This window comes from Ambystoma mexicanum, chromosome 2p (genome assembly GCF_040938575.1).
Source record: "Ambystoma mexicanum isolate Mex_15411 chromosome 2p, UKY_AmexF1_1, whole genome shotgun sequence".
NCBI classification, from domain to species: Eukaryota; Metazoa; Chordata; class Amphibia; order Caudata; family Ambystomatidae; genus Ambystoma; species Ambystoma mexicanum.
This window is the reverse complement of record NC_090923.1, coordinates 1,281,521,756-1,282,675,188: the sequence shown is the minus strand read 5'-3', so window position 1 is coordinate 1,282,675,188 and position 1,153,433 is coordinate 1,281,521,756. Positions and strand designations below refer to the sequence as shown.

Sequence of the window (1,153,433 nt, the reverse complement as noted above, 5' to 3'; positions counted from 1 at the left end):
CCAACGTGGGGAGGAGAGCTGACTCGGCCACCTTGATCCTTTATGTTATATGTTAAGAGAGATTTCTGAACTCTGACCTGGTGGGCAGAGGTTCAGAAGGCCAGCCTAGTTTCTTGGAACAGGGTAACCTTCTAGACAAGCCAGACCAATCAAGGTAGCATTTGCGGGGGTCAAGACTAGGTCTCAGGAGGGGTGAGGGTGTAAAAAATACAAATACATTTATTTCAAGGCCTTTGAGTTTCTACACACAAATAAAATCTACATATATACAAGACCAATGGGATCAAAAGGCTTAATGCACAAACTGGGTCCGCAACCTAAAAGGGGCAGGAAACAGGCAGTGCAAATAGTCTTTAGTCCCTTCTGCGTCAAACACAATCATAAGTGAGAGGCAGTCCAATCCCTAAGAAGAGTGGAGCCTATTGCTCAAATGTATTTGCAATGCTGGCGTACAAGGTAATGCAGATGGGCAAAACGGGGTCTCTTCAAGGGTCTGTAACAGCTCAGGAAGGTGGGTGAGGTGATGAAGAATAAGTTCCCACTATTCGTGGAGGGTCTCCCCAACAGGGCAGAACAGGTTCCAGAGTTCAGGAATAGTTCGCTAGTTCACACTAGCAGTGGAAAGGAGAGGGGCCATCAGTGGCCACTTGTGCATAAAAATGGATGGAGGCGCTAGGGGTCACCGGTTAGGGTTGCAATTACTCACCGACCTCTGGTGCGCTCCGGACCAAACTTTGGTAGTCGAGTCCACTTCGGTTTCAGGTTCAAGTGCGGCAATTTAGCAGGTCTGCGGCTTTCAGAGACGAAGATGCAGCATTGATTCCCAAATGGGACAGTGGCGATTTCTCCGCTCCTGGTGGATGGATCAGGCAAGTTTCACTACAGCAGGCTTCAGGGGCAAGAGGGGCATAAGAGCAGCGCACCTGCAAAGTTTGTCACCACGGCTGGATGACACGGTAACTGCGTATACTCCAGTTCCGGTGCACTCAATTTACTTCAGACCTGGGAACGCCAAGTGTACGAAATTCGTTGTGAGAATGCTGTGAACACAGAGCTTGCGATGTATCACGTTTCGAGTGTCTCCTCCAAATTGCAGCAGTATCGGGGCAAAGGTCCTGCGAAAGCTGATCAGCCCACTGGTTGGCCCAGGGACACTTCCGAGAAGGCTTATTTGCAGGGTTTGATGAAGGTGCCGAGAATAGTTGGTCTCACTCTTCCAATGGGTTAAAGCGTCTTCGTAGACCTTCTAGGATGACCAGATGCAGAGGGGTCCAGCGGGACGACAGTGGGCTCAGGGTGCCAAACCTTCCAGCTGGTCATCAGTGGTTCTTCGGCTTTGCTTCTTAGCTTCAGGATTCTTGGATCCTATCCTTTGTTACTCCAGAGATCGACATGATATGGGTGTTTGGAGCCTCCTCTCATCCAAAATCTCCTTCGCGCCTAAACGAAGAGGACGCAATGGGAGATCTGCTCTCGGACAGGCGTACCTTACGTGGACCAATCATGGACCACGGTGATCCCAGGCATTCACAGCACACCAGACTCTCTGGCACCCAGGATGTGTATTGGAACCAGACAATCTAGCCCACATACTGGAAGCACATACACAAGGGATGCAGAAGCCTGCGAAAGCTTGGCGTTCCGCGGGAGAATGCATGCCCAAATAAGGACTGACCCACGTGGGCTCGACCTGGGGAAGGTAAAGGGGAAAGATGGCCAAAGAACAGGACAAAGAACCTTGTGGCATGGCCATTTTGGAGCCAGGCCAGCTATTTGTGCCAAACGCGGTAACCGCGGTTTACCTGGCAGGAAAGGGTTAAAAATATGTGAAAAGATAAGCTGCCACCAGCCCTGTCCAAGGCACATCTATACTTCTCCTGTTGCAACAGTGACAAGGACTAAGGGAAACAAAGTTTCCCGGTACTGACTGACTGTGAGGGCATGTCAGTTTCCCCATAAAAAGTGAGAGAAAGGTACAGGGCAGTGCAGCAGAAGGCTGCGCTCCTTTGGTAAATTCAGACTATGGGGTAATTCATAGAATTTAGCGCAGAAGTAGCGCACGCGGCTGGCGCAGAGAGGAAGCGTGCGCCAGCACATGCGCCAGCCGCGTGCGCCAAAACCCATTTTTACGCACAGCGTATTCGTGGATACTCCATAACCAGCTGCAGAGACCCTCCAGCAGCGCCAGTTACGCACCCAACCCCGCCCTGTGCGTCAAAAACATTGCACAAATCCCCTGCATGGCGCAAAGGCCAGTGGACCAGCATACAGCCCCCCAACCACGAAAATACGCTAAAAATACAACAAAGACCTCACGCGCCAGCGAAATCGCATGGAAAACTGCCTGCGCACCCCTCGGTATACGCGTACCCGGCTCGTGCCAGGGAAATCGCATGGAAAACTCCCTGTGCACCCCTCGGTATATGCGTAACCCGCTCATGTTAGCGAAATCATGTGGAAAACTCCCCTCGCACCCTTCGGTATACGTGTACCCCGCTCGCGCCAGCGAAATCATGTGGAAAACTCCCCATGCACTCCTCGGAATACTCATACCCCACTCACGCCATTGAAATCGCGTGGAAAACTCCTCACGCACCCCTCTGTATACGCGTACCGCGCTCGCGCCAGCAAAATTGCGTGGAGAACTCCCTGTGCACCCCTCAGAATACGCGTACCACGCTCGCGCCAGCAAAATTGCGTGGAAAACTCCCTGCACACCCCTCGGTAGACGCGTACCCTGCTCACGCCAGCAGGAGGAATACGCGGGATCCACATTTCACTCCACATTCACTCCCACACTAAGGCACGGGCAGTCACAGTGGCATTCAAAGCTTTTTCATTCCTACTGATGAGCAGGATACCCCAGGGGGCAGTCCCAGCAATAATCACCCACACAATAGCCCTGAACCCATGGCTAGGACATCAAGTGTGCAGTCATTGGGAGATTCCCTCACCTGCTGACCCTCAAAAGATGGGCAGAACAATGAAGCGGGTAATCCCAGTGGCACTTATTATTCCCTCACCACCTCTACCTTTACTACTGACCAAAGCAGGTATAGGGGATGTCCATGACCCTAACAGAAACTCCATCCCATAATATGGATGTTAGCCAGACTAACTGCAGCATATGAAGGGAAGTCTCACCCTTCTGCAAAACAAGGTTACAGCACTACACAACCTCTGAGTGACATGATCCATTTTCTCCTTTAGCACATGTGCTGTGGGAATCAGTTTCCATTGTGACACATAGACCTGAGGCTACAAACTCACATCTGAAAAATGCAAAATAGATTCCTGTGGAATGCATGAACAAAGAAAAACTTGCATCATTCTCTCTACAACTCAGGGGCGGTTAAAAACGTGCATGTTTCCTGTGATGAGAGGATTACATGTAGCGAACAGCCTCCCCTTCTTAGCAAAGGGTTTTCTGACATCAGATTCACATGCTAGAAGAGCAGAGGAAACCAGGATTGTACAGTCAAGCTCACCAGGGCTTCTAGGGGAGGAGTCGGAGACCTCAGATCACACAAGGCCCTTCTAAAATCTAAGATGGCAGAAGGCCTTCATGTAACCTCAGGCCAAGCCCCATCCAAACCACACAACCTTCAATCCAGGGCCCAAACACAACCAAGCACATCCCTCAGTACACCTCTGTCCTCAATACCAGTAAGCACCACACCAAGCAGGAGAACCCCTGTTATACAATACAATTAGCTCCATCTAGCAGCTTTGAAAGTTGGAGGAAGGTGTTTGGAGGAGAGTGATGAGAGGGGTTCTATGAGAACAGCAGGAGGAGTGAGCTGGAGGTTGGAGGGTGAGTTTGGAGGAGGTTGAGTGGGAGGAAGTGTCATCAAAAGGAAGCATTTTTGGTGAGTGGAGGGGACCGCAGCAGGAGAGAGGAGTCATCAAAAGGGCGAAAGCTGTTGAGGAGTGAAGGAGGTTGGAGGAAAATAGCTATCATCATGGGAACAGAAGTGATTGGAGAGTGGAGGCAGTGTGCCACCAGAGAAAGAGCGAGTCGTGGAGAGGTTGGAGAAGATATATCAAGAATGTTGGAGGAAGAATATTACATTAAGGAGAAATGGTGTGACCAACAGGTGTAGAAGAATTGTAAGGCAGTTGGTGGAAGAGATGTTAAAATCAATAGACAAAGAGTGGAGAGGTTGGAGGAAAGCCTGCCCAAGATTGAAGGGCAGGGAAGGGGGAAGAACTGCAGGTCTACAGCAACAGTGTTTGGGAGGATAGTAGGTATCCATGTAAAGGAAAACTAAGGAGGGTCCAGCAATTCCCCTCTTCCTATTGCGTCTAGCTTCTTATTGCCCAATGTGCCTTCATTCGCAACTCGCTTCCTAAACACCAGAAACTATGCTTAACTGATGTTCAATTATCGCTAGAAATTGTGTCAATGGAATTAACAATTTCAAGTCAGTTCCATTAAACATGTATCCCCACCATTCCTCTGCACACAAAGAAGGGTGGATTACACTCCATGGGCCCAAATGCAGAGTTCTTTCATTTCGAAAACTGTTACAAAATAAAACTAAATGTTTCAATGACTCAGGTGCTTTTGTGCAGAATCTGCACCTGAGATTTATGTCTTTGTTACGTTTCCATGTTTGTAAGCGCTCTTTCGTTTTGAACAGATTCATGCGAAATAACATAAAACGTCTCTGTGCATTGGGTTCTGGGAATAAGTCGATATAGCGCTGAGTCGTGTTGAAAGCACGTACTTCTGGTGGGACACTTATCATCAATTTTACCATGGCTCTTTCAGAGCAAGTTCTCTCCCAATCTAAACGCCATATTTTCGTTTTTGCAGCGAGTGGGTTTTCATGGAGCAAATTGATCTTCATGTCAAATTCTTCCAATAAACTTTCACATCTATGCATCCACAAGGCCACCAAATTCTGACCTTCGGCCGTTGCACTGTGAAGAAGTTCAAATTGCAAGATGTTTTCTCGGGCTCGAGTCTTTCGAAATAGAGATAGTAAGTTCCATGTAATCCTTGCCTGTAATGAAATGAGAGATAACTCATATCTAATATTTGAAGTCATCGTCCCTTTCGGTAGACCCAACACTTTTGACCAGAATTGGTTCTCCAGTGAAGACCATACCTCATGGGAACATCCCAGGGCATTTTCTGCTGCGTAGATCAATAACGGCGTGACTTTTTGTTGATAAAATAGCCGTACCGGCTCCAATGAGAATTTCCCAAATTTCTTTTTCATGAGCAGCACTTGACTTGCTAGCTGGGTGCATTTTCTTTTAGTATCTGCTACCCAAGGGGCATCATTAATACAGGAACTTAAGACCATTCCTAAATATTTTACATTTTGAGATATCAACATTGGTGACCCACTCAAAAACCATTTGAATTGTTTTGCTTTTCTCGAAGTGGCCCCTCTCAGGTTTTTAAATATTAAGACTTTGCTTTTGTTTGCGTTGATCAACAGGCGATTCTCTCTTACATAGGTCTGGATTGCATCTAATTTTCCTTGCAAGCCGACAGGTGTTAAATCCATAACCACCAGATCGTCAGCATATAAAAGCCAATTTACGTGTGTTTTATTTATTTTCGGCGGGTATGAGATCACTGCATCTATTGAATTGCCCAAATCCGATATATACAAGCTAAATATTGCTGCAGCAAGCGGGCAACCTCGTTTTACCCTCCTGTGTGTTTTGATTGTCGATGTCAAGGACCCCAGTTGGTCAAGTCGTCGAATCTTGATAGAGGTATCCGTATGAAGCTCCTGGATTGCGGCTACTAGCTCTTCTGGACACCCCCACTGGTGCAATTTCGACCATAATAATTCCCGATCAACGGTGTCAAATGCATTGGAAAAGTCAATAAAGGCCAAGTAAATGGTAGTGTTGGATTTCAAGGCCTCCATTTTTATCAAATTGAGTAGCAATAAGTTCAAGGAACAACCCACATATTTGACAAACCAAGCCTGATGGGCGTCAACATGTGCCGTTTTGACAGCCCACGCTACCAGTTTTTGCTGCAAGACGGTGGCATAGATCTTACCCAAGACATCTAATAGTGCCACTGGCCGGTAATTTCTGGGATTTGATCTATCTCCTTTTTTTAATATCGGTACTATAACCGCCGATTTCCATGATTTGGGAGATTGACCCGAGTTATTCATTCTTTCAAATAAGGCTACACAAAACTCAGCCCAAATATCAGGGTGTTGTTTGATGGTATAGTTAGTTAGTCCACCCGGGCCAGGAGCTCTCGAGTTATTGGCCTTCAAGATTATAGACATGATATAATTCTTGCAGTAATTGATTGCTCGAGGGGGGAACAGCAGTTCTTTCCCGTTGTCGACAATCTTATGCCCCTTATATAGGTCCTCAAAATGAGAAATCCAGTCCTTCTCCATCACAAGACATGTTTGCAAAGCCTTTTGCGGGGCTTGCATATTATTAATAATCCTCCAGAATTCTCTTGAGTCTTTATCTTTAATACAGATAACATGGATTCCGCATCGTTTTGGATGGTCAAATGTTCGTGGGCTTTCAGACAGTTTTTATACCTTTGTTTAGCTGCTCTAATGGCCTTATTTCGATTTGGTTGATCCTTTAATTGAGCCTGGCGAATAGCTTGTCTCATCTGCCTTTTGTGAATCTGTATTTCTGGATCAAACCAATGTTTACGCACCATATTTGGGTTTTTAAGCCCTACATTCTTGATCTTGAATTGGAGCAATAACTGGTCGTATTCCGTTTGGGTGCTATGATGACAATAAGCTGTTGCCAACTGGGTGACCTCATGCATTTCCAAACGTAGTCTAACCCTGTTTGCTGTGGCTAAGACTCTATGATGCCCCGTTGAAAAAAACCTCTTTTGATGTTGTTATAAAACTTGTTATCAGCATCTTATGATCACTACTGATTTGGTTCCTGATCTTGAAGGACTTTATTCGGACATGCAAATCCATGGACACGAACATATAGTCAATTATGGATGTAGTGTCAGCTCGTTGCCACATTGCTGCCGGTAATAGATCTCCAATGTGTGTGTTCCCATTTAGCGTTTGCAATTGTCTTACTTCCATTTCTTCCAACCAGTTGTGAGCAAGCACCTTTTTATCATTTGTAGTAGGTTTAAAAAGGTCAATGTTCAGATACCTTATGAGAAAAAGTTGGATGAACACATCCAGCTAAGTCCGGCGCTCTACGTTGGAGCTCTTCTGGAGCTCACTGTTCAGATTGTGTTTGTTTTAATGTTTAATAAGCTTAAAGTTCATCGCTCAAGGAGATCTAAAATCGTATTTAGAGCCACTTTAGAAAAATTTCAAGAGTATAATCCTGAATCTGAGGAGCATCAACAGCTGGGTGTTTTGCTAAATAAGAAGCAGACTTGTTTCATTTTGTGTACGGTTGTTTTAATGCCAATGCATTTCGGAGCGTATCTCCTTCTTCAGGGCGTTAACCATACCACTTATTGTAAATTCTTACATAATTATAATACGAGAATAAATGAAAATGTTTCAATCCACATCATGTGAAAATTCCAAATCAAAACAAGATTATAATTCCAATCAATAGTTTGAGAGTAAATAACCAATATTCACATAGTTCACCATAGTTGAGTACACAAATCAACAAATGCATAAAATGAATAATTGAAAAACATACATACCCAGTAAAGGTAATTCGTTAAAGATGGAAGATTAGATGATGGGGGGGAAGAAAACAACAACAACATAGAGCCCTTGTTAGGTAAAAGTAGGTACATGTTTGCGCACATTCATTTCTAAATCCAAAATAAATCCCATACATGACTATCATGTTTTCAAAATTACCTTAATCATTTTTCTGTGGTGTCTAGCACCCTTCTTTAAAGAACAACTTCTTACGTACAGCAGTCCAGCCGTCTGTATTCTAAATTTAAAGAAAAGTAATACTAACAATGATGTATAATGTAATCATTGTTCTATATGTATACAAACGTTATACCTAATTCTTCTTAAATGTGGGGCACAGACTCACCCTTAGTGTTGTTTAAAAGTCTGGATGAGCTTCTGTCTAACGCTTCACTCGCGCTCTGCCTGTGTTGCATATACGCTGGTCCACAGGGAGCAGCGTTCCAAGCAAAAAAGGTGAAAAATGGCTTCTAAGTGGTTGCTGAGGTAACCACGTACGTTGTGCGTGGTCACCTGACCACTATTCAGTACTACGTTGTCACGCGTCCCCTGTTTCCATGGAAACCAGGAAGTCGGACGATAAATATACAGAAAAAGTGCCGGCGCATACTGCACTGCTGTCAGGTATTTCAAATAATGATTGCTGCGTGCATGTTTCAATGGAGACTTATAATGACTCTGTGATGCTATTAAACAAAAATCAATGTAACTGCCCCATTGAGCGTACGCTCGTGCCTGGCTGATGGCCTGTGTGGCGACGCCTTGGGTCCCGTGTCCCCATGGAGACGGGAAGACGGGATGTTGGGGGTAATTACATTCAATTATACCGCTGCATATATGTTTATGTTTCCCATCCGATTACTTATTAACCAATGTCATTACGTAAGCCTCAGACGTGCTAAGTTATATTCTAACTTCTGTCTACATGTTCGTTAAGAGTGTGTTACACTAAGCATAAACTGAATATTAATTCGTACATACAAAATCACGTAAACACGTGAAGTTAAATGATGACTGATATTCTGCACTATCCGTAATGCTTGCGCCCAAAAATGTTATGTACGTTACTCTGTACGTGTAGTTTACAATAATGATGATAGCTTGTGCATGTTCTATCAGGCATGTAAATTGCCTTGTGTGTAGCAATCATCTGTCTGGATCTGGTTTTCGGACCTAAAATGCCTAGGTCTCATCCTTGCACCGCTTTTCTTTTTATGTCTCCACAACTGTTATTTAGCCACAATAGATATGTCCATGTTGGTGTTCCCCTCCGCATCCTTTTACATAAACACTAGCATGTTTATAAGAAACATGCCCAGTTTATCTCTTCATTCATTCCTCTCGGGGTGAGACACCCCAGCGTTTCAATCCAATAACATTCCCTTCTGTCTAATTTGTTTTGTATGTTTTCATGAGGATCATTACTCCAGACAACCTCCAGCACCATGAATCGAATCTGTGTCAAGTTATGTCCCTCTTTGATCCAGTGTCTTGCGACCGCAGAGTTTAGATTCTTGTTCCTTATACACGAGCGATGCTCGTTCCATCAAAGTTTCGCTTTTCTTTGAGACTGTCCCACATAAAACTGTCCACAGGGACACTTAATACCGTAAATAATGTTAGTGGTGTCACAAGTTGCAAATGATTTCAGCATGATTTTTCTTCCTGTATGTGGATGGTTGATAGTTGATCCTTTTTGCACATAGCTACAGTTACTACATTGTAGACAAGGAAACGTTCCAACACGTTTCGTCTCAGATCCCCACAGATCATAATATTTGCGTTCTCCCTAAGCAAAAACAGGGAATCAAGGATTTCCGCAATTTGTTCTACAAATTCCGTTCTTCCAGCCCTCTGATGGTTCCAGTACACCTTTAGGATTTTTATTTCATCAGTATCTTTAGAACACAGCTTCTCCTTTGTGATTGTAGTTTATTGAATAAAAGGAGAATGATTGATCGACTTTGAGATCCTGAAACCAGAGGCCTTGTTAACTAGTGTTAACAGTCCCGCCATCGGGCATCCTTTGTCCAACTTTATTGCAGGATTCAGTGCTACTTCATAGTCACTTGAGAGTGGACTTTCTTGTAACCACGTTTCCTGTAAACAGGCAATCGTTATACCTTCCAGCCAATTTGTATTAAAAAGGTGAATAAAGCCTCGCGTGTTCCACGAGGCCATTAGACACTCACTTGAGGATGGCGATTCCTGACATTATTGTTGGGCATTTGTGTTAAGCGTGGCTGCTACCCAACCCCAGTCACAATTAGTGCCCTTAGTACTCAGTCTGTTGAAGTCCTTATCTAATGTCATTTTTGAATTTGGGCCTCCACATATCGTAATTCTTATGTCTGTTTTTGTTGCTTCATGAGGACTCGAGTTTTCATTGCATTTTGACCTGAGTTCTTTTTTCTCATCAAGTCTTACATTTTCACACGGCACTCTGACGGCGAGGCTACTGTCCTTTTCTCTATCATTGGTATCCTCCAAGCGGAAGTTTGTAACGTTATTGTGGCAACGTAATACTGTGCTTTGTTGTAAACAGCTCAACGTGTCCCCATTGCCTTGTACAATTATTTCAGGAGAATTCACACTCGGAGCTGCCAACTCATAGACTTCAAACCGCAAGGAAAAGAGCGCAACGTTCGCCTCCATGATTGTGTTAGCTATTAACGATGAAGACCAATTTGGTGCAGCGCACAATCTAGAACCAGTGTTAAGTGGTACACGATGGTGCAATCTCACCAAGGGGCAGGGTGGATATTGTAGGTGGGGACTGCAAGGGTATATCCGAGAATCAGTACAGGGAACTGACCAGTCGATAGAGTTCCCCCAACCCCCAAGATCTCCTCTGAGACATCATCCCACAGTGTCTGAGCTAAAGAACTACTGCAGGAAAATCTCTCATCAGCAAACAATCCAAATAGGATAAGGTTGATACATGTTTTTATGGTAATCAGCGAAGCAGCAAAACAGCAACACGGACATCAAAGAGGACAGGTCGCCACAAACAAATCCCAAATGAACATGCCCTCCCCCAAAACACAGCAGTTCTTATATCTTGTGTATACATTGGTTCCTATGAGATTGGGGTGCTGAACAATGCTTATTATGACCATCCTAAGGAGTAGCCCGCAGCTTCCTGCTAATCTTACAAACTTCAAAGAAGAACTTGTACGTCTGTCAATTCTTCAGCTCTTGGGTGAGGATGGCATCACAGTTTTTCTAGTTTCAACTATAACAGCAGGGGCTTCCGGTTCCGATCGGATCATTATAATAGTGCAAGTTAAAATAAAATAAGCTAACCATGCAGAATATGAATAAAGTGATAAGACAATGCTCGCCTCTGTGTGCCAAATGGAAATGAACAAAAGCCAAGCAAGCATCTTTCAGACAACATGGCCTTGCATCTCTACATTGACCAGAGCACAGTGACATTGGCCTGGCCTAACTAATCATAGCAGCATTATATTGGTTTGCTTTAAAATGCAATAATACTTTGCTTAATTTGCAAAAGGAACATACTAGGTGAATCGAAGCAGGTTTCCGTGGAAGCTGGTGAGGGGAGGGAACATTTGGCGGGCCAGGAATCCCGACATGGGAATGATGACCAATACAAGGTTAGGGACCACAGGAAAGTGAAACCAATCTAAGATCACTGCACACATCTCCCAGTTAAAGGGAACCTGGGCAATGGGGAATCCAGAGGCTAAATTGTAAGGTAGGTCAGACCAGATCCAGTAATCAGAAACATTCTGAATGCAGGTGTACTGACAGGTTGCATGGAGGTAACTGTTTTTACTGGGATTCATGGCAGGTGGTGTTAAAAGTGACAGTGGTGTGGGATAGGGTGAGCAATAACATGCACATGATCATGACGTAACAACAATACAGAGGTAAATCAAGTCTGTAACCTGGCACTGAAAAGAATCCAACCAGAACAGTTCCAAAGAAAAGGCTTGAAAAGTTCTAAACGTAGAAGGTGTACAGAAGTCAATGTTCAAAAGTTCCTTTTCCACACAGGCCAGTTCATGAAAAGAAGCCAATAGGAATCATTAATCGTCTGTCAGTCCAGTTCTGGAAAGCAGTTGTATTTGTATTGTATTTATTAATAAGGGGCTTCCGCCAAAGCACTGCACATAAAGACAAGACGGTACACAATGTTATCAAGCATAATGTACAAACCAAAGGGAGAAAGGTTAATACATAATGGATAGCAAATGGTTTTTGAGGTGTGTGCAAAACATCAAGAGGGAACAGATCTGATGTGTAGTTGCAAAGAATTCCAAAACTTGGGAGCAAGAAGAAAGAAGGAAGCGAAAACAAGATTAGGCACAGGGGGGGGCCCGGAACAGTTAGAAGAAACTGAGGCTTGGGACAAAGGCATGAGAGGGACATACAAAGAACCAAGTGAATGAAGGTAAGCAGGGGCAAGCCCATGGAGACATTTAAAAGTAATACAAAGAAAACAAAACTACAGGCAAGATTCAAAGGATAACCGTCGAAGAGAGTGAAGAGGAGAAATGGAAGAACAAGGGGGGATACCTCAAAGAGTGTACATTGCTAAGTTAAAGATGGAATGCAAAGGATCAAAATAGGAAGCAAGGAGACCAACAAGAAAACAGGAACAGTAATCAAGACGGGAGAAGCCTAATGCACTCATAAGATGTTTAGCAGCAAGGAATGTGAGGAAAGGATGCGCTTTACGAATATTAAAGAGCTGTAAACAACAGGAGCGAGCAACGTTAGAAATATGTGAAGAAAAGGGGAGTGAAGAATCAAAGAACACCTAAATTACAGGCAGAAGATGAGAAGGGAAGAGAAGCAGGAGCAAAGTTGATAGGAGGTGGAGAAATCAGAGGAGGAACAGTAGAGGCAGGAAAAAAGAGAATTTCTGTCTTTGAGGCGTTGAGGTGTATATAATGTGAGAGCATCCAGGTGTGAAGAGCGTCAGAAAACAAAGAGAAGGAAAAATAGAGTTGAGAGTCATCGGAGTAGAAATGCAATGACATCACAAAAGAAGAGATAATAGAAGACAAAGGAGAAGTGCGCAGTGAGAAAAGGAGAGGACTCCATGAGCAAGAGGAATGGAGGGGGATTTCGAGCCACCCCAAGCAACAGAGAAAGACCAGACGTACAGATGAGACCTAAATCAAGAAAGATCAGTAGCAGATAACCCTAGGGAATATAGAGTGGTAAGCAGAGTACAGTGGTTAACAGTATCGAAAGGCCGCTGAGAGATTGAGAAGAATGAGAATAGAAGGGAGTTTAGAGTGCCTGGCTGGTGTGAGTTAGAAACAGCGAGGAGAGCCGTTTCAGTAGAATTAAATGGACGAAAACCTGATTGAGTTGAATGAAGAAGAGAGTTATGTTAAAGGTAGTACGGGACTTGAGTATAAACCAAGTGTTGCAAAATTTTAGAAAGATAGGGAAGCAAAGAAATGGGACGGTAGCTTGATGGTGCTGAGGTGTCTGCAAAAGGTTTTCCCAGAAGTGGGAGAGTAACCGCAATCTTAAAATCAGTGGGAAAAGTAGCAGAAGAAACAGAAAGATTGATTAAGGAGGTTAGGTAAGGCAATAAGAGAGGAAAGAGCTTTGTAATGAGAGGAGACTGAATGGGATCAAGAGGAGAAGCAGTAGGGGGAGCACATGCAAGGTAAGAAGCAGTGATAGATAGGAGAAAAGAAGAAGAAAGAGGAGATAAAGGACGATGTGCTGCGACTGGATGGAGAGAAGGAGCGAAGGAGTGCAACCTTAGAAATTTGCAAGGAGTAAGCAAAGAAGAAAGCAATGAGTCAGAAGAGGGGCAGAGAGAATACGACTGAGAAGTTGAAAAAAGACAAATGAAGAGATTGCAGTTGCAAATGTTATCTAGAACACTGCAGGTGGGTATCATAAAAGGCACTCATACATCTGCAGCAGGATAAGCAAATTGCTTATTATAGGGAAGATTCCTGCGGCTGCAGTGTAGAAAGCAAGACAGAACCCTTTTGGGGAGGGTTATGCACTGCCTTGCTCCCAACAACATTCTCCGTGATCCTACAACAATAATTCAAAATAGCGCCCAGAGTTGTCTTCCTTCATTTTACTCACTTCTGGAGTAGCCATTGCATGGGCAAAGGTTATATTTTCCCTGAGTGGAGATGGACCCTGGCAAAGCAGTTGAGAAGACATGGGGCTTTATGTGGGGATAGAGTCGGCTTCTACTCTGGAGGGGGTTCCAGACCCTGATGTGGTTGTAGAGCCCCCGGAAGCTGAGTGTACAACAACTCCTGGAGTATTCCCACAATGTCCGGAAGCTGAGTGTACAACAACTCCTGGAGTATTCCCACAATGTCCAACAATTCCATGAACAGCTGGTTGCAATTCAGGTCTTGAGCATACAGGTGGAGAGTAAGTGGTGAAATCAGCAGCCACCCTTGTTCCAGAATCAATTGCAGGATCGGGCATAGACTATAGCGAGGCAGCCTGAGTGGTCTCTGTTCCTGAGGCTATTGTTCTAGGAGGGCTCAGCTCCAGAGGACATGCGGGCAGCACTGTGTTCTCCGGTAGTGTGATGCATGGATCCAGGGCAGGAGTCCTAAATATTTAACTGCAGTCTGCATAGTGAGTAGGATCAGGTGAGGCCCATGCCATCAGGGTTATAGTGTTGTTGCACCTTGAGGTACATGTAATCTCCGAGTTGCTGAGGATGGCAGGGGCCAGTCGCCAGTTCCGGTAGGGTGATTCTCACCTGTGAATGGAGAAAATGAACAGATGTTATGAGGGCCTTGCAATAATTCAACACCTTCTTGATTTCGAGATGGAGATTCCGAAGATGTGTGGACACTGGGGCCTATGCGCATCTTGTGACTTCATCTGGAGACAGACCATGTGGTTGTGGAGCGTAATGAGGAATGAGGCAGCATTCAGTATATAAATGCGCTGTACTATGCCCCCTTCTGAATGCTTGTACTATTATGTCATGCCACTCAGCTTTTAGACTGCTCCAATAATCCAAATAACATACAATATATAAGTACATGCATTGCTAGAACTGTTGTCAAAACCTTTATTGTGATCAAGAACACAAATGCATCACAGTATGTTAAAGTGTTTAGCAAGAGCAAAGGGTTGCCTACTCAGTTTAATTGAAAGAAAGTAAGGTGAAGGAACAGGCTGAGTCGGCAGAGGAGTCGTCGACAACTGCCACTGGTGTCGGGGGCCAAGTGGAGAAACGATGGGTGGGTTTCAGAGAGGGGGGGAAGGTTGACAGGGCAACAATGGTGAGTCATGGGTCAGGAGAGGGTGGACAGAGGAGGGTCAAGAATGGGTTTATTTTCTTTTCACAAAGCTGAGTGTGGTCACCCTTGAACTTTGCATGCACAAAGGTGAGGACAGTGGTCCTCAGAAGAACAGGAAGACCTCCCTTGTTGTTCGATCCATCAAACCTCACCCTGACGCTCCACAGCTCATACTGCTCAAATGTTTGAACAGTATGTGTGCACGGTCTGAATACTCACAAGGCATAGTAGGTTCATCCTTTTTTCCTTTTTTTCCTCCCACTGCTCTTAAATATTGTGTTTTGTCATGTGTATCACTCCCTTGTACCCTCCCTTCGTCCTGTCAGCGCTTTGAAACAGTTTTTTACTTTCTTTATAAGCGCCTAACAAGAGAACAATAAATACAGTAAAATATATATTGCCTTCAGATATCAAGAAGGACTTGCACATCCTCGACTAAAAGGTTTTCAATGAATAATCGGGGCAAGGGACACAATACTTTTCTTACTTCATGCTATAGGATGGAGGTGCGGTGTAGTAAATGCAGTGCATCAAATGGGATAGGGGGGGTGGAAGTCAATGGGGCCAAGGCAGCTGTTGAGACCTGCATTGGTGAGAAGACTGGGAATAAGAGGGTGGCTGAGTGTGAGGGGAAGGGGAGGGTAGAAGGGTGAGGGCAGGGGAAGACAAGGCGGGGGCACCAGTCTGGGGATGGGTGAGGAGTAGGCATGGGGCACAAGTGTGGGGTAGGGTGAGGAGAAAATGTGGGGTACAAAGGTGGGATAGGTGAGCAAAAGACATGTTACAAGGGTGGGGTTGTGGAAGTATAAGGCAAGATGTACAAGGGTGGTGTGGGGTAGGAAAGGTCATTGATTACAAGGGTTGGGATGGGTGAGAAGGCATGGGGTACAAGGCTGGGGGTGGGTGAGGAGAAGGCTGAAGGTTTGGCCCTCTTGACATGCCCCTAAAATGTATATTTTCAAAAGGTAGTAGCAGGCACCACACCTTACTGTTCACCAGCATATCAAAATAGTTTCAGAATGGTACCGTCTTTGACAAGATTTCACAAAAGCCTCCTGCGAAACTCCAGCTCTGAAAACATCCAAGCAAACTAGGTGCTATGTGGCGGGGCATAGGTGGAAAAGTCCCCGCTTTGGCCAACTCAGCAGTTTGGGTGGGTGGTCATCCAACTGCATGCGCCTCCCTCCTCCTCAAACTGTTGAGCCTCTTGTGGGAGGGAGGGGGGCTCTGTTAAAGAAAATGTCATGTTCTAATATTTGTGTACATCATCCCATACTGTAGAAAAACACATTGTGGGAAGTTACAGAAGAAATGAAGAGAGAGACAGTGACAGTGAGAGATGTCAATGTCAGTGATGTGCAGTATGCTATGCACTGTACAGCAACATAGTAACATGATGCACCCAGGTTGGGCGCAGAAATATTTTGCATTACTGTCTGTGACAGAAGAAAAGCAGACATACTGTAGATAGAAACATGTGGTATAAACCGCAGAGACACACCCTGCATTAAAATAACTTAATGAAGGAAGGATATACTGTACCATTTACAGTGTCTCAGAGAGGGATGGTGATGCCAATGTCCTCTTTTGCAGGCAGGTAAACACTCACATTTTGGGTGGGGTGTCACGTTTGAGAGTCACAGAAGACTCAGAATACCAAAATGGATAGTCCACAATTCTTTGTTATGTGCTGGGTTCTCAGGGTTGCTTTGCAGAGTAGAGACTTTAAGAAGAGCACCTTGTCAGACGTTACAGAAGAAATCAAGGCAGCAAGAGACACACATTGGCAGCGATTGGCAGTGGTGTGCAACTTGAACAGTATGCTAACGTATTAACATATTAAACCCAGGTTGCATGCAAAAGCATTGCATTACTGTAAGTGAAAGAAAAGAAAGAGAAAAATGGTTGAATGAGGGAGATACAGACATTGGCAGCAGTGGTTGGTACACACTGCACAGTACATAACATATGGTACTAAACATTAATTCTAAAGGCGAAAGGGACAGAGTTTACCAGGTTCATAGTGATTGATTCCTTGATTAAACTCCTTGCAAATATTTTAGAGAAACCTGCAACAGATCTGCCTCTTTGTCTAAGGATACAGCTAATTTGTTCTGCCTGCTTATCCCAGGGGCCAGTACAAGGCAATTCCAAGCATAGCTATTCAAAATAATGTACCTGATTAATTTGTGTTCCTTTAAATGTGAAAGTAACAGTTGTATTGCATGAAATACTGTTTTTTTTTTAAATTCACTTCCTTGGCATAATCATCGCAAAAAATCTCTAAGCACTGTAGCTTTTTACGAATTCCAGACAGTGTATGGGATAACAGGACTATATCATCTACATATAAAAGTATTCCCATTTTCCTACTGTCCAATGTGGGTGCATCACAATCCAAAGTTTCAGTCATCATATTAAAAAATTGTGTATATGGCAAACATAAAAAGGGGATAAAACAGAACGCTGTTTCACACGCATTTGGATCTCAAAACTATCAGAACTTTCCCCCCTTTTTCCAAATCTCACAATAGCCGTGTTATTACAATAAATGTTTTTAAGGCAATAAGGATAGAGGATGAGATCTTTAAGGATATCGCTAGCCATAATTTTCCTCTGTCCACTTTACAAAAGGCTGACTTAAAATCAATAAATATTAGATGCAAAAATATTTTGTTTGCACTGTTTTTACGATAGTGCACACAGGAAAAAGCAGTATTCAATAGTACTCTTCATATCCCTAAACCCCCCTTGCCAATGAGATAGTACATTATTGTCCTTTACCCATTTTTCAAGGTTAGATAATACAATGTTACAATATATTTTCAATAAGCAATCAATCAATTAGAAAGGGCAATAATTCCCTCCCGGTTTCTTTCACCTATTTTAAAAATTGGAATTATTTCTTTAGTGAGCAAACTATCTGGGATAGTACCATTATTATTAATTGATTGTGATTGTATAAGGCCCAGGAGCTTTCCCTGACTTTTGAGAAAGTAAGGCCAGTCTAATGTTGTCCTCAGTAAAATGGAGTTCACACATGGGGTTAACCCCTTTATCTAACTGGGAACTCTTAAGTGGGTTATTACATTCATTAAGAGGGGTGCTATACAAACTTAAAAATGACTCAACCAATCTTCTGGGGAAATGACAATTGCGGTGGCATTAACTGAATGATGGGAGTTGCCTTTAGCTACAATGCTTCAAAAAATCTGTTGAACATTCAGATATGCCGCTTTCCTAAGGGAGTCCTACAGTTTATCGTTAGCTAACCTTTTCTTTCAGGAGCATCTTATACTCCTTCCTAATCTGAGGGATCTCGCAATCGTTATGTTTATAGCTATGAATTAAACAATTTCTCGTTATTGTTTGCTGTTTTACATTCTTTATGAAACCAGAAATTGACTTAGGTGTATTCTGGCAGCACTTTATGACATGGCATCAGATGAAGTAATAGCTTTAATGAAGTCCTTGTCGACATTTACCTCATTTTTGAGATATTGTATGCAAAAGGTATTCAATACAGGGATCATTTCTCTATGAATCACAGGTCATTTTTGGACAAGGTCTATGTTTGTCCATTTTACCCGCTTTCTAGTTTCCTGGTTAGCCTTGGACGAACCCAAAATATTCCCCACAGAAGGCTGCTGGTGAGATGGGGGGATCAATCACTAAGATCACTGGTTTGTGTTTGCTCTCAAGCCTTAAATCTGCAAATAAATCAAAAAACATATTCCAAAATTCAAAGACTATTACTACATAATCAATATGCAAGTATGACAAACCTCTCTTGAAAGTAGGTTTCGGTGGGATGCCCGGGATAAAAGTCCATTGGTAACTTTTAATCCCATTTCTGATATCAATAGTGTGTTTTCTGGAGCGACTTCATGATAATGGTTCACAGATGGTGTCATAAGCTCTGGGATATTCCATATAATATCCACTATTTCCAAGATGTTTGCCAAAAATAGAACTGGCTCATATTGGACGTTGAAATCCCCTACTAAGAAAATCTTTGAACCTATATCTTGAACTTGGAACAAGGCGTCAGTGAATAAAAAGTCTTTTTAAATCTCGAAAGACCTGAGATCTATTTGACCTCTAACAAGGCTCAAATAAATATTACAAACTACAAAGTATGAATCTAGCTAAAACTTAGCATAAAACATCAGGATTTCAAAGCTCTAGCACAGATCGACACCAAATTAAAAGACCCCCTACTCGGATATCCGATGGGGCCCTTGTTTGCTTGAACCCAATAGGCATTATACTCTTCCAATATGGGGCTTTCCATAGCCTATGTTTCCAACAAACAATGACTAATGACTGTATGTATCCCTTCCCCCGGTGCTCCATTTCTGTAATGAGACCTTCAATATTCCATGTAGGAATGGAGAACCCCTCGTTGACAATCAAGATGGGGCCATCTAAGGTTGCTGACATTATCCAGGTGGGGGATAGACATCAAATGTGTTTTGTTATACCATGTACATCATTACTTTGACTATGTATCGAACTACCAACTGTTAGCAAATACTATTCAATACACATTGGGGGAGGTGGACTGTTGGATGTCAGGGGCTTGGTTCCTGGTAGAAAATGCCTATGTTTAATCGTCAAGCCAGGTGGGGATAGCTTCTAAGGTCTACCACAGTTAAACTACTAACCAGCCTAGGGTCAGCTAATGTAGCTTTAATAACATCATATAATGAATAAACAGAGTTTGGATATCTAACAACAGATTGTAGATCTCCTCTAATAATGTCACAAAACCCCTTCACATGACGGCTCCAATGGATGACCTTGTTGGCAAGTGAATATGGTTACTCCCAAGAGTTATCCTTGTGCATGTAGAAAAAATTATTATTGCCGGGGCTTTCCATCTTTGTCCAATATTTTCCATCACGATCTTGAGGAAGACCATCAACACTTTTATTCTTCTTGTGCGTAGTCTGGTCATTAGCACCATCACAACAAGTTACATAAGAGCCTTTCAGATTTGAAGGTTGTGTAAAAGAGACAGTAGAAGAAGCCAGCCCTTTAGGACTCCCTGACAAAACGGTATTTAACTCATTTGAGCAGGGGAGTTGCTAGGTCTGGAAAAGACCCGGGGCTAAGCTGATGTCGGAACTGTTGGGACTGGGGGCTAGCTAGTATTTTGGCTGTAGCTCCTGAGATTTTATCCGGGGCTACAACCAAAAGATCAGGGGCTCTAGCCCCCTAATCCCCCCCTAGCGACACCCCTGCATTTGAGACAGTCTTTCCACTTCTATTTTCATTCACATTTGGTACCATGACACCAGGATTCTATACAGCTAGTTTAAACATTGATTCACATTTCAGTTCAAGGGTAACAATCACTCCTTTAAGTTCTCCAATAAAATTTCTGAGGGACTTTATTTCCCCAGTTATATCATTCAAGTTTGGTATACGCATAGTTTTTGGAGCTGTCAATGAAACCTTGCTACACCTGTTTTTTCAGTATAATCTATAAAGGCCCAAAAGTCTGTACACCAACATTAATTGTGCAGAGTCTGATTGGGATACAGAAATACTTTTACTGGGTTCTAAATCAGAACTCAGACAGAGAGGCTCAAATCTATTAGACAGCTCTACCCCTTCTGCAATTGCAAATGGTGTTTTACCAACCCACTCTTCAGGGATATATGGAGATCCCCCAAAACCTTGGTTAAGCATTGACGCTGTTTAGTACAGGAAGGGTGGATCTCAACTGGTATGGAAAAAAGGTGACCACCTTCCTGGTGACTTGGGCATTCCACTGCATGGGCTTTAACATGCAAGAGGTCTCTGTGTTTATATCTAGTAGAGAGACCTAAATTAGAGGTTAAACGGCCATTTGGTTATGAAAACATTTGAGGTGCAAAATCAGCAAATGACTGTGTATCTCTGTAGGGGGGACAAATTGAGAGACTAATTCTTTTGTCTTAAAATCCACTCAAATCTATTTCGGTAATCAGGCCATTCACTTCAGTGATTGACGTGCTGGTCTTAGCAGTTTTCTTGGGGACCAGTATTGCATCGCCTTTGGAAGGTGCCTTCCTTTTACCCATTTCCAAAGGGGGCAATAGCATGGTCACAAAGACCAAGGAGTAATAGGCATTTGAATCTTCCCAGCTCGCTGGCTCATAACCGTAGTATATTCCTATCAAATAAGAGAGGAGAGGAAAGAAACCTGTAGCATGGGTGACAGCGTCAAAACAAACCACTGGTTCCAACGCTCAGTTGCTTGGTCACATAGTTTGTCAGTCCAGCGTTTCATATCAATAATTTCAACATCTTTTCTTGCCAAAACGAGGCTTTCCAAGCAAATGCAGCCAAGCTGGAAAGCTGTATCCCTTCATAAACTCAGTAGAAAAGTCAGACCTGTACTATGAGTTATGCATCCCGACTCCGTAAGCAGGGACGCCAACCATCAATTACTAAGATCCTTATTCCAGGTGCTGTACAGCAAAAAATGAGTTATCCTCCACTAAGTTTAGATCACAAGAACATCTATCAGATAGGTGTTAGTTTACTTACCATTCCAAATGACTTTTTATTTTCCCCAACAGGAAAAATATTCGATTTTGAAAGACTGCTCTGTGCGGTTACAGAGAAGTCTTTCTAAATTGAAATATCACGCCCCTGCCGCACATGAGTACGCACAGGGCCTGACAAGCAGGGCAAGACGGAGAGGACGGCCATGGGAGTGCCGGGTAAGTGTATGACTGTGTGTGCGTGTGCGCAAAAACGTGTGTGTATGCAGTGGAGGGAGGGCAGCGAAAAATCAACTGAAAAAAATCATTATTTTCTATGTGCGACCTTCAGAACGCGGGAAAATGACATAGAACTCTTAATCTTACCTGAGATAAAAAATCTCCTGTGATAATAATCTGTGACCACTTCAATGAATTCCAGATAGTTGGCAACAGTTTTGCTTTCATATGAGCCTGCCTTCTGGGTGTAACAGGGACCAGGAACCACACTTCCTTTCCAAGCGTACAAACAATCTTTGTCATTTCAGAGAGCCACTGGATTGTGTTATGTCACGATTTATTGGGTGGTCACTCTCAACTCAGGGAGTTCCCCCCCCCCCCAAGCCAGGTGTTACACAACAAAGCACTTTGCAGATTCAACTTTAGAGAGGCCTCCAACCTATATAGTATCATTCAGCAAATACCCTCTTTATCACCAATGAGCTAGGAACCAGGCCGGTGTATAGTAAGAGTATATATGTATGTAAGTTTTTACAAAGAAAAATATAACAGTCACAAAAACATCAGCCACCAATGCTGTGGCACTACACAATATCACAATTTCAAATTACTTGCACCAATTGAATGACTTATATTTCTAATGGATTTTCAGATGCTACAACACACAGGTAAAATTTAGAGATGGGTAGTCATCACGTTACATCAGATTTCTTGCAATTGAACCCATAGAAACATGTAAAACACGCAGTGATTGCTTATTTTGTTACCATGCTCTTTTTTTCTCCAGCAACCCTCGCCCTGCAGGCATCAAGCAGATATGACCCCTTTGGTGTGAAGGCAAGATACAGGGAGGGGGAGTGCAATGGGAAAATCGTTTTGGCTTCTTCTTCGAAAGGCAAGGTTTGTGAATTAACTCTCTGGAAAAAATCATTTTTCAACACACAATAAATGAAAGCAAGGCTTCGGAGATTCTGGTTCGGGAATAAATGGGAAATTTCATTTTGCACCACTCATACAAGGGAAATGCAATGCTTTGGGGATTCTTGTTTAAAAGGAATGGGAAAATTCATTTTACACACTCTACGTTCACTTGAAAGGCAGAGTTTTATGCTTACTTCTTTTTGGGATTAAGGACACACCCTTGTGTACAGAAGTCAGGGGTGTTAGAAAAATAGTCACCCAAGTATTTGTTGTCTATACCGGCTCTAACACACTGGGCGTGAACTTTGTTAGTTTCGAACTCTAACAACACTCATCCCATAATTTTTCTATACAGGAAATAATTGATTTAACTTTAAATAAATGTGCTAAGGGTCTACACAGTTTCACCCCCTGCCCCACAATTCAGTGGAAAGGATTAAGGCAAATAGTTCCAAACACAATTCAGTTTAAATTGATAGGGTGGTTTTCTATGGGGGAATTCATTTGAGTTATATTCAATAAAATGTGCCAAGGGTCTACCCAGTTCCACCCCCTACCTGTCACGCGAGATGGATATTAAGGCTGGCAGATTCCCCCCAAAACTTTTATTGGCATTTGGATTAATCTACTTACATGGGAGGCCTTGTTATGGGGCATCCAGGGAAACAGCAGGGCTCCTCTGAGGACAGCACAGATCTGGTAAAAGGCTTTGGTCAAGGATAGTCTCCAGCACCCAGTCCTCCTCTGACTCCTCAGATGGCAGGCCCAGCTAGCTTCTAGATTTCCCAGTCTCTGTCTCCCATGCAAGGTTTAAGGCCTTTCCAGCTTTTCTCCTGGCAAGGTTTACCCTGACAGCCTTGGTAGCTCTCCTTGTCTCTCTGCTAGTTGTTCCTCGCAAGAGTCAAGAAGTACACTACCTCCCAAAATAGGGTAGAAAAAGTCAAGCCCTCTCTCAGATTGAAAACGGATCTCTTATAGGGTTGATAACACTCGCATATTATAATAATTCCCACGATACAGATTGGCTAGCTCCCCCTCCCACCATATACGCGCTCCGCCTGCTGATAGGACAAGGAGTTGGGAAGTGTGGAAGATGGGGCCTGATGGGGAAGAAAGATTCATCATCCCAAAATGACAGGAGGGTATACCTTTTCAGTGTTCTTAAAATCTCACAGCATGGCAGATAACTTAATTTTTCAGATAACTGTAGGCACATATATATTTTTGGGTTCTATATTTTATGATGAGTCAGAAAATACTAATATTATTTCGGTACGCCCTTCCTGGGACGAGCTACCATTTTTTTACGATTTGCTCAGGAGTGGAAATAGTTAAAATTTTACACTTCACGATTCGAACATTAATTTCACAATCTATCACCACACCAACTTTCAATTTCCTCAGAATTTTGAGAAGGCCGAAATCATAATTTTCTTCATAACCCAGATTGTATACATCACGCAGTATTCATATTTGCATGGTATTGACGGGCTTCTTATCCCATTTAATATTAGTCCAGGATGAGCTCACTGGGACACACAATTCTATTTCAATTAAAGAAAAGGTGGCCCAATGTTAATCTATGGCAAGGCATCCACTGGGAGTTCATAGTTTCAAATGTAGTCCCCACGTTTTTTTTAAGTTTCATTTCTCTTCTGTGACCTGACACGAACATCTGTTTATCAGCTGGGTCTGTACCTACACAGTGTTTGAAGATCCATTAGTGGCTCTGAAGGCCATTTCTTGAGGTCAAGTCAGCCCTAAAAAGGTTATTTCTGCTGGCCATTAATGCACAGTTAATGGGGAGGCCTGACCTTAAAGGTCTTAGAAACCAGTTCATTTTTACACAAAACAAAATGGGCGTTTCCCTTTAAATGTTATAATTTTCTATGATGAAAATAAGTATATTTTTATGAACAAATGCAAAATGCTTGGCTTCACATTGGATTTCTGGGTCACCATCTTGTGCTGTATAGAAGTCAATGTCCCATGCTGCAATCTGTCTCTAAGTTGAAATTGTAACTTTTCATATTTCCGGAAAACAGTATTTCCAGCCACACATGTCCTTTCCCATTCATTGGGCATATCCAGAAGTTTTAAGCTTGCAGGTAGATTCCCTTTCACTTGAGCACCTTTTAGTAGAGTTGAAATAGGCACATTTATTTTTATTTCACTAGGTCTTATGTCGGAAATCACTGTTTTGTAATGGCTTTTATATTTCAATGGAACTCTACATTAGCTAACTTCACTCACACAATAGGGGCCTAACATGGCCTCTCAGTCTCTGTCACTCCGGGGCTGTATTTGCACCCCACAAGTCCTCACCTGGGTCTTTGACTCGGGTGACCCACAGAAAAGAGGAAGGGAGAGTGGGGTTTTTGCTTTCCTTTTCCTTTGGCTTTGGCTCATGGCTTTTCTCGTTGGAGCATATCTGCTCTTTTTCCAGTCCTGAGGGAGTGGTGCTCTGGTCTGCACTCTACTCTTTTTGGATTTTGGGGTTTGGTCCTGGGAACCACTCCCTTTTTGCAACTTCCTACCGCCAGGCTGTGAAGGTAAAGAGTTATTGAGTCTGCAGAGAGTAAAAGAGGTTATTACTGTACTACGTTCCCCGGTAAATAGGCATACAATTTGAAAAACAAAACCACATCACATAACACATTGACATTTATTTCCCTGACATTAAGATTTCTACACACATTATTTTCTCATCGTGAATTTTATACATTTTTTATGAGTATAAATGACTATTCACTGTCAATGTGTGATATTCTCCATCCGGGTTTCCATCCTTTCCTTTCATTCTTCAGATGGTTCCTCAGCTCTACCCTCACTGGGCTCTTCCGTCTGGGATGACAGCTCTTCAACTGATTGTTATGGGTCAATTTCTCTTCCTCGTGTTATCCCTTAGGGATGCAGATCTTATAGGCGACAGGTGAGATTTTACAGGTAGACCCTGTCTCCTACTTCATACTCCTCCTTGGTAGTCTGTAAGTCATTGTAGGTTTTGATCCCTTCTGCCGCCTTTTCTAAGTTGCGCTGAGCATAAGCAAAAGCGTGCTGAAGGTGTTTCCTTACATTTTCAATGTACTCATGGGTAGTAGACGCGTTGATCAGGGTCTGCTCTTGAGTTCTGTAGCGCAGATGCGGAGGTAGCACCATTTTTTGTCCAGTAATGAGCTCAAATTGAGAAATTTGTGTTGCAGATAGCGTGGACCTAATGGCCATTAAGACAAACAATAATCGGATGTCCCAACAAGGTCCAGAGTACGCCACACACTTCTTCAAGATGCCCACAACTGTTTTATTGTACCTCACAACGGTAGGCAATGTGGAGTTTTCTTTTTACCCCTTGGATCTGCCACATCTTGCTCATCACCTCACTGGCAAAATTACTTCGTCTGTCTGACTCAATCTTCTGGGGGAGTGTGAGGGAGACCTACGTGAACTGCTGCTGCCTTGAGAGCTCTGAGCCCGACAGAGGAGACCTACGTGAAACTTTGGTGAACTGTGAAAGAACTTTTGGTGAACTGAAAACAAGTGACCTTAACGTGGAAGGCCAAGTGGGCCTCGACCCTCGTTTCCCATTTGAACTGCCTTTTGTTTGATAACCTGAACCAGAGTGTGTCATCCTGTCTAGGGGGGCCGCCTTATTCTGTGCAGTCCAACGTGGGGAGGAGAGCTGACTCGGCCACCTTGATCCTTTATGTTATATGTTAAGAGAGATTTCTGAACTCTGACCTGGTGGGCAGAGGTTCAGAAGGCCAGCCTAGTTTCTTGGAACAGGGTAACCTTCTAGACAAGCCAGACCAATCAAGGTAGCATTTGCGGGGGTCAAGACTAGGTCTCAGGAGGGGTGAGGGTGACTGAAAGACCTCAATGAGCACACAAAGTAAAGGACACTTACAAATCACTCCAAGTCAGGTGTGTGTGTATATGTATGTGTATATATATATATATATATATATATATATATATATACATATATATATATATATATATATATATACATATATATATATATATATATACATATATATATATATATATATAAAAAATACAAATACATTTATTTCAAGGCCTTTGAGTTTCTACACACAAATAAAATCTACATATATACAAGACCAATGGGATCAAAAGGCTTAATGCACAAACTGGGTCCGCAACCTAAAAGGGGCAGGAAACAGGCAGTGCAAATAGTCTTTAGTCCCTTCTGCGTCAAACACAATCATAAGTGAGAGGCAGTCCAATCCCTAAGAAGAGTGGAGCCTATTGCTCAAATGTATTTGCAATGCTGGCGTACAAGGTAATGCAGATGGGCAAAACGGGGTCTCTTCAAGGGTCTGTAACAGCTCAGGAAGGTGGGTGAGGTGATGAAGAATAAGTTCCCACTATTCGTGGAGGGTCTCCCCAACAGGGCAGAACAGGTTCCAGAGTTCAGGAATAGTTCGCTAGTTCACACTAGCAGTGGAAAGGAGAGGGGCCATCAGTGGCCACTTGTGCATAAAAATGGATGGAGGCGCTAGGGGTCACCGGTTAGGGTTGCAATTACTCACCGACCTCTGGTGCGCTCCGGACCAAACTTTGGTAGTCGAGTCCACTTCGGTTTCAGGTTCAAGTGCGGCAATTTAGCAGGTCTGCGGCTTTCAGAGACGAAGATGCAGCATTGATTCCCAAATGGGACAGTGGCGATTTCTCCGCTCCTGGTGGATGGATCAGGCAAGTTTCACTACAGCAGGCTTCAGGGGCAAGAGGGGCATAAGAGCAGCGCACCTGCAAAGTTTGTCACCACGGCTGGATGACACGGTAACTGCGTATACTCCAGTTCCGGTGCACTCAATTTACTTCAGACCTGGGAACGCCAAGTGTACGAAATTCGTTGTGAGAATGCTGTGAACACAGAGCTTGCGATGTATCACGTTTCGAGTGTCTCCTCCAAATTGCAGCAGTATCGGGGCAAAGGTCCTGCGAAAGCTGATCAGCCCACTGGTTGGCCCAGGGACACTTCCGAGAAGGCTTATTTGCAGGGTTTGATGAAGGTGCCGAGAATAGTTGGTCTCACTCTTCCAATGGGTTAAAGCGTCTTCGTAGACCTTCTAGGATGACCAGATGCAGAGGGGTCCAGCGGGACGACAGTGGGCTCAGGGTGCCAAACCTTCCAGCTGGTCATCAGTGGTTCTTCGGCTTTGCTTCTTAGCTTCAGGATTCTTGGATCCTATCCTTTGTTACTCCAGAGATCGACATGATATGGGTGTTTGGAGCCTCCTCTCATCCAAAATCTCCTTCGCGCCTAAACGAAGAGGACGCAATGGGAGATCTGCTCTCGGACAGGCGTACCTTACGTGGACCAATCATGGACCACGGTGATCCCAGGCATTCACAGCACACCAGACTCTCTGGCACCCAGGATGTGTATTGGAACCAGACAATCTAGCCCACATACTGGAAGCACATACACAAGGGATGCAGAAGCCTGCGAAAGCTTGGCGTTCCGCGGGAGAATGCATGCCCAAATAAGGACTGACCCACGTGGGCTCGACCTGGGGAAGGTAAAGAGGAAAGATGGCCAAAGAACAGGACAAAGAACCTTGTGGCATGGCCATTTTGGAGCCAGGCCAGCTATTTGTGCCAAACGCGGTAACCGCGGTTTACCTGGCAGGAAAGGGTTAAAAATATGTGAAAAGATAAGCTGCCACCAGCCCTGTCCAAGGCACATCTATACTTCTCCTGTTGCAACAGTGACAAGGATTAAGGGAAACAAAGTTTCCCGGTACTGACTGACTGTGAGGGCATGTCATTTTCCCCATAAAAAGTGAGAGAAAGGTACAGGGCAGTGCAGCAGAAGGCTGCGCTCCTTTGGTAAATTCAGACTATGGGGTAATTCATAGAATTTAGCGCAGAAGTAGCGCACGCGGCTGGCGCAGAGAGGAAGCGTGCGCCAGCACATGCGCCAGCCGCGTGCGCCAAAACCCATTTTTACGCACAGCGTATTCGTGGATACTCCATAACCAGCTGCAGAAACCCTCCAGCAGCGCCAGTTACGCACCCAACCCCGCCCTGTGCGTCAAAAACATTGCACAAATCCCCTGCATGGCGCAAAGGCCAGTGGACCAGCATACAGCCCCCCAACCACGAAAATACGCTAAAAATACAACAAAGACCTCACGCGCCAGCGAAATCGCATGGAAAACTGCCTGCGCACCCCTCGGTATACGCGTACCCGGCTCGTGCCAGGGAAATCGCATGGAAAACTCCCTGTGCACCCCTCGGTATATGCGTAACCCGCTCATGTTAGCGAAATCATGTGGAAAACTCCCCTCGCACCCTTCGGTATACGTGTACCCCGCTCGCGCCAGCGAAATCATGTGGAAAACTCCCCATGCACTCCTCGGAATACTCATACCCCACTCACGCCATTGAAATCGCGTGGAAAACTCCTCACGCACCCCTCTGTATACGCGTACCGCGCTCGCGCCAGCAAAATTGCGTGGAGAACTCCCTGTGCACCCCTCAGAATACGCGTACCACGCTCGCGCCAGCAAAATTGTGTGGAAAACTCCCTGCACACCCCTCGGTAGACGCGTACCCTGCTCACGCCAGCAGGAGGAATACGCGGGATCCACATTTCACTCCACATTCACTCCCACACTAAGGCACGGGCAGTCACAGTGGCATTCAAAGCTTTTTCATTCCTACTGATGAGCAGGATACCCCAGGGGGCAGTCCCAGCAATAATCACCCACACAATAGCCCTGAACCCATGGCTAGGACATCAAGTGTGCAGTCATTGGGAGATTCCCTCACCTGCTGACCCTCAAAAGATGGGCAGAACAATGAAGCGGGTAATCCCAGTGGCACTTATTATTCCCTCACCACCTCTACCTTTACTACTGACCAAAGCAGGTATAGGGGATGTCCATGACCCTAACAGAAACTCCATCCCATAATATGGATGTTAGCCAGACTAACTGCAGCATATGAAGGGAAGTCTCGCCCTTCTGCAAAACAAGGTTACAGCACTACACAACCTCTGAGTGACATGATCCATTTTCTCCTTTAGCACATGTGCTGTGGGAATCAGTTTCCATTGTGACACATAGACCTGAGGCTACAAACTCACATCTGAAAAATGCAAAATAGATTCCTGTGGAATGCATGAACAAAGAAAAACTTGCATCATTCTCTCTACAACTCAGGGGCGGTTAAAAACGTGCATGTTTCCTGTGATGAGAGGATTACATGTAGCGAACAGCCTCCCCTTCTTAGCAAAGGGTTTTCTGACATCAGAATCACATGCTAGAAGAGCAGAGGAAACCAGGATTGTACAGTCAAGCTCACCAGGGCTTCTAGGGGAGGAGTCGGAGACCTCAGATCACACAAGGCCCTTCTAAAATCTAAGATGGCAGAAGGCCTTCATGTAACCTCAGGCCAAGCCCCATCCAAACCACACAACCTTCAATCCAGGGCCCAAACACAACCAAGCACATCCCTCAGTACACCTCTGTCCTCAATACCAGTAAGCACCACACCAAGCAGGAGAACCCCTGTTATACAATACAATTAGCTCCATCTAGCAGCTTTGTAAGTTGGAGGAAGGTGTTTGGAGGAGAGTGATGAGAGGGGTTCTGTGAGAACAGCAGGAGGAGTGAGCTGGAGGTTGGAGGGTGAGTTTGGAGGAGGTTGAGTGGGAGGAAGTGTCATCAAAAGGAAGCATTTTTGGTGAGTGGAGGGGACCGGAGCAGGAGAGAGGAGTCATCAAAAGGGCGAAAGCTGTTGAGGAGTGAAGGAGGTTGGAGGAAAATAGCTATCATCATGGGAACAGAAGTGATTGGAGAGTGGAGGCAGTGTGCCACCAGAGAAAGAGCGAGTCGTGGAGAGGTTGGAGAAGATATATCAAGAATGTTGGAGGAAGAATATTACATTAAGGAGAAATGGTGTGACCAACAGGTGTAGAAGAATTGTAAGGCAGTTGGTGGAAGAGATGTTAAAATCAATAGACAAAGAGTGGAGAGGTTGGAGGAAAGCCTGCCCAAGATTGAAGGGCAGGGAAGGGGGAAGAACTGCAGGTCTATAGCAACAGTGTTTGGGAGGATAGTAGGTATCCATGTAAAGGAAAACTAAGGAGGGTCCAGCAATTCCCCTCTTCCTATTGCGTCTAGCTTCTTATTGCCCAATGTGCCTTCATTCGCAACTCGCTTCCTAAACACCAGAAACTATGCTTAACTGATGTTCAATTATCGCTAGAAATTGTGTCAATGGAATTAACAATTTCAAGTCAGTTCCATTAAACATGTATCCCCACCATTCCTCTGCACACAAAGAAGGGTGGATTACACTCCATGGGCCCAAATGCAGAGTTCTTTCATTTCGAAAACTGTTACAAAATAAAACTAAATGTTTCAATGACTCAGGTGCTTTTGTGCAGAATCTGCACCTGAGATTTATGTCTTTGTTACGTTTCCATGTTTGTAAGCGCTCTTTCGTTTTGAACAGATTCATGCGAAATAACATAAAACGTCTCTGTGCATTGGGTTCTGGGAATAAGTCGATATAGCGCTGAGTCGTGTTGAAAGCACGTACTTCTGGTGGGACACTTATCATCAATTTTACCATGGCTCTTTCAGAGCAAGTTCTCTCCCAATCTAAACGCCATATTTTCGTTTTTGCAGCGAGTGGGTTTTCATGGAGCAAATTGATCTTCATGTCAAATTCTTCCAATAAACTTTCACATCTATGCATCCACAAGGCCACCAAATTCTGACCTTCGGCCGTTGCACTGTGAAGAAGTTCAAATTGCAAGATGTTTTCTCGGGCTCGAGTCTTTCGAAATAGAGATAGTAAGTTCCATGTAATCCTTGCCTGTAATGAAATGAGAGATAACTCATATCTAATATTTGAAGTCATCGTCCCTTTCGGTAGACCCAACACTTTTGACCAGAATTGGTTCTCCAGTGAAGACCATACCTCATGGGAACATCCCAGGGCATTTTCTGCTGCGTAGATCAATAACGGCGTGACTTTTTGTTGATAAAATAGCCGTACCGGCTCCAATGAGAATTTCCCAAATTTCTTTTTCATGAGCAGCACTTGACTTGCTAGCTGGGTGCATTTTCTTTTAGTATCTGCTACCCAAGGGGCATCATTAATACAGGAACTTAAGACCATTCCTAAATATTTTACATTTTGAGATATCAACATTGGTGACCCACTCAAAAACCATTTGAATTGTTTTGCTTTTCTCGAAGTGGCCCCTCTCAGGTTTTTAAATATTAAGACTTTGCTTTTGTTTGCGTTGATCAACAGGCGATTCTCTCTTACATAGGTCTGGATTGCATCTAATTTTCCTTGCAAGCCGACAGGTGTTAAATCCATAACCACCAGATCGTCAGCATATAAAAGCCAATTTACGTGTGTTTTATTTATTTTCGGCGGGTATGAGATCACTGCATCTATTGAATTGCCCAAATCCGATATATACAAGCTAAATATTGCTGCAGCAAGCGGGCAACCTCGTTTTACCCTCCTGTGTGTTTTGATTGTCGATGTCAAGGACCCCAGTTGGTCAAGTCGTCGAATCTTGATAGAGGTATCCGTATGAAGCTCCTGGATTGCGGCTACTAGCTCTTCTGGACACCCCCACTGGTGCAATTTCGACCATAATAATTCCCGATCAACGGTGTCAAATGCATTGGAAAAGTCAATAAAGGCCAAGTAAATGGTAGTGTTGGATTTCAAGGCCTCCATTTTTATCAAATTGAGTAGCAATAAGTTCAAGGAACAACCCACATATTTGACAAACCAAGCCTGATGGGCGTCAACATGTGCCGTTTTGACAGCCCACGCTACCAGTTTTTGCTGCAAGACGGTGGCATAGATCTTACCCAAGACATCTAATAGTGCCACTGGCCGGTAATTTCTGGGATTTGATCTATCTCCTTTTTTTAATATCGGTACTATAACCGCCGATTTCCATGATTTGGGAGATTGACCCGAGTTATTCATTCTTTCAAATAAGGCTACACAAAACTCAGCCCAAATATCAGGGTGTTGTTTGATGGTATAGTTAGTTAGTCCACCCGGGCCAGGAGCTCTCGAGTTATTGGCCTTCAAGATTATAGACATGATATAATTCTTGCAGTAATTGATTGCTCGAGGGGGGAACAGCAGTTCTTTCCCGTTGTCGACAATCTTATGCCCCTTATATAGGTCCTCAAAATGAGAAATCCAGTCCTTCTCCATCACAAGACATGTTTGCAAAGCCTTTTGCGGGGCTTGCATATTATTAATAATCCTCCAGAATTCTCTTGAGTCTTTATCTTTAATACAGATAACATGGATTCCGCATCGTTTTGGATGGTCAAATGTTCGTGGGCTTTCAGACAGTTTTTATACCTTTGTTTAGCTGCTCTAATGGCCTTATTTCGATTTGGTTGATCCTTTAATTGAGCCTGGCGAATAGCTTGTCTCATCTGCCTTTTGTGAATCTGTATTTCTGGATCAAACCAATGTTTACGCACCATATTTGGGTTTTTAAGCCCTACATTCTTGATCTTGAATTGGAGCAATAACTGGTCGTATTCCGTTTGGGTGCTATGATGACAATAAGCTGTTGCCAACTGGGTGACCTCATGCATTTCCAAACGTAGTCTAACCCTGTTTGCTGTGGCTAAGACTCTATGATGCCCCGTTGAAAAAAACCTCTTTTGATGTTGTTATAAAACTTGTTATCAGCATCTTATGATCACTACTGATTTGGTTCCTGATCTTGAAGGACTTTATTCGGACATGCAAATCCATGGACACGAACATATAGTCAATTATGGATGTAGTGTCAGCTCGTTGCCACATTGCTGCCGGTAATAGATCTCCAATGTGTGTGTTCCCATTTAGCATTTGCAATTGTCTTACTTCCATTTCTTCCAACCAGTTGTGAGCAAGCACCTTTTTATCATTTGTAGTAGGTTTAAAAAGGTCAATGTTCAGATACCTTATGAGAAAAAGTTGGATGAACACATCCAGCTAAGTCCGGCGCTCTACGTTGGAGCTCTTCTGGAGCTCACTGTTCAGATTGTGTTTGTTTTAATGTTTAATAAGCTTAAAGTTCATCGCTCAAGGAGATCTAAAATCGTATTTAGAGCCACTTTAGAAAAATTTCAAGAGTATAATCCTGAATCTGAGGAGCATCAACAGCTGGGTGTTTTGCTAAATAAGAAGCAGACTTGTTTCATTTTGTGTACGGTTGTTTTAATGCCAATGCATTTCGGAGCGTATCTCCTTCTTCAGGGCGTTAACCATACCACTTATTGTAAATTCTTACATAATTATAATACGAGAATAAATGAAAATGTTTCAATCCACATCATGTGAAAATTCCAAATCAAAACAAGATTATAATTCCAATCAATAGTTTGAGAGTAAATAACCAATATTCACATAGTTCACCATAGTTGAGTACACAAATCAACAAATGCATAAAATGAATAATTGAAAAACATACATACCCAGTAAAGGTAATTCGTTAAAGATGGAAGATTAGATGATGGGGGGGAAGAAAACAACAACAACATAGAGCCCTTGTTAGGTAAAAGTAGGTACATGTTTGCGCACATTCATTTCTAAATCCAAAATAAATCCCATACATGACTATCATGTTTTCAAAATTACCTTAATCATTTTTCTGTGGTGTCTAGCACCCTTCTTTAAAGAACAACTTCTTACGTACAGCAGTCCAGCCGTCTGTATTCTAAATTTAAAGAAAAGTAATACTAACAATGATGTATAATGTAATCATTGTTCTATATGTATACAAACGTTATACCTAATTCTTCTTAAATGTGGGGCACAGACTCACCCTTAGTGTTGTTTAAAAGTCTGGATGAGCTTCTGTCTAACGCTTCACTCGCGCTCTGCCTGTGTTGCATATACGCTGGTCCACAGGGAGCAGCGTTCCAAGCAAAAAAGGTGAAAAATGGCTTCTAAGTGGTTGCTGAGGTAACCACGTACGTTGTGCGTGGTCACCTGACCACTATTCAGTACTACGTTGTCACGCGTCCCCTGTTTCCATGGAAACCAGGAAGTCGGACGATAAATATACAGAAAAAGTGCCGGCGCATACTGCACTGCTGTCAGGTATTTCAAATAATGATTGCTGCGTGCATGTTTCAATGGAGACTTATAATGACTCTGTGATGCTATTAAACAAAAATCAATGTAACTGCCCCATTGAGCGTACGCTCGTGCCTGGCTGATGGCCTGTGTGGCGACGCCTTGGGTCCCGTGTCCCCATGGAGACGGGAAGACGGGATGTTGGGGGTAATTACATTCAATTATACCGCTGCATATATGTTTATGTTTCCCATCCGATTACTTATTAACCAATGTCATTACGTAAGCCTCAGACGTGCTAAGTTATATTCTAACTTCTGTCTACATGTTCGTTAAGAGTGTGTTACACTAAGCATAAACTGAATATTAATTCGTACATACAAAATCACGTAAACACGTGAAGTTAAATGATGACTGATATTCTGCACTATCCGTAATGCTTGCGCCCAAAAATGTTATGTACGTTACTCTGTACGTGTAGTTTACAATAATGATGATAGCTTGTGCATGTTCTATCAGGCATGTAAATTGCCTTGTGTGTAGCAATCATCTGTCTGGATCTGGTTTTCGGACCTAAAATGCCTAGGTCTCATCCTTGCACCGCTTTTCTTTTTATGTCTCCACAACTGTTATTTAGCCACAATAGATATGTCCATGTTGGTGTTCCCCTCCGCATCCTTTTACATAAACACTAGCATGTTTATAAGAAACATGCCCAGTTTATCTCTTCATTCATTCCTCTCGGGGTGAGACACCCCAGCGTTTCAATCCAATAACATTCCCTTCTGTCTAATTTGTTTTGTATGTTTTCATGAGGATCATTACTCCAGACAACCTCCAGCACCATGAATCGAATCTGTGTCAAGTTATGTCCCTCTTTGATCCAGTGTCTTGCGACCGCAGAGTTTAGATTCTTGTTCCTTATACACGAGCGATGCTGTAATGAGACCTTCAATATTCCATGTAGGAATGGAGAACCCCTCGTTGACAATCAAGATGGGGCCATCTAAGGTTGCTGACATTATCCAGGTGGGGGATAGACATCAAATGTGTTTTGTTATACCATGTACATCATTACTTTGACTATGTATCGAACTACCAACTGTTAGCAAATACTATTCAATACACATTGGGGGAGGTGGACTGTTGGATGTCAGGGGCTTGGTTCCTGGTAGAAAATGCCTATGTTTAATCGTCAAGCCAGGTGGGGATAGCTTCTAAGGTCTACCACAGTTAAACTACTAACCAGCCTAGGGTCAGCTAATGTAGCTTTAATAACATCATATAATGAATAAACAGAGTTTGGATATCTAACAACAGATTGTAGATCTCCTCTAATAATGTCACAAAACCCCTTCACATGACGGCTCCAATGGATGACCTTGTTGGCAAGTGAATATGGTTACTCCCAAGAGTTATCCTTGTGCATGTAGAAAAAATTATTATTGCCGGGGCTTTCCATCTTTGTCCAATATTTTCCATCACGATCTTGAGGAAGACCATCAACACTTTTATTCTTCTTGTGCGTAGTCTGGTCATTAGCACCATCACAACAAGTTACATAAGAGCCTTTCAGATTTGAAGGTTGTGTAAAAGAGACAGTAGAAGAAGCCAGCCCTTTAGGACTCCCTGACAAAACGGTATTTAACTCATTTGAGCAGGGGAGTTGCTAGGTCTGGAAAAGACCCGGGGCTAAGCTGATGTCGGAACTGTTGGGACTGGGGGCTAGCTAGTATTTTGGCTGTAGCTCCTGAGATTTTATCCGGGGCTACAACCAAAAGATCAGGGGCTCTAGCCCCCTAATCCCCCCCTAGCGACACCCCTGCATTTGAGACAGTCTTTCCACTTCTATTTTCATTCACATTTGGTACCATGACACCAGGATTCTATACAGCTAGTTTAAACATTGATTCACATTTCAGTTCAAGGGTAACAATCACTCCTTTAAGTTCTCCAATAAAATTTCTGAGGGACTTTATTTCCCCAGTTATATCATTCAAGTTTGGTATACGCATAGTTTTTGGAGCTGTCAATGAAACCTTGCTACACCTGTTTTTTCAGTATAATCTATAAAGGCCCAAAAGTCTGTACACCAACATTAATTGTGCAGAGTCTGATTGGGATACAGAAATACTTTTACTGGGTTCTAAATCAGAACTCAGACAGAGAGGCTCAAATCTATTAGACAGCTCTACCCCTTCTGCAATTGCAAATGGTGTTTTACCAACCCACTCTTCAGGGATATATGGAGATCCCCCAAAACCTTGGTTAAGCATTGACGCTGTTTAGTACAGGAAGGGTGGATCTCAACTGGTATGGAAAAAAGGTGACCACCTTCCTGGTGACTTGGGCATTCCACTGCATGGGCTTTAACATGCAAGAGGTCTCTGTGTTTATATCTAGTAGAGAGACCTAAATTAGAGGTTAAACGGCCATTTGGTTATGAAAACATTTGAGGTGCAAAATCAGCAAATGACTGTGTATCTCTGTAGGGGGGACAAATTGAGAGACTAATTCTTTTGTCTTAAAATCCACTCAAATCTATTTCGGTAATCAGGCCATTCACTTCAGTGATTGACGTGCTGGTCTTAGCAGTTTTCTTGGGGACCAGTATTGCATCGCCTTTGGAAGGTGCCTTCCTTTTACCCATTTCCAAAGGGGGCAATAGCATGGTCACAAAGACCAAGGAGTAATAGGCATTTGAATTTGCCCAGCTCGCTGGCTCATAACCGTAGTATATTCCTATCAAATAAGAGAGGAGAGGAAAGAAACCTGTAGCATGGGTGACAGCGTCAAAACAAACCACTGGTTCCAACGCTCAGTTGCTTGGTCACATAGTTTGTCAGTCCAGCGTTTCATATCAATAATTTCAACATCTTTTCTTGCCAAAACGAGGCTTTCCAAGCAAATGCAGCCAAGCTGGAAAGCTGTATCCCTTCATAAACTCAGTAGAAAAGTCAGACCTGTACTATGAGTTATGCATCCCGACTCCGTAAGCAGGGACGCCAACCATCAATTACTAAGATCCTTATTCCAGGTGCTGTACAGCAAAAAATGAGTTATCCTCCACTAAGTTTAGATCACAAGAACATCTATCAGATAGGTGTTAGTTTACTTACCATTCCAAATGACTTTTTATTTTCCCCAACAGGAAAAATATTCGATTTTGAAAGACTGCTCTGTGCGGTTACAGAGAAGTCTTTCTAAATTGAAATATCACGCCCCTGCCGCACATGAGTACGCACAGGGCCTGACAAGCAGGGCAAGACGGAGAGGACGGCCATGGGAGTGCCGGGTAAGTGTATGACTGTGTGTGCGTGTGCGCGAAAACGTGTGTGTATGCAGTGGAGGGAGGGCAGCGAAAAATCAACTGAAAAAAATCATTATTTTCTATGTGCGACCTTCAGAACGCGGGAAAATGACATAGAACTCTTAATCTTACCTGAGATAAAAAATCTCCTGTGATAATAATCTGTGACCACTTCAATGAATTCCAGATAGTTGGCAACAGTTTTGCTTTCATATGAGCCTGCCTTCTGGGTGTAACAGGGACCAGGAACCACACTTCCTTTCCAAGCGTACAAACAATCTTTGTCATTTCAGAGAGCCACTGGATTGTGTTATGTCACGATTTATTGGGTGGTCACTCTCAACTCAGGGAGTTCCTCCCCCCCCCCCAAGCCAGGTGTTACACAACAAAGCACTTTGCAGATTCAACTTTAGAGAGGCCTCCAACCTATATAGTATCATTCAGCAAATACCCTCTTTATCACCAATGAGCTAGGAACCAGGCCGGTGTATAGTAAGAGTATATATGTATGTAAGTTTTTACAAAGAAAAATATAACAGTCACAAAAACATCAGCCACCAATGCTGTGGCACTACACAATATCACAATTTCAAATTACTTGCACCAATTGAATGACTTATATTTCTAATGGATTTTCAGATGCTACAACACACAGGTAAAATTTAGAGATGGGTAGTCATCACGTTACATCAGATTTCTTGCAATTGAACCCATAGAAACATGTAAAACACGCAGTGATTGCTTATTTTGTTACCATGCTCTTTTTTTCTCCAGCAACCCTCGCCCTGCAGGCATCAAGCAGATATGACCCCTTTGGTGTGAAGGCAAGATACAGGGAGGGGGAGTGCAATGGGAAAATCGTTTTGGCTTCTTCTTCGAAAGGCAAGGTTTGTGAATTAACTCTCTGGAAAAAATCATTTTTCAACACACAATAAATGAAAGCAAGGCTTCGGAGATTCTGGTTCGGGAATAAATGGGAAATTTCATTTTGCACCACTCATACAAGGGAAATGCAATGCTTTGGGGATTCTTGTTTAAAAGGAATGGGAAAATTCATTTTACACACTCTACGTTCACTTGAAAGGCAGAGTTTTATGCTTACTTCTTTTTGGGATTAAGGACACACCCTTGTGTACAGAAGTCAGGGGTGTTAGAAAAATAGTCACCCAAGTATTTGTTGTCTATACCGGCTCTAACACACTGGGCGTGAACTTTGTTAGTTTCGAACTCTAACAACACTCATCCCATAATTTTTCTATACAGGAAATAATTGATTTAACTTTAAATAAATGTGCTAAGGGTCTACACAGTTTCACCCCCTGCCCCACAATTCAGTGGAAAGGATTAAGGCAAATAGTTCCAAACACAATTCAGTTTAAATTGATAGGGTGGTTTTCTATGGGGGAATTCATTTGAGTTATATTCAATAAAATGTGCCAAGGGTCTACCCAGTTCCACCCCCTACCTGTCACGCGAGATGGATATTAAGGCTGGCAGATTCCCCCCAAAACTTTTATTGGCATTTGGATTAATCTACTTACATGGGAGGCCTTGTTATGGGGCATCCAGGGAAACAGCAGGGCTCCTCTGAGGACAGCACAGATCTGGTCAAAGGCTTTGGTCAAGGATAGTCTCCAGCACCCAGTCCTCCTCTGACTCCTCAGATGGCAGGCCCAGCTAGCTTCTAGATTTCCCAGTCTCTGTCTCCCATGCAAGGTTTAAGGCCTTTCCAGCTTTTCTCCTGGCAAGGTTTACCCTGACAGCCTTGGTAGCTCTCCTTGTCTCTCTGCTAGTTGTTCCTCGCAAGAGTCAAGAAGTACACTACCTCCCAAAATAGGGTAGAAAAAGTCAAGCCCTCTCTCAGATTGAAAACGGATCTCTTATAGGGTTGATAACACTCGCATATTATAATAATTCCCACGATACAGATTGGCTAGCTCCCCCTCCCACCATATACGCGCTCCGCCTGCTGATAGGACAAGGAGTTGGGAAGTGTGGAAGATGGGGCCTGATGGGGAAGAAAGATTCATCATCCCAAAATGACAGGAGGGTATACCTTTTCAGTGTTCTTAAAATCTCACAGCATGGCAGATAACTTAATTTTTCAGATAACTGTAGGCACATATATATTTTTGGGTTCTATATTTTATGATGAGTCAGAAAATACTAATATTATTTCGGTACGCCCTTCCTGGGACGAGCTACCATTTTTTTACGATTTGCTCAGGAGTGGAAATAGTTAAAATTTTACACTTCACGATTCGAACATTAATTTCACAATCTATCACCACACCAACTTTCAATTTCCTCAGAATTTTGAGAAGGCCGAAATCATAATTTTCTTCATAACCCAGATTGTATACATCACGCAGTATTCATATTTGCATGGTATTGACGGGCTTCTTATCCCATTTAATATTAGTCCAGGATGAGCTCACTGGGACACACAATTCTATTTCAATTAAAGAAAAGGTGGCCCAATGTTAATCTATGGCAAGGCATCCACTGGGAGTTCATAGTTTCAAATGTAGTCCCCACGTTTTTTTTAAGTTTCATTTCTCTTCTGTGACCTGACACGAACATCTGTTTATCAGCTGGGTCTGTACCTACACAGTGTTTGAAGATCCATTAGTGGCTCTGAAGGCCATTTCTTGAGGTCAAGTCAGCCCTAAAAAGGTTATTTCTGCTGGCCATTAATGCACAGTTAATGGGGAGGCCTGACCTTAAAGGTCTTAGAAACCAGTTCATTTTTACACAAAACAAAATGGGCGTTTCCCTTTAAATGTTATAATTTTCTATGATGAAAATAAGTATATTTTTATGAACAAATGCAAAATGCTTGGCTTCACATTGGATTTCTGGGTCACCATCTTGTGCTGTATAGAAGTCAATGTCCCATGCTGCAATCTGTCTCTAAGTTGAAATTGTAACTTTTCATATTTCCGGAAAACAGTATTTCCAGCCACACATGTCCTTTCCCATTCATTGGGCATATCCAGAAGTTTTAAGCTTGCAGGTAGATTCCCTTTCACTTGAGCACCTTTTAGTAGAGTTGAAATAGGCACATTTATTTTTATTTCACTAGGTCTTATGTCGGAAATCACTGTTTTGTAATGGCTTTTATATTTCAATGGAACTCTACATTAGCTAACTTCACTCACACAATAGGGGCCTAACATGGCCTCTCAGTCTCTGTCACTCCGGGGCTGTATTTGCACCCCACAAGTCCTCACCTGGGTCTTTGACTCGGGTGACCCACAGAAAAGAGGAAGGGAGAGTGGGGTTTTTGCTTTCCTTTTCCTTTGGCTTTGGCTCATGGCTTTTCTCGTTGGAGCATATCTGCTCTTTTTCCAGTCCTGAGGGAGTGGTGCTCTGGTCTGCACTCTACTCTTTTTGGATTTTGGGGTTTGGTCCTGGGAACCACTCCCTTTTTGCAACTTCCTACCGCCAGGCTGTGAAGGTAAAGAGTTATTGAGTCTGCAGAGAGTAAAAGAGGTTATTACTGTACTACGTTCCCCGGTAAATAGGCATACAATTTGAAAAACAAAACCACATCACATAACACATTGACATTTATTTCCCTGACATTAAGATTTCTACACACATTATTTTCTCATCGTGAATTTTATACATTTTTTATGAGTATAAATGACTATTCACTGTCAATGTGTGATATTCTCCATCCGGGTTTCCATCCTTTCCTTTCATTCTTCAGATGGTTCCTCAGCTCTACCCTCACTGGGCTCTTCCGTCTGGGATGACAGCTCTTCAACTGATTGTTATGGGTCAATTTCTCTTCCTCGTGTTATCCCTTAGGGATGCAGATCTTATAGGCGACAGGTGAGATTTTACAGGTAGACCCTGTCTCCTACTTCATACTCCTCCTTGGTAGTCTGTAAGTCATTGTAGGTTTTGATCCCTTCTGCCGCCTTTTCTAAGTTGCGCTGAGCATAAGCAAAAGCGTGCTGAAGGTGTTTCCTTACATTTTCAATGTACTCATGGGTAGTAGACGCGTTGATCAGGGTCTGCTCTTGAGTTCTGTAGCGCAGATGCGGAGGTAGCACCATTTTTTGTCCAGTAATGAGCTCAAATTGAGAAATTTGTGTTGCAGATAGCGTGGACCTAATGGCCATTAAGACAAACAATAATCGGATGTCCCAACAAGGTCCAGAGTACGCCACACACTTCTTCAAGATGCCCACAACTGTTTTATTGTACCTCACAACGGTAGGCAATGTGGAGTTTTCTTTTTACCCCTTGGATCTGCCACATCTTGCTCATCACCTCACTGGCAAAATTACTTCGTCTGTCTGACTCAATCTTCTGGGGGAGTGTGAGGGAGACCTACGTGAACTGCTGCTGCCTTGAGAGCTCTGAGCCCGACAGAGGAGACCTACGTGAAACTTTGGTGAACTGTGAAAGAACTTTTGGTGAACTGAAAACAAGTGACCTTAACGTGGAAGGCCAAGTGGGCCTCGACCCTCGTTTCCCATTTGAACTGCCTTTTGTTTGATAACCTGAACCAGAGTGTGTCATCCTGTCTAGGGGGGCCGCCTTATTCTGTGCAGTCCAACGTGGGGAGGAGAGCTGACTCGGCCACCTTGATCCTTTATGTTATATGTTAAGACAGATTTCTGAACTCTGACCTGGTGGGCAGAGGTTCAGAAGGCCAGCCTAGTTTCTTGGAACAGGGTAACCTTCTAGACAAGCCAGACCAATCAAGGTAGCATTTGCGGGGGTCAAGACTAGGTCTCAGGAGGGGTGAGGGTGACTGAAAGACCTCAATGAGCACACAAAGTAAAGGACACTTACAAATCACTCCAAGTCAGGTGTGTGTGTATATGTATGTGTATATATATATATATATATATATATATATATATATATACATATATATATATATATATATACATATATATATATATATATATATATACATATATATATATATATATACATATATATATATATATATATAAAAAATACAAATACATTTATTTCAAGGCCTTTGAGTTTCTACACACAAATAAAATCTACATATATACAAGACCAATGGGATCAAAAGGCTTAATGCACAAACTGGGTCCGCAACCTAAAAGGGGCAGGAAACAGGCAGTGCAAATAGTCTTTAGTCCCTTCTGCGTCAAACACAATCATAAGTGAGAGGCAGTCCAATCCCTAAGAAGAGTGGAGCCTATTGCTCAAATGTATTTGCAATGCTGGCGTACAAGGTAATGCAGATGGGCAAAACGGGGTCTCTTCAAGGGTCTGTAACAGCTCAGGAAGGTGGGTGAGGTGATGAAGAATAAGTTCCCACTATTCGTGGAGGGTCTCCCCAACAGGGCAGAACAGGTTCCAGAGTTCAGGAATAGTTCGCTAGTTCACACTAGCAGTGGAAAGGAGAGGGGCCATCAGTGGCCACTTGTGCATAAAAATGGATGGAGGCGCTAGGGGTCACCGGTTAGGGTTGCAATTACTCACCGACCTCTGGTGCGCTCCGGACCAAACTTTGGTAGTCGAGTCCACTTCGGTTTCAGGTTCAAGTGCGGCAATTTAGCAGGTCTGCGGCTTTCAGAGACGAAGATGCAGCATTGATTCCCAAATGGGACAGTGGCGATTTCTCCGCTCCTGGTGGATGGATCAGGCAAGTTTCACTACAGCAGGCTTCAGGGGCAAGAGGGGCATAAGAGCAGCGCACCTGCAAAGTTTGTCACCACGGCTGGATGACACGGTAACTGCGTATACTCCAGTTCCGGTGCACTCAATTTACTTCAGACCTGGGAACGCCAAGTGTACGAAATTCGTTGTGAGAATGCTGTGAACACAGAGCTTGCGATGTATCACGTTTCGAGTGTCTCCTCCAAATTGCAGCAGTATCGGGGCAAAGGTCCTGCGAAAGCTGATCAGCCCACTGGTTGGCCCAGGGACACTTCCGAGAAGGCTTATTTGCAGGGTTTGATGAAGGTGCCGAGAATAGTTGGTCTCACTCTTCCAATGGGTTAAAGCGTCTTCGTAGACCTTCTAGGATGACCAGATGCAGAGGGGTCCAGCGGGACGACAGTGGGCTCAGGGTGCCAAACCTTCCAGCTGGTCATCAGTGGTTCTTCGGCTTTGCTTCTTAGCTTCAGGATTCTTGGATCCTATCCTTTGTTACTCCAGAGATCGACATGATATGGGTGTTTGGAGCCTCCTCTCATCCAAAATCTCCTTCGCGCCTAAACGAAGAGGACGCAATGGGAGATCTGCTCTCGGACAGGCGTACCTTACGTGGACCAATCATGGACCACGGTGATCCCAGGCATTCACAGCACACCAGATTCTCTGGCACCCAGGATGTGTATTGGAACCAGACAATCTAGCCCACATACTGGAAGCACATACACAAGGGATGCAGAAGCCTGCGAAAGCTTGGCGTTCCGCGGGAGAATGCATGCCCAAATAAGGACTGACCCACGTGGGCTCGACCTGGGGAAGGTAAAGAGGAAAGATGGCCAAAGAACAGGACAAAGAACCTTGTGGCATGGCCATTTTGGAGCCAGGCCAGCTATTTGTGCCAAACGCGGTAACCGCGGTTTACCTGGCAGGAAAGGGTTAAAAATATGTGAAAAGATAAGCTGCCACCAGCCCTGTCCAAGGCACATCTATACTTCTCCTGTTGCAACAGTGACAAGGACTAAGGGAAACAAAGTTTCCCGGTACTGACTGACTGTGAGGGCATGTCATTTTCCCCATAAAAAGTGAGAGAAAGGTACAGGGCAGTGCAGCAGAAGGCTGCGCTCCTTTGGTAAATTCAGACTATGGGGTAATTCATAGAATTTAGCGCAGAAGTAGCGCACGCGGCTGGCGCAGAGAGGAAGCGTGCGCCAGCACATGCGCCAGCCGCGTGCGCCAAAACCCATTTTTACGCACAGCGTATTCGTGGATACTCCATAACCAGCTGCAGAAACCCTCCAGCAGCGCCAGTTACGCACCCAACCCCGCCCTGTGCGTCAAAAACATTGCACAAATCCCCTGCATGGCGCAAAGGCCAGTGGACCAGCATACAGCCCCCCAACCACGAAAATACGCTAAAAATACAACAAAGACCTCACGCGCCAGCGAAATCGCATGGAAAACTGCCTGCGCACCCCTCGGTATACGCGTACCCGGCTCGTGCCAGGGAAATCGCATGGAAAACTCCCTGTGCACCCCTCGGTATATGCGTAACCCGCTCATGTTAGCGAAATCATGTGGAAAACTCCCCTCGCACCCTTCGGTATACGTGTACCCCGCTCGCGCCAGCGAAATCATGTGGAAAACTCCCCATGCACTCCTCGGAATACTCATACCCCACTCACGCCATTGAAATCGCGTGGAAAACTCCTCACGCACCCCTCTGTATACGCGTACCGCGCTCGCGCCAGCAAAATTGCGTGGAGAACTCCCTGTGCACCCCTCAGAATACGCGTACCACGCTCGCGCCAGCAAAATTGTGTGGAAAACTCCCTGCACACCCCTCGGTAGACGCGTACCCTGCTCACGCCAGCAGGAGGAATACGCGGGATCCACATTTCACTCCACATTCACTCCCACACTAAGGCACGGGCAGTCACAGTGGCATTCAAAGCTTTTTCATTCCTACTGATGAGCAGGATACCCCAGGGGGCAGTCCCAGCAATAATCACCCACACAATAGCCCTGAACCCATGGCTAGGACATCAAGTGTGCAGTCATTGGGAGATTCCCTCACCTGCTGACCCTCAAAAGATGGGCAGAACAATGAAGCGGGTAATCCCAGTGGCACTTATTATTCCCTCACCACCTCTACCTTTACTACTGACCAAAGCAGGTATAGGGGATGTCCATGACCCTAACAGAAACTCCATCCCATAATATGGATGTTAGCCAGACTAACTGCAGCATATGAAGGGAAGTCTCGCCCTTCTGCAAAACAAGGTTACAGCACTACACAACCTCTGAGTGACATGATCCATTTTCTCCTTTAGCACATGTGCTGTGGGAATCAGTTTCCATTGTGACACATAGACCTGAGGCTACAAACTCACATCTGAAAAATGCAAAATAGATTCCTGTGGAATGCATGAACAAAGAAAAACTTGCATCATTCTCTCTACAACTCAGGGGCGGTTAAAAACGTGCATGTTTCCTGTGATGAGAGGATTACATGTAGCGAACAGCCTCCCCTTCTTAGCAAAGGGTTTTCTGACATCAGAATCACATGCTAGAAGAGCAGAGGAAACCAGGATTGTACAGTCAAGCTCACCAGGGCTTCTAGGGGAGGAGTCGGAGACCTCAGATCACACAAGGCCCTTCTAAAATCTAAGATGGCAGAAGGCCTTCATGTAACCTCAGGCCAAGCCCCATCCAAACCACACAACCTTCAATCCAGGGCCCAAACACAACCAAGCACATCCCTCAGTACACCTCTGTCCTCAATACCAGTAAGCACCACACCAAGCAGGAGAACCCCTGTTATACAATACAATTAGCTCCATCTAGCAGCTTTGTAAGTTGGAGGAAGGTGTTTGGAGGAGAGTGATGAGAGGGGTTCTGTGAGAACAGCAGGAGGAGTGAGCTGGAGGTTGGAGGGTGAGTTTGGAGGAGGTTGAGTGGGAGGAAGTGTCATCAAAAGGAAGCATTTTTGGTGAGTGGAGGGGACCGGAGCAGGAGAGAGGAGTCATCAAAAGGGCGAAAGCTGTTGAGGAGTGAAGGAGGTTGGAGGAAAATAGCTATCATCATGGGAACAGAAGTGATTGGAGAGTGGAGGCAGTGTGCCACCAGAGAAAGAGCGAGTCGTGGAGAGGTTGGAGAAGATATATCAAGAATGTTGGAGGAAGAATATTACATTAAGGAGAAATGGTGTGACCAACAGGTGTAGAAGAATTGTAAGGCAGTTGGTGGAAGAGATGTTAAAATCAATAGACAAAGAGTGGAGAGGTTGGAGGAAAGCCTGCCCAAGATTGAAGGGCAGGGAAGGGGGAAGAACTGCAGGTCTATAGCAACAGTGTTTGGGAGGATAGTAGGTATCCATGTAAAGGAAAACTAAGGAGGGTCCAGCAATTCCCCTCTTCCTATTGCGTCTAGCTTCTTATTGCCCAATGTGCCTTCATTCGCAACTCGCTTCCTAAACACCAGAAACTATGCTTAACTGATGTTCAATTATCGCTAGAAATTGTGTCAATGGAATTAACAATTTCAAGTCAGTTCCATTAAACATGTATCCCCACCATTCCTCTGCACACAAAGAAGGGTGGATTACACTCCATGGGCCCAAATGCAGAGTTCTTTCATTTCGAAAACTGTTACAAAATAAAACTAAATGTTTCAATGACTCAGGTGCTTTTGTGCAGAATCTGCACCTGAGATTTATGTCTTTGTTACGTTTCCATGTTTGTAAGCGCTCTTTCGTTTTGAACAGATTCATGCGAAATAACATAAAACGTCTCTGTGCATTGGGTTCTGGGAATAAGTCGATATAGCGCTGAGTCGTGTTGAAAGCACGTACTTCTGGTGGGACACTTATCATCAATTTTACCATGGCTCTTTCAGAGCAAGTTCTCTCCCAATCTAAACGCCATATTTTCGTTTTTGCAGCGAGTGGGTTTTCATGGAGCAAATTGATCTTCATGTCAAATTCTTCCAATAAACTTTCACATCTATGCATCCACAAGGCCACCAAATTCTGACCTTCGGCCGTTGCACTGTGAAGAAGTTCAAATTGCAAGATGTTTTCTCGGGCTCGAGTCTTTCGAAATAGAGATAGTAAGTTCCATGTAATCCTTGCCTGTAATGAAATGAGAGATAACTCATATCTAATATTTGAAGTCATCGTCCCTTTCGGTAGACCCAACACTTTTGACCAGAATTGGTTCTCCAGTGAAGACCATACCTCATGGGAACATCCCAGGGCATTTTCTGCTGCGTAGATCAATAACGGCGTGACTTTTTGTTGATAAAATAGCCGTACCGGCTCCAATGAGAATTTCCCAAATTTCTTTTTCATGAGCAGCACTTGACTTGCTAGCTGGGTGCATTTTCTTTTAGTATCTGCTACCCAAGGGGCATCATTAATACAGGAACTTAAGACCATTCCTAAATATTTTACATTTTGAGATATCAACATTGGTGACCCACTCAAAAACCATTTGAATTGTTTTGCTTTTCTCGAAGTGGCCCCTCTCAGGTTTTTAAATATTAAGACTTTGCTTTTGTTTGCGTTGATCAACAGGCGATTCTCTCTTACATAGGTCTGGATTGCATCTAATTTTCCTTGCAAGCCGACAGGTGTTAAATCCATAACCACCAGATCGTCAGCATATAAAAGCCAATTTACGTGTGTTTTATTTATTTTCGGCGGGTATGAGATCACTGCATCTATTGAATTGCCCAAATCCGATATATACAAGCTAAATATTGCTGCAGCAAGCGGGCAACCTCGTTTTACCCTCCTGTGTGTTTTGATTGTCGATGTCAAGGACCCCAGTTGGTCAAGTCGTCGAATCTTGATAGAGGTATCCGTATGAAGCTCCTGGATTGCGGCTACTAGCTCTTCTGGACACCCCCACTGGTGCAATTTCGACCATAATAATTCCCGATCAACGGTGTCAAATGCATTGGAAAAGTCAATAAAGGCCAAGTAAATGGTAGTGTTGGATTTCAAGGCCTCCATTTTTATCAAATTGAGTAGCAATAAGTTCAAGGAACAACCCACATATTTGACAAACCAAGCCTGATGGGCGTCAACATGTGCCGTTTTGACAGCCCACGCTACCAGTTTTTGCTGCAAGACGGTGGCATAGATCTTACCCAAGACATCTAATAGTGCCACTGGCCGGTAATTTCTGGGATTTGATCTATCTCCTTTTTTTAATATCGGTACTATAACCGCCGATTTCCATGATTTGGGAGATTGACCCGAGTTATTCATTCTTTCAAATAAGGCTACACAAAACTCAGCCCAAATATCAGGGTGTTGTTTGATGGAATAGTTAGTTAGTCCACCCGGGCCAGGAGCTCTCGAGTTATTGGCCTTCAAGATTATAGACATGATATAATTCTTGCAGTAATTGATTGCTCGAGGGGGGAACAGCAGTTCTTTCCCGTTGTCGACAATCTTATGCCCCTTATATAGGTCCTCAAAATGAGAAATCCAGTCCTTCTCCATCACAAGACATGTTTGCAAAGCCTTTTGCGGGGCTTGCATATTATTAATAATCCTCCAGAATTCTCTTGAGTCTTTATCTTTAATACAGATAACATGGATTCCGCATCGTTTTGGATGGTCAAATGTTCGTGGGCTTTCAGACAGTTTTTATACCTTTGTTTAGCTGCTCTAATGGCCTTATTTCGATTTGGTTGATCCTTTAATTGAGCCTGGCGAATAGCTTGTCTCATCTGCCTTTTGTGAATCTGTATTTCTGGATCAAACCAATGTTTACGCACCATATTTGGGTTTTTAAGCCCTACATTCTTGATCTTGAATTGGAGCAATAACTGGTCGTATTCCGTTTGGGTGCTATGATGACAATAAGCTGTTGCCAACTGGGTGACCTCATGCATTTCCAAACGTAGTCTAACCCTGTTTGCTGTGGCTAAGACTCTATGATGCCCCGTTGAAAAAAACCTCTTTTGATGTTGTTATAAAACTTGTTATCAGCATCTTATGATCACTACTGATTTGGTTCCTGATCTTGAAGGACTTTATTCGGACATGCAAATCCATGGACACGAACATATAGTCAATTATGGATGTAGTGTCAGCTCGTTGCCACATTGCTGCCGGTAATAGATCTCCAATGTGTGTGTTCCCATTTAGCATTTGCAATTGTCTTACTTCCATTTCTTCCAACCAGTTGTGAGCAAGCACCTTTTTATCATTTGTAGTAGGTTTAAAAAGGTCAATGTTCAGATACCTTATGAGAAAAAGTTGGATGAACACATCCAGCTAAGTCCGGCGCTCTACGTTGGAGCTCTTCTGGAGCTCACTGTTCAGATTGTGTTTGTTTTAATGTTTAATAAGCTTAAAGTTCATCGCTCAAGGAGATCTAAAATCGTATTTAGAGCCACTTTAGAAAAATTTCAAGAGTATAATCCTGAATCTGAGGAGCATCAACAGCTGGGTGTTTTGCTAAATAAGAAGCAGACTTGTTTCATTTTGTGTACGGTTGTTTTAATGCCAATGCATTTCGGAGCGTATCTCCTTCTTCAGGGCGTTAACCATACCACTTATTGTAAATTCTTACATAATTATAATACGAGAATAAATGAAAATGTTTCAATCCACATCATGTGAAAATTCCAAATCAAAACAAGATTATAATTCCAATCAATAGTTTGAGAGTAAATAACCAATATTCACATAGTTCACCATAGTTGAGTACACAAATCAACAAATGCATAAAATGAATAATTGAAAAACATACATACCCAGTAAAGGTAATTCGTTAAAGATGGAAGATTAGATGATGGGGGGGAAGAAAACAACAACAACATAGAGCCCTTGTTAGGTAAAAGTAGGTACATGTTTGCGCACATTCATTTCTAAATCCAAAATAAATCCCATACATGACTATCATGTTTTCAAAATTACCTTAATCATTTTTCTGTGGTGTCTAGCACCCTTCTTTAAAGAACAACTTCTTACGTACAGCAGTCCAGCCGTCTGTATTCTAAATTTAAAGAAAAGTAATACTAACAATGATGTATAATGTAATCATTGTTCTATATGTATACAAACGTTATACCTAATTCTTCTTAAATGTGGGGCACAGACTCACCCTTAGTGTTGTTTAAAAGTCTGGATGAGCTTCTGTCTAACGCTTCACTCGCGCTCTGCCTGTGTTGCATATACGCTGGTCCACAGGGAGCAGCGTTCCAAGCAAAAAAGGTGAAAAATGGCTTCTAAGTGGTTGCTGAGGTAACCACGTACGTTGTGCGTGGTCACCTGACCACTATTCAGTACTACGTTGTCACGCGTCCCCTGTTTCCATGGAAACCAGGAAGTCGGACGATAAATATACAGAAAAAGTGCCGGCGCATACTGCACTGCTGTCAGGTATTTCAAATAATGATTGCTGCGTGCATGTTTCAATGGAGACTTATAATGACTCTGTGATGCTATTAAACAAAAATCAATGTAACTGCCCCATTGAGCGTACGCTCGTGCCTGGCTGATGGCCTGTGTGGCGACGCCTTGGGTCCCGTGTCCCCATGGAGACGGGAAGACGGGATGTTGGGGGTAATTACATTCAATTATACCGCTGCATATATGTTTATGTTTCCCATCCGATTACTTATTAACCAATGTCATTACGTAAGCCTCAGACGTGCTAAGTTATATTCTAACTTCTGTCTACATGTTCGTTAAGAGTGTGTTACACTAAGCATAAACTGAATATTAATTCGTACATACAAAATCACGTAAACACGTGAAGTTAAATGATGACTGATATTCTGCACTATCCGTAATGCTTGCGCCCAAAAATGTTATGTACGTTACTCTGTACGTGTAGTTTACAATAATGATGATAGCTTGTGCATGTTCTATCAGGCATGTAAATTGCCTTGTGTGTAGCAATCATCTGTCTGGATCTGGTTTTCGGACCTAAAATGCCTAGGTCTCATCCTTGCACCGCTTTTCTTTTTATGTCTCCACAACTGTTATTTAGCCACAATAGATATGTCCATGTTGGTGTTCCCCTCCGCATCCTTTTACATAAACACTAGCATGTTTATAAGAAACATGCCCAGTTTATCTCTTCATTCATTCCTCTCGGGGTGAGACACCCCAGCGTTTCAATCCAATAACATTCCCTTCTGTCTAATTTGTTTTGTATGTTTTCATGAGGATCATTACTCCAGACAACCTCCAGCACCATGAATCGAATCTGTGTCAAGTTATGTCCCTCTTTGATCCAGTGTCTTGCGACCGCAGAGTTTAGATTCTTGTTCCTTATACACGAGCGATGCTCGTTCCATCAAAGTTTCGCTTTTCTTTGAGACTGTCCCACATAAAACTGTCCACAGGGACACTTAATACCGTAAATAATGTTAGTGGTGTCACAAGTTGCAAATGATTTCAGCATGATTTTTCTTCCTGTATGTGGATGGTTGATAGTTGATCCTTTTTGCACATAGCTACAGTTACTACATTGTAGACAAGGAAACGTTCCAACACGTTTCGTCTCAGATCCCCACAGATCATAATATTTGCGTTCTCCCTAAGCAAAAACAGGGAATCAAGGATTTCCGCAATTTGTTCTACAAATTCCGTTCTTCCAGCCCTCTGATGGTTCCAGTACACCTTTAGGATTTTTATTTCATCAGTATCTTTAGAACACAGCTTCTCCTTTGTGATTGTAGTTTATTGAATAAAAGGAGAATGATTGATCGACTTTGAGATCCTGAAACCAGAGGCCTTGTTAACTAGTGTTAACAGTCCCGCCATCGGGCATCCTTTGTCCAACTTTATTGCAGGATTCAGTGCTACTTCATAGTCACTTGAGAGTGGACTTTCTTGTAACCACGTTTCCTGTAAACAGGCAATCGTTATACCTTCCAGCCAATTTGTATTAAAAAGGTGAATAAAGCCTCGCGTGTTCCACGAGGCCATTAGACACTCACTTGAGGATGGCGATTCCTGACATTATTGTTGGGCATTTGTGTTAAGCGTGGCTGCTACCCAACCCCAGTCACAATTAGTGCCCTTAGTACTCAGTCTGTTGAAGTCCTTATCTAATGTCATTTTTGAATTTGGGCCTCCACATATCGTAATTCTTATGTCTGTTTTTGTTGCTTCATGAGGACTCGAGTTTTCATTGCATTTTGACCTGAGTTCTTTTTTCTCATCAAGTCTTACATTTTCACACGGCACTCTGACGGCGAGGCTACTGTCCTTTTCTCTATCATTGGTATCCTCCAAGCGGAAGTTTGTAACGTTATTGTGGCAACGTAATACTGTGCTTTGTTGTAAACAGCTCAACGTGTCCCCATTGCCTTGTACAATTATTTCAGGAGAATTCACACTCGGAGCTGCCAACTCATAGACTTCAAACCGCAATGAAAAGAGCGCAACGTTCGCCTCCATGATTGTGTTAGCTATTAACGATGAAGACCAATTTGGTGCAGCGCACAATCTAGAACCAGTGTTAAGTGGTACACGATGGTGCAATCTCACCAAGGGGCAGGGTGGATATTGTAGGTGGGGACTGCAAGGGTATATCCGAGAATCAGTACAGGGAACTGACCAGTCGATAGAGTTCCCCCAACCCCCAAGATCTCCTCTGAGACATCATCCCACAGTGTCTGAGCTAAAGAACTACTGCAGGAAAATCTCTCATCAGCAAACAATCCAAATAGGATAAGGTTGATACATGTTTTTATGGTAATCAGCGAAGCAGCAAAACAGCAACACGGACATCAAAGAGGACAGGTCGCCACAAACAAATCCCAAATGAACATGCCCTCCCCCAAAACACAGCAGTTCTTATATCTTGTGTATACATTGGTTCCTATGAGATTGGGGTGCTGAACAATGCTTATTATGACCATCCTAAGGAGTAGCCCGCAGCTTCCTGCTAATCTTACAAACTTCAAAGAAGAACTTGTACGTCTGTCAATTCTTCAGCTCTTGGGTGAGGATGGCATCACAGTTTTTCTAGTTTCAACTATAACAGCAGGGGCTTCCGGTTCCGATCGGATCATTATAATAGTGCAAGTTAAAATAAAATAAGCTAACCATGCAGAATATGAATAAAGTGATAAGACAATGCTCGCCTCTGTGTGCCAAATGGAAATGAACAAAAGCCAAGCAAGCATCTTTCAGACAACATGGCCTTGCATCTCTACATTGACCAGAGCACAGTGACATTGGCCTGGCCTAACTAATCATAGCAGCATTATATTGGTTTGCTTTAAAATGCAATAATACTTTGCTTAATTTGCAAAAGGAACATACTAGGTGAATCGAAGCAGGTTTCCGTGGAAGCTGGTGAGGGGAGGGAACATTTGGCGGGCCAGGAATCCCGACATGGGAATGATGACCAATACAAGGTTAGGGACCACAGGAAAGTGAAACCAATCTAAGATCACTGCACACATCTCCCAGTTAAAGGGAACCTGGGCAATGGGGAATCCAGAGGCTAAATTGTAAGGTAGGTCAGACCAGATCCAGTAATCAGAAACATTCTGAATGCAGGTGTACTGACAGGTTGCATGGAGGTAACTGTTTTTACTGGGATTCATGGCAGGTGGTGTTAAAAGTGACAGTGGTGTGGGATAGGGTGAGCAATAACATGCACATGATCATGACGTAACAACAATACAGAGGTAAATCAAGTCTGTAACCTGGCACTGAAAAGAATCCAACCAGAACAGTTCCAAAGAAAAGGCTTGAAAAGTTCTAAACGTAGAAGGTGTACAGAAGTCAATGTTCAAAAGTTCCTTTTCCACACAGGCCAGTTCATGAAAAGAAGCCAATAGGAATCATTAATCGTCTGTCAGTCCAGTTCTGGAAAGCAGTTGTATTTGTATTGTATTTATTAATAAGGGGCTTCCGCCAAAGCACTGCACATAAAGACAAGACGGTACACAATGTTATCAAGCATAATGTACAAACCAAAGGGAGAAAGGTTAATACATAATGGATAGCAAATGGTTTTTGAGGTGTGTGCAAAACATCAAGAGGGAACAGATCTGATGTGTAGTTGCAAAGAATTCCAAAACTTGGGAGCAAGAAGAAAGAAGGAAGCGAAAACAAGATTAGGCACAGGGGGGGGCCCGGAACAGTTAGAAGAAACTGAGGCTTGGGACAAAGGCATGAGAGGGACATACAAAGAAACAAGTGAATGAAGGTAAGCAGGGGCAAGCCCATGGAGACATTTAAAAGTAATACAAAGAAAACAAAACTACAGGCAAGATTCAAAGGATAACCGTCGAAGAGAGTGAAGAGGAGAAATGGAAGAACAAGGGGGGATACCTCAAAGAGTGTACATTGCTAAGTTAAAGATGGAATGCAAAGGATCAAAATAGGAAGCAAGGAGACCAACAAGAAAACAGGAACAGTAATCAAGACGGGAGAAGCCTAATGCACTCATAAGATGTTTAGCAGCAAGGAATGTGAGGAAAGGATGCGCTTTACGAATATTAAAGAGCTGTAAACAACAGGAGCGAGCAACGTTAGAAATATGTGAAGAAAAGGGGAGTGAAGAATCAAAGAACACCTAAATTACAGGCAGAAGATGAGAAGGGAAGAGAAGCAGGAGCAAAGTTGATAGGAGGTGGAGAAATCAGAGGAGGAACAGTAGAGGCAGGAAAAAAGAGAATTTCTGTCTTTGAGGCGTTGAGGTGTATATAATGTGAGAGCATCCAGGTGTGAAGAGCGTCAGAAAACAAAGAGAAGGAAAAATAGAGTTGAGAGTCATCGGAGTAGAAATGCAATGACATCACAAAAGAAGAGATAATAGAAGACAAAGGAGAAGTGCGCAGTGAGAAAAGGAGAGGACTCCATGAGCAAGAGGAATGGAGGGGGATTTCGAGCCACCCCAAGCAACAGAGAAAGACCAGACGTACAGATGAGACCTAAATCAAGAAAGATCAGTAGCAGATAACCCTAGGGAATATAGAGTGGTAAGCAGAGTACAGTGGTTAACAGTATCGAAAGGCCGCTGAGAGATTGAGAAGAATGAGAATAGAAGGGAGTTTAGAGTGCCTGGCTGGTGTGAGTTAGAAACAGCGAGGAGAGCCGTTTCAGTAGAATTAAATGGACGAAAACCTGATTGAGTTGAATGAAGAAGAGAGTTATGTTAAAGGTAGTACGGGACTTGAGTATAAACCAAGTGTTGCAAAATTTTAGAAAGATAGGGAAGCAAAGAAATGGGACGGTAGCTTGATGGTGCTGAGGTGTCTGCAAAAGGTTTTCCCAGAAGTGGGAGGGTAACCGCAATCTTAAAATCAGTGGGAAAAGTAGCAGAAGAAACAGAAAGATTGATTAAGGAGGTTAGGTAAGGCAATAAGAGAGGAAAGAGCTTTGTAATAAGAGGAGACTGAATGGGATCAAGAGGAGAAGCAGTAGGGGGAGCACATGCAAGGTAAGAAGCAGTGATAGATAGGAGAAAAGAAGAAGAAAGAGGAGATAAAGGACGATGTGCTGCGACTGGATGGAGAGAAGGAACGAAGGAGTGCAACCTTAGAAATTTGCAAGGAGTAAGCAAAGAAGAAAGCAATGAGTCAGAAGAGGGGCAGAGAGAATACGACTGAGAAGTTGAAAAAAGACAAATGAAGAGATTGCAGTTGCAAATGTTATCTAGAACACTGCAGGTGGGTATCATAAAAGGCACTCATACATCTGCAGCAGGATAAGCAAATTGCTTATTATAGGGAAGATTCCTGCGGCTGCAGTGTAGAAAGCAAGACAGAACCCTTTTGGGGAGGGTTATGCACTGCCTTGCTCCCAACAACATTCTCCGTGATCCTACAACAATAATTCAAAATAGCGCCCAGAGTTGTCTTCCTTCATTTTACTCACTTCTGGAGTAGCCATTGCATGGGCAAAGGTTATATTTTCCCTGAGTGGAGATGGACCCTGGCAAAGCAGTTGAGAAGGCATGGGGCTTTATGTGGGGATAGAGTCGGCTTCTACTCTGGAGGGGGTTCCAGACCCTGATGTGGTTGTAGAGCCCCCGGAAGCTGAGTGTACAACAACTCCTGGAGTATTCCCACAATGTCCGGAAGCTGAGTGTACAACAACTCCTGGAGTATTCCCACAATGTCCAACAATTCCATGAACAGCTGGTTGCAATTCAGGTCTTGAGCATACAGGTGGAGAGTAAGTGGTGAAATCAGCAGCCACCCTTGTTCCAGAATCAATTGCAGGATCGGGCATAGACTATAGCGAGGCAGCCTGAGTGGTCTCTGTTCCTGAGGCTATTGTTCTAGGAGGGCTCAGCTCCAGAGGACATGCGGGCAGCACTGTGTTCTCCGGTAGTGTGATGCATGGATCCAGGGCAGGAGTCCTAAATATTTAACTGCAGTCTGCATAGTGAGGAGGATCAGGTGAGGACCATGCCATCAGGGCTATAGTGTCTACTTCTGTTGTTGCACCTTGAGGTACATGTAATCTCTGAGTTGCTGAGGATGGCAGGGGCCAGTCGCCAGTTCCGGTAGGGTGATTCTCACCTGTGAATGGAGAAAATGAACAGATGTTATGAGGGCCTTGCAATAATTCAACACCTTCTTGATTTCGAGATGGAGATTCTGAAGATGTGTGGACACTGGGGCCTATGCGCATCTTGTGAATTCATCTGGAGACAGACCATGTGGTTGTGGAGCGTAATGAGGAATGAGGCAGCATTCAATATATAAATGCGCTGTACTATGCCCCCTTCTGAATGCTTGTACTATTATGTCATGCTACTCAGCTTTTAGACTGCTCCAATAATCCAAATAACATACAATATATAAGTACATGCATTGCTAGAACTGTTGTCAAAACCTTTATTGTGATCAAGAACACAAATGCATCACAGTATGTTAAAATGTTTAGCAAGAGCACAGGGTTGCCTACTCAGTTTTATTGAAAGAAGGTAAGGTGAAGGAACAGGCTGAGTCGGCAGAGGAGTCGTGGACAACTGGCACTTGTGTCGGGGGCCAAGTGGAGAAACGATGGGTGGGTTTCAGAGAGGGGGGAAGGTTAACAGGGCAACAATGGTGAGTCATGGGTCGGGAGAGGGTGGACAGAGGAGGGTCAAGAATGGGTTTATTTTCTTTTTACAAAGCTGAGTGTGGTCACCCTTGAACTTTGCATGCACAAAGGTGAGGACAGTGGTCCTCAGAAGAACAGGAAGACCTCCCTTGTTGTTCGATCCATCAAACCTCACCCTGAGCTCCACCGCTCATACTGCTCAAATGTTTGAACAGTATGTGTGCACGGTCTGAATACTCACAAGGCATAGTAGGTTCATCCTTTTTCCTTTTTTTCCTCCCACTGCTCTTAAATATTGTGTTTTGTCATGTGTATCACTCCCTTGTACCCTCCCTTCGTCCTGTCAGCGCTTTGAAACAGTTTTTTACTTTCTTTATAAGCGCCTAACAAGAGAACAATAAATACAATAAAATATATATTGCCTTCAGATATCAAGAAGGACTTGCTCATCCTCGACTAAAAAGGTTTTCAATGAATAATCGGGGCAAGGGACACAATACTTTTCTTACTTCATGCTATAGGATGGAGGTGCGGTGTAGTGAATGCAGTGCATCAAATGGGATAGGGGGGTGGAAGTCAATGGGGCCAAGGCAGCTGTTGAGACCTGCATTGGTGAGAAGACTGGGAATAAGAGGGTGGCTGAGTGTGAGGGGAAGGGGAGGGTAGAAGGGTGAGGGCAGGGGAAGACAAGGCGGGGGCACCAGTCTGGGGATGGGTGAGGAGTAGGCATGGGGCACAAGTGTGGGGTAGGGTGAGGAGAAAATGTGGGGTACAAAGGTGGGATAGGTGAGGAAAAGACATGTTACAAGGGTGGGGTTGTGGAAGTATAAGGCAAGAGGTACAAGGGTGGTGTGGGGTAGGAAAGGTCATTGATTACAAGGGTTGGGATGGGTGAGAAGGCATGGGGTACAAGGCTGGGGGTGGGTGAGGAGAAGGCTGAAGGTTTGGCCCTCTTGACACGCCCCTAAAATGTATATTTTCAAAAGGTAGTAGCAGGCACCACACCTTACTGTTCACCAGCATAACAAAATAGTTTCAGAATGGTACCGTCTTTGACAAGATTTCACAAAAGCCTCCTGCGAAACTCCAGCTCTGAAAACATCCAAGCAAACTAGGTGCTATGTGGGGGGGCATAGGTGGAAAAGTCTCCGCTTTGGCCAACTCAGCAGTTTGGGTGGGTGGTCATCCAACTGCATGCGCCTCCCTCCTCCTCAAACTGTTGAGCTTCTTGTGGGAGGGAGGGGGGCTCTGTTAAAGAAAATGTCATGTTCTAATATTTGTGTACATCATCCCATACTGTAGAAGAACACATTGTGGGAAGTTACAGAAGAAATGAAGAGAGAGACAGTGACAGTGAGAGATGTCAATGTCAGTGATGTGCAGTATGCTATGCACTGTACAGCAACATAGTAACATGATGCACCCAGGTTGGGCGCAGAAAAATATTGCATTACTGTCTGTGACAGAAGAAAGGCAGACATACTGTAGATAGAAACATGTGGTGTAAACCACAGAGACACACCCTGCATTAAAATAACTTAATGAAGGAAGGATATACTGTACCATTTACAGTGTCTCAGAGAGGGATGGTGATGCCAATGTCCTCTTTTGCAGGCAGGTAAACACTCACATTTTGGGTGGGGTGTCACGTTTGAGAGTCACAGAAGACTCAGAATACCAAAATGGATAGTCCACAATTCTTTGTTATGTGCTGGGTTCTCAGGGTTGCTTTGCAGAGTAGAGACTTTAAGAAGAGCACCTTGTCAGACGTTACAGAAGAAATCAAGGCAGCAAGAGACACACATTGGCAGCGATTGGCAGTGGTGTGCAACTTGAACAGTATGCTAACGTATTAACATATTAAACCCAGGTTGCATGCAAAAGCATTGCATTACTGTAAGTGAAAGAAAAGAAAGAGAAAAATGGTTGAATGAGGGAGATACAGACATTGGCAGCAGTGGTTGGTACACACTGCACAGTACATAACATATGGTACTAAACATTAATTCTAAAGGCGAAAGGGACAGAGTTTACCAGGTTCATAGTGATTGATTCCTTGATTAAACTCCTTGCAAATATTTTAGAGAAACCTGCAACAGATCTGCCTCTTTGTCTAAGGATACAGCTTATTTGTTCTGCCTGCTTATCCCAGGGGCCAGTACAAGGCAATTCCAAGCATAGCTATTCAAAATAATGTACCTGATTAATTTGTGTTCCTTTAAATGTGAAAGTAACAGTTGTATTGCATGAAATACTGTTTTTTTTTAAATTCACTTCCTTGGCATAATCATCGCAAAAAGTCTCTAAGCACTGTAGCTTTTTACGAATTCCAGACAGTGTATGGGATAACAGGACTATATCATCTACATATAAAAGTATTCCCATTTTCCTACTGTCCAATGTGGGTGCATCACAATCCAAAGTTTCAGTCATCATATTAAAAAATTGTGTATATGGCAAACATAAAAAGGGTATAAAACAGAACGCTGTTTCACACGCATTTGGATCTCAAAACTATCAGAACTTTCCCCCCTTTTTCCAAATCTCGCAATAGCCGTGTTATTACAATAAATGTTTTTAAGGCAATAAGGATAGAGGATGAGATCTTTAAGGATATCGCTAGCCATAATTTTCCTCTGTCCACTTTACAAAAGGCTGACTTAAAATCAATAAATATTAGATGCAAAAATATTTTGTTTGCAATGTTTTTACGATAGTGCACACAGGAAAAAGCAGTATTCAATAGTACTCTTCATATCCCTAAACCCCCCTTGCCAATGAGATAGTACATTATTGTCCTTTACCCATTTTTCAAGGTTAGATAATACAATGTTACAATATATTTTCAATAAGCAATCAATCAATTAGAAAGGGCAATAATTCCCTCCCGGTTTCTTTCACCTATTTTAAAAATTGGAATTATTTCTGTAGTGAGCAAACTATCTGGGATAGTACCATTATTATTAATTGATTGTGATTGTATAAGGCCCAGGAGCTTTCCCTGACTTTTGAGAAAGTAAGGCCAGTCTAATGTTGTCCTCAGTAAAATGGAGTTCACACATGGGGTTAACCCCTTTATCTAACTGGGAACTCTTAAGTGGGTTATTACATTCATTAAGAGGGGTCCTATACAAACTTAAAAATGACTCAACCAAACTTCTGGGGAAATGACAATTGCGGTGGCATTAACTGAATGATGGGAGTTGCCTTTAGCTACAATGCTTCAAAAAGTCTGTTGAACATTCAGATATGCCGCTTTCCTAAGGGAGTCCTACAGTTTATCGTTAGCTAACTTTTTCTTTCAGGAGCATCTTATACTCCTTCCTAATCTGAGGGATCTCGCAATCGTTATGTTTATAGCTATGAATTAAACAATTTCTAGTTATTGTTTGCTGTTTTACATTCTTTATGAAACCAGAAATTGACTTAGGTGTATTCTGGCAGCACTTTATGACATGGCATCAGATGAAGTAATAGCTTTAATGAAGTCCTTGTCGACATTTACCTCATTTTTGAGATATTGTATGCAAAAGGTATTAAATACAGGGATCATTTCTCTACGAATCACAGGTCATTTTTGGACAAGGTCTATGTTTGTCCATTTTACCCACTTTCTAGTTTCCTGGTTAGCCTTGGACGAACCCAAAATATTCCCCACAGAAGGCTGCTGGTGAGATGGGGGGATCAATCACTAAGATCACTGGTTTGTGTTTGCCCTCAAGCCTTAAATCTGCAAATAAATCAAAAAACATATTCCAAAATTCAAAGACTATTACTACATAATCAATATGCAAGTATGACAAACCTCTCTTGAAAGTAGGTTTCGGTGGGATGCCCGGGATAAAAGTTCATTGGTAACTTTTAATCCCATTTCTGATATCAATAATGTGTTTTCTGGAGCGACTTCATGATAATGGTTCACAGATGGTGTCATAAGCTCCATATAATATCGACTATTTCCAAGATGTTTGCCAAAAATGGAACTGGCTCATATTGGACGTTGAAATCCCCTACTAAGAAAATCTTTGAACGTATATATTGAACTTAGAACAAGGCGTCAGTGAATAAAAAGTCTTTTTAAATCTCGAAAGACCTGAGATCTATTTGACCTCTAACAAGGCTCAAATAAATATTACAAACTACAAAGTATTAATCTAGTTAAAACTTAGCATAAAACATCAGGATTTCAAAGCTCCAGCACAGATTGACACCAAATTAAAAGACCCCCTACTCGGATATCCGATGGGGCCCTTGATTGCTTGAACCCAATAGGCATTATACTCTTCCAATATGGGGCTTTCCATAGCCTATGTTTCCAACAAACAATGACTAACGACTGTATGTATCTCTTCCCCCGGTCCTCCATTTCTGTAATGAGACCTTCAATATTCCATGTAAGAATGGAGAACCCCTCGTTGACAATCAAGATGGGGCCATCTAAGGTTGCTGACATTATCCAGGTGGGGGATAGACATCAAATGTGTTTTGTTATACCATGTACATCATTACTTTGACTATGTATCGAATTACCAACTGTTAGCAAATACTATTCAATACACATTGGAGGAGGTAGACTTTTGGATGTCAGGGGCTTGGTTCCTGGTAGAAAATGCCTATGTTTAATCGTCAAGCCAGGTGGGGATAGCTTCTAAGGTCTACCACAGTTAAACTACTAACCAGCCTAGGGTCAGCTAATGTAGCTTTAATAACATCATATAATGAATAAACAGAGTTTGGATATCTGACAACAGATTGTAGATCTCCTCTAATAATGTCACAAAACCCCTTCACATGACGGCTCCAATGGATGACCTTGTTGGCAAGTGAATATGGTTACTCCCAAGAGTTATCCTTGTGCATGTAGAAAAAATTATTATTGCCGGGCCTTTCCATCTTTGTCCAATATTTTCCATCACGATCTTGAGGAAGACCATCAACACTTTTATTCTTCTTGTGCGTAGTCTGGTCATTACCACCATCACAACAAGTTACATAAGAGCCTTTCAGATTTGAAGGTTGTGTAAAAGAGACAGTAGAAGAAGCCAGCCCTTTAGGACTCCCTGACAAAACGGTATTTAACTCATTTGAGCAGGGGAGTTGCTAGGTCTGGAAAAGACCCGGGGCTAAGCTGATGTCGGAACTGTTGGGACTGGGGGCTAGCTAGTATTTTGGCTGTAGCTCCTGAGATTCTATCCGGGGCTACAACCAAAAGATCAGGGGCTATAGCCCCCTGAGCCCCCCCCTAGCAACGCCCCTGCATTTGAGACAGTCTTTCCACTTCTATTTTCATTCACATTTGATACCATGACACCAGGATTCTATACAGCTAGTTTAAACATTGATTCACATTTCAGTTCAAGGGTAACAATCACTCCTTTAAGTTCTCCAATAAAATTTCTGAGGGACTTTATTTCCCCAGTTATATCATTCAAGTTTGGTATACGCATAGTTTTTGGAGCTGTCAATGAAACCTTGCTACACCTGTTTTTTCAGTATAATCTATAAAGGCCCAAAAGTCTGTACATCAACATTAATTTTGCAGAGTCTGATTGGGATACAGAAATACTTTTACTGGGTTCTAAATCAGAACTCAGACAGAGAGGCTCAAATCTATTAGACAGCTCTACCCCTTCTGCAAGTACAAATGGTGTTTTACCAACCCACTCTTCAGGGATATATGGAGATCCCCCAAAACCTTGGTTAAGCATTGACGCTGTTTAGTACAGGAAGGGTGGATCTCAACTGGATGGAAAAAAGGTGACCACCTTCCTGGTGACTTGGGCATTCCACCGCATGGGCTTTAACATGCAAGAAGTCTCTGTGTTTATATCTAGTAGAGAGACCTAAATTAGAAGTTAAACGGCCATTTGGTTATGAAAACATTTGAGGTGCAAAATCAGCAAATGACTGTGTATCTCTGTAGGGGGGACAAATTGAGAGACTAATTCTTTTGTCTTAAAATCCACTCAAAGGTCTCTCTATTTCGGTAATCAGGCCATTCACTTCAGTGATTGACGTGCTGGTCTTAGCAGTTTTCTTGGGGACCAGTATTGCATCGCCTTTGGAAGGTGCCTTCCTTTTACTCATTTCCAAAGGGGGCAATAGCATGGTCACAAAGACCAAGGAGTAATAGGCATTTGAATCTTCCCAGCTCGCTGGCTCATAACCGTAGTATATTCCTATCAAATAAGAGAGGAGAGGAAAGAAACCTGTAGCATGGGTGACAGCGTCAAAACACACCACTGGTTCCAATGCTCAGTTGCTTGGTCACATAGTTTGTCAGTCCAGCGTTTCATATCAATAATTTCAACATCTTTTCTTGCCAAAACGAGGCTTTCCAAGCAAATGCAGCCAAGCTGGAAAGCTGTATCCCTTCATAAAACTCAGTAGAAAAGTCAGACCTGTACTATGAGTTATGCATCCCGACTCCGTAAGCAGGGACGCCAACCATCAATTACTAAGATCCTTATTCCAGGTGCTGTACAGCAAAAAATGAGTTATCCTCCACTAAGCTTAGATCACAAGAACATCTATCAGATAGGTGTTAGTTTACTTACCATTCCAAATGACTTTTTATTTTCCCAACAGGAAAAATATTCGATTTTGAAAGACCGCTCTGTGCGGTTACAGAGCAGTCTTTCTAAATTGAAATGTCACGCCCCTGCCGCACATGAGTACGCACAGGGCCTGACAAGCAGGGCAAGACGGAGAGGACGGCCATGGGAGTGCCGGGTAAGTGTATGACTGTGTGTGCGTGTGCGCAAAAACGTGTGTGTATGCAGTGGAGGGAGGGCAGCGAAAAATCAACTGAAAAAAATCATTATTTTCTATGTGCGACCTTCAGAAAGTGGGAAAATGACATAGAACTCTTAATCTTGCCTGAGATAAAAAAAATCTCCTGTGATAATAATCTGTGACCACTTCAATGAATTCCAGATACTTGGCAACAGTTTTGCTTTCATATGAGCCTGCCTTCTAGGTGTAACAGGGACCAGGAACCACACTTCCTTTCCAAGCGTACAAACAACCTTTGTCATTTCAGAGAGCCACTGGATTGTATTATGTCACGATTTATTGGGTGGTCACTCTCAACTCAGGGAGTCCCCCCCCCAAGCCAGGTGTTACACAACAAAGCACTTTGCAGATTCAACTTTAGAGAGGCCTCCAACCTATATAGTATCATTCAGCAAATACCCTCTTTATCACCAATGAGCTAGGAACCAGGCCGGTGTATAGTAAGAGTATATATGTATGTAAGTTTTTACAAAGAAAAATATAACAGTCACAAAAACATCAGCCACCAATGCTGTGGCACTACACAATATCACAATTTCAAATTACTTGCACCAATTGAATGACTTATATTTCTAATGGATTTTCAGATGCTACAACACACAGGTAAAATTTAGAGATGGGTAGTCATCACGTTACATCAGATTTCTTGCAATTGAACCCATAGAAACATGTAAAACACGCAGTGATTGCTTATTTTGTTACCATGCTCTTTTTTTCTCCAGCAACCCTCGCCCTGCAGGCATCAAGCAGATATGACCCCTTTGGTGTGAAGGCAAGATACAGGGAGGGGGAGTGCAATGGGAAAATCGTTTTGGCTTCTTCTTTGAAAGGCAAGGTTTGTGAATTAACTCTCTGGGAAAAATCATTTTTCAACACACAATAAATGAAAGCAAGGCTTCGGAGATTCTGGTTCGGGAATAAATGGGAAATTTCATTTTGCACCACTCATACAAGGGAAATGCAATGCTTTGGGGATTCTTGTTTAAAAGGAATGGGAAAATTCATTTTACACACTCTACGTTCACTTGAAAGGCAGAGTTTTATGCTTACTTCTTTTTGGGATTAAGGACACACCCTTCTGTACAGAAGTCAGGGGTGTTAGAAAAATAGTCACCCAAGTATTTGTTGTCTATACCGGCTCTAACACACTGGGCGTGAACTTTGTTAGTTTCGATCTCTAACAACACTCATCCCGTGATTTTTCTATACAGGAAATAATTGATTTAACTTTAAATAAATGTGCTAAGGGTCTACACTGTTTCACCCCCCTCCCCCACAATTCAGTGGAAAGGATTAAGGCAAATAGTTCCAAACACAATTCAGTTTAAATTGATAGGGTGGTTTTCTATGGGGGAATTCATTTGAGTTATATTCAATAAAATGTGCCAAGGGTCTACCCAGTTCCACCCCCTACCTGTCATGCGAGATGGATATTAAGGCTGGCAGATTCCCCCCAAAACTTTTATTGGCATTTGGATTAATCTACTTACATGGGAGGCCTTGTTATGGGACATCCAGGGAAACAGCAGGGCTCCTCTGAGGACAGCACAGATCTGGTCAAAGGCTTTGGTCAAGGATAGTCTCCAGCACCCAGTCCTCCTCTGACTCCTCAGATGGCAGGCCCAGCTAGCTTCTAGATTTCCCAGTCTCTGTCTCCCATGCAAGGTTTAAGACCTTTCCAGCTTTTCTCCTTGCAAGGTTTACCCTGACAGCCTTGGTAGCTCTCCTTGTCTCTCTGCTAGTTGTTCCTCGCAAGAGTCAAGAAGTACACTACCTCCTGAAAAAGGGTAGAAAAGTCAAGCCCTCTCCCAGATTGAAAACGGATCTCTTATAGGGTTGATAACACTCGCATATTATAATAATTCCCACGATACAGATTGGCTAGCTCCCCCTCCCACCATATACGCGCTCCGCCTGCTGATAGGACAAGGAGTTGGGAAGTGTGGAAGATGGGGCCTGATGGGGAAGAAAGATTCATCATCCCAAAATGACAGGTGGGTATACCTTTTCAGTGTTCTTAAAATCTCACAGCATGGCAGATAACTTAATTTTTCAGATAACTGTAGGCACATATATATTTTTGGGTTCTATATTTTATGATGAGTCAGAAAATACTAATATTATTTCGGTACGCCCTTCCTGGGACGAGCTACCATTTTTTACGATTTGCTCAGGAGTGGAAATAGTTAAAATTTTACACTTCAAGATTCGAACATTAATTTCACAATCTATCACCACACCAACTTTCAATTTCCTCAGAATTTTGAGAAGGCCGGAATCATAATTTTCTTCATAACCCAGATTGTATACATCACGCAGAATTCATATTTGCATGGTATTGACAGGCTTCTTATCCCATTTAATATTAGTCTAGGATGAGCTCACTGGGACACACAATTCTATTTTAATTAAAGAAAAAGGTGGCCCAATGTTAATCTATGGCAAGGCATCCCCTGGGAGTTCATAGTTTCATATGTAGTCCCCACATTTTTTTAAAGTTTAATTTCTCTTCTGTGACCTGACACGAACATCTGTTTATCAGCTGGGTCTGTACCTACACAGTGTTTGAAGATCCATTAGTGGCTCTGAAGGCCATTTCTTGAGGTCAAGTCAGCCCTAAAAAGGTTATTTCTGCTGGCCATTAATGCACAGTTAATGGGGAGGCCTGACCTTAAAGGTCTTAGAAACCAGTTCATTTTTACACAAAACAAAATGGGCGTTTCCCTTTAAATGCTGTAATTTTCTATGATGAAAATAAGTATATTTTTATGAACAAATGCAAAATGCTTGGCTTCACATTGGATTTCTGGGTCACCATCTTGTGCTGTATAGAAGTCAATGTCCCATGCTGCAATCTGTCTCTAAGTTGAAATTGTAACTTTTCATATTTCCGGAAAACAGTATTTCCAGCCACACATGTCCTTTCCCATTCATTGGGCATATCCAGAAGTTTTAAGCTTGCAGGTAGATTCCCTTTCACTTGAGCACCTTTTAGTAAAGTTGAAATAGGCCCATTTATTTTTATTTCACTAGGTCTTATGTCGGAAATCACTGTTTTGTAATGGCTTTTATATTTCAATGGAACTCTACATTAGCTAGCTTCACTCACACAATAGGGGCCTAACATGGCCTCTCAGTCTCTGTCACTCCGGGGCTGTATTTGCACCCCACAAGTCCCCCCCTGGGTCTTTGACTCGGGTGACCCACAGAAAAGAGGAAGGGAGAGTGGGGTTTTTGTTTTCCTTTTCCTTTGGCTTTGGCTCATGGCTTTTCTCATTGGAGCATATCCGCTCTTTTTCCAGTCCTGAGGGAGTGGTGCTCTGGTCTGCACTCTACTCTTTTTGGATTTTGGGGTTTGGTCCTGGGAACCACTCCCTTTTTGCAACTTCCTACCACCAGGCTGTGAAGGTAAAGAGTTATTGAGTCTGCAGAGAGTAAAAGAGGTTATTACTGTACTACGTTCCCCGGTAAATAGGCATACAATTTGAAAAACAAAACCACATCACATAACACATTGACATTTATTTCCCTGACATTAAGATTTCTACACACATTATTTTCTCATCGTGAATTTTATACATTCTTTATGAGTCTAAATGACTATTCACTGTCAATGTGTGATATTCTCCATCAGGGTTTCCACCCTTTCCTTTCATTCTTCAGATGGTTCCTCAGCTCTACCCTCACTGGGCTCTTCTGTCTGGGATGGATGACAGCCCTTCAACTGATTGTTATGGGTCAATTTCTCTTCCTCATGTTATCCCTTAGGGATGCGGATCTTATAGGCGACAGGTGAGATTTTACAGGTAGACCCTGTCTCCTACTTCATACTCCTCCTTGGTAGTCTGTAAGTCGTTGTAGGTTTTGATCCCTTCTGCCGCCTTTTCTAAGTTGCGCTGAGCATAAGCAAAAGCGTGCTGAAGGTGTTTCCTTACATTTTCAATGTACTCATGGGTAATAGACGCGTTGATCAGGGTCTGCTCTTGAGTTCTGTAGCGCAGATGCGGAGGTAGCACCATTTTTTGTCCAGTAATGAGCTCAAATTGAGAAATTTTTGTTGCAGATAGCGTGGACCTAATGGCCATTAAGACAAACAATAATCGGATGTCCCAACAAGGTCCAGAGTACGCCACAAACTTCTTCAAGATGCCCACAACTGTTTTATTGTACCTCACAACGGTAGGGAATGTGGAGTTTTCTTTTTACCCCTAGGATCTGCCACATCTTGCTCATCACCTCACTGGCAAAATTACTTCGTCTGTCTGACTCAATCCTCTGGGGGAGTGTGAGGGAGACCTACGTGAACTGCTGCTGCCTTGAGAGGTCTGAGCCCGACAGAGGAGACCTACGTGAAACTTTGGTGAACTGTGAAAGAACTTTTGGTGAACTGAAAACAAGTGACCTTAACGTGGAAGGCCAAGTGGGCCTCGACCCACGTTTCCCATTTGAACTGCCTTTTGTTTGATAACCTGAGCCAGAGTGTGTCATCCTGTCTAGGGGGGCCGCCTTATTCTGTGCAGTCCAACGTGGGGAGGAGAGCTGACTCGGCCACCTTGATCCTTTATGTTATATGTTAAGACAGATTTCTGAACTCTGACCTGGTGGGCAGAGGTTCAAAAGGCCAGCCTAGTTTCTTGGAACAGGGTAACCTTCTAGACAAGCCAGACCAATCAAGGTAGCATTTGCGGCGGTCAAGACTAGGTCTCAGGAGGGGTGAGGGTGACTGAAAGACCTCAATGAGCACACAAAGTAAAGGACACTTACAAATCACTCCCAGTCAGGTGTGTGTGTATATGTATTTGTATATATATATATATATATATATATATACACAAATAAAATCTACATATATACAAGACCAATGGGATCAAAAGGCTTAATGCACAAACTGGGTCCGCAACCTAAAAGGGGCAGGAAACAGGCAGTGCAAATAGTCTTTAGTCCCTTCTGCGTCAAACACAATCATAAGTGAGAGGCAGTCCAATCCCTAAGAAGAGTGGAGCCTATTGCTCAAATGTATTTGCAATGCTGGTGCACAAGGTAATGCAGATGGGCAAAACGGGGTCTCTTCAAGGGTCTGTAACAGCTCAGGAAGGTGGGTGAGGTGATGAAGAATAAGTTCCCACTATTCGTGGAGGGTTTCCCCAACAGGGCAGAACAGGTTCCAGAGTTCAGGAATAGTTCGCTAGTTCACACTAGCAGTGGAAAGGAGAGGGGCCCTCAGGGGCCACTTGTGCATAAAAATGGATGGAGGCGCTAGGGGCCACCGGTTAGGGTTGCAATTACTCACCGACCTCTGGTGCGCTCCGGACCAAACTTTGGTAGTCGAGTCCACTTCGGTTTCAGGTTCAAGTGCTGCAATTTAGCAGGTCTGCGGCTTTCAGAGATGAAGATGCAGCATTGATTCCCAAATGGGACAGTGGCGATTTCTCCGCTCCTGGTGGGTGGATCAGGCAAGTTTCACTACAGCAGGCTTCAGGGGCAAGAGGGGCATAAGAGCAGCGCACCTGCAAAGTTTGTCACCACGGCTGGATGACACGGTAACTGCGTATACTCCAGTTCCGGTGCACTCACTTTACTTCAGACTTGGGAACGCCAAGTGTACGAAATTCGTTGTGAGAATGCTGTGAACACAGAGCTAGCGATGTATCAAGTTTCGAGTGTCTCCTCCAAATTGCAGCAGTATCAGGGCAAAGGTCCTGCGAAAGCTGATCAGCCCACTGGTTGGCCCAGGGACACTTCCGAGAAGGCTTATTGGCAGGGTTTGATGAAGGTGCCGAGAATAGTTGGTCTCACTCTTCCAATGGGTTAAAGCGTCTTCCTAGACCTTCTAGGATGACCAGATGCAGAGGGGTCCAGCGGGACGACAGTGGGCTCAGGGTGCAAAACCTTCCAGCGGGTCACCAGTGGTTCTTCGGCTTTGCTTCTTAGCTTCAGGATTCTTGGATCCTATCCTTTGTTACTCCAGAGATCGACATGATATGGGTGTTTGGAGCCTCCTCTTATCCAAAATCTCCTTCGCGCCTAAACGAAGAGGACCCAATGGGAGATCTGCTCTCGGACAGGCGTACCTTACGTGGACCAATCATGGACCACGGTGATCCCAGGCATTCACAGCACACCAGACTCTCTGGCACCCAGGATGTGTATTGGAACCAGACAGTCTAGCCCACATACTGGAAGCACATACACAGGCGATCCAGAAGCCTTCGAAAGCTTGGCGTTCCGCGGGAGAATGCATGCCCAAATAAGGACTGACCCACGTGGGCTCGACCTGGGGAAGGTAAAGGGGCAAGATGGCCAAAGAACAGGACAAAGAACCTTGTGGCATGGCCATTTTGGAGACAAGCCAGCTATTTGTGCCAAACGCGGTAACCGCGGTTTACCTGGCAGGAAAGGGTTAAAAATATGTGAAAAGATAAGCTGCCACCAGCCCTGTCCAAGGCACATCTATACTTCTCATGTTGCAACAGTGACAAGGACTAAGGGAAACAAAGTTTCCCGGTACTGACTGACTGTGAGGGCATGTCAGTTTCCCCATAAAAAGTGAGAGAAAGGTACAGGGCAGTGCAGCAGAAGGCTGTGCTCCTTTGGTAAATTCAGACTATGGGGGTAATTCATAGAATTTAGCGCAGAAGTAGCGCATGCGGCTGGCGCAGAGAGGAAGCGTGCGCCAAAACCCATTTTTACGCACAGCGTATTCGTGGATACTTACATCCATAACCAGCTGCAGAGACCCTCCAGCAGCGCCATTTACGCACCCAACCCCGCCCTGTGCGTCAAAAACATTGCACAAATCCCCTGCATGGCGCAAAGGCCAGTGGACCAGCATACAGCCCCCCAACCACGAAAATGCGCTAAAAATGCAACAAAGACCTCACGCGCCAGCGAAATCACATGGAAAACTGCCTGCGCACCCCTCGGTATACGCGTACCCGGCTCGCGCCAGGGAAATCGCGTGGAAAACTCCCTGTGCACCCCTCGGTATATGCGTAACCCGCTCATGATAGCGAAATCATGTGGAAAACTCCCCTTGCACCCTTCGGTATACGTGTACCCCGCTCGCGCCAGCGAAATCATGTGGAAAACTCCCCATGCACCCCTCGGAATACTCATACCCCGCTCACGCCATCGAAATCGCGTGGAAAACTCCTCACGCACCCCTCTGTATACGCGTACCGCGCTCGCGCCAGCAAAATCGCGTGGAAAACTCCCTGTGCACCCCTCAGAATACGCGTACCACGCTCGCGCCAGCAAAATTGCGTGGAAAACTCCCTGCGCACCCCTCGGTAGACGCGTACCCCGCTCACGCCAGCAAAATCGTGTGGAAAACTCCACGCACACGATCCCCTTGGAATACACGTACCCCGCTTGCACCAGCAAAATCACGTGGAAAACTCACTGCGCACCCCTCGATATACACGCACCCCACTCGTGCCTGCAAAATCACATGTAAAACTCCACGCGCACCCCTCGGAATACGCATACCCCGCTCACGCCAGCGAAATCGCATGGAAAACTCCCTGCGCACCCCTCGGTATAGGCGTATCCCGCTCGCGCCAGCGAAATCATGTGGAAAACTCCTTGCGCACCCCTCAGAATACGCATACCCCACTCCGCCAGCAAAATCCATGGAAAAAGTCCCTCCTGTGTTGTGGGCTGCCGGTGGGGCATGGACTTGGGTGATGGGCTGCCTGCGGGGCATGGTCTGGGGTGATGGCCTGCGGGGCATGGGGAGAGTGGATGGGTTGCCTCTGCGGGGCATGCCCAGGGGTGATGGGCTGCCTGTGGGGTATGGTCTGGGGTGATGGGCTGCCTGCGGGACATGCCGAGGGTTGATGGGCTGCCTGCGGGGCATGCCGAGGGGTGATGGCTGCCTGCGGGACATGGGGAGGGTGGATGGGCTGCCTGCGGGGCATGCCAAGTGGTGGTGGGCTGCCTGCGGGGCATACCCAGGGGTGATGGGCTGCCTGTGGGGCATAGTCTGGGGTGATGGGCTGCCTGCGGGGCATGGGGAGGGTGCCCATCACCTCTGGGCCAGCCCCGCAGGCAGGCCACTTGTCACCATGCACTTGGGAGCCCCACCCCCAGTGATGGGCACCTGCCAGCAGGCCCTGACTCATGTCCCTCAGAGCCACACAATGGCGACACATGACTGAGAAAACCCACATTGTGATATGCACAAAACAAATGAGAGAAGACCACACAAGTAAAGTAGAGAAAAAAATGTATTAAATCATAAACTAAATGAATATAACAAAAGCACACAAGAAGTCTGGAAGTCAAAAAATTATTTAAAAAATGAATGCTGTAACCAATAAAATCCAAAGTAAAATGGCTCCAATGCGTCCGTCCATTAAACAAATTCCAAAGTTCCAAAAAAAGCAAAGTATTCCACCATGGGTCAAAAAATAAAGTAAATCCAGGCTCATAACTATATACAAATGAATATCCAAGAGTCCATGAGCCCAACAATCCAAAGGAAATCTAACCAAAATCCTACATAATGAATAACTATATACAAACAGGCAGGGCATAGTCCATGCGCCCCAAAGAAAAATAAAAAATAAAGGAAACCTACACCTACATAACTATTTACAAAGGCGGTGGGCTAGACCGACGGCTCACTCATTGATGTCCCGGGCCAGGGCATCATCGAACTCCACTTCAATGTCCCGGAGGCGGGCCTCTTCCCTGGCCTTGAGGTCTTGCAGGGATGCAGCCATGGCCTCCTCTAACTCCCTGCGAGTTGCCACAAGGCACGCTGCCCGCCTCAACGCCCGGCGCATGGAGTTCTCCGCCCGCCGCCGCTCTGCATCTATTTGCCGGCCCAACTGCTGCCACACGGAAGACACTCCCAATCCTGGGTCCACATGCCCATCGGCCGATGCCGCCCCTGGGATGTTGATGGCCCCAAGCCATGATCGGTCCCACCCTGGGCCTGCTGCTACCATGCACGTGCCCTGCCTGTTGATGCCTGCACGTCCTCCTCTTGCTGGGGTCCAGTTGGTGTGGTGGCCACCCCTGCTGGACCTCCGACTCCCAACTGTGGCAGGGATGTGTCCTCCACCAGCCTGGCCGCTGGCTCAGGGGCAGCTCCACAGGGGGCCCAGGTGATACTTGGGCCGGAAGATGGCACGGAGGACGACTGGCGCATAGGGGGCTCAGTTGAGGAGGGGGTCGCAAGAAGTTCCAGCACACGGATTAACCCAGTGCAGACGACCTGTCCTAGTAGGTCGATGCGACCAACGAGGTATTCGAAATGACTTGCATTGTCCAGACGAGAACCCTGCACGTCATTCCGAATACCACGTTGGTGCAACGCCACCCCAGCTAGGACAGGCTCAATACAGTCACAGATTGCAACGTCCGCATGGAGTGGAAGGCCACTTGTTGTATGCGCATCCCCTCCATGAAAACGGGTCTGGACGGAGGCATCCCTGCTGGTGCCAGATGATGCAATCACAGGATCGGGGACAGGATTACACACAGGCACCTCTGCGGCGGCGTGTGCTGCCTCCTGCCCCTGGAATGCACCACTAGCACCAGTGGAATTTCCCCCTCCAGGCCTCGTGCGTGGCCTTCCACGGCCTCCTCCTCAACCAAACCCCCCACCAACCTGGATGACTCAGTGCCGTCTTCCTCCATAGGCCCCTGTGGGGGTTCAGCTACCACTACTGCTGCCGAGGAGTCCACCTCCAAACTCTGCCCCTTGGAGCTTCCCTCAGCAGCTGCGGCCATGGATGCAGCACCAGACTCCTCACTCCCCGAAGAGATGACTACCTGGGAGGGGAGCTAGGCCTTGCGTCTCCGTCTGGAGGTGGGATCCCTGCCGCTGTGCTCCACAGCACAGTCTCCGCCCTCTTCATCAGTCCACGCTGCAGACAGGGAGAGACAGAACACAGGCATCAGGGCACTGTACAATGCTCTGATACACACATGACAGTTGCACATGAGTGGCAGTGTCAAACTTCACAGATGGCATCACACTCCCCAGCACACATATCATTTGAACCCACACACATGCACTAATTAACAGGAATGGTGCAGCAGGCAGCAGCATCCATACACATACAACAGCATGAACATCCGAAGGTTAGCCTGACGGCACAAGCAACATGGGGAGTGCCGAACACATGCACACACGCCACCAGACAGACATCCAACTGTACATCTCCACCACCTGTCACAGTGCAATCATCGGCAACTATGTAACATCTGCCAATCGGCATCCCACATGTCTGTGTCACATGCATCCATGGCGTATCACAGTCACACACATGTCAAACACACACACGCACATGTACACCGTGCACGTACATGATGGTGGAACCAGCATCCATGTGTCACAACCCAATCATGGCATAGTAAATGCACAGAAATGCTAACATGTGTGTGTCTCCACATGCATTTGTGCATCATGCTTCGGAACACATACACCATTGATGTGCATCACACATGACTGGACTCACATGCAGCAGGCTCATGTCCCTGCACATACACATCCATACATGGGCTTTTCCAGACATATGTCCAAGCTGCACACTCCTGGCACACCTCAACATGCATTGCATCCAATCAGTATGCATGGACACTTACCAATCGACTCTGGACAGGTCTGCCTCTTGAGGACCTGGAGGTGAATCGCTGGGCATATGCGTTCCAGGACCCTCATCTGGTCGTTGGTAAGGTGGACCCGGCACCTCACTGCATCCGCTGCATCCAAGAGGTGCCGGGCCTTCCTGAGGGTCCTGGACCTGAAGTCCTCCCAGTGCTTATGGACATGTGGTAGGTCGCGGGTTGTCACCCCCTCCGCGTTGATGGCAACCACAATGCTCTGATACACACATGACAGTTGCACGTTAGTGGCAGTGTCAAACTTCACAGATGGCATCACACTCCCCAACACACATATCATTTGAACCCACACACATGCACTAATTAACAGGAATGGTGCAGCAGGCAGCAGCATCCATACACATACAACAGCATGAACATCCGAAGGTTAGCCTGACGGCACAAGCAACATGGGGAGTGCCGAACACATGCACACATGCCACCAGACAGACATCCAACTGTACATCTCCACCACCTGTCACAGTGCAATCATCGGCAACTATGTAACATCTGCCAATCGGCTTCCCACATGTCTGTGTCACATGCATCCATGGCGTATCACATTCACACACATGTCAAACACACACACGCACATGTACACCGTGCACGTACATGAAGGTGGAACCAGCATCCATGTGTCACAACCCAATCATGGCATAGTACATGCACAGAAATGCTAACATGTGTGCGTCTCCACATGCATTTGTGCATCATGCTTCGGAACACATACACCATTGATGTGCATCACACATGACTGGACTCACATGCAGCAGGCTCATGTCCCTGCACATACACATCCATACATGGGCTTTTCCAGACATATGTCCAAGCTGCACACTCGTGGCACACCTCAACATGCATTGCATCCAATCAGTATGCATGGAAACTTACCAATCGACTCCGGACAGATCTGCCTCTTGAGGACCTGGAGGTGAATCGCTGGGCATATGCGTTCCAGGACCCTCATCTGGTCGTTGGTAAGGTGGACCCGGCACCTCACTGCATCCGCTGCATCCAAGAGGTGCCGGGCCTTCCTGAGGGTCCTGGACCTGAAGTCCTCCCAGTGCTTATGGACATGTGGTAGGTCGCGGGTTGTCACCCCCTCCGCGTTGATGGCAACCACAATGTCCATCTAGATCCTCCTCCGTCCATCCTTGTCGGTGCGTGTTCTTCCGAAGAGGGGATCATAATACACCAGGACTTGCTCCACCAGGATGCCAACCTCTCCTGCTGTGAAGCTGGCAGCCCTCTGCCTCTCTGGCTGGGGGTTGCCCGTGGTCTCAGATGGTATTTCCCCCGACATGCCAATCCCTGAGGCAGGTGTGGGTGGGCAACTGGGTCCTGGTGCTGGGCTGTGGAGTGATGGAACTGCAGTCGGGAGTCTTCTGTTCCAGCATAGGTGGTCACAGCAACTGGACCCCTGCAGATGGCTGACGTGCAGGCACCAAATAGCAGGGCACGTGGCCAGCAGGCAGGCAGGCAGCAGCAGATGGCTGGTGGGAGTCAGCTCGGGGCTCTGGGGGGCAGGAAAATGGTCTTCTGGGCAGGAGCGTGGTCTTCCGTGTGTTGTCGCGTGGCCAGCTTGATACAGAGTGATTTGGCACGTGAATAAAACAGCACGTCAGCTTGCAATTCGAGGAAAGGCCCTTATCGCGTAAGTGACGTGACACGCGCGGGCGTTTCCCTTGGCACGGGTGTATAGTGATTCTGCACGTGCAAAAACAGCACGTCCGTGTGTTACTGCGTGTAATTTGAGGAAAGGGCCTAAGCACGTAAGTGACGTGACGCGCACGGGTGTTTCCTGGCACAGGTTAAATGTGAGCGGGGTCAGCAGTTCCCTGTATGTGCTTTTCGTGGAGACCGACTCGTGTGTTGCTACTTCTAGTTGTTTCACGCGCCATCTCTACTTCACAGAGGATCAAGGACGTATCTCTTCTTTTGGCGGGGGTATTGGCTACGCGTGTTTTTCATTACCACGCTAGTCAGACGGTGAGTCGTGCACGCTATTTTTCCCACTGCGGGTCCCCTTGTGTATCGCATACCCGTTTTCGAGGTCATAGTAGCCTGCGTGTCCCACATGTACATGTTTTTCATGTCCCTGGATGCCACTGCGTACGGCGGGAGGTTAATTCCAAACACGTGGGCTACTGGGGGTTGCGTACACTGTTTTACTGCAGATTTGGTGTGCCTGAGCGTTGCGTGACCCATCATTTTATCACTGGGGTCACATACAGCCTTGCAGGTGCATACGGGTGCTGTTTACATCTTGTACCCCACCCCTTTCACCCCAATTGCCCAGGGCAGTTGTAGTGTACACCTCCCATTGGCACTACTACATCTGTGCCATGGTTGGGAGGCCATGAAAGGTGAGGGGCGCCTCAGCTGGGCGTCCTCCATGTGGTGGGCGTGGCCAGAGACGTGGCCGGGGTGACCAGGAAGTAGGGGGACTCCAGGGTGTCCAGTGTGGCTGCAGAGGTGGAAGAGGCAGGGGGGCACCACTTCGGCAGGATGTTCTGCCACGTGCTGGTGCAGTCATGCCACCACCCACTGTGGTTTCGGGAGATGCAGCTCTTGCATCTGACACTGGCGCCCATGTGACCCGGCAGTCAGTTTCATCGGGTGCCATGGGCCCAAGGGTAGTGGTAGCTGCAGGTGCAGCTGTGGCCGCCACCACCACCCAGGCTCAGGGTCGGCCAGAGCATGCTGCGTTGGCACCTGAAGAGTCCCAGGATGATTTCCAGGTGGTCAGGAGGCACGTGGTAAGTGCACACAGGGCTGCTCTGACCGAGGCACATGTCCCTGGGGCAGTGTTGTCATCTGCTGCCCCGAGCATCCGAGTGTTGGCAACTGCATTGGCAGATGCAGCCAAAACGAACCCGGCTGTGAGTCTGCCAGCCAGGACAATCTCGGTCAATGACCTTGGCACAGCGGCTGATGCTGTGCTGGGTCCAGTCAAGAGCACCCAGCAGCCACTGATGCAAGTCAGGGCTTCTGTCCTAGTTCCACCTGCCACTCCCTTGGTTCAATCCACCAGCGCCACTGCCCCTACTGATCAGGGCGGCATTTGCCAGTCAGAGTCTGGATCACTGCCCAAGAGGAGGAAGGTTGCACCTGCACAAGAGGCTGGGACCCCAGACACGGCTCCGGCTTCCGGCACATCTAGGAAGATGCCTTTCTGCAAGCAGGAACTGGACTTCCTTGTGGGCTACGTGTCGGAACACGACCGTGATATGCTAGTGGGCCCAAATTGTCACACTACGCCTGCCCAGTGTTCGGAACACTGGAAGCATGTTGCGGAGGATGTTAGTGGATTCGGACATGAGGTGCGCACAGCTCAGGAGTGCAAAAAGCGTTGGGATGACCTCTGACGCTGTGCTAAGCTAAAGCATGCCTCCAATTATGCCATGACTCGGGTGACTGGCAGTGGGCCACCACCTGAGGAGGTAGAACTCACTCCGCACGAGGTGATCGCTGCAGAGTTCATCCCGGCAGAATTGTACGAAGGAGTGGAAGAGATGCTGGATTTTGATGCCCCGTCCAGTGAGTGTTGTTGCATTTTTGTCCAGGCCATGTGTGGTTTGCTTGTGCGATGTGTTGTGCTTATGTGCGAGTCATGCAATGCTTCACTAATGCGTGCCTGCTGTGCAGCATGCTGGACATGTAGTGCAGACAGGGACTGTCCTCATCACCACACTTGCACCCTACTCACATGCTAGTCACCCGGCTGCCCCTCCGGTCCATGTTCCAGCTCACTGGCCCTTCTGCATGTATCCTGGGGTGTCTTTCCACTCAGCACTTGGATTATGTCATTGTATGACTGACGTGCATGTGTGTTCTGCCTGCATGCAGGTACTCCACGTAGGCATGCTACCTTGCCCCTTTACCCCCCTGCACTCCAATTTCACCATGGCACTGGTGGGTAACATATTGGACTACTGCAATGGCCTGTTCAAATCTCCTGTCTACATACACACTTCCCCCTGCCAACCTGCCAGACACATACTGTGGGGTACATCCTTTGTCCTTGATGCAGGGTGTCTCACGTGGACTGTGCAGATGGCAAATGCTCCGCAGGGACATGAGTGCCCATTCATGCTCCATGTGCATTCCATGCATGCCCCTATGTGTCCTTGGCAGGATGATCATAGTAGTACGTGTCCAGGATGACATACATTTAATGGATTTTGATCATCCATTCCATGCCCACTCTGGCTCAATCCTGCTTCACGCACATGTTTAGGGTGTCATGGTCTGTGTGGGGCACAGGCCTCCCCGGTTTCAGGCCCCCTGACTCTGTCCCACTGGTGTAGTGACTTCTGCACAAATGGGTGTACTACAGAGGGTTCATCATGTGTCCTGCTTACTGTCCCATTCTCATCTGTTGTGTTGTCAGTTAACTCTGATGATGCAATTGATGCTACTCAACAATGTCTGCCAATACACAGTTCTCTGGTCAACCTTTCACTGCCAAGCTATGACTCCCTGCATTTCTGTATTTTCACTAAGGGGGCGGGGGGGTCTTGCCTGCAGCCATGCAACCCATTGAATGCACATAGCACGTGATGCCTGACCTTGCCCATACACTCCCTTCATGTTTATTAATTGACATCATAATGTACTTGTTGATGTAGATAGTCTGTTACGCACACATGTTCTGCACTGCACCCACCAACTTCTGAGCCATGTTACACCATTCTACATGCCAACTCAATGCTGCATTGTCAAAGTGACCTGGCATGTATGGTCAGATTGTCATCCTTTCACTGTCATGAAAGACACAGGCACAGGTGCATCCTGTGACACATGTACTCAGTATAGCAACACCCTAGCGGGTGTTTAGCAAAGTTGATTGGTCAATCTGCGGCCTATACTAACTGGTATAGGCTGCAGATTGACTATAGCCTGCCAATCTGGTTGTAATGACTGTGGAGCTGCCTGCATGTGTGTATGTGTACACTTTCACATACATCAAAGCAAGTAGCGTTGTAGCTAGTCACACTACATACTAGTCACCCGGCTGCCCCTCCGGTCCATGTTCTAGCTCACTGGCCCTTCTGCATGTAGCCTGGGGTCTTTCCTCTCAGCACTCGCATTATGTCATCGTATGACTGATGTGCATGGGTGTTCTGCCTGCATGCAGGTACTCCACGTAGGCATGCTACCTTACCCCTTTACCCCCCTGCACTCCAATTTCACCATGGCACTGGTGGGTAACATTTTGGACTACTGCAATGGCCTGTTCAATGCTCCTGCCTACATGCACACTTCCCCCTGCCAACCTGCCAGACACATAGTGTGGGGTACATCCTTTGTCCTTGATGCAGGGTGTCTCACTTGGACTGTGCAGATGGCAAATGCTCCGCAGGGACATGAGTGCCCATTTATGCTCCATGTGCATTCCATGCATGCCCCTATGTGTCTTTGGCAGAATGATCATAGTAGTACGTGTCCAGGATGACATACATTTAATGGATTTTGATCATCCATTCCATGCCCACTCTGGCTCAATCCTGCATCACGCACATGTTTAGGGTGTCATGGTCTGTGACTCTGTCCCACTGGTGTAGTGACTTCTGCACAAATGGGTGTACTACAGAGGGTTCATCATGTGTCCTGCTTACTGTCCCGTTCTCATCTGCTGTGTTGTCAGTTAACTCTGATGATGCAATTGATGCTACTCAACACTGTCTGCCAATACACAGTTCTCTGGTCAACCTTTCACTGCCATGCTATGCCTCACTGCATTTCTGTATTTTCACTAAGGGGGTGGAGGGGTCTTGCCTGCACCCATGCAACCCATTGAATGCACATAGCACGTGATGCCTGACCTTGTCCATACACTGCCTTCATGTTTATTAATTGACAACATAATGTACTTGTTGATGTAGATAGTCTGTTACGCACACATGTTCTGCACTGCACCCACCAACTTCTGAGCCATGTTACACCATTCTACATGCCAACTCAATGCTGCATTGTCAAAGTGACCTGGCATGTATGGTCAGATTGTCATCCTTTCACTGTCATGAAAGACACAGGCACAGGTGCATCCTGTGACACATGTACTCAGTATAGCAACACCCTAGCGGGTGTTTAGCAAAGTTGATTGGTCAATCTGCGGCCTATACTAACTGGTATAGGCTGCAGATTGACTATAGCCTGCCAATCTGGTTGTAATGACTGTGGAGCTGCCTGCATGTGTGTATGTGTACACTTTCACATACATCAAAGCAAGTAGCATTGTTGCTGCTTGCTTTGCTGTATAGGATGCTGTTCCTAATCACCATAGGGGTCTATATGGACACAGGTGTTTTTGAACACTTTCACATGTACATATGGAAGCAGCTTCAACGTTGTGTAGTGCAACATTGCGGCTACTCACTTATGTGTGTGTGATAGTGGTCATTTACACATGTGTCCTCTGCAGCTTTTTTGTTGAATGACAAATATGTAGTTGATTAACGTTAATTCTGATGAGATTTCAGCATTGCGCCCATTATGTTCAACTGGCACAATCCTGAAGGTGCACTGTCGTGCAGTATGTGTACACCCAGCCCGACTAAGCTATTCTGGTGGTGCCTGGCCGTGACGATTTGACATACTGAATAATGGTTTAGGGCACAATCAATGGACAATGTGCTCAATCAGGTCCTGAGGGGTGTTCTGGAGGCTTTGTGGCCGGCAGCTCGGACCATACTGGGCGTTATGGTCCCTCATGCCTGGTTGCAGGTCCTCTCTTTGCTTGGGACATTCACTATGTCTACATGGCCCATGAAGCCTGGTACGGGCCGAGCTGCAGATGGATGTAGCTATATTGGTGATGATGATTTAGTGATGCATGTGTACATGCATATTACGCATGTCAGGGTGTGTTTGGATTCACTTGCAGCTGTGGCCATTTGGCAGTTCAGACATGCTTATGGTATGTGCCATCTCTTTGTTGCCATCTGTCATTTCTGCCTGTGACATGTGCCTGACAGAGGTGGTGTGTGATGGAGGTGATTTACTACATTCAGTACATGTGTAGGCTTCGTTATTTACACACATCCATTTCTGCATTTGTGATCTGTTTGCATATCAATGCCACTGGATGCATGCCGGAAATTCATTTGTGTTTGACATGTCTGCTTAATGTGTTGGCTGTCGATTTGATGTCTATGTGTGTGTGGGTTATGTGCTTCTGACATGTGTACTCATGTTTGATTTTTCCACATTACAGATGATGACGCAATGGAGCCAGAGGATGTTAATGTCATTCCTGGCACGGTGTTGCTATTACATCAGCAACCCGGCACAAGTGGGGGTCGTGGGGTGGTAGGCCATGAGAACCCACTTGTGCTCCAGACCATCGTGTCCAGGGCTGGCAATCAGTCTAGCTCGGATGATCACTCTGACAACGATGTTGAGTTGGATGCGCGTCATATCCATTCGTCGATGGTGGGTGATTCTGATGTGGACGATCTTCTGTCCGTGACACCTTCACTGAGGGGCCCATACAGTGTTGGAACCTCCGTCTGTGGTGGATCGGGACACACAGTCACACTCCACACCAGTTACTGATGTGCCTGGGGCATCATGTCAACGGAGGGATGTGGTCCTGCAGCCGCGGGCGGTGCCAATCCAGCGAGGACCACGGCTCCTTGGGCCCCGCGGGGGTTGAGTCCAGCAACGCGGTGGGCGTGCGCCACCGGGGTATAATGAGTGGGAGCAATCCATGTATGCCAATTCAGAACAACAGGGGGCAGTTATTGATAAGATTGCACAGAGCATGGAATGTGTGGCCCAATCCATGCTCCCCCCTGCTAGGCAGGTGGATCTCCGGCAGCGGGCAGCACAGTCCACGGCCCGCTCACTCAGGCTGGGCATGGCGGCCTCAGACAGGGCACGTCGGGCTGAAATGGTGTCTCTCCGTCACGCACTTGCTGCTCACGCAGAGGCACACAAGAAGGCCCTGAGGGATGACCATCAATCCCTCAGATCTACTCTGGGTGTGCTCAACATGTCCCAGAGGAAGCGGTCAGAGGAGAGGTTGGAGCGGCTTGAGAATACCATCTCGGCTGAGCTAAATGCATGCCGGGAGGTGCTCCAGATGTCATGCGAGGCCATGCAGGCAGAACTCTGTGTTACATGTGCTACCTTGCAAGAGGAAGCACGCCTATCACGTGAGGTGCTGCATGCTGACCTACATGTCATCGCCGCACAGGACCAGGCTTACCAGTCCCGCAGACTTGCTGTCATTGAGGGGCAAGCTGCGCATGGGCATGGTCAGGGTACTGTGCCACGTCCACCTTCTGATTGCCATCCAGAGGGTAAGCAGGACGACGACTTATCTCCCACACAGGTCGGGCCGTGTGTAACGCTCACCTGATTCCCGTAGAGGCGCCGGTCTTGACTGGGCATATACCGTATCTTCACAGGTGATGTGTAACACACAGCTGGCTCTTTGGGCTGGACCTCTGTGCACTGTATGTCTGACTCGAAGGGTAAGATGTCTTAGGTAAGTGAACGCGGTGCTCTCCATCTGCCTCGGGGCAGGGTGCTGTAACCAGTTTCTTCACTGGATAAGGGGAGCAGGCCTCTTGACTTCAGAGGACTGCTGTCCGTCGTTTACTGCACGAACGGTAAGTTTCGAGTAATTCTAATGTCTTTAAAGTCTTTAGTAATGATGTTTCTTGTTTTGCAGGGTTCCGGCGATGGCGGATGACGGGCTGAAGTGAGTTGAAGATGGAGCCCGTGTGATGAATAGAAGCGCCTGGAAGCACGTAAGTAAGCGCTTGTTGCCTGCTTCACGATGCGCTCTAACTGTCTTTTTATTTTGCAGGTACAAGTTCGGAGCGGCTGCAGGGTGCCGGAATACCCACTGGGTTAGATGTGGAAAGGAGTAATGGCACGTGAGTATTAAAGTTCCCCAATGTCTTTAAACGCACCTTGTTTTGTCTTTCAGATGCGGGAAGCAGCGCCGAAGGCCTCCGGAGTGTGCGAAGAGTTGGTAAGCTTTTGTCTTTCAGATGCCGGAATGCAGTGTGAAGACCTCCGGAGCGCACGAAGAGTAGGTAAGCCTTTGTCTTTCAGATGCCGGAATGCAGCGCGAGGCGTTGGTGACAGCCGATGGACCAGGTAAGTGAAGAGCTGTCACTGAAGACCGTAATGCTAACCTGTTCTTTCTTGTCTTTATAGGTGTTGCTGAAGACTGGATTCAGGATGGTAAGCCTTTTTCCTTAGGCCCAGGATTAGATGCAGAAGACACGATGAGCGTTCTGCTGCAGAGGATGCAGAATAACGCAAAGCAAGATTAATCCATCGGGTGTGGTTTAAATAGCCTCCTGTAGTACTTAGGTGTCTCCTTCCACAGCCACGCCTAGGTAAGAAAAGAGTTCCTGCTTTCCAGAAGAGTTCCAGTGTTCTGAATCTAGGGAGTGGCTCCTGCCCCACCCAACAGGAAAAGTAGTTCCAAACAGAAGAGGATCAGAGGCTCAACTGGCAGGCAAGTAAGCAGCATGGTCTGCTGCAGGTAAGTCCACCCAAGCATTATGAGCCCGGCCTTCAGCGCTGGGACTGGGCATATTTATGAGCCTGGTGCCACTGGCGCCAGGACTGGGTCCAAAAGGTCCCAATTGGGACTGGTTGGCACTCGGAACCTGGGTTATGGATCTGCTTCCAAGGGAGTTGGGAAAACCCTGACCTTTTGGAAGCAGAGATCATGACACCGTGCAGGCGTTGAGCCCATGGAGTTTTTTATTTCAACATCATCGCATGGGGGTGTTGAGGTGCACCCTGTGCCTCCCCCCTGCCGGGTGCCTCCCCCCGGGTCGTATGTGGCCATTTTTCATTTTATTAGTTTAATTAGTTAAATCAGTTTAAAATTGTTTGTCTATTGTGCATTCATGTGACGGTGTGGTGCTTTGTGGATTTTCAAAGCATCCACTGTCTGTTCCAGCTGGGCCCATTCAAGCTTGTCTTGTGTATGTGTTTGTGGCTTGGGTTCCTGACACATATGCCACTCCTGCTTCCCCTTTCCATGGGCTTGCAGGGATGGTTCGGTGTGACAACAATTTACACAAGGGCATTGGACTTTTGTCATATCTGTGGCCTGTCTGCTGCTGTACTACTTGTGTTTACACCCCTGGTGGGTATTATGGATGTTTTCTCCACGGCATGTCTGCAATCAATTTTAGTGAATACATGTTTGAACTGTCCAATTATTGATGTTGATTGTGATATATTTTCATTTCTTGCCTGTATACGTGCTTGATACACTTCACACTGTAGATGGTAGCCTGCACCCTTTAGCTGTGAAAGTCAAACTGATGGTGGGAGGGGGCCGGGTGGAGACAATGTCAAGTTGTTATGTGTTGAGTTCAGCCCATGGGGATTGTGGCAAAGGAGGATGCATTAGGCATGTGACCCAAGAGGCACAACTCACGGTCCAGTCCTCACCTGAGATGTCATATACTACTCCTACGCTCCGTTCCGTTTGGACGGCACATTGTATCTGTCTTCTATCTTGGACTTCGCTGCTGCCTGACGGCGCAGTTTCCTACTGGACTACAGCTCTTTTACCTTTTTTTCACACTCTCGTGCCTTTAATCCCTATTTTTCTTCCTGCTACTGTCCTTGTTGCAGATATGTCCGCCCGTCTCTCGGGCAGTTATTTCCACGTACTCTTACACTGCCTCAGTTTGCCTCAGTACACTTCTGTTCCACAGCATCCATCTGTCGCTCCACCTGTCTTTCATCTATTACATCCATGCCTTTATGGTGCTTTCTTTTTACCAATGCTATTCAACTGTTGTGGCTCTTAACTTGCTGTCAGCTGTGTCTGGCTATCTCCCTTTCACTGTGCCTTTACAGACGTGTGCTGTCTCTGCTTTTCTTCGTTTACGCTATCAAGCATTTCAGCTCAACCATTCAGTTGTGCCAGCCTCCTTGGTTATTGTCTAATGATGTTCCAGCTCTACCTGTCAGGGTACAGACCCTGGGGTTGTGTGTGAGGAGGTCAGATGTGGGTCTCAGACATGGCCCAGTAACTAGCAGCATAATGAAACACACACAGAAAAGATTCAAGCCTTATAAAAGGCTTTTATGCCCTTTCAGCGGGAAAAGGAGCCTCCAGACTACCTTTCCCAGCAGACACCGGGCCAAGAAGTACAAAACCCTGCCCACGTTGAAGTCGCACCACGCCACACATCCAAGGACCATACTATCATGTGTGATTCTTAACACATGGTCTTCCGTTTACCGCTGAGCCACGTGCGGCTACCTTAACGCATGAACAGTGTATAAACCATCACAGGGGCAAGCTACACTATATGAACAAAGCAGCAGACAAGAGTGCTTGTTTGGGGAGGAGTTACTAAGTTCAAGGCATGAATGGTGTTATGTGTGTGTGAGGCAATACTCACAGAATAGTAACTCCCGCTCTCTTTGCAGCATTGAACTGCTCCTGTTACCGGACCGGAGAGTGCTCAAAGATATGTCTCTCTTTGGCTTGCCTTTGAGCCAGTTTGTACAATGTGCATGAGGAAAATTGTTTCTCTGATTTTGTATGTGTAATTGTCAATTGTTGTATTTTGTGTTTTCCCTACTTTCCCTTGCCCATACACCTCCCCTCTCCTGACCCTCTTTCCGGTTATCCTAAATACCGATACCTACCCAACCAACGGATCCCTAACCCTCTTTCCCCGCCGGGGTCTCGCAGGCCTGTGTAAGTTTTACCTTGCAGGTGCCCAGACTGGGGAGGGGGTGGTTGGTTCATGCCACTCCTGCGCTTGGAGACCGGAGCTGTGACACTACCCATCAGTTGTGGAATCCTCATGGATTATTGTGTACTCAAATTGCTTCCCATCCTGTTGAACCATTTTTCTACTGTGCTACCTTGGTAGTTATTCTATAATTCTGCTTGGACATGTGCATGGCCATATTCTGCGACTTCAAGTCATCTACTGGAGACTCTTCCAGGGCTTTTTGGTGCCTAGAGGCTTTAGTCCTGGTTTGGGGGTTTGTCTCCTTGGAGTTCTCTACGATTTGGTATTTTTACCAGTCAAGGTGGCCTCTGAGGGGCTGGACCCTATTTACACAAAAGGAAGAACAAGGAAACAAAGGGGAAGGGGGTTCCTGAAGCCAGGTAGACTAGAAGGAAGAAGCCGATGGACCCCAGACACAATTCTTCTGAAGGTCATGGTGATGAGTAAATGAGGGAGGGCCTTTTGTTGTCGGATAGTATGCTTGGGCTACAGTGATTGGGCACTCTCTGACATTGTCATTGTGGGGTACTATGTACATGATGTGTTCTGCTGGTCAATGGCTGTTCCTGTGTTGGGTTTACTTTTCAGGTGTCAGGGGATTGTTGTGGTTTGACATACTGGGGTGTCCACATCGGCAATGTTCACATGTGATGTGTACAGGACACTGAGGGCCACTTCATTTCACATGCATGTATTGAGTGCATGTCCCTACTGACACACACACTTACACAATGCTCCACCACACATACAACCACCCTTCCATGCCCCCACTTGCACACGGATTGCCTTCTCTGGCATGCTGTGTCCGTGCAACGCATGATCACTTACCATTTGGGGATCATGTACATGCTTCACTGGGTTATTTTCGTTGCTTTTCCTTTTTATGTGATGCTCAAGGTGTATCCCCAACACAATGGCTGCTCATTGTGCTGTGTGCTGAGCGGTGTGTTGCAGGAGACACACACAGCACATGGGTTTGGGATTAGCGTAATTGGATTGGCCAATGTGCATGCCAACAGGCATTCTGTCTTTTGTTGATGGTACCGCTGGTGGGATACATTTGTGTATGACTTTGTATGTGTGGGAGGTTGTTGGTCAGTCATTTCATCTGATTTCATGTCATGTGTGATTGTCTCAGGCCTCTTTCCATTTATCACGTGTCACTTCGTATCTAATTGCTCATGTGTTGTGCTTTTGTTTTGCTCTTTTGCTGTTGCATGCCATGTTATGGTGTGGCCGACAAGGTAATGTGGGTTGGGAGGGTATGGGTGACATACCAGTGATTTTCATGGCCTGTTTTGCAGGGGGATGGTGTGATATGCACCTTGCATGTGTTCCTTTTGGTCACACAGGATTGGTTATGTTAAAGTAGCTAGGGATGCACACAATGTAGCACTTCCGTGGCAACATTCTCAGGGTGGTAAGGTTGTGACAGTTGAGTGTCTCTTTATCATCATCGATTGTCACCTGGTATGTGCCAGGCCTGTGTTAACTCCGCAGGGGTGGGAGTTTAGGTGAAAAATGTGGCCACAAGCTGGGTCCGGGCTGCCTCGCCACGTGCCCTTTCCCCTCCCATGAGCAGCGCCTGTGCCTGTGGTTGGGGATGTGGGGGCACCACCATGTCCACCGGTACGCCCCACCGTGTTGAAACATTGTGTAGGACACATACTGCCACAATGATCCTGCACACTACTGGGGGTGCATATAGTAGCTGTCCGCCAGAGCGGTCAAGGGAACGGAAGTGTGAGTGACTTGAGCACTCCGAATGTGCACTCCACTATGCCCCTGGTTGCAATATGGGCAGCGTTGTATCTTACCTGGGGTGGTGTGGTGGGATTCCATATTGGCGTCATCATGTGGTTGCTCAGAGGGTAGGCACTGTCCCCTGGGGAGGTGAGGATGGTTGTCATTAGTTGGGTTTGTGTATTTGTCTGTGTGTGACATGCATGCATGTTTGATAGACATTTGTACTCACCAAGCCATGTGTCGCCATGCTTCCCAGCTTCCAGGTCCCCGCTCAGGGTGGACATTCTGTATATGAAACTGTCATGGGTAGACCCAGGATAGTTTGCATAGACAGAGGTGATGATTCCATGGGCATCACATGCAACCTGTACGTTTATATAATGCCAGTGCTTGCGGTAGATGTTCTCAGTGGCTCTAGGTGGACGTAGGGCCACATGGGTGCAATCTATGGCACCAAGCAATTTGAGGAAGTGTGCCACCCTGTAAAAGTCCTCGACCATGGACTGCCTTTCTGCAGGTGTTCTGGGCATGTATATGTGCCTGCGGACTGAGGGGCGTGCAGTCATGATTGCCAACACCTGGTGTAGGCAGCGTGACTGCGTGGGCTGTGAGACACGCCCAACTATGGCAGTTGTCTGCTGAAATGACCCAGTGGCCAAAAAATGCAGGATATTGAGCACCTTTTCCAAGGGGCTCAATGCTTGGGAGCACAAGGTGGGTGATGTGAGCTCATCCTCCCACTCAATGACCAGCTCTAGGATGATATGAGGTGGAAACCTATACCTGCCATAGACCTGATCATCAGGAATCCCAAAAAGGCTGGTCCTGGGCAAACAAATGCAGGGCCTGGCTAATCTCCTCCTCTGTCGGTGTCCCACGATCAGTGCTGTGAGAAATGGGACATTCATCGTAGCTGTATATACGTGTTTGTTGTTTGCGTGCACTTTTATACTGCACGGGGACGCTTCCGCCTGCCTTCGTGTAGTGGACGTGTTTACGCCTGTGCGTGTCTTTTGGTGTGCGCGGGTTTTCACTATTTGATTCCATGAATACGTGTTGTTCGCGTGCGTGTGGGCGTTCCGTGTATTTCCCAGCAGTTCCTCCCCAGTTACGCCCTCATTTTCACGCGTTGTCCCCCATTCCGTGTTCCACCCCCTTTTTGGTGTGTGCGCTACACGTTGTGCGCTTTCGCTGAGCGCGTCGCGCATGGCGTTCGGGATGTCGCAGTGATGTGTGCGCCCGTGTGCGCCACGCACGGATTTGGCGCACATCCCAGGAAAAACACACGCAGGGCCTTCCATGAATCGCACGCATGCACGTGCGCTAGATTTTTCACGCTTGCGCAACAAATTTTGCCGCAGATTTATTCCATGAATTGGCCTGTATGGTTTTTAAGCAAAGCAAAAAGTTGGGGGGTACTCAACTGGAGGGAAAATTACACATGAAATGGAAATCTTTCCAAACATTATAACACTGACTTTCCTTTGCATACACATTCCTCTTTACACAATTTTTGTCTAAGAGATAGGGCAGGCATTCGTTTTTTTAAAAAAATAAGCTATTTTGATTTGACATGGACTGACTAGGACTGTGTTTTCATTATTATTTGATAGTAGAGACTACTCCCATCCTAGCCTAAGGGCAAAGAAGGAGTTTTACAAAGAGCAAAAATTTAATAAAGCTTTTGACACTTGTTGTTCTTGTGTCAGTGTCATACTTGTGATACCATGCCTCCCTGACAGTAGCACCACAGATTAATTGAAGTGAAATTTGAAGAGCACCTTAGGCACAAATGCGGAATTAGTGTGCACAATGACCTTGGATTTGTGAAATGTCAAGTAGAGTGCCTTGGAGGAAAATGTGTGTATCTCGTCCAACCCTACGGGCGGATGTTATGGCAATTGGAAAAGCGGTTTTCCAAGATAAATATTTGAGTGAGGCTTTGTTTATGGGAGAGCATGGATAAGACTACGTTGAGTTCCCAGGCTGGGGCTGGTCATATAACTGGCCTTTAATTAATTCCTGCACTAATCTGTAGGATCAGAGAGAAGGAGTGCCAGGTGAACGGTTATACCTTGAGTTGGCAGCCAACTGTACTTTAAAAGAAGAGTGGGCTGAACCGGCTTTTTCAAGGGACAATATGTATGGCAGCATGTCATGTGGTTGGATGGCAGAGGGTCTAGCCTGCAGGCTTTGCACCAGATCTGAAACCTCTTCCATTTGTTCCTATAACAGGCAAGCATGGAGGGAGCACAGGCATAAGCCAGAATGCCCCGGCAGTCTTGAGGCAGAGCGATTGCACCAACTTCTAGGAACACAGGAGCCAGGCCATCAGATTGAGCGAAGGGCGGATCGTGATGGAGCACTTCCCCATGATTCCTGGATAGTAGATCGTGGTGAGGGTATAACCTGATTGGGCTTGCTGAGGAGAGAGCGAGGTTGTTGGAGTACCAAAACTGTCTCGGCCATTCAGGGGCAACTAAGATGAGTTTGCACTGATTTTGTCTGAAGGCGCTCATTACTCGTGCCACAAGCGGAATTTGTGGGAACTCATAAAGAAACCTCTCCTCCCATGGGGCGTCCCCCATGCTCTCTGGGTGGGGAACCCTGCTGGCAAAGGATTTGCATCTTTTGTTGTAGTAGGTCACAAAGAGGTCTATTTACGGTGCACCCCAACAGTGGAAAACATAGTAAAGTTGACCACTCTGTAGTTCCCACTCGTTGCATGAACAGTGCTCCCTGCTGAGGAAATTCGCCATGGTGTTTTGAATTCCTGGAAGGTGAAAAGAGAGCAGGTGTTGTAGTGCCCAGTGCCAGAGGGTCTGTGCTTCTGTTGACAGATGTGGTGATCTTGTACCCCCTTTTTTATTTTTATTTTTATTGTGATTTAGTTTTAAAACAATACACTTTTTTGACATTTCAATTAGCAATAAGATTGTAAGTCTGTTTTCCTTTTAATCTCAGTTTTCGTGTTGCTTGTTTACCTCTAACCTATTGCACTACTTAGTTTTAGTCTTTGTCCACTGTAGGTAACATTCCATGTGTCTTAGGCTTTTCTTGTGACTGGTCTTGTTCATTCATTAATTTATCTAGAAAATGTATTCCAGCACCTTCCCTGTATGAAATCTTCCCACCATTTTGTGTCTGTTTTGACTTTGAAGGGTGCCATGTAGCTATAGAGATGTTGTGTTCTTTCATCTGCTACTGCTGTACATTCTAGTAATAAATGTCTTGTTGATTCCTTCCGGTCCTATTTGTAACAAAATCTACAAGCTCCATCAAGTATTCCTCGTTTCCCACTATTGTGCTTAAATTCGTTAGTTGGACAGACGCTGTGTCTAATTAGCATCATCCTCTCCCGCAGACGTTTTGAAGGGATTTTGATAAATACTGAGGTACAGTGTCTATTTTTCGATGTTCATTTGCCATGTTATGTTTTAACTTAAAGGAGAGCTTTGCTTCCCGCGTGTGTATCCAGTTGTCTCTTTAATTCTTCCTTTACTCGGTTAGAGTTCATTACCAATTCTTCTAGAGATTAATCCAGATCATGTAGTTGTTTTATCCATTTTTCTTTCCAGGTGTTAAGGAAGACTGCACTTTTTCCAAGTCTGTGCTTTGCTAAAATTTTGTAACCTACCACTGGTGTCTCCAGAGATATTTTTCTTAGAAGGGTGATGGATTTTCCATTTCATTAGTTAATAGAGAGATTGGAGCCCTAGTTCTGCTCTTACAGCATCATTTGGAGTACATCTGGGCAATTTCAAGATCGATTTCCAAAATTTGCTTTTGAGTTTTGCCAAAATTCTCTACGAGAGGTTTAGACCTGCCTCTCCACCGTACGTCAAGATGGGTATCACTTTTTGCAAGTAAAATTAATGTACTGTAACTAGTAAACATTTCCCAAATCTTCCATTCAGCAATGTTCTGTGGGAGCATAACATTCTTACTTTTCAGAAGAGCTCAACTTCCCAGTTTTTTTTTTATTTCAAAAATGATTTGTTTGATTTTACAAACTTTTCATTTTGCACTTAATTGACATTTCAGGGAGAATAAACCTTTGTCATTACATGCCCAGACGTGGGTCCCGTGCCTGCTGGGCCTAGAGACCCAAGCTACTCCTCACTGATGAGCCCCAACAAGGGTGAAACATGTTTGGGGATGCTTGTGGTCTCGTGCAGAAGGGATGTGATCTAGCAGTTCGGGCTGGACTTCCCCTTTTTGGTGGGGCCAAGCCTGATTTGCATATGGTCTTTCCCCTTCTGTAATGGCTTGGCAGGCGAAGAACGATGGTCTGGAGGGTTGCCCCGAGCAATGCCAGTGGTTAAAATTCAGTCTAAACCTTCCAGCCATCACCGCTTTGTTTTTGCATTACATTTCAATCATACAGTTTACTGTTGTTGATAATCGCTGTCCAAAATTTGATTACTGTGAAGATTGGGCGTCTGTCCTGTCCTCTTAATAATTTTGCCCATCTTTCTTGAGTGGTTATTTGTTTTTGGGATATTCCAAAGAAGTCTTTGTATAGATCTATTTTTTCTTTTAAAGCCGGGCAGACCATGATCAAATGAAAGAGTGTTTCAGAAACATTCTCTTCTTTGCAAAAGCGGCAGTCAGTGGTTTTATTATCTGATTTTTCTATCTTGGTTAAGTAGTCACGGGTTGGTAGAATGTTTAGGCGAAAGCACAAAAATAAATCTCGGATAATGCGGTCCAGAAAATTGTTCAGGTAGCATGGAAGTTCATGAAGAGCCCTTGTTTCCGTTTCGCATTTTAGATGGCGTTTATATTTGAGTTGTTCGGTGATTGTTTTAATCCAGTCATTAGTCCGAATTTTGCGTTTTGCATGTTGCGGTCTATTTAGCAGCATTTCTTCAGTGATTTCTTCTGTTTGCATTTTTTGTTTAATCTTAGAAGTCCAATGAGAAAGAGCTGTGACTTGAAAAGATTGTTTTTTTTCTTTCAGTATTTCAAGTGATGGTATTAGCTCTTGGGAGATAATCTTTCTGTAGAGATCCATTTGTTTCCAAAGAACTATAGATTGCAAAGATTGAAGAGCCAGTTCAAATCGGATTCTTGGCATAGGGAATGATCTGGGAAGGGATAATGTTTTCCTCCAAAATATTGCCTCGTAGCGGGCCATTTTATTGTTTGTTGGTTGATCAATTTTTCACTGGCATAGGTAAGGATAGGTACCACTTTTTGTTTGTACGGAGCGATTGTGGCTTTTATTGAATAGGTTCCAAACGTTAGGTGAAAGAAGCGACCTTGTCTGGCAAGAGATCTGGCTTTACCCTCAAGGTGATCTTTCCATTCTTGTTCGTTTGTAGAGGGATTTATCATTTCACCCAGATATTTAATTGCCTTGGTTATCACGATCGGTTTGGTTTCTAGATGTATCTTTAGGTTTTGTCAGTTCTTATTTTTGTTGGGTCGAGAGTTTCATTAGCTTAGTTTTATTGATGTTTATATGCAACTCGTTTTCCGTCATGAAGTTTTGAAATTTGTCTAATGACTTTTGTAGGCCAGGCAGTTTTATCTAGGATGATTATATCATCGGCATATATTAGGGTTTGCAGCAGTTCATTGTTGATCTTCGGAGGATTCACAGATGTGTCTTTGATCATTTCCCCAAAATCGGAGGTATACAAATTATATAGGCCAGCGGCCAGTGGGCAACCTTGTTTCAGGCCGTTCCAGGTCGGGATTGGTTTTGTCGTTGCACCATCCTGGGTTAGCCGGACTTGAATAGAAGTATTCAAATACAATTGTCTTATTGGATTCAGGACGGTGGGCAACCCCATGATGTTAGTTTGTTCCACAGTTTTTGCCTGTTGACAGAGTCGAATGCCATTTTTAGGTCTATAAAGATGGCATATACCTGTTGTTTCTTGATAATCGCTTCATATTTTATGATGTTCAACAGCAATAAATTGACATTGGTTCTTATTTTGTTGACAAAACTAGTCTGTCTTTTTTCTTGCCTACCATTCTCAGCCACCCAGATGTTAAGTTTTTTTAGGAGGTATCCCGTGAAAAGTTTTCCTAGGGGATCTAGGAGCGCTATGGGTCTATAGTTCTCTGCATTTTTTTTATCACCAGCTTTGTAGATCGGAATAAGAATAGCCAGGGTCCAGGTTCGAGGGATTTCTTTTGCCCTTCCAATGAGTGTAAGAAGTTGGGTGAAAAAGGTGGCCCATTCTTCTGGTGCTGATTTCAAATTGGCATTCGATAGTCCGTCTGGACCCGGGGCTCGAGATTGATTGAGAGCCATGATGGTGTTTCTAAGATCTTCTTTTTCCCAGGTGAGGTTCCCAAGAGCAGTTTCTTTTCCCTGCTTCGGTTATCAGAGTATCTGGAGTTGGTTTATATAGGTTAGTGAAATGTTTGATCCATGCGTGAGCGTCTACTTCTTGGATCATGTGTGATGCTTTGGAAGTTTCGTTTAGCAATGACCGTAGTTCTCTTGTGTTTTTCTGTTTCAGGGCAACTAAAATTGCTTCTGCATCATTTTGCTGTATTATTGCTTTAATTGATTTTATCGAGTTAGAATATTTCTGTTTTTCATTTTTTATTTCGATTTCGAAGTGTGTTTCTTTCTGCTTTTTTAAAAGACGTATTTGTTTCTGAAGACGTTTTTTCTTCAACTTAATTTCAATGTTGAAATGATGCGTGGGGTTGTGTTTCATTGAGTTGCTATGCCTTGAGAGCGGTTGATGATATTTCTCTAGGATCCAGCCGTAATTTAATTTTGGTTGGTCTTGGAGTAGTGAACCTTCAAATTTTGAAACTAAAACAGGCATCTGATGTTTTTTTATTCTAAGTCTATTCAAACCGTTATTCAGTTTAAGGTCTGGTAGAGTTATTCGTGGGATCTGAGGTCGTAGTGTATCCCATGATATTGATAGCTGGTGATGGTCACTATTAGATTGGGGATGATTAGCAGTAGAAATTATTAATTTTCATATCCCCTCTGAGGTAAAAATGTAATCAATGATTGAAGTGGATTTTTCTCGTGACCAAGTTGGGAGGGGCAGACCTTCGCTGTTCATCGGTTGATCAATCAGGGATATTTTACGCATGGTTAATTCTTTGGTCCATTTCCTCGCTCTAGCTGACTGCATATGAGAGTCTAATTTTGTTCCTTCTCTACTGTATAGATGCATGTTAAAGTATCTGGCAATGATAAACTCTACTTGGTTGATGGTGTTGGCAATAGTGTCAATTTCGTCACATATAGAGCCTATAAATGTGTTGTCATTCATTGCCTTTGGATTCCAGTATACATTAAAGATGGTTAGATGGGTTAGTTTAGAACATTGATCCAGGTCAGTTGTGAAGGTCGGTATTTGTATGGTAATGTATTGTGCCCAGGAATTAATATTTTTCTTTGTTGTTATTGACCATAAGGGGCCAATTTTCGTTAGAATCATCATTCCCGACACAGGGCGACCTTGCTGTGAAGTAATTGCTGGATTCATCATGATGATAAAACCATCACAGATAACTTCGTCTTTCAACCAGGTTTCCTGTAAACATATGAAATCCGATTCTACTAAGGAGGCCGATCCTTCGTCAAAGAGGTGTTTATGGCCTCTTGTGTTCCAAGAGCATAATGATATCATACTCGGTTGATGTCTCTTGCATTTTGATTGTTATAGGTAGGTCTTCGTTTGGGAACTCCAGGTTTCTCCTAGTGCGTTTGGGTTCCTTTTGCGCTGAGGAGTCAATTGTGAATCACGCCATGATTCATATCTATGCTGGGTAACGTTTGAGTTTGTCTGATGATTTTTATCTCGAGTCTTTGGAACAGTGTTATTTGCAAGCTTCTGAGCATTTTCTTTTGGCAGGTGTTTCATCAGTTTGTTTGGTGAGTAAGAGTCATGCTTCACTAGTTTTTTACTTCGTTTTTTTTCCGCCATTAATCTAGGTACAAAGATTTCTTCCGTTTTGAAGCCTAGTCTTGCTAGTTGTGAACTGGTAGACAGGACACATTGCATTGTTTCATGGGTATAAAAGTCAATATGAGCTATTTCCATCTGAGCTTTATTAGGGAAATGGATCACCTCAATGTCACGAGAACCGATCTGGGTTAATCGTGAAATAGCATTAAATAGACACAGAATATTGGATCTATTCATAATTACAGGGTCTTCGGAGTTTGTCGAGTTGGAAATAAGGCTACTCTGAATGCAAAGGATGCTTTCGCCGGGTTAATAAAGTTTGGTCTGATGAGTGGTGTTTCGTCTTGGTCGGGCAGTATGTCCTTGGTCTTAGGACTATTTTGTGATTCTGATGACGACCAAGATTTGTCATTTGACACTGTTGAGTACACGAAGGAGATGTTATTTGATGTATTCTGGTTATTTGGGGTCATCTGAGAAATTTCTGAAGATGTCTCATAGCATTCGTCAAGCACTATCAATAGGTCATCCTGCAAGTCTATGGAGTTATGAGCAGTAGCGTCAGCAGAAGCTCTCGTGTGCACGGCTGCCAGAGTCTTTGTTATTTGAGTAGATGTGTCTTGACTAAACACAGCTAATAGAGCATCAAGTGGTTCATCCTCCGGGCTGTCATGTTGTTGAGTTAGAATGGATGTTGTTTCTCTATTTGGTAGGCTTGATTCAACACGTTCTTTGGTTGGATGATTTTGGGTAATTTGTTTAGAGGTTGTAGTTATGTTTTGTGAGAGAAACCTTTGGACCGATTGCATTTTTCTCAGGAATGCACGAGAGCCTGTTTGAGGTTTTTTTGTGTCTTTTTTATTTTTCTTCATACTCGGTTCGTTTCCCACACGACCTCGTTTTGTTAAGTCAAAGATATCAAAAGAGGTACCTAGTGCCGGTTCGGCGTTAGCTAGGCTCGATGATAATGGTGGGTCCAATGATCCTAAAGGGTGAGTTTGAGTTTCATATTGTGTCGTCTGATCTAGTTTAGTTGCATCTGCGTGCACTAAGGTCTCAGTTTGAGTTTGTTTGGTCAATTGATCCATTTGGATGCTCACGTGTGAGTGTTTTTTTACTTTTTCATCCATCAATTTCTTAGTAATTATAGATATTGTGTCCACCAGGTTCTGTTTGCCCGCTCGGTCTACTCTTGCAACTTCCGCAAGGCGGCTTTGCCATGTCCTAGAGGTTTCTGCTTCATAGTTTAGACACTCTTGTATAGTTCCAATGAAACCTTCTAGTTGAGTTTGCTTAGTCATGATCATGGCTAGCAAGGTTGCTTGAGTTTTAGTTGTGTCTACCATGGCTTCTTGGATTTTTAGGAAGGGGCCATTGCCACTGATAGCACTGCTACTAGTGTGTTCTGAAGGTCGAACATCGTGGTTGGAATTCTTTCCGAGATGCCAGGTCTGTTATCCAAGAGGTCAACTTTCTTGCGTGGAGAGAGGGATTCTAGCTCTGAGACTCTACTGTCAGCTGGGGTAGTCGTTGAATCTTGAGTAAATTTTGGAGACATTTAAAGGGCACGTGAGCTCCTTTAGTTGCAATTGGTGTAGATGTGTTCATTTTTTGATCTGGAATGTTATTAAGAGCCTCCCCAAAAAAGTCTGCTCTTTTTTCTTGAGAATCCATAATCGCATCTATTTCCGTTATGTCGAGGGAAAGACGAGCTATGCGAACAGACAATGGTTTATTTTTCTCACAATTTAAGGAGTCTGTAGGATAATACGTTGAGTGCCATTGTTGTTTGGCCACTCTTGCTCTTTCTTGCAGGCTCGGTGTAAAGCAAGAATCTTCGCGGACAGATTTAAGGTCTCTTTCACTTTGTGTTTGGGGGTTTGCAGGTAAAGAGAAAGCTCGTTTTGATTGATCGGTTGCTGTTGTATCAATGGAGGGATGAGTCATTAATTTAGTCGGATTAGATGACATAATTCGTTGTTTCTCATGGGTGATTGTGTCAAAAGAGATTGGGTGATTAAGAGACTGGGGGGTAAGATGTTCGAAGTTAATGGAGATGGAGTACCTTTCCGTTGGTCTGGAGTAAAAGAGGACTGAGGCTCAAGAGACGAGGGATTTGTTCCTACTGATTTAATGTTTACAATTTCTGGTATAAGTTTCAATGATGATGGGACTTGATCGTCCAATGGACATAAAACCAGAGTTCTCTCCATAGTAGATTGCGAAAGGGGTTATCCTCTTTTTTTAGTTTCACTGTTGGACATGGAGTGACCGTTGACTCTACCAATTTAGAATCAGTGTTGTTAGGGTGTCACATGTGGTTCCCATGGGATGCCAGTGGATGGGTACTTTTGGTTACAGTTGCCAATGACTCTTCAAGTTTTTCTTCTAATCGCGTACGAGGCTTTGTAGAATCCATTGGCAATTTATTTGAGCAAAGGGATATTCATTAAGTGAGAAGTGATTTTTTAAATTAGTAAAGATGTGATGCAGGGACCAGCACTTACCGTGTATCCTGCGTCTCCAGCCGGAAACAGCAGTAAACAGTAGAAGGCAGACGCCCTTTACTCCTCAGCGGGCTTCACGCCACACAGGTTAAGACGTCGCCGATTTATACGCCTCTTCCTGTGGGCGTGGCTTGGCAAACAGCTGATGGTTGCGATTCGCGCCCTCTTTCAAACTGCAGGTGGGTCCTCCCAGCTGACATACGCGAGTTGGAGCGGCGATGAAGATCAGCTATGCAGGGACCTGGACTGGAGCAAAAGGTATCACAAAGGCACAGGGTCTTCAGGAGATTAAAAGGACAGTAATTCCAGCCGAACAGCAGTAAACAGTAGAAGGCAGACGCCCTTTACTCCTCAGCGGGCTTCCCAGTTTTTCTCCGCAATAGATTGATGGAATCTTATTCCCAAGTACCTTATTTCTTTCACTTTCTCCAAGCTCTCTCGCCCAATTTTCCAATTAAATGACTTGTTGCTGAGTTTTTTTGTTCCTCCTATAGTTAGGATATTATATTTGTTGGTATTGCTGTCAAGATTATTTGTCATGTAAGTTTGCAATTTATTTAATTATCGTTGGAGGCCGATTTGGGTTTGGTCTATGATAACGATATCATCTGCATAGCAAATCATCAAGATCTCATTGTTATTTTTTTGGGGGGGGAAAGTGTCTTGTGTCACTTAGAGCCTCAGGAAGGTAGGCAATGTACAGCCTAAAGAGCGTAGCAGTGAGCGGACAGCCTAGTTTCACTCCTCTTTTAATTGGTAAGTCAGCAGATAGGATGCCCTCTTTATTGATCCTTATTCGCGTGGAGGTGTTTTGATGGAGGTGTTTTGATGGAGGGCTTTGATGGGCTATAATAATTCTTTAGGACACTTCCAGTTCTCCAGTTTTTGCCATAGTTTGTGCCTGTTCACTCCATCAAAAGTAACTTCCCTTTATCTTTGATGGCGTTCAATTTTACTAATGACAGAATGAATAAGTTTAATTCTGTACCAGTCCCTTTGGTAAATCCTGTCTGTCGAGGATCTATGATGTTGTTGTTGTCCGCCTAATCTGTTAAACATCTCTGAAGTCTGATGGAAACAACTTCCCTATTGTGTCGAGCAATGAAATGGGCCTATAATTTATTGGTTCATCTCTCTTCCGTTTCTTGAAAATCGGGACAGTGATACTTTTAGTCCATGAATCCGGTATTTCTTTTTGAGACACAATATTGCTGAAAATTATGTGAATTAACTCGGACTACTTAGCTGTACATTTGTTAGCCCATCTGGGCCAGCCGCTGCTGAGTCTTTCAGCTTTTTTATCATTTGCTCGATATGTTCTTCGTCCATCATTGTTTTCCAGGGATTGATCTTATGTGTTGGTGAGTCTTTTGTGATAGTGTCTAGACTACCAAATACTCTGGTATAATCGTTCAACCATTTTGTTTCTGAGACACCACTTCTGAAACGACTCTTGGTTTAGAGTTTGATTGTTAATTATGTCCCACATGTGTCTTGTTGTTGCTTGTGCCAATGCACGCAGCATCCTTTCCCCTTGTTCTTGGTCTCTCGATTGTCTAAATGATTTGTGTGAGTTAAGTTTCACCAGTAGCTGATTTCTTTATTTGTCGGATTTCTTGTCTTAGCTGTTTCCTTTTTGCAACCACTTTTGCACTATATTGATGTTTTGTAGCCAGAAGAGGCAGTTTCAATCCAGTATTTTTGGCTTCATAGATCTTCAAAAGGGAGTCAAAAGAAATGTCACAACTATCGAGACTTGTTTGAGTTTTATAATTATCCAACAAGCCTTCAATATCACTTTTTCTTAGTCTCAAACGATTACCCCCATTGTTTATTTCTAGAGCACAAGTTTTGTCTATCTTCTGTATCTTTGTTTTCTTCGACCAGGTAAGTCTCAAGATATTGTGATCACTAGCATCTTGTGGTAGTGACTCAAAGCGTTCAACCTTGTACAAGTCGTTTTTCAAGATCCATATGGAGTCTATTGTGGAACTAATGACTCCATTTGACCAGGTTGGGTTGCCTGGGATGTCTCCCTTCACTTGGCCGTTTAGCATAAATAGGTTGTTGTCATTTGCCATCTGCACCCACTTTGCTGTATCCGACTCACCAAGACTTAGTGAGTAGATATTTGGAAGACCCTGTTTATGGAGACATTTAGGCCCTCATTATGAGGTTGGCGGAATGGGTTTACCGGCACCGCTAATGGTGCCGGTGCCAGTAAACCCATTCCGTCCTAATAGGAGGTTCCCTTGCGGGACCCGCACAGAACGTCTGGTCAGACCAGACATCCTTTGCGGGTCCCGCAAGGGGACCAAGGAGCTATTAACGGGCCCGTTATTAACGGGCCCATTATTAGCTCCATCCCGATTCCCATTGAGCCCTATGGGGGCTCGAATGGGAATGGGGAATGGTTTTGTGAATGAGGAATTACCGGGTCCTCCAAGGTTGGAATGACCCGGTAATTCCTCATTCACAGACCCGGACACGATTTTGGAGGCAGCCATGGCGCTAATAGCACCATGGCTAGCTCCAAACTCGTAATGAGGCCCTTAATGTTTAAATCTCTTCATAAGACTATGGGCCTCATTACCCGGTAGGCGGTGAGCCATGGTGCTATTAGCGCCATGGCTCATGCCGGTAAAATACCGGCACCGCCTTGGCGGAAAGGGGATTTACCGCCCCATTCCAAGGTTGGAGGGGCGGTAAATCCCCCTTCCGCCATTGCCCTTCCCCATTCCCATTTCTGCCCCATAGGGTTCTATGGGAATGGGGAAGGCGCTAATTACGGCACCGCAATTTTGCGGTGCCGTAATTAGCTCCGAGGTCCCTTAGCGGGTTGGATTTTAACGCCTGCAAAAAGCAGGCGTTAAATCCCCCAACCCGCAAAGGGACCTCGTAGTAAGGCGGTAGGGATTTACCGGTACCGGTATTTTACCAGTACCGGTAAATCCCTACCGCCATCCATGTAATGAGGCCCTATGATTAAGTCGGGAACCTTTTCTGTTTCCTCCTTTATTAAGTTTGAAATTTTGCTTAGCAACGTGGAGATCTTAATTCTCAATGGGTTCCAATAGATGTTTATGATCAATGTTCTTATGACTGTCTTGAAGTCCTGATCTATTGTTTCAATTAATGCCCATTGCATAAATCGATTCAAGTTCCCCTTTTTTATTATTTAGGATCCCTGTTTTTGCTTTACCAGGATCAGTAGGCCTGCAAATGGTCTTCCACTTTTGCCTTTTTGTGCAGGATTCATATTTATCTCGTAGTTTTCGCAGGTTGGCAACTCCTGAATCAGGTCTGTTGTAGACAAATGATTGATGCTTTCCTCAAGTTTGTATTCATTTTGTTCAACAAGTGTCTGAATCCCCTCGTATTCCAGGGGATTACAAAATCGCATTCATCAATCTCATCCTTTTTTTGTTAAACCTTTTTTTGCTAAACCTTTTATTGGTCGTTTAGTGATTTGGCCAACCATGACCAGTCTTTGTCGGTTCTCTCTCCTGATTTTGGCGAAGATTTTTGTTTGAAGTTCTCTTTTTCTGAAGTACGGGTGTCAAACTTATCTTTATATTCTGTCTTCTCATTGATTTTCCATCACTTTCCTCTGTTCTTTGATCTTTTCTTTCCTCCGATGTTTTCTCTTTCTTTTTTGGTTTTTGCATTGGACTTTCCGAAGTTCTTGGCTTGTGTTCGTGAAGTTTGTACCCTCATTTCACTAGTTTTTGGCCTCCTTTCAGCATTAAACTTTTTGCTTTAAGTGAGTTTAGGTGCAGAATCACTTTGTCCACTCTGTTTTCATCCATGTATTCGACGACCGAAATGTTGCCTGTTGAGAAACTCTTTAGAGAAAGTACACAGTGCAGTAGGTGAAGTACATTTTGTTTGATTTCAATTTATGTCACCATTTTCAGTAAGGATATTTTCAATCCTTACTTTGGTTTACCTATGGAGCTCGGAATTTCAGTGAGATCACTGTTTTTCCTTGTATGGGGCTTATTTGTGCTTCCCGCTGGCTTTTTTGAATTCCACTTTTTATGAATTACTTCCTCCTTTTCCTTTTTTTTGGCCTTTTCTGTCTTTGTGTTTTTTTTTGCGCTTGTATTAGTTTCCGTTGCTGATCCATTGTTATAAAGGAGGCATCTTCTTCTGAGCCACCATCTTTGTTTTCTTCATCCAAACTCAAAGTGTCTCTATTTTGTTTGGCGACTTGTCTTTTGTATGTTCCCCTACAGGATAATTTTCTGTTTCATCTTCCTCTTCGCTCTGTGGATCAGATTAGTTTTCTTCAACAGAGACGTGTCATCTGTTAAATCATGAGTCACGTCAAGTTCTTCTATATTCGTGTTCCTGTCGCTATCTTCCTCAGATGAATTTGGTATGATAGGTACTTTTCTTGTATCAGCTGGATTTGTGCTCTTCCCTTCATCCTTTTGTTGGTTGTTTCTTTGAAGGGAAGTAACTCGACTGGAGCATTTGGATATTTCGTAAAAAGTCCCTAGAGCTGGTCACTTTGTTTTGTGAGCCGGTTTTGATGTTTTCGTTTTTTTTGTTCTCTTTCCCTTTTTTGTCTTCATGTATGTTTGTGGCACTCACGTGTCGAGTATTCATGGGCTCTGTATCTTTCCTTTCTTTATTCTGCCCTTCAATTGTGGCAAAAACTGAATAGAAACAGTCTATCATTGTATCCTCGCTTTGGTAGCGTTTCTTTGGGCAATTCCATATTAGGAAATGGCTCAATATTCATATTTGATGCTTCCTGAGGTTAGTTAGTTTTACCTTCCTTTTCAACTTCTGTTGATTTAGATGAACCTGTGTTTTTGTTTAATTGCCTTATAGGATTCTTTAATGACACACTAACTTTGTCCTTATCAACTATACAAGGCTTTTTTCTTTTGCTGTCGACTTGCAGTTCTTTTTGCAATAGCTTCTTGGTTCCGAGGTTGTTTGCATGTTTGTTATCTTGCCAAGTCTTTTTGCTGTGGTAAGTCCTTCTGACGCTTCAGTCCTCAATTCCTGGTGTCCTCTCGTTCTCTTTTTCAAATCTCATATGGCACTCCCTTTCTTTGATCTCTGCTGTTTTTCTCATCCATTTTATAGAATCTAGTAAGGCCTGTGTGATGATTGTTTTTTCTCCTTGATCACTGCTGGCCAAATCATAAAGCCTCCTTTGCCAAGCGGCTGAAGTTTCAGCCGCATGGTTTAGGCGCTCCCTCCACTTTTGCAGAGAATGTATCCAGGGCAGATAGTTTAGAGTGTATCAGTGCAAGCATGGTCGTGTTGTCTTTTAGATTCTCGTTTGTGAGCAGAGTGTCTTTGCTGCTCAGTACTGTGTTTTTTTTTTGGAACAGCTGACGTGCCGAGCCGTGAAGTCCCAGACTGGAGTCTGTCTTCACTGGCTTTGAATTCTTCAGGCAGAGCCATAAAGCCTCACCCCTCGGCTGAGCCGAGGCGGAGTGAGCAGAGTATGTTTGCTGCTCAGTACTGTGTTTTTTTTGGAACAGCTGACGTGCCGAGCCGTGAAGTCCCAGACCAGAGTCTGTCTTCACTGGCTTTGAATTCTTCAGGCAGAGCCATGAAGCCTCACCCCTCGGCGGAGTGAGCAGAGTGTGTTTGCTGCTCAGTACTGTGTTTTTTTTTTGGAACAGCTGACGTGCCGAGCCGTGAAGTCCCAGACCGGAGTCTGTCTTCACTGGCTTTGAATTCTTCAGGCAGAGCCATAAAGCCTCAACGCTCGGCGGAGCCGAGGCAGAGTGAGCAGAGTGTGTTTGCTGCTCATACTGTGGTTTTTTTTGGAACAGCTGACGTGCCGAGCCGTGAAGTCCCAGACCGGAGTCTGTCTTCACTGGCTTTGAATTCTTCAGGCAGAGCCATAAAGCCTCACCGGTCGGCGGAGCCGAGGCGGAGTGAGCAGAGTGTGTTTGCTGTGTCTGCTGGGGGAGCACTAAGCACCACACTCCCGACATGTGGCCGACATCTTCAGTTACCAATGAGCGTTCCGTCTCCTCGCAGCGCTCTAAATCTGAGACGGTATCATCACGATCATGGCCCCACGTGAGTCCCGGTGCGCTACACATAAGTGAAACTGGGGGAGTGGGTCTGCCTATACTTGCCCAACGCAAATTATGTTATGTTCTCTCTGATAAACCAGCAAACTCAGATGGACAATTAACGCAGGCAGTGCCAAGTAATGAGACAAGTACTATAACTGGAATGCCTTTGCCTGTATTTCATACTCCTAAAACCTTACATGTTGACATAAGTATTTGCTCATGCGAGCCTGGCGTTTGTTCGAGTGAACCAACCTGTAAAACCATCACGGACTCAAAACAAATTTGTGTTAGTAGGCCCTGTGGTCAAATAAGTTCACTTCGTGAATTGGCGCAAAATGCCCTACTGGACAACGTAAAAACAAAATCAGCGGACTTAGAAAATATGGATCAACGTGAAGCGCATTATCACAACCCTAAGTATCTTGCAAGCCTTCAAAAATCAAACGATCAGTTCCCAGAGGCCGCACTGATGTTAGCGCAAACAAATGAGGAAGTTTTTGCGGACCAAATACAACATATTTCTGAAGGACTAATGTGGCCAACAAAGCTTCCAATTACTAGCACGCATCTGTCTGAGGCACAAATTCAGAAACCTGATGACTCTCCAAAAAACCGTTGTGATTTACTGACTGTAGCAGACAAACTGATTGAAGATCTAAGACTAATGAATCAGTCAATGGCAGCTGCGCAAAACAGGCAAAAACAAAATATATCACAAGTACTGGAAACCTTGGATTCGCAGACGCCCTCGACCAGTGAACAAAACATATTTCCAGCCCAAACGGATATATCAAGCCGCGACCATGGGTCTCAGATAAACTCGCTTCATCGATCGAAACGCAGACGAATGGACTATAGTTTTCATGGAACAATCCCGCTATCATAGAAACGTCTGTGTACAGACGCTAGACAACCAACCGGAAACTCACTACCAAAATCCATAAGGAGAGACCTCAAAGTCCTCAATCCACTTCGGATACAAGTTCCTCCGACTCTGAATTTCAAAGTTCCATGAACCAGAAATCAAACGGACGGACGATCCAACAAGACAGGTACAGACTCAGCAACCAAGCTGTGGCCGACAAAAACGGGCAACAATGCTTTAACTTGATCGAACAAGTAATCAATGAACTTCGACCAAACTTAACCTCGGCCCTGACAATTACAGTCGCACCTCTAATCAAACTGTATGAACAGTTGAACGAAACATGCCGAGATCAAAATGCGTTGTTGGCTTTGCTAAATTCAAAGATGATAAGTTGCGAAGACGAAATCAAAGGATTAAAAAGTCATTTGAAAAATGACACTAAGGCATGCGGATCATTTATGGAGATAATTAGAGAGCAGTTAAAAACAAATGCTGAAGATAAACGACTGTTGGCCAAGGTGGCAAAAGAAACAGTCTCAATGATGAAAAACTATCAAACAACAAATCCTACCTCACTTCAAAAAAGAGATGTCCAAATGCAAAAAGTTGGTTCGCAAGTATGCAATGTTTCTATATCTCTTAAAAAACAAAGGCAAGCTGTATCAGGTGACGCTTTATCCTCAAACACAGAAGATGCTGTTGACCCTCTGCCAAGAACAAATATAGTCTCTACCTCCGAAGTCCAATTAAACATGTCAGTATCAACTCTGGATAAAGCTCCTAAAAACACAGATGTAATAAATGAAACTCACCAGCCAAATCCCCAACTGATCCCCAGAGTGCTAACGGTTCCTTCTTATGAAAGTTTGCCTTCAACCTCCGCTCAACCACCTAAGCCGCTTCTGCAGCCAAAAGAGATTGAGACCTAAGCCGAATCCTGCCTTGACAAATCAATAGAAAAAAGTCAACCTACCTTTCCAATTTCTCAAAAACCATCTCAATGTGCAACGGACGTAAATGAGTCGAGAGAGGCTAAAAAGGTTTGCCAAAAACAACAACGCAAAATTAAAAACATCACAAAACGAAAAAATCTCCAGGCTCGAGGCTCTTGTACATTTCTAAGGAACATGAAGACCTTAAATGCCCTGTTACAGACGAGATTAGAATCTGAAGTTGTCAACACCACAAAATCTAACGTGTGCTTGGAAGTGGCTGAACAAACTGGTACACCTGGAGAAGTTGTCGTCCCCGTTGCAGACCCAATCAAGATTATTGACGAAGATCCAACAGAAGATGATGTCATCGCTGTACTGGTAAATTTATCTACATACGAAGACGATCAGGTCCATTCTACCGAAATACAGCCAGTCTTGAACCAACCGGAAACCTTTAGTGATAAGTTGGACAAGCCAACGGCTGAAACATTGGAAAGTGCGCAACCTATTGGAAGAGATGGAGAGAGAATGAGCAGAACGTGTGAAATAATTAAGTGTCTCCCAGAAACTAACACTCTACCACCGAACCATATTGATGAAGTGCCAATGGAGCCTATCTATTTGACCCTAAGTGAGCGGTTAAACATCATAGAAGCGAAAAAAAAGTCATCTTTTCAATCGGCTTGTAATAGCGAATCTCGACGTCCGAATGGAGATCGACGAGTCGAGCAACAACTCATTCCGATTAAACAAATAAGTGGCACTAGCCCAAGCATTGCTAGACAGGAAGCTGGAGAAAGATCATATCCAAAGCAAAGTTGGGTTTCAAAAACACAAAAAACACAACAATCATCAAAAAAAACAATAAAGACAACAAATTATTGTTTGATTCTTGAGCAGATTCTAAAAGGGAAAGACAAACTAATTTTAAATCATAGAACCGTCTTTCAACTATTCAATCATATACCTCAATTGAGATCAATTGCCTCCGAAGATATTAAGACCGTTGAATTCGTCGCTGAGAATCTAATGGATGTTGTAAAACTTCACATCCACTCGAGAATTGTAAGAGACCTGCTGCTGTCAAACAGCTCTGACTTGAATTGCCTAGGCTTCGATCTGTCCGAATTTCAGGAAGGAGACTCGGTCCGATCCTATATTCCTAGTGTGAGTTCTGGAAATGACTGTTTAAAAAAGTCTAATGTTCAAGTTCAGACTTTCCTGCAATCTGAGATTCATTGTCAACAGGGGAAATCGGACTCTTCTGATCATGTAACGGTTGTGAATGAAAGACAAACTCTTTACGAAATCCGTCTTAGACCAGAGGAACGTGATGTAATTAAAATCACTTTCAAACCGGATTTGACCACCGAGACGGAAAGCATGGATGCAAAGAAACTAGGTGTCCACACGGAGAAAGACTCCTGGTCTTGGCTAGCTGGTACGCTAAATACTAACCTGGACAAATAATGCCGGAAGCAGCGTCCAGAACGGACCCTAAGGATTGGATCTTGGAACACCCGAGGGTTTGCTCATCTCTTTAATACTTTTCCAAATGAACTCAAACAGCTGGATGTACTTTGTCTTCAAGAAACATGGGTGAGGGAATGCCCTGTTGTTACAAATTACGAAATTGCTTTTAACCCGGCAGTGAAACTGTCGAAAGGACGACCAAAAGCAGGCTTAATTACATTGACCAAGAGCGGAACTCATTTGATCATCAGATCTTCAAAAATCATTTCGCCGTATATTCAAGTCACCATGATTGAGGTTGGTCCCGAGGAAAATTGCAAAAAGAGCAATTTGCCATTATAAATCTTTATTGGCAACATGATGCCTCAGACAAATCAGATTTTCTTGATCAAATATGTGCTCTGATCGACGCGCTACAAAGCGACGAAGCTAAACCCCATATAATATTATGTGGCGACTTAAATATGGCCTCCCTTCACCTTGTTGATGCTAATCAAACTGCCATTAAACCAGCTGTGACCAAAGATACACACATGATAAAAACCTCATGGGTCGAAGAAATGGACATAAGGAGGATGTCCCTCCTGAATGGAAACATAAGTGGGGACAAACCTCCGCAATTTACATGGAACAACGGAAAGCATCACTCAATCTTGGACTACTTTTACGTGTCGGAATCAATACTTGAACAGGTCACTTTCTTTAACATTGTGAAAATGAAGCAAAGCGACCATAATCTGGTGATAGCCACTATAGATGGAATTGATCTAACCAGAGAGCATTGGCATACTCCATTTACTGTTGAACCAGGTAGAAACAGAATTCGATGGAATGAAGGAAAAATCATAAAAATGTCTAACATCCTAGAAAATACGTATAAAGAAGATGTGGATACATATGAAGAATACACCACATTGTTTGATCAATACTCAGAGATCGTGCGCGGCCCAACAAAGACCAAGCTTATCCATAAACATAAGTACGATCCAAAGATAGTTGTAAAGAAACGAGAGCTGCGAAAAATCCATTGACAACTAAAAATAGAAGGAAAGCCAGAATGGTGGCTTGAATTTGACAAAACCAAAAAATCCTATAAAAATTGGCTAAAATTGCACAAACAGAATATGTTACAAGAAGATGCTGAAGCAATCTTAAATCTTATGACAAACAGAAATTTAGCCAAATATTGGGAGGCTATAAATAAAACGGAAGCTCCCCAAAAAGCGCTTCTCTCAAGTTTAGTACCAGAGGCACTTTGGATAAAGCATTTTTCAGACTTGTTCGCAAAACAAACTAACAACAGCTACGAATTAGCAGAAGCTAAAAAAGATTGGGAGCTCCAAATTACCAAACAAGATATACTAACGAATATACAAAAACTTAGTGCCTCAAGAGCCCCAGGACCTGATGGGCTTACCAACTACATCCTAAAAGAACACCCTGAAGCTTGGTCAAAGTTCTGTTTTAATCCTTCCAGAACCTACAAAAGAAAAAAAGAGTTCCAACTTCGTGGAAGATGGGTATCATAATGCCCATATTTAAAAAAGGAGATAGAAGCCAGCCAGGAAACTTCAGACCAATTGCTCTCCTGGACGTACTAGGTAAAATCTTTGCAACTCAGATTTTAAATCATTTGATCAAATGGATAAACGAATCAAAGAACTTTGATATCAAACAAACTGGGTTCGTGAAAGGAGTCGGTTGCTCATTAAATCTGCTGATGCTTAACATTTTGAAAATGGAAGCAATTAAGAACAACAAGAAGGTTTACGTAGCATTTGTTGACTTGGCTTGTGCCTTCGACAGTGTGGATAGACAGATCCTATGGAGAAAACTTGAGCACCAAAATTGCCCAGGCAATCTTCTAACACCAATACATGAATTACATTCAGAAACATCAATACGCATAAGGCTAAACCAGGCTGGTTTGCTTTCCTCTTCAATCTTAACATCACGAGGGGTCAAGCAAGGCTGCCCTTTGGGGGCAACTCTGTTCAATTTCTTAATTTCCGACGTAGACAAAGCATTGTCAGAAGTCCGATCCTTTCCTCCTAAGATAAATGAAAGAGCTCTTCATCATATGGCCTATGCTGACGATATGGTTATCTTAGACCAAACATCGATCGGACTACAGCGAAAGCTAACAGCATTAGAAATCTACATGGAAAGAAATGGACTAACAATTAATCCAACTAAAACCGAGATCTTGACCTTCCAAAATCTAAGGACGAAGAAGAGGAAAAAAGAACCTAAATGGTATATTGGAAACAAGCTAATAACCCGAGCAACCCAGGTCCAGTACTTGGGAGTAACAATCAGCTCAAACACAAATGACGATCCAATGACCCAAAAGATCAAGCGAAAATATAGAATGCTAACAGCCGAAGCAGCTGTCATTAACAACAAATATGGGAAGTTCAGTCTGAAACCTGTCATGGGCTTTTATCGAGCCAAAGTGATACCGTCGCTAATATTTGGAGCCGAAACCATGCTTGGATGCTCGCACACAATCTGGCCATGGTGTGAGAATACTTTCTGGTCCAGGATTTTGCGATTACCGAAAGGGGCACCGATCGCGTGCCTTCAGTATGAACTTGGCATGATTTCAATAAATGCCCAAATTCAATGGAGTACTCTAACCTTATACCGGAAAATCATGGGAGTGGATAACTATCCCCAGTTCCGAATTCTAAACTCTGGAGGTTTAAAGCAGAGAAAGTTTATTCTTGGTATGTGGAAGGATTCATGTGCAAAAATTCTAAGTGATTTGGCATCGGATCTGCACACACTAATCTATAACCCAAACAACATTAAAAAAAAAAGCTATGGGACCAGGACTGGTTCGAAACATCAGAACAGCAAAGAGCTCATTGATGCATAAAGAACGCTCCTATAGAAGCACGAGAATGCCAGAAACTTCCTAAATATCTTGAAATCTTCCCTTCCATCTATAAAAGAAGATCATTTATGATTTTCTGCTTAAATCTGTATCGAACTAAGGAAAAAATAAACATCTGGAACAAATCTGTAATAATTGATGATGAGTGTCGTTTCTGCAAAAAAGACAAAGAAACACTAAAACATCTCGTTCTGACATGTCCTAAGTTTAACGAAATAAGACAATCCATCCTTAAAAGAGTAAACGCTTCAACAACATGCCGAAGCATAGAGAAAGCATGGAGTTTACTCCATGAAGGAGACCTTAAACAAGTAACTTTTGCCTTAACATTCTTTTTGGAGGCTATGGAAAAATCTCTAATCAAGGAAGAAAATAATATGTGAAACTGGAAGGAGGGCTTTGGAAGGAAACTGGAAGGAGGGTTCCCTTTCCATTTCCCATCCGCTTACTCTTTCCTTTTCTATTTTATTCTTTTATTAGCTTTGTCTCCTTACACGGACAGGAAGAGACTGATGTCTGAGAAACCGTGTTGATTCCTTTTATCCTTTTTCTTTTTTCATTCATGTTGATTTGTTTTCTTTGTCTTTGTTCTTGGAAAAACTGTATTTTAAAAGTTTGTAATGAACTACTAAAATAAAAAAAAAATGTAAAAAAGATTCTCGTTTATCATTTCATACAAATTAGTGTATGGGGCTAGAGGGATAGATAGCGCTGCCATGACGTTATTATGTATCTGAATCTCTGCAGCAATTGAAAGATGTTTTTTTCCTGCCGTTTTGTCGTGTGGCTCTTCCTCCCTGAGTTTTGTTTCTCCTAGTTGGATCTTTTTTGGGGCACGAACACGAATAGTCGGGTCAGATTCAATTGGGTCGTCCAAATCTACTAAATTGATAGGACATGTATTTGTCTGCTTCTCTTTTGTTGACTGTAATGCATCAGATGGCAGCGTTCCTTTGATAGCATCCTCTGCTCTTTCTTGACCAGCAGTGTTTGTTATTTTATGAATGTGTTGTCTCTCTCCTTTATCCATTTGCTTCTCAGCCCTTCCGACCCTTTGGCCTCGATTCTTTTCATCCTTTTCATTTGTGGTGATCAGTTTTTCTTTCACAAACATATTTCCCTCTTCTCCTTGCAGTCCCATGGTTGTGTTTGTGTTGTGCTCCCAACCATGGGATTCTGATAAACAATCTGCGTTAGAATGTTGCATCTTATTTGTGTGGTGGAAATTGCATACGAATGGGTTATTTCTAGCTTTCATCTTTCTTATGAAACTTTCACACCATTCGAATTCCCTTATTTCGTCCGCAATCGAAGTTTCATGCATGCTCTTATTTCTTTTTTTTCACTCTTTTGCTGACTAATGGGGTGGACATTTGAGTTCTTGAGTTGTTTAACAATGGTTTGGTCCACTCTGTTATCTCCTGTTGTCGGTGAATTTCATTTTTCTGAATTGTTGCTTTCTTATTTCCTCCATTGTGTATACTCTCTGGCTCCTGCCATAAATCTTTGTCCTCATCGACAACGGAAATATCTTTAATGTCGTACCAGGTGTCAGTTTGATCATGTATTAGTCATCTTTTGTGACTACTGCATTTAAATCCTTCTTCCTGGGTTGATTTGAGTGGTTGTAGGCAGACCTATTTCTTCTTCAGTTGCACTTCCATGGGGATTCTTTGCCTTGTTTCTCAGTTATTACAATCAGAGCAAACAGAACAAGATGCGTTTCGTAACTGCGGCTCTGGTGTCTGTTCGATTTGTTCGTTCTGTTCATTCTGTTCGTCTTGTTCGTGACCATGCCCACTTCACTTTGTCAGTGGTTCCTCCCTGTCTCTTTCTCCATCTCCATTCATTGTGGCAGAGATGTTTTTGCAATTTCTGCGGGGCTCCGTTGCAGCCTCTGATCCCAAGTCATCTGCAGTTCGCTCCCGAATGTCGTTGCAAGTCTGACTGCTTGTTTGTTTGTGCATTTATTTAGTGCTTCAAACCCTCAGGTATCTGAGCGCTGCTTATTTGCCACGGTGTGTGGTGCTCATTTATCGACCTCGGAAGGATGAAAGGCTGAGTTTGGCCCTGCCGGGATTCGAACCTGCATCAGCAGGCTCTGCACGGATGTCAAAGCGAGCGCTTTACTCGCTGTGCTATCTGACCAGCTTGACTGGACATCAGCAACGGGGGCCAGCCCTCTCCTAAACAGTATTCACTGTTTGCCGGGTGCTCCCCATCCGCACTGGCTGTCCAGACCAATGGTAAGCTTTCCGCTTGTGATGTTGCAAAGGGTTTCGCAAGTTGTTCAGGCAGTAGCTCTGCTGTCTTTTCCAAAGATCCTTGTGAAACACTATATTCGGGAATTACTGCAACAGTTGCTACAATCTCTACGTTAGACTTGTCTGGCACCAGATCTAGAACATTGTGGTGGTGTTGTCTGTAAAGATCTGCACCACCTTTCTGCAGACCATGGCAGAAATGATTAGAGTGCCCAGAAAACTGTGTGTAGTTCCAGGAGATTGATATGAAGCGGTTTCTCCTTTTCAGCGCAGAGACCTCTGGTATGAAGGTCTCCTGATTGCGCACCCCAGCCCTCCAGAGAAGCATCCATTGTGACGGTGGCCTGGTGATCAAGTAGCTGGAAGGGTGCACCCCTGGACAAAATGGGCTTTGACAGACCACCAGCAAAGACTGTCTCTGAATTGCTGCATCAGCAGTATGTGGGTCCTCCCAGAACCCGGAGACTTGCACCCACTGAGCATCTAGGAACTCTTCTAATGGACGCATGTGTAACCTGCAGTGATTCAGTAAAAGGATGCATGAAGACATCATGCCCAAGAGGAACTTGTAACTGCGGACTGAAACAGACACTGAAGTGGCGAGTTCATGCACTTTGCAGAGGTCAGTGTTTACCGTTTCCTCCGATGGAGTCACTGAGCAGGAGCGTTTGCGGAGTTGCGCACCCAGGTTTAAATACCTGCTGAGCTGGAATGAGGCGAGATTTTGGAAAGTTGATTGAGAAATCGAGGGATTACAGACAGCAAATAGTTGAAATTGTGCTGTGCGCCGCTGCATTGTAAGATGGTGCTCAAGCTAACCAATCATCTAGATGCGGGTTGACATGGGTGCCCACTCGCCATAGATGTGCCACCACTGGTGCAAGGCATTATGTGAACAGTCTCAGGGCAGAACTTAGGTCGAAGGGTAGAGCCTTGAATTGATAATGGATTCCCATATACCACAAACCGGTGCTAGCAGCGGTGTGAGTGGTGAATCTCCTTGCTGTAGCTATGATAGGACTTGCTACAGTGTAACCATGCAAAAGGTTTGAGCTTTTAGGAACTTGCTTAGTACCCGCATATCCAAAATGGGTCTACAACCCCATGACATTTTCCTTCCCAGGAATTATCTGTACTAGACTCCTGACCCTCGTTGTGCAGTTAGAACTTTCTCTACAGCTCCCATGGACAGTAAGGCCTGGACCTCGTGTTGCAGCAGATGCTGTAGCTTCTCTGCTTATTTCAACAGAGAGACATTTGGTGGTGGTCTTGTGAACTCCAGTGTATGGCTCTGCTGGTTGAGGGAGAGCACACATTCGTTGGTGGTGATGTTCCTCCACTCCTGGATGAATTGTGACAGCCTTCCTCCCACTGCAGTGAAGTCAGAGTGAGGGGCCCTGGATGGGTCAGCACTATTTTGAGGACCTGTCGTTTTTGGGAGGTGCCGTGAATGAATGGGTCATAGTAAGGTTTAAGTTACTTCAACCGGGTCTGTGGCTAAGTGGACTAATGCATCCACTACAGGGACCTGTGTTTGACCTCATGGTCACTGGTTCGAATCCTGGCAGCTCCACTCAGCCCTTCATCCTCCTGAGGTCGATAAAATGAGTACCATTAAGTTGGGGTAACAATAAACATCTGTTATTAGTGCCAGGATGCCCCTTCGAAGGTGAAGGTGTGCTTTACAAATACGCCTGTTATGTTACCTGTAACTCTTGTTCTCCAGCATGGGGTCTGGCATGGATTCACATGCTCATGAATATTCCCTGTCGTCAGGCTGGGAATCCTCGGTAAAAAGTAAAACAGTTCTGCTTTAGCTTGAAAACTGCATTTCTCCTCTAAACCAATCACTGTCCTCTGAATCATACTGCCCCCATCCAATTACAGTCCTCCCCATAAGCTCCACTCCTGGTGGCCATCTTCAGATTTAGTAAGCATGCAAAAGGCAGTATGAACCAAGAAGAGCCACAGAGTGGAACGAGAGAGGGTTTGCATCTGAATCCATGTCAGACCCATGCTGGAGAACAAGAGTAACTTAAACCTTCTCCAGCATGGGGTCTGGCATGAATCCACATGCTGATGAATATAAATTACACAGCAGTACAAATACACAACCATGGGAGGTGGCAAGGCTCAACAGAAGTAACAACACTCCCCCTAGGACAGACTAGGCTCAAGTGAACAGTGTGCGTAGCACTGCTTGGCTGACCCGGGACTCTTCCCTGGAATCCCTGTTGATGCAGTAGAACCTTGTGAAGGTGTGTGTGGACCTCCACGCAGCAGCCCTGCAGATGTCAAGCCTGGGCACACCAGAGAGAAATGCTGTTGTTGCTGCAATGGCTCTAGTGGAATGGGCTCTCGACAGGCCTTGAACGGGTCTGTTAGCCATCCGATGAGAGTGCATGATGCAGCAAAAGAGCCATCTGGAGATGGAAGCCTTCGACAAGGCCTTTGTTAGGAAAGATTTCTATTTAATGTGTAATTTTCCCTCCAGTTGTGTACCCCCAACTTTTGCTTTGTTTAAACACCATAGTCTGACTTTACCAGAGGAGCACAGCCTTCTGCTGCACTCCCCTGGGCTTTCGCACACTTTTTATGGGGAAACTAACATGCCCTTAAAGACTGCCAGTACTGGGAGACTTGGTTTCCCTTAGTCCCTGTCAATGTTGCAACTTTTCTGCAACATGTAACAAGTGCACAAAGTACCTTACAGTATAGTGTCCAAATGTCCTAGATACTCACAAAGGTTTTTTTTTAGGAGAAGTGCAGATGTGCCTTGGACAGGGCTGGTGGCAGCTTATCATTTCACATATTTTTAACCCTTTCCTGCCAGGTAAACCGCGGTTACTGCGTTTGGCACGAATATGTGGCCTGGCGCTCCGAAATGGCCATACCACAAGGTTCTTTGTCCTGTGCTTTGGCCATCTTGCCCCTTCGTCTTTACCAGGTCGGGCTGTCCATGGTCAGTCCTTATTTGAGCATGCATTCTCCTGCGAAACGCCAGGCTTTTGCGGGATTCTGCATCCCTTGTGTGTGTGCTTCCAGGATGCGGGCTGGGCTGTCTGGTTCCAATACACATCCTGGATGCCAGAGAGTCTGGTGTGCTGTGAATGCCTGGGAACATTGTGGTCCGTGATTGGTTCATGTATGGTTTAACTGTCTGAGAGCAGATCTCCCATTGGGTCCTATTCGTTTTGGCGCGAAGGAGATTTTGGATAAGAGAAGGCTCCAAACACCCATACCATGTCGATCTCTGGAGTTCTCACTGAACGAAGGATAAGATCTAAGTATCCTGAAACTAAGAAGCCGAGTCTAGGAACCACTGATGACCCGCTAGAAGGTTTGGCACCCGGAGCCTGCTGTCGTACCGCTGGACCCCTCTGCATCTGTTGAAAAGGTCTGCGAAGATGCTTCGACCCATTGGAATAGTGGGACCAACTAGTCTCCGCACCTTCATCCAACCCAGCAAGTAAGCCTTCTCGGAAGTGTCCCTGGGCCAGTGGGATGACCAGTTTATGCAGGACCTCTGTCCTGATACCTTTGCCGTTTCGAGGAGACACTCGAAACTTGGTACTACGCTAGCTCTGTGCTCACGGCACTCTCACACTGAATTTCATACACTTGGCATTCTCAGGTCTGAAATAAAGTGAGTGCGCCCAAACGTGAGTATACGCGGTTACTGTGTCGCCCAGTCATGGTGACGGACTTTGCAGGTGTGCTGCTTTTGTGCCCCTCTTGCCCCTGAAGCCTGCTACAGTGAAACTGGCCTGATCCATCCACGAGGATCGGAGAAATCACCACTGTTCCATTTGGGAATCAACGCTGTATCTTCGTCGCTGAAAGCCGCAGAGCTGCCAAATTGCCGCACTTGAACCTGCAATAGAAGGGAACTCGACTGCCGAAGTTTGGTCCGGAGTGCGCCAGGGGTCGGTGAGTAATTGCAAACCTAACCGGTGGCTCCTACCGCCTCCATCGATTTTTACGCACGAGTGGCCCTTGAGGGCCTCTCTGCTTTCCACTGCTAGTGCGAACTAGCAAACTATTCCCGAACTCTGGAATCTGTTCTGCTCTGTTGGGGAGACCCTCCACGAATAGTGGGAACTTATTTTTCATCACCTCATTCACTTTCCTGAGCCGCTACAGACCCTTGAAGAGACCCCATTTTGCCTAGCTGCATTACTGCAATCGCCAGCATTGCAAGTACATTTGAGCAATAGGCTCCACTCTTCTTAGGGATTGGAATGCCTCTCAGTTAGGATTGTGTTTGATGCAGAAGGGACTAAAGACTATTTGCACTGCCTGTTTCCTTCCCCTTTTAGGTTGTGGACCCATTTCGTGCATTAACCTTTAGACCCATTGGTCTTGTATATCTGTATATTTATAGGATTGTGTTGGCTTAGAAGTATTACTGTGATTTGATTTGTGTGTTGAAACTCAAAGGCCTTGAAATAAATGTATTTGTAATATATATATATATATATACACACACCTCACTGGGAGTGATTTGTAAGTGTCCTTTACTCCGTGTGCTCATTGAGGTCTTTTAGTCACCCTCACCCATCCTGAGACCTTGTCTTGGCCGCCGCCAATGCTACCTTGATTGGTCTGGCTTGTCCAGAAGGTTACCCTGTTCCAAGAAACTAGGCTGGCCTTCTGAACCTCTCCCCACCAGGTCAGAGTTCAGAAATCCGTCTTAACAAATTGGTGTACAGCGGTGGGATAGGACGGAAGGTATCCAGTGTTGCACACTAGTGAAGGCATTTCAGATTACCCCTACTCAGGACACATAGTGACTTTGTAGTGATAACTGTAAAGGCCATATACCTATCTAATACAATGGAAATAAGTACCTTTATAACCTTAAATGCTTCTAGATCAAAAACATTGAGAAAGATGTTTACTGAGATAGGTTTACCTGCTCAAGGTACAACATTGCAATTATTCGGAAAATCATGGAATGGCAAGAGTTGCAACTCAGTGCCATAGCCTCTGATGAGTGTGCAGAAAGAGGTGGGGCTGCTCCCACTGACAGAACGGGCAGTTCTGTAGCTGCCCTCATCCATGGTGCCAATGAGGACCTGGGTGATGTAATGTCCAAAGTTTCCTCTGCAAGCCCAGACCTGCTGGAATCCAAGAAGCAAGAGCTGCAGTTTAAGCAGATGGAGCTTGTATTTCATATGGCTAAGCTGAAAATAGAGCAGGCAGAAAAACAGAAGGACAGGGATCACCAGTTGGAACTGGCCAAACTGCACATTTCAAAAGGATCCCAGGGATCTTGACAAGGGTCTGGTTCCGCCTCTCATCCAACGTTTCCCAAAGATGTGCTCAGTGTGTATGATGAGAAGAATGACATTATGGACTGGTTAAATGCATTTGAGTATGCATGTGAAGGTCAAGAGGTTGGAAATGCAGATAAGATTGCATGGTTGCTTAGCAGCCTACCACATTCTGGCTGCAGTGCTATTATGGAAATGTCAAAAGCTGAAAGAGTAGATTTTGCAATGTTGAAGCAAACTCTCATCTTAAAGTTTGGGAAGACTCCAGCCCATTACTTAAAGAGGTTCAGAGAGTACAGAAAGAAAGAAGTACTTGGGTGTCATTTGTGAATGATTCTTTAAAGAACTTGACTGGCTGGGTTGAAGGCTATAAGGTCTCCACCTTTGAGGGTATGATATGTCTTGTCACGCTTGAACATATTTGTGCATCTTGTTCCCCTGAGCTTAAGCAGCATTTGGCAGATTCAAAGGAGTTACATCCTAAGAATCTGGCCATTGCAGCAGATTTGTGGGTATCGCGTCTCATAAGGACAATACTCATCCTGGTAAGCAGGAGGAGGGGAAAACGTACAAAGATAAGCAGGGTGGGGGATCTGATAAAATGTCCTCCCAAAAGAGCCACACAAAAAATGTAAGGGTAAGTCACAAGAGAACACACAGGATAGTGGAGGTAACAGAACTCTGGTTACAGTAGGTCTCCCTATGTACCAAGGCCCAGTGGATCTTGTGTGGCCTGTGGAGTAAGTGATCATGTGAAAAGGGACCCCAGATGTAAGGTTAAAACCTTGGGGTTCCACTCTGCTAATCTGGTGTTCTCCTCCTATGTGGAAAAAGTGTTCCAAGCAGGGGTGTTGCTAGGTCTGGAAAAGACCGGGGGCTTTGCTGATATCGGAACTGTTGGGACTAGTGGCTAGCCAGCCTTTTGGTTGTAGCTCCTGAGATTCTATCCGGGGCTACAACCAAAACATCAGGGGCTATAGCCCCCTTAGCCCCCCCATAGCAACGCCTCTGGTTCCAAGAAACTAGGCTGACCTTCTGAAGCTCTGCCCACCAGGTCAGAGTTCTGAAATCCGTCTTAACAGCCTTACCATGTTTCACAGGTCCAAAATTGACGGACAATTGATAAGTCTTCCGAAACCCCTTCGTGCGTGCCACATACAATTCAAGGCATGAGTGACGTCCAGCAAATGCAAGGCCCTCACCACTGGCGACAACGGATTTGGGAAGAAGACAGGCAACACCAAAGGCCCGTTCAGGGGAAACTCCAACGGCACCTTCGGCATAAAGGTGGGGTTCGTACGTAGTACCACCCTTGAAGCGTGGAAGGCCAAGTACAGCTGCTTTTAAGACCGGGCCTGGATCTCCCCGACCCACCTGGCCGAGGTGATGGCCATTAGGAAAGCCGTCTTCCACGATAGAAACTTCAGTTCAAAGGGCGCCCCCATGAATGTAGTCAAGACCACATTGAGTTCCCAAGCTGGAGCAGGAGCCTTTACCGGCACAGAGAAGGCCTCCCCGGTGTGCTGGTGTAACTGGATATGGCAGCCAAATCGTGAGCCAGTCCAGCCTTGGCCAAGGAAAGCAGGTATGGTAGGATCTGCGGGGCTGTGACACACAGAGGGGTAATCTTCTGAGCCCGGCTCCACCCGGAGACCCGCTTCCAATTATGGCCGTAGCACGTCAACGTTGAAGAGTCTCTTGCCTGTCCAGGATGTCCTTACACTAAGCAAGCAAATAATAATATCCAAATTCTAGGGCTGCAGGAGCCAGGCCCTAAGGTTCAGTGACGCTGGGTCATTGTGCAGAATCGCCCTCTCTCTCTGGAGAGAAGATCAGGAATTAGTGGCAGCCTGATGGACGGAGTCACAGACAGACGTAGCAGGTCTGAATACCAGATGTGTCGCGGCCATGCCACACCGACAAGTATCATCCTGCAGTGACACTGTCTGAGTGTGTTGATAACACGTAGCAGGAATGGGAATGGAAGAAAAGCGTATAGGAAAAGTCCCTTCCACGGGAACGAGAATGCATCCTCCATGCTCCTCGGCTGCGGGAACCTGCTGGCGAACTTCCCACACTTGGAATTTGTTGCTGTCGTGAAAAGGTCAATCTGAGGTTGACCCCATTCGTGGAATAGAAGATCCACTTGGTCCTGGCAAAGCTCTCATTTGTGGCAAGAACGTAGCTTCCTGTTGAGCGAGTCTGCAATGGTGCTCTTGGTGCCCGCCAGGAGAAAAGGGACGAGAAACATGTCCTGACGAATGGCCCAGTGCCACAGATCCTCGGCCTCCCTTGAGAGAGCCGGAGAGCGGGAGCCACGCCGCTTCCGGATGTAGAACATGGTGGTGTTGTCTGTGAAGATCCTCACACCTTGCCCCTCAGCGGTGGCAGGAAGGACTTGAGGGCCCAGAAGACGGCCTGAAGCTCCAGGACGTTGATGTGAAGGGTCTTTTCTTCTGGCAGTCAGAGACCTCTGGCGTGCAACTGCGCGGGTCTGAGCCCCCAACCTTCCAGAGAAGCATCCGTGGTGACCATCTCCTGTTAAGGAGGGACTTGGAATGGGGCCCTTGCATGAAATGAGAGCGCAAGCACCACTACTGTATTGATCATCAACAGTCCTCGTTGAGGACAATCTTCTCCGTCCAGGATCCCGAGACTTGCAGCCACCTAGCATCCAGAAACTCCTCGAGAGGCCTCATCTGTAGTCTGCAAAGGAGGACGAGGTTGATGCAGGAGGACATAATGCCCAGCAGCGATTTGACGGCTCACACAGTAGCCAACCGCGCTGTCCCTCTCTTCCGAGGGAGATGCTAGACAAGTTACTGTGTTGAGTCGGCCTCCCAGAAACAGAGCGTCTGCGATGGCTCCAAGCAGGACTTCAGATAATTGATGTAGAATCCCAGATCCATCAACAGACACACTGTCCTCGACAGAGCATCAGAACAGGATCGGACGAGCCAATCATCCAGGTATGGGTAGACGTGGATGCCCTCCAGATGAAGATGTGCCGCCACCAGAGCCAAGCACTTTGTAAAGACCCTTGGGGCCGATTTCAGGCCAAAGGGGATTGTATTGACCTGATAGTGTCGCCCCTTGGCCACGAACAGCAGGAACTTGCGGTGCTTCCGGTGGGTGGGGACATGGAAGTAGGCATCCGCCAGATCCAAAGATGCCTTCCTCCATTTGGCCCAAGCACATGCTGCAACGTGACCATCCTGAATTTCTGGGACTTCAAGTACTTGTTGAGGCGTCTCGGGTCCAGAAGCGGCCTCCATCCTCTTTCTTTCAGACCAGAAAGTATCTGGAGTACACTCCAGAGCCCTGAAGGTGCTGGGGGAGGGGCTCTATTGCCCCCTTCTTCAACATGGCATGGACCTCCTGCAGCAGCTGTGCCATGTACTGTTCTTGTCAAGCCACTGGGGGGATATGAGGATACCTGCGTTGGAACTCCAAGATGTGTCCCTGTTCGAGAGCATCTAGCAACCATCTGTCGGTGATGGTGGTCTTCCAAACACTGATGATCCTCGCCAGCCGGCTTCCCACTAGGGGACGCAAGTAGGGACCTGAGTCCACGGCCGGTTCAGGTCTATTTCGGGGTTGGAGTTCTGCCCTGCGGTCAGAAATGACACTGTCCTCTGCTACCGTATGCCTGTGAGCGACCTCTGTAGGCCTCTTAAGTCATGCAGCGGGAAGGCTATCGATAAGGAGTGGTATATCCCTTTGAGGACCTGCCCAGCTTTCCGCTCGAGGAACAAAAGGACGAGCAATGTTGCTGCAGGGTACCCAGTGAACCTGCCATCTCTGTGTCCATCTCTTTGTCGACTGTCTTGCCAAATAGGTTCTCTCCATCAAATGGCATGTCCAACAGTTTGGACTGAACGTCTGGTCTGAAGTTGGTGGCTTTCAACCATCCCTGCCAATGAAGAGACACTCCATTGCCCATTTGACGGAACCCGGTGTCCGCGATGTCCACTGCCACTGTGATGTTGTTGTCCGAAGCCACCTCCCCCTCATGAAACAGCGCCAGAGCTTCTTGTCTTCAGGTAAGAAGTCCAAAATAGAGCCCATTTTATACCATAGTTCCTGATCATAACAGGACAAAATGGCCAGGGCATTAGCGGCCTTAATGGTGCTGGCAGCAGTATAGATGATCCTTTTCCCCATAGCGTTCAGCTTCTTCCCCTCCTGGTCCAGAGGCACCATGGACGAGGACAACGGGTTCGCAGAGCGTTTCCTTGCCACAGCTGAAACCACAGAGTCAGGTGAAGGCTGGAATGTCAGGCACTTGGGGGGCGAGTTCATAACTCTGTATTTCTTCTCGAGTCTGTCCCGTTGGGTGCTCAGATACTTCATTAGGGCCAGGCCGTCATCCCAAATATCATCCCAAATATCGTCCAGCAAGGGGACGGACAGGTGAGCCTCTTTTGGCGAGGTGGAGGACTGGGCTTGCCTCGTGGTGACCCACCTACAAAAGCAGGTCCTTGACCCCCTTCTTTGTCCAAATAATAGACTTTGGGCAGATTGCCGTCACCCTCATCGGAGCTCGTTTAAATATGTACTGGTTTCATCGGGGCAGCCTCTGGTTCCGTACCGTGCTTAGAGGTCTGTAGGAGTTTTCCCCTTTTCCTCTCTGGAGACTTCTGGGGAGGAGCAGCCTTTGTCCCCTTTCCAGGGGCCTTCGCCGGTGTTGCAGGTGCTGCTTCATGCCGTGGCGGGTGGGAAACTAGCAGGGCGGCCGTCGCCGTGACTGTGGACACAACCTTCGTGGCCAGCCCCCCTTTTGATGAAGAAGCAGTGGTCATTGACGTTGACAGGGTGGTACAGGAGCCTTCGTCAACGTGGTTGTGACCGTTGATGACAAAGTTGCTTTTACTGGTTGAGCTGCCAATGGTGTCACTGAAGGGGGCAGGCAAGGGCCACCTTTGGATCTCGCCTTTGCTGATTGTCTGCCGCTGGTAAGCAGAGTTGTGAAGGAGTCAAGGACTTTCTCTTATAGGGAGCACCCCACACTGGTAGGCTCGCTGTAGAAGTGGTTGGTGACAGAGACCTTGGACCTCATTCCAAGTCCGGTGGTAACCTGCCGGTGCTACCGTAGGGTTGACACTGTTTCTGCCACCTGAGACCTCGGTGACACCAGGACATTACAAGTCCCGGCAGTGGAAAATGTTACTCCCCATTCCCGAGGAGTCCCATACTTGCGATTTCCATATCGGAGCTACCATTATCAGAGTCGCTTCTTCTATGCACACTTTTGTCAGCACTCTGCTCATCATCATGAAAGGTGGGAATGCGTAAAGCATCTCTCCTCTCCAATCTTGCAGAAAAGCATCTACTCCTACAGCTGCTGTGTCCAGCCTCTAGCTGAAAAATCTTTTCTTCTGAGCATTCACAGTCTGGACGCAAACAGATCTGTGTGAACTGGTCCGCAGAGCGCTTCTATCTGTCGAAAGATCTCTCTGTCCAGCATTCAGTCGCTGGAGTCTGCTAAATGTCTGGAGTTCTAGTCCGCTACTACATTCAGCGAGCCCGGGAGATATTCTACCACTACTGAGGTCCCTGACTCTAGGCATGAGTGCCAGAAATCCTTGGCTATCGCCGCTAATAACTTGGACTTCGTCCCTCCTAAATGATTGATGTACATGACTGCTGAAATGTTGTCCATTTTCAGCAGAATACATGAATTCACTTTGTCTCTTGTGAAAGCCTTGATCGCAAATGATCTGGCTAACACCTCTAGACAGTTGATGTGCAGTTTGAGTTCCTCCGAACTCCACCTGCCTCTTGTTTGGAGAGCTCCGCAACAGGCTCCTCTGCCCACTCTGCTGGCGCCTGACTCTATTACTATGTTGGGCCGGTCGCCAAAGATGGCTCTCCTATTCCACGCTTCCATGTTCTGTAACCACCACTCCAGCTCTGTCCTGGACTCTCGATCTAGAGGCACTAGTTGGTGGTAGCGCAAACCCTGCTGAAGGTGTCTTATCTTCAGCCGATGCAGCGCTCGGTAATGCAGTGGCCCTGGGAATATCGCTTGTATCAATGCTGCTAAGAAGCCTACCACTCACGCTTTTGTTCGAAGCGAGATAACTGTCCTGCTGAGACAATTTCTTATCTCCCTTTTTACATATCTTATCTTCCTGTTCGGTAGCTCCAGAGTTGCTTTCCTGGTGTCTATGACGAACCCTAGGAACTCTATCCTCTTCACTGGTCTCATTCCCGACTTCTCTCGATTCACTAGGAACCCGAGGGAAGTCAAGAGATTTGCGACCCACACTTGGTCTGATAGTGAAGTGAGTCTTTGCTGCTTGCCATCAGCAGAATATCGTCTAGGTAGATAATGATTCGGATCCCTTTCTCTCTGATCGCTGCGGCTATGGGCTTCATGAGTTTCGTGAACGCCCAAGGTGTCGATGCTAGTCCAAACGGCATCGTCGCAAATTGACAATTGCCCGTCCCAGTCAAACGCTAGGAAGGGGCGGTACTCTTCATGCACTGGTATCGTAAGATAGGCATCTTTCAGATCTATCCTCGAGAGCCAGTTGCCCTGTCTGAGCGTGTCCCTAGACTGGTGGGTACCCTCCATCTTGAAATGGTTTTAGACTACCCAGCTGTTCATGTCTTTCAAATTTATCACTGGTCTCACTTTGTCTTTCCTGTGAACCAGGAACATATTGCTTACGAATCTCGGATTTGCTTTGCATGGTTCGATTCTCGCTTTTCGTCTAGATTTCGCAGCTCTGCGTGCAACAAGTCCTCTGCTTATGCTGAGACTAGTGGGCGGGGGGCTTGGTACTGGGCTGGGGTCTCTGTAAACTCTATGCGCAAGCCTTTGGCTGTCTGCAAAACCCAAGCGTCGCTGGAAAGCACGCGCCAATTCTCCCAGAATTTCGCTGTCCTCCCCCTACCGGCGAAAATGCGAAAGCTCTCACCTGCTGGGAAGTTCTGTACTCTGCTTCGCCTTCCTCTAGGGCAGTGGTCTTCAAACTTTTTTGGCCAGGGCCCCCCTGAGCAAAATTTGGGCAGGTCGGGACCCCCAGAAATGCCAAATGGACAGTATATATTGCGCGCCGTCACCTGCTCCCATCAAAGTCGCTGGGCTCCCTCATCCCACTCCTACCCAGTCGCTGGTCTCTCCCCACCCCATCACACACCCAGGGCTCTCCCCACTCTGCTCCCATCACTATCCCATGGTTCCCGCCCATTGTGCTCCCACCATAGTCCCTCGGTTCCCCCATCCCGTTCCCAACACAGTCTGAGGGCCAGTGGCGGCTGGTGAATCTTTTTTAAGTGGAGGGGCATTAAGGGGAGGTTCGGGGGGGTTTCCCCCTGTGAATTTTTTTTTAAATAATAGGTTAAAATGTTGCATTGTAGAGCATACTTTTAACAAAAAATGGGTAAATAGCCAAACAGTTTGCAATTGTTGCTGGGAGTCCAGGGGGCAGGCATTGATATTTTATTTCTATCGCGCTCGTACACAAGTGTTTCAGAGCGTGACAAGGCAAGGGAGGGGAACAGAGGAGAATAAAACAGCGATCTTACTAGGCCCAGTGACATTGAGAACGCGCAAGTGTGAGGGGAAAAGTGCATGGAAGGGGGGAGAAGTGGAAAGTGCGAAGCAGAGGAGAAACAGATAAATAACAATAAATAAATAATAAAGGCAACAAACAATGGTAGTGCAGCCAGCAATTTGCAAGTGCTACGTTTAAGGCAGCAGACAGGGTAGGTCTGATAAGTGCAGGAAGAAAGATGGTTCTCCTCAAGTTTTAGAGTGGCAGGGCGCTGTTCCAGAGGGAGGCCCCAGCCGAAGATGGAGATCTACCCCCAGCTCGTTTCTTTGATGACCCCAGCTTCGTTTCTTTAATGACCCCAGCTGCTCTGTCTGTATGTGCGAGGAGGCGCAGGAGCTCCCCCTCGGACATACAGACATGCAGTGCCCCAGCCAGCATTTCCAATGAGCTATGCAATGCTGGCGAAGCAAAACGCCCCAGCACTTGCATGGCTCAGTGAGCATGTGCGGCTGGGGAACTAAACTGAACTGTCAAAGGGAAACAGTGTTTCCCTTTGACAGTTCAGCCAGCCCAGGAGCACTCCATTAGCTGGATAAAGCAGCTGAGGGAGTGCTCACTGTTTCACTGGGCTGGCTCCTTAGCTCCTCCATAATGGGTGAGGGGCCACTGGGTGGGCGCCTCTTGCCATTATGGATGAGCCGCCAGGCTCGGACAGGCCTATAGGGCAATGCCTGTACCAAAAATGTAAAATGCTAGTTTGGGCCAATCAAAATGGGCCACCATTTTGGCCAATGTGGACCATTTTGATGAGTTACTTAACTATGCAGTTAGTAATGTTGACCATTGTTGCTGAATATATCACAATTTACTTACATTTTAACACAAAGCACCCCTTTGGGTACTATTGAAACAGTGGGCTTCATAACTACTCTGGCGGTAGCTGTGCCGGTAAAACCGGCACGGCTGCCACTGGAGTTGCATCCGGGTCTGGCACCCGCGAATGGGCAATTACTAGGTCATGCCGAGTTAGGCGGACATGATAATTGCCCTTTCGAAGGTGCCGGTAGATCCCCATTCCCATTTGAGCCCCATATGGCTCAAATGGGAATGGGGAGCTCGGATGCACCGGCACCGTTAATAACGGTGCTGGTGCATCCGACGAGCTGAGGTCAGACCTGGCGGGGGCTGTCAAGCACCCACGAGCACAACTCTTACTATGGCGGAACGGTAGCAACGGTGCCGGTAGCTTACCAGCACCGTTGTTACTGGTCCGCCATAGTAGTAATGAGGCCCAGTCTGTGACTAAAGGAATGAATATCCATTTACAACTGTGGGCCACTTTTTCATTGTTGCCTGAGACAGTTTCATGCTTCAGCCCGCCCATTTCTTCCAATCTAAAAAAAAAAGAAAAAAAAAAAAAAAATCTTTTTTCATGCTGAGCTCTCAGGGCCCCCCTGGGATGCACCCGCGGACCCCTAGGGGGTCGCGACCCACAGTTTGAATACCACTGCTCTAGGGAAAGGGCCTCTTGGAAGAAAGAAGGTGTCTGGTTGCTTGTTTCCCAGTACTAGGCTCTATTGGATTGAGGCCTTCTGGATGTTTGATAGTGACCGGTGACTTGTCCTCTGTACCGACCAGTCCCGCCATAAACTCTTCTGGAGAAGATTTTCTTTATGGAGGTCTGAGCCTTTTCCAGGGAGGTATAGGTTCCCACGAACCTCCCCATTTCTTTCCCCAAGGTCTCTCCGAACAACAGCCCTTGGGCTGCTTCGCCTGCTTCGTATGTTGATAAGTCTCCCAGTTTAGGGTCTATCTTGAGTAGTAGCCCTCTTCTGCGCTCGGATGATATGGCACAATTCGCATTTCCTAAGAGGCATTCCGCTCTCTGCACCCAGATCACCAGTACTCCTGGGTCTACCTCCTCTACTGTGGCTTTTGCTTGCTCGGCTAAATCCATGATTTTTGCCAGTGGTCCGGCTAGATCTAGGACTTTTTCCTGACAACTTCGCCATGAGCGATCAATCCCCTTCCTGGGGTCTCTGTTGGACTTGGCTACGAAGGACAACATCTTCAGGTCCAGCTCCAGAGCTTCAACCAGTTTCCCTGGCAGTTCCGGCTTTGGGCACTCCGCCCTCATTCTCTGCCTCACTTTTTTCTCCAGCGCCTTTTGCAGTCTTTGGGTAATGCATTTCGAGACCCTCGGGGATGGCACCCATTCTGAAGATTTTGGGTTCCGGATGTCCTCTGGGTGAAACATATCCGAAGTCTGCTCGTCCTCTAGATTATTGAGCATTCTCAGCTTTTTCTTTGGTGGAGGCACACTTCCCTCATCCACTTCTTTATCGGCTTCTTCCTGTGAGGAGGTCGGAGACTCTACGGGTTCCTCCTCAGGGAAACCTTCTTCCATATCACCCATATTATCATCCTCTGGATAGGAGATCTTGAGGCTCAGCACCCCCGACTTATTAATGAAAGCTTCTCGCAATCTATTAAATGCGTTGGTAGCCTCTGGGGCCCTTGATCCACCCCTTCGGTTTGGCCTGGGTGGTCAGAAGAGTTCTTGCTTGTCCGGGATGTTCTCGGGGTCCTGGGACACCCATCCTTCTCCTCTGCACCTCTGCTGGGTCTGCTAGGCTCTGCTGGGCTATCGACAATCAGAACAATACTCAGACAGCATACCATGAGACAGAGACAGCTTTTTCAGGGACGTTAGGTTTTATTCACGGCAGACTGACACACACTGCATTGTTGTCAAGTACAAGAACTCTGCTCCTGTGCTGAAGACGGAGCTGTTTAAATAGCATTTTGAGAAAGAGAGTCAAGCCCCCACCTTTTTTTAATATACTTTAAGCAAAACTTTCCATTTGACATTAATCTCACACCTCGCGATTAGTCATTCTATGCTTTAACCTTCAATTTAAGATACATTTTGGCACTTTGGATTTCCCGGTCCAGCAACCCTTATTTGGTAATGCAGCTGCGTCCTCTTGCTAAAAACCCAGACATGGCATCCTTAGATGGCTGGTCCCAGGCTGCTCATCTGATACAGCAGGGAACATTGGCAAGATGAAGGGCTCTGTGGCCTTGAAACTTTTCTGCACAGGGCTGACTCACTTCAACACTGTCTGGAAAGATGAGATTAATTAAATGCATTGTATTGGTCATTAAAGGCATTGTTTGAATTAAAGGCATTGGCCAGTTACACAAAATGGTGGATTTCTTTTCTGTCTGGTTACATTTAAACACTTGGTTATTTTTCTACCCAATTTTTTATAGTTCAAATTCTGTATCTTACCTACTCACTACATCATGATTTAAAGCATTTTTGACTTTATAAATATAACACAATTTGAAGCACTAACGTGTTTTAACCCTATGATTTTAAGTTTAACATATTTGAAAACTCAGACCACCCCACACAGATTTCTATGCCTCACTTTAAGTGGGGAGGAGGGGGCTAGTCCCGCTGCATTCAGTTGTCAACACCTGCTCTTCATTCCCCCATCTTGAAAGTTCTTGAATTGTTAAACAATTACTTTCAACCATACCCATGACCGCCCCCCCTTGATACTTATCTAAAAAATATTCTATCACAATCCTACAATTTGTCAAATACTAACACATTAACCTCCTTAAAATAAAACATGTGTGTGTCTCTAAACTTTGTATCTTCTTTTATCTGAGCCCCACCTACATTTCTCAATTTACTTTAAACAAACTATATGCCTCAGATAATTTCACAGCCATTGTGAGACTGGAGAGTTTGGTCAAGTTTCGAGATAACCCATTGTCTCTTCATATGTCATATCCTGTCCGCATCTCCCACCTAAACAAAATACAATCTCTCCTTGATCTTCTTCTTCTGCCCATGCATATATACAATGTTTTGCAAACTGTATTTTTTTCCTCTTGTTCCAAACATTTTCCTTCTTTCATAGCTTCCACTCGACTCATCTCGGTTTGGCAACCGTGGACCGTCTGTGTCCTGTCGCCTTTGTCCTCTTTTTTTGGGCTGCTTTGCAGCAAGTCTTTTTTGTTTTCTCTAGTGTCTCTCTTTCAACAAAGTACTCATATTTATTGTTCAAATAAGTCCAAAAGAGGGGTTGATTCAGCATGGGGACACAAGGATGGGGGAGTCTTTTACAGACACATTTCAGACAATCATCTTGGCAGGGCTTTCAACTGGGTTTCTCTACGACCTCCCTCTTTCCTCACACGGTTCAATGTTAATTCCCCTAGGCATACAGGTCTCTCGATGTATACCTGTAATATAAAAAAAACGGAATTAGTTTCTTTTGAAAAAATAAGCAGGTCTCTTTTATTTAACACATTTCCTACCAACCCATCTCCTTAAAAAACCTCATTGGTTGCATAGTCTAGCTCTCATACCCTACTTCCTAGAAAGAAATGACAGGTTATTTTTCTATGGGTCATTCTTTCCTCCTAAACAAACTATACCCAACATTCATTACTGTGTGTCAGCCGGCTGGAACCTGTTTTTTTTTTTCAATAACATGCATTACACTATTTGTCCTTCGTAGGACACATTTTTCTCCTGAGGGTGACACATGCAACCCTAAGGAAATAAAAATAACAATTAAAGAAAGGTGTCTTCTTCTTTTCTTGTCTTCTAGGCACATCCGTAGTAGATGAAGATGTCCTTGGGGATCCTCATGGTCTGTAGGAAATCGAAATAGACACAAAAGCCAATCGTGGACTAGCAAGGGGGTCAAGATTTCTTCCTAACTTAAACCCATTCCTCCTTTTTCTGCTAACAAAAAATGCTTTCTGGATCATGGTCTATTTTCCTTCAGCCCTTTGTCTGCACAGGCCCTCCCCTATTTGTTGGTGCACATAAACGACTACTTTTCAATACACAATATAATACTCAATGTTTAGATTGTGTTCTCTGTTCAGCTCAGCTGCACGTCTTCCATGTTAGCTGCACGTTCTTTGTCAGATCAGCAGCACATGCTTGCGGGTTAGCAGTAAATACTTCATTTTTTCTCTTGATTTTGTCAGACCATGGTCTTCCCTTCTTGTGCTTTACTTTCATCCTGTTGAGACAAACAGAGGCGTTTTGCTTTACATCGTCCCAGCCTGACTTAATCTAGTCTACCTCTGTTCTTCGAGACAATGGCACCAATTCTTACTAAGTGCCTCCATTTTTTTTTTATCATACACAACAGTGTTTGTCTATTCTAAATAATTGTATACCCCTGTCAAATCAACCTTCTATGGCATTATGAACACAAAAATAATAACCCACCTTCAATTTGACTTCTGTTTTCTGCGGTTGTCTGAGATGGCCATGCTGTCATCTATTTTCTACTCTTACCACACCTGATTGCACCCATCTTGGGAAAACAGCTACACACTTGAAGACATTGGGCCTCATTACGAGTGAGGCGGAACGGGTTAACGGGCTCCGCTAAAGGAGGCGGACCCGTTAAACCCGTTCTGCTTCATTACAAGCTCCCATACTCCTTTTCTCTGTCTTGATGGTCACTGATGCTTTTTATTGCCCTATGCTCATTAGTGCTATTTATTTTTAAATGTTTTGATTTGTTTTACTCTTTTTATGCTTCCGGTTGTATTCCCTATTCCTCTATTCATTTGTCCAATCGTTCCCTTCCTCAATTTCTCTTTTATTCATTTTTTATTTAAGATAATCAATCATTTTCATCTTTTTCCAATTCATTTTTCTGGTCCTGTGCAAAAAAGGCCCAAAGTCAACCTAACGTGTTTTAATCCTTTTCCTAATCGTCTTTCATTTATATGGAGTAGTCATTTTATTTTTGTCATGTATGCTAGAACATACTTCCTTTCTTTTTACTGTGTGATACTTTAAGTGCTACTTTATGGCTACCTTTTATTACATTGAGGTCATCTGTCTCCTCCTCCTGATCATAAATGTTCATGGCCTGCACCTGAATTTATTAAATATTTTCATAATTTTTCCACTAGGTCACACAGCTGTCTATATTACCGCATTTTTGCCACAAACAATCTCATCGGCCTTCTGCCCTTTTCATGCCTTCAGAATTATGGCATTATTTCAATGGTGCATTTCTCAAAATAAACCTGATAACCTAACCAACATCATTATGCTTTTAGGCTTTGTCATCCAATCCTTTCCTCAACCATCTGAATCCTATAATAATAGAATCTCAACTGTCAGTTCTGAATCAAAAAGGTTTTCACTATTTTTCAAAGACTTTTCTCCATACCAGCCGCCAAGGCCCCAAGAAATCTGTCCCATTACACAAGGTGGAGCTCCTGAAAAAGGAATTTTAAGAGCACCCCAAAACCCTCATTCAGTACATTATGCTATCCTCAAAACTCCCCGAAGAACAAGTCACAGAGGACCCAATAACACCTTTCAACTTCAGAGAGCTCTCTAAATCAAAAATAATAGAGATCATGAATAATATCAGACCATTCGGCTGCAAAGGCGATGCCTGCCCCTGCCCGCACGTTGGTTTAAAAAAACGTGTAGAATCACTTACGCCGTATCTCATGACGTTCACCAATGCCCTCTTCAATCCCAACACTGTCTCTGCAGATGTAAAACAACTCCTAGGAGTGTTCCTTGACTCACCCCTGTCCATGCTATGCCAGGTTAAATGCTACTCTCTTCTGTTGCACTTATCATTAAGTGCCATTGCCTCAGCCTCACTACCAAGCTCATTAATGCCATCAAACCTTGCCTTTCCCCACAAAACTGCATATCCATCGCCTGTGCCATTATCAGAGTTACGTTGAACTACTACACTGCCATCCTTGCAGGCACCTTAACAAAAAATCTCAACAGGCTCTACATAGTGCAGAGCAATGCTGTGTGCAGCTCCCAGCATTCTCAAAAGAGTACACATTACTCAAGCCAGTCGAGCTGCTCACTGGCTACCCGTGAAGGAACAGTTAATTTCAAAATCCTAACCATCACGCACAAATGCATGAATCACACAACACCAGCATATCTAAGTGACACTATCAACAGAGTCAGTTCAACCTGACCCAAAGAAGTCACCATGCCAACCAACTGCAAGTACCACTAATTCAAAGAGCTCATGCCGGAGGTCTAGGTTTCCCCCACATAGCTCCCAAACCATGGAATGCTCTCCCTAGCGAACTTAGAGCAGAACCATCCCTCCTCATTTTTTGCAAAACCCTCAAAGCTACCCTGTTTAACTAACCCTACTGGTCCCCCCAGCAGGATCTGTACGTATTCCCCTTGCTGCTTAATTAACCACTATGCCATGTGTTTACTCAATTTCTGCTGTATCCAATGTAGGCTAAACATGTAACTAATCCACTGTAACTACATTGTATATTTTTTGTCCTATCACTACAAGCGAAGCTGTGGCATGCAACCACTATGTACGCCACTTTCTTTGTAACCTGCAAGTCTCTTCTTTGTAACAGCACCCCAATGCCTAAGGGCTGATGTGTGCGCTATACATTTTAGTACATAAAGGGTTATCCATGCGTTTAAGTCTTTCCTCTCGACCAGGAATTGCCTATTCATTGCCAAAAATGCAGTAGGCACCAATACTGGATTACTGCAATGCCCTTTTCCTGGGCATCCATGCCCAAAACCTCAATAGATTATAAATCACACAAAATAATGCCTCTAGGGCGATACTAAATATCCCCATAAGGAAACCTCTCATAGGCTATGAAAGAAGCACACTGGCTGTCATTAAATGAAGCATCCTTTTCAGACCCATGGTCATCACACAAAGATGCCTTTTTGTCGACGCTCCTTCATACTTATCAGAGTGAATCATTCTCATTAATCCACCTTCTTGCTCAACCAAGCCTCTTCATGATCTCACCACAATTAATAGCTAAACTGGCTAAATGCTACCTACTAACCTATTTAGTACTTCAATAATGCCATCCATGTGACCAGCCCCACAATGCCCCTGGGCTGATGTGCGCCTTACAGATTCAAATAACCATCACTGGTATGTGCCTATTGCAACTATACCAGAGCTAACACATTCTGCTTAAAAACTGCTAAAACAACACCACATTTATAATCTTAAAAGCCGTATTTGCTCTATGGACACACAGTCCCAATGTCTATCATTAGACCAAAATTGTTCTTTGTTGCCATATTTCTCCTTGCACTCTAAAACCCTAAGGCCACCTAACACTTTTAAACATATCAGGTCAACCGATGCGGCTGTCCTACTGTGAACACATTCATTCTTTTGTTTTGCAAAAGTACTCCTTATTTTTAGGTTGACACCTTTTATTCCTTTGTGTCTCTGTGTATCCTGTGTTTACATATTGCTGAGGCTACATGTAAGCTTACTTACTCATCCTCTGCAACAAATTCATTTTGTATGTAATGCACTTTATTTTCACAAAAAATGCAACATATAAAAACACAACTAGCTGAGCATTTTTCAGCCTAAAAGCTCACATAGGAGTTTCTTCAAGCCTAAGGCAGCCAGAACCCAGTCTGAGTGTCCAACCACCTGACTGCACACATCGAGGTGACTTCTCCAGCACCACACCTATTGCTAAAAAGCAGCTCCGATCCACCAATTGCATCAGCTGTACACATAACTGGTGTACCCACGCACAATACAACGCCATCTCTCTCGACTGATTTGATTACTTCTCAAAAAACCATCAGAAAGGAAAATCGTCCTTGCTACCCTTCCACTTATGGAATTCATCAAACACGTTCTTAAAATGCCAACATTCATAAACTTGCTTTTTGTCTGATAGTGCATTTTTTTGCTGCACCCCTGACAGAATTCTCATTTTTTTTTATGTCTTCCCATTTGCTCGCCAGTTTACCGCAATCCCCTCATAGGCAGCCTTTGGTGATGTCATTTTACCCCATCTTTTCTTAATCAGAACAATCCTTATATATCTAGTACATTGTGTCACAAAATCGTTCAGTTTCTAGAAAGCCTGACTCATGCAGCGCTTAAAAAATGAACCACACTTATAAATGCTTAATACACTTGTTTGTACGTGATTAAAATGTGGCTCTCGATGCACATTTTATATTCCTTCAACATGGGCCAATTTCCTGAACTTGGCAACGTTATCTCAAGGCCGCTTCATTGTGAATTCCTGTTTAATTAATCTCTGCAGCAGCATCGTGTTTTTTTTCCTCGATCCTTGCTTCTGAGCAAACTAAAGCATAATTGCTATTCGTGTACCAGTTTGCCTGCACCTCATATATTTCTGTATTTGCTTGTGCTTGGTCCAAATACAATCCATTAACACATTAACTTAGTTGCATTCTGCACATAACAACACTGTTTAAATATCACACGTCTATCAACTGTGCGCTCCCAAGACAATCGTGTCTTCACTTAAAATGAATTTGCTCAAAATACGCCTAGTTCCAGAAATACAACCAGACTGGAATTTCACAATACTGCGCTCCTTCTCTGAACATCATTAAATAATTCCTTACTTGAACAGTCAAATGTCTTTTAGCGCTACACGCTTCACAGTTTCACAGTTCCTTGTCCATAAATCATTGTAAATCCAAGGAGATTCTCTGTTCGCACAAAGTTTCTAAAGGGCCTGACCTCTCATTCTCTCTTTCAACTCTGCACAGTTTTAGCACGCTCATGTACAACAGTAATTCCCTAAATCACTGTAACTCAATGAATTGAATGCAAACCTCTATCGTTCCTGACGTGATTCATTAAATATCTTGTCTAGTGATCGGAAGTCAAAAATGTAACTCTGTAGTTGTTGGCCTTAATTAATTTACAATGGCTTAAAAGGGGATCAGTTCTTTTTCATTTATATCAGACATGCTTGGCTCTTGAAGTGTGACCACCATGATTTTGTTCACCTTGAATTATAGTATCTAGCCATCTGAATTATTTTTAATTTTGACCACTTTAAATTTTTGGCTAAAAGCCAAGTTTTTTAAGATCATCTTAAAAATACATTTTGTATCATAAACAATATCATACAGTGCACAGAAACAATATGACACATAAAACGAACTCAAACAACATGACATATAACAAAATCAGGCAGACTCCGGGCGACTACATGAATCTCAAGCCCCTAACATTATCCCGACATGGAATTTAAGGCCATCCCTTTCAGATCGCCTCTTTCATCGATTCTGGTTTTCTATTGCGCCCTATCTTTTTAGGATTGTTGAATGCAGGCTTCTTCTAGCGCTATATTAAAGTGTAGGTATCTGGCCGTATCCTCTCTCTGCTCAGGTATCCGCCTGGTATCTCTCTGCTCTGGTATCCTTCCCGGTATCTCTCTATTGCATGTGTATCCTTCTTGGTATCTCTCTATTGCTCGGGTACCCTCGAGTCAATATTTTTTCCCCTTAAATATATACATTATACTCTTACTCTGACATTATTTTTGTTCATATCCCACCTCCCTCCGTTACTTTTTGCTGGGGTTCCCCATGTATGTTTTACAGTTGTTTCTGAAAAGCTGTTAAGACTAACTGAAAATAGTTTTCTAAAAGTGGTCTTCTAAATGATTTCTAAAAATGCCCCCCCCCAAAAATGGCCCCCCAAAAGTAGCCCCCCAATAAATGTGTACCCCAATAAATGTGTACCCCAATAATTTCTGGGGGGTACCCCAACATTTTGCATGGGGGTACCTCAATAATTTCCTCCCCTATCCCCAGGTGGCAAGGTGCTCTGTCATGCTGTCAGGCCTGCAAGACCCTCAGAGTTTTTGCTCATTTTTGGATTTCTTGGCTTTTTTTTCTCCAAATTTGGACTCTGACATTATTTTTCCCTGAAAAGTTGCCAAAAATATATAGTCCCCTTCTGCCATACTGTTTTGCGCCTCCCTGACCCTTCTTTTCTATCGGCTAGGGCAGCTGCAGACTGCCCTATCCCCATCCTATTTCCCATCCCCTTTACTCCACTCTTATCTTGGGCAGAACAGTATGGCTCACCTTAATCTCAAATGTCCAGTTTCTTTTTGGGCTGGAAGAGATGTGCGTTCATCATCCCTCTTGGACTGGCTCGCCATGTGTTCTCGGGGTCCTTGGACCCCCATCTTTCTCCTCTGCACCTCTGCTGGGTCTGCTTGGCTCTGCTGGGCTCTCGACACTCAGAAAAATACTCAGACAGCATACCATAAGACGGAGACAGCTTTTTCAGGGACGTCAGGTTTTATTCACGCCAGACTGACACACATTGCATTGTTGTCAAGTACAAGAACTCCGCTCCTGTGCTGAAGACGGAGCTGTTTAAATAGCATTTTGAGAAAGAGAGTCAAGCCCCCACCATTTTTTAAATATACTTTAAGCAAAACTTTCCATTTGACATTAATCTCACACCTGGCGATTAGTCATTTTATGCTTTAACCTTCAATCTGAGATACATTTTGGCACTTGCATTGGATTTCCTGGTCAAGCAACCCTTATTTGGTCATGAAGCTGCGTCCTCTTGCTAAAAACCCAGACATGGCATCGTTAGCTGTCTGGTTCCAGGCTGCTTATTTGATATGGCAGGGAACATTGGCAAGATGAGGGTTCTGTGGCCTTAAAACTTTTCCGCACAGGGTTGACTCGCTTCAACACTGTCTGCATAGATGAGCTTCATTAAATACATTCTATTGGTCATTAAAGGCATTGTTTGAATTAAAGGCATTGGCCAGTTACACAAAATGGTGGATTTATTTTCTGTTTGGTTATATTTAAACACTTGCTTCTTTGTCTACCCAATTTTTTATAGTGCAAATTCTGTATCCTACCTACTCAATACATCATGATTTAAAGCATTTTTGACTTTGTAAATATAACACAATTTGAAGCACTAACGTCTTTTAACCCTATGATTTCAATTTTAACATATATGAAAACCCAGATCACCCCACACAGATTTCTATGCCTCGCTTTAAGTGGGGGGGCTAGTGCCACTGCATTCAGTTGTCGACACCTGATCTTCAGGGCCCTCATACACCCTCTGGCGTGACCCTTGTGGATGTGCTTGCCTTCGGTATGGTGCTTTTATCTTTCTGGCTCAAAAACAATTTGATTGTTTCCAATCTATCTTGAAAGGGCCTGACCCCTTGAACCACTGCCTCAATGAGTGAGTCCCCCAGCACTCTTTAAAACTATAAGCCAGGTCTTCTGAGTAGACTGACTCCTGCTCCTCTTCACTCCACTCAAAATCAGCCACAATTCTGTGCTGTTAGGTGCCTATCAATGGCTTTCTAGGTGTAGTGGCATGTCCACTGACTCACTGCTGCTTGAATGAGGCTGCACCCGGTCTGCAAAACAGTTTCTGTTTATACAACTCTGCCCAATATGATCTCCGGGCTGTGTAAGCTGTGCTTTATATTGCCACACGTGGCTTTATTGATCAATTTCACTCCGTGAGCATGAAGTTGTTTGTAATAGACTTATAGACTTCCAACGAATCTCCCGTACTGTATTCGAATTCTAAGAGCAGAGCGTAATGAATGCTACGTGCTGTGGCCCCTCTTACTCAAGGGAGGTGGCTCTGTGCTCTTCAATGAGCTTCCACAGCCTCCTGTAGGAAGCCACAGTGCCGCAAGGGTGGGGGCCGTGCTCTTCGCTCTCAGCGAGAAGACTTCCTGCTTTGCAGAGAGTAGCTCTGCCCCCACTGAGGGTGGGACTGCTCGCCTTCGACTGCAGCGATCGGGGAGCATCTATGAGAGGCAGCCGGCACGCCCCTGAGGTGGCGAGTAGTGCGGCATGGGGCCACCGGTTCCTCTTACTAGTTTAGATTAACACTAAGTACACTGCGCGGCCTCTCCCTGCACTATGCCTGTCACAACCAATCTAATCCACAAATTGCCTTAACACTCTAGATTGCATAAAACGTGTCTAATATTCACTTAAATTCTGTATGCTACGCAGCTAAGCCAAAGAGGTACTTATCTCTGGAGAGCAGGAAAAGAAGAGGAGGAGCACAGGAAGAGGAAAGACTAGGTCACGTGACCAGGACACTGGGACTACAAGGGCCTAAGACTGATGGGACATGTAGTTTTTATTTAAAAAGGAATATGTTTATTTCAAATGAGAAGACTGAAATTTCTGTTATTTGTTGAAACTGCTGGAGAGTGGAATAAATAGAAGATGAAGCATAATGCTCGCCTCCGTCTTGACATAGAATCACAATTGACAAAGACAAACATTCTAATATCAATGGCGAAATGGGGGTTACAGGCCCTGTTTAGTTGTACAGAAGGACGAGAGACGAAGACAATACTTATACATAAACTCATATGATACAAGTGGCGAGGAGAAAGAGAGAAAGAACAAAATCAAGCTCACTTCTTGCCATATAAAAGGAGAAGTAGATGTTGAGGCAAGTGTAAAAAAAATGTTTCTTTAAACAGTCGTACAAGGAGGTAATGACAATATAGGCAATATACAAATAATAGACAGTCATATCCCTGGAGAGTACAAATAATAACATATTTTTTTACCCATCAGTAGGCGTTGAAGCGGAAAACAATTTGGTGTCTTCTCATCCATACTTTGACACAGATCGCCTTCACACCGTCTACCCAACCATAACAAGAATATGGCATATACAATGCAAACAGGTCCTGCCTGCTGTTAACAGAGCTCACCTTACAATGAGAACGGATTGGATCTAGGACCCTTGTTGCGGTATGTTGTTGGCGTTCTTCAGGGATCTCTGGAAGCAAGCAGATTAAATGAGTCATGGCCCATCTGATGGGTAGAACAATATGTCATTATTTGTAATCTTCCAAAATAAAAAAAAGAATATCTACAATGTGCATCATTGAACTCCTGCACATCTCCTTTCACGCTCAGGTGGCAATTCAAGCGAAATAAAGGAAGCCTGCCATTAGTAAAGTGATTACAGTTTTGGCTTCGGTGATCATATGATGTTCCACCGGTTTCATCACGTTTAAAATACTTTTCTTTCAATTCCGCAAACATTAAGTTTTTGCTGGCTCCTATCTTTGCCAATGGGACCACCCCACTTGTTTGTATTTCAAACTATCCCCAGCTGGAGTATACCAATCACAGTTTGGGTGTGTGTTCAATGGAGATACTAGGGTTGCATACCTGTAGCCCCTACCTCAAATTTGTGTCTCCTGTAAGGGAGGCATGGCATCACAAGTATGACACTGACACAGAGTTACAAGTTTCAAAACCTTTATTAAATTCTTGGGGTTTGGAAAAACTCCTACTTAGCCCTATAGCTAAGATGGGTGTAGTCTACCATCAAGTAATACAGACAAAAACAGTCCAGTCAGTCTTTGTCAAATAAAAATGGCCTGCCCTATCTCTTATACAAAAAATGTGGAAAGGGGAATGTGTATGCAAAGGAAAGTCAGTGTTGTAACATAAAGGATCAATGTGGCTGAATCAGCTCTCCTCCCCACGTTGGACAGCACAGAGTAAGGCGGCTCCCGTAAACAGGATGACACACACTGGCTCAGGTTATAAACAAAAGGCAGTTAAAAACGTGGGTCGAGGCCCAGTTGGCCTTCCAGGTTAAAGTCACGTATTCCAGTTTTCCAAAGTTTTCACAGTTAAACAAAAGTTCACGTAGGTCTCCCTCTGTTGTGCTTGGCCTTTCAAAGCATCAATAATTCACATATGCCTCCCTCAGTCGGGCTCGGACCTTTCAACCCAAAAGTACCTGATTCAAGGTAGATCTCCCTCAGCTGGGCTCGGACCTCGTAATCGCAGCACTTGCAGGGGTTCCCTTCCCCAAACTTCATTCACATTCTTCAGGGGTTCCCTTCCCCCAACTTATTTCATGCTTCCTGAGTCGGGCTCGAACCTTTCACTGAAGTCGAAGACTTTTGAATGTGCAAGGCTTTTACCAAAGACCTCTGCAGGACCACTTTGGCTTTCACTTTAGCTCTTTCTTAATGTTATTTGTTGCAATGTCTCTTGGTATTGGTAGTTCTATACCACAATCAGAAACGTTCAAAGAAATCTTCCTCTTCAAGCAATCACCTTTTAACTTCCCCTTTCATCAGGGTTTATCTCGACCTTTGCGCATTTCAGAGTTCATTCACTTTGCCTCTTCATAACAAACTTTTCACAAAGATTTCGAGTGGGCTGCTTCCTTTCGCCGGAACCACTACGCTACTTTATCACTGGCTTGACAGTTATCAGCAACTTAAAAGTTAATTAATGGTTTGTTTTCTTTCGCATCTCATCAGCACATGCGCAACCTTCAATCGTGAACTGTTGCGGCTTCAATCTTTCCTTGACACAAACCGGTCTTTCATGAATTTCACTAACTCACTGGTTCTGTGCATTCCTTTTTTGCTGCTGTGGCTTTGATTCACGGTTGATACCACCGGCTTGACCTCGCCTCCCCAACTCATTAAAACAATGATATTTTTCTACTAAAACTTCATTTGACATGTCATTTCTGATTAACTAGTTCAGTGAAATTTAAAGTGTTCCGATTGGAATTTTGACAGTTATGTACAGTATTGGTTAGTGTGCAGGGGACGGGAGGATTCTACTTTTGAATCTTCTTTTTCTCTTTTGTCCTTGAAAGACAATGCAGGTTTCTTCTTGTCTGCGAATTGGCTTTTTCCGGCATCTCCTTCACGGTTTCCTGGAGGCCACGACCTCCTGCAGGGATCTTCAGGGTTTCCCTATCCTTCCCTTTTGTCCCTTGATCGGTCATCCTGATCCAGTGGGTTCGCCTCCTCCCCAGAAGATCTGCTCCTTCTCATGTCTCACCTTGCACAGAGTGTGTCTCAATGTTCCGCCTTTTATCTGTTTTGGGGGGAGCTAATGGGTATTAGATATATATGGTTAAGGTCAAGTGCCTGACTTTGCCAGACCTGATTTAACGGGACATGTCCAATGAGATACGCAAGTGTTAGCCTCTTTACTTTCAGTTGCCCTGTTCCTCAGCCCAGCATTTGTGTAGAAAGTGAGGGGTCAGGGGCGAGTCGGATGTTGGAAAATCCTATGAAATAGGATGGGATATGGGCACGGTAAAAGGGGAATACCTCGTCTCACCATCAGTTGCCTCACCCCCTCTCCTCGAAGAGCTCCCACCCAGGTGATCCTCCCGAACTGCCCCCCAACTGGATCCAAAAGCGATGGCCGTGCCCTGGCCACCTGAGAGAGAGCGCCCCGGGGACTAGTAAGTGAGACACCCTTTGGTTTCTCACACTACCCCCTCTGTATTTTCTAGACTTCAGCATGGGCTCTAGGTTCCTCCAAGTCAGCAACCACACCCACCATAGGAACAAATGTCTTCTTCATGTATTCTACGTATGGATCATTAACCTGTCGATATCTTGCCGATTGGCACTTTTATACACGGTTTCAAAATTCCTGTCAATGGCCGGGAGATGGTCGTTTGATTTGGATAAACTGGCAGTCCTTTGCGCTGCATAAGAACAGTGAAAAAAAAACAAGTTACACAAGATCAGTGGGGTGCTTACTTTACTTGGTATCAGCAGGCTAGTAAACGTATCCGAGAGTCCCAAACTAGATCACTCAGGAACACGCACGCAAAATTAGAGAAAGGATCAGAAGAATACAAGCAGTCATCAAAGGCCGGCCGTCCAAAATCAGACAAAAGTAACAAGCCTTTACCCTAGTTTACCAGTGGCTCCCACCGTACACGATGTACCTAGTGCACCACCCAAAGAATTTCTAGACAAACTCCTGCCGTACCCACCCCCCACTAGTGCTCAGCACACCAGCTATCCCACCGCCCCCTCCCTTGTGCCAACAGCCGCTATCACACACCCATACTTGGCACTCCACCTGCATCACCACAAGTAACTAACACAACCCTGCCTCCTCCTTGTCTGCCACCCCCCTCCACAACAACCACGCCCCCACAATATTCACCACATTGGACACACTCTGTCACCAGGCTCCCGCCTCAGGCATCATCCACACCCATCTGAGCTGCCTGTCCTGACCCCATACTAGCCTTGACATCCACTCCTCCGCCCCAACACCGACACAGCTTAGAGGATAAGTGGTCTGACTCCTACGTCCAAAGATATTTGGCTTCAGCACAACCGGGCTCTCCTGTGGCATATACCGCTTTGCACACACCACCACATATGCCCAGGTAGGTATTCTATTGATTCTAGTACCTTTTGATTGGGTTGACTGGTGTTACTTAAGGGATATATCACACCCCACCTGTCCACTGCCTTAGATCTTCACCTTTTTCCGAAAGAACCCCGTGTCCCTTCCCAGAAAGATTTACCTCCCCCTCGCATTCACACCACATTCACTCCAGTTGCCTTGATCAGCTAGACCCAAAGTGGCTCAACCACTATGGGATTTACCCCCTCCATATACCCCTGTAGACCTAATGCCACCATCAACATAACAGGACACAATTTTACTATCCCTACATTTTTGGCTTACTCACATAGCACCTACTACACAGTAAGGGGTACATATTTCCTTTACAGTGCCATTACCTACCAGTGGCTTCCCCCACATTGGCACAGGTCCTGCATTATTAGTTTCCACCGCGCTGCACTAAGACACACTGCTACTTTTCCAAAGAGACAGCACACGAGTGAAGAAGTCTGCCTAAGAATGTTTCAAAGGGGTTCTGGGTTTCCTGGTACCCTCTAGCAGCACAGCAGTTAACAGAACAGATTTACACACCCTCTTCCTCCTCCTTGAGCAGGTGGATAACAATACTGCGAAAGGCCTTGCAGTTCTCAATGTTGAACAAGTGGCCCTCCAAACTATGGTTCTGCAAAATAGAATGGCCCTTGATTACTTTAGCTGCACAAAGGATGACCTGTAAAATTATAGGGCGGGAATGCTGTACATGGGTTCCTGATAACTACTTTCAGGTTGGGGATGTTGTCCGTCACTTTCATGAGGTCGGTAGCACTCTTCACAACATTAATAAGGGCTATTCCGGAGCTCCCTTTGCCTGGATCCAGAATGGTTTTGCCTCCCTTGGCTCCTCCATTTTACACAGCATTCTGATAATTTTGGTGATAATTATTGCACTCGCCATGCTAGGATGTCTCATACATTGCCTGCTCACCTGCTGTGCCAAGCAGGCTTCCCAACTGCCCTCTGAGGGGAAGTTTTTCCCACTAACACTTGAACATCAAAAAGGAAATCCAGGCTCAGCAGAAGAAGGAAAGGAAATATATGACGTTTTGGGCTTACTGTCTGATGAAGAACTGCACTAAATTATAGGTGTAGGGCATCTTGACTTATAGGACAATGCCTGCATACATGATTTTCCAACATATGAAGGGGTATGTTAAACTGACTGCATGTGCTAATCCTGCACCCTGTGGTCTTAAACCTGTCTCAGGGATGACCAAACAGGGGGTTGATGTGGCAGGATTCCTATGCTATGCTAAACTACCCCACAAACTCTAGGCCCTGGCTACTCCATATTTGCCGGCCTACTCCATATATGTGGCCTCACACTGCACACAACACAATTGACACATCCATGTCCACCTGTGGCAGAACAGCCAAGCCCCAGCAACAGCTACTAGGATACGTCACATCCTCCACCTGTACTATCCGCGCTATCACCATATATGGAGTATAACAGATGTCTTTGCATATGCTGCTTCTCTGTGTTGCAACAGAATGTACCCAGGTAACCACAAGGCCTATTTGTAACCCAACACTTTCAGTTGTTGCAATAATTCTGTAACGTTTTGAAAAGTATAGCCTGGAGTTAGGCCAATGCTAGAACGTATTAGTGATGTGCCTCTAGATGCCTTTATAAGCTGCACTCCTGGGCAGACCCTGCAGAACTCCCTGACAACTGCTGTCACTTGTCATAATGTGCTGAACCGAATGTTAGCTGACTACTTGGTGTATTCCGTCTATTTTCTGTCTAATAAGAAACTGGTTTCATTAATCAGTTTGGCTTTATGTCTATTATTGCTGCAGGGTTCCACCCAGGAACCAGAGGTCTTTACTCACCTCTTCTCCTGTAGCACCTGTTCTCCAGCATTGGTATGTTTCATAGATTCACGCTGTGAATATTCTCCGTCGTCAGGCTGGGAATCCTCCGTAACAAAGCAGTTTAAAGTTAAACTGAAAGCTTCAGTCACTTTAGTGATCTAGAATAGTCATTTTGGGTCATACAATCCACAGGGCGCACCGTGAAGTACGAAGAAGTACTGTTTACAGGTGCTGCCTCTTGGTCATTCTTTCCACTTCTGCTGGACTTTTATGTGCTTATCCACTGTAACGTGCGGCGAGATCGTATCAGGAGGATTGCTTTAAAAGCAACACCAAATTGCTGCAGCTCCTTTAAGAAGTAACAAGATCTTTGGGTGTGGGTGTGTTTCGTTTCAAACAGCATAAGCCTTGCCCCTAAAACGTACTTTGTACTTTCAGGCTTGCTGGACTGGTGGCTCCGCCCCCTGAACTCTGTAGTGTTTGTTGCCTACAAATACCCACAACCCAGCGCACTCACGCACGCACCGTGAAGTACGAAGAAGTACTGTTTACTGTTCACGGTGCGCGCGCGAGTGCTAGTGTTTGCTGCTTTAGTGAATTAAAGAGGTAAATGCCCACGCACATTGGCCTTGGTTGAGGGTGAACTTGAGTCCAAAGGGTTCTGTTGAAATCTTTGGAAGGACCTGAATTAGCATCTCATTTTGTCACGTTCATTATTAATTTTGTATTTTTTTCCTGCTCTTATAACTGGTTGAAACTATCAACTGACATATTATTGTACTCATTTTATTATATAACATTTCTGTGGATTTTGATATTGCCTTGCATACTTATTTATTTGATATTTGTATTCGTTTGCTTTTAAAAATTATACATGGCTTCTGGCTCCTATACTCTAAAACAGGCATGCCCCTCAATGTGAATGCAAAGCAGGACGAATGATATGTGGTCCTAGAGACCAGAAAAACGCACCAGCCCCCCAAATCTAAAATAGGAGGCTTACAAAAAAGAAAGGAACACTCGGTTTCCCTAGCCTCCGATATACGTCAATTTTGTATTGGTGATCTATCAACTTGTGAACAAAAAGTGCAAAACTTCACTATTTTGTGCCTAAGCTGTCATACAATTACAAAATCTCTGACTTCACTGCCATCTAACACGGCCAATAGTATTAGTAATATTACACCTAATCAGCAGTGTCAGGCTAACTCTGAGCCTAATTCTGGCTGAACATCGGCAATCAATGTAGCTCCTCATTTCTTAACTGAAACCATTCTCAACACAGCTTCTGATATACCATGCACGACTTTCATCACTACTAGCACTGAACTGCAAGTATCCTTAGGAGCCTTAGAGTAACCATACTTGCTGCATGTAATAGTGGTGAGTTGATTACAACACAGCAACTGGCATTGGAAAAAGACATTGAACCATCGAACGGGCCTGTACCACTCTGCACTGTTCTGGCTCAACAAAATCTACGTGCAGCGCATGAGGCCATGATTATTGCAGGTGAGATAGATGAGGACATGATTAGTTTCATGAACACATCTAATACCACCTGCGTAGATGCTAATGATGTTATGTATAGCTGCTCCAACACAGGTTACTTGACCCAGCTGGAACAAGATAGCATAACTATATCTCAAAAAAGTGTGTCTCCCAAGCACACAATACCTCTGAATCCTGAATCTGTGGTGTCAGGGATAACAACTCTATCTAATGAACTATCCAAATCTCCAGCTACGTTTGACAAATCCTCAGCCTGCTCATCTAGCCACTCGGTATCTTTCATCGCACCCACCCCTCGGGGGACAAGGTTTGATGAGCGCCCCTCTGATCATAACTTCTTCATAAATGGCCTGCGAGCTGGTCGTCCCTCCTTTCCAGAAGCACCAGCTCTCAATAACACACTAAGTGCCATGAACACAGCTCTTATGACAATAGCAAGACTATATGAGGTTCTAGAAACCAAAATGAATGATCAAATGGAGATACTGCACCAGTTACTAAGAAAAGGAGCAAGAGCCCCTGATGCAGCTCAACCGACTAGAGTGGTGTCCCTTTCGCTGACGTCCAAACCTCTTGTGACTCGCAACACAGCCTTGCAAACTGATTGCTGCGATGATCAACTAAATACACTGCAAACCGGACAAATATCGCAGCAAACTCTAGGGTCAGTGGAACCACTGATGATTGGAAAAACCTCTCTAATGGCACAGTGGACAAACGTACACGAATGAACTTTCAAAAAACACAATTTGCCCAGGCGAAATTCAGGAGAATGTTGAAATGCCTCAAACGAAAATATCAGCTCTGACCACTACTCTAATAAGTGTGAGAGACATGGATAATGTCAACTCATTGATTGTTGCGGATCAACCGTGCCTCAAACAAGCCAAACCTTCAGAGCAACAACTCGCCTTAAAATTGACCAATCCTTTCTCCCTAATGGGGAAGACTGCGATGCATCAGCAAGCGAAAAGGAAGAAAACCGTGCTGCCAGTCAAACGCAAACTTTTGAAGCATCCGCCAATGAAAAAGGCTTGCTTAAAAACTATTATTCCAGATAAGAGCAAAACACAGGGCCCAGCTGCAATACAAATAAGTCAGTCTAATATAAATCAAAAACCAAACGTGAGTTGCTCCCAAGAGCATGAGCCCCTGAATACCTTGGTAGCTCTAATATCTAATTCTGACACACGGGACAGTGACATATCTTTTCAAAAAGAGCACCAAAGTGCTACTTTGCATTCTGGTCCTTCATTAGAAGAGATACGTCAAGAAATTACGACGACAATAGCCCTCCATCTTGCCCAAACTTCTGTCCACTCGCTCCAAACTTGAAAGAAGTCATGCACTTGACAACTGGCACAAACCAAGCTTTAACATCACTGTCCCAGTCTAATCAGACTCAACTCAACTCATCAATACATCCCTCCTTAGAAGAGGTGCGAGGTGAAATTAATATTTTTGCGAAAATGACTGTTCTCTGCCACCAAAGAAAAGGATACACCTGCCCAGCTTAAGGACGACAAAGAGCAAATGAATTCCATGACAGGACTTGTGTGATGAAATCAGAGAGTCGACAGCACAGTATATTTTACAAACTAAAGATGCCTTGGGATCTCTGATAACGACCCAACAGTCATCCGTATCGATGCCAGGTGTATCCCTTTTTTTTTAAAGGACCTATGACCAAACAGGACGACAGGGCCTCATTGATACCAAACCATCAACTAACAAAAATACCTGCTGGCCCAGAACCCATGGGACTTGGTCGGCAGGCCCCTGTTAACAGAGCCTATTCACACTGCCACCGCTTGGTGATGTCTTGTCGCCCCCATCCATTTGTCAAATATGACTTAAATTGCATGAGTGTGTTGAATATCTGTGCTGAAATATCAACTCTTCATGATGTATCAATCACAGATATTGACCTTGTAGAATTCATCAGCCATAGTGACCTATCCAGGTTATTCATGCGATCAGGAATTACGTTGATGCCTTATGGCAAGCAAGAGCCGAGTTTTATAGCCTGGGAATTGTCATAACTCAAGACTTAACCCAAGAGATGTTTACTTCTTCATCCATTCCAGTTCCTAGACCCAATCCGGACACCATGAATATTTCACAATCCAATCATACAAACAAGAACCCATTCATGGATTCCAATTTCCATCAACATAACTCATAACAATGCAAGACAAGCAAATACATCAAACTGATCTCCTGGAACACACGTGGCCATAAACATTTCCTAAACACACCAAACAAAGAACTTAACGCCTTTGACATTGTTGTTCTCCAGGAGACAAGGCTCGTGAACTAACCCGTATGGGATTCGCATTGCATTGTCATGACTCCCACAATCAAACATTTGTTTGGCCGCCCAATGGCAGGTCTTTTGATTGCAGCAAAAAAATCTTTGAATCTACGAATGGTTTCCTGTAATTCTCCGTCACCATACATTCAGGTAGTTAAACTATCCAAACCGAATGTTACAACGGCGATTGTCAATGTTTATTGGGGAAAACAGCAGTTATCAGCAGAACTATTCTTCACATATTTTTCCCATGTGCTTAATTCCCTAATCATGGATGCAACTATAAACCATACAATCCTTGTGGGCAACCTAAATTTACATCTTTTACCAAGTAAGCCCAAACATCATCTGTCCCTTGAGTCACAGTGGATACAACTGATGAAGGACAGAAATCTCATGATGCTCAATGGAGCCATACCGGGTGACATACCGGCAAAGGCAACATGGCATAGGGAATCGTCAACAGCACATTTGGATTATATATATGCAGATATTTCCCTGATGGATGCTGCAATCTCTTTGACAGTATGTGGAACAGACTTAAGCGATCACAGGCAACTATGCTTAATGTGGAATTGGACAAATTGGTCTCAGCCTGCAAAGTCAAATAAACAACAGAACCTGCGACTCATTGAGTCCAATCAGGCAGGGAATTGCATTAAATGGACTGATTATAAGCTCATATTGTTTAATCAGACTTTGGAGACTGAGCTAGGAACATTGCATGACAAGGAAGAGGGTTGCTATATTCATGCAATGCAAATGTTTCATAGAAGGGGGCCCAGTGGACGCCAGTATGATGTTAGGCACACTCATGCCTTTGACCTAGAGCTCAAAATAAGGAAAAGGTTTCTACATAGAGATGTACATCTGTCTCTAGATCTGTCGAAAAAGAACACTGATCTGATGAAGTCGCTTAAACAACTTTATAAGAATTGGTGCCGGGCGCGGCGTGTTGTGCAATACCAAAAAGACAGAACGAATGCTGTTCCAGATTTTAATTAAATCAACTGGTGGCATATGGTCTCTACTTAATGAGGCTGCGTCTTCGCCTCAAAGTGCCATGCAAACTAATCCAATTTCAGAAACAACATGGTCGGAATACTATACAGGGCTCTATCGGACCCCCTTTCCACTGATCAAAACAAACTGGTTAGTTCTAAAGATGTCCTCACACTTTCATTTTGACATGGATGACATATTACTTTGCATCTCTAAATTAAGGAGGTCGCGTGCAGCTGGGCCAGATGGCTTACACAACTTGACAATAAGACAGAATTCAATTAGATGGGCAGTCATTTTACATAATATCTTTCAACATACGTTACAGACTGGCAAGGTACCCAGATCTTGGAAAAAGTCTGTAATAGTCCCAATATATAAAAAGGGCCCGGGGTCTGCTCCAAGATTGTATCGACCAATTGCACTCTTGAACTGTCCTGGTAAAATCTTTGCGCGCCTACTACTAGCTGCATTTAATATGTGGCTAACCAAAAAACAGCTGAGGGATGACTTTCAAACTGGGTTCATAGCTGGTCTTGGCACATCAATAAATCTCATTACCTTGAATTCTGTTATAGATGCCCACAAACAACGAAGACAGCCAATCTTCGTGGCCTTCATTGATTTTCGAACTGTGTTCGATGGAGTACCACGAGAATTGCTGTTTAAGAAGCTTTTGGACAAGGGTTGTCCCTGGTCCATTTTGAAAATGGATTATTCAGCTACACTCCGAGACGACCATCCAAGTCCGCCTAAGTAGAGATGGCTTGTTATCTGCTGACATCAAAACAGACCGGGGTCTGAAGCAGGGGTGCCTTTTAGCGTCCGCAGTTTTCAACTTTTTTATTTCAGACATAGGTCATGCCTTCAAGGGTCTGAACACTGATGCACCAAGACTAAGGGGAATCCTGATAAATTGGCTTCTTTACGCTGATGACATGGTGCTCATGTCAAAGATACCTCAGGGCCTTAAAACCATGCTGAAGGCGCTTGATGGATATGCTCAATCCAACTGCATATCTGTCAGGAATCGTAGGGTACGGAGCTATAATGCCACAGTTAATAAACAAACACCTACCTATCATCCGACGTCCTCCCCGCGTTTTGTCTCCTTTGGCAGGCAAGGAAAGCATGGGTTGTTTACACGCAACTTCAGTCGCGCAAAGCACACTTGTTCCTTTCGGAAATGCTGAGGGTTACCTTGGAAACGTGAACGCTCCGTGTTTCTTTGGTCACGTGTTTTTGCACGGTGATCATCCGTATGATCATGTGACACGACCAAGTGTATTTAGTCCCAGTTTATGTAACGGCTCCTTGCTGCTCAATTTCTTTCCTTGGCCGATTATCTAGTTTTGTTCTTGTGTACCTATGACCCAGATTGTTGCTTTGGATTTCCCGCTTCGGATTGTCATCATCTGCTTTGCTGCTGTTACAAATTCCTGGAACGCTTCACGGATTACCTAGTTTTCTTCTTGTGTACCTACGACGCGGATTGTTGCTTTGGATTTCCCGCTTCGGATTGTCCTCATCTGCTTTGCTGCTGTTGTTACGAATTTCTGGAACGCTTTACAGATTACCTTCGGATTATGTTTGCTCTGGTTTTGGTTTTGTCTGCCTCGTTAACAAACCCACGGATCGCTTCAGGACTGGCTTGGATTTCGTTGAACTGCTTTGTCACCATTTGGGTGGATTTATTTGGTTTTCTACTAGGTGTGATCGGATTCGAACTTTCTTGTTTTTCAGATGCTCAGTGCTACTGACGTCCGTTTCCCGTCGGGTACGGAGGAACGAACTGAACTAGTGTTAGGTGTCCTCGTGCCGGCGGTGGGTAGGTGGATCATTGTTTCACGTTTTGCTGCATCTTCACAGACTTTTTGGGACAACCATCATTTCAGTTATCCTGCTGTCCACGAACGTTCTATTACCTGCATTCAAAGGAAATTCTATTTTTTTGGTCATTTATATCATTATTATGTTGTTACTTTTAGATACCACTGATTATCAATTGGGATTAGCCACGTGCTGCACTTCAAGTATTACTCCAGCTACTTATTATTTAGTATGGAGTACTGTGGTTTCTATGCCTCTTATTGTTGCTAATGTATTGTTCCTTTGCAGGCTGGCTGGTTCCTGTGACATCCTCACCTCTTTGGGCCAATACAATAAATCTCTCAGGGACTTATTTTTTAATTCTCTGAGAGTTACATTGGCAGAAAGAACTTGTCGTCTACACGACGAGTTCAAGATTCAAGTCAGACCTCTTTCTGTTGGCACAAAAGAGATTGGCCCTCATTCCGAGCTTGGAGGTAAGTACAGGTACAGTACAAGGGACAGTAAGCAACACCTGCATGTCTAGCCAATTAAGGTAAGTGTTTGGACTGTCATGGTGGAGAACTGAACTTGTCTAACATGGCAGCAGGTCATTGATGCCCATACACACATGTCCATGGATGCATTTAGCCGATTCATGGCCCCAATATGTGTCCAGTGCAATGGAATGCTGTAGGGGGGGCGCGTCTACGAGATGGTCCATGAACACTAGCACGCACATCTTGTGGTACGTGCTTCGTTGATGCATGCAGCAGTCTTGATGTTAGATCCATGAAGTGCTGTTTGAATCCGTAGTTGGGTGTGTTAGCTGTAGTCAGTGGCTCATATTAATCATACTGCTCTGATCCATACTATAGTGAATTCCACCACTCCTATGGGTGGGCCAAACCAGTGATCTGGTGTGGTATCCCTGCTGCCCTCAGTTCAATCCACTCACAGGGATGACTCTACGGTGTGGTGACATGCTGGTGGCAGCCACATTCTGCATATGGCGGAACGTACGATACCGACATGATGACAGACCGCTAATTGCGGCCCATTACGACCTCGCAGCAACGTATGTAAATAACAGTGACCGTAATTTATGGATTCCGTAAATTACGGTCACCGCAAAATAACGGAACCGGAAATTTCATCATCGCACAGGAACGGGAAGGAGAGCGGCGGCCATCTTTAAAAACACAATCCATTGCCATCCTCTTCAGGCAGCACCCTTGGGCAGCCCCAAAGAAGTCTGGGGACCGGCTCCGCAAGAAGCGATTCAGCCCAGAAGAGCTGCAGGCCATGGTGGACAATCTGGCGGAGTACGCTGACGTCGTGTTCAGCACCAACATGCGGCGAGAGGCAATAATCAGGAAGAAAAACATCTGGGCACAAACCGCCCAAAGGGTGAGCGCAGTCGGCACCAGCCCCCCGCACCCTCAAGGACTGCCGCAAGCGGTGGGTTGGCTTGCGGATGCGGAGCCTCCTCTCCACCAACCGGAGTTAGGCACTGCAGACCGGAGGGGGCCCAAGTTCCCCAATGAGACTGGAGCCATGGGAGGAGACATGCGCGTCATTGATCGGGACTGAATCAATAGAGGGCGTCGGCGATATGGAGTGCAGGGCTACGTCGTCTGCCGATGGAGGTGTGTTCAAAGTCAACACTGCCAATGGCATTTACATGATGTATACTCCCCCAAGGGCCGTCAAAGGCACCTTGTTATGCTGCCTTCCCCCATCCAAATAATGCAGAGCCAACTGCCACGCAATCAAGGGCCAAGTGCTAGTACATAACGCACATCAACCATAGTGCACTAACTTGCACATCCCATTATGCACACTCTGCAGCAGGTTCGGCAGTGTGCGAGCCAGACGGCACATTACCAGGGCAGGCTGAGTTACTCCGACACCTGCGTACATACCATACACATGCATATGTACTAGTGCTGTTGCAACGCCCAAAAGGCCACAAACCCCAAATGACTGACATGTGAATGCAGCCATCAATGTAATTAGCGTCTCAAACAATCACTCATGTCGTCCCTCTCTTCTACCCCCACAGGCACTGAGCATGAGTGCGGGGACCCCCAGACGAGCTGTCCAACCACCTCCATGGCTGCATACCAGCCTGGACAAAAACACCAACCCCGGCTCCACAAAGGTCAGTGGAGGATGCACCAACCCAATCCCTCCCTGCATCGGCGCCTGCCACAATGGCCACCCCAAGATCGGAGGAGTCTAGCATTGCTGGGGAGGTGGCAGCTACAGGCCCCCAGGAGAATGTGGACAGCCCCTTTTCCATCTGTGGGGCGTCCGAAGAGGAGTTCTACCCCACAGTCCACACCCCGCAGCTCAGCAATGTCCCCCTGGTGTCGTGCAGTGACTCTGGGGAGCCTGAAACACCTGGCCGTAGTGCACCTGCCGATACACAGGGAGACGCTGATCCTGGCCCCAGTTCCCCAGTCGAGGCCATGCCAGGGCATGTAGGCCCAACACCCTCCAGGGATGAACAACCATCAATGGATGCACTTCGTGCAACACAGCTGACTGCCCTCATCACTGGGTTGATGGAAGACAACCACCAGGCCAGGGTGGAGTGGCTAGATGAACTCAGGGAATTGCGTCAGGCAGTCACAGAGAGCACCAACAGGTTGTGTGACGTCCTAGGACGCATCGCAGATGCCCTTGAGGCTGCGCATACCAACCAGCAGCCTCAGCAGGCGGACATGCCTTCATCAAGTCGATCCACCCCGGCAAGCCCACTGCGACGCACTCTGCGTTCTATGCTGCGCCGGGACATGCCTCCCCCGGGAGCATGGATTAAACGGCATTGCTGCCACATGTGGCCTTAATGGACTACATGGGACTACTGTTGTGGAGTTGGGGTGGAGGGTTTGTTGTGGAGTTGTGGGGGGAGGTGGGGAGTGGAGGGAATGTTTACACTCATCCATTTATATTTTCAAGACACCATTTGAGTTGCAAAGTTTAACCTGTGTGGACATTCATCATTGAGCATGTGTATTATGACGTCTGACAGTGCATGGTCTACAAGTATACACACACCCAGTGCCCTGTGTGCCCATGTAATGCCGCCCTCTGCAGACTTGTGTTTTGGTTATTATGTCCAATCATTGTTTGCCACACGACTTGTCCCTCCCGTGCACCGCCTCCATGATGCTGTCTTGCCCCTTCCTCCTCCTCCTTCACTCCATCTTCATCTGCTGCTAGCAGTCCCATGTCAGGGGACAGAGCCACATTCCAAGGGATGCACATTTTGTTAATCTTTACACATGACATGGAGCTCTTGGACACCACATTGCAGTAGATGGGTCCCCCACCAGTTCAGCTTCGACTACTCATATGTGCCTTACGCAAGCCAGGTGACGGCTTCATCTCCACGCATGGACGGGTATGGCCAGTATTTTAGGGCTCCCTGGGCAGTCAGATGGGTTACTGACAGGGGTCCCGTACCATGGTGTCAAGGGACAGTAAGCAACACCTGCATGTCTAGCCAATTAAGGTAAGTGTTTGGACTGTCATGGTGGAGAACTGAACTTGTCTAACATGGCAGCAGGTCATTGATGCCCATACGCACATGTCCATGGATGCATTTAGCCGATTCATGGCCCCAATATGTGTCCAGTGCAATGGAATGCTGTAGGGGGGCGCGTCTACGAGATGGTCCGTGAACACTAGCACGCACATCTTGTGGTATGTGCTTCGTTGATGCATGCAGCAGTCTTGATGTTAGATCCATGAAGTGCTGTTTGAATCCGTAGTTGGGTGTGTTAGCTGTAGTCAGTGGCTCATATTAATCATACTGCTCTGATCCATACTATGGTGAATTCCACCACTCCTATGGGTGGGCCAAACCAGTGATCTGGTGTGGTATCCCTGCTGCCCTCAGTTCAATCCACTCACAGGGATGACTCTACGGTGTGGTGACATGCTGGTGGCAGCCACATTCTGCATATGCAGTGTCTTCCTATATGCCCTTATGGTTGTGGGGGCCGCCAATGAGTGGTGCATGTGTTGTAGGATTTGGCCTTGTCAGATGTTGGGTATTTTGTGTTTGGTGTGTGCCTTACTCCATCGATGTGGGAATCTGTACTCATGTGCCATTCCACTGGTTCTGTGGCACAGTGTTTGGTGGGGTGAACATCGTGCACTGGCTTCATCATTTTGACCCAGTTTGTTTATGCAGGCACCCACCTCATGGCACCAATGCACTGGCATGACACAGTCAGACGACTCACCAAGCAGCCAGGCACGTCATCCTGCATGTCGCCCCATGCGGCACGGTAGCGTGGAGTTCAGCTGGCCCATTGAGTCATGAGTTGTTCCTGGATGTCGGGCCCACCCATGTGTGATGTTCTTGCTTGCGTTGCATTCTGTCTGCACGTTGGGCGAGTGGTATTGCTTACGGTTGCGATCCACCACCTGCATGCCATGCAGGTCCACCTAATCCACATGGGTGCTGTCAGGGGCACCCATGTCATTTGGCATGCCTGCCAATGCATGGAGGCCAACTTTTGTGTCATATATCTCCTGGGTAGTCCATGTTAGGGATTTGTAGCCCCTTGTGTGCTTGCAGAGGTGATCCAGCACTTGTATGCTGCTCGCTTATCTGGTAATTTCTCGGCCCAACTATGGTGGTGATGGTGTCACATTCAAGCTGGTTGGGGATGTGTATCTGCTCAGGGGTTTCCTTGAGGGACCGGACCTGCTGCGTGGGAATGGGGGCTGCTGGGGTGGTGACAGAGGCTGCACTGGTGCTGCATGCTGGGCTTGTCTCCCCCTCCTTCTCACCCTGTGTCTCCTCAGTGGGGGGGGCCTGGTGTTGTTGGTGTAGTTCTTGTGGTTGTGCCCTTGCTGGCAGGGCCTCCTGCTTCATGTACTGATACCACTATTGGTCCCATATTGGTGTGGGAGGGGGTGTGGTGTGTAGGTGTGATCCTTTTCTGCTGTGGCAGACTCCATTGCCTACACCTGTGCTGATCGTGGGGACCTGTGGCTCTGGGAACCACTGCTCAGGGTTCTTTACTCCTTCTCTGAGATGCCTGTATGTACTCCATGCCAGTACGGTACTTTACGGCCTTAAGGAGGCCGTTATTTACGTGTGCTCCCTACTTGTGATCAGCTCAGGATTACGCCATGCCGCTAATATCGGCATGGTGGGGCGTGCGCGTAACCCAAGACCGATAATTACGGCATCGTAGTTTACGGTGCCGTAAATAGCGGTCTGACAGGTCAAAATAGCCCGTAACGGTAAGCGATGCCGGTATTCCTTTACCGGCATCGTTTTTCCCTTAACTCCAACCTCGGAATGAGGGCCATTCTGTCTTTACAATATCTATCAATGCAACTAAGACACAGATTATTCAATTTGGGAATCCTAGACAGAGATGTCGAACATACTCGTGGATATTACAAAATAGCACCTTGAGTATTGTTACGACATACTCCTATCTGGGTATTTTGATAACCAATCATCTTACTGACCTACCGTATGAGGAAGTCAAGAAGGCCAAACTACACAATGCCATATCTCAAGCTAGAATCATCAGGGCGAAATTTTGCAAATTCTCGATACACCCTTTGTTAGCCTATTATAAACAGAAAATGACACCTGTCTTGCTATATGGAACCAAAACTAAAAAATGGCGTCCATATGTCTACTGGGCTAGAATCGAAGAAGCTTATTGGAGAAAGATGTTGCACCTACCCAACTCTGAGCCGCTGACATTAATCCGCTACGAGTTGGGACTGATATCCCTTCATGGCAGATATAAGTGGCTATGGTGTTCCTTATATCGCAAGCTCATAATGGCCGAGCAGCAAAATGGCCTAGCTCGTCTCATGGCAGACTATGTCGCAGAAGAAGTCCATGATGACTTTATAAGAAGATGGAGGCTCAGAGTGTTAAAGTTGCTTAGCGACGCTGATATATCCACGCAACTATTGATCAATAATCCCTATAAAGCCAGGGAAAAGATGTGGCAATATGATTGGAACCAGACATATGCACAATGCACACGATATAAAAAATTCCAGGAAAATCCATTTGAATTTAAAAGACATGGTCAACTGCCCAATATTTGCTGGTGTCACCTAATTCCCAGCATCGTCTGGTCTTTTTACGCTTCAGGCTTCAACTATGCTTAACGGCAGATTTTCTATGTAAACGTAACATGCTACCAAAGGAAAAAAATCACTTGTCGATTCTGTCAAAACCATCCAGAGACTCTGCGGCATTTATTAATTGATTGTGTGCATTTGTTGGCCTTAAGATGCAAATTGTTTAAACCTTTTTTTGAAGGCCATGTTAATGTCATGCATGAACAGCTTTGGTATACATTGTTTCACACGGACAAAAAAAATCTGTCCAATATGCGATAATTAATTTTCTTAAAGCTGTAAAACTATAGAATGTTATGTTAAGATTGCATATATATATATATTATTTGTGGTCATAATTGGGACTGATTGTTGGAGCCTGATCATCTTAATGGAATGTCTATTCATTCAATTTTTCCTTTTTTGTTAAATGTATGTGTTACTTACTTAATGGAAATGAATAACTTTTACAAAGTTTTTAAAACAAAAAGCTAAAAATGTGAATGTTGAAAGGTTGGAAACATTTATTTTTCTATAGCCAAAACAACAATAAAAAAAAAAAAGTCCACAGGCAATAGGGAAGGCTCCCTTAGCTCCACCCCTGGAGGCCATCTTCAGATTTTGGCATAGCACACGTAAAGTGGCAGTATGAACCAAGAAGAGCCACATGGGGTAGGTGGGAGGGTCCTATTTGAATCTATGAAAGATACCAATGCTGGAGAACAGGAGTTACAGTTAAATAGCTAGTTCCTTCTCCAGCATTGAATCTTTCATAGATTCACATACTGTGAATAGATTACAAAGCAATACCATATAACCATAACGGGCTGAGGCAAGTTCCTTGGAAGGGTGAGGAGGTGTATAAAAGCTGGCAAAGTTATCTTCTGCGGCAGATGGAATTCAGTCATCACCTTGGGAAGGCAGGATTGATGAACTGTCAAAACTACCTTCTCCTTGGAGAATATAGTAAATGGCTTGCATGACAAGGCTTGTAACTCACTCACTGTGCGTGCAGAAGTGGTTGCTACCAAAAAGATGGTTTTCAGGGCTAATAACCTGAGAGAACAAGAATGGAGAGGTTCCAATAAAAAGTTAGTACCAGGTTCAAATCCCAGGACGGAACAAGAAAAGGGACCAGTGGGAAGGTATTAGTCAGTCCTTTGAGGAATCGAAAGACAATCAGCATTTAAAGTAAAAGCCTTGCTCTAGCGTGCGTTTAAAAATGGAGAACGCCGACAAGTATCCCTTGACGGTAGCCACCTGCAGCCCCTGATGGCTTAGGTGCAGAAAAAAAAAGCACTGCAGGCGCATTGCAATTGAAAGGGTCAATATCTTTCTTTAGCCCTACACAAACTGCAAAACGTATTCCAATGGCTGTGGTATAGTGCTTTTGTTGCTGGTCTTCTGGCTGAAAGCAACATCATCACATCTTCCGGGAGGTCCCAATCTTTATATCTTAACCGTTCAGTAACTGTAGGGTATCCTAAACTCCTCCTCTCCCCAGATTCCAAGTCGGTGAACTCCGTCCCTGCCCATGTGAAAAGCCAGAGGAGCATGTAACCTCTGTTCTTCCATCTCAACTCATCCATGATGTCATTTTTTGGGAGTCTACATCAGGCCTTTAAGGCATGGATTCCAGCGGATCCAGCCCTGACCGTTGCTGTGTCGGCCCCTTGGTTCCATCAATAACCATTCCTGCTGAGTTGCCGCGCTAGGTCAAGATTCTGCCGATGGGTTCCGAAGTGTGTCTACTTCTTCTTTGTCAATGTTGAGCAATGCCATTGCTTCTTCCCGGCAGGTTATCCTGTGTGTTCTCTCCTCCAGTGTAAATTTAACACCAAACTGGAAAGTCCATCTGTATTTTATCTTTCTTGTTTTTAGGGTCTTTACCACTGTTTGCATCTCCCTGCGTTTTTTGGAGGTTAAGCAGAGAAAGGTCCTGAAATGTATATTGCTTCATGTTTGTTGTACATCATGCCTTTGTAGCTTGTAAGAAATGCGCCAAGATGCCTTTGGGCCAGGTGCACTATATAAATAAACAAAATACAAATACAATTGTATGTTTGATCCATTATAAGAGATCTGTTCTGCCTGCCTGGCTGTTGCCCTGAGGATCTGTTCTTTTTGAGGGTATAATCCACATGCCACCAGTACATTTTTAGGACATGCCCCTGGGTCAGATCTTTTTGGGCCCACACAGTGAAAAGGGTAATTATGGCCTCCTCTTCATTACCCAAAAGGTCTCTGAATATGGTGGTGATTGCGTATTTTAAATCGGGATCTGTGACTGACTCAGGAAGATTTTTTATGCGAATGTTCGGCCTTCGTGACCTGTTTTCCAAGTCTTCGCATTGTATTTCAAGATTACACGTTGATCTTGCTAAGTGTTCCATCATTTCATCTGATTGCGTGTTGTCTTGAATCATATCTTGTATTGCCTTTTCATTTGCCTCTGTTCTTTCACCCAATTCCGTCAAGTCCTTTCTAAATTCTGTGACCATTTGTTTAATTTCCGACGTGAATGCAGTGAACTGCATCTGAAATGCAGCTGTGAATGACCCCTGGAAGTAGCTTTCAGAATCTTCCTTGGCTCTGGTCATTGCTGTCGGGGCCCCGTTATCCGGGGTATTAGAATGGAAGAACTGGCTAGATCTGGCCCAAATATCCTGTAAAGGACTGTCTTTTGAAGGTTAGGGATTGGAACCTCCTGCTGGAATCACTTTTTTTCGTGCCCGGCATAGAAAGTCTTCTGTAGAGAAGGCACGTCCTGTGTCGCCGTTCACGTGTACCTTGCAGGTGTAGGTCCCCACCTGAGATGTTCAACCACTTCACCAGATTACTCCTGTGCCTCCTGCGTTTCCAGGCTGTTCTCACCTTATTGCACCATCAATTTATGTTGTAGGACCTTCAGGAGGAGTAGAGCCGATCCACGTCCCTCACTGTTGCATTTGACAATGGGACCAGGGTATTGAGTGTCCATTACCTGGTGTACAGACCCTTTTGCTTAGATTGGCAGCATACAGTGACATATGTCTCCTTTCTCTGCAGCATCAGCGAGCTACCCCAAGTGCACCTGGCTAGTGCTTGCAGGTCCCTGCAGAGACCGTAACTGCTGGCATACTGCTTCAGTTTATTGCACCATTAATACTAGAATGCCACCACTGATTCACTTGTGGGGCTTGCACGGTTCGCCGATGAACTAGGAGGAGAGGAGTCTTCCCCTGCTCTCCCCAATGTGCCGTTCTCCTCAGTTTTTCACCAGAGGGTTGCTTGAGTACCCTGGGGGTTGGGGGGGTGTAAAGATGAGTGCTGCGTTGACGTCCCGTGAGGGTGTCCATAGTCTCGGGCAGGTCTCCCTCGGTGCACCTGAGGTTTTATGCACTGCGTGCTGCGCACAATGTCCTCTTTTTACCAGCGAGCAGGGGAGGGGCGAGCCGCCGCGCTCCACCCACAGGCCATGTACTCCCGACCGATGCCCTGGTGTGACCAGCTCACTGCCTCCGATGGTGCCCGTTACTGTTGCGCGATTCCCTTCTCTGCTGTGTTAACAAAGGCTCCAGACTCCCAGTGTTGTTCCTTCAACATTGCGAGGTGCTGATGGCTGCTTCGAACACCTCAGAGACGTGCTGTTTAAAAGATAGCAGGGACGGAGCCTGCCGAACACTTCTCTAGTGCACGACGGCCATCTTAGAATCCCCACTTTCGCTGCCTTCTAATAGTTCAGTTTCAAAATTACTTTTAGTATCACTTCTACTCATACGCAAGTGCTTGTTACTTGGTTAACGCCTGCCTTCAGCACGCAAGCGGTATCGAAGCGCACTGGGGTCACTCTAAGCTGGTGAACTCACTGAGTAAGGTGTGTGCGGCCGCTCCCCTTGCAGCTCACAGGTGTTCTGCTTCATTGGCTCCTCGCAACTCAGCAAACTGCTACTGCTGGTCTGGCGTCACCCACGCCACTTGCAACAGGAGCTTCCTTTGCTCCAGAGGCCCACTGGTACTGGCCAGCCACTGGAGACAGCCTCTTGGGGAGGAAAGCTTCTCTCACTTTTGATTCCCGCTGTGCAGCCTCTGCAAAACAGGTCTCCAGAGGGCAAGCTTCCTGCTGTGTGACCTCTACACTTAAGGCTTCTGGAGGCACAGACCCTCTCAGGACCGGCTACTGCTTTCTGCTTAGCAGTGGTCCCGGCATCCTCTCCCTCCTCAAGATTCTGCATTGGCTGCATACACAGACCACACTTCTTTTCCTGCTTATTCTGATCGACAATGGCCTGCACCGGAGGGAGCCTTTTAAGACTCCCAGTCTCACTCAGGTGTGGAACATTTCTCTTAATCCGACCACTCCTGCAGCATTGTACCTTTTTAGCCCTCTTCTTCGTCCCAGTACTTAGGGAATTACGGGACTTGAAGTGCCTAATGACAAAGTGAGTTTTTCTTCTTCTGTTTTGCAATAGGCCATTAGAAGGTTGGGGTTTTGGGTAAAGTTGAAAAGGGTGTTTCCCATTCCTCCTGACCTGCATCCCCCCTCATGTGACCCTCCCACAGAACACATTCCCCCTCCCACCCCCGGGACAGAAAGGGTCTGCCTGTCCCTGGCTACATTGGAAGGACCTGACGCCAAGTTTTCTGGAGGAATCATTGCTGATTCACCACAATGGCCACTGTGTTGTCTGTCATTATCAGGACTTTCCTACCCTGTATGGAAGGTAAAATGGCCATCATCTCCAGTCTGATCACCCTCAGCTCTAAAAGGAGTATGTGTAGTCTTGATTTGATGGGGAAAAAAGTCTGCTGATCATGAGATCGCTCATGTGAACTCCCCATCCAGTGAGGGTAGAATCTGTGATTACTGTTACCTCCGGCCAGGGTTTGCCACATTCAGTTCCCATGACTGCCATAAAATACGAGCTAGGTCTGGTATCCTTGAATTCCAAGCTATTGAGGAAGAAAATCTAGCTTTCTGAAAAGTTTACTCGTCTGCCTCCATATTCAATTCATGGCAGCCTCGACATGAAAAAGCCCATACTCTCGCATTCTTGTTTTGAACTGTGTAAGGTTAAGTTAGAAAACACTTATCTCTCGCTGTAGAACATGACAGAAAATTTTACAGCGAGTAAAAAGTATTTGCAGGAATATGATTGGGTCATGACTTGCAATAAGCTCTCTGCATGTAATTGATAGAGACGTAGTTTTAAGCCACAAAAAAGTTGGTAACCGGACAGCTTATTAAAATACCCGTCATGGAGATTTGCAAGATCTATGTTATGTTTCTGGCTCAAGGTGTTACCAACTATGAGTAATTGCTATTTGTGAAAGGAAAAGGGACTTAGTACCTCCATTTGTCGGCACTGCCAAGTTGATGAGGAATCCTTAAAACATCTAATAACAGAATGCATTCCATTGCAAGCCTTCTATGTTGCGAACCTTTTTTTATGGATCATTGCATATTGTAAAAACGAATTGCATTATACCATTTTCTATTAAGTATTAATTCTTATGCAGGATTTTTAGAAAAGTTGATGAAGAGGATTTTATTGAATTGTATGATCTTTATGAATGAACGTGATAGGTTATACGCAAAATTTTATATTAATTATGATTGTTTTTGTAGTAAAATGTCTGTGTATCTGTTAAGGTTTATATGTTAAACCATGCAACACAATTAAAAAAAACCCATCAATAATCACATTCTCCTCGCAGTCCCACCACAGAAGATCTTGTGCGATCTTGCTCTGATCGGGAAGAAGGTCTGTCATCTTGCTTGATAATTGTGACCATTGGGATCTGAGCGCCTACTAGAGGGACCTCATCCTTAGATGGGCTTCTGGCACCAAGTAAATGCAGGATGCCTTGAGGCCAAGCAACTACAAAGTCGAATGTCAGTAGATATTGGGCGTTCTGAAATCTTGTAACTATCTGCAAGATATGTTGAGCCTTCCCTGAGGAAGAGTGCATGACCGCTTTAATGAATTGCAGTGTCTGAGAAGGTATCACCAGGAACTTCTTGAAATTAAGGGAGAAGCCCAGTTTGTGGAGAGAATGATAGGTGTTGAGATGTTCCATAGCCTGTTTGGTAGCCAATCCTCTAGGTAGGGAAAGATGTAAATCCCTCCCCTCCTTAGATTCGCTGCCACCACTGCCATGAACTTGGTAAAGACCCTCGGGCACAGATGAGCCCGAAAGGCAGTAATCGAAACTGATAGTGAGAACTGCCAAAGGCAAACCTCAGGTGCTTTCTGTGCTTGGTATGTATAGGCAAATGAAAGTGAGCATCCTGAAGATCGAGTGACACCATCCAATCCTGGAGTAATCTCATCCAATCCTGGAGCTGAAAAGCCTGGAGGATCTGCAATAAAGTGACCATCTTGAATCAGTCCTTCCTCAGGAACATGTTCAATCATCTCATGTCCAAGATGGGACGCAGTCCTCTGCCTTTCTTGGTAACCAGAAAATAGGTGGAGTACTGTGATGAATCGTGCGGAATCCTCACAAAAACCCTACCTAAAGTCTCCTCCACAGCAGCCAGGGAAAGGCAGGCGCTTCCTCAGCCTGACCCTGGGAGTGGTATTAGCCAGGATGATCACCTGGGAGGAGAATCGTGCCAGGGAAACAAGAGGACTCCATTGGGTGAGATCTTAGCTTAGGGAGTGAAGTTCCCCATTTTGATGAATGGGTTTTTTTGAGTAGCACAGATACAATTGAAACCAGTTAAAGGTTTTGACAAACAAACTGAGAAAATATCTTCTGTGTATTCTCCTCAATATTTCTGGGTAGAAGAAGAAACTTTCTCAGAGTATCCATTATGGGACTGGAAGGCATGTGAACCTTCTATGAATGTGTGGAAGGCCGATGATGTAGGAGGGGGAACAAAACCTGGACCGGGAGGTCAGGTATTTAGGCTAAGGGTATGTGATGAATCCTGCGGAGTCCTCACAAAAATCCTACCTTAAGTTTCCACCCAGGTGGCCAGGGAAAGGCTGACGCTTCCTGATCCTGACCCTGGGGGTTGCATTAACATATTGCCCATATATAAAGAAGGTTATAAGAGGAACTGACTATCACCCACATTGCCAAAGTAGTGTAGGAGTGAAAAAGAACCATTGTCAGCATTTGGTTGATATTAAGAAGGGAAATGAGTGGCAGGAGGGCTGTCCTTCTGATAAAAGGTATTCAGAAGGAGTGGATCATAACCTGTGTGTGGCAATCACAACAGTGTAACAAACAGCACCAGTGTGTTTCTGGTTAAGAAATACTTAAATTGAAGTTGTGAAGCTAAAGACATTGCTAACTTGTTGGAAGATAACCCTTACCACAAGAAGGGCGTCGAGGAACTCCTGCAGTGGTCGCATCCGCAACCTACATAGGCGCACGAGGTAGATGCACAATGACATCATGCCGAGTAGGGACTTGATGGACTTCACCCTAGCCATGTCCATGGTCAACAGCTGTTGCACCGTGCCCAGGATGGCCTTCGTCCTTTCCTCCCACAGCAAAGCCAATTGCGCCACTGTGTCGAGTCTGGCACCCAGGAACAGGGCGTCTTGCGACGGTACCAAGTGGGATTTCGCAAAGTTGATCGAGAATCCCGAATCCGTGAGCAGTTGAACGGTCTTCGTTGTGTGATCGACGGCAAGTTCCCTTGACTTTACTCGGATGAGCCAATCATCCAGGTAGGGGTAAACGTGGATCCCCTGCAGGCGCAGCCGTGCCGCCACCGGTGCCAGGCACTTGGTGAAGACCCTGGGCACCGACTTCAATCCGAAGGGCAGGGCCTTGAACTGGTAGTGTCACCCTTGGACCACGAATCGTAGGAACCATCGATGTCCATGGGGATGTGGAAGTAGGCATCCTCCAAGTACAGCGATGATAGGAAGTCGTCCTCCTCCAGCTGTCCCAGCACGTGCTGAAGGGTGACCATCCGGAATTTCTGGGACTTGATGTAGTTTAGACGACGAAGGTCCAGGATGGGTCGCCAACCGCTGGTCTTCTTTTGGACGAGGAAGTACCGCGAGTATACTCCGGAGCCTCTTCGGGACAAGTTCTATCACACCCTTTTTCAGCATTGCTCGTTCCTGCAGAAGTAGCTGTGGCACATGGTTTTCCTTCCTGGCCACGGGTTGTAGATGGGGACACTTTCTTTGGAATTCCAGAGTGTGCCCGCGGGCCAGCGCATCCAGCACCCAACGGTCCGTGGAGATGGACTTCCATGCGCTGACGAATTTCGCCAGCCGGCCTCCCATTGGGGTCCTCGGGTGGGGGCCCGACGTCACGGCCGGTTCAATCTTGTTTCGCAGAGGCCTTGTCGCCTTGGCCTACTTGGCGACGTCGTCGTCCTCTGGCCTTGCTGCAACGATGAGCAGGCCGCTTGGCGGTACGAGAAACCGCCACCAAATCCTTTGTAGGCACCTTGAGACTTGCCTCCGGGGGTCCGAAAGGACAGCCGTCGTTGATGGAGAGAACCCAAGGCCCGGGCCGTCTCAGTGTCCGCCTGGATGACCTGCAGGGACTCGTCCACTGCCTTGCCGAACAGGTTGTTCTTGTTGAAGGTCATGTCTAGTACCCTGGTCTGAATGTCCTCACGGAAGTCGGTAGCCTTGAGCCAACCGCGTCGGCAAACGCTGTTGCCTATCTGTCGAAACACGGTGTCCGACGCCACCTTGCCTTCCTGTAGAATTTCAAGTGCCTCCGCCCTCTTGTCGTCTGGCAGGAAATCCAGGAGGGGAGCGAACTTGAACCACAGCTCCCTGTCGTAGCGTGCCACGATCATTGGCCGCTTTGATGGTCGTTGCCACCGACGAGATGAATAGTCATCCCATGGCATCCAGCTTCTTCCCCTCGCCGTCCGGTGGGGAGGTGGAAGTTGATCCCCTTGCCCCTGCCGATTTCTTCTTGGCCGCTGCGGAGACCACTGAATCCGGGGACGGCTGAGCTCTAAGGCACATCGGGGCGGAATCTGGGACCCGGTACTACTTCTCATCGTCCCAGATGTTGTCTAGTAACGGTACTGAGGGGGACGATCTTCCTCTTGGCCTCCCGTCATTGGTAGAGGAAACCCTCCTTCTGCTCTTCAGGACAAAGCTGGAACAGCTCCGATGCCCTGGCGATCATGGCGTGAAAGGAGCCAATTTCGTCAGGAGGGGAGGCTTGGGCAGGGGGTGATGGGAGATCTGTCTCGTCGTCACCACTGTCGTCGTCATCCGTCCCCCGTTCTCGTCTCATCCCTCGGTGGAGGGGGAAGGACGTGAAGGCTGGAAAGGAGGGGGGGTGGATTCACCTCCGCTTATTCGGTTGGCTTCCTGACGGCCCAGGCGCCGCTGGATCGTCCGCTGGGGGTAAGGGCAACCTTGTCCTCATCTCCGTACACAGGGTCTGGATAGCCATCAAGATTGCTCCTCAGTTGTCCTGTGGCATAGGCATCGGTTGCGATGGGAGTGATGGCTGGGGAGTGGGGTCCTCCATCTCCTCCACAGCCCGCGGCTCCTCATCGGCTCCATCGTTGCTCTCTACGTCCGCCTCGTTGGGATCCCTCCTGTAGGACCGGACTTCCTCGAACATCTTGTCCAGGATCTTTGCAACATCAGCCAGCTCATCTTCAGAGGTGGTATCTGTGTCCGTTATGGCTACCTTGCCACCCCTCCCCCCTCTTTCTCCTCCTGGGGTTTCACGGAGGTCTTCTCGACAGGCTGAAAAGATTATTCCCTCCCGGGTGGCAGGGGAACTCTACGCCCGGCAGTCTCCACTGGGGTAGCCTCCACAGGCTTTGCCAGGGTCGTCACAACTCATTCGATCGAGGCCTTCGCGACCTTGGGCGCGCCTGAGGCCTTCACCTTAGGGGGAGGGTAGCTGTCTTGCGCCCTCTCGGCTGTCACCGTCGGGATCGACCGGGGCTTCTCCCAAAGCTTACCTGGGTTCTCCGACTTACTCTTCACCGAGCCAGAGCGTTGACTCGTGGATGATGGCGTCAGTGACATCGCGCCCTGCCTGGCAGCCAAGGAGCCCGAACCATCGGCGCTCCCGGTGCCCTCCCTGTCGCTGGAGCACCCTCAAAAGGTCTTAGAAGACCGCTCTGACTACTTCTTCTCACCTGCAGCTGGGCTCTTCCCCTGCAGCCAGTTGGTGAGTCGAACGCGACAATCCTTTATTGTCCGTTCGGACATGTTCTTAAAAAACGCAGTCATTCTCCACGTGCCATTTGTCGTGAAGGCAGTATAGGCACCGGCGCGTGCTCCTCTTCTTTGAAGACATTCTGTAATCCACTACCACGGCAGCTCCTGAACAGCTTCGATCCAACAGGCGTTGTGTTTCCATTGTCCTGGGCCATGACCACGCGGTGTAGGCCTCAAAGATATTCCGGAATAATCCTCCAAGAAGCAAAAACTTGACGGAAATTCCGAAACGTGTCCCCATTGATCGGAAGTAGAATCGGTGGAGCTTGAGGCTCGATTGACCGAAAATATAAGAATAAACACTTTGAAAAAACACAAAATGCAGTAACAGCTCGAGAGCTAAAGCACAAGGACTCCCAACACTTGAACGTGCAGTAAAAATCTGAAGATGGCTGCCAGAGGAGGGGCTTAGGTAGAGGGCAGTCATTGGCTGGGGGCAGTCTGACCCAGAGACCAGTGATTGCTTATTAGTAGAAAGACAGTTCAGAAACAAAACTGAAACTGCTTTTTTCTTTACCGAGGATTCCCAGCCTGACAACAGGGAATATTCATGAGCATGTGAATCCATGCCAAACTACATGCTGGAGAAATGATGGGTTGCCTCTTGCTGGCCTGTACATCCCTGTGAAGGTAGAGCTGACCGGGGGAATGGAACGGTATCCAGTCATTACATCGAATACAAAGCATTGAATGCCAAAAGCATTAAAAAAATGCATCGGAAAATAAAGCATTGTATGCATTTTTTTCAAAGGTAAAGGTTTTATTTTAATTATAATGGGTTTTAAGGAGTAAAAAAACAGGGGTTGGGGTGGGACATCCGTTTTTTACCCCTTAAAGCCCATTCAATGCCCTTTTTTTCTTTTTTTAGATGTTTTGGCATTCGATGCAATCACTATAAAACAATGGAACATGGATTCTGCCACAAGGAGGCTAGGTGACCAGCAATTGCCGGATTGAGTGTCATGTTGTGTTCAGTTACAGGACCCTCGCCCAGTAGGTCTGTCAGTTTGTATCTGGGAGTAGGCACTGACGCCGTCTTCAGACCTAGGGTGTCTACCACCCTTTCCACTACGGCCCTGAACTTAAAGTGAGTATGAGTGTAGGGCTGGCCCTGTTGGAGCTCTAGCTCTGGAGAGGTGTCTAGGGTGCTGGAATCATGTAGGTAGCCCTTGGGCCAGTACTAACAGGTCCGCCTGATTGTCGAGAAAATAGACTCCTCCTGCCCCAGTATATATTGGATTGCGTGTTAGGGAGAATTCTCTTATAAGGCTAATTTCCCAAACCTAGTGAGTCTCGCAGCAGCTTTGCTGGATTTTTGGGGTTTGTTTTTTTCTCCTGCTAAGAGTGAGACTCTTTTCCTCCCACTCTTAGGCATGATTTGAGGTATGTCTTTGACTTTGTATGTGTTTATGGGCTATGGGGTCTTTTACTCCATAGGGTATCATCTATTTTGTATGTGTGTGTTACACAGCACCCTCAGTGCAGTAACACAGGGGTGTCATAGTGACCCCAAACAGACTACATACCCTGGAACTGACTACTGTCTCCCAGGGCATGTAAAGTCACCATTGACTTTACTAGTCCTAAATTGTGAACCGAACCAGTACAAACCATCATATTGTGGAAGTACTGGAAGGGGTTAATCATATTGCCCCTGGGTCTGTTCTCAAGGGGGCACTGTCCAGTCCCCCCCTTGTCGAGTTTCTGGCTGGTGGCAGTGGTTACCACGCGAAATATTCCACCGGAATATTCTCTATGGGATTTTCCCATTGATTTTAAACTTACCACTTTTTTGGTGCAATGGATGCGTGTGCCAAGCCTGCTTTTGCTTAAGATAGCAGATATGGCAGCATCTGAAAAGGCCCGATTCTAAGACTGTTGACTTGTTGCGAATGACACCATATAGTAAAACGCCTCCACTTGTGCCTGTAGCATGATAGAGTAAAGGGGGCCCTAGCCTTCGCCAGGATTGCACAGCAGTCCAAAGGCAGTGTGAAATGTCCAAACCCTAAGGCTGCAGGAGCCAAGCCGTCAATTTGAGGGACGCTGGATCATGGTGTAGCACAGATCCTCCTTCTCTGAAGAGGAGGTCTGGAAGAGGCGACAGGTTGATGCAAGCGCTACCGAGAAATGAAGGTCGAAGTACTAAATTTGACATGGCCACGCCGGAGCAATAAGGATCAACCTGCACCGGCTGTTTGAGTGCTTTCAACACTGGTTGGAGGAGTGGGAATGGAGGTAACGCGTAGACAAACATCCCTCCCATGAAATGGAGAAGGCATCCCAGGCTCCTCCGTTGATGGCAACTGCTGGCATATTGGGCGCCTTTCCAGTTGGCTGCTGTGGCAAATAGATCTATCTGCGGACAGCCCAATGTCGAGAAAGGACAAAGAACCTGGTCTTGACGGAGTTCCCATTCGGGGCAGGATCGCAGTTCCATGCTGATGGAATCCACAATGGTGTTGTGGACCCGGGACAGATGAAACGGAATGAGGAGCATATTGGGCGAGATCGCCCTGTTCCACAGCATTTGCGACTCCTTGGAGAGAATGGGAGGGTGGGCATGCCCACCCTGCTTCCTGATGTAGAACATGGTGGTGTGTTATCAGTGAAGATGCAAACCACCTTGTCTTGTAGCTGGGGTTTGAATGACTTGTCCTCCAACTGCCAGAGACCTCTGGTGTGGAAGTTTCCTGTGTGCACTCCCCAACCCTCCAGTGAGGCATCGGTCATCACTGTGGCTTGATGCGCCGGTGGGTGACAAGGTGCGCCCTGTGGGAGTTGTTGTCAAGGACTCCACTACTGCAGAGTTCGGTGGAACGCCGGGCTAAGCTTGATCTTGTTTCAGGAGCTGGACACCTGTTTCCACCTGCTGTCCAGGAACTCATGAAGAGGCCTAATAGGGAACCTGCAGTAGGGTACCAGAGGAATGCAGTAAGACATCATCCCCCAGTAGCGACTTGATGGAGCGAACCGTCGGTCGCTGGATAGGGGACAGCTGCTGAACGTTGTGGCGTATGGCATATAGGCTCTCCTCCGTGGGGGTCTCCAGACATTGCAGTATGTCCAGTCGTGTGCCCAAGAACCGAGCATTCTGAGATGACAATATGCATGACTTTGGAAAGTTGGTGGAGAATCCGAGAGAAGTCATGCATCAGATGGTCTCTTCGGTGTGCTGCAGGGCTAGTGTCTGCGAGGATGGCAGCCAGAGGCGGGGCTTAGGGAGAGGGCAGTCATTGGCTGTGGTCAGTATGACGCAGAAATCAGTGATTGGTTACTACTACGAAAGTCAGATCAGAAACGAAACTGATTCTTTTCTTTACCGAGGATTCCCAGCCTGACGACGGGGAATATTCATGAGCATGTGAATCCATGCCAGACCCCATGCTGGAGAAATACCACATCACCATGCCCCATACCTCAGCTCCCTCTTTTCTCCTGTGCTTGACCGCTGCAGAGGAAACAGTGGAAGTCAAGACTAACGAGCCTGTTAAAAACTTGACAATCTGAGAAATTCCAAAGGGTGAAAATCCAAGAATCAGAGAAAAATGGAAAGTAAGTTTTTTGTAATTTTGTTTAAAGAGCAACTAGCCATATAGAAACTGTCAACTCGGAGCCATCACCTGGCGTTCCTTCGTTTAGACAGATGCGCGAAGCCACAAAAACTTTTTGAGCAGGGATGGAAGGGAGGGGCGATGAGGAATCTGCGGGAGAAGTAATTTCTGCTTCAATGGATTGCTTTACTCTCGTAGATTCCTCATCCGATAGACTCCCAAAGCAGTTAAGACCACGGAGGTGGCCAGAAAATGCTACAGTAGCAGATTTTTCAGAGCTGCCCTACTAAAACGTGCATCAGACTCTAGACAATAGTGCCTGGTAAATGTGTGCAAGGATGACCATGTGGCCACACGACAAATGTCCCTAATGGGAACTACCCTCTGCAGGGCTGTGGAAGTCCAGCCCCTGCTCACCGAGTGTGTCCTGATACTGGGAGGAAGCTCCCTGCCTGCAGACTGGTAACATTCTGCGATGCAGATGATAATCCATCGTGATAGTCCACTTCCTTGCCACTAGACCTTTGCGGGATAAAGAATGGGCCATTAACAGCTGGTCAGATTTTCTGAATGCAGACGTCCTAGCGACGTAAAAGCTTAAGGCTCTCTTGGGATCCAAGCGGTGGAACGGCTCCTCTTCCTTAGAGAGGTGGAGGGTAGAAGATTGGCAAATCTATTGACTGCGAAATGTGCAACTCAGAAACCACTTTCGGGAGAAAGCCAGGTCTTACTTTAAGGGAAACCTTTTCCCGAAGAAAAAAAAGCAGTAATAGGAGCTTGCGACAAAAGGCCTGCCACTCACTAACTCGCCAGGCTGACTCGCCACCAAAAGGGATGTCTTCATGTCTGGGGTTGCTTGGTTTTCTGTGCAGAGGGGACCTGGCCTAGCAGTTCGGGCTGGGCTGCTACCTTCGGTGGCGGCAGCTGCTGACTGATTTGCACATGGCTGGTCCCCTTTTGCAATGGCGCAGACGGGCTAAAAAACGGTGGTGTGGAAGATTGCCCAGAGCAATTGCCAGTGGTTTAGATTCATTCGAAACCTTCCACCCATCACTTTTGTGGTCAGTTTGTTTCTCCTTGTGAGAGAGGGTATGCCCAGGCGTGGGTCCCTTGCTCGCTGCGCCACAGGGAATCAGGCTGCACCTCACTTAGGAGTTCCAAGAAGGACGAAACATGTCTGCGGTTGTTTGGTTTTCTGTCCGTAGGGGACCTGGCCTAGCAGTTCGGGCTGGGCTGCTACCTTCGGTGGCGGCAGCTGCTGACTGATTTGCACATGGCTGGTCCCCTTTTGCAATGGCGCAGACATTCTAAAAAACGGTGGTGTGGAAGGTTGCCCAGAGCAATTGCCAGTGGTTTAGATTCATTCGAAACCTTCCACCTATCACTTTTGTGGTCAGTTTGTTTCTCCTTGTGAGAGAGGGTATGCCCAGACGTGGGTCCCTTGCTCGCTGCGCCACAGGGAACCAGGCTGCACCTCACTGAGGAGGTCCAACAAGGCCGAAACATGTCTGGGGTTGCTTGGTTTTCTGTGCAGAGGGGACCTGGCCTAGCAGTTCGTGCTGGGCTGCTACCTTCGGTGGCGGCAGCTGCTGACTGATTTGCACATGGCTGGTCCCCTTTTGCAATGGCGCAGACGGGCTAAAAAACGGTGGTGTGGAAGGTTGCCCAGAGCAATTGCCAGTGGTTTAGATTCATTCGAAACCTTCCACCCATCACTTTTGTGGTCAGTTTGTTTCTCCTTGTGAGAGAGGGTATGCCCAGACGTGGGTCCCTTGCTCGCTGCGCCACAGGGAACCAGGCTGCACCTCACTGAGGAGGTCCAACAAGGCCGAAACATGTCTGGGGTTGCTTGGTTTTCTGTGCAGAGGGGACCTGGCCTAGCAGTACGGGCTGGGCTGCTACCTTCGGTGGCGGCAGCTGCTGACTGATTTGCACATGGCTGGTCCCCTTTTGCAATGGCGCAGACGGGCTAAAAAACGGTGGTGTGGAAGGTTGCCCAGAGCAATTGCCAGTGGTTTAGATTCATTCGAAACCTTCCACCCATCACTTTTGTGGTCAAGACCACGGAGGTGGCCAGAAAATGCTACAGTAGCAGATTTTTACGAGCTGCCCTACTAAAACGTGCATCAGACCCCAGACGACCTCTAGACAATAGTGCCTGGTAAATGTGTGCAAGGATGACCATGTGGCCACACGACAAATGTCCCTAATGGGATCTCCCCTCTGCAGGGCTGTGGAAGTCCAGCCCCTGCTCACCGAGTGTGTCCTGATACTGGGAGGAAGCTCCCTGCCTGCAGACTGGTAACATTCTGCGATGCAGATGATAATCCATCGTGATAGTCCACTTCCTTGCCACTAGACCTTTGCGGGATAAAGAATGGGCCATTAACAGCTGGTCAGATTTTCTGAACGCAGACGTCCTAGCGACGTAAAAGCTTAAGGCTCTCGTGGGATCCAAGCGGTGGAACGGCTCCTCTTCCTTAGAGAGGGGGAGGGTAGAAGATTGGCAAATCTATTGACTGCGAAATGTGCAACTCAGAAACCACTTTCGGGAGAAAGCCAGGTCTTACTTTAAGGGAAACCTTTTCCCAAAGAAAAAAAAGCAGTAATAGGAGCTTGCGACAAAAGGCCTGCCACTCACTAACTCGCCAGGCTGACTCGCCACCAAAAGGGCTGTTTTCAACTAAAGCAGTCTCAAAGAACAGGAATGCATGGGCTCAACACGGAGTCGCCATCAACAACGTTAGCACTAGATTCAAATCGCAATCTGGCACAACAAAGGGAATTGGCGGAAACTTGTTCACCAGGCCCTTCAGGAATTGGGCCATAACCAGGATCTTAAAGAAGGAACCTTGTTCCAGTGACCTTTTCAACACAGACAAGGCCACCAAATATCCTTTGCCTGTGGTAACCTGGAGGCCTGCTGAGGCCAGTGATAGAAGGAACTCCATCACTGTAGTGGTGGGGAAAGAGATGGGATCGATCTTGCATTCCCTACACCACGCCTCGAATCTTCTCCACCTGCATGCATATTGCGATCTTGTAGCTGGTCTGCATGCAGCCAGCAACACCTGGATTACCTCCTCTGAGAGGTCCGAGTCATCATACTTCATCCTCTCAAGAGCCACACATGTAGATTGCGGGACTCTGGGTTCGGGTGGAATACTCGGCCTTCCGACTGGATCAGGAGATTAGGGCCGTGAGGCAGACAGATTGTCAGATCCAAGAGATCAGAGTAGCACGTTCTCCTCGTCCAGTCCGGGGCGATCAAGGTCATGGTCAGTCAAAAACTCTTCAACCTCCTGAGTACCCATGGGATGACTGGAATAGCTGGGGGGGTGGGGTTTGGGGGGAGTTGTAGTGAAGAGGGAAGGTCCAATACACAGGTACGCGTCCCTCCCGTGCACCGTTCGCTGGGCATTCCCCTCAAGCAAAATTGTCCGTTCTGTTGGACTCCATGGCAAACATCCACTGTTGGGGTACTCCAGAGAAAGAAGACCTCCTCCAGGACCTCTTGGCACACTTCCCACTCGCGGGAGACCGTGCTCTGCCTGCTCAGAGCATCCGCCAGGCCGTTCTCTGTCCCCACCAGATGAACTGCCAGGACCGAGAATCGATTCTCCAGAAACCGGAACCACAGCTGCATCGCCTCTCTGCAAAGGGGGAGGGAGCGCGGGCCCCCTTACTTGTTCAAGTAGTGCATAGACACTGTGTCAGGATCAGGACAGGTCCTCCCCCCAGAGATGGAGCAAAGCCTTCAGGGCTAGCCTGATGGCTCACAACTCAACCTGTTAATGTGTCACCTGGCTTCCGTCGCTGACCAAAGGCTGCTCACCTGCAAGTCCTCGCAGTGAGCGTCCCAATCCATCAGAGACGCATCCGTGACCACTCAGGCCTGAGGCCAGAAGGGTGCCCCCGTCATAGGATTGCTGTGATTTGGTCCACCTTAACAAGGGGGGTCCTGGGAGTCCCTCCGCCAGACATTAGTCCTGGTTACGAGAGACTTACCCAGAGTCTTTAGCTCACTATCTTTCACAGAGAAGAAATATCCCAAACATATCAGTCTTTGTCCTGCCCTGGGGCAGTCCAGCACCGAAATGCTAGGCAATTCTCCTCTGAACAAGAGTACCAACAGAAACCCCAGACACATGTTTCGGTCTGGTTGGACCTCAACAGTAGGGTGGATCTGTGCCTCTCTAAGAATAGTGAGCAAGGGGTCCACCAGCTGAGGTCGTGGACCACTAGGATGGACACCTCGAGAGAATCTGTGAGTGCCCTGAGGTAATGCGACCACTAGTCCCTTAGGAGCCACTGGAGGTATCTCATGCGCAATCTGGCCTCTGGCACCAGAAAAATACAAGAGGCCATGAGACCTAAGAGGCAGAGGAAGGAAGCCGCTGGTAAGGTGGCGTGGTTCCAGAACAATTGTACCTTCTGTGCTATGCTGTCGACACTCTCCTTGGGAGGGAAGGCCTTTCTCACCCGGGTGTCCAGGACTGCTCCGATGAACTGGAGTCTTTGGACTGGCGTCATATGGGACTTCAAGTTTAGGGAGAAGTCCAGCCTGTGCAGTAGCAGGCAGGTGTCCTCTTCATGAGACAAGACCTGCCCCGCCGACTTCCCTCAGATCAGCCAGACCATGTACAGAAATACATGGACCCCGGATCGCCTGAGTTGAGTCACGACTACCGCCATAAGCTTGGTGAAGAACCTTGGAGCAGAGGTCACCCTAAAGGGAAGCACTTTGAACTGATGGTGCTTGTCCCGTATAAGGAACCTCAGGAATGTCCTGTGCTTGCAATGTATCGGCACATGGAAATAAGCGTCCTCTAGGTCTATGGACACCAGCCAGTCCTGATGTTCTTGAGCGTGGATAATTTTTTTCAACGTTGCCATCCTGAATTTGTCTTTCCTCAGTAACTTGTTCAAGGCCCTGAGGTCCAGAATGGGACTGAGACCTCCTCCCTTCTTGGGCACCAGGAAATAACAGGAATACCAACCCGATCCTCTTCCACTGCACCCTTCAACAAGGTTCACAGTTGTTCCTGGAGCTCCTGTCCCGGTTGAATTGGAGGTAGTGGGGGTCTGTCGTGGTATTCCTGCCATTGGAGCCAGTGGTCCGACAACCACCTACTAACCGGTACGTTGTGGGAGGGGAAAACAAAGCAGCTACGGAAGGCTGGGTCGGTCCCGCCGCTGATGCTGCTTGTTGTGCTTTACATGTACCCCTGGCCCTTCCAGAGTATGTGAAATGCTTCTGCCCTTGCCTGGCCGGTGGGAGCAGCGCTCTCCTGCCATAAGAAGCATACCGCCTGTAGCCACTTGCCTAGAGGCGAAGCTGAAGGCAGGTTTGGCCCGCTGTCCAGCTAGGCCTAAAGATTTAGCAGCGTTTTAGGATTCCTTATATTTCTCCCAAGAATCGTCGGCTTTATGCCGAACATAAAAATCGCCCTCGAAGGGCATGTTCAGCAATTTAACCTGGACATTAGGCAAAAAGCCAGACATTTTCAAGTAGGCCTCCCTCCACTGCGTTACTGCAGACGCCATAGAACGCCCCACCTCTTTCCCATCCTCCACCAGCTGTAGGAAGCCCTCGCGCATTTCCCCCCTCAGGGAGGTAGTGCGCTGCACTCTCCACTGCTGTCCAAAGACCAAATGAATACTTGGCAAAGCTGCTTGCCACATTGGTAGCTTGAAGGGCCATACTGCCCGAAGTAAATGCCTTTTTTGAAAAGGCATCAACCCTTTTCACTTCACTGTCGGGAGGTAAAGTGGAAGTTGAGGAAGCTGGTATGGAAGAGACTGTAGCAGCCTGCATAACAAGCCCCTCTGGGGAAGGGGGAGCGGAGAGGAATGAAGGGTCTCCTCTAGCCGGACGATACGTCCCAGAAATGGTGGAGCTAACCAGGGGAATAGGACACGGATGCTGCCACAGAGCAGTTAGACCAGCTTATTTAAAAAAAATAATAAATAGCACTTACCGAGATGCAGCTGCAGCTTTTCTGCCTGTAGTCTCCGGTCCGCGTCCTCCGAGTCCCGGCACCAATGAAGGAAAAGCCACCCAGTGGTAGCTTTTGTTTACTACAGCTTGCTGGCTTTTCCTTCATTAGTGCCGCCAAAGCGAGCACAGCGGCGGGCATCCATTTCACAAAATGGATGCCCCCTTGTGCTATCTTTGAGCTTGAATTGCTAAAAATTTTACATAGGGACTTAAAAAAAAATGGCAATCTTTTTTGATATTGGCTATCTATTTTTGAAATAAAAAATGTTGGGCGAACCATTCCTTTAAAACTGCTCATTCCATTTTCAGAAAATTAAAGTTACTCACCATAGTGACTAGAGTACTCAGGGTCCATAGTTCCTTTTCCTCCATCCCTGTGGGCGTCCCCCAACATGGGGACGGTACCGGAACCTTTGGCAGCGAAAAAATGAGCTTCCATTTAAAATGTAGTGCAGCGCACACGGTCGCAGCCTAAGGTGTGGTAACACCCCGATGAGGCCCCGCCCTCCGGCACCTCACCTCAGTCCCCTTTGAACACAACGGACGCTTAGATACATGGCTTTTCTTAGTACATATTATCCCTTGGTATACTAGCAGGGGAAGGCGGGTGGGACGTTTGGAGGAAAGGGGACTCGGAGTATTCTAGTCACTACAGTGAGTAAATAATAAGTTACTCAACGTAGTGACTAACGTACTTAATCCCCTTTCCTCCACGCTGCATGGGTGTCTGTCGCGAGGGACGGGAGACGGAACCCTTTTCACTGGAAAGTGCCTCTTTGCCCTTTAAAATTAGAGGCGTGCAGGGCGCGGCACTGGGAGCATGCGCTGCCCTGACTCCACCGCCACACCTCAGTCCCGATAGACGAGTCGATAATAGATTTAACATTGCCCAATGACACCAGCTTTATTAGGGGGGGAGGTTGGTGGGACGTATGGAGGAAAGGGGACTAAGAGTATACGGTGAGTAACTTCTAATTACTCTAACGTCCTGTCCCCTTCCCTCCATACTGCATGGGCGATTACAACAGTGTAGCCCCAGGGTGGAAAGGATACCCTCCTTAAGCAAACACGTTTCTAAAAACTGCCTGACCGAAAGCCGCGTCTGATCTAGAGCCTGCATCCAAACAGAAGTGCTTATACAAAGCCGAATGGGTGGAGCATGTGGCCGTACAGCTTATGACTTGCCAGGGGACATGCCACTGGAAAGCGATGGCTGTTGCCTAGGCTCTGACCAGGTGGGCGTGCATGTTGGCCAGCAGTGGCTTGTGCTGTCCCTCGTAGGTTTCTTTGATGGCCGAGACCATCCAACGGGATATGGTGGCTTTGGAGGCCCGATACCCCGGTCTTGATTCTCTGAAGGTGATGAAGAGCGTCCGACTTGCGGAAGCCCTTGGTCCTGTCCAGGTAGAATTTCAGGGCACGCCTGACATCAAGGCCGTGCAGAACTCGCTGTGCCTCGTTTTTGGGATCAGCAAAAAACATGAGCAACACAATCTCTTCGATCAGATGGAATGCAGATGGCACCTTAGGTAGGACTGCCTTGTCCTTGTGAAACGTAGTGTATCGCTCCGAGGCAACCAGCCGAGGTGAGGCTGACAAACAAGGCCGTCTTAATGGTGACCAGCCGGATGTCTGCAGATGCAATTGGTTCGATTGGTTTCTGCGCCAGGGGACCCAAGACTATCTTGAGGTCTCAAACGCGGTGCAGCCTCTTGATGGGCGGGTAGAGCCTGGCGAGACCCATCAAATGTCTCTTGACAATTGGGTTGGAAGAGTAAAAACTCTCCTCTGAGTTTCTGTATGCCCCAAATGCTGCCAGGTAGGTGTGGCAAGTGTCCACCTGCACACCTGAATGGTGGAGATGCGCCAAAAAGGAGAGCACGTCGTCCAGGGAACATGTTAGAGGGTCGAAGCCCTTCGAGTCTGCCGAGTTACGGAATTTGGTCCACTTGCTTTTATACTGGGCCCTGGTAGATTTGCTCCTGGCGCCCTGTATGATCTCTAGAATAGCCTGAGAGAGGCTTAGATGTCCTAGCGTGACCTGTTCAGGAACCACGCTGTGAGGGCTAATTTCTCTGGTGCGGGGGGAGGACCCTGCCCCCCTGCTCCGGCAGAAGATGTGCTGGACCCGTTGGCAGGCGAATGGGAGGCCTCTCCGAGTGGCTGAGCAGCTGCGAAAACCATGGCCTGGCTGGCCAGCATGGAGCTATTAGGATGATGCTGAGGAGGCAAGACTCCTTGGTCTTGCCGATCACCCTGTGAATCAGGGGAGTGGGCAGAAGGACGTATGCTGTTATTCCGTCCCACCTGATCTGAAAAGCATTGCCCAGGGAGCCCAGGCCCTGACCCTGCCAGGAGGCGAACAGTTGGCACTTCTTGTTGCCCCGGGAGGCAAAGAGGTCCACCTGAGGGTGACACCATTTGCGAAGGATCTCCTGCAGCACTAGGTCGTTCAACTGCCACTCGTAGTTGTCCATTGCCAGTCTGCTGAGCCTGTCTGCCTCCAGGTTGGATTCCCCAGCAGGTGGACCGCCGTGAGGTAATGTTCTCCAGGGCCCACTCCCACATGCTGACTGCCAGCCTGCACATAGGGGGTGGGGGATCTGTAACCTCCCTGCTTGTTGACATAGAACATGCTGGTCGAGTTGTCTGAATGAGGACGACCCTGCCCTCGATGACCGTGCTGGGTCTGGTGCCATGGACGCAGTGGTTGTCCAGAGTGGCCCCCCAACCCTCGAGAAAGGAGTCCGTGGTGATGGTGACTTGTGGTGTAGGTTGCCGGAAAGGCTTGCTGCGTCCGCAGGTTGTAGTCCCTGGACCATCATATGAGGTCTGGGTGAAGCGACGGAAGAATGTTGATCATCTCTGACTGAGGGCCCTGTTCCTTGTTGCAGGATACTGCAAAGTGCAGCTGTATCATCCTTATCCCAGAGTCTCGCGTGGGGGACGGCCAAGAGGACTGCTGCCATGAAACACAGTAGGTGTTGGTACCACCACCCGAGGTCACGTCTCTGCTGAGGAAGTGCACCATGGCCCTCTTGATGGCAGTGTTCTTGTCCTCCGAGGGAAAAACTTTCTCGGAGCATGTGTCCCAAATGAGGACCAAGAAGGTCAGTCTCTGCGTAGGCTGCAGCTGCGACTGCTTGAGGTTGAGTGAAAAACCCAGCTTGTGCAGAGTGTTCAGAAGAGCGTGGGAAGTATGGTGCATTGCTTCCAGAGATGTAGCCCTGAGGAGCCAGTCATCGAGGTACAGGTAGATGTGGTGGCCCTGCGACCTGAGGAGGGCCGCCACAGAGTTCATCAGCCTGGTAAAGACCCTGGGGGCCGAGTTGAGGCCGAAAGGAAGCACCTTGTATTGGAAATGGTAGCCCATGATCCTGAATCGTAGAAAGGAATGATGAGGCTGCCAGATTGGGACATGTAGGTATGCGTCCTTAAGATCCAGGGAGCACATCCAGTCTCCCTTGCACAATGTTCTCCGCTATCAAAGCTGGCGTAACCATCTTGAATTTTTGTAGAGGTAGGGAGAGGTTGAGGGTGGAAAGGTCCAGGACAACTCTCGGGCCCGCCTGGTTCTTCTGCATGGCAAAAATCCTGGCGTAAAAGGCCAAGCCTGGCTGGGAGGCTGGGACTTCCTCCACTGCCTGGCTCTCGACGAGCGACGGATCTCTGCCAAAGGAGTTGCTGTCCCAATCTGTGGCAGTGGAGGAGGGAGGAGAGGCTGGGATAGGGAGGCAGTACCCCATGGAGACTACGGAGAGGATCTAGGGGTCTGCGAAATTCTGGCACTAGAAATGTGCGTGAAGAGCAAGCCTGCCCCCCACTGGAGTCACGTCGACCCGGGAGGGGTGTGTCATGCCTTCTTTCCCTCTGAGGATGTTACGGAGGAGGGGTACTGGAAAAAGCCCTTGCCCCCCACCCCCGCTTTGTTGATTGCACCAATGCCGGGACGGCGAACCGTCAGGCTGCCTGGCCCTCCGCTCTTGGAAGCGAGGACCCCTCTGTACGTATGCCCCTTCTCTGTGTACAGTTTGGGCGTGGTCTTTTTAAGGATGGATAGAAGATGAAGAGCTGTTTCTTTTTATCAAGCTCCTCGTCCGCTGTGGAGTGGAAGAGGTCACCCCCTCTGAAAGAAAGATCTAGAAATGCGTTCCTGGACATCCGGGTTGAATTTCGTAGTACAGAGCCAGGGCGTTCTTCTCATGTCCGTGGCAATACAGATGGAACGGCCAGAGTTGTCATTGTGGGCTAAAGAGGCCTCCGCCAATCCTGCCTTGAATCGTGATTGGCTCTGCGCCGGAAGCTCTGGGAGGAAATCTGCAATTTCCCGCCAGAGCCTCTGGTTGACGGCTGCCAACATGGCATCTGCGTTGGCTTGATGCAGGTGCAAGGATGGCTTGGAATACAGTTTCTTCCCATACGCCTCCAAGATCATCTCCTCCTTGCCAAGCAGCGCCGCTGAGGACAAATGAGGCTTGGAGTACAGTAATGCTGCAGCGATCACCGATGAGTGTGGCTGAGGATGGCCCGATAGCAAGAGTGTATCCCCATCCATCTGCCTGTACTTGGCGTCCAGGCGTTTCTCAGTGTGACTTGAGCCAACCCTTGCTGGCCAAGGTGACTACGTCTTTCTGCATTGGGATCCACGTTCTGGCCGAGGGGCGTAGCCTGAGGGTTGCTCAACCTGAGGTTGAGGAAGGCCCAAGTGCTCTGCCAGCCCTGCCAGACATTCATGGAAGGCCTTGGCTGAAGATGGCGGGTCGGCGACCTCCCCCTGCTCATCTGTGCCCACCTGCAGGTCCGGAGGGAGGGGGGGCTTCGTGCTGAGGTGCGGGCCCAGAGCCGGAGGGGCTGATACGGAACTGCCTGCACAATCTGTTGGGGGGGGGGGGGGCTGGAGCGGGCTGCTGAGGCTGAACAGGGACCAGAGCACCCTCTACTGGGGCCTGCAGCGCCGGAGCCATTGGAGGGAGCAAGTCCCTGAGGATGACCCCCATCTCTGGAGACTTCATGAGCCCGAGGAACTTGTCAAAGAACCTGTCCTTGCAGGCTGGATTAGTGGTAGGGGGTACTGAGGGGGTAGCGGGTGACTGCTGGAGCCGTTGCATGCCCTGCCCGTATGGACACAGCGGGAACCTGTCTTGCGCAAAGGAAGGGTAAGCTGTAGGCCACATACCTGGTTGACACCAGTCCCACCTCGACACACAGTCCTCCACCTGCCTTCCTTGGAGGGGCATCGGCCGGATGTCTGGATTTTCTGGCGCAGCAGGCATTTTGTCGAGCTGCCTTCCACGTGCACGCGGCATGTTGCTCGGCTCACTGGGCCCCGCCCCGGACTCTTGAGTGTGGATCATGGGGCCTAGGCCGACGCCCGGTAGGCGTTACACCCTCGGCAGATCTGCCGGTAGAACTGCATAAAGGCACCCCCTCGAACATGATGCCGGTACTAGAGCGTAGCCCCCCGGGTGAAGACCCGGTTAAAGAACCTTCCGGTCCCTTAGCACTGTCACTGGGAGGATCTACTGATCCCTAGGCCTGTCAGCCGGTAGCTGATACAGCCTCTGTGCTGGGGCCAGGGCAGGGCAGGTGAGTCCTTGGGAAGGAATCTCCCTTGCGGGGTGCACTGGAAAAGAGCATCTCTACCTTGGGCTTGAATCGATGATCGACAAAGTCCTTTGGGTCCGCCGGAGGCGATCTGTAGAAGAGCTCCCTCCACCTGGCCAGTCTGTTCTTCAGAGACCGTGAGGAAAGCGTGTTGCACGCGGTACAAGCTTGCCAACCGTGGTCAGGGCCAAGGCACTGTAGGCAGAGGGTGTGGGGGTCTTTAGTCGGGAAGCGCCCGTTGCAGGATGGACACCTGCTGAACCCGGTAGAGGTCGACATGCGCCATGGAGGAGCGTGACGGAGGACCGAGTACCCGAATGATAAAAACGCGTGGAATTACATGGCCGAAGCCAAATCCAGGAGCGCTGGTGAATTCGGCCCGTTCCCGTCGATGCGGAAAAGGGGATGGAGGTGTGGTGACAGAGGGTGGAGTCAGACCAGCGCATGCTCGCAGGTCCGCACCTCTAAATTTAAAGAGGAAGGTTTTTTTCTGGTGAAAAAGGTTCCGTCTCCTGTCCCTCGCAAGGGACGCCTATGCAGTATAGAAGAAAGGGGACAGGACGTAAGAGTACTTTAATTACTCATATGTCCCGTCCTCTTTCCTTCATCCCCTTGCGGGTGATTCCACCGAACAAGACCATAGGGAGGAGCTGTGAAAACCTACCTCATAACTAGGACAAAGCAAACAGGTTCTTCAGAAACGCCTGACCAAACTCTGCATCGTGCCTGGAGCTGGTGTCCAGTGAATAGTGCCTACAAAAGGCTGACGGAGTGGCCCACGTAGCTGCCTTGCTGATAATATCCCAAAAAGCAGGTCTCAGAAATGCGACGGCAGCTGCCTTACCTCTGTCCGCAAGTGCATGAATCCCCACAGAAACTGGTTTGCCCATGGCCGTGTAAGCCTCCGAAAATGGCCTAACCCATACAACAGGCAATGGAAGCCTTGGAAGCATGCGAGCCAGGGGGAGAGCGCCCAAAAGTCATAAACGACGCCTCAAACGTCCTTAAGGATTTGGTCCGAGAGAGATACAACTTGAGGACCCTCTTGAGGTCCAAGGAATGTAGGGCCCTCTCTGCCTCAGACTGTGGGTTTGGGAAGAACACTGGCAGGCAGATCTCCCGATTCAGATGGAACGGAGAGCACCGTGGGCAAGAAGTCTGGGTGAGACCTTGTTGCACACTAATCCTGCGCGCAGAGAGCCACCAATAAAACTGTCTTTAGCATCACCAAGTAGATGTCGACAGAGGCCACATTGAGGTCCCAGACCAGATGAAGCCTATGCATCGGAGGAAAAAGCTTAGGCAACTCCTTAAGGTGGGCCTTAACCACCCGGTTGGCTGCCGAAAAAACATGCTCTGGCGAATTCTTGTAAGCCCCAATGAGCGCCAAATACATACAAGTATCCACCTGAACTCTTGAACAAGCCAGGTGTGCTGAAAAAGCCAGTACACCATCCAGGGGACAGGTGACTAGATCTGGACGCTTGTAGCAACCCCAATGGCAGAACCGAAGGGGACAGATGGCATGAGGCTGCAAATCACAGAGGTCACGAACTTGGAGCATCTCTTGGAGCAGAGGAGTGGGTGGGAACGCATAACACAGTGCCAACAGATCTGGAAGGCGTTTCCCAGTGATCTCTGACCTGCTCATGAAGCAAACTGGGGACACTTGGCATTCTGGGGAGATGCGAACAAGTCCAGGTCCGCGAACCCCCAATGCTGGAACAGGGGAAAAAATGAGTCGGGCAACTCCGACTCGTAGGCGTTGAACTTGAGGCAACTCAGCTAGTCTAAGTCTGCATTGTTATCCACCGGGAGTTCCACTGCTGAAATCCAAATCCCCCTCCGTCAGGGACCATTCCCAGATCAAAACCACCTCCATGCAGGGGGCCGGAGGGGGCTGAAGGAACAGGTGCCACCCTGCTTGTTCAGGCAAATCAATGTGATAGAGTTGTCCATCCGGACCAGAAAATAACTGTCCCCGATAAGGGGCAAGAAAGCCTTGAGGTCTAAGCCCACTGCCCTGAGCTTGAGCAGATTAATATGCAAGAGGGTGTCCGTCCTGGACCATGCGCCATGAAACGCATAGCCCTCCAGAGCAGACCCCCAGCCCTAAGGGAATAGTTTCTTACCTGTAACTCCATTTCTCCAGCATTGGTATCTTTCATGGATTCACATGCTTAGAATATTCCCCGTCGTCAGGCTGGGAATCCCCGGTACATTATACAGACCCTTTCCCGTAGGAAAACTTTTTCGACGCTTATGCGTCCTATCCGCCTCGTTTTGTATCATGCGTGCCCGCTGCGTCAGGACGCCATGATATAAATACAGGACCCCCCCCCCGCGCTCCCTCAGATTTCGGCCCCCAAAGTAGTGGGGGAACCGGTTTGCATGTCCAGGGGAGGCAGGAGGGCGCATGTGAATCCATGAAAGATACCAATGCTGGAGAAATGGAGTTACAGGTAAGAAACTATTCCCTTCTCCAGCATTGGATCTTTCATGGATTCACATGCTTAGAATAGATTACATAGCAGTACCATCCCTAAAAGAGGAGGCGTGCATGCAAAACCGCATACTTCTCACAATGCCCGTTCCCTATGGTCTTGTACACATCATTAATCATTAGCATAGAAAAGCGGACAATATTGAAACACAATTGCAACAGGATCTAACCCCTCAGCCAGGGCTTACCTTATTGGAATAGGTGTCGAAGCACCGCCTGTCCCATCCGGGTAATCTTCGGCATGTTGTTGCGACAGGCAGTAATGGCGGGTAAAAGTGTGTGTGTAGCCGCCATGCAGATGTCCCTCAGACCACAGAGCCGTCGACGATGCCGCCGCTCTAGTTGAATGAGCTCTTGGTCGTCGTAGAAGAGGCTTCCCTGCCTTGGAATGGCAGTACGAAATGGTAGATGACACCCATCTTGACAGTCCTTGCTTTGAAATGGCTTTGCCTTTAGCACCCAACCCATAGGCCACGAACAACTGCCTCGTATCTCTGAAAGGTTGCGTGCGATGAAGATAGAACTTGAGAGCCCTTTTTACGTCCAGTGTGTGTAACGTACCCTCTGCTCCCGAGCATGGTTCTGGAAAAAACGTAGGTAAGACAATAGAGGAGTGTTTATGGAACACTGACGGAGCTTTCGGTATGAACTGTGGGTTAGTGGCTAGGACCACCTTGTTCTTGAAAAAACGTAAGTACGGTGGGTCTACCATTAGAGCTTGGATTTCTGAAATACGTCGGGCTGAAGTGATGGCGACCAGGAAGGCCAACTTCCACGACAAAAACTTTAGAGACGATGATGACATTGGTTCAAAAGGAGGTTTCATAAGAGACGCTAACACCAGATTGAGGCTCCACGCCGGAGGAAATTTGTTCTCTGGAGGAAAACTCCGAAATAGGCCCTTAAGGAAGTGCTTAATCAGGCGGTCGCTGAATAATGGTGTGGAATGTTGTTGACGTGTAAACCTGGAAATGGCGGCTAGGTGTACTTTTATCGACGATACCGATAGGCCCTTTTGAGCTAAGAACAGCAAGTATGGAAGGAGCTGTTCCGGCTTGATCGACTGCGGAACCAAACCTGGTTGATCCGAGCACCACTGACAGAACCTCCTCCATTTGTACGAGTATGAGGTGTTTGTGGAAGGTGCTCTTGCCGCTTGCAGAATACGCCGACATTCCTCCGGAATCGTTAGCTGACCAAATTCAGCGAAGTCAGGAGCCAGGCCGTCAATTTGAGGCTGTCCGGGTCGTGATGCCAAACAACCCCCTCCTGTCGAGACAGAAGGTTGGGGGTCCTCTGGAACCTCATCGGTTCCGCCGCCGCTAGGTGCAGTAGGTCTGAAAACCACACCTGTCTGGCCCAGTACGGGGCCACCAGAATCACCCGACATGGGTACTTGAGGATCCATTGCAACGTCCTCCGGATAAGGGGAAAGGGAGGGAATGCGTACAGGAATTTGTTCGTCCATGGAAAAGAGAACGCATCCCCCAGAGAGCCCTGCTGAGGCCATCTGCTTGCATACTGCAGGCATTTCCTGTTGTCCCTCGTCGCGAACAGATCGGTGGAGGGATGTCCCCACTTCTTGAATACGTGTTGTATTTGCTGGTCGTTCAGCACCCATTCGTGAACATCGTTCAGTTGTCTGCTGAGGGCATCGGCCTCCACATTTCTCACGCCTGGCAGGTGGAACGCCAAGATTTGCATGTTGTGTTGCAGTGCCCAATGCCAGATTTTTTGTGCCTCCGTCGACAGGGACCTGGACCGTGTCCCTCCTTGCTTCCTCAAGTAAAACATTGTAGTTGTGTTGTCCGTCATGACACGCACCACCGAGTTCCTCAACTGAGGAAGGAATGATTTTAGAGCCCATCGCACTGCTCTCAGTTCCAGCAGGTTGATATGCAGGGAGGACTCTTGTAACGACCACCGGCCTTGTACCTGCAACGTATCCAGATGAGCTCCCCATCCGCTCAACGATGCATCCGTCACCACCGTCTTCTGGAACTCCGGTTCCACCAGGGGCATTCCTTTCGTTAGATGAGAAGACGCTTTCCACCAGCAGAGTGCTTGTACTAGTTGCTCGTCGACGACCAGTCTGTCGGACCAGCGACCTTGACTCTGCGCCCAACGGTCCGCTAGAAATTCCTGGCAAGGCCTCAAACAGACGGCAGTTGTTTATCAACGGAATGCAGGATGACAAAGTCCCTAGCAGGGACATGTATTTGCGCACCGATACCCTGGTACCGCATTGCCATTCCGACGCCTTGCTTTGTAATTTCTGTACTCTCTCGCTGGATGGTCTTACAAGGTTTGTTTGCATATGAAACTCCGCTCCTAGAAAAACCAAAGTCCTCGAAGGCTCTAAGGAGGATTTGCTGAAGTTTATCGAGAAGCCCAGTTTCTGTAAGAGGGACAACGTGGCCCCCAGACTGTTTCGTGTTTGTTCCGTGGACGAACCTCTGACCAGCCAGTCGTCTAGATAGGGATAGACGTGGTGACCTTCCTTTCTTAAATGGGCTGCTATAGGGGCCAGACACTTGGTGAACGTCCTGGGGGAGGACTTGAGACCGAACGGGAGGACCTTGAACTGGAAATGCTTTCGTCTGACGACGAACCTTAAATATCTCCTGTCTCGTGGACGTATTGGGATGTGAAAATAGGCGTCTTGAAGGTCCAGCGACGACAGATAATCCTTGGGTTGCACCGACCTGATAACCTCCTGGAGCTTTAGCATTTTGAATTTTAAGCTCTTTAGCCATTTGTTAAGTACCCTCAGGTCGAGAATGGGCCTCCATTTTCCATTTGGCTTCTTGACAACGAAGAACCGGGAATACACTCCGTTTCCTTCCTGTGCCACAGGAACCTTTTCTACCGCTCCATTTTTTAGCATAAGCTCCACCTCTTGTCGTAGGACCCGAAGGTGGGGCTGGGCCGAAAACACCAGCGGAAGACGTGGAGGCTTGTCTTTGAATTGAAGCGCATGACCCATGCGAATCGTGTCCAGAACCCATCGATCTGTGATGATGCATTTCCATTGGTCGATATGATGAGAGACTCGGCCCCCCAGGACGTTCCGAAGGCCGTCATTGGTTGCCGGTTTGCTTGCCCTTCGTCGAAGAGGAACCCGAGCCACGTCTTCTGGAGGCTTGATAATCTCTACCTCTTCGTGCCGACTGGGATGCACGTCTGAAACCTTGTGAAGAGTACGAGGACCTGTTAAATCCCCGGTCCCTAGAGGCTCCAAAGCGGGAGTTTCCAGAAGCACCCCTGAATGGGCGAAAGGAGCGAAAATTTCTACCTGTCTGGAGGGCTCCCAGAGACCTAGCAGTATCCGTGTCTTCCTTCATCCCCTTCAAGGCTTCATCTACCTTTTCTCCGAACAGATGTTCTCCTTCACATGGCATGTCAAGGACTTTGTATTGGACTTCGGGACGGAAAGTAGTACATTTGAGCCACGCTTGTCGACGAAGTACTACGCCATGATTGATCTGTTTGAAACCAGACTCTGCTAGGTCAACTGCAATATTAATTGCGTGGTTCAAAGCCTCTTCGCCATCTCGTACAAGTAACATGGCTGCTTTTCGGTGTTCTTCTGGCAGATGTTCTAGGATAGGGGCTAGTTTGTGCCACATTCCTCTATCGATACGATAGCCAAAGAATTGGCTGCCCTTACCGTCGTCGCGCCAACTGAGAGCACCTTTTTTCCAAAGGCGTCCTGCCTCCTGGCCTCGCTTTCTGGTGGGGTCGAACATTTTTGCTGTACTCTGGCCTTCCTAGCCGCTGCCGCCGACACCACGGAGTCTGACAGAGGTTGTGCCGTTAGACATTTTGGAGTGGACTCCGGAGCTTTAAACTTTTTCTCAATACGCCCCTTGATAGCCGGCTCCAAGAACGGATGGCGCATCGTCTTGAGGCCTTCTTGCCACACGTGGTCCAGAATTGGGATGGCAAAAACCGATTTCCTCCTTTGACCCATATGATCAAAGAGAAAACCGTCTTTCTTTTGTTCCTCAGGAATCAAGCCGAACTCGGAACACGCCTTTCCCATCATGGCGTGGAAGGCTCCCACATCATCCAGAGGAGACGGTTGTGCCTGGCTCCTCGTAGACTCTACCTCCACATCCGAATTCCATGTTGGGTCTCTCGACGGTGACAGGGAAATGTCTGACCCTGAGTCACCCTGGATAGAATCAGACTCCGATAGCTCACCCTCCTCCTGCGCTCGAGGACGATCCTTCGCCACCTGGGAGGCTGATGGGCTTTTGGTCGTCGAGCGGGCTGTTTGAGCTTGTTCGTCGACGGAAGGTACAGGAAATAGCGACGATGATGTCCCAGGTTGAGGGATCTGCGTATCCAGACGCTGTAGGAGCTTCTGCAGCGTATTAAGCACATCCAGAGACAAGACCGTCTGGGGGGTCAGCAACGTCGAGGATAGAGGGACCATACCCCCACTCGCCGTCGTCAAAGTGGAAGGCCGTAAGCCCAAATCCGACTGCTGTAAAACCATGCCACATTCCCCTTCCACCGACAGCGCCGGCAAGGCCGTGTCCGGCTGCAGTAAGACTTCAGGGGGGACCGGGTCGTAGACCTCTGGTTGCCAAGCCATAGACTGAGTCGCCGTCGACGAAGGAATCCCCACCGCTGCAGCCTGAACAGTAATAGGCATCGTCAACGACACCGGTGTCGACGAGCAAGTAGCCAGCGCCGAGGCTTTAGACTTGGAAGCCGATTTCGATGCCGATTTCCCGGCTGAAGAATCCCGACTCACGGGAGACCTAGGACGATCCCCTGAGGAGGATTTTGACGTCGCTTGCCTCACCGTCTTAGATAATGAGGAGGAGGACTTTTTGTGTGATGAGGAAGACCCAGCATGCTTCCCCGTATGCTTGTCATCAGGGAGGTTATCGACCGGCCGTACCTTCTTCGAGGGAGGTTCCGACTTGCTCCTGGAGGCCGTTGAGCCAACTTCTGATGCCGGATAGGCACCCGCTCCATCGTTAAGCCAGTCGACCAACCTTCTTCTTCTGTCTTTAAGGGTTTTTTGGGAGAAACCCTGGCATATCTCACATGTATCCGCCGTGTGGTGCGGGTGGAGACAGTAGATACAATCCATGTGGGCATCACCTTCATAGACTTTTTTGAGTCCACATGTCGCACAAGGGCGATATAACGCTTTTCCGGACATAATTCTCCAGAATATAACGTCGCCGAAGCGAAAGAAAAAACAACCTAATTTCTACTAGTAGTAACCACGAGGATCCCACTACTTTGAAAGACGGTTGAAATCTGAGGGAGCGCGGGGGAGGGTCCTGTATTTATATCATGGCGTCCTGACGCCGCGGGCACGCATGATACAAAACGAGGCGGATAGGACGCATAGGCGTCGAAAAAGTTTTCCTACGGGAAAGGGTCTATATAATGTACCGGGGATTCCCAGCCTGACGACAGGGAATATTCTAAGCATGTGAATCCATGAAAGATCCAATGCTGGAGAAAGGCAGAAAGGAACAAGTTACTTACCTGTAACTGTTGTTCTCCAGCATGGGTCTGGCATGGATTCACATGCTCATGAATATTCCCCGTCGTCAGGCTGGGAATCCTCGGTAAAGAAAAAACCAGTATCAGTTTCGTTTCTGATCTGTCTTTCGTAGCAATAACCAATCACTGGTCTCTGCGTCATACTGACCACAGCCAATGACTGCCCTCTACCTAAGCACCGCCTCTGGCAGCCATCTTCAGATTTGGAAGCACGTGAAGTGGCAGTATGACCAAGTGAAGAGCCGCAGAGGGGTATGCGGGAGGGTTCGCATGTGAATCCATGCCAGACCCATGCTGGAGAACAACAGTTACAGGTAAGTAACTTGTTCCTTCTCCAGCATGGGGTCTGGCATGGATTCACATGCTCATGAATAAAGAATACATAGCAGTACACACATGCACAACCACGGGAGGTGGCAAAGGCTCAACATTAAGCATCACATCAACTCAACATTAAGCATCTTACCTCCTCACCAGGCTCACCTCAGGCGAACAGGTTGCGCAGCACTGCTTGGCCGACCCTGGACTCCTCCCTGGAATCCCGGTCGACGCAGTAGAATTTCGTGAAGGTGTGCGTCGACCTCCACGTAGCAGCCCTGCATATGTCCAGCAGGGGCACACCAGATAGGAACGCCGTGGTAGCTGCGATCGCTCTGGTGGAATGGGCTCTCGGACGGCCAGGCAGCGGTCGGTTTGCCAACCGGTGACAGTACATGATACAGCCGGAGAGCCATCTGGAGATGGAAGCCTTCGAGAGAGCCTTCCCCTGATTGACAGGTCCAAAGTTCACAAAGAGTTGTGACGTCTTCCGAAAACCCTTCGTGCGATCCACGTAGAACTTCAGCGCTCTAGCTACATCCAGCGAGTGCAAAGTCCTCTCAGCCGGCGACGAAGGCGACGGGAAGAACACAGGTAACACCAAGGGTTCGTTGAGATGGAAGTCCGACGGTACCTTGGGCATGAAGGAGGGGTGCGTCCTGAGCACTACCCTCGTGTCGTGGAAAGTCAAGTACGGGGCCTTGCAGGAAAGGGCCTGGATCTCACCCACTCGTCGTGCGGAGGTGATGGCCACGAGAAAAGCTGTCTTCCACGATAGAAACTTCAACGGGGCCGAGTGCAGAGGCTCGAACGGGGGTCCCATGAGCTTGGTCAGCACCACGTTGAGCTCCCACGCCGGGGCCGGAGCCTTCACCGGCGGGAACGATCTGAATAGTCCCTTCATGAACTCTTTCACCAGACGATGAGACCACAAGGACGTCCGCCCCGTGGTTCTGGTGTATCGGGAGATCGCAGCAAGATTAATCTTGATGGACGCGTGTGCCAGTCCAGCTTTGGCCAGCGTCAGCAGGTACGGCAGTACTTGGGGAGCCGTAATCCGTAGAGGGTTAATCTTCTGTGCGTGGCACCAGATAGAGAACCTCTTCCATTTGTGTCCGTAGCATTTAAGAGTCGAGGACGCCCTGGCCTTTGCAAGAACCTCTCTGCAATCGGCCGGTATGTCGTATCCTCCAAACTCTAGCGCTGCAGGAGCCAGGCCTGCAAGTTCAGCGACTTCGGGTCGTGGTGGAGGATGGCGCCTCCTTCCCTGGAGAGTAGGTCTGCGTCCGCCGGCAGCTTGATCGGCGGGGACGCTGACAAGTCCAGAAGGTCCGGGAACCATATCTGCCTCGGCCACGCAGGTGCGACGAGGATCATCCTGCACCGTGACCTCTTGAGCTGGTTGACGAGCCGGATTAGCAGAGGCAAGGGAGGGAACGCGTAGAGGAACAGGCCCTCCCAGGGGAACGAGAAAGCATCGCCCATGCTCCTCGTCTGGGGAAACCTGCTGGCGAACCTCCGGCACTTGGTGTTCGTCGCCGTCGCGAACAGGTCGATCTGGGGTGTGCCCCACCGTCGGAAGAGGCGATCCACTAGATCCTGCCGTAGTTCCCACTCGTGGCACGAGCGCAGCTCCCTGCTGAGTGAGTCGGCGATGGTGTTTTTTATCCCTGCCAGATGAAACGGCACCAGAAAAATCCCTTGGGCGACGGCCCAATGCCACAGGTCCTGCGCCTCCTTGGACAGCGCTGGGGACCTGGTTCCGCCCTGTTTCCTGATGTAAAACATGGTGGTGGTGTTGTCGGTGAAGATCCTCACCACCTTGCCCTTCAGGGACGGAAGGAAGGACCTGAGGGCCCAAAACACTGCACGGAGCTCCAGGACGTTGATATGCAGGGACTTCTCCGTCGGGAGCCAGAGTCCCCTCGCGTGCAGATTTTCGGTGTGCGCTCCCCACCCTTCCAGGGAGGCATCCGTGGTCACAGTCTCCTGGTGGGCTGGGGTCTGGAAGTCCATGCCCGCCGTCAGATGCGCGCGGGTGCCCCACCACCGTATCGCTCGCCGGAAACTCTCGTCGAGCTTGATCCTTTCCTCGAAGCTGCCCGTCGTCTGGATCCAGCGCGCATCCAGGAATTCTTGCAACGGGCGCATCCGGAGCCTGCACATGGGAATGAGGTAGATGCAGGAAGACATCATCCCGAGGAGGGACTTGATGGATCTCACTTTGGCCGCGTCGGCCACCAGCATCCGTTGCACCTTGCCCAAGATGGTCCTGGTCCTCTCCTCCGACGGGGAGGCCAGAAGGGACACTGTGTCGAGCCTCGCTCCCAGAAACAGTGCGACTTGCGCGGGCACCAGGTGGGATTTGGTGTAGTTCACGGAGAATCCCAGGTCCGTGAGGAGTTGGACGGTCCTTGCCGTGTGGACCACGGCGAGCTCCTTCGTCTTGGCGCGGATGAGCCAGTCGTCCAGGTAGGGGTAGACGTGAATCCCCTCGCGGCGCAGCTGCGCCGCCACCGGTGCGAGGCACTTGGTGAATACCCTGGGTGCCGACCGCAGTCCGAAGGGAAGGGCTTTGAACTGGTAATGCCGCCCTTGGACCACGAACCTGAGGAATTTTCGGTGCCCCTTTAGGATTGGAATGTGGAAGTAGGCATCCTCCAAATCCAACGACGACAGGAAGTCTCCTTCCTCCAGTTGACCCAGGACGTGCTGTAAGGTGACCATCCTGAACTTCTGCGCCTTGATGAACTTGTTCAGCCGTCGCAGGTCTAGGATGGGGCGCCATCCTCCCGTCTTCTTCTTCACGAGGAAGTATCGCGAGTAGACTCCGGAGCCCCGAAGCCTCTTTGGGACGAGTTCGATGGCGCCCTTTCTGAGCATCGCCTTTACCTCCAGGAGAAGTTGAGGGACGTGAAGTTCTCTCCTGGCCACGGGGGGGGACGCGCGGGCACCTTCTTTGAAACTCGAGCGCGTGGCCCCGGGCCAGGGCATCCAGCACCCAACGGTCGGTGGAGATGGACTCCCACACGCTGACGAAGCCCGCCAGCCGGCCTCCCACCGGGGTGCTTCGGTGGGGGCCCGACCCCACGGCCGGTTCAATCCTGCTTGGACGCGGCCTTGCCGCCTTGACCTCCTTGGCGACGACGGCGGGGTCCGCTAGACTTGCCTCGTCCTCTGTAGGCCTCTTGCGACGACGAGCGGGCCGCTTGACGGTAGGAAGCGAAACCGCCACCGGAACCTTTGGAGGCGCCCTTGCCTCCGCCGCTCCGAAAGGGCGTCCGTCGTTGCTGCAGGACTCCCAGGGCCCGGGCCGTCTCAGTATCCGCCTTGATGGCCTGGAGGGAATCGTCCACCGTCTTCCCAAACAGGTTATTCCCGTCGAAGGGCATGTCCAGGACTCTGGTCTGGACGTCCTGCCGAAAATCCGTAGCTTTGAGCCATCCACGACGTCGAAGGCAAACGCCGTTGCCTAGCTGGCGGAACCCCGCGTCGGCGATGTCCGTCGCCACGGTGATGGCGTGGTCCGAAGCCACTTCACCTTCCTGGAGGATCTCAAGGGCCTCAGCCCTCTTGTCGTCCGGCAGAAAATCCAGCAGGGGAGCCATCTTGTACCAGAGCTCCCTGTCGTAGCGGGCCACGATAGCCAAGGCGTTGGCCGCTTTAATCGTCGTCGCTGCCGACGAGATGACTCTACGTCCCATAGCATCCAATTTCTTTCCCTCGCCGTCCGGCGGGGAAGTCGATGTGGAGGCCGCACCCCCCCCCGCTTTCTTCCTGGCCGCCGCGGAGACGACGGAGTCCGGGGTAGGCTGCGCCCGGAGGCATAGGGGGGCCGTGTCCGGGACCCGGTACTTCTTCTCGTACCGGTCTCTTCTAGCTGGCGTCGTGGAAGGGTTCTTGAGGAGGGAAAGACCCTCATCCCAAATGTCGTCCAACAGAGGCACTGCGAGGACCGTCTTCCTCTTGGCCTCGCGCCGCTGATAAAGGAAGCCTTCCTTTTTCTTCTCCTCGGGGCAGAGTTGAAAAAGCTCGGAAGCCCTGGAGATCATGGAATGGAAGGATCCGATCTCGTCGGGCGGAGAAGCCCTGGTGGGGGGCGACGACGGAAAATCCTCGTCGTATGCCTCGTCGTCCGTACCCGTCGCTGCCGTGTCAGTCCCCGTATCATCCCCTCGGGTGGACGGGGAGGAGGGCTGGACGGGGCGCGACGGTTGAAAAGGAGGTGGAGGATGGATCCTTCTTTTCTTGGCAGGGGGAACACCAGAAGGTCCCGGTTCTGGATCCCCCGACGGGAGAGGTTCCTCCGTCGGTAACGGTAGCCTCGTCCTTATCTCAGTGCATAAGGACTGTATGGCCAACAAAATGGCCGCCGAGTTGTCTCGCGGCGCTGGCAGAGGGGAATCCGACGGGCGAGCAGGGGCCCCGTCGGCATCCTCGACGATGTCGTCGTCGTCGCCTGCGTCGGCACCCATTCCGACGGGCTGGTCTTGTTCCACGCCTAGGCCGTGGCTTAAGACCTCGACCAGCTCTTCTTCTGAGGTTGAGGCCGAATCTACGACGACGCCCTGCCCCCCCTTCTTCTCCACGGAGGTTTTCACGGGGGTCCTATCGATGGGCATAAAAGAAGACTCCCTCCGAGGAGGCAGGGAGATTCTGGGCCCTGAGGTCGCCACCACTGGAGTAGCCTCCACAGGCTGGGCCAGGGCCGCCGCGACCGTTTCGATAGAGGGCTTGGTCGGATGGATCAAGGCCTTCACCACCCTAGGTGCGCTCACCGCCTTGTCCTTGAGGGAGGGGGCACTGCCACGCTCCTCCTCTGCCTTCGAGCTCGACCGGGGCCTCTCCAGGAGCTTCGCCGGGTGCTCGGCCTTCCTCTTACCCGACCCAGAGCGTTGGCTCGTGGTTGATGGTGCCGGGGAGGGTGCGCCCTGCCTGGCGCCCGTAGAGCCCGACCGTTCGGCGCTCCCGGTGCCAGCGGACTCGCGGTGCTTGGCCTTATGTTGGGCCCCCGTCGCCGGGGCGCCCTCAAAGGTCTTAGAAGACCGCTCGGATTTCTTCTTCTTCTCGCCAGACGGGCTCTTACCCTGCAGCCAGTTGGCGAGACGTTGATGACGGTCCTTCATGGTCCGTTCCGACATGTCGCCGCAAAACGCACAGTCCTTCTCCACGTGCGTTTTGTCCACATGAAGGCAGTAAAGGCAGAAAGAGTGTTCGTCCTCCTTAAAGACGTTCTGCAGCTGGCATCCAGGGCAGACCCTGAACAGCTTTCCGGGCGTCGAGCTTCCCTTCTCCTGGGCCATCTCCGAGACCGGGCCTGAGAAGCTTCTGGAGTCCTCCGAAGCGTAGCTCGACGAAATCTTCACCCTTGAGGGGCACAGATGAATCCGACACGGGTCCCCGTAGATCGGATGTAGTATCGGTGGAGCTTGAGGCTCTTTGACCGAAGAATCGAAGTTTTTGTGAAAAAAGCGCTAAAAAATAGCACTAACGCTCGAGAGCAATAGCACGAGGATCCCAACACATGAACGTGCGGTAAAAATCTGAAGATGGCTGCCAGAGGCGGTGCTTAGGTAGAGGGCAGTCATTGGCTGTGGTCAGTATGACGCAGAGACCAGTGATTGGTTATTGCTACGAAAGACAGATCAGAAACGAAACTGATACTGGTTTTTTCTTTACCGAGGATTCCCAGCCTGACGACGGGGAATATTCATGAGCATGTGAATCCATGCCAGACCCCATGCTGGAGAACTTGTTGTAACCACGAGGGTAGGCTGCGGTCGGTTGAAGGGGGCTCCCACTGAAACATTGCCCTCCATCAGTCACCAGCAAAGATAGGGAAGGAGGTGTAGCGGTATTGGGATCCTATCTGACTGAGACCCTGTATCCTGATCCCAATTGGCCGCCAGGTGGAGCTGGAGGCGGCTCATCTTGAGGCGAGTGCTGCACAGTGATCACGCAGGCAGCCATCAGGTCCAGAATGTGCCGGAACCATCACGCAGAGGTGGTTGAATGGGGAAGGAAGTGCCCCACTGCCTTGCGGAGGGACAGAAGCCTCTCAAGCAAAGGGAACAACAGCTGAACAGTAGTGTTCCAACGCACCCCTAGGAAGACCAGTTCCTGAGACAGGCACAACTGTGACTTACTCTGGTTGAGGGAAAACCTCTGATGATGCAGGGTATCTGCCAATCTCTGCCAAGCGTGCACCACCCCTTCGGGTGACCCCCCAGCCTCACCAGCCAGTCATCCAAATAAGGGTATAGATGATGGCTCCTCCAAGCGGAGAAGGCCTGCCACTGCGCTAATCAACTTCATGAAGACACGAGGGGCCGAGTTCAGGCCGTAGGGCAGCACCTGGTACTGAAAGTGGTATGACAATCGTGAACAGCAGATACTTCTGATGCAGTTGGTAGATGGGCACATGCAGGTACGCATCCTAGAGGTGTGGGGAACACATCCTGTCCCCTGTACACAGAGACTGAGCTATATGTGCTTGAGTACTCCTCTTGAGGGGTTCCAGGGGTAAAGACAGATTTAGAAGACCGGTCCAGGACTAGCCTCGGGCCAGCCTCGTTTTTGGGTACCGCAAAAATCCTGAAATAATAACCGAAGGCCCTGCCTATAAGAGGAATCTGTTCTATCGCCTGCATCTCCAAAAGGGCTGGGGACCCAATCTGACCAAGAGGAGAGGATGGTAGAGGCAAAGGAAGAGGAAGACTGAAGCCCGCGGAGACTACAGATAGGATGCACAGGTTGCTGAAAAGATGCTTCCAGGTGTCCCTGAACAGAGCCAAACAGCCCCCCACAGGCTAACTGTGTTCCCCAACCTTGAAGTCACTGCTTCTTGGCGTCAGGGGCGGGGCAGAGAAGGGGGAGCGGAAAAACCTGTGCAAAGTCCTTTGCTGCTTTCTCCTGTTGTCGCTGGGCGACCTGTCAGGCCTCCTTTTACTGCGGTCCAAGAACCCCTTGAAGCCGGAGAAAGCATGGGGCTTGACCTTAGTCCTACCCTGGGACTGAAGGAAGGATTTACCTGGTTTGGTCAGGATGGCCAAGGATTTGGCGCTTTGAGTGGAGGTTTTCTTCTTTGTCAACTCATCCTCAGTTGACGAATGAAAAAGGTTCATGCCCTCAAAGGGCAGAACCAGGATCAGTTCCCGTATGTCAGATGAAAACTTAGTGGGGTGCATCCACGCCGGCCTTCTCATCTCGACCCCAAGGCACAGCCCACTGGTGGCTTTGTCGATGTGGGCAGAAATTCCCAGAGAAACCCCCACAGCTTCTGGTTAGCTGCATTCAAGAGGGCGTCTCTGTTGGCTTGCCGCAGATGCAGCCCTGAGATGGAGTAACAGCGCTTTCCCAAGGATTCAAGGACTTTGTCCTCGTTGGACATGCAACTGGAGGGGGCTCCTGTGGAAGAAGACAGCGAAGACAATGGTTTAGACTATAAGGAGGCCGCAGCCACCACGGAGTAGTTGGGTTGCGGGTGGGAAGGAAGGAGGATTGGCTCCCTGTCCATTAGCCTAAACCTGCTGTCCAACTTCTTGTTCATCTGGGTATTTGACCTGGGGTTCTTTAAGACATTCCACGCCACCTGCAGGACATCCTTCTGGAGGGAGATGTCAGAATGGATTGTGGTGTGTCTCCCCAAGACCTCCACTAGCACACCAAACTCCTGGGGGTCTTCCTCAGGAAGAGGGACCCCTCCCACCCCCAAGAACTCTGCCAGTCCCTGAAGGGGGTCATGATGGAATACTGAGAGCTAATCATCTTGGACTTCATTGTCATAATCACCCCTCCCCACCTTTTCACAGGCTGAGGGGAATCCGGGCCCTGGGACACATGTGTCAGCAGGTTCCCCCTAGGCCTGGAGCTGCAGACCATTCCAACGGCTGGAGGTGTCAGAACGACCGGTAGAGGGACTGGGATCGCAGGAGGAACCAGAGGAGTATGCAGAGGAGGGGTCTGGGGCAGAGCCACCTGCATGATAACCTCCTTCACAATGTCCTTCAGGAGCCCCTTCATCTGAGGAAGAGCTCGACGAAGCAGTCCTCACAAGTTGCCGGGTCCCTAGGGGCCAAGCCCTCCGAGGTACTGGGCCTCTGCTCCCGGTCACAGCATGGAGGCGACTGGTGCATGTAGCTATATGGCTGCGATGGTTAGGTGTATATCCCCTACAGGACCAAAAACCTGCACTGTAGGATCTGCTGCCAGCCCCCCAGAGGAAAGGGGGGCTGGGATCATCCCGCAGAGCCCATTCAATGGGTGAAAGCATTGGCAAACCTGTAGCTGGATCCAAGATGGCCACCGGTCTGGCAGGTTCTGCCGCTTCGACATTTTGAACCCATGCGTCACACCCTGGGCAGGAGCGCGCCAAGGGCCCGAGCCAAGAGAAGCCTCAGACACGAGAGGATACAGCTTGGGTCTTGCACCCGAAGCAGGAGGCGTCGACCTCAGATGGACAGCCGGTAGTTCTAACGCCTTGACCCGTCACCTCTGAACGAGCTTTGGTAGGCTGGACACAATTGGCAACCATGCCGGTAGTCGCGCCGGATCGAGCCGAGGACATAGCCTTGGAGGTGGCACCCTTACTCCTTGGGATATTGGAAGAGGACATACTTGAGCGCCCTTGCAAGGACAGAATGGTAGTGCCTCCCCCGGCTTGGGAGCCGGTAGCCTTAGAGGCCTGCCAGAACCTGAATTCAAGGAACCCCTATCTGGGGGAACCCCAGGGAAGAAGTTGGAGCCGTGCTGAACAGAGGTTCTACACCTTGTCTGGACGAGAGGTCCGGGAGACAAAGTCCTTAAGGTGGGGCGGAGGAGAAGTGTGGAAGATCTCCCTCCACCGCGACAGCCAATTCTTCAATGCCCTGTGACCGAGAGCTCTGCAAGTCCCAGCGGTGGTCGGGCTCCAAATACTCAAGACATAATGCATGAGTGTGCAAGGCCGGGAACGAGTGGTCTCGTGAGGCACATCTTGTGAATCCTCCAGTGGCCAACATGCGTCAGGGGAGGCGAGGCACTGAAGAGAAGAATTTAAAAACAAACGGGGAGCAAGTAGAAAGCTAAAAAATTGTTTGTGCTGGCTGCCAGGTCCGACACTGTCTGTGTGGAAAAAAGGTACTGAGTTGAGGCGAAAGAGGGCGGGGCCTCGGCAGGGCGTTCCCATGCCAGAGGCTCCACACTGTACTAAATTTGAAGGGGAAGCTCATTTTGTCGCTGCCAAAGATTCTGGTACCGTCCTCATGTTGGTGGACGCCCACAAGGAGGAAGGAAAGGGGACAGGATTTATGAGCAGGAGGCTTTCTGAAAAAATAAAGACACTGAAGCCGTCAGATGAAATACATTTAACAACTGCAAATCAATGGCCCACGCTCTCAAGTGTCGGGTGCATATTGGTCTCACACCTTGATAGGTCAGCAATGCTAATATCAAAGGCTTTGGGTTTTTACAAAAGTTTCTGTTGAAGCAGTCCCACAGGTTTACAGACAATACAATGCATTTAATTGTCATACATTATGGTTGATACATGAATATTCTCAAACTGGGAGGACAAGGATTTGGCCCATACCACGCAATCTGGTCTAATAAAATAATTGGGTTACAAAGAAACAGAATGGTAAACAGTTTAAAATGTTTAGTGATCTGCAAACTGGAGTAAACTTTGGGTTGTATCTGCTTAGATTCACATTTCTGTGCATAGTCCGTCATCTAGTGGTAACCACAGAGTATTGCATCTTGTCTTTCAAGGATCGAAAGGGGATGTTGACATGGGCGTGCCTGTAACACTATGCCCAACGTGACGTGTAGTGTACCCAAAATCCCTCGCACGTCGAGGTCCCTCCGATTGTATTTTTTCTGCTATGAGGGAGCCTTAGGACTATCGTGAGTACAGAAAAAAAGAGAACGCAGTAAGATGTCTGTGTTCCTTCCATCCGAGCCGGGAGGAAGGGTGGGCGCATGTGAATCTAAGCAGATACAATCATCAGAAATGCTATTACAGTAATTAATGCATGTCTTCTGATGCTTGTTAATTTACTTAGAATCACATGCTGTGCATAGACTAGCGTGCAGTACACGGAGTTGGTGGTGGGACGTGAGAAAGAACAGTAGTGAAAAGTTGTCTTAGTACTGCTTGTCCCACCTGAGAATCAGACCTAGAATGAGTGTCTAGGCAATACTGCTTTGTAAAGTTGTGTACAGAAATTCTGGTTGTCGCTTTGCAAATGGACTGGAGGGGAACATTTGCAATGAATGCTATGGAAGCCGCAGTGCCCGAGTAGAGTGTGCTCTAGGCTTGAAGGGCAATTCTCTCTTAGCAAGAGTGTGATGCAATTGACAATCCACCTTGAAATGGCTGATTTAGAGACAGGGTCTCTCTACCAGCTGCCACTGAAACAAAAAATGTATTTGTTTTCCTTGGTGGTTTAGTCCTTTCCAGATAGTAAATGACTGCCCTAAGCACATCCGGAGTGTGTAGGCTTCTTTCTGCCACGTTACTGGGGTTCTGGAAGAATCTGGGTAGTTCTATAGACTGGTTCACATGGAACATAGAAATAAATTTGGGCGCAAACCGTGGGCGAGTTTGCAGAACCACCTTATCTCTGAATTGTGACAAAAGGGTCTAGAATTGAAAGGGCCTGTAGTTCACGACTCTCTTTATAGAAGTGATTGCCACTAAGAAGGCAGTCTTAAGCGAGTGCCTTGAGACTTGCCTTGTGCATAGGTTCAAAGGGAGACCCCATCAGTCTGGTTAACATCACATTTAGATAACCCCTGGGAGCCGGGTTCGAAATAGGGGGATGAATTATTTTTAACCCCATCCATGAAAGCTTTAATTACTGGGATCTTCCACCACAACACCTTTTGCTGGGACGTGGTATGGGCTGAAAGCGCAGCTAAGTTACCTTCAGGGAGTTAAAAACGAAACCCGAGTCTAGTAGGCGAGTCAGATACAGTACAATGTGAGTAGGAGAGCAGTCAATGGGATTGATGCTCTAGGAATTGCAGATGACAAACCGTTTCCATTTACTGGAGTAGCAATGTCTGGTGTTTGGCTTTCTTGCTTCTCTAATTATATCCATGCATCTCCAAGGAAGTTGGAGGTGCCCGAACTCTATGACCTCAGGAGCCTAGCCGCCAAGTTCAGGGTCTGCAGGTCTGGATGCAGTGTTTCCCCCTTGTCCTCAGATAGCATGTTGCATTGGCAAGGTCATTTCATCGGAGAGCGAGACATCTCCTTCAGATGGGAGAACCAGGGTTGGCGGGCCCAGGTCGGGGCCACCAATATCATGGTGACTGGTTCCTGGTGCATCTTGTGCACTATCCTGTTGAGTAGGGGAAGCATAAACAAATTACCCTGACCATGTCATCAATAGACCGATCCCCTTGGATCGGTTCTGAGGGTACCTGGTGGCGTAGTTTGGACATTGTGAGTTCTCCAGCTTTGCAAACAAGTTGATCTCTGGGAAGCTCCATTCTGCGAAACCGGGAGTTGATGTCTTAGTGTAGTCGCCATTCGTACTCTAAGAGCAGCGGGAAGTCTCTGCTGATCACGTCTGCCAGAAGATTGAGTTCCCCTGGAACGTGTTGAGACAACAAACATTTTGTGTTTGAGAGCCCATATCCAGATGTTCTGCAACAGTTTGGACAGCCCTGGAGAGTGAGTGCCCCCTTGTTTGTTCAAGGTAGTACCATGGCTGTGGTGCTGTCCGTGTGGATCAGCACCGTCTTCCCCTGCAGCTGTCTGAAATGCTTTTAGTGCTTTGAACACTGCTAAGAGCTCCAACAGGTTTATGTGGTTGGATGCTAATGCTGGGGACCAAACACTGTGCGCAGTCTGTTGAAGGAGGTGAGCCCCCCACCCTGTGAGAGATGCGTCCAGCGTGAGAGTGGCTTCTACTGCAGGGGTGGTAAATGTTTTCCCCTTAAAGAGGTTTGCCCTCAACCACCACTGCAGAGAGAGAATGAGGGCTGCTGAGATAACCACTAGATCGTCCCACTGGCCGCTGGCCTGACACCACTGGCTGTTGAGCCACTCTTACATGGGGCGCATGCGCAAACGTGCGTGAGGAACCACGTAAATGCAGGACGCCATCATTCCTAACAGTCGCATGTCCTTCCGTACGGTCACCTCTCGACTGGCTACATACTGAGGGATATGAAACACCATGGTTTGAATCCTCTCGTTGGAGGGGAAGGGGAGACAGTCTTCTGTTCGAATTGGGGCCCGCAGAAACTGCTGGACTTGACTGGGATCTAGGCTGGATTTCTTATGGAGAATCCTAGACTGAACAAGAGGTCTATCGTTCTGAGTGTTTGACAGGCATGTTCCGTAGGAATCACGTTATGAGCCAGTCGTCAAACTGGGATGGATTGCCTGCACAGGTGTGCTGCTGCCACCGCTAGTACCTTTGTAAACGCCCTTGGGGCTGAGGCAATGCTGAAGAGAAGGACCTTGAATTGGTAATGTTTGTCCTCGACCATGAACCATAAATATTTCCTGTGAGCTGGCAACATTGAAATATGAAAGTATGCATCTTTCATGTCCAATATGTTGCCATGTAATCCCCCTGTGTCAGAGGAATTACCTCTTGCAACGTTACCATACAAAACTTTTGAGGTTTTGTAAATTTGTCCGTTGGGCGCAAGTCTAGCACAGGGTGCATGGTGAGATCCTTTTTGGGTACAAGGAAGTACACTGAATAAATACCCTTGTTTACCTGTAGAACAGGGATGACTGATGGCGCCCTTTTCCTGCAGGATCTCCACCTCTTGCAGCAGGATCCTCAGGTGTTCAGCTGTTGGGCGTCTTGATCTCGGAGGTCTGAATCAAGGTGGTGGGTTGAACTTGATGCAGTAACCATGGGCGACGGTCTTGAGCACCCACTGGTCTGTTGAAATACCCTCCTAGGCGTGCAGGAATGAGGTTATACGTCCCTCGACCGGGGAGGGATCTGAATCTGTGAGTCATTTCTGACTGGGGGCCGGGGAGCCTCTGGGGGTGGAATTATGACCCGTTCCTTTCCCACAGCGTTGTCCTCTGGGCTGACACATGGTAGAGGCGGCAGACCCCTGTCTAGAGGACCAATTGTTCCTGGACCCATATTGGTTGTGAGGGGCAGAGAATAGGACTGCCCACGAAAGGAGCGGTGAGAACTCCCCCCCCCCCCCCGTCCTGTTGAAAGGGCCTTTGAGTGATTTGTGTCAAGGCCTTTAAAGTCTTGTGTTCCTTTTTTGCCGTTTCCAGCACCTCATCAACCACCTTGCCAAACAGGTTGGAGTCTTCCACTGGCTGGTTGATTTTTGACACCCGAGCCTCCGGTTCTTCAACCAGGCATGACGTTTTAACCAGGTACCCTGGGTTAAAGTCCTTCCCGCTGTCTCTGCAGGGTCCAAAGTGTTCTTGAGAATGTTATGGTTCACCGGTTACCATCAGATATAATTGTAAGCAGGCGAGTACGCAACGGTTCGGGGTCCTCCTGTAGGCCCTCCTGCAGCAGGTTCCATTGGACATCCGAATAGCTGGCCAACAGCGTGGTGTTGTTGGCTATGCAGGTGGAATATGCTGCCGCAGAGATGATTCTCTTTCCCAGAGCATACCATCTTTTACATTCTTTGTCTGGCGGTGCCTCGCCTGTGGACGAGCGGACACCTGCTCTCCTCCATGTCATCGGGACCACCAGAGAATCTGGGATGGCATGGCCATCGATATAAAGGGGGTCATAGGGGAGGCGTGAAAAAAGTTTTTCCACCCTTGGGTTAACAGCTCTGGTCTGTTAAGGTGTTAATAACGAAGGGGCAATGCGCCTCTTGATAGAATTAAGTAAGGAGGTAGCCTGGCTTCTCCTTTAAAATATCCTCCACAAAATCTGAATTTACCACAGCCTCGTGCGTGGCGATTTGGAAATGTTCTGCTGCCTTTCTTAGGATGGCGTTAAATGCCTTCTGGTCATCAACAGGTGATGCCTGACGTAGAGGTGGGGAGGAAGGGGGGGATCCATACATATGGTGTCTGGGTCCAGGGTACTGGTAGGGGACAGCCAAGGAGTGTTATCTGCCGGCTGTTCATCATCCTATCCCTTGGGCTGATTAGGGGGATAATCAAAAGGATCATAATGTGAAGGATCATCATCCTGTAAATAAGGGTCCATTGGGCCTAATTCTGAATCTGTAAGGTCAAAGACCTCATCCTGAAGTGGTTCAGAGGTCCTTTGAAATTTTAGCCTTAGGAGTGAACCTCTCAGAAAAGTCCACAAACTTTTCCAGCCTGTTCACGCAACCTTCAAACTTCTCTTTGGTCCATGATGAGGAGCCAGAGGGGTCTAGAGAAGGAAAGGGCTCCTCCTGGGGATTTCCCCTCCCTAGAGCGTCGAGGGGACTGGGGACTCTGAGTCGTCTTTCGGCTCTTCTGTGCTTTTGACACGTCTCTCGAGCTGGCCTTTTGTTTAACCGCTAAAACAATCTTAGAAATACTCTGGCTGATGTTCGGCGTTACTGGGAGGTGTTTGGCGGTGTAGGTGGTTGTGCCTTGGATTTCGACGCAACCGGGGCTTTAAGTGGCATCAGCGCGCTCTTCGGAGGCAGCTCGACGACCTTGTGGCTTTGATGCTGGCGCCCCTAGTTACAGATTGCCCGGACGCATGCCACAGTTGTGGGGAGGGCTGCCGATAATGAAATCGGCAAGTGCCGCTGAGGAATCCAACGTACCCATTGGTGCCTTGGTCCGCTTTGACTGAACTGCTGAGGCGGTACTGTAGGTTGTGTGCCCAGTGGACCGAGCAGCGGGTGCGTCCCCGTCACCGGGATGTACATTCCCCATAGCAGGGCTAGAGCCGTGCCTAGCGGGACTGTGGACGGACGTCGTGGAGCGCAAGTGATCCGATGTAAGGTCAATGGCATCCGAAGTGGAGCCTTGGTCATTACTTCGGTCACTCATCACACACTGCGGCTGCAGTGGCGGGGGAAGCTACCTTCGGCCTGCCACATAGCGTAGGCTGTCCACCGTTTCGTTTGACGGTGCTTAATGGTCTTAGGATGTAGGAGCTGGCAGTACTTACAGGACTCCTCGTCGTGATTGAGGGGAAGATAGCCATTTCACCACTGGTGCTGGTCTTTCCATGGGAATTTTCCCTTACAGGAAGGGCAAAATTTTAAATGGCATCCGGTCCATTGCTCAGGAATATTAAAGCGACGCCAAAATCATAGTGACAAAGAGGGGAGAAGGAAAGACATTCTTGAAAAGAATAGAAATCCCCAGATCCCACTCTCCCTACTGTATAGGCCGGCCAGAAGGCCCGGCCACGCCGACCGAAGCACTAGCCGTCAAACTCTGTTCTTTTGCTGTCTTCGGCAGCGGTTAGAATCAATCGATGAAGAGGGGACGATATATAAACATGACCGAGGTCGGGAAATATAACAATATTGCAATTAGGTAAGAGCTCTGCATAAGGCGACCAGCAAGCTGGGCAGAAAAAAACAATCTGAGCAACTTCGACGCGTCAGGGATTTTGGGTACACTACACGTCACATTAGGGATAGTGTTACAGGCACGCCCATGTCGACATCCCCTTTCGATCCTCGAAAGACCAGATGCAATACTCTGCGGTTAACACTAGATCACTGACTATGCACAGCATGTGATTCTAAGTAGATTAACAAGCATCAGAAGTATTGATATAGCGTCATTGAGATTTACCGGAAACCTCAAGCAAGTTTATCTCATACAAATGAAATATTGTATAGATTTGTTTTTTTCTATCTGAGAATACTTCCCCTCCATATTATCATTAAAACTATTTTCATGTGGCATGGTTCAAAGACCATGCACAATTTAAACTGCCCTTTCAAATGTACAGCCATTTTAAAAACATTTCAGAGTTTTATTATCTTTATATGTAAGCAAGAGAAGTGCAGCACAGTCAATTTTGCTAGCACGGAACAAGCACATGAATAACAAATGTAGACAGCATCTGAAGCTTCCATACTTACCAAAACACTGATAAATGTTTTCATGGTATGCATTGTTGGCCAAATGTTCACATTAAGCTAATTAAATCAAAAGGCAAACTGCTTTCAAACATATGTCTAGCTATTAGACAAGTTCAGTATAAATAGACATGCGTGGTTAGAGAGAGAGACACACACACACACACACTGATGTTCGCAAAAAACAAACAAGTTTCAATTATTTTTTGCTATGAACAGATGTAAAGCCATCAAAGTCCAACCAAGTTTGCATATTCTACAATAACTGAGAAAAAGCTAGTTTATTAAATAAAACTTGAAGGTCTAATTTCTGCAAACTTCCCAAAGTTTGCACGTCTACAGTCTAAATTTCCACAGGCGTGTGCATGTATGTTCTTCTGTGTGCGTCAGCCTATGCAAACGAGCAGTTTAGAAAAATTTGAGTCATATTTAACAGACTACTTGTAGTTAAAAAGCTAATGCAACAAGGGTACATCCAGTTTTAAAAATAAACATCCAAAGGCAATTTAAATACCAAAAAAGGTTTCAAATTGAATCTTTTATTAACATGGTAGTTTCTCTTTGTAACGTGCACAGACATTTGTACACTGCAAATGGTCTGCCTGTTAATACATCTTAATATGTATGCGAAGGGAAAAAAATGACACAAAATAATCCTTTCGATTTTCATTATTGTAGGCAATTATGTCCACATCACTTACAAAGCTATTGCCAAATCTTTCCAAGGATGAGGAATTTGGGGTAATGAAATGTTTGGGGTAGTTCAACAGTGGCATAGCAGAGCTCTCAATATGAGAAAGCTGACAAATGTGGACCTTTGCTGTGAAATTTGTCTCTGCAAAATATGGGGAAAAGTTCATCAATGGGAAGAAAATAAAAAGGCGGCGTGAAGTAGGCTTCTGTAGAAATCTCCACAGTTTTGTGCAGGGTCATGAAACATTCTTAGTCTTTCTCCGGAACCAGTTTCAGGACCTTTCCAATTGCAATGGTTCTACCTAAAGCAATAAAATCATGTTTAAGTGATTACCCTTAATATGCATTATTCAAGTTGAATTATTCATATTACACATTTTAAAAAAAGACAATTGCGTCTCACTTAAAATCATAAGAATTAAAACCACCTCTAGGTGCATTATTAGAAATAATATGTACAAACACTTAAATTGTGTTAACATGCAAAAAAGCAATTGAATGCAGTCTGATGTACATCATACTTGAAAGGGAGGTAATCTGGTAGTGTGTTGAGGAGCCATATCCATCAGACTAATTCTACAGGTAAATAATGTGAAAAAGTACAATGTGTATATTCCCATTCACAGCAACAATTTCTTACAATGGATGCACTTTGCGTGATCGAAGTCCATCTGACCAAGAAGTCACGTTAAAATGCCTGGAAGTAACAGCAAACAGTTACTTACCTGCTGTAATTTTCTAATGGATGAGCATCACCTACAACAGATTGCCCATCTTTAAAGATGTCTTATCAGGGGCAGTCTTGATTTTTTTTAAATATTGTGATTTGGTTTTAATTACACCTTACACACATCAAAAGATCAATACAATTAAGTTCAATATACCAAACAATTCATAAAACAGAATTTACCATACACATCAATATATGCCAAATATTTAAGAAAACAAGATAAAAATAATAAGGCTACTCACCGTAGTGACCACTTTATTCCTAGTCCATAGTCCCCTCTCCTCCATACTTATGGGACATTCCTCCGTCCTGTGGGACGGGACCGGAGCACTTTGTAAAAAGCATCACATTTTTCAAAAATGTGTCCTTCCTCTTTTTACGTGGGGTACCGCACATGGCCGTAACCCTGCCCTCCTTAGCTCCGCCCAGCGCATCACCCATCAGTCCTTTTCTATCGCCTTTAAGCAATAAAAGAGGAATCTTATTAAAGGGGATGGCGGGCGGGCACATGGAGGAAAGGGGACTATGGACTAGGAGTAAGGTGTTGAGTAACCTTATCATACTCCTACGTCCCGTCCCCTTTCCTCCATACTTATGGGAGATTCCCAAGCACTCCTCACAGGAATTACGGTTGGATGGAAAACTCCTTACTGAAAAAGGTTTTTAAGCACAGCCTGGCCAAACTGAGCAGACCTCGAGCTCTGATCCAAACAGTAGTGTTTACAAAAAAGTCGATGGAGAGGACAAGGTAGCCGCTTTCGCAATGGTCTCCCAGGGGACATACAGCTGCCTTGTCCCGTACCAGATGTGCATGAACCCCTTTTTGAGGTTAAAGACCATGAACAGCTTAAGACTCCATAACACAGGCAGCGATCCATCTGGAAATCGTCGCCTTGGAGGCGCGTTTACCCTGTGTATTATCGAAGATCACCAAGAGTTGAGAACTCCTAAATTCAGATGTTCTGTCCAATTGAAAGCTCTTCTAACGTCCAGGCAATGCAAAACCCTCTCAGCCTCTGAGGCTGGGTTTGGAAAGAAGACAGGCAAGGAGATTGACTGATTCAGATGAAAATCAGAGACTCATTTTGGAAGGAAAGAAGGATTCGTCCCCAGGACAACCTTATCCTTATGAAAAACCAGAAAGGGATGCTCCACCGACAAGGCCTGGAGCACACTCGCACGTCTTGCCTAAGTCACAGCGACCAAAAATGACACTTTCCACGAAAGGTGCTTAAGGTCTACAGTAGTCATTGGCTCAAAGGGCTTATGGCACAAGGCCGTAAGGACCACGTTCAGATCCCACGTCGGATGCGGTTTGTGAACAGGAGGGTAAAGACGCATGAGACCCGCAAAGTGCCTTTTAACCACTGGGTTTGACAGTGAAAAAGAGCACTGATCCGTGGATAGGTATGTGGCAACAGCCGAAAGAGAAGTCCTGCATGTCAAGACATGGATGCCAGACTCTGCTAGACGAGACAAAGGACAGCACAGTGTCAATCGTAGCCCCCCTGGGGTCCAGCTGTCTGGCTAAACACCAGTGGCTGAACCAAAGCCATTTGCTCATGTATTGAGATCTCGTCAAGGGCTTCCTGGCTGCCTGAATAATGTGCATGTTATCAGAAGACAGGTTGAGATGCTCTAAAGATCTGAACTCAGGCACCATGCCGCCAAGCTGAACAATTGTGGGGAGGGGTGGCACAGCTGGCGATCTCTCTGGTGAAGCAGGTCGGGAACCAACGGAAGCCTGATCGGTGCACACACCGACAGATGTTGAAGCTCTGAAAACCAGAACCTGGCCGGCCACCATGGAGCTGAGCAGAAGAGAACAGTTCACTGTGTTCCTCAGTTTGCAAATCGTCTGATGAATCCGAGGCAGAGGCGGAAAAGCATAGGCCCTCATATTGTGCCAGGGAATCTCGAGAGCATTCCCCAGAGAGGAGGCTCACAGTTCCATTTCTGTTGGCCGACGTTGCAAAGAGGTCCACTTCTGGAGTGCCCCAACACTGGAAGATTTGTAAGAGGACCTCCCACTTTCAATTCCCACTCGTAGCTGACCATCGTTTGTCGGCTGAGGGCATCTGCAGTAACATTAAGCTGGCCCGGGATGTGTACTGCCACTAGCAGATGCCATGCTGCGCCGCCCATTCCCAAATCTGAATCGCAAGATCCACAAGAGGAGGGAACTTGGTACCCCCCCCCCCCGGCTTGTTGATGTAAAACATGGACACCACATTGTCCGTGCAACACGGACCACTTGGTTGACAATGACCGGCCTGAACGCCTTGAGCGCCAGGAAGATCGCCAGGAGCTCCAGATGATTTATATGAAGGAGCTTGTCTTGGGGCGACTAGTGATCGGAAACTTGAAGGTCCAACGTTGCACCCCACCCCAGAAGGGAAGAGTCTGTTGTGATTGTCACCAGCGGAGCAGGGTCCTCCAAAGCTACGCCAACCGATAGATTGCCGAAAGACGACCACCACAAAAGGTCCGCCCTCATGAAAGCTGGAATCGATATAATTTTGGAGTCCGGATCCACAGCTTGACGGCAAGAGCTCTGAAGAGCCATCTGCGTCCGCCTCATCTTGAGCCGAGCAAGAGGAAGAGCCAATACACACGAGGCCATGAGGCCCAGAAGCCTCTGGAACCACCAGGCCGACATGCTCCCCCGTCTGCGCAAAGACCTGACAACTGGCCACCAGATCCGCTATTCTGTCCCTGGTCAGGTACACTCTGCAGTCGATCGTGTTCCAATACATACCCAGGAAAATCAGGTCCTTAAGAGACCGTCATGGAGGATTTCCGCCAGTTCACTGACAGCCCCAGGTGGAACAGGAGCTGGAGGAGAGACTGAAGGTTGCTCAAGGCTTTTAAAGGACAAGGACTATGCAGCAGCCAATCGTCCAAATATGGATACACGTGGATACCCTGAAGCCGAAAATAAGCTGCAATAACCGACATCTTCGTAAAGACACGCAGTGCCGAGCTGAAGCCAGAAGGGAGCACTCGGTACTGGAAGTGCTCCTCCCTCACGAAAACCATAGGTACCTTCGATGTGGATTCAAGATCAGGATATGTATATACGCATCCTGGAGGTCCACCACGCGGAGCCAATCGCCCTTCTGCAAAGGGGACTTTATTTGGCAGGGCGTGATCATCTTGAATTTCTCTTGGGGTAGACAGAGATTGAACTGGGAAAGGTCTAGGATGGTGCGCAGGCCAGCCTGGTTGGGTTTGGGCACTGCAAACAGCCGGGAATAGAAGCCCTGCCCTCGCTCCCCTAGGGGAACAGGTTCCACCACCCTGAAATCCAGTAACTTCTGAATCCCGGCTCTGAGGGAGGGCGACCCTGACTGCTGGAAGGGAGGATTGATGGGTGGGGTAGGGGGAGGGATAAGCGGAAGCCCGTCTGAGCGACTGACGAGACCCACCGGTCCTCGGTGATGGTCTGCCACGCCTCCCAATGAGACGCAATGCGTCCTCCCACTGTGGTCTCGTGCGAGCACAGAGAAACTTCATTTTACTGGTCTTTCTGTGGCGGCGCCATCTGAACCTGAAGAGGAGGCTGAGGAATGGGAGAAAACCCGGCTCCGTTGCTGCCTTCAGTGGAAATTTCCCGATGGGGTATCAACCCTACGGGACTTTCGGTCTAAAAAACCCCTGAAACCAGAGGAAGGCAGAGGCTGCGAGGACGTCCTCTGTACCCTGAAAGGCGGTTTCACCAGGACCGACAAAGACTTGGCAGTCTGAGTGCTATCCTTAGTTATGGTCAGTTCAACGTCAGTTGTGGAATGAAAAAGCTCATTGCCATGAAAGGGCAGGTCCAAAACCTTATCCTGCACCCTCAGAGAACTTGGTGGCGTGCAGCCAAGGATGACGAGAGGTGTCCACACCAAGCATGAGACCCCTGGCCGAGGTGTCGACATGATGCGCCGCGCCCTCCAGCATGTCCTGCGCCAGGACCTTAGCATCTGGCAATCCCGCTCTGAAATCCACTAGCTTTTCAGCGGGAATAAATTCCTCAAATTCCAACAGACCTTTCCACATTTTCATATTCGCCTCCGCCAACACCAGTTACGCGTTCGCTTGACTTAACTGCAGGGCCGAATTAGCGAAAATCCTCCTTCCCAAGGAGTCAAGAAACTTGTCCTCTTTGCCCAGAACGTCTGTAGCCGGTGCGGAAGACGATGCAGCAGGTCTGGATTGTAAAGTGGCAGCAGCCACTACCGTGGAGGAGGGGGGGCGGACACAAGCCTAAAGCCACCTCTTCCGAAGAATGGAGCCTATAATGCGCGTCAATCATCTTATTGACAAACAGTCCAGAGTATGGTTTTTCCCAAACTTTACAGACCTCGTCCAAAACGTCCTACTGCAAGAACATGCCAGTATGCCCCAAAGGAGACAAGGTGAACGCCCCCGAAAGCACGCCCTCCTGCGGAGCGGGTGCTTCGGGTACTGGAACATCCAACAAACATGTCCAGCACCCGGTCCTGAAAGGCTCCGAGAGCGGGCCTGGTCATCGTTGTCCTGATCCTCTTGCGCTTCCAATAGATCCGGATCAGGCTTAGTTGCATCAGGCACCACTACAGACTTGTCCATATGGGGACAAGGGAGGAAGAGTCGGGGGAGGTCCAGCCGGTAAAGGCAGCGCCGGTGGTACCACAGGTGCCGCAGCTGGGGCTGTCCGGCGCAGGCGGGCATATCTGCCTAAACAAGCCTCGAAAATACTCCTTCATGGGGTCGGAATGCATAAGTCTTTGAAACTTGCCGAAAAAGACGTCCTGCGCCGATGATTTAGGCGCGACTGGAGGAGGCCTCTCATGAGCGGAGTAATTCCAGGGACGCAAGGGAGAGGGTCGCCAAGAGGGCCCTTCTCCACTGGAGTCCACATAAATCAAGGGCGCTGATGCCGCAGGAAGCGAGACATTGTGCGGTAGGGGCATCCGAGTGTTTTGCAGTCAAACTGGACGAAAAGTAGGTGCACAAGGAAATCTATGTTCACCTGAAAACCCACACCTAGGGCCGATGGCTTAGTTGTAAGGGAGGTATCCAAAATGGCCGCCGTAGTCTTGGCAGGAGCGGCCGCCATTTTGTCAGCACCCGAGGAGAACAGCAACACGTGTTGAAGTGAGACAGGGGTCTCCACAGGTGGGTCAGGGGTCTTCATTTTAGCCTTGATACAAGGAACCTCGGCCTAACTGGTACTACGAGGGCTAGAATGTTTTTGAGACATTCTATTAGCCAGAGAAGCCTTCAAGGGAAGGACCTCGGCACCTCCGGTAACGGATGAATTACGGTCCAAGACCTCACTCCGTCCCCCGGCTGGAGTGCTCTAAAAAGTAAACTCCTCACATTTCTTCTTTTCTTCGATGAAGGTAAGAAAATGCAATGGGGGAGCGCGCTGTACACCTCCTCCCACCGCTCCAAACGATGTTGAAGTGCCCGCACCGAAAGGGAGTCGCAGTAAAAGCACAAGTCCCACCGGTGGTCTGGACCCAAGCACTCTAAACAAAGAGGATGGGGATCCGCCCTAGCGAAGTGTCGCTGACAAGAAGAACAAGTAGGAAAATATAACAAACGGCATAGACGGACTTGCGACTGCTAAGCCAGAGCAGGAGAGGACGAAACTGGAAGGAAAAAATCTTCTGAAAATTCAAGTGCGTCCAGTCCCGATCGAGCGGAGAAAAGGACTGATGGGCGATGCGCTGGGTGGAGCTAAGGAGGGTGGGGTTACGGCCGCATGCGGTACCCCGCTTAAGAAGAGAGGAAGGACACATTTTTGAAAAATGTGATGCTTTTTACAAAGTGCTCCGGTCCCGTCCCACAGGACGGAGGAACGTCCCATAAGTATGGAGGAAAGGGGACGGGACATAGGATTAAGAAACTTGTGTGTTCCTCACATTGTCATCACTGTCCTATGTTTCATAAATTAAAGCAATTATAAGACCCTGCCTAGCCATAGGTTGAAGACCTTACATAACTAACTGAGTTTAGCCAATATTAAAGAAATCTTATTGCCAGCACAAATACTGGACCATAATTGAGCACATGCAGTTGGCTCACTCAAATAAAAAGTTTTGTATATTGTTAGAGGAGTTTTCCTAAAGTCCATTTGAGGTAAGACTTCATAAAACTATCCCTTGGCAAAAAGGTCCCCAACTCTTAGTATATAATCTTGGTAAAATGACAGAGCAGCCAGGCTTATTCTAGGAGGAAGATGTGAGCTGTAGGTAAGTACACTGAACCCAGTAAGTACAATAGTCCAAATTAACTCTTACACAGTAAATGTTATAATAGAAATATGACAATGCATTACTTACCGTAAAAGCATTTCTGATGATTGTATCTGCTTAGATTCACATGCTGTTCATAGTCCGACATCCAGTGGTCACTGCGGAGTATTGCATTTTGTTTTTCGTAGTCGAAAAGGGGACGTCCACAAGACGTGTCTGTAACACTACCCCTATAGTGACGTGCAGTGTACCCACAATCCCTCACGCGTCGATGTCCCTCTGTTTGTATTTTTTCTGCCCTGAGGGAGCCTATTAGACGTGAGTGAGTACAGAAAAGAGATATAGAAGAAAGTCTATGTTCCTTCCATCCGAGCGGGGAGGAAGGGTGGGCGCATGTGAATCTAAGCAGATACAACCACCAGAAATGCTTTTACAGTAAGTAATGCATTGTCTTCTGATGTTTGTTAATCTGCTTAGAATCACATGCTGTGCATAGACTAGCGAGCAGTACCCGGAGTTAGAGGTGGGTTGTGAGAAGGAACAGTAGATAAAAGATGTCTTAATACTGCTTGTCCTACCGGGGAATCAGATCTAGAGTGGGCATCTAGACAGTAGTGTTTTGTAAAGGTGTGAACAGAACTCCAGGTTGCCGCTTTGCAAATGGACTCAAGAGGGACATTTGCAATGAAAGCCCCGGTGCCTCGAGTGGAGTGTGCTCTTGGCTTGAAGGGTAGTTCTCTATTAGCAAGAGTGTAACAGAGTGATGCATTGTACAATCCACCTAGAAATAGTGGATTTCGAAACTGCATCTTCTTCTCTTCCTGCTGCCACCGAGACAAAGAACTGATTGGTCTTTCTCAATGGTCTAGTACTTTTAATATAAAACATCACTGCTCTACGAACATCCAGTGTATGAAGGCTCGGCTCTTCTCACCTATGTTTGAGGGATTTTGAAAGAACGTTGGTAGTTCTATAGACTGGTTGACATGGAATTTAGAGATACATTTTGGTGCAAACCTAGGATGTGTGCGTAGAACCACCTTATCCTTGTGAACTGTAACAAATGGGTCTAGTACAGAGAGCGCTTGTAGTTCACTTACTCTCCTAATGGAGGTGATAGCTATTAGAAAAGCAGTCTTAAGAGTGAGGTCTTTAAGTGTTGCTTTGTGCATGGGTTCAAAGGGAGACCCCCATGAGCCTGGTTAGTACCACATTTAGGTTCCATCCGGCAGCGGGGTTAGCTATGGGAGGGTGGATCCTCTTCACTCCTTCCATGAATGCTTTAATAACTGGGACTTTCCACCATGACACTAAGTTGGGAAGTGGTGTATGTGGAAAGTGCAGCTAAATGGACTTTAATAGAGTTAAACACCAAGCCTGAGTCTAGTAGGTGAGTCAGGTACACAACAATTTGTGTGGGAGAGCATCAACTGGGTTGATGCTCCTTCCCCTACACCAGATGACAAATCTTTTCCATTTGCTAGAATAACAGTGACGAGTGTTAGGCTTTCTAGCCTCCCTGAGAATGTCCATGCATCTCCGCGGGAGTTGTAAATATCCAATTCTATGATCTCAGGAGCCAGGCTGCTAAATTCATGGTCTGAGGGCATGGATGTAGTGTCCTGCCCTTGTCCTGTGACAGCATGTTGTACGGGCAGGGAAGTTTCACTGGAGGAGATAGGGACATCTCCATCGAGTGAGCGAACCGAAGCTGTCTGGCCCACATAGGGGCCACCAGTATCATGGTAACTTGTTCTTGGTGCATCTTGTGCACTATCTTGTTGAGAAGGAGAGTTGGGGGAAAAAGCGTAAACAAATTTCCCTGACCATGGTATCGATAGACCGTTCCCCTTGGATTGGTTCTGGGGGTACCTGGAGGCGTAATCTTGGCATTGCGAGTTCTCCAGAGTTGCCAACAGATCTATTTCTGGGAATCCCCATTGTGTGAAGACATCGAAGACGATGTCTTCGTGTAACCGCCATTCGTACTCTGAGGGCAGAGGGAAGTCTCTGCTGAGTTCGTCTGCTAGCAGATTGAGTTCCCCTGGTACATGTTGTGACAGTAGGAACATGTGTTTGAGAGCCCACTTCCAGATGTTCTGGGACAGCTTGGACAGTCCTGGAGAGTGAGTGCCCCCCTGCTTGTTGAGGTAGTACATAGCTGTGGTGCTGTCCGTGAGGACCATCACTGTCTTCCCTTGCAGGTGTGCCTGGAAGGCTTTCAGTGCCTTGAACATAGCTAGTAGCTCCAGTAAGTTTATGTGCTTGGATGCTACACTCGGAGTCCAGACTCTGTGAGCAGTCTGATGGGATAGGTGAGGCCCCCCATCCTGTGAGGGATGCATCTGTGTTTAGAGTGGCTTCCACTGCGGGGGTGGCGAATAGTTTCCCTATTGCCAGGTTTTCCTTCGACCACCACCGTAGCGAGAGAACCAAGGCCTGCGAGACCACCACTAGATCGTCCCATTGTCCGCTGGCCTGACACCTCTGGCTGTTGAGCCACTCTTGCATTGGGCGCATGCGCAGGCGCGCGTGAGGTACCAAATAAATACATGATGCCATCATTCCTAGTAAGCGCATTGCTTTGCGTACCGTCACCTTTCGACCGGCCACATACTGAGGGATTTGAAACAGCATGTTTTGGACCCTCTCGTTGGAGGGGAAGACGAGGCTGTCCTTTGTTCGAATTAGAGCACCTAGGAATTGTTTGATCAGGCTGGGGTCTAAGCTGGACTTCTCGTTGATGGAGAAGCCCAGTTGAAACAAAAGGTCTACAGTCTTTTGGGTATTTGAGAAGCATGCTTCATAAGAATCCCCTGTTATGAGCCAATCGTCAAGGTAAGGGTATACTGGGATGGACAACCTGCGCAGGTGGGCCGCTGCCACTGCCAGTACCGTTGTGAATACTCGGCGCTGATGCTATGCCGAAGGGTAGCACTCTGAACTGGCAGTGTTTGCCCTCTATAATGAACCTGAGGTATTTCCTGTGCGCTGGCAACATTAAAATATGAACGTATGCATCTTTCATGTCCAATGTGGTCATGTAATCTCCCTGTGAAAGCAGGGGGGGATTACCTCCTGTAGAGTCACCATACGAAACGTTTGAGGTTTTACAAATTTGTTCGCTGGGCGCAAATCTAGTACAGGGCGCATGGTTAAGTCCTTTTTGGGTACAAGGAAGTACACAGAATAAATACCTTCCGTTACCTGGGATAGAGGCACAACCTCTATAGCTCCTTTTTCTAGTAGTTGGTCCACTTCTTGAAGAAGGATGGCGAGGTGTTCTGGCGACATGCGTCGTCCCCTTGGGGGTCTGTACGTAGGGGAACTGTTGAATTCTATTCAGTAGCCGCGGGCTATGGTTGATAGTACCCAGCGGTCTGATGTTATACCTTCCCATGCTGGAAGAAAGGATGTTAACTGGCCCCCGACCGGTGAAGCATGGGAGGGGACCCGAATCTTTGAGTCATTTGGGGTTGGTGGCGGCTTGGGAACCTCTTGGGGTGGGACCCCGACCTCTTCCCTTGCCACGACGTTGTCCTCTTTGGTTTTATTGTCCACTGATGCCTTGGTTAGAGGACCAGTTACCTGCAGAGTATTGCTGCTGCTGTTGCTGCTAGCGTTGGCCTCGAAAAAAAACATTTGTTGCCATAACCAAGTTTGTTGGGAGGCCTTGAAATTTAATCTAGTGTCTCGATTGTGTCAAATTCCTTCTTTGCGGTCTCTAGTGCCTCATCCAACTCCTTACCAAAGAGGTTTGCATCTTCTATAGGTTTGTTAATAAGAGCTGCTTGTGTCTCAGGTTTGAGTAGGATTCCTTGGACTAGGGAACGCCCAGCCGTCTCTGCAGCATCCGGAGTATTTTCAATGATGCTTTGGTTGACTAAGGTCCCTTCAGTCACTGTGGCTAGAAGGCGAGTACGTAGGGGTTCCGGTACCTCCTCAATGTCCTTATGTAGTTTGCTCCATTGTGCATCTGCGTAACTTGCCAGCAAAGAGTTGTTGTTGGCAATTCTTGCGGAAAAGGCAGCTGAGGCTGTAATCCTTTCCTAGGGCATACGATTTTTTACCCTCTTCATCTGGTGGTGCCTCGCTAGTTGACAACGGGACCCCTGCTTTCTTCCTGGTATTTGTCACCACTAAGGAGTCTGGTACAGAGTGGCCCCTGATGTATAACGGGTCCGATGGAGAAGGACAAAATAATTTTTCCATCCTCGGGTTGACCCCTCTGATCAACGCGTGAGTAGATAGTGAAGGAATAATTTGTCTCTTTACTGAGGCGAGGAGGGGAATAGTTTGGCTGACAGGGGGTTTCTCCTTAATGATCTTTTCTACAAAGTCGATGTCAGGAGAAGTTTCCCCGGTCTCGATCTCGAAATGCGCTGCTGCCTTGCGTAGGAGTGCATTAAAGGTAGGTTGATCGACTATAGGAGATGTATTCCTAATAGGCGAGTCTTTGGGTGGGGACAGGTTTATGGCTTCAGGGTCTGAAAACGCTGATGGGGACTGCCAGGGCTGTGAAGCGCCTTCTTCGGGTCCTCTCCGAAGCCCCCCTCACCCATATCCGGGTTGTGTTCAAAACCTTCCTCCTCTAGGTTTTGTTCCCCTTCATTGCCCAAGAATTTGTCATCATCCTGAAAGTGGGGGTCCTCTCCAGTGAGGTCATATAGATCTACATCCTCTTGGGGGGGGGGAGGGGATCAAACAGCCTGGGGTACTTGGCCCTGGGATCCTCCTGAGGTCCCTCTCTTGATTTCTTGGGTGTTGGAAGGTTCTGAGTCTCCATAAACCTCTCCATTTTGTCCATACAGAACTGGAGTCTTTCTAGGGTTTCTTGAGGTACCCCGGAGCGGTCAGGGGGAGAAAAGGGAGGGCCTTCCGTTAGAAAACGCTTCGACCTATCCCATAACGTCGAAGAGAAGTTTCCCTCGCCTTCTGAAAAGCCTTCTGGTAGGCTAGGAGTCCCTCTTGACAGAGCGGGCAGTTCCTGCCTTCCTTCTGACCTTTTCGGCGTTTCCCGGGCCTTATGAGCGGTAACCAACATCTCTTTCGCCGTCCGTCTCTGGCTATCAGTGGAAATAATCCTCGCCAGGCTCTCGACAAGTAAACTGTCTGTCGAGGGTACCTCCGGCGTCGACGTTACAGGCGTCGCTTGCTCTACGCTGACTGGCGCTCTCTGCCGGTGCGCGTCGTCTGGCGGTTTAGTGATAGCGCTCTTATCTGGGGGTAGTCGTCGCTAGTCGCGTTTGCGAGGGGGGCTTTAGACTTACAGTCTGAGGAGCCCGCCGGTAGGACCTGCGTCTCCATTGGCGCTAATGCTCTCTTCGGCTTCGAGGAAGAGCCGTGGGTTGTGTGTTTATGGGAGTGTTTTCTGTGTGCGTCCTTGTCGCCGGGGTATTCATCCCCATAAGCAGAGCGTGAGCCGAGCTTGTCGGGGCCGGGGCCGGACGACGAGGAACATGAACGCTCCTTAGAGAGGTCTACGACTTCCGAAACGGACGTCGGGTTGTCACATTCCTCGTCACTTTCGGCGGCGGGTGATGAATCGGACCTAGACATGGCGTAGGCTGCCCACCTCTTGACCCTACGGTCTTTCAAAGTCTTCGGCTTAAGGAGCTGACAGGCCGTACAGCCGTCTTCTTTGTGGTCGAGGGGCAAGCAACTGTTACACCGTTTAGGCTTGTCTTCCATGTAAATTTGCCTTTGCAACGCGGGCAAAACCTAAAGGGTGTCCTCTCCATAGCTGAGGAACAGATTGCATGTGACAATAACCCCGAAGGAAAGGGAGGGGGAAAGGGAAAGGCATTCTCAAAGAGAAACAATAAATGTCCCACGACCCCACTCTCCCTACTGTATTTGGCCGTCGAGACCAGGCCACGTGTTCGGTGAACGCCGAACAACCTCCTCCGTCGAAGGCACCGCCGTTGGTGATCTTGATCGGCAGTGAACAGCTTTACAGCTACGATGTCGAAGGAGGGATGTAAGTAATAATATAAGTTAAGCGCGACCAAAAGTCGAATAAAGTTTTTTGCAATGTCTCTCGAGGAGCTCAGCGTTTAGGTGACCAATATCTGGGCGGAAAAAAACAATCTGAGGAACCTCGACGCATGAGGTATTGTGGGTACACTGCACGTCACTATAGGGATAGTGTTACAGACACGCCTTGTTGACGTCCCCTTTTCGACTACGAAAAACAAAATGCAATACTCTGCAGTGACCACTGGATGTCGGACTATGCACAGCATGGGATTCTAAGCAGATTAACAAACATCAGAAACATTTATTCTTATTTACACAAGGACGGTAGATAAATACTTAATTCACTAACCAACATACAGGAATTCTTAATACTTTTTAAAGGCGACAACTTCAATAGTAGTTGCTTGCGGCTACAATTGTTACAGCGTTTGACACTAATGACAGTTCTACCGTATCATTGGTACTACCGCACACTCGCGTCACTTAACAGTTAGACAGCAATTGTATTTAGCAGCAAAACCAAATCAGATAGTCTTTTTGTAGGAAAAAGGTTGGTGATACACAGAGCAGCAATGTTCTAGAGACACTGTTCCCATCTTCGAACGTGTTTAAAGTCCAATCCCTAACTATATGAAAAAGTCAATGTAGGAGTGCAGCCAAAGTCTTATGAAGCAGCAGGATCAGCAAAGCTCCTCAGGATACTTTCAGTCACTAAAATAACATGCTTAAGAATATAACCCAAGTTAGGGGGACCCTGCAAAAAAGACTCCCTAAAGGGACACAAGCTGGCATGGAGGAAATTAAAAATATTCTTAAGCAGGGCAAATACTTTCAGATAAGAGAAGAGTCATTCAATTCAATAGGCTAAGCCAAAGTCAATAGGCAAACGTCTTTGTATAGGTTGCAGCACTTCAGGTGAGTAAAGGGAAAAGTCTTTGCACAAGTTCTTAGGAGTCTTCGATAAAAAGAAGAACCAAATGTAGGGCCACAAGCTGATTAGACTTGTGAGTTGCAGAAGTTGCAAGCACTTCCACAGTAAGAGGTAAGTTCCCTTAGGCTAGTTTTATAGTACCTTAGTAAAGAAGAAAAAGATGCAGCTGAAGACTTCTGTTCCCATACAGCTCTACAGATCTCACTGCTCCTGTGCCTCAGTCGTGGGGACAAGAGGGAGGACGTCAGGGGACTCCTGCACTGTGTTGGCACTGTTAAAGCCGGCAACCGGCAAACTTTACTTTCAGTAGCTGTTTCCCGTTCAGCTCCTTGCGGTACAGCAAATGGCTATAAGCGCGGTTCCTGGCTGTGAAGGTGGACTTTCCTCACATCGGAGGTCCCACACTCAATTGATGGTAGTCAGGCTTGGTCAGTCCTGCTTCGTGGGAGTCGAGGAGATTCCAAAAGCTTTCGGCCAGTTTACAAGCAACGCACACAATCCCTGGCTCTACAGTGTCCTGCAGCACTCTGAGGAAATGCAACCAACTCCGAGATTGGGTGTCCAGGTGGCTTACTTGGGAGTTGATTGGTCCCACCAACTCAAAGGGAGAAGTCATCCTTGCAGCGCTCCTCTGTCGATGCGAACCTGGCGATTCGGACCGGCATCAGGGCTTCACCGGGCAAACCAACAGCCTAGGAGTTGCAGCAGCCGTCCAGTGGTCGACTCTTCCTTCCAAGCCAAGATACACACCTTTTATTCAGTTCTCTCCCATTCATTCCAGCCTAGCTGCCACTCACCCAGCAGGGTGGCTGTCCTTGCCAGACAGTCAGCCAGCCAGCCAATCGTCACAGAGTGCATTTGGGTCTCCTAGGAGACTAAGCACAGGGAGTTTCGGGCACCTCCCTCACTTCCAGCCTACCCCAGACACTCTGGAGCCAGAGGCGGGTTTCACTCCTGAAGCCCGCCAAAGGCAAATGAACAAAGAGACCAAACCTGGTTTGGCGCGCAGAGAAAAACTCGAGAAGGACCTTTCCACAAAGAAATGGCGAAAAAAGAAGACCAGGGACCATTTTAACGAAGACAGCTCAGCGCCATTTTGAAAAACATGGCTCCCACGATTTAAAGTTACCGGAGCTGTGAACAGTTTGCAGTCGGGGTAAATCATGGTAGTTCATTGCAAAACCACTGCCACCAGCCATTCCGAGAGGAAAGAGTAACATAAATGCTACATGAGTAACTAGACACAAGGGATACTAAGTAACCCCTCCAGCACTCTATTGTAAGTAGGCTGTGCTAGGTCTAGAATTTTACAAGACTAAGTGAAGTCAATGTCACTCCACTCTTCTGGGAAAAAGTAGTTGATCCCAGAGAAGGTATTTAAACCTTGGGAAGTCTGAAAGACTTGCCTGTGCCACTGCAATGAAGGTGCTTTGGGACACAATTGGAAAAGATGATGCCTATGGAGTTGGTTAGACTCCATAACCAGATGAAACACACAGAAAACACATTGAAAAGTTCAAAGTCCCAAGGTTTAGCAAAAGAGCTGGAGGGATCTAAGGTGGGAGGAATTGGCACATTTCTCAGAATTTTCCCCAACACTGGGCTTCAGGGCTTCAGCCTACCAAAGGCAAACTACACAAAGGACTAAAACCTGATGCAAACAACAGAGTAAAAGCCCAGAAGAAACTATCAAGAAATGACAACAAAAAGAAGATGGGGGCCATTTTGGGAAAACTGTCACCCTTAGGTGCAGTACTGCAGCGGAGGTATCAGCCAGCAGATACGTCCCTAGGTAGTAAAAAAGAAACCACTGCCACCAGCCATCTAAGTGAGTTAGTCTAACAAAATGTTACACGAGGAATGGGTTAATGGAATTACTAAGTAACCCCACCAGCACTCCACATAGCGTGGTGCGTGCTGGACCCATAAAGTAAGGTAAGTAAGACAGATGTCATCTTACTATTCTTGGGAACAATTGGTCACCCAAGAAAATGTATTTAAACATTAAGAGAAGTGCAAGGGACTTCTCAGTGGCACTGCACAGAAGGTGCTGTGTGACAATGCAAAGCAGATGCCTATGGAGTTTATCAGACTCCATTAAACAGTAAGGAACATAGACAATCATAGTCAGGAAAACACATGAGTGACTGAGAAAAAGGCTCCACTCAATCAGGAGTAAAAGTTCAAAAGCCCTGAGTCCAGCAAACAAGCTGGGGCTCTCTAAGGTTAAATGGAATTGAAACAGAAATGAAAATTCTACCCAACATAAAATAAGCAATTTCTTCTTATAACAGATACCCCTTTCCACAGTTTACTCAGCTTGAAAAGATGAAAACCATAGATCATAGGAAGTATTGTATTTTGTTATTTATATAGCGCTCTTTCCCCACTTGTGTGGCCTCAATGCGCTTTTTTCCTCGGCTGAACGCCCTTGGTGACCTTAGTCCATGTGGTTGGAAAGTTCTAGGGGATTTAGTTTAGGAGATGCATGTGTGCATGTTGCCGTTCTATGACTTGGGTGGCTGCCAAGGCGCAACGAGGCAGCTCAAGAGAGGTCAGACACATGGGTGGGTTTTGCTAAGGGTTAGAGATAGATTGTTATTGTTGAGAGAATCTATGTGAGGCTAGCTATACCAAATTCCATTGTAAGCTAGTGGCAGAGGTGTTGAGGTACGTCAGGTGTTTCAGTCTGGACGGCTGTGCGTGCACTAGACCGGATGTGCTTAGCCGTAGGCGTATTCTTTCGTGCATGGATGCTTGGCCGTGCCTGCAGCCTGTGTCCATGCTGGTGGTACGAGATATATGTACCGTAGGCTGCGATGTTGCTCAGCTGGGGCAATATATGTATGGGTCTATACCAGAGGGCCTAGCTTTCATACTGTAGTAGGTATGGAACAAGTTACTTACCTGTAACTGTTGTTCTCCAGCATGGGTCTGGCATGGATTCAAATGCTCATGAATATTCCCCGTAGTCAGGCTGGGAATCCTCGGTAAAGAAAAAAATCAGTATCAGTTTCGTTTCTGATCTGTCTTTCTTAGTAGTAACCAATCACTGGTCTCTGGGTCATACTGCCCCCAGCCAATGACTGCCCTCTCCCTAAGCCCCGCCCCTGGCAGCCATCCTCAGATTTGGTAGCACGAAAAGTGGCAGTATGACCAAGTGAAGAGCCGCAGAGGGGAAGGAGGGAGGGTTTGCATGTGAATCCATGCCAGACCCATACTGGAGAACAACAGTTACAGGTAAGTAACTTGTTCCTTCTCAAGCATGGTGTCTGGCATGGATTCACATGAATATAAGAATACACAGCAGTACACACATGCACAACCACGGGAGGTGGCAAGGCTCAACATTAAGCATTACATAAAACTCAACATTAAGCATCACTAACCTCCTCACCAGGCTCACCTTAAGCGAACAGGTTGCGCAGCACTGCCTGACCGACTCTGGACTCCTCCCTGGAATCCCGGTTGACGCAGTAGAATCTTGTGAAGGTGTGCGTCGACCTCCACGTAGCAGCCCTGCAGATGTCCAGCAGGGGCACACCAGACCAGAACGCCGTGGTAGCAGCGATCGCACTGGTCGTATGGGCTCTCGGATGGCCGGGCAACGGTCGGTTTGCCAACCGATGACAGTGCATGATGCAGCCGGAGAGCCACCTGGAAATGGAAGCCTTCGAGAGAGCCTTCCCTTGGTTCACAGGCCCAAAGTTCACTAACAGCTGTGATGTCTTCTGAAAACTCTTTGTTCGGTCCACGTAGAACTTCAGCGCTCTAGCTACATCCAGCGAGTGCAAAGTCCTCTCGGCCGGCGCCGAAGACGACGGGAAAAAGACGGGCAACACCAAGGGCTCGTTGAGATGGAAGTCCGACGGCACCTTGGGCATGAATGAGGGGTGTGTCCTCAGTACCACCCTCGTCTCGTGGAAAGTCAAGTATGGAGGCTTGCAGGAAAGGGCCTGAATCTCTCCCACGCGTCGTGCAGAGGTGATGGCCACAAGGAACGCTGTCTTCCACGACAGGAACTTCAATGGAGCCGAATGCAAGGGCTCGAATGGTGGGCCCATGAGCCTGGTCAGCATCACGTTGAGCTCCCACGCCGGGGCTGGAGCCTTCACCGGCGGGAACGATTGGAACAGTCCTTTCATAAACTCCTTCACCAGGCGATGAGACCACAGGGACGACCGTCCTGCAGTTCTGGTGCATCGTGTGAGCTAATCCAGCTTTGGCCAGCGACAGTAAGTACGGTAGCACTTTTCGGGGGTATGTAATCAGTAGAGGGTTAATCTGCGGTGCACGGCACCAGACAGAGAACCTCTTCCACTTGTGCCCGTAGCACTTGAGAGTTGAGAACGCCCTGGCCTTTGCAAGAACCTCTCTGCAGACAGCCGGGATATCGTACCCTCCAAACTCTATTGCTGCAGGAGCCAGGCCTGCAAGTTCAGCGACTCCGGGTCGTGATGAAGACTGGCGCCTCCTTCTCTGGAGAGGAGATCTGCGTCCGTCGACAGTTTGACTGGTGGGGACGCTAAGTCCAGAAGGTCCGGGAACCATATCTGTCTCGGCCACCTCTGTGTGACGAGGATCATCCTGCACCGGGACCTCTTGAGTTGGTTGATGAGCCTGAGCAGCAACGGCAGGAATGCGTACAGGAACAGGCCGTCCCAGGGGAACGAGAAAGCATCACCCATGCTCCTCGGCTGGGGGAACTTGCTGGAGAACCTCTGGCACTTGGAGTTCGTCCCCGTCGCGAACAGGTCGATTTGGGGTTTGCCCAATCGCCGGAAGAGTTGATCCACTTGATCCTGGCGTAGTTCCCACTCGTGGCACAAGTGCAGCTCCCTGCTGAGTGAGTCAGCGATGGTGTTTTTTATCCCTGCTAGATAAAAGGGCACCAGAAACATCGCCTGGGCAACGTCCCAGTACCACAGATCCTGGGCTTCCTTGGACAGGGCTGAGGATCTGGTTCCGCCCCGCTTCCGGATGTAGAACATCGTGGTAGTGTTGTCGGTGAAGATCCTCACCACCTTGCCCTTGAGAGACGGGAGGAATGATTTGAGGGCCCAGAAGACTGCTCGGAGCTCCAGTACGTTGATGTGGAGCGGCTTCTCCTCCGGGAGCCACAGGCCTCTTGCGTGAAGATCTCTGGTGTGCGCTCCCCACCCCTCCAGGGAGGCATCCGTCGTCACCGTCACCTGGTATGCTGGGGTCTGAAAGTCTGTGCCCGCGGCGAGATGCGCGCGGGTGCCCCACCATCGAATTGCTTGGCGGAATACTTCGTTGAGGGAGATCTTGTCCTCGAAGCTGCCCATCGCTTGCCTCCAAGAACTCCTGCAGAGGACGCATCCGAAGCCTGCACAGGCGCACTAGATAGATGCAAGAGGACATCATCCCGAGAAGGGACTTGATGGACCTCACTCTGGCCACGTCCGCGGCCAGCAGACGCTGTACCTTGCCCAGGATGGCCTGCGTTCTTTCCTCCGACGGCGAGGCCAACTGCGCTACTGTATCGAGCTTGGCTCCCAGAAACAGCGCGACCTGCGACAGAACCAAGTGGGATTTGGAAAGTTTGGGAATCCCAGGTCCGTGAGCAGCCGGACGGTCTTTGCTGTGTGTTCGACGACGAGTTCCCTTGTCCCTGCTCGTATGAGCCAGTCGTCCAGGTAGGGGTAGACGTGGATCCCCTGCAGGCGCAGCCGCGCCACCACTGGTGCTAGGCACTTGGTGAACACCCTGGGCGCCAACTTCAATCCGAATGGGAGGGCCTTGAACTGGTAGTGCCGCCCTTGGACTACGAACCTGAGAAACTTTCGGTGTCCTTTTAGGACAGGGATGTGAAAGTATGTGTCATCCAGATCCAACGACGATAGGAAGTCGCATTCCTCCAACTGGCCCAGCACGTGCTGGAGGGTGACCTTCTGGAACTTCTGTGCCTTGATGTATTTGTTTAGGCGACGCAAGTCCAGGATGGGACACCAACCTCCTGTCTTCTTTGACGAGGAAGTATCTTGAGTATACTCCGGAGCCCCGGAGCCTCTTTGGGACGAGCTCGATGGCTCCTTTCTTAAGCATCGCCCTTACCTCTAACTGCAGTTGAGGGATGTGGTTTTCCTTCCTGGCCATGGGTGGAATTCGGGGGCACTTTAGAAATTCCAGAGTGTGCCCGTGGGCCAGGGCATCCAGCACCCAACGGTCGGTGGAGCCGGCTGACGAATTTTGTCAGCCAGCCAGCCTCCCACTGCGGTGCTTCGGTGGGGGCCCGATGCTACGGCCGGTTCAGTCTTGCTTGGAAGCAGCCTTGCCGCCTTGGCCTCCCTGGCGACGACGGCTAGATCCACCTGACTTGCCTCGTCCCCTGTGGGCTTCTTGCGATGAGGAGCGGGCCACCTGACGGTAGGTCGAGGAGCCGCCGCCGAATCCTTTGGAGGCACCTTGCTTGCCTCCGGAGTTCCGAAAGGGCGGCCGCCGTTGCTGGAGAACTCCCAAGGCCTGAGAGCTGTCTCCGTGTCGGTCTTGATGGCCTGCAGCGACTCATCCACAGTCTTTCCAAACCGATTGTTCCCGTCGAAGGGCATGTCCAAAACCTTGGCTTGCACGTCCTGGCGGAAATCGGTCGCCTTGAGCCACCCCCGCCGTCGAAGGCAAACGCTGTTGCCCAACTGGCGGAAACTGGTGTCGGCAATGTCCGTGGCCACAGTTATTGCGTGGTCCGACGCCACCTCCCCCTCCTGTAGGATCGCCAGGGCCTCTGCCCTCTTGTCGTCCGGGAGGAAGTCCAACAGGGGGGTGATTTTGTACCACAATTCCCTGTCGTAGCGGGCCACAATCGCTAGGGCGTTGGCCGCCTTAATCGTCGTCGCCGCCGACGACGACGAGATGACCCGTCGTCCCACGGCGTCCAGCTTCTTCCCCTCGCCGGCCGGTGGGGAAGTTGAGGATGAAGCCGATGCCCCCCCGCTTTCTTCTTGGCCGCTGCTGAGATGACCGAATCCGGGGTCGGCTGCACCCTAACGCACAACGGGGCGGTGTCAGGGACCCGGTACTTCTTCTCGTACCAGTCCCTCTTGGCAGGTGTCGTGGGTGGGTTCTTGAGGAGGGCAAGTCCCTCGTCCCAGATGTCATCCAGCAACGGCACCGCGAGGACCATCTTCCTCTTGGCCTCGCGCCGTTGGTAGAGGAAGCCTTCCTTCTCCTCAGGGCAGAGCTGAAAAAGCTTGAATGCCCTGGCAATCATGGCGTGGAAGGAGCCAATCTCATTGGCCGGGGACGCCCGAGGAATCGGAGACGGGAGGCCAGTCCCATCGTCACCGCCGTCGTCATCCGTCCCCGTCATGGCCGTGTCCGTTCCCGTGTCGTCCCCCGGGATCAGGGAAGGCGACAAAGGCTGAGAAGGCCGTGAGGGCTGAAGGGGCACTGGATGAATTCTCCTCCTCTTGTTCGGAGGGCTTCCTGACGGACCCGGTACAGCTGTCGAGGGTAGGGGCAGTCTCATCCTTATCTCCGTGCATAAGGCTTGGATTGCCTTCAAAATGGCCGCCGAGTTGTCCTGAGGCTCAGGTTGCGACAGGCATGCTGAGAGCGACGGTTGTTCCTCCACGGGAACCTCGTTGTCGTTGCCACCCTCGCTCTCGTCGTCCCCCTCCTCGGGATTACTCACGTGGGGCTGGGCCTCTTCCAAATTCTCGGCCAGTTCCTCCTCGGACGTTGTGTCAGTGACGGTCACTGCCCCCCCCTCTTTTTCCACCATGGTCTTCACGGGGGTTTTCTCGATGGGCTTAAGAGGATTCCCTCCGCAGAGGCAGGGAAACTCTGGGCCCCAAGGTCGCCTCCACTGGGATAGCCTCCACAGGCTTCGCCAGGGCTGCAGCGACTCCCTCGATAGAGGCTTTAGCCGGGTGAATTAAGGCCTTCACCTCCTTGGGCGCGCTTGAGGCCTTCACCTTAGGGGGAGGGTCACTGCCTCGCTCCCAGTCAGCCGGTTCCTCAGAGATCGACCAGGGCCTCTCCAGAAGCTTAGCAGGGTTCTCGGATTTTCTCTTCCCCGAGCCAGAGCGTTGGCTCGCGGTTGATGGCGTCTGTGAAGGTGCGCCCTGCCTGGCAGCCAAGGAGCCCGACCGTTCAGCGCTCCCGGTGCCTGCGGACTCGCGGTGCTTTGCCTTCTGTTGAGCCCCTGTCCCCGGGGCACCCTCACAGGACTTAGAAGACCACTCGGACGACTTCTCACCTGCTGGGCTCTTGCCTTCCAGCCAGTTGGAGAGACGGGTCCGGCGATCCCTCATCGTCCGATCCGACATGTTAAAGCAAAACGCACAGTCCTTCTCCACGTGCGTTTTGTCCTCGTGGAGGCAGTAAATGCATTTCGAATGCTCGTCCTCCTTGAACACATTTTGCAGATTGTATCCCGGGCAGATTCTGAACAGCTTGCCGGGAGTCGAGCTTCCCTTCTCCTGGGCGTAGATGAATCCGAAACGGGTCCTCGTTAATCGGAAGTAGAAACAGTGGAGCTTGAGGCTCGATTAAACCGAAAAACCTCTTTGAAAAAGCGCAAAACGCAGTAAAAGCTCGAGAGCTATAGTACGAGGACTCCCAACACTTGAGCGTGTGGTAAAAATCTGAGGATGGCTGCCAGGGGCGGGGCTTAGGGAGAGGGCAGTCATTGGCTGGGGGCAGTATGACCCAGAGACCAGTGATTGGTTACTACTAAGAAAGACAGATCAGAAACTAAACTGATACTGATTTTTTTCTTTACCGAGGATTCCCAGCGCGACGACTGGGAATATTCATGAGCATGTGAATCCATGCCAGACCCCATGCTGGAGAATTACTGATATTAAGCCAAAATGGAGGCCACACAGAGATTGAGAGTCCTGTACAGCGGTAGAGAGGCCTACACCCAACAGTACAATTTTAGAGTACCAGGCCAAGTACAGACTGATATTCGAGTCCTGTATAGTGGGAGAGAGGCCTAAACCTAACAGTGCAATTTGAGTACAAGGCTAGGGACAGCTAGAGTTGATAGTCCTGTTATGATGGGAGAGAGGCCTACGCCTAACGGTGCTATTTGCGTATCCGGCTAGGCAGAGCTAGATTTGAGAGTCCTGTATATTGGGAGAGAGGCCTACACCTAACAGTGCAGTTTTGGTTACAAAAGGCTCAGCCAGATTGAGAGTTCTGCATAGTGGGAGAAGGCCTACACCCGAGAATGCAATTGAAGTACACACACAAGACCAAGGCTTGACCGGCCATGGGTTTCAGCCTATTGTATAGTGGGTATGCGTAATGACACCTGGCTTGGGGAAATAGGTTTGTGGGGGGGTCACTCGTCTCATTGTTGGTTGTCTCTCGTGTGGACTGGTGGGCAGGGTTGGGTGGGTAAGGTGCAAGTGTAGCCACAGCGAAGGCTGCTGGTTTAGCACGGGTGCTTGTTGTGTCGCAATTATGTTGGGGGTGGGGTGATGGAGGATCAGGAATGCCACAATGAAAGCTGCTGGATTACCTGGCGTTCTAGTAGGCAGGCAGAATAGTTGAGCAGTCAGTGGTGGTGTGTCAGGAGAGGCAGCTGCGAGAGCTGCCAGCCCCTGAATTTCCTTTGAAAGCAGTGGAGTTTATTAAAGGCGTATTCACAGGGTGCTGTGGCTTAGAAGAGTATAGGGCAGTAGGGACAATGGCGAGGAATCTGCTACAAAAATATCTGAAGGATGGGCAGACCATATATTGTGGCTTCCCCAGCCTGCGGATGCAGGCAGTAATATGCAAGTTTGCAAAGAATGTGATGTTTCCAAATGACAGATAAAGAACAGGGACATCTCATTTAAGAGTTTAAGTTGCAGTCAAGTCTCATGGAGCAAGCCTCAAGACACATTAGCAATTACGTTTTGCATCCTTGATAGCAAAGTATGACTTTCTGAGAAGCAGAAGACAAGCCGGTCTACAGAGTTTTGTTAACACGCTGCTACCACAAACTAGTTTGGGGTCCTGCCTACCCAACTTTCTGGGTCACTGGAGTGAAAACGTTCCAAATGAATAGTTTCTGGAGGCCGAGTGTTTAAGTCACAAAACACAGAAGACCTTAGGAGACGAAGCATTCTGCAGCAGGCAGTTTTGTGGTTTCAAGAGGAGGTAACTGTGCACACTATTTAGTGACCACAGAGGACTCCAGCGATGACGCAGTGGTGCAGGAAGGACCCCCAAGGCCCCTGGGAAGGAATGATTATTAACAATGTTCTGGTTCCTGTGTCTGAATTGGAGGAGCCGAATGGTGGAGGTGATGTAGTTGGCAGATGCAAGGCCCTCCAGTCATCTTCAGGCACATTATTCATATGAGGCTAGGGTTGCCTTAGGAAGTCCCCAGGTAAGAATAATTATTTAAACTATTCTTGCAAAGTTAGATTGGTGAGGATGCACCCAGGGAAGACCGTCTGTGTGGAGAGTTTAGAAGGGCCTCACAGGCACCTGAAGCATCCCAGATGGGGGGTGATCGAACCAGTCATGCCTGATGTCCTGGGTTGTTAGGTACTCTTTGGGGTGCTGGCAGAGAAAGGGATCCGGCTTCTGGATCAGGCGAGGCAGTTGTGATCCAGTTGTCCTCAATGGATCAGGGGAAGGTGTGCTAGTCTGTTCGTTCTAGTTTGCTTGGAGAAGCAGAGCTTCACTATTCGATCAAGATGAGCTTCAAATGATGCTGGCGCAAACCTTTGGCCATTCTCAGAGCAGCATAGTTTTCTGGAGTGGTTAGGCAAGAATTGATGTAGTAACCCTGTGGGAGACTACACAACCCTTGTCCTCTTGGTATTAGGTAACCCACCTTTTGGTATAGGCCTGTACTTGGTAGTGTGACTGAGCAGCCACGCTTATCTCAAGAGGGGTAAATGTGAGCTGTAGCAATGAAATCCACAATTACAAGTAGCCAATTAACACTTACACTCAAGGTTTTTGTTATAAATAATTATTTAACAGTAGTTTTTAAATGAGCATTCTTTAAAACGGGCAATATATGTAGCAATCAAATAGACTTTAAAATACTTTTCCAGAACCAACACAAAACAAGTAGATACTCTTGAGAGATGCTTCTTACACACTTCCTACACCCGGAGAGGACTTCACTAACTAGGACAGTAATGGCATTTATATATCACTAGAACACTTTGTAAGTTCTGAGGTTTTGCAGGAAGGTAAAGGTTATGGGAAGGAAAAGGGTTAAACAGGTTTCTCTGTGGATGTGAGCATTTTAAATCTTCCAATGAAGTCTAGATACAAACCTTTCCCAGCAATAATAGTTAAAAACCAAGTTATCACCTATGAGGGACAGTAAAAATCAAAGTTAAATGGACTACAAGAGTCTGCAGGGAGCCAGAACAGCCAAAGTCAATTGGGGCACAGTATGAAGCGGAAGCACTTCTTAGATAAACTATTGGGCAAAGTTAGAGAGCTTGTTGAAGAAATATCACTATAAGGTCACAAGCTTTTACACTTGTTAAGGGTAGAGCTGAAATCAACTCTAGCAAATTAGCTACTGCAAATCTCAACTGAGAAGAGCAAAGCTAAAGACACCGAGGTAAGTACCCCAAGTCAGAACAGTACCTTTGGTTAGAAGAAGGGTGGTCCAGCTGGCTTCTGTCTGGTTGCAGTGATGCAGATCCTGGGTTCCTGTGCCTCAGTCGTGGGGACAAGAGGGAGGACGTCTGGAGCACTCCTGTGGCAGCCATTGGACGGTCGGCGGCAGCTATGGGCTCTTTTGAGGTCAGCAGCACATTGCGGTTTCAGCGTGCCATAAACAGCCCCACCGCAGATCTTGGATACAGGTTGGGCTTCCTTCACTCCTTGAGTCCTGCACTCTGGTGAGAGGTCTCTAGTTCTTGTCGTCCTGCTTCTGGAGGGTCTGAGGAAACTCCAGTAGCTTCTGGCCAGATCACAGACATTGCACTAGACTATAGATTTCTCGACCCCTGGCACTCGGTTCCTGCAGCAGCAAAGTAGTAAAGCCAGTCGGGTAAGGTGGTCCAGTGGAGTTAGTTGGACCCACTAACCCAAGGGAAGAAGTCATCGTTTCTGGAGGTTCTCTTGTCTATTAGAAAAAGGAGTTTCAGCACAGCAGCAGGACTTCACCGGGCAATTCAAAGGTCGAGGAGGATGCAGCAGGCTTCGTTCACAGATTCTTCGTCGGTCTTCAGTCCCAAAACCCTTGCTTTTTAAGCAGGTTTCTCCCATTCATGCACAGTCTAGCTGTCACTCAAACAGCAGGGTGGCTGCCCTGCAAGGACAGCCAGCCAATCAGGACTGCGTGGATTCAGGCATTCCTAATGACAAAGGACAGGGGAGTTTAGGGAACCTCCCTCACTTTCAGCCCTTCCAGACACACTGGTGCCAGAGGCGGGTTTCAGTACTGAAGCCCGCCAAAGGCAAAATGAACAAAGGGCTCAAACCTGGCTTGGCGTGCAGAGTAAAACCCAAGAAAGACCACAAACAGAGAATGGCGTAAAAAGAAAACCGGGCCATTTTGACAAAATGGTCACCCATGGGTGCTATACTGCAGCTGAGGGTTCAGCTTGCAGTAGAAAAGCACAATGGTAGGAAAATTAAACCACTGCCACCAGCCATTTAAAGTCGGGAGGGTAACATAAAAAATGTTATGAGAAGGTAGGGTTAGGACAGTTTGTCTGAAGTCCAACTAAGGGCTTAGTAAAATCATTCAGCTGAGGCAGTACAAGACTCCAATCTTAGTATAAAGCTGTACCCCCCCTGCCCCCCTCCCCCAAGTTCATGGTAGTGTAGACCGAGAGGCAACGACATATCTTAGGAGGGAGAGAGGGTTGTAAAATCAGTACAAATGAAATTGTAATACAAATGATCCAAAGAAACACAAACACTAGGTACGTAAAAATAAATCCTTCATTTAAATACTAGTAGGCCCAGATACATCTAGGGGTAAGTACTATCACACCTTATATGTAATCACAATTATAAAAACAAAACACTATGCTTGAAGGTACACAGACAAAATTATAAACCTTATTTGGAACACCCAACAGTAGTTCTAGGGAAGTCCAAACCTTTTCATACATTCAGTATAGGTCACACCTATTCATGGGTAGTAAAAACCAATTGTTACTTTCAAACTGCATTCAGTAATTCAAGGGTAGTAGACCCTACCAGTTGTACAGTGACACTCAGTAACAAATCACATAATCAGTCAACTGGACAATTTACGTTTTGAGAATAGTGGAACACATTCTAGGTGCAGTAAAAATCTATCTAACCGTAAAAGAATTTCTGATGATTGTATCTGCTTAGATTCACATGCTGTGCATATGGTCCGACATCCAGTGGTAACCGCGGAGTATTGCATCTGGTCTTTCAGGGGACCGAAAGGGGACGTCGGCATAGGCGTGTCTGAAACACTATCCCCATCGTGACGTGTGTAGTACCCAAAATCCCTCATGCGCCGAGGTCCCTCTGATTGTATTTTTTCTGCCATGATGGAGCCCAAGGCTATAGCGAGTGAGTACATGAAGAGAGAAAGTAGTAAGAAGTCTATGTTCCTTCCACCCCGAGCGGGGAGGCAGGGAGGGCGCATGTGAATCTAAGCAGATACAATCATCAGAAATGCTTTTACGGTAAGTAATGCATGTCTTCTGATGCTTCTTAATCTGCTTAGAATCACATTCTGCGCATAGACTCGCGAGCAGTACCCGGAATTGGAGGTGGGTTGTGAGAAGTAACAGTAGAAAAAACATGTCTTGGTACTGCTTGTCCCACCTGAGAATCAGACCTAGAATGAGTGTCTAGGCAATAGTGTTTTGTAAAGGTGTGTACAGAACTCCAGGTTGCCGCTTTGCAAATGGACTCTAGGGGAACATTTGCAATGAATGCTATGGATGCCCCAGTGCCTCGAGTAGAATCTGCTCTAGGCTTGAAGGGCAGTTCTCTCTTTGCAAGAGTGTAACATAGTGTGATGCATTTGACAATCCACCTTGATATTGCTGATTTAGAGACAGGGTCCCCTTCTCTACCAGCTGCCACTGAAACAAAGAATTGTTTAGTTTTCCTCAGTGGTTTAGTTCTATCCATGCAGAACATGACTGCCCTGCGCACATCTAGTGTGTGAAGGCTTCTTTCAGCCATGTTAGTAGGTCTCTGGAAGAACATGGGTAGTTCGATTGACTGGTTCACATGGAACTTCGAAATAGATTTCGGCGCAAATCTGGGATGAGTGCGCAGAACTACCTTATCTTTGTGGACTGTAACAAAGGGGTCCAAAACCGAGAGGGCCTGTAGTTCGCTAACTCTTCTGATAGAAGTGATAGCTACCACAAAGGCTGTCTTGTAGGTCAGGTCTTTCAGACTAGCTTTATGCACAGGCTCAAAAGGGGGTCCCATGAGCCTAGTTAAAACCACATTTAGGTCCCACCCAGGGGCTGGGTGAGTGATGGGCGATATACATTCTTTTAACCCCTTCCATAAAGGCTTTAATCACAGGTATTTTCCACCACGACACCTTCTGCTGTGACGTGGTGACAAATTTCCCCGACCAAGTTATCCAGAGCCCGTTCCCTTTGGATCGGTTCTGGGGGTACCTGGAGGCGTAGTCTTGGCATTGGGCGTTTTCCTGAGTAGCGAACAGGTCGATCTCTGGAAACCCCCATTCTGCGAAGACGTTGGATACAATGTCTTCATGCAGTCGCCATTCGTACTCTTCTGGCAGAGGAAATTCTCTACTGAGTATGTCTGCCAGAAGATTGAGTTCCCCTGGAACATGTTGGGATATCAGGAACATCTTGTGTTTGAGAGCCCATATCGAGATATTTTGGGACAGCTTGGATAGCCCTGGAGAGTGAGTGCCCCCCTGTTTGTTCAGGTAATACATTGCTGTTGTGCTGTCGGTTAGGACCAGCACTGTCTTCCCTTGCAGTTGCTCCTGAAAGGCTTTCAATGCTTTGAACACTGCTAGTAGCTCCAGTAGGTTTATATGGTTGGACGCTACCTGAGGGGACCACACTCCGTGAGCTGTCTGTTGAAGCAGGTGAGCCCCCCACCCCGTGAGAGATGCGTCTGTCGTGAGAGTGGCTTCCACTGCAGGGGTGGTGAAGGTTTTCCCCTTCAAGAGGTTCTCCCTCGACCACCACTGCAGAGAGAGAACGAGGGCTGGCGAGACAACTAACAAATCTTCCCATTGTTCGCTGGCCTGACACCACTGGCTGTTGAGCCACTCTTGCATGGGACGCATGCGCAGCCGCACGTGGGGAACCAAGTATATGCATGACGCCATCATCCCTAGCAAACACATAGCTTTGCGTACCGTCACCTCTCGACTGGCTACATACTGAGGAACCTGAGAGAGCATGTTCTGAACCGTCTCGCTGGAAGGGAAGACTAGACACTGTCTTCAGTACGAATTAGAGCCCCCAGGAACTGTTTTACTTGGCTGGGGACTAAGCTGGATTTCTTTTCGTTGATGGAAAATCCCAGGCTGAACAGTAGGTCTACTGTTTTTTGAGTGTTCGAAAAACAACGTTGAACGAGTCCCCCATGATGAGCCAATCGTCGAGGTAAGGGTAAACTGGAACTGAAAGTCTGCACAGGTGTGCCGCTACCACTGCCAGGACCTTGGTAAACACCCTTGGCGCCGAGGCTATGCCGAAGGGGAGTACCTTGAACTGGTAGTGTTTGTCCTGAATCACGAACCTTAGGAATTTTCTGTGCGCTGGAAGCATTGAAATATGAAAGTATGCATCTTTCATATCCAATGTTGTCATGAAGTCCCCCTGTTTTAGCAATGGGATCACATCTTGCAGTGTTACCATGCGAAACTTCTGGGGCTTTATGAACTTGTTCGCTGGGCGCAGGTCTAGAACAGGACGTATGGTGAGAACCTTTTTGGGTACAAGGAAGTACACTGAATAGATACCCTCATTTACCTGAAGAATCGGGACAGCTTCTATGGCGTTCTTTCCCAGCAGCGCTTCCACCTCTTGGATCAGGATCTGCAGATGTTCCGGTGAAAGGCGTCGATGCTTCGGCGGTCTGAACTGTGGAGGTCGGGTGAATTCCACGCAGTAACCGTGGGCGACCGTCTTTAAGACTCACTGTTCTGAAGTTATCCCCTCCCATGCCTTGAGGAAAGATGTTAATCGCTCCCCAACCGGGGAGACATGGGAGGGGACCTGGACTGGGTGGTCATTTCTGACCCGAAGTTGACGCTCCTTTGGAATTGGAGCCTCTGCCTCTATTCTTACGGCGCTTCTGACCCCTCTGGGGGTAGTAAGTGGGGCTTGCAGCAGGTTGACTTGAAGTCGCCCGTGCCGAAATTGTTTTGAGCGGCGCGGGCTTGTCCTAGAAAGGACCGCCGAGAATTACTGCCTCTCTGTGAAGAGCGTTTCTGGGAAATTTGGTGCAGCGACTTAATAGTCTCGTGCTCCTTCTTGGCTGTCTCCAACACATCGTCTACCGCCTTCCCGAAGAGGTTGGCCTCTTCTATGGGTTTGTTGATAATGGATGCCTCGGTCTCAGGCCTGGAGCCCGACGTGCACAGCCACGCGTGCCTCTTTAGGAGAGTACCCTGTGCAAGAGACCTGCCTGCTGTCTCTGCGGTGTCCAGGGTATTTTTTAAAACATTCTGATTGGCAAGTTTGCCCTCCGAGACAATGGCGAGAAGCATGGCTCTGGTTGGTTCCGGAACCTCTTGAAGGCCTTCTTGGAGTAGGTTCCATTGGGCGTCGACGTAGCTTGCCAGTAACGTCGTGTTATTGGCAATCCGGACGGTATAGGCCGCCGCCGACGTAACCCGTTTGCCTAAGGCATACAACCTTTTGGACTCCTTGTCCGGGGGCGACTCTCCCGTGGCAAGGGGAACCCCTGCTCTCTTGCGAGTGTTGGTCACCACCAGCGAGTCTGGGATTGTGTGTCCTTTGATATAAAGCCGGTCAGTGGGGGAGGGTCGGACAAGTTTTTCGACCCTTGGGTTCACAGCCCTAGTCTGAGCGGGTGTGAGTAAGGAACAAGTTACTTACATGTAACTGTTCTCCAGCATGGGTCTGGCATGGATTCACATGCTCATGAATATTCCCCGTCGTCAGGCTGGGAATCCTCGGTAAAGAAAAAACCAGTATCAGTTTCGTTTCTGATCTGTCTTTCGTAGTAGTAACCAATCACTGATCTCTGCGTCATACTGACCACAGCCAATGACTGCCCTCTACCTAAGCCCTGCCTCTGGCAGCCATCTTCAGATTTGGTAGCACGTGAAGTGGCAGTATGACCAAGTGAAGAGCCGCAGAGGGGTAGGCGGGAGGGTTCGCATGTGAATCCATGCCAGACCCATGCTGGAGAACAACAGTTACAGGTAAGTAACTTGTTCCTTCTCCAGCATGGGGTCTGGCATGGATTCACATGCTCATGAATAAAGAATACATAGCAGTACACACATGTACAACCACGGGAGGTGGCAAAGGCTCAACATTAAGCATTACATCAAACTCAACATTAAGCAAATCTTACCTCCTCACCAGGCTCACCTTAGGTGAACAGGTTGCGCAGCACTGCTTGGCCGACCCTGGACTCCTCCCTAGAATCCCGATCGACGCAGTAGAATTTCGTGAAGGTGTGCGTCGACCTCCACGTAGCAGCCCTGCAGATGTCCAGCAAGGGCACATCAGATAGGAACGCCGTGGTAGCTGCGATCGCTCTGGTGGAATGGGCTCTCGGACGGCCAGGCAGCGGTCGGTTTGCCAACCGATGACAGTACATGATACAGCCGGAGAGCCATCTGGAAATGGAAGCCTTCGAGAGAGCCTTCCCCTGATTGACAGGTCCAAAGTTCACAAAGAGTTGTGACGTCTTCCGAATCTACTTCGTGCGGTCCACGTAGAATTTCAGCGCTCTAGCCACATCCAGCGAGTGCAAAGTCCTTTCAGCCGGCGATGAAGGCGACGGGAAGAAAACAGGCAACACCAAGGGTTCCTTGAGGTGGAAGTCCGACGGCACCTTGGGCATAAAGGAGGGGTGCGTCCTGAGCACTACCCTCGTGTCGTGAAAAGTCAAGTACGGGGCCTTGCAGGAAAGGGCCTGGATCTCTCCCACCCGTCGTGCGGAGGTGATGGCCACAAGAAACGCTGTTTTCCACGACAAGAACTTCAACGGAGCCGAGTGCAGAGGCTCGAACGGAGGTCCCATGAGCTTGGTCAGCACCACGTTGAGCTCCCACGCCGGGGCCGGAGCCTTCACCAGCGGGAACGATCTGAACAGTCCCTTCATGAACTCTTTCACCAGACGATGAGACCACAAAGACGTCCGCCCCGTGGTTCTGGTGTATCGGGAGATCGCAGCAAGATGAATCTTGATGGACGCGTGCGCCAGTCCAGCTTCAGTAGGTACGGGGGAGCCGTAATCCGCAGAGGGTTAATCTTCTGTGCGTGGCACCAGACAGAGAACCTCTTCCATTTGTGTCCGTAGCATTTAAGAGTTGAGGACGCCCTGGCTTTTGCAAGAACCTCTCTGCAGTCGGCCGGTATGTCGTATCCTCCAAACTCTAACACTGCAGGAGCCAGGCCTGCAAGTTTAGCGACTTCTTCGTGATGGAGGATGGCGCCTCCTTCCCTGGAGAGCAAATCCGCGTCCACTGGCAGCTTGATTGACGGGGACGCTGACAAGTCCAGAAGGTCCGGGAACCATATCTGCCTCGGCCACGCAGGTGCGATGAGGATCACCCTGCACCGTGACCTCTTGAGCTGGTTGATGAGCCGGATCAGCAATGGCAATGGAGGGAACGCGTATAGAAACAGGCCCTCCCAGGGGAACGAGAAAGCATCGCCCATGCTCCTCGGCTGGGGAAACCTGCTGGCGAACCTCCGGCACTTGGAGTTCGTCGCCGTCGCGAACAGATCGATCTGGGGTGTGCCCCACCGTCGGAAGTGGCGGTCCACTAGATCCTGTCGTAGTTCCCACTCGTGGCACGAGCGCAGCTCCCTGCTGAGTGAGTCGGCGATGGTGTTTTTTATCCCTGCCAGATGAAACGGCACCAGAAACATGGTGGTGGTGTTGTCGGTGAAGATCCTCACCACCTTGCCCTTGAGGGACGGAAGGAAGGACCAGAGGGCCCAAAACACTGCACGGAGCTCCAGGACGTTGATATGGAGGGACTTCTCCGTCGGGAGCCAAAGGCCTCTCGCGTGCAGATTTTCGGTGTGCGCTCCCACCCTTCCAGGGAGGCATCCGTGGTCACTGTCTCCTGGTGGCCGGGGGTCTGGAAGTCCATGCCCGCCATCAGATGTGCGCGGGTGCCCCACCACCGGATCGCTCGTCGGAAACTCTCGTCGAGTGCGATCCTCTCCTCGAAGCTGCCCATCGTCTGGATCCAGCGCGCGTCCAGGAACTCCTGCAACGGGCGCATCCGGAGCCTGCACAGGGGGATGAGGTAAATGCAAGAAGACATCATTCCGAGGAGGGACTTGATGGACCTCACTCTGGCCGCGACCGCAACCAGCATCCGCTGCACCTTGCCCAGAATGGCCCTCGTCCTTTCCTCCGACGGAGAGGCCAGAAGCGACACTGTCGAGCTTCGCTCCCAGAAACAGTGCTTCTTGCGCGGGCACCAGGTGGGACTTGGCGTAGTTTATGGAGAATCCCAGGTCCGTGAGAAGTTGGACGGTCCTTGCCGTGTGCTCCACGGCGAGCTCCCTCGTCTTGGCTCGGATGAGCCAGTCGTCCAGGTAGGGGTAGACGTGGATCCCCTCTCGGCGCAGCTGCGCCGCCACCGGTGCGAGGCACTTGGTGAACACCCTGGGTGCCGACCTTAGTCCGGAGGGAAGGGCTCTGAACTGATAGTGGCGCCCTTGGACCACGAACCTGAGAAACTTTCAGTGTCCCTTTAGGATGGGAATATGGAAGTAGGCATCCTCCAAATCCAACGACGACAGGAAATCGCCCTCCTCCAGCTGACCCAGGACGTGTTGGAGGGTGACCATCCGGAACTTCTGTGCCTTGATGAATTTGTTCAGTCGTCGTAGGTCCAGGATGGGACGCCATCCTCCCGTCTTCTTCACGAGGAAGTATCTTTAGTAAACTCCGGAGCCCCGAAGCCTCTTTGGGACGAGCTCGATGGCGCCCTTCCTGAGCATCGCCTTTACCTCCAAGAGACGTTGAGGGACGTGATGTTCTTTCCTGGCCACAGGGGGGACGCGCGGGCACCTTTTTTGAAACTCGAGCGTGTGACCCTGGGCTAGGGCGCCCAGCACCCAACAGTCGGTGGAGATGGACTCCCACACGCTGACGAAGCTCGCCAGCCGGCCTCCCACCGGGGTGCTTCGGTGGGGGCCCGACCCCACGGCCGGTTCAGTCCTGCTTCGACGAGGCTTTGCCGCCTTGACCTCCTTGGCGACGACGGCGGGGTCCGCCTGACTTGCCTCGTCCCCTGTAAGCTTCCTGCGACGACGAACGGGCCGCTTGACGGTAGGTGGAAAATCCGCCGCCGGAACCTTTGGAGGCACCCTGTTTGCCTCCGCCGCTCCGAAAGGGCAGCCGCCGTTGCTGGAGAACCCCAAGAGCCCGGGCCGTCTCTGTGTCTGCTTTGATGGCTTGAAGGGAATCTTCCACTGTTTTCCCAAACAGGTTGTTTCCATCGAACGGCATGTCCAAGACTCTGGTCTGCAAGTGTTGACGGAAGTCAGTAGCCTTGAGCCATCCACGCCGCCTAAGGCACACGCTGTTTCCCAACTGGCGAAATCCAGTGTCAGCGTTGTCCGTCGCAATCGTAATGGCGTGGTCCGACGCCACCTCTCCTTCCTGCAAGATCTCTAGGGCATCCGCCCTCTTGTCGTCCGGTAGGAAGTCCAGCAGGGGGGCCAGTTTGTAACACAGCTCCCTGTCGTAGCGGGCTACAATAGCCAAGGCGTTGGCCGCCTTAATCGTCGTCGCTGCTGACGAGATGACCCTGCGTCCCATCGTATCCAATTTCTTTCCCTCGCCGTCCGGCGGGGAAGTCGACGTCGAGGCCGCACCCCCCCCTGCTTTCTTCCTGGCCGCCGCGGAGACGACGGAGTCCGGGGTCGGCTGTGCCCAGAGGCACAAGGGGGCCGCGTCCGGGACCCGGTACTTCTTCTCGTACCGATCCCTTCTAGCCGGCGTCGTGGATGGGTTCTTGAGGAGGGCAAGGCCCTCATCCCAAATATCGTCCAGTAGAGGCACGGAGAGGACCGTCTTCCTCTTGGCCTCGCGCCGTTGATAAAGGAAACCTTCCTTCTTCTCTTCCGGGCAGAGCTGGAAGAGATCGGATGCCCTGGCGATCATGGAGTGAAACGATCCAATCTCGTCGGGCGGGGAAGCCTGGGTGGGAGGTGACGATGGCAGATCCTAGTCGTAAACCTCGTCGTCCGTACCCGTCGCGGCCGTGTCAGTCCCCGTATCATCCCCAAGAGTCGTGGACGGGGAGGAGGGCTGAACAGGGCGCGGTGGCTGAAAAGGAGGTGGAGGATGAATCCCTCTTCTCTTAGGGGGAGGGCTCCCAGAAGGGCCTGGCTCCGGGTCCCCCGTCGGGAGCGGTTCCTCCGCTGGTGGTAACGGCAGTCTCGTCCTTATCTCTGAGCATAAGGACTGTATAGCCAACAAAATGGCCGCCGAGTTGTCTTGCGGCGCTGGTTGAGGGGAGTCCGACGGGCGGTCAGGGGCCCCTTCGGCACCCTCAACGTTATCGTCGTCTCCTACATCGGGATCCCTCCCGACGGGCTGGTCTTCTTCCACGCCAACGCCATGGCTTAAGACCTCGATCAGCTCTTCCTCAGAGGTTGAGGCCGAATCCACGATGACCTCCTGCCCCCCCTTTTTCTTCTCCGTCGGAGGTTTCACCGGTGTCCTGTCGATGGGCATAAAAGAGGACTCCCTCCGCGGTGGCAGGGAGACTCTGAGCCCAGAGGTCACCACCACTGGTGTAGCCTCCACAGGCTGAGCCAGGGCCGCCGCGACTCTCTCGATAGAGGCCTTGGCCGGACGGATTAAGGCTTTCACCACCTTAGGTGCGCTCACCGCCTTCTCCTTGGGGGGAGGGACACTGCCTCGCTCTCCCTCCGATGGGGCCTTCGAGCTCGACCGGGGCCTCTCCAGGAACTTCGCCGGGTGCTTGGCCTTCCTCTTACCAGAACCAGAGCGTTGGCTCGTGGTTGATGGTGCCGGGGAGGATGCGCCCTGCCTGGCGCCCGTAGAGCCCGACCGTTCGGCGCTCCCGGTGCCAGCGGACTCGCGGTGCTTGGCCTTGTGTTGGACCCCCGTCGCCGGGGCATCCTCAAAGGTCTTAGAAGACCACTCGGATTTCTTCTTCTTCTTCTCGTCTGACGGGCTCTTCCCTTCCAGCCAGTTGGCGAGACGTTGATGGCGGTCCTTCATGGTCCGCTCCGACATATTGCCGCAAAACGCACAGTCCTTCTCCACGTGCGTCTTGTCCTCATGTAGGCAGTAAAGACAAAAGGAGTGTTCGTCCTCAAAGACATTCTGAAGCTGGCATCCAGGGCAGACCCTGAACAGCTTTCCGGGCGTCGAGCTTCCCTTCTCCTGGGCCATGTCCTAGATGGGCCTGAGAAACTTCTGGAGTCTCCCAAAAGCGTGGCTCGACGAAATCTTCACTTTTGAGGGGCCTAGACGAATCCGACACGGGTCCCAGTTGATCGGATGAACAAACGGTGGAGCTTGAGGCTCTTTTTGACCGAAAAATCGAAGTTTTTGAGAAAAAACGTGAAAAAATAGCACTAACGCTCGAGAGCAATAGCACGAGGATCCCAACACTTGAACGTGCGGTAAAAATCAGAAGATGGCTGCCAGAGGCGGGGCTTAGGTAGAGGGCAGTCATTGGCTGTGGTCAGTATGACGCAGAGATCAGTGATTGGTTATTACTACGAAAGACAGATCAGAAACGAAACTGATACTGGTTTTTTCTTTACCGAGGATTCCCAGCCTGACGACGGGGAATATTCATGAGCATGTGAATCCATGCCAGATCCCATGCTGGAGAAGGAAGGGGCCAGTCGTCTCTTTACAGAGCTCAAGAGAGGGATAGACTGGCTTGCCGGAGGCTTTTCATTAATAATGTCCTCTGCAAAATCTTGTTCGGGCAAGGCTTCCAGCGTGGCAATTTTAAAGAATTCCGCTGATTTTTTCAACATGTTGTTGAAAGCCATTTGATCATCCACCGGGGAAGCTTGTCGAATCGGGGTGGATGGGGGAAGAGTCGAGGCAAACGATAGAGTTGTGATCGTTCTGCTGGGAGTCCTCCCAATTGTCCGTTGCCCCTTGATCTTCCCCATAGTTGTCCAGAAAAGAAGACTCTTCTTCTGTATAGATGTCTCTATACGTGTCCATCTGGACATCTTCTTGATAGTCAACTTGGTGTTGGACATCTTGTGTTTGAGCGTTAGGGTCTTTCCAAGCTTTTTTTGGCAGAGGTTGATCAGAAGCCCTGAAAAACTGCTCCAGCCGATCCATACACCCCTCGTATTGCTCTGTGGTCCACTTGGATGACCCAAATGGACCTAGCTGAGTAGGAACCGTGTTCTCCGTCTTAAGGCGTTGAGATGATCTCCTCAGGGTGCTTGAGAGGGGTAACTGGCTTTCTTCGTAAGAGTCTTCGGGATAGACTTCCCAATCAGTGGAAAACTTTTCGGCAGATTGGCCCATAACTGTGGGCGGAACCGGTACTAGGCCCACCGCCGTAGCAATCCTATTGATGCTCTTAGGGATAGTCACTGAATCTTCAGGAGACAACGCCTCCGATGATGTGTCGGCAGTGAAAATGTCTTCCGCGGCTCCAGAAGGGCAAGCGGATGGCTTCTCGGGTAGAGGCCTACTCGTAGGGCCTTGGAAACCTTGGAATCCGTCGAAGTTTCTTGTTCTGAAACTTCGGTGCGTGTAGTTTGGGGAGTAGCGCCCTTGTTATGTGTCGCGGCAGGGGAGGGAGGCTCCACGCGTGACATTCCGTACGCGGCCCACCGCTTCAACCGGCGCTCCTTAAGGGTTTTAGGTTTAAAGAGTTTACAGGCCGAACACCGCTTCTCGTCGTGCTCCAGGGTAAGACTAGCATTACACGACGTGTGCTTGTCTTTCCACAGATATCTGACCCTACACACAGGGCAGAATCTAAATGGAGTCCTTTCCATAGCATAAGGGAAGGGTGACCATACCAAAAAGGAAAGCAGTGGAAAAGAGGAAAGACATAACAGTATGGCAAGCCCTGAGCCCACTCTCCCTACTGTGTAGGCCGGCCAGAAGGCCCGACCACGTGGAAGTCCGAACGCCGGATCTTAGGTGCCGGAACCCACAGCCGTAGACGATTCCCCCGTAGTCTTCGTCGAAGATGTTCTTGATGGGCGAAGTGACCTAAGCGGGAATAACCGACAATTCGGTAAGATAAACAATGTCTCATGAAGAGTTCCGCTATAGGGCGACCAGTTATCTGGGCGGAAAAAAACAATCTGAGGGACCTCGGCGCGTGAGGGATTTTGGGTACTACACACGTCACAATAGGGATAGTGTTTCAGACACGCCTATGCCAACATCCCCTTTCGGTCCTCTGAAAGACAAGATGCAATACTCTGCGGTTACCACTGGATGTCGGACCATATGCACAGCATGTGATTCTAAGCAGATTAACAAGCATCAGAACTACTTTTTCAAGGAGCCATCAGCAACTAAGGGCAGGTATAAACCTAAGACTCCTTTTTGTGTCTGTCTAAAACAGCACAGGGAACGTAAAACCCAATGTTACACTTTAGTGAATGACTCAGTTATTCTAGGTAGGTAAAACCTAATGCAGACTTATTCTGGACAGGCCAACAGCAAGTCAGGGGAAGCAAGACCCAGTTGGGGGACACTCATACAATTTTCTTAACAGGTATAATCTGGTGAAACCAACACAATTTTGGGAAAGGGCACAACCAAGTCACAGGTGAGTAAGATACCTCCACATCTATTTTCTGTTAGAATGGCAAAACTGTTTCTAAGGAAAGAAGGATGTTTTGAGAAGAGTGCATCACACATCCAAGGTAAGTCAGAACTTTTTGTAACTGTTCACTCTTATGCTTACAGTTACCAACCAACTCTTTTTCAAGTAAGTAACCTTTAAACACTTCTCTTTTCTAGGAAAAAGGCCCAATCCCTTACAAGTATTTCCCTTATTCTTGGATCATGAGTGTTCCCAGTGGCAGAAGGAGGGTCACTAGGATCTAGTGTCAAACAGACAGTGTCGGAATAGGTTCTTAAGTAGCAAAACTCAGAGTTCCTTATGAAGACTGGGCAAATAGGTGAGTATTTTACTTGTAGAGTTAAAAGAGGGTCCAGGGGCTTTGCAGAAGATAGCCTAGCAGGATTCCAGCAGTGGAACTGGGTGAACTGGACAAGAGGCCTCCCAATCACAGAAAACACCCCACACTTTGCAGGAATCACAAAAGACTTAAGGTAAGTACATACCCAAGCCAACACAGTACCTCAGCATAGAAGAAATTTTTGTAGCCGGAGAACTTCAGGATCTGCAGCTAAACACCCAGTCAGTGTATTCCTTGTCGTGGTGACTGAAGACAGGACCTTAGAAGAGACTTTGCAGCAGGGATCAACCGAGAAGGCTCTAGGCCAGGTTTTCCTCGCGGTTCTGTGGATTTGGTGCCTTTTACAGGAGCACAGAAGAAGAAAGATAATTGCAGTTGAAATCTCATTGTTACAAAGGTTCAGCACTCTGGTGAGGGGACTTTTCAGACTCGATTCCGGTCTCTGGAGATACACCAGGATTCCAGCCAGGTTTCAGCGAGATTTGTAATTCGGACGACTGCGCACCACACAATGGCTCAAGTTCCCAGGGTATTGGGGTATTGCAGCCCCACAAGGTCGCAGCACGGCGTGGGATGGCTCATAATGCAGGTCTTCTGGAGTCTAGTGGGTCTCACCAGGCTCTGGGTCGTCGTTTTCAGAGTCCCCAGGTCGATTGAAAGGAAGGGCTACAGCAGGCTGAGGTTACAGAGCAGGCTCTCCGGTCGCTGGAAATCGTCTCAGCTGCTTTCCCTTCATCATCCTCTTCGGTTTAAGTTCCAATGGTCGACTTGTCTTCAGCTTCCAGGTTCGCAGTATTTCACAGGAACTACAGCACAACTTCTGCATTCTCTCCCTGCATTTTACTACAAGGGGCAGTCTGGTTGTCCAATCAGGACAGTCAGCCCCTCCACTGGGATGTTTCCCCATTCAGGCAATGAGGAAGACAAAGGGCTGTGGATTTTGTATGTTTCCCTATACAGGCAGTGAGGAAGACAAAGGGCTGTGGAGTTTGATTCCTCCCTCGCTTCCTGCCTTCACAGACAGACTGGAGCCTGGGCGGGGAGTCCAGGGAACGCCCGCTGAAGATCAAAATCACACATAGGAATTTCCCGCCCTGGATGTCAGGGGAAGGAACAAGAAAGGACAAGAAACACTAAAATGGTGAAAAAAAAAGACAACAGGTGCCATTTTGGTCAAACGAGCACCCTTAGGTGCCTTTACTGCAGCTGTGAACACAGCCTGTGGTAAAGGTGCACCAAATTAATACAAGCTATCACTGCCATAAGCCATTGAATGCAAGCTTGTCCCTGTAACATAATTATTACAGTTTTAGTGCGAAAGGGGATACATTTCATCTTCCCAGCACTCCACATAAGGTGGGGTGTGCTGGTTTCACCAAATAAAATGTAAAAGGGATCCAAAGATCCTTTTTACCCTTGAGGACTGTAGTCCTCATAAGGTTAGGCAGAGAAAGTTAAAACGGGAGCCCCTAGGTCATCTCAGCAACAACAGGCACTCATTGCCAAAAAGTTGTTAAAGAGGAGAACTTTAAAGAGACACTATGGAGAGTCTAACAACTGACACCCACAAAAAGAGTAGAAGATTCTGTGAGTGCGGAGAAAGGTTCTCACTCAGAGGTAGTAAGGAAAAAATATCCACTAGTAAAGCAAAAAAGTTCTGGGGTTGACAAAGGTCAGGAAGATTTACCATTTCTATGAAAATCTTACCTAATGGGTAGGCTAAGGGGCTACTAAGTAACCCCCAGCACTACACATAAAATGGTGTATTCTGGACCTACAAAGAGAAAAAGTAAGCAAAGTCAATTTCGCTTTACTATTCTTGGGAACAGTAGTTTACACAAGAAAAGGTATTTAAACCTTATGAGAAAATTATAAGTTACTCACCGTAGTGACCAACGTACATTTAGTCCATAGTCCCCATTCCTCCATACTGTATGGGCGTCCCTTCCAAGGGACGGGAGACTGAACCTTCTTCCCCTTTAAATTTAGAGGCAGGCAGGGGTGTGGCCCAGGGAGCATGCGCTACCCTGACTCCACCCTCCGGCCCCACACCTCAGTCACCATTGACGCGTCAACAATAGATTTAACATTGCCTAATGACACCAGTATTATTAGGGGGGAGGTTGGTGGAAAGTATGGAGGAAAGGGGACCATGGACTAGGAATACGTTAGTCACTACAGTGAGTAACTTATAATTACTCTTAGGCCCCCGTCCCAATTCCTCAATACTGTATGGGCGATTACAACTGAATGTAGCCCCAGGGTGGCGAGGAGACCCTCCTTAAGCAAATAGGTTCCTGGGAACCGCCTGTCCAAAAGCCGCATCTGACTTAGAGCCGGTGTCCAAACAGTGCTTACAGAAAGCCAAAGGGGTGGCCCAGGTGGCAGCCCTGCTGATGACCTGCCATTGGAATGCAATGGCTGTGGCCTTGGCCCTGACCGCACAGAGTGCATGTTAGCTGGAAGCGGCTTGTGCTGCCCGCCCCTCGTAGGCCTCTTTGATGGCCGAAACCATCCATCGTGTAATTGAGGCCTTGGATGCTTGATAACCGGGCTTCAACCCCACTCACCCCCCACCTCCCTTGAAGGTGACAAATAGTGCGTCCGACTTGCGGAAGCCTTTGGTCCTGTGAGCACATCGTCCACCATGTACAAAGGGGGTCGATCTCCTTAGAGGCCGCCCAGTGACAGAACCTAGCCCACTCACTCTTTTACTGGCTCCTGGTAGCCTTGCTCTTAGCACCCTGAATGATCTCTAGGTTAGCCTATGTTAGGCCAGATTGTGAGCAGTACCCTTTAGGAGACTACACCAAACTTATCCTCCTGGCAATAGGTAACCCAACCTTTGGTATAAGCTTATCTCAAGAGGGGTCAATGTGAGCAGTAGGGTTTTTACACAGATTCACAGCGACAAGTATTCAAATAAACGCTTGCACTCAAGGTTTCATGCTTAAACAATTATTAATTTAACAGTCAGTTCTATCAGCCTTCAGAAGGGAGTAAAACATGGAACACTTAATATGCTTCACGACACACTGCTTCTCTAAATCAGATGATACCCATTGGGGATGGCACACAGACACTTCCTACACCCTCAGGGGACTTAAATTGCTAGGACACTGTGGACATTGATTTATCACTGTTACATTTAGAGCAATACTGAGTTTAGTGCAAAGGTTAGATAGGGGAATAAAAAAAAAAGGTTAACAAATAATTCACAAACGGGTAAGTACTCTTTGAACCCTCCAATGCAAAGTAATTAATCCTTTCCTGGAGGAAAGGAAAAAGCAAAAAGTCATAGGTATGAAGAGTCTCTCAGGGAGCCAGGAAAGCCAATGTTAGTTGATCAAAGTCTAGGGGAGCTGGAAATCTTCTTGCAGGTAAGTAAAAGTCTTGCACAATGTTTTTAGAAAAGATTGTAGAAATAAGATCACTTGAAGGGCCACAAGCTGGGAGGCTTGTGAAAGGCAAAGGTTGCAAGAAACTCTGCAATGGCAAGTCTGAAATAATAACAAGTAAGGCTACACAACAAGAGGTACGTCCTGCTAACTTTACAGTACCTTTGGTTAGAAGAAATGGTTCCAGCTGGCTTCTGTTCCTGCATAGCTCTGCAGATCCTGTTCTTGGGCTTCAGTCGTGGGGACAAGAGGCAGGACGTCTGGGGACTCCTGCACTAAACTTTCAAGGTCAGCGACATCAATGGGCCAACTTCAATTCAGCGGCACTTCGCAGTTTCAGCTCCTCGCGTATATAGCAAATAGCACTAACGCGGTCTCTGAGACACCACTCTGGACTTTACTTGCATCTGGGGTCCAGCACTCTGTTAAGGTGGCTCAGGCTTGGTCAGTCCTGCTTCAAGGGAGTCCGGAGGATTTTCCTGGAGCTCGTGTCCGACTTAAAAGCGATGCACTCAATCTGGTGTTCCTCTCCCTGGCACTTCGGTTCCTGCAGCAGCAACGGAAGTACAGCCAGCACCGAGAGGGTGTCCAGACTAGTTCACTTTGGGGTTGATTGGTCCCACCAACCCAAGGGGAGAAGTCGTCCATGCAGGGCTTCTCTAGTTGAGGTGATTTCTGAGCTTCAGCACAGCAGCAGGGCTTTATCGGGCAAACCAACGGGCCAGGAGGCGCAGCAGGCGTCTCCTCCAAGTACTTCTTCGGACTCCTTCATCCAGTGGTAGACTCTGCCTTCCAACCAAAAAGCATTGCCTTTTATGCAGTTTCTCCCATTCATTCGCAGCCTAGCTGTCAATCACACAGCAAAGTGGCTGTCCTCCAAGGAAAGCCAGCCAGCCAATCACCTTTGGGTGCATTCCTGTAACTAAGGGGATTAAGCACAGTTAAGCACAGTGAGTTCCGGTCCCTCCTTCACTTCCTCCCCCTGCCAAACATGCTGGAGCCAGAGGCGGGCTTCACCAGAGAATCCCGCCAAAGACAAAACTAACAAAGGGACCAAACTTGGTTTGGCGTGCCGAGTAAATCTCAAGAAGGACCTTTCCAACAAGAAATGGAGATAAAAGACGACCAGGGCCATTTTGAGGGAGGGAGAGGTTGAGGGTGGAAAGGTACAACACAACTCTCAGGCCAGCCTGGCTCTTCTGTATAGTGAAAATCCTGGAGCAGAAGCCCAAGCCTTGCTGGAGGCTGGAACTTCTTCCACTGCTTGGCTCTCGACGAGCGAACGAATCTCTGCCAGCAGAGTTGCTGTTCCAATCTGTGGGAGTGGAGGAGAGGATGGAGGAGAGAAAGTGACTAGTAAGCGGTACCCCGTGGATACTGAGAGGTTCCAGGGGTCTGCGAACTTCTGACACCAAAACTGTACGTGAAGGCAAGTCTGCCCCCCCACCAGAGAAACAGGGATCCCAAAGGAGGAGTCCTGCCTGCTTTCCCTCCGAGGCTGTTGCGGAGGAGGGGGACTGAAAAAAGCCCTTACTCTTCCCCCCTACTCCCCTTGTTGTTTACACCTGTGTTGACTCTGAATGGTCAGGCTGCCTGATAGCCACAGAGCCAGAGGCGAGCCTTCAAACGTCCGCCCCTTGTCAGAATGCTGATGTGACTGGGTGTACGCCTTGGCCGTGGCCTTCGTAAGGATGAAGACTTCGCAGTTTCAGAACTGTTTTGCTTTTATCTAACTCTTCATCAGTGGAGGGAAAGAGGCAGCCACTCTTAAATGGAAGGTTCAATATGTGTTTTTTGACTTCTGGGTTGAATTTAGTAGTCCGAAGACAGGCAATCCTCATGTCCGTGGCGATGCATAGGGCCTGGCCAGAGATGTCGACGTGGGCTGCAGCGGATTCCATTATGTCCTGCCAGTCCCGCCTTGAAACGTGACTGGCTCTAAACCGGAAGTTCTGGAAGGAAGTCGGCTATTTCCCAGCCAAAGCTTCTTGTTAATGGCTGCCAGCATGGCATCCGCGTTGGCTTGACGAAGATCCAGAGAAGCATTGGAATAAAGCTTCTTCCCATATGCCTTCAAGTTCTTCTCCTCCTTGTCTAACAGCGCTGAGGACGAGGTGGCCGAGGACGACTGAGGCTTTGAGTAGAATGACGCCACAGCAATCGCCGAAGAGTGTGGTTGAGGGTGGGACGACAGCGAGTGTGTATCCCAATCCAATTGCCTATATTTGGCGTCCAGATGCTGATTGACCGGCTGGACAGAGTGGCGTTTGAGTCACCCTTTTTTGGCCAACGCGACTACGTCCTTCTGCATCGGAATCCCCGTTCTAGCCATGGTACATAGAGTGAGGACTTCGGCAAAAAACTCCTGCCCCTGGTGGTTCGACTTCGGGTTGAGGAAGGCCCGAAGTACTCTGCTAGCCCTGCAAGTTGTTTGTGGAAGGCCTTGGCTGACGACGTGTCAGGGTCTTCTTCCTCGTCTGCGTCCACCAGGGCTGAGGTGTGGAGACCGGAGCAGGAGGCTGCAGCAGAGGCTAGTACGGCACCACCTGAACTGTGGGAGGCAGGGGAGCCAGAATCAAAGAAGCCGGCGTGGAGAGCTGTGGCTGCAAAGGGGCCTGCGGCGCTGGAGCCATAGGAGTAATGACTATAGGTGTGGGCGGGGGGCCGGCGGGAGCATGTCCCTGATAACATCCTTGAGGATGGCCCCCATCTGAGGAGATCTCATGAGTGAGAGGAACTTTTCAAAGAACCTGTCCTTGCAGGCCGGCAGCTGATATGGACGGGATAGCAGGCTGCTGCTGGGGCCAGTGAGTATTCTGCTGGTTGCAGAGGAAATCGGCCCTGTGCTGCTAATGGATAAGCTATAGGCCACTTACCTGGTTGACACCAGTCCCACCTTGTAACTCGTTCTCCCACCTGGTCCGTTCCTCGGGGCGGTATCAGACGAGCGGTCATCTTGTCTGGCATGTCGGTCATCTTGTTCGAGCTGCATGCCACGTGCTGAAGTCGTGGTGCTTGGCTCACTGGGCCAAGCCTCCTCCAGGACTCTTGACGGTGGAGCATGAGGCCTACCCTGCACCTTAGGCCGAGGCCTGATAGGTGTGTCACCCTCGGCAGAGTCGCTGGTAGTGCTGCGTGCAGGCGCCCTCTCGGCCATGTTGCCGGTACAAGGGCGTAGTCCCTCGGGTGTACACCCGGTAAAAGAAACTTGTAGTCCCCCAGCACCGTCTCCGGAAGGATCTATGGACCCCATTGTCTGGCGGCCGGTAGGTGAGCTAGCCTCGATAATCGTGCTGGTGTGAGAACCTGAGAGGTTCCTCCCGCTCGGGTGTTTCCTTGGGAAGGAGTCACCTTTGCGGGGTGCGCTGGAAAAGAGCGGGCCTTGACTTATGTCTGACAAAGTCCTTCAAGTCCTATGGAGGCGACTTCTCGAAGAGCTCCCTCGACCTAGCTAGTCTGTTCTTCAGAGCATGTGAAGAAAGTGCGTCTCATGCGGTGCAACCCTCCCATCCGTGGTCGGGCCAAGGCAGCGGAGGCAAAGAGCGTGGGGATCTGATGGAGGGAAGAACCCCTCACAGGCTGGACACCTGCTGAAGTCGACATGCGCCGGGGAGGAGCGTGGCGCCAGAGGACCGAGTACCTGATTGATAAAAAGACAAAGAGACAGAAGAAAGTATCCAGGGATGAGCGCGTGGTATTACATGACCAAAGCCAAACCCAGGAGCGCTGGTGAAATTGGCCCGTTCCTGTCAATGCAGAAAAGGGGACTGAGGTGTGGCGGCGGGGCGGGCGGCGGGGGAGAGGCCCCCCGCCCCCGCCGAGTCAAGTTAGCGCATGCTCCCAGGGCCACACCCTTGTGCGCCTCTAAATTTAAAGGGGAAGAAGGTTTTTCTGGTGAAAAAGGTTCCGTCTCCCGTCCATAGCAAGGGACACCCATGCAGTATGGAGGAACGGGGATGGGACTTAAGAGTAAAGGGGACTTCCATCCCTTGTTCCTCTCGGCTACAGGCACTGGTTCTATAGCGCCTTTCTCTAGCAGGGTTAAAATTTCCTGCACAAGGAGTGGATCTGGAATCCTCAAAGAGTGGTTCCCCAGTGGATTGCTCTGTGGTCTCTGTATGAAAGGAAGGCAGTAACCGGGGGCTAAGGTTCCCAAGGCCCAAGCATCTCAAGTACTTTCTCACCATTCTTCTAGATGCTGAGACAGTCTGCACCTCCCACTGGTGAACTGACTCAGGACCTCAGAGGCGGCTGATGCAGTGAAAGAAAGTAAAGACGCCCCTGCTTGAGCTGGCTTTGCACCTCTCCCTCGTTCACCACGAGGGAATCTTCTTTGGTCCCTGACCAGCATTGCTCTCGCCCTTCCAACTGAGTAGTAGTAGCTCTACCCCTCCATGGCTGTACACTAGTTCAAAAAGGAAGAGGTTGCCTAATAGCAGCACCTAAACATTTGGCTGTCGCCTTTGAGGTCTGCAACTACTCAAGGCTCTCGTCAGCCTTGTAGCCAAAAAGATGAGACCCGTCAAAGGGCATGTTGAGGAGTCTGGATTGCACATTCGGAGCAAAACCCGACTTTCTCAACCACGCAAATCTGTGCATAACGGTGCTAGAAGCCATGGCTCTGCTGATGCTGTCAGCAGAATCCAGAACTGACTGAAGAGCCTCACGCATGGCTTCTTTGCAATCTCTGACTATGGCTAAGAACCTGTCTCTTTCATCCCCCTAGGGAATGTGCTCTGCCGCCATGGAAATGCAGTCCCATTGAGAGAATGTAAATTTCATAAGGGCACATGTGGAGTTGGCTGAGTTGAGCACCATACCTCCCTGCACGATATACCTTCCTTGCCCATCCATCTACTCTTTTGTTGTCCCCAACTGGACAGATGGTGGGGTAAGTCACTTGCTTAGAAGTGGCTATAACTGCCTGTACCACCAGACTCTCTGGAGTGGGGTGTTTTGACAGGTAGTCGGGGGGTCACTACCGGAAGGGCAGTACTTCTTGGTCATGTTTTTATTCACAGCCAGATTGGTTTCTGATGTTTCCCAATTCGTTGTCATCCTTTTTTGCAGAGCAATGTGAAAAGGTAATATAGGATCTGACTGAAGACCCTTATCCAGGATGTCGGTCAGATCATCCTGTTTACTCCACCCCATGTAGTTCACTACCTTTGAAATGAGCGGTCTGTATGACGCATCAGCATGCAACCCTGCCTCTGGTCTCCCAAACTCGGTTTCCACCCCAATGTCCGTCTGCAGGTTGTTATAAAGGTCTCTCAACCTAGACTCCTCAGAGATAAAACCTTCTGGTAAAGTTGGCATACAATATTGGATGCCAAATGGTCTCATTCTCCTCATATATAGAGGAAATGGACTGAAAATAGTTCTTTCTTGGTAAAAGCACATCAGTCTTTTCAGGTATCAGGGGTTAATGAACAATGGATTTGACGCTGGAGGAGCCGTTGAAACTTTTTTCACTTGCGCCATAGGCTTTGATGGGGCGCTCAGCGTCGATGTTGCAGCTGGCAATGATGGCGCAGTTGACGTCGCTGACACTGAGCGTTTGGCTGGCATCGACTTATGCTTTCGGCTCAACGAATCCTTCAATGACACATCATCGGATCGAGGCCTCGACAGCTCCCTATGAGGATCAGGCCTTCATACCGGGTACGAGGGTGTGCAGGATTTAGGTCGAGCCCTTTCCTTCCCGGCTTCTTTCGAAGGCGCGGTAAGAGCATGGTTTGGAGGCTTTTGTTTTTCAAATATCTTTAGCATTTCTGCTCTGAAAGCTTCCCACTCGGCCGTAGTGGATTTTTTAGTGGAGCAATATACCCTCTCAGGTGAAGCGTCCAACGACAAAGTCGAAGAAGGCGACCTAAGGTGCCTCCTCTTGGACTTCGACAACAATGAGGAGTGGTGGGAGACACTCCTTGATCTTGATCTCAACCTCTTAACTTACTTCTTCCGAAGAGAGTCGGCTCTCGACTCGTCGGTCGAAGGTTTCTTGGTCGGGGTAGATGATTTGGGGTTTCAACCTACCATCAATATCCCTCTTTCATTCCTTCATGGCCTTTCCCGTCATCAACTGGCACTTGGAGCAGTCTGAGGTGTTATGGTCTTTCCTGAGGCACCATAAATATATCCGAAGAGGATCGTCAACGATATTTTCGACCAACAATCAACACTTTTTTAACCTAGTCTTCGGGGTTGTCAGTGTCGACAAAGAAGGCCCTCTCGATTTCGCGCAGTAACGAAGTTGATACAAAGTAAAGAAGCACGTTGTATTTATCGAAGCAATAGCATTTGATGAAAGCGAAACTGAAGCCAACGGGCGCTGCGCATGCTATGTATGCCTTCAATGACATCCTCGAGACAGAGGACATCGAGTCGACGCCATCGAAGCACAGCGTCCTCTGGCAAATTATTTTTCTGAAGCAGCCGTTAGGGACAATTCTCAGAAATGTGCCAATTCCCTCCACCTTAGAGATCCCCAGCAACTTTGCTGGATTTTGAGGACTTGATTTATTAACCTGGAGAGAGTGCGACCCTTTTTTCCCCCCACTCTCTTATGTATTTTAATGTGGTTTTGAACACTTTCTTTTGGTTGTGAAGTCTGACAAACTCCATAGGCATAATCTTTTACATTGCGTCACACAGCAACTTTAGTGGAGTGGCACAGGGAAGTCCTTCAAATTTCCCAAAGGTTTGAATACCTTCTCGTGGTTAAACTACTGTTACCAAAAGCAGTAAAGTGAAATAGACTTTACTTACATTTGTAACTTTCTGGACCCAGCACACACTATCTTACAATAGGGTGCTGGAGGGGTTACCTAGTATCCCCTTTGGCTAGCTTCTCATGTAACATTTTGTATGTTACCCTTTACTCACTGAATGGCTGGTGGCAGTGGTTTCGTTTTAACTTCCGTGGTGTGAATTCACCACGGGCTGCATTTGCATTTGCAGTAAAGCACCAAAGGGTGCCATTTTTGTCAAAATGGTCGCGATCATCTTTTTTCGCCATTTCTTTGTGGAAAGGTACTTCTTGAGATTTACTCCGCGCCAAACCAGGTTTGGTCCCATTGTTCGCTTTGCCTTTGGCAGGATTCACGAGTGAAGCCCACCTCTGGCTCCAGGGTGTCTGGGGTAGGCAGGAAGTGAGGGAGGTGCCCGAAACTCCCTGTGCTTAGTCTCCTAGGAGACCCAAATGCACTCTGTGGCGATTGGCCGGCTGACTGTCCGGCAAGGACAGCCACCCTTGATGGGTGACTGACAGCTAGGCTGGAATGAATGGGAGAGAACTGAATAAAAGGCGAGGCTTTAGGCTTGGAAGGCAGAGTCGACCACTGGACGAAGGAACCGAAGAACAACTTGAAGAGGACACCAGCTGCAATACCTGGACCGTTGGTTTGCCCAGTGAAGCCCTGCTGCTGTGCTGAAACTCCAAATTCATATTGACAGAGAAGCCCCTGCAAGGACGACTTCTCCCTTTGAGTTGGTGGGACCAATCAACTCCAAAGTAAGCCAACTGGACATCCATCTCGGAGCTGGTCGAATTTCCAGAGTTGCTGCTGGAAACTGTATAACAAGGGAGAGGACCACCAGTTTGTGTGCGTTGCTTTTAAGCTGGCCAAGCGCTCCAGGAAGATCCTCTGACTCCCAGGAAGCAGGACTGACCGAGCCTGAGTCCCCAGGAACAGTGAGATCTGCAGAGCTGCACAGGAACAGATGTCATCTGTGTAAGGCAACGCTTGTATGCAGTACCCTTTGGGACCACTACACACAACTAGGACTACAGGTGTTAGCAAATCAAACCTTTGGTATAAGTCTGTCCTACACGGTTTTGGTAACTGAGCTGAGCAGCCAAACTTATCTCAAGAGGGGAATGTGAGCTGTAATGATGTTACACAGCGGTCTACAATCACAAGTGTTCAAACAAACTCTTACACCCCCCACCTTATAGACCCCCAGCTCTTTTGCTTGGTTTAAGACTTTTTAATTTTAACCCTGGAGCAAGACCTTTTTCTCACTCTCTCATGCATTTTTGGATTTTGCGTTTTCGGAGTCTAACAAACTCCATAGGCATCTACTTTTTGTATGGTGACATACAGCACATTCAGTGCAGTGTCACAGAGAAATCTGTCCAGATTTCTCACAAGGTTTAACTACCTTTTCTTGTGTGAGTTACAGTTCGCAAGAGTAGTTAAGTGAAATTGACATTGCTTAACTTTTCTCTTTGTAGGACCAGCACAACCATCTTATGTGGAGTGCTGGGAGTTACCTAGTAGCCCCTTACCATACTCTCTCATGTAACATTTTTATTTTCCCCTCACCACTTTAAATGGTTGGTGCCAGTGGTTGAATTTTTCCTACCATTGTGCTTTTCCACCGCAGGCTGAACCCTCAGTGTTAAGCAGAGTTTGTATGCAGTACACATAGGGACCACTACACACAACTAGGAGTAAAGGTGTAAGCAAAACCAACCTTTGGTATAAGTCTGTACTACACCATTTTGGTAGCAGAGCTGAGCAGCCAGGCTTATCTCAAGATGGGAATGTGAGCTGTAATGATGTTACACAGAGGTCTACAATCACAAGTGTTCAAATAACTCTTACACTCCAGGTTTCTTTGATAAATACTCATTAATCTGTCAGTTATAAAACATTCATAAGGAGGCAATTATATATCCCACACAAATACTCTTCAACACGATTTCAGAAATACTTTTCAAGAGGAGTTAAAGGCAAATATTATTGGACCATGAAAGGTTACAGTTATTCTTAGACAGTGCAAATATTTAGAGTTCACCAGAAGAGTCAATTCAATAGGCTAGGCCAAAGTCAATGGGCTAAAGTCTTGGATAGCATAAAGAAGTTCTGGTAGATAAACAAAAAGTCTCTGCAAAAGTTCTCAGGAATAGTTTGTAGCAAGAAGAATCATATGTTGGGTCACAAGCTGATTAGGCCTGTGAGTTGGGAAAGTTTCAAGCACTTTCATCCCAAGAGGTAAGTACTCTCAGTCTGGTTTTACAGTACCTTTACAAATGAAGAAAAAGATGCAGCTGATGACATCTGTTCCTGGCAATTCTGCAGATCTCGCTGTTCCTGGGCCTCAGTAGTGGGGACAAGAGGGAGGACGTGGGGTGGCGGGGAGGGGACCCTGCACTGCACCGAGACTGGTCAAAAAGCTGGCAACTGGCAAATCTTCAATTCTGGTAGCTGTAGTCAAGCACACAAGCTGGTGTCCCTCACCCTGGTGATTCGGTTTCCTGCAGCACTCTGAGGAAAATACAACCAGCTCCAAGATTGGTATCCAGGTGGCTTAGTGTCGAGTTGATTAGTCCCACCAACCCAAAGTGAGAAGTCGTCCTTGCAGGGCTTGTATGTCGAGATGAACTTGGCGATTCGGAACTGCAGCAGGGCTTCACCGGGCAAACCAATGCTCCAGGAGTTGCAGCAGCCGTCCTCTTCAAGCTAGTATTTGGTTTGTTCGTTACAGTGGTCGACTCTGCCTTCCAAGCCAAGAGACTCGCCTTTTATTCAGTTCTCTCCCATTCATTGCAGCCTACCTATTCATTCCAGCCTAGCTGTCACTCACCCAGCAGGGTGGCTGTCCTTGTCGGACAGTCAGCCAGCCAATCACCACAGAGTGCATTTAGGTCTCCTAGGAGACTAAGCACAGGGAGTTTCGGGCACCTCGCTCACTTCCTGCCCACCGCAGAGACTCCTGAAGCCCGCCAAAGGTAAATGAACAAAGAGACCAAACCTGGTTTGGCGCGCAGAGCAAAACTCTAGAAGGACCTTTCCAAAAAGAAAAAGCAAAAAAAGAAGACCGGGACCTGTTTTTACAGACTGGGCTCATATGCCATCTTGAAAAACATGGCTCCCGCTATTTAACGCTACCGGCGCTCGCGGTCGGGAAAAATCATGGCAGTTCGTTGTAAAACCACTGCCACTAGCCATTCTGAGGGGAAAGGGTAGCATTTGACTGCTACATGAGTTTCTAGACACAGGGGATACTAAGTGACCCCTCCAGCACTCTATTGTAAGATAGGTTGTGTTGGGTCTCGGAATTTAAAAGACTAGTAAAGTCAATTTAACTTTACTTACTCTGGGACACAGTAGTTTATCCCAGAGAAGGTATTTAAACCTTGGGAAAGCCTGAACAGGTTTCCCTGTGCCACTGCACTGAGGGTGCTGTGTTACACATGAAAAGTTGATGCCTATGGAGTTGGTGTGATTCCATAACCAAAAGAAACACAAGATTAAAACACATTTCAAACACATGAGAGAGTGGGGAAAAAAGGGTCACACTCTCTCCAGGTAAAAAAATCAAGTCCTCAAAATCCAGCAAAGTTGCTGGGGGTCTCTAAGGTGAAGGGAATTAGCACATTTATGAGAATTCTCCCTAACACTCAGCTGCAGAAAAGCACCCATAATTGACCATTTTGTCAAAATGGGCCGGTCGTATTTTTTTGCCATTTTCGGTTTGAGTTCTTTCTTGGGTTGTACTCTGTGCGTCGAGACGGCTTTGAGTCCTTTGTTTGTCTTGCTTCGGCAGGCTTCCGCCCTGAAGCCCGCCTCTGGCGCCAGTGAGTCAGAAAGGACAGGAGAGGGAGGGTCCCGAAACTCCCATGTTCTTTGTCTCTAGGAATGCCTGAATGCAACCAGTCCTGATTGGCTGGCTAGCTGTCCTTCTCCTTTTGTGTTATTGGGACCAACTAACCCAGAGACGAACGCCACTGTACCACCATCCCCAACTGGCTGTGCTTCTTCGTTGCTTTAAGAACTCAATGCCAGGGGTAGAGTGTTCGTAGTCAAGTGCAAGGTCTGCTGCACAACAAATCAGGCTAGAAGCCCCAGGAGATTCCCAAGGACCTTCCCGAAACAGGACCTCCAGATCCAGAGTCCCTTCACCAGAGTGCAGGACCGAGGGAGCAAAGAGTCCAACCGGTAACCAAGATCTGCAAGTGCGGCTGAACCAAAAAGATCCCGTAGCTGCCGACGACCTCCCAAGTACCGCTGTAGGAGCCCTCCAGATGTCATCCCTCTTGTCCCCACGGCTGAGGCTAAGGAACAAGAGTCTGCATCGCTGTAGCAAGACAGAGTCCAACTGGACCACTCTTCAAACCAGAGGTACCATTTCGGCTTGGGGTACTTACCTCAGTGTCTTTTAGCCGTGCTCTTCTCAGTTGGGAATTGCATTGGCTTACCTTTGAGAGTTGATTCCAACTCTCTTCTCTCAGGCTGAACAGCTTGTGGCCCTACAAGTGATTTTCTTTCCCCAACAAACTCTCTAACTTTGGGCAAGACTTATCTAAGAAGTGAAACAGATCCATAGACTGTGTCCGAATTGACTGGCTGTCCTGGCTCCCTGAAGACTCTAGTCCATTGACTTTGATACTGTTTGTCCCTCATAGGTGGTAGCTTGTTGTAGACTGTTAGAATGCTTATCTAGATTTCATTGGAAGATTTAGTTTTCCTCACACATACTGAGAAACTGTTTAACCTTTTTCCTTCCCCAACCTTTCCTTCTGCAACCTCAGAATCTGTAAAATATAACTAGTGTGACATATAAATGCCATTACTGTCCTTGTGATTGAAGTCACCTCGGACTGTAGGACTTGTGTAAGAAGCATATCCCAAGATTATCCACTAACTTGATTTCATTCTGAAAAGTAATTTTAAAGTATATTTACATTGTTACACAAATTGCCTTTTAAAAAAATGCTCATTTAAAAATGTATGTTAATTAAATAAATAACTATTTTCTAACTGAAACCTTGAGTTTAAGTGTTACTTGCTACGTGCATTTACGAATTTCATTTGTACAGCTCTACAGCTCACATTTACCCCTCTTGAGAAAGGCCTGGCTGCTCAGTCACACTACCAACTTGTGTAGTACAGACCTATACCAAAAGGTGGGTTACTTAATACCAAGCAGATAAGTGTTGTTTAGTGCAATCCTAAAATAAATTAGAGTTATTGCTTACCCCAATCTGTGTGCCACTGATTTGAAAACCAACTGTGATATTATATTACAACATTAGGTTTTACCTGCCTAGAATAGCTGTGTGACTTTCTTAAAAAGTGATCTGAAGGTGTAACGGACTTTGGTCTGCCTGGTGCAATCCTAAATGAATGTAACGAGTTCTTGCTTATCTTAGTCTGTGTTACACTGAGCTGAAGTGTAACTGTATATTACACCAAAAGGTCTTAGCTAGTATAGCTTGTGTTATCCTGAATGTGGTTATAGGTTTCTACTGTTCCTTGAATGAGTGTTCCACTGTTCAGAAAAGTGAACTTGCAGGTTGGTTCACTAAGTGATTTGTTTGCTAAGTGTCAATGCATTATTGACAGGGTCTACTACTTTTTGTAGTACTTCTGATAATAAGTGTTTTTGCTGAACCCTTGGTATACTACAAGTTCTTTGTACCTTCCTACAGCCTGCTCTCCCTCCTAAGAGGAGCCTGGCTGCTCCATCTACGCTACCAAATACTCAAGTGTTACAGCCTTCTACCAAAAGTGAAGTTTTGTACTGTCTCCGTTGTATGGTTTTTACTAAGCCCTCAGTTGGACTTCAGAAAAACTGTCAGAGCTCAGCAAAGACTTGGTCGGATTTGGCCTTTCAAAGACGATGTACTGCAATTGGGACAGGTCTCCTAGTATTCACGGTCTGCAGGTCTGGAAAGCAACAGCACCTCGGAGATGGCTCAGAGTGCAGTTCGTCTCAGGGATGGTTGGTCCCACCAGCCAAAAGGGAAGGAGTTGTCCTCTTCGGAGCTCCTCTGTCGCATAGTAACAGGATCGGGACAGCAGTGGTTGCTTCACAGTTTTGCAAAGGGTCTGCAGGCATTTCTGGTCGTCTTCTTCGGTTACTACAAGTTGCAGTGGTTGACTTGTCTTTCACCTCAGGAGCTCACCTTTTATTCAGTTTCAGCACACACTCCTCTGCAATCTCTCTCAGAAGTTTACAGAAAGGGGTCGGTGGCTGTCCAATCAGGACAGCCAGACCCCCCAGTGGGAACTTGTTCAGTTCAGGCACTCACGCAGACTGTTAGGGGAGTTTTCCTCAAGTCCCTCTTTGAGGTAAAACCTCAGTAAGCCATCGCAGTGGTTTGTAGATCCCCCAATTCTTAGCATCAGTCTGTACTACTCAAGTGTTCGGCAGGATTGTATGTAGTAACCCTGTGGGAGACTACACCAGCCGTGTCATCTTGGCAATAGGGAACCCAACCTTTGGTATAGGTCTGTACTACACAAGTTGGTAGAGTGACTTTGAGGGAACACCCACCCACCCCCCCCCCCCCCACCCGCGCCCCCCACCCCCTCCCTACGGTGACTTCAATTGCTAGAACACTGTGAACATTGATATATCACTTTAACACTTAAATGCAATACTGAAGTTATGGAAAAAGATTAGGGAAGGAAACAAAGGTTAACAAGTTCTCTCAACAGGTAAGTACTTCACAATCCCCCCCAATGAAGTATAGGTTAACCCTTTCCCAGCTATAAAAGTAACTTATGTATGACTTTTTGAAGGACAGATAAACGCAAAGTCAGAGGGTAAGAAGAGTCTGCGAGGAGCCAGGACAGCCAATGTCAATTGAACAAAGCATAAGGGGGCTGAGGAACATTTTGAAGATAGCACACAAGTCTTGCACAATGTTATATAGCGAGTTTGTAGAAGAGAATCACTGTAGGGCCACAAGCTGGGAGGCTTGTGAAAAGCAAAGATGCAAGTAGCTCTGCAAAGGCAGCTAGTGCAAGTCTCCAGCGAGAGCAAGCAAGCTACACACAACAAAAGTTAAGTACCCCTAGTTAGACAGTAGCTTAGGTCTGAAGAAAAGGGTCCAGCTGGCTTATGTTCCTGTTGCAGTCCTTCAGTTCCTGTGTTCGTGGGCCTCAGTCGGGGGAGAGGGAGGCTGTCTAGGGACTCCTGCACTGCGGTTTGAAGGTCGGCGGCAGCAATGGGCTTACTCCCGATCAGCGGCACTTCGAGGTTTCAGCTACCGGCAAACAGCACCAGTTTGAATGCAGTACCCTCCGGGAACACTACAAGCAATTATGACTAAAGGTATAGGCAACCCAACCTTTGGTATAAGCTTGTACTACACAGTTCTGGTAGCTTGTTGAGCAGTCAGGCTTATCTCAAGAGAGGAAATGTGAGCAGTAGTGGAGTTACACAAAGATTCACAGTTACATGTATTCAAATAAACTCTTATACTCAAGGTTTCTTGCATAAACAATTATTAATTTATCAGTCAGTTATAAAGCCTTCTTTAGAAGGGAGCAATACACTAGTAACACACTAATATGAGAATGCATTACTTACCGTAAAAGCATTTCTGATGGTTGTATCTGCTTAGATTCACATGCTGTGCATAGGTCCGACATCCAGTGGTCACTGCGGAGTATTGCATTTTGTTTTTCGTAGTCGAAAAGGGGACGTCGACTAGGCGTGTCTGAAACACTATCCCTATAGTGACGTGCGTTGTACCCACAATCCCTCACGCGTCGAGGTCCCTCTGTTTGTATTTTTTCTGCCCTGAGGGAGCCTTCTAGACGTGAGTGAGTACAGAAAGAGAGAGAGATATATAAAGGAAGTCTATGTTCCTTCCATCCGAGCGGGGAGGAAGGGTGGGCGCATGTGAATCTAAGCAGATACAACCATCAGAAATGCTTTTACGGTAAGTAATGCATTCTCTTCTGATGTTTGTTAATCTGCTTAGAATCACATGCTGTGCATAGACTAGCGAGCAGTACCCGGAGTTGGCGGTGGGTTATGAGAAGGAACAGTAGAGAAAAGGTGTCATAATACTGCCTGTCCCACCTGGGAGTCAGATCTAGAGTGTGTATCTAGACAGTAGTGTTTTGTAAAGGTGTGCACAGAACTCCAGGTAGCCGCTTTGCAGATGGACTCAAGGGGAACATTTGCAATGAATGCTATGGATGCCCCCGTGCCTCGAGTAGAGTGTGCTCTTGGCTTAAAGGGTAGTTCTCTCTTAGCAAGAGTATAGCAGAGAGTGATGCATTGAACAATCCATCTAGAAATAGTGGATTTTGAAACCGCATCTCCTTCTCTTCCTGCTGCCACCGAGACGAAGAACTGATTAGTCTTCCTCAATGGTCTGGTTCTTTCCATGTAGAACATGACCGCCCTGCGTACATCAAGTGTGTGCAGAGTCCTTTCTCCCAAATTGGAAGGATTTTGAAAGAACGTTGGTAGTTCTATAGACTGGTTTACGTGGAATTTAGAAATAAATTTCGGAGCAAACCTAGGGTGAGTGCGTAGAACCACTTTATCTTTGTGAACTGTAACAAAGGGGTCTAGAATAGAAAGAGCCTGAAGTTCACTTACTCTCCTGATGGAGGTGATAGCTATTAAAAAAGCAGTCTTAAGAGTAAGGTGTTTAAGGGATGCTTTGTGCATGGGTTCGAATGGAGAGCCCATGAGTCTGGTAAGTACCACATTAAGGTCCCATCCGGGAGCAGGGTCAGCTATCGGGGGGTGTATTCTCTTTACTCCCTCCATGAATGTCTTTATAACTGGGATCCTCCACCACGACACTTTGAGTTGGGAGGTGGTGTATGCAGAAAGTGCCGCTAGGCCTGAATCCAAGAGATGGGTCAGGTATAGTACCACATGTGTGGGAGAGCAGTCAATAGGGTTGATGCTTTTACTCCTGCACCAGATGACAAATCTCTTCCACTTGCTAGAATAGCAGTGGCGAGTGTTCGGTTTTCTGGCTTCCCTGAGGATGTCCATGCATCTTTGCGGGAGTTGTAGATGTCCGAACTCTATGATTTCAGGAGCCAAGCTGCTAAATTCATGTTCTGGGGGCATGGGTGCAGAGTCCTGCCCTTGTTCTGAGATAGCATGTTGTACGGGCAGGGGAGTTTTACTGGGGGAGATAGAGACATCTCCATCAAGTGAGCGAACCATGGCTGTCGGGCCCACATTGGGGCCACCAGTATCATGGTCACTTGTTCCTGGTGCATCTTGTGCACCACCTTGTTGAGAAGGGGAGTCGGGGGAAAAGCGTAAACAAATTTCCCTGACCATTGCATCGATAGACCGTTCCCCTTGGATTGGTTCTGGGGGTACCTGGAGGCGTAACTTAGGCATTGAGAGTTCTCCAGGGTTGCGAACAGGTCTATTTCTGGGAATCCCCATTGTGTGAAGACGTCGAAGACGATGTCTTCGTGTAGACGCCATTCGTACTCTTCGGGCAGAGGGAAATCTCTGCTGAGTCTGTCTGCCAGCAGATTGAGTTCCCCGGGTACATGTAGTGACAGTAGGAACATGTCCTGTTTGAGAGCCCACTTCCATATATTCTGGGACAGTTTGGACAAGCCTGGAGAGTGGGTGCCCCCCTGCTTGTTGATGTAGTACATGGCTGTAGTGCTGTCCGTAAGGACCATTACTGTCTTGCCTTGTAGGTGTTTTTGGAAGGCTTTTAGCGCCTTGAATACTGCTAGTAGCTCCAGTAGATTGATGTGTTTGGATGCTACGTTCGGAGTCCACACTCCGTGAGCAGTCTGATGGGATAGGTGAGCACCCCATCCTGTGAGGGATGCGTCTGTGGTTAGAGTGGCTTCCGCCGCGGGTGTGGCAAAGGGTTTTCCTTTTTCCATGTTCCCCTTTGTCCACCACTGTAGCGAGAGAACCAAGGCCTGCGAGACCACCACTAGATCGTCCCATTGTCCGCTGGCCTGACACCACTGGCTGTTGAGCCACTCTTGCATTGGGCGCATGTGCAGGCGCGCGTGAGGTACCAAATAAATACACGACGCCATCATTCCTAGCAAGCGCATTGCTTTGCGTACCGTCACCTCTCGGCCGGTCACATATTGGGGGATCTGAAACAGCATGTTTTGGACCCTCTCTTTGGAGGGGAAGACGAGGCCGTCCCTTGTTTGAATTAGAGCCCCTAGGAATTGTTTGATTTGACTGGGGTCTAGACTGGACTTCTTTTCGTTGATGGAGAAGCCCAGTTGGAACAAAAGGTCTACCGTCTTTTGGGTATTGGAGAAACATGTTTCGTAAGAGTCCCCTGTTATGAGCCAGTCGTCGAGGTAAGGGTAAACTGGGATGGACAACCTGCGCAGGTGGGCCGCAGCCACTGCCAGTACCTTTGTGAATACCCTTGGTGCTGAAGCTATACCGAAGGGTAGCACCTTGAACTGGTAGTGTTTGCCCTCTATCATGAACCTTAGGTATTTTCTGTGCGCTGGCAACATTGAAATATGAAAGTATGCATCTTTCATGTCCAATGTTGTCATGTAATCTCCCTGCGAAAGCAGCGGGATCACCTCCTGTAAGGTCACCATACGAAACTTTTGGGGTTTGATAAACTTGTTCGCTGGGCGCAGATCTAATACAGGGCGCATGGTTAGATCCTTTTTGGGTACAAGGAAGTACACTGAATAAATACCTTCCGTTACCTGAGATAGAGGCACGACCTCTATGGCTCCTTTTTCCAGCAGTTGTTGTACTTCTTGAAGAAGGATGGCAAGATGTTCCGGCGTCAACCGTCGTCCCCTCGGGGGTTTGTAGGATGGGGAACTGTTGAATTCGATACAGTATCCGTGGGCTACGGTGGAAAGTACCCAACGGTCTGACGTTATCTCCTCCCATGCAGGAAGAAAGGATGTTATCCGGCCCCCGACCGGTGTTGCATGGGAGGGGACGCGAATCTTCGCGTCACTTGGAGTTGTTGGGGGCTTGGGAGCATCTGGGGGTGGATCCCCGACCTCTCCCTTTGCCCCGGCGTTGGCCTCTTTGGCTGTACTGCCCACTATTGGCTTGGTAATTGGTGGCAGGGTATTGCTGATGGTGACCTTGTTGTTGTTGCCGTTGGCCACGAAAAAAGCGTTTGTTGCCATAGCCGCGTCTGGTAGTGGGCTTAGAGATCTGGTCAAGAGTCTTGATAGTGTCGAACTCTTTTTTGGCCATCTCTAGGGCTTCATCTACCGCTTTTCCGAAGAGGTTAGCGTCCTCGACAGGTTTATTTATTAAAGACGCCTGTGTCTCCGGTTTAAAGCCTGAGTTGCGCAGCCATACATGGCGCTTTAGGAGTATTCCTTGTACCAGGGAACGTCCTGCTGTTTCTGCCGCGTCCAGAGAGTTTTTTACAATGCTCTGGTTCACTTGTGTTCCTTCGCCAATAGTCGACAGTAGGCGTGTACGTAAAGGCTCCGGTGCTTCCTCTGCGTCTTTGCGCAGTTTGGTCCACTGCGCGTCTGCGTAGCTCGCAAGCAAGGAATTGTTGTTGGCAATTCTTGCTGAGAAGGCAGCCGAGGAAGTAACTCTTTTTGCAAGGGCATATAGCCTCTTGCCCTCCTTGTCAGGGGGTGCCTCACTGGTGGAAAGTGGTACCCCTGCCCTCTTTCTAGTATTAGATACAACTAGGGAGTCCAGTATGGAATGTCCTCTAATGTAGAGCGGGTCTGAGGGTGAAGGAGCGAAAAGTTTCTCAATCCGTGGATTGACCCCTCTGATCAAAGCGGGAGTGGACAGCGACGGGGTGATCCTCCTTTTAACTGAAGCGAGGAGAGGAATGGTCTGGCTGACCGGGGGTTTTTCTTTAATGACTCTTTCCACAAAGTCTAATTCTGGAGAGAGTTCTCCCGTGTCCAGTTCGAAATGCGCTGCTGCTCTGCGCAACAGTGCATTGAAAGTAGGCTGATCGTCTATTGGAGACGTGTTCCTAACTGGAGAATTATCCGGAGGAGTTAGATTTAGGGCATCAGTGTCGGAACACACTGATGGTGATTGCCAGGGGTGCGAAGGTCCTTCTCCTGGGCTAATCCCGAAGCCTTCTTCTATAATGTCTGTTCTGTCTTCTAGACATTCCTCCTGGTTCTGTCCTTCGTTGTCCATGAAATCATCTTCTTCTTCGAAGTATTGTTCCTCCCCAGTGAGGTCATATACGTCTTGGAAGTCTGAGGCTGTGTCCAGCAGGGGATCGACCAGCCTCGGTTTTTTGGCTCTGGGGTCGTCTTGAGGCCCTTCTCTAGTTCTTCTGAGAGTTAGAGGGGCTTGGGTACTCATAAACTTTTCCATCCTCTCCATACAGAGGTGGAGTCTCTCCATAGTTTCATGGGGTACCCCAGAGCGGTCTAGCGGGGGAAAACTCGAGTTGTCTACCTCGAAATGGCTCGACCTCTCCCAAAGCGTCGAGGAAAGTGTCCCGTCACCCTCCTCAAAACCCTCAGGTGTGTAGGGAGACTCCCTGACTGAAGGGGGTAATACCTGCTTTCCTTCGGGTGTTTTCGGCGTATCCTTTGATCTATGCGTAACGCTCGACGAAATTTTCGGCGTACGCTTTTGGGCGTCGGCTACAACGATCCTGGCTAAGCTATCGGCGACATTCTTGTCGGCGGAAGCTTGAGTTTTCGACGCTATGGGTATCGAGCGGTGTACGGCGGTATGCGCCTTCTGTTGATGCGCACCGGCCGGTGGTTTGGTGGTGGCGCCCTTGTTTGCCGAAAGCCCAGTCGCAGGTCGCGGCTGCGGTTGCGAGAGGGGCTTCGAACCCGAACGGTCCGAGGAGGCCGCCGGTGGAACCTGCGTCTCCTTGGGCGCCGAAGCTCTCTTCGACTTAGACGAAGAAGAGCCATGGGTTGTGTGCTTATCTTTATGTGAATCTTTGTGTGCGTCAGTGTCGCCGGGGTGTTCATCCCCATAAGCAGGGCGTGAGCCGAGCCCGTCGGGGCCGGGGACAGACGACGAAGCGCGTAAGCGCTCCTTAGAGGGGGTTTCGACTTCCGTGGCGGAGGTCGTGTCATCGCGTTCCTCGTCACTGTCGGTGGTAGCAGCGGCGGGTGAACCTTCGGCCTTCGACATCGCGTAGGCCGCCCACCTTTTAACCCTACGGTCTTTTAGAGTTTTAGGCTTCAGAAGCCGACAAGCCGCGCACCCTTCCTCTTTGTGATCGAGGGGCAAGCAGCGGTTACACTGTGAGTGCTTGTCCTTCCAAGTGAATTTGCCTTTACAAAGTGGGCAAAACCTAAATGGTGTCCTCTCCATAGCAGAGGCAATAAATCGCTATAAACACCCCCAGGGAAAGGAAGGGGAAAGTGAAAGGCATTCTCAGAAAGACCCAGAGATGTCCCACGACCCCACTCTCCCTACTGTAAGTGGCCAGCGAGGCCAGGCCACGTGTTCGGCAGCGCTGAAGATTTCCTCCGCTCGACCCTCCGTCGACGATTTTGCTCGGCGGAGAACAGCTACACTGCGTCGAGGGAGTGCTGTATTAATCTTCGTAGAAGAAACGGCCAAAGGTCGAGGGTTGCAATGTCTCTCGAGGAGCTCCGCGTGAAGGCGACCAGAAGCTGGGCGGAAAAAAACAATCTGAGGGACCTCGACGCGTGAGGGATTGTGGGTACAACGCACGTCACTATAGGGATAGTGTTTCAGACACGCCTAGTCGACGTCCCCTTTTCGACTACGAAAAACAAAATGCAATACTCCGCAGTGACCACTGGATGTCGGACCTATGCACAGCATGTGATTCTAAGCAGATTAACAAACATCAGAAATTTCAATACTCTACAGTCAGTTTCTGAATCAGACGAGACCCTTTATGGATGGTCCACAGATACAACCTACTCCCACAGGTGACTTCAGTAACAAGGGTGCTGGAGACATTAATATCTTACCGTTGGCATTCAGAACACTCTTAAAAAGTTGGAAAAGGCAAAGAATATTAGAACATAAGAGAGCATCAATTTCTTAAGCAGGGCAAATACTTTCAGATAGCAATAGAAGAGTAATTCAATTCAATAGGCTAAGCCAAAGTCAATAGGCAACAGTCTTTGCATAGGATGCAGCACTTCCGGGTAAGCAAATGGAAAAGTCTGCACAAGTTCTTAGGAGTCTTTGATAAAAAGAAGAATCAAATGTAGAGCCACTAGCTGATTAGACTTGTGAGCTGTGGAGGTGCAGTCTGGCAGAAACCTCTGCTTTCTTTCTGAGAGAACCAAGTCTCTTTTCCCCGTCACTGGGAGGGAGGAGGGCTTAAACACTCATTCCTACCGCGGAGTGGGCGGGGGAGCTGCGAGGAGGTGCAGTCTGGCAGGAATGTAGCCCAGCCCGGCCTGCCCAACAACAGAGACATCATGACTAAACTGGACGGAAAGACCTCTGCTCCCACGAGAGCGAGCTTGAAGCAGAGGATTACATCTGAAGACTTCCAAGACTTTCAAGTAACCCAGGTAGAAGAGGGGCGTTTACTTTGAAGTAGTCGCTGTACAGCTAAAGATCCACCAGAAAGAGTGGAACGGAAAACAACTTTCAGTCTACCGCCTCCTCCCTTGAATTTCCAGAAAGGACCAAGTTTAATACACAGAAGCCCAGATCCCTCGAAAAGTACTGAGAATATCATAATTCGACCAGCAGACCTAGCCTCACAAGACAGGCCGAAAGTCTCACACTGCCCCCCCAATGCCCCCCTTGAGGTCCCCCCACAAACACAACTTACCCCAGGGCGATGGTCCCGGCTCTGACCTGTGGGGCTCCTCTGGGGGATGGTCTCCGGCTGGCTTTGGTGGTGCTTCGCTCCTGGGGGGAGGTCCTCCCTCTTCTGGGGTGGAGGGTGCAGCGGTGGAGGGCTTGAATTGCGAAGCACCTGGCCATGCTGGATGCCGGCTCTCACCGTGCCCCAGTGGCGGCTTGGTGGGGCTGTGACGGCAACAGAGGGATCCGTGGGCGGGAGAGCCCTGGAGGCTGCCGATTCTGTTTGGGTTCTCGACGACCGGCTAGTGAAACGGGAGGCGGCTCAGCTGTTGCCGGAGAGCCGGGCACGAAGGAGCCTCTGCAGCCTCTCGTTGAGGAGACTGTGGGAGGGCATGCGGAAGAGTGCGGCTCAAGATGGGGGACAACCAGTCCCACAGATCTCTCTGGCAAGTGTGAAGGCCAGTACAGAGGGATTGCACACAGACCAACACAGGATGCCACCTCAAATCAGTATGGTCAAAAACCCCAAATCACTCCTAAATACTAACAAAGACAAAAAGGAAACCGAAAAGGATTCAGGGCCAAGTAGTTCATATGCAACCACAGACTCCGAGATTCACCCAGTAATAGCTAGGGGGGAATTACCGAGTCCACTGCAAAACTTATCAGATTTAAGATCAAATAACTTCATAAAAACAACAATAATCAACTCAGGTGACTCGGAAGACTTGGAAACAGGTGACCTCAACATATTGAGAGAACATAATTGGGCAAAAGACTGGATGGATCCATCATTGGACAAGCAAATAGAAAAGCCCGATTTAAGTGAGTTGAACACAACTCATAACCACTTGCCTGCTGGGCGAAATACTGAAAGGAACACCCCCGCATAAAAATTGAACAAACTCAAAACCCAAAGTTTTCCGAGCAACAGACAGATAAAAACCACCTTAACAACTTCATCAACACCAAACTACCGAACGACAATGAAGCCTCAATCTAGAAAACATGGCTTAAACCAGCCTATTATAAACAACTCAATAGGCAAGTTCTTTAACAAATTGGCAAGAACTCAATCCACAAGCCAATTCGAATTATCCGACGCCGAAATACTAGAGAGGATTCCATCATCACCCTGCGAAAAACTCTACAAAAAGTCAAAAACTGAATTGACCCCTCTAGACGAGCCACCAGCTCGTCAAGTTCGTTGGCATTACAGCCAACCTAAAATGCTTAGCACCCACGGTGAGTTTTCTGCTCAAAGCACAGTCCACCAAACCATGTGGTGCAGGGGTTCCCTGGGGAACAGAAACAAACGTCCTCACCGAAAACATGAGGAATAGGACACCAGAGAAAGAGAAAAATACTCAAGGTTAGCTCCTCCAATCCCCAATACCAAATGGCACAGTACCCAACGAAAAAGACAGTGAAGAGGCTGAACATAAAGAGGCCTCCTCAAACTACGAGCCCATAGCTTCAAAACAAAGAAGACTTCTAGGCAGAAATTGACACTTCAACAGCATAGAGACGACACCCCGGTGGACATATCTCGATCATTCCTGCCAAACCCCAACTAAAGGAAAGAGGGACAGAGAATCTTACAAATCCTTAGAAAAAAACTCTCCTGGCAAAAAACCTGACATCTTTGCCATAATGTCAGCGGTGACCATAACCCTGGCGCCTTTCGGAAAGCTTTATTAAATCGCTCAATGAAACTCTAAAAGATCACACATCGCTACTAGCAACTGTAAGCTCAAAACTGATCCACCTAGAAGGCTACATAATGGCCGCAGAAGCCTGGAAGGAGAATACAAGAGACCAAGGCACAATGACCGACAAACAACAAACATCAACTAGTATACTGGAACACCAAAGACAAGAAGTCTTTCGTTTTAAAAAGAAATCCCTTACCATCGGCACTCAAACCTTACGACAAAGCATTTTAGAAACATTCGCAGAAAAGGAGCTACTAGTGACGCCTCAGGACAGTCACCCGAGAGACACCTCAACAAATAGCCCACAAAAAAATGTGGAGAATACTCAAGTGAATATACCCACTGGTAAAAAGGAAATATCATCTGAAGAAGAGTCTATCAAGCCACATCAGAAAAAAAAGAAGCTACATGAAAAGGATATCCCTGACCAGAACAAACAAAACCCTAAGCTGAATCGTGAAGGAAAAACCAAAAACCTTACGCTACCATCAGAAGTTGGGACAAATGAAGCTAAGCCTACTGGACAGACGTCTTTTAAAAAACAGACGCCAGTTTCAGTAACTAAACACCCAAAAACACAAACACACAATGGAGCCCATTGTTAAGCCAAAAGAAACCATGACAAAATGGATAACAATCCTAGAAAAGAAAAAAAACTCCAAAGGAGAAAACACAAAGTGTCAAAGAAGGGAGGAGTTTCATGAAGAACATAAAGACATCTCTATCGACTTACTGGACGTCGGCGTGTATTCAATCGAGAATTCAGAATCAGAAATTCCACGTCCCAAGCCAAAAAAAAGGAAGGTAACATTTAGGGATGAAGACTCAACAATGGAAACTTTGAGGCAAAATGGTTCAAAACACAACTTAACGTCTCAAAATAAAAATAAAAAAACACAATGAAAAAATTGAAAACAGACAGTGGCCTAATCAAGAAAGCAGCACTCTACACCGGTTTTCCGGTGTAAAACTAAACAAAGGCCACCCTAACAAAGAAATGAACCACAAGGGCCAAAGTACATCGAACCCAAGACGAGACACAACTCGCACTTTTCTCGATTCAAGGCTAAACGATAGAACGCCTAACAGCGAACGGAAACACAGAGAAAATCATACCAACGCCAAGGACTTAAGGCTCAGCGAAAGAACGCCTAATAGCGAAAGGAAAGAGAATATCTGGAAAACTCTAAGGAAACCAGAGTAAAACCCGCTTACTCCAACGACCGAAGATATCGCTCCTCTACCAAAAGTAACAACTCGGAAGCTAACTTCTCAGACAAAATCAAAAACATCAACAAAGAACTTCCAGCACGGCCTCATCTCTCAACCAAACGCGAACATCAGCCCTCTTTACTCACAGAAGTAAGTTAACGAGAACATTGCAACTGGAAAAACAGCCGGGCTCAAGAGACAGAATACTATTAAATAGAAGAGTAACGTTAAGATTGTTCGAAAAAACCACGAAAGACCACATTCGAACCACTGACATAAAAGTGGTAGAATTTGCTCACAAACGTCGCACTGATAGCATCTTCCTACACATTACATCTCACTCAGTAAAGAATCTCTTGTTGTCGGTGGCTGGGGACCTCGAGAAGAGAGGATACTTACTTCGAGAAACAACAGCCGAAGAAAGAGGTCTTGACTTCCCTAAAACAAAGAACACAGAGAGCCCGAAACAACAGAAGTACGGCCCAGCAGGGGAAAGACTCGACAAACATGACATTGATGGAAAGATACAAGTCTCGAGAAAAACCAAAGAGAAATCAAACCACGGGAAAAGAAGAGGCGACTAGAGACACGATGAAAAATAGGTCCAGAAAACCGGTCGGACCTATCTACTTGCAAACTAAGAATGGAAAGAACAAAGATATCACAACTCCGACATTGCTAACAGAAGGACAGCAAAAAGCTAATGAAATAGAAAAAAAGATGGGCATGGATACCCACAGCGCTTGCTCGATACTCTAGAAAATAGCAACCAATTAATGTGGCCATCAGCACCAACATAGAATCACCTGGGGAGAAGATTGTGCCTCAAAAACTCACCATTGGCTCATGGAATACCAGAGGACATATCCACCTCACTCAGGCTGGAGAGATCAACATAGGCCTATTTGATCTCCTAAGCCTTCAAGAGACTTGGGCTTCAATTACCTCCTAGCATAGACAGCTTTGAGATCCATCTTTCACAAGCACATAAAGGACCCACGGGTCGCCCGACATCGGGCCTCCTAACAGCAGTCCGCACAGGAGGGAGCCTGCGAATAAACAGAATTTTGGTATCATCTGCCTTTATACAAGCCATAATCTTAGAATGGGACAAATACTGCAGGCCGTTAGTGAGCAAAACATGCAAGTTCATACTTCTTCTTAACATCTACTGGAACCCAGCGGCGATCTCCACCAAAGATTTCATAAATAAGGTTGAAACAATCCTAACTGAGGCAACAAATGAGTTCAACGTGAATCACACACTGATCTGCGCAGACTTAAACGCCAGCTGTCCAGATACAGAAGGTGGACACCCTACTCCGCACTCTAATCACAACCTACAAGTGAAGAAAAGAGGTAGTGCTTGGTCAGAATTAATGGATTTGTGGGACCTGCACAACCTAAATTCTCTAGAAACAGTTTTCCCGCCCGTGGCGACATGGGAATCATCAGGATACAAAAGTACCATCGACTATATCTTCACCTCAAAGGAACTGTACACCCTAATGGAATCATTTGAAGTATAAAAAAAAAAAACAAGAAGTGACCACAATCTACTTACAGCAACGTGGTCCTCATTCAAAAAGACGGCAAAAGAAATGTCATACCAGCTAGAAACAAATGCTCAAGGAAACAGACTAAAACTGACAAAAAAAGCCATCAGTTCCATCACGATGGCTTATAACCAAAAGAAGGAAACCGAGACCGAAAATCAAAGCCAAGCATCCCTGGACTACTGTCCACTCCTAGTTCCCTACCTACAACCTAGGGTGATGAGAAACGGTCTAGATCACCAACATCTTCATAAATTTAACGAGGAATTTAGGGCCAGGAGAGCCCTGCAAAGAAAAGCCTCAAGACGTGTACAAAAACACCCTTCCAAGGAAAATATAGCCCTTGCATTAGAACAAACAAAAGGCTATAAATCGTGGCTGAAAAATCATTGAAGGACGTTATACCAACATGATGCAGACTATGCTGAGAGCAGTCTGCGGAAGATCTTCCAAAGACTTCTGGTCTCTAGTTAAAAACTCAACAGCGATAACGGACACGACCATCTCAAATAGTGTCAGCGAGGAAAAATGGGTGCAACATTTTAACAACTTATCTGAAATCACTGGAGAAGATGAAGCGACAAACAAGGCCAAGAGTGACTGGTCAATCACTTACAACAAAGCAATAATTGTGAAAAAAATTAAAAACTTAAAAAACTCAAGAGCTCTGGGCCCGGATGGCATTTCAAATGCCCAGCTAAAACAGGACCCTGAATCCTGGGCAGTTTTGATCATGGAGATATTCAATCGATGCCTTGGAACAAGATCTATCCTGGAAACCTGGAAAACAGCTAACATCGTCCCAATTTTTAAAAAGGGTTTAAAGAGTGAAGCAAAGGCTGATAGCTTTATTGGATGTCATAGGGAAGCTATTCGGATCACTAATTCTGGATGATCTGCAAGAATGGCAAAAAGAAGCCAAAACGGCAGACTTGTTCCAATCTGGATTTGAAAAGAACCTGGGAACATCTATCAACATCATGATGATTAGTATCTTGAAGGCAAGAGCTTGGGAAGGCAAATTATCAACATTCATAGCTTCCATAGACATAGTAGAAACTTTTGATCGGGTAAATAGAAAAAGACTGTGGAAGAAACTAGAAAGATCAAAATGCCCCCCCTTCCATAATAGCACCGATCCGAGCCCTACATAGTGAAACTTCGGTGAGAGTGAGGCTAAATGGGGCCGGCCTGCTGTCAAAAGCAATAAAGACAACAAGAGGGGTCAAGCAAGGCTGCCCTTTGGCCCCAGCATTGTACAAAGCCTATATGGCCGACATTGTGGATTCAGAAAACGGCACCCATTCTTTTCCTCCCAAAATAGGTGAATCCAAGGTTACAAGGCTGCTCCTACGCCGACGACAATCTTGTTGGACCAAACTGCCATCGGTCTACAACGCCAATTAGACAGCCTCTCAGCCTACCTAAAAAAACAGTTTGGATATCAACACAAACAAAACGAAGATCATGATCATCGAAAAGCCAAAAACAAACAAAAAAACACCATTGGTTCATAAATTCAGAGAAATTGGAAACAGTAGAAAGCTTCACATACCTGGGAGTCAAAATCTGCCACAGCAAAATTGAAATTTCTCTGCATGAACACCTTTTTGCAAGGACAAAAACCCTTGCAGCCCAAGCTCTGATTTTAGACAGAAAATATGGGAAATTTTTGCTTCTTCCGGTGATAAACCTTTTCAAAACAAAAGCCACGCCGGCCATAACATACAGAGCCGAAGCAATGCTACAACTTTCTGCCACACTGTGGGACAGACTCGAGGGCCTATTTTGGCGTAAAGTACTGCAGCTGCCTAATTCGACACCTATAGCAGTAATCAGACAAGAGCTAAGTCTGTCTTCAATGAAATACATGATCGAAAGAAACAGTCTTTTATTCCTGGGAAAAATACTGAGAACCCCTTGCCCGCAAATCCTAGACATCTACAGAGAACTGGTAAGCGAAAAGACCCAGATGCCGACTGTCTGGTACGAAAAACAACTCGACCTGGCAGAAAAAAAAAAATTATAAAAAAAAATAAAATTAAAAAAAATAAAAATCGGGTGTTCGGAATGGGACATCGAAAGAATCCCTGGAAAGATCAAAGAGACTGAAAACTCAAGATTGGATCGATACACTGGATGAAGCAAGTGAATACATATCCTCGTCACATCTGACATTCAACACTCAAAAAATAGACGAGGTGAGAACTTATCTAAAGAAATCCCCGAATAAACACTTGCGATCAATCTTTTTAAGAGCACGCCTGAACGTCCTAAAGAGGAACAAAGTCTTATATTTCCGAAAACAACATATGCCGTTACTGCCCAGTCCCACAAAATATCGAGACAGTGCGACATCTACTCCTTCTCTGTCCAGGAACAGACAAATTAAGAACAATCCATCTTCGGCCACACAGACTCAAACATCAGACGACAACTGACAATGTTTGGTGGAATCAGATGATGAGTGGAGATTCTACATCGCTGACATTAGCAACAGCTAAATTTTTGTACGATTTGGACTTAGGCAGAAAGGCTGCAGATCAAAACTGGTACAAAGAGGACAGAGCTCCTCAAGGCCGCATTTCTTAGCTAGGAAAGGAAATGCGACAAAGGAAAACATGCACCAAGTTTGTAAAAATTGTTAATCACGATTAAACACAATTTTTTTTTTTTAAAAGAAGGTACAAGCACTTGTACAGTAAGAGGTACGTTCTCCTAGACTTATTTCACAGTACCTTGGTCAAGGAGAAAAGATGCAGCTGATGACTTATGTTCCTGGCCAGCTCTGCAGATCTCACTGTTCCTGGGCCTCAGTCGTGGGGACAAGAGGGAGGATGTTGGGGGACTCCTGCACTGTCAAAAGGCAAACTTAACTTTAACTTTTCGCCCCTCCAGCACTCTATTGTAAGATAGGGTGTGCTGAGTCTAGCAAGTACAATGCTAAGTAAAGTCAATTTCACTTTACTGCTCTGGGAAACAGTAGTTGATCCCGGAGAAGGTATTTAAACCTTGGAAAGTGGCACTGCACTAAAGGTGCTGTGTGACAATTGTAAAATATGATGCCTATTGAGTTGGTTGGACTCCATAACCAAAAGAAACAGTGTATACAAATCACATTAAAATACATGAGAGAGTGGGGAAAAGGGGTCACACTCTCTCCAGGTAAAAAACAAATCAAGTCCTCAAAATCCAGCAAAATTGCTGGGGGTCTCTAAGGTGGAGGGAATCAACACATTTATTTAGAATTCTTCCGAACAGTCCAGTGGTGAACTCTGCCTTCCTTGCAAAAGACCTCGCCTTTTATGCAGGTTTCTCCCATTCATTCGCAGCCTAGCTGTCCCTCACACAGCAGGGTGGCTGTCCTGAAAGGAAGGACAGCCAGCCAATCACCGTTGGGTGCATTCCTGTAACCAAGGAGACTAAGCACAGGGAGTTTCCAGCACCTCCCTCGCTTCCTGCCCTGCCAGACACGCTGGAGATAGAGGCGGACTTCACCCGTGAATCCCACCAAAGACAAGAAAAAAAGGACCAAACCTGGTTTGGCGCGCAGGGTAAAAACCAAGAAAGATCTCACAAGCAAGAAATGGCGAAAAAAAAAAGACCGGGACATTTATACAAAATGGCCACTTATGGGTGCAGTACTGCATCCGAGTATTCAGTCTGCGGTAGAAACGTACAATGGTAGGAAAAATAAACCACTGCCATCCATGAATTGTAGTGAGGGTAACATAAAAATGTTACATGAGTAGGAAAAGGGGCTACTAAGTAACCCCCCCCCCCCAGTACTTCTACATAAAATCGTTTGTACTGGACCTACATAGGAAAAACTGGTAAGTAAAGTCAAGAGAAGATATTTAAACCTGAACAGAAATCCAGAGGACTTCTCTGTGACACTGCCCTGAAGGTGCTGTGCGTCACAATACAAAAGGTGATGCCTATGGAGTTTGTCAGACTCCAAAGTCAGACACACAGTGTCCAAATCAGATAAAAAATACATAAGTGAGAAAAGGGTCTCACTCACTCCAGGATAAAAAAAACAGTCCTGAAAGTCCAGCAAAAGAGCTGGGGGTCTCTAAGGTAGAAGGAAATTGACACAGAAGAACAAGTTACTTCTTACCTTGTAACGTTCTTTCGACGGGATGTTCCTCCGACGTATTCCTCATCTTAGATATATATCCTTCCAGCTCTGCTGGCCTCGGAAAAATTTTTCTCCAGAGGGCGCTGCGCGTCGACGTCCCTCGAGTCGATGTCCTTCAACAGCCGCCGTATCGACGCTCAACGTCATCCTGCCTATAAAGGCCGCGCGCAGCGTCCGTTGCTCAGTTCCGTTTTGTAGCCCACAGTATTACTGTCTGGACTAGACTAATCACCCTGAAGGAGCGTAAGCTGCAACAACAAGGGAAGTAGAACTGCGGGGATGGATGGGAGGGTCGATGAGGAATACGTCGGAGGAACATCCCGTCGAAAGAACGTTACAAGGTATAAAGTAACTTGTTCTTCGGAGGGATTGTGTCCTCCGACGTATTCCTCATCTTAGATAGGCTCCCATAGCAGTATTCTATATTCGGAGGAGGGAGTACTGACTTCACGCTGTCTTCTATTGATGAATAGAATGCAGTACAGCCCTTCCAAACCTAGTCTCTTGACTAGAGGAGGAATCCAGATTGTAAAAACGTGTAAAGGTATGGACAGACGACCATGTAGCGGCCGCACATATGTCTTTAATCGGCACGCCTCTTTTGAGGGCCGATGAAGCTGCAATACCTCTGGTCGAATGAGCCCTAAGGTTTTGAGGGGGCTCTTTCCCTGCCAGTTTATAACATTCCAGAATGGCTAGAATGATCCATCTGGAAATGGTCTGCTTAGTTATTGGTAACCCCAGCTTGTGACCTGCGTAACCTACAAACAGCTGGTCTGCCTGTCTTATCCTGGCTAGTCTACTAATGTAAAAACTTAAAACCCTCCTAGGGTCTAGTCTGTGTAACCTCTCTTCCTCTTTCCCCGGGTGAGGAGGAGGATAGAAAGATGGTAGGGTAATCTTCTGAGAGATATGGAATTCAGAAACTACCTTTGGGAGGAAATTAGGCTTCACTTGCAGGACAACTTTGTCTTTGTGAAAGATTGTATGAGGGGGTTTACAAGAAAGAGCTTGTAATTCGCTCACCCTTCTAGCAGATGTAAGTGCTATTAATAAAACAGTCTTAAGGGTAAGGAATCTTAACGAACAAGAATGGAGAGGTTCGTAAGGTGTACCCATCAGAAAGTTAGTACTAAGTTTAAATCCCATAGGGGAACCTGGAATGGTCTTGGGGGATAAACATTGGTTAACCCCTTTAGAAACTGTATAGGATGGTTCCTCCGCAGTACGCTTAAAGATAGATAGCGCTGCGAGATAGCCCTTAATGGTGCCAACTTGAAGGCCTGAATTTGCCAAATTAAGTAGGAAGGACAAAACCATTGGTGTACCACATGAAAATGGGTCGATATTCTGTTCTCTACACCAGCTGCAAAATCTGTTCCAACGGCAGCGGCATAAAGACATTGTTGCTGGCTTCCTTGCCGAAAGCAACACCTCCATAACATCATCAGGGAGGTCCCAATCCTTGTACCTCAGCCGTTCAGAAGCCAAGCGTGAAGGTTGAGGGTTTTGGTGTCTGGATGGAGAACCTGACCTCCCTTCTGTGAGAGTAGGTTCTCTCTGAGCGGAAGTCGAATTGGAGGGCAGATGGACAAGTCTAGAAGGTCCGGGTACCACGTTCTCCTGGCCCAATCCGGGGCAATTAGGATCATGGTTTGCCGGAATCTTCTCAACCTCCTGATCATTTGAGGAATGACAAGGACCGGTGGAAACGCGTACAGGAGCGGAAACTCCCAGTCCACTATGAACGCGTCTCCCAGAGCTCCTCTCAGAGGAAATTCCCTTGAGCAGAACAGGTCGTATTTCCTGTTTAGGCTGGTGGCGAACAGATCTACCTGAGGGGTTCCCCAAAGGGCGAAGATCTCTTGAAGGACTTCCTGAGCTAGCTCCCACTCGTGGGAGACTGTGTTCTGCCTGCTCAGAGCGTCCGCTGTCAAGTTCTTCTCTCCGGCTAGGTGAACTGCCGATAGAGAGATTCCTTCTTGGATTGCCCAAAACCAGAGCTGCATCGCCTCTCTGCACAGGGGTAGTGATCCTACGCCTCCTCTTTTGTTGAGGTAATGCATGGCCACCGTGTTGTCCGTCATTATCAGGACGTTCTTCCCTTGTACAGCTGGCAGGAAAGCCTTCAACGCAAGTCTGATGGCTCTCAGCTCTAACAGGTTGATGTGTAGTCTGGACTCCGATGGAGACCAACGACCGCTGATGGTCAAGTCGTTGGCGTGGGCTCCCCACCCCGTGAGTGAGGCATCCGTGACTACTGTTATCTCCGGCCAGGGTTGCCAAAACTGTTCTCCTTTCAGAATGTTCTCCTGACAGGCCCACCACTGAAGGTCTCGAGCCACCCTGCCGGGAACCTGAAGAAGATCTGTCATTCTCCCTGAGAATTGTGACCACTGAGTCCTCAGTGCCCACTGGAGGGATCTCATTCTCAGGCGAGCCTCTGGCACAAGGAAAATGCAGGATGCCATGAGGCCTAGCAACCTCAAAAAGTCGAAGGCTGGGAGACGTTGGGCATGTTGGAACTTGGTAACCATCTGTAGAATATCTTGAGCCCTCACCTCTGGTGGCGAGGCTTTTCCCAGGGAAGTATCCAGGATCGCTCCTATGAACTGGAGTCTCTGCGATGGTATCATTTGAGACTTCTTTAAATTGAGGGAGAAGCCCAGTTTGTGAAGGGAGTAGCACACGTGATTTAGCTGGATCTGAGCTTGCTCCGGAGAAACAACCCTGATCAGCCAATCGTCCAGGTAGGGGTAGACGTGAATCCCTTCCCTCCTTAGACTTGCAGCCACTACCGACATTAACTTGGTGAAGACCCTCGGGGCGGAGGTCAGCCCAAATGGCAGTACTCGAAATTGATAGTGAGAGTTGCCAATTGCGAACCTCAGGTATTTCCTGTGTTTGAGATGGATAGGCACATGGAAATAAGCGTCCAGAAGGTCCAGAGATACCAACCAGTCCTGAAACTGAAGGGCCTGGAGGATCTGAGAAAGAGTGACCATCTTGAATTTGTCTTTCCTGAGGAATTTGTTCAATTCTCGCAATTCCAAGATGGGTCTCAGTCCTCCGTCTTTCTTCGGAATGAGAAAGTAAGGGGAGTACCAGCCCTTGTTCCTCTCCGCTACAGGTACCGGTTCTATGGCACCTTTCTCTAGCAGGTCCAAAATTTCCTGCAAGAGGAGCGGATCTGGAGCCTTCTGAGAGCTGATCCCCGGTGGATGACTCTGAGGTATACGTAGGAAAGGCAGGCAGTAACCTTGGGCGACTGTTTCCAATGCCCAAGCATCTGACTTGATAGCCTGCCATACCGTCAGATGTTGAGTCAACCTGCCTCCTACAGGTGTCCTGTGAGGGGAGTCCTCAGAGTGGTTTTGGGGCGGCTGATGCAGATGCCGATGGTAAAGAGGCACCTGCTGTTGCTGCGGCTTTAGAATATCTACCCCGTCCACCTCGGGTAGTTCTTCTTTGACCCCTTTGAGCCGGTCGTCCTCTACCTCTTCCGAATGCGGAGTAGAAGCGAAAGGACTTGCCCCTCGCAGAGGTTCCTGTGGGACGAAAAGGAGTCTGACAGATTGCAGCTCCTAGGGATTTTGCTGCTGCTTTTGAAGTTTGCAGTTTCTCTAAACTGTCATCCGCCTTTTTCCCGAACAAAGAAGAGCCATCAAATGGCATGTTCAAGAGCCTGGCTTGCACATCTGGGGCAAAACCCGACTTTCTCAACCAAGCGAACCTCCTGGTTGATGTACTTGCCGCCATTGCTCTGCTGATACTGTCAGCCGAATCAATGCCCGTCTGGAGGGATTCGCACATAGCGTCTTTACCGTCCTGTATAATATTCAGGAACGCATCCCTTTCTTCTCCCTCCGGGATGCAGTCAGCCGCTGTAGAAGCACACTCCCAAAGTGTATGGCTGAACCTAGCAAGGGTGCAAGTAGCATTAACAGACTTTAACGCCATGCTACATGCTGAAAAGACTTTCTTTGCCATAGCATCATATTTTTTTATCGTCCCTGTCCTGTGGGACTGTAGGATAAGCCGTTTTGACATCGGTAGAGGATGCTGCTTGTACCACCAGACTTTCTGGGGATGGATGTTTAGACAAGAACTCTGGGTCTGTGGAAGATACCCTGTACTTTGCAGACAGTTTTTTATTTACTGCTGGTATTACATCTGGGGTTTCCCAGTTTGTCATGATCTTTCTCTGAAGAGCTTTATGAAAGGGCACCACTGGATCCTCTTGTGGGCCTTTGTCAAGAATATCCGTGAGGTCATCTTGCTGGAAAGATTGTGAAGGTGTAGACCACCCCATGAACTCTGTAATCCTGGCCATTAAGGCTCTGTAGGGGGTTTCAGCATGCTCCCCCGGGTCTGGCTTAGCAAAATCCACCTCAGGGGAAGTGTCTAACCCACTTGCCTCATGTAAAGAATCATGAAGATCCTTTAATCTGCGCTCTTCAGAGGAAAATTCCTCTCTAACTGGGGTTACAGGTCCCTGTAACTCAAATGTGTCTTGTTCAGACAAATCACCCTCTTCTAAAATTGAGGATATAGTTCTCAATTGTTCTGAACTCATAGGGAGTAAATCCCATTTCAAAGGCAGAGGGTGCCGAACTTGTCATTATTGGCCTCGAAAACGTCGATGTCGTCGACGCTGACGTCGAAGGCTTCGAGCGTGGCGTCGAAAACAGAGGTGGAGGCCTCGAGGACCTCGACAGAATTGGAATTCTACTCGACAATATCGACGTCGAGGGCCTGGGGATCGTCACTGGATGTGTGGTCACCGTGACTTTTCTCGGCGTCGACGCCGGTGTCGAGTCGACAGACCCTTGTGTCGAAGGTCCCTTCGACAACGGCGTCGAAGACATCGACCTCGACGGAACCTTCGTTGACGGCGTCGACGGAACCTTCGAGGAAGGTTTGGCGGTCATAGTCCTACTCGAGGGTTCGAGACGCGCTCGAGAGGTTTCTTTCGCCGGGTACTGCGACTCCCGGCGTTTTTGACCTTCGGGTCTTTCGACCAGAGCATCGCTCTCGGCAGTCTTCGAGGGGGTCGAGGCCGCTTTCTCGAAGACGCTCATCATATTTTTTCTGAATTCCTCCCATTCAATCCGGGAACTATGTTTCGTGGGGCAAGGGATTCTTTTTGGCGAAACAGAGGAAGAGGAAGACGGAGAAGGGGATCTTCGACGTCTTCTCTTCGAGTGCTTCGATCTCTAGGAGTGAGGAGACCCACTCCTAGACCTGGAGCGCGAATGGTGACGAGGAGACTAATGTCTCGACTTCGTCGACGAAGAAGAAGCTTTAAAAGTCTTACCTTTCTCCAGCTTCCCCCTACGCTCCTTCAGGGCCTTAGCTGTCATGGACATACAGTCCTCGCACTCCGAACAATGGTGTTCGGCTCCCAAGCACCACAGACAATTTCTGTGAGGATCCGTCAACGACATCTTTTTCCCACAATCTCGACATTTTTTGAAGCCGGATCGAGGAGTTGTCGGTTCCGACGAGGAAGCCATCGAGTACGGATCGAATAACTCGAGGTAAATAGGATTATCTGACTAAGAACTGAGCAACGGTATTCCGAGGCACCGAGTAGCGCGGAAAAACAGAACTGAGCAACGGACGCTGCGCGCGGCCTTTATAGGCAGGATGACGTCGAGCGTCGATACGGCGGCTGTCGAAGGACATCGACTCGAGGGACGTCGACGCGCAGCGCCCTCTGGAGAAAAAAATTTCCGAGGCCAGCAGAGCTGGAAGGATATATATCTAAGATGAGGAATACGTCGGAGGACACAATCCCTTCGAAATGAGAATTCTCCCTAACACTCAGGGACCTTGGTAGAGAGACAGAGCAGTCAAGACTCATCTTGAAAGGAACCCAGTTAGTAATACACAAAGAAACATACATTTATATTAAATTTTATAGATTATATTTACACAAGAGTAGCACAATAAACTAACACACATGGGTATACTTTACAGCAGCAGTCTCAAGGAAGGTCCTCTGGCACGGCTTTCAGCCACTTCTTTGGTCACTGTGCGGTTTGGGTGCCTTTTCTGCAGCACCAACAAAGGACTCTATACGCCCGGTCAATCTTCGTTGGCTTCTGCCGTTCCGCACTCTGATGAGGGGGTCTGGATGAGTTGGATTGGGTCTCTGGAGTATCGTTGAGGGCTCAGCAAAGACTCCAACTAATTCAGCCTTTCCACAACGATGCACTCTAAATGGGCAGCAGGTCTCCCGGTATTGGCGTTCCGCAGCTCTGGAAACCCACACGATCTCGAGAGATGGCTCAACACAAAGAACGGTTGTTCCCCCCCAGTCAAAAAAGGAGTCATCCTCTTCGGAGTTCCTCTGTCGCACAGAAAACAGGATTAGGACAGCAGTGGTCGCTTCACAGCATTGCAAAGGGTCTGCCGGCGTCTCCGGCTGCTGTCTTCTTCAGTTACTCCAGAAGCCTCACCTTTTATACAGTTCCAGCATTCACTCCTCTGCAATCTTACTCAGCAATTTACAGGAAGAGGCGTTTGGCTGTTCAATCAGGACAGAGACCCCCCAGTGGGAGCTGGTCCCGTTCAGGCACTCTAGCAGACAAAGGACAAGGGGGTGGATAACTCCTCCCCCACTTCCTGTTAACCCAGACACTCTGGAGCCTAGGCAGGGACACCCAAGGGTTTCTGCCAAAGGCAAAACACACACAAAGGCCACCCTCTCCTAGAATGGTAGAAAAGCTGACTAACATCCACGCTAGTAATGGCAAAAAAAATAAGCTAGGCCTTAAGTTAGTACTTGGGTGCCCCTTATTGTGCACTATCGGGCCTACGGTAGAACAATGACAATAGTTGGTAAAACAGGTCCACTGCCACCAGCCATAACTAGGAGATTGTCTCTGTGACTAAAAAGCATAGATAACGGGGATACTACTTATCCCTATGGCACTCCACATAAGGTGGTGTGTTCCAATCTCTCAGACTTTAAAGTTTTTGGTGAGATACTAAGGATCGATCCTTAAGAACTGTAGTTACTGTAGGATAAAGAAAAGAACCTCCAGTGAGGATCATAAGGGTCCCCAGCAACACTGCCCATAAGGAGCTGTGTGCTGCAATAGTAAAATACAGATGCCTGTAAGAGTTATGGAGGAAAATAGACTGCATAGTACAGGTAAAATACAAAGAATAGAGTTCCAAAAGACCGAGCACATTAGAATTAATGAGTGAAAAAAAGGCTCCATTCATTCAGGATTTCAGCAAAAATGGCTGGGCGGTCTCACTAGGACAGGGGATGAAGCATGAAAATTAAAGAACTCCTCCAGACTCGGGTGATCCTCTGTCTCCGTCCAAGTGCTGATCATCTGGAACTCCCTACACCTTCACATTCACAATATTGACAATCACCTGGCATTCAGAAGGCCCTCAAAAACTTGGCTTTTCCTTCCCTCCTCTTGAAACCCTCCCCCACTCTACACTTGATAGGCGCACAGAAACACTGACCCAAACACAACAGCACTCCTATATGACAATACCCCACGGATGCCGGCAGCATTCGTAGCGGCACACTGTAGCAAACTTTTGTTGTCCTCAAACAAAGCAACACACCAATACCCCCACGGATGCCAGAAGCGTTTAGAGGCACACCATAACAAACCATTGCCCTCCCTCACCCCGCCGCCCAGTCATCCCCCTGGGCCCTCTCCAAATGCTCAGACTTTCATTCCAGGAGACCACGAATAGCGAGACAAGCCAATCGCACTGGACCACCCAAGAAAAAGAACCTCAGTCGAACTCCAGCCAAGCCTATGGTACATATATCTTACACCACGTCTGTGGACATAGGCACGGCCACCCATCCACGCGCGTGTTCCCAGCGCGTCCACTCCCGATGGCCGCCATGGAAAGGGAAAACGGACTCCGTTTTCCCTTTCCATGGCGGCGCCATTTCCTTTTTTTCCCTCCCGAAATGCTGCAGCACCCGAAATGCCGCAGCAAGCTTTTAGTGCCCCGGTCACGCAATTTTTGTGGGCGGGGGTACTAATAGCAATAGAACCCTCGCGTCTGGGGCATTACCGACTCTGGTAATGCCCCGGGGCCTTCGGTAAGGCCCTCGCTTCACTCGGGTCCTTACCTATGGGCCCCGGGGCATTACCTGAGTCGGTAATGCCCCCGACGCTCGGGTTCTATTGCTTAAATAAATCTCCCTAACACAAAGGGCAGGGGAGTGAAAAAACTCCTCCCCCACTTCCTGTCTGACACACTGGAGCCTAGGCGAGGACGCCCAAGGGTTCCCCTCAAAGGCAAAACGCACACAGACCGCCCCCTCCCAGAATGGTAGAAGGGCAAACATAGAACAAGCACGCTAGAAATGGAAACATCTTCAGTTCCGGAAGCACCGCAAGACCACCCTTTTTGCTTCTGCCTTCGCTCTTCCTCTCCCCTGCTAATCTGTCTGTTTTGGCACCTGGCACCAGGTTTCGGGACTAGATCCCTGTCCTTCCAGCCACACACAGCACTGCCTGCAGGCAACCCCTGCACTTGGGTCTGTATCTGCAAACCTACAGTCCCCTTCCAGCACTAAGACATCGGTTGTCTACACCTTATTCTCACACTTCCCACCTGCTGGCCGCACTACCTGTTCTATCACGTGTTCAGCACTTTCCACTCACCCGCTCCCCTTCGCACTCTCTCAATGTCACTGGGCCTAGTAAGATTCTTTTGTCCTCCCTCGTTCCCCTCCCTTGCCTCGTCGCGCTCTGAAACACCTTTGTATGGGCGCAATACAAATAAAATATCATATCCCCTTAGCACTTTACATAAGGTGGTGTGTGCCAATCTCTCAGAGCATAACGTGTTAAGAAGGATACTAAGTATCCTTAAGAAGAAAGTTACTTGCCCATGGTAACATTCTTTCAACTGGATGTTCCTCCCACCTATTCCTTATCTTTGATATGTCCCAATATCCAGCTTGCCCCTCCAAGGCCTCCGTCTTGGCGTCGATGGTATAAGTAGCACACGCGCCCGTTGCTCAGTTCTGGTTTGACGAGTGAAGCACTGTCTTGTGTTAGACGGTTACTCCCCCAGAGAGAGCGCAGACTGCAACTGCAAGAGAAGTTTTACTGCAGGGTAGGTTGAGAGGGGCGATAAGAAATACGTGGGAGGAACATCCAGTCAAAAGAACGTTACCATGGGTAAGTAACTTGTTCATCGAACGGATTGTGTCCTCCCACATATTCCTCATCTTTGATACACTTCCAAAGCAGTTTACATAATTTGGAGGAGGGAGTACAATTTAAAGTGATCATGTATGCACAAAAATCAATACTGCTTTTCCAAAAGCAGAATCTTGGCTCGTGGAGTAATCTAGACTGTAGTATTTAGTAAAGGTGTGCACAGATGACCATGTGGCAGCGGCATATATATCCTTTATCAGAAATCCACTCTGCAACGCAGACTAAGCTGCAACACCCATGATCGAATGATCCATTAGATGTTCTGGAGGGTCTTTACCAGCCAGTCTAACATTCTAATATGGTTAAAATAATCCAGTTGGAGATGGTTGTTTGGTGATGGCTAGACCCAATTTGTGACCTAAGTAGCCCACAAAAAACTGGTCATTGTGCCACAGTTTTGCCAATCTGGAAATGTAAAAACTTAGTGCATGTCTAGGGTTGAGTCTGTGAAGTCTTTCTTCCTCTTTCCATGTGGTGGAGGATAAAAAGATGGTAATGTTATCTTCTGAGTAATATGAAACTCAGAAACCACCTTGGGGAGAAAGCTAGGCTTCACCTTTAGTACCACTGTCTTTATGAAAAACAGCATGAGGAGGCTTGCAGGATAAAGACTGCAGCTCACTCACCCTTCGGGCTGATGTTATTGCCACTAAGAAAACATTTTTTCAAGGTAAGAAGTCTTAATGGACAAGAATGTAGAGGCTCGAAAGGAGCACCCTTCAGGAAGTTTAAAACCAAGTTGAGATCCCACAGTGGGACTTAAAAGGGGGTCGGAGGGTAGACATTTAGTTAATCCCTTTAGGAATTCTATTACCAGAGGAATCTTAAAGTAGGAGACTTCCTATGAAGTGCGCTAGAAAGGGCTGCCAGATATCCCTTGATAGTACCAATCTGCAGTCTCAGATTTTCTAGATGTAATAGAAAAGATAACACCTTAGGTGTATTACATGAAAAAGGGTCAACATGCTCATCTCTACACCAGCTGCAGAACTTATTCCAACAACAGCTGTAAAAAGATTTGGTTGCTGGCCTTCTGGCCGAAAGCAAAACTTCCACTACGTCATGCGGGAGGTCCCAATCCTTATCTCAACCTCTCAGAAACCATGCGTGAAGGCTGAGAGTCCTGATATATGGATGGAGAACCCCGACCCTACTCTCGCCAGAGAAGGTCCTCTCTTTGTGGAAGATGAATCGGAGGGCAGAAGGTGCGGGTACCACGTCCTCCTTGCCCAATTCAGCGCAATTAGGATCATGGATTTCCTGAACCTTCTCAATTTCCTGGTTACCTGAGGAATGACGGGGACTGGAGTAAACGCGTACAGGAGTGGAAATTCCCAGTCCACCACGAACGTGTCTCCTAGAGCTCCTCTTGGGGGAAATTCCCTTGAGCAGTACAGCTCGTACTTCCAGTTGGCACCGGTCGCAAACAAATCCACTTGAGGGGTTCCCCAAAGGGTGAAGATTTCATGAAGGATTTCCTGAGCTAATTCCCACTCGTGAGAGATTGTGCTTTGCCTGCTCTGAGCGTCCGCCGTCGTGTTATTCTTCCCGGCTAGGTGAACTGCCGACAGAGAGATTCCTTCTTGTAATGCCCAGGACCAGAGCTGCATTGCCTCTCTGCACAGTGGTAGTGACCCTACACCTCCTCTTTTGTTTGTTGAAGTAGTACATGGCCACTGCGTTGACATTCTTTCCCCGTACAGACGGCAGGAAAGCCTTCAGCGATAGTCTGATTGCCCTCAGCTCTAAATTGTTGATATGTAGTTTGGAACCCGATGGAGCCCAACGACTGCTGATGGTCAAATCGTTGGTATGGGCTCCCCACCCTGTGAGTGAGGCATCCGTCACTGGTGTTTTCTCCAGCCATGGTTGCCAAAAAGGTTCTCCTTTCAAGATTTTCTCCAGGCAGGTCCACCACTGAAGGTCCAGCGAGAATGTTTGGGATTTGTAGGAGATCGGACATACTTCGTGATAACTGACCACTGGGTCCCGAGAGCCCATTGGAGAGATCTCATTCTCAGGTGAGCCTCTGGCACCAGAAACATGCTGGATGCCATGAGGCCGAGCAACCTCAGAAAATCGAAGGCTGGGCATTCTGAAATTTGGTCACTATCTGCAGAATGTCTTGAGCCCTCACCTCTGATGGCGAGGCTTTGCCCAAGGATGTATCCAGGACTGCTCCGACGAATTGGAGTCTTTGTGGTGGTATCATGTGGGACTTCTTGAAGTTGAGGGAGAAACCCAGCCTGTGGGGTGAGTGGCAAGCATAGCTGAGATGCTCAGGGCTTATTCTGGGGAACTGGCCCTGATCAGCCAATTTTCTAAGCAGGGGTAGACGTGAATCCCCCCCTCTCCTGAGACTCGCTGCCGCAACCGCCATTAGCTTGCTGGAAACCCTTGGGGCGGAGGTTAGCCCAAATGACAGAACCAGAAACTGATAGTGAGAATTGCCAACGGCGAACCTCAGGTACTGTCTGTGCTTGAGATGGATCGGCACATGAAAGTAAGCATCTTGGAGGTCCAATGATACCAACCAATCCTGGAGAGGGTCTGAAGGATCTGAGGAACAAGTTACTTTCTTAAACGTGTCCTTCCTGAGGAACTTGTTCAAGTCTCTTAAGTCAGTCCAGTATGGGTCTCAATAATCTGTCCTTCTTGGGGATTGGAAAATATGAGGAGTACCAACCTTGTTCCTCTCCGCTACAGGTACTAGTTTTATAGCACCTTTCTCCAGCAGGGTTAAAATCTCCTGCATAAGGAGCAGATCTGGAACCTTCAAAGAGTTGTTCGCCGGTGGATGACTGAGGTTTTTGTAGGAAAGGTAGGCAGTAACCTTGGGAAACTGTTTCCAATGTCCAAGCATCTGAAGTAATAGCCTCTCATTCTGTCAGATGATGTCACAACCTGCCTCCTACTGCAGTCTTGTGAATGAAGACCTCAGAGGTTTTGGAGCGGATGACACAGTGGCTGAAGGTAAGTAATCCCCTGCTGTTGCGGTCTTATTACCTCTTCCGCGTCCACCACGGGGGAATCGTCTTTGACCTCTTTGAGCTGGCTGTCCTCTGCCCCTTCTGAATGCAGAATAGCAGCGAAAGCACCTACCCCTCACCTGTGGGGCGGTTTGGAGTTTGCCTTATTGCAGCTCCAAGGGATTTGGCCACCGCCTTGGAAGTTTGCAGCTTCTCCAAACTCTCATCAGCTTCATTTCCAAATAGATGTGTGCCATCAAAGGGCATGTTGAGAAGTCTGGATTGAACGTCTGAGGCAAATCCTGACTTCCACAACCACGCCAATCTGTGGATCTCTGTACTAGCCGCCATAGCACTGCTGATGCTGTCAACAGTCGATACCAGTCTGGAGGGATTCCCAAATAGCATCTTTCCCATCCTTGACAATATTAACAAAAGCGTCTCGTACCTCCCCTTTGGGGATACGGTCAGCCGCCATGGAAATGCACTCTCAAAGAGTGTGGGTAAATCTTGCTAGCGTGCACGTAGCATTGGCAGATTTTAAAGCCATACTGTCAGCCAAGAAAACCTTCTTGGCCATGGCGTCATAGCGTTCATCAACCCTGTCCTGTGGTATCGTGGGATGGGCATTTTGTCTACCAGAGGAAGTGGCTGCCTGCACTACTAGACTTTCTGGTTTAGGATGCTTTGAGAGATACAGAGGGTCACAACGAGAAGCTCTGTATTGCGTTTCCCAATTGGAAGTCACTCATCTGCAAAGCCTGATGGAACGGGACAATTGGGTCCTCCTGTGGCGCCTTGTCTAGTATATCTGTTAAATCGTCCTGTTCAAAAACAGGTGTGGGTCTGGAACATCCCATATACTCCATGACTCTTGTCATGAGCGGTCTGTACGTTACTTCAGCATGGTCCCCAGGATCTGCCTTTCCAAAATCCATTTCAGGAGAATTATCAATAACACTTGCTTCATGAAGACAATCTTGCAAATTCTTCATGCGAGATTCTTCAGATACAAGTTCATCCGGCACAGATGGTGTCCCATACTGCAACCCAAAGGGTCTTTCTTCATCAGAGGATTCCTTTGAAGATAGTGTCTTAAAACTATTCTGAACGTGGTTGCGGTGTACAAATCATTTCATATAGTAGGTGTTATGGAAGTCATAACAGGAGCCGAAAACGATAGACGGTCTCGACACAAGTGTCGATGGCTTCGATGGAATCGATGAGGTCTTCGACGAAAGTGTTGAAGGGATTGACACATGCGGCCCCGAGGAGGTCTACACTCGAGGCGTCGATGGCTCCTCCATCGGCACCGGTGCCGAAGACGCACTCTTTGGAGCTGTATAGATTTGCTTCGGCATCGATTAAGTCAATGTTTTAAGTTTTGAGGAGGCTTTCTCTCGACTCGAGGGATGAGATCGCTCTCGAGGAGGGTCGACAGCCTGGTCTGAAGACGCACAGCTCTTGTGCTTCCGAGGCCTCATCGCCTCTAGGTGCTGTCGAGGGGGGCAAGGCCGCGTTCTCGAACACCTTCATCATACAGAGCCTGAACTCCTCCCACTGAGCCGGGGTACTAGATTTCGAAGGGCAAACAACCTGTCCGGGTGAACTAGATAACGAAGTGGACGGCAACCTATGGCGCCTCTTCTTGCCATGCCACGAAGACGCGGAATGATGCAAACCCCTTCTCGAACGGGAAGCGTTTAGACCTCTTACGAGGAGGAGACGATGGTCTTGACTCATCTGAAGATTTACATTTAGAAGGGGTAACAGGATTTTTGAGGCCTACCTCTTGCCAACTTCCCTCTGTGCGCTCTCAAGGCCTTGTCCGTCATTGACAAACATTCCTCACACTCCGAACACGGATGGTCTGAACCTAGACACCACAGGCAGATCCCGTGCGGGTCCATCACCGATATTGTAGCATCGCAGTCCCGACACTTCTTAAATCCGGACCGAGGTGTAGACTGCCAATAATGAAGCCATATCGGGTCAAAAACTTGATGAAATTTTGAAGAAATTCGAAGAAACTAGGAACTAAGCATTACGTTACCGAAGCTGTGAAGTGCGGAAAAACTGAACTGAGCAACGGGCGCTGCGCGCACAACTTATACCTGTGGTGATGTCGATGCCAAGACGTAGGCCTCCGGGGGACATAGACTCGACCAGGCACCAACGCACAGCACCCTCTACTGAAAGAAAAATTCCAGGGCAGCAAGCTGGATATTGCGAAAAATCAAAGATAAGGAATACGTGGGAGGATACAATCCATTAGAAATTTAGTTATTTGAGGATAAAGAATCACAAAGGGGAACTCAAAGGGTTCCCAGCAACACTGCCCATAAGGAGCTGTGTGCTGCAAAAGTTAAATACAAATGCCTTAAAAGAGATATGGAGGAAAGTAGACTCCATAGTCAAGGTAAAACGCAGAGTTCCAAAAGTCAGCACATAATGAAAGGAAAGACTCCACTTGTTCAGGATAGAAAGAAAACTGTCTAGAAGTCCAGCAAAAAGTGCTGGGGGTCTCACTAGGTGAAGGGATGAAGCATAAAAATGATACATTTCGCTAACACACACACCACTCATAACATTACATCCGCAGCCAATGGCGAAAAGCTGCTGAGAAAAGCTCCAACGCGCTCCATGGTGGCTGAAAACATTTCTGAAGCGAGACTGATGTGGGAGAATATATGTCAAAGATAGGCAATGTTTTAAAATGTTTTAACAGTCATGCCACTTTTGCTTCAGTTAATCTTACCTTCATCTCTTAAGGTAAAGCGACCCATTTGAGGGAAATCTTTGAATGTCTCAAGGCAGATGGTCCCTGCCGTTTTTAAACGGGCAATGCATACTTGATCTTGTTTTACAAAACGAGGCCGTGTCTTACTCTTTTCTCCCGATTTTTTGTCTACTAGGCAGATTAAGGCCTAAAAAGCAAAGTTACAACAGTATTTAAATATGTTTGCATCAGTTAAAATATAAAAATTCAGCAGACACAAACATGTTGCGTTAATGATTTCAGAGCTACGAGGCACAGAAAAGGTAATTCTTTCATCGTCTAACAAACATTGATTGTCCACACGTAGGTTTTTAACCCTTTGTTCATCCTCTAAAGAGTATATACCCACCACATTTTGCCCTCTCACACTACTTTCCAGTGGGATCCCCCTACAGAATCAAAAGGTTAATTGTAGTATTGCACAACAGAAGCAAGTCGCCGTTTTTCCAGCATGTGCATTTGTAAGTAAAGCTGCAGTAAAGAGTTCAAGAAGTGGGCTCTTACAGATCGAATTTACTAAATGAAATGCAGAGGGTCCTTTATTTGCAATCAGAGTGTGGTAAAATACTAAAGAACAAATAACTCAACTTTATTCTCTCTGATGGACACCAGCATCCTTCTGTAGATAACACCCTGGTGCGTGTGTGTCTCCCCACCAATAATTAACTCCTCGAACAGAAGAGTATCTGGAGGAGGCAGGTTTGTCTGGTGGTCTTTGTAAAACAGAAGGAACTAACAATGGGTTAACCTGCAATGCCCAGGCTTTTGAGGTATTGGAACTGCACTCCTGAATAAACTAAAGCAGACTATCCAAAAACTAAATGGTGAAAGCAATCAAAATTAAAGGGTTTTTGCTGTCTGAGTCACCAAGCGGCCAGCAGAACATTCAACTACTTTGAAGGGCTAAAGTATCAATGTTACTGTTAGCAGCCCTAGGCGAGTGCCCCTTGCTGCATTCACTGAATAAGGAGCAGGGGTTAAATGTAGAACTTCTAGCCTGGAAGATTTACCAACCAATACCAAAGTCTTTTCGGGACAACTTACATTTTTCAGAGAAGCAAATTGCCTTGGAATGAAAGATATGCCATCAAATAGGTCTAATAACAGCATGGAAATGAATGTGTAGCAAAAAGAACTAAAGTGTGCCTCTGGTGAAAGCACCCCAAGCATTTTTCCGGCTACTTTAATGACCTGTTTGCGCAATAAGTACTAATGTATGGACTCATCAGGGATGTGGATGTGCCCGCTGAGAGAACGGACGTATCTGTGTTCAAGTGTACCAAAGACGACATGTTACCTGTGCAAATAACCTTGCACAGTTCAGTCTCACATTGGAAGGTGTTGGCTTAAGAACCTTTATTAACTTGTGTATTTTTCAAAAAGTGGAAAAACCATATTCTATTTGCAGAGGGAGCATTACAGGTGCCCCTGTATTCGAAATTCAAGGCGAGAGTCTCAGGTAAAACCTGTTTCAATTATTGTGAAAACAACTGTTGTGCCCATTTATATACAAGACTAACTGGCCAGGACTAGATCTGTCTGGGATCCAAGTGATGGCAGGAGACAGTTCGGGAGAATTCTCAGAAATTTGCCAATTCCTTCCAACTTAAAGACCCCCAGCAACTTTGCTGGAGAGAGTGAGACTCTTCTTCGCACTCATGTATTTTAATGTGATTTTTAACTCTAGTTTCCTTTGGTTATGGAGTCTGACAAACTCCATAGCATCATCTTTTTACACTGACACATAGCATCTCCAGTGCAGTGACACAGGGAAGTCTTTCAGATTTCCAAGGGCAGTGAAGTGAAATTGACTTGACCTACTTTGTAACTTTCTAGACCCAGCACACACTATCTTACACTAGGGTGCTGGAGGGGTTACTTAGTATCCCCTTTATCTAGTTTCTAATGTAACAATTTTAGGTTACCCTTTCTACAATTAATGGCTGGTGGCAGTGGTTTACCTTTTACTACCATTGTGTGTTTTTACCGCGTGCTGCAATTGCAGCCTTGGTAAAGCACCCATGGTTGCCCATTTTGTCAAAATGTCCCTGGTTGTCTTTTTTCGCCATTTCTTGTTGGAAAGGTCCTTCTTGAGATTTACTCTGAGCGCCAAACCAGGTTTGGTCCCTTTGTTCTTTTTGTCTTTGGCGGGATTCACGAATGAAGCCGGCCTCTTGCTCCAGTATGCCTAGAAGGGGCAGGAAGTGAGGGAGGTGTCCGAAGCTCCCTGTACTTAATGCCCTTGATTACAGGATTGCACCAAAAGGTGATTGGGCGGCTGGCTGTCCGGCAAGGACAGCAACCCTGCTGTGTGATTGACAGCTACACTGGAATGAATGGGAGAAACCTGCATAAAAGGCAAGGCTTTTTGGCTTGGCAGGCAAAGTCGACCACTGGACGAAGGAATCCGAAGAAGAACTTGGAAGAGACGACTGCTGCAACTCCTGGACCGTTGGTCATCAGTGTGTGTGTACACACACACACACACACACACACACACACACACAACCCCCCCAATGGGTATACTACCATACAGAACAAATTAAAAACAGGGATTCATCCCACCATCAAGTCACCGCCCGCTGAATACACAGTGGAGATTGAGAGGCTCACCATCCTATCAAGAGGCAACACACATTGGACAGTTACACTCCGGCCTGATGAAAGTTAGCTAGAATATTGGGGCAAAGAAGTGTCGGCCCACAGTGAACTACAACCGAAACACGTGTAGACAAACAAAAAAACCCTGTAATAGCACAGAGGGCCACACCTTTGAAATGTGTTAGTATGAAGATGGTATGTATGAGTTAGGAATGAAGGATGAATGATGGGAGAAGCTGTGTATAGGGTGAGCCAATTATTTGTATGTTAAGTATTCATGAGTAAATATTCATTGCTTATGTTGTGTGAAATAAACATCATATATTGCTAAGATTTTGTAAAACTAAAGTAGAATCCAGTTATCTTTATCATATTGGTCCGTATTCTGAACCCCTAGCACATGGAAAGCCACAATATGGATCCCCTGGGTCAGGGACCAATGCCAGACCTCCTGAGCCTCTTTTGACAGGATCCGGGAATGTGTGCCGCCCTCCTTCCTCAAATATAACATTGTGGTGGTATTGTCTGCCAACACCCACACCAGTTTCTTGAATGCCAGGTAAAAACGACTTCAGAGCTCAGTGCACCGCTCTCAACTCTAGCACGTTGATATGCAATACTGTCTCCTCCCTAGACCATAGACACCGTACCTGTGACTCGTCGAAGTGCAATCCTACCACCCAACCTGGGAAGCATCTGCCACGATCGTGAAGTGAAACTCTGGTTCCAGCAGGGGCATGCCCTGTACGAGATTGTCTGTGCAAGTCCACCACGGAAGGGCTTCCACCAGCCCCCGTGCCACAACCACTTTGTCCGACCATAACCCTCGAATCTGCGACCACCTGTCTGCGAGGAATTCCTGCACTGGTTTCATAAACAGGTGGCAATTCGGAACGAGCAGAATGCATGACGCCATGGCTCCCAACAGCGACATGCAACTTCGGACTGAGACCACCATACCATGGCCCCACTCGCCTGCCTTGGACCGCAGCTTCACCACTCTTTCGCTGGAAGGTTTCACCAGATTTCTCTGGGTAAGAAACTGAGCCCCCAGAAATACCAAATCCCTGGACCAAGTCAGATAGGTTTTTTCGAAGTTGACAGCGAATCCCAGCTGTTGCAACAGGTCGATGGTCGCCATGAGACTCCAACGTCCGTTCCGGTGACAGCCCCCTTACCAACCAACCAATCGTCCAGGTAGGGGTACACATGATGGCCTTCCGTGCGGAGGAAGGCAGCCACCGGAGCCAGGCACTTTGTGAATGTCCTCAGACTACTTCAGGCCAAAGGGGAGGACACATAAGGAACAAGTTACTTACCTGTAACTGTTGTTCTCCAGCATGGGTCTGGCATGGATTCACATGCTCATGAATATTCCCCGTTGTCTGGCCCGGAATCCTCGGTAAAGAAAAAAATCTGTATAAGTTTCGTTTCTGATCTGTTTTTTCAGTAGTAACCAATCACTGGTCTCTGGGTCATACTGCCCCCAGACAATGACTGACCTCTCCCTAAGCCCCGCCTCTGGCAGCCATCCTCAGATTTGGTAGCACGCAACGTCGCAGTATGACCAAGTGAAGAGCCGCAGAGGGGTAGGAAGGAGGGTTCGTATGTGAATCCATGCCAGACCCATGCTGGAGAAGAACAAGTTACTTTCTTACCTGGTAACGTTCTTTCGATGGGATGGTCCGACGACGTATTCCATATCTATGACATGTAATCACCACAGCTGTGCTGCTTCGGAAACTTTTTTCGGCGTCTGCGTCCTGCGTCGATGCGCCGTCGTCGAGGACATCCTCCGACGTCATCTGATGTGATAAGTAGGACGCACGACGCCCGTAGCCTCAGTTGTAGTTATGTCCCTCAGAACGTGTGACATTAGTCAACTGCCAGTCAGACACAAAGCCTTGCGGAACGTAAGCTGCAATCGCAAAAGAAATCCTGCAGCGGGGAAGGCAGGGCGGGAGCGATATGGAATACGTCGTCGGACCATCCCATCGAAAGAATGTTACCAGGTAAGAAAGTAACTTGTTCTTCGAGGGGATTGGGTCCTCCGACGTATTCCATATATATGAGACTCCCAAAGCAGTACCAGAGCAAGGAGGAGGGAAAGAATTTAGAATCAAAATTTAGAATAGCCAATCAAATAGAGCAAAGGACCGCCTTGCCAAAGGCCAGATCCTGTCCTCGGATGGAATCGAGGGAATAGTGACGTACAAATGTATGTACTGAAGCCCAGGTGGCTGCATCACAAATGTTGCGAATAGGAACACCCCTCTGCAGGGCAGTAGATGCAGCCATACCCCTGGTCGAATGGGCCCGCAAGCCAGCCGGTGGGTCCTTACCCGCCAAGCGGTAACACTTCGAGATGGCCAAAATAATCCAGCGAGACAAAGTCTGTTTCGTCACAGCTTGCCCCAAACGCTTTCCAGCGTAACCAATAAAGAGTTGATCGCCCACTCTGACCCGGGACATGCGTGAAACATAAAAGCTTAAAGCTCTCCTAGGATCAAGCCTATGGAGCCTCTCCTCTTCCTTACCAGGATGCGGAGGAGGATAGAATGCCGGAAGAACAACCTTCTGTGCCAAATGAAATTCCGTCACTACCTTCGGAAGAAAAGAAGGACGAACCCTAAGGACAACCCTTTCCTTGTGAAATACAGTGAAGGGTGGCTTAACTGAAAGTGCCTGTAACTCACTCACTCTGCGAGCGGAAGTAACCGCAACTAAAAACACAGTTTTCAGAGTTAACAGCATCAAAGGGCAAGAATGTAAATGCTCAAACGGAGCACCCATAAGAAACTTAAGAACAAGGTTTTAATCCCAACCGGGCACCAGGAAAGGTGACGGAGGGAACACATGAGAGAGCCCTTTCAGAAACTGTGAAATTAAAGGGATTTTAAAGTAAGAACACTCTTCAGACGAGCGCTTAAAGATGGACAGCGCCGCCAGGTAACCTTTAATGGTACCCACTTGCAAGCCCCTGTGGGCCAAAGAAAGTAAAAAGGACAGAACCATGGGGATGTCACATGCAAAAGGATCCACATTCTGAACTCTGCACCAGTCGCAGAACTTACGCCAACGGCAACGGTACAGAGACTTTGTTGCTGGCCTTCGGGCCGAAAGCAACACCTCCATCACGTCTTCAGGGAGGTCCCAATCCTTATACCTCAACCTTTCAGAAGCCAAGCGTGAAGGTTGAAGGATCTGACCTCTGGATGAAGAACCTGACCCCCCTCCCGTGAGAGCAGATCGTCTCGGTAGAGAAGACGACGTGGAGGGCAGATGGACAAGTCGAGAAGGTCCGGGTACCACGTCATCCAAGCCCACGCCGGGGCAATGAGGATCATCCGGGAACCGAACTTCCGTAACCTCTGCAGCACTTGCGGGATGACGGGGACTGGAGGAAACGCGTACAGCAGCGGGAATGACCACTCCACCACAAACGCGTCTCCTAAGGCTCCTTTTGGAGGAAATTCCCGCGAGCAAAACCTTTCGCACTTCCAGTTGACACTGGAGGCGAAGAGATCCACTTGAGGGGTCCCTCGAAAGGGCGAAGATCTCCAGGAGAATCTCCTGAGCCAACTCCCACTCGTGAGAGATCGCGCTCTGCCTGCTCAGAGCGTCTGCCGTCACGTTTTCGTCTCCGGCCAGATGAACTGCCGAGATCGAAACTTCCTGCTGGATGGCCCAGATCTCGAGCTGCATCGCCTCCCTGCACAGAGGAAGTGACCCTGCCCCTCACTTTTTGTTGAGGTATTGCATGGCCACTGTGTTGTCCGTCAGGATCAGGACACTCTTTCCTCGCACAGTCGGCAGAAAAGCCTTCAGGGCTAGCCTGACGGCCCTCAGCTCCAACAGATTGATATGGAGTCTGGACTCCGACGGAGACCAACGACCGCTGACTGTCAGCCCGTTGGCATGAGCTCCCCATCCCGTGAGGGATGCATCCGTCACGATCGTCACCTCCGGCCAGGGAAGCCAAAATGGAGCCTCCTTCATCAAGTTGCCTTCAACGGCCCACCACAGAAGGTCCCGGGCGACCGAGGGCGGCACCTGAACCGGGTCCGATATCCTGCCGGAGGACTGCGACCATTGCGTCTTGAGTGCCCACTGCAAAGATCTCATCCGCAGGCGAGCCTCTGGCACCAGAACAATGCAGGATGCCATGAGGCCGAGCAACCTCAAGAACTCGAACGCTGGGAGCGCCTGGGCATGCTGAAACTTGTGCACCATCTGCTGAATGTGAAGAGCCCTCACCTGGGGAGGAAAACACTGCTCCAGGGAAGTGTCGAGCACTGCTCCGAAGTACTGGAGCCGCTGTTTTGGCGTCAAATGGGACTTCTTTAAATTGAGGGAGAAGCCCAGCCTGTGAAGGGAGTGGCAGGTGACGGACAGATGATCCAGGACTTGCTCGGGAGAGCTCCCCCTGATCAACCAATCGTCCAGGTAGGGGTAGACGTGAATCCCCCCCTTGCCTGAGATGCGCTGCCACCACCACCATGAGCTTGGTGAAAACCCTTGGGGCGGAGGTCAATCCGAACGGCAGGACCCGAAACTGAAAATGCGAGTCGCCAACCGCGAACCTCAGGTACTTCTTGTGCTTAGGATGGATCGGCACATGGAAGTAAGCATCCTTGAGGTCGAGTGACACCAACCAGTCCTGAAGCTGAAGGGCCTGGAGGACTTGAGAGTGTAACCATCTTGAACTTGTCCTTCCTGAGGAGTTTGTTCTGCTGTCCCCTAGGACGAAAAGGCGGAGGTTGGCGAACTGCAGCGCCCAACGACTTCGCTGCAGCTTTTGAGGTCTGCAACCTCTCAAGGCTCTCGTCAGCCTTGCTGCCAAAAAGGTGTTCCCCGTCAAAGGGCATGTTGAGGAGCTGGGACTGCACATCAGGAGCAAACCCCGACTTCCGCAACCACGCAAACCTGCGTATCACGGTGCTCGCCGCCATGGACTTACTGACGCATTCAGCTAAGTCCAAACCCGACTGAACGGACTCACACATGGCATCCTTACCATCCTGGACCATAGCAAGGAAACCATCCCGTTCGTCCCCTTCGGGAATATGTTCAGCCGCTAACGCAACACAGTTCCACAGAGTGTGTGTGAAACGAGACAAGGCACAAATGGAGTTGGCCGCCTGAAGCGCCATACCACCAGAAGAAAACACTTTCTTCGCCCAGCCATCAAAACGTTTGTCGTCCCTATCAGGAGGGATGGTAGGGTACGACGCCTGCTTTGCCGGGGCTGAATGCACCACCAAACTCTCAAGTAGCAGGGGTCGCTACTGGCTGGACGGTATTTTCGCGACAAGGATCTGCCCACCGCCGAGAGACTCTCCGGAGCAGTCCAAGCCGCCGCCACCCTTCTCTGAAAAGCCATATGGAACGGCAGTACCGGGTCAGTTGTGGGACCAACATCAAGGATGTCCGTTAGATCATCCTGCACAAACTCCCCTGGGGGAGCAGACCATCCCAAGTACTCCGAAACCCAAGCCATAAGGCGCCGGTACGAGGAATCGGCATGAGAGCCAGGCTCAGGCCTACAAAACTCCACCTCCGGAGAGGTGTCCAGTCCACTGGCATCATGCAGTGACTGCCTCAAATCGTCAAACTGACTATGGCCCGAGACAATTTCATCAGGAACCTGACTAGGAACCAGGCCATCAGAATCCTTATCCGCCTCTGAAATATATTCCAGGTGGCGAAAAGAAGGCACCGGAGATTGCTTGCTCTTAACCAGAGCATTCCTAGGGGGTTCCCCCGTGCCACGGGGTACCTCCGACACGAAAGGCGTCGATGGCATGGAGCGAGTCGGCGCCGGCGTCGAGAGAACAGGCATCGGCGCTGAGGAAATCGGCGTCGACGTCAGATGCAGCGCCGCCAGCATCGGCTGCGTCGACACAGCCCTCGAAGCCGGAGCCCCGAGCGTGTCCTTCGACGACTTGAGCGTCGACGGCTTCGACGACTTCCTCGGAGCCTCGAGAAAGCCTGTCGACGCCCTCGACGCCTCAGACGTCAATGTCTTCCTCGAAGACCTCAGGTGCACACGGTCTCGAACGAACGGGACCTCTCCCGTGACTCGTGCCGACCACTCTTGTAAGCGGTGCCTCTCGACCTCTCACAACCGACCCCACTCGGGGGCGCGGACGGCTTAGTACCCTGCGACTCAAGAATCGCCAGCATTTTCTTCCCGAAGGAAGCCCATTCCTCCGGCGTCGCACGGCTGGTGGTGTAAGCGACGTGCTGGGCAGAGTCCTCCGAAGAGGACCTGGAAGACGACCAGTGTCGGCGCTTTCGAAGAGGCTGAGGAGTGGCGAGACCGACTCCTAGAAGGAGACCCACGAGACTTCCGACGATGACGCGGAGAGTCACCCCTCGAATCATCCGTCGAAAGCCCCGCAGACTTCGACTTCCGGGGCTTGGACACCCGACCTACCGACAACAACTTCTTACGTTCACGTAAGGATTTGGACGTGAGCGACTGGCAGTCGATACAGTCATCCGTGTCGTGGGCCTCCCCGAGGCACCAGAGGCAGGCGTCATGTGAGTCCGTCACCGACATCTTGGACCCACAATCCCCGCACTTCTTGAAGCCCGGACGCGGGGTCGAAGACGAAGTAGAAGACATCTTCACACGAAGGATTTTCACAAAAACGAACAGGTTCGAAAAACCGAGAAGAACAGAACTCCAAAGAGTTGAGGCGTTAACCGAGATTCACGAACCAACACGTTCGCGGAAAAAACGGACCTGAGGCTACGGGCGGCGTGCGTCCTACTTATCACATCGGATGACGTCGGATGAGGTCCTCGACGACGGCACATCGACGTCATCGACGCAGGACGCAGAAAAAAGTTTCCGAAGCAGCACAGCTGTGGTGATTACATGTCATAGATCTGGAATACGTCGGAGGACCCAATCCCCTCGAACAGTTACAGGTAAGTAACTTGTTCCTTCTCCAGCATGGGGTCTGGCATGGATTCACATGCTCATGAATATAAGAATACATAGCAGTACACACATGCACAACCACGGGAGGTGGCAAAGGCTCAACATTAAGCATTACATCAAAACTAAACATTAACCAATTCTTAGCTCCTCACCAGGCTCAACTTAGGCGAACAGGTTGCGCAGCACTGCTTGGCCGACCCTGGACTCCTCCCTGGAATCCCGGTTGACGCAGTAGAATCTCGTGAAGGTGTGCGTCGACCTCCACGTAGCAGCCCTGCAGATGTCCAGCAGGGGCACACCAGACAAGAAAGCCGTGGTAGCAGCGATAGCGCTGGTCGAATGGGCTCTCGGACGGCCGGGCAACGGTCGGTTTGCCAACCGATGACAGTGCATGATGCCAGAGAGCCATCTGGAAATGGAAGCCTTCGAGAGAGCCTTCCCTTGGTTCACAGGTCCAAAGGTCACAAATAGCTGTGATGTCTTCCAAAAACTCTTTGTGCGGTCCACGTAGAACTTCAACGCTCTAGCTACATCCAGCGAGTGCAAAGTCCTCTCGGCCGGCGACGAAGGTGACGGAAAGAATACAGGTAACACCAAGGGCTCGTTGAGGTCGAAGTCCGACAGCACCTTGGGCATAAAGGAGGGGTGCGTCCTCAGCACCACCCTCGTGTCATGAAAAGTCAAGCATGGAGGCTTGCAGGATAGGGCCTGGATCTCTCCCACTCGTCGTGCGGAGGTGATGGCCACAAGAAACGCAGTCTTCCACGACAGGAACTTCAACGGTGCCGAATGCAGGGGCTCGAATGGCGCCCCCGAGCCTGGTCAGCACCATGTTGAGCTCCCACGCCGGGGGAGGGGCCTTCACCAGCGGGAACGATCGGAAAAGTCCCTTCATAAATTCCTTCACCAGGCGATGGGACCACAAGGACGACCGTCCTGTGGTTCTGGTGTATCGGGAGATTGCAGCCAGATGTATCTTGATGGAGGCGTGAGCCAGTCGGTACGGCAGCACTTGAGGGGCCGTAATCCGTAGAGGGTAAATCTTCTGTGCACGGCACCAGACAGAGAACCTTGTCCACTTATGTCCGTAGCACTTGAGAGTTGAGGCCGCCCTGGCCTTTGCAAGAACCTCTCTGCAGTCAGCCGGGATATCGTACCCTCCAAACTCTAGTGCTGCAGGAGCCAGACCTGCAAGTTCAGCGACTCTGAGTCGTGATGAAGTATGGCGCCTCCTTCTCTGGAGAGAAGATCCACGTACGTCGGCAGCTTGACTTGTGGGGACGCTGACTAGTCCAGAAAATCCGCGAACCAGATCTGCCTCGGCTATGCCGGTGCGATGAGGATCATTCTGCACCGGGACCTCTTGAGCTGGTTGACGAGTCTGAGCAGCAACGGCAACGGAGGGAACGCATATAGGAACAGGCCGTCCCAGGGGAACGAGAAAGCATCGCCCATGCTCCACGGATGGGGAAACCTGCTGGCGAACCTCTGGCACTTGGGAGGTCGTCGCCGTCGCGAACAAGTCGATCTGCGGTTTTCCCCATCGTTGGAAGAGTGGATCCACTTGACCCTGACGTAGGTCCCACTCGTGGCACGAGCGCAGCTCCCTGCTGAGTGAGTCGGCAATGGTGTTTTTTATCCCTGCCAGATGAAAGGGCACCAGAAACATCCCTTGGGCGACGGCCCAATGCCACAGATCCTGGGCTTCCTTGGAGAGGGCCGGCGATCTGGTTCCTCCCTGCTTCCGGATGTCGAACATCATGGTGGTGTTGTCGGTGAAGATTCTCACCACCTTGCCCTTGAGGGATGGGAGAAAGGACCTGAGGGCCCAGAACACTGCACGGAGCTGCAGGATGTTGATGTGGAGCGGCTTCTCCTCCGGCAGCCAAAGGCCTCTCGTGTGAAGTTCTCCGGTGTGCGCTCCCCACCCTTCCAGGGAGGCATCCGTCGTCACCGTTATCTGGTGAGATGGAGTCTGAAAGTCTGTGCCCGCCGTCAGATGAGCGCGGGTGCCCCACCACCGGATCGCTCGTCGGAAGGTCTCGTTGAGCGGGATCCTGTCCTCGAAGCTGCCCGCGCTTGGATCCAGCGGGCGTCGAGGAACTCTTGCAGAGGGCGCATCCGAAGCCTGCACAGGCGCATGAGATATATGCAGGAGGACATCATCCAGAGGAGGGACTTGATGGACCTCACCCTGGCCAGCAGACACTGCACCTTGCCCAGGATGGCCTTCGTCCTTTCCTCCGACGGAGAGGCCAGACGCGCCACTGTGTCGAGCTTGGCTCCCAGAAACAGTGCGACTTGCGACGGGACCAGGTGGGATTTGGGAAAGTTGATGGAGAATCCCAGGTCCGTGAGCAGCTGGAAGGTCTTTGCTGTGTGTTCTACGGCGAGCTCCCTTGTCCTTGCTCAGACGAGCCAGTCTTCCAGGTAGGGGTAGATGTGGATCCCCTGCAGGCACAGCCGTGCAGCCACCGGTGCGAGGCACTTAGTGAACACCCTGGGTGCCGACTTCAATCCGAACGGGAGGGCCTTGAACTGGTAGTGCCATCCTTGGACCACGAACCTGAGGAACTTTCGGTGTCCTTTTAGAATGGGCATGTGTAAGTACGCATCCTCCAAATCCAACGACGACAGGAAATCGCCCTCCTCCAGCTGTCCCAGCACGTGCTGGAGGGTGACCAACTGGGACTTCTGTGCCTTGATGCACTTGTTCAGTCGTCGCAGGTCCAGGATGGGGCGCCATCCTCCGGTCTTCTTTTTCATTAGGAAGTACCTTGAGTATACTCCGGAGCCCCGGAGCCTCTTCGGGACTAGCTCGATGGCACCTTTTTTGAGCATCGCCCTAACCTCCAATAGCAGTTAAGGGACGTGATTTTCCTTCCTGGCCACAGGTGGAATGTGGGGGCACTTTTTTAGAAATTCGAGGGCGTGCCCCTGGGCCAGGGCGTCCAGCACCCAACGGTCGGTGGAGATGGACTCCCACACGCTGATGAACTTCGCCAGCCGGCCTCCCACCGGGGTGCTTCGGTGGGGGCCAGACACCACGGTCGGTTCAATCTTGCTTGAAGGACGCCTTGCCGCCTTGGCCTCCCTGGCGACGACGGCGGGGTCCACGCGACTTGCCTCATCCTCTATAGGCTTCCTGCGACAAGGAGCGGGCCGCTTGGCGTTATGTAGAGGAGCCACTGCTAAATCCCTTGGAGGCACCCTGCTTGCCTCCGGTGCTCTGGAGAACGCTTAGGGCCTTAGCTGTCTCCGTGTCCGCCTTGATGGCTTGGAGGGACTCATCCACTGTTTTCCCAAACAGATTGTTCCTGTCGAACGGCATGTCCAAAACATTGGCTTGTACGTCCTGGCGGAAATCCGTCGCCTTGAGCCACCCTCGTCATCTAAGGCAAACGCTGTTGCCTAGCTGGTGGAAACCAGTGTCGGCAAGGTCCGTTGCCACCGTAATGGCGTGGTCCGACGCCACTTTGCCTTCTTGCAAGATCTCCAGGGCCTCTGCCCTCTTGTCGTCTGGTAGGAAATCCAACAGGGGGGCGATCTTGTACCATAACTCCCTGTCGTAGCGAGCCACAATCGCGAGGGCGTTGGCCGTCTTAATCGTTGTTGCCGCCGACGAGATAACTCGTCCCATTGCGTCCAGCTTCTTTCCTTCGCTGTCCGGCAGGGAAGTTGACGTTGAGGCCGATGCCCCCCCCCCCCCCGCTTTCTTCTTGGCCGCCGCTGAGATGAGTGAGGGGTCGGTTGTGCCCTAAGGCACAAAGGGGCTGCGTCGGGGACCCGGTACTTCTTCTCGTACCGATCCCTCTTGGCAGGCATCGTAGACGGGTTCTTGAGAAGGGTGAGGCCCTCGTCCCAGATGTCATCCAGCAGAGGCACGGCGAGGAATGTTTTCCTCTTGGCCTTTCGCCGTTGGTAAAGGAAACCTTCCTTCTCTTCGGGGCAGAGCTGAAAAAGCTTGGATGCCCTGGCGATCATTGCATGGAAAGATCCGATCTCGTCAGGTGGGGAGGCCTGGGCTGGGGGCGATGGGAGCTCCGTCCCATCGTCACCGCCGCCGTCGTCGGTACCCGTCGTGGCTGTGTCCGTTCCCGTGTCATCCCCTGGGACGGGGGCAAAGGTTGAGTAGGCCGCGAGGGCTGAAAAGGTGGGGCTGGATGGATCCGTCTTCTCTTGTTCAGGGGGTGTCCCGCCGGGCCTGGCTCCTCAGTCGAACCTGGTTCCGGTTCCTCCGTCAGTTTTAAGGGCCTTTATTTCTAGACGCCCCTTCACTGCAGTTTCAGAAAACGGGTGGCGCATCGTGCGCAGACCCTCTTGCCACACATGGTCCAGAATCGGAACCGAGAAGACTGCCTTCCTTCGCTGTCCCCTATGGTCGAAGAGAAAGCAGTCCTTTCGTTCTTCAGGAGCCAGGCCAAACTCCTGACATGTCTTCGCCATCATGGCATGTAACGCCCCAACGTCATCCAGCGGAGACGGTTGTGCCGGGCTACTAGGCTGCTCCACCTCAGGATCCGTATCCCAACCGCACCGGAGGAAACCTTTTAGGGGCCTCACAAGGCGCACACTCCACCACCAGAGCCACCGGGTTCGGAAGCCTCGCATCCAGTTGCCCCAACGACGACTGGAGCGTATTCAACACCTGCAAGGATAGAAGGGACTGTTGATCCACCAACGGGTAAAGGGGCAGCCCAGCAAATCAGCTCCTGTTCCTCCTCCATTCCTGAGTAAACAGAGTACACAGCGGGTTCCTGTTGCAGAATGTCCACTGGAAGCATGGGTCCGATTGCCACGCTCCTCCCGTCGGCAACAACCTCTCCGAATCCATCTGCGCCAACGAAAACAGGGGCCACTGTCAGTAACAGCCGTGGACGGGGCCGACGACACCACCGTCGATGACGGAAGAGCAGATGGTACTGCCACCGTCGATGAGGGAACATCCGTCAATGACACTCTCGTCGTCGGAACTGAGGCCTCCACGGGCTTAGATTTCTCCGGTGAAGCAGACTTCTTGGAAGAGGAGCCGGAATGGTGCTTCGAGGAGGAAGACTCCCTTGGCTTCGCTGGTCCTCTGTCCGACGCCTTAAACTTATCGGCCCTACCACCGGGCACCTTTCGACTTGTCTGGCCGATGCGACTTGGACAGCGAGGAGCCTCTCGCCCATTTTTTAGTGATGTGACCTGGACGCAGAGGACTTGCTACCTTTCCCCACCTCCGAAGTTGGCAACTCCGACTGTTGCTTCTTAGCCGGGGGGGGGGTTCCGCCAATGCCCCCCAACGATGCCTTACCTGCCGTCACCAAAGACTGGCTCCCACGGGCCGAACCCACCCCCGAAGCCGGGTAAGTGCCCTTGCTGAGCCGGCGGTTGCAGTCTTTAAAAGTCTTCTTTGAAAATCCTTGGCATATCTCGCAGGCATTAGCCGAAAATGATGTGGGTATAGACAGTAGAGACAATCCATATGACTAACCCCTTCGAACACCTTCAGGCCGCAGGTAGCACAAGGCCTAAAAAGCGGATTTTTCTTGGCCACAGATGACATTCTGGCCAGATACGAAAAGGCATGTGCAAACCACAAAGAAATACGAGGTGATCCCAACAGTTTGGAGACAGTGACTTCAATAGCTAGGGTGCCGGGGACATTACTATCTTACTGTTGCATTTAGAATACTTTTAGAAATTGGTTAAAGGAACAGGTTATTAGAACAAACAAGAGATCACAAATATTCTTAAGCAGGCAAATACTTACAGATCCCCTAAGCAGAGTTTCAGTGTAATAGGCCAAGCCAAAGTCAATGGGCAAAAGTCTTATATGGACTGAAGGGCTTCTGGCAGGTTAAGTAGAAAAAGTCGTCGCACAATGTTTTAGAAGTCTTTGAAGAAAAGAAGAATCAATGTAGGGCCACAAGCTGTTTAGGCTTGTGAGTAGTAGACGATGCAAGCAACTCTACAATGAGAAGAAAGTTCTCTCAGACTTTACAGTACCTTTGTATTGAAGAAAAAGTGCAGCAGGGGACTCCTGTTCCTGGGCCTCAGTCATGGGGACAAGAGTGAGGACTTCTGGGGACTCCTGCACTGCAATGGGACGGTCACCGCTCGCAATCGTCAATCTTTCCAACAAATGGCACTTCGGTGTTTCAGCTCCTCGCAACTACCGCAAATAGCAACACTGTGGTTTCTGGCTGTTGAGATGGACTTTCCTTGCTTCTGGGGTCCGGCACTCTTGAGCGGGCTCAGTCTCAGTCAGTCCTGCTTCCTGGGAGTCTGGAGTTTCTTCCTGGAGCTCTTGGTCAACTTAAAAGCAGCGCACTCAATCTGGTGTTCTTCTCCCTGGCATTTCGGTTTCCAGCAGCAACTCTGAATGTCCAGACGGCTTACTTTGGAGTTGATTGGTCCCACCAACTCAAAGGGAGAAGTCGTCCTTGCAGGGGTTTCTCGGTCGATATGAATTTGGAGTTTCATCACAGCAGCAGGGCTTCACCGGGCAAACCAACAGTCCAGGAGTTGCAGTAGGCGTCCTTTTCAAGTTGTTCTTCGGTTCCTTCGGCCAGTGATCGACTGCCTTCCATGCCAAAAGCCTCACCTTTTATTCAGTTCTCGCCCATTTATTCCAGCCCAGCTGTCAGTCACCCAGCAGCGTGGCTGTCCTTGCTGGACAGTCAGTCGGCCAATCACTACAGAGTGCATTTGGGTCTCCTAGGAGACTTATGGGGAGTTTCGGGCACCTCCCTCACTTCCTGCCCACCCCAGACATCCTGGAGCCGGAGGTGGGCTTCACTCGTGAATCCTGCCAAAGGCAAAGTGAACAAAGGGACCAAACCCTGGCTTGGCGCGCAAAGTAAATCTCAAGAAGGACCTTTTCATAAAGAAAAAGACCGGGGTCATTTTGACAAAAATGACACCCTTGGGTGCTTTACTGCAGCTGCGAAAGCAGCCCGCAGTAAATGCACACCACAGTAGTTAAAAGTAAACCACTGCCACCAGCCATTCATTGAGGAAAGGGTAACAAAAATGTTGCATGAGAAGCTAGACAAAGGGGATACTAAGTAACCCCTCCAGCACCTTATTGTAAGATAGTGTGTGCTAGGTCTAGAAAGTTACAAATGTAAAGTCAATTTCACTTTACTGCTCTGGGAAACAGTATTTTATCCCAGAGCAGGTATTTAAACCTTTGGGAAATCTGAAAGACTTCCCCCTGTGTCACTGCAGTGAAGGTGCTGTGCGACACAATGTAAAAGATGATGCCTATGGAGTTTGTCAGACTCCACAACCAAAAGAAACAGAGTTCAAAAATCACATTAAAATACATGAGTGGGAAAAAGGGTCTCGCTCTCTCCAGGTTCTTCACTCGTTGAGTCCTGCACTCTGGTGAGGGGACTCGAGCTCTGGTCGTCCTGCTTCTGGAGGGTCCTGTGGAGACTCCTGGAGCTTCTGGCCGGATCACAGATGTTGCACGGATTTCTCGACCACTGGCACTCGGTTCCTGCAGCAGCAAAAAGGTACAGCCAGTCGGGGAAGTTGGTCCAGTGGAGTTTGTCTCGGGGTTAATTAGTTCCACTAACCCAAGAGAAGTCCCTTCCAGATAGTCGATAAGAAAAAGGAATTTCAGCACAGCAGCAGGGCTTCACCAGGCAATTCAAAGGTCCAGGAGGATGCAGAAAGCTTTCTTCGTCGGGTTGTTCTTCCCAGTGGTCGACTCAGTCTTCAGTCCCAAAACCCTCACCTTTTAAGCAGGCTTCTCCCATTCATGCACAGCCTAGCTGTCACTCAAACAGCAGGGTGGCTGTCCTGCAAGGACAGCTAGCCAATCAGGACTGGGTGCATTCAAGCATTCCTAAAGACAAAGGACAGACGAGTTTCGGGAACCTCCATCACTTACTGCCTACTGAAGCCTGCCAAAGGCAAAACGAACATAGACTAAAACCTGGCTTGGCGCTGAGTAAAGCCCAAGAAAGACCTCACACACAGAAAATGGCGAAAAAAGACGACCAGGGCCAGTTTGACAAAATGGTCACCAATGGGTGCTACATTGGACAGCAGCTGAGGATTCAGGTTGCGGTAGAAAAGCACAATGGTAGGAAAATTAAACCACTGCCACCAGCCATTTAAAGTAGTGATTGTAACAACATTTTTTTACCCGAGTAGGTAGGAAAAGGGACACTAAATAACCCCCCCAGCACTCCACACAAGATGGTGTGTGCTGGACCTACAAAGAGAAAAGTTAAATAAAGTCAATTTCACTTTAATATTCTTGGGAACGGTAGTTCACACAATAAAAGGTATTTAAACCGTATGAGAAATCTAAAGGATTTCTCTGTTACACTGCACAGAAGGTGCAGTGTGTCACCACACAAAAAGTAGATTCCTAAGGAGTTTGTCGCACGCAAAAAACAAAGGAAACACATAATCCAATTCAGGTCAAAAACATATGAGACAGTGAGAAAAAGGGCTCATTCACTCGAGGGTTTAAATTAAAAAAGTCGTTGAGTCCAGCAAAAGAGCTGGGGGTCTCAAGGTAGGAGGAATTAAGCACTAAAATGAAAATACTCCTTAAGAGTCACCCCTGCTAATCGCCTTAGTTATAAAACCATTAGCAGATCTCATGCGTGCCCACTTAAATCACGTCGGTATCCATATAAAAGGTCAGTCTGAACTGATCACGTTATATGCTGATGTTATATATAAAAGGGACCCAGAACGCCATTTGCAGAGAATTTTAACAAGGCTACGTGAGTTTGGAAGCTATGCTGACCTGCATTTAAACAGTAGTAAGTAGGAAATATTCCAGTTAACAAGCGATACACGAGTACTTTATAATACCTTTGGGTTGCAATGGTCACGCTCGAGTATTAGATATCTAGAGATTTTGTGGCATGGGATATGATTAGGAATATATATATATATATATATATGACAATGCATTACTTACCGTAAAAGCATTTCTGATGGTTGTATCTGCTTAGATTCACATGCTGTGCATAGGTCCGACATCCAGTGGTCACTGCGGAGTATTGCATTTTGTTTTTCGTAGTCGAAAAGGGGACATCGACAAGGCGTGTCTGTAACACTATCCCTATAGTGACGTGTGTTGTACCCACAATCCCTCAAGTGTCGAGGTTCCTCTGTTTGTATTTTTCTGGCCTGAGGGAGCCTTCTAGACGTGAGTGAGTACAGAAAAGAGAGAAATATAGAAAGATGTCTATGTTCCTTCCATCCGAGCGGGGAGGAAGGGTGGGCGCATGTGAATCTAAGCAGATACAACCATCAGAAATGCTTTTACGGTAAGTAATGCATTGTCTTCTGATGTTTGTTAATCTGCTTAGAACCACATGCTGTGCATAGACTAGCGAGCAGTACCCGGAGTTGGCGGTGGGTTATGAGAAGGAACAGTAGAGAAAAGATGTCTTAATACTGCCTGTCCCACCTGGGAGTCAGATCTAGAGTGTGCATCTAGACAGTAGTGTTTTGTAAAGGTGTGCACAGAACTCCAGGTAGCCGCTTTGCAGATGGACTCAAGGGGAACATTTGCAATGAATGCTATGGACGCCCGCGTGCCTCGAGTAGAATGTGCTCTTGGCCTAAAGGGCAGTTCTCTCTTAGCAAGAGTATAGCAGAGAGTGATGCATTGGACAATCCATCTAGAAATAGTGGACTTTGAAACTGCATCCCCTTCTCTTCCTGCTGCCACCGAGACGAAGAACTGATTAGTCTTCCTCAGTGATCTGGTTCTTTCCATGTAGAACATGACCGCTCTGCGCACATCTAGTGTGTGCAGAGTCCTTTCTCCCAAGTTGGAAGGATTTTGAAAGAACGCTGGTAGTTCTATAGACTGGTTTACATGGAATTTTGAGATGAATTTTGGAGCAAACCTTGGGTGAGTGCGTAGAACCACTTTATCTTTGTGAACTGTAACAAAGGGGTCTAGAACAGAAAGAGCCTGTAGTTCACTTACTCTCCTGATGGAGGTGATCGCTATTAGGAAAGCGGTCTTAAGAGTGAGGTCTTTAAGAGTTGCTTTGTGCATGGGTTCAAAAGGTGATCCCATGAGTTTTGTAAGTACCACGTTAAGGTCCCATCCGGGAGCTGGGTCAGCTATCGGGGGGTGTATTCTCTTTACTCCCTCCATGAAGGCCTTTATAACAGGGATCTTCCACCACGACACTGAGTTGGGAAGTGGTGTATGCAGAAAGTGCTGCTAGGTGGACTTTAATGGAATTGAACACTAGACCTGAATCCAATAAATGGGTCAGGTATAGAACAATATGTGTGGGAGAGCAGCCAATTGGGTTGATGCTCTTTCCTCTGCACCAGATGACAAATCTCTTCCATTTGCTAGAATAGCAGTGGCGAGTGTTAGGTTTTCTGGCTTCCCTGAGGATGTCCATGCATCTCTGCGGGAGCTGTAGGTGTCCAAATTCTACGACCTTAGGAGCCAGGCTGCTAAGTTCATTTTCTGGGGGCATGGATGCAGCGTCCTGCCCCTGTCTTGTGACAGCATGTTGTACGGGCAGGGGAGTTTCACTGGGGGAGATAGAGACATCTCCATCAAGTGAGCGAACCATGGCTGTCGGGCCCACATTGGGGCCACCAGTATCATGGTTACTTGTTCCTGGTGCATCTTGTGCACCACCTTGTTGAGAAGGGGAGTCGGGGGGAAAAGCGTAAACAAATTTCCCTGACCATCGAATCGACAGACCGTTCCCCTTGGATTGGTTTTGGGGGTACCTGGAGGCGTAGCTTTGGCATTGTGAGTTCTCCAGGGTTGCGAACAGGTCTATTTCTGGGAATCCCCATTGCGTGAAGACGTCGAAGACGATGTCTTCGTGCAGTCGCCATTCGTACTCTTCGGGCAGAGGGAAATCTCTGCTGAGTTTGTCTGCCAGCAGATTGAGTTCCCCTGGTACATGTTGTGACAGGAGGAACATATTCTGTTTGAGAGCCCACTTCCATATGTTTTGGGCCAGTTTGGACAGACCTGGAGAGTGGGTTCCCCCCTGCTTGTTGATGTAATACATGGCTGTGGTGCTGTCTGTAAGGACCATCACTATCCTGCCTTGTAGGTGTTCCTGGAAGGCTTTTAGCGCCTTGAACACCGCTAGTAGCTCCAGAAGATTGATGTGTTTGGATGCTACGCTCGGAGTCCACTCTCCGTGAGCAGTCTGATGGGATAGGTGAGCCCCCATCCTGTGAGGGATGCTTCTGTGGTTAGAGTGGCTTCCGCCGCGGGTGTGGCAAAGGGTTTCCCTTTTTCTAGGTTTTCTTTTGTCCACCACCGTAGCGAGAGAACTAAGGCCTGCGAGACCACTACTAGATCGTCCCATAGTCCGCTGGCCTGACACCACTGGCTGTTGAGCCACTCTTGCATAGGGCGCATGAGCAGGCGCGCGTGAGGTACCAAATAAATACACGACGTCATCATGCCTAGCAAGCGCATTGCTTTGCGTACCGTCACCTCTCGACCGGACACACATTGAGGGATCTGAAACAACATGTTTTGAACCCTCTCTTTGGAGGGGAAGACGAGGCCGTCCTTTGTTTGAATTAGAGCCCCTAGGAATTGTTTGATTTGGCTGGGGTCTAGGCTGGACTTCTTTTCGTTGATGGAGAAGCCCAACTGGAACAAAAGGTCTACAGTCTTTTGGGTATTGGAGAAGCATGTTTCGTAAGAATCCCCTGTTATGAGCCAGTCGTCGAGGTAAGGGTAAACTGGGATGGACAACCTGTGCAGGTGGGCCGCTGCCACTGCCAGTACCTTCGTGAATCCCCTCGGTGCTGATGCTATGCCGAAGGGTAGCACTCTGAACTGGTAGTGTTTGCCCTCTATCATGAACCGGAGGTATTTTCTGTGCGCTGGCAACATTAAAATATGAAAGTATGCATCTTTCATGTCCAATGTTGTCATGTAATCTCCCTGTGATAGCAGTGGGATCACTTCCTGTAGGGTCACCATACGAAACTTTTGGGGTTTGATAAACTTGTTCGCTGGGCGCAGATCTAATACAGGGCGCATGGTTAGATCCTTTTTGGGTACAAGGAAGTACACTGAATAAATACCTTCCGTTACCTGAGATAGAGGCACAACCTCTATGGCTCCCTTTTCCAGCAGTTGCTGTACTTCTTGTAGAAGGATGGCAAGATGTTCCGGTGACATGCGTCTTCCCCTCGGGGGTTTGTATGTTGGGGAACTGTTGAATTCGATGCAGTATCCGTGGGCTACGGTGGAAAGTACCCAGCGGTCTGACGTTATACCCTCCCATGCTGGAAGAAAGGATGTTATCCGGCCCCCGACCGGTGTTGCATGGGAGGGGACGCGAATCTTCGCGTCACTTGGTGTTGTTAGGGGCTTGGGAACCTCTGGGGGTGGACCCTCGCCCTCTTCCTTTGCCCTGACGCTGTCCTCTTTGACTGTACTGGCCACTACTGGTCTGGAAATTGGTGGCAGGGTACTGTTGCTGCTGGTTTTGTTGTTGGCGTTGGCCACGAAAAAAGCGTTTATTGCCATATCCGCGCCTGGTAGCGGGCTTAGAGATTTGGTCAAGAGTTTTGATTGTATCGAACTCTTTTTTAGCCATCTCCAGAGCCTCATCCACCGCCTTCCCGAAGAGGTTGGAGTCTTCAACAGGTTTATTTATTAAAGACGCCTGTGTCTCCGGTTTGAACCCTGAGTTGCGCAGCCATACGTGTCGTTTTAGGACTATTCCCTGAACTAGGGAACGTCCCGCAGTTTCTGCCGCATCCAGAGAGCTCTTCACAATACTCTGGTTGACCTGGGTTCCTTCGCCAATAGTTGAAAGCAGGCGTGTACGTAAAGGTTCCGGCGCTTCTTCGGCGTCTTTGCGCAGTTTGGCCCACTGCGCATCCGCATAGCTAGCGAGCAAAGAATTGTTGTTGGCAATTCTTGCCGAAAAGGCAGCCGAGGATGTAATTCTTTTAGCAAGGGCATATAACCGCTTGCCCTCCTTGTCAGGTGGTGCCTCACTGGTGGAAAGTGGTACCCCTGCCCTTTTTCTTGTGTTGGTTACTACCAGGGAATCCGGAATGGAATGTCCCCTGATGTACAGCGGGTCTGAGGGTGAAGGAGTGAAAAGTTTTTCAATTCTAGGATTGACCCCTCTGATTAGTGCGGGTGTGGACAGCGAAGGGATGATTCTTCTCCTCACCGAAGCGAGGAGGGGAATTGTCTGACTGACCGGGGGTTTCTCCTTAATTACCCTTTCTACAAAGTCTAATTCAGGAGAGAGCTCCCCAGTGTCTAGTTCAAAGTGTGCTGCTGCTCTGCGCAACAGGGCATTAAATGTGGGTTGATCGTCAATGGGAGACGTGTTTCTAACCGGTGAAATGTCAGGAGGATTTAGGTTCAGGACATCAGTGTCGGAATATATTGATGGTGATTGCCAGGGGTGAGAAGGTCCTTCTGGATTTTCTCCGAAGCCTTCTCCTACCGAGTCTGGGCTGTCCCTCCAGACCTTCCTGCTGGTTCCGTCCGTCTTCCTCGTCCATAAAACCATCCTCTTCCTCAAAACAATGTTCTTCCCCAGTGAGGTCATACACACTGTGGAAGTCTGAGGCTGTGTCCTGGTGGGGATTGACTAATCTTGGAATTTTGGCCCTGGGGTCCTCCTGAGGCCCTTCTCTTATTCTCTTTGGAGTGGGAGGGTTTTGGGCATTCATAAACCTCTCCATCCAGAGATGGAGCCTTTCCATGGTTTCATGGGGTACCCCTGAGCGGTCTAGCGGGGGAAAATTGGTGTCTTGTAGCTGAACACGGCTCGACCTCTCCCATAACGTCGAGGAAAGTGTCCCGTCGCCTTCCGAAAAGCCTTCAGGTGTGTCTTTCGACCTTTGCGTAGCGCTCGACGTGTCTTTCGGCGTACGCTTTTGGGCGTCGGCTACCACGATCCTCGCCAAGCTCTCAGCGACTCGTTTGTCAGCGGGGAGCTGTGGTTTCGACGTTATGGGTGTCGAACGCTCTACGGTGGCATGCGCTTTCTGCTGATGCGCTCCGGCCGATGATTTGGGGGCGGCGCCCTTATTTGCCGAAAGCCCAGTCGCTGGTCGCGGCTGCGAGAGGGGCTTCGAACCCGAACGGTCCGAGGAGGCCGCCGGTGAAACCTGCGTCTCCTTGGGCGCTGATGCTCTCTTTGCCTTCGGCAAAGTAGAGCCATGGGTTGTGTGCTTATGTGTGGTCTTGTGTGCGTCAGTGTCGCCGGGGTGTTCATCCCCATAAGCAGGGCGTGAGCCGAGCCGGCCGGGGACAGACGAAGCGCGTGTGCGCTCTCTAGGGGGGTTTACGACTTTCGTAGCGGAGGTCGTGGTATCACGTTCCTCGTCACTGTCGGAGGTAGCGACGGTGGGTGGAGCGTCGGCCTTCGACATAGCGTAGGCCGCCCACCTTTTGACCCTACGGTCTTTTAGAGTCTTCGGCTTAAGAAGCCGACAAGCCGTGCAACCTTCCTCCTTGTGATCGAGGGGCAAGCAGCGGTTACACCGTGAATGCTTGTCCTTCCAAGTAAACTTGCCCTTGCAAAGCGGGCAAAACCTAAAGGGTGTCCTCTCCAGAGCTGAGGCAATAAAACGTGATAACCACCCCAAGGGAAAGGAAGGGGAAAAGGAAAGGCATTCTCAGAAAAGAATTAGAGATGTCCCACGACCCCCACTCTCCCTACTGTATTTGGCCTACGAGGCCAGGCCACGTGTTCGGCAACGCCGAAGGATCTCCTCCGCTCGTCCCCTCCGTCGAAGATCTTGCTCGGCGGAGAAGCTTCACAACAGCGTCGAGGGGAGGACCGATATGTTCTATATTAATATAGGAAAACGACCAAAGGTCGAGGAGATGAAATCTGCAATGTCTCTCGAGGAGCTCCGCGTAAAGGCGACCAGTATCTGGGCGGAAAAAAACAATCTGAGGAACCTCGACGCGTGAGGGATTGTGGGTACAACACACGTCACTATAGGGATAGTGTTACAGACACGCCTTGTCGACGTCCCCTTTTCGACTACGAAAAACAAAATGCAATACTCCGCAGTGACCACTGGATGTCGGACCTATGCACAGCATGTGATTCTAAGCAGATTAACAAACATCAGAAATATATATATAATAAATTACTCACCGTAATCGTATCTCTGATGCTTGTATCTGCTTAGATTCACATGCTGTGCATAGGCCGACATCTAGTGGAAGCTGCGGAGTATTACAGTTTGTTTTTCGAAACTCGAAAAAATTGGGCGTCGACACAGGGCGTGCAGTAATACTATCCCTAGTGTGACGTCCACTGTACCCATGATCCCTCACGCGTCTAGGACCCTCAGATTGTATTTTTTCTGACATGGGGTACCATGAGGAGTAGCGCGAGTACAGCTGATCCAAGCAGATAGAAGATAGATAAGACTACAAGCATCCATGCGCCTTCTCTCAGAGGGGAGGAAGGGTGGGTTGCCTGGAATCTAAGCAGATACAAGCATCAGAAATACGATTACGGTGAGTTATGTATCCCTTCTGAGGCTTGTGGAATCTGCTTAGATCACATACTGTGCATAGATTAGCGAGCAGTGTTAGAAGGAGGTGGGATTTGAGAAGGGTCATGAGCAAATAAATGTCTTAGAACTGCTTGTCCCACTTGAGTATCTGTCTTGGAATGGGTGTCAATGCAATAGTGCCGATTAAAAGTGTGAATAGAGCTCCAAGTAGCTGCTTTGCAAATGTTGTCAAGGGGAACATTTGCAATGAAAGCCAGAGTGGCCCCAATGCCTCTTGTCGAGTGGGCTCTGGGCGTAAAAGGCAAAGTTTTGTCAGAAAGAGTAACACAACTGGATACAGTTGACAATCCACTTGGAGATGGCACCCTTAGAGACGTGATCTCCCTCTTTGCCTGTGGCTACGGAGACAAACAGTTGATCTGTTTTCCTAAGCGGTCTGGTCTTGTTTACGTAGTAAAGGACCGCTCTACACACATCTAGGGTGTGTAGTTTAACCTCAGCCGAGCTTTGTGGGTTTTGGAAGAAAGCCGGAAGCTCGATGGACTGGTTTACATGGAATTTAGAAATAAACTTAGGTGAGAACCTAGGGTGTGTCCGTAAAACCAGCTTATCCTTATGAATAGTAAAGAAAGGATCCTGCACTGACAGAGCCTGAATTTCACGGACCCTTCTTATCGATGTAATGGCTACTAAGATGGCAGTCTTATGGGTCAGGTGTTTGAGACTTGTCTTATGCATGGGCTCGAATGGGGGGCCCATGAGTTTAGATAGCACCACGTTCAGGTCCCATCCTGGTGGTGGGTTAGATATAGGAGGATGAAGTCTCTTTACTCCCTCCATGAAGGCTTTAACCACGGGTACCTTCCACCACGACACCTTGCTATGTGAGGTGGTGTACGCTGACAGTGCTGCCAGGTGTACCTTTAGTGAGTTTAAAACTAACCCTGCGTCCAGCAGGTGGAGCATGTATGTCACGATTGTGGAAGGAGTGCAATCAACTGGGTTGATTTGTTTATACTGGCACCAGATAACAAATCTCTTCCATTTGTCGAAGTAGCAATGCCTCGTGTTCGGTTTCCTAGACTCTTTTAGGATGTCCATACACCTCTGTGGTAAATTGAGATGTCCAAACTCTATGACCTCAGGAGCCATGCTGCTAGGTTCATGGAGTTGGGTTGAGGATGCACCTTCTGACCTTGGTGCTGGGACAAAAGGTTGTACCAGCCCGGGAGTTTGATGGGATCGCACACCGAGAGTCTGCGTAGGTGTGGAAACCACGGTTGTCTCGCCCACATGGGAGCAACTAGGACGAGCGTCATCGACTCTCTGTTCATCTTGTTCACCACCTTCCTGATGAGGAGTTGGTGGAAAAGCGTATGCAAACATCCCTGACCAGTTCATCCATAGGGCGTTCCCCAGGGAGTCTGGTTGGGGAAACCTGGATGCGAATCCTTGGCACTGTCTGTTTTCGCTTGTGGCGAATAGGTCTATAGTGGGGAAACCCCACTGAGAGAAGAGATCTTCTACGATATCTCTGTGTAGACAACATTCGTGTTCCTCCGGAAGGGGATCTCTGCTCAAAGCGTCCACTAGAGAATTGAGAACCCCTGGAACATGTTGAGATGACAGAAAGATGTTCCGTCTGAGTGCCCATATCTAAATTTTCTGGGCAAGTCTGGACAGATTTGGCTAACGAGTCCCTCCTTGCTTGTTCAGGTAGAACATGGCGGTCGTGCTGTCCGTCCGGAACTGCACCGACAGGTTCAATAGGTGGGTCTTGAACGCTTGAAGTGCTCTGAAAACTGCCAGAAGCTCTAGCAGGTTGATGTGATTCTTGGCCACTGTGTGAGACCAGAGACCCTGAGCTGTGTGGTGGAGATGGTGAGCTGCCCATCCGGTCAGGCATGCGTCCGTCGTGACTACCGCCTGTATCTCGGGATCGTAAAAGGGTTTCCTCTTGGAAAGATTGTCTCTTGTCCACCAGTGGAGGCTTTGTACAAGTGTTGGCGAAACGACCACTAGATCGTCCCACTGACCACTTGCCTGAGACCACAGTTTCGCCAACCATTCTTGCATGGGACGCATGCGCAGGCGCGCGTGGGGAACCAGGTAAATACATGACGCCATCATGCCCAGCAAACGCATTGCTTTGCGTACTGTTATCTGGCGTCCGGTTTGATATTGCGGAATTTGCAGTAGTATATTCCGAATTCTTTCCTCTGAAGGAAAAGCCAACCCCTCTTGAGTATTTAGAACAGCTCCTAGGAACTGCTTGGAGGTGCTGGGCACCAGACTTGATTTTTTCTCGTTTATGGAGAAGCCCAATTCGAAGAGCAGGTCGATAGTTCTTTGAATGTTTGTCCTGCAAATTACTGGGGTCTCCCCCGTGATGAGCCAGTCGTCCAGATAAGGGTACACTGGGATTGCCTCCCTGCGTAGGTGTGCCGCCGCCACCGCCAGTACCTTGGTGAATACCCTTGGAGCCGAGGCTATCCCGAAGGGCAGTACCTTGAACTGGTAGTGCTGACTGTCCACCTTGAAGCGCAGATATTTTCTGTGCGCTGGGAACATGGAGATATGAAAATAGGCATCTTTCATATCCAATGTTGCCATGTAATCCCCCTTTTTTAGGAGGGGAATTACCTCTTGGAGAGTAGTCATGCGAAATTTTTGGGGCTTGACATACTTGTTTGCAGGCCGTAAGTCCAATACTGGGCGCATTGTCAAATCTTTTTTTGGCACAAGGAAGTAAGTTGAATAAATACCCTTGTTTACCTGGTGTCCCGGGACGAGTTCTATCGCGTCCTTTGCGAGAAGAATTTCGATCTCTTCGAGTAGGATCTTCTGGTGGTCTAAGGAGTGTATTCTTTGTCGTGGAGGGTGGTTTCGGGGAAGCTCTAGGAGTTCTATGCAGTATCCTGCGGACACTGTGGCCAGCACCCATCTGTCTGATGTGATCCCTTCCCATGCTTGGGTGAAGATGGAAATGCGTCCCCCTACTGGGGATGCGTGAGAAGGGACCCTGAACAGAGCGTCACTGTTTTGGTGGAGGCGTGCCCCCTCCTTTATTGGGACTGCCTCTACCCCTACCACGACCTCTTTTGTTACCCCTGCCATAATTCTGGGTAGACTGCTGGTTAGTGTTCCAGGTAGTACCCTGGCCTTGGGAATAGTTAGAGCCCCTTTGGGAGTTTTGTCCGCAAGGCTGACGAAAATTGCCATTCCCTCTCTGGTTAGGGGGTTTGTTGGTTAGTTGCCCTAGGGACTTGAGTGTCTCGTACTCGTCCTTGGCATTCTTTAGTGCGTCCTTGACCGCCTTTCCAAACAATAGATCCGGCTCCACCGGCTTATCTATCAATGATGCTTGGGTCTCGGCCTTGAAACCAGACTGCCCTAGCCAAGCATGCCTCTTGATGACCGTGCTTTCAGCAATTAATCTGCCGGCGTTATCCGCGGCATCAAAGGTTGATTTTAAAAAGCAACCTGATACGGCTCTCCCCTCGGCCGAAACTCGTGCCAATTGGCTTTTTGAGGGTCTGGGGCGGAGTCTATGAGAGTTGTGACTTCTTCCCATTGATGGCAGTTGTAACTAGCCAGCAGGGTGGTGGAGTTTGCAATCCTTGCCTGGTAAGCGGAAGTGGAGGCCACTTTCCTGCCCAAGCCATAAATCTTCTTGCTCTCCTTGTCGGGGGGAGCTTCAGACGATGACAAGGGTGTTCCCGCCCTCTTACGGGTGTTTGTAACAACCAGGGAGTCCGGTTTGAGATGTCCCCTTATGTATAAGGGGTCACATTGGGCTGCCCTGAAAAGCTTTTCAATTCTGGGGTTTACTGCCTTAGTGAGATTGGGGTTAACAAGGGAAGGGTCTATCCTCCTTTGTATTGACTTAAGGATAGGGATGGCCTGAGCAACAGGGCTCCTCTCTCCCACCAGTTCCTCTGCAAAGTCCCTCTCTTCCTGAGCACCTTGGGTATCAATGTGGAAGTGCTGTGCCGCTCTGGACAGGACCTCATTCAGGAGAGGTTGGTTGTCGACCGGGGAGTCGGTAACCGTGGGCTCTTTCTATACTGGGGAATCTACCCTGTATGTATCTGGGTCGTCCTCTTCCTCCTCTTGGTCCTCATCCCCGTAATAGCCTGTCCCAGTTTGTTCTTCGAACATGCCCACGTCTGGATCCTCAACAAAGGATGGATCTTCCTGGTATTGAGAATAGGGCTGTATATAGAAGGTGTTTGAAGCTAGAGTTGGTGCTTCACCCCGGGACTTCCTACTTGGGGGTATTGGATCCTTTGAGCCTGAGGGAGTTGACCCTTCTGGTGTATAAGAGAGAAAGTGTTCCGGGTTCTTGGCATAGAAATCTGCCAATGATGACATCCTTGACATTACTCTGTCTATGTCCTCACTGGACCATTCCTTTGAACTGGGAATAACTCTTTCCTGGAGTGCTTTCTCTGTTTTATCCTGACTAGACCTACTGGTTTGGACAGGGGTCTTAGGGACAACAGATTGAGATGTGTCCTGGCTAGACCTACTGGCCTGAACAGTGGCCTTAAGGACAGGGGTCTGAGACTTGTCCGTCTGTTTAGGTGGAGTAGAATGTAGTTTAGGAGAGGAAGTAGGCTGGGACTGCTTACTTCGTTGTTTTCCCCCCTCCCCGTGGGTGGAAGAGTGCTCACCCGCCTTTTGGGCCCCATCAGAGCTTTTCGATGCCTGTCGTCGAAATTCGGGGGTAGAGTCCCCGTCTCTGGAGAGTGTAAGGGATTCGGTAGCAGCCTTGCCGCTGCCTGCAGACGCTGACTCCTGGAGTGCGGCTTGGGGGTAGAGGTCGGCGTCATCCTCCGACGACCGAACCTCAGTCACTAAGGGGAGCGAGGCACTTTTAGCAACAGTGGAGGGTTGCTTGGTGTCATGAGGCGATCTCGAACGCGAAGAGGACACCAACTCGGTGGACCGTTCTCTACGTGCCTCTTGCCGAGAACTCGCCGTGCGTGTCGAGTCTCGGTTGGACTTCTGTTTGCTGGCGGTGGTGTGGGTAGCGCTCGTGTCGCCGGGGATCTTCCCCATAGCTGCCCTGCCTGACAACCTTCCGAGGACGGGGACTTGAGCTTGTCTGTCCATCGATGCCACATTGCCCTCGCCGTCCGAAAGTACGGTGTGTAGCTGCCATCGCTGAAGGTACCCGGGCCATGGCCTCTTGTAGCCTGGCATGGTGGGCCCAACGCTTTGTCGAACGGTCCTTAAGGGTCTTCGGTTTAAACCGACTGCACGCTCTGCAATTCACCTCGGGGTGGTCCCTCGGCAAGCAGAGGTTACACGTGGCGTGTGTCAACCCAAGGATACTTGCGGTTGCACTTGGGGCAAAATTGAAAGGGGGTACCCTCCATACGCACCCTATGGCAGCGGGCTGGGAGTGTAGGAATATAAGTAATGTACCTATATTAAATAGAGTGCAGGATATGTACCACCCCCCACTCTCCCTACTTGCAGGGCCGAGTCCATAGGACTTCCGAGGCCCAAATCCGTCGCTGTAGTCCGACCGTTGAATTTTCTCCGATCCGGCGTCGAGTGTCGATGTTCGTAGACTCGACGTAGACGTGGAATAAACCGGGAAATATATAACAATATTAGCAAAATCTGACTAAGTCAGGGAACTCCGCTCAGTGCTTCCGACCAGCATGGCGGAAAAAAACAATCTGAGGGTCCTAGACGCGTGAGGGATCATGGGTACAGTGGACGTCACACTAGGGATAGTATTACTGGCACGCCCTGTGTCGACGCCCAATTTTCGAGTTTCGAAAAACAAACTAATACTCCGCAGCTTGCACTAGATGTCGGCCTATGCACAGCATGTGATCTAAGCAGATTCCACAAGCCTCAGAAATATATATATAGGTGACACGCCACTTCAAAGGTTGCAGTACTATTGTGTCTGTTCTGCCATAGCTAGAGCGTGGCCTACGTTTCCGTCAGAACCTACATCGCACCCATGCCTCAGTTAATTACGGTCACTGGATAAGGGAAAGAAAACCGTATCTTATTAAATAAAATCGCACAAAAAACTTGAAACCTGCAGACATAAGGGCTAAGTGGAAAGAGATATTGGTGCTTACATAACTGATGCACACTGGACACATATATGCAGGTTAACAAGACAATTTTGATTGAATTCAAGGTATTATTCAATGATACAGGCTTATTCATTTTAAGATTCTTAACATAACGCACTTTACCCCGGCTGGTCTCAAGAAACCGTTTCCCTCTTGGAGGGGAAATGCCCTAGATGCAACAACTCAGATGCTGATGTCATACGTATGCTGTGGCCGTGTCAGGCATTATCAGTATACTGGGAGACGATATGTCACACGATTGATATGGTAGGCCGATATGCGCTGTCTTTCCCCCATTACCCAGGTTGCTGACAGAATCCTAACCAAAACGAGATACAAAAATAAAATTAGACAAACTCTTGATATGCAAAAACAATGTGATGCCGAGGAAATGCTTAAAGCAATTATAGCCAAATCCGCGGGAGCCATATGGTCCATACTGAATTATTCACCTACAAGCACTCAAAAATCTGTTCAATTTAATACTATAAGTGAAACCACATGGACAAGCCACTTCAAAGCGCTATTAAACTCTCCAAAGAGTTCAGCACCCGTAACTCCCCCGTTAAGTACGGACTTGACTAAATTTAGATTTGATACTCTGGACATCCTTATCATAATTTTAAAAAAGTCAATCCAGAGCACCAGGACCTGACAATTTGACTAACGCTATTTTGAAAGCTCATCCCGACGCTTGGGCTGCTGTTCTCGAATTGATAGTCGTAAAAGTCATTCAAACTGGAAAAAGGCCATAATCATTCCCATTTTTAAAAAAGGAAATAAAATCATCCCCATAACTACAGACCTATTGCGTTCCTAGACGCACCAGGCAAAATATTTGCCAGACTTCTACTTCGCCATGTTCTAAAATGTCTTGCTTCCTCCAATTTACTTGATATTCATCAGTCTCGTTTGTATCTGGCTTTGGTACTGTTGTAAATTTAATGATTTTATCCGCCATAAAAAAACAAGCAATACAAGACAACCTGTTTTTCTAGCAATGATAGACTTTAAACAAGCTTTCGACTCTGTTCCGTGTGAAATTCTATGGACCAAATTTTCTACTAGTAATTGTCTGACATATGACATGCATTACTCACCGTAATAGCATTTCTGATGATTGTATCTGCTTAGATTCACATGTTGTGCATATGGTCCGACATCCAGTGGTAACCGCAGAGTATTGCATCTGGTCTTTCGGGGACCGAAAGGGGACGTCGGCATAGGCGCGTCTGTAACACTATCCCTATCGTGATGTGTGTAGTATCCAAAATCCCTCACGCGTTGAGGTCCCTCTGATTGTATTTTTTCTGGCATGGGGGAGCCCAAGGCTATAGTGAGTGAGGACATAAAGAGAAAGTAGTAAGACGTCTATGGCCCTACCACCCCGAGCGGGGAGGTAGGGAGGGCGCATGTGAATCTAAGCAGATACAATCATCAGAAATGCTATTACGGTGAGTAATGCAGGTCTTCTGATGCTTGTTAATCTGCTTAGAATCACATGCTGTGCATAGACTAGCGAGCAGTACCCGGAGTTGAAGGTGGGTTGTGAGAAGGAACAGTAGAGAAAAGATGTCTTAGTACTGCTTGTCCCACCTGAGAATCAGACCTAGAATGAGTGTCTAGGCAATAGTGTTTTGTAAAGAATTCCAGGTTGCCGCTTTGCAAATGGACTCTAGGGGAACATTTGCAATGTATGCTATGGAAGCCCTAGTGCCCCGAGTAGAGTGTGCTCTAGGCTTGAAGGGCAGTTCTCTTAGCAAGAGTGCAACAGTGTGATGCATTTGACAATCCACCTTGATATTGCTGATTTAGAGACAGGATCCCCTTCTCTGCCAGCTGCCACTGAAACGAAAAATTGGTTTGTTTTCCTCAGTGGTTTCGTTCTTTCCAGGTAGAACATGACTGCCCTGCGAACATCTATCTTTCGGCCATGGATTCTGGAAGAAAGTGGGTAGTTCGATCGATTGGTTCACATGGAACTTCGAGATGAATTTAGGCGCAAGTCTGGGATGAGTGCGCATAAATACCATAGGGTCTAGAACAGAAAGGGCCTGTAGTTAGCTACCCCTTCTAATAGAAGTGATAGCCACTAAGAAGGCCGTCTTGTAAGTAAGATCTTTTAGACTTGCTTTATGCATTGGCTCAAAGGGAGATCCCACGAGTTTGGTTAAAACCATATTTAGATCCCATCCAGGAGCTGGGTAAGAAATTGGGGGATGGACCCTCTTAACCCCTTCCATAAAGGCCTTAATAACAGGTATTTTCCACCATGACACTTTCTGTTGTGACGTGGTGTAGGCCGAGAGAGCAGCAAGATGAACCAGTCCTGCGTCTAACAAATGGGTTCGGTACAGCACAATGTGTGTGGGTGAGCAATCGATGGGATTGACGCCCTTGGTATTACACCAGATGACAAAGCGTTTCCATTTACTGGAATAGCAACAGCGAGTGTTGGGTTTCTAAGCTCCCTGAGTATGTCCATGCATCTCTGAGGGAGCTTTACGTGTCCAAACTGTATGACCCCAGGAGCCAATTCAGAGTTTGTGGGCATGGGTGTAGGGTCTCCCCCCCTGTCCTGTGACATGTACAGGCAGGCTAGTTTTACTGGAGGGGAGAGGGACATTTCCATGAGCGAACAAGGGTTGGCGGGCCCACATGGGGGCCACTAATAATATGGTGACTGGTTCCTGGTGTATCTTGTGCACTATCTTGTTGAGTTGGGAGTCAGGGGTTTTGGGAGGGGGGGGGCTTTAAGCGTAAACAAATTTCCCTGACCATGTTATCCAGAGTCCGTTCCCTTTGAAGCGGTTCTGGGGGTACCTGGAGTCATAGTCTTGGCATTGGGCGTTCTCCTGAGTTGCAAACAGGTCAATCTCTGGGAATTCCCATTCTGCGAAGACGGAGACCGTCTTCGTGCGGACGGCATTCGTATTCTACGGGAAGTGGGAAATCTCTGCTGAGCACGTCTACCAGAAAATTGAGTTCACCTGGAACGTGTTGGGACAACAGAAACATCTTGTGCATCAGAGCCCACATCCAAATGTTTTGGGACACCTTGGATAGCCCTGGAGAGTGTGTCCCCCTTGTTTGTTTAGGTAATACATGGCTGTGGTGCGCTCTGTCAGAACTAGAACGGTCTTCCCTTGTAGTTGAGTCTGAAAGGCTTTTAGTGCCTTGAACACTTTCTGTAAGCATTACTCTAGCAGATTTATATGGTTGGATGCTACTTCTGGGGACCACACTCCATGCGCTGTCTGCTGAAGCAGGTGAGGGCCCCCCCCCCCTCCGACCCCGTGAGAGATGCGTCTGTCGTGAGAGTGGTTTCCACTGCAGGGGTGGTGAAGGACTCCCCCATTCAAGAGGTTTTCCCTCGACCACCACTGCAGAGAGAACGAGGGCTGGCGAGACAACTACCAGATCTTCCCATTGTCCGCTGGCTTGACACCACTGGCTGTTGAGCCACTCTTGCATGGGACGCATGCTCAAGCGCTTGGGAAACTAAGTATATGCATGGCGCCATCATACCTAGCAGCCACATGGCCTTGCGTACCGTCACCTCCCGACTGGCTACATATTGATGGATCTGAAAAAGCATTTTCTGAACCCTCTCGTGTGAGGGGAAGACGAGGCCATCCTTCGTCCAGATTAGAGAAATTGCTTTACTTGACTGGGGACTAGACTGGACTTCTTTTCGTTGATAGAGAATCCCAGACTGAACAGAAGGCCTACGGTCTTCTGGGTGTTCACAAAGCATGTGTCGTAAGAGTCCCCCTTTATGAGCCAGTCGTCGAGGTAAGGTAAACCGGGACGGATAGTCTGCGCAGGTGTACTGCCACTACTGCCAGGACTTTTGTAAACACCCTTGGCATCGAGGCAATGCCGAAGGGGAGCACCTTGAATTATTAGTGCCTGTCCTCTATCATGAACCTTAGATATTTCCTGTGTGCCAACATTTAAATATGAAAGTACGCATCTTTCATGTTCAATGTTGCCATGTGGTCCCCTCGTTCAACAGTGGGATCACTTCCTGTAGCGTTACCATACGAAATTTATGAGGTTTTATAAATGTGTTCGCTGGGCGCAGGTCTAGAACAGGGCGCATGGTGAGGTCCTTTTTGGGTACAAGGAAGTACACTGAATAAATTTCCTTATTTACCTGAATAGGGACGGCTTCTATGACGTACTTTCCCAGAAGCGCTTCCATCTCTTGAATCAGGATCTGGCGATGGTCCGGCGTGAGGCGTCGTGAATGTGGCAGTGTGAACTGTAGTGGTTGGGCGAATTATTATAAGTTACTCACCGTAGTGACTAACATACTCTTAGTCCATAGTCCCCTTTCCTCCATAATGTATGGTCGTCCCTTCCAAGGGATGGGAGACGGAAACTTTTTCACCAGAAAAAACCTTCTTCCCCTTTAAATTTAGAGGCACACAGGGGTGCGGCCCACAGAGCATGCGCTGCCCTGACTCCACCCTCCGGCGCCACACCTCAGTCCCCATTGACAATAAATGTAACATTGCCTAATGTCACCAGTATTATTAGGAGGGTGGTTGGTGGGACGTATGGGGGAAAGGTGACTATGGACTCAGAGTATGTTAGTCACTACAGTGAGTAACTTATAATTACTCTTACGTCCCGCCCCCTTTCCCCCCCATACTGTATGGGTGATTACAAGTGAATGTAGCCCCAGGGTGGAGAAGAGACCCTCCTTAAGAAAACAGGTTCCTGAGAACCGTCTGTCCGAAGGCTGCATCAGATCTAGAGCCGGAATCCAAACAGTAATGCTTACAGAAAGCCGAGGGAGAGGCCCAAGTGGCAGCCCTGCTTATGACTTGCCAAGGGACATGGTGCTGGAATGCGATGGCCGTTGCCTTGGCCCTGACTGCGTAGGCATGCATGTTGGCCGGAAGTGGCTTGTGCTGACCCGTATACGCTTCCTTGATGGCAGAGACCATCCAGCGGGATATGGAGGCCTTGCAGCCTGGCCTTCAGTCTCCGAAAGTGACGAAAAGGGCATCCGACTTGCGGAAGCCCTTGGTCCTGTCCTAGTAGAATGTTAGGGCACGCCTGACATCCAGGCAGTGCAGCACTCTGTGCTTCGTCCTTGGGATCGGGAAAGAACATAGGGAGGACCATTTGCTCATTCAAGAGAAATGCAGATGCAACCTTGGGCAGAAATGTCGGGTGCGTCCGCATGACTACCTTGTCCTTGTGAAAGGTGGTATATGGTTCAGAGGCGACCAGCGCCTGGATATCGCTGACTCTGCGAGCTGAGGCAAGACCGACTAGTAAGGCCGTCTTGATGGTGACCAGCCTAATGTCCAAGGACGCCATTGGCTTAAATGGTTTGTGCTCCAGGGCGCCGAAGACTATGTTAGGGTCCCACACAGGGTGCAGTCTCTTGACGGGCGGGTAGAGCCTAGAGAGACCAGTCAGATGTTTCTTGACAATCGGGTTGGAGGAGGAAAAAATGCCTTCCTCCGAGTTCCTTTAAGCCCCAATGGCTGCAAGCTATGTACGGCAGGTGTCCAGCTGTACGCCCGAATGAGCGAGATGCGCCGAAAAGTAGAGCAAGTCGTCCAACTTGCAGGCCAAGGGGTTAATTCGCTTGGAGTCTGCCCAGTGGCAGAATCTGGTCCATTTGCTTTTGTACTGGGCCCTGGTGGCTTTGCTCCTGGCACCCTGTATGATCTCCAGATTGGCCTGTGAGAGGCCAAGGTGCCAAAGCGTTACCTGCTCAGGTACCACACTATGAGGGTTAGTTTCCCCTGGCGCATGGGTGGATGATTCTGCCCCCCTGCTGTGCCAGAAAATGTGCTGGGCCCGTCGGAAGTTGCATCGGTGGCACCTCCGAGAGGCTGATTCGTTCCGAAAACCATGGCCTGGCCGGCCACCATGGAGCCATTAGAACGATGAGGAGTCGGTGAGACTCCAAGATCTTGCAAATTACCCTGTGGATCAGAGGAATGGGCGGAAAGGCGTAGGCTTTTATGCCGGTCCACTGGAGGTGAAATGCGTCGCCCAGAGAGCTGGGACCCTGACCTTGCCAGGATGCGAACTGGGGACACTTATTGTTGTGCCAGGTGGCAAAGAGATCCACTTGGGGATGACCCCCACCTGTTGAAGATCTCCTGAATAACGAGATCGTTTAGCAGCCACTCGTAATTGTTCGCCCCCAGTCTGCTGAGCCTGTCCACTTACAGGTTGGATTCCCCCGGGAGGTGGACTGTCGCGAGGTGAATGTTGTTTTCCAGGGCCCATTCCCACATGCTGATCGCCAGTCCGCACAGAGGAGGGGATCGGGTGCCTACCTGCTTGTTGACAAAGTACATGCTGGTCGAGATGTCTGTCTGGATGAGGACAACCTTGCCCCTGAGAAGTGGTAGGAATACTCTGAGCGCAAGCTAGATGGCGTTCAGTTCCAACCAATTGATGTGGTATTCCTGCTCCTGTCGCGTGCAAGTGTCGTGGACCGAGAGGTTTTCCAGGGTGGCTCCCCAGGCCTCTAGCGAGGAGTCTGTGGTGATGGTGGCCTGCGGAGAGGGGGGGGGTCGAAAGGGCTTGCCTGTCCGTAGGTTTCAGTCCATGGACCACCATGCTAGGTCCGGGTGGAGCGATGGAGGAACGTTTATTATCTTGGATTGCAAGCCCCGCTCCTGATTCCATGAGGCAGCAAAGTGCAGCTGAATCCTTCTCATCCTTACTCTTGTGTGCGGCACGGCCATCAGGACCGTTGCCAGTAGACCCAGGAGATGTTGGTACCACCATGCCGAGGTCACCTCTCTGTTGAGGAAGTGGGCGGTGGCCCTCTTGATGGCTGAGATTTTGTCCTCCAAAGGGAAGACTCTCTCAGAGCACGTGTCCCAAATGAGTCCCAGAAAAGTCAGAGTCTGCGTAGGCTGCAGCTTTGACTTTTGAGGTTGAGCGAGAAGCCCAGATCGTGCAGTGTGTTCATAAGGGCATGGGAAGAGTGGTGAACCGCTTCCGGAGATGTAGCCCCGACGAGCCAGTCGTCGAGGTATGGGTAGATGTAGAGGCCCTGCGCTCTGAGGAGGGCCGCCACAGCGTTCATGAGTCTGGTAAAGACCCTGGGGGCTGAATTGAGGCCAAATGGAAGGACTTTGTATTGGAAATGGTAGCCCATGATCCTGAACCGTAGGAAAGAACGATGGGGCTGCCAAATCGGGACCTGTAGGTACGCGTCCTTCAGATCCAGGGAGCACATCCAGTCTCCCTTGTCCAAAGTCTCCGCTATGAAAGCTGGCGTAACCATCTTGAATTTTTGCAGTGGTAGGGAGAGGTTGAGGGTGGAAAGGTCCAGCACAACTCTCAGGCCTGCCTGGTTCTTCTGAATGGCGAAAATCCTGTAGTAGAAGCCAAAGCCTCGCTGAAAGGCTGGAACTTCCTCCACTGCATGGCTCTCTACGAGTGACCGGATCTCCGCCAAAAGAGTTGCGGTCCCAACCTGTGGGAGTGGAGGGGAGGAGGTTGGAGAGGCTGGGATAGGAAGATGGTACCCCTTGGAAACTACAGAGAGGATCCAGGGGTCTGCGAAATTCTGGCGCCAGAATTGTGCATGAAGAGCAAGCCTGCCCCCCACCGGAGACACATGGACCCGAAGGGGGGTGTCATGCCTTCTTTTCCCTCGGAGGCTGACACTGAGGAGGGGGACTGCAAAAAGGTCTAACCTCCCTCCATCCCCCCATTTTTGTTGTTTGCGCCGGTTTTGAGACGGCGAACGGTCCAGCTGCCTGGATCTGCGTTCCTGGAAGCCGCGGAACCCTCCATATGTAATATGTACGACCCTTTTCAGACAGCTGCTGAGATTAGTTGTACGATTTGCGCGTGGTCTTTGTAAGAATGGATAGAGACTTTGCAGTTTGTGAGCTGTTCTTCTTGTCCAGCATTTCGTCCGTAGAGGATGGAAGAGGGCCCCCCCCCGAACGGTAGATCTAGAATGCGCTCCTGGACATCAGGGTTGAATTTCATTGCCCGGAGCCAGGCTGTTCTCCTCACACTCTCGCCTGAGATATCGATATGAGCCACTGTGGATTCCATGAGGTCATGCGCCACAAGCTTGGCTTCCACTAGCCCCACCTCAAAGCGTGACTGGCACTGGGTGGGTAGTTCCGGGAGGAAGTCCGCAATTTCCCGCCATAAACGTTGGTTGGCGGCAGCCAGCATGACATCTGCGTTGGCATGACGCAGGTGCAAGGTGGCGTTGGATTAGATATTGCCGTATGCCTCCAAGATCTTCTCCTCCTTGCCTAGCAGCGCCGCAGAGGAGGCGGAGGACGACTGAGGCTTGGAGTATAGGGATGCCGCAGCAATCATCGAGGAGTGTGGCTGAGGATGGGTCCAGAGCAAGAGCGTATCCCCCTCCATCTGCCTGTACTTGGCGTCCAGGCGCCGATTCACCGGCTGGACCGAGTGGGGCTTGAGCCAACCCTTCTTGGCCAGGGAGACTACATCGGTTTGCAGTGGAAGCCCCGTGTTGGCAGAGGGGCGTTTTGTGAGGACGTCAGCCAGAACCCCCTCTGCCGGCTGTTCGATCTCAGGTTGGGGGAGGCCCAGGTACTCCGCCAGGCCAGCAAGAGGTTCATAGAAGGCCCTGGCTGAGGATGGCGTGTCCAGATCCTCCTCCTTGTCCGGATCTTGTGGAGGAGGAGGAGTAGTAGTAGTAGGAGTATTAGTAGATGGCGCCGGAGGCTGGGGTACAGGGACAGCAGTCAGGATGAGGCGGCGGCAGAGGTTTCCAAATTGGCTGTGGGGCCAGAGGAGGCAGCTGCACCGGGGCCCGAGGGCCCGATGGAGGCATCTGTGGTGCCGTTAGCATGGCGAGGAGGATTTCCCTGACCTCATGAGGCCGAGGAATTTCTCGAATAGCACCTCCTCACTGGCCAAAGAGGTGGCAGGGAGGTACCGACTGGGTAGCGGGGGACTGCTGGAGCCGCTGCATACCCTGTCCATATGGACGCAAAGGAAAGCTGCCCTGCGCAAATGGAGGGTAGACTGTAGGCCACGTACCTGGTTGAGGCCAGTCCTACCTTGATACTCGTTCTTCGCCAAATTCGTGGAATGGCGTCCGACGGGTGCCCCTTTCTGGCATGGCGGCCATTTTGTCGAGCTGCCTGCCACGTGCCTGCAACGTGTTGCTCAGCCCGATGGGCGCAGCGTTGTTCAAGACTTTTGCGTGTGGATCACGAGGCCTACCCTCATCCTCAGCCCGGTATGTGTGACACCCTCGACCCGGGGGTTGATAGAGCTGCTTTTAGGAGCCCCCTCGGACGTATTGCTTGTATTAGGGCATATCACCTTGGACATTGTGCCGGGACAAGGGCGTAGACCTGGTACAAGAACCTTCTGATCCCTCAACACTGCGCCCGGGAGTATCAGAGTACCCCTCGACCCGAAGGGCGGTAGCTGTAGCAGCCTCGGTGCACGTGCCGGTAGAAGGACCTGGCCGGAGGGTCCCTGGGAAGGAGTCTCCCTTGCTGGGTGCGCTGGAAAATATTGGCCCTACCTTGGGCCTGGTTCGATGCTGCACAAAGTTCTTCTGGAGGCGACCTCCGGAAAAGCTCCCACCACCTGGCTAGTCTGTACTTCAGCGCCTTCGAGGACAGCGAGTCACACGCCGAACATGATTGCCAACCGTGGTTTTAGCCAAGGCAACGTAGGCAGAGGGCATGGAGGTCTGAAGTTGGGAAGAGCCCGTTGCAGGATGGACACTTGCTGAACCCTGTAGAAATCGACATGCGCCGGGGATGAGTGCGACACCTGAGGACCGAGTACCTGAATGATAGATAAGACAAAAAAGACAGAAGAATTATCAGTGCGTGGAATTACATGGCCGAAGCCAAACCCAGGACCACTGGTGAATTCGGCCCGTTCCCGTCGATGCGGAAAAGGGGACTGAGGTGTGGCGCCGGAGGGCGGAGTCAGGGAACCGCATGCTCCCTGGGCCGCACCCCCACGCGCCTCTAAATCTAAAGGGGAAGGTTTTTTCTGTTGAAAAAGGTTCCGTCTCCCGGCCCTTGGAAGGGTAGCCCAAACAGTATGGAAGAAAGGGGACAGGACGTAAGAGTACCATACAGTACCCGTGGGCAACTGTCTTTATGTCTCACTGGTCTGAAGTTATCCCCTCCCATGCCACGAGGAAAGATGTTAAGGGCCCCCCGACCGGGGTGACATGGGAGGGGACCTGGATCAGTTGGTCATTTCTGACCAGAGGCTGTGGCTCCTCTGGGGTTGGGGTCTCTGCCGCGTCGTTGGTCCCTAGCTGGGTAGTTGGCGGGGCTTCCAGATGCTTGTCCAGAGTTCCAGTTTCCCGTATTGTAGTTATTTTGACCTGAACGGGATTGGCCTTGAAAGGACCGACGAGAACCGCCTCCCCTCTGGGGGTAAGGATTCTGAGTTATTTGTTGTAAGGACTTAAGAGTCTCATGCTCTTTCTTGGCCGTCTCCAGAGCATCAACCGCTTTACCGAAGAGATTGGTCTCTTCTATGGGTTTGTTAATAAGAGCGGCCTGTGTTTCAGGCTTGAACCCCGAGTTGCAGAGCCAAGAGTGCCGCTTGAGTAGTGTGCCCTGGGCCAGGGACCTGCCTGTCTTATCAGCAGTGTCCAGAGTGTTTTTAATTATGTTTTGATTTTCCTGCCAGGTACAGCCTCCTGGGTGGTGATCTTAAAGTGCTCGGCTGCCTTTCTTAAAATGCCATTGAAAGCCATTTGATCGTCCACAGGTGAGGCCTGGCGGGCCGGAGTGGTGGGAGGGGAATCCAGGCATAGGGCAGTGTCCTGATGCTGCGTAGGGAGCACCCATGGCTCTGTCTAAACTTGCTGGGTCTCCTCCCAGTTGCCCATGGCATCCGGCTGGTCATCAGGGTAGGCTTGGCGGAAGGGTCTTCTTTCTCGTCATAGATGTCTTGATAAGTGTCCATCTGGACCACATCTTCATGGTGGACAGAAGCCGAAGGGTCTTGAGAGTCAAGATTTTCATGGAAACGTGAAGCAGACAACAAAAGAGGATCTTCACGAGATCTCTTAGGGGAAGGATGCTCTGAACACGAGACAATCCTTTCTAGACGGGACATGCATCCATTAAACTTTTCCTGGTCCACTTCGATGAACCAGAAGGGGCAAAAGGTGGAAAAACATTGCCTTCTTCTCGTTGGTGTCGTAATTTGTCCCGACAAAGGCTCCTGACTGTCCTCCTAGGTTTCGCAAGTACTGGGGGGCCATGGCGGGTCTTTAGACCTGTCCGCGGCAGGCTCCATGCATTTCAACGGCATCTTGGGTGTCAGCCCAACCGCCGAAGTAATCCTTGCGAGACTGTCCTCAATCACCACCGAATCGGCGCGAGTCAACGGGTCAGCGGTACATTCACCGCCTACCGCGCCTTAGAGGGCCTAGCAGTAGATTGTTCGCCTGCAGAAAGGCTAGGAGGCCTAGGGGTAGGGTTTCGGGCCTACCGAGGCCTTAGGGGGCGCCGGAGCATCGGATGATCGTGCTTCGGCAGGTAAACCCGATTTAGAGGTAGCGCCCTTAACTTTGGAGTGCCCAGTCGAAAGACGCTGCTGCGGATGCGGGGGAAGGCTGCTGATCTACCAGATCAGATGATTCCGTCAAAATTTTCGGCGGTCCCGTTTGGCGCTTTCACCTTTTTTGACAGAACCGTCGAAATCCATGATAGGGTTGTGTGCTTAGTGTGTGGTTTCTGTCCGCCCTTGTCGCCGGGTGTTGTCCCCAAAGCGAGACTTACGTCAGGCCTAGAGTGGTCAGGGACAGGCGTGGCAGACCTAGAAGCGTCCGCCTCAAGGTTGAAGACATCCAAAACGGTTGTCTGGTCAGCATCAGTGCCCCGGTCACTTTAGGCAGGTGTAGCGGTGGGGGAAGAGGGATCAGCCCGCGACATACCGTACGCGGCCCACCGCTTTACACAGCGCGCCTTAAGGATCTTAGGCCGAAGGAGCTTACAAGCCACACACCGCTTCTCGTCGTGATCTAGGAGTAGACAAGAATTACACGTACTGTGCTAGTCTTTCCACGGGTACCTGACCCTACACTTGGGGCAGAACCTAAATGTTGCCCTTTCCATAGCGAAAGGTATAGACAAAGATGACCAGACGTAGAGGGCTAAGAGGGGGAAAGAGGAGAGACGTAAAGAGATGGCCACCCTGACCCCACTCTCGTTACTGTGTAGGCTGGCCAGAGTGCCTAGCGACGTGGATGGCTCAGCCACCGGATATTAGGCGCCAAAATCCACTGCCGTAGAATCTTACTGCAGTCTTTGTCGAAGTTGCTTGAATCGCTGTCGAAGTGGCTTATGGGGAAACAATGTCTCTTATGAAGAGCTCTTCTATAGGGCGACCATCTACAATCTAAGGGACCTCGGCGCGTGCAGGACATTGGGTACACTACACGTCACAATAGGGATAGTGTTACAGACACGTCTATGCAGACGTCCCCTTTCGGTGCCCGAAAGACAAGATGCAATACTCTGCGGTTACCACAGGATGTCGGACCATATGCACAGCATGTGATTCTAAGCAGATTAACAAGCATCAGAAAGTATCTATAGTAGAGTTTATATCCTCCTTCCTTGTTCCAGATGCACTGCGTGCTTTTGTGTAGCCTGGTCCGGCTCTTTCCCCATTCCTCTGTGTCTATTGTTCGACCCATGTCCCTCTCCCAGTACAGAAAATAAAATATTTTTCTTTTTTATCAGGGTCTGTCCTGTCCATGAGCCGATAGAGCGTAGAGATTCTGCCCCTTGTGGTAGGTGATTGTAAGGACAATTCTAGAGCAGTTAGGTCTCTTGCCCCCTTGTCCCCGACAGCTTTGTGGGAGATCCAATGCCGCAGCTGAGCGTAGTGGAACCTATCGGTCTCTTCTACTCTGAATTTTTCCTTGCACCTTTCAAACGTTATGGGTAATCCTTCTTCTAGAAAGACAGAGCTTTTCTAGCCATCCCTCCTTCCATGGTGCAAAGCTATGTGGGGGGTTTCCTGGGGTGAATTCAGGGTTGTTCCAGATAGGTGTGAGTGGTCCTATGGTGCCCCTACAGCCCCATTTTCGTGCTGCTGCCCTCCAGTTGTATGCTGTTTTTGTTGCTGTAAGGGGACCCTGGTTTGCCTGGGCTTTTATAGGTGGTAAGTGTGGGAGATTGGCTAGGGGGACCTGGCACCACGCCTCTTCTAGTTGCTTCCATAGCGGTTGGTCCGTTGGTTGCGCCCAAGTGTATGCATGAGACAGTTGTGCTGCGTGTGCGTATCTAACCACGTCAGGGACTCCCATGCCCCCCATTGCCTTCCCACGACGCATGATCTTTTTTGTTATTCTGGGTTTCCTCCCACCCCAAACAAATTTTTGTATATTCCTTTGTAGAGTGAGCAGTTCGCTCTTTGGAATATTTACCGGGAGTGCCGCGCATTGGCAAATTAGTCTGGGAACCAAGTTAATTTTTCCTGCGGCTATACGACCGAACCAGGAGATTTCTTGTTTCTCCCAGTGTTTTAGATCTTGTCGGAGCTCATCTAATAGGCATGGGAAGTTGCTTAGATATAGCTGGGAAGGGTCCTTAAGGATCCATGCAAACTTATTAACAAATCCCGAAAAAGCAAAGACTAAACTTTGGGAGTGTGATTGGATCTCAACACGGGACAAATGCAATTCCTACGCAGCCTTCAAAGCAGGTGCTTTTTTGATTAAATCCAGAAATCAAATCCCACAATATTTGCTCAAATTTCCTAAGCATATCTACGCAGATGTATTTCTGAGATTTCGCTTCAACCTTTTACAAACAAAAGTGAGAAAAGCAATCTATAACAAAGCACTTCTGCCCGACGAACAAGTTACTCTCTTACCTGGTAACGTTCTTTCGATGGGATGGTCCGACGACGTATTCCATATCTTTGACAGTAATCACCGCAGCACAGCTGTGGTGATTACTGTTAAAGATATGGAATACGTCGGAGGACCCAATCCCCTCGAAACAAATTGTAGATTTTGTAATATTGGAACCCTGAAGGAGTCCTCCAAGCATCTTATAGCTGAATGCCCAGCCATACTAGACCTGAAGAAACAATATTTCCAAAAACATTTTCAAAAGAGTCTCACTCTCGATAAAACTATTTTGGGAGCTGGTTTTTAATGCTACGAAAACTCTGCTTATTATAGATACTGTGAAATTCCTTGAAGCATTGAATCTTTCTGCATTCCCGTAGCACAACAGGGAGATTTGGCTAACCACTTTAAAACTCGTTACCTCAGGTATCTCAATACCATCTACTCATACATTAAAAATAAGAAAAGGGGACTTTTTCTAAAACTCAAACTTAACTATTGATGTCAACTTTGTTGTATTATGTTTTTAAAAATTACAATTTTAAATTACTTTTTTTAAAGACTGAGAGTTGTATGGAAGCTACGCTCTTCTGTCACATTGGATATGATGGCCTTTATCGAACATAGGATAGGCTTGTTCATGCTCCATCTCTCAGAATGCACACTATGACCGGGTTGATTAACTACTAAAATTCATAATTTTATATATTCAAGATCTATGTAGTTGCTAGTTTTACTTGGTTATATTTGGTTTTATTGTACTAAACCGTATTAATTGTATCCTACTAATTATGTGGACAAGTCGAAACGATTGAAGCATTTTACGTGCATCTCCTTGCTTTTATGTTTCTTAATAATTTTAGACTGATTTTACTCAACAGTATACCTGTTAATAGTGTTTAAAGGCGATTCTTATGTTGGCAAAGAGAGCTATTCTTATGCGCTGGACACGGAAGGAAGAACCCACACTTGAGAATTGGACTCAAGTTATATTATGGGCTAACAATATGGAAGAAACATAAATTGGCCTTCAGGCACCTACGTGCCGTCCCAGAGACATTTGGGGCGATTTCCGCTCGTTCTTGGCACGCCAGTGTTTCGAAGGTGGTGACAAATGAGTATCTGCTGCCGATGTGTTTGCATGTATCAGGACACCCATTTGAGCAATATATTGCAGTTTGATGTTGATCAGTATTATTGTAACAATGTGCAATAAAATAAAGAGATCTGGCCTACACACACACCAGCAGTGATCCAATCAGGTCCACTGGTGGCACTGCCCATGCATACCATTCAGACACACAAACCAGTTGTGGCTTGGGACCAGACAGTCCCAACCCACTTATTGGCAGCAAACACACATGGCCCTGCAGAAGCCCGCTCACAGGTCAGGAAGAATGATATGATATGGCATTTATATGGTTAGTGACAAGATGGCGAAGGGACAAACGAAAAGCCTTGTGGCATGACCATGTTTAGACACTAGCCACAGAAGATAGCCAAACGTGGTAGGCAAAGTACATTAACAAAATAGCAAAAAGTAATTGCGGTCACCAGCTTGTCCCTTAAATCTTTACCCCATTGCACTGCATTGTAAAATGCATTGTAGAAGGATAACAAGTTACCAAAAGTGCTAACAATGTAACAAGCCTACGGGGAGTTTCCCAGTATGGACAGACGGAAGGACATGACAAATGAGCAAAAATCAGTGTAGTGAAGCTGAAGGCTTTGGCGGTCTGTAAACATGGAGGGAAAGGTGCTGTAAAGAGAATTCTTTCCTAACAGTCTTGTCAAATCTCTGCATGATTACATTACAATTTATTTCAAAAAGGACTGAAATAAATTGCAAGAATAAAAATCACGTGGACATTAAATTGATGCAGGTAAACAGCAATTTAATACAGAATTATACACATTTGACGAATGTAACGAACGACAAACACAGAAAAGTTGATGCAGACTTACGATTATCTCAACTTCTTCAATACAAGTATGAATGTGCAGTACTGCATTGTAACCAGGGCAGATGATTGATTTGTGCTCAATAATCACTATCTGTAAAACAGAAAAAGTTGCAAAAATAAACAATAATACTGTGGGTGGGATATCTAAACTTTGCATCACATTGCACACACCTATCAGAGTTATAGAATTAACTACAAATCAAAACTCCTAGCATAATGTTGAAAGTTCTTGACTAACATACAAACTGCTTTACATTCTCATTTAAGGTTGGCTGGCTTTTACTTCTATTAATTTGCTTTGGACCACATTGCTTTTATTTAGGGAACCATGTTCTTCCAAAGTATTCTTATAATGTTGCGAAAAAAGTGTCAAGGATCATTGCAATAAATATCATACCCTTATTAGTGCATTGAACGATGCATGGATATAAATAGCATTCTATTATGGGGTTCTATCTAGTATACTAAGCTACTCATACAGAAACATAACATTGTGTGCAGCGTACAAGATGAAGGTATAATATTCGTAATGTTAATATGTTGAATAATGAAATGATAATTGTTTTCTTAATAGATTTTTGTGTACTGTGAAATATGTAATACGTAGCTAATAAAACATGCATTACATAATTGCATTACTATAGACAAAACACAAAGACACAAGAACACATACCAATATGGGTATATACAGGGAAAGTGAAGTTAGCAAAAAAGCACAAGTAGTAGCAGAAACAATTCATAACTTAACTGATTATTTTCATGAAAATAAATGATTGCTGTGTTTCAAAGCTGCTATTTACCCTATGTATATGTATCACTTGATGTGATTGGACCCACAGGGAAAGTACAACCATAAAAAAAAAAAAAAACAGAACTATCAGAAAGTGCTCATAAGTCTTGATTATCTTTATGCACAAAAAGGATTGCGGTCTTTCAAGCTTGTGTCTTCCTGTATGTATATGTTTCATATGATGTGACTGGACTCTAAGGGAATTACTGTAAGAACCTACTTGAAGGATACGTCTACAAATAAAATAAAATGTTTAGTTTCTGACTGTTACTGAAGAAAACCATGTGGCCTAGATATGTCAGCAAAAGAAAAAAGAGTGAGCCAGACATGTGATGTCATCAGTGATGTCATCAACAACATTTGTGATGTCATCTTTGATGTCCGGGGTGTTAGTCTTATCAGTGCACGGTGGTGGCTCGAGTTATGGTTGCTTAGCTTACCATAACTGGCGAATTTCAAGGGTTTTTCGGTTTTACTTGGAACCATAACGTCCCTTTGACAAAGTTTTTTTCACTGAATTTCATAGGTTTTTAGTAGCACAACTTAACCATAACGTCCCTTTAACAAAGTTTTTTCATTGAATTTCATAGGTTTTTATTAGTGCAACTTAACCATAACATCCTTTTCAATAGATGAAGGCCACTAACATCTTATGTCCTCAAAGTGGGAACGCCGGGTGGTAAAAACAAAAAGATTTTCCTTCATATTACCAAGATGGCCACCATGGAAAGGGAAGGCGGGGTGTATAAAGAACACAACAGGGCATGAGCGGGGGCTGGGGGGGAACATGGGGGAAACAGGGCAGACACATAGGCATGAGCGGGGGGTGAGAGGGAACAGGGTTCAAACGGGGCATGAGCAGGGGGTTGGGGGGAAATGAAGGAAACACGGGGCATGAGCGGTGGTGGGGGGAACGCGAGAGAGACACGGGGCATGAGCAGCGGGTGGGGAGGAACACGAGGGTGACACGGGGCATGAGCGGGGGGGTACAGGGCACACACGGGACATGAGCGGGGGTGGGGGTGGAGGAGAGAGACAAGGGGCATGAGCGGGGGGTGGGGGGAACACGAGGGAGACACGGGGCATGAGCAGGGGGGTTAACACGAGGGAGACACGGGGCATGAGCGGGGGGGTGGGCGGAACACGAGGGAGACACGGGGCATGAGCGGGGGTGGGGGGAACAGGAGACAGACACGGGGCATGAGCGGGGGGGTGGGCGGAACACGAGGGAGACACGGGGCATGAGCGGGGGTTTGGGGGGTACAGGAGACAGACACGGGGCATGGGTGGGGGCAACAGGAGACAGACACGGGGCATGAGAGGGGGGTGGGGGAACAGGAGACAGACACGGGGCATGAGCAGGGGGTGGGGGTAACAGAAGAGGGACACGGGGCATGAGAGGGGGGTGGGGGAGAACAGGAGACAGACACGGAGCATGAACGGGGGGTGGGGAGAACAGGAGACAGACACGGGGCATGAGCGGGGGATGGGGGGTAACAGGAGACAGACACGGCACATGAGGGTAACAGGAGACAGACACGGGGCATGAGCGGGGGGTGGGGAGAACAGTAGACAGACACGGGGCATGAGCGGGGGGAGGGAGGGAGACACGGGGCATGAGCGGGGGTGGGCGGGAGGGAGAGAGAGAGACACACGGGGCATGAGCAGGGGGTGGGCAGGAGGGAGAGACACACGGGGCATGAGCGGGAGGGAGAGACACACACGGGGCATGAGCGGGGGGTGGGCGGGAGGGAGAGACACACGGGGCATGAGCGGGGGTGGGCGGGAGGGCGAGAGACACGGGCATGAGCGGGGGTGGGCGGGAGGGGGAGAGACACGGGGCATGAGCGGGGGAGAGACACATGGGGCATGGGGGGAAGGGGAGAGACACGGACATGAGCGGGGGGTGGCCGGGAGGGGAGACACACGGGGCATGAGCGGGGGGGTGGGCGAGACACATGGGGCATGAGCGGGGGGGGCGAGACACACGGGGCATGAGCGGATGGGAGAGACACACGGGGCATGGGCGGGTGGGAGAGACACACAGGGCATGGGCGGGTGGGAGAGACACACGGGGCATGGGCGGGTGGGAGAGACACACGGGGCATGAGCGGGGGGGAGACACACGGGGCATGAGCGGGGGGTGGGCGAGACACACGGGGCATGAGCGGGGGGGTGGGCGGTTGGGAGAGACACACGGGGCATGAGCGGGGGGTGGGCGGTTGGGAGATACGGGGAATGAGCGGGGGTGGGCGGTTGGGAGAGACACGGGGCATGAGCGGGGGGTGGGCGGTTGGGAGAGACACACGGGAGTGGGCGGTTGGGAGAGACACGTGGGGGTGGGCGGTTGGGAGAGACACACGGGGCATGAGCGGGGGTGGGCGGGTGGGAGAGACACGGGGCATGAGCTGGGGTGGGCGGGTGGGAGAGACGCACGGGGCATGAGCGGGGGGGTGGGCGAGACGCACGGGGCATGAGCGGGGGGGTGGGAGAGACGCACGGGGCATGAGCGGGGGGTGGGAGAGACACACGGGGCTTGGGCGGGTGGGAGAAAGACACACGGACATGAGCGGGGGTGGGCGGGAGGGAGAAAGACTGTGCAGGCGGCAGATCCCGCTCCTCGGCCCTCCGCTGGCCACCGTGTGCCGATGGCGTGAGCGGGGGGCTGGAGGAAAAGGGAAGACAGAGCATGAGTGGGGATGAAAAGAAGGACACACGGGGCATGAGCGGGGGGTGGGGGTGTGGGAGGAACAGGAGACTGACACGGGCATGAGCAGGGGTGGGGGACTTACTGTGCAGGCAGGATACAAAGCCTCTCATGCGAGGAACAAAGATGGCGGGCGTCTCTGAAGCCAGACGCACTGCACGCTTTCATCGCATCCAATGAGAGAGCACGTCAGATGTCCGCGGACATCACGCAAGCTGCTTGTCCAATCACCGTCCTGTCCGCGGAGCGAACAGGGAAGTGTGTCCGCGAAGCGAACACAGATCTCACTAATTTTTTTCACTTACATTTTTGTCATTTTTAAAAAAATGACTGGACGGATTTACACCAAATAAAGCAAAGCACGCTTTCGGGACCAATCCACCGCTCCTGCCGCAAATTTGGTGTAAATCCGTCCAGTGGTTTGGGCTGTAGGCGTGAGCAAAGTTTTTTCCCATTATGTCTATGGGAAAAAAAAAGTTTTGGGACCCCCCCCCCTATAACTTTGCCCCCCCCCCCCCCCCCGGACGAATCCTCACCAAACTTTGCAACAAAATTCAGAGTGACCCAAATACAAAGCATCAAAAATATGATTACGGTGAGTAATGTATCCCTTCTGAGGCTTGTGGAATCTGCTCAGATCACATGCTGCGCATACATTAGCGAGCAATGTTAGGAGAAGATGGTGGGATGTGAGAAGGTTCATGAGCGAATAAATATCTTAGAACCGCTTGTCCCACCCTGCGTATCTGTCTTGGAATGTGCGGCAATGCAGTAGTAATGAGTGAAAGTGTTTACTGAGCTCCATATAGCTGCTTTGCAAATGCTGTCTAGGGGGACATTTGCAACAAATGCTAGAGTAGCTCCTGTGCTCCTTGTGGAGTGGGCCCTAGGCGTAAAAGGCAGTGTTTTTTGTCTGACAGGGAATAGCACAGTTGTATGCACCCGACTATCCATCTGGAGATGGCATTCTTGGAAATGCTGTGCCCTTCACTGCCTGGGGCTACAGAGACAAACAGTTGATCTGTTTTCTTTAGCGGTCTGGTCTTGTTTACATAGCAAAGGACCGCCCTCCTTACATCTAGTGTATGGAGTTTTACCTCAGCTGAGCTTTTTGGATTCTGGAAGAAAGCCGGAAGCTCAATGGACTGGTTTACATGGAATTTAGAGCTGAATTTAGGAGAGAACTTAGGATGAGTACTCAAATCAGCTTATCCTTGTGTATGACAAAGAAAGGATCCTGCACTGACAATGCTGGTCATTCACCAACTCTTCTTATGGAAGTGATAGCCACTAAGAAGGCTGTCTTTTAAGTCAGGTGTTTAAGACTTGACTTGTGCATCGGCTCTAAAGGGGGTTTCATGAGCTTAGTTAGTACTACATTGAGATCCCATCCTGGCGGCGAGTTTGAAATCTGAGTGTGAAGTCTCTTTACCCCCTCCATGAATGCCTTGATGACCGGCACCTTCCACCATGAAACCTTATTGTGGAAGATGGTGTAGCCTGACAAAGCCACCTGGTGGACCTTCAAAGAGTTGAATTCTAAACAATTACAAATCTCCTCCACTTGTCGAAATAACAGTGTCTAGTGTTAGGCTTTTGTGCTTCCTTTGGGATAACCATACACCTCTGTGGTAGGTTAAGATGTCCGAACAGGACTTCAGGAGCCATGCTGCCAAGTTCATTGAGTGAGGTTGAGTCAGCAGATTGGTCATGCACGGGAGCTTGATGGGATCGCACATCACCAGTTTTCGCAGATGTGGCCGTCTTGCCCACATAGGAGCAACTAGAATGAGTGTCACTTGTACCTTGCTGATCTTGTTCACCACCCTGTTCGTTAGAGGAGTCGGGAGGGCGGGGGGGGGGGGGGGAGCGTAAGCAGATTTCCTTGAACAGTTTATCCAAAAGGCGTTCCCCTGGGAGCCTGGATGGGAGAACCTGGACACGAAGTCTGGGCATTGACTGTTTTCTTTTGTAGCGAACAAGTCTATTGTGGGGAAACCCCATTGATAGAAGAAGTGTTCTACGACCTCTGTCTCTAGTTGCCACTCGTGTTCCTCTAGAAGGGGATCTCTGCTCAACGAGTCTGCTAGAGTTGAGTTCACCTGGAACGTGCTCTGACGACAGGAATATCTTCCGTCTGAGTGCCCATTTCCGCATTTGTTGCGCTAGCTTGGACAGATTTGGACAAACGGGGATGTTCGTTGGTGTAAAACATCCCCGTAGTGCTGTCGGTCAGGACTTAGATAGACTGGTTCACTAGGTGTATCTCGAATGCCTGAAGGGCCATGAACACAGCCAGTAGTTCCAGCAGATTGATGTGCTTCTGCGTCGTAGCACGAGACCACATACCTTGTGCTGTGTGATGAAGGTAATTAGCCCCCCGCCCCCAACCCGGGGAGTGAGGCGTCTGTTGTGACAGTCGCTTGTACTTCATGATCGTGGAATGGTTTTCCTTTAACAGATTTTCTCTTGGCCACCAGCGAAGGTTTTGTACTAGTGTTGGCGAAACGACCACTAGATGGTCCCATTGACCACTTGCCTGAGACCACTGTTTCGCCAACCACTCCTGCATGGGACGTATGCGCAGGCTCGTGTGAGGAACCAGGTAAATGCAAGATGCCATCATGCCTAGCAAACGCATAGCTTTGCGTATTCTCATCTGGCAGCCAGTTTGACAATGCAGTATGCGCAGTAACATGTTTTGGACTCTTTCCTCTGATGGAAAGAACAACCCCTCTTCTGAGTTTATTACAGCTCCTAGGAACTGTTTGGTTGTGCTCGGCACAAGGCTCGACTTTTTCTCTCGTTTATGGAGAAGCTCAATTGAAAGAGAAGGTTGATAGTTCTTTGAATGTTTTACCTGCAAGATTGGGCAGTCTCCCCTGTAATCAGCCAGTTGTCCAGGTAAGGGTAGACTGGGATTACCTCCCTGCGCAGGTGTGCTGCCACCAACGCCAGTACCTTCGTGAATACCCTTGGAGTAGATGCTATTCCGAAAGGGCAGCACTTTGAATTGGTAGTGCTGGTTTGCCATCTTGAAATGCAAGAATCTTCAGTGCGCTTGGAACACTGCACTATGAAAATAAGCATCTTTCATATCCAATGTTGCCATGTAGACCCCCCGCTTTAGCAGGTGGATTGCTTCCTGTAGCGCAGTCATGCAGAACTTTTGTGGCTTGACATATTTGTTTGCAGGGCGCAAATCTAATACTGGGCACATTGTGAGATCTTTCTTTGGCACAAGGAAGTATGTTAAATAACACCCTGCTTTATCTGGTTGGCTGGGACGACTTCTATGGCGTCCTTTTGGAGCAGTGCTGAGACTTCCTCGAGAAGGATGCGTTGGTCTTCCTTCGAGTGATTCTTCTGGCATGGGGGATGGTTCCGGGGTTGCTCGAGGAGCTCCACACAACCGCCTGAAACGGTGGATAGCACCCATTTGTCAGAGGTGATTGCCTCCCATGCTTAGGTGAAGTTTGAAATACACCCTCCTATTGGAGAGGCATGGGAGGGCACCTGAAGTGGGTAGTCACTGTTTTGGAGGTGTGGAACCACATCTAGATTCGGCCCTCCCCCCGGAAGCGGGATCTGCACTGCCCCCTTTGGTAACCTTGAGAGGCTTGGCCTTGATTGTTACCCCAGGATGATCCCCGATTTTGATTGTAGCCTGAACCACTCTGGGAATTTTGTCCACGTCAGCAACTAACATTACTATTGCCTCTCTGGCCAGTGGGTTTATTGGTTAGCTGGACCAATGACTCCAGTGTCTCGTATTCCTCTATCAGTTTTCAAGGCGTCTTCAACGACCTTTCCAAAGAGTAGGTTGGCGTCAATGGGCATATTTAAAAGCGTGGCTTGTGTCTCTTGCTTGAAGCCGGACTGGCTTAACCAAGCATGCCGCTTAATAGTACCCTCTGCAATAATTCTGCCGGCATTATCAGCAGGGTCCAGATTACTCTTTAACATGCAGCTTGAAACAGCTCTGCCTTCTGCCGCCACAAGGGCCAATTGTGTCTTAAGGGGTTCAGGGGCTGATGACAACAAAGCTGAGACCTCATCCCATTTATGGCAGTTATAACTTGCCAAAAGAGTGGAGTTATTAGCTATCCTCATCCGATAGGCAGCCGAGGAGGACACTTTCCTCCCCATCGTATACAGCTTCTTACTCTTTGTCCAGAGGTGCCGCAGAGGAGGCTAGGGGTGTACCTGCTCTCTTCCTTGTCATAGTAACTACAAGAGAGTCAGGTTTGAGCTGTCCCCTAATATAGATTGGGTCTGGTCTGAAGAGTTTCTCTATGCAGGGGTTAACCGGCCACGTCTGATTATGAGTTTCCAGCAAGGGTTTTATCTTTCACTGAACCAACCGCAAGAGAGGAATGAACTGAGTGACAGCCTTTTTATCCCCCAAAATGTCAACAAAATCTTTATCTTGTTGAGGTTCCTGCGTGGCTATCTGGAAATGCTCAGCCGCCTTGACGAGCACATCATTCAGTAGTGGCTGGTTATCTATAGGTGAATCTATCACAGGAGGATCCTGGTTGACGGGAGAGTCCATGTTATACATGTCTGGATCTGGGTCATTATCACCATAGTAAGGGCCTGCGGCCTCTTGAGATGCATAGAGGTCTTCATTGTCAGTGTCCAGGTCATACAGGTCAATGACTGAGGGGTCTTGTGATGGAGTAGTTGGAAACTCGGGGGGAGTCCTCTTAGAAGGGCGTTGTGAAGCAGTGGCCGAGACAGGGATCTGGGAACTAGAGCCCCAGTTGTGGGCAGGGTGGATTGAAGACTTTGGAAATAATTAGGGTCCCTTTCAAAAAGATTTGCCATTGTTAGGGAGAATTCTCAGAAATGTGTTAATTCCCTCCACCTTAGAGACCCCACAGAAACTTTGCTGGATTTTGAGGACTTGATTTTTTTAATCCGGAGAGTGTGTGACCCTTTTTCCCCACTCCTTCATGTATTTTTGTGTGAATTTTACCTCTGGGTATCTTTTGGTTGTGGAGTCTGACAAACTCCATAGGCATCATCTTTTACATTGCGTCACAGCACCTTCAGTGCAGTGACACAGGGAAGTCTTCCAGATTTCCCAAAGGTTTAAATACCTTCTCTGGGATAAACTGTTTCCCAGAGCAGTAAAGTGAAATTGACTTTACTTACCATTGTAACTTTCTAGACCCAGCACAAACTATCTTACAATAGAGTGCTGGAGGGGTTATTTAGTATCCCCTGTGTCTAGATCCTCATGTAACATGTTTTATGTTACTCTTTCCTCACTGAATGGCTGGTGGCAGTGGTTTCATTTGAAACTACCATGGTTTGCATTTACCACGGCCTGTGTTCGAAACTCCGGTAAAGCAACCGCGGGAGCCATCTTTTTCAAAATGGCAGAGGAGCCATCTTTGACAAAATGGCCCACGGTCTTCTTTTTGTCATTTCTTTGTGGAAAGGTCCTTCTAGAGATTTTCTCTGCGTGCCAAACCAGGTTTGGTCTCTTTGCTTATTTCGCCTTTGGTGGGATTGAGGAGTGAAGCCGCCTTTGGCTCCAGAGTGTCTGGGATAGGCAGGAAGTGAGGGAGGTGACCGACTCTCCCTGTGCTTAGTCTCCTAGGAGACACAAATGCACTCTGTGGTGATTGGCTGGCTGGCTGGCTGACTGTCCGGCAAGGACAGCCACCCTGCTGGATGATTGACAGCTAGGCTGGAATGAATGGGAGAGAACTGAATAAAAGGCGAGTCTCTTGGCTTGGAAGGCAGAGTCGACCACTGGACAAAGAAACTGAAGAAGAACTTAAAGAGGATGCCTGCTGCAACTCCTGTACCGTTGGTTTGCCCAGTGAAGCACTGGTGCAGTGCCGAAACGCCAAGTTCGCATCGACAGAAGCCCCTGCACTGACAACTTTTCCCCTTGAGTTGGTGGGACCAATCAACTCCAAAGTAAGTCACCTGCACATCCATCTCAGAGCTAGTTGAATTTCCACAGAGTTGCTGCTGGAAACCGTATAAACAGGGAGAGGAACACCAGATTGTATGCGTTGCTTTTAAGCTGGCATAGAGCTTCAGGAAGATCCTCTGGACTCCCAGTAACCAGGACTGACCGAGCCTGAGTCCCCTCAACAGAGTGCGGACCCCAGAAGCAAGGAAAGTCCATCTCGACAGCCAGGAACCGCGGTGTTGCTATTTGTGGTAGATGCGAGGAGCTGAAACACTGAAGAGCCACTGAAAGTGAAGTTTGCCGGTTGCGAGATTTGACCATACCAGTGCATTGCAGGAGTCCCCTGACATCATCCCTCTTGTCCCCACGAGAGGCCCAGGAACAGTGAGATCTGCAGAGCTGCACAGGAACAGAAGTCATCAGCTGCATCTTTCATTTCTAAGGTACTGTAAAAAGTCTGCGAGAACTTACCTCTTACTGTACAGTGCTTGCAACTTCTACAACTCACAAGTCTAATCAGCTTGTGGCCATACATTTGATTCTTCTTTTCATCAAAGATTCCCAAGAACTTGTACAAAGACTTTTCCATTTACTTAACAGAAGTGCTTCATCCTATGCAAGACTTTTGCCCATTGATGTTGGCTTGGCCTATTGAATTGTAGGACTCTTTTTGAGGGATCCAAAAGTATTTGCCTGCTTAAGAAGATTTGTGGTCCCTTGTTCTAATAACCTTTGCATTTTACGAACTACTAAGAGTACTCTAAATGCCAACAGTAAGATATTAATGTCCCCAGCACCCCAACCAATGATAATAACTGGGTGTAGGTTGTGTCTGTAGGCCATCCCAAAAGGGTCTTTACTGATTTAGAAAAAGATTTAGAAACAAAGAGTGTACAGTATTGAAGTGTATTTGTGTGTTACTATTATACTGCTCCCTTCTGAAGAAGGCTTATTCTAACTGACTGATAAATTAATAATGGTTTATGCAAGAAACCTTGAGCAGGTTTATTTGAATACTGGTAACTGTGAATCTCTGTGCAACTCCACTACAGCTCACAGTGAGCCCTCTTGAGATAAGCCTGGCTGCTGAACACTCTACCAAAACCGTGCAGTAAAAGCTTATACCAAAGGTTGGGTTTCCTATACCTGCAGTCAGAGTTGAGTGTAGTGATCCCATAGAGTACTACATACAAACTTTGCCCAACAGTATGCTGCCAGAAAAAGGACGATTTCAAAGGCAGGGAAGAAAGAGATCAAACTGCCTCAAAAGACTCTTCCACACTGCTCTTTTTAGCTCAACAGAGACTTTCTTTTTCATTTTTTGTGGCTCCTGGGGTACAAGCAGCTGCTGCACTTTTACACCCCCGGAGGATGCCGAGAATGGGTCACTATGCCACGTCATCAAGGCAGTGAACAATCTAGGTGTTCAAATGAAGAAAGAAGGTGGAGTTCAGAACACAGATTAGCTATTGCTTGCCTTTAATGGGGTCTCGTCATGGCTGGGGGCAGCAGTAATTACTTGTGCCTGTGATCGTGTTCTTCTTGGTTCTCTTCTGCACGTGCCAATTGGGTCTCCAATGCTGTGTTCATATAGTCCTTAATAGCGCAAAGATGGTGGTATCAATTGGGGGGATCTAAAACACCTTGCCATACAATAAACAGCGAAACACAAACTAGTTTTCCTGGGGTTGTAGTTATGTCCGGTGGGGATGAGTTTGTTGCTGTAGAAGTAATGAAGGGGGGGGGGAATGTTGGGGAGGAGCTAGCGCCTTCCTGCACCCCTCAAGTGCTTTACAATTAGGCAACACTTCTAAGCACTATAGCACTGAGAAAGCTTTTTACATGCAAATATAATCCCATACAGACATGGGTGGTCACAAAATAAATTATACATTATTCACCATAGTGACTAACGTACTCTTAGTCCATAGTCCCCTTTCCTCCATACTGTACGGGCATCCCTTCCATGGGACGGGAGACGGAACCCTTTTCACCAGAAAACCCGTTTTTCCCCTTCAAATTTAGGGGCGCGGCCCAGAGACCATGCGCTGCCCTGACTCCGCCCCCACACCTCAGTCCCCATTGATGCCTCGACAATAGATTTAACATTGCCTAATGACACCAGAATTATTAGGGGGAGGTTGGTGGGACGTATGGAATAAAGGGGACTATGGACCAAGAGTATGTTAGTTACTACAGTGAGTAACGAACAAGTTACTTACCAACTGGTAACTTTCTTTCGATTGGATGTTCCTTCAACGTATTCCTCATCTTAGATGTATTCCATCCAGCTTTAGCTGCTTCAGAAAAATGATCTCGGCAAAGGCTGCTGTGCACCGATGGTCCCTCGAAGGCCTCCGTCGAGGGTGACCTCCTCAGGTATACAAGTAGCACGTGCGGCGCCAGTTGGCCTCATTTCTCTCCCCCCCCCCCGCCACCCCCAACTCTTGTTCTACTGTGTAGATTGTGCCGGTAGTCAGATATTAGCCTTGCGAGAGTTGAAGTGGCAATAACCCGGAAAATCTACAGAGGGGTAGGGTGGGAGGGCGATGAGGAATACGTTGGAGGAACATCCAATCGAAAGAACGTTACCAGTGGTAAGTAACTTGTTCTTTGAATGGATTGTGTCCTCCAACTTATTCCTCATCTAAGATAGACTCCCAAAGCAATATGGAAATATTCTCTGGAGGAGGGAGTAGATTTTTGATACCCTTATATGGCTGAATATAGCACTGCTTTACCAAAATGTTGCTCCTTAGATTGGGAAGCATCCAGACTATAGAATTTTTGAAAAAGTATGCAACGATGACCAAGTTGCTGCCTCACAAATGGATTTTATGCGAACACTTCTTTGAAGGGCTGTCGAAGAGGCGATACCTCTGGTGGAATGGGCCCTTAAGCCTTCTGGCGGGTCTTTCTCTGCAAATCTGAGGCATTCTGAAATGCAGAGCAAAATCCAGTGTGATATGGTTTGTTTTGACACCGATTTATCCAATTTCCTTCGGGCATAGCCAATGAAAAGTTGATTATCCACTCTAAGCTTGGAAAGCCTAGAAATGTAAAAGCTTAGAGCTCTTCTCGGGTCCAACCTCTGCAATCTTTCCTCTTCCTTACTAGGATGGGTGGAGGCTAGAATGCGGGTAGAACAATTTTCTGATTTAAATGAAAATTGGACACAACTTTAGGTAAACATGAGGGTTTAACCCTTAATACCACTCTGTCCCTATGGAACACAGTATAGGATGGCCTAGAAGACAGTGCCTGCAATTCGCTCACTCTTCTTGCAGATGTTAAAGCAACTAGGAAAGTGGTTTTCCAGGCTAGTAATCTTAATGGACAAGTGCGCAAGGGTTCAAAAGGGCACACATTAAGAATTTTAGAACCAGATTAAGATCCCAAATTGGTACCTGGAAAGGGTAACGAGGAAACGCATTGGTGAGTCCTTTTAAGAATTCTACTACTAAAGGTATTTTGAAATAGGAGCATTCTTCCGACAAGCGCTTGAAAACGGAAAGCGCTGCAAGATCACCTTTAATGGTCCCAACATTTAGACCTCTATGTGCTAGGGAGAAGAGGAAAGACAGTACCATCCGGAATAAAACAGAAAAGGATCAACATTCTTTTCTCTGCACCAGTTGCAAAACATTTTCCAACAGCAACGGTATAGAGATTTTGTTGCTGGTCTTCTTGCCGAAAGCAACACCTCCATGACGTCATCTGGAAGGTCGCAATCCTTGTATCTCAGCCTTTCAGATACCAAGCGTGAAGGTTGAGAATCTTGAGCACTGGACGGAGAACCTGGCCCTCCATTTGTGAGAGAAGGTCCTCTCTCTGAGGAAGATGTAACGGGGGACAGATGGACATGTCTAGAGGGTCCAGGTACCACGTTCTCCTGGCCCAATCCGAAGCAATTAGGATCATGCGGTTTCCGAACCGTCTCAGTATCATGATGACCTGAGGAATGGCGGGAATGGGAGGGAACGCGTATACTAGTGGGAAGTTCCACTCCACCACGAACGCGTCTCCTAGGGCTCCTCTCGGGGGAAATTCCCTTGAGCAATACCTTTTGCACTTCCGGTTGATTCCGGTCTACTTGGGGGGTTCCCTAAAGGGCGAAGATCTCTTGAATGACTTCCTGAGCCAGTTCCCACTCGTGGGACACCGTGCTCTGCCTGCTCAGAGCGTCCTCTGTCATATTCTCCTCCCCAGCTAGATGAACTGCCGTTAAGGAGATTCCTTCTTGAATTGCCCAATAACAGAGCTGCATTACCTCTCTGCACAGAGGTAGTGACCCTACACCGCCTCTTTTGTTTAGATAATGCATGGCCACTGTGTTGTCCATCATTATCAGGACATTTTTTCCTCTGACAGATGGTAGAAAAGCTTTCAGCGCTAGTCTGATTGCTCTCAGCTCTAAAAGGTTGATGTGTAGTTTGAACTCTGATGGAGACAAACGACCGCTGATTGTCAGCTCGTTGGCATGAGCTCCCCACCCAATGAGTGAGGCGTCTGTCACTATTGTAATCTCCGGCCATGGTTGCCAAAACTGTTCTCCTTTTAGGATATTTTCTGTGCAAGTCCACCACAGAAGACCCTGCCGAACCCTGTTCGGAATCTGAAGGAAATCCGTCATTTGACCTGAGAACTGGGACCATTGAGTCTTTAGAGCACATTGAAGGGATCTCAATCTCAGGCGTGTCTCTGGTACTAGGAAGATGCAGGATGCCATGAGGCCCAGCAACCTTAAAAAAGCGTAGGCTTGGAGACTTTGGGCATTTTGGAATTTGGAAACCATCTGAAGAATGTCTGAAGCCCTCAACCTGGGAGGCGAGCTCTTTCCCAAGGATGTGTCTAATACAGCCCCTATGTACTGGAGCTGTTGGGAAGGTGTCATTTGTGACTTCTTGAAATTGAGGGAGAAGCCCAGTATGTGGATTAAGTGGCAGGTGACTTTCAGATGATCCAGTGCTTGTTCGGCAGAACGTGCCCTGATCAAACAATCGTCCAGGTAGGGGTAGATGTGAATCCCCCCCCTTCCTCCCTCTCCTGAAGTGCGCTGCCACTACTACCATTAACTTGGTGAAGACCCTTGGGGCGGAGGTCAATCCGAATGGAAGGACTTGAAACTGATAGTGTGAGTCGCCAACTATGAACCTCAGGTATTTTCTGTGCTTGAGATGAATTGGCACATGAAAATAAGCATCCTGGAGGTCCAATGACACCAACCAATCCTGAAGATGCAGGGCCTGAAGGATCTGAGAAAGAGTAACCATCTTGAACTTGTCCTTCCTGAGGAGCTTGTTCAAGCCTCTTAAGTCCAAGATGGGTCTCAGTCCTCCATCCTTTTTGTGAATCAAAAAGTAAGGGGAGTGCCATCCCTGGTTTCTCTCCGCTACAGGTTCTGTAGCACCTTTCTCCAGCAGGGTTAGAACTTTCTGCTGCAGGAGCGCATCTGAAAACTTCAAAAGGTGTCTCCCTGGTGGATTGCTTTGAGGTTGCGTTAGAAAAGGAAGGCAGCAACCTTGGGCTATTATTTCTAGAGCCCAATCATCTGAAGTAATGGCTTGCCATTCTTGCAGATGCTGCAACGGCCAGCCTCCCACTGGTGTCTTGTGATGCAAGTCCTCAAAGCGGTTTTGTGGCGGTTGCTGCAGCCGCTAATGGCAGGGAGGCTGCAGCTGGAGTTGGCTTTGCACGTATTCCTCGTCCACCGTGAGTGGCCTCTCTCTGGCCCCTTTGACTGGCCATTCCTCTCGCCTTTCCATATGAGGAGTAGTAACGATAGGATCGTCCCCGCCAAGATTGACGTGGTGCACGAAAAGGCCGAGGTTTCCTAATAGCATCTCCTAAAGACTTGGCAGCTGCTTTTGATGTCTGCAACCTTTCAAGGCTCTCGTCAGCCTTGCTGCCATCAAAGGGCATGTTCAGAAGACGATTCTGCACGTCTGGTGCGAAACCTGACTACCGTAACCACGCAAATCTGCGCATTACCGTGCAAGTACCCATGGACCTGCTCACACTATCTGCAGTGTCCAATCCAGATTGAAGGGATTCCTGCATGGCCTCCTTTCCATCTCAAACAATGGCTAGGAATCCCTTCCATTTCGTCCCCTTTTGGTATGTGCTCCGCCGCCATTGCAATGCACTCCCACAGAGTGTACGAAAACTTTGTCAAGGCACATGTGAAATTGGCTAATTTTAACGCCATACTCCCAGCTGAAAATACCTTGCATGCCCAACCATCCACATGCTTGTCGTCCCTGTCCGGAGGGATAGAAGGGTATGCCATTTTATTTGAAGCTGTGGCTGCCTGGACCACCAGACTCTCAGGAGTGGGGTGTTTAGACAGAGCTGGGGTCGCTACTGGAAGGGCGGTATTTTGAAGTAAGGGATTTATTCACTAGAGGAATAGAATCCGGAGTCTCCCAATTTTTGGCCTCCCTATTTCGCAAGGCTACATGGAAGGGTAGGATTGGATCTTCGGTGGGACCATGATCCAATATATCGGTCAAATCATCCTGGATAAATTGGGTTGGTGGTCTAGCCCATCCTAAATGATCGACCACTTTTGTCATTAAAAAAAACACTACACTGGCTCCCAGTAAAACATTGCATCACCTTCAAAACCATGTGCATAACGCACAGGGCAATCAGTGGACAAGGAGCAGAATTCCTACAAAAGAAAATAATCTACAAACCAAAGAAGCCCTTCTGATCCAGCAACGAAATCCGCCTGGAACTAAAACCATACCTTAAGAAAAAACTTGGAGGCACCTCCTTCTACCACTTAACTACAAAAACCTGGAACAACATTCCAAGAGATCAGAAACCCCGAAGATCACCACAAATTCACAAAATTACTAAAAACCGGGCTCTTCAAGACCACAGACTCAAACTGAAAACTGAAACAGAGATAAAGGATGACGGAACTGGAAAGGACAATGACAGCCCCAGAACCGACAGGGAAGCTCCCACAATGCCGGACCGGTGACACCGGATAGACTGAAACACAGGTGACACCCATTGAGACGGAGTCAACTATCCCAGCCAATCTCATCTCCACTGCACCTTAGTTGCTACCAGGTACCAAAGTATCAATTGAATTGCAGAGACACTGGCAATCACCACACTAGCTGAGTGGTGGACATTGGCAGCGGCACTGGCCACAAGAGCAGGAATGGAGGACCGGTGGGGTTGTGATGGAGGCTGGTTGAGGTGGGGGCCAGATGTGAAAGGGACCGTAGTGCAAAATGGTCCCAGATCAGGACAGAGGAGCATCAGGAGAGACTTTGCAAGCCCAGCGCCTCAATTCAGGATAGAGATGCCAACTAACCAATTCTACTAACAATTTCCACCTCTGCACACACCTCTCAAACGCCAAACCAAACAACCACAAACCTACAGCACAACAAACCGCACAAACTTCACAACATTGCAAAAACAAAAACACAGACTTACCCCCACAGTACATGACGACTACCGGCCGCAAACACCCCAGGACCAGCCAACGGACCCACCGGGCTGTGGCCGTCAACAGCACATCACTGTTCTCTTGCACTTTTCCTGCTTCCTCCCACTAACTCACCCTCCCTTCCTCTTTCAGAGCAGCCAGTGCGCCAGGGGACCACTCCGGTGGTGATAGTGCGCAGTACAAATGTCCTTTAACATTACTTGACAGTATGAGGGACTGGCATGCTCCCCTGGTTCTGGCCTGCCAACATCCGTTTCAGGCGATGTATCAATGCCACTTGCATTATGTAAGGATTCCACTAGGTCCCTCATCCTGCTTTCTTCAGAAATCAGGCATTCTGGGACATTTGGGGTACCATATTCCGGTCCAAAAGTAACATTCTCATCAGATCTCTCCTTTTCCACAAATATTGAAGTCAGGGATTTCAAAAATGCGTTCCTTGGAAGAGGTTTAAAAACCTTTTCTGGAAGAGGTGGGCGAGGTCTATTAGTGGAACCTTAGGGCATTACAGTCTTTGCAGCCTTCTCTTTTTCTGGCTGAGTTGGCTGAACTGGAGCCTTTGGAACCTTTGGCGCCGAGGGCTTCGGGGTCAACGTCGACAAAGGCGTCGATGAAATAGTGGTCATCGATGGGGCCGGCTTCGATGGCGTTGAGGCGCTCTTTAAAGATTTGCCCTTCGAGGTGCGTAGGCTTTCATACGGCATCTGTGACCTCGAGTGGTCGACTCGACCTGGGCTGTCTTTTTCACTCGGCGTCCTGGAAGGTTCCCGATCCTTCCTTCTTCGATCACCCGGGCTCGAGGGTGCTTGAGTGTCGGAGCAATAACGCTCCTGGCCGTTTCCGAAGAAGGCACGGATCAAGGCTTTGCTTTCTCAAACACCTCCATCATTTTTACCCTGAATGCTTCCCACTCTTCGGAGGAAGAATGCTTTGTGGGGCATTTCATCCTTTTTGGGGATTTGTCTGAGGACGAGGTGGAAGGGGACCTGTGGCGTCTTTCTTGGATTTTTTTCGTCAAAGACGAAGAGCGATGAGAATTGCTTCGGGACCTGGACCGATGCCTTTCGTGTCGAGGAGACTTCTCCCCACGGGAACTAGGTTCGACGCTAGAGGCTTTCTGGTCGGATTTATGACCTACCTGCAGTTTTCCCTTCCTCTCTCATAAGGCCATCCCCGTCATCGCCCGACACTTCGTACAGGCCTACATGTTGTGCCCTTCCCGAGACACCACAAACATTCTTGATGTGGGTCCATGATGGACATTTAAGAACCGCAAGATTTACACTTTTTGAAACCCGATTGCAGGGTCGAGTCGATGACGAGGACATATCAAATGTTCTTCAGTATTTACTGCGTCACAGAACTTGAGGCAAGTCGAATCTCCGAAGCAACATGTACCGCGGAAAAACGGAACTGAGGCCAACGGGCACCGCGCGTGCTACTTGCATACCCAATGACATCACCCTCGACTGAGGCCTTTGAGGGACCATCGACTCGACGACATCAACGCACGGCGCCCTCTGCAGAGTAAAATTTTCTGAAGCAGCTCAAGCTGGATGTAATACTTTGGAGGACACAATCCATTCGAATTATAATTACTCTTACGTCCCGTCCCCTTTTCCGCCATACTGTATGGGCGATTACAAATGAATCTATCCCCAGGGTGGAGAGGAGACCCTACTTAAGCAAATAGGTTCCAGAGAACCGCCTGTGCGAAGGCTGCATCAGATCCAGAGCCGACATCCAAACAGTAATGTTTACAGAAAGCCGAGGGAGAGGCCCAAGTGGCCGCCCTGCTTATGACTTGCCAAGGGACATGGCGCTGGAATGCGATGACCGTTGCCTTGGCCCTGACTGCATGGGCATGCATGTTGGCCGGAAGTGGCTTGTGCTGGCCCTCGTATGCTTCTTTGATGGCAGAGACCATCTAGCGGGATATGGAAGCATTAGAAACCTGATAGCCTGGTCTTGAGCCCCCAAAAGTGACAAACGGAGAATCCGATTTGTGGAAGCCCTTGGTCCTGTCTAAGTAGAATTTTAGGGCACACCTGACATCCAGGCAGTGCAGTACTCTCTGTGCTTTGTCCTTGGGATTTGGAAAAAACGTAGGAAGGATTATTTCCTCGTTCAAGTGGAACGCAGACGGAACCTTGGGCAGAAATGTCAGTTATGTCCGCATGACTACCTTGTCCTTGTGAAAGGTGGTATATGGTTCAGAGGCGACCAGCGCCTGGATCGCACTGACTCTGCGAGCCGAGGGAAGACCGTCTTGATGGTGACCAGCCTAATGTCCACGGACGCCATTGGCTCGAATGGTTTGTGTGGCAGGGAGCCCAAGACTATGTTAAGGTCCCACACAGGGTGCCGTCTCTTGACAGGCGGGTAGAGCCCAGCGAGACCAGTCAGATGTTTCTTGACAATAGGGTTGGAGGAGGAAAAAATGCCTTCCTCCGAGTTCCTGTAAGCCCCAATGGCTGCAAGGTATGTACGGCAAGTGTCCAGCTGTATGCCCGAATGAGTGAGGTGCGCCGAAAAGGAGAGCACGTTGTGTGGGCTAGTTTCCCTGGCGCAGGGTGGATGATTCTGCCCCCCTGCTGCACCAGATGATGTGCTGGGCCCGTCAGGTCGAGTATCGGGGGCACCTCCGAGAGGCTGAGTAGTTCCGAAAACCATGGCCTGGCCGGCCACCATGGAGCTTGCAAATTATCCTGTGGATCAGGGGAGTAGGCGGAAAGGCGTAGGCCTTCAGTCGGGGCCAATGGAGGTGAAATGAGTCGACCAGAGAGCTGGACCCCTGACCCTGCCAGGATGCGAACTGGGGAAACTTCTTGTTGTGCCAGGTGGCAAAGAGATCCACTTGGGGATGACCCCCACCTGTTGAAAATCTCCTGAATAAAGAGGTTGTTTAGCTGCCACTCGTAATTGTCCACCCCCAGCCTGCTGAGCCTGTCCCACCTCCAGGTTGGATTCCTCCGGGAGGTGGACTGCCGAGAGTTAAATGTTTCCCAGGGCCCATTCCCACATGCTGATCGTCAGCCTGCACAGAGGAGGGGGTCTGGTGCCTCCCTGCTTGTTGATGTAGTACATGCTGGTCGAGTTGTCTGTCTGGATGAGGACAACCTTTCCCTTGAGAAGTGATAGGAATGCTCTGAGCGCTAGCCAGATGGCGTTCAGCTCCAATCAATTGATGTGGTATTCCTGCTCCTGTCGAGTCCAGGTGCCGTGCACTGAGAGATCGTGCGAGGAGTCTGTGGTGAGTGTGGCATGCGGAGAGGGCAGCTGAAAGGGCTTGCCCATCCGTAGGTTGCAGTCCATGGACCACCAAGTTCGGTCCGGGTGGAGACTTGGAGAAACGTTGATCATCTCGGATTGCGAGCCCCGCTCCCGAATCCATGAGGCCGTGAAGTGCAGCTGAATCCTTCTCATCCTTAGTCTTGTGTGTGGCACGGCTAATAGGACCGCCGCCAGTAGACCCAGGATATGTTGGTACCACCATGCCGAGGTCCCTTCTCTGCTGAGAAAGTGGGCAGTGGCCCTCTTGATGGCCAAGATTTTGTCTTCCGACAGGAAAACCCTCTTGGAGCACGTGTCCCAAATGAGTCCTAGGAATGTCAGTCTGCGTAGGGAGCAGCTGTGACTTCTTGAGGTTGAGGGAGAAGCCCAGGTTGTGCAGAATGTCCATAAGGGCATGGGAAGAGTGGCGAACCGCTTCCGGAGATGTAGCCCTGACGAGCTGGTCATCTAGGTATGGGTAGATGTGGAGGCCCTGCACTCTGAGGAGGGCTGCCACAGCGTTCATGAGTTTGGTAAAGACCCTGGGGGCCGAGTTGAGGCCAAATGGAAGGACTTTGTATTGGAAATGGTAGCCCATGATCCTGAATAGTGGGAAAGAACGATGGGGCTGCAAAATCGGGACATATAGGTACGCGTCCTTCAGGTCCAGGGAGCACATCAAGTCTCCCTTGTACAATGTCTCCACTATAAAAGCAGGCGTAACCATCTTGAATTTTTGCAGGGGCAGGGAGAGGTTGAGGGTGGAAAGGTCCAGCACAACTCTCAGGCCCGCCTGGTGGTTCTTCTGAATGGCAAAAATCCTGGAGTAGAAGCCAAAGCCTCGCTGGGAGGCTGGGAATTCCTACACTGCCTGGCTCTCTGCGAGCAACTGGATCTCTGCCAAAAAAGAGTGGCTGTTCCAACCTGTGGGAGGGGAGGGGAGGCTGGGATAGGAAAGCGGTACCCCATGGATACTACGGAGAGGATCCAGGGGTCCACGAAATTCTGGCGCCAGAATTGTGCATGGAGAGCAAGCCTGTCCCCCACCGGAGACATGTGGACCCGAAGGGGCGTGTCATGCCTTCTTTCCCTCAGAGGCTGATGCTGATGAGGGGGTGAGGGGGGGGACAGGAAAAAGCCCTTACTTCCCTGTTTGCGCCGGTTCTGAGATAGCAAGCAGCCCGGCTGCCAAAATCTGCATTCCTGGAAGCCACAGAACCCTCCATATGTACAACCCTTTTCTGAGCGCTGCTGAGATTGGGTGTACGATTTGGGTAGTGTTCCTGTCCAGCTCTATATCTGCAGAGTGGAAGAGCCCCCCCGCCCCCCTTCTCTCGAACGGTAGCTCTAGAATGCACTTCTGGACATCTGGGTTGAATTCCGCTGCCCAGAGCCAGGGTGTTCTCCTCATGTCCGTGGCAATACAGATAGCATGGCCTGATGTATGGATATGAGCCATGGTGGATTCCATAAGGTCATGCGCCACCAGCTTGGCTTCAGCTAGCCCTGCCTTAAAGCGAGATTGGCTCTGGGTGGGGAGTTCCGGGAGGAAGTCCGCAATTTCCCACCAAAATCTTTGGTTGGCGGCAGCCAGCATGGCATCTGCGTTGGCCTGACGAAGATGCAAGGATGCGTTGGAATAGAGTTTCTTGCCGTATTCTTCCAAGATCTTCTCCTTGCCTAGCAGCGTCGCAGAGGAGGAGGCTGAGGACGACTGAGGCTTGGAGTATAGTGATGCCGCAGAGATCACTGAGGAGTGTGGCAGAGGATGGGCCGAGAGCAAGAGTATCCCCCTCCATCTGCCTGTACACTTAGCGTCCAGGCGTCGATTGACTGGCTGGGCCCAGTCAAGTTTGGGCCAGCCCTTCTTGGCCTGGGAGACTACATCAGTTCAGCATAGGAATCCCAGATTTGGCATAAGGGCATCGCGTGAGGACTTCAGCCATAACTCCCTCTGCCAGCTGCTCGCCCTCTGGTTGGGGGAAGCCCAGGTATTTCGCCAGACCAGCAAGAAGTTCGTGGAAGGCCCTGGCTGAGGATGGCGTGTCCGGATCCTCCTGCTCATCCGTATCCTGTGGATCTGGAGGGATCCTGTGGAGGAGTAGTTTGGGCCGGAGGCGGGGGTACAGAGCCCGTGGCTGGAGGCTGAGGAGCCCCCTGGGGAGCCGGAGGAGGAGGCTGCGTCGGCGGAGGCATCTGTGGTGCCTCTAGCAATGCGGGGAGGACTTCCCTGATAGAGTCTTTGATGATAACCTCCATCTGAGGTGACTTCATGAGGCCGAGGAACTTCTTGAAGAGCACCCTCCTCACTGGCCAAAGAGGTGGCAGGGGGTGCCGACAGGGTAGCAGGGAGCTGCTGCATACCCTGTCCATATGGACGCGAAGGAAAGCTGCCCTGCGCAAATTCGGGGTAGACGGTTTGCCATGTACCTGGTTGAGGCCAGTCCCACCTTGACACTCTTTCTGCGCCGAATTCATGGAATGGCGTCGGACGGGTGCCTCTTTCTGACGCGCGGCCATTTTGTCGAGCTGCCTGCCACGTACTTGCGACATGGTGCTCGGCCCGCTGGGCCCAGCCTCGTCCAACATTCTTGCGTGTGGATCATGAGGTCTACCCTGCTCCACGGCACTAGGCCCGGTAGGTGGGATACCCTCGACCCGGGGGTCGGTAGAGCTGCATTTAGGCGCCCCCTCGGATATATTGCCGCTATTAGGGCGTAGCTCCTCGGCCATGGTGCCGGTAAAACGGCAAAGCCCCTCGGGTGTAGACCCGGTAAAAGAACCTTCCGGTCCCTCAACACCGCACCCGGGAGGATCCATGGATCCCTCGACCCAAAGGCCGGTAGCTGAAGTAGCCTCTCTGCATGTGCCGGTAGAAGGACCTGACGGTCCCTCCCGCGTGGGAGAGTCCCTGGGAAGAGGTCTCCCTTGCGGGGTGAGCTGGAAAATATCGGCCCTACCTTGGGCCTGGTTTGATGCTTCAGGAAGTTCTTGAGATCCTCTGGAAGAGCTCCCTCCATCTGGCTAGTCTGTTCTTCAGCGCCTTCGAGAACAGCGAGTCACACGCCGAACATGATTGGCAACCGTGGTCTGGGCCAAGGCAACGTAGGCAGAGGGCGTGGGGGTCTGAAGTTGGGAAGAGCCTGTTGCAGGATGGACAAAGTCAACATGTGCCGGGGAGGAGCGTGACGCCTGAGGACCAAGTACCTGAATGACAGATAAGACAAAAAAGACAGACGACGTATCCATGAATGGAATTACATGGCCGAAGACAAACCCAGGAGCGCTGATGAATTCGGCCAGTCGACGTGGAAAAGGGGACTGAGGTGTGGAGGGCTAAGTCAGTGCAGTGCATGCTCCCTGGGCCGCACCCCTGCGTTCCTCTAAACTTAAAGGGAAAGAACGTTTTTTCTGGTGAAAAAGGTTTCGTCTCCCGTCCCTTGGAGGGGACGCCCGTACAGTATGGAGGAAAGGGGACAGGACGGAAGAGTAAGATAGTTCGGATTGAAATATAAGGTTCAAATAACTATTCAAATGGATATATTTGTAAAACTTAAAATTGTAGTTAGCTTTGCAGTGCGGTGAATGCAGCCTGTGCTAAAAATAGACTACAGGCAGGCTGGCAGAGTACACGAAGTAACTCAGCAGCTGTTCCCTGTCCATCACAAGCCAATGGAGACTAAAAAAGATTCAATGCATGACAGATTACTATGGGAAACCAGTTTTTTTTGTAGAAATTACTGGACCAGATGAAATAAAGATATTGAGTGAAGTGTTTAGAGTATGGCGGGAAGATGTGTTTATGTATGAATGTTTATAATATAGAAAATGATGCTGAACAAGAGCTACAATCTATTCCAGCAGAGGGAGCAGTATGCTAAGCAGGTTGGTCTAAATGTAAACCTGGCCATGCAAGAAGGAAGAACTGCAGGATCCCTTGAAAGGCAAGGACGACAGTTTTGGATGAGCCATGTGGGTATCCAGTGACCAAGCTGAAGAGTATATAAATGCGCCTGCTGGCCAGGAGTCTGCAGGAGCAAGCCAGGGAAGACAGAATGTTGTCGGGGTTGGGGGTCTGAGTACTTTGCCCCCTGTTCTCCCCCCCCCCGCCTCCAATCCTCATTTTCTGTAAAGATTAAAGTTTGGTATGTTTTGCAAAATAAGACTCTTGGCCTTAATTCCCTAGAGGGGTACATTCATTCTGATGTGAGCATAATTAAGGTACAAACTTAGAATTAGGGGTGTTAGGCAAAGTTTGTATGCAGTACCCTTTGGGTGCACTACACACAACTCTGACTACAAGTATAGGAAACCCAACCTTTGGTATAAGCTTGTACTACAGTTTTGGTAGCGTGTTGAGCAGCCAGGATTATCTCAAGAGGGGTCAATGTGAGCTGTAGGGGAGTTACAGAGATTCACAGTGTCAAGTATTCAAATAAACTCTTACACATAAGGTTTCTTGAATAAACAATTATTAATCTATCAGTCAGTTAGAGTAAGCCTGTTAGGCAGAATCCTGTGCAGTTCCCTTAGGGAGCACTACAGAAGATTAGGACGACAGGTGTGAGCAATAAATCCCCTTTGGTATCAATCTGTACCAGAAAGATTTAGTTGGTAGCTGTGGCTGGGCAGTCAGACTTATCTCAAGAGGGAGATAAGCAGTATTTAGGGTTTACACAATCTTCAGCACTTTGGAACGAGGAAACGCTGACCAAAGCTTTGCATTAAAAAGGAATATATATTTATTTTATACACCACTAATAAAACACATTTATTACAGTTCTTAAGTTAAATTCAGTCAAAGAAAGTATACACAACTCCCTAGTTAAATTGTAGACAAGTTTGAGCAAGAGTGAAAACTGAGCAAAACGGCACAGTGAAAACCAAACACATGTGGCACTCTAGCAATTCCTTACAAGGGAGGGAAAACACAAGTCATATAGGAATATCTTCTTATAGGCCCCAGCAACACTTCCCATGAGTTTGTGAACCAGGTTAGGCAAGGCAGTACATAAGTATAGCAAATACTTAAATGAAAACTGAGCAAAATGGCACTTCACAAGGTTTAAAGGTGGGAAGGAACGGGTGGTTATAAGAAGTAGGTGCACCAACACAGTTCTAGTTGAGAAGCAATTTAGTTAAGGTAGTTCTAACAAATTTAGCCAGAGTCAGTAGGCCAGAGTCAGTGGTACAGGGCAAGGGCCCAGGAGCAAAATATTCTTGTAGCTGCAGTCAAGTCTTTGGTTAACGATGTTGATAAGGTGGATGCAGAAGGTGAAAGACAATGTTAAGAGAGGGGCGGCCAACCCAACAGGTAGGTAAAGGATTTAAAACACCTTTAGCTCTACCACGCAAAAAGGGCAGCCTAGCGGAACAACGTACCTTCTAAATGAATAAGTGGCTCCTGCTGTGGCGGTTGTTCCTGGTAGTTCCTGCAGTTCGGGGGATCCAGCAGAGGAAGAGAGGCTCTCGTTGTGGAGGAAGGTTCGAGTTACTATACTACCCAGGGATGAAAGCAGCCGCGGTGCTGCCCGACAAATAAAAGCACCGCTCCTTTAAATCACGGTCCGGGTGGACGGGTGCCTGGCTATCTGGTCTACAGGGTACTGGCGATTCAACCAGGGCAGGTCCAGGAAGGCGATTGGCAAACTGGTTGGCCCCACCAACTCAAGGGAAGAAGGCTCTTACGGATGAAGATCTTCTCTCGTCGTGTGGAGAAAAGTGGTGAGACACTGCGGCAGGGCTTCACCGGTGGTTCAGTCATTGCAGATGTCTTTGGCTTCTCTCCTCTTCGGCTTCTTGGTTCCAGTGGCAATGTCTTGCTCTTCCAGTCCTCAGGACCCTGCTTTTATGCAAAAAGATCCCCATTCATACAGCCTAGCTATCACTCACACAGTGGAGTGGTCATCTTGGCGGGAGACCCTCCAGCCTATCAGGATAGAGTGCGACATGGGTTGCTGAGGCAACCCTGTCCAGGGGTCCTACTCCCCCCTCCCACACAATGGACCCACCCCAGACTGAGTGGCGCCGAAAAGAGGGTTTCTTGGCAGAAGCCCGACAAAAGGACGAACAAAGGATCCCTGACCTGGGTTAGGAGTTTAGAGAAAGACACGAGAAAGAAGTTATATTAAAGTTCTGGCAAATAAAACCTACCGGAGTAAAGTTAATATTAAAATACACCGGCGGTATGTTAGAGGCTGTCAGAAAATGTGGTAGCCTCGATCAATGGGAAAATCCCATAGGAAAATATTTGCGGTCGAATATTTACGGTAGTAACCACTGCCACCAGCCAGAAACTTTTGACAGAGGGACTGTACGGTACCCTCTCGAAAATTAACATAAGGGAAAAACTATTAACCCTTCCCAGTATCTCCATAGTAAGATGGGTTGTACTGGTTTAATTCCTAACAATTGTCAATGGGGACTTTACATGCCCTGGGAGACAGTAGTCAGTAACAGGGTATGGAGTCTATGTTTAGGGGTCGCTACGACACCCCTGTGTCACTGCACGGAGGGTGCTGTGTAACACATGTGAATAAAGATTGTTCCTATGGAGGTGAGAGAAACCCCATAGACATTAAACACATAAATAGCCTAGAACACACATAGCAAAAAATGTCTAAGAGTGGGAAAGAGTCTCACTCTTAGCAGGAGGAAAAAACAAACCCTTCAAATCCAGCAAAGCTGCTGGGGGACTCTATAGTTAAGGGAAATTAGCCATAGAATGAGAATTCTCCCTAACAAAGCCTTCTTTAGAAGGGAGCAATATAACAAGTAACAAGCAAATACACATCATTACTGTCCACTCTTAGTTCCTAAATCAGTAAAGACCCTTTTGGGGTGGCCCACAGACCCAACCAACACCCTCAGGTGACTTCAATAGCTAGGGTACGGGGGACATTAACATCTTACTGTTTGCATTCAGAATACTGTTAGGAGTTGGTAAAGGTTATTAGAACAGACCACAAATATTCTTAAGCAGGCAAATACTTTTGGATCCCCTAAGCAGAGTCAGTCAGTCTAAAAGGCTAAGCCAAAGTCAATGGGCAAAAATCTTATATAGGAAGAAGCACTTCTGGTGGGTTGTTAGGGAGAACTCTCAAAAATGTGTTAATTCCCTCCACCTTAGAGACCCCCCAGCAACATTGCTGGATTTTGAGGACTTGATTTTTTTAACCTGGAGAAAGTGGGACCCTTTTCCCCCCACACTCACGTATTTTTGTGTAATTTTACCTCCGTCTCTTTTTGGTCCTGGAGTCTAAAACTCCATAGGCATCTTTTTCAATTGTGTCACACAGCACCTTCAGTGCAGGGACACAGGGAAGTTGGTATCAGGTAATATTATCGCCACCAAAAATATCTCCGTATATATGGTCGTCGAGAACTGCCATAGATGATATTTTTGGTGGGGATAATTTATGGGGTAAATGGAGGGGGGGGGTTGGTTGTGGGGGTATCCCATGCTCCCTTTTAAAATATATGGGGGTTGCGGGGGTGTCCCCCGCAGGTTCCATGGGGTAATATCCCCGCAAAAATATGGCGAAATATTTGTACGGCAATATTTTTTCAGCGATATCATCACATGGAACCGGGAAGTCTTAGATTTCCCAAGGTTTAAATACCTTCTCTGGGATCAACTACTGTTTCCCAGAATAGTGGAGTGAAATGGACTTCTTAGTCCTGTAAAGTTCTAGACCCAGCACACCCTATATTCCAAAGAGTGCTGGAGGGGTTACTTAGGATCCTGTGTGTCCATTTACTCATGTAGCATTCAAATGTTACCCTTTCCTCTCAGAATGGCTGGTGGCAGTGGTTTTACAATGAACTACCATGATTTACCCCGACCGCGAACTGTTCGCAGCTCCGGTAACGTTAAATCGCGGGAGCCATATTTTTCAAGATGGCGTCTGAGCCCCCTTTGTTAAAACAGGTCCCGGTCTTTTTTTGCCATTTCTTTGTGGAAAGGTCCTTTGAGTTTTTACCTGCGTGCCAAACCAGGTTTGGTCCCTTTGTTCATTCGCCTTTGGCGGGCTTCAGAAGTGAAACCCACCTCTGGCTCCAGAGTGTCTAGGATAGGCAGGAAGTGAAGGAGGTGCCCAAGACTTCCTGTGCTTAGTCTCCTTGGAGACCCAAATGCACTCTGTGGTGATTGACTGGCTGACTGTCCGGCAAGGAGTCTACCACTGGAGAAAGGAACCGAAGAAGAGGTTGAAGAAGACGGCCATCCCACGTGTTGCTGCGACCTTGCGGGGCTGCAATATCCCAATACCCTGGAACCTTGTGCCATGGTACGGTGCACGGTCTTCCGAATTAAGAATCTCGCTGAAACTTCGTGGGCATCCTGGTGTATCTCCAAAGACACAAGGTGAGTCTGAAAAGTCCCCTCACCAGAGTGCTGGACCTTGGTAACGTCAAGAATTCCACTGTGACTTTCGGTGTTCGTCTGTGCTCCTTGAAAAGGCACCAAATCCGCAGAACCGCATTCAGCCGCGAGGAAAATCTTGCTTGGAGACTTCTCGATTGATCCCTGCTGCAAGGTTCCTTCTGAGGTCTTGTTTTCAGTCACCATGACAAGGAATCTACTGACTGGGTTTTTGGCTGCAGATCCTGAAGTCCTGCTGAAAAATCTTCAATGCTGAGGTACTGTGTTGACCTGAGTATGTACTTAAGGCTCTTAGGATTCCTGTGTAGTTGAGGGGTGTTTTCTGTGATGGAGAGGCCTCATCCAGTGCACCCAGTCTCAGTGCTAGATTATTGCTAGGGTGTCCTCTGTGAAGCCCCTGGACCCTCTTCTAACCCTCAGAGTAAAGTACTCACCTGTTTGCCCAGTCTTCTTGGGGAAATCTGACTTTTGCTACTTACAAACCTATTCTGACACTGTCTGTAGAGCCCAGTGACCACCCTTCTGCCACTGAGAACACTCATGCTCCAAGAATAAGGGAAATACTTTTTAGGGATTGGGCCTTTTGCCTACAAAAGAACATGTTTAAATAAGTATTTAAAAGTTACTTACTTGTTAAGAGTTGGTGGGTAACTAACTCTAAGAGAGAACAGTTACAAAAGTTCTTACTTACCTTGGATGTGTGATGCACTATTCTTAAAAGTATGGTTAACATCTTTCTGTCCTTAGAAACCGTTTTGCCATTCTAATAGAAAGTAGATGTGAATGTATATTACTCACCTGTGATTAGGTTGTGCCTCTCCCAAAAGTAATGCGTTGGTTTCACCAGATTATTCCTTTTAGGATAATTGTACGAGTGTCCCCCAACTGGGTCTCATTTCCCCCCGACTTGCTGCTAGCCTGTCCAGAATAAGTCTGTATTAGGTTGTTGCCTACCTAGAATAACTGAGTCATTCAGTAAAGTGTAACATTAAGGTCTACTTTCCCTGTGCTACCTAACCCATTGACTTTGGTTCTAACTGTGCCTTATAAGTCGTACATAAGTATTGCTGGGAAAGGTCTAACCTAGACTTCATTGGGAGATTTAAGCACCTGTAATTGAATATTAGATCCTTAGGTTTTACTCATAACTGTTTTATCACAAAAGTAGGTTTTTACTGCACGTAGAATTACCAGGTTACTCACTGTAGTGACCACCTTACTCCTAGTCCATAGTCCCCTTTCCTCCATACTTGTGGGACGGGACCGGAGCACTTTGTAAAAAGCATCCACATTTTTTTTCAAAAATGTGTCCCTCCTCTCTTTCCTGCGCAGGGCCCGGCACGCGGCCGTAACCCCGCCCACCTTGGCTCCGCCCCGCGCATCGCCCATCAGTCCTTTTCTATCACAGGGTCCAAGACCCATTAGCAATAACAGAGGAACCTTATTAGAGGGGACGGCGGGCGGGCATATGGAGGAAAGGGGACTATGGACTAGGAGTAAGGTGGTCACTACGGTGAGTAACCTGGTAATACTCTTAAGTCCTGTCCCCTTTCCTCCATACTTATGGGAGATTCCCAAGCACTCCTTACAGGAACTGGGTGGATGGAAATACCCCTTACTGAAACAGGTTCTTCAGCACAGCCTGGCTGAACTGAGCATCGGCCCTAGAGCTCATTTCGAGGCAGTAATGCTTACAGAAAGCAGATGGGGAGGCCCAGGTAGCCGCTCTAGCGATGGACTCCCAGGGAACATACTTCTGAAAAGCAACCGCAGCTGCCTTGCCTCGCACCTGAAGCGCATGAATACCTTTAGGTGGTTTCAGCTTTTGGACGGTGAAAGATTCCGTGATACAGGCAGCAATCCATCTGGAAATGGATGCCTTAGACACCGGCCTGCCCTCGGGTTTACCGAAGGTCACAAACAGTTGGGAAGAGCTCCGAAGCTCGGCAGTCCTGTCCAGGTAGAACTTAAGAGCTCTTCGGACATCCAGGCACTGTAGAACACTTTCCGCCTCCGAGGCAGGGTTCGGAAAAAAGACCGGAAGGGAAATCGACTGATTCAGATGGAATTCGGTCACTACCTTTGGTAGGAAAGCTGGGTTCGTCCGAAGGACTACCTTGTCCTTGTGAAAAACCAAGAAAGGATGCTCCACCGACAATGCCTGGAGCTCACTCACTCTCCTCGCTGACGTAATGGCAACCAGAAAGGACACTTTCCAGGACACGTACTTGAGGTCAACCGTAGCCATTGGCTCGAAAGGTTTATGGCACAGCGCCGTCAGGACTACGTTTAAGTCCCAGGGCGGGTGCAGAGTACGAACCGGAGGGTAGATGCGTGTCAAACCAGCAAAATGTCTCTTCACCACCGGGTTAGTTAACAAATAAGAACACCGGTCTGTAGAGAGGTAGGCGGAAATCGCCAAGAGAAGTCCTGCAGGACAAGACATGAACCCCTGACTCTGCTAGGGAGGAGATAAAGGACAGCACCGTGTCAATCGTCGCCACCCTCGGGTCCAATTCTTTCTTCAAACACCAATGACAGAACCGGAGCCATTTACTCTTGTATTGGGATCTGGTCGAGGGTTTCCTGGCTGCCTGGATAATGCGCATGTTACCCGCAGACAAACCCAAAGGCTCTAGCGGCGTGAACTCACGCACCATGCCGCCAAGTTCAGCGATTGTGGGGAGGGGTGCCACCTCTGCTGTTCCCCTTGGTGAAGAAGATCGGGAGTTACTGGTAACCTGATCTGCGGACACGCCGACAGGTGTTGAAGTTGTGAGAACCAAAACCTGGCCGGCCACCAATGTTCCCTCTAAGCTGTGCGCATGTGCGCTTGCCCAGCTTGCTTCTGGGTGCCGCTCAGAAGATTTTTAGCAGCGCACACAGACAATTCTCACCTAACTAAAAAGATATATTAAGGTACAAGGCACAACAATTACCTGGCATTTGCTTTCTCTTAAAATAACTAACTAATCTTAATATTCTGGTATAGCTCATTTGCATTACCCTACTATGCAAGCGTGACCTTAAACATCTATAAACCCCAACAGAATACACCCACAAGAGGGTGAATACCAATATAAAAAGTGGCTCCATGAACAGCATAATCTAACCAAGATTTGCCTGGACACATTAACCAAATAATGTTTCCTCCCCACCCATGACTCTGATACTTGGCTTTACCATGCTTTTACCTTGTGACTCTAATTTGTGCCCCAGAATTCATTTAGATATCAACCTCTTCCTCTTTTGGCTCTACGAAAAGGTTACCAGACTTGTACCGAGATCCATTTGTTTTATATTTGTTGTAATATGATTAACGTTCAAGTACCAGAATTTCTGTTGCACATGGCGCCTCACCAAAAGCATCACCCACAATATGTAAACCAACTATCAGCCAAAGATTAGTTACTGACTTTGAGTAAGCAGTCGACTTTTTGTCTATGGCGGTTATTCCCCGCAGGAGTATCCACTCTGCGATTTTTGCAGTCGAGGAAGCCCCTAAAACCAGAGCAAGGTCGACCATGCGACAACGGCCTTTGAGTCTTGAAGGGAGGTTTAACCAGAACAAAGATTTAGCCGTCTGAGTGCTGTCTTTGGTTTTGGTGAGCTCTACATCAGTAGAAGAGTGAAAAAGCTCCTTACCATCAAATGGAAGGTCCAGGACCTTGTCTTGCACCTCCTTCGAGAACTTCGTGGCATGCAGCCATGCTTGCCACGAGGTATCAACCCCTAACATCAGACCCCGAGCCGAGGTGTCTACGTGATGAGCCGCAGCCTCCAGGAGATCCTGGCCCAAGATCCTGGCATCGGAAAGGCCTCCTCTGAAATCCTCCAGCTTCTCGACCGGGATATGCTCCTCAAACTCCGACAGACCTCTCCACATCCGCATGTTAGCTCCCGCCAAAATCAATTCTGCATTGGCCTGCCTGAGCTGCAAGGCCGAATTGGCAAAGATTTTCTTCCCTAGGGAGTCCAGGAGCTTGTCCTCCTTCCCCAAGACCTGAGTTGCCGTTGCGGAGGAGGAAGCTGCAGCTCTGGATTGCAACGTGGCCGCAGCCACCACTGTGGAGGAGGGAGGTGGACAAGACAAGGCCACTTCTTCCGAGGAATGTAACCTGTACCTCGCGTCAATCTTTTTATTGACAAAAAGTCCCGAGTGCGGCTTTTCCCAAACTCTTTGGACCTCGGCCAGAATGTCCTTCTGCAAGAACAGGCCGGTACGCTCCAAAGGAGACAAGGTGAACGCCCAGAAAGCACGCCCTCCTGCGGAGCAGGTGCCTCAGGCACCGGAATATCCAAGAAGCTCATGTCCAGTACCCAGTCATAGAAAGCTCTGGTAGAGCGGGGGAGGTCCTCGTTGTCCTGATCGCCTTGAGGGTCATCTGACAGGTGCGGCTCCTGCTGAGCCGAGTCAGGCAGGCGCAGGGGGAGGCACCACGGGCAAGGGAGGCGCCGGCGGAACCACCGACGGGACGGTTGGAGCCGGAGGCGCGGGTGGACATATCTCCTTGAAAAGCCCCTCTAAATATTCCCTCATGGGGTCGGTGCGCCTAAGTGCTCGAAACTTACCGAAAAAGGCGTCCTCAGGAGATTGTTTCGGAACCTGAGGAGGCCTCTCATGAGGTGGACAAAACCAGGGACGCAACGGGGAGGGGTGCCACACCGGCCCCTCCGCCGACGTATCCCCATAAATCAAGGGATCCGCCCCCGCGGGCAACGAAACATTGTGCGGAAGAGGCATCCGGGCATTCCAATCAAAAACTGGCCGGTAAGGATGCGCACAAGGGACCTTAGGTTCACCCGAAGGACCGAACCCTACACCAGGGGCCAATAGCGTAGTTGTAGGGGTAGTACCTAAAATGGCCGCAGTGGTCGTGGCGGGAACGGGCGCCATTTTGTCCTCATCTGAGGGGAACTGCGGCACGTGAGGAAGTGAGGCAGGGGTCCCCGTCGATGGATCAGGGGTCTTAATTTTAGCCTTCACGTAAGAAACCTCGGCAGAGCCGGTACTATGAGGCCTGGAATGTTTCTACGACATACCAACCGCCAACTGAGCCTTCGAAGGAAGAGCCTTGGCACTGCCGGTAAAAGAAGAAACCTTCTTTGCCCCCTCAACAGATCTGGTGTCACCACAAGAGCTGGAACGGTGTGCTGTCACTGACAGGGCCTTTTCCGGCCCCTCAGAACTGTTGGTAGCCTTAGCCTCTGTACGAGGAACCTCGGACCTAGGCCCGGTAGAAGCCTTATCGGCACGGGCCTCGAACATGCGTTCGGTAACCTCAAGCCCAGCCAAGACCTCGGGGCGTACCCCGGGTTTTGTTTTTGAGGGAAGCCGAAAGAACAGCTTCAGAGCAAGCTCTGGTACCCCACAACTCAGTAGAACTGGGTCTACACACATCCCCGACAGGAGGGGCCTCGGAGTGTACTCTGGTAAACACAGGCCCCTTACAGAGACCCTCGGAGAAAACTCAGGTAGAATTATTAGGCCCGACAGGCACTTCAGGGCGAACCCCGGTAACAGTGCGATCAACGCCCCTCCCGGCTCGAGAGGAACCCGGGAAGGTATCCTCCGGCTGGGGTGCTCTGAAAATCAAAACTTACCAGGCGTTTTTTCTTCTCGTCGATGAACGCCTGAAAATGCGAAGGAGGAGTCTGACCGAACACCTCCTCCCACTGCTCCAACCGACGTTGAAGAGCCCGGACCAAAAGGGAGTCAAAGTAAAAACAGGAGTCCCAACGGTGTTCCGGACCCAAACACTCTAAACAAAGGATGGGGATCCGCCCTCGCGAAGTGACGGTGACACGATGAACAGTCTGGAAAATCTAGTTTAAAAGACATAGACAGACTAGTAAACGAACGCTAGCGAGAGCCAGAGAGGGAAAAACGGAAGAAAAACTTCAGGAGGATGCAAGTGCGTCCGGCCCCGATCGTGCAGAGAAAAGGACTGATGGGCGATGCGCGGGGCGGAGCCAAGGTGGGCAGGGTTACGGCTGCGTGCCGGGCCCTGCGCAGGAAAGAGGAGGGACACATTTTTGAAAAAAATGTGGATGCTTTTTACAAAGTGCTCCGGTCCCGCCCCACAGGACGGAGAGATGTCCCATAAGTATGGAGGAAAGGGGACAGGACGTAGGATTATAAGTGTTCCACTATTCACAAAACGTATACTGTCCAGTTGACTGATTAAGTGATTTGTTACTGACCCTCACTGTACATCTGGTAGGGTCTATTACCCTGGCATTACTGAATGTAATTGTGAAAGTAACCATTGGTTTTTACTCCAAGAATATGCATGACCTGAACTGAATGTGTATGAAAAGGTTTTGACTTCCCTAGAACTACTGTTGGGTGTTCCAAATAAGGTTTATACTTTGGTGTGTGTACCTTCAAGTATAGTGTTGTGTTTTGTTTTTCTAATTGTGATTACATACAATGTGTGATAGTATTTAATTACCCCTAGATTTATCTGGGCCTGCTTGTATTTAAATAAATCATTTATTTTTTTTTACATACATAGTGTTTGTGTTTCTTTGGACTATTTGTTTTAAAATTTCATGTGTACTGATTCTACGAGCCCCTCTCCCTCCTAAGATAAGTCTGGCTGCTCCGTCTACGCTACTATGAACTCCGGTGGTACAGTCTTATAGTAAGAGTGGAGTCTTGTACTGCCTCAGTTGAATGGTTTTACTAAGCCCTTGGTTGGACTTCAGAAAAACGGTCCTAACTCCGGGACAGAACCAGTTAGCTTGTGGCCCTCTCGCTATACCTACAAAATTTGATTCTCCAAGCGCACCCTTTACACCAACCCAAATGCTTGTAACTCCTCCCACCATACAACCCCCCTGATCTGTAGGGTGCATCTTTCCCACACAACCACTCAAAGGTTGGCCTTTCCAGACAACATCTTGATGTCTTACTCCTTCCATGCCTTTCATTTCCTCCACAGCTTCTGCTCTTCAATCCACTCCTCATTCTCCTTTCAACTCCAACTCCTTGGATCTTATGCCCTCATCCATTTTACCGATTTTCATTTTTCTCCTCAGATCTCATTTCCTTCTTTCGCTCCTTTTCTCATTTCTCCACCAACTCTTATAAGAATCTCTCCACTCCCTCCTCCAGCTCCTGTTTCAAGTTACACCTCCATCCCTGATCTTGCTTTCACCTCCACCCTCTTCTGCCACTCCTTGCACCAGCCCTGCTTCTCTCAACCCTCCTCAGCTACTCCAGCCTCTCATTCCAGACATCACAAAACTCATGAATTATTCACCAAGCTCCCACAACACTCCTGCTTCTCTTGGGTTTACTTATATGGATCAGTCCCCTCCCCATGACCCGCATGAGGGTTACAGGTGCAGCTCCCACACTTTATTGGGGAATAGTTGTAATCAAAAATGTGTTTCTGGCCAGGAGTTAATAATGGAGAAACAGAGCCACCAGGGGGCGCTGAGATGTGCTAAAGCATCTCCGTTGGTCTCCTCCCCAGGTCACCTGAAAAAGGTATCTGAGCCCCCCTAACCCCCTACCACCAAGAGGCCGTGTGAGCCTTCCAGGTAATGGGTGAGCGCATTTCCGACGGCTGAGGTGCCGAGAGGCGTGCAGTTGGACCCTGTTTGGAGTGCTGCAGGAGAGGTGCGTGGGCCGCTTCCCGCTGGCGGAGCTGCGGCGGCTTGGCTCTCTGCGAAGTGAGGGAAGGGGCCGAGCCCTCCCTGCTGCTGGCATGTGTTGGTGTGGCCGCTGCGCCCCGCCGAAGAGGAACAAGGGGATCATACCCTCGCTCATCCGGAGCAGGTGACCAGTGCTTCGGTAACTGGGCCTGGCTCAGCAGCGAGAGCTCGCACTGTTGGTGGCTGTTGGTGGGACGGGAGCCCCTGGGAGGCAGCGCCTGCGGAGAGGCCTAGGCGACCCGAACATCCCTGTGGTGGCCTGCCTCTGCTGATGCATGATCCCAGTGGAGGCGGTTAGCCCTGGGGGGTGTCCGGAGAAACTGCTCTTGGAGGAGGTGGGCTGCATGGGGGGCAGGTGCAGCCCCCTTCTGTCCCTGGCTCGACTGGAGTATCGGAGGAAATCCCCTGGCTGTACCCTGGGAGCGCCGAGGCACTGAACGTTTCTCCACTCATCTCTGTGAAGGTTGGTGTCTTGCCCCCTCCCTCCTTCGCGGGGAGACTGACTCTGATCCTCAGCGTTGCCGTGGACCGCGGGAGGTGGGAGCGCCTGCTTATCAGCGAAGCAGAGGAGGACACATTGCCAAGTTTCCAGCCATTGTGGATCACTAGCTGTATCTAATCCATTTTGGGCCCCTCACGCTGCGCATCTCTGTTAGGCAGAAACCTGTGCAGTTCCCTTAGGGACCACTGCAAAAAGTTTAAGACTACAGGTATTAGCAGTAAACCCAATTGGTAGCAGTCTGTCCTACCCAGATTTACCTGGTAGCTGTGGCTGAGCAGTCAGACTTCTCTCAAGAAGAGTTGGGCAGTATATAGAGTATACACAATAGGGCTAGAAATACAGTAGTACAAGCAAACACTGACCAGAGCTTTGGTATAAAAGTATATGACAATGCATTACTTACCGTAAAAGCATTTCTGATGGTTGTATCTGCTTAGATTCACATGCTGTGCATAGGTCCGACATCCAGTGGTCACTGCGGAGTATTGCATTTTGTTTTTCGTAGTCGAAAAGGGACGTCGACAAGGCGTGTCTGAAACACTATCCCTATAGTGACGTGCGTTGTACCCACAATCCCTCACGCGTCGAGGTCCCTCAGATTGAAAATATACACTGGCACTAATATGTCAAGCAAGTTCAAACACAGTCACTAGAAATATATACACCTCCCTAATTAATTATTTGACAAGTCTAGGTTAATACACCACTTATTTAGCAAAACAGAGGTGAGCATGTAACCATAGATGGCACTCCAATAATTGTTAAAAAAGGGAGAGAAAAGGCAGAATAGGAAAATCACACAGTACCAACACTTTTAAAGAACCACAGCAAGTCAAGAAAGGCAGGGTCTACTGTAGAGCAAAAAGTTCATAGGCCAGGCCCACTCTTGGAGAGCAAGGCGGAATGTGCCCAGGATCACACAGTGGAAATGCACTAAAAGTCTTTGCAGGAAAGTCAAAATGAGGTTGGATAAAGTTAGAAAGGTAATGTGAACGGGTCCAAGGTCACCCCAGGATAGAGAGTCAAGGATTTACGGGACACCTTGGACAGTCTGTTGCAAGGGAGACCAGGCGGGACACAGTACCTGAAATGGTGAGAAAGCTCCAGCGGGGGCAGTTTTTCCTGGCAGCGGGTGCAAGTCGGTGCTTCATCCAGGGGAAGAGAAGATCTCGACGTGGAGGAAAGCTGGAGGTCGTTGCACTGCCAGGGAAGAAACCAGCTGCAGAGTTTCCCGGTTAAAAGGTACTACCCTTTTATTCGCGGTAGTGGTGAAGCGTGGCTATCCGGCCGCCGGGGTGCTTGGCACGGGCAATTCGACCACGAGACGATCTAGGAAGGCGAAAAAGGCAAACTGGTTGGTCCCACCAGCTCAAAGGGAAGAAGACTCTCATGGAAGAAGATCTTCACTGTCGTCGGGAAAGTGGTGAGTTTCGTATAGCAGGACACCACCGGTGGCGTCGTCGTTGCAGATGGCTCAGCTTCTTCCCTCTTCGGATTATTCAGGTCCTGTGGTGACTTCTGAAGTTCCAGTCCCCAAAGCCCTGCTTTTATGCAGCAAAACTCCCATTCATCAGCCTAGCTGCCAATCAAACATGCTAAATGGTGAACCGGGGCGGCTCACCACTGGGCCAATCACAAAAGAGTGTGACTTGAGTTGCCAAGGCAACTCAGTCCAGGGTGCCTATTCCCCCCACCACCCCCCCCCACACATCCTGTGGACCCAGACAGAGTGGCACCACTTTTGGAGGCTTCTGTGCAGAAGCCCGCCAAAAGTGGAACAAAGGGCTCGACTTGGGTTGGAGTTACAGAGGCGAACACAAATGCCATTTTAAAACAGAGTCCTGGCAAAAAGACCCAACCGGGGAATAAATATTAAATAAATAACCCGGCAGTATCTTTAACATTGCACCAAAAAAGTGGTGCGTTTAAAATGAATGGGAAAATCCCATAGGAAATATTCCAGTGGAATATTTCGCGTGGTAACCACTGCCACCAGCCAGAAACTCGACGAGGGGGTCTGCACAGTGCCCCCTTGGAAAACCGACCCAGGGGCAATCGAATTACCCCTACCAGTACTTCCACAATATGATGGTTTGTACTGGTTCTGTTCACAATTTAAGACTAGTAAAGTCAATGGTGACTTTACATGCCCTGGGAGACAGTAGTCAGTCCCAGGGTATGGAGTCTATGTTTGGGGGGACACTATGACAACCCTGTGTTACTGCACTGAGGGTGCTGTGTAACACACTTACCAAAAACACATGAAGCATGAAGCCCGAGTAAAAGACCCCATAGCCCATAAAACACATTACAAAGTCAAAGGACATTCTCAAATCATGCCTAAGAGTGGGAGAGAAGAGTCTCACTCTTAGCAGGAGAAAAAAAATAAACCCCCAAAAATCCAGCAAAACTGCTGGGGGACTCACTAGGTTTGAGAAATTAGCCTTTACGGAGAATTCTCCCTAACAATCTGTAACTGAGCAAACTCATGCCCTTAGACTAAGCTATTGCGGGACACATTAGAAGCCCTAAGCCCCCCACCACCCCACACGACATCGGCTACAGGCGCTTTCTCCCCCCTCCAGTCTGATCTCGGGGGGAGGATGTCTGCCTGGAACATCAGTCAATTATTTTAGGGGTGGCTCCGCGCTAATTTGCTTTGTGCTTCTCTGGCCCTGGGCCCGCCTCTGAATTGTGTTTATCGTTGGACTTACTATCTAGGTTGGGGCCTCCTGCCCATTCCAGCACTGTCATATACCCAATGTCTGGGTTTATTTCCTGTGGCCTCCCCTAAGGCTCCTCTGAGACTCTTGGGGGCGCCGATGGCAGCTTTTCATCCAGGCGGTTCCCTACCCCGTTGGGAGGGGCCTGTACTGAAGGCCTCCCACCACTCTCTGATGGACTGGATGCAATCCCTGCAGAGGTTCCGGCACTCCTCTGTGACGTCGAGGGAAAGGTACTACGCAGGCTGCAGACCAGCCAGAAGCTATAGATGCCCAGTCTATGAGCAGAGGTATGGCAGCCCTGTTTGAGGAGATAGGTGGATTTAGGGCAGACATTAGCAAAAGGCTGGACTCGCTGGACAAAAAGGTACACTCTGTTGACGACCGAGTCCAAGCCCTGGCGGCCAATCAAAACTCAGTCAACCTCTTCGAAACTCAATTCGATATGCGGATATCAAAGCTGGAGAGAAGAGAGGAGAAAGTTACCATCAAACTCGACGACTTGGAAAACAGAGTGGCGCTGCAATCTGAGGTTCCTTGGTGTTCCCGAGGAAGAAGGGGAGTCGCAGTCGGACATCGCAAGAATAGTCAAAGCGATTATAAGTAAACTATTTGATAAGGGGAACACCAGTGAGCAGACAATCAATAGAGCTCACAGAGGAGGTGCACATGCCAGAGGGCCTCGATCAATTCTTGTGAAATTTCACTATTACTCCGAAAAGGCCAAAATCTTGACGCTTGCAGGAAGGAAAGGCCCCATTGATTGGAAAGGCTCTAAAGTCGTGATCTATCAAGATCTCTCCGCTCTCACGCTGTCGCATCGGCGGCTATGCAGTCCCTTAACAGAGTGGCTACAATCTAAAAGGTGTGAGATATAGGTGGGGTCATCCATTTTCACTTTCGTTTGAAGTTGAAGGATACAAGTACTCCCTAGTTACAGAGGAGGATATTCAGAGTGTTTTGTGAGCTTCTGGGGGACTCCTCCTCGGGAACTGGCAGAGGGAGCAGAGGAAAGGAGGTGGTGGAACCCGGAGTCTAATGGTTTTGCAGAAAGGCACCGTGTTTGGGGCCACAGAAAGTTTAGAAGAGTGGCGCCGTCCACCGCAGAGCAGTCTGCTAGTTGACTTGATAATGTGTTTGTTTAACCCTGAAAGGAGCGGAAGCGGGGCGCAGATCAGGGGATTCTTCCTAGGTTGCTTTGGGGGCGTCCTGGTTTACAGATCCCCATTAGGGAGGCGTTTATGCATTTTGCTGGTCGTACTGGAAGGGAGGGGGGCAGGGACGGTAGTAACTGACTGTTATTTCTGTATTAGGGGGGGGGGGGGGGGCTCAGAAAGTTGTGGGTCTATTTGTTGTTAGCCGCCCTGGTGGAGGCGGTCTTTGGTGGCCTGGTCGTGCTTCTATGTCGCAGGTAAGCCAAGCGCTCGTGAGGGATGGGGAGGAAGGGGTCCTTTCTTGTGGGGAATGGGCATATCTGTTTGTATCAACCGATTGGAGTCTCTGTTCACGGGGGGGTGGTTCATTTAATGGGAGACCGTGGGGAAATCCGTCAGGAGAGATCCTTCGAAGGAGCTTGTGTTCCTAGGGGTTTAGGGCTCGAACTGTGCACTCCCGATGGCTGAATTTATATGTGCGCTGACGCTGGGCTCTCTGAATGCGCGGGACCTTACCTCTCCTTATAAGATGTCCTTAGTTGTGAAGGAGTTCAATAGGTTGAAGCTTGATTTTCTCTTTCTTCAGGAAACTCACTGGGTGAGGGGTGGTGAGCCGTCTCTTAAAGCCAACTCAATACAAAAGGTCTTTCATGCATCTTCCCAAGCTAAAAAGAGCGGGGTGGCTGTAGTGGTATCCCCGAAAGCGCACTTTGCCCCGAGAGCCCAATGTAGGGACCCGGAGGTTCATTACATAATGGTCAAGGGTGAAATTAGGGGTTCAAGGGTGGCTCTAGTCTCCATATATGCTCCTAATGAAGCTCAGGACCTCTTTTGGTCGGAAACTAAGTCCAAAATCATAACGTTTACTGCGGGTGCTCTCATGGTGGGGGGCGGCAGGGGAGGATTTTAATATGGTTCTTGACCTAGCCCGCGACAGGAAGTTCGATGGGGCTGGGGTGGACTCTCGGGTACAGAGGTGTTTGACAGCTTCTTTTCAGAGTACTAATGAAGAGATGGGGCTCATGGATTCTCACTTGACGCGGAAGGGCCAGGACCCTTTATATACTTTCTTTTCTAGAGCCCATTCGTCATTTTCTAGAATTGATTACATCTTAGTTGATAGAGCGCTCTATGAAATGATCTCTCGAGGTGAAGGTGGAAGTGACCCCGTGGTCTGACCACAACCCAGTCAAGGTTCAATTGGGAATCCTTCTGAAAGCGGCAGGGCCTGGGAGGTGGACCAGTAACAATATCCTGTTAAAGAGCAAAGAGCTGGCTGAGTCCATCCTAGCTTCCATAAAAGAATTCTTTGAAACCAACAACGATGGGCAAGTGAGGGGGGCTGGGGTTTGGGAGGCTTTCAAGGCCACAATTAGGGGTGTCCTCATAGGGATGGGGTCAGCGAGGAAGCGGGAGAGCGGAAGGGAGGAGAGACTTTAGAGATAAAATCGAGGCCATTCAACCAGGAGGCAAATTAAAGTCCCAGATGTTCCCCGGTAGGTGGGCTGAGCTCCAGCAACTTAAGGCAAAACTCACTGCTCTCCTAGTTGAGCAGACGGAGAGGAAATTATCCTTTCTTAAGCAAAAGTACATGGAGAAGGGGAGAAGGCTGATAAAATCTTAGAACTGGAGGCTAAGAGAGCTTAGGAATAATAGGAGGGTGGACTCGCTGGTTCGCACGGACGGGGTGTGCTGCAAAGATGACTCTGGGATAGCGGAGCAATTTCGTGCATATTACGAGTGTCTGTATAGGCCAGAATATGTTGGGGATGGAGCAGATATAGTTTTCTTGATTCCGTGGTGCATTCCTCGCCCCCCCCTCACACCACCTCCTGAGAAGTCTGATCCACTGAAGAGACCCATTACGCCCCAGGAAGTGATCGATACTATTAGCTCGATAAAAGCGGATACTACCCCGGGGGATGACGGGTACACTTTTTTTTTTTTTACAAATCTTTTCGCTCTGCGCTGGCCCTGTTCTTGTTTAAGCTTTTCAACACTATCCTGGACTCAGGCTATCTCCTGCAATCAATGCTCTCAGCCCGTATCGTAGTTATCCCTAAAGGAGGTAAAGACCCGAAGAAATGGCAGCCCTACCGCCCTATTTCCCTGCTCAACACGGACATGAAGGTTCTGGCCAAACTGCTGGCGAATAGGCTGGCCCAGCTCCTCCCGTCGTTGGTGCATGGCGATCAGGTGGGTTTCATCTCGGGGAGGCAAGGGGGAGATCATATTAGGAAGTTGCTGGACTTGATGCATGAGGTGGCCCTTACTGGGGAGGAGGCCTACCTTCTGCGAGACTCGGAAAAGGCCTTTCGACTGGGTTGAGTGGGCTTATATGAGAAACGTTTTGCAGAAGATGAGGTTAGGGGTCAGGTTCTGTAGATGGATCGCTGCCTTGTACAATGGCCATACAGCTAGAGTTGCGGTGAATGGGGCGACCTCGTCTCTGTTCTCTCCATCTAGGGGGACTCAGCAGGGCTGTCCGATTTCACCCTTCTCTATGCACTGGTGGTGGAGCCTCTCGCCATAGCCATAAGATACCATCAAGGAATAACAGGGAACCGCTGTGGAGACCTCGACTTTAAACTTTTGCTTTTTGCTGCTAATGTCCTGGCAATACGTCACTAATCTCCAGACCTCTTCTCCCTGACCTCCTAAATATGATTCACTCTTTTGGTGCTTTTTCGGGGCTGAAAATCAACTTGGCGAAATCCTGTTTGATTCCCATGGGCAGATCGGATACAGAGGTTGAGGGGAAGGAAGCTTTGGGGGGTATTAGAATTGAGCGCAATGCCACGCATTACCTGGGGGTTTTCCTCACGAGAGACCTCTCACTCCTCTTTGAAGCCAATTATCCTCCCATCCTTGCCAGGATAAGCTCGGATTTGCATCGATGTGCTCCCTTCACTCCCTCTTGGTTTGGTCGCTTGGTGTCAATAAAGATTAACGTATTGCCTCGACTTCTCTACCTCTTCTCTTGGCTCTCGGTCGCTATGCCAGACTCTTTCTTCAAATCCCTTCATTGCGATAATTCTTCAATTTATTTGGAATGGGAACAAATCAAGAGTTAAACATGAGATCCTGTGGGGGGTTTGGGTTTCCGGACTTCTGGCGTTACCACAGGCAGCGCAATTGAGAGTAATGTTGGAGCATTCGAGGGACGATATGAGAACCTACTGGTCGTATATCGAGGACATCCATGCTCACACCAGAAAAGTGAGGGATATCCTATGGGCCCCTAGTAAGACCCTCCCAAGTAGGATGAGAAATCATCTCATCTTGTCGGTGCTGTGGAAATTATGGAGAGACGATAAGGGAAAGTCTTCTCTTTCTTCCTGGCCTTCCCCTTTGTTGTCGTTGTGGGGTCCCCCGCTTGAGTTGGGGATAAGGAATTTACGGGGGACTCTGGGGTGGTCGGATGCAGCCCTAGAGCAGGCTGCTCAACTCTTTCGGCAGGGTGCATTTATTGATTATGACAGCTTTGTGGAGACCATGGGGGATTCGCTGATGTCGATTTTGGATTACCTTCGAGTGAAGGGATCCTAACTGATAGCCATTGGGTTGACGACCTGGCCCGCCCCCCAACGCCTCTTGAAAAAGTAATTGTGGAATCTAGGACAAGGAGAAGGTCCCTCTCTAAATTCTATGATGCCTTAATTACAGCGGATGCCGAGAATTGACAGGGCTTCAAGAAGCAGTGGGATGAGAGGGTGGGAGGGGCGGTGGAGGAATCCACGTGGGCTGCTATTTTCAAATCTCTTTTTTCTAGCTCTTTGTACAAAGCAGCTATGAAACACAACTCTAAGATACTCCACACATGGCACCTCACAACAGAGAGACTTGCTAAAATGTACCCCGGTGTGTCCCCTCTCTGCCTGAGGAACTGTGGCCAGCGCGGGTCATGGTCCCATCTTCGGTGGGAGTGCCCTGCAATACAGATATATTGGTCAGAGCTCTTGAGTTGGATTAAAGAGATCTCGGTGGCCGACCTGTCGCTGCTCCCCCTTGAATTGCTCTTTGGCATCCCGACCCCGCAGGTGGCTGTATCCGCTCTGCTGAGGGTAGTCCAGGCTATGTTGCGGGCAGGGAGACTTGCCCTCGCTCAAAAGGTGGAAAAGCCGACTGGTGCCCTCCAAATCAGACTGGCTCGCCAAACTCTGGGCAATTTTTACATATGAGAAACTTTCAGCTTTAACCCATGACACCATGAAGTCTTTCCTTGAAGATTGGATGGTAGTTCTACTTCATGAGGACTGTGAAACGATGAGACTCTAAGATACCGGGGTGTGGGGTGAATTACACTTTGTATAAACCTAACAGCGGTTTACTTTCTGTCCCTTCCTGTTTTCGTTGAGTCGACACTATCAGTCTCGGTTGCTTGTTTGGTCCCTGTCTGGTTGGTAATTGAGTCTCCATTCCCCTTATGGATTCGGTTGTACATGAGCGGGGGGAGGAGCTTCTTCGGATGTGCTTTGTTGGTGTTTTCAATAAGAAAGCATAGCCATCAACTATTGATAATGTTCAATAAAATGTAAGTGGAAAAAAATAATAATGGAGAAACAGGTCTCCCACAACCTACGGGCAGGGGCTATTTTATGGCAATAGCCATAAACAATTCAGTCAGCGTTCAGTACATGCACGAAAGAGCCACTGTGCGATTGCAGGGCTCCAGCAAACTGTTTTACCATTGTAGTGGGGGTTAGCAGCTGGCAGGGTCACAGCTGTTGGAATAACGGTTTCCCCGGACTGAACACAATATGCTCTTCCAAAGCAGGGCATGCCTTAAAGTGTCAGTGGTGCAGATATTGCGCACGTTGCATGTCATAGTCTTTATGTCGTATTTAAGGGCCAGCTTTCTTGCCAGGATCCATATAACGAGCCCCTGAACAAAGTATTGTTGAGTTACCATGGGAATCCTCCTCAGGCTCACATCTGGGGGAAGCACAGAGCCTGCATTTTTAGCTCCCTGGAAAAAGGGTCAGGTAGGTGACCATGTCACATGATGTAGTGAGGCAATACATTTTTAATATACAGTGAGCAGCCTAAGCTATGTATTTCCCCAGAGAAAAAGGGTTCTGTTGATTTGAATTCTATACAATAAGGATCAACAGAATTTAGATGAAAATGTTGAGCCAATCATGTGACCATATCTAGCAATACCACAATGCAGTTCCAACAAACCCAATAGTTTGTGGCATAGCCCCTTTCCTAGTAGTATGACCACTATTTTAGTAAATAACAGAATAACTGGCAAATAAAGACACTATTCTAATTGAAATTATAAACATGGAAAGTTACTCACATGTGTTTTTCAAATGTACTGAAGAGCTCTACATTATTTACCTGCGCATCAAAAGTGCGTCCCGAGTGGCAAAGGTTACTCAAGTCACAAAGTATAAAACCAGGAAGGATCTCTTCCTCCTCAATTCCCTTCAGTCTGAGTTTCAGGTTTTCACCAGGAGATACAGCTTCTGTTTCGACTTCATCTGAAAGGAGTCCAAGGACCTCTACTGTGTGCTTAAAAAGAAAAGTAAGAAAAGAAGAGGATTAAATATTTAAAAACGTTATCACAATCATTCATGCAAAGACCGTAAACATATTTGCTTTGAAAATGTGCTTCACGCACAGCAAGGTACCAAACTTTCCATATCCTAAAGGAAATCTCTAAACAAACTTCTGAAGTACGTAAAATCATCAGCGGATGGAGAACATGTGGAAGGGATCCAATTCTGAGAGCATGGACGATGCTTGGTTTGACTTCTGTACATTTATAGCCAGTGAGAATAGGCTATTTTTGTAGGGACCAACTGTTAGCTAAGTCCACTCAATGGCTTTATAAAACCATTTTATTATTAGGCACTACAGAAAACTCCAACTCTTAGTATAATCCTGCTCTGCATAATATGGTAGCGTGGAGACAGCAGTCCGGCTTATCATAGGAAGGCGAGAGGGCTGCAGCTAAGTACAAAGAAACTTTAGCATACATATGGTTCAAAAGAAACACTCCCAGGAGCATTCTAAAAACAAAGGTTTATTTTAAATACAAGTAGGCCAAAAGAATTCATGGTTAAAGTAAGTATTGTGTCATAAATCAAACACAATATAAAAACTCAACACAAAGCTTATGGTATGCATAGCAAAGCATAGACCTTATTTAGAAAACTAAGTAATTCAAGGTGAGTCAAACCTAAGGTAACACTTTTAGAATGACAAACAGCTATTCATGGGGAGAAAAACTACAGTTACTTTTAGAATACCATAAGTAATTCAAGGGTAGTAGACCCTAATGGCAATTACCTTCATGGTTATTCAGTTCCAGAATAATACAGTTATACCACAATGTTATAAGTATGTATATTTGCAACGTATGCAACATATTCTATTTGCAGAATGGATAGTTATATTTAGATTACTTTTCAGAATAGTGGAACACAATTCTAGAATCAGTAGGAATTCAGAACTACATTTAGGATAGTCTCAGTTTACAGCTATACCAATGTTGCTTTTTACATGTTATGTTACGAAAACATAAAGCGCACAGTAAATCGGAGGTATTATGGCGCTAGAGAGGGAAGCAAACTGTTAACATGCCCAACTAATAATACTTCAAAACAGATAGGTCTTCAAGGCCTTTCTGAACGCCAAATGATTGGACAGGTTTGCCAATGCCAACCGGAGGTCATTGCATAATTGGGGCGCGGCCACCGAAAAAGCCCAGCCTCCAATGCGAGAGCGGCGAAAGGGCGGTATGCGCAACAAACCAGCCGAGGCCGAACGTAATGTGCTATTAGGAAAATAACAGGTAAATTTGGCCCGAAGACATTCCGCCCCCAAGTTGTGCAGCGCATGTGCACCAAACAGAGTGCCTTAAACCTAATGCGTTAACCACAGGCAACCAATGGAGGGAGCGCAGAACTGGGGAGATATGAGCCCCATAAGGGGATCCCGTTTCCGCACGGACGTCCACATTTTGTAGGCGCTGCAGCCGCTGGACAGTGCCCTTAGGTTGGACCAGATCTAATGAGTTGCAATAGTCCAAGCGGCTCAAGACCATATCAGCTACCACCGGCAGCCAGAGATTCCGGAGTAGGAACGGAAGCACCTTTCTCAGTGTCTTGAGGTGAAAGTGGCCAGCCTGACAAACCACTGAAACTTGTGCATCCATGGAAAGAGTAGCAGAGCTGGCCACTCCTGAATTCTACACTTTCACAACCAGAACAGGAAGAGGGCCCAGAGACAATGGCCAGAATGAGGACACCAAAAGTGAAGGATCAGGGTGGGGGAACCAACCACCAACACCTCCGTCTTGTCTCCAACAAGTTTAAGCCAAGTGTGGTTCATCCAATCTCTCAAGTCAGACAGGCACTGATGCAGGCAAAATTACATCTCATCCTGCTCGAGATCTAAACGAATCAGGATCAGAGTGTCATCGGCATATGAATAGCACCTGATACCGAAGGAAAAGCTGAGACACACCAATGGCCAGATGTAGATATTAAAAAGGATAGGAGACAAGGCAGAGCCCTGCGGCACCCCACAAACAAGTGGGCAAGATCCCGAAAGGAAGGGACAGAGTGAAAGTATTTCAGTTCTGTCTGCCAGAAAGGAAGTAAACCAAGCAAGTACTTGACCAGAAATTCCCACCTGTGCTAGGCGGGCCAGCCGGGTAGGGTGGTCCACGGTATAAAAAGCCACAGAGAAATCAAGTAAAATCAAGGCACCAATCACCCCCCAACCTCCCCACACTGTTAGGCAAAGTTTGTATGCAGTACCCTCTGGGTCCACTACACACAGCTCTGACTACAGGTATAGGAAACCCAACCTTTGGTATAGCTTGTACTACACAGTTTTGGTAGCGTGTTGAGCAGCCAGGCTTATCTCAAGAGGGGTCAATGTGAGCTGTAGTGGAGTCACACAAAGATTCACAGTTACAGGTATTCAAAAACACTTACATTCAAGGTTTCTTGCATAAACGATTATTAATTTATCAGTCAGTTAGATTAAGCCTTCTTCATAAGGAAGCAATATAATTATAACAAAAACACGTCAATACTGTACACGCTTAGTTTCTAAATCAGTAAAGACCCTTTTGGGATGGCCCACAGACAACCTACACCCACGGGTGACTTCAATAACTAGGCTGCTGGGGACATTAATATCTTACTGTTGGCATTTAGAATACTCTTAAACGTTGGTAAAAGGCAAAGGTTATTAGAACAACAAGAGACCACAAATATTCTTCAGCAGGCAAATACTTTTAGATTTTCCTAGAAGAGTCATTCAGTTCAATAGGCTAAGCCAAATTCAATGGGCAAGTCTTGCATAGGATGAAGCACTTCTGGTAAGTAAATGGAAAAGTCTTTGCACAAGTTCTTAGGAGTGTTTGATGAAAAGAAGAATCAAATGTAGGGCCAAAAGCTGAGACTTGTGAGTTGCAGAAGTGGCAAGCACTCTACAGTAAGAGGTAAGTTCTCTCAGACTTTTTACAGTACCTTAGAAATGAAGAAAAGATGCCGCTGATTTCTGTTCCTGTGCAGCTCTACAGGTCTCATTGTTCCTGGGACTCAGTTGTGGGGACAAATGGGAGGACGTCGGGGAACTCCTGCAATGCACTGGGGCGGTCAAAATTCGCACCCGGCAAACTTCACTTTCAGTGGCTTTTCAGTGTTTCAGCTCCTCGCGTCTACCGCAAATAGCAACAACGCGGTTCCTGGCTGTTGAGATGGACTTTCCTTGCTTATGGGGTCCCGCACTCTGTTGAGGGGGCTTAGGTTCGGTCAGTCCTGCTTCCTGGGAGTCCGGAGGATCTTCCTGAAGCTCTAGGCCAGCTTAAAAGCAACTTACACAATCTGGTGTTCCTCTCCCTGGCTATACGGTTTACAGCAACAACTCTTTAGAAATTCACCAGGTCCAACAAGGATGTCCAGGTGGCTTACTTTTGAGTTGATTGGTCCCACCAACTCAAGGGGAGCAGTCGTTCATGCAGGGGCTTCTTTGTCGATGCAAACTTGGCGTTTCGGCACTGCAGCAGGGCTTCACCGGGCAAACCAACGGTCCAGGAGTTGCAGCAGGGGTCCTCTTCAAGTTCTTCTTCGGTTTCTTTGTCCAGTGGTCAACTCTGCCTTCCAAGTCAAAAGACTCGCCTTTTATTCAGTTCTCTCCCATTCATTCCAGCCTAGCTGCCTATCACCCAGCACGGTGGCTGTCCTTGCGGGACAGTCAGCCGGCCAATCATCACAGAGTGCATTTGGGTCTCCTAGGAGACTAAGCACAGGGAGTGTCGGGCACCTCCCTCACTTCCTGCCTACCCCAGACACCCTGGAGCCAGAGGTGGGCTTCACTCATGAATCCCACCAAAGGAAAAATGAACAGAGACAAGACAATGCATTACTTACAGTAAAAGCCTTTCTGATGGTTGTATCTGCTTAGATTCACATGCTGTGCATAGGTCCGACATCCAGTGGTCACTGCGGAGTATTGCATTTTGTTTTTCGTAGTCGAAAAGGGACGTCGACAAGGCGTGTCTGAAACACTATCCCTATAGTGACATGCGTTGTACCCACAATCCCTCACGCGTCGAGGTCCCTCCGTTTGTATTTTTCTGCCCTGAGGGAGCCTTCTAGACGTGAGTGAGTACAGAAAAGAGAGATATAGAAGGAAGTCTATGTTACTTCCATCCGAGCGGGGAGGAAGGGTGGGCGCATGTGAATCTAAGCAGATACAACCATCAGAAATGCTTTTACGGTAAGTAATGCATTGTCTTCTGATGTTTGTTAATCTGCTTAGAAACACATGCTGTGCATAAACTAGCGAGCAGTACCCGGAGTTGGCGGTGGGTTATGAGAAGGAACAGTAGAGAAAAGATGTCTTAATACTGCCTGTCCCACCTGGGAGTCAGATCTAGAGTGTGCATCTAGACAGTAGTGTTTTGTAAAGGTGTGCACAGAACTCCAGGTAGCCGCTTTGCAGATGGACTCAAGGGGGAACATTTGCAATGAATGCTATGGACGCACCCGTGCCTCGAGTAGAATGTGCTCTTGGCCTAAAGGGCAGTTCTCTCTTAGCAAGAGTATAGCAGAGAGTGATGCATTGAACAATCCATCTAGAAATAGTGGACTTTGAAACTGCATCCCCTTCTCTTCCTGCTGCCACCGAGACGAAGAACTGATTAGTCTTCCTCAGTGGTCTGGTTCTTTCCATGTAGAACATGACCGCTCTGCGCACATCTAGTGTGTGCAGAGTCCTTTCTCCCAAGTTGGAAGGATTTTGAAAGAACGCTGGTAGTTCTATAGACTGGTTTACGTGGAATTTTGAGATGAATTTCGGAGCAAACCTTGGGTGAGTGCGTAGAGCCACCTTATCTCTGTGAAGTGTAACGAAGGGGTCTAGAACAGAAAGAGCCTGAAGTTCACTTACTCTCCTGATGGAGGTGATAGCTATTAAAAAAGCAGTCTTAATAGTGAGGTGTTTAAGAGATGCTTTGTGCATGGGTTCGAATGGTGAGCCCATGAGTCTGGTAAGTACCACATTAAGGACCCATCCGGGAGCTGGGTCAGCTATCGGGGGGTGTATGCTCTTTACTCCCTCCATGAAGGCCTTTATAACAGGGATCTTCCACCACGACACCTTGAGTTGGGAAGTGGTGTATGCAGAAAGTGCTGCTAGGTGGACTTTAATGGAATTGAACACTAGACCTGAATCCAATAGGTGGGTCAGGTATAGAACAATATGTGTGGGAGAGCAGTCAATCGGGTTGATGCTCTTACCCCTGCACCAGATGACAAACCTCTTCCATTTGCTAGAATAGCAGTGGCGAGTGTTAGGTTTTCTGGCTTCTTTGAGGATGTCCATGCATCTCTGCGGGAGCTGTAGATGTCCGAATTCTATGATCTCAGGAGCCAAGCTGCTAAGTTCATGTTCTGGGGGCATGGATGCAGGGTCCTGCCCTTTTCTTGTGACAGCCAGCATGTTGTACGGGCAGGGGAGTTTCACTGGGGGAGATAGAGACATCTCCATCAAGTGAGCGAACCATGGCTGTCGGGCCCACATTGGGGCCACCAGTATCATGGTTACTTGTTCCTGGTGCATCTTGTGCACCACCTTGTTGAGAAGGGGAGTCGGGGGAAAAGCGTAAACAAATTTCCCTGACCATTGAATCGACAGACCGTTCCCCTTGGATTGGTTCTGGGGGTACCTGGAGGCGTAATTTGGGCATTGTGAGTTCTCCAGGGTTGCAAACAGGTCTATTTCTGGGAATCCCCATTGTGTGAAGACATCGAAGACGATGTCTTCGTGCAGTCGCCATTCGTACTCTTCGGGCAGGGGGAAATCTCTGCTGAGTTTGTCTGCCAGCAGATTGAGTTCCCCTGGTACATGTTGTGACAGTAGGAACATGTCTTGTTTGAGAGCCCACTTCCATATATTTTGGGCCAGTTTGGACAGTCTTGGAGAGTGGGTTCCCCCCTGATTGTTGATGTAATACATGGCTGTGGTGCTGTCTGTAAGGACCATCACTGTCCTGCCTTGTAGGTGTTCCTGGAAGGCTTTTAGCGCCTTGAACACCGCTAGTAGCTCCAGTAGATTGATGTGTTTGGATGCTACGTTCAGAGTCCACACTCCGTGAGCAGTCTGATGGGATAGATGAGCCCCCCATCCTGTGAGGGATGAGTCTGTGGTTAGAGTGGCTTCCGCCGCGGGTGTGGCAAAGGGTTTCCCTTTTCCCAGGTTTTCCTTTGTCCACCACCGTAGCGAGAGAACCAAGGCCTGCGAGACCACCACTAGATCGTCCCATAGTCCGCTGGCCTGACACCACTGGCTGTTGAGCCACTCTTGCATTGGGCGCATGCGCAGGCGCGCGTGAGGTACCAAATAAATACACAACGCCATCATGCCTAGCAAGCGCATTGCTTTGCGTACCGTCACCTCTCGACCGGTCACATATTGAGGGATCTGAAACAGCATGTTTTGGACCCTCTCTTTGGAGGGGAAGACGAGGCCGTCCTTTGTTTGAATTAGAGCCCCTAGGAATTGTTTGATTTGGCTGGGGTCTAGGCTGGACTTCTTTTCGTTGATGGAGAAGCCCAACTGGAACAAAAGGTCTACAGTCTTTTGGGTATTGGAGAAGCATGTTTCGTAAGAATCCCCTGTTATGAGCCAGTCGTCGAGGTAAGGGTAAACTGGGATGGACAACCTGCGTAGGTGGGCCGCTGCCACTGCCAGCACCTTCGTGAATACCCTTGGTGCTGATGCTATGCCGAAGGGTAGCACTCTGAACTCGTAGTGTTTGCCCTCTATCATGAACCTGAGGTATTTTCTGTGCGCTGGCAACATTAAAATATGAAAGTATGCATCTTTCATGTCCAATGTTGTCATGTAATCTCCCTGTGATAGCAGTGGGATCACTTCCTGTAAGGTCACCATACGAAACTTTTGGGGTTTGATAAACTTGTTCGCTGGGCGCAGATCTAATACAGGGCGCATGGTTAGATCCTTTTTGGGTACAAGGAAGTACACTGAATAAATACCTTCCGTTACCTGAGATAGAGGCATGACCTCTATGGCTCCTTTTTCCAGCAGTTGTTGTACTTCTTGGAGAAGGATGGCAAGATGTTCCGGTGTCATGCGTCGTCCCCTCGGGGGTTTGTATTTTGGGGAACTGTTGAATTCGATGCAGTATCCGTGGGCTACGGTGGAAAGTACCCAGCGGTCTGACGTTATACCCTCCCATGCTGGAAGAAAGGATGTTATCCGGCTCCCGACCGGTGTTGCATGGGAGGGGATGCGAATCTTCGCGTCACTTGGTGTTGTTGGGGGCTTGGGAGCCTCTGGGGTGGACCCCCGACCTCTTCCTTTGCCCCGGCGCTGGCCTCTTTGGCTGTACTGCCCACTATTGGTCTGGAAATTGGTGGCAGGGTACTGTTGCTGCTGGTTTTGTTGTTGGCGTAGGCCACGAAAAAAGCGTTTGTTGCCATAGCCGCGTCTGGTAGAGGGCTTAGAGATTTGGTCACGAGTTTTGATAGTATCAAACTCTTTTTTAGCCATCTCCAGAGCCTCATCCACCGCCTTCCCGAAGAGGTTTGAGTCTTCAACAGGTTTATTTATTAAAGACGCCTGTGTCTCCGGTTTGAACCCCGAGTTGCGCAGCCATACGTGGCGTTTTAGGAGTATTCCCTGAACCAGGGAACGTCCCGCTGTTTCTGCAGCATCCAGAGAGTTCTTTACAATACTCTGGTTGACCTGGGTTCCTTCGCCAATAGTTGTTAGCAGGCGTGTACGTAGTGGTTCCGGCGCTTCTTCGGCGTCTTTGCGCAGTTTGGCCCACTGCGCGTCCGCATAGCTAGCGAGCAAAGAATTGTTGTTCGCAATTCTTGCCGAAAAGGCAGCCGAGGATGTAACTCTTTTTGCAAGGGCATATAACCTCTTGCCCTCCTTGTCAGGTGGTGCCTCACTGGTGGAAAGTGGTACCCCTGCCCTCTTTCTTGTATTGGTTACTACCAGGGAATCCGGAATGGAATGTCCCCTGATATACAGCGGGTCTGAGGGTGAAGGAGTGAAAAGTTTTTCAATTCTAGGATTGACCCCTCTGATTAGTGCGGGTGTGGACAGCGAAGGGATGATTCTTCTCTTCACCGAAGCGAGGAGGGGAATGGTCTGACTGACCGGGGGTTTCTCCTTAATTACTCTTTCCGCAAAGTCTAATTCAGGAGAGAGCTCCCCAGTGTCCAGTTCGAAATGTGCTGCTTCTCTGCGCAACAGGGCATTGAATGTGGGCTGATCGTCAATGGGAGACGTGTTTCTAACAGGTGAATTGTCAGGAGGATTTAGGTTCAGGACATCAGTGTCGGAATATACTGATGGGGATTGCCAGGGGTGAGAAGGTCCTTCTTCTGGATTTTCTCCGAAGCCTTCTCCTACCAAGTCTGGGCTGTCTTCCAGACCTTCCTCCTAGTTCCGTCCCTCTTCATCGTCCATAAAATCATCCTCCTCCTCAAAGTAATGTTCCTCCCCAGTGAGGTCATACACATTATGGAAGTCTGAGGCTGTGTCCTGGTGGGGATTGACTAGTCTCGGAATTTTGGCCCTGGGGTCCTCCTGAGGCCCTTCTCTTGGGAGTGGGAGGGTTCTGGGTATTCATAAACCTCTCCATTCTTTCCATGCAGAGATGGAGCCTTTCCATGGTTTCATGGGGTACCCCTGAGCGGTCTAGCGGGGGAAAAATAGTGTCCTGTAGCTGAAAACGGCTGGACCTCTCCCACAACGTCGAGGAAAGTGTCCCGTCGCCCTCCGAAAAGCCTTCAGGTGTGTTGGGGGTCCCCTCGACTGAAGGGGGTAGTCCCTGCCTTTCTTCGGGCTTTTTCGGCGTGTCTTTCGACCTCTGCGTAGCGCTCGACGTGTCTTTCGGCGTACGCTTGTGGGCGTCGGCTACCACGATCCTCGACAAGCTCTCAGCGACTCGTTTGTCAGCGGAGGGCTGTGGTTTCGACGTTACGGGTGTCGATCGCTCTACGGCGGCATGCGCTTTCTGCTGATGCGCGCCGGCGCCCTTATTTGCCGAAAGCCCAGTCGCTGGTCGCGGCTGCGAGAGGGGCTTCGAACCCGAACGGTCCGAGGAGGCCGCCGGTGGAACCTGCGTCTCCTTGGGCGCTGATGCTCTCTTCGCCTTCGACAAAGAAGAACCATGGGTTGTGTGCTTATGTGTTCTTGTGTGCGTCAATGTCGCCGGGGTGTTCATCCCCATAAGCAGGGCGTGAGCCGAGCCCGTCGGGGCCGGGGACAGACGACGAAGCGCGCAAACGCTCTTTAGGGGGGGTTTTCGACTTCCGTAGCGGAGGTCGTGTTATCACGTTCCTCGTCACTGTCGGTGGTAGCAACGGTGGGTGAAGCATCGGCCTTCGACATAGCGTAGGCCGCCCACCTCTTGACCCTACGGTCTTTTAGAGTCTTTGGCTTAAGAAGCCGACAAGCCGTGCAACCCTCCTCTTTGTGATCGAGGGGCAAGCAGCGGTTACACCGTGAATGCTTGTCCTTCCAAGTAAACTTGCCCTTGCAAAGCGGGCAAAACCTAAAGGGTGTCCTCTCCATAGCCGAGGCAATAAATCGTGATAACCACCCCAAGGGAAAGGAAGCAGGAAAGGCATTCTCAGAAAAGAACCAGAGATGTCCCACGACCCCCACTCTCCCTACTGTATATGGCCTGCGAGGCCAGGCCACGTGTTCGGCAACGCCGAAGGATCTCCTCCGCTCGTCCCCTCCGTCGAAGATCTTGCTCGGCGGAGACAGCTTCACAACAGCGTCGAGGGAGGGATCGATATGTTCTATATTAAATAGGAAAAACGACCAAAGGTCGAGGAGATGAAATCTGCCATGTCTCTCGAGGAGCTCCGCGTAAAGGCGACCAGTAGCTGGGCGGAAAAAAACAATCTGAGGGACCTCGACGCGTGAGGGATTGTGGGTACAACGCACGTCACTATAGGGATAGCGTTTCAGACACGCCTTGTCGACGTCCCTTTTCGACTACGAAAAACAAAATGCAATACTCCGCAGTGACCACTGGATGTCGGACCTATGCACAGCATGTGATTCTAAGCAGATTAACAAACATCAGAAATATAGTTTCTCATGTAACATTTTTTTATGTTACCCTTTTCGCACTGAATGGCTGGTGGCAGTGGTTTCGTTTGAACTACCATGGTGTGCCTTTACCGCGGGCTGCGTTCGCATCTACAGTAAAGCACCCACAGGAGCCATCTTTGTCAAAATGGCGCCCAGTCTTCATTTTTTGCAATTTCTTTGTGGAAAGGTCCTTCTTGAGATTTACTCTGCGTGCCAAACCTGGTTTGGTCTCTGTTCATTTTGCCTTTGGCGGTATTCACAAGTGAATCCCACCTCTGGCTCCAGAGTGTCTGGCAGGGGCAGGAAGTGAGGGAAGTGCCTGAAACTCCCTGTGCTTAATCCCAGTGGCACAGGAATGCACCCATAGGCAACTGGCCGGCTGGCTGTCCGGCAAGGACTGCCACCCTGCTGTGTGATTAACAGCTAGGCTGGAATGAATGGGAGAAACCTGCATAAAGGCAAGGATTTTTGGCTTGGAAGGCGGAGTCGACCACTGGACGAAGGAATGCGAAGAAGAACTTGGAAGAGACGCCTGATGAAATTCCTGGACTGTTGGTTTGCCTGGTGAAGCCCCGCTGCTGTGCTGAAGTTTCAAATTAATTTGGACTGGAGAAGCCCTGCAAGGATGACTTCTCCCTTTGAGTTGGTGGGGCCAGTCAACCCCAAAGTGAACTTGTTTGGACATCCTCTCGGAGCTGGCTGTACTTCCACTGCTGCTGCTGCTGGAACCAACGTGCCAGGGAGAGGCACACCCAACGGAGTGCATTACTTTTAAGTCGGACCCGAGCTTGTGGAAGATCCTCCGGACTCCCAGGAAGCAGGACTGACCAAGCCTGAGCCACCTCAACCGAGTGCTGGACCCCAGATGCGAGGAAAGTCCAGACTGGTATCCGAGAGACGGCAGTGGTGCTATTTGCTTAGACGCGAGGAGCTGAAACTGCGAAGTGTCGCTGAATTGAGGTTTGCGCTTTGCTGCTACTGACCGTCCCATTGCAGTGCAGGAGTCCCCCAGAAGTCCTCCCTCTTGCCCTTACGACTGAGGCACAGGAAAAACAGGCTGCAGAGCTGCACAGGAACAGAAGCCAGCTGCAACCATTTCTTCTAACCAAAGTGTGAGGATGTGAGGGTGGACGGAGAGCGTGACGCACGGCCAGAGGAGCCCGCTGTGCTGCGGGCGTGTGCGACGCTGAGGGCGGGCGCCGGGAAGGCGTCACTGTTAAAGGGAGAGCCTTGTCGGCGTCCCGCGACAGTGCCGGCGTTACAGACGCGGCGCCGCGGGTGCTCACAGCCGCAGCGCCGCGTGTGTCCGCGAGGACCGGGTTCACTGGCGCTGCGGCTGGGAGACCCGCAACCACAGCGTACCTCGGCGGCGAGGCTCGGGAACTAGAGAGCCCGACTCGTGCCGACCGCTCGGCGTCGGAGGTGCGCCAGACAGCTGGGCAAGAACCCATCAGGGTGAACCAACCAGAACCCCCTCCTTACCTCATGCAGGGCAGACCCAGAACAGTAGCATGGGGCCTCAAGCAGGACGGGCCTCTGGGAGACATGCCTCGAGGGAGACACCATATTGAGGGGGCGGGGCCAATGGAGAGGGCGTGGCTGACAACAGGGAGGGGAAGCCAGAACCAGGCAGCCAGAATAAAGGAGCAGGTGGGGAGGAGGCAGCACTATTCATAGAGGGTGGGTGCCTAGAGTCCCCACCAATCAGACAGGGGGGGGAGGGAAGTTATCCCCGATTGGCCCTTTTTCCCTCCAAACACCAGGCATAAAAGGGACTGGCCTAATGGCGTTTGGGTTGCTTTTTGCAGGGAGAAGGAGAGGAGAGTGAGAGCAACTGGTGGGCCTATCCGGGTCTGTGAGAGTAGGAGACACTCAAAGAGAAGAGGAACTCCTGGTGCCTTTTACTCACAGTGAAGTAACTGTGGGGTCAACCTGGAGTCCAACTACCTTGGTTAAGACATTGTATAATAAAGGTCTACAAAACGCCACTTCGGCTACTGTCCTAATTTCTACACAAAGGTACTGTAAAGTTTAAGAGGACTTACTTCTTGTGGTGTAGCCTTACTTGTTCTCAGTTGAGACTTGCCTTGGTTAACTTTGCAGAGTTGCTTAAAGCTTTGCCCCTCACAAGCCCCCCAGCTTGTGGACCTACATTGATTTTACTTTTTCTACAAAGACTTCTAAAAACATTGTGCAAGACTTTTACTTACCTACAAGAAGTGATTCAGCTCACCTAGCGTTTTGCTAACTTAACATTGGCTGGCCTTGCTCACTGAAAGACTTCTTACATCTGACTTTGTGCTTTACCTTTCCTCCAGGAAAGGGTTCATTTACTTTGCATAGGAGGGTTAAAAAGTACTTAACTCATTTCAGAATATTTGTGTAACCTTTGTCTTATTCTTAAACTCTTTTCTTTGACACCAAACTCAGTATTGCTCTAAATGTACCAGTGATATAATAATGTCCACAGTGTCCTAGTTATTCAAGTCACCTTAGGGTGTAGGAATAATCGGTGTGCCATCCCAAATGGGTACTTGGTGATTTGGAGAAACTAAGTGTGTATTTTGGAGTGTATTTGTGTGTTAATGTTATATTGCTCCCTTCTGAAGAAGGCTTATTCAACTGACTTAAATAAATGAATAATGAATTAATCAAGAAACCTTGAGTGTACGTTTATTTGAATACTGGTCACTGTAAACCTGTGTAACCACTGCACTGCTCACATTGACCCCTCATGAGATATATCTGGCTGCTCAGCCACACTACCAATCTGTGTAGTACAGACTTCTACCAAAGGTTGGGTTCCTATTGCCAGGATGTAAAGGTTGCTGTAGTTCACCCAAAGGGTACTGCACACAATCTTGCCTAACAGAAACAGTAGTTTATCCAAGACAAGGAATTTAAACCTTTTCGGAAATCTGAAAGACTTCCCCCGAGTCACTGTACTGAAGGTGCTGTGTGCCACAATGTAAAAAGATTATGCCTATGGAGTTTGTCAGAATCCAAAACCAAAAGAAACAGTTCAGATCAAAGAAAAATATGAGAGTGTGGGGCAAAAGGTCTCACTCTCTCCAAGTTAAGTCATTAAAAGTTCTAAAGTCCAGCAAAAAGTGCTGGGGGTCTCTAAGGTAGAAGAGAATTGGCACATTTCTGAGAATTCTCCCTAACAAGTATCTATTTGCTTATCTTGATTCTGAGAACGTGTTATGGAGTATATTTTTATTGTTGCACATTGCCCTTTTTATAGAATGCTTATTTAAAAACAGACCGTAAATCATTATTCTACTAGAAAACCTTGAGTTTAAGTGTTATTTCGATACTTGCATGTTTGGATTTTGATGCTACCGCTCTACAGCCAACATTTACCCCTCTTGAGATGCGTCTGGCTGCTCAGTCACTCTACCAACTTGTGTAGTACAGACCGATACCAATAGGTGGGTTACCCAATACCAAGAGGACAAGACTGGTGTAGTCTCCCACAAGGTTACTGCATATAATCTTGCCTAACACCCTCACCCACTCCAGGATAAAAATGAAAAGTGCCAAAGTACAGTAAAAGAGCTGGGGCTCTCCAAGGTTGAAGGGAATTAGCACAGGCTCCCAGATACGTACGGCAGGTGTCTACCTGCACCCCTGAATGAGCCACATGCGCTGAGAAAGAAAGAACATCGTCCAATAAGCAAGTTAATGGATGAATCTTCTTTGTTTCTGCCCAGTGACAAAACCTAGTCCACTTGCTCCTGGACTGACTTCTGGTGGAGTCGCTTCTAGCCCCTTGTACGATAGCCAGGCTATATCGTGATAGGTGCATATGCTTCAGAGCAACCTCTTCAGGAACCAAGGTGCGAGGGCCAACTTCTGCGGAGCAGGGTGAACCACTGTGCCGCCCCCCCCCCCTGCTGGGAGAGTAAGTGGGCTGGGATCCCAGGGAGGTGTACCGGGGCTGATCCGGCAGACTGAAAAGTTCCGAGAACACGGGTCTTGCGGGCCAACATGGAGCTATAAAGATGAACTGAAGGCTCTGAGACTCCCTGACCCTGCAAAGGATGTTGTGAACCAGGTGAGTGGGGGATGGGCGGCTTTGAGAGCAAGCCAGATGGCCATCATCTCAAGCCAGTTGATGTGTTCCAGCTGCTCCCGATGAGACCATACTCCATGGATGCTGTGGTTGTCCAGGGTAGCCCCCATCCCTCTGCGGACGGGGCTGTGATAATGGTGATCTGGGGCAACGACTGCTGGAATAGCCTGCCTACTAGCAAGTTGGTGTCTGTACCCCACCAGAATAGGTCTTGGTGGAGATGCTGTGGTATGCTGACTGGCTCTGCCTGAGAGCCCTTCTCCTGATTCCAGGAAGCTGAGAAATGTAGCTGCAGCGTCCTCACCTTGAGCCTCGTATGCAGCACAGCAAGGAGACATGCCACCACTACTCCCAGCAGGTGTTGGTATCACCAGGCTGAGGTTACTGCTCTTCTGAGGAAACTCCTCGTGGCCCTTTTGATTGCTGTGATCTTGTCCGTTGAGGGGGAGAAGATTCTCGCGGTCTCCGTATCCCATATAAGACCCAGAAATGTCAGTATGCATGGGCAGTAACTGACTTTTTGAAACTGATAGAAAATCCCAGATTGTATAGTATGTGCATGAGAGCGGAGGCTGTGTAATGTACTTCCTCCAAGGGACCCCGCCATGACTAGCCTGTCGTCAAGGTATGGATAAATGTGGTGGCCTTGCGCCCCGAGTAGAGCTGTCACAGCGTTCATTAGCCTTGTAAAGACCCTCGGGCCGAGTTGAGGCCAAAGGGTAGAACTCTGTATTGAAAGTGAAAACCCACGATCCAGAACCGTAGGAAGGACCGATGGGTTCCCAATCAGGCGTGCAGGTAAGCATCCTTCAGATCCATGGAGCACATCCAGTTTCCCTCACACAAAGTCGCTGCAATGAAGGAGGGGGTAACCATTTTGAACTTTTGGAGGTGATGGGAACGGTTCAAGGAAGGAAGAAAGGTCTGACAACTCGCAGGCCAGCCTGGTTCTTTTTATGTATGGTGAATATCCGTGAATAGAAGCCCCTGCCTCTTTGAGAAGCTGGAACTTCCTTCACCGCCTGGCTTGCTAGGAGTGAGCAGATTTCCACCAACAGAGTTGCTACCCCAATCTGCAGGAAGGGAGCAAGAGGAAATGGAGGAATTGGTAGCTGGAAATCGGTGGACATCACCGAGAGCATCCACGGGGCCGCAAACCTTGACTGCCAGGGGTGTAAGTGAAGGGCAAGCCTCCCCCACTAGAGACTCGTGGATCCGGATGGACCAGTCCGGTGCAAAGGAGGGGGACTGGAAAACCCCTGGTTAGCCGCCTTGTGCTGCTTGCGTCTGTGTTGGCTCGGCAGCCTGTCCGTTTGCCTTGACGGTCTCTCCTTAAGCCCCTAAAGCCTCCAAAGGCTCGAGCGCTGGTGAGCATGGCTGTAGGTCTTCAGTGTGGATTTTGTTAAAATAGACAAGAATTTAGCTGTTTGGGAGCTATTCTTTTTCTTGTCTAGCTCATCTATTGGCGAGTGGAACAAGTAGCCCCTGTAAAGGCAAGATTGTGAGCAGTACCCTTTGGGAGAATACACCAACCTTGTCAACTTTGCAAGGGTAACCAAACCTTTGGTATACGTCTGTACTACACAGGTTTGTAGTGTGGCTGAGGAGTCCGGCTTATCTCAAGAGAGGTCAATGTGAGCAGTAGGGTTTTTACACAGATTCACAGTGACAAGTATTCAAATAAACTCTTACACTCAAGGTTTCTTGCTTAAACAATTATTAATTTAACAGTCAGTTATATAAGCCTTCTTCAGAAGGGAACAAAATATGTAACACTTAAAATATACTTCAAAACACACTCTTAGTTTCCCTAAATCAGATGATACCCACTATGGATGGTACACAGACACGTCTTACACCCTCAGGTGACTTAAATAGTTAGGATACTGTGGACATTGATTCATCACTGTTACATTTAGAGCAATACTGAGTTTGGTGCAAAGGTTAGATAGCGGAATAAAACAAAGGTTAACAAATAATTCATGAACTGGTAAGTACTTTTTGAACCCTCCAAGAGTAAATTAACCCTTTCCTGGAGGAAAGATAAAAGCACAAAGTCAGAGGTATGAAAATTCCCTCAGGGAGCCAGGACAGCCAATGTTAGTTGAGCTAAGTCTATGGGAGCTGGATATCTTCTTGCAGGTAAGTAAAAGTCTTGCACAATGTTTTTAGAAAAGTTGGCAGAAATAGGATCACTTCAATGGCCACAAGCTGGGAGGCTTGTGAAGGGCAAAGGCTGCAAACAACTGTGCAATGACAAGTCTCAACTGAGAACAAGTAAGGCTACACAAGAAGAGGTAAGTCCTCTTAACTTTACAGTACCTTTGGTTAGAAGAAATTGTTCCAGCTGGCTTCTGTTCCTGGATAGGTCTACAGATCCGGTTGTTCCTGGGCCTCAGTCGTGGGGACAAGAGGGAGGACGTCTGGAGACTCCTGCACTACAATTTGAAGGTCGGCATAAGCAATGGGCAAACTTCAATTTGGCAGCACTTTGCGGTTTCAGCTCCTCACGTCTATAGCAAATAGCACCAGTGCGGTCTCATATACCACTCTGGACTTTCCTCGCATCTGGGGTCTAGCACTCTGTTGAGGTGGCTTAGGCTTGGTCAGTCTTGCTTCAGATGCATTTTGGAATACAGAGCGCGAGTGTGCCATTTTTAGTCAATACGCGGCGGATTATTTATCAATATATCCGCGCCGCACTTGCTTTGCCCAGTGGCCCACTTCTACTCAGGATTTGCCCCCTTATTGCACTCGGAGTGCATCCAGCCACCATTGGGAGACACGAGGTCTGCTCCACTCCAAGATGGCCGACCGTCACTGCCACAACCCTCCACTCGGCCCCACAGCCCTGCAAGCATCGTGATTGGCTCCTCTCCCCTACTTGGGAGAAAACCACAAGCCGGCAGGCTTGGAGCCGGCCCACCACGAAGGCACCCACAAAGGCACTGTGCCTGTCTCCAGCCTGTCTACACCGTCGAGCCCAGAGCCAGGACCCCTTGCCCTCCAGCTACAGGGTAAGCATACTGCCCCCCTCCACAATCTACTCCTAACCCTCGAGCCAGAGTCCTGAACTGCTCCCATCCATCACGGACCCGGTGTACATGCACCTCCCAACATTGCTACGTCCAAGGTCCCACCTGCACCGTTGTGCGCTCGAACTACAACATAATGTTTTAATGCTTAATCTGTAGCTAATTAACCATGCCCTGGCCCTGCATTGCTGTATGCTGCCACTTGATAATTGCATCTGCACCACGGTCGCCCAGAGACCACTGTGATGTTGTGTAGTGCCTTATGGTCGCCCAGAGACCACTGTGATATTGTGTAGTGCCTTATGGTCGCCCAGAGACCACTGTGATATTGTGTAGTGCCTTATGGTCGCTCAGAGAGCACTGTGTTTTTGTGTAGTGCCTTAGGGGCGCTTGAGACCTTAACCCACCAGCTCTCGCTAACCTATCTCAACATGTACACCTGCCACACACTGTACCTCCTCACAGGTCTAGTCTACACCTTACTGACTAGTACTATTGACTACTCCGTGCCCTCAGGGCAACCCAACAGCCATTTCATGGAACTCAGACACACCACCACACACGCTACTCCTCCCGAGATCATACTCAGACAATACAGACTTAGAACACGCACACTCCCTCTAGCTTTTCTCTCCACACCCATGCAGGTTACACCTAGGAACTCACGCCAAGGCTCTCGCACTCACGCCAAGACCAGCTGCCCACCATACACTATTACCCGCAAGCACCTTATCAGGTCCCCGAAGCTTGCTCCAACCCCACACGACCAATGTGAAGTCAGACATCACTTGACTAACAAGCCTATTCACGCTACCAAAAAGCTTACCCCTAGTACCAACCTCAAGCCACCACTACCAAAAAAGCTCCAACACCTTAAATGTGCTCTATTAAATGTTCGCTCACTCAACGCCCACGCTTCAGAAGTCAATGACATCGTTACCAACCAAGACCTAGACATATTAGCCATAACAGAAACATGGTTGCACCCTGCCTCTGGCCCGACTATCAGTTTAGCTGTACCATCAGGTTACTCGATCTTAAGACAGGACAGATCAGCTAAAATGGGAGGTGGAGTCGCACTTATCTTTAAAGACACCCTAGCCTTAAGACAGACTCCCACCACAGGGGAAGACTTCATTGACATCCTCTCAGCCAAACTCACCCTCTCCCCCAAAGACACAGTAAACATTCATGTCATATATAGACCCCCAGGCCCCACCAATAATTTCAAAGGCATAGTCAACCATCTTCTTGGAAAAAACATTAAACAAACTTCCAAAACATTGGTTCTAGGAGACCTTAACCTTGGCTATAATGATAAACCTGACAAAGAAGCTATCACCCTCACCAGAAACCTCACAGATCTAGGATTCACACAGATAGTCACTGCCCCGACCCATAATAAAGGCCGTATCCTAGACTGGGTGGCTGATCACAACTGTGGCTCCACCCTCAACTCCAACACAGCCCTTCCATGGTCTGATCACAACTGCCTTCAATTCTGCATCCCCATAACCTCCTACTCCATACCTCTTATACCAGCACCGGCCATGCTAGCCAGAAGTGCCAAAAAACTTACAGCAGACAATATACGTCCCCTTCTCAACATCCCTTGCCTAGCGCCACCGTTCTCCTCTGACCCCAGCATACTAGCAGAGATCTTCAAAGACACACTCACCCATGCCATCAACACCGCAGCCCCTCTTGAAAACAACAAAAAAAAAAAATCGTTTCACTCCAACTCATGGTTCACGGAGGACTTATTAAATCTTCGCCAATGCAAGCGCCAAGCCCTCAAAACATGGCAGGCCAATCCCTGTGACGCCACCAAAGTAGACTTTCTCAGTATCTCTAAAAAATACAAACATGCCATATTCAAGGCGAAATCAGAAATCTACAATAAACGTATCCTGGAAGCCAACTCCCACTCAAAAGAGCTTTTCACCATCTTTAAAGAGTTCACTATCCCCCCAATTTGCACAGATGAGATTGTTAAGGATGAGGCCTGGTGCAACAGCATTCAAACAGCAATGTTAAATAAAATAGACCTTCTTCAAAATAAAATAGCAGAACACTTTAAGGCTCTGCACCCCCAACAGACCCTCTCCGTCAATAACACCAAAGATGAGCACACCTCCAAATTCGATTTCTCCCCAATCACCGAGTCAGACACTCTCCACATCCTCAAACAGCTCAAACCATCTCAATGCAAAGGAGATATATGCCCCCCCAACATCATTAAAGAATGTGCGACAGCCCTCGCACCAATCATCACAGCATCCATTAACGCCTCATTCAAGACAGGCAAAGTCCCTGACAGCCTTAAAGAGGCGTGGGTGCGCCCACTCCTAAAGAAACCAACCCTGGACCCTGCCCAACCTAATAATCGGCCCATTACTACGGTTCCATTTCTCCTAAAAATCCTAGATAAAGCTGCACATATGCAGATACAGGCTTACCTGGAAAACAACTCTGTCCTAGGTAAAAGGCAGTCCGGATTCCGCAAAGGTCATGGCACTGAAACCGCCTTACTAGATCTTAAGAATCAAATTACCCTGATCCTAGATAAAGGCAAGCCGGCCCTTCTGCTCCTCCTAGACCTCTCGGCGGCATTTGATCTAGTCGACCACGCCATCCTCACCAACCATCTCACTCAGGCCGCACATTTCTCCAAACAAGCCACAAATTGGATCACCTCCTTCCTCAAAGGTAGAGTGATGAAAGTGTTTTCCAATACAGCCAACGCAGAGCCTACCACCATCAGGTATGGAGTCCCTCAGGGCTCATGTACGGCTCCCACCCTCTATAATCTTTTTACCAAACCTCTCTTTGATAAACTGGACGCACTTGGATCACATACACCAACTACGCTGACGATACCCAAGTACTCCTCCCGCTCACAGGACTCTACCACCAGGACGCAGCCACCTTCCAGAATATATACGCCACCATCCAAGCATGGATGGCCACAAACGGTCTGTGTCTTAACGGAGACAAGACCGAAATCCTCATCCTTGGCCAAAAATCCACTCTCACAAACCTCGACCCCCTCTTCACCAACTTCTGCATTGACAATTGTGTCATCCCAGTTCTACCTTCTGTTAAAACACTAGGAGTCCACATTGACGCATCACTCTCCATGGACAAGCAAGTCAACTCCATTGTCTCTGCCTCCGCCCTGAGCACTAAGCTCATTAATGCAATCAAACCATTCCTAACTAAAGATAACTGCCTATCCATTGCCAGAGCCACCATTGGAGCCAAACTAGATTATTGTAATGCGCTACTGGCTGGCACCTCCAACTCCAATCTCAATAAACTCCAAATAACACAAAATAATGCACTAAGAGCAGCCCTCAATATACCTAAAAGGGACCACATCGCGCAAACCAGAAGGGAAGCACACTGGCTACCTGTCAAAGAGCGCATTACATTCAAAATACTTACCACCGCACACAAATGTATTAACCTGTCTGCACCATCATACCTGTCCGACGCGGTAGTCAGATCTCACTCCAATAGACCAATGAGACAATGCCACACCAACCAACTTAGGGTCCCACGCATCAAGCGAGCTAAAGCAGCTGGAATAAGCTTCCCCTACATCGCACCTAAACTATGGAACGCATTACCTAGCACGCTCAGAGCAGAAACCTCTCTCACTGCCTTCCGAAAAAAACTGAAAACCACCTTGTTCAACTAACTCCTCCAACTTTGGTCTTCTGACCCTCTCCTCTCTTCTCTCCTCCTCTCCTTTAGCTACTACTTTTCTCTTGCAACTAAGTTATGACTTTTCTGTATGTGTAACAAGTCATGTTCATATCTGTAACGAGCGCCACGATGCCCTATGGGCTGCCTGTGCGCTTAACAAATGCGAATAAATAAATAAGGGAGTCCGGAGGATCTTCCTGGAGCTCGGGTCCGACTTAAAAGCGATGCACTTAATCTGGTGTTCCTCTCCCTGGCACTTCTGTTCCTGCAGCAGCAATGGAAGACAGCCAGCTCCCAGAGGATGTCCATACGAGTTCACTTTGGGGTTGATTGGTCCGACCAACTCAAGGAAGAAGTCGTCCTTGCAGGGCTTCTCTAGGCGAGGTGTATTCTGAGCTTCAGCAGCAGGCTTCTCTTCCAAGTTCTTCTTCGGAATCCTTTGTCCAGTGTTCAACTGCTTTACAAGCAAAAAGCCTTGTCTTTTATGCAGGTTTCTCCCATTAATTTGCAGCCTAGCTGTCAATCACACAGCAGGGTGGCTGTCCTCCGAGGACAGCCAGCCAGCCAATCACCTTTGGGTGCATTCCAGGGGATTAAGCACAGGGAGTTTCGGAAACCTCCATCGCTTCCGGCCCCTGCCAGACACGCTGGAGCCAGAGGCGCCAAAGGCAAAATGAACCAAGGGACCAAACCTGGTTTGGCGCACATAGTAAATCTCAAGAAGGACCTTTCCAACAAGAAATGGCAAAAAAAGAAGACGGACTATTTTGACAAAATGGGCACCCATGGGTGTCTTGCTGCAGCTGCAATTGCAGCTCGTGATAAAGCACACAATGGTAGGAAAAAGTAAACCACTGCCACCAGCAATTCATTGTAGAAAGTGTAACAAAAATGTTACCTGAAAAACTAGACGAAGGGGATACTAAGTAACCCCTCCAGCACCCTATTGTAAGATAGTGTGCGCTGGGCCTAGAAAGTTACAATGTATGTATAGTCAATTTCACTTCACTGTTCTTGGAAACAGTAGTTTATCCAAGACAAGGTATTTGAACCTTTGGGAAATCTGAAATACTTCCCTGCGTCACTGCACTGAAGGTGCAGTGTGACACAACGCAAAGATGTCAAAAGAAACAAAGTCCAAATCACAGAAATATACATGATAGTGGGAAAAGGTCTCGCTCTCTCTAGGTTAGAAATTAAAAGTCCAGCAAAAAGAGCTGGGGGTCTCCAAGGTAGAGGGGAATTGGCAAATTTCTGAGAGTTCTCCCCAATAGCCCCCCCTCAAACAGCAGGTCGAGGATGCATCCTGCACATTTGGGTTGAATTTTGTTGCCTTGAGGCAAGCCGTTCACCTTATGTCGTTGGCAATACAGTTGGCTCTGCCCGAGGTGTCAATGTGGGAGACTGTAAGCTCCATTATATCCTGGGCCACAATTTTCACCTCCGCCAAACCCGCCTTGAACCGTGCCTGGCTGTGGGCAGGAAGCTCTGGAAGGAAGTCTGCGATCTCCCGCCACAACTTTTAATAAACAGGCGCCAACATGGCATCAGCATTGGCCTGACGCAAGTGGAGCGTGGCTTTTGAGTTGATCACTTTGCCAAACTACTCCAACAGCTTTTCCTCCTTGTCCAGGCGTGCAGCTGAGGAAGACTGCTGTTTGGAATACAGCGATGCTGCTGCTATAACAGAGGAATGTGGTTGGGGGTGCACAGACAATAAGAGGTAATCCCCCTCTGCCTGCCTGTATTTGGCCTCCAGGCGCTTATTGGTAGGATGGGTGGAGTGTGGCTTGACCCAGCCCTTTTTGGATAAGGATTTCACGTCCTTCTGAAGAGGGATGCCAGTTCTCATGGGAGGACGAAGTGTAAGCACTTTGGCCAGGACCTCCTCCTGACCCCCCCCGCCTCGGGTTGCTCCACCTGCGGCTGAGGGATACCTAGGTACTACGCCAGACCTACCAGCCTCTCGTGGAATGCCTTTGCTGACGATGGTGTCCGGATCTTCCGCCTCGTCCGTGTCCGCAGCTGTGTCCTGCAGACCTGGGGGTGCAGGAGGAGTGCGGGGCACAGGTAGCTGTGGGCGTGCTGACTGGCGGTGGCTGAGCTGCTGTGATTGGCGTGGGACCCAGGGGCTGAGCTGGACCCAAGGCCTGGACATAAGTTGGAGCTTGAGCCAGAACCAGAGGGGGCATGTGCCAGATTACATCCCTGAGGATGGTACCCATTTGTGGAGATCTCATAAGGGTAAGGAACTTCTCGAAAGAACATATCCTCGCAAGCAGGCGGAGCACCTGAGGGTGTAGGGGTGTCTGAGGGTGTAGGGGCTGGGCCCTGCGGCTGTGGTGTCCTGGGCAGACCCTGTCATGCCAAACTGGGGGGATGCATACCTCCCCTGCAGACCAGGTAACAGGTTTGCCCAATCCCATCGGGATAAGGCGCCGGGTGAGCCGCCATTTTGTCCTGCTCAGTGCCACGTGCCCGAGACGTGGCGCTTGCTGCGCTGTGTCCAGTCTCCACCTGCATGTTGAATAGCGAAGGCTGGAACCTACCAGGCACCTCAGGTCGAGACCTGGGAAGCGGAGAGCCCTCGGCCATGGTGCCGGTAGTGCTGCGTACAGGTGCCCCCCTCGGACATGGGCCTGGTACTAGGTTTGCACCCGGTAATGGAGCCTTGCGGCCCCTCAGTAGTGGGACCGGTAGGATGTTGTGACCCCTCGGGCCGGAAGCTGGAGTAGCCTTGGTCCCCTTGCTGATTTTAGGACCAGGGAGGTCCATCCCGCTTGGGCGCTTCCCGGGGAAGGAGTCGCCCTTACGGCGTGCAGAGGAGAACAGAGCCCCTACCTTGGGCCTGGTCTTCCTCCTCACGTATCCTTTGACGTCCTCTGGAGGTGATCTTTCAATGCACTCTCTCCACCTAGCCAATCGATTTTTCAGAGTGTGCGGGGTCAAGGCATCGCACACGGAACCGTCGTCCCAGCCATGGTCCGGGCCAAGGCACCAGAGGCAGAGTGCGCAAGGGTCGGATGTAGGGAAGGAACCCTCGTAGACTGGACACCTGCTGAAACTATGTCGTCGACATGCGCCGGGGAGGAGCGTAGCACCAGAGGACAGAGCAGTATGTGACAATTGGAATAGAAAAAAAGAAAAAAGAAATAATTTCTTCCGGGGAAGAGCGTGTGGAATTACAAGGCCAGAGGCCTAACCCAGGAGCGCTGGTGAAAGCGGTCTGTTCCCCTTGACGCTGAAAAGAGGAATGGGGTGTAGCGCCGGTGTGGAGAGTCATGGGAGGGCATGCTCCCAGGGCCACCCCATGGAACACATCTAAATTTAAAGGGGAAGACCTTTTTTTTCTTGTGAAAAGGGTTCAGTTTCCCGTCCCCTAGCGAGGGACACACATTCAGTATGGAGGAAAGGGGACATGACATAGGAGTAATGTTAGGGATAGTGTTACAGTCACACCCAGGTCGACAACCCGCTTCGAAAGAAAGATGCAATGTTCCACAATTACCACTAGATGTCAGACTATAGAATAGAACAGCATGCGATTCTAAGCAGATTCACAAGCATCAGAAATTGAATTACAACAAGAGCGTAGATCAACATTTCAATAATTTGGTATAATTGTACACTCTTAAAATGTGCCATACCTTGTTTGGCATCATAACCAGTTGCTGTCCTTTACAGATAGAACCAGACTCCAGCTTTCCCAGAACCACCGTTCCCATATCCTGTGAAGTTAAGTTGGCAAGTTAAAAAAAAAAAGTAACTGCTGGAATTTTAGCAGTAAAACATTCAGTGAAAACCATTACAAACAGGTTTCAAATGAGTAGAGATCTGTGCCAATCAGCTACATTAACTGCAGACAAGTTTTATTAACCCGAAAGGCAAGTTCTACAGCATTGCTAGGTTTCATATTATGCGCTGTTCTAAATATTCTCTGGTCACTGTGAAAACACTAAAGAATTGACTCAAAGTGTTCACAATATAATCAGTTAATGCGCGTGGCAGCTCTCCACCATGTTTGTGCAGTTTCCTCATCCGCGAATGGGTGGTGGGAGGCTCAGACACAAAGTCTTTTTGGATTCTGATGCTCGAAGGAGCATACAAAACTAAGACACTAGTTGCTGAACGCTAATGCAGGAGCACTACAACTAAAAGGTGTTTGGGAAGAATTTTCCATTTAAATCATCCTACTATTGAATGCAACTAAACCCCCAGCAGCTTTGCCTATGCCAAGGAACCATGCCTGATGTGTGAATTAAACTTTTTTTAGCTTAAATTACCAGCTCAGCTAATTCATTTTGAGCGCACTGGTGAGCCAGTCAGGTTACCAGAGTAGGGGGACGGCTGCCCTCAGTCATGTTTTCTGTATTTTTTTTTATTGCAGCACACTGCCTTACAAAGGAGTGCTTGAGGGGAAACTACCTCCTGCACACCAGCTATTTTTCTCATAATGGCATTTTGAGTACAATATTCTCAAAATGGCTACTCCATGTGGTTTAAGTTCTGTCTTTTGGCCATTTGCTTTTTTTGGCCAACCTTCGGCCATCTCAGGTCAGGAAATGCCATAAAAGGGTGTGAACTTTTGCGGGATCCAGCTTTGATTAGCAGGCACGTGCCTTTGTAGGGCTGAACTAGCTAAAGCCTGCTGCTACTTATCCTGTGGCCAGGGAAGAGACAACTGTGCCTTCCTTGGTGGGAACAACTGTTCATCTGTAAGGGGAGTATTCCCAAAGTCCATCTGGAGTGAAGACTCTATAAAACTAGCTCTTGGTATACAGGTACCCAACACTTCGTATAAGTCTGTACTAACCAAAGGAGTGGTAGCATGGCAGAGCAGCTAGGCATTTCTTAAGAGGAGAATGTGAGCTGTAGGCAAGTACAATGAACCCAGTCAATACAATAGCCCAAAGAAACTCGTACACACTGAAAGTTATAGTAAAATATACATTTATTTTATATACACAAAGCAGATAAGTAAATACTATTTTAGACTAACCAATACACATAGGAAATCGGAACAATACATTTCACGGGCGACTGCTTCGATAGTAGTTGCTCGCGCTTACAATTGCTAAAGAAAATTACAATGACAGCTCTACTGTTTAAACAGTAGTGGTGCACACCTGCATTTCTTAGAGAAATGATCGCTTCATTCATTTACAAAAGCCACCCAGACAAAGTCTGTAGGAAGGAAAAGGAGGGTTTTTGAACACTATACCAGTGATTTACTTTCTAGTAACACTTTAAGGGGTCTTATTCTTTAGCAGTCCAATCCCATAGCTATTCATGTGTTCATGAAAGTTATGATATGATTTGGTATTTGTAACCGCCTATACACAAGTGTTTCAAGGCGCGACGAGGCAGGGAGGGGGAGGGGGGACAAAGGGAAGACAGACAACGATCCTAGTAGGCCTGGTGTCATTCAGATCGCGCAAGTGCATGGGTAGAGGGGAAGGGAAAAGTGCAAGGGGAAAGGGAGATGGAAAGTGCAGTACAGGGGGAGTAGAATAACAAGATAAATAAGGGCCAGCTAGTGGCAAGTGCAAGGTAAGTGCAGACAAGTGCTGGGAAGGGGGGCTGTAGGGATACAGAGACAGTCCCGCAGTGCAGGGGTTGCGAGGGAGGCTGTGCAAGGGGAGAGTGGCAGGGCCAGGGCCCGAGATCGGTGAGAGTGGCCCAGTTGCAGATTCAGTGCAATTTCAGTCAGGAATTTATCAGGGGAGAGGGGGAGAGAAAGCAGAAGCAAAGAAGAAGGTTTTGAGGTGCTTCCAGAACCGGAGATGGCTCTCCTCAAGTTTCAGGGAGGCCCCTGCCGCGGAGAGAGATCTACGCCCAACTCGTTGCTTGGAGAAGCGGCTGACCCGTTAGTGTAGGATGGGAGCAAAAGACTTATGCAGCAGAAAAGGAAAAGTTTCTCAGGATACTTCAGTCACTTAAATAAAATACTAGCAAGATAATTCAATTAATAGGGACCCTGCAAAGGACTCCCTAAGAGCACAAGCTGTTAGGTCTGGCCCAGAGGTATGGGTGGTGTTAGGGAGAATGTTCATTTTAGTGCTAAATTTCTCCCACCTTACAGACCCCCAGCTCTTTTGCTGGACTTAGGACTTTTTCTCATTTGAACCCTGGAGCGAGCAAGACCTTTTTCTCACTCTCTCATGTGTTTTTACCTGATTTGGATTTTGTGTTTTCACCGTTTTGGGAGTCTGGCGCGGAGCACGACATTTCGGCGCAGCCCGATTTGGCACAGCCCGTTTGGCACAGGAGCCGGTTTGGCGCGGCAGCCCGCGCCGAACTGGCCGCACCGAAATGTCCTGCTCCGGCAGCCGCATGCTTCGGCAGTCGCTTCATGCCAAATGCAGGTTTCAGAAGAGCATTGTCCGAGTGGGACACTGCATTCTTGGGGAAATAACAAAGAGTGGGACGTGGCGTGACTCGGAACGAGCAGCATCTGAGAGCGGCTTATCTCAGATTTGCTGCTTCACAGAGCAGCGGCATGTCAGAGCAGCTTGATCGGAGAGAGGACATCAAAGTGCACCCGCGCCGCCTCTCAGAGCGCAGAACCTCACTGTCTGCCTCAAAGTAGCATTAACACAGAGCAGGAGCGCATCTCAGGGCCGTAGCTCCAAGGAGGAGCACTGTACGTTATAGCACCGAGAAGCTGCTGCACGTGATAAAGCACCAAGAACCCATATGCCATAGAGTTGCAGCTAATGGCCGATTGCAGTAAAGGGACTCCTAGGCAAAAAGGGCTCGAGTCCTAAAGAAAGGTGGGGTACTCTGGTGCATGCTTTGGGAGGAGACGTCATATGAGGAGGTGAAATTGCAGCCCTGCGTTTTTACAGGGAAATTAATCCCTCAGAACTGGCCACGCCGAATCGGCCCGCGCCGAACCAGCGGCGCAGAAACGGGGTGTACCGAGTCTGGCAAACTCCATATGCATCTGCTTTTTGGATGGGGACACAGCATATTCAGTGCAGTGACACATGGAAGTCTCTTAGATTTCCCAAAGGTTTAAATATCTTCTCTTGGTGAAACTACTGTTTCCAAGAGCAGTGAAGTGAAATTGACTTTACTTACATTTTGTAACCTTCTAGACCCAGCACACACTATCTTACAATAGGGGTTTGGAGGGGTTACTTAGTATCCCCTTTGTCTAGTTTCTCATTTAACATTTTGATGTCACCCTTTCTACAATTAATGGCTGGTGGCAGTGGTTTACATTTTACTACCATTGAGTGTTTCTACCATGGGCTGCAATTGCAGCTGCAGTAAAGCACCCATGGGTACCCATTTTGTCAAAATGGTCCAGTCTTTTTACGCTATTTCTTGTTGGAAAGGTCCTTCTAGAGATTTACTATGCGCGCCAAGCCAAGTTTGGTCCCTTTGTTCATTTTGTCTTTGGTGGGGTTCACAGCTGAAGCCCGCCTCTGGCTCCAGCGTGTCTGGCAGGTCAGGGAGGGAGGGAGGTTCGCGAAACTCTGTGCTTAATCCCCTTGGTTATAGGAATGCACCCAAACGTGATTGGCCGGCTGGCTGTCCTTGAAGGACAGCCACCCTCCTGTGTGAGTGACAGCTAGGCTGCGAATGAATGGGAAGAACCTGCATAAAAAGTAAGGCTGTTTGCCTGGAAGGCAGAGTCGACCACTGGACGAAGGAATTCGAAGAATAACTTGAAAGAGGCTTGCTGCAACTCTTGGACCGTTGGTTTGCCCGGTGAAGCCCTGCTGCATTGCTGAATCTAGGAATTCGCCTTGACTAGAGAAGCCCTGCAACGGACTACTTCTCCCCTTGTGATGGTGGGACCAATCAACCCCAAAGCGAACTCGTCTGGACATCCTCTCGGAGCTGGCTGTACTTCCACTGCTGCTGCAGGAACCGATTGCCAGGGAGAACAACACCAGATCAAGTGCATCTTTTTTTAGTCTGACGCGAGCTCCAGGAAGATCCTCCGGACTCCTATGAAGCAGGACTGACCAAGTCCGAGCCACCTCAACAGGGTGCTGGACCACAGATGCGAGGAAAGCCCATGAAGGTATCAGACAACCACAGTGGTGCTATTTGCGAGAGCCGCGAGAAGCTTAAAAACCGCAAAATGCTGCTGATCTGAAGTTTGCCCATTGCTGCCGCCGACCATCTATTCGTAGTGCAGGAGTCCCCAAATGTCCTCCCTCTTGTCCCCACGACTGAGGCCCAGGAACAACAGGATCTGCATAGCAACACAGGAACAGAAGCCAGATGGAACCAATTTCTTCAAACCAAAGGTACTGTAAAACCAAGGGATACTTACCTCTTGTTAGCCCTCGGTTGAGACTTGTCTTGGTTGCTTTTGCAGAGTTGCTTGCAGCTTTGCCGCTCACAAGCCTTCCAGCTTGTGGCCCTCCTTTGATTTTATTTTCTACAAAGACTTCTAAAACTGCAAGACTATCTACCTACAAGAAGTGCTTCAGCTCACCTAGACTTTTTCTCAACTAACATTGGCTGTCATGGCTCCATGAAAGACTCTTCTTATCTCAGACTTTGTGCTTTAACTATCCCTCAACAAAAGTCACATTAGATAACTTGTGGGGCTGGGAAAGGGTTAATTTCCTTTGCATTGAAGGTTCCAAAGAACTTTCCTGCTTCAGAATATTTGTTAACCATTGTTTTATTCCCAAATCTTTCCCTTTTTACCTCAAACCTCAGTATTGCTCTAAATGTGCCAGTGACATATTAATGCCCACACTGTCCTAGTTACTAAAGTCACCTCAGGGTGTAGGGAGTGTGTGTGCCATCCCAAAAGGGAATCTACTGATTTAAAGAAAATGAATGTGTACTTTGAAGTATACTTTTGTTACACATATATTTGCTCCCTTCTAAAGAAGGTTTATTCAACTAACTTAAATAAATGTATCATTGTTTAATCAAGAAACCTTGCGCGTAAGTGTTTATTTGTATAACTGTCACTGTGAATCTCTAAAATACAACCCTACAGCTCACATCGACTCCTCTTGACATAAGCCTGGCTGCTCTGTCACTCTACCAACTTGTGTAGTACATGCTTATACCAAAGGTTGGGTTAACTATTGCCAAGAGGACAAGGCTGGTGCAGTGTCCCACAGGGTACTGCATACAATCTTGCCTAACCACCAACATCCCCGACTGGCTGTGCTTCTTTCTAAACCTTCCAGCCATCACCTCTTTGTTTTTGCTTTGTCACCCCGAGTGGGATGGTTATGCCCAGACATGGGTCCCGTGCCTGCCAGGCCTAGAGACCCAAGCTACTCCTCACTGATGAGGCCCAACAAGGCCGAAACATGTTTGGGGATGCTTGTGGTCTCGTGCAGAAGGGATGTTACCTAGCAGTTCGGGCTGGACTCCTCCTTTTGGGGTGGGACCAAGCCTGATTTGCATATGATCTTTCCTCTTCTGTAATGGCTTGGCAGGCGAAGAACGATGGTCTGCAGGGTTGCCCAGAGCATTGCCAGTGGTTAAGATTCATTCTAAACCTTCCAGCCATCACCTCTTTGTTTTTCCTCTTGACATAAGCCTGGCTTCTCTGTCACTTTACCAACTTGTGTAGTGCATGCTTATACCAAAGGTTGAGTTAACCATTTCCAACAGGACAAGGCTGGTGCAGTGTCCCACAGGGTACTGCATACAATCTTGCTGAACAACCAGCAAACCCGACTGGCTGTGCTTCTTCGTTGCTCTAAGAACCCAATGGCAGGGGTCGAGTGTCCGTAGTAGAGTGCAACGTCTGCCGGCTAGGAGCTCCAGGAGACTTCAAAGGACCATCACGAAGCAGGACCTCCAGATCCAGAGTCCCCTCACCAGAGTGCAGGACCGAGGGAGCAAAGAGTCCAACCGGTATCCAAGACCCACACCAGTGCTGTTTGCTAAGCGCTGAAACCATGAAGTACTGCAGAACCAAAAAGAGTCAGTAGCTGCCGACGAGCTCCCAAGTACCACCGCAGGAGCACTCCAGATGTCTTCCCTCTTGTCCCCACGACTAAAGCTCAAGAACAAGGGTCTGCACCGCTGTAGCAAGACAGAATCCAGTTGGACCACTCTTCTTCAAACCAGAAGTACTGTTTAGGCTTGCGGTACTTACCTCTGTCCTTTAGCCGCGCTCTTCTCAGTTAGGAATTGCATTGGCTTACCTTTTAGAGTTGATTTCAACTCTTTTCAGTAGCTTAACAGCTTGTGACCCTACAAGTGATTTTTATAATAAACTCTCCAACTTTGTGCAAGACTTTGATCTAAGAAGTGCAACAGATCCACAGACTGTGTCTGAATTGACTTTGGCTGTCCTGGCTCCCTGAACACTCTTCTAGTCCGTTGACTTTGACACTGTCCCTCATAGGTGGTAGCTTGTTGTAGACTGTTACTGCTGGGAAAGGCTCATCTAGATTTCATTGGAAGATTTTGTTGTCCTCACACATACCGAGGACCTGTTTACTCTCCTTTCTGTAACCTCAAAATCTGCAAGGTTTACTAGTGAAATATATAAATGCCATTACCGTCCTTGTAATTGAAGTCACCTCAGGGTGTAGTAATTATAAGAAGCATATCCAAAGAGTATCCACCAACTTGTTTTGATTATGAAAAGCAATTTTCAAATATATTTACATTGTTACATGAATTGCCTTTTTAAAGAATGCTTATTTAAAAAATGATGTTCATTAAATAACTAACAGAAACCTTGGATGTAAGTGTTTACCCCTCTTGAGATAGGGCTGGCTGCTCAGTCAACTACCAACTTGTGTAGTACAGGCCTATACCAAAAGGTGTGTTACCTAATAGGAAGCATAGAAGTGTTGTGTAGTCTCACCCAGTGTGGCTGCTGCAATTCTTACCCAACAATTGGACACCCAAACACCTTGTAACACACTCTAGTCACACTGGAGCGACTATTCGGCTTGAGGTAGGTTCTACCTTGAGCCCCACACTGCCTTAGGTTGGTTGAGGAAAATGCAGATGGATTCTGTACAACAGCGACGTACCCGGTTTCCAGATTCCTCGGTCTGGTGGCGAAAGGAGGGACTCTGAATGGGATGTCACAGCAGCAGTCACGAGGAAGGACAATAAGCAAGGATATCTCCGGTCTCCCACGTCGGTCTGCTGTTTTGCCACCCATTTATCAGCACCAAGAGTGAACTGTTACCGCCTGGTCGATCTTCCTCGATTCTGCTGTCCTGCACTCTGGTGAGGGGATTTGGATGAATCGGATCGTGCCTCTGTAGGTCCAACTGGAGTTCTGGACGGATTTGTCAATGCAAAGACGTTGCACTGCAAATGGATATGAGGTTCACTGGTACATGCGGTTTGCAACCCTGGAAGGTCACAGCACCTCCGGTGATGGCTCGATCTGCAGTTCGTCTTGGGGCTGGGTGGTCCCACCAGCCAGAAAGGAGTCACTGTCCTCTTCTGAACTCGTCAGTCGATAAGACAATGGGGTTAAGACAGCAGTGGTCACTTCACTGTTACAGGAAGGGTCTGCAGGCGTCTCTGGCCGTCTTCAGCTTCGGATCTACTGTTCCAGTGGTCTACTTGCCTTCTGCCTCCGGAATCTCACCTTTAATTAGGATTTCACCCCTTTGCAAACTCTCCCTGCAGTTTACAGAAAGGGGGGGGGGAGAGGGGCAGTTCAATCTGGACAGCCAGCATGTTAGAACATAGGTGACCCTATTGTGCACAATCGGGACTGAATAGTCTACTGTAAAAAATAGCACAATAGTTGTTAGAACACGTCCTACCACCAGCCTTAAATATAGGGTTGTCTATGAACTGAAAAGTCACAGGAGTAGAGAGAAGGGGCATACTAGGTATCCCATTAGCACTCCACATAAGGTGGTGTGTGTGTGCTAACCTCTTATAGTATAAAGTTTAGGAGGGACACAGTCACCTTAGGAACTGTAATTGCTTCAAGATAGGTAAAGAATCTGAAAGGAGAACCCAAAGGGTTCCCGACAACACTGCCCATAGGTGGTTGTGTGCTCCAAGAGTTAAACAGATGCCTTAGAAGATATGGAGCAACGCAGACTCCAGAGTAAATGTAAAACACAGAACAGAGTTCCAAAAGTCAGAGTAAATAAGAATGAAAGCGGGGAACTGGGGGTGGGGCGGTCTTTGGAATACTCACCTCATTCAGGATAGAAAGAGAAAGGTCCAGAAGCCAAGCAAAAAGTGCTGGGGGTCTCACTCAGTGGGGATGAAGCATAAAACTAATAAATCTCCCCAACAAGCGCCTCCCCTCCCCCAAAATGTAATTTTGCCTTTAAACTTTCCTTTGAGCCACTTAATTTATAAACGGCATGTGCCCTTGCATCTGATCCATTAATTCTTGTTAAAAGCAAGCACTTGCAAATACCACACATTTTCCCGATTTGTATGACCACAAAGAGCTTTGTGGTAGGAACGCCCTCAGGGACTGAAGTCCAGGTGTGTGCTAGAGTGTGAGCGTGTCCGTCCAGGATTCTGAATTAGGTGGGCAGGCTAGGCTCCAGTAAGCAACCAAAGCAGCCAGGCATGGGTGCTGAGGGACGTCATGAAAAGAGCGCTAGTGCAAGAGACTCGATATGTGACCAGCTAGACCGAAAATTGTGGTATTAGGGCTAGTTTTCCAATGTCCCACTGAGAGCTTCAAAAAACTATGAGGCAATACAGAACCCCACTCTTAGTAGAAGGGGTTAGGCAATGTTTGTATGCAGTACCCTCTGGGAACACTACAAACAACTATGACTACAGGTATAGGCAACCCAACCTTTGGTATAAGCTTGTACTACACAGTTTTGGTAGCGTGTGGAGCAGCCAGGCTTATCTCAAGAGGGGAAACGTGAGCTGTAGTGGGGTTAATCAAAGACTCACAGTTATAGGTATTCAAATAAGCTTACACTCAAGGTTTCTTGCATACACAATTAACAATTTATCAGTCCGTTATAAAGCCTCCTTCAGAAGGGAGCAATAGAATAGTAACACACAAATATGACAATGCATTACTTACCGTAAAAGCATTTCTGATGGTTGTATCTGCTTAGATTCACATGCTGTGCATAGGTCCGACATCCAGTGGTCACTGCGGAGTATTGCATTTTGTTTTTCGTAGTCGAAAAGGGGACGTCGACAAGGCGTGTCTGTAACACTATCCCTATAGTGACGTGCGTTGTACCCACAATCCCTCACGCGTCGAGGTCTCTCTGTTTGTATTTTTCTGCCCTGAGGGAGCCTTGTAGACGTGAGTGAGTACAGAAAAGAGAGAAATATAGAAAAGGATGTCTATGTTCCTTCCATCCGAGCGGGGAGGAAGGGTGGGCGCATGTGAATCTAAGCAGATACAACCATCAGAAATGCTTTTACGGTAAGTAATGCATTGTCTTCTGATGTTTGTTAATCTGCTTAGAATCACATGCTGTGCATAGACTAGCGAGCAGTACCCGGAGTTGGCGGTGGGTTATGAGAAGGAACAGTAGAGAAAAGATGTCTTAATACTGCCTGTTCCACCTGGGAGTCAGATCTAGAGTGTGTATCTAGACAGTAGTGTTTTGTAAAGGTGTGCACAGAACTCCAGGTAGCCGCTTTGCAGATGGACTCAAGGGGAACATTTGCAATGAATGCTATGGAAGCCCCAGTGCCTCGAGTGGAATGTGCTCTTGGCTTGAAGGGTAGTTCTCTCTTAGCAAGAGCGTAACAGAGAGTGATGCATTGAACAATCCATCTAGATATAGTGGACTTTGAAACTGCATCTCCTTCTCTTCCTGCTGCCACAGAGACAAAAAACTGATTAGTCTTTCTCAGTGGTTTGGTTCTTTCCATGTAGAACATGACAGCTCTGCGTACATCCAGTGTATGCAGACTTTTTTCTCCCAAGCTGGAAGGGTTTTGAAAGAACGTTGGTAGTTCTATAGACTGGTTTACATGAAATTTCGATATGAATTTTGGTGCAAACCTTGGGTGTGTGCGTAGAACCACTTTATCTTTGTGAACTGTTACGAAGGGGTCTAGTACAGAAAGAGCCTGTAGTTCACTTACTCTCCTAATGGAGGTGACAGCTATTAGGAAAGCATTCTTAAGAGTGAGGTCTTTAAGAGTTGCCTTGTGCATGGGTTCGAAAGGAGGGCCCATGATTCTAGAAAGTACCACATTTAAGTCCCATCCGGGAGCTGGGTTAGCTATCGGAAGGTGTATTCTCTTTACCCCCTCCATGAAGGCCTTGATAACTGGTATCTTCCACCACGACACTTTAAGTTGGGAAGTGGTGTATGCAGAAAGTGCCGCTAGGTGGACTTTAATGGAATTGAACACTAGACCTGAATCCAGTAAATGGGTCAAGTATAGGACAATATTAGTAGGAGAGCAGTCAATTGGGTTGATGCTCTTAATTCTACACCAGATGACAAATCTTTTCCACTTGCTAGAATAGCAGTGGCGAGTATTCGGTTTTCTGCCTTCCCTGAGGATGTCCATACATCTCTGCGGGAGTTGTAAATGTCCAAATTCTACGATCTCAGGAGCCAGGCTGCTAAGTTCATGGTCTGAGGGCATGGGTGCAGTGTCCTGCCCTTGTCCTGTGACAGCATGTTGTACGGGCAGGGAAGTTTCACTGGGGGAGATAGGGACATCTCCATCAAGTGAGCGAACCATGGCTGCCGGGCCCACATTGGGGCCACTAGTATCATGGTAACCTGCTCGTGGTGCATCTTGTGCACCACTTTGTTGAGAAGGGGAGTCGGGGGAAAGGCGTAAACAAATTTCCCTGACCATTGAATCGACAGACCGTTCCCCTTGGACTGGTTCTGGGGGTACCTGGAGGCGTAACTTTGGCATTGTGAGTTTTCCATAGTTGCGAACAGGTCTATTTCCGGGAATCCCCATTGCGTGAAGACGTCTAAGACGATGTCTTCGTGCAATTGCCATTCGTACTCTTCGGGCAGGGGGAAGTCTCTGCCGAGTTTGTCTGCTAGCAGATTGAGTTCCCCTGGTACATGTTGTGATAGTAGGAACATGTTGTGTTTGAGAGCCCACTTCCATATATTCTGGGACAGCTTGGACAGTCCTGGAGAGTGAGTGCCCCCTTGCTTGTTGAGGTAGTACATGGCTGTGGTGCCGTCTGTGAGGACCATCACTGTCTTTCCTTGTAGGTGTTCCTGAAAGGCTTTCAGTGCTTTGAACACCGCTAGAAGTCCAGCAGGTTTATATGCTTGGATGCTAAGCTCGGAGTCCACGCTCCGTGAGCAGTCTGATGGGATAGGTGAGCCCCCCATCCTGTGAGGGATGAGTCTGTGGTTAGAGTGGCTTCCACTGCGGGTGTGGCAAAAGTCTTCCCTAATAACAGGTTTTCTTTTGTCCACCACCTCAGCGAGAGAACTAAGGCCTGCGAGACCACCACTAGATCGTCCCATTGTCCGCTGGCCTGACACCACTGGCTGTTGAGCCACTCCTGCATTGGGCGTAGGCGCGCGTGAGGTACCAAATAAATACATGACGCCATCATCCCTAGCAAGCGCATAGCTTTGCGTACCGTCACCTCTCGACCTGCTACATAATGGGGGATCTGAAACAGCGTGTTTTGGACCCTCTCTTTGGAGGGGAAGACGAGGCCGTCCTTTGTTTGAATTAGAGCCCCTAAAAATTGTTTGACTTGGCTGGGTTCTAAGCTGGACTTCTTTTCGTTGATGGAGAAGCCCAGTTGGTACAAAAGGTCTACGGTCTTTTGGGTATTGGAGAAGCATGTCTCGTAAGAATCCCCGGTTATGAGCCAGTCGTCGAGGTAAGGGTATACTGGGATGGATAGCCTGCGCAGGTGGGCCGCTGCTACTGCCAGTACTTTTGTGAATACCCTCGGTGCAGAAGCTATCCCGAAGGGTAGTACTCTGAATTGGTAGTGTTTGTTCCCTATCTTGAACCCGAGGTATTTTCTGTGTGCTGGCAACATTATAATATGAAAGTATGCATCTTTCATGTCTAGCGTTGTCATGTAATCCCCTTGTGATAACAGTGGGATTACTTCCTGCAAGGTCACCATACGAAACTTTTGGGGTTTGACAAAGTTACAGGGCGCATGGTTAGGTCCTTTTTGGGTACAAGGAAGTACACTGAATAAATACCTTCTGTTACCTGAGATAGGGGGACAGCTTCCATAGCTTCTTTTTTCAGTAGTTCTTCTGCTTCTTGAAGAAGAATGGTGAGGCGTTCCAGTGTTATGCGTTGGTTCCGTGGGGGTCTGTACTTCGGGGAACCGTTGAATTCTATGCAGTATCCGTGGGCTATGGTGGATAATACCCAGCGGTCTGACGATATTCCCTCCCATGCTGATAGGAACGATGTTAGCCGGCCCCCGACCGGTGATGCATGGGAGGGGACCCGAATTTTCGGGTCATTTGCTGGTATTGGCCGTGGAACCTCTGGGGCTGGAGGTGCGACCTCTTCCTCTGCCACGCCGTTGGCCTCTTTGACTGAACTGGGTGTTACCCTGGTTAGAGGGCCAGTTGGTAGCAGAGTAAAATTGTTGTTGGTTCTGCTGTTGTCGTTGGCCACGAAAGGAGCGTCTATTGCCATAGCCGCGTCTGTTAGGGGGCCTAGAAATTTGGTCAAGAGTCTTGATGGTATCAAACTCTTTCTTCGCATGTTCTAGGGCCTCATCAACTGCCTTCCCAAACAGATGTGTTTGTTCTATGGGCTTATTTATGAGGGAGGCTTGGGTTTTGGGCTTAAAACCTGAATTGCGTAGCCAGACATGGCGTTTGAGAAGTATTCCCTGAACCAGGGAGCGGCCAGCCGTCTCAGCGGCATCTAGGGAGTTCTTTACGATGCCCTGGTTTACAAGCGTTCCCTCTGATATTACAGCTAACAGACGTGAACGCAGGGGTTCAGGTGCGTCCTCTGCTTCGCTGCGCAGCTTGCTCCACTGTGCATCTGCGTAGCTAGCTAGTAGGGAATTGATATTTGCAATTCTAGTTGAGAAGGCGGCGGAGGTCGTGATTCTTTTCCCAAGTGCGTAGAGCTTCTTGCCCTCCTTGTCAGGTGGTGCTTCACTAGTGGATAGTGGTACCCACGCTCTTTTTCTTGTATTAGTAACTACAAGGGAGTCCGGAATAGAATGTCCTCTGATGTACAAAGGGTCAGAGGATGAAGGGCTGAAGAGCTTTTCTATTCTAGGGTTGACCCCTCTTACTAAGGCTGGATTGGAAAGGGAAGGAGAAATTCTTCTCTTAATAGAAGCCAGGAGCGGAATAGACTGGCTAACAGGGGCTTTTTCTTTAATAACTTTTTCTACTAAGTCTATGTCAGGAAGAGTTTCCCCTGTGTCTATCTCAAAATGCGCTGCTGCCTTGCGCAATAGTGCATTGAGTGAAGGTTGGTCATCTATGGGAGAGGAGTTCCCAATATGTGAATCCTTGAGAGGAGAAGGGTAAAAGGCATCAGGGTCTGAGTGCACTGATGGGGATTGCCAAGGCTGCACTGACGGGGATTGCCAGGGCTGCGAGGTAGCTGTATCTTCTTCAAAAGCTCCTGCAGTAGTGTAAATATCTTCTTCGAACCCCTCTTCCTCATGTCTTCCTCTCCACCCAAACACTCCTCATCCTCCTGTAGGTATTGCTCCTCCTCAGTGAGGTCATATACATCTGTGGAAGGGGGAAACAGCCTAGGAATCTTGACTCTAGGGTCATCCTGGGGCCATTCTCTGTCTTTTGTGAGTGGGTGGGTCTTGGCTTCCCAGAAACCTTTCCATTTTCTCCATACAAGAATGGAGTCTTTCAAGGGTCTCATGGGGTACCCCTGAATAGTCTAGAGGGGGGAAATCAGTGTTTTCACCTTCAAACCGCTTAAAACGCTCCCACAACGTCGAGGAGAGGTTTCCGTCTCCCTCTGAAAAGCCCTCCGGTAGTTTAGAAGTGCCCTTAGATGAAAGGGGCTGTTCCTGGCTACTTTTGTGCTTTTTCGGCGCGGTATTCGACGTTTGTTTCGTCGTCCGCGTACGTTTGTCTTCGGAGACAATTCTCGCTAGGCTCTCGACAACGAGTTTGTCAGTCGAGGGCTCTGGTGTCGACGTTGCCTGCGTTGCGCGTTGTTCCTCGACGGCCGCTCTATGGAGCGTTACGTCGGATGATTTTGAGGTAGCGCCCGTGTTTGATGAAAGCCCAATTGCTGGTCGCGGCTGCGTTTGCGGGTGGGGCTTGAGACCTTTACGGTCTGAGGTAGACGCCGGAGAGCCCTGCGTCCCCTTCGGCGCTGATGGATCCTTCGTCCTCGACGAAGAAGAGCCGTGGGTTGTGTGTTTAGTTTTATGGGGTCTATGTGCGTCCTTGTCGCCGGGGTGTTCATCCCCATAAGCAGGGCGTGAGCCGAGCCCGTCGGGGCCGGGGACGGACGTCGAGGAGCGCGAGCGCTCCTTCTGGGGGTTCATGACTTCCGTGACGGACGTCGAGTTATCACCCTCCTCGTCACTTTCTGTAACAGCTGCGGCGGGTGAGGAAACTGATTTCGACATAGCGTAGTCCGCCCACCTCTTAACCTTTCGTTTTTTGAGAGTTCTTGGTTTCAAGAGCTTGCAGGCCGCGCAGCTGTCCTCTTTATGATCGAGGGGCAAGCAACGATTACAGAGCTTGTGTTTATCCTTCCAAGTGTATTTGCCCCTACAGCGTGGGCAAAACTTAAAAGGTGTCCTCTCCATAGCTGAGGCAACAATAGCTGGTGATAACAACCCCAAGGGAAAGATAGGGGAGAAAGAAAGACATTCTCAAAGAGAAGATAAAAGTTCGAACCCCCACTCTCCCTACTGTATGTTGGCCGTCGAGGCCAGGCCACGTGTTCGGCAGCGCCGAAGGATCTCCTCCGCCTCTTCCCCTCCGTCGAAAACCTGTTCGGCGGAGAAACAGCTTCACAGCTAACGTCGAGGGGAGGGATCGTTAACAATATAATAAGTATAATAAAGGACCGAGGTCCGTGGCAAGTATTAGCAATGTCTCTCTAGGAGCTCTGCGAAAGGCGACCAGAAACTGGGCGGAAAAAAACAAATCTGAGGGACCTCGACGCGTGAGGGATTGTGGGTACAACGCATGTCACTATAGGGATAGTGTTACAGCCACGCCTTGTCGACGTCCCCTTTTCGACTACGAAAAACAAAATGCAATACTCCGCAGTGACCACTGGATGTCGGACCTATGCACAGCATGTGATTCTAAGCAGATTAACAAACATCAGAAACTTCAATACTGTACACTGAGTTTCTGGACCAGACAAGGCCCTTTTGGGATGGCCCACAGACACAAACTACACCCACAGGTGACTTCAGTAACAAGGGTGCTGTGGCCATTAATACCTTGCTGTTGGCATACAGAATACGCTTTAAAAAGTTAGAAAAAGGCAAACGTTATTAGAGCACAAGAAATACAAGTCATAAGCAGGGCAAATACTTTCAGATCGCAAGAGAAGAGACATTCAATTCAATAGGCTAAGCCAAAGTCAATAGGACAACGTCTTTGTATAGGATGCAGCACTTCAGTTAAGTAAATGGAAAAGTCTTTGAGAACAAGAAGAATCAAATGTACAGCCACAAGTTGATTAGAATTGTGAGTTGCAGAAGTTACAAGAACTTCCACAGTAAGAGGTAAGTTCTCTTAGGCTAGTTTTACAGTACCTTGGTAAAGAAGAAAAAGATCCAGTTGAAGACTTCTGTTCCTGTACAGCGCTGCAGCTCTCACTGTTCCTGGGCCTCAGTTGGGGGACTCCTGCACTGTACTGGCACCGTCAAAGCTGGCAACCGGCAAACTTTACTTTCAGTGGCTGTTTCGCGTTTCAGCTCCTTGCGGTACAGCAAATGGCATTAAGCGTGGTTCCTGTCTGTCAAGGTGGACTTTCCTCACATCTGAAGGGGGGGGGGGGGGGTCAGGCTTAGTCAGTCCTGCTTCGTGGGAGTCCGGAGGATCTTCCAAAAGCTTTAGGCCATCTTACAAGCAACGCACACAATTTGGTGTCCCTCTCCCTGGCTCTGCGGTTTCCTGCAGCAACTCTGAAGAAATTCAACCAGCTCCGAGATGGATGTCAAGGTGGCTTACTTGGGAGTTGATTGGTCCCAACAACTCAAAGGGCGTCCTATGCAGGGCTTCCCTGTCGATGCAAACTTGGCAATTCGGACCTGCAGCAATGCTTTACTGGGCAAACCAACGGTCTAGGAGTTGCAGCGGCCGTCCTATTCAAGCTCTTCTTTGGTTCCTTCTTCCAGTGGTCGACTGTCTTCCAAGCCAAGAGACCCGCCTTTTATTCAGATCTCTCCCATTCATTCAAGCCTAGCTGCCACTCACCCAGCAGGGTGGATGTCCTTGCCGGACAGTCAGCCAATCTCCACAGAGTGCATTTGGGTCTCCCAGGAGACGAAGTACAGGGAGTTTCAGGCACCTCCCTCATTTCCTGCCTATCCCAGACACGCTGGAGCCAGAGGCGGGTTTCACTCCTGAAGCCCGCCAAAGATGAATGAACAAAGACCAAACCTGGTTTGGCGCTCACAGAAAAACTCGAGAAGGACCTTTCCACAAAGAAATGGGGAAAAAAAAAAAAAAAAAAAAAAAGACTAGGACCCATTTTAACAAAGGAGGCTCAGACGCCATCTTGAAAAACATGGCGCCCGCGATTTAGACGTTAAGGGAGCTGCAAACAGTTTGCGGTCAGGGTAAATCATGGTAGTTTATTGTAAAACCATTATCACCAGCCATTCTGAGAGGAAAGGGTAACATCTGACTGTTACATGAGTAACTAGGCATAGGGGATACTAAGTATCCCCTCCAGCATTCTATTGTAAGATAGGGTGTGCTGGGTCTAGAAATGTACAGGGCTAAGTGAAGTCCATTTCAGTCCACTATTCTGGGAAACAGTAGTTGATCCCAGATAAGGTATTTAAACCTTGGGAAATCTGAAAGACTTCCCTGTGTCACTGCACTGAAGTTGCTTTGTGACACAATTGTAAAAGATGATGACTATGGAGTTGGTTAAACTCCATAGCCAAAAAGAAGAACAAGTTACTTTCTTACCTGGTAACGTTCTTTCGATGGGATGTTCCGACGGCGTATTCCATATCTATGACAGGTAATCACCACAGCTGTGCTGCTTTGGAAAATTGTCTGCGTCCTGCGTCGATGACGTCGATACTCTGTCCTCGAGGGCCTCCGTCAAGCCGACGTCACCGGATGTTATAAGTAGGACGTACGACGCCCATAGCCTCAGTTGTAGTTTTTTCCCCAGAACGTGTGACACCAATCTTCTGCCAGTATGACCAGAGAAAGCCTTGCGGAAACGTAAGCTGCAATCACATAAGAAATTCTGTAGCGGGGCAGGCCGGGAGGGTACGATATGGAATACGTCGTCGGAACACCCCATCGAAAGAACGTTACCAGGTAAGAAAGTAACTTGTTCTTCGAGGGGATTGGTTCCTCCGACGTATTCCATATCTATGACAGACTCCCAAAGCAGTACCAACGAATGGAGGGAAAAGAATTTAGAAATTTAGAATGCCCAATCAAATTGCAGAATAAAGGACCGCCTTGCCAAAGGCCAGATCCCGCCCATGGATAGAATCTAGGGAGTAGTGTCTTACAAAAGTATGGACCGGAGCCCATGTGGCTGCTTCACAAATGTTACGAACGGGAAGACCCCTCTGCAGAGCAGTAGAGGCAGCCACACCCCTAGTAGAATGGGCCGTAAGCCTACCGGAGGGTCCTTACCCGACAAGCGGTAACATTCAGAAATTGCCAAGATAATACATCTAGACAAAGTCTGCTTAGTAACAGCTTGTCCCAAACACCTTCCCGCGTATCCTATAAATAGCTGATCGTCCACTCTGACCCAGGACATGCGTGAAATGTAGAAACTTAAAGTTCTCTTAGGATCCAAGCTATGGAGCCTCTCCTCTTCCTTACCAGGATGAGGAGGAGGATAGAACGCTGGAAGAATGACCTTCTGGCTTTAATTAAATTCCGACACAACTTTCGGAAGAAAGGAAGGACGAACCCCAAGGACAACACTGTCCTTATGAAACACCGTGAAGGGTGGCTTAACAGAAAGTGCCTGCAACTCACTCACTCTGCGAGCGGAAGTAACCGCAACTAAAAATACAGTTTTAAGGGTTAACAGTCTTTAAGGACAAGAATGTAAAGGCTCAAAAGGAGCACCCATAAGGATTTTAGAACCAGGCTCAAATCCCAACCAGGCACCTGGAAAGGTGACGGTGGAAACACATTAGTGAGCCCTTTCAGAAACTGAGAAATTAAAGGAATCTTAAAATAAGAACACTCCTCAGATGAGCGCTTAAATATAAACAGTGCCGCCAAGTAACCTTTAATGGTACCCACTTGCCGGCCCTTGTGGGCTAAGGAAAGCAAAAAAAGACAACCACAGGAATGTCACATGAAAAATTATCCGCATTCTGAACCCTGCACCAGTCGCAGAGCGTTCTCCAACGGCAACGGTACAGGGACTTTGTCGCAGGCCGTCTGGCCGAAAGCAACACCTCCATCACGTCTTCAGGGAGGTCCCAATCCTTATACCTCAACCTTTCAGAAGCCAAGCGTGAAGTTTGAGGGATCCGACCTCTCGATGGAGAACCTGACCCCAACCCCTCCCGTGAGAGCAGATCGTCTCGGTAGGGAAGACGGCGTGGAGGGCAGATGAACAAGTCGAGAAGGTCCGGGTACCACGTTCTCCGGATCCATGCCGGAGCAATGAGGATCATCCGGGAACCGAACCTCAACCTCCGCAGCACTTGCAGAATGACGGCGACTGGAGGAAACGCGTACAGCAGTGGGAAGGACCACTCCACCACAAACGCGTCCCCTAAGGCTCCACTTGAGGAAATTCTCGTGAGCAGAACCTTTTGCACTTCCGGTTGACACTGGTGGCGAAGAGATCCACTTGTGTGGTCCCCCAAAGGACGAAGATCTCCAGGAGAATCTCCTGAGCCAGCTCCCACTCGTGAGAGATCATGCTCTGCCTGCTCAGAGCGTCCGCCGTCTCATTTTTGTCTACTGCCAGATGAACCGCCGAGATCAAAATTTCCTGCTGGATAGCCCAGAACCAGAGCTGCATCGCCTCTCTGCACAGAGGAAGTGGCCATACCCCCCCCCTTTTTGTTGAGGTAGTGCATGGCCACTGTGTTGTCCATCAGAATCAGGACTTTCTTCCCTCTCAGTCAGCAGAAAAGCCTTCAGGGCAAGCCTGATGGCCCGCAGCTCCAACAGATTGATATGGAGTCTGGACTCCGACAGAGACCAACGACCGCGGACCATCAACTCGTTGGCATGAGCTCCCCATCCCGTGAGGGATGCGTCCGTCACGATCGTCACCTTCGGCCAGGGTAGCCAAAATGGAGCCCCCTTCATCAGATTGCCTTCGACGGCCCAAAAGGTCCTGAGCGACCGAGGGCAGCACCTGAACAGGATCCGACATCCTGCCGAAGTACTGTGACCACTGCATCTTGAGAGCCCACTGCACAGATCTTATCCGCAGCTGTGCCTCTGGCACCAGAAGAATGCAGGATGCCATGAGGCCGAGCAACGTCAAGAACTCGAATGCCGGGAGACTCTGGGCCTGTTGAAACTTGTGCACCATCTGCAGAATGTGATGAGCCCTCACCTGGGGATGCGAACACAGCCCCAGAGATGTGTCGAGCACTGCTCCGATGTACTGGAGCGCTGTGTTGGAATCGAGTGCGACTTCTAGTTGAGGGAGAAGCCCAGCCTGTGAAGGGAGTGGCAGGTGACAGAGATGATCCAAGACTTGCTCGGGAGAGCGTGCCCTGATCACCCAATCGTCCAGGTAGGGGTAGACGTGAATCCTCCCTTTCCTGAGATACGCTGCCACCACCACCATGAGCTTGGTGAAGACCCTCGGGGCGTAGATCAATCCGAACGGCAGGACCCAAAACTGAAAATGCGAGTCCCCAACCGCGAACCTCAGGTACTTCTTGTGCTTGGGATGAATCGGCACATGAGAATAAGTGTCCTTGAGGTCGAGAGACACCAACGAGTCCTGAAGTTGAAGGGCCTGGAGGACTTGAGAGAGAGTAACCATCTTGAACTTGTCCTTCCTGAGGAGCTTGTTCAAACCGTGCAAGTCCATGATGGGTCTCAATCCCAGTCTTTCTTCGGGATCAAAAAATAAGGGGAATACCATCCCTTGTTCCTCTCCGCTACAGGCACCAGTTCTATGGTGCCTTTCTCCAGCAGGGATTTGATTTCCTGCGCAAGGAGCGGGTCCGGACTCCTCAAAGAGACATTCCCTGGTGGATTGTCGTGAGGCCTCTGCCGGAAAGGAAGACAGAAGCCCTGGGCTATGATCTCCAGAACCCACACATCTGAAGTAAAGGCACGCCATTCTACAAGATGCTGTGCAGCCTTCCCCCAACCGGTGAACCATGGGACATGGCTTCATGACTGAGCTGAAGCAGCTGCGGCAGTGCCTGAGGGCAAAGAGGCAACTGCCCGGCCGGCCTTGGCACGTGGAGTACCTTGTTTTCCACCTTTGGCACTCCTACGGTGGCCCCTTTGACTCACAGCCCCTCCCGATCTACCAAAGGAAGAGTAGCATCGAAAGGACCCTCCCCTCTAGGACGAAAATGCAGAGTTTGGCGAACTGCAGCGCTCAACGACTTTGTTGCAGCTTTGGAGGTCTGCAACCTCTCAAGGCTCTCGTCAGCCTTGCTGCCAAAAAGGTGTTCCCCATCAGAGGGCATGTTGAGAAGCCGGGCTTGCACATCAGGAGCAAACCCCGACTTCCGCAACCACCCAAATCTACGCATTACGGTGCTCGCCGCCATGGACCGGCTGACACAATCTGCCATGTCCAGACCCGACTGAATGGATTCACACATGGCATCCTTGCCATCCTGAACAAGAGCAAGAAAGCCATCCCGTTCCTCCCGTTCGGGGATATGTTCAGCCGCCAAAGAGACAATTCCACAGAGTATGAGTGAAACGTGCTAAGGCACACACGGAGTTGGCTGCCTGTAAAGCCATAACTCTGAAGAAAACACGTTCTTCGCCCAGCCATCAAAACGCTCGTCGTCACTATCAGGAGGGATGGTAGGGTACGACTCCTGTTTTGCCGGGGCCGTAGCCACCTGCATCACCAAACCCTCCGGAGCAGGGTGCGTAGTGAAGTAGCTGGTGTCGCTACTGGCTGGATGGTATTTTTTCGGCAAATACTTGCCCACAGCCGGGAGACTCTCCGGAGCAGTCCAAGCTGCTGCCACCCTTCTTTGCAAGGCCATATGGAATGGCAGTTCCGGGTAAGTTGGTGGACCGTGGTCCAAGATATCAGTCAGGTCATCCTGCAGAAAATCCCCTGGTGGCGCAGACCATCCCAAGTACTCCGTCACCCTCGACATGAGGCGCTGGTACGAGAATTCAGCATGCGTACCCGGCTCAGGCCTGCCAAACTCAACCTCCTAGGAGGTGTCCAGACCTCTGGCGTCGTGCAAAGACTGACGCAGTTCTTCCAACTGGCTATGACCAGATAATAGGTCATCAGGAACCTCCTCAGGAACCAGACCTTCATCAGACCCTTCATCCACCTCAGATATATAATCAAGAGGCTGGAATAAATCCCTGGATGAGGGCACAGAAAAAGGCACGTGTTTGGACTTCGGTGGAAACTTCAAGGAAGGCTTTGCCGATCTACACGGAACCTCCGATAAAGCCTCCTCGAAAGGCATCGAGGGCGTCGACAGAATCGGCATCGAGCGTGGCGCTGATTGCTTCGACACCGGCCTCGAGCGTGTCCTTAGACGGCCTCGGCGTGATGGCGTCGATGACTTCCTCGGAGGCGGAGCCTCGAGAGAGTCCCTCGACGGACATGGCGCCCATGGCGTCGACGTCTTCTTCGAAGACCTCACAGGCTCCGGCGGTCTCGATGGCGTCGAGGACAAGGACCTGGAACAGGCATGGCTAGAGCGATCCACCTTGTCCGACGGGGACCTCGAAGGTTCCCGGTGAACGCGCCGACCGCTCGAGCCCGAAGGCATGTGAACGGTGGCTCTAGCACGTTCCCTGCCAGCGTCTTTCGACGGCAGAGACGGAACAGAGCCCTCCGACTGAAAAATCGCCAACATCTCCTTACAAAATGAATCCCATTTCGCAGGAGAGGAATGCTTGTTGGGACAAGCAACCTGCCGACGGGCAGAGTCCTCGGACGGGGAAGGCGAAGGTGACCGCGCTTCCGAGAGTGCCTCAAAGAGGCAGAGGAATGGCGGGACCCACTCCGGGACCGAGACCCCCCCTGGACTTACGCCGACGATGCAGAGAGTCACCACTCGAATCGTCGGTCGAAAGCCCAGTCGATTTCGACTCCCGGGGCTTGGACACCTTACTGACAGAAAGCTTCTTCTTCCACTCCCGCAAGGCCTTCGATGTTAACTCCTGGCAATCGTTACAATCGTCCGTGGCGTGGTCCTCACCGAGGCACCAGAGGCAGGCGTCGTGCGGGTCAGTCAGCGACATCTTGGAACCGCAGTCCCAACACTTCTTGAAACCCGGCCGCGGGGTAGAAAACGACGAAGACATCAGGAATCTTCACAAATAAATGGGTTCGAAGAACCGATCGAATAACTCAGACGAACCGAGGTGCGCCAAGATCTCTGAAGCGAACACGTTTGTGGAAAAAACGGAACTGAGGCTATGGGCGTCGTGCATCCTACTTATAACATCCGGTGACGTCGGCTCGACCGAGGCCCTCGAGGACAGCGTATCGACGTCATCGACGCAGGACATGTTCCGAAGCAGCACAGCTGTTGCGATTACATGTCATAGACATGGAATACGCCGGAGGAACCAATCCCCTCGAAACAAAGTGTATAACATCACAAAAAATACATGAGAAAGTGGGAAAAAGGGTCTCACTCTCTCCAGGTTAAAACATCAAGTCCTGAAAATCCAGCAAAGTTGCTGGAGGGCTCCAAGGTAGAGGGAATTACCACATTATTGAGAATTATCCCTAACAGAAGGCTGAGTACCACCTGAGAAGGAACAAATTACTTATCTGAAACTGTTGTTCTCCAGCATGGGTGTGGCATGGATTCACATGCTCATGAATATTCCCAGTCAGGCTGGAGCAGGAATAAGTTACTTACGTGTAACTGTTCTCCAGCATGGGTCTGGCATGGATTCACATGAATAAAGAATACATAGCATTACACACGTGCACAACCACGGGAGGTGGCAAGGATCAACATTAAGCATCTCAACATCAAGCATCTCTTGGCAGACTCTGGAATCCTCCCTGGAATTCCGTTTGACGCAGTATAATTTCATTAAAGTGTGTGTTGACCTCCACGTAGCAGCCCTGCAGATGTCCAGCAGGGACACACCAGACAGGAACGCCGTAGTTGCAGCGATCGCTCTGGTTGAATGGGCTCTCGGACAGCCGGGCAACGGTCGGTTCGCCAGCCGGTGACAATGGGTGATGCAGCCGGAGAGCCACCTGGAAATGGAAGCCTTGGAGAGGGCCTTCCCTTGATTCACAGGGCCAAAGTTCACAAACAGCCCCGGAGTTCTGGTGTAGTGGGAGATAGCCGCCAGATGAACCTTGATGGAAGCATGGGCCAACCCTGCCTTGGCCAGCGACCGCAAGTACGGCAGCACCTGTGGAGCCGTAATCCGCAGAGGGTCGAGACGGCAAACCTCTGCCACTTATGTCCATACCATTTCAGTGTAGACAAAGCCCTAGCCTTGGCAAGCACTTCCTTGCAGTCCGCCGGGAGATCATATCCACCAAACTCTAGCGCTGCAGGAGCCAGGCCTGCAAGTTCAGCGACCCTGGGTCATGGTGCAGAATCACACCCCCTTCCCTGGCGAGAAGATCTTCGTCTGCCCGAAGCTTGAATGGGAGGGTGTGGGGGGACGCTGACATGTCCAGAAGGTCCGGGTACCATATCCGGCTCGGCCACGCCGGTGCGACGAGGGTCATCCTGCACTGGGACCGTCTGAGTTGATTGATGAGTCGCAGAAGTAACGGGGGAAATGCATAGAGAAACAGGCCATCCCAGGGGAAAGAGAATGCATCCCCCATGCTTCCTGGCTGGGGAAACCTGCTGGCGAACCTCCGGCACTTGGTGTTCGTTTTCAACAGATCGATGTGGGGATCGTACCATCTTTGGAATAGAAGATCCACTTGGTCCTGCTGAAGCTCACACTCGTGGCACAAGCGCAGCTCCCTGCTGAGAGTCAGCAACTCTGTTCTTCACTCCTGCCAGGTGAAATGGGACGAGGAACATCCCCTGGGCGATGGCCCATCGCCAAAGGTCCTGCGCTTCTTTGGAGAACGCCGGGGATCTGGTGCCCCCCTGCTTCCGAATGTAAAACATTGTGGTGGTGTTGTCTGTGAAGATCTGCACCACCGTGGCCTTTGAGGGACGGAAGGAAAGACTTGAGGGCCCAAAACACTACCCGTAGCTCCAGAACGTTTATGTGCAACATCATCTTCTCGGTAGCCACAGGCCTCTTGCGTGGAGATGACCGGTGTGTGCTCCCCATCCCTCAAGGGATGCGTCTGTCGTGACCGTCTCCTGATGAGGGGGGACAGGGGGTCTGGAAATCCACGTCTGCCGACAGATGTGCACGGACACCCCACCACCGAATCGCTCGACGTAAACTCTTGTCAAGGGCGATCATGTCCTCAAAGCTTCCAGATACCTGGATCCAACGGGCGTCCAGGAACTCCTGCAGCAGTCGCATCCGCAGCCTGCACAGGCGTTCAAGGTATATGCACGACTACATCATACCGAGGAGGGACTTGATGGACCTCACCCTTGCCATCTTCAGGGTCTACAGCCATTGTACCTTGCCCAGGATGGCTGCTATTCTCTCCTCCGACGGGGACGCCAGGCACAACACCGCGTCCTGAGATGGCACCAAGCAAGACTTCTCAAAGTTTATCGAGAACCCCAGTTCCGTGAGTAGCCGGAAGTACCCTCCATGTGCTGGATGGCGGTCTCTCAACTTTGCTCGGATGAGCCAAACGTCCAGGTAGGGGTAGACGTGAATTCCCTGCAGGCGCAACCGCGCCGCCACTGGCGCCAGACACTTGGTGAAAACCCTTGGTGCCGACTTCAATCCGAAGGGGAGGGCCTTGAATTGCTAATGCTGCCCTTGGACCACGAAGCGCAGAATCTTGCGGTATCCCTTGTGTATAGGGATGTGGAAATCGGCATCCTCCAGGTCCAGCGACGATAGGAAATCTTCCAGTTGTCCCAGCATGTGGTGAAGGGTGACCATCTGAAACTTCTGGGACCTGATGTACTTGAGGCGGCAGAGGCCCAGTATGGGTCTCCAACCACCAGTCTTCTTTCTGACGAGGAAGTATCGGGAGTACACTCCGGAGCCTTTTTGGGGCGAGTTCTATCACGCTCTTCTGTAGCATGGCCCGGACCTCCAGAAGAAGTTGAGAGATGTGGTTTTCCTTCCTAGCCACCAGTGGAATGCGCGGACACTTCCGTTGAAATTCCAGGGTGTGCCCGTGGGCCAGGGCATCCAGCACCCAACTGTCTGTGGAGATGGACTTCCAAACGCTGTCGAAGTTCGCCAGCCGGCCTCCCACCGGGGTGCTCGGGTGGGGGCCAGATGTCACGGCCGGTTCAATCCTGCTTTGCCGTGGGGGGCGCCACCTTGGGGACCTCCTCCGGACTTTCTGCAGCCCTGTAGGCTTCCTGAGGCGAAGAGCGGGACGGTTGACGATAGGATGATGAGCCACCACCAAAACCTTTGGCGTACCCCTGGGATTTTCCTCCAGAGTGTGAAAGGACGGCTGTCGCTGCTGGAGCGTGCCCAAAGCCCGAGCCATTTCAGTATCCGCCTTGATGGCCTGAAGAGAATTGTCCACAGTCTTGCCGAATAGGTTGTCCACATCGAAGGGCATGTGCAACACCCCAACTGTACATCCTGGCGGAAGCTAGTGGCCAACAACCAACCCCGCCGACGAAGGCAAACGCTGTTGCCCATCTGACGGAATCCCGTGTAGGCGATGTCCGTGGCCACCGTGATGGCATGGTCCGATGCCACTTCACCTTCCTACAGGATCTTCACCGCTTCCGCTCATCTTGTCGTCGGGAAGGAAGTCCAGGAGGGGAGCGATCTTGAACCACAGCTCCCTGTCATAACGGGCCACGATGTCCAAGGCATTGGCCGCGTTGATAGTCATCGCAGCCCGACGAGATGACCCCATCGCCCCATGGCGTCCAGCTTCTTTCCCTCACCATCCAGGGTGGGGTCGGGGAAGAGGATGTAGACGGCAAAGATCCAGAATCTTCCGGCCGGCGACAGGGGCATCCTTGTCCGGATCTCTGAGCACAAGGTGTGCAGTGCCTGTAGGATGTCTGCCGACACGTCGGCTGGCGGTGGCTGCTGGGGTGGCTGCAACCGGAGTGGTGGCAGTGGCATGATGTCCTCTGGCTCCTCACCGCCCTGCTGCTCCTCGTCTGTTTCCTCGCTGCTCTCCACATCCGCCTCGCCGGGGTCGTTCCCATAGGACCTGGCCCGACTAACCTCTTATCCAGTACGGCCTTCAGATTAGAAAACTCCTCCTCGGAGATGACCAAGCCCTGCAGGACTACCACCCCACCCCACACTTCTGCTCAGCGGGGACAGTCTAGGGGAGATTATCAGCATCGTCTTTGCTGGTGTCTTCTCAATGGGTAGAAAATAATTCCCTCTGAGCCAGCAGGGAAACTCTCGTCTTGGGGCCGCCTCCTACAAATCTGCATCCGCTGCCTTCGCTAGGGATGCCACCACTCCTTCCAAGGAAGATTTCGCCTGGTGAACCTGGGCCTTCACGACCTTTGGCGCGCTCGAGGCCTTCACCGTGGGGGGGGGGGGGATCAGCACCCCACTCCCCCTTGGCTTTCTCCGCCGGAGTTGACTGGGACTTCTCCAGAAGTTTACCCAGATGGTCCGACTTCCTCTTCTTTGCTGACCCGGAGCGTTGGCTCATGGTCGAGGGTGCTGGAGATGCTGTTCCCGGCCACCGAGGAGCCCGTCCCAACAGCGCTCCCGGTGCCCGCGGGCTTGTAGTGCTTTGCCTTATGTTGGGCCCCCGTCGCCGGAGCACCCTCAAAGGTCTTAGAAGACTGCTCAGATTTCCTCTTGCTGGGTGAGGCTTGCTGCCGGGGCTCACCCGCTGCTGGGATGTTCGTCTGGAGCCACTCGGGAGAGCCGCTTGTGACGGTCTTTCAAGGTGCGAGGCACCATATCCTTGCAGAACGCACAGGCCTCATCCACGTGCGTTTGGTCAGAATGTATGCAGTAAAGGCATAGGGAGTGCCCATCGCCCAGGAAAAGGTTCCGTAGTCCACATCCAGGGCAGCTCCTGAACAGAGGCGTTGAGTCTCCTTTATCTTCAGCTATGTCCACATGGAGTAGGCCTCAAAGAATCTTCCGGAATCCTCCAAGAAGTGAACGACGATAAATCACCCTTGAGGGGTGTAGAAAGTTCAGAAAAACGGGTCCCCGTTAGTCGGATGATGGATCGATGGAGCTTGAGGCTCGATTGACCGGAAAAATAGAGTAAACTAAGAAAAAGCGCAAAATGCAGTAAAAAGCCCGACAGCTAATCACAAGGACTCCCACCACTCTAATGTGCGGTAAAAATCTGAAGATGGCTGCCAGAGGAGGGGTTTAGGTAGAGGGCAGTCATTGGCTGGGGGATAGTATGACCCAGATACCAGTGATTTGTTGTTGGGAGAAAGACAGTTCAGAAATTAAGCTGAAACCGATTTTTTTCTTTACAGAGGATTTCCAGCCTGACAGGGAATATTCATGAGCATGTGAATCCATGCCAGACCCCATGCTGGAGAAATAGCAGTACAACATGCACACCCACGGGAGGTGGCAAGGCTCAACATAAGCACCTCTTACCTCCTCACCAGGTCACCTTCAAGCAAAGAGGTTGCGCAGCACTGCTTGGCTGACTCTGGACTCCTCCCTGGAATCCCTTTCGACGCAGTAGAATCCCGTGAAGGCGTTGACCTCCACGTAGCAGCCCTGCAGATAAACAGCAGGGGCACACCAGACAGTTACGCTGTAGACGCAGTGATCCCTCTGGTAGAATGGGCTCTCGGATGGCCAGGCAGCGGTCGGTTCGCCAACCGGTGACAGTAGGTGATAAGCCAGAGAGCCACCTGGAAATGGAAGCCTTGGACAGGGCCACGTAAAACTTCAGCGCTTTAGTCACATCCAGCTAGTGCAAAGTCCTTTCAGCCGCCCACGAAGGAGTCGGGGGAAAAAAACACAGGTAACACCAAGGGTTTGTTGAGGTGAACTAAACCTTGGGCATGAAGCAGCACCACCCTCGTCTCATGAAAAGTCAAATAAGGCTGCTTGCATGACAGGGCCCAGATCTCTCCCACTCGTTGTGCAGAGTTGATGGCCACGAGAAAAGCGTTCTTCCACATCAGAAACTTAAGCGGAGCAGAATGCATAGAGTCAAATGGGGCCCCGATGAACATGGTCAGCACCGCATTGAGGTCCCACGCCGGAGCCCTCACCGGTGTGAACGAGCGGAACAGTCCTTTGATGAACACCTTCACCATACGGTGCAACCACAGAGAAGACCGTCCCGGAGACCTGGTGTAGCGGAAAATAGCCACCAGATGTACCTTGATGGAGGCATGGGTCAGTCCCGATTTGGCCTATGATAGCAAATATGGAAGCAATTGAGGAGCCGTGACCCGCAAGGGGTTAATCTTCTGTGACAGGCACCAAATCGTAAAAAGCTTACATTTGTGTCCGTAACATTTCAGAGTAGATGATGCTATAGACTTGGCGAGGACTTTCTTGCAATCTGCCGGAAGATCTTAGCCACTGAATTCTAGTGCTGCAGGAGCCAGGCCTTTAGGTTCAGAGACCCTGGACTGTGGTGAAGAATGGCGCCTCCTTCCCTGGCGAGCAGATCTGCGACCACTGCCAGCTTGACTGGAGCCGCTGACATGCTGAGAAGGTCCGGGTACCAGATCTAGCTCGGCCACGCTGGTGTGACGAGGATCATCCTGCACCAGTTACGTCCGAGTTGATTGATGACTCGAAGTAGCACCGGCAACGGAGGGAACGCATACAGAAGGAACAAGTTACTTACCTGTAACTGTTGTTCTCCAGCATGGGTCTGGCATGGATTCACATGCTCATGAATATTCCCCGTCGTCAGGCTGGGAATCCTCGGTAAAGAAAAAACCAGTATCAGTTTCGTTTCTGATCTGTCTTTCGTAGTAATAACCAATCACTGGTCTCTGCGTCATACTGACCACAGCCAATGACTGCCCTCTACCTAAGCACCGCCTCTGGCAGCCATCTTCAGATTTGGAAGCACGTGAAGTGGCAGTATGACCAAGTGAAGAGCCGCAGAGGGGTAGGCGGGAGGGTTCGCATGTGAATCCATGCCAGACCCATGCTGGAGAACAACAGTTACAGGTAAGTAACTTGTTCCTTCTCCAGCATGGGGTCTGGCATGGATTCACATGCTCATGAATAAAGAATACATAGCAGTACACACATGCACAACCACGGGAGGTGGCAAAGGCTCAACATTAAGCATCACATAAACTCAACATTAAGCATCTTACCTCCTCACCAGGCTCACCTCAGGCGAACAGGTTGCGCAGCACTGCTTGGCCGACCCTGGACTCCTCCCTGGAATCCCGGTCGACGCAGTAGAATTTCGTGAAGGTGTGCGTCGACCTCCACGTAACAGCCCTGCATATGTCCAGCAGGGGCACACCAGATAGGAACGCCGTGGTAGCTGCGATCGCTCTGGTGGAATGGGCTCTCGGACGGCCAGGCAGCGGTCGGTTTGCCAACCGGTGACAGCACATGATACAGCCGGAGAGCCATCTGGAGATGGAAGCCTTCGAGAGAGCCTTCCCCTGATTGACAGGTCCAAAGTTCACAAAGAGTTGTGACGTCTTCCGAAAACCCTTCGTGCGGTCCACGTAGAACTTCAGCGCTCTAGCTACATCCAGCGAGTGCAAAGTCCTCTCAGCCGGCGACGAAGGCGACGGGAAAAACACAGGTAACACCAAGGGTTCGTTGAGATGGAAGTCCGACGGTACCTTGGGCATGAAGGAGGGGTGCGTCCTGAGCACTACCCTCGTGTCGTGGAAAGTCAAGTACGGGGCCTTGCAGGAAAGGGCCTGGATCTCTCCCACTCGTCGTGCGGAGGTGATGGCCACAAGAAAAGCTGTTTTCCACGATAGAAACTTCAACGGGGCCGAGTGCAGAGGCTCGAACGGAGGTCCCATGAGCTTGGTCAGCACCACGTTGAGCTCCCACGCCGGAGCCTTCACCGGCAGGAACGATCTGAACAGTCCCTTCATGAACTCTTTCACCAGACGATGAGACCACAAGGACGTCCGGCCCGTGGTTCTGGTGTATCGGGAGATCGCAGCAAGATGAATCTTGATGGACGCGTGTGCCAGACCAGCTTTGGCCAGCGTCAGCAGGTACGGCAGTACTTGGGGAGCCGTAATCCGTAGAGGGTTAATCTTCTGTGCGTGGCACCAGACAGAGAACCTCTTCCATTTGTGTCCGTAGCATTTAAGAGTCGAGGACGTCCTGGCCTTTGCAAGAACCTCTCTGCAATCGGCCGGTATGTCGTATCCTCCAAACTCTAGCGCTGCAGGAGCCAGGCCTGCAAGTTCAGCGACTTCGGGTCGTGGTGGAGGATGGCGCCTCCTTCCCTGGAGAGTAGATCCGCGTCCGCCGGCAGCTTGATCGGCGGGGACGCTGACAAGTCCAGAAGGTCCGGGAACCATATCTGCCTCGGCCACGCAGGTGCGATGAGGATCATCCTGCACCGTGACCTCTTGAGCTGGTTGATGAGCCGGATTAGCAGAGGCAAGGGAGGGAACGCGTAGAGGAACAGGCCCTCCCAGGGGAACGAGAAAGCATCGCCCATGCTCCTCGTCTGGGGAAACCTGCTGGCGAACCTCCGGCACTTGGTGTTCGTCGCCGTCGCGAACAGGTCGATCTGGGGTGTGCCCCACCGTCGGAAGAGGCGATCCACCAGATCCTGCCGTAGCTCCCACTCGTGGCACGAGCGCAGCTCCCTGCTGAGTGAGTCGGCGATGGTGTTTTTTATCCCTGCCAGATGAAACGGCACCAGAAAAATCCCTTGGGCGACGGCCCAATGCCACAGGTCCTGCGCCTCCTTGGACAGCGCCGGGGACCTGGTTCCGCCCTGTTTCCTGATGTAAAACATGGTGGTGGTGTTGTCAGTGAAGATCCTCACCACCTTGCCCTTGAGGGACGGAAGGAAGGACCTGAGGGCCCAAAACACTGCACGGAGCTCCAGGACGTTGATATGTAGGGACTTCTCCGTCGGGAGCCAGAGTCCCCTTGCGTGCAGATTTTCGGTGTGCGCTCCCCACCCTTCCAGGGAGGCATCCGTGGTCACAGTCTCCTGGTGGGCTGGGGTCTGGAAGTCCATGCCCGCCGTCAGATGCGCGCGGGTGCCCCACCACCGTATCGCTCGTCGGAAACTCTCGTCGAGCTTGATCCTTTCCTCGAAGCTGCCCGTCGTCTGGACCCAGCGCGCATCCAGGAATTCTTGCAACGGGCGCATCCGGAGCCTGCACATGGGAATGAGGTAGATGCAGGAAGACATCATCCCGAGGAGGGACTTGATGGACCTCACTTTGGCCGCGTCGGCCACCAACATCCGTTGCACCTTGCCCAAGATGGTCCTGGTCCTCTCCTCCGACGGGGAGGCCAGAAGGGACACTGTGTCGAGCCTCGCTCCCAGAAACAGTGCGACTTGCGCGGGCACCAGGTGGGATTTGGCGTAGTTCATGGAGAATCCCAGGTCCGTGAGGAGTTGGACGGTCCTTGCCGTGTGGACCACGGCGAGCTCCCTCGTCTTGGCGCGGATGAGCCAGTCGTCCAGGTAGGGGTAGACGTGAATCCCCTCGCGGCGCAGTTGCGCCGCCACCGGTGCAAGGCACTTGGTGAATACCCTGGGTGCCGACCGTAGTCCGAAGGGAAGGGCTTTGAACTGGTAATGGCGCCCTTGGACCACGAATCTGAGGAATTTGCGGTGCCCCTTTAGGATGGGAATGTGGAAGTAGGCATCCTCCAAATCCAACGACGATAGGAAGTCTCCTTCCTCCAGCTGACCCAGGACGTGCTGGAGGGTGACCATCCGGAACTTCTGCGCCTTGATGAACTTGTTCAGACGTCGCAGGTCTAGGATGGGGCGCCATCCTCCCGTCTTCTTCTTCACGAGGAAGTATCTCGAGTAGACTCCGGAGCCCCGAAGCCTCTTTGGGACGAGTTCGATGGCGCCCTTTCTGAGCATCGCCTTTACCTCCAGGAGAAGTTGAGGGACGTGAAGTTCTTTCCTGGCCACGGGGGGGACGCGCGGGCACCTTCTTTGAAACTCGAGCGCGTGGCCCCGGGCCAGGGCGTCCAGCACCCAACGGTCGGTGGAGATGGACTCCCACACGCTGACGAAGCCCGCCAGCCGGCCTCCCACCGGGGTGCTTCGGTGGGGGCCCGACCCCACGGCCGGTTCAATCCTGCTTGGACGCGGCCTTGCCGCCTTGACCTCCTTGGCGACGACGGCGGGGTCCGCTAGACTTGCCTCGTCCTCTGTAGGCCTCTTGCGACGACGAGCGGGCCGCTTGACGGTAGGAAGCGAAACCGCCGCCGGAACCTTTGGAGGCGCCCTTGCCTCCGCCGCTCCGAAAGGGCGTCCGTCGTTGCAGGACTCCAAGGGCCCGGGCCGTCTCCGTATCCGCCTTGATGGCCTGAAGGGAATCGTCCACTGTCTTACCAAACAGGTTGTTCCCGTCGAAGGGCATGTCCAGGACTCTGGTCTGGACGTCCTGCCGGAAGTCCGTAGCTTTGAGCCATCCACGACGTCGAAGGCAAACGCCGTTGCCCAGCTGGCGGAACCCAGTGTCGGCGATGTCCGTCGCCACGGTGATGGCGTGGTCCGAGGCCACCTCACCTTCCTGCAGGATCTCAAGGGCCTCCGCCCTCTTGTCGTCCGGCAGAAAATCCAGCAGGGGAGCCATCTTGTACCAGAGCTCCCTGTCGTAGCGGGCCACGATAGCCAAGGCGTTGGCCGCTTTAATCGTCGTCGCTGCCGACGAGATGACTCTACGCCCCATAGTATCCAATTTCTTTCCCTCGCCGTCCGGCGGGGAAGTCGATGTGGAGGCCGCACCCCCCCCCGCTTTCTTCCTGGCTGCCGCGGAGACGACGGAGTCCGGGGTAGGCTGCGCCCGGAGGCATAGGGGGGCCGTGTCCGGGACCCGGTACTTTTTCTCGTACCGGTCTCTTCTAGCTGGCGTCGTGGAAGGGTTCTTGAGGAGGGAAAGGCCCTCATCCCAAATGTCGTCCAACAGAGGCACTGCGAGGACCGTCTTCCTCTTGGCCTCGCGCCGCTGATAAAGGAAGCCTTCCTTTTTCTTCTCCTCAGGGCAGAGTTGGAAAAGCTCGGAAGCCCTGGAGATCATGGAGTGGAAAGATCCGATCTCGTCGGGCGGAGAGGCCCTGGTGGGAGGCGACGACGGAAAATCCTCGTCGTATGCCTCGTCGTCCGTACCCGTCGCTGCCGTGTCAGTCCCCGTATCATCCCCTCGGGTGGACGGGGAGGAGGGCTGGAAGGGGCGCGACGGTTGAAAAGGAGGTGGTGGATGGATCCTTCTTTTCTTGGTAGGGGGAACACCAGAAGGTCCCGGTTCTGGATCCCCCGACGGGAGAGGTTCCTCCGTCGGTAACGGTAGCCTCGTCCTTATCTCGGAGCATAAGGACTGTATGGCCAATAAAATGGCCGCCGAGTTGTCTTGCGGCGCTGGCAGAGGGGAATCCGACGGGCGAGCAGGGGCCCCGTCGGTATCCTCGACGATGTTGTCGTCGTCACCTGCGTCGGGGTCCATTCCGACGGGCTGGCCTTCTTCCACGCCTAGGCCGTGGCTTAAGACCTCGATCAGCTCCTCTTCTGAGGTTGAGGCCGACTCTACGACGACGCCCTGCCCCCCCTTCTTCCCCACGGGGGGTTTCACGGGGGTCCTATCGATGGGCACAAAGGAAGACTCCCTCCGAGGAGGCAGGGAGATTCTGGGCCCTGAGGTCGCCACCACTGGTGCAGCCACCACAGGCTGAGCCAGGGCCGCCGCGACCGTTTCGATAGAGGGCTTGGTCGGATGGATCAAGGCCTTCACCACCTTAGGTGCGCTCACCGCCTTATCCTTGAGGGAGGGGGCACTGCCACGCTCCTCCTCTGCCTTAGAGCTCGACCGGGGCCTCTCCAGGAGCTTCGCCGGGTGCTCGGCCTTCCTCTTACCCGACCCAGAGCGTTGGCTCGTGGTTGATGGTGCCGGGGAGGGTGCGCCCTGCCTGGCGCCCGTAGAGCCCGACCGTTCGGCGCTCCCGGTGCCAGCGGACTCGCGGTGCTTGGCCTTATGTTGGGCCCCCGTCGCCGGGGCGCCCTCAAAGGTCTTAGAAGACCGCTCGTATTTCTTCTTCTTCTCGCCAGACGGGCTCTTACCCTCCAGCCAGTTGGCGAGACGTTGATGGCGGTCCTTCATGGTCCGTTCCGACATGTTGCCGCAAAACGCACAGTCCTTCTCCACGTGCGTCTTGTCCTCATGAAGGCAGTAAAGGCAGAAAGAGTGTTCGTCCTCCTTGAAGACATTCTGCAGCTGGCATCCAGGGCAGACCCTGAACAGCTTTCCGGGCGTCGAGCTTCCCTTCTCCTGGGCCATCTCCGAGACCGGGCCTGAGAAGCTTTTGGAGTCCTCCGAAGTGTAGCTCGACGAAATCTTCACCCTTGAGGGGCACAGATGAATCCGACACGGGTCCCCGTTGATCGGATGTAGAATCGGTGGAGCTTGAGGCTCTTTTGACCGAAAGAATCGAAGTTTTTTGTAAAAAGCGCGAAAAAATAGCACTAACGCTCGAGAGCAATAGCACGAGGATCCCAACACATGAACGTGCGGTAAAAATCTGAAGATGGCTGCCAGAGGCGGTGCTTAGGTAGAGGGCAGTCATTGGCTGTGGTCAGTATGACGCAGAGACCAGTGATTGGTTATTACTACGAAAGACAGATCAGAAACGAAACTGATACTGGTTTTTTCTTTACCGAGGATTCCCAGCCTGACGACGGAGAATATTCATGAGCATGTGAATCCATGCCAGACCCCATGCTGGAGAAAGAGGCCTTCCCAAGGGAATGAGAATGCGTCCCCCATGCTCCCCTGTTGGGGGAACTTGCTGGCAAACCTCTGGCACTTGGTGTTCGTCGCCAACAAGTTGATCTGGGGATTGCCTCATCTGATGAAAAGGTTCTCCACTAGGTCCTGCCGAAGTTCCCACTCCTGGTAAGAGCGATGCTCCCTGCTCAGAAAGTCGGCATCAGTGTTCTTTACTCCTGCCAGAAGAAACAGAACAAGGAATATCCCCTGGGCGACGCCTATTTGGAGAGCGCTGGGGATCTGGTGCCCCACTGTTTCCAGATTTAAAACATTGTGGTGGTATTGTCTGTTAAGACCCACATCACCTTGCCCTTGAGGGACAGCAGGAACGACTTGAGGGCCCAAAACACTGCCTGTAGCTCCAGGACGCTGATGTGCAACGTCTTCTCCGGCAGCCACAGGCCTCTGGCGTGAAGACTTCCGAATGGGTTCCCCATCCTTCCAGGAAAACATCCGTCGTGACCGTCTCCTTGTGCGGTGCAGTCTGGAAATCTGCGCCTCCGGTCAGATGAGAGCGCACGCGCCACAACCTTACCGCTCGCCGGAAACCCTCTTCAAGCGCGATCCCATCTTGGAAACTTCCAGACACCTGGATCCAACGGGCGTCGAGGAACTCCTGTAGCAGGCGCATCCGTAAGCTGCAGAGTCGGATGAGGTAAATGCATGACATCATGCCGAGCAGAGACTTGATGGCCCTCACTGTGGCGATCTTCAGTGCTAACAGCTGCTGCACCTTGCCCAGGATGGCCCCTATCCTCTTCCGACTGACGCCAGGCATGACACTGTTGAGCCAGGATCCCAGGAACAGCGAAAGTTCACTGAGAACCCCAGGTCCGCCAGTAGGCGGACGTGGATCCCTTGCAGTTGTAGATGGGCCACGAATGGCACCAGGCACTTGGTGAAGACCCTGGGTGCCGACTTCAGTCCGAATGGAAGGGCCTTGATTTGGTAATGCTTCCCCTGAACGACAAAGCACAGAAAATTGCGGTGTCCTTTGTGAATGGAGATGTGGAATTATGCAACCTCCAGGTCCGACGACGACAGAAAGTCTCCCTCCTCCAGCTGTCCAAGTATGTGTTGAAGAGTGACCATACCGAACTTCTGGGACTATGCATTTGTTCAGTCGCTGCAGGTCGAGAATGGGCCTCCAACCCCTGATCTTTCGTAGGAGCAAGGACCGGAGCCCCGTAGCCACTTTGGAACTAGCTCTATGGCCCCTTTCTTTAACATGGCCCAAACTTCCAGCAGCAGCTGAGGGATGTGGTTTTCCTGCCAGGCCACCGGTAGTATTCGGGGAGACTTTCGTTGGAACTCTAGCATGTGCCCCTGGACGAGATCGTCCAGCACCCAACGGTCGGTGGAGATGGACGCTGACAAAGTTCGCCAGCCGGCCTCTCAGCAGGGTGCACGGGGTGGGGCCAGACATCCTGGCAGGCTCATTCTTGCTTGTAGTTCGACAGGCTGTCTTGCGGTCCCGGACGAAGATGGCATCCTCCTCCGAAGGACTTGGAGCGGCCCCTGTTGGTTTCCTGGGCTGAGGAGTGGGACGGTTAGCGGTAAGAGGAGCCCCCGCCAAACCTCTCGAGGATCAGCTAGACTTGCCTCCTGAGGACTGAAAGGACTGCCGTCGCTGTTGTAGCGTGCCCAGGGCACATGCTGTCTCCGCCTTTATGGTCTGTAGGGACTCATCCAGAGCTTTCCCGAAAAGATTGCCCCCATGAAAAGGTATGTCCAAAACCCTTGTCTGGACCTCCTGTCGAAAGTTGGTGGCCTTGAGCCAGCCATGACGATGAAAGCAAACGCCATTGCCCATCTGGCGGAAACCTGCGCCTGCGATGTTTATGGCCACCGTGATGGCATGGTCCAAAGCCACTTCGCCCTCCTGTAGAATCAACATAGCCTCTACACTCATCATCGGGGAGGAAGTCCAGTAGAGGGGCGAGCTTAACCTACAGCTCCCGGTCATAACTTGCTATGATAGCGAGGGCATTGACAGCCTTGACAGTAGTCGCTGCAGAGTAGATAACCTTCCTACCCATCGCATCCAACTTCTTCTCCAAGTTGTCAGGAGGGGTGGACGCTGCAGAAGACGTTGAGCTCGAGGATTTCTTCTTGGCCGCTGCAGAAACCACCGAATCCGGTGACGGTTGGGCCCGCAAGCACTTGGGTGCAGAGTCCAGCACCCTGTACTACTTCTCTAGCCGGTCCCTCTTCGCTCGGGCTGTAGAAGGGTTCTTCATGAGAGTCAGTCCTTCATCCCAAATGTCATCCAAGAGCAGGACTGAAAGGATGGTCTTCCTATTCGCCACGCGGCGCTAGTATAAGAAGCCTTCCATCTTCTCCTCCGGCGTGAGTTGGAAAAGCTCAGATGCTCTGGAAATCATCGCATGGAACGATCCCATCTCGTCTGAAGGGGAGGATCTGGGCAGAGGAGACGGGAGGTCCCCCATCCTGCCGTTGTCACCGTGTCCAACTTGGTCTCACCTGTGCGTGGTGGCGGAGAAGGAGGTGAAGGGTGGCAAGGAGGCATACGGTGCAGTGATGCTGGAAATGTATTGGAGGGACAGGGCCTCCCTTTCCTTGTCCTGTAGTCCTTTTTCATACTTATTCTGTATTGTTTTCTTCCCAGGCATCCATGTGGGACTCCTAGCAGGGAAGCTCTTCCCATTATTTGGTTTGGTGTACAGACCCTTGGGATACCCTTATGGCACCTGTGTGTGACCCACAGAACAGGGTATGGGCTGGTGGCAGCTCCATGCTGAATTTGACAGGTACTCTGAAAATGCTCCATTTTGGTATACCCAGGCCCTGCCATTGGAATCAGTTGATTCCTAATGAGAGATAAGATGGCCCCTGTGGCCTCTTGCTTTCTATTGCCTGTTACCGTGTTTTTCCCAAAGTCCTGGGAAGCTCTGCCTCTGTCCCTCCCCCCTGAATGGCTGTTGTGTGGAAGTTCCTTATATGGCATTGTGGGGAAGTCCAGGCCAGATTGGTTGGAGCCTTCCCAGTGACTATGTTGTGGGTACACCCAGTGGGTAGGTCCTGGGTGAATGGAGTGTGTGACCAATATGCACTTCTTGTTATGGGTGTCTGGTTTCTGGTATGAAATTCAATGAATGAGACAGCCCTGCCCGAAACTGGTTTGAATGCTGTGTGGAGTGTTGAATGGCTGGGTACTTGTCCCAATACACATTCCTTGTTGTGAGCGTCTGGAGGAAGGAGAATGGCCTGAATGCACTGTGAGCCTGATTGGTTGCATGAATGCCCTTCTGAGTGATTGGTTGCCCGAGTATGACCCAGCAGAATGAATGAGACAGAACAGTCTATCTGGGGGCTTCTCACTGCTAGAATTCATTCAGAAGCTGAAGTTGATGCTTGATCTCGACCACCAAGCCCGTAGAAGGTGGTGAACTGCTGTTACCTTCACTGCAATCTGAAAACCGTTGTGATGCCAAGACTGATCCGAGAGAGGACCTGGCTAAGACGAGAGAAAATCGTGCACCTCCAACCTTTGCCGAAGCTCCCTGGAAGTCAGACCCTTGACAGGCTGCCAACCGGTGACTGGGACCGCCAAGGAGAACGAAGAGACGCACCGGACATTCCGTCCACCATCGTCGAGCAGGACTCGCAGGTTTGCTATAACAGCTGGAGGCCCATCGAAGCCGTGTTGCCCAGAAGCGGGGACCGCTTGACGCTGTGCCGCTGACGACCAGAGCTGCAACGCTACATTGAATAAGACACTTTGAATCCAAGGACGCTCTCGCCTGCACCGTCGACCACTTTGTCCTGCCGGAGAAAGTCGAGGCTGCTGACACGCCGAGGAGCATCCACCGGTGGGTTTACTGCCACCCAAAGACCGCAGGGATGCCGGACGACTCGACGCCCTTGCTGGGCCAATGTTCTTCATAGACTCTTGGAAGCTACGAACCCTTGTCGTCGAGGTGCACCGCACGCCTGGTCTTTGCAGGACGTCCACGACTGATCGTCCATGAGCACCGCCAGGACCGAAGCTGCTGCCTCAACACCATCAAACCTTTTCATTGACGACTCAACACCAAGGTTCACCTTCTTCGAGGCCTATCGACGATCCGTGGCTCCTGCCTTAAAGGGGGCCACTCAAAAAGGATCCATCAACGCCTCATTGAAGGACTCTGCTTTTCCATGTACATTTGAGGTGGTAGAACTATTTAGAAGAAAATAAGACTCATATTGAACAATATATGGACTGGGCTTGTTTTATATCTGTTTACGGGTTGCCCAGGTGGGGTGATCCTCATATAGAACTGAGCCCAGTGGTAGGGGCTCAGTATTCTGCCTATTGTTTTAACCAACCTGCTTTCCTCCTATGTCTATTGTTGGTTCACATTAAATGATTTGTATGACATTTGAACGGAGTACAGTCAATGTATTGTAAAGGAATCCAAGTATAATTGTGGTATCCCTTAGAACTGTATATATTTGCCATTTTAGATTAACCTGAGCATACAGTGTGTCATTGTGATTGTGTATATAACCTTAAACCTTCTTTATATAAACACTTATTACTAACAGTATGCACGCATTGCTTTGGGGGTGCTTGGGACTACACTGTACTTCAGAACCAGCCTGCATCACCTCTTGAGAGCTATGCCTTGATTGTTCGCCCATGTTTTACCAATTAGATAATCTTGGCTGGTGTCCTCTGTGCCTCTCCTCTGCCATATAGAGAGCAGGAGTACAGATACCCCCCTCCAGTCTTAACAGGTGCCTCTTCCTCTTCTTGGCTGGCAGTTCCTCTGTTGTCAGCAGGGCGGCCGGCATCTTCCTCTGCATCTCAGAGACCAGGGTATGAAGGGCCGAAAGAATGTCCATTGAAAAGTCTCTAAGCGGCAGTTGGGGCGTAGGACCAGGGCCAGGGCCTTTGTCGTCCTGAGGCCCTCCGTCGCCTTCATCGACTGTAACCCGTCGCCCTTGTCATGAGGCGTGACTCGGACGTCTCCACCGCCCTCCTGAATCGTCTGGAGGTAAACTAGTTCATCCTCCTCAGAGAAAATATCCATGCCCTGGAGGCCCTCAAAGCCCCCCCCCTTTCTTCACGTCTAGAGGGGACAGTCTCGGGGAGATCATCAGCATCCTCTTCTCTTGGGTCTTCTTAATGGGCTGGAACAAAGCCTTCCCCCTGGGAGGGAGGAACGCCCTTGCCGTCGGAAGGGCGCCCTGCGGATCAACCCCTGCGGCCTTCGAAAGTGACACCATCACCACCTCGATGGAGGGCGCAGACTTAGTCTGGTGCACCTGGGCCTTCACGGTAAGGCCGGGCCCCTTGTCCTGCCTGCCCTCCATTGGTCGCCCCGGACACCTTGTCCTGGCTTGGCCTTCTCCTTGGGGGTTGGATCAGATCCTCGATCCCCTTTGGCCTTCTCCGCCAAGGGTAAGCCGGACACCATACCTTTTGCCCTTTTCCTTGGTCGTCTCCGGGGCCACCTTTAGCTTACCCGGGTGATCAGACTTCCTCTTGGATGACGATCCAGAGCGTTGACTGGAGACCGATGCAGCTGGGGATGTGAAACGCACCCTGCCCTTCGCGGAGCCCGATGCAGAGGCGCCCCCAACTGTAGCAGACTCTGTGCTTGGCCTTTTGTTGGACCCCACGGTAGGGCCGCTCTCAAAGAACTTAAAAGCCTGCTCAGCTTTCCCAGATCCGGGAGAAGCATGCCACTGGGAACCACCGGGGGCAGAGGCCTTGGCCTACAGCCACTCTTCCAGCCGTTTATGCAGATACTTCAACGTGCGTTTCGAGCGATCACAGAAAAGAAGAACAAGTTACTTTCTTACCTGGTAACGTTCTTTCGATGGGATGTTCCTCCGATGTATTCCTTATCTTAGATATCTCTTTCCAGCTTTGCTGGCCTCGGAAATATTTTCGCTCTAGAGGGCGCTGCGCGTCGACGCCCGCCGAGTCGATGTCCCTCGACAGCCGCCGTATCGACGTCATCCTGCCTATAAAGGCCGCGCGCAGCGTCCGTTGCTCAGTTCCGTTTTGTAGCCCACAATAATTCTTTCTGGACTAGACTAATCACCCTGAAGGAGCGTAAGCTGCAACAACAAGGGAAGTAGTACTGCGGGGATGGATGGGACGTGGGAGGAATACGTCGGAGGAACATCCCATCGAAAGAACGTTACAAGGTAAGAAGTAACTTGTTCTTCGAAGGGATTGTGTCCTCCGACGTATTCCTTATCTTAGATAGGCTCCCATAGCAGTATTCTGTTATTGGAGGTGGGAGTACTGACTTCATGCTTCCTCTTATTGATGAATAGAGTGCAATACTGCCCTTCCAAACCTAGTTTCCTGACTGGAGGAGGAATCCAAGTTCTAAAACCGTGTAAAGGTATGGACGGACGACCATGTGGCAGACGCACATATGTCTCTAACCGGCACTCCTCTTGAGGGCCGATGAAGCTGCGATACCTCTGGTCGAATGAGCCCTAAGATTTTGAGGGGGCTCTTTTCCTGCCAGTTTATAACATTCCAAAATGGCTAAAATGATCCATCTGGAAATGGTCTGCTTAGTTATCGGTAGCCCCAGCTTGTGACCTGCGTAGCCTACAAACAGCTGGTCTGCTTGTCTTATCCTAGCCAGTCTACTAATGTAAAAACTTAAAGTCCTTCTTGGGTCCAGCCTGTGTAACCTCTCTTCCTCTTTCCCCGGATGGGGAGGAGGATAGAAAGATGGAAGGGTAATCTTCTGTGTGATATGAAATTCAGAAACCACCTTTGGGAGGAAATTAGGCTTCACTTGCAGAACAATTTTGTCTTTGTGAAAGATTGTATGAGGGGGTTTACAAGAAAGAGCTTGTAACTCGCTCACCCTTCTAGCAGATGCAAGTGCTACTAATAAAACAGTCTTAAGGGTAAGAAATCTTAACGAACAAGAGTGGAGTGGAGTGGTTCGAAAGGTGTGCCCATCAGGAAAGGTAGGACTAAATTTAAATCCCATAGGGGAACCTGGAATGGTCTTGGGGGATAAACGTTAGTTAACCCCTTTAGAAACTGTATTACCAAGGGTAACTTGAAATAGGATGGTTCTTCCGCAGTGCGCTTAAAGATGGATAGCGCTGCGAGATAGCCCTTGATGGTGCCAACTTGAAGGCCTGAATTAGCTAAATAAAGTAGGAAGGACAAAACCATTGGTGTACCACATGAAAAGGGATAGATATTCTTTTCCCTACACCAGCTGCAAAATCTGTTCCAACGGCAGCGGTATAAAGATTTTGTTGCTGGCCTTCTTGCTGAAAGCAACACCTCCATAACATCATCAGGGAGGTCCGAATCCTTGTACCTCAGCCTTTCAGAAGCCAAGCGTGAAGGTTGAGGATTTTGATGTCTGGATGGAGAACCTGACCTCCCTTCTGTGAGAGCAGATTCTCTCTGAGTGGAAGTCGAATTGGAGGGCAGATGGACAAGTCTAGAAGGTCCGGGTACCACGTTCTCCTGGCCCAATCCGGGGCAATTAGGATCATGGTTTTCCGGAATCTTCTCAACCTCCTGATCATTTGAGGAATGACAAGGACCGGTGGAAACGCGTACAGGAGCGGAAACTCCCAGTCCACTATGAACGCGTCTCCCAGAGCTCCTCTCGGGGGAATTTCCTTGAACAGAACAGATCGCACTTCCTGTTGACACTGGTGGCGAACAGATCCACCTGAGGGGTTCCCCAAAGGGCGAAGATCTCTTGAAGGACTTCCTGAGCTAGTTCCCACTCGTGGGAGACTGTGCTCTGCCTGCTCAGAGCGTCCGCTGTCAAGTTCTTCTCTCCGGCTAGGTGAACTGCCGAGAGAGATTCCTTCTTGGATTGCCCAAAACCAGAGCTGCATCGCCTCTCTGCACAGAGGTAGTGATCCTACGCCTCCTCTTTTGTTGATGTAATGCATGGCCACTGTGTTGTCCGTCATTATCAGGACATTCTTTCCTTGTACAGATGGCAGAAAAGCCTTGAGCGCAAGTCTGATGGCCCTCAGTTCTAACAGGTTGATATGTAGTCTGGACTCCGATGGAGACCAACGACCGCTGATGGTCAAGTCGTTGGCGTGGGCTCCCCACCCCGTGAGTGAGGCATCCGTGACTACTGTCATCTCCGGCCAGGTTTGCCAAAACTGCTCTTCTTTCAGAATGTTCTCCTGACAGGCCCACCACTGAAGGTCTCGAGCCACCCTGTCGGGAACCTGAAGAAGATCTGTCATTCTCCCTGAGAATTGTGACCACTGAGTTCTCAGTGCCCACTGGAGAGATCTCATTCTCAGGCGAGCCTCTGGCACTAGGAAAATGCAGGATGCCATGAGGCCTAGCAACCTAAAAAAGTCGAAGGCTGGGAGACATTGGGCACCTCTGGTGGCGAGGCTTTTCCCAGGGAAGTGTCCAGGATCGCTCCGATGAACTGGAGTCTCTGCGATGGTATCATTTGTGACTTCTTTAAATTGAGGGAGAAGCCCAGTCTGTGAAGGGAGTGGCAAACATGATCTAGCTGAATCTGAGCTTGTTCCGAAGATACAGCTCTGATCAACCAATTGTCAAGGTAGGGGTAGATGTGAATCCCTTCCCTCCATAGACTTGCAGCCACTACCGACATTAACTTGGTGAAGACCCTCGGGGCGGAGGTCAGCCCAAATGGCAGCACTCGAAATTGATAATGAGTTGCCAATTGCGAACCTCAGGTATTTCCTGTGTTTGAGATGGATTGGCACATGGAAATAAGCGTCCTGAAGGTCCAGAGATACCAACCAGTCCTGGAACTGAAGGGCCTGAAGGATCTGAGAAAGTTACCATCTTGAATTTGTCTTTCCTGAGGAATTTTTTCAATTCTCGCAAGTTCAAGATGGGTCTCAGTCCTCCGTCTTTCTTTGGTATGCGAAAGTAAGGGGAGTACCAGCCCTTGTTCCTTTCCGCTACAGGTACCGGTTCTATGGCACCTTTCTCTAGCAGGTCTAAAATTTCCTGCAAGAGGAGCGGATCTGGAGCTTTTTGAGAGCTGATCCCCGGTGGATGACTCTGAGGTATGCGTAGGAGAGGCAGGCAGTAACCTTGTGCAACTGTCTCCAATGCCCAACCATCTGACGTGATAGCCTGCCATTCCGCCAGAGGTTGAGTTAACCTGCCTCCTACAGGTGTCTTGTGAGGGAAGTCCTCAGAGTGGTTTTGGGGCGGCTGATGCAGATGCCAATGGTAAAGAGGCACCTGCTGTTGCTGCGGCTTTTGAATATCTACCCCGTCCACCTCGGGTAGTTCTTCTTTGTCCCCTTTGAGCCGGTCTCCTCTACCTCTTCCGAATGCGGAGTAGAAGCGAAAGGACTTGCCTCTCGCAGAGGTTCCTGTGGGACGAAAAGGTGTCTGATGGATTGCAGCGCCTAGGGATTTTGCTGCTGCCTTTGATGTTTGCAGCTTTTCTAAACTGTCATCCGCCTTTTTCCCCAAACAAAGAAGAGCCATCAAATGGCATGTTCAAGAGCCTGGCTTGCACATCTGGGGCAAAACCAGACTTTCTCAACCAAGCAAATCTCCTGGTTGTTGTACTTGCCGCCATTGCTCTGCTGATACTGTCAGCCGAATCAATGCCCGTCTGGAGGGATTCGCACATAGCGTCTTTACCGTCCTTTATAATATTTAGGAACGCCTCCCTTTCTTCTCCCTCCGGGATGCAGTCAGCCGCTGTAGAAGCACACTCCCAAAGTGTATGGCTATATCTAGCAAGGGTGCAAGTAGCATTAATAGATTTTAACGCCATGCTACATGCCGAAAAGACTTTCATAGCCATAGCATCGTATTTTTTATCGTCCCTGTCCTGTGGGACGTAGGGTAAGCAGTCTTGATGTCAGTAGAAGATGCTGCCTGTACCACCAGACTTTCTGGGGATGTGTGTTTGGACAAACACTCCGGGTCTGCAGAAGATACCCTGTATTTAGTAGACAGTTTTTTATTTACTGCCGGGACGACATCTGGGGTTTCCCAGTTCGTCATGATTTTTCTTTGAAGAGCTTTATGAAAAGGTACTACAGGATCCTCCTGTGGACCTTTATCAAGAATATCCGTGAGGTCATCCTGTTGGAAAGCCTGTGAAGGTGTTGACCACCCCATAAATTGTGTGATCCTAACCATTAAGGCTCTATAAGGGGTTTCAGCATGCTCCCCCGGGTCTGGCCTAGCGAACTCCACCTCTGGGGAAGTGTCTAAACCACTTGTCTCATGTAAGGAATCATGGAGTTCCTTTAATCTGTGTTCCTCTGAGGATAACTCCTCTTGAACTGGGGTTGCAGATCCCTGCAACTCAAATGTCTCTTCTTGGTCAGACAGTTCTCCCTCTTCCATAATTGAGGACATTCTTCTCAATTGGTCTGAACTCACAAAGGGTGTGAAACCCATCTCCAAGGCAGAGGGTGCCAAACTTGTTGTAATCGGCCTTGAAAACGTCGATGTCGTCGGCGTCGAACGTGGTGTCGAAAACAAAGGTGGAGGCCTCGAGGTCCTAGATAGAATCGGAATTCTGCTTGAGGATGTCGACAATCTCGACGACATCGTCATGGAAGACCTGGGGATAGCCACTGGGTGCGCCGCAACCGTGACTTTCCTTGGCGTCGACGCCGGTGTTGAGGATGGCGTCGAGTCGACAGACGCGTGTGTCGAAGGTCCCTTCGACAACAGCGTCGAAGACACCGACCTCGGCGGAACCCTCGTCGACGGAACCTTCGAAGAAGGATTCGAGGTCTTTGCTTTACTCGAGGGTTCGTGACGCACTCGAGAAGCTTCCTTCGCCGCGTGCTGCGACTCGCGGCGTTTTGGACCTTTGGGTCTTTCGACCAGAGCATCGCTCTCAGCAGTCTTTGAGGGGGTCGAGGCCGCTTTCTCGAAGACGCTCATCATATTTTTTCGGAATTCCTCCCATTCAGCCCAGGAACTATGTTTCATGGGGCAAGGGATTCTCTTAGGTGAAACAGAGGAAGAGGACGAAGAAGGGGATCTTCGGCGTCTCCTTTTCGAGTGCTTCGATCTCGAGGAGTGATGGGACCCGCTTCGAGACCTGGAGCGCGAATGGTGACGAGGAGACGAATGTCTCGACTTCGTCGAGGAAGAAGCAGCTTTAGAAGTCTTACCTTTTTCCAGCTTCCCCCTACGCTCCTTCAGGGCCTTAGCTGTCATGGACATACAGTCCTCGCACACCGAACAATGGTGTTCAGCTCCCAAACACCACAGACAGACCCTGTGAGGGTCTGTCAGCGACATATTTTTTCCAGTCTCGGCATTTTTTAAAGCCAGACCAAGGGGTCGTCGGTTCAGACGAGGAAGCCATCGAGTATGGATCGAATATCTTGAGGAAAATGGAATAATGCTCTACGAAACTGAGCAACGATATTCCGAGGCACTGAGTAAGCGCAGAAAAACGGAACTGAGCAACGGACGCTGCGCGCTGCCTTTATAGGCAGGATGACGTCGATACGGCGGCTGTCGAGGGACATCGACGCGCAGCGCCCTCTAGAGAGAAAAAATTTCCAAGGCCAGCAAAGCTGGAAAGAGATATCTAAGATAACGAATACGTCGGAGGACACAATCCCTTCGAAACACACAATCTTCCTCCTTATGCGCTGGGTACAGGCAGTACAGGCACTGGGAATGTTCGCCGTCAATGTACACATTCCGCAAACTGCAGTCAGAGGCAAGCTTGAAAAGGGAAGGGGAATCCTCCTCCTTAGACATGATGTAGGCCCGAAGAATCTTCTGGAAGCTTCCACGAAGAAACTCGACGGAATCCGCCCTTGAGGGGCGCTAAAGAATCTGAAAAACGGGTCCCCGTTAATTAGAAGGATGATCGATGGAGCACATTTGCTCGATTGACTGAAAAATAGAGAAAACTCTTCCAAAAAGCGAAAATCGCAATAAAAACTAGAGAGCTAAGCACGGGGCCTCCCAACAATTGAACGTGCGGTAAAAATCGGAAGATGGCTGCCAGAGGAGGGGCTTCGGTAGAGGGCAGTCACAGAGCTCAGTGATTGGTTGTTAGGAGAAAGACAGTTTACAAATGAAACTGATTTTCTTCTTTTACCGAGGATTCCCAGCCTGATGACGGAATGTTTATGACAATGTGAATCCATGCCAGACCCCATGCTGGAGAACAGCAGGGCTCAACTTAGGAGGGAGAGAAAGCTGAAGGAAAGTACAAAGAACTTTTAGTATACATATGGTTCAGAAGAAACACACCCAGAAGTATTGTAAAAATAAAAGGTTTATTTAAAATACAAGTAGGCCAAGAGAATTCTTGAGGGAAAGTAAGTACTATGTCATAAATCAAACACATAATAACCCAACAATGATTATGGTATGCAAACCAAAGGATAAACCCGATTTACAATAACAATCAGTAATTCACACCAAGTCAAACCTAAAGTAAGACATTTAGAATAGTAAACTATTCTTTGGGAGTAAAATCACATTAGTTACTTTTACATTTAAGTAATTCAAGGACAGTGTAGCCTAATGGTCATTACCTTCAGTGATATCCAGTAACAAGAATTCAACAGTAATACAATCAGTGTTGCAGGAGTGAACCTTGCAAAATATGTACATCTTTCTACATAAAAAATGGATACAGTTAGATTACATTTCAAAACAGAGTTCAAGTAAAGTAACTTGTATACTTTTATATGGGCCTAAGCAACTTATAGATGGATAAGAACCCGCACTACACATTTAGGATAACCTTAAGTTATACAAGGTGAGTAAAACCTATTTGGTAATAAACTATTACAGTCATACCAATGTTGCTTTTCACATCAGTGAGAAACAGACTAATGTAAGCAATAACTCCATACAGTATATCAGAAATGCCCTAAAGCAGATCAAGGTGAGCAAAACCTCAGTAAGACCATTTTAGAAATGCACTAAAGCAGTTCAGTTGAAGCAAACCCCACTTTACACTTAGTTAGAATGGCAAGGTAAGACAGACCAGTTGGTTAACTCTTACAATTATTCTATTACAAAAATAATGAAGTGAAACCAACTATGTTACTTGTTAGAAGAGTAACACAATTCACAGGTAAGTAAAGTAATCTCATGTGCAGTACCCTCTGGGAACACTACAAACAAATCTGACTACTGGTATAGGAAACCCAACCTTTGGTGAAAGCTTGTACTACACAGTTTTGGTATCCTGATGAGCAGCCAGGCTCATTTTAAGAGGGGTCAATGTGAGCTGTAGTGGAGTTACACAGAGATTTACAGTTACAAGTATTCAAAGTAACTCTTACACTCAAGGGTTCTTGCATAAGGAATTATTAATTTATCAGTCAGTTAGAATACGCCTTCTTCAGAAGGGAGCAATATAATAGTAACAATCAAATACACTTCATGAAATACACACTCTTAAACTCTCTAAATCAGTAGATATCTTTTTGGGATGGCCCACAGACACTACCTACACCCACAGGTGACTTCAATTGCTAGGGTGCTGGGGACATTAATATATCACTGTTGCATTTAGAATCAGATAGTAATAAGTCAAAGGAAAAGATTTAGAACATACAAGAGACCACAAATATTCTTAAGCAGGCAAATACTTTCGGATCCCTCCAGAAAGAGTCATTCTGTACAAAAGGCTAAGCAAAAGTCAATGGGAAAAAGTCATATAGGATGAAGCACTTCTGGTTGTTAAGTGTAAAAGTCTTGGTACAGGTTCTTAGGAGTCTTTGATGAAAAGAAGAATCTAACGTAGGGCCACAAGCAGCTTAGGCTTGTGAGTAGTAGAAGATGCAAGCAACTCTACGGCAAGAGGCAAGTTCTCTCAGACTTTGTACAGTACCTTTAAAATGAAGAAAAAGATGCAGCAGGTGACTCTTGTTCCTGTGCAGCTCTGCAGGTCTTGCTGTTCCTGGGCCTCAGTCGTGGGCACAAGAGGGAGGACGTCAGGGGACTCTTGCAATGCACTGGCATGGTCAAAACTCGCAACCGGCAAACTTCCCTTTCAGTGGCTGTTCGGTATTTCAGCTCCTCGCGTCTACCGCAAATAGCAACACCGCGGTTCCTGGCTGTCGAGATGGACTTTCCTTGCTTCTGGGGTCCCGCATTCTGTTGAGGGGGCTCAGGCTTGGTCAGTCCTGCTTCCTGGGGGTCCAGAGTATCTTCCTGGAGTTGTTGGCCAGCTTAAAAGCAACGCACACAATCCGGTGTTCCTCTCCCTGGATATACGGTTTCCAGCAGCAACTCTGTGGAAATTCAACCAGCTCTGAGATGGATGTCCAGGTGGCTTACTTTGGAGCGGATTGGTTCCACCAACTCAAGGGAGTAGGTCGTCCTTGCAGGGGCTTCTCTGTCAATACGAATTTGGAGTTCCAGCAGAGCAGCAGGCGTCCTCTTCAAGTTCTTCTTCGTCCAGTGGTCAACTCTGCCTTCCAAGCCAAAGGACTAGCCTTTCAGACAGTTCTATCCCATTCATTCCAGCCTATCTGTCAGTCACCCAGCAGAGTGGCTGTCCTTGCCAGACAGTCAGCTGGCCAATCATTACAGAGTGCATGTGGGTCACCTAGGAGAATAAGCACAGAGAGTTTCGGCACCTCCCTCACTTCCTGCCTACCCCAGACACCCTGGAGCCAGAGGCGGGCTTCACTCATGAATCCCGCCAAAAGCAAAGCGAACAATGGGCCTAAACCTGGTTTGGCACGCAGAGTAAATCTCAAGAAAAACCTTTCCACAAAGAAATGGAGAAAAAAGAAGACCGGGTCCATTTTGACAAAAATGGTACCCATGGGTGCTTTACTGCAGCTGCGAAACGCACACCATGGTAGTTAAAACGAAACCACTGCCACCAGCCCTAGACAACTCACACCCTTCCTGAAACGAAGCCTTGCCGCTCTGCTACCTTAACATGAATGGGTTTGGTTAACCTATTGGTGTCTATTATTCACCATCGTAGGAGGGTGCCAGCCCCAAAGATAAGGGGTGTATTGGCGTTTACTCCTTAAAAATAGGCAAATACTCCCAAAATATTATAATAGGGAGTAAAAAAATTCCAAGAAATATACACATATGAGCTTTTGCCCCTGCTTTGATTCAAACAGTTCCATGGATGTGTTTGGACCAGAAGTTCATGTACTACCACAGGAATGAACTACTATAATTATGAAGAGGTAAAATGTACCTTTTAATATGCATGAATAACTTGGTGTAAAGTTAATTCTCACAAAAACATTTCTGTTTCGTTGAACATATGTTAACTGGTTTATAAAAATACTATCATCGGGAACAGGACTCATGTTTTTACTCCCATAAACATAATTTTACTACCAACTTTCAAAAATAGAGAGTCAAAAACATCCACTTCAAAATCTCATCTGGAGCACTGGGTGGCTGGCCTCCCAAAATCTTCCAAACCTGCCTCATTTTGGAAATCCATCTTAACAGTGGTTGTACAGCCCTCACCAGAGATCTACAATATTCTTGCATAGCAATCACTAATGAAAATGACAATTTATCAGGATGTAGCTGTTCTTCTGTAGAGGAAATTACTAACTCAGTACACCAGGGAGCAGCGACAGGAGGAAAAAGCACAAGCCAAATAAACATGCCTACTGCTCCTAGCCACAAATTCAACAAGGAACTTGACATTTTGATTATTAAAGTAACAATTAAATATGGACATTGCCAAAATACAACTTCAGATATTCCATTACAAAAATGGTCAGCTGCAGAAGTATGGATACATTACTCACCGTAATCTTATTTCATCTAGTGGAAGCTGCAGAGTATTACAGTTTGTTTTTCGAAACTGGAAAAGGGCGTCGACACAGGGCGAGCCAGTAATACTATCCCTAGTGTGACGTCCACTGTACCCATGATCCCTCACGTGTCTAGGACCCTCAGATTGTATTTTTTCTGACATGAGGTAGCATGAGGAGTAGTGCGAGTACAGATAATCCAAGCAGATAGATAGAAAGGTAAGACTACAAGCATCCATGCGCCTTCTCTCAGAGGGGAGGAAGGGTGGGTCGCATGTGAATCTAAGCAGATACAATAATCAGAAATACGATTACGGTGAGTAATGTATCCCTTCTGAGGCTTGTGGAATCTGCTTAGATCACATGCTGTGCATAGATTAGCGAGCAGTACCTGAAGGAGGTGGGATGCGAGAAGGGTCATGAGCAAATAAATGTCTTCGAACCGCTTGTCCCACTTGTGTATCTGTCTTGGAATGAGTGTCAATGCAGTAGTGCTGAGTAAAAGTGTGAATAGAGCTCCAAGTAGCTGCTTTGCAAATGGTGTCAAGGGGTACATTTGCAATGAAAGCCAGAGTGGCCCCAATGCCTCTTGTAGAGTGGGCCCTAGGCGTGAAAGGCAGAGTATTTTCAGAAAGTGAGTAACACAGCTGGATACAGTTAATAATCCACTTGGAGATGGCACCTTTAGAGGCGTGATCCCCCTCTCTGCCTGTAGCTACGGAGACAAACAGCTGATCTGTTTTCCTTAGCAGTCTGGTCTTTTTTACATAGTAGAGGACTGCCCTATGCACATCTAGTGTGTGTAGTTTCACCTCAGCCGAGCTTTTTGGGTCTTGGAAGAAAGCCGGAAGCTCGCTGGACTGGTGCACGTGGAATTTTGAAATTAACTTAGGTGAAAACCTAGGGTGTGTGCGTAAAACCAGTTTATCTCTATGGACAGTAAAGAAGGGATCTTGCACTGACAGAGCCTGAATTTCACTGACTCTTCTTATAGATGTAATTGCTACTAAGAAGGCTGTTTTGTAAGTCAGGTGTTTGAGACTGCTTTTGTGCATGGGCTCGAATGGGGGGCCCATGAGCTTAGATAGCACCACATCAAGGTCCCATCCTGGTGGTGGGTTTGAAATAGGAGGGTGAAGTCTCTTTACTCCTTCCATGAAGGCTTTAACTACTGGTACTTTCCACCACAACACCTTGTAATGGGAAGTGGTGTATGCTGACACGGCTGCCAGGTGTACCTTCAGTGAGTTAAAAACCAGTCCTGCGTCCAGCAGGTGGAGCATGTATGTAACAATAGTGGAAGGAGTGCAATCAACTGGGTTGATTTGTTTATTCTGGCACCAGATAACAAATCTCTTCCATTTGTCAAAGTAGCAGTGCCTTGTGTTAGGTTTTCTAGATTCCTTTAGGATGTCCTTACACCTCTGTGGTAAACTGCGATGTCCGAACTCTATGACCTCGGGAGCCATACTGCCAGGTTCATTGAGTTGGGTTGAGGATGCACTGTTTGACCTTGGTGCTGGGACAGTAGGTTGTACCAGCCCGGAAGTTTGATGGGTTCGCACACCGCCAATCTGCGTAAGTGTGGGACCCACAGTTGTCTTGCCCACATGGGAGCAACTAGGACGAGCGTCATCGATTCTCTGTTCATCTTGTTGACAACCTTCCTGATTAGAGGAGTTGGTGGAAAAGCGTACGCAAACATCCCTGACCAGTTCATCCACAGGTCGTTCCCCCTGGGAGTCTGGTTGGGGAACCTGGATGCGAATCCTGGGCATTGTTTGTTTTCGCTTGTGGCGAATAGGTCTATAGTGGGGAAACCCCACTGAGAGAAAATATCTTCTACGACTTCTCTGTGCAGACACCATTCGTGTTCCTCTGGGAGGGGGTCTCTGCTCAGAGCATCCGCTAGGGAATTGAGATCCCCTGGAACATGTTGCGATGACAGGAAGATGTTCCGTCCGAGTGCCCATATCCAGATTTTCTGGGCAAGCTTGGACAGATTTGGCGACCGAGTCCCTCCTTGCTTGTTCAGGTAGAACAGGTAGTGCTGTCCGTCCGGATTTGCACTGACAGATTTAACAGGTAGGGCCCGAACTCTTGAAGTGCTCTGAATACTGCCAGAAGCTCTAACAGGTTGATGTGATTCTTGGCCACTGAGTGCGACCAGAGACCCTGAGCTGTGTGGTGGAGATGGTGAGCTCCCCACCCCGTCAGGCATGCATCGGTTGTGACTACTGCCTGTATCCCGGGATCGTAAAAGGGTTTCCCCTTGGACAGATTCTCTCTTGTCCACCAGTGAAGGCTTTGTACAAGTGTTGGCGAAACGACCACTAGATCGTCCTACTGACCACTTGCCTGAGGCCACTGTTTCGCCAACCATTCTTGCATGGGACGCATGCGCAGGCGCGCGTGGAGGACCAGGTAAATACATGACGCCATCATGTCCAGCAAACGCATTGCTTTGCGTACCGTTAACTGGCGACCGGACTGATATTGCGGAATTTCCAGCAGTACATTCTGAATTCTTACCTCGGAAGGAAAGGTCAACCCCTCTGGAGTGTCTAGGATAGCTCCTAGGAACTGTTTGGATGTGCTTGGCACGAGACTTGACTGTTTCTCGTCTATTGAGAAACCCAATTCGAAAAGGAGGTCGATTGTCCTTTGAATGTTTGCTCTGCAAATTACTGGGGTCTCCCCCGGTGATGAGGCAGTCGTCTAGGTAAGGGTACACCGGGATTGCCTCCCTGCGTAGGTGTGCCGCCGCCACCGCCAGTACCTTGGTGAATACCCTTGGAGCCGAAGCTATCCCGAAGGGCAGTACCTTGAACTGGTAGTGCCGACCGTCCACCTTGAAGCACAAGTACTTTCTGTGTGCTGGGAACATGGAAATATGAAAATAGGCATCTTTCATGTCCAATGTTGCCATGTAATCCCCTTTTTTAGGAGGGGGATTACCTCCTGGAGAGTAGTCATGCGAAACTTTTGGGGCTTGACATACTTGTTGGCAGGCCGTAAGTCCAATACTGGACGCATTGTCAAATCTTTTTTTGGCACAAGGAAGTAAGTTGAATAAATACCCTTGTTTACCTGGTCTCCCGGGACGAGTTCTATCGCGTCCTTTGCTAGCAGATTGACTATCTCCTCGAGGAGGATCTTCTGGTGGTCCAAAGAATGTATTCTTTGTCGTGGAGGATGGTTTCGGGGACGCTCCAACAGTTCTATGCAGTACCCTGCGAATACTGTGGACAGCACCCATCTGTCTGATGTGATCCCTTCCCAAGCTTGGGTGAAGTTGGAAATGCGTCCCCCTACTGGGGTTGCGTGAGAAGGGACCCTGAACTGAGCGTCACTGTTTTGGTGGAGGCGTGCTACCTCCTCTACTGGGGCTGCCTCTACCTTTCCCACGTCCTCTCTTATTACCCCTGCCGTAACCCTGGGTAGACTGTTGGTTATTATTGCTCCACGGTGTACCCTGCCCCTGGGAATAGTTAGATCCTCTCTGTGAATTTTGGCTGCGTGGGCGACGAACATTGCCATTCCCTCTCTGATTAGGGGGTTTATTGGTTAGTTGGCCTAGGGATTTCAGTGTTTCATACTCGTCCTTGGCATTTTTCAGCGCGTCCTTGACCGCCTTACCAAACAGATCCGGCTCCACCGGTTTATCTAACAATGATGCTTGGGTTTCAGCCTTGAATCCAGACTGCCTTAACCAAGCGGGTCTCTTGATAACAGTTCCTTCTGCTATCAATCTGCCGGCGTTATCCGCGGCATCAAAGGTTGCCTTTAGAATGCAACCGGACACGGCTCTTCCTTCCGCCGAAACTCGTGCCATCTGGCTCTTTAAGGATTCTGGGGTGGAGTCTATGAGTGCTGCGACTTCTTCCCATTGATGGCAGTTGTAGCTGGCCAACAGGGTGGTGGAGTTGGCAATCCTTGCCTGGTATGCGGAAGTGGAGGCAACTTTCCTGCCCAACCCATACAGTTTCTTGCTCTCCTTGTTGGGAGGAGCTTCGGACGATGACAAGGGTGTTCCAGCCCTCTTACGGGTGTTTCTAACAACTAGGGAGTCCGGCTTCAGATGTCCCCTTATTTACAGTGGGTCTGATTGGGCTGCCCTGAAAAGGTTCTCAATCCTGGGGTTCACTGCTCTGGTGAGGTTAGGATTTACGAGTGAAGGGTCTATTCTCTTTTGAATAGACTTCAGGATAGGGATGGCCTGAGCAACAGGCCTCCTTTCTCCCACTAACTCTTCGGCGAAGTCCCTCTCCTCTTGAGCACCCTGGGTGTCAATGTGGAAATGTTCAGCTGCTCGAGACAGCACTTCATTCAGGAGAGGTTGGTTGTCGACAGGGGAGTCGGTAACCGGGGGTTCCTAATCTACTCTAGGTTTCTGGATCGACCTCATCCTCTTCTTGGTCCTCATCATCCCCATAGTAGCCCGTACCAGTTTGTTCTTCCAACATACCCAAATCTGGATCCTCACAAAAGGATGTCTCTCCTTGATACTGAGAGTATGGCTGTACATAGAAGGGGTCCGAAGACCGTGTTGGTGTTTCAAACCGGGACTTTTTACTTGGAGTTATAGGATCCTTAGAGCCTGAGGGAGCTGACCACACGGGAGTACATGAGATAAAGTGTTCAGGGTTTTTAGCGGACAAATCGGTCAATGATGGCATCCTTGACATGACCCAGTCTATGTCATCACTAGACCATTCTCTAGAACTGGGGATGACCCTTTCTGGAAGTTTTTCTGACTTATCCTGACTAGACCTGGTGGTCTGAGTAGGGGTTTTTGTGATAGCAGAAGACTTGGACTTGTCTGTCTGTTTCTGAGGAGTGGAGTGTCTTAAAGGTGTGGAAGTAGGCAGAGGCTGCTTCCTTTGTTGTTTTTCCCTCTCCCCGTGAGTGGAAGAGTGTTTTCCCTGTTTTTTCGCCCCTACGGAGCCTTTCGATGCCTGGCGTCGAGGTTCGGGGGTAGTGTCCCTCTCCTTCGAGTGTGGAGGTAGGGGTTTGGGAGCCGCCGTAACGCGGACTGCGGGCGCCGACTCCTGGAGTGCGGTAAGGGGATGGAAGTCGGCTTCGTCCTCCGACGATCGAACTTCCCTTACCTTGGGGAGCGGGGCACTCTTGGCAACAGTGGATGATTGCCTGGAGTCATGCGGCGATTGTGATCGAGAACGCCGATTCAGACCGTTCTCTATGCGTCTCTTTCCGAGAACTCGACGTGCGCGTCGAGTCCCGGTTGGACTTTGTGTGTTTTGTGGAAGTGCTGTGGGAAGCGCTTGTGTCGCCGGGGGTCTTCCTCATAGCCGCCCTGCCGGACGACCTTCCGAGGTCGGGGACTTGCGCTCGGCTGTCTTTCGACGCCATAATGCCCTCGCCGTCCGAAAGCATGGCGTCGCTGCCATCGCTGAAGGCGCCCTCCGCTGCCATGGCCTCTTGACGCCTGGCGTGGCGGGCCCAACGTTTGATCGAATGGTCCTTAAGTGTTTTGGGTTTAAACCTACTACACGCTCTGCAGTTCGCCTCGGGGTGGTCCCTCGGCAAGCAGAGATTGCACGTGGCGTGCCTGTCGACCCAAGGGTATTTGCGGTTGCACTTGGGGCAGAATTGGAAAGGGGTACCCTCCATACGCACCTTAAGGCAGCGGGCTTGGAAGTGTAGGAATATATAAGAATGTACCTATATACCAAAAGAGTGTAGAGTATGTCCACCCCCCAATCTCCCTACTTGCAGGGCCGAGGCCTGAGGCCTTCCTAGGCCCAAATCCGTCGTGCAGCTGTCGACAGTCGAATTCTTCTCCGGGCCAGCGTCGAGTGTGGAAGTTTGGTGACTCGAAGTTGGGGTGGAGAAATGGGTAAATTTAACAATATTTAGCAAGTGTATGGCTAAGGCCAGGGAACTCCGCGAAATGCTTCCGACCAGAATGGCGGAAAAAAACTGAGGGTCCTAGACACGTGAGGGATCATGGGTACAGTGGACGTCACACTAGGGATAGTATTACTGGCACGCCCTGTGTCGACGCCCTTTTCGAGTTTCGAAAAACAAACTAATACTCCGCAGCTTCCACTAGATGTCAGCCTATGCACAGCATGTTACCTAAGCAGATTCCACAAGCCTCAGAAATATATTTCAAGTTTATGTACGTCTATCAGTGTAAGTGAACTATTAGGTCAAAAATGTTGTGGATCCATTAAACGTATAGGCAAGGAAGAGATGTGGCTAAAATATAATCTGGCACCAGCACAATGGGATCTAAGTGGTAGTTTCACACAAAGTTGGGTCTCTGGAGGTTACTAGCTATTCTGCCAATTTTAAGTTATAAAAAAAATATAAAAAAATAAAAATAAAATAAACCAAAACATACCTTCATTTGTCAGGTATATGTGGACTGATATTTTAATGCAATGGTACTTGGAATTCAGGATGACCCAATCTAAAAATAATATAAAATGTCAATCTAAAAATAATATAAAATGTATGTCATACCTTGTATTTGTCCACAATTGGGAGCCGTACTGGTCCATCCATTGATCTGTTGAAATTTGGCAAATGATCCAGATATGGAATAAATGGTAATCCACTAAAACAAGAAAAAGAGAAGAAAATTTGCAAGATTACCACTTCCATAATAAAAATATTTGGTTGTAATCATATTAGACTTGTAAACTGCCAGTCAAGAGTCAACTATCTGCAAATGCTCACTGATTACTTCAAGTAAAATTATATTTTATACGAGACCCTGTAGGTCAGTTTACAAAAGAAGCAATACATTTTATATTCTCCAAAACGTACACATTATCTCCAGTGAGTCATGTACTTTCTACTGGATGTTCCTCCAACGGATTCCTCATCTTTGATATACCGATCGAAGGCTGTCAGCTTTGGTAACTTTGACAGTAGAGGGCGCTGTGAGTCATCAAGTCTGAGTCCCTCAGCAGCTTCCATCTCCACACTCGGACGTGACGATGTTGGTATACAAAGCACGCACTGTTAGGGCAAATTCTTATTTCTGAGCAAATTTCCTTCTACCTTAGAGATTCCCAGCTCTTTTGCTGGACTTTAGGACTTTTAATTGTTATCCTGGAGTGAATGAGACCATATTCTCACTCTCTCGTATTTTGCTTTGATCTGAACACTGTGTTCCTTTTGGTTCTGGAGTCTGACAACTCCATAGGCATCATCTTTTTGTATTGTGACACACAGCACTTTCAGTGCAGTGTCACAGAGAAGTCCTTCAGATGTCTCTTAAGGTTTAAATACCCTCTCTTGGATAACCTACTTGTTTCCAAGAGCAGTAAAGTGAAATTGACTTTACTAACCCTTTTCTATTTGTAGACCCAGCACACACCATCTTACATGGAGTGTTGGGGGGATACTTAGTATCCCCTTTTGTCTACTTTCTCATGTAACATTTCTATGTTAACCTTAATACAATTAATGGCTGGCGGCAGTGGTTTAATTTTTCCTACCATTGTGTGTTTTTACCAGGCTGCATTCGCAGCTGCAGTATTGCACCCATGGGTGCCCATTTTGTCAAAATGGCCCAGTCTTCTATTTTTTTTGCCATTTCTTGTTTGTAAGGTCCTTCTTGAGATTTACTCTGCGCGCCAAACTAGGTTTATTATTTGTTATTTATAACGCGCTTAATACCCAGATGTTTCTAAGCGTGGACGTTAGGCAAGATTGTATGCCGTACCCTTTGGGTGCACTACAACAACCCTGACCTCCTGTCAATAGGGACCCAACCTTTGGTATGAGTCTGAACTACACAGGTTGGTAGTGTGGCTGAGCAGCCAGGCTTATCTGAAGAAGGGTTAATGTGAGCAGAAAGTTTGTAACACAGAGTTTCACAGTGACAGTTATTCAAATAAACTGTCAAGGTCTCTTGATTAAACAATTTATTAATTAAACAGTCAGTTATATAAACCTTCTTAAGAAGGGAGTAAATCACATGCAACTTTCAAGCATACTTTCAAACACACACTTGGTTACTCTAAATCAGATGATATCCATTGGGGATGGCACACAGATACTTCCTGCACCTTCAGTTAACTTCAATAGCTAGGACACTGTGGGCAATGATTTATCACTGGTACCTTTTAGAGTTGTACTGTTTGTGGTGTAAAGGTTATATTATAGGAATAAAAAGATAGGTTAACACTTCATAAACTGGTAAGTACTTTTTTAAAACCCTCCAATGCAAAGTAAATTAACCTTTTCCTGTGGCAAAAGTAAAGCACAGAGGTAGAGGTAGAAGAGTCTTTCAGGAAGCCAGGCAAGTCAATGATAGTTTAACAAAGTCTAGGAAAGCTGAAGATCTTCTGGCAGGTAAATAAAAGTCTTGGACAAAGTTTTCAAAAAGAGTTTGTGGAGTAAAGAACACTTAAAGGGCCACAAGCTATACTTGTGAAAGGCAAAGATGCAAGCAACTCTGCAAGGCAACCAAGACAAGTCACAACTGAGAACAGGAAAGGCTATACAAGAGGTAAGTTCTCTTTGGTTAGAAGAAATGGTTCCAGCTGGCTTCTGTTCCTGTGTGGCTCTTCAGATCCTGCTGTTCCTGTGCCTCAGTCGTGGGAACGAGAGGGAGGGCTTCTGCAACACGCTTCTTTTCAGTGGCACTTCGCGGTTTCAGCTCCTTGCGTCTCAGCAAATAGCACCAGTGGTCTCACGGATACCACTCTGGACTTTCTTTGCATCTGTGGTCCAGCACTCTGTTGAGGTGGCTCAGGATTGGTCAGTCCTGCTTACTGAGGGTCCAGAGGCTCTTCCAGCAGCTCTGGTCTGTCTTAAAAGTGATGCACTCCAATCTGGTGTTCCTCTCCATGGCATTTCGGTTCGTGCAGCAGCAAGGAAGTACAACCAGCTCCAAGAGGATGTCCAGATGAGTTCACTTTGGAGTCGATTGGTCCCACCAACTCAAGGGGAAAATTCGTCCTTGCAGGGCTTCCCTCGTCGAGGCAAACTTCAAGTTTCAGCACAGCCGCAGGGCTTCACCGGGCAAACCAACGGTCCAGGAGTTGCAGCAGGCGTCTTCTTCAAGTTCTTCTTCGGATTTCTTTGTTCCAGTGGTCGACTCTGCCTTCCAAGCCAACAGCCTTGCCTTTTATGTAGGTTTCTCCCATTCATTCCAGCCTACCTGTCAGTCACCCAGCAGGGTGGCTGTCCTTGCCTGACAGCCAGCCGGCCAATCACCTAACAGGGCATTCCTAGGAGACTAAGCACGGGGAGTTTTGGGCACCTCCCTCGCTTCCTGATCCTACCAGACAATCTGGAGCCACAGGCAGGCTTCACTCGTGAATCCCGCCAAAGACTAAATGAACAAAGGGACCAAATCTGGTTTGGCACGCAGAGTAAATCTTAAGAAGGAACTTTCTAGGAAGAAATGGCGGAAAAAAGAAGACCAGGGCCATTTGACAAAATGGGCACCCATGGGTGCTTTACCAATTCAGCAATTGCTGATTGCGGTAAAAACACACAATGGTAGTAAAAAGTAAACCAATGCCACCAGCTATTAATTGTAGAAAGGGTAACATAAAAATGTTAAATGAGAAACTAGACAAAGGGGATACTAAGTAACCCCTCCAGCACCCTATGGTAAGATAGTGTGTGCTGGGTCTAGAAAGTTACAATTCGTAAGTAAAGTCAATTTCACTTCACTGCTCTTGGAAACAGTAGTTACACCAAGAGAAGGTATTTAATCCTGTAGGAAATCTAAGTCTTCCCTGTGCCACTGCACTGAAGGTGCTGTGTGTCACAATGTAAAGATGATGCCTATGGAGTTTGTCAGACTACAAAGTTTGAAAAGAAACGCAAAGAATAAATCACAGAAAAATACATGAGTGGGGAAAATGATCTCACTCTCGCCAAGTAAGAAATTAAATTCCTAAAGTCCAGCAAAAAGAGCTGGGGTTCTCTAAGGTAGAAGGGAATTGGCACATTTCTGATAAATCTCCCTAACAGCGGACCCGGGGATCGAACCTATATTGCTCCGTGCCGTTTTGCTTCCAAAACGTTGCCCCTGAGCCATCCTCCCGACACTGGTCCCTTTGTTCATTTGGTCTTTGGCTGGATTCACGAATGAAGCCGCCTCCGGCTCTGGCGGGGCAGGAAGGTTCCCGAAACTCCCTGTGCTTATTCTCCTTGGCTACAAGAATGCACCCAAAGGGGATTGGCTGGCTGGCTGGCCCTGTGCAAGTAACAGCCAGGATGCAAATTAATGGGAGAGACTTTCATAAAAGGCTAATTCTTTTGCAAGGAAGGCAGAGTCGACCACTCGACAAAGGAATTGAAGAAGAAACTGGAAGAGTAGCTTGCTGCACCCTCCTGGACCGTTGGGTTGCCCAGTGAAGCTCTGCTGCAGTGCTGAAGCTTTATATTTCGAATCGACTAGAGAAGCCCGGAAACTACGACTTCTCCCCTTTTGTTGGTGGGACCAACTAACCCCAAGACGAACTTGCTTGGAACCCCTTGTTAGGCAAGCTTGTATGCAGTACCCTTTGGGTGCACTATAACAACCCTGACCTCCTGGCAATAGGGACCCAACCCTTGGTATATTCTTGTTCTACACAGGTTGGTAGCGCGTTGAGCAGCCAGGCTTATCTCAAGCGGGGTCAATGTGAGCTGTAGTGGAGTTACATAGATTCAGTGACTAGTATTCAAATAAACACTTGTTTCTTGAATAAACAATTATTAATTTATCAGTCAGTTAGAATAAGCCTTATTCAGAAGGGAGCAATATAAAAGCAACACACAAATACACTTCAAAACTACACACTTAGTTTCTAAATCAGTAAAAACCCTTATGGGATGGCCCACAGTCACAACCCACACCTCAGGTCACTTAAATAGCTAGGATGCTGGGAACATTAATATATTACTGTGTGCATTTAGAATACTTTTAGGAATTGGTAAAGGCAAAGGTTATTAGAACAAACCAGAGACCACAAATATTCTTAAGCAGGCAAATACTTTTGGATCCCCTAAGCAAAGTCATTCAGTAGAACAGGTTAAGCCAAAGTCAATGGGCAAAAGTCAAAAGTCTTTGCACAATGTTTTAGAAGTCTTTGAAGAAAAGTATAATCAAATTTAGGGCCACAAACTGTTCAGACTTGTGAATAGTAGACGATGCAAGCAACTCAACAATAAGAGGCAAGTTCTCTCAGACTTTACAGTACCTTTGGATTGAAGAAAAAGTGCAGCAGATGACTTCTGTACCTGTGCAGCTCTACAGATCTCACTGTTCCTGGGCCTCAGTTGTGGGGACAAGAGGGAGGACTCCTGCACTACAATGGGACAGTCACCACTCGCAACCCTCAATCTTTCCAGCAAGTGGCACTTCAGTGTTTCAGCTCCTCGCGACTACCGCAAATAGCAACACTGCGGTCTCTGGCTATCGAGATGGACTTTCCTTGCTTCTGGGGTCCCACACTCTGTTGAGGGGGCTTAGGCTCAGTCAGTCCTGCTTCCTGGGAGTCCAGAGGATCTCCATGGAGCTCTTGGCCAACTTAAAAGCAACAAACAATCTGGCGTTCCTCTCCCTGCCGTTTCGTTTTCCAGCAGCAACTCAGTGGAAATGCAACCAGCTCCGAGAGAATGTCCAGGTGGCTTACTTTGGAGTTGATTGTTCCCACCAACTCAAAAGGGAGAAGTCGTCCTTGCAGGGGCTTCTTTGTCGATACGAATTTGGAGTTTCAGCACAGCAGCAGGGCTTCACCGGGCAAACCAATGGTCTAAGAGTTGCAGCAGGCGTCCGCTTCAAATTCTTCTTCGGTTCCTACGTCCAGTGGTAGACTCTGCCTTCCAAGTAAAAAGCAGCGCCTTTTATTCAGTTCTCTCCCATTCATTCCAGCCTAGCCGTCACCCAGCAGGGTGGCGGTCCTTGCCGGACATTCAGCTGGCCAATCATCACAGAGTGCATTTGGGTCTCCTTGGAGACTAAGCACAGGGAGTTTCAGGCACCTCCCTCACTTCCTGCCCACCCCAGACACCCTGGAGCCAGAGTTGGGCTTCACTCGTGAATCCCGCCGAAGGCAAAGCGAACAAAGGGACCAAACCTGGTTTGGCATGCAGAGTAAATCTAAAAAGGGGCCCTTTCCACAAAGAAATGGTGAAAAAAGAAGACCAGGGCCATTTTGACAAAAATTGCCCGAGTGCTTTACTGCAGCTGCGGAAGCAGCCCGCGGTAAATGCACACCATTGTAGTTAAAACTAAACCATTGCCACTAGCCATTCAGTGAGGAAAGGGTTACATAAAAATGTTACATGAGAAGCTAGACAAAGGGGATACTAAGTAACCACTCCAGCACCCTATTGTAAGATAGTGCGTGCTAGGTCTAGAAAGTTACAATTGTAAGTAAAGTCAATTTCACTTTACTGGTCTTGGAAACAGTAGTTTATCCAAGAGAAGGTATTTAAACCTTTGGAAAATCTGAAGGACTTCCCTGGGCCACTGCACTGAAGGTGCAGTATGACAATGTAAAAGAGGTCTGTGGAGTTTGTCAGACTCCACAACCAAAAGAAACAGTGTACAAAGTCACATTAAAATACAGGAGAGTTTGAAAAAGGGTCTCACTCCCTCCAGGTTAAACTTGTCCTCAAGTCTTCAAAACCCAGCAAAGCTGCTGGGGATATCTAAGGTGGAGGGAATTAGCACATTTCTGAGTATTCTCCCTAACACCGCTCTCCCTGCATCGTTTTTAAGCCGGACCAGAGCTCCAGGAAGATCCTCCGGACTCCCTCGAAGCAAGACTAACCAAGCCTGAGCCACCAGAGGGCTGGACCCCAGAAGCAAGGAAAGTCAACAAGGTTTCCAAGAACCGGTGGTGATATTTGCGAGTAGCTGAAATAGTGAAGTGCTGCTGATCTGAATTGTGCCTATTGCTGCAGCCGACCTTCAAACCATAGTATAGGAGTCCCCAGACATCCTCCCCACAGCTGAGGCCCAGGAACAACAGGATCTGCAGGACTACAACAGGAACAGAGGCCAGCTGGAACCTTTCCCCCTGGATTTTGTTCAATTGACATTGGCTGTCCTGGCTATCTGCAGAATCTTCTTACCCTCTGACTGTGTTTATCTGTGCCCCCAAAAAGTCATGCTTAAGTTACTTTTATAGCTGGAAAAGGATTAACCTATATTTCATTGGGGATTGTAAAGTACTTACCTATTCAGAGAACTTCTTATCCTTGGTTTCCTGCCCTAACCTTTTCATTTTTCCACACTCTCAGTATTACATTGTTAAAGTGATATATCAATTTCCACAGTGTCCTAACAATTGAAGTCACCTCATACACACATACACAGACAGTGTATGTGCGTGTGCGAGATCCCAAAAAGGTATCCACTTAACTGAAAGAGTGTATTTTTAAAGTGTATTTTATTGTTTCTAAAAAATGGCTCATTTTATAAATTGACTAAAATACATTATTTTAATAAGAAACCTTGAGTACAGGTTTTATTTTAATAATTGTCACTGTTAATCTCTATGTTGCACCTCTACAGCTCACATTGACCCCTCTTGAGAAAAGCCTGGATGCTCAGTCACTAAAAATAATAATAATTTTGCATTTATATAGCACTACGAACCCTCTGGCATCTGAACGCTGCTTATTATTATCTACGGTGTGTGGTGCTCATTTTATCGACCTCGGAAGGATGAAAGGCTGAGTTTGGCCCTAGCGGGATTCGAACCTGCATTGGCAGGATCTGCACGGATGTCAGAGCGAGCACTCTACTCGCTGTGACCGGCTGTGCACTCTACCAACTTGTGTAGTACAGGCCTATACCAAAGGATGTGTTACCTATTGCCAAGAGGACAAGGCTGGTGTAGTCTCCCACAGGGTTACTACATACAATCTTGCCTAACATCCTTCTAATGGATTGCGTCCTCCAACACATTCCTAATATTTGGTAGACTCCCATAACGGTATGTAAATTGATGTGGCACTAGTGGACTTTGTAATTATTTATGCTTAATTAATCTAGCTTTCCCAAACCTAGCATTCTGACCAGACAAGGAATCAAGGCAGTAATGTTTTGAGAAAATGTGTAACGAAGACCAGGTTGCAGCATTACATAAATCCCACACTGGCGGTACTCTTTGTAGGATGTAACAGCTGCCACACCTCTGGTAGAATGTGCCCTTAAACTATCCTTCCTTGCCAAAGAATAACTTTCTGAGAAACAAAGATCCACTGAGATGAACAAGTTACTTCTTACCTTGTAACGTTCTTTCGACGGGATGTTCCTCTGACGTATTCCTCATCTTAGATATCTCCTTCCAGCTCTGCTGGCCTCGGAAATTTTTTCTCTAGAGGGCGCTGCGCATCGACGTCCTCCGAGTCGATGTCCCTCGACAGCCGCCATATCGACGTCGACGTCATCCTGCCTATAAAGACCGCGCGCAGCGTCCGTTGCTCAGTTCCGTTTTGTAGCCCACAATAATACTTTCTGGACTAGACTAATCACCCTGAAGGAGCGTAAGCTTCAACAACACGGGAAGTAGAACTGCGGGGATGGATGGGAGGATCGATGAGGAATACGTCGGAGGAACATCCCGTCGAAAGAACGTTACAAGGTAAGAAGTAACTTGTTCTTCGAAGGGATTGTGTCCTCAGACGTATTCCTCATCTTTGATAGGCTCCCATAGCAGTATTCTATTATTGGAGGAGGGAGTACTGACTTCACGCTGTCTTCTATTGATGAATAGATTGCAGTACAGCCCTTCCAAACCTAGTCTCGTGACTGGAGGAGGAATCCAAATTGTAAAAACGTGTAAAGGTATGGACAGACGACCATGTAGCGGCCGCACAGATGTCTTTAACCGGCACGCCTCTTTTGAGGGCCGATGAAGCTGCAATACACCTCTGGTCGAATGAGCCCTAAGGTTTTGAGGGGGCACTTTCCCTGCCAGTTTATAACATTCCAGAATGGCTAGAATGATCCATCTGGAAATGGTCTGCTTAGTTATTGGTAACCCCAGCTTGTGACCTGCGTAACCTAAAAACAGCTGGTCTGCCTGTCTTATCCTGGCTAGTCTACTGATGTAAAAACTTAAAGCCCTTCTAGGGTCTAGCCTGTGTAACCTCTCTTCCTCTTTCCCCGGGTGAGGAGGAGGATAGAAAGATGGTAGGGTAATCTTCTGAGTGATATGGAATTCAGAAACCACCTTTGGGAGGAAATTAGGCTTCACTTGCAGGACAACTTTGTCTTTGTGAAATATTGTGTGAGGGGGTTTACAAGAAAGAGCTTGTAATTCGCTCACCCTTCTAGCAGATGTAAGTGCTATTAATAAAACAGTTTTACGGGTAAAGAATCTTAACGAACAAGAATGGAGTGGTTCGAAAGGTGTGCCCATCAGGAAAGTTAGTACTAAGTTTAAATCCCATAGGGGAACTTGGAATGGTCTTGGGGGATAAACATTGGTTAACCCCTTTAGAAACTGTATTACCAAGGGTAATTTGAAATAGGATGGTTCTTCCGCAGTGCGCTTAAAGATGGAAAGCGCTGCGAGATAGCCCTTAATGGTGCCAACTTGAAGGCCTGAATTTGCCAAATATAGAAGGAAGGACAAAACCATTGGTGTACCACATGAAAAAGGGTCGATATTCTGTTCTCTACACCAGCTGCAAAATCTGTTCCAACGGAAGCGGTATAAAGACTTTGTTGCTGGCCTCCTTGCCGAAAGCAACACCTCCATATCATCATCAGGGAGGTCCCAATCCTTGCCATTCCGCCAGATGTTGAGTCAACCTGCCTCCTACAGGTGTCCTGTGAGGGAAGTCCTCAGTGGTTTTGGGGCGGCTGATGCAGATGCCGATGGTAAAGAGGCACCTGCTGTTGCTGCGGCCTTTGAATATCTACCCAGTCCACCTCGGGTAGTTCTTCTTTGTCCCCTTTGAGCCGGTCGTCCTCTACCTCTTCCGAATGCGGAGTAGAAGCGAAAGGACTTGCCTCTCGCAGAGGTTCCTGTGGGACGAAAAGGTGTCTGACGGATTGCAGCGCCCAGGGATTTTGCTGCTGCTTTTGAAGTTTGCAGTTTTTCTAAACTGTCATCTGCCTTTTTCCCCAAACAAAGAAGAGCCATCGAATGGCATGTTCAAGAGCCTGGCTTGCACATCTGGGGCAAAACCAGACTCTCTCAACCAAGCAAATCTCCTGGTTGTTGTACTTGTCGCCATTGCTCTGCTGATACTGTCAGCCGAATCAATGCCCGTCTGGAGGGATTCGCACATAGCGTCTTTACCGTCCTGTATGATATTCAGGAACGCCTCCCTTTCTTCTCCCTCCGGGATGCAGTCAGCCGCTGTAGAAGCACACTCCCAAAGTATATGGCTGAATCTAGCAAGGGTGCAAGTAGCATTCACAGATTTTAACGCCATGCTACATGCCGAAAAAACGTTCTTTGCCATAGCATCATATTTTTTATCGTCCCTGTCCTGTGGGACGGTAGGATAAGCCGTCTTGACATCGGTAGAAGATGCTGCCTGTACCACCAGACTTTCTGGGGATGGGTGTTTTGACAAAAACTCTGGGTCTGTAGAGGATACCCTGTATTTTGTAGAAAATCTTTTATTTACTGCTGGGACGACATCTGGGGTTTCCCAGTTTGTCATAATCTTCCTCTGAAGAGCTTTATGGAAAGGCACCACAGGATCCTCCTGTGGGCCTTTATCAAGAATATCCGTGAGGTCATCTTGTTGGAAAGATTGTGAAGGTGCAGACCACCCCATAAACTCTGTGATCCTGGCCATTAAGGCTCTATAGGGGGTTTCAGCATGCTCCCCCGGGTCTGGCCTAGCAAACTCCACTTCAGGGGAAGTGTGTAACCCACTTGCCTCATGTAAGGAATCATGAAGATCCTTTAACCTGCGTTCTTCAGAGGAAAATTCCTCTCTAATAGGGGTTACAGGTCCCTGCAACTCAAATGTGTCTTCCTGTTCAGACAATTCACCCTCTTCCAAAATTGAGGACATAGTTCTCAATTGTTCTGAACTCATAAAGGGAGTAAATCCCATTTCCAAGGCAGAGGGTGCCGAACTTGTCATTATCGGCCTCGAAAACGTCGATGTCGTCAACGCCGACGTCGAAGGCTTCGAGCGTGGCGTCGAAAACAAAGGCGGGGGCCTCGATGACCTCGACAGAATTGGGATTCTACTAGACAATCTCGAAGCCATCGTTATCGAGGACCTGGGGATAGTCACTGGGTGTGTCATGACCGTGACTTTTCTTGGCGTCGACGCCGGTGTCAGAGCTGGCGTCGAGTCGACAGACCCGTGTGTCGAAGGTCCCTTCGACAACGGCGTCGAAGACACCGACCTCGGCGTCGACGGAACCCTCGGCGTCGACGGAACCGTCGAGGAAGGTTTGGAGGTCATAGCCCTTCAAGTGGCACAGCGAGTAGAGCGCTCGCTTTGACATCCGTGCAGAGCCTGCTAATGCAGGATCGAATCCCGGCGGGGTCAAACTCAGCCTTTCATCCTTCCGAGGTCGATAAATGAGCACCACACACCGTGGGTAATAATAAGCAGCGTTCAGATACCTGAGGGTTCGTAGCGCTATATAAATGCCAAATTATTATAGTCCTACTCGAGGGTTCGAGACGCGCTCGAGAGGTTTCCTTCGCCGGGTACTGCGACTCGCGGCGTTGTTGACCTTTGGGTCTTTCGACCAGAGCATCACTCTCGCCAGTCTTCGAGGGGGTCGAGGCCGCTTTCTCGAAGACGCTCATCATATTTTTGCGGAATTCCTCCCATTCAGCCCGGGAACTATGTTTCGTGGGGCAAGGGATTCTTTTTGGCGAAACAGAGGAAGACGGAGAAGGGGATCTTCGACGTCTCCTCTTCGAGTGCTTCGATCTCGAGGAGTGATGGGACCCACTCCGAGACCTGGAGCGCGAATGGTGACGAGGAGACGAGTGTCTCGATTTCGTCGACGACGAAGAAGCTTTAAAAGTCTTACCTTTCTCCAGCTTCCCCCTACGCTCCTTCAGGGCCTTAGCTGTCATAGACATACAGTCCTCGCACTCCGAACAATGGTGTTCAGCTCCCAAACACCACAGACAAACTCTGAGGGTCAGTCAGCGACATCTTTTTTCCACAATCTCGGCATTTTTTGAAGCCGGATCGAGGAGTTGTCGGTTCCGACGAAGAAGCCATCGAGTACGGTATCGAATAACTCGAGGTAAATAGGATTAATCTGACAAGAACTGAGCAACGGTATTCCGAGGCACTGAGTAAGCGCAGAAAAACGGAACTGAGCAACGGACGCTGCGCGCGGCCTTTATAGGCAAGATGACGTCGACGTCGATACGGCGGCTGTCGAGGGACATCGACTCGGAGGACGTCGATGTGCAGCGCCCTGTAGAGAAAAATTTTCCGAGGCCAGCAGAGCTGGAAGGAGATATCTAAGATGAGGAATACGTCGGAGGACACAATCCCTTCGAAAAGGTTTGTTTGGTCACAGTCTGACCCAATGTATGTCCGGTGTAACCAAAATAAATTAAGTTATTCACTGTATTGACTGCGGTACTCTTGGTTCATAGTGCCCTTTCCTCCATACTGTAAGGGCGTCCCGTGCTAGGGACGGGAGACAGAACCCTTTTTATCAGAAAAAAACCTTCCCTTTTAATTTAGAGTCACGTGGGGGTGCAGCAATTGGAGCATGAGCTTCCCTGACTCCGGCCACCGGCGCCACACCTCACTCCCCATTGACTCGTCAACAATATTCAACATTGGTTAATGACACCAGTATTATTAGGGGGAGGATAGTGGGACGTATGGAGGAAAGGGGACTATGGACTAAGAGTACGTTAGTCACTACGGTGAGTAACAATGAATTACTCGTACGTCCCGTCCCCTTTCCTTCATACTGCGTGGGCGATTACAACTGAATGTAGCCCTAGGGTGGAGAGGAGACCCTCCTTAAGAAAACAGATTCCTTAGAACCGCCTGTCCGAAATCCGCGTCCGACTTAGAGCCGACGTCTAAACAGTAATGCATACAGAAAGCCGAGGGGTGGCCCAGGTGGCCGCTCTGCTGATGACCTGCCACGGAACCTGCCGTTAGAAAACAATGGCTGTGGTCCTGGCTCTGACCGCATGGGCATGCACATTAGCTGAAGTGGCTTGTGCTGCCCTCATAGGTCTCCTTGATGGCCAAAACCAGAGGCCTTGGATGCCTGATACCTGGCGGGCCTTGACCCACCAAAGGTGGCAAACAGTAAATGCGACTTGCGGAACTCCTTGGTCCTGTTCATATAGAATTTCAGAGCCCGTCTAACATCCAAACAGTGCAAGACCCTCTGAGCCTCGTCCTTGGGGTCGGCAAAAAAGTAAGGTAAAACTATTTCCTCGTTTAGATGGAGCGTGGAGGGTACCTTAGGTAGGACCGCAGGGAAGTAGTATAGGGCTCTAAGGCCACGACAGCCTGGATCTTGCTTACTCTGCGAGCAGATCCAAGGCCCACTAAACGAGCGGTTTTAATGGTTACGAGCCTGATGTCAACGGACAGCATTGGCTCGAACAGCTTGTGAGCCAAGGCTCCCAACACTCATTGAGATCCCACACGGGGGGGTGTCTTTTTGATAGGCGGGTAGAGTCTGGAGAGGCCCGTCAAATGTCTCTTCACTATCGGGTTGGAAGAGGAGAAGCCCTCTGCCTCTGAATTTCTGTAGGCCCCTATGGCTGCCAAATACGTGCGGCATGTGTCCACCTGCACTCCTGAGAGGGCCAGGTGCGCAGAGAAGGAGAGCACATCATCCAACGTGCACGTAAGGGGGTTAATCTCCCTAGAGTCCGCCCAGTGACAGAACCTGATCCATTTACTCCTGTACTGGCTCCTGGTAGCCTTCCTCTTAGCAGCCTGAATAATTTCTAGGCTAGCCTGAGATAGGCTGAGGTGCTTCAGCGTGACCTGCTCAGGAACTGTTAGGCAAGGTTTGTATGCAGTACCCTTTGGAACTACTACACACAACTAGGACTACAGGTGTAAGCAAACCAACCTTTGGTATAGGTCTTTACTACACAGTTTTGCTAGCTTTGCTGAGCATCCAGGCTTATCTCAAGAGGGGAATGTGAGCTGTAATGATGTTACACAGAGGTCTACAATCACAAGTATTCAAATAGACTCTTATACTGAAGGTTTCTTGGTAAAACACATATTCATTTATTTCACAGTCAGTTATAAAACATTCACTAGAAGGAGGCATCTGTATCACACAAAAATATACTTCAGAACTTTACATGGTATGGTCCGAGACATTTAAACTACTTTGAAAGAGGAGCACAATGGCATAGGTTAATAACAAGAATATTAAAGTTACTCTTAAACAGTGCAAATAGTATGAGTTCACCAGAGGAGCCAATTCAATGCATTAAGTTAGGCCAAACTGGACTTCTGCAATGCACTGTACCAAGGCACTAATCAAGGCAACTTGGACAAACTCCAGGTCATACAAAACAACGCCATCAGAGCAGCCCTTAATATCCCTAGATCAGCCCACATCTCGGAAACCAGGAAGAACCTTCATTGGTTGTCAGTCACCCAAAGGATCTCTCTAAAATCGCTTGCCCTGACCTACAAATGCATGAATAACCTGGCCCCCCATATACCTCTCCTCACTGTTCACGCAGTATACCCCATCTCGATCTCTAAGATATACCCTCAACCAGAGCCTAATGATCCCTAGATACAAGCTCCAAACAGCCGGTGGATCCAGCTTCCCAGTTTTGGCAGCCAAATTGTGGAACTCTGTCCCCCCTATCAGAAACCTTCCTTCTCTGAAGATATTCAAACTCAAAGCCAAACATTGGCTAGTCACATCTGATGACCAAGCTGCACTCTGAATACTTGATTACCTATGTATCTCTGCACAAACCACCAATGCGTTTGATTACTATGTCAATTTAAATGTTACCTGAAATGTCGTAATATTATGTAACCACTGTTGCTAAGATATGCGCCCAGTAGCCTCCGGGTCTGGTTTGCGCTATACAAATAAAACAAATACAAATACAAAGTCAATGGGCTAAAGTCTTGTATAAGATAAAGCAGTTCTGGTAGTTAAACAGAAAAGTCTTTGCCAAAGTTCTCAGAATGAGTTTGTAAAAGAAAGGTTCATATGTTGGGTCACAAGCTGACTAGGCCTGCAAGTTGCCAAAGTTTCAAGCACTTTCGCAGTGAGAGGTAAGTTCTCTCTCAGATGGATTTTCACAGTACCTTACAATGAAGAAAAAGATGCAACTGAGGAAGTCTGTTTGTGGCAGTTCCTGCAGATCTCGCTGTTCCCGAGCCTCAGTCGTGTGGACAAGAGGGAGGATGTCGGGGGACTCCTGCACTGGGACTAGTCACAAAGCTGGCAACTGGCAAATCTTCGATTCCAGTAGCGGTAGTAAAGCACACAAATTGGTGTCCCTCTCCCTGGTTATTCGGTTTCCTGCAGCACTGTGAGGAAAATACAACCAGCTGGTATCCAGGTGGCTTATGGGTCAAGTTGATTAGTCCCACCAACTCAAAGGGAAAAGTCGTCCTTGCAGGGCTTCTCCGTCGAGATGAACTTGGGGATTCGGACCTGCAGCAGGGCTTCACTGGGCAAACCAACAGTCCAGGAGTTGCAGCAGCCGTCCTCTTCAAGCTCGTCTTCGGTTCTTTCATTCCAGTGGTCGACTCTGCCTTCCAAGCCAAGAGACTGACCTTTTATACAGTTCTCTCCCATTAATTCCAGCCCAGCTGCCACTAACCCAGCAGGGTGGCTGTCCTTGCCGGACAATCAGCCAGCCAATCATGCCAGAGTGCATTTGGGTCTCCTAAGAGACTAAGCACAGGGAGTTTCGAGCACCTCCCTCACTTCCTGCCCACCCCAGACACTCGGGCGCCAGAGGCGGTCTTCAGTCCTAAAGCCAGCCAAAGGCGCAAGAACAAAGGGACCAAACCAGGTTTGGCGCACAGAGACAAACTCTAGAAGGACCTTTCCAAAAAGAAATGGCGAACAAAGAACACCGGGACCGGTTTAAACAAAGGGGGCTCAGACACCATCTTGAAAAACATGGCTCGCGCGATTTAAAGCTACCAGTGTTCGCGGTTGAGAAAAATCATGATAGTTTGTTGTAAAACCACTGCCACCAGCAATTTCGAGAGGAAAGGGTAGCATTTGACTGCTAAATGAGTTTCTAGACATAGGGGATACTGGTTAACCCCTCCAGCACTGTCATGTAAGATAGTGTGTGCTGGGTCTAGGAATTTTGAAAAGACTAGCAAAATCAATTTCACTTTACTTTCTCTGGGAAACTGTAGTTTATTCCAGAGAAGGTATTTAAACCTTGGGGCAGCCTAAAAGGCTTCCCTGTGTCACTGCACTGAGGGTGCTGTGTGACACATGAAAAGATGATGCCTATGGAGTTTGTCTAAAAACTCCATAAAGGAACACAGGAGTAAAACACATTCAAAATACATGAGTGGGAAAAAAAGCTTGCACTCTCTCCAGGTAAAAAAAATGCAGTCCTCAAAATCCAGCAAATTTGCTGGGGGTCCCGAAGGTCAAAAGAATTAGCACATTTATGAGAATTCTTCCTAACAGGAACCAGGCTGCAAGGGCTAATTTCTGTGGCGCGGGGTGGATGACCCTGCCCCCCTGTTGCACCAGAACATGAGCTTGGCCCAACGGAAGGTGAATGGGCGGCCTTTCCGAGAGGCTGTGAAGCTCAGAGAACCACGGTCTCGCCGGCCACCACACAGCTATCAAAATGATGCTGAGGTAGTAATATTCTTTTATCTTGCAGATCACCATGTGGACCAGGGGGGTGGGCGAGAAGGCATATGCTGTTATGCCGCTCCACTGAATCTGGAAAGCATCACCCAGGGAGCCTGGGCCCTTTCCCTGCCAGGACGCAAACTGCTGGCACTTCTTGTTGTCCCGGGAGGCAAAGAGATCCACCTGAGGATGTTAATGTTAAAGGACATTTGTACCGCGCACTATCACCACCGGAGTGGTCCCCTGGCGGCTCTGAAAGAGGGAGGGAGAGGTGGGTTAGGGGGTGGAGGCTGGAAAAGTGCAAGATTGCAGTGATGTGCTGTTGGCAGCCTCAGCCCGGTGGTTCCGTCGGCTGGGCCTGGGGTGTATGCGGCCGGTAGTCGTCGTGTGCTGATGTGCGAGTCTATGTGTGTTTTTGTTTTGTTGTTGCAGTGTAGTGAAGTTTGTGCGGTTTGTTGTGCTGGAGGTTTGTGGTTGTGTTTGGTTTGGAGTTTGAGAGGTGTATGCAGAGAAGGAAATTGTTAGTGGTATTGGCTAGTTGGTATCTCTACCCTGGATTGACCAATTGGATTCGTGTAATCATACACGACTGGGTGCTTGCGCACCTTGTGCCTCAGAAGGTACGTGGCCGTTTACATTCGAGGCCCCTTGAGCATTTAGCTGTCCTCTCTGTCAGCTCACTCAGTAACTTTGCATGCTCCTCACCCCCACCCACATGACCAGCGCACCTGCTAGTGTTCATACTTCAGATTGTGTGGTGATTGGTGGTATCTCGTCTGTTCCACAGCCCTGTGGTACCTAGTTGTAGCTGTACGGGCGGTAGGGGATGGTAGGGATTGGCTGGGGTTGTTGCCTCCGTCTCCCTCGGTCTTGCAGGTGGACCCCTGTGTTCAGCGTCAGCCCTACTAGTGCTCAGAGTACTTCTGTCGGTTCTAGGGGCTTGTAAATGTCCTTTCCTGTTGAGTCATTTGTCTTATTGTTGTTTCGGTTTTTAGTCTCTGGTGTTGAAGAGCCAGGTTTTTAGTAATTTTCTGAATTTAAGGTGATCTTTGGCGTTCCTTATTACTTTTGGGATGTTGTTCCAGGTTTTCGCGGCTACGTGGTAGAAGGCGGTTCCTCAGAGTTTTTTCTTGATGTAAGGTTTTAGTTCCAGTCGGGTTTCGTTGGTTGACCTGAGCGGTCTGGTTGGCTTGTAGATTGTTATTTTCTTTTGTAGGAATTCTGCTCCTTGTCCGCAGATTGCCCTGTGCGTTATGCACATTGTTTTGAAGGGGATAGAGTGTTTTACTGGGAGCCAGTGTAGTGTTTTTAGGGCCGGGGTGATGTGGTCTCTTCTGGATAGTTAGAGGAGTAGTCTGGCTGCTGTGTTTTGGATCCGTTTTAGCTTCTTCAGTAGGTATTCCCGTATACCGAGGTAGAGGCTGTTTGCATAGTCGATACTTGACATGATGAGGCCTACGTTAGTGAGTGTTTTGTTGGTGAAGGAGAGGAAAGGTAGTATTTTTCTTGCCGTGTGGAGGAGGAAGAAGCATTTCTTGACTGTTGCGTTTATTTGCGGTTCTAAGGTTAGGGTGTTGTCCATCAGGACTCCCAGATTTTTTACTACCTTAGATGGTGATGGTGCAGATCCCATTACCGTTGGCCACGGGATGGCGGTTTCCTTCTCTTGGTCTTTGGATATGATCACGATTTCTGTTTTTGCTGGGTTGATTTTCAGGTTGTTGGCATTCATCCAGTTGAAGACTTCTTTTAGACAGTCTGTTAAGTTTGAATGGTCGGCTTGGGTGTCTTCGATCTTGTAGATGATTTGAGTGTCGTCTGCGTAGTTGTAGCATTTGATGTTGTGTTTCTTGAAGATTCTGATAACTGGGGTTTGGTAGATGTTGAAGTATAGTGGTGATAGTGAGGATCCTTGTGGTACTCCACAGTTGTTGACTCGTGGGGTGGATTTGAAGGGTTTGATCCAAACGGTTTCAGTTCTGTCTGCTAGGAATGATTTAGTCGAGCATAGCGCTGTGTCTGTTATGCCTATGTCTTCTAGTCTTTTGGTTAGGGTGTTATGGCTAACAGTGGCGAAGGCTGCAGAGAGGTTGAGCAGAATAAGGGCTGATGTTGTGTTGGAGTCTGCGTTTGTTTTTAGGTCATCCCAGATGGATAGTAGTGCTGTTTCTGTACCTCTTGTGGGTCTGAAGCCGACTTGGGCTTGGTCTAGCAGGTGGTGTTCTTCAACCTATTCTTGGGTTAGTTTGTATACGTAGGTTTCGAGGAGTTTGGCCGGGTAGGGGATGTTGGAGAGATCATCTACGTCGCCGCTTGTGTTTTTCAGAAGTGGTTTGATGTAAGCCGATTTGAAGATCCTTGGTACGGATGCCCCATCTGCTGAAGATCTCCAGCAGGACCTGGTCGTTCAATTGCCACGCGCAATTTTCCGTTCCCGGTCTGCTGAGCCTGTCCGCCTACAAGTTGCACTCACCTGGAAGGTGGACAGCCCGGAGGTAGGTGTTTTCCAGGGCCCATTCTCACATGCTGACTGCTAGGCTGCACAGTGGAGGGGACCTGGTACCCCCCTGCTTGTTGACATAGTACATATGCTGGTGGAGTTGACTTTCTGGATGAGGACGACCGTGCCCCCAATTAGCGGGAGGAAAGCTTTGAGTGCTAGCTTTCTTGATGGCCGTGATCTTGCCCTCTCTTGGAGCTCGTGTCGGATATGAGGCCCAGAAAAGTCAGTCTCTACATGGGTTGCAGCTGAGACTTCTTGAGGTTGAGCGAAAATTCCAGGTCGTGGAGTGTGCTCATGAGGGCAGAGGAAGTGTGTCGTCCAGGTACAGGTAGAGGTGGTGACCATGTGCCCAGAGGAGGGCCGCGACTGCATTCATGAGTCTGGTAAATATCCTGGGCGCCGAGTGGAGGCCGAAGGGTAGCACCTTGGAAATGGCAGCCCATGATCCTGAATCACAGAAAGGAGCGAAGCGGCTGCAAAAATCGGGACGTGTAGATAAGTGTCCGTCAGATCGAGGGAGCACATCCAGTCCCACTTGCACAATGTCTCCGCTATGAGTGGTGGCATAACCATCTTCAATTTCTGAACAGGGAGGGAGAGGTTGAGCTTGGAAAGGGTCAACTCCTCTCAGGCCAGCCTAGTTCTTCTGGATGGTGAAAATCCTAGAGTAGAAGCCCAATCCTCACTGGGAGGCTGGAACTTCTTCCACTGCCTGGCTCTCGACGAGCGACTGAATCTCTGCCAATAGAGTTGCATTCTCAATCTGTGGGAGGGGATGAGCGGAAGCAATCAGTAAGCGGTACCCCGTCGATACTACCAAGAGGATCCAGGGGTACCCAAACTTCCGACACCAAAACTGTGCGTGTAGGGCAAGCCTGCCCCCCACCGCAGACACGTGGACCCTAAGGGGTGCGTCATGCCTTCTTACCCTCTGAGGCCGTCACGGATGAGGGGGACTGAAAAAAAAAAAAAAAAAAAAAAAAAAAAAAGAGAGCCGCCCCCCCCGCCCCTGTTTACGCCGGTGTTGACTCAGTGAGCTGTCAGGCTGCCTGGACCTCTGTTCTTGCAAGCCGCGAAAACACTCTGTACTCCCGCCCCTTGTCGGAGCATTGATGTGACTGGGTGTATGCCTTGGGCGTGGCCTTCGTAAGGGTGGATAAAGACTTCGCAGTCTGCAAACTGTTTTTCTTTTTATCTAGCTCCTAATCAGTGGTGGAGTGAAAGCGGTCACCACCCTCAAATGGCAGGTCCAATATATGTTCCTGGACCTTTCAGTTGCATTTAGTAGCCCGAGGCCAGGCAGTCCTTCTCATCTCTGTGTCGATGCATATGGCCCAGGCAGAGGTGTCAATGTGGACTACACTGGACTCCATGATTTCTTGCACCACCGTTTTAGCCTCTGCCAGTCCCGCCTTGAAACGTGACTGGCTCTGCACCGGACGTTCTGGAAGGAAGTCGGCTATTTTCCGCCAAAGCCTCTGGTTAACAGCTGCCAGCGTGGAATCTGTGTTGGCTTGACAAAGATGCAGCGAAGCGTTAGAATAAAGCTTCTTCACGTACGCCTCCAAGTTCTTCTCCTTACCCAGCAGCGCCGAGGACAAGGTGGCCGAGGACGAACAAGGCTTTGAGTAGAGTGATGCAGCAGCAATCACCAAAGAGTGCAGTTGGTCGAGGCAGGGTCGACAGCGAGAGTGTATCCCTCTCCATTTGGCGTCCTGGCATCGATTGACCGGCTGGACTGACTGGGGCTTGAGCCACCCCTTCTTGGCCAAGGCGACAACGTCCTTCTGCATCAGAATCCCCGTTCTAGCCGTGGGGCGCAGAGAGTAATTTGGCAAGCACACCTGGCTGCGGGTTGAGGAAGGCACAAGTACTCTGCCAGCCCTGCAAGTCGTTCTTGGAAGGCCTTGGCTGACGATGTGTCGGTCTATTTCCTCGTCTGTGTCCAACAGGGCGTCCAGCGTGGGTGGAGGAGTGCTGCGCGCCGAGGGCTGAGGTGTGGAGACCGGAGTCTGCAGCGGAGGCTGGTACGGAATCGCCTGAACTGTGGGAAGCAGGGGAGTCGGAATCGAAGGAGCCGGCGTGGCCAGCGCAGGCTGCACCAGGGCCTGCGGTGCTCGAGACATGTGGGGAATGACTATGGGCGCAGGCAGAGGGGCCGGAGGAACCATGTCCCTGATGACAATCCTCAAGGATGGTCCCCATCTGAGGAGATCTCATGAGTGTGAGGAACTTTTCAAAGAACCGGTCCTCGCAGGCCGGCAGGTGATCTTGACTGTATAGCAGGCAGCTTCTGGGGTATATTCTGTCTGGTTGGTTGCAGACGAAACCTGCCCTGCGCTGCTGCTGGATAACCTGTATGCCACATACCTGGTTGACACAAGTCCCACCTTGTAACTCGTTCTCCCACCTGCTGCGTTTCTCGAGGCGGTATCGGACGAGTGGCCATCTTGTCTGGCGCAGCGGCCATCATGTCGAGCTGCATGTCGAAGTCATGGTGCTTGGCTCACTGGGTCCAGCCTCCTCTAGGACTCAACTGTGAAGCACGAGACCTACCTTGCAGCTCAGATCGCGACCTGGTAGGTGTGTTGGCCTCGGCAGAGTCGCCGGTAGTGCTGCGTGCTGACGGCCCCTCTGCCATGTTAATGGTACAAAGGCGTAGCCCCTCATGTCTACACCCGGTAAAAGAAACATGCGGTCTCTCAGCACTGTCTCTGGAAGGATCTACGAACCCCTTGGCCAGACGGCCGGTAGCTGAGCTAGCCTTGGTACCCGTACTTGGCCGACTCTGGTCTCCTCCCTGGAATCCCTGTTGACGCAGTAGAATTTCGTGAAGGTGTGCATAGACCTCCACGTAGCAGCCCTGCAGATGTCCAGCAGGGGCACACCAGACAGGAACGCCATAGTAGCAGCAATCGCTCTGGTAGAATGGGCTCTCGGACGGCCAGGCAACGGTCAATTCGCCAACTGGTGACAATGAGTGATGCAGCCGGAGAGCCACCTAGAGATGGAAGCATTGGACAAGGCCTTCCCAAGGTTCACAGGACCAAAGTTCACAAAAAGCTGAGAAGTCTTCTGGAAACTCTTTGTGCGGGCCGCATAAAACTTCAGCGCTCAAGCCACATCCAGCGAGTGCGAAGTCTGTTGAGCCAGCAAGGAAGGCATCTGAAACACCAAGGGTGCGTTGAGGTGAAATTTCCCCAGAACCTTGGGCATGAAGGAGGGGTGCATCCGCAGAATCACCCTTGTCTCGTGGAAAGTCAAATAGGGCTGCTTGCAGGACAGGATCTGGATCTCACCCACTCTCCTGGCAAAGGAGAGGACCACGAGGAAAGCGGTCTTCCAAGAAAGGAACTGGAGAGAAGCCTGATGCATCGGCTCGAAGGGGGCTCCCATGAGCCTAGTCAGCACCACATTGAGTTCCCACGCCGGGGCTGGAGCCTTCACCGGCGGGAACTATCGGAACAGTCCTTTAATGAACTCCTTGACTAGACAATGCGACCAGAGAGAAGACGGTCCCGGAGCCCTGGTGTAGCAGGATAAAGCCGCCAGATGCACCTTGATGGAGGCGTGAGCCAGTCCCAACGTAGCCAACGACAACAGGTACGGAAGGACTCAGGGGACCTTGACTCTCAGAAGTTTAATCTTCTGTGACGGTGTTAGGGAGAATTCTCAAATGTTAATTCCCTCCACCTTAGAGACCCACAGCAACTTTGCTGGATTTTGGGATTTTGAGGACTTAAGTTTTTTACCTGGAAAGAGTGTAAGCCTTTTTTCCCCACTCTCATGTATTTTGATATATGTTTTACACTAGTGTCTTGGATTATGGAGATTTAAGCTAACTCCATAGGCATCTTTTCATGTGGGTTACACAGCACCCTCAGTGCATCGACACAGGGATGTATTTTTTGGACTTCCTAAAGGTTTAAATACCTTCTCTGGGATAAACTACTGATTCCCAGAGAACAACAAGTTACTTCTTACCTGGTAACGTTCTTTCGATGGGATGTTCCTCCGACGTATTCCTTATCTTTGATAGATCATCTACAGCTTGCTGGCCTCTGAACATTTTTTCAGTAGAGGGCGCTGCGCGTCGACGTCCCTCGAGCGGATGTCCCTCGACAGCCTCCGTATCGGGGCCGACGTCATTACACGTATAAATAGACTCGCGCAGCGTCCGTTGCTCAGTTCCGTTTTGACGTTAACAGTTGTTTTACATGAATTGGTTATTGACCTTGAAGGAGCGTAAGCTGCAACCACAAGGGAAGTTTTACTGCGGGGATGGATGGGAGGGGCGACCAGGAATACGTCAGAGGAAAGTCCCATCGAAAGAACGTTACCAGGTAAGAAGTAACATGTTCTTCGAAGGGATTGTGTCCTCCGACGTATTCCTTATGTTTGATAGACTCCCATAGCAGTGGTGTGTAATTGGAAGTGGGAGTAAAAACGCCATGTTTTCTTTTAGGAGTGAACAGAATGTAATACTGCTTTGCCAAACCTAGTCTCTTGACTAGAGGAGGAATCCAGGTTGTAAAATCTTGTGAAGGTATGTGCGGACGACCATGTGGCAGCCGCACATATGTCTCGAACCGGAACCCCTCTTTGGAGAGCCGAAGAAGCTGCGATACCCCTGGTTGAATGAGCGCTAAGATTTTGAGGAGGCTCTTTCCCTGCTAGTTTGTAACATTCCAGAATGGCCAAAATAATCCATCTGGAAATGGTCTGTTTTGTTATAGGTAGTCCCAATTTGTGCCCTGAGTAACCTACGAACAGTTGGTCTGCTTGCCTAATCCTAGCAAGTCTGCTGATGTAAAAGCTTAAAGCCCGCCTTGGGTCCAGCCCATGTAGCCTTTCTTCCTCTTTCCCCGGATGGGGAGGAGGATAGAATGAAGGTAAGGTAATTTTCTGAGTGATGTGGAATTCAGAAAACACCTTTGGGAGGAAATTAGGCTTCACCTGTAGGACAACTTTGTCTTTATGAAAAATTGTATGAGGGGGTTTACAAGATCACCCTTCTAGCAAATGTTAATGCCACTAACAAGACAGTTTTAAGGGTGAGAAATCTTAGCGAACAAGAGTGGAGTGGTTCGAAAGGAGTACCCATCAGGAAATGTAAGACTAAATTTAAGTCCCATAAAGGAACCTGGAACGGTCTTGGAGGGTAGACATTAGTTAATCCCTTTAGAAATTGTATTACTAAGGGTAATTTGAAATACGATTGCTCCACTGCAGTGCGCTTGAAGATCAATAGCGCTGCGAGATAGCCCTTGATAGTGCCAACTTGAAGGCCTGAATTTGCCAAGTAGAGTAGAAAGGATAACACCGTTAGTGTAGTCTGGGGCAATTAGGATCATGGTCCTCCGGAATCTTCTCAACCGCCTGATCATTTGAGGAATGACAGGGACTGGTGGAAACAAGTACAGGAGTGGAAACTCCCAGTCCACTACGAACGCGTCCCCTAGAGCTCCTCTCGGGGGAAATTCCCTTGAACAACACAGATCGCACTTCCTGTTGGCAAACAGATCCACTTGAGGGGTTCCCCAAAGGGTAAAGATCTCCTGAAGGACTTCCTGAGCTAGTTCCCACTCGTGGGAGACTGTGCCCTGCATGCTCATAGCGTTTGCCGTCAAGTTCGTCTCTCCGGCTAGGTGAACTGCCGATAGAGAGATTCCTTCTTGAATTGCCCAAAACCAGAGCTGCATTGCCTCTCTGCACACTGGCAGTGATCCTACGCCTCCTCTTTTGTTGAGGTAGTGCATAGCCACTGTGTTGTCCGTCATTATCAGGACATTTTTCCCATGTACAGATGGCAGAAAAGCCTTCAGCGCTAGTCTGGTTGCTCTCAGCTCTAACAGGTTGATATGTAGTCTGGACTCTGATGGAGACCAACGACCGCTGATGGTCAAGTCGTTGGTAGGGGCTCCCCACCCCGTGAGTGAGGCATCTGTGACTACTGTCATCTCCGGCCATGGTTGCAAAAACAGTTATCCCTTCAAGATGTTTTTCTGGCAGGCCCACCACTGAAGGTCTCGAGCCACCTTGTCCGGAACCTGAAGGAGGTCTGTCATTCTCCCTGAGAATTGTGACCACCGAGTTCAGTGCACACTGAAGAGAACTCATTCTCAGGTGAGCCTCCGGCACAAGGAAGATGCAGGATGCCATGAGACCGAGCAACTTCAAAAAGTCGCAGGCTGGGAGACGTTGGGCATTTTGAAACTTGGTGACCATCTGCAGAATATCTTGAGCCCTCACCTCTGGTGGTGAGGCTTTTCCCAGAGAAGTGTACAGGACCGCTCCGATGAACTGGAGCCTCTGTGATGGTATCATCTGTGACTTCTTTAAATTGAGGGAGAAGCCCAGTTTGTGAAGGAAGTGGCAGACATAAACATAATCTAGCTGGATCTGAGCTTGTTCCGAAGATACAGCCCTGATCAGCCAATCGCCCAGGTAGGGGTAGACGTGAATCCCTCCCTTCCTTAGACTTGCCGCCACTACCGACATTAACTTGGTGAAGACCCTCGGGGTGGAGGTCAGCCCAAATGGCAGAATTCGAAATTGATAATGAGAGCCGTCAATTGCGAACCTCCGGTATTTCCTGTTTTTGAGATGGATTGGCACATGGAAATAAGCATCCTGGAGGTCCAGAAATACCAGCCAGTCCTGGAGGGCCTGAAGGATCTGAGAGAGAGTTACCATCTTGAACTTGTCCTTCCTGAGGAGCTTGTTCAATTCTCGTAAATCCAGGATAGGTCTCAGTCCTCCGTCTTTCTTCGGGATGAGAAAGTAGGGGGGAGTACAAGCCCTTGTTCCTCTCCGCTACAGGTACCGGTTCTAAGGCACCTTTCTCTAGCAGGATGATTTATTTATTGATTTATAGAGCGCTTTACACCAAGGCGCTGTACAGTAGAACAACATTATACATAATAACATCAACAATGTAACAGATGAAGCAAAATTATATCATGAATCATTCGATAAAACAGTGACAAGAGCAATTGACTGAAGGGGAGAGGGAATAAGGAGTGGGATTAGGCAGGTGGGGGAGGGTGTGGTGGAGAGTTAGAGGAGGGAAATTGAAGAGCGAGAGGAGGGTAGGAGAGGGGAGAGGAAAATCAAGGGGAAGAAAGAGGGGGGAGGGGGAAGCAGAGGGTAGAGGGGGAGGTTTCAGGGAGGAGAATGGAGAAGGAACAAGTTACTTACCTGTAACTGTTGTTCTCCAGCATGGGTCTGGCATGGATTCACATGCTCATGAATATTCCCCGTCGTCAGGCTGGGAATCCTCGGTAAAGAAAAAACCAGTATCAGTTTCGTTTCTGATCTGTCTTTCGTAGTAATAACCAATCACTGGTCTCTGCGTCATACTGACCACAGCCAATGACTGCCCTCTACCTAAGCACCGCCTCTGGCAGCCATCTTCAGATTTGGAAGCACGTGAAGTGGCAGTATGACCAAGTGAAGAGCCGCAGAGGGGTAGGCGGGAGGGTTCGCATGTGAATCCATGCCAGACCCATGCTGGAGAACAACAGTTACAGGTAAGTAACTTGTTCCTTCTCCAGCATGGGGTCTGGCATGGATTCACATGCTCATGAATAAAGAATACATAGCAGTACACACATGCACAACCACGGGAGGTGGCAAAGGCTCAACATTAAGCATCACATCAACTCAACATTAAGCATCTTACCTCCTCACCAGGCTCACCTCAGGCGAACAGGTTGCGCAGCACTGCTTGGCCGACCCTGGACTCCTCCCTGGAATCCCGGTCGACGCAGTAGAATTTCGTGAAGGTGTGCGTCGACCTCCACGTAGCAGCCCTGCATATGTCCAGCAGGGGCACACCAGATAGGAACGCCGTGGTAGCTGCGATCGCTCTGGTGGAATGGGCTCTCGGACGGCCAGGCAGCGGTCGGTTTGCCAACCGGTGACAGCACATGATACAGCCGGAGAGCCATCTGGAGATGGAAGCCTTCGAGAGAGCCTTCCCCTGATTGACAGGTCCAAAGTTCACAAAGAGTTGTGACGTCTTCCGAAAACCCTTTGTGCGGTCCACGTAGAACTTCAGCGCTCTAGCTACATCCAGCGAGTGCAAAGTCCTCTCAGCCGGCGACGAAGGCGACGGGAAGAACACAGGTAACACCAAGGGTTCGTTGAGATGGAAGTCCGACGGTACCTTGGGCATGAAGGAGGGGTGCGTCCTGAGCACTACCCTCGTGTCGTGGAAAGTCAAGTACGGGGCCTTGCAGGAAAGGGCCTGGATCTCTCCCACTCGTCGTGCGGAGGTGATGGCCACAAGAAAAGCTGTTTTCCATGATAGAAACTTCAACGGGGCCGAGTGCAGAGGCTCGAACGGAGGTCCCATGAGCTTGGTCAGCACCACGTTGAGCTCCCACGCCGGGGCCGGAGCCTTCACCGGCGGGAACGATCTGAACAGTCCCTTCATGAACTCCTTCACCAGACGATGAGACCACAAGGACGTCCGCCCCGTGGTTCTGGTGTATCGGGAGATCGCAGCAAGATGAATCTTGATGGACGCGTGTGCCAGACCAGCTTTGGCCAGCGTCAGCAGGTACGGCAGTACTTGGGGAGCCGTAATCCGTAGAGGGTTAATCTTCTGTGCGTGGCACCAGACAGAGAACCTCTTCCATTTGTGTCCGTAGCATTTAAGAGTCGAGGACGCCCTGGCCTTTGCAAGAACCTCTCTGCAATCGGCCGGTATGTCGTATCCTCCAAACTCTAGCGCCGCAGGAGCCAGGCCTGCAAGTTCAGCGACTTCGGGTCGTGGTGGAGGATGGCGCCTCCTTCCCTGGAGAGTAGATCCGCGTCCGCCGGCAGCTTGATCGGCGGGGACGCTGACAAGTCCAGAAGGTCCGGGAACCATATCTGCCTCGGCCACGCAGGTGCGACGAGGATCATCCTGCACCGTGACCTCTTGAGCTGGTTGACGAGCCGGATTAGCAGAGGCAAGGGAGGGAACGCGTAGAGGAACAGGCCCTCCCAGGGGAACGAGAAAGCATCGCCCATGCTCCTCGTCTGGGGAAACCTGCTGGCGAACCTCCGGCACTTGGTGTTCGTCGCCGTCGCGAACAGGTCGATCTGGGGTGTGCCCCACCGTCGGAAGAGGCGATCCACCAGATCCTGCCGTAGTTCCCACTCGTGGCACGAGCGCAGCTCCCTGCTGAGTGAGTCGGCGATGGTGTTTTTTATCCCTGCCAGATGAAACGGCACCAGAAAAATCCCTCGGGCGACGGCCCAATGCCACAGGTCCTGCGCCTCCTTGGACAGCGCTGGGGACCTGGTTCCGCCCTGTTTCCTGATGTAAAACATGGTGGTGGTGGTGTTGTCGGTGAAGATCCTCACCACCTTGCCCTTGAGGGACGGAAGGAAGGACCTGAGGGCCCAAAACACTGCACGGAGCTCCAGGACGTTGATATGCAGGGACTTCTCCGTCGGGAGCCAGAGTCCTCTTGCGTGCAGATTTTCGGTGTGCGCTCCCCACCCTTCCAGGGAGGCATCTGTGGTCACAGTCTCCTGGTGGGCTGGGGTCTGGAAGTCCATGCCCGCCGTCAGATACGCGCGGGTGCCCCACCACCGTATTGCTCGTCGGAAACTCTCGTCGAGCTTGACCCTTTCCTCGAAGCTGCCCGTCGTCTGGATCCAGCGCGCATCCAGGAATTCTTGCAACGGGCGCATCCGGAGCCTGCACATGGGAATGAGGTAGATGCAGGAAGACATCATCCCGAGGAGGGACTTGATGGACCTCACCTTGGCCGCGTCGGCCACCAACATCCGTTGCACCTTGCCCAAGATGGTCCTGGTCCTCTCCTCCGACGGGGAGGCCAGAAGGGACACTGTGTCGAGCCTCGCTCCCAGAAACAGTGCGACTTGCGCGGGCACCAGGTGGGATTTGGCGTAGTTCACGGAGAATCCCAGGTCCGTGAGGAGTTGGACGGTCCTTGCCGTGTGGACCACGGCGAGCTCCCTCGTCTTGGCGCGGATGAGCCAGTCGTCCAGGTAGGGGTAGACGTGAATCCCCTCGCGGCGCAGCTGCGCCGCCACCGGTGCGAGGCACTTGGTGAATACCCTGGGTGCCGACCGTAGTCCGAAGGGAAGGGCTTTGAACTGGTAATGACGCCCTTGGACCACGAATCTGAGGAATTTTCGGTGCCCCTTTAGGATGGGAATGTGGAAGTAGGCATCCTCCAAATCCAACGACGATAGGAAGTCTCCTTCCTCCAGCTGACCCAGGACGTGCTGGAGGGTGACCATCCGGAACTTCTGCGCCTTGATGAACTTGTTCAGACGTCGCAGGTCTAGGATGGGGCGCCATCCTCCCGTCTTCTTCTTCACGAGGAAGTATCGCGAGTAGACTCCGGAGCCCCGAAGCCTCTTTGGGACGAGTTCGATGGCGCCCTTTCTGAGCATCGCCTTTACCTCCAGGAGAAGTTGAGGGACGTGAAGTTCTTTCCTGGCCACGGGGGGGACGCGCGGGCACCTTCTTTGAAACTCGAGCGCGTGGCCCCGGGCCAGGGCGTCCAGCACCCAACGGTCGGTGGAGATGGACTCCCACACGCTGACGAAGCCCGCCAGCCGGCCTCCCACCGGGGTGCTTCGGTGGGGGCCCGACCCCACGGCCGGTTCAATCCTGCTTGGACGCGGCCTTGCCGCCTTGACGACGACGGCGGGGTCCGCTAGACTTGCCTCGTCCTCTGTAGGCCTCTTGCGACGACGAGCGGGCCGCTTGACGGTAGGAAGCGAAACCGCCGCCGGAACCTTTGGAGGCGCCCTTGCCTCCGCCGCTCCGAAAGGGCGTTCGTCGTTGCTGCAGGACTCCAAGGGCCCTGGCCGTCTCAGTATCCGCCTTGATGGCCTGAAGGGAATCGTCCACTGTCTTCCCAAACAGGTTGTTCCCGTCGAAGGGCATGTCCAGGACTCTGGTCTGGACGTCCTGCCGAAAGTCCGTAGCTTTGAGCCATCCACGACGTCGAAGGCAAACGCCGTTGCCCAGCTGGCGGAACCCAGTGTCGGCGATGTCCGTCGCCACGGTGATGGCGTGGTCCGACGCCACCTCACCTTCCTGCAGGATCTCAAGGGCCTCCGCCCTCTTGTCGTCCGGCAGAAAATCCAGCAGGGGAGCTATCTTGTACCAGAGCTCCCTGTCGTAGCGGGCCACGATAGCCAAGGCGTTGGCCGCTTTAATCGTAGTCGCTGCCGACGAGATGACTCTACGTCCCATAGCATCCAATTTCTTTCCCTCGCCGTCCGGCGGGGAAGTCGATGTGGAGGCCGCACCCCCCCCCCCGCTTTCTTCCTGGCTGCCGCGGAGACGACGGAGTCCGGGGTAGGCTGCGCCCGGAGGCATAGGGGGGCCGTGTCAGGGACCCGGTACTTTTTCTCGTACCGGTCTCTTCTAGCTGGCGTCGTGGAAGGGTTCTTGAGGAGGGAAAGGCCCTCATCCCAAATGTCGTCCAACAGAGGCACTGCGAGGACCGTCTTCCTCTTGGCCTCGCGCCGCTGATAAAGGAAGCCTTCCTTTTTCTTCTCCTCAGGGCAGAGTTGGAAAAGCTCGGAAGCCCTGGAGATCATGGAGTGGAAAGATCCGATCTCGTCGGGCGGAGAAGCCCTGGTGGGAGGCGACGACGGAAAATCCTCGTCGTATGCCTCGTCGTCCGTACCCGTCGCTGCCGTGTCAGTCCCCGTATCATCCCCTCGGGTGGACGGGGAGGAGGGCTGGACGGGGCGCGACGGTTGAAAAGGAGGTGGTGGATGGATCCTTCTTTTCTTGGTGGGGGGGAACACCAGAAGGTCCTGGTTCTGGATCCCCCGACGGGAGAGGTTCCTCCGTCGGTAACGGTAGCCTCGTCCTTATCTCGGAGCATAAGGACTGTATGGCCAACAAAATGGCCGCCGAGTTGTCTTGCGGCGCTGGCAGAGGGGAATCCGACGGGCGAGCAGGGGCCCCGTCGGTATCCTCGACGATGTCGTCGTCGTCACCTGCGTCGGGGTCCATTCCGACGGGCTGGCCTTCTTCCACGCCTAGGCCGTGGCTTAAGACCTCGATCAGCTCCTCTTCTGAGGTTGAGGCCGACTCTACGACGACGCCCTGCCCCCCTTCTTCCCCACGGGGGGTTTCACGGGGGTCCTATCGATGGTCGGATGGATCAAGGCCTTCACCACCTTAGGTGCGCTCACCGCCTTATCCTTGAGGGAGGGGGCACTGCCACGCTCCTCCTCTGCCTTAGAGCTCGACCGGGGCCTCTCCAGGAGCTTCGCCGGGTGCTCGACCTTCCTCTTACCCGACCCAGAGCGTTGGCTCGTGGTTGATGGTGCCGGGGAGGGTGCGCCCTGCCTGGCGCCCGTAGAGCCCGACCGTTCGGCGCTCCCGGTGCCAGCGGACTCGCGGTGCTTGGCCTTATGTTGGGCCCCCGTCGCCGGGGCGCCCTCAAAGGTCTTAGAAGACCGCTCGGATTTCTTCTTCTTCTCGCCAGACGGGCTCTTACCCTCCAGCCAGTTGGCGAGACGTTGATGGCGGTCCTTCATGGTCCGTTCCGACATGTTGCCGCAAAACGCACAGTCCTTCTCCACGTGCGTCTTGTCCTCATGAAGGCAGTAAAGGCAGAAAGAGTGTTCGTCCTCCTTGAAGACGTTCTGCAGCTGGCATCCAGGGCAGACCCTGAACAGCTTTCCGGGCGTCGAGCTTCCCTTCTCCTGGGCCATCTCCGAGACCGGGCCTGAGAAGCTTCTGGAGTCCTCCGAAGCGTAGCTCGACGAAATCTTCACCCTTGAGGGGCACAGATGAATCCGACACGGGTCCCCGTTGATCGGATGTAGGATCGGTGGAGCTTGAGGCTCTTTTGACCGAAAGAATCGAAGTTTTTTGTGAAAAAGCGCAAAAAATAGCACTAACGCTCGAGAGCAATAGCACGAGGATCCCAACACATGAACGTGCGGTAAAAATCTGAAGATGGCTGCCAGAGGCGGTGCTTAGGTAGAGGGCAGTCATTGGCTGTGGTCAGTATGACGCAGAGACCAGTGATTGGTTATTACTACGAAAGACAGATCAGAAACGAAACTGATACTGGTTTTTTCTTTACCGAGGATTCCCAGCCTGACGACGGGGAATATTCATGAGCATGTGAATCCATGCCAGACCCCATGCTGGAGAAGGAGGGATTAAAGGGAAGTGCGGAAAGAGGGGAAGGACGTAGGGGAGCGGATAGTGATAGGGAGTGAGTTCCAGTGTAGGGGTGCAAGGAGTTGGAAGGAGCGGAAACGAGAGGAAGCACAGGGGGATGGAGGTACGGTGAGAAGGAAGTGGTCAGCAGAGCGAAGGGATCGGGAGGGGGAGTAGAAGGAGAGAAGGGAGGAGATAAGCAGGAGCAAGACCATGGAGGGATTTAAAGACAAGGCAGAGAAAGTAACATTTTAGCTGTGCGTGAAATGGTAGCCAGCCAAGGTAAGAGAGCGAGGTAGAGATGGAGTCACGGGAGGTGAGGAGACAAAGGGTGCGAACAGCAGAGTGGTAGATGGATTTAAGGGGAGCAAGATGAGATGATGGTAGTGCAAAGAGAAGAGAGGAGCAATAGAAGAGGCGAGAAAAGATGAGAGAGGAGATTAGGAGTTTGGTAGCGTGGAAAGTGAGAGAGGGACAGATTTTGCGAATATTGTAGAGGTGGTATCGACAAGTGCGTGAGGTGAGTGAAATGTGTTGGGAGAAGGAAAGAGGAGTCAAAGAGAATGCCTAAGTTACGGGCTTGGGAAGAGATGGGGAGATTGGAGGGAGGAAAATGAATGAAAGGGGGAGGAGAGTGAGGGGGAAGAGAGTTGGAGGGGAAGACAAGGACTTCAGTTTTATCAGTGTTAAGAGAGAGAAAGCGGGAGGACATCCAGTTCTTAATGGCAATCAGGCAGGAAGACAGTTTTAGGTGAAGGTCAGTTGAGAAGGAGGAGAAAGAGAGAAAGAGTTGGGTGTCGTCGGCATAGAAATGGTGGGAGATGCCAAACTAGGAGATGACAGGGGCAATGAGGGAAGTGTAAAGAGAGAATAGGAAAGGACCAAGTACAGAACCTTGGGGAACATCGTATTCCAGAGGAAAGGAAAGAGAGGTCCGACCACCCCATGATACAGCTAAGGAACGGGAAGAGAGATAAGAGGATAGCCATTTGAGAACAGGGCCTTGAAACCCAAAGGAGGAAAGAGTGTGGAGAAGGAGAGGATGATCAACAGTGTCAAAGGCTGCCGAGAGATCAAGGAGAATAAGAATAGAGGATTGCTTGGCATGGCGAGCAGATAGGAGGGAATTAAGGATAGAAGTGAGAGCTGTTTCTGTGGAATGTCTGGGACGGAAGCCAGATTGGAAGGGAGGAAGGAGAGAGAAGTATTGACAAAGGATGAAAGCCGAGTATAGGCAAGGCGCTCAGGAAGCTTGGAGAGGAATGGTAGAAGAGAGATAGATCAATAGTTAGCAGTGAGAAGTGGATCAGCCGAGGGTTTCTTCAGAATAGGAATAATCGTAGCATGCTTGAACGCAGAGGGAAATGTTGATGAGGAGAGGCAGATGTTGAAGAAAGAGGTAAGGTAGGGGATAAGAAGAGTGTAGATCTTAGGGAGAGGGTCAGATGGGGCAGATGTGGGGTGAGCTTTGGATAGAAAGGAGGAAACTTCGGAAGGTGAAACGGGTGAGAAGATGGACATGAAGGATGAGGAAGGAGAGGGGGGAGGAGGAGAAGGGGAATCGGAGAGGGAGTTGATTTTTTGCCGAAGGGTGAGGATTTTGGAGGAGAACAAGTTAGCAAAGTCAGAAGGAGAAAGTGTGGAATTGGATGAGGGATCAGGAGTGGGAGGAGAGAGAAGTCGAGAGAGAGTTTGGAAGATACAACGAGGGTTGGAGGCTGGAGAGTGGAGATTAGAGTAGTAGGAAGATTTAGCCGACGTAAGGAAGTTAAAGTCACCTAGTTGTATAGTGCGTGGTAAGAGAAGTAGGAGGTTTCATTAGAAAGTGAGGGAGTTTTGAGCCAGAGTCTTTCTAGGCGTCAGAGAAGGCGCCACATAGAGCGGAGATGAGGAGTAAGCCAAGGTTGAGAGGGCTTACGGGTTGGACGGAAAAGAGAGGGGGGGGGGTAAAGTTGATCAAGGGCAGAGGAGATAGAGGAGGAAAGGGAGGATTAGAGCATCATTCGCAGAGAGTAAGGCGAAGTCTTGGAGAGATGGAAGAGAAGAAGAGCAAGTATCAAAAAAGAGGGTAGTGTCGAAGTTAGGAAAGTCACATCGAGAGTAGATTGGAGGGGGGAGATTAGCAGTAGAGGAGTGGGAGAGAGGAGAAAGGGAGAATGAGTGTAAGGCATGATCAGAGGGATAAACGGGAAGAGAGGAGACAGGGGAAGAGGGATAGGAAGAATTAAAGATGAGGTCAAGGGTGGAGCCAGAGGAGTGAGTGGGGGGGAACGTAGGGGGAGAGGAGGTAGGAGTCGAGGATGGAGAAGAGGAGAGATGATTGAGGAGGAGAAGGAAGATGAATGTTAAAGTCACCTAGTACAAATAGGGGAGAGGGGGAGGGAGAGATAAGTGAGAGGAGGTGATCAAGGTCTTCATAGAAGGAAGAAAGAGGGCCAGGGGGACGATAGATGATCAGGAAGGAAATAGGGTGGGGAGAGATTTGTAAAGGAATTCAAAGGAAGGGAAAGAAGTGAGAGTTGGAGTGGAGGAGGAGATGTATTTGGGATGGTAGAGGAGTCCAACGCCTCCACCGCGGCCAGAGAGGCGGGGGGTGTGAAAGAAGGAGGAAGAGGAGGTCGTTAAGGCAGCAGGGACAGAGGTGTTATGAGGGGGAATCCAGGTTTCAGTTAGGCAGAGGAAGTGAAGGTTAAGGCGAAGGAATAAATCAAGAACAGCTGTAGTTTTATTACAGATGGATCTGGCGTTCCAGAGAGCCATGTTCATGAGGGCGGAGTGACTGGCGGAAGGGGGGGTATAGAAGATTAGGGCGGTGAGAGAAAGTAGGAGAGTGACTGGAGGAATGGGTAAGAGGATAGTGGAGAGGAGTGGGCATTAGTAGGAAAAAGTAGAGTAGGAGGGAAAGGAGAAGGTGGAAGGGTGGAGAGAGGGTGGGGAGGGGGTGCTGGAAAGGAGTTTTGGGAGATTGCATAACAGAGGGAGAGGGTCAACGTGGGTGGGATTATTACAACAACAATAAGGAGGTTCAAGAGAACCGGGTACTTAAGGAGGGAGGGGAGAAATAGTGAGCAGTAGCTGTTGTAACAGATCCTGGGAGGGAAGGGTCACAGGCTGTGGTTTCGGGATGGACTGGAGGCACCAGGAAGAAGAGGCGAGGGCGTAGGCAGCAGCAATAGGTGCAGTATGGAGGTGTTAGCGGATGGGATCACGCAGGCAGGTGAATGGTGAAAAGTGGGGAACAAAGGCAGCAGTAACCACAATTGAGAGTGAGGGCAGTGGCACAAGGTACAACGTGGAGGAGCCAGCGGAGGAAACACACAGCCAGGATATGAAGAAGAGTAGAGGGATCCTAGAAAGCTGCAGGCATGTTTGAATAAGGGGGCAGAAAATGGTTACTGGAAGAGTAGTGGTCCCAGTTCAAGTTGGGGGGCCAATGCAGTGAAGTTCTGTGACTTCGGTCACTCCTAGGTGGAGAGGATAGCCGGCAGCCGTAGAAGGTGGTGTGGAGGTACCGGCAGGAGGAGACAAAGCAGCAGAGGCAGAAGGCTGTAGTGAGGAACCTGGCCTGCTACGTTGGTCAAGGGCAGGGAGGCTGCGAGCAATGCGCCAGGTGGCTAAAGGGGACAAAACGTCTGTCACTGCCAATATGGACTTCAGGCAGGACACCTGGCAGAATGAACAGTTAGGTGGTGGTGAGTTTCACAAGCAGCTATATAAGGCAAAGGCAAGGAGTGTGCCAAGGAGTGTGCCAGGAAGAAGGTAGAAGGGATGCAGGAGGAGCCAGGCTGGAGAAGGCGTTCCTGTCAGGCGGGTAGGACTGTAAGTGCAGCAAGGAAACGAGGCAGCCCGGAGACCATGCAAAGGTGCCCCGAAGCAACAGGCCAGCTGGACCACGACCAGCCACGTCCGATCCCAGGAGAACGCAGCGGAAGGGCACAGCCACATTTGAGGCCAAGAGGACAAAGAGCGGGTCGGAGCACTAGGACCAGCACCCAGCGTTGAGCGATTCACAGGGACAGGATGAGCAGTATCAAGCTGGTCTCAAATCGTAGGAGCAACTCAGGAGTAGGACCAGAGCCAGTGGGCGTGAGGCTGGACCCACCACTGAGCAACGAGGACCGCAGGAGGCAGTCCAAACACAGGATGTCGGCTTCCAGGACCGCTGCGGTCCCGCCAGGGCACCAAGAGCCGATGTGAAGGAGGAGTGCACCTGGGTCGGCGTGTAGGCACGCGGAACCCTCACGTCCCCGCCGGGACACAGGATGGACGAGAGCCAAGGGGAGGATCCAGGCACTGCAGCCGGCGAGTCAAGACGTCGGTTCCCCAGACCGCCACGAATCCGCCAGGACACAGGAGCCGTTGAGGAGGCGCAGCGCCCCGGAGGCAGTGTGGAGGCAAGCAGAGCTGTCTCGTCCCCCGACGGGACCTAGGATGGGCGAGGACCGAAGGATCAGCAGCAGACGAAGGGCTCCGGCTGTCTGCCGAGCAGGAAGGACACCACCGGGGCCGGCTCGTTGGTAGAGCAGGAGGAGGCCACCCCAATGCACGAATCCGCCAGGACACAGGAGCCGTTGAGGAGGCGGAGCGCCCCTGAGGCAGTGTGGAGGCAAGCAGAGCTGTCTCGTCCCCCATCGGGACCTAGGATGGGCGAGGACCGAAGGATCAGCAGCAGACGAAGGGCTCCGGTTGTCCGCCGAGCAGGAAGGACACCAGCGGGGTCGGCTCGTTGGTAGAGCAGGAGGCCGCCGCCCCAATGATTGATCCGAAAAACAATACAAGGCGGATCCGACTCCGGCCGAAAACGCTGCCAAAGGATCTCCAGTAGATGAGCAACAGGAACGGGGTAAGGAGAGAAGCAGAATTGCAATTAAAACTGCTTTATTTATGAATGATTCAGCCTGGGTCAAGGAGACGCCGGTGCAGGCTGCCGAGCTTCTGCGCCCCATGGTGACAGGTCTACAATTTCCTGCAAGAGGAGCGGATCTGGAACTTTCAGAGAGCTGTTCCCCGGTGGATGACTGAGGGATGCGTAGAAAAGGCAGGCAGTAACCTTGGGCAACTGTCTCCAATGCCCAAGCATCTGACGTAATAGCATGCCATTCCGTCAGATGTTGAGTTAACCTGCCTCGTACTGGTGTCTTATGAGGAGAGTCCTCAGAGCGGTTTGGAGGCGGCTGATGCAGATGCCGAGGGTAAAGAGACACCTGCTGCTGCTGTTGCGGCTTTTGCATTTTTAACCCGTCCACCTCGGGTGATTTTTTTCTGACCCCTTTGAACCGGCTGTCCTCTGCCTCTTCCGAATGCGGAATAGAAGCGAAAGGACTTACCTCTCCAAGAAGTTCCCGAGGGGCGATATGGTGTCTGACGGATTGCAGCTCCCAGGGATTTTGCTGCTGCCTTTGATGTTTGAAGATTTTCTAAACTGTCATCTGCCTTCTTACCAAACAAAGAGCCGTCAAAGGGCATATTCAAGAGTCTGCTTTGCACATCTGGAGCAAAACCAGACTTCTGCAACCAAGCAAATCTCCTGGTTGTTGTACTTGCCGCCATGGCCCTGCTGATGCGGTCAGCAGAATCAATGCCAGTCTGAAGGGATTCGCACATTGCGTCCTTACCATCCTTAATGATGTTGAGAAACGCTTCCCTTTCTTCTCCCTCCGGGAGGCAGTCAGCCGCTGATGAAGCACACTCCTGAAGTGTGTGGCTGAACCTTGCGAGCGCACAAGTAGCATTGATGGATTTCAACGCCATGCTACATGCAGAAAATACTTTTTTGGCCATAGAATCATATCTGGTCATCCCTGTCGTGTGGAACAGTAGGGCAAGCCGATTTACTACCTGATGAAGTTGCTGCCTGAACAACCAGACTCTCCGGAGTTGGGTGTTTGGATAAATATTCAGGGTCAGCAGTAGACACCCAATACTTTGCTGATAATTTTTTGTTAACCGCAGGGATAACCTCAGGGGTTTCCCAGTTTGCCAATATTTTCCTTTGTAATGCCGCATGAAATGGCACCACAGGATCCTCCTGTGGTCCTTTAACCAAAATATCTGTGAGGTTGTCTTGCTGAAAAGCAGGTGAAGGTGTAGGCCACCCCATAAACTCACCTCCCTCAGAGGTAAATTCCTCTGGTACAGGAGTTGCAGATCCCTACAACTCAAAAGGTCTCTCCTGATCCGAATTCTCCCCTTCCTCATAAATAGATGCCAAGGCTCTGGAATTATCAGATCTTGGAAATGATATAAATCCCATTTCCAGAGCAGAAGGGGCCAAATTCGTCATAATTGGCTGAGAAAACGTCGACGTCCTAGACGCAGACGTTAAAGGATTTGAAGAAATCGAAAAAAAAGGTGTCGAGAAAGTTGGTAGAGGCCTCGAGGAACTCGAGAGTATCGGAATTCTACTCGAGGTTGTCGACGACATTCTCGTGATCGAGGCTCTGGGTATGGCCACTGGCTGTGAGGTGGCCGTGGGTTTGTCCTTTCTCGGCGTCGAAGACGGCGTCGAATCGACTGGCCTGTGCATCGAAGAACCCTTCGATAATGGCGTCAAAGACGCAGATCTATGCTTCGAAGGGATCTTCGACGACGGTGTCAAAGACGCGACCTTGCCTTTACTCGAGGGTTCGTGATGCTCTCGAGTAGCTTCTTTCGCCGGGTGCTGCGACTCGCGGCGTTTTGATTTTTCAGGTCTTTCACCCAGGGTATCACCCTCATCAGTCTTCGAGGGGGTCGAGGCCGCTTTCTCGAAGACGCTAAGCATCGTTTTCCTGAATTCCAATGTTTTGTGGGGCAGGAGACCCTTTTCGGGGAAACGGAAGACGAGGAAGGGGATCTTCGACCTCTTTTTTGAATGCTTAGATCTCGAAGAGTGATGGGAACTGCTTTGAGACCTAGAACGAGAAAGTCTTTTGTGATGGCGAGGAGACAAATGTCTCGACTCCGCACAGGAAACTTTCGAAGAAGTTTTAACTGCCTTACCTCTCTTGAGCTTCCCCTTACGCTCCTTCAAGGCTTTCGCCGTCATGGACATGCAGTCCTCACACTCCGAACGAACAATGGTGCTCAACTCCCAGGCACCACAAACAGATCCTGTGAGGATCCGTCAACGACATTTTCTTTCCACAGTCTCGATATTTTTTGAAGCCGGACCGTGGAGTCTTCGGTTCGGATGAGGAAGCCATCGAGTACGAGTCGGTATTCGAGGAATAATGAAGTATATTTGACTGAAGAACTGAGCAATGATATTCCGAGGCCCAACGAAGTGCGGAAAAACGGAACTGAGCAACGGATGCTGCGCGAGTATTTATATGCGTGATGACGTCGGCACCGATACGGAGGCTGTCGAGGGACATCGGCTCGAGGGACGTCGACGCGTAGCGCCCTCGAATGAAAAAAAATTCTGAGGTCAGCAAGCTGGAGATGATCTATCAAAGATAAGGAATACGTCGGAGGACACAATCCCTTCGAATGTAGGGTTAAATTGACTTTACTAGTCTTTTTAAATTCCTAGAGCCAGCATACACTATCTTCTTATAGAGTGCAGGAGGGGCTACCTAGTATCCCGTGTCTAGAAACTCATGTAGCAGTCAAATGCTACCCTTTCCTATCGAAATGGCTGGTGGCAGTGGTTTTAGAACAAAGTACCATGATTTTTCTCGACCGCAAACACCGGTAGCTAAAAATCACGGGAGCCATGTTTTTCAAGATGGCGCCTTCAGCCCCCTTGTTTAAACGGGTCCTGGTCATCTTTGTTTCCATGCATTTGGCTGGCTTCAAGACTGAAGACCGCCTCTGGTGCCTGAGTGTCTGGGGTGGGCACGAAACTCCCTGTGCATAGTCTCTAGTGAACTATAACTATTGCACTGCCTAAGAAAGTATTTGGGGTCTATTCTGCTAACTTGGGCCTTTTTACTCCCATTGAAAGTAAGTGAAAAGCCATTTTGCTCCTATTTCAGGGGAGCCTAATTTGTTCAGAAACGTATTGGTTTGCTATTGAAGTGTGTTTGTGTATAATATTAAGTTGCCGCCTCCTAGTGAATATTTTATAAATGAATGTAATACATTAATAAATCTATTACCAAGAAACCTTAGTAGAAGTGTCTACTTGAACCACTGTGATTGTAAGACCTCTGTGTAATCTCTTGTACTGCTCACATTCCCTCTTGAGATGAGCCTGGCTGCTCAGCTCGCTACCACAAAAATGTAATACAGACTTATAGCAAAGGTTGGTTTTTGCTTACACCTGTAGTCCTAATTGTATGTGGTGGTCCCGGAGGGTAGTGCATATAATTCTGCCCAACAACCAGCACCAAGCCGCGAAACGCTTCCACTTGTGCCCATAGAACTTGAGAGTCGACACCCTAGCCCTGGCAAGGACCTCCCTGCAGTCCACCGCCAGCTCGTAACCACCGAACTCCAATGAGGCAGGAGCCAGGCCTTCAGGTTCAGCGACCATGGGTCATGGTTCAGAATTGCGCCTCCTTCCCTGGCGAGCAGATCCGCGACCACTGGTAGCTTGACTGGAAGTGACGCTGACATGCTGTGAAGGTCCAGGTACCAGATCTGCCTCAGCCACGCTGGTGCGATGAGAATCATCCTGCATCGACACCGTCCGAGTTGACTGATGACTCGTACTAGCAGAGGCAACAGAGTTAACGTGTACAGGAACAGGCCTCCCACAGCAAGGACGCGTCCCCCAAGCTGTCTGGCTAGGGGAAACTGCAGGCAAACGGTTGCCACGTGGTGTTTGTCACCAACGCAAATAGAGCGATCTGGGGTTTGCCCCACCTGAGGAAGATGTTCTCCACTTGATCCTGCCGAAGCTCCCACTCGTGGCAAGAGCACAGCTCCCTGCTGAGAGAGTCTTTAATCCTGCCTGGTGAAAAAGAACTAGAACCCTCCCCTGGGCGACTGTCCAGTGCCACAGTTCCTGCCCCTCTCTTGAGCGCTGGGTGCCTGGTGCCCCCCTGGTTCCCAATGGAAAACATTGTGGTGGCATTGTCTGTGAAGACCCTCTCCACCTTGCCCGTCAGATATGGAAGAAATTACTCTAGGGCTCAAAACACCGCCCGCAGCTCCAGGACGTTTATGTGGAGCACCTTCTCCTCTGGCATGGAGATGTCTGGTATGAGCTCCCCAGCCCTCAAGGGAAGCGTCCGTATATACCGTCTCCTGGTAAGGGAGGCTCTGGAAGTCTGTGCCCCTGGCGATGTTGGAGCACACTCCCACCACCTTATTGCAGGACGAAACTCCTCGATGAGCACATTCCTGTCCTTGAAGCTTCCGGACACCTGGATCCAACGGGCATCCAGGAGCTCCTGGAGGGATCGCATCCGCAACCTGCAGAGCCTGATCAGGTAGATACACAACAGCATCATGCAGAGCAGCGACTTGATGGTCCTCACTGTGGCGATCTTCAGTGCTAAAAGCCGTTGCACTTAGACCAAAATGGTGCAATTCCTTCTTCTGAGGGGGCTGCCAGGCAGGATACAGTGTTGAGGCTGGACCCCCGGAACAGCGCGTCCTGAGATGTAATCAAGCAGGACTTTGGATATTTCACTGAGAAACCCAGATCCGTCAGCAGCCGGACTGTCCTCTGTGTGATTAATGGCGATGTCCCTTGACTTGGCCCGGATGAGCCAGTCGTCGAGGTATGGGTACACATGTATTACCTGCAGGCGCAGATGGGTCGCCACCGAAGTCAGGCACTTCGTAAAGACTCTGGGCGCAGACTTCAGTCCTAAGGGGAGAGCCTTGAACTGGTAGTGTTCGCCCAGCATGTTGAAGCAGAGGAATTTGCAATGCTTTTAGTGAATGGGGACGTGGAAGTACTTATCCTCTAGATCCAGCAATGACAGAAAGTCTCCCTCCTCCAGTTGGCCGAGCACGTGCTGCAACGAGACCTTCCTGAATTGGGGGGACTTGATGTACTTGTTGAGTCGTAAATCGAAAATGGGCCTCCGGCCTTCTTTCTTACTAAGTAGTACCTGGAGTAAACCCTGGCGCCCCGGGGTCGCTCTATCGCCACTTTATTTTAACAAGGACCGAACCTCCAGCCGCAGCTTAGGGATCCGTTGTTTCTGTCGGGTCACCGGTGGTATTCGCTGACATTTTTGTTGAAACTAAGTGTGCCCGTGGGCGAGTGTCCAGCACCGATCGATAGGTGGAGATGTTCTCCCAAACACTGACAAAGTTCGCCAGCCGGCCTCCCACCAGGGTGCAGGGCCCTACGTCTTGGCCGGTTCAGTCCTGCTTGGAGGCCGGCGCACGACCTTGGGAGCCTTGATGACAGCGGCCACCTAAGGCATTGGAACGACCCCTGTAGGCTTCATGGGTCGTGGAACAGGAGGGCTGGCGGTAAGAGGACGATTCTCCGCTGAAACCTTATAAGATTGTCCAACTTCCCTCGTGAGGAACAAAAGGACGGACGGTGCTGTTGCAGTGTGCCCAGGGCACGAGCCGTCTATCGGTCTTGATGGCCTGAAGGGATTCATCGATGGCCTTTTCGAAGAGATTATCTAAGTTGAACGGCATGTCCAGGACCCTCATCTGAACCTCTTGCCTAAATTGGTGGCCTTCAGCCAGCCACGACGATGGAGGCAAACCCCGTTTCCCATCAGGCGGAACCCTGTGTCCGCGATGTCCAGGGCCATGGTGATGGCGTGGTCCTACGCCACGTCACGGATATCCATCGCCTCGACCAGTTTATCCTCGGGGAGGCAATCCAGTATCGGGCCATCTTGTACCATAACTCCCGGTCATACCTGGCCAGGGATAGCCAAAGCATTTGCCACCTTGACCGTTGTCGCCGAGTAGATTACCTTTCTACCCATGGCATCTAACTTCTTCCTCTCGCTGTCCGGGGGAACAGAGGTTGAGGACGACTGGTTGGATGACTTTTTCGGCGGAGCCGCCGAGACCATTGAGTCCAGCGACGGCTGTGACCGCAGAAACTTGGCTGCAGACTCCGGCACCCGGTACTACTTCTCTAGCTGGTCCCTCTAAGCTGGGGTTGAGGAGGGGTTTTTCAGCAGCGTCAGACCCTCATCACAGACGTTGTCCAAGAGTGGCACCACCAGGATGGTGTTCCTCTTTGCCTCCCGGCGTTGATAAAGGAAGCCCTCTCCTTCGTCTCCTCCGGCACAAGCTGGAATAGTCTGGATGCGCGGGCGAAGCCCTTGGGGGCAGAGAGATGCCGCCGTTGTCGGTGTCCGTCGTTGCTGTATCCGTACCTGTATCCTTCAGGGGGGGGAGGAGTCGGGCACTGGCGGCTGGAGCGTAGGGTACCTCTTCCTCAGTGGTGCAGAAGCGGACTCCCGGTGCTTGGCCTTGTCTTGGGCCCCCACGGATGGAGTGCCCTCAAAGGACTTGGAAGTCTGCTCCGACTGGCCAGATCCAGATGAGGCATGCCCCTGTGAACCACACGGGGTAGGGGCCTTGGTCTTCAGCCACGCCTCCAGCTTGGTGTGCCGATCCTTCATCAAGCGCTTGGTACATTTTGCAAGATCTTGCAATCCTCCTCCTTGTGCGTCAGGTGCAGACGAAGGCACTGGGAATGCTCGTCTTCCATGAAAACATTCCGCAAACCACAGGGAAGCCCCATCCTTCTCCTCCGACATGGTCCAGCGTGCAGTGTAGGCCCGATGGCTTCTAGAAACTTCGAAAAAGAAACACTCGACAATTCTGCCATTGAGGGGCGATGAAAGCTGCCGAAAAACGGACTGTTAGTCGGATGAAGAAACGATGGAGCACACGGGCTCGATCAGACAAAGAGGATTTTCCTAGCAAAAAAAGCAAAAAACGGAGAAAGCTCCAAGAGCGAAACACAAGGACTCCCAACACTTGCATGTGGGGTAAAATTCTGAAGATGGCTGCAAGAGGAGGGGCTTAGGAAGAGGGCAGTCATTGGCTGGGGCAGTGATTGGAAGGAACAAGTTACTTACCTGTAACAGTTGTTCTCCAGCATGGGTCTGGCATGGATTCACATGCTCATGAATATTCCCCGTCAGGCCGGGAATCCTCGGTATAGAAAAAAATCAGTATCAGTTTCGTTTCTGATATGTCTTTCTTAGTAGTAACCAATCACTGGTCTCTGGGTCATACTGCCCCCAGCCAATGACTGCCCTCTCCCCAAACCCCGCCTCCGGCAGCCATCTTCAGATTTGGTAGCACGTAAAGTGGCAGTATGACCAAGTGAAGAGCCGCAGAGGGGTAGGCGGGAGGGTTTGCATGTGAATCCATGCCAGACCCATGCTGGAGAAGACAATGCATTACTTACCGTAAAGGCATTTCTGATGGGTGTATCTGCTTAGGTTCACATGCTGTGCATAGGTCCGACATCCAGTGGTCACTGCGGAGTATTGCATTTTGTTTTTCGTAGTCGAAAAGGGGACGTCGACAAGGCGTGTCTGTAACACTATCCCTATAGTGACGTGTGTTGTACCCACAATCCCTCACGCGTCGAGGTCCCTCTGTTTGTATTTTTCTGCCCTGAGGGAGCCTTGTAGACGTGAGTGAGTACAGAAAAGAGAGAAATATAGAAAGATGTCTATGTTCCTTCCATCCGAGCGGGGAGGAAGGGTGGGCGCATGTGAATCTAAGCAGATACAACCATCAGAAATGCCTTTACGGTAAGTAATGCATTGTCTTCTGATGTTTGTTAATCTGCTTAGAATCACATGCTGTGCATAGACTAGCGAGCAGTACCCAGAGTTGGCGGTGGGTTATGAGAAGGAACAGTAGAGAAAAGATGTCTTAATACTGCCTGTCCCACCTGGGAGTCAGATCTAGAGTGTGCATCTAGACAGTAGTGTTTTGTAAAGGTGTGCACAGAACTCCAGGTAGCCGCTTTGCAGATGGACTCAAGGGGAACATTTGCAATGAATGCTATGGACGCCCCCGTGCCTCGAGTAGAATGTGCTCTTGGCCTAAAGGGCAGTTCTCTCTTAGCAAGAGTATAGCAGAGAGTGATGCATTGGACAATCCATCTAGAAATAGTGGACTTTGAAACTGCATCCCCTTCTCTTCCTGCTGCCACCGAGACGAAGAACTGATTAGTCTTCCTCAGTGATCTGGTTCTTTCCATGTAGAACATGACCGCTCTGCGCACATCTAGTGTGTGCCGAGTCCTTTCTCCCAAGTTGGAAGGATTTTGAAAGAACGCTGGTAGTTCTATAGACTGGTTTACATGGAATTTTGAGATGAATTTTGGAGCAAACCTTGGGTGAGTGCGTAGAACCACTTTATCTTTGTGAACTGTAACAAAGGGGTCTAGAACAGAAAGAGCCTGTAGTTCATTTACTCTCCTGATGGAGGTGATAGCTATTAGGAAAGCAGTCTTAAGAGTGAGGTCTTTAAGAGTTGCTTTGTGCATGGGTTCAAAAGGTGATCCCATGAGTTTTGTAAGTACCACGTTAAGGTCCCATCCGGGAGCTGGGTCAGCTATCGGGGGGTGTATTCTCTTTACTCCCTCCATGAAGGCCTTTATAACAGGGATCTTCCACCACGACACTTTGAGTTGGGAAGTGGTGTATGCAGAAAGTGCCGCTAGGTGGACTTTAATGGAATTGAACACTAGACCTGAATCCAATAAATGGGTCAGGTATAGAACAATATGTGTGGGAGAGCAGTCAATTGGGTGATGCTCTTTCCTCTGCACCAGATGACAAATCTCTTCCATTTGCTAGAATAGCAGTGGCGAGTGTTAGGTTTTCTGGCTTCCCTGAGGATGTCCATGCATCTCTGCGGGAGCTGTAGGTGTCCAAATTCTACGACCTCAGGAGCCAGGCTGCTAAGTTCATGTTCTGGGGGCATGGATGCAGCGTCCTGCCCCTGTCTTGTGACAGCATGTTGTACGGGCAGGGGAGTTTCACTGGGGGAGATAGAGACATCTCCATCAAGTGAGCGAACCATGGCTGTCGGGCCCACATTGGGGCCACCAGTATCATGGTTACTTGTTCCTGGTGCATCTTGTGCACCACCTTGTTGAGAAGGAGTCGGGGGAAAAGCGTAAACAAATTTCCCTGACCATCGAATCGACAGACCGTTCCCCTTGGATTGGTTTTGGGGGTACCTGGAGGCGTAGCTTTGGCATTGTGAGTTCTCCAGGGTTGCGAACAGGTCTATTTCTGGGAATCCCCATTGCATGAAGACGTCGAAGACGATGTCTTCGTGCAGTCGCCATTCGTACTCTTCAGGCAGGGGGAAATCTCTGATGAGTTTGTCTGCCAGCAGATTGAGTTCCCCTGGTACATGTTGTGACAGGAGGAACATATTCTGTTTGAGAGCCCACTTCCATATGTTTTGGGCCAGTTTGGACAGACCTGGAGGGTGGGTTTCCCCCTGCTTGTTGATGTAATACATGGCTGTGGTGCTGTCTGTAAGGACCATCACTGTCCTGCCTTGTAGGTGTTCCTGGAAGGCTTTTAGCGCCTTGAACACCGCTAGTAGCTCCAGAAGATTGATGTGTTTGGATGCTACGCTCTGAGTCCACTCTCCGTGAGCAGTCTGATGGGATAGGTGAGCCCCCCATCCTGTGAGGGATGCGTCTGTGATTAGAGTGGCTTCCGCCGCGGGTGTGGCAAAGGGTTTCCCTTTTTCTAGGTTTTCTTTTGTCCACCACCGTAGCGAGAGAACTAAGGCCTGCGAGACCACTACTAGATCGTCCCATAGTCCGCTGGCCTGACACCACTGGCTGTTGAGCCACTCTTGCATAGGGCGCATGCGCAGGCGCGCGTGAGGTACCAAATAAATACACGACGCCATCATGCCTAGCAAGCGCATTGCTTTGCGTACCGGCACCTCTCGACCGGACACATATTGAGGGATCTGAAACAACATGTTTTGAACCCTCTCTTTGGAGGGGAAGACAAGGCCGTCCTTTGTTTGAATTAGAGACCCTAGGAATTGTTTGATTTGGCTGGGGTCTAGGCTGGACTTCTTTTCGTTGATGGAGAAGCCTAACTGGAACAAAAGGTCTACAGTCTTCTGGGTATTGGAGAAGCATGTTTCGTAAGAATCCCCTGTTATGAGCCAGTCGTCGAGGTAAGGGTAAACTGGGATGGACAACCTGCACAGGTGGGCCGCTGCCACTGCCAGTACCCTCGGTGCTGATGCTATGCCGAAGGGTAGCACTCTGAACTGGTAGTGTTTGCCCTCTATCATGAACCGGAGGTATTTTCTGTGCGCTGGCAACATTAAAATATGAAAGCATGCATCTTTCATGTCCAATGTTGTCATGTAATCTCCCTGTGATAGCAGTGGGATCACTTCCTGTAGGGTCACCATACGAAACTTTTGGGGTTTGATAAACTTGTTCGCTGGGCGCAGATCTAATACAGGGCGCATGGTTAGATCCTTTTTGGGTACAAGGAAGTACACTGAATAAATACCTTCCGTTACCTGAGATAGAGGCACGACCTCTATGGCTCCCTTTCCAGCAGTTGCTGTACTTCTTGTAGAAGGATGGCAAGATGTTCCGGACATGCGTCTTCCCATCGGGGGTTTGTATGTTGGGGAACTGTTGAATTCGATGCAGTATCCGTGGGCTACGGTGGAAAGTACCCAGCGGTCTGACGTTATACCCTCCCATGCTGGAAGAAAGGATGTTATCCGGCCCCCGACCGGTGTTGCATGGGAGGGGACGCGAATCTTCGCGTCACTTGGTGTTGTTAGGGGCTTGGGAACCTCTGGGGGTGGACCCTCGCCCTCTTCCTTTGCCCTGACGCTGTCCTCTTTGACTGTACTGGCCACTACTGGTCTGGAAATTGGTGGCAGGGTACTGTTGCTGCTGGTTTTGTTGTTGGCGTTGGCCACGAAAAAAGCGTTTATTGCCATATCCGCGCCTGGTAGCGGGCTTAGAGATTTGGTCAAGAGTTTTGATTGTATCGAACTCTTTTTTAGCCATCTCCAGAGCCTCATCCACCGCCTTCCCGAAGAGGTTGGAGTCTTCAACAGGTTTATTTATTAAAGACGCCTGTGTCTCCGGTTTGAACCCTGAGTTGCGCAGCCATACGTGTCGTTTTAGGACTATTCCCTGAACTAGGGAACGTCCCGCAGTTTCTGCCGCATCCAGAGAGCTCTTCACAATACTCTGGTTGACCTGGGTTCCTTCGCCAATAGTTGAAAGCAGGCGTGTACGTAATGGTTCCGGCGCTTCTTCGGCGTCTTTGCGCAGTTTGGCCCACTGCGCGTCCGCATAGCTAGCGAGCAAAGATTTGTTGTTGGCAATTCTTGCCGAAAAGGCGGCCGAGGATGCAATTCTTTTAGCAAGGGCATATAACCGCTTGCCCTCCTTGTCAGGTGGTGCTTCACTGGTGGAAAGTGGTACCCCTGCCCTCTTTCTTGTGTTGGTTACTACCAGGGAATCCGGAATGGAATGTCCCCTGATGTACAGCGGGTCTGAGGGTGAAGGAGTGAAAAGTTTTTCAATTCTAGGATTGACCCCTCTGATTAGTGCGGGTGTGGACAGCGAAGGGGTGATTCTTCTCCTCACCGAAGCGAGGAGGGGAATTGTCTGACTGACCGGGGGTTTCTCCTTAATAACCCTTTCTACAAAGTCTAATTCAGGAGAGAGCTCCCCAGTGTCTAGTTCAAAGTGTGCTGCTGCTCTGCGCAACAGGGCATTAAATGTGGGTTGATCATCAATGGGAGACGTGTTTCTAACCGGTGAAATGTCAGGAGGATTTAGATTCAGGACATCAGTGTCGGAATATATTGATGGTGATTGCCAGGGGTGAGAAGGTCCTTCTTCTGGATTTTCTCCGAAGCCTTCTCCTACCGAGTCTGGGCTGTCCTCCAGACCTTCCTGCTGGTTCCGTCCGTCTTCCTCGTCCATAAAATCATCCTCTTCCTCAAAATAATGTTCTTCCCCAGTGAGGTCATACACACTGTGGAAGTCTGAGGCTGTGTCCTGGTGGGGATTGACTAATCTTGGAATTTTGGCCCTGGGGTCCTCCTGAGGCCCTTCTCTTATTCTCTTTGGAGTGGGAGTGTTTTGGGCATTCATAAACCTCTCCATCCTTTCCATGCAGAGATGGAGCCTTTCCATGGTTTCATGGGGTACCCCTGAGCGGTCTAGCGGGGGAAAATTGGTGTCTTGTAGCTGAACACGGCTCGACTTCTCCCATAACGTCGAGGAAAGTGTCCCGTCGCCTTCCGAAAAGCCTTCAGGTGTGTCTTTCGACCTTTGCGTAGCACTCGACGTGTCTTTCGGCGTACGCTTTTGGGCGTCGGCTACCACGATCCTCGCCAAGCTCTCAGCAACTCGTTTGTCAGCGGGGAGCTGTGGTTTCGACGTTATGGGTGTCGAACGCTCTACGGCGGCATGCGCTTTCTGCTGATGCGCTCCGGCCGATGATTTGGGGGCGGCGCCCTTATTTGCCGAAAGCCCAGTCGCTGGTCGGGGCTGCGGTTATGAGAGGGGCTTCGAACCCGAACGGTCCGAGGAGGCCGCCGGTGAAACCTGCGTCTCCTTGGGCGCTGATGCTCTCTTTGCCTTCGGCAAAGAAGAGCCATGGGTTGTGTGCTTATGTGTGGTCTTGTGTGCGTCAGTGTCGAAGGGGTGTTCATCCCCATAAGCAGGGCGTGAGCCGAGCCCGTCGGGGCCGGGGACAGACGACGAAGCGCGTGTGCGCTCTCTAGGGGGGTTTACGACTTCCGTAGCGGAGGTCGTGGTATCACGTTCCTCGTCACTGTCGGAGGTAGCGACGGTGGGTGGAGCGTCGGCCTTCGACATAGTGTAGGCCGCCCACCTTTTGACCCTACGGTCTTTTAGAGTCTTCGGCTTAAGAAGCCGACAAGCCGTGCAACCTTCCTCCTTGTGATCGAGGGGCAAGCAGCGGTTACACCGTGAATGCTTGTCCTTCCAAGTAAACTTGCCCTTGCAAAGCGGGCAAAACCTAAAGGGTGTCCTCTCCAGAGCTGAGGCAATAAAACGTGATAACCACCCCAAGGGAAAGGAAGGGGAAAAGGAAAGGCATTCTCAGAAAAGAATTAGAGATGTCCCACGACCCCCACTCTCCCTACTGTATTTGGCCTGCGAGGCCAGGCCACGTGTTCGGCAACGCCGAAGGATCTCCTCTGCTCGTCCCCTCCGTCGAAGATCTTGCTCGGCGGAGAAGCTTCACAACAGCGTCGAGGGGAGGATCGATATGTTCTATATTAATATAGGAAAACGACCAAAGGTCGAGGAGATTAAATCTGCAATGTCTCTCGAGGAGCTCCGCGTAAAGGCGACCAGTATCTGGGCGGAAAAAAACAATCTGAGGGACCTCGACGCGTGAGGGATTGTGGGTACAACACACGTCACTATAGGGATAGTGTTACAGACACGCCTTGTCGACGTCCCCTTTTCGACTACGAAAAACAAAATGCAATACTCCGCAGTGACCACTGGATGTCGGACCTATGCACAGCATGTGATTCTAAGCAGATTAACAAACATCAGAACAGCAGTTACACGTAAGTAACTTGTTCCTTCTCCAGCATGGGGTCTGGCATGGATTCACATGCTCATGAATAAGAGAATACATAGCAGTACACACATGCACAACCACAGGAGGTGGCAACAGGCTCAACATTAAGCAATACAACAACTCAACATTAAGCAACTCTTACCTCCTCACCAGGCTCACCTTAGGCGAACAGGTTGCGCAGCACTGCTTGGCCGACCCTGGACTCCTCCCTGGAGTCCCGATCGACGCAGTAGTATCTTGTGAAGGTGTGCGTCGACCTCCATGTCGCAGCCCTGCAGATGTCCAGCAGGGGCACACCAGACAGGAACGCCGTGGTAGCAGCAATCGCTCTGGTCGAATGGGCTCTCGGACGGCCAGGCAGCTGTCGTTTGCCAACCGGTGACAGTGCATGATGCAGCCAGAGAGCCACCTGGAAATGGAAGTCTTCGAGAGAGCCTTCCCTTGATTCACAGTCCCAAAGTGCACAAACAGCTGTGACTTCTTCCGAAAACTCTTCGTGCGGTCCACGCAGAACTTCAGCGCTCTAGCTACATCCAGCGAGTGCAAAGTCCTCTCGGCCGGCGACGAAGGCGACGGGAAGAAAACTGGCAACACCAAGGGCTCGTTGAGGTGGAAGTCCGACGGCACCTTGGGCATAAAGGATGGGTGTGTCCTCAGCACCACCCTCGTGTCATGAAAAGTCAAGTATGGAGGCTTGCAAGATAGGGCCTGGATCTCTCCCACTCGTTGTGCGGAGGTGATGGCCACGAGGAAAGCTGTCTTCCATGACAGCATAGGCTGAAATGGGGCCCCCATGAGCTTGGTTAGCACCACATTAAGCTCCCACGCCGGGGCAGGAGCCTTCACCGGCGGGAATGATCGGAATAGTCCCTTCATGAATTCTTTCACCAGGCGATGAGACCACAAGGACGCCCGTCCCGTCGTCCTGGTATATCGGGAGATTGCAGCCAGATGTATTTTGATGGAGGCGTGAGCCAGTCCAGCTTTGGCCAGCGACAGTAGGTACGGCAGTACTTGAGGGGCCGTAATCCGCAGAGGGTTAATCTTCTGTGCACGGCACCAGACAGAGAACCTCTTCCATTTATGTCCGTAGCACTTGAGAGTTGAGGACGCCCTGGCCTTTGCAAGAACCTCTCCGCAGTCGGCCGGGATGTCGTACCCTCCAAACTCTTGTGCTGCAGGAGCCAGGCCTGCAAGTTCAGCGACTCCGGGTTGTGGTGAAGAATGGCGCCTCCTTCTCTGGAGAGAAGAAGGTCTGCGTCCATCGGCAGCTTGACTGGTGGGGACGTTGACAAGTCCAGAAGGTCCGGGAACCAGATCTGTCTCGGCCACGCCGGTGCGACGAGGATCATCCTGCACCGGGACCTCCTGAGCTGGTTGATGAGCCGGAGCAGCAACGGCAGCGGAGGGAACGCATAAAGAAATAGGCCGTCCCAGGGGAATGAGAAAGCATCGCACATGCTCCTTGGCTGGGGGAACCTGCTGGCGAACCTCCGGCACTTGGAATTCGTCGCCGCCGCGAAGAGATCGAATTGGGGTTCGCCCCATCGTCGGAAGAGTCGATCCACTTGATCCTGGCGTAGTTCCCACTCGTGGCACGAGCGCAGCTCCCTGCTGAGTGAGTCGGCGATCGTGTTTTTTATTCCTGCCAGATGAAGAGGCACCAGAAACATCCCTTGGGCGACGGCCCAATGCCACAGATCTTGGGCTTCCTTGGATAGGGCCGGGAACCTGGTTCCGCCCTGCTTCCGGATGTAGAACATCGTGGTGGTGTTGTCAGTGAAGATCCTCACCACCTTGCCCTTGAGGGACGTAAGAAAAGACCTGAGGGCCCAGAACACCGCGCAGAGCTCCAAGATGTTGATGTGGAGAGACTTCTCCTCCGGGAGCCAAAGGCCTCTCGCGTGAAGATCTCCGGAGTGCTCCCCAACCTTCCAGGGAGGCGTCCGTCGTCACAGTCACCTGGTGAGCTGGGGTCTGGAAGTCCGTGCCTGCCGACAGATGGGCGCGGGTACCCCTCCACTGGATCGCCTGACGCAACTTCTCGTTGAGGGATCCTGTCCTCGAAGCTGCCCGTCGACTGGATCCAGCAGGCGTCGAGGAACTCCTGTAAGGGTCTCACCCAAAGCATGCAAAGGCGCACCAGATAAATGCAGGAGGCCATCATCTCGAGGAGGGACTTGATAGATCTTACCCTAGCCATGTCCGTGGCCAGCAGACGCTGCACCTTGCCCAGAATGGTCCTGGTCCTTTCCTCCGACGGCGAGGCCAGCCGCGCCACTGTCGAGCTTGGCTCCCAGAAACAGGGCGACTTGCGACGGAACCAGGTGGGATTTTGGAAAGTTGATGGAGAATCCCAGGTCCGTGAGCAGATGGACGGTCTTCGCAGTGTGCTCCACGGCGAGCTCCCTTGTCCTTGCCCGGATGAACCAGTTGTCCAGGTAGGGGTAGACGTGGATCCCCTGTAGGCGCAGCCGCGCCGCCTCCGGTGCGAGGCACTTGGTGAACACCCTGGGTGGCGACTTCAATCCGAACGAGAGGGCCTTGAACTGGTAGTGCCGCCCTTGGACCACGAACCTGAGGAACTTTCGGTGTCTTTTTAGAATGGGGATGTGGAAGTAGGCATCCTCCAAGTCCAACGATGACAGGAAATCGCCCTCCTCCAGCTGTCCCAGCACATGCTGGAGGGTGACCATACGGAACTTCTGTGCCTTGATGTACTTGTTCAGTCGTCGTAGGTCCAGGATGGGGCGCCATCCTCCTGTCTTCTTTTTTACGAGGAAGTACCTTGAGTAAACTCCGGAGCCGAGCTCGATGGCACCCTTCTTGAGCATCGCCCTTACTTCCAACAGTAGTTGAGGGACGTGATTTTCCTTCCTGGCCACGGGTGGAACGCGAGGGCACTTCTTCTGAAACTCGAGGGCGTGCCCTTGGGCCAGGGCGTCCAGCACCCAATCGTCAGTGGAGATGGAGATGGACTCCCACACGCTGACGAAACTCGCCAGCCGGCCTCCCACCGGGGTTCTTCGGCGGGGGCCCAACCCCACGGTCGGTTCAATCTTGTTTGGAGGCCGCCTTGCCTCCTTGACCTCCTCGTCGACGACGGGCACCACCTGACTTGCTGCGTCCCCTTTAGGCTTCCTGGGACGAAGATCTTGCCGCTAAGTGGAGGAGCCACTGCTGGATCCTTTGAAGGCACCTTGTCTGCCTCCGAAGCTCCGAAAGGACGGCCGTCGTTGTTGGAGCACTCCCAGTGCCCGGGCAGTCTGTGTCCGTCTTGATGGCCTGAAGGGACTCATCAACCGCCTTCCCAAACAGATTGTTCCCGTCGAAGGGCATGTCCAAAACCTTGGTTTGTACGTCCTGGCGGAAATACGTGGCCTTGAGCCATCCTCGTCGTCCCAAGCAAACGCCGTTGCCCAACTGACAGAAACCGGTGTCGACGATGTCCGTTGCCACCGTGATGGCGTGGTCCGAAGCAATCTCCCCTTCCTGTAGGATTTCAAGGGCCTCAGCCCTTTTGGCGTCAGGAAGGAAGTCTAACAGAGGGGATTTTGAACCACAAATCCCTGTCGTAGCGGGCTACGATAGCCAGGGCGATGGCCGCCTTGATAGTCGTCGCTGCGGATGAGATGATCCGTCGTCCCATCGTGTCCAACTTCCTGCCCTCGCCGTCCGGCGGGGAAGTTGAGGTCAAGGCTGATGCCCCCCTAGCTTTCTTCTTTGCCGCCGCCGAGACGACCGAATCTGGGGTAGGTTGTGCCCGAAGGCACAAGGGGGCAGCGTCGGGGACCCGGTACTTCTTCTCGTACCGGTCCCTCTTTGCCGGCGTCGTGGCAGGGTTCTTGAGGAGGGCGAGCCCCTCATCCCAGAGGTCATCAAGAAGCGGTACGGCGAGGACCGTCTTCCTTTTAGCCTTGCGCCGTTGGTAAAGGAACCCTTCTTTCTTCTTTTCTTCTGGGCAGAGCTGAAAAAGCTCGGATGCCCTGGAAATTATGGCATGAAAGGATCCAATCTTGTCGTGCAGGGATGCCTGAGCAGGGGTCGACTGGGGACACGTCCCGTCGTCGTCATCTGTACCCGTCGTAGCCGTGTCCGTGCCTGTATCATCCCCGTGGGTAGTAGACCGGGGGGAAGGCAGAGCAGGCCGCAGAGGTGGGAGAGGTGGCGTAGGATGCGTCGTCGTCCTCTTATGCGGTGGACTCTCCGAAGGTCCTGGCTCCGGTTCCCCCGTCGGGTCTGGCTCAGGTACCTCCGTCGGGGGAAGGGGCAACCTTGTCCTTATCTCCGAGAATAAGGACTGAATCGCTGACAAAATGGCCGCCGAGGTGTCCTGCGGCGCCGGAAACTACGGGCGCGAGGGCTCTTGAGGAGCCTTGTCGGCGACACCGTCGCTCTCGTCGTCGCCCTCGTCGGGATCCCTCCCGATGGGCTGGGCCTCTTCCACGACTTCGATGAGCTCTTCTTCAGAGGCTGTGTCCGTATCCATGATGGCCACCAGCTCCTCCCCCACCTTTTCCAACAAGGACTTTGTGGGGGTCTTCTCAATGGGCCTGAAAGACGACTCCCTCCGCGGTGGCAGGGAGACTCTGGGTCCTGAGGGCGCCTCCACTGGTGTAGCCTCAACTGGTGTAGCCTCAACTGGTGTAGCCCCCACAGGCTGAGCCAGGGCCGCGGCGATATCCTCAATCGAGGTCTTAGCAGGGTGAATTAAGGCCATCGTCACCTTCTGGACTCCTGGGGCCTTCACCTTGGGGGGAGGGTCCGAGCCTCGCTCCCCTTCTGCTGGAATCTTCGAGAACGACCGGGGCCTCTCCAGAAGCTTCGCCGGGTTCTCGGACTTCCTCTTACCCGAGCCAGAGCGTTGGCTCGTGGTTGATGGCGCCGGGGAGGATGCGCCCTGCCTGGCAGCCAAGGAGCCCGACCGTTTGGCGCTCCCGGTGCCCGCCGACTCGCGGTGCTTAGCCTTTTGTTGGGCCCCCGTCGCCGGGGCGCCCTAACAGGACTTAGAAGACCACTCGGACTTCTTTTTCTTCTTCTCGCCTGACGGGCTCTTCCCTTCCAGCCAGTTGGCGAGACGGAGGTGGCGATCCTTCATGGTCCGCTCTGACATGTTCCCACAAAACGCACAGTCCTTCTCCTTGTGCGTCTTGTCCTCATGAGACAGGCATAACGAATGCTCGTCCTCCTTGAAAACATTCTGAAGCTGGCATCCAGAGCAGGTCCGGAACAGCTTCCCGGGCGTCGAGCTTCCTTTCTCCTGGGCCATGTCCGGGGTAGGCCTTGGAACTTCTGGAATCCGGATCCCCGTTGATCGGATGTAGAATGGTGGAGCTTGAGGCTCTATTTAACCGAAAAATGAGAAAAATCTCCTGAAAAAGCGCGAAAACGCAGCAAAAGCTCGAGAGCTACAGCACGAGGACTCCCAACACTTGAACGTGCGGTAAAAATCTGAGGATGGCTGCCGGAGGCGGGGTTTGGGGAGAGGGCAGTCATTGGCTGGGGGCAGTATTACCCAGAGACCAGTGATTGGTTACTACTAAGAAAGACAGATCAGAAACGAAACTGATACTGATTTTTTTCTATACCGAGGATTCCCAGCCAGACGACGGGGAATATTCATGAGCATGTGAATCCATGCCAGATCCCATGCTGGAGAAATGAAAATTCTCCCTAACAAGCTCCCAGAGTTGTCGCTGTCACTATACTTGGTTGGCCTTCTATACATCTGTGTCCACTAAGCCACAGTATAGAAAATCTGTGCTAACAAGATGGATGGTGGTCTGGTCAAGATCCCCCTGCTGGGCCAACCCTAGTGCAGTGGGATTGAGAGAGACTTTACCTGAACTTTTGTAATCATTCGGAACCCTTAATTGCAACCACTGGAATTGCTGTAATCCAATAGTAAACCTACACGACCAGTATATAACTAGGCCCCCTCCTATCTCAGCTCAGGGTTGGACTTAAAGTTAGGGATCTAATTTTAGGTTTATTCATAAGTGTTCTCTAATTTGCTAATCTCACGATTTATCAGTGTTTACTGGTTTTGTATCACCTGTTCTCTCTTCACTCACTTTACTGCACACAGTTATTCCAAGTCTTGCTGATGCCATGCACCCTACTGTAGGGGGAGTCTACTGTAGGGTAGTCTAGTCACAACCCCCAATTGTGGTTTATATGTAAAATTAGTTGTGGGACAATACTTTGCCCAAGGTTTTATTGTTTGGTGTGCATTTTAAAAGGCCTGAGAAATCATTGAATATGTATGTTGTACTTTAAGTGGAATTAATGTTGTGCTCTATGAGTGACTCGTAGCCCTAGATCACTTTCACACCCCTCCAGAGTCCAAGCCTTGCTGCTCTGCTATCAACGTTAATTGAGTAGAGTATGACTTCAGTGTCGTTCCTGTTCACCATAATAGGTTGGCCTCCCAAAATCCACCCCAGATGAAGACGAGTGGTGCTCGGAGGTACTGCTTGGTAAACCAGACATCTTACCATGCTTCTCTTTTCAGGCTAGGGGCCATTTTCTGTCCTGCGCTCCATGCCTTGCGACCTCAAACGTGATCCCTTGTCTTTTTCCTTGTGGAAAATGGTGAAGAGTTTTACAGCCCATTCCTGGACACCCCTTGAATGCATCGACTGACACAAACTACAGTCTTGTGGGTTGTGCTTCTCCCCCAAACAGTATAGACCAAACCTGCGACGACCGCAAACCAACATTTGTTGACAGCAGTCCGTGCAGGGCTTGAAGCCAGACGTCTTTGTGGGAGTAGAAATTTTCACAAAACTCAAAAGTAGCAGTGTTCCTGAAGCGAACAGTATGCAGAAAGAAGGAATGGAGGCCACTGGGTGCCGAGCTTCTAAAACCACTGGCCCCGATGTCATGTACTGTAGGCGTGTAAAGGAGCAGACACGGCACGGCAACCCCTGGTGGCGGAAAAGTTTCAAAAGATCAGCTGCCCTGGAGATGGATTATTATAGATGAGGAATCCGTAGGGGGAAACAATCTGTTAAACATAACTAACAATGACAGCAGATGTTTTTTGAAATCATGCAAAAACATTCTTAAGAATTAAGCCTCTTAATACATACCTATACCATGTACAGAAGTCTACCGGCTCTTTAAGGTTGGAACCAGTTAGTCCAGAGCAGGGCATAAAGTGAATATCTTTTTTGGGGTTGAAACCAACTTTCTTCAAAAATGGCACAAGTTTCTCTTTGCATTCTTCATACCTAAAGACAAAAATACAAACATTTATTGCATTTACTGTGGGGTCAGAGCTCACTAAGCTGTATGCCCGACCATAAAAATTGAATTTTCAATCAACTTAAAGATAGCTCAAATGTATGCAACAAAATGGGAGAGAAGCAGAAGGACATTTTACATTTCACAAGTGAAGGAAAAGCAAAGGTTTTAGGAATCCTCTCGAACAGGGGTCTGCAACCTTTGGCTCCCCAGATGTGTCTGACTACAATTCCCACAATATCAGGCTATGAACTAAGAGCCGGGACCGAAGGAGCCATCGGAGGCTTCGCAGGGGCCTGCGGCGCTGGAGCCATAGGAGGAATGACTAGGGGCGCGGGCGGCAGGGCCGGAAGGAGCGTGTCCCTGGTAGCATCACTGAGGATGGCCCCCATCTGAGGGGATCACATGAGGGTGAGGAACATTTCGAAGAACCTGTCCTCACAGGCCCGTGGAGTTGCAGGTGAAATTTGCAGGCAACTGCTGGGGCCGGTGCATATTCTGTCTCGGTTGCAGAGGGAACCTGCCCTGCGCTGCTGATGGTTAAGCTGTAGGCCACATACCTGGTTGACTCCAGTCCCACCTTGTAACTCGTTCACCCACTTGCTCCGCTGCGAGGGGAGGTATCAGATGAGCGGCCATCTTGTCTAGCTGCGTGTCTCATGTCGAAGTCATGGTGCTTGGCTCACTGGGCCCGGCTTCTTCTAGGACTCTTGGTGGTGGAGCATGAGACCTACCCTGCACCTCAAGACAAAGCTTGGTAGGCATAGTGCCCTCGGCAGGGTCGCCGGTAGTGCTGCATGCAGGCACCCCCTCAGACATCTGACCGGTACTAGGGTGTAGCCCCACGGGTGTAAACCCGGTAACAGAACCTTGCGGTTCCTCAGCGCTGTTTCCGGAAGGATCTGATAACCCCTCGGGCTGACGGCCAGTAGCTGAACTAGACTCGGTACCCATGCTGCTGCGAGAACCTCAGGCGTTTCCTTGGGAAGGAGTCGCCCTTGTGGGGTGCGCTGGAAAAAAGCATCCCTACCTTGGTTCTTGACTTGTGTCTGACGAAGTCCTTCATGTCCTCTGGAGGCGACTTTTCGAAGAGCTCCCTCCACCTACCTAGTCTGTTCTTGAGAGCATGCGGTGTAAGCTTGACGTACGCGGTACAGCCCTCCCAGCCGTGGTTGGAGCATAGGCAGAGAGCGCAGGAATCGGCTGTGGAGAAGAGCCCCTCGCAGGCTTGACACCTGCTGAAGCCCGCTGATGTCGACATGTACTGGGGAGGAGCATGGCGCCAGAGCACCGAGCACCTGATCGATAAAAAGAAGACAAAAAGACAGAAGAATGTATCCGGGGAATAGTGTGTGGTATTACAAGGCCGAAGCTAAACGCAGGAGCGCTGGTGAAATCAGCGCGCTAGTCGACGCGGAAAATGGGACTGAGGTGTAGCGCAGGAGGCAGAGTCAGGGCAGCGCATGCTCGCTGGGCCGCACACCCACACGCCTCTCAATTTAAAGGGGAAGAAGGTTTTCCTGGTGAAAAACGTTCCGTCTCCCGGCCCTTGTAAGGGACGCCCATGCAGTATGGAGGAAAGGGGATGGGACGTAAGAGTACAGGTCAGATACAAAAATAAAAGCAAAAAGTTTGGGGGTTCATTAAAATGGAATGCAAGGTGCAGTAAAGAGGAAGATTTTTAACAGCAGGTTACGCCGAGATGTTCCAGGACCTGTTCTGGAGAACGGGCCCTGATCAGCCAGTCCAGGTAGGGGTAGACGTGAATTCCCCCTCGCCCGGGACTCGCTGCCACCACTGCCATCAACTTGGTGAAAACCCTAGGGGCGGAGGTCAACTGAATGGCAGAACTTGAAACTGATGAGGAACGCCAACAGCGAACGTCAGGTACTTTCTGTGCTCGTTATGAATAGGCAAATGAAAGTAAGCATCCTGAAAGTCCAGTGACGTAATCCAATCCTGAAGCTGGAGGGCCCGAAGGATCTGGGAAAGGGTAACCATTTTGAATGTGTCCTTACTGAAGAACTCGTTCAAAATGGGTCTCAATCCTCAGTCCTTTTTGGCAATCAAAAAGTAAGGCGAGTGCTGTTCCTCCATCACAGGTAACGGTCCCATAGCACCTTTCTCGAAGCAGACTGGAAATCTCCTGCAAGAGGAACGGATCTGGAATTTTGCAAGAGTGACGCTCCAGTGGATGATCCGGAGGCCTTAAAAGGGGGGAAGCAGTAACCCTGGGCTATGGTTTGCAAGGCCCAAGCATTGGAAGTAATGCCCCCCCCCCCATTCTTCCAGATACTGAGTGAGCCTGCCTCTCACTGGGGTCTTGTGGATTAAGGCCTCAGATGTTTTGCTGCAGCTGAAGCAGCGGTTGAGGGTAAAGAAGCCATTGCTTGGGCAGACCTGGCACCTCTTCCTCGCCACCACAATGTAATTTCTTCGGACCTCTGACTGGCCAGCCCTCTTGCTCTTCCGAATGAGGAATAGTAGCGAAAGGACCAACCCTCCAAGCCTGTGCAGTGGGCTGTGAAGGTTGAGGCTGTCGGATAGTGGCTGCTGCTTTCAAGGCTCACATCAACATGACTGCTAAATAATAGAGTGCTGTCAAAGGGCATATTGAGTAGTCAAGACTGCACAACAAGCGCAAAACCAGACTCTCAACCACACAAATGACTGCTCGCTGCGATGGCTCTGCTAACACTATCAGCAGAGTCCAAACCCGACTGAGGAGACTTGCATATAGTGGCTTTCCCCTCTTTCAAAATGTTCAGGGATTATTCTCTCTCTTCTCCTTCAGGGATATGCTCAGCTGCCATAGAAATGCAATTCCAGAAAGTGTGGGTACATTTTGCAAGAGCACAAGTGGTGTTGATTGACTTCAAAGCCATACTACACGCTGAAGATACTTTCAAATGCTTGCCATCCCCGTCAGGTGGTATGGTACGATATGCTGTCCGTCTTTAAGTGGAAGTTGCAGCCTGTACTACAAGGCTTTCCGGTGTAGGGTGTTTAGAAAGAAATTCTGGATCACTACTTTAAGTTTTATATTTTTTTGTTAAAGTGTTATTTACTGCCGGCCTTTTCTCAAGAGACTCCCAGTTAGCCTTCACCATTTCCTGTCTTTTTGGGGACCCTTATCTAAATTCCAGTTTTGGATAATTGTCGAGGCCACTTGTGCTTTGCAGATTTTCCTATAAAGCATTAATTTTTGACTCCTCAGATATCAAAGCATCAGGAACATTGGGTGGTGCATATTCCAACCCAAAAGGAGGAGTGTCCAGATCTGACGGCTCATGTTCCTCAAAAATAGATGAAAAGGATTTGAAAAAGATTTTCTTTGGAAGTGGCTCATAAGATTTTTCAATTTCCTTCAAGGGCATTTAACGTTTCAATGTCGATAGTACTGGCCTCTGGATGGGTCGACGGCTTTTCACCCGGGCTCAAGGGCACACGAGTCTTGGTCATTTTTTCCTCATCGGTCTGAGAAGGCGCGACAGGGTTGTGGCTTTTCACTTTTCCTTTCGAGGGAGTCAGGGCTGCCTTCTCGAAGATTTTCATTTTTGAAGCCTAAAGGCCTCCCATTCAGCTTTTGTAGCCGACTTAACTGGGCAGGCTACTACTCTACATTTAAGCGAGGAGTCGGTTGCCTGAGATGCTATCTCTTCAATTTCTTCGAAGATGAAGAGGAATGGCGAGTACTGCTCCGTGAATGTTTTTTTGGAACGCTTCCTCTGCAGTGATTCAACCCTCGATTCGTCCAAAAAACGTCTTTTGAATGGTGTTTTTAACTGATTTGGATTTTGTTTTTTCACTTTTTTTGGAGAATAACAAACTCCATAGGAATCTGCTTTTTGTATGGAGACACGCAGTACCTTAAGAGCAGTGTCACTGAGAAATCCATAAAATTTCTATTGGGGTTTAAATACCTTTTCTAGGGTTAACTAACTATTACCAAAATACAATCTAATACCTCATCGCCTTGGTTGGATTACTATATCATTTTTAACACCTCTATTAGCATCAAAAACCTCCAACAGCTATCCATAACACCCTTGGCTCCCTCCAGAAACTCCAAAAATATCACTAGACACAATATACTTCCCCCTCCTCAACCGATCTTCGAATCAACTTATTTGAATAGCGACCCCTCAACCCTAGTCAGACAATAGAATGAAATCATGACTGAAGCGATTGATAAAGCTGCCCCACTAAAAACAAAAAAGTCAAACCAGCAGCACAAATCAACCGTTGGTTTCCCACAGAACTCAAAGCCCTACGCGCTTTGAAAAGATCGGCTGAAAACAAATGGCTAAAATCACCCACTCTAGCAAATAAAAATCTATTCAAAAGCGAGCCAATAATTACAAGAAAGAGATCATCAAATCTAAAAGCAAAGTCCACAACCAAAGAATCTCCAATGCCCAATCAAACACCAGAGAACTATTCTCTATTTTACATGAACTGGAATCACCTGCACTCTCATCAGATCACACTGTTAAATACGAATTATGGTATTCCAACATGCAAAATGCCTTAGCTGACAAAATCTCACTATTACAACAAAAATATAACTAAAAAAATCCAAACTGAGCCTTACCCAAACATCTCTAAATACTCCTTCTACAAGAGAGACTTTTGATGTTCCCAAATTCTCATTCACTCCACAATCTTAGATACCATCAAAGGTTTAAAAGCTTCCAGATGCAAAGGGGATATTTGTCCTGCAACCTTAGTAAAAGATTGTGTGACTGAACTGGCACCATTACCAGTCTCATCAATAATTCCTTTGCCACCAATACAGTTCCAAAAGATCTAAAAACAGCTTGGATTCTACCCCTGCTCAAAAAACCTACATTAGACCCAAATATCCCTACTAATTTTCGCCTCCTGACCCCAGTACCTTTCTTACTTAAAATACGTGATCGCGCAGCATACTTGCAGAATCAAAAGTTCCTAGAAGACAACCACCTACTGGGCCTAGGACAATCAGGCTTCAGACCTTGTCATGGTACAGAGACTGCCCTAATCGACTTGAAAACACAAATGGACCAATTAATTTATAAAGGTGAATTGTGTATTCTCCTCCTGCTTGATCTTTCAGCAGCTTTTGATTTGGTCAATCATGATATTTTATGCCAACACCTTGAAACTGCTGCCCCATTCTCCCAAGACTCCAACAAATGTATTAAATCATTCTTATCCATTCGGACTAGGAGGGTCTTCTTGGACACCTCAGCTGCCTCCCGCCTATCCCTGTGACTTGTGGGGTACCACAAGGCTTGTGTGTTCCCCCCCACACTGCACAATGCTTTCACTAAGCTTCTGTTCGACAAACTTGATAAAATGGGCATCTCGTATACAAATTATGCAGATGATGACAATGCATTACTTACCGTAAAAGCATTTATGATGGTTGTATCTGCAAAGATTCACATGCTGTGCATAGTCCGACATCCAGTGGTCACTGCGGAGTATTGCATTTTGGTTTTCGTAGTCGAAAAGGGGACCTCCACAAGGCGTGTCTATAACACTATCCCTATAGTGACGGGCAGTGTACCCACAATCCCTCACGCGTCGAGGTCCCTCTGTTTGTATTATTTCTGCCCTGAGGGAGCCTTCTGTACGTGAGTGAGTACAGAAAAGATAGAGAGATGTAGAAAGATGTCTATGTTCCTTCCATCCGAGCGGGGAGGAAGGGTGGGCGCATGTGAATCTAAGCAGATACAACCATCAGAAATGCTTTTACGGTAAGTAATGCTTTGTCTTCTGATGTTTGTTAATCTGCTTAGAATCACATGCTGTGCATAGACTAGCGAGCAGTACCCGGAGTTGGAGGTGGGTTGTGAGAAGGAACATCAGAGAAATTATATCTTAATACTGCTCGTCCCACCTGGGAATCAGATCTAGAGTGAGCATCTAGACAGTAGTGTTTTGTAAAGGTGTGTACAGAACTCCAGGTTGCCGCTTTGCAAATGGACTCAAGGGGAACGTTTGCAATGAATGCTATGGATGCCCCAGTGCCTCGAGTAGTGTGTGCTCTTGGCTTGAAGTGTAGTTCTCTCTTAGCAAGGGAGAAACAGAGTGATGCATTGAACAATCCATCTAGATATAGTGGACTTTGAGACTGCATCTCCTTCTCTTCCTGCTGCCACCGAGACAAAGAACTGATTAGTCTTTCTCAGTGGCCTAGTTCTTTCCATATAAAACATGACCGCTCTGCGCACATCAAGTGTATGCAGGCTTTTTTTCTCCCAAATTGGAAGGGTTTTGAAAGAATGTTGGTAGTTCTATTGACTGGTTGACATGGAATTTCTATATGAATTTCGGTGCAAACCTTGGGTGTGTGCGTAGAACCACCTTATCTTTGTGAACTGTTACGAAGGGGTCTAGAATAGAAAGAGCCTGTAGTTCACTTACTCTCCTAATGGAGGTGATAGCTATTAGGAAAGCAGTCTTAAGGGTGATGTCCTTAAGAGTTGCCTTGTGCATGGGTTCAAAGGGTGAGCCCATGAGCCTGGTAAGTACCACATTAAGGTCCCAGCCGGGAGCTGGGTTTGCTATCGGAGGGTGTATTCTCTTTACCCCCTCCATGAAGGCTTTGATAACTAGGACTTTCCACCATGACACCTTAAGTTGAGAGGTGGTGTATGCAGAAAGTGCAGCTAGATGGACTTTAATATAATTGAACACTAGACCCGAGTCCAGTAAATGGGTCAGGTACAGGACAATTTGTGTGGGAGAGCAGTGGACTGGGTTGAAGCTCTTACCTCTACACCAGATGACAAATCTCTACCACTTGCTATAGCAGCAGTGGCGCGTGTTGGGTTTTCTAGCTTCTTTGAGAATGTCCATGCATCTCAGAGAGTTGTAAATGGCCAAATTCTATGACCTCAGGAGCCAGGCTGCTAAGTTCATGTTCTGTGGGCATGGGTGTAGTGTCTTGCCCTTGTCCTCTGACAGCAAGTTGTACGGGCAGGGCAGTTTCACTAGTGGGGACAGGGACATCTCCATCAGGTGAGCAAACCATGGTTGGCGGGCCCACATCGGTGCTATCAGTATCATGGTGACTGATTCCTGGTGCATCTTGTGCACTATCTTGTTCAGCAGAGGAGTCGGTGGAAAAGCGTAAACAAATTTCCCTGACCATGGTATCCAGAGACCGTTCCCCTTGGAGCGGTTCTGTGGGTATCTGGAGGCGTAATCTAGGCATTGTGAGTTCTCCAGAGCTGCGAACAGGTCTATTTCTGGGAACCCCATTGTGTGAAGACGTCGAAGACTATGTCTTCATGTAACCGCCATTCGTACTCTGAGGGCAGAGGGAAGTCTCTGCTGAGTTTGTCTGCTAGCAGATTGAGTTCCCCTGGTACATGTTGTGACAATAGGAACATGTGTCTGAAAGCCCACTTGCAGATGTTCTGGGACAGCTTGGACAGTCCTGGAGAGTGAGTGCCCCCTTGCTTGTTGAGGTAGTACATGGCTGTGGTGCTGTCCGTGAGGACCATCACGGTCTTCCCTTGTAGGTGTGTCTGGAAGGCTTTTAGTGCCTTGAACACCGCAAGTAGCTCCAATAAGTTTATGTGTTTGGAAGCTACGCTCGGAGTCCAGACTCTGAGCAGTCTGATGGGATAGGTGAGCCCCCCCCATGCTGCGAGGGATGCGTCTGTGGTTAGAGTGGCTTCCACTGCGGGGGTGGCGAATGGTTTCCCTATTACCAGGTTTTCCTTCGACCACCACCGTAGCGAGAGAACCAAGGCCTGCGAGACCACCACTAGATCGTCCCATTGTCCGCTGGCCCGACAGCACTGGCTGTTGAGCAACTCTTGCATTGGGCGCATGCGCAGGAGCGTGTGAGGTACCAAATAAATACATGACGCCATCATTCCTAGCAAGCGCATTGCTTTGCGTACCGTCACCTCTCGACCGGCCACATATTGAGGGATCTGAAAAAGCATATTTTGGACCCTCTCGGAGGGGAAGACGAGGCCGTCCTTTGTTCGAATTAGAGCCCCTAGGAATTGTTTAATTTGGCTGGGGTCTAAGCTGGACTTCTTCTCGTTGATGGAGAAGCCCAATTGGAATAAAAGGTCTACTGTCTTTTGGGTGTTTGAGAGGCATGTCTCGTAGGACTCCCATGTTATGAGCCAATCGTCGAGGTAAGGGTATACCGGTATGGACAACCTGCGCAGGTGGGCCGCTGCCACTGCCAGTGCCTTCGTGAATACCCTCGGTGCCGACGCTATGCCGAAGGGTAGCACTCTGAACTGGTAGTGTTTGCCCTCTATCATAAACCTGAGGTATTTTCTGTGCGCTGGCAACATCAAAATATGAAAGTATGCATCTCATGTCTAGTGTTGTCATGTAGTCCCCCTGAGATAGCAGGGGAATTACCTCCTGTAATGTTACCATATGAAATTTGTGGCTTTACAAATTTGTTCGCTGGGCGCAGATCTAGTACAGGGCGCATGGTTAGGTACTTTTTGGGTACAAGGAAGTACACTGAATAAATATCTTCCATTACCTGAGCTAGGGGCACGACCTCTATTGCTCCTTTCTGTAGCAGCTGTTCTACTTCTTGCAGGAGGATGACGAGGTGTTCTGGTGACAGGTGTCGTCCCCTTGGAGGTCTGTAGGTGGGGGACCAATTGAACTCTATACAGTACCCGTGGGCTACGGTTGACAATACCCACCGGTCTGATGTTATTCCCTCCCATGCTGAAAGGAACAATGTTATCCGGCCCCCAACCAGAGACATTTGTTGTTACTTGCCAAGGTGCCTCTGGGGCTGGAGCCTCAGCCTCTGCCCTTGCCACGGCGTTGTCCTCTTTGGTTAAACTGGTTACTGGTACCCTGATTAGAGGGCCAGTTGCCCGCAGTCTAATGCTGTTGCTGCTGCTGCTGTTGGCGTTGGCCACGAAAAAAAAACACTTGTTCCCAAATCCCCGCCTGTTTGGAGGCTTTGAGATTTGGTCTAAGGTCTTTATGGTGTCAAATTCTTTCTTTGCATTTTCAAGTGCATCGTCCACTGCCCTTCCAAAGAGATTTGACTCTTCTATTGGTTTATTAATGAGTGACGCCTGCGTTTCTGCCTTGAAACTGGAAATGCAAAGCCAGACGTGACGCTTCAACAGAATTCCCTGCACCAAAGAACGGCCAGCAGTTTCTGCCGCATCAAGAGTGTTCTTAATGATGCTCTGGTTGACCAGAGCTCCTTCTGTAACTGTAGCCAATAAGCGTGTTCTTAGAGGTTCAGGGACTTCTTCGATGTCCTGCTTAAGCTTTCCCCATTGAGCATCGGCATAGCTTGCCAACAATGTATTATTATTGGCAATCCTAATTGAAAACGCTGCCGAGGCGGAAATTCTTTTGCCCAAGGCGTAAAGTTTTTTCCCCTTCTTTGTCTGGGGGTGCCTTGCTGGTTGAACCCCAGCCCTCTTCCTTATGTTAGTAACCACTAAGGAGTCCGGGACTGAGTGACCCCTGATATATAATGGGTCTGACTGAGAGGGTGAGAACAATTTCTCTATTCTTGGATTGACCCCTCTTACCAGCGCGGGGGTGAACAGCGATGGAGTGAGTCGTCTCTTAACCGAGGCGAGGATAGGAATAGTTTGACTATTAGGAGGTTTTTCTTTAATAATCCTTTCGACGAAATCAGCATCTGGGGTGACCTCCCCAGTTTCAACTTCAAAATGCGCTGCTGCCTTCCTCGGTAGTGCATTGAACGTGGGCTGATCAGTCTACTGGAGATGGGTTCCTGACCGGTGTGGTCTGAGGAGAAGAAATATCTAGAATGTCAGGGTCTGTAGACCCTGATGGCGACTGCCAGGGCTGTAAGCCACCTTCACCTGGGTCCTCCTCCTAGCCCTCCTCACCCATGTTCGTGTCATCATGAAAACCTTCTCCCTCTTGTTGGTCTTCATTATTCACAAACTCATCCTCTTCCTGGAAGGGAGAGTACTCTTCAGTGAGGTCGTAAGAGTTAATGTCTTCCTGTAGGGGGTTAAAGAGCTTTGGGTATTTAGCCCATGGCCCCTCCTGGAGTACCTCCCTTGGCCTCTTGGGTGTCCTATTTTCTGGGATGGCCATGAACCTGTCTAGCATGTCCATACATGACTGGAACCTCTCTGCAGTCCAGTAAGGTAGGCCAGAGCGGTCTGGGAGTGAAAGGGGAGTTCCTTCTCCCTGTAGTTGCTTAGTTATGTCCCATAGCATCGAAGATAGTGTCCCTTCGCCTTCTGAGAAACCTTCTTGCTGGCTAGGGTCTTCTGTCGACGGTGGGAGCTGCCCCAGCCTACCCTCCGGCATCCTCAGCGTTTCTTTGGCATTGTGAGCGGTTATCGACGTGTTACCCGCCGTCCGTCTCTGGCCGTCTTTCGAAGCTATACGCGTGAGGCTTTCGGAGAGCAGCTTCTCCGTCGAGGGATCGCTCGCCGTCACTGTAGGCAGTGCAGAGTCTTTACTGGCGACGTACGCACTCTTGCGAGGCGCGTCGCCTGAGGATTTGGGGTTAGCGCCCTTATTTACCGAAAGCCCAGTCGCGGAAGCGGTGGCGGGGAGGGCTTGCGGCCCTTGCGGTCGGCGGAAGGCACCGGTGGACCCGACGCCTCCGTTGACGCTATGGCTGCCTTCGTCTTCGACGAATGCGTGCCGTGGGGTATGTGCTTATGTGTTTTCCTGTGTTCGTCCTTGTCACCGGGGTGTTCATCCCCATAAGTGGGGCGTGAGCCGGGCTTGTCGGGGCCGGGGACGGACGCCAAGGAGCGGGAATGCTCCTTCGAAAGGTCTACAACCTCCGTTGCGGAGGCTGTGTAATCACTTTCCTTGTCACATTCGGTGACGGCGGCCGTCAGCAGGGAGTCAGAACTAGACATCGCATAGGCTGCCCACCTTTTGACCCTGCGGTCTTTTAAGGTTTTGGGTTTAAGTAACTTACAGGCCGCACAGCCGTCCTCTTTGTGATCGAGGGGCAAGCAACGGTTACACCGTTTGTGCTTGTCGTTCCAGGTAAACTTGCCCTTGCAGCGCGGGCAAAACCTAAAAGGCGTCCTCTCCATAGCTGAGGGTATGAAATGTGATTTCGACATCGAAAGAGAGCGAGGGGAAAGAGAAAGGCATTCTTAGAGTGAAGCAAAGAAATGACCACACGACCCCACTCTCCCTACTGTATTAGGCCGGCGAGGCCAGGCCACGTGTTCGGCAGCGCCGAAGGATCTCCTCCTGTCGTCCCTCCGTCGAAGATCTTGCTCGGCGGAGAACAGCTTCCACGTCGCGGGAGGGATCTAGGTGTATGGTTATAAATAATAGTAAACGACCAAGGGTCGAGGATATTATTTCGCAATGTCTCTCGAAGAGCTCCGCATAAAGGCGACCAATAACTGGGCGGAAAAAACAATCCGAGGGACCGACGCGTGAGGGATTGTGGGTACACTGCACGTCACTATAGGGATAGTGTTACAGACACGCCTTGTCGACGTCCCCTTTTCGACTACGAAAAACAAAATGCAATACTCCGCAGTGACCACTGGCTGTCGGACTATGCACAGCATGTGATTCTAAGCAGATTAACAAACATCAGAAACCCAAATATCCATCCCGATCACTGGATGTTATGACACAGACTCAAAAAACCTCAACAATATCTACACTGCAATCCAAGCCTGGATGGCCATTAATGAATTATGCCTCAATGATAAGACTGAGCTTATCATTAATGGAAACAAAACCAAACTCTAAACGCACAACACTACACAAAGCATTTGTCATTGATGGCAATGCCATACCGGTGGTCAACGAAATAAAAACCTTAGGGATTTATATAGATTCATCTCACACACTAAACAGACAGGTTAACGCTGTTGTATCCTCAAAACCTTATGCATCTAAATTGATAAGAGCGAGCAGACCCTTCCTCTCCTCAAACAACTCCATCACCTTGGCCAGAGCCTTGATATTGTCCAGGATTGAATACTGCAATTCACTCTTCGCAGAAACAAGCAAAAGAAACATCAAAAAATTGCAAGTAGTACAGAACAATGCCATAAGAGCAGCCCTAAATATACCCAAGAACGAACACATCTCCTCCAATAGGAGTATCCATTGGCTTCCCGTTCATGACAGGATCAAATTTAAAATCTTGACAATAACCCACAAATGCATCATGAACAAAGCATCTAAATACCTTAGTAATCTCATCAGTAAAGTCCAATCTAATAGACCTACCCGGTCTGCCTACACAAACCGGCTTACTGTCCCTAAATATAGAAGACAGAAAGTAGGAGGGTCAAGCTTCCCAGTAATAGCATCTAACTTGTGGAACGCCCTCCCTACCCAACTAAGGAACAACACATCCTTCTGGTAATTCAGAAAAAACTAAAAACATTACCACCACATACAATTAGGACTACAGGCGTAAGAAAAACCAACCTTTGGTAAAAGTCTGTACTACACAGTTTTTGGTAGCGAGCTGAGCAGCCAGGCTCATCTCAAGAGGGAATGTGAGCAGTAAAAGGATGTTACACAGAGGTCTTACAATCACAGTGGTTCAAAAAGACACTCTCAAGGTTTCTTGGTAAAACATTTATTAATTTATTACACAGTCATTTAGAAAACATTCACTAGAAGGAGGCAACTTAATGTCATACACAAATATACTTCAGTACCAAACCAATATGTTTGAGTAAATTAGGCTCCCCTGAAATAGGAGCAAAATTGCATTTCAGTCAATTTAAATAGTACTACAAAGGCACTAGTTGATAAAATAGATCACAAATACTCTTAGGCAGTGAAAATAGTTTTAGTTCACAAGAGGACTCGATTCTGTTCAATAGGCCTAGGCCAAAGTCAATGGGCTAGTGTCTTGGACAGTAAAGAGCAGTTCTTTTAGTAAACAGTAAAGTCTTTGCCAAAGTTCTCAGAAGTAGTATGTACGAAAAAAAATATGTTGGGTCACAAGCTGATTAGGCCTGCAAGTTGGGAAAGTTTCACGAACGTTCACCGCGAGAGGCAAGTTATCTCAATTGGGTTGGCACAGTACCTTAATATGAAGAAAAGATACAGCTGAAGAAGTTGGTTCCTAGCAGTTCCTGCAGATCTCACTGGTACTGAGCCTCAGTCGTGGGACTCCTGCACTAAACAGGGACTGGTCAAACAAACTGGCAAATGGAAGATCGGTTCGAGTAGCTGTAGTGAAGTGCACAAGCTGGTGTCCTTCCCCCTGGTTAAACCTAACCAGCTCTGAAAATGGTATCCAGGTGGCTTACAAGTTGATTGGTCCCACCAACTCAAAGGAAGAAGTCGTCCTTGAAAGGTCTTCTCTGCCGATATGAACTTGGCAATTCGGACCTGCATCAGAGCTTCACCAGGCAAACCAACGGTCCAGGAGTTGCAGAAGCCATCCTCTTCCAGCTCGTCTTCGATTCTTTCGTTCCAGTGGTCGACTCTGGTTTCCAGTCCAAGATACTCACCTTTTAAACAGTTTTCTCCCTTTCACTCCAGCCTAGCTGTCACTCACCCAGCAGGGTGGCTGTCCTTGCCGGACAGTCAGCCAGCCAATCACACAAGAGTGCATTTGGGTCTCCAAGAGACTAAGCACAGGGAGTTTCGGGTATCTTCCTCACTTCCTGCCCACCCGAGACACTCAGGCACCAGAGGCTGTCTTGGCCCGCCAAAGGCATAAGAACAAAGGGACCAAACCTGGTTTGGCGCGCAGAGACAAACTCTAGAAGTACCTTTCCAAAAAGAAATGGCGAAAAAAGAAGACCGGTAATTTAACCTTCCATTCTCTGGGAAAAAGTAGTTTATCCCAGAGAAGGTAAACATTTTGGAAGTCTAAAGACATCCCTGTGTCACTGCACTGAGGGTGCTATTTAACACACATGAAAAGATGATGCCTATGGAGTTATCTAAAACTCCATAATCAAAGAACACAAGAGTAAAACACACCTCAAAACACATGAAAGAGCGGGAAAAAAGGCTCACAGGTAAAAAAAAATAAATAAAAATCAAGTCCTTAAAATTCAGCAAAGTTGTTGGGGGTTACTAAGGTGAAGGGAATTAGCACATTTATGAGAATTCTCCCTAACAATGATGCACAGAAGAAATGTAACAATGTGCAAATGTGTAAATTCTGTAAACTGTGCAAATATAAACGTAATTTGGTTATCCTCATAACTGCCAAAACTTGTAAATACGTAACAAATGCTATGTCATATCTGTCATGTAAGATATAACTAAGAGGTCATCTTATAATCTCTTGTAACCGTATCCCTATGCAATTTATAGCACCTAGCTGCCGTTGGGCTTTTGTGCACAATATAAATAACTAAATAAAATAAACTACAGTTCCCATGAACAGTAAAGTGAAATTGACTTTACTTACCCTTTCTCTTTGTAGGACCAGCCCACACCCGTTTATGTGGATTGCTGGGGGGTTACCTAGTAGCCCCCTATCCTACATTTTCATGTAACATTTTTATGTTATCACGACTTTAAATGGCTGGAGGCAGTGCTTTACTTTTTCCTACCATTGTGCTTTTCTACCGCAGGCTGAACTCTCAGCTGCAGGAGAGCACCCATGGTTGACCATTTCGGCAAAATGGCCCCAGTCTTCTTTTTTCTCCATTTTCTGTTTGCGAGGTCTTCCTTGGGTTTTACTCTGTGCGTTGAGACAGGTTTGAGCCCTTTGTCTTGCCTTTGTCGCCCCTGGCTTCAGTCTGTCTGGAAGGACAGGGTTTGAGGGAGGGTCCGAAACTCCCCTGTCCTTTGTCTCTAGGAATGTCTGAATGCAACTAGTCCTGATTGGCTGGCTGTCCTTTCAGGACAGCCACCATGCAGTGTGATTAACAGAAACCTACTTAAAAGGCTACAGGCAAAGTCGACCACTGGGAGAAACACCAGACGAAGAAACAGTGAACAAAGCTTGCTGCAACCTCCTGGACCTTTGAATTCCCCGGTGAAGCCCTGATGCTGTGCGGGCCTCCTTTTTCACCTCAACACAGAAGCTCCGGACAGAACGACTTCTCCCCTTGGGTTAGTGGGACCAACTAACCCCGAAACAAACTCCACTGGACCACCATCCCAGACTTGCTGTACTTCTCCGTTGCTGTGAGAAACCAATGCCAGGGGTCCAGTGCCGATAGTTGAGTGCAACGTCTGCCGCAGAAAAAATCCGGATAAAATCTCTTGGATCCTCCCAAGGACCCTCCACAAGCAGGACCTCCAGATCCAGAGTCCCTTTGCCAGAGTGCAGAACCGAGGGAACAAAGAGTCTAACTGGTGTCAGAGATCCGGATTCGGGCTGTTTGCCAAGCGCTGAAATCGCAAAGCGCCATTGAATCGAAAAAAGCCTGTATCTGCCGACAACCTCCCAAGTACCGCCGCAAGAGCCCTCCAGACGTCCTCCCTCTTGTCCCCACAAATGAGGCTCAGAAACCAGGCTCTGCACCGCTGTAGCAAGACGGAATCCAGCTGGACCACTCCTCCTCTAAGCAGAGGTACTGTTTAGGCTTGGGGTACTTACCTTATTGCCTTTAGCCACGCTCTTCTCACTTGGGAATCATCGCATTGGCTTACCTTTTCGAGTCGATTTCAAATCCCCTCTCACAAATGTAACAGCTTGTGGCCCGACAAGTGATTTTACTGAACTCTAACTTTGTGCAATTTTTTGAACCAAGAAGTTCACTAGATTCATAGTCCGCGATCCAAATCACTTTGGCTCTCCTGGCTCCCTAAAGGCACTCTTCTAAATCCATTGACTTTGCTATTGTTTGTCCCTTATAGTAGCTTGTTACATACTGGTACTGCTGGGAATGGCTTATTGTTAGGGAGAATTCTAAGAAATGTGCTAATTCTCGCCATATTGGAGACCCCCAGCAACTTTGCTGGATTTTGAGGACTTTTTTTTACCCGAGAGTGTGAGAACATTTTTTTCCCCACTCATGTATTTTTATGAGATTTTGAACACGGTTTCTTTTGATTGTGTAGTCTGACAAACTCCATAGGTATCATCTTTTACATTGTGTCACACAGCACCTTCAGTGCAGTGGCAGAGGGAAGTCTTTCAGATTTCCCAAAGGTTTAAAAACCTTCTCTGGGATCAACTACTGTTTCCCAGAGTGTTAGGACAGTTTTTCTGAAGTCCAACTAAGGGCTTAGTAAAACCATTCAACTGAGGCAGTACAAGACTCCACTCTTAGTATAAGGCTGTACCACCCGAGTTCATGGTAGCGTAGACAGAGCAGCCAGGCTTATTTTAGGAGTGAGAGAGGGCTGTAGAATCAGTACAAGTGAAATTGTAATACCAATGGTCCAAAGAAATACTGAAGCACTTTGTATTGTAAAAATAAAGGATTTATTTAAATACAGGTAGGCCCAGATAATTCTAGGGGTAAGTACTAACACATTATATAAAATCACAGTATAAACACACAACACTATACTTGAAAGTACAAAGACCCAAGTATAGACCTTATTTTAAATACCTAACAGTAGTTCTAGGAGTCAAAACCTTTTCTTACACATTCAGTATAGATCAAGCCTATTCTTGGGGAGTAAAAAAAAACAATGGCTACTTTTTACAATTACATTCAGTAATGCAAGGGCAGTAGACCCCTCCAGTTGTAGAAGGATTCTCAGTACAAAACACTTAATCAGTCAACTGGACAATATACTTTTTGTGACTAGTTAAACATTTATTCTAGGTACAGTAAAAACCTATAACTACTTTTGTGATAACACATTTATACTAGGTGAGTAAAACCTAAGGATGTAATATGCAATTACAGGTGCTTTTGAAATCAGGGAACCCCAGATTGAGGTAAACTAACTCTTGTTTCTTATTTTTGGATGGCACACAGCTAACACAAGGTAAGTAAAACCCACATACTTTAACCTCACAATGAATGGGAAAGTAAACCCCAATGTCACACTTTACTGAATGACTCAGTTATTCTAGGTAGGCAGCAACCTAATGCAGACTTATTCTGAAGAGGCTAGCAGCAAGTCAGGGGAAGCAAGACCCAAATGGAGGACACTCCTACAATTATCATAAAGGGACTAATCTGGTGATACCAACACTTTACTTTTGGGAAGAGGCACAACCTAATCACACGAGAGTAAAATACCTTCACATCTACTTTTACTATTAGACTGGCAAAACAGTGGCTAAGGAAGAAAAGAGGATAGCCAGACTTAAGAATAGTGCATCACACACTCAAGATCAGTAAGAACTTTTGTAACTGTTCACTCTTAGAATTACAGTTACCAACCAACTCTTTACAAGTAAGTTACTTTTAAACACATTTTCTTTTCTAAGCAGAAGTCCCAATCCCTTGAAAGTCTTTCCCTTATTCTTGGAGCGTGAGTGTTGTCAGTGGCAGAAGGGGAGGGGGGGGGGGAGGGGTCACTAGGACTAGTGACTAACAGCCAGTGTCAGAATAGGTTCTTTAGTAGCAAAAGTCAGAGTTCCTTAGGAAAACTGGGCAAACAGGTGAGTACTTCACTTTAGAGTTAGAAGAGGGTCCAGGAGCTTTGCAGAAGACACTGCTGCAGGATTCTAGCAGTGGGACTCAGTGCACTGGATGAGAGGCCTCCTCACAGAAAACAACCCACAGCTACACAGAAATCCTAACACGCTTAAGGTAAGTACATACCCAAGCCAACACAGTACCTCAGCATTGAAGAAGATTTTGCAGTAGGGGGACTTCAGGGTCTGCAGCCAAATACCCCGTCAGTGGATTTCTTGTCGTGGTGACTGAAAACAAGACCACAGAAGGAACTTTACAGCAGGGATCGATGGAGAAGGCTCTAGGCAAGGTTTCCCTCACGGCTGAATTTGGTTCTGCGGATTTGGCACCTTTTCAAGGAGCACAGAAGACAGATAATCTCGGTTGAATTCTCGTCGTTTTAAATGTCCAGCACCCGGGTGAGGGGACTTTTTGGACTAGATTCATGTCTCTGGAGATCCACCTGGGTGCCCACGAAGTTTCAGCGAGATTCGGAAGACTGTGCACTGCACAATGGCTTGAGGTCCCAAGGTATTGGGGTATTGCAACAAGGAAAGGTCGCAGCAATGCGTGGGATGGCCCAAAATGCAGGTCTCCTCGAGTCTAGTGGGTTTCACCAGGCTCTGGGTTGGGGTCATTGTTTTCGGAGGCCCCAGGTTGATTTGAAGGAAGGGCTACAACAGGCTCCCATTACACAGCAGGCTCTCCGGTCGCTGGAAATCGTTTCAGTCGCGTTTCCTTCATCTTCCTCTTCGGTTTCTGTTCCAGTGGTCGACTTTTCTTCAGCTTCCAGGATTGCAGTATTTATCAGGAATTACAGCAAAACCTCTGCATTCTCTCCCCGCATTTTACAAGAAGGGGCGGTCTGGTTGTCTAATCAGGACAGCCAGTCCCCCACTGGGATTTGTCCCCTTTCAAGCAAGGCGTAACTAAGGGTTGGGGAGTTTTGGACTCACAGAGACTGGAGCCTGGGTGGGGAGTCCATGGGACTCCCGACGAAGACAAAAATCACACAAAGGAATTTCCTGCCCTGGATGCCAGGGGAAGGAGCAAGGAACAACAAGAAACACTAAAATGGCGAAAAAAGAAGACAGGGGCCATTTTGGTAAAAATTGACACCATTAGGGGCCTTTGCTGCAGCTGTGAACACAGCCCGTGGTAAAGGTGCACCAAATTAATACAAGTTATCACTGCCAGTAGCCATTGAAGGTAAGCTTGGCACTTTAACAGAATTGTTATAGTTTTAGTGTGAAAGGGGATACATTACATCTCTGCAGCACTCCACATAAGGTGGGGTGTGCTGGTATCACTTAAAATGTAAAAGAGATCCAAATATCCCTACTATAAACTACTTCTGAAAACTTTAGCAAAGACTTTACTGCTTACTACAAGAACTGCTCTTTCCTATCCAAGACACTAGCCCATTGACTTTGGCCTAGGCCTATTGAACTGAAGCTAGTCCTCTAGCGAACTGAAACTATTTGCACTGCCCAAGAAAGTATGTGTGATCTATTTTATTAACTTGTGCCATTGTACTCCTATTTAAAGTGACTGAAATAGCTTTTGCTCCTATTTCAGGGGAGCCTAATTTACTCAGAAACTTATTAGTTTGATACTGAAGTATATTTGTGTATGATATTAAGTCGCATCCTTCTAGTCTAAATGACTAATAAATTAGGAACAAGTTACTTACCTGTAACTGTTGTTCTCCAGCATGGGTCTGGCATGGATTCACATGCTCACGAATATTCCCCGCCGTCAGGCGGGGAATCCTTGGTAAAGAAAAGAAAAATCAGTTTTAGTTTAGTTTCTGAACTGTCTTTCTCCTAATAACCAATCACTGGTCTTTGGTTCATGCTGCCCCCAGCCAATGACTGCCCTGTACCCAAGCCCCTCCTCAGGCAGCCATCTTCAGATTTGGTAGCAAGTAAAGTGGCAGTAGGATCAACAGAAGAGCCGCAGATGGGTAGGCGGGAGGGTTTGCATGTGAATCCATGCCAAACCCATGCTGGAGAACAACAGTTACAGGTAAGTAACTTGTTCCTTCTCCAGCATGGGGTCTGGCATGGATTCACATGCTCATGAATACAAGAATACATAGCAGTCAGTACACACATGCATAACCACGGGAGGTGGCAAGGCTCAACATTAAGCATTTCAACAACTCAACATTAAGCATGTCTTACCTCCTCACCAGGCTCACCTTCAAGCGAACAGGTTTGCGCAGCACTGCTTGGCCGACTCTGGAATCCTCCCTGGAATCCCGGTCGACGCAGTAGAATCTCGTGAAGGTGTGCGTCGACCTCCACGTAGCATCCCTGCAGATGTCCAGCAGGGGCACACCAGACAGGAATGCCGTAGTTGCAGTGATCACTCAGGTCGAATGGGCTCTCAGACAGCCAGGCAATGGTCGGTTTGCCAATCGATGACAGTGCGTGATGCAGCCGGAGAGCCACCTGGATATGGAAGCCTTGGAGAGGGCCTTCCCTTGGTTCAGCAGGCCAAAGTTCACAAACAGCTGTGATGTCTTCCGAAAACTCTTTGTGCGGTCCACGTAGAACTTCAGCGCTCTAGCCACGTCCAGCGAGTGCAAAGTCCTCTCAGCCGACGACGAAGGCGACGGGAAGAAAACAGGTAACACCAAGGGCTCGTTGAGATAGAAGTCCGACGGCACCTTGGGCATAGAGGAGGGGTGCGTCCTCAGCACGACCCTCGTCTCGTGGAATGTCAGGTACGGAGGCTTACAGGAGAGGGCCTGGATCGCTCCCACTCGTCATGCGGAGGCGATAGCCACAAGAAACGCTGTCTTCCACAATAGGAAGGCGCTGAATACAAAGGCTCGAATGGCGGACCCATGAGCCTAGTCAGCACCACATTGAGCTCCCACGCCGCGGCTGGAGCCTTCATCAGCGGGAACTAGCAGAAAAGTCCTTTCATGAACTCCTTCACCAGGCAGTGAGACCACAGCGACGACCGCCCCAGAGTTCTGGTATAGCAGGAAATAGCTGCAAGATGAATTTTGGACAGAGGCATGCACCAGCCCCGCCTTCCGAAACGACAGAAAGTACGGCAGCACTTGAGGGGCTGTAATCTGTACAGGGTTGATCTTCTGTGTACGGCACCAGATGGTGAACTTCTTCCATTTATGTCCATAGCACTTAAGAGTTGAGGAAGCCCTGGCAAGTACCTCCTTGCAGTCTGCCGGGATATCTTAGCCTCCGAACTCTAGTGCTGCAGGAGCCAGGCCTGCAGGTTCAGAAATCCTGGGTCGTAGTGCAGGATCGTGCCTCCTTCCCTAGCGAGATCTGCGTCCGTCGGACGCTTTCTCTGGAGGTGATGCCGACATGTCCAGAAGGTCCGGGTACCATATCTGCCTCAGCTGCGCCAGTGCGACGAGGATCATCCTGCACCGGGACCGTCTGAGTTCACTGATGAGTCGCAGAAGCAACGTTGGGAATTCAGAGGAACAGGCCGTCCCAGGGGGAAGGAGAATGAATCCCCCATGCTCCCCTGCTGGCGAACCTCCAGCACTTGGTGTTCATCACAAACAGATCGATCTGGGGATTGCCCCATCGTCGGAATAGGAGATTTTATCTTTCCGAAGTGCACACTTGTGGCAAAAGCGCAGCTCCCTGCTGAGCGAGTTTGCAACAGTGTTCTTCACTCCTGCCGGGTGAAAAGGGTACCAGGAACATCCCTTGGGCCAGGGCCTAGTGCCACTGATTTTGCGCTTCCTTGGAGAGAGCCGTGGATCTGGTGTCCCCCTGCTTCTGATATGTAGAACATTGTGGTGGTGTTGTCAGTGAAGACCAGTACCACCTTGCCCTTGAGGGATGGAAGGAAGGACCCGAGGGTCCAAAACACAGCCTGGAGCTCCAGGACATTGATGTGCAACGACCTCTCCTCCGGGAGCCAAAGACCTCTTGCGTGGAGATCTCCGGTGTGCGCGCCCGATCCCTCTGGGGAGGTGTCAGTCGTCACGGTTTCCAGATGCGCTGCGGTCTTGAAGTCCATGCCCGCCATGAGGTGTGCGCGGGTGCCCCACCACCGGATCGCTCGATGGAATGTCTTGTTGAGGGCGATCTTGTCTTCAAAGCTTCCCGTCACTTGTATCCAAGCGGTGTCGAGGAACTCCTGCAGTGGCTGCATCCGCAAACTGCACAGCGAACGAGGTAGATGCACGACAACATCATGCCGAGCAGGGACTTAATGGACCTCACCCTGGCAACTTCCATGGTCAACAGCCGTTGTACCTTGCCCAGGATGGCTTTTATCCTCTCCGACGGTGAAGCCAGTATCGCCACTGTGTTGAGCGTCCTGCGATGGCACCAAGAAGGACTTTGCATAGTTTATCGAGAACCCCAGTTCCGTGAGCAGGCGGACGGTCCTCGCTGTATGTTTGACTGCAAGTTCCCTTGACTTTGCTCGGATGAGCCAATTGTCAAGGTTGGGGTAGACGTGGATCCCCTCCAGGTGCAGCCGCGCCGCCACCGGTGCCAGGCACTTGGTGAAGACCCTTGGGGCCAACTTCAAACCGAAGGGAAGGACCTTGAACTGGTAGTGCCACCCCTGGACCACGAAGCGCAGAAACTTTCGACGCCCCTTGTGTATGGGGATGTGGAAGTAGGCATCCTCCAGGTCCAGCGACGACAGGAAGTCCCCTTCTTCCAGCTGTCCCAGCACGTGCTGAAGGGTGACCATCTGGAATTTCTGGGATTTTATGTATTTGTTGAGGTGGCAGAGCTCTAGGATGGGCCACCAGCCGCCGGTCTTCTTTCGGACGAGGAAGTACCGCAAGTATATTCCAGAGCCCCAGAGCCTCATCGGGAGGAGCTCTATCGCACCCTTTTTCAGCATTGCTTGTACCTCCAGAACTAGTTTTCTTTCCTGGCCACAAGTGGAAAACTGGGCCACTTCCCTTGGAACTCCAGAGTGTGTCCGTGGGCCAGGGCATCCAGCACCCAACGGTCGGTGGAGATGGATTTCTACACGCCGACGAAGTCTGCCAGCCGGCCTCCCACCGGGTGCTTGGGTGGGGGCCCGGTGTCACAGCAGGTTCGGTCCTGCTTCGCCGAGGCCTTACCACCTTGGCGACGACGATGTCCTCTGGCCTTGCTGCGGCCTCTGTAGGCTTCCTGGGATGAAGAACTTGCCTCCGGGAGAAAGAAAGGACGGCCGTCGTTGATGGAGCGTGGCCAAAGCACGGGCCGTCTCGTCGTCTGCCTGCCTTGATAGCCTGCAGTGACTCGTCTACTGCCTTGCCGAACAAGTTGCTCCCGTCGAAGGGCATGTCTAGTACCCTTGCCTGTACGTCTTGACGGAAGTCAGTTGCCCTGAGCCAACCATGCCGGCGAAGTCAAACGCTGTTATCCCTGGCCATCGTGATGGCGTGGTCCGAAGCCACCTCACCTTCTTGCAAGATTTCAAGGGCCTCTGCCCTCTTGTCATCTGGAAGGAAGTCCAGAAGGGGGGCGATTGTAAACCACAGCTCCCTATCGTAGTGGGCCATGAAAGAAAGAGCGTTGACCGCCTTAATGGTTGTTGCCGCCGATGAGATGACCCGACGTCCTATGGTGTCCATCTTCTTTCCCTCGCCGTTCGGCGGGGAAGTGGAAGTCGACGCCGTCGCCCCAGCAGATTTTGTGTTGCCCGCCGCGGAGACCACCGAGTCCGGGGACAGCTGCGCTCTGAGGCACATAGGTGAAGAGTCCCTCTTTGCTGGGGCCGAGGATGGGTTCTTCAGGAGGGCCAGACTTCGTCCAAGATGTCATCCAACAGCGGGACCGAGAGCACGGTCTTCCTCTTGGCCTCTTGTCGCGGATAAGGAAATCCCTCCTTCTGCTCTTTGGGGCATAGCTGAAAAAGCTCTGAGGCCCCAGCGATCATGGTGTGAAAGGAACCAATTTCGTCGGGAGGAGAAGCCCAGTGTGGGGGTGAGGGGAGATCAGGTCTGTCGTCACCCATCCCAGTTGTCCGTCTCCGTCTCGTCCCTCAGTGGATGGGATGGAGGTGAAGGATGGCACGGCGGGGGTGGATGGACCCGCGTCCGCTTGGATGGAGGACTCCGACGGTCCAGGCGCTGCTGGATCGTCCGCCGGAGACAAAGGCATCCCTGTCCTTATTTCTGTGCATAGTGTGTGGCATAGTGTGTGCAAGGCTAGTAATAAGTCCTCCGACCTGTCCGTCGGTGGTGGAAGCGGTTGCGACAGGAGCGTTCGCAGTGGCATACTGTCCTCCAGCTCCTCGTCGATCTGCCGTCCCTCGTCGCTCTAGATCGGACCTTGACAAACCGCTCGTCAAGAACTGCGTTGAGGGCCGAAAGCTCGTCCTCGGAGGAGATATCCGAGCCCGGTAGGACTATCGTGCCCCTCCCCTTCTTCTCGCCCAAGGGCTTTACGGGGGTCTTATCGATGGGCGTGAAAGACGCCATCGCCTCGGTCCCCATAGGATTTCTCCGTCGGAACCGACCGGGCCTTCTCCCGAGGCTTACCCGGGTTGTCCGACTTCCTTTTCGTTGAGCCGGAGCGTTGGCTCATGGTTCACAGCGTCAGCGATTCTGTGCCCGGCCTGGCAGCCGAGGAGCCCATAACCAACGGTGCTCCCAGTGCCCGCGGAATCGTGGTGCTTTGCCTTATGTTGGCCCCCGTCGCCAGAGCAGCCTCAAAGATCTTAGAAAACCGCTCAGATTTTCCCTTGGGAGAAGTACGCTCCCGGGGCTCACCTGCCGGTGGGCTCTTCGACTCCAGCCAGTCAGCGAGTCGTTTGTGACGGTCCTTCATCGTACGGGAGGACATGTCTTTGCAGAACGCACAGGCCTCCTCGACATGAGATTTATCTGCGTGCAGGCAGTAGAGGCACCGGAGTGCCCATCCACCTTGAAGATGGGCTGTAGTCCACATCCTGGGCAGATCCTAAACAGAGTCGTTGATTCTCCTTTGTCTTCGGCCCCGACTACGAGGGGTAGGCCTCCAAGATCTTCTGGAATCCTCCAAGAAGTGAAACTCTATGAAAATTCACCCTTGAGGGGCGTAGAGATTTCTGAAACGGGTCCCTGTTAATCGAAAGATGAATCGGTGGAGCTTGACAGAAAAAATAAGAGTAAACTCTTTGAAAAAACGCAATACACAATAAAAGCTTGAGAGCCAAGCAGGAGGTCTCCCAACACATGAACGTGTGGTCAACATCTGAAGATGTCTGCTTGAGGAGGGGCTTAGGTAGAGGGCAATCATTGGCTGGGGGCAGTATGACCCAGAGACCAGCGATTGGTTATTAGTAGAAAGACAGTAAGTTCAGAAACGAAACTGAAACAGATTTTTTCTTTACCGAGGATTCCCAGCCTGATGGGAATATTCATGAGCATGTGAATCCATGCCAGACCCCATGCTGGAGAAATAAGTGTTTTACCAAGAAAACTTGAGTGTAAGTCTCTACTTAAACCACTGTGATTGTAAGACCGCTGTGTAACTTATTTTACTGCTCACATTCCCTCTTGAGATAAACCTGGCTGTTCAGCTCGCTACCAAAAACTGTAGTACAGACTTATACCAAAGGTTGGTTTTGCTTACACCTGTAGTGGTCCCAGAGGGTACTGCATGCAATTCTACCCAACAGTACCCATGTTTAGAGTTTTAGGAACCACTTCCACTATAAGTGGTTTTTCAAGTGGTTCAGCCACTACAGGTTTAACTGAAAGGGCCTTTATTCTAAAAGACATACACCACTGAGGTATTAAGGAAGAATATCCCACTAATAAAGCAAAAAGTTCTGGGGTTGACCCAGGTCAGGAAGATTTACCAGTTCTGTGTAAATCTTACCCAACACCTTGGGAGTGGCCACAGGGAGGATGGATAAGGATTCGGCAGTCTGAAAACTGTTCTTCCTATCAAGTTCCTTGTCCGTAATGGAATGGAACGGATTGCCACCCTCAAAAGGAAGGTCCAGTATACGCTCCTGGACATCTGGGTTGAACTTGGTCACCTGTAGCCAGGCCGACCTTCTCATGTCCGTAGCAATGCAAATCGCACAAACTGAGGTGTCAATGTGAGCCACAGTGGACTACATTATGTCCTGTGAACATTTTTTGGCTTAGCTCTTGCCATTACTTATCGTAAAAGCATTTCTGATTATTGTATCTGCTTAAGATTCACATGCGGTGCATATAGGCCGGCATCCAGTGGTCACCGCACAGTATTGCATCTGGTCTTTCGAGAATCGAAAGGGGACGGTGACATGGGCGTGCCTGTAACACTATCCCTACGTGACGTGTAGTGTGCTCAAATTCCCTCAAGCGTCGAGGTCCCTCCAATTGTATTTTTTCTGCCGTGAGGGAGCCTTATAACTATCGTGAGTGAGTACAGAAAAGAGAGAAAGTAGTAGACGTCTATGTTCCTTCCATCTGAGCAGGTAGTAAGAGTGGGCGCATGTGAATCTAACGAGATACAAACATCAGACTTGCTTTTACGGTAAGTAATGCATGTCTTCTGATTCTTGTTAATCTGCTTAGAATCACATGCTCTGCACAGACTAGCGAGCAGCACCCAGAGTTGGATGTGGGTTGTGAGAAAGAACAGTAGTGAAAAGATGTCTTAGTACTGCTTGACCCACCTGAGAATCAGACCTAGAGCGAGAATCTAGGCAATAGTGTTTTGTAAAGTTGTGTACGGAACTCCAGGTTGCCGCTTTGCAAATGGACTCAAGGGGAACATTTGCAAGGAATGCTATGGAAGCCCCAGTGCCTCGAGTAGAATGTGCTCTAGGCTAGAACGGCAGTACTCTCTTAGCAAGAGTGTACCAGAGTGGGATGTATTTAACAACCCACCTAAAGATGGTGGATTTGGAGACCGGATCTCCTCCTCTTCCTGCTGCCACTGAAATGAAAAACGGATTAGTCTTTCTTAGTGGTCGAGTTCTTTCCATGTAAAGCATGACTGCTCTGCGTACATCAAGTGTGTGCAGGCTTCTTTCTCCCATGCTTGAAGGGTTTTGAAAGAACGTTGGTAGTTCTATGGATTGGTTCACATGGAACTTAAAAATAAATGTGGTCGCAAACCTAGGGTGAGGGCGTAGAACCACCTGATCTCTGAACTTTTACAAAGGGGTCTAGGACAGAGCGCGTGTAGTTCACTTACTCTCCTAATGGAAGTAATAGCTATTAAAAAGGCAGTCTTGTAGGTGAGATCTTCAAGACTCGCTCTATGCATGGGCTCGAAAGGAGGCCCCATAAGTCTAGTCAACACCACATTTAGATCCCATCCGGGAGCTGGGTTAGAAATGGGAGTTTGAATTCTCTTCACTTCCTCCATGAAAGCCTTAATAACTGGTATCTTCCAACACAACACCTTCTGTTGTGATGTAGTGTAGGTTAAAAACACAGCTAAGTGAACCTTTAGAGAATTAAAGACCAGGTCTGAGTCAAGTAAATGAGTTAGGTAAAACACAATGTGTGTGGGAGAGCAGTTAATAGGGTTGATGCTCTTCGAGTTGCACCAGATGACAAACTATTTACACTTAATGAAATAGCAATATCGAGCGTTAGGTTTTCTTGCCTCCCCGACTATGTCCATACATCTCTGAGGGAGCCGCGGGTGCCCAAACTATGACTTCAGGAGCCAGAGCGCTACATTCAATGTCTGCGGGCATGGGTGAAGAGTCTCCCCTTTGTCTTGCGACAGCATGTTGTATAGGCAAGGTAGTTTCACTGGAGGAGATAGAGCCATCTCCATCAGATGAGCGAAACAGGGTTGGCGGGCCCACATGGGGGCCACAAGTATCATCATCACTGGTTCCTGGTGCATCGTGTGCAGAGGTGTAATCTTGGCATTAAGCGTTCTCCAGAGTTGCGAACAGGTCGATCTCTGGGAAGCCCCATTCTGCGAAAACGTTGGAGACGATGTCTGTGTAATCACCATTCGTACTACATTGGTAGTGGGAAATCTCCGTCTGCCAGAAGATTGAGATCACAAGGAACATGTTGTGACAATAGGAACATATGTTTGAGAGCCCACTTCCAAATGTTCTGGAACAGTTTGGATAGCCCTGGAGTGTCCCCCTGTTTGTTTAGGTAGTACGTGGCCGTGGTGCTGTCTGTTAGGATCAGGACCGTCTTTCCCTGCAGTTGTGTCTGGAAAGCTTTTAGTGCTTTGAACACTGCTAGCAGTTCCAACAGGTTTATGTGGTTGGATGCTATGTCTGACGACCAAACTATGTGCTTTTTGTTGAAGCAGGTGGGCTCCCCACCCTGTAAGATGCGTCTGTAGTTGGAGTGGCCTCCACTGCAGGGGTGGTGAAGGCTTTCCCATTCAAGAGGTTGTCCTTCAACCACCACCGCAGTGAGAGAACTAGGGCTGGCGAGACAACCACTAGATCCTCCCATTGTCCGCTAGCCTGACACCACTGGCTGTTGAGTCACTCCTGCTTTGGACAAATGGCAAGCACGCGTGAGGAACTAAGTAAATACATGACACCATCATTCCTAACGGTCGCATAGCTTTGCGTACCATCAGCTCTCGACTGGCTACATATTGCAAGGCATGAATAAGTTTTCAAAAATTGATTAGCAGAGTTTGCTAATTACATTTTTCTTGATTAGCAAACAAACCCATTTGATTAGCAATTTTGTGCTAATGTTTTTAATGCCATCAGAAGATACTTGTACCCAAGATATAAAATGAGCAACAATACAGCAGTTTTGTATACCGCTGAAGACAGACATTAGTGAGATATGTCGGGCCTTGCAAATCCTTTCTGTAAAATGGTGCATCTCACCACAAACCCACTTTAGTTAAGCACACTGCTGCCACCCAGAGGCCAGCCATGCACAGTGAAACTTATTTGACATTTACTGCAAACAAATTAAAAGGTTAAATAAAGGTTTCCAACATCCCCTGCAAATGGTACTGACCCTTCTTAAAATCTAATAGACTATGCGAGTGGGCGAAAATACTTTGAGCCCTGGATGAGTGTCTGTAAAAAGGTTAGCTGCATGATTGGACACAAATATATAGATATGATAAAAAGAATCTTAAAACAGTTTGGCCAGCTCCCTCTACTGCAGGTGCAAATATAGAATGCAATCATAACCATAGTGCAAAGTGAGCTCTTAAGGCCAACTACAGTGTACAGTTTTGCAGTAGGTCTGTAGATGTACAGACTGGATGAAACTATTGATAGCTACTTTAAGTAAATATCAAGTTCGCTTTGTGTATTCATTATGTAAAATTCTAAGGCATAGCAGGCGGAGAACTGGGCAAACTAGGCAGAATATTGTAGTTTGCGGCCATCTCACTTTCATTGTAGTGGGTATAAACCAACATGGTAAAATAGAATGTCAAGGAGTATGGGATCAGCTCATGGGTTGAGCACCAGTTGCAAGCTGTATGTAACCAGCAGGCCACAGGACTAGGTTTGCCATCAAAGCATTTGGCCGCGTGGTCATGTACATTTTCAAAAGTATCCACTCGTCAATATGATGCATCTACCCCAACATAATGAAATCTAGTTGACACTGAGATTTAGATACAATTCACTGTAAAGCATGGAGACAGTAAAGTGTTTTACAGTAGCAATACTGTAATTATGCATTATGTAACCTATTACATTTTTAGAAAAGGAATTGAAAGCCTTTCTTAAAAAAAAATACTAACATATACTAGTCTTGGCAGACAGGATACAGTTAGCTTAACAGTATTCTCAAATTTTTCTGGTTTGCAATGATTTGAAAAATAAAATGCGCGTGGCACTCCCACACAGGCAGTTTGAAGGGGATGATTACTGCTGCCCTCTCTCTCCATTGCAGTGAGCAAAGAAAAGAGGGTGGAGAGAGCTCTGAACGCAAGAGAGAAATGCAGGGTGAGCTGTGTTTTAATTGAACAGAGTAACTTAAATAGCTAACTTTGCTACACAAGTGCCAATTTAATTAGCAAACCTACAGAGTTGCATAGCAAATTGCTCTGCGAGACTGCTTATTTTATGCCTTGTATTGAGGGATTTGAAACAGCATGTTTTGGAACCTCTCATTAGAGGGGAAGACGGGGCTGTCCTTTGTTCCAATTAGAGCCCCTAGGAACTGCTTGACCTGACTGGGGTCTAGGCTGGATTTATTCTCGTTGATAGAGCATCCTAGACGGAAGAAAAGATCTATCGTTCTTTGGGTATTTGACAGACAGGTTTCGTAAGAGTCCCCTTTTATGAGCCAGTCGTCGAAGTAAGGATAAACCAGGATGGATTACCTGCAAAGGTATGCTGCTGCCACCGCTAGTACTTTTGTAAATACCCTTGGTGTGGATGCTATGCCGAAGGGTAGTACCTTGAACTGATAGTGCTCATCTTGTTTCAAATCTGAGCTATTTTCTGTGCGCTGGCAACATTGAAATATGAAAAAATGCATCTTTTATGTCCAGTAAGAGTAGGGGAATTACTTCCTGCAGAGTGACCATGCAGAACTTTTGTGGCTTTACAAATTTGTTTGCTGGGCGCAGATCTAGTACAGGGCGCATGGTTCGATCCTTTTTGGGTCCAAGGAAGTACACTGAATAAATACCTTCCTTTACCCTTGACAGACGTACGATCTCTATGGCTCCTTTTTCTTGTAGTGTCTCGACTTCCTGAAGAAGGATACGCAGATGGTCTGGTGTCAGTCGTCTTGCTCGTGGAGGTCTGAATGTTGGGGACCGGCTGAACTCTATATAGTATCCGTGGTCCACGGTCTTTAGTACCCACTGGTCTGTAGTTATCCCCTCCCATGCCTGAAGGAATGATGTTAACCGGCCCCCGACCAGGGAGGCATGGAAGGGGACCCGAATCTTCAGGTCATTTTGAACTGGAGGCCAGGGGGTAGAGTTGCAGCCCCTTCCTTTCCCACGACGCTAGCCCCTCTGGGGGTACAGGGTGGTGTATCCGCTGGTTCCCTGTGGAGAGGATCAATTGTTTCCTGAGGTGTATTGTTGAGGGAAGCGTTGGCCACGAAAAAGCCGTCTGGATCCAGATCCTCGTCTTGTGGAGGGTCTTTGTGTAATTTGGACTAGCGTCTTCATGGTTTCGTGCTCCTTTTGTGCAGTCTCGAGTGCCTTGTCGACCGATCTTCCAAACAGGTTGGATTCTTCAAAGGGTTTATTTATAAGTGACGCTTGCGTCTCTGGCTTCAACCCAGAGTTTCTTAGCCACGCGTGTCTCTTTAGGAGTGTGCCTTGAGCCAAAGATTGACCCGCTGTTTCAGCGGAATCCAAAGTGTTCTTAAGTATACTTTGGTTTACTTGTCTGCCCTCAGTCACTGTGGCCAGGAGACGAGTCTGTAGTGGTTCGGGAACCTCCTGCAGCCCTCCTTGTAACAAGGACCACTGAGCGTCTGCGTAGCTGGCTAACAAGGTGGTATTGTTGGCGATGTGTGTAGAAAAAGCTGCTGTGGCCGTGACCCGTTTCCCAAGGGCGTAAAGCCTTTTACCTTTATTGTCAGTGGGTGTCTCGCTGGTTGATAGAGGAACCCCTGCCCTCTTTCTTGTAGTGCTCACCAACAGGGAGTCTGGGGTGGAGTGACCTCTGATATAAAGGAGATCCAAGGGGGAAGGCCAAAAAGGCTTTTCTTTCCTCGGATTAACCTCTCTTGTGAGAGCAGGTGTTGACAACGAGGGAGCCAGATGCTTTTTAATCGAGTTGAGGAGAGAATGGCTTCTCTTTAAGAATATCCTCCACTAAGTCAGCTTCAGGGACACCTTAATCAGTGGCGATTTTGAAGTGTTCTGCTGCTTTGCGCAACATGGCATTAAACGCCATTTGATCGTCCACTGGCGAGGGCTGTCTAGTGGGAGTGGTCTGGGGGAATCCAAACACAGGGCATCAGGATCTGGTGAAGGATTTGGAGACTGCCGAGGCTGAGGGTCACTCATATACAGGTTTTCTCCCCCCACCCCTCTATGGGATCATGCATGTCCTCAGGATTGATGAACTGATCTTCATCCTGAGTGTCTGCAGGAATCTCTTCCTTAGTGAGGTCATAGGTGTAAATATCCTCTTCCTGAGAGGGGACAAAGCGTCTTGGGAATTTTGCTACAGGGTCCAAATGGCTCATCCCGTGGTCTTCTTGGGATGGGTTGCTCTGAACGGGTAACAAACCTGTCGAGCCTCTCCATACAATTTTCAAACTTTTCCCTAGTCCGAACAGGAGTCCCAGAATGGTCTAGAGGTGGGAAGGGATCCTGTAAACGATCCTCTGCAGACAAACGTTGAGATTTTTGTCTCAGCTGCAAAGAAATACCTTCCTCGCATTCCAAAACTCCTCCCGGGGAACTGACAAAGGTGGCGTGTCCCTGTGCTTCTCCTTGGCTTGGCTGAGGGTTCCGGTACTCCCCTTAGGCTATCTTTGGATTTTAACAGATCCTTGGCCTTTTCGGTATGGCCTCTGAATCCCTTGACTGCCGCCTATGAGTGTCGGAAATAATTCTTGCTATGCTTTCTGTAACGTCCCCTGCAGACGGGAGGTGCGTAGCCTCGGCCTGCGATTGTGAAGTTTTTGGCGGAGCCTTCTTCAGCGGAGCCGGAGCCTCGTCTTTGGAGAACATCTTCGGCAGAGCAGGGGCCTTGTCGTCGCCTGACGCCTTCTTGCGATGCGTCTCGACGGATCTTGGAATTTTAGAAGTAGTGCCCTTTGTTTTTGAGGGCCCGGTCGCTAGGCACATATGCGGCTGTGGGGAGGGCTGCCGATCTCGACGGTCGGCAGGTACAGCCGGAGCTTCCGGTGTACTCGTTGGCGCTGAGTCTTCGACTTAGTCAAAGACTGACTGGGTGTTGTGTGGTTAGTGATTTGTAAATGTTAGTCTGTCGCCGGGGTGTATATTCCCCATAGCAGTGCCTAAGCCGTGCCTGGCGGGGCCAAGGACAGACTATGCGGACCGGGAGCGCTCTGTCGAAAGGTCAACGACCTCCGGTTCGGAGATAGGTTCGTCACTATTGCCATCGTCACATTCGGTGGCTGCAGCAGCTGAGATGACTCGGCCTTTGACATCTCGTAGGCCGCCCACCGCTTGAATCTGCGCTCCTTCAATGTTTTAGGACGGAGGAGCTTGCAAGCCGCGCAACGACTTCGTTGTGATCGAGGGGCAAAACCTAAATGGAGTCCTCTCCATAGCTGAGGATAGGCAAAGTGACGAAGACCGAAGAGGCATTCTCAGATTGTATAGAAATGTTCACCCCAACCCCGCTCTCCCTGCTGTGTAGACCGGCTGGAAGGACCGGCCGCGCGGTTCGGAGCGCCGACTGGATCACCCTCCGTCGAAGGTCTGTTGGAGGTTTTCGGCGGAGATCTGGAACAGCCGTCCAAATGAAGGACGGTTAGGGTGATCTCAAATATGTATATAACCTATTTGACCAAAGGTCAAAAGGGACAAATGGCAATGTCGGCGACCAATATGCTGGGCGGAAAAAACAATCTGAGGGACCATGACCCGCAAGGGATTTTGGGTACGCTACACGTCACGTAGGGATAGAGTTACAGGCACGCCCATGTCGACGTCCCTTTTCGATTCTCGAAAGACAAGATGCAATACTCTGCAGTGGCCGCTGGATGTCAGACTATATGCACAACATGTGATTCTAAGCAGATTAAGAAGCATCAGAAATAACTATTTTTATACATACTGTCTAAGTGTAATTTGTGACTCAGATTGTGTGTACTCATTGTGGACCCTTCACAAGCTCCCCCACCTTGAGACTTCACCTAGACCTCTCGTCACTGCTACCTAGAACTGGTTAGGCTACAGCACCCACAGTTGTCCCTGTCACAATATAGGTTGGCCTTCTACACATCTGTCCCCCAGGCCAGAGTATAGAAAATCAGCCCCAACACATTTTACATTCAAACTTTGGGTCGTGGCTGTCCCAAGGGGAAAGCCAGGCACAATTGTATCCAGGCAGACACACTGGAGGACAAAGCCCCGAGGTGTTTCGGTGCCCTCCCAGTTTCTTCTCCTCAAACACACCAACGCCTTTGGGCGGGCTTCTCAATTGGAGCCTGTTAAAGACAAAAGATCCCCTCTCCACCCAGGTCGTCAGAAGCCAGCGCAAGAAGGGACAAGACATCGTGAGTTGGTAGAAAAAAAAAAGACTGGCGCCATTTCGGTTTATAGTACCCCATGTGTCTCTTAACGCAGCAGCACATAAGCCTGCAATGCAAGTTTCACAAAATTGGTTGAAAATCATCCACTGCCACCAGCCACTCCGAAAGACCTATCACTGTAACTAGAACGTTACGTGATAAGTGAGAAAAAGGATACAATGTGTCCCCTCAGCACTCCAGTTACTTACCTGTAACTTCGGTTCTCCAGCATTGGTATCTTTCATAGATTCACATGCTGTGAATATTCCCCGTCAGGCTGGGAATTATTGGTAACAGAGCAGTTTACACTTAAACTGAAAACTGTCCTCTATTACAGTAATTTTGGGTCATACTGCCCACAGCCAATAGGAAAACCTCACTTAGATCCTCCCATGTCAGTCATCCTCAGATTTTGGCAAGCGCACGCAGTAAGAGCCAAAGACGAGCCATGCGGGGTAGGGTCGCATTTGAATCTATAAAAGATCGCAATGCTGGAGAACCGGAGTTAAAAGTTAAGTAACATATTCCTTCTCCAGCATTGGATCCTTCATAGATTCACATGCTGTGAATAGATTACAAAGCAGTATTATAACAATACACATGGGCGGAGGCAAGCTCCCAGCATAATTTACCACTGGAGACCTATTACCCTCACGCACAAACGATTGGCCGACTCTACACTTCAGCGTGATCTGTTGACATAGTAGAAGCTGGTGAATGTATGCACAGATTTCCAGGTGGCTGCATGGAAGAAGTCAGGCAGCGATCGAGAGAAAAGCAGTAGTTGCAGCCACTGCTCTGGTGGAGTGCGCCCGGGGCCTGCCGGCCTGTTGATGGTAGGAGGTGCAGGCTGCAATCCATCTAGAAATGGAGGACTTGGAGAGAATCTTCCCAGGCCCCGAAAGGTCCAAATGAAACAGCCGATCTGTTGTAACGAAAATGTAGTACATGCCACATAGCACTTGAGGGGGTGCACAACATACAGCGTGTGCAGAGTTCGCTCTGGAGACATCGGTGTGCCATAAAATGATGGAAAGAGGATGGCACCTTTGGCATAAAGGTTGGGTTAGTACGCATGTCCTTGTGAAACGTCAAGTAGGGCGGCTTGGATGAAAACGCCTGGATCTCACCCACTCGCTTGGCCGATGTGATGGCTGTAAAGACTGGAGGGTGGAGGGAGGTGGGTGGGGGGAGGGTCTGTACTCGTGCTCTCTATATGGTAGAGGAGAGACACAGAGGACCACAGCCAAGATTCTCTATGTTTGGTAGCAATGGACGAGCAATGAAGGCCTAGCTTCTCAGGAGGTTATGCAGGCTGGTTCTTAAGCACAGTGTAGTCCCAAGCACCCAAAAAGGAATGTCCACACACTATTAGTGAAAACACAGTCTTTATATCCAAAAAGCTCTATCCAAATATCCAAATATCCAAAAAGCTCTACTAGACAAAATTACCACTCTCCAAACTAAAATCAATGCAAAAAAAACCCACCTCTCGGGCTCAACCAGCGCCACCTTGAATCATAAAACCCAGGCGCCTAAACAAGATCTTAAACCATTCAGCTTCTCTCCCCTTTCTATCAAGGAAGTAGAAAACATCATAACTAAGCTAAAACCTTCCAATTGCCAAGGTGATGCTTGCCCCGCCGTCATCATTAAGGAAGCCGCACCTAAGCTCGCCCCATTTATTACCTCCTTCATAAATGCCTCCTTTGAATCATGTACCGTGCCTGACAACCTCAAGGATGCTTGGGTCATACCTTTAATTAAAAAAGCCAATCTGGACCCTAGCAACCCTTCAAACTACAGGCCCATCACCACCGTGCCTTATCTGATTAAAATCCTCGATCGCGCAGCCTATCTCCAAATCCAGGAGTATCTCGAACGCAACAATCTACTAGGGTTGAGACAATCTGGCTTCCGTCCCAGGCATGGCACTGAGACAGCATTACTAGATCTAAAAACCCAAATCGAGGACCTGAAAGACAAGGGCAAAATGGCGCTCCTACTCCTCCTTGATCTCTCAGCAGCCTTTGATCTGGTCGACCACCAAATCCTCTGTCACCATCTCAAAATTGCCGCCCATTTCTCAGACGCAGCTACTTCTTGGATCAGCTCATTCCTTGCTAACAGAACCATGAGGGTTTTCTCTCCACTAGCAGCGGCTGACCCATCCCACGTCCCTTGTGGAGTCCCTCAAGGATCCTGTGTATCTCCCACACTTTACAATGTGTTTACTAAACCACTCTTTGATATCCTTGACTATCTGGGTGTCTCTTACACTAATTATGCGGACGACACCCAGATACTCATCCCTATCACTGGTGATTTTGTAACCGACTCAAAATCTCTCAATGCAGTCTACACCGTCATCCAGGCCTGGATGGCTAATCACGGGCTCTGCCTTAACGACGAAAAAACGGAGTTAATCATCCTGGGCTCCCAAACTAAACTTTCGAAACTCGACACCAACTATAAATCCTTCACTATTGACGGGAATGACATTAAAGTCGCCAATGTCACCAAAACTCTAGGAATTTACCTCGATTCCACACTGTCCCTCACTCGACAAACTAATGCAGTTGTTTCTGCATCCTCTTACACCTGCAAATTGATCACAGCCTGCAGACCATTCCTGACTCCGGACAATTGCCTGACCCTCGCGAGAACCCTCATCCTGTCCAAAATCGACTATTGTAACGCCCTCTACCTTGGGACCAGCCAAAGAAATCTGGACAAACTCCAGGTCACGCAAAACAACGCCATAAGGGCAGCACTCAACATACCTAGACGGAACCACATTTCCAATTTTAGACGCAACATTCAATGGTTACCCATTTCCCACCGCATATCACTCAAATCACTTGTGCTCACACACAAGGCTCAGAACAATGCAGCTCCTGCCTATTTAGCATCACGCTTCTCGCAACACACAGCCATTAGACCCTTGAGATCCGCCCAGATTCACACATTGGACATCCCCAGCTTCAAATTACGCTTGGCGGGAGGGTCGAGTTTTCCGGTCCTTGCTGCCAAGCTTTGGAACTCACTTCCTAACGCCCTAAGGAACATTCCGCACTGCCTCGAATTCAAAGCCAAAGCGAAACTTTGGCTACGAGAACAAGATACCTCACCTTCCACCCCTGCATCCTTCAGCGGCTAGTGCTTGTTTCTGCACGGCTGTCTGCACATTGCCACTCCGGCTCTCTCATCTGCCTAACGCATTTAGGTTCGCCTGCCTGGCGATTCTGCTGTAATTTAAACGGATCTGATGTATACTTATCTTGCTACCTGTAACTGCTCTCAGATTGTACCCTTCTCCTGTAACCGGGTGCTGCTACTATGTTGTTACTATCTATGTTAATATCACCTGTAACGGTATACTGTATCACCCCTTCTGCAACTTGTAACCTCCTTTCTGTAACTTGTAACTTCCTCCTAAACATGCGCCCGCAAGCCTCTGGGCAAGGTGCGCAATATAAATAAATAAATACAAATACAAATACAAATATAATTAAGGTTCAAGTTATATACACAATCACAATAACTCACTTTGTGCTCCGTTAATCTACAATGGCAAATATATATACAGTTCTAAGTGGTACCACAATTATCAGATTTCAATAAAGTGCATCAACTGTACTCTGGTCAAATGTCACACACATCAATGAATAAAAGGTAAGCAACAATAGACATAAGAGGAAAGCAGTTGGTTAGAGCAATTGGCAGAAAACTAGCACCAACCGCTAGACAGTTCTGTCTGGAGATCTCCCCTCCCCCCCCCACCTGGGTAACCTGTAAAATAAAGATATACTACAAGCTCAGTCCATATATTGTTCAATGAGTCTTCTTTCCTTCTAAAATGTTTCCATCACCACAATGTACCATGAATACCAGAATTCCTTGAGGAGATGTTGATGGATCCTTCTTGATTGACTCCCTTTAAAGCAGGAGCCACGGATCGCCGATGGGCCACGAACAAAGTGAACTTGGCGTTGATGATCCTAGAGGGAAAGTTTGCTGGTGTCGAGGCAGCAGCTTCAATCCTGGCGGTGCTCGTCAACGAGTCGAAGACGTCCTGCATGTGCTGGGCACCTCGATGTTGATCGTTAGGACAGCAAAGAGTTTGTGAAGAACTTTGGCCCAGCAAGGGCGTCGAGTCGTCCAGCGGCTCTATGGTCTTTGGGTGGCGGGAAACCCACTGGCAGATTCTCCTCAGCGCGTCGGCGGCCTCGACTTCCTCTGGCAGGACAAAGCGGTCAACGATTTGGTCGAGAGATTCCTTCGATTCAAATTTCTTAATCAATGGAGTGTTGTGGCTCCGGTCGTCGACGCCACTGCATCAAGAGGTACCCGCTTCTGGGCAACACTGCTTCGACAGGCCTCCAGCGGTTATAGCAAACCTGTAAACCCTGGTCGACGACAGTGGACGGAATGTCTTGTGCGTCTCTTCGTTATCCTCGGCGGTCCCCGTCTCCGGTCGGCAGCCTGTCGAGGGTCTGACTTCCAGGGAACTTCAGCAAAGGTTAGCGGTGCTCGATGGTCCCTCTGAGCTCGGGAAGAGGGTGCCTAAGCAGGTCCTCTCTCAGATCAGTCCTCCAGGAACTCGACAGCTTTCGGATCGGGTCGAAGCAAATGCAGCAGCAAATCTTCCAGCTGGGCTTCAAGGACAAGCTTCAAGTATCAACTTCAGCTTCTGAATGACTTCTAGCAGTGAGAGGACCCCAGATATACTGTTGATCTCCCATTCATTCTTGTTATTTTGCATTTATATAGCGCCTTATATACCATTGGTATGGTCTGAAGGCGCTGATTGGTTGAACGCCCTTGGGAACCAAAGTTCAGGTCAGTTGATCAATGGGGTAGCTGCGTTCAGTTTTCAGATGGCTCAAGTGCTGGAGGGCAAGGGAAAATATGATCTCTGGTGTACTGGAGAGCTCATTGTTGTAAAAGATAGGCATCTTGTGAATTTGTGGGGCTGTTTGAAGCAGGTGGCTTCACCTGGGGCACTGGCAGAGATCAGTATTTGGAATTTAGTATTTAATTGAATTTATATAGCTTTTTAATCTAAAACGCTTTACAAGAGGAACAAACAAGATACAGCAAGCATTACATAACAATTGAATTAAACCAGAAAACTGTATAAAAACAATTTACATTATGGAAGGGGATGAGGAGTAGGGAGGGACAAGACGTGAGAGGGGGTATGAGCAATGGTGATAGTAGAAGTAAGAGAGGAAGCAGAGGGAGTAAAGGAGAAGGAGGGAGGGGATGAGCAGAGTGAAAAGAGGATGAAGAGAAGGCGAGGGAGTAGGAGGAGTATTAGTAGAAGTAAGGGAGGAAGCAGAGGGTTTTAAGGAGGTGAATGGAAGAGAAGATTTTAGAGAGGTACGAAAGTTAGGGAAGGAGTAAGTAGAGCGGATGAAGAGGGCAAGGTGGTTCCAGTGGTAAGGGGAAGCAGTTAGAAAGAGCAGAAGCGAGAAGAGGCGCAGGGTGGAGGTAGAGAAGAGAGTAGGTAGAGATAGGCTGAGCGGAGAGAACGAGAAGGAGTGTAGAAAGTAAGGAGGGAGGAAAGGTAAGGGGGCGGGGAGACCATAAAGGGATTTGAATACTAGACAGAGGAAATTGAATTTGAGCTGGGAGTGAAATGGGAACCAACGTAGAGAGGTGAGGCAAGAGGAGATAGAATCATGAGGAGAGAGAAGGCAGAGGGAGTGGATGGCAGAGTGGTAGATAGATTTGAGAGGGGAGAGATGAGAGGAGAGAAGTCCAAAGAAAAGAGTAGAGCAGTAGAAAAGTCTAGAGATGATGAGGGAGGAGATTAAGAGTGTGGTCGCGTCAAAGGTTAGGAAAACACATTTTGCGGATGTTGTAAAGGTGAAAACAGCAAGATCTGGTAGTAAGAGAAATATGGTGAGAGAGAGATGAACAAGTTAATTATCAACTGTAACGTTCTTTCGACTGGATGTTCCTTCCACGTATTCCTCATCTTGTGATAATTCGTTTCGCCAGCTAGGCTGCATCGGAAAAAAAGTTCGGCAGAGGGCGCTGTGCTCGAGGTCGTGGCGTCGAATATCCCTCCGTACCGTGTCGATGTCACCGCTGGTTTAAATGGCTCGAGCCGCACCCGTTGGCTTCAGTACTGTTTTTTCAAGGAAATACTCGTGGAACATATAGGCGTATGCTGTGACTGATAGGCCCATCGTGAGAGGAAATTGCAAGAAAGTATAAACTATACTGCGGGGTAGGTTGGGAGGGTCGATGAGGAATACGTGGGAGGAACATCTAGTCGAAAGAACGTTACAGTTGGTAAGTAACTTGTTCTTCGAATGGATTGTGTCCTCCCACGTATTCCCCATCTTGTGATAAGACTCCCATAGCATTGATCAATCTGGAGGCGGGAGTACTAGTTTTTGTTTTCATGTACAGAGTGAAGTATTGCCCTGGCAAATAAACCCTCATTTGAGGATGCGGTATCCAAACAGTAATGTTTGGTAAAAGTATGTATTGATGCCCATGTTGCAGCTGAGCAAATATCTTTTGCCGGGACTCCCCTCTTCAAAGCCGCAGAAGTGGCCATTCCCCTTGTGGAGTGAGCACGTAGCCCATTCGGTGGGTCTTTCCCCGCTAGCCTGTAGCATTCAAATATAGCAAGAATAATCCAGCGGGATATGGTTTGTTTGGTCACCGCTAAACCCAATTTACGACCTGTATATCCCACAAAATGCTGGTCGTCTTGGCGTAATTTTGTCAATCTTGAAATGTAAAAGCTGAGGGCCCTTTTGGGGTCCAGCCTATGTAATCTCTTCTTTTCCCAAATGAGGAGGAGGATAAAATGTTGGTAAAACAATTTTCTGCGACAAATGGAAGTCGTAAACTACTTTCGGTAAGAAAGATGGTTTAACTTTCAGAATTACTTTGTCCTTATAAAAAGTGGTATATGGAAGTTTACATGAGAGCCTGTAGTTCACTAACCCTGCGGGCTGATGTTAATGCCACCAGAAGGACAGTTTTTAATGTCAGAAGCCTCAATGGGCATGAGTGCAGAGGCTCAAATGGTATACATGTCAAGAATTTAAGAACTAGATTAAAATCCCAAGTTGGAACATGGAATGGTATTGGTGGATATACATTTGTAAGTCGTTTCAGGAATTGTATTATTAATGGTATTTTAAAATAAGAAACCTCTTCCAAGGTACGCTTAAAAATGGAAAGTGCTGGCAGGTATCCTTTGATTGTTCCTATCCGGAGCCACAGATTGGCTAGATGTAACAGGAAAGAAAGCACCACTGGTGTGCCACATTGAAAAGGGTCCACATCTCTATCTTTGCACCAGTTACTGAACTTATTCAAACGTCACCGGTACAAGGATTTTGTTGCTAGCCTTCTGGCCGAAAGCAAAATCTCCATAACGTCATCCGGAAGATCCAATCCTTATATCTCAACCTCTCAGAAACCATGCATGAAGGTTGAGCGTGTTGACCTCTGGATGGAGAACGCGACCTTCCTCTTGCGAGAGAAGATCCTCTCTTTGTGGAAGGCCTACTGGAGGGCAGATGGACATGTCCAGAAGGTCCGGGTACCACGTTCTCCTGGCCCAATCCGGGGCAATTAAGATCATGGTTTTCCTGAACTTTCTCAACCTCCTGATTACTTGAGGAATCACGGGGACTGGACGAAACGCGTACAGCAGGGGAAAATCCCAATCCACTACGAACGTGTCTCCCAGAGCTCCTCTCGGAGAAAATTCCCTTTGGCAGTACTGATCGCACTTTCGGTTCACCGAGGTTGCGAACAGATCCACCTGAGGGGTTCCCCAAAGGGCAAGATCTCCAGAAGCACTTCCTGAGCTAACTCCCCCTCGTGGGAGACTGTGCTCTGCCTGCTCAGAGCGTCCGCCGCTGCGTTCTGCTCTCCGGCTAGGTGAACTGCCAATAGAGCGATTCCTTCTCGTATTGCCCAGAACCAGAGCTGCATTGCCTCTCTGCACAGAGGTAGTGATCCTACGCCTCCTCTTTTGTTGAGGTAGCACATGGCCACTGTATTGTCCGTCATTATCAAGACATTCTTTCCCTGTACAGAGGGCAGGAAGGCCTTCAGAGCTAGCCCGATTGAACCTCAGCTCCAAAAGGTTGATGTGTAGTTTGGACTCCGATGGAGACCAACGTCCGCTGATTGTCAGATCATTGGGGTGTGCTCCCCACCCTGTGAGTGAGGCATCCGTCACTACTGTTATCTCAGGCCATGGTTGCCAAAAGGATTCTCCCTTGAGAATGTTGTCTTTGGAAGCCCAGCATGATAGATCCTGAGCAACTGCGCTCGGGACTTGCAGAAGATCCGACATATTCCCAGAGAACTGGGACCACTGAGTTCTGAGGGCCCAATTGAGAGATCTCATTCTCAATCTGGCTTCTGGCACCAGAAAAATGCAGGATGCCCTGAGGCCAAGCAACCTCAGGAAATCGAAGGCCGGCAGGTGCTGGGCTTTCTGGAATTTTGTTACCATCTGCTGGATGTGGAGAGCTCTCACTTCGGGCGGCGAGGCTTTGCCCGAGAAAGTGTCCTAGACTGCTCCGATAAACTGGAGTTTTTGGGATGGTATCATATGGGACTTCTTGAAATTGAGGGAGAAGCCCAGGTTGTGGAGGAAGTGGCAGGTGATCAACAGGTGTTCCTGAGCTTATTCTGGGGAACGTGCCCTTATTAGCCAGTCGTCCAGATAGGGGTAGACGTGAATCCCCCCTCTATTGAGACTCGCTGCCACCACTGCCATCAACTTGGTGAAAACCCTCAGAGCGGAGGTCAGCCCGAATGGCAGAACTCGAAACTGAAAGTGAGAACGGCCAACTGCGAACCTCAGGTATTTTCTGTGCTTGGGATGGATCGGCACATGAAAATAAGCATCCTGAAGGTCCAATGATACCAACTAGTCTTGAAGCTGGAGAGACTGAAGGATCTGAGAAAGGGTTACCATCTTGAAGTTGTCCTTCCTGAGGAATTTGTTTAATTTTCTCAAGTCCAAGATGGGTCTCAATCATCCGTCCCTTTTGGGGATAAGAAAGTAGGGGGGAGTACAAGCCTTTGTTCCTCTCCACTACAGGTACATGTTCTATTGCACCTTTCTCTAGCAAGGTTATAACTTCCTGCCAAAGGAGCGGGTCTGGAATCTTGGTCGAACTGGCTCCCGGTGGAAGATCGCAAGGTCTTTTTAGGAAAGGAAGGCAGTAACCCTGAGCTACTGTTTCCAGTGCCCAAGCATCTGAAGTAATGCCCCGCCATTCTTTCAGATGCCGAGAGATCCTGCCTCCCACTGGCGTTTTGTAAGATAAGACCTCAGAGAGATTTGGAGGCGGCTGCAGGAGCGGCTGAGGGCATAGATGGTGTTCCTGAAGATGGCTTTGTCCTCTTCCACCACGAGTGACATGTCTTCTGCCCTTTTGGAAGGCTTGTCCTCTTCCTCTACTAACAGAAGAGTAGTATCGAAAAGGACGACCCCTCCAGGAAGATGTGCCCGAATAGGGTCTCTGGGGCTGTCGCATAGAGGCACTAAGGGACTTTTTGCTGCCGCTTTCGAGGTCTGTAGTTTTTCTAGGCTCTCATCAGCCTTACTACCAAACAGCCTCGAGCCATCAAAGGGCATGTTGAGGAGCCTGTTCTGCACATCTGGTGCGAACCCCGACTTCCTCAACCACGCAAACCTGCGTAGTACCGTGCTTGAAGCCATGGATCTACTGATACTATCAGCAGTATCCAGTCCAGACTGGAGACATTCCCCCATTGCCTCCTTACCGTCATTGACTATATTCAGGAAGCCTTCCCTTTCCTCGCCTTCCGGAATATGTTCAGCCGCCGCCCAAATACATTCCCACAGCGTATGTGTGAACCTGGCCAGGGTACAGGTTACATTGGCAGATTTTAAGGCCATGCTACCCGAAGTAAAAACCTTACGAGCCCAGGCATCAACCTTTTTATCCTGTCTGGAGGTATGGTTGGGTATGCTGTCTGCCTGGATGTATTAGCTCCCTGAACTACCAAGCTTTCTGGAGTAGGGTGTCTACTCAGGTATTCTGGATCAGAAGACGAAGTTCTGTACTTTTTTGAGAGATTGTTATCCATTGCAGCAATGCTATCTGGTTTCTCCCAGTTTCTCTCTACTGTTCTCTGTAATGCCTTATGAAAAGGAAGAATTGGATCTTTCGGAGGGCCTCTGACTATAATATCCATCATGTCATCCTGTTCAAATGTAGGGGAAGCTCTTCCCCAACCCATATACTCAATCACCCTACTCATCAGATTCCTGTACCCTGAGTCTGCATGGTCTGCAGGATCAGGCGCAGCAAACTCCAATTCAGATGATGTGTCCACACCACTGGCAGAATGTAGAGTTTCAGACAGGTCTCTCATTTAAGACCAGTTCTTCTGGAACTCGTCTAGTTCCTTATTTTACTCCATGGGGAGTGATTTCCTCTTCCTCTGAGCAAGATTCCTCAAAAATGGAGGACATGGATTTAAAAAAAGTCAGATCTTGGTAAAGGTGTAAACATTCTCTCTTACTCCTCATAAGTTGTCGTTGGAATCAGAGTTTTCTTCGAGGTGGTCATCGAAGGAGTCAAAGGAATCTTCGACACACTCGAGGAAGTCTTCGACAAAGGCGTCGAAGATCAAGTAGGCGACGTCGAAGTAGTTGGTGCCGATGGCGTCGATAAAGTTGTAACCGACTTCGATAATTTTAATTTTTTATGAGGGATCGGCGAGATACTCGATCCTCGAGGGTCTCTCGACGATTTGTCGACTCGAGATTTATGGGTACTACTCGGTTTGGCCGTTCTAGTTTGACTTTCCTGCGTCGTCTAAAAGAGCAACCAGGGTCTGACTTTTCTGCGGTTTCTTCGAGGGGGTCGAGGCCGCGTTCTCGAAGACCTGCAACATTTTCTTCCTAAAGCTCTCCCATTTAGATGGGGAATCTGATCTAGTCGGGCATCGAACCAATTCAGATGATGAATCGGACGGTGACGACGGAGATCTAAGTCTCCTCTTGTGCTTCGAGTGCCTTTTACGGCGTTCCGATTCTTTAGAGTCGGATGATTTTTTATATTTTTTTGACAAGGCTTTCGAAAATCACTTCGACGCCTTCCACCCCACCACCGCCAACTTACTTTTCCTCTCACGGAGGGCCTTTTTGTCATCGATAGACAAGAACCACAGTCGCCCGTTCGGTCGTCTGAGCCCAGACACCATAAACAAATACGATGGGGATCTGTGATGGACATCTTCGATCCACAATCACTACACTTCTTAAAACCCGTCTTGGGAGTCGAAGAAGACATTTTTTCAATAGAAAATACTGAAGCGCGCCGTTCACGAGTTGCGAAGCAATCGGAAAAACGGAACTGAAGCCAACGGGCGCGGCTCGAGCCATTTATACCAGCGGTGACGTCGACACGGTACGGGGCCCGTCGAGGGACATTCGACGCCACGAGCTCGAGCACAGCGCCCTCTGCCGAAAAAAATAATTCCGATGCAGCGAAGCTGGTGAAACGAATTATCACAAGATGAGGAATACGTGGGAGGACACAATCCATTCGAAGGAGGTCAATGTGAAGACCAAGGTTACGTGCATGGGGAGAGAAAGAAGGTTTGGAGGGGGAAGAAAATGAAAGGGGGCGAGAGAGAGGAGGGAGAGTGCTTGCAGGGAAGAAAAGGACTTCAGTTCTGTCGGTATTGAGTAAGCAAGTCAGAGGCCATCCAAGATTTAATAGAGAGGCAAGAGGAAAGCTTCTGGTGGATATCAAGATAGGAAAATGAGAGGAAGAACTGGGTATTATCCGCGTAGAAATGAGACACCAAAGGAGGAAATGATGCGGGCTAAGAAGGAAGTGTAGAGCGAGAAGAGAAAGGGTCCAAGGACAGAACCTTGGGGGATGCAGTGGTTGAGAGGAAGGGTGGGAGAGGTGGAGCCACCCCAAGAGACGGCAAAGGTGCGGTTAGAGAGATAAGAGGAGAATCAGTGAAGGACAGAATGTTTGAGGCCAAACGAGGAGAGAGAATTAAGGAGAAGAGTATGGTCAACAGTATCAAAAGCAGCCGAGAGGTCAAGAAGAATAAGAATGGTGGAATGTTTCGTGTAGCGTGCGGAAAGGAGAGTTGAGAACAGAGGTAAGGGCAGTTTCAGTAGAGTGTAGAGGGCGGAAACCAGATTACGTAGGGGGAGGGGAGGAGAGAGTGTTTGGAGATGAAGGAGGAAAGTTGAGAATAGACAATGCGTTAGAGAAGTTTAGAGAAAGGGTAGTAGAGAGAGATGGGACGATAGTCGGATGGAAGGTGGGGGTAGCAGAAGGTTTTTTGAGTTTGGGGATGATATTCACATGCTTGAAAGGAGTGGGAAAGGTGGAAGACATGAGAGGTATTGAAGAAAGAGGTGATATAGGGTATGAGGAGGTGGTAGATTTTAGGAACGAGGGGGGTAGGAATGGGGTCAGTGGGAGAAGCAGCAGGATGAGTTTTGGATAGTTGTAGAGTAATTTCAGATTGAGTGACAGGAAGAAATGAGGACATGGAGGAGGAGGGGAGGAGTAGAGTAGGAAGGGGAAGAGAGGATAGTATGGCAGAGATTGAGGACTTTGTTAGAGAAAAAGGAGGCAATATCAGAAGCAGTAAGAGGAGAGGCGATGGATCAGGGGTAGCTGGAGAGAGAAGACGGGATAAGGTTTGAAAGATGTGGCAAGGATGAAAAGATTGAGATTGGAGAAGGTGAAAGAAATAGGTGCATTTAGCGGAGTTGAGGCAAGAGTCATAGAGAGTATGATAGGAGAAGTTTGCAGTTTGGTTGGAGGGGTGGGGTGTTTGAGCCATAGTCGTTCAAGGCGCCTGAGAAGGCGGCACATAGTGGAGAGGTGAGGAGATATCCAAGGTTGCGCAGGACGGCAAGAAGGGCAGAACGGGGAGAGAGGGTAAAGAAGATCAAGAGTAGAAGTAAGGGAGGAGGAGAGGGTAGAAGAGGCTTCAGAGGTTGATAGTGAAGAGAATTGGGAGGGGGGAAGAGGAGCAGGATGCAAGGAATAAAGAAGGGTTGAAGTTGCGTAGATCACGCCGGAAGAGGGTGGAGGAAAGAGGGGGGAGGGGAGTGAAAATGAGAGCAAAGCTTGGTCAGATAGACAGTTGGGTAGAGAAGATATAGGAGAAGCAGTGAAAGAGGAGTCAAAAATGAAGTCGATAGTGGGGCCAGATTGATGAGTGGGAGGGGATGGGAGGGGGGAGAGAAGGTAAGAGTCAAGGATGGATAAGAGGGGAGGTGTGAGAAATAGAAGAGATGGAGATTTAAATCACCAAGTACAAGTAAAGGAGTAGGGCTTGGGGTAATGAGGCTAAGGAGATGGTCAAGATCCTCATAAAAGGAGCAGCCAGTGCCAGGGGGGCGATAGATAAGGAAAGAAATAGAATGAGGAGAATTAAAGATTTTATACATAAATTCAAAGGAAGGGAAAGTAGATTGAGGCAGGAGAGGCAGAGGAGGTGAAGTGAGGACAAAAAAAGAAGGCCTAAACTACCTCCGCGGCCAGTAGTAATTGTTGGCAGAGTGGGCGGAACGCACGCGAATAGAAAAAGGTCAGCCAAGTAGAAGGCATTAAATAAATAAATCGGGCACAAGACAGGTCTGGGCAATGCGATTAGTAAACATGAATAGGTCAAAAGGGAATTTACGTGTCCTCTGGGTCAAGGGACGCCAAGAATTCTGTGTTGCAGTTGGGACAACACTGGTTGCAGTGTGACCATCTGGAACATCTGTGCCTTGAGGAACTTGTTGAGAACCCTTAGGTTTAGTATGGGCTTCCACATCGCTGACTTGCTGTGCAGTGATGTTTTCCTTACCATGAAGTAGCGGTAGTAGACGCCTGTGCCAACTTTGTCCTTTGGAATCTTCGCCACTGCACCCTTTAGCTGTAGAGCTTGCACTTCCTGCAACAAGAGGCACTGCAACTTTTCTGGTTTGTGTGCAGGAGGAATGTCCGGTGGATAGTCTACAAACTCCAGCGAGTAGCCATGCTTGAGGAGGGATAGTACCCATTCATTGGTTGTGATGTTTGCCCATTCTTCAACGAACCTTGATGGTCCCCCTCCCAACTGAGTTCTGAAGCGGGAGGACCTGGGCTAGTCATGCCCATTTGTCGGATTGGACCCTAGATTGGGAGGAGCTGCTGCGAACCCCTGTAGGACTGGGACTTTGTTCTGTATTGTTCCCCTAATGAGTACTGGTATGTTGAGTGGTTATCCTGATAAGTCCCGACATGGCGCCCTTTGCCGGAACAAAAGGACTGGTACCTTAGCTGTAGGGAGCCCCTCGGAGCGAGTGGTTTCAGTGTAAGTTTTGATGGACTGCAGGGCCTCAGCCAACTTTTTTCCAAAAAGGGCAGGTCCATCAAAGGGCACATCAACGACTCTGGACTGGACATCAAGTCTAAAGTCTGTGGCCTTTAGCCAACCCCGCCTGCACAGAACAGCTCCTTTCCCTAGCTGGTGGTACCCTGTATCTGCAATATCCACTGAGACCGTAATGGCAATGTTCAGACACCAATTCACCCTTATGGAAGATGTCCATGGCCTCCTGTCTCTAGCACGCTGCGACCGTAAACTATGGTACAAAATGGGTCCCCTGCTAGAAACTCTAGCCGGGGACCCATTTTGTACCATAGTTCACGGTCATAGCGTGCTAGTATGGCCATTGCATTTACTGCCTGGATAGTCGTGGCTGTAGCGGTAATAACCTTCTTGCCGAAGCCATCGTGGAGTTTGCAGGACGATGGCTTAGCCGACTTTTTCCTGGCTGCTGAAGACTCAACGGAATTTGGCGTTGGTTGGGTGCGGAGGCAGGCAGCAGTGCTCTCCAGGGCACGGTCCTTTTTGTAGAACTGGTTCTTTTTAGCCGGGGCAGAAGCAGGATGTGCCAAGGTGACTAGGCCATGTTCCGAGACGTCTTCTAACAGGGGGATGCACTGCTCTCTGCACTGATACAGCACACATTTCGCTGCTCCTCTGGGGCAAGGCTGAACATCTTGCCCACTCTGGACATGAACATGTGAAAGACCTCCAACTAATCTGGAAGCAAGTCCCTGAGCGGAATGCCATCTGGTTCCCCTTCACCTGTGACGAAATAGTCAAATTCATCCGTGCGGGACGAATGCGTGTCAACCATGTTGTCCAACTTGTCAGGATCAGTGTCCGTGCCAGTCTCCAACAGTCTTTGCGATACTGGCCGGTGTCCACCCCTTCTGGGGGGGACAGGCGATGTCATCCACCTCCCTGGAAAGCCCACTGACATCTGGACGAGGACACCTATGAGACATTGGAACCAGGGCTTGGCAGGCAGCCGCTGTTTTATGGTTGCCACCAGCGTGGTCAAGGTAGATAAAATGTCCAGTGACACATTTATTTGTGGATGCAGTGTTGGAGATGGCCGCATTACAGGCAAAGTGCCCTGTGCCTGGGATGAATGTAGAGGCGGTAAAGGTGGCAATATGATCAGGCTTGCCTCACCCAGCTGTGAACTTTATTCCCTTCTGGGAGGAGATGGTGGCAACGATGGCAGTGACATGATGGTCTCCTCCTCTGGCTCCTCCACACCCTGCGAAAGCAAAGACTTGGATCCGATAAAATAACTCCTGGCAATACAGCCACCACATGGTTATGGTAGGTCGCCCGTGGACGAGCTTTTAAAGCGGACACTTGCTGGTATGGGTGTCGGCGACATTTGTCACAATGGCAGTGGTTACCACCCGATGAACAGGTGCACCTTTTCCTGTTGACGAGAGAGTAGCAGCCTTGGACGGCCGTCAACGAGTTCTTCAATGATTCAGTAGTCGTGCCAGTCAACTGTTTTGTAAATTGAATGTTATTGATTTTAAACACAACCAAGCATTGAACAACTTAATTCAACATGAGGGATGGATCCTCTACAAGCAATACTGATGTCATAACTTGCCCCAAGACAGTCAACTGTTTTGTAGACGATTTAGTTCTAGCCGTGGCCAATGGCGGCTTCATCAGCGGCGTTGGGGTAGACTACCTGGAGGAAGGCTTGGTCATCGACTATGACACACTTGCTTCCGATCTCGACGATGGGCCAGCTTTTGACACTTAAGGCGAAGCGTGGCCCCCAGATTTGGAGATGGACTTAGAGGTCACGTCCTTGGGGCGATTGAAAAGGCCTTCGCCTTCCTTCCCTGTCGACACCTCTTGGGCACTGACCTTTGAAGATGAACTGTCCTTGTGTGAGGATCTTGGTTCATCGCCTGAGGTGTCCTTCCGTCTGTTTTGCTGGTGGCCTGGAACTCGTGCGACCTGGACCTCTTACTAGAGGTGGTTCGCTGGGCCATCCTGCCCTGCCGTAACGAGGCATGACTCCGTACTGAAGTAGAGTCAGAGGTCCCACCGGCGTCCTCGAGCCACGCGACAAGACAATGACGATCTCTCTGCGTCTTGGTTGAACACGACTGGCAGATGTCAGTCCTTGATAACATGGGGCGGATGAAGGCAGTCGTCGTGGTGTTTCTCCATGTAGACGTTCTTCAATCCACAGCTGGCACAGGTCTTGAACAGGCTCTTCCTCGTGGATTTAGCTTCTATGAGGTAGGCCCAACTGCACAGGCTAACTTTGTTGAAGATAACCGGCGGCGGGAATGGTCTATGGAGCTCGTACTGCCGCCGCTATAACTGGTCATCGAAGATGACATGCATTACTCACCGTAATAGCATTTCTGATGATTGTATCTGCTTAGATTCACATGCTGTGCATATGGTCTGACATCTAGTGGTAACCGGAGAGTATTGCATCTGGTCGTTGGGGACCGAAAGGGGACATCGGCATAGGCGTGTCTGTAACACTATCCCTATTGTGACGTGTAGTGTACCCAAAATCCCTCACACGTCGAGGTCCCTCCGATTGTATTTTTTCTGCCATGCGGGAGCCCAAGGCTATTGTGAGTGAGTACATGAAGAGAGACAGTAGTAAAACTTCCATGTTACTTCCACCCCGAACAGGGAGGTAGGGAGGGCACATGTGAATCCAAGCAGATACAATCATCAGAAATGCTATTACGGTGAGTAATGCATATCTTATGATGTTTGTTAATCTGCTTAGAATCACATGCTGTGCGTAGTCTAGCGAGCAGTACCCAGAGTTGGTTGTGAGAATGAACAGTAGAGAAAAGAGGTCTTCGTACTGCTTGTCCCACCTGAGAATCAAACCTAGAATACATGTCTAAGCAATAGTATTTTGTAAAGTTGTGTACAGAAATCCAGGTTGCCGCTTTGCAAATGGACTCTAGGGGAACATTTGCAATGAATGCTATGGAAGCCCCAGTGCCCCGAGTAGAGAGTACTCTAGGCTTGAAGGGCAGTTCTCTCTTAGCAAGAGCATAACAGTGTGATGCATTTGACAAACCACCTTGAAATAGCTGATTTAGAGACAGGATCCGCTTCTCTACCAGTTGCCACTGAAACGAAAAATTGGTTTGTTTTTCTCAGTGGTTTAGTTCTTTCCAGGTAGAACATGACTGCCCTGTGCACATCTAGTGTGTGTAGGCTTCTTTCGGCCATGCTAGTGCGATTCTGGAAAAAGGTAGGTAGTTTGATCGATTCACATGGAACTTCGAGATGAATTTAGGCGCAAATCTCGGGTGAGTGCTCAGAACTACCTTATCCCTGTGGACTTTCACAAAGGGGTCTAGAACAGAAAGGGCCTGTAGTTCACTTACCCTTCTAATAGAAGTGATAGCCACTAGGAAGGCCGTCTTGTAAGTAAGGTCTTTTAGACTTGCTTTATGCATTGGCTCAAAGGGAGATCCCATCCAGGAGCTGGGTGAGAAATGGGAGGATAAATCCTCTTCAGCCCTTTCATAAAAGCTTTAATCACTGGTATTTTCCACCACGATACATTCTGTTGTGACGTGGTGTATGCTGAAAGAGCAGCCAGGTAAACTTTTAGGGAATTGAAGACCAACCCTGTGTCTAACAAATGGGTTAGGTAAGGCACAATGTGTGTGGGTGAGCAATCGATGGGATTGACGCCCTTGGTATTACCTCAAACGACAAACTGTTTCCATTTGCTGGAATAGCAATAGCAGGTGGTGGGTTTTCTAGCTTCCCTGAGAATGTCCATGCATCTTTGAGGGAGCTGAAGGTGTCCAAACTCTATGACATCAGGAGCCAGGCAACTAAGTTCAGAGTTTATGGGCATGGGTGTAGGGTCTTCCCCCTGTCCCCTGTTCTGAGACAACATGTTGTACGGGCAGGGTAGTTTTACTGGTGGGGAAAGGAACATTTCCATTAGATGAGCGAACCAGGGTTGGCGGGCTACCAATATCGTGGTTAATGGTTTTTGGTGCATCTTGTGCACTATCATGTTGACTAGGGGAGTGGGGGGGGCATGGGGGTGGAGGAAGCGTAAACAGATTTCCCAGACCAAGTTACCCAGAGACAGTTCCCCTAGGAGCGGTTCTGGGGGTACCTGGAGGCGTAGACTTGGCATTGGGTGTTCTCCCGAGTTGCAAACAGCTCTATCTCTGGGAAGCCCCATTCTGTGAAGACGTTGGACACAATGCCTTCGTGCAGATGCCATTCATATTCTACGGGCAGTGGGATATCTCGCGGAGCACGGCCGCCAGAAGATTGAGTTTTCCTGGAACGTGTTGTGACAGTAGGAACATCTCGTGTCTGAGAGCCCACATCCAAATGTTCTGGGACAGCTTGGATAGTCCTGGAGTGTGCGTGCCCCCTTGTTTGTTTAGGTAATACATGGCTGTGGTGCTGTCTGTCAGAACCAGCACTGTCTTCCCTTGTAGTTGCGTCTGAAAAGCTTTCAATGCCTTGAACACCGCTAATCGCTCCAGCAGATTTATATGGTTGGATGCTACTTGTGGGAACCACACTCCATGCGCTGTCTGCTGAAGCAGGTGAGCCCCCAACCCCGTGAGAGATGCGTCTGTCGTGAGAGTGGCTTCCACTGCAGGGGTGGTGTAGGTTTTCCCCTTCAAGAGCTCTTCCCTCGACCACCACTGCAGAGAGAGAACGAGGGCTGGCGAGACAACTAGCAGATCTTCCCATTGTCCGCTGGACTGACAACACTGGCTGTTGAGCCACTCTTGCATGGGACGCAAATGCGCAGCAGCGCGTGGGGAACCAAGTATATGCATGATGCCATCATCCCTAGTAAACCCATGGCTTTGTGTACCGTCACCTCCAGACTGGCTACATATGGAGGCATCTGAAAAAGCATGTTCTCAACCCTCTCGTTGGAGGGGAAGACGAGGCAGTCCTTCGTCCGGATTAGACCCCCCAGAATTTGTTTTACTTAACTTGGGACTAGACTGGATTTTTTCTCGTTGATGGAGAATCCCAGTCTGCACATAAGGTCTATGGTTTTCTGGGTGTTCAAAAAGCATGTGTCGTAAGAGTCCCCTGTTATGAGCCAGTCGTTGAGTTAAGGGTAAACCGGGACAGATAGTCTGCACAGATGTGCTGCCGCTACTGCCAGAGCCTTTGTAAACACCAATGGTGCCGAGGCGATGCCGAAGTGGAGCACTTTGAATTGGAAATGCCTGTCCTCGATCATGAACCTTAGATATTTCCTGTATGCTGGCAACATTGAAATATGAAAGTATGCATCTTTCATGTCCAATGTTGCCATGTGGTCCCCCTGTTTCAACAGTGGGATCACTTCCTGTAGCGTTCCCATACAAAACTTTTGAGGTTTTATAAATTTGTTCGCTGGGCGCAGGTCTAGAACAGGAGGCATGGTGAGGTCCTTTTTGGGTACAAGGAAGTACACTGAATAAATACCCTCTTTTACCTGAAGAATAGGGACGGCTTCTATGGCGTCCTATCCCAGTAGCGTTTCCACCTCTTGATTCAGTATCTGCAGATGGTCCGGTGAGAGGCGCCGTGAGCGTGGTGGTCTTAACTGTGGTGGTTGGCTGAATTCCATGAAGTACCCGTGGGTGACCGTCTTTATAACCCACTGGTCTGAAGTTATCCCCTCCCATGCCGTGAACAAAGATGTTAAACACCCCCCAAACGGGGTGACATGGGAGGGGACCTGGATCTGAAGGTCATTTCTGACCAGAGGCTGCGGCTCCTCTGGGATTGGGGCCTCTACCTCTGCCTTTCCCGCGTCGCTGACCCCTTGGAGGGTAGTAGGCAGGGCTTCCTGATGTTTGTCCAGAGTTATAGTTTCCCGTGCTGTAGTTCTGATTTGCACGGGACTGCCCTCGAAAGGACCGACGAGAAACACCTCCCATTTGGGAGGGAAGGTTTCCGAGTTATATTTTGCAAGGATTTAAGAGTCATGCTCTTTCTTGAACGTCTTCCAGGGCATCGGCGACCGCTTTCCCGAAGAGATTGGTCTCTTCTATGGGTTTGTTGATAAGAGCGGTCTGTGTTTCAGGTTTGAACCCCGAGTTACGAAGCCAAGCGTGCGACTTGAGTAAAGTGCCCTGGGACAGAGACCTGCCTGCTGTCTCAGCAGTGTCCAGAGTGTTCTTGATGATATTCTGGTTTACCTGCCTGCCTTCGGCCACAATAGTGAGAAGCCTGGACCCAACGGATTCAGGAACCTCCTGGAGACCTTCCTGTACCAGGTTCCATTGACCGTCTGCATAACTCGCCAGCGGCGTGGTGTTATTTGCTATGGGTGTGGTGTATTCAGCTGCCGAGGTAACGTGCTTACCTAGGGCGTACAACCTCTTGGATTCCTTATCCGGAGGTGCCTCCCCCGTAGCAATGGGTACTCCTACCCGTTTCCGGGTGGTAGTCACTACCAAGGGTTTGGGGGTGGTGTGGCCTTTAATATATTGAGGGCCCGAAGGGGCTGGCCGAAATAGCTTTACCACTCTTGGGTTCACTGCCCTGGTTTGAGCTGGCGACACCAAGGAGGGGGCCAATCTTCTTTTAACAGAATTAAGGATGGGAATAGCTTGGCTTGAGAGGGGTTTCTCCTTGAGAATGTCCTCCACAAAGTCTTGTTCGGTTACCGCCTCTTGAGTAGTGAACTGAAAGTGATCTGCTGCCTTCCTTAAAATGGCATTGAAGGCCATTCGATCGTCTACAGGCGAGGCCTAGCGAGCCGTGGTGGATGGGGTGAATCCAGGCATTGAGCATCAGTGTCCTGATCTTGTATGGGGAGCGTCCATGGCTCCGTTTCCACTTGCTGGGTTTCCTTCCAGTTGTCCATGGCATCCGCCTGGTCCTCAGTGTAGTCCTGCAGGAAGGAAGGGTCTTCTTCGCTGCAGATGTCTTGAGAAGTGTCCATCTGGACCACCTCTTCCTGATGGGCAGAAACCGAGGGCTGAGAGTCAAGATTTTCTTGAAAACGTGTGGCCTATCTTACAACAGGTTCCGCACGAGATCTCTTAGGGGAAGGCTGTTCTAAAAAAATGAAATTTGTTTCCAAGATGATCCATGCACCCTTCAAATTTCTCCCTTGTACGCTTAGAGGAACCAGAAGGGCCTAAAGGTGGAAAAACGTTTTCCGCCTTTGGCGTCGAAACTCATCCCCTAAGGGTGTTGGACAGAGGCTCCCAACTGTCTTCGTAGTTTTCACGAGTATCGGGGCACCATGGCGTGTCTTTAGACTTGTCTGTGGCCTGCTCCATGCGCTTCGACGGTGTAGGTACCAGCCCAACCGCAAAAGTAATTCTTGCGACGCTGTCTTCGATCTCTGCCGAATCGGCATGAGTTAACTGGTTCGAAGGCTTATCGGAAGATTTACAGCCTACCGCGGCATTAGAGGGCTTAGCAGTAGATTTTTCACCTGGAGGCCTAGTAGTAGGTTTTAGGCCTACCAGGCCTTTAGGGACCGTCAGAGCGTCGAATTAACGCGCTTCTACGTGTAAACCCAATTTAGGGGGAGCGCCCTTGTGTTTGGAGTGCCCAGTCGCAAGACACTCCTGCGGATGCAGGGAAGGCTGCTGATCTACCCAATTAAAGGAATCCACCGACATTTTCCATGGCCCTGTTGGCGCCTTCACCTTTTTCGACGAACTGTCGAAATTGGTGGTGGGGTTGTGTGGTTAGTGTGTTGTGGTTTTTGTATGGGTGTTGTCCCTGAAGCGTGACTTGTGTCAGACCTTGAAGGGTCAGGGACGGGTGTGGTGGACCTAGAAGTGTCTGCCTCAAGTTCTATAACATCCGATACAGATGTTTGTTCATCAGAGGTGCCCCCCCTCCCATTACTTTCGCCGGGTGTGGTGGTGGGGAGGAGGGTTCAGCCCGCGACATACCGTATGCGGCCCACCGCTTTACACAGCGCTCCTTAAGGGTCTTGGGCTGAAGGAGCTTACAAGCTGCACACCGCTTCTCGTCGTGATCTAAGGGGAGACCAGTATTACACGTTCTGCGCTGGTCTTTCCACGGGTATCTGACCCTACACTTAGGGCAGAACCTAAATTGAGTCCTTTCCATAGCGAAAGGTACAAACAAGGATGACCACACCTAGAGGGCAAAGAGGGGGAAGAGGAAAGACATAAGGAAAGATATGGCCACCCCGACTCCACTCTGCCTACTGTGTAGGCCGGCCAGAGGGCCCGGCCATGTGGTTGCCTCAGCCACCGGATCTTAGGCGCCGAAATCCACTGCCATAGAAACTTCCCGCAGTCTTTGTCGAAGTGACTTATAAGGGAATAACCGACAAAGTCGGTATAACGATAAACAATGTCTCTTATGCAAGAGCTCCGCTATAGGGCAACCAGTTATCTGGCCGGAAAAAAAAACAATCTAAGGGACCTCAGCACGTGAGGGACTTTGGATACACTAGATGTCACTACAGGGATAGTGTTACAGACACGCCTATGCCGACGTCCCCTTTCGGTCCCTGAAAGACAAGATGCAATACTCTGTGGTTACCACTAGATATCGGAACCATATGCACAGGATGTGATTCTAAGCAGATTAACAAGCATCAGAACTGATATTACCAGAAGGACCTGTTGCCTACGGGTGTTGTGGAAAGTGCTGGTGTTCTGGAACTACCCATTGTCGGTATGCAGAGCATTACATGATATAGGAATGAAGCATCTAATGTTCTATGAAGGGGCTAAAGTCAAGGGGATGACCACAACCGATCGATGATCCAGATATATGAATGGTAATGAGATCTCATTAATATATCATATGAGCAGGCTGCACACATGAATGAAAACTGGTAGGGACTGCATACACTTGAGATGCACTAGACCCAGATTATTCACGATACATACAAAACAAATGACTGTACTGAACAATGGCTACTTAATATGGTTCATGTTACATAAAGCAGTTTAACTGCTGTTAGGACAGTTTTTCTGAAGTCTAACTAAGGGCTTAGTAAAACCATTCAACTGAGGCAGTGCAAGAATCCACTCTTAGTATAAGGCTGTACCAGCTGAGTTCATTGTAGTGTAGACAGAGCAGCCAGGCTCATTTTAGGAGGGAGAGAGGGTTGTAGAATCAGTACAAATTAAACTGTACTACAAATGGTCCAAAGAAACACTGAAACACTATGTATTGTAAAAATAAATGGTTTGTCTAAATACAAGTAGGCCCAGATAAATCTTGGGGGAAATAAGTACCATCACATTATATATAACAATTATAAAAACAATACCATGCTTAAAGGTGCACAGACCAAATCATATAACCTTATTTGGAACACCTAACAGGAGTTCCAGGGAAGACAAAACCATTAGTTCCTTTTAGATTACTTTCAGTAATACCTGGGTAGTAGACCCTATCAGTTGTACCTTGACGCTCAGCAAGCAATCACAGTCATATCAACTGGACAATATACTTTTCTGATCTAGTGAAACGCAAATCCTACGAACAGTATAAACCTATAACTCTGATTCAGGATAACAGTTATCTAGGGAAGTCGGACCTTGGAGTGTAAAATTACAGTTGCTTTTCAGTTCAGACTAAGGGAAGCAATAACAAACTTATTTTAGGATAAAACAGTTATACTCAAGGTAAGTAAAACCTATACACTTTTTACAGGAGCTATAAGAAGGCGGTGTAACCCTAAAGCAGGTAGGTGTAAACCTAAGACTCTTTTTGTGTCTGTCTAAAACAGACCAGGGAACGCAAAACCCAGTGTTATACTTTATGAATGACTCAATGTTATTCTAGATAAGTAAAACCCAATGCAGACTTATTCTTGACAGGCTAACAGCATGTCAGGGGAAGCAGGACCCAGTTGGGGACACTCATACATTTATCCAAACAGGAATAGTGCAGTGAAACCAACAGCATTACTTTTGGGAAAAGGTACAACCAAGTCACAGGTGAGCAACTTAACCTAATATATACTTTTCAGAATAGTGCAACACACATTCAAGGTAAGTAAGAACTTTTGTAACTGTTCACTCTAAGAATTACAGTTATCAATCAACTTCTTTTGCAAGAACTTTTAAACACGTATTCTCTTTTCTAGGCAAAAGGCCTGATCCTTAGAAGTCTTTCCCTTATTCCTGGAGCATGAGTGTTCTCAGTGGCAGAAGGGAGTGAGGGGGAGGTCACTAGGGTCTCGTGTCCAACAGGCAGGTCAGGATAGGTTCTTAAGTAGCAAAAGGAGAGTTCCTAAGGAAGACTGTTGGAACAAGTAAGTACTTTTACTTCAGAGTTACAGAAGACACCCTAGGAGGGTTCCAGCAGGGGATCTGGGTGCACTGTATGAGAGGCCTCCCAATCACAGTAAACAGCCAAAACTACACAGGAATCACAAGAAACATAAGGTAAGTAAATACCCAAGCCAGCACAGTACCTCAGCACAGACAATGTTTTTGCAGCAGGACTACATCGGGAATCCGCAGCCAAAAACCTAGTAGTTGAATTCCTTCAGTAAGAAGATCGAAGACAGGACACTCTAAGCACTATTGCAGCAAGGATCATGGGGAAGGCTCTAGGCAAGGTTTTCCTTGCTACTGGATGCGGTTCTGTGGATTTGGCAACTTTTCAGGTGCACAGGAAGATTATCGCTGGTTGGATTGTCGTTGATTGCAAGGTCCAGCACTCTGGTGTGGGGACATTTCAGACTGGAATAGTGCCTATAGAGATCCAGCTGAAGGCCCACGAAGGTTCAGCGAGATTCGGAAGACCGTGAACTGTACAATGGGTCGAGGTCCCAGAGTATTGCAGCCCGCAAGGTCGCAGCACGGGCCTGGGATGGCTCAAAATGCTGGTATTCCAGAGTCTAGTGGTCTCACCAGGCTCTGGGTGGTCGTCGTTAGGGAGAATTCTCAATTCTGTGTTATTTCCCCTTCTACTTTAGAGACTCTCAGCTCTTTTGCTGGACTTTTCATTTTTATGTGAAAGAGTGAAAGAGTGTGAGAGAGAGTGTGAGAGAGAGAGTAGGAGAGTAGGAGAGTAGGAGAGTAGGAGAGTAGGAGAGTAGGAGAGAGAGAGAGAGAGAGAGAGAGAGAGAATTTCTGCTAAGATTTAAATAGCTTCTCTTGGATGAACTACTGTTTCCAAGAGTAGTGAAGTGAAATTGACTTTACTTACCTTTTATTAGAGCAGTTTTTCTGAAGTCCAACCAAGGGCTTAGTAAAACCATTCAACTGAGGCAGTACAGGACTCCACTCTTAGTATAAAGATGTACCACCCGAGTTCATGGTAGCATAGACAGAGCAGATATTATATTACGAGGGAGAGAGGGCTGTAGAATCAGTACAAATGAAATTGTAATACAAATGGTCCAAATAAAACACTATACATATATAGAAATAAATTATTTAAATACAGACAGGCCCAGATAAATCTAGGTTAAATAAGTACTAACACATTGTATGAAATCAGTTATAAAAACACAACACTATACTTGAAGGTACACAGACCAAAGTATAAACCTTATTTGGAACACCTGTTAGTAATTCTAGGGAAGTCAAAACCTTTTCATACACATTCAGTATAGGTCACACATATTCTTGGGGAGTGAAAACCAATGGTTACTATCACAATTACATTCAGTAATGCAAGGGCAGAAGACCATACCAGTTGTACAGTGAACCTCAGTACAAATCACAGTCAACTAGACAATATACTTTGGTGAATAGGGGAAACAGTCTAGGTACAGTAAAAACCTCCAAATACTTTTGTGACAACACACAGTTATACTAGGCGAGTAGAACCTAAGGATGAAACCTTCAATTACAGGTGCTTTTGAGATCAGCGAAACACAGATTGAGATTAGTAACTCTGGTAATTTATTTTTGGATGGCACACAGCTAACACAAGGTAATTAAACCCATATACTTTTTAAATCTCACACGGAGTCCAGGTTAGATCTTTCCAAACTATACAAGTGACTGAAAAGGGAGAGTTAGAACCACAGACTCTGGGTTAGATAGCACAGGGAAAGTAAACCCTACTGTTAGACTTTACTGAATGACTCAAAGTTATTCTAGGTAGGCAACAACCGAATCCAGACTTATTCTGGAAAGGCTAGCAGCAAGTCAGGGGAAGCAAGACCCAGTTGGAGGACACTCATACAATTATGCTGCAGGAATAATCTGGTGAAACCAACACATTACTTTTGGGAAGAGGCACAACCTAATCACAGGAGAGTAATATACCTTCACATCTACTTTCTATTAGAATGGCAAAACAGTTCCTAAGGAAGAAAAGATGTTAACCATACTTTTAAGAATAGTGCATCACACATCCAAGGTAAGTTAAAACTTTCTAATTGTTCACTCAGAGTTACAGTTACCAACCAACTCTTTTACAAGTAAGTCACTTTTAAACACTTCTTCTCTTTTCTAGGCAAAAGGCCCAATCCCTTAAAAGTCTTACCCTTATTCTTGGAGCATGAGTGCTCTCAGTGGCAGAAGGGGGAGGGAGGTCACTAGCATCTAGTGTCCAACAGCCAGTGTCAGGATAGGTTCTTAAGTAGCAAAAGTCAGAGTTCCTTATGAAGACTGGGCAAACAGGGGAATACTTTACTTCAGAGTTAGAAGAGGATCCAGGGGCTTCACAGAAGACACCCTAGCAGGATTCTAGCAGTGGGACTGGGTGCACTGGATGAGAGGCCTACCCATCACAGAAAACAACCCACAGCTACACAGAATTCCAAACAGGCTTAAGGTAAGTACATATCAAGCCAACAGTACCTCAGCATTGAAGATTTTGCAGCAAGAGGACTTCAGCCAAATACCCAGTCAATGGATTTCTTGTCGTGGTGACTGAAAACAAGACCTCCGAGGGGTCTCTGCAGCATGGATCGATGAAGGAGGCTCTAGGCAAGGTTTCCCTCGCAACCGAATGCAGTTCTGCAGAAGACAGAAAATTGCAGTTGAATTCTCGTTGTTGCAAAGGTCCAACACTCTGTTGAGGGGAATTTTCAGACTCGATTCGTGTCTCTGGAGATCCACCAGGATGCCCACGAAGTTTCAGCGAGATTCGGAAGACTGCACCGCACAGTGGCTTGAGGTCCCAGGGTATTTTGCAACCACGCGTGGTATGGCTCAAAATACAGGTCCTCGAGTCTAGTGGGTCTCACCATGCTCTGGGTTAGGGTCATTGTTTTCAGAGTGCCCAGGTCGATTGGAAGGAAGGGCTACAGCAGGCTCAGGTTACACAGCAGGCTCTCCGGTCGCTGGAAATCGTCTCTGCCGCTTTTCCTTCATCATCCTCTTCGGTTTCAGTTCAAGTGGTCGATTTTTCTTCAGCTTCCAGGTTCGCACTATTTATCAGGAATTACAACTTAACTTTTGCATTCTATGCCCGCATTTTACAACAAAGGGCTGTCTGGTTGTCCAATCAGGATAGCCAGTCCCCCACTGGGATTTGTCCCTATTCAGGCAAGGAGGAAGACAAAAGGGCTCTGGAGTTTGATTCCTCCCTTGCTTCCTGCCCTCAGAGACAGACTGGAGCCTGGGCGGGGAGTACAGGGGACTCCCGCCAAAGACAAATCACACCAAGGAATTTCACGCCCTGGATGTCAGGGGAAGGAGCGGGGAAGGGACAAGGACAAGAAACACTAAAATGGCGAAAAAAGAGAGGGGCCATTTTGGTAAAATGAGCACCCTTAGGTGCCTGTATTGCAGCTGTGAACACAGCCTGCGGTAAAGGTGTACCAAATTAATACAAGGTATCACTGCCACAAGCCATTGAAGGTAAGCTTGTCCCTGTAACAGATTTGTTACAGTTTTAGTGTGAAAGGGGATACATTGTTTCTCCCCAGAACTCACATAAGGTGGGATGTGCTGGCTTCACAGAATAAAATGTAAAAAGGGACTCAAAGATCCTTTCTATCCTTGAGAACTGTAGTTCTCTCAAGGTTAGCACAAGAAAGTTAAAAGTGGAGCCCCTAGGGCAAACCAGCAACAACAGGCACGTATTGCGAATAAGTCGTTAAAGAGGATAACTTTATAAAGACACTATGGAGGGTCAAGAAAATGACACCCAGAAAAAAAGTAAGATTCTGTGAGTGTGGAAAAAGGCCCCCACTCACAGTGTTAGGGAAAATTCTCAGAAATGTGCTAATTCCTCTCTAGCCTAAAGACCCCCAGCAACTTTGCCGGAATTTTTAGACTAATTTTTAACCTGAAGCGAGTGAGACCTTTTCCCCACTCTCGTATTTTTATGTAATTCCAGCTCCGTTTCTTTGTAAGCATGGAGTCTGACCAACTCCATAGGCATCATCTTTACATTGTGTCACACAGCACCTTCAGTGCAGTGGCCCAGGGTAGTCTTTCAGATATCGCAAAGGTTTAAATACCTTATCTTGGATAAATTACTGTTTCCAAGAGCACAGAAGTGAAATTGAATTTACTTACATTTGTAACTTTCTAGACCCAGCACACACTATCTTACAATAGGGTTCTGGAGGGGTTACTTACTATCCCCTTTGTCTAGTTTCTCATGTAACATTTTTATATGTTACCCTTTCTACAATTAATGGCTGGTGGCAGTGGTTTACTTTTTAGTACCATTGTGCGTTTTTACCGCGGGTTGCAATTGCAGCCTTGGAAAAGCACCCATGGGTGCCCATTTTGTCAAAATGGGCACCCATGGGTGCCCATTTTGTCAAAATGGCCCCGTTGTCATTTTTTGCCATTTCTTCTTATAAAGGTCCTTCTTGAGATTTACTCTGCGCGTCAAACCAGGTTTGGTCCCTTTGTCTGTTTTGTCTTTGGCGGGATTCACAAGTGAAGCCCGCATCTGGCTCCAGAGTGTCTGGTAAGGGGCAGGAAGTGAGGGAAGTGCCCGAAACTCCCTGTGCTTAGTCTCCTAGGAGACAGGAATGCACTCTTAGGTGATGGGCCGGCTGACTGTCCGGCAAGGACAGCCACCCTGCTGTGTGACAGCTAGGCTGAAATGAATGGGAGAAACCTGAATAAAAGGCGAGGCTTATTGGCTTGGAAGGCAGAGTCGACCACTGGACGAAGGAATCCGAAGAAGTACTTGAAGAAGGCGCCTGCAGCAACTCCTGGACCGTTGTGTGCCCGTTGAAAGCCTGCAAGGACAACTTCTACCCCTGAGTTGGTGGAATCAACTCCAAAGTGAACTCGCCTGGACATCCTCTCGGAGCTGGCTGTACTTCCTTGCTGTAGCAGGAACCAAAGGCCAGGGAGACAGGGAGAGGAACACCAGATTGGAGTGCATCTCTTTTAAAGAAAGACACGCGCTGCTGGAAGATCCTCCGGACTCCTAGTAAGCAGGACTAACCAAGCCTGAGCCACCACAACAGAGTGCTGGATCCCAAATGCGAGGAAGGTCCAGAGTGGTATCCGATAGTCTGTGGTGGTGCTATTTGCTGAGACGCGAGCAGCTGAAACCGTGAAGTGCCGCTGAATTTAAGTTTGTCCTTTTCTGTCAACGAGTGTCCCATTGTGTTGCAGGAGTCCCCAGAAGTCTTCCCTCTTGTCCCCAAGACTGACGCCCAGGAACAACAGGATCTGCAGACCCATACAGGTACAAAAGCCAGCTGGAACCATTTCTTCTAACCAAAAGGTACTGTACAGTCGGAGAGAACTTAACTCTTGTGTTGCCTTACTTGATCTCAGTTGAGTCTTGTCTTTGTTGCTTTTCTAGAGTTGCTAACAAGCTTCTTTACCTCACAGGTCTCATCAGCTTGTGGCCCTACATTGATTCTTCTTTTCTACAAAGACTTCTAAAACATGGTGCAAGACTTTTACCAACCTGTAAGAAGTGCTTCAGCTCACCTAGACTTTTGCTCAATTGACTTTGGCCTGGCTCCCCAAATGACTCGTCTCCTCCGATTCTGTGTTTTTACCTTCCTTCCAGGAAAGGGTTAACTTGCTCTACATTGGGGGGTTCAAAAGTACTTACCTGCTTCAGAATATGTGTGTGATCTCGTTTTATTATAATAACCCTTTTTCTTAGCCATACTTCTATGTACTGCTCTAAATGCAACAGCGATATATTAATGTCCACAGTGTCCTAGTTATTTAAGTCACCTGAGGGTGTAGGAAGTGTCTGTGTGCCATCCCAAATGTGTATTTACTGTTTTAGAGACACTTAGTGTCTATTTTTGAAGTGTATTTGTGTGTTACTATTATATTGCCCCTTCTGACGAAGGCTTGTTCAAACTGACTGTTAAATTAATAATTGTTTAATCAAGACACCTTGTGTGTAAGTTTATTTGGATACTTGTCACTGTGAATTTCTGTGTAACTCCACTTCTGCTCACATTGACCCCTCTTGAGATAAGCCTGGCTGGCTCAATCACGCTACCAAACTGTGTAGTACAGACTTATACTAAAGGTTGGGTTCCTATTGCCAGAGGGTCAATGTTGTTGTAGTGCACCCAAAGGGTATTACTCCAAATCTTGCCTAACACAGAGGTATTAATGAAAAATATCCTACTAGTAAAGCAAAAAGGTCTAGTTCTTTGTAGACCCAGCATAAATTATCTTACATAGAGTGCCGGAGGGGTTACTTAGTATCCACTTTGACTACCTTCTCATGTAACATTTTTATGTTACCCTTTCTACACTTAATGGTTGGTTGTAGTGGTTTACTTTTTCCTACCATTGTGCGTTTTTACCGCAGGCTGCACTCGCAGCTGGAGTATTGCACCCATGGGTGCCCATTTTGTCAAAATGGCCACAGTCTTATTTTTTTTGCCCTTTCTTGTTGGAAAGGTCCTTCTTGAGTTTAACTCTGCGCCAAACCAGGTTTGGCCCCTTTGTTAGTTTCGTCTTTGGTGGGATTCACTGGTGAAGCCCACTTCTGGCTCCAGCCTGTCTGGCAGGGCAGGAAGCAAGGGAGGTTGCCGAAACTTCCTGTGCTTGGTCTCCTTGGTTACAGGAATGCACCCAAAGGAGATTGGCCGGCTGGCTGTCCTTCGAGGAGAGCCACTACGCTGTGCGAGTGACCGCATGGCTGTGAATGAATGGGAGAGACTTACGTAAAACGTGAGGTCTTTTGCAAGGAGGGCAGAGTCGGCCACTGGACGAAGGAACCGAAGAAGAAACTGGCAGAGAAGCACTGTTGGTTTGCCCGGTGAAGCACTGCTGCAGTGCTGAAGCTCTGAATTTCTAATCGACTAGAGAAGCCCAGAAAGAACGACTTCTCCCCGTGGGCAGTGGGACCAATCAGCCCCCAGACGAACTTGCCTGGAACCCCTCTTTGCTGGCTGTACTTCTCTGCTGCTGCAGGAACCGAGTGCCAGGGGACAGGAACACCAGGAAGAGTGGATCGCCTTTGAGCCGGACCCGAGCTCCAGGATGATCCTCCGGACTCCCTCGAAGCAGGACTAACCAAGCCTGAGCCACCTCAACAGAGTGCTGGACCCCAGAAGCAAGGAAAGTCCACAAGGTGTCCAAGAACCGCGGCAGTGCTATTTGCGAGTAGCTGAAACCGCAAAGTGCTTCTGATCTGATCTGAATTGTGCCCATTGCTGCCTTCCGACCTTCAAACCATAGTGCAGGTGTCCCAAGACGTCATCCCTCTTGTCCCCACGACTGAGGCCCAGGAAGCAAGGATCTGCAGGACTACAACAGGAAAAGAAGCCAGCTAGAAACTTTTCTTCAGACTCAAGGTACTGTGTAACTAGGGCTACTTTGCTTTTGTTGTGTAGCTTGCTTGCTCTCACTGGAGACTTGCATTTGCTGCCCTTTGCAGAGTTGCTTGCAGCTTTGCTTCTCACCAGCCTCCCAGCTTGTGGCTCAACAGTGATAGTTTATACAACAAAACGCTCTTTAACATTGTGCAAGACTTTAGTGCTATCTTCAAGAAGTGCTCCCCTAGACTTTGCTCAATTGACATTGACTTTCCTGGCCCTCTACAGACTCTTCTTACCCTCTGACTTTGTGTTGATCTGTCCCTCCAAAAAGTCATGCATAAACTACTTGCATAGCTGGGAAAGGGTTAACCTCTATTTCATTGGGGAATTCTAAAGAGCTTACCTGTTTGGAGAAACTTGTTCACCATTGTTTCCTTCCCTAAACTGTTCCTTTTTCCATAACTCCAGTATTGCATTTAAGTGTTTAAGTGCTATATTAATGCCCACAGTGTCCTACCAATTCAAGTCACCTCAGGGTGTAAGAAGTGTATGTGTGCCATCCCAAAAGGGTATCTACTTACTTAACTGAAGGACTGTATTTGTGAAGTGTATTTATGTGTTGCATATTGCTCCCTTCTAAAGCAGGCTTATTTTAAAAGGGACTTAAATTAATAAATCATTATTTTAATCAAGAAACCTTGAGTATAATTTTTATTTGAATACATGTCACTGTGAATCTCTACAGTACAACCCTACAGATCACATTGACCCCTCTTGAGATAAGCCTGGCTGCTCAGTCACTCTACCAACTTGTGTAGTACAGGCCTATACCAAAGGCTGGGTTACCTATTGCCAACAGGACAAGGCTGGTGTAGTCTCCCACAGGGTTGCTACATACAATCTTGCTTAACAGTCGTTCTCAGAGTCCTAAGGTCGATTGGAAGGAAGGGCTAAAGCAGGCTCTGGTTACACAGCAGGCCCTCCGGTCGCTGGAAATCGTTTCAGCTGGAAATTCTTCATCTTCCTCTTCGGTTTTGGTTCCAGTGGTCGACTACCTCTTCAGCTTCCAGGTTCAGACTTTTATGCAAGGATCCAGCCAATCAAACACCCTTGCAACATTCAAACTTGGGGGGATGGAGGGGTTCTTGCAATCCATTCAGGACAGCCAACCAGCTTTCCAGTTTGAACTTGAATCTCGCATTCAAGCTGGAAGCCAAAGGGGTGCAGAGTTTTGGACTCCTCCCTCGCTTCCTGCCTTCACTGACACTCTGGACCCTGGGCGGGGACTCCCCAGGACTCCCGATGAAGATAAAAATCACACAAAGGAATTTCCCGCCCCGGATATCAGGGGAAGGAACAAGAAAGAACAAAGAACACTAAAACGGTGAACAAACAAGACAGGGGCCATTATGGTAAAATGAGCACCGATGGGTGCCTTTAACAGGGGTGTGCAAACAGCCTGCGGTAAAGGTGTACCGAACTGATAAAAAGGTATCACTGCAAACATTCATTGAAGCCAAGTGTGCCCTTGTAATATAAATGTTACATTTAAAATGAGAAAGGGAATACTCAGTATCTCCCCAGCACTCCACTTAAGGTGGGGCTGCTGGTCTCACTTAATAAAACGTAAAAGGGGTCCAAAGAACCTTTCTACCCTTGGGAACTTTAGTTCTTACAAGGTCAGCCAGAGAAAGTTAAAAGGGGAGTCCCCTTATTGCCAAAAAATTGTTAGAGAGGATAACTTTAAAAAGACACAGTGAAGAGTCTAAATAATGACGCCCATAAAAAGAGAAAAAGATTCTGCGAGTGTGGGAAAAGGTTGCCAGTCACAGAGGTAGAAGGAAAAATAATCTACCAGTAAAAGCAAAATGTTCTGGGGTTGACCCAGGACAGGAAGATGCATCATTACTATGAAAATCTTACCCAACCACTGCATTTTAAAATGAAAACAGAAAAACCCTATGGAATATATTGCATTCAATGTGAATCAGATGCATGTATGAAAGGCCTTATGTACTGCACACTTTAACCATTATACGAATAAATGAAAACAAATACATTCTGGAGCAGAAAGCAGGTTAAAATCTAGAAGCAATGAAATACAGCTTGCTTTGGTGTAGCACGACTTGAGCCAGAAGAGCAGCCTCCTGACACTACAAAAGTGTTTTTTTCATTTCTTTGAATTAATCTCAACTTTCACCATTGCAATGAGCTTATTCTTACCAGCCAGTTGCAAACTAGTCCTTGTGCTACCACCAATGTGTGCTAAGGAGAATTGCCTAGATCAATGCTAGCAGTTTTGATACATTTAAAACTTTGCATCCATCACTTTTGTAAGAGAAAGAACAGCCTGGCTAGTGCACAGCCCACAGGCATGTGCCTGTGATGTCACATGCATCAAGGTTTGTGTTATAATTTGAACATTGGCACCCCTGGTCGAAGCCTAGGTAAAAGTTTAAGTCAATGAAGTTTAGTAACAGACCAACCACAAGATGCCAGACTATACACAGCACGTACTTCAAACAGATTCACAAGTTTCAAAACGCTGCATTGTCGATTCCTTCCCACGGAGTGAAAACAGCAGGACAATAAAACCGACAAGATTTACATTCTTAACAATGTTTGCAGGCCATGAGACTGGAAACTGGTACTCATTTCTCTGCCTCAATCCAGTGAATCAAGCTTACATGAAACATAACACAAGAAACTATTGTGCAAAGTCACAGGATACAATCACTAGAATCATTTTATATAAATCCTGACACCCCCAAACCCGGTTAAGGCAGTGGGCCAAAAAACATTACTAGGCGATCATCAGCTGGATACCCAGGAGTTTGGTAACAATTTGTAAATACAACAAAACATACCTGTCAAGGCTCCAGTTCACTGTCGGATCATCCATTTTATTTACAAGAACAATCAAATGTTTCACACCAGCTGTCTTTGCCAACATGGCATGCTCTCTGGTCTGCCCACCTTTTTCAAAGCCAGTTTCAAACTCGCCTTTTCTTGCAGAGATTACCTATGTAAAATAAAAAGTGTTTTAACTCGTTTTCCAAACCACAATTTCGAAAGTTAGAAAACAAGAGGGGCAGTGTGTTTTAAAAAGTATAAACAAAGTTGATACCTTACTCTTCTTACAGAAGCTCCATTACTAACATGCATATCATTTTTAAATTAAGTTGACAATATAGACCAACCAACTACCTGACCCTTCAAGGAGAATTGATCGAAATAAAAGCTTGCACTCCTAAAGACTAAGATCAATATCAATGTATACGACTATTATTCACAATGGTCTATAAAGGCGCTATATAAATGCAAAATAACATAACATATTATTCAGAGGAACAAAGCTAAATACATCCAACAGACAAACAGAAAGATGAACTGCCTGTCAGAAGGATCTTCAAGAGCCTATGTTTAGCGTTCAGGAACAGCAGCACAACTAGGTTGCAGGGCATCTTGTAGCTGCAAGAAAAATGCCAGGTGAGAATGTGGAAGAAGGAACAAGTTAATTTCCCTATAATTATTGTTCTCCAGCATGGGTCTGGCATGTATTCACATGATCAAGAATATTCTGTCAGGCTGGTAATCCTCTGTAAAAACAAAACATGTCCACTTTCATTAAGAAACTGTATTTCACAATCACTGTACTCTGGGTCATACTGCCCCAGCCAATGACTGCCCTTTACTTTAATAACTTGTATAACGCTGCCACTGACTTAATGCTTAAGCAGACAAAAATCACGAAACGGGTGACACAAGAGAGAAGTGTCAATGGTGACGACTCAGAGGGGGGTCTCATTAGTTAAAAAAGAAAGTCTTGCGTTCCTTCTTGAAAACCGTTATAGAGGTCTCTTTTCTTAAGCCAAGAGGTAATCCATCCCATAATGCTGGAGCAGTAGAATAGAAAGCTCAATTTTTCACTTGAGTCAACTTAAATATAGGGTTTTGAGTTGAGAACAAATGTTAGATCTTAAATTGTGATTACTGACTCGAAGTACCATCCTTTCAATGTTCGGGAGCCAGTGTAGGTCCCTTCTTGCATGCGATATGTGGTCCCTTTTCTTATGGTACACAATGACTCTCACTGAATTATTCTGCATAACCTGAAGCCTATTAACCTCACAATTAGGTAGCCCAATCAATAGGCTACTGCAATAATCCATTCTTGTTCCTATTAAAGCACATGCCAAAGTTTCCCGACTTGCTTTAGAGAGAAAAGGCTGTGCGTGGGATAGAAGCTTAATGTAATATGCAGCTGAAGCTACCAGACTGCTAACTTGAGCTTTCATGTTCAGGTTGCAGTCAAGGTAGACTGAGCTTTGACGTTTTTTCTCTCTATGGACAACCATCAATCTGTAGGTGGGTGTACTGTTTTTCCAAACTATGTGTTTTAACTTTTGTTCCCACTAGCATAATTTCAGTCTTGCTAGTATTAAGCTCAAGACCATTCGTACACATCAAATTTTGAATTAAACTATAGAGCCTGTTAATGTTGGCTTTATCATCTGTAAAGACGCCTGTAAGAGGGATGACACATTGGTGTCATCAGCGTAGTTGGTGAACTGAATGCCATTTTTATCAAGGAAATCCAAGAAAGGCACTGTAAAAATATTGTAGAACATGGGAGAAAGACAGGCCCTTTCCGGAACTCCCTGGGCCAGCTCTTTAGGATTAGCGTCAGCCAGTACACTATTAACCCTCCATTAACGTCCACAAAGAAAAGATGTAACCCATTGTGTCACCGAGGGGGCAAGACCTGCCAGCTCCTCCTACCTGGTGACCATTATCGTATGGTCCAGCAGATCGAAGGCGGCAGACAGGTCCATAAGCATGCTGGTATCCCCTGATCCATATGCCAAAGAAGAACAAGTTACTTCTTACCTTGTAACGTTCTTCCGATGGGATGTTCCTCCGACGTATTCCTTATCTTAGATATCTCTTTCCAGCTTTGCTGGCCTCGGAAATTTTTTTCTCTAGAGGGCGCTGCTCGTCGACGTCAGCCGAGTCGATGTCCCTCGACAGCCGCCGTATCGACGTCATCCTGCCTATAAAGGCCGCGCGCAGCGTCCGTTGCTCAGTTCCGTTTTGTAGCCCACAATAATTCTTTCTGGACTAGACTAATCACCCTGAAGGAGCGTAAGATGCAACAACAAGGGAAGTAGTACTGCGGGGATGGATGGGAGGGTCGATCAGGAATACGTCGGAGGAACATCCCATCGAAAGAACGTTACAAGGTAAGAAGTAACTTGTTCTTCGAAGGGATTGTGTCCTCCGACGTATTCCTTATCTTAGATAGGCTCCCATAGCAGTATTCTGTTATTGGAGGTGGGAGTACTGACTTCATGCTTCCTTTTATTGATGAATAGAGTGCAATACTGCCCTTCCAAACCTAGTCTCTTGACTGGAGGAGGAATCCAAGTTGTAAAACCGTGTAAAGGTATGGACAGACGACCATGCGGCAGCCGCACATATGTCTCTAACCGGCACTCCTCTTTTGAGGGCCAATGAAGCTGCGATACCTCTAGTCGAATGAGCCCTAAGATTTTGAAGGGGCTCTTTTCCTGCCAGTTTATAACATTCCAAAATGGCTAGAATGATCCATCTGGAAATGGTCTGCTTAGTTATCGGTAACCCCAGCTTGTGACCTGCGTAACCTACAAACAGCTGGTCTGCTTGTCTTATCCTAGCCAGTCTACTGATGTAAAAACTTAAAGCCCTTCTTGGGTCTAGCCTGTGTAACCTCTCTTCCTCTTTCCCCGGATGAGGAGGAGGATAGAAAGATGGAAGGGTAATCTTCTGAGTGATATGAAATTCAGAAACCACCTTTGGGAGGAAATTAGGCTTCACTTCCAGAACAACTTTGTCTTTGTGAAAGATTGTATGAGGGGGTTTACAAGAAAGAGCTTGTAACTCGCTCACCCTTCTAGCAGATGTAAGTGGTTCGAAAGGTGTGCCCATCAGGAAAGTTAGGACTAAGTTTAAATCCCATAGGGGAACCTGGCATGGTCTTGGGGGATAAACGTTAGTTAACCCCTTTAGAAACTGTATTACCAAGGGTAACTTGAAATAGGATGGTTCTTCCGCAGTGCGCTTAAAGATGGATAGCGCTGCGAGATAGCCCTTGATGGTGCCAACTTGAAGGCCTGAATTTGCTAAATAAAGTAGGAAGGACAAAACCATTGGTACCACATGAAAAGGGGTCGATATTCTTTTCTCTACACCAGCTGCAAAATCTGTTCCAACGGCAGCGGTATAAAGATTTTGTTGCTGGCCTCCTTGCCGAAAGCAACACCTCCGTAACATCATCAGGGAGGTCCCAATCCTTGTACCTCAGCCTTTCAGAAGCAAAGCGTGAAGGTTGAGGGTTTTGATGTCTGGATGGAGAACCTGACCTCCCTTCTGTGAGAGCAGATTCTCTCTGAGTGGAAGTCGAATTGGAGGGCAGATGGACAAGTCTAGAAGGTCCGGGTACCACGTTCTCCTGGCCCAATCCGGGGCAATTAGGATCATGGTTTTCCGGAATCTTCTCAACCTCCTGATCATTTGAGGAATGACCGGGACCGGTGGGAACGCGTACAGAAGCGGAAACTCCCAGTCCACTATGAACGCGTCTCCCAGAGCTCCTCTCGGGGGAAATTCCCTTGAACAGAACAGATCGCACTTCCTGTTGACACTGGTGGCGAACAGATCCACCTGAGGGGTTCCCCAAAGGGCGAAGATCTCTTGAAGTATTTCCTGAGCTAGTTCCCTCTCATGGGAGACTGTGCTCTGCCTGCTCAGAGCGTCCGCTGTCAAGTTCTTCTCTCCGGTTAGGTGAACTGCCGAGAGAGATTCCTTCTTGGATTGCCCAAAACCAGAGCTGCATCGCCTCTCTGCACAGAGGTAGTGATCCTACGCCTCCTCTTTTGTTGAGGTAATGCATGGCCACTGTGTTGTCCGTCATTATCAGGACATTCTTTCCTTGTACAGATGGCAGGAACGCCTTCAGCGCAAGTCTGATGGCCCTCAGCTTTAACAGGTTGATATGTAGTCTGGACTCCGATGGAGACCAACGACCGCTGATGGTAAAGTCGTTGGCGTGGGCTCCCCACCCCGTGAGTGAGGCATCCGTGACTACTGTCATCTCCGGCCAGGTTTGCCAAAACTGCTCTCCTTTCAGAATGTTCTCCTGACAGGCCCACCACAGAAGGTCTCGAGCCACCCTGTCGGGAACCTGAAGATCTGTCATTCTCCCTGAGAATTGTGACCACTGAGTTCTCAGTGCCCACTGGAGGGATCTCATTCTCAGGCGAGCCTCTGGCACTAGGAAAATGCAGGATGCCATGAGGCCTAGCAACCTCAAAAAGTCGAAGGCTGGGAGACGTTGGGCATTTTGGAACTTGGTAACCATCTGTAGAATATCTTGAGCCCTCACCTCTGGTGGCGAGGCTTTTCCCAGGGAAGTGTCCAGGATCGCTACGATGAACTGGAGTCTCTGCGATGGTATCATTTGTGACTTCTTTAAATTGAGGGAGAAGCCCAGTCTGTGAAGGGAGTGGCAAACGTGATTTAGCTGGATCTGAGCTTGTTCCGAAGAAACAGCCCTGATCAACCAATCGTCCAGGTAGGGGTAGACGTGAATCCCTTCCCTCCTTAGACTTGCAGCCACTACCGACATTAACTTGGTGAAGACCCTCGGGCGGAGGTCAGCCCAAATGGCAGCACTCGAAATTGATAATGAGTTGCCAATTGCGAACCTCAGGTATTTCCTGTGTTTGAGATGGATAGGCACATGGAAATAAGCGTCCTGAAGGTCCAGAGATACCAACCAGTCCTGGAACTGAAGGGCCTGAAGGAACTGAGAAAGAGTTACCATCTTGAATTTGTCTTTCCTGAGGAATTTGTTCAATTCTCGCAAGTCCAAGATGGGTCTCAGTCCTCCGTCTTTCTTTGGAATGAGAAAGTAAGGGGAGTACCAGCCCTTGTTCCTCTCCGCTCCAGGTACCGGTTCTATGGCACCTTTCTCTAGCAGGTCTACAATTTCCTGCAAGAGGAGCGGATCTGGAGCTTTTTGAGAGCTGATCCCCGGTGGATGACTGAGGTATGTGTAGGAGAGGCAGGCAGTAACCTTGTGCAACTGTCTCCAATGCCCAAGCATCTGACGTGATAGCCTGCCATTCCGCCAGATATTGAGTTAACCTGCCTCCTACAGGTGTCTTGTGAGGGAAGTCCTCAGAGTGGTTTTGGGGCGGCTGATGCAGATGCTGATGGTAAAGAGGCACCTGCTGTTGCTGCGGCTTTTGAATATCTACCCCGTCCACCTCGGGTAGTTCTTCTTTGTCCCCTTTGAGCCGGTCGTCCTCTACCTCTTCCGAATGCGGAGTAGAAGCGAAAGGACTTGCCTCTCGCAGAGGATCCTGTGGAACGAAAAGGTGTCTGACGGATTGCAGCGCCTAGCGATTTTGCTGCTGCCTTTGATGTTTGCAGTTTTTCTAAACTGTCATCCGCCTTTTTCCCAAACAAAGAAGAGCCATCGAATGGCATGTTCAAGAGCCTGGCTTGCACATCTGGGGCAAAACCAGACTTTCTCAACCAAGCGAATCTCCTGGTTGTTGTACTTGACGCCATTGCTCTGCTGATACTGTCAGCCGAATCAATGCCGGTCTGGAGGGATTTGCACATAGCGTCTTTACCGTCCTGTATGATATTTAGGAACGCCTCCCTTTCTTCTCCCTCCGGCATGCAGTCAGCCGCTGTAGAAGCACACTCCCAAAGTGTATGGCTGAATCTAGCAAGGGTGCAAGTAGCATTAATATAGATTTTAACGCCATGCTACATGCCGAAAAAAACTTTCTTTGCCATAGCATCATATTTTTTATCGTCCCTGTCCTGTGGGACGGTAGGGTAAGCAGTCTTGATGTCAGTAGAAGATGCTGCCTGTACCACCAGACTTTCTGGGGATGGATGTTTGGACAAAAACTCCGGGTCTGCAGAAGATACCCTGTATTTAGTAGACAGTTTTTTATTTACTGCCTGGACGACATCTGGGGTTTCCCAGTTCGTCATGATTTTCCTTTGAAGAGCTTTATGAAAAGGCACTACAGAATCCTCCTGTGGACCTTTATCAAGAATATCCGTGAAGTCATCTTGTTGGAAAGCCTGTGAAGGTGTTGACCACACCATAAATTCTGTGATCCTGGCCATTAAGGCTCTATAGGGGGTTTCAGCAGGCTCCCCCGGGTCTGGCCTAGCAAACTCCACCTCAGGGGAAGTGTCTAACCCACTTGCCTCATGTAAGGAATCATGGAGTTCCTTTAATCTGCGTTCCTCTGAGGATAACTCCTCTTGAACTGGGGTTGCAGTTCCCTGCAACTCAAATGTCTCTTCTTGGTCAGATAGTTCTCCCTCTTCCATAATTGAGGACATAGTTCTCAATTGGTCTGAACTCACAAAGGGTGTGAAACCCATCTCCAAGGCAGAGGGTGCCAAACTTGTTGTAATCGGCCTCGAAAACGTCGATGCCGAAGGCTTCGAACGTGGCGTCGAAAACAAAGGCGGAGGCCTCGAGGTCCTCGATAGAATTGGGATTCTGCTTGAGGATGTCGACAATCTCAACGCCATCGTCATCGAAGACCTGGGGATAGCCACTGGGTGCGCCGCAACCGTGACTTTCCTTGGCGTCGACGCCGGTGTTGAAGATGGCGTCGAGTCGACAGACCCGTGTGTCGAAGGTCCCTTCGACAACGGCGTCGAAGACACCGACCTCGGCGTCGACGGAACCTTCGAAGAAGGGTTCGACGCCATAGCTTTACTCGAGGGTTCGTGACGCACTCGAGAAGCTTCCTTCGCCGGGTACTGAAACTCGCAGCGTTTTAGACCTTCGGGTCTTTCGAGCAGAGCATCGCTCTCGGCAGTCTTCGAGGGGGTCGAGGCCACTTTCTCGAAGACGCTCATCATATTTTTGCGGAATTCCTCCCATTCAGCCCAGGAACTATGTTACGTGGGGCAAGGGATTCTCTTAGGAGAAACAGAGGAAGAGGAGGACAAAGAAGGGGATCTTCGACGTCTCCTCTTCGAGTGCTTCGATCTCAAGGAGTGATGGAACTCGCTTCGAGACCTGGAGCGCGAATGGTGACGAGGAGACGAATGTCTCGACTTCGTCGAGGAAGAAGAAGCTTTTGAAGTCTTACCTTTTTCCAGCTTCCCCCTACGCTCCTTCAGGGCCTTAGCTGTCATGGACATACAGTCCTCGCACTCCGAACAATGGAGTTCAGCTCCCAAACACCACAGACAAACTCTGTGAGGGTCAGTCAGCGACATCTTTTTCCCAGTCTCAGCATTTTTTAAAGGCGGACCGAGGGGTCGTCGGTTCCGAAGAGGAAGCCATTGAGTATGGATCAAATATCTCAAGGAAATTGGATTAATTCTCTACGAAAACTGAGCAACGATATTCCGAGGCACTGAGTAAGCGCGGAAAAACGGAACTGAGCAACGGATGCTGCGCGCGGCCTTTATAGGCAGGATGACGTCGATACGGCAGCTGTCGAGGGACATCGACTCGGCGGACGTCGACACGCAGCGCCCTCTAGAGAAAAAAAATTCCGAGGCCAGCAAAGCTGGAAAGAGATATCGAAGATAAGGAATACGTCGGAGGACACAATCCCTTCAAAGTCTGGTCTTCAAGTCCAGCAAAGTTGTCTCTGTGCCGTGATTTTCTCTGAATTTGGATTGCCGCTGATTCAATATATTAAAGGATCTCAGATGAGTGAGAATTTGCGACCCTGTCCAGAATCTTCAAAAGAAAGGGGGAATTGGAGATGGGCCGATAGTTGAACGCATCGCTAGGTGGTTAACAGTTTTTTTTTTCTCCAGTAACTGTTAACCAGGGGTGTTTGATAGACGAGGACACGCAACAGTCCCTGAATGAGGTGTTCACAAACCTACAGAGAGTAGTGATCAGAGCGGAAGAACTAGAGCTGGACATATGTCCCTTTTACAATTCGAGGGCTTAAGTGTCTCAATCAATGCAAGTTCGGCTTTGCATATAGGTTTGAAGGTGAATCGCTCTTCAACTTTCCATTCTCTATGACTCAAATTAGTGATGTTCAGGTCTTTATTAATGATGGTCTTATATGACAAAGCAATCCCCTCTTTAATTTTCTTCAGTTTTGTGTCCATGGCGCTCTGAAACACTTGTGTCAAGCGCAATATAAATAAAATATTTAATTTCATGGCCTCTTGTACTGAGTTACACCAATTGGCATCTCTAACGATCATATCAACATTATTCTGTTTGGTAGTTTCCAACTCTTTAAAAACTTTAAAAAGGTCCCTGGGTTGGGATTGTGCCTTGGCTGTACGGTCATCTAAATAGGATTTCTTAGCTATAATAGCTTTTTTGAAACTTTTTACACATGCTTTACAAATTTCTTTATAAAGATCTGACAGTGAGCCTTTCCATTTGTCCAAAGCTTTAATTTTAAGGCTTTTGATTTTCTGAAGGTCTGGGGAGATCCAGGAGTTAGTCTGTTTTTGTAGAATCTTCTTATTTTGCTAAGGTATTCACTGCTTCCTGAAGAGTGTGTTGATATACCTTGGTGATTTCATTTACGGAGCATTCATCATTCAAATTTGGCCGCAATAAACTACGCCATGGATCCAATGATTCATGTGTCAGATTTTTAAGATTTCTGCAGCGAGTTATAGTGGCAATCAATTTCTTCTTAATGACTTTCTTTTCGATATGATTTCAAAGTGAATAAAAGAATGATCAGACCAAGGACAAGGGCTAACATTCTGGTTGGTGAGGGTGGCATTATGTCCCACCAGCCAATGAAGTGTGTTCCTTTTATGTATGTAGGAAGCTCAACAAACAGAAACCCAAGTCAGTGAGAGCCCTATTAAATGACTTTGCTTGCAAATCCTTTTTATCCAGTAGCCAGTAATTAAAATCTCCAAGTCATAAAACTTTAGAGGACGGTTTCAAGAAGGCTAAAAGAAGAAGATGATCACAGATTTGACTAGTAAAATTCTTCATGTGAATGGGTGGTCAGTATACAAGAATATGATATATAAATATTTTGGGGGTTTTTTGTCTTAGTTGCGTATTTGGAACGCCTTCTAATTGCGGACCCGGGGATCGAACCTGTGTTGCTTCGTGTCGTCTTGCTTTCGAGGTACGTACGTTGCTGCTAAGCTATCCCCTCCCGGGAAGATTCATGGTGTTTTCAGCATGTAGTCTAATTTTAATGTGGAGATTTCACTGTTATAGACTTTGATGGAATCAACTTTCCATAGATCCAGAGAGTCTTTGAATATTATTGCTACACCCCCGCCTTTAACATCCTGTCTATCCTGGCATATGAACCATCTCACACTTCAGATTTGGTAGCACAAAGTGGAAGTATGACCAAGAGTCGCCACAGAGGGCAGAAGGAAGGGTTCGCATGTGAATCCATGCCAGACCCATGCAGGAGAACAACAGTTATAGGTAAGTAACTTGTTCCTTTTCCAGCATGGGGACTGGCATGGATTCACATGCTCATGAATAAAGAATATATAGCAGAATATACATAACACAGCCACGGGAGTGGGCAAGGTGCAACAGAAGCACCAGGATAACCCTCAAGCAAACCGGTCCAGTCGACGCACTAGAGTTTCGTGAAGGTGTGTGTAGACCTCCACGTAGCAGCCCTGCAGAGGTCCAGCAGGGGCACACCAGACAAACGCATTGTCGCAGCGATCGCTCTGGTAGAATGGGCTCTCGGGCGGCCAGGCAGCAGTCGGTTTGCCAACCGGTGACAATGAGTGATGCAGCCGGAGAGCGACCTGAAGATGGAAGCCTTGGACAAGGCCTTCCCATGGTTCACAGGACCATAATTCACAAAAAGCAGAGAAGTCTTCCGGAAACTCTTTGTGCGGGCCACATAAAATGTCAACGCTCGAGCCACATCCAGTGAGCGCAAAGTCTGTTGAGTCAGCAATGAAGGCATCGGAAACACCAAGGGTGCGTTGAGATGAAATTCTGACAGAACCTTGGGCATAAAGGAGGGGTGCATCCGCAACACCACCCTCATCTTGTGGAAACTCAAGTAAGGTCGCTTGCAGGACAGGGCCTGGATCTCATCTACTCTCCTGGCAGAGGTGATGGCCACGAGGAAAGCGGTCTTCCATGACAGGAACTTAAACGGAGCTTGATGCATCGGCTCAAATGGGGCCCCCATGAGCCTAGTCAGTACCACCTCGAGTTCCCACACCGGGGCAGGCGCCTTCATCAGCGAGAACGAAACGAAACAGTCCTTTGAGGAACTCCTTGACTAGATGGTGAGACCAAAGAGAAGACCGTCCTGGAGACCTGGTGTCGCAGGGGATCGCCGCCAGAATTTAGAATACAAATTTAGCATGCCCAATCAAATAGCGGAATAGAGAACTGCCTTGCCAAAGGCCAGATCTTGCCCCCTGGTGGAATCGAGGGAATAGTGACGTACAAAAGTATGTACTGAAGCCCAGGTGGCTGCATCACAGATGTGACGAATAGGAACTCCCCTCTACAGGGCAGTAGACGCAGCCACTCCTCTTGTAGAATGGGCCCGCAAGCCAGCCGGAGGGTCCTTACCCGCCAAGCGGTAACACTCGGATATAGCTAAAATAATCCAACGAGACAAAGTCTGTTTCATCACAGCTTGTCCCAAACGCTTTCCAGCGTAACCAATGAAAAGTTGTTCGTCCACGCTGACCCGGGACATGCGCGAGATATAAAAGCTCAACGCGCTCCTAGGATCAAGCCTATGGAGCCTCTCCTCTTCCTTACCAGGATGTGGAGGATGATAGAACGCCGGAAGAACAACCTTCTGGCTCAAATGAAATTCCGAAACCACCTTCGGAAGAAAAGAAGGACGAACTCTAAGGACAACCCTGTCCTTGTGAAATACAGTGAAGGGTGGCTTAACTGAAAGTGCCTGTAACTCACTCACTCTGCGAGCGGAAGTAACCGCAACTAAACACACAGTTTTCAGAGTTAACAGCCTCAAAGGGCAAGAATGTAAAGGCTCAAACGGAGCACCCATAAGGAACTCAACAACAAGGTTCAAATCCCAACCTGGCACCAAAAAAGGTGACGGAGGGAACACATTAGTGAGCCCTTTCAAAGACTGCGAAATTAAAGGAATCTTAAAATAGGAACACTCTTCAGACGAGCGCTTAAATATGGACAGCGCCGCCAGGTAACCTTTAATGGTCCCCACTTGCAAGCCCCTGTTAGGGAGAACTCTCCGTTTAGGCTGAATTTCCTAACCTAGTGAGTCCCCCCCAGCAGCTTTGCTGGATTTTTGGGGTTTATTTTTTTCTCCTGCCAAGAGTGAGACTCTTTTACCCTCACTCTTGGGCATGATTTGAGTGTGTTTCTTTGAATCTAGATGTGTTTAAGGGGCTATGGGGTCTTTTACGCCATAGGGCTTCATGTGTTTTTGTGGTGTGTGTTACACAGCACCCTCAGTGCAGTGACACAGGGGTGTCATAGTGACCCCCCCAGTATATACTCCATACCCTGGGACTAACTACTGTCTCTCAGGGCATTAAAAGTCACCATTGACTTTACTAGTCTTAAATTATGAACAGAACCAGTACAAACCTATTGTGGACGTACTGGCTGGGGCAATTCAATTGCCCCAGGGTCTGTTAGTCGAGGGGGCACATCTCGGTCCCCCCTGATCGAGTTTTGGCTGGTGGCAGTGGATACTACTTTTTATATTCAACCGCAAATATTTTCCTATGGGATTTCCCATTGTTTTAGGCTACTATCTTTATTTAATTATTTACGGTAGCCTCGAACATACCGCCGGTTTATTTAATTAATATTAATTCTCCGGTTGGTATTTTTTGCCAAAACTTGATTCTAAAATGGCGTTTGTGTTCTCTTCTGTGACTCTAACGCAAGTCGAGCCCTTTGTTCCACTTTTTGGGGGGCTTCTCCACAGAAGCCCTCCAAAGTGGTGCCACTCTGTCTAGGGTACTTAGGAGGGGTGGAGGGGGATTTAGGCACCCTGGACTGAGTTGCCTAGGCAACTCAAGTCGCACTCCGTCCTGATTGCCCCAAGTGGTGAGCCGGCCGGCTCACCACTTAGCATGTTTGAGTGACAGCTAGGCTGAGTGAATGGGCGTTTTCTGCATAAAAGCAGGGCTTTGGGGACTGGAACTTCAGAAGTCGCCACAGGACCTAAGAATCAGACGAGGGAGAAGCTGAGCCGACATGCCACAACACCACCACCGGTGGAGCCCTGCTGGACCGCCTCACCACTTTTCCCAACGACAGAGGAGATCTCCCGCCGGAGAGTCTTCTTCCTTTGACTGGTGGGGATAACCAGTTTCACCGTCTTTTCGCCTTCCCGACGTACCTCGTGGCCGCCTTGCCTGTGCCAAGCACCCCGGCAACCGGGATACCACGTTTTACCATGACCGCGAAACAAAGGTACCACCTTTAACCGGAAAACTCTGCGGCTGGTTTCTTCCCCGGTAGTGCAACTACTTTCATCTTTCCTCCAAGTTGAGATCTTCTCTTCCCCTGGACGACGACGCAACTTGCACCCACTAGCAGGAACAACTGCCACCACTGGAGGATCCTTCCCACTTAAGGTACCGTGTCCCGCCTGGCTTACCTTGCTACCGACTGTACGGGGTAGATTTAGCCCCCGGTTTTCGAACCTGGGTTAGCCTGGGACACCCTGGCTAAACTTTCTTAAGCTTCTCTAAACTCTTTCTGAACACTCTGCAAGACTTTTTAAGCCTAGAGTAACTGTGTGATCTTGGGCGCATTTGTGCTCTGCTCTCTCCAAGAGTGGGCCCAGCCTTTGGACTTTGGTTCACCAGTGACTTTTGCTCTTCTGCCTTGCTAACAGTGTTCCTGAACCTTAGAGTGGTGTACCATTCCATATTCTGTCTTTTTCCCTCCCTTTCTCACAAATTTATTGGAGTGCAATCTAGTTAAGCGCTCACCTCTGTATGAAAATAAGTGGTGTTTTACTGTGACTTATCTGATAAGGAAAAAGGGGTGTACATATTACAATATTAACTGTGTTTAGAATATTTTACAACAAGAGTGCTGGAGTGTTTCAAACCGTGTGTTTTTAAATAAATTACTTCTTCACGATTTGGAGAAAATTATTGAGACCAAGGGTCTTTACTCTAAATTTCAAACGGGTTTCAGAAAGAATATGAGTACCACTCTAAATGCAATTATCCTTGCGCACGTTATTGCTGGAGCAAAAAATAAGAACTCTAATCCGGTATATATCGCAATGATTGACATGAGTGCGGCCTTTGATAATGTTGTCCGCAACTTATTGTGGATGAAAATGTTGGCTTTCGGAATTCCAAATGATTTAATGTATTGGATTATGAAATTGCACACCAATACAACTTATAAAATAAAAATATCACAGGACGGGGGCACCACAGCTCCAATAGGAACAGCACTGGGTTTGAAACAGGGCTGCAACCTTGCAGCAACCCTGTTCAATCTATACATGGCGGATTCAGGATAAGAACTGGGAAAATATGAACCTGTTTTCTGTGAAGGTTGGGAGTATATCTTTGCAATGGATTGCCTTTGCAGATGATATTATCTTGTTTGACCCTACTCCTGTAGGTTTACAAACGAAATTAACACTCTTTGAGGAATTTGCAAAGGATCACAATTTGACTCCCAACCCGGCAAAGACTGCCATCATGAAATTTGGAGTGAAGCAGAAAAAGGGCAGTTTTAGATGGCATATTATGGATACTCAGATATCTTGTATTAACAACGCTATTTACTTGGGGTATCATCTCTCTGATCAGAATTCCATCAAAGTATGGACAGACATTATCAAATGCAAAACCAGGCCACTCCTTTCGCAAATGAAAAGGATTTATACCCGGTTTTGCAAATTTTCATTAACTCCGTTAATTGAATTTCTGTCCTTGAAGACTGAGAGTGTCATTCTTTATGCACTAGGCATTTGTTTGTGTGATATGTCTAATATGTTGGATTGTTTACAAGGTTCACTTTTAAAAGCAGCAATGTTCTTGCCAATGTCCATTCCAAATGCCATCATCCGTCATGAATTGGGGTTGGTGGCACTATCGTCTAGATGGAAATGGAGACAGTTATCTCATTTTGCAAAAATGAATTACCCACCGACTAATTCATTATATGCGGATTTGAATAAGATGCTGGGTACCCACTGTCCTCTTTCCTTTTATAATTACCAACTGAAAATGCAACAACTTTTAAGTGAAGTGAATATTACAGTGAATGATGTCCATCTTCGCCCTTGCTATGCTAAAAAAAAACTTTTTGATTTAGACTGGTGTGTAACTATTGATCGGATTATGACATATAAATCTTATGAAGAATACGGTGCCTTTGTTAAACAGCGCATCCCTCGCTATGCACATATCACTTTATTCCCCTGTGAAACTACCAGGAAGGCATATATTCGATTTAGATTTAATCTTTACCATACTAGAGATAGAACTAAGAACTGGCGAACAAATGCCACCACATTTGCTGTGGGATGTCGATTTGATGAGTGTAATGAACCACACAAAACATTGAAGCATTTCATACTCTATTGTCCCCATTTTAAAAAAATTCATACAGCAAGATTTATGAAATTTGTTGATATAGGGTTTGAGGACTGCCTCGAGTTTTTATGGTCTCGTATGATGCAAGGAGCTCACAACCGTCTAATTTATGAATTAGTAAGCTTTTGTAAGCATATAGAAAAAGAACATATTTTGAGTGGAGAATGAAATGCTTAGTTGGTAAATTGATTGGTATATTTTCTCTTGCACCTGTATTTTAAATTGTATTTTAAAGTATTGTGTGCTAATGTAAAATAATGTAATTTCAAATGTTTAAATTTTTTTTCTTTACATGGATTTTAACTTGTTCTTTTGCAAAGGTTCTACTCGAAATTATTCTTGTAAATGAACTAAATGCAAATAAAAAAATAAATAAATAAATAAATAATTATATACTTTGATACCCAAGCTCTGGTGAGTGTTTGCTTGTATTATTGTATCTGAGTGCCTATTGAGTATACTTTGCATACTGCCTAACTCTCTTGAGGGAAGTCTGACTGCTCAGCCACAGCTACCAGGTAAATCTGGGTGGTACAGACTGCTACCAAGTGGGTTTACTGCCAACACCTGTAGTCTTAAATCTTTTGCAGTGTTCCCTAAGGGAACTGCACAGGTTTCTGCCTGACAAAACCATACGAATGTCGCATTCAAAAGGATCCACATTCTGAACTCTGCACCAGTCGCAAAACTTTCTCCAACGGCAACGGTACAGAGACTTAGTTGCCGCCCGCCTGGCCGAGAGCAACACCTCCATCACGTCTTCAGGGAGGTCCCAATCCTTATGCCTCAACCTTTCAGAAGCTAAGCGTGAAGATTGAAGGATCTGACCTCTGGATGGAGAACCTGACCCCCCTCCCATGAGAGCAGATCGTCTTGGTAGGGAAGACGACGTGGAGGGCAGATGGACAAGTCGAGAAGGTCCGGGTACCACGTCCTCCGGGCCCACGCCGGAGCAATGAGGATCATCCGGGAACCGAACCTCCGCAACACTTGCGGGATGACGGGGACTGGAGGAACCGCGTACAGCAGTGGGAATGACCACTCCACCACGAACGCGTCTCCTAAGGCTCCTTTTGGAGGAAATTCCCGCGAGCAAAACCTTTCGCACTTCCGGTTGACACTGGAGGCGAAGAGATCCACTTGAGGGGTCCCCCAAAGGGCGAAGATCTCCAGGAGAATCTCCTGAGCCAGCTCCCACTCGTGAGAGATCGTGATCTGCCTGCTCAGAGCGTCCGCCGTCTCGTTGTCGTCTCCGGCCAGATGAACTGCCGAGATCGAAACTTCCTGCTGGATGGCCCAGAACTCGAGTTGCATCGCCTCCCTGCACAGCGGAAGTGACCCTGCCCCCCCCTTTTTCTTGAGGTAGTGCATGGCCACCGGGTTGTCAGTCAGAATCAGGACATTCTTCCCACGCACAGTCGGCAGAAAAGCCCTCTGGGCTAGCCTGACTGCCCTCAGCTCCAACAGATTGATATGGAGTCTGGACTCCGACGGAGACCAACGACCGCTGACTGTCAGCTCGTTGGCATGAGCTCCCCATCCCGTGAGGGATGCGTCCGTCACGATCGTCACCTCCGGCCAGGGCAGCCAAAATGGGGCCCCCTTCATCAGATTGCCCCCGACGGCCCACCCCAGAAGGTCCCGGGCTACCGAGGGCAGCACCTGAACAGGGTCCGACAGCCTGCCGGAGGACAGACCACTGGAGCTTGAGTGCCCACTGCAAAGATCTCATCCGCAGACGAGCCTCTGGCACCAAAAGAATGCAAGATGCCATGAGGCCGAGCAGTCACAAGAATTCGGACGCTGGGGGAGTCTGGGCAAACTGAAACTTGTGCACCATCTGCTGAATGTGAAGAGCCCTCACCTGAGGAGGAAAACACTGCCCCAGGGACGTGTCGAGCACTGCTCCGATGTACTGGAGCCGCTGCGTTGGTGTCAAATGGGACTTCTTTAAATTGAGGGAGCAGCCCAGCTTGTGAAGGGAGTGGCAGGGGACGGACAGATGATCCAGGACTTGCTCGGGAGAGCTCCCCCTGATCAACCAATCGTCCAGGTAGGGGTAGACGTGAATCCCCCCCTTTCCTGAGATGCGCTGCCACCACCACCATGAGCTTGGTGAAAACCCTCGGGGCGGAGGTCAATCCTAACGGCAGGACCCGAAACTGAAAGTGCGAGTCGCCAACCGCGAACCTCAGGTACTTCTTGTGCTTGGGATGGATCGGCACATGGAAGTAAGCATCATTGAGGTCGAGAGACACCAACCAGTCCTGAAGTTGAAGGGCCTGGAGGACTTGAGGACTTGAGAAAGAGTCGCCATCTTAAACTTGTCCTTCCTGAGGAGTTTGTTCAAACCGCGCAAGTCCATGATGGGTCTCAATCCCCCGTCTTTCTTTGAAATCAAAAAATAAGGGGATACCATCCCTTGTTCCTCTCCGCTACAGGCACCAGTTCTATGGCGCCTTTCTCCAGCAGGGCTTGAATTTCCTGCGCAAGGAGCCGATCCGGACTCTTCAAAGAGAGGTTCCCTGGTGGATTGTCGTGAGGCCTCTACCGAAAAGGAAGACAGTAGCCGTGGGTTATGATCTCCAGAACCCACACATCCGAAGTAATGGCTTGCCACTCTACAAGATGCTGCGCCAGCCTTCCCCCAACCGGCGAACCATGGGACCTGGCCTCATGACTGAGTGGTAGCGGCTGCGGCGTTGCCTGAGGGCAAAGAGGCAACTGCCCGAGCGGCCTTGGCACCTCGAGTACCTTTGTTTCCACCTCTGGCACTCTTACGATGGCCTCTTTGACTGCCAGCTCCTCTCGCTTTACTGAAGGACGAGTAATAGCGAAAGGAACCTCCCCTCCATTGCTGTCCCCTAGGACGAAAAGGCGGAGGTTGGCGAACTGCAGCGCCCAACGACTTCGCTGCAGCTTTGGAGGTCTGCAACCTCTCAAGGCTCTCGTCAGCCTTGCTGCCAAAAAGGTGTTCACCGTCAAAGGGCATGTTGAGGAGCCGGGACTGCACATCAGGAGCGAACCCAGACTTCCTCAACCACGCAAACCTGCGCATTACGGTGCTCGCCGCCATGGACCGGCTGACACAATCCACCAAGTCCAAACCCAACTGAACAGCCTCACACATGGCATCCTTGCCATCCTGAACCATAGCAAGGAAACCGTCCTGTTCGTCCCCATCGGGAATATGATCAGCCGCTAATGCAAGACAGTTCCACAGAGTGTGTGTGTGAAACGAGACAAGGCACATATGGAGTTGGCCGCCTGAAGCGCCATACCCCCCGAAGAAAACACTTTCTTCGCCCAGTCGTCAAAACGTTTATCGTCCCTATCCGGAGGGATGGTAGGATACGACGCCTGCTTTGCTGGGGCCGTAGCCGCCTGCACCACCAAACTCTCCGGGGTGGGGTGCCTAGACAAGTAGCAGGGGTCGCTACTGGCTGGACGGTATTTTCGCGACAAAGACTTGCCCACTGCCGGGAGACTCTCCGGAGCAGTCCAAGCCGCCGCCACCCTTCTCTGCAAAGCCATATGAAAAGGCAAAACCGGGTCAGTGGGTGGACCGAGATCAAGGATGTCCGTGAGATCATCCTGAACGAACTCCCCTGGGGGAGCCGACCAACCCAAGTACTCGGTAACCCGAGACATAAGGCGCCGATATGACGAATCGGCATGAGTGCCAGGCTCCGGCCAACAAAACTCCACCTCCGGGGAGGTGTCCAATCCACTGGCATCATGCAGCGACTGCCTCAGGTCATCAAACTGACTATGGCCCGAGATAAGTTCATCCGGAACCGGAACCGGAACCAGACCGCCATCAGAGCCTTCATCACCCTCTGAAATGTACTCCAGGCGGGGAGAGGAAGACCTCTGCGGACCAAACCAGTGCCGGACCTCAGCCATAGCCTTTTTAGGGGCAAACCCCACGCCACGGGGCCCCTCCGACACCACCGCCTCGAAAGGCGTCGAGGGCGCCGAGCGAGTCGGCGTCGACAGAAAAGGCGTCGAGGGCGCCGAGCGAGTCGGCACCGGCAGAAAAGGCGTCGACGTCAGCTGCAACGCCTCCAGCATCGGAGGCGTCGACACAGTCCTCGAAGCCGGAGCTCCGAGCGTGTCTCTCGACAGCCTGGGCGCCGATGGCGTCGACGACCCCCTCTAAGACGGAACCTCGAGAGTAATCGTCGACGACCTCGGTGCCACAGGCGTCGACGTCTTCTTCGAAGGCGGCACAGGATCACGCGGTCACGAGCGCGTCGAGGAACGGGACCTGGAACGGGCATGGCGAGAACAGCTACCCTAGTCCGAGCGGGACCTCTCCCGCGAGCCGTGCCGACCACCCGAGCCCGAAGGCGTACGGGCGGTGTCTCTCGACCGGTGCCGACCGACCCCACTCGGAGGCTCAGACGGACCGGTGCCCTGCGATTCCAGAATCGCTAGCATCTGCTTCCCGAAGGAAGCCCATTCCTCCGGTGTCGCTTGCATGGAGGGATAAGCGACCCACCGACGGGCGGAGTCCTCGGAAGAGGACGGGGAAGGCGACCTATGCCGGCGCTTCCTGGAATGCCTAGAAGAGGCGGAGGAGTGGCGAGACCAACTCCTGGAAGGAGACCCACCAGACTTCCGACGACGACGCGGAGAGTCACCCCTCGAGTCATCGATCGAAAGCCCCACAGACCTCGACTTCCGGGGCTGACACCCGACCTACCGACAGTTTCTTCTTGCCTTCACGCAAGGCCTTCGCCACAGTCGTCCGTATCGTGGGCCTCCCTGAGGCAGCAGAGGCAGGCGTCGTGCGAGTCTGTGACCGACATCTTGGACCCACAGTCCCCGCAGTTCTTGAAGCCCGGACGCGGGGTCGAAGATGAGAAAGACATCGCTACAAATAAACCGAACAGGTTCAACGAACCGAGAAAGAAAACAGTAACTCCAACGAGTCGAGGCGTACCGAGATTCACGAAGCGAACACGTTCGCGGAAAAAACGGAAACTGAGGCTATGGGCGTCGTGCGTCCTACTTATCACATCAGGTGACGTCGGCCGTCGGAGGAGGTCCTCGGGGATGGCGCATCGACGTCATTGGCTCCTGCGTCAAAGATTTTCCGAAGCAGCACAGCTGTGGACATTACCTGTCATAGATATGGAATACGTCGGAGGACCCAATCCCCTCCTGTGTACTACACAGTTTTGTGGTAGTGCTGCTGAGCAGTCAGGCTTATCTCAAGAGGGAATGTGAGCTGTAAGGGTGTTACATAGAGGTCCAGCATTACAAGTATTCAAATAGACTCTTATACCCAAGGTTTCTGTCTAAAACACTTATTAACTTATTTCAGTCATTTATAAAAGATTCACTAGAAGGAGGCAATCTATATCACACAAAAATATACTTCAGTTCTTCACAAGATCAGGTTCTGAGACATTTAAATTACTTTGAAGGAGGAGCAAAATGGCATTCAGAGCATTTAAAGTAGGAGCAAAAAGGCATAAGTCAATAAAACAAATGTCATTACCTGTAACTGTATTTCTCCAGCATTGGTACCTTTCATACATTCACATGCTTGAATATTCCCCGTCGTCAGACTGGGAAACCTCTGTGATAATAAGGTTACTCACCGTAGTGACCACCTTACTCCTAGTCTATAGTCCCCTTTCCTCCATACTTATGGGACATTCCTCCGTCCTGTGGGACGGGAACAGAGCACTTTGTGAAAAGCATTACATTTTTCAAAAATGTGTCCTTCCTCTTTTTACGCGGGGTACCACGCGCGGCTGTAACGCCGTCCTCCTTATCTCTGCCCAGCGCACCGCCCATCAGTCCTTTTCTATCGCCTTTAATCAAAAAAAAGAGGAACCTTATTAGAGGGGACGGTGGGCGGGCGTATGGAGGAAAGGGGACTATGAAGTAAGGTGGTCACTACGGTGAGTAACCTTCTTATACTCCTACGTCCCATCCCCCTTCCTCCATGCTTATGGGAGATTCCCAAGCACTCCTCACAGGAATTACGGGTGGATGGAAAACTCCTTACTGAAAAAGGTTTTTAAGCACAGCCTGGCCAAACTGAGCATCAGATCTGGAGCTCAGGTCCAAACAATAGTGTTTACAAAAAGCCAAAGGAGAGCCCCAGGTAGCCGCTTTCGCGATGGTCTCCCAGGGGACATACTTTTGAAAGGCAACAGCAGCTGCCTTGCCCCGTACCAGGTGTGCGTGAAGCCCTTTAGGAGGCTGGAGGCCCTGAACAGTGTAAGACTCCATAATACAGGCAGCAACTCATCTGGAAATAGTTGCCTTGGAGGCCCGTTTACCCTGCGGCTTACCAAAAGTCACCAAGAGTTGAGAACTACTAAATTCAGATGTTCTGTCCAGATAGAACTTAAGAGATCTAACATCCAGGCAATGCAAACCCTCTCGGCTTCCGAAGCCGGGTTAGGGAAGAAGACGGGCAAGGAGATTGACTGATTAAATGAAAATCAGAGAACACTTTCGACAGAAAAGAAGGATTCGTCCTCAGGACAACCTTATCCTTGTGGAAAACCAAGAAGGGATGCTCCACCGACAAAGCCTGGAGCTCACTCACACGTCTTGCCGAAGTCACAATGACCAAGAAGGACACTTTCCATGAAAGATACATAAGATCTACCGTAGCCATTGGCTCAAAGGCTTATGGCACAGGGTCGTAAGGACCACATTCGGATCCCAATTCGGATGCGGTTTGCGAACAGGAGGGTAAAGACGCATTAGACCTGTAAAGTGCCTTTTGACCACTGGATTTGATAGTGAAAAAGAGCACTGGTCCGTGGATAAACAGGCAGCAACAGCGGAAAGAGAAGTCCTGCATGAGAGGACATGAATGCCCGACTAGATGAGAGACGAAGGCCAGCACCGTGTTGATCGTAGCCACCCTGGGGTCTAGTTGTTTGGCTAAGCACCAGTGGCAGAACCAAAGCCATTTGCTCTTGTATTGAGTTCTCTTTGAGGGCTTCCTGAATAATGTGCATGTTATCAGCAGAGAGGTTGAGATGTTCTAAAGATCTGAACTCAGGCACCAAGCTGAACAATTGTGGGGAGGGGTGGCACAGCTACCGATCTCTCTGGTGAAGCAGGTCGGGAACCAACGGAAGCCTGATCGGTGCGCACACCGACAGATGTTGAAGCTCTGAAAACCAGAACCTGGCCGGCCACCCTGGAGCTATGAGCAGAAGAGAACAGTTCACAGTGTTCCTCAGCTTGCAAATCGTCAGATGAATCAGCGGCGGAAAAGCATAGGCCCTCATGCTGTGCCAGGGAATCTCGAGAGCATCTCCCAGAGAGGAGGCTCCCAGCCTGTTTCTGGAGTCATACAGAGGAAGTTTACTGTTGGCCGACTTTGAGAAACGGTTCAATTCTGGAGTGCCCCAACACTGGAAGATCTGTAAGAGGACCTCCACTTTCAATTCCCACTCGTAGCCGACCATTGTTCGTCCACTGAGGGCATCTGCAGTAACATTCAGCTGGCCCGGGATGTGTACTGCCACCAGCAGATGCCATGCTGCACCGCCCATTCCCAAATCTGAATGGCAAGATCCACCAGAGGAGGGGACTTGGTACCCCCTGTTTGCTGATGTAAAACATGAACACCACATTGTCCGTGCGGACACAGACCACTTGGTTGACAACCAGTCTGAATGCCTTGAGCGCCAGGAAGATCGCCAAGAGCTCCAGGTGATTTATATGGAGGAGCTTGTCTTGGGGCGACCAGAGATCGGAAACTTGAAGAAGGTCCAACGTCGCACCCCACCACAGAAGGGAAGAGTCCATCGTGACTGTCACCAGCAGAGCAGGGTCCTGAAAAGCCACACCCACCGATAGATTGCCGAGAGACGACCACTACCAAAGTTCCGCTCTCATGAAAGCCGGAATCGATATCATTTTCGAGTCTTGATCCACAGCTTGACGCCAAGAACTCCGAACAGCCATCTGCGTCCACCTCATCTTGAGCCGAGCAAGAGGATCAGCCAATACACACGAGGCCATGAGGCCCAGAAGCCTCTGGAACCACCAGGCCGACATGCTTCCAGACTGCGTAAAGACCTGACAAGTGGCCAACAGATCCGGCATTCTATCCCCGGTCAGGTATACTCTGCAGTCGATCGTGTTCCAACGAAAACCCAGGAAAATCAGGTCCTGAGACCCCGTCATGGAGGATTTCCGCCAGTTCACCGACAGCCCAAGGTAGAACAGGAGCTGGAGGAGAGACTGAAGGTTGCTTGAGGCTTTCAACGGACAAGGACTGCGCAGCAGCCAATCGTCCAAATACGGATACACGTGGATACCCTGAAGCCGAAGATAAGCTGCGATAACCGGCATCTTCGTAAAGACACGCGGTGCCGAGCTGAGGCCAAAAGGGAGCACTCGGAACTGGAAGTGCTCCTCCCCCACGGAAAACCGTAGGTACCTCCGATGCGGATTCCAGATAAGGATATGCATATACGCATCCTGGAGGTCCACCACGCTGAGTCAATCGCCCTTCTGCAAAGAGGACTTTATTTGACAAGGCGTGATCATCTTGAATTTCTCTTGGGGTAGAGAGAGATTGAACTGGGAAAGGTCTAGGATGGTGCGCAGGCCAGCCCGGTTGGGTTTGGACACCGTAAACAGCCGGGAATAGAAGCCCTCCCCTCGCACCCCTAGGTTAACTGGTTCCACTGCCCTGATATCCAGTAACCTCTAAATCTCTGCTCTGAGGGAGGATGACCCTGACTGCTGGAAAGGAGGAATGATAGGTGGGGTAGGGGGGAGGGATAAGCGGAAGCCTGCCCGAGCGACTGACGAGGCCCCACCGGTCCTCAGTGATGGTCTGCCACGCCTCCCAATGAGACGCAATGTGTCCTCCCACCGGGGTCTCGTGCGAGCGCAGAGAAACTTCATTTAGCTGGTTTTTCGGTGGCAGCACCACCTGAACCTGAAGAGGAGGCTGAGGAACGGGAGAAAAACCTGCTCTGTTGCTGCCGTCGGCAGGAATTTCCCGATGGAGTATCAACCCTGTGGGACTTTCGGTCCAGAAAACCCCTGAACCCAGAGGAAGGCTGAGGTTGCGAGGACGTTCTCTGTGCCCTGAAAGACTGTTTCACCAGGACAGACAAGGATTTGGTGGTCTGAGTGCTAGCCTTCGTTTTTGTCTGTTCCATGTCCGTTGTGGAATGAAAAAGCTCTTTGCCATCAAAGGGAAGGTCTAAAACCTTATCCGGTACCTCCTTAAAGTGACCCATAGACTCGATTCATGCAACACCCAATTTACTTGTGTCTTGGAAAAGACAACACCATTCAGGCTTCCTCCACTTGAGGCGTGCCTCACCTTCCATCAGCATTAGAATTGCAACTGCAAACTTCTTGATGGCTCTGGCCTCGGAGAACACCAATGAACTAGAACTGAAGTAGATATAATTTGCATTTTCCCTATATATGTGCAAGATCCACTAAGTCGAAATCATGGGCTTCCAGTGGCATTGATCCAAACAACTATCAGTATGTTTTGTTAGAAATTTTGAAATTGGGAAAAATGGCATGATCTGCTGCAGGTGAGAAATTATGTGCTCTGTCTTATACTTTATACAGTTTAAGGAAATAGCTTGTAATCATGGTGTTCAGATATCAAACACAAATGCATTGGAATCACAGTATTTTGTTGTTAGGTGTCATTTTTCTTACTTTTATGATGGATGACATATGCATTTGTAATTGAACGTACAAGTGTTATGTTTTGTTTTTTTATATTATAAAAATATAATCACCCTTTCCTGTGATATAATTTATTTTAATATGGGAGGTATCCTACAACATTTCTACAATGTCAGTACTAACACATTATATTCTCCTACTCTAAACATGTATGTGTCCCTAAAGAATGCCTTTGTTTACTTTTATCTAAATCCCACCACTATCACCCAGTTAACTTTAAACTAACTATATGCCTCAGATAATGTTACAGCCACTATCAGAATTTGAAATAAGATCACGCTTTGAGGTAACCCACCAGCCCGTTTGTCACACTTTATTCACGTGTTTCTTATACTCCACATTTGTTCCATCGCTCCCATCCCATTACATTTCCTGGTTCCCCATTTGCATTTTACACGTTGATTTTCCCGCTCTTCTTTATTCATTGTGTATTTCTTCCACCCGAATCATCTTGGTTTGGACTCCATAGCTCGTCTGTCCGGTCGAATTTGTCCTCTTTTTAGGCATGCTTTGCAGCAAGTTCCTGGGACTTTCACTGCATAGGCCACGTAGTCCATTCAACGATATGGGAGTTTTCACAGGAGTTTGTCCACTGTCAAAACTGCACAGCAGACATGTGTATGGGCATCTGGTTAGGTCCCTCGACCCTTCTCTCTGCTCATAGGTTCGAGTGCCGCCAATTCTCCGGGTATATATAGGGTTCTCTTTCTCCCCGCCTGTAATATAAAACTGAATGAGTTTCCTTTGAAAAATAAGTGTCTCTATCGTCAATTTCTTTCCTTTCAACCCAACCCTTTAAAACCCATTTATGTGTTACCTTTAAACATTCCATTCCTTCTACTCCTCAAACTATCCAGAAGAGACCACATCACTCCAGCCCTAAAAACACTACACTGGCTCCCAGTAAAACTATGCATCACCTTCAAAACAATGTGCATAACGCACAGGGCAATCAGTGGACAAGGAGCAGAAATCCTACAAAAGAAAATAACAGTCTACAAACCAACGAGACCCCTCCGATCAAGCAACGAAATCCGCCTGGAACTCAAACCATACCTTAAGAAAAAACTTGGGAGGCACCTCCTTCTAGAACTTAGCCGCAAAAACCTGGAACATCCCAAAAGAAATAAACACTGAAGATCACCTAAAATTCAGGAAATCACTAAAAACCTGGCTCTTCAACACTACAGACTAAATCTGGAAACAGAAACTGGAAAAAAGATGACTAATCCGGAAAGGACACGGACATCCCCGACCCGAGAGGGTAGCTCTCACGGCACCTGGACGGGTGATACCGGATAGACTGGAACACAGGCGGCACGCACGAAGACTGAGCCAACTCCCCCAGACAATCCCACCACCACTTCAGCCCGTCCCTTAGTTACCGCCAGGTACCACAGTGGTGTGGAATTGTCGAGATATTGGAAATCACCACTCTACCCGAGAGGTTGACATTGGCAGGTGCACTGGTCACAGGAGTATGAAGGGAGGATAAGGGGAGCTATGAGAGAGCATGTTAGAGGTGGGGGCCAGAGGAGTAAGGAACCTTGTATGCCAGTCAGACCCAGATCAGGACAGAGCCGCACCAGGGGAGACTGCGCAAGCAGAGCGCCTAAATTCAGCATAGAGATGCAAACTAAACAACCCTACTAACAATTTCCCTTTCTGCATACACCTCGCAAAACTCCAAACCAAACGCAACCAAAATCTACAGCACAACAAACCGCACAAACTTCACTACATTGCAACAACAAAACAAAAACACGCATAGTCTTGCACAACATTACACGACGACTACTGGCCGCAAACACCCCAGGCCCAGCCAACGGACCCACCGGGCTAAGGCCACCAACAGCACATCACTGCTATCTTGCACTTTTCCTGCCTCCTCCAACTAACTCAACCTCCCCTCCTCTTTCAGAGCCGCCAGAGCGCCAGGGGACCACTCCGGTGGTGATAGTGCGCGATACAAATGTCCTTTAACATTAACATTAGAGAACTTGGTGGCGTGCAGCCAAGCCTGACGAGAGGTGTCCACGGCAAGCACGAGGCCCCAGGCAGAGGTGTGACAAGATGCGCAGCGGTTTCCAGCATATCCTGCGTCAGGACCCGCGAATCCGACAATACCTCTCTGAAATCCTCTAGCTTTTCAGCGGGAATAAATTCCTCCAATTCCGATAGACCTTTCACATTTTCATATTCGCCCCCGCTAACACCAGTTCTGCGTTCTGCTGAGGTAACTGCAGGGCTGAATTAGCGAAAATCCTCATTCCCAATGAGTCAAGAAGCGTGTCCTCTTTGGCCAGAACCTATGTAGCCGTTGCAGAAGACTATGCAGCAGGTCTGGATTGTAAAGTGGCAGCAGCCACTAACGTGGAGGAGGGGGGCGGACATGATGCTAAAGCCACCTCTTCCTAAGAATTGAGCCTATAACGCGCTTCAATCTTCTTGTTGACAAACAGTCCAGAGTGTGGTTTTTTCCCAAACTCTACGGACCTCGGCCAAAACGTCCTTCTGCAAGAACAAGCCAGTATGCTCCGAAGGAGACAAGATGAACGCCCCCGAAAGCACGCCCTCCTTCGGAGTGGTGCCTAGGGTACTGGAAAATCCAACAGACACATTTCCAGCACCCGGTTGTGAATGGCTCTCACAGAGCGCGGCTGGTCTTCGCTATCCTGATCCCCTTGTGTGTCGTCTGACAGATCTGGATCAGGCTGAGATGCATCAGGCGCCAATGCAGACTTGTCCACAGGGGACAACAGAGGCAAGGGAGGAGGAGTTGGGGGAGGTCCGCCGGTAAAGGCGGCGCCGGCAGAACCACAGATGCCGCAGCTGGGATCGTTGCGCAAGCGGACATATCTCCCTAAACAAGCCTTGCAAATACTCCTTCATGGGGTCGGCGTGCATAAGAAACTTGCCAAAAAAGACGTCCTCCGCCAGTGATTTAGGTGTGACTGGAGGAGGCCTCTCATGAGTGGAGTAATTCCAGGGACGCAAGGGAGAGGGTTGCCAAGAGGGCCCTTTCCCACTGGTGTCCACATAAATCAAGGGCGCTGATGCCAGAGGAAGCGAGACATTGTGCGGAAGGGGCATCCGAGTGTTCCAGTCAAACTGGACAAAAAGGATGTGCACAACGAAAACTATGTTCACCTGGAAACCCGCTCCCCACACCTAGGGCCGATGGCGTAGTTGTAAGGGAGGTATCCAAAATGGCCACCTTGGTCTTGCTGGGATCGGCCGCCATTTTGTCAGCACCTGAGGAGAACTGCGACACGTGTGGAAGTGAAACAGGGGTCTCCTCAGGTGGGTCAGGGGTCTTCATCTTAGCCTCAACAAAAGGAACCTCGGCCAAGCCGGTACTGCGTGGCCTAGAATGTTTTTGAGACATGCTATCAGCCAGACAAGCCTTCAACGGAAGGACCTCAGCACTGCCGGTAACGGAGGAATTCCGGACCAAGACCTCACTCCGTGCCCCCTTCAACAGATCTGGTGTCAACGCTTGAATGGGAGCGATGAACACACCTCACCGACAATACCTTGACAGGCCTCTCAGAACTGTTGGTCACCCTAGCCTCCAAACGAGGGGCCTCGGACCCGAGCCCGGTATCTAAAGCCCCTTCACAATGGGCCTTGAACTTTCGTTCGGTATCGACAACTTCAACTGAGGCCTCAGGTCATACCCCAGTGTTTTTACGGGAAGCTCCAGCCAAGGAGACCTCAAAGCAAACTCCGGTATCCGCTGTCACAGTAGAACTGAGCTCTCCAACAGCCCCCACAGGAGGAGCCTCGGATAGTAATCCGATGTCAATAGGCCCCTTACGGAGGCCTTCGGAGAAAACTCTTGACAGTTTTTAGGCCTAGAAGGCACTTCAGGGCAAGCCCCGGTAAGAGCTTTTGCTGCTCCTCCCGGACCGGGAAGACCCTGGGAAGGAGTCCCCCAGTTGGGGTGCTCTAAAAAGTAAAGAACTCACCAGGCGTTACTTCTTTTCGTCGATGAACATAAGAAAATGCAATGGGGAGGGGAAGAGCGCTGAAAGACCTCCTCCCACTGCTCCAAACGACGTTGAAGCGCCCGGACCGAAAGGGAGTCGCAGTAAAAACCCGAGTCCCCACCGGTGGTCCGGACCCAAGCACTCTAAACAAAGAGGATAGGGATCCACCCTAGTGAAACGTCGCTGACGAGAAGAACAAGTAGGAAAGTCTAACTGATACGGCACGACCGCTAAGCCACAGCAAGAGAGACCACTGGAAGGAAAAAAAAATAATCTTCCGAAGATGCAATTGCGTCCAGTCCCGAGCGAGCGGAGAAAAGGACAGAAGGGCGGTGCGCTGGGCGGAGCTGAGGAGGGCAGGGTTACGACCGCGTGCTGTACCCCGCGTAAAGAGAGGAAGGACACATTTTTGAAAAATGTGATGCTTTTTTACAAAGTGTTCCGGTCCCGTCCCACAGGAGTAAAATAATTATCATTTATTTTTTAATATACATTCATTATTTCCATAGAGAATGCATGTAAATACCCATTTGTGGCCCATGAGCCATTCTATTGTGTAGCCCCTCCACCTCACTTTGGTCCTTTATGGCCCCAACCAATGAGGTGACAGGGTTTAAACTCTGCCCCAGTCAGCCATCTTCAGATTTTGAACCATAGGAACTACAGTATGATGGGTGCTGAGTTTAGGAGCAGCCTCTCTGGGGAGGCGGATGGGCACATGTGAATCTATGAAAGATACCAATGCTGGAGAATTACAGTTACAGGTAATTAACGAAGACTTTGGATCTTTCATAGATTCAGATGCTTGAATAGAATACCAAGGAAAGGCGGAAAGGATGCTGGTCCTACCTTATGCAAAGAGGTGGCAGAGCACTGCATGTCTAACTGCAGATTCTTTGTTGGTATGCTCTGCCAGAAAGTAATGTTTAGCGAACATGTGCAGAGTGCTCCAGGTAGCGGCTCTGCATATGTCCTTCAAGGCTACCCCTGAGTGGAACGCTACTGATGCCTCTGGTGGAGTGTGCCAAAGGCAGCTTGGTGAGGGGGTCGCCCTTCACTTGATGACAGTGGGTGATACATAGAGAGACCCATCATGCCAAACTGTTTGGATATATGCTGTCCTTTTGTACGACCAGAAAAGGCAAAGAACAGTCTGTTTGAAGAGCGGAACGCCTTAGTTCTCTGTAAGTAAAAATGTCAAACCTCTAGCCACATCTAGAGAATGCAATGCTCTTTCTGCTTCGGAGGTATGATTCTGGAAAAAAGATGGCAAAGCAATGCGCTCTGTGAGTGTCATTTCCGATAAGACCTTGGAAAGGAATTTAGGGCGTGTTCTCAAAATGAAGCGGACCTTCTGAAACAAGGTAAAAAGGAGGTTCTGAAGACAAAGCTTGCAATTCAAATATGGAAAGACTACCGGTCCCATCCTTCTGAGTTTTGCTGCAACGGGCGCCAGACATTTGGTAAACACTCTCAGTGCGGACTTTAGCCCGAACGGTAGCACCTAGAATTGGAAATGCAGGTCTCCTACAGCAAACCTGAGGAACTGTCTGTGGGCAGGATCAATTGGAATGTGGAAGTATGCATCCTCCAAGTCCAGAGTGGTTAGGAAGTCGTTTGTTTAGCTACGGTAGGACACCCTGCAGGGAAATCGTCTTGAATTTGATGCGTTTGATGTATTCGTTGAGCGCTCTCAAATCTAATATGGGTCTACACTGGCAGTTTTTCTTTGCGATTAGAAAGAAACGGGAGTAAAAACCTTTTCCCTTCTGAGGGCAAGGAACTGGTTCTATTGCTGCTTTGTGCAGTAATTTTTGCACTTTGGACATGACTTGCTTTAGCATATGCACTTTGTGAGGGGTGGGAGCAAGGGATGGAGGTTGGTCTAGGAATGCTATGGTGTGACCCTCGCGGACCACCTGTAACACCCACTTGTCCGATGTTATTGAATGCCAACATTGAAATAATTGGCTTACTCTTCCCCCCCACAGGTGTGTGACATTGAGGGGGAAGAACGGGCCTGTCAATTTTGTTTGTTCTGGGCTTTAGCTTGAGTAGAGCAGCGTCTTCCTCTTTGGGAGTACTTGTTGGAGGATTGGTATCTGTTGCCCTGAAATGCGTTTCCTTGCGTCTTGACCATAGGAAGATCGTTTATATCCTCTGTCTTTTGACAATGAGCCTCGAAAAGGGCATAAAGACCTAGGGTCTCTAGATTTATCCTTTAAGGAACTGATGGCTCGAGCTGTGTCCCTGTCTATTCCATTTAGGTGACCATCTTCCAAACAACTCTTGCCCATCAAAGGGCATGTCCAGTATTTGTGCTTGCAAATTTGTGCTGAAATTTGTTGTGGCCTTCATCCAGGCCTGTCTCTTTAGTACAGTGCCGTGAGCAATCTCCCTGAATACTGACTCAGCCACATCGACTGCAGCATCGATCATGTGATCTGAAGTAGCTTCTCTGTCTGCAATGATTGACTTGGCTTCTTCCTGGAGATCTGCAGGTAGATGTTTGGTCAGTTTGGACATGCAAAGCCAAAGTTCACGGTCAAACCTAACAGTTATGACCAGCGCGTTGCCCGCTCCAACAGTGGCTTCCAACTTACAACCTTCCTTGTCTGGCGTTGCGGACAGTGGTGATGAAGGGTTGTCTAACTTTTTTCTGGCCACTACAGTGATAAGAGTCTGGCTTAGTATGACCCCCTTAGACAAAGCGGTGCCGAGTCTGGTGCCTTGTATTTCTTTTCCGGTCTTGAAACCAGCACCGGCGTAGATAATGGCGTGGCCAGTATCTTCGACCCAGACTCCCATATGGTGTTAAGAAGAGGAATGGTGGTAACCGTTCTTCTGCGCTTGTCCCTGTGCTCGTAAAGCACTGACTTCTTCTCTTCCGATGCAACTTGTAATGTGAACAAGTCCACAGCTTTTACAATAATAGTATGAAACGATACTAAATCGTCTGGTGGTGAAGCATCACCTGGAGAGTCTTTCTTTCTGGGCTTCTCAACGATATAATCGTCCCATTTGCTGGGAGCATCAGGCTCCTGTGTGATCTCCCCTTCTTCAGGGTCTGAGAAATCCCTGAACGGGTCCTCTTGCCAATCCGAGACTAACGCAGACGATGGCACCATAGTTGAATCTCGAACCGGAGATCGGGGTCTATGTGACGCTGCTGGAGACTGGACCCTTGAAGCACAGAGTGTTCTGCTCCTGAGTCTACGTGGAGGCTCAGGCGATCGTGCTCTTTTCTGTGGTCTACTCCTGAAAGGGGGATGTCTTGGTGTACTATGTCGAGGTGAGATGTCCCTCTTGGGGGTTCTCGACTCCTTCGGCACAGATGACCTATTCTTTTCTTCTTGATTACTATTGAATTCATCGATGATCCTTCGCATCGATTCCATGAGCACAGGGTCATAAAGATTGGCAACGACCTCAGTAGACTGCTACCAGGGAGGACTGTTTTCCTTGGGGGTGAGAAAAGGTTGCTCACCAAGAAATTCTGTGTCTGAGAACTCCTCTTGAAGAATTATGTCAGGCAGGTCTGTCATCTCTTTTAAAGGAGATATTTGTGTTCCAAGGGGTTCAGGAGCCTCTGAAAGCGGAGGCTTTGCTGCCATAGGCTTGGGGAGACTGCTCACATTGGATGTTTTATCTGTGACATCCGCAAGGGGCATTTTGGGCCTTATTTCTGACATAGACGAAGAGGTTTGCGGTGTGGTCAACGGTGCTTTCGTCAATGGTGGCTTCGTGGACAACGGCTTCGTCGACAGTAGTTTTGTGGACGAACACTTTGAAGATGGTTGATGACTCTTATCCGTGGACAAGAGCTTCGTCGACGAGTAATGAGCTTCCTTCGTCGACGACTGTTTTGTAGAAGTTGACCTTGACGAGGATTTGGTCGTGGACGATGAGGCTTGGAGTGTCGTCGACGATTAGGGTTTCGTCGGCGGATCTCCATCTTTACTGCCGCTTGTAGACGAATGCCTCACCCCATCCGCCCCCCGTTTTTTTGAGAACGCCTCCTTACCTTTGTAGGTGTTTTTTTTGCATCATGTCGTATTTTGAGCCCTCCAGAGCGCAAGGGAGGCATGGAAGAAGTGGATTCCAGCTTTCTCTTACTCTTTAGAGTAGGAGAGGAACAAGAGGCCCTTCTCTTAGAAGTTTGGCTTAGTAGATAGTACACAAGCTGTTTTGGCAGACTCCTCATCAGAGGATATACCTTTGGCTTCTAGATGTAACAAAAGTCTCCTGTGTCTGTCTTGCAGGGTTCTGGTGGAGAAAGACCTGTAAACGTCACATATTTTGATGTCATGAGGGTATAGGCAGTAGATGCAGAGGTCATGTGGATCCTTCATGTAGACCAGTTTTTTCCTGAACAGGGAAGACTTCTTCGAAGCCTGAAGTTCAGCCATGCTGAGGAGAAATTCACTCGTCGAATTTGAGGCAAGAAAAAAGATTCTCGGTGCCGAAAAGTTCAGAATAGATTGCCCTTAAGCAGGGGAAACAGTAGAATATATTATAAGAATATATACTACACAAAAAAGGAGAAAAATATTTGAAAGCTCAGAGAGCTGGAGGATTCCCTCTGTTAGACTGCATTGAAAAATGTGATGGCTGACTGGGGCGGAGCTTAAACCCTATCACCTCATTGGTTGGGGCCATAAAGCAACAAAGTGAGGTGGAGGGACTACACAATAGAATGGCTCATAGGCCACAATCAGTATTTACATGCATTCTCTATGGAAAAATGGATGTATATTAAAAAATTTTAATAATTATTTTATCACCGAGGATACCCAGTCTGACGACAGGGAATATTCAATCATCTGAATCTATGAAAGATCCAATGCTGGGGAAGAACAAGTTACTCTAAAACAGTGAAAATAGTTTGAGTTCACCAGAGGAGTTGATTCAATGCAATAGGTTAGGCCAAAGTCAATGGGCTAAAGTCTTGTATAGGATAAAGCAGTTTGGGCAGTTAAATGGAAAAGTCTTTGCCAAAGTTCTCAGAAGTAGTTCGTAAAAGAAAGATTCATATGTCTGGTCACAAGCTGACTAGGCCTGCAAGTTGCCAAAATTTCACGCACTTTTGAAGTGAGAGGTAAGTTCTCACGGTCGGGTGTTCACAGTAGCTTACAATGAAGAAAAAGATGCAGCTGGAGACGTCTGTTCCTGGCAGTTCCTGCAGATCTCGTTCCTGAACTTCAGTCGTGGGGACAAGAGGGATGACGTCGGGGCACTCCTGCACTGCACTGGGATTGGTCAAAAAGCTGGCAAAGGCAAATCTTCGATTCCGGTAGCTGTAGTCAAGCACACAAGCTGGTGTCCTTCTCCCTGGGTTTTCTGTTTCCTGCAGCACTCTGAGGAAAATACAACCAGCTCTGAGAATGGTATCCAGGTGGCTTACGAGTTGATTGGTCCCACCAACTCAAAGGAAGAAGTCATCATAGAAGGGCTTACCTGTCGAGATGAACTTGGCAATTCGGACTTGCAGCAGGGCTGCACCGGGCAAACCAACGGTCCAGGGGTTGCAGCAGCCGTCCAGCTTGTCTTTAGTTCTTTCGTTCCAGTGGTCGACTCTCCTTCCAAGCCAAGAGACCCGCCTTTTAAACAGTTTGCTCCCATTCATTCCAGCCTAGCTGCCACTCAGCCAGCAGTATGGCTGTCCTTGCCGGACAGTCAGCCAGCCAATCATGCCAGAGTGCATTCGGGTCTCCTATGAGACCAAGCACGGAGTTTTGGGCACCTCCCTCACTTCCTGGCCACCCCAGACACTCCGGAGCCAGAGGCGGTCTTCAGTCCTGAAGCCCGCCAAAGGCATAGGAACAAAGGGACCAAACCTGGTGTGGCTTGCAGAGACACATTCTAGTAGGACCTTTCCAAAAAGAAATGGCGAAAAAAGAAGACCGGGACCAGTTTAAACAAAGGCGGCTCAGATGCCATCTTGAAAAACATGGCTCCCGCAATTTAACGCTACCGGTGTTCGCGGTCGGGAAAAATCATGGTAGTTCATTGTAAAACCACTGCCACCAACCATTTCGAGAGGAAAGGATAGCATTTGACTGCTACATGAGTTTCTAGACATAGGGGATACTAGGTAACCCCTCCAGCACTGTCATGTAAGATAGCGTGTGCTGGGTCTAGGAATTTTGGAAAAACTAGCAAAGTCAATTTCACTTTACTTTCTCTGGGAAACAAAGGCTTCCCCTGTGTCACTGCACTGAGGGTGCTGTGTGACACAAATGAAAAGATGATGCCCATAGAGTTGTCTAAAACTCCATAATCAAAAAACACAAGAGTAAAACGCACATTAAAATTACGAGAGTGTGGGAAAAAGGTACACACTCTCTCCAGTTAAAAAAAAAAATCAACTCCACAAAATCCAGCAAAGATGCTGGGGGTCTTTAAGGTGAAGGGAATTGGCACTTTTATGAGAATTCTCCCTAACACAGCAGGCTGCATTCACAGCTACAGTAAAGCATACACAGGAGCCATCTTTGACAAAATGGCACCCGGTCTTATTTTTTCACCATTTCTTTGTGGAAAGATCCTGCTTGAGATTTCCTCTGCGCGCCAAACCACGTTTGGTCTCTTTGTTCATTTCGCCTTTGGCAGGGTTCACAAGTGAAACCCGCCTCTGGCTCCAGAGTGTATGGGGTAGGCAGGAAGTGAGGGAGCTGCCGAAAATTAGGAGACCCAAATGCACTCTGTGGTGATTAGCCGTCTGACTGTCCGGCAAGGACAACCACCGTGCTGGGTGACTGACAGCTAGGCTGGAATGAATGGGAGAGAACTGAATAAAAGACTAATCTTTTGGCTTGGAAGGCAGAGTCGATCACTGGACGAAGGAACCGAAGAGCTTGAAGAGGAAGCCTGCTGCAACTCCTAGACCGTTGGTTTGCACGGTGAAGCCCTGGTGAAGTGCCGAAATGCCAAGTTCGCATCGACAGAGAAGCCCCTGCAAGGAGGACTTCTCCCCTTGAGCTGGTGGGACCTATCAACTCCAAAGTAAGCCACATGGACATCCATCTCGGAGCTGGTTGAATTTCCACAGAGTTTCTGCTGGAAACCGTATAGCTAGGGAGAGGAACACCAGATTGTGTGCGTAGCTTTTAAGCTGGCCTAGCGATCCAGGTACATCCTCCTGACTCAAAGGAAGCATGACTGACCGAGCCTGAGCCCCCTCAACAGTGTGCGGGACCCCAGAGGCAAGGAAAGTCCATCTCGACAGTCAAGAACCACAGTGTTGCTATTTGTGGTAGACACGAGGAGCTGAAACGATGAACAGCCACTGAAAGCGAAGTTTGCCGGTTGCACATTTTTGCCATCCCAGTGCATTGCAGGAGTCCCGACATCCTCCCTCTTGTCCCCACGATTGAGGCCCAGGAACCGTGAGATCTGCAGAGCTGGACATGAACAGAAATCAGCTGCATCTTTTCTTCATTTCTAAGGTACGTTAAAACAAGTCTAAGAGAACTTACCTCTTACTGTAGAGTTGCTTGAAACTTCTACAACTCACAAGCCTAATCAGCTTGTGGGCCTACATTTGATTCTTCTTTTCATCAAAGGCTCCTAAGAACTTGTGCAGACTTCCATTTACTTACCAGAAGTGCTTCATCCTTTACAAGACTTTTTTCCATTGACTTTGGCTTCGCCTATTGAACTGAATGACTCTTCTAGGAAAATCTAAAGGTATTTGCCTGCTTAAGAATATTTGTGGTCTTTTGTTGTTCTAATAACCTTTGCCTTTTCCAACTTTTAAGAGTATTCTAAATTCCAACAATAAGATATGAATGTCCCCAGCACTCTAGTTATTGATGTCACCTGTGGCTGTAGTTTGTGTCTGTGGGCCATCCGAAAAGGGTCTTCACTGATTTAGAAACTAAGATTGTACAGTACTGAAGTGTATTTGTGTTACTATTCTATTGCTCCCTTCTGATGAAGGCTTTATAACTGACTGAAAAATAAATTAATAATTCTATGACAAGACAGGAGGCTCGCATTATGCCTTTCTCTTTTTTGCAAGCAGAGCTTGCTGCTCGTTAAAAACAGCTTCCAGTATATCCAGCCTTTGGGTAATAGGCTGCACTCCTTGAGACACCGCTCTGGTCAAGGAATCTCCTAGTACTTGCTTGAAGCTCTGTGACAGGTCTGAGTCCTGTTGGTAAGGACTTTCTTGAGAAGAACAACTGACACCACAAGCACACCCTATGTAAAAAATGAATTCAGTATGATTGCAATGAAATGAAAGATTAGTATATCTGAGGATGTGTTTTAAGGTGCAGAGGAGAAGGATGCAACCTTGACACCTAGGTTGCGTGATATACAGAAGATACAAAAAAAGTTCCCTAGGCGGAAACTCACGTCCCCTGCACACTATCCTTTGTCTGGAAAACCAGACCAATAATTAGAAGTGTTCAAACATGACATTAAATCAATTTATATATATTTAGAAATAAATGTTCTTGAAAGATACATTTCTCAGACAGTTTTAGGTCACAAGAAACTGTCTTCTTTTTATTCATGATGACGAAGTCAGGAGGGGCCCAACGCGTTTCGAGTGCATCACACACTTCATCAGGGGCAGTAAGTGATTTCTAAAGAGAAATTACAATTTGTGCTTACATTAGTGTATAGACATAATTTTCAGCATAATTTAGTAAACAATTTTGACAATATATGTTCAATACATTAGTACCATATATCTGCCTATACAGCATCTTGGTATATGTGGTTATCATGTTTCCCATCTTTGAGCATTCATCATAACCATTTAGAAATTCTAGTAATAGAAACCTCAATGTTATTGATTTAGTTCTAGTCTTTACAAGGAAAATCCAAAATTTTAACATAATATTCGCAAAAAAATTAAGTGAATAAGAATTCCTAACTGTAGTAGTCAAGTAGCTAAAGAGAAGAAATAATGGTGTGTATATAATTAGCCTAAAAGGAAAAAATGGAGGAAGATTCTAACCTAGTGATTTTCAATCTTTAAAGAGCGCTGTCAGCAAGCCGATAACGGGGTGGAATAGTCCTCTCGATAGGAACTTCCAATTTAGTCCGCCAAGTACGGCTGGGGGCTTTTAAGGCTTCTGCTTCCAAGTGCTGTCTGTTAAATAAGGCCAGAATGGGACTAGGTTATTAAATAAAACTAAATAGGATAACTACTTTAAAGTGCATAAAAAGGACTTACATAGAAGTCCGGACATTCACTCCTTGTGTAGAGGCTGCGGAAGACCCAACTGGATCAGGCTGTCAAGTCTCCGTGTTTCCCGTTCAGGTCTAAAGTAAAAACGGTAAGGGCTTAAATTAATCTACTGTGGACATCGTGGGGATGGAGTCCATAAGAAGGTGATTCTAACTAAATGTGAGGGATATGCTCTTACCTTAAATACGTAGTACAGGCCCATGGAGTCAGGATCCCTCGGGATAACTGGACTCCATGTTGTTTGTACTTACGTTATTTGTGTGTATAAGGGCCATGACGTCGTCACGCACATGCGCGTGTGACGTTAATGCCCGACTTTGCAAAATGCGTATTTTAGGTTTATTATTTGAATAATAAACTGAGTGTGTACAACACACTCAGAGTAGGGATGAGCATGATTTCTTCCCACTCCTCTTCTGACCATTCTTGTGAGGTAGAAGGAGTAGCACCGGGACTTTTGTAATGAGCCATAATGTTAGCAAGGCTAACTGCTGTGTTGTCAGCAAGGGATCAAAGTTAGTCACCTTTGACAATTCTAGTCTGAATCCCTTTTTGCTCCGGTGGAAAACTTGATATACTTTTTTTTTTTCTCTTTCCAAGACCGTGTCACTCCACTTTTCTCCTCACTCGGCATACGCAACGCAACAAAAACTTGGCGCTGCCAGCGGAAGACCTCCCAGGAGATGACGGGAATTCAGCTCCTCCCGCCTCCCTGGGTCCTGTCGCACGGCGTGTTCGACTGCGCGGAACCGAGGAGCGGGGCAGGGAGTCTGAGGCGAGTGCGTTCCTAGCGGCGCCTGCCCCGCCTCCTCTTCACAGAAAAATCTTGCGGCGCCCGACGCGAACGCGTGAGAGAAAACTAAACGAACGCACTGAAGCACACTTTAGTTCACTGTAAGAATTGTATTTACTTTCTGATAAATAGTTTACATTCGCGCGGCTTACAAGCTTCTCATGCAAAGTTCTATACTACGCTGCTATAGCTATTAACTTAAACAAGAGAGTGAATTATGATGTACTTATCTCATGGCAGCAAAAAGAAAGAGGAAAGGACCGGGGACAGTAGGGTTCTTATAGGATGACCTATCACCGCATTGGAGCATGGGATAGGGTCAGGACTACTGCACTGCTGGAGGTTCATGGGAGTTTGAGAGTTTTCTCGAGATGTAAGACTCTGGTTAGAAACTTTTGAACTTCGGATTGGCAATTTTCTTTTTTTTTTTTTTTTAAAGCACAAAGGTAGATGTTTAAAAGTATAAGTTGAAAAGCTGTTGTGGCAGTATTAAAGAAAGATAAAGCATAATGCTCGCCTCCTTGTCTTTAATAGAATGAAGACTTCCTGAGCTGTCAGCGTTGGCAATCTTTATTGTTTATGCAAGAAACCTTGAGTGTAAGACTTTACTTGAACACCTGTAACTGTGAATCTTTGTGTAACTCCACTACAGTTCACATTTACCCCTCTTGAGATAAGCCTGGCTGCTAAACACGCTACCAAAACAGTGTAGTACAAGTTTATACCAAAGATTGGGTTGCCTATACCTGTAGTCAGAGTTGGGTGTAGTGGTTCCAGAGGGTACTGCATACAAACTTTGCCCTACAGACTCCACACTCGCTCTCCTGAGACTAAGCTTCAACTGCTCATCCACATACCTTGAATGGGTTTTGGCTAACCGCTTTGAGATCCCTGTTCATCATAACTACGGTAGCCTACCAAAATCTGTCCACCAGGCCAGGTTCCTTAAATCCATCTTCACGGTGCTTAATTGAACCCTTCACCATTCTCACACTTCCCAAGTCTAAGCATTAGCTGCTCAGTCACACTATACAGATGGTGTTTAGCAAGAGTCTCTCTGTACACCAGAAAAGGATAGCCACTCAATCTGCCCACAGGGTCGATTTTGAAAATCCATTGCAACAGGAACTAAGGAAGCAATTGCCAACTACTCAAGAGTATATACAGCGATGACAACACTTCCTGCGAGAGTGCGGACAAGCCATTACCCATCCGATCCGCATCGGTGCCACATGGTGGCTATTGAAAATGTCCAACAGATTACTGTTAGGAAGGGGTTTCAATAGTAAGGATGAAATGCGTGGTATCAATGTATACATTAGAAATGCACATTTTCATTAAAAAACTTTGAAAAAGCTGTAATCACAACCATAGATAACTGTCTGACAAACCATTTAAAGCGAACATTGATGCAAAATTAGAAATGTTCTTTCTTGATAATTCATTAACAAACAGATCAGGCTGCTAACAAGGTATCATTCATTACGAAATACTACAGTAATTAGTCCAGAGGTAAAATAACCATCTGAACAATGCCAGGTTAGATACTGCAATAATTCTTTTTTGGTTAGAAAAGCTATGAGAGTCCAGAAAAACAATTAGGAGGCAGGTCTTACCAGCACAGCTAGATCTGCTTGTGACGCACCACCAATCATGTTTGGGACAAAGCTCTTGTGCCCTGGGGCATCTAGGATAGTGAAATGCTTCTTCTCAGTCTCGAAATAGGCACGACCCACTTCTACTGTTTTACCTTTGTCCCGTTCTTCCTGGTTTGTGTCTAAAGCCCAAGAAAGATACCTAAGAAAAAAATGATTTACCAGAAAGTCATCAGACAGTGCTCGAGTATCTTACTTTACATGTCAATGCTTACAATATTTTTTTCTGTCCAGAGCAACTTCACAAGTCAAATTCTTTTCATCTATTTTCAGAATATGCAAACGTGCAGCTAAAGCAAGCTTGGCAAAGTTCTACTCAAATGAATCTCCTGTCCATGCTCTTTGAAGACCTTGAACAAAACATAATTGTTAAAACCAATAATATACACATAGAAGTCTAATATTATTTACCAATAGGTCTTTACATAGCTTGTATTTGGTGGGGATAGATAGACAGACAGACAGACAGACAGACACTCTACCGGTATGCTATTTTCATAGCAAACAGCAACATACTTGTAATAAATAAAAATCTGTACTCCAGTGTTTTGTTTTTCTAGCAAGAACAGCAAGAAGATTGGGGAGGTGGGGGGCGGGGTGGCAGGGAACAATGAAGGTAGTCTGGACTGAAGACTCCTGCAAGAATGGCTGAGGAAGCACAAATGCAGAGTTCTCCATCTAGATGTCGGGTAAGACTTCGATTCAATTCAGAGTCCCAGAAGGTGCAAAGGCCAGAACCAAAGGGCTTAGGACAAACAAGGACATCTTGCAGAATTCCCCCATTGAGGAGGGCACAGAAAACAGTGGCACTGACCAAAGAGGTGACCAGAGAAACAGGTCAGAGGTGGCTCAGGTAGACAAAGAACTGAGCAAAGGTAGCAGGATAGTCCCACAAAGAAGAGCAGCTACAGAACAGAGTCTAGATAGCCCACAAAAAAAGCTAAGATTTGTCAAGCAGCAAAAAAGGCCACCATTCCAGTACGGCAGCAGGATACTTGCTTCTGTCAGTCAGACAAGGGTGCAGGAGCATTCCAGGGGGCACACAGGGCTGTAGTCAAGGATGATCCAGCTGTTCTCATAAATCCGAAGGAGCATGAAACAGCATTCTCTCTGTTACAAAGCTTTTATCACAACCTTTTGTGAGGGATATTAATCCATCTATTCTAAGGGATATTGAGATGGATTTCATAAAATCAGCAGTTCTGGGCAGATTTTTAGGAGGCCACCCTAGTTATGGTGAACAGGGAGACACAGGCAAGTCATAATTAAACAGAGGTAGTGTGGAGAGCACTTGAGGGAGTGTGAGTGCATTGTCTGGGGCCCTCAATGAGTCCACACAGAATTACACACATTAGTACATGGCAGGGGTGTGGTTGCGGTCTCCCACCCAATCAGGGAGGCCACAAGCACTGGGTGTGTTTCCCAGAGCAGTGGAGTGAAATTGACTTCACTTAGTCCTATACAATTCTAGACCCAGCACACCACATATTACAACAGAGTGCTGGAGGGGTTACTTAGTATCCCGTATGTCTAGTTTCTCATGTAGCATTCATATGTTACCCTTTCCTCTCAGAATGGCTGATGGCAGTGGTTTTGCAATGAACTACCATGATTTACCGCGACCGAACTGTTTGCAGCTCCGCTAACGTGAAATCACGGGAGCCATGTTTTTCAAAATGGCGCTGAGGGCGTGTCCAACACAGCCCGATGTACTGGGGCTGTTGGGAAGGTGTCAGATGCGACTTCTTGAAATTGAGGGAGAAGCCCAGCTTGTGCAGGAAGCAGCAGGTGAGTGAGGTGATCCAATGCTTGTGCTTCAGAACGCACACGGATCAGCATGTCGTCCAGGTAGGGGTAGACGTGATACCCGCACCCCTCCAGCCCCCTCGCCTGAGGTACGCTGCCACCACCACCATTAGCTTGGTGAAGACCCTCGGGCGGAGGTCAATCCGAATGGCAGGACCGCGAAACAAATTGCGAGTCGCCAGCCGCAAACATCAGGTACTTTCTGTGGTTTGGATGAATCGGCAATAGAAGTAAGCATCCTGTAGGTCCAGAGACACCAACCAATCCTGAAGTTGAAGGGCCAGGAGGACTTGAAAGAGTGACCATCTTCAACTTGTCCTCCCTGAGAAGTTTGTTCAACCAACGCAAATCCAGGATGGGTCTCAATCCCCAGTCTTTCTTTGGAATCAAAAAATAAAGTTACTCACCGTAGTGACTACCTTACTCCTAAATCCATAGTCCCATATACTTTTGGGACATTCCGTCCTGTGGGACGGGACCGGAGCATTTTGTAAAAAAGCATCAAATTGAAAATGTGTCCTTCTCTTTTACGCGGGGTACCGTACGCAGCCATAACCCCGCACCCCTTAGCTCCGTCCCGCGCATCGCCCTTCAGTGCTTTTCTATCACCAGGTCTGAGACCATTTAAGCACTAATAGAGGATACTTATTAGAGGGGATGGCAGGCGGGCGTATGGAGGAAAGGGGACTATGGACTAGGAGTAAGGTGGTCACTACGATGAGTAACCTGGTTATACTCCTACATCCTGTCCCCTTTCCTCCATACTTATGGGAGATTCCCAAGCACTCCTCACAGGAACTACGGGTGGATGGAAACCCCCCTACTGAAAAAGGTTTTTCAGCAAACCCTGGCCAAACGGAGCACCAGATCTGGTCGAAGTATTAATGTCTAGAAAAAGCCGATGGGGAAGTAGCCGCTTTCGTGATGGTCTCCCAGGGGACATACTTTTGAAAGGCAACAACAGCTGCCTTGCCCCGTACCAGATGTGCATGAAACCCTTTAGGAGGCTGGAGACCCTGAATAGTGTAGGACTCCGTAATACAGGCAGCATTTATCTGGAGATAGTCGCTTTGGAGGCCTGCTTACCTTGCGGGTTACCAAAGGTCACCAATAGTTGAGAAAAACTCCCAAATTCAGATGTTCTGTCCAGATGGAACTTAAGCGCTCTTCTAACATCCAGGCAATGCAAAACCCTCTCAGCTACCGAAGCCATGTTTGGAAAGAAGACGGGCGGCTAGATTGACTGATTTAGATGGAAATCAGAAACCACCTTTGGTAAGAAAGAAGGATTTGTCCTAAGGACAACCTTATCCTTGTGGAAATCCAAGAAGGGATGCTCCACCGACGAAGGTTGGAGCTCACACACACTCCTTGCTGAGGTAACGGTGACCAAGAAAGACACCTTCCATGAAAGTTGCTTGAGATCTACCGTAGCCACTGGTTCGAAAGGCTTAATGGCATAAGGCCGTAAGAACCACGTTCAGATCCCACGTCAGACGCGGTTTGCGAACAGGAGGGTATAGAGGCATTAGACCCGCAAAGTGCCGTTTAATCACTGGATTTGACAGTGAAAAAGAGCACTGGTCCATGGATAGGTAGGCGGTCATAGCCGAAAGATAAGTCCTGCATGACAGGAACATGAATGCCCAACTCTGCTAGATGAGAGATGAAGGACAGCACCTTGTCAATCGTAGACACCCTGGGATCAAGCTGTTTGGCTAAGCACCACCGACAGAACCAAAGCCACTTGCTTCTATATTGAGATCTCGTCGAGGGCTTCCTGAATAATACGCATGTTGCCAGCAGACAGGTTGAGATGTTCTAAAGATCTGAACTCAGGCACCATGCCGCCAAGCTGAACGATTGTGGGGGAGGGGTGCCACAGCTGCCGATCTCTCTGGTGAAGCAGATCGGGAACCAGCGGAAGCCTGATCGGTGCACACACCGACAGATGTTGAAGCTTTGAAAACCAGAACGTGGCCGGCCACCACAGAGCTATGAGCAGAAGAGAACAGTTCACCGTGTTCTTCAGCTTGCAAAACGCCCGATGAATCAGAGGCAGAGGCGGAAGCGCATAGGACCTCATGTTGTGCCATGGAATCTCGAGAGCATCTCCTAGAGGGGAGGCTCCCAGCCCATTTCTGGAGGCATACAGAGGAAGTTTCTGGTTTGCCGATGTTGCGAAGACGTCCACTATCAGAGTGCCCCAACACAGGAATATCTGTAAGAGGACCTCCGTTTTCAATTACCACTCTTAGATGACCATTGTTTGTCGGCTGAGGGCATCTGCCGTAATGTTCAGCTGGCCCGGGATGTGTACGGCCACCAGCCAGGCACCATGCTGAACCGACAAATTCCAAAATCTGAATGGCAATATCCACAAGAGGAGGAGAATTGGTGCCCGCTTGCTTGTTGATGTAAAACATGGACACCACATAGTCCGTGCTGACAAGAAACACTTTGGTGGCAATGAAAGGCCTGAACGCCTTGAGGGCCAGGAAGATCGCCAGAAGCGTCAGATTTATATGAAGGAATTTGTCTTGGGGCGACCAGAGGTCAGAGACCTGAAGAAGATCCAACGTCGCACCCCACCCCAGAAGGGAGGAGTCCATTGTGATCGTCACAATCGGAGCGGGATCTTGAAAGCCCGCACCCACAGACAGGTTGCTGAGAGACGACCTCCACACCAGGTCCACTCTCATGAAAGCCGAAATCGATATTATCTTGGAGTTCGGATCCACAGCCTGACGCCAAGAACTCCGAAGAGCCATCTGTGTCCGTCTCATCTTGAGCTGAGCAAGAGGAAGAACAAATACACACGAGGCCATGAGGCCCAGAAGCCTCTGGAACCACCAGGCCGACATGCTCCCCGACTGCGCAAAGACCTGACACGTGGCCAACAGATCTGTCATTCTGTCCCCGGTCAGGTACACTGCAGTCGATCGTGTTCCAACGAAAACCCAGGAAAATCAAGTCCTGAGAGACCATCATGGGAGATTTCCACCAGTTCACCGACAGCCCAAGGTGAAACAGGAGCTGGAAGAGAGACTGAAGATTGCTCGATGCTTTCAGTGGACAAGGACTGCGCAACAGCCAATCGTCCAAATACGGATACACATGGATACCCTGAAGCTGAAGATAAGCTGCAATAACCGACATCTTCGTAAAGACACGCGGTGCCGAGCTGAGGTCAAAAGGGAGCACTCGGAACTGGAAGTGCTCCTCCCCCACGGAAAACCGTTGGTATCACCGGTGTGGATTCCAGATCAGAATATGCACATACGCATCCTGAAGGTCCACCACGCTGAGCCAATCAACCTTCTGCAAAGAGGACTTTATCCGACAAGGCGTGATCATCTTTAATTTCTTTTGGGGTAGAGAAAGATTGAACTGGGAAAGGTCTAGGATGGTGCGCAGGCCAGCCTGGTTGGGTTTGGGCACCGTAAACAGTCGGGAGTAGACGCCCTCCCCTCGCTCCCCTAGGGGAACGGGTTCCACCACTTTGAGATCCAGCAATTTCTGAATTTCAGCTCTGGTGGAGGACGACCCTGATTGCTGGAAGGGAGGACTGATGGGTGGGTTAGGGTAAAGGGGTAATCAGAAGCCCACCCGAGCGACTGACAAGACCCACCGGTTCTCGGTTATGGTCTGCCACGCCTCCCATTGAGACGCAATGCGTCCTCCCACTAGGGTCTCGGGGGAGAGCAGAAAACCCTCATTTAGCTGGTTTCTCTGTGGCAGCACCACCTGAACCTGAGGAGGAGGCTGAGGAGTGGGAGAAAAACAGACTCCGTTGCTGCCTTCGGTGGGAATTTCCCGAAGGGGTGTCAACCCTGCGGGATTTCCGATCTAAAAAACCCCTGAAACCCAAGGAAGGCCGAGGGTTTGACAACGATCTCTGTCCTGAAAGGAGGTTTGACCATGACCGACAAGGACTTGGCGGTCTGAGTGCTGTCCTTAGTTTGGTCAGCTCCATGTCTGTTGTAGACTGAAAGAGCTCCTTGCCATCAAAAGGCAGGTCCAAAACCTAATCCTGCACCTCCTTAGAGAACTTGGTGGCGTGCAGCCAAGCCTGACGAGAGGTATCCACGCCAAGCAGAAGGCCCCGGGCCAAGGTGTCGACATGATGCGCCGCCGCCTCCAGCAGATCCTGTGACAGGACCCTGGCATCCGACAATCCCGCTTTGAAATCTTCCAGCTTTTCAGCGGGAATAGACTCCTCAAACTCCGACAGACCTTTCCACATTTTCATATTCGCCCCCGCTAACACCAGTTCTGCAATGGCTTGACGCAGTTGCAGGGCTGAGTTAGCAAAAATCTTCCTCCCAAGGTAGTCGAGAAGCTTGTCCTCTTTGGCCAGAACCTGTGTAGCCGTCGTAGAAGAGGATGACGCAGGTCTGGATTGCAAAGTGGCTGCAGCCACTACCGTGGAGGAGGGGGGGGGGGGGGCGGACACAACGCTAAGGCTACCTCTTCCGAAGAATGGACCCTGTAACGCACATCAATCTTCTTGTTGACAAACAGTCCAGAGTGTGGTTTCTCCCAGACTTTACGGACCTCGGCCAAAACGTCCTTCTGCAAGAACAAGCCGGTACGCTCCGAAGGAGATAAGGTGAACGCCCCAAAAAGCATGCCCTCCTGCGGAGCGGGTGCCTCGGGTACCGGAACATCCAACAGACGCATCATGTCCAGCACCCGGTCGTGAAAGGCTCTGACAGAGCAGGGCTGGTCTTCGCTGTCCTGATCGCCCTGCACGTCGTCCGACAGGTCCGGATCAGGCTGAGTCACATCCAGCACCACAATAGCCTTGTCCGCTGGGGACAACGGAGGCAGGGGTGGAAAAGTTGGGTGAGGCCCAGACGGTAAGGGCAGCGCTGGCGGAGTCATAGGAACCGCAAATGGGAGCGTCGTCGCAGGCAGGCATATCTCCCTAAACAAGCCTCAAAAGTTCTCCTTCATGCGGTCGGAAGGCATCAGCTTTTGAAACTTGCTGAAAAAGTAGTCCTCCGCCGATGATTTGGGCGCGAGCAGAGTCATTTCAGGGGCACAAGGGAGAGGGTTGCCAAGAGGGCCCTTCCCCATTGGTGTCTACATAAATCAAGGGCGCTGATGCCGCAGGAAGCGAGACATTGTGCGGTAGCGGCATCTGAGCGCTCCAGTCATAAACTGGACGAAACGGATGTGCACGATGTTCACCTGAAAAACCACCCTATACACCTAGGGCCGATCCCGTAGTTGTAAGGGATGTACCCAAAATGGCCGCTGTGCTCTTGGCGGGAACAGCTGCCATTTTGTCGGCACCTGAGACCTGTGACACGTGTGGAAGTGATGCAGGGGTCCCCACAGGTGGGTCAGGGGTCTTCATTTTAGCCTCAACACAAGGAACCTCGGCCAAACTGGTACTGTGTGGCCTAGAATGTTTCTGTGACATGCTAACAGCCAAACTAGTATAAATTAGGTCGAGTGTGAAAGATACTTGGAATTGTGCGCTGATCACCAGCCTTAAAGTTCGTTAAATATTTCCAGCTGCAGGACTCTTACTAAAAGTGAACCCTCCACTCAATGGTTCACAATACATGTACGTAACTTGAAAACTATTAGAAGATTGTCACTGCGCACAGAAAAACTTGTATATCTATGTTCAACCAGATATTAGAATGTTCAGAAAATAGCAATCAAAATCCGATGCTGTAAATGATTAGAGCCACACATCATAACTTTAAGAATTTCTTCATTGAATTGTAAGGTAATAGCCGACACGTGTTTCGATCCAGACGGTCGTTTTCAAGGCTATTTGTTACCCATAGTGCAGTACATTATTGAAATACATAAATATACATCAAAGTCCACCCATGATTGAAACATAATACAAAAGCGAAATTTGAAATGAAGTTATAGCATACCACAGCAGTTGGTAGAAGGTTCGGGATGAACAAATGTAAATAAAAGAAAATAGGAGAGAGACCAATGAATTCATATTCGCTATCGTGAATATTTTGCTAAGAAAAATAAAATTCGTTATATGGATACATAATCCAAAGAGATATATCCGTATTAGTGTATCCATATATAAAGAACACGCTGTAGGACATGTGGCCCGCACCCACGATCACCCGTCTGGAGACCATGAAAATCTAGCCCATGTGAGGGACCTTATATAAAGTGAAATCCAAAATTACAGAGTGGAATACACCTCTGCCACCGTGACATTTATGTAATACGACACTACTGTGCAAAACTGGAAAACAATTCCTTACCCTCTGGATGCACAGATTTTTGTTCGAACCTGTTATTGGTATTGTGTATTTGTAAAGTTCATATTGCCAATTGTAAATGACATATAAACGATATGTTATTAGCTCATATGTAATGTTGCCTACCTTAAATAAGATGTTTTCCAATGACCTTAAGTCAAGATATCGCCTGGTCAGTTAGAACAAGGTCAATGGGTTAAATCCCAGCGTCACTGCAAGCAATATATACGCATAGCATGCCTGATTATAAGTGCGAGGTATACAGCTCCTACAGAATTGCAATTTACCTTTCATGGGTGAGAGAATCCCTGCAATCAATAGACTGACTCCCCAGAGCCAGGACGCCGTTGTACAAGCAGATACCGCGGCCCACTGCGCTTGGGAATGACGTGTCACGTAGCGACGTCACGCGCACAGATGCGCGTGACGTCACAATGTAAACATGACACGTAATAGTAGAAAGATGTGTTTTTGTGCCATACTAATCCTCTAATATTCTCTAAGGTTGTGATTGTCAGATTTAAAAAGTTTAAAGACATTGGGCCTCATTACAACCTGGCAGCTTCGGATCGCGGTGATTCCGTGACGGCGGTAATAAAGTTTCCGTGTCCGCAAGGTTGCGGAAAGACCGTCCGATTACGTACTGTCGGTCGCGCGCACCACACGGACGCAGAAACGTTACCGCCGTCATGGAAAAAGCCACGGAAATGGACATAGCGCTGCCACAAATAGCGCAAAACCCGTATCCGCCTCCGTTGCTACGGAAACGGAAATACCATGATCGCCGAAAACCGGAAACAGAGAGGCGGCCATCATATAAAGCACAATCCATTGCCATCCAGAGTCAGCACAAGCACAATCCATAATGTGAGAAGGCAAAAGGGACCACCACCATGTCTGCCAGGATTCCAGCGCAGAGGCAGGGCAAACAGCGCTTCAGTGAGGCGGAGCTAACTGTGCTCGTGGAGCACGTAGTGGAACATGCAGAGATGCTGTTCAGTGCCGATCAACGGCGTGCCACACAGCAGCGGAGGAAGGAAGTGTGGGCAGAAGCAGCACGCAAGTGCACCGCTGTGGCCGTGACAGTGAGGAGCGTCAAGGACTGCCACAAGCGGTGGGACGACCTCAGGCTGAGGGTTCGTAACCTCATCTCCACACACCGCCAACGCAGCAGTGGGACAGGTGGAGGACCCCCTTCCCCACTGAGGCTGCAAGCATGGGAGGAGCGTTGCAGCAGTGTCCTCCACCTTGAGGGCATTCATGGGATCGGGGAGGCTGAGGCAGGAGTGAGCCCACCTGCAGATGCTGGTAAGTGGTCAAACATGAATGCCATATGAGAATATGTTGATGGCATTACAGTGCCAAAGGGCCCATTAAACCCCCCCTCGCCCCCCAGGCAGTGCATGACTGGCCCAAAGGACCCATTAATAATCCCCCTCCTCCCCCAGGCAGTGCATGACTGGCCCAAAGGACCCATTAATAACCCCCCCCCAGGCAGTGCATGACTGGCCCAAAGGACCCATTAATAACCCCCCACCCCCCCAGGCAGTGCATGACTGGCCCAAAGGACCCATTAACAACCCCCCCCCCCCCAGGCAGTGCATGACTGGCCCAAAGGACCCATCAAGATCCGTGTGGCACCCAATATCACAACAATACATACCCCCAGCAATCAGATGCATGTAACGGACACTATACAATGACCAACCTGTATGATGCATGTGATGCACCCATCAGCCACCACAACACTAATTGCATGTCCTCTGTGTCCCCACAGCCGTATCCAGTGACACTGCACAACAGGCCAGGCAATCAGCATCGGCACATGCCCAAGTCATCGCTCCCACACAAGAGGATGCTGCCAGCAGTTCGGCATCTCAGCCCCACTACCAACTGCAACAGATGTGCCGGCCACCACCACCGACATCCCCACCGTCTCCACGCTGCCCGAGGCAAGACAGGTGCCACAGGAACCCACCATGCCCACCCAAACCAACACAGAAGGCAGCTGCACTGCACAGGAGGCGGCCTGTAGTGACAACAGTGCCCCGGTAGAGCACTCTGATACTGGGCCACAGGGGGAGACGCCCACATATGATGACCTGGGTTCCTTCCATCAGCTGGAGTTTAGCCCCACTTCACTCAGAAGTCCCATGAGGTCATCCACCCCATCCATGGCAGAGCTGAATTCCCGCATGCAGCGGATGGAGGAGCAGCAGGCAACCCTCACCCAGCTGGTGGAGAGGCAGCTTGAAGAATCTAGGCTGCAGAGGGAGTGCTACAGCACGTCAGTGCGTCGCCTCACAAGGTCTATTGGACGCTTTGCAAGCACAATAGTCACCCTGGCACGCCATGTGCGGGAGGGTAACGACAACACCTCCAGGCTCATTGAGGCCATGTTGATTGGGCAACAGGCAAATCTTGCATGGATGCCATCCATACCGGATTCTGTGCCATCAAATACCACCACCCCATCAAGCTCCACTACTGCCAGCCCAAGGAGGCGCTCAAGTTGGCTAACGGGGCTCTCGGGCAAGGATGCACAGGCACAGAAGCCCACAAGGAAGTGATGTGTGTGGGGCACTGCAGGACACACGTGGACTGGAAGGGTGTGAGGGGTGGGTACGTTTGGGTGGTGGGGGAGGTTGTTTTGAGTGTTTGAACATTGGGGCCTGGGTGGGGGTGGGTACGTTTGGGTGGTGGGTGGGCTCGGGTGTACAGCTTCCCTAACCATTTCACCTCCTTCCCTGTTGTGAATTCATCAATATATCATCATTTGAAAGCAAAACATACATGTGTGGACATCTATCATTTAATTTGCAGTACAACAAATCATTTGTCGTCATCACTCTATGCATTGCTGTGAATGTGCTGTGTCGCAAAAGTAAATGCGAATCAGCTCATCCCGTGCTCTTTGGCCATCAAGTGCACCCCCAGGAGGTGGTGCCATCCCATCCCCATCCCCATCCCAATCTTCTTCATCTGCATCTGGGGGCATTGGGATGTTCCTGTGCAGGCACAGATTGTGCAGGATGGCAAATACGAGCGTGATTTTACCAGTCTTCACTGGGCTGTACAGCAGTGATCCCCAGATCTGCTCAGACAGCGGAAACGGGCCTTCAGCAGTCCGACTGGCCTCTCAATCATTCCACGTGTGCGGACATGTGCCCTATTGTATGCCTCTTCATGCCTGTTCCTTGGTCTCCGTACAGGTGTCATCATCCATGGCGTGAGTGCATATCCAGCATCACCTACATGGGATGAAGATGGGGGGACATGTCAGTGTTTGTGGTATCATGTCTTAATCTGATGCTGTGCTATCTTGTATCATTGTTCATTCATGCATATGTGCCATGCAGTGGTTTGAAGTGTTCATTGGGCATCACAGTGGATGTCCCCAACTGGAGATTGGCCTACACATTTATGTGCATGTGTACTGTGCCCTGCGGGTGACATTGGATTGTGAGTATGTCATAGTGCAGTGATGTGCACACATGGCAGAGTGACTCCACTGTACTGAAGTAGTCAATGCACGACATCTCATTTACAGGCATCTCGTGCATTGGGAGGACAGAGTTCCATTTGTGAGTGGGTGTCTGTAGTGGCACAAGATGTATGGGACAGTGACAGGATGGGCTGTGGCAGGGTGTGTACAGGCACACTGTGGTGACCTGTCATGTCTTCCTTTGTGATGTTTGGTATCCGCTGTCTATTTGGTAGATGGGAGGGGGGGGTGATGCATGTGTGGTCCAGCGGCACACTCACATTGCTCATTGGCCTGGACACATGCATAACGCTTCAACAGGGTCAGAGCATTGTCAGCTGTACTCACCCAATAGCCATGTGCTTTGTCCAGCATAGCGTTCCATGTACCGTTCGAACGTGGAATTCCGCAGTACCATTGAGTCATGGGTTGAGCCTGGGAAACGTGCGCAGCAGTGTGTAATCAGTAGCGTGGCATCACATACCATCTGTACATTCAGTGAGTGATACTGTTTCCTATTGAGGAACACCATCTCAATTGCACGTGGTACTGTCAGCTCAATGTGGGTGCAGTCAAGTGCACCTATGCAATTTGGCATGCCTGCTATGGCATGGAAGGCCAACTTTGTGGCAATGACCTCGGGGAGGGTACGGGGTAGGGCTATGTGTTCCGACACATGGCGCAAAAGGGCATCCAGTACCTGTACCAGGATTTGAGAAACAGAGTTGTGATATGCCATGCAGCTCACCGACCGTGTGTTGATAGGTGCCAGTGCCAAGGAAATGCAGCACAGACACAACCTTCAGGAGAGGGAGGGCGGTGGTTGTGGGGGGGGTGGCAGTGGGGGTGTCTATGTGGCTGCTGATGTCCTCAATCATGGCAGTGATGTCCAGGATTGTTGGGCGGTCCAGCCGATATAGTGTGTGGATCTGTTCTGGTGAAAGGTTCCAGGGTGAGGCCCTGATGCGTGGTATTGCAGGCTGCCGGCGGGGTAGTGGCGGCTGCACAATGGGGTTTGCCATAGGTGCAGGGTTGGCTGGTTGGCGCCTGCGCCTCCTCCGCCTCAGACTCCTCCTCTGCACCATTGCTGCCATCATGTGCAGTGCTGCCTGTAGGCTGAGTAGGCCCAGTCCAAGTGCTACTAGAGCTGCTGGCTGCATGGTTCTGTGTTGTGTTGGGCTGGGTGTGGCCCTTTTGTGGGCTCCCAGTGTGCTGCTGGGTCCAGCTGGGCTGATTTGATGCACCTGTGCCCTGATTCTGTTCAGCAGGCACTGTTTAACGTCATGTTCGCGGTGGCGGCGGTACCGCCACCGTGATCACGGTTTTAACGCCATTTTTCTGGCGGTGTTTCCATGTCCGCGCTAGTTGTGATGCTCGCGGTCTTTCGTGTTGCCGGTAACGGAGGGGTTTCTGTGCAGGTGGACTTTACGGGACCCTTAACTCCGTGTTGGCGGTTTGAGGAGGTGCTATTTCCGGGGCCGCGGGTCATGATTGGGCGGACGTGGAAACGGTGCCGGTATGGTTTTACCGCCGGCGTTAACTCCGGACCGGTGTACTTGTAATGAGGCCCATTATTGTTTGGACGTTAGGTTGTAACAATTGAATATACCAGATATAGACTCCTAGAATAGGTGTCGACTCAAGCCATTTGTGAGCATCAAAACGTTCATGAATCAATGGAATGGATTGTATGTCTTGTGGTCTCCAAAGGGGTTGAATCATAGACGCCGGGCACATGCCCCCACCCCACGCATTTAAAGGAAGATTCTATTTTGTCATAAATCACATGAAAATAGTTATTCATTAGAAAACATGCATCTCATGATCTGAATTCAAACCAGTCTCCGTTGTTCTCAATAGGCAGATTGTTCTTGCCTCCATTTTACGTTAATTTCAATTGAATATCACCTCCCCCTCTTTCCTTTAACTTTCATCAGACCCAAAAACCGTATTTCTTCCGTGCTATCCATTTGGTATATTTTTTGCCAATGAATGGCCAATGGTGTTTTAGGTTTAACATTCCTCAAACTCAGTAATTGCTCACGTATACGTATGCGTAGCTGCCTGATGGTACTGCCCACATAATATATACCACATACACATACAATAACATATACAACACAGCTTGTTTTACAGTTAATATGATCTTTTATGGCAATTTCATTATTGAATGAATCTCTAAAGGAATATGTTTTGTCCATAGCATATTTACATTGGTTACAATGATCACATTTATGAAAACCATCCCCTTTCATAAGCCAACTTTGTAGTTCTGTAGTTGGTATATTTAAAAAGGAAGGACAGAGTTTGTTTCTTAATGTGGGTTCTTTAGTAAAGGTAAGTTTAGGCTTGTCCGTAAGGAATGGTGTCGACTCTTTATCCAATAGGAGAATGTTCCAATGCTTGGCTGCCATCCGATATAATTCAGCACTGTCTCTAGAATATTGAGTAATGATCGCAGCCGGTTGTGTATCTGTTTTTTCTTTCCTGCATTTATTGACTAATTCTTTCTGTGTGGTATTCTTGTATCTCTTAGATGCTGCATTAATGATTTTGGAACTATATCCTCTTTCCAGAAATCTATTCTTGAGCAACTGACATTCTTGTTGGTAATCACAGTCGCGACTGCAATTTCTACGGGCTCTGTAGAACTCACCCCCTAGAATATTTTTGACAGTTGCCTTTTGATGGCTACTACGAGCGTGAAGAACTGAATTTACTTCTGTTGGTTTACGATGTGTTGGTTTGAATTTGGTTGTCAGAAATAAAGATGTGCAGATCCAAAAAATCTATGTTCAACAAGCTGGCATATCCCGTAAGCTGAATCCCAAATTTATTGTTGTTGGCATATTTAACAAAGTCAGAGAAAGATTCCGATGTGCCTTCCCATATTATAATAATGTCATCAATAAACTCCTTCAAAGGAAGGACCTCGGCACTGCCGGTAACAGAGGGATTACGGTCCAAAACCTCACTCCGTCCCACTCAACAGATCTGGAGTCACCGTAAGAGCGGGACCTCACCGACAAGGCCTTAACAGGCCTCTCAGAACTGTTGGTCACCTTAGCCTCTAAATGACGGGCTTTGGAGCAGAGTCTAGTAAAAGCCTCTTCACGAGGGGCCTCGAACTTCTGTTCGGTATCAACAACCTCAACCAAGGCCTCAGGGCGTACCCCAGTGTTTTTACGGGAAGCTCCAGCCAAGGAGACCTCGAAGCAAGCTCTGGTACCCGACGCCTCAGTAGAACTGGGCCCACAAATAGCCCCCACAGGAGGGGCCTCAGAATGTAATCCGGTGTCAATAGGCCCCTTACGGAAGCCCTCAGAGAAATCTCTGGTACACTTTTTAGGCCTGGAAGGCACCTCAGAGCAAGCCCCGGTAATAGAGCTTTTGACGATCCTCATGGACCGGGAAGGAGTCCCCCGGCCGGGGTGCCCTAAAAACTAAAGAACTCATCGGGCGTTTCTTCTTCTCATCGAGGAGTTTGAAAATGTGCCAGGGGGAGTACGTTGAAACACCTCCTCCCACCACTCCAAACTACGTTGAAGCGCTCGGACCGAAAGAGAGTCGCAATAAAAGCACCAGTCCCACCGGTGGTCCGACCCAAACACTCTAAACAAAGAGGATGGGGATACGCCCTAGCGAAGCGTCGCCGACGAGAAGAACAATTTGGAAAGTCTAGCTGAAACGGCACAGACAAACTACCACGCGACCGCTAAACCAGAGCAAGAGGAGGGAGAACTGGAAGGAAAAAAAATCTTCCTTAGATGCAAGTGCGTCCAGTCCCGAACGAGCGGAGAAAAGGACTGATGGGTGATGCGCTGGGCGGAGCTAAGAAAGGCGGGGTTATGGCCGTGTGTGGTACCCCGCATAAAAAGAGGAAGGACCCATTTTTAAAAAATGTGATGCTTTTTACAAAGTGCTCCGGTCCCGTCCCACAGGACGGAGGAATGTCCCATAAGTATGGAGGAAAGGGGACGGGATGTAAGAGTAATGGAGACCTCGGGGCGAACCCCGGTATCCAGAGCCGCAGACGAACTGAGCTAAAACGTAGCACCCAAATGGTGAACCTCTGAACCACGTCCGGTTTTGGCAGGTCTTCTGAGGGACCCTCAGAACACTTTGGTATACCTATTAGGCCATTGAGGCACCTCAGGGGAATCCCTGGTAACAAGAGCTACACAATCCCCTGGGCTGCTCATTGCCGTCCTGATCCGCTTAAGGCTCATCCTAACAAGGCGGGAATAGCAGACTGGTCTTCCACGTAAACCGTATCAGGTTTTAAATCGGAGAAGCCAGGGCCGGGGTGGAACAGGAGTAAAAGACGCTTGAAATACGTCCTCATAGGGTCAGAGTGCAGGAGCATCTGAAACTTCCCAAAAACATATCCTGAGCCGAGGGCTTAGGTGTCGAAGAGGAAGAAACCACTCGTAAGGGACCTACCCCCCCAAAAACAAGGAGGATGGTTGCCAGGAGGGTCCACCACTGGCCGGATCCACATAGATCAGTGGAGCAAAGCAGGAGGGAGCGAGACGGTATGAGGCAGCGGAGCCCACGCACTCTGGTCAAAGAAGGGCGGAACGGGTTACTATTGCCGAAAGGAATGCTCCCAGCACCAGACGTTGCGAACGTAGGTTTAAGGGAGGTATCCAAAATGGCCACCGTAGGCCACGCAGGTTGGGCCGCCATTTTGTCGCCACCTGAAGAGAACTGCGTCACATACGCAGCTCAGGCAATTGCCTCCTCGGGAGAGTTAGGGGACTTAATTTAACACTTTAGCCTTACAAGGATCCTCAGCAGAGCCAGTACTGGGTGGTCTCGGATGTTTAGTCGACATCTTTGGATCAGTTTAAAAATTAGCCTCTAACGGAGGAACCTCAAGACAAGCCAGTACCAGCGGGAATGCGGTCCGTGACCCCCCTCTTTGCCCCTTCGACAGAACCGGTACCACCACAACCCTGAGCGTGGGACGAGTGATGACAATACCTCATCGACAAGACCCTCAGAGAAGGCCTCTCAGATCTGTCGATATAGACTTTAGCCTCCACAAGAGGAAGGAACAAGTTACTTACCTGTAACTGTTGTTCTCCAGCATGGGTCTGGCATGGATTCACATTCTCATGAGTATTCGCCGTGGTCAGACTGAGAATCCTCGGTAAAGAAAAAAACAGTTTGTTTAGTTTCTGAACTGTCTTTCTCCTAATAACCAATCATTGGTCTCTGGGTCATACTGCCCCAAGCCAATGACTGCCCTCTACCTAAGCCCCTCCACTGGCAGCCATCTTCAGATTTGGTAGCATGTAAAGTGACAGTAGGACCAAGAGAAGAGCGGCAGAGGGGTAGGAGGGAGGGTTTGCATGTGAATCCATGCCAGACCCATGCTGGAGAACAACAGTTACAGGTAAGTAACTTGTTCCTTCTCCAGCATGGGGTCTGGCAAGGATTCACATGCTCATGAATGCAAGAATATATAGCAGTACACACATGCACAACCACGGGAGGTGGCAAGGCTCAACATTAATCAATTACATCAACTCAACAGTATCTCTTACCCCTTCACCATGCCCACCTTCAGGCAAACAGGTTGCGCAGCACTGCCTGGCAGACTCTGGACTCCTCCTGGGGGGACGCTGACATGTCCGGAAGGTCCGGGAACCAGATCTGTCTCGGCCAAGCCAGTGCAACGATGATCATCCTGCACCAGGACTGCCTGAGTTGGTTGATGAGTCGCAGCAGCAACGGCAACAGTGGGAACGCATAAAGGAACAGGCCATCCGAGGGGAATGAGAAGGCATCACCCGTGCTCCCTGGCTGGGGAAACCTGCTGGTGAACCTCTGGCACTTGGTGTTCGTCGCCGTCGCGAATAGGTCGATCTGGGGATTGCCCCATCATTGGAATAGCAGATCCACTTGATCCTGACGCAGTTCCCACTCGTGGTACGAGCACAGCTCCCTCCCGAGTGAGTCAGCAATGGTGTTCTTCATTCCTGCCAGATGGAAGGGTACCAGAAGCATCCCTTGGGCGACGGCCCAGTGCCACAGATCCTGGGCTTCCTTGGATAGGGCTGGGGATCTGGTGCCTCCCTGCTTCCCGATGTAGAACATCGTGGTGGTGTTGTCGGTGAAAATCCTTACCACCTTGCCCTTGAGGGACGGGAGGAAAGACCTGAGGGCCCAGAACACGGCTCGGAGCTCCAGGACATTGATGTGTAGTGACCTCTCCTCCGGGAGCCAAAGGCCTCTTGCGTGGAGATCTCCGGTGTGCGCTCCCCATCCCTCCAGGGAGGCGTCCATAGTCACCGTCTCCTGATTTGCCGGGGTCTGGAAGTCCATACCCGCCGCCAGATGCGCGCGAGTGCCCCACCACTGGATCGCTTGGCGGAAGGTCTCGTTGAGCGGGATCCTGTCTTCGAAGCTGCCCGCCGCCTGCATCTAACGGGCGTCGAGAACTCTTGCAGTGGCCGTATCCGCATCCTGCACAGGCGCACGAGATAGATGCACGAGGACATCATGCCGAGAAGGGACTTTATGGACTTCACCCTGGCCACGTCCATGGTCAACAGTACCTTGCCCAGGATGGCCTTCTTCCTTTCCTCCGACGGAGAGGCCAAATCGCGCCACTTTGTCGAGCCTGGCTCCCAGGAAAAGGGCGATTTGCAACGGTACCAAGTGGGATTTCGCGAAGTTGATCGAAAATCCGTGATCCATGAGCAGCTGGACGGTCTTCATTGTGTGCCCGACGGCGAGTTCTCTTGTCTTTGTTCAGCCGAGCCAGTCATCCAGGTAGGGGTGGATATGGATCCCCTGCAGGCGCAGCCGCGCCGCCACTGGTGCTAGGCACTTGGTGAATACCCTGGGCGCCAACTTCAATCCGAAGGGAAGGGCCTTGAAGTGGTAGTGTCGCCCTTGGACTACGAATCTGAGGAACTTCGATGTCCTTTTAGAATGGGGATGTGAAAGTAGGCATCCTCCAAGTCCAGCGATGATAGGAAGTCTCCTTCCTCCAGCTGTCCCAGCACGTGCTGGAGGGTGACCATCCGGAACTTCTGGGACTTGATGTACTTGTTTAAACGACGAAGGTCCAGGATGGGTCGCCAGCCACCAGTCTTCCTTTTTACGAGGAAGTATCGCGAGTACACTCCGGAGCCCTGGAGCCTCTTTGGGACGAGCTTGATGGCTCCTTTCTTCAGCATCGCCCTTACTTCCAGCAGCAGTTGAGGGATGTGGTTTTCCTTCCTGGCCATGGGTGGAATGCGGGGCACCTCTTTAGAAATGCGAGAGTGTGCCCGCGGGGCAGGGCATCCAGCACCCATCGGTCGGTGGAGATGGACTCCCACACGCTGCCGAACTTCGCCAGCCGGCCTCCCACCAGGGTGCTTAGGTGGGGGCCAGACGCTACGGCCGCTTCAGTCCCGATTGGCAGCGGCCTTGCCCTTCTTGGCGACGATGACGAGATCCTCTCGACTTGCCGCCTCCTCTGTAGGCCTCCTGCGACGAGGAGCGGGCCGCCTGGCGGTACGTCGAGGAGCTGCCGCCAAATCCTTTGGAGGCACCTTGCTTGCCTCCTGAGTTTCGAAAGGGCGGCTGACGTTGCTGCAACACTCCAAAGGCCAGAGCCATCTCCGTGTCGGCCTTGATGGCCTGCAGTGACTCGTCCACTGTCTTGCCAAACAGGTTGTTCCCGTCAAAAGGCATGTCCATAACTCTGGTCTGCACGTCTTGGCGGAAATTGGTTGCCTTGAGCCAACCAGGCCGGTGAAGGCAAACACTGTTGCCCATCTGGTGAAAACCAGTGTCAGCAATGTCTGTGGCTACAGTTATGGCGTGGTCTGACGCACCTCGCCTTCCTGTAGGATCTCCAGGGCCTCAGCCCTCTTGTCGTCCGGGATGAAGTCCAGCAGGGGAGCGATCTTAAACCACAGCTCCCCGTCGTAGCGGGCCATAATCGCGAGGGTGTTGGCCACTTTAATCGTCATCGTCGCCGACATGACCCGCTGTCCCATGGCGTCCAGTTACTTCTCCTCGCCATCCGGCGGGGAGGTCGAAGTTGAAGCCGTCACCCCACCGCTTTCTTCTTAGCCGCCACGGAGACGACCGAATCCGGGGTCGGCTGCACCCGAAGGCACATGGTGGCGGAATCCGGGACCCGGTACTTCTTCTCGTACCGGTCTCTCTTGGCAGGGGTCGTGGACGGATTCTTCAGGAGCGAAAGCACTTCGTCCCAGATGTCGTCAAGTAATGGAACCTTACAGAGGAAACCTTACTTCTTCTGTTCCTCGGGGCAAAGCTGGAAGAGCTCGGATGCCTGGCGATCATGGTGCAGAAGCAGCCAATTTCGTCGGGCGGGGAGCGCCGAGAAGGTGGTGATGGAAGGCCCATCCTGTTGTGACCACTGTCGTCATCCTTCCCCGTCGTGGCCGTCTCTGTTCCCAAGTCATCCCTACGATCAAGGGAAGGAGATGAGGGCTACGAAGGCCGTGAAGGCTGGAAGGGCGGGGTATGGGGGTGGGGAATGAATTCTCCTCGGCTTGCTTGGAGGACTTCCCGACGGTCCAGGCTCCACTAGATCGTCCATTGGGGTTAAGGTTAACATTGTCCTCATCTCCGTACATAAGGCCTTGATCGCCATCAATATTGCTCCCGAGTTGTCCTGTGGCCCAGGTACTGGCTGCGACAGTTGGGGAGTGGAATCCTCCGCCTCCACGGGCTTCTCGTCGGCACCACCATCGCTTTCTTAGTCCGCCTCGTCTGGATCCCTCCAGTGGGGCGGACCTCCTTGAACTTCTTGTCCAGGATCTTCGCGACTCCAGCTAGCTCCTCCTCAGAGGCTGTATCTGTGTCAGGGGGGAGCCTCCCCCCTCTTTTTCCACCGGGGGTCTTATAGATGGGTTGAAAAGAGGATTCCCTCCACGGTGGCAGGGAAACTCTGGGCCCCGAGGTCGCCTCCACTGGGGTAGCCTCCACAGGCTTCGCCAGGGCTGCCACGACTCCCTCGATAGAGGCCTTAGCCGGGTGAATCAGGACCTTCATGACTTTGGACCCACTTGAGGCCTTCACCTTGGGGGAGGGTCACCGCCTTGCTCCCCCTTGGCTGTCTCCGTCGGGATCGGCCGGGACTTCTCCCGAAGCTTACCCGGGTTCTCAGATTTCCTTTCCCCGAACCAGAGCGCTGGCTCGTAGTTGATGGCGTCAGTGAAAGTGCGCCCTGCCTAGCAACCGAGGAGCCCGACCGATCGGCGCTCCAGGTGCCCGCAGACTTGCAGTGCTTTGCCTTTTGTTGGGCACCCGTCGCCAGAGTGCCCTCAAAGGTCTTAGAAGACCGCTCGGACTTCTTCTCACCTACAGCTGGGCTCTTCACTTCCAGCCAGTTGGTGAGGCGGATACGCTGATCCTTCATAGTCCGTTCCGACATGTTCTTGCAAAACGCAGAGTCCTTCTCCACGTGCGTTTTGTCTTTGTGAAAGCAGTAGAGGCATCTGGAATGCTCATCCTCCTTGAAGACATTCTGAAATCCGCATCCAGGGCAGCTCCTGAGCAGCTTGGATCCAGGTGTTGTGTTTCCTTTGTCCTGGGCCATGTCCACGCGGGGTAGGCCTCAAAGATGTTCGGGAATCCTCCAAGAAGTGAAACTCGACGAAAACTTTACCCTTGAGGGGCGTAGAAAATTCCAAAACGGGTCCCCATTGATCGGAAGTAGTAACGGTGGAGCTTGAGGCTCAATTGACTGAAAAAATGAGATTAAACTCTTTAAAAAATAAATCGCAAAACGCAGTAAAAGCTCAAGAGCTATAGCACGAGGACTCCCAACACTTGAACGTGCGGTAAAAATCTGAAGATGGCTGCCAGAGGAGGGGCTTAGGTAGAAGACAGTCATTGCCTGGGGGCAGTAGGACCCAGAGAGCAGTGATTGCTTATTAGGAGAAAGACAGTTCAGAAACTAAACTGAAACTGATTTTTCCTTTACCAACGATTCCCAGCCTGACAACGGGGAATATTCATGAGCATGTAAATCCATGCCAGACCCCATGCTGGAGAACCTCAGGTTTCAACCTGGTACACAACGCTCCCTTAAAAAAGGGGCCTTGAGTCGGAACTCGGTACAGACTTTAGCCTCCACAAGAGGAACCTCAAGTTTCAACCTGGTTACAGCGGGGAAAGCTCCAGAAACAGACCTCAGGGTGAACCCTTGTATCCCAGCACCCAGCCTAACTGGGATTAACTTTAGCACCATGATGATGAACCTTGGAACAATGTCCGGTACTGGCAGGTCCGTCAGAACCCTCCGAGGAATCTCTGGTACGCCTTTTAGGCCCTTGGGGCACCTCAGGAGAAACCCTGGTGACAGAGCTACCCCTTAAGGGATCGGAGTGCATAAGTCTCTTAACCTTCCTGAAAAAGGCATCCTCTGACGAAGAGGCTGCCAGGAGGCGAGACCGAATGTGGTAGTGGCATCCGAGCACACCAATCGTAGGAGGGGCGTAACTGATTCACACTGTCGAGTGGAAAAAGTTGTCCACCGAAAAGAAGATTACAAGCACCCGCCGTCAATAGTGTAGGTGTGAGGGAAGAATCCAAAATGGCCACCGTAGACCACGCGGGAAGGCCCATCATTTTGTTAACACTTGAGGAGAACTGCGTCAAGTGTAGATGAGGCAGTTGACTCCACAGATTGGTCAAGGGACTTGACTGAAAATTTTAGCCTTGACAAAAAGATCCTCGGGAGAGCCGGTACTATGGGGCCTTCGATGTTGGAATCCGCCTCACAGACAAGACATTAAAAGGCCTCTAAATTCTGTTGGTACACACCTTAGCCTCGTTAAAAGGAACCTCGAAACAGAGTCAGGTCTTAATAGCTCCCCTGAGAGGAGCCTCGAACCATGGTTCAGTACAGAAAGCCTCCAAAGAAGCCTCATGGCGCACCCCAGTGTCTGTGTGGGAAGCTCCTGACAAGGAGACCTCGGAGCGGACTCCGGTACTAAACGCCTGAGCATGACTGCGCTGGCTATTAGCACCCGATCGGTGAACCTCGGATCATGATCCGGTATAGGCAGACCCCCTTCGCAGAAACCCTTTGAGAAAACCCCATGTACGCCCATTAGGCTGCAAGGCACCTCAGGGAAAACCGTGGCAGCAGAGCATTTGAAGGCCCTCACTGACCTGGAGGACCGCGGAAGGAGTCCCCCCCCCCCCCCGGCCGGGGTGCCCTGAAAAGTAAGGAACTTACCCATCGTCTCTTCTTTCCGTCGATTAAGAGTTGAAAATGCGATTGAGGAACCTTCTGGAAGATCTCCTCCTACCGACGAAGAAGTGCCCGGACCTAAATGGAGTCGCAGAAGAAACACGAGTCCCACCGGTGATCCGGTCCGAGACACTCCAAGCAGAGAGAATGGGGATCCGCCCTAACGAAGCGACATTCACAAGAGAAACAAGTGGCAAATTCCAAATGATCCGGCATAGACTGAGGACTACGCGACTGCAGAACCAAAGCAGGAGAGAAAGACAACTGGAAGAAAAAGATCTTCCCAGTGATGCTAGTGCGTCTGGCCCAGACTGCACGGAGAAAAGGACTGAAGGGCGATGTGCGGGGCGAATCCTAAGGAGGGTGGGGTTATGGCCGCACGTGGTACACCGCGTAAAAAAATATATTTGATGCTTTTTTTTTTTTTTACAAAAGTGCTTCGGTCCCTTACCACAGGACGGAATATCACAAAAGTATGGAGGAAAGGGGATGGGACGTAGGAGTATGATATGCATTGCTCACCGTAATACCATTTCTGATGATTGTAGCTGCTTAGATTCACATGATGTGCATATAGTCCACATCCAGTGGTAAACGTGGAGTATTGCATCTCGTCTTTCGGGGACCGAAACGGGACGTTGGCATAGGCGTGTCTAACACTATCTCTATCGTGACATGTGTAGTACCCAAAATCCCTCACGCGCCGAGGTCCCTCTGATTGTATTTTTTCTGCCATGAGGTGACCAAAGGCTATAGTGAGTGAGTACATAAAGAGAGAAAGTAGTAAGAGGTCTATGTTAGTGCCACCCCGAGCGGGGAGGTAGGGAGGGCGCATGTGAATCTAAGCAGATACAATCATCAGAAATGCTGTTACAGTGAGTAATGCCTGTCTTCTGATGCTTGTTAATCTGCTTAGAATCACATGCTGCGCATAGACTAGCGAGCAGTACCCGGAGTTGAAGGTGGGTTGTGAGAAGGAACAGTAAAGAAAAGATGTCTTAGTACTGCTTGTCCCACCTGAGAATCAGACCTAGAATGAGTGTCTAGGCAATAGTATTTTGTAAAGGTGTGTACAGAACTCTAGGTTTCCACTTTGCAAATGGACTCAAGAGGAACATTTGCAATGAATGCTATGGATGCCCCAGTGCCTCAAGTAGAGTGTGCTCTAGGCTTGAAGGGCAGTTCTCTCTTAGCAAGAGTGTGATGCAATTGACAATCCACCTTGAGATAGCTGATTTAGAGACAGGATCCCCCTTCTCTACCAGCTGCCACTGAAACGAAGAATTGTTTAGTCTTCCTTAGTGGTTTAGTTCTTTCCAGATAAAACATGACTGCCATGCGCACGTCTAGTGTGTGAAGGCTTCTTTCGGCCATGTTACTAGGGTTCTAGAAAGTGGGTAGTTCGATTGGCTGGTTCACATAGAACTTCGAAATGAATATAGGCGCAAACCTGGGATGTGTGCGCAGAACTACCTTATCTTTGTGGACCGTCACAAAGGGGTCTAAAACAGAAAGAGCCTGTAGTTCGCTAACCCATCTGATAGAAGTGATCGCCACTAGGAAGGCTGTCTTATAAGTCAGGTCTTTCAGACTTGCTTTATGCATAGGCTCGAAAGGAGCTCCCATGAGCCTGGTTAAAACCACATTCAGATCCCATCCAGGGGCTGGGTGAGAGATGGGAGGATAAATCCTCTTAACCCCTTCCATGAAGGCTTTAATCACTGGTATCTTCCACCACGATACCTTCTGCTGCGATGTGGTGTAGGCTGACAGAGCAGCCAGATGAACCTTTAGGGAATTGAAGACAAACCCAGAGTCCAACAGGTGGGCTAGATACAACACAATGTGTGAGGGTGAGCAATCAATGGGATTGGCGCCCTTAGAATTGCACCAGATGACAAAATGTTTCCATTTGCTGGCATAGCAATAACGTGTATTAGGTTTCCTCGCTTCCCTGAGTATGTCCATGCTTCTCTGAGGGAGTTGCATGTGTCCAAACTATGATCTCAGGAGCCAGGCTGCTAAGTTCAGAGTTTGTGGGAATGGGTGTAGGGTCTTCTCCCTGTCCTGAGACATGTTGTACGGGCAGGGCAGCTTGACTGGTGGGGAGAGGGACATTTCCATTAGGTGAGCGAATCAGGGTTTGCGGACCCACATATGGGCCACGAGTATCATGGTAACTGGTTCCTGGTGCATCTTGTGCACCATCTTGTTGAGAAGGGTAGTCAGGGGGGTGGGTGGGTTTAGCATAGACAAATTTCCCCAACCAAGTTATCCAGAGACTGTTCACCTTGGATCGGTTCTGGGGGTACCTGGTGGCGTAGTCTAGGCATTGGGTGTTCTCCTGAGTAGCGAACAGGTTGATCTCTGGGAAACCCCATTCTGCGAAGACGTTGGACACAATGTCTTCGTGCAGTCGCCATTCGTATTCTTCTGGCAGAGGAAAATCTCTGCAGAGTATGTCTACCAAAAGATTGAGTTCCCCTGGAACATGCTGGGACAACAAAAACATCTTGTGGTTGAGAGCCCATATCCAAATGTTTTGGGACAGCTTAGATAGCCCTGGAGAGTGAGTGCCCCCCTGTCTGTTCAGGTAATACATTGCTGTAGTGCTGTCGGTTACGATCAGCATGGTCTTCCCTTGCAGTTGCATCTGAAAGGCTTTCAATGCTTTGAACACTGCTAATAGCTCCAGTACGTTTATATGGTTGGACGCTACTTGAGGGGACCACACTCTGTGTGCTGTCTGCTGAAGCAGGCGAGCCCCCCACCCCGTGAGAGACCACCACTGCAGCGAGAGAACGAGGGCTGGCGAGACAACTACCAGATCTTCCCATTGTCCGCTGGCCTGACACCACTGGCTGTTGAGCCACTCTTGCATGGGATTCATGCGCAGCCGCGTGTGGGGAACCAAGTATATACATGACGCCATCATCCCTAGCAAATGCATGGCTTTGCATACAGTCACCTCCCGACTGGCTACATATTGAGGAATCTGAGAGAGCATGTTCTGAACCCTCTCGCTGGAGGGGAAGACAAAACAGTCTTCCGTCCGAATTAGCCCTCCCAGAAATTGTTTACGTGGCTGGGGACTAAGCTGGATTTCTTTTCGTTGATTGAAAAACCCAGGCTGAAGAGGAGATCTACTGTTTTTTGGGTGTTCGAAAAACAAGCGTGGAACGAGTCCCCCGTAATGAGCCAGTCGTCGAGGTAAGGGTAAACTGGGACTGATAGCCTGCACAGGTGTGCTGCTACCACTGCCAGGACTTTGGTAAACACCCTTGGCGCTGAGGCGATGCTGAAGGGGAGTACCTTGAATTGGTAGTGTTTGTCCTGGATCATGAACCTTAGGTATTTTATGTGCCCTGGCAACATTGAAATATGAAAGTATGCATCTTTCATGTCCAATGTTGCCATGAAGTCCCCCTGTTTCAGCAATGTGATCACCTCCTGCAGTGTTATCATGCAAAACTTCTGGGGCTTTATAAACTTGTTCGCTGGGCGCAGATCTAGAACAGGACGCATGGTGAGATCCTTTTTGGATACAAGGATGTACACTGAATAAATACCCTCGTTTACCTGAAGAATAGGGACGGCTTCTATGGCATCCTTTCCCAGCAGTGCTTCCACCTCTTGGATCAGGATCTCCAGATGGTCCGGTGAAAGGCGCCGTGAACGCGGCGGTCTGAACTGTGGAGGTCGGGCGAATTCCACGCAATAACCATGGGCGACCGTCTTTAAGACCCACTGGTCGGAAATTATCCTCTCCCATGCCTTGAGGAAAGATGTTAATCGACCCCCCGACCGGGGAGACATGGGAGGGGACCTAGACTTGGTGGTCATTTCTGACCAGAGGCTGTGTCTCCTCTGGGATTGGGGCCTGTACCTTTGCCGCGTTTCTGACCCCTTGAGGGGTAGTAAGTGGGGATTCCAGATGTTTGACTTGTGTTGAAGTTACCCGTGCTGTAGTTGTTTTTACCAGCACGAGCTTGTCCTCGAAAGGACCGGCGAGAGTTATTACCCCTCTGGGATGAGGGTTTCTGTGTAATTTGGTGCAGGGACCTTTTAGTCTCATGCTCCTTCTTGGCCGTCTACAACGCTTCATCCACTGCTTCCCCGAAGAAGTTAGTCTCCTCAATGGGTTTATTAAGGAGGGAGGCCTGAGTCTCAGGTCTAAATCCCGATGTACGCAGCCATGTGTGTCTTTTGAAGAGTCCCTTGTGCAAGAGACCTGCCTGCTCTTTCTGCAGTGTCCAGGGTGTTCTTCACCACATTCTGGTTAACAAGTCTTCCCTCCGCAACAATGGCGAGAAGCTTTGTCCTGGCGGGTTCAGGAACCTCCTGGAGGCCTTCCTGGAGCAAGTTCCATTGAGCATCAGCATAGCTTGCTAATAGCGTAGTATTATTAGCAACACGAATGGTGTATGCAGCTGCTGATGTGACACGTTTGCCCAGGGCATACAACCCTTAAGACTCCTTGTCCGGTGGGGATTCTCCCATGGCAAAGGGTACCCCTGCCCTCTTTCGAATGGTAGTCACTACCAGTGAGTCTGGGATGGAGTGCCCTTTTATATACAGAGGGTCAGAGGGAGAAGACTGAAATAATTTTTCGACTCTCGGTTTCACAGCCCGTGTCTGAGCAGGTGTGACCAACGAGGGAGCAACCCGTCTCTTAACAGAGTTAAGGAGGGGGATGGATTGACTCGTCGGAGGTTTTTCCGTAATAATGTCCTCCACGAAATCCTGCTCAGGTACCACCTCTTGAGTGGCAATTTTGAAGTATTCAGCTGCTTTTTTCAACATGGAGTTGAAAGCCATTTGGTCAGCCACAGGGGAGGCCTGGGGAGCTGGGGTGGACGGAGGAGAGTCTAGGCACAAAATAGCAGTGTCCTGATCTTGCTGTGTCCAAAGGTCTTGACCTTCCTGCTGGGTTTCCTCCCAGTTGTCTGTTGTATCCTGTTGAGCTTCCTCATAATTTGAGAAAAGAAGCTTCCTCTTCTTCATTATAGATGTCTCTACATGTGTCCATATGGACCACGTTGTCTTGTTGGAAAACATGAGACTGGACTTCTTGCATTTGGGGGTTAGGTTCTACCCGAGCCCTTTTCGGGAGAGGATGATCAGGAGAACCCATAATCTGCTCCAGCCGATCCATTTAACCCTCAAACTTTTCTGTAGTACATTTAGAGGATCCAAACGGCCTACGCGAGGAGAAACGACGTTCTCCGCACTGTGGCGTCGTAAGGAACCTCTCAGGGTGTCGGAGAGAGGCTCTTGGCTATCTACGCAAGTGGCATCGGAATCGGGGCACAAATCTTTTCCGCGGCTTGGCTCGGAACCGGAATAAGGCCCACCGCCGCTGCGATTCTTCCGATGCTACTTTGGATAGTCACTGTATCGTCGTGAGACAAAGGCTCTGATGATTTGTCGGCAGTAGAAATACCGTCCGTGGCACAGGAGGCCTAGCGGTCGGTTTTCCGGGTAGAGGCCTAGCCATAGTTTTCGGGCCTACAGAGGCCTTGGAAATCGTCAAAGCGTCGGGCTCCCGAACTTCGACGCGTGTAGATTTAGGAATAGCGCCCTTGGTTTGTTTTGATTGCCCAGTCGCAATACGTTGCTGCGGATGCAGGGAAGGCTTTGGATCTGAACGATCCGAGGGAACCGGCGAAGTTTTCGGTGGCCGCGTAAGCGCTTTCGCCTTTTTCGACGAAGGCGTCGAAATTGGCATAGGAGTTGTGTGCTTAGTGCGATGTGCTTGTACACCCATGTCGCCGGGTGTAGTCCCTGTAGCAAGACCAGAGTCGAGCCTGGAATGGTCGGGGACAGGCTTGGCGGACGTAGAGGTGTCCGCCTCCAGGTCTACAACATCCGCGTTGGACGTTTTGTCATCTGAAGTACCCCCATCACTTTCGGCTGGCGTGGCGGTGGGGGAGGGAGGCTCCACGCGTGACATGCTGTACACGGCCCACCACTTTACACAGTGCTCCCTAAGGGTCTTGGGCCAAAGGAGTTTGCACGCTGCACACCGCTTCTCGTCGTGCTCTAAGGGGAGACAGGCGTTACACGTCCTGTGTTAGTCCTTCCAAGGATATCGGACCCTACACTGATGGTAGAATCTAAAAGGAGTCCTTTCCATAGCAAAAGGGAAGGATGACCAGACCGAAATGGAAAAGAGGGGAAAGGAGGAAAGACATACTAAACAATATGGCCACCCCAACCCCACTCTCCCTACTGTATAGGTCGGCCAGAGGGCCCGGCCACGTGGAAAAATCCGCCGCCGGATCTTAGGCGCCGAAATCCACAGCCATAGAGGATTCCCCCGTATTCTTCATCGAAGATGTTCTTATTGGCAAAGTGACTTAACGGGGAATAAACCGACAATTCGGTAAGAAACAATGTCTCTAGTAGGAGCTATGCTATAGGGCGACCAGTTATCTGGGTGGAAAAAAACAATCTGAGGTACCTCGGCGCGTGAGGGATTTTGAGTACTACACACGTCACAATATGGATAGTGTTACAGACACGCCTATGCAGACGTCCCCCTTCGGTCCCCGAAAGACAAGATGCAATACTCTGCGGTTACCAATGGATGTCGGACCATGTGCACAGCATGTGATTCTAAGCAGATTAACAAGCATCAGAAATGGGGAATACCATCCCTTGTTCCACTCCGCTACAGGCACCAGTTCTATAGCGCCTTTCTCTAGCAGGGTCAAGATTTCCTGCACAAGGAGCGCATCTGGAAGCTTCAAAGAGAGATTCCCCGGTGGATTCTCGTGAGGCCGCTGTAGGAAGGGAAGGCAGTAGCCGTGGGCTATTGTATCCAGAACCCACGCATCCGAAGTAGTAGCTTGCCATTCGAGATGTTGAGACAGTATGCCCCCAACCGGCGCATGACTGGTTTGGAGCAGCTGCGGCAGCGCCCAAAAGCAAAGAGGCAGCTGCCTGAGCGGCTTTGGCACCTATTTCCCCGACCACCACGGGTACTTTTACGCTGACCCCTTTGACTGGCGGCTCCTCTCGTTCTACCAAAGGAGGAGTAGTAACGAAAAGAACCTCCCCTCCACTGCTGTCCCCTAGGACGAAAGGCAGAGGTTGACGCACAGCTGCGCTTAAAGATTTTGCTGCAGCCATTGAGATCTACCACCTCTCCAGGCTCTCATCAGCCTTGTTGCCAAACAAATGCATGCCATCAAAGAGCATGTTCAAAAGACGGGCTTGCACATCCGGAGCAAAACCCGACTTCCGCAACCACGCAAATCTGCGTATAACAGTGCTCGCAGCCATGGACCTGCTAACACTGTCGGCATGTCCAAACCCGACTGAAGGGATTCACACATGGCATCCTTGCCATCTTGCATGAGAGCAAGGAACCCATCCCTTTTTTCACCTTCGGGAATATGCTCAGCTGCAAGAGAAACAATTCCACAGTGTGTGTGAAAATCTTGCCAAGGCACAAGTGGAGTTGGCCGATTTCAGCACCATACTCCCTGCAGAAAACCCCTTTTGTGCCCCACTGTCGACGCGTTTGTCGTCTATCAGGAGGGATGGCAGGCTACGCTGCCTGCCTCGAGGTGGCCGTAGCCGCCGGAAACCACAAAACTCTCGGGTATTGCGCGAGATGAAAGAAAGCTGGGTTTGCTACAGGAAGGGCCGTATTTTTTACTTAATGATTTGTTAACTGCCGGAAGAGACTCCGGGGTCTGCCAAGCAACTGCTACCCTTTTCTGCAAGGTCAAATAAAAAGGTAACACTGGGTCAGAGGACGGACCTTGATCCAGAATATCCATCAAGTCATCCTGAACAAAAGCTTCAGGAGAAGTTAACCAACCAAGATATTCCCGGACTCTAGCCATCAGTCTCCTGTAGGACGACTCCGCATGAGCTAAAGGCTCAGGCCTGCCAAACTCCACCGCAGGAGAAGTGTCTAAGCCACTGGCATCATGAAGAGATTGCCTTAACTCCAATTGACTATCCCCAGAAAATATAGGAGCCACATCAGGGTCAAAATCTAAAACTGACCTCTCCTCTTCATAGATGTCATCCAAAGGGAGGAAAAAGTCCTGTCTCGGGACAGGCGAGGGTCTGGAATCCTGAACAGGCCTTACAGACTTGGAAGTAGCCTTCCTTGGAGGATCCATAGTACCAGGGATCTCGGACATGCAAATCCCAGCTGAAGGCCCCAAAGGCATCGATGGCTGGTACGAAGGCAACACTTCGACATCCGTATCCAACGGACACGGCGCAGACGGAGTCGATGCCGACCTCGATTCCTTAGCAGGTTTCTGGTGGGGACGAGGACTGAGACCTGGAAGCACGTCTCTTGCGACTATCCTGAGCCTTGTCCGAACGAGACCTCGAAGGTTCCCGATGAGGATCGCGTGAGGATCCGAGCCCGAAGGCGCACGAGCCACGGATCGAGACCGTTCCTTGCCGGCTTCATCAGAAGGCACGGGCAGCTGTGCCCTGGAATTGGAAAATCGCCAGCATCTGCTCCCTGAAGGTAGCCCATTCCCCCAGAGTCTAGGACTTTGTTGGACAAGCCACTTTCCTTGCGGCTACATCCTCCGAGGAGGACAGGGAAAGCGACAGTTTCCTAGAATGCTGAGACGATGACGACAAATGGAGGAACCATTCTGGGACTGAGATCCCCGGGACTCCTTCCGATGCCGAGAGTCGCCCCTTGAATCTGAGGTGGACATCCCCTTAGACTTCATTTACGGTAATTACTGGGTTTAGTACCCCTACCTACCTGAAGCTTCCCCTTACGCTCCCGCGAGGCCTTAGCAGTCAGCGACTGGCATTTGGAACAGTCGTCAGTGTTGTGACTTTAGCCCAAGCACCACAAACAAATGTGACGCGGGTCGGTAATCGACATCTTAGACTTGCAGTCCCACCAAATCTAAAAGCCAGACTGCGGCGTCAGAGAGGTTGAAGAGGAAGACATATTCACGAGGAATACACGAGGCTCGCCGAGTCTTCCGAAGCAAACACGTTAGCGGAAAAAACAGAACTGAGGCTATGGACGCCTGGCGTCCTATTTATAACATCCAGTGACATCGTCCTCGCCTGAGGCCTTCGAGGGACATCAACCCGACGCCAGGCGCCCTCGGCCGTAAAAGTTTCCGAAGTACGCAACTGTGGAAATTACATGTCAAAGATATATAATACGTTGGAGGACACAATCCATTCGAAAGGATGGTTATTTGTATGGTACAAAAGAAGCAAGGTCTGGGGATTTTGCACAAGCATAGTGATAATCATAAGTGGAACATTTACATTATCATTATCTTAGGGTACCACCTCTGCATTATTAGTCTTAGGAGGAAAATGTCCTGGGAGTGCAATACACAAGATGCAGATTCCTAGAAAAAAAAGGTTGCAAACCCCATATCGGCAAGATTGCTTAGGGGCCAAGTGTGCAATTTCCATTGATTTGTGCATAACCCATTCATAGTCTGATCAAATTCTTGTGGGTCAACCCACCAATTTCTACTTAGGAGTTCAATACATGGAGTACTTTTCTGTTTGATCCGTATATGGTGCTACAGTAAAGCTCTATTGGCAAACACTGCATGAAAGCTCATTAAGTCAATGAGCAGATCCAATATCCGCTTCTTTTCAATTACCACACCTAATCGAAAATTGCAAAAAGCATAGACTTTCTTATACAAACTGCTCTTGAATTATCTGCAGAAAAAAAAGACCCACTTATTTTCTATTTTAATCTACCATTGTACCCTCGTCAGTTTTCCAGCTTTCCACGACTCTAACCAACGTGGGAAAGTATGGCTTCAGGTGGCACCATTACATACAGTATTGTGGTTTTAAATTTGACTTTATAGGAGGTTGCTCCAATTACAGTTCCCTTGAGTTAATGACCACTATTTTCAACATATTGTTAGCAGATCAGGATCCAACCACTACATAGCAGTATAACACGATAGAAACACACACACAAACACACACTTGTCAAGAAATATTGACAAACATGAAAGCCTAAATCAATCTAGAAGATGCACATGTAATTCAGCAGATCAGGTCTAGAAAGAGGATTGGTAGCAATGTAAAATGTCTATACCAAGTGTCTTAAGGTTTTAAAAGGTCAACTACAGCCATACCATGTTTCTCTGTTTTTTTCTTTTGCTTCTCGTTCATATTTTTCAAGAGTTCTTTTGTCAACCATCCCTGTTAAATACCTGAAAAATAAACAATATATAGTTTGCAACCAAAAACCAAAATTCAACTGGCAGATATTTCTGTTGAATAGAGGGAGGATACATCAGGGGTATGGAAATGTTGAAATCATGGGGTATCTTCATTATAATCATACAATATTTCTGTGCACGAGCGATATCCGCAACACATTTTGAACAAGGCAATTGTCTGAATTAAAGCCCATTAAATATAAACAATGTGTTTGACAAGGGCTTTATTTTTAACCCTATACATTTGAAAAACCTCATATTGGATAACTATTTTCACTGGCGTGAAAAAGTTAGTTATAAAACGCACACAATTCTAAGCACTGTCCTTTTTCAAAAATAAATAAATAAATAAAAACTCAGCCCCAAGAATCTTAAGACTCTAATTAGCGTCCGTTAGAATTTCTGCATACAATCCCTACAAAGAATTCAGCCATTTACACTCATTCAATATTTCTACACTTCCAGGATGTATCAATTTTACTCAACATCTTTTATTAAAGGTAGGCATTTTTCTGCCAAACTAAACTTCACGTCAGGCCATACCTGATGCCAGCAGGCATTTATCACTTTAAAAGGGAGTTGGTAGTGGAAGAGATCAGTGGTCAAGAAATAAAAAAGGTTAGCCACCAGGGGGCGCCGAATGAAGACCTTGCTCCACGTCGCTCCACCGGGGCTGCCTAAATCCTGAATAATCCTGCTGTTTCCTCAGATCATACATCGATCTGAAGTACATACAACCGAAGGGAAACATACCCCCACCATCTCCCCGAAATCCTGACAAAAATCGGACCTGTCTAAAGTCTCCCCAACCGTCGCAAAGACATGCCGGAGACCGCGCGGCAAAGCCGGCGCGAGGGAAGCCCCTTCATCAATTGTGTCCACCGGAGACACATCCTCCACAACAACCCCTCGCTTGTTGAAGCCCCTGGGACAGCTGCCTTGGGACCAGAGACGCTGACCGCTAAGAGTGAGGTGAGGACGCCCCCTCCCGTGCCCCCTCTGCAGCTGCTGACCATCGGACCTGCTGGTCCCTAACACAGAGCGGCGTCCAACCAGATCCGGGGCCTGTCCCCCCCACCCCCCGCACAGGTTCTTCCTCTGCGGCGCCCACCGTGTGCGATTGGCGGGCCACCTGGGTCGAGGAGGGGTGCCCACGGGAGCCAACATCAAGTGCGGGGGAGGCACGCCCGGGTGGAAGCACACGGTGGCTGGAGGAGGGGGGCAAAACTTTGATGGCAGCCTGCCGGTTCGAACAAAACTGGAATTTAGATGATTAAGGTGCCCAAAATTTGGGATTACAAAAATCACTCTAAATCCCAAGTGCTGCAGATCAAGGTCCCTTGGCAGAGGCAGTACTATTGACGCACGAAAGACCATTGGAACAAAAACAACCACAAAAAGCACCTGTCTCGCATTGAGAAAGAAAGAACCCATCCCCAGGCGCATGTGCACAGACTTGCCAGCCAGCTCGGAGCGGGCACGTCGATACACAAGACCGGCAGCACCCCCCATTGCCTGCATAATTATCCATCTTCCGAACTACATGTCATACCAGGTCATAGCATGCTCATGGTTTGGGCCATATTGAACACCAGAGATTGAGGAGAAGCAAGCACTTCATAGGAGCCGGGACCTCCTCGCACACAGAGTCCTGTGGGGAAGGGGGCGCACTGACTCGCGGTTAGCGGCATCTAGGGGTTGCTGCATTGACCAAGCAACAATCTTGGCGCCTACCCACGGGCGTCAAATCCAAGACGGCTAAATTGAGGCATAGCGATCCAGTCTATCAAGCAAGGCTTGGGTAATCTGCACAAAACCAAAGGCAGGTCCACTACACGAGCACGTACAAATAAGGACCTGGCGAGACCCAGATCAAAATCCGTACAACTGGCCCGCCACCTCCCGCAGGCACCTCAGGGGAGTTGACAGGATACACCACCTTGGGGCGTCTCGCCTAGCAAGAGCGGCCCCCCCTGAGGGTAGCAAAGAAATGAGGAGTGCCACACACATGTTCCCGGCATAAAGGGCGGGGGGAGCCCAAAGGGCACCACTACACACCTACCCGCCTTGGGACAGAACCACCTACCAGAACCATAACACGTGGGCTCTGAGGGAAGGACCCAAGGACCATTCTGGTGCCCGAGTGAAGGACTGCGCAGACCAAGGCCCAGGAGGAGGCAAAGGAAAACAATCAAGGAGATGACCCATATCGAGATTGGGTGTACACCCGAAGCAGGGAACCCCGGTACGAACCACATCCCACACGAGGTAAAGCACGGACAGTGCTCAGTGATGTCTGCAACCCCACAAAGGGACCCACAAAACAGGGGTACTGAAAGGGTGAGACTGATCAGGAGGCTGCACGGTTGAAGCAGGGGTAAGGCCCACGCGCAGTAGCCACCTACCGATAGCCCATGGGAGGACACAGAAGCACCACGAAACGAAGGGAGAGGGACCACCCAGTGGGATAAGCCACGGCCCAACGAGACACACCTGCACCTAGAGCCACCCCACAGGGCCAGAATGGGAAAGGATCCGCCCCGCAGGGGAACAGCCCAGAACAAAATAGACAAGTACACAACGAGCACCCCAGCAAATCTCCCGGGACCAACTAACCGGGTGGAAGAAGAGGCAATGAATGGGGGTACGACCCAAATGCTGTCACCCACCAACATCATGGCAGCAATCAACGACTCCAGAACCTCGGTTGAGACAAAAATAGATGGCCTGGCCTCTGAGGTGTCCTTTGTGAGGCAAGACCTAAGGAACCCAACGACCAGGGTTGGGGAAACAGAACAACGCATATCTGACACCGAAGACACCGTTAAAAACCTGGGCGGCCGCCTTGAACAAATGGAACGGAAAATCACCACGCTGGAAAACAGAGCCGAAGGCAGCGAGGGTAGGTCCCGCCGAAACAACCTCCCCATACTCGGCCTCCCCGAAAAAGAACTCTTCCTGGAAGACTGGCTACCAGACCTGATGGCTCCCAAGCAACTCTCCAAATTTTTCTCAATAGAAAGAGCGCATAGGGTTCCAACGGGCAGACCAGTCCCGGCCCCCTCCCCCACTCCCCCCCCCACAAACAGTTATCGCAAAACTTCTGAATTATAGGGATCGAGACACACTACTGCATATGGCAAGGGCGACTGGCCCAATCACTTATAAAGGCAACCGAATTGGGTTCTTCCCCGATTACACGAGGGAGGTCCAGAAGTCGCGACAATCCTACGACTATCAAAAAGAAACTTGACACCCCTGGGCATCAAGTGCGCACTCTTCTTCCTGGCAACCTTCAAAGTGTACCACAACGGCAAGGTTCACGTGTTCTATAATCCCCGCAATGCCTGGGAGTGGTTGGAAACACAGGTCCTCTCTACCCCACGTCCTGACAGATCGAGCGGAAACACACCCCGCAAGGACGACGGAGGCAATAGCCACCCCCTTGGACAGACCACGCCACCAGGCGGGGAAGCAGGAAAGCCCGGACCTCTGGCTGACAAGGGACCCACCTGAAACCGGACAAATACTGGGAGATAGGAAAAAAGAAACAGTATGGGACCTCCAAGGCCGGCGGCCCCAGGAGAAAGTGAACCACCACCCCTGCGCCCCCCCCATCCCCCCCTGTGAGGGAGCCTTCACTGTTAGTTCCATTTACATTCTGTGGTAATTTCTAGCCACACGAGTTGCGGGAAAGGGTCCTCCTGACCCTCCCCGAGTTGGGGTTTTTGCCCCTCTAATAGTTTGTATGGTTAGGGGAACAGTTACTTCTGGTTTGGGGAAGTGCAGGGTGGGGGGGTTCAGGGGGGGAATGGAAAGGCCTAATGTCACAAGTATGAGCAATAAAGGTCAGCAAAACAAACGACCAGAGAAACCCTTGCACAAGATATGGTAGGGACCTAAACGTCCCCCCCCACTGGCCCACACGTACACATCCACACAGACACGGCCTACAGTTCACAGGTTGGGGTTGTAGAGTTTGCACAAGGAGCACACAAGACTGATCACACGGCAAGAGCAGCAGACAGGTCCAGGCGTCAGCCACACTTCAAGACGGCCGACAAGATGGGAACATGGGAATCACACCACATCCTCCCACACAACCCCAAACCAAGAGTCACGCAGACATGACACAAAGGAGACAAATATCCCTGTTGACCTGGAACGTGAACGGCTTGGGGTCAGGTATAAAGCATAAACTGGTACTCCAATACCTTAACCGCCACTCCCCAGACATTGCATTCAGAACAGAAACCCACCTGATCAGTACCAACAGCGGGCTCTTTAGGAAATCAAATTATCCACACACCCCTTGCGGGGTTCTCCAGAGGCTCTAGGGGAGTCATGATCCTCTCACACGAATTCCATTTAATGCAAGAAAGGTCAAAGCGGACCCTCGGGGCAGGTTCGTGATGGTATTGGGGGAATTCTTGCTGAGCTCAAAGATATAATGCTGGAAGAACGAGCGGATTCATGGGCTATAAGGGGGGGGACTTTAATGAAATCATGGAGATCGCCCGGGAAAGAACACACGTGGGCAACAGGGCAATGGATACCCCGACCGAGCTCTGCACTTTTGCCGAAGCAATGGGGCTATCCGGTACGTGGAGGGCAGCCCACCCAATGGACCGGGGCTACTCGATCTATTCCAACGCACACCGGTGCCTATCCAGACTCGATTATATCCTCACCCCTAAAAACATGACCAACCGATTATTATCTGCAGAATTAAAGGCGAGAGGGATTTCAGATCACTCCCCCCTGTTGGTTAAACTTAAGGGTCTAACACCAAAACAGGAACCCACCTGGTGCCTGAACACCTATTTAGGAATACCCGAAATACTGGAGGGGCTCTCGAATAAAATGTCAGAATACTTTGACCTAAATGAGGAAGCAGTGGACTGCCCAATAATAAGGTGGGAGGCATACAAGACAGTTATAAAGGGGGCAGCAATATCCTTGGTGGCAGCTCACTGCAAACAGCACAGCGAGGCAATCTCCGAAGCAGAGGCACAAGTAACCAGGCGGGAGGAGCAATTACTCGAAGAGGGAATCCAGGAGGCGCATGATGCCTTAGTGACAGCCAAGCAATCCTGAAAGACAGGGCCTTAGATAATGCCTGAACTGCCCAGTGGCTGGTCCGGAGCCAGATATATGAGAGGGGGGACAAGGCTACCAAAACACTAGCCTGGCTAGAGCGAAGGGAGCAGAGCAAAGGACAAGTGTGGGCCATTCGAACCCAGGAAGGGGATATATTAACGGGGGACGCTGAGATAGCAGGGGCCTTTGCAAACTACTACAGCAAACTATACTCCCCACCAACACAAGAACCCCCAACAAACACCCCAAACTTCCTAGACTCGATCACGATCCCCCGCCTTTCTGAACCATAAATCGAACAGCTAGACACAATCCTCACCGAAGACGAGGTAGGGGAAGCCCTTTCACAACTACAGACGGGGAAGACCCCCGGCCCCAATGGGTTCCCGGTGGAACTGTGGAAAAGACTGAGTGGAACGACAACGAAACATGTTCCTACGCAGCAGAGAACAGGGCACCCTCCCCCCGGACCTCCAGAAAACGACAATAGTGGTGATCCCCAGAGCAGGGAAACCCCCCAGAGCAATGCGCCTCTTACAGGCCCATTTCTTTCATAAATGGGGAGGCCAAAATACAAGCTACAGTCCTCGCAAATGGACTGCTGGGGTGATCCGATCTTAAATCCTTCTAGATCAGTGTGGATTTATGCCCGGTAAGTCCACACGAGTGAACCTCCGCAGGGTCCAGATTGCCCTCGGCCGGGCAGATGAGATCCCATCCCTGCTGGCCCTCCTTGCGGTGGATTTTGAGAAGGCCTTCGATTCAGTGGGGTGGGATGCCCTGTGGGCCATAATGGAACGCATGGGCTTAGGACAACATTTCATGTCATGAGTCAAGCTCCTGTACTCCCTCCCTGAAGCTTCCGTGAGCGTCAATGGGAAAGCATCTGTCATATTCCCGCTGAGTAGGGGGACTAGGAAGGGATGACCCTTCTCTCCCCTATTGTTTCTCCTCGCCATCGAACCTCTGGCAATTCGGCTGAGAACTGATGCACAATGGGCAGGATTTGCCTGGCCAAGGGGCCGGGAGGAACGTGTCTCGCTGTACGCAGATGATCTCCTGATATATCTGAGCAACCCAATAATCTCCTGCCCTATTGTAACCAGAACCCTGGAGGAATACCAACACTTCATGGGACTCCGGGTCAACACACAGAAAACAATGTACTTCCCCGTACAAGGAGGGGAAGAAATAATTCCAGATCCCTGCTCATACTCTGCTTCGGTACTGGGCTTCACCTACTTGGGCATACGAATTAACAGGACACAGGAGGGCTTCCCCAAACTGAACCTGCACCCGATAATGGAAAAATTTGAGAATGACGTCGCCCACTGGCACTCCCTCCCACTTTCACTACTCGGGAGGGCGGCACTATTTAAGATGCTGGCACTCCCGAGATTCCTGTACCTCCTCCAAAACGCCCCGCTCTCCATCCCGGCCACAACATTCGTAGACATCTACCGGACCCCCGTACACTACTATGGGGAGGGAAACAGCCGTGCATTGCTTTAAAAATGCTTTACCGCTCTGTGTGGGAAGGGGGTATCGGACTGCTCAACATTCGCACATATTACTAGGCGGCACAGGTTGGGGTGGCAAATGAATGGCTACACAGGGACCACGGGGTGGAGACAGGGGACACCGCCCCCCAAATCCCCTGCATATACTATACGATAGTCCAAAGAACCTAAGAGCAGCATTGACTGGGTCCCGCCACATCCATCGAGTCCGGAGGGAAATACATAGATACATCGGCTGGGAAGGCAGACCAACCTTGATCCAACCCCTCTGGCGTAACGCACACCTCCCCGAAATCCCAAAAATGGGCCACTTTGAAACCTGGGACAGGAAAGGGATATCCACACTAGCGGACATCGTCCAGGAGGGGAGACTGATAGATTTTGAAACCCTGCAAACGAAACACGGGCTGTCACCCATGGACCGCTTTAGATACCTCCAACTCACACACGCCATTAACACCCAATTCCCGAACCTGCCCGACACACCCACCTGCTCTCCCTTGGAAACATACTCCCACAACTTATCCCTCACAAGGTAACCTCCACCCTCTATCAGGCAATCAACTCCTTTGGATCGGGGCCCTCGTCAACCTCAGGGGTAAATGGGAACAAGACCTGGGGCCACTAGAGGCGGAAGAGTGGGTGGAAGCCCTGATGTCCCCAAGGGAAATAGGGATTGATACCAAACTCCGGCTGATACAGCTTTGAATCCTACACAGGTCCTACTACTCCAGAACGCACATGGCCAGCTGGGGGGGAAGAAGGCGATACAGAATGCCGCCGATGCAAAAGGACGGAGGGCACCTTCTACCACATGATATGGGAATGCAGGGTGCTGCAGGAGTTTTGGGCAGCATGTTTACTTCACCTCTCAAGAATACTTGGTACCACAATCCCGAGGGACCCCAAACTTATCCTGCTGGGTATAGGAGGCGAAACTGACCTCAACAAACACGAAAGAACATTTCTGAGAGTGGCATTTGGTGCGGGAAAGAGACTAATGGCAGCCACCTTGGGTTCAGGAGACAAGATAAACATTGACAGATGGTCCAATGAAATGGACAGATGCGCCGCCCTGGAAAAGCGAATTTATAATGCAAAGGGGTCTCCCCGTAAGTTCCAGAAAATATGGGGGAAATGGGAAGAATAAAACATCAAGGCCAAGAACAAGGGACAGCCAAGGTGCCCCAACGCATCTGCCGGATGGGCGGTGCGAACTCTCTGCCCCCGTTGTGTTACTTAACCGTCAATGCTATGTTACGTTCTGCTATTTATCGCGACCTCGATGACAGGTCTCCTAATGTCAATGTGTACTCAGGTTGTTGTGCTATTTCTTGTTCTTTGTTTAACAAAACCGAATAAAAAGAATTAAAAAAAAATAATAAAAAATAAAAATAAAGTTAACTAGCTTTTCCTTTATCTTGGAATCATGATGGACAGAGTATGAAGTGAACTTTTGAAAGAGGACAAATCGAGAGGAAAGAATTTTGCCCGACTTACAAATTGCAGTGAGCTGCATGCCAAACTCTGCCTTTGCATTACTCGAAAAAGAATCCAAGTTCCCGGAAACAAAAAAGTGTTTTATCATCCTACTTCGGTACAAGTGCATGAGTATTTATGGCTTTGCCGGACTGGTTAACAATATTTTACCTGGGGGAGGGGCCTTGACTGTTGGAGCAAGATCTGATAGGGGCGAGAGGGCAAAGAGCTTTGGAGAGCCATTTGTCAAAATGGCTGATGGAGCGATGACCTGTCTGGAGTGCGACGGAGGGCAGGGAGGTGTTAGGAAAGATTTCTCTTTTAGGCATAAATTCATCCATATTCTATGGAGCCCCCAAACATTTGCTTTGATTTTACACCTTGTCATGACATTTGCAGAGAAGCTTCACTGGCCTTTTGCTAATTTGTTATGGGGAAACTGACTAGTCCTTCAGACTGTCAATACTGGGAAACTAGGTTTCCCCTTTTGTCTTGACATGTTAACCGTTTTGGTAACCTTTTCATATTGCACACAGCATATTTCAATGCAGTGACATAGGGATACTTTTGTATCACCCTAGGCTTACATCAAAGGAATTTTTGGTTACTTTTAAATGTGCCTAAAGACAAGCTGGTAGCAGAAGTTACATTTTTATCATGTTTGATATATTTTTAGTATGCCCATTTGTTAGAACAGACTTCTAAACTCTGGCCTGATGGACTGATGTTTAGAAGGCCACCCTTGTTCGTGAAACAGGGAACACTTCTGGGAAGATACAGACCAATTCACGGTAGGTTGGAGAGCAGTCAAGCCTGGATCTCAGGAGGAGTGAGGGTGATTAGAGGTCTTCAATGAGCACACTGAGACAGGCATGGTATCAAGAGATGACGCAAAATACAAACGTAACAGTTACAAAAATCTTTATTAAAATATCAGGATGGATGCAACATCTAACTTGCCCTATAACTATGTTGGAGATTGCCCTACCTAAAGAAACTAGGGAACGTCGGTCTAAAAGTTCAAAACCAAAAGTGTGTCCGTGTCGCATCCTATGCTTGCCCTCACATTTAACACCTTAATATAGTGTAGGGATATTCGATCTCAAAACAGTGTTTTAAAGTAAAAGACTGGTGCAATCTCTAGCTCCCTTCTCCAAATTCAGGGTACAGTTCAAAGCGACAATGTTCTCAAGATGTTCAGGCTGCCCTTTCCCAAACTTCAAGTTCTTATGCACAAGGAATATAGTTACAAGAGAGCTCAGGGCCCTTCCCCAAGCTAGAGCCACAATGAACACAGTTCCAAGGGAGCTCAGGGAGCTATCCCTAAATGTCCCGCCTTGGTTCATGACACGAATGTGAAAGGGCTCAGGGGTTTCCTTCCCCAAGCTCCAGCCTCCTTCTGGATGAGCTGGGACCTCCTTGGTCTAGGCACAGTTTATGAGCCACACGGCCCACCCATTACAGGTCACAAACACCAGTAGTCCTTGTCCAACTTCCTGCCACCATGGCAATGCTTTTAAGTTCAACATTTCACAATGACTTAAGATGGAAGTCGCTCTGTTGCTTTAATGTGGGTTTGCTGGTTTAACAAATCTGCTCATTCGGTTTTTGCTCCCACTACGCTGGCTCACCTCAACTTGACGTTTACACTGCGAGCGTCTTTATAGTTTATTTCAATTGGAGGCTTTTAAAGACGTGCTGGTTGCAAGTGAGCACTCCTGAACTTCAAGGCTTTTACTCAATTTCAATTGAAGGCTTTTGGAGACATGCTCGCTGCATGCGAGAGCTCCGGATACATTGTAATGTCTACACTTTGCTTACACACACCTGCACAACTACTTTAAACTCACTGGTTGTTGCGTTCTTGTTTGTACTCAGCTGCTTTCTGGGACTTGGAGGTCAGTATCCCATTGCCTACCCCTCAGACATCTCTGAAAGACTCCTCCATTCAGGGGAATGAGCACTTCATGGCCATGTAAAAGGTACCGCCCAACTTCACGGCTCCCTCCTTGCTCTCTTACTACGGCTTCCTGGAGACACGGCTCCCTCACCACACATCGACACTTTAACGCACAGCACCTCGGCATACAATTCTCCTCCGGTTTCCCAGGAACTGTGCAGGCCTTCCTGCTGCTTCTCTCACACCTGCTTCACTTTGCGTTTTATATACCTATGCCTCTTCAAGCGGTTTCAGGTGTGCACAATTCTCTGTTTGCCTGACCACAATCAGGCCAATTATTGGGACGTGCCTGACCTTCAGATCTGTAACTCTCAGGCTCCCTCTTCATTGTCCCAGTACTATAATGGCACACATCATAGATAACCTGCATTACTCTTGGGATGATGTTTCCAGTAATAGCCTTCACTTTAGGGGGCAAAGTAGGATAAGAACGCCAATATCCTACAAAAGGTGAGGAAGGGTAAAAGATGTCACAGGGGTGTTAGCCATATGTATTTTCATTGTAAGCTTTGCAAGTGTTTAACATTAATTCACTTCTGAAACAGTTAACTGCGAGCATGTTTTAAATAGCCTTAGCCTGAAAAAAACACAGAATGTCCTTGCTAGGTTAGAGCTGTTGGCCCTGCGTTGAGAATACGTACGAAGTGTTAAATTAGCCAGGAGCAGCTGTTGAAGGAAACGTGAGACTCGGCTGCAGTTCAATTTGAGCACCAAAGAAATGGCTGTTATAATGTAATCAATGTTGTAAATTGTATACATACCCCCTTTATGAATGGAAGGGGGAAAAGAGATGGAGAGAGGGCTCAGACTGTCTTTACACCACCTGAGTAAAGTTGCAGCTGACAAAATAAACTAGTCTCTCTCTGAGCGTTTTAAAAATCAACACTGTCATGGTGTCTTGAGATTACACAAAGGAAGAATCAAAGAACAAGTTACTTACCCATGGTAACGTTCTTTCGAATGGATGTTCCTCCCACGTATTCCTTATTGTTGATATTTCCTAATATCCAGCTTGCTGCTTCAGAAAATGTTTTCCCAGCAGAGGGCGCTGTGTGTAGATGCCTGGTCGAGTCGATGTCCCTCGGAGGTCTCCGTCGTGATATTGATGTCATCACTGGTATAGGTAACGCGCGCAGCTACCCGTTGCTCAGTTCTGTTTTGAAGAGCGAAACACTGTCTTGAGTTAGACGGTTACTCCCCTTGAGAGAGCACAGACTGTAACCACAAGGGAAGTTTTACTAAGGGGTAGGATGGGAGGGGCAATAAGGTATATGTGGGAGTAACAGCCAGCCGAAATAACGTTACCATGGGTAAGTAACTTTTTAATGGATTTTGTCCTCCCACGTATTTCTCATATTTGCTACACTCTCAAAGCAGTTACCTTATTCGGAGGAGGGAGTAAAATTGAAGTGATCAAGAATGCACAGAGTGCATCACTGCCCTTCTAAAAACAGACTCTTGGCTAGTGGAGGAATCCAGGCTGTAGCATTCCATAAAGGCGCGTGCAGACGACCGTGTGGCAGCTGAACAAATATCCTTTATTAGAACTCCCCTCTACAAAGCAGAGTGAGCCTGGTTGAGTGAGCCCATAGATATTCTGGTGGGTCTTTACCGGCCAGTCTAACACTCTGAAATTGTTAAAATAATCTAGAGATGGCTTGTTTGGTGATGGCTAGACATAGTTTATGGCCTGTATAGCCCACAAACAACTGATCATTCATTCTCAGTTTTGCCAATCTAGTAATGTAGAAACTCAGTGCACGCTTAGGGTCGAGTCTGTGAAGCCTTTCTTCCTCTTTTCCAGGGTGTAGTGGAGGATAAAAGGATGGTAAGGATATTTTCTGAGTGATGTGAAATTCAGAAACAACCTTTCACTTTCAATACCACTCTATCTTTAAGAAAAACAGTATGAGGAGGCTTGCAGGATAAAGGCTGCAGCTCACTCACCCTTCGGGCAAATGTTATAGCCACTAAGAAAACTGTTTAAGCTGAGAAGTCATAATGGGCAAGAATGAAGATAGTGTAAAACTAAATTTAGATCCCACAATGGGACTTGGAAATGAGTCAGAGGATAAACATTAGTTAATCCTTTTAAGAATTGGATTGCCAAAAGAATCTCAAAGTAGAAGACTTCCTCTGCAGTGCGCTTGAAGATGGATAGCGCTGCTATATATCCTAGGATTGTTCCAATCTGGAGCCCCAGATTTGCCAAACGTACAAGAAAAGATAACACCAACGGTGTATTGCATGTAAAAACACCATTGGTGTATCAGCCTATCCTCTCCTTCCCCCAGAAGCTCATGGTATCCCAAGCTCTGGTTCTCTTTACCTTGGACTATTGTAACAGCCTCTTTCTAAATCTACCTGCCTCTACTCTCCGCCCTCTGCAACTAATCCAGAACAGGACTGCAAGACTTGTCCTTGGCCTCAAGCCCTGGGATCGTATCTCTCCAGCTCTGAAATCTCTCTATTGGCTCCCAGTGGATGCAAGGATTAAATTCAAAACCCTCTGCATTGTCCACAAGGCTTTCTGGGGCCTGGGTCCAAAATACCTTCAGCTATCCCTCCGCAAATACCCCCCCCCCCCATCTCAAGCTCTTCGCTCCTCTACCTCCAACTCCCTCAGGGACAGTCGTTTCTCAAAGAAACGAGCTGGGGGTAGAAATGGCTTTGGCTGGGGCTTCCCTCTGGAACAGCCTCCCTGCCAATCTAAACCTTGAGGAGAACCATCTCTGGTTCCAGAAGCACCTCAAGATCTTACTCTTTTCTTCTGCCTTCGCTCCCCCTCTCCCCTGCTGATCTGTTCTCTTGGCACCGTGAACCTGGCCACCTTCAGGGCCCAGGTACCTGCTCACCCTGCCATCCTCCCGCACTGCCTCCGGGCCACCCCTTGCCCTGGGGTCTGTATCTGTACCCATACAGCCCCCCTTTTTCTTCCTGCACTTATCAGACCTACCCTGTCTGCTGCCTTAAACCTGTCTTAAACCTATCACTTGCAAATTGCTGACTGCACTACCAGTTTGTCGCCTTTATTATTTATTTATTGTTATTTATCTGTTTCTCCTCTGCTTCACACTTTCCAATACTCCCCCTTACATGCACTTTTCCCCTCCCTCTCTCCCATTCACTTGCACGTTCTCAATGTCACTGGGCCCAGTAAAATCGCTGTTTTGTTCTCCCCTGTTCCTCTCCCTTGCCTTGTCGCACTCTGAAACACTTGTGTACGAGAGCAATAGAAATAAAAAAATCAAAGGGTCAACATTCTTATTTCTACACCAGCTGCAGAACTTTTTCCAACGGCAGCGGTATAAAGATTTGGTTGCTGGTCTTCTGACCGAAAGCCACACCTCCATTACATCGGCCAGGAGGTCCCAATCCTTGTATCTCAGCCTCTCAGAACCCATACATGATAGCTGAGAGTCCCGATATCCGGATGTGTGTGTGAGAGAGTGAGAGAGTGAGAGAGTGAGAGAGTGAGAGAGTGAGAGAGTGAGAGAGTGAGAGAGTGAGAGAGTGAGAGAGTGAGAGAGTGAGAGAGTGAGAGAGTGAGAGAGTGAGAGAGTGAGAGAGTGAGAGAGTGAGAGAGTGATCTTCTTAGTGGAAGACGAATCGGAGGGCAGATGGACATGTCCAGAAGGTCGTGGTAACCGGTTCTCCTGGCCCAATCCAGGGCAATTAGGATCATGGATTTTCTGAACCTTCTCAACTTCATTACATGAGGAATGACGGCGACTGGAGGAAACGTGTAAAAAAGAGTGGAAATTCTCAGTCCACCACGAGCGCATCTCCTAGAGCTCCTCTTGGGGGAAATTTCCTTGAGCAGAACAGTTTGCGACCGGGGCCAACCAGAAGTGCGAAAAGATTCACTTGAGGGGTTCCCCGAAGGGTGAAGATCTCTTGAAGGACTTCTTCAGCTAGTTCCCCACTCGTGGGAGACTGCGCTCTCCCTGCTCAGAGCGTCCGCCATCCTGTTCTTCTCTCCAGCTAGGTGAACTGCTGATGGAGAGATTCCTTCTTGTAATGCCCAGAACCAGAGCTGCATTGCTTCTCTGCACAGTGGTAATGACCCAACACCATCTCTTTTGTTGAGCTAGTACATGGCCACTGTGTTGTCCGTCATTATCAGGACATTCTTTCCCCGTACAGATGGCAGAGAGGCCTTCAGCGCTAGTCTGATTGCCCTCAGCTCTAAAAGGTTGATATGTAGTTTGGACTCCGATGGAGACCAACGACCGGTGAACGTCAAATCGTTGGTATGGGCTCCCCACCCCGTGAGTGAGGCGTCCGTCACTACTGTTGGTTGCCAAAATGGTTCTCCTTTCAAGAAGTTTTCCTGACAGACCCACCACTGAAGATCCAGTGAGACTGTCTGGGATATGTAGGAGGAGATCTGACATCCTTCCTGAGAATTGTGAACACTGGGTCCTGAGAGCCCATTGGAGAGATCTCATTTTCAGGAGAGCATCTGGCATCAGAAAAATGCAGGATGCCATGAGACAGAGCAACCTCAGTCGAAGGCCGGATCATGTTGGCCATTCTGGAATTTTGCCACATTCTGCAGTATTTCTGGAGCCCTCACCTCTGGTGGCAAGGCCTTTCCCAGGGATGCATCCAGGATTGCTTTGATAAACTGGAGTCTTTGTGAATGTATCATTTGAGACTTCTTGAAGTTGAGGGAAAAGCCCAGCCTGGGGAGGGCGTGGCAAGTATAGCTAAGATGATCCAGGGCTTGTTTTGGGGAACTGGCTCCAATTAGCCAATTGTCCAGGTAGGGGTAGAAGCGAATCACCCCTCTCCTGAGACTCGTTGCCACAACCGCCATTAGCTTGGTGAAAACCGTTGAGCGGAGGTTAGTTTAAATGGCAGAACCCGAAAATTATAGTGAGAGTTGCCAATGGTGAACCTCAGGTACTGCCTGTGCTGGTGATGGATCGGCACATGAAAGTAAGTATCCTGGAGGTCCAATGATACCATACAATCCTGAAGCTGGAGGGCCTGAAGGATCTGAGAAAGGGTTACCATCTTGAACTTGTACTTCCTGAGGAATTTGTTCAAGTCTCTTAAGTACAAGATGGGTCTCACTCCTCCGTCCTTCTTTGGAATTGGAAAACAACGGGAGTACCAACCCTTGTTCCTTTCCACTACAGCATGGGCGTACAACATACGGCCCGCGGGCCAGTTGCGGCCCGCCATGCTCTTTTGTCCGGCTGCCCTCCATTAGGAAAGTCCGTTGTCTTCCGGGCCGGACAAAACACTGGCCCTCATTGGCTCAGCATTGGCTCATTGGCTCAGCAAACATGCACCACATCGCTCCTACGAGCCACGTAGTGCGTGTGTGCTGCACCAATGGAGGGCCAGCACTACGGCTGGCGTGGTCCATAAGGCTTGATGCCGGAAGGCATTTCAGCCTTGGACCACGCCAGCCGTAGCACGATTCCAGTTACCTCGCCAGCGTTCCAGCTTACCTGCCTTCCAGCACGTCTCCGATAAGTGGTCCGTTTGTGTATGTGTGTCGGGGCTGTTTCTCTGTATGTTTGTGCGGTGTATGTTTGGGGGGGATGGGGTGTCAGGTGTGTATGAATGTTTGGTTTTGAATGCTTTTTTGTTTATGTTGAGATGTCGGGCTGGGGGGGTGTCGGATGTGTATGAATGTTTGGTTTTGAAATTTTTTTGTGTATGTTGAGATGGGGGGGGTGTCTGATGTGTATGAATGTTTGGTTTTGAATGTTTTTGGGTCTGTATGTTTGCATGTTTGAGAGTGTGCCGATTTGGGGGGTGGGGGGTTCGGGTCTGTATGGGTGCAGGCTTGAGTGTGTGTGTGTGCCGATTTGGGGGGTGGTGGTTCGGAGTTGGGTGTTTGGGTCTGTATGGGTGCATGTTTGTGTGTGATGAGGTGGGGGGTTCGGGTCTGTATGGGTGCATGCTTGAGTGTGTGCTGAGTTGGGGGGTGGGGGGTTCGGGTCTGTATGGGTGCATGCCTGAGTGTGTGTGCTGATTTGGGGGGTGGGGGTTCGGAGTTGGGGGGTTTGGGTCTGTATGGGTGCATGTTTGTGTGCTGAGTTGGGGGGGTTCAGGTCTGTATGGGTGCTTGTTTGAGAGTGTGCTGATTTGGGGGTGGGGGGTTCGGGTCTGTATGGGTGCATGCCTGAGTGTGTGTGCTGATTTGGGGGTGGGGGGTTCGACTTTGTGCCCGATTGGGAATGGGCTCCAAAAGTCAAATGGAAGCCAAACATTTCTACCCTGCCACTCCACATTGCCCAGGTTCCATTGGAATGTTAGCTGGGGAGATTACAGGGGAAACCGGGGGTTTGAAAAGGTCCTCAACGGATCCAAGCCCAATATTTACAAAAGGAATAAATATCAGTGCTAACTTTATGGAATACATTTCTATTCATCTGCTAGGAATTCAAACCGGCAAGCACTTTATACAAAGTGATGGTTCCAAGATTTAATGGATATTGCAGTTTCAAATCTAAAAATATACTGGAAATGTTCTCAGGCAACAAAAGGGCGAGCTCAGGGCGTCCCATTGCCTGCACCCAGCTGTGGATCACGTGGCCAATACCTGTAGCACTGTTCTCTGGCGCAATATGGTAGAGCTCCTGTCAGTTTTGCCATGGCCAGGAAGAAACTGAGATCAGTTTCTTTATGTTCACTAAAGTAATTGGTCATCCTGTGATAATTCCTTTCAAAAGCTTATAATTTGGCAACAGCTTGTGCTTTGAAATGTTTTTTTTTTTTTTTTAAAGAATGTCCTCAATTTCCAACTTAATAACAAACATAGCAGTTTGATATGCTATGCAGCCTGCTATTCCTGAAAGTATCCATCAATAAGTGCATGAAAAGGTATGCTGGCAAGGCTATGTTCTTTATCTGATCTTGTTCTTTTGTCGCTTCTAGGATTCTCAAAAAAGTATATAATTTGTATGTACTCTAGACTTGGACCGTCGTAGTGGGAGCATAACACTGGAGTTTGTATCTTTATCCAAAGATGTCCCTGCCAATGTTCAGTGTAGTAAAAAAAAAAAAGAAAGATTGACCAGGAGCACCATCAATTTAAGGATGAGTGGACTGAAGTTTTTTTTCATCGCGTCCAAACCTAATGTGTACTCGTGTCTCATTTGTCTCGAATGCATAGCAGTCCCCAAGGAATATAATATCCGCCGCCATTGTGAAACAAAACATTCACAATATAAGAATTTGCAGGGGGAAGCGAGAATTAAGAAAGCTGGGGAGCTAAAAACACAGCTGACTAAGCAACAGGGTTTTTTTGCCCAGAAAAAAAAGGATTTGAATGTGCCACCTTTGCGAGTTATAAGGTTGCACAGCTTATTGCAAGGTCAGCACATCCTTTCACAGATGGGGATTTTGTTAAAGACTGCCTGATGGAGATTTGTGAGGCAGTGTGTAAAGAAAAAAAAAGATGCTTTTACAAATGTTCCCCTTTCACGTATGAGTAACCAGTGGCGTATTGTAGACATGGCTGACAATTGTTACAGCCAACTGAAAATGCGGTGTAAGGATGTCAAGTTCTTTTCAGCTGCCCTTGATGAGAGCACAGATGCAAGTGACACAGCCCAACTCTTAATTTTCATTCGGGGGTCGATAATCAATGCAAAGTATTTCAGGAACTGGCTTCCCTGGTATCTTTGCATGGCAGGACTACTGGTGCTGACATTTTTAATGCCTTTCAAAAATTAATCTATGATTTAAATTTGCTATGGGATGCTTTGATAGGCGCGACGACTGATGGGGCGCCAGCCATGGTTGGGGAGCTAAATGGGTTTATTGGCTGCTTGAAAAGGCACTTCGGCGAGAAGGCTGTCCATTTAAAAAATTATCACTGCATCATCCACCAGGAGGCATTATGTGCAAAACATTTGAAATTCACTGAAGTGATGGACTTTGTTATGAAAACGGTTAATATTGTCCGTGCACGCTCTTTAAATCACCGATTGTTTCAGGCGTTTTTAGAAGAGGTAAAGGCGGATTATGGTGATGTCCTATATCACAACGATGGTCGATGGCTTAGTCGTGGCAATGTGCTGAAGCGATTCTTTGCTTTACGGCACGAAATAAAATCATTCCTTGATGAAAAGGGAATGGACACTTCTGTCATGCAGGATATTGACTGGGTGGCTGACTTTGCTTTTCTGACTGACCTGACAGGCCATTTCAATGATTTAAATTTAAAGTTGCAAGGAAGCCAAAATCTCATATCGGATCTGTTTGAGGCAGTTTGTGCCTTTGAAATAAAGTTAAAGCTTCTGACAGCCCAACTGGAGAAAGGGATGCTGGTACACTATCCCGCATGTGCAGAGGTTTCCCCCCCCCATGACAAGTATGTAGGATGATATCGGCATGTGAAGGTCCTGAAGGAACTGCAAAATGTTTTTGAAAATCGTTTCTCACAATTCAAATCCCAGCGAGCCTCTTTTAAACTTTTTGCAGACCCTTTCTCAGCTGATGTTGACCGTGTGCAACCTGAACTGCAACTGGAACTGATTGAACTTCAGTGCTGTAGTGCCCTCAAAAATGAGTACAGAGAGATGCCTTTATAAGTCTTCCATCAGTCTCTGGACACTGCTCAATTCCCCAATCTGTCACGGGAAGCATTAAAGATGGTATCTATGTTTGGCAGTACTTCCATTTGTGAGCAAGTTTTTTCACAAATGAAACTACATAAATCCAGCCTAAGGACAAGACTAAGTGACCAACATCTCCATGCTATCCTGAGAGTAGGAACAACCTCACTGGAGCCTGAGATCCAGAAACTGACAGCCGAGAAACGCTGCAATGTTTCTCACTGATCAACTACGTCTGGTTCACTGTTTCATCCTGTATGATTTGGGGAAATGTATAGTACAAAAAGTAAGTTTTAAATGCAAATAAAACGGTACACCTCCAAAAAGGTGTTTTTTTCTAACTGTCATAGTGTTTGGTTGGGGGTGGGGGAGCCATGGGGCATAGTGTTTGGTTGGGGGTGAGGGTGCCATGGGGCATAGTGTTTGGTTGGGAGTGAGGGGGCCCTGGGGCATAGTGTTTGGTTGGGGGTGAGGGGGCCCTGGGGCATAGTGTTTGGTTGGGGGTGAGGGACATGGGGCATAGTGTTTGGTTGGGGGTGAGGACATGGGGCATAGTGTTTGGTTGGGGGTGAGGGGGCCATGGAGCATAGTGTTTGGTTGGGGGGTGAGGGGGCCATGGGGCATAGTGTTTGGTTGGGGGTGAGGGGGCCATGGGGCATAGTGTTTGGTTGGGGGTGAGGGGCCATGGGGCATAGTGTTTGGTTGGGGGTGGGAGCCATGGGGCATAGTTTTGCACTCCAAGAGTGAACCCAATAATAAAGCTAAAACAGGCACAGTTCGGAGATGTACATCCTTTGCTTTTTGAGGAAACCTGACCCAACGAAGGCCATACTCCTCCTGGGCAACCCAAACAAACTATAGCAGTCCAAAATAACGGAATGTCCAATCTAGGGTCAATAAAATGTATATCATTTAATTAAACAGACGAGATAGAATAACTAAATAGAAATAAATTATAACAATGGAAAATGTGTAGTACAAAATGTAAGTTTGAAATGCAAATAAAAATCGTTAGCCCTCAAAAACATTCTTTTTCCATGTGTTTAATACAAATTGGGGGTTGAAAAAGCCTCCTGCCACACCCCGCCTACCGCCCCGCCCACATTTACTTTTTGGCCCACTATAGCCCTCATGCAAGGTACTTTCGGCCCTCTGTCAAAATCAGTTGTGCACCCCTGCGCTACAGGTACCGGTTCAATAGCACCTTTCTCCAGCAGGGTTAAAATCTCCTATATAAGGAGCGGATCTGGAACCTTCAAAGAGTTGTTCCGTGGTGGATGACTAAGGTTTTTGCAGGAAAGGTAGGCAGTAACCTTGGACAACTGTTCCCAATGCCCAAGCATCTGAAGTAATAGCCTGCCATTCTATCAGATGCTGTGACAACCTGCCTCCTACTGCCGTCTTGTATTGCAAGACCCCAGAGAGGTTTTGGAGCGGCTGAGGGAAAGGCAGCCCCTGCTGTTGCGGTCTTAGTCCCTCTACCCCATCCACCAGAGGGGAATCATCTTTTACCTCTTTGAGCTGGCTGTCTTCTGCCTCTTCCGAAATGCAGAATAGCGAAAGGACCTACACCTCCAGGGCACACCTGTGGGGCCGTTTGGAGTTTCTTTTTGCAGCTCCAAGGGATTTGGCTGCCGCCTTGGAAGTTTGCAGCTTCTTTAAACTCTCATCAGCTTTATTATAAAATAGATGTGTGCCATCAAAGGGCATGTTGAGAAGTCTGGACTGAACGTCTGGGGCAAATATACCACGCAAACCTGCAGAACTGCACTAGCCGTCATGGCTCTGCTGATGCTGTCAACCCAGTGAAGACCAGTTTGGAGGGATTCGTACATGGAGTCCTTCCCATCCGTGACAAGGTTAAAGAAACCATCTCTTTCTTGTCCTTCGGGGATGTGGTCAGCAGTCATAGAAATACAGTCCCAATGGGTGTGGGTAAACCTTGCCAGCGTGCACGTAGCATTAGCAGATTTTAACGCCATACTACCGCCCAAGAAAACCTTGTCCATGGCATCGTTTGTGGTATAGGCATTTTGTTTGCCAGAAGAGGTACTACCAGGCATTCTGGTGTTGGATGTTTCGAAAGGTACAGAGTGTCAGAAATTGAAGCTCTGTATTTGGCTTTTAGCCTCTTATTGACTGCCGGGGCAACTTTTAAGTGTTTCCCTGTTGGAAGCTACCATCCACTGCAGAGCCTTAGGGAATGGCACAAAAGGGTCTTCCTGTGGTACGTTGTCCAGTATGTCCGTTAAATCATCCTGTCCAAAAAGAAGCGTGGGCCTGGACCATCCCATATATTCCATTACTCTAGTCATGAGTTGCCTGTAGTTGCCTTCGGCATGATCCCCTGGATCTGCCTTAGCAAATTCAACTTCTGGGGCAAGTGTCAATGCCACTTGCCTCATGTAGAGAGTCCTGTAGGTTCTTTATCCGAGACTCTTCGGATATCAGTTCTTCTGGTACAGAAGGTGTCCCACATGGTCTTTCCTCGTCAGATGAGTGTTCAGCACCCTCATAGATTGAAGAAAGTTTTAAAATACTCTGAACGAGGGTGAAGACTATAAATCCTCTCAAAAGAGGAGGAGGGCGCCAAGGACGTCATAATGGGAGCTGACAGTGTCGAAATCGTCGAAGTTGACGTCAACGGCTTTAAAGGTTTCCACAAAGTCATCAATGGCTTTGACACAAACGTCGAGGTCTTCAAGGATAGCGTCGAGGGAATTGTCAAATACAGCGTCGAGGAGGTTGACACTTGAGGCGCCAATGGTTTCTCCTTCGATTTTGGCATCAAGGACGCACTCGTCGGGCTTGCAGTATGGATTTCTTTCGACATCGATGACGATTTTTTTGCGTGTCAGATGCTCTCTCTCGACTCAAGGGATTAGATGGCTCTTGAGGAGTTTCCACTGTTGGGGGTCGAGGACTGTGCTTCCCAGGTGTTTTGTCTGGGGTCTCGCCTGTAGGTGTTTGAGGGGAGCAAGGCCGCTTTCTCGAACACCATCATACTCATTCTGAATTCCTCCCATTGGGCTGGGGTACTATGCTTTGAGGGACAAACAACTCTTTCGAGTGAACTAGAGGAGGTGGACGGCGATCTATGGCGCCTCTTTTTACCATACCTCGAAGACGAGGAATGATGCGACCCCACTTCGTGACCGCAAACATTCATGTTTTTTATGAGAGGGAGACGAAGGTTTCGACTCATCAGAAGATTTACGTTTGGCCGGGGTAATAGATTTTGGAGGCCTACCTCTCACCAAATTCCCTCTGCGCTCCCTCAAGGCCTTGGCAGTCATCGACATGCATTCGTCGCACTCCAAATACGGATGTTCTGCCCCTAGACCACAGGCAGATCCTGTGGGGGTCAGTCATGGACATTTTTGCATCGCTGTCGCAGCATTTTTTACAACTGGACCGAGGAGTCGACAGAGCGTATGATGAAGCCATCTTGCCGAAAACTCGAAGACTTTTCTCAGGAAACTCGAAGAAATTCAAAGAATCACACAGAACCAAGCGTTACGTTAAATAAGCTGTGAGCATGGAAAAAATGATAAGTTAATCACCGTAGTGACTAACGTAGTCTTAGCCCCATTTCCTCCATACTGAATGGGCATCCCGTCCAAGGCACGTGAGACGGAACCTTTTTCACCAGAAAAAAAACCTTCCCCTTTTAAATTTAGAGGCGCGCGGGGGTGCGGCCCTGGGAGCATGCGCTGTCCTGGCCCAGCCCTCCGGCACCACACCTCAGTCCCCATAGACCAGTCGACAATGGATGAACCTTGCCGAATAACACCAGTTTTATTGGGGGCGGGGGGGATGGTGGGACGTATGGAGGAAAGGGGACTAAGGACTAAGAGTATGTTAGTCACTACGGTGAGCAACTTATAATTTACTCCCCTTACCCCATACTGCATGGGCGATTAGAATGGAGTGTAGCCCCAGGGTGAAGAGGGGCCCCTCCGTAAGTAAACAGGTTTCTAAGAACCGACTGTCAGAAAGCCATGCGCCCGACTTAGACTCGGCGTCCAAACAGTAGTGCTTGCAGAAAGCCTATGGGGTAGCCCATGTGGCTGCCCTGCTTATGACTTGCCAGGGGACACGCCGCTGGAAAGCAATGGCTGTTGCCTTGGCTCTGACCACATGGGCGTGCATGTTGGCCGGAGGTGGCCTATGTTGTTCCTCCTAAGCTTCTTTGATGGCCGAGAACATCCAAAGGGCTATGGAGGCCTGATACCCCAGTCTTGATCCACTGAAGGTGACAAACAGTGCGTCCGACTTGCGGAAGTCCTTGGTCCTATCCAAGTAGATTTTCAGTGCACGCCTGACAGAGGCAGAGCAGAACTCTGTGCCTCATCCTTATGATCGGCAAAAAACATAGGCAACAGTATTTCTTCGTTCAGATGGCAACACTATTTCTTCTTTTAGATGAAATGAAGAAGGCACCTTAGGTAGGAATGCCGGGTGTGCCTGCAGGACTTTGTCCTTGTGAAACGCCGTATAGGGTTCTGAGGTGAACAGCGCCTGGATTTCGCAAACTCTGCAAGCCGAAGTGAGGCCGACTAGCAAGGCCGTCTTAATGGTGTCCAGACTGATGTCCGCAGATGCCACTGGCTCAAATGGTTTGTGAGCCAGGGCCCCCAAAACTAGGAGGAGGTCCCACACCGGGTGCGGCCTCTTCATGGGCGGGTACAGTCTGGCGAGTCCCGTCAAATGCTTCTTGACAATCGGGTTGGAAGAGGAGATCTCTTCCTCAGAGTTTCTGTGGGCCCCAATGGCTGCCAGATGCATGCGGCAAGTGTCTACCTGCACGCCAGAGTGTGCGAGGTACGCCGTCCAATGTACACGCAAGGGGGTTGATATCCTTAAGAGTCTACCCAGTGGCAGAACCTGGTCCACTTGCTCTTATACTGGGCCCTAGTAGTCTATTGATGTGGTACTCCTGCTCCTTCCGGGTCCAGGTGCCATGGATGCAGTGATTGTCTAGGGTGGCCCCCGATCCCTTGAGGGAGGAGTCCGTAGTGATGGTGACCTGCAGGGTAGGTTGCCTGAAGGGCTTGCCCGCCAGCAGGTTTCAGTCCCGGGAACACCATGTGAGGTCCGGGTGAAGAGAAGGAGGAACATTGATCATCTCCACCTGAGAGCCCCGCTCCTGGTTCCATGATGCCGCGTAGTGCATCTGTATCCTTCTCATGTGGGGTCGGCCAGAGGACCGCTGCCATGAGACTCAGTAGGTGTTGGTACCACCAGGCCGATGTCACTTCTCTGCTGAGGAATTGCGCAGTGGCCCTCTTGATTGCTGTGATCTTGTCTTCCGAAGGTAAAAAACACTCTCGCAGCACGTGTCCCAGATGAGCCCCAAGAGTTAGTCTCTGCGTAGGCTGCAGCTGCAACTTCTTGAGATTGAGCGAAAAGCCAAGATCATGCAGTGTGTTCATAAGAGCGTGGGAAGTGAGGTGCACCGCTTCCTGAGATGGAGCCCGGTTGAGCCAGTCGTCGAGGTGCGGGTAGATGTGGTGGTCGTGAGGCGGGCCGCCATTGTATTCATCAGCTTGGTAAAGACCATGGGGGCCGAGTTGAGGCCGAAGGGAAGCACCTTGTATTGGAAATGGTAGCCCCTGATCCTGAATCATAGAAAAGAACCATGAGGCTGCCAAATCAGGACGTGTAGGTACGCGTCCTTCAGATCCAGGGAGCGCATCCAGTCTCCATTGCACAGTGTTTCCGCTATTAAAATTGGCATAACCATCTTGAATTTTGGTTGAGGGTGCAAAGATCCAGCACAACTCTCTGCACCGGCTGGTTCTTTTTCTGAATGGCGAAAATCCTGCAGTAGAAGCCCAAGCCGCGCTGGGAGGCTGGGACTTCCTCCACTGCCTGTCTCTTGACGAGCGACTGGATCTCCACCCACAGAGATGCTGTCCCGATCTGTGGGGGAGGAGAGGAAGGTACCGGTAGACGGTACACCGTGGAGACTACTAGAGGATCCAGGGGTCTGCAAAATTCTGGCACCGAAAACGCACCTGAGAGGCAATCCTGCGCCCCCACTGAAGACACGTGGGCCCGAAGGGGCGTGTCATGCCCTTTTTTCCCTTCTGAGTCTATTGCAGAGGAGGGGGGGGAGTGGAAGTAACCCTTGCCACCCCATTTTTGTTGTTTCCCCCGATGCTGGCTCAGAACGGTCAGGTTGCCAGGACCTCCGTTCTTGGAAGTCCCGGAACCCGCCGAACGGCCTGACCCTTGTCAGGGCGTCGCTACGACTGGGAGTGGGCACTGGGCGTGGTCTTCGTAAGAATAGAGAATGACTTTGCGGTCTGCAAGCTGCATTTCTTACCTAAATCTACATCCATGGTGGAGTGGAAGCGGTCACTACCCTCGAATGGAAGGTCCAAAATTTGTTCCTGGATATCGGGATTAAATTGAATAGCTCGGAGCCAGGCCGTTCTTCTCATCTCCGTGGCAATGCAGATGGCCCGGCCAGAGGCATCTATGTGGGCCACTGAGTACTCCCAGATTATCCTGCTCTACCAGCTTGGCTTCTCGTAGGCCTGCCTTAAAGCATGCTTGGCTCTGCACCAGAAGGTCTGGGAGGAAATCTGCATTCCACTCCTTGCCTAGCAGCGAAGACTAGGTGGCCGAGGACGACTGAGGCGAAAGCAAGAGTGTATCCCCCCCACCATCTGCCTATGCCTGGCGTCCAGGCACCGAGTGATAGGCTGGGCCAAGAGTGGCTTCAGCCACCCCTTCCTGGCCAGGGCGACTAAGTCTTTCTGCATCGGGATCCCCGTTTTTGGAGGGGGATCTTAGGGGGAGGACTTCTGCTAAGACCCCCCCCCCCCTCGGGCTGCTCTACCTCGGGTTTGAGGAAAGCCCAAATACTCTGCCAAACCTGCAAGGCGTTCGTAGAAGGCCCTGGCTGAAGATGGCATGTTGGGGTCCTCCTCCCCATCTGTGTCCACCAGTGTGCTAGGAGGGTCCGGAACTGGTGGAGAGGTGCTGGCCGCTGTGGGCTGCGGAGTGGAGACCGGAACCGGTGGCAGCTGCAGGGGCTGGTGTGGAGCTGCATGTGCTGTGGGAGGCAGGGAAGCCGGAATCGGAGGATTCGGCTGGGGAAGCGGTGGCTGCGCTGGGGCCTGCGGCACCGGAGCCATAGGATGAATGACTACGGGCGCCGGTGGTGAGACCAGAGGGAGCATGTCCCTGATGGCTTGCCGAAGGATGGCCCCCGTCTGGGGAGTTTGCATCTGCCCTAGGAACCTTTCAAAGAATCTGGCCTCTGAGGCTGTAGAGGTGGCATGAGATATTGACAGTGGCAGAAAAGGCTGCTGGGGCCGAGGCGTACACTGCCTCGGGTGCAGGAACGGCAGGGGCACCCAGTTGATCATGAAGTAAAATGAAACTAAGAAAATAAGAATGGGCCACATTTGCGGTCTGGAATTGCCAGTGTTAAAGAAAACTGGCTGATCTGTCTGAGTACACTAAACACGTATGGTGATAAAACAGTAATGGCGAGGAATGGAGACAGGAGAGATGAAAAACAGAGTTCACAGTAATTGAAAGCAAAGAAAGGGGAGGATAAAACAGTAGGTGGACACTTTTTTTAAACTTCTTTTTATTGTTTTAAATAGTTGAAAACAGACACTCACAGAACTTGATCCCCCCCAACCCAACCCCCAACATAGCCATAACGCCCGCTGCCACCCCCACCCCCCATCCCTTTCTCTTCCGGAGAGTCAGCCATGAAGATCCAACAGTTTGAGTCTCTGGGGTTGTCATTGCTCCCTGAAATCCCCTTTTAAGTAGGCCATGGTCTCTCCCCAGTCCGATGAAGTTCTCCAAATTGTTGTTAACCGTTGTAGCCCATTCCATCGATACTATCTCCCACATTTTCCTCAGCCAGTCTTGCTCCGTTGGAATAATGGGGCTCTTCCACCTCTGGGCGATTAGGGCCATCGCAGCTAATATGAAGACGACTTTTGCCTTGAATTGCCCTCTCCCCCTTCCCCTCCCCCCCCCGCCTCTCGCTGCCTGCCCATTAGGATTTCCTGGGGGTCCTGACTTGCACCCTCCCCAAACACCTAGTCTTGTACCCGTGAGATGTCTCTCCAGAAGGGTCTTATGTTGGGACAATCCCAAACATGCGCCTCCATACCCTCCTCGCCACAACCCCTCCAGCATGTCCCAGACGTTGTTGGATATATTGGGTGCAGGCGTGTAGTGTCAGCCATACACGTACTTGTACCAGGCCTCCTGAAGTTGAAAAGCCCTAGCCACCTTCGGGGTCAACCTCCACAGCCGCCCCCAGTCAACCCCTTTGTTATGGCGCTCATATACAGGTGAGAAGGTCTCAAACTGCGCGGGAGCCACAGCACCTCCCCTAGGTGATGCCGAGCCACCGCTCTATCTATTTTAACCCACTGTTTGTCATATTCCACCAAGAACCATTCTCGGATTACCCTGAGCTGCGCAGCCTCATAATATCGGCAAAAGTTTGATAAGGCCAGGCCCCCCTCTCCCTTAGATGCCGTCAGTCGTTTGGCCAAGCGCGGCCTCTTGCCTTCCCAGATGAAGTCCTTGACTGCCCTATCTAGTTCCTTGAAAAAGCTAGCTGGGCTGGTCAACCGAACAGCCAGAAATAGGTAAAGCAACCGAGGGAGAACCACCATTTTGAGTGCCAAACCTCTTCCCAACCACAAAATCCTTAGGGAACTCCATTTCATGAGATCTTTTTTAATAGCCGTCAGCATGGGGGAATAATTTGCCCCGTATCATCCCGCCAACTGGGAGTGCGGGGGTAACCCTGATCCCTAGATATCGTATCCCAGGATCTGCATCGCTGCAACAGGACAGAATCCAGCTGGACCACTATTCTTCAAACTAGAGGGTTCAGACGTGGGGTACTTACCTCATTGACTTAAGCTTTGCTCTTCTCAGTTGAGACTTGCAGTGGCTACTTTTGTTTTCAACCCTGCTTTGCTTTCCACAAGTGTAACATCTTGTGACCCTTCAAGTGATTTATACAAAACTCTAACTTTGTGCAAGACTTTTATTAACGACAAAGTGCCTCAGCTCCATAGACTGTGTTCCAATTGACTTTGGCCGTCCTGGCTTCCTAAAGACTCTTCTAGTCCATTGACTGATATTTTCAGTCCCTCAGATGTGATAACTTGTGTTTAGACGGTTATTGCTGGGAAGGGTTCTGTCTAGACTTCAGTGGAAGATTTAAGTATACTCGCATGCCCGGAGAACCTGTTTCACCTTTTTCCTTCATTTAACCTCAGAATCTGCAAAGTGTACTAGTGATATATAAATGCAATTGCTGTCCTCCTGAATGAAGTCACCTCCGGGTGTAGGAAGTGTGTAAAAACCATCTCTAAAGAGTATCCACTCAACGTATGACGATTATGGAAAAGTATTTTAAAGTATATTTGATTGTTACATATCTTGCCCTTTTTAAAGAACGCTTATTTTAAAAAATGTACGTTGAATAACTATTTATAACTGAAACCTTGAGTATAAGCGTTACTTGGCTACGTGTATTTGCGAATTTCATTGCTACAGCTTTACAGCTCACATTTACCCCTCTTGAGATAAGCCTGGCTGCTCACTCACACTACCAACTTGTGTAGTACAGCCCTATACCAAAAGGTAGGTTACCCAATACCAAGTAGACAAGTGTTGCATAGTCTCACACAGCGTTACTACATCAATAATTGCCTAACACCCAACCTCTATGGTTATCCTGAGTGTTTGGTACTGTAGTTTATCCCCCTAGTTGGCAGGTATGTTGAGGCGTGCATGCCCTCCTCTGTGAGACTCCATTGGTTTGTGTATCTAGCGGTTTTCCGCTGGTTACCCTGCCCTGCGGCTGGTAAAGTTTTGCCTAGATGACCTGTCCCTCACTGCCCATCCGGTGGGTGCCCCACCTATCAAGGTTCCCTTTAAGATTGGCGTTGTGTGGACATTGCTGGGCGATGCGCACCCACCCCCGCATTGATAATGGAGGTTAGGATTATGGTTTCCTCCCGGGGGATTCAGGTTTCCCTTTGGGTCCCTGCTTCCTAGATGTTGCCTCCTGAATCTAGAGCAGAGAGTCAGGTTTTGAGTAGTCCTCTGAACTCCAGAAGATCTCTGTGTTGCGTATGTTTCTTGGTAGGTTATTCCAGGTTAAGGCTGCCAGGTGAGTGAAAGATGAAACTCTGAATTTTCTTTTATTGTATGGTTTTGGTTTTAAGCGAATGTCGTTGCTTGATCCGAGTGATCTTGTCGGATGGTAGACTTACTTTTTCCTTTAGGAACTCTGCTCCTTGGACTGCTCTGTGCGTTATGCACATTGTTTTTAACTTTATTCTCTCTTTTATTGGTAGCCAGTGTTGCATTTTCAGCACTGGTGTGATGTGTTCTCTTCGTGGTAATCCGAGCAGCGGTCTTGCCGCAGCGTTATGTATGCGCCGACATTTTTTTGACAGTCATTCTGGCATCCCTAGGTACAGGCTGTTGACATACTCTGGACATCAGTGCAATGATGGTGAGTGTTTTGTGGGTGAAAGAGGAACAGTAGGATGCTTTTTAATGCGTGTAGCAGGAAGAAACATTTCTTGAGTATGGCAGTTACTTGTGGCTCAAGTGTAAAGTCGTCGTCCATCAAGAATCCCAGAATTTTTACTATCGTTGATGGAGTTGGTGCTGTACCCAGATCCGTCAGCCATGGGATGTAGAAGGTTGATCGATGGAGCACAAGGCCCGATTTACCGTAAAATAGAGTAGTACTCTTCCAAAAAGCACAAAACACAGTAAAAGCTTGACAGCTAAACACGAGGAGTCCCTACACTTGAACGTGTGGTAAAAATCTGAAGATGGCTGCCAGAGGAGGGGCTTAGGTAGAGAGCAGTCATGGGCTGGGGGCAGAATGACCCAGACCTCAGTGATTGGTTATTAGGAGAAAGACAGTTCAGAAGTGTAACAGATTTTCTTTTTACTGAGGTTTCCCAGCCTGCCAACGGAGAATATTCATGAGCATGTGAATCCATGCCAGACCCCATGCTGGGGAACCAATGAATCGTCGTGTACTTGGTGACTATGAATTGCACGATGAGGGCTTAGTTGTCCACCTGATGTTAGAAGCCCAATCACAACCCCTGTTGGTATAGAACGTATATGTTCCCTGTAAGCTTATGACATCCCCACATAGGTTTTTGTAGTCTGTCAAGTAGTGTGACGTCAAGGATTATGAATATGGACTATAAAAGTAGTGTTTATGAAATTCATTGAGAACTCGAGCAAATGTCCGTTGATGTCCGTTATAACTCCCCGTTTTAGATAATTGCAAATAAAACAGTACTATGTTTTGCCAACTTCCTTAGTCAGTTTGATTATTGATGTATGAGCAGGTTCTGCATCCCCATCCATCTTTAAGTATTGTTACCTCGTCTTAAAGAGCCCAAGTCTATGGGTTTGCGTGTCTCCTGTGGGGTTGGCGGCTTGAAAAGCCCCCTGCATCACACTAGTAAGCAGAGGGGCAGGAAAGAAACCCCACGTCTCCGTGGGGCAATGGGCGGCCCTGGCAATTCGCTCAAAATTCATGAAGAACAAACCAGGGTCCTTGCCAGTCTGATATTTCTTTAACACAGAGAGGGGGTGGGGGGGTTGGTGGTAGTCGAAGCGCTTCCCGGCTCTGGTCTTGAGCAGTGCCTTGTATTTAGAGCAGCTGCTGCAAAGTTTGGCAGTCTGCCTGTGCCTGGTGCCCTTGCACCTGAATCAGCTGTTGTAGCCGTTGCTGGTCTTCTGCCAGCGTCTTAATGGTCTCCATGAGGGGGGGTGGGTGGTTACCTTATTCCACCACTGTGAAGATCAGGCTGGCGACGTTTTGCCTTAAAGAAAAGTCATTCAGGTTGCAAAGCTGCTCGATCAAGGCAGAGCTCAACAATTCGATAATCTTCTCAGGAGTTTTTAACTAATTCTGGAGTACGGATGCCATCTGTTCGTCCGCCGAATGGCACCTTAGTATGCCCAGTGGAATCCCTGGTCTTCCTTTCTCCAACGTTCTGCGTCTCTCTCGGCCTGCAGTCCCAAGGAAAAGAACACAAAAAAACATTAGCGCTCCCGCAATGAGCCGGACCCTTTCCGACCACCATCCAATCAGCAGGGTCTTTGGACGCTGCGCTGCGTACGGTGCTCCAGCTGACTTCATCCCACCCACTTGGGCGGTACCTTCCATTGGGTAGCGAACCCTTATCCAAGCCTAGCTCCAGTCCAGAGCGACACCCGACCTCAACAGGGCTAGGGACAGCCACATTTGCGATACAGGGCAGTTTACAGGACCTGGACAACCCCTCCCACCAAACCGTGAGTACGGACTGTCCATACGACGATAGAGTTGTGTGTGTGCGTGTCTCTCTCTCGTTAGCCAGGGACGAGAGGTAACATGGGAGTTGGGACATTGCGGGGTAAGATGCACCATGGGAAGCGTAGTTCGTGGCCAGACCTGGGACATAGCTGATGTAACCTCACATATGGTTACTAACGCCAATAGTTTTTAATGGTGTCTGTTTAACCAAAAGGGTCTTACGGTGTCTCTCTTGTGGCATTCTGGGAAGGACCAGGGGGACAGAACAACATTGTACCTTTTGCTGTAGGTGTTCTTGGTGCTCAACAGGGTCGAGTCGGCTTCATGGCACTTTGCAGGCTTCTGTGACAGTTCAAGACGGTAGTCAGCTGCGCGTATCGGTAGGCAAGACTGATTGGCGGAAGGCTGCAGGCTGGCCTACACGACGGCTCGGGTCAGGAATAGTTGTCTCAGTGCTTTTCGGTCGTTCTGAAGAACTGGCCGAAACGTCTCAGATGTCTTTAAGCCACTGCGGCTTGAGAGCGTTGCAGTCGGTTGCTGCTCGAGGAACTCCACTGGCTCTAAAAATGTCCTAAGGTGGGTGTCGGTAGATGCTCGTCGAGTCGCTTCTCCCAGCTTCGTCAATGGGCTTGCATCGTCCTGTTAGGCAGACAGCCCAAACCTGAGGAGTTGCAGCAGCTGCCCTGCCCATGGTTTCGGGTTCAGAGACCTTCTGGCACTTCCTATCCAGGAAGCTTACTGCAGGGCACGCTGCGCGCTGGCTGGGTACAGGTTCTGGTTTTGGGGATGGATCTTGCTTCCCTCTTTGGAAATCCTGGCCTTCTTCACTGGCGGAAGATGTAAGGCAGACTGTACCTTCAGCCAGGGTCCAAGGTTGAGATTTTCTTTGTTACTTCTGGTGAAGTCTACAGATCTCCCAAAAGAGGGGCTCAGCCCTCTTTTAAAGCCAAGTGGGCCACAGTGATTGGTGCAGGCTTAGCCTACCTTAATGAAAGAATCCTGGGGTCCTTACCAACAATCTCTTGTATGCGTGTGGTAAAGACCAGAGTGCTTTGCAACAGGAAAGGTAAAGGGGTGAACATTGGCGATACTAAGACCCACCCAACTTCCTGTCTGTAGATCAAAGAGTCTCTCTGGTTAATGGAGATCTCTGTGGTTGTTGATTAAAGCAACAGGTGTCCTTTGAAGATGTTGCGAAACCAGACTCTCTGGCTCCTGCAACCACGTTCTTGTACCTTATGACTGGAGTGCCCCCCTACCGGGGTGACCTACTGTAAACACGCAGTCCCAGACTTGAAAGCTTGCTGTTATTGATATGGAGGATGGAAGCTGGCTTCAGGTTGACACATTATAAATGAAAGGTTGTTGGTTTCCTGTCTCCTTTGTTAACCACTGCAGCCAGGCCCCGTGTGGGCTGATTTGAAAAACCCTCTAATTGGTATGTTAATCTATGCGACCAGCTGCAGGGCCAAACAAAAGAGCTGGGCGGATCCATGGAGCCATTATTAGTTAATCAGGCTGGCCATGGCAGGGAGAAGTTTGGTCCACCCACTTCCTGGAGAGGACAGTGTACTCTTGGCTGTCACATTCCAACTAAATATGACAGGGTGGACTGTGTCTGTAAGGGTGTCCCCTCCAAGAGTACACAGGTCTATGCTTTTGTCATGGTGTGTGCATTAGTCCCACACATTTTCCAGAGGTTGGTCTACCATCATTTCATTTAAAATTTCAAATTAGTCCGGATAGTGCACACCCATCGTGTGGATGGTCGAATTACTCACAACCGCCATTCCCCTACCGTTATAACCAGTAATTTTCCCCTCCGCCCTCGCTGCTGGACCCCACCATCCTTCCCCGCCCCTTACTATTTCATTACCTCCCTCCCCCAACCTCCACCATTTTACCCCTCTACACCCACCCACCCTCTGCTCCTCCTCACATACTCCCCAAAGGCTAAAATATCCCCCCTTTCCCCAATCGCCCCGTTCCTCATTTTCAGTATAAAAGTAACTGTGCAGCAAAGGTCTGCACTAAAGTTAACGGGATAGGATGCCTAAGAGTTCACTTTCTGCAAGCGATCCTGGAAGCATGATGTTTTCCGTATGAAATTTAGCACTCGTCTGCTCCGAAACACAAATATTGATGCCTCCAGCCCATTTCTCCTTCCAAGAGATGCAGAGGAAAAGCAAAGAACAGTCTCTGGCCTCGCTCTCTTAATCGCACAAGTTCCAAGGGCGCTAAGGGCTCTTCCCTAAGTTTCCCGCCTTGGTTCAGAACACAAATGTCCAAGAGCTCAAGGGTTCCCTTCTCTAAGCTTTAGCCTCCTTCTGGATGGGCCGGGTCCTCCCTGGTCTAGGCGCAGTTGATGAGCCACACAGCCTACCCATTACAAGTCATGCAACCAGTAGTCCTTGACCAACTTCCTGACACCTTGACAATGCTTTTAAGCTCAAAAGTTGACAATAACTTGCAATATAGAAGTCTCTGTTGATTTAATATGGGTTTGCCGGTTTCACAGAAATCTGCTCATTCAGTATTTTTCTCCCACTTCGCTAGCTCTCCTCGGCTTCACTTTTATACCGCTAGCGTATTTATAGTTTATTTCAATTGGAAGCTTTCGAAGACGTGCCAGCTGCACGCGAGCGCTCCCGATACACTGCAAAGTCTTCGCTTTTCTGCTGCGCACTGGGTTTCAGCACAAATCTTTGAAACTCACTATTTGTCGCGTTCTTGTTTGTAGTCAGCAGCTTTCTGGGGCTGGAGGTCAGGGTCTTACTGCCTGCCCCTTCAACACCCCTGAAGGGCTCTCCATTCAAGGGAACAAGCCCTTCTTGGCCATGTAAAAGGGACTGCCCAACTTAATGGCTCCCTTCTTGATCTCATAATCCGGCTTCCTGGAGACAGGGCGCCCTCGCCACGCATCCACACTTCACTGCACAGGGTCTTCCTCTAGGTCCCGCTCTCTCCCGATTTTCCATGAGCTGTGCTAGCCTTCCTGCTGCTTCTGCTGCTTCAACTCTTTTTATACAACTGTGCCTCTTCAAGTGGTTTCAGGTGTGTACAATTCTCCCTGTTTGCCTGACCACAATCAAGCCAATTATTGGGAAGTGACCTGCAGATCTATAACTCTCGGGCTCCCTCTTCATTGTCCCAGTACTGTAATGGCACTCTTCATAGATAGCCTGCATTACTCTTGGGACGATCATCTTCCCAGTACTATCCTTCACTTTAGGGGGAGAAGTAGGATAAGAACGGCAATATCCTACACAAACTGAGGGAGGATAAGTTATGTCACTGTCAGAAAAGGGTGGATAATGTGCCTCTTCCTCTGTCACTCTCTCCCCAATCCCAAAGACGCTGAGCCCAGGTGATCTTCCCTCGCTAGTCTACCCGCAGGGTCGGGATCCAAGAGCGATGAACCTTCCCTGGCCACCTAAACAGAAGATCCCTGGGGAGTAGATGCGAGTAACTTCAGGTTTCTCACACACCCCGTATGATTTCCCAATGCCTGAAATAAACCACTCAGGCATGAAACTTGCCCACAAATACAGGCGCAATCCAAACACATCATAAAACACCTTTACCCTTTCCATGGAAACATGCCTGAAGCTGGCTAAATGGACACGATTTACATTAAATGTATTTCTCGCCTCTCCAACATGTGCTGCAGAAGTAATTAAATAGTAACGTATCTTGGATCTCAGAATATTAAGTCCAATGATTGTCACAGTAGCAATATAATTGAGTAGCTCCATCTTACCAGCACATGCTCGAAATACAATAACTGGGTACTGATAAAATAAGTTAGGCAAGTGCTTGCTGAAGAGATCATTGTGCAACTTAGAGTAACCACTTTGAATCCCAGCAGGGCAGACTTGGCCTGACATTGTACAGATGTTCTTAAATAGATTACCCATTACAAACCTTATAAGAGGAGAAAATCCACATGGAGCAGATCATAAAAACGGACGCTTATTCATTTTCTGCAGTGTGTGAGGGTAGGACGAGGAGTTTCTTCTGTGCAAAAATGCATTGATTTGGAAAAGCATGCAAGCACTAATGTTGCTTTCATTCATGTGCTCTTCCTTATGATACAGTAGCAGAAATTGACATTAATATTGCTGTTGAAAGGCCGCAATACAATCAGAATATATGAACATTCATAGAAAGAACTATTACAGCCAAATAATTACTGAAATATTTGGTAAAACGCCCGATTTGAAACTATAGAAATTGACTAAAATTCCCTTGCTGCTTTGGGGTTTTAAGTCTAGGAATACAGCATAAGAAAATAAAAACTAGGATTGTGAAAATGTACTTACATTATCTGCCCACCAATTGTTGATTTCCCAGCATCTGACAAACAAAACAACTGTTAATCTAAGTAATCAAGTAAAGGCAATACTGGACAGTGCAAACTGGACCAGAAACAGGTTATTTGGCATAAGAGTGTATTAAACAAGTGGTATTAGTCAAATGGCCGAGGATAGAAATAGTAATGAATAGCATGGCACATTAAAACACCTTGTGGTTAACATTAGTTCAGACGCCTTAGAGAATTGTTGCCAAGATGTCTTTTCAGAATCTACCCTGGCGGTGGATTCTGAGAGACCATCTATTTACAGCGAAAAACCACTGATGTCCATCCAAACTCAATCTAGGCCGGGTAGTAGAGCAGTAAGGCTTAGGTTCCTTGTTTGAGAGTAGTCTTGGGTGACAATGAGGAACACAACCATTGAACAAAGGATGTACAAAAATAAATTGATTAGGCTTTTGAATACACTCCAAACAATGACAACCTTGGCTAAGGGGTTCCATGTCTTAAAATCGCAGCAAAAATGACTATGCATACAAAATAGTGCGGAAAAAATGCTGTGGTTTTGCCGCCACAATCATGTAAAGGATGCGGGGGACACACGCAACTATTATACCATTTAAAGGGAGCGGGGGGGGGGGGATACCCGCAACCCCCACTCCCCTTAAATGGTAGTATGGGGTACACCTTTACCGGGTCAAATCACAGCATTTTTGCAGCAATTTCTTTTACCAGCGTCATTTTTGCCGTGATTTTATTGCCCGATATCGGCTAAGGATTGTCATACAAGTAATACTTAGACATATATATACATTCACTGGGCGTGTTAGTAATACTATCCTTTGTGTGACGTGTACTGTACCCCTGGTCCTTCTCGCGTCAATATCCCTCAGACTGTTTGTTTCTGACATGAGGTTGCACGAAGTGTAGCATGAGTACACGTGATAAAGAATAAACAGTGATAGACCAGAATACATCAATTGCGCCTTCGACTCCAGAAGGGGTTGAGGGGTGGATGAATGTGAATGTAAGCAGATGCAAGCATGAGAAATACGATTACAGTGAGTAATGTATCCCTTCTGAGGCTTGTGGATCTGCTTACATCACATGCTCTGCATAGATTAGCGAGCAGTATCTACAGAAGGAGGTGGGATGTGAGAAGGTACAGCGGCAAATAGATGTTTTAGAACTGCTTGTCCCACCTGTGAATCTGATGCATTTACACTGTGTGAGACTACACAGGACTTACTCTGCTTGGTATTAGGTAACCCACTTTTTGGTATAGGTCTGTACTAAACGCGTTGCTAGTGTGACGGAGCAGCCAGGCCTATCTCAAGAGGGGTAAATGTGAGCTGTACAAATGAAAGTAGCCAAGTACCACTTACACTCAAGGTTTCAGTTATAGTTATTTATTTAACATCAGTTTTAAATGAGCATTCTTTAAAAAGGCAAATGATTCTAACAATTCGAATAAACTTTGAAATTAATATTCAGAATCAAATAAAGCCAACAAATCATCTTTGGATATGCTCAATACACTTCTCCTACACCCTGAGGTGACTTCAATTACAAGGATAGTATTTGCATTTATATAATCACACCAACATAATTTGTAGATTCTGAGTTGCACAAAGGAAGAGTTAAGGGAAGTAAAAAGGTTATAACAATTTTTCTCAGAAAATGAGGACAACTGAATCCTCCAATGAAGTCTAGATGAGCCTTTCCATCAGTAACAGTATTCAAAAAGCTACAACCTATGGGGGGATAAGCAATACCAAAGTTAATGGATTCAGAAGGATGCCTTTGGGGAGCCAGGACACCCAAACTCATTTGGACACAGTAAATGGATCTGATGCACTCCTTGGGCAAACATCTTGCACAAAGTTAGAGAGTTCTGAAAAATCACTTGTAGGAACACAAGTTGTTAAGCCTGTGCAAAGTGAGTTGAAATCAACTCGGAAAGTAAGCAGGTGCAAGTCTCAAGTGAGACAGCACGACAAGACAAGAAGGTAAGTACCCAAAAAGCCTGAAAAAGTACCTTTGATTTGAAGAAAGGGGTCCAGCTGGATTCCATTTTGCTAAAGCCAAGCAGACCCTGGTTCCTGAGCCTCAGTCATAGGGACAAGAGGGAGGACGTCTGGGGGCTCCTGTGGCAGTACAGGAAGGTCGTCAGCAGCTACGCGTTTCCTTTGTTTCAGCAGCACTTTGCGGTTTCAGAGCTTTGCAAACAGCACTGATTCAGAGCGGTGGACACGGGTTGGGCTTTCTTTGCTCACTCGGTCCTGCACTCTGTTGAGGGGCCTCTGGATCGGAATTTTCCGTTTCTGAAAGGTCCTTAGGAGGCTACTGGTGATGTTGGCCGGATTCGTTCTGCGGCAGATGTTGCACTCTATGGACAGAGGACCCCTTGCAATGGGCTTCTACAGCAAAGGATAGGCAGAGCAAGTTGGGGATTGCGCCAAAGTGGAATTCGCCTCGGGGTTAGTTGATCCCACTAACCCAAGGGGAGAAGTCGTTCCGCGTAGCTTCTCTGCCCAAGTGTAAAAGGAATCCCAGAAAGAGATCAGAGTGGTTTTTGTTCCATGGTCCGGCCTGAAGCCTGATTGAGCAGGGTCGAAAATTTTGTTGGATTCTACAAAGTGGTTGAGCTGGGAGAATGCAGCACAGTCAATGAGTTTCGCGGGGAAATCTGTTTGAGATCGGCCTGTAATTCTTAGGGTCAAGGGGGTCGAGGGATTCCTTTTTTTAGAAGTGGTTTGACATGCATTATTTTAAAGGCCTCTGGAAAGATGGCAGAGGTGAGAGTCGTTTAGTATGGACCTTGCTTGTTCTCCTGCACAAGTAGAGGAGAATATTTCTTTCAGAAGAGAGGCAGGGCAGGGGTCAAGGGAGGGGATCCGGAGGGTCTGCTGCCGGATAGCAGATCTAGGAGCTTGTCTCTCGAGATGGGGTGGAAAAAGTTGAAGGCTGGCATTGCGGTCGTCGTGGAAACGGGATAGGGAGGGGTAGTGTTGGGGTAGGGGGTGAGGGTTGAGAGTTTGGTGTTAAGGGTTGGTATCCTGTCAAGTGCAGTGTTGTAGAAATGTAGCGAGAGAGAGCCGCAGAGTATTTGCGTGGGGGTGGTTTGGGCAGAGGTGCAAGTGGGTTTCACAAATTCGGAGATTGTCTTGTGGAGTTCTTTGCTACTGCTGCCACAGTTCAGGATTTGTTTATTGTAACAGGCCTTTTTGGCCTTTCGGATCTCAGATTTGTAATTACGTTGGTGGTGGGCAGATCCATTTGCACTCGAGAGTTATTTTGACTTTTGAAAGTCTTCAGGTGGGGCGTGAACCATTTGGGGGAACGGTCCTTTGCGTGAGGCTGCTGGGCGTGAGGGGGTAAAAGGAATTAGTGATTCTTTAAGCCAGGAGTCAAAGGATTTGATGGTTATGGGTCATCAGAGGTCAGCGATGCTAGGAGACAGTAGCAGGGCTTCGGCTAGGTCGGGGAGTACCTTGACTTTGTTCTAGTATTTGTGATCATATGTGAGGGCAGGGAGAGCCATGGGCGGAGGGGCTGGGGTGTTGACAGAGAAAGGGATGGCAGAATGGTCTGTCCAGATAAGCGGTATAGGACTAGATATAGATGCGAGGTCATAGGAGCTGAAGATCGCACCAAGGTTGTGACCACCAGAGTGGGTTGGATGAGTGGTATGTCGGGAGAGGTTGAGTGCCTCAAGACTGGCGACCAGGGGTTGGGTCATGGGGTTGTTGGGCACATCAAACCAGATATTGAAATCTCCCAGCACTGCGAGTATGGGTGATTTACTTGAATGGTAGCTATCGAGTCACAGAGATAGTTAGCAAAATGTCTGTCATATTCAGGGGGTCAGTATATGAGTAGGAAGTTGTGAGTGTTGATGGTAGCAAGAGGCTTACTAGAAGGGATTCACAATTAGCATTGCATGTCTGGGTTTCGGCAAGTGAGATGGAGAAATTAGGTTTGTAGAGGATTGCCACTCTGCCACCTCTGGAAGACCTGTTGTGGGAGAGGAGCGAGAAGCCACAGGTAAGGCCTTGTGCGCGACTGGTGCAAAATCGTCCGAGAACCAAGTTTCAGTGATAAAAAATGAGGTCAGGATTGTCGGAGGATAGGAGGTCAAAGATGCTGTGTCCGTTTCTCACCAAGGAGCGGGCATTGAAAAGGAGGCATGTGACTTCATGAGGTGCAGTTATTTTCTTGACGCTCATCGCTGGGAATGCTTGGTGGACATGGGTGCCCTGTGAGATGGGAGGTGTCGTAGGATCAGCCTGGGTGGTTGAGAATGACTCAATGGTGGTAGTGCAGGGTCTGGACGCAGGTACTCTTTGGGGCGAGAGGGTCAGGGGGGCGAGTCGGTTAGGTCGATGGGGAGCGGGAAGAGTAGGCGGGCGGTGGTAGGTATGCAAGAGACGTGGTGGGGAGGATCAGGGACTGGTGCACGAGTGGTGTGTGGGGTCAGGCGAGTGGTTTGTGGTTTGGGTCTGGAGGGCGCTTGAGGTTTAGGTGTACTCGATGAGAGGTCGAGATCAAGGGGGTGGGGTGGAGACGCGGAGAGAGGGGAGGGTCTGATGGTAGGGATGGGAAAGAATGGGAGGTTGGACCGATGGAGAAGAGGTGAGCTATGGCGGGTTAAGGGAGAGGGCCGGTCAGCCTACCCACGTTTTGTGAGTTTGGCTGCCAGAGGGGTGTGAGAGAGGGTAGGAGGGTCAGAGGGGAAAGTGGATAAACAGCAGTTTTAGTAAAGGGCAAGACGTGCTACTTTGAGAGAAGGGAAAGAGTTTGAAGGGGGAGGTCTGTGGGCATGGGCCGAGTAGGGGCTGGGGCGAGGGCAGTGTGGGAGGTAGGGTGAGAGGGTATAGCAGGTGAAGAGGGGGCGCCGGGCTGTGCCAAGTTTGTGAGGTGCGGTTGTCCTAGTGGGGCCGCGCTGTCAAGGGAGGCTAGGTTTTTGAGGGAGAGGTGTTGGCGGTGAGGAAGTGTGGGACTGATGTGGGGGCGTGGATGGAGAGCGTGTTGATAGAGGGGTGATATTTGTGTGACATGTAGCTCTACACGGGTGTGTGGGTGCTAGTGCAGGTGTCAGACGGGGATTGGCATGGGCTGGGAGGGCTAGGGTTGGGGGGAGAGGGGAGAGTTAGCGGGGGGGTGGGAGGAGGAGTTCATGAGTGATCGCACCATTGCTGCGGTAGTGGCAGGGGACCTGTGATGTTTGGAGCGCCACAGAGTTTCTCTGGCTTGCGAATTGGAGATGGCGCGGGGTGTATGGGCAGGGAGTAGGGGGGTCGTTTTTGTTAGGCAAATTTGTATGCAGTACCCTCTGGGCACACTACAAACAACTATGACTACGGGTATAGGCAACCCAACCTTTGGTATAAGCTTGTACTACACAGTTTTGGTAGAGTGTTGAGCAGCCTGGCTTATCTAAGGGGGGGGAAATGTGAGCTGTAGTGCAGTTACACAAAGATTCACAGTTACAGGTAATCAAATAAACTCTTACACTCAAGGTTTTTTGCATAAACAATTAAATTATTTATCAGTCAGTTATAAAGCCTTCTTAAGAAGGGGGCAATAGAATAGTAACCCACAAATATACTTCAATAATGTACACTTTCAGTTTCTGGATCAGACAAGGCCCTTTTGGGATGGCCCACAGAAACAACCTACATCCACAGGTGACTTCAGTAACAAGGGTGCTGGGGACATTAATACCTTACTGTTGGCATCCAGAAGACTCAATAGTTTGTAAAAGGAAAAATGTTATTAGAGCAAAAGCAGTTACGAATATTCTTAAGCAGGGCAAATACTTTCAGATAGCAAGAGAAGAGTCATTCAATTAAATAGGCTAAGCCAAAGTCAATGGGCAAATGTCTTTGAATAGGAAGCAGCACGTCAGGTAAGTAAATGGAAAAGTCTTTGCACAAGTTCTTAGGAGTCTTTGATAAAAAGTTGAATCACATTTAGGGCCACACACTGATTATACTTGTGAGTTGCAGAAGTTACAAGCACTTCCACAGTAAGAGGTAAGTTCACTTAAGCTAGTTTTACAGTACCTTAGTAAAGAAGAAAAACATGCAGCTGAAGACTTCTATTCCTGTACAGCTCTGCAGATCTCACTGTTCCTGGGCCTCATTCATGGGGACAAGAGGGAGGACGTCGGGGGACTCCTGCACTATACTGACACCGTCAGAGCTGGCAACCGGCAAACTTAACTTTCAGTGATTGTTTCGCGTTTCAGCGCCTTGCGGTACAGCAAATAGCAATAAGCGCGGTTCCTGGCTGTCAAGGTGGCCTTTCCGCCCATCTAAGGTCCCGCACTCAACTGAGGGGGATGGGTCAGGCTTGGCCGATCTTGCTTTGTGGGAGTCCGGAGGATCTTCCAAAAGCTTTGGGCCAGCCTACAAGCAACGCACACAATCTGGTGTCCCTCCCCCTGGCTCTACGGTTTCCTGCAGCACTCTGAGGAAATGCAACCAGCTCTGAGATGGGTGTCCAGGTGGCTTACTTGGGAGTTGATTGGTCAAACCAACTCCAAAAGGGTGAAGTCGTCCTTTGCAGGGTTTCTCTGTCGATGCAAACTTGGCGATTCGGACCTGCAGCAGGGCTTCACCGGGCAAACCAACGGGCCAAGAGTTGCAGCAGGCGTCCCTTCCAAGTTCTTCTTCGGTTCCTTCGTCCAGTGGTCGACTCTGCCTTCCAAGCAAAAAGCCTCGCCTTTTATTCAGTTCTCTCCCATTCATTCCAACCAAGCTGTCAATCACCCAGCAGGGTGAATGTCCTTGCCGGACAGTCAGCCGGCACATCATCACAGAGTGCATTTGGGTCTCCTAGGAGACTAAGCACAGGGAGTTTAGGGCACCTCCCTCACTTCCTGCCCACCCCAGACACCCTGGAGCCAGATGCAGGCTTCCCTCGTGAATCCTGCCAAAGGCAAAGCAAACGAACCAAACCTTGTTTGGCACGCAGAGTATAAATCTCAAGAAGGACCTTTCCACAAAATAATGGCGAAAAAAGAAGACTGGGCCATTTTGACGAAAATAGCCCCCTTGGGTGCTTTACTGCAGCTGCGAACGCAGCCCGCGGTAAATGCACACCACAGTAGTTAAAACGAAACCACTGCCACCAGCCAGTCAGTGAGGAAAGGGTAACATAAAATTGTTACATGAGAAGCTAGACTAAGGGGATACAAAGTAACTCCTCCAGCAACCTATTGTAAGCTAGGGTGTGCTGGGTCTAGAAAGTTACAATTGTAGGTGAAGTCAATTTCACTTTACTGCTCTTGGAAACCATAGTTTATCCAAGAGAAGGTATTTAAACCTTTGGGAAATCTGAAAGCGGAACATACATTTGGGACACCTGGACAGCATTAAGTACAATAGCAGTATTAACAGTAACACAAAGGCAGGTAGTAATCAGAAAGATTTGTTTTTAAATTCCTGGATAGTGCTAGAGGTCAGTCAGGCCAATTTTGATAGGCGGCTGTTTGTCTCAATCCGGTTGTCTGGGACAGTCAGGCTAGATGCGAGAGGCTGCCAATTGGCACATGTGTCTGTGGCACAGTCTACTGAAACACATTTTTGGCTTAGGGCCATCTGGGAACAATATATCTGGTTTAGATAGTCTACCTTAGAGCAGTTTATGGCTGGGAGGCACAGGCTAACTAGATGCAGAATATGGCTATTCGGGGCGAATCACATAAAGGTAGTATTTGGTTGGGGATTGAATTTAACAGCGATAAGAATCACCAGGAGGGGTTACAATTATATTTGAATTGTTCGTACACTTCACAGAAGAGCAGCATGTGCAGGTTTCCTATCTTGTCGGACGCTGCTGGTTGACGGTTGCGAACCACCACAGGCTAACACGGGCCAACACGGTCTGGAGCTGCCTCTTCAGGAGCTGGTATCCTTTACCTCAGGGGGATGCACAGGTTTCCGTGGATGTGTGCTTTAAGTGGGTTTCTGAAGACCAATCGGGGAGGAGGGAGGGAAATGAGGAAGTGAGCCGGCGAAGAGTGTCGGGGCAATGGGAGCACGATCAGGGGTGGGGTATCTAAAAGCATGAATGAAGCAAACCCAGGAGGGTTAGCACTCACCTGCAAATAAATTATTTGTATACATATTGTCCAAGTGTAATTTGTGACTCATTGCTGACCCTTTACATGCTCACCAACTCTTTAGACTGAGCCTAGACCACTCGTCACTGCTACCATGAACCAATTTAGCTACAGCTCCCAGAGTTATCCCTGTCACAATATAGGTTGGCCTTCTATACATCTGTCCCCCAGGCCAAAGTATAGAAAATCAGTCCCAACTTCGATGGCGCTGATTAAATGCCAAAGGGGAGCACTTTGAACTGGTAGTGCGTGTTCCCTATCTGGAAGCCCAAGTACAATCTGTGCGCTGGCAACAATGAAATATGAAAATATGCAGATTTCATACCATATTGCCATGTAATCTCCATCTTTTAGGAGAGGGATTACTTCTTGAGGAATTGTCATTTGAATTTATTTTGGTTTGACATGTGTTGACTGGACGCAGGTCTAGCAGGGCACATAGTTAAATCTTTTTTTAGGAACTAGGAAGTACACTGAATAGATAGACTTGTTTACCATGTGAGGTGTAACCAGTTCGATTGCATCTTTCTGTAGAAGAATCTTATTCTCGGCTTGTTGAACGTTCTGGTGTTCTTGCAACATCTTCCTGTATCTTGGTGGATAATGTTGGGTTTTTTCAAAGAACTCCATGCAGTAACCCTATGACAGTCGACAGCGCCCACTGTTCTGACGTGATCCTCTCCCATGGTGATCTCTTCAAAGTGTGCCTTTAGTTTTGTGATATAAAGCCAATTTTTCCCCTATTTTTGGAATAGGACATGCTTGCACTGAATGGAAGAAGGGGGTAGGAAAGCTGAATGGGAACACAGAAAGGCATACATTTCTGAAAAGATGATAACATTTCAAGTTCAGAAAGGGGTAATTTGTGCAGATCTGCCTTTTTGTGTTCCCATTCAGCTTTCCTACCCAGCATTCCTGTAATTTGCCAAATTGCAAATATGACAGAAAATACAAGTATGTGTTGGACATGTCTGCACTGGTAAGATAATGGCTTCCATGAATATTCACTAAAGCAATGGACCGCTATATTCCCCCAAACTCTCCTAGTTAGGAAAACACACATTTTTCATAATGTTTCACAAAACAAGTATCAGCACGAGCCATAATCCAAGCCATGATACACAGAATTTTTATGACGACAGCCTAAAGATTAGAAGTTACTCACTGTAGTGACTAACTTACTCTTAGTCCATAGTCCCCTTTCCTACATACTGCATGGGCGTCCCTCGCGAGGGACGGGAGACAGAACCTTTTTCACCAGAAAAATCTACTTCACTCTAAATTTAGAGGCGCGGCACCCCTGGGAGAATGCACTGCCTCCACCCTCCGGCGCCACACCGAAGTCCCCAAAGACGTGTCGACAATAAAATTACCATTGCCTAATAACACCAGATTATTAGGGGCGAGGATGGTGGGACGTATGGAGGAAAGGGGACTATGGACTAAGAGTATGTTTGTCACTACAGTGAATAACTTCTAATTACTCTTAAGTCCCGTCCTCTTTCCTCCATACTGCATGGGCGATTACAACAGAATGTAGCCCCAAGATGGAGAGGAGACCCTCCTTAAGCAAGCAGGTTCCGGAGAACTGCCTGTCCGAAAGCTGCATCTGATCTTGAGCCGGAATCCAAACAGTAATGCTTGCAGAAAGCCGAGGGAGAGGCCCATGTGGCCACCCTGCTAATTACTTGCCAGGGGACATGGCGGTGAAAGGCGATGGCCGTTGCCTTGGCCCTGAACGCGTGGGCATGCATGTTCGCCAGAAGGGGTCTATGCTGGCCCTTGTACACTTTAATGGCCGAGACCATCCAGCGGGAGATGGAGGCTTTGGAGGCCCGATAGCCCGGCCTGGTGCCTCCAAAGGTGATAAAAAGGGCATCTGACTTGCGGAAGCCCTTGGTCCTGTCCAGGTAGAATTTCAGGGCATGCCCGACATCCAGGCAGTGTAGAACTCTGAGGCTTGTCCTTCGGGTGCGCAAAGAATGTAGGAAAGACGATCACCTTGTTTAAGTGAAAGCCTAATGGTACCTTAGGTGAAAAATGCCAGATGGGTCCGCAGGACCACCTTGTCCTTGTGAAAGGTGGTGTATGGCTCCGAGGCGACTAGGGCCTGGATCTTGCTGACCCCGCGCTGATGTGAGGCCGACTAACAGGGCCATCTTGATGGTGCCCAGCCTGATGTCTGCCGTCGCCACAGACTCAAAAGTCTGCGCGAGGGCGCCCAAGGCCAGATTCAAATCCCACACAGAGTGTGGATTCTTGATGGACGGGTAGAGCCTTGCGAGCCCGGACAAATGCCTCCTGACGATCGGGTTGGAGGAGTAGAAGACTCCTTCCTCAGAGTTCCTGTAAGCCCCAATGGCTGAGAGGTATGTGCGGCAGGTGTCCACCTGCACGCCAGTGTTGGTGAGCTGAGAATGACAGCAAGTCGTCCAATGAGCAAGCCAGCGGGTCGATGTCCTTGGAGTGAGCCCAGTGGCAGACACTGGTCCATTTACTCTTATACTGGGCACTCGTAGCCTTGCTCCTAGCCCCCTGTATGATTTTCACGTTGGCTTGGGATAGGTTGAGGTGGCCGAGCGTCACCTGCTCAGGAACCACGCTGTGAGGGCCAGCTTCTGGGGGGCGGGGTGGAGGACCCTGCCACCCTGCTGTGTCAGGTGTGCTGGGCCTGCCGGGAGGTGGATTGGCGGGACCGCCGAGAGGCTGAGCAGCTCCGAGAACCATGGCCGTGCTGGCCACCACAGAACTATCAGAATGAAGTTGAGCTGGCGAGACTCCTTGAACTTGCAAAGTACTCTGTGAATCAGTGGAGTGGGCGGGAAGGCGTATGCCGGCATGCTGTTCCACAGGATCCATAAGGCGTCGCCCAGGGTGCCTAAGCCCGGCCAGGAGGCAAACTGGGGGTACTTCTTGTTGTGCCTGGTGGCAAAGCGATCCACCTGGGGGAAGCCCCGACAGCGGAAGATATCCCGTGCAACGCAGGCCAATCTTCACAGTTCTCTCTTCGTGTGGCGCTGGTAAAATTGGCAATTAAGTTAGTGTGTAAGCAAGGCAACATTTACAGTTCAGCCATGAATAGATTCAGGCTGGTGGTCACAAATGCATGGTGTAAGTCTATGGCAGTCTACGTTATGGAAAGGTGAGGTAGAGTGGCAGGGGCTATCTGGAGTAGAGTAATTGCCCTACACCCCACCCATGCAACACTTACAGTTTTTGTTGGTGTCTGTTCACTGCTGGCTTCATTGGCTTCCTCTGCTGACACCTGCAAACACGATCTGGAGCTGCCTCTGTTGGAGCCGCCCCTTTGCCTTGGGGCCCTTAGCCGCAGGGGCTGCTGGGCAAAGGGCTGCTCAGGTCTGGTCAAGGATAAGGAATGACTTGGCCAATCAGGGCCAGGAAGAGAGTGTGGGAGGCGGGACAATGGAGGGGGAAGCGCACATACACGGCTGGGGAGCCCACGAGGGTCCTGAATTTCAAAGCGCAGCCATGATGCTCTAAAAGGGCGACAGGGGCAGGGTGGGGAGGTGGTGGGTGGGAGGGGGGTATCGCATGCACAGCCTCACCTGTTGCCAAGATGGTGAAGAATGCCAAGCCTACATTTTTTGAAAGAATACAGGCTGAACTTTTGCAGGATAGGTGATTTGCGCAGGTCACAAAAGCGTGCAGTGCCTAAAGAGACTGAAGAATGTAGTGCACATTTCGGAAATGAAAGGGTGGTGCAACAACGCGCAGTAGGAAATGTATGAAAACATTATCGCAACCAAGAGAAATCAACAAATGTCCTACCTTCCAGCAGGTGTCCCGATAAAAATGGTACCACACGTGTGGGTGCACAGTCATTGGCCTAAAACGAAATGGCTAAACCATGGGTATGGCAAACCCTCTGGGAACAGTATTGGGCCTTTTGGGCAGCCCATAGATCTAGAACTGGGGCATTATTCCCACAAAAGAAAACAAGGAACCACATACATTTTTGAAAAGAAGACACGTGTGCGCCACAGTAAGATATTAATGTCCCCAGCACCCTAGCTATTGAAGTCACCTGAGGGTGTAGGTTGTGACTGTGGGCCGTCCCAAAAGGGTCTTTACTGATTTAGAATCTAAGAGTGTCTAGTTTGAGTGTATTTGTGTGTTGCTTCAATATTGCTCCCTTCTGAAGTAGGCTTATTCTAACTGAGTGATAAATTAATAATGGTTTATTCAAGAAACTTTGAGTGTAAGTGTTTGAGTACTTGTCATTGTGATTCTCTGTTACTCCCCTACAGCTCACATTGACCTCTCTTGAGATAAGCCTGGCTGCTCAACACGCTACCAAACTGTGTAGTACAGACTTATACCAAAGGTTGGGTTCCTATTGCCACGAGGTCAGGGTTGTTGTAGTGCACTCACAGGGTACTGCATACAATCGTAGCTAACAGGCAGGATTCATATTGGGGAGATTGGCGACGTCCAACATACAACAGCTGTATAGTGTAATTGCGCAGATATCACAGGACAGTCAGGGGGTTGCTGTTTCACTGGACAGGCAAAAGCATTCGATGGAGTGTAATGGTGCTTCCTGTTTATGAGAACGCTGAATAATTATATGGGTTTGTGCCGAATTTTAACAAGTGGGTGAGGATTTTGTATACACAGCCAAACGCCAGAGTGTATGTGAATGGGGTGCTCTCGCCTGTATTAGCATTGGAGGGCAGCACCAGGCAGGCAGGGGTGCCCATTGTCACCCCTGTTTGACGTAGTGATAGAACCACTGGCAGATCTTATGCAAGCTCGCTATGCATGTGCCAGGATTCACACTGCCGGACAGGCGGAACTCCATCACATTATATGCCAATGACATATTGATGTATATAAGAGTCAGGGAAATCTTTGCAGAAGATATTAACCCCTTAAGTACGAGGTATCTCGTCCTTGGGAATACCTCCCTGTTGCAAAGGACGAGATACCTCGCCCTTTTAGGCACTTCGTTTTGTGTGATCCCTGCCTTGCAGGGAATCACACAAAACTGCAATCCAACCCCCGGGCTATGTGAGGGGGAGGTCCCTCCTCACTGCCCAGGGGCTGGATTACCTTCAGTTTCATGTCAGCGTGCGTAACGCACGCCGGCGTGAAATAAAGTATTTTCACTGCGGCAGCCATTTTTGGCTGCTGCAGTGAAAACACAAGGTGAGTGTGTACCTTGCTCTGCCTCGATCACCGGCTGTATTTCAAGCCGGAGATCGAGGGAGGTGTCGTTGGAAAGGGGAGACTCTCCCCTTTCCAACAACACCTTTTTTGTAAGCATTGCTGGTCATGGAGCGGGCGCAGAGCGCTCGATCCATGGCCAGCAATGCCATTAGTCCACCATGGATGTCTTTTCAATGCGGGGCGATCGGGGGCTGTGTACTAGGTAAGCGGCCCGCTCCCCCCCCTCCCCAGCCCCAAAGAATGGGGCCACAGATATGGAGACCCCGGGGGGCAGATGGGTGATCATCTGCCCCCAGAGGAGGGCGGGGAAAAAAAATGATATTGCACACAGCAAATGGGGTGGGGGACCACGAGCCACTAAAGATATTTTTTTTTTAAATTTTTTTTTTTTTAAAGAAAGGGTGGTGGCCCTCTCCCTCCCACCCCAAATGGAAAGGGGGCACCCCTTGTAGCCCTATTTGGGTGCACATTTCTGCCCCCAGGCAGGAGTACATGAGGTGGTCCCCCCCCATCCAGTTGGGGGGGTAGGAGAGGTGAGGGCCACCAGGAAAGTGTGGGCAGGCCGCCCCCTGGATGGGGCCTGCAGGTTAGGGCCCCCCTTGGGCAGATGGGTGCCCGTCTGCTCCTAGGGAATGGGGCCATGGGTAAAAAAAAAAAATTTAAAAAAAGGAAAACAGCATGAATGGTTTTGGTGGGAGTGCCCCCCACTACGCCACCAGAGAACTGTTTTTATGGAAAAGGGGTGTCCCTGTTATGCAGCCCTCCCTGGGGAAAGTTATCTGCTCCTAGGAAGGGGCATCTGTTGAGATGCCCATCCCCATTGCATTTGGTGTGGGGTGGGGCCCATCCCCCCTTTACATTGCAAAATTCCCTGGAGGTTTAGGGTGCCCCTCAGCCCTCCTAAAGTGTAGTGTACCATTTTCTATTAATTTCTTTTGTGAACCTGATTGGCCTCTAACATCAGAGGGTGGCCGCAAGTCGGATATACCCGACTGCAAACCAGAACCAGGGTGCAGACTCGGTTCGAAAATATGCGACCGCGAGGCAGGCAAATCCGACCATGAGGGGAAAACAAGAGGCGTCCGCAGTTCGGAATACGAACACGAGTCGGACTTGGGCCACGAGTTGGATTCAACCGACAGGGAGGCCAATCTACACAGTATAGCCACAGGGACCTTACACAGTACGGCCTCAGGGAGTTGGGTATGGGAAGACAGTACAGACACCAACCAAGATTCGCTAAGAATCCCCGCTCCCCGATCAGGTTTTAACTTGAAACTCTCACCTGAAATCCATTCAGGCAGCACTCCGGTCCAGACAGACGGGACGGGGGTGAATACAGCATGGCAAATCATGAGCAGAGAGAAAATGGGCAGAGCTTGGGGGGATATTTATAGAGATAGCAACAAAGTCGCTTCTGATAGGTTAACTAGCTTCTAACCCCTATTTAAGGGTGAAACTGACAAAGGACTGTGTGTCTTTTCCATGCTCTTTCAGAACGTTTGACCTGAGGGGGAGAGAGAGACACCTGGGACGCTCTGGACCTATGAAGACTAACCGGAGGACTTGGAAGTTGCATCCTTACCTAAGAAGAACAGCAGACTGAACTAAGTTTCTGGAGTGAATTCTATATATATATTTTTTTCCTTAACCTGAATAAAGGATTTTTAATTTCTTTATTCCTGCCGTCCTGCCTCATCCTTACAAATTTATTTACCGAATGTCCCTTGGCGCAGATGTTACTTACCTGTAACTGTATTTCTCCAGCATTGGATCTTTCATAGATTCAGATGCTTGAATAGAATACCAAGCAGTTAAAACATGCCACCATAATATACATATATGCATAAATACAGAAAAACATTTCTGGTCAAACCTTTACCATGCAGCAACACAACGGTTACATACTTCGGGAAAGGTGGGAAAGGAGGCTGATCCTACCTTATACAAAGAGATGGCGGAGTTCTGCCTGTCCAACTGCAGCTTCTTTGTTGGTATCTTCAGTCAGGCAGTAGTGTTTCGCGAAAGTATGCAGAGTGCTCCACGTGGCGGCTCTGCATATGTCCTTCAAGGCCACCCCTGCGTGGAATGCTGTTGACGCCGCTCCTCCTCTGGTTGAGTGCGCAGATGGCGGTCTAGTTAAAGGGTCGCCTTTCAACTGATGGCAGTGGGTGATGCAGGACGATACCCAGTGTGCCAGACTTTGTTTGGATATATGCTGACCCTTGGTACGGCCAGAGAACGAAATGAATAGCCGGTTTGAGGAGCGGAACTCCTTGGTTCTTTGCAAGTAAAACTTCAACACTCTAGCAACGTCTAGAGAATGTAATGTCTTTTCCGCTTCAGAAGCGTGATTCTGGAAGAAGGTTGGTAAAACAATGCGCTCAGTGAACGACATCTCCGAAAGTACCTTGGGGAGGAACTTCGGGTGAGGCCTTAAGATGACGCGGTCCTTCTGGAACAGAGTAAACGGAGGTTCTGAAGACAAAGCTTGCAACTCACTGATCCTTCTGGCTGAAGTGATGGCTATCAGGAAAGATGTCTTCCAGGACAAGAATTTCATATCGCATCTGTGTATGGGTTCGAAGGGAGGTTGCATGAGGGCTGTTAAAACGGTGTTGAGACTCCAGTCTGGAACTGGTGTAGGTGTAGGCGGATAAGTACGCATCAGTCCTTTCAGGAAGATCTTAACCGCTGGTAAGGAAAGTAAGGCTTGCGTCTCCGCGGTTACTGTGTAGGCCGCTATGGCTGACAGATGGACCTTGATAGAGGACAGTGAGAGCCCTGACTTAGCCAGGTGCAACACGTAGGGCAGAATCTGATCAACCGAGGCCAAGAGGGGATCGATCGCAGAGGTCTCGCACCATTTGGAAAACCTGGTCCATTTCCTGGTGTAGGTAAGTTGCGTGGACGGGGCTCTAGCGGCCCTGATGATATCCCAGCATTCTGATGGTAACTTAAGGTGCATCAGTTTGCGCTGCTCAGAAACCATACTTTGAGAGACAGGCTCCTCGGGTCGTAGTGGAGGACCTTGCGGTTCTGTTGTGTCAGTAGATATTGATGTGACTTGAGACGAATCGGGGGTCGGCAGGATAGGTGCCTCAGCGTCGGGTACCAGACTTGCCGCGCCCAATCCGGTGCAATAAGAATCAAAGAACAATCCTGTTCTTTTACCCTGCGAAGTACCCTCGACATGAGGGGAATGGGTGGGAAGGCGTAGATGAACTTCCCCGACCAATCCACTGAGAACGCGTCTCCCAGTGATTGGTGCTCCGGGTATCTTGAAGCAAATCTCTTGCATTTTTTGTTGTTCCTGGTGGCAAAAAGGTCGATCTGCGGATGGCCCCATAAGGCAAAGATCCGTTGGGTTTCTTTTTCGTCCAGCTCCCACTCGTGTGACGCTGTGTACTCTCTGCTTAGTCTGTCCGCTAGGACATTGTCCACTCCTGGAAGATGCTCTGCCCTGATCTGTATCCTGTAGCGCAAGGCCCATGCCCATAGTTGTTGGGCTTCTTGCGACAGGATCTGAGACCTCGTGCCTCCTTGCTTGTTTGTATAGTGCATGGAGGTCGTGTTGTCTGTCTGGACTGTAAGAACTTGACCAGCTATAACCGGTAGGAAAGCTTTCAGCGCTAACCTTACGGTCCTGAGCTCTAATACGTTGATGTGGAGCTGCGACTCTTGTGCCGACCAAGATCCCTTGGTTTGGAGGTCCGCCAGATGAGCGCCCCAGCCTGATAAGGAAGCGTCCGTCCGAAGCAGGAGGGTCGATGTTGGTGCTTGAAACGGCATTCCCTGCAGAAGATTCCTCGGAACATTCCACCATCGAAGGGCGTTGTGCAACGTCGATGGAATCTGGACAATGTCTTCCCAGCATCCGAAAGCTTGTTTCCATTGGTGGTCCAGAGCTTCCTGAACCGGTCTCATGCGAAGTCTGCAGTTCGGTATGAGGAATATGCATGATGACATCATGCCCAATAGGGATTTGTAAGAGCATACGGATGTTGTCTCTTTCTGTAGGAAGTTCGAAGTTGAGCGTAGAATCTCTGCTATTCTTTCTGTGGATGGCCTCACTCTGGGAATGCTGGTGTCGAGTTCAGCTCCCAGGAAGAGAGCTACCTTGCTGGGAACGAGGCAGGACTTCGTCTGGTTTATGGAGAAACCTAACTCTTTTAGGAGGTTGACAGTCCTCGACACTGCCGAGCGAGCCTTTGCAGCGGAACTTGCCTTTATCAGCCAATCGTCCAGGTATGGAAAAATGTCCGTTCCTGCCCTCCTGAGACTTGCCGCTACCGGTGCCAAGCATTTTGTGAAAACTCTCGGAGCCGATTTTAGCCCGAACGGGAGCACTTGAAACTGAAAGTGGAGCTCTCCCACTGTGAACCTGAGGAGTATGCGTCCTCCAAGTCTAAAGTGGCCAAGAAGTCGTGCTTGTTTAACCAAGGTAGCACCCCTTGTAAAGCTACCATCTTGAATGTTATGCGCTTGATAAATTTGTTGAGTGCCCTCAGGTCCAAGATGGGTCTCCATTGACCGTTTTTCTTTTTGACGAGGAAGAATCGGGAGTAGAAACCTTTTCCCCTCTGAGAATAAGGTACTGGTTCTACTGCTGCCTTCTGGAGCAGTTTTTGTACTTCGGACATGACCTGTCTTAGCATATGCACTCTGCGAGATGTTGGAGGCAGAGAAGAAGGTTGGTCCAGAAATTCTAAGGTGTGACCCTTTCGGATCACCTGCAACACCCATCTGTCCGATGTAATTGACTGCCAGCGCTGGAATAACTGGCTCACCCTTCCCCCCACCGGGGTGTGGTGAAGGGGGGGAGAAAATTGGTCATCAGTTTTGCTTGCCTTGTGACTTCCCTTGGGCGGAGCCACGTCTGCCTCTATGGGCGTATCTGTTGGATGACTGATATTTATTGTCTTGGTACGTGCCGCCTTGTGCTTTTTGACCATAGGAGGAACGACCGTATCCTCTGAACTTGGAAGATGAACCTCTAAAGGGACGAAAAGACTGATGGTCCTTACTTTTGTCCTTTAAAGAACTGATGGCTCTGGCTGCATCCGTGTCTGTCTTGATTGCCTTCAAATGGTCATCTATCTTTTTTCCAAAGAGATCTTGGCCATCAAACGGCATGTCTAATATCTGCGCCTGGACTTCAGGTCTAAAGTTAGTAGCCTTCATCCAGGCCTGCCTTCAGAGCACTGTGCCGTGCGCCATCTGCCTGAAGCCTGATTCGGCCACATCAACCGCTGCGTCGATCATGTGATCCGATGTTGCTTCACCATCCGCGATTATCAATTTTGCCTCCTCCTGGAACTCCGGTGGTAATTGCTTCGCCAAGTTAGACATGCGGAGCCAAAGCTCGCGATCGAACCTTGCGGTCATGGCCAGCGCATTGCCCGCTCTGATTGTAAGGGATGCAGAAGATGATACTTTCCTGCCCATGGCTTCCAGTTTACGTCCGTCCTTATCCGGTGGTGCCGACAACGGTGAGGAGGGGTTGGCGAGTTTCTTTCTGGCCGCCACTGTAACAACCGAGTCTGGTTTCGTATGACCCCTCAAACAAAGCGGTGCCGAATCCGGAGCTTTATATTTCTTTTCTGGCCTGGACACCAACGCCGGAGTCGATAAGGGCGTGGATAGGATCTTGGATCCGGAATCCCAGATGGTATCGAGGAGAGGAATTGTGGTCACTGTCCTCCTTCGTTTGTCCCTGTGCTCATAGAGCACTGATTGCCTTTCCTCCGAAGAAACCTGAATTTTAAACAATTCTGCGGCTTTACCTATAATGGTGTGGAAAGAGACGAGATCATCCGGCGGTGAGGCCTTGCCCGGCGAGTCTCTCCTCCTGGGCTTCTCGACTACGTAGTCATCCCACTCACTGGGTGCGTCTGGCTCCTGTGTTATTTCTCCTTCTTCTGGTTCCGAGAATTCTCCAAAAGGATCCTCCTGCCAGTCCGATACCGAGATGGTGGACGGTACCATCGTAGGATCCACGTCCGAAGATCGCGGTCTGTGCGATGACTGTGGCGACGGGACTCTTGTAGGTGAAGCACTGTGGGTGCTGCTCCTCGGTCTTCGAGCAGGTGATCTCATCCGTTTTTGCGGTCTACTCCTGTGAGGAGAGCAACCAGATGTGCCTGGAATCGGAGAGGACTCTCTAGGAATAATTCCTGCTTCTAAGGGATTAATCGGAATTTGCTTCTCCCTTTGCCGTTTGTAAAATTCTTCTACAATCCTCTGCACGGATAACATGAGTATCGGGTCATGAGGATATTCGGATTCTCCCGTGGACGGGTGCCAAGGAGGGCTGTATTGTTTCGGTAAGGGACCGATGGCCTCTTCAACCACTTCCGCATCAGAGAATTCTTCCTGAAGAATTACATCCGGAAGTTCTGCCATGTGCCCCAAAGGTGAAAATTGCTGTACCAGTGGTTCAGTCTCAGTATTCTTCTCAATGATATTGCTTTCAATGACAGGAGTTTCAAATGTGGACGGCAGTAATTCCTCCGTAAATGCCGAAATTTGTGGTGCCTCTGAAGGTGTTATGGACGATGCTATCTTCGTCGACGACTGAGATTTTCCCGTCGACGAGGGCTTCGCTGCCGACTGAGATTTTCCCGTCGACGAGGGCTTCGTCGACGACTGACATTTTCCCGTCGACGAGGGCTTCGTCGACGACTGACATTTTCCCGTCGACGAGGGCTTCGTCGACGACTGACATTTTCCCGTCGACGAGGGCTTCGTTGACGAATGTGGAGTATGTTCCGTGGACGACTGCGTCATGGATGAATGCTTCGTGGACGAGTGGTGTTTCTTGCTCGTCGACGATTGCTTCGTGGTCGACATGTCCGATGACGATGATCTAATTGTCGACGATGTCTTAAGCGTCGTCGTCGTCGATGATGGTGGTTTCGTCGACGGTATGGCCGATGACGGGCCTTTACCTTTCCCTTCATTCGTGGACGCTTTACCCGCCGACGACTGTCCCCCCCCCCCCCCGTTTTTTGCAAACTCCTCCTTACCTCTGGAGGTAGATTTTGCTGACTTTTTCTGGCTTGCTAAGTCAACTGGAGGCAGAAAGGGTATCAATTCCAGCTTCCTCTCTTTGGACTTGGGAGAGGAACGCCTTTCCACTGAAGAGGCCCTTCTCTTTGAAGTTTGCCTCTCAGATGGAGTGCTGGATTGGACAGGAGCTGTTCTGACAGACTCTTCGTCCGAAGATTGATCCCTGGATTCCAGGTATGAAAGAAGTCTTCTATGCCTGGCATGAAGGGTCTTGGTGGAAAAAGTTCTACAAATCTCGCATTTTTTAATGTCATGCGGGTACAGACAAATGCAATGCTCTTGGGGGTCTTTGTAGTAAACCAATTTCTTCTTACACCTCGTGCAGTCCCTCCCCACGGAAGGCTTCCTGACAGCCTGAGGGGCCTCCATTTCTGAAGAGAAGTTCAGTCGACGATTTTGAGAGGAAAACAACAAGTTTTGTCTCCAAGGGTAATTGAAAACAAAGCCCCTAAGAAGGGGAACAAGATGGAATATATTTTTCCAAATATATTCCACACAAAAGTAGAAAGAATTTGAAAAAGCTCGGAGAGCTTGAGGATTCCCTGTGTCTGTTAGACTGCGGTGAAAAATCTGAAGATGGCTGCCGGGGGCGGAGCTTAAGCCCTGCCACCTCATTGGCTGGGGCCATAAAGGACCAAAGTGAGGTGGAGGGACTACACAATGAAATGGCTCATAGGCCATAATGGGCTATGTACATGCACTGCTAGGTAGCAGTGTGTGTATATTTAAAAAAAAAATTGTTTTTATTATTAAATTTATCACCGAGGATTCCCAGTCTGACGACGGGGAATATTCAAGCATCTGAATCTATGAAAGATCCAATGCTGGAGAAGTTATGATATCGGTACTTGTATAGCGCACCGTCACCAACGGAATTGGTCCCCAAGCGCTCTGCCGGATCTGTAAATAGGAAGGGGGGGGGGGTTAGTCGGGAGGAGGGGAGAAGGAGAGTGGGAGATGTGGTGTGCTGTTGGCAGTTTCAGCTCGGTTGACATCGAGTGCTGGGCTTTGGTGCTAGTATCGGATCGGATCGGATGAAGGCCTCAAGTGGGTGAAGTTTATGTGTTGTTGATGCTGTGTGGTAAAGTGTGTGCGGATTTCTGGGAGAGAGATGGTTGTGTCGTTTTGTGTGGGTTTAAGTAAGCAGAAGATTGAGGGTTGGGTTAGTGGGGTCTGCATCCAGGTTCAGGTACTTACGATTCCGTTAGTTGTATACCTGTGGATTTGGATGTTGCTGTGGGATCGGATGTTGCTGGTTCCTGGTGGCCGACTCGATTTGGTGGTGTTGCGCTGGTCCAACTGTATCCTATTGCGCATAGTATGGATTGGTGGGTGCGTCTGAACCTAATCTTTAGGTGTGGGACTGGGTGGGTGATATCTATTCTTAGGTGATCTAGTGTGACCCTGGTCGGTTAAGGCTTTGAGTGGTTCAGGGTTGCGGTCATGTTGAAGTGTTGTCCTAGTGCAGGGGTGCACAACTGATTTTGATAGAGGGCCGAAAGTACCTTACATGAGGGCTATAGTGGGCCGAAAAGTAAATGTGGGCGGGGCGGTAGGCGGGGCGCGGCAGGAGGCTTTTTAAACCCCCAATTTGTACTAAACACATGGAAAAAGAATGTTTTTGAGGGGTAACGATTTTTATTTGCATTTCAAACTTACATTTTGTACTACACATTTTCCATTGTTATAATTTATTTCTATTTAGTTATTGTATCTCGCCTGTTTAATTAACTTATATATATTTTATTGACCCTAGATTGGACATGCCGTTATTTTGGACTGCTACAGTTTGCTATTTGGGTTGCCCAAGAGGAGTATGGCCTTCGTTGAGTCAGGTTTCCTCAAAAAGCCAAAGATGAACATCTCCTAACTGTGCATGTTTTAGCTTTATTATTGGGTTCACTCTTGGAGTGCAACACTATGCCCCATGGCCCCCTCACCCCCAACCAAACACTACGCCCCATGTCCCTCACCCCCAACCAAACACTATAACCACTGGCCCCCTTACACCCAACCAAACACAATGCCCTATGGCCCCCTCACCCCCAACCAAACACTATGCCCCATGTCCCTCACCCCCAACCAAACACTATGCCGCATGGCCCCCTCACCCCCAACCAAACACTATGCCCCATGGCCCCCTCACCTCCTCACCCCCAACCAAACCCCCCCACCCCCCAAATCAGCACACACAAACCAGCACCAATACAGACCCGAACCCCCACCCCCCAACTCAGCACACAAACATGCACCCATACAGACCCGAACCCCCCCAAATCAGCACACTCTCAAACAAGCACCCATAAAGACCCGAACCCCCCACCCCCCGACTCAGCACACACACAAACATGCACCCATACAGACCCGAACCCCGCCCCCCAACTCAGCACACAAAAAACAAACATTCAAATCAAAACATTCATACACATCCGACAACCTCCACCCACCCCCGCATCTCAACATACACACAAAAAACATTCAAATCCAAACATTCATACACATCCGACACACCCCCGCATCTCAACATACACTCAAATCCAAACATTCATACACATCCGACACCCCACCCCCACTCCCCACATACACACACAAACAAAGCAAAACAAACCCGACACACAAACACAAACAGACCACTTACCGGAGACGTGCTGGAAGGCAGGCAGGTAAGCTGGAAGGCTGGAATCTTACTACGGCTGGCGTGGTCCAAGGCTGAAATGCCTTCCGGCATCAAGCCTTATGGACCACGCCAGCCGTAGTGCTGGCCCTCCATTGGTGCAGCACACATGCATTACGTGGCTCGTAGGAGCGACGTGTTGCGTGTGTGTGCTGAGCCAATGAGGGCCAGTGTTTTGTCCGGCCCGGAAGACAAAAGAGCATGGCGGGCCGTATGTTGTGCACCCATGTCCTAGTGGATCAGTCTTGGCGAGTGTGTATTCAGACGTTCGTATCCTTCTGTCGTGACTGATTCTTTGATTTCTGTGGGGTGAACATCCTTGAGACCGTTGTTTAGTTGTAGTTTGTGTGGTGGGGCTTTGTGCTTCCTGCTTTGTATTGGTGGGCCGTGTGTAGTGATGAAACATTCTGTTTCTCACCCATTGCTTTGGGCCCGTGATGCAGTGCTTCCTTTCCCTCTCTATGATTTGTTCTAATGGCTGATGGGGAAGGTCATAGTTCGGTCCATGTCCTCTTGATGATTTGTTCTCGTCTTTCTGTTTTAGTTTGCTATGTTTACTGTCTTTGGTCGTATTGCGAATGTCTCCCGTTTGGTCCTTTAGTATGCCATGGGATATTTACCTCAGCTTTTCCCATTGATTGATCGGTGCGTATCGCGGTCGCTCAATGTTAGTTGGTGTTTTTTGGTATGTCGGTGCCCCTGTGGCCAGTCTTTCGAGTTATGACGTGAAGAGCCAGGTTTCGCGTAATTTCCTTAATAATAGGTGGTTTCTAGTGTTACGTATGTAGTTTGGAAGGTCGTTCCAGGTTTTTCGGGGCTTGGTGAGAAAAGGAGGATCCTCCAAGTTTTCTTTTGTTGTAGGGCTTCGGTTCCAGGCGGATGTCCATGCTTAATCTGAGCGTTCTTGTTGGTCGATGTATGCGCAGTTTGTCTCTTAGGAACTCAGCGCCTTCGTTGTGTACTGCTCTGTGCGTAATGCATTGTTTTGAATTTTATTTGTTGTTTTATTGGTAGCCAGTGTAGTGTTTTCAGCGCTGGTGCGGTGTGTTCTCTTCAGGGTAGTTTCAGATGTAGTCTGGCTGCAGCGTTTTGAATGCGTTGTAGTTATTTTTTTTTTTTTTTTTTTGGAGTCATTCAGGCATGCCTAGGTATAGGCTATTGGCGTAGTCTACTTTGAACATGAAGAGGGCGATGATGGTGGTCGTTTTGTTGGCGGACGATAGGAACGGTAAGATTCTCTATGCCGTTCGCAGGAGGAAGAAGCATTTATTGAGGAGAGCGTTTACTTGTGGCTCTAGCGTGAGATTATTGTCCATCAGAACCCCCAGGTTTTTTACAATCGCAGAGGGTGCTGGGGTAGTCCCGAGTTCCCTTGGCCAAGGGATGAATTGGTTTTCTCCTCCATTTTTTGTGACAATCATTATTTCAGTTTGCCTGGGTTGCTTTTGAGGGAATTGGAGTTCATCCAGAAGAATACATCGCGGAGGCAGTTTTCTAGCGTTGAGTTTCTTTCCGGGTTGTCTTGTATTTTGAAGATAATTTGTGTATCGTCAGCGTAGTTGTAGCAGGTGTGGCCGTGGCTTTTGATGATTCTGATAAGTAGATACAGGTAGATGTTGAACAGTAGCGGGGAGAAGGATGATCCTTGTGGTACTCCACAGGTGGAAATCGCTTGGGTTGGATTTGAAGGGTTTCATCCATATAGTTTAATTTCTGTTTGTTAGGAAGGATTTGATCCATAGTAGGGCAGTGTCTGTTATTCCAAGTGCTGCTAATCTCGTTATGAGGGTGTCATGGTCGACTGTGTCGATTCCGTTCTTCTCAGTGGTATGAAGCCAACTTGTGCCTGGTCTAGTAGGCCGTGCTCTTCTATAAACTCTTAGGTCGTTTTGTATATGTGCGTTTCGAGCACCTTGGCTGTATACGGGATGTTGGAGATAGGTCTGTAGTTGGAGAGGTCCTCTACGTTTCCCGCTGTACCTTTGAGTAGTGGCCTGATGTATGCTGTTTTGAAGGCTTGTGGCACTTTCCCAGTTGCGATGGAATGGTTGAGGACATTCCTGTGATATTCCATGGGCGTTCCTTGTTTAAGAATTGATTTGTATATGTCTGGTGGGCATTGGTCATCGGGGGACCCTGAGTTGTTGCTTTCATTCACCAGTTTGACGAATGTCTCCACTGATATTTCTGGAAAACTTTGTAGTTTGTTTGGGTGCTCCTCCCGGGTGTAGGTTGGGGTTGTGGTCAGATCAGACGGTCTGCATTGAATGGTTTGTTGGATGTTAGCGATTTTGTTTTTGAAGTGGTCCGCGAGGTCCTTGCAGAGTTTCGTGGACAGAGTGGGTGTGTTACATCCTGGAGGTTTTTTGATTTAGTTTATGATTTTAAAGAACTCTTTTTGGGTGTTTGGTGCTTCGAAGATTCTGTTGTCGTAGTGTTTCCTCTTTGCTTTTTGTATTTCTTTTTGGAACCCCGGTTGTGTTGCAGGAATTTCAGTTTGTTCGACGCATAGTTTTGTTTTCTCCAATCAAGTTCTAGTCTTCGTTTTTTTCTTTTCATGGTGCACAGTAGTGGGGTGAACCATTTTGCCATAGACCATTTATTAGAAGAAGCGAATGTTTTTTCTTTGGCGGTGTGGTCTATAGTAGTTATAATCCAGGAATGTAGCAGGGTTACCCTTTTGTCCAGGTCATCTTCTTCCATGAATGTTCGGTGTGGATTGTTTAGCTCCAGGAGTTCATGCAGGTTGGAGTTTTTGATGGTTCTCCAATTTCTTCTTATGGTTTTCGTCGTTTTGTCCGGTTGATTGATTGTTGGCCTGGTCATTTTGATTATGAAGGGGATGATGAGGTGGTCGCTCCAGGGTATTTGAATTGGGAGTGCTGTGCTGAGAAGTGGTTTGTTGGCCAAGATTGCGTCAAGTGTTTACCCTGCCAAGTGGGCTGCTCCTTTGACTAGTTGTTGTAGGTTCATTGCTGCTAGTTGGCTGGTTAGCGATTTTTGTATGGTTGTGCTTTCTCCTTCAAACCAGATGTTGAAATCTCCTAGGACTATCAGATGATTGTGTTTGATGGCTAGGACTGTGATTGCTTCTGTGAAGGAGTCTACGAAGGTTGCATCATAGGTTGGTGGTCTATATATTAGTACGAAAGTTTGTTTCGGATGTTACTGCTAGACTTATGATTAGGGATTCGCATTTATCGATGATTAGCGCGTCTTCCAGTTTGATATCCAGGTGTTCTTTGTGAATGATTGCCAGCCCTCCCCCTCTTTTGTTTTTTCTGTTTGATTCGACGCATTTAAAGTATTCAGGTAAGCAGTTGAGTGTGATCTTGTAATTGTCGTCTAGTCCGGTTTCTGTTACAAATAGGATGTTGATCCCTCCGTCGCAGAGCAGATCGTATATCTCAGTGGCATGTTTCGACATTGATCTTGCATGGATGAGGTTGCAGTGGATCTTATTGGTGTGGTTTTGCTTGTTGGCTGTACCTTGTTTTGGTTTGTGGTTGTTTGGTTGCGGTGCATCATTGTTGGCGTTGATTGGGGGTGGATGAGGATCAGCGAAGGTTGTATCTTCAATGTAGGAGGGCGTAGGAGGATCAGCGGAGGCTGCATATTCATTGAGGTGGTCTGCTAGATTGAAAGCTTGGTTGTTCAGTGGTGTTGCTTCTACGTTTGTGCTGGTTTGGTGAAGGTCCATGAAGGTTTCTTCTTCGAATTGGTCAGTTAGGTTCATGTTTGGGTTGTTGGTTATAAGACCTTCTTCGTCGTTATGTCCGGTATGGCGCGGGTGTTGGGGTGTCCTTCTGTTCTTGTGATGTATGGGGTGATGGGGTCGGACTCTGGCCACCTTCTTCTTGGGTGTTCCCGTCTTTTTTCTGGTCGTCTCGGGATTTTCTTTGTCTTGATGTCTGTGTCGTGGTATCCTGGTTCTGGGGTTGTTGCAAGTTATGGTGCGAGACATAGGGTTTTTCACTTTGGAGTTTTGTTCTGGTCGTCTAGGTTTTGGGCATTGCGTTTCTTCTATATGAGGTTGTTGCTTCGGTGGTAGGTTGGATTTGTGTGCCTGTTTCCAGTGCGGCCTTGTCTTGTGCCCTTTCTCTGCGTCCTTTTCTGGTCCGGGGCATTTTGGTCGGCTGCTTTGTCTTGTGATGGGAGTGCTGGTGTTTCTTCTTGTATTGGTAGGCTTGGGAGCTTTTGTGTCGTCTGTTCTTCCGGTGGGTTGGTTTGTGTGTCCTACGAGAGCTGTCTGGTAGCGGTTTTAGTGCTGGACAGACTGTTGTCAGGGGTGTAGGTCAAAGTTCAGTGTGGTCTGTGTAGGTCTCTCTGAAAGGATAAGGGCGGCTGGAACTATTCTATCATGGTCTAGTCCTCTCTGGGAGTATGTTAAGGTGGTTAAGCTAAGTTTGTGCTTGAGGCTAGTTCTGACTATGTTCTGGAGTCTCGTATGGTAGGAGGGACCCTAAACGAGTATTGTAATCCTTATGATTCAAATTTAGGAGCGGAGTCCCCGCTAAATTTGGGAGACCTGTATAGTGGGAGAGAGGCCCATCAATGTAAACTGAACATCACACAATGTGGTTTGGGACCAGAGCCCCTGCTAAAATTGGGAGACCTGCACAGTGGGAGAGGTGCCCCCCCAATGCGATCCGAAATCACAATACCGTCTGGGAACAGAACCCCTGCCAGAATTGGGAGGCCTGTGTAGTGGGAGAGAGGCCTATCAATGCAATCTGAATGTCATACAATACAATTTTTGAATAGAACCCCTAATAGTTTTGGGAGACCTGTACAGTGGGAGGGAGGTCCCTCAATGTAATGCAAACATGTAATACAACCCCTGTTGGACTTGGGGGACCTGTATACTGGGAGAGAGTCCCAACTATGCAATCTGAATGTTACACAATGCAATTTTGGGGACAGAACCCCTGCTAAATTCGGGAGACCTGTACAGTGGGAGAGAAGCCCTTCAATGCAGTCCGAATATCATACAATGCAATTTTGGGGACAGAACCTCCGTCAAGTTTGGGAGACCTGTATAGTGGGAGAGAGGCCTATCTGTGCAATCTGAATATCATACAATACCGTTTGGGAGCAGGCCTGTATAGTGGGTGGGAGGCCCACTAATGCAATCTAAATATCATACAATACAATTAGGGGTAGAACCCCGGATACATTTTGGAGACCTGTATAGTGGGAGAGAGGCCTATCAATGCAAACAGAACATCACACTATGCAGTTTGGGGACAGAACCCCTGATCAATTTGGGGGACCTGTATAGGGGGAGAGACCTATCCGTGCAATCTGGATATCATACCATACAATTTTGGAACAGAGACCCTGCTCAATTTGGGAGACCTGTGTATTGGGAGAGAGGCCTATCAATGCAATCTGAATATCACACAATATAGTATGTGGACAGGACCTCTGATAGATTTGGGAGACCTGCAAAGTGGGAGAGAGGCCTATAAATACAATCGGAGTATCATACAATTCGATTTCGGAATGGAAACGCTCCTAAATTTGGGAGACCTGTTTATTGGAGGAGAGGCCTATCTATGCAATCCGACTATCTTACAATACAATTTTGGAACAGAAACGCCGATATAAAACAGTTCCAAAATGTAACAGATTGTTAAGTGGCTAGGATTATAGGGTAGAGTGGTTGATCTACTCCTAACCCAGGCCACTCCTACCTTAATGGTCCTTGTAGTTGATGGCTGGCACCTGTCTTCCCCTGTGGACTCCTGCCGTCACTTCCAGGAGCCGCCTCTGTTGGGGCCGACCTTGGCCTTGGGGCTACCGGGCAGAGGGCTGCACTGGAAGACCAGTGAAGAAGGCTTCCCAGTGAAGGAAGCAGGGGGCGGGGGGAGTGGGGAAGTGGTCAGCAACAGCGCTGGAGTGGGCAGAGGAAGTGAAAGCTATGGGCCCAGGGGCTCTCTGGAAGCGGCCGCAGTTACCGGCCTCTGGGGTGGGGTGAGACTGTTGAATGAGGATGCAACTCTCACCGTGCTTCTGGACCAAATCAAGATGTCGACGGAACTAAGCTCCAATCAGGGCTAGGGGCAGGATGGGAGGCGGAGGGCTGGAGTCCAGGAAGGGGAGCTGGGAGGGATGTGGCGAGCTGGGGAGGGAAGCGGGCTGGCCGCAGTGTTGTGCCAATCTGCCCCCATGGTGCCCAAACCCTACTGCCCCATCCATTGGGGGGCCTGTTTGACGTTTTGGGCTGGGCCTCTCCCCCCACCCCAAATGGAGTGTGGGGGGGCACCTAATGCAGCCCTCCCTGGGGGCAGATTTCTGCCCCTAGGAAGGGGCAAATGTATTTTTAACTGGGGGGGGTGGTGAGGTTCAGTAGACCACCAGGGCTGGCTTGCAAGGGGGTGCATGATTGGAAAGTATGAGTGTAGATTTGTTTTTGCTGGGGTGAGCGTAGTTAACATGTTCGTTTTGTTTACAGCTTTTTCTACGCGAGCAGCTGCAACGTTATGTGAGTACTGTTTTTTTTTTTTATTATTCTATGGTTTGGACCCACTGTCAGTGGGGTGGGTGAGACTGGGGCTGGATTGTTGGAGGTGTGGGTGGGAATGGGCCGTCAGTGCAGATATTTTGGTGGGCTGGGACACAATTGCAGGGGCAGGCCACAAATTGCCCCCCATGCCAGCAGAACATTGGTGTGTCCCTGGGAGCGGATGTCTCCCATGAGGGTTGTCCGTCTGCAAGCGCAGGCTGCACCTCTGGCTGCGCTACGTTACAGATGTCACCTCAGGGGAGGATTGGGGATCCTGCCGGTGCTCCCTGGAGCTGCTGCTGTGCTTAGGGGACGGTACACCACCATGGTACATGGATGTCCAAGGCCAGGGACATCACCTTCAACCGTCCTGGAGTTGTGGCTGGGCTGCATTGCAGCTTTTCCCCTCAGGGAGCTATTGGAACACTGCCGGAACTACCTGGTGGGTACAAGCTGTAACGCAGGCCAGCCAGAGCTCCAGCAAAGTCAGAGGTAATGTCCCTGGCCTTAGGCACCCTTCTCCCAGGTGGGTCTTTGGCGGGGCTTGTGGGTAATACATTCTGGGGAGATTTGTGCATTGATTCCCACGGGTGTCTTTTCAGAAATGCATGGGGTTCCCCGTTTTCCTTGGTGGCTTGGAACCCTAGGCCCATATCTGTATCGTTTGCACTTCAAAAAAAAAAAAAAAAAACAATCCTGAAATTCAGCTGAGGGAAAAGACTTTGGGTTAGCCGCGTTTTCGACTTTCCCCTTGGCCCCCAGTTAGCTGCACCCACACATGTGAGGTACCATTTTCGTTGGGACACTCGTGGGAACGCGGAAAGGTAGACCATGTGTTGTTGGTGGCGTGTTTTGGTGGGTGAGCCGAGTGCAGGAATTGTTTTTTTTGTTTGCCACATTTCGGACTTTGCCAGGGTTTCTGGGTAAAAAATTCTGGGTCGATTTGCGCAAGTCAAGCCTCTGCGGATTCCCACGGTGTCCTCTTTTCGGAAATGAATGGAGTTCCCCGTTTTCCTCGGTGGCTTGGACACCCTAGGCCCATATCTGCATGGTGTGCGCTTCAGCAGAATTCCACAAATTCTGCTGTCAGAAAAGTCTTGGTGATAGCCACGTTTTTGCCTTTCCCCTTGGTGCCCAAGTACCTGCACCCGCACATGTGAGGTACTGTTTTCGTCGGGGCACCTGTGGGAGCGTGGGAAGGTGTGACATTTGTTGCGTTTGCGTGGTTTTCAAAAGGTTTCGACCAATTTTCTGCTGACTGTCACACAACCCTTTCATTTCCCAAATGTGATCTACATTTAGTCACTGCTTTAGGCACCATACAGTTTTCCAACCTGGATAAGTCACCTACCCCTGAAAAGGTCTGCCTGTGCTCTTTCAAAAAATGTATGTTTGCCCTTCCTCACTACATTGGTTTTCCTGATTTACACATGCTAAGTATGTCTGTTGAGGCGGCTCAGTTTTTGGCTTGTGGTATTGCTCGTTTTGTGAAACACTACAAAAAATGTGTGATTTCCCAACTGCAAGAGTCAGGGGAATGTAGCGGAGCATTGTTTTTCTCAAAATTCATAGAAGTCATTGCTGTACCAGGCCAACCATGTCCATCACATAGCTTTTTTTTGGCTTATTTTCCCGCTTTTTCCCCAAACTATGGAATTTTCCCCTATCTACTTGTCTGACCTGCGCAAATCACCTTCCTCTACTTGGAATTTTGTCTACTTTTCAGAAATGTATGCCTTCCTGTCCTCCAATTCGGCTTTCGTACCCTTTTGTTCCATTCCGTCCACGCATGTCCAATTGGCAAAAATTGCCAAAATCGTCTACCTCTCACAAAACGGTTGATAACCACATCAAAATAATTTGTATTAGTTTCCACTCAACCTGTTCTTGAAAGCCAGGAAATTGCGGAATTCAGCACAGCAAACCATTTGTTCCTAGCTCTTAAAAGGAAAAAAGCACAGGCTTATTTGTACATCATTTTATTGGCATTTTTTGAAAGAAATGCAAAATGTTTGCCCTTTTTGGTTATTTTTTTCTCACCCCCCTACAGCAACCTAGGATTCCTGGGTGGCGTTACAACCGCCTACATGTGGGGAAAAAAAGGGGTCAAATTTGGCAGAGATATCGGTTGTAACAAGAAAGTTACAAGGCACTGAATGGCGACACCCGCTCTTACCAAATCACTTAATTATGACTCCCTAGTGACTAAAATTGGCACCAAGCTGGAGAGGTGGAATCATCTCCCTATTTCATTGATGGGACAAGTCGCATTAAGAAAGAAGACTTTCCTATCAATATTTTTCTATTTGTTTTGCAATATATCGCTTTCGCCTGGTAGATAGTTTAACAAAATAGCCCAGGTATGTTCCCCATTTGTTTGAAAAGGACAAATTGAAGTAAAATGGCAACAACTCACACTGGCGTATGAGCGTGGGGAACTATCAGCCCCCGATTTTGAACTATATTATCTAACAGCGCAGACGTATTATGCGGTATACTGGGTAGATTGTGGCGCACAGTCGTCACATGGGAGAATGGAGAGGCAGGGGGTTCGCCAGAGTCACTGATCCATTTAATCATTGGAGAAACATATCCTCATACCCATCAGCTGGATCCGGTGAAGGCCACGCAGAAGGCATGGGCTAAGTTAAGCAGGCGCCCCAAGAATAGTGTTATATAACCAAGCTAAACCGATTTGGGGCAAAGCATTCCTGATTCCAACACAGGATAAGTCACTGGTGGAAGGCTAGCATTCTAAATTTGGGCGACTTGTTCTATGAGATGACATTTGTCTCATGTGATCTGATTAAGGTACATTTAGGTGATACGCCGCTCCGTAGGTTCCAGTATATCCGGATTCACTCAGCCATGGCTTCAGCGTGTCCAGGGTTTCCACAAGAACCTGCATCACATTTCTGTCTTATTTACCTACTGTCGTAAGATATGAGGAAACAAATCTGTATCAGTGCTATATAAACTTACACAGATGTCTTGGGGCGTGCAGTCAGTGGATGTAAGGGGCAAATGGGAAAGGGATCTTGGCGTCACTTTTGTAGACAAACACTGGTTGCAAATATGAAAATTAACGAGGCAGGTGTCATTGAATTCTAGGTATAGGCTTATTCATTTCAAGATCCTAAACAAAACACATTTCTCCCCGGCTGGCCTTATGAAAATGTTCCCTTCCTCAGAAGGGAGATGCCCCAGATGCAACGCTTTGGAAGGTGGTATATTACATATGCTGTGGTCGTGTCGGGCCCTGCCGGTGTATTTGGATGCAACATGTCACCCGTTAAATGAGATTGTACGCCACCTTGGACTTCTATTGGCAAAAAGGGGTGTTCTGATGCGTTGGACATGGGAGATCCCCCATGTATGACAACTGGCTCCACAACATTCTTTGTGCTAGCGATATGGAGGAAAACATATGCCAGCCTACAGGCCCCAGTGAGCCATCCGCGTGACATTTGGTGCGATGTCCAGCAGAATCTGGAACGTCAAAATGTTGACAATGAAGACTACCGAATAGCATTGTGAATGTACTGTATGTATTCTGAAATACCTGTATTGGCAATTAATCAACGTTTGTTTACGATGTGCAATACTGTAACCTTGTGCTAGGTAAATAAAATATATATATTTTTTAAAAGATCTCAAAAAACCACCTCGTCTTTGTGAATAGTCACAAAGGGATCTCGAACTGAAAGGGCCTGCAGTTCACAAAACTTCCTTATTGAAGTGATGTCCACTATGAAGGCAGTCTTATAGGTGAGGGACCCAAGGCTAGCCTTGTGCATGGGCTCAAAAGGAGGCCCCATTAATCAGGTAAAGACAACGTTCAAGTCCCATCCGAGAGTTGGGTTGGAAATAGGGAGATAAAGTCTCTTCACCCCTTCCATGAAGGCCTTAATGACAGGAATCGTCCACCATGAAGTCTTGCTCTGGGATGTAATGTACGCAGAGAGCTGCCAGGTGGACCTTGAAGCAATTGAAAAGAAGTCCTGAGTCCAATAGGTGTGTTAGATAAAGGACAATATCTTTAGGGGAGCAGTCAATGGGACATTTTTAGTATTGCACCAGATAAAGCAATTCCACTTGTTGGAGTAGCAATGTCTGGTGTTGGGTTTTCGTGCTTCCCTGAGCATGCCCATACATCTGTGAGGGAGATAAGGTGCCCAAACTCTAGGACTTCAGGAGCCAAGCTGCTAAATGAGTGTTTGGAGCATGTTCTACGGACATGGCGGATTCCTGGGAGGGGAGACTGACATTTGCATGAGATGGGAGAGCCCAGGTTGTCGGGCTCACATTGGAGCCACCAGGATCATAGAGACTTTTTCCTGCTGCATCTTGCACACTATTCTGTTGAGAAGGGGAATAAAGGGGGGGCTGGGGTTTGGATCATAGACCCGACCAGGTTTAGCCGGTCCGATAGCACAGCGAGTAGAGCGCTCGCTTTGACATCTGTGCAGAGCCTACTGACGCAGGTTTGAATCCCGGCCGGGCCAAACTCAGCCTTTCATTCTTCCAAGGTCGATAAATGAGCACCACACTGTGGGTAATAATAAGCAGCGCTTAGATGCCCGAGGGTTCGTAGCGCTGTATAAATGATGAATTATTATTATCCAGAGACTGTTTCCTTTGGATTGATTCTGTGGGTACCTTGAGGCGTGATCTGAACATTGGGCGTTCCCCAGAGTTGCAAACAAGTCTACCCCTGGGAACCCCCATTCTGCAAAGACATTGAGTAAAATGTGGTCTTGTTATTGCAACTTGTGCTCTACGGGGGGAGGGGGGTGGAGCTGAGCCCGTCTGTCAGAAGATTGAGTTCCCCTAGAACATGAGAGGAGGACCATGTCATGTTTAAGTGGCCACTTCCAGATGTTCTGTGACAGTCTTGATAGCCCTAAGAGTGAGTGCTCATGGTACTGTCTGTAAGGACCAAGACTGTTTCCCCTCAACGTGCGCCTGCAAGCAGTTCCAACAGGCTAATGTGATTGGATGCTACTGATGGGGACCACATGCTGTTCGAAGTCTATTGAAGGAGGTGCGCGCCTCCCCGGGATAGGGATGTGTCCCGTGGTGAGAATGGCCGCGAATGCGGGGGTGGTAAAGGTTTTCCCCTGCAGATGGTTTACCTTGACCACTGCACAGACTGAACAAGGGCTGCCAAGACAACCCCTAGATCGTCCCACTGGCCTGACACCATTGGCTCAACAGCTGCTCTTGCATGGGGCGCATGCACAGACGAGCATGAGGAACTATTAAGACGTAGGAAGCCATCATCCCTAGTAGCCGCATGGCCTTGCGAACGGTTACCCAGTGACTCGTAGTGAGAGATCTGGAACAGCATGTTTTGAACCCTCTAGTCTGAGGGGAAGATGAGCCTGTCTTCTGTCCGAATCAGGGCCCCCAAAACTGTTTGGCTTGGTGGGGACTAGACGGACTTCATCTCGTTGATAAGAGAACCCTAGGTTGAATAGGAGATCTGATGTCCTCTGGGTATTCTCCAGCGATGTTCCGTACAAGTCCCCCGTTATTAGTCAGTCGTCGAGGAAGGGATACACAGGGATGGACTGCCGCCGCAGCTGAGTCGCTGCTACCACCAGCACCTTTGAAAACACCCTTGGGGCTGAGGCAATGCCGAAGGGGAGAACTTTGAATTGATAGAGCATGTCCTCGATCATGAACCTGAGGAACTTTGTGCATTGGCAACATTTAAATATGAAAGTACGCATCTTTCATGTCTGTTGGGGCCATGTTATCCCCCTGCCACAGCAGCGGGATTACATCCTGAAGAGATGTCATCCTGAACTTTTGTGGTTTAACACACTTGTTCACAGGAGGGAGATCAAAAACAAGGCGCATGGGTAGATCCTTTTTGGGTACAAGGAAGTATACTGAATAAATACCCTTGTTTTCCTGAAGTTGAGGAACAACTTTGATGGTGCCCTTTTCCAGTAGTACCTGAACCTCTTCCAACAGTATGTGCAGATGGTTCTTGTAAGGCAAGAATTGATGTAGTAACCCTGTGGGAGACTACACAACCCTTGTCCTCTTGGAATTAGTCACTGCAGGTCCGGAATAGTCCTCCAGCCTCCGGTCTTCTTTTTTTACAAAGAAGTATCTGGAGTAAACTCTGGCGCCCCGCAGTCACTTTGGAACCAGCCCAATGGCCCCTTTTCTTAGCATGGCCCGTACCTCCTGCATGAGCGGAAGGATGTGCTGCTCCCGTCGGGCCACCGGTGGTATCCCCGGACACGTCTGATGAAATTCTAGAGTGTGGAGCGTCCAGCACCCATTAGTCTGTGGAGATCTTCCACTCGCTGACGAAGCCCGCAAGCCACCCTCCCACTGGGGTGCATGGGTGGGGGCCCGACAACCTGGCCGGTTCAGTCCTGCTTCAGGGCCCGCGTGCCGCCATGAGAGTGACGAGAACAGGGGCCACCTCCGAAAGCCTTGGAACGGCCCCTGTAGGCGTCGTGGAACGGGAGGGTTGACGGTAAGCGGACGATCCACCACCGAAACCATTAGATTATCTTCCGGATTTCCCTCCTGAGGCATGAAAGGAAGGGTGATGTTGCTGAAGAACAAGTTACTTTCTTACCTGGTAAAGTTCTTTCTATGGGATGTTCCTCCGACGTATTCCACATCTATGACAGTAATCGCGACAGCTGTGCTGCTTTGGAAAATCTTTCGGCGTCTGCGTCGATACGCCCCTTCGAGGACCTCCTCCGTCAGCCGACGTCACCGGATGTTATATACAGGATGCACAACGCCTCTAGCCTCAGTTGTAGTTTTTTCCCAGAACGTGTGCCACCAATCTTCTGCCAGTATGACTACAGAAAGCCTTGCGGAAACGTAAGCTGCCATCGCATAAGAAATTCTGTAGAAGGGCAGGCTGGGAGGGTGCGATGTGGAATACGTCGGAGGAACATTCCATCGAAAGAACGTTATCAGGTAAGAAAGTAACTTGTCCTTCGAAGGGATTGTGTCCTCCGACGTATTCCACATCTATGACAGACTCCCAAAGCAGTACCAACGTATGGAGGTGGGAAAAGAAGGGAATAGTTTCTTACTTCTAACTCCATTTCTCCAGCATTGGTATCTTTCATGGATTCACATGCTTAGAATATTCCCCGTCGTCAGGCTGGGAATCCTCGGTAAATTATATAGACCTTTTCCATAGGAAAAATGTCGACACTTGTGTCCATCTACGTCGTTTTGGGCCGCGTACAGGGGAGGCCGGCGGGCGCATGTGAATCCATGAAAGATACCAATGCTGGAGAAATGGAGTTCCAGTTAAGAAACTATTCCCTTCTCCAGCATTGGATCTTTCATGGATTCACATGCTTAGAATAGATTGTACAGCAGTATCCCCCATAGTTGGAGGTGTGTATGCAAACCAATAACACTATAAACCATAAATGCATATTAGGCACGGCAAACTTCAAATCATAGTACATCAACAGCTAAAAAACAACACTAACGATCAGCCAAAGGATATACCCCCTTTATTGGGGCTTACCTTATTGAAACAGGTGCCGTAGGACTGCACAACCCATCTGTGCATCCTTAGCATGTTGTTTGAGGCAATAATGCTGGGTAAACGTATGTGGTACCGACCAGGAAGCCGCTTGACATATCTCCCAGCGGAATCCCGGACCACAATGCCGCCGACAAAGTAGATCTCGTCGAATGGGCTCGTGGACGTTTCTCCAGCGGTTTCCCCGCTTTTGAGCAGCAAAAAGAAACGGTAGATGACACCCATCGGGACAGTCCTTGTTTTGAGATTGCTTTACCTTTAGCCGAAGGGCCATAAGCCACAAATAGTTGTCTCGTGTCCCTGAGATTTTGAGTGCGATGGAGGTAAAATTTCAGAGCTCTTCTCACGTCCAACGTATGGAGAGTCCTCTCCGCAGCAGACGAAGGTGTTGGAAAAAACATCGGTAGCACCATAGAAGAGTGCTTATGGAACACGGTAGGGACTTTAGGAATGAAATGAGGGTTAGTAGCCAACACAACTTTATTTTTGAAAAACCTCAAATATGGCGGATCGATCACGAACGCTTGTATTTCTGACAGACGTCGAGCCGAAGTAATAGCCACCAGAAAAGCCAGTTTCCACGATAAGAATTTCAATGACGACGATATCGGCTCAAAAGGCACATTCATTAGTGCTGCTAGAACCAGGTTAAGACTCCATACCAGAGGAAACTTCTTCGTTTGAGGAAACGTTCGGAACAATCCTTTCATGAAATGTTTAATCAACCGGTCACTAAACAATGGAGTTGAAGGTCTCTTCCGAGTAAATCTCGAAATGGCAGCCAGATGCACTTATCGATGAAAAAGACGAACCTTTTTGGGCCAGGATTAGCAAGTATGGTAGAAGCTGCTCCGGTGTGATGTTAAGTGGACGTAAACCTGGCTGATCCCCGCACCATATACAGAATCTCTTCCATTTGTATGTATACGAAGCGTTCGTGGACGGCACCCTTGCAGCTTGCAAAATGCAACGACAGTCCGGTGGAATGGGGGGGAACGCATACAAAAACTTGTCCGTCCACGGGAAGGAGAACGCTTCCCCCAGTCAGTCTTGCTGTGGCTACCTGCTCGCGTATTGTGAACTTTTCGAAGACACGGTGTAGTTGTTGGTCGTTCAATTCCCATTCGTGTAGTCGATTCATCTCTCTGATGAGAGAGTCTGCTTACCAGGAGTCAAAAATGTGCAAGTGGAACGCCCCTTTGGCGGAGGGCCCAATGCCAGATCTCCTGGGCTTCAGTCGATAGAGTCCTGGAGCGAGTACCCCCCTGTTTTCTCAGGGAAAAACATTGTTGTCGTGTTGTCCGTCATTATCCGTACAACGGATCCCTTTATGCGTGGTAGAAAGGACTTCAGGGCCCAATGCACTGCCCTTAACTCCAGCACGTTGATGTGAAGGCTGGACTCCTCCGATGACCGCCGACCTTGAACTTGAAGGGAATCCAGATGTGCTCCCCATCCAGTCAGATAAGCATCTGTCACCATTGTCATCTGGAACATAGGTTCCAGTAAGGGCATTCTTCTTGTTAGATTTTCGGAGATTCTCCACCACTGAAGTGCCTGCACGAGCTTGCTGTTGGTCAATTTGTCCGACCAATGACCTGGACTCTGTGCCCATCTATCCGTCAAGAATTCCTGAATGGGCTTCATGAAGAGATGGCAATTGTTGATCAAGGGTATACAGGACGCCATGGTCCCCAGCAGGGACATGTACCTTCTTACTGACACTCTGGTGTTGACTTTCCATTCCGATGCTTTGTGCTGCAGTTTCAGAACTCTTTCGGCGGATGGGTTTACCGATCCTGACTGCGACTGGAACTCCGCCCCAGAAAAACCAAGGTCCTCGATGGCGTTAAGGAGGACTTTTCGAAGTTTATTGCGAAGCCCTAACGCTGTAGGAGGGGCATGGTGGCATTCACACTATCCCGTGCCCCTTCTGGAGATAATCCCCTTACTAACCAATCGTCCAGATATGGGTACACATGATGACCTTGCTTCCGTAACCAGGCTGCCACTGGAGCCAAACATTTCATGAACGTCCTGGGAAACAATTTTAGTCCGAATGGGAGGACCTTGAACTGATAGTGGGTTCGTCCGACGACGAACTGCAGAAATCTTTTGTGTCGTCGACGCATCAGGATATGAAAGTATGCGTCTTGAAGGTCTAGCGACGACAGAAAATCTCCCGGTTGCATCGATCGGATAACCTCTTGCAGTATAAGCATTTTCAACTTTAGATTCTTCAGCAGCTTGTTGAGAGCCCGTAGATCTAGAATGGGACACCATTTTCCATTGGGTTTCTTGACCATGAAGTAACGGGAGTACACTCCCTTTCCTCTTTCTGCCACCGGGACCAGTTCTACAGCCCCTTTCTGTAGCATAAGCGTCACTTCCTGCACCAGTATCTGAAGATGGGATTGTGGCGAGAACACTGGCGGAATGTGTGGTGGCTTGTCCTTGAACTGTAGGGAGTGACCCAGATGTATTGTGTCCAAAACCCACTGGTCCGTTGTTATGCATTCCCACTCGTCGACGCGACAAGACACTCTGCCCCCCCAGGACGTCTTGAAACTTGTCATTGCTGGGTTTTTGCCGGTCGATCCTTCGCCGACGATGCGTAGGAGCCTCTCCTTCTTGAGGACTGATAATCTCTGCCTCTACGAGTACCTTGGGCTGCTCGTCTGTAGCCTTGGGAAGAGTAGGAGGGTCTACTGAAACCTCGGTCTCCAGGTGATCCAAACCGGGAGTTTCCGGAAGCTCCTCTGAAAGGAACGAACATTTCTGCCACTCTGGAGGGCTCCAAGTTACTGCGCAGTGTCAGAGTCTTCTTTCATGCCCTTCAAGGATTCATCCACTTTCTCGCCAAACAGTTGTTCCCCTTCGCACGGCATGTCCAGCACCTTGTATTGTACCTCCGGTCTAAAAGTCGTGCACTTAAGCCAGGCTTGCCTTCTTAACACTACGCCGTTATTGATTTGTTTAAAACCGGCCTCCGCCAGGTCGACAGCGATATTTATTGAGTGATTGGAAGCCTCTTCCAATTCACGTACTAGCAGCATAGCGGACTTCCTGTGTTCCTCTGGCAGATGGTCCAAGATAGGAGCCAAACGATGCCACATCTCTCTATCATGCCGCGCCATAATGGCCAGGGAGTTGGCTGCTTTCACTGTAGTCGCACCGACTGACAATACCTTCTTTCCAAACGCATCTTCTCTCCTGGCATCGTTGTCCGGCGGAGTCGTGCATTTGTGTTGCGACTTCGCTTTTCTGGCCGCAGCAGCGGACACCACGGAGTCCGGCGAAGGTTGAGACGTCAAGCATTTGGGGGTTGACTCCGGAGCCTTGAATTTTTTTTCTAACCGTCCTTTTATCGCCTGTTCTGAGAAACGATGACGCATGGTCCTCAACCCCTCTTGCCAGACATGGTCCAAAATGGGGATAGCAAACATCGATTTTCTTCTCTTGCCCATATGATCGAAGAGAAAGCAATCTTTCTTTACTTCTTCCGGTGCTAGGCCAAATTCCGCACACGTTTTTACCATCATTGCATGGAAGGCCCCGATGTCATCCGGCGGTGATGGTTGTGCCGGGTTCTTTGGAGTTTCCATCTCTGCATCCGACTCCCATGTTGGGTCCCTTGAGGGGGATAGTGAGACATCTGAAAGAGACCCTTCACGTTCTGACTCCGACTCCGGCAGTTCTCCCTCCTCAGAGTGTGGGCCAGAAGGATCCTGCTCCACCAGGCAAGTAGAAGGTATTCTGGTCGACGAGCGAGGAGCCGGGCCTGGTTCGGCGACGACCGGCATAGCCTGCTGTACCGTCGGGACACTAGTGTGAAGCAACTGCGTGTCCAAACGCTGTAACAGCTTCTGTAACGTGTTGAACACCTCCAGGGACAATAGAGACTGGGGATTCAGCAAGGAAGAGGCGGCTGGGATGGCACTTCCACTCGGGAGCTCTGCCGAACTGATTGCACGTAACCCCAGATCAGTCGGCTGTACGATCGGACCACGGTCATCCTCCGCCGACGAGATGGAGAGGGGCGTTTCTGGTTGCAATAAGGCCTCAGGCAAGATCGGGTCAAAAACTTCCGGTAGCCAACCCACCGAAGGTGCCACCGTCGACGACGAGATTTTCTCCATAACCGCTGTTTGACCCGCCAAAGTGATCGCGGGAAGAGCAGGCGCCGATGGCAACAAAGACGTTGACGATCTGACCGTCGTCGACGACAAAGTTTTTGGCGCGGAGCCTTGTGGCACACTCGCCGGTTTCGAACTCGACTTGTGGGTCGACGACACTCGACTCGAGGTAGAGCCATTTCAATTTATTCTCCTTTCTTGATGAGGAGGAAGAAGATGACGCTTTCTTTGACGAAGAGTCCCGAGCAGGAGGTTTATCAGAGGGGTGTTTTTCCGATGAACGTGGTTTCTTCGTCGGAGGCTCTGCTGACGCAGAGCGACGAGGGGCACCGGAGATTTAGATCTCGAGGCAGTAGAGCCTACCTCTGATGCAGGGTATGCACCCGCCACGTCATTGAGGCAAGTTACCAGGCGTCTGTTTCGGTCCTTCAGGGTCTTCTGGGAGAAGCCTTGACAGATCTCACACCCGTCGGCCGAATGATGAGGGTGAAGACAGTAAATACAGTCCATATGCCCATCACCTTCATACACTTACTTAAGTGTATGAAGCACATGGACGAAACGCCTTTCCAGACATTTTCGAGGGAAGTCGAAGAAGAAGAAAGACGCACAACCTAGCAAAAATAGTAGATACTCGAGGTAATCCCACTACTTTGGAAGACGGTTGAAATCTGAGGGAGCTGCGGGGGCGGGGCTACTTATACCTCTACGTCCTAGTGGCGCAGGCGTACGCGGCCCAAAACGACGTAGATAGGACACAAAAGTGTTGAAATTTTTCCTATGGAAAAGGTCTATATAATTTACCGAAGATTCCCAGCCTGACGAATGGGAATATTCTAAGCATGTGAATCCATGAAAGATCCAATGCTGAAGAATTTAAAATTTTAGAATGCCCAATCAAATTGCAGAAAAGGGGACCACCTTACCAAAGGCCAAATCTTGCCCATGGATAAAATCCAGGGAGTAGTGTCTTACAAAAGTATGGACAGAGGCCCATGTGGCTGCTTCACAGATATTACGAATGGGAACACCCCTCTGCAGACTAGTAGACGCAGCCACACCCCTAGTAGAATAGGCCCGTAAGCCTACCGGAGGGTCCTTACCCCCGCCAGACAGTAGCATTCAGAGATTGTCAAGATGATACAACGGGACAAGGTCTGCTTAGAAACAGCTTGACCTAAACACCGTCCAGCGTATCCAACAAAGAGCCGATCGTCCACTCTGACCCGGGACATCCGTGAGATGTAGAAAATGCGAGTCGCCAACCACGAACCTCAGGTACTTCTTGTGCTTGGGATGAATCGGCAAATGAAAATAAGTGTCCTTGAGGTCGAAAGACACCAACCAGTCCTGAAATTGAAGGGCCTGGTGGACTTGAGAGAGAGCAACCATCTTGAACTTGTCCTTCCTGAGGAGCTTGTTCAAACCACGCAAGTCCATGATGGGTCTCAATCCCCAGTCTTTTTCGGGATCAAAAAAATATGGGGAATATCATCCCTTGTCCCTCTCCGCTACAGGCACCAGTTCTATGGCGCCTTTCTCCAGCAGGGATATGATCTCCTGCGCAAGTAGCGGATCCAGACTCTTCAAAGAGAGCTTCCCCGGTGGATTGTCGTGAGGCCTCTGCCGGAAAGGAAGACAGTGGGCTATGATCTCCAGAACCCACATATCTGAAGTAATGGCACGCCATTCTACAAGATGCTGCGCCAGCGTTCCCCCAACCGGCGAACCATGGGACATGGCCTCATGACTGAGCGGAAGCGGCTGCGGCAGTGCCTGAGGGCAAAGAGGCAACTGCCCGAGCGGCTTTGGCACCTCGAGTACCTTGCTTTCCACCTCTGGCACTCCTACGTTGGCCCCTTTGACTAGCAGCTCCCCTCAATCTACCAAAGGAAGACTAGTATCAAAAGGAACCTCCCCTCCATTGCTGTCCCTTAGGACGAAAAGGCAGAGGTTGACATACTGCAGCGCTGAACGACTTAGCTGTAGCTTTGGAGGTCTGTAACCTCTCAAGGCTCTCGTCAGCCTTGCTGCCAAAAAGATGGTCACCATCAAAGGGCATGTTGAGAAGCCGGGACTGTACATCAGGAGCAAACCCCGACTTCCGCAACCACGCAAACCTGCGCATCACGGTGCTCGCCGCCATGGACCGGCTGACACAGTCTGCCACATCCAGACCCAACTGAACGGACTTACACATGGCATCCTTGCCACCCTGAACGGGGGCAAGAAAATCATCCCGTTCCTCCCCTTCGGGAATATGTTCAGCCGCCAAAGATACACAATTCCACACAGTGTGCGTGAATCTTGCCAAGGCACAAAAGGAGTTGGCTGCCTTTAAAGGCATACCCCCAGATGAAAACACTTTCTTTGCCCAACCGTCAAAGCGTTTGTCGTCCCTATCCGGAGGGATGGTAGGGTATGCAGCCTGCTTTGCTGGGGCCGTAGCCAACTGCACCACCAAAAACTCTGGAGTGGGGTGCGCAGACAAGTAGCCGGGGGTCGCCACTGACTGGACAGTATTTTTTCGGTAGCGACCTATTCACTGCCGGGAGACTCTCCGGAGCAGTCCAAGCTACCGACACCCTTCTTTATAAGGCCATATGAAATGGCAGCACCGGGTCAGTGGGTGGACCTTGGTCCAAAATATCCGTCGGGTCATCCTGCAGAAAATCCACAGGTGGAGCAGACCACCCCAAGTACTCAGTCACCCTCGACATGAGATGCTTGTACGAAGACTTGGCGTGTGTACCAGGCTCAGGCCTGCCAAACTCAACCTCCGGGGAGGTGTACAGACTACTGGCGTCATTGCAAGGATTGCCGCAGGTCTTCCATCTGGCTATGACCAGACAACAGTTCGTCAGGAACCTCATTAGGTATAAACCCCTCAACATCTGACCCTTTATCCACCTCTGAGATATAATCCAAAGGCTGGAATAAATCCCTGGATGAGGGCACAGGTTCAAATACAGGCCTCACTGATTTACTTAGGGCCTTCCTCAGAGTTTCCACCATCCTACGGGGTACCTCGGTAAAGCCTCCACAAAAGGCGTTGAGAATCGGCGTCGAGCAAGGCGCCGATGACTTAGACAACGGCTTCGAGGCCGGAGCACTGAGCGTGTCCTTCGACGGCCTCGGCGCCGATAACTTTCTCGGCCGGAGCCTCGAGAGAGTCCCTCGACTGACATGGCGCTGACGGCGTCGATGCCGTCTTAGAAGGCCTCACAGGCTCCAACGGTCTCGAGGGGGTCGAGGACCGGGACCTGGAGTGGGCATGGCTAGAGCAAGCTACCTTGTCCAATCGGGACCTCGACGGCTCCCGATGATCACGCCGACCGCCCGAGCCTGAAATCGTGCGAGCGGTAGCCCTAGCGCATTCCTTGCCAGTTTCTCTCGAAGGTGCGGACGGAACGGAGACCAGCAATTCGAAATTCGCCATCATCTCCTTACGAAATGCGTTCCATTTTGCCAAAGATGAATGCTTGTCGGGACAAGCTACCCGCCATCTGGCTGAGTCCTCTGACGAGGAAGGCGACCAGTGACGGCGCTTCCGCGAGATCCTAGAAGAGGCAGAGGAATGGAGGGAACCACTCTGGGACCGAGACCTCCTGGATGTACGCCGACGCGGAGAGTCACCCCTCGAATCATCAGACGAAAGCCCAGCGGATTTCGACTTACAGGTTTGGAAACCCTACCTACAGACAACTTCTTCCGCTCTCGCAAGGCCTTCAACGTCAAAGACTGGCATTCATCGCAGTCATTGGTAGCGTGGCTCTCGCCGAGGCACCACAGGCAGACGTCGTGCGGGTCCGTAAGCGACATCTTGGAACCGCAGTCCTGGCATTTCTTGAAACCCGACCGCGGAGTAGAAGACGAAGACATATTTCACAAACAACCAAGTTCGAAGAACCGATTCAACAGAAGAACCGAGGCATGCCGAGATTCTGAAACGAACACGTTCGTGGAAAAAAACGGAACTGAGGCTAGAGACGTTGTGCGTCCTATATATAACATCAGATGACGTCGGCCGTTGGAGGTGGTCCTCGAAGGGGCGTATTGACGCAGAACATTTTTCTGAAGCAGCACAGCTGTGGCGATTACTGTCATAGTTGTGGAATACGTCGGAGGACACAATCCCTTCGAAGCATGCCTAGGGCCCGGCTGTCAGTCTTGAGGGCCTGCAACGACTCATCTATAGCCTTCCCATAGAGATTGTCCCTGTATGGCATGTACAGGACCCTCGTCTGAACTTCCTGCCGAAGGTTGGTGGATTTCAACCAGCCACGATGACTGAGGCAGACACTGTTCCCCATCTGGCGGAACCCTGTGTCCACAATGTCCAGGGCCACGGTGATGGCATGCTCCCATGCCACCTAGCCCTCTTGAAGGATCTAGAGCGGGGGGTTGGGGGTGGGGGGGGTTTGGGGGGGCTTCCGGTGGGGGGGGGTAGGGGTGGGGGGGCCGGGGGGGGGGTCATTCCAGCAACGTGGCTATCTTGTACCACAGCTCCCTCTCATACCTGGCCAGGATCGCAAGAGCATTCGCTGCCTTGACCGGTCTTGCCGCTGAGTATATCACCTTTCGGCCCAGGGTATCCAACTTAATCCCCTCGCTGTCTGGGGGTACGGATGCTGTAGACTATGGATTTGAGGACTTCTTCCTCGCAGCCGCAAAGATGACAGAGTCCGGGGAAGGCTGCGATCGCAGGCACTTTGGTGTGGACTCCTGGTACTTCTTCTCCAGCGGTTCTCTTTTCGCCGGGACGGAGGCTGGAGTTTCATCAGCACCAGGACCTCATCCGAAACATCATCCAGGAGAGGAACTGCCAGAATGGTCGTTGCTTTAGCCTCTCTGTGCTGGTACAGGAACCCTTCCTTTTTGGTCTCTTCAGAGCTCAGATGCATTGGTGACCATGGAGTCGAACAATCCCACTTCGTCCAGAGGAGACACCGACGGCATCCGTATCAGTCGTCGCTGTGGCTGTCCCTGTATCCCTAGGGGTAAGGTATTTTAGGCGGTTAATGAGGCGGCGTGGGGTGCCGCTTCCTTTTCTTTGCCGGCGGCGGGTCCGGTGTCACCGGGGCCGGAGGTGCCATCTGCATCCTCTTCTGTATCTCTGACACCAGCGTGTGAAGAGCGGACAGGATGTCCAGCAACACATCCCTGGGACAGGGAGTATGCTTGCTGGGCCCAGCGCCTAAGTAGTCAGCTCTGCCAGCGACCCCCTCAAAGATTCCACCATCGTCCGGGCTGGCAGCTTGTTCTCCGTTGTCTTCTCCACCGGTTTGGCTGAAGCCTCCCACCTGGGAAGAAGGGCAACTCTGGGCGCTGCTGCGGCCCCCTGGGCTGGGTCAGCCCCTTTAGCCTTTGAGAGGGCGGCCGCCACCAACTCCATCAAGGATGATTTAGTCTGGGGTACCTGGGCCTTCACAGGTAGGTCGGCCACCTTACCCTGCGCCTTGGCCTTCTCCGGCTTCTCCTGCAGCTTGTCCGGGTTAGCCGACTTCTTCGCGGAGGAGCTGGAGCGATGGCTTCAGATGGAGGCTGATGGCGATGAGTAGCGTGCCGTGCTCGTCGCGGGACCTGCTTGTGCAGTGACTCCGACGGAAACAGACTTGCAGTGCTTGGCCTCGTCTTGGACCCCCCCCTCCCCCACGGATGGTGTGACCTCAAAGTACTTAGAAGCCCACTCCTCGGACCGGCTGGTGCTGGGTGAGGCATGCCCCTGCTTGCTGCACAGGGTAGAGGCCTTGGCGTTGAGCCACGCCACCAGTGTACTGTGTCGATCTTTGATGGTGCATTTGGAGAATCCAAGGCAAAACTCTCAATCCGCCTCCTGATGATCCGGATGAAGACAATAGAGGCACTGAGTGTTTGTCTTCCACAAACACGCTCCTTAATCCGCAGCTGGAGCAGAGCTTGAAAAGAGAATCCCCATCGTCGTCCTCCTCAGACATGGTGCGGTGTAGGCCCGATGGCCTTCTGGCATCTTCCATGAAAACTTGACGATCCTTGCCCTCGAAGGAAGACAAAAAGGATCCCCGCTTGCTGGTCAAAAGAACGAAAGAGCACACAGGCTATATTTGACAAAATTTTGAAATGTCAACGAAAAAAACTCAAAAATTCAGAAAATTCTACGGAGCAAAACACGAGGACTCCCAACACTTGAACGCGCAGTAAAAATCTGAAAATGTCTGCCAGAGGAGGGGCTTAGGGAGAGGGCAGTCATTGGCTGGGGGCAGTATGACCCAGAGATCAGTGATTGGTTTATAGGTGAAAGACAATTTAGAAAAGAAACTGAAACGGTTTTATCTTTTACCGAGGATTCCCGACCTGATGACAGGGAATATTCATGAGCATGTGAATCCATGCCAGACCCATGCTGGAGAATGAATAAAATAAATATATAAACCCTGATAAGTCTTCTACACTGGCCAAAACTGAATGGATCTTCTATGCTGGCCAAAAATGAATGGGAACAATTCTTATCTAGCTCTATAATGGACACACACTGGTCATATAGGTGACCCAAGATAAATAAAACACCAGATTCAAACGGATTACATTTCTACACCAGGCCTATTGTAGACTGGTCTTTCTCAAATATACTCTGACTAAGCACACATGCAACAGGTGTCACTATGCCAGCACTGAATTTCTTCACCTGGCAAGGAACTTGTTCATAACTCCAAAATTAAAAAAATTAAAAAAATAAAAAAAAATAAAAAAAAAAAAAATTCTGAAATAAGCACAATTACTTAAGATCGGTTACTGGATTCTCTCATCGATCTACCAAGTTTGACCAAGCAGTCTCTTCTCACGCCCAGAAACTCACTAGCCAGCTACTCATGGTGGCTTCCAGGTGAATTGCCAGTAGTTGTGATCTATCTGCTCCTACAACTGTAAAGTGGATTAGGGACATATCTTACTGTCGAGACATGGATGAGAGCTACATCCAAACAGCCCCACACACTAGCAAGCCCATCGATATCTGGACTCTGCAAATAAGCCATTTGCTATAATCACCAGGATGAATAGTGCCCAATACTTATTTGTTAAAGCAAGATGCTGCACTTTGAACCCTTGCATGTTACATATGATCACAATAGCCAGCAGGTAAGACTCTTTCTTGATGGCCCCTGGCAAAGCTGCACCCCTTCTTTCATTAGCTGCGTAACATCTTAATTACGGAGAGTATCGCTGGTTCTGCACTTAGTTTCATTTTGCAATACACAATGGGTAAAAACCGCTTGGACGTGCCATTTTTGTATTGTTTTCATTTCATCGAGGACAATTATTTAGTTCTTGCCCTTATACAATCCCGCATGGAAACTTAAATTTAAAACCAAATTACAACATTTTGACCATTTGTCTTGTCCCTTATTTCCACCTTTAGAATTAGCCGCAACCACGAAGCATTAGAAGTAGGTGTCCTCAAGCATAACGGTGCAATTTTGATTCTTTATTGCTTCGGGTTTTAACCCTTTCATTACATTTCGATTATGCCTTCTCAGTTTTTTGCAGATCTGGAAATTACCTGCCACACTCAATTAACTATTCGATACAAGGTATTACTAAATTTTCTCCAGTGCCTTACTGTGAAAGTGTTGCGTGTGTTTTTTTGGTCACGTTAGTCAAATTATTACATTACTAATGTGTTTTTCTTTTTTGTATTTGTTGCTTCTATTTTTTCTCTCATTGTTTTCCTCTAATGTCAACCATTAATTTAATGTGTTTGATCAATGTGTGTTTGCAATGACATACCAAATGTTTTCTTTGATTTGCAACTTGTCTCTATTGGCCTCTACTGTTTCCCGCCCTTTGGTTTTGATTCCCTGGTGTTGTTGACTATGAATACAATGGAAATTCTTAATTGTGAATTTGTAATTTACATTGGTGATGTATGGGTTTTAATCACCCCCAGAAGAAGAGCTAGGAAAGCTCGAAGCATTTGTCAGGCTGTATATATATTTAAAATAAATACCATTTGGAAATCAACCATTGCATCCCTTTGGCGCAGACTTACTCGGACCTTCAAATATTAAAGGTTACAAATGATAACTGTCTACCTCAAACTTTTCAAGTATCTAGCCATAGACTAGAGGCACTGGGGTTACAGCAGTATGCATTATATTTGTTTCAATGTTCTTTTTTCCTTTCCTCTTTATCATTGCATACAGAAAGGCAGAATGATAAAACGTACGCTTGTTACTTTTTGTTATAGTGACTCCTTTTTGCTTAGAAACTCTGCCTTGAGTGGTTTTGGATCTTTCGAACACCTTACTGTTTTTATGTACATATTTTAGTTAAAGGATTACAAGGGTAAACGGTTGATGTTTGCCATGGGTTGGAGCTCTATGATGACAAGATTGCAGTTAAACATTTAAAAGACTATTAACCTGGCATCTTGCACTTTACATCAACAGTTCCTTCAGTTGAACTTACAACTCAAACTCAATGGGTTAACAACTTACCTACATGCCCGATGAATACTACATTTACATGTTCTTTTTTCGGAGCACCTGGTGGTGGGGCTACTGTTTTAGGTAATTCGATTTCCTCCTCCTCTTCCATCATTTCCTGTGTACTTTCTTCAATAGATCCCCCGTCGCCACCCGGACCTCCTCCAGGCTCTGCTTCACTGGGTTCTTCTTTGTGATCCCATGTTTCTTCAGGAGACATTTCAGTCTCACCATTTTCAACTGATCGTGAAAAGTTAACTTGAGATTAGTACGAAGCAAAGAAATAGTGTTCATCAATAGAGCAAACATTCTGGAGAAAAAAAAAAAAGATGGAACAACACTAACTAATCCTATGGACGCCATACATCTAATGCTCATTAACAACCGCCTTGTGTGCCTCAGCCAATCAGCCAATCAAAATGCTCAGAACTAAGGTGGGCAATAACTGTCGATATCTCCCCACATTCTAAGCTTTCCAATCACCAAAGCTTTAACTGGGATAAGCAGATTAAACACAGGTAAGGGAATGAACAGATTTGCTACCTAGGTATATAGTAGGCGGTGTAATTCAGGATACCAGTGCTCATTGCTCGAGCAGGATTACAACAAAATAGTAAAACATTCAGCAGAAGCTAGACAAACAGAACAAGGGCAAGCTTTGCATAAGCAGCACCTTGAAACCCTAAAACAGAGCAACAATTAGACAAGGGACTAGAAAGCAGAGTGGCAGTTTGATATTAGAAGCCATTGGTACCATCAGAGAGACCAAATAAAGCATGTTTAAGTGGGTACATGCTTGACAAGTAATTTGATGCACCCATCGGTTTTGGGTGCAGTTTTATCTAATTTAGTTCCATACATGGTGTATTTTCTGACAGGCATAAATAGGAAATGAACAAAGATTCAAGGAGGTGCACGTTCAAATAAAACACTACATTACTTATAGCGGTGATAATTACACAATGACGAGTGCAAAGAACAGAATCATTGTACCCGGGTCCCAGTGTCACCTGCTGCAATAAAAACAGACGCCATCTGATAAAGATCCCTGTGGTGAAGTGTCATCCAATCATGAAAAAGTTAATCTGCTGGACTTAATGTTTTATACCGCCAAACTAATCAAAATGGTTACATACGTTTGGTCCGGTCATTATGGCTGAGAGTGCTTTCAACCCGTCAACCTTCATCATATTCAAAGCCACAACAGTACAGGGTTCCATCTTTATTCTGGTACGTTTTTCAAAAGGAAAATTACTCAGTTACGCACACAATCTTTGAACATGGCAGGGATTCTTATATGGCCCGCCAGCCACTTTTGGCCCTTTAGATCGTTTACTGGGGGTGCGTTTATCACTTCTCAGCCGAACCTTTGAAGTGCACTTTATTTTACTTGTAGACCTCTGCATTACAATTAAGGCAGGTTATTAAAAGAAAATGTTTTATCCACTTTTTTTTGTTGTTTTGAATAACACACAAAAGACAGAAAAGCAATGTCATCTTAAAATCTTAACAATACAACCAGTTTGCAAAATGGATAGCATTTTCAAAAAATATACAGTACTATACTCAATTTCATGAACACAAAGAAATTAACAACAATCACTAAGTATCAATTTACAACCGGCTTATCAACTTTTGACGCTTCACAAACAAGACAAGATCGACGAGCTTAACAGACAACTCCAAATAACCATTAAAACCAACCCCCTAAAAATGTAAACAGACTAATATATACGTAGTATTGGATTTTCAACTGCACAATTCATCAAAAGACCCCCAAAGTCGGGAATAAAAACCCTCCCTACCCTGTCTCAAAAACATGACTTTTTCATAGTATGACAGGGTTTGTACATCTAATAACCATTCTTCCACTTTTGGTTTCTTTCTTGACTTCCAGACACGTAATATTTGTTTTGCCGCTACTACCAAAACTCTATTGATCCAGTCTGTTCATTCCCTAGCCCTACCCCCCCCCTTCCTCCGTTTGATAACAAAATTGTCGAAGAGAAAGTATGTGGAAGTTGTTCCCCCACCACAATGTCCAATCTATCTAATACATCAGACCAAAAGTCAGACACTCTTGAGCATACCCACATCATATGCAACAAAGTACCACCGCCACACATCCACATCCCCAACAAGAATGAGTTTCCAAAAGACCCAATCTCGCCATCCTAAGGCAGGTTTTAAGTAATTTAGCTGCTAACCTTTCACACTCCAGGTCATGCAAACTAACAGTGGAGAAAAGGACAATGAACATTCGCGCAAGCATTGACAAAGCTATTGGCTATGGATTTTGTATTAAATCATTTTTTGTTTACACAGAAGGTAGCAATTTTATGTTTTAAATGTCCAGCCTTTTAGGTGCTTCTTCCATATGCCAAGCAGTTTCAAAACTCTCAGCAATTCCACTCACTGCCAGTTAATGCCTCATAAAAATGGGATTGCCACAAGTAATGTGCAGCATCACACGTCCAGTTGATACCATCATAAGAAAGTCAGGCTCAAATGTCCCATTATGCCATCCATTGTCAGTCAATACCTCATATGCATGCTAACAACATGCAAGTGCTGATTCACCCATGCAGCTGCTGACATCCTATGCCCAGTTCAGCCTCAAATGCCCCAGTACGCTATACAATGTCGGATACACCTGTTCTATTCAACTTGTATAATCTACAGCCTCACAGGTTTTATGCCATCCAAAGTTAATGAATGAGCCGCATGGGGGAAGACAAGGAGGGTGGAACACAGTAAAGTATAGTCCCCACATGTGAAGTGCATATTCAGATGTGTAGTTAATGCACTCATGTGTCAAGTACAGCTTAAAATGCTCCACTAATGCCCTTCAGTGTCAGTTAATACAACATATGCATGACATGGTCACCAAAGTTACTATTTCAATTTGCAAAGTATAAGTAACTTCAAGAATATGTTTTAACCTAATACATAAAGTAGGTTTCTTTAGGACAGTGTCTTTGTACCATACATCCCCACCATCAGAAAACAACCCAGTATGGTCAAAACATTGTGTCCAAGTCAGTTCAAACTCTAAATGTGTAGTGTGACAGTGCTTTGCAGACAGATTACCCTCACGGAAGAAGGATGGGCTGTGTAAGGGTGCAGAGATGGGAGACTGACACAGGAGTGGTGCGTTTTTTGGCATAAACCTTTATTCTGACCAAATAAAAAGAAAAGCTACCTTGCCCTAATAGTAAGAGGGGTTTCCCTGCCTCAATCAAAGTTAAGGAAACTGTCAGGATGTCTAAGAAAAAAAAAAAAAAATTGTCCTGTGTCCAAAACCTATTTTTAACCCTTACACTAATAAAAAAAACTAAAGGTGTGGCCAATGTTCTTGGTCTAGGAGAAATTAAGTGTTACTCACTGGAGTGGCTAACGTACTCCTAGTCCATAGTTCCTTCCCTTTCCTCCATCCTAAGCCTATATGAGCGTCCCTCGCAAGGGACAAGAAGGGAACCCCTTTTCCACCAGAAAAATACATTTCCCCTTTAAACTTACTGGTGCACCAGGGCGCGGCCCGGAGGCGCGGACTCCCTTAAGCTCCACCCACCAGCGACACCCCTCATTCCTCTTTTGACGCTTCGGCTGTATTAAAGTCCAACAGCCTCACTGGTCGTATTATAGGGGGATGGATGGTGGGACGTATGAAGGAAAGGGACCTATGGACTAGGAGTACGTTAGTCACTCCGGTGAGTAACAATTACTCCTACTTCCCGTCTCCTCCATCCTGTATGGGCGATTACAACCGACAACACCCTGGGGAGGAGAGCCTGACCCTCTAAGCAAAAGGATTATGCAGCTCTGCTTCACCAAATGCGCATCTGCCTTGGCACTGGTGTCCAAGCAGTAGTGTTTGCAAAAGGCCGAAGGCATGTCCCATGTTGCAGCCCTGCTAATGCCCTGCAAGGGAACATGACGCTGGAACGCAACTGCGGTCGCCTTGGCTCTTAACGCATGCACATGCATGCCCTACGGCGGATCCTTACATTGCACCTTGTATGCCTCCTTGATTGCTGCCGTCATTCATCAAGCTACGGATGCCTTGGAGGCTTGCTGCCCAGGCCTGGAGCCTTTAAACGTTAAACAGTGCATCCGTCTTGCAGATGCCCTTTGTTCTATCAAGATAGAATTTCACTGTTCTCCCAACATCCAGACAGTGGAGCGTTTTCTCTGCGTCTTCCTTGGTGTCCAGGAAGAATGTGGGCAGCACAATCTCCTCGTTGATATGAAAGGATCACACCACCTTTGGTAGGAACTTCGGGTGAGTTCGGGCACCGCACAACCTTGTCTGTGTGGAATCTAGTGTATGGCTTGGAGGCGACTAACGCCTGGATCTCACTCACTCTGCAAGCTGACGTAAGACCAACCAGAAGGGCTGTCTTCAGAGTGACTAACTGAATGTCTGCTTTGGCCATGGGTTCGAATTGTTTGTGGGCTATAGCACTTAGCACCACGTTGAGGTCCCAAATGGGATGAGGGCGTTTGACCGGGGATACAGCCTGGTCAGGTGTTTCACTACTGGATTGGCCGAAGACCAGATACGAGTTGAAGATCCTGTATGCACCATTAGAGGGCAGGTATGTCTGGCAGGTATCCACCTGGACACCTGGTCTGTCGAGATAGGAAGAGAATGATAAGACTTGGCCCATGGTGCAGGTCGGTGGATTCACTCTATTTTCCTTAGCCCAAAAGCAGATTCTCATCCATTTGCTTTTGTACTGCTTGCGCGTAGCTTGACTTCTGGCACTTTGAATGATCTCCCCGATGGTCGCTAGACAACTGAAGGGGCTGGAGCGCTAACTGCTCAGGAACCAGGCAGCTATAGAGCTAGCCTCTCCGGGGTGGTGTGTAGCCCTTCGAGGGGAAGCACCATCTCTGGCTGGGTTCACAGCTGCCGCAGGTTAGAGAACCAGGGCTCTGCCATCCAGCGAGGCGCTTTGAGGATTACCTTCAAGTTCCTCATCTTGCTCACCACCTTGTGAACCAGCGGTATGGGTCGGAATGCATACACCAACATTCCATCCCAGGGTATCTGGAGTGCGCCCCCTAGAGAGTTGCATCCCTTTACTCTCCAGGATGCGTATTGATGACACGTCTGGTTGTTTACCGTCGCAAATAGATCTGTGGTCGGTTGGCCCCATCTGCTGAACACTTCCTGGAGTACCCCCCCGAATCCCCCCCCCCCCCTATTCAGCTTCCACTTGTAATTGTCGACCACCAGGCGACAGTCTGTCTGCTTCCAGGTTGGATTCTCCTGGAAGGTGAACCGCCGAGATCCACACCTCCTGACCGATAGCCCATTCCCAGATTTCCAGGGACAACGAGCACAGCTCCAGGGATCTTGTGACCCCGTTAGTTGATATAGTACATGCAGGTCGTGTTGTCTGTCTGAATGCACACAGACCTGCCCTTGATGGTCAGGAGAAAGGACTTGAGGGCCAACCAGAATGCCCAAAATTCCAGCCAGTTGATGTGATTCTGCCGGTCGGTATGGGTCCAAAGCCCATGCACTGAGTACGTTCCCAGAGTGGCTCCCCACCCATGAAGGGAGGAGTCTGTGGTAATAGTGTACTCTATGGGGGTTGGTGGGGGGGGGTGGACAGAAAGGCCTGCCCACCAAGATCTTCTCCTGCTGCCATTTGAGATCGTGGTCCAGATGTTGCAGGATGTGTCCCTGATGGCCCGACTCATGATCCCAGGAATCCACCAAGTGCAACTGAAGTCTCCTCATGCAGAGTCTGGTGTTTGGGACCACCAGAAGGCATGCTGTCAGGACACTCAGGTGTGGATATCACCAGGCCGTGGTGATTGACCAGCTGCGGAAATGGGAGACGGCAGTCGGAATCGCTGTAACCTTGTCGCCAGTGGGGAATACCCTCTGCTGCTGTGTGTCCCTCAACAGGCCCAGAAACACTAGCGCCTGTAGGGGTGAGTTGACATTTCTGGTAGTTGGTTGAAAACCCCAGGTCGAATAGGGTGGAGAGGAGCCTGTCTGCTGAGTCTCGAACCTGCTCTGGAAAATAGGCCCCAACTAATCAGTCGTGGAGGTACGGATAGACATGCAGCCCCTCTGACCTGAGGAGAGCTGCCACCGCATCTGTGAGCCTTGTGAAGACTCTCCGAGCCTAATTTAATCCAAAGGACAGAACCTTGTACTGGAAATGCAGGCCCATGAGACAGGACCTGGGGAAGCGCGTCCAGTCCCCCACACGGTGCCTCGGCTATGAGTGCTGGCGTCACCATCTTGAACTACTGTAGGGGTAGGTAAAGATTCAGGGAAGACAAATCCAACACCACTCGCAGGCCCACCCAGTTGTTCTTTGGAATAGCAAAGATGCGGGAGTAAAACCCCTGCCCCCGTTGTGGGGGGGACCCCTCTATCGCCTCGCTCTCTAAATGGGAGAAAATCTCTGCTAGGAGCGATGATGTACCGTTCTGTGGGCGGTTGGGGGGGACTCGGGAGGGAAGAAGGAAGAGGTACCCGTAAGCCCTGGACACATTGGAGATGACCCATGCGCCCGCAAGCTTCGGCCGCCTAGCCGGACTGTGCAGGGCCAGCCTGTCCCAACTGGGGTGCCGTGGACCTGAAAAGAATGGTCATTGTTTCTTCTGGTCAGAGGCTGATGAGTGGAAGGGGGACTGGAAAACCTTGTTTGAGGCTTTGTGGTTTTTTCCCCGTCTGGCTTTGAGATCCTGGAACCCACGGAAACTGCCAAAAGATCGCCCCTTGTCAGAGCGAGTGTGTGCCTGTGGGAAAGGCTTTGCTGGTGGATTGTTAAGAATCGCCAGCAACTTGGCTATCTAGGAGCTGCTCCTCTTCTAGTCCAGCACTTTATCAGTTGTGGAGTGGAAAAGATCACCTCCATCGAAGGGAAAGTCCAGGATTCTATCCTGGACATCCATCCGTGTAGAACCTGGAAGCCTTTAGCCAGGCCGTGTGCCTCATGTCCGTTGCAAGACAGATCACTCTGTTAGCCGTGTCAATGTGACCTACTGTGGCCTCCATAATGTCATGTGCCACGATTTTCAACTCAGCTAGGCCCGCTTTGAATGAGGCGTGCTTGTCCTTAGGGATGTCAAGCAGAAGTCTGCGATTTCCCTCCACAGACATGGATTAGCTGAAGGCAGGATGGTGGCTGCGTTGGGCTGCCTGCGGTGTAGGCCAGCATTAGAATAGACCTTGCCGTGCGATTCAGGAGTCTTTAATTCCTTGTTCAAGAGGGCTGCCGTGGCAGTACACGAAGAGGACGCCTAGTGCATGGCATACATGGCTGCTGTAGCGATAACCGGTGACAGAGGTTGCAGGTGTGTCGAGAGTAGCATGCTGTCCCCCTCGGCCTGCCTCAACTTCGCATCAAGCTTTTTGTTAACTGGTTGTGTGGAGTGTGGCTTCAGCCAGCCCTTCTTGGCCAAAGCCTGCACATCCTTATGTAGTGGGATGTCGGAACATGCCTCCGCCTGATGCTTAGGACCTCCGCCAGAACTTCTGTCTCAGGAAGCTCCTTCTGGGGCTGGGGTATGCCCAGGTATTCAGACAGGCCAGTAATCCTGTTGTGGAAGGCTTTTGCTGAGGAAGGTGTGTCCTGCTGCCCATTTGCCCTAGGAGGGGTGACGCCAGCATCCTTTGGAGGTGCTTACGGTGTGGGGATTTGCTCCTGCATTCGGGCTACTGGAGGTCTCGGGAGTGGGTTGCTGTGGAGGTGGAGCTAGACGCGGGAGCATGGGCTGTGTTGCGGTGGGCTGCACGGGCAAAGCCGGAGGCAAAATGTCCTCAAGAATGCTCCTGAGAATGGAGCCCATTTGTGGAGACCGCATCAGACACATCAATTTGTCGAAATACTTGTCCTCACAGGTTGGCTGAGCGTGATCCTGAACCAAAGGCGGTCGCAAATAGGCCTGCTGCCTCCCCAGCCCTTGTCCATACATGGGGTCACTGTACCTGGACCCCGAGATGTTTGGGTATGACGTGGTCCAGGTGACGGGCATCATTAGTACCCAGTCTGCCCTTGGAGAAAAGCTTCTCTGTTGATCGCCTACCTGTGTGGGTTCCAGCCTTTGAGGATCGTGAGTAGCGGCCATCTTGTCTTGTGTCGATGCCATTTTGTCTGTGTCTTGAGCACGTGGACCTGTAGCCTGCATGTTCCCGGGCTCGGCCTGCATGCCTGTCTGTCCCGCCCGGGACCTCAGGTGTACACCCGGTAGGATGTGCGCCCTCGGCCTCCCGGCTGGTAGTGGTGGCCGTGCATATAGGCACCCCCCTCAAGTAAGGACTCGGTATCAGGGCAAGGCCCCTCAGGAAGAGTCCCGGTAGTAGTAGAGCTCACAGGCCGCTCAACTGCAGAACCGGTAGGGTGCTTGAACCCTTCGGCCATGAGGGCGATAGCTGCGTGAGCCTCTGTACTCCCTGAGCCGGTTCAAGGGCCGGACTGACCCCTCCCGCCAGAGATCTTCCCCAGGAAGGATTCGCCTGTGGGGTGCTTTGGAAAATAAGGCACCTACCTTCTTTGTCTTCCCCAGGACGTACTCCATGATGTTCTGTGGAGGAGTCTTGTTGAACAGCTCTCTCCAACGCGCAAGCCGATTTTTAAGCGACTTGGGCATGAGTGTCGCAAGCTGAACCCCCGTCCAAGCCGTGGTCTTCACGAAGGCACCGGTGACTGCGTGCGGGTCTGCTGTGGGAAGGAACCGTCGCACGATGGGCACCTGCTAAAGCCTGTCGAGGCCGACATGCACTGGGCACAAACTCAGGCACTGTTGGACGGTGTTCCCAAATCTGCAAAAGAAAAGATTTCAGGGAAAGCAAGTGGAATTATGAGGCTTGAGGCCTCACCCAGGAGCACTGGTGGTAGCAGTCCGTTCCCGTTGACGCAGAAAAGGGGACTGGGTTGTAGCACCGGTGGGCAGGGTTAAGGGAGTCCACACCCCCACGCGCCAGTAAATTTAAAGGGGACATTACTTTCTGGTGGAAAAGAGGTTCCATGACCATACAGGATGTAGGAAAGGGGACAGGACGTAGGAGTAGGACTCTCCTGGATGTTACTTCGCAGTTCGTATGATGTATAGATTTGTTCCTCGAGGGACATTCTCCCTTCCCTCCAGATGATGATCCTTTTTAAGTGCAAAAGAAAAGTTCCCCAAACAACACAAATCAAAAGTACCAAAGTGACTCAACACAATGTCTCCTAAAGGATATCAAAACAAAGTTCCAAGTTAAATCCTCAAGTGTTCTTCAAACAGTTCATAAACACAAGGGGTTTGGATTCTTTTCTGCTGGCTCTGTGAAGCCTTTAAAGGGCTGAGAGGATGCTTCTCTCTTTGTCACCTCACAATATCTTTAGCCAGCCGTGGTGTACTCTTGACAAGGACGGTCTGTTCACAAGCGCAAGGGGGTATTGACTCCATTCCCCTTGCTTCTCGTATTTGTTATATAGCCATAGCCATGTTTTGGCCTTTTTACAATGTCTTTAATATCACACCAGGGGATTGACTGCCTTTGCGTGGTTTCTTTTCTGATGCAGAGCATCAAGAGAATGCCCGTCACGCGTGGCCGCCTTACAATGTTCTTAGACTCGCCTGCCCGAGGTTTGACTCGGGTCCCAGACCCTTAAAATCAGACTTGGGTTCCAAACCCCCCTTTGGTTTATTGTGGGTCCCATATTATTTTATACAGGTTTGATTGTGGGCCCCCCCGACCCCTTTATGCTGGTTTTTGGACTGTGGGTCCCAACCACTTCCTGCCCACTCGCGTATCTGGCCTCGTGGTCCATGACACCCTCGACTTCTTCCCTGCTCCCGTAGTTGGCCGTGGGACTTGTGGTGCTCCGGTCAACCACATTTTATCTACCATCTTCTTCATGGTAGCGGTTGCACTGCCCAGGCTCCAGAACTGCCAATAGCCTCTGTCCGCCAGCCCTCTGTCCCTTTTTCTCACTTGGGATCGGCTCCAGGCCTCCATCCGCGTTGCAGCCTTCTTTCACTCTTCCGTGTGTAAGGAAGTTTCTCCCACGGTTCCTCCAGGGAGGGCTGGACTCTGTCAAGTCCTTTAGATCGGAATTCTCCTTGGCTTCCCCCAGCTCTTAGTACTTAACCGACAAGCAAAGCTTTTGCCTTTCTCTGGCAGGGCATCTGGTCCACAGCCCCTTCTCCTGCAGCTTAACTTCCCTGCTCCTTGCTCCTCCACGGAAGGGTTTGACAACAATTCCTGGATCCCTTCCTCCATTTCAACTACTGTTGCGCCAATAGGAAACTGGCAACCACTCGACTGCTCACTGTGGTCCCCATAGGTAATCTCTATGCCTCTGCACCTCTCCCTCATCTCAGTACGGATCTTAGGATTCCCTTGTGGGTCAATGGAGTGCCTCCTCATCACAGTACTGGGAAAGGGATCTTCACTTAGGTAATTCCTATTCTTCGTCCTCCCAGCACTTCCTAGGGGAATTACCCTATTAGGGAAGGGGTTAAAGTTGTAGGAAAGGAACTAGGGCCAGGTGATTGCCAGGGATACTTTGTTCTCCTGATATGGTCATCACTGGCCCTGGCGGTGCATAATTTTTAACACATTTTATCGCTTGAATATATACATTAAAAACAGCTATGCTGCTAGATGCGGACAAACTTCTTACAATAGAATCAACTAATACGTTCATATCCGTTAAACCTTCTGTGGCACAGGTTTTAAGCAACACAAATCAATCAGCGTTCGAAATATTTGACTACTGACATACGACACTTTAGACAAAATTCCCCCCGCGCCGTGATTGCTTCCTCCGACTCACAGGCGAATTTAAGTTTTAAGCTTGGTAAATTGCAATCGGCAGTGCAGGCGCACAAATCAACTATGGAACCTTTTTTAATTGATTTGCACCATATTCTTGATGCCGACTTATTGACCGCATCAACTCAAACCAACAAAAACGATTAGAATCTACCAACATCGAACCCTGCTACTGAAATTTATAATGAAGCCTCGTTCGTGAAAGTACCTGTAATAGTGAGGCGGTAATTCATGCGACAGATAATACTCAATTACCACCTCTTTATTCACAAATTGTCAAACCTAAACCTAAAGTAACGGTGGTTAGAAAAGTGCAATCACAGAAAACTGAGAATTACACATCATGCCCTACACCACCTATTCAGACATCCATACCAGAAAATAGAAATGCATGAAATTTTGGAAAAGAAGACTGACGCCCAAACGGTACTTCTTAATGTTATATCACTGGTTGGTTAGCATCGCAATTTGAAAACCAACATCCGGTCTCCCCACAATAACAAATTAATTCATCACTGAACTTGCTAGTGAGCCCCCCAGTATGAATCCCCAACTCCTAAATGGTGCTCGGAGTTGGCTCCCAGACTTTGGCGGAGGTTGGCAGCATAGAACAGGTTTCCTCTACTTCGAATCTCAATACTACGCACCCTCCAGCAGTTGGTGTGGGTATAGAAACAAGAACCCTATGAGCCTGTATTTGATGTATTTAAGAATCAAAAACGGAGAAAGAAAATCAAACACACAGTTAATAGCAAAACAAAAAAATCTAAAAATCAACCAGCTAGCATAAGAGCTGTCACAAGACAAAAAAATGTTTAGAGGCTCTGACTACCCAGATACGTGAAGTATCGATTCAATTTCAAATTAAATCCCATAAAAAATCTGCAGATCATCAAATGACTTCTAAAGGAGCAGATAAGGAAAACATCCCCCTAGTAATCCTTCTGATCCATTAATTTTAAACACCACCATGAATAACTGTGAGGAAGAAAATGACCGAATTAATTTATCTACATACTCCATCTCATCTCTTCCTCCATGTCCATCGATTCACAACTCTTGAGTCCGTGACTTCTAATCGGGAACTCGCATTCAATAACAAAGGAGGAAATGCGAAACGCAGTAATTGACTTGGTGAATTTCTCACCTTCGAGCAAAGAAGAAGCCGACCTTTGATGCCCCTTAGAACCATTGCCAATACATCTGCTAATTCAGAAAGATTCCGGCCCAGCTCCTTCACAACCCAAGAACATATAACTCAGTATAGTACTGTAATGAAATTGTCTAACAAGAAGAACACTCACTTGTCCTATAAAAGGCATCACTAGGAGAAAGATTAGTTACCCCATGGCCTAGAACACTCCGACTCTCTACTTTTAACTATGAAAGACAGACAAAGACATTATCCGTTTCCTAACAGGAATACAATTATAACAAAGTTCAAAACTATATAAAATTTGAAATCAATACAATCTCAAGACATTCAATATATTCAATTTCTTAATAAACATAGGTTGGATACAGTTAAATTGAGAATTCCCTCGCTGATAGTAAGAACTATTATGGAGCACGAAAGATCAATTGAGACATCATGGTTTTAAACTTGAAATGAATAGACGCATCTGTGCAAATCATTCACTAAATTCCTATCTAGGGGTGTTCCACCTAAATCAATAATGAAAACTACATTTGAACCTCCATCAATTGCCTGGGTAAACAGGGAAACTTAAGAAGAGCAGTATCATTTAAAGATGCTCTGCAAAACCCCAGAGAGACAACTTGGACGTGGCTGAAGAAGGGGATTACTGACACCAACTCTCGAAACAATCATTAATGCCAGGTAAACTTGAATTTCCATAGGCTCAAAATGGCTTTCTGGATTGCAAGAGGTTTAAAACACTTAATGAAAATTAATAAAATCAATCTCCTAGCCTCTTTCGACATCATTGCCCTACAAAAACATGGCCAACCAGTCAACCTACTTGGCCTGGCTATGGAATTTGCTGGATTCCAGTCAAATAAATGCCAAAGGCAGACCATCGGCAGGCCTCTTAACAGCAGTAAAATTAGAGCTTGGCTGCATGCTACCATCTTGGGCTTCCCCCTCATCCATTTATTCAATTAACCAAACTGTGCTCCTGCAAACTTCGGAATCGCCATCTTAAAGATACAGCCATTATGAATCTGTACTGGAATTCAATTGCCATCTCGGATGACAACTTCTTTGAATTAGTTGGCAATATATTAGATCCAAGTATGAATGATACCTCCATTGATACCATCTTAATTGTTGGAGATCTCAATATAAGATGTACAAGTAGCAACGACTTGCTCCTCTCTAGTCGAGCGACTCGCTGGATGAATTTAATGGTTGAGAGGGGCTTCACAATGCTTAATGGGACGCTTGTAGGAGATATTACACCTCACCCTACTTGACAGATACAATGTGTGCTATACTTTATTATGCTTTTATCACCACACATTCCATTAATAATTTAGAAAGATTTGAGATTATACCAACCACGAATAGTGATCATAACATTGGAGGTTTAACCTGGAACCAAAGAGACAATATTCAGTTATCACTATAACTAGACTATTTTATTCTGTTATTTATATAGTGCTCTTTCCCCATTTGAATGGCCCCAATGCTCTTTGTGGTTGGAACGCCCTCGGTGACCGCACTCAATGTGATGGAGGTTCTAAGAGTTTAGTTTAAGAGAGGCTTGTGTGCATATTCGCAGGCATAAGACTAGGTGGCTGGCTAGGCTCCACTAAGCAGCCCAAGACCAGGCACGTGGGTGGGCTCTGTTGGTGGTTTGGGATAGAGTGCTATTGTCGAAGATTCGATGTGTGCCCAGCTATACCGAATGTTTTTTTCGTTGGTAGTCGCTGTATGCTTGTGGCAGAGGTGTTGAGGTACATCAGGTGTTTCAGTGAGGATGGTTATGTGCGCTGCTAGACTGGATTGGCATAGCCACAGCTGCATTCTATGGTGCATGGATGTTTGACCGTGCCTGCAGCTGTGTCCACAGACGTGGTAGGTATGTTTTAATGTAGTTTGGGTTTAGTGTCCTTATTACGGTGTGGGCAGCCTGGTCCCAATTCGTGGTCTCTCTGGAGTGATAGTCTAAGCGGCGAGGGCGAGTGAGGTTTATTGCGGTGTGCCTCAGCGAATGCTGCTGGCTTCCCTGGCGTATTTGACCGGTAGGGTGTTACTGTGATGGGGCGGTAGTTTGTCACGGTGAGCTGATGAGAATGCCAATGTAATCCGTGCTGTGGTTGGGGGAGGTGTAATGTTTATTGTGGTGTGCCAGAGCAAATACTGCTGGTTTCCATGCTGTATTTATCGGGTAGGAGTTTTGTTGTGCATGGGGCGGTGGGTTTGTGAGGGTGAGCCGCTGCCGGCATCTGTGTTGTGATTGTTGTATAGGGATGTTGGGTTCATCAGTGTAGTTTAGCGAGGGAGAGGAGTTCAGGAGGATGTTGGGAAGAGCCAGGTTTTTAGGGCCTTTCTGAATTTCAGGGGATTTTCAGTACTGCAAATGTGTAGGGTTAGGGAGTTTCAGATAGTCAGTGCTTGGACGGAGAATGTGGATCCAGCCAGCCTGAAGGAGTTGTAAGGTGGAATAACTAGGCGATATGCTGTGCGAGAGCTGAGATTCCTTGAGGGCTGGTAGGGCAGGATTTTGTCTTGAATGAATTCGGGACCTGTGTCGTGAATGGTGCGGTGTGTGATGCACATGGCTTTAAAAAAGGTAGTGTGCCGACCAATCGGAAGCACTGGAGGATTTTTAGTGTAGTGCTGATGTGTTCTCTGGGGGAGTAGGTTAATGAGCATGTGTGCTGCCGCGTTTTTGTATTCTTTGGAGTTTCCTTAGCTGAAACGTTGGAGCGCCTAGATAGTGGCAGTTGGCGTAGTCTAGGTGGCACAGGATGATGGAGTTGATGGCCGAGAAGCGGTGCAGATAAGTAAGGGAAGATACGCCTAAGAAACCGTAGGTGGAATTAACAGATTTTAGATAAGGAGGTGGTTTGTTGGGTGAGAGATAGGTCTGTGTCCAATGTACATCCAAGGTTTTTTACCACGTTTGAAGTTTGAACTACAGGGTGGAAGAAATGGGGTGAAATTGACTGTACCCAAACTTCATACATACATACATACATACATACATACATACTGCCCTCCAATGTTCAGATTCTTACCTAGTGTACCTTACACTGAAACTCATCTTTTTGTAGCAACAGCCCAAAGAATATTCCATCCTAACTTTATACATAGACATCCCTATGACCCAAAAATTCTAAACATGAAGGCTACGGTGAGAAGAGCAATGATAATCCTAGATAATCTTCCTGATAAATCTTCTGCACTAATTAAAATTCCAACTTCTTACAAGAATTGGGTCAGACAGCACAAAGCAAATAAACTGCAGACGGAGAACGAATGCTAGCGGCTCTAGCATCTAAATCAAGTGCATTGATCTGGTTGCTACTTAAAGATGGTAAAAACATCTCTACTACCTCCTTAATACTTAATGCGATCAGTGAGCAAGCATGGGTTATGCACGTTTGTCAAGACAAATGCCTCTAGGAACACTTCTATTCTCTGTAAAAATGATTTTCACCTCCTGGTTTTGGACCATGGGGAGGTTTTTATGCAAATTAATAGATTAAGTATATCAAGAGCTCCGGGACCAGATGGATTATCTAATGTTATGTTGAAATCTTACCCCTCCATGTTATTAATATTTCAAAAACTGATACAGACTGGTTGTATTCCCTCATTGTAGAAGTAATCATTCCCATATTCAAGAATGGAAATCTGAATATTCCAACTAACTGCCGGCCAATTGCCCTTTTTGATATTCCGGGGAAGATTTTAACCAGTCTAGTATTGAAAGAGCTCCTCAAATGGCTAGTGGAGACATCCCAGGTGGACATTCACCAATATGGATTTGCCCCAGGCTTGATAACTGTTAATTTATTACTACTTTAAACATGCTTTTTTAACTCTGTCCCAAGAGACCCATTATGGCAAAAATTATCCAAAGCTGGTCGTCTCTCTTTTATTCTTAGATTATACTCAGATACATTTATTCCAGTCAAGAAGCCCTCTTATCCCAGCGCATCCAGACACATCAAGGCCTGAAACAGGGATGCATTTGAGCTTCTGCCTTATTTAATGTATTAAAGATCTTAATGTGTAGGCAATTCGATAATTTCCGCCTAAAGAAGGTGAAACTTCTGTTTCGTGGCTGCTTTATGCGGATGATCTTGACTTGCTAGACAAGACGCCAATAGGCCTCCAGAGAAAATGATGTGCTTTTGAAAAATATGCTTTAGCCAACTATCGATCAATACGTCAAATATTCCTATAATGTCTCCACACAACAGTGGAAAGAGATTAGCTTTGAATGGTCAATAGGAACACAAAAATTGCACATAATCCATGAATGCAGATACTTCCGGGCAAAACATCAATGGTTACAAACATGGCACTCCATATAAAATTGAAACTAAGTACAAAATGGAAAGCATGACATCTCAAGCGTAATTAGTGCATCGGAAATATGGGAAATTCTCCCTGTGATCATCTATGATGCTCAAGCCAAATTACAAGAATATCAGCCAAACAGAAGATTTATACTGGGATCTCGGGATCGATCTCTCTCACTTTCTCTCCATTCTATAAAAGTGCTTACTGAATAAATCATATCCATTAACTTTAGTACCAGCCCTTGCCTACTACACCTTGGAAGAGAAATATAATAAATGGTTCAAATCATGGAAAGCCCATTGTATAACTATAATGAAACAAGCAGATATTGAAGAAAAACTTATTTCTAATCCAGACAGTGCAAAAGAAATAAAGGCACTTTGACTGGGCTGCAAACTAGGATGAATGCAAACAGTACAAACTGTTTTTAAAAGTGCCATTTTCGAATAAAACCTCTTCACCAAATGCAGATATATCTTCAGAAATTCCATGATCAGAAATATTGTGCTTACTTTATGAGATTGCGTTTTAATCTAATGCACTTTTAGCCTCTCATTTTAAAAACTTGGGTCAATTAAATCCATGTAGATTTTGTGGCGTGCCTACCAAAATTGAAACTTTAGAACACATTTGTTTGTCGGGTGAAATAGTCTGGCTTCCTTGAGGAAAATGTTTTATACGTTTTTTGGGTGATTTTAAAATCGTATCTGCCCATCAAATGTGGATTTTGATTTTCAATGCATAACAAATTTCATTAAATGTAGCTGCGATACATTTTTTGTTACATTTAAAATTGTAACTTGGATTCATTTTTTGTTTTTAGGTTTTGTTGTGGTGTTCACTTTCTTAAATTAAGTACTTTAATTAATGGGCTTTGCACTTTGTTCATCTTGCACATGTAAATGTAGATATACTGTTAGAGTATTTTTTAAATGGCAGTTTTAAAACATGTATGGCAATGTCATTTTGTTACTATGTTGTTTGATGAATTTAAATGTAATTATAATTGTATTGATTGTTGACATTTGAATGTAATCAAATGTGCATTTCTGTCTTGATATTTCAAAGGTTGTCATTTTCTACCAAATCAAACAAAATTTAAAAAAAAACATATATAGGCAAGTACTTCATTCAAAGTTTGTCTGTTAGTCGGTTTGTAGAATGATTGAGAACCAAATTTAAAACCACCACTTTTTCTTTACATACCAAACTGTGTCAACCTGGAAAGTACTACCACAATAGCCCTGCCCTACATGTCTTCCCATGATGCTCCACAGGTCAATGTCCTCAGATTGTTTTTCTGATGAGATGCCGATGCATCAGCACAAGTGTCCTTTTGGCATGCCACAAGCTTTATCAGACCACATGTGCAAGTTGAGACCAGGCAGCCCCGGATTTGCTGAGAACGGTCATATTGCGGCCTCGTAAACCTAGGCTGGGTCTGACTAGCACTGTTGCTGATACCTGTGTCATCGGGCACAAAAAAGGACGATAAACTGAATGTGGAAAGGATTTATTCTCCTTTGATACCGGCTAGCTAGACATGTGGCGGGTTTGGAGATGCACCCTGTTGGGCAACTGGTATCGAGGAGGGGCATTTATTCAAGGTAAGGATTTTGTTTTTTTCTGTCGTCATTTTCATGTATTTCAGGCTATGGAATTATTTCAAAGCACAATTTCCCACGTTTCCTCCACAACCCCAAATGTTTTCTTTGTTACAGTCAGCTCTTCAGGACCAAGTGGAGGGTCGATTGGTGTCCCAGCTATATAATTGTCCAATATCCAAGTTGCCATGGGATGGGGAGGGACCAAAGCAGAGATAGGAAGAGTCTGGGTAAGGACATCCCAGAGGAGGATTGCAAATGCATACTGTTCAAGATTTAAAAATTCCCCCTCAACGCTAGCTTAAAACTCATACAGTTCAAATTTGCCTACCGAGTTTACTATACCCCTGGCAAGATTCAAAGCTACTACCCACAAGGCCGGAAGAATGAGCATGTTGTGCAGACAGCCTCGCCAATTTTCTACACCTGGACTGGGGATGTCCACAGATAGCTGGGTTTTGTGACAAAGTACTTCTCAAGATCCCTCTCATCGATGGAGAGCAGATTGGACCAGAGCAATACGTGGTTCTCCTTGGGTATACGAGTGGGTCTGCCCAGGCACACGCTGCGTGTGGTAGCACTTAGGTGGGTAGCCATGGGACTTGGAAAAAGCCTTCAAACGTGCAATGCCTTGCCATGCACGCGCCCCCCTCATCCCCCACCCCACTCCCCCCTGACATCTGGGGACCATATGTACAATATCTGTAACGGATGGCACAGCAGAGGGGAACATGTTATGGTTATAAATACAGGTTATGGTTAGGACAATTAAACACCTTTTTTTCCCCAAAAAAGATGCCAACGCATGGCAGCAAAATAAAAACTAAGCCAGCAATGTTTGCAGCTTCCATGTGGGGAGGTGGAAGAGGGGGGTTCATGTGGCTAAACAATAAGCATCGGGAAGACTTATTGGGCGGGTAAAGTTTTCTTCCAAGGCTTGTGAATCTCTTTAAATCCACGTGCTTTGCAATGCCTAGCAAGCAGTGTACTGATAAAGGTGGTGGGCTTTAATATAGCTTGACCCACTTATGAATCTGATTTACTTGGTGTGTTGCTTGCGTTTTTCTCAAAATTAAATATTTTATTAATGAAAAAGTTCCAAATAAATCCTTGCTAATCCTACATTATCAGGGAATTCCCTAACGAGTCTAAAGGCTAAGGGAATAACGCCTAACACAAACAAACTGGCCCTCACACTTAACAAAACATTCAAAGTAATTCATAAAAAACATAACAGTAAACAGATAACCAATATTTTGGATGGATGACCTTCACCTGTCCTAGGTAAAAACCTTCCCTAGGATTGTCCAAAGTCAACTTCCGTATATGTTCAAAATGAAAAATAAAGTCTTGAACCAGTTTTTGTAAGTTACAATAAAACGTGCAAACAAAAAAAGTTATTTACTTGTAGGTTTTAGTTACTTACCTGTAAATGTATTTCTCCAGCATTGGTATCTTTCATAGATTCAGATGCTTGAATAGAATACCAAGCAATTAAAACATGCCACCATCATATACAGATATGCGTAAATACAGAAAACATATTTCTGATCAAACCTTTAACATGCAGCAACACAACGGTTACATACTCCGGGAAAGGTGGGAAAAGGAGATGGTGGCGCACTGCCCGTCCAAATGCAGTTTTTGTTGGTTATCTTCAGCCAGACAGTAGTGTTTAGCAAACGTGTGCAGATTGCTCCACGTGGCTGCTCTGCATATGTCCGTCAAGGCCACCCCTGCATGTAATGCTGTTGACGGTGCCCTCCCTCTGGTGGAGTGCGCTGATGGTGGTCTAATTAGAGGGTCGCCTTTTATCTGATGGCAGTGGGTGATGCAGGACGAAACCCAGCGTGCCAGACTTTATTTAGAGATGTGCTGTCCCTTGGTACAGCCAGAGAAAGCAATGAACAGTCGGTTTGAGGATCGGAACTCCTTGGTTCTCTGCAATTAAAACTTCAAAACTCTCGCAATGTCCAGAGAGTAAAATGCTCTTTCTGCTTCAGAAGTGCGATTCTGGAAAAAGGGTGGCAAAACGAAGCGCTCAGTGAGTGTCATTTCCAACAGTACCTCGGGAAGGAACTTAGGATGTGGCCTTAAGATGACTCTGGAATAAGGTAAAACGGAGGCTCAGACGATAAAGCTTGCAACTCACTGATCCTTCTGGCTGATGTGATGGCTATCAAAAAGGCAGTTTTCCAAGACAAGAACTTTACGTCGCATCTGTGTATGGGTTCGAAGGGAGGTTCCAAGAGGGCTGTCAAGACAGTATACAGGTTCCAGTTCGGGACTAGCGTGGGCATAGGAGCATAAGTACGCATCAGCCCTTTCAGAAAGACTTTAACCGCCGGCAAAGAGAGCAAGGATTGCATCTCCGGAGTTGTGTACGCCGTTATGGCTGACAGATGGACCTTGGAGGACAATGAAAGCCCCGTCTTAGCTAGGTACAATAAGTAGGGTAGAACTTGGTCAATCGAAACAGTGAGAGGATCGAGGGCAGATCTCTTGCACCACTTGGAAAAGCGAGTCCACTTCCTGGTGTAGGTGACTCGTGTTGACGGGGCCCTCGCGGCCCTGATGATATCCCAACATTCTGATGTTAGCTTAAGATTCATCAGTTTACGCTGCTCAGGAACCATGCCTTGAGAGATGAGCTCCTCGGGTCGTGGTGGAGGACCTTGCGGTTCTGTTGCGTCAACAGATGTAACAGATATTGATGTGCCTTGAGGCGAATCGGGGGCCGCTGGGTTAGATGCTTCAGAGTAGAGTACCAGACTTGTTGCACCCAATCCAGCGCAATGAGGATCATTGAACAATTCTGTTCCTTCAGTCTGCGCAGTACCCTCGCAATGGGGGGAAAGGCGGAGAGGAACCTTCCTGTCCAGACCACTGAGAACGCATCTCCCAGTGATTGATACTCCGGGTACCTCGAGGCAAACCTTCGGCACTTCTTGTTGTCCTTGGTGGCAAAGAGGTCGATCTGCGGATGGCCCCACAAGGCAAAAATCAGTTGGATTTCCTTTTCGTCCAGCTCCCACTCGCGAGATGACGTGTATTCTCTGCTTAGCTTGTCCGCTAGGACATTGTCCACTCCCGGAAGATGCTCTGCTTTGATCTGCACCCCGTGGTGCAAGGCCCGTGCCCATAGCTTTTGGGCTTCTTGCGACAGGATCTCGGACCTCGTGCCTCCCTTCTTTTTTGTGTAATGCTTGGAGGTTGTGTTGTCTGTCTAGACTGTAAGTACCTGTTCAGCTACCACCGGCAGGAAAGCCTTCAGTGCCCACCTTATGGCCCTGAGCTCTAACACATTGATGTGGAGTTGGGACTCTTGCGCCTACCAAGTGCCCTTGGTTTGAAGGTCCACAAGGTGAGCGCCCCAGCCTGATAGTGAAGCGTCAGTCCTCAGCAGAAGGGTCGATGTCGGTGCTTGAAACGGCATCTCTTGAAGATTCCGTGGAACATTCCACCATCGAAGAGCCTTGTGTAACGTCGGTGGAATCTGGACGACATCCTCCCAACATCCGAGAGCTGGTTTCCATTGGTGGTCCAGGGCCTCCTGAACTTGTCTCATGTGAAGCCTGCAATTTGGTATGAGGAATATGCACTAGGACATCGTGCCCAGATGGGATTTGTACGAACGTACCAATGTTGTCTATTTCTCCAGGAAGCACAAGGTTGAGTGTAGAATCGTTGCTACCCTTTCTGCCGATGGTCTCACCCTGTGAATGCTGGTATCGAACTCAGCGCCCGGGAAGAGAGCTGTCCTCCTGGGAATGGGGCAGGACTTCTTGTTGTTTATGGAGCAACCTAACCCTTTTAGGAGGTTGATCGTCCTTAAAACTGTTGAGCGAGCCCTTACGGCGGAACATGCTTTTATCAACCAGTCGTCCAAGTATGGGAAGACTTCCGTTCCTGTCCTCCTAAGCTTTGCCGCTACTGGTGCCAAGAATTTTGTGAAAACTCTAGGTGCTGATTTTAGCCCGAACGGGAGCACTCGGAACTGAAAATGGAGCTCTCCCACCATGAACCTAAGGAACTGTCTGTGAGCTGGATGGATTGGTATATGGAAATAAGCGTCCTCCAAGTCTAAAGTTGCCAAGAAGTCGTTCTTGTTTAACCAAGGGAGCACTCCTTGCAATGCTACCATCTTGAATGTTATGCGTTTGAAATATTTTTTGAGCGCCCTCAGGTCCAAGATGGGTCTCCATTGACCGTTTCTGATGAGGAAGAATCGGGAGTAGAACCCCTTTCCCCTCTTGGGGTACAGCACCGGCTCTACCGCTGCTTTCTGGAGCAGTTTTTGAACTTCGGACATGACCTGTTTTACCATGTGCACCCTGAGCGAAGATGGAGGCAGGGAAGGAGGTTGGTCTAGAAATTCTAAGGTGTGACCCTCTCTGATCACCTGCAACACCCATTTGTCTGATGTAATTGACTACCAGTGTTGGAAGAACTGGCTTACCCTTCCCCCCCACCGGGGTGTGACTTTGAGGGGACGGAATCGGATAGTCAGTTTTGTTTGCCTTGGGACTACCCCTAGGTGGAGCCACGCCTGTCTCTAACGGAGTATCTGTTGGAGGATTGATACTTGTTCTGCTACCTTGCGCCTTCTGACCATAAGAGCAGCGGCCGTACCCTCTGTATTTAGAAGATGAGCCCCTAAAGGGGCGAAAAGACAGATCGTCCTTATCATTGTCGGCTCGGGCCGTGTCCGTGTCAGATTTCATTCCCTTCAAGTGGTCGTCTATTTTCTTCCCGAAGAGCTCGCCCATCAAAGGACATGTCCAATATCTGCGCTTGGACTTCAGGCCTGAAATTAGTAGCCTTCATCCAGGCCTGCTTTCTGAGTACTGTGCCATGGGCCATCTGTCTGAAACCTGATACAGCCACATCAACCGCTGCGTCGATCATATGATCAGAGGTTGCTTCACCATCAACGATTATCGATCTATCCTCTTCCTGAAGCTCTGGTGGTAACTGCTTAGCCAATTTGGACATGCGTAGCCAAAGCTCACGAGCATATCTCGCAGTCATGGCCATCGCATTACCAGCTCTGATGTTAAGTGACGCCGAAGACAATACCTTCCTGCCCATGGCTTCTAGCTTACACCCGTCCTTGTCCGGTGGTGCCGACAGCGGCGAAGAGGGATTGGCAAGCTTCTTCCTAGCCACAACTGTGATAATAGTCCGGTTTTGTATGACCTCTCAAGCAAAGCGGCGCAGAGTCGGGCGCCTTATATTTCTTCTCTGGTCTGGACACCAGAGCCGGGGTAGACAAGGGCGTAGATCAGATCTTGGATCCGGACTCCCAGATGGTGTCAAGGAGAGGAATGGTGGTAATCGTCCTCCGGCGTTTGTCCCTGTGCTCATAAAGCACTGATTTCTTTTCCTCTGATGTAACCTGAATTTTGAACAATTCTGTAGCCTTACCTATTATGGTGTGGAAAAAAAACAGATCATCCGGAGGTGAAGCATCTCCTGGGGAATCTCTTCTCCTGGGCTTCTCGACGATGTACTCGTCCCACTCACTGGCTGCATCAGGCTCCTGTGTAAATTGGCTTTCTTCTGGGTCAGAGAATTCTCTAAAAGGATCCTCCTGCCAATCCGAGACAAACAGAGGACGACACCATTGTGGGATCCCTATCCGGAGATCGAGGTCTATGCGATGATGGTGGCGATGGGACCCACGTCGGTGAAGCACTGCGAGTCCTGCTCCTAGACCTTCGAGGAGGCTCATGTGATTGTGCCCTCTTCTGAGGTCTACTCCTATGATGTGAACTTCTTGATGTGCCTGGAGTTGGAAATGTGTCTCCCCGACAGGGTTCTGGTTCTAAGGGATCAGGCGGCATGCTCTTCTCCCTTTGACGCCTGTAGAACTCACCCATGATCCTCTGTATCGGGTCATGAGGATAGTCGGCCTCTTCCGTAAAGGGCTGCCAAGGGGGACTGTGTTGCTTAGGGGAAGGACAAGGTCTCTCTTCCACCACTTCTGCATCTGAAAATTCCTCCTGGAGAATTACATCAGGAAGCTCTGCCTTGTCCCCCCAAAGGAGAAACTTGCGCTACCATTGGTTCAGCAGCTTCAGCAGCCTCAAGGAAACAGTCCTCAATGACAGGTGACATCATGGTGTGAGTGGAAGGCGCCTCACGCTCAGATTCCTCCGTGTTCGATGGTACTTTCGTCGACGAGCGTCCCGCCGACAGTAATTCCGTCGACTAATGTGTTTCGGATGGTTGCTCCCCCGTCGACGAGTGCTTTGTGGACCATAAATCCGAGGACGAGGATCTTGCCGTAGACGACGATGTGTAATAATCGTCGAGGAGGGTTTCGTCTACGGTTTGTCCGACAATGGGCATTTATCTTTCCCATCACTCATGGACGGTTGCCCCGTCGACGAATGCCCCCCTGGCTTTTTGCAAACTCCTCCTTCCCTTTGGAGGTACATTTGGCTGATGAGTGTGACTTTTTCTGGCTCGAGGAGTCCAGTGGAGGTAGAAAGGGTATTAACTCCAGCTTCCTCTTACTTTTGGCAATGGGAGAGGAACTCCTTTCCACTGAAGAGGACCTTCTCTTCGAGGTTTGCCTCTCAGATGGTATGCTGGAGTGGACAGAAGCTGTTCTGACAGACTCTTTGTCCGAAGATTGATCCCTGGCTTCCAGATGTAAAAGGAGTCTTCTGTGCCTGACCTGAAGAGTCTTGTTGGAAAAAGTCCCGCAAATATCGCATTTCTGAATGTCATGTGGATACGAGCAGTAAATGGAATGTTCATGGGGGTCTTTCATGTAGACTAACTTCTTCTTGCACCTCGTGCAGTCCCTGAAGAGGGAAGGATTCTTAACAGCCTGTGATGCAGTCATTCTGAAGAGAAGGTTTACACAATGATTTTGGGCCAAAAACAAGAGTTATTTGTCTCAAAAACCACCTGAGACCAAAGCCCCTAAAACAAGGGAACAAAGTGGAATATATTTGAAAAAATGTATACCACACAAAAAGTAGAAAAAGAATTGAAGAGCTCGGAGAGCTTGAGGATTCCCTATGTCTGTTAGAGTGCGGTGAAAAATCTGAGGATAGCTGCCGGGGGCGGAGCTTAAGCCCTGCCACCTCATTGCATGGGGCTATAAAGGACCGAAATGAGGTGGAGGGACTACACAATAGAATGGCTCATAGGCCATAATGGGCTATGTACATGCATGGCTATGTAGCAATGTGTGTATATTAGAAAGTTTTTTATTTTTTTTATTATTTTTATCACCGAGGATTCCCAGTCTGACGACGGGGAATATTCAAGCATCTGAATCTATGAAAGATCCAATGCTGGAGAACTATTGTTCTCCAGCATGGGTCTGGCATGGATTCACATGCTCATGAATATTCCCCGTCAGGCCGGGAATTCTCGGTAAAAGAAAAGGTTGCACTTTAACTTACAAACTGTATTACTACTCTAAACCAATCACTGTCCTCTGGGTCATACCGCCCCCAGGCAATGACAGTCCTCTCCCTAAGCCACCACTCTGGCAGCTATCTTCAGATTTGGTAAGCACGTAAAGTGGCAGTATGTCCAAGAAGAGCTGCAGAGGGGTAAGGAGGGAGGGTTCGCATGTGAATCCATGCCAGACCCATGATGGAGAACAATACTTACAGGTAAACAACTTGTTCCTTCTCCAGCATGGGGTCTGTCATGGATTCCCATGCTCATTAATAACAAAGTTACTTACAGTAGTGATTAGCTTACTCCTAAATCCATAGTCCACCTTTCCTCCATACCTTGTGGGACATTCCATCCTTCGGGACGGGACCGGAGCACTTTTGTTAAAAAGCATCCAAATTGAAAATGTTTGTCATTTTTTTTTTTACGCGGGGTACCAAATGTGGCCATAACCAGTCTTCCTGAGCTCCGCCCCGCGCATCGCCCTTCAGTCCTTCTCTATCGCCAGGTCTGCGAGCATTTAAGCAATAATAGAGAATACTTAATAGAGGGGACGGCGGGCGGCGTATGGAGGAAAGGGGACTATGGACTAGGAGTAAGGTAGTCACTACCGAGAGTGAGTCTTAGTTACTTACCTGTAACTGTATTTCTCCAGCATTGATATCTATCAGATTCAGATGCTTGAATATTCCCCGTCAGACTGGGAATCCACCGAGGATTTCCCGTGCCTGACGACGGGGAATATTGAAGCATCTGAATCTATGAAAGATCCAATGCTGGAGAAATAACCAAATACAATACAAGTGGCAACACAAAATAATGATTCGGTCCCGTAGTGGAAAAAAGGGGCATTAGAGGATCAACAAATTAGGAAAGATTTTGAATATCAAAGTCACAGGAGCAGGGGTGTGGGAGCATGTGAAGTTGAGATCAAACACATATTTGCCTATTTATATCCCGAGATAAGAAACGAGCGATGGCTTTCTTGGAAGAAAAATAAAACTTATGTATATAAACAATGACCTATATTTCGATACCTGCATGGCAAAACATGATTGAGCTACAAAATAAGTAGAATTTGGGGCAGATAGACAGGAGGAAAAACATGATTGAGGAAAGAAACAGAGGGTGGCAGTAACATAGCATAGGTGAAACTAAGCAGAAAAGGCAGCTTTAGAGAAGAGGCACAACCTAAAGGAATCACAATCAGGGAAGAAGAGAGGGGGGGAGAAGAGAGGGGGGGAAAAAAGTACAATTAGGGGTGAGGGGAGAGAGGTTAGGAGAGGGGGAGAGAGGCATTAATCGCTTACCAATATGTTCTGAAACTTCCATGTTAACTGCCAGCGTGGGGCCTGCAAAATAAAATAAGTTCAATCCTTCAATTTGTTACTGTAAGCGAAATAGAAATGTTTTAAACATGCAGCAGTAAAATAGATGCACTCCTATGGATCTTGGAAGGTGAAATGGAGAGTTACTCACCTCAGTGACTAACGTACTCCTAGTCCATAGTCCCCTTTCCTCCATCCTGTATGGGTGTCCTCGCGAGGGATGGGAACAGAACCTCTTTTCCACCAGAAAGAGACATTTCCCCTTTAAATTTACTGGCGTGCGAGGGAGCGGCCTCTGGAGCTCAGGCTCCCTTAACCCTGCCCACCGGTGCCACACCTCAGTCCCCTTTTGACGTGTCAGCTGTGTTAAAGTCTAACAACCTCACTGGTCTTATATCGGGATGGATGGTGGGACGTTTGGAGCAAAGGGAACTATGGACTAGAAGTACGTTAGTCACTCCAGTGAATAACACTTAATTACTCCTCCGTCCTGTCCCCTTTCCTCCATCCTGTATGGGCGATTACAAATGTTAACGCCCTGGGGAGGAGAGCATGACATCTTAGGCAAACAGATTGTACAGCACCACTTTGCCAAATGCTGCATCAGCCTTGGCACTGGTATCCAAGCAGTAGTGCTTGCAAAAAGCCAAAGGCATGGCCTATGTTTCTGCCAAGCTGATCACCAGTCATGGATGCTTATGAACCAGGCTGCTAGGGCTAGCCTCTCTGGAGAGGGGTGAAGCACTGTGCCTCCCTGCTGTGCTACTAGGAGGGCCCTTCCTGAGGGGGGAAGTAGAATCTGCAGCTGAAGTGACATCTGCCGTAGGTCCGAGAACCAGGGCCGCGTCGGCCAACAAGGCACCACAAGGATGACCAAGGTTCTTGGAGCTCCTGATCTTGCTCACTACCTTGTGCACTAGCGGTGTGGGTGGGAATGCATACGCCCACATTCCGTCCGGGGGTACCTGGAGCGCGCCTCCTAGAGAGTTGCGTCCCCTTTCTCACAAGGACGTGACTGCTAGCAGGTACGATTGTGAGCTGTCGCAAACAGGTCTTTCGTTGGGTGACCCCATCTGCTGAACAGTTCCTGGAGGATTCTCCTATTCAGCTGCCATTTGTAGTCAGCGGCAAGGCAGCTGAGCCTGTCCGCTTACAGATTGGACTCCCCAGAAAGGTGGACCGATGAGAGCCACACACCCTGGCTGACCATTCCCAGATCTCCAAAGACAACGCGCACATCTGTGGGGCTCTGGCGCCCCCGTTTCTTGATATAGAACGTACAGGTTGTGTCGTCTGTCTGGATGCACACTGACCTGCTCTTGAGGGTCGGCTGAAAAGACCAGAGTGTTACCTGTATAGCCATAAGCTCCAGCCAGTTGATGTGAATCTGTCGGTCTCTCTGGTTCCAGAGACCGTGCACAGAGTGCACCACCAGGGTGGCTCGCCCACCGTCTAATGAGGAATCCGTGGTAATGGTGTACTCTATGGGGGACGAAAGGGTCTGCACACCAGAATATTCTCTTCCTGTTGCCACCATCTGTGGTCCAGGTGGTGTGGAATGGAGATAGGAGCCCCCTGATGGCCAAAATTCCTGATCCCAGGAATCCACAAAATGCAGCTGGAGCCTCCTCATGCGGAGCCTTGTGTAAGGGATTGCTAGGAGGCATGCTAGCAGCACTCCCAGAAGGTGTCGATCCCACAAGGCTGTGGGGAATGATCTGCTGCAGAAATGGGAGACTGCCGATCAGATCACCGTCATCTTATCCCCTGTGGGGAACACCCTCTGCTGGTGAGTGCCCCACAACAGGCCCAGAAACACCAGCGTCTGAGTAGTGGCGAGCGTAGATTAATTGTAGTTTATCGAAAAACCCATTTCGAATAGGGTAGAGATGAGTCTGTCCGCTGAGTACCGGACATGTTCTGAAGAGGAACCCCAGACTAGCCCATCCAGGTACAGGACGACATGCAACTCTCCAATCTGAGGAGAGGTGTCACCGCATTCATGAGCCTTGTGAAGCCTCTCAGAGCTTAATTTAGCCCAAAGGGCAGAACTCTGTACTGGAAGTGCAGACCCATGACCCAGAACCTGAGGAAGGCCCGGTGAGGCTGCACAATGGGAACGTGGAGATACGCGTCCTTCAGGTCCAGGGAACACGTCCAGTCTCCCCCACACACTGTCTCGGCAATAAGCGCTGGCGTCACCATCTTGAATTTCTGCAAGCGTAGGTAAAGATTCAGGGACGATAGAGCCAACACCACTCACAGGCCCGCCTGGTTCTTCTGGATAGCGAAGATGCAGGAGTAAAAGACCTGGCCCTGCTGGGAAGGAGAGGGGTTGAGAGGGAGGGGGCGCCTGCTCGGCCGCTTCACTCCTGACAAGGGAGCAAATCTCTGCTAAGAATGATGGTGTGCTGATCTGTGGAAGGGGAGGGGATCTCTAAGGAGGAGAGGGAAGAGGTAGCCGGAAGACCCAGGACACTACCGAGAGGACCCAGGCGTCCGCAATTTTCACCCGCCAAGATTAACTGTGCAGGGCCAGCCTGACCCTGACTGGGGTGCTGTGGCCACGACGCGGAACATCATTGTTTTTTCTGGTCAGAGGCTGCTGCAGAGGAGGGGGACTGGAAGAACCCCTTATGAGCGGTTCTGTCGTGCTTTCTCCGGTGTTGACGGGAAGACCCGTCCTGCTGCCTGGCTGTGCGGTCCTGGAACCTGCAGAAGCCACCAAATGAGCACCCCTTGTCTGAGCGGGACTGGGAATGAATTAATGGTTTAGTGTTTTTTTTTTTAGTAAGTATGGCCAGAGACTTTGCTGTCTGGAAGCTAGTCTTTTTGTCAAGGTCCTCATCGGTTGAGGCATGGAAGAGATCCCCCCCCCCCCACACCTCCTCAAATGGAAGATAAAGGATTCTGTCCTGGACATCTTGGTTGAACCTAGTGGCCTTCAACCAGGCGGTGCGCCTCATGTCTGTTGCCAGACAGATCGCTCTATTAGCCATGTCGATGTGGCCCAACGAGGCCTCCATCATATCTTGGGCTGCCATTTTCGCCTCTGCCAGAGCTGCCTTGAATGAGGCTTGCTTGTCCTTGGGGATATCAGGCAGAAAGTCTAATCCCCCCCTCCACAAGCGCTGGTTAGCCGCAGTGAGGATAGAGTCTGCATTGGCCTGCCTGAGGTGTAGGCCGGCGTTTGACTAGACATTCTTGCCATATGGATCAAGGAGTCTTCTCTTCCTTGCTGAGGAGGGCTGTAGTGGCGGTACTGGAAGAGGAAACCTGGGGTTTGAAATACATAGACGCAGCAGCAATTACAGATGACAGGGGCTGCGGGTTCGTACAAAGTAGTATGCTGTCCCCCTCAGTTTGCCTGAACCTAGCGTTGAGCTTCTTGTTGACAGGTTGTGTGGAGGGGGCTTGAGCCGGCCCTTTTTGGCCAACGCTTCCACATCTTTTTGTCAGGGGATGCCCCGACCGAGCCTCACCCTTGATGCTCGGGGAGTTCCTATTGTGGTTGGGGCATCCCTAGGCATTCTGACAAGCCGGCAATACATATACATGAAAAGCTTTTGCTGACAAGGGCGTATCCTGCTCCTCCTTGTCTGTATCCTGCTGGTCCACAGTCCCCAGGGGTGGGGGGTGCTTGCCACCAGCAAGCTTTGGGGGTGCCTCCGTGGTGGGGGTGTAGGACCGCACCAGAGTTACTGGAGCCTCTGTGCTGGGCTGCTGCAGCGGTGGAGCCTGCAGGGAAGCCATGAGGTGGGTTTCACCGGGGCTGCCGGTAGCAACTTGTCTTTAATAATGCCCCTGAGGATTGTGCACATCTGAGGGGAGCGCATGAGTGACCTGAACTTGTCAAAGAACCTGTCCTCACAGGCTGGCTGTGAGTGGTCTTGCAAGGTGGGGGGTGGGTCGAATATGCCAGCTGTCTGTCTAGCCCCTGTCCGTACATGGGGATATTGTACCCAGACCACGGGATGTTAGGATAAAACTTACACCAGATGATGGGTGTCAGTGGTGCCCAGTCTGTCCTAGGAGCCGCACTTCTCCTTTGCTGTTCGGTGGGCAGACAGGCGCCCGCGCCGACCTGCGAGGCTTCCCGAATTTGAGGTTCGGGAGTGGCAGCCATCTTGTCTCGAGCCACCATTTTGTCCACACCTTGATCACGTGGGCCTGTAGCTACCGTGCTCCCGGGCTTGGCCTGCATGCTTGACTGCACCGGATCTGCCCCGCCCTGCACCTCCTGTGTACACTTGGTAGGCGGTAAGCCCTCGGCCTCCCGGCTGGTAGTGCTGGCCCTACGTGAAGGCGCCCCCTTGGGGAGGGACCCGGGATCAGTGCGATGCCCCTTGGGATGTGTCCTGGGAGTCGTAGAGCTCTCAGGCCCCTCGGATGCAGGACCCGGAGGGCCCTTGGACCCCTCGGCTGAGAGGCTAGTAGCTTTGTGACCTTCTGTACTCCTTGCGCCGGTGTTAAGGCCAGACTGACACCTCCTGCCAGAGGGCTTCCCCGGGAAGGAGTCGCCTCTGCAGGGTGCCTTGGAGAATAGCGCACCTGTCTTCGGTCTCTTCCTCCGGACGTAGTCCTTGATGCTCTGCGAGGGGTCCTGTTGAAAAGTTCCCTCCAATACTCGAGCCGGTGCTTGAGTGACATGGTCGTGAGGTAGTCACACGGAGCATCCGTCTCAACCGTGGTCCTCACCAAGGCATTGAAGAGTGCATGGGGATCTGCTGTCAGAAAGGAACCGTCACACGACGGGGTCGACGGGCACCAAGGACAGAGCTAGGGCACCGGTGGAGTGTGTTCCCAAGTCTGCAATAGAAAGAAAAAAGTTAGACAAATTGCTGGGGAAGCGCGTGGAATTATAAGGCAAAGCCTCACCCAGGAGCGCTGGTGGAGAGGTCTGTTCCAGTCGACGCGGAAAAGGGGACCGATGTGTGGCACCGGTGGGTGGGGTTAAAAGGGAGCCTGTCCTGCTGAGGCAGCGCCCCCACGCACCAGTTAATTTATCTAGTGGAAAAGATGTTCCATTCGAGTCCCTCGCGTAATTAGTACCAGACGAGGGACAACCTGCCTGAAAAGGCTCTGCTCACCGCCGCATCCTGGGATTCCTTCCGCGACTGGTCGCCATGTAAAGGGAGCAGGGACTTTGTGTAGTCCCTTCTTTTCTTTCCATGGCAAGCATTTATGTTTCTTTTTATTCCATTTACGCCGGCAGCGTTTCGCAAATGCATAAAAGGGTAGCACCCAAATTGATCATTTCCAATCAACCGTATGGTAAATCTGGCCGAATTCGGCCAGTACCATTCGATCGTTTGGAAACTATCAATTTTGGTAATCACTACCAAACATGGGGAGCAGGGGTTGCAGGGGTGTTCCCTGCTCCCGATGTTTGGTAGTGATGGCCTTTCGGGTCAGCAGGGGTGTCCTCCGCTTCTGGATGTTTGGAGGCAGTCAACAAGAAAAAAAAGAAAACGAAAAGAAAAGCGGACCCTGCGGCGTCAGATCCGACCCGCGTAGGAGGAACGGATCCGACGTTGCAGGGTCAGAAGATGAGCAGATGCCAAAAAGGTAAGTAGGGATGGATGGGTGTTTAAGTTTGGCCGGAATTGGCCGCTGCAAAATTGGCCTTGCGGCCGGATTGACCACAGTCAATTCTGCTGCGAACAATTGTGCCACAGCCAAACCATATACATCCCAAAAAAAGACTAATAGTATCCCAGTCTTACAGTCCAGAGCACTAATAGCAATAAGTCCCTAGCAGTGGGGGCATTACCGCTTCCGGTAATGTCAGTAACTATAGGCCACGGGGCATTACCTGAAGCCGTAACGCCTCCCCTGCTCAGGGCTTATTGCTTAATTGGTGCACTGGAGAAAAATTGTGAAAATCGACAGTGTATGAGTTTTAAATTACACAATAGCTAAAAACTCACAAAGGCAAGTTGCAGCTGTCTTTGATGTCAGTTTTAAAGTGATGGAATAAATGTACAACTTTGATACAAAATGTACACAGAGTGTTCCTACCACAAGCTCCTTCCACACACCCTTAGAACACTCTTACGACACTCAGTCTACACTCCTATAATTGTGCACCTACATGTGCTGCTATAAACAGACACTCCTACTACACATGGTCCTACTACACATGGTCCTACTACACACGTTCTTACAACACATGGTCCTGCGAGACTTTTCCAACACATACTCGTACCACACTTGTGGACATACAACTCATGCTCTCACATGCACGTACAACATTCTCCTACGACACTCTTAAAACACAGTAATAACACATTCTTGCGACACATGCTCCTTTGACACACTCTGCTATGATATGCGTTACTGTAACACACGCACCCACTACATATGCACCTACGTACAAAACATGCTCTCGCATGCAACTAGGACACATGCTCCTACCACCCACTCCAACTCATTATTGTGAGTGGATCGCATTGGAGAGTTCCACTGGCCCAAACCTAAGCCTTTGAACTTTATTTGGTGTCCCATGTATCACCTTCGCTCTTCTGTTGCTCTCACTCGCTCTACTCCCCAGCCCATCCTCCCCACTCCCACCGCCAGCCAAGAACTGTGCATAATAGTCATGCAAGGCAGTCACATGACCGGACCCTACATCTTGGAGTACACCCCAAGGCAGCCTTGCCCAGGCAGACGGCAAAGGGCCACAAGGCAAAGGGCAGCACTCGTCTCGTTTGCCCATGGACGCCTGGAAGGATATCCTCCAGCGACACTCATGTAAGGTGGTACGGGTGGGGTGCTCGGATGCAATAATGCTATTGTGTTGAATCGAGATACACTGTAAAACGCCACTTGTTTTGACTCTACGTGCATTTAATACTGTGATCATGCTTAGCCACAGCTCAAGACCAGAGGTGCTCTTTGGCGCATAAGAAATCTGCCTTGCCATGCTCCCTGCTCCACCCCCCCCAACCACCCCTTCATTCCCTTCAATCCCCCTTCTCACAAACACCCATGCTTCTCCACCAACCCTCCACCTCCCACCAACCCCCTTTCCACCTCCTCCCTCACCCAGCCTCCCCATCTCCAAGAGCAGCCTTAGCAAAGACTCCTCTTTCAGCAGCCACGCCTACCCTCTAACATACACCTCGGGCACCATCACACCTCAAAACCCAGAAGCAGCTCTCACTGTAATCTGTCACCCCAACATACATCCCCTATTCTGCCTCCTAGAACCCTTGCTGCTCCGATCTCCTCTACACTGATGTCCTCCCCGAACTCCATCCATCCGCTCCCCTTGCAACACTCCAAGCTCTGCCTCCACAGAACTCCTAGTACACCCCTACCATCTTGTGCACTCTTCCCCAGTTCACCCCAACATCTCGCCCCTGCACCTCCAGAAATGCTCCTTCCTAGCCATTCCCTCTTCCCACCACGTATTACCCCTTCACTTCCCCATTGCACTGCGCCTGTCCAATTGTCCTCCCCCTTGAACTCGCCCTTAGAAGTTCACCTCCCGAGCATGCTCTCCCCCCACACCTAGTCATCCGGCTCAGGCGCACTGCCGCTCCACCCATCCCCTCTCATGCATTCTTATCAATGCCAGATGTTAGGCAGAAACCGGTGCAGTTCCCTCTGGGACCACTGCAAAAGATTTAAGACTACAGGTGTTTGGCAGTAAACCCACTTGGTAGCAGTCTGTACCACAGAGATTCACTTGGTAGCTGTGGCTGAGCAGTCAGACTTCCCTCAAGAAGAGTTAGGCAGTATACAGAGTATTCACAATAGGTCAAAAGGAACACAGTAGAACAAGCAAACGCTGACCAGAGCTTGGTCTAAAAGAGATAATTATTTATTTAAAATCACATCTAATAAAACACACAGGCACTAATATTAAGCAGTTCAAAAACACGGTCACTAAAAGATATACACTCCCTTAAAAGAATTAGACAAGTCTTCAGTAAAGCCCCACTTATTTTCAGACAGCGGTGAGCGCTTAACGCAGATGGCACTCTAATAATTCGTTTTAAAAGGGAGAGAAAGGCAGAGTATAAATTGAAACAGATCCCAACACTTTCACAAGAACACAGCAAGAGAGGAAGGCAGAGTCAAACCGTGAAGTTAGAGTCCAGAAAGCCGGATCCACTTTAAGAGGATCAGAACGAAATGTGTCCAAGGTCACACGGTTAAAAAGTGCACAAAAGTCTCGGAAAGGTTCAGAAAGAGTTGGACCAAAAGAAAGGGACCGGTTAGATGGTCAAGGCGGCCAGCCCAGTCCAGAAGGTTAAGGGATTATTATTACCTTGTAGCAATCTTTAGAAAGGGAGGCCTGGTGGACACGGTACGTTAAAGTGGTGAGAAAACTCCAGTGGGGGCAGTTGTTCCTGGCAGCGGATGCAAATCGGTGCTTCATCCGGGGGAAGAGAGGATCTCGTCGGGGAGGAAGACAGGAGTCCGTTGCACTGCCAGGGAAGAAACCAGCCGCGGAGTTCTCAGTTAAAAGGAGTGGTCCTTTTGTTCGCGGTCCAGTGGTAAGTGGCTATCCGGTTGCTGGGGTGCTTGGCACGGGCAGTTCGACCACAAGACGTCCTGGGATGCAAGGAAAAGGTAAACTGGTTGTGCCCACCAGTCAGGGGAAGAAGAGTCTCCAGCAGGGAGATCTCGGTCGTCGGGAAGTGGTGAGTCGGTCCCGCAGGGCTCCACTGGTGGTGTCGTCGTAGCAGGTCGGCTCAGCTTCCCCCTCGTCGGATTCTCAGGTCCTGTGGCGACTTCTAAAGTTCCAGTCCCCAAAGCCCTGCTTTTATGCAGCACACCTCCATTCACTCAGCCTAGCTGTCAAACATGCTAAGTGGTGAGCCGGCCGGCTCACCACTTGGGCCAATCACACCAGCGTGCAACTTGAGTTACCAAGTCCAGGGTGCCTAAACCCCCTCCCACACCCCCTGTGGTACCCAGACAGAGTGGCACCACTTTTGGAGGCTTCTGTGGAGAAGCCCGCCAAAAGTGGAACAAAGGGCTCGACTTGGGATGGAGTCACAGAAGAGAACACAAACGCCATATTAGAATCTAGTCCTGGCAAAAAATACCAACCGGCGAATTAATATTAAATAAATAAACCAGCGGTATGTTCGAGGCTATGAGAATTAAATGATTAAAGTTGGTAGCCTCGAACAATGGGAAAATCCCATATGGATATATTCGAGGTCGAATATAAAAAGTAGTATCCACTGCCACCAGCCAAAACTCGATCAAGGGGGGCGGAGACGTGCCCCCTCGACTAACAGACCCCGTGGCAATCAAATTGCCCCGACCAGTACGTCCACAATATGATGGTTTGTACTGGTTTCTGTTCATAATTTGGGACTAGTAAAGCCAATGGTGACTTTACATGCCCTGGGAGACAATAGTCAGTCCCAGGGTATGGAGTCTATGGTGGGGTGTCACTATGACACCCCTGTGTCACTGCACACATAGTAAAGGACCCCATAGCCCATAAAACACATTAACAGTCAAAGGAACACCATAAATCATGTCCAAGAGTGGGAGAAAAAGAGTCTCACTCTTGGCAGGAGATAAAAAACAAACCCCAGAAATCCAGCAAAGCTGCTGGGGGACTCACTAGGTTAGGAAATTCAGCCTAAACACAGAATTCTCCCTAACACCAGGTATGTCACAAGAAACAAACACATTATATTCAACTTTCTCTCTTCCGAAAACATCCCATCTGGATACTCCCTGATGGTACACAATAGATCCAGCAGAGCAGGGGTGATAGCCATTCTCCACAAACTCTCACAGTGCTACACACTGAGAATTCACCCTGCAACGCTGACTGCAAATCTCCGCTAGTAAAATTCCAACTTTACCCCGCCATGACCCATAGCTTCCTACTCATTTACAGACTATAAGAGAAACTTTGCAGGCTCCCTAGCAGCCATCCGGATTTCACACCCTTCGATTACTCTGCTAGGAGACCTCAACATCTGGTTTGACACCCCCTCAAACCCCATGACCCGTCAACTTGGAAGCCCTCAACATGACCCAACTTGTATAGATTCCCACCCACATAGCAGGATACATGCTTGACGCTGTATTCAGCTCCAAAGATTTGATCTCCCCACCCTCCACCCTCACCCTAGTATGGACAGATCACTCAGTCATCTTCGCTCTTACTACCCCCCATCGCCTCCCTCCCCGCAACTTTTACTTTGACCCTCTCGCTCTCCCAAAACCCCCATTTCCCCAGACCTAGCTAACTCTCGGCTCTCCACCCTTAGGTGGAATACAATCCATCGACCTCTTCGACCGATAGCTATGAAACACACTCACCCCTTTCAGATCGCCTCCCAGAGAGCAGGCCCTTATACAAAATGGTTCACACCCTCCCCCATATCCCTCAACCACCACCTGGAACATAAATGGCAGGCTGATCCATCCCTCCTTAAGGAAGCCAACCTATCCAGGCATATCAGGCCCCACAGGGCTGAAGTAAGCAAAGCCAAAAGTTCTTTCTATGGTTCCTGAATCTCCAACGCCCTCAACCCCAGCAGAGAACTCTACAAGATCATCATGGAATTTAAAGCCCCCATTTGCCTTATAACATTGCCATCAAAAGAAACCTCACCATCAACACTAGATTAGCAACACCCACAGCCACCCCTCTTGTCCCTCCGACCCCCATGCCGCCCCTCTTCCGCTCCTTCTCCTCCATCGCCCATCCAGAATTCCTGAAGCTACTCAAGTGACTATCCCTCAGGATCCCCTGGAAACCCCGGACCCCTTCGCGCCTAAAAATATAATCCTCTCCTCCACGTGCGCAGGCAGCATTGCTAGATCAATAATTCATTTTTCTCCATCAGGCATTTTCCTAGCAGCTTTCAAAACCTCTCATTAATTTAATTGTATTGGGCATTTGTAAGGTGCTTATGGTATATAGTGATGTTTACGGAAGAAACAAAATAACGAATAACCTTTTTAACAAAACATACATGCACATATATGACAATGCATTACTTACCGTAAAAGCATTTCTGATGGTTGTATCTGCTTAGATTCACATGCTGTGCATAGGTCCGACATCCAGTGGTCACTGCGGAGTATTGCATTTTGTTTTTCGTAGTCGAAAAGGGGACGTCGACAAGGTGTGTCTGTAACACTATCCCTATAGTGACGTGCGTTGTTCCCACAATCCCTCACGCGTCGAGGTCCCTCTGTTTGTATTTTTCTGCCCTGAGGGAGCCTTCTAGACGTGAGTGAGTACAGAAAAGAGAGAAATATAGAAAAGGATGTCTATGTTCCTTCCATCCGAGCGGGGAGGAAGGGTGGGCGCATGTGAATCTAAGCAGATAAAACCATCAGAAATGCTTTTACGGTAAGTAATGCATTGTCTTCTGATGTTTGTTAATCTGCTTAGAATCACATGCTGTGCATAGACTAGCGAGCAGTACCCGGAGTTGGCGGTGGGTTATGAGAAGGAACAGTAGAGAAAAGATGTCTTAATACTGCCTGTCCCACCTGGGAGTCAGATCTAGAGTGTGTATCTAGACAGTAGTGTTTTGTAAAGGTGTGCACAGATCTCCAGGTAGCCGCTTTGCAGATGGACTCAAGGGGAACATTTGCAATGAATGCTATGGAAGCCCCAGTGCCTCGAGTGGAATGTGCTCTTGGCTTGAAGGGTAGTTCTCTCTTAGCAAGAGTGTAACAGAGAGTGATGCATTGAACAATCCATCTAGATATAGTGGACTTTGAAACTGCATCTCCTTCTCTTCCTGCTACCACAGAGACAAAGAACTGATTAGTCTTTCTCAGTGGTCTGGTTCTTTCCATGTAGAACATGACAGCTCTGCGTACATCCAGTGTATGCAGACTTTTCTCCCAAGCTGGAAGGGTTTTGACAGAACGTTGGTAGTTCTATAGACTGGTTTACATGAAATTTCGATATGAATTTTGGTGCAAACCTTGGGTGTGTGCGTAGAACCACTTTATCTTTGTGAACTGTTACGAAGGGGTCTAGTACAGAAAGAGCCTGTAGTTCACTTACTCTCCTAATGGAGGTGACAGCTATTAGGAAAGCAGTCTTAAGAGTGAGGTCTTTAAGAGTTGCCTTGTGCATGGATTCGAAAGGAGGGCCCATGAGTCTAGAAAGTACCACATTTAAGTCCCATCCGGGAGCTTGGTTAGCTATCGGAGGGTGTATTCTCTTTACCCCCTCCATGAAGGCCTTGATAACTGGTATCTTCCACCACGACACTTTAAGTTGGGAAGTGGTGTATGCAGAAAGTGCCGCTAGGTGGACTTTAATGGAATTGAACACTAGACCTGAATCCAGTAAATGGGTCAAGTATAGGACAATATTAGTAGGAGAGCAGTCAATTGGGTTGATGCTCTTAATTCTACACCAGATGACAAATCTTTTCCACTTGCTAGAATAGCAGTGGCGAGTATTCGGTTTTCTGGCTTCCCTGAGGATGTCCATACATCTTTGCGGGAGTTGTAAATGTCCAAATTCTACAATCTCAGGAGCCGGGCTGCTAAGTTCATGGTCTGAGGGCATGGGTGCAGTGTCCTGCCCTTGTCCTGTGACAGCATGTTGTACGGGCAGGGAAGTTTCACTGGGGGAGATAGGGACATCTCCATCAAGTGAGCGAACCATGGCTGCCGGGCCCACATTGGGGCCACTAGTATCATGGTAACCTGCTCGTGGTGCATCTTGTGCACCACTTTGTTGAGAAGGGGAGTCGGGGGAAAGGCGTAAACAAATTTCCCTGACCATTGAATCGACAGACCGTTCCCCTTGGACTGGTTCTGGGGGTACCTGGAGGCGTAACTTTGGCATTGTGAGTTTTCCATAGTTGCGAACAGGTCTATTTCCGGGAATCCCCATTGCGTGAAGACGTCTAAGACGATGTCTTCGTGCAATTGCCATTCGTACTCTTCGGGCAGGGGGAAGTCTCTGCCGAGTTTGTCTGCTAGCAGATTGAGTTCCCCTGGTACATGTTGTGATAGTAGGAACATGTTGTGTTTGAGAGCCCACTTCCATATATTCTGGGACAGCTTGGACAGTCCTGGAGAGTGAGTGCCCCCTTGCTTGTTGAGGTAGTACATGGCTGTGGTGCCGTCTGTGAGGACCATCACTGTCTTTCCTTGTAGGTGTTCCTGAAAGGCTTTCAGTGCTTTGAACACCGCTAGAAGTTCCAGCAGGTTTATATGCTTGGATGCTAAGCTCGGAGTCCACACTCCGCGAGCAGTCTGATGGGATAGGTGAGCCCCCCCATCCTGTGAGGGATGCGTCTGTGGTTAGAGTGGCTTCCACTGCGGGTGTGGCAAAACTCTTCCCTAATAACAGGTTTTCTGTTGTCCACCACCTCAGCGAGAGAACTAAGGCCTGCGAGACCACCACTAGATCGTCCCATTGTCCGCTGGCCTGACACCACTGGCTGTTGAGCCACTCCTGCATTGGGCACATGCGCAGGCGCGCTTGAGGTACCAAATAAATACATGACGCCATCATCCCTAGCAAGCGCATAGCTTTGCGTACCGTCACCTCTCGACCTGCTACATAATGGGGGATCTGAAACAGCATGTTTTGGACCCTCTCGTTGGAGGGGAAGACGAGGCCGTCCTTTGTTTGAATTAGAGCCCCTAAAAATTGTTTGACTTGGCTGGGTTCTAAGCTGGACTTCTTTTCGTTGATGGAGAAGCCCAGTTGGTACAAAAGGTCTACGGTCTTTTGGGTATTGGAGAAGCATGTCTCGTAAGAATCCCCGGTTATGAGCCAGTCGTCGAGGTAAGGGTATACTGGGATGGATAGCCTGCGCAGGTGGGCCGCTGCTACTGCCAGTACTTTCGTGAATACCCTCGGTGCAGAAGCTATCCCGAAGGGTAGTACTCTGAATTGGTAGTGTTTGTTCCCTATCTTCAACCTGAGGTATTTTCTGTGTGCTGGCAACATTAAAATATGAAAGTATGCATCTTTCATGTCTAGCGTTGTCATGTAATCCCCTTGTGATAACAGTGGGATTACTTCCTGCAAGGTCATCATACGAAACTTTTGGGGTTTGACAAAGTTGTTCGCTGGGCGCAGATCTAATACAGGGCGCATGGTTAGGTCCTTTTTGGGTACAAGGAAGTACACTGAATAAATACCTTCTGTTACCTGAGATAGGGGGACAGCTTCTATAGCTTCTTTTTTCAGTAGTTCTTCTACTTCTTGAAGAAGAATGGTGAGGTGTTCCGGTGTTATGCGTTGGTTCCGTGGGGGTCTGTACTTCGGGGAACCGTTGAATTCTATGCAGTATCCGTGGGCTATGGTGGATAATACCCAGCGGTCTGACGATATTCCCTCCCATGCTGATAGGAACGATGTTAGCCGGCCCCCGACCGGTGATGCATGGGAGGGGACCCGAATTTTCGGGTCATTTGCTGGTATTGGGCGTGGAACCTCTGGGGCTGGAGGTGCGACCTCTTCCTCTGCCACGCCGTTGGCCTCTTTGACTGAACTGGGTGTTACCCTGGTTAGAGGGCCAGCTGGTAGCAGAGTAAAATTGTTGTTGGTTCTGCTGTTGTCGTTGGCCACGAAAGGAGCGTCTATTGCCATAGCCGCGTCTGTTAGGGGGCCTAGAAATTTGGTCAAGAGTCTTGATGGTATCAAACTCTTTCTTCGCATGTTCTAGGGCCTCATCAACTGCCTTCCCAAACAGATGTGTTTGTTCTATGGGCTTATTTATGAGGGAGGCTTGGGTTTCGGGCTTAAAACCTGAATTGCGTAGCCAGACATGGCGTTTGAGAAGTATTCCCTGAACCAGGGAGCGGCCAGCCGTCTCAGCGGCATCTAGGGAGTGCTTTACGATGGCCTGGTTTACAAGCGTTCCCTCTGATATTACAGCTAACAGACGTGAACGCAGGGGTTCAGGTGCGTCCTCTGCTTCGCTGCGCAGCTTGCTCCACTGTGCATCTGCGTAGCTAGCTAGTAGGGAATTGTTATTTGCAATTCTAATTGAGAAGGCGGCGGAGGTCGTGATTCTTTTCCCAAGTCCGTAGAGCTTCTTGCCCTCCTTGTCAGGTGGTGCTTCACTAGTGGATAGTGGTACCCCCGCTCTTTTTCTTGTATTAGTAACTACAAGGGAGTCCGGAATAGAATGTCCTCTGATGTACAAAGGGACAGAGGCTGAAGGGCTTTTCTATTCTAGGGTTGACCCCTCTTACTAAGGCTGGATTGGAAAGGGAAGGAGAAATTCTTCTCTTAATAGAAGCCAGGAGCGGAATAGACTGGCTAACAGGGGCTTTTTCTTTAATAACTTTTTCTACAAAGTCTATGTCAGGAAGAGTTTCCCCTGTGTCTATCTCAAAATGCGCTGTTGCCTTGCGCAATAGTGCATTGAGTGAAGGTTGGTCATCTATGGGAGAGGAGTTCCCAATATTTGAATCCTTGAGAGAAGGGTGAAAGGCATCAGGGTCTGAGTGCACTGATGGGGATTGCCAAGGCTGCACTGACGGGGATTGCCAGGGCTGCGAGGTAGCTGTATCTTCTTCAAAAGCTCCTGCAGTAGTGTAAATATCTTCTTCAAACCCCTCTTCCTCATGTTCTTCCTCTCCACCCAAACACTCCTCATCTTCCTGTAGGTATTGCTGCTCCTCAGTGAGGTTATATACATCTGTGGAAGGGGGAAACAGCCTAGGAATCTTGACTCTGGGGTCATCCTGGGGCCATTCTCTTTGTCTTTTGTGAGTGGGTGGGTCTTGGCTTCCCAGAAACCTTTCCATTTTCTCCATACAAGAAATGAGTCTTTCAAGGGTCTCATGGGGTACCCCTGAATAGTCTAGAGGGGGGAAATCAGTGTTTTCACCTTCAAACCGCTTAGAACGCTCCCACAACGTCGAGGAGAGGTTTCCGTCTCCCTCTGAAAAGCCCTCCGGTAGTTCAGAAGTGCCCTTAGATGAAAGGGGCTGTTCCTGGCTACTTTTGTGCTTTTTCGGCGCAGTATTCGACGTTTGTTTCGTCGTCCGCGTACGTTTGTCTTCGGAGACAATTCTGCTAGGCTCTCGACAACGAGTTTGTCAGTCGAGGGCTCTGGTGTCGACGTTGCCTGCGTTGCGCGTTGTTCCTCGACGGCCGCTCTATGGAGCGTTACGTCGGATGATTTTGAGGTAGCGCCCGTGTTTGATGAAAGCCCAATCGCTGGTCGCGGCTGCGTTTGCGGGTGGGGCTTGAGACCTTTACGGTCTGAGGTAGACGCCGGAGTGCCCTGCGTCCCCTTCGGCGCTGATGGATCCTTCGTCCTCGACGAAGAAGAGCCGTGGGTTGTGTGTTTAGTTTTATGGGGTCTATGTGCGTCCTTGTCGCCGGGGTGTTCATCCCCATAAGCAGGGCGTGAGCCGAGCCCGTCAGGGCCGGGGACGGACGTCGAGGAGCGCGAGCGCTCCTTCTGAGGGTTCATGACTTCCGTGACGGACGTCGAGTTATCACCCTCCTCGTCACTTTCTGTAACAGCGGCGGCGGGTGAGGAAACTGACTTCGACATAGCGTAGTCCGCCCACCTCTTAACCTTTCGTTCTTTGAGCGTTCTTGGTTTCAAGAGCTTGCAGGCCGCGCAGCTGTCCTCTTTATGATCGAGGGGCAAGCAACGATTACAGAGCTTGTGTTTATCCTTCCAAGTGTATTTGCCCCTACAGCGTGGGCAAAACTTAAAAGGTGTCCTCTCCATAGCTGAGGCAATAATAGCTGGTGATAACAACCCCAAGGGAAAGATAGGGGAGAAAGAAAGACATTCTCAAAGAGAAGATAAAAGTTCGAACCCCCACTCTCCCTACTGTATGTTGGCCGTCGAGGCCAGGCCACGTGTTCGGCAGCGCCGAAGGATCTCCTCGCCTCATCCCCTTCGTCGAAAACCTGTTCGGCGGAGAAATAGCTTCACAGCTAACGTCGAGGGGAGGGATCGTTAACAATATAATAAGTATAATAAAGGACCGAGGTCCGTGGCAAGTATTAGCAATGTCTCTCTAGGAGCTCCGCGAAAGGCGACCAGAAACTGGGCGGAAAAAAACAATCTGAAGGACCTCGACGCGTGAGGGATTGTGGGTACAACGCACGTCACTATAGGGATAGTGTTACAGACACGCCTTGTCGACGTCCACTTTTCGACTACGAAAACAAAATGCAATACTCCGCAGTGACCACTGGATGTCGGACCTATGCACAGCATGTGATTCTAAGCAGATTAACAAACATCAGAAATATAAATATATATATATATATATATATATATATACACACAAACATACACACACACGGGATACATTACTCACCGTAATCATATTTCTGATGCTTGTATCTGCTTAGATTCACATGCTGTGCATAGGCCGACATCTAGTGGAAGCTGCGCAGTATTAGTTTGTTTTTCGAAACTCGAAAATGGGCGTCGACACAGGGCGTGCCAGTAATACTATATATTAGGGTAAGGGTGTGTTGGCACTGCTGTTTGTGTGATCGCAGCACATCAAAGAGCGCCAGTGCTTTTCCATCTCAATCCCACCAAGCCCTCCCAACCCCCCCTCTTTTCCTTTCCAGATCCGCCAGAGAGCATGGAGACCATGAAAATGGCAGCGATGCATGGTATAAATCCAAATAGGATGCAAGTCTCAAATTACTTAATCTCATTTTCACCTCAACCATACACAAGCCACTGTAAATCAACATGTTTCTACTATACTGCATTTAAGCTTAAGAGGCATTATTGTTTACGATTCCTATTCATGCATTACCTATAAATACAAGATAAAAATATGGATGGCTTTTATTCACGTATTGGTGCTGTAATATTATTCATACTGTACCTAATGGTGATCATGTGACAATATATAGGGAGAAATTCAGCCGCTTCTACTTTCTTGCAGGATCAGATGGTTATGATAAATATTACACATGTTCATTATGTTATAGTGATGCAGTTTGTGATCCATAGAAAGACATTTTAACAAATGTACAATTAAAGTCCCCAAGATTTTCCTAAAACAAATTTGAGGTCTCCCCCTGAACAAGCTGTAATGTCAAACCTCCACTGATGCTAGTAGTACTTACCCAAGGTTTTTGTTAAAAGCTGTGCAGAGATTGGCTGAATCATACAAAAAGATCTCACTAAAAGTATAACATGAAATATAAAAAAAATGTATGGAATCTAGAATATACTCAAATTTCACAAACCTTCACAAGACACGGGTTCTTCTTGTGGCGTCTCAGCAGGTGTACCTGTAAAACAAATCTTAAATGTTAAAAACAGGAAGTAATAAACCCAAAAGTTAGAATACAAGTCTACCCTATGAAATAGTCCATCTACATTAACAATTGGAAAATGCTGCTATTTTAATACCGATGGGGAAGCTCTCAATCCTTGCCTCCATCTGGTTTGTTTACACTTATGGAAATCAGAATTTCTGCTTAACGTATACAATTATTCTAAATAAATAAGTGTGCATCATTATTCCCTTGCATTAACATTCATGTTATCTCAAAACATTTAGCTTTACATTTTTTGATAGGGAGTACTCAAAGAAGCGTACCGTTTTAGTTTAATGTGTCAAGATCAAGAAGAATTATCAGCGACCCACATGATTTAGGGAGGGGGCTGGAGATCATCACAGAGGGCTGAGCTGCGAGACGTGGGGTGGCGGGGGTGATTCCACGTATCTTGCGGTGCGGGGCAGACAGTGACTTAGTCGCTGGACACCCAGCTACCCACTCCAGACAACAACAAAAAAGGCCACCATGCACGAGGCGATGGTTTGGGAGCCGTGCTGAATCCAGGGCTCCAACCCAGACCACAAGGCAGAGAAAGGGGTGCACCTAGTGAGTGATTCCCTTCCCCAACATGTGGCGGGCCACAGAAGCTTTCGTTCATGTTGGTGAAGAGACAAGGTTTTGGATCCCTAAAGTCCATGAAGAGGACAAGGTACTGTGGGAGCCAGACAGATCTATGCAGCTACAGCAATTTGATGCGCTCAAGAGAGGTCAGGGCACAGGAAGACAACCGGGGATTGTGAAATTCAGGTTGATTCCAGCTCCTACGGTGGAAGGAGACAAACGGTGGCAGGAGCGTGTGGTGGAGCTGGAGTCGGTACAAGAAGAACCGACGAGGAGAGGGACCCATAAGTGCCCTCGTGGGCCTTACCTAAAGGAATAATTCAAGGCACTTTCAGCGTAAGGTACAGGAATGATTCAAGGGGCGCATGCGTTTCAAGAGTATTTGGACAGTGAGATCCAACGCTGCCGTGGCTGGAATCAGGGAACTATAGAAAAGCTTGAGAATCGCCCCTGCAGAGAGGTGTGAAGGGGCCCCAGTGGGAGAGAGAACCCAGCTTTCCCCAATGTCAAGGGACAAAGGGAAGACAACCTCCACGCAGACCAAATCACAGCATCACCCAGCAGAGGGGGACTGTGTTGGTGGCAGCGGACAACCACTGCAGAAACCCTGTCAAAGGAAGAGAAGACGGCAGAGAAACATAAGGACGAGCACACAGAACAAATGGCAGTGAACAAGGAGGAGCTGATCCAATTCCTTCAGGACTTTCAGGAAAAGAACACTGGTCATTGCACAACCAATTTACTTCGCTGAAGGAGAAACTAAAATAATCTATGAAAGATGAAGGAAGAGATATTGAAGCACGTATAGACAAGAACGAGAGGGCCTTACAGGAAGTGGCTGCAGATCACCAAACAAAATGATGACCTCATGGAACAACTGAAGACTCTCCCAAAACCTGGCACTTCAATGTGAAGACCTAGTCAATAGATTGAGATGGTTCAACATTCGTCTCAAAGGACTGACTTCAAAGACGCAGTGCAGCATTGTTTTGGAGACTTAAGAGGCATATCTCCAGCGGAAATCACCATGGATAAAATACACTGAGTAGTTCTCCTAAGAACGGAACCTGGCTCGCGACCAAGATATGCGTTGGTGGCTTTTGCCTCATATGGACAAAAAGAAAATATCCGGAGGGCTGCTCGCTTGGGCGGTCCTTTGACGATCGAAGGGGCGAAGGTATAACTTTAGCAAGACATTGCACAATCAACCCTACAAAAGCGGATGATCATGGGACCTGCACCAAAGGCCTTAAATCAAAGTAAATTCAGTACAAATGGATGTTCCCTTTCGGTCTCCTCTTTACACAGGAAGGCAAACAGCAACCTATCACTACTTGTGATGAAGGCCTGAGAAGTATTCGGATCAGAGACAAAGGTACAGAGGGTTTGAACCCTTGTCTTCTACCCCTACCGGCCAGAAAGCAAACATGGGAATGGTCAACAGTGCCGCAAAGGAAGAGAAGAACGTCCATGTAGACTCTTGGGTGACCTGCCTTAGGAACTGAACACAGCAGAGGGCAGAATTCTTAATGAGGGAGTCCAATCCCTTACTTTGTAAAGCACGGAGTGATATTACGAGAAACAGATGTTCGAGGCGCGGGGCTGATCCGGGAGGGTGAGTAGAAGCTATACAAGGGTAGGAGGAACGCGATACTCATTGTTATTGGGAAAGGTCTGAGGCCCGGAGTGAGACTTCAAGGACTTTGGTGCACACTGGAATTGTGAGTGTGGTCTTAGTACCGCCGAAAGTTTAGATGTCAGGGTCTGGTTTCAGGTCATGGCCATTGACTCAATGCCTTTGGAGTCGCTAGGAACATTTGTCTGACCCAGGTAGTTCTGTTGCGTTTGGCGTGCGAGGGCGGGGTAGGAGGAAGAGAGTTGGGCTGGGATGAATCCAGAGGAAGAGGATGAGGTACTCTATTGGAAGGGAATAGAGGGTGGAGCGGGAACGCATACAACCCAGGAGGTGGGGAAAGGAGGAAACAAAAGGATGTGGGATAGGAATTGCGAAACTATACAGGCAATCTATTCAAATTATTGAGATATTAGGAGATTAAATTCCCCCCGTAAAGAGGGAGAAGGTGGAACTGTATCTCAGGAGAGAGAAGCTGGATATTGTGGAAATGCAGGAAAGGACATTTAAAATGAAAAAAAAAATAAAAATCGACAAAGGATTACATTGCAGTCGTATCCCCAAATCTTCCAAGCCAATGCCCTAGACAAAACTATACCGATAGCATTTAGGGACTCACCAAGTGTGAACATTTTAGGGACACCAGAGGATAGGGGTAAGGGGGCGGGGGGGGATTGGGTAGATTCCCGTTTGTTAGGGCACGATTAGGAAACTACACACGCACCATTGCATCAGTTTATGCCCCAAACGTAGGACAGGATGGTTTCCCTTTTGGTAAAGGTGACCGCCATGGAACTGGGATCCATCGCGTTGTCGGATCACACTCCAATTATTGTCACAACAGATTTATCAGCGAACCGAAACAGGCTTTAGAAACGGGCATGCACAAAAAAAATGCTGAAGTGTGATGCATTGTCAAATTTTATATGCAAAAAGATAAAGGTATTCTAAGCACCTGGAGACTGCCCTTGGGTGGTAGCAGTGCACGGTATAAATCGACAATATTCTTTTGTGAGACTGCTACTTCGAGGGTTACCACAGAACTGGTTTGGGATGTATTTTAAGATGCACTTAAAGCAATGGTTAGGGGAGACGACATTGCAATGAAAGCACCAAGAGAAACAAATGGGACAGATGAAACGGGACTTGGAGGAACAACTGAAAGGAGTCCTGCAGTCCTCTCCATCGCACAAGACACAACTAAGGACGTACAGAAGATTAAGAGGACAACTTGAAATGTTACGCACTAGGACGGTAGAAAAAGCTATTATATATGCAACAGCGATTTTATTTAAAAGCCAATAAAGCAGACTGCCTGCTGGCTAGACCACTTAGGGAACGTTTAGCAGCAGCAAATATTAAAGATTAAAAACTGAGGGGGAGAGTATGTGAGGGGGGGGGACACGATGATGGGTGCATTTTCAGATTACTACTCCATGTTTTACTCCTGTGATCTTCCTCTTGAGGCCCTGCAGATAGCGTTCTAGAACTCTGCTTCACTTCACAAGATTTCACTTATGGAAAAGGAACATCTTGAAAGGTACATTTCTGTATGGGTTCTGGGGACATGAGGCCGCTGGAAACTACATTTCCCCATGATACCCAGCGGCAGCATGCATCAAATACGTGGGCTTTTAAGACCACCTCCCCTCCCGTGTCCTCACATTCTCAGTTCAGCCGCACGGCAACTACCTTGAATTATGCCAATGTGAATTGGACCTTGAACCTACACACAAATTACAATGCCATCAAATTGTTCTACATGATCCAATGCCCATGTTAAAAGCTATACATAGGGATGACCAAGAGAACAATATCTACATCATCTGTGAACATCAGTCTCGGATCCGCAACGCTACACCAGCCACCTTTGTACAGCACTATATTGCCCAAAGCCATTCAGACCATGACCTCAAATGGATGGTGATGGACCATGTCATCCCAGACCTGAGGAATTCTAATTCAGTCACTTGTTTATTCAGGCTTGAGCAACAATGGATCTTCAGGCTCAAACCCCATGAGACAAGTTCAAATCAGGAGATCCACTGGACGTCCCTCACTTGATATATGTACCACTTTCTATTGCAGTTCTCTGCATTTAGCATATGTGCAGTCACCACCAGAAATGTGGTTAACCTTTGGAACAGTTTTACAACGGTAGCGGGCGCCCCTCTCTCGAAAGAACAGACTTGATAACCTGTTCAGTGGTTATTAACCACTTGAGAGTTCGCAGCCACTGCTTTTACTCACTGTGCCTTTCACAGTGGCTGCGAACTCTCAAGTGGTTAATAACCACTAAACAGGTTATCATGTCTGTTCTTGCGAGAGAGGGGCGCCCGCTACCTTTGTAAAACTATTTTTTAAGGAACCTGGGATTGGTAACCCTAGGTCTCCTGGGGGCAACCAGACGTGGTCTCCCTCTCACTGTGCTTAGAGAGGCATCAGCTTCACCTCACTGATGATCCCCAACAAGGGTGAAACACGTGTATGGGGTTGCTGGTGGTACTCTCGTTCAGATTGGAATTGCCATTGTATTTCGGTGCTGGACTGCCCCTGGGCAGGACAAAGACTGATATGCAAATGGATATTTCCCATCTGTGAAAGGCACAGTGAGTAAAAGCAGTGGCTGCGAACTCTCAAGTGGTTAATAACCACTGAACAGGTTATCATGTCTGTTCTTGCGAGAGAGGGGCGCCCGCTACCTTTGTAAAACAACCTTTGGAACAGGTTGTGAACACAAACAGTGGCTTCAACCAATTGATCTCTTAGAATTGGCCGGGTTCCGAGACAGGTGGTAGCCTGCAGGTGGGTGTAGGATACACTAAGGAAAACATCCAATCACATTCTACGTAGAAAATCTTTGGACTAAGCATTCATGGTTCCAAGCATTCGGTAGCCACTGACCAATTAACCTGAACACTAAAAGGAGCTTAACAAGTTGCTTGGCCACATGCCGTCAGTACTGAGCGATGAGGTTTGGCAGCATATTATTTCTCTTTTGATAGGCTTTACAAAGTCGCTGCTAAAACAATGTGTTGCAAGGGAGGACTGAAGTCGGAGTCTAGACTTGTTAAGTGTACTAGCAACCAAAATCAGGTTAATGAAAAGTGATAACGCATCTATTTCAGTGTACTCTGAACAAGCCAACATCTGTAATGTACTCTCATCGGTCACCTCGAAAGTAATGGTTTTATAAATAATAAAGATAGGTGAGTTTAGCGCTGTGCAGTAACACCAGACAAACAAAAAATGTTCCTTGACTAGGTATACCTGGTTACAATCATCAGCTACAGCTATGCCTGAATGGACCACGCTCCCCAAATCAGGAACTACAAAACTTGACCCACGCCGAGTGTATGGCACTTGGGCGCGCAACGACAGCACATGGGCTTGTGCGAGAGGATTCGACCTGAGCAGACGCACCGGCAAGAGCTCCAGCCAAGGGGATTAGCGCGAGGGGCCACGCCCCAAGGAAGCACCATTCCGGCCCCTCGCCAGCATAAGATAAGTACCGCTACTGATAAAGGGGAAAAGCAAACCTCAGAAAACTACACACCGCATCAGGGAATCAGCGCTACAGCTAAGGGGAAAACAGAGCACCTGAGAAGCATGCGCCGCAGCAAGGGATATGCGCAGGGGGGGGGGCACATCCCATGCCGACCACCCCCCCCTGGCCCAGAGAAAAGCTAAGTGCACCGCGCATGTTGTGCCTTGCAGCAACGACCTTGTACAATGTGTAGAACGCCCGTAGGCACCCATAGAAACAGTCCCTAGCTCAGCAAGCGTGTCCTACATGCAAATAGCCACATGCAGTCACTATATGAGCTGCATACTATCAGCCACGCGCGGCGCACTAGAACTGCAGCACGCTTAGCCACAGTCATTTAGCCACATGCAGCAAACTATAACTGCTGCACGTTCCAGCCACATACGTTCAGCCTCAGCCACGTGAGGCAAACTGCATTTGCTGCACGTTTAAGCCACTTGTGGCTAGAGCAGCCCGCATGTGAATTAACACGAGCATTGTGCAAGCTAGAAACAGGAGTCCTCAGAAGTTTGCTAAGGCTTATGTTGCATGAACCCGTATTAATCCCTGGGGGGAGTGGGGGGGTGTCATCAGTCATAGCTACATGCACAGCTGTATGTCTTGTGAGCCACGTGTGGTCTCCACGCAAATCACCAATATCAACTCTCTTTACATGTAGTCTCCACGCAAATCACTAATATCAGCTCTCTTTACAGCATTTGAACTGCTCTGGACACCGGCGGACCTGGGAGTGTGCAGGCAGGAGGCCTTTCTGGTTATCTTGCATTGTTGAATGCAGTGATTTTGTTTAATGCAGTGGGGAATGTGTATATTAACATTGTACATTTTCTAAGTTACCCATCCATTATTCACTCCTAACCCTCTTTCCAGTTATCCTCATAACCCGTACATATCCAACCATCGTGTCCCTAACCCCCTTTTCCATGTTGAGGTTGCAGAGGCCTGTGCAAGTCCAATCCTGCCGGCACCAAGACCACAGTGGGGGTGGTTGGTTCGTGCCACTTCTGCACGTGGAGGCTTGAAGCCCGACACAAAGGGGCAGTCTTTACAGTGGTAGTTGGTTCGGTCTCGCAGTGCCCGTGAGTGATAGTTGCTGGTTGGTGGGGCAGTTAACAGTTCTGCGAGAAAAATAACAATCCCGATCTAATTTACAATGCTGTTAACCTTGGGAGTAGCGTTTGTTTTAAAGGAACAGTGAAACCTATCCACATTTCAGGCTTCTTGGGGTTATCAGAAGGATACACCCGAAGATTAACCAGGTTGCCGTGGTAGTTTTTGCCAAAATTAATGATTCACAATGTTTTATGCAATTAATTTGATCAAAATCACTAAGTGCCTATTTTTGCGACAAAACGTTTCAACTGGGGAATTGATATAATCAATCTTGAAATAGTCTGTTTCGTGACAGCCAACCCTAGTCGGTTACCAGCGAAGCCTACAAACAGCTGGTCATCCTGCTGGATTTTTGCCATCTTTGATGTAAACATTAAAAAAGCCCTTTTGGAGTCTACATGGTGTAGTCTCTCCTTAAAAGGTCTTGGGAGGATAGCTCAGGGGCAACATGCTCGCCTTGGAAGCAAAGCGACACGCAGCAACACAGGTTCGATCCCCGGGTCTGCGCTTAGAAACCTCTGGGTATTAAGCATGTTATAAATAACCTATCATATCATGAGGTGGTTGGTAGGTAATACTATTTTCTGTGCTGAATGGAATTCAGACACTATTTTGGCGTACCCTCAACACCACTGTCTTTGAAGAAGGTTGTGAAAGGCGGTTTGGCCAAAAATGCTTGCAGTTCACTCACCCTGAAGGCAGATGTTATCGCAGTCAAGAAGACTGTTTTAAGAGATCGCATTCTGAGAGAGTGAAGGTTCAAAGGGCGTTCAAATCAGATATCTTAATTGCAGATTTAGGTCCCACACCGGTACAATTAAAAGGGACCGAAGATTTGCCAATCCCTTCAAAAATTGAACAACAATTGGGATCTCGAAATAAGAGCCTTCATCCGGTGAACGACAAAGCAGAAAGCGCCGTCAAATATTTTACGGTGGAGACTTGGAGCCAAGTTTGGCTAAATTGAGTAGGAATGACAAGGCAGCAGTAGGAGTGTTCAAAGTGAAAAGATCACAATTGCTTTCCCTACACCAGCTAAAAAAATGTGTTCCAACGGCAGGGGTACAGGGATTTTGTTGCTGGCCTTCTGGCCGAACACAGCACCTCCATCACATCTTCCAGAAGGTCCCAATCTTTGTATCGTACCCTTTCAAAAAGCAGTAGTGAAGATTCAGGGTACTGATTTCTGGAAGGAGACGCCCCCTCATGCAAGAGCAAGTCCTCTCTTTGGAGAGGACTAATAAGAGGTCAGATGGCCATCTCCAGAAGGGCTGGGTACCATGTTCTCCTGGCCCAGTCCGGAACAATGAGGATCATGAATTTGCCCAACTTCCTCAACCTTTTGATGACATGAGGAATGACGGGAACTGGCGGAAATGCATACAGAAGTGAAGATTCCCAGTCCACCACCAACGCATCCCCTACAGCTCATCTTTCAGGGAATTCCCTGGAGCAGAAAAGATTGCACTTCCTGTTGACACTAGTTGAGAGCAGATCCACCCGAGGGGTTTCCCAAAGATCTCCAGAAGGCCTTCCTAAGTCAACTCTCACTCGTGGGAGATTGTGCTCTGCCTACTCAGAGCGTCCACCGCTGTTTTCTTCTCCAGCTAGATGAGCCAACAGAAGGGAGATTCCTTCTCTTAGTGACCAGAACCAGAGCTGCAACGACTATGCACAGAGGTCTTGAACACCACCTCTCATTTTGAGGTAATGCACGGCCACCGTGTTGACCGGCATTATCAGGACATTTTCCCCCGTACCAAGGGCAGGAAGGCTGTCAGCGCTAGTGTGATTGCCCTCAGCTCTAATAGGTGGATGTTAAGTCTGGAGACCAATGTCTGACTGAAAGTTCTTTCATGTGAGCTCTGCATCCTGCAAGGGAGGAGTCTGTCTAGATTATCAACTCTGGCCATGATTGCCAAAAATGATCTCATTATATTCTCTCGGCAAGGCCCACCACAGGAGATCCTGTGCGACCTTGTTCGGGACCTGAAGTGCGTCCGTAATTCTGCCGGAAAATGGAGACCACTGGGATCTGAGAGCCCACTGAAAGGATCTCATTCTCAGACAGGCTTGCAGAACCAGAAAAATGCAGGCTGCAATGAGGCCGAGCAACCTTAGGAAAATAAAGGCCGTAAGATGTTGGGCACTTGACATTTTAGGACCATCTGTGAGAGATGTCGAGCGCTCTTTTCCTGAGGCTGAATCCAGGACTGCCCCCAATAAACTGAAGCTTCTGTGATGGTGTCAGGTGGGACTTCTTAAAGTTCAGGGAGAATCCCCGCTCGTGGAGGAAGTGGCTGTCAGGTTTCCTTTATTATTAACCCTTTATTGGAGATTGATAAATTAGTCTTGTGTGGGTAGGAAGTTTTCCATTGTGGTTGGTTTGGCCTTAACTTCTTAATACAGAATTCTGGTTCTGGCCCAAGGCAAGGTGGAGTTTCTCAGTGACAGTTCTGATTAGCTAGAGAGCACAGCAGGACAACAATGAACATTCTAAACTGTCACTCTATACCTTTCATCATCTAAGCTCTAGCAGAGAGGACGTGTGTAGTAGCTGCTCCTGCTGAAGTCTTGGGCCTGGTGGAATTAAACTTTCAGGCTCTAGCAGTCGAGCAGCTACTCTTCAGGGGATTCAGAAGAAGATCCTTGATTATCAGGAAAAAGTTCTAAAGACTGGAAATCCTGAAGTTCTTTGAAAACCATTCTGAAGATAAGTGACTTTCATTTGGATTTTAAAACCACTGCTCAGCTTTTATCTTGAAGTCATTTTAAGTGAGAAATCGTAAAATTTGAGCTTTGAACTTGTAACTTTGAACTGTTTGAGTGCATGAACTTTGGCGTTCGTTTTGAAAGTAAGTGCGAGGTTTGATGTGAGCGCCTCGTTCGTAACACGTGTGACGTGGTTGCCTTTGGCGTATGGTTGAACTCCTGCGTGCATGCAAAAACTCTTGTACTGCTATGAGTTTTCTTCAGCGCAGGGGGGGGGGGGGGGAGGGGGGTTTCAGCGCGTGTGTTCTCCAGCGCGTGTGTTCTCCAGCGCGCGTTTCTGCAAGAATCCACGTACCTTATCACATTGTGAACTTGTTTGGAACTAAAAGAAAAGAATGAGGAACAAAATTCATTAAAGCTAACCTTTACTTGAACTATTTTCAATTTTAAAAAGGCAAAGGTTTCCCAGGTTTGCTAAATATAAAGAAATTGCTGCTGACTTCAAGAGACTCAAGTAAGTGGTAGAAAGATTTTCAGCAACTTCTGCAATCTTCTCTAAGACATTTTAGGAAAAGAACCAGGTATGATCCTTTACACTTTAGTTATGGATTTAAAGTCTTTATAAACCCCGATGTTGAGTAAGTAATGAGAGGATTTGTGTCCGTTTATGTATTCACTGCAGGTTCAGCATCGGCTAGTTTTGACGCTACCAACCTGGTGTTTTTATGTTATTCACTTCCCCATTTCCCTTAGGGGTGTACTTAACAGAGATGAGTTGTATTTTAGTTCTGAGAATTACACTTCAGGGGGATTGTCGGGGGTTCAGCAGCTTCCGCAGACACAGGAATCCTCTCAGCCTGACATTGGCAAGTTTGACTGAGGTGATTTTGAGCAGCGTCGAGGGTAGGCCTCACCGGAGCTACGTTCAGCTGAGGCAATCTGGAATCCAGCTGGCCCAACAGAGATTGCAACGTGGACAGCACCTGGAGCGATAACATTGCCTGCGGATGCACCAGAGGGTAACTGGATGGACCAGCCCCCTCACCAATCGACGTCGATGGACCAACACACTGCAGGCCCAGGGCCAACTGATACAAAACCGGATCCCCATCGTCCTGCGCTTCCGATGCAGTCTCGTGCTGTAGGATAGTGTCTGGTAGACAAGAGTCAAAAGCAGGAGCCTGCCACACCTCCTTCGTCGGTAGTAAGGTGTCTGTGTCTATCTTAGACAACAACATTGGCCCTCTTTCTCCTACTGGAGCCGAAGACCCCACCGTCGACGACGGTATCAGAGTTGACAAAGGGGCTGTTGACGACAGGACTCCCGTCGATGACAAAGTTGGAACCACAACCTGCAGTGTAGATATTTCAGGCGATCCAGCCTCCTTGGCACCACTGGACCGATGTTTAGACGACTCTCTACCAGAGGAGGACTTGTGATAGTCCCCTGAAGAGGAGCGGTTCAACGACGACAAGTCCTTCTTGGCCTTCACCTGAGACCAACTTCTCAGGCCTACTTCCAGACCATCATGACTGGTCCAACCGCCAAAGCTTGAACGAAGACGCCCCTTTCGATAGATGTTTACTTGAAGAGGAGCGACAACTCTTACCGACCTCCACAGGAACAGGCAGTCTTTTTAGCCGGAGGCTCAGCTGATGCAGACAGTCGATGATCCGCCGCCTGAACCAGCCTCTCCCATGCCAAGCTACGCACCGACCCCACGTCCGAGGGGGAGGGAGGATAGGTACCCTCGTTCAGCCAAATGGAATAAAATAATCATCCTAGCACATTCCCTACTACTCACACTTCCTGAACTCTGGCAAGGAAGGACACCCCTCCGTTGACCTCTACGACCAATGGCTCTCCAAAGCTATAAACACCCACTGCCCCCACACCAACCCGTCGCCCCTTTAAACGATCCAGCCCACACCCCAAGTGCTACACCCCTTCCCTCAAAGCTCTCAAAACCCTCAAGCTCGCCTAGAGAAAACTTCAAGCACCAACCCTACTCCACAAAACGGCCTTCACAAGACTGAACAGGGCATACCTGTCCGAAATCAAGAAAGCCCCAAAACAAAACAAAAAAAATTGATGGTAACAGAATCTCCAACAATCCATGCAGAGAACTCCACAACATCCTTGGGGAATTCAATTATCCTAGTTGCCCAACTCCGCCACCTCCCCCAACATACAAGCTCTCGGAGATGAAGGATCCAGCCACTTTCATAACATTGTGCTCAAAAGACATTGCACCATCACTGCAAAACTAGCTCTGATTGCCCCCAGGACATCTTTCCCTCTCTCAAACTCAATCCTTTCCTCACTCTCTACCGTCTCTCATTCACACCTATTCCCCAAGACGATTTGTACAACCTACTAGCACCTTAGTCAACCCTCTGGCTCACCTGGAGATCCTTGCCCACCTACCCTTCTAAAAAAGCTACTTACCACCACCTGTGCAGGGATCGTCGCACACTGCATCAATAACTCCACCTCATCTGGCACCTACCCAGAGACATTCATTCAAAACCTCTCATGTCAAACTGCTACTCAAAAAAAGCCAGCCACGACCCACTCTCCCCATCAAGCTACTGCCCAATCTCCCACACCCGCTTCATTGCTAAATGAACTGACCACGCTGCATACAAGCAACATGGCCACTTCACAGAATCCAATAGACTTCTATGTTGAAGGGAATCCTCACTGGTCTACCTGGGATGACCTAGAACGAACCGCCGATTCAGATGGATGTTCTGCACTCATCCTCCTCGATCTATTCGCGGCCTTTGACACCATTGACCACACTGTACTCCGGAACAAGCTCCTCACCCTAGGCATCAAAGATTATGCCCTCAATTGGATCTCTTCATTGACTTCTAATAGCTTGCAAATCATTCTCCTCCCAGCTTTCTCTTCCACCCCTCGCCCAGTCACAAAAGGGGTCCCACAAGGAGCCTCCCTTTCACCCTTCCTCTTCAACAACTACCTAAACCCACTGCCAGCTCTCATAACCCGACCTGCTACAACTAGGCAGACGACACCCAGCTCATTTTCAAAATTCCCAAGACTCCAGCCTCCCCACTTACCAAGCTCGCCTCTTGCCTCTCCAATATCGATCTATGTGTGACGACCAACCACCTTATCCTCAACCCAGGCAAATCAGAAATCCTAATCTGCAGCAAAACTGCTCTCATTCCACAACCTATGCCATGGCCACAAGCCCCACAGGTTGCCTACACCTCAGTTAAAAATCTTGGATTCACCATGGATGCACACATCTCCCTCCAAACACATCAACTCTGTATACAGTACTTGCCACATCCTAAGTGAATCTTTCCCCATCTGGCCCAACCTCAAAGTGTCTGCGAAATACTCATCATCAACTCCCACCTATACTACGCCAACTCCCTTCGCATGCCAGCTCAGGAAACTACAGCAAATCCTAAAACTGCCAGACTGCTGCTTGCCCTCTTGCTCAGAGAACATCTCACCCTGCCCTCCGAGTACTACACTGGCTCCCCATCAGTCTGAGCGAGACTGTTAAAGCCATGTACACCACACAACGAGCACTCCATAATACAGGACCAGAGTTTCTACAGAAAATAAATCCACCAACAACCCCCCCAGAAACCTCTGAACGGGAACGGCTCTCCTCCTCGTTATTCCCCCTTGCCACTCCACTAGAGTTGGTGGCTCGGCCTTCTTTATCCTAGCTCCCACCATCTGAAACACTCTTCCTCTTCATATCCACTGCACAGAGGACTACCTTCCCTTCAAAAAAGACCTCAAAACCGGTCTATTTGCCACATTTGCCGGAAACCCGTCCCTAACCTTCCAATTCCCAATCCAGGCAAATTAAATTTCACCACCGGGAGGCACTGCCATTTTCGGGGTGGCCCGAACCAAACAGCACCTGGTGGCGCTAGCCATTATGGTGGCAGCCCCGACCTCAAATGCTATCAAACACCAATCATGACCTTGGTTCCTACAAGCGCCACCAGCCGGAAACAGCCCTTCATCTTGTTTTTCACACTATGAAATGTCACAGGATTGATTAGTCACTGCACCTGCCACGTACAGGTAATACAGGCAAATGGCAATCAAAGTGGTTGAGATCGAACAGCACCACCACCGCAGTCAGATTGGCATGTACAGCAAGGCATCGTCATGGTAGGAATTGGGAGCCATGTCTCGCACCAGAAGGCCTGGTGGGGGTTTCTCGTGCATTAATCTGTGAAGGCAATCAAGAATTAGTCTGGAATCGCACAGGAAGGACTCGAGGGATAGGCGGGTATCGCACCTGGATGAACTATAGGGTTGGCCTCCCATGGTAAAGATAATTGTGAAGGTTTAGTACATTCACAATATCTGAGAGGATTCACCATGCTCTCCACCAGGAAGAGTCTGTAAGTATAGCCCACGCTCCTCTAGTTGCAATTTGCAAAGTGTAGACAATCGCTAACCGTTCTATCGCACCCGCTAGAATCTACATAGGAAGGCACACCTTGATCGGGCGCCATACAACATACCTCCACCCGAACTGCTAGTTACATAAAAACACCACTCCGGTGAACACTGGCCGCAGGCGTGGCTACATGCACACATCAGAATACAGTAACCACTACGACAAATTGTCTCACTGGTCACATTTGTTCCGCCTACTTAGACCAAACTACGCCTTAACACCTTTGACATCAGTACGCAGCGAAAACCTACAGCAAATGCGGTCACGCTGGACACACAGGGAGTCTCTAGCACTCACCCAATCTCCTGACTCCACTCAGCATCCACCAACATGCCTAACCTCATGGGTTGCTTTCTACCGGAGCCTGGCCAGCCCAGCTAAACCTTATAATGGAAAGTGCATATAAACACATTCTAATCCTACTCCATGACCGCCAACACTCTGGAATTCGGTCTGCAAACGCGTTCCCACCAGCGCATTGAGACTATAATAATGGAAAATGGTGCTATATAAAACGGACAACTACATACAAACAATTATCATTAGGACACGCATTGCCCAAGTCTGCCCTCCCCCTGCCACCCCAAAAATGCCACCGCCATTGCCCTCCCCCCCTCTCTTTCCCCCTCTCCACTCCTCTCTCCTGGAGTGATCACTTTCCCCTATCCTCCCACCTCACCTTCCCCACCCCTCAGGCCAAGCCACCTCCATCACTGCCACCCACCTTCTCGGTCATCCGACACATGAAGCGTTTGTCAGATGAGGCTTTTGCTTCCACCTTCTCACCTCCTCCTTCCCCTTTGGCTGACTCTCACCCTGACACAGCCCTCTCCACGCTCCACTCTTCTATATCCGATACTCTTGATATCCCTGCCCCCGTCATGAGAATCCGCCTGAAGCCCAAAGCGAAGTGTAACTCTTGGTGTGACTCAGACCTCGTCACCCTAAAACGCAAGTGCAGGATGGCCGAGAGGAAATGGCGTGCTTCATGTTCATCCTCTGACAAACTGGCCTGCCGCCTGCTACAAAGGCAATACCGGCTCTCCGACCTCACCAAGAAGAGAGCTCATATCCAAGCCTGCATCTCTGCGGCAGCAAACAACTCGGCTGAACTCTTTAAAATCTGCAAGGTTCTGGCCAATCCCGCCGCAGTCTCTACCTCTACTGTCCCCTCCCAGGCCCTCTGCATGGCTCTGGCTTCTCACTTCATTTCCAAAACTCAGGACATCCTGTCCTCACTCTCCTCCTATCGTCTCCCTTCGAACCCCCCCCCCCCCTCCATCGACTGCTCCTCCTCTGGCCCTTCTGCAGCCACCCCCCCCTCCCTCCTTCACTGCCTTTCCCCCCTTTTTTTTATCACAGACAATGTTTCTAGACAAGTCCGATCTATGAAAGTCTCATCAAAACAGGTTCACCCCTGTTCGTCCAAAACCATCAAGGACCACATCGGCTCCCTGGCTCCTGCCCTGGCTGATTTCTGCAATCACTCCTTCGCCACGGGAATCTTCCCATCCCCTCTAAAGCACTCCCTTGTGCACCCTCTTCTTAAGAAGCCCTCTGCCGACCCATCTTGCCCAGCTAACTATGGCCCAATCTCCATCACTCCCTTCCTGGGAAAGCTCCTGGAGAAATTGGCCATCTCCCAGCTTAATCTCCACACTGAATTGGTTGGTTGCCTCCATGACCATCAGTCTGGCTTCACAGCCACCAGAAGCACAGAAACTGCTCTCCTGAACATCCGTGAAGACCTGCTCTCCAACCTCGACTCCAACACCCCTTGCGTCCTCATTTTGCTTGATCTCTCTTCTGCCTTTGACACGGTCAACCATGCCATCCTGCTCAACCGCCTCCGTGATAACCTGGGTATCACTGGTCAGGCTCTGGCATGGCTGACTTCCTTCCTCTCCGATCGACCCTCCCAGGTCCAACCTGGGTCCGTCCTCTCTGATATCTTTTTCTCTACCTGCGGTGTCCCGCAGGGATCTAACCTCTCTCCCTGGCTGTTCAACCAATACTTGGCACCCCTTGCCCACCGCATCGCCGCTCTCTGCCCCCATTTTCAGTGCTATGCGGATGATACCCATCAAATGTTCAGGCTACCCTCGGCCTCCTCCTCTCCTTCTCTCATCTGTGACTGTCTGCTATCCAGGTGTGGTGTGCAGCCAATGACCTCTGCCTTAATGCCAGTAAGATTGAGATTCTACACATCGGCACACCCACTCCCTCCTTCCCTGCAGCTCTCTGGCCTGCCTCTCTTGGCCCTCTTCCTGCTCCCACCTGCAAGGCAAAAAACCTTGGGGTCATCTTCAACTCCACACTCTCCTTCTGTCCTCACATCAGACGTCTCTAAGAAGTCCCACTACCATCTGCACCTCCTCAGAGGTATTCTTCCTTTCCTCACCTTCCCCCAGAAGCTCACTGTCTCCAGGGCCCTGGTTCTCTCTATGCTGGACTATTGTAACAGCCTCTATCTAAATCTGCCTGCCTCTACTCTCCGCCCTCTGCAACTTATCCAGAACATGACTGCGAGATTTGTCCTTGGCCTGAAGCCCAGGGACCGTATCTCTCCAGGACTGAAATCTCTACAGTGGCTCCCAGTGGCTGTTAGGATTAAATTCAAAACCCACTGCATTGTCCACAAGGCCTTCTGGGGCCGAAATACCTTCATCGCTCTCTTCCTAAATATCTTCCTTCTTGAGCTCTTCGCTCATCCGCCTCCAACTCCCTCAGGGTCAGTCGCTTCTCCAAGCAACGAGTTGGTGGTAGATCTCTCTCCTCGGCAGGGGCCTTCCTCTGGAACAGCCTTCCTGCCTCCCTGAAACTTGAGGAGAACCATCTCCGGTTCCGTAAGCACCTCAAAACCTTCCTCTTTGCTTCTGCTTTCTCTCTTCCTCTCCCCTGCTGATTCCTGGCTGAAACTGCACTGGTTACATGGCATCCCTCTCTGCTCACAGGCCTGGCCCTGCCAGTTGCTCACCTGCACTGCCTCCCTGGCAACCCCGCACTTGGGAGACTTTCTGTATCCCAACAGTCCCCCAGCCTGCACTTACCTTGCACTTGCCACTAGCTGGCCTTTTATTTATTCGTATCCTTCTATCCCATGTACAGCACTTCCCCTCTCCCTGCAACCTCGCACGTTTCCCTTTCCCCCCCCCTTCCCATGCACTTGCGCGATCTGAATGACACCTGGCCTAGTAGGATCGTTATCTGTCTTCCCCTGTTTCCCCCCCCCCCCCCCTTGCCTCGTCGTGCCTTGAAACACTTGTGTATAGGCGCGTTATAAATGCCATATCATTACTGTAATGATTACATTTTTTAAAACTATCATCCTGATGACGTTTCCTTGGCAATAGGGATGCAGTAGAATTGATAATTGTACAGTAAATTGAATTGTAACATCAGTACTTATCAAACCCAAACCGTGCAACATTTCAGTTAAACTAAAATGAGTAACTTGCTCACTGATTTAAATGTGTTTCGTATGAACATAGAGTAAGTACTCTGTCTCTAAATCCACAGTTACCAGTTTTATTTCCCCCCCCCAGGTGAGATGCATAAGACACTAGCAGAAAAGACACTACTTTTTATAGCCGAGTTTCAGGGCACATCTGAAATTAAGCAAATTTGCTCCAACCACAAACAATATTCGAAATGGAACAGGTTTTAAAACATTGCTTAACATCTGATTTTCTTGCAACCTTGTCAAAATGATTCTAAAACTTTAACACACATTACAAATTCTTCAAATGGGGTGGACCCTATTGAAGGTGCACATTTTTGATGACTTTTCAAGAAGATGCTAGGCACCTCTTTCAAGTGAATAGTGCTAGCTTCTCCAGCCTTTTAGATCTTTGGGGACAGATTTCCTCAGTTGAATTTAAAAGCTGTAACGAGGAAAGTGTTAACACAGGCGTAAACATTTTAAGTGGCAAGCTACTAGCCAGGCATAAAAATGCAATCAACATCTCCGCTCTCCAAACGCACGCAGCACCTTAACCGGAGACTAGCAGGATGGGCAAGTGAATTAACCTTCAAGCCACATAGAGGGGAAGTGCTATATGTTTCGATACGAGTCAAGGAACGGGCCTGCGGGCCACACCCCTCAGCACAGCTGGATGAATCAACATGCCAAATTTGATCCATGCCAGCAGCCACATAGTCACTGACTTCGCATTTAACAGCAAACTACACCCAAAACAAAACTGCCAATTATAATGCTACGTACTAATCATCTCTGCCAAAAACTGCCATTTGCATGCAGAGACTAATAAATAATGTAATGCACCATCATTTATGTTCCGACTACAATGTACTGAACCCCCAGTAAACCTAAAGGGATTGGAAGCCATGCATTTGGGTGCAATACGATCATTACATTCCATAAGAATAAAGAAAGCCACAATGTACGTTTGCTGTAGGCTGGACCACATTAATATGGAAACCTCATATACGTGTTACACATACTGATGCAATTTAGCATGGAGAAGGCAGACCAGTTTGCTGAGTGCGCAGTGGGAGGTTCCTAGGAGTCGTCTCGCTCAACAAGTTTTGGGCTGGGCCATAATCCTGGTCACCTGAGCCAATATCATCCAGTAGTTATTCAGCCCAACATAAGGAGCTCAGATTTAAGATTGGAGGACGAAGGAAGGATAAGAAGAGAAATGTACTCTGGAAGTGGGAAATGTTCTTGTTGCTCAGGGCAGACAGACTTGCCACCAGTGCACATTAACCGTTACAACTCAAAATATCGGCACACAATTTAATTATTGCACATAAAAATATAAGTAGATTAGTTCAAAGCACAATTTAAAAACAGAACTATGCAAATCATTTTTTTTTTAATTAAGATGCGGGCTCCTCCACCTCCATTAACAACTTTGAGATTTAAAGTAATTTGGTAGCACGTGAATATCAGCCCATTTGCTATGCTTAGAATTAAACATCTTTGAAAACCATTTCTTTTGGCATCTTGTTATTGAATACCAATATAAATGCTATTGAATAATTTTGTACTCCTGATCTGAGATGCAATAGAAAAATGTATACAAAAAGAATTTGAAGATTAAGCATGGCTAATCCATAAAAGGAATCCTATTGTACTTGCATCAGTGTATGGGGCAAAGATAGGTCACATTTGTTTGCAATCGAAGAGCACATCACAATTGACTATATTGTCAGCACCAACTGATAAAACTTTCACTACAGGTAACGCATTAACCCATTGTATGAGGTCCTAGACGAGTGGTGCCCTCAGTGTTTAGTGCTGCATTTAGGTTTTAAAAGGCTGCTTGCCCCATGTGCTTTCCATCTCCCTGCCAACCCGTTTCCGTGTTTGCCAAGTCTTACTCCCAGGATCACCCCCACCTCCGATTGGCTCAGAGCCCCTATAACGCACATAGCGCTAGGGCAGCCCCCTGACCGTGCAGCCCCCCTCTGGCTAAGGGCCCAGAGGCAAAGAACAGTGCCCGCAGAAGCGGAGTGGAGCCTGCAGCACAGCCATCAACCAGCAACGACTGATGAGGTTAGCGAGATCAGGGATGGGGGTGGGTGGGGGGTGGGTAAGCCATGGTTACATGGTAGTACTATCTGGCATTTAGGCCAATTGTGATCGCCATATCTGTCATTTAGGACCCTAACCAGGAATCTCAAATCAAGGTATGCATTTGGTGCTGTGTTTGAAGGTTTTTCCCCCACTATTCAGGAATCTAGATATCCTCCCCTCCATCCAGCACCATGCTCCCATCTCTAGGTGTGCCCCCCGCCTCTGCTGGATCCAGCCTGAGCTGCTCTCTAGCATTACAGCTGTACTCCTAGTGAAACAGCAGAACTAAGTCTCAACATAGTAAGGGACTGCAACCTTAGGTGCTCCACCACTACCATAATGATCAGAAACTAGGGGGTACCTAGGGCTAGTTAGCAGGAAGGAGAAAGGAAGCAAAAAATTGACAGCAGTCCAATAAAGCAAGGAACGTTGACTTCACATACAGACCCAAAGGATAAGGGCACCAAAGTGTACACCTAAGGCGCGCACCCAGGAAGCACCATCCACCTTGGCTTTAAAAATCCCCCCCTACCCAAACTGCTAGCTATCAGACCGTAAGACCCTCCCCCACTCGACCACACCCCCCTCGTCCATAACCACAGGCCACCAAAAACCAAACAAGCCAAATGGACAACTACAACCCAAACAAAACTTAGGAAACCATTGCCGGTGGGCAAGAGCCCCTGCGACCCAAATACAAGAATGCAAAATCATCAAACCAGAAGACTCAGAACAGGACGATGAGAGAGAAAACTGGGAGAAAGAATAAAGCAAATGGAACCACACCATGGCACCCCGTCAACAAATAGACATGACAACGGAACACACACCCATAAGCATGACAGAAAATACAACAAACTCCAAGATGGGAAACTATCTTCATTCCAAAACCATACCTTGCGACAGACCACCCACCAGAACAATTCACCATAACCAACAATGCTAGACACTCCAGCAAGATAGCAGTACCACACAGGAAAATAGAAGAAAAATCCAGCAGGAACAAGAGGGAAAACGCCACCCTCATTCCATACATCACCAAAACTCTAGGGCACCGATGGCAACGAGATGGAAAAGTCAGGAACGCAATACGAAACTTAGCCGATCTACTCAATGACGAAACAGACCATATGGAACACACCTCACATCCTGAGAGTAACCAGGGAACTTGCCAACAAAACCACCACAAGACAAAACCAAGAACAGAAACAAAGCAATTGAAAAAAAAAGGCACTGAAATCTTATCAATGCGAGATCAATGCTACAGAGATCTACTCTACGATGGCGGAATAGACATTTTGTCACAGAAGCCTCGTTAGCTGGCAACTACAAAGTCGCACTACAACTTCAAATGCACACAGGTAAACCGAAAAGGAAAAAGGACGACAACTTGCAATAGCCTGATAATCCTTGGGGATTACAAAACTTACCACACACACACACACACACACACACACACACACACACACACACACACACACACACACACACACACACACACACACACACACACACACACACACACACACTTCAACTGCTCCAACAATACAAATACTACAGAGCAACCACCTCATCATAACGTTTGTGGTCAAACTACCAGCTAAAATACACAACAGCCCCAAAGCTCCCTGCGATACGGAAAAGAAACTGGAATACCAAAAGAAAGGGCATCCTCGAAACCCTCAAACGCAGCCCTACAGATAAGGGGCTACTTTTACTCCCTAAAAATAGGCAAATGCAGCCAAAAAATAAAACAAAAAACAGGAAACCGACACGTAAATCCTTGTTCCCCAGCTCTCACCCACACCACTCCAAAGATATGTTTGGACGAGTAGGGCATGTAGTACCACAGAAAGAAACTATTATTAGTGTCTGATGGCAAGAAGTAAGCCTGCATCTTTTTAATGTGCACAAATCACTAGGTGCAAAGAAATGACAAAGTTACTCACCGTAGGGACTACCTTACTCCTAGTCAATAGTCCCCTTTCCTCCATACGTGTGGGACCTTTCGTCCTTTGGGACGGCAGCACCTTTTAATAGCATCAAAAAAAATTCCTTTTTTGTACTTTTATTTTTACGCAGGGCCACCACATGTGACCGCAGCCCTGCCTTCCTGAGCTGCGCCCGCGCATTGCTCTTCAGTCCTTTTCTATCGCCAGTTCTAGGACCATTTAGCAACAATAGAGCATACTCTTTAGTTTTTAGAGGGGATGGCGGCTGGGCGTATGGAGGAAAGGGGACTATGCACTAGGAGTAAGGTAGTCGCTACGGCGAGTAACTTTGTCATACTCGTCCTTCCGTCCCCTTTCCTCCATACTTGTGGGAGATTCCCAAGCACTGACCGTAGGTATTAAGGGTGGATGGAAAATTCCCTTATTGGAACAAATTCTTAAGAACGGCCTGGCCAAATTGGGCATCAGTGCGGGAGCTCACGTGAAGACAAGTCATTTTTGCAAAAAGCTGATGGGGAGGCCCAAGTAGCCGCCTTGGCAATGGACTCCCAAGTGACATACTTTTGGAAGGCAACAGCAGCCGCTTTGCCCTGGACCAGATGTGCATGAATGCCCTTTGGTGGTTGAAGGCCTTGAATCTTGTAGGCCTCAGAAATACAAGAAGGTATCCAGCAGAAGTATGCTTTTGAGGCCGATTTCCCTTTCAGGTCCCCAAACGTAACGAAGAGTTGTGTTTAGCATCTGAGTTTGCTTGTTATATCGAGGTAAAACTTCAGAGCTTGTCTGACGTCTAGGTTGTGCAGAACCCTCTCTACATCAGAGAACAGGTTCAGGATGAAGACCAGTAAAGATATTGATTGGTTCAAATGAAATTCAGTAGCCACTTTAGGAAGGAAGGAAGGAAGGAAGGAAGGAAGGAAGGAAGGAAGGAAGGAAGGAAGGAAGGAAGGAAGGAAGGAAGGAAGGAAGGAAGGAAGGAAGGAAGGAAGGAAGGAAGGAAGGAAGGAAGGAAGGAAGGAAGGAAGGAAGGAAGGAAGGAAGGAAGGAAGGAAGGAAGGAAGGAAGGAAGGAAGGAAGGAAGGAAGGAAGGAAGGAAGGAAGGAAGGAAGGAAGGAAGGAAGGAAGGAAGGAAGGAAGGAAGGAAGGAAGGAAGGAAGGAAGGAAGGAAGGAAGGAAGGAAGGAAGGAAGGAAGGAAGGAAGGAAGGAAGGAAGGAAGGAAGGAAGGAAGGAAGGAAGGTTGGTTGAGTGCAAAGCACAACCTTATACTTATGGAAAATTAGGAACAGATGTTCTACAGGCTCTTTCTGTGGTTCACGTAATCGTCTTGCAGATGTCACCGCAATCAAAAAGGTTAACTTCCAAGAAAGGTACTTGAGGTCGGTAGTGGCCATGGGTTCGAAAGCCTTATGACATAAGGTGGTGAGGACCACTTTCAAATCCCATTTGGTATGAGGGGCCTGAACCAGCGGAAAAAGATGAAGCCCTGAAAAGTGTATTTTTAAGACTGGATTAGCATGGATGTCCTGCATGATAAGACATGTACACCAGAGGCTGCAAGGTCAGATACAAAAGCCAAAACATTGTCAACAGAAGCATGCCTGGGATCAGGCTCTTTGGCCAGACAACAATGGCAAATTGCATTGAGCTCTCGTAGAGGATTTTCGTGCCGCTTGAATTATATGCATGTTATCCTCAGAGAGGTTGAACTGCACTAATGATCGAACTCCGACACCAGGCCGCCAAGCTGAACAATTGTGGGGAGGGGCGCAGTTCCGAAAACCAGAACCTGGCTGGCCACCAAGGAACTATGAAGGAGAGTGCAGTTCTATGCACTCCTGAGTTTGCAAAGTGACCGATGAATCAGTGGTAAAGGAGGGAAGCCATAAGCTTTCATTTTGTCCCACGGGATCTCAAGGGCGTCCTCAAGACACTGCAAGCCCGGCCCTGGACGCACAAAGAGGAAGTTTCTTGTTAGATGTCCCGAAAAGGTCCACCACCGGTGAGCCCCATTGCTGAAAAATCTTGGTGTGAACATCGTTGATCATCTCCCACTCGTAACTCGCTGCAGACAGGCGGCTGAGGGAATCTGCAGCCACATCGATGTGACTGGAATGTGCACAGCTTGCAGCCAACATTGTGTTGGATAGCCCAATTACAGATTTGAATAGCAAGGTCCACCTCGAGGGGAGACTTGGTGCCCCCAGTTTGTTGGTATAGAACATCACTACGGAAACGTCCATGCAAATTCAAACCACACTGTTGGTGATAGAGAGTTGAAAAGACTTGAGCGCCAGAAAAACTGCCAGGAGCTCCGGGTAATTGATATGGAACCGCCTGTCCTGAGGCGTCCACAAATCATACACCTTGAGGTGACGCAGTGTCGCGCCTCACCCCAGAAGGGTGGAGTCTGTAGTAACCGTTACTTGTGGGCAAGGCACCTGGAAGGAGGTCCCCAATGAAAGGTTACTGGCAGACAACCACCACTGGAGATCCGCCATCATGCAGGATGGGACTGGAATCATTTTTGGAATCCAGCTCGGTAGCCTGGGAACAACAGGTCCGAAGAGCAGGCTGAGACTGCCTCATTTTCAGACATGCAGGAGGTAGAGCTAACAACAAAGAGGCCATGAGGCCCAGGAGTCTCAAATTACCAAGCCGACATGTGGGAGGCCTGCAGGAAGAGCTGGCACGTGGTTGAAAGGTTCGCAATCCTGTCTTCCATCAGTAACACTCTGGTACTGACGGTATCCCAATGGAAACCCACAAAGATCAGGTCTTGAGAGACAGACGATTTCCGCCAGTTCACCGACAGGCCAAGATGGAACAGGAACTGAAGGAGTGACTGAAGGTTGGCTGTAGCGGCCTATGGGCAAGGACTGCGCATGAGCCAATCATCCAAGTATGGATATACATGAACCTCCTGCAGTCTGAGGACTGCAGCGATGACCGACACTCTTCGTAAAGACAAAACAGTGCAGAGCTGAGACCAAACTGAAGAACACGATACTGGAAGTGTTCTGTTCCCACAGACAACCTCAGATATATTCCATGTGGGCTACAGATCAGAATGTGCATGTATGCATCCTGAAGGTCTACCACACTTAGCCAAATCGCCCTTCCGGAGAGAGGACTTCTGGCAGGGCATCATTGTCTTGAATTTCTCTTGGGGGTAGAAAGCGTATGAACTTGGATAGGTCGAGGATAGTGCGCAGGCCAGCCTTGTTGGGTTTGGGCACTGTAAACCGACGTGAGTATTAGCCCTCCCCTTGCTCCTTCAGGTAACAGGTTTCACTACTCTGAGTTCTAGAGGTTTCTGTACCTCGGCTCGGAGAGAGGGCGACCCAGTCTGCAGGAGAGGAGGTTGAGAGGGTGGGGTAAGAGAGAGGGGCAAGAGGAAGCCTGCCCAGTCAACAGACAAAACCCATTGGTTGTCTGTGATGGTCTGCCACGCTTACAGATGAGACAAAATTCTTCCTCCAGTCTCATGCGACCGATGGAAAATATAATTTAGATATTTTAAATCAGCAGAGAGACCACCCATTGCTGAAGAGGAGGCTGTTGGCCGAGAGGAAAATCAGCCACCTTGCAGTTGCTGTTTACAGCGGGGCTCACCAGCAGGAGTAGCTGACCGTCGCGCACGGCGGTCCTGAAAGCCTCGGAAACCAGAGAAGGACCTTGTTTGAGACCCCGAACTTTGAGTATATGGGGTCTTTGCTGGGGCTTTCGCAAGGACCGACAGTGACTTAGCAGTTTGAGTGCTTGCCTTGGTCCTCATCAGTGGTGGAGTGGAACAGTTCCTTACCCTCGAAGGGGAGATCAAGCACCTTGTCCTGAACTTTGAAAACTTCGTAACATGTAGTCACACTTGGAGGAAGACATCTGCTCCAACCATCAGGCCTCAAACAGAAGTGTCTACGTGATGGGCCGCAGCCTCAAGTAGATCCTGCGCCAGAACCCTGGCGTCCGATAGGCCACCTTGGAGCCTATCAAGAGGAATACAATCCTGAAACTCTGCTAGCTCTCTCCACAGTTGGACATTGGCAGCCACCAGGTAAAGCTCAGTATTAGCCTGACACAGCTGAAGAGCCGAATTGGAAAAAACCTTTTTCTCAATGGCATCGAGAAGCTTGTCCTCCTTTGAAAGGATTTGAGACGTTGTAGTGGAGGCCGGCTTCGACTGGAGAGTAGCTGCTGCCACCACCGCTGAGGAGGGGAGTGGGCCTGCCGACAAGGATATATCCTCGGACGCATGAAGCTTGTAGCAAGTGTCTACTTTCTTGTTCAGGTGCTGCCCAGAATGTGGTTTTTCCCAGTCCTTACCGGCCAGGACGTTCTTCTGGAGGAACAGGCCGGAACGCTCCTGTGCCGACACAGCAAAGGCTCCCGAAAGTACCCCCTCTCATGGAGCAACGGGCTTGGGTATGGGGATGTCTAACAGTGCCATCATGTCCAGCAAATGGTTGTGAAAAGCTCTAAGAGCGGGGCCGTTTATCACTGTCCTGGCCCACCTGGTCCTCATCCAGTGAAGCGGCGGCAGAAGACTGACCAGCTGCACGTGGTGCCTCAGGTCCTAAAGTGTTTGACAGAGCACCCAGTGTCAAATCTACCAGGGAAAGCGTAGACAGTGGGGCAGGAGGTGCCACAGGAAGAGCTGGAATCACCGGTATTTGCGTGGGGATTGCCGGTTCAGGCGGCCTAGGATAAATTTCCTTAAACAAATCCTTAAAGTGCGCCTTCATGGGATCAGAATCCATAAGTGTCTGAAATTTCTCAAAAAAATGCACCCTTGGACGAAGGTCTAGGCGCTGGAGTGGGTAGAGGCCACTCAGAAAGGGGCATACCCCCATGACCATAAGGAGGATGGTTGCCAGGATGGACCCCCACCAATTTGATCCAAATAGATCAAACGTGCGGACGCAGGAGGGATCGAGACTGTATGCGGCAGCGGTGTCCGAGCATGCCAATCCATTGGAGGGCAGAACAGGTTGTTCTTACTCTCCACAAAGCGTGGAAAAGGCTGCTCTGCCCCAAAAGAAGGCCCCTCGGCACCAACCGTAGTGAACTTTAGTGTAAGAGGTCGTCAAAATGGCCCCCATGGTACGCAGGCGTTGGGCCGCCATTTTGTCCACACCCGAGGCAAACTGTATCGCAGGAGTGAGGCCATAGTCACCACAGGTGAGTCAGGGGTCTTATGTGCCATTTTAGCCTTGGAATAAGGAACCTCAGCAGAGCGCATACTCGCAGATCTAGGGTGTTTAGCAGACACCTTAGGGACTGCTGAAGAATTAGCCCCGTGTGGGAGACCCTCAGCGGAGCCAGTACTGGAAGGCTTATGGTGCGTGACAGCCCTTCTTTGACCCCTCAGCAGGACTGGTGTCACCTAAGAGTGGGAAGGCTAAGAGTTGCACCCTACAGCCAGGACCACATCTGAAGGGGGTCCCTCAATCCTGCTGGTGTTGATATAGCCCCACGAAGGGGAACCTCAGGATTAACCCCAGTACGTTTAACCACCCTGAGAGGGGCCTCGAGCCGAGACTCAGTGCATTTAGTTCCAGATGTGGAAACCTCAGGGCCGACCCCCTGGTACCAAGAGCCACAGAAGAACTGGGCCCAACCTAAGCCCCTAGAAGGGGAACCTCGGAAGAAGATCTGGCTTTGGCAGCCTCCTTGCGGGGGTCCTAGGAGGACACTCTGGTGCGCCTGTTAAGCCCCTTGCGTGACACCTCAGGTATATCCACGGTAAAGCCACTGGAGCCCCTACCGGAACTGGAAGATCCCAGAAAGGAATCCCCTGGCTGGGGTGCCCTGAAAAGTTAACGTACCATTCGGTTCCTTTTTTCTTCAATGATGAGTTTTAGGTGTGATGGAGGAACGCATTGAAAAACCTCTTCCCACCTGACAAGCTGATGCTGAAGTGCACAGACGGAGAGGGAGTCGCAATAGAAACACGAGTCCCAACGGTGTTCCGGCCCTAAGCACCCCAGGCAAAAACGTCATTCGCAGGATGAGCAGGACACGAACACCAGACGCTCTGGCATAGACTGAGAACAATAACTGTTGAACCAGAGCATAAATGAAGCACAAGGGAACAAAAAGAAAAAGCTTCTCAGGGCCAGCTTCTGCAAACTTGCCAGAAAGAGTGGAAGCAACGCCTGAACTGTTCACAAGCGTATCGCTTTCACTTCTTAGCGGGCATCTTCTTTTTAGCCGGCATATTCCACCGAAGCAGAGACACCACCTATTCCAGATCAAAGGGCGAAGCCCGCACTCTCTAGAAATACTAGGTGGGGATGCGCGCGCGGTCAGTTCTACACACGCGATTGAGCTCACGTGCTAATGTATATAAACTAACTGCAGAGCCAAGTTCGGATGCCTTGCTGAAAAGAACCTCCAAAGAAGCGATCTTGCTCCGAAAGAAGACAAACCAGTACAGTGTTCCGCAGGACAGTGTTAATACGAGACAGTCTGGGTCGGAGTCTCCGTTCTCAGCGGCTCACATCGCAGACTGCAGACCATTCTGCAACCGAATCACAAAAGCCACCAACACCCAGAAAGAACTATTCAACATCATAAATGAGATGAGAAATCCACCTGGATGCAATAACACACCGGTACCTTCACAAAAACTATGCAATGATCTCACAGACCACTTTAAAAATTAAATCACTGACATACATTGGGTCATACAAAGCAGACCAATAAACCAGACCGTACAACATGCCCCACCTACCCTGGAACCACAGAACAAGCTGCAAAGGTTCACCCAAATATCAGAAGGCAGATTCCTCAAGCTGACCCCAATAAACCCCTGCCCACCAGACATCTATAAATCAATACTCATACAGGGAACACCATTAGAATGCCACAAACCTCTTCAACCAATCGCTCTCCACAGGGAGAGTGGCGTGGGCTTTCAAATCTGCGTACATCAAACCACTCCTCAAGGATACAACGGGCGAGGTCAAAGACCGAACTGCAAACTGATAAACATTCCCTATCAGTCAAAACTGCTAGAGACCAACGTCTACAAACAAACATTGGAACATGTAGAAAACCACCAACTATTGGACCCAGCACAAGTGGGCTTCAGACCCATGATTGGGACACAGACGGCACTTGTCTATCTCGGATGACCTAAAGACCAAAGCAGATTCCAACACAAACTTGGCACTGCTACTACTAGATATCTCTGCACCGTTCAACAGAGTCAGCCACAACGTCCTCATCAAGAGACTTGAAGAAATAGGGATCATCGACATAGCTCTGGATTAAATCCCATCTGAAAGACCCAACAGTATGGATAAAATCATTCAAATCCACACAACGGGACATTACCTGTGGAGTGCCACCACAAGGATCCACGCTATCTCCACTCCTCTTCCTAAACAACCTCATCAAAAAGGCACAGCCTCACCTGCTCAACAAAATCAAAGATGTACAAGCAGAGAACACAATGCTAGTAGACTTTCTCAAAGAACTCTACAAATGGATGAACACAAACAGCCTCAAAGTCCACCAGGGCAAGACAAAAATCATGATTATATCTCAAACCCGGGAAGCAACCAATACATCCTATGGCCCACAGAACTAGGAACGACACTCACGCCATCCAAAATAGTCAAAAAGCTTGGAATCCAAATGGACAACGAGCTTACTAGAGCCACAAGTAAACACAATCAAGAAATGCTTCTTCCACCTAAACACGATCAAAAAGATTCTACCATTCCTTTCCTTCATGCACAAAACACTTTGTCATCTCCCTCATGTCTAGGATGGACTACGCCAACTGCCTATACTTCGGAATGTCGGATTAGCTACTGAAGAAACTGCAACGTATACAGAATGCAGCGGCCAGACTTCCCCTCAAACAGTCACGAAGGGACCACATCACTACAGCACTAAAGATGCTACATTGGCTGCCAGTCAAAAAACAATTCAAATTCAAAACAATGTGCATAACACACACAGCAATCCACGGCCAAGGAGCAGAATTCTTACAAAAGAAAAATCACCATTTACCAGCCTACCAGAACACAGAGATCCAGCAACATTTGCCTGGAGCCTAAACCATACACAAGGAAAAAAACTCGGTGGATCAGCATTCTTTTACCTAGCCGCTAAAATGTGGAACTCCCTCCCGAGAGAAATACTAAACATGAAGGACCATCTAAACATCCAGGAAATTCCCATTAAATTCCTAAAAAGCAGTCTCTTCAACTGAGAACTGGAAGAAAAAGAATGAGCAACACCCACACCCCAAGGTGAACGCACAAATGGCAAGAAGGGGGAATAGGCCATTCAATGACAAAGAGCAGGGAATTAGAGACCTCTGAATGGAAGGGAGACCCAGCTGCACCAGTTCCAATAGTCTTCTATTGGAAGACTACTGGAACTGAAAACTAAGGAGAAAGCTAGAAACGTCTTAAATTGAACCACAGACAGAGGGCATTAGAATTGGGAGGGAAAGAGTGGCATCCAAACAGATAAACCACAGGACCCAGGAAGCGCAAGGACACAGGTCTCCCTCTTCCCCCAATCAAGTGGCCCAGGATGGTGGGTGCAATCCAGGATATGCCAGGGGACAAAGCGGTGTAGACATCCATTGGTCTGAACAGGGTAGGGGGTTGAGGAGGCATCACCACTAAATAGCCCTGCTCCAACAACCCACAACACTGCACAGAATATAAGAGGGAGACCCCCTAGCACACCACAACGCACAATATTGGCAGGAATGTGCCACAGGTGGCCAAAACGGAGTGGGGTACGATGAAGCACCACCACTAACCAACCCCACAAAAAAAAAAAAAAAAAACTCATCCCTCTGCTTACCTCTATCAAACTTTAAATAAAACACAACCATACCTATAGAGCACAACCAACCGCACGCACTTCATTACACCGCAACAATGAAACCATACATAGCCTCACACAACAACTACCGACCGAAAACTCACACCTACTCTCAGGAAACTGTGTAAACTGAACTGAAGCTGCCAACAGCACATCACAGCTCTTGCCCTCCCCCTCCCACCCTCAGTCCTACTAACTTACCCTATTGCTTTTAAGATCACCAGGGGACCACTCGGGTGGTGATAGTGTGCGGTATCAATAGCTTTTAATTATTTATGGTTTAGAAATAAAACCTTGACATTACTCCTAAAAAGGATAAAACCCAAATTTCACAATACAAAATCCATTTACAGACATTCCAGATTATAAAAAACAGACCACATATTTATAGAAAGCACATAAATGCAAAAACCTAACCACAGCTTTTTCATAGTCACCGATTTCCCATCCAACATGTTCTACACTAGGATTTTCAAGTCTACCCATGTTAGACCATAGACATTTTTTTTAAAACACATTATCCGCCAAGGGAAAAGAGCAGGACAGAACAACAAGTGTCAGATTTTTCTTCAAATCTTTGACATTACAGAATCTACATAGAAGCTGTGTGGATATGTGATTACTAATTAAAAAAGCACCTCCTTAGTTACACGTTAAATATAAAAACGTAAATAACTGTCTGCAGGATTTGACCGGGAACCTTTCCAGATGGCTCTCTAAGGTTCCTGCTTTTTTGGGTATAAAAACTAGATGTTTACAAAGCAACGATTTGGCTAAAGTCTCCATGGTAAGAATCCAATAAAGCCCTTTCACCTGTTGCTTAACTTTAAGCGGATTAGATAATAATAATTCTACCTGAACACCCATTTTTTACAGAAGCATCCTACAGTAATCAAACTCACAATCTGTCCCTAGGAGCCCGAACTTTATTGAGGAAATATGTTGGCGAGATTAAAAATGTATAATATCCTTTAACCTAATCATCCAATCATGGTAGCTCCATCTGCCTGACTGACGCCTTAAAATGGTCTACTTTTCAGCAGCCAGTTTTTTACCCACACAAAGGTTTTTTATATCCCCAATGCAAGACCTAAATCTTACAGGAGATTTGCACGTGTCCTCGACTCAACCCGTGTCCATATGGACTTGAACATGGAAAAGCATACAAGCCTTGCTCACTGTCCCAAAACCAAGCCAGAAGAGGTATATGGTGTTTTTCTGACCCCCTGACCCACCTTAAAGGCCCTATTGACCATTGGGATGCCGCTCTCTGCCTTATTAAAAAGGCACCTTTACTAAACACAAGGTTGCTGCTGAAATTGTATGTGCACCAATCTTCAGACCTAGATCCCCCCCTTTCATTACCAGGTCTACATATTCTGTCTCTGCTCTTACATGGGTGGGATTTAGTGTTTTGGATTAGTATTTTTATATTTAGTTTGAAGTGTCCTATTTTTATAGAACCTTGGTTGGACATTCTTTTATTTTGGTAGCATGAGAATATAGGTGCGTGGACCGTTTCTGTAATACCTCGCATCTCTCCTGAAGTGTATAGCCTGCCCATGGCCCACATTACCAAAAGAGGTCAAGGAAGTATACCAGTCTGGCTGTTTAGTAGTATGGGCCAAGTAGGAATTGTATCCACTTCTCATTCTTATACACAGCAGTAGTAGTAGTTTCAACACATTGGGTAGGCAAGGCTGGATTATGCGGATTAACTGCCAGAAGAATTCCACTTCAGGCGAAGAGGAATCCAAACTCCCACACTACCATTGCTACCCCCAATAAAGCACCATGAAGGCCTCAAGAGCCACCAGGATGCCCAGTACAGAACCTTGCTCCAATTGAATCCACAAACCAAAAGCACCTTCATTTACAAGGGCCCAAAGTTCTACAGAGCTTTCGGGTGTATATAACCTGGACATTTGTGGCATACAGAGTAAGTGGAAGAGTGTTTGCTCTACTAATCATTTGAGCATCGCTTGAATATACCCAAGCAGTGCAGGGATGCCTCAAAGCATGTACTTAAGGTGCCAGAAAGCATCTGCACACATGCCTTATAACCTACTAGAAAGCATACCTTGCTGTTGAATCTTCTTTGAACTGCTAGCCTGCTATGCAATATTTTACAAACTTGCCTCCAATTCCATTCTCTCATACTGCATTCCTTTGGGCAGCCATAGTCCTCAACAATGAAGCATGGTCAGTTTATTGGTGTATACAGCATTACTTTAAATATGTATTACAAAGGCAGGTTAATGCCCGCCCCTCCAAATGCTTCTTTACTCTTTCTCCAAAGTGTTCATACATGTGCACCACTTATTTTTGACTAGGTTGTCCATAGCTGCCTATTTATCTACACTTTCAAAGGACTGACCGAAGTATGCCTTAATTTTGCTTACGATAGCCACAGCACCTCATGCATCCATTTAATACACCAGCATGTCATTTACATAATTTCCATTCACATGTCCAAATATTTCAATCTACCCATTTGTCTTTTCCTCCTTTTCCTTCATTCCTATCCTTTCTTTCCCACTTCCTGTCCTTCATTTTCGTTTCCCTCAGGCAGACTATGGCCAATGATCCTTGGACAGGGGTAGAATACGCCCAAAAGCTGAGAAGGATATGTGCTTTGAGACCACTACAGTGATTATTCGGCACATAAAGGAAGCACAATGCATGACTAGATAATGGTGTATGCCCTTATGGCTAATGCCAGTGATCTAGCCTTCAAATGTCATTGGTCTGACCATTCTCAAATAGTCAATCTACATCCACTTAGCAGGTCCTATCTTTCACAAATAGGACTTTATTTGCTTGCAGGCAGGTACCCTGTTTGCCTGCCCGCTCCCTGACCTATCTCTGCTTTCAACAAAGCATTTCCTTGCCTCTGTGCCCCCCGATTGGCGGTATTGCCGTTCCTGCTACATCGCACTGTGTGCCCGTGTGATCTCACCTCACTTTCTTTAGCTTCTGGCACAGGCGAGTCGTCCCATTTGTGAGACCCTAGTGCACCCATTTTGGTCCCTTGACTATATTTGCTTGCAGGCAGGTGCCCCGTGTGCCTGACCAATCCTGAGCGTGGTTGCCAAGGCGTAATTCCATTGAATTTTCTCAATTCCACCAATATGGTAGCCGCACTAGCCCACTAGGTCCTGGTCCTTTTTTAGTGTCCATGTACGTGACAAATCCGGCCAGAACGGTCGAAGCAATGTTGATACACCTCCCCGGACGTGTCCAGTCGCCTTCGCATTACGTAGAGTTATGCGTCTAGGCTGTGGCACTCGCAGACAGGACTCTCCCAGGTAGGCATTCGTCTCAGCAGCTGGGTGCCTCTGTCATTTCTCTTTAGCATTGCAGGCAGGCTTTCCATCGCAACAAACCCACCCCACCGCCCCGTGCCTGCTACTGTAGGGACTTCTGATACCACCGCACTCCCCCAGCTGTCCACAGCCTGGTGTCCAGTCAAAGGATCGAATACAAAAGGGTCGAATGCAAAAGGTGAGGGTCAATAGGATCGAGAAAAAAAAAGGGTCGATTCTTTTTTTAATTATATATATTTTTGGGGGGTTTTCGTTTAGGTAAAAAAAAAAAACGGGGGTTGGGCAACCCCCCCCCCAGCCCCCCCAACCCCCCCCAAAAAAAATGGTAAAAGGTTTTTCGACCCTTTTGTTTTCGGTCCTTTTGACTCGACCCTTTTGTCATTCGATCCTTTTTATTCAATCCTTTGACCTATAACCGAGCACAGCGCACGTGGCGTTTGTTTTGTTAATGTGATTATGCACTTTTTGCATTTCCATATTGATCACTATGTGATCACCAACATCAATTCCATGGGGTCCTTTCATTTGGTCAGGTGACTGGTTGGCAGCATCTAGGAGTACTTATTACCTCACCCCACAGCCGCTGTCGTTTATCCACGCTGCGCGGCATTGTTCCGACTGCCCATCGATTGACAGCTCGCTGTCTGGGCTGTGGTGAGTACACTACGATTACTTGAGTGTTTCATTTACATTTTTAGTCACATTAATGTATTAATTCCTCATTTGTTTGCTTTCTTGCACCCCCCAACCCCCTTTCAATTCTTGGCTGGTCCTCGTGCTAGCCCATTGAGGCCCTGCCCCCTCGGGATGTCATCCTGGTAGACCCTGGCCTGTACCCCATCAGAGTATGGTACAGCATTGAGGTACATGCCTTGCCTGGCTGATGTTTTTTTGGTTGCACTGAATTAGGCTGTGCAGGCTGCATGTAGGCTCCTTGCTGCTGGTTTGGTGATGGCACATGGTTCCATTTACTCTGGAAGTAGTAGTATAACGTTATAAACTTATGTTGTTGGAGCACTTGGATCTACCTTAGGATGTCACCCACCATACATCGTTTTTGGGGTGATGTAAGTGATCTCATCTCCAGTGAACGCTCTGCTAATGACTCCTTTTAAATTTTTCCTTTGCAGCAGGAACACAATTTGTGATTGGTTCCTCGCTTTTAAAATAACCAAGTCTTCAAAGTCCTGTGTGGCTCACGTTTTAGAAGTATATATTATGTGTGTAAGTCAACACTTCGGTTCCATCATTGGCCTAGCATGGACCCATGTAATTGTGTTCATGTTTTTTAGGTCTCTGTTAAAACTTTTCATTCCCTGATGAAGACGTTCCCACCAACGTGATAAACGTTGAAACCAGTTGGTGCTTTCTGAAGTAGCTGGAAGACAACAATACTTTCTTTGAATTCAATTTGTATCTACAATAGGCTACATTTGTGGTGTAACCTTGATACAAACATTGAATTTGTGGTCACCTCCTGTGCTTGAACACACTTGCACAGCTGTATGCAATTATGTTAATATATGTGTGGACTGGATATTTCCATGAAGTTAGGTTTAGTTAGCTAGGACTGTGTCTTTTCTCTTAATTTTTACTGTTTGGTCAATTAGTCCATGTATATGCTGTTGTGCAATTGATGACTACCAATGAAAAAATATATATACATACTATTTTTTAAGTAATGTAATTGATTTATTGTTCTAGATTTACCTTTTCTGTTTTTCACACGTCATTTCCCATAATGTAAAAGACAGGGCACCCTGCTTTTCTGGTATCCTGGTAATTCCAACCTCTGACAGGGCTTGGCCCTGAACCCTTACAAGACTCATCACACTAGGGCAGCCTCTGCCCTTTGCAGGCCAGAAGCGAAGGACACAAGGCAAAGGACAGCACCTGGCGAGGGAGCCCCCGGACGGTGTTGGCAGGTGAAGCAGGCAGACTGACTGTCAGCCGACCAATAAAGCACACCACCAATATAGGCCTATGCCCACTGTCTAAGAATATCAAATCTATGTGCGTTCTCTACCATTGAGTGCCATTTGTAAAACCCAGGCCTTTCTCCCACTGGCTAGGAATCTCAAATCTATCTGTTCTCGCACTGCCTGCCATCTGCAAATCCTAGGTGCACCCTTACCTAGGAATACCTCAGCAACCATTGAAAGTAAGCAACAATAGGCAGATCACCATCCAAATTAACTAGGATCCCCTCCTTTACCTCAAAAATCCAAATGCGCTGCCTCCTTCCAACGCATAGCATTCCGCCAGCGCCCCGCTTAGACCATCCAACCACAGTACCTAACCCACTAATTGGACAAGCACCCATAGAGGGCCCCCAGCCATCAAAACTTAAGAGGATAAGATTAGAAATCATCCAAACCACACAAGGCCTGAGAGTGCTACTGCCCCTGTAACCTCAATACCAAACCATCATACTACTAAGGACCACAAAATGCCCTAAGACAGAGTTGGATGCCGTCAAAGACAATCGAAGGAGCAAACCAAATGGATCCACACCCTCACTGTATTCCAATAGAAACCATCACGAATGCAGAATGCACCTCAAAAAACACTACAGCCAACAGAACCAATATCACGAGAAGAGAAACATTTCTATATCCGACACCATAACGCGCAACGACCACGGTATCTCGACACTGTAACACTACCGACATGTCCAGACACGCTCAGAACCTATTGGAACCCTGCAAAAAAAGGAGAGGACCCCAAAAGAGAAAAAGGTATAAGACCAAGGCCTCACTGCGTATATTACTACAACACAAGGGCATCGACAACAATCGCATCAAAACATAGAAGATGATGAACCAGAAGAATTAATCAACCCAACCATCAATCTAACAGACCGGTCAACGACGAAGCAGATGCCACGGATCACCAACCAATCTACGACAACACACAAGCACCCTAACTGAACATCCACAAGACAAAACAAGGACCAAAAACAAACCTAACCATGTCAAAAAGATCCATTGTAACCTAATCAACGCTAGATCAATGTCCAAACATGCCACAGAGATTTACAACCTCTTGTCCGACAGAGGTATCGACCTAGTATTCATAACCAAAAAATGGCTAGACGACAATTACAATATCACACTCCATAACTGCCTCCCTGAAGTTGTCACAAGCCAACAGGAAAAACAAAAGAGGAGACGGACTGGCGATAGCATACAAGGAGCACCTGAAAATTAAAACCGAACAGCCACTAAACATCGAAAACTGTGAATCCCCAATTCTGGTATACAGACCACCGACATACGATGCAAGCTTCGTGGGCGCCTTCACTGAAGCCATCACCAACCTAGCCATCGAGCACGAACACCCGATAATCCCTGGAGACTTCAACATCTGGTTTGACGAAGAAACGGCTAACACAAAAATCACTAGCTAAACAACTGAAGAGCATGAAACTACATCAACTAGTCAAAGGAGCAAGTCACACGGCGGGACAGACTAGTTTAGCTTATTATTTGTAGAGCGCACCTAACCCTGAGGTATCTGGGCGCTTGAGCATAGATGATTTGTTACAGGTACAATCACACGGAAATGAAAGGCATGAGGGCCAGGTTACAGAATGGTCAACATGGCAACAACAAGGCAACACAACACGATACACTGGGGATCATTTCTGCCTAGATTGACAAGCAAATGGCAGTAGTGATGTTACAGCAATTGAAAAATCTAAGGGACAGGATACTGGTTTCACAAAGGTCAGAGAGAATAGGAATAGGATCAGCGGTCCGGCGTTGGTAGTGGTTGATACAGTTCGGTAGTGGCTGAGGAGCAAGGTAGTGTTGCTGGGCAGAGCGCCATTCTTTCACTTTGGATCTGAAAGATCAGAAGGATGGTTCAGCTATGATGGCCTGGGGATGCGGGGGGTATGTTCCAGCACTTACTTGGCCGCTAACACCGGGAAACTAGACCCCCACCCCTGCAGTTTTCAATTTGTACTTGGTGATATTGAGGCAGTGTAGGTATGAAGATCTAGTAGGTCTGGATGATTGGTTCCTCAAAATTTGTCAGTCAGATATTTAGGGGCTGTATTTGACAGGAATTTATGTGTGACGTCAAGTGTGCGCAGCAGGATTCTGTCACGTACTGGTAACCAGTTTGTGTCCCGTTTAATCGCAGAGATGATTGGAGCGCGGTATATTCAGGGCAGATGTAACGGCAGTGTTCTGAAGAACCTTTAATCTTTTCAGATTATAATCAGTGGAGTCTAGGAATAGGGTGTTGAAATAGACCAGCTTGGACAAGATCAAGGCCCTGGCTAGTGTAAGGTAGCTATTCGTGAACTGAAAGGGTTTGCAGGCGTGGATTAGTTTGTTGGTGTATGCTGTGGTGGAGGCTGTAGAGTTTACTTGTTTTTTGGGGGGTACGGTGGAGTCCAAGTAAACGCCTAGAGTTTTAACCTCTTTGGCGACTTTGATGATGTTCCCATCAATGTTGAAGGTTTTGTACCGTGGGTCAAGTTTGCTCAAACGGACTTGGGAGAAAACCATCAGAAGTTCTGTCTTGTCAATTAGAGGCTGTGGGTGGTCATCCAGGCCTGTAGTTCAAGGTAGATTTCGTTTAGCTTTTTGGAGTCTTTTCGGTAGCAACCAGTGAGTAACGAGGACCTTTGTGTCATCCGCATAGTTTGTGTAGGCAACACCCAGGTTATCAAGACGATCAAAGAGGAGCTTTGTGAAGCTATTATAAATCGTGGGTGAAACACAGGACCCCTGAGGGTTTCCACAGTGGATAGGTACTGGATCTGCAGATGCTGTGGGTGCGAAGACTCTAGTTGTACTATTTGAGAGGAAGGATTGGAGCTAGTTAGCAGCGTACAGCGAAAGTGTTCCGGCAGTGGACAGATGTTTGGTCGACGAGATCAAACGCTGCAGATAGGTCCAGCAGTAGAAGGATGGCCAAATGATCCTCTTTGGCTTCATCCATTTGGATTTTTAAATCCAAGAGGGCTGTTTCTGTACTGTACCCGAGTCTAAAGCCGGACTGTCGCAGGCAGAGAAGGTTGTTGTCTTTCAAATATTTTTGAATTCCTAGATAGGCTGCTCCATCTAGTATCTTTAGGAGGAATGGGAAAATTAAGAGAAAAGACACAGTCCTAGCTAACTAAACCTAACTTCATGGAAATATCCAGTCCACACATATATTAACATAATTGCATACAGCTGTGCAAGTGTGTTCAAGCACAGGAGGTGACCACAAATTCAATGTTTGTATCAAGGTTACACCACAAATGTAGCCTATTGTAGATACAAATTGAATTCAAAGAAAGTATTGTTGTCTTCCGGCTACTTCAGAAAGCACCAACTGGTTTCAACGTTTATCACGTTGGTGGGAACGTCTTCATCAGGGAATGAAAAGTTTTAACAGAGACCTAAAAAACATGAACACAATTACATGGGTGGGTCTGTAATTGGTAGGTTGGGTCTAGGCTGGGTTTTTTGAGGAGAGGCATGACCCATGCCTCTTTAAGGTTGGAGACTGAGCAGCTTCTAAAGGATGAATTAATCAAGGCAGTGGTGAAGGGTGTTAACTCTTCAGCTCCATCCTTGATAACTGGAGCTGGGCAAGTGTCACCCTGGCAATTTGAAGGTTTAAGCCCCATGATGATATTTTCCACTTCTTCAGTAGTGACAGGGGAAATGTAGAATTGGTGGCACGAGGGAGATTGTGAGACAGGCAGTTTGTGTGAATGGGCACTGTGAGCGAGGCTATTCTTTTTGGTCTTGATTTTGGCTTGTAATAAGGCTATTTTGTTTCATAAGGCTTTCTGAATATTAGTGCACCAGGCTTTGTCCTTAGTGCAGTCTTCTGTATGCGTAGCATTAGACGCCAGTTCCCTTAGAATAGAAAAGAGCTCTTTAGTACCAGATTTTGCGTTCTGAATTTTAGCGTTGTAGAGCTCTCTTTTGGTATTAGTAATGGCAGCTTTTTAAGTAGCTGCGGCAGTAGAGAACTTTACCTTATTCGGGATTCAAGGGGACTTTCTCCAGCAGGCTTCGGATGATCTTTTAGCGTTGCGTAGTGCTTTTAATTCGGCAGAGAACCATTTATTTAAATGGTGAACCGGTTAAGCCTTTCTTAATTTTAGTGGGGCAATTTTATTTAGGGCTTGTGCTATGGTGCCGTTGTACAGATCAACCAGAGAGGATGGGTCCATGTCTGAGCTATGGGGAAAATCACCGATGGGCTGTAGCAGAGGTAGTGTTGACTAGGGTCATGTTGCGTTTATTTCTGGACAGGGATTGTGGGGCAAAGGCAGTGTTTGCGTTAGTGTGGGCACTGTTCTGTATGGAGATGGTGATGCAGTGGTGGTCTGACCAGGCACAAGGCGCGTTGTCAAGGATTGTAATGGAGCAGTTAAGGTCAGCCAGTCAGTCCAGTGTTCTACCCTTGGTATGGGTAGGTTTGTTAATATGTTTTGAAGTTGAGCTGTGTGATGGCGTTTGGATCATTAGTCATGAAGACCTAGATTGAGATCTCCCAACATAATGATTTGTGAGCCTGGTTTAGTATTTTGGGTCAAAAGGTGGGTAATGTCTTCCTCAAAGGAGGAGATGGCCGCAAGGGGTAGATAGGTAAGGTGAAGTAGAAGGGTGCAGGTGGCTGAAAGTGGGAGTTTAACAGAAGTTCCGCTGAAGGGAGGCCTGCGTTCGGGAATTATCTAAGGTTCAAGTGTGATTTGGCTATGAAGGCCACTCCGCCACCTTTTTCAGTGCCTCAGTCTGTTCGGATGATTGTATAGTTATCTGGGATGGCTAGTGATAGGGTAGGTCCTGCCGCAGGGTGTAGCCAGGTTTCTGTTACGGGGAGGAAGTCCAATTGGTTAGTAGTAATGAGGTCAGCAATGTCAAGGGCGTGGGCGAGCAAGGAGAGTGCATTGGTAAGAGCTCCTTTGACAGTTGGGGTGGCAGTGTCTGGCGCTCCAGGTAGTGGAATAGAGTGATCAGGAGAGCAGGTTTTACTGCGAGAACGGATTATGGTCTGAGAATAGATCGCCCTGCTGGGGTCAAGTGGAGCAGGAGCTCTGTATGTCATTTTGTTGCAGGTGAGGCGAGAATCTAGTCTTGGGTTCCTCAAGCTGAATGGACACAGGGTCAGGGGTGTAGATGGGGAGGCAAAACGGACGATCCATTCGGCCGGGGAGATAGGACAGTTTGCATTGGCGATTGGGGCTGTGTGACGCAATCGTCAACAAAAACCTCATTACCGCGGCGGCACAAATACAGATCCTCTGAAGCGATCACCTCATCATCAGCCAATCAATCCAACAAACTACTGACTACCATGAAAAAAAATTGGAGGACCATCAAAAATGACTTCTTGGTAGAACTACTGCAAATCAACAAACCACCGGCAACTACAGTAGACGAACTGGACCTTGACAGAAAAACATAACTACTTCACAATTGGATCACCAAAACAAGACGAGATCTCCAACCCCCACTGCGTAAAAGAGCGACAGCAAAACGCTTTACCACGCTACTCACCACAATGAAAAGAGAAAACAGGATGCTTGAATTAGAATGGAGGGAAAAAAAACAGCAGGTGAAGAAATTACAATTCCAATGGCAAATCCACTCATACCAAAAGGAAATCCATAAGGCCAAAAAGAAATGCGACAACAGAATCACCAAAGCCACCAACACCACAAAAGAACTGTTTAAAATCATAAACGAAACCTCCATGGCTGCAACAACACAATTATACCTTCACTGAAACTATGCAAAGACCTTGCAGACCACTTCAAAAACGAAATCAGCACCATCCAACAGATCATACAAAGCAGACCAAGAAACTACAACATGCAACCCACCCAGCCATCCAAGGATCGCCATAACTAACTCTGAAGCCTCCCCCAAAGAATTCTCACGCTCTGAAATATATGTGTATGAGCGCGCTGCAAATACAATACCAATATCCTTATCAGCTGAGACATTCGTCAAATTGGCAAGCAAAAGCAACACAGCAGGCTCCCTCATGGCTCCATGTCTCTCAGGCATACAAAAAACAATCCTCAGACAAGGAACACCAATGGAATACTGCAGAAACCTTTTCAACACATCACTTTCAACATGGGAAATTGCTGAGATCATTCAAATTGGCATACATCAAGCCGCTTCTCAAGAACACAGCAGGAAACGTGGAGGACCTCTCCAACTACAGACATATCTCCAACATCCCTTAACCAGTGAAAATACTCGAAACATAGACTAACACAAGAATTTATAGAACATCACTAACTGCTGGACCAAGCACAAGTAGGCTTCAAACCGATGGGGAACAGAAACGGCACTGCTTTCAATCTGGGACGATCGAAAGGTGAATGCAGACTCAAACTAAAGCACAGCTCTAATACTTGTGGATCTCTCTGCAGCATTTGACAGCCAACCATGACCTCATCGGGAGATTGGAAGAAATAGTAATCACCGACCCAGCCCTAAAACGGATTAAATCCTTCCTAACAAACAGAACAGAAACCATATAGATCAAACCTTTCAAATCCACTACAAGGGAATCCACCTGCAGAATACTACAGGAATCCTCCTTCACCCCCATTGCTTTTTAAATTATACCCGATGCCACTAATCAAGCTCATCAAAAAACACGGCCTCACATGCTACAACACTGATGACACACAGATAGTCTACAAAATACAGGATACACAGCAAGGAAACAACACAGGAAGACTGCCTAAAAGAACTCTACAGCTGGATGAACACTAACAGTCTACAACTCAACCCAGGCAAAACAGATAATGATCATATCCAAAAGGCAGGGAACACAATAACTACATCCCATGGCCGACTGAACTGGGAACAGCACAGACTCTATCAATGATAGTAAAGAACCTGGGAGTTTTAATGGACAACGAACTAACACTTGAGTAACAAGTAAACGCTATAATCAAGAAAGGTTTCTTCCTCCTACGCGCAGTTAAAAGGATCCTGCTATTCCTCGTTCACCATCATCGCACTCATGTCCAGAGTAGTCTACGCCAACAGCCTATACCTAGAAATGCCAGAACGACTTAAAGAAACTTCAGCGCATCCAAAATGCTGCGGCCAGATTCCTGCTCAAATTACTACTAAGAACACATTACCCCAGCACAGAAATTGCTACACTGGCTACCAATAAAACAGCGATCAATTTCAAAACGATGTGCATAACGTACAGAACAATTCATAGAGCAGACTTCCTAAAAGAAAAAAGAACAGACCCCAACCGCCCATGTCCACATACACTTAGAACACTTAAGTAGGTAAGAATCCCTCAAGGGATGGTCAAGGTGGGGTAGTCCACCCTCCTCTAACCCAAACATCGCCAACCGACAGGGCGGGAAACACGACTGCATCAGCCAGATACACATACCACTATTGTAACGGAGGAAACTACCACTCCTCAACTTTACTGCCAACTAGGCAGACAAACTACAATACCAAACACACAGGATAATCATTGATGTTGAGAGTAGGAATCCAAAGTTAGAGGTACAAAGAAGAAGAGGGAAAAAAAAAAGCTACCCCAACATTTCAAGTTCTAAGCTTCTAGCCAAAGATAAGGCACCCGCCACTTCAATTCCACACATGCATATAGCACACTATTTCTTACTTGCCAAGAGTCCATTACCAATAGCCAACGGCAAGTGCAAATTTTGAACTATGTAATTAATCAGAGTTGTAGGCCAAAACATCTGGCAGGGTGATGTATAGTAGAGTGCTCAACTGTAGACAGTTGACACTAGGATTGATGCGACTGATCCAGGGTACAAAACGTGCACTGGTCACTAGCCATTAGCTAGCGATAACAAACACTTGGTGAGTAAGAAATGCTGTGCTGCCTGTATGTATAGTAATGAGGCAGCGGCGAGTGACTTTAAGGCGGTCTAGTAGCATGCAATTCGAAATGTTGCACCCTCGACTGATTTATATTACCCCAGCTCAACCTTTAAGACTGTGCAACATTGAAAATGGCACAGTCCTATGAAAAATTCATTCCAGCCGTCAGTCACCGACAGCAATCCACAGTGTTAACAACTTAACAGTCGCTCGATTGAAATTCTAAATCCTAGGTGCGTGCATGGAATTTAACACACTAAGGTCTGCCAAAGGGTCAGTAACCTGACATCAATTCAAATACATAATACAAGTAAAGCCCTATAAAAATATCAAATAACATAACATTTAAGTAGGTGTGGTTAGTAAAGATATAGAAAAAAAACAACCCTTCCTGCAGTAGGTGAACTTATCTATGGCCTCCGATTTGAGACAGTCCACGACAAAATGTGATTTGCAAACAAATCCCAGTATATGTCCCATGCAACAAATTAGAGATTCCTTCTACAATTAATCTGTAATGAGCTCTATAGACGGGATCATACAAAAATAAAGGATCAAAAATGTCAAAGCCCAAAATACCGGATTTCATGAGCCCCATTTTACCATAATTATGAGGGTGGCGAGTTAGGTTTATAACAAGAGGGAGGGGTATGGGGGTCTCCCTCCGCATAAATATGCAGTAAAAAACAAAATTAAAATAAAACAAAAAAAACAGTATTTTGGCCTTTGAATTTTTTTTTAATAATCACAGACAAATCGATCACCCCATAAACTTTAACCTGTTAGTCCTAGGTCGCTGAACAAGCAGTGGTCAGTCTGGAAACGAGGGTCAGAATACGGCTGTTAACAATCAGTCTCGCTTACGTTAAAAAGTGTGCTTCCTCCAAAAATAATGCCGTGATCCCTGTGCGCAATTCTGATTTTCCCTAAGATTGTTGATAAAAAAAGAAAGCGGTATTGTATACTATTCCAAAAATGTACATTTTATGTTCACCAAGTATGCAAATGTATGAAGAGGCTTATCCTTTTATTTCCTTTATACAGTGATGAAACTGAGATGGCAGTTGTGTCTAAAGAGGTCTAAGGCACGCACTGCATCAAGATGGCAGACTGCATTAGAGGAGTGATCACATGAAGAAAGAATATACAGTGTGCCATGTTAGAGGATGGGACTGGCAGTAACAACATTTTTCTCGGTGATGGAGCCCTTTAAAAGCTGGGAATACATGCATACAATATTGCAGTGTGCTAGACATGTGAAGGTTAGCAAGAGAAAGTTTAGAGAATGAAATAATTTGTCAGACGGATCAAACCATCACAAAGCAACTGCGGAGTGTTGCATCTCGTCTTTCGAGGATCGAAAGGGGACGTCGCCATGGGTGTGCCTGTAACACTAACCGAAACGTGACGTGTAGTGTACCCGAAATCCCTCACGCGTCGAGGTCCCTCTGATTGTATTTTTCTGCCGTGAGGGAGCCTTATTACGGCAAGTTATGCATATCTTCGATGCTTGTGAATCTGCTTAATATCACATGGTGTGCATTGACGAGCTAGCAGTACCCAGAGTTGGTGGTGGGATGTGAGAAGGAACAGTAGTGAAAAGAGGTTTTGGTACTGCTTGTCCCATCTGAGAATTAGACCTAGAGGGAGTGTCTAGGCAATAGTGTTTTGTAAAGGTGCGTACAGAACTCCAGGTTGCCGCTTTGCTAATGGATTCGAGAGGAACATTTGCAAGAGTGTGATGCAATTGTGTAGCAGAGTGTGATGCAATTGACAACGCACCATGAGATGGTCGATTTAGAGACAGGATCCCCTTCTCTACCAGCCGCCACTTAACGAAAAACTGCTTTGTCTGGCTTAATGGATTAGTTCTTTCCAGATAGTACATTACTGCCCTGCGCACATCTAGTGTGTGTAGGCGTCTTTCAGCCACGTTAGTGGGTTAGTGGGGTTCTGGAAGAATGTGGTAGTTCTATAGACTTGTTCACATGGAACTTAGGAATAAATGTAGGCGTTAATCCCCCTGCGTCAGTAGGGGAATTACCTCTTGCAGTGTTACCATACAAAACTTTTGGGGTTTGACAAACTTGTTCGCTGGGCACAAGTCTACCACAGGGCGCGTGATGAGATCATTTTTGGGTACCAGGAAGTACACTGAATAAATACACTTGTTTACCCATAGAACGGGGGCGACTTCGATTGTGCCCTTTTACTGCAGGATCTCGACCTCTTGCAGCAGGTTCTTGAGGTGCTCTGGTGACAGACGCCTGGATCTTGGAGGTCTGAATCGAGGTGGCTGGCTGAACTCGATGCAATAACCGTGGGTGACAGTCTTGAGCACCTACTGGTCTGTGGTAATCCCCTCCCATGCGTATAGAAATGATGTTATACGTCGGCCAACCGGGGGGGGGAGGGGTAGGGGAGGATGGGAGGCGACCCGGATCTGAGAGTCATTCCTGACTGGAGCTTGGGGAGCCTCTGGGGGTGGCATTGTGACCCTTTCCTTTCCCACAGTGTTGTCCTCTGGGTGGATATTGATTAGAGGTGGCAGCCCCTTGTCTGGAGGACCAGTTGTTACCCGAACCAAATTGGTTATGAAGGGAACGAGAATATGACTGCCCGCGAAACGAGCTGCGAGAATTCCCACTCTCTGTTGAAAGGGTCTGAGTGATTTGATTCAAAGTCTTTAACGTCTCATGCTCCTTCTTGGCCATTTCCAGCGCCTCATCAACAGCCTTGCCAAACAGGTTAGAGTCTTCAACCGGTTCGTTGATTAAAGACGCTTGTGTCTCTGGTAGCCAGGCATGGCTTTTCAAAAGGGTACCCTGGGCTAAAGTCCTCCCTTCTGTCTCAGCAGCATCTAATGTGTTCTTGAGGATATTATGGTTCACCTGTTTACCCTCCAATATAATTGTAAGCAAGCGAGAATGCACTGGTTCTGGGACTTCTTGTAGGCCCTCCTGCAGCAGGTTCCATTGGACATTAGAATAGCTGACCAACAGCGTGGTGTTGTTGGCTGTTCTGGTGGAATACGCTGCAACAGTAGCGATTCTTTTCCCAAGAGCATACCAATTTTTACACTCTTTGTCCGGCAGTGCCTCGTCTGTGGACAAGGGGACCCATGCCCCTTTACTTGTCGTGACCACAAGAGAATCTGGGGTGGCATGGCTCCGAATATACAGGGGGTCAGAAGAGGAGGGGCGAAAAAGCTGTGGATTAACAGCCCAGGTTTGAGAAGGTGTTAATAATGAAGGGGCGATCCGCCTTTTGATGGAATTAAGTAAAGGGATAGCCTGGCTGGCAGGGTGCTTCTCCTTTAAAATGTCTTCCACAAAATCTCAATCTAGCACCGCCTAATGCGTGTCTATCTAAAAGTGATCAGCTGGTTTCTTCAGAATAGCGTGAAACGCCATTTGGTCATCAACAGGTGATGCCTGGCGCAGAGGTGGGGAGGCGGCCGGATCCATACATCTACTATCAGGATCCGGGGTATGGGTAGGGGACAGCAAAGGTGGGTTATCCACTGGCTCTCATCCTCATAATCCTGTGCCTGATCCAAGGGATCTTGAAAAGGGTCATCGTCCTTTAAATAAGGGTCAAAGAAGTCTTCTTGATCAGTAAGGTCAGACAGCCTCATGAAATGGGCAGGACTTTTGGAATTTGGCCACTGTAGGTTAAAGGTCCTCTTCCCTAGGCCTCTTGGGAGTGAATCTCTTTGAAGTCCACAAACTTTTCCAGTCTCTGCATACAATCTTCAAATGTTTCCCTGGTCCATGGAGAGGAACCAGAGGGGTCTAGAGGGGGGAAAAGGACTCCTCCTGGGGATTTTCCTACCTAGGATGTCGACATTTATCCAGGAGAGTCCTAGATAAGGACTGGGGACTCTCAGAATAGCCCTTCCTGGCATTTAGACTCGTTTTTTGACCTGTCTGTTTGCTGTCCGCCAAAACAATCTTAGCAAGACTCTCGCGTATGTTCAGCGTTATCAGGAAGGGTTTGGACTGCAGCATTGTAGATTTCGACATAACCACAGCATTATCCGCCGGCACGCTCTCAGGAGGCGTCTCAACGGCCTTGTGAGTTTGGTGCCCTTACTTGTAGACTGCCCTGAGGCATGCCGCTGACGCAGATGCAGGGAGGGCTGCGGATCACGCGAATCAGCGGGTACCGTCGAGTAACCCGGCACGCCCGTTGACACCTTGGCCCGCTTCAACTGCCCCGCCGAGGCAGTACCGTGGGTCGTGTGTTAGTTCTTCACGGCATTGTGTGCGTCCATGTCGCCGGGGTGTACATTCCCCACAGCAGGACTCTCGTCGTGTCTGGTGGGGCCGGACATCGTGGAGTGCTCCAATGTGAGGTCAATGGCATCCATATCGGAGCCATGCCCGTTGCTTAGGTCCTCATCACTTTCGGCAGCTGCGAGGGAGCTCCCATCAGCCTGCGACATGGCGTAGGCCGCTGACCACTTCACCCGACGCGCCTTGATCATCTTAAGACGCAGGAGTTGGCAGTGTCAACAGGAGGCCTCATTTTGATTGAGGGGGAGACGCTTATTGCACCGCCGGTGCTGGTCTTTCCATGGAAATTTTCCCTTATAGTAAGGGCAAAATTGAAACAATGTCCTGTCCATAGCTCAGGTGTGTTAAAGCGACAGCAAAACCAAAAGGGCAAATAGAGGGGAGAAGGAAAGACATCCTTGCCAAAAAATAAACCCTAGACCCCACTCTCCCTACTGTAGAGGCCAGCCAGAAGGCCAGGCCATGTGGTCGGCAGTGCCAACCGTATCACTAGCTGTCGAATTCTGTTCTCGCTGTCTTAGGCGGTGGTTAGGAAGTAATCGTCGAAGAGGGGGGCGAATAACCTAGAAACAACCGGAGGTCAGGAATTATAACAATATTGCAATTAGGTAAGAGCTCTGCATAAGGCGACCAGCTAGCTGGGCAGAAAAAAACAATATGAGGGACCTCGACGCACGAGGGATTTTGGGTACCCTACACGTCACAGGGATAGTGTTATAGGCACGCACATGTCGACGTCCCCTTTCGATCCTTGAAAGACAAGGTGCAATATTCTGCAGTTACCACTAGATGTCGGACCATATGCACAGCATTTGATTCTAAGCCGATTCATAAGCATCAGAAAAAAGTATTACGTTGCTGTGCTTCCAAAATGGCAATGTAGCATTAGCAGGCCTTGCAAATTCAAAAAATAAATATTACGATAAAATCGCACTAGACCTGCAGGGCGAGCTCCCTACTTTACACAAGAGACGCACTCGCCCCAAGGCGACAACATATTTACCAGTGGTTTTTGTAAAATGGTGCCTGTCGCAATAAGCACACTTCATATTTGGTGCAATGCTGCCAAGCATGCACAGTGAAACTTGCATTTGCCATTTAATACAAAGTGTGTTCGCGGTAAATGGAAAATAGGTTTCCAACATCCCTGATTCAGATACATGCAATAAATCATCATCATCATGCGAAAACTACCAATGGTACTGAACGTTCAGCTGAACATACACCTGGTAAACCGCAAGAGCTTCATGGTCAACCATGAAATTGTCTAGTGTTCCCACTCAGACCCTGAACTTCGTATCTAATCATGTAATTAGAAGCTTCCACTGATGGCAGTAGAACAGTACACTGCTCTAGCCAAAGTCTGGGACGTACACAAGGTAACAACCCTGCAATAGACTTCAATTCTGGCAATTCCCTGCGACTCTTTTCAATGCGGGCGAATAAGCTGTGACGTTGCAAAAAGTTTGTCACAGGCAACATGTGTCCACAGGACAGACTCAATTGATATACCACGGTGCCAAATTATTTATTGATGTGCTTCCGACACAGAATTCTTCAACTCTTCCCCAGTACACAAGCCTTCACACTACTGGGTAACAAACCACCTTAAGCTTGAGCAGCATGCCTACTTACCAAATTCCAAATAGCATCTTAAGTCTATTCTCCATCAGCTAGACAGCGGGCCCACAAGCAATCCGCTCTTCTATTATCTTCAAAAGCACATCCAGAAAACCGCTGTTTGAGAGACTAGGGCTACTTCTTCTTGCAGTGAAATCATTGTTTACACTGAGGTGAGGAGTCTTCATAATGGGCACAACTATTTGAGGGCATCTTCCCGCTATGTGAATTGATGAAAAAGCCAATTGCATACTAAGGGGGAAAAAACGATACAAAACTAAAAATGCCTTCAAGTTTTTTTGTTTTTTTTTTACGTGAGACACAAGCACTTCAATCTCATACCAGACACTATTGCAAACTCTAGAATCATGTGCAGGTCTGTACTCCTTTCAGCGACACTGCAGTCACTGAACAGAAAACTTGGGTGTTGAGTGGTATAGTCAATGGAGGAAAGGCCTACAGAGCGATTGGAGATCGTGTCTCATTTGAACATGCACATCAAGTGTCTTCAATGGCAGGAGTAAAACATGTCAGTTGCAAGTTACTTATGCATAAAGGCACTTGCTCCCTCAGTTGTCCACATACAAAAAGCACAAAGTTTCTTACTTTCAAGAATCAATTATCGCTAGCCAACGGCAAGTGGAGGGTCCACATTTTTAGGTCTTCTAGATAGCCTTGTAAATGGGCCAAATGAAGGAGCAAAAATTCAAGCACAGCAGTCACAGCGAGGGTTGGCAGGGGAGGCATTAGGTCTGGTAAAATTCCTACACAAGACAAGCTTCCTGAAGAAAGGATCAGATTATAGATCCGCAAGGAGGCTGTTCGAGTGTCTGGTACCGTAATATGATAGGTTATTTATAACATACTTAATACCCATAGGTTTCTAAGGGCGGACCCGGGGATCGAACCTGTGTTGCTCCACGCCGTCTTGCTTCCAAGGTGAGCATGTGCCGCTGAGATATCCTCCAGAGACAAAGCTTACGGTGTGCATACTGGAGATGTGCTTCCAGGCAACTCAGTACTGAAGAATCAAAGAGGGAGAATTGATCCCCAGTGTACCATAATGTGTTGCCAGGTTGACCATTCTGTAACCTGGTCCTCGTGCCTTTGTCATTGTACCTGAAACAAATAATTTATGCTCAAGCGCCCAGATACCTCAGGGTTCGGTGCGCTCAACAAATAAACTAAACAAAACCATGTTCCTGTTCGAGATTGATTTCTTGCTACACGATGTTGGGTGGCTAGGACATGAATCTGAGGTTTTTGTGGACAGCATACAGCAATGCCAACAGTTTGGGCTTTTGTGCAAGCATGGGATTTTTTTGTCCACGCACGGGAAAGGCACTTACAAGGCACAGCCATAGTAGTCTTAACTGGCCACTGATGGTAGCAGCAACAAATGGTGCAAGTACCTGGGTATCTAACAGCAGTGCCTGGCAAATGCCTAATAGTTATACACAAGCCAAAACTGTTGGCGTGGACTATGCTTGTTTTTAACAGGACTTCAGTGAAGGGCACAGAGTTGCTTATTAATCGAGTGGCTGAAGGCAGACCTGGTGAGACATTTCTATTACACCTGCAGCCTGATTACAACTCCAATTAAGTAACCAACTCTCAGACTACTTTGAAAAACATTGGCCGGCACTTTGAGTGCAAAGTTTGATGTTAAGGCTTAATTAAAGCAGGCTCAGAGTTCCCATGAGGAGGTGTTAGGGAGGGCCAGGAACTGCGTGGGAATGCCCATAGGATTAGCATGGCCACGGGCAGTCAATGGGTGGGCAAATAACTAACTAAACAACACCTTCAAGTTTTGTGTCCCTCCTCATATGCCATTTCTCTCCATCTGTACTCTAATGCAATAGTTCTGCTTATAGGTGGCTGCGCCACCTAATAAGCCCAAACTAAAAATGACCCCACTTTACTTAATGCGGACACATTGGCCATTGCAAACTACATCATAATTTCAAACTTCCATTAATGCAAAAATATAGGAAAGATTGGTAGTCTGAAATATAATGCAAACAATATTTGTCAATCAACCTTTGCTCAACTGGGGATACATGAACTGCTCTAGACACTTGTAGACTCCTTCCCACAAGGACTTCTGGCTCTGGCAAACTCCCTAATAGGCCTACTGGCAAAGGTTGAGAGGAGTACCCCTGCCTCCTGGGCCGGGCCGGGTCTTTGATCCTGTCCACTGTGTTACTGAAACTACTTGTTTCCGGAGTGAAAGAACAATAGGAAGTGACTATAACGCTTACTGAATAGTCATGTCCAATTGAATTACTTGCCAAAATGTACCAACCTGTGTGCCCTACAAGAAATCGGAGACTGGCAAACTGACACCAACACAAAATGATGCATGCTACGATGGAATAATAGTGACCTAACCAAATGGCGGTCAAAATAAGCATTTTCTTGACACAGCTATTAGATACCTGGGTACTCGCACCATTTTGCAACTGCTACCATCAATGGCCAGTTGATAACACTATGGCAGTGCCTTTCCCATGCCTACCCAAAAGACCAAACTGTTGGCATTGCCAATGCTTGTGTATAATAAGAGTTTGTTTTAATTGTTTATGGCTTAATTGTATAAATGGTGCTGGTTATTGAAAGGATATTGTAAATGATCTACCAATTTCTCTTTTGGATTACTCCAGCAAAATATTTGGTGCTCTTTTCCTACAGAAACTACAGAAGTGGGCCTTATCGAAGGGTTGATTGGATACATGTCAGTCAGTGTTTATGGCAGCAATGAGTACCTCTCAGAATTGTTGCTTTATTCATTTGTTGCAAGTGCAGGCCCAACGAGAAGAGAAGGTCCTCTACTGTGCTTTCCTGGATATTAGGCAGACTTTTGACTGCGTAAACGGCCATGTTATGGGTCAAATTATCCAAGGTGGGCTGTCCACGAGGCATTGCGAGTATGCCGATTGCCATCCACTCTGTTAGATTGGACCAAAACAACCCATGGATTGCGCCAAGACTGTTTTGGCTCCCTTCTTAATTTGTACATTAGTGGCCTCGGGATGATCTCTAAAAAGATATCAAATAACCCCTCCCACCTACCCCCCAAGATTGGGTAAGCTACAATTTGATGTTTTGTTTGATCAAACCCCCATAGGTTTGCGGAGAGCCTTTGCAGCGGCAAATGCATATTTTTTTTTTAATCAAAAAGGACCTTGTATTTAATGTTATTAATCAAACATTTTAATGATAAATTATACAAAGCAATGGAAGACGAAATTTAATTGGTTTTTAAGAACATAAGCGTTTGGAAGGGGTCCCTAATTTTAAATACTTGGGTGTCGTCTCCGCCAGGAGTTCAATGCGCTCCGCATTTGAAAATATGCAGAGTAAAAATGAAGGCTAATGCTACCGAATTAAGGTTTTTTTTTTTACAACAAATGTGGCCGCTTTGTGGCCTCCCCTTTAGTGTAGTACTACCATCAAAAAACGGGCCCTCGTCTCCTTTATAGAGCAGAAACCAGTTTGCTGTCTATATCATGGGCTAAAGTGGAAGCGCTACTATGGAAGTGGGTCTTAAGTCTACCGCGTGGAACCTAGATATCAGTTTTGAGGCATGAGGTTGGCCTCATCTCTTTACATGCCCGAGTCGACTGGAAAAGGGTCCAATTGTGAAGAACGCTTTTACCTCCTAAGCATTGTGTTTTTCTGTCCTAAAAGGTAGAAATGAATCGGAATGTATGTGAAGTTTTGCGTGAATGGAAACATCAATGTATGGTAGTGTTAGATGGCTACAATATCTCTGAAGATGAATAGCCTGTCCACAATGGGTTAAAAAGAAAATATTTGAAATCGATTGGATCAATAACTGGGCTTCAGCAATGAACCATCATCTTTCATATAATTTGAAGAATGAAATTAAGGCTTTTAATTTGTTGCCTTTTTACCTACTAAACCATCCCTCGAGCCAGCACACACATGCGATGTTGCGCTTTAAATTGAATGTATTTCTAATTAAAGAAGTTCACGTTGCAAGGGAAACAATACCAAGGGATTCACGGCTTTACAGGTTCGGTGCCAAAGAATATGAAACGCGGCATCATTTGATAATTGTCTGTGTTGGCCTTCAATCTCGGCGTTGGGAATCATTTGCTAGGTTCGTTTTTAATTACTGAATTGTTTTGGGATTTTAAACAGTCATTATATTTATCTAGAAATGACGAGTCTAAAAATGTTGGACTTTATTTTAACCAAGTGAAGTGTTCAGTATTGGAATTCTCTTAATATGGTTTAAAGCGTGTGTATTAATGATGTAGTATTGAAAAGTATTTGCAACTAATATTTAAGAACATGCATTTCAGACAATGTTGTTCAACTTTATTATTCTTGATTTTAGTAAACGGTCTAGATTTCGGGATCAGTTCATTCGTATATAGGGCAAAACCTGTGTAAAATTAGTGTTACTTTTTTTATAGATTAGATGCGTTTTCTTTTTATAGTTGCATTTACATTATATTTTGCATTTATATATCACTAATGCCATTGCAAACATTCTGGGTTCAAACAAGACCCAAATCACACCTCCCTGACGAGGGAGGTCCAATGAGGCTGGAACTTCTCTGGGTTGCATGTATTCTCACGTAGAAGGGATGTGACCTAGCATTTTGGGCAAGATTTGCATATGGTCTTGGACATTATGTGATGGCATGGGAGACTTAAAAACGATGCCCAGAGACTCATCATTGGTTTCCGATTCAGAATGATAACGGGCTCAGACAAAACACACCTGATTTCAGTTGGAACGGGGAGGGTAATAACCATTGGCCGTGTCCCGACAGGGGCCACAACGGAGGCGGGCATCAAAGCCAAAATAGAGGCACACTCCCGCCCAGGGACCTTAAACTTTAGGCACGTGCAGTAACTAATTACGTACAATGTCAAACATGTGACCGCACAAGCTGAACACACAGTCTTAAAAGAACAATTCTTTAGAGTCCGCAGCCCAATCCGAGCTTCGATAGCATGTTTCACTGCCATCTATAGGCAACTAAGCGGCCACGTGTCTCCGATACACCACCCTTGCCTTTACCCGGTGGTTTCCTTATGAGAACCTCCCTGCACACTACCCACCTACCTCGGTTCTCTTGCCTTATAGTACAAAACCGGCCCCCATCCCGGCTACTCCCGCGTCCCCGAAACAGTCTTCAACTAGAATTACCCTGTGGGGCCGCTTCCTCCTCCTGCTCCTCCTCAGAACAAAAGCAGGGCACAAACTCTGCAGCGTGCACATTGGGTACGAACGGCCGGGCGTTCACGTTAAGCTTGAGTAGGGAGTTGCTGAGCTGGGCCTCGGCCAGGGCGTCGCTGTCCTCTTGCTCCCAGGAGTCGGGCGCCGTGTCGTTGGGATCCATTTCCGGGTGCGCGCCGCCCTTACTGCTGGTGTACTTGTCAGAAAAGAGCAGGGATCAGGAAGTGCCCGCAGCAGCACCAACAAGACTGGGCGGCGTGGTTGGCACCCGCGAACAGCAGCTCCAAACCCGACTCAGCACTCAGTCCAACGACTCCTTGTCCTCGTGTGTTGCCGCGACGTAGGCGACGCTGTCCTGCGCACATCAGCCGGCTACCAACCTTGTGTGCCATGGATTGTAGTTTACCCGACTTCCGGGACCAATGCTTGCAGACCGATCTCCGTTAATTAGTAAACTACATAAACCACGATCCCACGAACCAACACAGTACTCCTGTTTCACGACGCATGTCACTGTGTGTTTCTTGGGAAATGTAGTCTATTGGTTAGACTTCGGTGGCTAGACACAACGGAATGCTAGGCAGAAAGGACTATAGTTTCATTCAACAGCTGCAATCTGTAATATGTGGTCTTATTTGAAACGGTCATCTTGGTATAACATGTTTTCGTTTCTAAAGAAAACGTCGTTCGATTCTTTTAACATCTTTAAAACTGCTGACGCTAGTCCTAATTATACCTACATTATGATTTCATTTAAAAAACCTTTTTTTGTTAAAACATACATTTGTTTTCTTCAAGATGTATAGATACCAATTTCCCGCAGTAACAGGATTGTGCTAGTTGAAGCTTGGTCCTTCTCATTCTCTTTCCAATACTCCTTCTCGTGGCCTATGCAATATGTTTGTCCGTCTTCTTTGTCTGTATGACATGGTCTGTTCCGTCAGGGTTGCGCATTGGAGAATGTGGCAACCTGGAGCTTCTGTCGGTCAGCTGTTAGTTTGATGTCGGGACAAATAGTAAATATTACATCACAGCCGACCACTCGCTGCTTTAACAACGTATAACTAACCACAACTTACTTTATTTTGCGAGCTAGAACAATTTAGGCTTGGAGTTGCTGCCAGGGTTCCAGTTGCACTTAATGCCACGTCAATAATATAAGACTCTAATGAATGGCATTTTTATGACTTTATGCTCAACACAATTTGGCCCATATTACTTAGGGTGGCACACTTTACAAAACTGTTTAGTAGGACACTCCCGAGTGCCCATGGCGATCGGGAGAGAGATTTGTGGGCAGCGCCCTTGGCTGTGCAGCACCCACTGCCAATAGCAAGGCCTTCACCTCCACTTCCCTCGGGAGAAGGGGCAGCGTGGGAGTTTGAGTGCGAAGGCAGGGATTTGTAGGGTTGGGCTGGGGCATAATATTGTCTCGGGCACCAATGAAAATGTGTCATACAGCTGCAAATGTCAATGTATCCTTTTTGTGACAGAATGTATGAATAGCACCCAAAGTGAAGTTTGACAAAATGTGAAGCAAATTGTGCAATTTTAAAAAATACTTACTCACCAAATGGTCATGGTGGGGTAACTCATCAAACAGACCCACTTAACCCAAAAGAACGGGGCAACACTAGCATTTTTGGTTCAGGCATGGCCCTGCTGCCCTATAGGCCGGTCCGAGCCTTGGTTAGGGAGGTCCTGGGTTTCAGGTAAAGTCGAGGGACGGTGGGCATATGAGAGGGAGTGCAGGATGCGCAGGAAGTTTCGAGGGCTCCACTGCTCCTTCATCTATACATAGACACTCGGCCACCTTTTGCACTGGTGATGCCGAGATCCCCCGCACGCCCTCTCAATTCAGTTTCCCTCCTTGTTTTGTTATCAATGCGGTTTGTTTATTTTCAGATCCCCGTGGCGGAGTTACAAGCCCCATCCACAGAAAAAAGTGCTGGCTGAGTCCACAAGGGTCCAGCACACTCAAGAGTCAGATTATGGCAACCTGGGCTACAAGACCTTTGAGAGACTACGGGGAATGAAACGCGGGAGGGTTGTGGAGTGTAAGCGACAAATATAAAAACTGAAGGACAGCTGACCTGCCGCAGGGCCAAGCAAAAAGCCAAGAATGAGCAAGGCAGATGCAAAGGGTGGCTGTGGGTAAGGGATGGCCTGAGAATGAGATCTCAGTGGGGGAAGGGGAACTATCAGCAGCTTACTGGGGGAGATGTACTCCTCTGAACCGGGTCTTCACTAGGTCATACTGACCTTGGTGCCCGGGTGAGAGTTTATGGGCTTCTTTACAGACATAACCAGGATGCCAGTCCAGATAAGCCTGGAAGTGTTATTGTGCACAGAGCCCTCTGTGATGCTGGAAATGCATCGGAGGGACAGGGCCTCCGTATCCTTGTCCTCTATTGCTTTTTTCATGTGTTTGGTCTTATTTCCCGCGCAGGAGTTCATGTGAGACTCCTGGCGGTGCAGCTCTTCCTGCATTTTGTTTGGTGAACAGACCCTTGCGATACCCTTATGGCACCCATGGGTGGGAGTACGACCCTGTACTCCTACTGTATGTGTTTTTGGGCACCTGTGTGTGGTCCACAGAGCAGGGTACGGGCTGGTGGCAGCTCCGTGCTGAAGTGACAGGTGCTCTGAGTATCCTCCATTTTGGGATGCCTATGCCCTGTCATTGGAATCAGTGGATTCCTGATAGGAAACAAGATGGCCCCTGTGGCCTCTTGCTTTCTATCGCCTGTTACCTTACTTTTCCCAAAGTCCTGGGAAGCCCCGACTGTCCCTTCCCCCCACCCCTCCCGACTGGCTGTTGGGTGGAAGTTCCATATATTGTGTTGTGGGGAAGTCCAGGCCAGACTGGCTGGAGCCTTCCCAATGACTGTATGTTGTGGGTACGCCCGATGGGTGAGACCTGGGTGAATGGAGTGTGTGACGAATATGCATTCTGTATTATGGGCGTCTAGTACTTGGTGGTTGACACAATGACTGAGACAGCCCTGCCCGAAACTGGTATGAATGCAGCGTGTAGTGATGAATGGCAGACTGCTTGTGCGAATCCACATTCTGTGTTGAGTGTCTGGATGGAGAAGAATGGCCTGAATGCACCGTGCGCCTGATTGGCTGCCTGGATGCCCTTCTGAGTGATTGGTTGCCCGAGTGTGACCCAGGAGAATGAATGGGAGATCAACTAGTATATCTTGGGGCCTCTCACTGCTAGACATCGTTCAGAAGCTGAAGTAGAAACTGATGCTCAACTTTGAAGCCCACTGGAAGAAGAACTGCTGCTGCTGTCCTTCGCTAATCTGAAAGCTGCTGTGCCTTCAAGGAAGTGATTCGAGAGAGGACCTGGCTAGAAGACCTCTACCTGAGCTACGAGGGACTATCATGCACCAGCTGATCTTTGCCAAAGCTCTCTGGTAGACAGACCCACGAAAAACTGCCGACCGGAGAAGGGGACCGCCGAGGAGAACGAAGAGAAGCACCGGACAGCCGTCCACTGTTGCCGATCGCCAACCAGAGCCGCAGTGCTCCCTTTGCCTAAGAACATTTGATCTAAGGACTCCCTTTGCAGCCCTAGAGAACCATAGCTATGGGGATATTGACTTTTTGGGGGAAGGTCAGGGAAAGTATAAAGTACCCGAGGAGTTGAGTTGAAAGTGAGATTTATTGTTTGTTTTATTATTTGCAATACGCAAGGCTCCCCTCGGTTAACAGTGCGCAGCATTTATATGAGATTGCGAAACTTAGGTTACATCAACAAAAATGTATACATACACATATTGACAAGGTCAGCGATATGAGGTGAATAGAGAGAGAAGTCAAAGATGACACCCAGGTTGTTTCGCCACCCAGGATGGTGAAGGTAGGGGTTAGGATTTGCATACTTTGTATGTACACTGTACAATAACATTTTTTTACAAAAAGACAACCAGATTATAATGATTTAAACTGGGATTTGTACTTCTCAACGAGTTCTTCTTTGGGTGGACATGGCACAGTGGCAATGTTTGGTGGCAATGAATCAGTGCTCTGCACAGAAACGCTCAAAATTCCCTATCTGTGCTTCTAGACTACAGCAACAATAAGGCCTTTAACAAAGTCGTACTCCATTTCCTTATAGACTGGTTTGATCACCCATTGCTTACTTCTTTTTGCAAAGGCCATAGTGTAGCGAAGCATCCCTACATTACCTGTAGTTCTAGATTGTTCACGGCACACACGGCACACATTCTCGTTATGGGCCAAGACCGCAAGTAGAGTCCTATGTTTCATGCCCTGCATGCTGAAATGCAAGCGCTTTGGCCTGTACTTTAGGCACATATTGTGGAACACTTCCAAACCTCCTGTGTGACAGAATTCTGTCAGCCCCCTCAAATCTCTTGATGGAGTTTTATCGAAAAACAATATTCTCAATGGCTTTGTGTGTGGGTGAAAATGGAACCAACCACCACTTCTTCCGTGCCTCCTCTGGGGACAAAGGGCCATGTTCACATTGGTGGAAATGTAGGTTTTCTGTCCAGCGGTGAACATTGGTACAGTGGTGCATCAGTGACCGCCATTTTTCAAGTAGGATTTCCACTGACCCTTCACAAGTTTTGAAGCTCCACCAAAGATGGTTGCTGCTAGACTGGGATCACTGTGAAATACTTTCCAAACCTTTTTTTTCCCTGCAGCCAAGATTTTCTTATTGATTGATTTAGCAATATGTCATACATCAAATTGATGTTTAATATGTGGGAACTGCTCTCTCATTGTCTTGGCAATTGAAACGTGTCTGCCCGTGGCTATGAGGTCGATGTGCATTCCCCTCGATTGTCGATTTTCCACTTATTTTATAAATCCTAGATTCTCCATGGCCACTGAGGATTTACACTGGGACACTTGCACGACCACCGAACTCACAATTTTCTTACTATCCATGTCCTGAAAGTGGTAGGTGCAGTACTTGGCAGAAAATCCTGGGCTGTCGCACTGTCCATCGCCGGCTAGCCTGAATCGTTTGCCTTCGAATGTACTTGCTAGAGACAATTGTTAAATTTTCCAAGCATCACTAATGGCCAGAAATAGATAATCTTGTTGGAATTTGCAGTACTGCGTTTTAGAAATGAAATGGAGTCCCACAAATTGAAAGAAAGCCTCTAACTTTCTAAAACTGGAGCCACTAAAAAGTGATGCAGCTGCACACAGTAGATTGCCTGCTGGCAGTTTCCCCAGCATCGGTTGTGCAGACCATGAGAACGTATGATTTAATCTACAGGCGGCATGAATTGTGACGTTACTGCCTTGTTTTTGACGAGTCACATGAATCAATGGCTTCCCACATACTTACCCTCTGACGGAATGCCCACATTTCAGCATACTTATAATTTCCATCAAACAACTGTCGAATACTATGTATTTGCCCTCTTTCATTAGGCTGTCATCCGTCGTGAAAGTTGTTTTGGACTGTGCCGGTGAGGACATATCAGCAGAGTTGAAAGAAAGATCGCTGATATCAGGTTCTGATGCGTCGGTGAATGCTGCTGCTGGTTAATTCTCTGTCATTTCAACATCTGTTACTTCAACATTGATGGGAGAACACAACAATGTCGACAGCTTTCTTGGTGGCAATTTTTTGCCGGGTGTAGATTGTGTGAATTGATCTGCGACTACTTCAGAGCTATCTTCAATACATTCAGCATCATCTTCTTGTGGTGTTGCAGTCGCACTGTAGCAATGGTCCTTTACAACTTTACTGGATTGTCCGGACATATTAATTTCGTGTTCTGGCCATTGGATATGAGCATCTCTAGTCTCAACACGCAGCGTCTGAATTAATAGTTCCTCCATAGTGTAAATGGTCTGGCAAGCAACATCTCTCATTCGCTTCACTGTCTGTGTATGTATAGTCTGTACACCCACGGGTAACTAGAGGAGAGATTGGAAAAGGGACGTTCAGTTTAAAAACACAAGATAAAGTATAGTGCAATTGACTGGAAAAAAACAAATTAGTCCCCAGCACAAAAACATGTCTAAAGTTATGAACTGTTTGTAACTAACCTTATTTTTGTTTCTTTTCTTTGCAACTTTTTTGACTCGACCTTCAACATCTGCACGCTGTAGCTCCGATTCGTTTCTGCATCTCTCCCCTTCCTGTTGCGCTGCAACGACTATATTTTCAGTATCCGCATAGACAGCACGGAATGAGGCTCCATCGACTCCCTGAAACACAGTACTTTCATTACTATGTATCACAATATTGTTAGCCTAAAACACACGCGAGGACGAACACACAGGTACATCTCAATAGCTAAACACGATTTAAACATTGTGTAGAACAATCAAACGACAAGTATTCAAGCTCTGATGACCTAGTTCGATGGAACGGTCAGTATCCATACCTCTGGCTCTGCATGGACTGCCATAAATGATTGTATTGGAGAGGATGCATCAGCAACTCCCTGAAACACAGTACTTACGTTAGTATGGTTTTCAATATTGTAAACATACACACACTTGGGGTCGACGGCACAGGTACATATAAAGAGATAACCACAAATGATGCTTTGTCTAAAAGAATCAAGGAATATTTATATATGATCAGATTTAATCGACTTATTTCTCCGATTTCTTTACATCTGCATCATCTAAATGGGATTTTGTGATTGTAGTGGAAGCTCCATTGTCTCCCTGAAACACAGTACTTGCATTAATAGGGAAGAAAGTATAGCAAATGGAATCACGTTATATGATCACGCTCGATGGAGCTGTCAGTATCCATACCTCGTGCTGCTGAAGAATATCTAGGGATGTTGTAAATGTAGTGCGCACTTCCGAAAGCTGTTGCGCCGATTCGTATCTGCATGTTCCCGCTTCCACTTCCCCTGGAATTACTTGAATGTCAGGCTCCGCATCAAGTGCGGGGGTTGACGCTTCAACAACTGCCTGAAACATACTTATGCAAATACTAAGGATTACAATATTGAAAACATAACACAAACTTGGGGTCGACCGCACAGGTACATATCAATAGCTAACCAGGAATGAAACATGGTGAAGAACAAACGACAAGTGTTCCAGTCCTGATGATCACGGTCGATGGGGCTATCAGTATCCATACCTCGTGCTGCTGAAGAACTTCTAGGGCTGTTGTCAATGTGGTGGACGCTTCAGCATCTCCCTGAAAGACAGTACTTGCATTAGTATGGATAAAACTAATTATAACTGAAAACAAACACCATGGGACGACAACTAAGGTGTATATCAATTGGAACCTGATACGCGCTAGAAGTGGTTGATAACTGCGAGCACGTCACAGAAGTAGAAAGTTCTTGCTTCAGATTCAAGGGATAGTCAAGCAGTTGTAAAGGTAAATTATTGTTTGATAATGAAATGCCAATATTTAAAATTGCCATGTAAGGAGACAGAATACTTGAGTAATGCTATTGAAAATAAAATGTGCAATATAGCACAGTTCCCTGTGCCCATATATACATTTAGTTTGCGGGTTATGAAATCTAAAAATAATATATTGATAAATGTCATTATTCAAAAAGCTATACATTCATATCAATGTCGAAAGTATTACAAATTGGAAACAACACCTAAAATATCAATTAATCCATTTGGCTACCTACACACTACCGCAAGGCCTAAAGCTAAAAACGGACACTTGACTCACCAGTGGCGGAATGTGGAGGAATAGAGTGGGAATAGCGTTTGCGAGCAATTTTCGTGTCGTTCGCCGTTTATTCTTCTTTGGTACCAAGATGTGGCGTACATGTTCGAGGAAAAGTGCCGGCTGCATATGCGGTATCAATCACCCCTCTTGTCCTCTTGTCCTGTAAGACTTCTTGGACTCTACTTTCTAGCTCATCCAGTGGATATCCGCAATGTCTGACCCATTCTCTTATTCGATCAACAGTTTTCGGGAATACATGCATTGTAGTGCCTTCAGACCGCTAATCGAACAGGCAGGCATTGTTGAAAGTTCTGAAAAGTAAATATCGACATTATTTAACAATCTTGATGAATAAAAATGTGATACAAAAGTAAATGAACCATACAATGTTCAATGCAAAGTTTGTTTTACTCGCCGGAACTATACCAGTTCATCATGTGCGGCTTAGTATTTGCATAAGTTGCAGAAATGTATAAATGATGTGACTAAACTCTGAACATGTGACTCGTCCCTTGGATGTTCTGTCTTGCACGAGAAGGAAACATGCTTACATTATAGACTGGACCGCCGAAGGATGCAATTCGATGACAATTGACACAGATGAAAATAAATAGACCTATCGATAGCATAACAATTGAAACTCAAGTCAATGGCAATGAGCCAAATGAACATAGCACTATTGGGTACTCTAATCGCAAATAAATAGAAATTTAAAAATGACCGAAATATGACTAGGATACATGGCCTTACCTTGACCAACAAACAGTTGGATTCAGCAGGCCGAGCAGTATGTTGCAGGAGAACAGGTAGATGGCAAGTTTGCTCGAACAGGTAGATGACAAGTTTGCTCGAAGTGGTCACAGATGGCACGACGACGAGCAGATTAGCATAGATCTCAGTGCTTCTCAGGTAGAACGTTCAAGATGTTCTCATGAGACAGATCAAGTAGTTTCTAAAGTATTAGAAACAGGGGTGTGTTTGTGAATGAACGATGTGTGTATGTCGTGGTATTATGTGGTTTGCAGGGGGGCGGCCAGCGTCAGGCTTGGCCTGCCTGGAGACACACGGTCTGAGGAGGCCATGTGAGCGATGGCCCCTGGGCGTGGGATACCTTTTGAAGTGTACATGGTGTTTGGCACCTTGGCCGTTATCGCCCCTGACAGCACACCATGGCAGCACTCATCCACGGGTGCGAAATGCTTTTGATAGGGGGGGGATGGGCCGGTGGGCGTGCAGGCAAGTGTGTGGGAGCGAGGGGCCATCAGGCCCCTCTCATCCTTTACTCCTCAGTAGAAACTCAGACCAAGTGCCTCCAGTAGTGGGTTCGCCCCTTGCCCTTATGTAATGTTAACTTTGGTTGACATTCGCATAGATGGGACCACTGAGCAGGACACGGGGCATCCATTTTTGTACCCCCTTTCGACTCCATCTTGGTGACCAGGCCTCACTGCGATAGTACAGCACGCAGAGCACATGGCCCCCACCCTCGTTCCCACTCTGACTGGAAAACTCCGGAGGTATTTACAACAGCTAATAAACGTAACACATCACTCTTCCTCTGAGATCACTGTCCTGCATGTGAACCAGCCTGAACTGAGCACATAGCTCGTTCATCTCCACAAACGTGTCTTTGCCCAGGCACCCTCGCCAGTGGAAACTTACTGCCATTCTGACCCTGTGTCCCTGCAAGGTATTCTCTTCATGTGCCAGACCACTGACCACGCCATGATGCCCACCTAGCAGATCCCCAACTAACATTAGACCCCTACCACAGTATATCGTTGCCTATCAATAACAAATGACACATACCAGAGATTCTTGTGAGCACAGACCCACACTTCAACCAGTGTATTATAGTGGTCAAGACCCTTAACCTAGGGCCTGTATAATCCAATGTTAATTGATAGTATAGATATATGTGTGACTTTTATGGAGACATAACGTACTGAAAGACTTTGAACAAGTGTTATTTAGTGCATGCATTATTGAGAATATATTATGTTAGCTTAGATAGTGACCACCCCGCATCACAGCGACCGGACCTTCACCCATTCGGAGCACAGATGTCTGACGTCCATCCTTGAATGGAGACACACTTCATTCATTTAAAAAAAACGAAACAACCGTTGTTGAAATATATTTGGCGTTTTATTTTGCATCTTATTTTGATGGCACAAAAATACAAGACTTTACACATTGTACAGGTCAGGTTGCAGCACAGCGAGGGAAAATCCCCTGTACTGACCGCTGTCACTCGAGAAAGTTTCTCTTATGGCACGAACGGCATAGGCGGGTATTACTCTTCGAACGCGGTGTCCAAGCCTCCCGTGAAGCCACCATGTAAAGGAACGATAGGCCACCAGCCGGTACCACCTGTGAAAAATAATGTTACAAACTGTTTTTAAATGAACAAGATAAGTTTATTAAACATTTGTTGTCAATGACAATTCTTGTAACTAATGGCATTCTGCTTGGACAAATGCTATCTAGAGACTGCACACTATTGAACGACTTTCATGCGTTAACATGATATGTATATGTAATTTTGGATATAGTAGAAGACCATGAAATAGGAGTGGCATCACAAGCAGAGTATACTTACTCGTTACTCGAATTACAAGGACGAACAGTTGCGCAAAGTTCGTACATAAGCACCATCATTATCCTCAACACGGACCGTGAGGCAGGCTGCCCTGAAGTCTGGCAGCTCGGTGATGCATTGCGGCCATAGCTCGACTTCCGAAATGTAGGCCACGCATCCCGAGTTTTCACAGCAGCAGCAGTTCTCGTCCTCGGTTGGCATTAGCTCGCACCGATTGCATGTGCACAAGGTAAAAACTCCGTCCATGCGACTAGGTCCAGTGTCTTCATCCTTTGATTCGTCCTGCCAACTGCCGTCCGAAGCACCATCGTTTCTGCATGTTTCCCTTTCCAGTAGTTCCTCCTCGGTATACTCGGGCTCGTACATGTAGGGCATTATTGTAGCCTTTGTGTGGTAAACAAACGAAAATAATTTATAGCAGTGGTACTGGTATCTGTTCACACGGGCTACAAGCAACGAAGGTAGCTGACCAGAGCACAGAAACGAGTCACAGAATACTCAAAGTAACAAAGAGAGGAATGGAATCGAAAATCTGCTGCTGTGTGTTGTGAAACGGTCTGTTTATACTTATTGAGGAAAGAGGCTTCCTGCTGTTTCCATGGCGACACGTCATTAGCTCAAGCGCAGCGATTGTTGACACAAGACGTGCTTTGGCGTTGTGAAATGGGCGGTACGCGTCTGCTGATGACAGGCTCAGGGGCAGGGGATATGATTTAGTGCCGCAAAAGCAGGTCAGCCAGGGCGATGGGGCAAGTGATAGGATTATCACAAAATGACAGCGCCCTGGTGCCTGTTTTCGCGTGCGTTTAATGGCCAAAAACTCGGGTAAGGTCCATAGGAAATTTTTCTAAAATCGTGCGACTAAGGCTTACAACACATGGCCGACCCGTAGGGGCAATACATTTTTTTTGACCGAACCATTCCTTTAATATACAATATATGGACTGGGCTTGTAGTGCATCGTCATTTACAGGTTGTCCAGGTGGGGGGATCCTCATTCAGAACTGTGCCTAGTGGTAGGGGCTCAGCATTCTGCCAATTATCTAACCAACTTGTCTTCCTCCTACGTCTATGGTTGATACCGCTTTGCTGTGTTGATTCGTATGCTATTTGAACTGAGTACGGGGGATGCATTTTAATGGAATCAAGAGTAATCGTGGTACCACCTAGAACTGTATATATTTACCATTTTAGAATTGTCGGAGCACAAAGTGTATTATCGGGATTGTGTATAGAACCTTGAAACTTATTTATATAAAGACTGTGTTTTAACTAATACAGTGTGTGGACATGTCTTTGTGGGTGCTTGGGGACTACACTGTACTTCAGAACCAGCCCGCATCACCTTCTGAGAAGCTAGGCCTTGATTGCTGGTCCATTGCTACCATAATAGAGAATCTTGGCTGGGGTCCTCTGTACCTCTCCTCTACCATATAGAGAGCAGGAGTACAGACACCCCCCCTCCGGTGAGTCTCTACACCCTCCTACATGGATAACCAAGGCAGGGAGAGACGTTCTAGAAAGCAATATTGAAGCATTGGCCATTATTAACATGTGATACAAAACTACAGACTAATTTCAGTAACTTTTCAACTGAGCCACAATTTAAAGGATCTTCTTGTTTATACTAATCCAAATCGACCAAAGAAACAACACACTAAACACCCAGGCACTTATCCATGCTTTTCTTGCAACAATTGTAATGTGATCAAGGGCAATATCATAACACATTCACACACAGGAGAAAAAAATTCAATTGAATGACCATGCCACGTGCGAATCTCAAAACGTGGTGTACGCTATCAAGTGCCAATGTGGTCTCACATGTTGGACAAACCAGCCGCAAAGCACAAATTCGCTAGAATGAACACAAGTCCAATGTAAGAACCAATAACCGCCATTCACCCATAGCCAGACTTTTCAAGACCACAAGCAACAGCTCACACAGATACAGTTCCAACTTTTAGAAGTCATCAAAACCAATTATTTACAAATGAATGCAACTAAAAAACTCAAACAGCGCGAGGCATTTTGGATAGACAGGCTTGAAACTGTTGCGCCATTAGGTTTGAATGAAGAGCTTGATTTACACTATTTACTATGAACTATGGATGAAGTGACTTTGCAAAAATGAACAATTGATAAAATGCGACTTTAGCCCTTGAAGGAGGATGAAGTACTTTAGAACACGCAATGTTGGTACTCCTCGAAGGAGATTTGTGCAACATTTGATTAAAGTTGGGGTATGAGCGAACATAATGTGCCATAGATATTGTATGTGCCTTTAGAACACACAACTTTAGCATTCACAGAAGAAACAGACTTGTGCAATATGTGATTAATGTTGGGAAATGAACAAGCATAATCTACCATGGATATTGTATGTTCCACATCAGCTGGCATTGTGCTTGAAGGGCTGCAGCGCTGTCTGTCCCCAAGTTTATCCCCAGGGCCTCCGATTTGGAATAGTTCACCTTAAACCCCGCCACTTGTTCAAATGCTTTCAGTTCCGTCAGGACAGCAGGGAGAGATGTTTGACAGTGTGTGATAGAGAGCATGACATCATCAGCATAAAGGGAGATCTTAAATTGTTTGCCGTTTATACCCATCCCAGCTATTGTCCCTGCGAACCCTTTGACCAAACTATGATGATTGGGAATATAATTAAAGTGATTGGGAATATAATTAAAGAGTGCAAGACTACACTGATTTGCACCAACAAAACAACCTTGCACTGAACTGGAGTTGTAAAATTGTTAAAAGAAGTAGAGTGCACTATTCATTGGCAGGTATGTGTCTCTTCATTCTGTACAAGATTATGCAATGTGATATACTATGTTTGTTTGAATTTCAAGATATCAGGGGTGAAGTTAACCCCATTCTGTTAATGTTTTTTTAGAGCCTGCCCTGAAGAAGGACATAGTCCGAAATGCATCAACAAGGGCCTCTGCTGGTTAAATGATTGAACACTACATTCTGGAAAATAAATTACTAAGTGATTTGTCAATCCGTTTTCCTTGTTGATTGACTTCATAACTACTACCACGAATTTGATCTATTTATAACACCAACTCTGAAGTAGTATTCACTACAAAATAGGCGTCTCCAAGCTCAGTGGATTTTCCACTGAGCAAATTCTGCCTTCTCCCTACTGTGGTATCATCCTTGAATCCAGAGACAAGAAACACCAAACGGTTCATCACAGCCGGTGAGTTAGAGGGAGAACCGATAGTAAAGCGAACTATGTTGAGCGAAGGTTGCAAAATGGCAACATAAGGTGAATTAAACAACAAAGACAGTGTGCGTTACACAACTGTTAAAAACGCAGGGTAAGACGAGCTGCAGAGTGGTCCGGCACCACGTGGGCACTCAATCAAAAGACTCTGCTTGGTACCCTTTTTCTAAAACTAGAAATACCAGAAGGCCATAGGAGAGCCTGTCATAAGAGGTCAAAGTTGTCATACAAGGGTCGAGTAGAACCCTTGTACAGTCGAATGTCTTTGACCCATAACCAAAAGGAAAGCCTGACAGGGGGCTTTAAAAGAAAACCTGACTGAAGGCTAAAATCAGGACTTGAGTAAAGTGAATAAAAGCAAAGGCCAATGTGAACCAGACTGATGGATGCCCTCGAAATAGGGTGGTTAGTAACACCCAGAGAAAATTGAAGTACATGAAGCCTGACTGGGGGCTGAGACCTGGACTTAAGTAGGAAAAGAACCTAAGGGGTCTAGAGAATAAAGGCAAGTGTGAACCTGACGGAGGCATGCCGAAAGAAAGCTAAGGGAAGATCATGAACTGCATTAGAATGACAAGCAAGATCCCGACAGGGATGTTTACAATGATTTGATGGTCTGAGCCCGACCGAGATAGGCCATCATAACCCAGAGGAAAGCTAAGTGAAGTAAATCCTGCACTGTGATAAAACTAAGGCAAATGCGAACCCGGCTGAGGGATGCCTAGAAGGCGGGGTGGAAAACAGTAACCCTGTGAACATTGTGATAGCAATAGTGAACCCGGTTGAGGGAAGCCCAGAGTGAAAGAATGTATAAAAATACATTTCAACTCCTGAATACTACAGGTGAAACGATTAGGAGTAAAGAAGCTGTGGTGAACCATACGGAGAGAGGCTAACAGTCAAGAAGGACTGGACCCTGGTTGAGGGGTATCCCAGTGTGAAGAGTCATCACTCATTGTATGCTAAAAACGTGGCGAAGGGAGACCTCAATACCATCCTGACCTATTTTTGTAACACTATCCCACACTATTTTTGTAACTTTGCTGTAAGGACTGGCAATAGGATTTTTAATATAGGCCCTTTTTATTTGACGAGATGCCACTAGGACTGCCTTATTATTATTTGATGATCGAAGCTTGCTCCCATCTTAGATTTAGGTTTAGATTAGGCATTTTTCTCACCCATTTATACAGTTTAATAAACACCCATGAACAGTGATCACTTGTGTCCATCTTTACTGCTGCCATCATGAATTCCTTACATTTCATAAAGAAGGACATTTAAAAAAGGAACATTAGCAACAGCTAATTGATGTTGTAGAAGGAATCCAAAAGGTGGCAGGGGAGAAACCTTCCTTGTAGAAAGCATCAAGGTCGAGAGCTGGGGGGAATGTAACCTGCATTGCATGTGGCAAACAAATCAGTGCAACTCACAGTATCAATGTGAATGATATCCTTATGAAAGAAATTATGAATCCAAATGTGATTGTTGAAATTAAAGACTTTTCTAAAACTTTAAGTGAACTTCACCACAGAGTACTTGTAGAACTGGTAGGAGTTTTATCCTGACAGGCAAATATACCAGGAAAGGGACTGTTAGAGGTTAGTCCAGGCAGGTTAGTGGACCAGAAAGAAGACAATTGAAATACTGCAGTGTGGTGGAAGGTTGTGTTAGAAAGAAAGTGTCAAGTCTGATGCTGTTTTATGATGAACTGTGGTAAAACCATCTTAACAAACCTTTATTGTTTATGAAGAACAAATGTGAAAGTTATTCTTAAACAAAGAGAAGTTACATTGAATACTGACTGAAAATGTGAAGACTGTCATTTTGGGCTGTTAAGCAAGAGCTTGTGGAACTTTGGTAATCATTGTGAAAAAGAACGTTTGTCAAGAACCTTTGGTGTTGTACTGGAAACAGACTCTTGGAACTAACTTTCTTTTAACAACTTTATTTCGGTGGCAGCATAAATCAACAGAAATTGCAATCAGGACGATTATCCCTTACAAAATGTGCTCTCAGTTGGTCCATCCTATTCCCCTCATTCCCCTCCCCAGCCCCAAATCTGGTCGCTTCCTGTGGTTCGGAGTTCGAGGGCTATCACTGCCGATAGACTGGGCAAGGGCCGCTAAGTGTTCAGGAATTTTGTCACCAGTTGGGGTTGGCAGGTCAGCGCCAGGAACCGGCTATGGTATTCCAGTACCGGGGACCAGCTGTCAGCAAAGCGGTGCATAGTTCCTTCCTTCGCCGCCGTGATTTTCTCAGCTGCCAGGATCTCCCATACCTTTAACAACCACAGGGGCACCAACAGACCCTCCGATGTCTTCCATTTACGGGCCGCCGTTATTTTGTCCGCTAGAAGCAGTTGCATTAGCAGTTTGGTGGTGCACCCTGTTTTAAGATAGCATTCCAGGCTTGCTACTCCCAGGAGGATCACCTCTGGGTCGATAGGGAGTTTGCAGTGCTTAGTGTCTTAAATAATGTGTACGATTTCCCCCAAAAGGCCTGTGCTTTGGGGCATGCCCACCACATGTGGAAAAATGTTCCCAGTGCCCCACATCGTCTCCAGCAGGTCAGATACAAAGAGGTTTGAAAGTGGTGCAGGTCCTCTGGGGAGTAGTACCACCAATGGAGAAGTTTCAATGCACATTCCTGATTGGTGATGCAACTGGAAGCTGAATTGATCCTTGTCCAAATGCCTCGATGGGATGCCCTAAATCATCTTTCTACCTGGCCATATACAGGGGTCTGGTTGTCAGCATGTCCTCTTGAAGGCATCTGTACAGCTTGGTGATCTGTCCCCGTCGGGAGCCCTCTTGCATGGTGTGTTCCAGGGAGTGGAGGATCCTTGTGGCCCCCTGCTTCACAGTCGGCTGTGAGATCCAGTGTCTAATCTGGGCGTATGTGAATCTCTCTTTTTCGGCTATCTGGAAGCGAGATTTACATTCTTCGAAGCAGAGCAGGGTGCCATTGTCATAGAGTTGAGAGGGTCAGCAGACCTCCTTTGGACCGTCCGCTAAAATTTGCTGCCTTCATTCCAGGTGAAAAGTCCGGGTTTCGGACGATCGGGGAGAGGGGGCCTAGGCCCTTAGGTAGCTTCTTCCTGCGCCTGCCCACGACCACGCCCCCAAGGTGGCTTTGGTGGATGATAGGATCGTCGTCCACCGACTGCGGGTTATGCCGGATTTGCAGAGTAAGTAGTTCAGCTGGAGAGGGCTGGGGAGTAGGTTCATTTTACATGCAGTAATTCTGCCAAGCAGCAAGTTTTCTTGACCTTCCCAGCGTTTCAGGACGGTTTCCAGTTCCATGAATAGAGAGGGAAAGTTTGCTGCGTATAGCTGCTTTGGGTCTGCTGTAATGTGTATCCCTAAGTAGGGTGAGAATGCAGTGTTCCACATCAGCTGGCATTGTGCTTGAAGGGCTGCTGCGCTGTCTGTCCCCAAGTTTATCCCCAGGGCCTCCGATTTGGAATAGTTCACCTTAAACCCCGCCACTTGTTCAAATGCTTTCAGTTCCGTCAGGACAGCAGGGAGAGATGTTTGACAGTGTGTGATAGAGAGCATGACATCATCAGCATAAAGGGAGATCTTAAATTGTTTGCCGTTTATACCCATCCCAGCTACTGTCCCTACGAACCCTTTGACCAAACGGTTCCATCACAAGGGCAAAAGGTCAGAGGAGAGAACGGGCATCCCTGCCTCGCCCAACATGTCAAGGGGATCAGGGCCGGTCGTTTTTGATTAATTCTCAGGGAGGTCTTCAAGGCTTGATAGTTGGCTAGTAGCATCTTGCAGAATGTGGGGCCAAACTGGAAAGCTTCCGGTGTGATGCGCATAAAGTTCCAGTCCACTTTGTCAAAAGCTTTAGTGGCATCTAAAGTTAGGACTGATAGTTCCTGCTGATTTTGGGCAGCTACTTCAATGTTTCAAATTTGAGCACCTCCTCAATTTCCTCCGCGGCGATAGGGGCCTCCAACGCTGCTTTGTCCGTTTCTGAGAGGTGTGGGAGATTGGCATGTGCCACAAATTGCTTCTGCTGCGTCTGTGGACAGGGGGAGGCGGTCAACGTGTCAGCTAGGTGGGTGGTGGCGACCTGTAGATTAGAGTTTTCCCCATACATGATCCTTCCCTCTGGCCCTTTATGGGCAGAGATGTAGTTTCGCTGGCAGGTTCTGTCTAATTTGCTTACCAGGAATCTGTTGGCATTGTTGCCATTTGTGTAGTAGCTTTGTTTTGTTTTGATCAGGTTCTGGGTGGTGTCTTTGGCATAGTGGGCCTCCAGTTTCATGTGGGCCAGTCTCAGAAGTTTAGCTGCCTTGGGCGACCAACCCTCCTTCTTCCGCCGTAGCCACTTCCTTCTCCAGCTGCTCTTTTGTCTTGGCGCGCCTTCTACGATATGCTGCTACCTGAGCTACAGCTCTCCTCTGATCACCGCCTTCATAGCTTCCCATCTAGTTGCTGTGAAGGTAAGGTCCGGCGGATTCTCTTGGAAGTAGTTATGTATCGCTGTGGTTACAGAGTCGCGCACCAGCATGTCATGTAGCATTGTTTCATAGAGCGCCCATCAAGGTTTTTCGGGGGGTCTGGGTCAAAGATCCGGGTGGTCAGCACCATTGGAACATGGTCAGACAGGACTCTCATGCCAATCTCTACATCGTCGGTGAACGCTAGGAGTTGGGGCTTACCAAAATTAGGTCTATACGGGACGAGGAGCGATGGACGTTTGACAAGAATGATAAATCTGATGTTTCAGGGTGGAGGACCCTCCAGGTGTCCACAACCCCCTCTCCCCCCCCCCCCCCCCGGCAAGGATTTGAACAGGTGACAGAGGCTCAGTGCAATATTGTAGTCCCTAGGTGCTGGATTTGTCTAATAAGGGGTTAGGGACCCCATAAAAATCGCCTCCTATAACTAATTGGCCTTCGATGAAGGGGAGAAGCGTTGTTTCCAGGTCAAGGAAGAAGGTTTCCTGGCCCTCGTTGGGGGCATATATGGCTATTAGTGTGTGCAGTTGGTTGTACAGGTCCCCCTTTATCGCAACATATCTGCCGTCTGGGCTCCGCAGGATCTCCCTCTCCTTGAAGGTTACAAGATCGCTGTGCCCACTTTCTTGCTGTTACCAGGTGCCAGGTACGCAACACTACAGAGCTCTGGAGGTCTTGCAGGCACCAGAGAGTGGATCTACGTTTTTCTGGAGCGTTCAGGCCTCTGATGTTTAGTGAGATGTAGCACAGCTTTGTATGAGGAGGGGGGTCTCTATGTGTTCGCCCTCAGAAGTCAGTTGGGGGGGCACGGAGGGAGAGCTGAGGAAGGGAGGTTGTCTTCAGGAGATGGGCTGTGGGGTCCGTTGTGCTGCAACCAGGTTTTACTTGTAACTGAACCAGGGCCAAACGTGGCCAAGAACCACCAGGTTTTACTTGTAACTGAACCAGGGCCAAACGTGGCCAAGAACCGGAGGGGCCCAGAAGGGACCCATCAACAAAGGGCAAAAACCAAATTTTACTAGAACTGGCCTGTTGGGCCTGTGGCCGGCGTGTGTGTCCATTCACTCTCGGCTGCAGCATATCCTGTGGGGCGCCCAGGCGCCGAGAGTATGTGTGTTCCGGCACAGGAATAGCATGCCCCTCGTTAGTTTTGAGTGACGGGGGGGGTCTCCCTCCTTTGGGTAGCTTCAACCAACTGTTATGTTGTGCTTTCGGGGTATAAAACTTTGGCTCTTGTCTGGGGACGGGTTAGTCGAGTCTTAATCCGTGGTTGATGGTTCCCCCCCACATGATACCTCCTGCTTCTTCGAGGGATTGAATTATACAAGTTTGTCCTCCAAATGAGAATTGGAGAGTGGCTGGAAACAGCCACCGATATTTGACCTTCTGTTCCTGGAGGAAGGACATTAGCGGCCGCAGAGCTCTTTGTCACTGAATTGTAGTGATTGCTAGTTCCTGGAAGATTTGTATCGTAGCTCCATGAAAGGTCAGGTCTCCCTTCAAGCAGCTAGCTGTCAATCTTTTGCTTGGTTGCAAAGAATTGAACTCTGGTTATTACTTCTGGCATGTCTGTCTTGGGAGTGCCTCTGCGGCTACGCAGTCTGTGGGTGCGGTCCAACATAAGAAGTGATTTATCGCAGTCTGGGAGGAGCGTCTGGAAGAGGTCGCCAATGTAGGCCGGCAGAGCACGATCTGATATTGAGGCGGGACCCTGCTAATGCGGATGTGATTCCTGCGTGCCCCATTTTCCAAATCTTCCTGCTTGCGGTGCATGTTTATGCTGCTTTCCTCTAGGGATTGGAGATTCCTCTGCAGTTCAGTGATCCGTGCTGAGTGCTCCAGGACTTGGTCCTCTCCCCACCCTGTGTTCCACCTCCTCCATTCGATTGGCCAGTCCCTCTAATTTGGTCGCCACCTCCGACATGCAGTTGCGAAACTCCATCTTTATATCAGCCAGCAGAGCCTGAATGTCGTCCTTCGTGGCCCATTGTCCCTGGGATCTTTCCAGGGACGTGGCCATGGCTCTGGTAGGGTCGGTTTTCCCAGTTCTCTCCTGTGGGCGTAGCATGGTGGCTATGTCCGCTGACTTTGGGCCCTTGTGTTTGGCCATCATGGCGTTATAGTGGAAGCCGATTGGGGTGAGAGCTCAGGAGAGCCAGCGGAGCTGGGCTCTCGTTGCTGAATCAGAGCTTGTGAAGCCTCTGTACGATCATGTGTTCCAGAAGGTAAGCTTTAATCTAATGCCTAGGGTAGGTGTCCAGCGGCGGGAGGGCACCATTCTTACTGTGAGGTGCAGCCACTCGGGCTGTGTGTGGAGCGTCCTTGGGGCCAGGCCAAGGGAGGAGGTTGTACCTCGAAGCATAGTTGTGTTCCGGGCCTGGCGATGAGCCCCCTGTAATAGTTTAGCAGGTGGGGGAGGGGCACCGGTTCATCTACCAGCGACCTCGCAGGCCAAGCCTTGTGTAGGGACCTCCTGGGTTACAGGGCCTGTGTTGGTCCTCCTGCCGGATGGGCCCCAGTTGCGCTTGGAGTTCTGTTGATTTGGGCAGTCTGTCGGCGTGGAGTGTTCAGGTTGATTGAGGGTGGGGATGCTCCAGCCTTACAACGTGGCCTTCCGGGCCTTATATAGTGGCTCTTGGGGTGTTTACCAGAGGTCCCGTATCCCGGCCCGCTGACACAATCTCCTGAGCTTGAGCTGGGTGCGTCTTGGATCAGTGAGAGTTTCCAATTGTATTTCTAGGCTGCATGGTGTAGGTGTGAGGGACTGGCTCACCTTTATGTTGCCAGCCTGCTCCTGCTTCGGCCAGTCGGTTCGGATCCCAAGGTGGGCCGGCGTCTTCCGCCGCCAGGTGGTGGGGCCTCCTTCACCCGTGGAGTTGGAGGCCGTTCTTGCGAGGGATCCAGGTGGGAGCTGGGTGCTTGTGAGCTTTGCTATTTAGCAGTGGGTTTCTGCAGTTTTGGATTGGTGCAGGGGGTGAGGGGCTTGTTCACTCCCAGGCCTCTGCTGGGAGTTCGTAGCTTCGCTCTTCACTGCACCTTGGTATGTCTGTGGGGCCACGTCTCCGCCTGAGCAGCCTGTGGGCCAGATTTGATGCTGCCTGCTGTTTTGGGCCTCCCCGGGTGTAGATGCTGAGGCCTCACACTGTAGGGGCCCAGAGATGGGGGGCAGGAGGGAGAGGGGGGGGGAGCAAGGAGTATGGAGTTGTAATGGGGGCCAGCTCCTCTGTTCCGAATCCGATCTCAGGAGGCCACTATAGCACTCCAGAGCCTCAGCGGCCTGGGGCTGTATCAGATGTTTATCTTGCAAGAGTTCCACTACTTCGGTTGTATTTAGCTGGCATGCAGCAGCATCCGGAGGAATTCCGCCACCACTTGACTCACTATCTCCCTACAGCCTCTTGCTAGGTCTCTGCAGGCACCCCGGGTCTCGATGCCTCAGCAGAGACACATCCCCACCTCAGCAGCCATTGGGGCCGGTTCAGGGTCGCCCGCCGTTCTCGCCCCCCTCCCCCCGGGGCTGGCCGGCCAGTGGATGCAGGCACTGTGGCCTCAAGATGTTGGAGTCTGGCAGGGGGTGGGGGGTGGGGGTTGGGGCCGGTGGCTGCAGGGTGCAGCTATGGAGGTCTCAGGAAGCCGCCATCTTACCTCCAGGACCTCGGCCCAGTGTCTGTGACAGATGTACATATATTTCGGGGGTTTTGCAGCTCCGATTTTCCTCGGCGAACAGGCAGCAGCCTCAGGATGGATTCTGCCACCTCTTAGAATGCTTCTGTGCCTGGAACAAGCTTACATTATGGGCATATGTGAGCTGGAGCCCTTGTGTCCCACGGAGCTCTAAATGAGGCATCCGAAACACTGGAGCATCAAGCCACGCCCCCTGGGACTAACTTTCTTGATTCAAACTTTGGTTTTGAAAAATCCTGAATTATTCTTGGGGAAGGGGATCCGACCCCTGGTTACATGGATACACGTTTGCAAAGTTTATGTTTACATACAATTTATTTTGTTGCTCTGAAACAGTCAGTTTTAAATTGATAGGCAGGGAAATCCTTGGTAGGTTAGGGAAAGAAAGGTGTTTTCTCTCCCTTATCATTTAATAAAATAGCTACTTGTGAAAAAACTTGTCCATCTCGCATTTGTGACCCCTCACAATCCCCTCATATGATCGAGGTTCAGATCTTTATTTATTTGCATTTATAAAGCGCGCATCGGCCCTTGGGCATCATGGCGCTGTTACAGGATATTTGCTTAGGCGGACAGCAGTATGCATACAAAGATTTTTTACAGTTTACATCATGCGTTCTCATATATGCAATGCGTCGGTAATAGCGGGGGAGCGCCTGTGGTGCGGTGGCTACTGAAAGAGTTTGTGTTCTTTGATCTTGAATCTTACTCTGTGTACTACTTGGTTTGTATCATCTTTGAATCGAATGTGATGTAAAAAGTCCCTTATTTCTCCATGTACTTCCAAGAATACTCTTGGTAACTCATTTGCCCATTTATCTGTTACCTCTGCCACAGTGACCAGTTCTTTTGATCCTGCTTCTATGCAGATGCCAACATCAGCCTGCTCGTCCCTTCCCAGCGATGAGGATCCCTTATCGGTCACATACACCCACACTAACCACTGCCTTCTTTTGTACAGTGTATTTCCATCTCACCATAAGCATATGGCATGATGTTGTGTTATGTTAAAAAGGTATTTGCACTTTGCACCGGCACGAACGGAATTGGTCACCAGGCGCTCTGGAAAAATAAAAAAGGGGTGGATGGGGGCGTTAGTAGGGTGAAGTGGGAGTAGGAAAATGAGAGCAGTGTCTCGTTGGCAACTTCAGTTCGGTTTTCACCATGAGCTGAGGTTGGGCATGATTATTGGATCAAAGTGGGTTCCCTGTGTGCTGTTGGTGCAAGTTGTGTTTGTCGTTGGGGTGGTACAGTAAGTGTGGTTTGCTGTGCAGAGAAGTGGTTGCGTTGGATTCGGTGTGATAAATGTATGAGGAAAATGTAATTTTGTTATTTATTTTTCCCCTACTTTTCTTTCCCACCCCCATCATAGATTGTTCTACAGGGTTGCTATTGTGGTTTGTCTATCTGGTTGATGGGTGGGATTGTGGTTTGTCCGTCTGGTTGATGGGTGCGATGGGATGGCAGCTCTCTTCAGAGTTATTTGGAGGTTTGTGTACCGGGTTGAGACAAGCATTGTTCCCCATCATGGTATTGGCCCTGTATATTTTACAGGGCTCTGCTCCCTTCCTACCCATTTCCCTGTTGGTGATCCTTAGCCGTCTATTTTTCCTATGTGGGTTAGAGGTTATGCTGACATGTCATCCATACTCTTCCCTCCAGATTCCCCTATATTAATTCCTAGTAGTATCCTAACCTAGCTACGTTCCCTTTTGTTATAGTGTTATGCGTGGAGTGGGTCCTTCCCCTCCCTCTGGTTATGGAAGCCAACTTAGGAAGATTAGGAGGATCAATTTTCTCTGGGTTTTCATACCTCTGTGTATGTGCTCCCCGGTTGTTCCTTCTAGTTATGGGGCAAAGAGCCAGGTTTTGAGTAGTTCCTGAATAGAAGGTGATCTCTCATGTGAAGTATGTTTTTTTGGTAGCTCATTCCAGGCTTTTTGTGCAAGGTGAAAGAATGAGGATCCTCCTAGTTCTCTTTTTGTATGGTGTTGGTTCTAGGCGGATGTCGCTGCTTGATCTGAGCGGTCTGGTTGGTTATGTACATTGATTTGAACTTTATTTGCTGTTTTATTGGTAACCAGTGTAGCATTTCCAGTGCTGGTGTGAGGTGTTCTCTGTGGTATTTTGAGCAGGAGTCTGGCCGCAGTGTTTTGGATAGGTTGGAGTTTTTGTAAAAGTCGCTCTGGCATTCCTAGGTATAGGCTATTGGCATGGTCTACTCTGGACATGACGAGGGCGACGATGGTGAGCATTTTGTGAGAGAATGAAAGGTATGGTAGGATCCTTTTTGCTGCTCGTAGGGCAAAGAAGCATTTCTTGATTAGAGCATTTACTTGTGGCTCTTACTTTGTTGTCCATCAAGACTTCCAGTTTTTTTACTATCATTGATGGAACTGGCGCTGTAAAGTTCTGATGGCCAAGGGATGTAGTGATTGTTTTCTCCCTTTGTGGAGATGATCATTATTTCTCTTTGGCCGGGTTGAGTTTGAGTTCATCCAGCTGTAGATTTCATGAAGGCAGCTCTCGTGTTTTTTCTTCTTGTATTTCGTAGACTATTTGTGTATTGTCAGCGTAGTTGTAACCTGTTAGGCCATGTCTTTTAATGATCTTGATTAATTGAGCCAGGTATATGTTGAATAGCAGCGGAGAGAAGGATGATCCTTGTGGTACTCCACAGGTGGCATCTCTTGAATTGGGTTTGTTCCATATGGTTTCTGTATGTTAGGAAGGATTTAATCCATACTATGACTAGGTCGTTGATTCCTGTTTCTTCCAATCTCCCGATGAGTAGGTCGTGGTTGACTGCATCGAATGCTGCGGAAAGATCTAGAAGTTGTGCTTTTGTCAGAGCCTGCGTTTGCCTTTATAACAACATCCCAGTTTGAAAGTAATGCCGTTTCCGTTCCTCTCATTGGTCTGAAACTTACTTGCAACTGGTCCAGCAGGTGGTGTTCTATGAATTCTTGGGTTATTCCATTGATGTAAGTTTTGAGAAGTTTCGCTGGATTTGGGATGTTGGAGATAGGAGATAGGTCTGCAATCCAACAGGTCCTCCACATTTCCAGCTGTGTCCTTGAGGAGCGGCTTGATGTATATGCCGTTTTGAAGGACTGTGGCACTTACCCTATTGAGAATGATTGGTTGAAGAGGTTTCTGTAGTATTCCATGGGTGTTCCTTGTGTGAGGATTTGTATATATCTTGGGGGAAGAGATCCATGGGGGAGCCCGTTTTGTTGCTTTCGTTTACCAGCCTGACGAATGTCTCTGCAGATATTTGGGGGAAGTTTATGAGTTTGTTCTGGCGTTCCTCGGATGGGTGGGTGGGTCGCATGTTGGGGTAGCATGGTCTTCTTTGTATGATCTGTTGGATGGTGCTGATTTTGAAGTGGTCTGCAAGGTCGTTGCATAATCTCAGTGAAGGTATATAGGGGCGTTGTTGCAGCCGGGGGGGGGGGGGGGAGTTTCAGTCGTTTATGATTTTAAACCGTTCTTTTTGGGTGTGGAGAGCTTCGATGATTGTTGTCGAAGTATTTCCTTTTTGGATGAGATTAGTTGTTGGAATTGGAATTTCTTTGCACATCCGGTTTTTCCTTTTCATTGCACTGAGAAGCGGGGTAAACCATTTTGCTGTTCTTTTGTGAGATGAGATGAGTTAAAAGCTTTTTCTTCGGAGATTTTGTCCAACGTTGTGGTGATCCAGTTGTGAAGCAGTTCTGTTTTTATGTCCAGGTCAGCTTTGTCCATAGTTGTTGCTGGTGGTGGTTTATTGGTTTCCAGTAATTTAGTTAGGTTTGAATTTTTGATGGTCCTCCAGTTTCTTTTCATGATAGTTGGAAGGTTGTCTGTTTGGTTGATTGTTGGCGTGGCCAGTGCGATCACGAAGAGAATGATGACGTGGCGCTCCAGAGGATCTGAATTGGTACCGCCGTGGTAATGAGGTTTTTGTTGGCAAAGATTGCGTCTAGTGTATGTTCCGCCGCATGGGTTGCTCCTTTGCCTAGTTGATGTAGCTTCATTGTTTCCAGTTGTTTGGCTAATGATTTTTGTGTTATTGTGGTTTCTTCGTCAAACCAGAAGTTCAAGTCACTTAGGATAATCAGGTGTTCCTGCTCGATGGCTAGGTCAGGGATTGCTTCCGTGAAGGCATCCACGAAGTTTGCATCGTAGGTTGGTGGTCTGTATATCAGTACGAATTTGAAGTTTGTTTTAGGGTTTGTTGCTAGGTGAAGGATTAAAGATTCACAGTTTGATGCTTAGAGGGTCTTGCACTTTAATTTTTAGGTGTTCCTTGTGGGCTATTGCCAATCCTCTTTTTTCTGTTTGCTTGCGTTTTTGACATTTTCAGGCAGGCAGTTGTGGAGTGTGATTTTGTAGTTGTCATCTAGTCAGGTTTCGGTTACAAATAGGATGTTGATACCACCGTCGCACAAGAGGTCGTAGATCTCAGTGGCATGTTTGGGCATACACCTAGCGTTGATTAGATTGCAATGGATCTTTGTGGTGTGGTTGGGTTTGTTTATTGATCCATGTTTTGGCTTTTTGACGCTTTGTTGGTGTATTTCTGTGTTGTTGTCCCCGATTGGTTTGGGTTCGGTGGAGGCTGCTTCATTGTTGAATAGGTCCGTTAGATTTATGGTTGGGTTGCTAAAGGATTCATCATCTTTCTGGAGTTGATGCGGTTGTTGGTATTGCCTGTGTGGTCTTTTGATATATGGGGTGAAGGTGTTGTATCCTGCCATTCTTTCCTTACTTCCTCTCCTTTTACTTCGGGGTTCCAGATGGATCTTGGTTTGTCTGGGCATGTCAGTGGCACTGAAGAATCGTGGTTCTATGCTTACAGGGAGGTATGGAGTGAGGTAAAGCTATGTTTCTCTTGATGGCGGTTTTGTTGGCTGTATTGTTTGCTGGTATGCGGTCTGAGGTTGTGGCAGCTTCCGTTGGAGGTGGTAGAGGGTATGGCTCTGTTATGCTTGGTCCTTGTTCCGGTTCGCTTTGGCGGCGTCCAATGCATTTGGGCATTTTGTCTCCTTGATTGGAGTGGTTATTGACTTCACAGGGGCAGTAGCCCACCTGTTTGGCCTTGCGTTTGTATAGTGTTTGGTTTTATCCTCTTAGGTTGTGACCGCTGGGGTCTCTTTGATGGTGTCCGCCTGCTTAATAAGTAGGTTAACGGTGCAAATATCTGGGGTGAACATGGCACTAAGTGTGGGAGGGGATAGCGCAGAGGTGAGAAGTACGACTGTGGGTTACTGTTTAACTGGGGTAGATATCGGTTTCATGGATACTAGCTTTTGCTGACTGATCTTGGGGATGGGAAAGGCCTAGGATTGAATGATGGCAGGCAGTGGTAGTATCCATCTAGCTAGAGATGCCTAGGTATGTGGGAGGCTAGGTTTCGTCGCAAGGTTTAATGTGAGAAGGTACCCTTAGAGTTGGGATCTTTGACAGTGGGAGAGTGGTCTAGGTTTAAAAGATCGCGGGCAGTAAACCCGAGGGAAACCAAGATTTGACAGAGCGACAGGAAGTCAATAATAAATAGCGGGAGAAGCCTAGGTACCACAAATAACAGGTGGTAAATAGGATACGCACCTAGGTTTAAGTTTCATAGGTGGCAGGAATAAGGCCTAGGTATCAAAGAGGTGGTATTAGATCCAAGGCACCTAGAGCTGAGTTTCCTGTGTAGTGGGAAAAAGGCCTAGGTATCGCAGAACAGCAGGCATTGAATCAAATCACCTAGAATGAAGTTTCCTGGGTAGGGGGGGGGGTCTGGAATCACAAAATGGCAGGTATTAAATCAAAATCACCTAGTTCCTTCGGTAGTGGGAGAGAGGCCTAGGTATTACAGAAGGCAGGCCTTTAAAATCATATCACCTAGAATTAAGTTTCCTGATTGGTGGAAGGAAGATTTGGGTTTAATCACTCACTAGGTAACTCAGCTTGACCGTGTGCGTTGTGTTTCCCAGTGGATTCCCAGGGATGTTCTGGGCGTGTACGTTTGGTAATTAGTTAGTTTTTGCAGAGCGGTGGTAATTGTTACTACCAGTCATTCTCCTTACCTTATCTGTTGATGCCAGTTGCCTGCAGTCTCTTCATCGTTCGACGCGTCTTGACTCGGTCGCTGGCTGCAACTGCATCCTGCGATTGGAAGTATGCCTTAGCAAACACGCCAGTGAGTATGGTGGTCGTCACGGATGCTTTGTCTATTGGTTGGGGATTGGGAGGTGATTATTGCTGCAACCGTTGGGCTAGGACGGAATACTACACTGTTACTTCTATTCCTTGGCCTTGGCATTCGGTAGGAGCTGGGAAGTGTGGTGCGATGGATTTGATGGATAACCTGGCAGGAGCTGGGGCAAAGGTGCACACTCAGAACAACAGTGGAATAAATCTTGCGTTTAAGGGAATTGGGAACTCCCATAGGAAGCACAAGCTCCAGCAGTCTCATTTGCTCCTATGGCATATTCCGAGAAAGCCACTACATTCTAGAAGCTACTTTGCACGGTAGCACTCCTTAGATCGCAGTAATGGCCAGTAGCTTCACATCATTGCAAATAACAGATGTAACTATTCCCAACTAAGTACGCTCATTGTACCAACTGCTTAAGAAGCACAGGCAGAGACCGCTGACCTAGAACTCAAATCTGTGCATGTAGGTTGAACCAAAATCTGTGGAGATTCATATGTGTATATATCTAAGTGAATGGATTGGACCCATTGTAAAATTACTGCTGAATTGGATAACTCCAATTCCCACTGAAGCATTAACGTGAATAAAGTTGTTGCACAAATCTTTTCAGCTAACAGGACTACTTCAGTTACAATCTGTCAAAAATGTCATTTGTAGTGTATGCAGTTTTATATTTGTGCACACATGTGCAGGACTACAGGTACCAGAATGAAATATGATACATGCGTCAAAAAACCAGGACAGTTTTTTCATTCCTAGCATGGGACCACCTTTGATCCATGGCAACAGTCCTAGGCGCTGCACTGCTTTCAAACATTGGATGCACCTCAGGTGCGATAGTCGCTGCTTGGTCGTTTTTTTTGTTTAAAACATGCATGCATCCGGTTACTATGCATGCTACTCATAACAGTTTCAATTCCACACAAAAAAGGCAAACATGTAATTTGCAAATTAAGCAGACGTCAAAGACCACTTGGCTTTATAAAGTTTTAAAATTACATTTACTTTGTCATTCTGTTTAGTAAAGAGTATGCACTGATTGAGGAACAAAAATAGGGTCTGATCTGATGGTTATCTGCCCAATAATGAAACATTAAGGCATTGAGACTTGCTAGAGGAAACAGGCACCGCTCCTCTAGCTTCTTAGAGAACATCTTCCTAAGAAAACTCGGTTTTAAACAAAGTCATTGTGGAAGGGGTGGGAGAGTAGTCAAGGACGTTCAGGGCATGGTCCTGCTGCCGAAAAAATGCCCCTGTTCCCTTCACTGTGAAGCCACCATTGCACCAATGAATAAGCAATGTTTTTACATGCCCACACTAACTCCACTGAATTCAGTGCATTCATTATTTCAATTCATCTGGAATTAAGCAAACCTAAATAGCCACTGAGAAATAAAGTCCAAAAGGGACTGATCTGTTAAAGACAAGCATAACAGTTCATACAAGCCTAACTAAAAAAGGCCTGCTCACACCGTTCCAGCACAAAACACACAATGCCTTTATTAAATGTCTTTGTACAATTAAATGCACTTGGACTCCTTAAAAGGATAACACCATTTCAATTTCAACTAATGAGTCTCACACTTCCTCGCGATACTGAGAAAATGTTATGTATCATTCGAAGTTGAAATGGTGTTTGTGCTAAAGGTATCCTGTACTGCCACCCAATGGCGTTAGCAAGCAATTACAATGAAACGCTTGCTTCAAAGCAGGCGCTTATGATGGCTCCTGGAATCCATTGAGACAGCCTTTACCAGGCGCAGATTAGCCTGAACCAGGAGCTAAACCGCGCCCAGCACCAGTGGATTTCAAACCCTGCACCTTATACAAACGTATTACTCCCGAGTTTGCTCTGGCTTCTCAATGCGGTAGAGGTAATTGGGATTCTGACACGGTTGATCTGGCGCTGCGATACATGCACAGCGGATTGTTCACTATACGTATTGTTCTCCTTGGAAGATGTGGTCGTGCAAGTTGCGTTGTGAGGCTGTGTGCTGGAATTGTAGGAGTGATGTAGGTACCACCTTACATATGTTGTTGTTATGCAGGAAGATTCAATTGTTTTGGGATGGAGTTTTCCAAACAGTGGATTTGGTTTTCGGCCTCTCTCTGCCCAGATTTATTGGTGTACTAGGCTTATATCCTTCTGGTATTGAACTGACTAATGTTAAACACCTTTGGGCTTTTAGGACTTTCTTGGTTGCTAAGAGGCATATACTGACATTTTGGAAGAGTGATACCGCCCCCTGGGTGGACAATTGACTGCTAAATTGGTCTCTTCTTTCTAGGAGGGTGAGAGTATCTTTCCATGCCAAGGAGCAGCAGGGGGTGATTTGGGGTTTGTTTAACGATTTCTATGCTTAGCTGTCCCCTACCCAGTTTTATTAGACCCCCCCTTCTTTCCTTTCGTAAATATGATTAAGATTAATTCATGTATATTTTGCACTTACGTGTTGGGATGCAGCTGTTATTTTATTGCTTCTTTGTGTTCTCTAAAACAAATTGCATTTATTTTTAAAAATTCCGATAGATACTTGGTTTCCATCAAATAAGAATGTAGTCCTAGTGGGTTCTTGTCAAAAGAAAAGGGCCTATACTAAAAAATCTATTCCCAATCCTTACTGCTACTTTACAAATAGTGATAATTCAGGATGCTCACCCGGTTTTCAGCACGGGGCAAGACGGTTCACTTGAGCCAAGCACACACTTCAACACGAGGATACAGTTCCAATTCCAGTATCAGGGCCTTGTGTGCCCAAGTCTCTTTTCTCATCAAGGTCTCTTAATTCAGAGTGCCCGATGTTCAAAACAAAAATATCAAGTTCTTTACTTCTTACAATTGTGCGATTCGGGTGTCTCACCCTGAATCCCCCAAAATCGGGCCAGATCCTTTTTAGATATTGCGGATCCCCCTCTTCTGGGATCAGATCCCTTAATTTTCAGCTTTCAAAAATATTCCTTCTCTGGTGACTCACAGGTCACCCCAGATCCCCCTCAGCTGGGCTCGGATCCCTTCTTCACATTCAATTAGTCTCCCTCAGCCAGGCTCAGACCAATTGCAGTTCACTTTATACTTATCAAAGACTTTTGAATGCGCACAAGGTTTAGCTTGAACCGTCGCAGGACCACTTAGATACAAAGTTCCCTTTTTACAATGTAATTGCCACTCAGTTGGACACTTAACAGAAACCTTCGAATGAGAACCCACGTGGCGCCAGACCACTCTACACGGTATCCTATTTGGCCTTTTCCAAGTACATTCACTCCTTTAGTTTTCACTTTTTCACGCCTCTCATCACATGCACTTCGAACCCTGTACTTTGTGGATTTCTTCATACAATGTTGCTGCTTGCAACCTTGGTTCGAGCATAAGCTGATTTTGTATTGGTTTCTCCGACTCAACGGCTGTGCTGCTTCTACTTGCGCACCTTTCTTGCAGGAGCTAAGGACGGTACCACAGCGGCAATCGCTCCTCCCGGCCTAGGTTATTGACACGGGAGCATCCAGGATACTTTCCATGCAGAGCGCAGGCTTGTTCAACTTTAGTTCCCGATCTTAGGCTTCTCACTTTCCAAGGCTTGTAAAAGTAACGGTTTCTAGAGGTCAAGGGTACTTCCCTCCTTGCAACCCTCTCCCGTCTCGTTGCCTTTCTCCTCGTGTTAAATCATTACCTGGGAACTGCTATTTTCTCATGTGCTTTTCCTCGCTCAGAGTGTGCTTTCGTGTTCCGCTTTTTATCTGTGTGGTGAAGTGTGATGGGAGTCAGATGTGTCTGTGAGGATCGGTAATTGCCCAACCTTGCCTGACCAGGGTGTTCGGACATGTCAGGTATGGTTTATAGTCATAAAGTCGAATGTAATAATGTCGAAAGTCAAAATGTCTAAAAATAAAGTTAAAAAATAAAATGTAGCATTTCTTTTTTTAGTTGCTTTTTGTTCGAAATGGGGGGGTTCCCCCGCAACACCCTTTTTTTGTAATTTATTTTTGTTTTACCCCTTTTTTTTACCCCCGGAACCCAAAAAAACCAAATGAAAAATAATAAATTCAACTTTTCTTTCCCCACATTATGTTTTAGACATTTTTGTAATTCAACATTATCTTTTCGGCATCATGACTGCACACCGTCAGGTATATGCCTCTGGTGTTAGTCTGTTGTCGCTCACAGTGTAAGAAAGTGTTTGTGTAGGAAAAGGGGTGGGTAGAGTCAAGTATCCTACGGGGTAGGATGGGGAAAAGGTGTACGAGGAAGGGGGTAACGCATCTCAACCTTAGGTGTCCCACTTACACTCCCCAAATACCCCTCATCCAGGTGATCCTCGCCCACTGGTCTGTCCCCAGGAACTGGATTCCATAGCGATGGCAGTGTCCTGGCCACCTGGATGACAGATCTCCGGGAACTAGCGAGTGAGACACCTTCAGGTTTCTCACAGATTAAGCGATGCAAATACAATTGAAAGCTAAAACAAACAGTTGAACTTTGTAACTGAACTTTGGGAAACAAAGAAAAAGATACCACACGGAGTGGTCCGGCATCAGGTAGGTTCTCATTCGAAAGTTTGTTAGGTATCCCACTGATGTGAGAGAAATATTGAGATTAATGTGGTCGTGCAATGGGTCTCGCTAAACCCTGTGCACTTTCGAAAGTCTTCGATAGTTTAAAGTAAATCTAAATTGGTCCGAGCCCGGCTGAGGGAGACTAATTGAACCTTGTATAAAAAGGATCTGACCCGGCAGAGGGGGATCCAGGGTGAACACCCAAGTTGAACATTGACATTTTGTGTCTGGTACAGCAGGCCCTCTGCATCAAGAGACTTGCGAGAAGTAAAGAGACTTGGACACAGAAGGTCCTAAGCTGGGAAAATGGAACTGTACCCTTGTACCGAAGACGCCAGATTGTGTGCTTTGCTCGAGTGACCCGCCTTGCCCAATGATGAAAACGTGAGGAAGGGAGGCCAACGGCCCAAGGACCCTTTCTCTTTCATGAATATTACCCCACATTATTTAATTTTTATTGTATACGGTTTAAAAAACCTTTACAAACGGATTAAGATAAACATTTTCATCAACCAACAGAAGAAAAATAAATACATAACAGCAATAAAAAAGGTGACATTTCATCCAACGAGGTGAAACATTGAGAAGTATACATCTGTAATCCCATATACATAAAAACTAATTCAAATTCATACTCTTGATAAAAGCTAATATCGCAATCCCTGCCCAAGTATTCTTGAAATATAAACATCTCCACCATAGAGGTTCATTATCTAACATAGAATAAGACACCTGAACTGTTCCCATGAATTTTAACCTAAGATCAAATAGGGCTTTGCAATAAAGCAGCAAATGCTGAATAGTTTCACCCGGGGCATTGCAAAATCTGCATCCACTGTTCTGAGCGGGGATAGGCGTCCTTAGTTGGCAGCAAATTCCACCAGAATCTCATCAATATATCCCTGTAGATTCGAGATGGAAACTAGGTAAACCTAGTGGAAAGCGAACCCCATTTTTTGTGCTCGTGAGCCAGGTCATCGATGGATAAGAATGGAACAGTTTGGTCGCAGTAACCCAATTATGATCCATCAGTGTCCTCTTAACTTTAAATGGGTTTGCCACAAGTGTACCTACATCCATAGTTAATTCAAATAAAAGGGTTTCACATTTTTTAACCAAAACTGGCCAAGAAGTGCGGGAAAGATCAACTAGTCGCACTCCTGGGTGCCTGGCCCATAACATCATATGCCGTACCAGGGGTCGGGGAAGTCAGCTTTGCAAATAATGTAAGCATACACCATTCAACTCTGGCTCTTAAGAAGATTATACCCAGGTCGAATCTGGTGGCTGCCAATAGGATCGCATTTGGAACCCTTAGTGCTTTACGCCAGAATCGTGCCTCAATAAGGTACAGCAATTTAAAAATGGACTTCCCATAAAGTTCAAGACCATAAATAAGCCTGGGAACGATTTTACCCTCACAAAATACAAGTACGTTTTTTAAGTAAAAGCACCCATATTTACGTTCGAGCCTAGTAGCTTGGTCCTGCAGCAAGATGGTTTTTTGGAACCTGAATTTTCTTTAGACCCGGTTGGGCGCTGAAATGGAAACCCAGATAGGTAAAACTCAAGCATGTCTTAATCATGAATTTTCAAATAGAGCATGTGGGGCTGCATTTTCTTCACCCTCCTTTAGTGAAAGAAAACCTTCATTTTGCTAAGGTTTATGAATAGCCCATTCTCTTTAGCATAGTTTGATAAAGTGTTCAATAATCTCTGGAGATCAATCTTAGATTTATCAAAAAGGAGAAAATCGTCAGCATAGGCCATCCAGGGTATTTTAAACTGGCCCACTTAAGCCGCTCAGACGCATCTGACATATACTGATTGAACAACCAAGGTGCTAATACACAATTCTGTCTCAGCCCCACAAAGGTGCTAATTCTCTTGGATAGATCTCCCTCATTGGTCAATCGAATCTGAACCCGAGTTCTGGTACATGCCCATTACTAATCGAAGTAGGCCATCAGGCAGCCCCCAGTTAGCTAATTTAGACCATAGTCTAATCTGATCAACCGGGTTGAAAGCTGCAGATAAGTCTATTGAAGCCACATAGGTGCACCCGCCACATCTGACCAATGCAGATTATTGAAGGGTTTTCAGTAGAAGGCCATTTATGTTTGTTGAATGGCCCTTACCAAACCCGGTCTAGAATTTATTCAGGCCGTGCATACTAATAGCCTGTTTCTCCAGATGGATCAGCAAGAGAGAACTAAATATCTTGCAGTCGGCATCAATTAACGAGATCAGGTTTGGGATCAGACCTACATACCCTTTTAAAAATAGGGACTACGTGAGCCGTGCTCCAAGAGTCTGGCAGAAATCCAGTATTGAGGATACTCCCAAAACGCAGGAATATTACATTTGCCCAATTGCAAGGTTCGGGCCTAAAGGTATTATTAGTAAGGCCGTTCGGACCTGGAGCTTTAGACCCCTTAGTTTTAGTTAGTAAATTGTAGATGTCTTCTATCTCCAGATCTATTGGCCAAGTATAATCAAAAGTGAGAGTTGGTTCATTAACAATGTTACCAGTTGGGATTTCAAAAATATCCTTGAAATACTTTATCCACTGTTGTTCCGGAACCACATTAATTTGGGCCATGTGTCACAAGTCTGGGCGGAGAGCACAGGGTAGAGGGCTATCTCTCACGGTATGCACGTAGATTAGGGGAGATTCTGGAGGCAATGCTAGCATATAACAGAAAAAAAAGGTACATACCAAGCTGTTAGTTGAAACAGGTATTCACAGGAACTGCAGGAGCAGAAGCAGGCTGTAAACAAAGAGGAAAAGCAAAGACAAGCAAGTACACTGGGCCACAAGGATTGATCAGAAATAAGGGTGTACTGGAATATGATCGGGGTCGCCAGGGATTAAGGAAAGCCCTTGGGATAGGTACCAGCAGATTACTCTTGACAGTCATACAGCAGCGTCATGACTTAGGTGTGCCGAAGAAACTGTTTTACTCAGTGCAAGGGTAAAACTCAAGACCATATACTGAGGCAGGTACGACTTCAACAGACTAGGCAAAGGCAACTGAAGTCTTTCCCTTATCTGATCTGAACGGAGACCAACCCAGGGTCTCACTGTAAAACGGATTCAAGTGGAGGCACCACAGTGGACCAAGATGTAATACAAGTAGAAAGCAGTGTTGAAAGAAATAATCAGGTACAGGACAGGATAGGATAGGATAGGATTCAAACACTAGAACCAAGGACTGAAGTCGGGAAATATCGTAGGCGAGGAACAAACAGGAAAACTTCAACAGACTGAGTTTGGACAAGGAAGAGAGAAAAGGAAAGCAGTCGGAAGCTAGGATAGGCAGGTTGCAAGGCAAGGAGCCCAGAGGAGCAGGGAACAAGGCAGCGGGGTGCAGCAGGGCCGCCAAGCGGGACGTCCAGAGGACATGAGGCAGACGGCAACGGAGTGCGGCAGGCGGGAAGCCCAGAGGAACAGGATGGAAGGCAGCAGAGTGAGGCAGTGCCACCAGGCGGGGTCAGGGAGCCCAGAGAAGCAGGGTGGAAGGCTGCAGAGTACGGCAGAGCCATCAGGCGGGAGCCCAGAGAAGCAGGGCAGAAGGCAGCGGAGTGCGGCAGAGCCATCAAGCGGGAGCGCAAAGGAGCAGGGCAGAAGGCAGCAGCAGACTGGAGAGGGAGCTGCAAGCATCAACAGCAACAGGATTCAAAGGCCAAAAGAGGATTTCCAAGAAAGGTCAACAACTGTTAACAGGAGCACAAGAACAAGCTCCCAGTGGAAGCAGTTGACTGACAACTGCTTCTGTTCAAAGTGAGTTTATAAAGACACTCCCAGCCAGCAGGACAGCAGGGTGGAGCGGATTGCAGACTCTGGCAGCTGTGTTCAATTAAGCCCAGCCCTGGCTTCAGTAGCCTGCAGAAGTGGTTTCTAATTAAGGGCTCTCCAGCTCTCTGCAGCCTATCCTGCAGTAGCTTGGAACAGGTGAATGCGATCAGGTCCTCTGCAGTTCTTAGTAGATTGCTGCAGAAAAATGTATTTAGTATGCCTCCAGCCCGCTGTCTTTTGGACAGCATACATGTCCCAGAATGCATTGCTGGTTTAACCCAAAAGTCGGAATGGAACATGCAATTAGATTGGTCCAAAACTGCAGCGGTAAAACAAGTAAATAAATGAAGAGGCAGTTTGTAGGTTTTAACTTTACAAGTGAGTCTCTGAATGTGTGCATGTAGCGGTGCTGGGTGGCAGATGAGTAGGATTGACACCATGTTAATAAGAGGATCTTGGTTATTAATCAAAGACCTAGCATTGGAAGAAACCCGACTCTGGAGCATGGCTTCAGCGTCACGTTGCATCATAGAGGCTCGTTTTGACTTCAAGGTTTTTATATTTTTGCTTGAGTTTTTTAATGGCCTTCTATTTTATCACCAAGTCCAGAGACGAGGTCTTCAGCTGTCTAACCTCCTTCCTCATAATAGCCTTTACTTTGGCTATCTCCTCATTGAGGATATGGGGATTCCTATATGACTTCACTGGTCTGAGCCTACAGTTCTTTTAGCCATGTCACACATGAAACCATCAAAGTTGTTCACATTGAACACCTCCACTTTCCACTCCAGCGAGGTCACCAGCATCGTGCCCATCAGTTCCAGATTCAAAATCACAATATTTGGATTGGACCAGCAAATCGCGATGCACAAAACATTTGTTTTTCGATTAGACAACCGGAAGCGTTCCCTGGTGTTCAGTATCAGGTTGAACTCCGCTTGTAAAATACCATGGTTATTCCAGTCATTCCAGAACACAGAAAAGGTGGAACAGCAATTGGACAGGTAATCGTCCACAAACACAATCTAGTGTGGAAGCACAGTCTCCTCTGAACCATGTTTGCATATTGTATTTCTTTCCAAAATCAAGCCCATTTAAAGGAAAAAGGCCCAAAGCCTCTAGGGCCATACACCAACATTTACCCATAGTGATTTGTAATTCATGAGGAACATATCAGAAGAAATTTCGACCAACTTGTTATCCTGATCCTGAAGAACACAGTTTGCATTCAAATCCCCAGCAAGAATGACCCTGCCATTGCGGTTAGAAGTTAGCCACAGAGATGCATTCCGAAATGGTTGTAAAAAAAATGTTAAAGGTCTGCAATCCCCCTGTACCAATAAATGTTAATCAGAATGATCCTATTAGACGAATCGGTGTAAGACAGGTACAGCGCCATGGGCTTGAATGGAAGACCATCCAAAACAATGGCATTCATACCCAGAGAGGAATCCACAGCAGTTATAAGCCCCCCAGATGCCAGGCCTCTCTTACTTGCCCTAGCTGCTTGAGAAAATACTTGGAATCCATCTAGCATCAGGTCCTCAATCAACCAAGTCTCCTGTAATAGGATACAGTTAGCCTCTTTTAGGGCACCCACAGCTGCAGGGTTATTTATTTATATTTGTAGAGCGCACAATAGCCCGGAGGCATCTTGGCGCGTGTTACAGTGAGTGAGCAGCTTAGTGACATATAAAAACAGACATTCTTATTTTGGTAAACAAATTGTGACTCCCCTGGTATTCCACAATTTAATACATAGATACATTACCCTTTTGACAGAGGGGGGAGGGGGAGTCACACTGAATCTGGCTATGGGTCAGTTTTTCTCCAGAGGTTGACATAAGTGATGGCCAGTCAATGTTAAAGCCATCTGTGTGAATGTCAACATTCACAACTGTTTGCATCTCCTCCGGGGATGGGTGTACCATAATTCGGAGCCTCCACCCTCCAGGCCCCCTCAATGCGTCCAACACTACACCATCTTGAACATTCACACCGGAGATGTCAAAGTTGAGGGTTTGTAGGCAAGACCTTCTGGAAAGGACTAGGTCCTTCAACAGATTTGAATTGAAGTGAATTATGGTAGTTTCAGGGAGATTCCTGTCCGGGATTGCAAGCCGATCAATATCAATAGACGTAAGAAGGCCCAGAGTTGCAATCTCCCCAAAAATCAGTAATATATTGCTTCTATTTAGGAAAATCGGGATGTCGGAGCCCACTAAGCTAGATAACTTTAATAGGTACTCAAGTTTACCTGAGACCGATTCTCTCTGCCAGGCAGTTTTGCCCAGATTTCCAGCCCCATATGTTATCACTGCCCTTAGGCTTCTGCAATATGCTGTATGGTTTGGATTTGGTATGCTCCGAACAGCTCAGATTCGCCCCATTAGCCTGAAAAGAAAAGGATATTTGGAGTCTCCCTAGAAGGTTCCCCACCCCTGCAGCTATTGTTGGATACATATTAGTTGGCACACTCCCCTCCGAGGTTACACGTGGGCCTGTGGGTTTCAGTGAACCAGGTTCCAGGGAGTCCAAATAGTGTGGTTTATGCTGCAAGGTCAAGTCGCTATTGGATGCAGATAGGAATCTGCCGTCATGGACCTGTAGCATTGGAAAACAGCTGGGGTTAATGGAGACTTGCTTTAGAGATTCAGGACAGTAAAGGGAGTGCAGCAAGTGTTCCTGTTTGGTTAAAGGAGGAAGCTTACCAACGGCCGAGGCTTGGGGAGCAGTAAGACCACCAATGTTTCCCAGGCCACGGCTAACCACTAACCTGTCTGAATTCAGTAGGTCAGTTGCCCGCCGGGTCAAAGGAACAGTCTCCCACCTCAGACGTTGAGCCTGCCTGCGCCAACAAATTGGCTCTGCATTCAACATCGTTAGCTAGCAGCACAGCTGGTCATTCCGCCGTTGCCAACGAGGTCATGGTCAAAGAATGTTGAGTAAGGGGAATTGGCGGAATATTCACAGTGTTGACACTTGGTCAGAGCCCGTCTGGGAGGAGGAGTCTACGTTACTGCTTTCGCAGTGTGCAGGAGAGGCAGTCGCCCCTCTTCCAATAATGGGGACATACTGCTTGGAAAAAAACCTTTGGAATTTTGATAATGTGCGCTTAGTGTATTTTTCCTAGCCAACAGGAATTTTCTCTTAAACCTTTTCGCCATTTTTGACTTGGATATCTTGTTCGAAATAGGCAAGTCACAGCGCAAGTCAGGACCACGTGTGACAAATGTTTGGTTAGCCAAAATGCAAGCATTCGTTGTTCCCCCAGAGAGATCAATATTGGTCGGTCCTAGGATGACCATTGAGGCCAGCCCAGAAGTGTCTCTCAAGTTATTACTTTGGTTACAAGCGGGTGCTAGAGTGAGGCCTGCAATAATATCAACTGAATTGAGAGGGATCTCAATTACATCGCTAGAGGTAATGGGATTACCCGGAGGATGCCTGCCCTGTGAGCCAGGCACGGTTCAAAACGCTGCTTAAGGCCCAATTGGTCAGGTTTGCCATTTACCTCCAGTAATACTAAAGGGGTTGACTTTAGTTCGTTCCATATATTGTCATACAAGTCCAAGGCTAAGACGGTCGGTGAGTCAATCAAATTCGTTCATCAACATCCCGGAGTGTGTGGTGCATCGCTGCTTTGCCAGACAGGTCAACTGAAAACTCCGATCTGACGCAGACATAACCATACAGTTCATTGGTAATTGAGTATTTATCAATGATGTTGGTAAGATCAGATGGAGAATCCATGAAAGATGTGTCACGTTTGATGAATAACACTGCCAGACAGATGACAGATCCATTATGCGTAATATCGGCGTAATGATTATTTTCCATGGCGATGTCTGCAAATTCGATGATACTGAGGTTTGTAAGATCCTTTGATCCGGGCAGAGCACTTTGTTACTTCATAACGAAATGGTCCAGCATGGCAATTCCTTTTACTGGAGCCACATATTTCACTTCTGTACTGGACCACAGGGATCTCCCAATAATGGTCCATAAATCGCTGACCCGCGATTGGAACAAAAAGAGTGTACTCACAGAGTTTTGTAGCCAACAAGTTTTTTCTTTACACTTCACAAGGTCACTGGACTTTTAGCCCCACTCTTGGTTATATCAGTAGATCCAGCATTGGCAACAGCTGAGTTCTGCAGGACAATGGGGTTCGAAGTAAAGCTCAGAGTCCCGCTTTGTTCAAGAACAGACAAGCAGGTAGTACATTTTTCATGGCATGTAACTGAGAAAATACAAGGTTTAGTAGTCTGCACTGGCTTAAAATATGCCGTAGTACTGCAACTTGCAATGCAGTCTGGAACTTTTAGTTCCTCAGGATCGTCCTGGACGGGTTGACTCCTTAAACCCTGACCTCATTAACTATAACTATTAGCGCAGGTGGATTTCAGTGATATCCAGGCAGCTAGAGGCTGCACTGTCTGTAAAGAACCTGGGAAACCACAAGAGATTAATTGTTTGAATAGCAGAGGAAGCCTGGATCAAAGAGCAAAACACCCCGCAGTCTCTGGGCCGTCGAAAAGCCGTCAAAACAGCAGACAGCGTTGCAGCACTGAGTGCCACTTAATGTCCCACTTTGCAGGAAATAATGCAGTTCTAGAAAGTGTTGTGGGAGGAGCCAATAAGCACAGCAATCAGCAAGGAAAGACCAGCAGTTAGGGCAGACTGCCACTTAATGTCCCCACATTATTTGTAACTTCGTGGTAAGGTTTGGCAATAGGTATTTTGGTATAGGCCCTTTTTAATTTGACAAGACTCCACTAGGACTGCATTATTATTATTATTTGATGGTCGTAGCTTGCTCGCATCTGTACATTTAGGTTTAGATGGGCATTTATCACACCCTTTGAAAAGTTCAATAAACACCCTTGAACTTTGGTCACTTGCATCTGCCTTACTATTGCCACCATACATTAATTACAGCCCCCTTGCAAATTGTGTTGAACTTTATCGTAGGAGATCTGAGCCTGACAGAGGGGCATCTTTTGGTAACGTTTTGGATAAAACATTATTTTGGAAGAAAGAGAAAGAGCCTCAAACGTGGAAGGCCAGGCGGGTCTCGGTCCACGGCTTTTTGAACTGCGCATATTGTGTTGAATGCTGAGCCAGAGTGCATCATCCTCCCTACAAGGATCGCCTTACTCTGTGAGGCCCAACGCGGGGAGGAGAGCTGGTTCAACCACATTATCATTTGAACACTGATTCTTCCTTTTGTAGATATTTTTCCTTTCCACGCTTTTTGTACAAGAGATGGGCCTATGCAAAAAAAAACGAATGCATGTCCTTTTTGATTTGACAGACTCCACTGGGACTGCGTTATTTATTTATTTGATGGTCGAGACTACTCCCATCTTAGTTATAGGGCAGAATAGGAATTTTTCCAATCCCAAACATTTAAATAACGGTTTTACAAATTGTACCCAATGTGTCCGTTCTGCTTACGATACCATACTTCCCCTACAAACCCTGGGTGTCCACAGCCTAACAAGATAACTAGGCAGAAGTGACGAGTGCTTACTGTGAATCATGTCCTCGTCATACTAAAGAGGCAGAAGAAGAAAGGATCCGGATACAAAGGGAGACAAGTCCTGTAACCAATGTCCAAGGGGAAAGGCCTGTTTAGGCAACCAGAGGCCTACTGAGAATCCTATACCCATGGGCCTTGAAGTGTCTACTGTGAATCCTACAAAGAAGAAAGAGGAAGATAGAACAGAAGACAGACTACGGAATGTCAAGGAGGGGCCTATAGTAAATACTGAAACTGAAGTCCAGGAGGCATCTTCTGAGAATTCTGAACCAAAGATCCCGGAGGGGCCTGTTGAAAATCGAGAACAAGTTGGTTTGTTTTTGCATTGGACTAGGGATGGACTTCGAAGAGCAAGTTTATGAACTTTTGATTTCGCGAAATCCTTGGAACCTGTGTTATTAGTATGGTTGTAGGTCTATTGAGGTTTCTTTTTCTAAAAAATCATTTAACATTTATTTTTTTTATTACAAAGTGTGAGGTGTTGGGGTAGGGAGACCTCATGCACCTCTCCACTGCCCTTATATGCACCTCCCACCAACATTGCCTAACCCAAACTTACCATCTACATTTTTGGCTGAAAATTCGAGCAGAAGTCTTTGAATTAAGAAATTCGATCAAAATTAAAACCGTCAATAGACCCATTTCCATTAGTACATGGTATCCGGGAGGCTAAAGACTCATTACATTTAGGGTTAAGCTTTCTGTTAGCCACATTATATGGGGATTTCTTGGGAGATTAATGCGTTACCGGAGGGACAAAGACTTGTTTGAATAGGTATGGACCTTGTTTGATAAAGGGAGGAACAATGGGAACACTAAGGGGCCACGATTGAGTTCAATCAATCCTGACAGCCATGCAGAGGTGTGCAGTCACTGCTGGAGAGGAGAGTCTGTCTTTGTGCTCCTTCCTGAAGGAGATGCGTTTTCCTACATATACCCATGCGTAGAGCAGAGCCATGCAGGGGTGTGCAGTCACTGCAGGCTGGGCAGTAGGAGCCCGGAGAAACTGCTGAGGTTTGACCGCTGACAGAGAAAACTCCAGCCACCGTCTGAAAAGGGACTTCGGAGATGAACTCAGAGACTGACTGAAGAGGAGACCTCTACTCAGTAGGCAGCGGCATACACAAGGTATATTTGGAGCGTGTTGCTACACTCGTGAAGAACTTATAAGGAACTAACAAACTCATTCTGACAATTGGACTATTGGTTCAGAGCTTAAAACTAACCAACTTATCCCCAAACTATCTAACAGGCAAGGCGTTAGCAGTATGACACCGCCAGGTCCATGCAACACGTGGCAGATGAACCAACAAGAGGAAACGGCTATCATCATGTGTTTCAAAGCTCTCCGCCCACGCCCCCCACCGGACATCCAAGATTTGGCCACTGGAGAACTATGCTCTCAAGATACCAGCCATGGGGCTGGGGGTGGCACAATACAGATGAAGGTGGACAGGGGGATTGATAGTCGGGTATTGTGTGCTGTACCCCCTACAGAGGCACCTTTTACACCCGGAGCTCCAGGTTGGATGCCTCACCATTGTCCCCATCCCTCATCTCTAATGCGGACACGATGCCAAGGGCCCCCATAGCCCCCAGGAAGAAGGCTACTCATATTAACACTCCACCTAAGAAACACCCATCAATCCAGCCCTGCAAGTTGGAGCCTGTATTATGCTCAGTGAATGGAACGACTAAGGCTCACAGGTCATAGGGGTTTGACCCCTATGGAGGACTCGGTCTTTGAGGATGATTATTCTTATCTGGAGTCGGTTTTTAATCTGCCAGATTCTCTGGAATACGCCATTTTACCTCCACCAAAATTCATGCGGATACCAGCGTCCCTAGTGCCTGCTATCTCACCCGGCACAGTTTTAGAAAGACAACATACAGCTCTGGCGACGCGGCTGGCCCAGGACATAGCCGACTTAAATTCTACACCTTCTTCTCAGCAAAGGCTCAGTGACTTTGCAAGTATTAACACCTCATCACCTGCGCTGATCGGAATACAGAAGGGCCTGACCCCCAGGGCCGGTAGGTCCACGGAGCAGAGTGGGGACTCTAACCTCTCACGCCAGGCAACAAGAGAAGACGTGAAAGACGACCTGTATCCTAGAAACAACAGAAATAGAAGAAGGAGATTGAGAGAAATGCTTGCAGGCCATAAGAAGCACAAGTCAACCTACACATACACCACAAGATTCAATGTCAGTGTATTGTATTGTTTATTTGTATAGCGCACCGGTATCTGGGCGCATTAATCCAATTACATTTTTACAAGATATAGTTACAAGTTTCATGTTACTTAGATAAAACATCGGGAAGGTATTTACAACACTTGCACTAACAGAAACAGGAAATAATACAGGACATTATGTACAAGCAGGAGGGAGACGACAGGCAGAGTTCTTATGGGTTAGTTGGTTTCACAGGGGGCACGCCATTTGTTTTGCGCTGGTCCTGAATTGGGAGAGTGCAGGAACAGTTCTTATGGCTGCAGGTATGGAGTCCCAAAGTTTGGACGCTAATACGGGGAAACTAGTGCCTCTAGTTTCTCGCGGGTATACTTGGGGACTTTGAGGCAATGTAGTTAGGCTGATCTAGTGGGTCTGGACGACTGGTTTTTGGTGAATTTGCAGACCAGATAGTTAAGTGCACAGTTAGTCAGACACTTGTGACTGAGGGCGAGTGTTTTCAGAGAGATTCTATTGTTGGACAGCCAGGAGGCATTGCGTCTCATTTCCGAAATGTGATGGGATCGGGGTATGTTGAAGGCTGCTTAGATAGCGCTGTTTTGGAGGACCTGAAGTTTGTTTATATTTCCTTTGCTGGTTCCGAGGTAGTGCGCGTTACAATAATCCAATTTGGAGAGGATTAGCGCTCTAGCTAAGGTGGAACAGCTTGTGAGGGAGAGAAAAGGTCTACAAGGGTTTATTAATTTGCAAGTATAGGCTGTGGCAGAGGCTACGGCGTTCACTTGCTTGGTCAGCGTTAAGGAGGAGTCTAGATAGACGCCTAGAGTTTTGACGGCTTCGGAGACTGGGATGTTAATGCCGTCTATACAGAAAGAGTTGAAGGTGGTGTCAAGTTTGTTTATTTTGGCTTGTGAGCTGGTTAATAAAGGTTCCATCTTCTCATCATTGAGGCAGAGGCCATCTTCTCATCATTGTGGCCACCCATGCCTGAACGATGAGGTACATTTTATTCAGTAATTTCGAGTCAGTATCATGATTGCCAGTAATTGGGATGAGGACTTAGGTGTCCTCTGCATAATTAGTGTAGGTGACAACCAAGTGGGTGTGATGCTGGAAATGCATCGGAGGGACAGGGCCTCAGTATCCTTGTCCTTTAGTGCTTTTTTTCGTGTGTTCTGTCGTGTTTTCCGTGCAGGAGTTCATATGGGACTCGTGGCGGTGCAGCTCTCTTTTGGTTTGGTGAACAGACCCATGGGATACCCTTATGGCACCCATGGGTAGGGGTGCACCCCTGTGCCCCTAGTGTATGTTTGTGGGCACCTGTGTCTGACCCACAGAGCAGGGTACGGGCTGGTGGCAGCTCCGTGCTGAAATGACTGGTGCCCTGCGCGTCCTCCATTTTGGGGTGCCCAGGCCCCGTCATTGGAATCGGTAGATTCCTGATGGAGACAAGATGGCCCCGTGGCCTCTTGCCTTCCATCGCCTGTTACCTTGATCTTCCCAAAGTCCCGGGAAGCCCTGCCTCTGTCCCTTCCCCCTGACTGGCTGTTGGATGGAAGTTCCATATATGGTAGTGTGGGGGAAGTGCTGACCAGACTGGCTGGAGCCTTCTCAACGACCGTATGTTGTGGGTACGCTTGTGGGTGGGACCTGGGTGAATGGAGTGTGTGACGAATAAGCATTCTGTGTTGTGGGTGTCTAGGATCTGGTGTTTGACACAATGACTGAGAAAAGCCCTGCCCGAAACCGGTATGAATGCAGTGTGGAGTGTTGAATGGCTGGGTCCCAATACACATAACTTGTTGGGAGTGTCTGGAGAGAAGTGAATGGCCTGAATGCACTGTGCGCCTGATTGGCTGCCTGCCTGCATGAATGCCCTTCGCCGTGATTGGATGCTTGAGTATGACCCAGCGGAATGAATGGGAGATCAACAGTATATCTGGGGACCTCTCACTGCTAGGAATCGTGTTCAGAAGCTGAAGTGCACTACGACTAGTAACTGGAGTAACTGAAGCTTGACCTTGAAGCCCTGCTGGACGAGAAGAATTGCTGTTGCTCTCCTTCACAATCTGAAAGCTGCTGTGCCTCCAAGGACTGACCCAGAGAGGACCTGGTAAGGCGCCCTCTTCCCGAGCTGTTAGGCAGAAACCTGTGCAGTTCCCTTTGGGAACACTGCAAAAGATTTAGGACTACAGGTGTTAGCAGTAAACCCACTTGGTAGCAGTCTGTACCACCCAGACTTACCTGGTAGATGTGGCGAGCAGTCAGACTTCCCTCAAGAAGAGTTAGGCAGTATGCAAAGTATACACAATAGGCACTCAGACACAATAGCACAAGCAAACACTGACCAGAGCCTTGGTATCAAAGTATATCATTATTTATTTAAAAACACACTGTTTGAAACACCACAGCACTCTTATTTGTAAAACACTCTAAACACAGTTACTATTATGATATATACAACCCTTATTCCTTATCGGACAAGTCTTAGTTAACACCACTTATTTCCAGACAGAGGTGAGCGCTTAACTATAGATGGCACTCCAATAAGTTCATGAAAAAGGGAGGGAAAAAGGCAGAATATGTGAAGATACACCACTCTAAGATTTAGGAACACTTTTAGCAAGGCAGAAGAGCAAAAGTCACTGGTGAGCCAAAGTCCATAGGCTGGGCCCACTCTTAGAGAGAGCAGAGCACAAATGCGCCCAAGATCACACAGTTACACTAGGCTTTGAAAGTCTTGCAGAGAGTTCGAAAAGAGTTTAGAGAGGCTCAGAAAAGTTTAGCCATGGTGTCCCAGGCTAACCCAGGTTCGAAAGCCGGGGGCTAAATCTACCCCGTACAGTCGGTGGCAAGGGAAGCCAGGCGGAACACGGTACCTTAAGTGGGAAGGATCCTCCAGCGGTGGCAGTTGTTCCTGGCAGCGGGTGCAAGTCTCGGCCTCGTCCAGGGGAAGAGAAGATCTCGACTTGGAGAAAGGATGAAGGTCGTTGCACTGCCAGGGAAGAAACCAGCCGCGGAGTTTTCCGGTTAAAGGTATTACCCTTTATTTCGCAGTCGTGGTAAAACGTGGTATTCCGGTTGCCGGGGTGCTTGGCACAGGCAAGGCGGCCACGAGATGCGTCGGGAAGGTGAAAAGACGGTGAAACTGGTTATCCCCACCAGTCAAAGGAAGAAGACTCTCCGACGGGAGATCTCCTCTGTCGTTGGGAAAAGTGGTGAGACGGTCCAGCAGGGCTCCACCGGTGGTGTCGTCATGGCAGGTCGGCTCAGCTTCTCCCTCGTCAGATTCTTAGGTCCTGTGGCGACTTCTGAATTTCCAGTCCCCAAAGCCCTGCTTTTATGCAGAAAACCCCCATTCAATCAGCCTAGCTGTCACTCAAACATGCTAAGTGGTGTTGGGCCAATCAGGACGGAGTGCGACAGTTGCCTAGGCAACTCAGTCCAGGGTGCCTAAATCCCCCTCCACCCCTCCTAAGTACCCCAGACAGAGTGGCACCACTTTGGAGGGCTTTTGTGGAGAAGCCCGCCAAAAAAGTGGAACAAAGGCTCGACTTGAGTTGGAGTCACAGAAGAGAACAAAAATGCCATTTTAGAACCGAGTTTTGGCAAAAAATACCAACCGGAGAATTAATAATAAATAAATAAACCGGCAGTATGTTCGAGGCTATCGTAATTAAATAAAGATAGTAGCCTCGAACAATGGGAAAATCCCATAGAGAAATATTCGCGGTTGAATATAAAAAGTAGTATCCACTGCCACCAGCCAAAACTCGATCAGGGGGGACGGAGACGTGCCCCCTCGACTAACAGACCCCGGGGCAATCGAATTGCCCCGGCCAGTACGTCCACAATATGATGGTTGGAACTGGTTCTGTTCAGAATTCAAGACTAGTAAAGTCAATGGTGACTTTACATGCCCTGGGAGACAGTAGTCAGTCCCAGGGTATGGAGTCTATACTGGGGGGTCAATATGACACCCCTGTGTTACTGCACTGAGGGTGCTGTGTAACACACATCACAAAAACACATGAAGCCCTATGGGGTAAAAGACCCCATAGCCCATTAAACACATCTAGAGTCAAAGGAACACACTCAAATCATGTCCAAGAGTGAGGGTAAAAGAGTCTCACTCTTGGCAGGAGAAAAAAATAAACCCCAAAAATCCAGCAAAGCTGCTGGACCACTCATAACCTCGGCTGTGTTCAAGACCTTGGAAGACACAAGAAAGGGCCGTCTGCATCTGGCCCTTACTATAACCCCGAAAAACATTGTGGAGGGCAGTGCCAGAGGAAATAATTTTGGGCAAAACTGTGAGAAGAAAAAGGATGAAAGGAAAAGAGAATCCCAAGGGTAAGGAGCAGCAAAGCTTAAAAATCTGTGTTGAAAGTATTGAGCCTGGGCCAAACATGTCGGTGTTAAACAGACTGAATGTTTTTAGACTGCTAAATTGCATTATACCTGCACACAAATTTTCCTCAAGAGAGGTGAAAATTGTGGAATTCGTGGTAGGGAAAAGAACAGATTGGGTAATTTTACATCTATATACACAATCCAAGAAAGATCTAGTGCTGTCAATGAAAGAGACATTTTTGCGGCTGGGATACATGGCCCACCAGGCAGCAAAATTCATGGCGGTGTTCTGCAAGACGGCCCGAGACAGGGCTAAGGGAGAGGGGCAGCGACCCTGACAAAGCAGATCCTGTGGGGACTCGGCGGATCTAGGCGAGAGGCCGGGGGGGTGGGAGACATCGGGCCTATTAGGTCTACAACAGCACGAGGAGGACCGCCCCCTCTGCCTCCCGAGCAGAGATAAGCAGCGGGGCACACATCTACTACTCCCCATTCACCCCAGCCAGCCACCCAACCCAAACGGCAGCCTGGAACCCCACTGGCCACCAACAGAGGGAAGATAAAAGGCCTACAGGACACGAACAACCACACTGCCAGCTCTGCCTGCCCCCAAGACCCGGCAGACCCAGGGCAGGCGACACCAGGCCCTTTGGGCCCCGCACGGCAGGCACAGAAAATCAGGCCCGGCACTGCAAACATTAACAAGGCATTTCCCCAGCCAGGAACACGGCCAGCCCACCCCGGCCAGGTGCAACTGAGAAAGCATGAGGTAGCATCACTCCCACATGCCCGCCGCAGAGGCCATCTAGACCAAAGGAATAAAACCTGGGACCTCACCGGCCACAAGTAGAGTGAAGAACGCAGAGTCAACTGGACACTGATATCCACATTGCGCATCAACTGGGAGAGGCCAAATTGTGCGGCACCATGGTTAAAGACACTACGAAGACGGGGCTCCAGTGTATGATGGACCAATATACAGTAGGGGGTTCCCAACACCCCATGACTAGCGCCACGGTAGGCACGGACGGAGAGACCCAAAACACCCAAATCTCCCTTTGACACATAATGGGAGCCATAGGGGAAACAAGGTCCTCCATGGAGGAGAAAATCGACTGCCTCTCAACTGAAGTATCCTTTCTCAGGCAAGATATGCAGAGCATGGCCTTGAGAGTCGGGGAGGCAGAACAGCGAATTTCGGACTCCGAGGACGCACTTAAAATGGACAAACAACTGTCGGTGGTCACTCAAACTCACATGTGGAAAATAGGGCAGAAGACAGTGAAGCAAGAGCAATGCGCAAAAACATTTGCATCCTTGGGGTGCCGGAAAAGGAAGGAGTGGGCCAGCATGGAGCTCTTCTTGGAAAAATGGCTAACCAAGCTCGTCGTCGCGAAGAAACTTTCCAAATTCTTCTCTGTGGAAAGGGCACACAGGATGCCAGAGGATCGCCCCATCCCCAGGGAACCCCCCCCGCACCATAATAGCAAGACCTGTATGCCCTGCTGCAATTGGCGCGAGCCGCCAGCACCCATTACGTATAATGGCTATCGGATCGCATTCCGATTATATCAGAGAGGTCCAGTAAGCACGCCATCTCTTCAATCAGTCAAAAGGAATATGCATTCACTTGGCATGAAGTACGCTCTTTTCTTCCCTGCACAACTCAGTCTACCAGGAGGTAACTGTGCATCTTTTCAACAACCTGAAGGAGGCCTGGTCATGGCTTGAAACAAATGTCTTCATCGCCAGGGCACCAGTCACCGTAGGGACGACCCAAACAACAGCCAGACCCGGGTCGCTCTCAAACTCTGTCCGACTCACAGGAAGCAGACCGAACAGCGCCCTTAGAGCCCAAGCTGGGGGCAGAGGTTAACGGATGACTTGGGCCCCCTGCCCCACAAATGACACCGCATGCACTATCGCAAAGACATTCCGGGGTCTGAAGTCTAGCGTCTACAGAGCGGAAATAGAGGTCCACACGAACAGCAACAACAGGCACCCCACAGATGGTTCACTTGGTTCACTTGCACCCATTTGGTGTGGGGTTAGGGCGATAGGTGCTTCAATTTGGGGAGAAGTACAGGGTGGGATGGGAGGGATACGGGGAATGTTGGTCAACCGTTGTTGGCCAACCATTGTTGGCCTGTTTTGGGTTCATCTTTGATTCACAAGGTACACAGCGCATAAGAAAGAGCATAAGGTGCTTCAGGTTGGGGGGAGGTACAGGGAGGGAAACAGGAATGTTCGCTCTACACTTCTTGCATCACGGGTGGGGAAATAGTACAGTGGGGGAGTTTCTGGTATTTTTTCTTACAGTTTGGTTTAACTGGTCACAAAGCCTGGCGGAGAGGTGAGGTGCAGGGCACAACAGGTAATCTGCTAGCTTGCTTCAGAGGGACGCCCACGTCCGCGACTCCGAGACACAAGAGATGCACATGGATCCGCATGGTACACAGGGACCCCCTGTGGAAAGGACAACTGGGGGTCCGGGAACCCGCCCCACGTCCCCATGATGTCTCCCTAGTTCCAATGGCACATGAAGGGTAACTAACCCTGTTGACATGGAACGTCAACGGACTGGCCTCCAGCATCAAACGCAGATTGGTACTCCAGTTCCTCCATGGACACTCACCTGACATCACCCTCCTCACAGAGACACACCTGGTTGGTACGGGGTGCAGGTTTTTTTTTATAGATCCAATTATGCAACAGCCTTTCACGCGGGATTCTCTAGAGGGGCAAGAGGGAAGATGATTCTCATACATAAAAGGGTCCCATTCCAGTTGTGGGGTCCAAATGGATCAGAGACGTCGATTCGTGGTAGTGACCGGGGAAATAGGGGGCAACACCTGGGTCATCAAAGCTGTATATGCACCCCCACTCACGCTCAAACTCCTAAACGACCTTCATGCAGCAATGCTTGATAAGCAAGCAGATTCATGGGTTCTAGGGAGAGATTTTAATGAGGTAATGGAAGTGGGTAGAGATAGATCTCACAAGGGCAACAGCAACCCCGATCTCCTGACCAAATTGAAATCCTTTGCGACCGCATTGGTGGACGCTTGGAGGCTGCTACACGGAACGGAATCTGGGTTCTCGTTTTTTCTAATGCACATAAGTGCCTATCTCGGATTGACTACTCTTCTTCGTCCCACAAGACATGGCACAGACTCGTGACCGCCACATATCTTGGCAGGGGCATTTCGGACCACTCTCCCTTGCTCATTGTGCTGAACAATGAGCGAACCAAATCTACTAATGCTTGGTGGCTAAACGCATAATATCTCGCTTGGCATGCCGGAGGTGATGGAAGGGCTCTCCCAAAAAACGGTGGACTAAATATTTCTCCTTAAACGAAGGCTCCACCAATACCCCAATCACGTTGTGGCAAGGTTATAAAAGGTGGTACATCGGGGGGGGGGGGAGCTCTACACACTCGGGGGAAATCAGGGAGGAAGAAGAACGGGCATCTAGGGCAGAACTGTTCCTTGAATCAGGGTCCCAAGCTTCACGTAAGGCCCTGATCACAGCGCAGGAGGTCCTTAGGAATGCGGCACTGGATAATGCCAGCACAGCCCACTGGGTAGTACACAGCCAGATACATGAAACTGGTGACAAGGCCGGGAAGACCCGGGCACGGTTGGAGAGGAGACAGATGCAGGGGCACGTGTGGGCTATATGCGAGACTGGCGGGAAGTTGCTAACGGAGGACTCAGATCGTAGAGGCATTTGTCTCCTTCTACGAACATCTCTAATCCCCTCCTCGCCCCAGGCAATGACAAAGGAAATAGAGGGCCCACACTACCTCGATTCATTCACGATCCCCAGGCTCTCGGAACAAGAGACTCAAACTCGAATCCGAGATCACAGAGGAAGAGGTGGCAGCTGCACTGACCCAAATCCAGTCAGGGAAAACCCGGGACCAAATGGCTTCACGGTGGAGGCCTGGAAATGTCTAGGTGAACCAGTAATAGGTCACATGCACCGTATGTTCTTGCGCAGCCGAGAGGAAGGGCGGATCCCCAGGACCTTAGGAAGGCAGCAATTGTGATCCCTAATCCTGGAAAACCACCAGCACTCTACACCTCCTCTAGGCCAATATCACTCATCAATGGGGAAACTAAGGTCCTCACGAGGGTCATACATTCCCTCGTGCACCTGGATTCATGCTATCTAGATCGACCCGGATGAATCTACGAAGGGTACAGTTTGCTATGGATCAGGACCCCGCGATAACGGACCCACTCGCACTCTTGGCCATAGACTTCGAAAAAGCTTTTGACTCGATGGCATGAGCGGCCTTGTGGGACATCATTGGCCGTATGGGATTCAGAGAAATCTAGGTCTTGGCTCAGGTTACTTTACGACTCCCCGTAGGCAGTAGTACGGGAAAATGGGGCTTCTTCCAGGGCTTTCACACTAGGGCAGGGAACAAGGCAGGGTTGTCCCTTCTCCCCTGTGCTATTTACACTCGCCATAGAACTGCTCACGATTAAGTTTAGGACAGGAGAGTGGACAGGATTCGCTTGGCCATGGGGAAGGGAAGACCGAATCTCGCTCTATTTTTTTTATTTTTATTTTGCGTTTGGTTTACAAAATATAAACCTTTACAAAAGACACAAAATACATTTTTTTTTATAGAAAAAGCAGAGTATACAAATTCAGTTAAAAAAGGATAAAATAAAAAAACAATTAAAACCCTATTTCACATACAGGATATACAGCAGCCGAGCTGATATTAGGCAATTAATCCTATTAACAGATGTTTTTAAATTATTTAGCAGATGGCTTTCCTAACTAGAACATGCATACATTTACAGCGATGTACAACAGTTGTCTCTTCAAGCAATTATTTCCTTTTTACATTGTTCAATTGGTGAAATAATTTGGCTACAGGCAAATTACAGACTTCATGCAAAAATTTAACTTTAGCCAATTTCAATGCATTCAATTTGCCATAAAGCATATGCCAAAGATCCTCAATATCAACTCTTGATAGATCATGGACAAATTTACCAAAGATTGCCAGACGTTGGGTTACCAATGCCCGACAGTTTAATAATAGATGCTTCAGTGTTTCAGATACTTCATTACTGTCACAAAAACGGCAGGGGATTCTCTGTGTAGTACCAGAGCGAATTTCTAAAATTATCCCTGCCAGCAAAACATTGAAGCGAAATCTCATATATGCAGCCCTCCTTCTAGGGTCAGGGAATTTAAAGGAATGGTTCGGTCAAAATTTGTTATTGTCCCTACGGGTCGGCTATGTGTTTTTAAGCCTAAGTCGCACGATTTTAGAAAAATTTCCTATGGACCATACCCGAGTTTTCGTCCATTATACGCACACGTAAACAGGCACCAGGGCGCTGCCATTTTGTGATAATCCCATCACTTGCCCCATCGCCCTGGCTGACCTGCTTTTGCGGCACTAAATCATATCCCCCGCCCCTGAGCCCGTCATCAGCAGACGCGTACCGCCCATTTCACAACGCCAAAGCAGGTCTCGTGTCAACAATCGCTGCGCTAATGACGTGTCGCCATGGAAACGGTAGGAAGCCTCTTTACTCGATAAGTATAAAACAGACCTTTTCACAACACACAGCAGCAGATTTTCGATTCCATTCCTCTCTCTGTGTTACTTTGAGTATTCTGTGACTCGTTTCTGTGCTCTGATCAGCTACCTTCGTTGCTTGTAGCCCGTGTGAACAGATACCAGGTACCACCGCTATAAATTCTTTTTGCTCGTTTACCACACAATGGCTACAATAATGCCCTACATGTACGAGCCCAAGTATACCGAGGAGGAACTACTGGAAAGGGAAACATGCGAAAACTATGGTGCTTCGGACGGCAGTTGGCAGGCCGAATCAACGGATGAAGACACTGGACCTAGTCGCATGGACGGTGTTTCCACCTGCTGCACATGCAATCGGTGCGAGCTAATGCCAACCGAGGACGAGAACTGTTGCTGCTGTGAAAACTCGGGATGCGTGGCCTACATTTCGGAAGTCGAGCCATGGCCGCAATGTATCACTGAGCTGCCAGACTTCAGGGCAGCCTGCCTCACACGGTCCGTGTTCAGGATAATGATGGTGCTTATGCACGAACTTCACGCTTGTGTGTCCTCGTAATCCGAGTAATGAGTAAGTATACTCTGCTTGTGATGCCACTCCGATTTCATGGTCTTCTACTATATCCAAAATTACATATACATATCATGTTAACGCATGAAAGTCGTTCAATAGTGTGCAGTCTCTAGATAGCATTTGTCCAACCAGAATGCCATTAGTTACAAGAATTGTCATTGACAACAAACGTTTAATAAACTTATCTTGTTAATTTAAAAACAGTTTGTATCATTCTTTTTCACAGGTGGTACCGGCTGGTGGCCTATCGTTCCTTTACATGGTGGCTTCACGGGAGGCTTGGACACCGCGTTCGAAGAGTAATACCCGCCTGTGCCGTTTGTGCTATAAGAGAAACTTTCCCGTGACAGCGGTCAGTACAGGGGATTTTCCCTCGCTGTGCTGCAACCGGACCTGTACAATGTATAAATTCTTGTATTTTTGTGCCATCAAAATAAGATACAAAATAAAACACCACATATATTTCAACAACGGTTGTTTTGATTTTTTAAATGAATGAAGTGTGTCTCCATTCAAGGATGGACGTCAGACATCTGTGCTCCGAATGGATGAAGGTCCGGTCGCTGTGAAGCGGGGTGGTCACCATCTAAGCTAACATAATATATTCTCAATAATGCATGCACTAAATAACACTTGTTCAAAGTCTTTCAGTAGGTTATGTCTCTATAAAAGTCACACATATCTATACTATCAATTAACATTGGATTATACAGGCCCTAGATTAAGGGTCTTGACCACTATAATACACTGGTTGAAGTGTGGGTCTGTGCTCACAAGAATCTCCGGTATGTGTCATTTGTTATTGATAGGCAACGATATACTGTGGTAGAGGTCTAATGTTAGTTTGGGATCTGCTAGGTGGGCATCATGGCATGGTCAGTGGTCTGGCACATGAAGAGAATACCTTGCAGGGACACAGGGTCAGAATGGCAGTAAGTTTCCACTGGCGAGGGTGCGTGGGCAAGGACACGTTTGTGGAGATGAACGAGCTATGTGCTTAGTACAGGCTGGTTCACATGCAGGACAGTGATCTCAGAGGAAGAGTGATGTGTTACATTTATTAGCTGTTGTAAATACCTCTGGAGTTTTCCAGTCAGAGTCGGAACGAGGGTGGGGGCCATGTGCTCTGCGCGCTGTACTATCGCAGTGAGGCCTGATCACAAAGATGGAGTCAAACGGGGGTACAAAAATGGATGCCCCGTGTCCTGCTCAGTGGTCCCATCTACGCGAATGTCAACCAAAGTTAACATCACATAAGGGCAAGGGGCGAACCCACTACTGGAGGCACTTGGTCCGAGTTTCTACTGAGAAGTAAAGGATGAGAGGGGCCTGATGGCCCCTCGCTCCCACACACTTGCCTGCACGCCCACCGGCCCATCCTCCCCACCCTATCAAAGGCATTTCGCACCCGTGGATGTGCGCTGCCATGGTGTGCTGTCGGGGGCGATAACGGCCAAGGTGCCAAACACCATGTACACTTCAAAAGGTATCCCACGCCCAGGGGCAATCGCTCACATGGCCTCCTCAGACCCTGTGTCTCCAGGCAGGCCAAGCCCGACGCTGGCCGCCCCCCTGCAAACCACATAATACCACGACATACACACGTCATTCATTCATTCACAAACACACCCCTGTTTCTAACACTTTATAAACCACTTGATATGTCTCATGAGAACATCTTTGTGCTTTGCAAGTCAACTCCTGAACGTTCTACCCGAGAAGCACTGAGATCTATGCTAATCTGCTTGTCGTCGTGCCATCTGTGACCGCTTCGAGCAAACTCGTCAGTGTGCTACCTGTGGCCATCTACCTGTTCTCCTGCAACATACCGCTCGGCCTGCTGAATCCAACTGTTTGTTGGTCAAGGTAAGGCCATGTATCCTAGTCATATTTCGGTCATTTTTAAATTTCTATCTATTTGCGATTAGAGTTCCCAATAGTGCTATGTTCATTTGGCTCATTTCCATTGACTTGAGTTTCAATTGTTATGCTATCGATAGATCTATTTATTTTCATCTGTGTCAATTGTCATCAAATTGCATCCTTCGGGGGTCCAGTCTATAATGTAAGCACGTTTCCTTCTCGTGCAAGACAGAACATCCAAAGGACGAGTCACATGTTCAGAGTTTAGCCACATCATTTATACATTACCCCAACTTATGCAAATACTAAGTCGCACATGATGAACTGGTATAGTTCCGGCGAGTAAAACAAACTTTGCAATGAACATTGTATGGTTCATTTACTTTTGTATCACATTTTTATTCATCAAGATTGTTTAATAATGTCGATATTTACTTTTCAGAATTTTCAACAATGCCTGCCTGTTCGATTAGCGGTTGCCCTTCGAAGACCCATGCTAAATCTGAAGGCACTACAATGCATGTATTCCCGAAAACTGTTGATCGAATAAGAGAATGGGTCAGACATTGCGGATATCCACTGGATGAGCTAGAAAGTAGAATCCAAGAAGTCTTACAGGACAAGAGGGGTGATCAATACCGCATCTGCAGCCGGCACTTTTCCTCAAAAATGTACGCCACATCTTGGGTAACAAAGAAGAATAAACGGCGAACCCCATGAAAATTGCTCGCAAACGCTATTCTCACTCTATTCGTCCACATTCCGCCACTGGCAAGTCAAGTGTCCGTTTTTAGCTTTAGGCCTTGCGGTAGTGTGTAGGTAGCCAAATGGATTAATTGATATTTTAGGTGTTGTTTCCAATTTGTAATACTTTCGACATTGATAGGAGTATAGCTTTTTGAATAATGACATTCATCAATATATTATTTTTAGATTTCATAACCCGCAAACGAAATCTATATATGGGCACAGGGAACTGTGCTATATTGTGCATTTTCAATAGCATTACTCTCAAGTATTCCGTCTCCTTACATGGCAATTTTAAATATTGGCATTTCATTATCAAACAATAATTTACCTTTACAAATGCTCGACTATCCCTTGAATCTGAAGAAACAACATTCTACTTCCGTGACGTGCTCGCAGTTATCAACCACTTCTAGCGCGTATCTGGTAATCTTACTTGGCTATTCCGCTACAGACTTGTTTTATGCATGTCAAGTAATAGTTTTTATGTATCGTGTGATTATTTTGCCAATTGTTTGGTTAGTGCTTTCCAATTGATATACACCTTAGTTGTCGTCCCCTGGTGTTTGTTTTCAGTTATAATTAGTGTTATCCATACTAATGCAAGTACTGTCTTTCAGGGAGATGCTGAAGCGTCCACCACATTGACAACAGCCCTAGATGTTCTTCAGCAGCACGAGGTATGGATACTGACAGCTCCATCGGCCTTGATCATCAGGACTGGAACACTTGTCGTTTGTTTGTTCTACACCATGTTTCATTCATGGTTAGCCATTGATATGTACCCGTGCGGTAGACCCAAAGTGTGCGTTAGGTTTTGAATATTGTAATCCTTACTAATGCAAATACTACTATGTTTCAGGCAGTTGTTGAAGCGTCAACCCCCGCACTTGATGCGAAGCCTGACATTCAAGTAATTCCAGGGGAAGTGGAAGCGGGAACATGCAGATACGAATCGGCGCAACAGCTTTCGGAAGTGCGCACTACATTTACAACATCCCTAGATATTCTTCAGCAGCACAAGGTATGGATACCGACACCTCCATCGAGAGTGATCATATAACGTGATTCCATTTGCTATACTTACTTCCCTATTAATGCGAGTACTGTGTTTCAGGGAGACAATGGAGCTTCCACTACAATCACAACATCCCATTTAGATGATGCAGATGTAAAGAAATCGGAGAAATAAGTCGATTAAATCTGATCATATTTAAATATTCCTTGATTCTTTTAGACAAAGCATCATTTGTGGTTATCTCTTTATATGTACCTGTGCCGTCGACCCCAAGTGTGTGTATGTTTACAATATTGAAAACCATACTAACGCAAGTACTGTGTTTCAGGGAGTTGCTGATGCATCCTCTCCAATACAATCATTTATGGCAGTCCATGCAGAGCCAGAGGTATGGATACTGACCGTTCCATCGAACTAGGTCATCAGAGCTTGAATACTTGTCGTTTCATAGTTCTACACAATGTTTAAATCATGTTTAGCTACTGAGATGTACCTGTGTGTTCGTCCTCACGTGTGTTTTAGGCTAACAATATTGTGATACATAGTAATGAAAGTACTGTGTTTCAGGGAGTAGGTGGAGCCTCATTCCGTGCTGTCTATGCGGATACAGAAAACATAGTCGTTGCAGCGCAACAGGAAGGGAAGAGATGCGTAAACGAATCAGAGCTACAGCATGCAGATGTTGAAGATCGAGTCAAAAAAGTAGCAAAGAAAAGAAACAAAAATAAGGTTAGTTACAAACAGTTCATAACTTTAGAAATTTTTTTGTCCTGGGGACTATTTTTTGTTTTTTCCAGTCAATTGTACTATATTTTATCTTGTGTTTAAACGGAACATCCCTTTTCCAATCTGTCCTCTAGTTACCCATGGGTGTACGAACTATACATACACAGACAGTGTAGCGAATGAGAGATGCTCATGTCCAATGGCCAGAACATGAAATGAATGTGTCCGGAGAATCCAGTAAAGTTGTAAAGGACCATTGCTACAGTGGGACTGCAACACCACAAGATGATGATACTGAATGTATTGAAGATAGCTCTGAAGTAGTCTCAGATCAATTCACACAATCTACACCCGCCAAAAAATTTACACCAAAAAAGCTGTCGACATTGTTGTGTTCTCCCATCAATGTTGAAGTAACAGATGTTGAAATGACAGAGAATGAACCAGCAGCAGCATTCACTGACGCATCAGAACCTGATATCAGCGATATTTCTTTCAATTCTGCCGATATGTCCTCACCGGCACAGTCCGAAACAACTTTCACGACGGATGACAGCCTAATGAAAGAGGGCAAATAGATAGTATTCGAAAGTTGTTAGATGGTTATTATAAGTATGCTGAAATGTGGGCATTCCGTCAGAGGGAAAGTATGTGGGAAGCCACGGATTCATGTGACTCGTCAAAAACAAGGCAGTAACGTCACAATACATGCCGCCTGTAGATTAAATCATACGTTCTCATGGTCTGCACAACCGATGCTGGGGAAACTGCCAGCAGGCAATCTACTGTGTGCAGCTGCATCACTTTTTAGTGGCTCCAGTTTTAGAAAGTTAGAGTCTTTCTTTCAGTTTGTGGGACTCCATTTCATTTCTAAAACGCAGTACTACAAATTCCAACAAGATTATCTATTTCCGGCCATTAGTGATGCTTGGAAAATTGAACAATTGTCTCTAGCAAGTACATTCGAAGGCAAACGATTCAGGCTAGCCGGCGATGGACAGTGCGACAGCCCTGGATTTTCTGCCAATTACTGCACCTACCACTTTCAGGCCATGGATAGTAAGAAAATTGTGAGTTTGGTGGTCGTGCAGGTGTTCCAATGTAAATCCTCAGTGGCCATGGAGAAACTAGGATTTATAAAATCAGTGGAATATCTACTATCGAGGGGAATGCACATCGACCTCATAGCCACGGACAGACACGTTTCAATTGCCAAGACAATGAGAGAGCAGTTCCCACATATTAAACATCAATTTTATGTATGGCATCTTGCTAAATCAATAAGAAAATCTCGGCTGCAGGGGGAAAAAAGTTTGGAAAGTATTTCAGAGTGGTCCCAGTCTATCAGCAACAATCTTTGGTGGAGCTCCAAAACTTGTGAAGGGTCAGTGGAAATCCTACTTGAAAAATGGCAGTCACTGATGCACCACTGTACCAACGTTCACCGCTGGACAGAAAACCTACATTTCCACCAATGTGAACATGGCCCTTTGTCCCCAGAGGAGGCACGGAAGAAGAAGTGGTTGGTTCCATCTTCACCCACACACAAAGCCATTGAGAAGATTGTTTTTCGATAAAACTCCATCAAGAGATTTGAGGGGGCTGACAGTATTCTGTCACACAGGAGGTTTGGAAGTGTTCCACAATATGTGCCTAAAGTACAGGCCAAAGCGCTTGCATTTCAGCATGCAGGGCATGAAACATAGGACTCTACTTGCAGTCTTGGCCCATAACGAGAATTTGCGCTGTGAACAATCACAATCTAGAACTACAGGTAATGTAGGGATGCTTCGCTGCACTACGGCCTTTGAAAAGAACTAAGCAATGGGTGATCAAACCAGTCTATGAGGAAATGGAGTTCGACTTTGTTAAAGGCCTCATTGTTGTTGTACTCGAGAAGCACAGATATGGAATTTTGAGCGTTTCTGTGCAGAGCTCTGATGCATTGCCACCAAACATTGCCACTGTGCCATGTCCACCCAAAGAAGAACTCGTTGAGAAGTACACATCCCGGTTTAAATCATTATAATCTGATTGTCTTTGTAAAAAAAAAATGTATCGTACAGTGTACATACAAAGTATGCAAACCCTAACCCCTACCTTCACCATCCTGGGTGGCGAACAACCTGGGTGTCATCTTTGACTTCTCTCTATTCACCTCATATCGCTGACCTTGTCAATATGTGTATGTATATATTTTTGTTGATGTAATCAAGTTTCGCGATCTCATGTAAATGCTGCGCACTGTTAACCGAGGGGAGGCTTGCGTATTGCAAATAATAAAACAAACAATAAATCTCACTTTCAACTCAACTCCTCGGGTACTTTATACTTTCCCTGACCTTCCCCCAAAAAGTCAATATCCCCATAGTTATGGTTCTCTAGGGCTGCAAAGCTCACGGACAATGAGGACAAAATTGGGGGCCTTAGAACGCGCCAAGCGAGCCGTTGCAGATGGGAGAGAAGCCAGTTTCCATTTGCACATTGAGGCCCAGTACATAGATGGATTCGAAAATTCAAGTTCTCACAGATGGCTTTACTACGGGATGTTGCAAAGTAAGAATGTATGCTCATTTTGAGTGAAGGTCAGCGGCTTTGATTTTCAGCTCGCGGCCTGAAGAGGCCCACAACTCGCACCGGCAGTATAAGGTTCTATTGTCTGTTGACCCTGAGAGACAGGGACCATGCCGAAAGGACTTCATTTGAAGGAGGGGTGCAATAACGTAAGAGACGATGAGGCAGAAAATTCGGACACTAGACCGAGTTTCATGTTAGTTCAGTATACGAAAAATCGTTAGACACAATGGAAATTGTAAATATAATGTAAGTAACTCTTTAGACGCTATTATACCGTAATGAAGAATTAATGAATTAATGCATGAAGAGCAAGTAAACGTTTGTGGGATCGTCTTTGTACCGGGCACATGGGCATGCAGGTCCACATTCCACACGCATGTAGACACAGTCGTTTCTCATTGTGTGTTAACCTCGATTTATTTCGTTAGTTTTTGCATTGATTTTAGAGCCGAACATTCTCCATTGCACTATCCTTGCAAGCAAATAGTTTCTGATCGGCCGTAATAAATCAAATGAATAGTAATAAAGATCGGTTGGCGAGACTATTTATAATTTCTATGTTTTCAAAACCGGTATATCCTATCCTACTGCTACTGCCACCAGTTTCAGACCCCGGCAGATGTTTTTTTCAACCGCCAGCTGCAGCTTCTCGTAAACAACTGCACCACTTTGACGATCTTATGGGACGATCGCCAAGGGCCCATATGCCCTTACACGGTACTAGCGGCTAGAAGCAACATATCAACCTTTACGCTGGCCTAGTTGATGGAACAGGCTTGCGGTTCACCGTGAGACCAAAGGGCTTCTTTTAACGAAAACCAACACCCTGTGTACCATAAAGGAACAGCGCGTGACTCACGATAAAACGGAACAGCATTTGCGGATAGAGAGAAAAGAAAAAAAAATAATTCACATTCCAATTTAATATGCCAATTGCTGAATATTCTATAAACATTTAATGTCAAATAAATGTACTTTACCAAATGTACCGTGTTGCTGTTTGATTTTAAAGTACAGTTTCATATTCCGAATTGTGGCGCGCTGTGTGTGAGTTGATCTGTGTTGGTTTCCGGGGTCTGTGTGAAGTCGCGCAGAAGACGACTGGGCACGTTTGCCTACGCAGCACAGTAACGTCACGGAGAGAGGCAGGGAATATGAATGTTTTGATAATGTCAGGCTCAGGGGTGGGGGATATGATTTAGTGCCGTAAAAGCAGGTCAGCCAGGGTGATGGGGCAAGTGATAGGATTATTACAAAATGGCAGCGCCCTGTTGCCTGTTTTCGCGTGCGTTTAATGGACTAAAACTCGGGTAAGGTCCATAGGAAATTTTTCTAAAATCGTGCGACTCAGGCTTAAAAACACATGGCCGACCCGTAGGGACAATAACAAATTTTGACCAAACCATTCCTTTAATTAGGTATGACTCTGGAATACCCATTTTCTTTCCATCATAGATGATGATGTGATTATAGATCCTGGAGGACACAACCCTTTCCATGGATTGCATCCAATCCAAGGATTGAAGTTTTTCCTTAACTCTCAAGGGGTTAAGAATCAAGGTTTCCAATGTTAAACTAACAGAATCAAGACAATTCAAACAAACAATCTGTTTGAAGGTTCAACAACCACTTCGAAGTCGAAGAACCAGTTCTCAATCTACAACCCATCAATGCATATAAGGTATTGTCTTTGGCAATAATAATATTCTGATAAAGGTTTAGTCTTTTCAACCTGATTTTATTGTCTAATGAAAGAAGACCCAACTCAAAACGGATAGCTGACATTGGAACACACCTTGGTAGACAATAGAGTATTTTCCGCCAGATTGGCAGCCAGTCGGTGAGTTGGAAAGGGTAAAATTTCAAAACCATATAGTAATTTAGGTAGAACTTTAAGGTCATAATACCCGATTACCAGGGTCACTGAATACTTACAGTATTTAGTAGCTACCTTTTGCATTTGGTAGATCAATTTATCTGCTTTGTCGAAATAGTAATTCAAGTACATATGGATCGTAGCGCTACTGAAGATCGGGAAACCCAAATAGCAAAGTGATCTAAGTTTAAGCAGTAAAATTCTCTCTATCTTCCATTTGAAATTGGGGAGTTTTCTCCGATTGGTTAGGGTAATTACGACAGATTTTTTCCCCATTGATAAACAAGCCATTATTGTCCACATATTTTGAAAGGGACACCAATTTCCGCTGGAGACCCATAGGGGTAGCGTTTATCAAAAGGATGTCGTCTGTATAGGCTGTCCAAGATATTTTCCCACCCTCAATCCTTGGTGTAACAAGCGATGCAACTGTTAAGGGCCCATCAATATCCCTTATATATAGGTTGAAAAGGGTGGGTCCAAACAAGCACCCCTGTCTCAAACCATTACCTGTTTGTATAAACCATGACAAATCCCCTGATAGATTTAATTAAATTTGAATGGCAGAATCTTCATGTAAGTTGATGGGAATGCTCAGAAGTCCAGATGGTATACCCATTGAAGCCAGCTTCGACCACAGTCTTACCTGATCCACCTTGTCGAACGCAAGGGAAAGATCGATCGAAGCTAAATATATGGGGGTGGCGGCTTTCTAAAATTTTTTCCAAAAAAGAGAGTAAAAATTAGACCCCCTATTTCGGTGCCCATCCCGTTTCGGAAACCGAATTGTTGCATGCGAAGTATCCTATTTGTTTCTACCCATTCCTCGATTTTCAGAAGGACGATTCCTGCAAATACTTTAGAATCCGCGTCCATGATAGATATCGGACGGTAATTATATGGGCACCTTCTGTCCCCTTTTTTATATATGGGGACAATATAGGAGATCCTCCAAGAGGATGGAATAGAACTTGTCAGTATAATGTCTGAAAATAATATATAGAGAGCCTTGCCCATAGTTCTTGGTTTCTCTTCAGTTGGTGAGCCCATTGGGGCCTACAGCTCGAGAGGTGTTAGCTGCCTTAATCTGTTTTTCTTCGACATCAAAATTACATAGCTTAGACTATTTGTCATAGAGAACTTTCCTTCATAAAGTAGAGAAATGAGTGGCCCAGACATCCTCTTGTACACATACAGTTTGTTGCATGACCTGTGTTTTTTCCAACAAATTTATTAGCATCCAAAATTGGCGGGCAGATGGAGCGCTTAGTGCCGTTAACTTTGCTGTATTATCTTTCTCCAGCATATACATCCTATGGGTTTTCACCCAGTTTTTTTTCGCTTGTTTGATAGAATGAATTGCCTTAACCTTTATATCCTGTTGGTTAGATTTTTGGATTGCTCCAATATGTCGATTTGTATCATTCTTTTTCGCCCTTACCATAGGATCATAAATGTGCACATGTTGGGGCCTTTTGTTTCCAATTTTTTAAAATTTTACAGATCTGTCAATTAGGCATTTAACGTATTCACAAAAAAAGGGAACCGAAAATAGTGTTAGTCTTGCGGACAGTGGCGTACAATGGTGCTCATAGAGAAAGGTGGCAGTTAATTTATCTATGTTGCCATTGTGCCATCTAATCCTATTCCCCCTGCATGACGCTATCATAGTCGTTGAAAGGGAATCCTGGGTCTGTTCAGCACAATTCCAATGCAGCTTAGCCTACAAAGTTATATGATCGCTTGTGTAAGATTCACCCACACAAAAGTCAACACAGCGAGCTGCGAGTCGGTCTGATAGGAACATGTGATCTATAGCCGGTTTTTGTATGCCATTCAACCATGTATGCTCATCAGCAGAGGTATTGAAAACTGGATTCATATGGGTAAGTCCCCAAGAATGGAAAAGTTTAGACCAGATGTGCCCCTGCATAGTTTTACGAGAGGTGGAGTAGGGTGCCCCATCTATCGGTCCCGAATTTCCCATAGATCTAATAGAAATAGAACCCATCCTCTTATGCATTCCCACACCATATCTGATTTCTGAATTAAGGTCGCCCAATATGAGAATATCAAGACCTCTGTATTTGAGCAACATGTTCAAAAGGCAAATATTAATGGACGGAACAATATTGTCCATTGCATTTTTTTTTGCGGGTTATAGTAAATGTTCATTACTAATATAAGACTCAAACAATATGAATTCCTATATTCCAGTACAATTACCAAGACACCGCTCGCAATATTGAGAGATTCCATTATTCACGTTCCGTTTGCTATTTTCACTGCTGTTAAGAGGCCCCCAGATGATCTACCACGGGGCCCTATCGTAGCAAATTGGTATCTACATTCAAAACCATCCAAATGGAGCGTGACTCTCAACCAAGTTTCTTGGATACAAATTACATCCATGGATTTAAGTTTGGTGCCTACCACCTTAGAGGTCATCAAACTTGAATGGCCCCTAGAGTTCCATGAGAGGATTTTCCAGTATTGCGTAAGATCTGTACAACTAAAGTTTCTTTTGCATGGTTTGGATTCGAGATATAGATTCTCTCAGGGATAGCGCTAACCATCTCCATTCTTAATCATCACCTCCCCTTGTAGGGATATTGACATCCTTATTCATACGGCCGTCCTCCCGCCTTGGTGACACGTTGGGTTTCTGATCTTTAGAGTCCCTATCGCTATCCCAACCATAGCTGAAAATAAGGATGTCATACCCCATTTTATTAAAGTGCTCCGTCTCCTGTGTTATGAGGTCAAAGATGTTTTGAGACCTAGGGACTATTCTCACATGATCCAGCCGCGATGGGTGAATGAAGTCCACAAAACTAATGCAATCTCAATTTTGGAATCTCATTAAACATTGAGAGGACACATGGCCTATTTAGGGAAGGCGGGCCACCAATATCACATGGATTGTATAGCAGAATGCTGGGGTAATCTGGAAGGGCCGGTTGCCGCCAGGTCATATTACGCAAATCCCTATCTTTAATGTGAATTGGTGTTGTTGACTGTTGGCTAGACCTAGCGTCACCATCCTGATAATGTTTTGTTTCAGTAATTCTGGGGTTAAATGGTTATTCCGATAAGTTCCCTTGGACCCTTTGTGAGTTTTCCCCCATGCTTGGCGGGGTTATCCGAATATGGCGTTTCAGAGTCTGCTCGCCTTGCATGTTAAGATTAGTGGGGGCCTCCTCATGGTCCTGATCGAAATTTCTATTTCCTTCCTCTAGGCTTTCCCATTGGTCCCGATTTCTGAGCCTAGATGCCTCTGGTAGCAAATCCAGTAGAATTTTCTTAATGATCATTGGAAGGTCAGTATTGTCTTTCCCCGTTTCCTCTTTTTGTTGTTGTGGAACGGTTTTTAACCCTAGTAGTATGTGGTCCGTATCATCCCCTTTCTTTGTATCGGCCTTTTCCATTTCTGGGGTGGGCACCTTGTCCGGCAAAAGCCAGGAGACCACTTCCCTTGTTGGTAGGGGATCCAGATTACCGACCAATGCTTGGGAGGTGAAGCCCAATCTATTAGATTCCAATTATGTCATCGGGGCTTCCTCCTTCTGATTTAGGATCTCCAGCGGTAAGATTTGACTGGAGGTTGATTTTTCCAGTACTTTGTAAAAGTTGGATAATTGGAGCTGTTTTACTTCTTTAGTGTCCTCCCCCTTCAAACTGAGAGAGAGATCTGTTCTCGGGCCCAGAAGTTGTATTTCCACCTGCGGCAGTCTTCTCCCCCGCTTGTTCTGTCTTTATATTTTTTGTGATTTTTTTTTTTATTGTCCAAGACAGGACAGGAGGGATTTAGAGTCGGGATGACATTATGTAACTGCAAAGCCACTCGACTTTCTTCATTCAGCTGTATCAGGTCTGACAATGCAACCTCACTTCTCAGAACTATACATTTAGTTTTTGTTTGTACCTTGTCCGGTAACTGGTTTTTCTTTATCTGCCTTTTTTTTGCTTTCAATGCCACATGTTTTTGGCGTCTTGAGAGAGAATAGCCCTCACATTCTTACATTGATACGTCTTCTGTGTTTTGAGAGCCCGCAACGAGTTGGTTACATCTTTGGAGTTTTCCAAAAGATCCATCAGTCTTGACAGACTATCTGGAGGATCTGGGGGGGGAGGGATTGTAATGTCACCACAGTCTTTTCACCCTCCCCTCCAGTTGTTTTGAGGGAAGAAGACTGAATCAAAGTAGACACTCCCTGTACTACTTTATTCATTTTTTGATAAACCAATTCTTACGGTAATGAATTTTTGGAGTATTGTTTGTAAGGGCAAAATCAGTCATTGTCGATTTGCTTACTGTAGTTACAGCTAGACTATAGCTTGGACGATTATTTAGGAATTCGCAAGGCTGAGAACCCTGGGATTTAGTTGTCACATGGAAGGGTAAAGTCGTCTTTCCTGCTCCTGAGATATTGGTGCCGATTCTACCCATTAGAAATCCTTCCACCCTATTAAGTTTGGATTGTGTATCTAAAACAATCAGTTTCAGATCTCTGATTTCCCAGTGAGTCAACTCATGTCCCTTATCCAGGAGATTTAATATCCTAGAAATTACTGGCAATGATTCCTCAAAGTGCTTGCCGTTCCCTGTATTTGGGGAACTAGTCAAAGAGCCCCTGGTGGGGTGGTGAATGAATGCTCGGTTCCAAAGTCAACATTTTATTATGCACCCTTGGACCCATCACACCCTCATGCAAAGGCAAATCCATATTTTCCTCCAAAGGCCATTTTTGGCCCGTGGCCTCAGAAAAAAATAGAGGCTGACGGGAGAGGAAATTTTGCATTGGCAGAGAATATTCTATGTGGAGTTAGGGTCTGCATTCGAGGAAGGGTACTAAAGAGGTGAACCTTGTCAACACCGTTGCGTGCTGCATTGACTGGGGTGGAGGGTCCTCTTGAGAGCATTACACGTTTGCTCAGTTCTAATTTCACAGTTTGTGACATCGAGACATCCAGTTTTGTATCCTCCGGCTCCACTAGTTACTCCACAGACTGTTGTTCAGGCAGAATCTCTCGAATACTCAGGAAACTAGTCTGAATGGGAACTTGTGAGTCGAACGATAAACCCACTGGAGTAAATTAGTCATACTCATCCTCCGACATATTTCCCCTATCCCTTGCATGTACCTGGGCGATCATATGAGATAATTCCACTTCCTGTATAATGTCTGTTTTTATGTGATTTTTTTCATTTACTGCCATATTCATCAAAAGGTCATTATCTACCACCACCTCCTGATTATGTCCACAAAGCTCTCTTTTTTGCACATCTGTTTCTCCCCCTAAACCTAGGTTCTCAGGGTTAGCCTTGAATTTCGGCCATATCCTTTTCGGGGGAGCATTGGCCCTCATTTGAGGGATCAGCATTCGGGTTTTTGGGAATTGGCGTCAGGAGACATATTTTCCCCATTTCTTAATACTGTGGCCATGTTGAAAAGATACTAAAACCAGACTTTCTTTTTCCCCTATGAAGTGCCCCACCTCACCTCCACACAGCCAGTCTGCCCAACAGCCGTACCTCCGAGTGCAGGCAGTGGCTGTGGCAAGGGGCGGGCTGGGGGCCCGCACAAAGCGGGGGATTCAAAAAATGCAAAGGAAAAAAAAGAACACAGTAAAATAACACACTTTGACAATTGTTACGTGCTACACGGAGTGAAGGTAAACATGCGTCAAGGCAAATCAAGAAATAAGCCATTACTGACTATATTTGCCAAGAATATATAGCACACTCACCACAACTCACCCGCCCACCCGAACAGCCAAACAGCACACTTAGCCACACTTTGATGCGCGCGCTGGATGGCGTGCATGCAAGTTTTATAGGGGATTCTGGGAGTAGCTGGAGGAGGGTGTGTCTATGACACGCCGTGCATCTAAGAGAAAAAAAAAAGAAAAAGAGCGTGTCAGAGAGCAGGTGCTTGGACACGAACGGGCTTGTGGGCGTGATATTAAGACCAGGGAGGAGTCACCAGCCCAGCCTTGCCTTGCCTTGCCTTGCCTTGCTACGAGCACACTAGAGCCCAGCCCACAGACACATATCAGCACACGTTTTATAGGCGTTTGCAAATATAATTACTCTTGGTATGGTAGTCCTTGAGCGCGAGTCCAAAAAGCAGCGTTTCACCGCAGGAAAAGAAATGGAGACTTCCTCTTGCGCACACAGCCTTTTTCAGTTAGATGCAGATGAAACTCCAAGCTCATAGGCAGAGTCCCGTCCAAATGACAAACAGCGCACTTGGCCACACTTGGAATCTCGCTCTATGCGGACAACCTACTTATCTACATGAGCAATCTGAAAACCTCTTGCCCGATCGTGTTGAATATTCTCATGGAGTACCAGAAAGTCTGTGGACTCAGGATGAACAAACAGAAAACAGTTATTTTTCCCCTTCAGGGTGGAGACGAGGTGATCCCATGGCATTGCAGATACTCTGCCTCGATCCGGAGCTTTGAATATCTGGGCATCCGTGTAAGCCCCAGTGCGGATGACTTCCTACATCTTAACCTACAACCAGTGAATGACAGATTCAGTACTGATGTGGTCCACTAGCAATCTCTTACACTGACATTAACATTGATGGACAAAGCGGCCGTTTTAAAAATGCTGACACTCCCGAGACATCAGTGGATAGCAACCTTTGGGGACTCCTCTGGTGGTTGGGGGGATGGGTGGCTGGGGTGGAGATGAACAACCCTTCATAGCCTTCAAAACCCTGCAACGCTCAGTCTAGGAAGGGGAATAGGTCTACCCTGTCTCCGCACTTACTACTGGGCAACAAAACTGGGAGTGGTGAACGACTGGCTCATGCTGATCCAGAGCTGCCACATATAGGGGGAAAGACTAGGAACATGGGAACAACAAACACACGCCTACGAGCATTATACAGAACAGAAAAGGAAACGGCAGATATGCCCAGGTTGACGCAACACAACCGACAAAGCTGGATAGAGGCTCACCATCACATTGGATGGGGTGGGAAACCAACACTGGACCAACCCCCTATGGAATAACATGCATATTCCTGAAGTTCTAAAAATGGGCCACTTTGCAAACTGGGAGGAGCATGGGATACTAACCCTCACGGATGTGATGCAGGAGGGGCCTCTTGGCATTTAGGGCTTTGCAGGAAAAGCTTGCCTTTTCACTAGAAAACACTAGAGACACGTAAAACAAACCCACAACATCCGCGCGCAGTTGCCTGCGCAGGTCCCAAAATGCTCCCCCCCCCTAGAATCCAATATTCTTCATGCCAAAAACCTGACAAAGGTCACATCCACACTCTACCAGGTACCGACCGCTTTTGGAGCCCAGGAACTATCCCGTCTGCTCGTAAAATGGGAGAAGGAGGTGGGCCCGTTCGAACCGGAGGAATGGGCGCTAATGTTCCCGTGAGACATAGGAATAGATGCCTGTCTCTGCTTAATACAATACAAAATACTGCATTAGGCTTATTACTCCCACACAGCGATGGCAAGGAGGGGGGTAGCAGACAACGGCGACTGAGAAGTCAGAGGCTAGTGGGTACGACAAGGTGTGGAGCTGCAATACAATAGAGGACTTTCGGCGGAAATGCATCCGCAGGATCTCTGGTGTACTGGGGTCCTTAGTTCCGCAAGACTCGAAGCTAGTACTACTGGGATTCTGGGGGGGGGGGGGGCAGAATAGGGGAGGGGAGTGGAATTCACCAAACATGAAAAGACATTCCTGGCAGTGGCTTTGGGACTGAGAAAGAGACTTACTGCTGCTACGTGGGGCTCGGCAAACAGACGGAGCTTCAGCCGCTGGGTCAATGAAGTGGACAGATGTGCATACCAAGAAAAACGAATCTATAATACCAGGGGTTGCCTCTGCAGCACGGTCTTCCCTGCCCTGTACCACAGAGTTCCCATATTGCACTGATTACCCATGCATTACCATAGGCAAAGTTGAATGTGTACCATCTCATTTGAAACGTGGCAAAGCAATCCTTTGTAGAATGTATTATTCTATTATTAGGAAAGGCCAAATAGAGTCCTGGAGGAAGGCTGTCTAAATCCTGCTGTATAAGGGCGGGAGGAATCTCCCAGGAAACTATGGTCCAATTTCCCTTCTGGATAGCATGGATAAACTTTTTGGCAAGGAAATCCTTGCACACCTCCAGGACAGGGCTGACAAAAATGGTATCATTACCGATCTACGGGTGGGCTTTACGAAAGAAAAGGGGGTGGCTAGATCAATGTTTCATACTATATTTGTTGATCCAGAAATACATAGTCCTAAGAAAAATGAAATTGTAATCAGAATTTCTGGGTCCTAAAACCGCTTTTTATTCAGGTTCTCGCAAATAACGGTGGAACATTCTTATCCATCGTAAGGCCCCTCCCAATCTGATAACATTCATCAGTTAATTGTTGTCATGCCTGCGCCATGGGCGCATACATTTGCGCTCAATATGGACTATTTGTTTATCATTTATTTACAACAGACTCTTGGATCAATCTATATTTACTTTGGGGACTTTATTTCCCATTTGCGAGACTTTGGTGCTGTATTCTTTTTTCCAACAAACTACACATACCACAATGCACTTGGCTATAATCATCGATTCCTGGCTGTTCCTATTGGTCATCAAAGGAACTACACCCCCCAGAAGCCCTAGGGATTTGCTCTGCTTCCACCAGCTCAGGAACAGAGAGGGAGGTGGCCGATTGTCTGCAGGTGTGCTTAGCCAGGTGCAACCAATTAGCCTGCCTCTGTGCTGGGCTAGGCAGTATAAAAGGCTGCTGCCTGCAGTGGCTCTGCCTCTTGCATTGTCCTTCCTCCACCTTTCGCGTCTTTCTACGGATCTTTGTATGCCGTTTACCATCACTCCTGCTTGGACCCTGCCTTGCAGCTTGCTACACCCTGCTGCCTACAGCCCTAGCCTTGTGGGCTCCCTGCCTCAGTCCAGCTCCTCTGGGCTTCCTGCCTTGCAGCTTGCTACACCCTGCTGCCTTCAGCCCTAGCCTTTTGGGCTCCCTGCCTCAGCCCTGCTCTTCCAGGCTCCTGCCTTGCAGCTGATCACGCTCTGCTGCCTTCCAGCCTCCACCCTTGCCCTGCTGGGCTCTCCACATTGTAGCCAATCACACTCTGCTGCCTTCCAGGCTCCGCCCTTGCCCAGTCGGGCTCTCCACATTGCAGCCGATCACGCTCTGCTGCCTTCCAGCCTCCGCCCTTGCCCAGTCGGGCTCTCCACATTGCAGCCGATCACGCTCTGCTGCCTTCCAGCCTCCGCCCTTGCTCAGCCGGGCTCTCCACATTGCAGCCGATCACGCTCTGCTGCCTTCCAGCCTCCGCCCTTGCCCTGCTGGGCTCTCCACATTGTAGCCGATCACACTCTGCTGCCTTCCAGCCTCGGCCCTTGCCCTGCCGGGCTCTCCACATTGCAGCCGATCACGCTCTGCTGCCTTCCAGCCTCCGCCCTTGCCCAGCCGGGCTCTCCACATTGCAGCCGATCACGCTCTGCTGCCTTCCAGCCTCCGCCCTTGCCCAGCCGGGCTCTCCACATTGCAGCCGATCACGCTCTGCTGCCTTCCAGCCTCCGCCCTTGCCCTGCTGGGCTCTCCACATTGTAGCCGATCACGCTCTGCTGCCTTCCAGCCTCCGCCCTTGCCCTGCCGGGCTCTCCACATTGCAGCCGATCACGCTCTGCTGCCTTCCAGCCTCCGCCCTTGCCCTACCGGGCTCTCCACATTGCAGCCGATCACGCTCTGCTGCTTTCCAGCCTCAGCCCTTGTCCTCTGGGCTCCCTGCTCTGCAGCCTGCCTTACTCCGGCTGCCTACAGCCCTTGTCCTCTGGGCTCCCTGCTCTGCAGCCTGCTCACTCCGGCTGCCTACAGCCCTTGTCCTCTGGGCTTCCTGCTCTGCAGCCTGCTCACTCCGGCTGCCTACAGCCCTTGTCCTCTGGGCTTCCTACTTTGCAGCTTATCACGCTCCGCTGCCTACTACCTACCTTTTTTCCACTGGGTTCTCGGCCTAGCAGCCCTTTACAGTCCTCTGCAACCTTCTACGTTCAGCGGCCCTGCCCCTCAGGGTCCACTCCTTGCTGCCCGGCCCTTCTGGGTTCCTTGCCGTGCAGCCTGCTTTACTCTGCTCCCCTAAGCCCTTTTCCTCTGCGCTCTCTACCTTACAGCCTTACAGCCCTGCTCCTGTGGGCTTGCTCATTGTTTTCTTGCTCCTCTGAGCTCTCAACCTTGTTCCTTACTGTCCTCTGCTATCCTATCCTGTTACATGACTTTCCCTTCATTTCCTTCTGCCAGTTTGCTATCAACCTCCTTTCCTGGATTTGTCTGTAAGTATCTTCTCTTGTACTGTTTGTAGACCCTTTTGTACAGAGCTTGTCTGTTGGTTCCCATCAGTCAACCTCTGCCCCTTCCCTTGTCTCGTTTCTACATTACAGACACCCATAGCTGCTGTTCCAAGCCATGAGCAAACAGCGTGGGCCTCTGTTATAGCAAACTGTGCAGAAGGCTAGAGTATTTCCTAAGGTTCGTGGAATACTCTTTTCCTATATCTGCATACACCCCAAGAGGGAATTCATTCTGTACCTTTCCCCTTGCTACTCTTGCCTACTCTTCGTTCTCTTTCCTTTCTGCTGTGTGTGTACTTATCTGTCCACTTTATTTTGGCACAACCACCCAAACCGTTTCTGGGTGTCCTGTGCCACTCTTTATAGAGTGCCATCCCTGACAATTGTATTCTGGGAATAGTGCCTCTGTTCGCTATGGGCTGGGTGGGGGAACTACAAATCCTTCCCAGTAAACAGGGCAGTAAGGCAAGGCTGCACCCTGGCGGTCCTAACATTTAACTTCTATGTACAGGAGGTCACTGATGCTTTATGGAAGGAGTGGCAGGATTTCCCTAAAGTGACCCCAAACAAATACCCAGCACTATTTTATGCAGACAACGCAGTTCTTTTGGCCACCACCCAGCAGGTCCTGGAGAAAACCTTGGCGTTTTCACTTCCAAGTGTAAGGAATTACAGTTTGAACTGAATATAGAGAAATCCAAGGTTCTAGTATTTAGGCCACGTTTCGCAAGATACTCACCCTTGGTGCTTAAGGTGGAGGGAAAACAGCTCTCCCAAGTTAAATGTTTTGATTACCTTGGGGTAAGGTTCCACGATACGGGAGGTTGGGTGGAGCAGGTGAGACGCCCAGTTACCACCATGGAGAAATACATTGGGTCCATCATGTCCTTCCACGCAAGACTGCTTTGAACCTTTATGGAAAGCAAGCCTTACCAGCAGACCTTTACGTGACTGAATTAAGGGGTCACACCAATATAAAAGATAATATCTCGACCGAACAAAAGTTCCTAAAAAAACTTGATGTTTCTACTCAACAGTGCTCCCTCTGCGTCGCTTCTTATGTAACTAATGTTGTCCCTGTGGCTATCCAGTTTAAGCTTAGACCAGTTTTATTTTGGCTAAAGTTGTGGCCCTAAGAGGGGTTGGAAAACTCTCGGTCAGCACCAAGTCATATCATGTCATTAGATGGTGGGAGATCTGAAGTCTGGGTCGATCACATAAAAAAACCTCTGTGAAGTGGGTGAAGCCAACTTGTGAAGTAACCCTGATAGCCAGTCCATGTGTCAGGAATCTGTCAAGTAAGGACAAAGGCAGTGAATATGACAAGGGAAATGTGCACACTATCACACAGTGAATGGTTGGAGTCAACTAACATACATGCATACATACATACATACATACATACATACATGCATGAACCAAGACTCAGGTATACTAAAACCCAGGAGTGCAAACAAAGTGTGATAACAATACAAATATATGAAAAGGGATGTGGGATAAGCACTTAGAATACTCCTTATGACTGTAAGGAAAGTCGGCAAGCTCCTACCCACAATTGCTATAACAGGTACTGACAGCGCTAAGCCCACGTAGAGGGCAAGCAACGACAGGATCTGTGACCTAATACTCTTGATGGTATTAAATAAGGAAACTTAAAAACAGTACTCACGAGGACGAGAAATATCATTGAATGTCAGCAAGCCCACGAACTCTGTTGATCAAACAGGGACCCCTAAAGGCTGTAACAGCAATGGGAGGATAACTAAATACATAAGACTCAAGACAAGGGGCAAGTAGGAATAGTGATTACAGAATAATGAGGAAAACATGGGCATTCACCCAGGAGCTAGCTACAACCGCACACCACACCTAATGATCAATGGAAAGTAAATGCAGAGGTGCAAGGGAAAACATGGAATGGATTCCAAGAAAAGTAAAGGAACAGGAACAGGGAAAACGAAATTACAAGGGAAAACTTTCCCCACCCATCCAAGGAAAAAAGGCAGAAAGCTAATCTAAAAAGGAGGAAAGACTAAGGCATCAAGGTATACAGCAGCAAAGGAAAAGTCAGAGAAATATAGAACACACACAAACTGGGCTGCACCAAAAGGGAAAGCACTGAGAAATGCTGCCTGCAAACAGGAGAAGACAGAAGGAAAATCTGGCAAGCAGAAATCAATTAAGCAGATAAATTCGAAATCCAAGGATAAGGAACAAGCAATGGAAATTTGGAACTAGGCACAAGGCTAAGAACCAGGAACAAGGGGCCAGTCACAACAGGAACACTGCAACAATGACCAGCGCTGGACTGAAGCAAACTGAGGCTTTTAAACCCGCTTAACGAGCACACGCCGCAGGTGTGCTGCTTGCTGCACCTGCAGCCACAGGTGTTGCCCATCCTCCACCCAGCCCTGTCCTGCAAGGGTGGAGATGAAGCAGTGGACCAGGCATTCTGGGAAGCATAGTCATTTGATTAAAGCAGCATACTGGCTGGCAAAAACCTGGAATGGATCCGGAAGGGAAGTAGTTTGGCAAATAAGGATTTAGCGCTCCCAATTCATCACAGCACTGTAGCTTACGGTTCGGGAAGGAAAGTCGAGTAGGGAATAAACCCCAAATCATGCCCCCAAGTAGTGGGAACGGGAGCGAAGGAAGCGGACCATGACACCATGGGCTTAAAGAAAAGAATTAAAGAGGCTCTGGCCAATAATGCCCATGATGACCTGTTGTAGGAGGCCATGAAACTTAAAACAGGCCTGACCTGCCTCGAGTCCACCTTCTTTGGCTATAAACCATATCTGTACTATATTTGGCCATCATTCGAAAGGTCTCTATACCTGCGACTAAGAATATACACGCTACGAGTGGCGGTTTTCACAAAATCATGGGTCTCATCTAATACAGCCCAGTGCCCGTTGTGTGGGAACAAAAATGAAACGGGTTATACATGTTATGTTATCCTGTGAAAAATCCAAAAATCTATGGCAAATGTATCCGAGACCATTTCTGCAGAAGGCTGGGTGTAGGGACACCAATTCAGCAATGAAATTACTAAAGCAGAACCTAGACCCTTTTGTGGTGTTCGGGTGTGCACATTACACTCACAGATCGTATCGTAGCGGATGGTCAATTGGGTTTCTAACTATTCCTCATGGTTTAAATACATCAAAGGGGCTGTATGAAATCGCTGTAAAACTGTACGAGGGTGCGACCCGGCTCTCCTCGTTGTTTTTAACCATCTTGATTGAATAGACTTGCTTTAGGTTTTATCACTTCTTAGAACTACATATTTTTCCAGCACTAACTGTATTTTATGTATATCTGTATTATTATTATTATTATTATTATTATTTTTTTAATGTTTGACTTGAAGGCACAATGCCGGATAAAGGTTTGTTGACTGACTATATTATGAGTGTCGAAAAAAGAATTGGTACATCCCGTTATGACTATAACCAACAAAGTCCCTTCTTTCACTCTATTGGCTTCAGGTAAAGCTGAACAACCATCAGGAAATCTGATTAAAGGAAAAAGGATGGCCTTAGGTACAACATCAGATATCCCATAAGAACACTTTTCAGGAGCACAATAAAATGCTAGTAGTACTGGTCTACTTGTTTTCATGCAATGTGTATGCTACAAACGTCCCCAAGCAGAAGTACACCCTATCTATATCGGGTGTCACTATCCCTAGGTAGGAGGTGGTGCACCGCCTATCTAATAGGAAAGGAAGAGATGCTGTCCCTGCATCTACAATGTGTATAGTTCAGTACTAATTAATCAATAAAACAGTTGAGCCAAATCTACTATGGCTCCATGGACATTCCCTGGAGGAATTTTTCTTTTTTATGGCACAGTGTGCCATACAATTGCTTTATTCACCAACCACAGAGGTGTGTGCATGAGGGGCGGATCAGATGATTCTGTATGGATCAACTCAAAACATAAAAAATATGATAAGAGAATGTGGCAATACAAAATTGCGGGACCTGTATTTTCTTGTATGCTAGGTACTCCGTTTTTCAAGGTGTCTTATTACGCCAAACGACGTAGTATGGTGATAGGACACCATTCAGAAGGTGAGACAGTGTCTCCACTAAGGTATTCCTTGAACTGCCGTACCCCATTTCCAGTCAAGTGGACACACACCAGAATAAAATTGACTATACTGGAAAAGAGTAGACCGGCACACAGAGGTGGAAACTTCGGGAACTTACTGCTACACCGGGAACAGAATTGGATTTTCCGACTTAACACTGAAATGGCCTTAACGAAGAAATCCCATGGCACGGACTGGCTTTAATTTACCAACCATACCAAGGCCCCAACACAGGCACAGGATCTGAGAGGAGCCCCCATTCGATCTGTGGATGAGTTGCTCATTAAGATCCTGCAACCCACTAGTTTGCCAAGATGTGCCTTGTTGTGGGTATAGTGATGGCACTAGAGTGTGCACGTAAAAGTGACACACACCTACAGCCACCTAAAAATCCACATCCGACATTCAGAGTATGTAATACGCAATTAAATTATAGGCACAACTGTCTAACTAGAGGACATTCACTATATTCAGAATTTCTGATAGAAATGAATATGCATCAACAACCCGGGAAAACACTTGGGGCTAAGAAGGTACATCAGGTACACAGATTGATTCATTAGTACTGAACTATATACATTGTAGCTGTAGGGACAGCACCTCATCCTTTCCTACCTCCTACCTAGGGCCAGGGACTCCGTATAGGGATAAGGTGTACTTCCGCTTAGGGACGTTTGTAGCATACACATTGCATGAAGACAAGTAAACCAGTAACACTAGCATTTTATTGTGCTCCTGAAAAGTGTTCTTATGCTTTATTCAGGTAAAGCTGAACATCATCTCAATGCCATAATCAAAAGAAGACAGACAATTATTTGTGTTCCAATGACGTGCTTAAGAGTGGGGCAGACTGTGAACAGAGGAGAGACTCCTATGGATTGAGGAGTCTCGCCTCTACGCTGTGGCGAGCCTCTGTACATCCCGGGAAACCGGAGGAGCCTCTGTACAACCCGGGAAACCAGAGGTGCCGTGGGAGAAGCGAGACACGCTAACTGGAGGATAAAAGGCGAGCTTTCTGACCAGCATCAGAGGGACAGATGGAAAGCCAACCGTTTCACTGGTGACACAACCACTGGTAGGCCTGGAGCCCGGCAACCGACGGTGAGACCAGAGAAAGGAAAGTAACTCGGGTCACTGAGCTCCACACAGCAAGCGTCTTTGCCGCCAAGCTGAGTACTGACAGGCAGTGGTCGAAGTGTTGAAAAGAAGTAGTCGAAATATGTTCTCTGCTGGCCTGCCCCCAATCCCCACAAATCCCATTGTCACTCCCCCACCCACGCACAATCCAAAAACCCAAACACACATGCCTTTTAAGGGAATGTTCAGTGCACTGCACTGAAGTGCAAGTTTCACCTTCTTCCTATACTCATTTTAAAACGAAACCATTCAGGTATAGTTTTTAAAAATAAAACAAAAAAGGCATAGGAACAGTAACATTTTGAAATAAAAATATCCAAGTAGAGGAACACTGCTCACAACCACTTCCGCCCACTGTCGACAGGGAAGAGGATGCTCCCAAAGTGTTGACACGAGCGAGGACTATGAACTTTGGTTTCCATGATTTCTGAAATCGATCAAGGTATGAGTCTCAGAGAACATAACGTGCACACGACCCAGGTAAAACACAGTGAAAGAGATACAAACACTGTATATCAAGGCTAGAGAAGCCACCAACAGTATGAGAGCCTAACAGGCATACGCCCTACGTAAAAAATGCAGTGATAGATCCTTGTACTTTATGCCCAGGCTGGGAAAGCCAACAAAGATATGCGGAACAGATAAAGTCGGACAGACATACGTCCTACGTGAAACAGAGTGAAAGGAGTATGAACCCTGTAGCGAACCAGAAGGAGGACTTGAACAATGGGTCATGGTTAATATGTGTTTATTCAAAGTAAATGAAAATGCCTAACTGGCCCTAATCACTATGAGGGAACTTCCCTGCCTTATAAAACAAAGCTAAGGGTGCTTGTCGTAGTCCAGAGTCCAAATTCCTAAATTCCTAACAGGTCCTGCACTTTAATAAAAAAAAAAAATATATATATATATATATATATATATATATATATATATATATATATATATATATATATATATATATAATAATAAAAAAAAGCCTGCTTGCAGAACAACCTCGGAATGTGCGTCTGCCTGGCCCGGCTATTACAGTAACTCAGTCTCAAAGTTCAGTCTAGAGACCCCTATGTGATATCCAGTCCTCAGTACAGTTAGTCAGTTAAAATTTGAGTATGTTCTACAGTTCTAGTTTCCCCTCCTCTGGAGAACAAAAGACCATTCCTCTTGCTTTATCTCATTCGTGGTTTACCACTGCCTAAATTCCTCCTGGATCAATTTAGCTTGTACAAGTAATAAAAATCTCTTCAAGATTACTTTTGCAGATATTTTCCTTAACCCCACATCCTGTGGCACTGGGACTCCCAGTCCTGTGACTTTCTGGTGGGTTTATATTTTTGGGCTTTCCCATCCAGGATACAAATCACACATATTCCTTTGACTCCCTGGCCCACAGTGTGTCTTTATATACATCTCACTTTCTGATACTGAACACAAGTGCCCCAGCCTTTATAGAAAGTATTTATATTTCCTTCACTCTTTTTACAAGGGGCTACACACCTGTATCATGCTTTCACTCTCACAGTGACTTCTCCAGCTTTGGCAAGCGATATTACCAACACGCTTGTTCCAGGTTACCTGGGTCTTGTGCTCAAATCGGTTTCCATAGTGTCTGGTACCAGGAGTTGTTTCGGCAGTTTCCGACCCCACAGCGCGTTGCTTTTGAAGGCTCCCTCACGGTGGGAGTGCTCTCCTCTCTGGTCATGCTCATCCCACTTGGTCCGGCGCTCGTTGTGTGGAGTTCGTACTCTCCTTGCTGGTTTCTGCATCTGTAGCTGTGTGCCTAGTGGTCACACCACCAGGAAGGACAGAGCCAGGGAGAGAGGTTAGCCTCCTGGAGCACACCACAAGTAGAGAGAGAGACAGATGAGAGGAAAGACCCCCGTTGGACCCAAGAGGGGGCAGTCGGTGAGAAAGGAGGTCAACCAGGCCAGGGCCTGATCAGTAAACCAAGGTTGTCCCGGAGACGATTGAGCAGGATGGCATGGTTGACCGTGTCAAAAGGATAGATCAAGGAGAATGAGGACAGAAGGGAGATTAGAGTCCAGATTGGAGAGTAAGTCTTCACAGGTATTCAGGAGAGCAGTTTCCGTGCTTCTGGCAGCTCTGAAGCCATAGACATAGCCTCACACAACAGCACATGGGAATCTACCAATCCATAAACTGCACCTATGCTCAGCTAACGGTGCTAACCGAACTGAAGCTGCCAACAGTACATCAGAAACTCTCGCTCTACCTCTGTTACTGCTATGCCCCACTAACCCTCCCTACCCCTTACCTTTTCAAAGCCACCAGAGCGCCAGGGGACCACTCCGGTGGTGATGGTGTGCGGTATAAATATCCTTTAACATTACTGGGCTTGTCAGGAAGGGTCTGGGGACAGGCCAAATCGGAAATGAACACACAAACATACCGAGGAAAAAGGTTGCAATGAGTATCACCCTGGCTGAACTTCAAACACTCAAGGGGATACGCCATAGCAAAGGGCAATAAGGTGACCAAAGTGGTGGTCTATCAGTGTAGAACTTAACAGAGCTAGATAGGAGGAATACAAGCAGGAAAAGGGAAACCTTGACATTTTTTGAGAATCACCATGTGAAATCATCAATAACCAATGTATTTAAAGTGGGATAAATACTGGGTTGAAGGGCTCCTGAATATATTTAAATAGAAAAATACCTCAGAAGCCACTACTGTATGAAGCAGTATGAAGCAGAGACCATTCACAAACCTCCTGGGTAACAGCAACATTGGTGTGCATATAACACCATGGGATCTTGCGGTCCCCGACATTCAGCTGTAGGAGTATAGGAAGGCAACAGACACAACAGATGGATTGCACATGCTACCATATAGATTGTCACTAAAAGATACTCTGACTTATTGAGGTGCGAAAATGAAAATCTCTGAAGATGCAGGTCAATCATAAGGCAAAAGTTTTGTTGTCTCCATTTGTGCACCAGATCGTCATACATATACTTTGATTAACCCCCAACCTTAGTTAGCGAACAAGCACTCCATAGATAGAGGAGAGTGCAAAAGTTTAAAAGTCAGCACAAACAAAACCATGTTAGAGAACAGACTGCTGTATTAACATGATTACAGCCCTGCTGGTGCTGGTACTACCTTCACCATTGATCTCTAGGAAAGAGTTACCATAAGCATATCACAGGCCTACAAACCGCTCACACAATGGACCCAATCGAACTATATGGATATATCATTTTTGCACACAAACCAAATTATGTGATTAAATAAAAAATACCAGCTAAGCCTCAAGGCATCTGGCACGGTTTTAAAAATACCACTGACCCTTTGTTTACCATAATGGTAAATAGACTGCTCAGGTTTTGAACCTACCGTTTATAAGGTTAATTGCAGGTCAAGGATGTCTTAGACACATGCACTACAGACCACAGGATTTGAACTATAGCATTTCCACCAGACCCCATAATCTTTTGAGCCTTATATTCCTCACAACCTAACTGGAGGAGGGAGTAATCGGCTTCATTAACGTGGCAGAGATTGGGGAAGGATGGTACACATCCTTTTATCTCTTGCCTTCCTGAAATCATCCTTCGTTGTTAACCCTTTAAAAACTGCTTCATATTTCTCCTCATAAGCAACACATAGCTTAAGGACGCTGGACATTGGCCTTGGGAAGCTTACTTATCTAGACCTTTCAAAAGACATGGCCATCAATTTGGATGACCATGGTCATCCATGCTCACAATATACCTAGGGTTGCCCAAGCACATCGAGCCACTCACATACCCACATTCTATATATACACATTTACAATACAGCAATCTCCACCTATCACTCACTCACCTTATGCTCCGCACCAGATTTTACTAACACATCTCGCTCTTCACATATCGCAGCATTTACTGGTTATTGCAGACTAAGGTCCTGATCCCGGGGGGGGGGGGAGGGGGGCGGGGGGCGGTGGTCAGGAGGAGGAGGGACTTAATGCACCTTAGCTCAGACAAGGTTTACATGCTTGGAGTAACGATAATGAGGAATATGTGTGAAATGCTCCATGTAATGCCTCAGAATCCTACTGTTCGCAGACCGGGCAGTGTGATCATCCACTGATTCACACCCAGACACATTTACCACTGCTAGTGTCGAGAAGGACATCCCAATTAGTTAGTGTTAAGAGGGAATATGGATCCCTAGTTGCACTGCAGGGCCGGAAGGAAAAACTGCCATGGGCCTCATGGGCAAGGGGGCCTCGTGGTGTGGGAGAAGTTCCCTGCCAGTCCGTATCGACAGTCATATTGAAAAACAGTACACTAACATACTTATACATGTGTGCACGATTTGCAGCATGCACGTTACATGGGCTCTATTAGCCTGCCCTCCACACCCTGAGCCATTAGCACCTTGTATACCTCAAACAGGGCTAAGGAAGGGTGCTGGCTCTCTACAAAAAGGGAGTGATTACAGGCAGTTTCATGCCCCTTTCAACTGCGCTGTGAAATCACTACTCTTCTACCTGGAGCCTCTCTTGCTTCAAGTACTTACTAGTGCTTTACAGAACAGGCACTTTGTCTATTTGTGTCAGGAAGCAGCAGAACCCTCCTTGGTCCCTGTGGTCCAGATGGGTGGGATACAGAAGAGGTTATTCTTTGTTCCTCCCAAATTGGTGGCGCGTTAACCCTGCTGCCTATACCGCATCTAGCACTCTAGTGGATTTCAAGACGGCGCCCTGCCGGCACCGAAGACCGAGAGGGAAGCCAGCTGCAGTTTAAAACTGCATACACAACGGTAAGCAGATGTGTTGCTTCGTTTCTTGTGGCAGAACGCTAGTCTAATCTGCATTTCTCTCTCTTGTTCTCCCGTGTTCTTACCTGTGATCCTTCCTGGGTTTTTTTCGGAGCCCATGTTGCACCGTGCAAGATTCTTCTCCTCATTTGCTTCGGGAGTCTGCCGTTTTTTCCTACTGGTCTCTTTCTATTTGCTGCTTACCGCTGGTATAGGTCAGATGAAACTCATCCTGCTTGTGTACACTACTGGCATCTCAAGGCTCCCGGGTTCACGTTGTTGCAGCTGTGGATTCTTCAAAGCTACTGTTCTACTCCGGACCACCGAATCTTCACGCAGTTATCTCTTCCAACTTCCTCCGGTGCTCGCCAAGGGTTTTTCTGCCCCTTGAGGGTTTTTGCCCAAAGCGGATTTCCCGGAGAGTTCTCCCGACTGATTACCAAATGAGTCACAAGAGTTTTTCTGGGAGGTTTTGCCTGTTCACCAAGCCTACGTCCAGGACAGCAGAACAGGTTAGTGCTTAAAGGATAGTTCCGGGACTTTTTTTTTATTGTTCCTATGGTTCGGCCATGTGTTTTTAAGCATAAATCGGTAGATCGTAGAAAACTTTCCTATGGACCTTACCCGACTTTTCGTCCATTAACGCACTCGAAAACATCCGCCATTTTATGATAATCCTATCATTTCCCCCCATCGCCCTGGCTCACCTACTTTTGCGGCACTAAATCAAAACCCCCGCCCCTGAGCCTGACATCAGCAGACGCGTACCGGCCATTTCCCGTTTCGTGTCAACAATCGCTGCGCCTCAGCTAATGAAGTGTCGCCATGGAAATGGCAGGACGCCTCTTTCCTCTATAAGTATAAACACACCGTTTCACAACACACAGCAGCAGATTTTCGAATCCATTCCTCTCTCTGTGTTACTTTGAGTATTCTGTGACTCGTTTCTGTGCTCTGGTCAGCTACCTTCGCCGCTTCTAGGCCTTGTGAACACCTGTACCATCTCTGTAAATTATTTTACTTTCTTTACCACACAATGGCTACAATAATGCCGTATATGTACGAGCCCGAGTACACCGAGGAAGAACTACTGGAAAGGCAAGCATGCGAAAACGATGGGGATTCGGACGGCAGTTGGGAGGACCAGTCAACGGATGAAGAGCCTGGACCATGTCGCATGGACGGCGTCTCCACCTGGTGCACGTGCAATCGGTGCGAGCTAATGCCAACTGAGGAGGAGAACTGCTGCTGCCGTGAAAATTCCGGGTGCTTGGCCTACATTTCGGAAGGCGAGCCAAGTCCGCAATGCATCACCGAGCTGCCAGAGTTCAGGGAAGCCTGCCTCTCACGGACCGTGTTGAGGATGATGATGGTGCTTATGCACGAACTTCGCGGCACTGTTCGTCCGCGTAATCCGAGTAACGAGTAAGTATACTCTGGTTGTGATGTCAGTGATGCCACTACTATGTCATGGTCGTCTCCCACATATAAAATTACATCTACATATCATTCGAATGCATGTAAATTGGTTCCATATTGTGCATTTTCTAGATAGAATTTTTTTCAAAGCAGAATGACATTTTTTACCTGAATCGACAGTGATAAGAAAGTTTTGTCATTTTAATACAGTTTGCATCTTTCATTTTCACAGGTGGTACAGGCTGGTGGCCTATCGTTGCTTCACTTGGTGGCTTCACGGGAGGCTCGGACACCGCGTTCGGAGAGTAATACCTGCCTGTGCGGTACTTGCCATTAGACAACATTTCCCCAGCGACAGTGGACAATACCGCGGATTTTCCCTGGATGTGCTGCAACCGGAACTTTACAATGTGTAATGTTTATTATTTATGTTCAATTGAAATTAAGATCTAAAATAAAACCCAACATATATTTTAACAATGGTTGTTTTGATTTTTTAAATGAATCTAGTGTGTCTCCATTGAATAGTCTTCCTGTGCTTTGTCTTGTCACACCACATGTCTCCGGCCAGCATCCTCCCTCACGCTGGCCGCCCACCTTCAATCCGCATAACCGTTGAACCCATATGCAGCAGACATACATATGTTATTTTGCGGGTTGGCATCAAGCCTCCCGGCCTTGCCTCCTCCCCCAAAAATACTTACCGCACCACTTTGTTCAAGCGTTGGCAATAAAGGAAGGCCGTTGGATTTTATTGATACAAAACATGGTTATAGGTAAATAATCAATATGGTTGATCATAATAAATCATCCTTTTGGGCACCGGGTACAGAGATGACCCCCTCTGGCCCGTGCCGCCTTGCCACCACAGGCCAGCCTGCTGCTGACTAACTGCCTAGGCATCCAGGGTCTCCAGGGTGAACTGCACCCATATATTCTCCTGAGAGGCTGAGGTATTTATAAACTCACCCCCCTGCCTTCCATGTACTAGATCCTTCAGCCTGCCTCTTACATGCAGTTAGATGGCCTCTCCTTGGTGAGGCCCTGCGGCAAACGAGTCTTGTCTGCACGACCAGCGCCCTAATCCACACCCCCCCGCCGCCCTATCAAAGGCAGTTCGCACCGGGGTACTTGCGCTGCCAAGTAGAGCTGTCAGGGAGCGATAAAGGCCAAGAGGTGCCAAAGACCATGTACACTTCAAAGTGGTCTATAGAGCATGGGTTGTTGTTCCCATGTCTACCTCCAGACCCCGTGTCTCCTGCCAAGCATCCCCCCTCACGCTGGACGGCCCCCTGCAATCCACATAAGTGTGTCTCCATTCACGAGTCTTCCTGTGTCTTGTCTGCACGACCACCGCCCCAATCCACCCCCCGCCCTATCAAAGGCAGTTCGCACCGGGGTACTTGCGCTTCTAAGTGGAGCTGTCATCACCCACTCACAAAGCCATTGAAAAGATTGTATTTGATAAAACTATAACAAAAGCTTTGAGGGGACTCCCGGAATTCTGCCACACAGGAGATTTGGAGGTGTTCCACAATATGTGCCTAAAGTACAGGCCAAAACGATTGCATTTTGGCATGGAGGGCATGATAAATCGGACTCTTCTAGCGGTCTTGGCACATAACCATAATGTTGGCCGTCAACAAAGTAGGACGACCGGAACTTTAGGGACGCTTCGCTACAATAAGGCCTTCACTAACAGAAGTAAACAATGGGTGATCAAACCAGTGTTTGAGGATATGCAATATGAGTTTATTGAGAGACTTATTGTTGACGTCCTAGATAGGCACATAAATGGAGTTGTGAACGAACCTGTGCAGGGGACAACTGCATTGCCACCCAACATTGCCTCTGTTCCATGTCCACCTAAAGAAGAGCTAATTGAGAAATACACATCACGGTTTAAATGATTGTAATTTGATTGTCTGTTCTCTCGAGTCTCCTCATGTCGCAGGCCCATTGAATATGCGTATCTATGTAATGTGTAAATAAAAGTGATTGCTCAGTGTACATGCAATGTGTCTATCCAACCTTGTTCATTTGCGCATTAAATTAAACCAAACAGTAATATAAATAATTTTTCAAAAAATATAGAATGTCTCCGTATTTATGGTTCTGTGGGGCTGCAAAGCACGCAGACAAAATGCAAAGATGGAGTGTAAATTTCAAGTCCTGTGAGATGGCCTTAAACTGAATGTAGCTAACTAGGAATGTGTGCTCGTTCAAAGTGAAGGTCAGCTGCTTTGATTTTTTCCTCGGGTGCCAGAATGGCCCACGACTCAGTATAAGGTTCTATTGCTATTTGACCTTGACAGGCCGGGACCACGTAAGAAACGATAATGAATATAATTTCAGAAACGAAAGCCATTTCATGTTCGTTCATTAGAAGAAATAACGTCGGCATAGAAGGAGTGGTATTTCGGGGCTGCCCTATGCACAGACACAATGGAAAATGCAAATATAATGTAAGTAACTCTTTAGATGAGTTTATACCGCAATTTAATTACTATACAGTAGCTTTAAAGACGGGTTAAGTTGTACTTGTTCGTTCTATGTGGCACATTGTTTTGTACCGCGCACTATCTTGGGGAGAACCATCTCCTTTTACGGAAGCACCTCAAAACCTTCCTCTTTGCTTCTGCTTTCTCTCTCCCTCTCCCCTGCTACAACTGGTCCACTGTCTGCGACCTCGGTCCTGGGCCCTTCCACTCTCCACCTGCACTCCCTGTCAACCCCTGCACTGGGGGACTGTCTCAGTATCCTACAGCCCCCCCTTGACGTATAAAACCCAGTTGCACTGTCCTAGCTATGAAATAATTTCCCGACCTAACATATAAAATGAATAATTTTAATAAAGATCTGATGGTGAGACTAATTTCATTTTTTATGTTTTTCAAACAGGTACATCATCCATTATTGTCTGTGTCACGAGTACCAGACACCGACGGATGGCTTCTATAATCGCCAATTGCTTCTCCGCGTGAACAACGTTAGCACCCTGACCATTTTGTGGGACGATCGCCAAGTACAAGTATGCCCTTACGCGGTACTAACGGCTAGATGCAACATACAGACCGTTGTGGTGGCCTAGTGCCTTGTTGTTGGAACAGCCATGCGATTATCAGTGCGACCGAAGAGCTTATTTTATCGTAAACCAACACCCTGTGTACTGCACACGAACATCGCTTGCCTCAAGACGAAATATTTTGGATCGAGAGCAAATAAAAATTCATTGATCTAAGACCCTGTGTACAGCAAAGGAACATCGTGTGCCTCAAAACGAACTTTTTGGAACGTGAGCAAATAAAAATGCAAATCGCTGAATATTCTCAAAACATTTGATGTCCAATAAATGTACTTTGCCAAATGTACAATCTTGCCGTTTGCTTTTAAACCACAGTTTCATATTCCGAATTGTGGCGCTGTATTGTGAGATGATCTAAGACCCTGTGTACAGCAAAGGAACATCGTGTGCCTCGAAACGAACATTTTGGAACGTGAGCAAATAAAAATGCAAATCGCTGAATATTCTCAAAACATTTGATGTCAAATAAATGTACTTTACCAAATTTACAATCTTGCGGTTTAATTTAAAAGTACAGTTTCATATTCCCAATTGTGGCGCGCTGTGTTGTGTGAGCTCATCTGTGTTGATTTCCTGGTTCTGTGTGGAGTCGCGTAGAAGAGCCTGGGCGCGTTTGCCTACGCAGCACAGTCACGTCACGGATAGAGGCGGGGAATATGAATGTTTTGATCAAGTCTGTTTCAGGGGCGGGGGATTTGATTTAGTGCCGCAAAAGCAGGTGAGCCAGGGCGATGGGGGGAAATGATAGGATTATCATAAAATGGCGGATGTTTTCGAGTGCGTTAATGGACGAAAAGTCGGGTAAGGTCCATAGGAAAGTTTTCTACGATCTACCGATTTATGCTTAAAAACACAATGCCGAACCATAGGAACAATAAAAAAAAAGTCCCGGAACTATCCTTTAAGTTGTTCTCACAATTTGTCTGTCTGCACACATAGATGCCCGCCATGGGAGGATCCCCCACCTGGCTGCCAGATGCATCAGATAGAAAAGGGTACATAGAATGAGAGGTATGTAAAGGCACTGCCCTGCCCCCTTCTCAAAGTTGATACTGTGTCGAGTGGAACCCAAAAATGGAGAGGGAACAATTTTAGAGAGACAAAATATTTGCTTTAATCTTTCATTAACTGTATCATGTACACAGATTTTTAATTAAAAGTTACTTGTAAAAGTCCCTATTCAAAATGATATATATTTACTGAAAAAACATTGTTAAAGAGACGTTATGGTTACAAGTAAAACCGAAACCCCACAGGAAATTCGCCAGTTATGGTAAGCGAAACAACCATAACTCGCGCCACCACAGTGCACTGCTAAGACTAACCCATCAATGACATTTGTGATGACATCTTTCATGTCCTGGGTGTAAGTCTTAGCAGTGCACCGTGGTGGCGCAAGTTATGGTTGCTTAGCTTACCATAACTGGCGAATTTCCTGGGGGGTTTCGGTTTTACCTGTAAACATAACATTGCTTTAACATAGATTTTTCATTGAAATTCATGGGGCGTTACCAGCGCATGCTAATTTCCTACACTTACTAATATACATAACCCAATATAGCAACATTTGTGTCCAAAACTCTATTCCCCACCTTCTACTATCATTTTTAACTCTTCTATACACTTTATCCACTGTTTTTGTGTTCGTTGAGGTTCGCGAACATCGGATGTCATCACAGACTATCTGTACAGTGTCACGTGATGACGCATGGCGACACCAACGGGTCCGTGCTTCGCAAACAGTTTGGAACTGCATTTTTAAGCTCATCTAGAAACTTTGAAGCTCAAAACGTACCCTTGCACAGCTCCTACATCTATTCTTACTCATTATCCATTAACAATCTAGCACAAAGCACATACTTGGAAGAAGATTGGCAAACTGCTATTTATCTTAAAAATATCAGCTATTGCCATCCCTCCTCTCCAAAAGCCACCACCAGCTGGAGGACCTAAAATTCAAAAAAAGCGCAGTACTTCCAAAGACAACGAAGAGGACCAAGAAGATGAGGTAGAGAAGTGCCTACCTCTAGCACCCAGAGAGAATCATGGGTGTTGCAGTTATTTTCCACTGTTGGGAATGTACCAAAGGCTAAAGCTACCAAAGTGAAATGTACCGAGTGTACTCAGTCGCAGACTACCTGTACAGTACCCCTACGGGACCACCTGCATGCGCTGCCACACCAAATTTAACCACTGCAATGCTCCCAAAAAGGTTTTTCCTCTTTGCAAGTAGTAGGCCGTCTTCCTCCACCTCACCTACCTCAACCAATACTGGAACCACACAGCCTACTTCTGTGGGACAAAATCCCACTAGCTACCTTGCAAGCGATAAAAGAGTGTGTTGATTCATATCTTTCGAAGATAACAATACTCTGTATATACTGCAACACACCACTCTGCAGGAGGGGAGCTATTTAGAAGTGATTTTGAAGCTGTAACCAAAGAGCATGAGAAACACTGCATTCCCCCCCCCCCCCATCTTACTTTCTGGCCTCTCCTGCAAAATAAAAAAAATCAATAAAAAAAAATTAAAAAGGTTCCTTTAGGAGCCACCTTTCACAGTTCAAAAATAGAAAAAAAAAAATCTTCTAGACCACATCTCCTTTACATTTCTCCGTAAAGTAGTTAGATTCTCCAACATTTCCATTAGCATTTGGTGTTATGCTAATGGGAATAATGGACACGTGTATACTAGAGAAAAAGAAAAAAAAAGCACAGAAACAATTTTCTGTCACAAATACTTTTCTCTAGCATACAATAATCGATGAACCTTTCTAACTATCCGCGGTCTCCGCGATCCCCGTTCCATGCCATGGATCATTAAAAGACCCGGATGGCACGTGCACACCATAGCACAGGGCAGCCCTTCTACCCCTTTTAATTTTAGATTTGTAACACTCCCTTAGCCTGCTTTCAAACAGTCACAACTCCATCCACCAATCACTTCCAAAAACTGTACATATAACCCTAGGACCATATTAAGCTTCCTCACACCAGCTGCCACTTTACAATATTCTACAAATCGTTTCTATCTGCATTTCCCTTACTTATTGAAAAATATTGTATATAGTGCTCCTATAAATGCACACATGCATCGTGCAGTGAGGTAAGTGCAGACATAGAAGGGGCAGTACGGATGGGCAAGTGCTCATGAGAACCCAGGAGGGAACTGCCAAGGTGGGACGCCACTGGCTCACTAGTGGAGCAGAAGAGTCCCAAGGGTGGCATGCATCTTAACCGTAACATCCGTTTAACAAAGTTTATTCTGTCAATTTAAATTTAATAGGTTTTTATAAGTGAAAAAGTTTCATGGTGTTACATCACTGTGTACAAATGTGTACAATATATATATATATATATATCAGTAAAAAAAAAAAAAACTTTGTGAAAGGGACGTTATGGTTCACAAGTAAAACCAAAAACCCCCTGAAATTCGCTAGTTATGGTAAGCTAAGCAACCATAACTCGCGCCACCACCGTTTATTGCTAAGACTAACACCCAGGACAAAGATGACATCACAAATGTCATTGATGACATCACATGTCTGACTAGCTCTTTTTTCCTTTAGTGATATATCTTGGCCATTAATAGTTAGTAACAAAAAATTCAAAAAGTACTATATTTGTACACTTCTGCTTCTAATATGTTCTTACAATAATTCACTTAGGGTGCACTCACAGCATATGAAACATACATAAGGAAAATACACACTTGAAAGACGGCAATACTCTGTGTATGAAGAGAATCAGTAAGGTTATGAACACTTATTGTTTTGCTGTTTTTTTATTACTGTACTTTCTCGGGATATGGTCATATTTGTATTCGCATTACTTTCTTTAGGGTGCAGTCAGATCATGTGATAGTTATACATAGGGAAGTAGTAGGTTTCAAGCAGCGCAATCATTTCTGTGCATAAAGATAATCAGTTTTTACTGAAATTTCATAGGTTTTTAGTAGCGCAACTTAACCATAATGTCTGCGAACATCTTCATTGCACACCTTCCGGAGAGTGCCACATGGCCATATGCTTGTGCACAGCATGATGACGTGTCTGAGAACCCATACGCACTTAACAATAACATCTGCGCTTCATGGACAGTTTGGAACTACATTTTCTACTGATGTAGAAACTTGCAACTTCAACATTTCCCTTGCACAGCTCCAACACCTATTGGTACTCATCCATTAACAATCTAGTACACATTACATACTTTTGGCAAAACGGCTATTTACGTTAAAATGAATCAGCTAACGCCATCCCTCCTCCCCAAAGACACCACCACTGCTGTAATCAAGCAGCATGAGAAACACTGCCCCCTAGGCTGGCCAACTCTTTCATAGTCTGTCGCGGGACACTTGGCCACAAGGCTGTGATGACGTCTCTTCATTCACGTTTGGGCCGCCTCTTTTTTATTTTTTTTAATGGCTCTTAATTCCTGGCTTAATTTAAATACAAATGCTTTGTCCTGGGGAGGTGATGGTCACGTTTTCTAACTGCAAACATGACCATCACGACCCCAGGAACAAAGCATTAGCATTTGAATTAAGGCAGGTGTCCGAGCGTTACAGCTCGACCTGTAGGCTCAAAAGGGAGCCAGGGCTGCAGAGGCACCCAGAGAAAGAAAGCAGCAGGCTGCAGCGCCGTGCTGAGCAGATGGCCACTTCAGTTTGCAGAGTGGCTGTGCTGGAGGCAGGTTGTCCGACGCAAGTCGGGACAACCTACGTCCCGCACAGCCACTCTGCAAACCGCAGGACGGAGTCCCTAATTGCGGGACAATCCCGCAAAACCAGGGACACTTGGCCACCCTACTACCCCTTACCTTAGAAATAACACATGCACAACATTTCCCCCTTTTCCATCTGCCCCTTCATATTAGTGTTTGGTGCCTCTTCCCTCATTTCCGTCCCCACCTTTCGTTCTTAGCTCTCCTGCCAAAAATAATCCATCCAAAAACAAAATAAATGTTCCTTCAGGAACCACCTTTCACAGTTAAAAAATAGAAGTAAAAAAACGCATCGACTCCATCTACTTTGTATTTCTCAGTAAAATACATAGACGCAATAAGATTTTCCAACATTTCCATTTGCATTTTTTGTTATAGTAATGTGAATATTGTAGCGCTCATGCTCCGTTCCAGGGACTGGAACGGTGGATAACGGCCAAGTAGCCCTAGTAATCAGCCCAAGCGAAGCGAGGGTGGATAACGAGGTCTCTGGACCATTACCCCCATTTCAGCCCCTAAAATGGGGAATGAACGCCATTACCAGCCTAGGTTTCCAAAGCGGTAACCCGTGCTACTAAAAAATAGGATTTCTCGTCCTATATCGGGACGCAACGTCCCGGTTTAGAAATAAAATCCTTTTCCAAGATGGCCACCATGGAAAGGGAAAGCACCAGTTCCATACAGGGCCCATCTTCCCTTTCCATGGCAGCCTCCAAAAGGCAAAAAAAAATCCTCTAACCATATTAACATAAGCACATTTTTCTTCCCTTTCAAATCGATCCTAATTGCGAATAACTTTACGACAAAGCCAGTCCCAGGTGAACAGGACCACTTTAATATTATGTTTTGTCCCTTCTGGTCATGGCCAGTAGCCACATTGTCCGGATCATGACCTTAATACCATGACCCCGACATTCGGGCCACTGCCCATGACTACAGCCTACCCCTCAGGCACTAAAAAAACATGCTTCTCGATCCTTGCCGATGAGCCTTAAGCAAATTTGCTGTAAATGCACCCACGTTTTATTTTTTCAAAGCGGTCAAAATAATACACAAATCATTCGTCATATAAGCTGTGTACAAAATTCCAACAAACTTTGTAAAGTCAATCGAAATTACGTCTGAAATATTCCAACCATGATCATCACCCCTCACCTCCCCAAACATTATTGCATAAGTTTCACAAGTGCAATGCTCACAAAATATTATTGTCCTGAGGGTTTGACCATGTATTTTTGTAAATAAGTTGATTTATTGCAAACATTTCCACATCAGCTTACCGCATTTCTCCTCTTTGCGAAACGTACGAAATCTGGCAACAGGGCGCGTCCATCTTGTGCTATTGTTAACCATTGCTGCATCGGCCTAAGGTAAACTGGTCGGACGTCACTAAATCATATGCCCCGCCCCAGACCCTCACATAACCAACCCTAGTGATAATGGACACCTTTTTCAGTGACGTTCCTCTTCAGCGTAGCCAAATGCGCCCATAACCACCTACATGACGCAGAACCCAAAAATCAACACACAGCGACTAACAACATACCACGTCACAATTCAAATTATTAAACTGCTCTTTAAAAGAAAACAATAACAGTATACAATGTGCATAAGTACTTTTATTTCATAATAAACTCTGAGAACATCCGGCTGTTCCCATAGTCAATCAAATTGCAAATTCTTCGCTCGTGATCGAAAATGTTAATTGTGAGACACACGTTCTTCTTTTTCCATACACAAAGTGTTCATTTTTGATGAAGGAACCGCTTGGCTCCCACAGTGAATTCCAGGGCGTTTGCATCAACTTACACCTAGACCACCATAAAAGAAGTTATGTTACTCCTAATCGCTAGTGCAGCGTACGGACACATGGGCCTTGGCCGATCGTCCCACAAAAAAGTCACAGTAATCCAGCCGTTGACTACGTGCACCTGACGAATGAAGAACCCATCCGTTGGCATCTGGAATCCATGGCAATCGCAGTAAGGCAGCATGTAGCCATTTGGAAAACATAACAGAAAATACGTATCAATACCCGACCTTTATTACACTTTATTGCAATATATGTATTATTTTCTTAATTCGGCATAGAGTTTAAACTAAGGATTAGCACACACATCAAACAACCTCAAAAAAGACAAAAAGAACCTAGAAACTGATACACAATTCCATATAGTCATACATGACATTTTAAAGAAATATTAGCGTTGAACCTGGGTGAATCTATTTATAGTGGACATACGACTACATTTTGCACTTCCCATAACCACATAAAAAAAGACAACCACACAGAAAAACAGTACTCGAGTTACATTGCCAAAATTAATCTTCAGATAATAATAGGTTAAAGCGTGTTCCGGTATATAGTCGTCAAAAGCAAACTTACATAATATTCACCGTCTCCATTGTATTTGCGAAAATCAGTCCGTAATGCTCAATCCGCTTGCATCAAAGAATCTTCATGAACTGAATTCACATGTTCCGTACACACTTTTGGAATGCATAACCTTATCAAATGTTCTTTATTACAAACCTCCTCTCACTGACTCTTCATGAAAAAATCCCTTTCTCTCAAGGTCAAAAAACAATTGACCCTTCTACTCTGTCCTATGCGTGGGGTCCCTTACCTTGCAACCAAAAAATCAAATTTGCTGACCTTCACTCAGAATCTAAATACATTCTCACTTTGCAACAACAGGGCTCAACGCACCCATGAGAACTCTTATTGTCATACAGGTGCACGGCCGCTGGTTCCATCAAACACTGCAGGTGGCTGCCTCAGATGCCAAACTCTAGGGGGCACCAATCTCACTCCAATATTTTTACAAACATTGTAACACAGACACATTACTCCTTCACCGGTATTTTACGCACAATATATTGAGGAATACCTCCAAATAGGGTGGCCAACTTTGTCACATCCCTTTGCGAGACAAAAGCTGGTGATGACGTGACGGCGTCATTCGCAAAACAGAAAGGTGATGGCCGGAAGGTTTTGAATTAATCATAACCACAGGCAAAGCTCTGGTCAACCCTCCAAACCATCGTTTTTCAGCGTCATTCACCTGGCAGAATCAATGCATTGCACCCGAAGCTACTGACATGACCGGCTGTCATGTCAGTAGTTGCGGTTGAACTCAAACCGAGTTCAAAGAAACCCAATAAAGGGGGGTGTTAAACATGTCACAGCTGATTGTATGATATGCATTTTGTATATATGTAACTGATGTACGTAATTTGCTCTCTTGCGTCCCTCGAGGTCTAGAGATACACGTCGCGGGGCGTGAGACCGAGTTGGCCAACTGAGACTATTTGCTTTGCAATAAACCCTAGCTTTGGGAATACAACCTTGTGTCTGGCGTATCTATCGTGTGTGGTGACTTGCCTCGTTTCCATAATGCGAGGGACCCCTAGGGGCCCCTTTCACCACTATACCAATAATGTAACCAATGGCCAGTGCTCATGACTTGCAGCCATGGCGAGTCTCCAAAATCCATGGGGCATGGGCTTAGGCCATGCCACATTCCTCAATAAGCAAAATCAGAATACACATTTTCGTGTCCACTACCCAGACAACAAATATATATCACTAGTTTTTCTGCTTCCATTCTTTGGAAAAATAAAACAAGACATATTTCCAAAAGCATAATTTGAGGTCCTTGCTAATGCTTGTCTCGCAAGTATGTTGTAATCTAGTCCACCACTTCAGGCTGTAACCGCAAGCAGAATATTTTTTCCCCATTCAAACCTACTGCTTCGACCGTGCCGCAGGCCCCAATAAGCAAAAATTACAGTACAAATTTCACCTTGCTGACGGCCAGGCACATTGCCCAGACACCAAAGTTATATCACTGTGTTGTGTACTTACATTTTCACACTTCGCAAAAAATAAAACGCAGGACATATTTGCTAAACTATGCTTTGAAGTTCTTGCTGACACTCCTCAAGCATATTTGCTGCAATCCCATCCAGCACTTCAACCTGTACCCACAAGCACGTTTTTTTTCCCCCCATTTCGAAAAACTTTACCTCATAGCCAGTCACTGGTGGCCATGCCCACTTTAACCCCATTGCTGTTCCCTCATGGTCATGGCCAGTAGACTGTCATGACCTGGACAATCTGGCCACTGCCCATGGCCGCAGGCAATACCTCAGTCACCAAAAAGTATATCACTACTTTTTATACCTGCACTATGACACGTTTCAAAAATAAAACACATTTGCAAAAACATGCTTTCAGGTTCGTGTCAATGCTCCCTGCACGAGTTTACTGCAAATCAACCTAGGTTTTATTTTTTGAAGAGAGTCAAAATGTACGTACATACAATAGTCATAACTTGACAAAATCCATTCAGACTTTGCACAAACATTCAAGGCTGGGTCTATAATCTTTCTGAAACCTTTTGTCCACATTCGTCAAACGGCAACAAAGTTATAAGCCATCTGAAAATACTGAGACCCCCCTTTAATTTTCCACCCTCTTGACAAAATCCCACCAATCTTTGCAAAAACGTAATAAAACCTTTGTGCAGATTCGTCAAATGGCACCACATTTATAAGCCTTTAAAATATTTGGGGTCCCCCCCTCTAACTTTGTTCCCTCTTTACAAAACAGCACCACACTTTGGGGAACCACTTGGAGTCAGTTCTAGAATGGAATTCCAAGATTTCATGCAGTTTCACTGAGTGGCGCCAAAGTTATAAACCATCCAAAAACTACTTTTCCGCCAACCCTGTAATCCAGAAATAGCCATAGATGTCCCTGAACATCTGAGATGTTCGCAAACATCACAGGACTTCTGTGGACATCCAGACTGTTTGCGGACAGAGTTGAAAAACCACCTGCTTTTTAAGGCTATATCCCATTCTATCCTCATCACCCCTCACCTCTCCAGAGATTGATGCATTAGTTTGACAAGTGCAATGTTGTTTTTTTTAAATGTTTTTACCGTGCTTTCCGTGGACACCGGCGACAGTCCACGAATCCAACATGGCAGGCATTTCCAAAAATCTGACACAGCTCACACTTTTCACCATCCAAGCAGCGGGCGTGTTCGATGTCCGCGGACATGGCGTCGTCCTCTAGGCCAATCGGAGGCCCGTCCTCGGACCAACAGGGAAGTGGGTCCGCAGACCCAAGCCAGATATCATTGAAAAAATGTTAACCTACTTTTTGGTTGTTTTCAAAAATACTACTGGACGGATTTACAACAAATTTACAAAAGCAAGCTTTCGGGACCAAGTCACTGCTCCTGGCGCTAATTTGGTGAAAATTCGTCCAATGGTTTTGGCTTAGGAATGAGCAAAATATATTTTCCATTCTGAAAAACCAAACATTTTGGTACCCCCTATAACTTTGCCCCCCTGCATGAAACCTCGGCAAACTTCGCAGAATCAATCTACTTTTTTTGCAACGTTTTGTGTAGATTCATCCCAGGGGGTCAAACATATTAGCTGCCCAAAAGTACTCTTCCTATGGGTTGAGCAACTTACCACAGGCGCAATATAAATATAATACACACACAAACACACACACACACTTAGTTAAGGTTCAGTTAAGTTGCACAAATGTAACACAATGTTCGTTGCATTAAATCTACGCAACTTAACTGCACCTTAAGGTTTTTTCAGTGAACTTCAAAAGGGCCATAGTTTTACTTAACGATCCGCTAGCCATGGCCAGTGGCCACGGCCTTGTGCCCACTGTATATTTAAACACTTCTGGGCCACTAGGCCATTTCCACTGTGTATGTTGCCCATATATGCTTCTTTTGGACCCACTAGGTGGACACGGCTTTCGACCACTCTACATGTTTTTCGGCCCTTCGGTCCTGGCCAGAGAGCATGGCCTTCGTACTCACTGGCCAGGGGCATACTGCACCCATTGACATGTTGCCCCAATGTGTTACCCCCACCTCACTGTGAAATTCCACGTTTTCCCCCATAACCGCAGTTATTTCAGCAGTGAACTACAAATAACTGAATATTTCGAAAGGATTTGCAGTTCTTTTACATTTGACACACTTAAATAACCTTGAACATGAATAATAACCTCAGATATTACCCTTTTGAAGAGAGTTATCCAGAGGAAGAGTGTCTTGCCTACTTGAAGTTGTTGAAGTACTTCCAAGTATATCTTGTTGAAGCCTCTCTAGAAGTACAAATCACTGAAGCTGTGGTAGTTTATCTGGTTGTCAATAGATGCAACATTGTAGTAGTCTAAAGAAAGTGGAGTACTGTAAGACAAAGGTGACTGATCTCATAGTGAATCAAGTAGAAGTGAAGTTGTTAAAGCGGAAGCAGCAACACTGAGAAGTCATCCTGACAAAAACCATTGTAAATTCTAAAACTGTAACTCAGAAAAATACTGTTAACCAAGAACTGTCTATCACTGGCAGTTGTGGATATTGCATTTCTTTTGAACTGTGGCAAGTCTTTTTTAAGAAGTGACAGAGCATTGTGGCTGGGATTACCATTGTGTGCTATTTGGTGTAAGCGGAACGTGGATATTTCACCAAGGAGAAGAGATTTTCTATCATTGGAACTTTGGCTAACAAACTTTTCAACATCAAGAACTGATTTGAGACATATCTTTCTTTGGTTGAACATTAACAGAATTAACCTTGAATCGTGGGCAAGGGAAGTCACCCAGGGCATTAGACTGTTATTCAGAGACTTTGAATGTTATCCATGTTATATTGTATTACTATATATTTTCTTGGTGCCTTTTTTGCTTACTGTGAGGGCAAGTTATCCTGTACAGTACTTCCCCTTAGCTTTGGTTAGGCACAGAAATCCTCAGCTGGGTAGGGATATTGGAGGCATTTTGATCATATTTATTTTAAGAATAAAATGGCATATGTTGATAAATCCCTAAACAGTTGTCCGCCTTGCTTTCCTGACCCCTCACAGGTGGCAAGCGCGCACTGCGGCTATGGTGCGTGGACCAGAGTACATGTCGGGCAACGCCCATTAACGTGTGAATTGAGAGCGGCTAGTTCCTCAAAAGGTAGCAATATGCTGACAGCGTACAAATTAAGGACAGACCCAAGATCTCCAGATAAGACAGCATACACAAGCCAACTCTACAAGCTCAAAGGCTCACGCTGCTTCGGGTGAGAGCCCAAGCTAACTATTTGATGAGGTATATATACTTGTCACTCCTTGCTCTGTACGGGGCCAGAGCAATAAAATCAAAAGCAAAATGAAAAGCCTTGCCGGGAAAACCAAACACTTACGTAGAAATAATGTGGTGACAGAACGTTACACATAATTCCGCTCCACTCTACCTGACCCAATCCAAGGTAGGTAAGCTCCAACTTAATATGGAACAAACGAGTGGCAACTAGATCTTTTTACCTTACAATTTGCAGGTTTGATTAATTCCAACAGAATAATTACTCACTGTGAGTAATTACAAACACACACATACCTCCAAGTTTAAGCATTTAAAACAAACGATTTATAAAAAAACATGAATAAATATTAAACATAGGCTCATGACTGATGAAAAATGAGGATAGTAAATGCAAGTGATAGGCACATTCCAAGGCAGTTGGTCTTCTATTTGAACTCAAAATCCTATAACTAAAGCCCTTACTAACGAAACCTCTCAAATGGCCACTATAGGGTCTACAGACCTAGTCATGGGATGGGCACACTACTGTATGTCAAAAATGGTCAACAGCTGGCTGTACGTTTCAGCAGATCACTGCATGGTGCGATAAACTCACAGAACCATTGTAATCATTTACTAAACATGCACCCCATGCATAAAAGAAAAAGTGACTCGAGATACCTCCACCAGAAAGACAAAATAAAATCAGCTAGGACATTCAGTGTCAGCATTTGGTGACAAGACTTGCATTAGAGACGCCCAATGGGATGTGAGAAGGCACTCCCCTATGGTAAACTCACCCACAGTATTGTAAGCGGTGCTTGTTCTTCATGGGGGAGGGTTCTGGACCTTGCTAGGCACAAGAAGGGTTCCAAAGTGAACACCCTATGTCTGGGACACGGTGTCGATTCTATGGAATAGAAAAGAATGGGGGCAAGATAATCATTATGGACCGAACAGATTACATTCAGATGGCTCAGAATCATCTAACAACTCCTTCATGCTATGAAGAACTACTGTCCAATCCTACCATGGTAATTAAAAAATCTAAATTTTGTAGCAGATTAAAAATTGGGAAAGAAAAGGCCCAATTACCGAAGATGAAAGCATATATGTCCATTCAGCACCCTGTGGTCCCAACTATTTACTTTTTAACAAAAGTGCACAAAACATTCAATAAAATCCCTGAAGACAGACTAATCGTCAGTGCCATAGGCTGGGTCACAGAGAAAATAACCAGGTTACTCACCCTAGTGACCACCTTACTCCTAGTCCATAGTCCCCTTTCCTCCATACTTATGGGACATCTCGCAGTCCTGTGGGACGGGACCGGAGCACTTTGTAAAAAGCATCCAAAAACTTCAAAAAGGTGTCCTTCCTCTCTTTCTTGCACGGGGCCCGGCACGCGGCCGTAACCCCGCCCAACTTGGCTGCGCCCCACGCATCGCCCATCAGTCCTTTTCATTCGCTAGGTCAAAGACCTATTAGCAATAACAGAGGAACCTTATTAGAGGTGACGGTGGGCGGGCGTATGGAGGAAAGGGGACTAGGAGTAAGGTGGTCACTACGGTGAGTAACCTGGTTATACTTCTACGTCCCATCCCCTTTCCTCCATACTTATGGGAGACACCCAAGCACTCCTAACAGTAACTACGGGTGGATGGAAATACCCATTACTGAAAAAGGTTCTTCAGCACAGCCTGACCAAACTGAGCATCAGCTCTTGAGCTCATGTCAAGACAATAAGGCTTACAGAAAGCAGATGGAGAGGCCTAAGTAGCTGCCCTAGCAATGGACTCCCAGGGAACATATTTCTGAAAAGCAACCGCGGCTGCTTTGCCCCGCACCATGTGTGCATGAATACCTTTAGGAGGTTTCAGCCCTTGGACGGTGAAAGACTCCGTAATGCAGGCGGCGATCCACCGGTAAATAGTCGCCTTAGACGCCTGCTTACCCTGAGGGTTACTAAAAGTCACAAATAGTTGAGAAAAACTCCTAAGCTCGGATGTTCTGTCCAGATAGAACTTAAGAGCCCTTCTGACATCGAGACAATGCAGAACCCTTTCTGCCTCGGTGGTAGGGTTCGGAAAAAAGACTGGAAGGGAGATCTACTGGTTCAGATGGAATTCAGTTACCACCTTCGACAGGAAAGCAGGAATCGTCCGTAGGACTACCTTATCCTTGTGAAAGACCGAGAAGGGATGCTAGACCAACAAGGCCTGGAGCTAGCTCACTCACCCACCTTGCTGAAGTAACAGCAACCAAAAAGGACACTTTCCAGGATAGGTACTTGAGGTCCACCGTGGCCATGGGTTCAAAAGGCTTATGGCACAACGCCGTGAGGACTACATTTAGATCCCACAGCAGGTGCGGAGTACGAACTGGAGGATAGAGGCGTGTCAAGCCTGCAAAATGCCTCTTAACCACTGGATTACACAAAGAGTAAGAACATTGGTCCGTAGAAAGATAAGCAGAGACTGCTGAAAGGTAAGTCCTGCATGACAGAACGTGAACACCCGACTCTGCTAGGAAGGATACGAAGGACAGCACCGTGTCAACCTTAGCCTTCCTTGGGTCCAACCGCTTTCCCAAACACCAATGACAGAACCTGAACCATTTACTTCTGTATTGGGACCTAGTCGAGGGTTTCCTGGCTGCCTGGATAATACGCATGTTATCCGCAGACAAGTTAAGATGTTCTAAAGACTTGAACTCCGGCACCATGCCGCCAAGCTGAGCGATTGTGGGGTGGGGTGCCACAGCTGCTGTTCCCCTTGATGAAGAAGATCAGGTTACCAGTGACCCCTGATCGTCAGAAACACAGACAGGTGTTGAAGTTCTGAGAACCAAAACCTGGCCGGGCACCACGGGGCTAGAAGTAGGAGGGAACAGTTCACTGAGTTCTTCAGCTTCCAAATTGCCCAATGGACTAGAGGCAGAGGCGGCAAGGTGTAAGCTCTCATGTTGTGCCATGGAATCTCGAGAGCATCCCCTAGAGAGGCGGCTCACAGCCTCCCTCTGGAGGCATACTGAGGAAGCTTCTCGTTTGCCGCCGTAGCCAAGAGGTCCACCTCCGGTGTGCCCCAATGCAAGAAGATCCACGAGAGGACCTCCGCCTTCAACTCCCACTCGTAGCTGACCACTGTCCGCCGGCTGAGGGCATCTGCTGTGACATTCAGCTGGCCAGGGATGTGCACTGCAAGTAGCCAAACACCATGAAGCACGGCCCACTCCGAAATCTGGATGGACAGGTCCACGCGGAGAGGGGGGGGGGACTTGGTTCCCCCTGGTTCCCTCTGGATTGTTGATGTAATACATAGACACCGCATTGTCCGTACGTATGCGGACCACCTTATTGGCAATGATCGGTCTGAACGCCCTGAGCACTAGGAAGATCGCCAGAAGCTCTAGATGATTTATGTGGAGGAGCTTGTCCTGAGACGACCAGAGATCCGAGGCCTGAAGAAGATCTAACGTCGCACCCCACCCCAGGAGGGAAGAGTCCGTCGTGATCGTCACCGTAGGGGCAGGGTTCTGAAACCCCGCACCCACCAACAGGTTGCTGAGAGATCACCACCACTCCAGGTCCACTCTCATGGAAGCCGGAATCATTATCAGTTTGGAATCCAGATCCACAGCCTCACCCCAAGAACTTCGAAGAGCCATTTGGGTCCACCACATCTTGAGACGAGCAAGAGGAAGAGCCGACACGCACAAGGCCATGCTCTCCGACTGCGCAAACATCTGACACGTGGCTAACAGATCCGCCATCCTGTCCCCGGTCAGGTACACTCTGCAGTCAATCGTGTTCCAGCGAAAACCCAGGAAAATCAAGTCCTGCGAGACCGTCATGGAAGATTTCCGCCAGTTCACCGATAGCCCAAGATGGAACAGGAGCTGAAGGAGAGACTGACGATTGCCCGCTAATTCAAAGGACAAGGGCTGCGTAATAGCCAATCGTCCAAATACGGATACACATGGATACCCTGCAGACGAAGATAGGCCACAATCACCGACATCATCTTCGTGAAGACACGCAGCGCCGAGCTGAGGCCAAAAGGAAGCACTTGAAACTGGAAGTGCTCCTCTCCCAAAGAGAAACGGAGATATCTCCCGTGTGGGTTCCAAATCAGGATATGCATGTACGCATCCTGAAGATCCACCACACTGAGCCAATCTGCAAGGAGGACCGTATCTGGCTGGGCGTGATCATCTTGGATTTCTCTTGGGGTAGGAAAAGATTGAACTGGGAAAGGTCTAGGATGGTGCGCAGGCCAGCCTGGTTGGGTTTGGGCACCGTAAATAGCCGGGAGTAGAAGCCCTCCCCTCGCTCCCCGAGTTGAACGGGTTCCACAGCTCTGAGGTCCAGAAGTTTCTGAACCTCGGCTTTGAGGGAGGGCGAGCCCGACAGCTGAAAAGGAGGGTTGAGGGGTGGGGTGGGGTAGGGGTAGGGGTAAGTGGAAGCCCACCCAAGTGACTGACAAGACCCATCTGTCTTCGGTGATGGTCTGCCACTCCTCCCAATGAGACGCAATGCGTCCTTCCACCGGAGTCTCGTGCGAGCACGGAGAACCCTCATTTAGTAGGTTTTTCGGTGGTGTTACTACCTGAACCTGAAGAGGAGGCTGAGGAGCGGGAGAAAAACCTGAGTCCGTTGTTGCCTATGGCGGTTATTCCCCAAAGGGGTATCCACTCTGTGAGATTTCCGGATGAGGAAGCCCCTAAAGCCAGAGGAGGGTCGGCTTTGGGACAACGGTCTCGTTTTGAAAGGGGCCTTAACAAGGACCGACAAGGACTTAGCTGTCTGAGTGCTATACGTCGTCTTGGTGAACTCTACATCCGTTGCAGAATGAAAGAGCTCCTTACCATCGAACGGAAGGTCCAACACCTTGTCCTGCACTTCTTTTGAGAAATTGGTGGCATGCAGCCACGCCTGCCGTGAGGTATTAACCCCCAGCATAAGGCCCTGAGCCGAGGTGTCTACGTGATGAGCCTCAGCCTCCAGGAGATCCTGGGCCAAGACCCTGGCGTCAGATAAACCACCCTTAAATCCTCCAACTTCTCGACCGGGATGAATTCCTCAAACTCCGACAGACCTTTCCACATCCGCATATTAGCCCCCGCTAACACCAGTTCGGCATTGGCCTGTCTGAGCTGCAAGGCCGAGTTGGCAAAGATTTTTCTCCCAAGGGAGTCAAGGAGCTCGTCCTCCTTTCCCAGAACCTGCGTAGCCGTCGTGGAAGAGGATGCTGCAGGCCTGGACTGCAAAGTGGCCGCAGCCACCACTGTGGAGGAGGGGGGCGGACAAGATTACAGGGCCACCTCTTCTGAAGAATGCAGCCTGTATCTCGCGTCAATGTTCTTATTGACGAAAAGTCCAGAGTGTGGCTTTTCCCATACCCTGCGGACCTCGGCCAGCACGTCCTTCTGCAAGTACAGGCCGGTACGTTCAAAGGAGACAGGGTGAACGCCCCAGAAAGCACACCCTCCTGCAGAGCGCTTTTTACATAGTGCTCCGGTCCAGTCCCACAGGACGGAGAGATGTCCCATAAGTATGGAGGAAAGGGGACGGGACGTAGGAGTATCAGTGAATATATAGACAGTGTATTGAGACCAAGAGTGCCCAAGATAAAAGCTTATATCAAGGATTCTACAGATGCTATTAAAAAACTGCAAAACATACATTGGAAGTCCACGTACCAACTGGTTATCTGGGATGTCCGAGCCCTTTATACATCAATTAGACATGATTCAGCCATTGATACTATAGAGTACACATTCCGTGGGGAAACAGCTTCACAATACCATTGCGTGACTATGTTAAAGGAAATGTTGACGACTACTTTGGAAAATAACGTATTTTTTTTCAACAAAAGGTACTTCAAGCAAAAACAGGGTGTAGCAATGGGGGTTAAGTACGCACCAGCTCTTGCAAATCTCTTTATGAGTATGTTTGAAGACAAATATGTTTACACGGACAAGGAGGCACAAAACAAAATTGTGATCTGGACAAGATTCATTGATGACATCCTACTAATTTGGAATGGTAATGATCAAGAACTGACCGAATTTCAAGACTGTTTGAACAATGATCAAGGGATTCACCTTACAGGACCATCAAGCCAAGCAGTACAAGCATAAACTTCTTGGATCTTACAATCTACGTGATGGATAATCAGCTTGTAACCAAAACATTTCGCAAACCTACAGAAGCAAACTCAACCCTATTTGCAACCAGTTGTCATCAAAAGTCAGTAATCAATAACATACCAAAAGGAGAATTTGTGAGAACTAGGAGGAATTGTACAAACAATTTTGACTTTAATCAGGAATGTGACCTGCTCAAACGAAGATTTAGAAAAAGGGGCTACAATAAGAAATGCATACAACAGGCCTATGAGAAAGTAAATACGATGAACAGGGATGTTACACTCACCCCCAAACACCCAAAACGAATGGAGGAACAAGATAAAGTGAGTTTTACCACAAATTTCTGTCACAACAATTTTGAAATTAGGAAAATCCTAGACAAGAATTGGCATCTCTTAAAACTAGACCAACACCTTAAGACTTTCATTGATGAAAAGCCAAGATTAATCTTTTTTTTAAAAGACCAGAACTTTGAGAACATGGCTCAGCCCACCTCTACTCCCGAAAATACCAATATCAGGACCAGAATCTTGGTTAGCAACGTTACCTAAAGGATTCAGGAAGTGTGGATCATGTAGTATGTGTAAACTAGCACATCCCAACACACAAACCTTTCTTGATTCAAGAGGAACATCCTTCAAAATCACTGACACTATTAACTGTCGCAGTAACTATAAAGTATCTGCTATCATCTGTACATGTGGTCGAATATACATTGAAGTACTTCAAGAGAACTAAGGTTTAGAGAAAATTTTTATGACATGGGCAAACAAGATACATTAATACCATTAACACACCACTGGCAAACTAATCACCAATTATAAGATAAGATGAACTTGAGGTTTATTGGACTAAAACAGGCAACTCTGGGCGACAGAGGAGAAAATAGAGAAGTTCTCCTTCGCCAAGCTGAAGCGCGACTAATCTGCAAATTCCGGGCCACAGAATTCAGCCTAAATCATGATCATGAGATGATACATTTCCTGTAAATGCTAACTTAACTAATCTGTTATGGGAACTACCTATTGTTGTCAAACAATATATACACTGTGAATTTATATCTGGATAAGCTATAACTAGCTTTGCTACTAATGCACCATATGTCACTCCAGAGATGGAGCACTAATATGTCATCATTGACTATATCTTTATCATTATTTTTTGTTTTGTTTTTCATTTCCTGTAAAGCTAAAAACACTATTTAACTTGCACCAGAGTTTAGATGCCACACTCCACACAAACGTTAAATAACTTTAAAAATGTACATTTGAGGAGTTAGTGCAGATGCAGAGCAGACCTCAATGACATACTCTATATTTTCCTGAGGCATTATATGAAGTAAGTTCACTTCAACTACAGTGTTCTAATAAATGCTATTGGTACTAGTTAAGCTACTCCCCACAACACACATTTCAGATCACTAACTAATATGGAACTAGGGTTCCACAAAATAATACCCGCACAATCTTTACTTTATTTCAACAACTACGATGTAATATATCATAGTTCTTAACAAAATGGGAGCACATTGGGGTTTTCCCCCTTCATTTCTATGAGGATTACGGCAAACCAGCCCAAAACATGGCACCCAGCAATCGAGCTACGGGCCGCAAGTAATGGAAACTGAAGTAGGACGAGTGTATACGAAGGAAATTCAGTGAAACTTTACAGGGAAGCCCTTCTAGGATCGCCCGATCGAGCGGGCTTTCAAACAAGGGTCCTTGTACACCGCAGACCCTCGTGCCTAGATCCCACTATGACCGAATTTGCAACTAAGTGAATTTTAGAACGTGTACGAGCTGCACATGTTAAATTACAAATAGAAATGTATGAGAAGCTCTTTTAGCCCGTATAACCTAACTGGGAACATATTTAATTAATTACTTATATATAAACCGACTCCGATTTTTCGGCATTCACATACAGACGGCACCTCCGATACCCATTGGCACCCGATATAAACATGTATTTGAGAGGGTCACATCTTTGTGCTCCCAAAATCCAACATGTGGATTCAAGCAGGATCCAATTAGCGCAAACTAACAGACAAGACAGACATGTAGAAAAACCATCGACTCATGATTTTCCACAATTAATTTTCCTAGGATGATTTAACCCGTAAATTATTGGCTCTTCAAATTGGAATAATTGAGAAGGAACTTAGGTAAGGCCCCGCAGGGGCAGTAATGTTGGACAAGAAACGCCAATACATCATTATGGAAAGATTTAGGTTTTGGAATCGTAAAACTTACTTTGTGTTCTTTTGTCTCATCTTTTTTGTACCCTCTCAACAACCCCAAAACCTCCACCCCTTTCACCCGTCCCTTATGTCTGTTTTTTTTTAAATAACATGGTCAACTTTCTTGTTTTGATTTCGAAAAAATGATTTTATTTTGTATTGTACGATTACTTGCTCTTGTTTTTTTATGATGTCACAACGGTTTAGGATTGAAACATGCAATATGAAATGTTAGCTTTTTAATAACCCTGATTTGAAAAGGACACTGGGTTGTCAAAACACGCGTTATCCCTAAGGGCATTGAGTGGTAATTTGCCTCAAACGAATCAAATTGCATAAATCCCAACAAGTTCACCTACACAAGTGTGGCGCAGTTTTTTCAAGTGTGTGGCGAGTTTCTTATATTTTAGTCCAAGGGGGTTTGGGTCAGTGCCTCTTTTTTGCCCCACACATCTGCGACATAAGTTTGAATTGAAATTGCTACTAGGCGCATGGTTAAAACTTAAGTTGGTACCAACAAAACCCCAGAAACCGTTTTCAAGAAAAGAATGGGGACTGAAGTCATTTTAAAAAGACTAGATCTCTAGTTGAGAGAGAATAGTAATTTGCCTCCTGGTGAGCGGACATACTTGTAAAAAAGACATAGAAAGCAATACGTCTTTCTGAGGCAGGCAACTGGCGCTCAAATAGGACTTCAGGTACAGAGATAAAAAATAAAAAAAGAACAAAAGGGGTGTAAATATGAACAAGCCCAAGTTGCATCTCTACCCAAGGAGTGGAACCCAAGATAGCAACTTACCGGGCGACATTTTGGCTAAATCTATCTTGAGCAATCTTGATACATTTACCCCTTTCTTGATTCGCTTTGTGAATGCGTCCTTTATTTTCAGCTCTGTACCCAAATCCTACATACTGGTAGTTGTGACTCCTTTGGTTAAAAAAAGCCAAGACTGAATCCTAGTTACCCAAATTACCTACGCCCCATCATCAAACACACTATTCTGTTTGAAGATTGTGGACAAGGTAGCTACTGTCCAACTTCAGCAGCACTTGGGAGAAGCAGGTATTTTCCATCTGAAACAATCTGGTTTTAAAATACATCATGGAACTGAAAGCGCCCTCCTGGACCTCCAGATACATGTTGGAGATTCTGGAGAAAAGTGGTACAGGATTTCTGATACTTGGACTTATCCGCTGCTTTTGATTTGCTGGATCACAGGTGCCTATTGGATACTCTGGCAACCATTAACGGTTCTCAGTAAGCTATGAGTTGGATCTGCTCTTTCTTGAATAACAGGTCCTCAAGGGTATGCTGGGGCGATGCTAGCTAGGCATCCAAGCTAATATGCTCAGGAGTCCCGCAGCTTGTCCCCGACTTTAATTTATATATCAGACCTTTGTGTGATCTTTTAACATCTATGGGAATCCACTTCACCAACTACGCAGATGACAACTCCTGAAGGAGTTGAGCGGCTGCTACAGGACTGACTACCAGACTCCAGCACATATTTGACACCATGAAAAACTGGATGTCCAATAATTGGATGTGTTTAAATAGCAACAAGACCGAGCTGATGATCTTTGGGTCTCGTCAATCTCAGAATACAAGTGTATGAACAGCAAAGGGAAACTGAGCATGTCCAGGCCGCTAGAAGGAAGCTTCACTGGATAGCCATTATACACTGGCTTCGCCAGTGCTTTCTGTGGCACAGATAGAGAGGGATTTCTGTAATCTTCAAATCTTCCACCAAGATAGCGTTGTTTACCAGTCTAGTCTCTGGTGGTTCTGCAGCCTCCTTCCGGTTTCCGCATTCTTCCAGAGTCAGAACATGTTATGTACAGCCAGCGGGATGGTCCCGGTGCATTGCTACTCCATTCCAAGACGCTTCTTAAGTTTGCTTTCTCACTATCCCTTTTACTAACAGACCGCTTGAATTTCTGGTTTATCTGTTGCTCATTCCTTGACTTCTTTCAAGCTGTGGAACAGGGTACCTCGGAACTGCTCGCTCCTTTCGCGCACACTCACAGTCTATCTGCAGACCGCTGGTACACTATGCTCCCTCGGTTACCTCTCTCTTCCCTCTCTATTCAGTGCTCTCACACTTCACTCTGGCACCGGGGTCCGCACTCCACAAACAAGAAGACACGGATCAATCTTCGTCTCTCATTGAAGTAAGAAGAGGCTGACCAACCCGCTGAAGCTTCACTAATCGGCGATAAGAGTTTTCCTACGACTCCTGTTTTTTCCCCTTCCAGTGTTCTTGGGAAAGAGGATTGCAGGGGTCATTGAGGAAGCTTGTCACAATCCACCGTTCTCCCTCTGATCAGGTTAGTCACATCCGGTTGCTGCGTTATGCACTATAGCATCGTTTATACACATTATTAACATTAGCAGAATCAGCTAGAAAAAGATTCAAGGGTCTCTCTTTGGCTCACAAATGTATAAAGGGGAATGTGCTAATTTATCATAAAGAGCGTATCAAACTATACGCTCCTTGTAGGCCACTCTGTTCCAATTCTTATGGGATCCTGTAGTTTCCAAAACATAAAAGACGACAAGGTTATGGACGCCAGTTTTCAGTCCTTACAGCCGAAGCATGGACTGCTCTCCTCACCGAGTTGCAATTAGAAGAACGTTACCTCCCTTTTCGAAAATGACTAAAAACTCTTGTTTGAATATTTCTTCCCCCCATTATTACTTTGACCTTCCTTGTCCTGTCATCTGTTGGACAGCCTATTTTTATGAATTTCTGTTGTCTCGTCTCACAAGGTCCTGGTGTTGGTCAGCGCCTTGATGCCTGTGGGCTTTGGCGCTATAATAAATAAAATCGCGATTGGCTAGCCTGCATAGATTTGAGAGACACCCATCTCGAGATGCACCTCCAATTCCTCTGGTGGGGCCAGAGGTAGGAGTTCACTTGCCTCCCTTGCAGCCTAGCCTTGGCGCTTCACCAACCTTCTCAGACCGATAGTGGCAAGGTTACGTGAGCTAGGAGTGAGGATGATGTGTATCTCGACGTCATGGCGCAGGAACCGAGTAGGCTGCGAGAGCAGGTAGCCCTCACGATGAGTCTTCGTGAGAGTCTAGGTTTTCGCATCAACTGGGAAAAGTCCCAGACCAATCTGCAGCACCGAATGGCGTTCCTGGGGTTTATCATAGACTCACAGCTAGGGACGCGGAGTTTGCCCCTGAAGAAGGTAAACGAGAAAGAAAGAAATCAGATCAATATTAACCAGGGACAAGATATCCCTGATGGAACTGGCAAACACTAGCCCAATCTTTCCCAGATCTCTAGACTATCGTGCCCCCAAACACCTCAAAATACAATTCCTCAGACAGGGGTGGTAGTACTTCCTCAGACAGGGGTGGCAGTACGAGCACACAATTCTGTTTTCAGAGGAGTCCAGGATGGAGCTGGCCTGGTGACTCCGACACAAAGCATGGAACGGGAGAGCCATCTTTGGCTCCGCTCTGGACCAAATAATAAAGACGAACGCCAGCTGAAGGGGCTAGGGTGCCTGCTGCGGAGAGCTGACGATCAGGTGGGGCGATGGTCCCTGGAGGAGTTCAGGCTTTACATCAACTGCTAGCAGGCTCAGTTGCAGTCAGAGGTCTGACACGGGACAAGGTACAATGCTGCATCCTGCTGAAAATTGATATTTTAGCAGTACTGTACAACAACTGCATAGGGTAGACGAAGTCCGGGTGGTTAGCGGAACTAGCCAAGGATTTGGGGTATTTCTGCTTGGAGAAGAGCCCGAATGTCACAGCGGAATACGTTCTGGGAGTCTCCAATCAGGTAGCAGACTGGAACGCCAGGCACCTCCAGGTGAACAGCTCAGTTTTCCAAGTTCTCATGCAGCGAACGGGTCCTTGCCAGACAGACCTTTTTGCGTCCAGATTGAACCACCAGCCCATGAACCACCAGCTGGAGCAGTTGTTTGGCTGCAGACCAGATCCAGAGACGGCAGCCACAGATGCTCTCCTAAAGCATTGGGGTCAGCACAGGAATTACGTCTCCCCCGCCCTTTGCCACGATTCAAAGGACTCTGGCATACGCGAGACAGCAGCAAGTGAGACTGGTGCTATTGACCCCAGCCTGGAAAAGTCAGGCTTGGTTCCCAGACCTGCTAGAACTTGTCTGTGACACCCAGATTCTCCTGCCGGACATACCGGATATCCAGTCAGACTTGACAGGGCTCCTGCACCTGTGGGTCAGACTAGGGACCCTACAACCGGTAGCCTGGGTGATTTCAGGGGTACCATGGCGAAAACCGGGACAAATCAGGAGAAGCTAAACACTTAATCGGAGAGTCCTGGGCTCCCAAGATGGCCAAATCCTAAAAGTCAGCTTGGATCAGATGGTGCAGCTGGCGTCTGGCTGGGGATGTGCATCCCACTACAGCGGATGCGATTCACATGGTAAACTTTCTAGAAAGACTTGCTGCGCAGGGCAAAGCCTACCAGACGTGAACACAATTAGGTCAGCCATCTCAATGGGGGACAAACAACAGTGCTGCAAGCCCGCCTTGTAGTTAGGCTCCTCAAGGGGGCGAGAGCTATCTGGCCTCCAGTGCCAAAATATTCACATCTGTTGGATGTGAACGACTTACTTTTTTGTTTTAGTTGGCCGGACAACGAACCCCTAACCAGGAACGCACTTTTGGCTAAATTAGCAATGCTTCTCTGCTTAGCGCTGGAAATATACTGAAAATCTTTTTCTCCAGAGAAAGCCACAATTCATATTAGAAGGACAAAAATCTCAATCAAGAAAGCTACCTTTCTGGCTTTTTCAAAGCAGTATCCGCTGCCCCCCATACCAGATGGGGTCATGCAAGAGGCAGGCATAGATCTCTTGCTTTGCAGTGCATTCCATGGACAAGGCTCAGTTATCACTCAAGAAAATCTTCGAAAGAAGGTTTTTAACAAGGCTGGAAGAGGAAAGGGCCGCTCATCCAGCCATTATCAATATAACAGGCCCTACAGCGACAGATATCACTGGAAGGAACAAGAGGACCGGGGGTCAAACCCTTTCTTCCCTTCCAGAGGAAGAAGCAAGGGGGGGGTAGAGGCTGGAGAGGCAGCGGGAGACAACAAGAACAGAACACCACAGGTGAGAGAAACAAATGCGCTGGTGAAAGGGATGGAAACACACATTCCTCCACTAGGAGGAACAGTGAGGTTGCATTTAGGAAAATGGGAGGAGATATCCTCAGATGCATGGGTGATGCAGACGGTTCGAGGGTTTCAGTTACAATTTTGGCAGGAACGGTCACAAGTAGCCACACCAAGGCAGATAAGGTTCAGCAAACAAGATGAGGACCTACTAGACAAAGAAATTGAGTTGCTGAAACTAAAAAAAGGCAATCAGCCCAGCCGCAGAAGGACAGGGAGGTTTCATAAGCAACCTGTTTTTACTAAAAGGCAAACACAAGGTATGACCAGTGATAAATCTCAAGGGTCTGAATTATTTTCCCATATACAGACACTTCAAGATGGAAGGGATTCACCTGTTAAGGGACATCCTACAGAGAGGGGATTGGTTAGCAAGAATAGACCACAGGGACGCTGATCTAACAATTCTGACTTTGCAGAATAAGAGGAAACTACTACAGTTCCTCTGCAAAGGAGAGAAATGGGAGTTCATGTGCCTACCTTTCGGTCTAGCATCAGCTCCATGGTGCTTCACCAAATTATTGAAACCAGTGGTAGGTCACCTCAGGGAACAAGAAATAGGACTGATTATATACCTGGACGACATCTGTCCGATGTGTCAGGACAGAGAGATCCTTGTAGAGCAGATTCGCAAAACAACAGTTTTACTACAAGAGCTAGAACCAGCACAGGAGATGGAATTTATCCTAGGACGGTTCAGGGTACTCTTAGACTACCTTTGGGAAAGGTGAACTCCATAAAGAAAGAAATGGAGAGCGCGATGACAGGTGGTGTCTTTGAGGGAGATAGCGAGGTTGGTAGGTCGTCTGTCATCGTCGATACAGGCAATCTTTCAGGACCTCTGCACTACAGAGCGTTGCAGAGATTGAAGACAGAACATATCAGGAAAGGTCTATCGTACAAACAGAAAGTGCCCATCTCTCAGGAAGTGAGAAGGGAGCTAGAATGGTGGTACTGCCACATGGAGGCATGGAACGGCAGGGTGATATTTGGCTCCTCCCTAGACCTGGTGATACAATCTGACGACAGTCGATTGGGATGGGGAGCCAGATGCAGCGACCAATCGACTGGGGGGAGATGGTCGAGCGAGGAATTGGGCCTACATATCAATTGTTTCTAACTCCTGGAGGGATCCTTCGCAGTCCGTTGTTGGACACAGGAAGGAGCAAGATGTGCCATATTACTCAAGATGGACAACGTTTCAGCAGTCAGGTACATAAACCGACTTGGCAGGACGAGATCCAGGATGCTGGCAGAGATAGCCAAAGAGTTTTGGCACCTATGTCTCCAGCGTGAAGGCAGAACACCTGCCGGGGGCACCCAACCAGGTGGGGGACTGGAATTCCAGATACCTGACAGACTCCAGCGGTTGGCAGCTGGAGGACTCAGTATTCCAGGAGGTCATGCATCAGAGAGGTCCGTGCCCGACGGATTTATTCGCTTCGAGGTTGAACAAGAAGATATCCAGATTTTTCAGCGGGAGACCAGATCCAGAAGCGATGGCGACAGATGCATTTCTCCAGGTATGGGGACCAGCGAAGCAATATGCTTTCCCTCCTTTTGCTTTGATAGCACGTACCATGGCACAGGTCAGGAGACAGGAAGCGACAGTGATTTTAGTGACACCCGTTTGGAGAGGTCAAGCATGGTTCCCGGACCTTCTGGAGATGTCGTACGATTTTCCTATTTTATTACCTCAGGGAAAGGACATAGTTCTAGGCCCAAAGGGAAGATTCATCCGCTGGTACAATCAGGGAACCTGATAGCATGGGCGATTTCAGGAAGACCGGAGCTAAGCCAGGTCTTTCAGGGGCAGCTCAAGGATTTATAAGAGAGTCATGGGCTCCGGGAAACGCAAAGGCCTATAGAGTGGCATGGAGAAAATTGAGTAATTGGTGTATGGAGAGGGAAGTTAATCCCATATGAACTGATGTAATTCACATAGTGAATTTCCTAGCAGGCCAGGCGGCTTAGGCTAAAGGATACAGAACTATTAACACCTACAGATCTGCAGGACATGAGTACATTGAAAGGAAACCAACAGGTGAACATCCATTGATATGTAGATTATTGAAAGGGGTCAGGTACATGAGACCACCAAAGCCTAGGTATTCGAGTCTCTGGGATGTGAGTGTGGTTTTCAGGATGTTTGAGTCCTGGCCGGACAATGTGAATCTTTCTAGGAAAGCTCCTTGGGCGAAATTAACTACTTTGTTATGCTTAATTTCCTGCAAAAGGGTGTCAGATGTTAAGGAATTAGAGACGAACAGGAAGTCTTTTTCGCATACAGGTGTTGTATTTTACATTGAAAAAAGGGACTAAGACAGGTATTAAGACTGTAGAATACATAGCACTTCCTGATAAGCCCAGATTATGTCCAGTTAGGTGTATGAAGGCTTATAAAGCTAAGGCAGACAGGGTGATACCCATGGGAGAATATCAGCCATTAATAGCGATCAGAAAGCCTTTCAAAGCAGTAGCTTCAGCCACTTTGACCAGATGGGTGAGATGGTGCATGGCAGAAGCAGGCATTGACATTGGACAGTTTGGAGCACATTCTACTAGAGGTGCTATGGCGTCATCTGCCTGTATGGCAGGAGCTCGCCTGGAAGATATTTTGAAGGCAGCAGACTGGTCAAATGAAACAACGTTTAAGAATTTTTATTTTATACCATTAGAACAGATAGCGTCGTTGGTGGTAAGTAAGCTTTGAACGAGCATAATCTGAGCCTCTAAGTCTTGACATACAATACATATTTTCCACACATTCGTTACAGAAACTCATGATTCTATTAAAGACTCTGAGGCGAAAGATTATTCCACCCAATTCAATCGCTGTAATGGATGAATGACAGAAAAATCTGTTTTGTAAAGTATTATAATTTGTAAATGTTTGTTGTTATGTGATTGCCCGCCCGTTCAAGAAGAGATAGGTCATGGACTATATTTTTTTTGACAGGAGCGGAGCATAAGGCAACAACGTTGTGAAGAAGGATCGAAGTAAAGAATAAAGATGTCGTCTACTGGTTGTGGCGGAAGTTATTTGGTTATTTCGAACAGCGGCAGAAAGAGGAAGGAGTTTGGAATAGGCTGGGTTCATAAGGGAGAACGTAATGTGATTGGACTGGTCACATGGTTTTATAGATTTATGAAAAACGAACTACAAATTTGCTGCAGATCTTGGGAATTGTAGTTTTTTATGTTATATTGTTTTTCATAATGGTTTGTTTATACTTTGCTGCTCGGGAAGTAAAGAGAAGATCAGAGCATAATCTTTCGCCTCCGAGTCTTTAATAGAATCATGACTTTCTGTAACTAATGTGGCAATAAGACCAGAGGCAGCGGGCCAATGCCGCCCCAGGTAATGCCCCCTGGGCCGTAGTTACAGGCCCGAACATAGCGAGGGCCTTAACGAAGCCCTGGGGGCATTACCGTGGACAGTATTGGCCCGCCGCCTCGGGTCTTCTTGCCATTAGTAGCCCGGCCCGTTAGACCAGGGTACTAATGGCATTTTTTTCTATTTAGAAACGCTCCCGCTTCGAAACAGAAAAAAAACAAAAATGCTAAAAAAAATGGCCGCCGGGAAAGGGAAAACGTAATCCGTTTTCCCTTTCCATGGTGGCCATCGGGAGCGACACGCTGGGAACAGAACTGTTTCCAGCGCGTTCGCTCCCAAGACAAGAAGAAAAAAAAGAAGGTAAGTGGGGTTGGGAGGGAAATAAAATACAGCGGTCTCCAGCAGGGGACGATGGAAGCCTTTAGCCGTGTGGAGGCTCGGAGCGGGGACGGCCCTGCTCCGAGTCTCCACACTTCTCAAGGCTTCCATCGTCCCTCGCAAGAGACCAAGGGATAGAAGGTAAGTGGCGTGTGGAGGGCGGAGGAAAGGGCAAAAAAAAGGCTTGGAGCGGGGATTGCCCCGTTTCGAGCCTCCTCATTGGCTGAGGGGCTGCCACGCCCCTCGCCGGGAACAGAGTACCCAGCACGGGAAGGACGCAACGGCGTACAAGGGAATACCGTGTGGTATGGCTCACAAAAGAGCCAATCCACACATTTAATTCCCGGTGCGCCGCACGTGCCGGGTACTAATGTGTGGAAAATCTGTATTAAATGGAAAGTGTTGGGGTTGCAATATTTGTCACTGACATTGCTGAGGATTTCACTTAGTTTTCTGCTTAACTGTATTACCTCCAAGATTGCTGTTTCTAAAGTGCGCGGTTACAACCAGCCATTGCCATTTTCAGGTATCTCTGTTCCACCCAGTCCCACCCTTTTAGTATTTGAATGACCGGGCATCGTCACAAATTATCATCAACACACCCCACGTTCAAAATGATTGTCTGGCCCTGGGGATTTAAAACAATAAGTAAAAGCATTGGAGTTCGTTCTGTAACTCCGGCCACTTAACGTTATTAGCAATGTAGAACACCTCAATGTTTTAAAGTTGATTAGCCTCCTCAGACAATGAAATACCATTGTTCTCGACAAAACCCGTGTCAGCCACTCACCCAATCATGGCTTTGGTCTTTTGACTATTAAATGAACAGAGCATAAAAACGGACCCTAGAGAGCACAGAAAAGGCAAGACTGAATAGGCTACACCACACGGTAAAAGGTATGAAACTTGAGTGTCGACAGTGGAGTTAGTCCAACGTGGTGACGCAGGTGTGTGGGGTACGAGGAGCCGCAGCGGTTATTCTGGAACCCGCTGTCAAAACTTGGCATCTATGACACTCCCTAGTTGGGACTGGGTCTGACAAAGCTCTAGATCATCCATATCGGTACAAAAGCATGAAAAATAAAAGAAGCAGCACCGCTTACACAAACAGGAACTCTGCGCGTGACTCCCGAACACTGACTTTAGGCCTATATTCCGCAATTCCAAACATACGCAGCGCTCCAGGAAAGCACTTTTCTGTTGGTTGCACATCAGGGTGGGCCAAAGTCAATGCGAGGACCGCCCATCGCGTCCGTTGGAGATGATGTCATCACGGCTGAAGGAGGCAAAAGTACTAGTTCGACTATCCTCAGTAGTATTCCCGCCTTCTTCGACTTTGACTGAAACCGTGCTTACTTATGTGGCAGACGTTCTTTCCTGTCAGCATGACGGCTGGGGAAGAGCGGCTACCACGGCAAAATGGTAAGGGAGGGGCTAACTTCAGAGACTTTGTGTGGATGGGGCAAATGTACCCATTTCCTTATACGCAAAGGAATATTTTTGGGAACTCCTGTCAAATTAATAACCAGTGTGGCAATGCAGCTAATGACCAAACAAAATATGTCCAAAAATATGATGGGTTTTAAACAGTGCTGAAAATGGAAAAAATGTATTGGGGAAACTATTTAATCTTTGGAGGGGCAGTGTGTGCTGAGGAGGGGGCAGGGCCCACCAGGTAATGCAATACAGTATCTCTTCATAGAACCCAATCCTGGTGATTTGCTTAAAAGCAAAGAGCATTGTGGGAACATAAGAATATCCACAATTTAAAATTTGAAACCAGTCTTATATTGATTCAGTAAAAAAACACTTTTGAGCAAATAATAGAAGTGGGACTCTGCAGTTTTATTTGGTCATACTACTCACACTAAGTAAATACAGGTCTGTACATTGCAGGGCATATATATATATACCAGTTTGGAGAGCTGCAACTTGTTGAAATGTGTGTTGCGGTGAATGTGATAACTCTGCTTCAGGACAGATCACTCTTTCTTGTCTGGCCCATTTCCTGCGCTGGTTTTAAGTACTTAATGGCCATTTTGATGGTAAATTGTTAGGGAGAATTCTCTGTTAAGGCTAATTTCCCAAACCTAGTGAGTCCCCCAGCAGCTTTGCTGGATTTTGGGGGTTTATTTTTTTCTCCTGCTAAGAATGAGACTCTTTTTCTCCCACTCTTAGACATGATTTGAGATATCCTTTGACTTTGTAATGTGTTTTATGGGCTATGGGGTCTTTTACTCCATAGGGCTTCATGTGTTTTTGGTATGTGTGTTACACAGCCCCTCCGTGCCGTAACACAGGGGTGTCATCGTGACCCCCAAACATAGACTCCGTACCCTGGGACTGACTACTGTCTCCCAGGGCATGTAAAGTCACCATTGGCTTTATTAGTCCTAAATTGTGAACAGAACCAGTACAAACCATCATATTGTGGGCGTACTGGTAGGGGCAATTCAATTGCCCCTGGGTCTGTTGTTCGAGGGGGCACTGTCCAGTCCCCCTGGAGCGAGTTTTGGCTGGTGGCAGTGGATACTACTTTTTATATTCGACTGCGAATATATTCCTATGGGATTTTCCCATTGTTCGAGGCTAATACTTTTTAACATAGTCCAGTCCCCCCTGAGCGAGTTTTGGCTGGTGGCAGTGGATACTACTTTTTATATTCGACCGCGAATATATTCCTATGGGATTTTCCCATTGTTCGAGGCTAATACTTTTTAACATAGCCTCAAACATACCGCCCTTTGTTCCACTTTTGGCGGGATTCTGCACAGAAGCCCTGCAAAGTGGTGCCACTCTGTCTGGGTACCACAGGCGGTGTGGGAGGGGGTTTAGGCACCCTGGACTGAGTTGCCTCTGCAACTCAAGTCACACTCTTGTGTGATTGGCCCAGTGGTGAGCCGCCCGGCTCACCACTTAGCATGTTTGAGTGACAGCTAGGACTGATGAATGGGGGTTTTCTGCATAAAAGCAGGGCTTTGGGGACTGGGACTTCAGACGTCGCCACACGACCAAAGAATCTGAAGAGGGAGAAGCTGAGCCGACCTGCAACGACAACACCACCGGTGGAGCCCTGCTGAACCGACTCACACTTCTTCCAACGACAGAGGAGATCTTCATCCCGAAGAGTCTTCTTCCTTTGACTGGTGGGGATAACCAGTTTGCCCGCCTTTTCGCCTTCCCGGATCATCTCGTGGCCGCCTTGCCTGTGCTAAGCACCCCGGCAACCGCGATACCACGTTTTACCACTACCGCAAATAAAAGGGTAGTACCTTTTAAACCGGAGAACTCCACGGCTGGTTTCTTCCCTGGCAGTGCAACGACCTTCAGCTTTCCTCCACGTCGAGATATTCTCTTCCTCTGATCGACGCCGCGACTTGCACCCACTGCCAGGAACAACTGCCCCCGCTGGAGGATCCTCTCCACTTTCAAGGTACTGGGTCTGCCTGGCCTCCCTCGCAACGGTCTGTGTGGGGTGTCTCGTAAATCCTCATTTTATCACTTGGGTTGGCCCTAGGCTGGCTAACTGAACTTTTCTGAGCTGAACTGATTCCTTTTTAAACTCTCTGCAAGACTTTCCAAGCCTTTTTAAACTGTGTGATCTTGGGCGTATTGGTGTCCTACTCTCTCTAAGAGGGAGCCGGGCCTCTGAACTTTTGGCTCACCAGTAGACTTTGACTTTCCTGCCTTGCTGAGTGCTTCTAAAGTATTGTGTTCTGTGCTGTTCCTGATTTCTGCCTTTTCCCTCCCTTTTTCTTAATTTATTGGAGTGCCATCTTTAGTTAAGCGCTCACCTCTGTCTGGAAATAAGTGGTGTTAACTAAGACTTGTCTAATAAGGAATAAGGGATGTGTATATATATTAATAGTGACTGTGTTTTTGAACTTGCTTACAATAATAGTGCTAGAGTGTCTCTAAGTGTGTCTTTAAATAAATAATAGCTGCATTAGAGTGGCAGTCTCTGCAGTGTGTTCAACGTGATTCCTGGGGATTCCTGTGCTGGGCAGTCTTTTTTCACTGCCTGTCAACTTGAGGGCAGACTTTTCTTTAAAAGCCCTCTTTTCCCGCGGAGTGGCCGCGGTGCGGCTGCAGAGTGGCAGTCTCTGCAGTCTATGGCAGCTAAGGCAGCTCGCGCCGCGAACAAAAAGGCCAGTCCTCTGCTAACCGAGGCCTCTGTTAAACCGACACAGCCGCCACACGTGTCAGCTGATTCATTGGCATCTCAATCGGAGGTGAAGGGCTCACGTCTATGAAGTTTGCGCAGTGCCAATAAGGATATGGCCCACTTTGAATCAAGCCCGCCTCCTTGTGGCGGTGGCGGTGAAGCAGACTTTTCACCAACACGGCAGGTGCCGCGTGTAACCATTGAACTACACCTTTGCCCTGGAGAAGACAAAAAAGACCTGAAGCAGTGGGAGCCTCATACCGACATCGGTCGGCCTGCCCAGCCTGTGCTTCCTCCTCCCGTCCGATGCTTCTCACTGTGTGAGCTGGTTCCTGCGTCGCCCCTTGGAGGAGAGGAGATGCCGCCTGCAAACGGTGAGGAGGGGGCTGGGATGGGGGTGGAACGTGGGGGGACGAGGCAACCCAAAATGGCCCGCACACCTGGACTTGCTATCGGCGGGATGTGCGGCTCCGGAGGGTACAGTCAATCTGGTACATAGTCCAACTACTCTTTCCTCAGCAATGGAGGACCCCCGTGGTCGTGCAGAGGCGAAGGAACCGCCTCCCAGGGAAGTGCCCCCATTGAATCCGGTGCCGTCAGAGCCAAGGGTGTCAGATGGTTCGCCAATCTCCCCGAGCAATGGTAAACCATCTCATGCATCCACGAACGCCCTCCACCAAAAGAAAAAGGCAGCACCCACGCGCAGAAGACGATGCGCCCACCAGCGACAAAAGCTTGTCCTTAAATCTCAGTCGACCTTACGACCAAGACCTCCAAAAAATTGAAAAGTGCACTGCAATCCCCTCAAGAGGAGGTCTCGTGCCTGTCAGCATCCAGTAACAAGTTTTTTGCGAACTTTTAAAAAAAGAAAAAACCCGTACCAGAAGAACTCTCGGATGCCGAGATTCTTAATGCCGTAGCAAACCAAATCCCCGTGCATAATCAACCTGAGAACTGTGGCGGAGGGCTCAACCTTCTCGCTGGACCCTCCACTCTTCACATTTTCCGACATGGTACCCGACGCTAGAGTGAGGTGGCACTTTGGCTCACCGCAACCTAGACCAATTCCTTCTCGGTCTAGAAAATCTTCAACCAATCAAAATGAGGGGGAGGAGGGCACAAACTCGTCCTTTTGCACAAACACTGAAAAACCAGAAAGGGTTGCCTCAAACCAAAAGTTAAAGGCTTGGGAGTCCTCTTGTGCTCCCGACGAATCCTTGGCAATACCACCTTTGCCCACGATGACACCAGGGAACATGGAACCAAAACAACCTTTATTGAAACCTAAAATTGTCCAACAGGCCGCGGAAAACAACCAGCTGGGCATGTCCTCGTCGGCCCAGGAGCAGCAATTAAAAGAAGCAGTCGCCATTGACATAGCACGGGCCCCTGTTTCCTTGGAGGCGCCTGAGTTTATTGACCTGACAAAACCAGAGCCTTCCTCTGGAATATAGGCTACACAAGAACCGGACAGGAAGGAAATGGATAGGCAGATGGCGAGTCCAGTGGCCCTGGCCCCTACCAGTCCGGCTCCTAGTGGAGACTTAGTAGGGGCACAAAACTCTAGCTCACAGACCACACCCAGTCCTATGAGAGCCCGTCGTCAAAGTGAGCGGCTCAGTCATTCGTCTAAAGATTCCCCGTCTAAAAAGAATGACTTAAGGCTAATTATGTCAACAGTTACCTTAGCCATGGCACCTTTCTGCAAATTATACGAGTCAATAAATGACTCCTTGAAAGACCACACTTCGATTATAGCCATGATGAACAGTCGGCTGATTTTTCTAGAAGGTTACATAAAAGCCCTCAACAGCAAAATGGAAAAAACGGGCATCAGACGAACATTCTTTACCAGCCCGAGAAGGTTATGAAACCTCTGGAAACATGAACCTAAATAGACCTACAAGACCCTGACTATCTGACACCTGCGTCCAGAACCCAAATGATCGATTGATTCCCCCAGTTACGAGCCATGAGGAACCATCAGGGGTAAATCTTGTCGAGTCAGGCACCTTGGGAAAGAAACTGAAGAAGAAAATCACAACCACAAATGGTGCCATCTGTAATGAAAACATTTTCAATTTACAAGAGCTCGAGTCGACCCATGAACCTAAGGGGAAAGAGAAAATTAATGTAAACGAAGACCAGGGCAGTCGGCAACCTACGAAAGTAGTTAGCTTTACTCCCAGGCAACTGAACAATTTACAAGAAGAGCCCACTACAAAGAAAGTGGCCCCGAGAATTTGGACGGAGAACCAGCAACGCCCTAAACCGTTGGGAACATCAGCCCAGCATGAGAACCCACACAGAAAAAGAGAAGAACCCGCCAGTGTTAGTCCCAAAGGAGTCAAAGGGGCAGGCACTGAGGTGAACGAAGATCTGTTAAACCTCAGTGTCTACTCGGTATCCGACGATCAGGAGGACAGCTGCCTGCCTCAATCTAGCAATGAGGTGTCTTCACCTTTCCAAACTTTAGAAGACAGATGCAAGAAGCTAACTAAAAAACCTCATTGGGGGCAGGATTCAATAAAGATGCAAGTGAAGGACAATGAACTAAATCTCAACAAAAAAGCAAAAGAGTTCTGCACAGTCCTTCTCCGTCCCCTCGTAGGCGGAAAGCGAGTTCGACTTCCCCGATAGAGCTTGAAAACACTCCTAAAGTGCGATGGGTACACGCAACTCGGGCCAAAGGGCAACCAGAAAGGCAACCACAACTTGAACATTGGAGAAAGGAAAATAGGACCAGAAATTCTGGCAAATCCCGCTCAAGACCGATCGCCCGGACAGTGACCCGACTACCCAAAACAGAACGCAGTTTTAAGATCGAACAACTGCCGAATAACAAGAAATATGTGGTCCTAAACAGAGGCTACGTGCTTCAACTTCTAAAGTGCGTGCCGTCACTCAGACATGTGGATACGAAAGACCTCGCCCGAGTAGAACCCTTTCACGAAGGGAATATTGCCAGCGCTTATCTTTATGTAAGCACACATTGGGCGAAAATGTTGAAATTAGGGTTCGACCTGTTCGAACTCGAAGAGTGCGCTGACTCTTCCTCAAAAAGGAAATCCCGTGAGCTGACCGGGTCTCTAAAATCTATGTGTCCCATGGAAGAAAGCAAAAAATTGGAACGACCTCAGAAATCCTCGGAGCAGACGGGCCATAAACAACAACCCTTATCTAAGGAGCAGTCCCCCAAGGCTAGTTACACGCGGAGTATTCCTCCGAATTCTGACCTGGAATCACCCAGCCCTCGTTCCCCGGAAGAAGTGCAACGAAGTAACTGTGTCTACAAAGATCCCCTGGGATTAGGAAGAGTCCCTGCAGGTCCCATGCCAAAAATTCAACGTACTGTCACCCAACCTTCTAAACCAAATGAACCAGGCACTTTACAACAGTCCAAATCTGCCCCTTTACTGCAACTATGGGCCTGGTTACCAAAGGCTTTGACACTCAACAAGAACAAATAGCAATCCGCTAAACTCCCCGAAGCTCCACTTTCCATCAGATATATCGCGGAGAAGGAAGAGCTAAACTTGGGGTCATGGAACACTCACAGATTTTTACATCTGACAAAGAAAGGTGATCTAAATCTGGGAGACTTTGACATAGTTTGCCTACAAGAGTCTTGGATGACAGCTCGCCCAGTCATGGATGGATACTCAATAGCCTGTGTCACAGCAATCAAAGGAATTTTTGGCCGACCATCATCAGGTCTTATAACTGCAATTCGGGGAGGCTGTGGACTACAGCTGAACAAAATATTGAGATCAACTACTTACCTCTTAGCTACCGAGATAAGCTGGGACCAGCCAGTGGGGAAAACGGAGGCCCCCGCGTGCAGCTCCTGATTGTTATGAATGTTTACTGGAACCCTGTTGCCCAGAGTGACTCCGCTTTTTTAGCTCTGATCGGAGAGACTATTAATGAGGCGCGTATAAAGTCACCTGAGGCCATGCTGATCCTCTGCGGCGACCTAAATGCTACCTGGGCTCCGCATGAGGTAGCCTTCTGTGCCATACCTCCATCCTCGCCGAGGAAAAAACGGGGGACAAAGTGGTTGTCCTTGATGTCCTCAAGGGATCTACTTTGTGCCGAAGAACTGTTCGCCAGAGAAAACGGACCGCCAACTTGGGAACGTGGAAACTCCAAGGCGGACATTGACCACATCTTTATAAGCAGACCACTGGCAACTCTAACCAGCTCATTTGAAGTCTTAAAGTCTACAGCCAGCGATCACAACTTACTGGCTCTTATGGGGAAGAGAGGGCCAAAGGAAAACCTGCACATGATCGTGCAAGTAGAGACAAACAATCAACAAAATCGATTAAAACTTTCGGCGGCCTCCATTCTGAAGATCAAGGCTAATTACCAACGAAAAGAAACGGCTCATAGGGGAGGGCAAGTTCCAACAGCACCTGATTACCAACCTTTGCTGATACCGTTTATAAGGAAAACTAACAGTTCGGGACACAGAAATCAACCGCACTCACATGAATACAGTCACGAAGTGGTGGAGAAAAGGCGAGCAGTGAGACAAGCGAAAAGAAAGTTTATTACCTACCCGTCAGCCGAGAACCAAGAGAGCTTAACCAAGATCACGAAAGCCTACAAATCCTGGATTAGACAACACAGGCTCCACCTTTACCAACAGGATGCGGAATCTATGTTGAAGTTGATTTGTGGCCACCATCCACGGGAGTTCTGGGCCCTGTTAAGATCTTCATCCGCTCCATCGGAAATGGCACAAACTAACCCAATTAGTGAGAAAGAATGGACAAACTTCTACAAAAATCTGTTCCAGTTACCATCGACCCATCCCCCTTTGGTAAATGACAGCAAACTGGAGTGTTGGGTAGACCTGACCGACAGAGCTGAAATAACAAAGACCCTTCAAAGGCTTAAAACATCTCGTGACTCTGCTCCGGATGGCATCACTAATCTCGACCTAAAACAAAATGTAAAAGAATGGACACCACTGATTAGCGAGATCTTTAAACGCTGCAAACAATCCAGACAAATCCCGGCGTCATGGACTACATCTATCGTGGTGCCCATATTTAAAAAAGGTCACAAGGAAGACCCAAAAAACTACCGCCCCATAACGTTACTCGATACCATCGGTAAAGTCTTTGGGTCACTTCTCCATCAACACTTCCAGCGATGGGCAAAGAAAGCAGCGTGCGCTGACCCGTTTCAAACGGGTTTTACCAAAGACAACGGGACGGCTACAAATATCCTGTTTCTTAGCGCCTTAAAAAGCAACGTCCTCGGGGGTGGTCCTCGTGTCTTCCTTGCGTTTGTAGATTTAGCGCAAGCTTTTGACCAGGTGAACAGAGCGAAGTTGTGGGAAAAGCTGAGACTTTGGAACTGCCCGACAGATATTCTTCAACCTATTCAAGCTCTTCACAAAGACACCAAACTCCGTGTAAGGTTGAACCAAGCTGGCCTGCTGTCATCCGAAATCTCTGTGGAAAGAGGGGTAAAACAGGGCTGTCCACTAGCCCCGGCCCTCTTCATTGCATATCTGGGAGACTTCAAGAAATCGGAACTATTCATACGATCTTTTCCACCGTCTATGGGAAACCAGAAAGTCACAAGACTACTTTACGCAGATGATCTTATACTTATGGGCTTAACCCCGATTGGTCTTCAGCGTCAGCTAGACAATCTAGCGACCTATACAAAAGAAAACGACCTCACAATCAATGTTTCAAAAACAAAAATATTGGTCCTGGAAAAAAGGAGGCGACCAAAAGAAAAGACATCCTGGTATCTGGAAGGGATTGCTTTAGAAAAAGTCAACAACTTTAAATACCTTGGAATAACGTTCGACAGTTCAAGCATAAATGCAACCCTACAGGAAACGTTGATGGAAAAGGCGATCAAACTGGTGGCCCAAGCCTGTGCTGTGGATCTCAAATTTGGACGATTTTCGCTGCTTCCAGTGATTAAATTCTACCGTGCAAAGGTGGTAGCGTCTCTTACTTATGCAGCGGAAGCCCTGCCACATACCCCCGCCAATCTCTGGCTGAAACTCGAGGGGTACTTCTGGCGTACAGTTTTAGGCCTTCCTAAGACTACTTCTATGCCTTTAATCAGAAGAGAGCTGGGTCTCCTTTCGTTGGCAGGGACCACGGAGATCAAAGCAATGTCCCTCTACAGGAAAACGCTGCTCCCGGACTGCCCTCATTTACTTGCGATAATACGTGCGGAAACAACAGCCGCCCGCTGTAACGTGCTAAACTCCTGGGAAGCAGCGTGTAAAACAAAATTGCTTGAAATTCAGTCCTCAGAGAACAAACTGATCCGGTACCCGAAAAGAATAAAAAGGAAAATGGCCTAGTTAGATTGGATTAAAACTTTGGATACTGCTGCAAAGGCGAACTCAGTTAGCCATCTCCCGCCTTACCAAACCAAACTGAACTCGGTGCCAAGTTATTTAGCCAAGTTTCCTAGCAAACCAGTAAGAAACCTGTTCTTAAGAGCCAGATTAAATCTGTTGGCTACAAATCAAATTCTAAAACTGAGAGGACAAAGCACCTCAGACTTATGTCGTTTCTGCGAAAGCGAAGCAAAGGTGGAAACTATACGCCATCTGCTACTAAACTGTCCTGGTACAAGAGAAATAGGTGAGAAATATCTGTTATCTCACCTCTCTGCGTCTTACACAAAGGAAGAGGAAGTATGGTGGTACCGTTTGATGAGCGGAGAAAGAACAACTTGGACTATTGCCACAGTACAAACTCTCCAATCTATCTTGTCAAAGTGGCCAGCAGGGGCAGAAACCCAACCTTAGCAGAACGAGTCTTCTCAAAGCAGTAAATTAAAGAAGAGAACTGTTCTGGAAAGCCGAAATTCTATTGACTCTACAAGAAATGTGTAGTTTTGGCTTGAAACTTCGGTTTACTTCGACTTATGTTTGCCTTTTGTCTAACTCTGTCTACTCTACTGTCTGCGGGAGTTTCTTGTCCTCCCTCGTTCTCTTCTTTCTATTTCTATTTCTACTTTTACTTTCACTCTCTTGTTTACTTTTACAAACTCTTCGTCTTCTATGTTTTTCTACGCCTACATGAACCTTTTGTTTCGAATTTCTTTCCTCTGTATTATCGTTGATGATTGAGTTTCCTTCACTTCTACAACATTTTTGTAAAAATCATTGAATTGATTAAATCAAGTAAATAAATAACAAATAAATAAATAATTATATACTTGGTACCAAAGCTCTGGTCAGTGTTTGCTTGTGCTACTGTATTTTGGTACCTATCTTGTATACTCTATATACTGTCTAACTCTTCTTGAGAGAGGTCTGGCTGCTCAGCCACAGCTACCAGGAAAGTCTGGGTGGTACAGACTGCTACCAATTGGGTTTACTGCCAACACCTGTAGTCTTAAGCCTTTTGCAGTGGTCCCTAGGGGAACTGCGCAGGTTTCTGCCTAACACTGGTGTACAGTGGTGGGATTTGTATTGAGTATTCATTTTAGTGTGCTTATAGATACCTTACTGCAACTAACCACAAAGCTTAGCACTAAAAAGCTATTTTCTAAACCTGTCAACTATGGAAAGTTATAGTCAAGAGTCCCTTGCTACAATAACTGCTGATTGTTTAAGAGTTCTCTGTAAGCATAAGAATCTCCTGACTAAAGGCAAGAAAATGGAGCTAATAGAAAGGTTGTTAGCAAACCAAAGTCTGGATGGTGGTTCAGAGGAACCTACCACTCCAGCAAATGTAGATAACAGCAATGATATTGATATTGAACCTAGTATAGATAACCTTGAGTCAGAAGCAGAAGAGGATGGTGAAGATGATGTAGTTGTCTCCCCTGGGCCTCTACCTGCCCTGCCAGCTGTACCTACTGGACCTTTACCAGGTCCCACACTTAGTCCTCAATATCTGGAACTAGAGAAAATGAAACTTGAATTGGAGTTTAAGAGACTTAATGATCAAGCAGAACAAAGACCCCAAGAACTGAATCAAGAACTAAGGCTCAGGGAAATGGAGCTCAAGCATGAGTTAGAGATGAAAAAATTGTCTGTGGAAAATGCTTCTCTCTCCGGATCCTCTAGGAGTTCCAGTCCAAAAGACCCCGGATGCCTAAAGAGCTTGTGGCATGTATGAGCCTAAGTTGGATGTGTTGGATTGGTTGAGTTTGTTTGAGTATGATCATGGGCTCCAGGACATAACAGGAAATGCGTTGCTAACCTGGTTGTTCTCTAGGCTCCCCCCTTTTGCAACTGATGCAGTAATGGAGTTGGGGGAGGAGGATAGGAAGGATTATGAATGTGTGAAGCTAGCTTTGATAGCTAGATTTGGGAAGACCCCTTCCCAGTACCTTAAGAGGTTTAGGACCCTCAAAAAGCATGATGGTACCCCTTGGGCTACCTGGGTGAGTGAAAGTTTGAAGAACATAGAGGGATGGATTAAGGGTTACAAGGTGAACCCTTATGAGGGAATAAAGAATCTTGTGATGTTGGAGTCAATTTATGATGCCTGCTCTCCTAAGCTCAGACAGCACTTGGCTGATTCAAAGGAATTAGATTCCAGAAAACTAGCTAAGGCTGCTGACTTGTGGGTTGCCAACAGGGCTACTCACAAGGCCTCTGGGGTAACTCAGAAAAAGGATGAGGGGAAACAGCCAAAAAATAACTCCAAAGAGAATTCTAATAATTCCAATCCCAAAGAGGGCCCCAAACCAAACAATAAGGCTAAGCCACAAGGGAAACCGAATCAGAGTAGTGTACCTTCTGGTGGTAAACCAGAAGGAGGACAGAGCAAGCCACCATTCCAGAAAGCATTTGGTAAATGCTATGTTTGTAGCTCGCCTGACCATGTGAAAGGAGATCCCAGATGTAAGGGTAAACCTTCAGGGGTCCAGCTTGTCTCCTTAGCCTTCGCTCCAGAGGAGGAAGTACAAACGGCAAGAGGAAACTTTCTACTACTGGCTGATGAACCCATTGGAGTCTCAGCCAGTGTTTCTTTAGTGTCTCTGGGTCTGTGGGAACAAGAGAATTTAGATGTCTATAACTCTATCCCAGATAATACTAAAGAGTATTATAAGGACAGTGTCCAGGTGAATGGTCAGGAGACTCCTGCCATTAGGGACACTGGGGCCAGCATAACTGTGGTGGATAAATCTTTTTTCAGGCTGAGGATGTTGCTAAGGCACCCAAACGCCTCGCCAAATTAGCTGGAGGGCCTGTGCAGATGCTTCCCCAATTACCAGTTCTCATCCAGTGTAATGACATGACTGTGAAGATACCTGTCAGCATACAGAGTGAGGTACCAGGAAGGGTTCTGTTGGATAATGACCTTAAGACACTTGGAGTTGTGTCACATACCCCCAGACCTCCTAGTAAAATGTTACAGGAGCTCACCAGACCTGCAAGCGAGAGAACCATGAGAGGTACTCCCAAGGACATGATGAAGAAGGATATCACTCCTACTCCACTGGAGTTACAACTTGCTATCTCTGAACAACAGGAAGCAAAGGGGAAACCCAAGACTTCTAGCAAACAGCCAGCAGCAAGCACTCCAGTGCTCCCAACAAGGACTTCCCCTAGGTTGTCCAAAGTTACACCTGTAACTCCACCTCCAGCTGAGGTTGAGAGGGAGGTACAACCCTGTGTGGTTGAGCTAGACTCTGAAGAGGAGCTAGCGGAAGGCCAAGAACTCATTGGAGATCTGGATCCTGTTGACCATCCTGAGCGGCAGTCTTTACTGGCAGAAGGTGGACCCAACAGGGCAGACTTCAGTAAGGGACAGAGATAATGTCCAACTCTGGAAGGTATTTGCCAACAGGCAGCTTCTCAGGCTGATGAGCAAGAGCCTGGGAAGTATAGGTTGCACTGGGAAGATGGCCTCTTCTACAGTGAACCGACTGAGACTGCACCTGGAGACTACAAGCAGCTTGTAGTACCTCAAGAAAACAGACAACAGTTCTTGTAACTGGCCCATGAGATTCCTTTGGCTGGTCACTTGAGTTTCAAGAACACCAAGGAAAGGCTCTCACTCTACTTTTATTGGCCAAAAATGGGGGCTGAGGTAGATAAGTTTTGCAAGAGCTGCCACACCTGCCAAACTTCTGGTAAGGTTGGTTCCAAGAATGTGGCACCTTTAGTGCCTCTCCCAGTTGTGGGAGTCCCATTTGAGAGGGTAGGGATTGACATTGTTGGTCCCCTTGATCCCCCAACCTCCTCAGGCAACAGGTTTATCCTTGTTGTAGTAGACCATGCTACTAGGTACCCTGAGGAAATTCCTATGAGGACTGTTACAGCTCAGGCTGTGGCTAAGGCCCTCCTTGGTATTTTTACCAGGGTTGAGTTTCCTAAGGAAGTAATCTCTGACAGGGGGTCACATTTTATGTCCCACTACATGAAAGCCATGTGGAAAACCTGTGGAGTTACTTACAAGTTCTCTACCGCCTACCACCCTCAGACAAACGGGTTGGTAGAAAGGTTCAACAGAACCATGAAGAGCATGATAGGTGCTTTAGAAGATCCCCTTAAAAGAAAGTGGGACCTCTTATTGCCATGCCTTCCCTTTGCTTATAGAGAAGTCCCTCAGGAGGGAGTAGGTTATTCTCCCTTTGAACTTCTTTAAGGCCATCCAGTCAGAGGTCCATTGGCCCTGATTAAGGAGGGGTTGGAGAGTGCTCCTTCCCCCAAGCCAGTCATAGTGACTGACTATGTGATAGGTCTCCGGAGGAGAATGTCACACATGGTGGCAGAAGCTAGTGATAACCTGAAAGCTGGGCAAGCTTTGGTCAAGCACTGGCATGACCAAAAGGCTGACATGGTTGAGTTCACTCAAGACCAGCCAGTTCTAGTTATGATCCCAACAAGGCAGAGGGCCTTGCAAGATAAATGGATGGGATCCTTCAAGGTTGTGGGTAAACGTGGAGAGGTGAACTATCTGGTGGACTTGGGCAATCCCAAGGAGGCTCCAAGAGTCTTCCACACCAACCGACTAAAGGCGTATGTCTCCAGGCCTGAAGTAGGAGCCTTGCTTCTAGCTTCAACAGAAGAGGAAGAAGAGAGTGAAGCTCTCCCTGATCTCCTCAGAGGCTTACCCTTGGATGAAAAGATTGAAGGAGTAAACACCTGAGCAACAAGACGAGTGCAAATCTATGTTAAATCAGTTTGCCTCTCTGTTCTCACTTTCACCAGGCTTGACCCCTTGGGGGCAGCATGATATACTCACTGGTGACTGTCTGCCAGTCAAAAGCAGAGGATATAGAATGTCAGAAAATGTAAGGACCCACATCAAAGGGGAGGTCAAGAAGATGCTTGATCTCGGGGTAATAGAGCCCTCTACTAGTCCATGGTCTAGCCCAGTGGTGTTAGTACCAAAGGCAGGATCCAAAGAATTGAGATTCTGTGTGGATTATAGAGCTCTTAATGCAGTCACTAAGACTGATGCCCACCGTTTGCCAAGGACAGATGAGTTGGTGGATAGACTTGGTTCAGCCAAGCTCCTCAGCACATTTGACTTGACGTCAGGCTATTGGCAAATAGCCCTGACAGACCATGCCAAGGAAAAGACTGCATTTTCTACCCCAGTTGGCCTATACCAATTCAAGGTTATGCCTTTTGGACTGAAGAATGCACCTGCTACATTCCAAAGGATGGTAAATCAAGTACTGGCTGGGATGGAGGACTTCTGCATGGCATACTTGGATGACATTGCAGTATTCAGCCAATCCTGGGAAGAGCATGTTAACCACCTAGGACATGTTTTGCAGGCTCTTGGACAGGCCAATCTGACCATAAAGGCAAGTAAATGCCAGATTGGTCAGAGTAAGGTAGTCTACCTTGGGCATGCGGTAGGAGGTGGAGAAATAAGGCCTTTGCTCAGCAAGATTGAAGCTGTGCAAAATTGGACAACACCTACTACTCAAACCCAGGTGAGAGCCTTCCTAGGCCTCACTGGGTATTACAGGAATTTCATAGAGAATTATGGGACCATAGCTTCTCCACTGAATGTAATCTCCTCTCCAAAATTCCCTAAGAAGGTCAAATGGAATGAGGAGTGCAATCAGGCCTTTGAAAACCTGAAGAAAGCTCTGTGCCAAGCACCAGTATTGAGAGCTCCTGACTATCACCAAACTTTCATTGTGCAGACAGATGCTTCTAATGTAGGTATAGGTGCAGTCCTTAGCCAACTGGTTGAGAAAGGTAGGGAGCACCCCATTTGCTTCATCAGCTGAAAGCTGAAGGATCCTGAGACAAGGTGGGCAACAATTGAAAGAGAATGTTTTGCTATTGTGTGGGCACTGAAGAAGTTTAGGCCATACTTGTATGGTTCTACTTTTGTCATTCAGACTGACCACCAACCCTTGAGATGTTTGTTGCAAATGAAGGGGGAAAACCCAAAACTACTGAGATGGTCAATCTGCCTGCAAGGGTTTGATTTCACCATTGAGCACAGGTCAGGGTGTCACCACCAAAATGCTGATGGTCTCTCTAGGATGTATGTCATCGACTAGAGGTATGAGAGTCATCCAGGAGTGGATTAAATCCTCCTGTCCCTTAGTCTGGGGGGGAGGAGGGGTGAGTGTTAGGGAGAATTTTCTGTTAAGGCTAATTTCCCATACCTAGTGAGTCCCCCAGCAGCTTTGCTCGATTTTTGGGGTTTATTTTTTTCTCCTGCTAAGAGTGAGACTCTTCTTCTCCCACTCTTAGACATGATTTGAGATATCCTTTGACTTTGTAATGTGTTTTATGGGCTATGGGGTCTTTTACTCCATAGGGCTTCATGTGTTTTTGGTATGTGTGTTACACAGCACTCTCCGTGCCGTAACACAGGGGTGTCATCGTGACCCCCAAACATAGACTCCGTACCCTGGGACTGACTACTGTCTCCCAGGACATGTAAAGTCACCATTGGCTTTACTAGTCCTAAATTGTGAACAGAACCAGTACAAACCATCATATTGTGGGAGTACTGGTAGGGGCAATTCGATTGCCCCTGGGTCTGTTGTTCGAGGGGGCACTGTCCAGTCCCCTCTGAGCGAGTTTTGGCTGGTGGCAGTGGATACTAGGTTTTATATTCAACCGCAAATATATTCCTATGGGATTTTCCCATTGTTCGAGGCTAATACTTTTTAACATAGCCTCAAATATACTGCCGGTTTATTTAATATTAATTCACTGGTTGGTATTTTTTGCCAGAACTCGGTTCCAAAATGGCGTTTGTGTTCGCTTCTGTGATTCCAACCCGCAGTTGAGCCCTTTGTTCTACTTTTGGCAGGCTTCTGCACAGAAGCCCTCCAAAGTGGTGCCACTCTGTCTGGGTACCACAGGGGGCGTGGGAGGGGGTTTAGGCACCCTGGACTGAGTTGCCTCAGCAACTCAAGTCGCACTCTTGTGTGATTGGCCCAGTGGTGAGCCGCCCGGCTCACCACTTAGCATGTTTGAGTGACAGCTAGGACTGATGAATGGGGGTTTTCTGCATAAAAGCAGGGCTTTGGGGACTGGGATTTCAGACGTCGCCACAGAACCAAAGAATCTGAAGAGGGAGAAGCTGAGCCGACCTGCAACGACGACACCACCAGTGGAGCCCTGCTGAACCGACGCACACTTCTTCCAATGAAAGAGGAGATCTTCATCCCGAAGAGTCTTCTTCCTTTGACTGGTAGGGATAACCAGTTTGCCCGCCTTTTCGCCTTCCCGGATTATCTCGTGGCCGCCTTGCCTGTGCTAAGCGCCCCGGCAACCGGGATACCACGTTTTACCACTACCACAAATAAAAGGGTAGTAGCTTTTAAACCGGAGAAGTCCACGACTGGTTTCTTCCCTGGCAGTGCAATGACCTTCAGCTTTCCTCCACGTCGAGATATTCTCTTCCTCTGGACGACGCCGTGACTTGCACCCACTGCCAGGAACAACTGCCCCCGCTGGAGGATCCTCTCCACTTTTAAGGTACTGTGTCCACCTGGCCTCCCTCGCAACGGTCTGTGTGGGGTGTCTCGTAAATCCTCATCTTACCACTTGGGTTGGCCCTAGGCTGGCTAACTGAACTTTTCTGAGCTTAACTGATTCCTTTTTAAACTCTCTGCAAGACTTTCCAAGCCTTTTTAAACTGTGTGATCTTGGTGTCATACTCTCTCTAAGAGGGAGCCGGGCCTCTGAACATTTGGCTCACCAGTAGACTTTGACTTTCCTGCCTTGCTGAGTGCTTCTAAAGTATTGTGTTCTGTGCTGTTCCTGATTTCTGCCTTTTCCCTCTCTTTTTCTTAACTTATTGGAGTGCCATCTTTAGTTAAGCGCTCACCTCTGTCTGGAAATAAGTGGTGTTAACTAAGACTTGTCTAATAAGGAATAAGGGATGTATATATATTAATAGTGACTGTGTTTTTGAACTTGCTTACACTAATAGTGCTAGAGTGTCTCTAAGTGTGTCTTTAAATAAATAATTATATACTTGGTACGAAAGCTCTGGTCAGTGTTTGCTTGTGCTACTGTATTTTGGTACCTATCTTGTATACTCTATATACTGTCTAACTCTTCTTGAGAGAGGTCTGGCTGCTCAGCCACAGCTACCAGGCTACAAATTGAGTTTACTGCCAACATCTGTAGTCTTAAGCTTTTTGCAGTGGTCCCTAAGGGAACTGCACAGGTTTCTGCCTAACATAAATGCCAGCATGGTATTGCTGTGGTTGTGTTGTGGATTTGTCAGTTGGTAGTTCTTGATGCATATCCATCTACATTGTACCATAATCCCATGCAAGACTGAGTGGTGCTACAGTTGCTGTACCTTTGAGATGTCAGAGGGAAGTCAGAAGGGAGGTCCCAGGAAACTAGCTAGATACTCCTTCCTGACAAGTTTCCCAGCTCCATGTGTGGCACCTCGAGCCAGTCCTGATTTTTGCATCCAATTGCCTGATGGAACATGTTGTTTATTTTTTCCCATTACAAGGGCAGTACTACAAGTTCCAGCATGCCGTGCAAAAAAAAACAAGACTGGCACAAAGATGCTGCATGAAACTGAGAAACATGGCAGCTATGTATGACCCTGCCCAGCGGAGGTCCCAGGGCACCGGGGCAGGGTCCCCGTCCCTTGCTGGAGGGAGCAGCCATTTCATGCCACCAGCAGAGCACCAGGATGACCGGGGTGCTGCCCTGCCCTTGAGTTCCTGCCTCCAAGGTGGGTCGGCTGCCCCTGTGCCTAGCAGAGGTCCCAGCATGTCCCGGCGAGGGCCATGGCCCTCTCCGGAGGGAAAAGCTCTAACACTCACCGGGCAGAACTACAGGGCGGCCGGGGTGCTGCCCCCTCTCTTGAGTGCATGCTTTGCATGTGGGTCGACTGTCCACCTGCCCAGTCGCAGTCCTTGGGAACCCCAGCAGGGTCCCTGCCCCTCCCTGGAAGGAAAAGCTCTGTCGCTCCGCATGCCAGAGCTCCAGGACGGCCTGGGTTGCTGCATCCTCCCTTGGGTGCCTGCCTTGAATGTGGGTTGACCGCCCCCTGCCCAGCAGATGCCCCCGTTCACCCTGGGGGCCTGTTGGTCCTTTGCCAGGGCCCCTTCCAGCAAGGGCCCATTGGAAAGCATTGCACTTACAGATGGGCAGTAGTTGGCCATAGGAATGAATGGAAGGACCAGATTGCAGTGCTGCTCTGGAAGTCCGAATGGGAGCCAATTTGAATTTTTTTCTCCAGTTGGGTCTATAAGGAGGCTGGACACATTTGCCCACACCTCTTCCTCTGTCACCCAGGGTACACAGATTACAAGAAAGCGTAGTCCCCTTCCCCCAGATTACTGTAGACAGACAGTGTGTTAGGGTCTTGTCTGTGCTCCAGTTGCTCGCTGTACCCCCCGGACTCTGTGCAAAACCCACATCCCCCCACCAACCCTGCCAAGGTCTGTTCCCCATGGGGTGTCCCAGCACAGCCGGCCTGCTGGGGGGAGCCCTGCATGAAGCCTTTGGAGCTCTTCTGAGAGGCCTACCTTTCCAAGGCCATCCTCCTGATTGTTGCCTGCCAGGGTGGGTGCAGGCCCTGTAAGTCATGCTGTTGCCCCTTTCTCTACCAAGCACGTTTCTGGAGCAGTTCAGAAAGACCATTCTGTGAAGTGGCGACTCCTGTCACCACACCAGTGGTGGTGCATGGCAAAACCTTTCCCACTTAAAGTTGTGCCTGAGCCCAGCCTCACCCTTTCTGCCCCTCTGCCGTGGCAGAGCAGGCTGGGCCGCCGGTGCCCATGTCGCTAACCTGTTAACCTGGGTGGGTCTCACTTGAGTTTCTTTATCGCTTCCACTGGTCGAGGTGTCAGATGCAGAGAATTCAGTGAAGGTTTCCTCAGGTGTTCCCGTCCTCTTCTTGAAGTGTAGGGTCTGTTCCGGGAATTAGCGACTGTCGTCCGATGTAGTATGACCAAGACAAAAGTGACGTCTACCCTGCACAGCTCAGGTTTAGGAGAAAAAGCCAATGGCAGAAAAAAAACCAGGAAGCTTATGAGTTCTCAATACTGGTCAGATAGAAGATATTCCTAGAAAGTATGACTGAAAACTCTTTGGTAGAATCCGATGAGATGACTCAGCGGGGCGTGGCCAGGAGGAATATAAGGAAGCCGGACCAAAAAGACTAGACTGCGCTGGAAGAGCGTTGCAGCACAATCGGTGGTGGCTCCTCCATCGGCTCAACAACTTCTATGCCCGGCCTTTCATGACACCTGTCCACCCACCACCACAAGGCACTCTATGATGCTTGGGTTCTGCAAACCACTGAGGTTGTGAAGGGTGGCCTGAGACGGGCACATGGCTCCCCTGTTGCCACTTTCCAGAAGGTATGGCTACCTGGTTGATCCTGCCAGTAGCATATGCTTGTCTCAAAGATTAGCCATGCACGTGTAAGTACACACGGCCAGTACAGTGAAACTGCAAATGGCTCATTAAATCAGTTATGGTTCCTTTGATCGCTCCATCTGTTACTTGGATACCTGTGGTAATTCTAGAGCTAATACATGCCAATGAGCGCTGACCTGCTGGGATGCGTGCATTTATCAGACTGAGACCAGTCCGGGTTCGCCCAGCGTTTTGGTGACTCTAGATAACCTCAGGCCAATCGCACGTCCCTGTGATGGCGATGATCCATTCGGATGTCTGCCTTATCAACTGTCGATGGTACTTTCTGTACTGTGATGAATCAAGGGATTCAATCACTCCTCTCCAGTGGGGAGCCTTTCCATGTGAGGCTAGGAAGGTGAGCCTGCTACGCGATATGCTCCCTAGAGGTAGAGCCAAGTTGGACCTCACCGGGAGAGACTCCCCCCATGGGGAATACGGACTCCCATTCCTATGAGGAACTCCTTTTCCAACCCATTCAGCAACTCAATAACAACAACCTTGCTGCGAGAAAATAAATAGAATCTTTATACATTTGTTACTGTGATACACTAGGAAGAAACTAATGCCTAGTTGATATTGGGATGAAGAAACCCAAGCGAGTTATAAGGAATCTGAAGGAGACACAGAAAAAGGACTGCCACAAGTTTCCGGCGAAGCCCCAGAGCAGCATCATAAACCTGGGAGGAGCTAGAGAGGAAAAGAGGATGACCCAGGAGTTTCAAACCCGCTGGCGATGTGGCGCTGGATAACAAAGGGATTCACTGCTTACCAGCATGAGGAAGAGCCCCATAGGAGAAAGGCACGTGGCACCATGTGTGACAGCATAGGAAATGGAGCCAAGTCCCAGGAGGGACATGCGAGGTTGAAGCAGTGGCGATGCAGAGGAGAAATAGAAACCCCCAGCCCATGCTGCTACCACACATCCTGAAGCACTCTCTAATGTGCTGAAGAAAGATGAGCTGACAACAGCTAGGAAGCTTACTTTACTCCCAACGGGGGCACTCGAGGAAAAAGCAGTGGCAAAGCAGGGTGGAGAGAGAGAACACCAGCCAACGCCAACACCTCACACTGTGAGGTACACCGGAGCGGGCTAAAGAAGGAAGAGGCAACAAGAGCAAATACCGTCCTGTCATGATCCCAGTCAGTGAGCATGATCCTCATTTGGGCATTCAGGCTAGGCAGAGAACATTGGGTCAGTCAGCGGGTCAAAGGTGGGTGTCAGCCTGGCACAGATGGCATTTACACCATTCACAGTATCCACTTCCATAGACTCCCATGAGGTTCAGCAGTCATTTCCTACACTTAACATGGCCTCCGCAAGACCCATTTACATGTAGCAGCACTGTTCGATTCATATTTGCAGAGGGAGCTACTTAAGTCCCGCCTCCGCTGGAACGCACGCTTTGCGTCTTGTCCGCTAACAGCGGGTAATGCTACTAGCGTCTCTCCTCACAGAACCTGTCAAAGAAAGAAGGTATTAGAGACATTAGTTTTATGAATAGTTACAGAATACCTTAATTCATAGAATAGACTTACCTATCTGAAGTTATCTCCGATGCAGTTATCTTCGGTAAGAACATTTCTTCGTTCAGTCAGCATCTTCCGTCAGAAGTTTCACTCACAGCCGCAGCATCTTCAGTCAGCAGTTTCTTCCGCAGCCACTGCATCTTACGAAAGGGTTTTTTCCTCAGCTTTCCGAAAACCTGCAGACAACACAAGAGGTATTTAAGTTAAATAACGAACTTAACAGTTTTACAGAAAAGACGTTTTATTAGCATTTAAGTACCTGAAGGATTTTCAAGTTTTCACCTCACAATTGTTACTGCGCTTCACCTAGAAAGCTGCAGTTAATCCGTATTGGTGAATTTACGTTCTTTAAAGACGTTTTCTCATCCTGAGTAACTCCGCAGCCATCCACAACCCAAATTCTTCCCTGAATTCATAGAACCTGCAAAAAGAGAAAGAAGATCAATATAATTAGAGAGATCTTGCCAACGTAGGAATCTATCAAGCCCTAAAGGATTACAGTATATTCATCTGTTATCTTACCCAAGAAACTCATTCTCCATGAACAGACATTTCTAAGCAAAAGACCTTATAGTTCAACAGCAACCAAAGTAACCACTGTTTCGCCATCTCATCACACCCCTGTAGAAAAGCAGGATGGAGCGCTCCACAAAAATAAAACACAGGTGAGAAGGGAGTGATTTAAGAGACTACACATCTCATGTAGTTTTATCTTAGTTAGTAGATGCTTAGCATTTTCTATTGTTGTCATTTGTTTATTCAAACAGAAAAAAGTTCCAAAGGCTCCAAAGTATGAGGTCCACAGGTTAGGAAGGTCTTACGCTCCTGAGGAGTCCAGGTAAGCGTTAAACGTCCTGACAACGATGAAGCCAGCAAAGGAGGAAGGAGCCGACCCAGTGATGCAGCCCGTTAAAACAAAGGCAAAGGGGAGAGCGGGAGAACCGGGGAGAGTAGCACTTCTAAAATAAAGCTTAGAGACATGAGTATACGCAAAGGAAATTAATATAATGATTGGGATCATCATCTTAGTCCCAGTGTTAAGATGGATTTCTAAACTCTGACCTGGTGGGCAGAAGTTAGGAGCACACCCTAGTTTAGTGGAACAGCGGAACCTTCTGGACAAACCAGACCAATCTACGGTAGCTTGTCAGGCGCTCAAGACTAAGTCTCAGGAGGGGTGAGAGTGATCGGAACCCCTCAATGAGCACACACAGTAAAACACCACAGATTACTCTTGGACAGAGATGTATCAAAATAGATTGAATCAAAACACGATTAAACCACAGTTATGAAGTGTCAAGACTTGATGGTCGTGTAGACGATGATACCTCCGTCCCCAAGTACCACTCGAGCAAACAATAAGTTACTGCCCGAGCGATCCTTGAGGCCACAGGTGGTGAATGTCGTCAGCCGGAACCAGGAATGCCGGAAGATGCCCCCCCGACCACTGTAAGGCAAACAAGTGGGTTAGATAATAAACACAAACCCAGACCCGAATACTTAATGAATCTACAAGGGGGCTTACCCTGAGTAGTTGGTCGGAACCCAATGTTGGTATAGGGAATGTTGTCTGAGGGAGCCGGCAGAGGTTGACGACAGGGTGGCAGCCTGGCAAGGCACTTGAGAAGGTGTAGTCACCACCTGATGCAGGAAACTTGAAACTATGAGCCAATCAGGTAGAGGAGTCCTGACTAGTACGTGATCCAAAGAACAGAGTCAAAAGCTGTAACAAAGGGGAAATCCACAGCAGTCTGATGGGTAAACCAAGGTCGTATCCAGAAGGTAGCAAGTTCCAGGCAAATGTACAAAAGGAAAATCCAAACCAATCCGAGAGAGGAGCCGAGGTCGTATCCAGGAGGTAGCAAGTTCCAGGCAAAAGTACAATGAGGGGAAGAACCAAATCAGTATCCAAAAATCAATCCGAGGTCGAGGTAGCAAGGTTAGTCCGTAGTCCGTAAAACGCCAAACAGGAAATCAGCTGTGAAGCGCTGAATGGCAGTCAGCGCGTCGCTTTTGAATGCTGATCCGCGATCACGTGACCGTGATTCCGTCACCCGTCACGTGATCGAACGTGTTGAGAAGGGCTCCCCAGGCGTCGGAAACGGAGACGTTGCAAGACGCCTGTGGCGCGTCTCCACAGCAACTGCCAACGCCGAAACGGGAAACGAGGCAAAAGTCGGCGTTGTAGTTCCTGGCCAACCACTTGCCGGCAGGCCTGCAGGTGAGAGCGTGTCCTGACACGTGTGGGGACCTGGTGTGCTTTATGTGCCTGCCGTGTTTTCGTGGTGGTGGAGGTCGTGTTTCGGGGTGTGTCCGACGGGAGCGTGGATGGGGGCGTGACATGAAGAAACAATACCACACACACACATACACTATATAACATATATACAATCATGTGATTATCCTAAGGCTGATGATGGGGAGGAGAAATAATAACCACAACATGTACAAAAAGGGGTTAAAACAACACAGATATAAGTTTAGGCAGTCCTTCATCAACAATCCCTAATTTATGTAGTCCAGCCCTACGAAGAGAGGAGTCTAGCGCTCAAAGTACAGTTGTGCGTTAGCAACGTGCAGTCGTGCATAAACGAAAAAGCGGGTTCTCTTCAAGGCCGGAGTTGCTCAGGAAGGGGCTTCAGGTGATGAAGAATAAGTTCCTATTCCTAGAAGAGGGTCTACCCTTGCAGATAGGGTGACTTTCAGAGTTTGGGAATAGCTGGGGAGCGCAGACTATCCCAGCCAAGGTGAGTATCTTTTGAGGGACACTTGCTTGTAAAAGTGAGTGGATGTGCCAGGGGGCCACTGGTAAATTAGGAAAGTACTCAGCGACCCTCGACAGAGTCCGGACCAAGCTTTGGCAGTCTAGTCCACTCCGCCTGTCGGTGTTAACCCTGCAGTGTCAGGACACTCTGGATCTCAGCGGCTGCTGGACAGGACGTTTGCTTTTTCTCAGCCCTGGCAGGAAGAAGGATAGTTCCAGTGCAGCATGTCTCAGGACACGGTAGGCAAGAACCTGCAAGCACTTTCAGCGATGGTCACCACAGTGGGGTGAGGGAGGGGCTGCAAATGCTCACGGCGCGGCGCACTCTTGTAAATCGCGACTCAGAGGAGCTAGGACAACATATCTTTTGTTTGGAGAGGGCCCAGGACCACAAGCTAGTGATTCCCATAGTCTTGAGTCTCAACTCGGGACGGTGACGTTCCTGTGTGATACCTTGGGTTCAAGCTGGTCAGTTCACTGGATGGCCCAGGAACACTTCCAAAGAGGCTCTTTTCGGGGGTAAGTAGGAGAAGCCGAGAGTAGTTGTTCCCACTACTCCAAAGGGGCAAAGCGCCCTTTCAGGCCTGAAGAAACAGGGGTCTGACAGGACAAAGGCGGGGTCAGAGTGCCAAACCTTCCAAGCATGTCATCAGCGGTTCCTCGAGTCTGCTTTCTTGTTAAGGATACTTGTCTCCTTATGAGGTTCGGTATGAGCCTCAGTAGATCAACCTGGAATGGATGCAGAGCCCCTTCTCTTATCCAAGATTTGGTTCGCGCTCAAATCGTAGATAGCCAATGGAAGATCTGCTCTCTTGCTTGCACGCCAGACGTGGCCCACAGTGGTTCCAGTCGTTCAGGCCTACCAGACATAATGGCATCAGTCGTGTGGATTGGGACGAGGCAGTCCCAACCCTCTTCCTCGACACTAGCACACGTGACATGCAGGAGCCCGTGAAAGTTGCATTTATTTTCACGGGAGGCCGCCTGCCCAAATAAGGAATACTCGGGTCTCTTGACAAAATGGCTAAAGGACAGAACAAGACTTCATGGCAGTGTCATTTTCGGCACTGGCCACAGTCTTGGGCCAAATGCGGTAAACACGGTATGGTCCATAAAAACGAAGTAAACTGCTGGCACCAGTTGGTCCTAGGCACACTTGTACAAACACCACAAAATCCTTATAGGGTGGCTAGAGCCATGAAACAAAAGGACCCCTATGCGCAGTACTGTAAGGTACTTGGCACATAGATAAAAAGGTACCAAGAAATGGCAACAAAGTCGAAGACTAAGGGAAGGATGTGTCAGTTTCCAATATGAAAGCCGAGAGGAGCGCAGCTGAAGGATGTGCTTCACTGGAAAAAAGTCAGGTTAGGTACTCCAAACAAAAAAAGTTTGGGGGGGTTCACAAATGGAGGGAAAATTGCACATAAGAGAAATCTTTTGTAGCACCCAGTAACAGGGATGAATACAACAATTGAGATAAAGATAATTACTTAAGTGTTAAGAATGAATATAAAGATTGTGGGACTTGTGCTTGCAGAGTATCGAGTTCATCTCTCAGATGAGGCCAGTCTTTCTCTGGGCTAGATTATGGTCCAATGGCAAAATGGTCCACTTTAGGAGAGTGATCAGAAATGTCTTAAATTGCTCAGGTGTCCAAAGTTTGCCCTGGTTCCAGGTTATACGCAGGGAGCTGTTTGCGGTGGGGATGGAAGGGTATTGGCTGTAGCCCGATTCTATCCCAGGGAACTTCAAAGTATTATTTAAGAAGACCCTAAGGGGCAGATAGGAGAGAGTCACCAGAGTGAATCTCATCCGTTTAGCCAATTTAGCACCCCTTTGGCTAGGAAACTAACCCATGGTTTGAACGTTATCTTGATAAAGGAAAACCAGTGTTATAACATAAAAGATCAAGATGGCTGAGTCAGCTCTCCTCCCCACGTTGGACTGCATGGAGTAAGACGACACCCCCTCCCCCCGTAGACAGGATGACAGACTCTGGCTCAGGTTCTCAAAACAAAGGCAGTTCAAAACGTGGATCGAAGCCCGCCTGGCCTTCCACGTTAGTCACTTTTCCAGAATTCTTTCACAGTTCAAAAAGTTCACAGTTCACGTAGGTCTCCCTCCGTCAGGCTTGGACCTCACAAACAGTACCTGATTCAATGCAGATCTCCTTTAGCCGGGCTCGAACCTCACAATCGCAGCACTTGAAAGGGTTCCCTTCCCCAAGCTTAGTTCACATTCGTTAGGGGGTCCCTTCCCCTAACTTATCACACTTCCAGTCTCCCTCAATCGGACTCAGACCTTTTTCTGATGTCGAATATAGACCTCTGCAGGACCACTTCGACTTTCCATTCAGCTCAGACTCTTGTGTTATTTGCCCGAGTGTCTGGGTAGTTCAATATCATAAGCACAAAAGTTCAACATTCACCTTTTCACTTACCCTTTTGCCGGGGTTAATCTTGATCATTACGCTTTTTAGAGTTCACTCACTTTGTCATTTTATGACAAAACCTTTCACCTTTCACAGAGACTTTCGAGTGGGCTATTTCCTTTCACCGGACCACTCCGCTCTGCTGTATCACTGGCTTCACAGTTATCAGTAACTTAAAGTTCACCGCAGGTATGCCTTCTTTCGCGTCTCATTCACATGTGTGCAGCCTTCAATAGTGAGATATACTATTGCAACTTCAATCTTTGCTTCACACACACCAGCTTTTCATGTCGCTCGCCAACTCACCGGCCATGTGCATTCCTTTCTTGTCTTTTTCATTTTAATTCACAAGTCAAGATTAGTACCACTGGCTTGGCTTTGCCTCCCCAAGTCTGTCGTTCACCGGGGAGAGATGCTGATATCTTTTGAATGCAAAGTTGGAGGCACTGTTCTCCTTCGCTCTGCCCTCTCAAGGGTCTCCCTCAGGCGGGCTCAGACCCTTCCTTAATGTTTCTCACACATGTATTCCTCAGTCAGGCTCAGGCCCCTCTTGATTTGCAAAGTTTTAAAGTCTTTGGACTTCATGTCCAAGAATGCACTTTTCTTATTTCGCTCCCACTTCGTCAGATCCCCTATACAGCATTCTCTGGGTTTTGGGAGCTGCAGGAGATAAAAGAATAACTTGTTGAGGTCAGGGTCTCGTCACCTGCCTCAAAGGCCTGGGCTTTCCTGTTTTGTCCAGGGGAGGAGTTCTGGTGTGGGCATTGCCAGGTATCCCCCAGCTGCCGCTGGTTTGGCTCCCTGGAGTTTGAACTCCCTCGCCACACTCCAGCCTCCCCTTTACTCACAGGCCCAGCAATTAGGCAGTCCTTCCTCCTCCCGGCCTTCCAGGGCCTCTCCAGCTCAAATTCTCTCCTCTCAGCCTCTGTGCAGCATCTGCAGCTCGCTCAAAGTGTTCCTGCGTATTCCACCTTTTATTCGTCCTGGGAGAGTTAACAGGTTTCAGGTGGGAATGATTGTAAAGGGATGCCTTACCTTGCCTGGCCTCGTTACCGGGACAAGGCGACTGCCCATAGGAATCCCTGGTGCATTGGTTTCTATGGGTAATCTTCATAGCGCCCTGTCGCCTCTTCTTCGTCCCAGTGGTTTGGTAAATGGGATTTCTAGAGTGGAGGTAGGAATTATGGGAGTTGTAGTTTTTTTCGAGAGGTGGTACAAATATCCGAACAAAGGGAATGATTTTGTTGTTGAGAGATATAGGGTGTTGTGTTTGTTCTTCTACGCCTCTCTTTGACGCGGGCACCTGTTGAAATTGGGGAGGAGGCAATGGGCCAAGACTTGTACAATAACCTATAAAGGTGGAGGAAGTGTTGGGGAAGGGTGTGTTGTGAAGAGGTGGATACTGCGTCTTGCCATTGGATGTCTCACTCCCACTCCCAGAAGAACCCTTACCCAGGTGATCCTCCCACACCTGTCCACCCCCAGAGTCTGGATCCAAAGGCGATTGCCGTGACCTGGCCACCTGAGCAAGATATCCCAGGGTCTAAATAGTGAGACACCCTTTGGTTTGTCACAGTACCTATAGTTCTGCTTTCCAATAGCAACAAGGCATCTCTGGTGCTGCATTTTTGTTTGGTGGGCGATCCCAACGTACTGTTTTGCATGGGTCATTTTTGGTGCTGGCATGGAGGGAACATCTCAAACATTTAACTGCAGCAGGGCTAGACTTATCAGTATTTAGTGTGTGGTGGGCTGTATTTATGTTTTTTAATGTGTACTGTTTTTATCTACAGTTTATTCTTTAATTTTATCCTTGGTATTTTTTTTTAACTTTGTTTTTATAAAACAATATTGAACATGACAGCAAGACCAGGCAATCCTGGCAAATACAAGCCAAAACAACATCAGGTGAAACATGACAGACTTAACTCCCTCCCCCCCACCCCCCTCCCTCCCGCACATAAGCTTACCAGGCCCCCACAGGCAGCAGACATACAGAGCTCCGGGAAAAGGATTGAAATCAGATTACTAAACAATGAAAATCTCAGCGGCTGACTACGTGGGGAGCAAAAACGCTATATGAACGTAAGTGATCACAAAAAAGAAAAGAACATAGTAACCCCCTCCAAACCTCAAGGTTAAAGTCTCATAGCTTCACATTGTTCATTCAGAAGAATTCCCATCCAGTCCAGCACAAAGGACGACATAGCATTGTTGACAATTGCAGAAAGTTTTTCATATGTAAAGATTGCCTATAACCTGCTGAGCCCAGTGGTCGAAGTGAGCGGGAGCGGTGCTCCTATACTTTTTTAAATTACCTTGTACGACTCCTATACTTTTATTTTAAAAAGAAACTGTTCCGGAATGGTTTTGTTTTAAAATAAAAGTGTAGGAAGAAGTTGAAACCTTCACTTTCAGTGCACTGCACTGAACGTTCCCTTAAACAGCAGGTGCAAGTGTTTGGGGGGTGTATTGTGTGTGGGAGGGGTTGTGGCAATGGGGTTTGTGGGGAGCAGGGGCAGGCCAACAGAGAACATAGTTCCACTACTTCTTTTCATACACTTCAACCACTGGCTGAGCCATTCCGTTTTGGAGGGAGCGGTTGCACTCTTCCCCTTTTGGGCAAGGCAAGCCTCCCCGCCCTCAACACAGCCACCACAACTTTAGGGAAAGCCGACTGATCAGCGTCAGGCATAGGCGTACCAAGGAGAACCTCAAGGGGGTTCAGGGACAGACACACACCAATTATGTCTTTGATCCAGCTGAGCAGTTCGGACCAGAACACCCGCATGATTGGGCAGTCCCACCACATGTGATACCAGGTGCCCCGCTGTAAACACAATCTGGGACATGTTGGGGGGACTCCTGCAAACATTCTGGACAGGACAACGGGGGGGGGCCATGCCAGGAATGAAGTACCTTAAAACTGTGCTCCATAGCGGAGGTATATAAACACCCTGAAAATATAGACTTAAAGACCTCCCTCAATGTTGGCTCCTCCAGGGGAATACCCATCCTTTCCTCCCAGACTCTTTTGAATGACTGTCTGTCCTCTAGGTTAGCTGTATTAAAGGCATTATATATTTTGGAGAGGGAGCCCTTCCTGGAACTGGATTCCACCATAATTCTCTCGAAAGGGGTGAGGGTGCGAATCAGATCAGCAAGCCATTTGGCGTTGGTAAGAAGCCCTTTCAGGCGAAGATATTCAAAAACTGTGGGGGACTTATCCCCCATAGCCTCAGTAAGGTGCTCATATTCAATGAAAGTACCCTCACAGAAGAGCTGCGCTGCCCCCTCCAACCCTGCGTCCGACCACCCTTGAGAATCATGAAAACCTCTGGAACCGAGGTCAAAAGGAGGACCCCATAATGATGATAAGAGGGATGGCCAGGAAGAGAGGCGTTTGTTCTCCTTGTTTGGCCTCCAGGACTCCCATAAAACTGCCAGGGTTGGGTGGGACTTAAGACCCACTGGAAGGAGTTTGGGAGGGGCCCACAAGAGATCTCTGATTTTTCTTGGATGCGAGTGGCTATTCTCCAGGAAGGTCCAATAGGTTCCCAGTTGATCCCTCTTGTGTTCCAACATCACCCGTAACTGTGCGGCCTTATAATATAACCTGAAATCAGGGAGCCCGAAACCTCCTTGGGTTCTAGGAAGGGCCAAAGTGGAAAATCTACTTCTCGCCCTCTTGCCATTCAGATAAAGTGGAGGAGTCGAGATTGAAGCACCTCAAACAAGGACTCTAGGATGGGGGTGGGAAGGGTCGCGAAAAGATAAAGGAGCCGGGGCAGGACATTCATTTTGACTGTGGTCATGCACCCAAACCAAGACAAGGTGAGGGGAGCCCAGCGAGTAAGGTATTTACTTATTTTTGCCAAGAGGGGAGGAAAGTTAAGGTCAAATACCCGGCCCAGCTCCCTGGGAATGAGAATACCTAAGTAGGGAATGGCTACCCGTTCAAAACTGATTCCCTGCACTTCTGTTCTCCCCATGACTTTGCAGTCGCCGACGCCCATCGGCAATATACAAGACTTATGCACATTAACTTTAAGTCCCGAAAATTAGCCAAAGAAGCCAATGAGGTCCAGCAATCGGGTTAGCAAATCCGAGAGATCAGCCAGGTAAGCTAGTATGTCGTCTGCGAACAGCGACAGTTTAAAGACGCATTCCCCACACTGAACCCCCGCGATCCCACTGTCCGCCCGGATCGCAATAGTGAGAGGCTCTATCGCTAGCGCATATAAGAGGGGGGACAGAGGACACCCCTGAGGTGTACCTCTAGAGAGAGGGAAGGATGCCGAAGTGCTACCATTAACCTGGATCCTAGCCATGGGACCGTTATATAAAGCTGAGACCCAGCCACAGAACCTCTTGCCAAGCCCCATTTTTTGATGCACCTTCCCCATGTAAGGCCATTCGACGCGGTCGAAGGCCTTTTCTGAGTCCATTGACAGAAGATGGCTCTCCAGGTGCTGCCTCTTGGCTTCACGCATAAGTGTCATGATCTCTGCTTCCAAAAGGTCAGGGTTTTCCCAACTCCCTTGGAAGCAGATCCATAACCCAGGTTCCGAGTGCCAACCAGTCCCAATTGGGACCTTTTGGACCCAGTCCTGGCGCCGGTGGCACCAGGCTCATAAATATGCCCAGTCCCAGCGCTGGAAGCGCCGGGCTCATAATGCTTGGGTGGACTTACCTGCAGCAGACCATGCTGCTTACTTGCCTGCCAGTTGAGCCTCTGATCCTCTTCTGTTTGGAACTACTTTTCCTGTTGGGTGGGGCAGGAGCCACTCCCTAGGTTCAGAACACTGGAACTCTTCTGGAAAGCAGGAACTCTTTTCTTACCTAGGCGTGGCTGTGGAAGGAGACACCTAAGCACTACAGGAGGCTATTTAAACCATACCCGATGGATGAATCTTGCTTTGCGTTATTCTGCATCCTCTGCAGCAGAACGCTCATTGTGTCTTCTGCATCTGATCCTGGGCCTAAGGAAAAAGGCTTACCATCTTGAATCCAGTCTTCAGCAACACCTATAAAGACAAGAAAGAACAGGTTAGCATTACGGTCTTCAGTGACAGCGCTTCACTTACCTGGTCCATCGGCTGTCACCAACGCCTCGCGCTGCATTCCGGCATCTGAAAGACAAAGGCTTACCTACTCTTCGTGCGCTCCGGAGGTCTTCGCACTGCATTCCGGCATCTGAAAGACAAAAGCTTACCAACTCTTCGCACGCTCCGGAGGCCTTCGGCGCTGCATCCCGCATCTGAAAGACAAAACAAGGTGCGTTTAAAGACATTGGGGAACTTTAATACTCACGTGCCATTACTCCTTTCCACATCTAACCCAGTGGGTATTCCGGCACCCTGCAGCCGCTCCGAACTTGTACCTGCAAAATAAAAAGACAGTTAGAGCGCATCGTGAAGCAGGCAACAAGCGCTTACTTACGTGCTTCCAGGCGCTTCTATTCATCACACGGGCTCCATCTTCAACTCACTTCAGCCCGTCATCCGCCATCGCCGGAACCCTGCAAAACAAGAGACATCATTACTAAAGACTTTTAAAGACATTAGAATTACTAGAAACTTACCGTTCGTGCAGTAAACGACGGACAGCAGTCCTCTGAAGTCAAGAGGCCTGCTTCCCTTATCCAGTGAAGAAACTGGTTACAGCACCCTGCCCCGAGGCAGATGGAGAGCACGGCGTTCACTTACCTAAGGTGAGAGCGTTAACCTTTGGGGTTCTACAAGAGAAGAGAAAGGGAAGAAGAGAGAGACATTCAATAACCCAGTTCATTAATCCCATATTTTCTATCTGCAGACATCTTATCCTTCGAGTCAGACATACAGTGCACAGAGGTCCAGCCCAAAGAGCCAGCCGTGTGTTACACATCACCTTTGAAGATACGGTATACGCCCAGTCAAGACCGGCGCCTCTACGGGAATCAGGTGAGCGTTACAGAACGCAAAGCCTACCGCAAAACTCCCGTCCAGGCGCTATGGAAACCTCGGATACCGACCAGCTAGCCCAGTTACTCGGGGAACTAAGGGCAGAAGTGCATGCAGCCCGTCAGGAAACGAACGCTCTAAGAAGGGAACTGATTATTTCCAAGCAGCGAACAGATGATCTCGCTAGACAATTGCTACAGTCACAAGCCGGACAGACCCCGTTACCCGCATCTGGGGGAAATCTTCCTTCTACATCCTCTATGAATCCAGTGCAGATCAACCTACCTGGGAATGTACCTCTGGCTCTGCCCGAACGATTTTCTGGTGACCCAAAGAGGTTTGCAGTATTTATCAATCAGTGCCGGTTGCATTTCTTATGCCGGCCAGCAGCCTTTCCAACTGATCAAGCTAAAGTAGCTTTCGTGCTTTCGTACCTTAGTGGCAATGCGGCAGACTGGTCGATCCCTCTAGTAAATCAAGATGATCCGGTCCTCCATGATTTTCAAGCTTTTCAGCTCAGTATGGAAAAACTGTTCGCAAGACATTCACAGGGGCAGGCCTTGGACAATGAGCTTCTTTCGTTGCGACAAGGTAATCAAGACCTTTTGGCTTATATTGCGTCTTTCAACAGACTGATAGTGGAAACTCAATGGCCTAAGGACAAAAGGATTACGCTGTTTTATAGAGGTCTACATGGAGAGCTCAAAGATGTGTTAGCCCAAGTAGTGAATCCCCCACAAGATTGTTCGGACTATATAGACTTAGTCGTTCAAATAGATCACAGACTGCAGAACAGGAAGGCCGATCGTTCCAAGTTTGATGCTCGAGTATTTTCCAAACCGCCAACTCCTTCCAAAGGAGTAGACTCCGGGGAACCCATGCAAATAGGGGGCCTGAAAGGTCCTCTAACACAAAAGGAGCGGGAAAGGAGAAAACAGTTGCAATTATGCCTCTATTGCGGAAACTCAGGGCACTTTCTTCGAGACTGTCCGGTGAAACCTGCCAAGAAGGCAGTAGGAGCTGCAGTTACCAAAGTTACAAACTCTGAGCAGGGAAACGACCTCGCCCGACAAGAATAGATGTCCTCTTGCCGAGCGTGAAAACCAGTTCCGTGACCTCGCATTTCGTGATACCTATGGTCCTCATTAGCCCTGATAATCCGGATCGATTACATGCAATTGAAGCTTACGTCGACAGCGGTGCCATCGGCAATTATGTGGATCATGAAATGGTTTTGAGGATGAATCTAACTCTTTGTCCCAAGGCTGCAAAGGACGTCATTACTACGGTGGATGGAACGGAGATAGCCTCCGGACCAGTAACGCATACCACTCAAGAAGTGACGCTAGTAAGTCAAGATGGACACCATGAGAAGATCGTGTTCCATGTGATCAAGGCTCCTCAGTTTCAGATTATTCTAGGAATACCTTGGTTAGAGAAACACAATCCTCTGATCGATTGGCGAGCAAGAACGGTCCAGTTTCCAGAATGTGTCTCTACTTGTCACCCTCCACCTGGTGTTGCACTGGCAGCAATTTCTTCAGAGACCCCCCAGTTACCTCCCGAATACCTAGAATACCAAGATGTTTTCCGGAAGGATCAGGCTAACTCTCTACCTCCTCATAGGTCTTATGACTGCCAGATAGACCTGATACCTGGATCTACTCCTCCTTGTAGTAGAATTTATGCCCTCACCGAGCCTGAGAACCTTCACCTTCGACAATACCTGGATCAATACCTGGCAAATGGGTTTATTCGTCCTTCCAAGTCCCCTGCTTCTTCAGCTTTGTTCTTCGTTCCAAAAAAGGAAGGAAACCTTAGAACTTGTATAGATTATCGCTCCCTGAACCAGATCACCGTCAAGAATAGATATACGTTACCTTTGATCCCTGAACTCCTGGACCAAGTCAGAAAAGCATGCATATATACAAAGCTGGATCTTAGAGGAGCCTACCACTTGGTACGAGTAAAAGAGGGCGATGAATGGAAGACGGCCTTCCGCACCAAATATGGGCTATTTGAATATCAGGTCATGCCCTTCGGACTTTGCAATGCCCCGGCCGCCTTTCAATATTTTATGAACGATGTCCTCAGAGAGCTCATAGATGTGTGTGTTGTTGTTTACATTGACGACATCCTCGTTTATTCTTCATCGGAATCTGAACATCGGAAACACGTGAAAATGGTCCTCGAAAGATTGCGTCAACAAAAACTTTTCGCTAAGTTGGAAAAATGTGTTTTCAACGTGACTGAAGTTGAATTCTTGGGATTCATATTATCACCTAGCGGAGTGTGTTTGGATTCAAAGAAGGTCGATGCAGTTCTCAAATGGCCATCACCATCCTCCGTAAAAGGTGTGCAAAGCATGTTAGGCTTTGCTAACTTTTACCGCAGGTTTATCCCCGAATTTTCTCGAATAGTCCAGCCCATCACTGCCTTGTTAAAGAAAAACAAACGTTTTGAATGGTCTACCGAGGCGGAACAAGCTTTCCAGGATTTGAAGACTAAATTTATCTCTGCACCAATCTTAAAACACCCTCGCCCCGAACTCCCCTACATCGTGGAAACTGATGCTTCAAGCCTTGCCATGGGGGCAGTTCTATCACAAAAGGACCCGGTAACCAATCAGTTGCATCCCGTGGCATTTTGGTCCCGCAAATTCTCGCCTCCTGAAATCAATTACACGATTACTGACAAGGAACCTCTGGCTATCAAGTCTGCCTTTAAGGCTTGGCGGCATTATCTGCTGGGGGCCCGACACACCGTTACTGTTATTACGGATCACCGAAACCTGCAATATTTGAAAACCGCAAAAGCCCAATCCTCTAGACAACTCCGTTGGGCATTATTCTTTGCCGAGTTTGACTTCATAATTACCTATCGACCTGGTACAAAAAACGGTAAAGCTGATGCCCTTTCTCGGATGGGAGTGGAAGAACACTTGATCAACCCTAAACCTGTACCAATCATTCCCGAACAAAGAATTCTGGGTGTAATCGCCACACAATCCATAGAGGAAGTTAAGGATAAAGCCAGGCAACTTGTAACTCCAGCAGACATACAGAATTGGCATCTGCAGGGAAAGGACTTTGCGATAAAGGACAACCTATTGTATTTCCAAGAACAATTATACCTGCCCAGCACAGATTTACAGAAAAAAGTAATCTCTTGTTATCACGATTCTTTAATGGAAGGACATCCCGGTATGGCCAAGACCTCAGAAAAGATCAAGCGCTACTTCTGGTGGCCGTCTTGGAAAAAAGATATCAGAGACTTTATAATGTCCTGTGGAGTATGCGCCCAAAACAAGAGTCAAAAGGAAAGACCAGCAGGCCTCTTACGCCCTATTGACATCCCACCTCGCCCTTGGCATACGCTTTCTATGGACTTCATCACCGATCTACCTCCATGCTCCGGATACAATACGATTCTAGTAATCGTGGACTTATTCGCCAAGATGGCGCATTTCATTCCGCTCAAAGGCTTGCCAACAGCAGCAACTCTGGCCCGAGAATTTCTCGAAAACATCGTCCGACTGCACGGTTTTCCTTCGGTTCTAATTTCGGATCGAGGTAGTCAATTTATTTCTCATTTTTGGCGAAGTTGCTGTCGGTCGGCTCAAATTGATGTGAGACTATCGACGAGTCACCACCCTCAGACCGACGGACAAACCGAGAGGACCAATCAAACTCTGGAACAGTATTTACGCTGCATGCTGCAACAAACTGAAAAAACTTGGAAAGACATCCTTTGGATAGCCGAATATGCCTACAATAACTCTGTCCATTCGGGAACTGGGAAAACCCCGCTTTTTCTTTTATACGGCAGTCACCCTCGAACCTCGGAGTTGGATCCCCTCCAAGATCTTGAAACACCAGCAGTAGACTACCTGCATTCTACAATCACCCAAGCCTTTAAGGAAGCTGTTTCTCACCTTCAAAGGGCTAAAGAACAATACAAGAAAGGAGCAGATCAACATCGGAAGGAAGCCCCTCAATATCAAGTAGGGGATCAAGTCTGGTTATCCACCAAATATCTACCTCTAAAAGGGCCACGCACATTCAACCCAAGATACCTTGGTCCCTATTCCATCACTACCATAGTGAACCCAGTAGCGGTCAAGTTGGACTTGCCCCCGCACATGAAGATACATTCGGTCTTCCACGTCTCTCTATCAAAACCCGTGCAACCTCAAACCCGACTAACTAAATCTCCAAAACCCATCCTAGTTGATGGAGAACTCGAGTTTGAAGTCAAAAGCATTCTGGACTCCAAGATCTCCAAATCTAAACTATTTTACCTAATTGACTGGAAAGGCTACGGCCCCCAAGAGAGATCCTGGGAACCTGCTGAATATGTCCACGCTCCTCGCCTAATCAAAAGATTTCACCGAACATTTCCTGACAAGCCAAAACCCCCGGAGAAGCCCGGTTTGGGAGGGGCCTTGAGGGGGGTACTGTCATGATCTCTGCTTCAAAAAGGTCAGGGTTTTCCCAACTCCCTTGGAAGCAGATCCATAACCCAGGTTCCGAGTGCCAACCAGTCCCAATTAGGACCTTTTGGACCCAGTCCTGGCGCCAGTGGCACCAGGCTCATAAATATGCCCAGTCCCAGCGCTGGAAGCGCCGGGCTCATAATGCTTGGGTGGACTTACCTGCAGCAGACCATGCTGCTTACTTGCCTGCCAGTTGAGCCTCTGATCCTCTTCTGTTTGGAACTACTTTTCCTGTTGGGTGGGGCAGGAGCCACTCCCTAGGTTCAGAACACTGGAACTCTTCTGGAAAGCAGGAACTCTTTTCTTACCTAGGCGTGGCTGTGGAAGGAGACACCTAAGCACTACAGGAGGCTATTTAAACCACACCCGATGGATGAATCTTGCTTTGCGTTATTCTGCATCCTCTGCAGCAGAACGCTCATCGTGTCTTCTGCATCTGATCCTGGGCCTAAGGAAAAAGGCTTACCATCCTGAATCCAGTCTTCAGCAACACCTATAAAGACAAGAAAGAACAGGTTAGCATTACGGTCTTCAGTGACAGCGCTTCACTTACCTGGTCCATCGGCTGTCACCAACGCCTCGCGCTGCATTCCGGCATCTGAAAGACAAAGGCTTACCTACTCTTCGTGCGCTCCGGAGGTCTTCGCACTGCATTCCGGCATCTAAAAGACAAAAGCTTACCAACTCTTCGCACGCTCCGGAGGCCTTCGGCGCTGCATCCCGCATCTGAAAGACAAAACAAGGTGCGTTTAAAGACATTGGGGAACTTTAATACTCACGTGCCATTACTCCTTTCCACATCTAACCCAGTGGGTATTCCGGCACCCTGCAGCCGCTCCGAACTTGTACCTGCAAAATAAAAAGACAGTTAGAGCGCATCGTGAAGCAGGCAACAAGCGCTTACTTACGTGCTTCCAGGCGCTTCTATTCATCACACGGGCTCCATCTTCAACTCACTTCAGCCCGTCATCCGCCATCGCCGGAACCCTGCAAAACAAGAGACATCATTACTAAAGACTTTTAAAGACATTAGAATTACTCAAAACTTACCGTTCGTGCAGTAAACGACGGACAGCAGTCCTCTGAAGTCAAGAGGCCTGCTCCCCTTATCCAGTGAAGAAACTGGTTACAGCACCCTGCCCCGAGGCAGATGGAGAGCACGGCGTTCACTTACCTAAGGTGAGAGTGTTAACCTTTGGGGTTCTACAGGAGAAGAGAAAGGGAAGAAGAGAGAGACATTCAATAACCCAGTTCATTAATCACATATTTTCTATCTGCAGACATCTTACTCTTCGAGTCAGACATACAGTGCACAGAGGTCCAGCCCAAAGAGCCAGCCGTGTGTTACACATCACCTTTGAAGATACGGTATACGCCCAGTCAAGACCGGCGCCTCTACGGGAATCAGGTGAGCGTTACAATAAGGTCCAGCGTTTTCCCCACGTTGTCTAATCTCTGCTGACCAGGAATGAAGCCAACTTGGTCCCCATGGACCAGGGACGGAGGAAGCTTTGCCAGCCTATTGTCCAAGAGTTTGGCCAAGATTTAACGCCCGTGTTAAGGAGGGAGATGGGGCGGTACGACTGGCATTGGGAAGGGTCTTTCCCCTCTTTAGGAAGAACCACGATAAGAGTGGACATCATGGACCGTGGTAGGGTCCCCGAGTCCAGGGCAGTGTTGAACATTCTGGCCATAAAGGGGGCCAGTGTGGGGTGGAAAGTCTTATAGAACCAAACCGTGAAGCCATTGTCTCCCGGGGCTGTCCCACTCTTTAAAGAGGAGATTGTCTCCACTACTTCCTGCGGGGTGATGGGGAGCTCCAGGGGGCTGGCCTTGTCAGGGGGCAGACAGGGAACCGGTTGGGAGTCTAAGAACCTATCCACTATCGAACTGTCCCCAGAGCATTCTGAGGACTATAACCCTTCGTAAAACAGCCTGAATTGGCCTGCGATGGAGTCATCACTGAGAAGAAACTCCCCTCCCAGTGAGTGAATCGACTTCACTCTTCTGCTAATTTGGCGTTCCCTAAGCCTCCAGGCTAGTATCCTGACTGCTTTCTCTCCTTTTTCCATGTATTTCTGCTTTAAGAAGGCTAGCTTCCTTTCCGTCTGGCCCATGAGGAGGGCAGCGAGCTTTGATTTGAGCTGCTGTAATTCCTCCCATCTACCCGGAAACATTTGTGACCTCAACTTCCCCCCAGGCTGAATAGCAGCTATTTTCTCCCTCAGCTTCTTCTCCTCGCGGCCCCTTTCCCTCTTTTTCCTCGACCCCATCTCCATGAGAGTACCTCTAATGGTAGCTTTGAAGGCATCCCAGATCCCCATGACGCCCACTTATCCATTATCATTAATGTCAAAATAGTCCTTGATGGCGGCCAGAAGCATTTGCCTCAACTCGCAATGCTGCAGCAAAAGATCGTTGCACTGCCAACAGGACTCCGAAAGGGGGAAGGGGGGATGCCCGACCCGACCTTAACCAAATCATGGTCCGACCAAGGAACCACCTCCACCCCAGAGTCTCGGACCAGCTCCCGTAGAGAGGAGTCTACCACGATGTAGTCAATTCTGGAGAGCGTCATGTGGGTCTTTGAAAAGCAGGTTAAACAAGGATCACAGCCTAGTTGTGGAATATGCGAATCCAGTAAGTCCAGATCCCCGTTAACCCTCTGGAATGTCACGGCCAGCCTTTTCTGGAGGGGTGAGTCTGAAGTCGGTTTGAAAGATTTTCTATCCTTCTCGGGACATAGGACCATATTAAAATCCCCTCCCACCACTAGGTTCCCCTCTGCGAAAACTATGATCTTCTCCTTCAACCCCTCCCAGAAAAGATCTTGTGCCTCGTTTGGTGCATATACACCCACTAGGGTGAGTAGAGTGCCTTTCACTTCCCCCTTGACCATAACATACCGGCCGTCTGGACCTGTTATTTGCGAGCGGGGTGTGAAGTGAGCATCGGGTGAAATCAGGATTGCGACCCCTCTCTTCTTTGATGTATAGGGGGAAGCGAACACATGCTGAATGGCTCCAGCCTTAAGCGCAGGCACTTTCCCTTTTACCCAATGTGTTTCTTGCAAAAATAAAAAATGAAGTCGGAGCCTGGAGAATTCCCTCACCATCAGTGACCTTTTAGTAGGTGTGTTAAGGCCCCGCACATTCAGCGACCCCACTGTCAGCGTAAAAATTGTATCAACCATTGAAAAGGGTCAAGCAGCCCCTGGCTCCACCTAGGGAGCACATCAAACCCTTTCCCTCATTTTGCATCCGTATACACCTCTCGTACCTGGAAAAGCCCAGGAGGTTTGGTAAACATGAATCGCACCACCAAGAAACAAACCCAATCCCCCATCCTCACCCTCCCTACTGGAAACCAAACGACATCCACTTGCTGCTTGACCAGACCACCAGCGTCTTCCCCCCTCCAGGCTCAGAAACTCTTCAAAAACGACAACAAGAGCCCCCTAAATCCCCATAGCAAAATACATCCAAAGAACGGAATAAACCAGAATGCTGTTAGCAGAAGACCAGACGGGGCCCGCCACACAGACTCCCATGGCCGCAACAGGCGTAAACTCACTATTTTGAATCTTCTACTCCACCTGAGGTGACCCCACATGGGAATGAAACAACCTCAGGCATTGGAAGAGCTTGGCGAAGCCAGGGCCACCCTTCTAAACATCCTGTGACCGCAGACTCTCCGCCTCTCCAAAGGGTTTTTAAGTTCCATAGGGCCGGAAGGAGCTTGCTCTTGACCCTCTGCAGCGGGTGCCCTGCTCGAATCTGCCATGAGTTCCTGGGGCACCCTGCGGATATCATCTTCTGTTACCAAGGCATACTCATAACCCTCAAGTTCAAAAGAAAGAGCAATGGGGTAACCCCACCGGTATTGTACGCCCCTAGATTGCAGGATTTTCGTCAGAGGGGAGCAGAGCCGGCGCCTCGCCAGGGTGAAGGCCGACAGGTACTGGTAGATCGAGATCTGCGCACCCTCCCATTCGACAGGGCCCTTCTTGCGGGCCAGTTCCAAAATGTTGCTTTTCTCTGAGAAATAGTGGAATCGCACGAGGACGGATTTGGGGCCTCTATTGGAAGCCCCAGCTCTGTGAGTGTAAAGACTTGAGGGGGTGCCTGTACTTCTGCTCTCTATATGGCAGAGGAGAGGCACAGAGGACCCCAGCCGATTCTCTATTACTGGTGTGTGGTCGAGCAATCAAGGCCTAGCTTCTCAGGAGGTGATGCAGGCTGGTTCGTAAGTACAACACAGTCTTTATATAATTAATATTCAAGGTTATGTACACTATCACAATAACTCACTTTGTGCTCAGAAAATCTACAATGGCAAATATATACAGTTCTAAAGTGGTACCACAATTATTATCAGATCAATGACACACAAATCAATTAATAAAGGTAACCAACAATAGACATGGGAGGAAAGCAGTTGGTTAGAACAATTGGCAGAATACTGGCCCTTACCACTAGACACAGTCCTGTGTGGAGATCCCCCCGCCCCCACCTGGGCAACCTGTAAAGCAAAGAAGTATCACAAGCCCAGTCCATATCTTGTTCTATAAGTCTTATTTCCTTCTGTAATGTTTCTACCCCCCAATGTACCTGGTGGAGCAGAGTTCTTCAAAGAGGCATCGATGGATCCTTCTTGAGTGACCCCCTTTAAAGCAGGAGCCACGGATCGTCGAGAGGCGTCGAAGAAGATGAACTTGGCGTCGATGAAAAGTTTGAGGGTGCTGAGACCAAGGCATCTATCCAGGCGGTGCTGGTTGGCAACGTCCTGCGAGGATGAGGTGTGCGGGGCACCTCAGTGATTGCTAGATCAGGACCGCAATGAGTTTCTGAAGAACTGTGGCCCAACAAGGGCGTTGAGTCGTCGAAGTCTTTGTGGTCCTTGGGTGGCAGGAAACCCACCGGCAGATTCTCCTCGGCGCGTGTGTATAAATACCGGAGGGGGGGTCTGCACTTCCGCTCTCTATTTTTTTTAAACATATTTTATTGGCATTTGTATTGGATGCATACAAATACAAGAAAATTAACTAAAACAATAAACATAAACAACAAAAGTCTTCATGCGAAACAGTTCCTCTTACTTAGGTGGGCCTGGCTGCAAATAGGGGTTCTGATATCACGGGAAGTGGGAGGGATCTTGGTCAAGAAGATCACCATATCCAGGCGAGTGCGAGGGATCAGTTATGGCAAAGTGTGGGGTTTATCAGGAGGGTTTATGGTCTGCACTGTAGTGTACATCTCTCAGGAGGGCCTTCCAAGAGTCTAGAGTGCCACTCGCAATGTCTCCGCTAGAGATGATTCCATCTTGCCAGGCTCTGGTTTCGGCTGCAGTCCATCTCTCTAGTTCTTTCATCCAGCGTTCATGTCTAGGGCCCCCTGGTGTCTTCCATGCCATGGCTATCGTTCTCTTTGTAAGGATACATGCAATGTCCACCAACTTAACAACATGCTTGTATTTGCTTGGTCTGGGGTAGACCCCTAATAAGCATTCCCCGGTTGTCCATTCATATCTGCTTATCCCGGCGTCTGTGCAGGTCTGTTTAACTTTGGACCGCAGCGCCATTGTCCTGGTGCAAGTCCAGAACATGTGGATCAGATCAGCTTTGTCGTTCCCACACCATGGGTAAGCCGGGGAGGCTTGTTCGTCGAAGGAGGCCACCCTGTGTGGGGTCATATACGTCCAATATAGGACGTTTAGTTGTATCTGACCGAATCTGGAGTTTCTCGACACCTTCTTGGGGTATAGTGACGTTCTTTCCCATTCCTTGTCTGTAAGCGTAGTTTCGAGGTCCGTTTCCCATTTCGCCTTCAGTGTCGCACTTTTGGGGTTGGGTTTGTCGATGAGCCTCTTATAGAGTCGAGAGACCGGTTTCCAGCCATCCGTGAGGTCCTGCATCACCTGTAACAGTGGGTCTGGGGTGGGTTCGTCCGGCCAGCTGCACCAAATCTTCTTGGCGGTTTGTTAGAGCCGGTGATACCAGAGAAACTGGCCGCTTGATAGCCCTTCATTAGCCTGCAGTGACTCAAAATCCCTGAATTCGCCCTCCTCAAACATATCCCCCCATGTGTACATTCCGGAGCCCTCCCACCTCATAGCTGTGGAGAGATCCGATTCTGTTCTGCACACGTCAACCAGAATGGGGTTATCTGGAGAGTAAGGGTGTTTCACCTGCCCGATGTAGCAGGTTCTGGTCCAAATCTGCCTACCAAGTTTGACGATCAGGGGGGCATCTGGGGGTTGTCGTAGAGGGTTCCAAAGAGTTTCCTTGGGGAATATTCTGGAGGGAGATTGTCGCAATAGTCCCAGCTCGGCTGATGGATCATCTGAGAGCCACTTTGTCACGTGGCTCAGCTGTGCCGCAAGATAATACAACTGGAGGTCTGGGAGTTGTATTCCCCCTTCCTTGTACGGGACGGATAGGGTAGCCAAAGTCAATTTATACCTGGTAGGTCCCCATAGGAAGTCCTTGATAAGTGCCTCCAATTTCTTAAAGAAGGGCAGTCTGACGTAGTGGCATATGTTGACGAAGAAATACAGAAATCGGGGGAGGATTATCATCTTAACGATTGCTGTTCTGCCTACCATTGCAAGTGGGAGTCTAGACCAAAATTTCATGGATCTGCGAAGACTGGTTATTGCTACTTCCGTGTTGTGCTCTTGTGTGAGCATCGGGGTGTGGCTTACATTAATTCCTAGGTATCGAAACGTGTCAAGTTGCCACTTTATCCCAATGTCCGGGAGATCAGTTTCTTCTAGGCCTCTCAGGCTAGCCAAGAGAAAGGCAGAGGATTTCAGTCTATTGAATTTGATCCCAGAGTATTTCGCAAAGTTGTCTAGTACATCCAATGTGATTGGTGCGTTGACCGGGGGATCTTTCAAGTATAAAAGGACATTGTCTGCGTATAGGGATATTATGTTTGTTGCCCACTTTGATGCCAGCGTCAAAGAATTGTTTCCTAAAATATATGGCGATCGGCTCCAGGCCCAATATGTATAGCATGGGCGACAGTGGGCACCCTTGTCTGGTGCCCCTTTGTATTTTCCAGGATTCAGACACTGTTCTGGCGGTTTTAACTCTTGCCACAGGAGAATTATAGAGTACTGTGATCCATCTGACAAAGCCCTCGCCAAACCCAAACCCTCTCAGCACCTTGACGAGCCACTCCCAGAAGATGGAACCAAAGGCCTTGATGGCATTGAGTGATAGTACTGCTAGGTCTTCTTCATTCTCATAGGTTTCGGCCATAATGTGTTGAAGCCTTCTCAGGTTGGCTGTGGTATTACGTCCTGGAACAAAACCATTCTGGTCTTCGTGGATTAGGGACCCTACCACCCTAGCGAGTCTGCTGGCCAGTATAGTGGTGAGAATCTTGGTGTCATAATTTAACATGGCCAGAGGGCGATAAGAGTCACAGTCAGTGGGTGGTTTGTTTGGTTTGAGCACGGGAATAATTATTGTCTCTTTCATAGTGTTAGGTAAGACCCCGTTTTCGTAGGCCTCTAGGTAGACCTCGTGGAGGATTGGGGTGAGGGTGGATTTGTATGTTTTGTAAAATTCAGGCGGGAGGCCGACACTTCCGGGAGCCTTACAGGTGGCCAGCGATCTGATTGCTCCTGTCACGTCTTCTGCTGTTATTTCCATCTCCAGTGCCTCTCTCTGTTCGCTGGATATTTTGGGGATGCCTATCTCATCTAGTGTATCTCTAATTTCATCTCTGTCTATTTGTGTTTCATGGGAGTACAATCTGGAGTAGAATTTGGCAAACGCTTCATTAATTTCTAGTTGTGTCTTGTGACCTATCCCGTTTTCGTCCAGTATCTCTGTTGGGAGGTGCCTAGGGCGTTCACGCTTACACAGCCAGGCCAGCAGTCTGCCGGGTTTGTCGGACTCCTTGTGAGACCTGGTAGTGTATGTTGCGAAGTCAAACTTCTCTAATCTGTCCCAGTAAGATTGCCATTTCTCGCGGGCTTCCTTCAACTTCATTTTGACCTCTGGAGTAATGGCTGAGGTGGATTCTAGACGGGAGATCTCTTCCTCTTGTGCTTCGAGTTCAGTCCTCAATTGCCTGCAAGTGCCTCCAGCTTTTGATTTTATTTCTCCTCTAGCCACCACCTTCATGGCTTCCCACAATGTGCTCCAGGTAGATACTGAGCCTTTATTAATGTCAATGTATTCTTCTAGTTTTTCAGCGAGGTCCTCTCTGAACTCAGGGTCGGCGAGGGCCGCAGTAGGCATCCTCCACATGGGGATTGGTGGTCTAGGCCCCGTTAGTTGCCATTGCATGATCAGTGGGGAGTGGTCTGAGATTGATCTTCCTAAATATGCCGTGGTGTCTGCCAATGGTATTTGTTCTCTGTCGATGAACAGATAATCGATTCTCGTGTGGATCTTGTGCGGGGCTGAATAGTAAGAATAGATCTTTTCAGCAGGATGCTGTTCCCTCCAAATATTCACCAAGTCGAGTTGTTGCAGCATTTCTATCAGAGCGCATGTTGCGGTGTTACTTGGATGGGGGGCTGGTGCTGACCTGTCCACAGAGCCATCAATGACACAGTTGAAGTCCCCCCCCATATAAAGTTCCTATTTCGGTGGTGTGCCATCCGTGAGCATATTGCTCTAAGGTGTGATGCTATTCCATGTTGCGGGAAGTACGAATTGTGACTAAGCAAATTGGAGTCTGCTCGATAGTGCCCCACATTATTACATACCTTCCTTCTTTATCGGACTCGAATCCTTGCAATTGGAAGGGCACATTCGGGTTCACCCATGTGAACACCCCCCTTAAGTATTTAGAGTAGGGGGATCCTCTCCCGGTCCCAGCCCATGGATCTGTTAATTTGGACATGGTGTCTTCCGTAAGATGCGTCTCTTGCAGCATCGCAATCGAAACCTTTTTCCTGCGGAGATAGGACTGTATTCGGTTTCGTCTCAGGTATGAGCTCATCCCTCTCACGTTCCATGTCATCACTTTGAGTTGTGATGCCATCGGTTCAATATTTCGAGCCCGGCTGGCAGCGCCTCCTCTGGAGCCTGTAGTAATGCCAATCCGAGGTTATGAGACTGTTGACAGGAGTAATCGGGTTCTTCGCCTCCCGACTTGTAGCATGCACCCATCTTGTGCTTCTTTAGCGGTAGTGGTATGAAGACTGTATAACTAACAAAACTCGAACTGGTGCGCCCAGCGACTACATCTTCGTTGTGGTGCTCGGGCGCTCTCGAGCCGTCTAGACCCATCCGGGTATCGGGCGCGAGCTGGGTCGGGCAGGTGGCTGACCCGACCCGGATTGTCTGCGGGGATAGGGCTGGTGTCTGGCGGAGAGGCCGAACGAGGGCCGCTTCTATTAGCTAACTGTTAGTTGGATTACCTTCTGAGGTCCGGTTGCTTGTGCTTGCTGTGGCCACCTATGGCAGCGTGTGTCATATGCCAACGGTCTGAGAGCCTCAATCTTCCATCTGGGGAGCATCTTTACCATCTGCAAGGTTGTTATCTTCCAGCCACATGTTGGCGGCCGTTGGGTTTTCTAGGAATATGGCACGCCCGTTGAAGATGACTTTTAAGCGCGATGGGTAGAGCAGCCTGTATTTCAGGTTTAGTTGTCGAAGTCTTGCTTTTACTGGGATGAAAGAGTTCCTCTCCCTCTGCACTTTCTGAGTGTAATCAGGGTAAATGGTTATTTTAGAGTCGCCACGTTCGATGGGGCCTTCTTCCCTGGAGTGCCGTAAGATAATTTCCCTATCCTGAAAGTTTAGAATTTTAGCAATTATTGGTTGTGGAAATGAGCCAGGTGTGGGCCGCTTCTGGAGGGACCTGTGGGCCCTTTGGACCGCGAAACCCTATGACAGTTTCCCGGCCCCAATCTCCTGTTGTAGCAAGGATTCTACGTAGGCTGTAGTGTTTGGGCCTTCGTTTCCTTCTGGTACTCCTAGGATCCTAATGTTGCCCTGTCTAGCCCGACCTTCGGCCTCCTCGGACCTCTCCTCCAGGATAGCCACTTTCTTCTCTAGGTCTGCAACCTTGGACTTTGAGGCTGCTTTGGCCCCAGCCGTTTCTTCTATTGAAGTCTCGGTGTTTGTCACCCTCTCAGTTAATTTGCAGGCGTCCTGACGCATGAGTTGAATGTCCATTTTAAATTTGTCGATCTTAGAGTCTATGTGTGTCCTCAATGAAGCAATAGCCTCCAGTATTTGGGAGTGGTTATCTGTGTTTCCCCCTCTTTCATGTGGGTAATCTCTGGGGTACAAGAGCGAGCCTGTGTAGGGGTTTTTGACTTGGTGGATACAAATGAGTCCATGGTGGCTGCTTTCGCTTTGTTCCTGGCGACCATCTTGGGGTCTGGGAAACTTTAGATCAGTTACCGATGGGGGTATCAGCCGTCTCCCCGTGTGTAGAGTAATGTGTGATGTCCCCAAGGTGTCAAAAGTCAATGAATTCGAATCTGCAGGGGGGTAGAGGTGCCGCCGCTATATCTGTGATGTCGCCGTTGCTGCCCTTACCTCTGAGTGTCCGACTCGCCGGGGCAGGAAGATCTGGGGGCGCCGTAGTCGTGCTCTTGCTGCTGCTTCTCGCTGTCCTGCGCCCCGGGGCGATGCTGGGAAGGAACCTCTGGTGGTCGTGTGCGCCGTCAGCGGGCCGTTCTCAGCGACGGCTGAGCCCGCGTAGTGTACCACGGGAGCGGTGTCCAGGTGCCGCTGTCCCGGGCCTCGCCCAGCAGTGAGAAGCAGGGTGAGGGCTCTCACTTCCGATGTCCTGCATGCTATTGTGCTCCGTCGTGTAGTCTCTGCTCGATCTGGCCACCTTAATCCCCGGATGCCGTTTGATGGCGGCTTCCTTCTCGGAGTTTCCGCTAAGTGGCGCGGGGCGCCATCTTGGATGCGTATGGAAGCGGGGAGGGGGTATGATTCGAGGACAATTTCGCCGATCAGAGGGTCCGATTTCCAGGCTGGTCAAGCAGATTGTGTCGAGGTCAGCTTCTCCCACATCTGCATCAGCTTTTCGTGGTCGTAGGCACTTCTTATGCCGGCAAAAAGGATCGAGAAATGGCGTCTCGGCCGGAGCTTGGCTATTCAGCCTCTGTACGCCATCGGCTCCAGGCCACGCCCCCCACTTCCGCTCTCTATATGGTAGAGGGGAGGCACAGGGACCCCTGCCAAGATTCTCTATTACGGTAGCAGTGGACGAGCAATCAAGGCCTAGCTTCTCAGGAGGTGATGCAAGCTGGTTCTTAAGTACAGTGTAGTCCCCAAGCACCCACAAAGGAATGTCCACACACTGTATAGGTTACAACACAGTCTTTATATAATTAATGTTCAAAGGTATATACAATATCACGATAACTCACTTTGTACTCCGAAAATCAGCAATGGTGAATATAAACAGTTTTCTAAAGTGGTACCACTAACGTTATTAGATCTCATTAAAGTGCATACGGTCAGAATGACACACAGATCAGAATAATGCGGAAACCAGCAGTAGAGAGAGGAAGGAAAGCAAGATGGTTGAGCAATTGGCAGACTACTGGTAACTAACATTAAACGCAGCTCTGGGCAACCTGCAGAAGAAAGATACAAGCCCAGTCCATATATTGTTCCCACTAGACTTTCCAATAGTTCTGCAACCCCTGGCGTTGTAGCGTACCTCGTTGGGGAAATAGACAACCCTTCTTGAGTGTCCTCCCTTTCAGGCAGGAGTCACGGGTCGTCGAACGTCCGACGGAGAACCGGTCGAGCTGCGACGGTGAGGTGGCCGCGTCGTTCCTAGCGATGCCTGTTTGACGGGGAAGCGTAAACGTCCTGCCAGGAAGAGGCGTGCGGGGCACCTCGGTGTCGATAATTCTGGACCGCAAAGAGTTGAAGAAAAGTGACCCAGCAAGGGCGTCGAGTCGTCGGCGTCTCTGTGGTCTTTGGGTGGCGGGAAACCCATCGGTGGACGCTCCTCGGCATGTCGACGATCAGGCCTTCTCCAGTAGGATACAGCAGCGACGATGTGGACGAGAGCGTCCTTGGATCAATTAAGTTCTTAGGCAATGGGAGCACGGTGGCTCGAGCCGGCGACGATGGTCGTCGACAGTGGCGGACAACAGTCCGGGCGCTTCTCCTTGGAGTTCCGCAGCAGTCCCTGTATCGGGTCGGCAGCCTGTCGAAGGTCTGTCTACCAGGGAGCTTAGCCAAAGATCAGCTGTGCACGATGGTCCCTCGTAGTTCGGGAAGAGGGCGCCTTATCAGGTCCTCTCTGTGTCGGTTCAGAATGCGAAGGAGAGCAACAGCAATCCTTCTCATCCAGCAGGGTTTCAAGATCAAGCTTCAGTTACTCCAGTTACTCGTCGTAGTGGACTTCAGCTTCTGAACACGATTCCTAGCAGTGAGAGGTCCCCCGATATACTGTTGATCTCCCATTCATTCCGCGGGGTCACACTCCAGCATCCAATCACGACTACGGTCATTCATGCAGGCAGGCAGCCAATCAGGCACATGGGGCATTCAGGCCATTCACTTCCCTCCAGACACTCACAACAAGTTATGTGTATTGGAACAAGTACCAAGCCATTCAACACTCCAAGCTGCATTCATACCGGCTTCGGGCAGGGCTGTCTCAACCATTGTGTCAAACACCAGATACTAGACAGCCACAACATAAAATGTATATTCGTCACACACTCCATTCACCCAGGTCCTACCCACAGGCGTACCCACAACATACGATTGTTCAGAAGGCTCCAGGCAGTCTGGTCGGCACTTCCCCACACTACCATATACGGGACTTCCACCCAACAGCCAGTCAGGGGGAATGGACAGAGGCAGGGCTCCCCGGGGATTCGGGAAGATCAGGGTAACAGGAAATGGAAGGCAAGAGGCCATGGGGGCCATTTTGTCTCCATCCGGAATCTACTGATTCCAATGACGGGCCTGGGAATCCCATAAGGGAGGACGCTCAGGGCACCAGTCATTTCAGCACGGAGCTGCCACCAGCCCTACCCTGCTCTGTGGGTCAACACAGGTGCCCAAAAACATACACTAGGGGCTCAGGGTTGCACCCCTACCCATGGGTGCCATAAGGGTATCCCATGGGTCTGTTCACCAAACCAAAAGAGAGAGCTGCACCGCCAGGAGTCCCACATGAATTCCTGCGCGGAAAACACTACAGAACACACGATAAAAAGCAGTAAAGGACAAGGACAAGGATACAGAGGCCCATGCATTTCCAGCATCACAGTCAGCGTCTTCGGCTTTCTCCAGCAGGTTAAAGTGGTCGCCGGTGCAGACAAGGGAGTCCTTCGATTCAACAGTCTTAGGCAAAGGAGCGGACGGCTCCGGTCGTCGGTGGCACAGCATCAATCGGTCCCCTCTTCTGGACAACATGGCTTCGACAGGCCTCCAGCGGTTACGGTGATACTCTGAACCCTGGTCGAAAGCAATGGACTTCGACCGTGTCGATGTCCGGGTGCTTTACTTCGTTCTCCTCGGCGGTCTCCGTCTCCGATCGGCAGCCTTTTGAGGGTCTGTCTTCCAGGGAGCTTTGGCGAAGGTTAGCGGTGCTCGATGGTCTCTCAGAGCACGGGAAGAGGGCACCTAACCAGGTCCTCTCTCGGATCAGTCCTCGACAAACTCGGCAGCTTTCGGATCAGGCCGAAGCAAATGCAGCAGCAGTTCTTCTCCTTCCAGCTGGGCGTCGAGGGTCAGTAGTTCCAGTTACTCTTCAAGTGTAGACACAGCTTCTGAACAATTTCCAGTGGTGAAAGGTCCCCAGATATACTATTCTGCCTCTCATCCACACTGCTGGGTCACACTCAGCAGCCAATCATACAGAAGGGCATTCATGCAGTCAGTCAGCCAATCAGGCATACAGTGCATTCAGGCCATACTGCTCCCTCTCAGACACTCACAACAAGGAATGTGGATTGGGATAAGTACCCAGCCATTCAACACTACACACTGCATTCATACAAGTTTCGGGCAGGGTTGTCTCAGTTTTTGTCTCTCATACCAGAAACCAGACAGCCACAACAAGAAGTGCATATTGGTCACATACTCCATTCACCGAGGTCCCTCCCACAGGGTGTACCCATAACATACAATCATTGGGAAGGCTCCAGCCAGTCTGGCCTGGACTTCACAACAACACCATATATGGAACTTCCACCCAACAGCCAGTCAGGGGAAAGGGGCAGAGTCAGGGCTTCCCAGGACTTTGGGAAAACAAGGTAACAGGCAATAGAAAGCAAGAGGCCACAGGGACTATCTTGTTTCCTATCAGGAATCAAAATGGAGGATACTCAGAGTACCTGTCAAATTCAGCATGGAGCTGCCACCAGCCCATACCCTGCTCTGTGGGCCACACACAGGTGCCCAAAAACATACAATAGGGGCACTGGGTTGTACCCCCCCACCCATGGGTGCCATAAGGGTTTGCCATGGGTCTGTGCACCAAACCAAAAACTGGAAGAGCCGCACTGCCAGGAGTCCCACATGGACTCCTGGGCAGAAGACCATACAGAACATAATTGAAAAAGGACTACAGGACAAGGACAGGGAGGGCCTGGCCATCCAATGCATTTCCAGCATCACAGTGAGCCCTGTCGATTGTTGGTTCATTGGTGTTGGCATCTTCAAAGAGTATCCTGATGACAGAGTTGACAGCTTTAACAATGTCGGATTGAGTCTCACCCTTGCGTTCCGGATAGCCCAGGAATCTAAGGTTACATCGACGTTCTCTATTTTCCAGATCATCAAGTTTCAATGCGCATTTTTCTTCCCTTCGCTCCAACTCCGCCAAGCGCATGTCCAGCTGGGTTTCAAGAGTGTCGACTGAGGCGGATGTAACCTCCAGTGCATGAACCCGGTCATCAATAGTCAACCTTTTTATCCAGTGTATCCAGCCTCCCAGTTATATCCGCTCTGAATCCCGGATCTCTTCTAAGAGGGCAGCCATACCCCTGGATACAGAGCTGGAGTTGAGCGGTTCAGGCTGCTTCTGGCTCGCCATCGTGGGACGGGGGAGAGGCCGAGGGCGTGCGACGAAATCTCTTCATGGAAGCACCAAGCCACACTGACCACCGACTTGGCCCTCTAGCAGTAAACCAGGCAGAGGGGAAAAGTCCAAAGGGCCAAGAGACGGACTGGAGAAGGCGGCCCCAAGGTGGGAAGGCCGGTAAGCAAGGTAGACCAGGCTGATGAAGGCAGCGGCCCCTGGTTACTTTATCGACGGAGAAGGCGCCGTAAGAAACTGCAGTAGAATCAGGCGGTAGTTGGGGTGAACACAGAAGAAAACCAGCTGCAGAGGCAGGGCAAGGGATGTGGATCCCGCCCCCAGCTCGAGCTACCCCACTCCCTCACTTCAATAGTATTGGGGAGAGGGACACCCAATATCCTTACAAACCTTGGATTCCGATTTTTCTTTTTTAATTTTTTTTTATTATTATGACTGGACAGGTCCGAGGGAGCACCAACCTGGAACCAGAGCAGGCCCTCAGACCTAGCAACAGGCTGCTCTGTGGTCACACCGATTCTGGGGCCCCTGGTGGATGGCAGCCAGACATCTCCATATCCCCTTGGAGCCGGGAGCAAGAAACATCAATAGGGCCCAGCTGCAGCAATTCCTACGTCGGCCCATAGCGCAGCCAAAGTGCGGGGTGAGGGAGCCGGCCACACGTCCAGGTGAAGCGTGCGGGGGGGCCCTCTCTCCGCTTGCACAGACTCTCAGACCGACCCAACAGCAACTCCCCCTCCGTAGCGCCTTCACCCTCCGCCCCTCCGCCTCACCTGTGCCCTGTCTCTCCCACGCCGACGAGCGGATTCCTGGGGCTGCATCGCTCCGGGTGCACTGCGGTAGTGGCCACGTTCACGGCCTCAGCTGGACACCGCAGCGGAGGCAATGGCCCTGCATAGGCTCCTGGAGACAGGGCTGCAGTCCCCTCCCCCACCGCAGTGACGGCCCCGTGGCCGCGGAGAGATAGACGGGAGCCGGGCTCTGCTCGCTGCCACCAAAAGGTGCCCGCCTGGATCTTCTGCACCGCAACGGCTTCGGGAGTCAGGGGTTCACCCACCCGGTGCTTGTAGGATTCCTGCAGACCTGGGGGGTCAGATCACCTCGCCTGGGGGGGGGGAACAAGGAGGGGCTCAAGACCTTTTACACAAGCACAAGCTCAAGGCGGGAGGTAGGCGAAGGAGCGTCACACCATCTCGGCGCCCGCTGGCGGTTCCCCTAGCCTTGGTATTTTATTGTTGTATCTTATCTGTTCTTTTTCATGTAATTCTTATCACTTTTATGACCTATCTTTGGTCGAAATAAAGTATTGATTGATTGATTGAATATAACGATTGGCCTAAGCATACTTCTCCTCCTAGTAATAAGTCAAATGCAACAGAGAGTGAGAATCATTACTGGGGCCATCCTACTCCTACCAGTAAAAGAACATCTGAAAAAGAAAGTGTGAATTATTATTTGAAGTATTATACCCGTCTTGGTGAGAGGAAGAATAGTGAGAACTGTAATAGGAAGATTGATTCTATTTATCAGGAGATAAATATGATACCTAAGAAAGAGATGCTTTCAAGGATTTTTGTGAGAAGTGAAGTGAAGGAACCACAAATAGAAATAGAGAAAAAGAAGGCATTCCAAAACCAGGAGAAGAGGAAACCAGCGACTTGGGAAAATCCCCTAACAGAAATGAAGGACTTAATACAACAGATAGCCAATAATTATTTGAATATTCCATATTAAGGCTGAGAAAGCCTTTCCAGGAGAAGGGAGTCATTCTCCTGGATTTTAGTTGTTAAGTATTAGTGATAGGGTCAGCGCAGCTTAGTTTTGGACAGAGGACAGATTTTTGATTTGGACTTCACAACTGATGACGAGCAAACTAGTTAGTTGTGTTAGGTCTGGGATGGTGATCAGTCAAAATCTCAAAAAAAAAAATCTCGAATGCCAATAATGCCGAAAAAAATAATTTGAAAAAAAAGTGGAATTACTCTTTTTTTAATTATATATTTATTTTGGGGTCTGGGATTAAAAAAAATGGGTAAAAAAAAAAAGACAAAAAAAGGGAGGGTTGGGGGGGAAACCCCCCCATTTCGAATAAAAACGGCATTAAAAAAAATTCGACTTTCGAGATTTTAACTTTCGTTTTTATCACTATAACGCGTCTGGGAACCCATAGCTTAGGGAAAGTAAGGTATTTTCCTTATCGTTTTGATTAAAAGCTTATAAGAATGGCAAACTCTAGATGATCTCCACCTTCTGATCCGCCACAAATGATGTCAGGCGTGGGATGTTAGATTCCTGGCATAGAGAAGACCCATTGCCAAGTATCTCAAACATATTTCCTTTTAGAAAAGGAATGTGATAGCCCCTCTACTTTGAACTAACATGGGTCAAATACCCTATTCTATGGAATCTCTTCCACTCAGGAGGGTCTACAACCACATTTTAGCTCACTGCACCCTTCATAGATTAGAAGTATCAATTTGCATATCAGTTTTTGTCACACCCACAAGAGCAGACCAGAAATAATGTGCTAGGCAATTCTCCTTTGAACAAGAGTACCATCGGCAACCCGGACACGTGTTTCGGCCTGGTTGGGCCTCCTCAGTGAGGTGAAGATGAGCCTCTCTGAGGTAAAGTGAGCAAGGGGTCCACGTCTGGATTACCCTTGGTTACTTAGGGCGAAACACCCAACTTTTAAAACATTGAAAAAGAGTGTGGGAGTCCCTCTAATGAGAACGAACATGGGTCAAATACCCTGTTATATGGAATTTCTTCCACTCAGGAGGTTCTACAACCACGTTTTAGCTCACTGCACCCTTCTCAGAAGAGAAAAACATGTCTGAGGTTTCGGATGATACTCCTGCTTAGAGGAGCATTGCCTAGCATTTCGGTGCTAGAATGCCCTTGTGGGTGGGACAAAAATTGATATGCAAATGGATATTTATCCTTTTTGAAGGGTGCAGTGAGCTAAAACGTGGTTGTAGACACTCCCGAGTAGAAGAAATTCCATAGAACAGGGTATTTGACCCATAGTTATAATTTGTTTTCTCTCTGATTTTTTGGGATAAAATATATGGCCACTCCCATCGACCAATTGCCTCGAATTGGAATATTCTAAATAAAACCTAGTTTAAAAAGGCTGAGCATACCATCACCACTATCAACCCCTTTAACCTCCCATTTACAGGTTGGCTCTGTGAATAGTGACAAGTCAGACGATTGGGGAGAGAAAAAAACCTGATCGGGATTACGGACCCTAATCGTTGAGCAAACTGATTTCGACAAGAGTACCCTCAAAAATCTGCTGGGTTGCTTAGTTGGCCAACAGATCCAAGCTGACCAAAGATTCCAGGAAGGGTTAGACAGATTAAGAACCAGTGAACAGAATCGTACCTTACCACATGGAGTCTTACAACTGTATCAAGGGGGTGAAGATCTAGGGGTGGTTTCTTTTTCATTTCAAGAGGCTAGCCACGCAGTTTAGTTAGGATGAAGGTCTTAAAACATGCATTTAGCTCCACTAATAAAAGGGGAATTATAAGCATTGTATCAAATGATCAATCCCCAAGGTATTACCCCCTTCAATGAGATAAAAACAGCTCTTCTAGAAAGGGTTGACTGAGAACTGAGAAACATTGGCCATGGAACAATTCATGAATGCTTTACCTCCCTTTTTTCAACGTGCAGTGCTATAGCAGTGTAAACCTACTTTTAATGCTGCCATTCAAGTGGCACAAGCACACTCTAAGCCGCTAAACTATTAAGATCCCTGTATCGGCCAATGGAAATAAAAAAATAAAATAAAACCTTCACTAAGACTAGTAGTGTAGAGAAATATACCAAAGAGGATAAAGGAACCCCAAGTGACTTTCCCAAAGAGAAGGGAGCAAGAGGGAAAGTTTCAACACCCTTTATTCCTGTTTCTCCTGTGGAGAAAAAGGCCACATAGCGAGAGTTTGCACTTAAAACAAATTGGACAGTGGAAAAACCCATGGAAGTAGGTTGGATATTCTGAGAACCATGGCAAGAGGATGAGACTGGTACCGAAGAAGAGAGAGAAACCACAGCGAGCTACTTCTGTGTGTTTCAACCCTTTAAAACCCACAAATAAATAGCATTGAATGGTTTAAAAGCATTGGCCCAGGTAGACTCAGGGATTCAGCAGATGGCTGTTTGTTCAGACTTAGTCTACTCTAAAGACTTAAATGGTAGACAGCCTTAAAATCACATGTGTACATGGGGACGTAGAGAACTACCCCGAAAGTTCCATCGACTCTCGAGGTGAGAAATCATCCTGTAGTAATCAAATTTGCAGTAGTTCCAGGGCTTCCAGAAGAGGTGATCATAGGCACAGATTTCCCTAATTGTAATAGCTTATTGGGAAACTCTGACAATTCATTATTTAACTATTCACGCCTTTCCTTTTGAGGCTAGGGTGGTGAGCCTGCTACACGATACACTCCCTCGGGGTACAGGCAAGCGGGACCTCACCGGGAGAGACTCCCACCATGGAGATAAGGACTCCCGTTCAAATAAGGAACTCCCTTTCCAACGCATTTGGCAACCCAATAACAACAACCTTGCTGAGAGAAAACAAATAGAACCTTTATACATTTGTTACTGTGATACACTACGAAGAAACTGGGATGAAGAAACCCAGGCGAGTTGTAATGAATCCGAAGGAGACTGTATGGAAGACATGGTATCAACAGCAGAAACGGACACATTAAATGCAAGTTTGAAAAACGTTTATTTTGTATTTGATTCATTTGGGAGAATTCCTAACTGGCCCTAACTCCACAATGGGAGTAGTCTCGACCATGAAACAAATAACAAACAAGTCAAGTCAGTCTAGTCAAAATAAAAAAGCCTATACTAAAATAAACTAACCTTGCCATACTAAAATAAACTAACCTTGCCCTCCTTCTCAAATGACAAATGTTTAAAGGGTATGTAAAAAAAGGAAAAATGGTGTGTAAGGAAGGCATGGTATCGAAGTAAGACAGACACAAGTGACCACAGTTCAAGGGTGTTTCTTGAACTTTCACAAGGGGGTGAAAACACCTATTAAACCTAAATCTACAGATGGGAGCAGGCTACGACCATCAAATAATAATAATGCAGTCCTAGTGGAGTCTCGTCAAAATAAAAGGGCCTATACTAAAAAACGTATTGCCAATCCTTACCGCTTATTTGCAAATAGTGTGGGGAAATGTTCATGAATAAGAAAGCAGTGTTCACAAAATAAGTCAGGCTGTTCATGCAGTTCGCCTTCCTTCTCCATGTTTTCAGCACAGGGCAGGGCGGTTCACTTGAGCCACGCACGCACTCTGGCTTCCTCAACACAAGGATACAGTTCCAATACCAGCATCAGGGCCTTCTGCGCCTAAGTCTCTCATCAAAGTCTCTTGACTGAAAGGGTCTGATGTACAAAACAAAAACAAAGTTATTTTCTTCTTATAATTATATGATTCGTGTGTCTCTCCCTGGATCTCCCTCAGCTGGGCTCAGATCCCTTTTCTATTACAGTGGATCCCCCTCTTCCGGGCTAAGATCCCTTTATTTTAAGGTTAAACAAATACTCCTCCTCGAGTGACTCACGTTTCACCCCAGATGCCCCTCAGCCAGGCTCAGATCAATTGCAGTTCACTTTATACTTATACTCTGACTTAATTGCAAATATTTTGAGTCTTTAGAAGTGATTAAACTCAAACTACATGGGGAAAAACTGTTTTACAATGGGTCAGAATAATTTTTTAGATAAAATGCTCATGTTGCTCTTAGTCACCCCTGAGTCGGTCACCTAGAATTTCATTGTTGTTACCTCTGTGCCGTAACACTTGATTTTACAGACAGATACACAGTCACACCAGACAGTCAGTGCACCAGAGATTCTACTAAAACAGATACTGTGTCTGAAACAAAATGTATTTCCTCCCTGTTGCTGCCAATCACTGAAGTTGCTTGGGATGTCCAGAGCACTGCCCCCTAGGTGAATGAGTAAATTCCTTGATATGCTGTGTTATGTTATGTTATTTAGCCTTGCATCGCACACCTTCTGCTGTTTTCACAGGTTCTTGAAGATTCATGATCTGCAGGAGGTGGGGGAATGGGCTAACATAGATTCAGGGAGGGGAGGGTAAGGTTGCTTTGTTGCAATGTTGATAAGTGCTGATTAGAAGACATGGAGTTCTTTGGTCTGTTTGTTTTAGATGTTTCGTGAGTTGTCTGGAGCAGTGGTTAATGTACGCTCCAGGTTGCTAATTTAAATTATTTGTGCAGTTGTCTGTGCCGGCTGCCAGAAATGTGTTTAAGGAGTGTGTAAAGTTGTCTTGGCCTACCTGTGGTGAGTTAATGTGGAGTATAGGGCCGTTTAGTGTTGACACATGTCTTCAGGTGGTGTACGCTCCATTGCGTAACCCGTGTTGTGCGATGAGATGTTTTGCCTAGTAGGATGGGAGGTAGAATTATTTTAAAGGTCTTTATTGTTACCATGTCTTGCCCAACAAACCCCACAATATCTGAGAACAACCTTTTTCACTTTGGAAACAATGCAGTTGGTCAGATTTATTTGTTTATATCCATGAATAACATTCTTTATGAAGATGGTGCACCTTAGTATGCCATGTTATAGGATGTTAGGCTAAGTGATGCTACATTGGGTGACACTATGCCATGGGACAAAATCAGAACCAGCAGTTTGGCTGCCCACTGACATCTCAAAGACACTCTGACTTTAGTGTCATTCAATCTTACATGGTTCTACAGTAAAATGCAGATGACATGGACCATGAAACCAGAAGTTAACAAAGCCACCATTTGAAGCATTAGTCTACCCCACCACCAGGTTTCAGAGTAGTTACGTGCCAGGCAGAAGAATGGCAAGCAATGCAAGTGTAGACCTTTCCTCTAAAATTCTCAGAACTTTTTAAGTGTTACAGATAATTTTTTGATGCACAAATGTTGTGTCATTGATGCATACCTTTTGTCAAGTGATAACTACAAGCAGGTGGGTTTATCACAAAGGCTCTTCTGGGGTTGTCAAAGTCTTGAACTTATTAAGACGTCTGCACAGTTTAAGGAGGTGTCACGTTTTTCAATGGCACGCTGAAAACAATTAACAATTATTTGCTTTAATACTCATAGAAAAGAAAAAAAAGATGTTTTAAATATTTTTGTTTGCATGCATGTTTGTGTGAATGTGCTTAGGTGTACACATGTGTATGCATGTGGGTGTGTGTGTCTGGGGCAATAACACCTTTTGAAGGAATGGAGAGCAAGATGATGCAAAACTGGTATCATCATAAGCATGTATTGAGATAGAAGGCAGAATTTGATTTCAGCAATAGCAGCATGAAAGGTGGTCTGTGTGGGCATATATTGTTGAGACATGCCTTTTTGGCGGGAACTAGCAACATGAAAATGTGTTTGACAGATCCTGTCATGTATTTTTGAGACCCGTCTCATTATTTTCTTTGGGCACAAAAAGCATGAAAGGGGGACCAACTGCATTATCCTCTTTGGGCAGAACCTGCTTGAAAGTGGGCCAATGCTAGGATATATTGTTCAGAAAGGCCTCATGTGTTTTCTTTGGAAACAGCAACACATGTTACAAAAGTTCTTGGGTGCGCTGGTGACCAGGCCACTATAAGTGTTTCATATGTGCCCTGCAGAGCGAAGAGCAAATTCGACATTGTTGCCCAATTTTTCAGAATTTTTTTGCTGTGAAATGCATGATTTTAACCCATTATTTTAAAAAGAAGGGGCAATGCACCAACCAAACCCTAAATTGATTGATTTAGGCGTGCTTGCTTGGTTGAATTTGGGGAGAAGCATTTACCTCAAATTCGCCTGCTGCAACTACTAGACAGTCTTGGTGTGGGGTGGCAGTATTCCATCCGTTTTTTGTCGGTTTAGCTCTATTAGGCACTTCGAGTCAAGCAAGTATTGCCTCTGCCGTTGCTCGTATTTGCTGGATTACCATGCAATAGAAAATCTTAAATTTAACCCACACTTCGTAAAACATTGTTTGCCGTGATGGTTCACATTTAGAATTTGCATTCCATGAGAAGATGATGCCAAAAGAGCACCCACTCAGAAAAAATAAAATGTCAACGTTCGTGTAGGTAAAGAGGCAGAGGAGGGATTGCTCGTCACTGGGTGTCACCCTTGGTTCACATTGGATTTCCGCCATTTCCTTTGCAGCAGGGCATCACATTCACATACAAAGGACATGGCTTTACTTCTTTTGTGTGCTTTTCTGACAGACACCGCGAACCGTACATCGTGTGTAATTGTTCGAGACAGATTGCTCAGCTTCAACTAGCTATAAAGCAGAAAAATACAAAAGAGCTTTGCAGTTGATTAACCTGTGCCATGATTTAATGAGTACATAATTATGTCACCGCGCTGTCAAAGAAGCTGGACAATTCCACGGGCTGCAAGCATGAGGCAGCCACAATGTGCACTGTAAGTGGAGTGGTGAAGTGTGCAAATTTAAAGAGGGCGCCTTCGACTATATAAGCTAATGTTTAGTCTTGCTTTTGTGATGTCACCAACGTGTACATCCAACGTCTAGACAGCAGACGCACACATACATACATACAGGTATATGGTGCCGCAACAGAGATATGCACACACAGGCATAGCAGTGTTTCAAATGTTACATTTTGGGGATTTAAAGCGTGCTGTTCTGCCATTTGCCTGGTCTCAAGGCGTCTCAAGGCGTTCTGGCAGATCTATTAATAAGGGGGATGGGTGAGGTTAGTGGGTGAAGAGTGGAAAACTAGCTTTGCTATTGTGTTGATGCATGCACTTCGATTGGACCCTGAACTCTGAATGCGGGTCAATTTATAGATGTTCTTTGTCAAGAGCATTGAGGCATTTGTGTCCAAAGGTGAGCCTCGAGTGACTCTGGTGTTAAGATACATTGGCCCTTGGTCTGGTATGTAAGTTGATGGTAGCTCTGATATTAATACTTTTGCATTTATACAAGCATCTGAGCGCTGCTTATTATTACCCTTTGTGTGTGGTGCTCATTTATCCACGGTGTGTGCAGGGACGTCATTTCGCCAAAATGCCAGGGGTAGCGGAAGTGACATCACACGACCCTTGACCCCTGAAGACATCATAGGAAGTGATGTCATTTGACCCCACCCCGAAGTGATATCGCAGGAAGTGATGGAACACGGCCTTTCACCTGTTGACAAAACAGGTAGTGGCATCACATAGCATTGTACACTACGAAAAATAGAGTTACAATATCACTATAATGTGTTGTACATTTCATACAGGAATAGATCGCCATATGTATCATTAATATCAGTGCTTATAGGCCCTTGTTACCAAATTACTGTGAATGCAAGCAGACGTCCATGACCAAATGGTAATGATGTGTTATTATATAGCACTTACGCTTAAGTGCTTTATATAGAAAAAATATACACCCAGTATCACCCAACCTGTGTTGGTACTCGTTTATGGACCCCAGAAGGATGAAAGCCTGAGTTGAGGCGTTTAAGAACAGACAAAATCAGTGACTCACCCACTGAAGTGTGCCAGAAATAAAACTTTAACAAGTCTAGCAATTATTGTATAGAATTCCAGGAAGACACATTATCTGGTATTCCTATTCTTTCTTATTTAGGGTCAGTGTTGAAAGTCTTTGGCACTCCTGTTCTTATTTTTCTTCTTTTTTTTTAAGGGGCCTGAACAAGAAAGCCAGCCACTCCAGAACTAAAGAGCCACATGGTGCTGGCCACAGCCCATGAGTTTGCATTACAAAAAAACAAAAAAAAAGGCACATTTTTTTCTTTTCTTTTAGAGGTCGCAAGGGAGAGCACAGAGGTCGCAAGGGAGACCTCAGAGGTCGCAGTTGCGACCTCTGGCGACCCCTAAATGACGTCCCTGGGTGTGTGGTGCTCATTTATCGGCCTTGGGAGGATGATGTTGTATAGTTTATGCAATGAGTCACAGGAGAGACTCTGTGGCTGCGGTTATGATATGGCATTTATAACGCGCCTATACACAAGGGTTTCAAAGTGCGATGAGGCAAGGGGGCGGGGCACAAGGGAGGACAGACAACGATCCTACTAGGCCAGGTGTCATTCAGATCGCGCAAGTGCATGGGAAGGGGGAAAAGGAACAGCACACGGGAGAAGGGAGTGGGGAAAGTGCAGTACATGGGGAAAGTGGAATAAATAAGATAAAATAAGACAAATAAAACAGCCAGTTAGTGGCAAGTGCAAGGAAGTGCAGACATAAGTGCTGGTAGGGGGACTGAAGGGATACAGAAAAACGGCCCCAAGTGCAGGGGTTGCCAGGGAGGCAGTGCAGGTGGGCAATTGACGGGGCCTGGGCCAGAGATCAGAAAAGGGTGGCCAGGTAACCAGTGCAATTTCAGTCAGGAATTCAGCAAGGGTTGGGAGGAGAAAAAGCAGAAGCAAAGAGTAAGGTTTTGAGGTGTTTCCGGAACCAGAGATGGTTCTCCTCGAGTTTCAGGGAGGCAGGAAGGCTGTTCCAGAGAGAGGCCCCTGCCGAAGAGAGTGATCTGCCACCAACTCGTTGCTTGAAGAAGCGACTGACCCTGAGGGAGTTGGAGGCAGATTAGCGAAGAGCTCGAGAAGGAAGATATTTAGGAAGAGAGAGTTGAAGGTATTGCGGCCCCAGACCCCAGAAGGCCTTGTGTACAATGCAGAGGGTTGATGTTCTTTTATTAAACATGTAACTTCCTCTTAAATAAGCATAACTCATGCAATGCAAATAGGGCAACAGGCCCTGCAAATATGGAGCTTCTAATAAGAGTCCTTAGGTCCTTGCTGAGGCACTAGGGCCAGTCCAATGGAGGAGCGCACAGGAGCTGATGTTGCTCCGTGCCTCCAATCCCAGCGTCTGCCGCACGGGAAGCGCGGGAGCTACATTTCCGCTTTCGGGGCCGAGATCTCACGAGTCCGGGAGATCTCGCGATATCTCTACACACCTCCCCCTTATTGTAGGACATAGTCATTGTATCTCACCGGCCTTCTGTGTTCCCTTCTCGGCCGGTCACCTCTCTGCCTATGGGCATCCTGCTTTTGGTCCTCTTCTTGCTCTACTATGGGTGCATCCGCTTCAATCTCATTTTCTTCGACTTCTCTTCTGTCTGTCTCCGGCTCTCGTTCTCTCTCTCTCTCTCTCTCTCATTGTCCATTATCTTCCCGGTTTCGGGTCTTTCATGGGTCTTTTCTCTCTCTTGTCTCTTTTCAAACATGGCTACTCTCTCCATGTTCCATGTGCACCCGTCTTTGGTGCGGACGTGGTTGGTTCCTTTACGGGTCTGCTGAACCTTGAGCCCGTCAGCCTTGGTCAGCAAACGTATTTTGATCCAGTCTCCTTTTACGACAGACCCTTGTTTTGTCCTTCTTCTTCTGTCGTTCCACCTTTTCATGCATGCTTTGCTGTTCTCTATTCTCCACACCACTTCCGACATGTCTACTTCTTCATCTTCTCTTACTCTAGCCAACCATGGTGGCACTAGTGTGGAGGCTGCCCTGCTCCCTCTCAACATGCGGAAAGGGGACATTTGGGTGATCCCATTGGGAGTCAGTCTGTGAGCTGCGATGGCCGCTTTGGTCGTTTTGAGAGGATCCATTCCCGAGGCGGTCGCTAATTGGTTGGCTCCCTTAATAAACCTGTTTGCCCTCTCCAAGAGCCCATTGGCTTGGGGATGGTACAACGCTGCTTTCTTCTGGTGTATGTTATGCTTTATCATGAATAGTTCCATGTCTCTGGATATAAGTTGTACCTCATTGTCTGTCACTAACTCGTTGGGGAGCCCTTCCCTCTGGAAGATGGCAGTGAGGACTTCTATTAAGGTGGCAGTCGTGATGTTGGGGACAAACTCGGCCTCAACCCACTTTGATAAGTAATCCACTAGCACTATGCCATAGCGCTGTTAAGCGCCATTGCTTCCAATGGTCCTTTAAAGTCCAGACCCACTTTTGACCACACCGCTTCCGGGGTTTCCATGGGAATCATGGGCGCTTGTCTGATTTTTAGGCGCTTGTCACTGTTGAGACACTCGTGGCATCTCTCAATCATGGTGCGGATCTCCTGATCCATGGAGGGCCACCAGTAGGCTTCTCTCACTCTGCAGCGTGTCATGGTGTTCCCCAAATGGCCTTGGCAAAACAGAAAGGTGATGGCTGGAAGGTTCTGAATTAATCATAACCACGGGCAAAGCTCTGGGCAACCCTCCAGAACATCGTTTTTCAGCCTGCTAAGCCATTACAGAAGGGGAAAAACTATATGCAAATCAGGCTTGGTCCTACCCCAAAAGGGGCAGTCCAGCCCAACTGCTAGGTCACATCCCTTCTGCACGAGACCACAAGCATCCACCCATCACTTTTGTGGTCACAGTTTGTCTCTCCATGTGAGAGAGGGTATGCCCAGACATGGGTCCCTTGCTCGCTGCGCCATAGGGAACCAGGCTGCACCTCACTGAGGAGGTCCAACAAGGCCGAAACATGTGTGGGGTTGCTTGGTTTTCTGTGCAGAGGGGACCTGGCCTAGCAGTTCGGGCTGGGCTGCTACCATTGGTGGCGGCAGCTGACTGATGTGCACATGGCTGGACCCCTTTTGCAATGGCGCAGACATGCTAAAAAACGGTGGTGTGGAAGGTTGCCCAGAGCAATTGCCAGTGGTTCAGATTCATTCGAAACCTTCCACCCATCACTTTTGTGGTCACAGTTCCCCAAATGGCCTGCATGAGCCCTGCACAGGATGGTTTTCCTCATGCCTGTAGGGGGAATCACCTGGTCAGTCTTCATAATTATGCTGTAGGCCTCTGAGATTTCATCAGCCAATTTCCAATATGGTCTCATTCCTTCTGGTACTGCCCTTTCATCTGGCCATCCGTTCTTGACCCATTCTCTAATTCTCGCCATGGTGGTGTCTTTTCCGTCTTCTTCCATCCAATGTTTCTCACTCAGCTCTAGGTAGTCTGGGGCCTTGAGATCTGTGATGGATGCCGCAATGCATTCTTCTTGCAAGAAGGTGGTGGCATTGTCCTTGCCTTCAGGCAATCTTGACATGCAGTCCGCCTGAGAGTTCTTCCACCCCGAGATGTGTTGTACCTCAAAAGTGTATTCTTGTAGTTTAGCTGCTATACGTGCTAATCTGGGTGTTAACACTTTGGTGTCACCTGGGCTGAGCATATGGATGAGGGGCTTGTGGTCGGTGACTAACTTGAACTTTGTGCCCCACACGTATGCCCTGAAATGTTCTACGGCCCATGCACATGCCAGCATCTCCTTCTCGATGGTGGAGTAATTTTGTTCCGCTGACGATAGGGCTTTAGAGGCAAATGCTACTACATGTTCTGTGTCACCCTTTTTCTGGGTGAGGACAGCTCCTAAACCATATGCACTGCCATCCGTAGTGATGACTGTACTCCAGTCTGGGTTGAATGGTTACAGGCACGGCGCTTCCACAATGTAAATTATTAAACATGTAACTTCCTCTTAAATAAGCATCATAACTCATGCAATGCAAATAGGGCAACATGCCCTGCAAATGTGGAGCTTCTAATAAGAGTCATTAGGTCCTTGCTGAGACACTAGGGCCAGTCCAATGGAGGAGCGCACAGGAGCTGATGTTGCCCCGTGCCTCCACTCCCAGCGTCTGCCGTGTGGGAAGCGCGGGAGCCGCATTTCCACTTTCGGGGCCGAGATCTCGCGGGACCGGGAGGTCTCGCGATATCGCTACAGGTGAAAGGCTGAGTTTGGCCCTGCCAGGATTCGAACCTGCGTTGGCAGGCTCTGTGCGGATATCAAAGCGAGCAATGTACTCGCTGTGTTATCTGACAGGCTCCCAACAGTTTGAAGTCTGTTGGGGGGGGAGTGTTCAGTTGCCATGTGTGGATGGCTTGGTTGGCATGTGTTTTGGAACCTAGAATTTGAATGTTTTCGTGAAGGGAGCAGTCGGAGAACTCAATTGGCAGACAAACCTGAAACCACAAATAACAACAGATCATAACATGGAATAGCAAGGCATAACAGTCACCACTGTAACGCTCACCTGACTCCCACGGAGGCGCTGGTCTAGTCTGGGTTGCTGTGGCCTCTTCGAGCGTGATGCGCAGAACTCGGAACACCGACTGAACAGGACCCTCAAATCTTGCTTGTCTGGCCCGTAGGAATATCCTTCTGCAGATGAGAAAGGGGATTAACAGTCTGCAGAATAGTGTGCTTGCTCCCCCCTTCCCCCCTTCGTTCTTCTCTAACTTCCTCCGAAATCCCCGGTTGAAGCTCACCTTATGGTTTGAAAGGATGAACTCTCCATCCTGCTTCTGGTGCAAGGGCGCATGTTTGTCCAGTTACTTCACTGGTTTTCAGAATGGCGCTGGCAAAATCCACTTGACTTTTCCGAGCGGAACGCCGTAAGTATGAAGATTACAAAAGTTCAAGTGTAGAGCCTCCTTTTCTGTTGCCTTCCTAACCTGTGATCTGTCCTTTATTTCAGGTGCAGAATGAAGGCGATGCGTTGAGGGATTGAATTGCCGATGGTAAACTCAGGTGAGTTAGCGATGGGGGCGATCCCTCTTAATGTCTTTATATTCCTCCAGTAATGTCTTTTGTCCTTTCCCCATAGGGGCCGGGGTGCGGTACCTGCCAACGAAGCGGCGCCGACCCGAAATGAGGAATGGTCCACCAACAGAAGACTGGTAAGTGTTATGGCGGAAAATTAGGCTTTCCTCATATGTTCCTTTTGTCTCTTCTTCTCTCCCCTAGGCGCAGAGATGTGGCGACCGGTGCAGACAGTCGCAGTGGAACCAGAAGAACTCCCGAGGACAGATCAGTGAAGCGCGGCGCTGCAGCGAGCAACGCGGTGCTTTTAAATGAAAGTCTTTTCTCAGGCACGCTGGCGTGAAGGTTCCGGATGCAGGTAAGAAGTTTGATAAAATTCTTGGTTTTCACCTTTCTCTTCTCTTCTTTCCTTACAGGTGTTCCAGGATCGATGCGGGCGTGGCTGGAGACCAGATGCAGGAGCAGACACGGTAGGCGTTCAGCTGCTTGGATGCAGAACAACGCGAAGCGTGAGATACTGTCTGGGCGTGGCTTGAATAGCCCCCAAAGTAGTTCCAGGTAAGTATCCTTCCCTGGCCACGCCCGAGTGGCAGAATAGTCCCAATGAAAAAATAGTCCCTTTCAGGTCTCAGGGAGGCCTGAATCTTGCAGCATGGTCTGCATCAGGTAAGTGCACAAAACACCTTCCTTTATGAGCCTGGTGCCTATGGCGCCAGGACTGATGTCCAACATGAGCCTGGCGCCAACGGCACCAGGACAGGGTACAAAGAGCCCCTATAAGGGGCCGCTGGGCTTTTACCCGGGGGCATGATGCCTGCTCCCGGGGGTGCTGGGCCTGGCCTGGTGCTCCGGGGGTAGGCATCATGACAGCACTCCCCCCCCCCAAGGCCCCTCCCCAGGTCGTTCCCTCTGGAGGTTTTGGTTTGTTTGGGAAATTCCGATGGAACCTTTTTACCAGCCGAGGTGCATGTACGTGGTCGCTGGGCTCCCAAGACCTTTCCTGAGGCCCGTACCCTTTCCAATCAATTAGATAGAAAAGTTTTGATTTTGAGATCTTAGAATCCAAAATGTTCTTCACCTCGAATTCAGGCTCCCCATCTATCTGGATTGGTTCTGGTGGCTTTATTAATCTGGTTCCTGGTTGCACTGGTTTCAAAAGTGACACATGAAAAATGGGGTGAATCCGCATGTTAGCTGGTAGATCGAGCTTGACTGCCACTGGGTTAATTATAGCTTTGATCGAGTAAGGGCCCAAATACCTTGGATTAAAAGTTCGAGGTCCCTTGAGCAATAAGTGTTTGGTAGCCAACCATACTTGATCCCCTATTTGGTATGGAGGCGCCTCACTCCGATGCAGATCCGCATTCTTTTTGTATTTCCCTTTCGCTTGTTGCAAATGTGCAGTTGCATCCTTGAAGGCTTGAGTTATCGTGGAATGCAAATGGTCCACTGCGGGCATTTCAAGGCTCAGAGGTGAGTCCAGGTCTGAAGTACGAGGGTGATGTCCATATAGGGTATAAAAGGGGCTTTGTCCAGTTCCAGAGTGTACCGAGTTATTGTATGCATATTCGGCCACCCATAAAATATCCTTCCAATTACCCTCCGATTGGTGCAACATACATCGTAGGTATTGTTCAAGGGTCTGGTTCGTTCTCTCCGTCTGACCATCGGTCTGTGGGTGGTGGCTGGTTGAGAGTCTTACGTCGATTTGTGCCAGTTGACAACACTTTCTCCAAAAATGAGAAATAAACTGGCTTCTCCGGTCGGAGACTAGTATGGACGGGAATCCATGCAAACGGATGATATTTTCGAGGAATTCCTTGGCTAGGACAGAAGCTGAAGGTAATCCTTTCAACGGAATAAAATGGCCATCTTGGAAAATAAATCCACCACAACCAGAATAGTATTGTATCCATTACAAGGGGACAGGTCCGTGATAAAATCTAGTGACAAGGTGTGCCAAGGTGCTGGTGGAATGTCTAAAGGCTGAAGAAGACCGGCAGGTTTTGTCTTTTGGCCTTTGTTTTGGGCGCAAACTCCACAGGACATCACGAAAGATTTAATATCCTTTCGCCAGGAAGGCCACCAGAATTGTCGTTTAATTTTTTCCTCAGTTTTGGCAATGCCAGGTTGTCCTTCCATCAGGGTATCATGATGACGGGAAATAACCAGTTCTTGCAATTCCTTTTCAGGCAGAAATAAGCGTCCTTGGAAGTAAGGTAGGCCATCGTTGACCGAAAAGTAAGACCCCCTTTGGATCCATTCCTGCAAGGCTGTAGAGTCCAGGAGTTGTTTTACCCGTGCTTGAATGTCTTCAAGGGTTTGTAAAGAGGTTATCCCCAAAATTCTTTGTTCAGGAATTATCGGCACAGGTTCTGAGTTTGTGTCTATTTCTCCCATTCCTATTCGAGATAGCGCGTCCGCTTTGCCATTCTTACAGCCGGGGCGGTAAGTGATTACAAAATCTCAGCAAAGAACAAAGCCCATCGGAGCTGACGTGACGATTGAGCCTGGGCAGTTTTTAAATATTGTAAGTTTCGGTGATCAGTGATCACGGTGATGGTATGCTTGGCGCCAAGAAGATAATGCCGCCAAGCCTTAAAGGCGGACTTAATGGCTAATAATTCCTTGTCAGTGATTGCCTAATTTACCTCAGGCGGCGAGAACTTTCTGGACCAAAATGCTACGGGGTGCAGTTGGTTGGTTTCAGGGTCTCTCTGAGACAGGACAGCTCCCATGGCTAAGCTGGACGCGTCGGTTTCGACTATATATGGGAGATCGGGACGCGGGTGCTTCAAAATAGGTGCGGACGTGAATTTAGCTTTCAATTCCTGAAAGGCCTGTTCGGCTTCCTCGGTCCATTCGAAGCGTTTATTTTTTCGCAAGATTGCAGTGATGGGTTGTACCAAACGTGAAAATTCCGGGATAAATCTGCGATAAAAATTAGCAAAACCAAGCATGCTTTGGACACCTTTCACCGAACTAGGTGATGGCCATTTGAGGATGGCATCCACTTTTCATGAGTGCATTCGGACCCCTTTAGGTGTCAGGATGAATCCAAGAAACTCAACCTCGGTGGTGTGGAAAACGCACTTTTCCAGCTTTGCAAACAGTTTGTGCTGGCACAATTTCTCAAGGACGGCCCTGACATGCTTTCTGTGATCAGATTCCGAAGAGGAGTACACAAGAATGTCATCGATATATACGACAACACAAACATCGATGAGTTCCCGAAGGACATCGTTCATGAAGAATTGGAAGGCAGCAGGCGCATTGCACAACCCGAAAGGCATCACCTGGTATTCGAATAATCCATATTTTGTACGGAAGGCCGTTTTCCATTCGTCGCCTTCTTTTACTTGCACCAGATGATAAGCCCCCCGGAGATCTAACTTGGTGTATACGCAAGTGTCCTTCACCTGGTCAAGGAGTTCAGGGATCAGAGGCAGAGGGTAACGGTTTTTAACAGTTATCTGGTTCAATGCGTGGTAGTGTAGTCGATACAAGTTCTAAGGTCGCCTTCTTTTTTGGGCACGAAGAACAAAGCCGAGGATGCCGGAGACTTTGACGGGCGAATGAAACCATTGGCTAGGTATTGATCTAAATATTGTCTCAAATGCAGATTCTCAGGTTCAGTAAGGGCATAAATCCTGCTACAAGGGGGTTGTGCACCGGGCACCAGATCGATTTGGCAATCGTACGATCTGTAGGGAGGTAACGTGTTGGCCTGTTCCTTTTGGAAGACGTCCTGAAAGTCTTGGTATTCCGGAGGTAGTTGCATGGAGACAGAGGTTACAGACGCTAGACTAATCTTCAGATTCTCTGGGTAGCAGGTTTGTGCGCAATCCGGGAAGTTTATTCTCTTCGCTCGCCAATCAATTTGAGGATTATGTGTCTCTAACCAAGGGATTCCGAGAATAACCTGAAACTGTGGAGCCTTGATTACATCAAACACAATTGCCTCCCGATGGCCGTCCGGACCTATAAGTGTCACCTCAGCAGTGGAATGTGTTACCGGTCCAGAGGCAATTTCGGTTCCATCGACTGTGGTGATGACATCTTTGCTGGTTTTAGGACGCAGAGGGAGGTTAATCCTAGAGACCAATTCACGATCCACATAATTTCCTATAGCCCCACTATCCATGTATGCCTTTATTGCATGCAACCGCTTAGGCTGTTCCGGATCTACGAGGACCATTGGCACAATGAAATGCAAGGTCTGAGAGTTAGTTTTCAAGCTCGGCATGCGGACCCCTACGCTTGTCGGGCGCGGTCGTTTCCCGAAACAGAGTCTTCATGGTTTTTATCAGCGGCTCCTACCACCTTCTTGGGCGGTTTTGCCGTGCAATCTCGTAGAAAGTGTCCAGAGGACCCACAATAAAGACATAATTGCATCTGCCGTCTTCTTTCACGTTCTTTTTGAGTTAAAGGTCCTTTAACCCCTCCGATTTGCATAGGCTCAGAGACATCAGCACCCTTGGGGTTAGCGTGGGTCTTGACCAACACCCGGGTCTCAAACTTGGACCGATCTGCTTTTCTGTTTTGAAGTCTGTGATCCAATTGGACCACTAAGTCTATATATTCTGTGCATTCTTGGGGCGGATTTACAACTTGGGCCAGGACATCTTTAAGTTCTCCGCGTAGACCTCGATAAAATAACGTGATTCTTTTATCCTCTGGCCACCCAGTTTCCACAATTAGTCTATTAAAGGTTGCAATGTAGGATAGGAGGTCCTGATTGCCATGTCGCAGGGATAGGAGTTCGTCATCCAGAGCCTGCCCCTGAGAGTGTCGAGCAAATAACCTTTCCATGCTTGCTTGAAATCCTTGAAAATCACGGAAAATCTGGTCATCTTGAGTAACCAGTGGAACTGACCAATCGGCAGCACAGCCGCTGAGATATGACAATACAAAGGCTACCTTGGTCTGGTCATTAGGGAAGGCCCCAGGTCTGCATAGGAAGTGCAAACGACACTGATTCATGAATACGGCGAATCGTTTGGGGTCCCCAGCAAAGCGTTCGGGTGGGGCCAGCGGCATGTTTCCAGGTAGATTAATCTGCACAGGGTTACTGGGAACCACAGGAGCGGGGTTCCCCCGGAACCGGGTAGATGAGTGTGTCCAGCTTGACCTTGCAAAAACTGTCTAGCCAGGTCATCAGTTCTTTCCTTTGATACAATCACTTCCCTCCTGAGAGCATTAGTCTCTTGACGAGCGGCGTGTACTTCGGCCCGTAATTCCCCCAGTAGTTGGGCCAACTGATCAGTCTCAGAAGTTTCCATAGCGCCTGGGTGGGAATTTGTAGGAAGGCTTCGCGTTCTGTAACGCTCACCTGACTCCCACAGAGGCGCTGGTCTAGTCTGGGTTGCTGTGGCCTCTTCGAGCGTGATGCGCAGAACTCGGAACACCGACTGAACAGGACCCTCAAATCTTGCTTGTCTGGCCCGTAGATGAGAAAGGGGATTAATAGTCTGCAGAATAGTGTGCTTGCTCCCCCCTTCGTTCTTCTCTAACTTCCTCCGAAATCCCCGGTTGAAGCTCACCTTATGGTTTGAAAGGATGAACTCTCCATCCTGCTTCTGGTGCAGGGGCGCGTGTTTGTCCAGTTACTTCACTGGTTTTCAGAATGGCGCTGGCAAAATCCACTTGACTTTTCTGAGCGGAACGCCGTAAGTATGAAGATTACAAAAGTTCAAGTGTAGAACCTCCTTTTCAGTTGCCTTCCTAACCTGTGATCTGTCCTTTATTTCAGGTGCAGAATGAAGGCGATGCGTTGAGGGATTGAATTGCCGATGGTAAACTCAGGTGAGTTAGCGATGGGGGCGATCCCTCTTAATGTCTTTATATTCCTCCAGTAATGTCTTTTGTCCTTTCCCCATAGGGGCTGGGGTGCGGTACCTGCCAACGAAGCGGCGCCGACCTGAAATGAGGAATGGTCCACCAACAGAAAACCGGTAAGTGTTATGGTGGAAAATTAGGCTTTCCTCATATGTTCCTTCTGCTCACCTTTTGTCTCTTCTTCTCTCCCCTAGGCGCAGAGATGTGGCGACCGGTGCAGACAGTCGCGGTGGAACCAGAAGAACTCCCGAGGACAGGTGAGTGAAGCGCGGCTCTGCAGCGAGCAACGCTGTGCTTTTAAATGAAAGTCTTTTCTCAGGAACGCTGGCGTGAAGGTTCCGGATGCAGGTAAGAAGTTTGATAAAATTCTTGGTTTTCACCTTTCTCTTCTCTTCTTTCCTTACAGGTGTTCCAGGATCGAGGCGGGCGTGGCTGGAGACCAGATGCAGGAGCAGACACGGTGAGCGTTCAGCTGCTTGGATGCAGAACAACGCGAAGCTTGAGCTACTGTCTGGGCGTGGCTTAAATAGCCCCCAAAGTAGTTCCAGGTAAGTATCCTTCCCTGGCCACGCCCGAGTGGCAAAATAGTCCCAATGAAAAAATAGTCCCTTTCAGGTCTCAGGGAGGCCTGAATCTTGCAGCATGGTCTGCATCAGGTAAGTGCACAAAACACCTTCCTTTATGAGCCTGGCGCCTATGGCGCCAGGACTGATGTCCAACATGAGCCTGGCGCCAACGGCGCCAGGACAGAGTCCAAAGAGCCCCTATAAGGGGCCCGCTGGGCTTTTACCCGGGGGCATGATGCCTGCTCCCGGGGGTGCTGGGCCTGGCGCTCTGGGGGTAGGCATCATGACAACCACTGAGCATGATAGGTCACAGAAGCAAAGAACAAGCAGAGATAAGGGTAGGAGTATATAGCTTTCTGTGCCCCTTGTTAGCCCCCTGTTTCCCACTGGGTGCCACAAACCTGACACAAAGCTCATAGATACTAACAATATGCAGTTCAAATTTCAGTACAACGCTCCACAGAGGCAGCTATTCATTTACACATGCATACTACTCAGGTGCCCCCCACCCCCTTTGAGCTGTGTGAGAAACCAGAGGGTATTTCACCCACTAGTTCCCATGGATCTCTCTCTCTCAGGTGGCAGGGCACGGCCATTGCCTTTGGATCCAGACCCTGGGGGTGGACCGGTGCGGTAGGATCACCTGGGTGAGGGGTCTTCAGGGAGTGTGGGTATTCCCCCCCTTTTTTTATCTACCCCATCCAATTTTTTTTTTAGGAATTTCCAAAGTCCCACCCCCCCTTTTTACACAAACACTGGGCCGAGGAAGAGGGTGACTGAGAGTAACCTGACTAACTCTCACATCGTACTGGACATGTCCCGTTAATCTGGTCAGGCAAAGTCAGGCACTTTACCCTGAGTGCATACACCTGATTCCAATTAGCTCTCACACGAAATAAAAGGCAAAACCTAAAGACACACTCTGAGCAAGGCGGAATACAGAATTAGCAGAACTTCTGGAACAAAGGCACACCTACTGGAGCAGAGCAACAGACCAAGGGACGAGAGTAGCGGGCCGAAGACCCCAAGGCTTCCTTATTGGAGGTCATTGCCTACGGCAGGCCGTGAAAGACATGTGGAGTGGGCCAGATCCCACAAGGGAAGATTGCATTGTGTTTTAAGAACGCCAGCGACCCTCCTGGGTGAACGGCAGAGTTGGGGAGGCGAGGTCAAGCCTGTGGTACTAACCTTGTCTCGAAAATCAGAAAACGCCAAACAAGACAGAAGTGCCGACAGCCGTTGAGTTGGCAAGCGACCTGATGGACCAGTGTGTGTTCAAGTGAATGAAGTTGCAAAATTGTATCACAAGTGAAGGCTGCACGCGTGTGGATGAAATGCGAAGAAAGGCAGATCTGTGAAAGAACTTTAAAGTGAAATACAGTTGTAAGATAAGCAATACTAAGTAACAGTGGCCTGTTGAAAGGAAGTAGCCCATTTGAAAGTGTCCATGAAAGGTGCATTGTTTGAAGCTAAAAGGTGAACCAACAGCAAGTGTGAAAGTAAATAGTGAACCTTGAATCGAAGTGGTCCTGTGATGGTCTATAAAGAAAGACGCTCACATTCGAAAGTGGTCCGAGCGCGATTGAGGGAGACCCGTTATATATTAAGCTTAGGGAAGGGGGCCCTCTTGAACTTTATGTGAACTGTATTGTGAGCGCTTTGAGTCCAGCAGAGGGGTACCTACGAGAACTGTGTGGTGAATGGTCTGAGCCTGGCAGAGGGAAACCTTTGTGAACGTTTTGGTTGAAACAGTATTTTGAAAGCCAGAGAAACTAACTTTAAATGTGGAAGGCCAGGTGGGCCTCGATCCATGGTTGTGTACTGTCTTGGAAGCTGAGCCAGAGTGTCATCCTACCTACAAGGATCGCTGTAACTCGTATGGCCTAACGTGGGGAGGAGAGCTAGTTCAGGCACTTATCATTTGAACACCGACTTTCCCTTTTGCATACATTTTCTCCTTTTTACACTTTTTGTACAAGAGATAGGGCTGGCATTAGGTTTTTGTTAGTATAGGCCATTTTGATTTGACAGACTCCACTAGGCCTGTTTTGTTTATCATTTGATGGTCGAGAATACTAACATTAGTGTCTCAGTGGCAAAGAAGCAAGGTGCACGGCCGTACAGAGTAAGTACAAGGAAGTCCAGTCGGGGCTTTCAAGCCACGAGACAAGGCTTACTTGGTGTTTTTCCTGAAACAGTTTTTATCACGCCCACAGCGTTTAAAACACTCTGTGACATTCAAACGCGAACGCTAGACCATGCAGAGGTAGTGCTAGCAAGTGCAGTCGGCAGGCCGTTCTAGTATTCTATAGTCTGCTGTAGTCTACTGTAGTCTGTGGGAGAAAGTTACAACCTGCTCCTCTCCAGTGGTCGAAGTGGGCGCTATCGGTTGGGAGCGGTGTTCCTCTACTTTTTAAAAGTCTCACTGTTCCTATACTTTTATTTGAAAAAGAAACCGTTCCGGAATGGTTTCGTTTTGAGATAAGTGTATGAAGAAGTTGAAACTTGCTCTTCAGTGAGCTGCACTGAACATTCCTTTAACAGCAGGTGTGTTTGTTTGGATTGCGTGTGATAGGGGGCGTGGTGATGGGGTTTGTGGAGAGCTGGAGGTGGAATTGGCTGTTGATCTTCATTCTTTTCATACAGCTGACTTTTGGCCAGAGGAAATAATTATTGCGCCTTCTTGCTCCTTGTTTACTTGTCCGCTTTTTGACATGTTTGCCCTACAAAGCAAATCTTCATCTACCCTGTGTGCGTTAAAAGACACTTACTTAAATTCCCAATTGGAGTAGATGCTGTTAAAAATAGGAAGTCGGGGGCGTGGCCAGCCGAGGACCCAGACGGATGGCTCATTGGTAAGCTCTGTGATCCCTTTCCACCTCGAGGCCCAAATCCCCCTTCAGAAACGCCTAAAGAACTAAAGGAAACGACCCATGCATACACGAGCGCCTGGAGCATTGACAGAGAAACGTTGGTGTGGTAAGTGTTATGACCCCGATGGTGCCTCGGGCCGCCTCGCACAACACGCACACATTCACACAGAGAAACCATGAAACGCGTCTGTTGGCTGCAAGGTCCCGGCGGCAACTGCCGTCCGGAACGCGTTTATGTCTAATGTGCATGCGTGAGCCCAAAAGAGGCTCGCGCATGCGTAAACAGGCATTCACTTCGTAACATCCCTCTTTTTCTTTAAAACAGAAACCCTAACATTACATAACAGAACTGTAACTCAACGTGAGTCATATAAACAGGTTCCTCGAAGCTTCAGCCGTCGGAGTCCATGACATAGTCTCTGAATCGAGGTGGAAGTTGTCTGCCTTGCAGATTCGGGCATCTACTGCTACTCCCATCGGTCGGCAGTGGTCTCCCTGTGGCCAGTCCCATTCCTTCGGGCCTGTTCATTTCTTGCTGGGCCTCTTCGGTCCCTGGCGGGATCGTCCCTTCTGGGGGTTCAGTTGCTGAGCTCAGATCAATTTTCTTGAAGAATGACCTGTTCCTGGTCACAGTCCCTCGCACATTGGCCGCGGTAACCATCAACCCTTTTGCATGGGCTACACCAAGGGGTTGTGGCTCGTAGGTGAGTGACATCTTCCCTTCGGGGTGACGGTTGCTGACCAGTACGGTGTAACCCACCACAATGACTTTCTCTTGGAGGTTTCTCCTTTCATTCTCTTTCTCGTTTCTGGCCATTCTTTCCTGTCTGATGCGCTCATTATCAATCACTCCCAGTGTTCTTCCCTCTAGAACCGGAATTAATCCTCTCGGACATCTTTTGAACAGTGCTTCCGCTGGTGGGACACCGGTGGACTGGTGTGGAGCCGTCCGGTACTCTTGCAGAAACTCAAATAGGTTTCGCCTCAGTTCTCTCCCACCATTTACTGAGATTCAAAATGTCTTTTTCAGAGTTCTCATGAACCTCTCAGCTTCCCCATTGGCCCTGGGCCAGAGTGTTGTCACCTTTCTGTGCTTGATTCCGCTTTCATCCATATATTTTGCAAACTGACTGCCTTGGAACGGTGGGCCATTGTCTGAGCACAGAACTAATGGGAACCCATGGGTGGCGAAAACCTTTTCCAGCGCCAAGATGGTGTGGTCGCAATCCGTCGATTCCACCAGTTCTACCTCAGGATATCTCGACCATTGGTCTACGACTGCAAGGAAGTACATTCCTCTTCCTGTTGAACCAAAATCTGCATGGACCGGCCCCCATGGTTGCTCGCTCCACTCCATTGACTTGATCGTGGGCGCTCTCTCTGCCGGACTCGCAGCCTGACATGGCACACACCTTCTCACATGTTCCTCTACTCTCTCCTCCAGGTCAGGAAACCAAACATTCGGCCTTAGGCAAGCTTTTGTTTTGGCTGATCCTTGGTGTTCCATGTGTGCCAGCTCTAATATCTTTGCTACCTGTGAATTCGGGACCACTATTTGTCGGCCTCGCAAGATCAGGCCATCCTCCGACACCGATAGCTCATTTCTCTCACTTCCCACAAGGCTTGCATGTCCCGTTGAGCTCTTGTTCCTCTCCTTGCATTGTTGCCAAGCACCTCCTTCCACTCCCCGCTTCCGATGGCCGCCTTAATGACCTGGAACACTTCATCGTCACTGGACACTGCGACAATGTCTTGCGGAGCCAACGCTGCAGGCATGGCTGCTTCCACGACATTAACTATTTCCTGGCACGCTACGACCTCCCCTTGTTCCTTCACATGCCCCGAGATGGGATGGCGTGACAGGTAGTCCGCGGGGTTGTTGGTGCCCAGCCTGTAGTACAGCTTCACCCCGTACTCGATGAGGGACAGCATCCACCGTTCAATGCGTGGGGGTGGTTTCGAGGATGCTCCTGCCATAATTGGGATGAGGGGGTTTGTGGTCGGTGATTACTATTACTGGTTTTCCGAGAATATATAAGCGGAAATGACGACAGCCCCACAATATGGCGAGTGCTTCCCTCTCTATTTGAAAGTATTTTTTTACAGTCTCGGATAGCGCTTTACTTGCATAGGCGATGGGACACATATTTCCTTGTGAGTTGGCTTATAACAGTGCGGCACCCAAACCCCTGGGGCTTGCATCTACCACAATTTCTGATTCTCTCGTTGGATCAAAGTACGCCATGGTATCCTGATCGGACAGTGCGGATTTGATATCCTGGAATGCTGTCTGTTCCTTTTTGTCCCATGTCCATGCCATGTCATTTTTAGTTAGTGCTCGGAGTGGTTCTGAGAGTGACGCCAGTCCTTTGATGAACCTGCCGCAGTGATTCAACATGCCAAGGAAGCTGCAAACTTATGCTGGGGACTCTAGGGCCGCTGCGTCACGGAGGTCGCAAACTTTCTCGGGGTCGGGAGAGATTCCTCCGGCATGAAAGACAAACCCAAAGAATTCTATGCGGTTCTTCAAAAATTCACATTTGGTTTTGTGGAGGGTGAGGCCCAGTTTGCCCAGCCTTTCCAGGGTGTGTTCAAGCCTCTTCATGTGCTCGGCTTCAGATGTTGCAAAGACAAGGATGTCGCCGCTCATATTGAGGACCCTTTTAGACCAGCCACAGCTCCCCTAATGGTGTTCTGGAACACTTCCGCGGCGGATGATATGCCGAAACTCAGCCTCTTAAATTGATATAACCCCTACTGTGTGGTGAAAGTTGTGATATATTGAGATTCTGGATGTAGTTCAAGTTGGTGGTATCCAGAACGCAAATCCAACTTTGAGAACACCCTAGCTCCTTTTAGTTTGCTGATGATATCATTTAACGTCGGCGTGAGGTGACGTTCCCTTTTTATCGCGGCGTTTGGCATGCGCATATCGACGCAGATGCAGACTGCACCTGGCTGCTTGGGTTTTGGTGTGACCACAATTGGCGATACCCATGGGGTGGGCCCTTCTACTCTCTCAATGATGTCCATATCTATCAGTGTGTGTAGCTCTTTCTCCACCTGTGCTCTTAAATGGAACGGTATCCTCCTATGTTTGAGAGCACTGGGTCTTACCGTCTCATCAATGTGAAGACGTATCGGTTCCGCTTTCAACTTTCCTACACCCTGAAAGAGGCTTTCGTATCTTTTCAGGAGCTGTTCAATGTCCGACTGGTACACCGCTATGGTGAAATGTACAATATTTAGGGCCTCTGACGCCGCGCAACTCAGGAGGGAATGGGGGCTGACATCCGTCACAAAAATCAGGCTTTGATCGCGCTGGATCCATGGGCAACCGGTGTGACAAAGACACCTTGTATCGGTAGTGGAGTCTTGTAAAGACTGGTAGGGGGTGTCTGTACTTCCACTCTCTATATGGTAGAGGAGAGGCAGATCAGACCCCAGCCAAGATTCTCTATTACGGTAGCAATGGACAAGCAATCAAGGCCTAGCTTCTCAGGAGGTGATGCAGGCTGGTTCTTAAGTACAGTGTAGTCCCCGAACCCCCACAAAGGAATGTCCACACACTGTATTACTGAAAACACAGTCTTTTTATAATTAATATTCAAAAGTATGTACACGATCACAATAACGCACTTTGCACTCGGAAGTCAATAATGATAAATATATACAATTCTAAAGTGGTACCACCAAGGTTATCAAATCTCATTAAAGTGCATCAACTGTACGGTTAAAATGTCACACAGATTAATAACGAGGAAACCAGCAATAGAGATAGGAAGGAACGCAAGATGGTTGAAACAATAGGCAGAATACTGGCCCCTAACCCTAGGCACAGTTCTGTGTGGAGATCCCCCCCACCTGGGCAACCTGTAAAATAAGATATATCGCACAAGCCCAGTCCATATGTTCAATAGTCTCACTTCTTCCTATCAAGGTTTTTACCCCTCCAATGTACCTGGTGGAGTAGAGTTCTCCGACGATACGCCGACCGATCCTTCTTGAGTGCCTCCCTTTGAGGCGGGAGCCACGGATTGTCGAGAGGTGTCGGGGAACTTGGCGTTCGGTGACGGGGAATCGACGGCCCTTCTTGAGTGCCCTCCCTTTAAGGCGGGAGTCACGGGTCGTCGAACGTCCGACGGTGAACAGGGTGAACTACGGCAGGGAAGTGACAGCTTCGTTCCTAGCGGTGCTCGTCGACGACAGAGCGTTGGCATCCTGCAAGGAAGAGGTGTGCGGGGCACCTCGGTGACGATAGTTCTGGACCGCAAAGAGATGGTGAAGAACTGTGGCCCAGCAAGGGCGTCTAGTCGTCGGCGTCTCTGTGGTCCTTAGGTGGCGGGAAACCCACCGGTCGATACACCTCGGCGCGTCGACGGTCGGGCCTTCTCCAGCGGAAGACAAGCGGATGACGATGCAGGCGAGAGCGTCCGATGATCAATGAAAGTTCTTAGGCAAACGGGAGCACGGCGGCTCCGGTCATCGGCGGCGGTCGTCGACGGCGGCGGACAACAGTCTGAGTGCTTCTCCTTGGAGTTCCGCAGCAGTCCCCGTATTGGGTCGGCAGCCTGTCGTAGGTCTGTCTACCAGGGAGCTGTGGCAAGGATCAGCTGTGCACGATGGTCCCTCGTAGCTCGGGAAGAGGGCGCCTTACCAGGTCCTCTCTGGGTCAGTCCTTGGAGGCACAGCAGCTTTCAGATTGTGAAGGAGAGCAACAGCAATTCTTCTCGTCCAGCAGGGCTTCAAGGTCAAGCGTCAGTTAATCCAGTTACTCGTCGTAGTGGACTTCAGCTTCTGAACACAATTCCTAGCAGTGAGAGGTCCCCAGATATACTGTTGATCTCCCATTCATTCCACTGGGTCACACTCAAGCATCCAATCACGACTACGGGCATTCATGCAGGCAGGCAGCCAATCGGGCACACGAGGTATTCAGGCCATTCACTTCTCTCCAGACACACACAACAAGTTATGTGTATTGGGACAAGTACCGAGCCATTCAACACTCCAAGCTGCATTCATACCGGTTTCGGGCAGGGTTGTCTCAGTCATTGTGTCAACCACTAGATACTAGACACCCACAACACAGAATGCATATTCGTCACACAATCTATTCACCCAGGTCCCACCCATAGGAGGTACACACAACATACATCACCGGGAAGGCTCCAGCTAGTCTGACCGGGCCTTCACAACAACACCATATATGGCATTTCCACCCAACAGCCAGTCAGGGGGAAGGGACAGAGTCGGGGCTTCCCAGGACTTTGGGAAAACAAGGTAATGGGTAATAGAAAGCGAGAGGCCACCGGGGCCATCTTGTTTTCCATCAGGAATCAACTGATCCCAATGGCAGGGCCGGGGTATCCCAAAATGGAGGATACTCCGCGCACCTGTCAACTTCAGCATGGAGCTGCCACCAGCCCATACCCTGCTCTGCGGGCCACCCACAGGTGCCCAAAAACATACACTAGGGGCACAGGGTTGTTCACCCACCCATGGGTACCATAAGGGTATTACGCAGGTCCGTTCACCAAACCAAAAGAAAGAGAGCTGCACCGCCAGGAGTCCCACATGAACTCCTGCGCAGAAAACACAACAGAACACACGATAAAAAGCAGTAAAGGACAAGGATACGGAGGCCCTGTCCCTCCGATGCATTTCCAGCATCACAAGTGTTACCTCCAAACGTGTAAATCCTCGTCCGGGATTCTTCGAGCGTGGGTGGGCCAGGGAGGGCCTCATAGTGTTCAGTGGCCCGGACACACACCAACGCTCCAGTGTCAATTAGGACCGGTGTGGGAGTGCCTTTAATGTCAACAATGCAAGTAGGCTGTCTCCTCTTCCTTGCACAAGTGGCTATATTGGAGATGAAGAATATTTCTTCATCGTCTTCTTCTTCCTCAGCCAAGTTGAGTCTTTGTACGTCCTGCTCCACAGCAGCCACATTTCGCTGTCTCCTGGAGTTTCCAACACTTGCCCTCGCGGGGCCTCTGGAGGTTGACCCGTGCGTAGCTGCCCTGCACATCCTAGCGTAGTGGCCAGTTGTATTGCATCTACCACACACTTTCGATTTCGCAGGGCATTCTTCTACATGTGGCAGATCATATGCACAATATTGACACGATGCTGAGTGCCATGGACAGGAGCTGTGTCTTGTTGCTTTTGGCTCCATCGAGTCTTTGTTGGATTAAACTTCCCCAGAGCAAAAGCATCTTCACTTTTACCTGGCCTAACAGCGGCATCCATCTTTGCCCCTCTGCTTTCTGCAAGTGTATAGACCCTCCCGGTGTCCAGAATTTGTGACAATGTCATTCCTGATTCACGAAGGATCTGCCTCCGCAGTTTGCTTGAGCTGCATCCCGGGATTATTTGATTTCTCACCATACCTTCTTCATTTTCCCATCGACACGTGCTTGACAGTTGGCGTAATCTCGCACAAAACTGGTCTAGGGACTCCTCATCATGCTGTTTTTCTCCGCACATTATGAATCTATCATAGTCCATGTTTGATATCGGAATAAAATGGTTTTGAAGAGCTACCTTGACTGCTGCATACGTGACCACTTGAAGGTTGACTCATAAATGCTGTGCACTTCAGTTCCCGCTGTGTATAGCAGAGTTGCTACTTTTGCATTATCATTGTCCTCCCCATTCGCTATGAAAAACATTTCAAGTTTCTTGACCCACAGTAACCACTTGGGTCCCAGCTTGGATGGGGGTCCTGATGTGTCAAATTCTGGCATTGATGCCACTGTGCCTTGCTGTTGCTGCATCGTTAGTGTCGGGGCAACTGGTGCTCCATCCTGGTCATTCATGTCTACAGGTCGCACAGGCACCTCACTCACATGTATGAGGCCGCAAACCTTAAGCACTCAGACAGTATTTCTCAACAGGGCAAGATCGTTGAAAGGTGGCACCCTTTATGCTGCCCTGAGGTACCTCTGACCTTCACTGTAGGATCCAGCTGTTCAGAGCAGTCTCTTCTGTTGCTCTGCACCTTCAAATCAGTTTGCCCATGCTATGAGATGAGCCCTGATTTCTTCAGCATAAGTTCACGGCTTCCCGATGTGGGAAACCATGAAGATTCCAAAAATGGTTATTTTGATCTCACGTGGGCAGCGCACGGGCACCCTCACGGGCCACAACTGTCGCTCGCGAATATTCAAAATGGCCACTCGTAGTCTCGGATTCGAGCTGCGTAGTAAGAGTAAATGCCACGTTTAGCACATGTAAATCAATGCAGCTTCCCCACTCTTACTCCGTGCTTCCTCCTCGTCGCCAACGTTACGTGTTGATGGTGCCTCGGGCCGCCTCGCCCAACACGCACACATTCACATAGAGAAACCATGAGATGCATCTATTGGCTGCACGTTCCCGGCGGCAACTGCCGTCCGGAACGCGTTTATTTCTAACGCGCATGCGTGAGCCCAATCAAGGCCGCGCATGCTTAAACACGCATTCACTTCGTAACAGTAAGGCGCATTATTGATGAAGTTTGAAATGGTTTTGTGGCTCGGACTGGACTTCCCGCCAAGATGCCGGCTGCGACTCAACGAACGACAGGAGAGTTCAGAGGGATGTGTCTGTGTTATGGTGGATGGACCTGCGGCTGCTGAGCGAGTCCCAAGTTGTACCTCTTTATTAGACTGATGAGTTGGAGAAAGCAATCTCAATCATGCAAAAGAACCGCTTGTAGGCATCCTGGATCATAAGAAAACTGGTGGCGGACTGCGGCCCCCCCTTACCTTCGCAGTTACGGAGACAGCAGTCCAGGACCGAAAGGCTGCTGAAGGAAACCGGGAGTGGATAGAGGAGGTCGGGGCAGCTTGAGACGGCCGCCAGAGGAGTAACAGTGATGTGGAGGCAGACGCCGTCAGAGCGGGCACAGGGGAAAGTAAGCAGCTGCGGTTGGAGCGCGGGCACAGGGGAAAGTAAGGAGCTGCAGCTGGAGCGGGGCTGGTGCCCCTATGAGCAACGGACGCCGGGTGCGCATCCTGCCCACTCTCTGAGAGGCGAAGTAAGGCAGAAGGTGGAGGATTGGAATGCTGACGGGGAGAGAAAGCAGCGTTTCGCTCATCCGCCAGAAGGAAGGAGACACGGGGGCGGGGGTAGCACAACTAAGGATGCATACACAGGCGCATGCAGACAGAGAAGGGTAAGGGGCCCGGCGTGCGCATTGGAATTCTAGGCGGCACACAGAGCAGCAGACACCAGCGGAGGGGGAAAGGCCAAATGCAGATAAATAGCCTGCAATTCAACACAACAAATGCCCTGTCATACTGGAGATGAGGGCCCGGTGCCGTTAAAGAAAGAAGCACTCTATAAGTGCAGTACCAACATAAGTACTGAATGTGAGCCTGAGGCAGCTGGAATCACTGGAGCAGGGCACAGATGAATGGTGAGGGGGCTGCAGGGGTAATACCCAGTCTGACGACAGGAGGACATCACAGCTTATTGTGCCTTCCCTGGTAAGACAATGCACCGGGAAGCCTCTCTTCAGTAGGAGTTGCCGAGACCTACGATGCGCATGCCAAGATTCAGCCAAAGCACTGGTGACTCCAGGAGTGACTGAATTGGAGGAGAGCATACCCTGAGTGGAACACTTTCACAAACCTTTAGAGCCACAAAGCATTAAGCAAGGAGGAGACACCCCCCACATCCAAGCGTCAACGGTGGACCCTTGAAACCTTAAAAGAGCAGCAAGTCCGAGAAGACTTAACTAGTTGGAGCTGGGGACGAAAACCTGGGGCAGGATCAATACAAAAGCAAGACTTGGAATCCCCCTATGCCAATTGAAGAAAACAACATGGCCAAACAGGGTCAGAAGCAGAAAGGATAATCTTTTGGGGACATCAAAGCCCTCATGCAAGCCGCGGATTCCCATAAACGCAGCCAGCAGCAAACAGATGCTCAGGTACACTACCCTCCCCCAGGAAACACGCTGACACAGAAGGATCCTCCATTTACGCAAATCAGACTTGTTGGTGATGCTACAAGAGCTAAAAAAGGACATCAAGGATAGCGCCTCGGACTTGACCAGGTCAATAGCAGACCTCAACAAGGGAATTACGGCTGTGGAGAAACAAATGGACGAGGCAGAGATGGCAATAGCGGAGCAGGGAAACGAACAGGATGTGCGCTGACCAGAAGAGTTCAAGAGTTGGAACAACAGATGGACCTGGTCCAAAACAAACAGGAAGATGCTGAAAATAGGTCGAGACGCAGTAACATATGGATCCGAGGCATTCCTAAATCAGTTCTAGACTCCGAGCTTCAGCAAACAGTAATAGAACTATTCCGACAGATTCTGGGCCCATAAGAAAAAAGGGACATATTCCTAGACAGAACGCACAGGGTCTACTTCACCTACCAAAAAAACAAAAACCTGATCCCAGATGTGCTAAACAGAGTACACTTGTACCAACTAAAAGAAGACGACATGCGGGCTGCTCGCAGGACAGGACCCACTCGTTTCCAATCAGTGCCTATCCAGCTTTATCAAGATCTGGCACAAGCCACTTTACAAAAGTGGAAGCACTTGAGAGTGGCTACGGACTGGCTGAGGAATAAGAACATTTAATACTGATCGATCTTCCTGAATGGACTTAAATTCAAATGGAAAGGGCAGTGATACATAGTCACAAAGGAAGATGACATGGATGAGCTTATGAGAGAGGAGGACGGAGGCGAGCGCGATGCCGCAGAAGGGAATCCTTCAGATCATCTTAGAGAAAGCAGCGCCCAGGAGAGTGATCGGTGGAAACCAGCACAGCTTCGCCCGAGGGTGCCACAATAAAGAGACTAAGGAGAGGGACCCGACATGACAAGCCCACATGAGAGGGTAAAGTGGTGACTACAGATTTGGTTTGTTAACATTATTCATGCATAGAGGTGGCTGAACGATGCACTTACATTGATGGAGGATCAGGAGGTAATTAGATCAGAACTCCTCAAAAGACACACCACTAGAGGCGGAAGGGAGTAAGATAAAAGACATGTTTGGGGCGAGAGGAGGAGGGAAGGGACGCGGATCCCCATGTTCCTGGGAAAGTTCAATCCCGGTGAACTACTGTGATAAATCATGGTAGATGTTAATGTTAAAGGTTACGGGGAAGTTAGAAGTTGAGGGGGTTAGAGGGAATCTAAATAAAACACAGTTCGCGGTTGAGAACAAGAACAATATAGGTGCAGTATCTAGGGGCCTCTGTGGAAATGGGGACTGGCTAAAGGATATACAACTGTATTGCTCTCCCCAGAGTGCACGGAAAATCATAAATCACCAATGCAATTACAGAGCAAATACTTTGAACGCAGAAAGACTAAATAACTCGCAACCAGACACTCTTAGAGAAATAATGAGCACTTATACGGCTATTTATTCAAAGCTTATAAGCAACCTGTGATAACATAGAAATAACTCACAGAAGTAACATAGTCATAAATCACAGAAGAAGCAAAGAATTCAAAAGGAAATACATCACCGTGAGCGTAACTGGATTCCTCATCTCGCCCAGAAGCGGCTGGAAGATCCCGGGGACAGCCAGACCGAGAGCACAACAGCTCACAGGAATGCCAGACGTATGCGTCTTCCTCCGGCTGAATTCTCACCCGACCACCTCCGGGTTTCCGCATATATACACACTCCGAAAAAGGGGTGGCAGTTCTCGAACCTTCTGGAAATGGCACTTGCGCAGTTGATAAGCAGCCGTCGGTTGCCAGCTGGGTCAATCGACAGCCACCCTCAAGGAGCAGAGTGCCTCCCTCCTCTAAAAACACTCTCCACAGAGAACAGTAACAAACCATAACAAAGTTAGCTTTCCCAGCAGAAATGTCCTTGACCGCATACCAGGTTTGGAAAGCATGTTTTTCAGCACCGTGAATCTAACACTCAGCAAAATGTGTGCAGCTTTTCACTGCGGCATGAAGTAAATATCCATCAGAGTGCTCCCAGAATGCACTGCGCACCAGCGCCATTTTAGTTCAAGCATAACAATTCCACCCTTGGATATTTACCTTCCATAGCCCGGTGGCAAAGGGGCCAGTCTCTGAAACCTACGAAACATTAAAACTAAATTGGGAATACATTGAATACAACAAAAATAATCTATTATGATAGCTAATATAATGCAAATGCAAGCAAGCAGGTATCCATGAAAATAACCAATCCCACCAATTCCCAGTACGATCTTGAGACACTTGAGAAATGAGATCCCTCAAACCTCGAATATGACTTTCAATGGATCGTGAATGGTCACTTAAATTGAAACGACACATACCTTGAAATGTGTTACATCCTAAATTATGCTTTAGCAATAGGTAATCAACAGCAGCTCTGTTCTGCAAAGTTGCTTTTTTAATAACTTGACTATCAAGGAGTAATTCTTCTAATGCCTGAGAAGTATGATTAAGGCTTTTGACTACTAAACATGCTAATTTCATCAAAGACTTGTAACCCCCAGCAGCTAAACCCCAAACTCCCACTAAAGAAAGGGTTAATGCTAGAACCTCAGCTTCTGATAACAAGTGTACATGTGAATCACAATCAGGAGATAGACCCACAGATTCGAAAGTTTACCTTTTACCTCGAGTTATCGCTGGGTGTAAAGGAAACATCATTAGTCCTAATCGAGTTAAAGCACATGGACCTCCGGAATTGTTAGCAGGAATATAAGTGTATGTGATGTTGCCACATGAAAAGAAACATCCTGTTGGAAGTTTCACATGATTCAAATGACTGCAAGCTATCAATGTATGATTACAAGACAACGTATTATTTAACCTGGTGCATGAGCGTGGCACTCGCGAACACAGTCGTCTCTCAAACATTGTGTGATTGTGCTGTTTGGTTAAATCAATCTGTTGGCATTTGCCAATTTCTTGTGCATTGCAGGTCATAAAATAACATACATCACCTTGGGTTATATTATAAGTAATAACACGTGTCAAATTTCTCCATTTGCGATCGGTTTCTTGGCAGAACCTACAGTACTCATAAATGGAAAAAGATTGCCTAATATCCGAATCTTGAACCAAAGAATCATTGTGTGTGACGCCGAAGATATGCTTTAAAACCGGAACAGGCGTCGGCACTGCTACTAAGCACGTAGTCAGTAAAGCTTCAGCATTGGGCACATCAGTAAGACAGAAGTGTGATATGTTGAGTACTTGCTGTGCCAGATATTTCCACATATTCTCCGTCTGGGTGATCATAGGAGAATGTTTTCGCCGTCCTGAAAATGCTTCTCGCATGACTGGCATCAAGGTTGTTTTCACTTGCTCCTGATGTGTTTGCCGCATTTCACGAATCCATGTCTTCGGTCTGGCTGGCTTTTCGGCATCGGCATAAGGCTGCTTTGGGACAAGATTATTCATCACTATCAGTATCCCCTTGATCACTGGCACAGATGTGACATTTTTCGTTGGTAGCAGCAGGTTGCTTAACTCTCCCAAAAGGAGTCCATTTAGTACCACAATTACACCAGCCAGACAAAGGATCTACAAGGCAAACCCAGGAAAGAGATATCAGTGTTGTACATCACTTTCTCAGGTAACATTTGTCTGCGGGTACATATTGCCATTTCTTTCTACCAGGCTCCATGACTAAAAGTACTTGATATTTGCCTGATGCAGTGACATCCGCGGGCACTGGTGGGCCACTTGGCTTTTCCACCCACACCTTTGCACCCGGTACCATACTGTCTGAAGAGCCAAAACCGCGATCCCCACGGGTAGTTAACACTGTAGGAGGCTCCCCCTTCTTAATCGTGGACAATTTAACAGGAATAATGATCAACTGGGCCACTCGATCATCCTTGTGGATCGATAACAATTGGTCCCCACTATTCATTAGGATGACTTTAATCTTGCCTTGGTAATCAGCATCAATTACCCCTCCCAACACTTGAACTCCCTTCAATGCTAGGCCAGATCTAGGGGCAATCCATCCCATATGCTCTGGGGGAATTTGTACTCCAATCCCTGTCTTAATTACAACCATCCCTCTCGGGTCTAATCTGATTTCTTCATGGGATTGCAAGTCTACCCCTGCTGACTCTGGAGTTGCTCGATAGGGAGCTAAAGAACCCGGAGTAATTTCCCAGTACAATAGTGTTTCTCTGACTGAATCGGGTTGAACCTGTAAAGTTGAAGTCTTTAGTCGCATCAACGGAGTTTCATGCTCATTCACAGGTCTATTGTTTAATACTTGTACCGCATCAAACACACAATCACGCCAGCCTGCCAAACTGCCATCTCCAGATTTGCACAACTGTTCTATCAATAACCCATTCATTCGTTCAATTAACCCGGAAGCAGCTGGATAATAAGGTACGTGATACAACCACTCAATGCTCTTTTCCTGGCAGTACTCCTGGATTAATTTGCCTTTGAAATGTGACCCATTGTCACTTGAATCTGCAAAGGCACTGCATAATATAGTGTGATCTGATCTAACAACTTGATGGTGTTCAGTTGTGTTGCACGTTTGCACGGCAAAACCATCAAATATCCTGAGTATGTATCCACAATAGTGCATGCATACTGACAAACTTTACTGATTGGCATGGGACCGATATAATCAATCTGCCAAATTTGACCTGGTAATTTTCCTCTTCGCAATGTACCCCGAACAATCTGAGGGATAGGTCTATGCAGTTGGTGTTGGCACACTGGACATTGCAAAATGATCGTTTTCACAACTTCTAAAGGAAGACTGATTCCTCGAGCTTGTGCCGACCTGATAGTAGCCTTTTCTCCAAGGTGCCCACATTTCTGATGGGCCCATTTGGCCAAACCCTCCAAATCGTCTTCCTGAGCCTCTGCGTCCACAGATGAAATCTTGGTGTGTTCGTCTGCAACAGAATTAAACCAACGTTCTAATGAGTCTGTGGCACAATGCGCGTCCACATGATATACAGTGACTTCACTTTGTGATAACATTTCTGCAATATCATGCCACAATTCTTTTCCCCACAACTCTTTCGAATGAATCTTCCACCCATTCTTTTGCCAGGTTGGCAACCACACTGCCAATCCATTCGCCACTGACCATGAATCTGTGTACACATAACATTGACCAGGAGTCTCTTGTTTCAGTGCTTGGTAAACTGCGTAAAGCTCTGCAAACTGACTGCTCTTCTCTTTCCCTGTCGTTGTTAACATCTTTTTTGTTTTGGGATTATACGACACTGCTTTCCAGTACCGCTCAGTTCCCACAAATCGAGCTGAACATCTGTGAACCAAGCATGCTCTGTTTGCTCCACGGTCAAATCACCGTAAGGTACTGCCCATTTCACGGGAGACTCACGTTTTCAGGCACTTCCGGTGGTATGTAATCTGAGGGCGGTATGTTGGCTACTTGCTCATGTAATTTTGGCACTCTACCCTTCCCTGATTTGGCTCTGTCTTGAATATACCATTTCCATTTAATTATGCTGGCTTCTTGAGCATGTCCTATTCTATGCGTTTTAGGAGAGCTCAGTACCCATTGCACGATTGGTATTTCTGGTCTCATCAATACATCATGGCCCACCGTCATTTGCTCGGTATCAACAAGGGCCCAATAACACGCCAGCAATTGCTTCTCAAACTGAGTGTATGAGTTACCAGCATCGGGCAATTTACAACTCCAAAACCCCAATGGCACACGTTTCCTGTCTTGTTTCTGCCACACACTCCAGTTAGCATAATTGTCTTGTACAGACACATTTAATTCCACTTCGCCATCCTTCAATGGCCATAAATCGAGCACCTGCTGCACGGTGTCTTTCGCCAGCTCAAAGGCTTTCTGCTGCTCTTCCCCCCACTGAAACTCATATTTCTTTCGTGTCACCTTGTAGAGGGGGGCCAATATCTGCCCTAAATGGGGAATGTGCTGTCTCCAAAACCCAAACAGCCCTAATAACTGCTGAGCTTGCTTTATGTTCATTGGAGTGGTGAATTCAAGTATTTTCTGTCGGGCTTTTGGCACCATTTCTCGATGCCCATGATGCCACTGAATCCCTAGGAATATCACTGTTTCAGCTGGACCTTGAATTTTATTCGGGTTAATCTCCCACCCTTCCTTCTTTAATCCTTCCATAATGACATCTAACTGGCTTTGCACACTGTGCTCATCCTTGCCCTGAATCAAAATATCATCAATGTAATGAGAGATTTGTATGTCAGGTTTACACGGTATCTTGTCTAAGTGCTCTGCCACCAGCCGGTGACAGATAGTCGGGCTATGTCTGTACCCCATAGGTAGCCTCGTGAAAGTGTACTGACGTCCACTCCACGAAAATGCAAACTGCTCTTGTCACTCTTGAGCAATTGGCACAGAGAAAAATGCATTGGCTAAATCGATCACTGCATACCAAGTCCCCTCAAACTTTTGGAAATTCTCAATCAAGGTAATGGCATCTGGGACAGCGGGCACTAAGGGAGGAGTGTGTTTATTCAACTCCCTGTAATCCACCGTCATCCTCCACGACCCATCTCCCTTTTTAATAGGCCAGAGAGGATTGTTCCATGCGGTGGTAATAGGGCATAATACACCCGCCTCCACGTACTCTTTGATGGTGTCTGAAATTTCCTTGTGCCCCCCAGGAATGCGGTATTGTTTCATTGCTACCCGCTTGGTTGCCACCGGCACTTGCACTGGGGGCATCTTCAATTTGCCTACGGTAATGGGTGTACAGATCAATGCACTCACCCCAAACTGGTACGTTTTACCGCCAAGTCCCAAAGTTAACCCTTCTAAAATGTCAAAGCCAATTATATATTCAGGTATTGGGACAATCAACACTGGTATTTGTGCCGATTTAAATTGCCTATTTTCATCTCCACTTTCGTTTGTACTGCGGGGGTCTCCTTTCCCCCTAGACCTGTAATAGTAAACTGTTTGCCTTTAAATCGTGTTGGATTGCCATGAATCAAAGAGGCCTCCGCCCTGGTGTCTATCAATGCTCGCACCCCTTGTGTATTTCCTGGCCCCCAAAAAATCTTAACATCAACATGAGGCCGTCTATCAACTTTATGCGGGCAGACGCTGCCGGAGCTTGGCCAAAGCCCTAGTCAAACTTCGAATGAGTGCGACTCGACTCCGCCTCTAACATCGCACTCGCCACCTTTCTCAAATCAACGTATGTTGGCTGGTACGGGGAAGGTGTCCCCTTAGACCCTCGTCTTGTTCTTCCGCAGGGGGAGCAGAAGGTGAGGTATTACTCTGTGGCGTGGTGACTACCTGTTTCTTAACCTGTTTATAGCGCTCTTTGGCTGCAAGTTCTCGTTTTTTGTATAATTCATACATTACTCTGGTTTCAATGCCATCAATTTCTTCGTGTGGCACACCATCTTTTAACAAAGCCAAAAACACTCGGGAGTCTCTGCTATCTTGCCGCCTGCCTTCGGTTCTTCTCTCACTACGCCCCTCTCTCTCCCGTGGTTTGTTATCGCTCTTATCCCACTCCCCTAAATCTGCAAGTTGCCGAATGGCATCCGCTACCTCATCAGTAGCTTTGCCCGTCATACCTACGAGCAAAGTCATAATGACTCTTTTGTATGCGGGTGGCGCGGTTCTAATCACCATGTTTCGAGTTGAAACTGAGAGCGGCATGGCTCCCATGTGATCAGGAGCATCTATGTGAATAGCCTCTTTCATAGCATGCTCTCTGACTTTTTGAATTTCCTCTCTCAAAGTATACCACTTCGTTTCTTCGCTAGGCCAACCTGTGGTAATGGGGTATTTACGGTTACATGCTTGGGCTACCAGGTGCAACAAAGACACCTGTGTATCTTGACCATTTCCGTCAGGGGGCGGTTCTGCCCTTAAGACCTCCTGTACATTGGTGTCAATTGACAGGGGTAAAAAACGCGGTGAATCTGTCGAATCTACCAACAACCCTGCTGCACCCCCATCTAGCAATCTCACCAACCATGTCAATAAAGCTTCCCCTGATTTTTGCCTCAAACGGGTAATCATTTCCCCAACCTCCTGCTGTGTGTAATCCTCCAGCGTGGTTAAATCCACCATTCCGCAGCAGGATTCTGCGGGTGGGGTCCGGCTCGCCGTCTTCTAACAAGCTTAGCCGCCACTTTTTTCTGTTTCACTTCCATTTTGGGGTCAGACTCATTTTCGGAACTACTTTCTAGACTGGTTGAATCAAAAATATCACCATCCCACTTATCCGGATCCCAGTCCACAGCAGCGGTGGCGATTCCAGCTGCCACCTTTCTTTTGTTGACCCCTCCCCATCTTTTCCTATACTTATACGGGACTACTCTGACTGCTGCCCTCTCGGCCACAGCCTGATATGTGTCAGCCTTATCTTTAAACAGTTTCATTTGAATCTGCTGCATTAACACAGTCTGCCTTTCTGCAGCCAGCTCTCTCTCTAATCGCAAAACCTCATTTTTCATTTCCACCTTCATTTGATGTATTTTCCTATAAGCATGCAAAAGAACCCAACCTCGCCTACCTAATGCCGCACATTCTCTGCCACGTTCTACTGGAACTTGTTGCAAGCAGGCCATTACATCAGCCGGATCAGCATCTCCCAATCCCTGATCCCATGTTTCACTTAGACCTGCACCACATTGTCAAGCCTCAGGGAACCTGGTGGCTTTGGAAGAAGTGGAAGTTGCGCCTGCCATTGCGGGTTCCATCACGTTTTGGGAAACGCGCTGTGTAGGTCAAGCTGTCTTTGAGACGTTCCCGACACCGGGATTTATTCCTTTCACTTCCGGGGTCGGGTGCGTTGCAACGTACAGTGTTTCGTCCTGTTTGCCGGCGCTGCTGTTTTTTGTGTAGTTTTCCTTTTTCCGCCCGTTGCCCTTCCATTCCTTTTTTGCCCCTTTTTTCCTTCCCTTATTTTCTGTACCTCTAGCCGGGGTTCTCCCGCGTACTTTGCTCCTCCTCCCTTGTCTGTTCCGTTCCCATCTCTCATCCTTCCTCCCTCCTGTCTTGTGTTTATCTCTCTTTACTTACTCTGTTGATCTTGCTTCCTTCCAATATTGTGCTTGCCTCTTTTAGCCCTCTTCTTATAGCCCTCCTCTGTTCCTATCCTGCTTGATATCTCCGTGTACAGACCGCTGCCTGCCTTGTTGGATTGCCTCGCCTAGCCCTCATCTGTTTATCCTGTATCGGATCTACTTCCTGTTTGAAATCCCGGTGTATCGACCACTGCTTGTCTTGTGGATTGCCTCGCCTAGCCCTCTTCTGACTATCTGTACTGGAACTATATTTCACTTACATGTTGTTATACCTGAATCTCGTTGGAGCTTGTTCTATTTCCGGACTGTGTCCACCAGTTCCTCTCCCTCTGCCTCCGGAGTGTGTTAATAGCTACCTCACTGCGCTTGAAGATTCAACTCTTCCGGGGTTTTTTGTGCCACTGGCTTTTTCCCCATTGACCAGCGACCAAGGAGGGTTGCCACAGATCACCCAAAGGGTGTCACTGTGGCATCCTACCTCGATCATCCCTATCTTAAAAAAAAAGGGGTGAAGACTCAAACAAAGGACAATCCGAAGCTGACTCAACGCCGGAGACTTCGAGGGGAGGAAAGGGAGTCAGGGGCATCTCAGGAGAAAGAGGAGATTACGGACCTTCCTGACACACATGCCCACGCCTGGGCCAATTTATCATATTGTCACATCTCCCGCACCAAGTGCACCCCCTACAGGTGCTCTTTCCCCGCCCTCAGCCTCCGTCCCTCCCACTACCCCACACACGCACCCTGGCTCACATACTTCCTTGCGCCCCCTCGCCCATCATGGTAGATTGCAGCATGGCAGACCTGGCGTCTATCGCCCCTCCCATTCTTGGCAGCTGAACTGGAGGATTCCATTTCATCATAGCGCCTTGCGCTGCCCACAGAGACCGGCGCGTCACGGATCACATGATTTTCCATCACGCAGCAACGCTTCCGTGTCACGCATCACGTGACTTCTGCCATTGGTTAAAGGCGTCCAGAAACAAGGAGCGTTGCTTCACAGCTGTTTTCCTCCTGGATTACGTGACGCTTAGTTCTACGGTTTTGAATTACAGATTGTTTCCTCGACCACGCTTTGCTCCACAGACTGTTTTGCCTGCTCCCTCATTCTGTTTTGGACTTCGACCTCCTGTTGCCTGACTACGCTTTGCTCCACGGATTGCTCTCCCTCACCCTTCTACTGTTCGAACTTTGGACCTCCTGTTACCTGACTACGCTTTGATCCACGGATTGCTCTGCCTGCACCCTTATTACTGTTTCGGAATTCAGACCTCCTGTTGCCTGACCACGGTGTTGTCCCTGGATACTCTACGGATCACGTCTCTTTATCTTGGAACTTGGCCTCATGCCCCACGCTAGGTGTTTGCCTGTCTATACCCCTGACTTCATCCAGCTACTGCCCCAGGGTCCAGTTCATCCTCGCTTCTCTGGGCGACCTTTCAGTACACATAGGTAAGCAGTGTCAAGTTACCTGTGTTCCTGTGTTTATGCCTCCTGCGCTGTACATAACCTCACAATCCATTGCCTTACAGCGTTCAAGGGGTTCTTCTGGCTGTTCCTGAATCCAGGCCCAACGGACTACCACACCTGTGGCCTCAAAGACCGCACAGTCAGTATTTCTGGTGTTGTCTGTGTGGTACTTGGGGACGGAGGTATTCATACTCTGCACGACCATCAAGTCCACAACACATATGGACTCTTAGTCCAGCCTGGAATAACAACATCAGAACAGTCACCGCCAGCGGTAATGCTCATTTTCCTGAACAAACTACTCATTATCTGTCACGAGTGGGGCTCACCTGTGATTCGGTGTCTGATTCGCAGGAAGATATTTCAGCCTCAGCAGATGGCGTAGTCCGGTCCGGAGTCTTTTTTTTTAGAGAAGAGATACGGTCTGTTCCGGGAACTCGCCACAGTGGTTGCGTAAGAAGGCAAACAGCAACCAAGGCGGAGGATTCCCTGCACAGCCTGTTAGGGGAAAAAGCCAGTGGCAGAAAAAACCCCTGGATTGTTTGTGCACAGGGCTGAATGGAAGTCCAACGATCTTTCAGTTCCGGGAAGAAAACAATCACTGAGGTGTGCTCTTGTAAGCGCTGCGAGGTAATAAGGCCAAGAGGTTCTGCAGCTGGGAATCCGGTGAGTGCCAGGTGACAAATTCAGCGTAGTACCGACAGAAGAAGGCGGGGAAACCAAGTTCATCCATCCATCAAATACAGGATCGGCAGCAGGTAGGGAGTAATGAAAACTGGAGAGAGATAGAAGAAACTACCAACCCGAAACCGTGAAACTAGACGTGATAGAGCAAGATAAGAATAAATAGAAACCAAGGAGTAAATCTAATAATCCCGATGAAATCACCCAAAAGGAAGGAGCTGTGAAAATGGTAGGGTGAAAGTAACGAAGCCCCGGAGGAAAAGCAATACGAAAATGCCTAGAGAAGGAGGCGGAGTTACTTGAAAGTGAAAAGCCGAGTAGAGGCAGAGAAACGTAGGAAATACACAAATAGAGAAAAAGATACCGAGAGTGGTAACGCCAAAGGAGGAACAATAAAGCTAGGAAACACAACGCTATGAAAGGGAATTGTCAGACGGGAGGAAAACACAGAGGGCACGGGAACCAACGGCAACCGTGTAGCGAAGAACAGGAAACAGTTGCAACGCAAGGAGGGGGCGTGGCTAACCCCAATATGAGGCACACAGAACATAACAGCTAGAACGCTGCACAGGGCGCCGTGACGGGGAATTTAATGGCGCTTCCATCGTGTCCAACACTTCCATCGTCCTGCCCTCATGACATTATCGCGAACAAAACCAAACCTCTTTATATCTATATATTTTTTTCTCTCCACACTGCAATCACTCCCACAGGCACGCACACACCGGCAAAGGAAAAAAAAAACAACTTCACTACCCAACAACTTCACTTGCAAGACAACCGAATCCTATCTACGTTCAAACCGATTCTTGAATACTCGGAACAACTCATCACAAGTATCCTGTTTGTGACGCCAAAAATGTATTGCTCTCTCCAGAGTGCATGGAAAATCATAAATCACCAATGCAATTACAGAGCAAATACTTTGAACACAGAAAGACTCAATAACTCGCAACCACACACTCTTAGAGAAATAATGAGCACTTATACGGCTATTTATTCAAAGCTTAGAAGCAACCAGTGATAACATAGAAATAACTCACAGAAGTAACACAGTCATAAATCACAGAAGAAGCAAAGAATTCAAAAGGAAATACATCACCGTGAGCGTAACTGGATTCCTCATCTCGCCCAGAAGCGGCTGGAAGACCCCGGGAACAGCCAGGCCGAGAGCACAACAGCTCACAGGAATGCCGGATGTAAGCGTTCTCCTCCGGCTGAAGTCTGACCTGACCACCTCCGGGTTTCCGCATATATACACACTCCGAAAAGGGGCGGCAGTTCTCGAACCTTCTGGAAATGGCACTTGCGCAGTTGATGAGCAGCCGTTGGTTGCAAGCTGGGTCAATCGAGAGCCACCCTCAAGGAGCAGAGTGCCTCCCTCCTCTAAAAACACGCTCCACGGAGAACAGTAACAAACCATAACAAAATTAGCTTTCCCAGCAGAAATGTCCTTGACAGCATACCAGGTTTGGAAAGCATGTTTTTTCAGCACCGTGAATCTAACACACAGCAAAATGTTTGCAGCTTTTCACTGCGGCATGAAGTAAATATCCATCATGGCTCCGAGCGCTCCCAGAATGGACTGCGCACCAGCGCCATTTTAGTTCAAGCATAACAACAACACAACCTCAGGTATGGCTGACCTAACATTTGTTACGCTAAACGTTCAAGGGCTAAACTCTAGCGCTTATCCTCTCCCCCTTTTTTGATAGGCGTTACACCAGCGTTTCATAGGCTAAGACATGGAAAGGAGGAGGGGATAGTTAGAACTTCATTGTATCCTTTCTGTCTTCCTGCACAGCCTTGCTCTTTTAATAACCAACTTTGCCCTCAACCACAGTGGTTTTTCCGAAAACAGTCTGTTTTTCTCCTGGTTTACGGAAATCAGATACATTAGGCTATAACTAAATCACACCACAGATGTGTTTTGCCCTAATTTTCGTGTTAGAGTATCTAGAGTAAGGGCAATTCCCTGTCAATTCACTCCTTGCCCCCCCTCTCAGGTTAATTCAGGACAATATGGGATGCCAGCAAAGCAGTAGTCCGGGGCGAGTTCATTGCACACATAGCAAACTTCTGAAGAGGAAGGAAAGGGAGAGGCAAGGATTAGAAACTAAAGATAAAAGGTCTCAGAAGGCTTGGCGGGAACTCAAACAAACCAAAGCCGCAGTAGAGGCTCAATACTCGGACAAATCCGCACAACTCCTTCTCCAAGCGAAACAGATGTACTACATAAAGCAGGACAAGGCCAATCGGCTATTAGTAGCCAAATTGAAAAAACAAAAAGCCTGCAACCGCATCAACCAACTAATACGCCCGGGGGGGGAGGAATGGAATAAGGGGAAAAAGGGATAGCAGAAGGTATGCATTTGTTCTACTCAAGTAATTTATCAGGGGATAATCTGCAAAGAGAGGCACAAACAGAGTTCCTGGTGCAAATAGAACTGCTGCAAATCACAGAAGGAGATAGTCAAGAATTAGAAGCACCCTTATCGGAAGAGGAGGTAAGGGGAGCCATTAATTTCTTGAAAGGGAACAAATCCCCGGGCCCGGACGGCCTCTGTAATGCTTACTATAAAAATTCCAAAACGTTTTGGTGGGCCTGCTGACACACTTATTTAACTATATAAGGGACACCGGACGAGTCATGGGTGACATGAGTCCAGCTACCACGGTTCTCCTGCTGAAACCGGATAGAGACCCAACGGATTGCACAAAGATGCAAAGATCTATTCCACCATTTTAGCACAAAGATTAGCAAAAGTTCTCCCGAAGATTATCCACCCGGCTCAGGCGGGCTTTGTGAAAGGGGGTCACACGTATGACAACATCCGTAGGGCAATAAACACCATTGAATGGGGACAGAGAACAGGCCAGCCCATGTCTGTATTGGCATTGGATGCCTCCAGGGCTTTTGATAGCCTGGATTTGAGCTTCCCACAGCTGACCCTGGTGAAGTTTGGTTGCGTACCGATCTTATCCCGCATGATACTAGCCAATTTCGTAAACCCGTCCACAAAGCTAATGATCAATGGTCAACTAACCGAAAGCATTCCGATCCACAAGGGTACTAGACAAGGGTGCCCACTATCACCGTTAATCTTTGCTATGGCCATGGAGCTCCTGGCACAGAGGGCACGAGCGGAGCAAGGCATCCTGGCGGTGGAGATGGGAACCTGTGTAACCCAGAAAATAGCCCTCTACGCGGATGACATCCTTCTATTTTTAAGGGATACAGAGCACTCACTCCCCCAGGCTATTACACTACTAGAGAAATTTGCAAAAGTTTCAGGGTTTCATATTAATTATCCTAAATCCAAAGCACTCAACCTCACCGAAGACCTAGAGCGGGTGGCAGAGTAGGAGAGGCGTTACCCATTAAAATTGAGTTTAGGGCCCATAGCCTATTTAGGCATAAACCTAACACCCACTTATAGGAGGCTTTATGGGGTAAATATCCCAGGTATGCTGAAAAACCTGACAGAAGATCTCAAAAGATGGGATATGCAGGAGCTGTCGTGGTCAGCACGTATAGCGGCGGTTAATATGTCCCTTCTCCCCAGGTTTTTATACGTAATGGGCGTACTCCCACTATGAATTCCCTCTCCGGCAATTCAAAACTTACAAAAGAAAGTCATGGCCTTTATTTGGAAAGGGACAAAGCCCAGAGTCCCTAGGAAGGTTTTATTCCAAACTCAGACAATTGGAGGGCTGGGAGTACCAGAATTCCGCAGATATCTGTGGGCAGCACAGGTGGCACCGATGTTACAATGGGCTCCACAGGAAAACCAAAACCGTTGGGTAAATCTGGAGAGAGAGGTAACGAAGATCCCACTGGAGTATCTGGAGTTCTTTTGCCCGAGACATAGAGGGAGAGAGGGTACACTGTTGGAAACAACCAAGAACACTCTGTGGTACTGGGACAAAGCACTACGTGGCAAGAAGATAAAGATGGGGGGAGGCCCACTCACGCCAATGGCCTATAACTCAGACTTTACACCAAGCACACAACCCCACTTCTGGTCTCGCTGGGAGGGTGGATGGCCCTAACATAGGAATTTTATATAGACGGGGTTCCCCTGATGTCCGAAGGGTATAAAGAAAAATTATGGATCCCGGAGAGTGAACAATACCATTACACTAAAATCAGGCATTGGATCACGAACACAAAGGTAAAAGAAGGAGCATCCCGGCAACCAATAGGGCTGGAACTTATAATACAGGAGGGGACACCTGAAAAGGAGGATCGCGAATATACCGACTGTTTTGTAGGGCGGACCCGGAAGAAACTCTCTCATATATGAGGAAATGGGAGGAGGATGTGGACAAACCTATTCCCTTAGAGACATGGGGGCAAATATGGTGACGAACGGCGAAAGGCTCTAAATGTGCTTCAATCAAGGAGGCGGCCTTCAAGTTATGTCTTAGATGGTACAAACACCTCAGCAAATACACTCTATTAATGCTAGCTGCTCCTCATTGTGTTGGCGAGGTTGCATGGACACGGGAGACCTAATTCATATGTGGTGGGCTTGTCCACGGGCACATGCATATTGGAAAGAAATCCTGAGCCACATTAAGGAAATAATGGGGATGCAGCTCCCCATGGATCCAACAGTGATACTGCTGGGAGAGGCAGTTGAAGGTAGCTATGCAAATACTGGGTACAGGGCCACGCTCATGACCCACATGTTGAGCGCAGCCAGAATCAACTTAGCACACATGTGGAAAAAATAAGCATGTGGTAGATTAAGCTATGGGGTGTCATGGCTATGGAGAAGGTGAGAGCATTGGCATACGGCTCATATCCCAAATACTTGAACACGTGGATGCCTCTTCATGAGTTCACTAAAGACAAAGAACATATGTATTTTAAATCCAGGGTCTTGCGTAAAGTCTCTATTTTATGACCATGAGAGTCAGATATGGACAGCCCCAAGTTGTACTGCACCGAATCGCATGTGGAAAACCTCCTTGTGCTATCTCAACCGAACATCATTAAGAATAAGAGAAATGGGGATGGGAGCGTGGCGAGCTGAGGACGCCATCGGATGCTTCCTCAGTGAGCTCTGGGACTCCTTCCCTGTCCCGAGGCCCCAAAATCCCCTAAAAAGATTTAATTGCCCAAAGAATCAGCTCCGAAGGTGTCAGAGGAGAGTGGGAGCTGGCTATTAATTCGGAGAGCATCGGAGCTTCCATGGAAGAGTGTCAAGCTGAGAGGCGAGGAACCCAACGGTCCTAGCCAAAATGGCGGATGAGACTACAAGACTAGAGGCGGCACCCGCGGGTGCGTTAAGGTGCCTCTGATGAAGATGTGAGCAAAGGAGTGACAGCCTGACAGTATCCTGAATGTGAGGAGAGCATCCGGCTCTGAGCCGCTGGTGGCCGTGAGCAGGGGGCCTGGCTCAGAGTCTGGCGCCGAAGTGCCCCATTGGGAGGCCCCTCCCCCCAGCCTCGCGGGCCGTCTCCTTTGAAGCGGTTCAGGGAAGAAAACCCAAGGAAGAAGCGGGTAAGGAGATGCTGGAAGGCGGCACGGGCGGGCACAGAAGAAGGGAAAAGCCATGCTGCTTGGTGCGCTTTGGGGGGCTGTCCGCACTCCCAGCGTGGACTCTGAATGCATGGTAAGCCGCTGAGCGGACATCAAGGGGCGGGGGAACCTGTGTGGCACAAGGCGAGCGGCTGAAGCTACCCTGGAGCTCTGGCGGGGACCTAAAGCATCAATCACTGCCCGGCAGATATAGCAGCATCCGGGCGGCCACTCAGACCAAGGCGGGCTGCAGTTTTCCAGCAACGAATCCCGGGGGAAAGTAGCGGGGAGTTATAAGGAAGCACTGCGGGAGCTGCCGTGATCCCAGTGGGAATGCTCTGCAGGGGCCGCCGCAGGATAACTGAAGGGCACCGCTCTAAGTTTCTTAGAGACCCAGCAGGCAATACACCTGTGAAAGAAACGGGGACCAGGAAACACATTGATTCATGACTCTACGACTAGCTACAGAAGCAGCAGAAAGGCGAGGAGGTGCTGAGTACTGAGGTACTGAGTAGTGCCCCAGTGGCAATGGGATCCCCCCTCAGGAAGGGCATTGATCAGCAGGGATACCTCAGGGATAAAACAAACGACAGCCCAGCACATCATGACAGGCAGTCCAAGGGCCTGATAGTGGCAAGGGGTCCCTGAACACTCAAGGGGGTGAAAAACCAATTGGGTGCACCCCTAAGAGTTGCACCACATTGTGAGAGGGTGCATGGAGTCTGGACAACCCCGAAGATGTTGCGGATCCAACAAACACCTCCACCGTCGCAGTAGCTTGGGTGGCGACCTATAGCAGGAGAGCACAGCCCAGTGATTTAACACCATAGACGGAACTGAGAGTTGCACCACACTGTGAGAGGGTGCAAGGAGTCTGAACAACCCCTGAGACGTCATGAATCCAGCACAATAAGCTCCTCCACCGTCGTGGCAACCTAGGTGGCGACCTATAATAGTAGAGCACAGCCCTGGGATTCAACACCGTAGACGAAACTGCTGTGGGGCGACAAATACGGCGACTCTTGGTTTGCACATCCCGGTTCTCCATAAGGCATATAACACCGGAGGGGCACTATAAAACAGACTGAAAAGGACTGCCTCTACTGGAGGGCAGAGGCGGAGATCTCATGGAGGTCAGAGCACTACCGGCCTGAGGCAGGTAATAAAGGGTCAGTGTAGGGGTGTCTAACCCTGGGGCAATAAGCAAGAGTACGCCTCCTCATCCATTGAGGCAACATGTCCAAGCAAACAACAAAATCGAAAGGTCAGGGATCCAGAGATATCAAAACCCTGATGCAATCTGCAGAGATCCAGAAACGTAACCAACTGCGAGCAATGGCCCAGATACATTCCCCTCCTGCGGAGGGTTCAGGAGAGCCTGAGGCAGTGGAGTAACTTTGCTGAAAATGTTGGGGGGGACATGACAACGGAAAGAAAGGGGCAGGGTGGAGGAAAGGCGGACAGTGGCTCTGAGGGATAACACTAAACTACTACACCACAAGAGTCCATTACCAACGCTTTGTTATAACTTTCATAAAACTGGTGGCGTATCTTTAAAATTAAATTCTAAAGGCACGCCAGTCTTCTGAAACGTATAACGTCACAATTGGTCTTTAGTATTCACTGCATTGACAACAGTAAAAAAAAGCCTGCACCCCTCTACCTAAAGAGTGCCTGCCAGAAGGCTGTAGGGAGCTTGTGTTTGATTAGTGCCACCAGGGCACTGACTCAGGCAAACATATCAACGTAATACAAAATGAATGCCTGCAAGATTTTAAAACCGCATATTAGGTTGCTTATTCTGATTTCATCAATTACTTGCAACATTCGGACTCATTAAAATGAAGGTATGTTTTCCTGTGTTCAAATGACCCCAAGCAGTAGTGTACCAAGCGGGAGGCCATACTGGGACATTTGTCAGTGGGGCGGCAATCCCATTCAGCGCCTCAAAGAGGGTGCCCAACGGGAAAGGTGTCCCACTGGCATGACAATGTGTGCCGAGCAATTCCTGCTAGGTACGCTTATTGTCCTGGCAGCAGGACACCTTACCCTGACCGAATGGTAGAAGTGTCCCTGTGCCAGGACTATGTCCCAAGGAGGTCCAGGAATTAGTGGGTCCTCGCGTTTCTCTGTGTAAACAGAGCATTTCACTCTGAGCCATTAGGCACTGATGGGAGGGAGGGGGCTAATATTAGCAGGGACTTTTATCCCTTTTGATATGTGTTAAGAAGCAGCTCCCAGCCTTCTTAGGTTGACATGCTAGGTTTATTACAGCTTCTCAGGACACCTTCACAAGCAGTTACATAGTCCTTAAGTAAGTTACATTAATAGGACAGAAACACTGGCAGCCCATCACCCAGGCTTCATGCTGACTACCTGCCCAACATAGAACCTTCCCTCAGGCATTCCGACACTCGGACACAAACACTCCATGTGACATCCCAACATTCCTTCTGCATTCCCACTACCAAGCTAAGCCAGACACAACACATCTCCCCTTACATTGGCACATTGCACAGAGCAACAATACATAACGCATACACAACACACCTCCCCTCTTCCGACAACAACACAGACATTACACAACACACCTCCATACACATCAAAATCATTCACACTGACTCACATCATCAGGGCAAGCACACATGTGCTCTGACACTCAAACACTCGCCTCATACCCGATGCGCTGGCCAGGCACACCAGGACCAACAACTAATGTCACTGTCGCACTCCGGGCCCTGATAGGGTGAAAAGAGTCATAGAAGGACACACAGTACAGCTAAACACAGCCGCACGTGCACAACGAATAGAACAATACATTATTTGTGGTAAATAAACCACAAAGTCAGGGTAATACGTGACCATGCAATGCCTAATACCACAGGCACGCCCAAACCAACCAAAACCAGGGGCGCTACCACCCGTACACACATACCCCTAACCATGCGTGACTTATACTGCAATCACAACCCTACACCTACTGGGGGCGCTATCACCCAGATACCAAACCATTCACCTCGATGACTGACCACAGTCAAGCTCCAACACTTGGTGGCGCTACCACCTCACACAGCTGTATGTGGGATAACCATGCATAACTCATTAAAGTCATGCCCCAACATATATGGTGGTGCTACCACCATAAACCCACGTACACTGTTTAACCCTGCGCGACTCATCACAATCACGCCCATACTGTACTGGAGGCGCTACCCCCAAACACCACATAACGTGGAACTACCTCCCAAATGCCCTTGTGTATATCATTCCACACCCATACTCAAAATATTACTGAAGGCGCTACCCCCAGAAATCACATTTGGAAGGCACAAACATGCTGACCTGGCAGTCACACCATCAGCAAAACCATACTTATGTATCACATATAAGCTTCACCCAAAACCAAACACATGGGAGGCGCTACACACACCTATACAAGAAACAATTGAAGGCGCTACCCCCAATCTCACTAAATTCCCGTAGCCAATACAGATTTTCTATACTGTACACAATGCATCACATAAGGGGTTATACAGTTCACATTGCATTGCTCTATACATTTGAAATGATGCATTTTCTTTTTTAAAACACCATATTTCATGAATTCCGAACCAATCCAATCCTAATAGTTCATGTCGCAATTTAGCGACCTAAACACTGAAAATCCTCAAGAAGATTAGTTCTAGACTCTAATACAATACAATAAATGCCATGAGCACATTTCCATATCCAATCCTAAAAGTTCATGTCGCTATAAAGCAGCCTAAAAGCTGAAAGTCCTCAAAAGGTTAATCCTAGTCTTCAAACATGACCCACACCACTCACAAATAATCATGAGAAATCCATGCAGCAAACACACAGGGATAATATCACAAAAGTATACTTAAGTCCCTTGTCCTTGAATCCTTAGAAGATAATCTGTCACCATCTCAGTGGTCTGTCCATCAGTTTTTAGACAACCAAACAGCACCTCGGCCCCCGCACCGTTCCTCCTTCGGTGGGGAGAATGATAGATCTCCAAGTCTGCATTGCATTTACAATACATAGACTTATTCCCTCTCCATGCCGCTCAGAATGCATAAGTAGTACTCCAACGGGGTATCGCATACTTTCCCTTCGCTGGGTAGACCGCTACCTGAATGTCCCGCCACAGTACAACACAGCGCACACTCAACTTCTGTGTGCCGTACTATTCCTCAATGAACCTTACGCTGTGTCCTGAACATGCAGCCTCACGCCTTTGGGTCCCTTACTCGGAAATCCCCATCATTTCTCACCCTTGACGTGATACAGCTGCATTGTTTAAGCCTCCCGATTCTTGCAACTCTTGAAAGTTCGGCTTGTTTAAACCTCGCAAGCAACGATTCCTGCATCTCCTGAGCATTCGGCTCATTCGCCAACTCCATTCACTTCCATACTGACGTCACCATTCCCTTGCCATACACAGGGTAGTGAAGATCTCTGCTCACCCAACGGTCACTGTCTCTGGCATCTACTGACTATGTTTTATGCGCCATGATCGCTTTACGCTTTACCAGTACAAAGGACACATCCCTTCACCTGGCTTCGTTTACTTTAATTTTCTTCATCATGGGGAGCTTCCCCTTGGTTTGCCATGTCCCTTGTTTTACCTGCTGGGACATATGATTTCACCTAATGGGACAGCTCTGCTCTTCCTTTATGGGCAAACCTCCCACTTTACAATGAAAGCAACTACTTCCCACTTCACTTAACCGGGGCAGCATCACTTTTTTCCCTATGAGCCAGCTCCTTTCTACATCCTATGCAGCATGACTTCTCATTTCATTACTGGGACACAGCTTCCTTCATCTTCTGGCCCAGCTCCCTCTCCAGCCCCCGCGACTCAGCTCTCCCTCCAGATCATGAGCTGCTGGTCCCTCATGTTACAGGGTCTTTTTCCTCCCCCTTTGGCGCCCTGGGTGATGGGTCTTACTTGTATTGGGGGCAGTGTTGTCCTTCTTCTTGTCCTTTCCTTTCCTGCACCCCCTGCAGCAGGTTTCTTCAGCTTCCTACTTTTTCTTGCACTTGGGTTCTTCTTCTTTAAGACCGACTCGTCGCCAATGTTAAGAAGCCTGGGTGACATCACAACATGCCTTCTGCATTCCCACTACCAAGCTAAGCCAGACACAACAATATGTGAATAGGAGGGAGCGATCAGAAGTGAGATGGGTGCATAATGTTGCATCTTTTATGAAATAATGACTATAGCTTTAAAACCCTAGGGGGATTTGTTAGGCTCACGTTAATAATAATACGCATGATACTTTTGTGACTTTGCGTTCAGGATGGGGAGAATAAAACTAAAGCCATACTCTCATTCCTCAACATATTTCTCGGACAATGTATATTGTGTACAGTTAGTCTACTATGAAAGGTTAGTTTATTATGTAATGTGCTTTGCTTCCAAGGCACTGCTGTAAATAATTATTTAAGCACATGAAATGTAAATCAAAACCTTAATAAATATCTATATTAACTAAACCTGGGAAGGTGTGCACAGTTGCTTAAATTGTCCACATCCCAGTTTCACCATTTAACCAAAGTGTGTGATCCTGGGCAATTCATTTAATCCCACTGTTTTTTATCTGAAGCGCTGTACGTGATTCCGATTCACTTCAAAGCTTATGTTAATAGATCATGCTATTATAATAAAAAAAGCCTGATGACTATAGAGTTTCTCCATGCATTACAATAGTGCATTTTAGGTAATTTGCACCACAAACCTATTTGCCACTTGCCTTACTTATGGCAACTTATTCTTAAATCACTACCATGGTGCCTCCACATATCAAAGATTGAGGATGCTCCTTGCAATGTCCTTTTCTGTGAAATCATTTTTGTTGGTGCAATCCATATGCAAATTTGGAGGTTTCCATATATTTTGCCCCAGAGCGCCATCCTGCAGTTTTATGTGTAAAAATGCCACCTGCCACTAATGTTACCAAAAAAGTACATTGGGGCAGGGTTGGGCCGTTTGGGGGTGTGAATGAGACTATTGCACGCCCTGCATTTCATGGCTCACTTCACCCCCACTCGTGCAATGCTAAATACACCCCTGACCTCAAATGTGATTGTCAAAATGTGAACCCTCACTAGGGTCAGCCGTAGCCCTGCCCTCCAGTAAACGTACATGCAGCTGAGCACAGCTCTGTATTATGTAATGAGACAGCGCAAGCCTGGCTGGGCACCTCAGCCAGGCTCGCAATGTCATGATCAATCAATGCGGCGGCCCCTGGCCCTCCCACCAAAAGATGGGGGGGACAAAAAGACATGCCACAAATGTTGGTGGGGACTTGGCCCCCAGTACCACCCTATAATTACGCCCATGGCCTGAGGACCCACCAATCCGCAGATCGGATCTGCTAGCAATGCTGCCGGAGCTCAAAAAGGACATTAAAGACAGCGCAGCTGATTTAGCCAAGTCCATTGCGGACCTTAATAAAGGGGTTATGGCGGTAGAGAAAAGGATCGACGAGGTGGAGACTGCGGTGGCTGAACAAGGTCATGAACAAGATGAGCTAGCCAATAGAGTGCATGAACTTGTGCAACAAATGGAGCGTGTCCAGAATAAACAGGAGGATGCCGATAACAGGACCAGGCGAAACAACATTCGGATCCGATGGATCCCGAGATCTGTGATGGACTCCGACCTGCAACAATATGTGACAGATCTGTTACGGCAAATCCTGGGCGCAGAGGAGAACAGAGAGATCATACTAGACTGGACGCATAGGGTCTACTCCATGTTCCAACTTAACAAGAATCTGACTCCGGATGTGCTGACCCGGATACACCTTTTTCAATTGAAGGAGTATATTATGCGGGCTGCCCGGAAAAAAGAACCTATAAGCTTTTGAACCACACCTGTCCAGCCATTCCAAGACCTGACCCAAGCTACTCTTATCAGGAGGAAACGGCTGAGGGTCATCACAAACTGGCTGAGATCTATAGATGTGCGATACCGTTGGGCATACCTGACGGGTCTCCGCTTTGAATGGAAGGGCCAGAGGTATACAGTCACGAAGGAAGTGGATATGGAGGAACTCATGAGGGAGGAAGAAGGCGGCGAAAGTAACGACAAAGAAAGAACCTCTCCCGGTGGATTTCCTGGGGGGGGACAAGAAGATATGTTATTTGGGTGGAGACTATACACGGCACATATGAGATATCTAGAAGGGCAGATGGGCTGGAAAGCATTAAGATGGGCACAGTGTCACGGTACAATAATGGCTGATTTAACATTTGTCACATTAAATGTCCAAAGGACTTAATTCTCCAATTAAAAGGAAATCCATGATGAACAGGCTTTGCGATATGCAGCCCTCGGTGGTATGGATGCAGGAAACCCACTTGCTTCCGGAGGATGAACACAGGCTAAGGCATAGGGCCTTCCCTATGCAATATTTTGCCTCTAGTGGGGCAAAAAAACGGGGAGTGGGCATCTTGCTGGCTAAGGGTATCAATTTTGAGAAAGAATTCATAAGAAAAGACCCGGAAGGCCGCTACCTGGTACTGGGAGGGATACTGATGGGTCAACAGGTTATGTGGGTGACGATCTACTCCCCCAACAAAAGGCAGGATTGTTTCCTACTGAGATTGCTGCCCAAAGTTGCACAGTGGGGAGTGGGGCAGATCTTGATTGGGGGCGATTTGAATGGCGTAATGGACGCCGTGATGCACAAAACTCTTCTTGCTACTTCTAGCGACCAAATGTTCAGACAGTGTGATGATCACTCAGGCGGTATCCAGTATTGCGCGAGCTCTATCTCCCCCAACATGGAGCCCCCGCCTGATCAGTGTAGCGGTCTAGTTCTTGTTGACTGTGGAGTAGAACGGCTTCCGGATTGGGACAAACCCCTTCTGCGGGTCACTACTGGTATAAACAACATCAGGAGGAAAGACTCTTCGCGTAGCTACTCCAAGGAGGTGCCACATGCTCCGTAAGTTTTCGCTTTAGGGAAACCTAACCTAAGAACTTTAATATCATTCCCTGTGTCTGCCTCCTTCTAACATTCTTTACTTTGCGCATCGTCTATCGTTCTACGATTCTCTATCACACCGCGGTCAGCGTCGGAGAAACAAACACGTGACCTTGCGGCTCTCCACTTGATCAGCTGTTCCCTACTCGGCTCGCGGGTAGGTGCTAGAAGCTACTTAAGGATACGCTTGTGTATCCGTCATATTCTATATTGTTAATAATATCCCTTTCGGTTGTTGTATTACGCTAGACCGTGAGACTGGTTATAGGGACTACATATCCCAGGATCCTTCACTTCATATCGGATTGTTAAGATTCATTCTGCCAGGTCAGTCTTGTCCTACCCTCTTACCTGAGATATCTCTCTTTATTCAGCATAACTTCTATTCATATCTTTTTCACTTCCTCTTGATAGCAAGTTGGAATAACATAATCAACAGATCAGCTTCTGCTGAACACATCTTTCTGAGGGAAGCCTTACTTTCGTTTTCACAGTGGTAAGAAAGACGGGGATAGGCAGGATTCTTTCTATTCTCATATGACTTATCTCCATCAACTAATAGTCTCCTCCTGCTTTTCTAGTACTGCATAGAAAGGATTCCAGCTCCTAACCATGACCTGCTGGACGGATTCATATTGGCGGGAATACCATCTTTCATACAAGGAGACATCTAACAAGTGCTCCCCAGCAGCTCTTCCCAGGCTTTTTTCCCCAAGAGGGTTTCCCTGGGTGTCTCTAGGAGGTCAAGCTCCGAGTGGCCGGACAACTTAGGGACTCTGAGGGGAATTACTATTAGCTTCAGCTGCTGTATCCCCGGGCAAGGTTCAAGGTAGGTGATACTCTGTGATTCAATTGATATTTGAGTAACCCCAGCATAACAGACAAGCCCTAGCAAGAATCATCAGGGAATTACACCTAATAGAAAAATGGCGATTTTTCTGCGTGCAAGAAAAAGCATACACTCATTACCCAGCAGTGCACAGGGGCCATTCCCGGATTGATATGGTGCTCATTTCAGATAAGGTGGTCCCACAAGTCATGGGATTGGAAATTGAGGGGGAGGCTTCTATCAGATCATGCTCCGGTCCTCTTAAAGCTGGAGCCGATTAGCCCACAGCAACAGTCCCATAAAACATGGTGTCTAAATGAGGTGATTCTGAGAGACCTAGCCCTTAGAGCAGGCATAGAGCAGGCCTTAAAGAATTACTTTCATGAAAATGTCAGACAGGGAATAGACTGGGCCACTATCTGGAACGCTAGTAAAGCGGTATTACGGGGTGAATTCATTGCGCACACAGCAAATTACGTTAAGAGAAGAGAGAGGGTGAAGCGGGACCTTGAGGCCAAAGTAACAAAGGCTGAGGCGGAGTATAAAGAACAAGGGCTCACAAAAAGCATGGCAGGAATTTTAAAAAGTGGCTGACGAAGCTGCACAACTTCTTGTGCAAACTAAACAGTCTTATTACATAAATGGGGACAAGGCCAATCAATTCCTTGCAGCCAAATTGAGGCAGCAGAAACTTCAGAATCGCATAATCCAACTTAAAAACCGGGAGGGAGACCTGGTGAGAGGGGAGGAGGAAATGGAGGTCATCTACTCCTATTATACCGATAACTTGAAAGGGGAAGACCTGGAGAGGGAGGCGCAGGTAGCAAACTGGGTGACACTGTAGCAAATTAGCGAATTGGACAGACAAATTCTGTAAGCACCCATAACTGGGGAAGAAGTGGGGGAGGTCATAGGGGCATAGAAGGGGCATAAATCCCCAGGTCCGGATGGGCTAATTTAATGGTATTATAAAACATTTAGGGCTATTCTAGTAGCACCCTTAACAAAATTGTTTAACTTCATTCGGGATATGGGGCGAACCGCCGGAGACATGAGCCCGGCGACTACAGTGTTACAACTAAAACCAGATAGGGATCCGTTACACTGTGCGATTTATCGCCCTATTTCGCTATTAAACTGGGATGCAAAAATCTACTCCACTGTCTTGGCCCGAAGGCTGGCAAGGGTCCTCCTGGGGATAATTCACCCGGACCAAGCAGGTTTTGTGAAGGGGTGGCACACCTACGACAATATCTGTAGAGCTATAGACACGATAGATTGGGGATGAAGAACAGGGCAGCGGTTCTCGGTACTGGCGCTGGACGCCTCCAGAGCCTTTGACAGCCTAGATTGGGGATTTTTACAACTGACCCTTGAAAAGTTTGGGTACGGGTCAATTTTTACCCGCATGGTGATGGCCAATTTTGTACATCCATCTACACGACTAATGATCAATGGGCGCCTCACAGATAGTATCCCCATCCGGAAGGGCACGAGGCAGTGGTCCCCGTTGTCACCACTGATTTTCGGTATGGCCAAGGAGCCGTTGGCGCAGAGGGCCCGTGACGATCTGGGAATCCTAGTGATGGAGGTGGGCACTAGGGGATCCCAAAGGTAGCTCTCTATGCGAATGTAACGCTCACCTGATTCCCGTAGAGGCGCCGGTCTTGACTGGGAGTATACCGTATCTTCAAAGGTGATGTGTAACACACGGCTGGCTCTTTGGGCTGGACCTCTGTGCACTGTATGTCTGACTCGAAGGGTAAGATGTCTGCAGATAGAAAATATGGGATTAATGAACTGGGTTATTGAATGTCTCTCTCTTCTTCCCTTTCTCTTCTCCTGTAGAACCCCAAAGGTTAACGCTCTCACCTTAGGTAAGTGAACGCTGTGCTCTCCATCTGCCTCGGGGCAGGGTGCTGTAACCAGTTTCTTCACTGGATAAGGGGAGCAGGCCTCTTGACTTCAGAGGACTGCTGTCCGTCGTTTACTGCACGAACGGTAAGTTTCGAGTAATTCTAATGTCTTTAAAAGTCTTTAGTAATGATGTCTCTTGTTTTGCAGGGTTCCGGCGATGGCGGATGACGGGCTGAAGTGAGTTGAAGATGGAGCCCGTGTGATGAATAGAAGCGCCTGGAAGCACGTAAGTAAGCGCTTGTTGCCTGCTTCACGATGCGCTCTAACTGTCTTTTTATTTTGCAGGTACAAGTTCGGAGCGGCTGCAGGGTGCCGGAATACCCACTTGGTTAGATGTGGAAAGGAGTAATGGCACGTGAGTATTAAAGTTCCCCAATGTCTTTAAACGCACCTTGTTTTGTCTTTCAGATGCAGGATGCAGCGCCGAAGGCCTCCGGAGCGTGCGAAGAGTTGGTAAGCTTTTGTCTTTCAGATGCCGGAATGCAGTGCGAAGACCTCCGGAGCGCACGAAGAGTAGGTAAGCCTTTGTCTTTCAGATGCCGGAATGCAGCGCGAGGCGTTGGTGACAGCCGATGGACCAGGTAAGTGAAGCGCTGTCACTGAAGACCGTAATGGTAACCTGTTCTTTCTTGTCTTTATAGGTGTTGCTGAAGACTGGATTCAGGATGGTAAGCCTTTTTCCTTAGGCCCAGGATCAGATGCAGAAGACACGATGAGCGTTCTGCTGCAGAGGATGCAGAATAATGCAAAGCAAGATTCATCCATCGGGTGTGGTTTAAATAGCCTCCTGTAGTGCTTAGGTGTCTCCTTCCACAGCAACGCCTAGGTAAGAAAAGAGTTCCTGCTTTCCAGAAGAGTTCCAGTGTTCTGAACCTAGGGAGTGGCTCCTGCCCCACCCAACAGGAAAAGTAGTTCTAAACAGAAGAGGATCAGAGGCTCAACTGGCAGGCAAGTAAGCAGCATGGTCTGCTGCAGGTAAGTCCACCCAAGCATTATGAGCCCGGCGCTTCCAGCGCTGGGACTGGGCATATTTATGAGCCTGGTGCCACTGGCGCCAGGACTGGGTCCAAAAAGGTCCCAATTGGGACTGGTTGGCACTCAGAACCTGGGTTATGGATCTGCTTCCAAGGGAGTTGGGAAAACCCTGACCTTTTGGAAGCAGAGATCATGACAGTACCCCCCCTCAAGGCCCCTCCCAAACCGGGCTTCTCCGGGGGTTTTGGCTTGTCAGGAAATGTTCGGTGAAATCTTTTGATTAGGCGAGGAGCGTGGACATATTCAGCAGGTTCCCAGGATCTCTCTTGGGGGGGCCGTAGCCTTTCCAGTCAATTAGGTAAAATAGTTTAGATTTGGAGATCTTGGAGTCCAGAATGCTTTTGACTTCAAACTCGAGTTCTCCATCAACTAGGATGGGTTTTGAAGATTTAGTTATTCGGGTTTGAGGTTGCACGGGTTTTAATAGAGAGACGTGGAAGACCGGATGTATCTTCATGTGTGGGGGCAAGTCCAACTTGACCGCTACTGGGTTTACTATGGTAGTGATGGAATAGGGACCAAGGTATCTTGGGTTGAATGTGCGTGGCCCTTTTAGAGGTAGATATTTGGTGGATAACCAGACTTGATCCCCTACTTGATATTGAGGGGCTTCCTTCCGATGTTGATCTGCTCCTTTCTTGTATTGTTCTTTAGCCCTTTGAAGGTGAGAAACAGCTTCCTTAAAGGCTTGGGTGATTGTAGAATGCAGGTAGTCTACTGCTGGTGTTTCAAGATCTTGGAGGGGATCCAACTCCGAGGTTCGAGGGTGACTGCCGTATAAAAGAAAAAACAGGGTTTTCCCAGTTCCCGAATGGACAGAGTTATTGTAGGCATATTCGGCTATCCAAAGGATGTCTTTCCAAGTTTTTTCAGTTTGTTGCAGCATGCAGCGTAAATACTGTTCCAGAGTTTGATTGGTCCTCTCGGTTTGTCCGTCGGTCTGAGGGTGGTGACTGGTCGATAGTCTCACATCAATTTGAGCCGACCAACAGCAACTTCGCCAAAAATGAGAAATAAATTGACTACCTCGATCCGAAATTAGAACCGAAGGAAAACCGTGCAGTCGGACGAGGTTTTCGAGAAATTCTCTGGCCAGAGTTGCTGCTGTTGGCAAGCCTTTGAGCGGAATGAAATACGCCATCTTGGAGAATAAGTCCACGATTACTAGAATCGTATTGTATCCGGAGCATGGAGGTAGATCGGTGATGAAGTCCATAGAAAGCGTATGCCAAGGGCGAGGTGGGATGTCAATAGGGCGTAAGAGGCCTGCTGGTCTTTCCTTTTGACTCTTGTTTTGGGCGCATACTCCACAGGACATTATAAAGTCTCTGATATCTTTTTTCCAAGACGGCCACCAGAAGTAGCGCTTGATCTTTTCTGAGGTCTTGGCCATACCGGGATGTCCTTCCATTAAAGAATCGTGATAACAAGAGATTACTTTTTTCTGTAAATCTGTGCTGGGCAGGTATAATCGTTCTTGGAAATACAATAAGTTGTGCTTTACTGCAAAGTCCTTTCCCTGCAGATGCCAATTCTGTATGTCTGCTGGAGTTACAAGTTGCCTGGCTTTATCCTTAACTTCCTCTATGGATTGTGTGGCGATTACACCCAGAATTCTTTGTTCGGGAATGATTGGTACAGGTTTAGGGTTGATCAAGTGTTCTTCCACTCCCATTCGAGAAAGGGCATCAGCTTTACCGTTTTTTGTACCAGGTCGATAGGTAATTATGAAGTCAAACTCGGCAAAGAATAATGCCCAACGGAGTTGTCTAGAGGATTGGGCTTTTGCGGTTTTCAAATATTGCAGGTTTCGGTGATCCGTAATCACAGTAACGGTGTGTCGGGCCCCCAGCAGATAATGCCGCCAAGCCTTAAAGGCAGACTTGATAGCCAGAAGTTCCTTGTCAGTAATCGTGTAATTGATTTCAGGAGGCGAGAATTTGCGGGACCAAAATGCCACGGGATGCAACTGATTGGTTACCGGGTCCTTTTGTGATAGAACTGCCCCCATGGCAAGGCTTGAAGCATCAGTTTCCACGATGTAGGGGAGTTCGGGGCGAGGGTGTTTTAAGATTGGTGCAGAGATAAATTTAGTCTTCAAATCCTGGAAAGCTTGTTCCGCCTCGGTAGACCATTTAAAACGTTTGTTTTTCTTTAACAAGGCAGTGATGGGCTGGACTATTTGAGAAAATTCGGGGATAACCCTGCGGTAAAAGTTAGCGAAGCCTAACATGCTTTGCACACCTTTTACGGAGGATGGTGATGGCCATTTGAGAACTGCATCGACCTTCTTTGAATCCATACACACTCCGCTAGGTGATAATATGAATCCCAAGAATTCAACTTCAGTCACGTTGAAAACACATTTTTCCAACTTAGCGAAAAGTTTGTGTTGGCGCAATCTTTCGAGGACCATTTTCACGTGTTTCCGATGTTCAGATTCCGATGAAGAATAAACGAGGATGTCGTCAATGTAAACAACAACACACACATCTATGAGCTCTCTGAGGACATCGTTCATAAAATATTGAAAGGCGGCCGGGGCATTGCAAAGTCCGAAGGGCATGACCTGATATTCAAATAGCCCATATTTGGTGCGGAAGGCCGTCTTCCATTCATCGCCCTCTTTTACTCGTACCAAGTGGTAGGCTCCTCTAAGAACCAGCTTTGTATATATGCATGCTTTTCTGACTTGGTCCAGGAGTTCAGGGATCAAAGGTAACGGATATCTATTCTTGACGGTGATCTGGTTCAGGGAGCGATAATCTATACAAGTTCTAAGGTCTCCTTCCTTTTTTGGAACGAAGAACAAAGCTGAAGAAGCAGGGGACTTGGAAGGACGAATAAACCCATTTGCCAGGTATTGATCCAGGTATTGTCGAAGGTGAAGGTTCTCAGGCTCGGTGAGGGCATAAATTCTACTACAAGGAGGAGTAGATCCAGGTATCAGGTCTATCTGGCAGTCATAAGACCTATGAGGAGGTAGAGAGTTAGCCTGATCCTTCCGGAAAACATCTTGGTATTCTAGGTATTCGGGAGGTAACTGGGGAGTCTCTGAAGAAATTGCTGCCAGTGCAACACCAGGTGGAGGGTGACAAGTAGAGACACATTCTGGAAACTGGACCGTTCTTGCTCGCCAATCGATCAGAGGATTGTGTTTCTCTAACCAAGGTATTCCTAGAATAATCTGAAACTGAGGAGCCTTGATCACATCGAACACGATCTTATGGTGTCCATCTTGACTTACTAGCGTCACTTCTTGAGTGGTATGCGTTACTGGTCCGGAGGCTATCTCCGTTCCATCCACCGTAGTAATGACGTCCTTTACAGCCTTGGGACAAAGAGTTAGATTCATCCTCAAAACCATTTCATGATCCACATAATTGCCGATGGCACCGCTGTCGACGTAAGCTTCAATTGCATGTAATCGATCCGGATTATCAGGGCTAATGAGGACCATAGGTATCACGAAATGCGAGGTCACGGAACTGGTTTTCACGCTCGGCAAGAGGACCTCTATTCTTGTCAGGCGAGGTCGTTACCCTGCTCAGAGTTTGTAACTTTGGTAACTGCAGCTCCTACTGCCTTCTTGGCAGGTTTCACCGGACAGTCTCGAAGAAAGTGCCCTGAGTTTCCGCAATAGAGGCATAATTGCAACTGTTTTCTCCTTTCCCGCTCCTTTTGTGTTAGAGGACCTTTCAGGCCCCCTATTTGCATGGGTTCCCCGGTGTCTACTCCTTTGGAAGGAGTTGGCGGTTTGGAAAATACTCGAGCATCAAACTTGGAACGATCGGCCTTCCTGTTCTGCAGTCTGTGATCTATTTGAACGACTAAGTCTATATAGTCTGAACAATCTTGTGGGGGATTCACTACTTGGGCTAACACATCTTTGAGCTCTCCACGTAGACCTCTATAAAACAGCGTAATCCTTTTGTCCTCAGGCCATTGAGTTTCCACTATCAGTCTGTTGAAAGACGCAATATAAGCCAAAAGGTCTTGATTACCTTGTCGCAACGAAAGAAGCTCATTGTCCAAGGCCTGCCCCTGTGAATGTCTTGCGAACAGTTTTTCCATACTGAGCTGAAAAGCTTGAAAATCATGGAGGACTGGATCATCTTGATTTACTAGAGGGATCGACCAGTCTGCCGCATTGCCACTAAGGTACGAAAGCACGAAAGCTACTTTAGCTTGATCAGTTGGAAAGGCTGCTGGCCGGCATAAGAAATGCAACCGGCACTGATTGATAAATACTGCAAACCTCTTTGGGTCACCAGAAAATCGTTCGGGCGGAGCCAGAGGTACATTCCCAGGTAGGGTGATCTGCACTGGATTCATAGAGGATGTAGAAGGAAGATTTCCCCCAGATGCGGGTAACGGGGTCTGTCCGGCTTGTGACTGTAGCAATTGTCTAGCGAGATCATCTGTTCGCTCCTTGGAAATAATCAGTTCCCTTCTTAAAGCGTTCGTTTCCTGACGGGCTGCATGCACTTCTGCCCTTAGTTCCCCAAGTAACTGGGCTAGCTGGTCGGTATCCGAGGTTTCCATAGCGCCTGGACGGGAGTTTTGCGGTAGGCTTTGCGTTCTGTAACGCTCACCTGATTCCCGTAGAGGCGCCGGTCTTGACTGGGCGTATACCGTATCTTCAAAGGTGATGTGTAACACATGGCTGGCTCTTTGGGCTGGACCTCTGTGCACTGTATGTCTGACTCGAAGGGTAAGATGTCTGCAGATAGAAAATATGGGATTAATGAACTGGGTTATTGAATGTCTCTCTCTTCTTCCCTTTCTCTTCTCCTGTAGAACCCCAAAGGTTAACGCTCTCACCTTAGGTAAGTGAACGCCGTGCTCTCCATCTGCCTCGGGGCAGGGTGCTGTAACCAGTTTCTTCACTGGATAAGGGGAGCAGGCCTCTTGACTTCAGAGGACTGCTGTCCGTTGTTTACTGCACGAACGGTAAGTTTCGAGTAATTCTAATGTCTTTAAAAGTCTTTAGTAATGATGTCTCTTGTTTTGCAGGGTTCCGGCGATGGCGGATGACGGGCTGAAGTGAGTTGAAGATGGAGCCCGTGTGATGAATAGAAGCACCTGGAAGCACGTAAGTAAGCGCTTGTTGCCTGCTTCACGATGCGCTCTAACTGTCTTTTTATTTTGCAGGTACAAGTTCGGAGCGGCTGCAGGGTGCCGGAATACCCACTGGGTTAGATGTGGAAAGGAGTAATGGCACGTGAGTATTAAAGTTCCCCAATGTCTTTAAACGCACCTTGTTTTGTCTTTCAGATGCGGGATGCAGCGCCGAAGGCCTCCGGAGCGTGCAAAGAGTTGGTAAGCTTTTGTCTTTCAGATGCCGGAATGCAGTGCGAAGACCTCCGGAGCGCACGAAGAGTAGGTAAGCCTTTGTCTTTCAGATGCCGGAATGCAGCGCGAGGCGTTGGTGACAGCCGATGGACCAGGTAAGTGAAGTGCTGTCACTGAAGACAGTAATGCTAACCTGTTCTTTCTTGTCTTTATAGGTGTTGCTGAAGACTGGATTCAGGATGGTAAGCCTTTTTCCTTAGGCCCAGGATCAGATGCAGAAGACACGATGAGCGTTCTGCTGCAGAGGATGCAGAATAACGCAAAGCAAGATTCATCCATCGGGTGTGGTTTAAATAGCCTCCTGTAGTGCTTAGGTGTCTCCTTCCACAGCCACGCCTAGGTAAGAAAAGAGTTCCTGCTTTCCAGAAGAGTTCCAGTGTTCTGAACCTAGGGAGTGGCTCCTGCCCCACCCAACAGGAAGAGTAGTTCCAAACAGAAGAGGATCAGAGGCTCAACTGGCAGGCAAGTAAGCAGCATGGTCTGCTGCAGGTTAGTCCACCGAAGCATTATGAGCCCGGCGCTTCCAGCGCTGGGACTGGGCATATTTATGAGCCTGGTGCCACTGGCGCCAGGACTGGGTCCAAAAAGGTTCCAATTGGGACTGGTTGGCACTCGGAACCTGGGTTATGGATCTGCTTCCAAGGGAGTTGGGAAAACCCTGACCTTTTGGAAGCAGAGATCATGACAGCGAATGATGTCCTCATGTTCCTGAAGGACACGACACACTCACTTCCAAAGGCCATAGAACTGCTAGACAGGTTTGCGAGTGTGTCGTGGTTCCATATCAATTACCTTAAATCCAAAGCGCTCAACATCACCGAGATGACAGAGCAAGTGTCAGAATGGGAGAGTCGGTATCCTTTGAAATGGGAACAGAAATCAGTAAAATATCTGGGAGTACAGTTAACCCCTACTTATGAGAGATTATATCGGGCTGATATCCCGGACCTAGTGCAAGTATTGGCAGGAGATTTGAAGCGATGGGATATGCAGGAGTTATCATGGTTGGCACGGAAAACCCCAGTTAAAATGACCCTGCTCCCTAGGTTTTTGTACGTGATGGGCACTCTCTCGATACGCATCCCAGGCCCAGCAATCAAAAAACTACAGAGGGAGGTGATGTCCTTTATTTGGGGGGGAAAGAAAGAAGGTATTGTTTAGACCACAAGCTTGCGAGGGTCTGGGGGTACCAGAACTTTGCAGGTATTTATGGGCAGCACAGGTAGCACCTATGTTACAATGGTCACCTAGAGAAAACCAGAATCGATGGGCAGCCCTTGAAAGAGAAGCAACTAAGACACCCCTGGGAAGCCTTGGTTTTCTCGCAGCGTTGCATAGAGGCAAAGGGGATATGTTACTCGAGTCAACCAAGGCCACTCTATGGTATTGGGACAAAAGATTAAGGGGTAGAAAGGTGAAGGTGGAGGGAGGTCCTCTCACACGGGTTGCCCATAACCCAGATTTCACCCCAGGGATGCAGGCTGACTTTTGGGTACATTGGGGAGGAAGGGAGCAAGCCCTGGTATTGAAGGATCTCTACACAGAGGGGACACCCCTAACATTTGAAGGCTGCAAGGCCAAATTTGATATACCGGAGTGTGAACACTTCCATTATATCCAACTTAGACATTGGATTTCTAACACAAAGGTCCGGGAAGAAGCAACTTGGGACCCATTAGGGCTGGAGCTTACGGTACAAGAAGGCCAGCCTGAAAAAGAGGTGTCTAAACTGTACCGGTTGATGGGGGCGGCGGACCCGGAAGAAACTCTTTTGTTCATGCAAAGATGGGAGACAGATGTGGGGAACCAATCTCCGGGGAGAGCTGGGGCCGCATATGGCATAGAGCCACCAAAAGCTCCAAATGTGCTTCAATTAAAGAGGCGGCGTACAAACTTTGTCTGCGGTGGTATATGACGCCATCACGTATGCACTCCATTAACCCAGATTACCCCATGTCTTGCTGGAGGGACTGTGGACAACCCAGGGATTTAATCCACATGTGGTGGTCTTGCCCGGTGGCAGAGACTTACTAGAAGGAGATCTTGAGCCACATCAAGGGGATAACGGGGACTCAACTGCCTTTTGACCCGGTGGTAGTTTTATTGGGGGAGGCAGTCGAGGGGTGCTATGCAAACTCTGGGACTAAAGCTAGCCTTATTACCCACATGCTGAGCACGGCTAGAATCACCTTGGCGCAGGCATGGAAGAACAAGCAAGGGCCAGTAGTAGACATGTGGTGCGTGAGGCTATGGGCAGTGATGGCCATGGAAAAGATGACGGCAGTAACTCATGGTTTCTATTCGAAGTATCAGAACACTTGGATGCCATTGCATGAGTTAACAGACTACAAGGAACAGATGTATTTCAAACCTAAATAACTAGGCAAAGTCTCCATTATCTGGTAGTGCGAACCGTGGGTCGAGAGGGCGACTCAGCTCGTAGAAACCTCAAAAGTGCCGGGAAAAGATGTTGTACTCCACCCAAATTTTTGGAAGTTATGTTGGGGGGGGGTTGTAATAGTTAAAACTCACGGGCAAATGAAACTTAAAGACTGGAGCGAATAATGGGGAAGACATGGACAAGGCTATTGTTTGTTACTCTCTAATGCATGCATGTCTGTAATTTATGCCCTTGAAAATTAAATACATTTGGTTAAAAAAAAAGAATAAGGGAAAAGGAAAAAGGGCTATGGTGGGGAATACATTGTTTAACTGTTATACTCAAGAACCTCCTTAAGAAGGTAATGAAAATTGTCTGTAAGAAGAAGAATGTACAGAATATTACACTTGTTTTTTTTTTCTTTATGCATGTTTGAAACCAGTGTTCTTGAGAGAAAAAAAATACAAAATAAAGTTTGTGAAAAAAAGAAATAGGAAATCAAATGGGGGTAACTCCAACACTCCCTCACTGGCACCAGGGAACTCTCCCAAGACAAATTTGGATCCCACAATACAATATATCAAAAAAAGCAGCCGTGAAACAGTTGCATGAATTGAGGACATGTTGGTAATAGAGGGTGTTAATCTCCCTGATGACTCTGTTGCTTGCAAGACTGGTGTTTCTATTGCATAGGTAGTTAAAAGGGGCTCCTCTAGTATGGAGGGAATGATGAGTCCTAAGAGAAATAGAATGGTCTCTCCTTCCCCCTCTCTAACAGGAGGCGCTGCAGATTTGATTATCAGCGTCTCCTTCTCTGTAAACCTCAGAAAGTTCAAAACGTTTTGAACCCTCTGCTTTTTCTTATCAACCATCGCCTCCCCCTAAATTCCCCAAAACATTTGCCTAAAGCTCAAAATTTGTTGGAAGACGATCCCTCTGCTACGTTTGCTCTAAATTTTGTTTTTAATTCCTTGTTGAAACTTTATGAAAACCTAAACCAAGATTGTAAAGACCATAAATTTGTTCTCGCCCAAATTAACTATAAGCTTACATTTTTAGAAGGTTTCAAATATGCTAAGACAAACGACTCACAAAATTCTAAAAAAACATTTTTTACCCAGATTATTATCGGATGACTTGGCTCCAAATAGCATAACCCCATTGGATATGGGTGTTATTGAGTCAAATAAGGAGGCAAGAGAAATAACCGAACCAATAGTCGTTCCAGAAATCTTTGAGGGCAATATGGAGGTTCTGAATATTTCTGTTATTATTAACAGACCAAGTTAAATTCACCTCTTCAATTGAAGTCAAAAAATCGAAAACTCAGAAGCAGCCCCTTAAAGTAAAAAACAAAGGATCTCTAAAGTTTCTTAGAAGATTAAAACAGTCTCTAAAGTCCAACAACGACTATTATAATACAACACAAACTCTGAACCAAAAACAAAATAATTTGTCTAACTGAAGAAGATGGGAATCTTGATCTATCAGGAAACAAGAAAAGAAGATGTAAATCTTATAGTAAATCAAAGAAACCTGCTGTAGGTTAAACGTTTCTTGAAGCCAACTGTAAGTATTGCTATGTGAGAAGATTCAGATTTTAACTTATGTCTGCTAATGGAACATTCCTATAATGAGGATCCAGATCAGGACCTCAATGAAATTAATAAGTGTATGTCACTCACCGACTGTCAGGGAGGTGGAGCCCAACGACGATCAACCGTCTTCCTGACCCGTTCAGCTTGATAGAAGAGCCTGGATTATTCCTTAACCCAGGCCTCCTCACTCGAGGGAACTCTTCCTCTCGATACACCCCTCTGCTGCAGCCAGGTAAGACCAGACAGAGGGATTGATGAAGCGAAAGAGCGGGTAGCAACACCGCTAAGGACCCAAGCTGCAAGGAAAGAACAGGGTTAGTGGTAACCAACAGTAAAACAGAATGTAACTTCTTGACATGACTATTAACTTGATTAGATGAGCTTGGTAGAAAATGAATCAGGGCTCGAAATAAGTGACCAGGTATGCTGTTCCCTAGTACCTATAGATTAAGACAATTTAACAATCAATCTTCTGACCATGGAGTCCCTATCATATACTGAATGAAGACCAAACAAAAACCTTCTTACGATATGCCGTAATAGTAAGGGAATATGAATTTCTGAGTGTCCCGGATGAGGGAGGAGGGGAAGTGGAACAATGACAAGTACAAAATAATAAACAAATGGTTAGTATAGGAAGCTAACCCAGTCGGAACAAGGGTCACTCTAGAACCAGGTTGGTGCACTGCGTCCCAAGTGCACGTGGACAAGACAGAACCCTTCGGTGGGAGGAGCGAAGAGGATGAGAATGGGCACCAGAACTCCTATTCACAACAGTGTATCACTGAGGAGCCGTTTTCCAAATCACTCTCCTGTAATACTTCGCTCTTTAAAGCTGCTACTGCACTATCTGGATTAGTTAGTCCAAACTCCCAGGCTTCGTCATCTCCCTTTTAGACTCTTGAATCTAAAAGATTGACTTTTCTGAAGCAAAGACAGAAGGGCCTTTCTGAATCTCAGCTACAGATTCTGGTCACTGATTAAGTATCGTTGCCTGCGGGACTAACTTCAAAATCTCCCTAAATCTTTTATAAGAAACGTCCAAACTCAAACAAACTGCTACTAACAGGTTTGTAGGGATATTACGGCCACAATCATCACCAGACAACATGAGAAGGGCTCAGACATCACACGCTGCAAATAAAATTATGCCTATGCCTCAAAAGGAAGATCAACTTCTAGGGAAAAATATGTAAGAAAGATGCCATGAGAGGCATAGCTCTAAATTATTTTGTGTGTGTTTAGAGAGACTTTTCTCTTTGGAAAATCAGATGGCCCTAAACAGACAAAATGCTTTATCTTTTCTATGTGAAATTCCTCGATTGAAATCAATCACTTCTGCTGACTCGTTACAAGGTTAATCTTTTTGGACTCTTGTATTGATTTGGTGGTTTTACATTTTATGTCAAATGTGTTTGTGAACATATTATTAGAACAGGCTTCATCTTTCTTATCTCTAGGTTGCGATATTTTTTTATTTACTAACCATCTCAGAATCAACACAATAAAGCGAATTTGTTATTCACACCTCTGTAAAATGTTCTTCCATTAATAAGGATCTCTTGAAAATCAGAGTAAACCAAGATGAGTCCACGAAAAGACAGGTTTTGCTGACCATGAGTGCTAAATAAATGACTCATGAAATAAAAAATGTGTCAACTGTATTACAATCTCTCCATGGTAAAGTACCTAATAATAGGGGAGTAGAATGAGGCTCGGTAGTTAATCGTTTAAGCATTATATCATGGAACACTCCCATCTCTTGGCTAACCCGCCCCCCCCTATTTTAATTTGAATGATTATGCAATTATCTTCCTTCAAGAAACTTGGCTACTAGAAGAACCGTTTATGGACAGTTTTACTACCTTCCATTTATCTGCACAAAGGGGCCTGGAAAGTAGATCCTATGAGGGTCGAATTATTGCTGTATGTAACAATTTAGTATTGGATGGGAGATTGAGTCACAAGACATTCTGGTGATTAAATTGAGATAGTACGACCCTAACATTAAAACTATGGATTACTGTTTGTTAGTAAATTTGTATTGGAACCCTAGAAAGGTATCTGCATCATCGCTTTCAACTTTACTTCCAGATACCCTGAAGATTATTTTAAAAATTCTGGGCACGTAATTATTTTAGGTGATTTTAACTGTGCCTGTTTGAAAAGTGACTTTTATCGCAATTCTCCCGGTGTCCCTCCCTCTATAGGCTCTATTGAGCATGTTAAGATAATTTGGAACACAATGTATTTATGGGACTTATCTCTCTTGAACGGCAATACCCCAAATGACATCCCAGCGCTTTATGCCTGGCTGAATAACAAATGTCACTCTATTTTTTATTATATTTTTGATTCTAACTCCTTACGGGACATGTGATGAATCCAATGGAGTCATCACTGTTTTCCAGGTAGTGCCCTCCTTCCTTGTGGCGAGGGGACGGCAGCCAAAACCTGATCCCAATCCTAGGGTGGCTATATGAGGGAGGATCACATGGGGAGACAACCTCTGGGGGATTGTCACAACTTCATCAGATGAGACATAGTACCCACCTTTTTCTTCTGAGGATAAACCTTCCCTCCTGAATGCCCTAATGGCATAATGCCATACCTCCCCTCTCCCACCTACAAATAAGCGATGAAAATCTTTTGTCAAGATCCGTAGGCCAACCCTCAAAATATAACCTGCCTTGTGAAATTGCTGGAAACGCTTTCCCAGATTCCACATACCAATCCTCCAAGATTGACTTGATATCTGAAACACAATACAATCACACAGGGTTTTTATTCAACTCGTCAAGAGTGGACTACCATTTCCACAACCACGAAAATACTGGGACGAGGAAGAGGAGTGGAGTAATGCAGAACAAAAGAAGCCATGAGTACAAGCAGCACTCTAGTCACTGGAATCACGCACCTTTGCCCGGGACATTTAAACCACAGAAGCAGGAAGCTAAGACACACTGCTTACGGGAGAGAGCTGGTGCTCTCTATGCGAACCGGGAAGAAGACAGTCTAGAAGAGGCTCGTGAACAGAGGGAAGGAAAGCTGCTCCAAGTGGAAGACACGCTGCAGGAACACCAGAAGCAATCAGAGGACTCCTGGGCATTTGCAGGTGTCAGGATGCAGCATTTCACTTACCCAGGCCCCGTAAGAAACAAACAAGCCCAGCTGAAGCTGCGAGGAACACTGAGTGAAAACAATTGCGAGAGAAAGCACCAAAAGACCGTCACTGGCTCGCTGCGACAGGAACAAGGAACATCTTCAAGAGCTGGTGAGTCCATCCAGGCACAGAGGTGACACCGGGGCATATTGGCAGCCATGCAACATTCAAATAATTGGGAATAATGGAATTGGAAGGGAAAGAGAAAAAGAGCATTTTGTAAAACCTGAGAGAGAAAGGGTGAAATAATATTTTACAAAAAGGGAAAGTGATCCAGCAAGGAGAGATTTTCAAATTTGCCAATGCAAGCAATATTTCAAAGGGATTGTGTCCTCCGACGTATTCCTTATCTTCGATAGATCATGTCCAGCTTGCTGGCCTCTGAATCTTTTTTTCAGTAAAGGGCGCTGCACGTCGACGTCCCTCGAGCCGATGTCCCTCGACAGCCTCCGTATCGGCGCCGACGTCATCATGCGTATAAATAGACTTGCGCAGCATGCGTTGCTCAGTTCCGTTTTTCCACGCTTCGTGGTGCCTCGGAATATCGTTGCTCAGTTCTTCAGTCAAATATACTTCATTATTCCTCGAGAATACCGACTCGTACTCGATGGCTTCCTCATCTGAACCGATGACTCCACGGTCCGGCTTCAAAAAATGTCTAGACTGCGGAAAGAAAATGTCGTTGACGGATCCTCACAGGATCTGTTTGTGGTGCCTGGGAATCGAGCACCATTGTTCGGAGTGCGAGGACTGCATGTCCGTGACGGCGAAAGCCTTGAAGGAGTGTAAGGGGAAACTCGAGAGAGGTAAGGCAGTTAAAACTTCTTCGAAAGTTTCCTCGGCGGAGTCGAGACATTCGTCTCCTCGCCATCACAAAAGACATTCTCTTTCTAGGTCTCGAAGCAGTTCCCATCACTCTTCGAGATCGAAGCATTCAAAAGAGAGACGTCGAAGATCCCCTTCCTTGTCTTCTTCTTCCGTTTCCCCGAAAAGGATCTCCTGCCCCACAAAACATAGCTCTCAGGCTGAGTGGGAGAAATTCAGGAAAAAGATGCTTAGCGTCTTCGAGAAAGCAGCCTCGACCCCCTCAAAGACTGCTGAGGGTGATACCCTGGGTGAAAGACCCGAAAAATCAAAACACCGCGAGTCACAGCACCCGGCGAAAAAAGCTACTCGAGAGCGCCATGAACCCTCGAGTAAAGGCAAGGTCGCGCCTTCGACCACAGCGTCGAAAGTCCCTTCGATGCATAGATCTGCGTCTTCGACACCATTATCGAAGGGTTCTTCGACGCACAGGTCAGTCGATTCGACACCGAGAAAGGACAAACCCACGGCCACCTCACAGCCAGTGGCCATACCCAGAGCCTCGATAAAGAGAATATCGTCGACAACCTCGAGTAGAATTCCGATACTCTCGAGTTCCTCGAGGCCTCTACCAACTTTCTCGATGCCTTTTTCGATGGCTTTGAAGCCTTTAACGTCCGCGTCGCCAACGTCGACGTTTTCTCAGCCAATTACGACTAATTTGGCCCCTTCTGCTCTGGAAATGGAATTTATACCATTTCCAAGATCTGATAATTCCAGAGCCTTATCATCTATTTATGAAGAAGGGGAGAATTCGGATCAGGAAAGACCTTTTGAGTTGCAGGGATCTGCAACTCCTGTACCAGAGGAATTTACCTCTGAGGAAGGTAGGTTAAAGGACCTCCAAGAATCCTTACATGAAGCAAGTGGGTTGGACACTTCCCCAGAAGTGGAATTTGCCAAACCAGACCCTGGGGAACATGCTGAAACTGTCAAGGAGTTCCCCCCCCCTTCTCACCTGAGTTCGATCTTTGCTGGATTTCTTGATCGATGCCTTCTTGCGGACTGATCGAGTCTTCAATAAGGCTGCACGAGTCTCTTCCGACTCCAGAGTGCGTTCAAAGTTCCGGGATGCAAGGATCCAGGAATCCGGGAAATTAACAGAGTGCGCTACTAGCACACGAGTCCAGGAATCAAGAAAGGAAGGAAAGGGACTAGGAAAGGGGTAGGCTGAAAGAAGCAAGGGAAACAATACCGTGAGCTACGGAGCACACGTCTGGTCGCTACTTCGCAATAGCATTGAGACGCGTGGAGCCGTGGTCTATAAATAGAACACGCTACGTCCAAGGTGTAGAGCGAGGAAGGTGTTTCACAGTGGACGGCCATGTTGGAAGTACAAGGGAGTGTAAGCCCCGTTGAGACAAGGACCAGGAAGTCCAAAAGGGGCGTGTTCTGTAGTTCATGACAGAAACCTCTTATAGAACCTTGATGGCAAGGATAATAGAGTTTATGGGTGGTCTACACCCTCACCTGCTTTTCAGCAAGACGACCTCACAGACATTTTGGTTAAAGGTCCACAGGAGGATCCTGTGGTGCCATTTCATGCGGCATTACAACAGAAAATATTGGCAAACTGGGAAACCCCTGAGGTTATCCCGGCGGTTAACAAAAAATTATCAGCCAAATATAGGGTGTCTACTGCTGACCCTGAATATTTATCCAGACACCCAACTTCTCTGGAGAGTCTGGTTGTTCAGGCAGCAACTTCATCAGGTAGTAAATCGGCTTACCCTTCTGTTCCATAGGACAGGGATGACAAGAGATATGACTCTATGGCCAAAAAAGTATTTTCTGCATGTAGCATGGCGTTGAAATCCATCAATGCTACTTGTACGCTCGCAAGGTTCAGCCACACACTTTGGGAGTGTGCTTCATCAGCGGCTCACTGCCTCCCAGAGGGAGAAGAAAGGGAAGCGTTTCTAAACATCATTAAGGAGGGTAAAGATACAATGTGCGAATCCCTTCAAACTGGCATCGATTCTGCTGACAGCATCAGCAGGGCCATGGCGGCAAGTAGAACAACCAGGAGATTTGCTTGGTTGCGGAAGTCTGGTTTTGCTCCAGATGTGCAAAGCAGACTCTTGAATATGCCCTTTGACGGCTCTTCTTTGTTTGGTAAGAAGGCGGATGACAGTTTAGAAAAGCTACAAACATCAAAGGCAGCAGAAAAATCCCTGGGAGCTGCAATCCGTCAGACACCATATCGCCCCTCAGGAACCTCTTGGAGAGGTAAGTCCTTTGGCTTCTATTCTGCATTCGGAAGAGGCAGAGGACAGCCGGTTCAAAGGGGTCAGAAAAGATTCACCCGAGGTGGACGGGTTAAAAATACAAAAGCCGGAAGAAGCAGGTGCCTCTTTACCCTCGGCATGTGCATCAGCCGCCTCCAAACCGCTCTGAGGACTCTCCTCACAAGACACCAGTAGGGGGCAGGTTAACTCAACATCTGACGGAATGGCAGGCTATTACGTCAGATGCTTGGGCATTGGAGACAGTTGCCCAAGGTTACTGCCTGCCTTTTCTACGCATCCCTCAGAGTCATCCACCGGGGAACAGCTCTCTGAAAGTTCCAGATACACTCCTCTTGCAGGAAATTGTAGACCTGCTAGAGAAAGGTGCCATAGAACCGGTACCTGTAGCGGAGAGGAACAAGGTCTGGTACTCCCCCTACTTTCTCATACCGAAGAAAGACTGAGGACTGAGACTTATCTTGGGCTTACGAGAATTGAACAAGTTCCTCGGGAAGGACAAGTTCAAGATGGTAACTCTCTCTCAGATCCTTCAGGCCCTCCAGCTCCAGGACTGGCTGGTATCTCTGGACCTCAAGGATGCTTATTTCCATGTGCCAATCCATCTCAAACACAGGAAATACCTGAGGTTCGCAATTGGCGGCTCTCATTATCAATTTCGAGTTCTGCCATTTGGGCTGACCTCCGCCCGAGGGTCTTCACCAAGTTAATGTCGGTAGTGCCGGCAAGTCTAAGGAGGGGAGGGATTCATGTCTACCCCTACCTGGACGATTGGCTGATCAGGGCTGTATCTTCGGAACAAGCTCAGATCCAGCTAGATTATGTCTGCCACTTCCTTCACAAACTGGGCTTCTCCCTCAATTTAAAGAAGTCACAGATGATACCATCACAGAGACTCCAGTTCATCGGAGCAGTCCTGGACACTTCTCTGGGAAAAGCCTCGCCACCAGAGGTGAGGGCTCAAGATATTCTGCATATGGTCACCAAGTTTCAAAATGCCCAACATCTCCCAGCCTTCGACTTTTTGAGGTTGCTAGGCCTCATGGCATCCTGCATCTTCCTTGTGCCAGAGGCTCGCCTGAGAATGAGATCTCTCCAGTGGGCACTAAGAACCCAGTGGTCGCAGTTCTCAGGAAAAATGACAGATCTCCTTCGGATTCCGGACAAGGTACCCCGAGACCTTCAATGGTGGGCTTATCGAGAGAACATTTTGAAAGGAGAACTGTTTTGGCAACCATGGCCGGAGATAACAGTAGTCACGGACGCCTCACTCATGGTGTGGGGAGCCCATGCCAACGACTTGACCATCAGCGGTCGTTGGTCTCCATCGGAGTCCAGACTACACATCAACCTATTGGAGCTGAGAGCGATCAGACTAGCGCTGAAAGCTTTCCTGCCATCAGTACAGGGAAAAAATGTCCTGATAATGACGGACAACACAGTGGCCATGCACTACCTCAACAAAAGAGGAGGCGTGGGATCACTGACACTGTGCAGAGAGGCAATGTAGCTCTGGTTTTGGGCAATTCAAGAAGGAATCTCTCTATCGGCAGTTCACCTAGCCGGAGAGAAGAACTTGACGGCAGACGCTCCGAGCAGGCAGGGCACAGTCTCCCACGAGTGGTAACTAGCTCAGGAAGTCCTTCAGGAGATCTTTACCCTTTGGGGAACCCCTCAAGTGGATCTGTTTGCCACCAGTACCAACAGGAAGTGCGATCTGTTTTGTTCAAGGGAATTTCCCCCGATAGGAGCTCTAGGAGACGCGTTCATAGTGGACTGGGAGTTTCCACTCCTGTACGCATTTCCACAAGTCCCTGTCATTCCTCAAATGATCAGGAGGTTGAGAAGATTCCGGAGGACCATGATCCTAATTGCCCCAGACTGGGCCAGGAGAACGTGGTACCCGGACCTTCTGGACATGTCCATCTGCCCTCCAATTCGCCTTCCACTCAAGGAGAATCTTCTCTCACAGAAGGGAGGTCAGGTTCTCCATCCAGACATCAGAACCCTCAACCTTCACACTTGGCTTCTGAAAGGTTGAGATACAAGGATTGGGACGTCCCTGATGACGTCATGGAGGTGTTGCTTTCGGCCAGAAGGCCAGCAACAAAGTCTTCATACTGCTGCCGTTTGAACACATTTTGCAGCTGGTGTAGAGAACAGAATATCGACCCCTTTTCATTTGGTACACCAACGGTGTTATCCTTTCTACTCTATTTGGCAAATTCAGGCCTTCAAGTTGGCACTATCAAGCAGCGCTATCGATCTTCAAGCGCACTGCAGAGGAGCCTTCGTATTTCAAATTACCCTTAGTAATACAATTTCTAAAGCGATTAACTAATGTCTATCCTCCAAGACCATTCAAAGTTCCCTTATGGGACTTACATTTAGTCTTACATTTCCTGATGGGTACTACTTTCGAACCACTCCACTCTTGTTCGCTAAGATTTCTCACCCTTAAAACTGTCTTATTAGTGGCACTAACATCTGCTAGAAGGGTGAGCGAATTACAAGCTCTATCTTGTAAACCCACTCATACAATTTTTTATAAAGACAAAGTTGTCCTACAGATGAAGCCTAATTTCCTCCCAAAGGTGGTTTCTGAATCCCACATCACTCAGAAAATTACCTTACCTTCATTCTATCCCCCTCCCCATCCGGGGAAAGAGGAAGAAAGGCTACATAGGCTGGACCCAAGGCGGGCTTTGAGCTTTTACATCAGCAGACTTGCTAGGATTAGGCAAGCAGACCAACTGTTCCTAGGTTACTCAGGGCACAAATTGGGATTACTGAAACAAAACAGACCATTTCTAGATGGATTATTTTGGCCATTCTGGAATGTTACAAACTAGCAGGGAAAGAGCCTCCTCAAAATCTTAGGGCTCATTCAACCAGGGGTATCGCAGCCTCTTCGGCCCTGCAAAGAGGGGTTCCGGTTCGAGACATATATGCGGTTGCCACATGGTCGTCCGCACATACCTTCACAAGATTTTACAACCTGGATTCCTCCTCTAGCTAAGAGACTAGATTTGGCAAAGCTGTGTTGCACTCTGTTCATTCTTGAAGGGAAAAATGGCAATTTTACTCGCACCTCCAATTACACACCACTGCTATTGGAGTCTATCAAAGATAAGGAATACGTCGGAGGACACAATCCCTTTGAAGAACAAGTTACTTCTTACCTGGTAACGTTCTTTCGATGGGATTTTCCTCCAACGTATTCCTTATCGCCCCTCCCATCCATCCCCTCAGTAATACTTCCCTTGTGGTTGCAGCTTACGCTCCTTCAAGGTCAATAACCAATTCATGTAAAACAACTGTTAACGTCAAAACAGAACTGAGCAACAGATGCTGCGCGAGTCTATTTATACGCATGATGACGTCGGCACCGATACGGAGGCTGTCGAGGGACATCGGCACGAGGGACGTCGACGCGCAGCGCCCTCTACTGAAAAAAAATTCTGAGGCCAGCAAGCTGGAGATGATCTATCAAAGATAAGGAATACGTCGGAGGAACATCCCATTGAAAGAACGTTATCAGGTAAGAAGTAACTTGTTCATCTATATGAAAAACCCAGACAAGACAATATACCTCAAATGGATTATATTGGCCAATAAGGCAAATGTACAGGACTATCAATTCTGCAAGAGTGAGCAAAAGCTAATCTGTGAAAAGGCAGTTACAAGTGTGTGTTTACAAGAAGCCCTGGCAGGGGAGTACACCAGGCAGTTAACAAGTGTGTGTTTACAAGAAGCCCTGGCAGGAGTGTATACCAGGCAGTGTGAGACATGCATGGTATCAAGAGAGATACACACCCAAAAGTAACAGTTTGAATACCTTTATTATCAAACATTATGGAGCTGGTGTAATGCCTACCTGGCCATAACTCTAAGGGGATTGAACTGGATGATGTCTAGCCAGCCCCCTGACGTGGGATCTCCAAACAGCCCTTTAAGATGAGTAGAAGTACCCTCGAGATAGATGGGGATGCAGATTCGTACTCATCTTAAAGGGCTGTTTGGAGATCCCCACTCAGGGGGCTGGCTGGAGGCCATCCAGTTCACTTGGTAGCAGAGATTGATGGTTCGATTAGATAAGATACCCATTGGCCGTCGACATAAGTAACTTCGGGTCCTCGGCAATATCACAAGTCCTTTGCCATCTGGCTGATAGAACGAGAACCTCCCCGTAGATAATGGTTAGTTTAATTGAAAACCCTGCAGGTTAGGTGTGAAGGGACCTTTGCTTTCCCCCAAAAACCCCTTCCCACTTCTACGAGCAGCTGATCGAACGAGCGGCAGGAAAAGGCAGTAATGAAGGCAGTGATCCTGAGCCTCAGGAGAGGAAAAATATGTGAACGGTGAGTGAAAAAAACTGAATGTTTTGACAAAAGCTTGCATGCCTTAAAAATAAGTAAAGGAAAGGTAACGGAGGGAGGTGGGACAAAGGTAACGTCAGAGTAAGAGTATAACGTAAATGTATATATAAGGGTAAAACATTGACTCGAGTGTGGCCGAGCAATGTAAAGAGATATCGTGAGTGTGGCCGCGATAAGAGTATATGCCCAGTGCCTAGGTTTTAAAGAACGCTAGAAGAAGCCTTAATTTAAAGTCCTGATTGATAGGATGACATAGGAGACCAGATCGATTAAAGCCGATCTGAAAGAAATGGGCTTAAATTCCACGTCGGAATGCAAATAGGGGCAGGATGCATCTGAGGCAGCAGATGGCATGACATTTGTGTGGCCGGCCAGAGTCTGTCTGTCTGTTTTATGTGTTTTAGTTAACCTATGACATCATAAAGTAGAAAACTTTTTTGAAATAGCATGAAAATTGCACGATTGAAAGACAAAATGTTGCATGGCATGGATTGATGGTTGGTAACAAAAGTAAAAATAAAATTATTGTTGGAAAAATGGGATTGGAGCTTGCGACAATTGGTGCTCGCTCATACTGTTGATTTTTGTTTGTGAAACGTAAAATATAATAAAGTGTTATATAAGGAGAGGATAAACCTGTTAAGTATGGAAGACATTACCCCATTGATACACTTGTGCAAACAGTTGCCGAAACATGCACCTAAGTTTAAACAGTGCATTGCAGAATGGGTTAAAGGGACCGCAAACAAAATGTTTATGCCACGGCCCAAAGGAGGATCGCTATCTAAAATGGTCCTGCAGCACATGACAAAATACTTGCATGCCACATATATGGGGAAAAAGTTGTACAAACGACTGGCTAGTTTAGAACTTTGGGAAATGTACCAAGAAGAAAAGGAGGAGGAGCCACCGTTAGATTGAATACTGAATATATGCACAGATGGGGGTGAAGAGCCTTCTGCGCCACACGCCCCGGCTGAAACAAAAAGCGAAGCTAGTAAAGACGAAGAATTGTACTCGCTGAGGAAACTTAAAGCAGCCACAGGATACAGCAACCCGTCATATGAGTCGCCTACGCAAAGTAGTGATGAAAGCCCAGAAAAGGACAGAGAAAGAGATATTAGCTCTAAAGTCCCAAAGGACAAGGAGAGACACGAAAAGGAAAAAGGTGTTCAAGCACAAGCAAGTACATCTCTAGGTACGGGAAGAGAGGTAAAGAGATGGAAATGAGATGAGGATAGGACTTGGGGCAGAAAACAGGAAAAGGCAGAAGAACAAAGAAAATACGATTATAAGCAGAGACCAGCTGATGATCAGGAAAGAATAGAACAAAGGAGAATAGAAGAAGAACAAAAAATACGGGAGAAGAGAATAAAAAGATGAAGAGATGAGGAAATGCGAAAGGCAAATGAACGAAGAGATGCGAGAATGCAAGAGAAAGTCAGGGTCGGAGAGGAAGCGTAGAGAATTTGATGACGACATAGAACACAAGCGAAGATAGAGAGCACAGGATTTCAAATATCTGGAAAGAGAGGTTAAAAAACCTGATCCAGTAGTAGACTGGGAAGATATAGAAGAATTCTTTCCTGAGTACGATTCAGTACCAGGCACGTCTAGAGCAAATCTAGATGATGACTTCGACACCAGAAGCATCGGAGAGACAATAGATAGAATATATGATGGGATGGGGCTAGAAAAAATACCCCATGGGAAAGGAGAGGATGAGCGTCTTGAGAGCCCTCAGTTGTATGATACTGAGGACGCCTCCCAAAGTAGCAGACATAGAGAGCTGTCCTTAGATAGGCTGACTCTAAATAGATATGAAGAAGATGGGAGAAGTTGCACGAGTTGGGCACACACAATATCGGACCGAGAAAGAGAAGAATGTGAAGAAAGAGAACACGAGAGAAGTGGCGAAAGGCGCTTCTCTAGGGGAAGAGAAAAAGATGGTCGGATTCTACTGGGTCTGCACCTAAGGCATCGGAGTTGGCCATACAATCAGATCGGCATGAAGGAGTGTCCCATGGTCAGAGGGGGGTGTCTCTGCCACCATATGTGAGCAGGTTAAGGACATTGCCAGGTAGACAGTGATGTAGGAATATTACCCCTGCGATAGACAGAAAAATGATGAGAGAGGAAAAAGTTTAATGTGTCGCAGTTCCCCTTATTAGAAAAAGGAGGATCGAGGCCACAATATATGCCTTGGCTGAAGATGGACAGAGAAATGCTGAAAAATAAGCTCCCAATGTTGACATCTGAAGCCGGAAAATGGGTACATGAGTTAGAAAAACTTATGGGAGGGAACACATTAGCTATAGAGGATATAAAGGGTCTTTTAATCGCCATACTTGGTGATAGAGCTGACAATGTGTGGACACATGCAGGTTACCCTGTGGTGACTACAGTTAATACTGTGCATGACGGAGCACTGTTTAACAATTGCAGAACTGCAGTATGGAAAGCGATTCGAGTGCTATATCCAGACACTTCTGATATGGGAGATATAATGACACACAAGGTGAAGGAGGGAGATGATCCGTTGCTTTATATTTAGAATTTCTAAGAAGCATGGGTATTGGAAAAGTGGGAATCTTGGGGGGAATTCTATACCCGTGTTTTACCATATATTATGCCTAGGGCTCCCAGAACAGGTACAGAAGCAGCTCAAGAAATTGGTAGGCATTGAGGCTAAGTCATGGTCTGAAATATAGCTGACCATCGTGCACTATTGTAGGCTGCTGCAAGAGAAAAATCGCAAAAGGGATGCTGCACGAAAGGGCGAAGCGGCTACATTTGTGCAGAAAAAATTATCAAAATATATGTCATTGAGGGGGCAATGATAACTAATACAGATGGATCAAACATGCAGCAGGCCAATAACCAAAGGCAGTTTGACCAAAGCAATAATGGGTTTTACCCAAGAGGAAGAGGCTTTCGAGGAAGAGAGTGGCAGAGTAATCAGGGAGGTTTTCAGAGTAATAAGGGAGGTTTTCAAAATATGCAAAGCGGAAACCAGGATAGGCAAAATGGGCAAGTAATCAGACCATCACCAACATGTTGGACGTGTGGGATGACAGGACATCTAGCACGCATGTGCAGAAGTCAAGGCATGGTGCAAAACGACCAATTCACAAGAGGAGGGATGGTGAATCTATCTGCATTCTCACAACAGGGTGGAAATGGATTTGTGCAGAATCACATGGTGCAGCAGCAAGCGCCAAGAGCACAGCAAAGCATGCAACCACAGAAGAAGGTGACAAATCTTCTACAGGGACAGTCTCAACAGTCTCCGAAGCAAATTTCACAAACAGGTACAGGACAGGTACTGCATTCTGGAATAGGAGATGCCACTGGTGATGGAGGAAATCCATTCACTCAGAGTGGGACAAGATTATGGGGGTAATTCATGGATTATTTGCGCTGAAAAAACGGGATTTGTGCGCCATTCTGCCCGCAAAGCCCCATTTGTTAAACAGGGATTTGCAGGCAGAATGGCGCACAAATCCCGTTTTTTTCGGCGCAAATAATCCATGAATTACCCCATATATATGGACTAGGACAGCTCACTGGGAGACCCGATATGTTCTATCCTATCAGTGAGACCGAACCCTCACGAGGAACCAAGGGTAGATGTCTTTATAGGGGATAAGGAATATTCTTTCTTAGTTGACACAGGTGCGATGCGCTCGTGTATAAATACTCAGGGCTTTACAGGAGCAACAAGTCGTGTTCCTTTTACAAAAGAACTTCCAGTTTCCGTAGGAGAATGTGACATGAAAGTGCCACTGCTATATTCGAGGCAGACTCCTGTAAATATATTGGGACGAGATTTGATGACAAAGTTGAACATGACGATCTCGTTCACGGAGAAGGGCATAGTATGTTCAACTCCAGGAATGCATATTTTGAACGTGTGCGAAATAATTAGAGCATACGCAGGACAAATGACTATGAAAGCTATTCCATTGGAACCAGAAATATTTGCATATGGGGTGCGCATATTAATGTCATGGCTACTAGGCCTTGCAGACAAAACAATGAGAACCCCAGATGAGTTTCTGTCCAGACCAAGAAAACCTATGCATGAGGAAAAGGGACAAGTGTTTCCCTTAACAATACAAGTAGCCATAGTCCTAGGAGAGATGGCTTTGCTTGATGGTTGTGATGATGAAGGCAGACAATGTTGCGCAGTAATCGCCATTGGGGAAGGTTACAGATTGACTGACGTCACTGATGACGATCTATTTTAAAAGAAAATAGGTGAAGATAAGATGAAATTTGAAGTAAATCTCATTTATTGGGTGGAAATAATTAAAAGAGAGGTGCCTCGGAAAATGATGTTGGTACAAAAACGTCCTGAATATTTTGATGACAACATGGCAAAGGTGCCTGTCTCAGTATGGACTACAGGCCCTTGTGACGTAGGCTTACTGAAAGGAGTCGGAGAAGTGAAGATTAAATTGAAACCAGGAGAAATTTTACCCAGAGCACGGCAGTATCCCTTGTCTAGGGAGGCAGATAAAGGGATTTTTAAGACAATTTCTTCCATGATGGATCAGGGCATCTTAGTGACGTCGGAGTCGTCATGCAATACTTCGATTTACCCTGTGAAAAAAAGAGAAGGGGGTCTTGGCGTTTAAAACAAGATCTGCGCCTGATAAACCAGATAGTCGAGGCCGAGTTCCCTTTAGCCCAGAACCCGTCCACCTTCCTATGTAATATAGCCAGTATTTCATGGTGATTGACTTAAAAAATGCATTTTTCTCAATCCCATTACATAAAGACTCACAAGATTTGACGTAATTTACGTTCAGACAAGTTCGTCTGAAAAGCACAAGGCTGCCTCAAGAGTATTGTGAGTCTCCTTCAATTTTCAACAGAGTCCTGCAGATGGACTTAAGCAATATTGCATTAGAAATTGTTGTCTTACAATATGTGGATGAGATTCTAATTTGCAGCACAACAGAGGAAAAAAGCAGATGCGATTCCATTCAGCTATTGACTATACTTGCTGAGAAAGGATATAAAGTTGAAAAGGAGAAGTTACAATATTGTCAACAAGAAGTGCTATACATAGGCCAGCTGATCTCACATGAAGGGAAAAGAGGTACGCCTGAAAGAGCTGAAGCCATTTCAAAAACAGCCAAGCCACACACGATAAAACAAATGCAGAGTTTTCTAGGGTTATGCAATTATGTCAGGGCATGGGTCTTTGATTATAGTTCATATACTAAGCCCTTCTTACAAGCCTTAAAGAAAGCACAGGCAACAAAAGAAAAAAATGTGTGGACTAAGACAATGGAGGAAGGGTTTGATGAACTAATAAAGGCCATTTGTACAGCACAATGCTTAGGGATTCCCAATTATGCCCAGGATATTTTACCGGTTTTCATTCACAAATGGCAGTGTTATGACAGCAGTTCTTACACAGAAAACCACGTTGGGGTACAAGCCCCTGGCATACTGCAGTGGGAATTTGGACCCAGTAATGAGAGGTCACTTCCTGTGTGAACAAAGTTTGGCTGCCACAGCGTTCATCATGGAAAAAGTTACTATCACTGTGATGGGGTGCCCAATGACGTTATTAGTAGAGCATGCATTATTTGCCATTTTAGAGAAATCGAAAGGCACATTGACATCTCAGAGAGCTTCTGCTTATGAAGTGCTCATATCAAATCCAGCAATTAAAATAGTTCAATGCAAAATAGTGAACCGAGCTATGTTTATAGCAGAGCTAGTCAGTGAAGGAGAGCCAATACATGATTGCGTGAACTTTGAAGAATTTTATGATGAGATTCCCAGAGTGAAAGAAAATGCATTGGCTGAAGGAGAAATCGGATTCATTGACATTTCTTCGAGGAGTGATCAAAATGACGGACAAAGATAAACAGGTGCTGCTGTGGTGAAGCACAAGGCAAATGTGGAATTTTGAGTACTTATTAGTGCACGGTTACCCTCACATTATTCAGCACAGGCTGCAGAATTATTGCTGTTGATACTCGAGAATCACACAGACCAGGAAGTAACTGTGTACAGTGTCTAGCCTATGTGACGTCCACAGGGCACTTAGGCTTTGCACGCTGGCAAAGGAGGGGCTAACTCCGAGCGGACGGTACGCCAGCACAGCATGCCACCTTATTGGACAGGCACATTAAGGCACTACAGCTTCCAGTGGGCATAGCAGCCCACACGAAAGGGACAGATTTGATGTCACGTGGAAATCAAGCAGCAGACACTGAAGCCAAGCGTGTGGCAACTGAAGAGGAAATAATAATGGATGCGGAAATTAATGATGTGTATGAGAAAATGATTGTTGTAAGAAGTGAGCCGGAAGGCTACAGCAATATGCCAAACTCGTTAATGGAGCTCCAAGGAGAAGCACCACAAGGAGAGAAGAACCTATGGAAGCAAAGCGGGTGTTCCTTAAACCCCTCAGAGCTTGTGGTGACAAGACAGCACTGGTAAACCAGTGATGCTTATAGCCTTATTGAAGATAGCACTGGAACAGTTACACTATCCAGAGCGCATAACAAAAGAGAATCTAGCAGCAACAATTGCCGAAGACTGGTTTATACCGACCTTGGCAGAACACGTTGCATTTTCTATTGGTAAACTGCATAATCTGTCAGCAGTTCACAGCTGCGCATACACTACGTGTGATTAGAGGAGTCATCCCAAAGCTTAATAGGCCTTTTCAGCACTTGCATATCGATTTTTGTCGATATGATTCAAGTATGTAATGAGTACAGGTATTTAATTGTTGTGGTGTGTCCATTCTCTAGATGGATAGAAGCAGGTCCATGTACAGACCCAGACTCTACCTGTGTGACCAAATTGCTGGTGAGGGAGGTATTTCCCAGGTGGGGTGTGCGTGAAGTTATGAGGTCAGATAATAGTCCTCATTTTGTTAATGCAGTATTTGAACAGATCAGCTTTTTCTTGGTATAAAGCACAAGTTTTCGCTGGCGTATCATCCTCAAGGGAATGGGATATTGTCATGATGCCTACCTCTAAGGAGCCAGGCCGGGCCCAGCAACCCCAGAGGCAGACATCATTTTCCACAGGGAAGTCTCAGCGGGCCCAAGTCGGGGCCCTTTGAACTCAGTCCTGGCGCCTTAGGCGCCAGGCTCATAGCGGATCCCAGTCCTGGAGCCTTAGGCACCAGGCTCATAGAAGAGGATATGTGTTTAAGTGCTTGGGTGCACACTTACCTGATGCAGACCTTGCTACTTCATCCAGGCCCTCTTGAGGCCTGAATGGGACTATTTAACCTGTAGGACTACTTCACCACCCGGGTGTGGTCGGGGAAGGATACATACCTGATTGGTGGAAGGATACATACCAGGAACTTCTTCCAAGGCTATTTAAACCCCACCCGAACAGCCACACATGCTTCGCGTTGTTCTGCACCTAGCAGCTGGACGCTCACCGTGTCAGCTCCTGCATCCTGACTTCAGCCACGCCTGCCAGCACCCTGGAACACCTGCAAGGGGAGAAAGGAAGAGAATAGGAGAAGAAAAGCCCTTACCTGCTAAATCTGCATTCCGGAGTCATTTCTCCAACGGCCCTGAAAAGGAAGACATCATTTTAAAGGCATTTTGTTTCGATCGCTGCAGCGCTGCATTTTACTCACCTTTGCAAGGCGCTTCCATCTTCAGCAGCGATCTTCCGGATTCAGCTACGCCCCGGTGCCTAGAGGAAAAAAGACAAGAACAAAGGTGAGAGGGAGAAAAGTAATAAGGAAAGCTCAGTTTCCTTTTAAGTCTTACCTGTTGGATTATTCCCACTGCATTTCGGGTCCTGCCGCTTCCTGGCATCTCCGGACCCCGGCCCCTATGGGGAAAAAAGACAAAGACATTGAATGAGCGAATGCAAAGACATTACCTGAGCGCTCATCCAGAACTGTTTCACTTCGGGTCGGCGCCATATCTCCGGCACTCCGAACCCCGGCCCCTAAGGGGAAAAAGACATATGCATTAGCGCTTGCTGCAATTAGACAACGAACATTATTATTAAGCTTGAACTTTTGAACAGAACTTTTACAGCGCCTTACCTGAACAGTCAAGCTTACCTGAACTCCCATCAATCCTCAATCCAGTGAAGTAACTGGGTTTCAACGCGCCCCTGCATCAGAAGCAGGATGGAGAGCTCATCCTTCCAAACCCTAAGGTGAGGCTTCACGGGGAATCATGGAGGAGGTATCGTGGAGGGTTGGAAGGGAGTGGGAGGCTTGAGCATTGTTCCACAGTTGGTAATACTCCCTTTTCACGCACAGGAGGGTATCCAACGAGCCAGGGAAGCCAGAATAGAGGGGCCCTTCCTGTCCATCTTCAGAGTTCTGCGCCTTTGACGCCGCGCCTCCGTGGGAACCAGGTGAGCGTTACAGAACGCGAAGCCTTACCACAATTTCCCACCTGGGCGCTATGGAGACTTCCGAGACAGATCAGCTGGCCCATCTTTTAGGGGAATTACGGGCAGAAGTGCACTCAGCCCGCCAGGAGACTAATGCTCTCAGAAGGGAACTAATCCTATCCAAGGAAAGAACTGATGATCTGGCCAAAAGGTTATTGCAGGGCCAGGCAGAGCACACTCCTTTACCTGTTTCTGGAGATATTTCTACAACAATGGGTTCGAATAACCCGGTACAAATCAATCTACCTGGACACATGCCTTTGGCCCCGCCGGAACGTTTTGCGGGGGATCCCAAGAAATATGCCGTTTTTATGAACCAATGCCGTTTACACTTTTTATGCAGGCCCGGGGCCTTCCCCAACGACCAGACCAAAGTGGCCTTTGTACTATCTTACCTCAGTGGCTGTGCTGCCGATTGGTCTATTCCATTGGTAAATCAGGATGATCCCATTCTCCGGGATTTCCAGGGCTTCCAGGCCAGCATGGAAAGATTGTTCGCTCGACACTCGCAGGGACAGGCCCTTGACAACGAACTGCTATCCTTACGACAAGGTAATGAGGATCTTTTGTCCTATATCGCCACCTTTAATAGATTAGTTGTGGAAACCGGATGGCCTGAAAATAAAAGGATCACATTGTTTCATCGAGGCCTGCGCGGAGAGCTTAAAGATGTTATAGCTCAGATAGTAGATCCACCCCAGGCCTGCGCAGACTACATAGACTTAGTGGTTCAACTTGGTCACAGACTTCAAAATAGAAAAGCAGATCGGCTCAAGTATGAAACCAGAGTACCTATTAAGACCCACGTTAACTCCAAGAGTACTGACGTTTCCGAACCTATGCAAATTGGCAGTGTTAAGGGACCATTAACGCAGAAGGAACGAGAGAGAAGGCGACAAATGCAACTTTGTCTGTATTGCGGAACTTCCGGTCACTTTCTTCAAAGTTGTCCAGTTAAACCACCCAAGAAGGTGGTTGGAGCCACTGATAACGAGTTATTGACACCTGGTTCGGGAAACGACCTAGCCCGACAAGCGTAGGGGTCCGCTTGCCGAGCTTGAAAACAAACTCTTTGACCTCGCATTTTGTCATGCCAATGGTGCTTGTGAACCCAAAACAGCCTCAGCAGTTCCATGCTATAAAAGCATACATAGACAGTGGAGCTATTGGAAATTACATAGACCGTGAATTGGCTTCCAGGATTAAGCTTCCTCTCCGCCCGAAAGTAGCCCAAGATGTAATTACTACAGTTGATGGAACCGAAATAGCCTCAGGGCCTGTAACGCATTCCACAGTTGAAATCACTCTGGTGGGTCAGGACGGACATTGGGAAGCAATCCTGTTTGATGTGATCAAGGCCCCACAATTTCAAGTACTTCTTGGAATCCCTTGGTTAGAAACACATAATCCGAGAATAGACTGGCGAGCAAAGAAGATAACTTTTCCTGATTGTGAACCAACCTGTTACCCAAGGAATCCAGCTATGGGTCTAGCCTCTGTAACTTCCACCCCTATACAGCTACCCTCTGAATACCAAGAATTCCAAGACTTTTTTCAGAAAGAGCAGGCTAACACCTTACCTCCCCATCGATCTTACGATTGCCAAATCGACTTGGTACCCAATGCACAACTACCTTGTAGTAGGATTTATGCTCTTACTGAACCTGAGAACCTGCATTTGCGCCAGTATTTGGATCAATACCTGGCCAATGGTTTCATTCGCCCATCAAAGTCACCAGTCTCTTCCGCTTTGTTCTTCGTACCTAAAAAGGAAGGAGACCTTAGGGCCTGTATTGACTACCGCGCCCTAAATCAGATAATGATTAAGAATCGTTACACTTTGCCCCTGATACCTGAGCTTATCGACCAAGTAAAAGATGCTTGTGTGTACACCAAGCTAGATCTCCGAGGAGCTTACCACCTGGTACGTATAAAAGAGGGCGACGAGTGGAAGACTGCATTCCGCACCAAATTTGGGCTCTTCGAATATCAAGTAATGCCCTTCGGTTTGTGCAACGCACCTGCCGCCTTTCAGTACTTCATGAATGATGTTCTTCGGGAACTTATCGATGTTTGTGTCATCGTTTATATTGACGACATCCTGGTGTATTCCTCCTCAGAATCTGATCACAGAAACCATGTTAGGGAAGTTCTTGAGAAATTGCGCCAGCACAAATTATTTGCCAAGCTCGAAAAATGCGTTTTTCATACCACAGAAGTGGAGTTTCTCGGATTCATCCTGACACCTCAAGGAATCTGAATGGACTCGCGGAAAGTGGACGCCATTCTCAAATGGCCATCTCCTAGCTCTGTGAAGGGAGTGCAAAGCATGCTTGGCTTTGCCAATTTCTATCGAAGGTTCATCCCGGAATTTTCTCAAACTGTTCAACCCATCACAGCTCTCCTAAAGAAAAACAAACGCTTTGAATGGACTCTTGAGGCTGAACAAGCCTTTCAGGACCTGAAAACCAAATTCACCTCTGCACCTGTATTGAAGCACCCGCGCCCAGATCTCCCTTACATCGTGGAAACCGATGCATCCAGTTCGGCCATGGGAGCTGTCCTGTCGCAAAGAGACCCAGAAACTAACCAACTACACCCTGTAGCCTTTTGGTCCAGAAAATTCTCTCCACCTGAACTCAATTACGCAATTACCGACAAAGAACTACTGGCTATTAAATCAGCTTTCAAGGCTTGGCGTCACTATCTTCTCGGTGCAAGACACACCATCACCGTAATTACGGACCACAGAAATTTGCAGTATTTAAAGACGGCCAAAGCTCAATCTTCGCGACAACTCCGATGGGCTTTATTCTTTGCGGAATTTGATTTTGTAATTACCTATCGCCCTGGCTGCAAGAATGGTAAGGCAGATGCCTTATCCCGGATAGGCATGGAAGAACCCAATTCGAGTTTAGAACCTGTGCCAATCATACCGGAACAAAGAATTCTGGGCTTGACTTCATTGCAAACCATTGAGGACATCCAAGCTCAAGTAAAACAGCTTTTTGACTCTTCTGCCTTACTGGAATGGAGTCAAAAGGGTCCTCACTACACCGTTAAGGATGATTTACCCTACTTCCAAGAGCGGTTATTTCTGCCAAGTAAAGAATTGCAGGAACTTGTCATTACCCGTCATCATGAATCATTCATGGTAGGACACCCCGGTATCGCGAAAACAGAAGAAAAGATCAAACGCCACTTCTGGTGGCCTTCTTGGAGAAAAGACATAAAGTCATTTGTGTTGTCTTGCGGAATCTGTGCCCAAAATAAGAGTCAAAAGAAAAGGCCAGCCGGCCTACTTCAACCTTTGGACATTCCACCAGCACCTTGGCACACCTTGTCAATAGACTTTATAACTGACCTGCCTCCTTGTGGTGGTTACAACACGATTCTCGTAATAGTGGATCTATTCTCCAAAATGGCCCATTTTATCCCTTTAAAAGGATTTCCGTCAGCTTCCACCTTGGCCAAGGAATTTATGGAAAATATAGTGCGGTTACATGGTTTCCCTTCCATATTAGTCTCATACCGTGGAAGTCAATTTATCTCCCACTTTTGGAAGAAATGTTGCCAACTAGCACAAATAGACATGCAGTTTTCCACCAGCCACCACCCCCAGACCGACGGACAAACCGAGAGAACCAATCAGACTCTCGAGCAATATCTGCGGTGCATGTTACACCAATCCGAGTTGAATTGGAAGGACATCCTTTGGATTGCAGAATATGCATACAACAGTTCAGTGCATTCTGGAACCGGACAGACTCCTTTTTATACCCTGTATGGTCACCATCCTCGGACCTCTGACCTAGAGCCACCTCTGACCCTGGAGATGCCTGCAGTAAATCACCTACATTCCACAATAACCCAAGCCTTCAAAGAAGCTACAACCCACTTACAGCAAGCCAAGAAAAAGTATAAAGAAAACGCTGATTTGCACCGAAGTAAAACTCCTCCTTACCAAGTAGGAGATCAGGTATGGCTAGCAACTAAACATCTACCCCTCAAGGGTCAGCGAACTTTTAATCCCAGATTCATTGGGCCTTACCCCATCAAAGCTATTATCAACCCAGTGGCCTTTAAACTCGATTTACCATCCAACATGCGGATTCATCCCGTTTTTCACGCATCTCTTCTAAAACCAGTACAACCTGGAACCAGACTGTCTGAGCCCCCAGGCCCTGTCCAAATTGATGGAGAATTAGAATTCGAAGTGAAAGACATTTTAGATTCCAAGATAGTTAAGTCGAAACTCTTCTATCTTGTTGATTGGAAAGGATATGGACCTCAGGAAAGATCTTGGGAACCCAGTAACTATGTTCACGCACCACGATTAATTCAAAGATTCCATCGAAGATTCCCATACAAACCAAAACCCCCGGAGGAACAGACCTTGGGAGGGGCCTCGAGGGGGGGTACTGTCATGATGCCTACCTCAAAGGAGCCAGGCCGGGCCCAGCAACCCCAGAGGCAGACATAATTTTCCCCAGGGAAGTCTCAGCGGGCCCAAGTCGGGGCCCTTTGGACTCAGTCCTGGCGCCTTAGGCGCCAGGCTCATAGCGGACCCCAGTCCTGGCGCCTTAGGCGCCAGGCTCATAGAAGAGGATATGTGTTTAAGTGCTTGGGTGCACACTTACCTGATGCAGACCTTGCTACTTCATCCAGGCCCTCTTGAGGCCTGAATGGGACTATTTAACCTGCAGGACTACTTCACCACCCGGGTGTGGTCGGGGAAGGATACATACCTGATTGGTGGAAGGATACATACCAGGAACTTCTTCCAAGGCTATTTAAACCCCACCCGAACAGCCACACATGCTTCGCGTTGTTCTGCACCTAGCAGCTGGACGCTCACCGTGTCAGCTCCTGCATCCTGACTTCAGCCACGCCTGCCAGCACCCTGGAACACCTGCAAGGGGAGAAAGGAAGAGAATAGGAGAAGAAAAGCCCTTACCTGCTAAATCTGCATTCCGGAGTCATTTCTCCAACGGCCCTGAAAAGGAAGACATCATTTTAAAGGCATTTTGTTTCGATCGCTGCAGCGCTGCATTTTACTCACCTTTGCAAGGCGCTTCCATCTTCAGCAGCGATCTTCCGGATTCAGCTACGCCCCGGCGCCTAGAGGAAAAAAGACAAGAACAAAGGTGAGAGGGAGAAAAGTAATAAGGAAAGCTCAGTTTCCTTTTAAGTCTTACCTGTTGGATTATTCCCACTGCATTTCGGGTCCTGCCGCTTCCTGGCATCTCCGGACCCCGGCCCCTATGGGGAAAAAAGACAAAGACATTGAATGAGCGAATGCAAAGACATTACCTGAGCGCTCATCCAGAACTGTTTCACTTCGGGTCGGCGCCATATCTCCGGCACTCCGAACCCCGGCCCCTAAGGGGAAAAAGACATATGCATTAGCGCTTGCTGCAATTAGACAACGAACATTATTATTAAGCTTGAACTTTTGAACAGAACTTTTACAGCGCCTTACCTGAACAGTCAAGCTTACCTGAACTCCCATCAATCCTCAATCCAGTGAAGTAACTGGGTTTCAACGCGCCCCTGCATCAGAAGCAGGATGGAGAGCTCATCCTTCCAAACCCTAAGGTGAGGCTTCACGGGGAATCATGGAGGAGGTATCGTGGAGGGTTGGAAGGGAGTGGGAGGCTTGAGCATTGTTCCACAGTTGGTAATACTCCCTTTTCACGCACAGGAGGGTATCCAACGAGCCAGGGAAGCCAGAATAGAGGGGCCCTTCCTGTCCATCTTCAGAGTTCTGCGCCTTTGACGCCGCGCCTCCGTGGGAACCAGGTGAGCGTTACAGATATGCAAGAAGCTCAACGGCTTGTTAAAGGAAAGGATAGCCAAGTTGAAGCTTACTCTGAAGAAGGGATGGTTACACTGTCTTCCACTGGCACTGTATGCACTCAGAAACCAACCTGGTTCTGATCACCATCTCACGCTGCATGAAATCGTGACGGCAGAAGGATGCGAACACCATTAACACCTCGGAATAGAACTAGATGTGATGCTCCGCCAACAGGAGAAGTGTTAGGAGTTTAAATGCAAAACTACTTGAATTGCATGACTTCTTGTTTTTCTGTAATTTCAGGACAGCTGCAGCAACGACAAGAGGGGTGTAGGGCAATACAGAACACAGAAGGAGATGCTACAACAGATAAAGTTTCAGAATTACGTGTACCTCAATTATTCCCTGGGGACACGGTCTTAGTAAGAAATCACACAAGGAAAAAGTGGGACGACCCAAGGTTTCACTGCCTATTCACCATAGAGAAATCCTTCTGCCCGCACCCCAACCGCGAAGAGACTACAGACAACGGGGAAGAACCACAGCATGTGCAGACAAGACCCATGACGAGGAAGAAGGACGCATGACCAGTCAAGCAAAGGGAAAGAAACATTGTGCAAAGTTGTGGCTTAGTTCTGGACATTTCCTTTAAGCATAATAAGGGAAGAAGGACACAAAACACGAACGCTCTGTGCATTCTATTTGCAGGGAGAAGGAAGATAACGGCATTTATAAGCCACAAAATAGCTTGTTGATTTTAAACATTGGACTGAGGCACATTGAAGCCTTGATGAGAAGAGCTATGCCGAATTTTGATCGAGGATACATAAACTGAAGAGAATACAGTATCCTGAGTCCTTCGCCACAGAAGCCTTGTTTGGACTCACTTATGGTGTCACGCAATAGTGACCTCACCAAAGACATTCTGATCTATTTCAAGTTAGTACTGAGGTCCTACCCGTTGCTGGTGGGAAGGATCACGAACATAACAGAGTTCCTTCAAGATCCTGAAAACGAAAAGACAATAAAGAGGCTGCTCACAGTGATTACAGAACAGTTTCTTTTACTTCTGGAATACAGCGAGGAAAGATCGTGAAGGTGTTGCCAAGGACTTCACTTTTGTTTATGCTGACAAGAAAACAACATGTCGTCTGGAATGAAGCAGATTAGAGGCATAGACTGGGAATTGGTCTATATGGAATATGCAAATTAAGACTTACTGAACTTATTGCCTCATTTGGAACTTTCATTAGTGGAAAGAGAACTGTTTCCAGAGACAAGAGACAGTCTATTATTCGGACCAAGAGGATAATCGGTCCAGCACTTGTGACCTACAAGCAGAAACAGCAGAGTCCAGATATAGTGACACTGTTTAGCATGCATTAAAAGAATTAGTTTTGCTTCCTTAGATGATAGAGATGGGAAGCCATAACAGCAGCATAATCCTCCCCCATGAGAAGAGACATTCATATTGGCCCAGAAACAAATGCTGCAAGATTAACTACAAGTGTATAATTTACACATGCATTGTGTTCATTATCATACTGTTGTCATTAACGATTAGAACTGCGTTGTATAGGTGAACAAAGCATTCAGATTCCTGTGCACCCACCTAATGATGTATGCATGAAACCTACAAAGCTGCCCAGACCTTACATAGTCATTCCAGTTCCTAGAAATATTGATAGAGTGACTGAGCTTGAGATGGATGTGATAAACAATGACACGCACACAGCACTTGTATTAACAAATGGGTTGGAACGCCGGAGACAGGGTCGGCAAAGTAAATCAGATAAGGGATTGATGAAAGGTACACATACACAGATAATGGGCACATACACACCTGGTCTAGTGTCAATGGCATCAGAATCACATTCTAGAGAATGGGGAAGGTTTGGACAAATGTTAAGTTTTACGCCAAAAGAAGTTGAGAGAAAAATGGAGAAAGCTGAGCTTTTCAAGGGACAATAGGCTTTAGAGAATAAGCAAATAGAGACAACACAGGCAAGCACACCTGCTCTAACGAGACATGAATTCAGGACATGCCCAGTTGGTATGATGAAAGGATGAAGCATATTGCACTTTCTGCTACTCTAATAATACAAGTGGAAACGCCCGGATCATTGATGGAGATGCCTGAGAATCCTCCAGAAGGAAGGAGCTATACAGACGTACTGCGTGAAATGCTTGTGAAAGCTCATATCAAATTAATAATAGCCAGCAGAAGCACACAAGAAGACAATAACGAATTTAACGATTACCTGGACAGCACAGCACACTTGGGAAACTACATATGGTACCAACATATGAAGGAAGTTGGAAGACGAACTTCAGAGAAAGAATGCTTTGTTTGTGCGCTCCTACCGTACAGCATAGGGAAGTCAAAAATCTTCATAGCTGTTGAGATAGATGTCAAAACAGCATACTGCCTATCACATATAGCAATGTGCACGACCAGAGGCCAGTTTATGGGAAGTGATGCTTCACTCAAATGGGCAACTGATCCAGACGAAGATGATTATGTCCAAGATATAAAGACGAGAAATAATGGCAAAACGAAGAACATTGTGATCAGATATGAGAAATCTGGGGAGAAAGGAACAGAGATCAGAAGAGAAACAAACAAAAAGCTGAACGTCAAAGGAACATCTACAGAAGACTCTCGAAGATGGAAGGACAGAGGTCAAATACAAATTTGGGGAACAGTGCTTTCTCCAGAAGGATGGGAGAAAGGAGTGGTGATCTGCAGAGCATGGATGATCATTGGCTACTATAAAGAAACAATTGAAGATGCACAAATGATATGCAAACCATTATGGCCGAGGCTTGAAAGACTGCTGATATGGGTCAAAGACAGAGGAGGACCCTTGCAGATAGTGCCCTTGGATAGTGCCAAACTGTGCTTCAGAAACAATGTTACAAGAAAAATGGGAGGGAATCAGAACTGTGGACTAATCTTTGATGCTACAGGAATGATTCATGGAACTGTAGTGATCATGGATCATTATTGGGCATGTGGATCCAAAGCTTATATCAGATTGCCGAAGAATTGGGAAAGTATTTGTACATTGGTGAATGTCCATGTTCCAGCATTGGTGATTCCAAGAAGTGATCTGAATATTGACAGTTTCCCAAAAGCAGATGCTCACCTGAGAAAGAAGAGATCTGTCATGATCTCTGCTTCCAAAAGGTCAGGGTTTTCCCAACTCCCTTGGAAGCAGATCCATAACCCAGGTTCCGAGTGCCAACCAGTCCCAATTGGGACCTTTTGGACCCAGTCCTGGCGCCAGTGGCACCAGGCTCATAAATATGCCCAGTCCCAGCGCTGGAAGCGCCGGGCTCATAATGCTTGGGTGGACTTACCTGCAGCAGACCATGCTGCTTACTTGCCTGCCAGTTGAGCCTCTGATCCTCTTCTGTTTGGAACTACTTTTCCTGTTGGGTGGGGCAGGAGCCACTCCCTAGGTTCAGAACACTGGAACTCTTCTGGAAAGCAGGAACTCTTTTCTTACCTAGGCGTGGCTGTGGAAGGAGGCACCTAAGCACTACAGGAGGCTATTTAAACCACACCCGATGGATGAATCTTGCTTTGCGTTATTCTGCATCCTCTGCAGCAGAACGCTCATCGTGTCTTCTGCATCTGATCCTGGGCCTAAGGAAAAAGGCTTACCATCCTGAATCCAGTCTTCAGCAACACCTATAAAGACAAGAAAGAACAGGTTAGCATTACGGTCTTCAGTGACAGCGCTTCACTTACCTGGTCCATCGGCTGTCACCAACGCCTCGCGCTGCATTCCGGCATCTGAAAGACAAAGGCTTACCTACTCTTCGTGCGCTCCGGAGGTCTTCGCACTGCATTCCGGCATCTGAAAGACAAAAGCTTACCAACTCTTCGCACGCTCCGGAGGCCTTCGGCGCTGCATCCCGCATCTGAAAGACAAAACAAGGTGCGTTTAAAGACATTGGGGAACTTTAATACTCACGTGCCATTACTCCTTTCCACATCTAACCAAGTGGGTATTCCGGCACCCTGCAGCCGCTCCGAACTTGTACCTGCAAAATAAAAAGACAGTTAGAGCGCATCGTGAAGCAGGCAACAAGCGCTTACTTACGTGCTTCCAGGCGCTTCTATTCATCACACGGGCTCCATCTTCAACTCACTTCAGCCCGTCATCCGCCATCGCCGGAACCCTGCAAAACAAGAGACATCATTACTAAAGACTTTTAAAGACATTAGAATTACTCGAAACTTACCGTTCGTGCAGTAAACGACGGACAGCAGTCCTCTGAAGTCAAGAGGCCTGCTCCCCTTATCCAGTGAAGAAACTGGTTACAGCACCCTGCCCCGAGGCAGATGGAGAGCACGGCGTTCACTTACCTAAGGTGAGAGCGTTAACCTTTGGGGTTCTACAGGAGAAGAGAAAGGGAAGAAGAGAGAGACATTCAATAACCCAGTTCATTAATCCCATATTTTCTATCTGCAGACATCTTACCCTTCGAGTCAGACATACAGTGCACAGAGGTCCAGCCCAAAGAGCCAGCCGTGTGTTACACATCACCTTTGAAGATACGGTATACGCCCAGTCAAGACCGGCGCCTCTACGGGAATCAGGTGAGCGTTACAAGATCTGTGGAACTGCTAAACCGAATGAAGAGCGAAAACTACTTCTCTGCCAAATCAATAGAAGCCTTTGATGCAATCCTGTATGAACATAGGTTGTTCAGCTTAACCTCATCAGTGTTCACGACAATTCTGATGCCAAGAATTCAGGTTGGAGCAAATACTAAATGGTTGCAGATAACCAGATGGGATTTACTGCAGAACATCAACACAACCATAAAGGGATTTAATGCAATCAAGCAAGAGTTAAGAGCAATTTGACAAATGACGCTTCTGAACAGATATGTTCTAGACATGATCACCGCCATGGATGGAGGTGTTTGTGCAATAATCGGAGAATCATGTTGCACATTTATACTGTCACACGATGACGAAAATGGAACCTTAACAGTAGCCATAGATATGCTGACACAACTACAGAATCAGATGACAGATGAAGTTGACAAAGATGATGATGTCAGTTGGTTTGGAACACTGTTTTCATGGGTTGCACAATGGATGGCATATGCATTCATGTTCCTGGGAGCCTTGTTGGTGATGATATTGCCTGGATTCCGTATAATCAAGCTAATAATCTCTCAGTGCCCGAAAACTGCAAAAAAGGCCATAGGGATGAAAATCATGATTAATGTTGAGTCAGGATGGAAGCCCAAGGACCTCACTGATGAAGAAATAAGAGATTTTTTGAATGCCAGCATTCATGCACCAGAAGGAACAAAGTTCCTGTATCCTAGAAAACATAGAAAATATGTGGGAAGATGGATTTACTGCAATCCAAGTTGAGAATGTCAACTAATGACATAGAACAAAGATGACCACGTGAGAATAGCAGAATGCTTGAAGGGAGTCATAAAGATATGGACCCCAAAGAAGAATTTCTTCAGACCTAGATGTCTAGATCCAGAGGATGAAATTAAAGTGGACACAAACAAGGAAGTAAGAGTGGTTGATGAATCGCCCAGAGGGGGGAGTGAAGAGGAAGTGCCAAGTGTCGTCCACACTTCAGCCACTCCCTTCGTAGTACCCGGTACTTTCACGCCAAAGTATGTGATGTATGATGAACAAATAAACCAGCAAAGAGCAGCTGTTGGGCTCTGCCCAGTGCCTATTAGAGTACCAGCACCTATTGAAGTACTGACACCTAAGAAAACATGGACAGTAAGGTACCCATTGAGAAAACCATATCTACAGTCAAGAAAGAATGACGGTTGTCTGAATGGAATATCCGAAGAAGCCAAGAAGATAATAAAGGAAGACGAATGGTGAGGTCATAAGAAATGGGACTGGCGCACATAGAGTTGATATTATGACCTGAGAATACTGACAAAGAGACGAAATACCATGGATAAGTGACATCTTGAGCCTAAAATGAAGAAATTGATGTCAAAATACAGAAACTTATGCCATATGCACGATGAAGATATTCAGTTAGTTTAGACGTGTACAGATGCAAGAAACCACAAGAAGCAAATCATTAAGCTTGCTTATGCTTAGTAGTAATATAGATTGCGGCAAGCGCCAACATATATATATATATATCTCAAAAAAACAAAGAGGAAAAAGGGAAGCGCACTCTCCACGGACCAAATGGAGAACCAATGTGAATAAAAATAGTACAGCTCACAGCAAAAGACTGGTCAAAAATGTAATGTTAAATGCACAAAAAGAGTACAGATAAAAGACACAGCCGGAAAGGCAGCAGTAATAACAAAGGCAGGACGCCCGTGAGCATGACCCGCACACAACGCGTTTCACGCTCAACTGAGCGCTTGATCACACGAAGGAAAGAAGGGCCAGAGCACACTAATAACTGACAAATGTAGTCCTTTTACTATGTCAGTGGACCTGGGTACGTGCCTGGGGAAATGGAATAAATGGCGGCCATGTTGAAATGAAAAGGTAGCCATGGGCAGCAGTGTGAGCCAAGAAGAATCCCAGAGACAAAGAGGGAATAAATGAAGACGGCTGGGCAGTGCGCAGTGCACAAAATAAAAACCATGGCCCATAAATAGTAAGGACCCACAGAAGTGTGGTCTAAACCACATATTCCACACCAGGCACCCCCGCAGGTCCACTGAAAAATCCAGTTTAGTTGACAATATCAAAAAGCAAAAACCAATAGTCATAATACGCCTAGAATTAAATGAGTGGAAATCCCACACACAGTTGAAAGACTGAGAAATACATCAATGACAATAGGTTGAAACACAAGCCCAGCATTTCCCAGCCCCATGTTAGGATTAGAACAGCTCATATATGTGACTAACAACCAGACATTAGTATATAAATTAATGTAGTATACCAATATAAAGTATATACATTATGACACAGATAAGAGATAAAATAAAGTGCAAGTGCAGGCAAGATTGACAACATCATCATGTGCAAAGATGCAAAACCAAAGTGGCAGTATCGACATGTGCAAAATTGCAAAGTACCACTCACATTAGAAAAGTACATAGCAGCATCAGGATGTGCAAAAATGCAAGGCGAAAATAGCAGCATATACATGTGCAAAAATTGCAAAATACATCTCTTCGCCATAAAAAGCATACATGGTACCTGGAAGTATCAATAGTCATGGTCCTATCACAAGCTTGGGAATAATAAAATGCAAATATAAAGGGAAATGGCAGCCTCTATTTATATAAATGTGCAAAACAGAGAGGGCAACTAGATGGCAACAGAGAAATTAAGAGAAAACTGACATTTTAAGACCAGAAGACTACAAAGACATAATCAAAAAGAACAATAAAAGGCTCATATCCAACAGAATCGTGCTGCAGCAGGTCAGAAATTCTAAAGTCTAAAACAGAAGAGCAGAATCACCAATAAAATGAGGTGAGAGATAATAATACAAGCAAGCCAAGGATGAAATAAACGGAAATAAATGCCAAGAAAAAACACCTAAACCAAAAAAAAGAAATCAAGAAGCATCAGATAAAAGAAAAGAACATATATGCAAATAGATCAAGTTTAGGTGCCCAAGATAGTATGTAGCTCCTCATCAAGGTTGTGGCCATTAGGAAACTTGATGTCGAAGTCCAGGATAAATCTCGTTTCCAATTGTCTTAGCTTTAAAACACGGTCCCCACCTCTAGGATGAATGGGGATGTGTGCCACTGCAAAAAACGTAAGCAAATTCGGGTCATTCTCATGTTTCTGCCAGAAGTGCTTAGCCATCGGGTACGAAGGATCTGAATTTTTAATCGCCCTAAAATGCTGCAAGATCCTTAGTTTGAGCTTGTATGTGGTGCTTCCGACATACCACTTCATGCAGGGACACGAGAGGACATAGACAACAAAAGCAGTATCACAATTAATGGAGTACTTAATGGTTTTGTTACATTTGGTTACCGGATGTAAGAAAGATTTGCAAACAGTGGCATGAGGACAGGCTTTACATTTAGAGTGTTTGGTAAAGCCAATGGGGGAGACCGCCAGCCAGTTGTAAAGAGAAGGACTTCTGTCAATGGGTGGCAAGAAGCTGGAAACTAGCTTGTCTCTGAGCGATGGTACTCTTTTGTAAGTAATGGTGGGACATTTGGAAAGCAAGGGGCAAAGATCTTTGTCCAAGATCAAGACACGCCAGTGTCGTTCAACAATCCTGCGGACATGGTTGGAGGCATTATCAAAAGAGACAATGGGCCTCATTACATGGTAGGCGTTAAGGGAATACCGTTACCGGTAACGGAATACCGGTAACTGTATTTTCCCAAGCCGATCACGACCCGGACCCACCGCTATTAGCGGACCCGTAAAGTACGCCGCCACCAATAGCGGCGTGGCCGCTTGCGCGCGACCCCCACACCGTAAATAGCGCCATGGCGCTAATAGCACGCAATCACAACCCATGCGTACACGGCAATACCGGCATCCCAAAGACCCAAAAAGCATGTACCGGCATGGCGCTAATAACAGCATCGAAAACCACACGTTAAGAGTCCTGAGCAGTGTTCCCATCTGCCCCAGGTGGACACAACCAGCACAGGTGGAGTCAATGGAGACAGCCAGCACTAAAGAGCACACCACACCCCTTCCCACACCCCTTCCCACAGCAAGATGGTCCCAACACCAGCAGCATGACATGGGCCTGCGTACATGACTGCAGTGCAGCACCAACAACAACAGGCAGCACCGAAGAGACGTAGGAGTAGGAGGAGGAGGAGGAGGCCAAGACTTGCGCAGCAAGCACCACCGGGGCACCCAGAAACACCACAAGGGCAGCCAACAAACCCCCGGAATGAAGGCGAAGATGACCATGGTATGTGTAAGGCACAACTAAATGTGCATCTGATAGAATGTGCCCATGGCACCATGCAAACACCAGATCAGCATGATGTGGATGTGGATGAGTATTGTCGAAATGGCCAGCCCGGACATGCAAGAGGCGATGGCATGGCGGGACAGGATCCGCGTCAGCATCGGAATCAGGGATAGCATCAGGAACAAAGGTGGAATATCATGCATGGAGAGACGTGCATTGTTGCCCTTGTGGCCGTCTGGAGGCCCACAAAGGGCCCTCTCCCAAAGAAATTCACACATACACAATGATGGAGACCATGCCTGTTTTTCAACTGCAGAAGAGTGTATTTTCAACATAACGTGTACAGAAAGTGCATAACCCCAACTGTGCAAACACCCTCCCTCCCTCCCCCCACAACACCCCCGAACACACCCTCCCCCCTCCCCCCACAACACCCCCGAACACACCCTCCCCCCTCCCCCCTCCCCCCACAACACCCCCGAACACACCCCCCCTCCCCCCACAACACCCCCGAACACACCCTCCCCCCCTCCCCCACAACACTCCCACGTGATTCCCAAGGCGTGAACATGTCCTTCCCCAAATGTGGCCGATATTCCTTGTTGGCCCTATTTGTCCGCTCCTTCTTCGGGTGTTTGAGATGTTGTGCGCCTGAGGTTGCGCATAGAGCGGCGTAGGGGGCTTGTCTGCCGTGAACTCCCAGAGGAGGCTGGGCCTGTTTCCTCCTGGGTAGGAAGTGGACATCTGCGCTCAATCGCATCCGCAATACGGATCATGGCCTGCCTGAGTTGCCCCATCTCATTGCATATGCGATTGGTGCATGCCTCCATGGCCTCCCTCGTCTGGCGTGCGAATGCACCAATGTCCTCCCTCAGGTGCCCTGTCTCAACCACATGTTGACCTACCAGACCAGCCATTTCAGTCTGCCTCTGGTAGATGGATGATAGGTCAAGTTCCACGGTGTCTGCCGGTGGAATGGCTGATGCGCCTGGATGAATAGCACTGGCATCAGGCGTAGGTTCCAGGGGGCTCCATGACACATCATGTGTGTGGGCGGGCGATCCGCCTTGGCTGAACGGACCTGGTGAAAACATTGGGGATGAGAGTAAGTGGCGTGTGAGGATGGGGCTCTGACTCAGATCCTCATTCACCGGTGCTTCCTCTGCATCGGAAAGTGGCCCAGTGGCTGCTGCCTCACCCGTAGAGCTGGTGGCAGCAGAGTGCACTCCCTCCATGCTGCCTTCAATTGATGGGAGACACACTCCCGTGGTTACCACAACAGCGGCAGGCATTGCCTCTGGCTGCGTGGCACTGCTGCTCCTGCTGCCTTTGTCCCGGTCACTACTCTTGGGTCCCCTAGAGGTTGATGCGTGGTCCCCGGTGGCATCCCTCCTGGCTTTCTTCATGGGTGTGGGAGTGGGTGCTGACGTGCGTGGCTCCTCATTTTCCGTGTGTGATCCTGCAGGGGTGATAAGAAGGGTAAATCATCATCTATGGGTCTACCTGCATCATGGCAGATGTATACGTCATGCAGTTTGATGCATTTTGGGGTCATCATTGTGGAGGCATGGAATGGGGATGTTGGCTGGCTCATGCATGATTGGCCCTGTGTTGGTGGGTATGTGATGATGCATGCATGTCTGTTTGTGGCTGGATCCACGGCATTCATATGGACGCATGATTGTGGGACCCCTCACCCTTCACTGCGCATTTTTGGGTGCATACACTCACCTCCATCCGATGAAACGGCCACGCCATGCTCCATATCGCCGACCCCCTCTATCCACTCGACTCCTATTGTGGAGGCACATATCTCCTCCCACTCCTTCATCTTCAAGGGGGACTCTGCACCACCTCCTGTGGCCATTGCCATGTTTCGGTTCACAGATAGAATGTTGCGCACACGCACCCGGAGGTCGTCCCACCTTTTGCGGCATTCCCTGACACTCCGGGTGGTGGTGCCCACAGCACTGACTTTTAGCGCAACTTCGGCCCAGATGGCCTTCTTCTTCAGGAGGGCCTCCCGCCGCATATCGTTCACAAATACCACTCCTGCATTTGCAGCAAGTGTGGTGGTCAGCATCATTAGTTCCTCATTGGTGAACTTTTCTTTGCGCTGGCGATCAGCAGTTTTTTTAAGCGCCTTCGGCATCCTCGAGCTACCCGGTGTGGTTCCTGGTCGGTGTTGCCTGGATATATGTCCTGGATGCAGTGGATGGCAATGGATTGTGTTTTTGAAGATGGCCGCTGTGCTCTTTCCCGTTCCTGTGCGACGACGTAATTTCCGGTTCCGCTTTTTAACGGTGTGCGGTAATGCCGGTGTCCGCTATTTACGGGTAGCGGGAGGGCGGAGGCGCAATCGCCGGTTTTGCGGGCGCCGGTAAGGGGCTTTTTGGGGTATTTAGCGGCAGGGCGGAACGGTCATTTACGGCATGGCGCTATGCTCGTGTCCGCGTACTCGTGATGGGACGCTATTAGCAGCCTCTTGCGAGGGCGGACACGCTAATGGCGCCATGCCGTAAAATTCCGATTTTTACCGCCTACCGTGTAATGAGGCCCAATGAGTCTGGGTTCATCATCAATAGCGATCTTATCAGACTTGATGCCATACAATAGTTTATCCCTACAAAGTCCACGGGCTTTAGTGTAGGCCATTTCTATAGTTCTTTTGGCAAAGCCTTGTTGCAAGAAATCAATGGCCGCTTGGGCACAGTAATAATCAAACGATGCCAGGTCGGTGCAATTCCTACGATAGCAAATGAATTCGCCATAGGGGATGCTTCTTTTACATGACACAGGATGACAACTAGTGGCATGCAGAGGTAGACCGGTATTGGAGGGTTTTTTATGCAATGTTGTGTGAAAACCAGATCTTTCTAAGGTCACGACCACATCAAGATAAATAACTTCAGTGGTACTATGGCATTCTGTAAAAAGTAAATTGGCCATATTGGTATTAATACTTTTCACAAACACTTGCCATATATATATACATATATATATATATATATATATATATATATATATATATATATATATATATATATATATATATATATATATATATATATATATATATAAAACTCAAAAGCGCTTTATACATGAGTGTCACTCCAGAGAGTGTTGCAGCAAACAAATCGAGAATTAAAACTGAGTGAAACCCAGCTGAAGGTAACCATGCCAAGAAGCCAAGGTCGTATCAGGTTGGAAAAGGCCAACAGTGGATACAATTACAGAGAAAAGAACAGAGTATCCTGTTCAGAAAGGTCAAGATAAACCACAGATGGTAGAAGACTGTCAGAATTAAATCAAATACACAAAAATACATGAAGAAGAGGCCGATTTCACAGTGTCCTAGCCATGTGACAAAGCAGGCAGGAAAGGATGAGACTTTTACACCTACGCATGGATCCCTGTCATGCCCAAACTCCTTAAAATTCTCAGACCAAGAAGCAGACTCAAGGCCAAACTACAAAGCAGTAATTGACACATGACACCTGAGGTGATGATTGATTGTAACATAATTGGAGGGAAGCTGGGTTGCAGACTAACTCCCTACACCTGGCTGGTCTTTCTGTATGCTGCTAGATGTAATTGGAAAAGTATGAATGGGGTTGATGCCAACCCAATCATAGTGCACTGTGTAATCTAGGGTCCTATAGTGAGTAGAGCCAATGGGACGTCGTACTTTTAGTGATGTTCATAGAAGCCATTTTTAAGGAAGGGCTTAGTTGCGCCACCTGACATTGATTGTCCAATCCCCTGTCCCCGTTACTACATACAGATATAGTACCTATGATAAAGTTACCTTCCTATAACCAATCACGTTGCATGTTAGGTTTTTAAGATTGCGCGTCAGTGATGACGAGCTTTTGCTATAAATGCTTGTTTTTTTTCTGAAATTAAGTTGGAGTTGGAAGAGAGAGAGAAGATTGAGCGGTTGCTGATGTTCATTGTACTCCCCGTTTTATGTACTTGATGCATGAGTACGAATCTGCATCCCCATCTATCTCGAGGGTACTGCTACTCATCTTAAAGGGCTGTTTGGAGATCCCCAGTCAGGAGGCTGGTTGGAGGCCATCCAGTTCACGATTGTTCCCACAACTGATGCTTCTAAGGGCAGTCGATGTCCGTAAGTCCAAAACCAAAGTTTATCTATGTCCAAACCTATGCTTGCCCTCACTCATAAACCATATGTGATAGGAGGTCTTATTAAAGGAAACATGGTGACTCAAAAAAAGGAAATGTAAACCACAGCTGGTTTTCAGCTAGTCTTACCAATAGGTGTCGTTCTGTTCAAAACAGTTCAACTCAAAAGGGTTGCCCATGGAACCTTCCACATAGGACTCTTGCCGTAAGTCAATAGAGTTCACAATGTCTCTAGGTCTCTTGGGGTTCCCTTCCCCAAGCTTCGATCCTTCCAATTCCAGACAAAAAGACACTGTTTAGGCATCTCAGGGTTTTTATCAGGACTAACACAATGATCTACGGGGTCTGCTAGAGGGTCTGCAAAATCTTCTTCTTCACTGGTATTACTGCGTTCCCCTGTTCTCCCCTCCTCCTCCTCCTTACCTGATGAGGTAGAATAATCCAACTTCTTTCTGCGGGAAAGTCTGACGTATGGTCTTTTCTTTTTTAGTAGATAGGGTCTGCCTCGGAAGGAAGCCACCGTGACTCCAAGATAGAGAGAACAACCGTGACTCCCCTCTGTGACAGCCAGACGGGAAAAAAGCCGTTGGACGGGAAAAAAAACCCTTGGTCCGTAGTGTGTGCAGGTGTGATGGAAATCCGCCGGATCCGCAGTGATGTCAGGTAACTCCTTCGTCGGGGATAAGGAAACTGTGAGGCCAACGTACCCGTGCAGACAGGCGGTCGATGGCAGCAGGAAAGCAGGTGAAACAACACAGCGCCTGGGCGGAAGAGACAAGAGAATACCAGGGAAGCCAGGAGAGAATCAAGAGAGCGAAGGAAGGAGCAGCAGGGGAGGAGGCAATGGGAATAGCGGAGAAAAAACAGGAGAGCAAGCGGGCAGAAGGGAGGGAAGGAAAACAGTCGCCGGAGGGCGAAATGTAGTCACAATAGGAAGGCAAACTAGCGCAGGCAACGGAACAGGAAAACAACTCAGTTGCAACGCGCAGAGCCGCCAACAGCCGTATGATGATATACGAACGGCAGTGGCCATCTTGGGAGACAACTAGACCGTGGCACGCAGAAGGGAGAAAACGTGATGGAACATACTAATTGCGTCCTTGTTTCCACCTTCTCCACAGACGCCAGTCGCCAGCGGCTGTGACAGTATGCCTCCTCCGAAGGCTTCTTCCTCCCGGCCTTCTAGGATGGAGTCGGTGAAACTTGAGTAATAATCGGGGAGAATGGATGTGAAAATAAGGTTCCCAGGTATCCTCCGAGGAAGGATAACCCTTCCAGTGTACGAGCTATTCAAGATGTCCCCGGTGATACCGGGAGTCTCAAATCTGAGAAACTTCGTATTCCTCAGAGGCCGGAACAGGCAAAGTCCATAACTTGGGGGCTGCTTGCTTCCGAACATCAGACATAAAAGGGCGTAGTAGAGATGAGTGAAACACAGGGTGAATCCGCCTGAGTCCTTTTAGCAACTTGAGACGGTATGCCACTGGATTGATCCTTGACTTTATTTCGAATGGTCCGATGTATCGGGGTGACAGCTTAGAAGGTCGGATCCAACGAGGTAGGAACTTGGTGGACAGCATGACCTTAGAGCCTTTATCCTAGGCTGGTACCTGTTTCCGATGTTTATCGGATTGCTCCTTGTAGCGTCTGCTAGCCTTTAGAAGACTCTGACTGGCAGTGTTGTGGGCTTCCTTGATCTGCCCGAGTGTGGTCTCCAACGAAGGGATGTTAGACTCCTCCCAAAAAGCAGGTATAATGGACTGTGGGTTGAACCCATAGGTACAGAAGAAAGGGCTAACACCAGTAGCAGTATGAACTGCGTTATTGTACGCAAACTCTGCTGTGGGGAGCAGGTCTACCCAGTTGTCCTGCTGCTGGTTAATGAAACACCTCAAGTATTGTTCTAGGGTTCCGTTTAATCTTTCAGTCTGTCCGTTTGTCTGGGGGTGAAATCCTGATGAAAGAGCTCTCTCGATACCCAATATGTTACACAAAGCAGCCTAGAATCTGGAGGTATATTGACTTCCCCTATCAGAAACAATCTTTTGGTAAAGCCCATGCAGCCTGAAAATGTCTTTAAGGAAGACATCGGCCATAACCGAGGCTGACGGGATCTTGGCCAAAGGAGAAAAATGTGCAAGTTTAGAGAAAGTGTCCACGGTTACCATTATACAAGTGCAACCTCGGGAAACCGGTAACTCTACAATAAAATCTGTAGAGATGCATTTCCAGGGACCCAGAGGGACCGGTTCCTGTTGTAACAACCCTAATGATTTCAAGGTGGAATGCTTGCTCTGTAAACACACCATACAAGATTGAACAAAGGCCTGGGTATCAGCCTTCATGTTGGGCCAATAAAAAGATCTTTGTAGTAGTTCCAGGGTGCCTTGCACTCCTCGATGACCAGCTGCCTTGGAGTTGTGACACCACTGAGTGACCCTTCGTCTGAGACTTTGGGACGGAACGAACAGCCTTCCGTGGATGAAGTGTAGACCGTTCTTAGTGGTGACAGGTTGGTTTCCCACATTGAGTGTTGGTTCGTGGAGGATGGCTTCTCTTACTTCTTCCAAAAAGCCGGTCACAGCGGATATGATCCGAGTACGAGGAAACATAAGTTCCTTACTGTAGGCAAAGTTAACATCGTCTCTGCGGGAGAGAGCATCAGCGACTTGATTTTGGGAGCCTGGAATGAATGTGATGACAAAATGGAACTGGGCGAAGAAATGAGCCCATCTGGCTTGACGGGTGTTATAACACTCTTGTTGCTTGAGTATTTGAAGATTTTTATGGTCCGTTCGTATCTGGAACGGGTGTATGCTCCCTTGGAGCAAATGCCTCCACTCTAAACAAGCCAACTTCATAGCAAGAAGTTCTTTTTCTATGACAGAATAGTTGCATTGCCTTGGACTCAAGGTCTTGGAAAAGTAAGCCACCGGACGCTCGAGGTCCTTGTCTTTCTGAAGAAGAACCGCACCCACGGCAACTGCAGAAGCGTCAGTCTCCAGAATGAAGGGTCGTAGTTGATCGGGTTCTTTCAAGATGGGGGCTGTACAAAAACTGTGTTTTAAACCGAGGAAACTTTCTTCGGCCTCATCAGTCCAGATGAAAGGTCCTGAGGACTTCTTTAGAAGTGAAGTGATGGGAAGAGCGAGTAGGGAAAACCCCGGTATGAACTTCCGATAGAAATTTGCCAGCCCCAGAAAATGTTGGATACCCTGAACTGAAGATGGTGATGGCCATGATAGGATGGCATCCACCTTCTTTGGGTCCATGGTAACCCCTTTGTCAGACAGGATGAATCCCAGGTAGGACAATGAGGATTGAGCAAATGCGCACCTTTCTGGTTTGACTAGAAGACTGTGTTGCGGTAGTCTGCGCAAAACCTCCTTTACATGCAGAGTATGCTCCTCCTGGCTCAGTGAGAAGACTAAAATGTCATCCAGGTAAACCACCGTGTTCAGATTCAAAAGGTCTGAAAACAATCGATCCATGAACCTCTGGAAAATCGATGGTGCATTCACTAGGCCAAACGGCATGACTTGGTATTCAAACAGACCATAGGGAGTGCGAAATGCCGTCTTCCACTCATCCCCGGTTCTTATGAGGAGCAGATGATAAGCATTCCGTAGATTCAGTTTTGTAAATACCACAGAGCCCTGAACCGCCTCCAAAATCTCTGAGATGATGGGCATGGGGTAGCGATCCTTTATGGTCACCCTGTTTAACCCTCGGTAGTCGATACAGGGCCGCAATTCCTTAGTATCTCGTTTGGGTATGAAAAACAGAGAGGCCCCTGCAGGTGATTTAGAGGGTCTTATAAGTCCGTTGGCTAGGTTGTCATCAAGGTAGCTTCGGAGCACAGCCTTTTCAGATACCGAGAGAGGATACATCCTACCAAAGGGAACCAATGCCTGAGGAACCAGGTCGATCCCACAATCCTCAGGTCGGTGTGGAGGAAGTTTGATGGGGATCTGTTCCTGAAAGACTTCCGAGTATTCAGAAAGGGGCTCCGGTATGCAATGGATAGAACTCCTTTCGACAGCAGACATGGTCTTCACAGTTTCAAACATGGGTTCCGGCAGGCATTCTCGTTGGCAGAAATCGGAGTGAAAACTTAGTAGATTCTTTGTCCAATCCACTGTAGGATTGTGTTTCCTGAGCCAGCCGATCCCCAGAATGACCGGAAAGTGGGCTGCGTGGATAATGTCGAACTTTATAGTCTCAGAATGCTGGTGAATGTATACTTGAATCTCCTCGGTGGTGTGAGTAATGAGCCCCGAGCATAAAGGTGTACCATCCACCCCTTCGACCTTTTGGTCCTCTTTTTTTTCAATCCTGAGCAGGCCCACCTTATCTGCCCATAAGGTGTCAAGAAAGTTTCCCGCTGCCCCACAATCCAGTAGAGCCTGCGTCTTTATTTCCCTCTTTCGAAAATGGAGTTTGATGGCTATAACCATTAGACGCAAATCTTCAGTCGCCTGGGAGGAAGTTACAGAGAGAGTGGTGTAGGAACAAGGCAATGCCCCTCGATAGTCTGTTCTACCGACTATCGAGGGCGTTCGTTTCCCGATCTCCTTCGAGGCACATCAGGCCAATCTCTCAACAGATGATTGGCAGCACCACAATACAAACAAAGGTTTCCTTCATGCCTCCTTTTCTTTTCTTCGGCAGTCAATGGAGCTCTGGTGGTTCCGACCTGCATGGGTTCATCCCGGACAGGTCGTGTTGCAGGTGTGGAGGCTGACAGGAGTGTATCCAAGAAAGGAGTTGGACCTCGAGTCTTCTTCTTTTTCGTTCTTCCGGAAATCAATTCTTAGAACGGCTGTCTGAAGATCAGAAAAAGTCTCTGAACGAGGGATCCGGGCAAGTTCATCTTTAAGCTCTTCTCGCAAACCTCTACGGAAGATGGTGTACTGGGCCTGCTCTTGCCAACCGGCCTCTGCTGCGAGCTTCTTGAAGGTGGAAATGTATAAAAGTAAGTCAGAGCTCCCTTGGCGCACATCTAGCAGGTCTTCACTAGCCACGTGCGTGCATTCGGTTCGCAGAAAGGTTTGTTTTAGAAGATCCTTCAAGGCAGCATAGTCCTGCAGAACCGGGTCAGAAAGGGATACCAACGGAGTGGCCCATGCCAAGGCGTTTCCCGTCATATGGGTGATCATGAAACCCACCTTGGCATGATCTGTGGAAAAAGTGTTCTTGCGGAAAGTGAAGTGAATATTACAGGCTTCCAGAAATTCCTTCACCTTTCTTTCTGAGCCTGCGAATTTCCCAGAAACCAGGGGTAGCGGGGGTAAATCCGGTGTCTGTTGTTCCCTGGCAGCTACCCTTTGCTGGAGGGCAGCGTTGTCAGCCTTAAGTGCTTGAACTTCTGCATTGAGGGTTTGGACCGCTGCCACTAGCTCTTGCAGCTGTTGTGGCGTAGCCATATCTTCTTCCAGGCGTTGCAAGCTATCAGGACTAGGGCCTCATTACGAATCAGGCGTTAAGGGGTTAACGGCGCCGTAAACGGCGTCGACCCTTAACGCCTGATTCCGAGGTCCCTTAGCGCCATGGTGAGTTTAACGCCTTCTTTTTGCAGGCGTTAAAATCCATGGCGCTAAGGGACCTTGGTGCTAATTATGCCACCGTAATTTACGGTGGCGTAATTAGCGCCTTCCCCACTCCCATTATGCCCTATGGGGCAAAAATGGGAATGGGGAAGGGTAAAATGGGAAATGGGGATTTAACGCCCCACTCACCTTGGAATGGGGCAGTAAATCCGCCATCCACCATGGTGTAAACATAGTTTACACCATGGTGGTAAGGGTACGACCCAGGCGGTAACTTACCGCCTGGGTCGTAATGAGGCCCTAACACAATGATCTACGGGGTCTGCTAGAGGGTCTGCAAAATTTTCTTCTTCACTGGTATTACTGCATTCCCCTGTTCTCCCCTCCTCCTCCTCCTCACCTGATGAGGTAGAATAATCCGACTTCTTTCTGCGGGAAAGTCCGACGTATGGTCTTTTCTTTTTTAGTAGATAGGGTCTCCCTTGGAAGGAAACCACCGTGACTCCAATATAGAGAGAACAACCGTGACTCCCCTCCGCAACAGCCAGAGGGGAAAAAAGCCCTTGGACGGGAAAAATAACCCTTGGTCCGGAGTGTGTGCAGGTGTGATGGAAATCCGCCGGATCCGCAGCGATGTCAGGTAACTCCTCGCCGGGTATACGGGGACCGTGAGGCCAACGTACCCGTGCTGACCGGCAGCCGATAATAGCAGGGGAGCAGGTGGGAACTCCTCCGTCGGGGATACGGAAACTGTGAGGCCAACGTACCCGTGCAGACAGGCGGTCGATGGCAGCAGGAAAGCAGGTGAAACAACACAGCGCCTGGGTGGAAGAGACGAGAGAATACCAGGGAAGCCAGGCGAGAACCAAGAGAGCGAAGGAAGGAGCAGCAGGGGAGGGGGCAACGGGAGGCAATGGGAATAGCGGAGAAAAAACAGGAGAGCAAGCGGGCAGAAGGGAGGGAAGGAAAACAGTCACCGGAGGGCGAAATGTAGTCACAATAGGAAGGCAAACTAGCGCAGGCAACGGAACAGGAAAACAACTCAGTTGCAACGCGCAGAGCCGCCGACAGCCGTATGATGATATACGAACGGCAGCGGCCATCTTGGGAGACAACTAGAAGGGAGAAAACGTGACAGAACATACTAATGGCGTCCTTGTTTCCACCTTCTCCACAGACGCCAGTCGCCAGCGGCTGTGACAGTTTTCTTCTGCAAGTCTAGGTCTCTCTTCATGATGATCAATGTCTTTTGTGGGCCTCTTAGGGTTCCCTTCCGTGAGCCTAGGCCCCTCTGGTCTCAAACAAAAAAGTTCCTCTTGCCAGGATGTACTTTTAACTACAGTTTTTTCACGGGGTAGTATCAGAGACTTTTGAGAACGTGGGGCTCTTTGCTCCTCTGAGGTGCGACCACTCTGACCTCTAACCCCTCTCCTTATACTATGGTACCTTTTCCTCCTCTGTGCCTCTTTTACGTTGTCCCTTTTCACTTTACTGTGCTTCCTACACACCTTCTTTTCCTGTTGTGCACACTTGCACCTTCTTTCCACCTTTCTCTGCCACTTGCACATTTTGCTTCCTTTTCACTGTGCTCTTTTGCACCTTCAGTTTCTCACCTGTTCTCTTGCACCTTCATTTTCCCTTTAACGTGCCTCCTGGACTCTCTGTATTTCTTGTGGGTCGCTTGCACTCTCTTTCTCACTTTCGGGTTGCTTTCACCTCATTTGACTGTCGGTTTTCCTTTTCACTGTCTCTCTTGGTTTCGGGTCGCTTGCACCCCTGTCATTAAGGTCGGGTCTCTCGCAGTCAATGTTGGCCGTTTCCGTGCCGCCATCGCCCTTTGCTACCTTTCATTATTTCCGCACCTCTAGCGCACCTTTTCTGTCATTCTGCTTTGCATTGTTTCACAGCTTTCCCACTTTCACTTGCTTCTATTTGCTTTGACCTTTCTCTTGCTTCACTTAGTTGTCTTTCACTGCTTTTCAGCTTTTGCTTGCTTTCTTCCCGCTTTCGCTCACTGGGCTCTACTTTCCACAACGCTCCTGCTGCCGCTGCAGCCACACGCACGATACTGAGTTTCTCCCTGTCTCATGAAACTCACCATTGGTAGCGCAGCGCCGGCAAGCGGGTCAAATGGGTTTGGGCTGAGGTCAGGGTATCGCCTCCTGCCCCTCAAGCCCCTGGGACCTGCTCACATCCCAGGGGAATGAGCACTGGCCCAAACAACGCCGATAGACTAGAAGCGCCTTGCCCCTGGTCTAAATATTGTTTGCATTTGCCCTGACTAGAAGCGCCTTGCCTCTGGTCTAAATATTGTTTGCATTTGCCCTGACTAGAAGCGCCATGCCGCTGGTTTAAATATTGTTCGCATTTACTTATTTACTTAGCCAGTATTGAATGCACTGCGATTATTTATCCTTATTCTCCAGTAATTGCATTGCCACTTCTGTCTCCAGCTGTATTGACTGCACTCCTAGTATATATCCTTATTCTCTAGTAACTGCATATTGCTCCTAGGGCTAACAGCCGCTCCAGGTTATTACTGCACTAAGGTATAAACGCCAGTTAGACTGACTAGTCTTGACTGCCACCCCACACCATCATGAACTTTCTGCCGCTACTCATATGCATGCTAGGCAAGGTCAAGATACCCACATGTACTACAGCAGTCCCAATTCCAACACCATAGACTTCCTGTCTAGGCCACGCTTGCAGTCATGCACCCCACTACACTGCACTCCAGACTATTCAGACTTAGGAACCACACTCAGCCTATGAACCTTGCCACCTTACCCTCCTCTATCTCACTGAGAAATAAGCACCTAGGTTCTAGGACCACCCGCAAAGCTAACTCCAATCACCTCTGCCCAACTAATTCCAGCACTAACAGCACCAAGGTGCACCACCGGACCCCCTCCTACAAGAATACTAAACAATCCTCCTCATCTCTTAAATCAGAAATCAAAGAACCTACCAAAACTAACCACCAACACCTTCGCTACAAATGCGCCCTGCTCAATGTTCGCTCGCTCAATGCCCATACGCTAGAAGTTAATGATTTTATCACCAATCAAGATTTAGACATATTGGCCATCAGGGAAACCTGGCTCCATGAAGTCTCCGGCCCAGCCATCACAATCGCACTTCCCAAAGGTTACTCGATCCTCAGACAGGACAGGCTAGCCAAAACAGGAGGAGGAGTAGCCTCCTCCTATTAGTAGCCCTAATATTCAAAGAGAGCATATCTATCAGACCTATACCCCACCAGGGAGAAGGACAAGTAGACATCCTATCTGCCAAAATAGCATTATCACCTAATAGTACCATAAATATACATGTGGTTTACCGCCCTCCAGGAACTCCATCAGACTTCATAGGACAAGTTACCCACCTCCTAGGAAACAATTTTAAAAAATCCACCAAAACGCTACTCCAAGGCGACATCAATCTAGGTTTCAACGATACCAATGATAAAACCGCCACATCCTTCTCAAAGGACCTTAGTGACCTTGGCTTCGCTCAGAAAGTAATTTCTCACACACATCCAAAAGGTCGCATCTTAGATTGGATTATAGACCACAACTGCGACACAAACATGGTTTCCAATACTGCCCTCACATGGACAGACCATAACTGCCTGCTATTCACCATCCCCATAACGCCATGCGCCAAGCCGACCACTCCAGCACCGGCCACAGTAGCTAGAAGTGCAAAAAAATTCACTGCAGAGAACATCAGTGCCTGTCTCAACACAGCTGCCCCGCTAGAAAACAAAAAAGAAAAGAAATCCTTCCACCCCAACTCGTGGTTCACAGAAGAGCTCCTTAACCTGCGCAACTCGAAATGGCAGGCGCTAAAAACCTGGCAGGCTAACCCCTGTGACAACACTAAAGATATCTTCCAAACCATCGCTAAAAATACAAAGAATCTATATTCAAAGCCAAATCAGAATCCTACAACAACAGAATCTCCTCGGCCAACTCACATTCCAAAGAGCTATTTACCATCTTTAAAGAATTAACAGTACCTCCCACTTGCACGGACGAAATCGTTAAAGATGCAGCCTGGTTCTTCAGCATACAAGCTGCCATGCTAAAAAAAATAGACCTCCTCCAGAACAAAATCTCTGACCATTACAAAGCATTACCTAAACAGAAGCACCAGAAGCAAACCCACCACAAACGCTCAGACATCATCCATCCCAATTTCTCCTTCTCTGAAATATCTGAGACAGACGTCTTAGACATCCTAAAACATCCCAAGCCATCGCTATGCAAGGGCGATGTATGCCCCCCTAAAATTATCAAAGAATGTGCGGAGCCGCTCGCTCCACTAATCACTGCCTTCATAAACGCCTCATTCAAAACAGGTATAGTCCCCAACTGCCTCAAAGAGGCATGGGTACGTCCTCTCCTAAAAAAACCTACATTAGACCCCTCCCAACCAAATAATTATAGACCAATTACAACCGTCCCATTTCTTCTTAAAATACTAGATAAGGATGCCCACAGGCAAATCCAACTGTACCTCGAAACTAACTCTATCCTTGGTAAGAGACAATCAGGGTTCCGCAAAGGACACAGAACGGAAACCGCATTACTAGATCTGAAAAACCAAATCACTTCCATCCTTGACATGGGTAAGCCTGCATTACTCCTGCTCCTAGACCTCTCAGCAGCGTTTGATCTCGTTGACCATAATACCCTCACCAACCACCTCACACATGCTGCGCACTTCTCCAATCACGCAGCAACTTGGATCACGTCCTTCCTACAAGGCAGAGCCATGAAAGTGTTCTCCAATATAGCAAACGCTGAACCCGCTTTCATACACTGTGGTGTTCCCCAGGGATCCTGTACTGCCCCTACGCTATATAATCTATTTACAAAGCCACTCTTCGATAAACCAGATGCACTTGGGATCACATACACAAACTATGCTGATGATACCCAGGTGCTCCTTCCTCTCACAGGGAGCTATATCAAAGACGCTTCTACCCTCCAACAAATTTACTCCACAATCCAAGCCTGGATGGCCACCAATGGATTATGCCTCAACGGGGATAAAAATGAAATCCTCATTCTCGGTCAAAAATCCACGCTTGCCAAATTGAGTCCAACCTATCAAAACGTCTGCATTGACAACTGTATCATCCCAGTCCTTTCGTCAGTTAAAAAGCTCGGAGTCCACATTGATGCTACACTATCTATGGATAAGCAAGTTAGCGCCGTTGTATCAGCCTCCCCTCTGAGTACCAAACTAATCAATGCCATAAAGCCGTTTCTAACAAAAGACAATTGCCTCTCCATTGCAAGAGCTACAATAGGAGCTAAATTGGATTACTGCAATTCCCTCCTAGCGGGGACATAAAAAAAAAACTTAGCCAGACTCCAAACCACTCAAAACAACGCTCTCAGAGCAGCTCTAAGTATTCCCAAAAGAGAGCACATCTCCCAAGCAAGAAAAAACACTCACTGGCTACCAGTTAAAGACCGAATCTCCTTCAAGATTCTCTCCACCGCACACAAATGCATCAACCTAACAGCACCCTCTTACTTATCGGACTCTCTAGTCAGAACACAATCCACCAGACCCACTAGACTAGAGTACACCAACCAACTCACAGTGCCACGAATAACCAGGGCCAAAGCAGGAGGTCTAGGATTCCCCTATCTGGCACCTAAACTCTGGAACACGTTACCCACAGCCCTCAGAGCGGAAACCTCTCTTCAGGCCTTCCGAAAAAACCTAAAAACTACACTCTTTAACTAGCTGCTAACTCACTGTATATACTTGCGCACTACTATGATATCTGTACATATGCGCTACAAGCCACAATGCCATCTTCGTGCTGTATGTATTTACGTGACTACTGTAACTAAGATATGAATATCCACTGTAACCAGCGCCACAATGCCCACGGGCTGCTGTGTGCATAACAAATGTGAATAAATAAATAAATAATAAATAAATAGACTGCCTCCTGTCCCGCTCTGGCTTCCTGGAGACACGGCACCCTCGCCACGCTGCAGCCCCTCAAACACACACCGGGCCAGTGTCTCGGCGTTCTGTACTCCTCCGGTCCGTCTGAGCTCCTCTTCTTGCAGCGTTCTGCTCCTTGTCCTCCTGGTTCCATCCAGCAAACCCAGCTTGCTCAATGATTTCGGCAGAACCACCCTTTTTATACTGCAGGTGAAAGTCCATTGGAGTCAGGTGTGCACAGTTGGAGAAAAGTGCCTGAGCTTGCCTGACTCTATTAGTGGGATAATTCAAAGGTGTAAGATGGTACGACTCACATTGTATTACTATGTTGTTCCTATGGGTGATCTTCATTGCTCCCGATCGCGTCTTCATCATACCAGTACTTATTGGAAATGGGGAGGGGGAGATGGGATATTCTCCTCCCAATCCCCTGTGACCCTGTACTCAGGTGATCCTCCCTTTCTTGTCCGCCCCCAAGGTCGGGACCCCAAAAGCAATGGCCCTTCCCTGGCCACCTGAATGGAAGATTTCGGAGACTAGGTGGGAGAATACCGTTAGGTTTCTCACAGCAGTTACAAGTGTGTGTTTACAAGAAGCCCTGGCAGGAGACTATACCAGGCAGTTGCAAGTGTGGGAAATGCAGAAAAGCCCTGGAAGGAGAGTATACCAGGCAGTCATAAGAGTGTGAAGGAAGTCCTGGGACATAAGAATACCAGGCAACGACAAGCTGAGTAGGATAGAGAAGTTAAAAAGGTCCTGAAAAGGATCTATCAGGCCAGCCCAAAAATGTGTGTTTAACCTTTGTTATTGAATCGAGAGAAACACCAAGATTTGTTACTTGTGAATAAATAAGACCATGAAGAAGAATCCAGGGGAATGGAAGTGCCCTTTGGAACTAGGACCTCTACCGTTGAAAGACATTTTGTTGAAGTTATACATTTTTCCTTTTTGAGCATTTCTAAAGCACTTGAGGCCAAAGACATTACCTTTTTCACCTTAGAATGTATGATCCTTAGGTTTGGTTCTAGGTAGGGAAACACCTCTAAAGCAGGGACAGCGAGGCATTTACCCAAACTCTTTTCTTTTAAATACAAGTTGTTTAGCCAAACCCATGTCTAACTTGTGACCGCATTTCATTTCTGGCTCCTCATCGACAGCTGTACAAGTTTAAATATTAATGATAATAAGAATAGTGATAATTGTTTATTGAGTCTGACCATTGGCTATTCCTATGGTTCAAATAGTTGGTGCTAAATTGCCATTTTCTGTTGGGATAAATCAGCAGAAATCTAGGGATTTATGGAAACCTTGTTTGTCCTTGCATTTAAATACTTGCATGGCAGAGATTATGGATAATCACAATGACGAAACAGCAAAATAAATTAATACTCTTGGAGAGGACTGTCAGAACCTTATGGAGGGGCTTTTAATAGAAAGGCGTTATGTTTGGGAAAAATGTATAAAGTATAACTACCACTGCTTTTACCCAGAGAGGCAAATCAGGAAAAAAGAAACAAGTATCAGGCAATTACATCACGCTGATGTTGAGACATATATTAAGAGTTTGAAGTACCTAAAACAAGCATATAAAAACTCTCATAAAGCTCACAAATTTCTCTTATTTGTAAGGAAGGCATGGCATCAATAGTAAAACAGACACAAGTGACCACAGTTCAATTGTGTTTATTGAACTTCAAAAAGGGTATGATAAACGCCTATCTAATCCTAAATCTACAGATGGAAGCAAGCTATGACCATCAAATAATAATAATGGAGTCCTAGTGTTGTCTTGTCAAGATAAAAGGGCCTATACTAAAAAGAAACTATTGCCAATCCTTACCTCTAAATACAAATAGTGTGTGGAATGTTATTATAAGAGAAAGAAGTGTTCAAAAATTATGTCAGGATGGCGTTGGCCTCCCTTCCCTACATTTTTAGCACTGGACAAGGTGGTACTCTCGAACGTAGCAGTCTCTGCTGGCTTCTTTAAAACAAGGATACAGTCTGATCATTAGCATCAGGACCTTCTGTATTGAAGTCTCTTTACCTCTCAAAGTCTCTTCATTCAGAGGGCCTGATGCAACTAAACAAAAAAACAGACAAGTTCTTTTCCTCTTGAGAATTTCACAAGTATTCACTTTAGGAGATTCACTATTTACCCGGATACCCCTCAGTCGGGCTCCGATCCCAATTTTCACACAATTGGTCTCCCTTAGCCGGACTCGGACCAATTTCCATTTTCTTCAAGTACCAAAGATGGCTTTACCCATTACAGGACCACTTCAATTTTACAATTCCTTCTTTTTAAACTTTATCACCTTTCGGCTGGATACCTAACTGAGACTTTCGAATGAACACCCACGCGGTGTCGGACCACTGTTTACGGTATCGAATCTTAGCTTCAAAGTTCAGTCACTCATCTGCTGCTTTAATTATATTTGCATTGCTTGCCACATATGTTTCATGCACTGTTTTCTTCAATTTCCTTTATACAATATTGCTGCTTGCAACCTTGATTTACACACAGCCCGGGCTGGTACCAGTCTCCCCAACTAGCCGGCTGTGCTGACTTCACTGGTGTTGCTTTGTTGTAGGAGCCAATGACAGTACCACAGCGGCAAACTATTCTCCCCACCTTGACTATCAACGGGGGAGAGCCCCGGGTACCTCCCACACACAATCAAGGATTCGTCAGCTTTAATTCTAGGTCTTACGTTTCCTTTTCTCGAAGGCTCATGAAAGTCACAGTCTTTCGGTGAAAAGGCCAAGGGCACTTCCATCCTTGCAATCATCTTCGGTCTCGCCATCTTTCCCCTTGTATTAAATTGTGTTCTTGGAACTGCTGCTTCCTCGTGTGATTTGCCTCGCTCAGAGTGTGCTTTAGTGCTCCACCTTTTATCAGTGTGGGGAAGTGTGATGGATGTCAGGTGTGTGTAATGATCAGTAATTGCCTGACCCTTCCTGACCATTGTATTGGGACATGTCAGGTATACGGCTTGGGTGTTAGTCTGTTTTCCCTCACAATGAGTTGTTTGTGAGAACGTGTTTGTGTCGGAAAAGGAGGGGTTGAGTCCCTACCTGGTAGGATGGGGTAAAGGTGTTACAGGGAAGGGAATACCGCGTCTCACCATCTGGTGTCCCACTTCCACCCCCTGAAGGCCCCTCATCCAGGTGATCCTCCTGCACTGGGCCACCCCCAAGAACTGGATCCAAAAGCAATGGCCGTGTCCTGTCCACCTGGATGACAGGTCCCCGGGGACTGGCGGGTGAGACACCTTCAGGTTTCTCACATATTACACCAAGACTCTTAACAAATGTTTAGGGCCTTGTCAAATAATAATGAGCAATCATTTTGATCGCTCATTAATAATCAGAATCTGCCCAAAGTTATCTGCAAGTTCAATCGATTACTGAATCAATATGGATAACTTATTTTAATAGTCTTTACGGCAAACGCACCATGATTGGTAGAGATTTAAATCTTGATTATGTTGGTTTCTGGTATCCGTATAATTGTTAGAAGTTAAAAAAAAATGAATGGGAGATTTGTTCGCATTTTGGCTGTACGAAGATTTTGTACAACTGAAAATTTCAAAGAAATCTCCCATTCTGTGTCATTATAGTGAACTTGGGAGCAGGGGTTGCGGAGGTGTCCCCTGCACCTTTGTTCACTATAATGCTATCAGGAGTTGCAGAGGTGTCCCCCGCTCCCGATAGAATGAAGTTGAGAAAAAAAAAGAAAATAGAACCCTGCTGTGTCAGTTCCCATACACGTGAGTGAAGGGAACCAGCGTCTCAGAATGATGGCAGAGTCGGTGGCACACAACGAGGTGTGCTGCCATCAAGTAAGTAGGGGGCGGGTGGAGGAGCATTATTTGACCCAGGCGCAAAATATTGAATTTGGCATTGCCGCTTTCGCCAATTTTGAATTAGACATTTTGGGCTTCGTTCAAATCATGGTTCCTGCTATTTAGATTTTACCAGAGACAATATTGTATCAATCATTCAGAGAATGACATGACAGGTTTTCTCAGGCCACTTTCAAGACTAATCCGAGTTATGAGCTTTTATCTTAGAGGAATTATTCAGAAATATTGTATTGCTACCATCTACTCCTCCTTCCTGGGAGGTTTCCAACATCATAGGATAAACCCTGTGAATTACATGCATATCTCCCTTTTAGATGCCTCCAGCAAAATGTTCTCTATTTTGATTCTGCAAGAATTAGAAAAGTGGGCTTTTGCCATAGAGGCATTGGATATAAACCAGGCTGGTTTTAGAAAACTAGTAGGAACCTCATTAAAGAGTTGTATTCTGTAAGTGTTTTATCAGCAAGTCCATCTTGAGAATCGTCTGATTTATATTGCTTTTATAGATCTTACAATGGATTTTGACCGGGTTATCTGCAATAAATTACAGTCAAAGCTTAAGAAGAAGTGATGCCCAAGCAATTTACTAAACTTGCAAATTCATCTGAATTCCAACGCAAAAATAAAGATTATACTTGAACAAGAGGGTAATTGCTCATGTTACATGGATACCTATTGCAGACTTCGTTAAGGTTGTGTATTGGCCCCTTTTCTATTTAGCACTGATATTTTTTTGTTAATATTTTTTTAATTTTTATTCAGTTTACACAAACCTTTAAAATCTTTCACAAACACATCAACAAACAACATATAACATACATCATTTTACATCATTCAGCATCTCCCTCAAGTCCTCCTGATCCCTCCAGCGTCCTTTTTTTCCCCAATGCTCCTTTTATTCGTTGCTTACTTCCTGGACAGCAGCAAACAGGTTTAACCGCACTTCAATTGTTCTTAAGAAGTGCGTCAGAGGAATTAACAGTTTCGAATTGGTTCCGTTAAACATGTGTCCCCACCAATCATCCACGCGCAAGGAAGAATGGCTTGCGCTCCACGGGCCCAAATGCAAGGTTCTTTAATTGCGGAAGTTATTGCAAAAAAGAACCAGGTGCTTCAATGTTTCTGGTTCCCTTGTGCAGAATCTGAATGTAAGTTTATATTTTTATTGTCTTTCCACGTTTGTATTCGCTCTTAGGTTTTGAATAAATTCATGAAGCGTCTGCGTGCGTTGGGGTCCGGGAAAAGACTGATGTATCGTTGTGCCATGTTAAAGTCACGGGCTTCAGCTGGTACGTCTGTCATCAATTTCGCTGTGGCTCTTTGGGCGCAGGTTCTCTCCCAATCTATGCGCCAAATACATTTTCTTTTTTGCAGCGTTCGGATTTTCATGTAGCAAGTTGATCTTAATATCATATTCAACTAGTAAGCTTTCACATCTTTGCATCCACATTGCCACTCGGTTCTGACCTTTGCCCGTTGCACTATGGAGAATTTCAAACTGGAAGATTTTTTCTCGGGCACGGGTCTTTCGAAACAATGATGGCAGGTTCCAAGTGATTCTAGCCTGTAATGAAATAAGGGATAGTTTGTATGTAATACATGATGACATCGTTCCTCTTGGAAGGCCCAGTACTTTCGTCCAGAATTGATTCTCTAAAGAGGACCATACTTCATAAGTACAGCCCAAAGCGTTTTCGGCCCCATAGATCAGTGCTGGAGTGACCTTCTGTTGGTAAAACAACCTTAATGGTTTGAGAGAGAACTTTCCGAATTTCTTTTTCATGATTAATGCTTGGCTGGATAGTTGAACGCATTTCCTTTTAGTGTCAGCTATCCAGGGACAGTCATTGATGCAGGAGCTTAATATCATTCCCAGGTATTTCACACTGCGATATCCTCAGTGATGCTCCACCTAAGATCCATCTAAACTTTTTTGCTGTTTTCGAGGATCCTCCTTTCAAGTTCTTAAATGTTAAGATTTCGCTTTTACTTGGATTAATCGACAGCCGGTTCTCATTTACGTATCTCTGAATGGCATCGAGTTTTCTTTGTAAACCGATGGGTGTTACATCCATCACGACGAGATCATCGGCATATAAAAGCCAATTTATGTGTGTTTTGTTTATTTTCATAGGGAATGAATTTACTGCATCTATCGAGATGCCAATATCCAATATGAACATGCTATAGATGGTTGCAGCAAGCGGGCAGCCTTGCTTTACACCCTTGCTCGTTACTACTGCCGCTGACAACGTACCAGTTTGATCCAAGCGAATCTTGATAGATGTTTCTGTATGGAGCTCCTGGATTGCAGATACGAGATTTTCCGGGCAACCCCACCGCCGCAGTTTTGCCCACAAAAGGTCACGATCAACAGTGTCAAAGGCGCTCGAGAAATCAATGAACGCCAAGTATACTGCAGTGTTATTCTTTATAGCCTCCATTTTTGCCAAATTAAGCAGTAGTAAATTTAGGGAACAACCTACTTGTTTGACAAAACCAGCCTGTCTGGCGTCAACATGTCCCGTATTTACAGCCCATTGAACCAACTTTTGTTGAAGGGTAGTGGCATAAACCTTGCCCAGAACATCTAGCAGTGCCACTGGACGATAGTTTTTCGGGTTTGACCTATCCCCTTTTTCAAAAATTGGCACAATGATCCCCGTTTTCCATGATTTGGGAGATTTGCCTAATTTGTTTATTCTTTCGAATAGTGCTACGCATATCTCAGCCCAAATCTCGGGGTGTTGTTTTATGGTGTAATTCGTTAGGCCGTCTGGGCCAGGAGCTCTTGAATTACTGGCCTTTGTTTTTATGGCCACAATATCATCTTTGCAGTATGTTAGGATTCGAGGTGAAAATGTTAACTTGGTCTCATCACCCACCATTTCATTGCCGCTGTATAAGTCCTCAAAATGAGAGATCCATTCTGCTTCTGTCACCAGACACATTTGCAGCGATTTTTGCGGCGCCTGCATATTATTTATAATCCTCCAAAACTCTCTTGTGTTTTTGTTCTTTAGAATGGATAGCATTATCTCAGCATCATTTTGAAGAGTCAGGTGTACATGGGCCGTCAGCCAATTCTTGTATGACTGTTTGGCTACTCTGGTTTGCATCTTTCTGACATTCAAGTCTAATGAACGTGCCTGTCGAATAGCCTGTCGCATCTGTCATTCGTGTTTCTGTATTTCGGGGTCAAACCAGTGTTTTCAAACCAAATTTAAGTTTTTCAACCCCACGTTCTTGGCCTTGAATTGATACAGTAGCTGGTCGTATTCTAATTGAGTACTATTCTGACAGTAAGCTATTGACAGCTGGGCGACCTCTTGTTCTTCTAGAAACAGTCTCACCCTATTTGCTGCAACCAAGACGGTGTGTTGCCACCTCAGAGGGCCTTCCTCTGTTGATGTTATGAGATTTTTTATTATCATATTGCGATCGCTGTTTGTTTGCTTCTTGATCTCGAAGGAGTTTATTCGGGCATGCAAGTCAGTTGACACAAAGACATAGTCGATTATTGATGCTGAATCGGCACGCTGCCACGTTGAAACAGGTGGCATGTCTCCAGCTGTGTTCCCGTTCAGCATTTGCAGTTGCCTTATTTCCATTTCTCCGAGCCAGTCTTTAGCATGCGCCTTTTTGTCCTCTGTTCCAAGTTTTAAAAAATCGATATTCAGGTCCCCACATAACAGGATATTCGCCCTTACCTTCCCCTCATGCAGGACGTCCAGAACTTCTGCAATTTTCTCAATAAATTCCGATCTGCCTGCTTTCTGATGATTCCAGTAAACATTTAGAAATGTTATTTCATCATCGTCCTCAAGACCCAGTTTCAGCCTTGTGATTGTGGTTTCCTGAATTAACGGAGAGTGGTTACAGGACTTTAGAATCCTAAATCCCGAGGCCCTGTTTATCATTGTTATCAAACCAGCCATCGGTCGCCATTTTCGCCATATTTAC

At 48.1% G+C, this 1,153,433-nt stretch overlaps 1 protein-coding gene across 1 annotated transcript; it reads right to left on the bottom strand.

The window, feature by feature from the left end:
* Window positions 1–208,088: 208,088 nt before the first annotated feature.
* On the bottom strand, window positions 208,089–855,550 carry GSPT1 (G1 to S phase transition 1). Its single transcript, XM_069645596.1, has 15 exons — window positions 855,122–855,550; window positions 800,351–800,395; window positions 782,158–782,199; window positions 755,536–755,763; window positions 705,816–705,849; window positions 670,420–670,497; window positions 637,477–637,657; window positions 597,414–597,568; window positions 528,821–528,961; window positions 471,316–471,409; window positions 413,531–413,611; window positions 388,791–388,964; window positions 342,843–342,932; window positions 295,865–296,033; window positions 208,089–208,578 (listed from the first exon to the last, which is right to left on the bottom strand). The coding sequence occupies exons 1-15, from the start codon at window positions 855,312–855,314 to the stop codon at window positions 208,526–208,528; spliced, it is 1,758 nt and encodes a 585-aa protein (XP_069501697.1). The 5' UTR covers window positions 855,315–855,550; the 3' UTR covers window positions 208,089–208,525.
* Between the last annotated feature and the right edge of the window lie 297,883 nt (window positions 855,551–1,153,433).

Bases quoted from the DNA above. Each gene is read 5' to 3' on its own strand.
- GSPT1 (XM_069645596.1), bottom strand. From the start codon at position 855,314: ATGGATCCCAACGACACGGCGCCCGACTCCTGGGAGCAAGAGGACAGC. The intron at 670,498-705,815 runs GTAAGTACATTT...TTTATTTTTCAG, and splicing joins ACAATTGGTGGGCAGATAAT to GTATTTAACAGGGATGGTTG. The intron at 597,569-637,476 runs GTAAGACCTGCC...TATTTTACATAG, and splicing joins AAGCAGATCTAGCTGTGCTG to GTAATCTCTGCAAGAAAAGG.